Source organism: Antedon mediterranea, chromosome 5 (genome assembly GCF_964355755.1).
Source record: "Antedon mediterranea chromosome 5, ecAntMedi1.1, whole genome shotgun sequence".
NCBI classification, from domain to species: Eukaryota; Metazoa; Echinodermata; class Crinoidea; order Comatulida; family Antedonidae; genus Antedon; species Antedon mediterranea.
The window spans coordinates 26,456,744-27,523,678 of NC_092674.1; the positions used below are offsets into that span (position 1 = coordinate 26,456,744).

Below are 1,066,935 nucleotides of genomic sequence, written 5' to 3' on the forward strand. Positions count from 1 at the left end.
ATATCAATAAGGAAATCTTCTAATTTCAAATCAGTTTTAATTTTGTCGGTAATTTCTTTCTGTAATATTTTAACCTTGGAGAAAGTTTGATTTCCTCGATAAGTTGTTGCATTTCAATAACCTGCAATTTTTGCTCTTATTTATAATTGTTGTATCCCGGATATTTTCAAATAAGCGTTATTGCAATTAACTAAAATAAATGTGTTGAAGACAAGATTTATATAATACATAAAATATTAAAATATTACAAAAATAAAATTTACAACAAGAAACACAATACAAAAACACATTCAAGATTCAATTTTTTATTTTGCCAATTAAAATGGAAATTATATGAGTACATTTTCAAAATTTTAAAATGTATATTAATAAAAATTATTACTATATACAATATTTATATTATTTTAAGAATGTTAAAAAAAGTCAGCCTTTATAAATCAAGAATTAGAAAAAAAAATCATAAACTATTTACAATTCAGAAAAATGTATTAATTATTTTTATAGGCCTATATGTATAATTGATTTCTATGCCTAATAATTCAACAATGGTATTAGCAAACATTTTGTCATATTATATTATTTTTCTACTGATCAAATAAACGATAAAATTACCTTCGGATTTTACTGTTATTTTCTGTTGTATACTTTACACCATGCATCGTCGTCGATTCCAAGAATTCTGTCACCGAGTAGGGCTCCTCAGAATTATTTTTGTCTTCTGTATCGGTTTTAGTGGGGTAAGCAGCACCCCGATAATCCTTCACTTTTACGTGTACCGGCGTTCCTAAATCACCCTCTTTTACCTCCATTGGCTGCACTTGCTGGTTTCCTCTAAACATGTTGTAATTATTCAATAATAGTTGTAAAAAATTGATCTGCCAATGGATGTAATTGCAAAAAGCAGCAGACAATGCTTGAATGACAATGACGATTACCAAACTAACAATTGACGGTTAGGCTACAAATACGTTGCTGTTTAAAATGAAATTATAGCCAATGCAATGCAATTGTTATCAAATTTACGAATAATAATAATAATAATAATCTTAAAGTTTCCAGCTTATTAAACTACTTCTATTAAACGCAGTTTTGCGACTGAATCGTTCGTGAAACGTATTGAAGATGTAAATTATAAAATCAATAATGCCGCATATCGAAGTATGAAGTCAACAGGTAACGTTTGATATATATACAAACAAACAATTAACGTGTTGCAGTTGTATGATGCGAATCTGTATTGGGTTGACAGTTAACCGTATACGCCTGTTTCTTCAATGATTAACTCGGTACTGTACAAAAGCTTGGCTCCTATACTATGACGCAACACATGTACGTACTCACAAATAATTTGACCAATCACAGGGGAGAGAGTCCGTCGTTTGTGATTGGACAGCCATTGTGTCATTTTATCTGTTGCTGCAGTGTGGCGAAGAATAAATATTGGTTTATACCATCAGAGACGCAACACAAGGACGTAAGCGCAAAGTAAGTGATTCGACAAATCACAAGCGATTGATTATTTGAACTGTCGCTGCTTCGCTTGCGTTGCGTCTCTCGTATGAACCTTGCGTTATGTACAATAGTAACTCTTAACATGCAGCTTCTGTACTTAGAAATACTCGTTTTAGGAAACTGTTGAAATACCGTACATCGAAGAACTAAATATAATACCACTCTTCAATAACAATACGATTTCTATTAATGGTAATGGCATCTTGACAACATAGAAAGAAGCTGCTTCAAGAAACGTTAAATTCGTTAGTTCCCTTTTCTTATAAAAGTACAATTACATTATGATTGGAAAGCGAAACGATATTGATGGACTAGCCAAGCATTCAAATTGGCATTTAATCAGTGTAGATAATATTCAATATAAGTACACTGTGATTGATGAGAGGCAAATTAGACCAGTCTTGTCGTTAAGTAAACAATCAAACTAAATATCATTTATCGATTTTTGAAACACTCGGCAAAATTATTAATCTCGGGTTGCAATATCTTATAGAATATGCTTATTAATAGTGAGTCGAAACCAGCTCATGGAATTTAGAAATGGAAAAACAAATATTTATGTACTTTAAGATTTGGCTTTCTTTACTAGTCATTAACCGTGGTTCCCACTGGAGATTCAACGCAAGTTAGTGACCAATGACAAGCGAGAGGTAAAATAATCTATCACTTGTGATTGGTCAAATCACTTAAGTTGTGTTACGTCTTCTATTGCTCTAGTGTGATGAACCAAGCTTAAGAGCATGGGGTACCCTCCATAATAAATTCATTCGACCTTTGAACTGTAGAGTTATAGAGAGACATATTGGGAAATCACTTTGCTTTCCTCCGTGGTAAGCAGTCCGACAAAGTTTGGAGAACTTCGTATAATAATTAAGCGTGGTTCCCACTAGAACGCAACGCAATGACGTATTGACGCAAAGTACTGTATTGCGTAATCACAAGTGGGAACCAACGACGCAACAGTGCTGCAAACATCGCAGGTTTGATTTCACGCAGGCGGGAGCAAACACAATGATTGGAAGGCATTTTCTTACGTTACGTAGGTTGCGTCGCTAGTGGGAACCAAGCTTTAACGAACTATTATGTGATTTCCTAACAAATGAAGTACATTCTGCTGGAGTTATACTGTAGTCTATTGTACACTTTACAATGAATTTGTCAACATAAGGAAACCACTTCCTGCACATCAATTGGCCTATATACGGTACACAAATCCAAGCTTACAATAGTTAACCTTGTATTTCCAAGACAACTCAAATATGAAAAAATTCCATTTATTTAAAAATAAAATATCTGTTCTCATTTACTTTTCTTCTATTTATGTCTGAGGTGAGAAATCTTAAATACAAAGAACATAATTAAGTGGGAACAGAGACAGAGAGGTCCAACTGCAAGAATTTATTTTCCCTCAGGTAAACGTGGACGGCGTCGCGCTTTCCATCAGTAATTTACTTTATATTACTACGTCTCCAACTTTTCTCCCTTTTGGTAAACATTTACGAAGTAACATAAAGACAAATTCGACAATCTCAATGATTGTCATTAAACTCATTCCACATAGCAATCCCATCAAGCCACCAATGTCACCTTCAAAATAAATAGTCAATGTTGAATTATTAATAACAAATATAATAATAGTTTAAGTAAAGACATGGAAGATAGGAACGCCTACTTGTTAAACTTTTACGTTTTACTGCACAGATTTGATAACTGAATGGATACCACGATGATAATTGTATAACTTGAGTGTGGGATGGCTTGGCGCTGGAAAGCTAAGTATTTGGTTAGATATTTGGCGCTACACTGACTTTCATAACACATCATCTGATCCTTGATGCGCTTGCGATTTGTTATCTATATGGATTTTTGTTTTTGCTCATCAATAATTACTACTGTTAGGCATGGTTTAAATTAATTGATGGTCTTTATTGGCCGTCTCCTATCTTTGTTAAAAATATATACCCAAAGATAAAACTTACAGAGTAGCTTGATTGAAGAATACACTGGAACTTGTTCTGCAATTTCATAACTTATATCTTCGTAATACAGATACATGTCGAGGTAGTTCTTTCTAAAAATATAAATATATATAATTGTATTAACTTATTGTATAAGTGATGTAGGTCTTTTCAAAAAAAAAGCCGCATCCGCTGTAGGTCAACATATTCTGATTCTTTTTCATAACACATAAACGAACTTCCACACACAACTTTACACATAATTATGAATTAATAAATATAATAAGGTTAGTAGATATTTTGATTTTATCATGCGGAATCCAACAATGGACACTTTTGTGTTCAGATCATCATGTATGCTAGACGCCACAAACAGATAGTAATATCTTACTTTATCGTCTCTGTGGACTGATGCAAATGGTGCTCGAGATGTTCCAGAAAGTGATCCCCCGGCCATAAGGCAGACGATACTTTAGTGGAGTATTCCTTATAGTGGCATGCAGTCCGACATTTGCAGTGCATCTTTGTTTGTAAAAGATTTTCTATTAAATACATTTAAACATTAGTTAATAAGGTTTAATACATTTTCTACATACATAAAAAACTAAAACTAGGCCTTTCGTCAAATTTTGATTTCACATACCTGCCTCTGGTACTACACATTCGACCGCCTCATCTACAGTACAGTTCCTCTGGTTCAAATACCCTAAAATAGTTATACAAAAAACTCTTTCAGCACTGTTAATGTTACATAAGAAAATACATTATACACCTAATTAATGGTTTAATTAATCCTTAAAACTTATCTGGATAGGTCATTATACCTTACATGGATACGACGTCAAAGCTTACCTGGATACGTCGTTAAAGCTTACCTGGATACTTCATTCAAGTTTACCTGGATACTTCGTTAAAACTTACCTGGATACTTCATTCAAGCTTACCTGAACGTGTCAATACAGCGTACCTAGATACTGTACGTCGTTATATCTTACCTGGATACGTCAGTATACTGTAGCTTACTGTACGTACCTGGATACGTCATGAAGCTTACCTAGATACATCATTGTAGCTTACGTACCTGGATACGTCATGTTAGCGTACCTGGATAGAAAGCATGACGACATCCACATTTTACATATAGTACATCAGCAATGCATTCTTCTTCGCATATTTATTGGGTATAAACGTCAGAGTACTTTACACCATTATCTACACATTCTGATGGATATGGTTTCTTGAGTGATTTATACTAAAGTATATTAACAATATGTAAAATTGGCTAACGTATAATTTATATTATTTTTGTTTTTGGTTAAAAATCTAAAATGAGAAACGATCATCAATCAATATTATGGTAATTTGTGATATTTGTATATTACTGAAAAAAAGCTAGATAACTCACAAGTGTTTTTCGAAATGCAACCAATGTTTCGTAACCAGGAGAAAGTGCAAAACCAAAATGTCTAACAAGAGGGCGCTCTCCTTTGCTATGTACTAGCATCTGGAATTGACAAATTAATTGTGTAAAACCTTGTTTAGAATAGTCATGAAACAAAGTTGTCATAAGAAAAGTGTTATAAAATTACCTTAAATCCTGCAGCAGAATTGGCTCCATGTGTATATTCATTTTGTTCGACATTTAATCTCAAGTACAAGCCTCTAGATTTCCCAGACTTCTGCACCGTAAGCCGTCGGCGGTTACTCTTATGATTAAATGTATAACAAACTCCAAAATCCGTCGTCATAGCGGTTGTAAAATTCAAAGGTCCGCATTTCTCGTACAGTTCCCACGTGCAAAGCTCAATTGCGCCTTCTACTGTGTGCGCAGTCTTACGAAGTAAGTCCTCTGCGACGACAGTTTGTGCTATTTTGAGAGTTATCAGTGGTAAATATATCAATACCATCTTCGACTAATCCGAAGAAACTACTTAACATAAGCTGTTCATGTTGCCTGGTTACCGAAAGTCTCATCTCATAACATCGACAGGGGTTCGGGTGTCGAGGCTCACCATGGTTCTGGTAGTAAAACGAGTCTTGTCGGATAAGGAGGTCCAGTGTACACATCTGGTTCATGTGTACACATCTGGTTCATGTGTACACATCTGGTTCATGTGTACGTTAAGAACCTAGTACATCTTTCGAGACAAGTAGGGGTTTACCCTGGTGTACTAGTACATCACAGCCACTGATCATTACTGGGCCCTCTGGGAGACCAGTTGTTGAGGAGTCGCCCAGTTGAGAGGTCACCCAGTATAAATAAAATATTTAAATTCAATTCGAATTCTAATGAATTAACAAAGCATGTACTGTACTAGGCTCTGTATGAAATGCGATTTCTTAGTGAGAATACGATTAACACCATGAAGCGTAGTTTCTGGCATACAAAATCTTCAAAATGTTCTAATTCGCTATTTTTCTCCTCTCTTTCCTTCGATAAATTATCTTTACTCTCGGGATACATTCTGTATTATAGTTTATTTTATGTCTTTCAATCGACCTGTAGTGCTGATCAGCTGTAGGGAGCAACTGACCTCATGAAATCCATCCACCGGTCGTGATCAACGACATTCATTTTCATTTGTTAAATTTAAATATTTTTCAACCAATCACTTTCACTCACGCGTGGGAATTACCATGAATCGTTATTTCAGACAAATTAAACATCAATACAATAAGCAAATATATAAAAACAAAACATAATTATTGTATTCAAAGTATTGTATTTTAGCCTATTCTACAAGGTGTTCGTTAGCCTATCATTTTCGTTGGAAGTAAGTTGATGTAGAAGCATTAGCAATTAGGATCTTTATTCTTCTGTCGTGGAATTAATACAAAAATTAAGAGAATGATAAAGAATAAGAGATGAACAAGTAATAAAGTCTGATAGATGGAAAAATGATACAAAACGAACAAGAAGTTTTGTTTGAAGAAGAATTCTGTCTGTAGTAAAGAGCTAGAATGGCCTGATATTGGGTTACAAGTATGTTTAACCTGAAACGGAGATTATAACGATTATTAACCTCTTTCTTGGAACTATAAGTATATTATTAGTATTTAATAGAATTTATATTTCGTTGTTTGTTGTATTGAATTGATTTTACTCTATTAACGTCTAATTGTACATCAGTACATCTTTCGAGACGAGTAGGGGTTTACCCTGGTGTACTAGTACATCACAGCCACTGATCATTACTGGGGCCTCTGGGAGACCAGTTGTTGAGGAGTCGCCCAGTTGAGAGGTCACCCAGTATAAATAAAATATTTAAATTCAATTCGAATTCTAATGAATTAACAAAGCATGTACTGTACTAGGCTCTGTATGAAATGCGATTTCTTAGTGAGAATACGATTAACACCATGAAGCGTAGTTTCTGGCATACAAAATCTTCAAAATGTTCTAATTCGCTATTTTTCTCCTCTCTTTCCTTCGATAAATTATCTTTACTCTCGGGATACATTCTGTATTATAGTTTATTTTATGTCTTTCAATCGACCTGTAGTGCTGGTCAGCTGTAGGGAGCAACTGACCTCATGAAATCCATCCACCGGTCGTGATCAACGACATTCATTTTCATTTGTTAAATTTAAATATTTTTCAACCAATCACTTTCACTCACTCGTGGGAATTACCATGAATCGTTATTTCAGACAAATTAAACATCAATACAATAAGCAAATATATAAAAACAAAACAAATTATTGTATTCAAAGTATTGTATTTTAGCCTATTCTACAAGGTGTTCGTTAGCCTATCATTTTCGTTGGAAGTAAGTTGATGTAGATGCATTAGCAATTAGGATCTTTATTCTTCTGTCGTGGAATTAATACAAAAATTAAGAGAATGATAAAGAATAAGAGATGAACAAGTAATAAAGTCTGATAGATGGAAAAATGATACAAAACGAACAAAAAGTTTTGTTTGAAGAAGAATTCTGTCTATAGTAAAGAGCTAGAATGGCCTGATATTGGGTTACAAGTATGTTTAACCTGAAACGGAGATTATAACGATTATTAACCTCTTTCTTGGAACTATAAGTATATTATTAGTATTTAATAGAATTTATATTTCGTTGTTTGTTGTATTGAATTGATTTTACTCTATTAACGTCTAATTGTACATCATTCATTATTAATATTAGGCTAATTACAATTAATAATTAGTGATTAGCCTAATGAAAATAATTAAGATTTTGATTACAAGACAAGTCTTTGGAAATGAACAATTTCTTTGAAAATGAAAATATTATTTTTTTATGTAGATTAGATCAACCCAATGGCGCCCACCAATTAGAAAATAATGTTAAATAAATCAATGTTAAGTAGGTAATTGTAGAGCCTTACATGAGGACAATTAGATCAAAGGCGGTGTAATGACGTCGTGAAAACATCCATCTTTATAAACTGATTAAAGACCATTTACTTTACAGTATATTGTCGCTCAATAAACTACTTAAATAATCGCCAACACAATGACTGAAAGATTTACCTTTATACAATTTGAAAAAAAAATGTTTGCCAGTTAAACGCAACGCAGCAACGTAGGCATATTGACGCAAAGTTTGTATTGCGTATCAAACGTGGGAATATATATTGATATATAATACTAATACTATTCAGAATTACTATAATATTCTAATTAAAAAAGTTTTTCAATCGACAAAGTACTTTCAGAGACATTTCGTATTATGTCTAAAATAAGATAAGAATCAATTAATTTCAATTAATAATTGTTGAAAATTGTTTGTTTCTTTGCTTGTTTATGTTTCTTTTAACATCAGCTTACAGTACCATCTGCGGAGTGAATAACTACTTAGAATTAGTCAGAGAGCTAAGTATATTGGTCAAATATTTGCCCTACTCTGATGTAATTGTACTACTGTATGTAATAAGATAGGCTACTTTGATGGGGATTCCAACCCGCGACCGCCATATCATTAGCCTGGCGTTCATACCTCTAGATCTAGAGCTTACCTGATAGTGATATAGTAATCATTACGTCCGAGTATACAAACATCTGACCAGTTCATACGATACAGAGATATTCAACAAAAATAGATCACAACTTTTGTGCTATTTTAAAGCTAATTACATTTATTTACAACACATTAAATTAATGTTACATTACAATAATGTTGTAAATGGTGGCGGACGGAAGCAAAACAAAATATAAATACAGAACTCTGATCAGAACTACAGATGCATTTTACAGTATAAGTACAATGTGAAAGATTGTTGAAACAAATCAATGGAATTCAGTATGGTATAGCGAATCCTAAAACTGAAACCTAAAACTTACAACTAGTAAATCATTCTACAATACATTTTAGAAAGAGGTATCGTTCTACCCATTATTATGATCCCATCTAATCAGAACCACAAAGTTAGTAAGTTTTACTAAACAATCCACCAATAATGATTAAATTCAATTCAATAAAACTTTAACTTTATTATTCCAAACTGGGAAATTCGTTTTGTCGTCAACGTGGTAGACATAATATTCATAAAAATACACACACAAAATACAAAAACCACAACAATCATTTTAAAAATCTGAAATATTTTAAAATACCGTACACTACTAAAATAGACTTCTGTCACAAATACAGTACTGATAATCAATTAAGTTACAAATAGTCAAAATATGTTACCTAAAATGAACATTGTAACATTAGGCAACCACACTCCAAATTCATGAACACTGTACGACACAAATGTTACTTGAGAACATAATTAATATTCTCGAAAAATGACATTGGTTTCAAAATAATATTGTATACACAATTTAACTTTCGATAAACCAATTATCAAGAACTCACAAATATCCGAAACGTAGCAAGTGAGTACTTGATAATTGGTTTATGGAAAGTTAAATTTGTTATACAATAATAGAAGTATTTAAAACAAAGCTATATCAGAAGAGTTAAGTAAAAGATATAAGTAAAGCGTCGTCTACATCGCTCTTATTAACAATGACGTCATTTGATTGGTTGTGAAAAACTATTATTTTCATCAAAGATAGCATAAAAAATGATCATATATATTTCTAATGGTGAAATCTTATCTAATGTCTTTTGTTTTATAAGCAAATGCATATTTATTTAGTAACCGTCGTCAATCATTATCGTCCTAGAAATGGGCCTACACATTTTCCAGACGCACAGCAAATATGAAATAATTTTTTTATATAACAATTACATTTACACCTACGGTAGCACGCGTCCGAGTTTATTTTATTAGCTTTAATCTTTCCGTACATTTAATTTTTCTTCTTTTTTTTTGTTTACGTGATATGGTAACAATCGTGAATACAAAGCAACACATAATACTCCACCAGTCTTTTGAGACTTACATGTACTCAAATGCAAGTATTCATTTATTTTTAATTTGATTTTCCTCCAGATAAAGAATATTTTCGTCGATTTCCATCAGTATTTTTACTTATGTTACTACGTCTCCAACTTTTTTCCCTTTTGGTAAACATTTACCAAATGACATACAGACAAATTCGACAATCTCAATGATTGTCATCACGCTCATTCCACATAGCAATCCCATCAAGCCACCAATGTCACCTTCAAAAAAAGACACACAAGATAATTGAACTATACATAAGTTTGACTGCACCAATTACATATACTTTTATTATCACGATGTCAAATGTATGCTGTCTACACTATAAAAGTAGTTTGAAAAAAAGTGTGATGTGCCCACTCGATGTGCCTAAATATAGTAATGATTTACCTAAATATGGTCATCAAGACCATAAAACGGTACATCACATTTTGTTTGATAAAGTTTGATAGTGCAGACAGAGCTTAAGTAATTTGGGAATGTTTGGCGCTACATCATCATACTGATGCATATACCTGGTAGTGCTACCCGGTAGCATACATTTTTTCCTATGATGTTAAAGCAGAAATCATGAATTATTCATTAGAATAATTATGACACAATATGGGACATTATAGAAAGCGATATATAAGCATGGAGAGAGATTAAGTAATATGTGTAAACAGCTTTTGCTAACCGAAATGTTTAGTCTAGTGGTAAAGACTTTTTAAAACTTCTTAGAATGGAGCCATCGGTTCGAGGTCTATCAAGAACCTGCTTTTTTTTAATAGTTGAGAGAGATTATTTAGAGGCTTAGGTTTAGTATATTTAAGAAGTAAATCAGCTATCTTGAAATTCTTTAGAATAGAAAATAATTAAGGTAATGAATTATTCATGATTTGAATGCTGAAAAATAATGATACCGGTAGCCACTTTGGTATCTCTGATGGATTTTGTGTTTGCATATATATTAATATTTACTAGGCCTACTGTATAAAAAAAATTAAATCAATTAAATTACACAAATATAAAATAATAAAATAAAATAATAATAATAAAATTAAGATAAACTTACAAAGTAATTTGATTGGTGAATACGCTGGAACTTGTTCCACAAATTCATAACTTATATCTTCGTAATACAGATAAACGTCAAGATAGTTCTTTCTGTTAAAATATAGAAATAATTTAATTAGCTTTTCTTTTTTCGAAAAAGGCCGCGTTCTTATTCCGATTCCTTCTTCACAATCAAATAATAAAATCAATAATAGAAATAATTGCGTAATTTAAAAATGCATATACATTTTTAATTGATGCAGGGTGACCCATATTGTTCATTTCATTTTCTTAGAATCATATCATCATCATAGGTATGATTACCCAGTCAGTCTCTGCTGACTGCTGGGTATTGTTTCACAATTGCGCGTGGTGGTGGAAAATTATTTTTGAAGCCAAATGTTAAAATCGGTAAGGCCTCTAAACGCGGCGTCCGATTGTGTTGTGTGCTGCGCCATCTTGTGCCCCCCCCCCCCCTAACCTGGCAAATTATATCTTGTTCGTGAGTTTGTTGTCGGAGGTCGGAGAAAGAGGCTAACCTGGTCGATGCTTTTTGCTCTCCTGGGATTTTGTAATCTAGATGACGTCAGCCATGAACATACTCACCTGTCGGTTGTCTAAATGTTCATTCGGCTTAATGCAGCGGTGATGAACGAACGGAACCAAACGATACCAAATGGAAACAAACAAAACTCAGAATGTTGCAAAGCCTACCAAACGAGAGTAGATAACTGTTTATTAATTATCAAAACTAATCTTTTCTAGCAGAAATCGTCCGATTGTATGTTAAAAACGATATATTTAGCAACCAACATGCTTGGTTCACTGAAACAATGCACAACCATTTATAAATATATTTCAATAATAATATTTTTCCGATAATATAACCTATAATACATTTTTGTTGGTTTCGCATATAAAATCTTTTGAACAGACCATACTTTTCCAAAGTCTTAGGTGGTCTGGATTCTCAATCGAGATAAATGGAAATTTGAACCAGATAAATCAGTAATCTTCCCAATGTCGAGAAAAGTCGACACATTCCTAACTTCCTAGCCCTCTAGGGTTTGGAAAGTAAAACAATGAGGTCAAGGGGTAAATTATATTTGCTTGCGAAATATGGAAACGCGATTTTTGCTATTTGAAAATACTTCATAAAATCATTTGAAAAAAGTTTATTTTTTTTTAATTTGTTGTAATCATGATTGCATAGTAAGTACATAGAACTCACTAATTGATGTGCGAGGAATTTTAGAGGAAAAGCTAGGCCAAGGCATGTAGCGATAGAAATTAATTCGCCTGCTGGAAACGTTCTTGGCATCATTGAAGAATGGATTGACATTAAGGACTAGGCCTAGACAAACCGTATGGCAGGGGGTAAGAATAGTTTTTTTTTTGTCTTGTGTGGGTTCGTCCCACTTTTATTATAGTTCTATAAATATAAATAATATATGTATATATGCACATTTATATAATTCTCTTATTTATAAGGTACATTGTTAAAAAATACATATCTTTTGAACAGTATATACATAAGACTAAGATTATTTTGATGTTAAGAAGTAACCATATTTACATTCATATACATTTTTAAAAATACAATTAATTAAAATATGTCGATGGCAGTAAACTGACGATAAAAATTGATTTTAAAAAAAACGTACTTATGAAAAAGTTATTATTGTTGTTTTATTCTGTTCGTGTCCATTGTCTGGGTAGAGAGGCTATAAACTCAGGGGAAGAATATAAAGAATCTTCCCTTTTCACCAAGAAAAAATGGATGAGATAAAAACGAAGAATGCAAAAGCTTGAAAAAAGGGTGTTTAGAATGGATAGGATAGAATGATATATATAGTGAAAACCGTAAGGTTAGAGTCCATACACAGTGCAGGGGGTAAGAATAGTTTATAATTTCACATAAGGATATGGTTTTTACAATCATACTTGCTTAGATAAATGCACGTATATGTATTTATAAATGAAAATTTATTATCAAATGTTTATATTTTGTGTTTATTTACCTCCGCTAAGGGACTCAAGGAGGTATATGTAATCGGTCGCGTGTGTTTGTTTGTTTGTCTGTTTGTTTGTTTGTTAGCAGGATTACTCAAAAAGTAATTACAAGATCTTTACCAAAATGAATATACAGATAGATATGTGGTCAAGGACCATTCCATGGTCCCAATTCTGGACCACTTTTAATATACTTTTCAGACCCGCTAGTGTTAAAAGATTTTTCAAAAGCCGGCGATATCATCATTTACAGGTGATATGTTTTGGAATGTCAGCTGTTATGTAACAATGCTTTCTTTCTGTGCCGGCAGGCGGACACAAGTTCGTTACGTTTGTTTAATGTCGATAATTCAGGGTGGCATGACGACATCCACATTTTACATATAGTACATCAGCAATGCATTCTTCTTCGCATATTTATTGGGTATAAACGTCAGAGTACTTTACACCATTATCTACACATTCTGATGGATATGGTTTCTTGAGTGATTTATACTAAAGTATATTAACAATATGTAAAATTGGCTAACGTATAATTTATATTATTTTTGTTTTTGGTTAAAAATCTAAAATGAGAAACGATCATCAATCAATATTATGGTAATTTGTGATATTTGTATATTACTGAAAAAAAGCTAGATAACTCACAAGTGTTTTTCGAAATGCAACCAATGTTTCGTAACCAGGAGAAAGTGCAAAACCAAAATGTCTAACAAGAGGGCGCTCTCCTTTGCTATGTACTAGCATCTGGAATTGACAAATTAATTGTGTAAAACCTTGTTTAGAATAGTCATGAAACAAAGTTGTCATAAGAAAAGTGTTATAAAATTACCTTAAATCCTGCAGCAGAATTGGCTCCATGTGTATATTCATTTTGTTCGACATTTAATCTCAAGTACAAGCCTCTAGATTTCCCAGACTTCTGCACCGTAAGCCGTCGGCGGTTACTCTTATGATTAAATGTATAACAAACTCCAAAATCCGTCGTCATAGCGGTTGTAAAATTCAAAGGTCCGCATTTCTCGTACAGTTCCCACGTGCAAAGCTCAATTGCGCCTTCTACTGTGTGCGCAGTCTTACGAAGTAAGTCCTCTGCGACGACAGTTTGTGCTATTTTGAGAGTTATCAGTGGTAAATATATCAATACCATCTTCGACTAATCCGAAGAAACTACTTAACATAAGCTGTTCATGTTGCCTGGTTACCGAAAGTCTCATCTCATAACATCGACAGGGGTTCGGGTGTCGAGGCTCACCATGGTTCTGGTAGTAAAACGAGTCTTGTCGGATAAGGAGGTCCAGTGTACACATCTGGTTCATGTGTACACATCTGGTTCATGTGTACACATCTGGTTCATGTGTACGTTAAGAACCTAGTACATCTTTCGAGACGAGTAGGGGTTTACCCTGGTGTACTAGTACATCACAGCCACTGATCATTACTGGGCCCTCTGGGAGACCAGTTGTTGAGGAGTCGCCCAGTTGAGAGGTCACCCAGTATAAATAAAATATTTAAATTCAATTCGAATTCTAATGAATTAACAAAGCATGTACTGTACTAGGCTCTGTATGAAATGCGATTTCTTAGTGAGAATACGATTAACACCATGAAGCGTAGTTTCTGGCATACAAAATCTTCAAAATGTTCTAATTCGCTATTTTTCTCCTCTCTTTCCTTCGATAAATTATCTTTACTCTCGGGATACATTCTGTATTATAGTTTATTTTATGTCTTTCAATCGACCTGTAGTGCTGATCAGCTGTAGGGAGCAACTGACCTCATGAAATCCATCCACCGGTCGTGATCAACGACATTCATTTTCATTTGTTAAATTTAAATATTTTTCAACCAATCACTTTCACTCACGCGTGGGAATTACCATGAATCGTTATTTCAGACAAATTAAACATCAATACAATAAGCAAATATATAAAAACAAAACATAATTATTGTATTCAAAGTATTGTATTTTAGCCTATTCTACAAGGTGTTCGTTAGCCTATCATTTTCGTTGGAAGTAAGTTGATGTAGAAGCATTAGCAATTAGGATCTTTATTCTTCTGTCGTGGAATTAATACAAAAATTAAGAGAATGATAAAGAATAAGAGATGAACAAGTAATAAAGTCTGATAGATGGAAAAATGATACAAAACGAACAAGAAGTTTTGTTTGAAGAAGAATTCTGTCTGTAGTAAAGAGCTAGAATGGCCTGATATTGGGTTACAAGTATGTTTAACCTGAAACGGAGATTATAACGATTATTAACCTCTTTCTTGGAACTATAAGTATATTATTAGTATTTAATAGAATTTATATTTCGTTGTTTGTTGTATTGAATTGATTTTACTCTATTAACGTCTAATTGTACATCAGTACATCTTTCGAGACGAGTAGGGGTTTACCCTGGTGTACTAGTACATCACAGCCACTGATCATTACTGGGGCCTCTGGGAGACCAGTTGTTGAGGAGTCGCCCAGTTGAGAGGTCACCCAGTATAAATAAAATATTTAAATTCAATTCGAATTCTAATGAATTAACAAAGCATGTACTGTACTAGGCTCTGTATGAAATGCGATTTCTTAGTGAGAATACGATTAACACCATGAAGCGTAGTTTCTGGCATACAAAATCTTCAAAATGTTCTAATTCGCTATTTTTCTCCTCTCTTTCCTTCGATAAATTATCTTTACTCTCGGGATACATTCTGTATTATAGTTTATTTTATGTCTTTCAATCGACCTGTAGTGCTGGTCAGCTGTAGGGAGCAACTGACCTCATGAAATCCATCCACCGGTCGTGATCAACGACATTCATTTTCATTTGTTAAATTTAAATATTTTTCAACCAATCACTTTCACTCACTCGTGGGAATTACCATGAATCGTTATTTCAGACAAATTAAACATCAATACAATAAGCAAATATATAAAAACAAAACAAATTATTGTATTCAAAGTATTGTATTTTAGCCTATTCTACAAGGTGTTCGTTAGCCTATCATTTTCGTTGGAAGTAAGTTGATGTAGATGCATTAGCAATTAGGATCTTTATTCTTCTGTCGTGGAATTAATACAAAAATTAAGAGAATGATAAAGAATAAGAGATGAACAAGTAATAAAGTCTGATAGATGGAAAAATGATACAAAACGAACAAAAAGTTTTGTTTGAAGAAGAATTCTGTCTATAGTAAAGAGCTAGAATGGCCTGATATTGGGTTACAAGTATGTTTAACCTGAAACGGAGATTATAACGATTATTAACCTCTTTCTTGGAACTATAAGTATATTATTAGTATTTAATAGAATTTATATTTCGTTGTTTGTTGTATTGAATTGATTTTACTCTATTAACGTCTAATTGTACATCATTCATTATTAATATTAGGCTAATTACAATTAATAATTAGTGATTAGCCTAATGAAAATAATTAAGATTTTGATTACAAGACAAGTCTTTGGAAATGAACAATTTCTTTGAAAATGAAAATATTATTTTTTTATGTAGATTAGATCAACCCAATGGCGCCCACCAATTAGAAAATAATGTTAAATAAATCAATGTTAAGTAGGTAATTGTAGAGCCTTACATGAGGACAATTAGATCAAAGGCGGTGTAATGACGTCGTGAAAACATCCATCTTTATAAACTGATTAAAGACCATTTACTTTACAGTATATTGTCGCTCAATAAACTACTTAAATAATCGCCAACACAATGACTGAAAGATTTACCTTTATACAATTTGAAAAAAAAATGTTTGCCAGTTAAACGCAACGCAGCAACGTAGGCATATTGACGCAAAGTTTGTATTGCGTATCAAACGTGGGAATATATATTGATATATAATACTAATACTATTCAGAATTACTATAATATTCTAATTAAAAAAGTTTTTCAATCGACAAAGTACTTTCAGAGACATTTCGTATTATGTCTAAAATAAGATAAGAATCAATTAATTTCAATTAATAATTGTTGAAAATTGTTTGTTTCTTTGCTTGTTTATGTTTCTTTTAACATCAGCTTACAGTACCATCTGCGGAGTGAATAACTACTTAGAATTAGTCAGAGAGCTAAGTATATTGGTCAAATATTTGCCCTACTCTGATGTAATTGTACTACTGTATGTAATAAGATAGGCTACTTTGATGGGGATTCCAACCCGCGACCGCCATATCATTAGCCTGGCGTTCATACCTCTAGATCTAGAGCTTACCTGATAGTGATATAGTAATCATTACGTCCGAGTATACAAACATCTGACCAGTTCATACGATACAGAGATATTCAACAAAAATAGATCACAACTTTTGTGCTATTTTAAAGCTAATTACATTTATTTACAACACATTAAATTAATGTTACATTACAATAATGTTGTAAATGGTGGCGGACGGAAGCAAAACAAAATATAAATACAGAACTCTGATCAGAACTACAGATGCATTTTACAGTATAAGTACAATGTGAAAGATTGTTGAAACAAATCAATGGAATTCAGTATGGTATAGCGAATCCTAAAACTGAAACCTAAAACTTACAACTAGTAAATCATTCTACAATACATTTTAGAAAGAGGTATCGTTCTACCCATTATTATGATCCCATCTAATCAGAACCACAAAGTTAGTAAGTTTTACTAAACAATCCACCAATAATGATTAAATTCAATTCAATAAAACTTTAACTTTATTATTCCAAACTGGGAAATTCGTTTTGTCGTCAACGTGGTAGACATAATATTCATAAAAATACACACACAAAATACAAAAACCACAACAATCATTTTAAAAATCTGAAATATTTTAAAATACCGTACACTACTAAAATAGACTTCTGTCACAAATACAGTACTGATAATCAATTAAGTTACAAATAGTCAAAATATGTTACCTAAAATGAACATTGTAACATTAGGCAACCACACTCCAAATTCATGAACACTGTACGACACAAATGTTACTTGAGAACATAATTAATATTCTCGAAAAATGACATTGGTTTCAAAATAATATTGTATACACAATTTAACTTTCGATAAACCAATTATCAAGAACTCACAAATATCCGAAACGTAGCAAGTGAGTACTTGATAATTGGTTTATGGAAAGTTAAATTTGTTATACAATAATAGAAGTATTTAAAACAAAGCTATATCAGAAGAGTTAAGTAAAAGATATAAGTAAAGCGTCGTCTACATCGCTCTTATTAACAATGACGTCATTTGATTGGTTGTGAAAAACTATTATTTTCATCAAAGATAGCATAAAAAATGATCATATATATTTCTAATGGTGAAATCTTATCTAATGTCTTTTGTTTTATAAGCAAATGCATATTTATTTAGTAACCGTCGTCAATCATTATCGTCCTAGAAATGGGCCTACACATTTTCCAGACGCACAGCAAATATGAAATAATTTTTTTATATAACAATTACATTTACACCTACGGTAGCACGCGTCCGAGTTTATTTTATTAGCTTTAATCTTTCCGTACATTTAATTTTTCTTCTTTTTTTTTGTTTACGTGATATGGTAACAATCGTGAATACAAAGCAACACATAATACTCCACCAGTCTTTTGAGACTTACATGTACTCAAATGCAAGTATTCATTTATTTTTAATTTGATTTTCCTCCAGATAAAGAATATTTTCGTCGATTTCCATCAGTATTTTTACTTATGTTACTACGTCTCCAACTTTTTTCCCTTTTGGTAAACATTTACCAAATGACATACAGACAAATTCGACAATCTCAATGATTGTCATCACGCTCATTCCACATAGCAATCCCATCAAGCCACCAATGTCACCTTCAAAAAAAGACACACAAGATAATTGAACTATACATAAGTTTGACTGCACCAATTACATATACTTTTATTATCACGATGTCAAATGTATGCTGTCTACACTATAAAAGTAGTTTGAAAAAAAGTGTGATGTGCCCACTCGATGTGCCTAAATATAGTAATGATTTACCTAAATATGGTCATCAAGACCATAAAACGGTACATCACATTTTGTTTGATAAAGTTTGATAGTGCAGACAGAGCTTAAGTAATTTGGGAATGTTTGGCGCTACATCATCATACTGATGCATATACCTGGTAGTGCTACCCGGTAGCATACATTTTTTCCTATGATGTTAAAGCAGAAATCATGAATTATTCATTAGAATAATTATGACACAATATGGGACATTATAGAAAGCGATATATAAGCATGGAGAGAGATTAAGTAATATGTGTAAACAGCTTTTGCTAACCGAAATGTTTAGTCTAGTGGTAAAGACTTTTTAAAACTTCTTAGAATGGAGCCATCGGTTCGAGGTCTATCAAGAACCTGCTTTTTTTTAATAGTTGAGAGAGATTATTTAGAGGCTTAGGTTTAGTATATTTAAGAAGTAAATCAGCTATCTTGAAATTCTTTAGAATAGAAAATAATTAAGGTAATGAATTATTCATGATTTGAATGCTGAAAAATAATGATACCGGTAGCCACTTTGGTATCTCTGATGGATTTTGTGTTTGCATATATATTAATATTTACTAGGCCTACTGTATAAAAAAAATTAAATCAATTAAATTACACAAATATAAAATAATAAAATAAAATAATAATAATAAAATTAAGATAAACTTACAAAGTAATTTGATTGGTGAATACGCTGGAACTTGTTCCACAAATTCATAACTTATATCTTCGTAATACAGATAAACGTCAAGATAGTTCTTTCTGTTAAAATATAGAAATAATTTAATTAGCTTTTCTTTTTTCGAAAAAGGCCGCGTTCTTATTCCGATTCCTTCTTCACAATCAAATAATAAAATCAATAATAGAAATAATTGCGTAATTTAAAAATGCATATACATTTTTAATTGATGCAGGGTGACCCATATTGTTCATTTCATTTTCTTAGAATCATATCATCATCATAGGTATGATTACCCAGTCAGTCTCTGCTGACTGCTGGGTATTGTTTCACAATTGCGCGTGGTGGTGGAAAATTATTTTTGAAGCCAAATGTTAAAATCGGTAAGGCCTCTAAACGCGGCGTCCGATTGTGTTGTGTGCTGCGCCATCTTGTGCCCCCCCCCCCCCCCCCCTAACCTGGCAAATTATATCTTGTTCGTGAGTTTGTTGTCGGAGGTCGGAGAAAGAGGCTAACCTGGTCGATGCTTTTTGCTCTCCTGGGATTTTGTAATCTAGATGACGTCAGCCATGAACATACTCACCTGTCGGTTGTCTAAATGTTCATTCGGCTTAATGCAGCGGTGATGAACGAACGGAACCAAACGATACCAAATGGAAACAAACAAAACTCAGAATGTTGCAAAGCCTACCAAACGAGAGTAGATAACTGTTTATTAATTATCAAAACTAATCTTTTCTAGCAGAAATCGTCCGATTGTATGTTAAAAACGATATATTTAGCAACCAACATGCTTGGTTCACTGAAACAATGCACAACCATTTATAAATATATTTCAATAATAATATTTTTCCGATAATATAACCTATAATACATTTTTGTTGGTTTCGCATATAAAATCTTTTGAACAGACCATACTTTTCCAAAGTCTTAGGTGGTCTGGATTCTCAATCGAGATAAATGGAAATTTGAACCAGATAAATCAGTAATCTTCCCAATGTCGAGAAAAGTCGACACATTCCTAACTTCCTAGCCCTCTAGGGTTTGGAAAGTAAAACAATGAGGTCAAGGGGTAAATTATATTTGCTTGCGAAATATGGAAACGCGATTTTTGCTATTTGAAAATACTTCATAAAATCATTTGAAAAAAGTTTATTTTTTTTTAATTTGTTGTAATCATGATTGCATAGTAAGTACATAGAACTCACTAATTGATGTGCGAGGAATTTTAGAGGAAAAGCTAGGCCAAGGCATGTAGCGATAGAAATTAATTCGCCTGCTGGAAACGTTCTTGGCATCATTGAAGAATGGATTGACATTAAGGACTAGGCCTAGACAAACCGTATGGCAGGGGGTAAGAATAGTTTTTTTTTTGTCTTGTGTGGGTTCGTCCCACTTTTATTATAGTTCTATAAATATAAATAATATATGTATATATGCACATTTATATAATTCTCTTATTTATAAGGTACATTGTTAAAAAATACATATCTTTTGAACAGTATATACATAAGACTAAGATTATTTTGATGTTAAGAAGTAACCATATTTACATTCATATACATTTTTAAAAATACAATTAATTAAAATATGTCGATGGCAGTAAACTGACGATAAAAATTGATTTTAAAAAAAACGTACTTATGAAAAAGTTATTATTGTTGTTTTATTCTGTTCGTGTCCATTGTCTGGGTAGAGAGGCTATAAACTCAGGGGAAGAATATAAAGAATCTTCCCTTTTCACCAAGAAAAAATGGATGAGATGAAAACGAAGAATGCAAAAGCTTGAAAAAAGGGTGTTTAGAATGGATAGGATAGAATGATATATATAGTGAAAACCGTAAGGTTAGAGTCCATACACAGTGCAGGGGGTAAGAATAGTTTATAATTTCACATAAGGATATGGTTTTTACAATCATACTTGCTTAGATAAATGCACGTATATGTATTTATAAATGAAAATTTATTATCAAATGTTTATATTTCGTGTTTATTTACCTCCGCTAAGGGACTCAAGGAGGTATATGTAATCGGTCGCGTGTGTTTGTTTGTTTGTCTGTTTGTTTGTTTGTTAGCAGGATTACTCAAAAAGTAATTACAAGATCTTTACCAAAATGAATATACAGATAGATATGTGGTCAAGGACCATTCCATGGTCCCAATTCTGGACCACTTTTAATATACTTTTCAGACCCGCTAGTGTTAAAAGATTTTTCAAAAGCCGGCGATATCATCATTTACAGGTGATATGTTTTGGAATGTCAGCTGTTATGTAACAATGCTTTCTTTCTGTGCCGGCAGGCGGACACAAGTTCGTTACGTTTGTTTAATGTCGATAATTCAGGGTGGCGGATGATAAATAATTTCTCTTTGAGGCAGAGGTTGCATTTTTTGTTTGCGCTACTATATGCTTTAGTAGATGTCAAGATGCGCCATGAGATTGTATAGTCTCATAGGACAATAACACAGACTATACAATCTCATGGCGCATCTTGACATCTACTAAAGCATATAGTAGCGCAAACAAAAAATGCAATCTCTGCCTCAAAGAGAAATTATTTATCATCCGCCACCCTGAATTATCGACATTAAACAAACGTAACGAACTTGTGTCCGCCTGCCGGCACAGAAAGAAAGCATTGTTACATAACTGCTGACATTCCAAAACATATCACCTGTAAATGCTAATTCTACAAGTAAATGTGCTTATAAGCAGCGTTGTAATTGGTTCTTCTCATTATAGTCTCCTGATGAGTGAGTTGCACGACTCACGAAACAAGCCTGTAGAGACCAAACTGTAGTTTTTACTTCTTTTCCAGACTTAACGTATATTTTAGCTCTACTTTACCGTATTGAGCACTTTCTAAACGGTTACATTGAACCGAACATTTATATATATATATATATATTTTCCCGGAGAAATTTTATGTAGAATAATTTTACAGTAGGCGGAGGTATGCACTCGACTCTCGGAACGGCTTTCTAGTTACTAACAAATTTGCTAAGTAGCCTAGCCAAAAACAAACTTCTTTAGTACAGTACTTTCATTTACAATTTTCTTATAGATATTTTTAACATGTATATCAAAAGATAGCACATTTATTAAGAAATACTTGCTTTTAGAAAATGTTTTTCCTAAAACTTGAAAAAAATATGTAAACAGCTACATGAAAGAAACAAAAATCAACCTCTAAAAATGTGAAAATGATCACTATCAAAAAAGAATGCGTTTTCATGTGAACTGCGCTTAAAAAAACTCCGGTATGATAGTAGTTTTAATAAATTTAGTAGTAATTGGGAGATAAAAGACATTGAAGCCCACATAAAAGCTTTGAAATGATGGATCCTCTTAATGAATGGTAGAAACTTCGTTGTTAAAACGCTTCCAAACTGAATGACATTGCAATTATCTTTCAGTACCTCACAAAGTTTTTAACATATAAATAAATTAGTGGTTTTTGGCGTTTTTAGTCGCGACTCTACAGCTCATTATGTCTGCAGCTATGTATAGGCCTACTCTGGCCTTGTTTGGAAAAGAGCTGAAGTTATGAGGTGTCGTATCTGAATTTATTTAGCACGTTTGAAAATATTTTATCTTTCATTTTGTTGAATCGGCGAAATAGCGATGTGGAATAACATTCCTTTGAATGAACTTTGATCTTTGCTTGAAATCAACTTATTTATTATTTGTTATTTATACTGGGTGACCTCTTCAAAGTTATAAAGGGTCCAGTTATGATGAATGACTCTGTGTGACAATGGTTGTATCTTTCTTCTGATTGCGTTACTGAGGTTTGATCTTAACGACCGGTAAATGAAAAATAAATCAATGTTACATGCTAACACAAAACCGTTTACGAAAATGCTTTAAGGAATTACATGTATATAAGTTTTAAAAAAACATGAATGTAAACAAATGAGAAAAAAAACAATGTTAGGAAAAACAAATGTTATCGGATTAATAAAGAAAGTGTGATAAGAATATATTTATATTTATAGTTGAATAAAAGTAAAACTTAAGTAAGCGGATGAAAATAGTAAGGGTTAATTACTATCCATGTAAAGAATACTACACACTATTGACCACTTTTGTGTTGACAACCATGTCCATGCTTGATGCAACAAATAAATAGTAAATAATATCTTACTTTATCGTCTCTGTGGACTTATTCAAATGGTGCTCGAGATGTTCCAAGAAGTGATCCCCCGGCCATAAGGCAGATGATACCTTGGTAGAGTATTCCTTATATTGGCATCCAATCCGACATTTACAGTGTGTGTTCGTTTGTACAATTTTTTCTAAGATTAAAACATTGCAACATTTAGTTAATGGTTTGAACGTGTCATGTCCATGCTGTAAGTTCATGTAAGAATTCAATAGTAGTAAGTAGTAGTAAATTTCACACAAAAGATTTTTTTTTAATAATTCAAATAATAAAATTTCTTATTTAAAACATAAATTGAATGAACATTTTAGATTTCACATACCTGCCTCTGGTACTACACATTCGACTGCCTCCTCTACAGTACAGTTCTTCTGGTCCGAATATCCTTAAAAAATAAGTTATATAAGAGAATATATCATTCAAAGCGTACCTGCATACGTCATTAAAGCTTACCTGGATACGTCAATAAAGCTTACCTGGATACGTAATTAAGGCTTACCCGGATACTTCATTAAAGTTTACTTGGACACGTCATTACAGCTTACCTGGATACGTCATTAAAGCTTACCTGGACACGTCATTAAAGTTTACCTGGACACGTCATTAAACTTACCTGGACACGTCATTACAGCGTACCCAGATACGTCATTATAGCTTACCTGGACACATCAGAGTGTAGCTTGCGTACCTGGATAAGTCATGTTAGCATACCTGGATAGAATGTGTGCCGACATCCACATTTTTCATATAGTACATCAGCAATGCATTCTTCTTCGCATAATGATTGAGTATAAACGTCAGAGTACTTTATACCCTCATCTACACATTCTGATGGATATGGTTTCTTGAGTGATTTATACTACAGTAAATTAAACAGATTTTCAAAAAATATAGGCCTACCGTATATAAAATTGCCTTAAGCTAACAAGGTTTGTTTTTGTTTTCAAAGATGTACAATCTAAAACACGAAACGATTAAAAATCAATAATATGGGGAACAAATTGTGATTGTGATTTAAATACTGTAAATAACTCACAAGTATTTTTCGAAATGCAACCAATGTTTCGTAACCAGGACCAAGTGCAAAACCAAACTGGCTAATAAGAGGGCGCTCTCCTTTGGTATGCACCAGCATCTGAAATTAAAAATAAAAATTAATTCTGCTTTGTTTAGGAATTGTCATAAACAAAGTTTTTAAACAAAAAGTGTCAAAAAATTACCTTAAATCCTGCAGCAGAATTGGCCCCATGTGTATATTCATGTTGTTCGATATTTAACCTCAAGTACAAGCCTCTGGATTTCCCAGACTTCTGCACCATGAGCCGTCTGGGGTTACTTTTATGATTAAAAGTATAACAAACTCCAAAATCCGTCATAACCGTTGTAAAATTCAAAGGTCCGCATTCCTCGTACAGTTCCCATGTACACAGCTCAACCGCGCCTTCTACTGTGTGCGCAGTTTTACGAATTAAGTCCTCTGCAACGATTGTTGTGTTGATTTCCGAGAAATCAGCGGTAAATATATCAATTCCATCCTCGACCAATCCGAAGAAACTGCCCAACATAGAGAGTTCATTTGGCGTGGTTACCGAAAGTCTCGCGTGGTTGTAGTTACAGAATGTGACTGACGGAAATTCCAGCTCATCTAATTGTTTTATTGCAATTGTTGTTGACATTGGCCGAGAGAAGAAATAAAGTATATTCTCGAAAGCATAGACTCCGAGAAGACTGATTGCCCCTGCCAAAAATATGAACCACGCACATCTGAAAGTAGTGTTAAACATATCGCAAATACCTCCAGATTTATTCAGCAAATATAATCAATTAATTGCTAGGACCTTATGAAGAAATTAATTTTATATGGCATTGTAATATTATAATCTTTTACATAAGATGAAAGCTCGTGGTTCCCACTGGGATGCAACGCAAGGAGGGAGTAAGCGCAACACAAGTAATTTGCCCAAATAGAAGTGATGGATTTTTGCAACTGTAGCTAAACAGAAATTTAAAAAAAAATACCTCTGTATGAAATGTGATTTCTTAGTGACGATATGATTAACGCCATGAAGTGTGGTTTCTTCACCAAACCGACCTACAACGTCTTTAAAATATTCTGATTTGTCAGTTGTCTCTCCTTCATTCGGTAAATTTCTCTCCACGGTATTCATTGTATGTGATTTTCAATCGGCATGTAGTGCTGATTAGCTGTATAGAGCAACTGGCAGAAGATGAATGAAGAGCATTTCATTTTAAGCGATTTTAAATGGTTCCACCAGCGACTGTACTTTCACTCGTTATTCACTGGTTATCAATTAGTCGTAACTCGTTATTTCAGATGATATAATCAATACATTACAAACATTTATTTATTTAAGTCAAAGACATAATTAATGTAGACAAACATTTGGTTACTTAAGAAACACTAAAACAATATTATATGACCGGTATCATCGATTAATATTCTTACCTTAAGTGATTCTTTCATTAAGTGTTACCCCCTCTTTTTATGTGTGATCGATTGTTTAAAAATGTTGAATGTTGGAGCGGAAACAACTTGATAAGGTAAATAACTGCATGTGTTCTACTAAAGCGTGGTTCCCACTAGCTAGCACGCAAGGCAACACAGCGACGTATCGACTGTTGTATTGCGTCAATCACTAATGGAACCGACGACGCGACAGTGCTGCAATCAGGTTTGATTTCACACAGGCGGGGAAAGCACAATTATTGGAAGGGCATTTTCTTACTTTGCGTAGGTTGCGTTACTTTGGCTAGTAAGAACTAATCGTATAAAATCAGGGAGATTAAAGATTTCATGTCCCAAAAAACATAAAAAATGAAGATTAATTAAATCAGACTTTGAATACGTTATTTTGTAGTTTTAATAAACAAAAAAAAACAAATAAAATAATGTGTTCTCATTATAAAATGACAAATAAATGGTCAAATTCAACCAAACATTGGCTGGCAGCCGATTTAACTATTTTTTGCTTTAAATTACATTTTTTTCATGTAAATACATTTTTTTTCGATTCAATTTTTTTTCAAAGTGGATAACTATTATGTGACATCAAATGGCATATTCTACAACAACAATTAACAAAAATATTTTTCATCTTTAAACCAAAGAGTACGAACGAATACTTTAAAGTTTCAAACAAAATCGAAGAAACAAACACCTTTTACTGTTAGTGCGTCGATCTTCAAGTGAAGATAAACTCAATCTAGAAAGCCATTCCTTTCCAAAAAGGTTTCGAAGCTGTGACACTAACGATGTCTGTTTAATAATATCCTTTAGATTCGGTGACCATAATAGAAAAATGAATATGTACAGTATTGAAAAAACATGAAAATTAAGATTAATTTGTTTGCAGTTTTGATCAAGTTATTCACTTGTGTAGAAAAATAATTAGTTCACTCATAAAAAGACAAATAAATGGTTTATGAAACAAAACAAAACATTGTCTGAGAAATCATTTATTACAGCTAAATACATTCTGGAATTTTTTTGTTGCAGGTCTTTCATTGACAGACCCTTGGTAACTGTTCCTTTTTGTTTTGTTTCATGAAGATCAGTTTCCTAAATTTCAACAATCTTCACGCAATTCAAATCAAAATAACTGATCCTTATTTATCCCAACATAAAAAAGTTACTTGCGCAAGGATTATTGGGTCATCCTAATCCCTATTAAGTAATGTGCTATTGTATAATTCAATCAATAGAAAATAAAGCTTAAACTGTATGTGACAACAAAAATGTGACCATAGACACGATGATTTCATATCACTACCATATTTTTGGGTTCAAACTTTTTTACGGCCGATTCATTCGTATTTCTTACAGTAATGAAAAAAAGAACCCCTCCTCCTCCTCCTTTATCTCCTCCCTCCCCATCACCTCAGCCACCACTCTAGTCGTAACCAGACAAGACATGACAAACCGTAGAATGTTTGTTATCTACTATATGCCTATTAGTGGTGTAACCTAAGTATGTACTTATTTTTGCCTAAAACTTGTTTATTAACCTTGGAAATGAATGACATTAAACAGTATATTGATTACAAACTCTAATGGATTCGATATTGTACATTATACAATATATTAAAACGAAATCTGATATGATTATATTTTCAATTAAATAATTTCTTATGTTTTTACTGTACTTTACACACTATAACTTGGTTCCACTAGGATGCAACACTATAAGAGTAGATGTAATGCAAGCGAGTTGACCAATGACAAACAATAGTTTGAATAATACATCGCTTGTAATTGGTCAAATCTTTTGCGTTGCGTTGCTTCTTACTGCGTCAAAGGACTTGCGTTGCGTCTTAGTGGAAGCCAAGCCCAAAATGAAACCACGGCAGAAATGGTAAAAATAAGGAAACTACTGTGTAATTTTCATTAGGCCTACAATTAATACAATAAAATTCGAAATTGTTAATCTTGCATGAAGAAATTGCTGTACACCGTGAGGGCGATCAAAGTATATTGATCGAAACGTCGAGAAAGTCAACAGTTCTTTTCAGAACTAAATATGAGTGATGTACCGCAAACTTTATATATAAACATCTAGTACTGTATTTCCTACAACACAATTATGAAATGATGAAAAATATATTATTTTATCTTATTTATAAGCTTTAATTCTTCCGTACATTTACTTTTCTTCTTCTTTCTGACATGATATGGTAACAATCGTGAATACAAAGGAACACATAATATCAGTATTGATGTAATGAATATTGAGAGGGAACCAAACGCCCACCGTACGCCATGCTGTACGTAAACTTCTGTCCCAAACAGTGGACCAATTGTTTTACCCACACTACCAACTCCAGTGAAGAAGCCCATGTATAGTCCCTGTTGAGACATGTAAATTGGTATAGTTAGGTTTCCGCACATAATTAACAACAAATGACAGGGTCTAACAAATTAAGCAACATATTCATAATTATTTCCGTTTCTATAAATTATACTGAAAAGAATAAGATAAGATACATCTTTGTTGTTATGACCACAACAAGGCTAACATAAAATTTGTTTTTCCTTGATGCTTAAAATAGACACACAATACAGAAAAACATAATACTTAACAGTAATAAATATCAATACAATATATAAAGAACAAAATTGGAAAAATTACATTGTTACAAGAAGGATAAAAATCTTAACTCTTTGAAATGTTAAAGATGTATTGTCCCTTGAAACACAAAAAAATGAAGGTCAAAATATTATTTTAAGTCGAAAATTCGAGCGAAAAACAACAAGTTCACGTAATTAACAGGTAAATTAATTTTTTTACATTTCGTCTGGAAAATTATCATGAGCGAAAGTAAACAAAGATTTTAAACCATGAGTATGCATTATGCATGATTCTAATTAGGATTGTTTACAACTCGTCACGGTTGAGAAGGTGTTTTCACACAGATCGCGAGGAAGTTTTATGATTATGCATACAGAGTAGCTAATTAAGCACGTTGCATTATGAGATATGTTTTGATCAAAAACTTTGACTGGAAGTCTAAGTTATTTTTTTAACAAAAAAACGTCTGTATTTCAGTTAAACGATTTTTTTTTCGACAAATTTTTTGTGAAAGTTAATAACTATTTTGATACTTCAAAATGACCCACTTTTTTCGAAATCCTTTTTTTTTTTTTTTTGGAATTAGTCAAAGGGACAATACATCTTTAAGTTGGAGACATGTATTGAAAATTATTTCCTACATTGAGTATAGTAAATTGTTTTTTAAAGGACGGATTCTACCTGAATTATTAACTTATTATTTAACGGACGTAAGCTATCCTCCATTAATATAAAGAAAAGAGTTATAGAGACTTCTATAAAGATATTTATTAAGTATTCTCTCACCTGTGGGCGTGGTCCTAGAATCTTACTATACATAGTATAAAGTATAACTTGCGATGTCGAGTAACCAATTGCAAACATACACATGGCGAGATAGAAGAATGGCAGAACCATATTTGGAGTGTTGCTACACCAATCATAATGCCAGGGGCAACCTCCACCCTCGTCATCAAAAGTGACTACGCAAAAGAAAAAATAATTGAGTAGTTAATTAATACAATGTAAAAATCAATAGAACTTTCCTATATGTTTCAGACCTTCTAAAGTGTGGTTCCCACTAGAACCCAACGCAGCGACGTATCGACGCAAAGTGCTGTATTGCGTAATCACATGGGAACGACGACAAAACAGTGCTGCAAATATCGCAGATTTGATTTCACGCAGGCGGGGGCAAACATAATTATTGGAAGGGTTGCGTTACGTTGCGTCACTAGTGGGAATCACGCTTTAAAGTGCGTGATACTCATATTATGAGATACCGGTAGTGGTTTATTTTGTATTTATATATACATTGAAATTACTTACTGTTAGCAGGTCTTTTCAGATGATGTCTTCCAAACGGAATAAAGAAACACACACCTGAACTCAAAATAAGCATACCCACAACGAACACGATTCTATCACCTAACCTGAAATGAAATGTTACAAGAAAATAGAGAAACACATCAACAAGTTTCATCCATTTAAATTTTTGTAAAATACAACTAAAACACATCATTTAATGCAGATAAAATACATAGTTTAAAATACAAAATACTAGCAAGATTGGTGTGTGAGAGGGTATAGCATAAAATAATCAACGTTTCCAAGTTTAGTTTAGTAGAGAGTAAATGTAGCTCTGCACATATTGTATCTGAATCAATCATTTTAATTTTAGGAATCTATATTATACAAAAAAAAGATTAATTGTGGTACACTTACTTTGAAGAGAGAACTTTTAGTAAAAGTACTGATCCTATTCCTAATATTGCTAATAATGCCATGATAAGACTAATATTACGAACGGCTAAGGATCGACTCCAACCAAGTATATGCATTGCGTAAGGAGAAGCTAATCTGAAATTTATAAAAATTATCAGGTTAGAAAACTGCATTTATTATTAACAACAAGATGAAAAGAAGAGTAAACTGTTATCCAAAATAATTATCGTAACAATATAAACACAGTAGGCCTGTAAGTAATGTAAAGTTCAGAAACACTTTTATTGGATATGATGTTAAATTGCTGTCTACTCACGTTTCTGTAAAAGAAAATGTTACCATTATGCCACAGTAAGCTAGGTTAATGTAGAAGCATGTTACCAATTCAGATCTGTATTCTTCTGTCGTTTCTTCTGTGTAATTAATAACGAATAAAATATTGAAGAATGAGGGGTAAAAGAAAGAGGTGTGAAATAATGAGAGGAGAAAGCTAAAGTACTGTTACTGTTGGTGCTTGGAACTTTTGGTGAGAAACAGGGTTTTTTTGAATGGCCTAAAATGTTGTTAAATATGTTTAAACTGAAGATTCTAACGATTTTTAGAGCAGGGAAATCAACAATTTGAAAATTCTTTGTTTTTTTATCCTGTATTACCTTTGCAAATGTAATTTTTTTAAATTAGGTTTTGTACATAATTTACTTTAAGTTTCCTTGTAAATAGGCTTATTATATCTTTTTTCCTTTAACTTTTATTTTACTTACACCACTGTTTTAAAAGTGTAGCTTATAAATGACCAATTTCTTTAAAAATTAAAATGTTGTATTTTTATTTAGCGCCGCCCATTAGAAATAATGTTAAATAAATCAATGTTAAAAAAGTAATTGTAGACCAAAGGCGATGTTATGACGTCGTGAAAACAACCACCTTTAGGAACGCATTGAAGATTTAATTACAGTGTATATAAAACAGCTTTAAAAATCATCAATTCAATATGATGAAGTTTGCAACAGTTTTACCTTCATACTCTCCGTCAGGGTCATCCGGGTCATCGGCTATATGAATATCCTGAAATACATAAATAATAAGTAGGAAATTGACAAGCGCCATCAACGCTATTAGTATTGACGGCATCGTGTACATGTTGATTCGAAGTTTAATAGCATCCCAACGGATCCATTCTTCACCCAATGGAACGAATGCAGTTTGTAAAACTATTGAAAAGAGAAATAAATAGTATTTTTAAGTAAAAATTTGGTAGTGTAGACCTGGTGACAAACTCCAAAAACAGAACAATCTCCAAGTTAGGAAACACAATCGGTGCTAAGTGTGGACTGGTCATCCTGCAGGCCTACTAGCAAACTTTGAAAAAACTTTCTTGGCAAACTCTCAGAAACAAAAACGTTTGCCAGTGTGGACAAGGCTTAAATTAAAACCAAATCAATAGGCCTAGCCTAGATTTTCGATTCATTTTTAACAGTTGACGCACGAGCAATTTCGTTTACAAGGGAATTATTAAACTAGGCAACTGCTTCTTCGGAGCAGAGAAAAAGTTGATAGCAATCTAGTTTCTTCTTATAACATTCGTGTTTATATATTGAACTTACCTGGGCCTAACAGGAAGCCCATTGTCTGTGATGCCATCAGGTGAACCGTGGCATCTGTTCGTTCTTCCAGAGTCGTTGCTGCTGAAACAAATGTCCTTGTTATTGCGATACACCCTGTGAATACATAAATGTTTAAAAGTAAGGAAAAAGAGAAAAAGACATTTTTTAGAGAAATATTTACGGACGTAAACGTGCATGTTACAATACGTATGGTTTAGTTAGGTCATTATTTGACTATGCCAGGTGCATTGCAAAACTGGCTGTCACAATGGAAGATAGGGAATTATGGAGGAATGTAGTCATAAGTTCGGGTATGTAAAGTAAGTGAAGGTTATTTTAAGCACTTAACTTATTCATCTCATTAGGGCACAAGAAAAAGTATCTCTTACCTGCCGATGCTCCTTGGATAACTCTCGAAACCAACATATAAATATGATTATTATGCTTAGGTAAGTAAAGGTATGCATACGTCACACTTGCTACAATACCCAAGAACAGCGTAACAGTGAGTGGGACTTTGCTGCCGTATTTGTTGGCCCACACGCCGCATATTGGGGCGACAATTAGTGTTGCTAGGCTGTTAGATGCTATTATCCATCCCAGCATGCTAGTCGTGGCTTCATGGTAGATCTGAATGAAAAGGAAAAGAATCTTATTGTTTTTCATCAATGTTTTTATCAGTATGTCTACTCTATTTCACTCCCCGTCCAACCAACTGGATCATTCCAGCTTCTTTCCTTGACATAACGGGATATGTACACGAAACGGTAGAAAATTAGCATTATAAGTAATTTATCACACTACAGAATTAGATCTATGCCGTTGACATATATATTCCATATTGGATAAGGAAAATTTAAATCTAGTTCAGCTTTCGGCATAACTTAAACACTTACTACTTGTATACGGCCAAATAGAAGGCATAACCTTAAATACTTACTACTTGTAAATACGGCCAAATAGACGGTATAACCATGGAATATCCAACAGCCTCGAAGAATATAGTAAAATACATAACCCGTATAGACCACCATCTCTTTCTGTATTCATCATCATGTGTTAATTCAGTCGAATCAGCCGAACTATCCGGAGAGGTTGATCCATAACTGAAAATGTAAACGATTAATCTGATTAAAATCTGATATACAGTATATTATGTTTTATACCATCTAAAGCTATGTCTACACTATTACACTTTATGCATGGAGAAATAAATTAGGGTTAACTTATTTCTCCATGCTTTATGTGACAAAAAACGTGATGTGATACTGTATATGGACATGATGATGTCATATCACTACCATATTTGAGCATATCACTGCCATATTTGGGCACACTTTTTTTGTCAAACTAGTGTGAAAGTGTAGACAGAGCTTAACTCATATTTATAATTATAAATTACTTGTTTTGTTCTGTATTAATGTTTTTTAATATAGATTATTTTTATTACAGTACGATTCTAAAGTGGGGATATTATGTTACAATAGGGTATATCTATGTCTATATTTAATAGTGTACATTGTTTGAATTTAGTTCTTATTGTATGTGTTCTTGTATATTGTTATTGAAATTTATTTTGAACAAATAAATGAATGAATTAGTGAATAAACCTGCTGACCGGATAACAAAGTGTGAATGGGTGCTGTGTTTAAGAACTGTTCACACTTTAGTAATATGTACATTTATATCGGATTTTGTACAAAACGTACGCCTACATGTGCAGCGGTGTTTTTTCTCCGGCTTCAGAACCGAATTTAACTCGTGTGAACGTACAGTAGCTCAGACGTACAGGCTACTATCTGAATATTGGTATACTGTACATGTAGATGCAACACACAACGTTTCGTATCTAGATTTATTCACACTTGCTATCAAAACGTGTGTTAAGGCTATAATTCCATTTGTATTTAATGATTAAGCATTACAAAGTAACGGCGGTCCTGGTCGATATTCGCGCGTTGTATTGTTTACAATGGGTGGCTGGTCGATTTTGAATGTTAAACCTTAAACGGTGCCTAAAGTAATGATTAGTCGATATGGTATAAAATATATAAAACTTTATTAATTCCATTGGTTGTAGGAGTAGAACGAAAAAGTAGAAAAGTCTACTGATAAGATAAAAAACATGTTTCAATAAGTAGACTTTAGTGACTTTGCGTTCCTGCGTTTGCCATTTTGATTGAATGACGCAGTTTTAATATCGTTGTGGGGGATATGTTATGTCACCACGTTTGGAGCATGCAATATGGCCATGGATAGTAGGCCTAGGCCTATGCATGATCTCAAAGCTAACACATTAATGAATAACCCCTGTCATCTCTATACATTTTCTTACCCATTTGTTACGTTCACTTGCCTATTTCTATCGTAGTCTGCGTCTTCATACTTTGAGGCTATATCCGGACTTTCCGCGGATGAATATCCATCCATGTTGTCTTCTTACGATGAAGTTTTACCAAAATCTACTACGTACAACACATCGTTAATATTACAAGTATCAGAAGTCCACTACCGAGTTGACGAAAAAGAGTCCAAACAATTCAAAACAAATTATACAAGGGCTTTATATCAGACATTTCCATAGCAGCATACTATGAAGATCAAAGAACTTCAAACACAGTAACTCCAATTCAGTCTTTTAGCGTTGAGAAAGAAATACGCAAAGAACAATTTTAGATTGAAGATATCGTCGGGTGGATGAAGTATGGACAGATAGTTTTGTAAAGGCCTCTTCGTATGCAACCAATATGTCCAATATCGATAACACTGAGACACCTTGTTGAAACAAACAAATGACCTTGTCCGTTATTTTTGGATTATCGAACCGATCACTGATTCATTTCATAGATGTCACAATATTTGACACGAAAGGGCTTTTCATACTATCGATTTATTAGATCAAGAATCGATTCGAATAATATGCCGAGCAGCCGAGTCGAGTCTCGCCGAGCTGTGACCAAACCTGGTGATTACTCTCTAAACCAGATCATAACAATGCTTGTTTTCTCATTCTACTGTAACTCAATTTCATTACTAAAGTCTTATTCCATCAACTTGCCAAGTACAAAACACTAAATACAACATGACGTAGTATTTATCAATTTATTATTTACTTTTAAATGTTACTGATAATGCATTTAACGTTCTTCGTTCCCCTTAATAACATTTTGCAATTTCTCCTTCTAGCCACATTTTTTACTGAATAAACGTTCGCCTTAGTTTTAAAACGTACAGTATATTTCCCCTCATGCGTTTCATAACAAAGTGTGCCCTTAATAGAGGTATGTACCCAGACTAGTAACTCTTCTATTATATCTTATTTAGTTTACTTCGCAAGGGTAATTTATTTATTTATAATATTGTGAATTCTAAAAAACAGTATCAGTAATTCAATAATTTAATTAATTTGTATCAATGTGTTAAAATACATGCAGCATTAGCAGTGTGTATATTTAAGTGTTATGGTGTTGGACATTCCGATTTCATGATACACCTGTCCTCGTGCAGCACACGACCTGCTGGGCAGTAGCATCCCGGTTCACACTGTCGGTGGCCACAAGAGGAGTCCAGCTTCCTAGCAGTGAAGCAAGTCAGTTGGCACTCTGGAGAAGGACCACAATCATCATACAAGAAACCCGGTTCGCACTTTACACCTAGAAAACAAACAGGTAAACTTTTAATTATTAGGCATACGTGTTAATTGTATTTCAAACACAGAAAGACCATATTGGCTTCCAAACAAGTATCCACTAGTAAAACCACTAGTTTACTTTGCACGTGAGAGTATAGAGTATAATATGTTCATGTTTTGCAGTACAAAATGACACATTCCCATAAGTTTGCTACTTCGATAATTAGTCTCCAGAACCAGACTATTATACATCGGTCCAGACGTTATGATGCATCTGCACCAAATCGCAGGCTGCAAAGGGATCTGCGCATCAAGTTGACCAAGCATACATTGTATTAGTTATAGTTATATTGTATCTATTGTCTACTTACCGCATTGTGACAATTTTCCATTATAATTCTGAAGATCTACGTTCTGTCTTTGACATTCTGTAACATAAGCTGATAGAGATTGACAGAAACACGGTTTGTTAATACCACATACGCACGAGTCTTGCATGCAGAGGTAATAATAGTCATGTGGCTCAACGAACGAATGGCAAGCAGACAATTGACCAATTACAATGTCTTCACATTGAGTTCGCGCGTAATCAAGAACATACTGCGGTTTCCCGACGCAAGCTGGGAAATATTCCCTGGTGATGACGTTATCGTTGATGTCTGGATCTTCTTGAACCCTTTCATCTTTACAATGCCTATAACCTTTGACCTTCCAACTGTGTACCAATTCTTCGACGCTTTTTGATGGCAGTTTTTGTCGTGTCAATGAATCATCCTTCTTATCTTTATTCATATTCCCACACAGTCCTTCCATCATTCCACTGTATTGACTTGGTACATAAATAGTTACTTTTCCATCTTCTTTCCAGATGAGTTTTACGCCACGATTAGTTATAACAGACACACCCATTGTACCAAATTCAGATATAAGGACATTTTGCGGATTATCATGCAGATATGGCAGTTGCACTGATTTACCAGAGACTGTCACAGACCCGTTGAAGTCAATATACACCAAGACGCAATCAATATTCAGATAAATAGCCTTCTCTGTGTAGTTTTGATTATGTTCAAGTTGAATTGAAAAATTGCCTGTGACGTAATCTCTTGCCATTGTATAACGACAATCGCCATTGGCCAGAAACGAGTGGTCATCAAACGTCCATACTTTTTTGTTTGGCAAGATTATGCACCTTGCTGGTTCTGAAAAAAGAACATACAAGAATCTTGTTCAAACGTCTCTGAACATACTAAATTATTAACAATGATGATCTAGGCCTATAATTTACGTTCTCTTACCTGACAGACACGATGGACAACAAGTCCCAGGAAAGTGAAATGATTGTTCATTCTATAAAACAAGAAAAATATTTTCTATAGTGAATTTTTATCTTTAGAAGTTTGATACAACTGTAACGTATAAATAGATATTGCATTTTCCTTTCCTATCCCCAATACTTGTATATAATAATACCTCAGAACATTCTAAATCTGGACACGTTTTTTGAACGCATCTCGGCCGACCGTCGACGCAACTACACTCGGAACAATTTTCACCAGACCACCTTTCACCGACCTATACAAACATTAACATTAAAATACAGTATGAATAACAAATATTTAATTCCATACAAAATTAGTACATTTAATTACAGAAAGGTTTCTTGAAAATATTCGTTCAATACTAGTCAGGAAAAAAAACGTAAGCTACTAAAAAGTTGCTGACTCACCCTGTACACTACATCTTCGTGTTTACAATAACTGATATCTATGGAAACATGTTTTCAAATATAACAATTAAGAATAATACAGTAAGTGAACATTGGTAAAACACCCAACAGCAAATAACTTGCCAATTACAGTATATTGAATAAACTTTATCGCGCTTAAACGAAGTCTCATTTGAGGATTGGAAGTGAAGTGGAAAGAATCGTGAGTTACAAGTTAAACCGTACCTTGGGATTGAAAGGCAACAACCAAGCTACTACTCCACTTGTTGTAGGACTTACCATTACAAGTTCTCCTGTCTGGTTGTAAAGCAAATCCATCCCTACAGGCACAATGGAATGATCCTGGGTCGTTATAGCACTGATGGTCACAATTCCCATTATCTTTCAGACATTCATTCACATCTGAGAACAAACAAAATCTTAACGTTTAACATTTTAGAAATTTCACAAGAATTTAATAAAGCATGATGTCACACGCATAATATGAATCTTGTGACGACATATATGACGTGGGCATCGATGTGTCGTCGGTTGTCGTCTGTACCTAGAAACTACCAACACTGTTTCAAGTAGGAGTGAGAAATAGAGCGCCAACTTTCCCGTGTGCGAACAATGAAGCGAAAGCTCATACTCATAGTATGCCTTTAGAAAATATTACATTATGTCGTATCATGTTTCTGTCTTTCGTTACCGAACATTTAATGAACAACATAAAAATTACCATATTGACACGTTTTTCCAGATCGACCTGGAAGGCATTCACATACCGCTTTGCCATCCTTTGTTATACAAGTCCCGCCATTTAAACAGTTCGTCTGCTGAACTGCACACATGTCTGTTTTGTTTGCACATCTTAGACCTAAAAGCAACAATATTCATGTTGGTACAGAAACAAGTGATCGGTTGATGGAATAAATACATTCTATCACCAACCCAGAAAAGTATTAGAAAAAGAAATCTTAATTCCATTTAAGAAACGTAGAATGATAAATACTCCTAATGCTTGATGCTATGTTCCATGATGTCGACAGTCAAGTATTTCAGAAACTAAACTAAAAATGTGATGTGCTCATATATGGACACGATGACGTCATATCACTGCCATATTTGGGCACATCAAACATTTGTTGTCAAACTAGTTTGAGAGTGTAGACAGGGTTTAAAAATTAGTACTAACCATGGTATCCTGGTTGGCAGATGCAGAAAAACTCTGAAGTTCCATCCAGACATTGGGCATCATTTTTACAAGATTGTGGGTCGCAGAAGGAACTGATCAGTTCACAGTGGTGACCTTGATAGCCGATAGGGCAGTGGCAAATGTAGCCAGTTCTGAAGTTTTCACATGATCCTCCATTTAGACACGGTGAGATGAAACACTGGTCCACATCTAAGGAATAAACATGTATGGAACGCTGTGAATGTATTTGATGTTCATAGGCCTACATTCTACATAGCTGCTCATGTCCATATCGTTCCTCCTTCTATGCTGAACCTTTAAGAGACTCCAACGAGATTTCCCCTTAATTAGGGTGTCCTCTAAAAGGCCATTGCCCCTCCCCCTTTTCCGTTACATTGAAAAGTGTTTCCTTAAGCTTGGTTCCCACTAGAACGTAACGCAAGGACGTAAACGCAACGCAAGCGTTTTAACCAATGGCCAGCGAAGTTATAGACAGTTACCAATCACAAGCGAATAAGCCATCGCTTGTGATTGGTCAATTCACTTGCGTTGCGTTACGTCCTTGCGTTGCGTCGCTAGTGGGAACCACGCTTTAATAGGGGTCTCTCTTTCTCCTATGTCTACGAAGATCCTTACCATGACATACATATGAATTGTAGGTAGGTAGTAAACCGCCTTGGACTGTGGTTGCAATGAGAGGCCATGCAAGAGCATTTCCGTACATCCCACAGCTTGAGGACGATACCAAACGTTTTTCCAAAGATAGCACGTGATCAAATACGTTAACCTAGATAATTAAAGGATATTGTTATTGTCAAATACAAATTAATAGCACGGTGCTCTCAATGAAAGATATTGTTTTCTTGGTTTCCTGAATGTTGTTGTAAACATGAATCAATAAAGAAAAAAACAGCCGAAAGTTTGCAGATAACCAAGCAAAAGAGTCAAGAAAACTAGCTACCACAGTTACAGTTAAGCTAGGTCGCAACGCAAGCGAGTTGACCAATGACAAGCGACAGTTCATAATGAATTGGTCAAATCCCTTACGTTGCGTTACGTCGTTGTGTTGCGTCTCTAGTGGGAACCACGCATTAGTGGTGTATTTATTAGGCAAATCAAAATAACTAACCTGACTGATTAGTCCAACGTAGCTTTCCGTTTTTACAAATGACCCGCCCAAACTATCTTGCTCTTGTCCAATAACGAACATTCCGCCACCTTTAATGAAATTACCTATTTGAACATATCCGCTATTGGCCAATACTGCGTCCATGTATATCGCCCAGAAGCCGTCAACACTATCCCATGTTACACAGACGTGATGTCTAAATCCACTGTGAAAATAACGATTTTAAACAATAAATAATAACATTCAGTACTTTAGATATCGATATATATTCTTCTTTCTTCCAATAGTGGTTCCACAAATGCAAATCAAGCACCCACAACATGTCACATTTTGATTTTTCAATAGAATTTCCAACTCACTCATTTGCTTTCACGCCGGTAAAAACGGCCTCTCCATTTATATATAGTATAAAACTGTTGTAATTCAATATCGTTATAGCATTATCTATTATGCTTCCATCGGACAAAGTTGTAGCGTAGGAAATCGGCGTTCCATAGTTATCTGCATCAAATGATTGCATCCAAAATGAGAGGGTGAACGCATAAAGATCTGGTAGGTCTTTGTATATTGCGTATTCAGTTGTATTAGTACTTGAGAAGTGCAGATCAAAGTTTGAACTCAGCTCTGAGAAAAGGAGAAAAGTATCTTTACATTTTGGGATTGAGTGAAACAGGAACGACATTGTTTGTAACAATTGTTAAATTGTTACAGTTGGCCCACAACATCAAGATATAATTACCAAAGGAATTATCAATTCTTAGAACGTACCACAAACCCGATTCGGCTGCTGTCATCTGACTATCGCAAGTGTATAACACACCTTAATTATATCTCAATGACTTGCAATAGTCAGTCAAGATATACCTAATGACAGCTGCAGAATCGGGTGAATGTTGTCATGTTGTTTCAACTTACTTGCTTGACAAAAAATACCAACGTATCCGAGTGGACAGAGACACCTGAAATCACCCATTAAATCCTCGCATTCGCCACCATTATAACAAGTAACATTTTGACACCCATCGACCTTTATGGCGACTTCGCAGTTTAAGCCAGTGGAACCCGGGGCACACAAGCATCGATACGAATTAAAATCGGCAACACATGTGCCGTTGTTCTGGCATGGTTGCTGTTTGCATTCGTCTACTTCATTGGCACATGTGTGGCCTTCGTATCCTGGTGGGCAGCAGCAGGTGAAGTTCTGTGGAGTAGTGAAGCATCAAACTAGACAACTCAGTGAGGTTAGCAAGAAGCTTGTTTGAACACTATAATCGATAGTGTTTCGGTTAATAATTGTTAAAAAATTTTTGACACACATATGGCGTATCATACCTACATTTTTGAGTTGGAATCAATGTCATAGTTATAATTGCTTTTTAAAAAACTCAAACGCCTGAAGATAATTTAGAATAAAAGAAAGAGAAAAGGAGGAGCTAAGAATAGGCCTACATTGTTACCGTAAAGCGTGGTTCCCACAACGCGAGTTGACCAATGGCAAGCTGTTCGAATAATCCATCGCTTGTGATTAGTCAAATCACTTACGCTGGGTTACGTCTTCACGTTGCGTCGCTAGTGGGAACCAAGCTTAACTAAGGAAAATGAACAAACACACCAGAGCGGTTATAATGGCTTACCTGGACACCGTCAAAGCACGACCCTCCGTTTACACACGGATCATTGATACAATCATCGTAGTTCACGTCACATAAACTACCAGTAAATCCTGCTGTGCATTCACACGTGTAGCTGTCGATACCGTCCACACACTTTGAGTTCACACTACACCGATCTGATTAAATTAATACTACTAAGGCTTTGTCCCACTAGCGACGCAACACAGGACCGTCTACTCAACGCAAGCCAGTTGACCAATGACAAATGATAGTTTGAATATTATCCATCGCTTGTGATTGGTCAAATCGTTTCGCTTACGTCTTTGCGTAGCACCATAGTAAAAACCCCGTGTGAAAACCCAACTTTAAAACTTAATAAATTATTATTCAATGTAATTGTATAGGCCTACATAATAAACGGTATTTCAATTAAAGGAATAAAAAGTGCAAAAATTGTAACAATTCTAAACTTACTGTTTCGACAGTCATCAATATTAGTCTGACAAGTTCGACCTTTAAACCCACGTGGACAGACACACCGGAAATGTCCCCTTCTGTCGACACACATTCCATTGTTTTTGCATATTCCCGGTGCGCATTCATTCAAGTCGATTTCGCAGTTGTCGCCAGAAAAACCTTTTAGACACACGCATTTATACCCTTCAGCCAAATCATAACACTGGCCTTTGTTTCGGCACGGTAATGAAAGACATTCGTTGACAACTATCGATAAAAAGATTTATTGATAAATATTAATTTCAGTCGCTGAATTATTGACGATATTCATTGCTGATCTTAGGCCTACTGTACCTTGACATAACGCCTCGGTTGAAGCTCCCACTTTCAGTGTGTGCGTTCCTGGAGGGCAGCTAATGCACGTCGACTGCTTACGTAATGGTTGGTATGTTCCCAATGGACATCGTGTACAAGGGGTCAAAGTGCTGAGGGAATAAGTTCCGGGTTGACACACTCCTACATCGACAGCAAGAAATTAAGGTAGGAAAATACATATAGATTATAGAATGTTGTTTAAACAAACTTACAGCACAACATTCAACATACCTTGAGTTTTCGACACGTTTCAAATGAACTTTATCATTATTAGTTATTGAATTAACATAAATATTTTAAATTAAAAACACAATAAGGAGATGTTAACAACTTTCTTATTTTATGAAATCCATACTGTACCATACAGAATACATCTACCTTTGCACGCGGAAAATATTCGGGAAAAGCGTATGTCAATATTCCGCGAGGTGTCGAGCAGCTACTTCCTGCTAAAAATCGGACCTTGCGGTACATGTTGTATAGTACAATAGCGATCTGCAACATTCAATATTCATGAACAACCCTATGTTACGATGCTATATAATTAAGTATTTCTTGTGTGTAAAACAATGTAGGCCCACCTTGACAATCATCAAATGAAGTGGCCCCAGGCATTAGCGTCGTTAAGCCACGACATGTGAAACACCTTCTCTGTCTCCCTCTACTTTGGTAGGTCCCAACTGGACATGCTGAACATCTCTCCATTCCGGTTATGGAATACGTCCCTGGTTTGCAAGGTCCTAGAAAAACACAGTTTTTAAGAATTTCGAACTTTGAATTGTCGTAAGCATAAATGGTTTCGAATCTGCTAAGGAAAAGTACAGTAATCACAAACATTCTATAGCACATTTAGTTGCACAAATGGTTTCGAATCTGCTAAGGAAAATAACCACACACATTCTATAGCACATTTAGTTGATCCTACGTACCTTTGCATTCAAACGAAGACTTAGCATATTCGTAATCGGTAGTACTTCCTTCTGGGCAAGATTTGCACGTTTTCTGTGCTTCTTGATCTTGGTAAAAACCTTTCTTACACCCGATACATGAACCGTCACTGTAGAACGTTCCAACAGGGCAGTTTACTGAAAACAATACATAGAGAAAAATCTAATTACAACATCAACTGGAGATCTACTAAAGCCCCACTAAGAAGACGCAACGCAATGACGCAAGCGAGCTGACCAATGACAAAGCGACGGTTCGAATATTCCATTGCCTACTCGTTTTTGTTTTTTTTTTTGTGTAAAACTTAATTTACATTTAGTTCTAAAGCAAATAGAGGAATTTCCTTACCACAAAGTCCGCTTCGACTTATCTGTCCCTGCCTACATGATGTACTGACGTCACTAAAATATAGTTCAAGTTTTGATAGATGAAGGTTTATGTAGGTACCAAATTTGTAAGACAATCTACCGGTTCTAACAGCGTTTTCGATATCGTCCACAGTTTTTTTAACATCTGGATCATCAGCATGTGAGGCCTTGGTTTAGAAAATAGCTTTTGTTGTTTTGAAGTAATCCTTATCATTTAAGAACCTCTTGTAATGGTATCTAATTAATCTTTATTAATGGTCTTCCTGACCGTTCTAGTCTTGCCAGATAAAATGACCCTCAAAATGACCCTCATCATTATCTAACTTAAAGCTGAAGAAATAAGTAGGCCTATAAAGTAATTCTAACCAAAGCCCGAGTCCTAAAATTTTTCCTAAACTAGATGGAATTATTTATTACCTCCGATCCAAGTAAAATTTTAAACTGCAAGTAGTAGGTCGCATAGGCAGGTCTTGGGTTATATCTAGTAGGTATGTACCTACATGTTGTCTCCGTGGTCTCTATTGAGCAGTTGTAGCAGACATCGTGTATAACTGCACTGAACTTATCTTCAAAAGCTTTAAGGTCGGTCTTTGTCTGGTAAGCACCTTGTTTTGGACATGGTCGTGTGTAATATGTTAGCCCAACGTCTAAAGCCAAACCGCCATTATCTACGGCTATTAAAATCAAAATAATACATTTAAACACATTTATAAACTACTCAAACAACATAGATATTTGACAACTACTTTTCTGTGCCTAGCTGGATAAATCAACAATAGCCTCTCCAGAGGGAGGGCTGAGACACGATAAGTTCTTAGTGCACCCCTCTACCATAATGGACCATTCCGCAACCAGGCTCTCGTTTGTGAAGTTTATTGAGTAACGCAAATAGAGATTTGACTTACCCGAGCAATCTGGCCACGATAGATCAGGCTTGTTTGATGAAGAATCAACCCAATTGCTGTCTGATAAATGCAATGATAGGAAAACAGTCAATCTTGATTCTGTATTTTTTATTTACATACGTGAAGTTATAAAGTTAAAACTTAGAATTTGGCTTTGTGTTATGGCTCTGATAGTTTTTATTCATAGAATTCAAGATAAACCTACTTCGACAGTAATACACATCTTCAGTTTCCCGCCAAAATTGGTAGCCCTGTTTACAGGCGATTCGGTAGACTTGATTTCCTCCTAACAAGGATGTGTGAATAATGTTGCCATTTCTTGGGGCTTCTTGAAACGAGCACGAAGAAGCTGGAAAGAGATTAAGTTTTTAAATATTTATAGTATTCAAAAGTGCAACTTACAGTTTTAATGTTACTTCAGAACAATGCATTACGTTTTGAAGTAATTTCTACATACTTGCAACAGCCACGTAGAAGTCACAAGAAGCCGTGTTTCCAGAAGAGTCTTTTGCCTTGTATGACACCAGAACTCTTTCGCCTTGCTTCACTTCATAACCAGATTGAACATTAGAAGTAATCTCAAATGGCATCCCAGAGTTATCTTCAAATGTTGGTTCTCTCCACGTTACATTGAAAGAATCTTGCAAAGTTTTTATCTTGATGTCTTCTTCACAAAACACTACTACTGGGGCATCAGCATCTATATTACAATTATTTACAATTAGTAGAGGGAATATTAGGTAAAATACAGATCCATTTACATTGAATAGTACACGTTTAATGACGTTTAATGGGTCTCTTCCAAGTAGAATCTGCTTTTCAGATACCATTTGTACACAATGTGGTATGAATTTATTAAACCTGTTGCCAAAAGTGGCTTTTAATGTAAGCCTACGGGTATAAAATAACAAGATTTTTGTTGTTAACCCTATTATCATTTGCAGACACAGAAACCTTTGGAACCGAATAAAGTTTCCCCTTAATGTGTTGGCCGTAGTGTTAAAACATATATATTGCCCCTCATTTCTTTCACGAAAAGTGTCCCCTTAGTGTCCTCGTATGTCTGGTCCCACTATAGATCCAACGCAAGAACGTAACGCGCAACGCAAGTGATTTGACCAACCACGGGCGATGAATTATTTGAACTGTCGCTGGTAATATTGGTCAACTCACTTGCGTATCTAGTAGGAACAAGGTTAAATAGGAGTTTAATGGTTTTTTTATTTCTTACCGATAACTGTGACGTAGAATGAACAAGTAGCTTGGTTACGTTTTTCATCTCTTGCCTTTATTACGACTTTTGTTCGTCCAATTGGAAATTCATTATTTGTTGTATATGGTGTTGTGTTCTTTCCATTGCCATCTTTCGTGATTACTTTTACTTTAGACGGGTTTCCCGAATTGTCCACCACATTTAGTTTATCCCAGGTTACCTTTGCTGTATTCTTTAATGAGTCTGTATTGACAGTGATATCGAAGGGACAGTTTGTTATTGCAGGTGGCTCATTATCTACAGAAGAAAAAAATAATTTAATATCAATGTTAATTACAGAACCATATTGGCACAAAAACAAGTTACCGTTTCGTGGTGATCTAAACGTTCATTACATAGCTTTAAATATAATTTAAGATATTTAATGTATGATGTCCATATACACTTAGGTCTGGAGGTTACAGTATATAGAAAAAGAATATAAATTTTGAAAGAAAATAGCCGATATTTAAAGAATAGTCTCAGAACTCTTCTTTTATTCTAGTACTAAATTCAATAATTCCATTCAATTCTACACATTATCTCAAAGTATTCAGGAGTTTCCGAAAACCATTCCGATCCATGGTTAATAATGTTAATTTTTTTTAATGTACGTACCTATGCATTTTGTAATATTATTGCTCGACCACATCTTATTTGCTTGGCACATTCTGTTTTCTTGACCTTTTAAGGCGTATCCTTCTACGCATGCTATCATACACACAGTTTTGTATGGCAGAGATGAGTTCCAGCATTCGGCAGGAGTCACGATCATATTTGCGCCACCCTTGTGAAGCTTTATAGGACTGCATTCGACGGCTAGGAAAATACAAGTTACAAGATTAAGTAGAATCATTAAGAAAAAGGTAAACAATATTAATAATTTAATTGATTATTATTAACATTATGACGGTAACGTCCTGTAGTCTGTACTTCTCTTGGCCAAAAAGCAGACTACATATTGATATTAATTGAGAAATGTTCTTTCGAGTTTAACCAAATCAAAATGGGAGAAAACTTAACCGACGTAACGCAACGCAAGTGAATTGATCAATCACAAGCGATGGCTTATTTGCTTGTGATTGCTAACTGTCTATAACTTCGCTTGTCATTGGTTAAAACGCTTGCGTTGCGTTTACGTCCTTGCGTTGCGTTCTAGTGGGAACCAAGCTTTATACATCCGATTCTGTGGCTGTCACGAGACTCTCTGTGGAAGACTGTTACCAGTCTACCAGATACTTATCTGACTGTATTAAATACTTTTAATACACGATATCTCTGTCATTAGGTTCCTATCTAGAGACAATGTATAACGTTATAAAATGTGTAGATATTTTCAGAGATATCATGTATTAAAAATACTTAATACAGTTAGATCTGTATCTGGTAGACTGTTAACAGTCTTCCACAGAGAGTCTCGTGACAGCCACAGAATCGGGTGAATTATAAATAATTTTATTATCACTTTATTAACTAGTACCGTATACATTGTCGATGTCTCATTCAATTTATTTTTTTTTTATTTCCAATCAGCATCTTAAAGAGTATTTCCATGGAGGGATGTGAGGACCCCAAATTGGCTTTTCATGCCTTCACAGCTTCTTTCTGGTCTTCCTTCGTCGTTATACTTACGTTTACATTCTAGGCGTCTTCCACTCCAAACACCACTCTCTCCAGATTTCTCACATCTTCGGACGGCTTCATTCCCACTTAATTCGTACCCTTCTTCACATGTCACGTGACAGTCGGTACCAATTGATAATTTTTGGTTTCTGCAGTTCAGTATTCCATTCTCCACGTTTGGTGCATCGCAGATTATTTCTAAAGAAGCGCAATATCATTGTTACTATGTAAAGTGTAGCTTGCCCTAAGTCTAAGTTTATTGTCTTTTTTAATTAATTTTATTTATTTCAATTTTTTGTCTGAAAACAAGCTCAAATAGTATACGTATGAAACGTCATATATACCAAAATAGACTAGGTAAAGTGTAACCTTGTATTATTGATGACATAATTTGTTAATATCACTTGACGTCACTTACCAGAGCACTGAAGGTGTTGACCTGACCACGATCCATTCGCTTGACACACCCTCTCTACGTCACCACCAACCATTTTATAATTGGTCGCACACCCAAACATGCAGACATCGTTAAAAGAATGTCCACAATGTTTCGATATTTTGTCAACACCTTTGGCAGAGATCATTGCATTACATGTTACAGCTAGAAAACAAAGGGAAAATGTTTGGTTGTTTGGAGTTGTTTATTCATTCATTCATTCATTCTTTATTTAGCCTTCAAAATCGAAATACATTTAAACATAACAAAAACAAGACAGGCGGAAATCTAAGGAGGCAAGGATAAGCAAAAGCAATTAAAATCGCTGTAGCTCGCAGGCTTGCTTATCCATCCTTAGACATCCAGAACATAAAGATAGACATTCACGAGTTGCAGAGAACACTTAGGCCAGGGAAGAGTTCACTCATCCCTGGTTAGGCCTACTACGGAGTCATTGGAAAGTAAGTTGGTGATCATTTGAAAAATATGTTTTTTAAAGACAGACAGATTTAATCCTGTTAAAATGAATGAATATAATAAATTAAAGAAGAGTCGATCTAAGTTTCGAGTATACAGTATTGTCGTTTGAAAAAAACAACTCCTGAACTATGACTTCTTACCTTGGCAGTTATTACGCGAGTTCTTCTGAAAACCTTCGACACATTGGCAATCGCTTTTACCCGTTGAACCAGGATTCGAAGTGTTTGAGTTTCCTGGACACGTTAGACAAACGTGGTTACCCCAGATCGATTTAAAAGTACCAATACCACAGGCTGTAAAATAAAACAAAACAAAATTCTTCACAAAACTGGTTTACTATGAAAGAAATTGAATAAACATAAGCCTAAACCAGCGTAACTTACACTGTCACTAGATACAGCTTAACTGACGACCGCAAGTCAATGATATACAAAAGTCTAGGTACTTATAACGTGAACGACTTACGTAAGCATTCCGTGTGAACATCAGACCACGTGTAACCTGGCTTACATGCACATTGATAGCTTACACTTTCAAGAGCAAATGTACAACTTGAATTGTGTGCTTCGCAACAGTTCCCTCCAGTGCAGAGAAAGTCACAATTACTGTCATCTACTAGCTCCCATTCTGTTTGATGTTTGATATCTACAGTTTAAAAAAAACAACAAAGAAAGTAATGTTTTCCTTCTCGTCACATGGTTATTTGAGAGCCCATTATCATACATTACAATACCAGCCTACACGTGCCAAAACAGTGTTTTTTAACAAGAAATGAAAGAAATTTTTTGTCACATAAAGTTTGATAGTGTGGACAAAGCATTACCTCCACGCATTATATTACAGATTCCTCTAAGATCCTCAGAATCGTCCAGACGGATGACATTCTCGCCATCACCAGCAACGTCACGAAGCTCTCCATAACTGACATTTGTTTGTAAAGCTATTGGAATGATAACGATGCCATCCTTTCTCATCTGCTCAGCGATTCCACGTGGATCTTCCGTTGAATCCGAGAGACCGTTTGTCAACATTACCAACAACCTGCATGTCAAAATGTTTTAGTATGCATCATGTTGTATGTGTGTAACATTGCCTTCGTTTATAAATGACTGGTAAGTGTTATCTTTTTGATCAAACGGCTGCTTGTGTTCTTATTATATGGTTTTTTCTTCAGTTTTCCCTTTTTTTATCTAATTAAAATCACGTCAGATGCCTACTTTTCTCTATCCTTTTTCATTTTCAGTTTTCCACCGTTTAAGCTTAAGTTTAAGGGACGAGTTAGCGAATAATAGCAGATTAATGCACCCCAACACCTCGAGAGTTTTTTCATGTAAACTCACCCTTTCCATGTAAACTCACCCTTCCCGTGTAAACTTGCCTTTTCCATGTGAATCGCCTTTCCCATGTAAACTCACCCTTCCCATGTAAACTCGCCTTTCCCATGTAAACTCACCTTCCCTGCTAGCACTATATTTTATTAACAGTGGCCTACAGTAATTGTTTCAGCTGATTAGAATAAAATGATGAACAGATTAAATAAATAAATGTGTAGGCCTACTGGATACCTGTAGATCCTTACCTGGTTATGTTCTTCAATTCCTCTTCTGGAAAGATATCGTACGACTTTTCTAGGACAGATTTATAACTTGACGTAGGCCTACTCTCGGCCTTGTACGTCACATTCTTGATAGCATCTTTTAGACTGCAATCTCCTTGTGAGTTTTGAATATAGTTAATAGGGATGTCAATCTTGTCTTTGTCAGCGTAAGTCATAACTGCTAACTGCGTCTGATTCTTTCGAAAGATGTTTGCAGACTGCTCTACGAAGTCTACTTCGAGGTTAAATAAACTCGAATTCACAGTTCCAGAGCTATCAAGTGCATAAATTAAATACATCGGATCGGTTTTGTATCTCTCAAACAGAGTAAACATGCGTTTACTTTCTGCAGTGTCGGCGACATTTAGGCCTGCTATTGCATTGAAAGCTATGCATTGTAGAATTATACAACAGGCAAAAAGCATCATTTGATTGTCTGTTTTGTTGGTGTTCATCTTAGTGCGGCTACTGACCGATTGCTTATGACTCAAATCAAATTGAAGATAGGTTTATCAAACGTTTGTATTTCCTGCTTTTTTGAATTGATTTCCGTGATATTGAGGATCAGAGAACTTGGCAGTGAACTGCTACCACTACCACATGATGTAACAAGAAATACTGTGCAATAGTACATTTTAATAGTGACTATATTGCATCATATATTTTTAGTTTTATTAGGTCTTATCTTGTTTTCTCCTTTATGCAATAGTACATTTTAATAGTTTAGTGACTATTGCATCATATATTTTTAGTTTTATTAGGTCTTATCTTGTTTTGTCCTTTGTGCAATAGTACATTTTAATAGTTTAGTGACTATTGCATCATATATTTTTAGTTTTATTAGGTCTTATCTTGTTTTCTCCTTTGTGCAATAGTACATTTTAATAGTTTAGTGACTATTGCATAATATATTTGTAGTTCTGTCAGGTCTTATCTTCCTTTGTGCAATAGTGCATTTTTTTAGGATACTTAAGTGGCTATTGCATTATATTTTGTAGTTCTATTAGGTATTATCTTGTTTTCTCCCTGTTCAATAGTTTGTTTTTTTTTCTTTGGGATACTTAAGTGGCTATATTGCATACAGGCCTTTTCCTTTTTGGCCATTCTCAAGAAACAATATTAAGTTAATTATACATTAAATGAAGAGGGAGGGAACTACCATGAACACATAGATGCTGAAATACTAACGTAAAACGGTGCAAACATCTTGCCCTAAAATGAACTCGAAATAAAAGAAATTTCTCCCCAATATATTAAGGACTAGAACAAAAAATAAATCCATATTTTTATTCTATAAGGCCTACGGAGTTTAAAAGAAAAAAAAATGAATTTTGGCAAATGGTTTGGTGATTATTGTCACGTAGGTCTATATATTTAAAACTTTATTGTAAGCCTACGTGATATGATCGTTGTTTCCAGATCGTTGTCAAAATCAATCAATCGAATAACATGTACAAATCGAACTATAATTCAAACCAACCTACCCAAACCGACGCGTGTATTTACGACCAAACCGGGCTGCAATGCGGATTTTCGATAACACAAGGAAGTAGACCCAATAATATAATAATATAACAATAAGGAAACCATAAGGTTGAGATTCCAAGGCAAGGCGATTACCGGTATAATTAAAACTCTATTCCTCGTGTTATACAGTAATTATATTGATAAAGATAACGTATTGGTTACATTGTTTTCCCTACGGAATATAACTTAGTGCTTCCTAAGGGAAAATAGCTCCCAGTCCCCAATGTCGTTGGAGCGTTCCGGTGTAGGCCTACTTAAAATCGTGCAATCGGCCTAATCACCACATATAAAAATAGATTTATAAAATAAATACATTAAAGTTATTTTTTATTTATATCACTAGGCCTATTTAGTTTTACAATATTTTAGATTATAGGTGGATTTGCCTCTGCGGCTGTATTGGGATATCTTGTGTATAGATTATCATTTATAAAGTAGATAATATAAATTGTTGAAGCTGAAGCAAGGAAATTAACTTTTCAAACATACCACTGGTACAGTTAATTGATTGGCAAAACTATAGTATGAAGTGAGCCCTCTATAACATCAATTTAACTACGTGTTAGTTCGGTTTCAGAGCCATAATTATACAGGATATATAATATGGCTCTGTTCTGTTTAATTGTAGTGAGCCCTCTATAGTTCTGTTTCCAAAACTTTTTCTCGAAAATATTGGCGCCCACAATTTACTTTAATTTCCAATCAATTTTACAAACGAATTCCGAGCACTTCAAATATAAACCTGACAGTTGTTCCTCATAGCTATTTACAGCACATATAGACTAGGTACTTTCCCAAAATTATTTAATAGCTTATTGTTCTGTTCGTTAATTTTAATAACCTTCATATAAGTGGTGTAGATAAAAGAAAAGAGTTGCATAACAAGATCGTTTTTGGCAACTGTTACTTTGTTCCAGGGTATTCGGTATCAAAGTAAGCCTATATTTAGTCTTGAACGTGCATGTATGGTCACCTCGTGTTTCCTCTGATCTTGAGTCCTTAACTGGACCTTATATTTAGGGCAGGTTAAGAAATGCAGCGTATTTCAAAATTGTTTTACTTTGAATGTATTAATGTTAACGTCCCCCGGATGTTCAGGCTTACATTCTTGGCTTTGCGTGACCAGAACGTTGAAAACTATGGGTTCTTAGCCTACGTTTTCCCATACCGTTAACGGAAGTGAGTCCGGCAAAAGTACCACATAGTTCCCCATCCAAGCCACAGTACGTGAATTTGTCCTTCCCGGATTGACATCTCTATGTATTGTTCAACTTTATGTGCTTAGTTGCTTAAGATAATTCCCGAACAATTTTGCCTCGTTCAAGTCCCATTATATATGGAGGCAACATCGGATATGCATGGGCCGGGTATGAATGATTGAAACATTAAAACAATAACATTTTCTTTAAGCAATCTTCAGTAAGCTGAAAAGTTTAATATATTGTTAAAGATCCGTTGGTGCAGTTAGGCTATTTGAAATTTTAGCAATTTATAAATTGTAAGGTTTTAGGAACATTCTAATGGTTTGAATCCTTTTAAAGCTGTTTTAAACTATTCTAATCTCCTGAATCCTATTCAATTTTAATACCTTGTCATTTTTACACCGTGTTTCATAACTTATATTTTTTTTGTGCAATTATGTGTGTGTACATAATATATTATATTTTATATCTATTTATTATTTTACTAATAATTGTCAATTTTCAAGAAGAATTTCTGTTGTTATTTTATGATGATGATGGACAAATAAAGCATTTCAGTATTCAGTATTCAGTAAGTTATAAATTAGGAGTAGCAGCCGCGCGCGAATATACGAATTTGTCAGAGAGGTCCTGAACAGTGTGTGTACATTGTATAGGCTGCACGCTGTGTGGGCAAGTTCTTGGTGATCCAAAATAACGTCTGAACCGCGTGTACAGTATAGGCATGCACACTGTGCAAGGTGTTTAGGTTTATTCTGATGGTTGTTCAAAATGTGCAAAACAATGTACAGATTAAAAAAGAAATTGATATTAAACCTTTTTTATGATTTCGAGGAGTAGGGTTTAATGTTTTATACATCCGGCTGCCTTCGTTAGATATCTCAACTTCCATTACCACTTGGCAGGATATTTGTTTTATGGAAATCCTCTGGATTTCCTGAATGGAAACAGAACTTCCTGTGGGAAGTACAAAATAATCCGTTGGCATTCCATAAACAGCTTTGAGGTTCATTAGTAGATACCACCTCCATAGAATAAATGTTTGTTTTATTTTTTTTAAATAGGTTTATTATAATGCACTGGTAGGCCTCTAAAAAAGATAAAGGACTTCCAACATTTTTTCTATTTTCGATAATAATCTTTTATAGCTATATGATGCTTAGCAAGTTTATTATTATTTAGATAATGTGGCATTATACAGGTATTTTATCAATGTTATCTTGCACATATTATACACATATTCCTATCTCCATTCCGATACTAGGCCTACCGCACTTGTATTGTAAACTTTTTTAGAAGGCCTACACTGTGTGTGCTATAGCAGGGTTGCTAACTTCCATTTTTTATGAAGATTGTGCATTTTGTGACAAAAGCACCAATTTTGGCACAAACCTTCTTTAGGGTATATCTAACAATCCTAGAAGGGGTGCCCAAAAATCGGAACAATTTAACGACGTCATTTGGACCACGCCCTTTTTTGAGTATTACGTAATTAGGTGAAAACTTAAATCTTAGTATATACATACCAAGTTTGGTATCAAATTAAAACTCATGACATGTACATTGCAATACACACATAGCAAATATATGATTTCTCTTCAGACGGAATATATAGGTCAAATAATGTAATTTTCTGTCATATTGAAGGGAATTTCAATCAAAACGCGCCAATATTGGGCTATGTTATGAACATTGTAGTTATAAGAACAACAACATTCATTTTTGTAATAGAACTACAGTACTAAAATATATTTATCCTGTATCAGTTACTTTCCTTTAACATAATATTAGGAACCACCGAAAAAAAGTATATAAAACATATACTGTATCAAACTTGGCTCAATAATCACTGGACTAAGTAAACAGACAAAAGACCATTTGACTGACAATTATGGCGTTAGCATCCATAACAATACATGGAGGTGATTTTCAACTTTACTTTTATGAAATTATTTATCTGGAAACAAACACTTATAATGGTACAGAGTTGCTAGATGACGAACAAGTTCCACGGCATGGGTAACAAAGACCAGTGCAAAAAAGACCTGCTGAACGGCACTTGCAGTTCCCTGAGCAATGCAGGCAACCAATTCCTCGATAATTGTTCAGAACTTCTGGTCTTGGATGCTCGAGATTGTGCCAATGAAAGTGCAGTAGTGACAGTTCGTACAATTCAGGATGTAGGTACTACCCAGTACAAACAATATTTCAAGGAAGTTATTCTCAACAGAAGTGTTGCAATTCAACAAGCCATCAAACAGAATAAGCTGCCGTTGTTCAACACACCATGGTCAAAATCAGTGTCCAAAACAAAGCAACAAGTTAAGAGTTTAAAAAGTGACTGCAGCCTATTCAGTCGACTGTATATTGCAAGTCAATCTAGTGATGGAGATTTGGAAGACATCTTCATGCATGAAAACCAGCCATGGCAACCCTCTGGCAGTAAATGGAAAGCTTCGACTACCAACTAAGAAGTCTGAGTTGCTACAGCATTTGGAGACTGAAGGCCAGCCTGAACCTCTTACATATTTTGACGTAAAGGTGTTTGACAGAGCTGCTATTGTCCATGCCCTTTCCAGCACCCATGCATTTACATTTGATGACTACGGTGATAAGGTGAGTACATTTCTTTGCATTCAGGATTGTATCTATTGTTTAACCACCACATAATTGGTCACTTCTATATGCGGATCGTTATTCTTGTATCATTTGTATGACAGGTCTTTCTACCGTGGACCAGACAGCAGCTGCAGAATAGTAACAGAATTGATATAGTGGGGGACACTTACAGAACAGATAGTCTTAAGCAGTCTACAGGAGAAAAAAGAGGAAAAGGGGTCAAGAGGAAAGTTGGGGGACAAACAAAGATTCCAGGGAATTTTCCAGAATTTCTGAAAGATCCAGTAAATAAAGAGGAGTTATTTAACTTTTTAACTACAAAGGTGTCTACCCATGATTACTCTGACTGCAAAGAAGTTTACATTACATCAGGTAAGTTTTATTATGATACATACTCATTTATTTTGTTTGTAACCAAACGATTAAGTTACTTATACAGTTTCATACCAATAATTAATTAAAAAGGCATATTAAATTAGTAAGTAATTCTTGATATATGTCCTGTAGGCGAGTCTGTTGTATGTTGACATCTACTCAACCTATGTCAATCTGCGACCATGAAGAGGCCGACTCCAGGATGTGCATTCACATTGATGATGCCTTAAAGAAAGGTAGCAGGGTTATTTTGGTGCGTACAGTTGATACTGATGTCGTCGTTATCCTGGTTGGTATTTTCTGCAATCTAATAGCCTGTTATCTTGGTACGTGTATCTGGGTCGCATTTGGCATGCGTAAGCACTTCCAATATTTTAATATAAATACCATCTGCCATAACCTAGGAGAGGATAAGTCAAGAGGGCTGCCAGTTTTTCATGCATTTACTGGGTCCGATACTACATCCCAGTTCTTCGGAAAATCAAAACACTCCGCATGGGAGACGTGGAACTCATTTCCAGCAGTCACAGAAGCCTTTCTTTTCATGGCACATCACCCTTTCAAATCTCTAGGAGTCAACTCATCTCAATTCCAGTTGCTAGATGAGTTTACATGTCATCTATACGACAAGACAAGTACTTTAAGAAGTGTTACTAAGCTAAGACAAGATCTTTTTTCAAGAAAGGCACGGACAATGGACAACATTCCTCCTACACAGGTAAGGGGAGCTTCCATATAATTGTCAATTGTCGTTTAATAATTTATTATCAGATTCATGTTTTTCTTTCATTAAAAGGTAACACCAATCTTTAAATTGTTTATTGCAGGATGCACTTTTACAGCATTCCAACAGATCCATATACCAAGCAAGCATTTGGACCACCAGTCTACAGCCACAGCAGAATGCTCCATCACCAGAAGACTTTGGTTGGACTAAAACCGGCAGTACATGGACACCAGTCTGGACAATACTACCTGAAGCATCCAAGGCATGTAGGGAATTGCTAAAGTGTGGCTGCAAAAAGTTGCCTTTTTGCTCAGGGAACTGCAAGTGTCGTTCAGCAGTGCACTGGTCTTGTTACCCATGCCGTGGAACTTGTTCGTCATCTAGCAACTCTGTACCATTATAAGCGTTTGTTTCCAGATAAATAATTTCATAAAAGTAAGGTTGATAATCACCTCCATGTATTGTTATGGTTGCTAACGCCATAATTGTCAGTCAAATGGTCTTTTGTCGGTTTACTAATAGTCCAGTGGTTATTGAGCCAAGTTTGATACAGTATATGTTTTATATACCTTTTTTCAGTGGTTCCTAATATTATGTTAAAGGAAAGTAACTGGTACATGATAAATATACATTAGTACTATTACAAAAATGAATGTTGTTGTTCTTATAACTACAATGCTCATAACATAGCACAATATTGGCACGTTTTGATTGAAATACCCTTCAATATGACAGAAAATTACATTATTTGACCTATATATTCCGTCTGAAGAGAAATCATATATTGTTTATGTGTGTATTGCAATGTACATGTCATGAGTTTTTATTTGATACCAAACTTGGTATGTATATACGAAGATTTAAGTTTTCACCTAATTACGTAATACTAAAAAAAGGGCGTGGTCCAAATGACGTCGTTAAATTGTTCCGATTTTTGGGCACCCCTTCTAGGATTGTTAGATATACCCTAAAGAAGGTTTGTGCCAAATTTGGTGCTTTTGTCACAAAGTGCACAAAAAAAGTGCTAAGTTACCCTGCTACTATTTTAAGACCTGAAAATATCAGTCTTATGAATAGCGCCCTCTATTAATATTTACGTAAAACTGTGCCGAATCGTTCCGCTGCCGTTCGTACCTTCAAGAAAAATAAAGAGAAAGAGAGAATAATAATTGTGGTTCAACATCCTAACATTTGGTTTAATTGACTTTAGATTTCAAATTGAAGACAAACATAATAATTCGTTATTACTAAATGGTGTTTTTGACGTATATTCATTGCACGAATGACGTAATCGCTCTGCCGTTGACTTTTTGATTACGTAATAGATTTTGTTAATTGCAAATAGATGGGTTTAGTATTAATACTTGTTAGTTGTGAGATTATATAGAAAAGTCACTCATGTTGTATTATTGTTATCCTAATATCCTTACACGTGCTGAGTTCTGACTTATTGCTAAAACCGGTATTTTTTTTTTCCAAGGCTCCGTGCAGGCATCCTACTTTGCGTAAGCTTTTAAAAGCAAAATAAATGTCTTATGAATTGAAAACTGAACGAAAAGTAAATGGGACTTCAATTGATAACTGCTATATTTGAATACTTACGTTTTAGTAGACATATTAGTGCGTCGAGTGCTAAGTGTGATCGTAAAAAAACAAGTAGATCTAAAAACGTACAGCCAAAGTATGGAAGATAAGATTGTTTTGAAAATCGTCAAGTTATCAATGGTTCTTAAACGTTTGATGGAAACACGGATTTTATTTCAAGATGTTGACGATTTCAAGTATGCTATAAAAGAATCCATTATCGCGAATATGATATTCCGGCGCAAAAATTATGAATATTGTTCATATTTTGCGATGCTCAAATGTAATTTAGAGAGATAAACTCTCGTCCAATCAGAACTGGGAATATTATCCCTCAGGCAGGTTGCTACTCAGCGATGCGTATTGTTACACAAAAATCCCGCTGAGTGAAGAGCACAGTATTTACATTGTGGTGGCTAACCAAAAGGATTTCATAGAAACTTAGCCTAGATGTTCAGCTTTTATCCGCTGAGTGATTGTAAGAAAACATCATGATGACTATTTCGACGGAAATGTAGTAATAGATGTGGATGTATTAGCTGCGTTGCTTCTTTTTATTGGATTCATAAACCAGGCCGGACCAGCAGGAGCATTATGTCATCGTTTGTACGAAGTTTTAGCCTGCGTGAGCGCCGATCCAAGTCGAGCACATGGGACCGGTTAATAAACAGAAACAGAAACAGACGGTTAATAGGTTTGTGCTTTTTATTACGTTTTCATAATTCATTTAAAAAAAAAGAATAATAAAATAATAACCACAGATCTTCCAGAAGTTGTAGGTGACAATGGTGTTTATTATTGTTTACTTTGCGTCCGATTTCTAGACCAATTTAGGGTGACCTATTTTTTAAGGCAAATTAATTGGGTCATCGTCTGATTATACCTCCCTGGTCTGATGTACCCGAGTGACGTCACTTAGTAGTGTAGGGTATTGGCACAACCAATGTTAAACCTGATTTTGTTTTTTTGAAACTTAATTAAAACATGCTTAAAAGAAAGAATTTTAAAGATACAAACATTTAATTGAAAATACTTAATCGTGTGTATATACTGTATATAATAACTTTATAGGCCTGTAACATTATAGAGAAATGGTTGTACTTTCATTCAGTTTAGTTTTAAATAAATCTTAATTTATCTCGCATAAGAATTCCAAAACTATAATGCTCTTACCGTAATTGTGACTGTCATTTACACATCAAAACCAAGCCGATTACCAGTTCCTGTTCTCCTTTCAGTCGCGGCACGTTCAGCTACTCATTGAGGGGTGACTCGCGTCGTGCATCACTCACTATTAATGTTCTGGTTGGACATCATTGATCTGTCAATGTTTTAATGTTGTTTTATAAGCTAAAACGAAGTGTTTTAAATTGCGTCAATAACATTTCTTAATCGTTCGTCTTGGGAACATGGTTATCTGTACAGACTGTCAATGTAATCAAAACAAAGCTTACTTTAATACAAAATCCTTTTTTTTTATGTAACAGGACTTTCAAATATTATATTCTTATTCATTCAAATTCATCTAGTTATATTATTCTCGACAAAAATATCTTCATTAATTAATGCCCCTCCCCAAACCACACTCCTTTCCTCTAAATCACAGTATCCTCCATCCCCTGGGGTGGTTATAAAATTTAGTTTTTAAACCATTCCCAATACAATTATGCTTAATTTGGTATGCCAGTACAATTCTAGATATGTAACTATCAACAATTTGTATAACAAATGAACAACCTCTCTCTCTCTGTCTTATAATAAAATATATTACAATAAATTGTATAAAGAAAACATTTTTTAAAGTCTGCCTCCAATTTTATTTGGTACATTTTTTACGATAAATAATTATTATTGATTATTTGCTGGTATTCAATTTAATGCTAAATAATTATGAATTTCACCTTGTTCATTAACCTACACTGAAATCTGCAACGCTAGACTTAATCAGTGTTTTAAAGAATAATTTTAATATTTAACACATCTTTTAAAAAGTAGTTGCCTGAAATATAACCTTTGACCTTGAATATAATCAGGCTGGCAAGTACTTTATCCTGGATAATATGTTAAGCCATTTCATATACCACTATACCTGGCATACAAGGCTAAATCTGTGAATAACTAGTGTACAGGTTACCCTCCATTTAAAGACCATGTTTTAGAATTACTCGTGTTTAATCCCTATTTTTAAAAAATATTTCAAAATAAAGAAAATTTTCATTTGGAAAAACTAATTATAGTTGAAATGCTAAATGGCAAACCTTGATCATAAAATTATCATTTAAATATAAACTATAAAGGTATATGACAGAGTTTTTATGATTACAATTCATTATGATATGATTAATAATTATGTTTTTGTCCTGAAATAGCATACAAAATGAAAGAAAACCAACATATTAAATAAGTTTATAATAAAACATTTTCTTAAATAATAGTTAAGTGAATGCATGAATTACATGATTAAAAAAAATAAAAAAATTAATATTGTATCCTTGGATTACTTTGTTTTTATTTGGAGTAGTTAATAAAAAAAAACATCATTCTAGTTTTATTTGTTTTGTTCAATTTCCAGGTAAAATAAACAGTACATATTGGGGAAAATATGGGAAAAACATAAGAAGTATTTAATTCACAGAACTGTCAAGTTTGTCAAGTGACTTCTCAAACTATAAATAGATATATTTGATCTCTTTTTTAAAACAGAGAAAAAAAAACCTGAATTTAAATTACCAAATGCATAGTTATTAACATTCTAACAAAAACACAATTTTGAAACAAACATATTATTAGATGCAAATGTTATCATCATAAATTCTAGTTCATCTCATTTCATAGTGATTACTTTAGCCATTAATGGCCTATGATAAGATTTGGTATGATCACTAGAGTAGCAAGCTACTGATCTATCACTTAATCCTTCACTTAATCCATTTCCTAAGCCATCCTTAATCCATTCAACACAGGACAGTCACATAAAGCCAGTAAATGCATGTTGCTGTGTAACTTGGCCATAATGCATACAGGCAATGACAATTTCCAACTTACTCTTATCTGGAAAATTTATAATTTTAGTAGAAATAATGTATTTTTTAAACTTAAATTGATTCATGAAATTGATAGTTTTAGAATATGACAATTTATAGATTCTATAAAAGAATACTTCTTTAAAAAATAAGAATAAAATTGTTATTTTTGGGGTTTTTTCCCCCAAACTGAGTGATCAATTTGTTAGGGTTAGGCCAAAAGTATCATTTCAAAATGGCAAATTTTTACCCTTTAATCGGGAAAAGAAAATCATTTTCACAAAACAACAAAACATTTGTCTACAAATAATATTAAGCTGGTATTTTGTAAACATCCATACAGCAATTATTCATAAATAAAGCAGAATTTGTCCTCCCTCCAGCAATGCTGGTGGTATTGAATTGTTCACTGAACGGTGGAGAACCTTCGGTTTGGTTCAATTTTACTATTGATTTTAAGTTCGGCTTGAGTACATGCTTCATAAATTGAGTATAGATGACATTTGTTCTCTGTGCAGTGGTCCATGTGAATGTTAAAATGTTTCATATTTATGCTATAATGTTTATTTATTAAAAATTTTTTTTTTAAACCAACTTATTGAACTTTGCATTTAATCTTTTGGTAAATTTTTTGTTTAAATGTTATAAATGTTTCAAAATATTCTTCTTTAAATATCCTTAATACAAAAAAATATAAATTTTTGTTAAACATAACAGTAATCCTGTATTAAAAGCACCAACATATGTCTCTCCCAATTGTCAGAATTAAAAAACGACTTTGTGGTTGTATCATACAGTATAGTAAGTAGGCTACACAGACAATTGTAAAGTGTGTGTAAAACAATGTCATGTAGTCACTTAATATTTGCCGGGTTTCACCAATCTCCAACTGCCGTACTGTCGCCCTCGACTTATCGCAAACAATGTACTCTCCTAGATGGTCCTGTTTTACAGCGTTACTTAAAGTATGTACATACAATATTTACACAAAAGAAGTTACCCACAGTACTAAACATACTTTAAGCTCATCTTGAGTAAGATTCCAACCCTGGATCTACATACCAAACTTTTCAAAATGATAGTTGAACCCCATACTTGAACACTCCCTGCAAAGGTTGGTGCCACAGCATTCAATATTAAACAAACTTTCTAATCAAATTGACCCAGATATTATCAGTAATCGTATTTACTTGGGATCGTTACTGTTTATAGGTCAAGCTTAACAGAGACATTTTTTAGTTTGTTCACGTATTTAGCGAATATTTATATACCTGAATTCAATGTATATAACTGGTCGGACGTCAGAATGGCCGAACCGGTAACGCCAGTAGAGTTAAAACGTTTACAAGATTTATTTGAATCTCTGGATATTTTACAAGAAATTGAAGACTTGGATTTATTAAATAATTCTCCTAAAACTCTTCAAGCTGATAGCCAACCAGGTTTCAGAATACCAACTCTTTGCTTGTTGAATATTAACGAACGTAAGTGAGATGGCCTATTCAATCAATGAAGTTTAGCATTTCCATAATTAATAATCAAAATGATTTACTGTATTGAAAATGTTCCTTGTAGTACTGCAAAGTAGTTTTGGCTTTAATTTAGGGGCTAAGTACTGTACATGTGATGTTCCTTGTGGTACATAGCTTTACCTTTGATAAGGAGCTAATTATAAAGTCCATTCTTTACTCTTTAACTATACAGAATATGTATACACGGTAAAAACTTATTAAAACTTTAATTTGTTATGCTTTCTACAGTACTTATTTTGAAAATTGGTATTTCCCAAAATTTCTAAGATTTTACTTTTCTTTCCTTTTTTGCTGTTAATAATAATATTGATAATTTTTTTTTTCAATTTCTAATGTTTCCTTTTATTGCCTTTCGGAAAAATATGATTTTTCTTTTCTACGAATAGACTTGAATATCCTTCTAGAAATGGCTGGCAAAAGAAACATTGATTTACCGTGCAATGACGTAATACTGGATATATTATTAATGAAATGTATTGGATATCAAATTTCTGATGTACTTATAGTACACTTAAGAAGTTCATGGTCATGTTGTACAAATGATACTAAAGCTTTGTCTACACTATCAAACTAGTTTGATAAAAAAGCCCAAATATGATAGTGATATGCTCAAATATGTTAGTGATATGACATCATTATGTCCATATATGGGCACATCACATTCTTTTGTCACATAAAGTTTGATAGTGTAGACAGAGCTTTAGTCTATGGTATTACATTACATTAGACCTATCACATAAGTGCGCCTATTACATCACTGGCTCCATTTAGTCATTTCCATCGGTTTGTTAATTAATATAATTTGATTACCCTTGTTGTTATCTTCACTCTGTAATGCTATTATTATTTTTAACATGGGTTCATGTTTTATCCCCTAAAGAGACTTCTCAAGTATCAGTTACTGTCAGTAAGTTTAATTAATTCAGTTTAAAGAATACTGTAGGAATATTCAATGTCCACCATATTTCGTTTGATTGGGTTGGAGGATTTTTATTTGTATACTGTATCATTTCAAAGATTTAATTGCTTTTCTAAGAACAACTAATAATATTAAGAAACAGTAGAAGATTTAATTGCTATAAAAGCCACAACCATAGACTTCTTTAGGTTATATTTTAACGAAGGAAGATTGGAAAGACATTTAAATAAAGTGCTTCAGCTTATAATAAATTACATAATTGATTTTCTTTTCAAATGCTTTTCGGAAAAAATATTTGAATGTTTAAATTTAACATACTTAGTTGTAAAACAGTTGATGAGGCATACTGTACACTAGAAAGTGTAGTACAAAAAAAATCTTGTTATGCTTGGTTCCCACTAGGACGCAAAGCACAAAGGAATAAGCACAATGATTTAACCAATCATAAGCAATACATTATTCAAACTGCTGCTTGTCATTGGTCTTGTGTCTAAAGGCCAATTTACATAGACGAGCTGTAGGCTAACGGTAATAAGAATATAGAATCTATAATATTCCTTATGACCAATTACATACAACGGAGAGCGGACAAGCTACGCGGTATTCCTCTTACCGTTATCGCTCGTCTGTGAAAATCGGCCTTAAGTCTTTGCATTGCGTTTCTAGTGACAACCACATTGTATTGTATATTCTTTATTTCAACATAAGTTTAAGTAACATATTTTAGTTTATTTTATTTATTTAAAGTTTACAAGTGTTTATTGTGCCAATGGCTATTGATGCCAATTTACATCAATAGGTCACATTTTTAACACTCCATGTTTATTTTGAGAGAGTAATACTGTAAAGGTTTTGATAAAATAGTTATTTATTAAGACAATTAAACTACATTAGAACTGCTCTTTAATGGGACATTTTTGTTCAGGGGACACCCCTATTAGGGGAACACTTTTTTATGAAGCAATGAAGTGGCAATACATTAGATGTTTTACCACTATGGCCAAATCCCTATTCAGGGGACATTCCAATTAAGGGGACACTTTGTTGGGTGTCCCTGTAGCTCTGTCTACACTATCAAACTTTATGACAACAAAATGTTATGTGCCCATATATGGACATGATGATGTCATATCACTACCAAATTTGGGCACATCACACTTTTTTTGTCAAACTAGGTTGATAGTGTAGACAGAGCTTTATATGTGTTCTACTGTATTGTTAGTCATTTATTGTTAGTTTTAGCCATGTTTTTTGGTCAATTTAGCAACAATTGACCAAATTTAGTCCTTTGTGGTTGAAGCTATATCTCCCATATAAACACTCGGTTAATGTTTAAAAATTCTAATAAAAAAGATGGTATCTAACTACTGACAAATATTGGCAGCATCTGGCTTCTATCCTATTGGCAGCTAGATAGACATTTTAATGGTGAATCACAGTAGACAGTAATATGTTAAATCGTTTATTAAAGCCAAATTTCTCGGAAAGACATTCATTGAAGGATGATAGTGTCGCCAATCACCTTTATAGCAATAGAAACCATGACTGGAAGTTTGACTAAGTTGTAATAGCTAATTGTTGGACATTGAGTTTATAATTCAGTGAGTGACTGTCTGTCTGTTGGTCCCTTTTGCTACAATTTGTGTACATTCAGTGGCTATGAGTGCTCACTGGCTAAACCCAAATGTCACGGAACTTACAGGGACTACTGAGCAGGGCCCAACAGGCATTAAAATATATTCGAAAAAGGCTAAAATTGCCCAAGGCCTCCAGCGTTGGAGGGCCACTTTGGTCACTTTGGTCTCCTACAGTAAGTTAAACCACTACGCATATTTCATTATTTATGTACTTTTGAGTAAACAGCAGAAAAAAATCTCCGTAGAAACCTTAGTGGTTTCCTGTAATTACAATTTATATAATATTAATTTTTTAAAACCCAATTTCCATCTTTATACCTATAACAATATATACTTTATAACAATTTTGATCTTTTTCCGTTGAATTTTCTGAAACAAATAAAAATAATGAAAAGAAAAATTGTTATTTAAAATAGCTTTTTATCTCCATTTTAGCTCAAATTATGATAAAAACCGATCTTTTATAATAAAAGTATCTGTGGGCATCTTAGGGAACCCAAGACTGAAGAGACTTCAAGCATTACTTTGGCGCTCTAACATCCACTGTTTAAACAACAAACAACAAATTTACACAAGTTTGACTCTACAATTTGATACCTGTTTAAATTCCGGAACAAAAAGGATTATTTTGAAAATGGCAAACACTTAAACTTTATAAATCGGACAATAGTGCAAAAGCACTGCTGGCCTATAACTGACTGTAAATAGATTTCCCTTGTTTCCTAAAGGTATTAAATTTAACACTTTACAGTTAACCACAATTGTGAAAGTGTCAGGTGAGGATTAGCTGAGAATTGTTGCATTTTAGCTCATTTAAATCTATACCTGTTGAAAAGAAATGTGAAAAGAAAGCACACAACAGTGTTTACATTTCTTTAGGACAAATTTAAATATTCGCACTTTTTATCCATAACCTCATTTCCAAAGGTTAAGTCGTAGCCTACATAATACAGTATATTTTGTGTTTGTCTATTTCGTGTCTAGCTTACCTGGATAAACCAACATCAGCCTCTTTTTCCCTGAAGAGAAGAATACTGTACATTCACATATCATACCTCCCTCAGATAATGGTATAGTCCTTTGGATCAGATGTAACTTCATTGGTTCTCATGTGTACACTGCTTTTTTTTACAGAACTTTGTCTGCTGTGGGTCTATAGAGAGCCAAAAATCCAAATTTCATCAGATTCCAGTTTACAATTAATTTTGCCAACTTTTGTTTGATAATTTTATTGCATAAGCACACCTCTGAGGATTAACATCTGGGTAACAAAGATTAAATAAAACAGATAATAATTTAGCACCATTTTGGTTACTTTTATTACAAGTGTTCCTAGATTAATATATTGGAAATTGACTGTCAAACACAATTTATACTCTCATCAAAATGGTTATAATTATGTTAACTTGTAACAAAGAAAATATGTCAGATTTCATCCTTATGATCTGTTAACATATTTGTATGAGCAGATGGAGTATGAGCTGGTTGATTTACGATATTATGGTTAAGTGATCTAGTTTCCGATCAATGCAAATCACAAAGTAGAATTGAGATATTATACCGGAAATTTCTTTGTGTATACATGCTGTTGTTGATCCCTATATGAAATAAACTGTGTGTCAGTTATTGTGTAATATTTATATTGTGAGTGATAGTATCCAACCTTCTTCTACCTATTACCCCTAATCACCATTGTTTGGCCCTATATCGTATGTATGGCCATGGATGCAAAGGGAACCTTATACTGTAGATTTTTTTTTTTTTTATCATAATCAATATAATAGAGTTTATGAAGAAAATTTTCAGAATATAAAAAAAAGGATGGAAAATGGAGAAAATAAAACCTTTTTTTGTATTCTTATCAGCACATTCAATAAATTATAAAAAATTCATTGTACTTTCAGGTAATAATCTCGGAAAATCTTTCAAATACATATTTGGACAGGTTAGACCCTGTATCATATACAGTATTTTGCCTTGGATGCAAAGGGAAACTTATTGATGATTTTTATCATAATCAATAAACAGCATGAGTTTATGGAGAATGTGAACAAAAATGTAAAAAAAACGAAAAAAATAACACTTTTTCTGTTACTTATCAGCACAATAATAAGTTATAAAAGATTCATTGTACTTTCAAGTAATAACAAAGTTTAGTTTGTTTTGAAATTTATCTCAAATATTTAGTCTTTCAAATAGATATTTGAACAAAGAAAAATTATCTGTATTGTTATATAGGTTAGAGCGAATGAACTATCGTTAATCTTGGTGTGGATGCTAGCGTCAAAAGAAACATGGGATTTATATTTACTGCTTTTATTTGGACGTACTTTTCTAAAATTTGGGAATTTGTTGCTCTTTGTTCCATCAGAATCGAATAGTAGAGAGATAATTTGCGATAAGTGGCTGTCTATAAAGTTGAATAGATTGCAAAATTTCTCTTGTTGATGGCTTATTATGTCTACTAAATTTTAAATTGATGGAACCTTGTATTTCTAAGTTGCCAATCAAATCTCATTTTAATTTTCATTTTCAATTTAACTTTTTAAATGCGACAGTGATGTGGAAATTGTAAGATAATATAATTTTATCATATTAAATACATCTACAGGACAGAATAATAGATTCTACAGATCTGACAACTGATAAATTTTCTACTCAAATTCTAAAATGTACTATAATAATCTTGCACTTTTTATTGACAATGTGTTAAAAATGACATGTTTTGACAAAGTAATATAGATTCTACAAATTAAGAGACGTATACAACTTCAAAATAAAATTTAAGGACAAAAAAAGATTAACATTTTGGAACCATCATTGAACTATTCTCAAGAACAAATGAGTAAAATTGACAACTAAACAAAATACAAAGTACGACAGAAGAAACAATTAGCATAGATTTTGATGACAATTAAATTTGTGTCTGCCGAAGTATATTTTGTCTTTTATGTGAAATCCAGATAGAGGCATACATATAAAAAATGTTACAATTAGTATTGAACCTAACCTCATGTGGCACCATCCCAAAATACTTTTTAGCATTAGACTATAAGTTTAAATCAATCTCATCTTTATAGACACAAAATATCTATGTATTTTTTTTGCATTGTGCCCTCTAGTGGCCAACTCTGTTTACAGTAAGTACTATTAAGAACAGCCAACCCATTAAAATACCTTGTTAATATTTGTTGATAAATCTATAGTAATAAAAATAAATTGTCTATAATATATATTGTTTTTCAAATAATTTTTCTGACTATAGGATATAGTAGTAACCGTCATATTAAAAATGACCATAAAATTAACAATAGAACTTGGTTCAAATCAAAGCGTGGTAGACAGAATAGTACCTATAGTAAAAGTACAAATAGAACTTGGTTCAAATCAAAGCGTGGTAGACAGAATAGTACCTATAGTAAAAGTACAAATAGAACTTGGTTCAAATCAAAGCGTGGTAGACAGAATAGTACCTATAGTAAAAGTACAAATAGAACTTGGTTCAAATCAAAGCGTGGTAGACAGAATAGTACCTATAGTAAAAGTACAAATAGAACTTGGTTCAAATCAAAGCGTGGTAGACAGAATAGTACCTATAGTAAAAGTGTATAGAATGTATATATATTATATAATATAAATTCCAACTGAATAATAACTTATACTTTCTACCCAATAAGGAAATGTTATTGTTTTCTTTATACTTTCGTTATCAGCATCCGATGTAATAATTTGACCCTAAAGAGAAGAGACCTAATTACATAACTATTTCATAACATTAGTGTTATTGTGAAAACTAGTATGACAAACAGTACAGAAACATAGGCTTACTGATGTTACCAATACCAATAAAGAGGTTAGGTGACTCTGTGTATTTTACCTGCTTGAGTTACGCAAGCTATTCACTCAATGTTTCAATCCTGAATACACACATGCCATATTTGTTGAGAATACCAGTTTCTGTGTTCAGAAATAAGATATGACGAAAGAATGCATTTAACTGCAAAGTCAACAGTTCTTATTTTGACAGTTGTATTTTCCTTTCATGAATTGTGGCCTACATTTTGCAACAGTAATATTTTATTTGGAATGCAGCCTTTCTTTGGCTCTCAGAGGGGTCCAACAAATTTAAGTTCAGAGGCTTTAAAAAATGGATGCAAAGTTGAGAGAAAATTTACTAGTGACAGTGCAGATCTAGCATTTCAAAATGATAGTAGGTCTGGCAAAGTAAACACTTATTCTATGTACCTTTCAACATAATGGAAAATTAATGATTTTATAACATTGTAAAGTTGCTACTGTACAACAGTACCTATTACACTGTGTGACATGTTTAATGTACCTGACCTACTCATCTCATGTTTGACCTCATTATCTTTCATTTTCTCTGGTTCATGCAAAGGTCAAACTCCAATGCATTACTGTACCTTTCTGTCATGCAACTTTTATACATTAGATCGGAATGACTGAGCGGTGACAATGTGACATAAGTATTGCCTGCTGCAAGTAATTCACTTCAATGTAACCTAGTGACAATTCAAATTATAATGTCATGTACCGTTAGCATATCTTGCAAGTAATGTCACCTATAATGACAATTCAAATGTCATGTACCTTTGGTGTAAGTTAGTTTATAATTGAAATAGCTGGTGACAATGTGAAATTGTCATAGCCTGTATGGATTAAGAGTGACATATTTTGTTCAGAAGTTAGCAAATAATTCAATTGATAATTAGACAATTATCACAGAGACATTATTTTATTTGTTACCATCAAAAATGTCATTGTAAGAATAGAATATTTTTATGTCAAAAATTAATGTAACCAATATAGCACTGCATGTTTAGTTTTAGCGGGAATTAATAAAAAAATGTTATGAGTGAGGTGAAGGAATTTTGATCTTTAAAGATAGGAGATGGGGACATCCCTATAATATAGTTGAATTGAGGGTGGTATGTTTATATAGAGTGCCATGCTATAAAGTTTTATACATACAGTAAAAGAATGTTTGTACAGAAATACTGTAGACTAAGCTTGAATGAGATAACTATAAACGCATTATTTGCCAACATGCATACAGTAGCTGAGCTCACGGATTTAAGGTCCCACCTACAGTAGCCTAAATGTTGAGGAATACAATGGATAAGAAGTAGGGGTTGTTCAGTTCAGCACTTCATTTTACTAGGCCCCTTCCAGTTCTAAAATCTTATCTGCCACTGGTATTAGAGAATTATCAAGTACAGTAGAGTATTATAATTAGGAATTGTATACAATTCTTTACGTTAAACCAGAGATATGTACATGTGCTGGTTTAAAATAATTATATACAGATACTTAATATAAAACCAGATGAACATTTTTCGAACATAATTAGGACATGCATTCGTAAATTTAGCGCATCATTCATTAGTCTAGGTCTGGACTATCATTCCAGATTACTCATCTCTAAAAAATTTCAACCAGTTAATTGATTATACCTGTGCCTGCCAAAACTGTGATTTTAACTAAAGGTCAGTTTTAACGCAAGTTGTTAAACTTTTATTGATAGAATTGTCTAAGCAATGGGAAAGTGTTGAATACCTCCATCAAGGTGCCATTTACTGTCATTAAACTTGCTAATTAACCCTATGAAATCTTCCATTAACGACATCTCAGATATCTAATGCATTTGCTTTGTGTTAATAAAGCCCACCCAGTACGGCCTGTATGTAGAATACTTTCACTTAAGATGCCATGCTCCTGACATAAACTTTGTAAAGTATTGTAAACAAAAACACTCTGTTTCTCTTGTTTATTTCATCAGTAGGTTTGTTATGATGGAGTTTGCCAGAAATAGTTGTGTCTTGTCTATCTGAATAGGTCATAATCATCTAAATATTCTGGCAACCAGGACGGGTTTAAGATACCACCGAGTTCAAGATACCGGTAAATGTCTACCTCAAGTGTACAGCTAGATAATTAATGACATCTTCTTGCAGATTTTGTTTTTAAAATTTTTATTATCAGGAAAATTAACAAATTAATTATGATCTCACCAGCATATATGTACTATGGTTGGTAAGTTTCAAGGAAATTTTTTTCTTTTTTGATTGTAGAGATAATTTAGGGTATTTTGAAGGGGTGGGATTTGTGGACCATAGGGAAGTTAAAACAAGATTGTTTTTTTCTTACTCTCTCATAAGTACACACAATGTTGCTTTGAACGAGTAAGCTATGCACGAAATAGTACTACAACATTTTTATTCACAGACATTCTTAAAATTGTTTGTTTTGTATAAAAATTTAAGATAACTGAAGATAGTGTGACTTGAATTAAGAATTTTGAAAATGAAAATTGATTGTCCATTTTGTAGTGGCATGAGAATGGTACCATTACCCATCTGTCTTGAAAGATATCCCATGCTACCCCACAATGGGAATTATGGAATTTTGAACTTTTCCTTTACACATTGTAGCTTACAGTAGGCCTACTTTTGTTCAAGTTACCACTGTCCAGGTGTAGTGGAAAAAGTTCCCCAGGACGATTGATAAATGATATATATTTCCTCTTCACTGTAGCCTTTGCATTGTGGTATTAATATTACATATCAGATGATATTTTATAATTCATAACTCTTTCAGATATCAAAATACTTAGCAATTTAATATTTTTCTTTGATATCAAGATCCCAAAACTTGGCGTGGTAACAAATTGTATTTATTTTGTCGAAAATTGATGTTTATTCGTTATATATAATTATTTTACTTAATGTATAATTCTTTTGGGACACTCCTATTAAGGGGATCCCTGTGGAATAAAGAAAGGGCAATATTTGTTATGGCCAACCTCAGTGGACCTATATATAGAAAACACTGTGTTACTATATAGGTGTCTATAATGGAGTTACTATAATTTTGGTGTGAGTCGGTGTGGGAGGCTGTACGATGAGGTAATTTTAGGTGCCAAATGATGAGGACAATTCTTCTACCCACTATAACAAATAAATAAACCAAATCATCAGTGTACAAGATGCCCATTGTTGGAGAAACTTCTATTGCTAAACAAAGAATATAAACTTCGAAAAACATTCATGATCTTTATTTTATGATCTACAATACAAATGTAGTTAAAAATTACTATTAATTATTAGCTATCAGTCCTAAAATATTTCCACCCACTATAACAAAAATAAACCAAATGAATATACATTGTTGTTGTACAACATTGCTCATTGTTTCAGAAATGTTGGTTGTAATTAATAAAAACAAATTTTGTATAAACTTTGTGTATTTTTTTTTTAAACCATAAAAATACAGTGTTGCTACCTTTGCAGTAAACTTAATAAAACATTGTGTGAACTTTTAGTCAACCACCAACCAGAGTAGAAAACAGTAGGGCAAGTTGCTACTGTACAGTATGTATAATGGGCACTTTGTAGAGGAAGGAGGTCTGATGAGAAGAGAAGTGGTGTGATGAGGTAGACGATGGGATGAGGGAGGCTGTGCGATGATGTATGTAGTTGGTGAGGGAGGCTGTGCGATGATGTATGTAGTTGGTGAGGGAGGCTGTGCGATGATGTATGTAGTGTGGTGAGGTAGACGATGGAATGAGGGAGGCTGTGCGATGATGTACGTAGTTGGTGAGGGAGGCTGTGCGATGATGTATGTAGTGTGGTGAGGTAGACGATGGGATGAGGGAGGCTGTGCGATGATGTATGTAGTTGGTGAGGGAGGCTGTGCGATGATGTAGGCTGTGCAATGATGTAGGCTGTGCGATGATGTAGGCTGTGCGATGATGTATGTAGTTGGTGAGGGAGGCTGTGCGATGATGTATGTAGTGTGGTGAGGTAGACGATGGAATGAGGGAGGTTGTGCGATGATGTATGTGGTGTGGTGAGGGAGGTTGTATGATGAGGAAGGCATTGCGCTGATGTATGTAGTGTGGTGAGGTAGACGACGGAATGAGGGAGGCTGTGCGATGATGTATGTGGTGTGGTGAGGGAGGTTGTGTGATGAGGAAGGCATTGCGATGATGTATTTAGTGTGGTGAGGTAGACGATGGAATGAGGGAGGCTGTGCGATGATGTATGTGGTGTGGTGAGGTAGACGATGGAATGAGGAAGGCATTGTGATGATGTATGTAGTGTATTGAGGTAGACTATGGAATGAGGGAGGCTGTGCGATGATGCATGTGGTGTGTTGAGGGAGGTTGTGTGATGAGAAATGCATTGCGATGATGTATGTAGTGTGGTGAGGTAGACGACGGAATGAGGGAGGCTGTGCGATGATGTATGTGGTGTGGTGAGGGAGGTTGTGCGATGATGTATGTGGTGTGGTGAGGGAGGTTGTGTGATGAGGAAGGCATAGGATGATGTACAGTATGTAGTGTGGTGAGGTAGACAACGGAATGAGGGAGGCTGTGTGGTGAGGTAGACGATGGAATGAGGGAGGCATTGCAATGATGTATGTAGTGTGGGGAGGTAGACGATGGAATGAGGGAGGTTGTGCAATGATGTATGTGGTGTGGTGAGGGAGGTTGTGTGATGAGGAAGGCATAGGATGATGTATGTAGTGTGGTGAGGTAGACGATGGAATGAGGGAGGCTGTGCGATTATGTATGTGGGGTGGTGAGGCAGGTTGTGTGATGAGGAAGGCATTGCGATGATGTATGTTGTGTGGTGAGGTAGACGATGGAGGCTGTGCGAGGGTATTGCTAAACCCCGCAAACCCCTGCACACCTCCAAAAAAACATAGCAAACCCCATCGAACCAACATAAAAGTGATTGAATCATGTATTGTACAACCCACTGGGTATATCCATGTAAAAAAAATATTATATTTTTACTGTTAACTAATTATTTTTTGGGGTAAAACATCATTTTTTGGTCAAAAATGATTGCTAAACCCTGCAAACCTCCAAAAAATATACCAAACCCCACCAAACCAACATAAAAATGATTGAATCATGTAGTGTACAACCCACTGGGTATATCCATGTAAAAAATATTAAATTTCTACTGTTAACTACTTATTTTTTAGGTTTAGCAATCATTTTTGACCAAAAAATGATGTTTTACCCCAAAAATAAGTTGTTAACAGTAGAAATTTTTTTTTTTTTTTACATTGATATACCCAGTGGGTTGTACACTACATGATTCAATCACTTTTATGTTGGTTCGGTGGGGTTTGCTATATTTTTTTGGAGGTTTGCAGGGTTAAGCAATCATTTTTGACCAAAAAATAATGTTTTACCCCAAAAATAATTAGTTAACAGTTAAAATGTAATATTTTTTTTACATGGATATACCCAGTCGGTTGTACACTACATGATTCAATCACTTTTATGTTGGTTCGGTGGGGTTTGCTATGTTTTTTTTTAGGTTTGCGGGGGTTTGCGGTGTTTAGCAATACCCCTGTGCGATGATGTATGTAGTGTGGTGAGGGAGGTTGTGCGATGAGGGAGTCGACGTGGGAGACTGTTGGATGAGGTAGGTAAAAGGTTTAGCTATCTGTGTAGGTGCATAATACCTATTTCTGTGAATGTTTTCTTAGGAATTGATTAAAAATGCTTCTTGTGTGTGGGTGGCAACATACAGTACAGTATTATGTTGTGACTGTTACAAAAATATGTTTGTAGGTTTTGTTTGCAAGGCTACAGGTGAATGACTGGCTTGAAGGCTACAAAAGCAACCAGGGAACAACTTGAGAACACCTCATAAAGAGTTAATGAACTTAAAAAGTGCAAAAAACATGATAATGTTCAGTAATTACAACCCTTTAGCTATCACAACACATGCATTTACACTGATGGACACATCAAGGATATTTTCCAGTGATTTTCTTCATTTTACTTTGAGCTATTAGGTACCGGTACCTTCTCACTGGGCTCAAATCCAAAACCTTTACTACATCACTGCCTAAAGATATTTATACTACATTAATAATAATTTGCATTTTAATAAGCATGGATTGTACCTTAATTCTTCCTGGTATTCCTAGGTACCTTGCTGGATAAGGCTCTAGATAATTTAAGCTGAATATGCATCGAGATCTCGATACAGGCTTTTAGACTTCTATTTTTGTCATGTTTTTGTAGACTGTATTCTTACATATTGTATGTACACTTCATGTGCTTAGAAACTTCGGATGAAATTGTGAACAAATTAGAAAAACTCAATTTATTCAAAAAGATTTTGATGCTTTAAAATAAAATTTAATGACAAAAAAGATTGACGTTTTGGAACCATCATGGAACCATTCTCAAGAACAAGTGAGTAAAATTAACAACTAAACAAAATGCAAAGTACAAATGGGTGAAAGAAAGATAATAACATCTTACAAATAAAAACATCATTTTTGTTGTGTCCAAAATAGAGCATCATCATCTACCTCATCAGATTGATCATTATTATTTTTCTCCTCCTTCATTTCCTCAAACTTCATTTACTTGTTTTTTATTGTCTTTACCTATCTTCTCATCTCATCATCATAAATTATTTTCAAAGAATGTTATTAAAATGAGCATTTTATTAAATGAGCATTCTTTTGGTGAGTACAGTTAAAACCAATGGTTTGGTATTGTGCAATGAAATATGATAGAATGTATGAGTAAATACCACTAATGAAAATGAATGCGCAGTATGTAAATTCTGTTTCTGAGGTTAAATGATAAAGATATTGATGAGGAGTGATATCAATACTGATGATTGATAAGTCTAGACAATGTCTTCTAAAGGAGCAATAGTCATCATCATCCAATGTGTGTAAAATTAGTGTGAATAAATTAGCTGTATTTTTTCTTGGCAGCTGAAAATTCCAGTTAGATTTCATTTTAAAAGAAATGAAATGATTGGATGATGGAATCACAATTTGCTAATATTTTTTGACCAATAGGTTTTCATGAATGTAGCTAGAAGTTTAGGGGGAAGAAAATGTAAGTTCGAGGGTGATACAAAATAAACAATTTTAGAGAAGGGTGAAATGAAATGTATTTGTATTTATCTATTTCTTCTTTATACTGGGGACCTCTTCATAAAAGACTAATCTCCCTAAGGAGCCAATATAAAGACAAACAAACAGTTACAAAGTTTAAAGACAAAACACAAGATAAAAACACACCAGGAACCCCTGTTAAGATTACCCCCTATTAATTAATAGCATTCCAGGTTTTGGTTTAAAAAAAGTTTTCTAATGTTCCAGTTATTTCTCGCTCTTCGAAATAGACTATTTTAATTTAAAATACCAAATTCTATTCTACAAAACACATCACATTATCCGGATGAATTAATTAACCAATTTCATGTTCGCCTTGTTGTGTTCATGACAATAAAGATTTATCTTATCTTATGTTATTTAGTCTTCATCCCCTTATTCAAAACTTGGCATCCATGTTAAATTGTAAAATTATAAATTGTATTAAATAGGGTAATTGTCACTAAATTGGAATCGTCTTTTTAGGAAAATGCAACTGTTTTATGGATAAATAAGTCGTCCCTTTAGTATTTTGGTTGTCAATCCCAAGTTTAAATACAATCTATCAAACATTTTACTAATATTGCAAGCAATATCAAACCAGTTAACTTAATTGCGGACCAAGGATATCACTGATTTAATTGTCGATACAATGGTAGAGAATTATCAATTGTAAACTATTAAATATGTTTGGGACAGCTTTAAACTGAGGAGGTGGTCTTTTGCATTTTCATTTGTCGTACAGTATTTATAAAAATATTACATTATTTTCTTTCTTGACATCTTATTTATTTATAATGTCCAAGTTTATGTTGGTTTTAGCCTGAATTTGTTGACAACAATATTATTGTATCATCAGTCCGTCTATCCCTGTAGTCTAATTCTTTACATCTTTAATTTCACTATAGTGTGGTAGCTTGTAATGGTTTAATTCTTGGATTCATGGCTATTCTATTTATTGACCAGGTCAAAGTTGACTATTTTACAAAAAAACAGTAATACCCCTATTAAGAGGACATGTTTGGGAATTACCCAAAAAAGTGACTCAATAAGGGATTCTCTTGCATAAGTGTTAGCCGTATTTATGTTATTGCCCCTCATTCATTTAAAGCTTGGTTCCCACTAGAGACAAAACACAAGGATGTAACGTAACGTAAGTGATTTTACCAATCACAAGCGATGGATTATTTGAACAGTGGCTTCTCATGGGTCAACTCGCGTGCGCTGCGCGTACGTCCTTGCGGTGCGTCCTGCTTTACTACTGCCAAAACTGTTCTTTTAAAAGGGCAACCCCTAAATAGAGATTTCTAAATAGAGATTTCCCAAAAGAGGGGTTCTACTATATCAGATATCTTTTCAATCATTAATTAACCATTATTAAATTTTTAAATAAATCACAATTTTATCAAGGGATAGGATAAGGTAGAAATGTCCGCATCCAGAAATAATCATGATTACCCCACGGATTGGATCCGGTCATTATATCTACATTTATTCGTATAAATTATAATGTGAAATTAACTATCTCGCCTATCATGGCTTCAAATCTCAAATACCTACTTAATACTGGACTTCATAAGATCCGAATGACCAATGACGTCAATGTTTAGGGTTGTTGAGGCGATTCCATCGCTGGAAATAATCTTTGGGAAAATTTGGGATTAAATTACCATTGGATTTTTTATGAAGGAATATTTAAGGATTCTTTAGGGTACAGTATAAATTTAATTTTAAATTATATTTAAAGATCAATTTAACAAAAATGTAAATACTGCTGACACCAAATAATCAAAATCTACAATGTAATCAGAAGTTCCTTTTCCAGAAACCAAAGCATTTTTTTTTGTACAAAAAGAATAATAAAGCCTACAATAGGCATTAAATTTGTCCATATTTTTTCATTTTTATATGGTACAACTGTACGGCATAATAGTAAAATCGAAGTTCTACATTAATTTATTCTATTGAACATAAAAAAAAGTACAGGTTCTCTCAATAAAAACATTGCTCTCTGAAGGTTGGATTTAACACCTTATTATTTGCCTTTATAATCAACCAAATTTGTTCTTTATGAAAAAAGATTAAAGGAAATTAACTTCTTCGATACGGTATTAGATATTGAACAAAAATTTGTGAAACTGATTTAGAAACTTATTATTTTGTAGTTTTGTACAAGATTGTATCTTGTGTAATTTGTTATTTTTTTGTTCATATCATCGTTGTGAATCTCATTTTTTTTAAAAGATTAATTATAGATAAGGTTTGAATCGGAACAGTGTACTGTTTGTAACCCATTGCTTGTCTAATTTACGTACCTGAATATTGTCATAACTGCGTAACATTTCTGTGACAAGCAGTGAGGGCCCGCCTCTTACTTTTTTACCTCTTAAAATGCAAAATAGTACAAAGCTTTGAAAAGAATACATAGTTTGAAATTAAGGTATTTTTTAGTAAATTTCAGAATATGCTCTTTGTAGGCTAAAACTCTGTCTAAAACTTAATGTGTTGTCATATCCCTACCATATTTGGGCATATCACTACCATAGTACCATATCACTTTTTTGTCATCAATTTATAAATTATTGAATATTGTTTGTTTAACATTATTAATTGTTTATATAAATTCTTACATATTGAAAAAGGTTAGTGACCATTAAACTGGTTGACCTTTCTTGACCTATTACCTAGGACCATTTAAGTTATTGGGTTGGAATTGGATGTAAATAAATTAAATTGAATCTGTTAAAAGCTTTCATTTAAGGAGATGTAGCAAAGAAGACCAGTGGAAATTGTACAAAATATGTATACAGAAAGTTGTAATAATAGCAATTATGGATTTTAATTGTTGTAATGGTACTAATGTGGCTGTTGGAGCCTTAGGATATTATCCCAATATGAAAGGTAAGCTAATAGCAATACAGGCCTGCTCTATCCCCAATGATGTTATAGAGTGACTTCTAGTTAAATTTAAATAAACTCTCTGGCTCTGATTTTTTACTATATATTTTGTTAAGTCAAGATTCCAGTAGGACCTGTTCGGACTTTACAATTTAGGTTACACATATAATTGAGTTTAAAATCTAAACACAGCCATAGACTAAATTTTTCTTGTGCACCTCCAAACTTGTTGTATGTTTTGAATCTGTTCCCATCTCAAACCCTTCCAAATATGGTCATTGTGTGTGGACGACTTTCCATATTTTCCATAGGGTACAATACATCCTGTGAAAGGTGCCCTCTAGTGAGAGTTACAGTATCAATAATACCAACATCGTAATTTCTTTTTTTATAGTAGGCCTACCACCCGACTCTCTGCCCTATACTGATATCTCTACATATCACACTTTGTGTATTGCAATAGGCAAGTTCTGTAATTATAGTATAATATGATCACGTATCACTGTATTACTGAATGTTATGGTTAAGGTTAAGGCCCATGATACAGGTGTCACATGTGATTCATATGTGACACTGTATTACAGAATTTGCCAATATTACTGGATACAGTACCGAGAATTTTCTAAATCCCTAGGAAGCATTGCAACAAACACGACAAACATTGTTCACATGTCAACAAAGTAATCAAATTATTTTACCAAAAAAAATCAATTTGCCATCTATCAAATAAAGAAAAGCATCTAACAAATAAAAGATGATTTATTTCTTGCCTTAAGAAAAGCAATCAACACTGTAGATCTGAATTTATAGTATAATATAACTGTAGCCACTTCATAAATTATGATATTTTTGTAATTTAATATCATCCTGGTTTGACATTCTAGCTCTTATAACTATATTTGATACATCTGCAAAAAAATGCCGAGCTACTGTGGCAGACTTTGCAACGGAAATTTGTTTATTTTATTTTTCCATAATATTATATACAAAGTTCAAGATGTACAGTTACGTTATAGTTATGATATTTCTTATGAGCGTGGTCAAGCGTTGATATAAATGAAAAGCGTGCAATAATTATGACAATTTTATAATTTTTACTAAATTTGGCCAGAAGGTATGAAGGTGTGTGTGGTCGGTTATGGCATTCGTGACTTTTAAACTCCGGTATATCATCACTACAGTCGTTACTTTAATGCCTTAAGCTTTGGTCTCAATTCTTAGCAAAAATATTTATCTTCTCTAAAGGAAAGTCTTGATTATAAGTCATTTCTGACCTAAATATTCTGTTATAATTTCTGGGGAATAGTTCTTAAGGCATTAAATGGCTCTGCACAGATGTCAGAAGTATCTTGGTTTCTCAATTTTAAAAACTTCGGAGAATACTAACTAGGTAATATTGTTTATACCACATGATTGGTAAGTTAAATTTTATTATATTGAAGTATATTATTATTATTATAAATATTGTTGTTCTTTTTGTTTGTTTAAGTTTCTTACGCATCCAACTGAGAAAACTCACAGGATGGATAAACTCTTTTATAATGTATCGTGCTTACAAACTAAGTCTCATTTGAGGCTTAGGGAGTGGAGTTGAAATAGTTGTACATAGTTATAAGCCTGGCACTAGGTCAGGATGGAACCATGGAACTAGGTTAAGATTGAACCCTGGACCTTGGGATTGGAAGGCAAGCATGCAGATTGGTACATGGTTTTAGTACAATACTAAAATATTTGGGATTTTTAAGCGAGTATTGTTGAAGACTCCTATCACTAAGGGTATGTTCAGACTCACGGAGTTACGGTGGAGTTATCTACGCAAGGCGTACGGTAATCCGTGGCGTTAAAAGTCAAGGTGTTCAGACACAACGATTAGCATTCCAAACGTCTTGCGTTTAAAGCGGAAGTTCCGTCATACCGAAACGGCCGATGGGATACATACACACAATAAAACAACAACAGAGCTGAGAGTGACACGCGCGAAAGTTTACAACACTAGCTAGGCCTAGCAATATAAAATACAATGTTACCTTCAAATGTAATGGTTTTTTTTGCCAATTTTTTTGCAAATCCTTACAGAATCATCGAACATAATTATTACACGGACAATGACTTTGCCATTATTTGTATGATTTTAATTAATTTTGTGAAATCATGTCGCCGACGCCAACTTCGTCAGGAAGAATTTTGCAGTTTAGATGCAATTTCTTTAAAAACAGCCATCTTGTTGCCGGCGCTAGCTTTCCAATTTCTAATTTCTATCTTGTCTATAAATTCAGGGCTGCCCCATAATGAAATCAAATCAGCCACTTCTGTACTTTTCCATGTAACACGTTTCATTTTAATTCGAATGTTGCTGTTGATCTAGGCTAGCTCGAGGAATAGGCTATATCAAAGAACTTCTTTGGCTATATTGTTTTGCTATTAAAAAAAACCTCGCGAATAGACTGCTGCTAATTGCGGTCGTGTCTTTTCATTGGCTGACGTTGACCGGAGGTTGAAATCACTGATGCATCAATGGATTAGCCTTATGAAATCTACCCTCTCCCGCTGGAGTTATTAACGCCACTGGCGCGGAGTAACAGCTCCCTAACGCTAATCCGCGGCATGGTTCAGACACAAAAATTTGTACGCCGCGTACATAACTCCACCGTAACTCCGTGAGTCTGAACATACCCTAAAGTAGATGTTGTTGCATGTCATGATCATATGCCTCTTTTAGGGTTACGCCATACTGCGTTGAAACACTGGTTCTCGGCAGATCACCGAAGTTAAGTAACGTTGGGCCCGGTTGCGTTCTGGATGGGAGACCGTCTAGAAATAGCGACGGGTGCTGTATATACACCAGAGAGTTGTGTAATGGTACTATCGGACTAGCATGTGATAGGTGTGGTTTCGAAGTTATCTGTACCATACTAATTGCATCCTTAGGCAAGATGCTTTACTCTCATTGCCTCGTCCTGCGTTGGTCTTGTGTACTTAACAGTGCACGTTAAAGAACTTGGTACACTATTCGAAAAGAGTAGGGGATTGTCTCCCGGTGTGCTGATCTGGTAAGCGCTGCACTGCTTGCTGTCGTGGGTCCATGGAGGGCCTATACCGTCCAAAATAATACATTTTTAATGTCATACAGCCAATATGCCTGTGTATACTAAAGTGCAAGATTGATGATATAGTTCTAGTATAGCTAACCAGCCTAGTGGGAAAAAATGCTCTCAACCACCAGTACTTGTCAAAACATTTAATCCTATTATTGGAAGATCCTTAAATCTGCTACAACGTTAATCTGTTTTCATAATTAATTTTTCTAACAATTAGATTCTACTTCCTATAAATTTGATACTTTTATCTTCAAAGCTATTGTTGTTATTTGAAGGGTTGGATTAGAGATAGAAATAGTTTTACCTTGTACTTGGTGTGTGGTTTTGGTAATTTTAAACATGAAGATCATTTCTATTGTGTCCCTGTTGTCAATGCTGTCAAAATAAGTGGATGATGTCTTGTTAAAAGATTGTTTAAATTGAATAATGAGACATTGAAGGTCTTCTATGCATTGATTATTTAAGCTGGTATTAACTAGATTAATTATTTATAACGGTTTTAGATATAATGCTGCTCATTTTATAGCACATATGGTAACTCAAAAAATGACAAGTCGTGAGAGAATGGCCATGATTAATTCTATGTTTCGTCCTTTTCTATAATTTGTTAATAATAGTCAAAATGTAGCGTCAATTATTGCCTTATGGATGTCATTTTTCGGCGTTGCTATATTGCATTTTAAATCACAGGATCTTCATAAAGCTTGACAGAAAGAACATTCATGTAAACATGTACTAAACATATTTGACAATATGCAGCACAAATGTTGTATGTAAATTCAGTGTAACATATTTTATTAATGAATTGCTTATTGACCAAAAATTGGATTTGAAAAACTGTAATTTAAAGTAAAAATTTGCTTGGGATTTTAGTTGAATTTAATCATTTATTTTGTCTTTTTATAAGTGAACACATTTTGGGAACATTTTTTTTCTGTAGAAATGTTTAACCTTAATTAAACTACAAAATAACCAATTCAAATTAATCTTCATTTTTCATGGGGTTTTTTTGTGGACAATACATCTTTAAAGCTTAGTTACTTCTGTATGATGAAATAAAAATCTTCATTTTTAAATTATCAATTAAATGGGAATTGTTGTATTAGAAATATTTAATCTGTTTGCTGCCCTCTATTTTCAATATGACAAGGGCCTTCATTATTTTGTACATAATTAGTATAATAATATATAATAACAGCACAGTCCTATGTACAATATCACCATACATTTATTTTTAGCATCAGTTTATTCATAGATGTTTCTATGTTTCTTGATTTTATCCCTGTTATAAACTGTAAATGTATTATATTAGGCCCTGTACGGGTCCATGACAGCCATAGTGCAGCATATTCCATATCGGCAAACTGGGAGATTGTCAAGTAGTGTACCTAGCTCTTTATCAAGCATATGTGTGCAAAAGACCAGCAGGTTTACCTCCCATTCGAAGAACGAGACAATAAGAGTAAAGCATTAACTATAGGATACTAACAATGGCACAGTAAAGACTTGTGCCTCTCACATACTAGTCCGATGGCCTTAAGCTCTGTCTACACTATCAAACTAGTTTGACAAAAAAAGTCTATGTGCCCAAATATTGTAGTGATATGCCCAAATAGTGATATGACATCGTCGATTACACAGTGTGTTCTTATAACATAAAGTGAATGCGAAGTATTATTCCTTTAGTATTAAGATGATGCATTCCATCCATACTTGCCATGAATAGAGGTAAATTCTAGCAAACTAGCACCGTAATGGCGTGCAGTACTTGCCCACAGCTCTGGGCGGTCTTTCCATTATTTACCCTCCCATTGTGTGCGGTTATTGACTTGTATTTAAGTCCTTTATTTGCCACCGATTGATAATCAAGCGTACTAAGTGTTTAGATTGTGATTATGTTTTTGTTTTGGATTCGCACCTTTGTATTGGACATTGCGTGCACAGGTTTTAGTTAAGACGATTGTGGTACGATTGAAATCGTGCCAAATATTTTGGCATATTTTCAACTGACATTTTTTTGACAAAAAATTGTGAAATCATTGTAGCAATATACTACTAGTGGTAAAGCTTTACATTCAACTACCCATGTTCGAAGTCCATGAAACCCAAAAAACTTGCCCAAAAGAAATTTATTTTGTAAGAAGATCTCGAATTATATCCAAATTATTTCCTTCTATTTAAAGACACCTTCCCTACGTTTTTTAGATCTATTTTAAGATCACAAACTATATTTAATCTAAAAATAATACTATATGGTCCTATTGCGATAACTTTTTTTGTCTTTAAATGGTTAAAAATGTGAAAAATAGGTCGATTCTAATAATTATAGCGGCCCACTATAAATCCCAAAATGCATTGCGCGCGGATTGATATTTCTGTTTTTCTTCTGTAATTCACCCACTTTTCGATCGATCGTGAGGCCAAAACAAATGGAAGACTCCTAACTTTTCAGCGAAAATACCGGGTTTTCCCCAATTTGTATCAACGAAGTCTGGCAAAAATAGAAAGACAATTAATGCAACAACTACTTCAGGCTAGGTATATAGTTATTGTACGATGTTCATACGTTACCGATGTTTACCAACTAGGCCTACAAAACTAAGCTTAGCTAGGCTAGGCCTAAAGACCGTCCACGAGAGGTAAGTTGCCGCGAGCTACCTAGGTAGTGCATTGTTTCTCACTTTTTATCATAATTTACCATAAAACATACATTTAAGACAAGGAATGACCTGGTTTAATGTTTTTAAAGTAATATATATGTATTATTTTTACAAAACGTCACAAATTGTAGGGAAGGTGTCTTTAAATGCATTCTGAAAACCATACATTCTAAAGCCTTGTTCACACTAGACTTGAAAAATTGTAAATTGAATCATAGTAAATTTACTCAAGGTCAATAGTCAATTTGACCTTTGTTTGCACCAAAAATCACATCCACACAATATAAATTTTTAGCAAATGCTGAATTGTGTATTTGTCCAAAAGTGTCCAACTTAACAAGACCGCCAGTGAACAAAAATGCCATTTCATAAAAGGTCAATAAAATCATTATGTTGTTGAAATGTAATTGTCTTGTCTCCTCCTACGTATTTCATTAAATATAGAATAGGGCTATTTTTAAAACGTTAAGTACTTTACACTACAGTTTTTACCTAGTATATTTGCATACATATTTGGTATAAATTGTTAATGAGAATGATGTATTTCCCTCCTGTCACAAATGAGTTTTTGTCATCACAAATTAATATGCCATGTTACCTTCTACCCACTTAATTGTTTGGAAAATAAACCTTGGTTTATGGATCTTTTATATACAATTATCTTCTTAAAAGGAAGTAATAGAAATCTGAGTTTCCACCATTCCACAAAAGTCCAGTATATTTTTCCAATGGAATAGAACTACAAGGCAATCTGTTCTGGCAAATTAAGCAAGAAAAACATACAGTACACGTTAGCAGATTAGGTGGTTGCAGATTGAATTCTGTGTAGGATGATTACTCTTTTGTGATTACCACGGGAGTGTTTCAGCTGTATAGGGCCTAAAGGCATGCCTTTTTTGATCTGTGACTAAATTGTTTAATATTGTCATTGTATGGATTAATTGGTAGTGCATCAGCAAGGATACTTAGCACAGACACGCTGGTTGTTCTCTGCCAGACAACTTTTAGTGGAATTATTAAGATATGCTAATTTCTTTTGGTAAGCCTAAGGTTCTGTATGTGTGTGGAATTGATTAATCAAGTTGAGTAACATTTGCCATTTTCAGAAGGATGGATGAAGAAAAATTTGAATATGGTAAGGATATTCTTAATTGTATAGCAATTGTTTCTATTTGATAATAAATGTACTTGGAAAATGTGTAACAAAAGCACTATATAACATTAAATTTGTTTAGTCTATTTCGTTCCTAGAATACCTGGATAAACCAACATTAGCCATTATCTTTAAAGTGAGAGAACAATGCAAAAATAAATGATGATGGTGGTGGTACTTTGAGATTTTTTTCAATGGGGATATGGTTCTAAAAGTATAAGTTTAAATGGTGAATACGGTTACAAAAACATAGTATGTGTCTTCCATGTGACAACTTGATATCATGTCTTTGAATTGAATACAAAAGTTAAGCTCTGTCTACACTATCAAACTTTATGTGAAAAAAAATGTGATGTGTCCATATATGGACATGATGATGTCATATCACCACCATATTTAGGCATATCACTACCATATTTGATGTGATGTGCATTGGCTGCCTGCGTAGTATGATAGATTTGTTTCTGGTACTTTGCTAATGGCAGCTGCAGTTTTATCCAGAGGTGTTGAAGTGGAATGAATCGGTGTAAATGTGCTTTTTTCTTGTCTTTTCCTCTTCCGGATTATTCACAGATTTCAGGTGGAATAAGCATGTCTATTGATTAATACATTCCTGTGTTTATGATTCCGAGTGTTAATTAATTCAGAAGAGTTGTTTTAATTGATAAGATAATTGTCGACTTAGATTTTCAACTTACTGGGAATCCCACCTTTGGAGCATCCCTTTTAATTAGCAGGGCCTTAGCCACCAGTATTAGCCACCAGTATGGTTGGTAAGGTTTCAACCTGACCACATTTTCACAGAGGTCTTTGACAACCCATTGGGAACAGAGCTTCTTCCCTTTCCTTGTGATAACCGCACCACTTTATTTCTTGTAGCTATACATCACTAATTAGACCCCTAATGTTATAGGTACATTTTACCGAGAAACGAACAAGGGGCATATGATTTATCACTAACTAAATTGCAATCAATATTGAGAGGACACCAATATTGAGATGACATAGCTGAAATGTCTCTTTACTGTACCAGTAAGACCTGTCCTGTTTCCATACATTTTAATAGAATTTTACAAATAAAAAAAAACACCCTATTGATTTCCTCACTCCATTTTTTTAGTTGATTAAACCAAGTTCTTTATCTGTTATTTTTATCAGCATTCGCAAATAGATAAATACAAAATTCCGAAAATATCTACGTACCCTGTTTATTTTAGACAGTTCCCCAAAAACTTTTATTTTATTTGGCCATTGATTAAACTAAACACGGAGTCTTGCTGGCAAAGTCTACAATATATTAATACACCTATTCATGTTAGTGAAAACAAATTTGCATTGGTTGGATGGTTTTCATACAAGTGTAAAATCTCCCACATTTTAGTATCTGTTTTTGTGTGGGATACACCAATATTCACCACTGTGGGATTACAGAAGCTCAGATGATACTATTGAAATCGGAGCAAGGACATACAGTCGCATCAACGATTTATTTTGGTGAAATATTTTTGTGAGGTAGAGTTTAGTCATTTAATTGTCATCTAAACACAGTGATGAAAGAGAGTTTAAATTGATTGTCGAGGAATAGTTTTAAATACCAGAGTTTTAATCAGTAGCCAATTTGTTACCAGCAGAAGAAGAGTACAACACATGAGAAAGGAGTCTGACATTACTACAGAATAGTTCATATATGACCAATTGAAGATTCAATATTAAAACTGGTGTATTAAAAATAAAAAACAGTTTTAGATTTATACCAGTTGTCATCTGGAAACCCAGTTCTTAAAATCAGTGGACTTGAAGTAGGATCTGTACCTGAGAAGGATCAAGAAGTTGACTATATTGAGGGCCCATTGAAAGACCTTTCAAGTCAGTGTGTACTGGCCTAACGTCTACATTGCTTATAGTGTGTGGGCTTGCATAGTTTTTGGTAATCTGAAGCATTGAATAGTCCCTAGGGATGCATTTCACTGCTTGAACATTTACACTAGGCCTAAACAGTTAAACATGCATAGTTAGTAGGATCTTATAACTGGAGCTTGCTAGCTGGCTGAATTTTTTTTGCAAAAGAGCATGGACTATGCTGCTATGTGGGCCTAGGCTCTTGTTGTTTCTTTTGTTACCTGAGCATGGCCTATTCTGATGCTCATAAACAGGAGAATTTACCAAAGGAAGTATATGGATTAGATGAAGGTGAGTTTATATTGTAAACTATTCTATTCTATTTATATTAGTATTGTGTATCTAGTGTTTATATAACAATTGTGTATGCAGGGTGGGTACTTGGTTCAATCCCCCTTTTCCAGAAGTACCCCTTTCAAACTAGAAACCAGTTGTAAAGGAGCTAGTAAAGACTTGCATATGACAATCCTTAGACTCGCAATGATAATCATGTGACTCTGTCACTGGAACTGTAATCTACTGTAACTACTACTACTGTAGTAAGACCAATACAAGTCCACTACTACAGTACTAGTGCATATAGTGCTTGTTAGGCTCGCAATTTCTCTTTTTTGCAGCTTATAATTAAATTCCTTGCTACATCGGGCAAGAAGTAATCTTTTTATGTAAAGTCTTTCACTACACAACAGCATTTCATTGCTTGTTAGTAGTTTTGTGTACTACCTTTTTGGTATAAACCATCACACACAAAATAGGTTGAATTTAAATATGCAAGGATTCTTTGATTTTTTCCGATTGCCAAATTGGTGAGGCCGGTCACTGTATACCAATCTTGTTGCATGAGAAGTTGAACATGGCTACAGGCTAGGAATAGGCTTGGCAGTAGAAGTTCATTTTATTTTAAAACCCGAATGTAGATGCAGTCGTAAATGTCAACACCTTCTGGTACTTAACCCATACCTTCCCTCCTCAAAAAGTTACTAAATTATTATATAAAACACATGTTTATTTATTCCAAGGTGATGTTACTTTACACCTGACGTGTTACTGCTCCAATGGAAATCACCATGGCAACACAGGTGATAATGTCAATCACTCGACATGACCTCACTCAAAAGATGTTTTATTTTTAAGTATCTTTGTTGAATTTTTGGTTAAACATGTTGTGAACTACAATGATAATGGTAATGCAATGATTGACTTGTAATGTAATGCATTGTACAATGATTCTGTACAACATCTCCTAAATTGGTCATTTTACTACTGTACATTGCCAGTCTCCAAAATTGGTCAGACACGCCCACAATTAAGGGTCTCTTCTAAAGTTCCATTCACATGCATGGGTGGGTGGGAACTCACTTGCTATGTGTAAGTTCATAAAGAAATAGTGAGTTGGATTTAAAATTCAAATTCAAGTTCTATTTACAATGACCATGTTGAACCTCGAAAAGAACAATAAGAATACTGACTGTAAAAAACCTAAATAAAGAAGTAGGCTTTCTAGAAATACAGTACAGTAGTAGAGCTGTTCTACTTGTTAATTGTAGTTGGCTTATAAAGGATTGCCAAAATTTGTTTTGCTATTGATCAGAGGGAAACCCCATTTAAAATGTTTTAGAAGTTTGTATTGTTTCTTATGAATTGAAATAAAATCCAAGTAAACTGCAGGCAAAGAAATAACCAGGATGTTGATACAACAATTAGTCAAACAATTTCAAGTTATTTTGCATTTTCTGTTTATCATCATCATCATCACAGGTCGTGTCATCCACCACTGGATGTAAATCCTCAAGCATTTTCTATTTCCTCTTCTCTGAAGCTATTGACCAGTTAAAAGTTGTCTAATATCTCTCTTTGTCATCTATTAACCTTCTTGTTTATCTTCCCCATCTTCTTCCAGTTGTTGGTTGCCTAACAAGTTAAAATGGTTTTAAAAATTAGAAGTATTTTTAAAACACTATATTAAACCAGTATTTTAATTTTCAATATTACAATCTGCTAATTCAGACCATACAAATTAACATGTTTCGCAACAATTCAGTTATTATCGATTCTACATACATATTCCTCATATCTCTTCATTTCCATGGACTAATGACTTTAAAAACAAAATAATTATTGTCTATATGGCCATGGCATTCCGACAAAAAGCAATATGACTTTTAAAAAGACAAAAACTAATATATCGTATACAATTTTATTCAGTGTACCGTAACAGAAGTTTGTGAATAAACTTTAGGGTGTTTTATTTGTTTAACTTCATGCTGGTACAATTATGGGTTTACAATTGAATTAACGCCAATAGCTGTAAGGGAAACTGGAGTAGCAACAGATTTTCATTTTGTGTTTATTTCTGGTTAATTCTCAACAGTTAAGTACAGTACCGCAGAAATGGTTTTAATAATGAATTTGTTAGATAATTACTAAACTGACCCATAATGTTTCGATCGTTATATTATTATGTAATATGGTCCCATATACAGTTAACCTAAATAGTATTATAATCTATTAAGTTCCATGATAGTCCAATTTAAGAAATTGCCATTATTCACATGATAATTATACAGGTGAATAGTATAACAGTTGCATAATGTAAATCGTATTCTTTGAAATAGCTATGACTTATGTTTCATTGATTTATTTCAATTTTAACAACCAAATTTAGAATCATTTATGCTGTTTTAAGCTATTGAACTCTAGATTGCATTCCTTTGAATGGAAAAAATATTTGAGGTGAGGTGAAGTTATGAAGAATGGTATATCAGGGGATTTACTTAACACCTTGCATAGGTAAAAATCTTGTGAGAACGGTGGAATGTTAAGCTTTGAAATTACATAAATCTTAATCATTTTTATGCTGAAAAAATGTATTGGTAAAGAAATAATTTAAGTTAGGTTTTTTTTTATAGCAAAATACAGATATTTTATTTATTTAAGGCTTCCCTATATAGTATTAAGACATAACACATCAAATGGTATGTAATCCCCCCATTTAGAGATGCGTCCCTCAGGTGCACCAAGAACTTTATATTTGCCCTCCATTTGAACTGTAAAGTTAGGTGTACAAATGAACTGGATATTTAAGCAAGAAAAGATGTGTAGTAGTTTTTAAAGGAATAACTGTTACAATCTAGTTAGGCCAGTGTCTTCGTCTACTGCAAAGAACTTGTACCTAATGGGAATTATGTTAAACTTTGGACTACTGAGTCGAATGCATTGCTTGTATCCTTGGACAAGACACTTTACTTGCGTTTTGCCTCTTTCCACCCAAGTGTCCTGTACAAATGTGTGCCTGGTAAGGTCAAGACACAACTTCATTATGGGAGTATATGTTTCCACACGTCTTTGATCCAAAAATGACTGGGTAATAATATATACAGCGCTTAGAGGTTTCACAACATTAGGTGCTTCATAAATCTAGGATATTATTTAATTGACGATTATAAAAGTAGTAGTCCATGGATTTTGTTGCTGTATTGTATGATGTCTTACGGCCTTGTGGAAGAACACCATTGAGGTGAACAAGTACCGTGATTAAATAAAGTTATTTATATTGAAGCAATGCAAAAAAAAGATGCTTTTTTAAAGATATATAAATTTTATGATTATCTGTAATATAAAGACACAGTTTCTTTTATTGTATGTTGGACTTTCAGACTTTACATATCACTCATTTCCCCACTGTACGATTCATTGACATTAGTTTACAATATTATTGTATTTTGACTTTTGACCTATTGTAGATGTGACCTCAAATAGGTGCTGAAATTCAACACTATCTAGTTATGTACTCTGTGATAAAATTATTGTGTTTTAATCAATTTTTCATAATTGTTTTGACAAGTTAATTTGCCTGTAATGAATTCCCATTGTTTTCTTCAGAAAGACCTGTTGGTCAGAAATTTCAAAGAATGGCTGCGCCATCTAAATTTAGCTCTGTACACGTACGCATGCGGTCAGTATTGCGTCTTAATTTACTGTCAAAAGTTACACTTTCACTGTTTTGTAATTAAAACTACACTTATAATAGATGTTCCACCTTGTGTTCTGCCATTGTAGGAGTTATGGTTGCTGAAGTGTAAATGGCCACAGTTTTCGGACTTTTGTTATAGTGTAACTTCTGTTATGGGACACCTTCAGGATCCAACAGAATAGATGTGTCTCCTGAATAAGGGTGTGCCCTGATTAGATGTGTGCCCTGAATAGGTGTGTGTCCTGACTGAATAGGTGTGTCCCTTGAATAGTGTGTTTCCTGAATAGATGTGTCACCTAAATATGGATTGGCTACAACAGTGCAAGTCATTCTTCCCAAAAGAGGGATTTTGTAGTTGAATTCCATCATTCCCTCTCTCATCATCATTGTCATCTTTAGACCTTTAATTCTCATCATCAGCATCATGTTCATCACCGAACTCCATCATCATCGTCATTGACCTGTGAGCTCCTTAAGGATGTCTTAAAGATGACATCACCAATTCCACTATTTCTACTATTCATCATACATGTGTTGAAAGACTTCACCTGCTATTTAGGTCTTGAAAACATAATTTATAAAATTGAAAGATTGGGTCATGTTTAGGGTCATCTTATAACCGCATTTGAACTTATTCTTTCATACTTTCACTTTCTGTCAATTCAGTATTTTGAGTAAAAGCTAGGCATACTCGTAATTGGTAATATTGCCCAGATTTTTCATTCATTTTCATCTGCATTGTCATTCTACCATATGTTTAGTCTATTTCGTGCCTAGCTTACCTGGATAAACCGACAATAGCCTATTCTCCTCAAAGATTGAGATATAACTTGAAATATTTATTGAAAAACAGTCTTCACATAAAATGGTATACCGGTAGTCCACTGGCCATTTTAAACAAATTAACAATTTGGAAGTGGAAGAAATAGTGACCTTTCCCCAGTTTTGCGTGAGCGTAGTTGACGCAGAAAGTAAACTTTGGATTAAAACAATTATCATTGGGAACAAAACCACATTGAAATCTTCCATACATTTTATGACATTTTTCTAATGGTATTACTTACAGAAAAACGTGAGATTAGGATGGAATTTACCACAGATGTAACATGTTGCAGTGTCATCTGTTATAATTTATATATTGTGAAATAAAGACATAATACAGATCTGTATTGATAGTCATAAATTGTAAAATGTTGATTCACACAGTGGATTTTGGTTTCTTGTAAATTTGTACTTTTGATCTTTAGTCTTTGTTGTCTTTGTTCATTCAGTTTACCATGTGAATAGTAGGTAACTTTTAGATTTTGTTTCCAAACCTATTTGTACAAGAAATGATGGACCGGTAACGTCTACCATTATGTAACACCTCAAATACATTATGCATGGGATGAATAGAATCTTGCAATATAGAATGTGTTTTCTTAATCAATCACTTTTCAAAAATGGATTTAAGATCAACATTTTCTCTTATTTCAGAAAAATGAAAACTCAAAATGTGCCGCACAGACCTTGTACTTTTTTTATGAAGTTATTTTTAGTAGACAAAGTTGAGCTTTTCAGCAATATAACCCACACACAGTTTTTATGATCTTGTACTGTTTTATTATACTGTAGATTTAAATTTATTAATATTTCAATTTTGTTGTGTTTCTCTTTCAATCAATCATTTTTATTATAAATATCATATAACCCTCTACATATTTATGTATGTATTTGATTCTGTTTATACGATTTTATTTTGGACAAGAGTGCACTATAGAACAGTAATGAAAACGTATCCTTTTCCACTAGTATTGAGTTCACACTGTTGATTGATAGGAGCTAAGATTTATACATGGTTTCACATTGTTTACTTTGGTATTTTGACTTTAGAAATATGCAAGTGATTTATGTCGTAAGAATATTGAATTGTAAATCATAAATGATGATGATCCTCTATTATTGATATCTGTACGGTGTGCATCATTTGTTTTGTAAGAGTTTAAAGCTGCTTTCACATCACGCCTATATTTTGGTCCGATGCCCTGAGAAAAATATCGTGGATGAAAATGGATTCAGTTGTAAATTTGTACGATATGAATCTATACCTGATTCAGGCTTCAAACTCATAGAAATGGATCAAGAATTATTTTCTGAAATCGTACTCGATGTGAAAGCATGCTCAATGCTCGTAATATTTTTCTTAGGGTGCCAAACCGAATCCGGGTGCAATGTGAAAGTAGCTTAATTGTCCAATCCTCAAATAACAAAATAATATTCGGCTTTATGCATGCTGTGGCTTCTTACCAGGATAAACAGATAATACAATAATAAGACTATCCCCTCAGAGAGTAGGATAAACTTCAAAATGTATTGAACACCCTTCTCCATGGTACTGACAGCTATTGCACCACTTTTGGTTTGTGTAATATAGTTAGTAGCCTAAAGTTGAACCCAGTGTTCTAGAATTATAAAACCATCATTGCAACTAACAAAATATGTGCCAGAAAACCTTGATATTGAACTATGACCTAGAGAAAATAGACTCTACATGATATTCTGATACCTTTATTTAACTTAAGTAAATCAATGTATCCTGCTTCTGGCATGTGTATAGTACTATTTTTGATGAAATTATCTAGGCAATCTTGTTCGTATTATTGATTTTTTTGAATGTCAAATACCTATTATTGTTTAAAAGAACCCAATCCGATTTACTGTACTTGTACCCATGAAGGTTATAATTTAATGCGGAATGATTAATCCCTTTAAATACAATAGAAGACTTTGTAAAGGTATTTATTTTGATTTAAAATCAATATTTCTAATTGAAAAAGTTATACCTGTATTCATTTAAAGTTAAACTTCTTTGAATGGTATATTCCTCAAACATATCTGATGAATGTTTGACCACATTTTTTGTGTGCAAATTTTTGCCCTAAAAAAAGAAAACGTAATGAAATTATGACAAACAAATATTAATATAAACAGGCCAATAGTAAATTACATGTTACTTATTATATATGATTCTTATGGTATATTATTTATTTATTTTTTTATGATATTAAATAAATGTTTGAGTAGGTAACGTGGGATGTAGGTTAGTTGGTGTGCTACTGTAAACGAAGACTCGATCTTAATTAAGCTAAATTTATTCATGGATGCATGTTTCGCATTTTAACTAGTAGTTAGTCATATGACAGCATGACAGTAGAGAAACTGATTTATAACTTAAAGATATCTAGGGTTGTAACATGATGTCGTACGACCCTTGATTGACCTTTTAATCAAGACACAAGTCATATGTCATGTGATGGAAATCTATATTAAATGAATTCATATGTTTTCCTCATCTGCACAGAAGTATTGTCATGGTGATGATATTTCTAAAAGTGTTTTTAATCGATACTATGTTCTGTATTTGATGGGTACAAACTGTATTTTTTTTTTCAACATCTAACAATAGATGGCACTATATAATATAAGATGAACAATATTTGGCAACCTTGCACATCGCATATGAGTAGTTTACAATGAGTAATATGGAATCAAACTAAAAATGAGGGCACGTAAGCTGCGAAACGTGAACTAAATATGACCAGCTTACTGTACACCTGCGTCAAAGTACGGTAATTTTCAGACTTGTACAGTCCATAGTGTTGAAATGATAGTATGTTGACAAAGCATTCAAATAAAGATATTTGTTTTTAATATTATGTTTGATATTTGTTTTGTAAGATACAAGTGTTGTACTTTTTAGTTTACTGTCCTTTTTTGATAATAGACTTCTTCTAGTACCGTATATTTCGGTGTATAAGTCGCACTTTTGACACGCAAATTTGACCTCTAAATTAAGGGTGCGTCTTATACACCGAACATAAATGCCTCACCACACAGATTGTACATAGGCCTAGGCTATCGTCACCTCGTTTGCTAGGCCTGAGTAGGCTAGGCCTAGCTACAGTAACTAACTAACGTAACGGCAACCTGCTTCTGCCTAGGCCTAGTTTTCAAGTCATTTTAGCATGATGTTATACTAAATATGATGAAAAGATTTGTTCATTATGGCGCTCCGATAAAATTTCATTTGTAAACGTTTACGTCGTACGATTGGAATAGTATTTATTTATACAGTAGTTATACGCACGATCGCCGTACCCCAAGCGCAAGCCCTTCTTTTGGTGGCACATGGTGTACGGTATTCGACTAGTATATTCTCCAGGTGATTATAGCATGGACCTAGCGTACACACTTCTCGGATACATAGATACTAATCGAATACGATTGTCCATGAAAACGTGCGCCCTCTCGAAATGATCGAGCGAGGCTAGCCCACACACGTGCGTGTTACACACACGGTCATGCACTCGATGTTGCGGCGAAACTCATGAATAACAAGTTAGAAAGAACTTGTTGAGGCTGGGCGCGGTCGAGCCTAGGTAAGAAAAAACCTAAATAAAGGACGCCGTTGTAGATATAACAAAATATATTATTACAATAATATTGATTACAATTTAAAAAAACATTGTTTTGATGAAATATAAGGTGCGTCTTATACATCGACGATATAAAAAATACCGATATTTTACTCTCAGTTGGGGGTGCGTCTTATACACAGGTGCGACTTATACACCGAAATATACGGTATATCCATTTTGTATTTTGTGTTTATCTTTACTCTGAATGTATTTCTAGTACATCTGAGTAATTGTACTTTTTGTTTATTTCTTAATCTTGTTGCATTCATGCAATAGTCTTTCATCAAACCACAAAGTAAATCAAACTTTATTTTTAGACACACATTATTAAAAATAGAATATATTATACTTCTAGTACTGTGTTCACACGTTTGTTAAGCGTGCATAAAAAGGAGTTAATCTTATCAGAGTTATATCGGCTAAAGCTCTGTCTATACTCCTAACTAATTTGACAAAAAAAGTGTGATGATAGTGAATGAATTCACTTGTGGTTATTCTTGGAAATTTGCCTAAAATAAGAATTTAAAAAAATAATGATACTTTTTTGTCAAACTAATTTGATAGTGTAGACAGAGCTTTAAGTGATCATGTGATCAGTTAACTCTCTTACCTCCGTGACGTTCACATTGTTTTAACTCTGAGGTACGTACCACTACATCTTCAATGTATACTTTTAACTGTCAGAATGTAACATTAGACAATAACTACTGTATCAACCATGAGTATTTCAGATGTCTAACTGGTGTACAACAAGCTAAACTGCAAGGTAACTCTGACAGACCACTATTTAACTCAGATAGAATAAGAGAAAAGAATGTGTAAAACATGGCTTGTGTCCTGTTGAATTCATCCTTGAAACTTGTTTACAGTCTTTCATCACCAAAGTGATTTATTTACTTTTTTTTTTAAACACATTAAAAATAGAATATCTAGAGAATTTTAATATAATTATGTGGTTTGGTACTTTTGAAAACATATATTTGTAGCAATACATTGGTAGGCCTACTTCTTTCTGGTTTTGAATGTGGATCGAATTTCTACCTATGAACTGTACTTGTTAGTATATCTCCCATAGGAGATTTTTATTTTAAACAATAAAATCCTGATTGCCATTACTTCTGTCAACAAATTCGCAACATTGTGCAGTTATTTTATCAGTGTAAACACAATGTAATTTAAGCGACACGCAGATTTTCTTGTGTTAACATTGTTAGACATCAAACTTGTGCTCTTTACAAGTCAAAATAGTGCTCTTTTAATAATTGTCTCCGCGTTGGTTTAAAGTTCGTTAACACCTGTCATATGCTTAGTTTTCGCCATTAAAGTCATTTCAATATTTGTGGAATTTCATATTTTGGTCACATTCAACCTTTTCAATCGTGTGTCCTTGTTCTTATGTGTTTTATGTTTATATTTTGAACTGAAACAGTTTTGTTTTTATTTCAAATATTCAGATTGATTTAGTAAAAAAATACAGTTCTCAAAACACTTCAGGCCAGCCCCTAGATACACATATGTTATCTGTACTGTACCTGTAAATAATAACACATTTTTTGCCCAATGTTACATATAGGTGTGGAAATCCATGATTGATACGTTATTCGGCTTTTTTTTTTACACAATGGAAAACTTTTTCTACCCACCTCTTAAGCTCATGCCTACACTATCAAACTTCACGTGACCAAAAAATGTGATGTGCCCATATATGGACATGATGATGTCATATTACTACCATATTTAAGCATATGACTACCATATTTGGGCACATCACTCTTTTTTTGTCAAACTAGTGTGATAGTGTAGACAGAGCTTTACAATCTTCTCGCATTGATGGCAAACTGGAGTCACTCATTTATCTTTGCAACAATGTCGTCGCCACCATCATCAAAAAACTTTGAAAAGTGTTTCACTATTAATGTATATATTTCATGGCCTTCGAAACAAAATAAATAGCATTTTATGGCAATGATCATTTCTTTCAACAAATTGTTTTGTCCTTCCAATTTCATTCCTTTTATTTAAAGAACACATTGTTTTTTTTTCAAAATATAGTTGATAGTGGTTGCTAACGATGGTGAAATTAATTCAATTAGTTTTCTAGGAAGTGATTAATAACGGATAATATCCTGAATTGTTTCCGGATTTTGTTTCTATGGCATTATGTGACCCAGGTCAGCGTATGGAGTCTTGGACAATCGTCCTTCGTTTGTGCCCGTTTGATGTTGACAACAGACTCGCAAGTTTCTGATATTATAAAGAAAATGTCTTGGCTAACAAAAAATGGCACAAAATATGTGTACAAATTAAATTAAAATTTGAGCAACAAAAGGTATATCTTGTTTTTGTCGTGTAAGATTAGGAAAGAGGGTTGTAAATCATAAAGGTTTGCAGGGATGCGAGTACGTACAGAGTCTGTCTACATTATCAAACATATATAGACGTGACACTACCATATTTTGGCATAGCACTACCAAATTAGGGCACGTCACACTTTTTTTGTCAAACTAGTTTGATTGTGTAAACAGAGCTTAAGAAAGGGTTGTCAACCGTAAAGGTTTGCAGGGATGTGAGTACGCAAACCAAAAGTAGAGAGAGTTGAATTTGTAGATGCTAAGACCATTACTGCTGTAGCCAGTGGCGTGACGTAGAGACCTGAAGCCCCTGGTTTAGCAACCCTAAGTGGCCCTCCAGTGGTAGAGACCTCTGGCGTTTTTCTTCTGGGCACTACTAGAGAGTGTGTTTTAATTATAAAAATATAGAATTTAACTCCAAAATGTATTTTGTCTTTATTATACATGTAAACACATATTACATTACAATAGTCAGAGATAGGTTCTAAATAAACAATTTTAACCTTTAAAATGCTCTTGGATATCTTGTTTATATTCCAGAGATTTCATGCTTGAAAGTGCATCTTCAATTTAAATAGAAGCTAGGCCATCAGTGAATAGTGGGTGGAGTCATTATAAACGAGGGAGCTAGACCATGAAAGTTCTGTTTCCTTTCCAAACATCCAATGTTTTGTTGAAATTTGAATTGTGATATACTGTAGTAAGATTAAGAATTTTCTTTTTAAGTAGTAGGCCTATTGTACCTGTATGTATCAATTCAATTCAATTCAACTTTATTTCAGACAATCATCTTCATGTATTGGGACAGTGGTTTAATATACAAGGGGAAAGGCCACTGGTTTATCACCCAAGTGGCCCTCAACACCTAGTGTTGGAGAGTCACTTGAGTTAGTTGCATTGGAGCTGCTTATACTCTGGGTTCAGCCAGTGAGTGCACAAAGCTGTTATGTGACTGGCTTGATTTGGTCTTTAGCTAGCAATTGAAAGTTTATGGTAAATTACCTTGTTTAAGTGGTAGCATTTTTTGTGATTTTTGTGTGTTACATATTTTGGACCACTGTATAGATTGGTGTTGGGCCTGTATTTGGAACAGCACTTTGACAGTTCAGGTGTTATGTAGGCATTTCATAGATAATAAAGAAGACTATTAAACAATTAGGAGTTGAAAAGTTCACATGAATATAACATTATTTTCATACTTTTATCAATCGAATGTTTTAATCAAATTTTTGCAGTTTTCTTTTCCAAGATAAATTGTTGTTGACGTCATTTCAAATCAAGATGACCATTAAGAAATGTTAAGGTTAGATTAAAATGATTGATATGGTATTCTAAAGTTCATATTTCGTGTGAAAGCATGTCTATAGAATCAGTATAAAGGACAATACTGCATATGCTAGCTAGTGTTTTACTAGCAGAAAAGGCCTGTTGTTCTAGGCCATTCAGGGATAAAGTTCCTTAACAGCTTCGGCTTTTGTCTATGGAATTAAACTTCATCAGAAAGCCTTGGACTAGAAGATATCAGTAGTAGAGGTTTAGCCTAGTATGTAGCAGAATGAGGAAAGGCGTGAGTGACATTACGTTGGAAAGAGTATGATATTTAGCAACCAATTGGACACAACCTCATTTTTTTCTGCCAACTCTCTCTCTTTACAGTGAAGTTTAAATTGGAAGAGTTTTATTGTTCATGATGCTTGGAATTCCATGTTTGTTTGGATGTTCACCTTTGATAGTTGACGTTCTAAAAGATAAAAAGTTACATTCTGCCAATTTCAAGTGGATTTAAAACATTTCTGCATGTCTTTTCATTTGGCGATTGTTTACTATACCTCTGTCTTATCTTTGAATTCTGAACATTTCTGAAAACGTTATCAGGAAAGCAACAATGTGTTTGATATAATGTGGTGATTTACTAACATGCATCAATTTAGTGTTAGTTGATTGCTGCCGTTTTGGACATAAATCGGTTAAATTAACTTGTGATTGATGATAAGTTTTACTGGATTGGTTATGACACTACTTAAATTTCTGTAAATCTTGTTGAAAATTTCTAAAAGTCTTGTACTAAAGGATGCATACACGTACTCAAGAACAGTTTGTGTATAAACTCCTATTAATGGTAAATCTCCATGAGATAACAGCTTTTGAAACGTGATAATTCTCCTCTTTATAGTTTTCAATCCGATTTATTCTTAGGAAATTGCTGACCTATTAGATGGTTATTCTAGCAACAGGATTATAAGAAGCTTTTAACAGAAAACATTTCTCTTTGACGTAGATTTGTAGACGTCTGCAAAGATTTGTCTTATTGTTGTCCCGTCTTTTGCACAAGGAACTGTGTCTCTGCTGGTTTTAGTGTCTGTAGTAAACAATACCATCACATTGTTCTTTTACCAATTACTGTAGTATTGGTTACTATCATTGTAAAGCGATTATTTTAGCGTGAAATTGTTTATGAATTAAAAGAAAACTTTTATTATTATGACTATAGTTATTGATGAACTTTGATCCTGGTTTTTGTTGGTGTAGTGTTTAATCAACTGTTCAAATTTAATTCAATATTTGCCTAACACATCCACTTAAACATCAGATATCTGTCAGAACAAGTGCTTGTTCAATAACGGAGGCCACTTCAAGTGTACCTGTCGCAATGTCTTTATTGCCACAATGTTTTTGATTGAAGTTTATTTTACCGCAAATAATTCTCACAGTATCCATGTTGCCGCCATTGAAGATAGTACCAATACCGCAACTGTTTTAAAGGTTATTACCGGTACCAATTTTGGAACATAAAGTAGTGCCTGTGGAATACTTTGGTTTGGATTGTTACAGATTACCAAAGTAGATTCCAACTGTAAGGACATATAGTTGCACCTGTTTGCCAATTTAAAAACCTTGAAAAAAATCTGAATTGGGAACCATACTTGGGAACGATCATCATTAGATATCCTCCAGAGATGCAGTCACAGTACTCAGATTTTTGTTGAACTTTTATAGGAGGATTCAATGATTGTGCCTCTATCACTGAACCAGACCTAGTATATCCCTTCAAAAAAAGTTTGTGGATGACCCATATTGGAATTTCATCTGAATTTTCCAGATTTAAACAACACTGAATTGGAAATTGTTATAATTAGAAATAGATTATCAACATGGCTAGGAAAATGTCCAAGCAGATATTTAACAAAGTTATATCAGGTATGTTTTTTATTGTATATACTATGGTTCTATGTGTGTTTGTGTAGATGGATTGAAAAACTGGAGTGTATTAGTGTAGGTATACATCTACAGTAGGTAAGCATTATTTGTGGTCTTTTAATGGAGAAAAACAAACATGTTATTTCTGAATAGTTGTAGTATTAGGAAAAACATGTCAAATTAAGTTACAAGAAGTTAAATCATGTGGGTTCCTCAGAATTCTTGTGGTTTAGTGGTTTAAATTCTGGTCATTCCATGCCATAGATTCCTATGTTCGAATCCTCTATATCTTCCAAACACTGTAGATTGTTGAGCTTTTATGTACTATTTAAGATAATATCCATGCAGCATTTTCAACCTTGTCTACACTAGTTTGACAATAAAATGTGATATGCCCATATATGGACATGATGATGTCATATATGTACCATGTTTAGGCATACCACTACCATATTTGGCCATATCACACCTTTTTTTTTGTCAAATTAGTGTAAACCAGCTTAATATATGAATCAAGTACTGAGCATTTCACAAACATTGTGCATTTTTTAGGGATACTTCTGTGCAGTATGTTCAACTTTAAAGTTGTAAGAATGTGATTTATTATTGTTCTATGGTCATATAAAATTCACTGGAAATCTGGTCTCGCCCTCTTTTGTTCTTTAATTAAGCATATTTCCATTGTTCACACCCATACTTTCCTCTGTCAAGCAAATCTGCATTTTGCCCCAAAATATCTGTGAATCAAGTATGTGTTCAGAGGATTTTCTTTTATTATTTTTTTTTTGGTGGGGGTGGGGGGATAGTCCTACCCTAATATTGATAATGATTAGTAGTTTTTTTTATATATTACTTAGTAAAACAATGAAAGATAAATGTCACTCCCTGATGGTTATGCTAGAAGTGGGTGGTCTTGTTGACTGAAAGCACTGTACTATTAATAAATTTAAATGAGTTAATTATAAAGTGATGTTCTAAATTGGCTACAGTTTGCTATCTTGTGTATCCAGTATTTATTGCTAGTATGTGGTTAAAAGGAGTGTTGCTAAAGACCCAAGCCACCTGAGTAATAAGGTCTATATTAGTATTGGAGGATGAGTAATTTTATTCAGGGGTCAATGGCCTAATTCTCAACCAGGTATGATTTTAATAGTAGTCTTCTACATACAAAAAAGATGCAATAGATTGCATTGTTTACTTACTATATATATTTACCATTATTTAAATTTATTAAGGTTTTCAAAAATATTTAATTAACCTCTAAATGTTTAATTAGCCTTGTATTTAAATTGTTTTTGTCACTTTAACAAACTACGTACTTAGAAGTTTTTCACAACCTTTAAGTATATATATGGCTGATTGTTACACAGTATTGTACAGTACATCTGTCTCTATTCTAGATTATCAACCATTCAGTTGTACATTGTATTGGCAAGTCCAATCTGTTCTGAAACCCCACTGCATTCTTTCTTTTGTTTTTAGCCTATGATGTCTGTACCTCATCCAATCTACTTATACAACCTATCATTCTATGTTACTAATAGAATGATTGGTTGTATAAGTAGATTGGATGAGGTTATTAGTAACATAGAATGATAGGTTGTATAAGTAGATTGGATGAGGTTATTAGTAACATAGAATGATAGGTTGTATAAGTAGATTGGATGAGGTACAGACATCATAGCTAAAAACAAAAGAAAGAATGAATAATAGCCTATCATTGTCTCACCAACCCCACTTTGTGTCCAATCCTTTTATACCTGGCTTGTCTACCAATACCTGCCCAGTATTATTATACTACATTCCTTTATTTGTTGTAGTCTGTCAGTCTATTCTGTTTAGTATCTCTTGCAAACTATTATATACTGAGTAAGTCTTAATATTTACTTATTGTTGTTTAATTGTAGAATCAGCTGGAGTATGTTAGGTAATAAGTATCATTACCAATTGTTATATTGAATGTGTTTACAGCTGTACAGTGAGCCCTATATACCTAATTAGTGATTTGTTGGGTATGATTTCATTTACGTCATAAGTCTATTTGACAATTTGTTATATAATTCTGTACATAATATTACTAATTAGTTTCCTTTCATTTAGTTTTTACTTTTTTTTACAATGAACAATATAATTGTTTATTTTTATATGAAGTAATTAATTTCAACCTTCATTTTGTAAAAGAACTGGCTTCCTTCCTGGTTAATTAGTAATTTGCTATGAAGGAATGTTTCTTTCATGCTTATTTTTTGCAATGAAAAATATCATGAACTAATTAATGTTCTCCTTCATTTTTAAAAGAACTGAAAAAATAGAACCACTCTCTTCAACTTGCTCAGTGTAAACATTCTTTTTTCTTTCTTTTTTCTTGACTAGCCCAGGCAACCTTTTTAGGCCAATGAGTTAGTAAAATATTAAAGCTGTGTCCACATGCACGAAAGTTAAGCTGATCCGAATCATCCAAGTTAAGCTGCATTCACACTTGTTCTATTTCACGGAAACGAAAGACATTATTTAAGAAAACGGCGCATTCTTCCGTTTGGTAAAACAGAACATGTGTTGATGTACCTTTACAACCGACGTTGTACTTGAATGTGTATAGTTAACTTTAATACCTATTGTTTAATATAGTTCTGAATATCTGAAAATGAATAATAATACCTGTCTTTATTTTAGACAAAAAAAAAAGTTACATTACAGTGCAAAAAAAATTTGTCTAATGATGAATCGGTTGACGTCATACAAATGATAGTTGTTTCTTTTGACGCAAAGTAGTTATTTTTGTATCGTACTGAAATGATCTGATCTCAGATTTTTTCTAAATTTTCTCTATAAATAGATGTTCTCAGATGTCAAGTGATTGAAAAATATGAAATTTCATCTTTTATTGCTCAAAATGTTTTATTTTTCTTGTTAATGTTATGTAATTATAGTCTGCACGTTTGTTTGTGTTTTTGTTTATAAAATGTGTGTGCTAATCCAACAAGTAAGGGGTTGAGACATGATTAATTTAAAATTTCCACCATCACAAATCAGGGTAGAACAATATTTTAATTAAAATAGTTATTATTTTATCTTGCAGAAATTGAAGCCTCTGAGACTTGCCAGTGGCTTAGGGCTACAGGGTTTCCCCAATATGCTCAGATGTTCGAGGGTAAGTTATTTATATTTTTCCAAAAAATAGTGTACATTTTTTTGTAAATTTTATAATTGTACAAGATTTGGGTGTTTGCTGTAATTTAACTAAATCATTCTAAAAAAAAATAGAGATTTTGAAACTATTAAGAAAACGATTTGTTTCTATTGATATTTATAAATATAGTATAGTAAATCATGCTGTGAGAAAAGAAAATCCCGAACCCTATGGGAGGATTTTGCTTCACGCTGTATCATTTAGAGAATGATTTAACGGCTGAAAAGTTGCGATTAGGTACAGTATAAAAGTAAGTTCTTAGTTTCTTAGTTTGTGTCTACAGGGCTTCCAACAGGGGCTGGTTAGAACCTTTGGCTTGCAGATGGTAGCCCCATCTATTTGTAATCATCTGTGACTGCCTCTACCACAGTGTACATGCTCTATTACCATTCATTTCCTTTGACTTCTGTTTCCTTCATTACCATTTTTCATGTGATCCCTTTTAAGACATGCCCACACAACATGCTGAAATAATATTTATATTTGTAAACAAACTCATATACATACATCCCAACGGCAAATTTTGAGTTAGAATCGTTAAAAGTAACAGCGGGTGGCGCTGTTTTGTGGTTTTAACATTGAAATCCTGTAATTCAAAGAAGCGAGTTAAGGTTAACTTTATTATTGAATTTAAAAATGTGTTACTTTCGTTAGATTTAGAAATCTAAAGAAAACAGTAAATCTTGTCATTCTTAGTATGCCTTAGCGGAGAAAAAATGAGATAACGAATAACAACACTCTAGTCTAAGCTAGCTCTAAGATGTTGTATAAAAATGTCACTTAAATGCATGTTATGGTTTAAGAGCCTTGTACTGTTGCAGAATGGCCCATTTTTAAGTAGGGGATGCTGAATTCTTTTCATAATGTGTTCTCTCATTTTGGTGCTACTGTTGGTTTATCCAGGTAAGCGGCACTCATTTAAGACTGCAGTATCAACACCGCTATTCTTTGTGTAATATGCGACTTTATTGTTTATTTTTAAATACTTAATTCTGAAATCTCAATTGCTACTAGATATTTTTTGAAAATTTAAATGATTAAAAGCAAATCCTATATTTCTGAAAATTCAATCTTTTTTTCTTTACAGTGTAGTTGATAGAAAACAATTGAAACTTGAATTACATAATGATTATGTAAATTTAAATGTATGTCAATAGGATTTATATACACTAGTGTCATCTCCAACAATAAAGGTCATGCCACCTAAGTCATTATTCATATTGTTTACATATTATTATCAGACAATTGTCACATCTGTTACCAAATATTATTCATAAAAAGCAGTTCATACCTGTGAACCGGGTGACGTATATTAATTGTTTGCCGTCAATTTGTAATACCTGATTAAAGATGAGTAATTTATAACACATTTTGTGGCACTACTGTTATAGTAGATATTATATATCAACAAGTAGGGACTAACTAAACATATAAGGTAAGATTGCTTTGTTCTGTTAAACAATATCTTTTAATTGCTATCTTTTTGATGATCAGATCTTTGATTACACAAATTTTATTTGTACAGTAACCTGAAAAATCTGAACTATTTTCTGTAGCAAATTTTACATGAACACACAAGATTAGATTAGCAAACCGTAGCCATAAAATCGGCACAGGTTTGGCGTTCTCCTCAACCATTGTTCTGGTGGTAGAACAACTCTTCTCGGATGAAGACTTAGTACTGGAGGTCCAGTGTGCAATTTAACCCCTATTTATGCATCACTCGAAAAGTGAGTGGGTTACCCTGGTGTACTGGTTCATTAACCCCTGTCAATTATGGTAGATGCTGCACTGTTACTGCCATGGGTCCGTAAAGCATCTAAATCAGAATTTGAATTCCTCAATTGAGGACGAATATCTAATCAACAAACAAAAAACCGAGCAAAATTGAATCAAATTTGAAAAGAATTAAAGGCCCAGAGTGATATTAAAAATAATTTTTAGTTACTGGTTTTTCAATATACACCAAAAAAAACAGTTACTATTGCTGCATATTCGATAGCAACATAAATGTAGTGGATTAATCTCAAAGCAAATAGACATAAATTACATACAATTAAAGCTTAAGCAATCAAAACACATGTAACTCCCCCAAGTTCTCCAAACAAACAAGTTACAAACCTGTAAAAACACAGATTAAAGAATATTCTTGAAATGTCAAACAACGGGTCAATGACCTGGAGTAAACTGACCATAGAGTAAAGTGACCATAGGACAACTACTTTAAATTAATTAATGTAACAATGGGTATATAGTCTCCTGTAGGTGAGTTTAAGGTGAAGATACAGTACTCCTTTATCCAGAGGCATAAATTCATCTCCTAATTGTTTATTTTTGTGTAGATGTTGAAACAACTTCTTTCTTGAGTCAGGTGTAGCCCTCTGGCTTTGCCTGGAAGAACTGAAAAGTCATTAACTAATTGAAAACATAAGGAAGTGGTTTTGGAGAAATACTTAGGAAAAAAATTTAAATTAAATTGAATGGAAAGTACATTAAAAATGTGTGCAGTTGATCAAAACAAATCTATTAATTAAATTCATTAATATTTTTGTGAGTAGAATGTACTTTTGAATCCAGACATTTGTCTACAAGTCCTGTTATGGAGACATACAGTATTCAGAACATTGCAAGTCTTGGTTTTAGAACACCATTTAACGGTTATTGCTGTGCAATTTTTAGCTGTAACGCAAAATAACTGTTATTTGATTGCCAACCCCTACCTTGAGTCAACTACACTGCGGTAAAGTTTGAATTAACCACCAGAGCCCATTGCATTTTGGGTAATGCTAACAGTTTCTATCGATGTCCACATACTGATTTAAACGGTTATTTAGGAGCACACATTTAGCATAAATGCAGTCGATATAAATATTATATATAATTTCTATTTTGAAATAATGGTTTATTCAGTGCTATAAAACAGACCTAAGAGTTTCTTGGTCTAATACTCTTGATGAAGTTTATACCATGATGAGGCCTTTGTTATACCAAGAACTATCCCTATATATTATTGGTGCTAATAGATGAATTCGTAAGGTAAGTGTACATCATGATAAAATGAAGAATAAGAACTTGGCAAAAATATCAACAACTGAGAGAGACAGCTGCTACATGGTTCGTGTATTAAAAAATGTTGTAGTGTGTGTACCAGTGTGCGTGCTGTAAAATGTAATCGCCTAATAAAACATCGTGTTTATTAGAGAAATGGTAAGTTATTTGCTTACCAAAAAAAGGCGTCAAGAGGGTGCCAAACATTTCATTATATTTATTTATCCATCTATAACAATCAATTCAAAAGAATGAAGTTCTTCAGGTCAGAGAAATGGAAGCTGGTGTCATTTTGATGCTCTATTATAAACATGAGGTTATAAATATTTACATTTAGGTGATAGAAAAGTGATGAATGACATTACCAGATAACACACATTTTGAGGTGGAGGGCAGTAATTACGCCTTCCAGGTACTGAACTTTCAATTTCCTATTCTTGTTAGTTGTGTTTAAAATATACGTGATTGATGGCACTGGTCAAAAGTAATTGCTTCTAGCCATTATGGTAGAACATTGTTTTTCTTTGCGTAAATTTGTTGTTTATCATCCTATGAACATATACCATTTCTTATGGTAATAAAAGTAACTTATTCTTTCCAAGTTGAAATTCTGATTAGGCCCTCTACAGATGAACAATAGCAGCCATAGTGCAACGTGTACCTGGAGATGATACGATACCCTACTCCTTTTTAATAGTGTACAAAGTTCTTGCGTTTCAAACGTTTTATGTACACTGCTTTACAACCTATCCAAAGGAAGAGGCAATGAGAGTAAATATTGCTAACGGATACAAGCAATATGGCACTGATGGGTCTCGCACCAATGCCTCTCGCACCAATGCCTCTTGCACCAATGCCTCTCGCATGCTAGTTAATTTTAACTCCACTCCCAAAGACTCGTAATAAGACTTTGTTTATGTAGGGCATCTTGCGTATATGTTTGTCTTGTGGACAAGATTGCCACCTTTAAGAAGGATAGTGAATAAATTCAGTTTTTGTTCCTTGGCAATAATTTGCCTAAAATATATAAAAACAAAAACAAACAAACTAAAATCGCCACCAGTAAGCAATATGAAATATACTGTATGCAAATATACTGATACATATTCAAAACCCCACACAAAAATATATTTGAAGGTTTTTTACCAGTCTCTTCTACACTCTGCAAGAAGCCTCTAGATAACCTTTTATACTCTAGTATTTCACACTCAGTGCTGCTTGCTTCCCACCCTACCTTATTGCTAACAGTAAAAAATACCCCCTTGTGATTGCGTGTTTAAAAACTGTGTTCGTTTAAAAGAAAACAAATTAAAATTTGATTTATTACGGATATAAAACCGAATTTATGGGAAGCACCAACATATTTTTTAGCAAGATCAAATCATTTTTCTTCTTTTGTAACTATAGTAATTTATAATTATACAAATGTTTTTATCTTTAAAAAAAAACAATGATTTATTTTCATGTTTTGTCGACAACATAATTAATATTTTGAAATGATTGCATATCTGGTTACGTCTGCAAAGTTTCTAAAGCGCAGAGAGGTAATACTTACATTTTTTTGATTTATTTCGAACATGATATCAAGTTCTTTTAAATGTTGAAATGCTACAAAGCTTTAAGTGTTATGTGCAAGTCTGGAATGTGAGCAATGGGATAATGAGTATGTTTACATTTGGTTAAATACCCAATGAAATGTTCATCAAATGAACTAGGTTTATTGCGTTCGTGATTGAGTTGTGCTTTAAAAATGTAATTAATTAAACAATTGAAATGTAAGATTTAAAAAAATGCAAGGTTCGAGGTTTCGAACAAATACCCCTTAATGAAGTGTTATTTGTCTTTGAATTCTTTATATTATATTGTTTCTCTACTGAACGACTTGGAAATCAATGCTTTAGCACTAAAAGTTTCATTCAGTATATAAAGAGAATAAATTAAAAAAAGTGGCCATAGAAATTAACAGTGAAAGTATATACCTACCCCTAGCCTAGTTCATGATCATTTTTTCCCCTTTTGTGGAAAACAGACTCTCCCCCCCCCCCCCCCCTGTAAAAATCCTGGCTACGGGCTTACCTTCACTATCCCAGTTTATAGATTATTTATAGAATTTGTTGTTGAAAAGATGAAGCTATCGAGAAGCCAAGGTGTGGAAGCATGGGTGTAAACATATATTAAGAGTTTCTTGGGTAGGTAATGTGTTAAATTAAAAAATAGGCTTGGGGGCAGGATGACAGAGGTGTGAGTGCCCGCCCGCCCGTCTCTGCCCTACACAATTATTATTTGTTGTCACATTAGTAAATTTAAATCTTCCATGATGCTGTGTAGAAAATAAACTATTCATCCAATGTACTGTGAGTGGGTATTGGAACAGTATGACGTAGACGAAAGGATTAACCGTTAAACCACATCTACTGATGGTAATAACATTAAGTAATTGACCATTCTGAGTAAATGATATTTTATTATACGCAGTAAAAGTTTGACAAACAAAATTTGATGTACCTAAATATGATATGACATCATGTTCATATATGGAGACATCACATTTTTTTGTCACATAAAGTTTGATAGTGTAGACAGAGCTTGTGTACTATATTGAAGTATTGAACTTTGTATGTTTAATAGTATTTAGTAGATACTATACAAGCCACAGATTTAATTACAAAAACCTACTTTCCTAATGTACAACTACAGTAAGTCTTAGGGCCTGTTTCTATAGAGCAGAGAATACGGTTTTGAATACCGTTCTTTTCAAGAACCGTTTTTTCTTGCCAGCAGAAATGGGTCCCCACAAAAAACCACAAAAAAGAACCGATCTTAAAAACGGTTTCAAAAACCCCAATTGATTGCGGTCTCGATCGCAAAGAACCGTTCTGAAACCGGTTTCCGTGGAGCAATTTTTAGCTGCAACACAATCGCGGTCTCAATTTGACCCCAAAAACTGAACTCTGCAGTCTGCTGCACTGGGACGATTGCGGTCAACTCGCAGTCAAACCTGCGCGATAGGACCTAGGCCTAAGTCATTTTTATTTCTCTAGATAGTGAGTATTTTATTTAACTAAAAAATGTTGACCGATGCCATTACGAGGTTCGTAAAAAATATGTGAAGGGACTTGTCGGGAGTCGGAAGAAAGACTCACGTAGGTCTAGGCCTACATGTTTTTAAGAATATTGTAAAGCGTGTGAAAGCTAGATGAGTTCAACTTGACAATATCAGAGGGTGCGACGTAGCTATACTTTAACCAAGGACCACAATAACGTTTCAGGTAATAATTCTCCCTTCTATGATGAAATGGATGCTATTTCTTGGGGATCGCGCTATGCGAAAAAAAGTAAACATAACCTCGATCCAATCATGCTTCCGCCTAACGAACTGCATTGTGGTGTATATAATGATGTCATTCATAACGAACGCACATGGACGGAACCGGTTTTATTGGAGTAAAAATTGAGCTGCAACGCGATCTTTATTCATAAACAACAGCCGAAACCGGTTTCCAAAAAACCGTTCTTTTTTTATTTTTCAATAGAAACAGGCCCATAAACCTTTGAAGGCCAATAAAAGAAAATTCAGTAAAGGTTTCCTACAACTTGCCATTTTGAAACAATTACTTCCTATTTTCACTTGTGAAATACCTAAAGTTAATATGTAGTACAGTACATGTTTTACCTTAAAAATTATAGTAGCCAAACCGTTTCATTTCTTCAGAACATTCTTCCGGTTTTTAACAACATTTTGTGATCTGTTCTGCACGTAAAATCTGTGCCGGAACTTACCATACAATTACTCATAATGCATGTTTTTAAATTAAGTTGTATAGAGATTATTCATATTTGTTGTATAGCATTACTGTGAAGATAACATGAATCTATATTTTCCTGTTCGTCTTTAAACTGATTGCGTTGTGAGTACGTTCTTTTCCTTTTTGAATGTTGTGGATTTAAATTGGTCTCATCTCCTGGGGATATAGGAAACATTTATACTTCCAGGTTATGTATTTCATAGTGGTATGTATATTTAATTTCTATACTCTAGGTGGACTTTTCTAAAATTTGATATTAAAAAAAAAAACTGATCCTCTGTGTTTTAAACTGTTGGTTTGTTTATATGAAATTTTACAATTAATATAATAATATGCAATAGACATAAAATATTGTTTTTATTGTTTATGTTCCATCCATATCTTCCTCTCCCAGCAACCATCTTCAATCTTAGGCTGTGTTTATACAACATCCTAAATTTGAACACGTCTTTAATTTTTAGCATGTTGCACGGGCTGAGGTCAACCCCACAAAAACCTTGCAGTTATACATGAAATCGTAATACCGTGTTATACCGTAGTTCTTCATAATCCTAAGTTGTATACTTGCATGCCTTATGAATTAATATGAGTTTATTAAGGATTTTAATAAAGGATGATTTCGTTTAAAATTTAGTTTATTACAGTTATTGATTTTTTAAATCTGCTTTTGAAATTAGAAAAAAAAAATGTTTTAGAATTAGGATAAAACTATGCTACATTTTTCCAAATTATGCCAACATTTGATTAGCGTTAATTTTGAGTGCTAAATCGGTTAAAATACCCCCAAAAAAGCACAATTACCTACTAGATTTTGTCAACATTTTCACAGCACATAACTTTTATTTAACGAGAGGTCAAAACAATACACTGAGGACACTTCCAACACGCCAATTCAGCAACCGGGAATCCACAAAATTTTAGGATTCAGCCAAGTAGCCTTTTTTGCAATTAAAATCTCATTACACGGAATCTCTTCGATGTTATACAACACACTTCTCGTAGGCGTGTTGAATATGCGTGTAATAGCGTGTTGTATAAACGCGCCCAAAAGGTCTTCTTAAGTGTGATGTGCCCAAATATGGTAGTGATGCCTAAATATGGTAGTGATATGCCTGAATATGGTAGTGATATGACATCATCATGTCCATGAGTACATACTTTTTTGTCACATAAAGTTTCATACATAAGTGTAAACAGATCTTTTCTTATTATATTAATTAAAAGGCCATTTAGTAATTTCCCTGCAGTATGTTGGGATTGTACACATATTTGTTGGTGTCTGTTAGTTCAAGGTGTTTTTGAGGGTTAACATGATTGAGATTGTTTACTAGTTGACCATATATGAATTTACAGTACATTCATTTCACTTGCTATGTTATGTGTACATTGACTTAGTTTTAAGGACATGTCCTATTGTGTAACATTGAACAAGGATTGATCATTTCTAAAGCTCTCTCTACATTATCAAGCTAGTTTGACAAAACAGTGTGATGTGCCCAAATATGATAGTGATATGACCAAATATGGTAGTGATATGACATCATCATGTCTAAATATATGGGCACATCACATTTTTTTGTCACATAAAGTTTGATAGTGTAGACAAGGCTTAATAAATATATCCTTTTTTTAGTAGGTGGTATACATGCCGATTTATGAGGTAGTAGTCTACTTTTTTTCCTACCACTTATCATTTTACTGTCTAACCGTAGGCTGTTCTTATGGCTTTTTCCAAAAACTAATTAATTTTTTAATGCATTAAAAATCAGTGGGTTAGGGGTTGTTAATCAAACTGTCATGTTTTAGAAATTTTAATAAAATCATTTCTTGAGCTCTGTCTAGACTATCAAACTTTATGTGACAAAAAACATGATGATGTCATATCACTACCATATTTGGGCATATCACTACCATATTTGGGCATATCAATATCATATTTGGGCATATCACTACCATATTTGGGCATATCACTACCATATTTGGGCATATCAATATCATGGACACATCACTTTTTTTTTGGTCAAATTAGTTTGATAGTGTAGATAGAGCTTTAGACTTTTAAACTAAGGGAAAATAATGTATTAAATATACCATAATGTTGTGTATATAACAGTAGAACACAAAGGGGATTCAATTCAATAAACATTTATTTACAAAATCTGAATACATACGAAAAACAGGATTGTACAGAATTATAAAAATATGTTTCAGAAAATGAAGGCTGGATGCTTTTTTCAGGATACTGGTTTAATGTATGAATTTCCCATTGTTCTGGAAAGTGCCTATTATTAGGTTTTCCCTAAATAGTGGTGATTTTAAGGAGGAGTTATATTCTGTGACTATTATATTGTAGATTATATAATATTATGTAAGTATTTTATTGAATTGTTTAGATAAACTAAATATCAAAATTCAGTCCTGGTTTTGTGGGAAAATGGAAAATAGTTTGTGTTTTGATTTATTAGTGTCCCACTTTCTAACAAAGATTTGGCATCTAAATATATCATTTTGACAGTAGACCTTTAATCATACCATGCTAAATAAATCATTGTATATGGTTTTTTTGTACTGTGGTTTTACATGGAATGCTATGTGTAGTTATTTTATTTTAACCAGGCACTTTGAAATGTTGATGGTAATGTTGAATGCTGCCCTAGTAAGTCATGTTACTGGTCAAAACATATAAGAATAAATCATTTCGTTTCTGGTTTTTTTTTTTTGCTGTGGTTTGAAGAGAAGAATGTGTAAAATTTACATATTAAGAAATTCATGATGAAATTTCAGAATTCACTGTTCTACTTCTGTATATAAGGCCTGGTCAAGATATACACAATCAAAGATTTTGCTACTATAGATTTATTTGAACATACTTTTCCATTCCAACTAATGAAAGGCATACATAAAAAACACATGCATACATATTTTAAGAGAGAAAAATGGAATATACATATAGCTCACATCACCCCTTTATTTGTTTAATATATATAACTTTTCAAATTAATTAAAATATGGTTTAAAAAATGGTATCTGGCAGAAATTATTTTTTGTTTTGGGCCTAAAATGGAAAACCATTCAGGCATACAGTACTGATGTTACTGATGAAAGGCCTAATAACTATAATTACATATAATACATGAGATGACCCTGCCAACCATGTAGTGGTCAAGGAAAGTTTACTTATAATATATCAACTGCTGTTCACTAACATGATTGATAAATGGATTATTAACATGATGTACTGTGTAGGTGTAATGTGGGCAGTCGCATATTGATAAGTTAACTTACCATTAATTATTGAGTATTAATATTTCATCATAATATAAGAAAAGATATATAATTAGAAAAAAAAACATAAATTTACAGCCTTAATTAATTAATATATACAGTTTTCAATATTTTGATTTCACTATAATAAGTGAAGAGATTAAATAATATTTTTTTTTAATGTGTTATTAAATAGCTTAATATTATGGGAGGTGGGCCATATTATGAGCAGTGCTCACTTTTTGATCCATTAAAAAAATATATATATATATAAGTATATTATATTCCTTGAATTTGGTTGTTATTTAAATAAATTCAATTGAAAGAAATTCAGTACTATTTTGATTGATATAGACCTAAGTATGGACTAAACATTAATTGATCTGGTGGTGTAGGCCTAATTATGTCTTCTCAGGGTAAAAATTATTAGTAAAAGTACTTAGACTTTTAAATGTTTGATGATGGATGCCAAGTGATTTACAAACATTTAAAATAAACTTGAGGTAACTGGGCAAGTACAAGGCAGAACTTCATGTACTCATTGACACTCGTGAGTGAAATTAGCAGGGCAAGCTTGTTGATAAAATGTACCTACTAGTTCATAGACTGATTTTGGAATTGTTGATAGACTCCCAAGTGATTTAAAAATAATCTTGAAGTAACTGGGCAAGTACAAGGTAACTCAGTCCTCTCCTGAGTACAATAGTACTAATTTCTACCTTGACTTTTGTTGATTGTTATAACATTGTTTGTTTTTACTTGGGAGTGATATTGTGCTAAATAAGGTCCCCTGATGATGTGTGTATTTTCAGCAACTTGTCAAGAATTTAGTGTATATACGAACAATTTAAAATTCATCAATGGATGTGTTCACAAAATTTGGAAGCAATTTTGTTTTTATCTGAAAGAACACAGTTCCAAAGGACCATTGTGTACCCTGAACATTTTCCAGATAAACCCCAGTCCTCTGAAATGTAAATGTTTTGTAAATGCACAATATGTTTTACTACATGTACTACTAATAATTATTCTATTGAAAAACAAATAATGTTCCAAAGAATTATACTCATTATTTTAATTAGAAAGAGGATGACGTCAAAATTATCTGTAAAAATAGTCATAAATTCTTAAAATAAATTACATTATTACAGACTATCAATCTGATACCTTGTAATGCCGTCAGAACAAAAACAATTTAATTTGTAATTGGTTGTAAATACTCTTTGTTTTCGATGTTTTAAATTGTTACTACCCTTTTAATGTAGAGATCAAGTTTGATAAAAATCAGAATATAGAAATAATTGAAAATTTAATTAAAAAACTTTTGCTAAACTTTGAGTCACCTTTGACTAAAATATCTTAGGAATGTAATAACCTTTGACCTTTGACATTGAACTTTAAGAATGTTTGAAACATATATTAAATATTAAAGAAAGAGGAAATTAAATTATATGAAATTTCCATTATTAGAAAATTAGTAAATGTTTGTTAAAATAGTTTCCAAAGCAAAGAACTAAAATTCCAAAATACAGTATTAAAAACATGTTCAAGTATAATCCCACCCCCTTTTGAAACCATATATGGACACAAGATTTGGTCGCTTTCATTTTTACTGAAATCCCTGTATAATCCAACCCATAATTTTATACTGGGACCCACTGGTACATATTCTAAATAAGATAAATTAATTTAACAAGATGCTTTATTTAATTTATGCAAGAAACGCATGTTTTTGATCATCAATTAATATGTATTTAAGTAGTTAACACTGTACAAGTGCCTCACAACAGGAAACCAGATTATTATCAACACTACACAAATACTGGCAACTCCATACTTGTTGAGTATGAAATCCTATCCCGCTGATAAATATAGAATAAATTGAGAGCTTCATTACTGTCGTGTGCAAGGCAACCACATTCGGCAAGATAACCACGTAAGATCATATCCCTGTTGGTGTCCGTCGCTGTATAATTAGCCTACCGCGAACTCTATGGTGTCATTGTTAAAAGGATGCGCCAAGCAGATCAAGTTTATCAACTATAATTATAGAGAGATGCTTACTTGTTAAAAGAACTTTCTGCGTGTGAATTTTTTACCATAGTAAATTTTTTCATCATATTTTTTATTGTAAAATCTTTTCTTTTGCAACATTGGCAACATTAAATTGTCTTTGAAAAGTACAGTATTACTTTATATAAGTGAACTCATTTATCTTATTTACTAATATTAGAGGTCATATCTGGTATTTTCTTCTTTACACATAAAAACTCTTGCAAAACTACTCAAACTCATAAAATCTCTCAATTGTCACCGGTTTGTACCGGTACTTGAATTTCTTTTGATGTTAGTTTCATTATTAAAAATATTATATTGGCTAGTGATAAATTTATTACTCGATTAATTACTTTTACTAAAGCTCTGTCCAAACTTTATTTGACAAACAAAAATGTGATGTGCCCATGTGATGTCATATCACTACCATATTTAAGCATATTACTACCATATTTGGGCACATCGCACTTTTTTGTTAAACTAGTTTGATACTTGATAGTGTAGAAAGAGCTTTACAGGAAAATTCATTTATATAAGAATAAGATTAATTAATTTATTGAATTATTTATTTAAAAAAGCTTAGTTGGGTCTTTTCTGTATGTACTTGATCAATGTACTATGTTATCTGGTAGGGTCAAATTTCTTTAACCAGAACCAGTCCCTTACCATATTGAATCTGCTTTATGCTAATGTAATTTAAGAAAAGAGGCCAGTCTGGTTAGTGAATTTGTTATGTCATGCATAAAACATTGTTCATATGCAATGGAAGTATGGTAGCCGTTATTGTATTGGAACACGCATCTACCACACATATCTACCACACGTATTTACTGCACGTAATTAATCGGAGGCATATGTTGATAACGAGGCCACTAATTTTGGTTACTTTGGGTGTTTCTGCTGATTAATTCCAAAAGATTTTTTTTTTTATGAAACAATAGGATGCATTTCTGTTGGATTTATGCTTTCAAAGAAACTGTTACAGTATTGTGCGTTACAGCTAAATACCGCATCGATTTGGTGTTATTAACTTCTATTTTGGGAACAATATTAAACATGTTTTTAATTTATTCATACACAATTTAACCGGTCCTTTGATATCACTATTAAGGGCCTGTCCAGACCTACGGGGTTATGCTTTCATATCATACGTAGTGTACAACTTCATACAGTATGTCTGAACCAGGAAAAGATTAGTGGAACCACCTCTTACGACACTGATCTTTCGTTCATTACAACATCTCTTGAAGATTTTGACCTCCAACCAATCAAATTTACTCCTGCATACCAGATGTTCGTCCAAATCGGTGAAATTCTAGTTTCTAACAAAAGCGTTAGTTAAGCGAGGCTGTTACGGTGCTAATTATGATATGCCATTGCTTGCGATACGAAAGCATAACTCCCATGATCTTAATATACCCTAAGATAACAATGTGTGTATGTTATGGAGGAACTGGTTCGTTTTCACCTGTGTCAGGTGTGTTTGTCTTGAGGATATCCGCATAACAGGTGAAAGTTACAATACATGTTAAAGGTGTTGTTTGAGGATGCTGTGAGTCAGCACCATTTACCTGTAAAAGTTTACCTGTGAGAATTTGCATACAGGTGTCAATTTAGATGTCAGCTAGTCACGTACACTTAATTAAGTTAGATAAAATTTCAAAATTGGAAATTCAATTTTCTCTTTCAATAATATGGATGATGGTAATACTAATTGGTTAGTAAATTATTTGATGTGCTTAGAGATGATTGTTGTGACATTTAAAACCACAACATAAATAGAAGGCAATAATCGAGTGTAATTTCACTTTTTTCATGTTTCTGTTCTGTTTTACACCATTTAAAATTTTGTCCCATTTTTTAATTTTCTGATAAGATATTTTATTCAACATTGCTGAGAGTAGTATACCCCTTTCAGTTTCACATCTCCTACAGTACTGTAGCAAAACACTGTAAAAAAAAACAGACCAGGGCAGACACCAAGCAAGACACCAGTGTCGACACCCCGGTATGTGTTTTTGGTTTAATGGCTTTTTCTTTATTCTCTTATCCTTTCATGGACTTCTGTCTTGGTTTGTCCATCATACCGGGCGTATTTTATACATACCAATACATACCATCTTGTATCATGATCAGATCTCGAAAAATAATCCAGAGATCATGCTAGGCTTCCTGGGTAGGATTAGTCTTTCATTAGTCCAATGTTAGACTGGTTGGGTTGATTCTCCAGGTAGGAGTGATTGATGAATCATGGGCCACATGAGGTGATTGGCCTAAGGTTTTCACTTCTCATCTCCCTAAAGAAATAATAAATTAGCATTTTTAATGATATGTAATCAAATTATTTTAATTTTAGAATACTGATTTTAAAACAAAAAATCAGATATCGAATGGTTTGATCATGTCACAAATTCTTGAAGTACAGAAAGTGCCATTTTAAATTTTAAAATCCTGGTAATGAAGTTATGTTAGAACCCCAGGACACCTGGACCCAGCAAAATGTCCCCTTAATAGAGGGATGTCCTAAGTAGGGTTACGCCTTAATAGGCATTGGGCCTAAATAGGCATTGGCCCTAAATAGGCATTGGCCCTAAATAGGCATTGGCCCTAAATAGGCATTGGCACTAAATAGGCATTGGCCCTAAATAGGCATTGGCCCTAAATAGGCGTTGGCCCTAAATAGGCGTTGGCCCTAAATAGGCGTTGGCCCTAAATAAGCGTTGGCCCTAAATAGGCATTGGCCCTAAATAGGCATTGGCACTAAATAGGCATTGGCACTAAATAGGCATTGGCCCTAAATAGGCATTGGCACTAAATAGGCATTGGCACTAAATAGGCATTGGCCCTAAATAGGCATTGGCACTAAATAGGCATTGGCACTAAATAGGCATTGGCCCTAAATAGGCATTGGCCCTAAATAGGCATTGGCCCTAAATAGGCGTTGGCCCTAAATAGGCGTTGGCCCTAAATAGGCGTTGGCCCTAAATAGGCATTGGCCCTAAATAGGCGTTGGCCCTAAATAGGCATTGGCCCTAAATAGGCATTGGCCCTAAATAGGCATTGGCCCTAAATAGGCGTTGGCCCTAAATAGGCATTTACATTTAGTAGTGCATTCATAGGAGAGCTTCCTCTTAATAGGTGTATAGGTAAAACATTCTGAATACTTGATCAAAGTACTTTTTAATGTTTGTAGTAGAACATAATTTGATCTACTGTACCACAATTGCTGACTGATTTCTAATTACTGTACCTTTATTTAGAAACATTCTTAAAATGTTTTTTATAGAGTTAATAGCAGAAACCAAAATTTAGCCAAACTTTCGGCTTTGATTTTCTTTCTTTGTGCTGTTTTTAATTTGCCATTTGATGGATAGAATTATTTCAGCTTCCTGGTATCCAGATATGTGATTTAAAACTTGTTATTCACATAAAATATGTAAGAGTTTGGTTTTAGTGGAAAATAGTTGATTTTTTTCTAATTGATTTATCCCAAGGTGTTTAAGAAAGTTACACAGCCTTGGGGGTGGAGTTAATCATAGTGCCTAGCACGGCCTTGGTCCTCATTGGGCGAAACTTGCTGGTTGCCAGTGGTGATGATGCTGTGCTCATGCATAATTAGATCAAATCACTGAAAAGGAATCCATTTGATGAGGAGAACACATCATTTAGATTCATTCCATACAATGTGGATATACTTGCTAGGCTGATGGAAAATCTCCTAAACTGTTCAAAAACATCTGACGTTTACTAGTAAATAGATGTACCTTGTCTTCCATTTTGCTTTATGTAATTTATATGGACATTCGACTGGTCTTACTGACTTTTGGATAATAATGTATAGTAACTATCTGTGATATATAATAAACAAACAGAATGTTTCTTTTACACGATATTCCACATAATGTGGAGTTTGGAAAATGTGAAGCAGGTAAGATTGTTAAAACTTTTTTTATTTCATAATTTTTGTTTTTGTAAAGCTAAATCATATATGTCTTATGTTAACTATTTTTGTGTTTTTTTGCAATATAAATTAGGTTAGCAATAAATGTTTGTTGTGTATTATTGACATTCTCTTGTCATCATCTTGTTGAACTACTGCTATCTAATAATAGCAAGTCTGATAAATATTTTATTTCTAATTATTATTTAAATATTTTTTTCTATTAAATATAAATTTATATTATAAATATAAGAATTGTTATCATTATTTTTGTTTTTTGAAACTAAGTAACTTTAGTTATTTGGTTACTTTCTACTATAGTCCTATATAAACAAAGTTTATTTAGCCAAAGCAACTGAAAATATGTATAAATAATTTGATAAAGTTAAAAAAACATAATTTAAAAATAACCCAGACAGCACTCGATATGAAACCAGGGTGTAACTTGAAACACCTTAGCCTAGTCAACCCTCTAACATGTAAAACTTTAGTAAATATCTTACATTTGAGTCAGCTTTCGTTTGGTTTCCTACCATTTTTGGACTTCCTGCTACTCCTTAATTTAATTTTTTATACATTAGTAATTTGTGAATTCATCATTATGTTTTGAGAATCCGGCATAGGATACTTGATAATGGTCAAATAATGAGGCATCCTGATTTGGGATCGGTCAAAAACTAAATACTTACATGTGTTTGTCTGAAGCCATAAGCAATGTGAAAAGCTATGCATATTTCTGGATTTAAAAACCTCACAACAAATTCCATTTACAGATACCAATGAACATAAATTATTATTTAGTAATTTTACTATAATATCTATACAGATATTATGCTAAATTATTTTAAATAAATAATTGTTTAACTTCCTAATTTTGAAAGAAGGCTTCAGTTTTGAAATAGTTGACGGTAGAATTCAGTGTAATTTTTTCAAGTTTGCTTTACCATATTTAACGTTTTACCAAATTATTAGACACTATGTATATATAATTAATACTGAACTATAGGACTTTGCTTGTTGATTTTCCTGTTTTGAAAACGTTTCAGTTTTCAAACGCATGCGTTTAAATTTAGTAAAGTGATTCCCCGAGTGATTCACACAGTGCTTGCTTTATTTATGCAGTTAATTTGCTTGAGCCCGTAGATGTCCAACACTTGTGTAAGCATGCGTCACAGCGGTAAAGCTCTGCACCTCGTGGTAGAACTACGGAGGAGGAATAATGCTCAGTGTAAATTCCTTTCATCCTTGGGGTTAGGGACTTTACCTATGTTATGTCTAGATTGTGTGAGAGTGACAGTACTTACTTGAACGTTAATTTATATGTGACAAAACCTATATTTAGTTGATTACGTACTCCACATGGGTGTAAATAGTTGGTGATTTTTCACTTCATGTTCAATGTAGCTGATTACCAAACTCACAGAATGACAAGCCTTCATATTAGGCTAGGTATTTTTTACATTATTCTGCTGTAAGATATCGGGCACTCGCCTATTCTACCATGGTATTGTGTTCATGCCATATGGGTGTCAAAATGGTTAGTTTAGCCTAAAAACTGCATTGATTCTTTGGCATTAAAGTCACTCGAATTGTAGGGGTTGACGGAGGCTTATGTATAGTAATAATAATAACAACCCAAGCATACCCACATATTGTAAAAACTACTAAACCATTACAAAGTGCTATGTTTTAAAATCATTTTTACTCCTATATTTTTATATTGACAGCATTATGATTACAATAAACTGTCAATTGAATAGCCTGCCCAATGAAGCATGGATCGTAATCGACGAGTTCGCCCATTAAGCGAATAAATAACTAGCAGAGGATTTGCCTTTTTTATGCTTCGCTAGTCAGGCCATATGCATGTTATTCATTTTGTATCTCCAGTGTACAGTTCGTTTTTATCCCTTCATTTGCTGTTAATAAAGCGGCCTCTCGTTAACTATATTCGTTGTTAATATCTTTATGTCTCACTTAAATGGTGTTCATATTACAGAATCGATGTTCCCGATTGATTTGACGTCAGTGGAACGTGATCACGATTTTTTGGATGAAGATTCAATACAGGCCCTTCTAAGGTAAGATTGTTTTAACATTTCTAATTAATGTTTTGTTTTTATTTAGTTTTAAAATACTTTCAATTTATTTTGCTTTAGGAAACCTAGTTTCAGCTATAGATGTGTTCTTTTCTCAGAGTTAAATCAATCAATTTAACTTGTTCTATGTTCAAACATTATGTGGTAATGTTACATCGGTTGAAACCTATATATTTGGTATATATTGGAATCGGAATTAACACAGAGGTTTAATAAGAATTGTTACCAATTACACAAGTACTTCTTATTATGTCCAGTGTAACTCTGACCCAAGTCGGTCCAAGTACTTCTTACATCCAGTGTAACTCTGACCCAAGTCAGTCCAGCTTGATATGTCCAGTGTAACTCTGACCCAAGTCGGTCCAAGTACTTCTTATGTCCGGTGTAACTCTGACCTGAGTCAGTCCAGCTTGATACGTCCAGTGTATGTCTGACCCGAGTCGGTCTGTTTCTATCTACGCTTAACTCCAGTGTGTGTATGTGAACATAGCTTTTGTGTTGTTATCTTCTTGTTTCACAAGAGCATGATACATGCGCCACATGTGATAGAAACACTGTATTACAAATTACAGTTGCTTTGATTTGGTGGTTATTTGAAGCATAGTAGAAATAAATAGATTAAATCTATTTGTTTCCTCCTCCATGCTTGAATGGGTTTGTATGTTTTACAGAGTTTGGTTAAATTTATTATTTCCTTTACCATTACCTGTTAATGGTAGATGACTGAATTATTATCGAATTCTAAAATAAATATTCAAATTCGTAGCTGGTAAACTGTAAGATATTCTGTGAAACCAAAAGCACTTAAGGCTATCTGGGGGAACTTGTCGATTTAGAATGATGTATGTACAATATATTCAACTAAATATACATCCTTATCAAGTACCCATGACCAATCTTTAGCCTCCTGCCCTGTGGTATACATCTACCGCCGCATAGTAAATCATTAAGTTGTCTTGGGGTACTATGAATGTATGCATTTGAAATGACCCCTTTTTTGCCTTTGTGACCTGTTTGTATAAAGTTGAGAATCCGAGTGCTTGTGCTTAGCTGGTGCATGGTTGGTGTTCGCGTTTGTATAAATCATTTCCATAGGAACTGGTTTGTTTATGTTGTAATATGTTTATAACTCAGCTACTGTACATACTTCTGTACTATTGATAATTACCATGGAGCATACTATTACTACTAAAGTGTAGAATCTTTATAGAATAGTAATTCCTCTAGTTTTGTAGTGTTGTGTCGTGTGTTCACACTGATAATTGCAGTCTGGAAGAGATCCTAAAGTATAACCAATGTGGAGATCATCCTTGTTCGCACTGATAATTTGGTAAGATTGCAATTTGTAAGTTGATGATATCCTTATGCTTCATAATTGGTGTGAATTTTGTCAAAATGGGAGAATTCTTTTATTTAAACCAATGTGGAGATAATCCATGTTCACACTGATAATTTGGTAGAGATTGCAGTTTGTAAGTTGATGATAGCTTTGTGCTTCATATGGTGTGAATTTTGTCAAACAGGGAGAGTTCTTTTAATTTTAAACCAATGTGGAGATAATCCATGTTCACACTGATAATTTGGTAGAGATTGCAGTTTGTAAGTTGATGATAGCCTTGTGCTTCATAATTGGTGTGAATTTTGTCAAAATGGGAGAGTTCCTAAAGTAAAACAACATGAAGATAATCTTTGTTCACTGGTAGTTTGGTACAGATTGCAGTTTGTAAGTTGATGATTTTCTTAATTAATAATTAATTGGTGTGAATTTTGTTAAACGGGAAAGGATATAGATAATGAAGATTATAATTGTTTAAGATTTTAACTCGGACTCTACTGTTTGATTTGCAGACACCCTACCATTAAACCTTTTTTTTTTTCAAAACATTCTTTTTTTCCTGATATGGTATTGGTGTATTACTGATTTATATATTTAAATCAATCCCCACTTCAATAATCTCCAAACATAATTATACCAAATAGTTTTTTAATACCAAAATGATTAAAAACATTTTACACAGCTTTATTTCAATAGATATTTTGAAAAGCCTAAACAAAGTGTTCCACAATAATTGTCTAATAATTGATATAGATTACATTCAATTTTGTGGTGAACAAAGACATCGTAAATTGTCTAAATTTTGCAATCAGTTCATCGATTTTCACGTCGTCTATTCTTTCACATGGTTGGTTCCATTTGCATTGCACTATTCATTGATTTTAACAATAAAGATACTTAGTTGCTTCCCACACATTAGATTTCCCGGCCCGGTAAAGCCCCACGTACTGTAGGCATGTGAATGAAAACAAATTTTGTCATTAACGTCATCTATATGTTATTAATCCACCCAAGCACCTCAGTCTTGTGTTTACAACTTTTAAAATAAATTTGCAAAATTTTTGTTTTTTTAACAAAATGCTTAGTGTCAAAATGTAGGATTTATTCAAGAAAGTAATATATAAGTTGACGTAATTTCTTTTATTCTATTCATATATTTATACATTATATCAAATTTAAGCAAATTTGTTAATACCGTAGTTCCCCGGGTATAATCCCACCCCCCTTGTACGTGAAATTTGCCCAAATTTGGGAGGTGGGACTAAACCCGGGGATTTCCCACTGCATGAATTGAAAATGACGATATTTCTTCTAGCTACGATCTAAAGCTATATTCCGATGTAGGCTAGGCCTAGCAATTAGACGGCCAGGCCATCTAGACCTAGGCGGCCTAATTGGTCTTACCTGTGTTATGCCTACCGTATAGATTTTCCCCCAGATTTCTACTTAAAAAATACCCTAAAATGTGATCTTCGCCTAGCTTCCTAAATCGACATGAACTCGATTCTCCGTCTCCCGGCGGTACACCCACGCTCGAGCTCTCTGTGTAAATTGCATGCATGTGACACAAACTACTGCACAAGCCGGTCGGTATAGAGGGCGGTGTTTTTTACGGTAATCAAGCATGCAGTAGTGTAAATAACAAGAAAGAATGTACACGGCGAAAGGATGTACAGAACGTGACGATCGGGGCATGCTAGCCTTAAGGTTGTATTCAACTTAACAATGTTTGATGAGTTTTAAGTCAGCCAAATTCAGAGAAATTACTCTATTTTTTGGTGAGAATTTCTTTAAAAATATTGACGTCGGCCTAGCTAGCTACTAGGCAGGTGTACTAGGCCTAGGCCGATCTCTGGCCTAATATTAAATTATACACTGGGACTTTGCCCGGGGATATGCTTGCGTGCGAACGTAATCGTAAAGTCGGGGGTGGGATTATACCCGAGGTGGGATTATACCCGAGGTGGGATTATACCCGAGGTGGGATTATACCCGAGGAACTACGGTAATAGTAACTCAAAATCAACATAAAAAAATATATTCAAATATTATGACTGAAATACTATAAATTTCCATTTCTGTGTTCTTTTCTTTTTTCCCATGCCCATGCTTTTAATAGAAATGCAATATTTTTTTAGGGAGATTAAAAATAGGCTCATCAAGAACATACATTAGTTATTTTTAGCAGTTCACTTTTTTAACTTTCACTTTAAAAACCTTTTAGTGTTCTATGATAGTACAATAGTATGTTGATCCAAATAATTAAGAATCTGCTGATTATAAGTAAAGCTACTTAACTTTTAAAGTGTTTGTTTAAGTTATAAAATCAGACCACCTAACTCAACACAATGAATAAACTAATGGTAAATGCAGTTTGATTTTTGAATTAACTTTCTATTGTAAAAAAACCTTTCCAATTGTTTGATGTGCAACAAAAAAAACCTATGAATATTAGCCACCTAAACTAATCTTGCTTGGGATCTCGTTTGAATGATATTTTAAGGTTGCACCAATTGCGGCTTAGTTTGGTTCATTTAGGGTTGAGCTTCCTATTTAAATATAATATATAACCACAGACAGAATTTCAACAGATTATGCCAAGGTTCAATGCCATATTGTGATATAAAGAGAAAAATATTACAAGATTATATAACAATGTAAAATAGTTATTAAAAGTATGTTGATGTTTAATGATTCAACATAATGTACGTCATTGCGATTAGATGACTTTATTACTGTTTAGTATTTTGTATAAAATAAAACCACAAAAGGGAATTTAATGATAACATCCGAGGTCATCTAGGCTGTTGAAGTTTACTAGGAAAAAAGAATAAGGATTGGCCATACAGTATTGTTAAATTATATATTTTTGTTTCACAGGAAAGTGTCCCATAAATAAAATTTCCTCTAAATAGGAGTGTCTCCCCTAAATAGGAGTGTCTCCCCTAAATAGGAGTGTCTCCCCTAAATAGGAGTGTCTCCCCTAAATAGGAGTGTCTCCCCTAAATAGGAGTGTCTCCCCTAAATAGGAGTATCTCCCCTAAATAAGAGTGTCTCCCCTAAATAGGAGTGTCTCCCCTAAATAGGAGTGTCTCCCCTAAATAGGAGTGTCTCCCCTAAATAGGAGTGTCTCCCCTGAATAGGAGTATCCTCTGAATAGGTGTCTCTACCAGTACCAGAATGGGTATGTCCACCAGAATAAGGATGTCCCTAAAAGGAAGAGTTTTACTGTTATTTAATATTTTAAAATGATAAACAATGTTTTAATCAAGCACATTTAATATTTTTGTAATACCTGATTTATACATTTCTTCAATTGTTTGTGGAAAAGGGGGGTTTAATTGTTAGTCTAATTTAAGTTGTATGACAATATTTTGCTAATTTTAATTAATTAGATCCAAAGATTCAATCATATTTATTTTTTTTTAAATGCCAAATTTGCACTTTTTTTTTCAATTTTGGAAGCCAAAAAAGGTGGGGTTTTTTTAAAAATAAGTTTTCACCAATAATACAGAGCATTATTTAAAAAGATACTTAACAAGTTTTTACCCATAAAGCATTATTAAAAAGATACATTAACATGATGGTGGTAGTAGGAACACAATTGACTGGTAATTGTTTATTAATTTGAAACAATAGATCCATGACTAATTGCAGGCAAAGCTCTTTGATCTTTTGTTTACTTGATTCATTTAATAACAACCCAACCATAGATAAAAGAGATTGTGGTAAACTTCAAAGAAACTTGCTTAATACTTGTTTATGCCTTATGGGTTAGTCTAATTTCTACCCATTTCCCTGTGCCTGAGTTCATAGCTGCTTCTGTGGTCAGAGGAAGAACATGAACTATATATTTTCTTCTCCTAAATTTTAATTTTTGAAATCCTAATGAGGAACTTTTGTGAAATGGATCTTGTAATTTATAATATTAGTGAAGAAGGAAACATATTGTATAACAGGTAACTGGTTGTTAAATTTGTTTTCTGCAGTCAATTTATTAGGTTTCAATCTTTCAGTCAATGTCCTACAAGGCTACATTTTATTTTTAGAGGAAATACATAATTCATACATCTTTTTAATGTGCTTTCATTAATTTAGGTGTTACTTTGTCAAATTGCAGATGTTTGTGATATTTTTGACATAAAATTACAAAAATATATTGATATGTATTAGGAATTACCAAATTGTCTTTTATAGTGGCCGACCAAACACCCCCAACATCATTCCTTAGGTTTTACTGTCTGACCCAGATCATTGAAACTTGCCAATTAATGCTCCTGGGTGTTGTAAATACAATATTATCTGAAGATTTATGTGTGGGATAATTACCCATGTGTACCCTGATTCCCATTGATGATGTCATAGGGGGTATTAACATAGAGGCCGTCAACCTCTCCACACCTAACTTATAGATTTTCACCAGATGTAGTCTTATTTTGGTTTTAGCTAATACTAGTAGTAGGATTAGTCATGTAATGTTATTCTAGGATTTGTGGTTTTAACAAAAAGCTAAAAACAAACTTTCTTTTAGTTGGTATTTGTACTTTGTTTTGTTTATTTTTGTGATTGACTTATTTGCTAGAGTATCCCCAGAGAATACGCTTTCAAACCTCATGACTGGTTTCTGTGTACACTTCCGATTTGGAGGGTGGTGAGTTGTTGCGCAGGAAAATCATTCGATAAATGTTTTTATTCTGCGTCACATCATCCGATTTTGAACGAAAGGTGGTACTGTACATTAGTGTTGATAAACTTACTTCAGTCAGATATTTTTATTTTGTGTATTACTTTGTTTGACAAGAACTGAACTTAGAAGGTGCTTGCAGGGAAATTATACTCAGCCCACAATTATGTTTTATTTTGTGCAGTATAGTACGTATGGACGTGTCAGGAGGTAACTGTAACAATTTATTTTGTGATTTAATTTAACTACCATGTTTCATACAAATAATTAAAAATTAAAAGTATATAGTTGTACTGCAGTATAACAAGTTTATCAATAGGGTAATTATATTGTAATATAGGCAAGATTTTAAATTACTGGACTAGGCAGTCTCTTGAATTCCTTGGAATTCGAAATCTTCTCTTCAAAAACTTTGTGTTGTCAGTACAACGATACAAAAAGAAATGATGACAGTATTACGTGGGAGTGGTCCCACTAGAGGGCGCTATAGCAAACTGTTCCATTTATCACGGAGGTGAGCTACCGCTAAATTCTTTTCGTAATTGTTTCGCACTTCGTGGAAAAGGGCTTATGTCTAGTTTATCCAGGTAAGCGGCACTCATAGACTACCAACACCATTTCTGGTTTGTGTAACTAGGCAGTAAAAGAATTTTTAAATAAGGTGGAGACTAATAGTACTGAGTAGGTGACTCCACCCACTATCTCCACCCGGCACAGCAATATACAGTATATGAAGGTGGTTTTTTTATTTGTAAAGCTAATTTTACTAATGTATGAATTTTATTAAATAAATAACAATACAGGATTGTTGTTGTAAATAGGCACAATCAACCTTCAAAACGGCACAAATAAAATAAGTATTACACTTTTTAAGTTTTCTGTTGATACTAGTATACAATTTGTGGCAAATCAACCTTCAAATTGAAGTAAAATTAGTACTTTTCACATATGAAGGAAGCTGCTTGCGTGGGACTTTATTAAAATCATTGTGCAGATTTTGTCGCGGCTTCAATCAAGTGCCCATTCATGCAGTTGTCTTGTAGTATTTAAACAAAATTACGAGAATCCTATTAATACTGATATTGATAAGCAAGAGATTAATGGGCTCACTCTCTGCATAACATTTAAAGCATTTTAACTTCGGCTTTTAAGGATATAGAGAAAGCTTAATTTATATGCCACTGCTGTTGTGTTTGAAGCCTTATTAATTATTCTGAATAAAGTCAGGCGTATGATTTTAAAGTTTTTTGCATCTGATCTGACTGAGTCAGCGTGTTCTTTCTGTTGAGCAATGGATAAATAATACCATTGTAATCGGGTGATGTACGGTACAAGTTGTAGTTCGCAATACGGTGAGTGTTTATCAGTACATATAGATTTCTTTGCTTTTTAATAATTGTTTTAACTTGTGTCTCTTCACAAATGTTCCAATATAAAACTCAAGATTATTATTAAGAAACAACTCCATTGAAAATGACCTATTTTACTGCAGCGCTTGTATTGTTGTCGTACCCCATAGAAATCTATTATTAGTATACTATCTGCTTTTAACCCTCTCTAACAAAAGGACAGGAAGAGTATTTTAATGGTTGCTTACATTAGATAAACAGTTTTTATTGGACGGGTTTGTTGGAGTTGACAGTAACTATTTGTGGTAGGTAAGAAGTCAAGTTTATGAACACTATAGCTTTGTGGAATTGTATAAACTTAGGTGTATTTTATACTACAGTGATTTATACTACTAGTCACTTATCACTCTTGGTCTGATTGCTGAAAAGTTTTGAATTTTGAATAGTAATTTGGACCATTACAGAAAATTCTTGTTTTTGTGTTCAAAGAGGTCAGGTAACAGTTTTGTTTTGTATTATTTCTTTATACTGGGTAACCTCTTCAGCCAAAGACTGGTCTCCCAGAAGGCCCAGTTATGTGATGTACTATTACACTGGGGTTACCCCCTACTCATCTTGAGAGGGGGTCTTAGGGGAAGTCCTGCTGTTACAGCTCCAAAATAGTACTTTTTTTATATTCAGCATACTACTTGAAGTCATTGTGAAAGATTTACCGAGTGAATTCCTTTAACCCTGTCTCTTCATGTTTATTTCAGTTCATCAACTTTGCATGTCTTTTTGTTTGTGTTTAAATTTAAATAGTTTATCCCATTATTAAATTCCTTCATGATTTAAACACCGCAGCTGACCTGGTAATTAAAACCCTGGATACATGCTTTTATCAGATGTTAAACATTTCTATTGTATATTTAAAACACTTTCTAAACACTTATCAAGTGTTTGTATGGCATTATAAGTGGTTCATTTTTAGCTATCTTGCCTGTTGGTATGTGTAGTAGTTATGTGAAGTCTTTGTCAAAGTCAAGGATGGGTTATATCATCTTCTTGTCTATACATGTCAGTTTCCTCACAAACAAAAGGCTTTGGTTCAAATCTTTAAATGTTGATCTCTATTATAAACAGCAATCAATCTTTATAGTATTGACTTGGCTAAGCCCACATTCAGTATGCCATGGAGGTTCCTCCATAAGTATACACAGTACCATAAGAAGCCCAGCTTATAAACATAGCATATTAAATAATAAACAAAACCAATTAAAATTTTGTCTTTCAGGCGGCTGCAAATCCTAAACAAGTGTGTTACCATGAAGATTGATAGTTCTCCGAGGCGTTTAACGGTGAGTTTATAATGTTATTTGTTGAAATGTATGTTGTTTTAGTTCAGGTCACCTTGTTCGTCTAGTATCATTTCTTTATACCCAGTATAATTTCAACTAGGCTCTTTTTTTTTTGTGCACAGTATTACCCAATGAAACCTTTTAAAAATATTAAGTGAGCGCTATTACATTTTTAACACCCACAAGATCATTCATTTTTTTATTCATAATCATATTAACTACTGTAGATTTTGAAGTCGATAACTTTATTACAACAGCCCATATGAAAACAAAAATACCCTTTGAAATAGACAAATGTATTACTGTATACCACGTCATGTTTCCATAAGTGGCCTATTAAATTCAAATCATGAAGTCTCCAAGTACACAACGACCTCTGGATTGCGCGGCAACACAAAGCCCTACTTGTGCCCCATATTAATTGGCCCCAAACATTTTTACAGCCCTGTTATAACGTTTCTTGCAGGCTATATGTTTTTTAACACGTAATCCAAAAACAGCTGTCGACATGAGACTGTATTTAAAGTGCTTCACATCATAAAACAATATTTCTTCTGTGGTTCACTTTAATATGATTTAGTAAAATTTAATATTTATATTTTCCAATTGATAAAGTAAATTACCAAGATGAAGAATAACAATACATCTACTATTTTTTCCCAATTATAAATTGATTTTCTTAATAATAATACTGCAGTGCAAGTACTATCTTTACTACTATATAGCTGGATACAGTAGGAAGCAGGCCTATGTCCTTCTTCATATCTGTTCTTTAAACAAAGTTTAATGTGAAACTGTTATTAAAACAATTTTAACGCAAGTACAGTATCTCAAAGTTTTGTGTACCGAAAAAGAATCTATGCTGTTTGTGTGTATATATATATATATACTGTATATATATATATACAGCAGCTGAGTAATATCTTACATCTACAATTAAATGGAAGATATACAAGTTCTGTATCTAAGGATATAATTGTACTGGGTAGGTGGGTGGAAATACACTTAAGCTCTGTCTACTATCAAATTAGTTTTGACAAAAAAAAAGTTGGATGTGCCCAAATATGATACTTGTGATATTCCCAAATATGGTTGTGATATGACATCATCATGTCAATATATGGGCACATCACATTTTTTTGTCACATAAAGTTTGATGGTGTAGACAGTGCTTTAGTGTTGGTTGGTTCTAACCAGCCTAACTTCAATGCAGCCCTACTCAAGAAACTATTTTGTTGACACCGTAGGCTTCTCTAGCCACATCCACTCCCTGTGTATCTATAACAGTAAACATGCCCACTGCATAGTAGAAATCAGAGTAATTGAGCATATCAACCTTGAACAAATTGATTTCAGAAGGAAAATTTTATAGCTAAAATATATGCATGTTTACTATTTTAACTTAAGATATTTTACACTGTTTTTGAGTAAACAAGGTTGTAAAGGACAACGGATGTTGTTAGAAGTTGGTTGACATAATCGTCAAGGACTTTTGTAGGAGTAATTATTGGCCTGGTTTATTGAAGAGGAAGAGATCGTACGCGAAGATTCTATTAAAATTATTAAATTAACATTATAATCAAAATTAAACTAAATCCAAACTTTAAAATTAATTTGATTGAATATATTTCAAAAGATAAAATCATTTTTATGTAATTTGAAACCGTATTGGTTATAAATATGAATAATTTGATGTAAACAGATGGTGTTAATGTATGGAGGCCATATTGCCATCACTTCCTGCACCTGATTTCATTGTCATTGGTTTTATTATGTGACTTTGAAATTACATAAATGTACTGTACCATTCTTGAGTACCATAGTACATTGTGTGTAAGGAGTTTAGTTGACTTCTTGTTTCATAATGTGAGTTTTGATGGTTATTGATGCGTTATTGTGCATGAGGATGTGTAAATACACCTACAGTACAGTACCACCAAATCAAGACGTACAGTGGTAGTCATGGGAGTGGGGGGGGGGGGGAACAATTGTTTGAACAAACTTCTCTTTTCGATTAAGAGCCCTTTTTAAACTAGAGATAGCGGAAGTGATGGTAATTGCAATTTGTATCTCTTTTATAAAAAAAAAAACCACTTTATAAAAATCCTGGCTATGGGCTTGATATAATATTTTTCTTGTGGGTGTTGGCAAACTCACTAAAATATTGTTTTTCTTTACCTTAATTTTTTTCTTTTTTTAAATAGGGTGACGATTCTGATGAGGAGGACCAGTGTGCAATTAGTGACAAGTGGCATTTTCAGAGGAGCAGTCGGCGTTGGTCTCGCAAATTGGCAGAGGATGCCGTATTTGTTTCACCAAGAGATTCTTGTAGTTATCAGTCACAAGAGGGCTCACCAAACACAAGCACGAACATTGAAAGCAGTAGTCGCGAAAGTATGACCAGCGACAGTGAACATACTGGCGGGTACTCCAGCGCAAGTAGCCACGAAAGTCCGGCAATTTCACATAAATCATTCTCTCCAACATTTGCACAAGATTCACCATTATTTCCTCAATTTCCAATTAGTCCCACATCCCCGAAAAGTCTTTCACCGCCGTTTTCACCTGTTAATGGCGCACCTCGAAATGCTGTTATTGAGATAAAACCATCAAATAAGAAAATAATGGTTATTAACAATAATTCTCAAAAACAAGAGGACAAAATGACAAGTGCAAAAAGTTTTCTCAAACGATTAGATAGTTTCAAATCAAGGCGTGGTGGAAGTTTGCGGAAAAAACATCACAGTGGTACGTTGAAAATCAGTGCACCAGTAAGTCCAGTTGATTCTCAGGATTTTCAATCGCGAATTGAAATATATAAATGCATAGACGTTGAAGCAGCGCAAAAAGCACATTTGAAATCTACCGCAACTGTAAGACGATCTAATAGTACTCTTGAAAGTCGAGATCGTTCAAAGAGATTTGGTAGAGTGTTCTCGGAGCCCAGCTCACCCGTTCTAAATCGTAAACTGGGCGCTTTGAAAAAAGATTCTGAAAATAATTTAAACGAAAATATGGTTGATAGTGAAGAAACATTAACAGGAGATAAAGAACCTACGGACAATGCGACAAATTTTAACGAAAAAAGTCAAACTCTAAAACATGAAACAATAAGAAAATCAAGTTCGTCGCAGTCTGAGGATGAACTTGATGATTCGTTGTTTTGCCATCGTCGTAGAACGGGTAGTTTTTACGATAACGTACCAGGAGAGGGCAACACTAGTTTAGATAATTACTCGGATATTTACGAGGAATGTTTTGAAAACGATCTGAAATCCGAAATTTATAAACTACAGCATCTTGGTGGACGAAGAGTCCGTTGCGCAAGCACGCCAGCATATTTAGATGATGATTGGTCAGAACCGTATGTAATGGAATCGGACGATGATATCTTTACAGAGAAGCAACGTATTTTGGAAGATATTAAACAATTGTCTGTTAGTAATAAGGACGATCTTGAAGAGCATCCTCAGCGAGACCGAAGTTGTAGCCTACCGGTCCATAGCACTCCGTTTAAATTAGGGGACGCACAATTTAATAATGAAAATGGTATGGATCCGTACGATGAAGTTGAAATGTTATTAAATGGGATAAATAAGAGCATCAATGAAATGCAAGAAACTTTCGGAGTTAGTAAGTATAAAAGTATTAGATTTTTATCATTATTAGAATATCATTTATAAATAGCAAAAAAAAAATCATTTTTTAGAAATTTACTTTCTTATACAGTATTTGAAAAATCTTTCTGAATGTTTTAGTATGCAACTGATAATACACTATACAATAAAAACTACTGTTATTTACATAGTTGTGTCAAAGGTCATCTTTTGAATATGAAAGTGATATTAATACAGTTCTATATCTATAAATGGTTTTTATTACTTTAGGTGATAGTAGTATGTCTTCAGTGTCATCGCAACTGTCTTTGTCACACGGGTCAGAAGTCTCGCCATTCCATTCTCCGGCTGTCTCCCCATTGCCGTCCCCTGTGCCCTCTCCGTCAGCCTCTCCATTCCCCTCACCACTTCTGACGCCGAGTGTAGACCTCATGGAGAAATCCACTGATGGAGATACTGGAATAGAAGGCGTTTCATCCTGTAGTGGAATGGATACAAATGGTTCCTTAGATGAGCTAAGAGAAGAACAAGGTGCAGAGTTCCGTGAACGCCGTGATTCAGGTGTTGGGAGCTCTTTGACCAGGCACGCAAGGTAAAAATGCATTTTTTAAATCTAATTTTATTTCAGATCTTTATCAACCTTTAAACATGTGTTTACAAAGATACATAGAAATAGAAACTTGGTACTCCAATACTATATAAATATTTATATGTTAAAGCCATAGCAAGTACAGTATATAATGTTATTATCAAATACTGTATATTAAACTATGGTTTTGATAATATGTAGCAATTGTATGATATATTTTATTTCCTGTAATGGATATGAAATATAAGATTGCCCTTCACAACATGAGGTAGTTAACTTTTGGTAAATATATTTCTAGTCCTTGTTGTATTAGGAATAGCATATGTGCTAGACACCCACTGTCAATGTCTTCCATCCAGCCTAATGCTTGTTTTAATGCCTTTTACACCAAGCCTAATTTCACCGCACCTATCTGAAATACCTCTGTATACAAAGTACCCTTTTTTACATCCACCCCTACTGCTTTGTGATCTAGATATACTTCTTCATTTATGGTAAGATTTCACAAGTGGTGTTACAATATTGAGTTTGAACATGAAGGAACATATTTTAGGCTATACAGTAGTAGTAGTAACTGTATTGTTAGTTTTAGCATGGAGGTTTGTCCATGGTTTTAAAAATGTTCATATTTTAATTCATCTTAGATGCCATTCATAATTAAAAGTGAAACCTATACTTACATTTCCCAGCTGTTGCTACAATGCATTACATAGGCTTCCCAGGAATATGTAGTTTGGTCACAGCTTCCTGGTAGCACCAATACCCAGTTGTATTTCCCCAACACCACAACATGACCAGGTCAACTGACCTGGTTCTGTTTACTAGGTCATGTTGACCTGGGCTGGTTGCTGTGGGCTTGTAACTAGAATCTGTCAAGCACTGTGGGCAAGCGTTTACAATCCAACAGAGTCGACATGGAGGCTTAGGTGATAGAGGTCAAATTAAACCAACATGGATGCTGATTCGGAGGTCAATATTCGTGTTTCAGGGTTCAAATTTTTTTCCAAGTTCATCTTAATTTTATCTAGCACCCACCCTGCTAGTAGTATAGTTCTGCTTAGATGTCTTGCCACCCACAATTACCTCTTTAGTACCAACCATATGCTTTATATATGATCATTTCATAGTTTTTAAATCTTGTGAGTATCTAATCTTGAATACTGTACAAGTTTAATGAAAAAGGGATCTTGAATATTCTTAGTTTTCATGAATATAATATAAAGAATATTGGATATAATACCAGTATCCAAGCTGTTTTAGATAAGAATCTTTCATGAAATGAAAAAAGGATCATTGGATATATCTGAGTTTTGTGGAAAATGATCTTGGATAATTTTTTAAGGAAAGATATCTTGGGTATACTTAATATTTCTGGAAAAATACTTGAATAAATATCTTTAGAGATTTGTGGATTAAAATTAAATTAATGGAAACGATACTGTATGTCTTAGAATTTGAATCTGTATTGTTGTTACTGATGTACTGTACAGTATTGTTCAATTTCAAAAGTTTGTTGCTCCCTACACTATTTCTCATGATGTCATTGTACACTTCATTGAACTCCATTCTATGGAAGTTTAATGGTGATTTTTGACACTGGAGGTTTCTCGTGATGTCATACTCTGAAACTTTATCCAATAAACTGGACTTTGGGAATTACTTAAGCAGTACAGTGATGGTTTGGATACAGAACTGTGGTTTCTTTGTTTATCATTAGTTTGTGGTCTTGTAATAAGATACAATAGGCTAGGTCTTGTTTATATTTCCATAGTGCACTTTCAAACTTGCATAAAAATATTAACGATAGGATATTTAATAACTTAGACGGGTTCAGACATACGTTGTTGTGTTTATGCAAGCAGAGTCCCCTAAAGCTATTCAATTTTGTTGATTATCCTGATCGAAAGAACCACATCCGTATTTTTCTTCAATAAATGACCAGTTTATTGACTTTAAGGTCGTTGGTCAACCCCATAATGGTTGCTAAATTCATATTCCCGGCCTTTCCTAGCTTACCTAGGCATCATTCCTCAATCCATCACATCACTTTTCAAAATCCAAATCTTCCATTAAATAAATGTAAGGCCTACACTACCTTTTACTTTTATCAATCATACTAACATAGTTGTTTTAATTGTTTATTGTACTATACGTCTGTACCTTCATGTAAACTTATAGAATCATTGTACTTTGATGTAATTTGTTTTTTCTTCAATTTTAATTTTAACAGTGCTAAACGAACTCGTATCCGATGGCACAGTTTCCAGAAATCTCATCGTCCAAGTCTCAATTCAAGGTAAGCAGCACAGCTTTATTACTTCACTTCATTGCAATGCTGTATCCAATTTTATCAACAAAGTCCACTTCACTGCATATTAACTGCAGTTGATACAGAAAATATTATGTGAAAATTTAAACCCAAACTATAAACAGAATGACCTGTGTGTGAGCCATCAATCGCAGACTGGCATATTCTAAAATGCAACAAATTTGCTAGTTTTTCATCATCATCATGAACTCGTATCTAGTTCATAATTAACATTTATGCAACTAATAAAACGGGTTTTCATCTATCTATCATGAACTGGAATATAGTGACCAATTGACATAATCACACAATGCAACAAATATGTTTTCTTCACTCTGCAACTGGTACCTTAATTTCTACAAAGAAAATTGATGCAATCCAACAATGCAACAGATATGGTTTCTTCACTCTGCAACTAGTAACTTTAATTTCTTACAAAACAAATGAATGCAATCCTCACCATGTTCAAAAGATATGCCTGTTCTTCATCAATTAAATTAACTGGTATCTAGATTTTGTTTCTCCACTTCCAAACTGTCTTTCTGTTAATAAAATCACATGGAGATAAAATCCTAAAATGGCTGTTCTTCATCAATCTCAAATCTTAATTTCTAGCCCAAACCAAACTTTTTCTACTAATCAAATCGAAAAAGCTTGATTGATATCAACCAATCCTCATACATAATCTTTAACTTACTCGTGGTTGTTGCTGATTTTCAATAGATATCTTTTGTTACTTTTAATTAATGTTGGCAGTCAGGATGCGTTCTGATTGAGAATACAGGAACTAATTTTGCTCGTGGTCTAATCTTGAAATAAATTACCAGTTTGTGTGTTTATCTAGATTTGTAAACCATGTATCAAGTTTGTCAACTTCCAATATATGTCTTTCCTTCCCCCTTTATTTAATAAATACCACTTCAAAATGTCATCATTTCATTTAAAAGTTTCCCCTTCCTTTCCCAGTTAAAATGAATAACTATATTATGAAAAATAATGTCACTATACAGATAAGATGCACAATCTTTTTAAATAATACATAAAAAAATGTTGATTACCAACAAAAAATGGTACTTTTTCTCGTTGGCTTTGTTTTGAATAGCTGTTCAAATTTTTGCGGCAAATGAATATAGCCGTTGGTTTCGACAATTAGTTGTTTAAATTATTTATGTTAACGTGCATATTTAGTTACAATTCATAAACTTGCAGTCAATACACAACTAAAATCAGCAGGTTTTTATTTGCTCAGCTCGGGATTTTGTTTCCAACTTGAATATTCTGTTGCGTTTATTTAGCATTGATACTTGGGTGTTTGAAATTTCCATGTTGTTACTATGGATATTATTGGCTATGTTTCAAGTATGCAAAATGTAACAAAACAGATATCGTTTAGATATTTAGCCCACCATGGGTAACATGATCATTGCGTATAGCCTCATAAATATATAGTACAGCATGTGTTTAATGATGCCTGAATTTAGCCTAGAATCTTCTAGCCTAGCACAGAGATATTGAATACCTCTACTTGTGAGCCAAGTGTCCTGATGATGTAAATTTTAGAAGCATGGAGTAATTGTCTGGCCTAGGTTCAGTGTGCGGGCACTGAGATTAATTCAGTTGCCGCCTGCCCTAACTCTTGTCTACCACAAGGATGTCTAAAGTTGGTTTATACTTTGGAAAACAAAAAAAAGTAGTTTTTTTTAAGTCTAGTTCAGTTCACGATGTAGAAGAACTAATCATGTAGTCTGGCTTTATACCAGGTTTATTGTCTGCTTCTGACAGACTTCTGGATCTTGAAGACTAATGAAGCAGAAATGTAACATTAATTACTCTCATTACAAAATATCTGATTTACAGGTTTCATATTTATAGTTTTTAACAAAGCGACAATTAGGTTAATTTGAGTAATTAATTAGCATGCATATTTAATTTAGAAAATAACAGATTTTTGTGGCGTCATCAGTTTATTCAAATTACAGTATACAAGATAGCAGAGTTTGGTTAGTATATAACAAAAACAAGCATTAACTGATAATACACAGAACAATATATACAAATTGTTGCAGAGTTTAACTATAATAATATCTCTATGATAATACACAGTAAAATCTGGCTAATTTAATAATCATAGATATAATTTCTTGTATCCAGCAAAAATTTAATGTTATTAATTATTTCCTTGGTTCAAGGGAAGAATGCCATTGATTTTATTTAAAGACATGAGTACATATCTTAACAACATTAAAACGTTGATGAAAAATAAATTATAGAAGATGTTCTACGACGTTACACAAATTATATTTCCTCGTGGAAAGAACTGATCGTCTGTTTAATATCAACTTTAAAAATGAACGTCTTGTGCAACGTACAAACATGATAACAAAATTTATTGATATTGGTGCCGACAAATGACTGGCTTTCCTCTTATGTTGCGGCAGTAATGACCCAATGATGACTTCAAGGACCCTAAACCAGAGGGGCTTGCAAAGGGCAAAGTTGGTGGCATGCCCTTGCATCAGTTTTATGGTCGAATTATTTTAGTGGTTTTGGTTTGTGGTTAACTTGTTTACATTACGATATCAAAATGTATATTACAAAATTTAAAACATTAGTTATGAAATTATGTAGGTTGACATTAGAAATACATTAGAAAATTAATTTTATGAAATAAAGGCTGTGTAGCAATTTGAATACAGTATATATAATGACAAAGTTTGTAGTCTAAATTATCTAATAATCATAATATAAAAGTAAATTACTGGGGGGGGGGGGGGTGGAATGACAATGCAGCCTGGTATCATGGGCTGGATCTCAATGGAGATACAAATAAAATAAGCACTGAAAAAATGACAATGCTGTAGATATCAGTGGCTGGATCTCAATGGAGATACAAAAAAGCAAAAAGCTAAATCAAAACGATAAAGTAAAACAGCCAGTATATTGTTATAAACTAGGCCTATGAATATGATATGAATCTATTGGAAAAAACACAATAACAATGTGTATACTGTTAAACTGATTAACTGATGTGAATTCATTTACACATTTTTAATAATGAAATTCCTGAATCTGTTTATACAAACGATTGAAATGTTTTGCAAATTCAAAGTCTTTGTCTCACGAACAAATTGATTAACATCGGAGGACATACAATGCCTTAGGATGCAGCATAATCTAAATTAAATCTGTGTAAATTTCAAAGAACAATTGTACAAACTTTTTAACAAGACTAATCAAGTCAAAAATGACCTTAGCTGAACTACTGAGGGCAGCAGATGTTTAAACAGTCTGTGTGGCTTTGTCCTGTTTAAATAATTGAAATTAAAATTTAATTTTGCATAAGTGCTGGAATGAGAAAGATGTTTTTAAACATTCCTAGTAGACTGCCCATAGCAATCTTGTTTTAAGAATACAGCTGTTTGATAGAATTTTTATGTTCACATGATAATTAGAAACAGGCGTAAAATGCTTGTACCTTCACTCTTTCAAGGCGGTTATTATCACACCATGAACGACGATGAAAAGTAATTTAGTTGGCGATTTTCAGGAACAGTAGGTGTCAGCGGTAGCACAGGTCATCGTACGGATGACTGATAATAGTTCTTTATTATTTGAAGTGTGAAATTGAATGAAAGTTTTTGATGTATTTTGGGTATCTACCGAAAAAACACTTGAATAAAATTGTAACGATCTACAACAGCAATTTAATTCATGTTCCTTCTTTCAGTTTGATATCCATGTATTGCTGTAACCATTTATCTATTTTTATTAATTTTATTTATAATTAATCCATTAATTTAACAATTTATCAATGAATTCTTTCTTTCATTAATAATTTTCAATTTTTTACTTCACAAATTTACATTCTTTCATCTATTGTTTATAATTTTACCCATTTAATTTACAAATTTTTTATTTTTTTTTTCAATTATATCCATTTTAATCTTTAATTCGCTTATTCATTTACTAAATCAATCCTAACTATGCTTTATTCTCATTTATTTTTAATATACATCATTCACTTTTAGCCTTTAATAATCGGAAACAGACCTAAAAAATTTAATTGCTTAATGAAATATTTAATTAACTTTCATATTTAACATTTTTCGACAGTTCCTTATTTCTTTTTTTTTTGTTTCAAAAATTTTACAGAATTTATTTGATTTGACAAATTGTTTTCTTTACTCAAATCAGTTTGTCAGCAGTTTGAAACAAACTTGTCATCCACCTACAGAAATTTTAATAAATACTGACAAATAACGGAAATATCCATATATGGAAAAAAATAAATGAACACGTTTAAATTGAAACAGTTTAATGTTTATTTGTTGAGATTTGTTGGGAAATGATTAAACATTCTGCAGAGTACTTGATTGAAAACTAATTCCGTGACAGAACAAAACGTTTTTGTACTTTATTTCAACAAAACTAAAAAAAGCTGGAGCATTGCGCTTTTGGAATTTCCCATTTTCTTTTTTCTGATTTTATTAAGTAAAAAAGTTAGGCTCTGTGTACACTATCAAACTTTATGTAAAAAAAATATGTGATGTGCCCATTATGGACATAATGATGGCATTTCTCTACCATATTTGGGCATATCGCTACCATATTTGGGCACATCAAAATAGTTTGATAGTGTAGAGCTTTTAATTCGATTGGCCAGATCCAAATATACAGTAACCTTCACTTACACAATATTTACATTTGAACAATTTTCCAATATTTGTCAGTTTGTTAATTTCGCGCAAGATTCTAGTTTAGTTTGCTAACTCATTTCCTAAGTTAAGGTCCTTTAAGCGCACTGGGGACAGCTTTTACAAGGATGTTGAGAATGTTCTTGTGATCTGATCACCATAAAAATACTTGTGATGCAGATAAAGTTAAGAAAGTAATCAAGAAAATTGTTTATACTAGGAAGTTAAATGTTAAGAAAGAAGTGATGAGATTTCTTTTGGGAATTATTTAATAATTAAAGTATGACGTTTAGGATAGGATGCTTAAATTATAATAGAATAAAATGTAAATTTGTTTCACATCGCGGTAGGTCCAGTTGAGTCTGCCTGCCAGTTTGCTTTCCACTTGTATGAAAATTCAACAATATAATGGATGTAAGTTGACCAATCACAAGTTACGTTTCAGATGACCCATCGCATGTGAACCAAGCTTACAGTCTTGACACCTCATAGTGGATACCCAAAATTTATTAAATAGCTTGTTTTTTAATCTAAAGCTCTGTCTACACTATATCAAACTAGTTTGACAAAAAACCGTGATGTGCCCAAATATGGTAGTGATATGCCCAAAAATGGTAGTGATGTGCCCAAAAATGGTAGTGATTTGCCCAAATATGGTAGTGATGTGCCCAAAAATGGTAGTAATATGACCATCATCATTTCCATATATAAGCACATCACATTTTTTTGTCACATAAAGTTTGATGGTGTAAATGGAGCTTAATGCAGTGTAGGCCGCTACCTATTATTAGTGCACACCTCTCAAAGCAAGTAACAAACACAACTTTTGACCATACTACTGTACATAATTTGAATTTTTTTAAAGAATGTTCATCAATTTTTTTCACCAAGCTAATTATCGTTTATTAATATAAAAAGGTCATTATGTTACCTTATACTAACTGTTGAAGCCCACATTCCTTTTAAGCATCCGTCCCTACAGTATCATGTACTTTGTGGATAGTGTAAAAGTCGAGGAAGTTTTCTGTAGGGGCAGAGACTCAAGGAAATAGCTTTCAACTGCATAGTTGGATATTTAAGCCCTAGCGCATACTTGGCGCCACATAGTTAATTCAAATGAATTTTTAAACATACTTTAAATTAATTTAGAAATATGATAAAGATACTTTTAGTGATAATATTAAAAACTTTAAGCGGTTTTGAAATGAAAAAAAAACGCGACATTGCAATATTGTAGTTTGCTTCTGTGAAGCAAATTGTTTGATAGACGATATGTCTACTTTTTAAAAATTCTCAGTATTGTTGCGCAAACCAAACAAATTATAATTTCAGCAAGGGAGGTAAATTATTTATTAAATTGTTCATGTAATGTTGTGATCTTTCCTAATTAAATTACTAATTTTTTGTTCATTTTTACCCCTGGTAATTGACCTTTTACCCATATGATACTTCTGGTTAATTTCAAACTCTGATATAATCCATTAACGTTATTATTTGTCTGCTTTTTAAGGAGAGGGTGGAATTTAAATATTCTTTAGAGGTTTGTCAAAGTTTTGATAAGAATTAGTGAAAATTAAGTAATTGTTATGAATGGTGCTACCAATTTGTGAATATCCGCAAACTTCGCTTGGGAATTTGGAAGCAAACTCATTCTAGGCCCCTCATGTCCCGAAGGAAGTTCTCCATGTTGAGGGTCTGTTTGGGGACAATGAAGGGGTATATAAACATGTAAAGGCCTAGTATGGAAGGGGCTTAGGAAATAATTAACATATGTACTTTTACACTTATACATTTCTCTACTAAACAATTCCGTATGTTTGTACGTTTTCAATAAAAATAAAACCATAATTTTGATATCATTTTCACAATCTTTGGTTAGAACTCTGTTGGGCAATGACCAAGAGTTCAACCACAGAATGACAATGTTCGTGATAATTTATAAATAAAGGGTTCGTATCTTATATCGCCCCTTATATCACTACTCATAATGATGAGACCGTTAAAATTTATTTTTGAATTTTTAAACAGCTACGTTAATTTGGCCCTTATGTTAAACACATGGCTGTTATTATGGCGACTTCTTGTTATATCAAAAACATGTTGTTTTCATATTAAATATTCTAAAACGGACAAGAGGTTTTAGGGCCATTGATGGAGAAATACCGCTGATAAAAGATTTTTAATTGTTTATGACACTTGACCTGATGATGATATTGGTTAAAATTGTTCATAAAAGAAATAAAAATGACAAACCATTATGTGTACTACAAATATATATTAAATCCACAGATTTTGAAAGTACAGTACGTAATGTAAAATTTGTGATATTGTACTGTTTTACAGATGAAATTATTGCCTGTTACTAAGAAGACACATGTTCGAATCCCACTGAGTACACATTGTTAGACATAAGACATGTTAAGAAATATAATTTATTAAAAAATCCTCCATTTTTTAAGTAACTGACTGTTGCTGGCTCTCCAGTTATTTTTATTTCAGATTGTTTAAAACTAAACATTATACATATAATTTATAATCATTTAAGAATGATTTAGATTATAGAACCAGTGAGTTTTCATTAATTAACTTGTTGACAGTACCTGTCCCTGGGTGCCAATAAATAAACTCAATTTCATGATGTATCTGCTGCCTGGTCTCACTACTGTCTCACTAGCGTCTCACCACAATGTATACGGTGGATTATCCGATTACCGGTATATTCAATGTGAAGGGTTAGAAAGACATTTCTTGTTGATAGAATGCTTTGGTCTGGTTGATTTGTCTTTACCAGACTTTAAACCACTGTCAGGATGTAGCTGAAAAGGGAGGACAGATCATGATTCCTCTGGGAGGGCCCAACTATCTTATTCTGCTGGTGAATGAAACCTTCGGGGACAACGTCGTAGTGACTGCGTGCTCTTCCGTAATTCCGTTTGTGTCATCTATGGAAGGTTAACAACCCTCTGCAAATTGTCCGCGTAGGAAAACTGGATAAATGAATTCCCTATGCGGGAAGTCGTTCATTAAAGGTGCATGGAACAGACATTCTCGTAATTGCGACGGCTACGTGATTCTGAAATGAATACATAATTTTAATTATTACGTTCTGTCAGTTCTGCTAGCCAAATTCTATGATACATTTTTTATTGAAGCTGATTTGAATATTCAAATTATATACAGAATTAACAGTGTGAAAGCCTGTACAATAAAACGCCTTTGTTTAACACCTATAATTCAAATTCTAAGAAATAAATAATTTCCACTCAAAAATGTGTCAAAATATGAGCGTCATTGCCTTCATTAAATAATTTTATATCTGTTATTCACCGACCCCAAGGCATTGTCAAAAATTCCAGTTCATAGTCTCATGGCGAAAATTCTAATTGTTTCTGACAAAACTAATCCTACTGTATGTCCTAATTGAGATATTTCACAAAAAATTGATTGCATTAGTAAGTGCGTATTGTCATATTCATCTGAATATTAATTTCGGAATTTTTATGAACTCTCATGAGAAATAACAATAGGCTTTACAGGAAATTCTTTTGAAGCTCGCGTCAATTACATATTTTGACGGTTTTCTACTCCGATATGCTTTCTGTCTTTTTTCCAACAGGTGAGATGAGTTTTACCGTTAAAATGATTATTATTCAATTTACCTTTTAATGCAGTTCATTTAAAGTTAATTTCTAAGTTCGGCATGTCTTAAATACTTGGAACCTTGTTTGTGACACGATTGAAGATGTGACCAGCAATGTCCAGTGGGTATAATTTTGTGTCAATTATTAAGTAAAATTTAATTTAAAACTTATATTCATCTTTTCTATTGCATAAACAGTTCTATCTAGTTAATCCGGGAAAAATAGGATTCTTTATTCAGTTTTTTAAGTTTTTCTTACAAACTTTGACATACTGTATCGACATTTTATTTTAAATTAAATAGTTGTACATTTTTATAATTACATGTTTTGGTATAATCTAATTTTTTTTTGGTGTGGGTTTGCAAGCAGAGCTTTTTTAAAATTATATAACACATTTTTGACATAACTAAACTAAAAGTTCTAATTTTTATTAGATAGCTTTTAAGTGGAATAATTTCAGTGTTCTTAACTACTGTAAATGTCACATGCTTTTTAACATGACCCCTTCTAACCCCAACACCATCTTTTTAGTCGACATTTATTTTTTAACGTTTAGATGAGTTAGCAAGTTTTTGGAATGGTTCCATGAATGATGTGTTACCCCCCATCGGGGTCAATGTACTTATTCATTATCTGAGATACACAGGTCAAGGATAGGTTTCTTATCTCTGGTAAAAACTTGGCAAGTTTATTTAACAGGGGTAAAAACCAAATTCCTCTTCTTCCTCACCTGTTCCCCCTCCTCGTTTATATACCTGGCACATGGTTATCTATTAAGGTTTACTGAAATATAGCTAGACATGTATCCTCAATTAGTAATTATAAATTAATATATATACATATTCCGAATATTTATATAAGTTTTTGATCCCTGTTTACCATATTAAACCATTCTATTGACCTCTTCTACACTATACTTTCAAAGGATATATAAATTTAAACTAGACACGTGTCTCATTTAATTATAAAAAAATGGAGAATTAAAACATAACATTAATTTACAACACGTTAAAGGAATCATATGACATTCGGTATGATGTCCTATACCTGTAATTTAATTGGATACGTTCATTTACAGTTAGATAATTTTATATATAGCTTTTGATTTACGATGACTTGTGTATGAACTGCTATAAATGGACGTAATGATTGTGCCTACAAGTGTATCAAATTTCTGGATTTGTTTGGTAATCCGCAGGGATGTAAAACGGTAGGATGAGCAGTAAAAGGGACAGACACACACTGACACGATGAGGAAGCGTTCAAATCATTTCAAAGCAAAAGAATTTAATTTATAATTAGGTAGTTTGCGAGTCTCGTGTTTTATTAGTTGAATTTGCATTGATTATGATATTTGTTTTTTTGTATTGGAGGTTATGAAGTAGTCTTGTTGGTGGTAGATGGATTACTGGTAATCCTGGTAGGCTAGAATTTAATTGGCCCTTAGGGGATGAGTTATGGGTAGATATCATATAATCCATAAAAGGGGTTACGAATTAAAAACATCACCATCTAAAATTAGTAACAAAAGTAATTAAAACTTAATAGTTATTAATTAACTTTTTCTTTTTGTTTAGGGAGTCATTAATGTGTATATATGTGTTTTTGAGTCATTATTATAATGTTTGTATTATTTCGAGGAAATGAGGTAGCCTAGTTGTGATTGTAGACTCGTGGAACAAGGGGATTCACCACTTGTCATAGAGTCACTGGCTCCAGAGGAATTAAAAGAACGACTCCAATATAGGAAATCTAGTATTTAACTTGACTGTTGGCCATGACTGTTAATTTGTGTCGTATCGTTATCTGCGGCTTAACGTTAATCACATAGCGAGCTAAGGATGCTTTCAATCAGGCTTCGTACGCGTTGAGTCGTGGGCCAAACGTCCGAGCAAACGTCCTGACAGTTTTAATTTGTTTGTTTAATTGGCAAAAGTGCATTTGACGAATTTGTATGAGTGTTTTATTACGACTGTAGAATTTTCTGATTTGTTTTAATGAATAATTATGACTATTCTTCAGATTACAATCAGTCATCAACAATTTCTTTAGTTTCTTAAACTTTTTTTGTTTTGCGACGTAGGTGTCAACGGAGAAGTGCCATCCGTTTTTTCAACTAACAGTCTTGAAAAATATATCCTTAATTAAGATGATATGAAATGATAAGGCTATACTTCCTGATATCTATTCCTTCTTAATCCCCCTGGGGTGTGGGGGAAGTTTGAAAACTAATTTCAGCAATGATCAAATCTTAATCAAAAATATTTATGAAAAATATGAATTTATTAATTTATTTTATTATTTATGAAACATGTTTTACTGATATGTAAAACAGTATAAATTCTTTTAAATTTTCTTTTTAGAATTGCAGTTTAACAACGTTAATCTGGTATTATTTTCAATAAATTTGTTAAAATAAAAACAGAAAAAGAAATGCAGTAATATCATCTAACTAAATATTGATTGTCAGCATATGCTGTTTAGGGTCACCCTCTATAAATAAGGAGTAATAAAAAAACACCTATATATATATATATATATATATAGAATAAGAACAATGTTTATTTACAAGTGAGTAAACTTAATTATTAAAAACAAATATTGATAAAAACTTCATTCGTCTTATAATTAAATGTATGTTGATTGTTATCTGAACAATTAGGTACTTGTTCTAATGAATGCTGCTACTAACGAATCGGTTAATTGGCTACAATGATACTGATCCACATCAAACAAGGATAAAATTAATGAATGTAAACAAATCCTAATTAATTGTAAAGAGATATCAGGAATCCAAAAGGCATACTTTGGCATCTATTCGGTTTACCCTTTGGGCCGAAGACGGTTGATAAAAGAACCGCTGTCCTGTTAAGTTTCTTTGCTTAGCGTCAAGGTAAACTAATAAAAGGTGTATTGAAACTCTTTTGTTTATTGTAAGACTATATCATGTTCAGATTAGTTTCAATCAAAATCATTTGTGTGCTACTAGATAGCTCTTTTCTATGCCTACGTAAACGGCACCCCTCTGCTACCGTCAACAGGTACGTCTAATTGGTGCATAGCGATCGTAGGAATCATTACTGAAATCCTAGTGAGCTGATTGAAGAAACTCACTAGTCACATGTGCAGGCTGTTTCCTTATATGGCAGGCTCAAGTGTCAGTGTAGGAAGTAGACCTAATGTGATTTGCTCACTCAGCAGACGAGTTTAAAAACTTGCTTGCTGTAGCGGATTGTTGTCATTGTAGTCGTCAAACTCAAAGAGCAAGCTTCAGAGAGTAGCACTGCGAGCGTATAGTAAAGTTAAACAACTTTTTACTTTCTTGTTCACCATACACAAACTTTTCAGGACTATAAACTAGAAAACGTTTTACGGTGTTTAATGTGTTGTTGAGTAAAAGACGAACTCACTATGGATATTATGACTTATTCCAAGATTCAATCGCTTCTCAGACTTTTAAGATTAGGGAACGAATCCGATGTTTTTGATACTAAAACTTTTACTCGTAAATATGACCGAACTCTTACTTTACCCACCAGGCCGTTCCAGATCAACAACATGTCGGTTGGACAATTGATGTACGTACGAAAGTTATCGTTACTTAAATTAACTGCACTAATGGAAAGATACTCGGTTTCTCATCGAAGCGGTTGGAGTTGGTGAGTTGTTTTTTATTATAATTAATATCTGTGGTATTTAATATTTGTGGTATTTAATATTTGTTGTATTTAATATTTGTGGTATTTAATATTGGGGTATTTAATATTTGTGGTATGTAATATTTGGGGTATTTAATGTTTGTTGTATTTAATATTTGTGGTATTTAATTTTTGGGGTATTCAATATTTGTGGTATTTTTATTTACTGTGTTTATTATTGTGATATCTGAATTTTTAACAATCTATACGGTATATATTAAAAAAAATTATATTCAGTAATGTATAAAATACTATCAATATGGGTTATGAATTAAGAAGGGATACTGTTTATTGTTTATATTTATGAATGGTATGAAATTTTAAGAAAAGTTAACCATTTGACATTTCCATAACATAGTCTGTTTGGTTAAAAAACATAGTATTTTAATTGGAAAAGGGTGCTTTTCATTAGAACTCAATAAAAATATTTTGGCCTGTCCCCAATAATCATAAGACATTTTTATTATTATATTTTTACCACATTGTTGATCTTACTTTTCATTATAATTGAGATATTTGAGTAAAATATGTCACTGCCTTTGGGATAGTTACATTTGATGTGTAAATCTCAATACATTATCAAAAGCGTTAATATTTCTTTTGGCACGTAGATCTCGGTGATCTGAAACCCGACGAACCCAATCTTATTGTTTGTGTGTGGTAACAGGAATCTATACTCCACATTAATGCACGACCTCATTTGCCTAATACAATTTCATAACACCTTCCCAGATGAATTTCTGATTAAAATAAACCTGTAAAGTTGACTCTAAAGTATCAAGACTTTAGGCTATCAGTATGACGGAATACAGTACAAGCACTAATTCAAAAGCACCGCGTTAACCGCCCTTGGGTAATCATAGTGTCGTATTTATTTTTTTTCTCCGTCTAGTAGATACCATGAGAAATGAATAATGCGTTAACTGATCCCCGGGGATAAGGCAATTTCTAAAACACTTGCAGCACATTCTAAATGTTAACCTTAATGCTTCTAGTCAGTTTATGATATCTTTAACATTTTCCCATGACATATTGATGTCCTTAAGCTAATAGAGCTACTTTGATTGTTTCTCAAGACATGTATAATATTTCAAAAATGTCACCAGTAATGTGCTCAACAAAAATGATTATTAGCACGATAATTACTATGTTTTATAAATATTTTAAAGGGTTATACCGTACATACCATAAACACAATTAATAACTGTCTTGCTCAAATTTAATAATATTTTAAGAAATACAGTAACAGTCTAATATGACACAAAATTATGTTTTTTGCAATAATTTTATCTAAAAATTAAAACTCAAAATAAGACCATATAAAGAATTATATGTTTGTGTACTAACATAATTGACGTATTAAAATATTATTTCATTCATTTTTTAATATTTTAATGATAAAACACAGGATATCCAAAAGTAAATATACTGTTTTTTTGTTTAACTAAATATTTAAAATTTATTTAAAGTGTAAAAAATTGATAAGATTCTGACTAATTATTAATATTATAAATTTCCGTCAGTTGTAATTGTTGTTCTAATTTCAAAGCATTTAGGCAACAAACTTTTAACTTGTCAATAAAGATCGAAGGTCGTTTAATTAAAAATACAAGTTTTATACTTTTTTCCATTTCCTATTATTTTTCATACTGTTTTTCTTAAGAAAAAAGCCTAAAGAGTAGTGGCACTGTGGGTGGGTGCTCGCTTGTTTACACAGGGTTATTGGTTCAAATTCTGTCACAGGTTCTCCTGGCCTATACAGCGCCACAACCTGTGTCATTAAAGCCTCGTATGAGACTTGATTTAGAAAGAATGGGTTTCCTTCCTGTATTTTGCAATTCATGTATTTCACTGTAAATCAAAATTTGTTAAAATCAATAAAAACACAAATCAATTTATATTTAATGAAAATTATTTTTTTAATCTTTTAGGATGATGCCACGATTTATGAAACGAATAAAAACACCAGATTACAAAGATCGAAAGGTTTTTGGTGTTCCTCTGTCTCACTGCTTACAGAAAACAGGCCAGCCACTTCCACAAACAATATTATATGCAATGAGGTATTTAAGAAGAGTGGCGAAAGATTCAGTCGGTATTTTCCGAAAACCGGGAGTGAGATCACGGATACAACAAATAAAGAAGATTAATGAATCAAATATAGGTAAGTTTTTGAAAAATTCAGTTATTTTTAATGTAAAATGATATAAACAAAATTCTCTTATAATACCAGACTTTCTGAAAACTGGAAACTCTCCCCAAAATTCTTGAAAACACATTCGGAATATCAAAATTAAATCATATAATATTAGGTCAGCTTAAGATATTGAGAGAGTAGGACCATTTTTATACATGTTTTTTAATTTCACATATTTTTTATTTTAAAGTATAAATTTACATATCCAAAAGATTTCGAAGATTTTTTCTCTATTAAATAGAATTTCTGGAAATGATTATTAATAGTTGATTTTGTCACAAGCATTGCATTATTTCATTTATCTTTGGTGGTCTATGTCTTGGTATTAAACATCTCTTAGACTTGTTGGCTATATTATTTAATCAGTTTTAATAGCCTTGTGGTTTTACCTTATAAAAGCAGACTATCGCAAAGTAATCACCTACGATACTTAAACCCATTGAATCACCACTATCAAAATAAAAGTCACAGACAGAAATTAAAGAAATCCACGCCCCCTGATGGGTCCTACCGACTATCACTTGGTGCCCTCCTTACCGCACAGTGTCCTGACCAGACATCAATTGCCATATTTGTGTTATGACACTACCGTGACGACATTAATCGCATCGCAGTCATCATTCGGATGGTGGTCGTGTACATTCTTGGCAGATCTTATCGTCAGATGACAAAAGAATTTTATCACTTTAACATTTAAATGTTTTGCAGTCGTGTAGCGTTGTCAGAATGAATTAGTTTTGTATGTATGAGTGATACCAATGCAACATTATTTTGATATTTATTTAAACCTTTACTTTATCGTAACATATTGATAAGTCATTTTATAATTATAATTCACTTTTCCCTTTCTTAGATGTTAACTATGAAGGCATGATGGCGTATGATGTCGCCGATATGTTAAAACAGTATTTCCGCGAGTTACCTGAACCTCTGCTCACATCAAAGTTACACGATACGTTTCTCAGCATCTTCACATGTAAGTACAAAAAAAATAATTTAATAATAAATAATTTTAAAAATGACATGTTTCTATATAATATTGCAAATTATGTAAAACAAAAAAGTGAAAATGATTTTTAATATAAAAATTACTCAAGGCTGATCTAATTAACACCAAATATATTTTACCTAAAAATGCATTTTCTGCGGTTTTTGAAGCATGAAATTATGTCAATCATTTTTGTAGTCTTGTGTGAAAAGTAGATTGTGTTTGATAAAGAAACAACTTTTTACCCAGTTGGGAGAACATAGTAGGGTCTCAAACGGCCTTGCACTTAAAATATGACGCTATTAAGGCTAAAAATTGTTACTTAGCGCCTTAAAATCTCTTCTTGGGGGTCGATTTTTAATGTATAAGGTCATAACTAATAGATAAGAATGATGTTGATGTTGTATAACCGAGAAAAAAAAGTTTCGCTACATGAAAGAAATTAGAGCAGATATGTAATGCTCCAAGTAATTTTATAAAACTAATTTAAGTGTTAAGGTTAAATATAAAAGGTTAGGAAAATCATTATAAACTTTCCAAAGTGAAAATGATTTTTCCAAACTTTCCCGATTGTGAATCAAAAGGGAATTTGTTGATTAACCTGGGTGAATTGAATTAACACCTTAAGTTCTTCTTATTACTGTTATAATAATAATAATTTATTGTGTTTCTTCTTTTTTTAGCAATGCCAAAAGACCAGCGTTTATCGGCGCTACAAGCGGCAGTTATGTTATTACCGGATGAAAACAGAGAAGTTTTGCAATCTTTGGTGCTATTCCTCAGCGACATTGCCACTCACTCACAAACAAACCAAGTAAGCTTATACAATTACCTAGATTAAACCTAGCCTACAAGCATGCTTTAGGCTCTCTATTTAGTCTAGTATAGTTCATATACTGTCTTACCCTAGCCTGCCTTAACTAATGCTAATTACTAACTGGCTAGACTAAACCTAGATGCTTTTCCACCTGACTTCAATGAGCCTAGCTATCTCACCAACTGACTTGGCCAAGCATAGCTACCACACTACTAGCTGCCTAATTACTAGACTAATTTCTACTACCATTTCTTATTTTTCCACAGTCTTTAACTTTCTTCTGTTTTTTTTTAGTGCAACAAACATAAGTTTAAAAACATAAGAAAAGAAAAAAACTAAAGTTAATGCTAAATTAATTTGATTCATCTCTCGGGACTTGTGCATAATACGCATGTAGTTGCCGCTTCCTCAGAACCAAAAATATCCGCATCAATCATTCCGTTTAATTAGGTTATGCCAGCACGGGAAAAGACTTGCATTGCGTTTATTGATATGTGGAACGTGCGGCTCGAATTAGGATGGAAAAATTATGAAGAAAATATAAATGGAAGTTACTGACAATTTTAGGAAGATGAACAGAACTGATGGATATATAGAATAATTTAATTTCATTTATTTTCTCACTTCTTCAGATGACGCCATACAATTTGGCTGTATGCTTCGCTCCATCCCTATTCCACCTCAGTCCGTCCCCAAACCAACAAGTCGGTACAAGTCCTAGACGCACACGCAAAAACTTTTCGCAACGGCCTGAGCAACGAGAGCTTTCAGATAACATTGCAGCAAATGAGTGTTTAACGTTGATGATAAAAGAAGTTAAGAAATTATTCATGGTAAGTATACTTTAGAAAAAGAAAGTATATTTAAAATGTTGTGGATAGAGATAAACTGTAAATAGCCTATTATTAAGACGTTGCCCCCAACAAATTTCTATATGTCTACTCTTATTGAGAGAAAAAAAAACAGAAGTGTTATTCATCGAAAAACACAATATTTTCATACACATTGTAGTCGCCACATTTGCTACAACTTGTTATCGGTTATTTCCTATTGTTCTCCGATAACCATAATTAATTTATTGATAATTTCTTTGATAATTATTCCAATCCATCCCATCACTGAAATCCTTCAACATTATAATCCCTATTTGCTCGAAAGGAAATCTATTAAGCTGTTTGATACGTGTGTCATGCAATAGCTGGATCAAATTCATTTGGAAATGCCCAATAAAATCACATATCTTTATCCGTAACTATAATGTTTTTTAGTTGTAATAATGTTGTCTGTGTGATTGATTTATTGCTTCCTGATATTAACGCAGTAGTTAGTTGTTTCCCTTTATTCCCTTAATTAGTTTATTTATTGGTTAATTAAATACATTTGTATTTGTTAATGCTAAGTATTATCTTTGTTATGCAATGAAGATCAATGGATGTATATAACATTCATATACAGTTTATGAATGCTTATTTGAAAAACTAAAACTTGTTTGAAATGTTATATTTGTCATGTTTGTTATCATACATATTCTTTCACATTAATTTTCTTAAATAATATTTCCTATTTCTTGGTAAGAGTAAAGCTCTGTCTACACTATCAAACTTTATGTGACAAAAAAATGTGATGTGCCCATATATGGACATGATGATGTCATATCACCACCATATATTGGCATATCACTAACATATATGGGCACATCACACTGTTGTCAAACTAGTTTGATAGTGTAGACAGAGCTTAAGACTACAATCTTCTAATAGCAAGAATATAAGGCACATCTTAAAAATATACCATTGACAAAAAAAAACTATCGTACAGATATTTTGAAATTAAATAACACATATTAATAACTAATAATGATATGAATATGAAACTGCTATTTTAATTATGCTTATGGAAGTATGTTTTCTACAACATAATTTACAAATTAGTTAATTTTACGCTTTGAATTTTATGACTCACAACACGCTTCCCGTCAGATCCTGACTTGAAGGAAAATGTAGCGGTATTGCAGTAATTAATTACATAATTATATGCGTGAGTTCCCATTAGATAATTAGCGTTGCTAAATTCATTTAACATTTGCAAATTTTTAAGACATGTTCATAAAATCTTCCTCCCCTTCTTAAATCAAATTTACTTATCTTTGATATCAACTTCAAGAATATTGATTTGGACAACAAATTTGTTTTTGATAAATTTGCGCTGTTTTAATCGTGTACATTTATCTTTATGGGTAAAGGCAGTGTTCAAATTATAAATGACAAAGTAATTAGGTTTTTACCATAAATTAATTTTTAAATTATTTTAAGTAAAACTGTTAATAACTATTATTAAATTATCAATGTACATATTACATTTATTTATTTTTTATTTATCAATTTTTTTATTTTATTTTTTTAATTAATTTTATTATGAATATTTTTTTTAGGATTATTGCAATTATATATGTTTCATATAAGTACTGCAAAACAAAACATGCTTAAAAGAAAACACCATTGTGGTGGTTTTTATTTATTAACATATTTGAAATCTTATATAAATATTATAATAATTATAATTATAATATAAACATTATAATAATAATATAAATATTATACTATGCTTATACATGGATCTTTAATAGTTGTTCTAAAGTTGAAACTACGGAACTGACTTTCTTCCTTTGTTTGTTGAATTCAAGTGGTTTCCCTTCGTTGTCATATTAAACAGTTGCTATCAGCGTTGGGGTACATCCCCAGTGTCTCAATCCCTTTAAATGTCATGTTCTCGTTTATTTTTCAGGTCCCGGAGGAGACGATAACGAAATGCCACTTTTCATATATCGACATGGGGGAGCCAGTCACCTTGGAAGAACTCGGACGAAAGAAATTTGACGAAACAGCTGATTATAACAGCTATATGGAGAGCTGCATACAAGGAGTGTTGAAAGAATCGAGGGAAAAATTCAAAGGGTGGATTCCATGCGCACCCGTAGAGGGCGTCGATGTAGCATTTAAAAAAGTCGGTGATGAACATCCCCTCCGACTTTGGAAATGTTCGTTGGAAGTTGAGGCGCCACCATTAGAGCTGTTGCATCGTATTATTAACGAAAGGTAATTTGATTATTAAAGAAACGTTTTATGATATCTCGTATGTTTTGTCTTTCCCTTGTCGGGGTTTACAAATTAAAATAAATTTTAGTTATTCCTCTGTCTTTGCAAAATGTAATACATACTAATTTGATATTCCTACACAAATGTATTTTATTAGATAATAATTGTTTTTAATGAAAACTAGGTGGAATGATCAATGAGTGGCTGTTTGAAATAATTGTCTTAATTTATATATTTGATTCTGAACAATAAACTAGGTTGACATATTATAGTGTTTTATTATTTTTTGGACACAAGTACACAAAAGGATACGAATTAGACACGCGGGGCAACAGTTGCAATCTGTTGCCTCCAGCTGCATCGAGAAAAAATTTAACGAAATTTTAGAATTACATGAAACCGAATTTAAAACATTGGCAGGGTACGTGATTGAGGCCAACATAACAAATGTGTACAACCAGTTAAATACAGTGATTAAGTTGCAAGAAATCAACGATTATGCGTTCATCGTGCAGAAGAATGATAAGGCTGGATGGAAGTGCATGTAAATGAAGTGTTTCTTGAGCAAATCTTTCGTCGCATTTATTCTGACAACCCGTTTTTTTTTTGGTTTTTTTTGTAGATATTTATGGGATGAAGATTTACTGAAATGGCGTGTCGTTGAAAAATTAAACAATCAGACTGAAGTATATCAGTACGTAGTGAATTCGATGGCACCACACCCAACCCGAGATTATTGCGTTTTGAGGTAAATAAAAAAAATACTTCATACTGATATGTTATAAGGTTATCACCCATTAAACAAAAAAAGGTTAAGTATTTAAAGAAAGACATGGTTTAATATTTACATAGATCATTTACCATTGATACGTTGTCACATACTGTACATTCATCATATTGGTCTAGTTTGGGACATTTATATGTCACAGTTTTGTAACATGAGTCAACATGTAGACATCATAAAAGTGACCCGAGGAAGCTTGGGTGTCTCTCTGAGTAACAACTGGTCCTGATAAAAATGAAAGTATATCTACTCCAAGGATAGGATATGATTAATAAAAAATGCAATATTATTTAATATCGGAATCAATAACTTTAACCTTGTCCTATTGAACACAAACTTGTTTTAGTAATGCATTACGTAGACGGATACACAGGGGCCCGGCCGCAACACGCATCTTTTCGGTTTTTAAAAACTTTTATTCATAAATGCGTTTAATATTACTTCAGAATCAAAATTATGGTTAACAATGTTTTAATGGAAATAACTTTTTAAAATTTTGGACTGTCTGTCCCTCTCTTTCATAATATATAAGTCAATTCTTCCCAAAGTAATTTTGAGAATATAATGGTGGCTACAAAAATACTTAATTAAATAAACTAAATATATAATTGCAATGTTTTGATATTTAAAACCCCCAATTCATAAATCTTAGGAAGTCTATACTAATGCCATTATACTTTGTCAATTTGAAAACAATTATATAAATTAAGGGTAATTCTTTTGAGAACCGATGCCAATACGGTTCACCAATGCCAATCCAGTTTATTACAATATTTACCAACACAAATTAATTGGTTTATTGCGCTAACTGGAACTGCTTTATCATTATAAAACGCGCTTTGGAATTATTACATCTGTTCCTGCGCTGACAGAATGCTCCCGACTTGAGCACTGTGGTTACACTGTTATATACATATACTTAAGATAAGACTTAAAGAAGGGAAATGTCATTTAGTACGGTTAGTTTGCCAAGAACTTATCCCCTGGGCGGTGAGTCAGCGGCGTTGTATTGCCTTACCAATTATTGGTACATGAAACATTTTAAGATAGTCATTAATAACTTTCATAACAATAAATGTTTTTTTCCAAAAAAATTGTTATAATAAGGAAAATTATGATAATAGCAATATTATACTAAACTAGAAAGATAACAATTTAATACAAATAACAATTTCAAATTTTAATTCTTAATATAATATTTTTTTATAATAATTTTGCTATATCTAAATGTGCGCTATATAAGTGTTAATTTTAAATTGTCTCCATTTAAATACAGGACACAAACAATTTATTTAAATGATGTAAAATGTAATAAAAGTTGTTCAACTATTTAAAAAGTAGTTAATTAATTTTCAATGAATCCATTATAATTTCATGTTAATAGTAATAAGTAATGTTCTCTAGAGGCTCGAACCAAAACTTTATAATTGCACTCTGCCACATGCATGTATGGTAAAAAAATAGAATATAGCTTATTAATTATGAAAAAGTTAATATGATAAAAACATTATTGAGTCATTTTAATCAGTCAAGGGCATTTGGTAAAATACGTGAACTTGCAGCCCGTAACATCCTGGCTCTTCAAGACACTATGTTGCCATCCTAATTATAAATTAAACGAAGATGCTATGAGTAGAATACGAGATTCTTATCACGGTTTAAGTTGCCCGGAAGCCTCTAAGTGAGCTCTCTTTGCTATTGAGGGTTTTTAAGTTAGCGCGACATGTTAGTGTCATGCCTACCAGATTATGCGATCACTTGTACACGGTAATACTTGTCCACCCATGCCGGTCATTAAAAAAATGACCTTCTGTCACATGATTGGTCTGCTGACCTTTTGAAATATTTAGAAAGGAGACTGCGTTAATCTCATTGGTGCCAACAAATTAATTATCTCGTGTAAATTCATTTTAATTTCCAAAAATGATTAACTGTTTGATCAAAACACATAATATTGATTTTAATATTTAATTCTTAACATACTTTGTTTATTATATATATTGTATAATCTTTAATATTATAGAACAGAAAAATTCTCTTCTACATTATTGTATACACTAAAAATGCTTTTTTTGTTTGTATCATTTGACTTAACGGTAAAATAATTTGTTGTTATTCCAGATCGTGGAGGACTGATCTTCCTAAAGGAGCTTGCGTTCTAGTCTCGACATCCATAAACCATCCAGATGCTCCACTCATTGGTGGAATCCGCGGAACAATTCTGGCATCCAGATTCCTCATCGATCCTTGTGGATCAGGAAAATCCAAGATTACGTACATGTGTCGCGTGGACACTAAAGGAAGAACTGTAGAATGGTACAACAAATCATTCGGACATATTTTAGCTACAATGGTGTCGCGTATCCGTGATTCATTTACGCAACCGGCAGATGGACCCGAGACAAAAGTTTAAGAATATATACTGTATATACATACAATGACTGGCTGTCTTTCGATTTTAATATTGATGCAAAATATTTTTGTTTTATGTGATTGTGTGATGGTTTTTATGAAGTAAATAAACTGTCAATTAAAGAAATCATGAGAATTATGTTTCTTATAGAAAAAATTAGAAAAAAAAATATTTTATTCAAAAGAAAGGTCTTTGTATTCATAAGTAGTTACCTAATATTATTTTTATACGAACACAGAACACAAAAAATACATTTATCAAGCGAAGATAATCCGACGAATCATTTGCGTTGTATTTAATGTGGATAATTTATTTTGATTACGAATATTTTTATTAGTATTTATGATTACATTTTTTTGGTAGACTTTTGTACCATTGGTATAAAAATGTACCTTAAAACACAGTGTGAAATATTGTAACATATGTCTATAGTTGTGTAAATAGAGTCGAAAAAATGACATTATTTACTAATGTATAAAGAATATTGTATACTTTGTTAATTGGATTTATTAATAAACTATGTATATCCAATTAAAATTTCATTTTGTTTAAATTAACAACTCATATTATAACCATCCTTTAATTTAAAATGAATGTTTTAAATGTAATTTTTGTTAAACTTTTGTTTGTAATAATATTGTAAAGAAACATGTTTTTTTTTAGAAATAGCATGTCTTGATCATGTATGATAAGAAGTCAAAATACTGTAATGACTTGTTAAAATCAATTAAAGATATGAAGCCCATTCCATTTTATGTTAATATAGGTGCTACTAATACCCAATCCTATGACATTACAGGTCATAGTTCATATATTTTTCTAAGGTTTGATATTGGATAATTAAAACGATAATTAAATTCAGAAAATAAGTACAATTTGTAATAAAAAAAAATAGTAATTCTTTATCAGAAATAATAATTGCATTTTATCCAATTTAATCATCTTTATTAATTAAAAGTTGAGAAAATAACATTGAATAAAAAAGGAAAATATCAATATATTTAATAGTGGTATAGCTAATTTCAATACTTTTGTTTAGTTTGAAAAATACATAAAATTAGTAAATGTAATTACTCTGAAAAATAAAACAGAGTTTAAGAAAATAATTAGGACGTTAACAATTTCTGGTTTGAAGAAAAAGTTCATTTTTTGACTGTTCAATTTTGGAGTTAATACTTTAAAAGCATACTTAAAACATTATTATATATATAATTCTTTAAAAATGTATTTGAAGATGAATTAATTTGAGAAATATATTACATTTTTATTTTCTGTGGGAACAATTAATTAAGTCTTTCAAGTTGTTTGACTGAGTAATAATACTCTTCTATTATTGTTTTTATTTTTATATATATATTTTTTTTTTATTAACTATGTTTTTGTTTTAAAACAAATATGAGTGGATATTTTGTTGGTGCTTGTTTTTGGTTCTGGAGAAATGATATCTGATAATTTGACATTCTTTCTAGATTTTACCTGTAATATCCATCGTTGCGTAGGAAGAATATTTTTTAGATTTGCAGACAGGGTATAAAGAAATACAGTAAAGTTACTCAATGTATCCGTAACATTCTTTAAAATTTACATTATTTGTAATTCAAATATAACAATTCCCCATCATAAAAACATGTAAAAATTCATAAAAAGTGATGTATATATTATCTTATACAGTAAATGGCTGCATTCTTCTTTTATTACTATTTTCAATATTTCTCTTATTTTAGTTTCAAATATTAGTTTGCTCTAATTCCCTAATTCTCTAAAAAGAAATTAACTACGATGAAGTTTTTTAAATATATATTTTGCTGTTTTATTATTTAATTTTGTTACTGCTGCCCCGGGAACTCGCACTCTTTTAGTAAAACTTTAAATGCTTGAATTAACTGGGTATAGCAGTCTTTCTACCTCACTTGTAATGTGTTTTTCGTCTACTTGCAGCTATATATAAACTACGCAGGTTAAGGGGTGCGGGGAAAGGGTAAAGATGGGGTTAAATTAGGGTAATAAGTTTAGTGAAGTAAAAGAAGTGGTTTAGGATTTCTGTAAAACTTTTATAAATGTATGTTATAAGTAATTTGCAATATTTATCATTATTATTATTATTATTTCCCATATTATCATATTCAAACAAATAAAAAAAATCTAAGGTGCAAATATGTCTTCTGTTTTCTACTTGTTTTATTTTCTTGCTTACTAAAATTACGCCAACAAGTTTAAGCATTTTGTGTGTTGGCAGTCTACAATGCACATAAGACCAAGAGCAGACGAAACACAACAAGGAATTAAAAATAAAAGATTATGAACTGTTTCAACAGAAAGCCAAACCTGCTGCATTTTGCATTGAGAAATTCCTGCAAATTCAATGCAAAAGATAAAGTTTAGCACTTCCTTTCACCCTCTCTATTACCTCTTTCACACCAAAAGCAAAACTCCGGAGACACTCCGAAGTTCATGCCCGGTGTTTTGGTGTGAAAGGTAAAATCAAGCAACTCCGGATCCTGTAGCATGTTATTACAATAACTATTATTTCCAGTGGCAGAAATCTGGAAACATTGGAGCCAAGTGTCACAAATTGGAAGGAGGTAGGCTGGCTAACTTGTTTTGAAAAATTCAATATAATAAAGTAATATTCAATATAATAAAGAATTATTTTATTTATTTACACTTTAAGAAAGAATCCCCATTATCAAAACAGTGACAATAAACCATGTTGTACACTGTATTACAAAATGGGGTACAGTATCCCTGTACTGTAGTATGCTTAGGCCTGCAGGTACTATTATCAGATGCACAGAGGGTTGCTCAAAGATACCCTCACCCTTCGAATAAACTACTCCCACACTCAAATAAAGCACTCCCGCCCCTCGATTAAAGCCCTCCCAGGAAAATGAGTAATACTTGTATTTAAATTTCAGAAAATGAAAGTTGAGTCTTGTTTGAGTGAAGACCAGATAGTTGGCATAAGGATCATTAATTCCCGATGGAGATCAGAGGAAATGTATCCTCAGGCCTAGATTTCAAGTTTAAGTAACCAAGATTTATCCTGAATTTTGTTTTTTTAGATTTTGGCATACTTAAACCAGGCATGATACTATATGGTTAATATTTACTGTGTATTTGATCACATGCCAGATCTTTATGATACTTAATTCAACATTTGAAAACAATGTTAATCTGCCAAATCTTACAACTGGGGAAAGAAACCCAATAAATTATTTGAAATATTAATGTGTATAATATATAATCTGTGAGTTTGACTTGATGTATAAAAGCAGAGCGAAATAGATAAAAAAAATATATATTAAAAAAAATAGACATCATTCAGTAATAATGAATTATATTAAGAGAAAACATTAAAATAAATTTAGCAAGCTTTTCATTCCACAACTGTCATGGTTTGTTAACACGGTCTCCTTCATTTATCGTACGAAAAAGAAAACTTGCATTTATGACCGATACTGATATAATACCTATTTAGTGGCTTGCTGGCCTGGTAAACATCTAATAAAACATTAGGCACATTTTAACCATGATGTAATTGAAATTTACTACAAAACACAACAATTACAATATTTAAACAATATAATTTGTTATTTATTATTGTCACATAATAATACTGTACAATTTTAGATACTTTATTTAACACCTTTACTACTTGTGTAGCACAAACCCAGTGGTGTAACGGCTATCCGCGTTCACTGGCTGAACTCAGGGGCTCCAGGGCTTAAGGGGCCCAGAGCATAAGTATGCCTAAACGCAATTACGTACCAGCATTGGTCTCCCTTAGGAGTGTTAAACCAGGACTTTTCCCCCTGTGATACATCATTGTCAAATGTGGTATCTTTGGTCAAAAACACAGTAAATATGTTAGAGGCTATATTTTGAATATTTTCTTACGTTAATAATTTGTTATTTACGAGTCTCATGAACTAATTAACAACTCCCTGGGAGTAAAGTTTGTCGTTTGGTGCTTATTGAACTGATTTTAACAAAAACAATTCCCAGTTTATTTTTGAAGCATTTGTATACAATTCAGGAGCAATTTTAAAACTGGTGTCTCCCTTTAGTTAACCCCACCACTGGTCTTTTAAGTGAACCACACAACTGGTCTTAAGTGAACCTCACCACTAGTCTTTTAAGTGAACCACACAACTGGTCTTAAGTGAACCTTACCACTAGTCTTTTTAAAGTGATGTGCCGCATTAAAGTGATATCTAATTGTTCAAGGATATCAAGTTAACATACCACTCTCGATTTAAAGGAATTTTCAACCAATCATAGGATTCTTTTACTTTTTTTTTCCATTCATTCATTATTTCTGTATTTTGATTACCAATTATTAAGAGGCTCCTGAAAACCTGATGAGATGTTGGGTCATAATGGTTTATAATGTCCTTTTCTTTTAACACCAACAAACTCATTTACATTTATTTGACCTGAAGGCAAACTGAACTGTTATAAATAATTTATCATAACATATGATTTAATTTTGGATGAAACTGCGGAAGAACCATGTCAATAAATAAAAATACACCCAAAACAGATGCACGCAAAAGTTCAAGGAAAAATGTAAAATTAAATCTTAAGTAACATGAAAGTGATTGGTTTGTAATTGGATGTGAATCATTCTCAATTTTAGGTTAAATGAAGTTTAATTATTCATCAAAATAACATGTTTTTAAAGTGCTTTTTTGGCTGACAAACTTTGGTAACTTATTGCAAATGAGGCATGTAAGGCTTCTCACGGACGCCCACCTAGAATCAGAGGGGAAACTCATAGGTGGGTGTGGTTTTAGCCTTAAAGAATGTGAAGTTTCACACTTGTAGAAGTGCCTTGGGGTTGTATGTCAGAAGGAGTGTGATGACGCAGGTTTGATATTCGCCTCTGCAATGGTAGTGATATGACATCATCATATCCATATATGGGCACATCACATGTTTTTGTCAAATAAAGTTTGATAGTGTCGACAGAGCTTTAGACAAGATGCTAATACCACAGAGCCCTCCTCTGGGACAAGCCTATTCAGGGGCACTTTTTCATGAAATGAAAAAAGGGAAATATTTGTTATATATCTCTTATTCAGAAGACACACTTTGATCCTAAAAAATGTTCTTTTAACATAGGTTGTTCTATTGTATTCCCATTCCATCATCTTTCAGACGTGAAGTTTAGCCATTGGTCCAATGTAAAACTACACATAAAATAAAAGGTTTTTCTTGTTTGGTTAAAATGCGAGGTAGGTAATGTTTTGCATGCCTGTGTGAACCCACTGTAAAGTAGCATCATAAATTTAACACAAAAAGTAATGAGCAGTTCTGTAAATCGATACAACTAATACTTTTTTTTAAATGCATATTTGGTCAATAAAATTCAAAGCACATAATATTAATGCACAACTAAACTAAAGCATTTCTTGTTTAAATAATTTATGTAAAATATAAAAATTACTAAATATTATATATTCTATTTACAGTAAAAGTTATGATCAGAAATCTAAACTAGTATGGACAAGACCAACTTTTCGTAGGAACATGGAGTTATAAATTTAGAATTATGGTAGGTAGTAGAATATTAATCATATCAGGGAAGAGTTAAACTCTTCCCTGATCATAAAAAACATAATTATTTACTTGAAAAATATATATTATATGTAAATACCCATATGTAAATAACCATGTTCATAGCCTTACATTTTCCAGCCAGGCACACTGATGCTCTAGCCAATGGTGTAAAGTCTCCTGGTTTAGGAATCCTAAGTGGCCCTCCAACACTGGAGGCCTAGAGCATTTTTAGCCTTTTTCGACTTATTTTATTGCCCGTTTTTTCCTCTGAACATTGCTCATAATATAGCTGTAACTAATAGCATGAGCTCAGACAACTAATGGCCACAAAACATTTGTATTAGGACATGATCCTTTCGTCATAAGTATTATATAACACTCAAATGATTATAAATAAATATTTAAATTTGAATTCCTTGTACATGCATAGATAGGAAGGAAGAAGAGAACTAGGCCTGACTGATGTTGTGTTTTCTTGTACAATGAATTTTAAACAGTAAAAATATGAGTGTGAACCCTGTTATTTTGCTGGTCCAAAATTCTGGAATCGCTTGCCGAAAGTGAGAAACTGTGATACAATTTTCAAGTCATATCTTTTTTTTTTTCAAGAACGCTTTACTGTTAATAGACTTTGTACAGTCAGGCAATATACTTCAGGCAATATACTTTTTTATTGCAGTACAATAAGCACTACACCACATACTAAATGATAAAACTATAGAATTTGATCATGGACATCTATTTAAACGTTAAGCTCGAGTTTCTACACTATCAAACAAATGTGATGTGCCCATATATGGACATGATGGAAATTTTTTTTCAGTACCATATTTGGGCATATCACTACCATATTTGGGCACATCACACTTTCTTATCAAACTAGTTTGATAATGTAGACAGAGCTTTAGAGGTTTGTATACTATTCATAAAGGTACATTTTTCTGGATATGATTTTCATAATTATCTAAAAAAAATGATGATTCTAATAATTGATATTAAGAATAACATTTCTAACAATAAACTAAATAATTGTAAGTAATCAATACATAATGCTGTAATATTAATTTACATAATAATAATGCTGATTTATAAAACAAAGCACACTTAATATAAACAATAGTAACATTAAATATAAGTTATATTTAGTTCAGTCAAATCTCAAAATAATAGACTTTCTGAAAACTGGAAACTCTCCCAAAACTATACCTTTCTTGAGGTCCAAAGGGTCAAACTTTATGTGACAAAAAAATGTTATGTGCCCATATATGGACATGATGATGTCAAATCTCTACCATATTTGATCATATCACTACCATATTTGGGCACATCACACTTTTTTTGTCAAAATAGTTTGATAGTGTAGACAGACCTTTAGACCATCCCATGTATGTTCTGTATTTAGCGAGTTGACTGTACCACTTTTTGTATTCTAATTAGGAGATGATTGTGTATTATGATTTGCCATTGTAACTTTTGTGTTTTGGTGGAAGCAGACAACTTCCCAATTTTCTAATACTGTATATCTCCTTGATTTGTGACTATTTTTGGAAACTTTGAAACATTAAATTGCTGTTTCTTTGACAACATCCCCAGTTGGCAATCGTTTATTTTTTGTGTGTTTCATAGGTTGCAGCGGCCTTGGTGTGTCATCGCTGTGAGGTAATTTAACGGGTGACTCGTGACTAGCGGTCGAAATACTGGAAGGAGTCTTGGCACCGAGACGTTGGAACTCCAGATCCATCCGGTTTAATGGGTGCTTTCCTTGACTTGTGCGGTTTACGGAATGTGGAAGACCTTGACCGCCGTGATTGTCCTGAGATGATCCATGTGATGGCGCTGTTTGAAAGGGATGGAGTTGGGGTAAAGTTTTTGTTGTTGATAACGGCTGTAAACGATTGTCACGGCAAATACTTGAGGATGAGATTGAATTCTGAAATTAAAATTAAATCAATTAAAATTACATAATCATTAACGTTTCATTCCAGCTACTATGGTTGCCAGTAAATTATATCTTGACACCAGGCAATTTGTAGAAACATGTTTTTAGGACATGAAATGAAGAAAATGATTTAGACAGAACAAGAAATTGAATTTAAATCAATTTAGAAGTGAAAGAAAGGTAAAAGCAGAGGTGTTTATTTGAATTATCTTCTACACAGTCATGCCAAATACTTTAAAACAGTTGAATTAATTTAATAAGATTTTCCTGGCAAAGTTAATTCCAGACCCCTGTTCGTGGTTTATGTTCAGTCCATTATAGAATGTTATGAGAATAATGTCTCAAGTAAAATAGGAAAATGACGACTGCAGAATTAGTTACTATTAATATTGAAGTGTTTGACAAAATGAAATACAAGTTTCTTTTTAACGTTAATAAGCATTCAGTTTTATCTATATGAACGCGTTTTTAAAATTACAAAGAAATGGTAACATTTTAACCAATGTAGCTGCATATTACTACTAACATATGCATTCTACAAACTGTATTTATTACTTTTAAAAGGAAAAAACTGATAAATTAAAACAGAAATTTGATTCATAAAATTGCTTAACATTTACATTTTTTTTTTACCTTTAATACACCTTGAAATGTTTTGATAAAGCGCATTCATTTATGTGTGTCATTATTAATTTAATATCTTTAATTTTAAATCAAACTTTTTTTTTCATATCATGAGCCTTGTAAGAGTAAAATATCCTTTTCTATTTCATAAGAATATTGCCTCTTAGCTACAGTGGCATACCTTGTCAGGAGTTTGTGTGAGTTTACGAAGAGACTTCTGCTCTCGAATCCCATAAACTGCTTTTTGGATAGCTAGACGATCTGTACTTTCGCTTTTAATAAGATACTAAGAACAAATAAGAAAATTTTAGTAATTGTTTAACACACTTTTTATACATTATACAGTAGAAATACCCCTTCTTTAGGATACCCTTATTAAGGTGGTATTATGTTGGGTGTCCCTTTAATACCCTTTCTTTAGGATACCCTTATTAAGGTGGTATTATGTTGGGTGTCCCTTTAATACCCCTTCTTTAGGATACCCTTATTAAGGTGGTATTATGTTGGGTGTCCCTTTAATACCCCTTCTTTAGGATACCCTTATTAAGGTGGTATTATGTTGGGTGTCCCTTTAATACCCCTTCTTTAGGATACCCTTATTAAGGTGGTATTATGTTGGGTGTCCCTTTAATACCCCTTCTTTAGGATACCCTTATTAAGGTGGTATTATGTTGGGTGTCCCTTTAATACCCCTTCTTTAGGATACCCTTATTAAGGTGGTATTATGTTGGGTGTCCCTTTAATACCCTTTCTTTAGGATACCCTTATTAAGGTGGTATTATGTTGGGTGTCCCTTTAATACCCTTTCTTTAGGATACCCTTATTAAGGTGGTATTATGTTGGGTGTCCCTTTAATACCCCTTCTTTAGGATACCCTTATTAAGGTGCTATTATGTTGGGTGTCCCTTTAATAGAAGTCCTACTGTATTTAAGTAACTACGATAGAATAGTTGGTAAAATTTGGAAGACAATGCATATCTTATAGGGCTTTTTACCTGATTTTTCTTTTTTCTTTTCTTTTTTATCTCCCTCCACTGTCCATCTTCATACGGTAGACTTTCCTGGGATTTTCTGCGTACACAAGAAAGTAAAATAAATGTATGACCTTTGAACTATTGATGGTCATTGGAAAATGGTTACAAAAACGTAATAATATATGTGACTCCAATGTGGCTAAGAATCCAAATGGAACAATAGCAATCGGTTTAATTTAATTTGAGATCTGTCGAAAACAAATCGTAGAAAACCTGTAAAATAGAGCATGACACCATGTTTTTATTATGTGACCGTGAGACAATTATAGGAATGTTATTCATTAATTAAGTAAATTCTAATTTTATCTGTAATCTGACAAAAAAGAAAGAGATAATGATGATACAGTGGTCTTCAGTTAATGATTGTGGTACGATAGCAACCAGGCTATGACCTCCAACTTCAAAGTGCTAGGCCTAATTAAGCGTTTCTACTTGCACCTGTTTAGAGTCAACTAGAGGGGGCTTGATTCGATTTTGGTGGTTGTGCTAAGCTTAATTAAGCGGTTCTATCTACACCTGTTTAAAGTCAACTTGAGGGGGCTTGATTTGATTTTGGTGGCTGTATTAGGTAATAAGGATGTATGAAGGGAAAGGGCTGACATTTTTGGATAAGTATTTTTAGCTCTTATTCTGGTTTGATACAAGGAAGGCGATAATAAACATGTGGTAGGATACACAGCACCAATTTGATTAATGTTGAATTTTATTGGGGGCTAGATGGGTCCTTTGATACCTAAGATGTTATTAGGTGCTGTTGTGATTATCTAAGATAAAAGTAGGTGCTATTAATTAGTTAATAATATTAACTAATTAATAGTACCTACTTTTATCTTAGATAATATATGTTTGGATGTTGTGTTTACATATGATAGCATTGGATGTTATGTTATCATAATTAGGAACTATGTTCCATTCGATGAGTGTGTTATTACCCACGGTATAATTGGGGGTTACTAATATTAGGTGTGCCAATATTTGAATTATCGATGTTATGCTTTGGTTATTAATATGCACGTCTTCCAATTCCAAGGTTGTAGGTTCTATTCATGTCAAGTTCAAGATTCCGCTTGGGAAAAAAACCTGTATGACGGATGTTTTGTGCTTTCACTAATAAAGCATAATTAAAACATTTACAAATATGGTCCAATTATAGCTATTTCATTGCCATGACATACTGTGTATAGTAGAAAAAAATTATACCAAGGCAATCTAACAACAGGATGCTGAGCTTCGAAGATCAAAGGGTTTATCTGTGGCTGCGACACAATCAGTTCCATGGCCCTTAACATACACTGCGCACCACTGAGTATATGTACACACTACAGTGATATTGGTATTTGTCACAGCCAGACATAAGATCAAAGGGTTTATCTGTGGCGGCTACACGCGATCAGTTCCATGGCCCTTAACATACACTGCGCACCACTGAGTATATGTACACACTACAGTGATATTGGTATTTGTCACAGCCAGACATAAGATCAAAGGGTTTATCTGTGGCGGCTACACACGATCAGTTCCATGGACCTTAACATACACTGCGCACCACGGAGTATATGTACATACTACAGTTATATTGGTATTTGTCACAGCCAGACATAAGATCAAAGGGTTTATCTGTGGCTACACACGATCAGTTCCATGGACCTTAACATACACTGCGCACCACGGAGTATATGTACATACTACAGTTATATTGGTATTTGTCACAGCCAGACATAAGATCAAAGGGTTTATCTGTGGCGGCTACACGCGATCAGTTCCATGGCCCTTAACATACACTGCGCACCACAGAGTATATGTACACACTACAGTGATATTGGTATTTGTCACAGCCAGACATAAGATCAAAGGGTTTATCTGTGGCAGCTACACACACGATCAGTTCCATGGCCCTTAACATACACTGCGCACCACTGAGTATATGTACACACTACAGTGATATTGGTATTTGTCACAGCCAGACATAAGATCAAAGGGTTTATCTGTGGCTGCAACATGATCAGTTCCATGGCCCTTAACATACACTGCTCACTACAGAGTATATGTACACACTACAGTGATATTGGTATTTGTCACAGCCAGACATAAGATCAAAGGGTTTATCTGTGGCGGCTACACACACGATCAGTTCCATGGCCCTTAACATACACTGCGCACCACAGAGTATATGTACATACTACAGTTATATTGGTATTTGTCACAGCCAGACATAAGATCAAAGGGTTTATCTGTGGCGGCTACACACACGATCAGTTCCATGGCCCTTAACATACACTGCGCACCACTGAGTATATGTACACACTACAGTTATATTGGTATTTGTCACAGCCAGACATAAGATCAAAGGGTTTATCTGTGGCTGCAACACACGATCAGTTCCATGGCCCTTAACATACACTGCGCACCACTGAGTATATGTACATACTACAGTTATATTGGTATTTGTCACAGCCAGACATAAGATCAATGTACTGTTACAAGTTTCTATCTTAGTAAGGCGAGCTCAATGTCCTGTTGTTAGATTGCCTTGGCTATACTAAAATAATACTCCGGTCATATTTAATGCTGTAGTGAAAGATACAATCGAAAACTTACAGTGTTGGACTGTCTCGTTGTAACGTTCGTTGTTTATTATCTGTAGCAATAACCGAATAGCGGTTGAACCCACTCATGTGAGCAGAACTACCGGTCACTTCTAAAAAAACACAAAAATATCACTGGATTAACTAGACAATCAAATTAAAGCCATGTACATAGACATTAATACTAGTGGTCAATTTTGTGGAGACAAATTGAAATCACTGATTAAACTATCTGGACAATCAAATTAAAGCCAATTATAGAGATATTAATACTGACTGGTCACTGCCGTGAAGATGATGTTAGTGATTAAATCAATTCAATTAAAGCCAATCACAAGGTAAACTACTGAGAAATGCTTACTCATGCATGGCGTTTGTTTAGTTGGTTACTGATAAGTTTTGTAAATTGTTTTGGTAGTAAACAATATTGAAAATAAAAGATGAAATATGATTATTACCTGCTAATCGATGATGATTATCATTACTAGTATCTGGAATTATAACAAATTTGATTTAGTCAAGAGCATTGTGGGAAAAAAATCATTTTAGTATGGAATGCTAAAATTGCATTTTTACTTTTACAAACAATATCAATGTTACCTATCTTACCATTATATGTGTTTCGGTCTCTTATCTCTTTTTGAGTTAAATTATTCATGTCAGAGGTCAGCCCGTGTCTTGCTTTCTCTGCGTAAGTTGGTGAGTCATGTTCGCTAGGTTTAGACTCTCTATACTTCATGTTTTCTGGGTTTTGTAATGGCTAAAATTAAATTATATAAAAAATATGTAATATAGTACTGTATACTATTGTAAATGAACCAACATTTTATAAAACATTTTTAAATAACAAAATGACTGGTTTTCAATAACAACATAAGCTTATTAAGATCTATTTTTAGAACTGGGGCACCACCAAACACCACAAAAGTAACCTAATAAAGTACAAATCTATTTACGATTCTAAAAATAGTTATTTTAATTTTGTTAACAATTTTTATGAGTTAAACCCAGAATGTTTTTCCTGTTGCATTTAATAAATTACAAATTTGATTGGCGCCAAATAAATCGCATAATTTATGTAAAATACTTTTATGCTTATTCACTGATTTTATTTATTAATAATTAAATATTAATTGATTTAATTTAATTTTTAAACCTAAACAAAACATTCATCAAAAAACAGATTAACATGATTATTTTCTATCATGCCGCATTAAAAAATTTGCCGATTCATGTTTCAATCGGTCAAAAAAATGTATTAAAAGACAAATTTGATATGTCAATAAGCGGCAGATAAGATGAATAAATTAATTTATTTGATAAAGACACATTGATTGGCACGAGCGAGTTTAGTAACTGTTTAAACAGGTGGTCATCTACTTAAAGAAAAACATACACTGGCTTACAGCAGTCTATAGGAGTGGTTACTCAAAGGATTTGAACCGGGCACTCTGGGATTGGCAAGTAAATATCATGACCACCAAGCTAAACCGCTAAATTTATTTGTTTTGAAGAACACTAACCTGATGGAGATGGTAGTAAACTTGACAAACTATTTTTGGTTTTCTAAATTGCTGTTTTTATTTAAACTGACTTAATTAACTAATTTGTGACCAAACAAAATTTCATAAGCTGTAACATTCATTTACTACGAGTATGATATAATTCATTTCACAAAAATTCTACAACATGTAACTATTATTTACTGTTTTTAATTTAATTAGGACAAATTAAAAACAATAATATTTTGTTCATTTTAAACATGTTTTGTACTAAAATGTAATTGTATTGAGCCTCAATATTCCAAAGTATGTTATATTATATACTTAATAAATGTGTATAATATACAGTAATATATGAAAATGACACCATCATTTATTTACAGGACGGCTTACCAATTCATGGTGTGGTGGCCTGTACTCGTGAGCTAACCGTAATCTCAAAGGTGCGGAGCCCTGAGAACGTTTCTTCCTGTCAAATCCATTTTGTCTTGGCTTCTTGAAATTCTCACTGACCACAGCCTAGCCAGCCCAAAAGGAAAGACATAATGATTGAGAATTAGGCCTTATTATACTAATTTACATTGTCTCTTATCTAGAATAGCATGAATGTTTCTCTGCGGGGGACGGCCTACCAGACAGACATAATTAAGAGCATTCGCAGCCAGAGGGCGGTGTTCAACACATTAAAAACGGTGGTATATCGAACTCGACCTGGGCGAGGTTGAATTAAACAGGTAAAAATAGTTTTATGGTTTGCCTCCAAGATATGATATAAATTGATAATATGATCAAATTTTTTTAGGTACTTGTAAAATAATTAAATTGACTATAAAAAAGAAAGTTCAATCAAATGATTTAATCAACATTGGATGTCTAGAATGGATTAAGATTTAATTCAAAATGGGCGACAAAGTACAGACTTATGTTGTTAATTTTGATCAAAAACCAGCAAAAACAATTTCCAAACCTCCCATGATACAACAGATACCTCATTCTTAAAAAAAACTTGCATATTAATTATACTCTGCAGTACATATTTTATGGATTCGTTTTTTGGAGTTGTGGAAAAAATAGCATTTTGAAAGAATCCAAACTTTACAATTGTAGAAAAGCAATCACAGAGGAACTAATGTTCGACTAATGTACTTTCCTTTGTGTATATTTTTACAGCATTTACAAGTTAGACAAGTTTCTGCTACTACATGTCAAATACAGAAAAGGAATTTCAGTAATTTAAATAGAGAAATATGCAGGTATAGCATTATCATAATTATATATATTTTCTCATGGGGAAAAGTTTAATTTCTGTGGGCTTTTTTACTTGATCACCTTAATGTCATATTTCCTGTTATTTACTAAATACAAGAAATAGTTAAGAAACAATAAAATGACTCATAGATATCTACTGAGCATGCTCAGTATGCTGAAACATGCACATTTAAACATCGTTAATTACATATTATATTATAATGAAATATTACAAGTTTTAGTAAGTGTATTACTATGAAATTGTTATTAAAATATTCTTTACTCCATGATAAAATACAGTCTATATTAAATCATGGAGCTATCTCATGGAGCTATCTAATTGTATAGCTCCATGATTAAATGATACAGTATATAAAGTCTAGGATAAGGTCGACGAACTGTCCTATAAAACAATTCTACAAGAGCTTTTAAGAGCGAATCTGTTCTACTGTATGCATGAGTTAACCTTTGACCCTTCAAATTGCTTGACAAATCTCAGAGGAGTTTTCCACTGAATGCACAGCATCGTTTTTTTGGTTTAAAGAAGACAAAAAGTAATCGTTTAAATTAATCAAAAAAACAAGTCTTACCTTTAAAGTCTTATCAGAATTGTCATTGTCAACAGACATCTTTCTATCTTCTCTAAGGGTTATTTTCATCTGTTCGTTTTGTGACATTTCACTCAAATTAGTCTCTTTCATGCCAAATATTGAGGTCTCCAAGGTCAATGACATCGGATGTTTTTCTACACTGCTTCTCGTATGTCTGTCAGTTCCTCTGATATCCAGAGTTGGAGAAGCATTACCATGAATGTTCTTCAACCCTGACTCCCTCTTTTGTTCATAGTCTCTAGAAAGGCGCGAGTGGGAACGTTTCGAATGTTGTTCTGAATGGGCATAAACGGGGGAATTACTTCTCGTTTGTTTTAAAAACATGCTTAATTGCGATTCAAACTTATGTTTCGAATCATTCCTTGTATGGTTGCTTTTGTTATCAATATAATCTGGAGTTGTTTTATCTAACCCTCCAAATCGCTCATGGTTCGACTGGGACATGTGCAAAATGTCTGGTGCTATATTCAGAACTTTCTTTTGACTAATTTCTTGATTTTCTTTATTTCTTAAGTCTTTTTCTCTAGGTGTTTTACGTGTCTCATCACGACTGCTTTTATTTCTTAATTTTGAACTATCTTTTGCTGCCCTCAAGTGTTCTGGAAGATTTTCATGCTTAGCCTCCATACCAGGCAGATGTTCTGGATAACTCTGCTGCATATCTTTTCTTCCATAGAAAACATCATTTTGTTGCTCAACATGAATTTTCTTGTTCGTAACTTCCATTGGTATTTGATCTGGATGACTAGATTTCTTTTTCTTTGCAGATTTCAGATACTTTGAGTGTAATGGTGAATCAGTGTTATCTATTGTTTGTTGATAAGCTTCCTTCTGTTTCTGAATTCCATTTTCACCTAAACTCTTTGCCATATTCACATCTGATTGGTTGATTTGTCTTTGATTGTCATCTTTACCAGTATTTTGTTTCAAGGGCACATTGTTTCCCATTTGCTGGAGTTGGCTATGTTTTTGAATTCCATTTTTACCAAAGCTTTCCTTTATTGTTGCGTTCATACCTGATACCTGGTGGATTTGTCTATCCGTGTCATCTTTAACATTGTTTTCTTTTAAAAGCGCCTTGTTAACCGTTTTGTTGACTTCACTAGATCTTTTATCTTTAACGTTTTTTTCTTTCTTTGCTGCATCACACAGTTCATCCTCGGATATCGTTTTGAAGAGGCTAACTTTTGTGGCTTTAATATTACTGGCAAAATAAAAACAGAAACTTGTTTTATTAAAACTAAGGTTTTGTTTTTGGTGAATTGGGTAGGCACCATAAATGATTATTGTTACTTTATCACAGAGTATAGAAACACAGCAAAGCTTGTTTACAGTTGAGGTCCTTTTTTTGTTATTACATGTTGTAAATGTTTAAAACCTTTTAGGTAAATGGAGCTTTTTCCTCAGTGCCTGCCCGCCTCCTCTGTGTCGTATATTATATTGTATATTATTGTTTTTATTGTTACCATACAAGCCTATTCATTATTATAAAAAATATTTAATGAAAATACCGTTTATGACTGTCTTCAGCAATTTCTCTTGTTGTGTATGCTGATTGCGGCCTGGGCAATTCCTTGCGGAGAAGCCTTTCCATGTGAAAGCACTTGTGCTCGATGCATTCATCTATAGTTATTCTTTGGCTTGGGTCTAACGCCAACATACCCTAAAATGTTGAAATTTAACAGTGAAAAATCAACTAATTATTGAAAGATGTATTGTCCTCTTGAAAACCTTTTTTCACATTTATTTTGTTCCAATATACCATTTTGATGTCCATAATAGTTATTCCTTTTGAGCAAAAATTTGATAAAAAATGATTTACCTCAAAAAACTGTTATTTTGGTTGAATTTAATCGTTTGTTTTGTCTTTTTATAAGTGAAAACATTTTTTTTTTTCGTTGTTTTTTTCTGTGGAAGTGATTAACTTTATTAAAACTACAAAATGGCCTGTTCAAAGTCTGATTTTATTAATCATCATTTTTCATGTTTTTGGGGGGCAATATATCTTTAATGAAATTTATATTTTATATAATTTCTGTGATTTAATTTCATTACTTCTAACAATGTCATAATGTGAATGCAAACAAGAGTACTGTACTAACCAAACTATAGAGGGCACTATACATAATTGTGATACTTTCAAAAGACATTATTAACTTATCATGTGATCAATATTAACAATCATTTCACAATGATCTTTCTTTGATCTCATGTTTTACATTTATTAATTGTATTACAATCTATATATACATCTACCAGTATTTTGTAACTAAGTCATTTTGTGGTAAAATTAACAATAACATCAAATATTGATTTTTTTTCACCTTCAATGCTACAAACAAATACCCCACAGAGACTGTACAATGAGAGGAGCAAAATTGCAGAACTGCCTTTGTAGAAATGAATAGACGTTAAACAATTGCAAAAACTTGTTGCTTGTAACCAGCATATACTTACTTGCATAAGGTCTAACATAACGCCATTAATAACACTCATATACCGCTTTGCTAATGTCTGAGGCTCGCTCACTGTCGGAAACTGCAATAAAAAAATTTCGGTAAAATTGAAAGCTCATATTAATACAAATTAGGATTTAAAACAATAATAAATTCAAATGGAAGTATTGGAAATATGTATACTGTTACTACTGCAGTAAAATACTACTGCAGTAAAATATAATCTACTTGAGCATATAATAAATACTGACACCTTTTAATCTTAACAGTTTTTTTTTTTTAATTTATTGGTAATTTTACTTTGTATTGACCAGAGATTTTGAATTATTTTTCTCAAAATAAACAAAAAAACAGAAAAACCTAGTATATTCTTTGAGGCCTTGGCAATAAGCTTTTAGATTTTTTTACAAACCTTTAAACCTGAAAACCGTGGGTTCATTTCAAAAAGGTGCATCTGATATGGTGGCAAGTGTCCTTGGATCTTTTGAATGACATACAGTTGGTCAATCTCGCTCTCACCAGGAAAGAGTGGTTGACCATCAGCCAATTCACCCAGTATGCATCCAATTGACCAGATATCGACAGCCTTCCCATACTCGGCACTGTTGAAATAATTAATAATTGTATACCTACCAGATTCTTTCAACTTTTCAATAACATAAAAGATATTTTAAAACAATAAAACAAAAATTCAAAATTATGTGTACACTCATAACGGGATAAGAATATTGAACACTGTACTGACCCCAATAGAAGCTCTGGTGACCTGTACCAGCGAGTGGCCACGTACTCTGTATAATTAGCTACAGGCGTGTTACTAGCAATGCTACGAGCAAATCCTGAAACGAAAAAAGAGCGTAACTGTGTTATTTATTTCATAAAATCATAACAAATACTGCGGGAAAAAACACACAGAAAAAAAGTATTCCTTTAATAAGGGGGTTCTCTTAATGGGGGGGGGGGGGGTGTCCCATAATAGGGGTGTCCTCTTAATAGGAGTGTCCCCTTAATAGGGGTGTCCTCTTAATAGGGGTGTCCCCTTAATAGGAGTGTCCCCTTAATAGGGGTGTCCCCTTAATAGGAGTGTCCCCTTAATAGGGGTGTCCTCTTAATAGGGGTGTCCCCTTAATAGGGGTGTCCTCTTAATAGGGGTGTCCCCTTAATAGGGGTGTCCCCTTAATAGGGGTGTCCCCTTAATAGGGGTGTCCCCTTAATAGGAGTGTCCCCTTAATAGGGGTGTCCAAAAGGAGAGGTTCTATTGTACAATAGTACCTTTTTAAGGAAAGTAAACTAGGTCGGTTTTTTAAATGCTGACGTTTAACTTTATTATATTAATAATCTAGAGCTCTGTCTACATTATCAAACTTTATGTGACAAAAATGTGATGCGCCCATATATGGACATGATGATGTCAAATCACTACCATATTTGGGCATATTACTACCATATTTGAGCATATCACACACTAGTTTGATAGTGTAAACACAAACCTGTAAATTTCTTAGTTTGCTTGATTTTACATCATAGTTTCATTTAATTCTAAACGCTATTCAGTATACCTACTATATCAATCCATGGAGTAATATTCTTTACTCCATGATCAATCTACTAAACATTGATAAATAGCAATTCTACTGTACTAATCATTTTTAATCTCTATTCAATTAGAGCTGTTTAAATTAAATCCATCATTAAGTATGCTGACAAGGCTTCCTGTGCAAGGACAATAAAAAACACAGCTATTGAGTAATATTAATCGGGTAACTAACGAGTGTTTTTCTGCAAACTTTAATCTAAATTAATTACTAGATTTAATAATGAATAAAATTGTATTGACGTTTTATAGGTGTAGCACTGCGACAAAATTAGATTTATCGGTATTGAGAGAGTACAGAATATCGCTGCCCTAGTTTAAGTTACCATGGTTTTTCGTAAACAATATATTATTTTTAAATTAGACTATGTGGTTATACAATAGATAATAATTTCTTACAGGATGCGATTTATAGAATTTATTAATATAAATTTGAATAATAGTGTAGTAATAATATTAGGGATGATGTTTTGACAATATTGATATGACAGGATCTACAAAAAGAAACTACATAAATCAGAGGGGAAGGGGCCTTGGGGAGAGGGACCTAGGGGGAGAGAGGGACCTGAGGACGGTGGGGTCCTGGGAACAGAGGAGGGCCTGGGGAGGTAGAGGGGCCTGAGGAGATAGAGGCTCCTGGGGAGAAAGATGGGCCTGGGGAGATAGAGGGGCCTGGGGAGGAAGAAGGGCCTGTGGAGGTAGAGGGGAGGGGCCTGGAAGAGGCCTAGAAAATTATTCCTTACCAAAATCACACAGTTTCAAGGTATCGTTACTACTAATAAGCAGGTTCTCTGGTTTGATATCTGTAATAAAAAAAAATCAACAATTATTACCTTATTAAATATTCATTACCAAGACTGAATACAAATATTAATTTGTTGTCATAACTGCAAACCAAATTTAGAAAAGTCGTTGCTATGGTAGGCCAATAATTATTTTTTAATAACAAAAGAATTTTTAATTTAGAGGTAAAGATAAAGATGTTTATTGTTCATAGAAAATAAATACAATTGACAATTAAAATACTATATATTGATATTTCACAAACTATTGTTTTGTTTTCAATATAGCTTATATTATCACAGTCTGTGAAAATACTACTATTTTGTTTAAATAGACAAGTAGAAATAGAACAAGTGGAAATAGCATTTATTTTTTATAAGTTTTTTTTATACTGTACACAGTAAAATGATCTTACCCCTGTGTATAATATCATTGGAGTGACACCATCCTATAGCCTTTACAAGTTGATAAATATAACTCCTAAAAACAAATTAATTTGAATGTTAAAAAAGTCCAAATGTTAACAGTATTATGCTTAATAGTAATACACGAGAACTCCTAAAAACGGGGGCCTACTGGACAGTATTTGGAATCATTTATATTTTTAAAGCCATGTTTGATCTGTTTTTTTTAAATATATATAGTTTTCCTGGGTAAAAAAAGGTAAATAAGAGAGAGCAATATTGGCGTAAAAATAAATGGCAAGGGCATTTGTCTAGTATTTGAGAGGCATGCGATTGAAACTGTATTGCTTGTATCCTTAGGCAAGTTACATTACTCTCATCTTTCGAATTGAATGTTTGCCCCTTGGTAAACTTTTATCCGATTGTTTCCCGGCCTAATTTCCTCAACTGAGGATCAATAAAATATATTTCTAAATACCTGACTTTGTCTGACGAAACTCCATTTGGCATGGTTTCCAATAATTCAAGCATATTCTGTAATAATCCAATCAAAATTAGTCTTTAATTCAATTATCTTAAGCTCTCTCTACACTATCAAACTAGTTTGACAAGAAAGTGTGATGTGTCCAAATATGGTAGTGACATGCCCAAATATGGTAGTGATATGACATACCATGATAGGCACATCCCACATAAAGTTTGATACTGTAGACAGAGCTTATTGTTCTTTATGATTTAGATTAATTTAATTTTTTTTCTAATTTGATTCTATATATAGTCTGACATATTGCCATACACCGTTCTTCTATTTTTAGATGTTCTTGTCAAATGTTGACGTAACGTTAGATTGTAAAATGTGATGAAAAAGAAACTGAATACAGTCTCGTCTGAGTTAAGATTTTAATTACTTGGCAATTAAAACAAAGCAAACAGTAAAGCACTATGTAACTTAATTCTTACCACATCAACTAATATTGCAGTCAAGCAAAACAAGATATTTATTTAATAAGAAAGATATTGACTAGGAAATTTAAGTTCGTATACTGTGCAAAGAGATATATCTCTTAATTGGCATTATCATCAATGTTTTGTTTGTTTTTTGGGGGAAAGATTACATGAATATTATGACAACACAGGTAGAAAAAAATATGATTAAGATAAAGTTCATATGTGATATGAAAACACTACAATGACTGAATTAAAACACTTAAGCAGCCGTTCACATGAATTAAAAGCAAGTCGGATCAAGAGTCGACCGTGAGTGGCCTGTAATTGGCCACCCACCTGTAACTAATAACTATTAAAATACATCAAATTAGAAAGATTTTATCAGTAGAGAATATAGCTAGTAAACAATTCTGGAAAACTTGGTTAATAAGTGTTCAACCTACAAACACATTAGTTGTACAAACTACAACAAATTAATGATTACTACAGATAAGTAATTTGATAATATCTGGTTAAGGGTGTAGACTTACCCGATCAACATACTCAAATACCAGATACAACTTGCCCCTGCGACGAAACGCTTCTCTAAAAATGAAAAATATGAAATAAAATAATGAAATATTATTGCAATTGTGCGTTATAAATAACCGTACAGTAACATTTCATACAGTAATACAGTAATACTATGCAATGTATCCTCTCTTCAGAGAGAGGGCAATTTTTGGTTTATTTAGATAAGCTAGGCACAAAATAGATATTGTTTAATGAAGACAGTAGGTAGTAGGCACATATAAAGTCTTTGGTTAGGCCTAATTTGTTGAATGTTTACTTTTATTATTTTACAGGTCACACGTACCTTAAACCAACTATATTTTCCTGCTTCAGCTGCCGTAACACTTTCAATTCCCGTAGAGTTGTTCTTCGAACATCTTCATTATCTTTTGATTAAAATTTGCATTCAATATAGTTTATTTAATCATGAAATTAATAATCTGTTATATTATAAGTCTGAAATTACTGCAGTAATAAGATGATATTTTTTGCTAGTGATATACCCAAATATGGTAGTGATATGACCATGTCCATATATGGGCACATCACATTTGTTGTCACATACAGTTTGATAGTGTTTAGACAGAGCCTAAGCCACTTTCATTAATGAAAAAAAAACTAAAACTTGGCAGTCACCAAAACTTTTACATCAGAAGAAAGCAAATTTACTGTGTCAGAAAGGCTTCGGAACTAGAACTACTGCACTATAGTATTAATTAGAGGCAAACATTTTAACTGCCAAGCCAATACCATACCATACCCAAAGTGTTAAATGTACATTGCTACTGAATTTCTATTTAATTAGGCCGATGCTAATAACCACTTACGTTAAAGCTTTAGTTAACAAATGGTGTACTAAATTACCAGTATGTACACATTAGCCCACTTCAGTTTGAATTTATTGGTTAAGTATTATATTGCTAATGACGCCATGAGTATAGCTACTGTTGATTGATTAGTTAATAAAATATATTATACACTTCGTCTTGCTTTGTCAATAATATCGTTTTAATTAAGAATTTGAGGAAAATTGTAAATTCATTAATAGTTTCTATAGACCTATAGTATATCAATTTTCTTTCCATAATGAAATTGATAACAGTATTTTTTAATACTGTTGCTTTTTACTCTGCCTATTGATTGTGATTCTCAAATATTGATTTTAAAATCAATTTATTTTGTTGAATTGCTGAAATTAATTCTTTTAATCAAATTTTCTTACTGTAGAATCTGGAATACCGTATGTTAAAACTGTTTTTAAGGTACTGTAGTTTGCAAAAAATTTTTGCTAATACGTTAAATTATGTTATGTATGTTTTATAAAGGAAGCTAAATTATTCCTCCATGGGTTACATACAATATGACCAAGTATGAAGCCAGGGGCCTGGGTATGAAATTTGGTTAAATATTGAGGGTAGGATTATACCATACCCAAAGTTTTGTGTCCAGATTTATTCTAAATTAGAGGTGGAATTATACTTTTTTAGAATAAAGGCTAAAATAAATCCTCCATGGGTTTATTAGTGACCATACTGTACTGTATATAACCAATTAAACCCAGGGGTCTTGGTATGAAATTTGGCCAATATTGTTGGGGGTAGGCTTATACCATACCAAAGTTTTGTGTCTAGATTTAGCCTAAATTAGAGGTGGAATTATACTTGAGCATTGGACTATACTTGCTCATCAGTAATATTATGTACTGAAACTTGGAACTTGAAGGTAGAGATCTCATCTAATCTCAACTAATTACTTACAGTAGCTCATTTGTCCCTTAACATCATAATTACAAATTCGTCATTTACTAATAATAGTAATACACATAATGTTTATTAAGTATTGTGTACTAATGTAAGGGGTTTCCCCCTGTATTCTGATTTATACCCCAGATGTGACCTGTACAGACTGTTTGACAAAGGAATTTAACTTTTATAATCACATCTTGTACTTTGGCCAACCCAATTGATAGTATTACTCATGTTTTGATACTACTAGTACAACAGTACTACTACGATACTGTGATACATACAATCAGACGTGTAAATACTCAACAAGATTTCAATAATAACATAATGATAGTGTCCAAGTGCTGAGCAAACAGTTTGAATGAATGTAGGAATGTTCAAAATATTTCATCACACAAATGAAAGGAAATAAAATATGTCAGCAGCTTTATAATAATTCTGGATTTAAGAATAAAATTCAGACAACTTGCCTTCACTGTCTTTGAATTTCTTGATAGCTACTAGGTCTCCAGTCGCCTAGACCAGAAAAAAGGAATGATATCATTTTTATTAACATACATGTGCACTAACAGTACCTAATGTAAATTTGTTCTTACAAACTTTTTTGCAGGAAAAAAGAGGAAAACAAAAACACTTACATAAAAAATAAGTTTTCCAATTTTATATAGAATAGTATAGTAGAATTTGTGTAACATATTATACAAATAATGAATGTTTATGAGTGCAATGGTACAAATAATGGCACGAGGTGAATGATGAAAGGTTATATCAACGAGGCAAAGCCGAGTTGATATAACCTTTCATCATTCACCAAGTGCCATTATTTGTACCATTACACGAATACAAAACATTCATTATTTGTTTTATATAACATCTAGACGTTTTTTTTTCGTACACAAAAATGTTTCAAAAAGTACTATTTAACGATCGTTGAATAGTGCGTACTATTGCACGCCATGTGACCCACATTCGTCCAATCAAATGACAGGAATTTATATAGGTGTTATATAATATAATTCATGGGCAGAAAATTCAAGAGAAAAGAATGATTTTTTGATTTCACATTACCATTTTTATACTTTATTACATTTTATATAGGCCTATTTTAGACTGTAATAAAATTATATTTAGTAAAAACAGGCCTTGTAAATGATTTAAGTCATCTACCACTTGAAACACTAAAAGACAACCTGTTATATCACTAAAAGTGTGCATTACTCTGTAAAGCATTTAGCTTTAGTTAGAAGCAAATAACTGACCTTGTGTCTACACTTTAAAACCACTCCATAAGCCCCTGAAAAAAAGAATAGACGAAGTGACTTTATTGTTAGAAATTTTGTAGTTATTACAACCTCTAGAGTCTAGAGATTTTGAGAGGTTAAACATGTTTAATTAAAATTAGTTTTAATGTGATTACAAACAACCCTGTGAAATAAGGACTATCCATTATCTCTACAGTACATTTTGAATATAGCAAAAAAACTGCCTTAATTAAAACTGGTTTAAGCATCAATGATAGGATATAAACGGTGAAACTCTTTAATCTGTAAATGTAACATGAATCAATCCTCCTTCTCTATCTATAGAGTAAATTAGTAATTTTACTGTATAAAAACCCAAAATTGTTATTGTATTCTGGTGATCTGATAAACGGGACATTATTATTTTGTGTCAATATATAATAACAATAACATTTTTGCTTATATTATTACATGGGGCCTAAAGTAAAGATAAATAATTTGTTTATGCAATTGTAAATTATACAAAGAAAATTACCTTCTCCAACCATTCCAAGAACAGTGTACTTATTCATGTTGTACTCGGGTTGGTCCAGTTCAATAACTGAATAATAGCTTCTTACTAAGCTTGCCAAGATCCATCATGAAAGAATGCTCTGCTGCCAGCCACACTCACATGAACATGATATTAATAGTTAAATAGGCTAAATAATGATTTTCTATCAGCAGCTGCTAAAGATGAAAAGTACAGATGAATAATCAGAGGAGAGAGCTTCCCTCTTGAAATGAATCAATCTCATTCTGTCCCCTCATTCAGTACAGAAAATAGAGTTACGTCATTAAACTAAGAAGTAACGATCGACATAACATTACATATCTACAATAACAAACTATAAGATTCGCACAGTAACCAAAACAGGAATACCAAAGGTTGGTTAATTGGGTCACGAACACACACGATCTTGGTTGTTGTCGCCGCGGGTCAAACACTCCGATTTCAGTGGTGCACTGATCACGAACGCTCAGTCAGAAGGCCTAGCGCATCGGTTCAAATTCCATCAAATTATTGTTCGATACCAAGTAGATACCAACAAGCAACAATATTCTCACAACTTAAATGTACTAGTTAATTGAATTATAACTGATTGATTACTATTTCACGTCCTTCTTATGCATTTTTTCCGGGATCTAATTTCCAAAATCGACAATCAAACCAAAACATTCAATGCTGAAAAAGTTGTGTACAGAAACCTTGCCAACATTACCCATGATTCTTTGAAAATTGATTACTTTCAATGCAATCAATTCAAGCGTGTAAATAGAGTTATGCCGCCCGCTTTAATTAACTTAACGCCGCTTAATTAACAACTTAACGGTAATTGTGATAATAAAAATAGAATTGGTTTTTTTCTGTGATAACCTAAAGTGAAATTAATCTTCCTTCGTAAAAACTATTTATACTGACATTTATCTTTTTTCTAAACACTTAATATTATTTCAAATTGTTCAATAACAGATGGTAATTTTTTTTATTATCAATTTACTTTATTCATATTAGTGTATTCCTTTCTTCTCAATTTTTTTTACACCTTTGGGCTTTATTTTTTTCAAAAAAACAATATTACCAAACATATAATTATTCATATTTATTATAATTTATTGTCCATATACACAATTACATTACAATTTAAAATATATTAACTTAAGTCTTCAAGATACAGTTATTTCAATTCAATAATTAAGTACTTAAGTTAATTAAAAGTATATATAAATATTTTAATTTTTATTAAAATATTCTAAAGTCGAATGTACAATTAAATATTGATGTAATCAACTTCAACAAAATTATTTTTATTTTAATAGAGTAATGTTGTATTACGTATTATGCAAATTTATTTATTTTAATATTTAAAGTAGTTTTAAACCAAAACAAAAACAAAAATTCAAATGTAGAAATGTTTTCCTATAATTCATTCTTAAAACTTTTCCTAAGTTATAAAAATATACATCATAATTTTCAAAACAATATATTTACAAAAGCATTTATATATTTAGATTTGAAATTAGGCTTATAATCTTGAAAATGCTGTTAAAACAGCACCAGCTATTGTAATTGCGAATGTTAACGTTAAAATGATGTAGTTCCTAATTCCTGTTATCTCACGAAAATAGAACACACCCCATAGTGATGCAATCAATGCAGGACCCTGAAAAAACAAACATTTACAAAATTATTTAAAACATTTCATATAAATGCAGTGGAGCTGTAGCTTGGTGGTTATGCTTGCCTTGCAATCCAAAGGTCCAGGGTTCAATCCTGACCTAGTACCAGGGTTCAATCCTGACCTAGTACCAGGGTTCAATCCTGACCTTTCAACTCCACTCCCTTAAGCCTCAAATGAGTCTGTAAACACGATAATTATAAAATAATATAGTTTATCCGTCCTGTAATCAGTGAGTTTGTGCTCGCTGTTGGAGTTGAAAAAAAAAGGATTTCATCATAATTATCATAATGTTTATTATATCCATTTGTTTGAAATATTTAGGTTGTGGTATACAGTAGAGCCGCTTTTTGAACACCTCATAACCGTCACCCAGGACGCCCTATTAAGGGGACACTTTGTTGGGTCCCAAATGTGTTCCCTTAATAAGGGTTGTGCTTAAATTGTCCATACTTAAAATACTTACAGTGGTAATGATTGGAAATGCCACCGACTGTGACAGAATAACATTAGCAACGAACCAGCCAGAATCAGCTATACCCCACATCACCCCAGACAGAAGGGACGGCAGCACCACTCCAAGGGGGATCTGTGGCCGATTCTTTTTTAAAGCACAATATACAAAGAAGTAAGTACTGGACGTTAGAAATATACCACAAAAATGGGAGAAGACATAATCCAGACCTATTAAAAAACATAAAATGAATTTATTGAATATTGATATGAATTGAAATTGATATTTATACGAATTGATTGAATTTAATTTAACAACAAACAAGAACAGCAATGTTCTGAAGAAGAAATGGGGACAGTGGGTTATTTATTTACACTCATGAGCGTATTTGTGTAGAGCGCAGCAGTCATGGTCATTAGGGAGTAATGTGTCCAGATATACAAAAAACATAAAGTTTGATAGTGTAGACAGAGCTTTAGGCATTTCCTTACCATCTTCACTTGAGCCTTCAACGTTGTCCTGAATCCACAGGCATGGTACAAAGTTTAAACCATAGAAGGTGCCTGCCACCATTGACAGACTAATACCCCTGCAAGAGATATTTACATACAAGTGTTTTAAAGTATGTAATAAATGCAGGTGATATGCAGGTGTCTCATGCAGATTGTGTATGCAGGGGAATTCAATGTACTGTAATTTGTATGCAGATGGTTGTTGGTAAATTCAATGCAGGTGTAATGCACCTTAATTGAATAAATTGTAGTTTACATACATGTGGCTTGTACAAGTAAATTCAAATTACTGTAGTTTACATACAGGTGGCTTGTACAGGTAAATTCAAATTACTGTAGTTTACATACAGGTGGCTTGTACAAGTAAATTAAAATTACTGTAGTTTACATACAGGTGGCTTGTACAAATTCAAATTACTGTAGTTTACATACAGGTGGCTTGTACAAGTAAATTCAAATTACTGTAGTTTACATACAGGTGACTTGTACAGGTAAATTCAAATTACTGTAGTTTACATACAGGTGGCTTGTACAAGTAAATTCAAATTACTGTAGTTTACATACAGGTGGCTTGTACAGGTAAATTCAAATTACTGTAGTTTACATACAGGTGGCTTGTACAAGTAAATTCAAATTACTGTAGTTTACATACAGGTGGCTTGTACAGGTAAATTCAAAGTACTGTAGTTTACATACAGGTGGCTTGTACAAGTAAATTCAAATTACTGTAGTTTACATACAGGTGGCTTGTACAGGTAAATTCAAATTACTGTAGTTTACATACAGGTGGCTTATACAGGTAAATTCAAATTACTGTAGTTTACATACAGGTGGCTTGTACAAGTAAATTCAAATTACTGTAGTTTACATACAGGTGGCTTGTACAGGTAAATTCAAATTACCGTAGTTTACATACAGGTGGCTTGTACAAGTAAATTCAAATTACTGTAGTTTACATACAGGTGGCTTTGTACCAGTAAATTCAAATTACTGTAGTTTACATACAGGTGGCTTGTACAAGTAAATTCAAATTACTGTAGTTTACATACAGGTGGCTTGTACAGGTAAATTCGAAGTACTGTAGTTTACATACAGGTGGCTTATGCATATAAATTCAATGGGTCAGGGTGTATTTAATCTTTGATTCTAATTTTAATATCCTTACAATATTCTTTTCTTCTTGGGGCTGAGTATGTCTACCCATGAGGAATCTTCAGTGTTTACTGTGTGCTGTATGGTAATAACTTGTGTATTCACCTATAAAAAAATAAAATAGAACTATATTAAATAAATAAATATTGATCATTCAATCAATTTATTCATCTTGACATAGGCCCGCCTACTTGGATATTTAAACATACTTTTGTATAATATAAATTATGATGAGAAAAATTTATTGTGAAGTGAATTTCTAAGACACAAATGAATGGAAAGCATAGCTTGTTTGATTTCATTCAGATTTGCGATTAGCGATGCTATCAAACTTTATATGACAAAAAAATGTGATGTCATATCACTACCATATTTGGGCACATCACACTTTTTTGTCACATAAAGTTTGTTGATAATGTAGACAGAGCTTTAGTTAAGATAAATATGAAATTAAAAATATTTAGACTAAATGTAGATAAAAAGTGTAAATGGAAGAAAAAAAGAAAAGAATTGATTATAAATTAAGATGAAAAATGAGAGTGCCACTTTTTTTCTGAACAAAATATAAAATAGTTTAAATTTCACATACATACAAAACCATTATGGGAAAAAAGGTGTACAATCCCAACTCTGGTAGACAATGTGTCATTTAAAGTAAACAAAATTTGTGTAAGTACCTCATTTTGAACGTGGTTTAATAACGGGGATGTTTGATCAACAGCCGCGACAGATTTCGTACTCACTTCGGCTTTAATAAGAATTGACAGCATTGTTCTAAAGAAGTGAAATGAAAGATGAAAATATAATAAATGTCCATGTGAGAAAAAAAAATGTGCTGTGCCCATGATGATGTCATATCACTACCATATTTAGGCAATCACCACCATATTTGGGCACATCACATTTTTTTGTCAAACTAGTTTGATAGTGTAGCCTTATAATTTGAATTACTGTACTAATGGTTGGCGGTTGTAATGATAACAAAACATATTTAATGCTGCGACTCACATGTTCGCTAAGTAAATGCTCAGTTTCGTCTTTTTCAACACCAACTGACGGCTTGACAAATAAACTTACTACAACACTATCAGATAAAAGTGCAAAAAACTGTTTTCAAACTCGTACACTTTGTAACATGAACTGATATTATCTTTTTTTAAATTTTAATTATGATTAATTTAATATTCCAATAATTATTTTTGAGATTCATGATATACTGTACCTTAACATGGCCAGACCAACACCAAGATAGTTAAACACTGACTTTGTGATAACATCTTTATCAAGACCAAACAACCCAAATCTTAAAAATAAAGAAAAGAAATAGCAACACATAAATTTAAAAAAAGGAAAAATTAGCAAAATGAAAACCTACAGCCTATTTAAAAAAATTAAAATGAGAGGAGCTACTGTACTGTACAAATGAAATAAGTACAGTGAAAAAGAAGAAGAGTGATTTACGAATTCTTGGTTCAGAGCTACCAAGTAGAAATTTCACTTTCACAAGTTTTAAAGAGGTATGGGAGCACTAGCCCATTGCTTCTGCCCCTGCAGCCAGCATGTTGACCTTACCTTCCACTTGCCCAGCCTGCTAGAAGGTTAAATGAACCCCAGATCAATATTCCTATGCTTAATCCAATCGTCTTGATAATTGGAACAACTGAAATATTACCTAAGAAAAAATGTTAAATTATTAATACTGTATAATACAAAAATCATATATTATTATATATATAATATTATTAATATTAATAAAATCTATGAAGCCATGTTTTATAGCCATACTAAGCGACCTCCAACTGACCAATAAAGACTGTTAAGGACTGCTTTGGAGACTTTGATGGACCATATTTTTAAATGTTACTGATCAACTACGATTTCCCCGGTCAGGAATTTGGTCTTCATAAATTCTATCTCCCTTCAATCAAATATAGACGTCTGATGGAAAAATTGTTCAAGTTCAAATACCTGTAGCCCATAGAAATCCTCCAAGCATAGCGATTGGTTGAAACGTTGGGCAACCACGAACCAGATGGACCACTAGACCAACACCCCAGATGCCAGTACATGCTATCCATTGATAAAACATTCCTATAAAAATACATCGATAAAGTACTTACATAAAATTAAATGTATTAAGTTATTTTTCAAGAATTAGAATTTTGCCTTATTTATTGACATACCATCACCAGTATTTGACTTTTTAACAGGAACCAAATTGCTACCAAAAAAGATAACCGCTACTACAGCCCCAATGTAACCAGCAGTGTCCGAATAATTAGGAGACGGTGTTACTGTACTATTGGTCACTGTTGTCCAGTTTACTGTTCCACCATGGTCACCAGCAAAGTCTTCATAAGCAATCATTTTCGAACCGTATGGATTGAAAGAATTGACCAATTAGCAGTCATTTATCAGCTTCGCTAAGTGGATAAAAGTTGTTACAAAACTATAAGTGTTGTCTGTGCTGACACCTGCATGCAAATTAGCATTTTACATTGCCAGTGAATGCTGCAGTGCTCTTTGAATGTAGCAATGAAAGCAATGTATATCTCACTATTTACTACACTATTGTAGACCTTTGCCCTAGGCTAATCTAATTTAGAAACATGTGATATAAATAACTATACTAGTGTACCATATTTAAATTGTTGTTTATCTTATGACCACTGCACAGCCAATTGCAATGCCATTTTTTTACTAATTGTACCTTCAAGAAGTTAGTTGAAACCTTAAAATAACTGTATGTGATGAAACACAAATTCAAATTAAGGAAGAGTTTGTGGTCCACTTGCTCATGTGAAATGAAACAACATCTTCATTATTCTGACTTTATTAAAAACACAATTTTATATAATAATTTGCATGACAAACAATCCAAAGTTCTCGCTCTGTTGACAGATTAACTCATGTGATAGAGGGCGGTATACTATTTCTTTATAGGCTGTATTTTTTTGTATGGTTGTGCAACAACACGCGTGAAAACATACGGTAATTTTTAATGTTTAAGCTTAATAACATATCATTTCACAATGGGTAAATCAAAGAAAGGAAAGACAAACAAGGAAACAATAGCAGAACCGAACGTGTAAGTTTTTCATTGTCTTATTTTTCTTAAAATGAAAGTGGATTGTAGAAAATCATACCACACGGACCAGTGATTTCCTCTCCCACATGCTTGATTGTCGAGCCTACTAGGCTACGTCTCTATTCTAGCCTAACTAGCCTAAACCCAGCGGAGGCCTATGACATGTTTAGTGTCTCAGATTATTTCCGTTCCGCTGGCTGCGACTGTCTCCTATATAATCCCAGATTCGCCAGATTTGCATTGGCCTACATAATATTCATATATAAATATAGGCCTATCTCATTACAAATATACCTGTAATAAAGGTGTCAGATGAAATCGGTCGCGTCTGAAATCGGTCGCGTTTGAAATCGGTCGCGATAAAATCAACTTCCGGCATTTTGTATGGCGCGCCGCTAGAGCTATACGTTTAATGATATCGGTCGCGTTTGAAATCGGTCGCGCTATTTTGCATGGGACGCACTAGATACATTTTAAATGTAAACGCTAATTATGTTTTTAGTTAATTTTGAATATAGAATTTCTAATACTATTAACAATTGTTTTACCTCGATCGTTATTATTTTTTTAGTACAGTAAATATAAATATTATCTCATTATTTATAAATAATTTGTGTTTTCATTTTATCTTACGTCAGGTGTCAATGAATAATTGTAATGTGTTTAGAAAATCGTTTTAAAAAGTGTTATTGAATATTGTTTAAGTTTTTGAAAAGATTAACATGCCACTGTTTAAAGTTTTAATAATGTTGAAATAATTTAATATTAAACAATTAGACGCGCCTATTGCGTATTTTTTAATCGCAGTTAATTACGAAACTAGTTTTATATCTGCAAGTGGATACCAGCTCAATGAGGTTTATGCAATAAAGGAAGATGATGTATGATGATGATTTTTACGTTCGATTTCCGCCACTCTTACGTGAGCATGGTTTTAGGATAATACTAATAAAATAATATGCCGTTATAAATCAATCTACAGGGCCTATACTATGACTATGCAGTATGCTGTACAATGATAGGCCTATATGTGATAATAATAATGGATGGATATTAAAAGGTGGGCACGATTCTCAAAGAGGTAATCTTGCACTGATATTTTAAACATTTAGATGTACGAACGGCGTACGGATGTGAGACACTGAGTGGTACTTATATTATTTACATTAAAGTGATTATTATAAATGAAGAAATATTCAAATTAAAAACTATAGTATCGCCGACGTAGGCCTATATACGTAAATTATATACATCGTTTCACCATGGAACTATGTTTCACAAAAACACGTGCAGTGCAGAGGCCTATATATAGATGTTTCAAACGTATGGTTAGTAATAGGCCTATACGTCATCTTTACATGGCCATGGACAACGATCGTAGTACGTGTTTTGTCCATGATTTGACACACTAGTGCGTGTTTTTTTTAAGGGGAATCCCCGTCAGCAAAATAACGTGCAGTTAACGTCGTCTGCACGATCATAGAAGGCGCATCCACGTTATGGCCTATTTCGGGGTTTATTTCAGTAACTCGTCTTTTAACGACCCGCATATAATAATCATTTTTACTAGAAACTATTTTAGGCCTAAACATTAGAAATAAAAATATACACGTGATTTTCCTCAACAATAATCATTATAGGCCTCTACTTAATCCTACATAACGTACGGACATAAATAAAATAGAAATTAAAATAAGGTGGTCCAATATATGATATATCTGCCACATTATGCATAAGTATAAAAATGGATACGCTGGCTTTACGGGTTATACATTGTAACGTTTATTGTTTTTAAATAAATTGTTCTCTTTTACGTAATTGTTTGCATAATACTGTATTACTAAAAGACACAGACGTATATTCTCTATACAGTATAATATATTAATTACAGTACATATAATAAAATAGAGGTAAATTATTATATGCCTAATAAAATATTTAAACGTGTTTAGAAATGGCCATTTTGAAAAGACACGGTCTTTCTTCGAGACCTGTGAAATAAAAAAAAATGATTGATAATAAATATTATTAACCAAAATAAAAAATATCCACATAAATAATCTGGTTCCTAAAAAATATCAATTAAATCTAGACTATATAAACGAAGAAAATGTAAATCCCGCTAGCATGCATCTCGCTCCATACAAAATAGCGCGACCGATTTCAAGGGCGACCGATTTCAAACGTATAGCTCTAGCGGCGCGCCATACAAAATACCGGAAGTTGATTTTATCGCGACCGATTTCAAACGCGACCGATTTCACACGCGACCGATTTCATCGTAAACCGTAATAAATAGTATACTAATAAGGCCCCTCTCTACCTAGCCTGACCTACTAGTTTAATTTTACTTTTATTAATTGAAACAAAATATTTTTAATTTCTCCTAAGTTTAATCTTCTGACAATACACAATTGTGTCTTAAATATATTATTAAGTAGTAGTATTATTATTTTCAGTGACAAGGAAGTTGATGATATTGATTTGGATACAATTCCATCGAAAATTAACGAAGGACAAAAAGAAAAGAAAAAAGGAAAAAAGAAGAACAAAAAAGACTGGTAAAATTCACAATTTCGTTAAAAATAAATGTCAAAGTGAAAATTTTATTAACAAATATATTTTTTTTATATTTTTATAATTAAATTTTTTCAGGAATGAAGATGAATTGTTAGATGATATTGATTATTTAGAGAACAACGATAAAGAGAAGAAAGAAGAACCAACAAAGGAAAGTGATAAACCGGTAGAGGTGGAAGAAGAAAAGAAAGGAGGAAAAAAGGGGAAGAAGCAGAATAAGAAAGATGTGTAAGTTAAAGTACAAAGCTAGTATGCCTATCTAGACAATGCATATCTGGACAATTCCTCCCCCATCTAGCACTAACATCCCACCTCCTTTCCCAATTCTCTTTGGTTCTAGTATTCATGTAGATGGGTGGTGGTGGTTGTCCTAGAATATTGATTTATAGTAATGATTATGTTATCATACAATAATGCCCTGTTAAATGAACTTTGTGCTCAAATGCTTTGATGCTAGATGATAGATTGAATTGTAGTGAAATCTTTAACTGCTTCTATCAGGTAGTAGTAACAATAAATCCTGTCCTGTCCACTTGCAATTCTACCTCCATTTCTTTACCTCCAAATTATTTTGAATAATTTGTGTTTTGTCGCAGTGACTATGATGACCTTGCGGATGAGATTGCAAATTTGGCAATTGCTGATTCAACACCTAGTGCTGCGGAAAAACCAATACAACGCAACCAGGATGGAAAGAAATCAAAAAAGAAGAAGAAGAAAGACTTGTAAGTTAAGCTTTCAACAATGTAGTGCTTACCCTTTTAATACGTTTGTCTTTTATTGGCACCCACACACACACATTAATTTTATTAATAAGAGAAATACATTTTTTCAAAGGTGATCTGATTTTTATTTTTATTCTAGTGATCTTGAGGATGAAGACAATGATGAATCTACGGAAAAAATGATCAGCAGTGAACAGGTATGTAGTGGCACTGTGGCTTGGTGGTTGATATTCTTGCTTACCAATCCCAGGGTCATTGGTTCAAATCCTATCATAGTTCCAGTGTTTTTCTAACAGGCAATACAGCACCCTAAGTTAGCCTCATATGAGATTTGGTTTAGAAAGAATGGATTTCCCATCTTATATAATCAATAATAATAATTGTAAGGGATGGATAGGTAATCACCAAATTTAGAGTTTTCATTCCTAGTAGGAATACATAGATAGTAGGTAAACCATTTCTTTATATTTAGAACAATGAAATCTCAGAAACACAAACTGACGAAATTGATGATGGCCCAAAAATTAAGACGGCGGCGCAAAAAAAAGCAGAGAAGAAGGAAAGGGAACGCAAGAAAAAGGAACAGCAAAAAGCCGCTTCAAAAGCAAGTAAAACAAAGTCCGAGAAGGTGGAAGAAGTGACAGAGAAGGCTAAAGAAACAGCGGAGGAATCATTGGTCAAACCAGCTGATGAAGCAAAACCTGTTGATGAAGCAGAACCGAAGGACGTAGAAGGTATGATTCTTATTTTAATCTTTAATTTCATTTAGATTTATATTTAAGCTCTGTCTACACTTTCAAACTAGTGATGTGCCCAAATATGGAAGTGATATTCCCAAATATGTCAGTGATATGACATCACCATGTCCATATTATTTGGTCACATAAAGTTTGATGGTGTAGACAGAGCTTTAGATTAAGGAGGCTTTTCTTGTTTGGACCATTGGCCTATGGTTTCCTCTTGAGCTGTTTTCAAATTTTGTATAAATAAATAAAAGGAGTAGGGGCCTTGGAAAAAAGAGGATTTTAGGTCTGTAGATTTGTAAAACCATCCCTACTGATAAAGAATTGAATATTCATTTTTTCTGTTTATTTGATTATTAGGTGAAGAAGAGGCAGAAGATAAGGATGATAAAAAGAAGAAAAAGAAAAAGAAGAAAGATAAAAAAGGAAAAGATGATGAAGAGAAAGAAAAGAAGAAAAAGCCTAATAAAGGTGAGCTTTAGAATTTGTTTACTATACTTTTATTTTTTAAATATTTTTTTAACCAATTTAATTATATTGGTAATATAGATTAGCACAAATAAAGCACACAAATATTTATTATTAGTAATAATAATAACTAATATTGTTTTGTTTTACCAGCTATGCTTGAGGCAATGAAAATTGCTTTGAAACAAAAACAAGAAGAGGAGGAACGATTAAAATTGGAGGAAGAAGAACGAATACGTAAAGAGGAAGAAGCTTTTCAGAAAAAAGTAGAACAAAAACGCTTGGAAAAGGAAATGAAGGATAAAGAAAAGCAGAGAAAGAAGGTAAGACAATTGAAAATAAAGTTTCAAAGGATAGAGACACTTTTAATCTCAAAGAAACTGTAGAGCTCTGTCTACACTATCAAATTTTATTTGTCAAAAAATGTGATGTGCCCAATATATGAACATGATTATGTCATACCACTACTATATTTTTGCATATTATCACTACTATGTTTGGGCACATCACACTTTTTTTGTCAAACTAAGAGGTGGATAAACTGAAATATATATTGTTAATCGTTTTCCTAGCAACGTCTGTATGAAATTAATAACTTCTAAATCTAAACATTTCCAAAATGGTGTATTTGTACAATGGAATAGTAACAGTAGAGTGAAAAGGTGTTATCACTGTTAAAGGGTATAAAATATTTTATTTCTATATTATTGTATAGGAAAGAATTGAAAGACTTAAAAAGGAAGGCAAGTGGCTCACACCGGCTCAGAAGGAAGCAAGGGCGAGGGCGGAGGCTCAATTACAAGCGATGCGAGATCAAGGAATTGTTATCCCAACGAAAGTAGATGAAGATAAAAAACCACAAAGAGTTCGATACGGTACCAGGAAAAAGAAAACAAAAGGTTTGTTAAAGCGTTGTAATTCAGTCCGATTTTATTACAATATTATCAAAATGAAATTGTCATTATCATTATTCTTGTCATCATTGTCAATATTTTAATCATTGTAGGCCCTACTTATCATTATCATCATCATTTTTATTATTATCATTGTCATCAGCATCTTCACCCATCTCATCCTTATTATCAATAGATCATTTTTGTATGTTTTTAAGTCATTTAGTGACAAATTTATGATTGTATCTGAATACATTGTAGTAGAAGTAAAACAAGAAGACGTTCCTGCAAAGGAGGAGGCAGAACAAATTGAAGAACCACCTACATCTGAAGGTATAACAAGTTTATGATTTATTTGTATAGTTTTTTTATTGTTTCTTTGTTAAAGTGTTAAAATAAAGTTATTCATTTATGCCCTATTCAAAATGAATCTTTTTGAAATATTTTTTTTTAATTCAGCCACTCCTGTAAGTGAGAAACCAGAAGAGGTAGTTGAACCAGAGGTGATGGAGGTTGAGGAGGATGTCAAAGACAGCTGGGATGATGTCAAAGATGACTGGGAAGAAGAAATTGAGGTGGCGAAATCACCCACTGAAGCAGGTACAACAGGTTCATTGATAAGGACAATTTTGTCAAGACTATCTATAATTATTCTATGTGCTACAAATATAACCATAATAATTTTCAAAAACAAACAAATAAAATTTGTTGTGCAATATCATTGTCTATACAGTTTTGTGTATAGTGTATAAATGTGTTTTCACAAAAAGTGACAGTCTTGGTACGGTACACTGTTTGTGAGAACAGCAGTATCTGTTCAATCAAATAATACTGCCGATTGGAGGAGGGCTTTTACTCGTATTTAATATATCTTTTTACAGATGCGAATAATATGAATATTTACAAATATAATTTATTTATTACAAAATTTAGAACCAAAAGTAAAACTTGAAACAAAGAAATCTGTAGATGAATCAGTTGAGGATGACGAGGAAGAAGATGGAGAAGAAAGTGATGGTGAGGAGGATGAGGAAGGAAGTGAAGAGGAAAGCGAGAGTGAGGAAGAATCATCGTCAGAAGAGGAGGAAGATGATTTATCTCCAGCAGAAAGAGCACGAGCGAAAGCTGTGAAAAGGATTCAGGTACCATCTTTGCATACAAATTCAACATGAAAATTGAAATTATAATCATTTTAGTTTTAAAAATGACAAATTTACAGTTAAAATTAGGAGCCTAGAAATCCCAAATGCTTCCTTATCATGGCTTTTAAAATGCATTCTGAATAATTTCACGATTTTATTTATTTGTGTCTTGTCAGCTTTTAGTTAAGTAATTGTTTCCAACAATATTTTATTCAGAAATGTTTTTTTATTATTAACAACAGCAAAGGAAAGAAGAAGCAGAAAAACATGTGTCCTTGGACAAACTAAGATCACCGGTTGTTTGCGTACTGGGACATGTGGACACGGGTAAAACAAAGATCCTGGATAAGGTATGTGTAAATGCAACAGAACAATTGAATTGTTGGTAGGAGGAGTCATTTCTGTGGTATATATGGCACCATCTCATAATATATATTCCTGTATCTTGATAAAATACTGATGTAATATTCTTTGATTCAGATAAGGCATACGAATGTACAGGACGGTGAAGCAGGAGGTATTACTCAGCAAATTGGTGCAACAATGGTACCAGAATCGGCAGTTAGAGAGCAAACAAAGATGTGTAGACAGGTATAAAATGATTTGGTAATATCAGTGGTTGTGGTATTGGTGCTAGTGCTGCTGATATTGGTGGTAGTGATGGTATCTGTGCCAGTGATGATGGTATATGTGCCAGTGCTGTTGGTATCTGTGTCCGTGCTGTTGGTATCTGTGTCAGTGCTGTTGGTATCTGTGTCAGTGCTGTTGGTATCTGTGTCAGTGCTGTTGGTATCTGTGTCAGTGCTGTTGGTATCTGTGTCAGTGCTGTTGGTATCTGTGTCAGTGCTGTTGGTATCTGTGTCAGTGCTGTTGGTATCTGTGTCAATGCTGTTGGTATCTGTGTCAATGCTGTTGGTATCTGTGTCAATGCTGTTGGTATCTGTGTCAATGCTGTTGGTATCTGTGTCAATGATGATGGTATCTGTGCCAGTGCTGTTGGTATCTGTGCCAGTGCTGTCGGTATCTGTGCCAGTGCTGTTGGTATCTGTGTCAGTGCTGTTGGTATCTGTGTCAGTGCTGTTGGTATCTGTGTCAGTGCTGTTGGTATCTGTGTCAGTGCTTGTTGGTATCTGTGGTAGTGATTATGGTATCTGTGCCGGTGCTGATGTATCTGTGGTGGTATTGGTTTTTTTCGGTGCCAATTCTGTATATCTGTGGTAGTATTGGTTTTTACGGGGCCAACTACTGTTGGTATCTGTGGTAGTGATTGTGGTATTGGTGATAGCTGTATGGTGGTGTCATGATAGCAATGATTTTGTAAATAGGGAGGCCTACAATGATATTGGTAGAGGCATTTGTAATGGTGCTAATGATATAACTGTAAAGATGATGAAGATTTTAATGATAGCATTGTTAATATTTTTAATAATGACACTTTCATTTTATTCTTCTTACAGTTTACTAAAACTGATATGAAATTTCCTGGTCTTCTTATCATTGACACGCCTGGTCATGAATCGTTCAGCAATTTGAGGACAAGAGGATCATCGTTGTGCGATATTGCAATTCTAGTCGTAGACATTATGCACGGCTTGGAACCACAGACGATTGAGTCGCTGAATTTGTTAAAATCAAGAAAAACACCATTTGTAGTGGCCTTAAATAAGGTATGTAATGGCCAATTTACACAGCTGAGCGGTAACGGTAATGAAAATATAGAATCTATTTTATTTCTTATGACCATGTGCTGAGTGAATGTACAGTTTCCGATAGATACAGATTCTACATGGAACAAGCTATGCAGTTTTCCACTTACCGTTACCCCTCTAAATACATTCCTATATCTTTTTTATGTACAGCTTTTAAAAAGGACGTTAACACAATACAAGTTTTGCATTTATCTCTGCCATTTTTATTTATAACAACAACACTGGTTTCAATTTTTTTTTGCCGTAACAGATTGATAGGTTGTATGGTTGGAAACCAAGTCCACATACAGATGTTATGAACACAATTAAGAAGCAGAAGAAACACACGCAGGACGAATTTGAAGAAAGAATGAGGGCAGTTGTAACAGAATTTGCGGAACAGGTGAGAATTATATTGCAATTAGTTGATCTTTTGTTCCATTGGAATGTACGGCCACTCTTTTGGTTTTCAGTAGCAAAGTGATTGAACTGGTTGAGTCATTAGAACAATGCATTGAATAGGATGTAGTTTGAGAAACAAAATTGATTTCATATTCATATTATTCTGAGTGCCTTCAAAATAACATATTCAAAATGAAAACAAAATAATATTTCTTATCACTATCTCATTTATTTTTAATAACTGTCCTGTTGAGCCAGGAAAATATTCAATAAACTGTCCCTTCACAAGTATGTACCTTTTTCAATTAGGGGATGAACGCAGCCCTATTCTATGACAATACTGATGTACGTACATATGTATCGTTGGTGCCAACGTCGGCGCATTCTGGTGACGGAATGGGAAACCTCATTTCTCTAATCATTGAGTTAAGTCAAACAATGCTGGCGAAGAGACTAATGTTTTCTGAGGAGTTGCAGTGTACAACAATGGAGGTATGTAAATATATCCATTACTCAAACAAAAAAATTGTGATGTTCCCTTATATGGTCATATCACTACCATATTTGAGCACACTTTTCTTATCAAACTAATTCAAAGTGTAGACAGAGCTTTACATAAAGAATGACGACTTTATTGTTTGTTTTTTAGGTCAAATCACTTCCAGGACTTGGAACTACTATAGATGCAATCTTGGTCAATGGTAGACTCCATGAGGGAGATACCATTATTGTTGCGGGTCAAGAAGGGCCTATCGTTTCCCAAGTCCGTGGTCTTCTGATGCCACAACCTTTGAAAGAATTAAGAGTCAAAGTAAGTCACTCAAGAGACGATTATTCTGAAATTGAAAAAATTGAATGTTTTGTTTTGAATAATTATTATATTAGTATCAAAAGCAAAAGGGTAAAATATCCATGTAATATCTATATGGTAAAATTATTTTTGGTTGGATTCGAACATAGAACTTTCACTTACAGGATGAGTGCCTTACCCATTAGACCACAGAGGAATTTGATTGTTTTTGTTTTTTTAAATTGGAAAAGTACAGTCAGTTTAAGAAACAATTGATATGATTTTATGATATGTTAATATCTTGATGTATAACAAGTCAAGTCGCATTTTATTTACCCCCATTTTTTATGTGTGCCATTATTTGCTTGGTGAATTTTTTCAATTAAATTGCTTTTCTGTTTTTTAGAATCCATATGATAAACATAAAGAAGTAATAGCTGCTCAAGGTGTAAAGATTCTAGCAAAGGATATGGAGAAGGCGCTAGCTGGGATGCCACTACTGGCTACAAGATATCCAGATGAAGTGGAAATTATGAAGGTAAAACAAACAAAGGATGAGACTATCGGCATGGTCAACCATGCATATAAATTAGTACTTTCTATCCGCGTGGTCAAGTATGCCAATAGTTAATATTTGGTGTCAGCATAGTCGACTGCATCAAATTCATTTTTTTGTATTTGCTGACCTTGCAACTAATGCCTTGTTTTTCCATCATTCATAATGCCTTAATTCTGCACAGAAAACGAGGCTAAATGTCAACCATGCCGATAGAAAAAAATACCATACTGATAGTCACTTCTAATATTATTACATTCAGCTTAATGAGAATGAGTAGATAAATGGAAGAATACACATACAAAATCAGGAATGAATAGGGAACCTTTTCTAATATGAAACTATAAATAGCATGTCTTTGATTTTTCTGTGTCTAGGAAGAGGTAGCAGCTGCCTTAAAGGAGGCATTGTTCTCAATCAAGTTAGCTGAGCGAGGTGTCTACGTACAGGCTTCTACACTAGGCTCATTAGAGGCTCTTCTCGAGTTTCTTAGAACATCTAAAATTCCTGTATGTATTTAAATAATTGTATTTCCATTGTCTTATTTTGCTTGCCATGTAGCACTATCCATTTCGTGCAAAAAAAGCAATTTTAAAAGATTGATAAAAAAATCTCTGAATATGGGTTTTCCCTTAATATAATTCACTTCAATCAATAAATACTTAAGTAAAATAGTGAAGTTTCTTTATTAAATATACTTTTATATTGATGTGAAGATTGGATTGTCAACTTTCTTTTTTTTTTGTTGCAGTATGCTGGCATTAACATTGGTCCTGTTCACAAGAAGGACGTCATGAAGGCCTCGGTAATGTTGGAACATGATGCACAGTAAGTGTACTATCTGTCTGGTTCCAATCCATGTATGTAGGCATGTGTAGACATGTAACCTTAGTCATGTGTAGACATGTATACCTTTGGCATGTGTAGACATGTAACCTCAGGGATGTGTAGACATGTAACCTTAGGGATGTGTAGACATGTATACCTTTGGCATGTGTAGACATGTAACCTTATGCATGTGTAGACATGTAACCTTAGTCATGTGTAGACATGTAACCTTAGTCATGTGTAGACATGTAACCTCAGGGATGTGTAGACATGTAACCTTAGGGATGTGTAGACATGTAACCTTAGTCATGTGTAGACATGTAACCTCAGGATGTGTAGACATGTAACCTTAGTCATGTGTAGACATGTAACCTTAGACATGTGTAGACATGTAACCTTAGTCATGTGTAGACATGTAACCTCAGGGATGTGTAGACATGTAACCTTAGGGATGTGTAGACATGTAACCTTAGTCATGTGTAGACATGTAACCTCAGGATGTGTAGACATGTAACCTTAGTCATGTGTAGACATGTAACCTTAGACATGTGTAGACATGTAACCTTAGTCATGTGTAGACATGTAACCTCAGGGATGTGTAGACATGTAACCTTATGCATGTGTAGACATGTAACCTCAGGGATGTGTAGACATGTAACCTCAGGCATGTGTAGGCATGTAACCTTATGCATGTGTAGACATGTAACCTTATGCATGTGTAGACATGTAACATAAGGCATGTGTAGACATGTAACATAAGGCATGTGCAGACATGTAAGCTTAAACATGTGTAAACATGTAACCTAGGCATGTGTAGACATGTAACCTTAGGGATGTCTAGGCATGTAACCTTAGGCATGTGTAGACATGTAACCTTAGGCATGTGTAGACATGTAACCTTAGGCATGTGTAGACATGTATGAGGCATGTGTAGACATGTCACCTTTAATAGGCATGTGTAGATATGTAACCTTGAACATGCGTAGACATGTAACCTTGAGCATGTGTAGAAAAGCAGTTCATGGTTTTAAAATAGTTATTTTGCTCATTTTTATTTATATTTTTGGGTTATGATAATGCGTTACATATGAAATTTTGAGTAAGTGGATCTGGTTAAATATTATAGTTTGTTGTATGTAGTTATCTAAGCAATTTCCAATGTTGAGATCTTGTTTTGCTATACTTTAATATATTCTTATTCTAGGTATGCTGTGATTCTAGCATTCGATGTCAAAGTTGAACGTGAGGCCCAAGAGATGGCCGACAAAGAGGGCATCAAAGTTTTCCAAGCGGACATTATCTACCATTTATTTGACAAATTCATGGCTCACCGAGCAGAAGAAAAGCGCAAAAAGCGTGAAGAGTTTAAACATGTTGCCGTCTTTCCATGCAAACTGCGAATACTTCCACAACATATATTTAACTCCAGAGACCCTATTGTAATGGGGGTGATTGTAGAGGCAGGTCAACTTAAGGTCGGGACTCCCATTTGTGTTCCAGCAAAAGAGGTGAACATTTGTTGATTAACTGTTAGGTTGAATTGTATAGTTGCTCACCAGTCTGAAAATCTAACCAACTTAGGCCTAGCAATAGATTGTTAACTTCATCTAGGCCAATCCCATATTGTAGGCTTACAATGATCAACGTTTCTCTATACCTTAACCACAAGACTCGGAATACAAATATTGAAAAAAAAAAGAGACCTGTTTGGCTGTTAATACTAATTCACATATTCAACATTTATTTCATATTTAGTTCACTCATCTTGGATTTGTAACAAGTTTAGAGGTGAATCACAAACAAGTGCAGGTGGTACCTACAGGTCAAGAGGTCTGTATAAAGATCGAACCAGTACCTAGCGAGGCACCCAGGCTATATGGCCGTCATTTCACACATGAAGATGTCCTTGTTAGCAAAGTAAGCCCTGTGTCATTGTATATTTCTACGTAATTTAAATTTAACGGAAAAGTGATATCTAATTATGATAAATGGCTCTTATACGTGTTCAGCTTTTTGTAAACATTTTGAGAATTTTGCCACACATGGTTGTTGTCAATCAACCTGTAGTGCGCACCGTTTATAACTGTTCTGCTCCACGTCCAAAGTTGGGAGCACTGCCTTTTTGAATGGCCTAGCTTCCCGGCCTAGCTTTCGTCAAAGATTCCCGATGGATAAATTGGATAAAACTTTTTTTTACCTGTGTTATAAAACTATGATAAATAATGAATGTTTTGTGTGTATTAAACCGTGAGAATACTTTATTTAAGAAAAGATTAAATGCTCTATTTAACTCCACCTTGTTAAATAGAGCATTCAATATTTCAACGCGTGCAATTTTCTCCCCATACAACTCGTAAACATTCATCATATGTAAAATAGTAAACTGGTTTTCACATGTCTTTTTCTCAATAAAAATTAATCCATATATTTTTTTACACAGATTAGCAGGGAATCAATCGATGCGGTCAAGAATTATTTCCGTGAAGAAATGAATAAGCCTGATTGGCTAGTTATGATTGAGTTGAAAAAACTGTTTGAAATTTTATGAAATATTTTCTCATTTCTCTTAATTTGAAAATAATGAATGATATTGGAGGGGATCTTTAATTAAGTGTGCTCTGAACAGCCAGTTATATTGTAATGGATTATCCTACTGTATTTCATTATGGTATCTGAGATCCACGGGTATATGTCAACAAAAATCAACTCGGGACTTAAGCTTAATGAATGATGCTAATTTAAAAAATTATGCTAATTAAAAAAATTATGCTAAATTTAATTTGAAATTAATTTCAAAAGTGACCTTAAAGATGCAATGATGATATGGAGACCATGTTCGATTTAGTACAGGTCAGCTCGCCAAAGGCCAGTAAAACCCATGACAAGTCTGTAAGACTTCCTAGTAGCTGGGGATTGTTTTGGTCAGTCAAATTCACAAAAAAATCGCATGAGAGATATTTAATTTTTACATGAAATACAAATTACCAAAAAAGACAAAATATACTAATTTTGTGTTAAAATTATTGATGGTCAGTTTAAAAAAAATTATTTCTTAGCATGGTTAGCCAAATGGGCATGTAGGATAGGATTTCTAAGATCCGGTTACTTTAAGAGCAAACTTATATATATTGAAAAAAAAATGTATATAAAAATAATACACACCATTTATTATTTTATTTATTAAGGATGAGAAGTAAAGATATACTAAAACCACAGAGGATGTGAAAATGAATTTGTATATTGAATTTAATTTTTACTTCCTCAAAATCTAAATGTATGTGGCTATTAGTTCAAACTTCGGTACATTGTTATAGAGGGGGGTATTTAGTATGCCATTGCTGCGTACAAACTCAAACTTTCATTTTTATTAATAAAAATGTTAAAAGCAAGAAATGGCATGTTGCAAGGATTTACAATAAATTGTATGTAAAGAATATTGCATAACCTTTCACTGTTTTTTTTTATCAAACAATTTAAATTTATTTAATTATAAATATTTATTTATCTAATATATCTATACTCGCTTTATTAAATAAAAATATTTCTGATTATGTTAAATTTACTATATATATTTATGCTACTTTTATCACATGAAGAAAAAGAAATATTTTTATTCAATAGTTCTACTCTATTGTACTGTAAAATCTCTAAAGCTAAACTTTCACCTCGTTGAACTCGTCTTGTGTTTCTAAAACCTAATGTCAACCATCTGGTACAAAGAGTTACCTTGTGGAAGGAATACAAAACTTAAGAAGTGGACAATGATCTCAAATGTAAGCAAGCTTTAATTGAAAGGTATGAAAGTTTGCATAAAGACATGGGCGTTCCAATAATGCTTTTTTAAAAGACACAGTTGACAGGTGCGGATCCAAGTGGGTTGCATTGGGGCGCACACTTCCTCTTTTTGACAGTTGAAACTACTTTTTGATATTGATTTTTACATACTATTAATATTGTATGTTAGTGCTCTGTTGGGATACCTCTATTGAGCTCTGTCTGCACTATCAAACTAGTTGGACAAAAAAGTGTGATGTGCCCAAATATGGTAGTGGTATGACATCATCATCTTTATACATGGGCACATCACATTTTTGTCATTGTAGACAGAGCTTTAATAAAATCAAAAGGAACTGTATCTTTCAAGACTGGGGAATCCATTATTAAGGAGACTTTTTGGGTCCTAAAGGTGTCTTCTTAATAGGGATTCTACTGTATTATATTTCTGGCTCAATCGACCTCATTTACTTTAGGTCCAAAACCACTAACACTTTACACCTATAAATGCAATGAATTTACTTTTTAAAATGCACATTCACATATAGAGTAATATTTAATTTTAAAATACTGTCAGGTTTTTTAACTATTGTAATAAGTATAAGGAGGACATCAAATTTATCGAAACAAAAGTTCTGTTGCTATCAAAAATTCTCTTTCAAACACTTCTTCTGAAAATCGTTTAACCGATTCACGAGCATTTTCACGTATTTTTAATCTATCAGCTTTTTTCATTAGTAAGATAGTTGCCATGGCATCCGCATACTCGTCAACATCAGTTGCTAGGAAACCAGTTGGTTGGCCGTTGTACCGGACAACGATGTCCTTCTTTGGTCCGCCTGAATTGTGAGCAAGTATGATTGTACCAGCTGCCATACACTCCACAACACCTTGAAAAGAGATGAAGGTATTTTTATATTAAAAACAACACCATGATGTACAAAGAAGTTCTCAATTTAAAAGTTTATAAAGTCGACTCTCCCAATACTGGATACCTTTGGGCTGACCAAATATGTCTGGTTTACCTGAAAGTCTGTTATTCGGAATAATTTTTAATGCTAAAAAGAAATTTGGGACCTTTTGGACCCTGAAAAATTGCTGGTATTGAAAGTTTCGAGTTTTCAGAGAGTCCGGTATTGGGAGAGTTTCCATTTCATAAACTAGTATTCACCACCCAAGTGAGAACAGTATTCACTTAATTTTGATAGGTGTTACTCCACAATACCCCACACAGGTTAAAGGATTATCTTTATGCTCTCCAAATTTTAATTATTATTTTATTTGTAGTTACAGTATATACATTGTATCAATTGAGCCACCATGGTAACATTTCTTGCTCCCTTGCTTGTTATCACCAATGCATACACATTGGCCTATATTAGTGTTGATACTGTAAACATTCAAAAAATGTGTTATTTATGAATAAAAGTATTAAGATCCTGTACCTATTCCAAAATGTTCATTCCACATAGTATGAAGACCAATAGTAGCCTCTGAGAGGTGTTTTTTAAGCTCATCGAAACTAACATTTAACTTGAATTCAACGTTGGCACGTATGTTAAACCGTTCGCATAATTCACGAAGCTCATCAACCCGCTCCATATCCTCTCTGTTCCTGCAGCTTCCCACCAGTATCAAGCGCAGATTACGATACGGATCATCCGAATAATTCTTTAATAGTTTGTTAAATGCTCGGATTTGTAATTGATGGTCTTTTTCTGGTCTAAATTGCGCAACGGAAACGATGGTATGCTGATGCAACGATCCGTCGTGTAATGGTAATTTAAGAAATCCTGACGTATCGCAAGGCGGATACACTATGCTGGTTTTTTGCGGGCATTTCCAAATATCTAAAATATGGTTTTCGGTCCATGAAGAATTAACCATTATGACTTCGTTACGCGCACCCATGATACCGTAGAGGTACGCAAAAAGACGATAATAAACCAGTTTGAAGCAGCTGAGCACAGGATTTCTTGCAATAAAACCGGGATTATTGTGAGCCTCTCTTCGTTCCGCAACTCTCGCCAGCATGTCCGTACTTATAGTTGGATAATGCACATACGACCCTGTGCGGCAATTACCAATGTACTTAAAAAGCGGGATGGTAAACGCATAACCCATCGTATCTATGTACAAATCTGGGGTGAATTTCTGCAAAGCTTCTAGCCCTAGGCCTACAGAGCCGAGACTCTGTCCCAGTAGCGTGAAGAAAGGGTACGTGCTGGCCTCTACTAGATGACGTCTCTTCAGAAACACAAATTCAACCGGTTTTTCAACTGTAATGTTAAATCGTTGTTTTGCTTTTAAGATGATCTCCTCACCCGTGACATTCTGATCGCCGGTGTAGACTACACAACGTACAAATGAGTACCTGAAAAAGAAAGAAAAAAGGTCTATCAGGCAGGAAATTCAAGGGGTTTTATTTTGCAATCAGACACCCAGATTTCACAAGCTTAACCATTCTTGACTCATGGTCATTCTCAGATGTTTTTCAGCCAAGTGAGAAAACCTTTCAATAGGCAGTCACTTAAAATACTCTTGAATGAAATTTGAAATAATTATAGGAATGATGCCATAATTATTATTATTAAATAGTATTTATTATGTAGCTTATTAAATATTAGATTGTGTTTTTTAATGTTTTATAGAGTTTTTTTTTTACACAACTACATGTTTGTCCCCTGTTTGAACAAAATTACGGAAAAAACTATTCATCAAGTAAATATTGTTTAATACTAAAGAAAACATACAAACCTCCTTTGCAATGCTTGTATGGCGCACCATAGTACCCTCTCCCCTCCTCCGCCTGCGTTGCAATAAGGGTGGAAAAACCCTACAACAACTGGTTGCATTCCATTTTCCGTTTTTTCCCATAGATGTGGTATTTTCTTGTGTTTATTACGTTGAATAGATGACTTGATGTACACAAATGAACATGATATTATGATGACAATAGGACTAATTATAAGCAATGCAAGAAAAAGTAGATTCCAAAGTAACCTACAAAAAAAAGTTTAATTATTGATTTCAAAAAATCTGCACAATATAGCAATTGCACATACATTTTTTGCGGAATTGCAAATTATTGCGCAAAAATAGGTCTATCCTTGAGCAATTTATTTAAATGGTTTTAATTATTCCTAGGCCTAGATCCTATCTGCTACTGTGCCAGCACAGAAGCATTGCATTGCTTTCTGGCTGTAGCATTGCATTGCTGTCTGGCTGTAGCAAGCGCGAGGAAGTAGCTAGCTAGAGCCAGGCTTGCACAGAAACAAGTGGTTTCTGCGGTACTAAAATGTATGCCTACCTTTGTAAAATTAGAATAATCTGGATGAATGTTGATGCAACCATTTTAATTATTTTCTTCATTTCCAGCAGTTTCAACTGTTTAGTAAGTCTAGGCCTACTACCGGCTTGGCGTACAACATACAGCGACAAATTGCACAATATTAAAAATAAACAGAGCAAAAGTGCGACTTAAAAACCAATACTATCCTATCTTCTTCCATACAAACGTCTTATTTCGGACTCTTAGATTAGCACACTTGGGCTTTCCTATCAACAACAGTACCACAGAAGAGGTGAAAGTTCACATGTTCTCGGTAAACAATTCAGAATTTGTGCGACGACGAGTAAATGGTGTCACTTTTCGTCGACTGTTTTCACGAAATTTGAATAAACATGTAATCAGAAAAAGGCATCATAAGTTTAAATATTAGTTATATTATTTGGTTTCACAGTAAATCTACTTTTTAAAGTGGTCTATACCGGGTAAGTAATGTCAAATTCTACCTTAATTAAGAACTGCTTTACTGACTGGTTGTAATTGAATTGCACACAGTCAGGTAAAAACGATTCCGTAGGCGGCCTACTTTATATAAATTCTTGGCAATTGAATTGACCACAGGAGAGACATAGGCCTCAGACAGCTCAGGAAGTGAAAAATGACAAGCTTCACACATAGGCCTAGGGCCTATTAAACCTACATGTTTTGTCTAGACAAGTATCTAGGCAATTTTTGAAGTGTAATACATTTTTAGCCTGTGTGTGTATTTATTTTAATTTATTTTTACAGTATATAATTAAAATTGTTATGAATGAATATTATAGATGGGCCTATCGAATAAAAAGAAAATTCTGTGCGCGCTCAAAAACACAAGCATGCGTAGAATGATCTTCCTACTTGTTGTAGCGTGTTCAACAAACATTGAGACGCAATTTTATTTATTGCATTGGAACCAAAGCAATTGTGAAATGCCCTTAACTAATGTCCAATATACTGTACATTTTCTTTCACACTGCCCCATTTATCCTAAGTAAATACACTTAACTTTATACTGAATCGAAATCGTGATAACATCCCTTTTTTTCAGTTTTTAAAAAAGAATTTGTTGCCAGATGGAGGAAGTATGTGTTATAGCAATTGAGGGAATGACCTGTGAATCTTGTGTGCGCAACATTCAACAATTCATAGGTGATGACCTTGGGGTCAACAATATCAAGGTTAGTTAAAGATGTACATATGTTCCCCAAAAACATGAACAATGAAGATTCATAAATCAGATTTTGAATAGGCTATTTTGTAGTTTTAATGAAGTTCACTTCACTTATATAGGCCTAATAAGGCATGAACTGTAGTTTTGTTTTGTTTCCAATTTTTGGTCAAAGTGAATAACTATTATGGAACATTGATATGGCATACAGTACTGTATCCAACAACTAAATTAGAATTTTTTTTCAAAGGGACAATATCTTTAAACATTTGAACCATTGGAAACATAATATAAATAAATGATGATTAAATATAATTGTATAGAAATATATTGCATATTAATAATAATAATAATATATTTTTAAATAATGACAAATATAATTAATAACTACTGTAATGATTATCATTATAACCAAAACCTAATAATTATCAATCATTCTATAACTAATAATTATCATTTATAATTAAAACCTATTTATTTTCATACAGTTTTATTATCAAAACAGGTTTAATATTCAATAATTATCATTTACAAATTTATATATTTTATTTCATCAAAAAAATGATGTTTATGTTTTTTTTTCTTAACTAATAATTTATAATTATTACTGTGTCAGATAGTCTTGTCATGAACATTTGAAATATGCAAACTAAATTAATTTTCAGTTTTATCGATTCCCTGGTTATTATACCAATACATTACAACAACAAAAATAAGTACAGTAATTGTGTTTTATGTTCAATTTTAAAATTCAATACTAAAGCAGCTTTTCAGCATTATCAACTTCCTGGTATTATACTTATTATTATATAATAATATATTTATATTATTATTACACCAAATACATTTTTAAAAGTATTAGTTATGTTAAATTGTTTTGTCTCTATTCTGCTTTAGTCTGTATCAAATGTTGCACTGTTAATTGATTTGCAAGTCTGTGAAAAGACTAACCAGTACGTTATACTCATTATACATGCAGACAACCTGCATACATTATTCTGATATTATATGAAATACACCAAGAACAAAATTAACCTTTGTACCAGTATATTATTTTCATTGATTTTACAACTATTTAATCAACCTCTGTGTCAATTAATTTTATATTTGCAGGTATCTTTGGAGAAAAATGAAGCTGTTATCAAGTTTAATTCGTTGGTGACTACAACTCAGCAATTATGTGATAAGATCGAAGATATGGGATTTGGAGCATCATTGAAAGATAACGGCACACAGAAAAAGACTGTGACGGTTTACATAAATGGCATGCGATCAACTTCATGCGCACAGTCTATCGAGAAAAAGTTATCAACTCTAGAGGGAGTTGATCAGATATCGATATCGTTTGAACGAGGACAAGGTGTAATTGCTTTTGTGGAGGGATCGACCAATCATGAACTGTTACTGGCTGCCATTCAGGAAATGGGATTTGGGGCCTCATTAAGCGAGACTGATAAACCATTAATTAATGAAGTTGTAATACATGTGGATGGCATGACGTGTAACTCATGTGTGAAATCCATTGAAGGGAATATATCCACATTGAACGGTGTTAACAATATTACGGTCTCGCTTGAGAATAAATCCGCAAAGATACAGTATAATCCGCAAAAAATGAATCCAAACACTTTGAAACAAGCGATTGAAGATATGGGATTTGTGAGCAGCTTTGACGAGTTAGACTCGGAATTACGAGATGTTGTAATCTCGGTTGGGGGAATGACGTGCCAGTCTTGTGTGCGTTCAATCCAGGATCATATTTCGACGCTGAAAGGAGTCGTTGAAATTGAAGTGTCTTTAGCGAAAGAGAAAGCTTTCGTAAAGTACGACCCTGTGTTAACTCAACCAGAAACAGTTCGGGAAGCGATAGAAGATATGGGGTTTGATGCGGAATTACCGAATCACAAAATGGTAATGATTGTGCTCTGTGTTGAAGGTATGACATGCCAATCGTGCGTAAAAAGCATTGAAGGGAAGATGAAAGAGGAAGCTGGTATTGAAGAAATTACAGTTTCACTCGAAAATAAAAATGCTTCAATATCGTATAATCCTGACGTGACCACGTCAGAAAAACTGCGTCAAGGAATTGACGAAATGGGTTTCGACTGCTTTTTACCGGTAAACCTTGATACCACGGACCAAATTATGGAAAATACACAAACTACAATTGTATCCATTGAGGGTATGACATGTAATTCATGCGTTTGTTCGATCGAGGGAACTATTTCCGACAAGCCTGGTGTTAAGGCGATAAAAGTTTCACTCGCAGAGAAAAAAGCAGACATTGAGTTTTACCCGTCAAAAACTTCGCCAACTAATCTACGGGATGCCATTGATGATATGGGATTTGACGCTTCTCTTGTGGGTAAGTTGGTTCATTTATTTACTCAGTAATCGTAAAATTGTTTTTATGTGCAATAGTTACTTTAAATTTATCTTTTTTTTTTAAAAATCATTTGTTCTTAAAAAGTAATAGTTATTACCCGGAGAGAAAATATATACAGGATATATTTTTTTATTTTTTGCTGATATTATAAACTAAGTTAAATTGTAGATCTATTTCTACTACTGTACTCTACTGCATTTTTATTTGTTTAAATTTGTCATTTATTCAACATCTACAGTACTGTGTCATGCACATAATATATCATGAAATCTACAGCTGACGTAAATGCCATATTGTTACTGAGTTGAATATGACACAGTATATATAAATAATTCAGTATTAGGATTATTATTTATTATACTTAATATACCAGTAAGACTGGTGATTTTCTGCTCAAATCAGCCCAGCCAAATATACCTACAGTACTGTAGATTACCTATTTATATAAATATATGTTTTGCCATTTTTAATTATAATTTCTCAATGATATAATGAAACATTTCAAACTATCGTTAGATCAGAAGTATTTCTAGGCAAGGGAAGAGTAAATTACATTGTAAATTCACTGTTCCTTAGCCAGACTACTGTACTGTACTTTATTTATAATTATTATAAGCAGCAGTACAAGTCTGTACCTACAGGTACAGTATTATTGTTGTTAATCATGGATTGCTAGAATAACACAGTTTCTAAAGCTGCTGTTACTGTGCTTACCGTACCATAAACTTTATTCAATTGTATTAGTTCTTGAGATCCATGACGTGTACATACATCACGGCCACCAGGACGTCTAAACCCTTTCAATTACTGTATGCAGGCCAATTACAATTTACTTTTCTCTTATAGAAATGTTTGACTCTTTAAAATCATTCACCTAACAATTTATTAGATTCAGAATACTGTATTAAGATTAGTGTATAATACAGTACATTTCAAATGATCAACTCAATAGACAGTTTACTATTTTTCCAGTCCTATACTTGAAAGTTTTTAGTGTAAATTGCATGTACAGTACTGTCTACTAAAGGATGTCAGGTAGGAAGAGTCTTAAGCCTGGTTTCCATAAAATCTCTACACGACAGAGCGTAGCGATTCTATGGAAACGCTAGAATTTATCGGGGATCTAGTACGCGAGTGATAAATATTCTTTGGTACGCGTATTACGATTCATCGCCGACAAAATCGGCAAAGTTGAACATGGTTGAACTTTGCCGATTTGACTGCGATGAATCGGGGAGCCTTCCCGATTGCGTCGGCGACATCTGCGCGTGTAGCGATTTTAATGGAAACGCTGTAGCGATTTTAATGGAAACCAGGCTTTAACCATGTACACTACTTACAGTGAATGTTAGAAAGAGGTGATCTACAGCATTTTATAAGGCCTTTAATTAAATCCATTTTTATTAATTTGTTTATTTGTGTTATTTAATTTTCTCAAGTATATTGAGGGCCTCTTCAAGTCAGCTATACTGCTGCAGTAGAGTTACCCTTGTAAAACAAAGTTGAATAAATAAAGTAATTAATAAACTATATATCACAGGAAAATGATTGCAAATGTTACAATGCATGCTGTGTGTATCAGTAGCTAAATTCTTAATTGAGACACAAATAAAATATTAGCAAAAAGCCAACATCAAAACTATAAAGTATTAACCAGCCAGAAATAAATTTCAAAGCTAATACAGTACTGTAAACCCTATAGATTTAATATAGTACATTATTATTGAAACCATTAAAAATTGTTGTTTATTTTTGTTTGTATCCGCACTGCGCTTGTGTCTATTAAGATTAGATAGTAGTGCTATAATCCCAATATTATAAAGATATCCGTACTTGAAAGATGGATTGATAATTAATAGTGGACGGAAGTGGAAGCAAAATAGACCTTGGACCTACTGTAAGCCCTAGCTGGTAATCCAACAATAAAATTGTTTTAACAATAAAAAATAGTTTTACTTTAAAAAATGTTGTTACTAATTAATTATTCAAAAATAAATATATCTCGTTTTTACTTTTTAAACACATGTTGAATTTGTCATACTTTAAAATCAACATTATTTTTTAAGAGAATACGTTTATTATACAGTAGACACGTTTTTCTATCAAAATCTCATTTTAACACATTTAAAGCACATTTTTTATATTCTATGACATTCTCAACGCCATAACATTTTCATTATGTCCAGCCGCCAGCTTATGTTGAATTTTAAAATCGTAATTTGCTTTCCAAATATTGCTCTTTGATATTAAACACGACTCCCTTGAGACGTACCATATGTGAGTTTGTTTAATATGCTTTTAAAACACTCTCGAAAATGATTTTATCTCGTTATTGTGTAAGTTAAAAGTATGTGTTCCGCATGGAATACCGTATTTATAGTAGGCCTACTGTACAGTATTACTACTACTGCATAAAGTGTAAACAGAATTATATAGTACCAGCTGAATACAGTATTAATTTCAATGGTTCATACAAAAAGTGAGAAGTAATTTTCATGCGAAATAAATGCTTTTCATGCGAAATAAATGCATTTCCCCCATACAGTACAGTAGAACCTGTCTTTTCAGACATCCCTACTCAGGGACGCTTTTTAGTGAAACTAGTCAACTAACTAAGTGCCTATGTGTCCTAAAAGTGTCAAATTGGGGGTCCGTCTACTAGTAATGCAGTACAAACCTGTTTTCCGCCATCAAAAAAAAACAAAGAATGGATATTTGCCCATTAGTGAATAGAAGACATTGTTGACTATTCCAATTCAAATATTCATTCTACAGTTTAAACAACTTTAATCTCCTCACTGTAGTTTAAACTAGTACACTCACTCTTTGTCTACCAACAACATTTTATATTAAATTTATTGCAGGGGAAGATCTAGGTGGAATGCTTTGGGTGTGAGTTTCCCCTTTTTGACACCTATAATAAATTATGAACCACTTTTTGATAAACTATATTTTACACTTACAGACTAATTTTGCGTATAAAGAGACTTTTAATAAGCTTGTACAGTACACTATATAATTGTTTTACTTTGTGCAATATTTGTTGTATTTGAATGTTTTTAGAAGCAACTGATCCTTTGAGTTATAAAGTAGTTAATTTTTTTGTTTTACAGTAGTTGCCCTTCACCATTGTGCTTTGTTTCTGTTACTGTATTATTTTAATGTCTATTGGTCGAATAAATAAATGAAATGAAAAAAAGACTATACAGTATTATCATTAAAAAGATCCACTATATAATTTAATAGTAGTAGTTTTTCTACACTTCCTATAACTTAATATTGTGTTTTCATTATCCGAAGCATCAGACATTGGAAACGGATCAGGTTTGTTTGCCAATTTCTTGCCTGCCATTTCAGTTTATTACGTAATAACCTACCGTTAAGTGTTCTTATTAAACTTTAACTACAATAGGCCACTGTACACATTTATATGTACAAGGGGTGTTAAAGAGGTGGTATAGGTTGAACATCTTTGAAGCTCTACACTATCAAACTGTATGTGACAAAACAAATATGATGTGCCCATATATGGACAAGATGATGTCATACTGTATAACTGCTGTACCATACAGTATTTGGTCACATTACACTTTTTTGTTAAACTAGATACCTCCCCCAACATTTAAAATCCTGTCACATATGGACACGATGATGTCATATAAGTACTGTACCATATTTGGTCACATCAAACTTTTTTGTCAAACTAAATCCCTCCCACCAACATTTAAAAACCTGCCATAATTATGTGTTATAGATATTGTATATTGGGAAATCCTACTTGAACAACTTTCCTGCAACCTCCGACCTCAGCCCCTTTATCCTGTTTTGCATCTAACTATCCATATTGGCCGTCCTTTTCTGCATCTTGATTCCCCTATCTATATCTCTTGCATGCACAGTATTTACTCTAAAAAAAAACCATCGTTGTACTATTAATATATTTCATGTCAATTTAACTACACTTTAATGTTAGTTATCATTATAAATGTAATATGCCTGCAATAATTTAAAATGTAAAACTTTAAATGTTTCAATTTGAGCATCGGAGGCACTCAGGGTTTTTGGTGGTTTGTGTCAGGCACATAAGAGCAAGGTAGCATCTTTGCATCATGTTTATCTAATACTAACAACATGTTCTGCATTTTTCTTTTTTTAGATGCCACTGTGAACCCAGCATACAAAGAAAGTAAAGGGAATCGTAGTTTAAAAAGTATTCTAAAACGACCAAACCACCGCAAGCGGTTCCTTGAGGATTTGGAGCTTGGAGAAAGCGGCGTTAAAAAATGTCAATTGCAGGTGACCGGAATGACATGTGCTTCTTGCGTCGCTATCATAGAACGGAACCTGATAAAAGAGACAGGTAGGTAGAGTAGATAACTATTTCATAAAAAATAGATGGAGAGATAATAGTTGGTTAAAATGAGTATACAAAAGAATACATTTAAACAATCATGCATGCATTGATTTTTCAAAATTGCGACAAGTCCAATACAAAACTGTCATGACAAGCAAGTTATTTACTAGTTTACAATTCATGAACTCTCTCATTTATCGAAACCAGATAATAATGATTTTAGAGTCAAATACGGTTTCTAAACATTTAAGCCTGAAAATAAAATAGTACCATACCATTTTTTTACCATCTTAATTACATTTGTTTTCTCCTTTTTATTTCAGGCATACACTCTGTGTCTGTGTCACTTATGGCTCAGAAGGCTGAGGTTGGCTACGACAGTGATTTGGTCACATGCAACAAGATTGCTAACTATATTAGTGACATGGGATTTGGCGCCAAGGTTTTGAAGGAGGACGATCAGACAACAGGGGATCAATATGTTGAAATACAGGTATGTTTTATTATTTTTCCGTACAATAAAGATAAAAGTTACTGCACTTAAAATCGGTAAATTTAGCCTAAATATGAGAGTTCTGTAATTAAAAATAAATATTTATGAAGTTAAAACAAATTTAAAAATTCAAAATAACATTTATTTACTTATTAAAACAATTTAAACAACAATAGTGGAATAAACTAAACTACCAAAAGATATCATTAACAATCAAGGCTACACCTTCAGGACCCAACAAAGGTCCTCTAATAGGGGTGTCTCTTGAATAGTGGTATGCCATTTGTTTCAGGTAAAAGTTACCCCTTTATAGGGGTCAGCCATTGGTGTTAAAACATATTTTCGTTTATTTTATGAATATATGTCTCCTGAATATTAAGTTCTCTGTTTCTGATATTTATCATTATTTATTTAGATAACAGGAATGACTTGCGCGTCTTGCGTATATCTCATCGAGTCTACACTTAAAAAGAAGCGAGGAATTCTCTCGGCATCTGTTACATTAGCAACTTGTAGAGGGCGCTTTGAGTATGACCCAGAGCTGGTTGGTCCAAGAGATGTCATGGAATATGTTAGGGTAAGTGTTTTTATTATTGTTATTTGCTTATTTAATACCTGTTTGCTTATATTTTATGTCATGTTTGGCACGCCATAGTCAGTTGTCTTTAGTAATAAAGTACTGAATTAGCATCTCTCACAAAATCGTGTTTTATTTATTAATTTGACACATCATTACATTTGAATTCAAATTTTGTACTTGATAACACAACCCATTTTCACATTATTTTGTAGGACGTTGGCTTTGGAGCAAGCCTGGCAACCAATGATACCAAAAGTAAAATGGCGATAATAGACCACAAAGAAGATATACGAAGGTATCTCAATTGTTTAAAATGTTTAAATTCAAACTAGCAGATATCTCAGACGTAGCATATATTATATCATGTCATCTATAAGACATTAGAATTTCCTTTAAAGATTGATTGCATCACTAATTGGGAATACCAAGCAATTAAAACATTCTTATACATAAAGATATAGACAACAGGGTTTCATAATTTAACAAATTAAATGTATTTACAATGTAAGTTCACCTCTCAATAATTATTATCATTTTAGACTAATAATAATAATGTATTTGTATTTTCTAATATACTGTACCTAAAGCTCTGTCTACACTATCAACCTTCATGTGAAAAAAATGTGAGGGGCCCATGGACTTGATGATGTCATATCACTACCATATTTAGTCATATCACTACCATATTTAGGCACATCACACTTTTTTATTTAATAGTGTAGACAGAGCTTAAATTTGCCTTATTGTTGATTGGATTCAATTCAATTCAATTCAAAACCTCAGTAACTTTTTCCTAGCAGATACATTAGGAATACAAAGTCTTTATTCGTTGTAATTATTTTTATTTTTTTTTACAGGTGGAGAAATTCCTTTCTATTGTGTTTGTTGTTTGGTATACCTGTTATTATAATTCTTATACATGATATCAAGCATGGTGCCAATCAAAAACTCATCATTCCAGGATTGTCTTATGAAAACTTAATGTTGTTCTTACTATGTACACCAGTACAGGTAGGTTCTACAAGCCTGTAAACAAGATTTTTAGAAGGGGTTCTTTTTTTATGCAAAACAGGGAAAGTGCGAGTGTAGGAGGTTACCCTGGTACATCACAGCCACTGATCATAACTAGGCCTTCTGGGAGACCAGTGTTTGACTGAAGAGGTATCCCATTATAAATAAATAATAAAAATATTTATAATTTAATACAAAAAAATAGACTAAACAGGGATGAATGAATGAAAAAAATTGTTTTAGGCCTAGCCTAACTAGAATTTGCCTGCCGGATTGGTAGAATTTTCTAGGCCTATTTACTAGCACAACCTAGACCAACAAAGTTCTATGAATTTGACTGTACCCAAACTTATGCTCTGTCTACTGCACTATCAAACTAGTTTGACAAAAAAAATGTAATGTGCCCAAATATGGTAGTAATTTACCCAAATATGGTAGAGATATGACATCATACAGTTTGATAGTGTAGACAGAGCTTTATAATGGATCTAAATGTCAGTTTAATTATCATACATTTTTTAATTTCAGCTGTTTGGAGGTCGGTATTTCTACGTACAGGCGTACAAAGCCTTAAAACACGGGGCAGCTAACATGGACGTTCTCATCGTTCTGGCTACAACCATTGCTTATTTATATTCCATTTTTATCATTATTATTGCTGTAATGCAAGGGGCAAGTACTAGCCCGATGACTTTCTTTGATGAACCACCGATGCTACTTGTGTTTGTCTGTTTGGGAAGGTGGTTGGAGCACATGGCAAAGGTATATTTTATTTGTCTAAATATGGTAGCTATATGCCCAAATATGGTAGCGATATGCTCAAATATAATATGACATCATCATGTTCATATATGTGCACATTACATTTTTCTGTCACATAAAGTTTTATAGTGTAGACAGAGCTTTTAGTCCTAACTTGTTTTACCTGGTCAATACATCAATCAATCAATCAATCAAAGTAACATTTATTGCTCTTATAATTTCATAGTAAATGAAAATTAACAGTAAATATAATTAAAATAAGATGGACAAAATTCCAAAAAAGTAAAGCTTGTATAAGGCAGCCCATCAGTGTATGCATAGGCTGGTCTGCCTAACTTTGCCAGCCCTTGCCTTCACTGTTAACAGAACATCAAAAATACTCCTTACTACAACCAGTTTGACCTTTGAAATTCTTTGAATAGTAATGGAGCATTTTAGATTTTGGTATTGGCTATTGATACAATGATACATAGTAATATAGTTCTTTATTATTTATATTTTTTTTTTCAGGGTAAAACATCTGAAGCTCTGACAAAACTTATGTCTCTACAAGCCACTGAAGCCACTTTAATTAAATACAATGATAACGGTGATATTGTGGAAGAGGTAGAAATGGACGTAGATCTTCTACATAAAGGGGACGTTGTCAAGGTGTTCCCTGGAGGGAAGATCCCGATTGATGGCACAGTTCTGGAGGGCAAGTCAATGGTTGATGAGTCTCTCATTACTGGTGAATCCATGCCTGTGATAAAGATGGCAGGTGAGAAGGGGGTTGTTGGTGCAGCTGATGTCATTCAAACTCCCAAACATAAAATAGCTAGGGTTTTTTTGTACATATACACTTGTTGTTTATAAACTTAGTTGTGAGGTTTTGAATTTGAGACTTTTTGTTTTGGGCACAACATTGTGTTTTGAATTACTTCAAGTTAAATAATACATTAAATCCAGGGCTGACATTTGTTTCAGTTTAAGTGTGAAAAACAGTGGCTTTATCTTTGGAATGGACCTTGTCATCTAAAGCCTTGTCTACACTATCAAACTAATTTGATCTGCCCATATATGGACATGATGATGTCATATCACAACCATATTTGGCCATATCAGTACCACATTTGGGTACATCACACTTTTTTTGTTAAATTAGTTTGATAGTGTAGACAGAGCTGAAGATTTATATAAAACAAATATGAACAAGTATAGGTTATTTTGAAAAATGATCCAAGCACGATCCTGGCCTTCAATTTCCAATCATTAAAAAAAATGTTTCTTTCCAGGGCACACTGTAATAGGAGGAACTATCAACCAGAATGGAACGCTATTTGTGAAAGCGACCCACGTAGGTGCTGATACAACCCTTTCACATATTGTGAAGTTGGTTGAGGAAGCACAGACTTCAAAGGTAGATTTTATTTATTTTATTATTTTGTAAATTAACTTGTATTAAACTAATATTATAAACAAAAACATTTTAAATGAAAAAAAAATTTAGTGTTATACTAATTATGTTATAAACAAATGCTAAAAAAAAGGATTTTAAATGAGAGAAAAAATATTCTTAATATTTCAAATTAACATTCACCTGTGTTTTAAAATATTTTTCATATTTTTCATTTTCCTAGGCTCCAATCCAGAAGGTTGCTGACAAAGTAGCTGGTTATTTTGTGCCTGGCATAGTCAGTTTATCTCTGCTTGTACTTGTCCTCCACATAGCGACTGGATATTCAAATCTAGAAGTAGCACATGCTTCCTACCAAGCTTCGGTACTAGGAATTTACTTTTTTGGACATTTTATGAAAGTTGTTTTATATTTAGGTTTTTTTCTACAATAATAATAATATTAATAATATGATTAAATTAATATTCATTTCAGAATGAAACAATGGGACGAAATGAGATGATTTTACAGTATTCTTTCCAATGTGCCATTGCAGTGCTTTGTATAGCCTGCCCATGTGCACTTGGCCTGGCCACCCCTACAGCCGTAATGGTTGGAACCGGTGTTGGTGCCACTTTAGGAATTCTAATAAAAGGTGGCCAACCTCTCGAGATGGCGCACAAAGTAAAGGTTGTTGTGTTTGACAAGACGGGAACAATAACACAGGGTGCACCACGTGTCATTCGTGTGGCGGTCTTTGAAAATCCTGTGGTGAAATCATTGAATAAACTGTTGGTGATTGTGGGATCAGCCGAGTCTAGCAGTGAGCATCCGATTGGCTCAGCCATTGTTAAGTACACAAAAGAGGTAGGTCAAATTTTCTTTAAAAGTGTAAACACAAACTAAATAGGCAGTTTTCACACAAGCATGTAAACGTTAACTGTAACGCTCTTTCCCAACATGCAACGCGCAAGCTATTCCATGATTTGTTTTAATACGAGCGGCGTATGTTGCATGTGTGACACATGCAGTGCGTTCTACACTTTCAGACAAAGTACACAACTGTTTGCAACTATGTTGTTATGCAAATGAGTAGAATGTGCGAAAACTCCCAATTATTATTAATTTTAAACTTTATAGCCTAAACAGTATCATATTTATTGAATTATGGATTTATTTATGTATTTCATAAAGCAGAATTACATTTTTTTTGTTAAAATGTAAAGCAAATGTAAAATAATGGGTTATATTAATTATTTATTACTGGAAATATTTTGACAGAAATTAAAAACTGAAGTGCTAGCAACGTGTAGTGATTTTGAAGCGGTGCCCGGATGTGGTTTAAAATGTACAGTTAGTGAAATTGAAGATCTTCTACTAAATTGTGAGGAAGATGAAGAACAAGAGAACATGCACAAAATGAATGGAAATGGCAGTCTCAACGGAATGCCAATTATTACGACATCATCTGTCGGTAAGTTGATGCTGATACTATATACTGTATAGTAAACACTTAAAATTTTGTCAATATATTACAAACAACATTATTCTTTAAACAGGCACAACTCAAACGCCAACCAAGCCTGGTGTGTACACCGTTGTTATTGGCAACAGAGAATGGATGCAACGACATTGTTACGACATCCCATACGAAGCTGATGAAGAAATGAAAGATCATGAAAAGAAAGGACAAACTGCTGTTTTGGTAGCAGTCAATGGTAAGCGTTATATTAAATATTAAACATATTTGACTGGTCTCTTTTGAGATCTAGTTCCTCGGACCCATCCAGTGGCGTAAGAGCTATGAGTGCTCGCTGGCTAAACCCAGGAGACCCAGTGCTTAGGGCCAGAGCAGGAGCAATCCAATGCAACTCCCCTGCGTTGGAGGACCCCTTAGTAGTGTTAACCAGGGGCCTTTGCCCACTGTGTTACGCCACTGGACCTATCACTGTTTCTGTCCGAGCTTTTCTTTTGCAAGCAGTTTGGGAGTTCATAATTTGCCTATTGTAGCACTGTTAATAAAAAGCTGACCTTTAACATTTCAGGAATTGTACTTGGTATGATAGTCGTGGCAGATTCACTGAAACCGGAGGCTGCGCTGGCAGTGTACACGTTAAAGAAAAGGGGCCTACGCGTTGTACTACTAACAGGTGATAACCGCAAAACAGCCGAAGCGATCGCAGGTCAGGTTGGAATAGCTGAGGTGTACGCACAGGTGTTGCCACAACACAAAGTTGCAAAGGTCAAAGAACTACAGGCTAAAGGTCAACTTGTTGCCATGGTCGGTGACGGGGTGAATGATTCGCCGGCGTTGGCGCAGTCAGATGTCGGGATTGCCATAGGTACTGGTACGGATGTTGCAGTTGAAGCAGCTGATATTGTACTTATACAGGTGGGTTAATATGCAAATTAAATATTAAAATTACATTGTATGTTGATCATTATCAAAATATGTACGGTAATAATTGTTATTGTATATCAATATTTTATGAATCAATTAATTTTTAATCATAGTACTATTCATTGAGAATGTTTTTATTGTAATTTTAAATTTTTTATTCAATTTTATTATATTATTTTTTTTTCTCTTTCAGAATAATCTTCTTGATGTAGTTGGAGCATTACATTTATCCAGAAAAACAGTTCGAAGAATTCATCTAAATTTTGGATTTGCAATTATATATAACCTTATAGGAATCCCAATTGCTGGAGGTACTATCATAATAATAATATAATAATTTAGTTTGCCGCTCTGCAACCTATCCGTTTGAATTTGCGAAAAAATGGGTCACAAAATCCATGAAATTTTACACTGATCTGCAATGGTCAAAAATTGATTTAGTTGATTATTCAACTGTTATTTATTTATTTTTTTATTCAATGTTCTTTCCTCTTTCGTGGGATAACCCATGTTATTATAATACAATGTACGATTCTGAACAGCACAATAATAATAATCTCAACAGCATCTTACAGCTTAAATACTGTATAACTCAAACAAGTAAGTGAGTGGTCAAGCGGTTATAACAGTGGAACCATTAGTACGTAGCCATAACATCGGCAAGGGTTCGAGGTTCACTCTCTCCATTCTAGTGGTAGAACAAGTCTTCTTGGATAAGGACTATAAACCGTAGGTCCAGTGTACACAACTAGCTCATATGTGCACTTTAAAGAACCTACAGTAGCGCATCTTTCGAGACTAGTACATCACAGCCACTAATTATAACTTGGCCCTCTGGGAGACAAGTCTTTGACTAAAGAGGTCGCCAAGTATAAATAAAATATTTAAATTCAGCCGCTATAGGAATATAGAATATAAAACTACTAGTGATATTATTGTGATTTTTATGATTTTCCATCAGGTTTATTCATGCCATGGGGCATAGCTCTGAAGCCTTGGATGGCATCAGCTGCCATGGCGTTCTCTAGTGTTTCTGTTGTCACATCCTCATTGTTGCTAAAATTGTAAGTCTACCATTCATTCATATTTTGCATCAGCAGCAGACACCTTGACTTTATTTATCCTTTTTTTAATCGTCCTATTCATTATCATTTATCACTTTTTAAGGCTCGCCCAACAGAAGATGTTTTTCTTCATCTTCCCTAGCATCTGCCTTCAAACTCTGACCTTATGTCAATATTTTATTGCATTGTGTTTTATTATCTTTTATGTCAGAGTCTGTTATGAAACTTGAAAACTCAGAATACAGTAGAACTCCTCTTTTAATGTAAAACAAACAAGGGGATGATAATGTTTTAACACTGCCTACAATCCCTATTTTAAAGGGCACCTCTTTATTAAGGGGACACTTTGTTCGTTTCTGAAGGTGTCCCCTGCATAAAAGTTCTAATGTAGCTTTTTTGTACCTCCATAGTCATCACTAAAACAATACTCCATAATATAAAAATAGAGTGCATACTGTAATTTAACTGCACCCACTTTATTTATAACCGACACCATTGAACACATTTGCGCCTTTTCTAACGTTTGTAGTACATAAGCTGTTATCATTTTATATCAATTACGTCTTGTTCTCTGATAGTTAGATTCCTGGAATAGTTTACCTGGCTTTTTAGTTTTATTTAATTGTGGCTAGACACTTTGAATGTCTATGTAATCAGTCTTGTTTTGCTAAAAGCCAGAGTAGGCAAATCCAGAGCTTATTAAAATAGGTTTTGTAGGAAAAATAGTGTTTGAATTATGTATTTTATTATATATGATTAATGACATCTGACCACACCTGTGGTCTTCATCTGACCTGGTGATATGCTGACCTCTGTTGTCTAGTGAAAGACAGTAAACAATATCATTGATTTGTTATTTTAGGTACAAGAAACCGGATTACTCAAGTCTGGAAAAGCCAAATTGCCACCAATTGAAGAATAGATCCCATCGAATATCCATTGACGTCAGCGAAGAGGAGGATGTTACCATTTTTAATAAACCAAAATCATGGAAGAAGTTTACTTTAAAGACATCGAAAGATTCTCTGAAAATGTCGTTGTTAGGAGGAGAACATGAAGATTGAAAATACACTACATTACATAGGTTATTACTGTACATCATAGTACTGATATAATTAATGAATGTTTATGAGTGTAAAGGTACAAATAATAACAAAATATAACCTTCCATCATTCACCTCATGCAATTATTTGTACCATTTTACGAATATAAAACATTCATTATTTGTTTTATATAACGTCGAAATAAATAAATTCCTGTCATGCACGTCGGTCTGCTTCCGATGTTTACAAACAAAACAGGCAAAACGATTTCACAGTAATTGTATACTACATTTATTTTTCACCCACTAACTGTTCAATAGTGCGTACTATTGCACGGCATGTGACCCACAATCGTCCTATCAAATGACAGGAATTTATTTAGGTGTAATAATAATACAATAACTACAACTCCCTGCTAATACCACCGAGACAGCCTAGATTAGTAGCCATGTGTACTATCTAAATAAATTATTATGACATATCTTGTAAATTGGTCATTTTATATAAAGTATAAAAATAATATAAATAAATTATTTTAAATACAACCATATTAAGATTATTAGTTTGTTGTCATTTGTGTGAGAAATATGACCCACTTTATCTTTTAGAAAGGATCACATTTTTGTACAGTTTTTTATATTTTTAATAGTATAGATTAATTTAGAATTACATAATTTTCTGTCTGTACATTCATGTTAAAAAGCCTTGCATACATAAATTATGTGTTCAAAATTGTATTTATATTCATACCATATATGTTAAATAAATATATATTTAAAGAAATTTATTTTTATGCAATTTAGATGCTGTCAGGAATAGTTTAATGTGTTAAATATAATGCTAGAAATGTTGAGGTTTTTCATAGCAATGTTCTTGGTTTTTTTTAACTGTCAAAAAAATGTGATTCTTTTCATTGTGTCAAAAGTAAAATCTTAAATAAAACAACAGTAACAGTATATATTTAAAAAAATGTAATGTCATTTATTTCATAATTGACCAGTTGCTAATGTACATCACATGACATTGATAAATTGAAACTACATGTACATAACATTTGTGTTGAAATTAAAGAACATGATATGTATATCTTATCTACTATACCTATATTTGTCCAGAATTTTATTTGTAAAATGTACGTAATCGTAGCATAAATGAAACAATATAAATAGATTTAAACAAAGGTATTAAATACAGTGTTTAACAGGGACACTGTGAAACATAGTTACAATGATTTCGTAGCATAGCTCACAACAGATAGTGTCCAATAAATTTATATCATGTGAAAAAAGCAAACCATAAAATGGGCGGAATTGTGAAAAGTTAATTAAGGAAGAACCGTTGAAGCAGATTGTTTCTTCATGTCAGTCACCGACACATTTCTTCTATCGTGAACTGCGAAATTTTTTTTTTTTTTTACAAATTCATATAAATACATATGAAAATACTTAACTACTATTTTTATTATTCGTTTATTAGAAAAATGTTAATATAGTGGTTTCCACTTTTGTTGATGATGAAAAGAAATTTTAAATCTTTAAACATCCCAATATACAGTTGACCAGCACACACAGTAGATCTCACTGTTAAAGGAGATACTGTAATAGGCAGCTATAGCCACCTCTATTCTGGGACACCCCCTACAGTATTAAAGGGACATCTCTAACTTTGTTAAAATCCCAATGTATACATTAAAATGTCACTAAAGTATAATTTAAAATTTTAATTTTATTTACAGCAAATTTCAAATGTGTGTTTAACAAAATGTTTGGAAATACCAACAAATCATTTCTTTTTTAAGATTCTGTGTAATGGTGAACAGATTTCTAAATTAGTTATTTAATTAAAACATGCAAGTGATGTTATAACATGATTATACATTAAATATTATAAATACTAATATAAATAGATTAAAAAAAACTAAACCAGCACGAATGTGCAATACTCGGGGTACAACAAAAGTAATGACGTCATAAGACGGGATGTAACGTCACATACACATCAATAACCTTGTTACTAAATACGGCTATATTCCGAAAAGTTACGTCACATAACCGGAAATGGCATAATTACGATAAATTATGAAATCTCAAAGTGATTTTTTGCTATTTCCGGGAGCAGAAGTGACGTCACAATATCATAAATAGGTTTTACTCTATATAGTCTTATTCTCAAAACCTTTGAACTGACACCAAACAAGGCTATATTACAACGAAAATCGTTTTGCACCAAGGTACCATCTTCGAGACGTCATATGGCTGCATCCGGTTTGAAATTAAAAAATCTGGCTCTATAGCTTTGAGGACATGTGCCTGTAGTATACCCATGCCAAATCCCAGCTCAATACTACAACGAATAAGGGAGGAGTAGTACTTGATTGGTACCATGTTTATGATGTCATAATTCTGCATCCAGTTGAAGTACGAAAATGTTCTCTCTATAGCTTTGTTCACCTATTACCCTAGTATATGCATACCATGTTTCAGAGCCGTCAGACGACGCGTAAAGAACTAGTAGGACTTGATAGTTGCCTCAATAGTGTCCAGATGGAAGAAGAGGAAAAGGAAAAAGAAAAGAGGAGAAGATAAGATAAGCGAGTCCTAGACTCGGGTGCCCCAAGTAACCCCGAGTAAAAACATGTCATCAGGGTTCATAGGTTCTACTGTACTACAAACATCATACTACAAAGTTGCCATTGCCCTGGGTACTCTGCATTACTGGTAACTGGCTTCTGTTATTTTCTTTATTGGGCCTACATACATTACAATTCAGTAATTCATCAAAAATTTGTTTTTCATTTTCATTCATTGTCCCTTGTGTCGTCAATGCCTTTGCGATGTGTGAAACCTTTATCTCATCTTCCAATGTTTTGCATATTTGAACTAAGTCGTCAAATGGCATGTTCCTTCCCTTGAAGGTAAGCATATAATGTTGCGGTAATTGCATTTGTTGAGCAATTTTTATAACAGTTTGCGGTGAACTGTTTAGAATACTACGTAGTTGTTGATACAATGAATCTGGTGTAGATTTTTCCATCAAATCATCAATCGAGCACATACAAGGATCTCCTTCAAAAGAAAATATAATTTAACATTACCAAATATGATGGGTGTACACATTATTGATACTGTTATACAAATTTTTAGCAATTTAAAGTTAGGTATACATGTGTTTTCTTTAATGAAATATATAGTTTTTAAATGATACCTACTTGTTATAGTACTTGTATCAGAGATTTCTGCAGAAGGGGAATTGGGCAGTAGCATTTCAGTTGTTCCATTCACATGTGGTAATTCATCTTTATTTCTATGGGAATTTGTACCTGTTAACCAGTGTGGAAAGTCAATAAGCAAATTAAAAAATGTGAGAGTTTGGGAACAGACTCCTGATGAGAATCAGGGTTCCTATGTCATTTTTTAACAGAATGAATTGAAACTCAGAAGATCAACCTATCAATCACAAACTCTTGTGTGATATGTGTATCTTTCATAATCCCCTCCCCCTCCTAAATTTGGAAAAATTCAATGCAAAATAGGGCATGAATTGAGTTTAGCACTTGAATTTTTAGGTCCTCACTCTCATTTCAAAATTCTGGATCCATCACTCTTTATCTTGTCAAATTACATCTGTAAAATTGTGTTCGCATAACGCATCCACACATACATCATCTTGCCTAGGCTCTTTTGTAAAATATGCAACGGAAAATAAGACAAATTTGCAAGGGAGCTTACCATTACGTTTGCCATTACCATTCCAACAATTTTTGCGACAACACCACCAACTAAGTGATACTGCCACTATCACAATTAAAACACTGAACACACTAATAACTATGAATGAAAGAAAAACATTTGAAATATAAATATAGCAATACAACCAGAGTGACATGACAACTACCACGCTTGAAGTTGTTGGTGTATTCAATCATCAGTATTTTACAGGCACTACTTATCTTTAAAACCATATTTTGTTTGCAGTAATACAGGTGATAAGGTCATTTATTTCTAAATACATTATCTTTTCTTCCCATAGAGCACTATTTTTCTCTTATAATGCATCTGCTGACCTAGTGTATCTATGCCGTTTGATTGGTTGATTTTTTTTCATGTGCCATGTATTATTTTAGTCCATTTTAATGATTAGGGGTACTATTGCACATTCATCTTTTTGTAAATATTCTCAGAGTGATGTGCTATGCACAAGGTTTGTGAGTGATTGATGGAAACCAACCCCTAGTGTTGAGAGCTACACTTTTCACTGGTACAATTGACCAGGCTGAGCCATAACAAATTTAACTCATAAACATTATTGTTTTAATACTTAGGCCTACCTATAGCACGTGAATTTGAAGTTGAACTTGTTGGTGCAACAGTTGTCACATCGGTCGTGGGTGCAACAGTTGTCAAAATTGAACCTGAATAAAATAATGGAAATTGAAGAAATGCAATTTGTAAGTTATGAGATATTTCATGTCTCAAGGTGGTTTGATGGCGTAATAGGGTACAACACTGCAGTGATAGCAAGGTCAAATTATACAGCAAAGAAAAACAGGCAATTAGACTTATGATTTACAATGTAAGTTTTGACAGGTTGAATGCTTCTTGCTGGAAACAGAATTACATCAGTGTTGTACACTAAAACGGTACACCAGACCATTATTATATTAATACAGTTCAGCGTTATAAGACGTGTTTCACACTAAAACACTGACTGTACAGTCACAACATTTGTTAGCATTGTATGCTAAAGCTCTGTCTACACTATCAAACTTTATGTGACAACAAAATGTGATGTTCCCATATATGGACATGATGATGTCATATCACTACCATATTTGGGCATATCACTACCATATTTGGGCACATCACACATTGTTTGTAAAAACTGAGCTTTAAACACTATAATAATATCCTGGATGTATATAGCGCCTAATGTTGTGAAAGCACTGAACATTATTACCCCAGTCATTTTTTGCATCAAACACGTATGGAAACCTACTCCCATAATGCAGCTAGTAATCAGCGCAAAGTTGTGCCTTGATCTAACCGGGTACGCATTTATACACTTGGGTGGAGAGAGGCAAACGTAAGTGAAGTATCTTGCCTAAGGATACAAGCAATGCGGCAGAGTTGGATTCGATCAACAAATACACTGCGCCACACACCCGTAAAGGTGTGTGGACCATAATTCCATAGCTGTGATATACTCCACACTGAATTTAAATTATGTTTTGATAAACAATAGGCCTTCCGTAAATTACAGGATGTGAAGTAAAACCACAACATAATCATAAACGCAATGAAATTGTTGGTTGATTTTGTAACATATTTACAGTGTACATTATTTCCAAATTATAAATTGTATTATAATAATATACATATATATATATATTGTTTTCCACTCTTATTCAGACTCCACCCTGGCTCCCTTTGTTATATTTCTTTTATTCCTGTCCACCCAGGCAGCACTTGCCAGCTTTATACTATGATGTTATCCAAATTCCTTCACTTGCACTGATGAAGGGCTAGTGTTGCCCGAAAGCTCTGCTAACTTTTCTGGCTGTTTACTTTATCGTTTTGATTTAGCTTTTTGCTTTTTATTTTTGTATCTGGATTTATATATACTGTATATATATTCAGAGAATTGTGTTGTTTCTGTGATGTTTGCATTCTATTCTGTGTTGTGCAATTTTCTGTGTATTTTACTGTTTTATTTATATTTTATATGTCAGATGATATGCCAGTTTTTCAGTTTTAATGGACAAATAAAGATACTATGAGTATGACTCTATGGATCTATTCTTTAAAGATATATTGTCCTCCTAAACGTTTTTGTTTTCAAATTTTTTCAAAAACTGGATGGAAAAAAAAATTATTTACCTGAAAAAATGTAATTTAAATGGTTTTTGGTTAAAATCAACTTTTTTCTTTTTATAAGTGAAATAATAATTTTTTGTGGTTTTTTTTACAGAAGTGAATAACTTTATTAAAACCGCAAAATGGTCTGATTTTAATAATCTTCATTTTTCATGTTTTTGGAGGACAATACATCAATCATTTCATTGTTATATTGGTGTTAAATTGCAGGCAACCAAAACCAGAATCTCAAAGAATCAGAAACTCTCCAATTTTTTTACGGGTTCTAGATTTTTTTTGCGATACGGGTTCTACATAGGTGCCTGCCTGCATATTTCAAAATCCTGGATCAGCCCAAAGTTGTCAGGTTTTTGGAGAGTAGATAAGCTTACTATAAGTAGGGATGCTTCCATTCTGAGTTGTTGAAGATGACAATGTTGTTAGTACAGGATCATCAGTGCACTGCATCTTAGGCATGGCTAAAAGGTTTAAATCCGTAGCAAAATCATGTCCACAATATCTAGGGCATTGTAGTTCCATACACTCTGTTTCGTAAGATCTTTTCACATCCTCTCCATTTGTTCTGCAATCTGCACATTCTAAACAATCGCCACTCCATTGATCCTTGTACATTCTAAAAATGTGATAATGGATAAATTTAAATTTAATTCCATTTAATTAATAGAGATATTAACAATAGGTCTGGTAGTAGACTTTGTCCATCATGTAATGTGCGATGTCGTTTTTGAAATTCTTTTGTGCCGAACTCTATTCCTATTTTTAATACTGGTTTCTCTAGAATGTAATTTGTAACAATACGTTTTTAATGTTACTGTTTAATACTTTTACATTTTTTGTCATTTTTGGTCCATTTATGTATCTCTCAACCGACATTTCTTTGTTTTTTACTTTTAATATAATTTCTTTAATTTTGAACAGAGATTTAAGGGAAGTAAGCGCACTTCAAATCTGACCAATCACGACGTAATGAATCATCAACTGTCGCTTGTGATTGGTCAACTCACTTACATTGTGCCTACATTGTTAAGTTTTGGAAACAAGTTTTAGTAAATGGTATGAGAAAAATCTTTAGAATGTCAAAAATGAGAACGGCCCGATTTGAACCCATGACTTTAGTATTGGTAAGAATGTTATCAGTGCATCTACCACAATCTATGGAACTGTTACTAAATTCACTATCTTATAAAGGGTAAAACAAAATTAATAAAACAGTTAAATAGATTCATTTTCACTATACAGGTGTTAATTCACCTGTTTTTTTTTTTTTTTTTCATATTTCATGGTACTAAAAACAGGACCGACGCAGCGGTAACACACACACATAGTGTTTAATGTTGGGTACAGTTTACTCTTTTTTTTACTCTTTACAAGGTGTCTGAATACAATACAATTATATAATACAGTAGATAGGATAGATCAAATAATTATATATATTCATACTAAACATGTATATATATTTATATAAGTAAAACTTTAAAAAGAGATATAGTGGCGCTGTGCAACACGGCGACACAGCTCGTCTCATTGTCTCACTATTGTCACTCATTTTTTGACGTTATTTTCGTATATTTGGACTGTTTTGTATTGTGGAAGAAGTCATTTGATTTATACATTATGTTGTATGTGAAAGTTTTGAAATTTCTGTATTTTTTGCTGATATTTTGGTTGTTCTTACTGTGTGGATTGAGTAAGCCGGGCGGTGGAATTGCGTACACGTCATCTGATTTGCATTCCATGGGCGAGAGGTCGACCTCACCGCTACCGGCACACGTTGAATTACCATCTGAGATACAACGTCGCAGGCTTCGGAAAAGGGGCAAGGCTGGTGGGGTCAGAAAGCGACTACAACGAAGGAAATGTAAGCCTTTTATACCATCTTTAATATTTGGAAATGTAAGATCTTTGAATAACAAAGTCGATTTACTCAGAGCAAACGTCGAACACTTCAGCGATTTTAGGAATGCCAGCTTACTTGCATTCACGGAAACCCACCTGAGCGATAAGCATAGCGATCAACATATTCAAGTAGTTGGCTTTAAATCTGTTCGTGGGGATCGTACAGCCGAAGCGAACAAAGATGGCGGTGGTGGTCTTTGCCTCTACATTAATGAGAAATACTGTCATCCAAATAACTCTACGCTTAAGCTTCATAAATGTTCGCCACACTCGGAAGTGCTGGTTGTTGGTATTCGCCCCTACTATCTTCCGAGAGAGTTCTCGCATGTTATCAATGTTATGGTATACATACCTAACAAAAAGCTTGAAAAGCCTGCTATAAATGAGATCGCAGAAATTATCGAAGGTATTGAGTGTAGTCACCCTGAGGCGCTTGTAATTATCAATGGCGATTTCAACAGATGCAAGCTCAAGAAAACAACGGCCACTTATTATCAGCATGTTACATGTAAAACGAGGGACAACGCGATTCTTGATTTATGCTACTCTAGTGTGAAGGATGCCTATATTTCGACCCCACTACCGAACTTGGGCAAATCTGATCATAATTTGATTTTACTCAGTCCTAAATATCGCCCGTTAAATAAGACATGCCAACCAAAAATTATTAATGTACGTAAATGGTCTCCTGAAGCCGAGGAAGCCCTGATAGCGGAATTTGAATCTACCGATTGGGATATTTTTACGGAGGATGAAGATTTGAATAGTATTACTTATGCAGTGAGCTCGTACATAAACTTTTGTATTGATAAATGCGTTCCAGTTAAAAAAGTGAAAATCTACCCTAACAACAAGCCATGGATCACGAAAGGCGTTAAATTACTGTTGTGTGAGAAACGTAAAGCCTTTAAGATGGGCGACTCTAATCGTATGAAAATATTGACTAGAGAGATTAAATCTGAAATAATGAAACAGAAGAACATTTATAGGAAAAAAGTTGAACATAACTTCAGGTCTAATAATATGAAACAAGTTTGGCAGGGTATGAAACTTATGAGTGGTTACACAAACGGTGGTAATACACCCACCTCGATTCCGAATGTTACTGTGCAATATGTTAATGAGTTAAATGAATTTTATAACCGTTTTAATGTTCATGATTTTAAAAAAGAAAGAGAGGCTCTATTTAGCTTGTGTCGGGTGACTGAAGATGATCCCAAATTTAGTATAAGCATTTCTGATGTACATAACGAATTTATGAAACTCAATTCATCGAAGGCTGCTGGGCCGGATAGAATCCCACCACGAGTACTTAAGGTCTGCTCTCCTCACCTTGATGGTATATTTACATTTATTTTCAATATGTGTCTTTCTTATCATGCGTTCCCGGATATTTGGAAACTTTCATGCATAATACCGGTACCTAAGAAACCTAAGATTAACTGCATGAATGATTTGAGACCCGTTGCACTCACGTCTGTCGCGATGAAAATATTGGAACGTATTATTTTAAAAATTATGCAACCTTATGCTGAAAAAGTGTTAGACCCGTTGCAATTTGCTTACCGATCACTCCGTAGTACCAGTGATGCGATTTATTTTAAATTACATAAATTGTATTCACATCTAGATAATGTAAAGAAAGGCCACTCGGCACGTATTATGTATTTTGATTTTCAATCTGCGTTTAATACCATACAACCCCATATCTTAGCAGACAAAATGTTGAATATGGAGTTTCCCCGTCCGATTGTTCGTTTAGTTTTAAATTTCATTTGTGATAGAAAACAATTTGTTAATATTAATGGTGTTAAGTCAGAAATCGTAACCTGACACCGGTGTTCCTCAGGGTACTGTCAACGCACCTAAATTATATTCCTTGTATACGGCGGATTACAGATCTTTAAATGATGAGCTTTGCCCCGTTGTTAAATTCGCTGATGACACTAGCACTATTGGTCTAATAGTTTCAAACAATGATGAAAATTATCGTAGCGAAATACAAAGATTTGTTAAATTTTGTGACGATAATTATCTCCAAATAAATGCATCAAAAACAAAGGAGATGATCATTGATTTTAGGACTAAACATAAATTTAATTTTCAACCAATCACTATCAAAGGTAAAGAAATTGAAATTGTTGACCAGTACAAGTATCTAGGAATTGTTTTCAATGATAAACTGAGTTGGGGAGACCATATAGACTTCATCAGCAAAAAATTAAGTCCCAGAATGTATTGTATGAGAACTTTATATAAATTTAACTCCTGTGATTTGATGTTACTTTCGTTCTATAGATCCGTTATATGTAGTGTTTGGACGTATTGCCTCTCCTGTTGGGCTGGTAATGTTACCGGAGGGAATAAAGGACGCCTTGAAACTTTCATCCGTCGGGCTGGTAAAATGATTGGTCTGGAACTGCCTTCCTTTACCGAAGTGCACCTAGAACACCTCCAGAAAGATTTCGAACGCATTGAGTCGGATGCCTCTCATCCTCTCCACAAAGTGATCATAGACCAACTTAATCCAAGTGGTAGATTGAGGCTCCTCAGTGTGAAAACAAATCGATTTGCTAAATCCTTTATTCCCTCCGGTATCATCCAGTACAACAGGAAGTCAAGAAGATAATTTTATATTGTAATTTTTTAGATGTTTTTATATGAATGGTTTTATGCTATATTTGTTTTTATAGTGTTTTCTTTGTTATTATGACGAGCAATGAATTTCCTTTTTGAGGATCAATAAAAGTTATCTTATCTTATCTTAAGGGAAAGGGAAGAAAAGAGAGAAAGAAAAGTGAAAGGAGAAGTAAGGGGGAAAAAAGAGAGGGAAAAAAAATAAATAAATAAAATAAAATAAAAAAATAAATAAATAAATTAAAAAAAATAATAATAATAATAATAATGATAATTAATAATAATAATTATAAATAAATAAGGGAGTCAGTTTCTCTCTGTAAACTAAATAGAACAATAATACACAACCAAATACAGTAGAGCTAGCAAAACAGAGTTGGAGGAGCAGAGTCTTCACATATGAAGTTGGCTCCTAATACGAAGAAGAAGAAGAAGAAGAAGAAAATAAATATCAAATTCTGCAATTAACAATTCATTGTTCTAAGTAATCTAAACATATCTTAATTCTATATGGTAAATAAAGATAATAAAGATATATAAAATTGTCCCCTAAACAATTTAGTGATTAACCTTCAATAAAAATACAAGATGGCTATTCAAATTGCATTAATCTTTATTTTTCATGTTTTTTGGGGGTTAATACATCTTTAATAAGTTTGTTTTCAGTTAAAAAAACACCCATATATACACAACTTACATAACACACACAATTATTTAGGTTAGGTTTTCATTGGCACTATTTTTTGTTTTTAGTATGTGATGTGTGCTTTGTAAAGTTTATTAAATAAAATAAATTCACTCGCATCGTAAACAATCACATTTGATCTGTATCTATAGACTACATGTGACTTACCCATAATCACATTCTGCCTTTGACTGCTCTATTATACTTAAAGCAATTCCAAAAATAATTTGATGCTAAAGAAAAGAACAACAAAAAAAACATTTAAAATATAATTTAAAATGTTACAAGGGCTATTAGTACATAGTAGGTTGAAATTTAACATCACAATAGACACGTTTCGCGCTCGCGACCAATCAGAAATAGTGGGTATAGATTTGTAAACAAACCGAACACCTCTCGCCTAGTGCGTGTTGAAGCATAGCGAAATGGCGACTGCCGAGTGCTTTTGTTGCAAGGTGCATCATAAATGTTGTATATGTTGGATAAATCGTGAATTTAACTACACAAAATCACTGAATAATATTCCTGTTTTTAATTTTCAAACACTTGCTGAGTGGTTTGGTTTGGTTTCGGCTCCGAAGGATAGTGGCGCAAAATCTTGGAAATTCTTCAAGGAAAGGTACGTCCACGATGTGCTTGTGTCTCTCCGCCCGCCCGGTGGCGTTGCCTGATGCGGTACTTCGTCTACTAGGCCTAGGAGGCTTGGGTGTCTGTTTAAGTGCCGAAGAACATCACATAATACATGGAAGATGCAATTAATATATTTACGCAACATTTGTAAATAAAATCAACAGTTAACATGTATTAAATGCACCGTAATATATATGTGTCAAACCAAAAATGACAATACATAAATAAAGTCGATGATTCCGAACCAAATGCCCAAATAATTCTACAGTGAATATAAAACATAAGTTTAGAAAATAAATAACATCCTTACCATGCCATTCCATCAAAAGGCTAGTTTTGACGATTGCTTTTTAAGATGATCATCTCTCAGTTCTCCCATGCTTTAACATATACCTCTCGCTGTGTTTGTTTACCATTGTATACCCACTAAAAGGTCAAACTGACGGTGACCTCGCGAGCACGAAACGTGTCTATTGTGTATTTGTATTAGATTTTTTTAGATTTTTAGAGGTTATGTTACATTTTTTAATTTAGGCCTATGGCTATATTTTTATTCTATTTTTATTTTTAACATGGTTTTAAATTCAATTCATCAAGGTTTTTAGTTTTTGTAAACTAATTTTCAGTAACTATCCTTTCCATCATATTGGGATTACAATTCACAGTAGGCCTACATCTATTGGTATTTAATTACAGTATTAACTATTTTACCAAACACAGATATTATTGTAGTGTAGGCTAATACTGTATATACTAATCTATGTAATTAGGCCTAATCTTCTATAAAATATATAAACATTTTTTAGAATATCTAAACTGTATACATTCTTCTTCACCCCATGATTTAACGATTTTAATATTTCACTTTTTATATAAAATTTAAACAGAAATAAAATCCTATATAATAACAAGCCAGTGCCAGTTTAAAACATACCTTCACATTCAACAACATTATTTTCACCGCGCCCTCGGAGTACCTGATGAAGAAGATTTCGTATTGTAGCCTAGCTAGACCGTCTCCTTTTTCGTGAAATATCTCCAGATCTTTTGTACGCAAATGCTTATAAATAATATTTTAGATTGTCAAAAACTCCCAGGTCAAGAGTATCTTATCCAGAAGGTCTATGTCTAGTGTATTTGACACAAGAAAGACTGTGTATTATTCACAAATACTTTCGATTTCCATACGATCACGCCATTGTCATCACAGAGTCATATAAATATGGAGCTATATTGTGTAGTCGTTTTTTGATAACTGAGAACTATCAGTGTGTATCATCCTCGTACATAACTGTTTCTTAGTTGTAATAAAGATCACATTATTATAACATCTAGCATGTTATTATAATATATAAATTTATAGGTACCAATACTAATATTTTTATTTTCAAAAAAATTTGATTAGTATTTTAATAACACTAAAACAACATTCTTAATATAACAAATGATATGTAGTACTACTAAATCAATGTCTAATGCATAAAGGACTATTATATGTACAGTATTATGATCAGTGTAGTTACAATTTGATAACTGAGCACGCATCTTTTAATATCTACCTCATCAATAATTAGCATTGATATCATATATCAGATTGTTGGATATGATCAGTGTAGTCATAATTTGATAACTGAGCACGCATCTTTTAATATCTACCTCATCAATAATTATTTTTAATAATCTATATCACATTGTTCGATATAATCAGTGTAGTCAAAATTTGATAACTGAGCACGCATCTTTTAATATCTACCTCATCAATAATTATTATTAATAATCTATATCACATTGTTCGATATGATCAGTGTAGTCAGAATTTGATAACTGAGCACGCGTCTTTTAATATCTACGTCATCAATAATTATTATTAATAATCTATATCACATTGTTCGATATGATCAGTGTGGTCAGAATTTGATAACTGAGCACGCATCTTTTAATATCTATTTCATCAATAATTATTATTAATACCCTACATCACATTGCTGGATATGATCAGTGTAGTCAGAATTTGATAACTGAGCACGCATCTATTAATATCTACCTCACCGATAATTATTATTAATATCATAAATCATACTGTTAGATGGGATCAGTGTAGTCATAATTTGATAACTGAGCACGCATCTTTTAATATCTACCTCATCAATAATTATTATTAATAATCTATAGCACATTGTTTGATATGATCAGTGTAGTCATAATTTGATAACTGAGCACGCATCTTTAAATATTTACATCATCAATAATTATTAATAATAATCTATATAACATTTTTGGATATGATCAGTGTAGTCATAATTTGATAACTGAGCACGCATCTTTAAATATCCACCTAATCAATAATTATTATTAATATCATATATCACATTGTTCAATATGATCAGTGTAGTCAGAATTTGATAACTGAGCACGCATCTTTTAATATCTACCTCATCAATAATTATTATTAATATCATATATCACATTGTTGGATATGATCAGTGTAGTCATAATTTGATAACTGAGCACGCATCTTTAAATGTTTACCTCATCAATAATTATTATTAATAATCTATAGCACATTGTTTGATATGATCAGTGTAGTCATAATTTGATAACTGAGCACTCATCTTTTAATATCTACCTCATCAATAATCAATGTTAATAATCTAAATCACATTGTTTGATATGATCAGTGTAGTCATAATTTGATTACTGAGCACGCATCTTTTAATATCTACCTCATCAATAATTATTATTAATATCTTATATCACATTGTTGGATATGATCAGTGTAGTCATAATTTGATAACTGAGCACGCATCTTTAAATATCTACATCATCAATAATTATTAATAATAATCTATATCACATTTTGGGATATGATCAGTGTAGTCATAATTTGATAACTGAGCACGCATCTTTTAATATCTACCTCATCAATAATTATTATTAATATCTTATATCACATTGTTGGATATGATCAGTGTAGTCAGAATTTGATAACTGAGCACGCATCTTTAAATATCTTACCTCATCAATAATTATTATTAATAATCTATATCACATTGTTGGATATAATCAGTGTAGTCATAATTTGATAACTGAGCACGCATCTTTTAATATCTACCTCATCAATAATTATTATTAATAATCTATAGCACATTGTTTGATATGATCAGTGTAGTCATAATTTGATAACTGAGCACGTATCTTTAAATATCTACATCATCAATAATTATTAATAATAATCTATATCACATTTTTGGATATGATCAGTGTAGTCATAATTTGATAACTGAGCACGCATCTTTAAATATCCACCTAATCAATAATTATTAATAATATCATATATCACATTGTTCGATATGATCAGTGTAGTCAGAATTTGATAACTGAGCACGCATCTTTTAATATCTACCTCATCAATAATTATTATTAATATCTTATATCACATTGTTGGATATGATCAGTGTAGTCATAATTTGATAACTGAGCACGCATCTTTAAATGTTTACCTCATCAATAATTATTATTAATAATCTATAGCACATTGTTTGATATGATCAGTGTAGTCATAATTTGATAACTGAGCACGCATCTTTTAATATCTACCTCATCAATAATTAATGTTAATAATCTAAATCACATTGTGGGATATGATCAGTGTAGTCATAATTTGATAACTGAGCACGCATCTTTAAATATCTACCTCATCAATAATTATTATTATTAATCTATATCACATTGTTGGATATAATCAGTGTAGTCATAATTTGATTACTGAGCACGCATCTTTTAATATCTACCTCATCAATAATTATTATTAATATCTTATATCACATTGTTTGATATGATCAGTGTAGTCATAATTTGATAACTGAGCACGCATCTTTAAATATCTACATCATCAATAATTATTAATAATAATCTATATCACATTGTGGGATATGATCAGTGTAGTCATAATTTGATAACTGAGCACGCATCTTTTAATATCTACCTCATCAATAATTATTATTAATATCTTATATCACATTGTTGGATATGATCAGTGTAGTCAGAATTTGATAACTGAGCACGCATCTTTAAATATCTACAGCATCAATAATTATTATTAATAATCTATATCACATTGTTGGATATAATCAGTGTAGTCATATTTTGATAACTGAGCACGCATCTTTTAATATCTACCTCATCAATAATTATTATTAATAATCTATAGCACATTGTTTGATATGATCAGTGTAGTCATAATTTGATAACTGAGCACGCATCTTTAAATATCTACAGCATCAATAATTATTAATAATAATCTATATCACATTTTTGGATATGATCAGTGTAGTCATAATTTGATAACTGAGCACGCATCTTTAAATATCCACCTAATCAATAATTATTAATAATATCATATATCACATTGTTCGATATGATCATTGTAGTCAGAATTTGATAACTGAGCACGCATCTTTTAATATCTACCTCATCAATAATTATTATTAATATCTTATATCACATTGTTGGATATGATCAGTGTAGTCAGAATTTGATAACTGAGCACGCATCTTTAAATGTTTACCTCATCAATAATTATTAATAATAATCTATAGCACATTGTTTGATATGATCAGTGTAGTCATAATTTGATAACTGAGCACGCATCTTTTAATATCTACCTCATCAATAATTAATGTTAATAATCTAAATCACATTGTTGGATATGATCAGTGTAGTCATAATTTGATAACTGAGCACGCATCTTTAAATATCTACCTCATCAATAATTATTATTAATAATCTATATCACATTGTTGGATATAATCAGTGTAGTCATAATTTGATTACTGAGCACGCATCTTTTAATATCTACCTCATCAATAATTATTATTAAGATCTTATATCACATTGTTGGATATGATCAGTGTAGTCATAATTTGATAACTGAGCACGCATCTTTAAATATCTACATCATCAATAATTATTAATAATAATCTATATCACATTGTGGGATATGATCAGTGTAGTCATAATTTGATAACTGAGCACGCATCTTTAAATATCCACCTAATCAATAATTATTAATAATATCATATATCACATTGTTCGATATGATCAGTGTAGTCATAATTTGATAACTGAGCACGCATCTTTAAATATCTACCTCATCAATAATTATTATTAATAATCTATATCACATTGTTGGATATAATCAGTGTAGTCATAATTTGATTACTGAGCACGCATCTTTTAATATCTACCTCATCAATAATTATTATTAAGATCTTATATCACATTGTTGGATATGATCAGTGTAGTCATAATTTGATAACTGAGCACGCATCTTTAAATATCTACATCATCAATAATTATTAATAATAATCTATATCACATTGTGGGATATGATCAGTGTAGTCATAATTTGATAACTGAGCACGCATCTTTTAACATCTACCTCATCAATAATTATTATTAATATCTTATATCACATTGTTGGATATGATCAGTGTAGTCAGAATTTGATAACTGAGCACGCATCTTTAAATATCTACCTCATCAATAATTATTATTAATAATCTATATCACATTGTTGGATATAATCAGTGTAGTCATAATTTGATTACTGAGCACGCATCTTTTAATATCTACCTCATCAATAATTATTATTAAGATCTTATATCACATTGTTGGATATGATCAGTGTAGTCATAATTTGATAACTGAGCACGCATCTTTAAATATCTACATCATCAATAATTATTAATAATAATCTATATCACATTGTGGGATATGATCAGTGTAGTCATAATTTGATAACTGAGCACGCATCTTTTAACATCTACCTCATCAATAATTATTATTAATATCTTATATCACATTGTTGGATATGATCAGTGTAGTCAGAATTTGATAACTGAGCATGCATCTTTCAATATCTACCTCATCAATAATTGTTATTAATATCTTATATCACATTGTTGGATATGATCAGTGTAGTCAGAATTTGATAACTGAGCACGCATCTTTAATATCTATTTCATCAATAATATTATTAATACTCTACATCACACTGTTGGATATAATCAGTGTAGTCATAATTTGATAACTGAGCACGCATCTTTAAATATCTACCTCATCAATAATTATTATTAATAATCTATGTCACATTGTTGGATATGATCTGTATATTCATAATTTGTTATAACGCATCTTTTAATATCTACCTAATCAATAATAATTATTAATACTTAATGTTGGATATGATCAGTGTGATTTTGTTAGATTTACTGTATACAAGAGATCGAGTCGATGGGTTTTGAAAATGTGTTATTCTTTTGTTCCTAATTACCCTATTGATTTGTATCCGTTTGCTGTTTAAATTTATAATTTTAAGAACGCATCGTTTATGATGAACGTGTGCCGTTGTAAAAATAAAAATATTCCATATCTTTTTATGTTTGATATGTATTGTAGGGGCCATCATGAGACATGCTTTGGCTTCTATTGAGGGTCCCAGTTCTTCTTAACAGAATAAATGTGCAGTTAATGAATAATTTGATAAATGAGGACGTGTGTTTTAACATCGATCTATTCAGACCGTAATACTCTTCCAGAAATGATATGTTGCTATAATAGGCCTATGACAAATTTCCATTACATTAATAATTCAATTAAGATTTGAAATGTGTCAGAAACACTAAAGAAATCCAGTAATTTTATTGATTAATAATTATTTATACCATTTCTGATGAACGAACAGAAAACTAAACTTGCAGCCAATCAAAAAGCTGCTGCACTGTATAAGTAGGGAATTTTAAGTAGGAGTTGTTTTAAATGTCATTGGTCTCGGCTAATCAGTTATTGCCATTTGACTATGATAGGCATCTTTATTACCAAACAATATTAAAATATAATGACTTCCTTCACTTTTTACAACCTAGTTTGTGTTTTAAAATGTCAATTTTGGATAAATTTACAGATTTTACTATTTAAACTGCGTAAACTTAATGCAAACTTTAAAAAAACACCCACAAACATCATCCAAACAACTTAATATTGATTATACCACTACAAGAACTATAAAAGAGGACAATTTATGAAATAATTTCATTGAAATATCTCTAGGTTTGAATTTTTAGGGTAAAAGATGTCAATTTTGGATAAATTTACAGATTTTGCCATGTAAACTGTGCAAACTTTAAAAAAACACCCCACAAACATCATCCAAACCACTTAATATTGAGTATACCACTACTAGAACTATAAAAGAGGACAATTTATGAAATAATTTTATTGAAATAGCTCTAGGTTTGAATTTTTAGGGTAAAAAATGTCAATTTTGGATAAATTTACAGATTTTACCATGTAAACTGCGTAAACTTAATGCAAACTTTAAAAAAAAAACCACAAACATCATCCAAACAACTTAATATTGATTATACCACTACTAGAACTATAAAAGAGGACAATTTATGAAATAATTTTATTGAAATAGCTCTGGTTTGAATTTTTAGGGTAAAAAATGTCAATTTTGGATACATTTACAGATTTTGCCATGTAAACTGCGTAAACTTAATGCTAACTTAACAAAAACACCCCACAAACATTATTCAAACAACTTAATATTGATTATATCACTACTAGAACTGTAAAAGAAGAGAATTTTTGAAATCAATTTATTGAAATAGCTCTGAAGTTTGACTTTTTAGGGTGAAAAATGTCAATTTTGGATAAATTTACAGATTTTACCATTTAAACTGCGTAAACTTAATGCAAACTTTAAAAAAACACCCACAAACATCATCCAAACAACTTAATATTGATTATACCACTACAAGAACTATAAAAGAGGACAATTTATGAAATAATTTCATTGAAATAGCTCTAGGTTTGAATTTTTAGGGTAAAAGATGTCAATTTTGGATAAATTTACAGATTTTACCATTTAAACTGCGTAAACTTAATGCAAACTTTAAAAAAACACCCACAAACATCATCCAAACAACTTAATATTGATTATACCACTACAAGAACTATAAAAGAGGACAATTTATGAAATAATTTCATTGAAATAGCTCTAGGTTTGAATTTTTAGGGTAAAAGATGTCAATTTTGGATAAATTTACAGATTTTGCCATGTAAACTGTGCAAACTTTAAAAAAACACCCCACAAACATCATCCAAACCACTTAATATTGAGTATACCACTACTAGAACTATAAAAGAGGACAATTTATGAAATAATTTTATTGAAATAGCTCTAGGTTTGAATTTTTAGGGTAAAAAATGTCAATTTTGGATAAATTTACAGATTTTACCATGTAAACTGCGTAAACTTAATGCAAACTTTAAAAAAACACCCACAAACATCATCCAAACAACTTAATATTGATTATACCACTACTAGAACTATAAAAGAGGACAATTTATGAAATAATTTTATTGAAATAGCTCTGGTTTGAATTTTTAGGGTAAAAAATGTCAATTTTGGATAAATTTACAGATTTTGCCATGTAAACTTAATGCTAACTTAACAAAAACACCCCACAAACATCATTCAAACAACTTAATATTGATTATATCACTACTAGAACTGTAAAAGAAGAGAATTTTTGAAATAAATTTATTGAAATAGCTCTGAAGTTTGACTTTTTAGGGTGAAAAATGTCAATTTTGGATAAATTTACAGATTTTACCATTTAAACTACGTAAACTTAATGCAAACTTTAAAAAAACACCCACAAACATCATCCAAACAACTTAATATTGATTATACCACTACAAGAACTATAAAAGAGGACAGTTTATGAAATAATTTCATTGAAATAGCTCTAGGTTTGATTTTTTAGGGTGAAAAATGTAAACTTTGGATAAATTGACAGATTTTACCATGTAAACTGTGCAAACTTTAAAAAAAAACACCCCACAAACATCATCCAAACAACTTAATATTGATTATACCACTACTAGAACTATAAAAGAGGACAATTTATGAAATCATTTTATTAAAATAGTTCTAGGTATAAATTGACACATTTTACCATGTAAACTGTGCAAACTTTTAAAAAACACCCCACAAACATCATCCAAACCACTTAATATTGATTATATCATTATTAGAACTATAAAAGAGGACAATTTATGAAATAATTTTATTGAAATGGCTCTAAGATTTTTTTAGGAGTGAAAAATGTCAATTTTGGATAATTGACAGATTTTACCATGTAAACTGCGTAAACTTAATTAAAAAATACCTCACAAACATCATTCAAACAATTGAATACTGATTATACCACTACTAGAACTATAAAAGAAGACAATTTATGAAATCATTTTATTAAAATAGTTCTAGGTTTGACATTTTTGGGGTGATTATGAAATAATTTTATTGAAATAGCTCTAGGAATAAATTGACACATTTTACCATGTAAACTGTGCAAACTTTTAAAAAACACCCCACAAACATCATCCAAACCACTTTGATTATATCATTATTAGATAGAACCATAAAAAGAGGACAATTTATGAAATAATTTTATTGAAATGGCTCTAAGATTTTTTTACTAGGAGTAAAAAATGTCAATTTTGGATAATTGACAGATTTTACCATGTAAACTGCGTAAACTTATTTAAAAAATACCCCACAAACATCATTCAAACAATTGAATACTGATTATACCACTACTAGAAATATAAAAGAAGACAATTTATAAATCATTTTATTATTAAATAGCTCTAGGTTTGACATTTTTGGGGTAAAAAACCACTTAATATTGATTATCACTAAAACTATAAAAGAAGACAACTTATGAAATGATTTTATTGAAATAGGTCAAAGTTTGACCTTTTTGGATAAATTGACAGATTTTAAAGTGTAAACTTTACAATGCAAAAAAGGCCATCTGCAAACATCCTTCAAACCACTTATTATATTAAGACAATATTAATATTTGAAGCAGATATAAAATGATGCATACTCAGTTATCAAATGACTAGGCCTACACTGATCATATTTGATATTGGTATATAGACAGTTAATATTAATTATTGTTGAGGTAGTTCAAACTATGATTACACTGATCATATCCAAAATTGTGATATAGAATATTATTAATAGTTATGGAAAAGATAGATATTAAAAAACTAAACAGATCATATCCAACAGTTTGATATAGATTATTAATATTAATTAATGATGATGCAGATATTAAAAGATTTTTGCTCAGTTATCAATTTATGACTACACTGATCATATCCAACTATGTGTTATAGATTATTAATAATAATTATTGATGAAATAGATATTGAAAGATGCGTGCTCAGTTATCAAATTATGACTACACTAATCATATCCAACATTGTGATATAGATTATTAATAATAATTATTGATGAGGTAGATATTAAAAGATGCATGCTCAGTTATCAAACTATGACTACACTGATCATATCCAACATTGTGATATAGGATATTATTAATAGTTATTGATAAGGTAGATATTAAAAAACCAAACAGATCATATCCAACAGTGTAATATAGATTATTAATATTAATTATTAATGAGGTAGATATTCTTCTTCTTTATTGTATCAAACAAAAACAATTTCAATACAAAAGGTAGCCAAGATATAGCCGAAGCTAATCAAGCTTGGTACCTTTTATCTTAACTAACTTAAGCTACGAAATTAACAAATGAATAACAGAACTTAAAAGAAAATAAAAATTTGATAACGTCAAAAACCAAACAAAAAATGTTGAATAATAAATAAATAACATAACATAACATTAAGTGCTGTATGTACTATACTGTAATAAACAAAACCATATCAGTTCAATAGATCTGATGAATTAACAATATATAAAACATTGTAAATTATAGATTATTCTTTTATATACTTAAATAAAAGTAATTCTAAAGATGTATGCTCAGTTATCAAATTATGACTACACTGATCATATCCAACAATGTGATATAAATTATTAATAATAATTATTGATGAAATAGATATTGAAAGATGCGTGCTCAGTTATCAAATTATGACTCCACTAATCATATCCAACATTGTGATATAGGATATTATTAATAGTCATTGATAAGGTAGATATTAAAAGATGCATGCTCAGTTATCATATTATGACTACACTGATCATATTGAACAATGCAATATAGATTATTAATATTAATTATTGATGAGGTAGATATTAAAAGATGCATGCTCAGTTATCAAATTCTGACTACACTGATCATATCCAACAATGTGATATAGATTATTAATAATAATTATTGAAAGGTAGATATTAAAAGATGCGTGCTCAGTTATCAAATTCTGACTACACTGATCATATCCAACAATGTGATATAGATTATTAATAATAATTATTGAAAGGTAGATATTAAAAGATGCGTGCTCAGTTATCAAATTATGACTACACTGATCATATCGAACAATGTGATATAGATTATTAATATTAATTATTGATGAGGTAGATATTAAAAGATGCGTGCTCAGTTATCAAATTCTGACTACACTGATCATTATCGAACAATGTGATATAAGATATTAATAATAATTATTGATGAGGTAGATATTAAAAGATGCGTGCTCAGTTATCAAATTCTGACTACTGTACACTGATCATATCCAACGTGATATAATATATTATTAATAGTTATTGATAAGGTATATATTAAAAAACTAAACAGATCATATCCAACAATGTGATATAGATTATTAATATTAATTAATGATGATGTAGATATTAAAAGATTATTGCTCAGTTATCAAATTATGACTACACTGATCATAACCAACAATGTGATATAGATTATTAATAATAATTATTGATGAAATAGATATTGAAAGATGGGTGCTCAGTTATAAAATTATGACTACACTGATCATATCCAACATTGTGATATACTGTAGGATATTATTAATAGTTATTGATAAGGTATATTAAAAGATGCGTGCTGTTATTAAATTATGACTACACTGATCATATCGAACAATGTGATATAGATTATTAATATTAATTATTGATGAGGTAGATATTAAAAGATGCGTGCTCAGTTATCAAATTATGACTACAATGATCATATCCAACAATGTGATATAAATTATTAATAATAGTTATTGATAAGGTATATTAAAAGATGCGTGCTGTTATTAAATTATGACTACACTGATCATATCGAACAATGTGATATAGATTATTAATATTAATTATTGATGAGGTAGATATTAAAAGATGCGTGCTCAGTTATCAAATTATGACTACAATGATCATATCCAACAATGTGATATAAATTATTAATAATAATTATTGATGAAGGAAATAGATATTGAAAGATGCGTGCTCAGTTATCAAATTATGACTACACTAATCATATCCAACATTGTGATATAGGATATTATTAATAGTCATTGATAAGGTATATATTAAAAGATGCGTGCTCAGTTATCAAATTCTGACTACACTGATCATATCGAACAATGTGATATATTATGATATTAATATTAATTATTGATGAGGTAGATATTAAAAGATGCGTGCTCAGTTATCAAATTATGACTAACACTGATCATATCCTACATTGTGATATAGGACATTATTAATAGTTATTGATAAGGTAGTTATTAAAAGATGTGTGCTCAGTTATCAAATTTTGACTACAAAGATCATATCCAACATTGTGATGTAGATTTATATTAATATTAATTATTGATGATGTAGATATTATAAGATGCATGCTAAGTTATCAAATTGTTACTACACGGATCATATTTGATTTTGTGATTGATGATATATTCATATAAAGAGTGTACAATACTCACAGTATTTTTTAATCCATCCACATGAAGAAGAGACACAAGAAGAGTTGTTTGAAATTGTGAAGCCTCACAACCTTACTAATTGTGATGACATTTAATATAATATTACAGCCATACACAAACAGTAAGGTAGTTAGGGTCACTACAATCTATTAAAATAATTAACATTAATTTAACTGGAAACATTGTTAATTATCAGTTTGAGTTTGACTTTTGTCTCTTTTGTTGTAGAATTGAATCTCTGTTTATCCATTGCTTTCAACCTGAAAATAAACAGGCCTAATACCTTGGCATTAGCAATGAAATCAACTTACACACTGATGAATCTTAATACTCCTACCTACCTATCTAATATTTTATATAGATAGGCTGTCTATGACCCCCCAGCCTATCCCTAGCTAGGCCTATGCCTCTCTAGACCATTCTGCTGGCTAGCTAGCAAGGCCCTAGGCCTAGTCCTATAATTAATAGCACAGGTCTCATATAGATAGGCCTAGAGTGTTTAGACTGAGCCTGGTGGTTATATGCCTATTTAAACTAGGACTAGGAGGCAGGCCTAATCAGCCTAAACTAAGGCCTAATAAACTAGTCTAGGCCCTAACTAGAATACATAGAGCTAGCTAGTTAGGCAGCCTAGGCCTAGCTACTTATTAGCTAGTAAGTAGGCCTAGCTAGCTAGCCTACCAGTTCCCTAGTAGGGCCTAACCAGGTGGGCCTAGCCTAGCCTACTACTCTAGGCTAGATCTTTCTATTTCTAGGCCTAGCTAGACAAGGCTAGCCATAGTAGGCCTAGTAGTACTAGGCCTACCTAGTTTTTAGGCCTAAACTATTAGCTAGAGTAGAGAGATGCTAGCCTAACTAGGCCTAGGCCCTAGCTAGCTAGCTAGGCCTAGACTAGGCTAGCCTATAATATAAATAGGCCTGCCCTCTACTAGGCCTAATCTGCCCTTTTTGGAGGCTAAAATATCGTCTGAAATAAGCTATGACCTACAAATATAGCTTAACTATCTGTTTAAGGGTGACACTGATGATGGGTAATCAATAAAATATGCTTCTAAATCTACCTTTTTGGCTTGCAATCATAATATCCAGTCTAGCCTAGGCCTAGGCCTGCACGGATCAGGTAGCGAAACGAACGAAGTGAGAGCAGAGAGCTGAGGAGGAGGAGGCCTCCTCCTCGGCCTAGGTTTCAGGCAGAAAAGAACATCTTGAGTTTGTGTAATTATATATCTATTTATAGTTATTTTAAAATATATCCCTAACATTTAAAAAATTATATATATTACTGACAATTAATTCTAAGAATGATACTCTATCTAATGATATAATCAATTAAATGTATTTTCCGTACGAAATTAATTATATACGAGGATGGCATAAGTGATAGTTCTCTGTTATCAAAAAACAACTACCAGTCGGAAAGCCGCGTTGGTAACGCATCACTGATTTCATTCATTGTGAGGGCGCGCTTCGTGGAAAATGTTGGAATTTTTGCTATTTTAGTACACTTTGAAAATTGTATAATTTTGATATTAGATGAAATCAATAAACGTATTTCAATAGTTGAACTGCAAGCGTAAATAATGATAAAAACTGTGATCTAAATTCCACAGTTTTTTTGTTTCGAGAAATATTATTATTTTGTGTATAAACTTTTTTATTTATATTTTTTTTTAAATGATGGTAAAAAATCATTAAATTTCATATTTTCTAGATAAGGTTTCAAGGCGAATTTAAAATCCTTTCAAGATAAACTATTAAGCTATCTATTAAAATAAAAATCTAATTTTAAGCTTTCTTGGGATGCAACTCCCACTAATCAAACCAAACCTACTACATTTCTGTTCAGTTACGATCGAAAAACCGCCATTTTGAAACTTTGTTTACGTTTTACGAAGCTGGTACGAATCGACCCGGACCGAATCGTGTCCCTGTTTAATCCGGCCTCACAGGCCTAAGGTTTCAATCTGCTGTCCGATTATTGTTCTATTTGGTTTCTGAGCTAGGAAAGGCCTACTTAGACTAGCTACTATAATTACTTACTTAACTTCTAGCCTAGCTAGGCCTAAAAATAGTATTTTCTAGGCCTAGTTTAGGCTAGGCTGATAGTAGTTTGTGTTATAGGGCCTATAGTAGCTGGAGTAGAAGTAGACATAATCTGGGTATTCCATAATCTAGGCTGGTAGGTCTATCCCAGCTCATATACCAAGCAAGAAGAAGCCTGAAGAAGAACCTAGGCCCAGAAAAAATTACAAAAACTGTTAAAAAACAATAAATTGAAAAACAAAGTGCCAAAAGATAACCCATTTTCAATTTATATATAAATATGGTGGGGAATGTTATTTATAAAATCAAGCATCTTTTGTTTGAGAGACTCAACCATGTATTTTTATATGGTCATGTTTTTAAAAAAGATAATTATTAGCCCATCATTTACCTGAGTATTGTTAATTAGTTGGTACTTATAAGTATATCAATATCTGGCAGTAAATGTCACACTTGTATACAGAAATATTCTATTACTTTATTAGATACAACTTACATTTCACACAAGCAATACATTTTTTCTTTTTATGTATACATATACAGAATGTGAAAAAATACAACCTTTCAAACAATTACTGATACAAATAGTAAATACTACTGTATATAAAAACTTCTAATAGCACCTTGTTCATCAGACATAACAAACTAGCTAGGCTTAATACTGTAAATATAAAATATGCCACCATATGTACTTTTTGAGATATCATTTTTACTCGAGTCTTACTGTTAATTGTACTGATTTTATGATTGTTTTATGTTTATATTGTATGCATCTGTGCGACTCTGGTTAATAAAGTAAATCAATCAATCAATTGCAACTTAATTTATATCTTTATAAAAAATTTACTGATCTGAAACACTTCTACAACTTAAATGAATATAAATTTATATGTTATATTAGCGAATAAAATGAAAAACTATCAGCAATGATATTGAAATCGAGAAAACCACTTTACAGCTTCCACCGTCCAACCTCATATTGAAGAACGAGATAGAAAATCTTGATACCAACAAAAAACCTGAAATGAAAATGAATAGCTGAAATGTAAAGAACTATTTAAATAATTGTCACTATGACGAAAACATTTTCTTAAATACTGTATAATTATATAATTATTCCACAACCTGAAAACATATTCAGATAAAATATGACTGTACTGTAAGCCTACCATAAAAAAGCACTAAACACAAAACTTCCTTGTGTCTGTATATTTATTGTATAATTATTAATACAGTAAATAAATTGTACCCATCAGTTGCCAATAATGAGGATATTTAACTATATGTCAGGCTGCGATTGGCTTAATTATCCTTCCCAACGCATCTTCAATATAGAGTAGGATTAACGAAACTTTAATAATACTACATTGTAACTAAAGTATTTTAATTATCAACATGTTACTAAGGCTAAGCCTAGGCCGATATTACGACAACGATCCACCAGGTCGTGCACACACCCACACCTGCAACAACCACAATCAACACACCATGCACCACACACGACGGAACTAGTGCCGCGAGACGTAACAATTATGTGAAATGAGGACCTTTTTTAAAATGTTCGCTGTAGGAAGCTTAAATAGGGTTTCAAGCCAATTTTAACGTAAAACAGACTATTGATACTTACTCTATCCATATACGCCGATTTTTTGGTAATTCACTGTATGGGATGCAAATCCCACTAATGGAAAATTTGTAAACAAACACAAGTTAGAAAACTTCAGCTTTGACGGCTGCACACGAACTTTGGAAAGAAACTGTCACTGACAACAAATCCAACAAATTATTCCGAAAATTAGGTGACCTGCGACATCTTAAACATATAAGGAACTGATCTTACCATATATGGTTAATTTTTCGCCTATTAATGTTTATTAAACAGCTATAAATTGACGTATACTTTATGCTAATGTTTTCGCGCGAAAAGTTGATGCCTCTGTGCCGAGAGAGGGCTTCTAAAATTAATGACGTCATGCGAAGTCGAAAATTTCGCGATAACGGTCATATTTCCCAACGCGGCTCTCCGACTGTACATACTATACCTGAAATATGAAATAACAGGCCTATAACATGATTAATAATTCATAGTGTGAAATTAAGTAAGTATAAAATTATCTAGCAATTTTATATTAAAAATAATAATTTTAAATAAATTAAGGAAAAATATTTAAGAATGATAGCACAAATTAACAATTAATTTGACAAATTAATCTCTGAAATAGGAAACACGATGTGAATTAGGGGTTTTCCCCTATGCAGCAAAAAAATCAGGTCGAAAATATCGCGTGGGAAATTCCGAAGTTTTAGAAGAACACCGCCCCCACAACCAACGTATAGGCGGCGTCCGCATCCATCGCAGGTGGGAAGTAACGAAAATACAAGAAATTTTGCATAATAATTATAATAACTACTGTATATTATCATATTACTTTATACAATAAAGAAAGAACATAACATTCGGAATAGGCCTAAGAATAAATTAATTTAGCGTTCGGAAAAATTGCTAATTGGGGTCGACCGTGATTAAACCATGGGGTTCTACTATGTTCAATAATATTAGCCTATTAATACCAATCAGTGCCTTTGTTGTTTTAATATTTGATTATAATAGTTTAATCCACTAACTGGTCAAAGTCCAACACGAGTGATACTCCAGTCATACGTTATGAGGACATAACGCTGCAAGATTTCTTTTTACTATAGGCCTATGTGACAGACAAATCTCCGGCACAATACTCTTGGAATCTAAGATCAGCCGAACTAACCTGACATTGGTATATACCGATTACTGACAATCGGAGAGGTAGCGTGATTTTATGGTTGTATTTTTTTAGGTTAACTTATGCCTACTAATTAAGCAGAATGAAAAACAAAACATGCCCTAAACATAAATGAGCGGCATTATTAATTAGAGGCCCAGGGAATTAAGAGTGAATTCATTCTTTCCTGGTAGGCCTATGTTTGATAAAATGTGATGAATGGGAGGGGGCGGTCAATAGGGCTCAATGCCTGTTCGTGTTTTGATTTTATCTATTTATGAATTTGTTTTGTAGGCTATATAGAGAGATGACGACTCGCCGCCGTTTGATATCATGCCTGGTAATTTGCGTGGCCGTGCAAACGTTTTTTGGCCTCACATATATCTTTTCTAATAGCAACTATTATATGCATTCAATTGGAAAGTATGTGTTAGAAAATGAGATTGAGTTTCGCCATTCAATCAATTATTCTAAAAGAAAAGCAAGCAGACCACGTGATCATAGACCTAAAATTCCAATTATCAGGCGACAACCGCAGCAGAGACAAAAAGGACACAAGCGAAACAACTGTAATTTTTTTTTTTCTTATGTAGGATCGACCCACTTTTATTTCTTCATCAATAAAATGTTCGTTTACAATGCATTGCATTGCACATGAGTAATGTAATGATGCAATACAATATAACTGACATTAAATAACTTTCAGTACATCTGATATCTCACTCCTACCATTGCATTTTATATATAATAGTATAAGGAAAGAAGAAAAAAAAATACTTTCCTCTATGTTATACACTCGTTTTTCAATCCTTAACAATGTACGTATAATTTACCACAGAATTCTTTATTGTATAACTCTTTTTATCTCTTTCAGGCAATCAAAAAAAGTTATATTTTACTTTACCTAAATATCAATTTTATAAACGTTAATTTTATACCTTGCTAAATTGTTACGGTCCATATCTGACGACATTTTTGTTGCCTTTTCTTTATTTATTAAAAACTGACAATTGATTATACCTTCTAACTCAGCAGTGAACATTAACCATGGACATGTTTTAACAAGTCCTAGTCTATGTTTGACTTTACTTTTATAAACATAGAAAGTTAAAATGGAAAATATTTCATTAATTTTGACATCATATTTTCAAAGTACAATTTTCTCCCATGTAACTTCCTGAGTAAATTCAAAACATGTTTTCAGCATAGCGCAACATTTTACCCAGCAATGTTTTACTTCTTTGCATGTAAATAACATATGCTTTTCATTTTCAACCTCCTCATTACAATATTCACAATAATTACTGTTTGACAAATTCCATAATTTTAGCTTACACTTAGTTGGTAAAATTTTATGTAGCAGCTTAAAATTAAAGAAAGCCACTCTTTTTATGTGCAACATACTCTTAACTTTGTTTTTCCAACATAGATTCCAGTCAATAAAACAATTTTGAAGTTGGTTTTCCCATTTATCTTGTGTTTTTGGTATGCACGCTTTATATGCTACATCGATAAAAGTTGAATAGAATTGTTTGACAGTTGTATAATTTGAAGTAACATTAAATTTTTGTCTATTGTATCAACCTCTTTATGTATTTAACAATGTTTCTCAACCACTATAACTTTCCAGCTTCTCGGAATAGCGTCAATTAGTGCCATATATATTAACAAGGCCAACAGCCATAAGTCGCGTGCTAAAACGCATAGTGATACCGGACCGACAGACAGACCGACAGACCGACCGACCGACATAGTGAACTATAGAGTCGCGTCCACGCTACTAAAAATGCATTTTCCCTTCGTTTCAACAGTGAAGTTATTTCATTAATATGCTTAAATCTAGACTTAACCATAATATCTCCTACTGTTTTTATACCTGAATTCACCCAAGATTTAAATAATAGTGATTTTTAGTCGCGTGGACGCGACTCTATAGTTCACTATGTCGGTCGGTCGGTCGGTCTGTCGGTCTGTCTGTCGGTCCGGTATCACTATGCGTTTTAGCACGCGACTTATGGCTGTTGGCCTTGTTTGTTATGCATGACATATATATTCTCCCATAACCTCTTAGTTTTTATTTCACATATACATTGAGGATTTTTAGCATAAATATTATTAAACCGTATGCAGGCTTTAAGCATATTATTTATATAGAATGTATTCACATATTTGAGTGCATTATGCTTCTCAAAGTTTGCTTCCGTCATACTTAATGTATAATCAATTGGATATAAATTGTATAATGGAATACATTTCCACTTTCCTGGATCCGGGCTTAGTAAACGTTTTACCACCCAGCCTAACTTTAAAGATTCAATCATAGAGTTAAAGTCACTCATTTTAATCCCACCATTTTCAATGTTTTGTATCAAAGTATTTCTTTTAATTTTTTCTTTATTACCACTCCATAAAAATTTGTATAAAATCTTGTTAATTTCAGGAATAATAGATTTCGGCAAGTCTGTGACACTTGCATTATAAATAAGTTTTGATAACGCAGTGTTTTGATTACCGTGATTTTCCCAAAGAATGATATTTGTCTTTTTTCCCAAGTTTTAAGGATCTTTTTTAGATTTTCAATTTTCTCATACCAATTTTTTGTATTGCAAATATCCTTATCATAACCAATTTATTCGATTATTTATTGCAAACATATTATAATTATCAAAATACTTTGCAAAGTTTAAGTTTCATACCAGTCTCAATAAAGCTTAATGTGCCCAGGTATAGTAGGATATTCCAAAATATGGTAGGCCTAGTAGTGATATAACATCATCATGTCCATATATAGGAACATCACATTTTTTTTGTAGACTGAGCTTGAGATCCAGCAACGACACATTTGAATTAATTTAATTAATCAGCGGCCCTTAATGAATGTTGATCAGTGATGACGATGATGATGATGATGATGATGACGATGATTATGATGATGACGATGATTATGATGATTATGATGATGAATCTGTGATGATGATGATGATGATGATAATGATGATGACGATGATTATGATGATGATGATGATGAAGATGAAGGTGAATAGGATGATGATGATGATGACGATGATGATGATGATGATGATGATGAAGATGAAGGTGAAAAGGATGATGACGAATATGATGATGGTGATGACGATTATGATGATGATGATGGTTCATCACTAGAAGGTTTCATATTTCTTTTAGTTGAATTGCATATCAACAGTACAGAAGACATTAGGAAACGATTGGTTGATATTGAAGGAAGTTTATTTACGTCATCAATATGGACAGTTTCTGACAGTGAATGTAATGTCCCGTATGTAGAAGAACCGACTTCGATTTGTCGTAATATCACATGGCATTGTGGGTACAGTCCGACGTTTACATACAAAGATAAAAACAAAAGGTTAGCAGATTTCAGATTAAACACTTTTGCTAAAAATTTACTCGCGTGTGTCACGCGTTTAATATCAAAGTCGTCATGAAAAATCTAGTAAAGTGTAGGCCTAGGCCAAATGGAGAATGCTTTCAATCGATTTGATTGGCAGTCCTTGTCTTTATACATTTAAATTAATCCTTGTTCACATTTTTATTTTCAGTACATTAAAAGTGAATTGTGAAGGCCCATTCCGAATAAACTTCGTCACCCGGGAGGAAGGCGAGTTTTTACTTTCCAACAACAAATATTCCCCGGATGCCGTGTATCACAATTACCAGGGTCCGACTGAAATCAACTTTACTACACAATATGCTGACGTCATTTGTAATAAATCGACAAATGGAAAGTAAGAACATCATATCAATACGCCACGTTGCGTCGCAGCGTGCCATACCTCGTCAGGATCGAGTCTTTAGACTAACATTTATTTATTAGTTAGGCCTAACCATATACATTAATCAACAGAATAACATCTATTTATTTAATTACATAATAATCTGTGCCATGTTTTTCAGCGTAAAAGAATACCACAACTATCGAACTCAATTTATACCGAACAAAAACGCCGAGAAAAAACAGCGTCAGAAGTTTGATAAAACGGTAAGTTAATTAACGGATAGTTAATAATCACGGATTTATAGCCTAGTGCTATCGCAGAACTGTGACGTCACGTCACGCGCGCCGTTCAAATGTGTTGATATAAGCGTGTTGACTTTGATAATGTTTGTTTTGTAATTTATTACGTCATTTTAGAAGGAAGATGAACCAGATTGGCAGCCATTGTCGATTCTCTCCATCAATCTGGATTCTCTGTCTCGTCCACAATTCCATCGAACTTGTGGTTTACCGAAAACAGCCAAGTATCTGCATCAGCTATACTATGCGCAATTTGGAGGTAATCATTTAAATGAACTTTGAAAGCCAATAAGTTCAGTAATAGTTAAACGGGTTTTTTTAAGTTCATTATGAAACAGCAATGGACAGTGTAAAGGGATACAAAATTGATTCAATGCTCAATTTGGTGGACAGAACTTAGAACGTAGATTCCCGGGATAGGTTCGGTCATGGAGGTACCTTCATGGTTCGGTTATGAACTAAAGAGGGTATAGGGAGAATCAGACGGTAAGGAGACAACATTTATTAAAGTCGATTGGTCCATTATGACTGAATACTATTGTTAGGCATACTTTATTGATGATTATGGGAGTGTTTTTTGTTTTGCCAGGGACGAGTAGTGGTCAAGTCACACAAGATTACAGCCATCAGGCGTTCCTATTCAACCGGGCAAATTCTATCGGGGGAGTTACCGCTATGAACTTAACACCACTTTATGCTGGTAATACGTCTTTGTACAATTTGAGCTCTGTCTACACTATCAAATCAAATATATGGTAGTGATTTATTATGCCCAAATATGGTAGTGATATGACATCATCATGTCTACATTTGGGCACATCACATTTTTTTGTCACATATAATGTTTGATAGTGTAGACAGGGCGGCTTTAGAGGAAATACATTAATATTAAACTGTAGTAAATTATAATCTAGGTCTACTGTATTTCGTAAAAAGTCTTTTTTCGTGATTTAGGCATTTATTTTTCCAGTGGGGACGACCAGACAAGAATTACAGAAAAGAGGTAAGTTTATAGGGTCTCCTGCTTATTGTCAGCGCCGCGCGCGCGTAAGAATGATGAAACAAAATGGTGAAATTTTTTTTTATTTCTTGATGATGATCTGAAATTGAATAATTATAATATTAGTATAAAGATGGTTATATTTACAGATTTACAAAAAAAGTTAATGAATGGATTTGGGATTATGCAAATGAGCGAGGTTACGTCACAAGCTATGGTCTCGACAATGGCAATGGTCTTTTCGGTACACGTACAGTTTGTAAGGTAGTGCATATTTTATAACGTAAAATTAAAAAGAACATTGAAATTTAAAGTTAATTTAAAATGGATCAATCGTTCTGATATTGGATATTGCCGCCCTCTGTAACTTGTGTTAATTTTGTTGATAGATCTTGTGATATCTAAAATGTTATGTATGTCGCCCTCTATAATTCTTATAAATGTTTATATCTAAAATTTTCAGTTTGACACACTCAATGGCATTTATATAATTATAAGTAATTTTTTTAATCGATTTTTAAAAATTTTCTAGCAATTATTGCCATTTCTTTTTTTTTTCTTTCACTGTATATCATATTTAGAATTGCACCGATCGACCAGGAGTTCTTCCCTACTGGGAGCATGGATGGGTTAAATTGGAAAATAAAGAGGTAACACATCCCTTAATTTTTCATGTAGGCCTAGCATACTTTTTCGGGCCAATTTACTGAATAAAAAATTCACAAATTTATTATTTCTAAATTTGTATTTTCATTTTTGATTTTCAGATTTCTCCAGGTGTCTTATCAGGACTTTGTGTCGGTGATCACATGGCGCATGATTACATTTTAAACTACACACGTGACTTCCTGAAACGAGATTATCCAGCTAAATGGACTGCGTTTGATTTGAACGCTCATCATCGGTATGTACGCGCCCAGCGATTTTTTTTTCGTACATAAGGAGTGAAAGATAGCCGAAAACTAATCCTAATATAATTAAACATAACCCTCTAAATAATCTCTGTCTCACTATAAAGAAAAAAAGTAGTTGCTTGTGGGATTCGAACCCCGACATGCGAAGTTCATCATCCATTCGACTACACAGACGGATCGACGTAAAACATTTGCGTTAGCGAATTGTAGTTAGCTTAATTCTTACGTCACACTTTATGGTTTTGACTAATGAATATTCATGTGTATTTTGTGACGTTTCGTGGGAGGGTCCCAAACTTATGTACGAAAAGAAATATCGCACGCGGCGATCACGGCCGCTGTATATTGTCAATTTAATATGATTCCTTATTTCTCGTACTGTTCAGATGAGTTGTAATGTTGATGGTAATTTTTTGTTGACAGGTTTGAAGATGAATCAATCAACCAAGTCGATGAGAGTCTTGTGCACTTCCTTCAGAATGTTTTAAGTGAAAACAAAAATTTAGTTGTGGTAAGCATATTAGTGTAATGTACTTGATTTAACAATTACGGAGGCTTAAACTGACCTCGAGTTTCCGATACGCGAAAGGTTACTTTAAGCTTCCGTATATTTAATATTACATCGTATATAGTATATCACTGTGTAATGTCCACTACTTAACATTAACAGTATAACATTTATTAATGAAACCATTGATATCTACAGCTGTTGTTTGGAGACCATGGAGACCAATATCACCGTGGAAACCTCAATATACATCCGGGTAGTCAAATTGAAGTTTTTCTTCCGTTTGTTAGTATGATACTTCCTCACCATGTCTTAGAATCAAATCCAAAATGGCGGAGCAATTTGCTGATAAATAGTCAACGGTACATGGTAGGTACGATTTCTTGCATGCCTTTAAAGTTTACTTTTTATTTATTTCATGCATTTTCTTATCTTTCACATCCATAAGATCATAAGCTCTATATAGGCCTAAATTTAAATGTACATTTTTTAGAATTGAACCCCATTCACTCACTCTGTAACTGCGGTGGTATGGTATACACATATTTTTTACAAATTACAATATTTGATTAATAGGCCTAAAGTATATAAGTTAGAACAACATGCACAAATACACCGTAAATGATGGAACACCATACCTCGCGGTATTCGCCGCTTTCGAATTTCGCGCTTTGCAGCAAACTTTCACTGATAGGTAAGTTGACCCAACGAATCTGAGTCAAGTCTGTCGCCGGGTCGTATATCACGTGACATTATAAGTGCGCAGACGCGGGGCAGTCGGTCATTTACAGTTGGATAAAATAAGGTTTCCTTTACCCGGGTTCAATAGAGCATCGTGTTAAACGTCGAGCAGTAAAGGAAGTTCAACAAACAAGGTAGGTAGTTCAAGTCTCTAACTAACCGTAAAATAAGTTTGTCTTTCAGCAAAAAAAAAATTAACATAACTACAAACACAAAACGCTAAATACCATAGCGATCCATATAAACGCGAATTGAAAAAAAAAACTCGAAAAGACCGTTTTTACTGGCTATGAAATTTCTCTTATTTTTCTTTTATTTAGGTGTTCTATGATCTTCATCAAACGATGAAATCTCTGATGCACTATCCCAAAATACATGAGATCAAGGGTCATATTCATGATAAATCATACAATATTTTAAATCAGACCATTCCAAGGTAGGAGTGCTCAAATATTGGATGAAATAGGCTTCAAGTTAAAATCCAACTTTTTAAATGCGGCTTTAATGACGTATGATTTTAACAAATCGATGAAGAACAATTATATGGAATGCCAAGATTTTGTAACAAAACAAGTATATTTCAACAGGTCACGTGGATGCTATGACGCTCGGGTACCATTATGGTCTTGTGCTTGCAGACAACAAAAGGTACTTATTTTTTAGTAATGTACTTATGGGACGGGGACATCCATAATCTGATAAAGCAAAAATATTAGAGGCCATAAGGCGGTAGAAGGTTGACGCCTGACGTCTGACAACAACAATTGCTTAAAAAGTCAAAGAGATAATATTGAAAATTGAAGACTAATTTTTTAAATAATGTCTTAAAAGGTATTTACTGGTAACTGGACAAACATTCACAAGAGATATGCAGAAATGGCAGCTGATGAAATAAATAAACACCACGCACAGGTAAAAAGTGAATTAAACTGCGTTCACACAAACAGATAAATCAAACATAGGCATATTATTGTATGTGGTAGGAAGAGATGTGCGTTCACACGTACGCCGAGAGTGGCGTGACTTACGCAAGTCGTAAGGTAATCTAGAACGGAATATCTATGTTCTTCGTTAAACATAGAGTTTAGCTGGTTTGGAACTGGCCTATTCTTACGTCGTGGTGGGCCTGATAGAACAGCTTTGTCAGATTGTAAAAATAGTAATAATGTAACTATTCCTTTCACACAGCACCCGCATTCACCGTGTATGGACGTAACAGTCGACAAAATAACGTCTGTCGTTGAGCAAACATTCGAGTATGGAGGAAGAGTGAAACGAGTTCAACATTATATACAATTTGATTCTCAACAAGGCCCATCCAAGTGGCAAGTACATGTTAATGATAGAGGCTCTTTTGAATATGTAAGTTTTAAAAATACATTCGTTAAAGCTTGGTTCCCACTAATGACGCAACGTAACGCAACCCAACGACGTATTGACGCAAAATGGGAACCCGGACGACGCAACAATGCTGCAAACATCGCAGGTTTGAAAACAATTGGAAGGGCTTTCCTACGTTGCGTAGGTTGCGTTACGTTGCATCGCCAGTGGGAACCAAGCATAGCACGCAACACATTTAATGTCTGAAAGGATTCATCGTGCATTCCTCTTGGGCACCTTGATTTATCATTCTGTAAAAATTAATATGATTTTTTTTCTTTTTATAGTTAAAACAAATTAGTCGCTACCAGAAATATGAAGATTGTCGAGACGTCCGAGTGTCAATAGAATTTTGTATTTGTCGTCAGTTCTCGTCGGACACTCCTTGAACATCAGACTCACAATTTCGACTGTTTTACTGTCAAACATAACGTAACAACCACGTTATAAAATGGTGACTGTAGACTCGAGACAATTTGAAACAGATCAGATTTACAAACACTAACGCTGATAAAGAGGTGGCAAAATCTTACAGACTTTTGATTTTAGTGTGATATTGTAAAGGGTGCTACTAGTATTTTAAGAGCCGTTATTTTTGTACGCAATAGATGGATCTGGTGTGCGTGAGTTGCAATTGTGTCACAAACTTGTTTAAATAAAGACTTCTTAAACATTAAGACAGTTGTTTGTTTGAATTTACCAAATCATAATTATTTCAGGAACCAGGGGAAAGTATTGCAGTGTATTTTTTTTGTTTTTTTTTTCGGCCTGGAGTATGAATAATTTCATCAAAGAATCTTATATTGTCGGTGACGCCACGATTTAAAATAGGAAATACTGTAGCTTGTTAATATTAAACCAAAAAAAGACCCTAACTTATATTTAGGTAATAACAGAAATACGTCCCGTGCCTAAATCCACCAGGAGAGACTCATTGTCTAAACTAAATCAAAGATTGTAGACTGAATGTACAATACCGCCCTCTATAAAAGGGTAAAGGGTGGTTAATTTGAATTTTAATTTCGAGGCTCGGAAGCCATCATTCAACGTTCATAAGATTTAATATCTAGGATTTGAAGTTGAAAAATGGCCTTTTCTAAGTCAAAATTGAAAAGGTTCAATGAAATTGTCCGTAAGTAAATATTAATATTACATAAATATGCATTTCATGTCATAAAATAGGCCTTAATATCTGCTAAAAGCTATGCTTCTTCTTGGCTGTAGTAGATAGAGTTAGCCTAGGCTAGGCCTAGTAAGCCAAGCAGTCCAGTGTGTGTAGTGTGACTCTCCTCTGTGTGTGTCATGTGCTGTCCTGCGTGAGTGACCGTCTACACTGGGGCCTGCTAAGGGTTAGGCATAGATAAGGGCCTAGCTAGGCCTAGGGTACTGTATATCTAGCCAGGTTAAGCCCAGCCAGTCAAGCTAGTTATAGGCCATGCATGGAGCTTAAATTATTGCTCCCACGGCATGTGCTAATAAATATGTAAATTTTCAAATGCAATATTGCTTTTTTTTTTGTAAATATTAAAATAATTTACAGTATTTTAAGACCTCGCTCAATGGAATATTTGTTAAATAATATTATATAAAATTAATGGTCATAAATAACTATATTTTTGGTATTTTTCTTTTTTGATGAAATAATGTTTTTGATAAAAAATTACCTGTCTACTGAGGTGTGTAGTGTCAAAGACCGAATCAAATTGAATTTACAGACATTAAATATGTTTTAATAGGACTACCAGGCCCAGTAGAAAGTACCTCCTTTGTAGCTGTACTGTAGCTAAGTACTAAATAGGCTATATAATCCTAATTTTAACATTTTTTTAAACATTTAAAGCGTGTGGCCCTCCAGTTGGGAAATACGATGTTACCCTTCAACAGAAAGCTGGAATTGCATGCTTTGACAAATCCGAAAGGTTTAAGCTGCCTAAAGGTTGGTTTGAAAAACATATTTGTTTACACATCATCATTGCCCAACTCCTAGGAAAACCACACTACTAATACTATAGATGCCTTGCATGCCGGCTAGCTTCTGAATTATCACAAAACTGCTGTAAAGCCTGTCAAACCTTAATACAAAAAAAAGTTTGCTAATATAGATAAAATAATACCTTTAAAAATGTATGTAACATAGTAGATGTGACCCGGAACACCTGGGTATACAGATTCCAAGTTGGTACTTTGCTGGAAAGTCATAAATAATAAACACTAGATTTAATTTTTTATAATAATGTATTTTTAACACATGATTTTTATTCGTTTCTGTATACAGAACCTCTTAATAACAGTTCTATGCTACGGCCATCAATGTCAATGGATTCATTGTTATTAGAGACACCAGCAAAAAAGCTATTTCAAAATGGAATCAAGGTATTGTATAGGCGTTTCATACTGAATGATCTTCACGTTCGGATTACATCTTTTTATAATGTGAACAGGTGTTAAAGCTCTGTCTACACTATCAAAATAGTTTGAAGAAAAAAGTGTGATGTACCCAAATACGGTAGTGGTATGCCCAAATATGGTATTGATATGACATCATCATGTCCATATATGAATGAGGGCACATCACATATTTTTGTCACATACAGTTTGATAGTGTGGACAGGGCTTAAGACAGTAATTGCTTCAGTTTGTAATGCATTCACACAGGTTTACATTAAACATTGTTTATTTTCTTACTATAGAATTCTGTAAAAGGAAAAAAGACCAGTACCCCGTGTATAATGGATAATAGAAAAGTTTCAGATTTAGAAAAGGAGGTTTGTAGATTATATTTTACTTTCAGGGATGAACTCTAGTTTTACATTTATTTTCATCATTTTAGCATTTAAATGGTTAACCTAAAGCTCTGTCTATTCTACACTATCAAACTAGTTTGTGTGAGGTGCCCAAATATGGTAATGATATGCCAAAATATGGTAGTGATATGCCAAAATATGGTAGTGATGACATCATGTGCACATCACATTTTTTTTCACATAAAGTTTGTTAGTGTAGACTTAATAATACTTTCTAATTTCTTTTGTTTAGTGTAGAAAAAATATTTATCTACTATCTATCATCGTTCGTTATACTAGTATAAACAGGACTTTAATTTCACTGTAATAATACCCAACATAGAAATCCTCTTAAAGAACTTCCAATTAAAAATGTTTTCATTTGACTAAATTTACAATAGATTCAATGTCAAATCAAACTTAGAAACATAATCTTGATTATAATTGTAGATAAGACAGCTTTTGCTACAGCGGACTGAACAAGACAAACAACTAAGCAAAAAGCAGTGCGAATGCCAAAAACTAGACAGCCGATTGCTATCCACTCTGCAAGAGAAGAGTGGCCTTGAAGCTAGCCTAGCAACAGCGGAGAAAGAATTGGCAAGCATGAGGAAAGCCAAGGAGGTTCTCACCAATAAGGTATGCATGTCATGCAGTTACTGCAGTAACTCCATTTTGTTGTTCTTTAACCTGTTAATGCAATTATTTAGTTTTTTGGGTACATACACTGTTTACTGCAATAAAATAATATTTATATATATATCTATTGTTTGGTAACAGGGGGTTTCTACTGTGCTTCATAGATCCCCCTTTCCATTCTTTTGTTTTGTAATGATTATTTATGGTTTTGTGAATAGATTAAAGAAACAAACAAACAAACAAAAATAATTAATAAACTTCTACATTGAACTAAACTGAAATCATACATTATTGCAGGGAAAATACTATATAGTTACTTCAGCAACTGCAGTAGAATATTAATATGAAGCCTGTTTTGAAAGATTGATTTAATGTTTTAACTAGTGACTACACTACACTATGGTGTGATTACATTGTTTACATTTCAGGTTGATTTGACAGAAATCAATTTTCACAAGAAACAAGAAGAAATGCAGAACAAAATACAAGAACTAACAAATATAGTAAAAGATAAAGAAAAGGTAATTACAGTTAATAAAAAAAACTGGTAAATTTAACAGAATAATTGCAGTTGTATTATTTGATAGGTTAGTAAATTTATATAGCGCAGTAGTAGAAAATTAATTTGTCATTAATATTAATTTATCTATTTTTTTTATAAAGGAGATGAGCAAACTTCAAGATAACTTAACATATCAAGTGTGCCACCTACAGGCCGACCTCGAAGAAACATCTAGCAAAATGAAGGCACTGGAGGAAACAAAAACGATCCAGGGTAAAATTTTAAATGATTCTATTTGCATTGGCTGCCTATTAGTAATGTAATGTATGAATATAGGCTTCTTCATGATTTAATCCAGACGTATCTTTTTTAATTAAAAAAATTAATTATTCTTTCCTCAGAAAATCTTACAAAAGATGCTCAGAAATATTCTGAAGAAATTGAGATGCAAGTTACTCAGTTACAAGGTAACTTCTCAAGAAATTTTTTTGGAGCCTTATTATTTTTTTCAAAATCTTACACAGCTTGTGGAAGTAAATGGCAGATCCAATATTTTGAAATAGGGGGCCCGGTGCCTAAAAATGGTGAAATGTAGGGTTGAGCTTAGTGGTATTTGATGTCATATCTTTTTCATTACAATTTGTGAAATGTTACCCCTTGGATCCACCCCTGGAAGTCTCATAATTGTTAGAGAAATATCACAGAATTAGCAGAAATCTCTTTCAAGAGTTTGGAAGAAGCTAGGTGTATTTACTGAATTCTGTATTATTTCTAAATATTTTCAGGCATTATAAGTCAAATAAGATCAAAAAATGTTGGGTTACAGCAAGATTTGACTGAGGCATTATCAAACAAGGACGTAAGAATATGTTTCTTTAATATTCAGGAGAAAATTAGTTATAGAAACAAAGCAAATAAATAATAGTATTTGTATTGTATAAGCAGTTCTTATTTCAACTAGCGACTTTAAAATCCTTACAGATGTTGTCAGCTGAGAACTCTGAACTTAAAAATGTAATCGGTGAAGTAAAAGCAGAACTTGAGAATTCTAGAGAGTTGTTGAAAAAACACAGGTAAGAGCTTAATGAATCAAATCCAGATATAGCTTCTAATTTCTCTCGTTTATTGGTTAAGTCTAGCCCACAACTACCATACTTGGACAGAACTGGGGTATTTTAAGTTCTACTATCAGTAGAACCCACTCCTTTGCGACACCCCTATTAAAGGACACTTTCTTTGTCTTATGAATAAGGGAAAATACATACGAGTATGGTATTCAGGGGACACATCAATTAAGAGGACACTTTGTTGAGTTGCTTCCTTATTAGGGGACATCTTTCTAATTATATTCATGTTTTTAATAGTCATGATGAAGAACTGGCATCACAACAATTGGAAGATGCTGAACAAACTATCAAAGATCTTCAGCAACGTGTGAATGATGGGGATTCAAGAATTGAAGCTCTAAATAAAAACATCAACACTTCCGATAAAAGACTAGAAGATGAAACTGCAAGAGCAGATGATGCCAAGAACCAGGTTGCTATGGTGACAGAGAAGCTTGAGAGGTTAGTAATTTTTGTTTAAAAAAAAAATTTAATCCAAACATTTTACAAAAAGAAACTAAGTATAAATATGAAGAAACAAAAGTAATACAATCTTATTTTTATTTTATTCCACATTTATTCAGTTAAGAATAACTGAGACGCTCATTAGAAGCAAAAGCTTGTCTCATGAGGACCCTACAATACATATGATACATGGAAAGAAAATCTAACATAATAATAACAAGGCCAACAGCCATTAAGTTGCGTGCTACAATGCATAGTGATACCGGACCGACAGACAAACAGACCGACATAGTGAACTATAGAGTCGCGTCCACGCGACTAAAAAGGCATAATTTTGACGAATTTTTGAACTTTTTCATCAAAAACGTGCGCAAATTATCCAATTCAACGTGCTCGTATGACGTAATTTTAAGTCGAAATTGTTTAAAAGTTGGTAAAATTATTATAAAAGGCTGCAAAAACATAAATCACATGAAAAAAGTATGTATTTAACGCTACGTGCGCACTGCACGCGTAAAAATTTGCGCGCGTATGGGAATTTTTGACATGCTCAAAATGACAAGAAACGCGTAGAAAGTTTATTAAAAATTAATTTTGCGCATTTTAAATGCGCGTGCGCGCGTAACTTTCTGTATAACACACATTTTTTTTCAACAGAAAGTTAGCGCCTGATATAAATTAAACTTTTGCAAAGTTTCAATTTAAAATAATGTTTGGTTTTTGACCTATGTTAAATACGAGAAAATCGTTAAATCGCGCATAAATCACGTTGCGCAACTCTAACGTCATTCACAATAGGAGGTGCACAATTTCACGTAAATGCCCACATGTTGACATCAAAACAGTTAAAAAAGTACAGAAAAGCGATAAAACGCATAGTGATACCGGACCGACAGACAGACCGACCGACATAGTGAACTATAGAGTCGCATCCACGCGACTAAAAAGGCATAATATTATTAGCATAATACAAAATGACTGTCATGTCACTGCACCTTTACAGATCTACTACAATACATATGATACATAAAGAACACCTAATGCAAAAATAATAAAAAGATACAATGTTAAGCATATTATATATATTATTATATATCATTTTTTTATATTTTAATATAGGACAGAGAAGGCCATGAATGAAAACGTAGAAGCTCTCTCAACCAAGTATCAACTATTGGAAGAAGAGTACACAGCATGTCAGACAGAGAGACAGCAAGAAACCGCACAATTGAGGTTTGAGCTTGATGCCATTAACAGCACATCAGCAGAGCTTGAAGTTGAACGTGATGGATTACAGAAGAACAATAAAGAGCTGACAGAAAACCTAGATAAACATTGTGTAAGTGATTAATACTGTGCGTTCTGTGTCAACACTTCTCTCTGCTTAAACAAGATGCAGTGGTGTAACAGAGACCTCAGGCCCCTAGTTTAGGAACTCTAAGTGGCCCCCTAACGCTAAAGGTCTCAGGCGTTTTTAGTCTGTTTCAACATATTTTAATGCCTGTGCACTGCTCAGGGGGGCCCCCTGGGTTTAAGGCCCATTCACACTAGGACGATAACGATCGACGATAAATATATAAGCATGCATTTTTTTAACATAAAACAAAAGAAATTAGAAAGGGTTTCGTTCTAGGACTATAGGATAATCATGTATGCTTTATTTGATAAAAATAATATTTTTGAAAATTCAATCAAATAACGTCATGATCAATAAAACAATAAAATCGTTGTAACGATATTATTGCTCTTACTAATCATGACGTTATTTGATTGGACGTGTGGAAATATTATTTTCATTAAAGGCAGCATAGATGGTTATTCTATAGTTCTAGAATGAAAATGTTTTATATTTCTTTTATTTTATGTATGAAAAATGCAAATTATTGTCTATTATCGTCGATCGTTATCGCCCTAGTGTGAATGGGCCTTAAGCCAGTGAGCGCTTATAGATGTTATGCCACTAAGAAAGATGTTTATGTTGCAGGAAATTAATGTTGAACTTCAAGATCAATTGGAAAAAGCAGAAGAGAGGATTGAAGAAGTGAGACAGACACTTGAAGAACAAAAAGAACAGGTAACTATTAAAAACTATTAAACTAAAGTAACCTTAAATTTAAATCTACCGATAAAGTGTGTAATTTTTATAAATTTTCTTTCCTTAGGCGGAGAATGACATTCTAGTTTTTAAGGAAGCAAAAAATAGTTTGATGACCATAAACGCGGATTTGGAATCGAAGATGAAATCACTAGAAGACGAAAATACATTGTTACACAAAGATCTGTCACGGTAATTAACCGGTTTTTCTAGTCACAATTGTTATTGTTAAGGCTGGTTTCTATAAAGAAGTAACACACATATTTGTCTGCATTTGTATTCCACCTTAGCCTAGCTCACCATTGTTTCATCGACAGCCTAGGCCATTTTTAATTAACGTCAAATTTTGAACCTTTGCCGTAATCCGATTTGGGTAAACTTTTCATACATGTTTTTTGAGACCATATTTTATTGTAATTCATCAACAAATTTTTTCTTGGGTAATGAAACAGGTATCAATTCCTATGGTAATAAATGCAGTATTTTTATTTAATGTTGTAGTCATGCAGAGACATTTGAGGAGATGACAAAGGATAAGACGTTATTACTGAATAAAATGAGCGATCTCAGTGTACAGAAACAAGAATTGATTAACACCAAACACAAACTGATCAAGTAAGTGATTTGATTTTATTAATTTATTGATTATTATTGATTAGATATATAATAGATATTTAATGTTGAGGTTTATTGAAACTGTTGGTCAAAATGTTTTTTTTAATACAATACTTATCTATAAATGGAAAATCCATTAAAGGGACATGTTCTATGTAAAGGTCCCCGTTATCTTCATTGGTTATATCCTTTCAAATGAACAAGTCTTTTGAATAACCCATGTGCCAAAATAGGTATGATGTACCTTTAAGGAGATATTGGTCAGTCCCCTTAATAGATGTCATATTAAGGGGACAATTTAAAATGAGTGTTCTTTCGACTCCTCCAGGAGCCTAAATAGTTACACTGTAAATGTGCTCTAGCATATATTTATTTAATTGTTACATTGTATATCATTTGGGCCAAAGGTCATTATAATAAATGTTTCTTGGATCATTCCAAGAAAGAAAGTATGGAATGGAAATGTTGTAAAAATGATTCACACTTTTATTTTAATTATTCCAGAGAATCTGAAACACAACAAGAGCAAAGTAATGTGTTACAAGTGGATTTAGAAAACCTTAAGAAAGCTAAAGAGATGGTATTAGAACTAAAAGAGAAGGAAAAGGAAGACATGACAGAGCAATTGGCCAACATACAGGATGAATTACAGAGGGTAAAACAAGAGTTTGCTAAACGACTCGTCGATACTCAAACAAAGTGCTCGTCTAAAGAGGCCGAAGTTGAAAGGTGAAATATCAGATTAGCAATATGAAAAATGATTTCCAAATTCTACTTCCATAATGTTATAACACTATCCATTCATTCAAACTAAAATGATTTGTTATGCGTAATTAACCAATCAAATGGCAAATATACAGTCGGGTTTTATAATATGCTTTGTCACCCTTAATCACATCTTTCTTTATAAGATTTTTTTTTAAATCACTATGTTTTCTCTTAGGCTTGCCAATCAGATTGAATCTCTACTAGAAAATCTGCAGACAACTTATAATGACAAAGAACAACTACAACAAACGATAGAAGTTGTAGAGAAGGAGAAGACAGAACTGCAGCAGACGATAGAAGATGTACAGAAGGAGAAGACAGAACTACAGCAGAGGATAGATGATGTACAGAAGGAGAAGACAGAACTACAACAGACGATAGAAGATGTACAGAAGGAGAAGACAGAACTACAGCAGACGATAGATGATGTACAGAAGGAGAAGACAGAACTACAGCAGACGATAGAAGATGTACAGAAGGAGAAGACAGAACTACAGCAGACAATAGATGATGTAGAGAAGGAGAAGACAGAACTACAGCAGACGATAGAAGATGTACAGAAGGAGAAGACAGAACTGCAGCAGACGATAGATGATGTTGAGAAGGAGAAGACAGAACTGCAGCAGATGATAGATGATGTTGAGAAGGAGAAGACAGAACTACAGCAGACGATAGATGATGTTGAGAAGGAGAAGACAGAACAGCAGCAGATGATAGATGATGTTGAGAAGGAGAAGACAGAACTACAACAGACGATAGATGATGTACAGAAGGAGAAGACAGAACTGCAGCAGACGATAGATGATGTTGAGAAGGAGAAGACAGAACTACAGCAGACGATAGATGATGTTGAGAAGGAGAAGACAGAACTACAGCAGACGATAGATGATGTTGAGAAGGAGAAGACAGAACAGCAGCAGATGATAGATGATGTTGAGAAGGAGAAGACAGAACTACAACAGACGATAGATGATGTTGAGAATGAGAAGACAGAACTGCAGCAGACGATAGATGATGTTGAGAAGGAGAAGACAGAACTACAGCAGACGATAGATGATGTTGAGAAGGAGAAGACAGAACTACAGCAGACGATAGATGATGTTGAGAAGGAGAAGACAGAACTACAGCAGACGATAGATGATGTACAGAAGGAGAAGACAGAACTACAGCAGAAGATAGAAGATGTTGAGAAGGAGAAGACAGAACTACAGCAGACGATAGATGATGTACAGAAGGAGAAGACAGAACTACAGCAGACGATAGATGATGTAGAGAAGGAGAAGACAGATCTACAGCAGACGATAGATGATGTTGAGAAGGAGAAGACAGATCTACAGCAGACGATAGATGATGTTGAGAAGGAGAAGACAGATCTACAGCAGACGATAGATGATGTTAAGAAGGAGAAGACAGAACTACAGCAGACGATAGATGATGTACAGAAGGAGAAGACAGAACTACAGCAGAAGATAGAAGATGTTGAGAAGGAGAAGACAGAACTACAGCAATCGATAGATGATGTTGAGAAGGAGAAGACAGATCTACAGCAGACGATAGATGATGTTGAGAAGGAGAAGACAGAACTACAGCAGACGATAGATGATATACAGAAGGAGATGGCAGAACTACAGCAGACGATAGATGATGTTGAGAAGGAGAAGACAGAACTGCAGCAGACGATAGATGATGTTGAGAATGAGAAGACAGAACTACAGCAGACGATAGAAGATGTTGAGAATGAGAAGACAGAACTGCAGCAGACGATAGATGATGTTGAGAATGAGAAGACAGAACTACAGCAGACGATAGAAGATGTTGAGAATGAGAAGACAGAACTCTGTGACAAAATAACTCAACTTGAAAATAATAATCTCAGGTAAAAGTTTTTATATTTTTTGTTTTGTATACCCATATTATTCTTATTTATATTATTGTAAGTAAGCAAAAATGGTATGTTTTATGTAAAATTTTATATTGAAGTGGAGAGAAATTTTTTTTTTAAATAACCAGTAATTTGTACCATTTCAATCATGACAGTATTCAAGTTAAATTTGAAAACGAGCTGAAAATATATCAAGAAAAGATCAACAACTTTGAGAAAGAGTTAGTAGAAGCAGAAGAAAGTAAAGTAATGATTGAAAAAGAGATGGAAATTAGATTTAATCAAGAGATGTGCTCAATAAACGAGAAATATGAAGAAAAGATTAGTACAATGCAAGATTCAGCAACTGAGATGGAATCGTATGTCCACAGGTAAGGTGATATTTTAATGCATTGTACAGTGCAAAATAACAAGCTTTGTTTTTTTGTAGATATTTAAAATAGAAGCAGAAAACCAAAACGTTTTTTTCAAATACAGTAACCAATGATTTGCAATATTTCAATCTTGACAGTGTTCGAGTTACATTCGAAAACGAGCAGAAAATTTATCAAGAAAAGATCAACAACTTTGAGAAAGAATTAGTGGAAGCAGAAGAAAGTAAAGTAATGATTGAGAAAGAGATGAAAGCTAGACTAAATGAAGAGATACACTCATTAAAAGAGAAATATGAAGAAAGGATTGCTACAATGCAAGAAACTACATCTGAGATGGAATCTTATGTCCACAAGTAAGTTTTTATTTGTAACGCACCCAGGCAAGATAATAATAATAAATACTACATTTCTATAACGCCCTTTGCATGAATAATCAAGCTCAAAGGTGCTTTACATAGCACATTATTACCCCGGTCAATTTTTGGATCAAGCACTTATGGAAACATACTCCCATAATGCAGCTAGTAATCAGCGCAAAGTAGTGTCTTGATCTAACCGGGTGATGTTGATATTGTTAGCCAACATTAATTCATTGTTTATATTTTGTTAGTGGGTACAGTCAGTTGGTATGAAAATAATTGTCAAACTTTCCACTTCTCTTCTTTCTAAATTCTTCATTTCTAATGTAATTATAGGTTGCAAGAGAAGGTACGCCATTTGAAAGATCACGTTCATGTTGAGCAAGATAACACAAGACAGTTAGTAAAAAATAATCAGAAATTAACTGATGAGAAGAGTACATTGAATTACAAAATATGTCAGCTTGAAGCTACAAATAAGAGGTCAGATATGCTTATTAATAATACTTTTATTTTACTCTCAAAAGACAAAAAAATATTGTGTACACTTAAAAGTAGCATTAATATAAATTCCAACTTTATGTCAATGGTTTTACCAGATGTCTCTATCTAGGCAGTTACCTGAACCAGTACCAGTATATCATTTTGGCTGACCACTATTGAAGTTTGATGTGTGGTTGTAGTTAACTCATGGTCCAAGTTGAACGAGCTGCTAACTTTCCTTTTTCAGCCACTAAACAACAAGTCAGTCTCTGAGAACTGGAACCTCTTCCAAAATTACAAATTTTAAGTTCAAATTTAATAATCAATTCATTAATTTTCCTTACACACAGTTTGGAGAATGGTGTGCAGGCATATACGTCAAGGGTTCAGCTTCTTACGATTGAGAAACAAGCCATGAGTGAGAAAATCAGTGACATTGAGAAAGAAAATAACACCCTCTCTAACAGTATAAGTGCTTTACAAGAAGAAGCTAGGTAGGTTATTTTTTTAGCCTTAAGCTCTGTCTGTCTGTCTACACTATCAAATTAGTTTGACAAAAAAAAAACTGTGATGTGCCTAAATATGGTAGTGATATGCCCAAATATAGTAGTGATATGACATCACCATGTCCATGGCATATATAGGCACATCACATTTTTTTGTCACATAAAGTTTTATATTGTGGACAGAGCTTAACCAAAATAAACATTCCTTTGAGGTCGCTAGAAGTTGTTTTTTTTAACCCTTTTTTTTTAATGAATGTTTTAAAACAGTAATCATGTGTGCAATGAAGCGAATACAGAAGCATATGAACAGGAGATTGAAAGGTAAATAAACTATGCTATTAATAGAAAGACATTTATAAATACTGAAATGGGAGGGGGCCTCTGACAAAGCGAATTGAGTTAAATGTTTAATAAGTTACCCCTAGATGGTTGGAAATGGTACTCTCACACAAAACATTCATGATAAATGGCGCTAGCAAAACACTTTTTTTTTCTGCCCGTAAACACACATTTGAGTATTGTTTGATCTAAATTGCAAACTAGCACTTTGTTATGCAAATTATATATTGTTGCAATAATATTGATCGATGTCTGTTTTCTTTTTTCCAGGTGGCAAACTTTGTACGAAGAACTGGAAAAAAAAGTTGCTCCATTTAAGGTTTGCATCAGTTGTAATTCAAGGCATAAATTTGCATATAAATTTAAGGGCCAGAAATTATTTTATACAAATAAAAATGTTGAGGTTGGGCAAAAGGGTTATGGCCCATTTATACTAGGATGATAACAATCGAAGATGAGCAGATGAATATGCATTTTCCCTATGAAAAAATATCATCGTTCTTTAAAGTCCATAGAATAAACATACTTGTATCATATTAATTTTTTCACATGCCACATTCTTTTTTTAATTTCATTGTAGATCATTGCCTAATATTTTATTCTCTGTCCTTGTGTATTAACAGGAACAGTTAGATCAGTTTGAATTAGAGCGTAAGTTCTTGCTGTGTGAAAGCAGTCAGGCCCAGCGCGAGATTCAAAAGTTAAGCCAAGACTATGCTAAGCTTCTAGGCCATCAGAATTCAAAACAAAAGATTCAGCATGTACAGAAATTAAAACAGGAAAATCTTGCACTAAAGCAGGTAAGACTTTGTTTTCTCACTTTGTCAAAGAGTATAGCACCTTTTTGTTTATGTTAAAGAAGCACCCGATTCAATGTACTGCATCTCCACATATGGCATTATTTGTCCAGTATCATGGACAAATTCTGTAATACAGTGTCATATGTGACACCTGTATAACATGTGACACCTGTATCACATGTGACACCTGTATCACATGTGACACCTGCATCATGTTAAGGTATGCATATAGCCAGGCATCATGATGTTATGTGACACTGTATTACATAACTTGCTTATGATACTAGCCACGTTATAGTTTTCATTCTCACTCTCTTTTTTTGTGATTCCTATTCAATAATTGTTTACTTGTAGGAGGTTATTAAACTCAGAGAACAAAATGTGAAATATTTGCGACAAATGAAGACAACTGCTGATAAAAACCCAACAAGAAAACGGTTCAACCCCAGAGAGGCATTCAAACCCTCAAAAGAGAACGCTACTCCACTCGGACCACACAATTAAGAATGCACTCAGCCATACTACCATATTGATCAGTTTTAATTAATATACTATATCACTGACTTTTTATTTGTATTGTATAAAAATATATGAATATGAGTATAAAATTATGAATTTGCCTATTTCCTCTAATAATTACATTGTAAGTATTGATGAATTTATACCACATTTTGAGCTTTTTTAAACCATCATTCATTCATTTTTCAATTTTGTAGATTTTTTTTAGAATGGGCATATTGTAGTTGATTATAGGTTTTTGTAAATAAAAAAATTCAATGCTTTATTGTGTCGAGAGCATCTGGTAATAAGATAAATTTTTTCACATAGCTTTTACCGGTTGCGTATAGATTTTACCAGGAATACGCTACAACAGGGCATTGAGTAATCGCGGCCACTTACTAGAAGCATATGAATACCCAACAAAGACATTTACAAATTTGTTACTTTTTTTGGTCTTTCAATCTTTACAATATCATTATACAGTACTGTTTTTATTACGATGATAATGATGTACAATGATTTAAAGTATTACATTTCAGGTACTGTACAGAATTGAAACTGAATAAATGTATTATACTTGTTATATATTAAACTTTCTCATGCATTTAATTATTTGAATTTATTGTTTGAACATCATCTATTGTTTTATCAGGAGAAGACTTGCTCAAATTGTAATATGCGTAGTAAGTAGAGTGTATGTATGTAGTACATACATACGTGTAGTTTTGAATAGTTTATATTAAAATACATCAAATCTGTATTGTAGCAAGGAAATCTAACAGGGTGTTCAGCTCCGAGGTCAAAGTGTTTATCTTTGGCTGCAACACTATCAGTTCCACGCTCTTTACCAGACACCGCAGATAATAATATGTACATAGTACAGTACTGTTGGTATTTGTCGCAGCATATAAGATCAAAGGACTGTTACGAGTTCCTCTCTTGGCAAGACTCGGGGTCCTGCTGTTAGATATTTCTCCATGGTTACACCAACTCTTATACTATGAATTACTTTATTACACAAGAAAATACTAAAGCAAATATTTGATGTTTTAATATAATAAATCTCAAATTGGTTGGTATATAGTCTAAATGTGATAAGAACGCATTGACTGAAAGGTATTTTCATAGTCTATTGGGTCAACTTATAAACCACATTCACACGGAACAGGTGACTGAATTGAGGTGAGTTGACTATGCCTTAATCTGTCTGAAAAGGCTATTAAAGTACAAATGTCATCAATTTGTTATTGCAATACCTAAAACAGGCTGCATGCTTGTATAGATTGGAATGTCTATTATTATTATTAGTAAATAATATCAAGCCAGTTTATTTATATAAATTGACAAATAATTCAATGATTTTACTTTATAATGTTAACAAAGCTATCTAGATGTATTAGTTTGAAAATAAATAGAATCTGTTTGTATTTTAGGCATCGGACAAGGCTGCCACTCCAGGAAGGACTTTGCCTGTAAGAAGAAAAAAAGAAACAATGACTGTAAACAAAAATAAAATCAATATTTATAATATATATATGCCATTAACAAGCAAGTACTTTACTATTATTTTATTAAAGAGATTGGCCGTACCTTCCAACAGCTCCAAGCTGGCGCCCCCACCAGTGCTTACGTGCGAGAGTTGCGACTCTACTCCGTACTGTGCTGCGAATGTTGCTGTATCGCCACCCCCTGTGCAATGATACAGTGCATTTATTTTAGACTATTGTATTATAAATCGGTAATAAAAAATATGTACTTGAAATATGTTTAGTTTTTTTACCAATAATGGTTGTTACTCCGGCCTTTGTGGCAGCTACTACGGAATCCATCACGCCTCTTGTACCGGCTGCAAACTTCTCCATCTCAAAAACGCCTACAGGTCTGAAAAAGAAAACAATTTAAACTACAATGAGTTTCTTCAATAAGTGTTTTTCTTTGCTTCTTTTCTTTACCCAAGCTACAATCGTTTTTCTATTTTCCATGGTTTTTTATTTTATAGATGTTTAACACTATTGTACACTTACCCATTCCATACAATAGTTTTAGCGTTGTCTACAACAGTTTTAAACTGGGCTATGCTTTCTGGTCCGCAATCAAGTCCCTGAAGATGATATGAAAATTTAATCTTTTAATTTCTTATTGATGCAATAGAATAGTATTTGTAATAGCAAGTTATTTGTGAAATATTTGATGTTTGATTCACTCATCTGATGATTCCCATGATTTGTGTGTGAACAGATGCTTACCATCCACCCATCTGGTATTCCCTCAGCTAGTGTTGCTACTGCCGACTTAGCGTCGTTTGAAAATTTGTCTCCTATCATGAAGTCTGTTGGAAGATGAATTTTGATGCCACGTTCTTTCGCCTTTTCCATCAATTGATTCACAATCTTCGCACCTTCCTCGTCAAAAAGTGAAGCACCAATCTAACAAATCAAAGAAAAATAATAAACATTCAGTAAATTTGTTGTGAATAGCTCTGCCAACCAAAGCGTACACCACACCATGGAGTTAAGCAAGCGTTAAACACGGTGAACTGACTGAACTATTCAAGTTGTGCCTCCTCTTATTCTTTACTCCATGACCACACACAGCCCATAGGATTGAAATGATACTTTACTCACATTAAAAATAGGTTTTGAAATATGTATACCTTCATGTTACTGAGCGTCTTTGTGAAAGTGAAGGCCATTCCACCACCAATTATCAACTCATCCACTTTGTCCAATAAGTTATTAATTAACTGAATCTTGTCACTGACTTTAGCACTGAAAAACAACATAACAGATATGAAATACAGTATATCCATTTTATTACCTAAATTAACTTGATTCCTTCGCATCAACTTTCGGAAATCATTTTCTGTACAGAAATATTGAAAATAATAATAGCAAATTAAAAAGTGAATTGTACACACCCTCCGAGTATTGCAAGTAATGGTTTATCTGGTTTCTCCAAAACTTTAGAAAAATACATAAGCTCCTTTTCCATAAGGAACCCACAGACTCTCACATCTAACTGAACGCCAACCATTGAACTATATTAAGATCATAAAAAATGATGGAAGTAATTTCTTCTACATTGTTGTGGAAGTAATGCTCTGTCTACACTCAAATTTTATGTGACAAAAAAAATGTGATGTGCCCAAATATGCACATGATGATGTCATATCATTACCATGTTTGGGAACATCACACTTTTTTTGTCAAACTAGTTTGATAGTGTAGACAAAGCTTAACATTTTGATTAGAGGGTATTTGTTGGATGGATATAATATGTGTTTTAGTAATTGAGTGGTATTTTCTTGTATAACTTACCTATGACCTCGATGGGCTGTGCCAAATGCATCATTTACATAAATATCACCAAGCTTAGTGAGAGAGGCTCTGAATTTATCAATGTTCTCTTGACTGGCTTTTACCTGTTATATACATGATAACAAAGAGATAAGTCAATAACTGTAATTGTTGATTGAGTAAATTTTTTTTCTAAATTGTTCCATAGATACGTAACATTCAAACTATTTTTTGTCTTACATTCGTAATACTTTTTTTTTATTATTTAATATTAAAATGATTTATTACCTTTTTTCCATCAGTGTCCACTCCCTTCCCTTCTTCTTCCATGTGAAATCTGAGATTTTCGAGGAGAATTACAGCACCATTATCAGCCTTAGAACATGCCTCCTCGACAGCACTACCAACACAGTCATCTAAGAACAGCACATCTCTAAAAATAATATTTTTCTATTTATAATTTATGTTACTTCAATTTGTGAAACTTTTAAAGACAGATTTCGTTCTCGATCAGTACCTGTCCAACAATTTCTTAAGTTCCTCTGCAACTGGACGCAATGAGAACTTGGGTTGACTTCTACCGTCGGGCCGACCTAGATGACTCATCAAAACCAGACTTTTTGCACCATTTTTTAGGATGTGTTGAATGCTGGGAAGTGCTGCAGCAATCCTAATAAAAAATAGTAAAAAAGCAATATAAATGTATTAACTTTTTAAATCAATTGTAACTAATAATTTGTTGTTGTTTTGTTTTACAATTCTTCTCATACCTTTTGTTGTTTGTAATTTTTCCATCACGAAGTGGTACATTGAAATCCACCCTTCAAAAAAAAAATTAAAATATGTAAACATTTAGTAAAATATTAAAATAGTAGTAGAGTTCAAACGATAAGAGAGTGCTAATCATCTTATTCAACCAATCAGGGAGCTTAAAAATAGCTTTCTTCGTCTCTTGCTTGGTTGGGGACCTTTAAAATGAACGCCGTGGCTAAAGATACGGTACCGTATTCTAACTTCTGTTTACTAAAGGTACGGTAAAATTGCATTACGTCATAATCAGCCAATGGGGTGCTGGTACGTGTGTGACGTCATCGTATAAGGACTTTGGATTTTTTTTCATATCGCGTCTGTTGTTGGTTGTATATGTAGAGAATTCCTATCGGCGGCGCCAGGCTGCGTGGATGTGTGTGCGCTGCAGATGAGGGTTTTATTTTTATTCAAAATGGCCTATTTAGGCCTATATTTTTTTAAAACTTTGTTTACAATGGTGACCATAAACAACAAGCAAATGCGGACAATAAAGGGGCCCTTAAATACTATGATTTAGACAGCAGTGTAGCCCCAGGGCTGACGAGTCACAGAAATCAGCGCACAGCACACATATGCAGCTGGCCACAGCCTGGCATCGCTTTCCCTACACAAACAAACTCATATAATGAGGTTATACATAGTACGTAGTAAGTAGGCCTAGGCCTCTTTTAAAACGGTTTTCTCTATTCTAGAATTAAAATCAACATGGATTTTCAATAATAATAACAGACGTAGGCTACATTTAGTTTTTGTCACACACGACGGCGATAAATAAAGCATAAAGAAAATGCGGTTGATCACTGTTTTCGCCATACCTCCATGGTTTTCGCGATATGAAAAAAATCCACAAAGTCCTTATACGATGACGTCACACACGTACCAGCACCCCATTGGCTGGTTATGACGTAATGCAATTTTACCGTATCTTTAGTAAACAGAAGTTAGAATACGGTACCGTATCTTTAGCCACAGCGTAAAATGAATGTGCATTAATATTTAAAATACCTTTTTTTAAAATAAGTATGGAGATAGGCCTAGTTAGGGTCATTTTTGGAAAAACTTCGTCTTGGATGGATTTTCTGTCTTATTAATTCTAATCTAGGGCTAGGCCCTAGGCTATGAAATCCAGGAAGGCAGCGCATGGAGAGGATTGACTGAATGAGCGTGCTGACTGCGTGAGGTTCATTCTAGTGTTCACCGGCTAGGCAAGCCATCCGGCCTAGCTCGTTCGACTTACTAGTTAATTACCTCATAATGACTCTCTTTTGTTCAAAGGTAACATTAGCAATGCTAAGCTTGTTTAGCGCCATTTTGAGTTGTAAACAATTTAGAAAAATACAAAAAATTTAAGTTAACAGTCGATTTCTGCGGACCTGGGAATTTTACGCCGGTAAAATTGGCTACAGCTAAAGAGAGAGAAACTTTGAATGGGGAAAGCTAGACTAATTTTTTTTTAATAACTTACAGATAAGAGTATACAAATATACTGTATGTATTTTAAAGTATCTTATTTTTAATTAAATTAATTTAATAGAGATAAAACTATACCGATAAAAGAGTGTTGTTTTTAAAATTTAAATAAAAATAGCAACTAATCTTTCAATAGAAGTTCATGTTTTACCGCATCCCAACATGCCTATCACGTGATAGGACACTCACATGACAAAACATTTGAGTGGCTAAAAAGTAAACAAAAAAAACGCCACACTTATTATTTTCCTTGTGTGATCGTTTGGTTAAATGTTATTACTATGAAGAACGTTACTTTAGGAACGCTTTTACTTTATTTAAGTCTATTTGTTGCTAGGTCACTATCTCAAGATGTACCACCGGTAAGTTTGATGGTTTATACGTTAAAATTGATCATTGTGAAAGAGTAGAAAATATAATATTCTAGCTAGTAAAGTAAGTAGGCCTGGCTAGTCAAAGTTTTGTATTGGTACTAGTAGTAAGTAATGTGTGATGTGAGAGGGCGGGGTTTGTGAACTGAATATAATATAACCTGAGCCAACCAAACCTTGTGTGTTCTTCTTGTAATTTGTGACAGGATTTTGATATAAATAAATATAACAAATTACATTTATGTCGTAAAATATGATTTATGTTTAAAATAATCATTATTATTTGGTTAATATCTTAGTATACTGAAGACTGTAGAACTGATGCCTACCCACCAAGCGCGAAAGATATACCAGTAAAAACCTATGTACTGAACTTAGATCTTCCACCACAGCAAAGATGGGCTAATTTAGCAAAAGAAAAAGCTCCGCAGGTAATTAATATAATACTAAAAATATACTGTTATGAATATTTGTAATATAATTCAATAACACATGTATGAGCCTTTAGGCTTTAAGCTCTGTCTACACTATCAAACTAGTGTGACAAAAATGATGTGTTGTGCCTAAATATGGTAGTAATATGCCAAAATATGGTAGTGATATGGGCACATCACACTTTTATGTCACATAAAGTTTGATAGTATATAGAGCTTTACCAATCTGACTGTGCACTACACTTCTATTTGAAATATTAATTGAACTTTTTCTCCTGTGTTTGTATTTTTACAAGAACAATAGCAGTAGTCCAAATTTATATAAATAGTCTTAAATTTTATTTTCTTTTTAGATAAAAGATATGATAAACAGCATCATTAATTTGGTCGGGTCTGTTGTCAACACTACAGAAGCGATTGCATTTGTTGACAAGGAATTTGTAAGTATATATATTACCATTACTTAGTGGTAATATCTTAAAATGTAAATTGATAATGATATCTAAGAAATGCGAATAGTATTTCATAGTAATTTATTTTATACACAATTGCTTTACTTTGTCAATAGGCCCTTCTTGCAGATGGGTTACCAGCGCCATATGGAGATGAGATGAAAGGAATCGCTACAGCTGCTAATATCCCTCTTGGTAATAAAGAAAGTTTCTTGATAATAAATTTCACTATAATATTGTAATCTGTATTATTATTATTATTAAACATCTCTAAAAGCATATTTTTACTCTTCCTTGCTATTAGGCTCTAAATTTCTCTCAATACTTCCACCCACTTTCTCTGTTTAAAACGTTTTATTAAAAGTTCCACAAAAAGTGTTTTTCTTTATTTTTAGGTCAAGTTGTACTGTATAATGTCTTCTATGAGTTGTTTACTCTCTGTACATCTATTGTGGCTGAAGCTCCAAATGGTAACATATTTTGTTTGTATGTATATTGTATGTTGAAATGAAATATTTATTAAATTCTAATCCAGATATTTTAATAAGGTAAATGAATTGTTATCTTTTGTATAGGAACGTTGTATCATGCTCGTAATCTGGACTTTGGTTTATTCTTAGGGTGAGTGAGTGTGCTTAATTAAGTAGATAAAATGACAGAGATTTGGGCAGTAAGTAGGTTAAGTTGATTGATAAAGGTGTACAGTAGAACCTCTATTAAGGGACACCTTTTGGACCCAACAACTGTCCCCAATAGGAGTGCCCCAAATTAGAAGGTTCTCCTGTAATTTTATTATATCTATAACTATAATTTGTTCTATTATTAATTCTATTATGATTAAAAAGTTTAATATTTTTTACTTTCGTATTAAAGCTGGGATGTTGAAAATGACACCTGGTCGTTGTCTGAGAAACTCCGTCCACTGATCATCAATGTGGACTACCAGTCCAAGGGAGAGACTGTTGCCCGTGCTGTCCACTTTGCTGGCTATATTGGAGTATTAACTGGAGTAAAACCAGTAAGTATATTGTGTATGTTTTGTTACAGATAGCCAGTGTACTAAATTTAGTATAGAGGGTGTGTTGTTATGTGGTCCATCTGTGGGATTCTGTAATTCTTTTTGATTGTGATAATGAACAAAATTATTATTTCAGGGTGTGTTGACTTTGTCCATGAATGAGAGGTTCCAATTGGATGGTGGTTACATCGGTTTCATCAAGTGGCTGCTGGGAGATCATAGTGGCAAGTGGATGGGGTTCTTCATACGAGAAGTCTTGGTCGATTCCATCAGGTATTTACATTTTTTTTGTAATGTAAACAAAAGTAATCCTTCACATTTTAAATTGTATTCAACATTTTGGGGAAGGATATTTAAATGTTAGTTGTCATTATTCAGGTTAAAGTCATCCATTAAAGTAATTTACAGACATTCTTAAGTTAGATTTATATTGTTCTCTAGGCTTTTAGTGAAATCATTATATATATATGTAACTGATAATTTGTTTTTACACTATTTAAACAAAATTGATTGAGTGTATTACTGTAATTTTATTTTTCGTGAATGCAGCTATGAGGCTGCCAAGAAATCCATTATGACTGAAGAGCTCTTAGCCCCAGCATATTTCATTCTTGGTGGTAACAGTTCAGGTCAAGGCTGTGTCATTACAAGGTCAAGGGAAACTATGGATAATCTTGAAGAGTAAGATTTTCTTTTCTCTTTTTTTTCTGAGCTTAAACTTAAAGAATATTGTTTAGAGGAAGTAGTAGGAAAGATAAGTCTTTAAAATTGAGTACCCATTGTATGATGCATAAGGGAGTTAAACTTCGACAGACAGATTCATTGTATGTACTGTGTGATTAGATGCAGTAGCTATAGGACTATAATGTCCTGAACATAGCTAACATTTAACATGGGTACTTGTGATATTCAATGGAGAAGGCTCCAATTAATAAGAAACTGCTAAGAACCATAAGAGATGATGTAGTTTCTATATTTATTTATTTTTATATATTTAAACATTGTATATTTTTAAAGATATTTTTCTACTAATTAATTGACTATGTACCGTAACTTAACTATTGTATTAATCTTCATTTTGCTCAATTCTGTATATTTTGTATAATGTTTTTAACTACTCAGTTCGCAATTCAGTTTATACTGCCATGAATTGTTTTATGTATATACTTGATGAATAAAAGATACCGAAATATATATATATATATAAATTAAAACCTTCCCAAGTCACACTTTCTCTTATATTATAGATACAGATATATTTGATTTTTTATGTTCTGTTACACTGATTTGTTCCCATTTTCAGGATGACAAAGACAGAAAGTGGTTGGTTTGTTCTTCAGACAAATTACGATAACTGGAAAAATGCACCATTTTTTGATGATCGTCGCACCCCTGGAGATAAATGCATGAACAGATTAACCCAAAATGTTAGTTTAGATTTGATTTCATTTTTCCTTTTTCTACATAACTTTATTTCCTTTGGTACAAAAAATAATAACTGTTATGGCTTGTGGGGTTATATTAGTGGAAAGAATGCTTTGTTCCAGTGATCTGCTATTTAAGCAAATAAATAAATCATTTGGTTTGACAAATCCAAAAGAAATTACTCACATTCTTTAGCTTTCGCCATCTTGGCTGATGGCTTGATCACAAGTGATCCGGTCCACTACTACTTCCGGATCACTTGTGATCAAGCCATCAGCCAAGATGGCGAAAGCTAAAGAATGTGAGTAATTTCTTTTGGATTTGTCAAACAAAATGATTTATTTATTATCTACAATCCTACAAAATGCACTTATTCATGCTATTTAAGCATTTTAAACCCTAGGTCAACAAGAAATAATATTAAGAAGAAAGTTGTGATAAACTTGATTTTGAATATACATTTTTTTCTTTGATTTTCAGAAAGTTGGTTTGGCTGGAATTTACAATGTACTTTCTACAAAACCTGTCTTGAACTTGGTATGTTTTGTTCATTTTGTTTATTTATTTCCATTGGCCAAAATCCTGTCACCACCAATGCAAGTGAACTATGAACATGCGCCCATATTAATGGATATTGATTGACCCATTGACCCTTCCAATTTGCTCATGTTTCTATACTTACATTTTTTTTTTTACATTGTGTTGTTTAAATGTCACATAATAGTTCAATAATTCACTTTGACCAATAATTGGAAAGAAAACAAAAATGATTTACCTGAAAAATGTAAAGCAAAAAATAGTAAAATTTACTGGAAGTCAATGTGTTTTTGGTTGAATGATTATTTTTTCTTTTTATAAGTGAACACAACATATTTAAGGGTTTTTTTTATGGACGTGATTTATTTTATTAGAACTGCCAAATGGCCTATTCAAACTCTTTTTTTTTTTAATTAATCTTCATTTTTCATGTTTTTGGGGGACAATACATCTTTAACAATCCTGTTTTTGATGATTAATTTTTCAGTTGACAACATACACTGCTCTGATGCAAGTCAACACTGGGTATCTGGAGACGTACATTCGTAATTGTCCGCAACCTTGTTTCCCTTGGTAATGAATATCATTGGAAACTATTCAATGCAACTACATTGAACTGCAAAAAGTCATTTATTAAGAATATTTTAAATTTTTATAATTGCATATTTTTATCAATAAGTACAATTAATAATATCCTTTTTAAGTGATTATTATTAAATGGTAAAAGTGTTTTTAAAAAGCTATTCCTAAAGTATTTTTAAACGACTATTCCTAAATGATGTTTATAATTGTAGTTAATCTAGCAATAACATTGACAAAGAATATTTTTGTTTAATTTGTTTATTTATATAAACAAGTTTTAAATTTAATATCTTAAAATTAAATATTCTAATCGGGAATACTATATGTGTATTGGTAAGTAAGTTTTTGGGAGGAAAGGTGTTGTCAGGTTACCCACACTAAATGTGTGTAACAGACTCTACAGTAACTGATCTATTGAAATATTCTTTAAAAATTAAATCAAGACCAAATATGGTATATGAAGATGAAAATAGAAAACTCCATGCAACCTCAAAGAACTTGTAAAATATAGATTTGTTTGATGATTGTAATATAATTATTATTAATTTATTATTTGAGCAGCTGGCAGTATAAATAGATATATTTTTTGTTATATTAAGCATACACTAAATAACATAATTTTTAAAACCTTTTTTTTAATATAAGTTCTACTGAAATAAACTACTTTCACATTGTAAAAGTTTTTAATCAATATGATACATTGACAATTTTGTATCAAATAAAAAGTTGTAAGTACTCATTAAAATCTACGCTTTTGTTGTCATTTGATTTCTCGTGTAAAAATTTTAATTTTTTAAATGAACATTTTTTCTGTTTTTAACGAAATAGAATCATATTTTTTACAGGATTCTACATTTTATAAAGAAAAAAAAGTTATTTTAGCACCGCAAAAAAAGAGGGCGCTCATCTAAAAAAAACATGTGAAACTTTATTATTATTTTATTGAACAGAGGCTTTTTAGGCCCAAACCAAAATAAATCATGCTTGGTAAATTACGTTTCCCGCTTATATTTGGGGGTCTTTTGGCCGGTTATGGTGTTGCATTTATATATAGGTAAATATTTGTTTGCAATGTATTAAATAAGTATGAAATATAGAAGCAAGTTATAGTTAAGCACGACTCTAAGCCTCTAGCCTAGCTACCTAGTAGGAGGCTGAGCCTAAAAGCCACCAAGAAAGCCTAGCCTACTGCAGCTGATGCTTTCTTCAATGAACTGCTAGGCCGAGGTCGAATGGCCTAGCCTTGGCTCGCCTTCTACTACTGAAACCCGACACTACTAAAATCACTAGTCTAGCTAGGTCTTACCATTATCAATCACAATATAGGGCCTGGCCTGGGCCTAGCTAGGCCTATGGTTATAATATAAATGCCATTGTATTGGGACTGGAATTAAGCGGCCAATTTTGTTTACCAAAATAGGGTAACTCTCGCCATAAAATAATATACAGAAACAATAAATATGCGTAACTAAAATTGAACTCTACGTTTGTTTTTTCAGAAAAACCTATTTGCAAGAACCGACGGAAGTTGATGTAGAAGCTTATAACAAAAAACAAAAAGAGTTAATTGAACATAAAGTACGAGTGAATGAGCACAGAATGGATATTATGGAAGCTTCACACAAATAGTTATTTTTTCAAACACAATAAACACTTGATTTGAAATGGATTCAACCAATAAGACATTACAAAAAAATACAGATACTAAAGGTCAAAGGTTGTATCATGATATGAAATTAGAAGAAACACTGTCTTTGCCATTTGAATTCAAAGTTCCACATGGAAAAAACAATGAGGGCGACGATGAGAAGCTTCTCTGCCACGTTTGCCAGAAAAACATCACGCATATGAACGAACAAAGGCAACAGCAACATTTAAATAGATGCATGGACAAAGCTGAAAAGAAAAACAAAAAAACATCTGAAAATGAGGTTTTAGATTGCCCTATTTGTGGCAAAAAGCTAAAAACTGAACGGGTAGGAAATAAATTCTTTTGTCACCTTAAATATAGTGATCAAGTTAACAAAGCAACTTCTGAATATGTTTTTCATTCAATTGCTTGTCATGGAATGGCGATACTAATATTCTTTAATTTCTTTTGAATAATAATAATAATATTTATTTCCACAAAATAATAGAGCAAAATACAGAGTAGCATAATAAATATACAACCGATTATGAACATAATATAATGCAACAGAAGAAATATGTAAGTGGAAAGGGACACAACTGCAAGCAAGCTTTAAATAGTTTTAAAAGTTCCTTGTGGATATTGACTATTTATGTAGACAGTGATAGAATTTGTAAATTATATTGTGTTTTTTTTCTTTAATTTAGCAAAGGAAGATCCACCTGAAGATATGTGGGAAATCTAATGGCCTGAAACCTCAAGATTTGATTGAGATAATTAAGAAACAAGAATCAGATACCCAACTAAATGAAATAGAAATTCCCAGTTTACAAATTAAGCCACCAGAACAGAGGTAAATTAAGAAATGGTCAATTAAATAATAATTATTAATGACAGTTTAAAGTATACCATGATATGTATGTTTATTTCAGACAAGATGTGTCTCTCGCCCATTGTAAAACACTTATTGGAGTGTGTCTAAACACAATTCATACTTTTTTTTTAGCGAACCAAAACAAAAGAGAGGAAAGAAAAAACCAGCTACAAAGACAAAGCCATCTTGGTAAAATAGAATTAATTTCTTTTTCACAATCACACCTACTACTATACATGTTTTTCCCATGTTATAACTGCATTATATATACCATTTTCACACCTTTTCACAAATGTAACCAGGTTTGCATAGTGTGAAGACAATTTTGTGAAAAATCTGAGATTTCACAGGGGTCCCCCCAAACACAGGTGTGAAAAGGATATAACACTGATATATTACTACTTTTATTTCAATTTGGTAACATTATTTCCAGGGAAACTGATGAAGAATTACAGGTTGCCATGGCAATATCCGCATCACTTACTGATGGTGAAAGTAAGAATGTTGTTAGTGATCTGTTTGATAGAAAAACAACGAAAAAGAAGAAAAGAGGAGGAAAAACCTCAAAGCCACTGTTAGTATCATTTGCACATCTTGTGGTATTTAAACGTAAAATATCAGTTTATTATTTCATAAAATTTTTTTTTTTTTTTTACGGTATCTTAATGTATTTTTTAGTGGGCCTCCTATCACAAGCTTTGTTTTATTCCTTTTGTGTTTTATTTGTTTATGAGATGAATAAATGGAAACTGATAGATTAAAACATTGTTATTATTATTATTTCACACACAAATGTCCTACTTTCAAAAAGAAAATGACTACTGTACTTTTTAATGAATAAATAACTTTGTTTACCCTCTTAATGTCCCTTCCAGAGAGCAAGGCAGTGAACTTGAATAGAATATCCTGTAAAAAACAACTTATTGGTTTCAAATCTTCTCACAGATCCTTTATCCATTAATATAATAATCAATAATATATTTTTCTTTTAGAAATTTAGAAATGCCGGTTTTACTAACAAGAACTGATGCAGAAAGACAGACTTTGACAATTAATACATTTTCAGACATCTTAGACTGGGTAAGTAGTCAAAAGAAGCAAATGAAATAGTGAAATAATATGTTGCACCAATGTTAAGCACTTTCTACACTATCAAACTAGTTTGAAAACAAATGTGATGTACCCAAATATGGCAGTGATATGCCCAAATATGGTAGTGATATAACATCCTCATGTCCATATATGGGCACATCACATTTTTTTGTCACATAAAGTTTGATAATAGACAGCTTTATAATAAATTCTAATATTTGTTTATTTACTACTAAAGTGTTTATATGCATAGGGGAACACTATTTATTAAATATTTGTACATTTTATATATTTGTTTGTAGATTTCTGATGAAGAGGATGAAGAAGGTTTTACATTACCACCAAGCAGGTTAAAAAAAGATCCAGACCCCAGTGCTCATTCAAAGGTTCGATGCAAAATTATGTTATAAATTCTCTTTATTATTATTATTCTATTTATTTATAGTTTGGAATCTTTTTATTTCATTATTTGAGCAAGATGATGTATTCTTTGTATAGTTTCCTTATTTTGAATCTTACATGCCATTCATAATGTTTAGTTTTAACACCAAGTCACAGCTATTTGTTATAATAATAATAGTTCATTCTTATATGGCGCTTATAAGCAAGCTCTCAATGTGCTGCACATTATAGCCCCTACTCGGAACGACTCGTCACAACTCATCCCTACTCGTCACTACACGGAATCACTCGTAATTACTCGGACCTACTCGGATATACTCGGAATTACTCGAAACTTCTCGGAACCACTCGGAACTACTCGGAACTACCCGGAACTACTCATCACGACTCGCTACTCGGAACTACTCTGAACCACTCGGAACAACTCGAAACTACTCGGAACTACTCATCACAACTTGCTACTCGGAACTACTCTGAAGCACTCGGAACTACCCGGAACTACTCGGAACTACTCATCACGACTCGCTACTCTGAACCACTCGGAACAACTCAAAACTACTCGGAACTACTCATCACGACTTGCTACTCGGAACTACTCTGAACTACTCGGAAGCACTCGGAACTACTCGTCAATACTCGGAACTACACGAAACTTCTCGGAACAACTCGGAACTACTCGGAATTACTTGAATATACTCCGAAATACTCGGACAAACTCGGAACTATTCGGAACTATTTGGAACTATTTGGAACTACTCGTCACTAACTCGGTACTACTCGTCAATACTTGTCAATACTCGGAACTACTAGGAACTACTTGGAATTACTCGGAACGACTTGGAACTAATCGGAACGACTCGTCACAACTCCTTTTTTGGATCAAATATGTATGGAAACATACTCCCATAATAATGCAGCTAGTAATCAGCGCAAAGTTGTGTCTTGATCTAATCAGTACCCATTATATTATGTGTTTTATTCCTATTTTTACTACTTGTGCTAAACATGTAAAATAAGGGTATCTTTAATAACTTTAACCTTTACATTTTGTAGCCACATGTAAACTACTGGAATCTAGCAAGTCTAGCAGGCAAACATGAGGAGTTGATGACTAAACAAACAGATAAGCACCCAAGTGAAAGTGATAAAGGTGTGAGCATACTCACACAGACAACGAGGACTTTGAAGGTAAGTGCTTAGTTAAAGCATTGAAGACCAATCACAATTTATTTTTCAAAGCTAGCCTGGCAGTATGATACAGTAATTTAAGTGTTTGTGTTTCTTTCAGTCAACATCAGAGCAGAATGAAACTGAACCTAATACGTGTATGATTCTGGCAGAATTAGCGGAAGATCATGTGACACAGTCAGGTGACCAACCGGTATGTGTGTCGGTGTAACATAAAATGTTCATTTACTTTCTTGAAGTATTTTCTAATATAACATTTGGTTTTTGTACAATTATTATGAATTGTTGATTTATTATAATAGGCTTTCATTTTTTTCCATCATTTCTTTGCTTTTCAGGTTTTTTCTTCAGAGCCCTGGCATAAGAATAACCTGTTAGAATGTTTTTCATCTCTTGTTGACAATGAGCACATGAGTGATGTAAAGATCCTATGTGAGAATGATGCCAGCATCAATGCCCACTCTTTCATTATTCAACTTCGTTGCCCTGATCTTCATAAGGTAGGTTTTGTTATTATTTATATTTAAAATGTCAACGTACCAGTATGCTGCACTTTCCTAGTGCGAATATAAAACACCACTGTGGGCTAGCCCAACTCATTATCTTAAAGATGAGCACAGATCTTAAAATATGCATCCTCAATGTACATGTAAATATGGGTGGTGTATGTGGAAATAAAGAATTGAGTTGAATCCTTTTTTTGTACTAATGAAGCTAATAAAAATAAGCACCACATATTATCATACCCAATATAATATTTTCTTTGTTATGTTGATATAGCCATTTAAAATAAAATGTGGACTAGTTGGTCATACCCAGTACCGTTTTGATTTACGATCATTCGGAAACCACCTCATGACAAAATATACATTCAGCCTAGTGACCAATAGCCCAGTGACCTAATGGGAAAATTAAATCAAGCATTTAATTATTTCCATATATTGATATCCGTATATCACTGGGTGGTTTAGTTTATTTATTCTGTGCCTGTGATATTTTACCTCATTTTTTTTCCAGAGAAATCTTATGTAGGAGAATTTTACAGTAGGCGGAGTTATGCACTCTCAAAGTGGCTTTCTAGTTATTTATTAATTTGTTTTTATAGAGTTTGTTACAAGATGAAGGTACACTGTCCTGTGATTTGACGACTTACTCTAGGTCATCAGTCTTGGCTTTTATCAGATACATGTATGCTGCTGATATCGACATCTCAGTATTTGTGTTACCTGAACTTATTCATTTACTCAAAAGGTATATCATCTTTTTTATATTCATACAATCAAAATTGATATACAGTAGTTATGCATTGACCAATTTTGTGCCTCTTTAAAAAATCTAGACTTGCCCCAAGTCTGTATTTATTGTCTTTTTTTTATTTATTTGTTTTTATTTCGACCGCGATTTTTGTCTGAAAATACAGACTTGTGAAACACGTATAGAAATCGATTTGCAAACCCCAAACATCCGATAAGAATGACGTAGGTTATCATACCGTATTTGGCTATATGGGGCGGGCGGTATGTAAATATGGATTTCGAATCAACCAATGATCATTTTTTTTCAAAATGAAAAAGATCGAGTACATAACGTACAGTGTGCTGAATGTACGATCGAGACTGAACAACTGTTGAAATATAAAATCGTGTTGCCAAGTTGTTTTGTTTATTAATTGTTCTGGCCTAGGCCTCCTTCGTAGGCGGGTTCGTAGGGCTACTCAACTCGTACGTATGACCTTCCAAATAAAACGCCAATAAGGTACATACCAATGATGCCACCACCGACCGGCACACAACAGGGCTACACCACCACACAGAACAGGACAGGGTCTGGGTGGGAATTAAATCAAATTTTCTCCGCATAATAAATGATCCATTCAATGTTTGATTTTGCGGAGAACTAGCCTATCATATCACGACGAGTTTTTGGGAAAAATCTCATCAAATGTTTACCAGACTACTAGGCATATAAAATCATTTTAAGCCTTCAGAAACTTTCATCAATGTACCCAAGTACACATTGTCTAAACGTAACATAGCGCATGCGCATCGTCTCAGACGTTGAGTCTTTGAAATTCTGAAATATGAATATTAAAACGACGTACGAGTGAGTAGCCAATGGCATGCGGCTGAAACTAGTCAACTGGATAATTTATGCACCAAGAATTCTTGGTGTCAAACCACGTGACTTATGCGTGTTTCCCCAGACGGAGTATCCAAACTCAAGTAATACACGTATGAAACGCCATATGTGCAAAAATATTTATATTTTTACAAAACTCCGTCTGGAGCCCAGACTATAAAAAATCATATAGTTCTGCTGTGTGTCACCAAGGCAACCTAACAACAGGATGCTGAGCTCTGGAGATCAAAGGGTTTATCTGTGGCTGCAACACAATCAGTTCCATGCCCCTATAACAGACACTGTGCACCACAGAGAATATGTACATAGTACAGTACTGTTGGTATTTGTCACAGCCAGACATAAGATCAAAGCACTGTTACAAAGTCCTATCTTAGCAAGGCGAGCTGAGTTTCCTGTTGGTAGATTGCCTTGGTGACACCCATCCACAATGTTCAGCCTCTTTTTGATATCCTTCCTTAACGTTTTAGCACCTAAGCTACATCCGTTGAGCAACCATCATCTCAACTCTATACAATACAATATTTTTGATTTTGACAAACTTGGAAGTCCTTGGTTCTGCTGCAAAATTTGACGGTCATAGATCAAAATCGATTGTGGTTTTTAAACCGTATTGAAAAATTGGAACAGTTTCTAGTTTAGGAAGTTGATTGTATTTATTTCCTTTCTATATCTTTAAAAGGTATCCAATGGAAGGTTTAAAAGATCTGTGTCAAAGGCTGAAACAAGAAGACCAAGAAGAAAATGATTCAAAATTCATATCAAAAGATTTAGATGAATTAATGGAAGGCATTGAAGATGACGTGGTAGAATCAGAGAATGAGGCAATGAGCTGCTCTGGTAATGAAGAGGAACCACTTGACTATCTTGGAAGTGAGGATGATGTCATCAGCTCACCGCTAAGAGAAGAAATGAAGACTTTTAAAAGCACTGGAACTCCTGATAACTATATAAGAACATCTGAAAACATCACAAAAGCTTCTGATATTGATATGGATACTCCAAAGAAACATGTTGAAATTCTTGATATTTGTGTTGGAACTCCTGATAAAGGTATTGAATTTCATGATAAAGGTATTGGAACTCCTGATAAAGGTGTTGAAACTCCTGATAAAGGTATTGGAACTCTTGATAAAGGTGTTGGAACTCCTGATAAATGTGTTGAAACATCAGAAATTAGTGTTGATATAATAATGACAACTCCTGATAAAGGTGTTGGAACTCCTGATAAATTTGTTGAAACATCAGAAATTAGTGTTGATATAATAATGACAACTCCTGATATGTGTGTTGCCACTCCTGATAAGTGTGTTGCCATTCTTGATAAATGTGTTGGATCTCCTGATAAAACATCAGAAAGCTGTGTTGATATGGTAACTGCGATTGGATTGGACAAAAACAGTTCAAGGGAAGCTTCAATTTCTAAGGCAATCGACAAGAAAGGTAAATCTAAATCTCGACCTCAAACTATTAACTTAGTTGATTGTGATGAAACTAAAGATGAACAGATGTCTTTCAACTGCCTAGCCTCAACTCCAGTTGTTGACAATTTCAAAAGAAGTCATTTTCTAGCTCCTTCAACATCCCCGATCTTTGGACCGGTTAAATCTTTCTCCTTTCCAACAAAGACATCCACGTTTGGTTCAACAAGTTCCAGACCCATCATTAGCGACTCAGATTTGAATGTGTCTGAGAAAGTTATAGAGATTTCAATACAACATGAAGTTCAAAGCACAGAAGAAAATGAAGTTCTATCGAAAACTGTGAACCTTACCAACTCGCTGGTAGTTGATAATCATTCTAAAACAAATTTTAATGTTTCCGAAAAGTGTGTAGATTTAACAATAGAGATTGATAAAGATGATGAAGAAATTGTTATTGATGACATTGATGATAACACTGATAACAAGAAAGATGATAGTAAAGATGAATTTAGGAAAGAAGAAGATAACATAGATGCCAATGAGTTGACATGTAACGAGCATGAGTTCAGGTTTGCCTATGAGGAGGCTGGTGTGTGGAACATATCGGGAGACATGTGCGATTTAACTGGAGGGCAACCAAATGCGGAATTAACTGAAACACCAAGGAAAACACATGAAGACCTGTTTTCAAAAAAGAGGTTGAGTGAGAAATCAAATAATGATGAAAGGAGGAAGAAACAAAAGAAAACTGATAAAACCTCCAACCAAGGAACTGAGAGTATAGATGTAAGTCAGGATTGTGTTTTTTATACTTTTTCTTTATATTTTTTACTTATTTGCGGTGTGATGTCAAAGGTATTAAATTAATGTATGGTTTTTTCTAAGATGAACACATCAATATGCATAACCAGCTCAGGGACTAAACTACATCAGGATGCTTTGGAGTTCAGTTGCACACAGAGTTTCCTACTAGACCTGCAGTCTGGCAAGCTGGACAATGATAAACTCTGGGGTGGATGTGTCGTTGATCTGGTTGATTGTCAGAAGACTTCGGAATTCAAGACCACTGGTAAGTGTATCAGACGATCTCTTTCAGTCTGTCTGTGAGTCCCTTTCTAAGTGTTATACATCGTTGCATATGCATTGTATTATGACAAAAGATGATTACTTAAGTCATATATTGCCTTTGACTCCACTCCACTATTTTCTTACATTGTTTATCTTTATTTAAATCCAAAATTATGATTTTTTTGTTTTTAATTCTTGTGGACCTTGTCGATGTTCTTTTGTCTTGTGTTTTATGTACAGTATTCAAGTCTGTAAATGGTGTGCTCCCTGGTGAATTGAAATAAAACAATTAAAGCAATTCCATTTATTTATATATATATATATATAGGAGTTTTATGATATTTTGTTTATATCTAAATATAATTTTAGGTACACAAAAGAAGGCTAAGCCAAAAAAGACAACAAAAAAAAAGGAACCCAACATACCAATGCCAAGGGTAGATGCTTTGAATACACCAGGCCTAAAGGTAAAGATCATTTTCAATTTATTTGTTTTTCTGCCAAAAATGTGTGATTTTATTAGTACCTACTGTTATTCTTTATCCAGTAAAAATGAAGTTTTTCTTTAATTGAGTATGAATTTCTCACAACATTTTAATTTCATTATTATTATTATTTCAAAATTACTAGCATTAATTATTAAAGTGACAAGTTGATATTTTATATTGCAGAAAGAACTCAACCAATTTGGTGTGAAGGCCTTGAGTAAAAAACAAAGTAAAACGCTGTTAAAAGAAATTTATAGGCAGTCAGATATTGGTATGTTTTACTTTTAATCTGCCTGAATTCAGTAATTCTTCATTCACCGATTTCAAATAAAGACACTTAAGCTCTGTCTACACTATCAAACTTTATGTGAAAAAAATGTGATGTGCCCATATATGGACATGTCATATCACTACAATATTTGGACATATCACTACCATATTTGGATATATCAACATTTTTTTGCCAAACTATAAGTTTGATAGTGTAGACAGAGCTTTAGATTGCAGTAAGAAACAAATTAAAAATTGGGGTGGTCTGCCTCAGCAGCTATCACAATATTATCCCAGCAGATGAATATGGTGTAAATGTACATACATTTTAATGAGATAATTTTTACTGTTTCTCATTATTTCTTATATTTGTTACCTCTTTCTTTCCATAGTTTTATGTACTTAAGTTCTTTACTTAACATTACTGTATTTTATTTTCAAATTTCAAAGAAAAGGGAAAGAAGTCTGAAGAAGTCAAACAAGTCTCAAAACCAATCGACCAAGCATCAAACTCAATCAATCAAGTATCAAAACTAATCAATCATGAAATTTCTGAATCTGATAAATCAAGTTCAGAGGGCAGTGAAAGGTACAGTATGGTTAAAATATATTTTAATGTCTTTATTATAAAAAGATGAGAAGAGTGAAAAGTTGACCCCAACATGAACTCTTTTATGATTTGTCTTATTCCAGATCTTGTTGGACATTTACCATGTGTCCAATGACCCTTTTTCACAATTGTCAGGTGCGCTTATAGACGTATTAGTGTAGCAATACTTTAAGAATTTAAAAGTAACATCTTGATATCTACAACTTTTTTTTTTAGTGAATCAACTGATGAAGAAAATTCTATGAGAGAAGAAAATCTTGTTTGTTCGCCAACAAAACATGGAGTAAGTGAATTGTACTGACCAACAAACTGACCTCTTCATAAATTGACCAATGATTGACCGACTTTGCTTAAACCATATTTTGTTTTATCTTTCAGAAAGACATTGATTCCCTTCTCAGTGATTTCATAAAACAATGCAAAACGTTGCATGTTAGGGTTTTATTATACGAGGTAGGATAGCCAGTGTTGAAAAGAGACTGATAGATGTTACTATACTCTACCACCTTCCATCTATTTAGTGTAGGCCTAGTAAATACATCTTTACTTCTGTTAAGCTCTGTCTACACTATCAAACTAATTTGAAAAAAAAAAGTGTGATGTTCCCAACTATGGTAGTGATATGCCCAAATATGGTAGGGATATGAATGACATCATTATTTATGTCCATATATGGACACATCACATTTTTTGTCATGGAAAAAGTGTCCACTTAATAGAAGTTTCCCAAAGAAGTGGTTCTTCTGTAGTAACATGCTGAACCAGCTTATGAATATTCATTTCAGGCGATTGACTTCACCAAATTACACCAAGATGTTATTGCGAGTGGAATAAAGTGTTCCAAAGCTTTTCTTATTCAATTTCTTGATAAAAAGGTAACATTACAATAATATGATTAGCATAACAAATATTAATTGGACAAGACAATGAACTAGGATCAACAGACAGAAATGATGGATTCTCAAAAATGACAAACAACTGAATAAAACATAACATCTATTCTATTTGTATTTTTCAGTGTATCAACTTCCGGTTTACAGATGAAGGAGGCAATTCAAAGAGGCAAAGAGGTCCTAAAAAATCTAGAAGAAAACCAAAAGCTTCAGCTACCTAGATAAAAAATAGTTAATTTTTAACTACTAGTGTATATAATAAAACCTTTTGTGAAAGAATCACACAGTATTTGCAATGTTCTAGTATTATGTATTAGTAATTTTTCTTCAGTGAAACACAGATACAAACTCTTTTAAATATATATTTATGTTATATAATGATTATTCGGTGCTTATTTTGTCTTTTAACTAACATTTTTGTGCACACTTTTTTGAAATTGTATAAATAAAATTGACGAACATTACTGTAGATGTACAAAGTACAGTATACCAGTTTGATTGACGTATTGATGTTATGATTATTAAAAAAGGATTTAGTAAAATGTATACAGTACTGTGATGTACGAGTAAAGACAGGTTTCTGGCTTTTTTTCTACTTCAATAGACTGTTATGCAAAATATTAATGTTGCTGAAATAATACCAAAAGGACAGCCTACTTTAATATCAGAATGATCGTGTCGGTCCAACGAGATCGTGTCGGTCCAACGAACTTCAAGTTTTAGAATTCGCCAACAACAAAACATCAGCGTGCATCATGGCTGAAAGAGTTGTTAAAGTTGCTAAAACGCTGAGAAATAATTGGAAAAAGACTACTTTCTTTGTCTTACTTGGTTCTTATGGTATTTATTATGTCAGGGATAAAATGAGGTTAATATTTTGGTCGTTTTATGTATTTTTTCCTAATAAATACGTTGACTAGTCTAGGCTCACATGTCGCAAACTGTTCATGCGGGCGAAGTTGGTTTTGAGCTGCAGGTAGACGACATCAAGTATGATTATGTCTTCGAATGCCTAGGCCTAACCAAACTAATTGTAATTAACTTATTTATTATGAATTTTTATCTCTTTTTATGCATAGGGCAAATAAGGTTCGAGAAGAATATTGCAGACAAGCTTTAGTAAGCATGCTTTTTAAATACTTTTTACTTTTGATTTGATTCCTCCATTACAATGATGGGGTTTTCCTTTAAATAAAATATATAAAATACCTGCACTTACCTAGAGTAAAGATAGTATACCACTAGGCCTAAATGCTATATTATTATTATTATATACCACTTTATTACCTTATTTAGACGTGCTAAATGCTATACTATAGTAGACCTTTAAATAGGAAATGAGTGACTGTATCTTATTAAATATCATCTAAGAAGAACTTCATTTGTTTATTTAGGTATATGGAAATGAAATTATTCAAACGATTAGTAAGCCAAGAAAGGTTACAATCATTCTAAACCCAGCTGCCAGGAAAGGGTAATGCACTTGTCAATTGTATGACCCACTATACGACCCCCGGGAGAGGTGAGTCATTTGTCCGATGTGCGTCATACTTTTGAATACCATGACGCACCCGTGCGTCAAAAAGGTGACTTACCTTTGGGTGACCATGACGCACCCATTTTGACGCACTGTGACCATGTTGTTTATGATATGGTGGGTGGTAAAGTGACGGACATTGACACACCTTGTTCATTGATGTGACGTACCATCTAGGTTTTTTGACGCACCCCTGCGTCAGTAATTATTTGTAAATGACGCACCCATGACGCACCTCTCCCGGGGGTCGTATAGTGAGTCATACAATTGATAAGTGCATAAGTTAACTGTAAAAACAAATTGGTTTTTTTTTTACAGGATATTCAACATGCAAAACCATATTTTTATTATTATTCTAAAACTCTTTTTTTTAGGAAAGGTAAAAAGTTGTTTGAAAAGAATGCTGCTCCTCTCCTTCACCTCGCTGGTATTGATGTAGAGGTCGTTAAGGTCAGTTTAATTTAGTTGGTTTAATTTTCAACAATACAAACCATATAAAAAAATGTAAACTGTAAAGATTGTTATGAAAAATATGCCAAATAATAGTTATGATTATATTAAATAATTGAATATTATAATTTATTCATTTTTAGACTGAATTTGAGGGGCATGGTAAAGATTGTGCCATTGCATTGGAAACAACTGATGCAGTAGTTGTTGCCGGTGGCGATGGAACCCTGGGTGAGGTCATCACTGGTCTTCTAAGAAGGAATGATGAGCAATCTGTTAGCAAGAAATGGCCAATAGGAGTCATTCCTGTTGGTTTTACGAATACATTAGCAAAATTTATCTATTTGGATTCAGAATCAGAAGTAAGGTATGTGTATAATATGTCCGGTCCTGCTACAAACCCTAAAGTCCTTCAACAACCTGCCACAAAACCCAAGTTCCTTTCACCTAGCTTTAAGATTTTGTCACCCAGCCTAAGGCTATGTTACCCAGCTTAATGTTCTGCCACCCACCTTAGGTCCAGCTGAAGGTTCTTCCACCAAGCCTAAGGTTCTGCCACCCAGCTTTAAGGTTCTGCCATCCAGCTTTAAGGTCCTGCCACCCAGCTTTAAGGTTCTGCCATCCAGCTTTAAGGTCCTGTCACCCAGCTTTAAGGTCCTGTCGCCAAACTTCATGTTTCCGTCACCCAGCTTTAAGGCCTTGTCTCCCAGATTTAAGGTCCTGCCACCCAGCCTAAGGTAGTGAATTGTTTTTTATGATATAAATGTTTTTTGACATGACAGGTGGATGTGCAATGCAGCAATGGCAATTATCAAAGGAATAACCAGACCAGTAGATGTCTTGTCCATACAGGTAAGCTCACTTACATATTGAATTAAATTAAGAGTGTGTTGAATTCATCTAAACTCTTAAGCTTATTACCTTAATATTTCAACTGCGTTATCAAACTTTTGACTGGAATATCTCCACCAGTCTAACTTATTCAATCTGATTCTTTTTTTAGGACTCTGAAGGAAGATCAGTGTATGGGGTGTCAAAGGTCGAATGGGGAGAATTCAGAAATGTACGAGAAAAAATACCAAAGTAAGTGATTTATGTTGACCACATGTATATAACAACAATACATTTATTTCTGACTGAAATAAAGTATAATACAAAATGATATTTAAGGAGAAAAAAACATAGCAGTCAGTCAAGTCTAGAAGTGCAAAAGATCTTTAGCCATGCTCCTTAAGTCAGTCAATTTTGTAAATATTGACTGGCTTAAGGAGCAATCCTGAAAGTAGTATTTTGTCTAAAAGAGTTTTATTTTAATCAATTGCAGGTATTGGTACTTTGGCCCACTTAAGTCTAGGTTTGCATATGCTTTTGCCTCTGTACAAGTGAGTACCTCTTATTTAATTTATTTTAAAATTTTAATAAATAAGTAATTACTAAAGGACAAAAAGACTAAAATGTAAAATGTCACTATTAAACACCGACAAATTATCATTGATTTGTCTGTTAAAAGAATGATATAAACACTTTAATTTATCCGAATAGGAATGGCCGCCTTTGATTAAAGGTCAACTTTCATACCGACCTCCTGTTGATGTTCCAGAAGAGCCTGAAGCAATGCAACCTCAATATAGCTTCTTTGGTCGACTATTCTCTTGGATATGGGGCAGCCAGCAAAAAGGTAATAAGATTTACTGGCTAATTCTGTTTTTTAAGTAGAATGAAGATGAGCTTTTTCTAAGCTCTGTCTACACTATCATCATGCATGTGACAAAAAAATGTGATGTGCCCATATATGCCCATGATGTTATAACACTACCATATGTGGGTATATCACACTTTTTTGTCAAACTAGTGTGATAGTGTAGACAGAGCTTTAGGATTGCCAATGGTACTTGGATTATTTCTTGCTTATTAAATGGAACAAGAGAAAACTAGGCTGGCAGACTTCGCATGAAAGGAGTCGTATCAGAAGTAATAAACATCTTTGGGACACCCCTATTAAGTCAACACTGAAATGAATATGTTTTGGTTTTTATATATTTAAATTGCCAAGGACAACCATAAGCGAATTCATGCATTCATTATCCTTAAAGTGGCAATCCATATACACAAGATGCTCTATATAAACAAAGTCTTATTACACGTCTTTGGGAGTAGAGTTGTAATGTGTCATTAAAATAAGTCCTGACATATAACAGGACTTGAACCCAGGACCTTTGGATTGGTAGCCAAGCATCATAACCACCAAGCCACAACTTCACACCGTTTTAATACTATGGCCAACCCCATTCCGGGAACACCCCATATTTACTGGCCATGGACACTTTGTTGGCTGCCCACCAAACAATTTATAAAACTGACTGATTGACCTGCTAAATGTACTTTTCTTGATATTGAATAATAATTATTAAAATTGGGTTTATAAATCTTGTTTATATTATTTCAGAACCTGAAGTTGAAGAAGTAGTAGAAGAGGTTCCATGCAAAGAAGTTGAGATATTAAGCTTTGAGTTTTCAGCTAAAACCAATAATGATAGTGAAAACAATTGTTCAAAGGTAAATTCTTAAATCTTGCATTTAAAGATAGCCTTGTTATTGTAGAAGTATGTGGTTTTGTTTGATTGTCAAACTTCTGCCTTAATTGAAATTTTATTTTTACCACAGGCAACCAGAAGTATGCAAATAGAGGTTCTGCCTAATAAAATCTCAAAAACAAACTTCATCAAAGAAGGGTAAGAAAGATAGAAAATATATAATATACAAATAATGAATTTTTGTGAGTGTAATGGTACAAATAATGGCATGAGGTGAATGATGAAAGGTTATATTTCAACGAAGCGAAGTCAAGTTGATAAATAACCTTTCTTCATTCAACCAATGACTACTATGAAAAGAAAACATATCAATATTTTTGTTTTTGCAGATGGAGAAGGGTGTCCAATTCTGAAGATACAAAATCTGACATTGAGAGTGAAGTATTCGAAAGTGGAGAATTTAAATTGACACCAATTGAACCTCAGGTAAAACCTTTTATGACTAAGACTGGCACATAAGTCAAGATTGTTAGAAAGTTTTTAAGTGAAAAACTGAGGCTTTATATATCAAACCAGTTATTATGGAATAGACAAATATGTGCCAAAATATTTATCTATTTACTAATATTAAATCAAAACTCTGTCTAGAACATAGACTACCCTTTATACACAGTATATATGTATGTTTTTTAAATAATAATTCTTCATACTTTTTTATATTTTTAGGAAAGCTCTTTCAGCATTGACAATGAGAAGTTTGATGCACATCCAATTCATGTTAAAATTCTTCCAAACAAGTTAAGATTTTTTATCAATGAAGAAAAATTTAAAATAAGGTGACCAGAAAAGTAGAAATACATTTAATGGAAGAATGTCTGCAGCAAAACCACTGGCACAGAGGTTGATGGTTGTTAATTTATTTACTATCTGCTGAAGAGGTTTTATGTATAGCAAAAAGCTATATAATGGGTATTAATAGTGTAACAGTGTAATTTATCTTTTACACATATACCTAATACCTGCCTACCAGTTCTATTACATATTATTATAAATAATAATATTGTCCCCCAAAACATAAGAATTGAAGATAATAAAATCAGACTTTGAATAGGCCATTTTACATTTTTAATACTTATTCAATTCCTTAGAGGAAAAAAATATTATTTCACTTAAAAAACCCTAAATAAACCGTTAAATTTAACCAAAAACCCTGACGGACAATTTTACTATTTTTTTGCTTTTTTTTCGGGTAAATAATTTTTTTTTAAATCCTATTTTTTATGAATAACTATTATGTAAGATTAAAATGGCATATTAAAAAAGATTAGAGTATTTTTTCAGTGGGACAATGATTTATAAATCAATCAATTTTATGATACTTTGTGTTTTGGTTTCCATCAATACCATATTTAGGTTCACGAACCCATAAAAAAAATATTAAACTTGTTAACAGTTTTCTATCTGTGTACTCAATTCTTGTTACCTTTATGTACACAACGTTATACAAATTAAGTACCCACATTTTTCTCCGTTCTCAAGCTCTGCGTCCCTTCTATGGCTTGTACCAAAATTAGTCGTTAAAATTGACACAGTAAAATATTACGATTCAATTAACGGTATAAAAATAATGCACTCCTCTATACCTCATGCAGACAAAAAGAAACACGATGTTGTTTGGTGTTGTTTTTGCAATTGTTCTTGTCGCTCCATTGGTGGCTAGAACTGTACATTCCCCATCGAAAAGTATAGACCAGGCCCCTGGACTGTTGATTGAAATAAACCCGTTGAAATCCGATCAGCTTAACGCTTATTATAACGGAATCCACGTGATAGAACACAGTAAAAAGACGCAATTCGTGTACGTGGGATCGGGAAAGACCAAGTACAAATCGCATTATGGTAATTTTGAAATTGACGATTATTTGGAAGAGCGATTTGGCTTGAATCATGTAGATGTTGTTGAGCAAAATCAGAAGACGGTGGTTATGCGGTTCGGTAGACACGCATTATCGGTAGGTATGCGAAAATATATATTTTAATTATTTCTTTAACTGCCGCGCGGGATGGGTGCGCATCTCTAAATCGCACCGCCCGATGCGGTAATTTTTGTATAGTTTCACTTTAGGCCTATTTCAGGTTTCGGGTATCTCTGAATATTGACGCGTTTTTATACATAAAAATATACTGTAATGCTTGGTTCGCACGAGAGACGCGACACAGTTAACGTAACGGATTTGACCATCCCAAGCGATGGATTTATTCGACTGTCGCTTTTGTCATTGGTCAACTCTTTTGCGTTGCATCTACGTCCTTACGTTGCGTCCTAGTGGGAACTAAGCTTATGCTAAAGTAAAATGTTGAAGCATATTCATAAAACGGGGTCTTGAATTACATATCTAAATTATGAAAGACGGACAAATACAGATTTCTACATATTTACTATATATAACGCTTTGCTTACGTTCCTCAATGAATCTAACGTTTCTGATTGTATAGTGCATGCATCAACGATTTAGTACAGTACAAAGTATTATTTAATCCGCACTCAATATTGAAATTATTATTGACTAAGTCTGATAAAAAGACCGTATACCCACCAAATGTACCGGTATTCTACACGATAGATTGATTATTATAGTACTTTATTTGAGAGGTAGTATGCCTATCCGAACGTTATGGTTGTAGGTTCTGTCACATTCAAGAGCCTTAGATTTACCTGATCTGTTTCGAGGGATTAGGCCTATTAAGATTTCACCATGAAACTAAATCAGGTTTTTATACTGCTAGCGGTTGTAACCTCTGCAACAGCCAGTGTTATTTTAGCAGAGACACCGCTACGATACACGTTTAACGAAAATAAACTCGATATTCATTTTAATGGAATCCACGTTATACAACATAATTCTGATTCCCACTTTGTGTATGTTGGGTCTGCAAAACCTAACATTACATCGACTCATGGAAACTTTGATATAGAAGATTACGTTATTGAACGTGTTGGGTTGAGGAGTGTAGATCTCGTACAGGAAGCCAAAGGAAACGTAGTTTTTATCTTTAAAAAGGACAGTTTGTCGGTAGGTATGGTTGAAGTTTTAGAGCATTGAATAATTGCTATGTTGTCGAAATTAGATAAAGATCATGTTCCGTTGAACATGATGAATAGTTGCATCTTTCTCTACGAAAATGTTATTACTGTATAAAGGCCAACTCAGACAGCATCATACGACGAGACCCGACGAAACCTCTTAGATTCGTCGGTGCTGTCTGAGTTGAATCCGGTCTTGAGATAGCGTCGGGCGTAGTTTTTAGGTCGTCGGGAGAACTTTAAACATGTTTAATTTCCTTTCGACGATCGAGGCCTCGTCGTACGACGATGTTTGTGTGTAATACTTTTAAAGGGAGTTTCTCGCAAGTTTATTCGGTCATTCCGTGTTTTTAAACACCGCAACCCGGTCCCAAGACGTTCTGTTCCACTGATGCACCACGTACCAGAGTTATAATACAGTACTGATTTTGTATTTCATTCCACAGCTACAAGTGACATTGACTGTTGAAGATGATGTGCTTACGGTTGCATTTGGACAGCTGCCTCCAGGAATGAATCGCCTCTGGTTCAGGATCAAAGCAGATGGCGAAGAAAAGGTGTATGGTGCAGGGGAACAATTCTCGTACTTCAACATGAGAGGCAAGAATTTCCCAATATGGACACGTGAGCAAGTAGGTTAAGTGGGCTTGTTGTCTCAAAAGATGGCAATTTGTTATTGATTCTGCAACCCTCAACTATGGTATTACGCGTTCTTTTTGCCAATTGCCTTCTTTTGTTATCGCCCCAACGAACCTAATATTTAACAGTACTGAGAGTTTGCATGCCGTCCGGTTTTTTTTATGATATGTCTTGCTTGGTTCCACTTAGGACGCAAAAACGTGTCAACAATATCTCAAAATGGTTTATAATGCGTTTTTGCAATCCAGGTCATAGGACGCAACGCAAATAATTTACGTTACGTTGCGTCCTAGTGGGAATCAAGCTTTATGTGTGTTGTTTTCAATTCTTGCTTGTCATTATTGATAATTAATTCTTAAAATAATGTTTAAATTTACATTTCTAGGGTGTTGGCCGCAACAAGTCCACATACGCAACATTTCAAGCTGATAATAATGATGGCGGAGGTGGCGACTACCACACAACATATTGGGCGCAACCGACGTTCGTGTCATCCAAGAAATATTTCTTCCACTCTACAGCATCAAGCTACGTTGAGCTAGATTTCAAACGAAAAGAATTTCACGAGATAATGATATGGAATACGAACCCTGGAGAAGTGAAAATTGGAACAGCAAAGTCGTTTGCTGGTTTGGTATCAAAGCTAACTGGGATAATTGGCAGACAACCGATGTTGCCAGACTGGATGCATACGGGTTCTATTTTAGGAGTGCAAGGTGGTACGGCGTCTATGCTGAAATACCTGAAGCAGGCACAGGTATAAAATGTCAATAACTTAATTGTTTGTTGTCTATGGTGTCGCATACATGTATATATCCTAATTCCCCCGAACGTAAAATCTCGGATTATTATTGTTTTTAACGTAAAACTGAGATAGTTCTGGTTCTCAATCCAATAACGAAAACGGTCTATGATTCATTTGAATTATACAATCTTTGTTTTCAATCTGTATGATAATTACTAATTTCGTTTTTACTAGGATCAAGGGGTTTCTGTGAACGGTCTGTGGATACAGGATTGGGTCGGTCGCATACGAACCAGTTTCGGTAGGCGTCTTTTCTGGAATTGGAAATGGGACGAAAAACAATACCCGAACCTTCCTAATGAAATTCTTAAATTAAAGGAAAAGGGAGTGGCCGTTCTTGGGTATATTAATCCAAATTTGAACGTTGAAGGCGATTTGTTCAAGGAAGGCAACCAGTATGGCTACTTCGTAAAGAACTCTTCGGGTGATACTTATATAACAGATTTCGGAGAGTTCTTCTGTGGAACTATAGATCTTACGAATCCAGATGCGTATACTTGGTACAAAGACGAGGTGATAAAGAAGAACATGATCGATTTGGGACTATCTGGATGGATGGCAGATTTTGGAGAGTACCTACCGACGGATTCTGTCTTTTTTAATGGTCAGAGTGGACTCGTTATGCATAACATCTGGCCTGCTCTCTGGGCAAAGATTAATTTTGAAGCAGTTAGTGAAGCGGGTAAACTTGGTGAAGTGATGTACTGGATGAGAGCTGGTTATACCGGGTCGCAGAAGTATAACACTCTCACCTGGGCTGGTGACCAACTGGTGGACTGGAGTCTTGATGATGGTCTCGCTTCAGTTATTCCTGCAGCATTATCGCTAGGACTCTCAGGACATGGATTACATCATTTTGATATCGGTGGTTACACCTCCTTATTTGGAATTACGCGTACGGAGGAACTACTACTCCGGTACGCAGAGTTCGCTGCGTTCACACCGGTGATGCGTACGCATGAAGGAAACCGCCCGTCTCAAAATTGGCAGGTTTACTCGTGTAACCACACCCTTCAAGCGTTTGCGCGTCTTACAAAGATTTTCGTATTGTTATCAAACTACACAAGAGAGTTGGTGAAAGAAAATAGCGAAAGTGGTATTCCAACCCAGAGACCACTCTTCATGCATTACGAAAACTGCTCGAAGTGTTACGATATTAAATACCAGTACATGTATGGGCCAGATCTGTTAGTAGCACCCGTGTTCGAACCTGATCGAGAAACCTGGACATTGTTTCTTCCTGAAGATCAATGGATCTTTTTATGGGATGGGAAATTGTACCAAGGAGGTAAGACTTACCAGGTTGACGCGTTGATGGGAAACACCCCAGTTTTCTACAGACAACATTCTAAATGGGCGTCTGTTTTTAAGAAAATTGGTTTACTAAAAAACACAAGAAGTAAACAAGTTCATGAAGAGTTGTAAGCATAAGGTATCTTTGTGCTGAAATATAATATAATGATCAATAAAGTTGATTGACGGTTCAATGTCTTCCGTGTCTTTCTTGCTTGTTAATATACAGTCCTAATGCGGTTCTCTGTTATCATTTTTTTTTAAATTCACATCCAACGCATCTCAATCTCACTAGGCCTATACACTATACATCAATTGACCATTTTCGCTCATTACCTGAGGTGACAATTTAAATTGTTGTATTGGACGCACACTGCAGTGATAACCTTCTACAGACGAAATAATCTGCACACATACTCAATGCTGTACATATATAATTACAATTATTTGTTTACCTGTACTGTATAAGAAGAGTTGATTATATCCGTAAGATGTCCGAATATAATTATTTCTGTGTCATAACTGTAATGTTGACATTAGTACCGTCGATACAAATATCTATGTTTAGCATCGTGTCCCAAATTGCGCCCCGTACTCTTCCACTTTGAAGAATTTCAACAGCGCCCCATAAATAAGTTCTGTAATGGGCTTTTTTACGGTCGACAATGACAAAGGAAAACATCCGATGTTATTGTAATAAATAACCAAAATATACAATTTTAAATTGAAAAAGTGCTTTTATAGGACGATCATTTTGATTTTAGATAAGTATATTGTAAGTAGGTGTGTACAATACTGATTATTTTTATATGTTTGCATGTTTTATTGGTTGTTAATGCTAGGCTTATGTGTATTCGGTTGAGAACGTAATTATCGATACTTTGTTGGCGGAGAGGAACGATATCTAGGGGGAAGTATCGACAAAACAAACAATCAAGAATCTAACCACTTGAGTTGAGAGGCCTAGCTGATATGGGTCATACTAATCTTCGCCCGGTAGTGTTTTATGATATAAAATGTTATCAAGTACATGCTAACATAATATTTAATGCTATTGTGATATTCAATTAATTTTTTATACATTTTTTAATTTAAAAAAACTGTCAAAATACTGATATTTTTCAAAATTGAAGACCGCCCTGTGTGTGATAAGATAAGTGATGTTTTGTTGTTGACGCGTTGTGACGAATGAAAAGTTCAAAAATATTTTAACCTGACTTGCATTATACATTATGATTATTTGCTATCACAATACACAAACAATTTTAAAAATGTAGATTCAATGTCACTTGGACCTAGAATCGACCAATTTGCGTCTGAAAACAGTTGACAAAAATTGCTCAAAACACAGCTCACTGTATATGGATAGCTAAGTATCATAATGAAATCAAAAGCTTCCTAATGTTATGTGTAGTTATGATGGTAACCATGCCCATCCCCAGTTTTTATAATCAATAATTAATCAAATATTTACATACATTTAATTTGAAAATTAACTGTTGCATCCCTGGCAAAAATCGTGATAAGAGGGATTAGCCTCTCGCAGAAATTTGTAGACAAAATTAGAAAGTAGTGACTTACCAGGGCTGTTGCCAGCATGAGGCAGATGAGGTGCTCGCTTCGGATGAAATTTTCCCCAGCATAGATCATCATATTTATATTAATAATTTTGGGTTTCGCCGCTTTTTTTTATCACAAACTCTGTGAGTTGAATCCCGATCAAACAAGTCGTCTTGAGTTAGCGTCGGGCGTAGTATTTAGGTTGTCGCGAGAACTTTGAACATGTTTAATTTTCTCCGAACGAGATGGCTCGTCGTACGACGCTGGCTGAGTTGGCCTTTACAAAACCCATTTCCAACTAAATGTATTTGCTCCATTGCATGTTATTACAAGTTATTTACCTTTAGTAAATGGAATTGTCTGTTAAAAACTAATTCACAACTTCATTTCATGGTAGATGCACATAATATTTTATTAATTATGTGCTATTTATATTTTCTCAAATCAATTTTTTACGTTAGATGTATGATAGATTAAAAGCATATGTAATTGGTAATACTTGGCATGTACTGCAGATAGGCTTCACTGCAAACTGTTTTATTAATTGACAATGAGACTTGATAGTTATACATTGTACTGTATATTTAGACACGCCTTGAGAGATAATCCATTGAGTTGAGCCTACTGTACCAAATGAAAATGGCATCATTCACTAAAAGGAAATGCTATACTGTATAATTACCAAATTGGTTAAAACTATTTAAAAATACCTGCTAATGTCTGAAATGTACCTTTTGGTCTTGCAACTTTTAAATCATTTTTTTAGAAATATAAAAAAATAGATAACAATTTCTCATGTTTCAAAATGCTTTATATTCATAAATAAGATCTGTGCTAATTTATGCTAAAAGAATTTACAGATAGTTACACAAGTATACATTTGTTAAAAGTACAACTTTTTTTAAAAGCACAATTCAAACTCCAGATAATATTTCAACCTTTGCCATTAAAAAAAAAAGTTTATTATATAACAGGAAAAATTCCATATTTTATTTTTTTACCCCCAGATGAAAATGGAAGAATCTAAAAGAAATCCCAAAACTGTTTTGTTTTCTCTGCCTCAGTTAACATGTTACACGGCAAAGAGAAAAACAAGGTTTTCAAAGGCTTCACCCGTCGATTTATACACATGGGTTGTGTACTTCTAAGGTAAAAATTAGTTTTTTAATTATTTTATTTTAACAGGAAAAGACAGTACTTCACAGATGCCCACAACACAGTTTTTATTTTCGCTGTATATAGATAATTCTTAACATAAGATTACTTCATTTATTCAGGGTTGTTTTAATGTTTTGGTCAGAAGCCTATTTGACTAATTTACTAATACAGTAATACTGTATATAGTATAGACTATATTTCAACTATCCCATACAGATAGTACAGGTATGTCATTATTCCTGACTGAGTGAGAATTTTACAAAAGTACTGTACGTGCTTATAATGCTATTTTCTAGACACAGGTCATGAGTGTAAAGCTTTGTCTACACTACTGTACAGTATATCAAACGTTACAGGTATGTGACAAAAAATTGTTATGTCACCACATATAGACATGATGATGTCAAAACACTACCAACCATATTTGGGCACATCACACTTTTTTTGTCAAATTAGTTTGATAGTGTAAACAGAGCTTTAGACTAAAATTGTATACAGTAGTACTGTACATACAGTAGGTAACGTTAATACAATAGGTAATAATGTTTGATTTTTATTTATTTTGGTATCATAATTTTAGTATCTATATTTTAATGTAAAACGGTCTTAACAATGACATAATTTAAATGTTAGATTTTTAGCCATCATTCAATGAAATGTCTTGCATAAATAATATGTGAAATGACTAGCTATCCCCTTTCTCATAGCCTAGCAAACCTTTACTTTACACACATACAGGGATTAAGATCATACTAAACACATAGGTTGACGCCCCAGTGTGTACACTATACAGTAAGTTCTGGAGTTTTGCTAGACGATGTGACTTGCCTGATGTGTAAACCTTTTGTTTATTTTTCAATTTCAAAAATTAATATTTTGTTGAAATTGAAGGAAAATAAACTTAAGTAAGTAGATTTATTGTTTATTTTGTTTATTTTATTTATTGTTTTATTTATTATGATTTATTTATTATTATTTTTTTACAGCAGGTGTAATTTTGTTACTAGGCCTACTTGTTTATGAATGTTGTTGTTACATTTTGGCTCAGATACAAAAAATAGTAAGGGTTTGTTGTTGGAAATATATCAAACTTTAAAGCCAGGGGAATACTACACTAACCCCAAGGTTCAACTTAACAACTCTGTCGTCAGACTTTAATTCAATCAAAAAATCATATTTTATTTTATTGCAACCATATGGTTGATGAAAGGAAATGAAAGCTATAACTGTTTACATTTCCCCAAAAAAAATCTTAATAGCAATATTCTTTTCTAGGAACACACAACATGAAAATATGTAATAATAAACTAGCAGATGTTTGGTATATTTGAATGGACAACAATATTTCATACTGGCTCTAGTTCACCCTCTACAATATAAAAAGGTTCACCCTTAAATTTTCTCATATAGTATACAACTGATATTAATTAACTTCACCATTAATTTGGACTAGTATAATAATACAGTTCATTATTTAACCTTTAAAGATCATGAAAAATGAAGATTAATAAAAAAATACTTTGAATGTGCCATTTCGCAGTTTTGATAAATGTCATAACTTCCATAAAAAAAATTAAAAAGTAATATTTTTACTTATTTTTAAAATAACAAAATATACGGTTAAATTCAACGAAAAACCCATTGACAGTTTTTTTGTGTTATTTAAAGTTTTTTTAGGTAAATCATTTTCTTTTTATCCAATTTTGGGTCAAAGTGTTATGTGTCATTAAAATAAATGGCATACTAAAAAAAACATTTTTCAAAATAATTTTTTTCTGGGTGACAATATAACTTTAATAATAGGACCTACTCAAATGCAAATTATCATCTCTTTATAAAGAAATATTATTTATTAAATTTATTCAAAAGCCCAAAAATCAAAAAATGTTAAAAATTGATTTCTCTATGGTTATTTGTGCTGCAATATTTTAGAGATGTTTTTTGACAGAATTTCATCAGGTTTGAAGGTCGTAAGGCGTTGGTGTTTGATTGTCAATAGGTTTTAAATCACACCTATTGGCTATCTATTGCACGCAGTTGTTAGTTTATGAATCTTTTATACAGTAATTGCTTTTCCGTTTCACACTTCTCTTATCCTCTTGCTTCAGCGTTGTAATAACATTTATTTTATTTACTGTTGTATTAAGTTTGGGATATGAGATTTATTGTGTGAATAGAGGTTGTTCTGGTTGGCTGTTTAGAAGAAAACATGCTTTCACACTAAAGCTTGGTTCCCACTAGAACGTAACGCAAGGACGTAAACGCAATACAAGCGTTTTAACCAATGACAAGCGAAGTTATAGACAGTTAGCAATCACAAGCGAATAAGCCATCGCTTGTGATTGGTCAATTCGCTTGCGTTGCGTTTACGTCCTTGCGTTACGTTCTAGTGGGAACCACGCTTAATCTTCAACTTTAAATGAAAGAGAATGTACTTCAATCAATGACACTGACACAGTAGACTGTCTTTAACTGTCTACAATATATCAAACTAGTTTGACAAAAAAATGTGTGATGTGCCCAAATATGGTAGTGGTATGCCCAAATATAATAGTGATATGACATCATACAATACATCCATATATGGCTACATCACATTTTTTTGTCACATAAAGTTTGATAGTATAGACAAGGCTTAAGGTTACTGTACCTACAACAGTTACAGTGGGTTTATACTCGACCAATGCTACAGTCAGTACATCACTGGTTAAGATAATACAAGACCCAATAAAGATGAAAAATACTTGACACACTATTCACTTTTATCATTGGCCAAATAGAGTTTCTCTCTTTGTAAAATTGATATACACTGTACAATAGCAATAACAGTGTACACATATCCAGGAATAATTACACATATGCCATAAATACTGTACTATTATCACTAGCATTTTCCATTCTTTATATTTGCAACAATTTTATTTTCCTGTTTGCATTAAATATTCTCCTAAAATAGCCTACAGGGGTAGTACAGGACAAATATATCAGTATACTGTACATATGAAAACTAGACAGAAGCAGATGGTTTATTGTTGTCTATTCCATTCTTGTCATTGAATGAGATAAAACATCATTGTAAGTTCAAATGCTATCAGAATGTATAGGGGGAACATTTCACATAAGCAAAGTCAACCTTTATAAGATCATTTTGGCTGTGACCTGTCTATACAGAGGATATAATCAGTCTTTTAACACAATACAATATTCATTTTATGGTTACTTCGCATGCAAGATCTTTACACAGCTTTACCTATCAAAACAAACTATTGTCTGTAAAAGGTTAGTTACTTTATTATCTGTCACTTGACGTAGGTCTTTTCTACACAGTTATACTTTTCTAAAAGGTAACCTGTTTTAAACTATTGTCTGTTGTAAGGTTAGTTACTTTATTGTCTGTCAGTGTTAGCACTTGACGTAGCTTTTCTACAAAGTAATACTTTGCTAAAAGGTAAACCTGTAATAACATGGTTTTTAATGGGAATGGTGGTTCTTTGAAATGACGCCAATGTTTTCATTTATAATTTGAAGAAATACTACCACAGTAATTTTGTTTTATTGTTCATACCAGGATGCAATGGACTGTAGTATATTGAACCTGGTTAGGACCAACAGTCCTTATGTAACCAGGACAACAAATACAGTAACTTGAAATGTTGCCAACAATTTAGAGGAAACAAGCTAAGTTACATAATGTGAAATAAAATTGGTTTAAGCCATTCAAAATTGTTTAGTCCACCTTGTACATGGCCCAAATTTAGAACTGGCTTTATTGGTGTGTAAATAGGGTCTAAGAGTACTGTAGGGCCAAGTTTGTCAGGGGAAAATTAAGATTACTGTGTCTGTACAGTAAACTCTGCCGACACTTTTTGTGACAAAAAATGTGATGTGCCCATATATGGACATGATGATGTCATATCATTACCATATTTAGGCATATCACACTTTTTTGTCAAACTAGTTTGATAGTGTAGACAGAGCCTTAGAAGAATATTGAAATGTTACAGTACAGTAGGTGTGGCTGATGAAAATAATAATTTCAGATACTCATGGCTGGCCAGAAGATCTTTCTTAAGAAAAGACCACCCCAGTACTCACTCCAGAGGGTAGGCCAATTCTCAACATAATATCTAATATTTATGCCAAATTAGAACATTTTTAGTCTGTGTGGTGTATGTGAAATGATTTACACTTACTATGTAAGCTTATTACAAAATTTTCATTTTATCACTCAAAGGGGATCTACGGTAGGATAATTTACCCAAGTCACCTTGATAAACAAAACAGAGCCTGTTTCTTACAAAGATACATTTATACGTTAATAAATCTAATGTTATAATCATGAATTATTCAAGGTTTTCACCCAAATGATAACCTGGCCAACATACGGTAAATGTATTTGCTTTTAAATCATTCATGTGACTTCAATTACTTACGTCAAGACCGTTGGGAAGAAATCTTATTAGAAACGCAACCAACCTTTATCACCTTAAAGTGTTCAAGTCACTAACTATCAACAGATATATCCATCTTGTCTTGTTTATGTATTCTGTAGTTAGAATTTACATAATTTAGTGCATATATTTGTCATCCTGTGTTACTTTTTGCCATTTGTTAAACAAATCACATCACAACCACCTCACATTTTCACCCAGGCCTACTGTACCAGGGACAGATCCAGCATTATAGATTACAGTAGGAGAGGCTAAATATTTTAGAAATGATAAAAATGATCAGTCCGGTTGCATAAAATTAAAAATAGTCATTATTTTATTTTTAAAAACATGTTTACTTGTAGCAAAAAAACTTGGTGTACTGTGCTACAGTATGTGTAAAGAGGTGGCAATGGGCACTCTAAGTCTATTACAAGCACTTGAACCTCCACTTATTACATGTTATTAATAAAATTGTGCCATGGATGGCCCTTACTGTATTCATCCATTTTCCTGAAACAGAATTCTGTGTTTACTTGTACTATATAGTAGGTGGTTACTGTATACTGTGCCATTGAAACTGTTAAACCATTGACTTGAATCTGCTTTATTTAATTGTTTTTTAACTATCAACAGATATATCCATCTTGTCTTGTTTATGTATTCTGTAGTTAGAATTTACATAATTCAGTGCATATATTTGTCATCCTGTGTTACTTTTTGCCATTTGTTAAACAAATCACATCACCACCACCTCACATTTTCACCCAGGCCTACCAGGGACAGATCCAGCATTATAGATTACAGTAGGAGAGGCTAAATATTTTAGAAATGATAAAAATGATCAGTCCGGTTGCATAAAATTAAAAATAGTCATTATTTTACTTTAAAAAACATGTTTACTTATAGCAAAAAAACTTGGTGTACTGTGCTACAGTATGTGTAAAGAGGTGGCAATGGGCACTCTAAGTCTATTACAAGCACTTGAACCTCCACTTATTACATGTTATTAATAAAATTGTGCCATGGATGGCCCTTACAGTATTCATCCATTTTCCTGAAAGGGGAATTTTGTGTTTACTTGTACTATACAGTACTGTAGGTGGTTACTGTATACTGTGCCATTGAAACTGTTAAACCATTGACTTGAATCTGCTTTATTTAATTGTTTTTAAAAGATTTAAAAGTTACAAAAGATGGTTTAGCAAAGAAAGTAAAAACCTACAGTATAACTAACTAATCTAACCTTCCACAAAATCAGATTACGTTCTTTAAATCTTTTTTCAGATTAATCCACTCATAGGAAACATTTTGATAAACAACAGTATGTTGATTATTCTGTTTGTAGAATTAGACTGCTTGCTAGGATATCAAATAAAAGTTAGTTTTAAATCCAGATATATATCTTTCATTCAATCATAGAATGCCATACTTTTCCTACAATAACTTTTCTTTATATTTTAACAACTTGGCCACATTTCATTGAAACAATTTGAATCGTTTGGTACAGTACGTACTGTAAGGTAATTATTTTTCATAATCTTATTTTTTTTTATTTAAAAAAAAATAAAATTCTTTATGGAAGTGTTATTGTTTTGGTTGAATCCGGACAGTTCCATTAAATTGTGGGTAAATTTATTTAATATACCTTCAAAATACTCTATAAACCTAATTTCAACATAACCTAGAAAATCAGGCAAAGAACAATATGACATTAAAGATTACCTTATTTTGCTAATGGCACTAAATTATCTTGGTCTTAATATTAAAATTGATCGAATGTAGAAATGATTGTTTTTTGGTTGTCGTGCCCGCTAGTGAAGTAGCCAACTCTTAGTGACATGGTTTGAATAATACATGTTTAACAGTGGTGCATGGTTCGTCATAATTTGCGTTAAACCATTCAAAACAGTTCATTGAATTGGAATTAATACAGTTGCTAGAAATTCGAAATACTTGCTTCTCTTCTCGAGACTCTTCAATTCATCTTTTAGAAAGGATTTTTAAGTACTTTGGACTTCTTTTTTTTTCTACGCTTAATTTCAACAATTGTGTTTTAAAATCTGGATTTCTCTTTGACATCTTTAGAAAATATCTACAGTACTATCTTGTGTATATTTTTTACTTTGCAAGCATCAACCGTGTGTACATATCTTTTAAATTGACTGTTTAGTTTAAAATATTGCTTTGAACAACTGGAAAGTACTGTTTTCAATCATTTATTTATATTTTCATTGACTGATCATCGTTTTCACAGAAATTAAGTCTTAATGTACCGGTAAGTAATGTTTAACAATTAGCAATAAGTGCTTTTGAAAGCGAGGTTTGCGTTATTGCCGTCCAATTACTCGTTAAATTATTCTGACATGTTAACATGAAAATGTCGTAGCAATGCTTTTAAGACAATTTCCAAAAGAAGCCTAAATATATTAGGTAATTGTGGTATCCTTAACAAGCACTTGAATATAATCAGTGGTGAGTGTTTTGTGAACATGCAATGCAAATAAAATATTGCTGCAATGTGATTACCCATAGCTTTTAAGAAATGAGATTGTACTGTACTGTAGTAGGAGAGTAACACATTTGAAAATGATAAAAATAAAGACAGTTTTGGGCGGTCAATGGTCAGAGAAACAGCTGTCAATAGGGCCTTTATTTGGGGTCTAACATTTTGGATTGCAAAGCGCCAGTTGCTTTAATATTTGTCACAACCAATTAACTATAAGTTTTAATAGTTGACATTCTGAAACATTCAGTATGAGTTCTAATATCTTGATTTTGACCAGGTTGCGTATTGTTTAAATGCCCACTAAATACTGTATTCACAAAAAAAATAGATTTTGCAACATGCGCTGGATTCATTTATCGATATTGTTAAATAATGAATTACTGTATAGAGAAGGTCAAAACCTTAAGATGGTATGACATAACAAAAAAATGGTTAGTTAAGGGCTGAAGTAGTACCGTATGTTAGGACCATATTCAAATGAATCAAGTTTGTGTCACCTAAAACGGCAAGTTAATCTATGTATATTGCCTGTCTGTACATCAAGTGATTTTCATGTAAAATAGTAAAATCATAAAATTATAGTACTGTTTAGTATCTCTCAGTATTAATATTATAGGATTTGTTTCAATATACTGTGTATACAGTAACTCCTCCCTTGGGACACCCCCCCCCCCCCCATTAAGCGAACACTTTCCTGTGTAACGAACTAGAGAAATAAATAGCGCACTTATAACAGGTCAACCCCTTTCTTTTTACTGTACTAACTGTAATGTTATCATTTTTTATCAATTTCTCCACATTTTGAATAGTTGACCAGGTGCGTTTCTATCGTTTTATCACGTTCTCTCGATATTAAATCGTTTAAGTACTACATATCACCACAAATCACTGCAAATCACTTTGAGCACAACTCACGCAAACATTTTTTATTTAGATCTTATCTTATATTGCAACACGAACAGCGTCACATGATTAATAACGTGGTATTAAGTCCTCTCTTGATTTATTATGTCACCGACACATTTTTCGCCGAATCAAATTGAACGCTTTGATGAAAACAATGTTAATGGATCAAAATTAGATATAATTGGTGTTTTGATGTGTACATCCAAAGTTGCTTACATCACAACGTAACAAATATAGTTTCCATTGTAATCCGCAAACTTAACAATGTGCGTGCGTCGATAATTGTGCCGTGCTAGTGAACCGGTGTTTTCATCCCCTGATTTACGCTACAGCTATTATTAAGTGTAATGGACAATTTGACATCGATTTTATGAGATAAATGTGTGTTGAATTAATTAACTTTTATTTTAACAATCACATGAAGTTATTGTTAATAACATTTATTATTAATGTAATAATTGAATGAATATACGGTAATTTAATAATTAAAATTATTTATTATATCATAATTTGGATACTGTAGTAATATTAATTATTTAATTTATGGTAATTTGTTGTATTATTGTAGCTACTGTACAATATCAAAGCTTGGTTCTGACTTGAATGCAATGTAATTACACAGGCACGATGCAAGTGAGTTGACCAATCACAAGCAACAGTTTGGATGATCCGATGTGTTGTGATTGGTCAAATTACTTGCGTTGCATTTATGTGAGAACCAAGCTATAGTATTGCATTAAGTGAAGTAAGTACTATAGCCCTAATTGTTACATTAGAACCCCCCCCCCCCCCTCCCTAGAACCTCCTGTACTGTAAGACACCCTCCTATTAAAAGGACAATTTCCCTTGAAACAAAGGAAGGAAAATACAGTAATGTTTAAACACTACAGTTAATCCCTATTCGCAGACACCTCTATTAAAGAAACACGGCTGTGTCCCTAAGGCGTTCCCTTATTCTACTGTTTAATTCAGTTTCTTAAATATTAATATAACATAAATAAGAGACAGAATTATAGTATACAGTAGACTTACAGTGATTAGTGAGACTTGAAACTTCATTTATTGATCCTATGACACCTGACCCCAATCCCTCTGAAACTAATTTCATTATTAACATTATTTATTAAAGCTAACTCTCAAATTTAGGTCAGGTAAACTTCAGTTTATGTGGTGAACCAATCATTTCTTCTCTACTGAAACCTGCTTGTGAATGATTTAACTTGTTAATAAAAAATTAAATTAAATATAATTTTCTTTTGGTTGATTGTAATGAAATCTACAATTGTAAGGGTGTGTGGCGCAGTGTGTTGGACATTGTATCAGGGAGGACCTGATTGCTCTCAATAGATTTAGAGTTGATTTGTGTACTACGGTAGCCTTTTTGTATTTGATTCCTATAACTACAGAATTCTCTATACAGGCTTCATTCAAGGATAATTTAGGATTAGCTAATAAATCATAGCCTAGTGAGTATATAATGACAGGCATTGGATTACTGATCATGAGATCGTAGTTCGAATCCAACTATCGTCGCATTGCTTGTATCCTTAGGCAAGACACTTTACTTACAGTACATTCGTCACATTGCTTAAAATTATCCTCAGGCAAGACACTTTACTTACATTTGCTTCTCTCCATCCATGTGTACAGTATAAAATGGGTACCGGTTAGATCAAGACACAACTTTGCGCTGATAACTTTGCGCGGTAATAATGTGCAGCCCATTGATAGCTTAATTTATATATATATATATAAGAATGAATTATTAGTAAAAGAATATATGGCGTAAACGTGACACTTAATGCATTCAAGATGCAAACTAAATTTGTTTTAAAAAAATCCTTCAGATTTTCCAAAATGTTGTAATTTAACCATTTACAGTTTAACTTTAGCAAAGAGAAATGCTAACATTTTTTCCCATATACTTTTTTTTTTTTTGTGATAGAATCGGCACACTTTAACTTTTATTTCATATGGATTAATGAAAGGATGATATCCGAAATAAGGAAAGACTAAAAGTAACTTATTAAAGACAATTTATGTTTGATGCATCTTCGTACTACATTAATGATGTATGTTTGATGATGGTTGTGTTTAGTATGTGAGTTGCTAATATCTAGTAATTTAAATCATTTGAAATCCCCATTGGTAATCATTTTCCCCATTCACTGGTACATTAATATTCAACAAACATCAAAATAAATCACTTTAGATTATCTGTATAGCCAGTAGGAAAAACATCAATGCATGATAAAGTTGTTCTTCGTCTCAGTGTATTGAATGATAATCCAAACATATTCATATTTTCAATGACTACAGCATTACTCGGCAAAATTTGATTCATAAAACAGAAATGTACAGTAAAACCATCAAACTACTCTACTCTAGTTCGACAACAAAAAAGAAGTGTGTGCCCAAATATGGTAGTGATATGCTTAAATATGGTATTGATATCACATCATCATGTCCATATGGGCACATTGTTTTGTCAAATAAAGTTTGATAGTGTAGACAGAGCTTATAAGGCCTATAGAGCCAACAATCTGTAAACGGATTATGCCCAACTGGCATATCAGTGGCGTGGGAAATCCCATTCTTTAGTGTAATGTCCTATATTTTGCATTGCAAGTTTTTTACATGTACGGAATAAGACCAGAATTGTGATATTTTGTTTGAAGGTTTGCATGGCTAAATGAAATGTCGATAAAGTTTGTGGTACACCAGGCCTTGTCTTTTAAGGCGAGTGAGTGCGATCACTCACCTAACACACTCCTAAACTGCCCTTGAGGAGTGCGATTTACAACACGCCTAAATTTGGTAAACTTCTACACATCAAAATACAAACAGCACACCTACAGCACCCCTGAATGTATTGAGGAGTGCAATTTGTAGCACACCTATAATTTTTGAAAGGCAAGGCCTGGTACACCACTTATTATATTTCTGAAAAATTCGTTCATTATACTGTACTTTGAGCGTCCTCATGAATACGTGGTGTACTGTACCGCAAACTTTATATCAACCAGAATTGTGATTATCTGATATTTGTGCAAAGCGGAAACGTCTGTTACGGCTTTACCTGTACACTAATATTGTAATGTTAATTACGTTGTAAGTGGACACTTCACCCTATTGTATATATCTTAGTATATTCCTTTTAAAGTCAGTTTTAAAATCCCATAATCGTTTAATTTGTTTACCTAAGCCTCGGTATTAGTATAGTTAAAATAGCGGATTTGTGTTCCAGTAGATACCATTTGAATCTTTCATTGTTAACTTTATTAATTGTATCTATTTTTAAATCATAATAAATGATCTTTAATACAAAGGTCAAATGTCATGGGTAATACTATAAGTCATTGATTTTGTTGTTTTATATAAAATACTGTACATAATGTAAACATCAATATCGTGTGTGTAGTTCATGGTCATACTTTTAAACTATACAACTATACTTTACTGTGTGTGTACAGCATATTACTATTTACAACCTATTGTACAGTAAGAGTCCAGTACTGTACACACAGGTACTAACTGTACTGTATGTCTTTGGCCAGTTTACAGCTGTAGTTACATGTAAATTTTGCGTCACTTCGACTTTTAGTGTATCTTTCATATACAGTTAGTAGAGTGTCAATAGGCAAGGTAAAGATTGGTGAGTTCAGCACCATACAATACCTGCAATAGCCCAAGAAGATTGAGATAGAAGAGATTGCAAAAAGTCTGGAGTACCAATAGAGAGTAAAGTTTACTATAGTACAGTATATGTTATCAACAAGAACTTACGTTGATAGTGTAAATAGACAACAGAGGCTTCAATTTAGTGTTTGTCTGCAGTTTGTTTAAAGGTTTGTCTACACTTATCAAACTAGTTTGACAAAAAAGTGTGCCCAAATATGGTAGTGATATGACATCATCATATGGGTACATCACATTTTTTGATAGTGTAGACAGAGCTTGATCTATTTCTAAGAGTTTCTTTTTTCTGGGTTGATGTCAATTTGTGTTCGTTGCACTCTGCAGTGCAGTCTAGTTACTGTATTTTGTTGCTGTCAGGTTTTCTCTTGTCTAATTCTAGTCTATGATTGGATTAGGTTCAGGATGTTTCAAACTGTTGACATTTCCTTTTCTTGTTATATTTGGTTAAGCTCTGTCATAAGGTGTTTACGTATGCTTTCCTGGTCATGGTTGACTAGGTTTTAACAGTTAGCTGTTAACAGGTTATGTAGAATATTCATAGAAATTACATGTTGTTTTTACTGTCAATGATTTTTAGGAGAAAGGTAAGTTTATTACAGGATGCTTTTACTTTTTATTAGAATTATTTGATATACATAATTATACACTAAAAAGGACTGGATTAAATGGTTCTCTACCTCAGGCATTATAGAAAGAAAATAGATTTAGTATCCATTGCTTTTTTGGACTTAACTCTAGGACACTTGGTGGTTTGCTGTAGAGGCACTTATCAAAGTTACAGGATTTAGACCAATCTTCCACTGCGATTTTTTTCAGGTGTTTCTACTTCACAGTATATTACATATTTTTCATGTGAAAAATTTCAACTTCACAATATAGAAATAAATGAAACACTTGCCATGTTTTAAAAAGTATATGTTTGCTGCCCTCTACAATTACATACTTAATTTTAGTACGTTTGTCGCTCCCTGCAATCACGGAAGAAAAACTATTTTCAATATAGATTAAGAATTAAATTGTTTCCAGTTTAAATATTGTACTTTTAAAATTAATTAATTTTAAAATTTGACAAGTCTTTAAAAACATCTGTTTGCTGCCGTCAACTACTAAATACTTTTTTATCACTTTAATTTCCTTCAAAATGGTTAAATAATCATGAATTGTTATAAGTTACTATTGCATTGATTTAACAAAGTGTTAGTGGTAGTAACTCTTGTATAACAAATTTAACCATGTACTGTAGCTTTTATGTAGGATTTATCTTTGCACAATAACCTATATTTCCTTTAACAAATTACTTAAATATGATTCACTGCTTAAACCTTTATTCTAATATTCTAGAAAAGTGGAACGCAAAAAAAATCCATACTAATTGATATGCAATACCATGCCTTGTTGATGATGAAGAAATATTAATTTACGTTTTTAGATAATCATTAACATTACAAGAGCTTTCCTTAAATCTCATATTACTGTACTGAATATTCAGTTACCAGATACCTACATGTGTAGGAACGTTTGTCTATCTAGCAATTGGAATTGTAAATTCAATTTATTGTGACCTATGTACATCCTATATAAGTATTACTCATATTGTGTACAATACTCGATACTTAGTTGTTGTAGACTCAGTTGGTAAATTTTCCTGCCGAAGTAACAAATTTACATATTTCTTTCAATTGCTTGTCTGCAAGGAAGTTAAATTTCCAAGTGTTGATGTCTGTTCTTGCAACGTGGTTAGTACTGCGTTTTAGGATGTATTGCGTTTTACGATGTGTTGCTTTGTGTAATGAAGAACAGTTTTTCAATGCAGTTGTTTGTATATTTTATTGAAATGTAAGTACAGTGTTTGTTATAGTAATTATCTAACAATACAACTAATTCAATTAGTAGCTCAAGTATTTTTAGCAACATTATTGAAAGTTTAACTGATATTATTTAAAAAAACTGTGAATAAGAGTAAGTCAAGCCATTATATTTTATTTGTGAAAGTTGTACAACTATGTATAATATCAACACATCAAGCACAGAACATTAATTCTAAACTGATATACTGAAATTTAAGTAATTGATTTGAAACAATAAAAATGAGGAAATCTGTGAGAATGAGAAAAAGTCGGCCCAACCAAGATTAGCTTTTCTTAGTTTTTGTTATAGAGGTTTAAACCCCAATTATAGTTAAACAGTAGAATACCGTTTTAAAGAAATTTAATATCTGCTTACTGTAAATTTCTGTGAATTGGTGTTATAAAGCCAAAATTTATAGCACTCGTTTTAAAACCTTTTATTTTTCACCGTCTCAAACCAATTATGGTATGCATGAATTATTATTTAGCGTACATATTAATAACAATAAAACACATTAAAGTGTCGTGTTACTGCAACACATTAAATAGCATAAACCATGAAGCAACTTTTCACGCCGTACATAAACAACGCATTTTATTGTTTAGCAGATGTTGTTTTCTTTTTGTGATTTTTGTTTTTCCCCGAAGAATTATTATTGTTATTTAAGATTTATCTTGCGTATCAGATTCTGATCTTTCGTCGATATCAATTTTTCCATAATTGCCTTTGTGTTTGACGTTATGGTATTGGCAAGGATGATACGTAATGATTCGTATTTGATATTTTGATACGATAAGACTCAATGGTGTTACTTGCCTTATTTTTATTTAGCTATCTTCAGTAATCTTGAATAAGGCTCTGTTTGAGCTCAGATTTTAATCTTTTTTAGCTTCCACAGTACAGTACTGTCTAATAATACCATAATAACTGACCAAGTATATACTTGAAATATATTGTGCGCAGCTGATGGCCTAGAAAATAGTGTGAATTATTTTAAAGACTATAAAGTTACTTTAAAATTTCATTCGTAATATAATTTGATTAATGTCTTAATAAATTAAAACAAAAATATAACCAAGGCATAATATTGTCCTATGATATTAAACAACAGTATACTAGCCTACTCTCATTCAATTTGCTCCAACCAATGACAAACAATGACAAAGACACACCTCCTAATTTGCATATTAAGCCACACCTTCTTCAAGATGATTGACAGAACCATTAACAAATGTTCATTACTGGCATGTTGGAAATATCCCAAATGGAATGGGAATCTTCGTTTAATGACTTATGAAACGGCTGATCGGATTTCACGTACTTGTTCCAGTTGACTGATTCCGTTCAGTAGTTCAACATGAGTTTGTGTTGTTCTAGGTCATTTAATTTTTAGCTGTTCTATAGATGTCATTGTTGCATATTATCTTTTTTTAAACACTATTGCTGTTTGTTTATTTTTATTGCTGTTTAAAACTTACAAACTATTACAAGTTCTATGTCGAATATGAGAAGAGCAAGAAAGTGAGTACACAGTAGTTTAAACAAATTTTGATTACTTGCCAGATTGAGAGAGAAGGGTGACGCTAGAGGGTTGGGGGTTACCGCTTGGAGAACACATAGGTTTTAAGACTTTATTTATATAGGTTAATCCTGGGTTAATCAGTGTACCTGTTTTGTATTTGAATAGGAACCATTATAGTTTAGCAAACAATTAATTAGTCTTATTTAAAACTCTGTCTACACTATCAAACTTTATGTGACAAAAAAATGTGATGTGCCAATATATGAACATGATGTCATATCACTACCTATTTAGGTACAGTATATCACTACCATATTTGGGCATATCACTACCATATTTGGGCATATCACTACCATATTTAGGCATATTACACTTTTTTTCTTAAACTAGTTTGATAGTGTAGACAGAGCTTTAGAAGAAGTCATTAGACAGGATTTTAATCTGCCATGATGAATTTTTGACCAATTTAAGAATGATTTTTGATAATACAAATTATATGATTTAATCTTTAAAACTTTTTTTATTTTTTTCTTTTCCAACTAGTTAAGTTTGATTATATCGAACCCGTAAGAATTTGTTGTCTCCATATCAAATATTTTAATGTTTTATGTATACCATGTTCACCATAAGTGAATACACGATAGTTCAATACATTTTATTATGTAGTCAAAAGTTTTGATTATCTATTTTATAACATTGTGTAAGTTCTGATGGTACTCAATAGCCTTGACAGGGTAGACTACCTCACAGAGCATTGTTCTTTTAGACAAAATTACTGGTAAATGTTGATTATGTGACCAAAGAAAATGTTTAGTATTAACTTTATGACATTATTGGATCATTTTTGTCATTATTATAAAAACACAATTACCACCTCTGTTGAGAATTATTTTGTGCATTCTGTATTCCTGTATAGTTTTGTTTTCTTTTTATTGGGTTTTGGGGTACGGAAAGAGGCAAAGCTAGGCAGATGCAAAGCTTGCCCTGATTCTGAAACTACAAACTGTTGGAGCTTTAAACCTTTTCTTCTTTAGTGAAGTTTGACATGCTGTTGATTAATTTAAATCTCCACAACTTGGTAATTCCCAACATCATGTTTCAACCAAATAATCTACAGTAGTCTCAACAGTGCTTTCTTTTCCCAGACAAAGAAAAACATGCAATGTTTTTTTATGTTATAAATGTGATATCACTATTAAGCTGCACATGAGTTCATCTGAAGTTGACTTATTCAAACTGTAATAATTCTTTACAATGTGACTAATACACAAAGCAACAATACATTGCATTGTCTTGGTAGACAATGAGACACAAGCCCATTTATGAAGTACAAATTGCATCTTATATTGAGCTACCCTGGATGTTTATTGATTATACTCTATATTCAGGTTCTTTATTATTAAACATTTTTTTATCAAGAATCCCTCCTTTGGTACACCCCTATTCAGGAGACAAAAAGGGGACCCTCTTCCATGAAATAAATGAAGGGCAATATGTGTTTACCTACAGTATCTTTATTCAGGCACTTCTATCAAGGGGAAGTCCCGAAGGTTTCTCCTTAATATGAGTTCTTCTGTATAAAGCTCTGTCTACACTATAAAACTTTATGTGACAGAAAAATGTGATGTGCCCATATATGGACATAATGATGTTATAGCACTGCCATATTTAGGAACATCATCCTTTTTTTGTCCAACTAGTTTGATAGTGCAGACAGAGCTGTAGGAAAGATACCATACCATTTTTTCACATTTTTATTGAATTTGTCCAGGTTTATTATTAGCTCAGAAACAAGAGGTACATAATGATTGGTTAGAGCAACAGAGAAGATGATGGGAAATTATAAATTATTATATAACATTTTGTTTAATTTCAAGTCTACTTTAAATCAGATTTTTTTTTTAAATGCACAGTTTAATGTTGCACAGAAGTCAAGGTTACTCTAACTTCAATTCATCTCGTTAGTTATTAAACTCATCTCGTTTAGTTATTACACTCATCTCGTTTAGTTATTAAACTTATCTCAAAAGTAAAACAATATGTTTTATCGATCCAAAACTTAGTATATAAATTGTTGAACTTTCAGTTTGAAAAGTGTGATTTTTAAACATTCTATTATATTTTTGTATTTTTATTAAAGTTAAAATAAGTTTAAGACTAACCATATAATGTTTTTCTGTTATACTACAGTATCCGCAATCTAAAGACATCACATGAAAGTTGGAAAATGTACTTCCTTTCCAACCACAACTTCCATCCTTGTATAACTATGCATCATATCATAAAGCACTATTCTTAAAAACTGCACAAAACTGCATAATGGGTTGAACAAATTAAATTTTTTTTTTTACACCATATTTAATGAGGGTTGTCCATCCAGCAATTGCTGATCATTAAGGACCCTCAGAGGTTTACAATACAAGACAAACATATACACAAGATGCTCTACATAAACATTATTACAAGTCTTTTGGAGTGGAGTTGTAATTTTGTCCATAGAAAAAATCCTGTAATGCGACGGGACTTCAACCCAGGACCCTTGGCGTGGTAGCCAAGCATCATAACCACCAAGCCACAACTCTGCATTTACAGGTTAATTTCTATTTGACTAGATATCTTGTTTTCCAATTTGTTTTACTAGATATTTGTCCTTTTTTTCAAATTGGAATCAGCAATTAATAACCAATTCATATTATTACCTTGGACTATTTTCCCATGTAGTTTTTTGTTTGCTGCCAGTACAGTATATCTCATGTTAAACCATTTGGTGTCTTGCTCTCATTTCAATTAAACTCCAAATAAATCTTGATTAAAAACAAGTTGATAAAATTACAAAAGAATTGAGCCATATTTCAAAAGGATATTTATACCAGTACACCTGTTGGTCTACAGTCTTTTTAGGGACTGGGATTGATAATGGAAGTCACACAGGGGTCAATTTAGGAAGCGAATACATATAGTGGAATTGGTAACCCACAGAAGGGGAATAGTATACAATGCAGTAGGATAAGACAGATGCTTCCAAAAAAGATCATTTTAATTTCTCTATGGTTACGTGAATTTTAGGAAGGTGGATGAACAGTGAGCACATCAATGGCTCCTTCTTTTTCCTTACTTTCCTCAATTTTCTCCTATCTTTCCGTATTCATCTCCACCTTTCCCCCACTTTTACCTTCTTTTTCTACTTCTCTTTTCTTAAATAAATGTTCATCAATATTGTTCCTTCATGGTTTAGTTGTCTCCAGCTGCCTTTTACAATAATGACAACACAATCTTCACTCCTCCTCTTTCTCTCCTCTCTCTACCTCCTCCTTCTCTCTTCCTTCTCTTCTTTCTACCTTCCTCCTATCCATCTCTTTCTTCTCCTCTTCCCTCTCCTCTCCTTTTTCAAGTACTGTAACTGGAACACAACACAACATTTTAGCATGAGACAGCAGACAATGAAACTGGGTCATTTATTGATTATATCTTGTACTAGCAAGTGCTTCAGTTAGATGTCTGCGTTGCGACTCTTAGAATGTTCTTAATTGTTATTAAATCTGTTCTGTTCTACTTAAGTCTCTTTACATCCCTCTTAAAATTGCTATTATGTGATAACACAAACAACCAAATAGATTATTTATTTCTTATTTGGAAAGTTAATACCAATATTCAAATAGTATTGTTTTAAATAATTTTTTTAAATGTTATAATTCAATTAAAGATTCTTTTATTCTCATTTGTTAAAATGTTGTAATATTGTTTGCTGTTGATTTTTGCACACAAGATGATAATAAACAATATGAAAATATTGTATTCATACAAAAAGTTTTGAAATGAAATTTTGTGCATAAAAGATTATCATAAATAAATATGTTTAATGTATCAAAAGAAAAAATGTTAATAAAATTAATAATAACTGTAGCGTTTTTATGTTATTTCCTTTTTAGGCCATTTGATAGAAAGTCCACAGTAATTATTGAGATTTCGGGTACAACAAGTAGAAAGAGTAAAAACATGGAGGCTGATTCTATTTTACCAATTGTACAAAGACTACAGATTTCGCCGAGATTGACCACCACATTTGAGTGCCACACTCATTGGAAGGACTCATTCAGCATCTTACAAGACTTGTACTTAGATCGTAAACTTTGCGATATCACATTGATTGTTGGAAATAAACATATCCATTGTCATAGACTTGTTCTAGCTTGCTGCAGTCCGTATTTTAAAGCAATGTTGACCTCTGACATGGCGGAGAGTCGACAAGATGTAATTACGATTAAAGACTTAGATGAGGACGCTGTTGATATGCTGATAAACTTTATGTACACGGCAAAACTTGTTTTAACTATTGAAAACGTGCAGCAACTTTTATACGCTGCTAGCATCCTCCAATTGGAGGTCATTACAAAAGCGTGTTGCGATTTTATGCGAACACATCTGCATCCAAGTAATTGTCTCGGTGTTCGGAATTTCGCTGAACTTCATGGCCGATCAGAACTTGTGAAGTCCGCCGATAAGTTTACTCATGAATTCTTTTGTGACATTGTTCGACAGGAGGATTTTTTAAACATTAGTTTTGACCATTTTCTAGCTGTTATTGATTCGTCAGATTTGAACATTGAAAATGAAATGCAGGTTTATAAGGCTGTGATGAAGTGGGTAAAGCATGATCTACCCGGTAGAGAACGATGCCTACCAGAATTAATGTCTAAGGTAAGTTAATGTAGGTATGTACAGTACCTGGCGAAGAAAACTTTGTTAACTTTTAACTGTACAGTTTAAAGTAATATTCAACTTTTAAGTACTTATTCTACTACCGTACTTATTCAACTGCAGTACTTATTCTACTGCAGTACTTATTCAACTGCAGTACTTATTCAACTGCAGTACTTATTCTACTGCAGTACTTATTCAACTGCAGTACTTATTCTACTGCAGTACTTATTCAAATGCAGTACTTATTCAACTGCAGTACTTATTCAACTATGGTACTTATTCAACTGCAGTACAGTACTTATTCAACTGCAGCATTTATCCAACTTACTGCAGCACTTATTCAACTTACTGCAGTACTTATTCAACTTACTGCAGTTTTTATTCTATTACAGTACATATTCAATTGCAATATTTATTCTGGTAAAAACTGTATTTTACATTGTACTCTGTAGTAAATTGTATTAAGTAAGTACATACAGTACACATTGGTTCTCTTAATAATTTATCTGTTTTTTGATCGCTTATTTTAGACAAAGATTCACTTGTTTATGATATTGTATGGTAGGTTTTAATATTATTTATTAAACAGATTTATTTTCCTCAAGGGAAATAATTATTTACTGGTTTTCCTGGGAGCAACAACGGACCTATTTAGACAGGAGTCCTGGAAAAACCTGGAATCTAGAATTTCAGGAACTAGTCACATTGCCAGCAAATGTTTATTCTGCAATCTCACAAATGTTCTACCTTCTGGCGAGTTTTTAATGTGAATTATACAGACATGAGCTGAATTTACACAAGACTATTTGAAACTATAGCTGCTTTTTGTCCAATGTCTGATGTAGGTCGCCATACTCATTTATCAATGACACTCACACAGTCGTCTAATTTTGCGAAGTATACAATTAAGACAGCAAGTGTCAATTAAGGCATCGATTGTATCACTGAGGAATGTTTTAATGACCAATTTGGCACACTGCATAAGATATTTTCAAATTAAGACTGTGATATTTTAATTCATATCACGTCATTACCAATTTATTCAGACCTTTATTCCCATTGTTCAAATATCAAGTTTTTATGCAATAGAATCGAATAGAATAGAAGTATAGTGGTGGTAGCAGAGGGTAGGGTAAGACAACATACAGTACAGTACATGCGTACTTAAACTTGACTATCTAAAGCTCTGTCTACACTATCAATCTAAGTTTGACAAAAAAAGTGTGATGTGCCCAAATATGGTAGTGATCCTGTATGTCCAAATATGGTAGTGATGACATCATCATGTCAATATATGGGCACATCACATTTGATAGACAGAGCTGACTAAGGGAATTAGAAGATTATTAGTTTGAAAAATTAAGAGCATTTCCCAATTGCCAAATCTTACCAGATATCCGACAATCTACAATGGTCGTGTTCCATAATTGTGTTTATAAAAAATTTCCACTGGTCAAAGATTTAGAGTCAGACAATGACCAGTGTGTGCAGACTTTTAAGTGGTATGTGCTCCATTTGATTTCAATGAATTTTAATACATTAAGGGAGTTTACCTCTAGGCCTAAGTATATGCAGTAGTACTAACTTGCCTCCAGGTACAAATTCAGCCAGACCCAATGCATTGTATCATTGACCTGAAACTTACTGTAAGCACCTACTTTGAGTTGAACTTCTTGTTTAATCCTAAAGCATGTACACAAAATTAAAAACTAAAAATAATCCACAATGTAATCCCTTGTAAAAGTAAAGTAAGGTCTTTTTATCTTTTCTTATCTTTTAATTCTAAAATTAATTTTTGATCTTGACAATATATACTTTTCTCACAAATCTTAAAATGTACTAGGCTAATATTTAAAGTATTGTACAGGTATAAAAAAAGGTTCCTCTCAATATTTAGCATTTTTACATTCAGAAAGAGGCGAGAAAATTCTATGAGTTTATATACCCATCCAACATACAGTACAGTATTATTATTTAAACAAAATTATCTTTACAAGAAAAAAATGAATCAATTAAATTTGATATTATTCATTGTTTGTCATTATCAATATTTCTTTTATTAAATATGATATTAATAAAATGTTTTTCTTTGTCTGCTCAAGATGAAGGCCACAGACACTAATAATTATTGCCAAATGACCAAGTAATAATATTTAAAATTTATTAATATTAAATTTATGATAGCGCTTTAACTTATAAGAGTTGTTCGTGAACAATTAATATTAATTACTGGGTTTTTACTATAACCTTGGATATTTAATTTAAATTCTGCATTTCATGTTAAATGACTCAGAGAGCATAAAAGCATTTCCAATATTTCTAACCAATTTTGTAGGATTTTTCGATATTCTCTTTGTTGTTTGGTTGATTAATTTACCTTTTTAAGAGTGGATTGAGCCATCCAGGGTACAGTAGCATTATTTTCTTTTGAAGTATGTTTTTGTGTATTTATTTATTTATTGCATCATATTTCATATTATTGTTCATTGTTCATTTCATAACAAAAAACATAAAACATGGTACAGTATATAATATAATGTTAGTACAAAGTAGATCTGTTTCAGCTTTTTGGTTAAAAGATAAAGATTAATTATTAAATTATAAATTAATATTTTAACAATTAAATTAGATATGAATTAAAAATTGTGTACATCTGTGCTTTGTATTCTATACTACATGATTTTTTTCCCAAAAAAATAAATGAGTCCATTGAATGGTGAAATAGTAACGGTCAACTGTCCCAATACCGGACTCTCTGAAAACCTGGAAACTCTCCAAATACCAGACTTTTCTTGAAGTCCAAACAATCCCAATAGCACTGTTTGTACTTTTCCAGCTAAACACAAATTAATTTTAGTACTTTGGTGCTATAATTTAGTAAGTTCAATGCCAAGCACTGTATAATTAGATTGGCCTACATTCTATGTCAAATTTATACCACTTCTGTGCAACATGTATATGCCAGCACCTTGCTTTTATAGTATCTATTTGAACTTTCCAAGGTTACACAGTCAATACACACAATACTTTGATCACACCACCATCAATTCTGACAATGCTTTATTGATAAATGCTCTTAAAAAATGTACAAATCTTTTGATCACTTTTTCTGATAACACTATAAAATTGACAGATATTGTTGTGTGATACTTGTTCTGATATGATTTGACAGTAATAATATCATACCATACCGTAGCCATTTGGGGGCTGTTGGGGCACCATAGATGATTTAACAACTCTCCTCTATGTGGCCCTGTCCTCTTTGATGTTGTCTTTCCAGTTTTTCTTGTGCCTTCCTCTACTCCCACCTGAAGAATAATATTTGAACAAAATGTTGAGATTGAAAACAAAATGAATCAAAATGGATCTCGAACCTACTGTACAACCGTAACCGGTACTTACCGTGTAACTTGCAGCCTAGCCTCAAACCTGTATACCTGTACCTCCCGACCACCAAGCTTGTGCCCTATGATAAGGTCTGAATTTGGATAATTAAAGAATATTTATTATTTACCTACAGTATCTGTAATTTTCATACCAAATAAATAGTGAATTACTTTTTGTTTTGAGGTATGAATGACTGCGACAATGTTTGAGCAAACATTTGAATCTCAAGCTTTACCAAACAAATTTTTGTATTGAATTGGCATACACTGAAGTCTTAAGCACTGGCTAAAACTTCATTTTAAATCATTTTTAATGGAATGTTGTGAAGTACTGACTTGTTTCGAACCAGTGATCTCGCACTTACCAGGCAGGTGTCTTAGTCATTAGACCACAGATAATCTACGATTAACATACTGATTATTCTTTTGTCTTTAGAAAGACTAATTAACATGTTTTATTTCTTCTGTAACCTTCAGAACTCAAATACCCATAACTAACCATTTGCAATCATCACTCCACGAAAGAGAATGAGTGCTCTAAATGCGATATTACAATAATCCTAGTTACATATTCTGTAATTTCACAACCATATGGTCATATTTTCTTTTTAATCATCATTCAATATTCAATTAATATTAATTTATCGGCAACGATTATGTCTAGGTTCTTTCAACTTTGAGACCACTAAGAACAAAGGTTCTGATTGAAACTTGTCTCGTAGGCATTCGCGTTTTTCATGAAATTACGTTTCATGCATTTTTATAATGTTAACATCCGGATCTATACATAATGTAATTCATAAGATGTACACCTTTGGTCTATATCAGTGATCTATGAATATACACACAGTTACAATTTGCGATTTGAGCAGTTTCATTACGGTATTCAAAATGTAAAGCTTTGCATCCAATATGCGACACAGAAAAAATAATTTTTCCATTTAATTTGGCATAATTTATTATTACATGTTAATTGTTTCCCTCCTGCTGTAGAGGACATTTTGCTGAGAAATGATCAAGGGGTGATGTTTTTTGTTACTGTAGCCTACCCCTAATCAAGGAACATCCCTATTAAGGTGTCCCCTTAATAGGTGTTGTACTGTAACGGATACCACCCAAATTAAGCAAATGGCACAGTCAATTAAGTGGAAACAGGATGGTAATATTAGATGTATAATTATTTATGCGTCATGTTCTTTTTATTTTTAAAACAAACATCTTGATTTTCTTTGGATAAATCTAAACTTCTTTTACTTTTTTCTATAAACAGGTACGACTACCAATGATGAGTCCAGAGTTTCTGATGGAAGAGGTTGAAAATGAAGAATTATTCCGTCGCAATCATGAATGTCGGGACCTTGTCGACGAAGCCAAGAATTATTATTTAGCCCTTAATAAAGTAGTCTCAAAATTCTCACCAAAGTCAATAACAAGTGACCGAGTTAAACCAAGAAAAAGCTGCGCAGGTTAGTTTATAACTTGGTTATGGTATAAGCTTAACTTAGTTATAAAGGATGAAACCATTTTTATAAACCATCATATTCATTAAAATATTGTTTTCACTGAAATTATATTTAGATTTATGCCTTGCTCATGACACCCAACGTCCTCAAGGTGTAGGTCAAAGGTTGCTAATTACGCAAACTAATGACAGCGCTCTGTATGTGTTTCAAATCAAATACAATAATAACCCATAGGCTTATGATCTTCATAGCCAAAGAGGCCAGTGTGCCTTACTTGAATATTTGCATTACTGGACATATAAACAATTCCCTAATCACCAATTAAATTATGTAGCTTTGTGCTGTGTATAAGTATGGATATACACTTGAACCCCTACTAAGGTGACACATACGTTTGGAACCCAAGAAATTGTCCCCTTAATAGTGATGTCCCCTTAATAGAGGTTGGTCATAGTGTTGAAAGATTATATACTTTTATTTATTTCACAAGAATGTGTCCCTTAAAGCTTGGTTCGCAAGCGTTTTAACCAATGACAAGCGAAGTTATAGACAGTTAACAATCACAAGCGAATAAGAAATCGCTTGTGATTGGTCAATTCACTTGCGTTGCGTTACGTCCTTGTGTTGCGTCGCTAGTGGGAACCACGCTTCATAGGGATGTCCCAAAGGAGGTATCTGACTTTAGTCTTTGTTGATTGGTACAGTAGGCCTACAGTAACAAAATAATCTTCCCCACCATCTTTCCCCATCCAAAAAAAGGTAAATTAACTGAGATGATAATAAAGAGATAATTAATTTAGGCCTATATTCTTTTTATTTATTTTTTTTTGCCATGAATGTTTTGTAGGTGTTGTGTTTGTCGTCGGTGGACGAGGCGCTACGGGAGATCCTTTCCGAAGTATGGAATGCTACGACTACAGAAATGACACCTGGTTACAAGTCAAAGAAATGAATTGGAAGAGACGACATGTCGGCGTTACTTCTGTTAATGGTAAGAAATGATAAGTGTTACTTATAAAATACTAGTATTTCTTTTTGTTCTTAATTATTAAGAACAAAAAGAAATATTATTTTTCAAATTCTGTTTGTTTACAATAGTATAACCATAAATATCATTTTTATAAAATAAGTAAGCTTGTTTACTATTAGAGCAAGCTGCAATAGTTGTGTAGGTATAATTTTAATGTGCCGCCCTCTATGTTAAATTTTAAGTCTATTACGTGCCTGCTTACCTGGATAAACCCGACAATAGCCCTTTTCCACGAAGTGCGAAACAAATACGAAAAGAAGAATTCTACCCGAATTCACCTCATAAAGAATGGTACATTCCGCTCTAGCGCCCTCTCGTGGGACCACTCCCACGTGTTACCGTCATCATTTCTTTTCGTACTGTCACGAAGACAAGACGAAGTTTGAGCGTTGCAATACGTCACAAACGAGGGAGAAATACAACCTTATCTGAAGCTAGCCGAGGCTAAGTTGAACTATTGATATACTATTTATATCTATTAGTATACATTGATTATTGATACGTTGGAAACCGTTGCCCTGTTTGGTTAATCTAACAGGGCAAAAATACCGTTAGACTAGAGAACTAGTTGTTGGATACGTTGCAAATCGTTGCCTCGTCTACGCACGAGGCAAAAATTTTTTCACATACCGGGACTGTTCACCGGCTTTGTGTAGCATTTATTAGAATCAGTCAGGCGTATCCACTGTTGCATAGTACGTTAGATACTCTGTTAGGGTGTGTTTGTGTGCTTTGTTTAGGCGTTCTTCGTCATCATGCCAAAACAAGAGTGCATCCAGTGCAGGGGCCCACGAGCAACACTTAAGTGGGATCGCCACATGCGGTGCGTTAGCTGCCGTACGTGCAGCCAGTCAGATCCGTGCGAAGTTCGCGTACGCTGGACGCCTGCTAAATTCGCATCGCTTCCACGTCCCGCGGGACGTGTTATTGAACAGAAAGCAGTTGCTATCGCACCTCAGGAGGAAGGCGCAACTGCAATGGACGTTCCGGCTGAGAACGTACCACGCGAGGAGGTGCCTGTTGTTCTCGCAGCTCCCGCGCATGAGCCAGAGGCGGGTTCCGCGCCTGTTCCCGCTGCGGATACTGAGCTATCTCCAGCGGTTATTCAAGCCACCGCGGCAGCGGTGAGGGCTGCTCCACGGGACGAGCCCGCGGTGTTCCCTCAACCACGCCCTCCATATATTCCATATATTCCGGTGCCTCCACCTCAGACGCCACTGTCGTATTCTGAGGGACCCTCAATGGAGGAGGGATACACGAGCGACCGTACTATGCTCACGATCTCCGATGAGGAGAGAGCCGCGCAGTTGCGGAGGCCCGGCGAGGAGGGGCTACAGGCGCTGGTTAATAAGATTCTTCCGGCGGTATTGGAATATCTAGGCATCGAATACGCTTTTCGCGAACCGAAGCCAACCCCATCTACAAAGCGTTTCTCGACGTTTGGGGTACGTACGCCTCTCCGTAAGGTTACAACGTGCCCAGTCGTTCCTCTCGACCCGGAGCTGGTCGACCGCGTGGACGCTATTGCGCGCGAGACCAGTACGCGTAGACCGGCGCCGAACATTCTTTCATGCGCTTTTCCGGTACCTAGAGCTCAATTTGATAGGTACATTGCTGCGCCAGGCGTGCCTGATGCCGCCAAGGACCGGGTTCGGGAGGACCAAGGATTAGAAGCGGGAAAGACTACTTACCTTGCTCCGACGGCCGCGAAGACAGAAGATACGCTCCTCACGATCGATAGAGCGGCCCGCGAGACACTTCGAGTAACATCCGTCTCCGGCTACTTGCTGTCGTTTTTGGCCGATCCGGACCACCCGCGGGAGTTCGATACAGAGGTCATTGCGCTGCTGCAACAGATCACGGGGCTAATTGCCGACCAGCAGGCGTTTGTATCTTTAACTTCTGCCGCCGCGCGTCGTGTCAACGTACTACAAAGTACTGATATCGCGCCAGCGCATTATCGCAGGTTCACGGCTTCTGAGTCCCTCGGGGCTAAGGACTTGTTTTTTGGTAGTTTCGCCCAAAAGGAGGACAAATGGGCGCGCGAGAGGGAGGCCCGTCGGGAAACGCGCGCTCGTTTCCCACAGAAGCGTCGGGCTAGCCGCGGCCGCTCGGGCCCGTCCAGGCCACCTCCCCCTCTCCCAGCTCCGGTACCGCCGCAGTCGCGACCGCAGCCGTCGAATGTCCCACCGGCGCGGCCTGACACGCAGGCTTCTACATCTCGCGCGCGCACCCCATACGGCAACAACAGCTACCGATATGGCCGGACTGCACGAGGCAGGGCCGGACGGTCTGACGCTACCCAAAAGAGTGGTAGGCGTCCGGGTGCGTTTGCGCGCCGCCGGTGACGCGTTCGATGCGCCCGTCCCCCCGAGCGACGGGCAGGTGGGGGGTCGCCTAAGACGGTTCGCCCGAGTGTGGGAGACCCTGTCGGAGGACAGGTGGGTTCTCTCCACAATCAAGAACGGCTATTCCATCGAATTCACGAGCCCCCCGGTGAGCGGGGGCGCTCGGTCGACGAGGATTCCTCCAGAGCCACACATGAGACGTGCGCTCCTGGACGGCCTCTCCACCCTGCTCCAAAAAGGAGCAGTGGAGGAAATCGACGCTCGATGTACCGTCTCCGGGCACGAGTCCACCGTCTTCTTAACAGAAAAAAAGACAGGCGACTGGCGACCCATCCTAAATTTAAGGAGTCTAAACAAGCGGTTCATTCATCCCCAGAGGTTTCGGATGGAGACAATCTCATCCATCCTACTGGGTTTAAAACATGGAGACTGGGCAGCCTCGATAGACCTGAAAGATGCTTACTTTCACGTTCCTATCGCAGAGGCAGATCAACGTTGGCTACGTTTCAGAATCCTCGACCGTCTGTACCAATTCGTCGCCCTGCCGTTCGGCCTATCGACGGCTCCGCGCGTGTTTACACGCATAGTCAGAACGCTGGCGTCGTTCTTCCACAAACATGGCATAAGAGTGTTCATGTACCTCGACGATTGGTTGGTCGTGGCCCAGTCCAAGGACAGACTGATGAGCAGTCTACAATATGTCCTTCTGGTAACGGAACAGGCAGGTTTCATTGTCAATCGGGAGAAGTCGTGCCTGGTGCCGACACAATCCCCGTTGTACCTCGGAGCACAGATAAATCTCGTTACGGGCTTGGCATCTCCATCCCAACAACGCATCGCGTCTGCAATGAGTGCAGTACGCAATCTAATATCTGCTCATGCTCCGACGGCTTACGAATGGCTCAGAGCACTGGGTTGTCTGGCCAGCTTCGTTGCCTTAGTTCCGTATTGCCGGCTGCGTATGAGACCTTTACAGCTGCATCTGCTGGCTCATTACCGACCGCACTTAGACTCCCTACACAAAGTGGTCCTGTCGAATACATTCATTCAGACGCATCTCGAATGGTGGCTGGTGGAAGGCAGGTTGACTGTGGGAATGCCAATTCAAAAATCTCTGCCGGACGTCCGTATAGAGACGGACGCTTCCGAGACAGGCTGGGGCGGTTGCTCCAAGGCACTTCGCGCCTCCGGCCTTTGGACGGCCGAGGAGGCGCGATCCCACATCAACCTCCTAGAACTCTGGGCAGTCGAAAGGACCTTGAAGGCCCTTCGACATCACGTGGCCGGTCGTCACGTCCTTATCCATTCCGACAACTCAACAGTGGTAGCATATATAAATCGTCAAGGAGGCACGAAGTCCCCGACGTTATGCTACCACCTGTGGACACTGATGTTGTGGTGCATAGACAACAACATCATGCTCTCGGCTGCCCACATTGCGGGCAGCCTCAATGTTGTTGCGGACGCTCTGTCCCGACAAACACTATGTCCTACGGAATGGCGCCTTCTACCCAGCATCGCCGCACTGATATTCGACCACTTCGGGCGGCCTCACATAGATCTGTTTGCGACGTCAGACAACACGCAGCTCCCGACCTTTTGCACACGGTTCCGGGATGCACGTGCGTGGGCGGTGGATGCCCTGTCCATACATTGGGACGGACTATGGGCGTATGCATTCCCACCAATATCACTGATTCCAAATGTTCTGACGCGCATTCAGCGCCATCCTTGCCGGGTCCTCCTGATCGCCCCGGGTTGAGCTCGACAAGCGTGGTATCCACTGCTTCTCGACCTGCTCTACGATCATCCCCTGCGTCTTCCAGATCGCGAGGATCTGCTGACGCAGGGCCGAGCTCAGTTCCCATTGCGGAACTTACAATCCCTGCGCCTGACTGTATGGCCATTGTCAGGGATCAGCTCCGAGACTCAGGCATTCCAGATGGCCCTGCCGCCCTCGCGGCGAAATCTCGTCGGGAATCTACTCTTACCGTCTACAATAGCCGACTAAAACATTTCTTTACATGGTGCAGGCGACAACAGGTAGAGCCGGGGTCGATCACCCTCGGACAAGTTTGCGCCTTCCTGCATTACCTGTTCGAGTCAGGTCTTCAGGTCCGCACCATTTCGGGCTATAGATCCGCCATTGGCGCGATCACGCCAACACTTAAAGACGGTTCCTCTATATCGGCATCTCCCGTTATCACTCAACTGATACGGGGAATGTTCAGAGAACGACCTCCAGTCAAGGTCTTGATTCCTCGATGGGATGTTAACGTCGTCCTAGCCGCACTTACTCGCCCGCCATTTGAGCCTATGAGTAAGGCTACTCTGTATAATGTCTCGCTGAAAACGGCGTTCTTGCTCGCTTTAGCATCATGCAAACGCCGAGGCGAGTTGCACGCTCTCTCCTTGGAACCAGGTCATGTTAGGTTTGAGCGGGCCGGCGTGAGGCTAGTGTTTAGGAAAGATTTCCTTGCCAAGACACAGACGTTAAAATTTTCGCCGCCTGCTGTGTTCGTTCCCACCATCACATCTTTTTCATCGGCAGACGGAGATAAGCTTTGGTGCCCAGTCAGGGCTCTTAAGTGGTATATCCACCGCACTAAGACGATTAGAGACGGAGTGTCTCACCTCTTCGTCGCTTCTGTTCCTCCATACCGCGCGGCCGCTAAGGCAACAATAGCGAGATGGGTCGTTGCAACTATTCAAGACGCGTACACTTCTTCAGACACACCGCCACCGGCACATATGCACCAAGTGCGCGCGGTTTCCACTTCGTGGGCGTTGTTCTCGGGCGTCCCTGTAGCTGACATCATGGAAGCGGCGTGGTGGCGAACACAGTCGACATTCACCTCACACTACCTGTCGGACATCTCCGCTAACGTGGCACCAGTGGCAACGGCGATACTAAAGCCTCGACTATAGGTATGTATAAGTCAATTTTCTAACTTGTCACCCGCCGCCGACTAGATTCCTAGTCCGGTGCTACACTGGCTATTGTCGGGTTTATCCAGGTAAGCAGGCACGTAATAGACTACACAAACCAGAAATGGTGTTGGTAGTCTATAAGTGCTGCTTACCTGGATAAACACCCGCCCGCCGTCCCCTCAGACAAGAGGTCTTGAGAAATGATGACGGTAACACGTGGGAGTGGTCCCACGAGAGGGCGCTAGAGCGGAATGTACCATTCTTTATGAGGTGAATTCGGGTAGAATTCTTCTTTTCGTATTTGTTTCGCACTTCGTGGAAAAGGGCTATTGTCGGGTTTATCCAGGTAAGCAGCACTTATAGACTACCAACACCATTTCTGGTTTGTGTAATCTATATATAAATTTACGTAAGGGCAAAATTCGGTAAATCTCGCCTTACTTCTAGAATTTTTACTCGATAGTATATAAAGTTGGTTCGTACTTTCGGTACTGATTTTAACCACCTGATGTAACCCTGTTTACTAATTAAATTGAGTTAAATAATTAGTTATTGACGATTAAAACGAATTTAGGTTCAACGATTTGCCCCAAATAGGGGTGTTTTCCGACCGTGGTATACACTGTTTAATGCATGTCCATCGTGAAAAATACCCGCATACAATAATACGAGGATGCTTCGCATTTTCCTATCTCCTCCTACGATAACTGTTTTTAATGGCTGAAAACCGGTTGAACAGCTCGAGTACAGCATCATAATGTTGAAGACAGGCCGATTTTCTTTAAAAAAATACTATTTTGATACATTTAATATACGTTTATACAAATGTATTGATTTGCAATGAATGGAACATTCAAAATTATTTGGTTTAACCATACTTGCATACCTCAAATGGTTTAACACAAGTAGGTAAATTTATAGACCCTTGGAGAATAAACAGAAATAGTATTGTAATGCTATACAATACTGCAAATAGGTATTAACCACTTTTGATCGCCATTTGAATCAAAATTGTGTTGGTACTGTTAAATATAATATAAACAAATATACTAATAAACTTTATCACTGTGAGTGTGGGTAGCCCCTACTTTTAGATTAAACACATAATAATATAATACTTTATTACTGTCAGTTGTTTCTCAACGTTTGTATTAATTAATAATTACAAAAATATAAACGTATTAGTGGTCTTTAAATGTACTTTACTATTTCAATCGACCATGAGACAGTGACAGTTTTAATAAAGTATTAAATCGGAAATGTTTTACTCTATTTAGTGGTATATTATTTATAGGCCTATAAAAAAATATTTCGTTACTGAGAGTGGATAATAAAGAAATATATTAAAGAACCATTTAATATAAAGAATATATTAAAAAATTGTTCCTCTTTGTACCTATCCTCATCCCCAACGCTCAACTCTAATGTTAGATACAAAACCCTAAACTCTAATAGATACAAAATTGGGTTTGTTTAAATGAGTCCAAATAACAAATTTGGACTCATTTGTGACAAGTTTCTAGGTGCTAATTTTGGTTGACTACATAAATCATTGTGTCTATTTATTTGTTTCTGTAAAAGACAATGTTTTATAGTCCTGCCGTACGTACATTTGAAATCGCCAGTTTTTTTACGCTGAAATTACTATGTATTCGAGAACCATCTGTGGGCACGAACTAGATGGTACGCGAGCGAAGCGAGCGTACCATCTAGTATTTATAATTTACAGTAATTAACTTTGATGTTGTAAATAGATAACTAAAGTCATTTAGTGGATTATAAAATAGTTCTGTGTTTTTTGTTTAAATCTCTCGAATGATGGTTTTGTATATATTTTTATAATCCATTTATTTGGTTCATCAAATTGAAATTATTCATCAACAAATCATTCTTATAATAGATAATTAGCAGATTCAAATTGTTAATCTGCTTCCCGTAGCTTAATGATATTGCAGGTGAATGCAATTAAAATGTAATTTCTGTATTCAGTTCATTTTAATGACAATCAATTTCAAATTCCTGAAAATGAAAAATATGATATAGTAAAAAAAATAGTTTTAACATTGTTATAATGTTATTGTTAAGAATTATTTTGGCTTTCTTAAAAAAAGGATGTTTTCTTAATATAAATGACAATATGATTTTATATGATTTATTTTATTAACCATCTTTAGAGTGGATAACCTGTGTAGTTGTTTCATGAACTGATATTAATTAATAAATTTATTGATTCAAATTCATATTCTGCAACAATATATAAATTTAATAAATCAATAAAAAACAAAAAAACAATGTACACGATATACAAGACGAGATATATTGGCCTACACAACATTTTTTTTTTTATTTGTATTCACTGTTTTTATTCGATAGGTAATATCAAAGTATTATAATGATGATTTTTTTTTTAGGTAAAGTGTATGCTGTCGGGGGTCATGATGGCCGAGAGCATCTTAATTCAATGGAAGTGTTTGATCCCAAAAGGAATACATGGGTACTTGTTGCACCAATGAATAATAAAAGGTAGGTTATCATAATATTTACATAACAGTAGAACCAATATTAAGAGGATACAAATAGTGATGTCCCTCTGAATAGGAATGGCAATGTTAAAACATTATATTTTCCTCAATTGTTTAATAGCAGAGCATCCCCTTAATAGAGGTGTCCTAATAGAGGAGCTCCACTGTATCAGTATTATTGTTATTACAATCATTGTCATCTTTATTAAAATAAGGTCACCCACCAGGTCAGTTTATCTTTTAAAATTAAGAATAACGAGGGACAATCATCACTTTGGTCACTGTCATGTTTGACCTTAGCAAATACCAGGATGTGACCTTATTTCTTTTCCTCTCTTTAGACGAGGTTTAGCCGTGGCTAGTCTTGGAGGCCCACTCTACGCTATAGGAGGTCTTGATGACGAGGTCTGTTTCTCTGAAGTGGAGAGGTATGATATTAATACCAATACCTGGGAGAAGGCTGCGTCAATGAACACACCCAGGGGTGGTGTCGGTGTTTGTACATTTAATGGCTATATCTATGCAAGTAAGTTTATCTTATGCATATTAGACACCTGTATTTTAAGAATATTATACAAGGTGCACCTGTATTTTATGCATATTAAACTCAAGTGTATTTTATGCAAATATATACCTGTATTTCATGCATATTAAACATCTGTACTTCTTCTTCTTCTTCTTCGTATTAGGAGCCAACTTCATATGTGAAGACTCTGCTCCTCCAACTCTGTTTTGCTAGCTCTACTGTATTTGGTTGTGTATTATTGTTCTATTTAGTTATTCTTTTACAGAGAGAAACTGACTGCCTTATTTATTTATAATTATTATTATTAATTATCATTATTATTATTATTATTATTATTATTATTATTTTTTTTTAATTTTTATTTATTTATTTATTTTTTTTTTTTTCATTTTTTTTTTCTCCCTTACTTCTCTATTCACTTTTCTCTCTCTCTTTTCTTCCCTTTCCCTTATCTCTTTTTTTAAGTTTTACTTATATAAATATATATACATGTTTAGTATGAATATATATAATTATTTGATCTATCCTATCTATTATATAATTGTATTGTATTCAGACACCTTGTAAAGAGTAAAAAAAAAGAGTAAACTGTACCCAACATTAAACACTATGGAAGTCTACCGTCCGTGCCAACCGCTATCACTTTCCTGGGCCGCTACCTAGAGGCAGAATATTAAGCAGATTAAACAAAATTGTATTTTATGCAAATTATAAACCTGTATTTTATGCATATTAAACACCTGTATTTTATGCATATTAAACACAATTATATTTTATGCAAATTATACACCTGTATTTTATGCAAATTATACACCTGTATTTTATGCATATTATACACCTGTATTTTATGCATATTTAAAACTAACTTACAATAATCAACAAAAACTTATGCATGTATGTTCGTGTTTGATTTCAGTTGGTGGTAACGATGGCCAGGCTACTTTAAATACATGTGAACGATACAACCCACACCTAAATAAGTGGACAGAGATTGCCCCAATGCATACAAGACGAGCTGGTGGTGGCCTTACTGTACTCAACAGAAGTTTATTTGCCATAGGTAAATCAAAACTCACAATCATCACCATTTGTTAAGACCTGGTTATCAACACTGAAATAGTATATGATTGCTTTACTATGGTAACTGAACTTTTGATACTGGAATTTAGCAAACATAGATTTTTACTGATGTTTGGATTATCATTTATTATGATTTAAATGTCTGCAACATATGATCCAAAAAATATCAGATGAGCTGTTGAGTGTTTCTACCTCACAATCTTAAAACAAGGCAATCTAGGACACTGAGCTCGCCTTGCCATGATAGGAACATATAACAGTCCTTTGATCTTATGTCTGGCTGCGACAAATACCAACAGTACTGTACTATGTACATATTCTCTGTGGCGTGTGGTGTCTGTTAATGTGTGTGGAACTGATCATGTTGCAGCCACAGATAAATCCTTTGATCTCCAGAGCTCAGTGTCCTAGATTGCCTTGTTTTAAGATTGTGAGGTAGAAACACTCAACAGCACATCTGATAATTATGGGATCATATGATAAATATTTAGTTGCAGACACTTAAATCATAATAATTTATAATCCACAAAATCTATGTTTACTAAATCCCAGTATCAAAAGTTAGGCTTCAGTTACCATAGCAACCCTTGAGCATTTTGTTTCCAGGAAGTTACCTAGCAACAGGCAGCTGCGTTTTATTATCTTCGGTTTGTTAAATATTGATTTTATTTCAAGCCAGCAGACCACAATTGAATATAACATGAATTAGTGTACACTATATTATGATCATATAATTTCTTTTTATTTAAATATGATATGCTTTGCTTATGCTTATTATGAACATTAAATTATTAATGTCTAAAGCTCCGTTTACACTATCAAACTTTATGTTGCAAAAAATATGTTATAAGTTCATATCTTGGCAAAGCGAGCTCAGTGTCCTGTTGTTAGATTGGCTTGGTATGAGTAACATCTACTAATATGCAGAACCTGTTATTGTAACTGAAAACTTTATTAAATTTTTATATATATATATTTAAATATTTCTGAAATGTTTTTATTTTGACAGGAGGATTTGATGACAGTTCGCCATTAAATACTGTTGAAAGATATGATGTTCTTAATGATAAGTGGAAGTTTGTTAAACCAATGAATGTATGTCGCGGCGGAGTTGGGGTCACTACTATGTGTGGCAAGATATTCGCTGTCGGAGGTCACAATGGGTCAGCTTATTTGAACTCTGTCGAGTGCTATGATCCAGAAACAGACAGGTATACTATGATTTTTAACATTTTTATACGAAATATGTTTTTGTGTAATGTTCATATTTAACATTGTAAAGTTAATTAATCGGTTTAACCGCATAATATGCGACAGAGTATACTGTAAATGTAGTGTATTCACAATACAGTGTCTAATCTAAAATAATACACTAATATTATTTACAAGTATTAACAAAATCTATTTTATTTCTTTTCAGTTGGACAATGTTGCATAATATTGCGATCTGTCGAGCAGGTGCTGGAGTGATTACGTGTGCGTGCAATGTTCAAATGTTAAAAGATGCTACTAAAACTAGTGGCGTAAGTATTATGTCTTTTGCATCTATTAGAGGGACAATTTCCTGTGAAAAGATTATGGGAAAATAATGATTTAACATTATAGCCAACCCCTTCCTCATGTAACACCCCTATTAAGGGGAAACTTTACTGTGAAAAGATTGAGGGAAAATAATGATTTAACATTGTAGCCGACCCCTTCCTCATGTAACACCCCTATTAAAGGGACACTTTCCTGTGAAATGATTATGGGGAAATAATGATTTAACATTATAGCCGACCCCTTCCTCATGTAACACCCCTATTAAGGGGAAACTTTCCTGTGAAATGATTATGGGGAAATAATGATTTAACATTATAGCCAACCCCTTCCTCATGGAACACCCCTATTAAAGGGACACTTTCCTGTGAAATGATTATGGGGAAATAATGATTTAACATTATAGCCAACCCCTTCCTCATGGAACACCCCTATTAAGGGGAAACTTTCCTGTGAAATGATTATGGGGAAATAATGATTTAACATTATAGCCAACCCCTTCCTCATGGAACACCCCTATTAAGGGGAAACTTTCCTGTGAAATGATTGAGGAGAAATAATGTTTTAACATTATAGCCGACCCCTATTAAGGGGAAACTTACCTGTGAAATGATTGAGGAGAAATAATGTTTTAATACTATGACCCAAGAAGCAATATATGTTTTAACACTGTGGCCTATTCAGTGGATACCTCTATTAAGGGGCCACATTGTTGCATCCTGGAAATACCCTCTTAATTAGGTCCTCCTGTATGCAAATTAAAGCTATTAACGCATCATTTTCTTCAATGTTTCATTAGTATTTATGTATCTACCAATATTGCCCACACAAATCCTTGCTGAATAGAACATTTATTCTTGTAAACTTACTACTACCTGGATGAATGACAATATCCGTACCCGTATTATTGAATTATATTTTTTATTTTTTTTCCATAGGATATTGAAAGGTACCTTTAGTGTAACTGAACTACCAACAAACCTTCAAGCCATGGTGCCTCAGTGATGCAACCAAATCAGAGACTGTTTTTGTTTCGTTGGATCTGATGAAAATATTTCTGAGAGAGAAGTCACGATTTTCCTTGTAAACAAAGAGTCTTACTACACATTGCATTCTACTAACCTAACAATGATACCAGTGGTCAGTGGTATCTTATGGTACTGGTATTGAAATTATACCATATACTACCAACACCAACATTGTGGTGTATACTTAAGATCCCAGACTACCAGGATCCACTTAAGTCAATATATATTGAATTCATTCAATTTGGTGGTATTCAACTCAACTTTAAAGATATATTGTCTCCTTAAAAAAATAAATTGTTTTTAATTTAAATTTGATCGAAAAAAATATATATATTTATCTGAAAAAACTCTAATTTAAAGCAAAAAATAGTCGAATTGCCTGGAAGTCAATGGGTTTTTGGTTGAATTTAACAGTTTATTTTTTTCTTTTTATAAGTGAAGACATTTTTTTTTCTTTCTACAGAAGTGATTAACTTTATATTATGAAAACTGCGAAATGGCCTAATAAAAAAAAAATTTTTTTTTATCAATCTTCATTTTTCATGTTTTTGGGGACAATACATCTTTAAAAGAAAAGAAGTGTTTTCCTTAATGGTGAATATGACCACTGGCCATCACTAAGATTTTTTGGTGCAAAATGTGTGACCAAGTTTTGACTCGCCTTTCCAAAAGTGGCTTTTTAAAATTTGAATATATTTTATATAAAACTTGCGTACAGTGACCGATTGTTCTGTATAACGCCAAGTCACTGTCTACTTAGTAGCTATGTATTTACAGTGTCCCATGCTGCATAGTCATTTAGTGAAAATAACTGTTACATAATACATTTTGTTTTTCAAAAAACACTCGTAACACTACGTAATTGAAATTTTTGTCATAAAAAAAGAAATAAATGTTCCCTTTATTTTTGAAAAAATATTTGACAAATTATGTAATTTGAATTGTTTTTTTGGTATAATCTTTGCAATAATTAATTATTACCGCCCTTCTATGTCATTCCAAAGGTTGCCAGGTTAGGTTCATATTCCGTCAATTTTTTACAAATTTTACAAATAACAGTTTATTATATTTTCTGTAGATATGGGTTCTGCTTTAAATGTTGAGTTTTATTGTTGGTTTTTTTATGACTTTTAAACATTGTTTGATGTTTTTGGCATTCATGTTTTTGATTTTTAAATTACTGAATGAATAATATATGTATAATATTCTATTAGTGTAGACCTTTCTTTTTCCTGTGGCAATATTTGGTTTTAACTTTGTTTTAAGTAACTGCCTTTAATTAATTTGGCAGTGTTTATTGGAAACGAACAAATGTTAGTGGCTTTTATAATGATATATTATAAATAAAAGAAACACTGATAGGAGTGTCCCCTGATAGGAGTATCCCCTGATAGGAGTGTCCCCTGATAGGAGTGTCCCCTGATAGGAGTGTCCCCTGATAGGAGTGTCCCCTGATAGGAGTGTCCACTGATAGGAGTGTCCCCTGATAGGAGTGTCCCCTGATAGGAGTGTCCCCTGATAGGAGTGTCCACTGATAGGAGTGTCCCCTGATAGGAGTGTCCACTGATAGGAGTGTCCACTGATAAGAGTATCCCCTGATAAGAGTATCCCCTGATAAGAGTATCCCCTGATAGGAGTGTCCCCTGATAGGAGTGTCCCCTGATAGGAGTGTCCCCTGATAGGAGTGTCCCCTGATAGGAGTGTCCCCTGATAGGAGTGTCCCCTGATAGGAGTGTCCCCTGATAGGAGTGTCCACTGATAGGAGTGTCCACTGATAGGAGTGTCCCCTGATAGGAGTGTCCACTGATAGGAGTGTCCACTGATAGGAGTGTCCACTGATAAGAGTATCCCCTGATAAGAGTATCCCCTGATAGGAGTGTCCCCTGATAGGAGTGTCCCCTGATAGGAGTGTCCCCTGATAGGAGTGTTTCCTGATAGGAGTGTCCCCTGACAGGAGTGTCCCCTTACAGGAGTGTCCCCTTACAGGAGTGTCCCCAGATAGGAGTGTCCCCTGACAGGAGTGTCCCCTGACAGGAGTGTCCCCTGAATAGATTCATTATTATTTTCAACAGAAAACAATTCTACGGAGTCCACCCGTTAAACCGATGGTGGAACTATAATATAATCTCACGGAGGAGCAACCACAGTAAAGTGTGTATATACGAAAGAAATAATCTGTTCCTTATTAGGGAATTACTGCAGTATTTAAAGTTACTTCAGCATTTACCGTGACCCTACGAAATTCTAATTTGATTTACCCATCCGCCTAGAAAGGGCGTCGCATGTTGAGGTTAAAGGTCAAAATTCATGACTTTCTACTATCGATACAAATTATATTAAATTATAAAATAAGTAAGCTAAATAAGTAATAAGTATAATAATGAAAAATATTAATTATCAAAACGTCTTTCATAAGTTCGATCTTAATTTATATTAAATAATTTTGCACTTTATTTTTATATTTAGATCGAGCAATTGTACAAATTGCGTAATTCCGTTTTACAATATATTGCATTTCAAAACATGAATATAGACAGGTGTTTGTAAATACATTAACAAATATATTACATACGTTTTAAATATTTCGAGCTGCCTTTTTTCTTGGAATCATTTCTATAATATCCAATATCAATCAATTCATTGAAAACTAAATCGATTTATCGTAAGGTCCGCAAAGTTTCTTGGTATAAAATAATTAACCTAGTTAACCTGGTTAATTAACTAGGTTAAAAACATTGTAAATTCGTCGTTTTACAATATATTTGAACACATATATGTTACTGATAAACATCTTTTGATTTGGTTTATTTTGGTATCATACATAAAGAACATGGAACCAATTATAGCTCTCTAAATATGATAACTGGGTTATCTCTATATTATAAGAGAGAACATTTGTTAGTCATTACCTGTCTCTCGATCGATATCACCTTTATTCAATACAGGCTACATGTTATATGATATGGTTTAGGATTGGAAAATGTCATTAAGCATATTATTATTTTAGTTATGAATATTATTGGTACTTGGAATGTTATATCTAAGCTCAGTTTTAATTAAAAGATTTTTTAAATATAATAATTTTTGCAAATTGTGCGTTGTAGATACGAGTCTGAAATAAGTTGATATGACCGCGCAACATAACCGAAATACATCGTGACGAATATGGGTATTTTGCATATCAGACATCTGATTGGTCTATCGTCTATGTCTAAACCACAGTTCCAGCAGGGATCTTGTTTTTATATGTTACAGCTTATCGAGTGTGTTTTTCGACTGAGGCGATTTTATCCGATTAAAACAAATAATGACAATTACGTAATGTAATAATAAAAAAACATTAAATGTACCTTTAAGTGAGTTTAACCCTGGTCTCCACGCAAAGGACGTAAGAGCACGGCAGGTAATCTGACCAATCACAAGCGATGGGATTATTCAAACTGTCGCTTGTCATTGGTCAACTCACTTGCGTTGCTTTTACGTTGTTGCATCAGTGGTGGAAAACCAAGCTTTATGTAACAACGAAATAATCCGTATGAAACTATATATTTGGCACTACATAACCTTATTTAATGAGTTATTAGTACACTTTACAGTGTAATATTTATTTGTAGCAATAATTCTACACGATGTCTTTTATAATGATGATAATCTAATCGATAACCAAGGTTTCTATTTCCGGATTGTATGAGAGAATGAATAGACCGGATATATGTACAGGTGCGTTCTGGCCAAACGTGCGCATTTCCGCTTCACGTCGTCATGGTCACCATGTGTTAAACGAACGTATGCGACGAAATTAATGTTCCCGTCATAGTCTGAACAAACTTTTAACAAGAATCAGCCAATGAAAATCGGCGTTATGGATCACGTGGCGGTCTGTTATGGCGAGGTACGTAGTTTGCGTTTATAGTCGATAATGTTCAAAATCGTCGTCACTCGCAGATTTGGAAGCCGTACTCAAAACAACGAAATGCAACAACTGCTTTGTATCTGATTTTTTTTTGTCTTAAATTTTTACGTCGTATAAAATAAGTCTACGTCAGTTATTTATAGACATACTTACCATCTAAAACGTGAGTTAAGTTTAATTATTTATTTTGGTTTGATTGACATTGTATCATCGCTCTTAGATTCTCGAAAATTGGTTTTTTTTTTTATTTAACGTGTATATTTGTAGTTATTTGCTAACAATTATTATAATTATCTAATGTAATTAGTTTACATTTTAAACACATTGTCATTCATTTTACAATTGTGTGAAGTTTTTCTAATTCTGTGAACAACGCATCGACATGATTTTCGATCCAAAATATACAAGTCTATGCTTTTCTATTTTCTATTAGTTAAATTGTTTGTTACTTAGGTTGTTCGGGTTGTTATGGGGGAAGCGTCTAGGGTCGTTTCAAGTGTGTGCTTTCTTCTTGCTTTTACACTGTCGGCGGGTGAGTATCATCAAATGATAGATATCTATATTCTCTGGTATTATACTTTTCTTAATTATGACATTATGATTACTTAAAGTTAAAAAGTTTGGACGATAATTTGATTTTAATTCACGTCCGAAGTCAACTGCAGAAGTAGGAAATATTTGAAATAATGAGAGTTTAGAATTTGCGAATGTGTAACTTAGCCGTGGAAGTATAACTGTGTAGTCCTACATACAATGCGTTTATTTATTTTTTTGTCAAGTAATTATTGTTTCTCTATTTTGTAAATGGTGGTCTCCGCTTGAAGTCTATTTTTAGACTTATTTTGACCACCATTCACATTTATACTTAATTAATTGGAAGTGGAAAATCAAATAACTGATGAACAAACAAACAATGCGTTCTCGGATCTATCACATTCTTCGATCGTACTATAGGACGTCATCAAATCAATGTCCAGGTGGGACCCTAATTTGCATACATACCTGGTCGATATCCTCGTTGTCACAATCGAAAGCGCTGAGGCTGCATTAAAGCTTGGTTCCCACTAGGACGCAACGCGTAAGCGCAACGTAACCGAATTGACCAATGACAAGCGACAGTTCGGATAATCCATCGTTTATAATTGGTCAAGTTACTTACCTTGCAGTGCGTCCTAGTGGGAACCAAGCTTGAGGTTCTAGCTTTCACGTGTTTAGGCCTAATGGTTCTGTATTTACATTTAGTTAAAGGTGAATGTAACTCGCCGACGTTGCCACCGAATTCGTGGGAAGGAACGATCCAGAATGCCAACTATGGCGTTGCTGTCTACCAAAACGACCAGTCTTGTCGATGGACTATAAATATGTCAAAGGGCAGTCGTGTTAAAATAGAGTTTGTTTCTTTTAAACTTGAAGAACAGTGCTATGATTTCTTGGAGGTAGGATATTTTGATTGTTTGGAAACTTTTTTTTTACTACACCCAACCCCCTATTCAGAGGAAACTCTATCATAACGGGTCACTTTGTTGGGCCCCGAAAGTGTCCCCTTAATAGTTCTACTGTTGGTCCCATCCATTGGTCGAAATCACGACCAAAAAGTTGATGATGAACGAAAATTAAGATAAAGATATAAATGTTTGTGTTTCTAACTGATTTCAGCAGTATCAAGGCAGCAAATACCTTTCCATTTTGTGGTAGAAATGGTTGTGGTGGATTACAGGCGATAGTTAGGTAGTATATGCACTGATATTTATGGCTAACATATTTTATATTAGTATTATCTCAAATTATCAGATTTTAGACGAGAATGAAGAAGAAATTGGAAAATTTTGTGGAAGCGAAATTCCGAACCCAATCGAATCTAGTGGCAGCAGTGTAACTGTACATTTTCAAAGTGATAACACAAATGGTTTTAAAGGATTTCAACTAAATTACACAGGTAAAGTAAATCTCTGTCTACACCATCAACTAGTTTTACAAAAAAAAAGTGTGATGTGCCCAAATGTGGTAGTGATATGCCCAAAGATGGATTCTCTTAAGATTTGTTCCCAGTAGGTCACAACGCTAGGACGCAACGCTAGGACGCAACGAGCACTAGCTTCGTACCCACTCTTGTACGCAACGTAAGAGGGACGTAAACTTACCGCATGCAAACAATTTGGCCAATCACGACGCGATGATCACCCCCGGACTGCCAATTGTGATTGGTCAACTCACTTGCGTTGTTGCGCCAACATTGTTGCGTTGTATCCAAGTGGGAACCAATGAACGCATTGCTCATTTAAATGTTTGTTGTTTGATCTGTAGGGTTATGTAAAGGTATCGAGCTGAATGCTACGAATGGGGGTAGCATAGAGAGCCCTTTGTACCCAGATACGCCACCTGGATTATCAATCGCCTGTAATTGGAAACTCATTACTGAAGACGGCTTCAAGATTATACTGCAGTACGAACATTATGATGTCAGCTATGACGAATGTAGTAATGACTACTTAAAAGTAAGGTATTTTCAATAATTGTCCTCGTCTGGATCATCCTCGTCATTTATTTTATTTGTTCACACAAAAAGGCATACAAAAGGCAAGTTTGAAATATTGCGTCACAGTCTGAAATATTGCGTCCCAGTCTGAAAATATCGCGTCACAAAATCAAATAAGCAGAAGATACAAACAATTTCAAAATCAATATTTACCAAAAAAGGTAATATAAACATGATTCAATAATTCATATAAAATTAGAAGTTACAGTAAAAACCTATATTTACTATATCTTATTTGGGAAAAATATCAATTTCACAAATGTTTAAATTATTGCAGTTAATAATTATTATGTATTCATCAATATTTTTGTTAATTATTCATGCAGTAAATAACTACACTTATAAACTGAATATCCAATCCCGTTACGAAGAAGAAGTGCATTGCATTTATTTCCTTACTTTATCTGTGTTGTTGGGCATAAAACATATCCTTTTTTGCCTTCTGGATCGATAATCCTGTTGTTTGCGTCAATGTTTTTGTCTGAAATCATTTTTGTTTAGGTCTATGATGGCGCCAATGAGTCGGCAACAATGTTACCGACAACATGCGGCAACAGCAAAGCAGACGACACTTCAACGAGCAACAATCTGATCATTGACTATCATGGCGGCGAATACTCTAAGTTTAAACTGAATTACCATGTCGAACGTAAGTAGGCTACATATTATGTCATTTTTAGAACAAGTAAAGAAGTAAAAACAGCAGAGGAAACATAAGTAGGTTAGAAAAATTAATAATAAACATTAGGCCTAATGTATTATGAATTTACATTTACAGAGATCATGCCTTGCGAATACCACCCATGTAAAAATGGAGGAGAATGTACTGACGTCAGTTCCACGGACTTCACGTGCACATGCGCAGCTGGTTATACCGGTGATGTATGCGATGAAGACGTAAATGAATGTGAATCTGACCCGTGTGGACACGCCGTAGAGTGTGTGAATGAAGTAAACAAATTTCGCTGTATTTGTTTGGATGGGTATGCGGGCGCTACTTGCACGGAAGGTACCGTATATAGATATTCTTCAAAAAGCTATTTTTTGGGGGGGAAATGATGTGTTATAAACGGAAAATCAAGTCACTCTATCGAATAGATTTTATTTCATTTGTCTGTGAATTAATCTTATTATCAATAGTTGAATTTTTCTTTTGTACCGATTGATAAATAAAAAAACTTTTCTTTCAGATATTGACGAATGTGAACATCACCAATGCGAAAACGGTGGAGTATGTCATGACGTCATCAGCGGTTATACTTGTGAATGTGTTAACGGATACCGTGGGGACAGATGTGATATAGGTATTATTCTATAATTTAGAATGTGACGTTACATCGGGGAGTTAACTCCCTGGTTGCATTATGTGTATATTTTCACGTTGTCTGTTTTTACAGCTTTCTCTATAATCTATTTTCAGAACCAGAAGCTCCGTCCTGTGCAGCAGAACAAGATACCATTGAGGGAAGTTTCATTACGTGGGAGGCTACAGAACCAGATGAGCAAGATGTCCAGGATTGTCCAGAGGGAACGGACGGTAATAGAATCAATTCAATAAACACAAAAGAAATACCATACGATATAAACAAAATGCTGCAAAAGTGTACAGACTATACAGAAGGAAATGGCTCACACATTTCTTATTTTATTTTATTTTATTCAATCGAAACCAACAGCGATAATTACCGCCACTAACAGGTTTGATACAAACAAAGCCAGGACTGTTTAAAGCACCTTGATTGGTCCTAACATTGATCAAGGGCTTCTCTCGTCCAGTGCGCACCTTGACCAATAAACAATAAACAAAAATAAATAAATAAACAATAAAACAATAAAAACAATAGGTAGCAGTCCGAATAAGTCAACCCTTGAATAAAGTTTGTTTTTGCGTACAACGCGTTGGTTTCTATAGCTGAAGTTGTTACTGTAGACTGAAGTCGTTACTGTAGTACTGCAGTATTGACTGTAGTACTGCAGTATTACTTTAGTACTGAAGTTGTTACTGTAGTACTACAGTTGTTACTGTAGTACTGCAGTCATAAGATATAAACTATAGGTCCAACCTTTTACTATTTTAAGTCTAATTTGTAACGTCACTTTGTCTTTATATTTGATAATTGTGCAGGTCAGGCAAGACGCAAATGTGTGGTAGTTTCTGAGAGCCCGTTAGAAGTTATCTGGGGAGACCCGGATTTATCAGAGTGCGTTAGTCCACAGTTCGAAGAAGTCAGCAAACTGGTAATTATAATATAAACGACTAAAACGTATATAAACTCGACAATTATTTATTTTCACATCGACATCAACACGCGTAATCTACCGTATCAATCTTTAAGTGTAAAACCGAAGCTTGGTTCCTACTAGAACGCAACGAAATGAGGTAAGCGCAACGCAATTAATTCGACCAATTCTGACGTGATTAATGGATGATCCATCGAGTCGTCATTGGTCAATTTATTTGCGTTGCACTTACGTTTTTGCGTTGCATCATATAGGAAACAAAGCTTCAGAATGTAAAAGCTAAACCTTCATTATGTAACATTTATGAACAACAGTTTTACCTTGACGTGAAATATTGTTAATGTAGCCTCTAATAATCAACTAGAATTAGGCCTAAATTAAATTAAATTAATTTTTAGGTGGAAGAACTAGAGGAATCGCCTTCAGAAGACGGAATTATAGAAGTTCTGAGTGTTTTACAAAATATTACAAATACAGACTCCGGATCTGAGTTGTTCCCCGCCGATCTGGACATTGCCACTGACACAATTGCTGCTATTGTTGACGCTACAGAGACAACTGATATCGATGATGTTGAAAGTTTGGTACAGGTGATATATCTGTTTAACTTGTGTCGTGCGCAGCATTTTCTCTAATCGTTTAAAGGCTTGATTGTCACTTACTTCCATGCTATTGTACCTTTTTATCTTTTCTTTTTGCTAGATTTTCATCTAATCGCAGGTTTTTTGTCCTCTAATCGCAGGTGTTTTGTCCTCTAATCGCAGGTGTTTTTTCCTCTATTCGTGTTTTGTCGTTTTTTTTCTATTCCTAGAGACCTCCCGAAAACTTGTGTCTCACTAGGACGTAACGCAAGGACGTAAGTGCAACGCAACCGAATTGACCAATGACAAGCAACAGTTCGGATAGTCCATCGCTAGTGATTGGTCAAGTTACTTACGTTGCGCTCACGTCCTTGCTTTGCGTCCTAGTGGGAACCAAGCTTAACATCCATTCATTAATTTTTAACGTGTTTTCTTTTCAGTTATTCAGTGAGAGTGTCGATAATATTGTTGATCCCACTACAACATCTGCTTGGAAGAACAGTAACAATCCGGTAAATACTAGTCTCTTCTGAGAAAGCAGTAAACAAATAAAGAACCATGCACCAGCCTAAAACGTCATTTCTAGACCCAGGGTTTAGGAGTTTATAAATAATGTATTTTTCTATGTTATTTTGATTATAGGACAAAGCAGCACAAACGGCAACATCTATCCTGCACTCCACCGAGACAATGGCGGAAGCAATAGCTAAGATACAAAAGGACAACGGTGATAATTCGGAGACTGTTATAAAACTAGACAATTTCGGTAATAACTTTGTAGGCTGCTCATACGTCGGATGACTCTAAGAAAGCTTCATATACAATAAAATAAATTCTCGTTTTCAAATTCTGTTTTCCAAGTTTCTTTTCCACACTCTCATGTGAATTCGTGTTCAGTCAAATTACAAAATGAATTTATCTACGATAGAGAGCGTTATATTTGCGACGACCGACAACCTAACTACGTCTTGTAAATTAATTTGTGCGCAGCGTAGCATATTCAGAGCTCCCCATTGATTTGATTCAATTAATTAACAGACAAATTGTTTAATGGTACATACAAACCTATATTTTTTTTATAAATTATTGTATATTTATTAAAATTTTTAATTGTCTTAACAGATCTCAGTATTAAATTATTTGATAACTCGACTGGAGGCAACGGTTACTTTTCATTTGGTGATGGTGACGGCAATGATACATTGGCTAGTACCAGTAGCATCACTCTACCAAAATCTGTTTTTGATGTTGATACAGAAAATGAGCCAGGTATATTAAATTCATTGGTGTAATGGCAGCTTTTTGACTCGAAAAATAAAAAGAATATATTTTGCTGTATACTTACTTGAATAAACCAATATAGCCTAAATGAAATATTCCTTTCAATTGACGAACATCATTTTTGGTTATATTTTTATGAATTGTTAAGGAAATCGATATACTACCTGCTGATGTGTAGGCCTAGACTAAATCCAAGTCAAAAGGTTTTAGTCTTAACGATTATATGGCAAAGTCTTATATAAGTCAAAGATGCTCTCCAGGTGGAATGCCATCCTGAGATGAGTAGAAGTAATTAGTACAGTTTTGTTTATTTTTATTCATTTTTTAAATATTTTACTTTTTATGGACCAGAGATTCCGAAATAAAATAATGAATGAATGAATGAATATTGTTTAAAATTGTGAAATTTTTTACAGATTTTGTTGGGATCTACTCAGCTAGATTTAAAACAATTGGAAGTTTACTGAACGCATCGTCATCGGGAACAGAGGATCAGGACCAGTGAGTGTTATGTAGTTAAATCTACCAAAAGATTGACTGCATTTAAAGCTCTGTCTACACTATCAAACTAGTTTAACAAAAAAAAAGTTTGATGTGCCCAAATATGCTAGTGATATGCCCAAATATAGTAGTGATTCGACATTATCATGTCCATATATGGGCATATTGCATTTTTGTTGTCACATAAGTTTGATAGTGTAGACAGAGCTTAAGTAAAAACTCCATTTTAACTTCCTTTTCATTTTACCTTATAATATGTTGGGAAATATAGGCTACCTGTAACAATAAGACCATTTTTGGAAATGAATAAAGCTCTGTCTACACTATCAAACTATTTTGACCAAAAAAAAGTGTGATGTGCCTAAATATGCTAGTGATATGCCCATAAGTATAGTAGTGGTACGACATCATCATGTCCATATATGGGCATATTACATTTTTGTTGTCACATAAGTTTGATAGTGTAGACAGAGCTTAAGTAAAAACTCCATTTTAACTTCCTTTTCATTTTACCTTATAATATGTTGGGAAATATAGGCCACCTGTAGCAATAAGAACATTTTTGGAAATGAATAAAGCTCTGTCTACACTATCAAACTATTTTGAAAAAAAAGAAGTGTGATGTGCCTAAATATGCTAGTGCATGTCCATATATGGGCATATTACATTTTTGTTGTCACATAAAGTTTATAGTGTTTCAAGTTTCAAATTGGTTTGAACATTTTGTTTGGTATAGATATGTAAACGGAGACATTGTGTCTGCAAAAGTTCTTGGATACCAAGATGTAAAATTTGAAAACTTGTCAGATCCTGTAATTATTGTGATTCAACATCATGAGGTAAATATGCTTTTTAAGTTTATTTTAATTCATTTAGTAGTGACTTATTTGATATTATTAGTTACTAAAATCTACCAAATCAAACATACGTTTTAAGAATTAATTAATAAACTATTTCAGCATTACTCGTTCCAAAGATGGTTGTAGCATCGGTTTTTAAAATTATTATTTTAGGATGCAAGTAATGAAATAACGTGTGTGTTTTTAAACGAAGATTCCACGTAAGTCATTTACATTTAATTTACGTTTATGACATGTCCGTAAACAATTGCATATGTTGCGCCTAAGTTTATTCGTTGCGCCTACGTTTATTCGTTGTGCCTAGGTTTATTCGTTGCTGCCTAGGTTTATTCGTTGCTGCCTAGGTTTATTCGTTGCTGCCTAGGTTTATTCGTTGCTGCCTAGGTTTATTCGTTGCTGCCTAGGTTTATTCGTTGCTGCCTAGGTTTATTCGTTGTGCCTCCTAGGTTTATTCGTTGCTGCCTAAGGTTTATTCGTTGCTGCCTAGGTTTATTCGTTGCTGCCTAGGTTTATTCGTTGCGCCTACGTTTATTCGTTGCTGCCTAGGTTTATTCGTTGCTGCCTAGGTTTATTCGTTGCTGCCTAGGTTTATTCGTTGCTGCCTAGGTTTATTCGTTGCTGCCTAGGTTTATTCGTTGCTGCCTAGGTTTATTCGTTGCTGCCTAGGTTTATTCGTTGCTGCCTAGGTTTATTCGTTGCTGCCTAGGTTTATTCGTTGCTGCCTAGGTTTATTCGTTGCTGCCTGTACCAATTAAGTTTGCTTACGTTTGCGTCGTACTTTATTATTTTTATTCAATAATGACGTCTAGGCTCTTTCACATAGGGATGCCGCAACTCAATGGGACACCACAGGTTGTGTCAAAGTCAAATCAAACTCAACACACACAGAATGTGCCTGCAATCATCTTACAAATTTCGCTGTTCTAATGGACGTTCATGGAATTCAGGTAATCAAAGTTTTATAAGAAATGAAACCATTTAACGCAATCCCGTTTATGTATTATAAGAAATCAAACAATGTAACGCAATTTCGTTTCTGTATTGTAATAAATCAAACCATGTAACGCAATTCCGTTTATGGGCCAACTCAGACAGCGTCGTACGACGAGGCTCGGAAGAACATTACACATTTCTCACGACCTAAAATCTACGCCCGACGCTATCTCAAGACGAATCCTCTCGTTGGAATTCAAATTACCGACGAGTCGTACCGTCGGGCCTCGTCGTACGCTGTCGGAGTTGGCCTTTATGCGTGGTTCCCACTAGCGACGCAACACAAGGACGTAACGCAACGCAAGTGAATTGACCAATCACAAGCGATGGCTTATTCGCTTGTGATTGCTAACTGTCTATAACTTCGCTTGTCATTGGTTAAAACGCTTGCGTTGCGTTTACGTCATTGCGTTACGTTCTAGTGGGAACCAAACTTACGCAAGCAAGCAATTTCGTTTGTGTATTGTAAGAAATCATATCGTGTAACGCAATTCCGTTTGTGTATTCTAAGAAATCATACCATGTACCGCATTTTCGTTGGTATATTTTAAGAAATCACAAATGTAACGCATTTTGTGTTTGACCCTATAGCAAGAGTTAGATGACGCACATAACGTAGCCTTATCTGTACTGTCATACATCGGTGGCACGCTGTCAATCATAGGCTGTATACTATCAATCTTCATTTTCGAGTTCTTCAAGTAAGTTTCATACTTAAATTTAAATAAATTACCTGCTGTATTCCCTCATTATCGTTTTACTTATATCCTAGTACTCGTGGCCATTCTCATGAAATGTCTCAAGTCTTGTGCTTTATTATACAACTTCATACAGAGAGTTTTAGCATCAAACATTTCCTCTATCCATTTTTTTCTTCCTCTCTGTCATTTACTTTCAATGTTCCTAACATTTTTTTACATTTTCTCCAGAATGTTTCCATTCCGTCTTGACAAAATGTACAGTGAAAAATTTATTATTAGATTAATGTTAATAATTATCATAAACGAATAAAGAAAGATTAAGCTTAGGCCAAATCTTAAAATAATCTTTCCTTTAATCTGATTAGGCTTAAGTCGGACCGTATTCGAGTTCACGAGAACTTGGCTGGTGCCATGGCTGCCAGTCTTTTCGTTTTTCTGGTAGGAATTGACAGAACAGAGAATAAAGTAAGTGTTTTATTATCTTATGATTAATCCATATATTTCTTTATGTAAAACTCTTTTGAAAACCAACTTGAATGTTGTGACTTATATTTATGTGGATGTTGGTTGATGGAATTCATACCTTGCCTTGGTATTTGGAACGTTTAGCCACATCTCCTTATGTCCAAACACTTGGCACACTTGGAATAGGCCATCTTGCACATCTCTAAGAATCTCGTGGCGATCTTTGAATAGGCCTGCCAAAGTAACTTGTGCTATCTTCAGATGTCAACTTTTAAGCCAAAAAATTCGTTCATTTCCCTTGACTGCTTCTATCATTTCGTTAAGAAATGCAATTTTTTAACATAACATTTTCTTCTTCTCCATGATTCATAGTATGTGTGCAAAACTTTTGCAATTCTACTACACTACCTGCTGACAGCTATGTTTATGTGGATGTTGGTTGAGGGAATTCATCTGTACCTTGCTCTGGTTAAAGTATTTGGAACTTCTAGTCACATCAAGAAGTATTTAGTCCTTGGATGGGGTATGTATTTTCGTAATTCATGTAAAAACGTTAAGCAGTGGTATTAGCAATATTCCAATAACGTGTTAAAAATCCAAGATACTGCGTGCTGGCGAAGGCTACACTGGTTGACTGTGAACATTGTCACAACACTGATTCTGAACAATCAATTCACAACTGAATATGGAAGATGATAGAGAGGATTTCAGTCGGTTTGAGTTTTGCAAAGTAAACATTTGGTATATTTATATACCTCCAATACGGTACTTTTAGTATAATCAGTTAATTAGCATACTCTCCCAAAAAGTAACGAAGTTAGAAATGGAAATTTCATTTTAACAGAACCTATTTCCTTCCGTTTTTTAAACTCTAAAAAATCGTGATTTAGGCCTAATTTATTTTCTTTTGTTTGTCTAAAGGTGTTCCATTGGTTGTGATTGGCATATCAGTTGGTGTATTCTTTGACAAATATGGATCAGATAATGTGTAAGTTTTGTGTTTGTTTTGTTTTTAAAAACAGAATTAAAGAATTAAAACTATTGTGTTTATATAATTATGTCCGATCACTGAAACAGTTCTTTTTATTGTACCATTTGAATTATTTTAAATGTATGCTTGTCATTTTTTGGAGTGTTTAAAATAAATGTGAATGAAGATGTTATTGTTATTGGAATTGCATAGAGAGTAGTAATACTTACCGATAGTTTTATTTTTTCTTCAGGTGCTGGTTGTCAACTGAAATGCTTCTCATCGTCTTCGTCCCAACCGTTGCCATTGTCGTCATTGTAAGTCGTTGGTTTCAGTCTTCGATTCCTTAAGACAATTCTTACACCTATATATTAACATTGGGCACTTTCGATTTTTGACAACCTAGAAACGATGTGCGCATGCGTAGACACTGGGATGTGCCTTTTCCACACAGTGTTGGTGGATTCTAGAGGCTCGTTCAGGCTTAGTTTTTTACCCGGTAACTTGGTTCCTACGCACCAAACCGATAACTGTGCCACAGAAACCAAATTACCCGGTCTGAACAGACCCTAGATATAGGGTGTTGTGCAAGTCCTATAGAACGTGGCAAATCGAAAGACCATTTAATGTTTAATGTTACATGTTTTCTTCCACAGCTGAATTCAGCTGTTTTGGTCATTGTTGTCCGAGTGATGTTACACTCACTTTCTGCTAAAGACAAGATCAAAGGCGGCAACTGTCAAGATCAGGAAACATCAGCAATCAAGTAAGTTATTGTTGACGTCATCAAATAATATTCGTATTATAATATATAATAATAATATTTCTTCAAACTCTGCAGAATTATATAATCTCTACGATGACGTGAACTCCGCATCTGAAGCCTGGAGAAAGTAAAAGGGTTTACTTTGGAATTATTAACGATGGTTTTTATTTTTATATTTAGAACCAGCTTGAAGGCAGCTCTTGTTTTGCTACCACTGCTCGGACTGACATGGGTGTTTGGATTCTTGTCTGTCAACGAATATACTATCATATTCACCTACTTGTTCGCTATATGTAACTCACTGCAAGGAGTCATCTTCTTCTTGTTCCACTGTCTCATGAATGTTGAAGTAATTACGTTTTTTTATCATTAAGCTTGGTTCCCACTAAGACACAACGCAAAGGACGTAGACACAACGCAAGCAAGTTGACCAATAGCAAGCGACAGTTCGAATAATACATTGCTTGTGATTGGTAAAATCCTTTACGTTGATGTCTTGCGTCTCTTGTGAGAACAAAGCCTTAGTATACACATTCGTTATTATCATCCATCATTAAAGTGCCATATAGACCATACCGTACCTTATAAAGATTTATGCATTATGATTTAAGCTGTCTACACTATCAAACTGTATGTGACATCACAAATGTGATATGCCCATTTATGGACACGATTATGTCATAACCCTACCATATTTGGGCAAATCACACTTTTTTGTCAAACTGGTTTGATAGTGATTGTCCTCTTTAGTCAAGCACTGTTCTCCAAAAGACCCCAGTAGCATACTCAATGCGCTTGAGACAGTAGCTGTGTGAACTAGTATTCTCATATGTATCGAAAGATGTACTAGGTTATTTTTGTGTACACTGTACCTACGGTTTATCTTCAGTATCTGAGAAAACTCGTTCTACCACCAGGCTACCCTTAAGCGAGCCTCGAACCCTTGGGCCTACCGATATTATGGCTTTGTTCAGGAATTGAATATTTTAGGAGACATGCAACGTGTGTCTTTTGTGCGTCATAGTTCTCAGTATCAGTGTCTCACCGTCCAAACTTCATTTTGCCTCCATTTACCTGTAATAATAATCGGTACATTTTGTCTACAGGTTAAGAAGGCTTATCAACGGCGCTACCGCAAGGCAATGGCTGCCACAAGTAGCATGAGCACGACAACAACGTCACGAGTTCACCAAAGCAAGCGCCGTCCTTCTGCGGGAACAGATCTTACAAAACGACGAACCTCAATCTCAAGCCAAGAATCGGTTAGTATTTAGTTATAGTTCTTGAAATGAGGCATAGTTTGTGCCGTGGTGTATGGTAAAGTATTTTCTACTGCATACAAGAAAAAGAATTCAGAGAGGCATATTTGTTGTTAACAGATACGGTCAACACATAATTCAGGGTACACGACTAACTTCCGTATACTTCTATCACGGCTACAGTATATACCGGCTGATTTTTGTTAATAATGATAATGGTTGTATTGCAACTAATAAGTACGTTAATAAATTCATTATTGAACGTGATTACCATTTTTTCAGTACGCTTATGATAATCCCGTTGCCGATACTGGTTTCGATGGTGGGAAATCAGTGAAACGTAACAATGAAGAGAATGAATTGAAAAATAAAGCACTGGTAAGTAATGATTATTATCTTTTTTAATCAATGATCTACACTCATTTCTTCTTTTGTTAAGCGTGGTTCCCACTAGAACGTACCGCAACGTAACGCAGCAACGTATCGACGCAAAGTGCTGTATTTCGTAATCACAAGTGGGCGGGGGCAAACACAATTATTGGAAGGGCATTTTCTTACGTTGCGTCGTTTACGTTACGTTACGTCGCCAGTGGGAACCAAGCTTTAAACTCTGTCTACACTATCAAACTAGCTTGACAAAAACAGTGTGATGTGCCCAAATATGGTAGTGATATGAATTCATATCCATTATAATACATCACATGTTTTTGTCACATAAAGTTTGATTGTGTAGACAGAGCTTTAATGTATGTTTGGATTCATCTTGCATGTTACCACTGCCCACCCAATAACACCAATGATTCTCTTTATACATTCCTTTCACACTGGCGTTTACACACACACCATACAAAACACCCTTGTGTGTGTAAACTCTTGAGGTTTTGCTGGGCCATGTGAAAGAGGTACATTCAACTACTATTATTTATCTTTTCAGAAATCTACCCCTGTTAAAATGAATGACATTAAAGTGGGGCTGACAACAGGAACGTAAGTAGGTTAGCGCGATTAGTTCATACCGTTTGCTAAACGCATGTTGCTGCTTTTTACTTCTTTGCTTTTTGTATCCCTTTTGCCATCCATAACCTTCATCAAATATAGGCCTACCTTCTCTATTGTGTTCGTAACATACGAGTTGGAGTTCTTGCGATTTTGCTGCTTACCGATCCTGTTTTTTCTTTTTAAATTCATCCACTCCCAAAGATTCGAGACTTGGCTCGCATCTTATTGTGTGTGTTTATCTTGTGATCTATAATAGTGGATCGTGTCCTCCTTCATCCTTGGCTGTGTGTGTGTGTGTGTGTGTGTGTAAAAAAATGAGTTAGTCCACTTTTAAGAATAAGGACCATAAATTTGAAGCGCGCAGTGGTGACTTTGTCGGTGTTAAAAAATGTTGTGAGCTTTGAGCATGAATTAAATTACGCATGATTATTTAATAATGATAAATGTAAATAAAAAATTCATATTTTTAATACAATTTCGTTTCCATGAAATTTATGTTATTTTTCTACTACTTATATGTTTGAATATTAATATACAACACTATTCACGATCACCGAGTTTAATGCCATCCTGCGACCTCCTAAAAGTTCGGCGCCCCGAGAGGTAATAGTAAAAATTGTATTTTTTCGTCTTTAGAGATCCGCAAGATAAGGAGAAAGGAATGGTAGAAGAGGCCAGAGTTGCCATGGAAACTATACTTGAGAAGAAAAACAACGCTAATACAATTAGTGGCAATATGGCATAATAAAATAATTAATCTAGTCACGTTGTCATCTTTTAAATCCAGTATATAATGTATAGATTTAGGTTAATTCGATATAGCAACTGATTATTATTATTCAAATTTATGGATTTGTAGGCTAGTATGTCAATAGACACATTAATATTTCGTCTTCTGTACATTTAGAATTCAAATATTATATTTATCTATAAATAAAATAATTTATTACAAGATAGTATATTTATATAATAGTGTCGATACAGTAATTATTGAACTATACTAAATAGTATAGGCCTATTACACATAGTGAATGAATGCAGAATATAGTAATATAAATGCAATAATATAATGATACAGTATTTATAATTTGATGGTAGGCAGGGGGGGGGGGTGAATGCGGTTGGATAAATGCTTGCGTTGTGTTTGTAATATGTGGTTCCCACTACAGACGCAACGTAACGCAACGACGTATTGACGCAAAGTGCTGTATTGCGAAATCAAAGGTGAGAACCGACGACGCAACAATGCTGCAAAAATCGCAGGTTTGATATCACATAGGCGGGCCCGGGAAAAAACTATTATTGGAAGGGTATTCTATTACGTTACATAGGTTGCGTTTACGTCGCTAGTGGGAACAAAGCTTTAAAGATAAGAAGGAAAGTTCCAACATTGGTTGATCAGTTGCAATGACGGATGATGATTTAAAAATGATTGTTCACTTTATCAAAAAATGTTATTTAATCTTTTCACATTTCACAAAATTATGAATCTATCAAGTAAGCCACGTCATGGATTTCGTCTTGTATAATTGTTTAGTGAGTTGAAAAGATATGTTTAATGTTATAACGATAGTATTATATTATACATAAAATAAGTTCTGTCAAATACATCGGCCCTTTGTAGTCATTATAGAGTGTCAATGCTTAAAACAAATAAAAAACTCCTCTTAGCAAGAAATTAAAATAATATTGTATACACTTTTGATTGTGAGACGTTTCATTGACAACCAATATGTAATTAATGTTCTTATTATTTATTATAGATACTAGGTTTATGGAATAATTATTATTGAAAAAAATATCGATAACATGCCTAGGCCCAGGGTTATTATGTGTTCTGTTTTTAATATGCATTTAGAATTACGGTACCCAATAGTTTCACGCTGGTAGTGAGTGTATTGATTGTTTTACAATAAATTAATAACGTAAATAAATTAATTACAGTAGGAAAAATATGTGTTTCTTTACATTTTCGTTGTACTTGACACGGCGTGTACTTTAACTGTTGTGAAAGAAAAGTTTGGCATATTTCAACGCTGGTGGCGTTCTTTAACAAGAAAACAAGATGACAGCGCCCGTAACCGAAACATGCTCAGAAAGAATTCCGCTTGGTAATGTTGTTATTATGGCCAGATAACATTTTAATTACTATCGCAGCTTTCTTCTAACTTAGATAGAATAACAGTTATGTTTATTGTGTCTTATTGTTTGTAATCTATTTTTATACCCATGGGTAAATAGCTAGGCTACCCTTATCCGTGATCACTTCGTTTGTAGCAAACAACTCGGTACTCGATACGCACTTCCTGTTCGGGATCTGTTTTATTACGGGGTCGTTTCATCCTTTCGTGAGGAGTAGTCTTTTCGCTATAATATGTTGATAACCTGTTAAGTTACTGTACTATATTTTAAGTATTACATTTCTCTACTAATACATGCAAACCAAAGTAATTTAAATAAAAACAATGGTTTTTTTTATAGTATTGTCAAAATATTATTTTAAAATTAATTTATTCACAGCCCAATTTTCGCATGCAAAATTAAAAGTCAATAAAGATGGAACTGCATGTAAGCCACCAGTCTTCACTCATTTTAGAAGTTCTGAAACAACCAAAGATTCACGGAAGAGAAATAAACAGTATTTGGTAAGTTATAATTATATCTTCAAACATACATTAATTACCCAATATTTACTCAAATATACTGTAGACTATTAACCAAGTTTTGTGAACTTTTTATAGAAATCTAAATCTTAAGCTCTGTCTACACTATCATCAAATTAGTTTAACAAAACAGGTGTGAGGTGCCCAAATATGGCAGTGATATGACATGTCTGTCCATATATATGGCCATTTCTTTAATAATAATGGAAATTTGTAAAGCGCAAGCACCCGTCTAAAAAAAAGATGCTCACTGCGCTACTGACAACAAAGAACATGGAAAAAATCTTTTTCACGTAAAGTTTGATAGTGTAGACAGAGCTTTAGTTCAGTAATTAATTACTCAATTGCTGTGTTATAATGTGCACAAAGTGTGTATAGCAATAATCACTCAAAGTTGTGTCGCCTGCTCCTCCTATGACAGGCTCTAAATGATATTATGAACTGCTTTTTGATATCTATTTTTGGCAATATTTTAAATATTGTTACTCCTTCCCTTTAATAAAAAAAAATCATTGATCTGCCACTGACAATCAATAAAATCTCAAATTGTCTGTGTATGTGTAAATATACTTTAAACATGTGTGTGCATAAGTCAGGGAATGAAGAAAAATTTTGATTTATTTTAGGTTGCAACAACAGATGAAAAGATGGAATACGTTGGTCAGAATTTTGGACCAACAGCTTCAAGATCCGATTCTATGTGCAAGTAAGGCAGTCCCTGAACTTATGTTTTCCTTCCTTCAATCAAGGCAATCTAAGGGCGCGTTTATACAACACGCTATTACACGCATATTCTACACGCCTACGAAAAGTGTGTTGTATAACAACAAAGAGATTCCGTGTAATGAGATTTTAATTGCAAAAAAGGCTACTTGGCTGAATCCTAAAATTTGGTGGATTCCCGGTCGCCGTTACCGTGTTGGAAGTGTCCTCAGGGTATATTTTGACCTCTCGTTAAAACAGGTCGTAATATCAATCATTGCTAACAAGATTGGGCCCATTTATTGCTGCTTCGCTGCCAGCAATCATCCTCCTACCACGTCTTACGCCTAGCCTAGTGGGGCCAATTCGTAGTGGTAGTAGGCCTCTATCGTTTCCCAGTCCAAACAGAATTAAAAAAATAACATCGCAAAAATGGCATCTTCTGACATAGTGTATAGATGAAACAATGAAACCCTTAAAATAACTTTTATTAATTTAAATGAACCGAGAACAAAATAAACAACAATGCAAACGTGAACGAATACAAGATAATGAAAATGGTAAAAACCGCGCGAATACATCGGACAGCGAGGAGGCGACGATGATTGTTGACAACTCCAGAGCCAATTCAAGCGCGATCAACGATTTGACCTTTTATCCTAGCATGCACTGCGTGTTGATGAAACTTCCGGTATAACACGGTATCGTGATTTCTAGTATAACAGCAAACGTTAAGGTGGGTTGACCTTGGTCCGAACAACACGCTAAAAATTAAAGCCGTGTTCAAATTTAGGGTGTTGTATAAACACGACCTAACAACAGGCTGCTGAACTCCGGGGATCAACAGGTTTATCTGTGGCTGCGACACAATCAGGTACACTCCCTTTAACAGGCACTGCACGCTACAGAGAGTATGTACATGATAGTACAGTACTGTTAATATTTGTCACAGCCAGAGATAAGATTAAAGGACTGTTATGAGTTCCTATCTTGGCAAGGCGAGCTCACTGTCCTGCTGTTATATTGCCTTGTTTCAATTCATTCTGTAGTAAATGGTAAAATACAAACTAAAATAGAGAGCACACAATTTTCGCAGCTGCTAAACAAAATCTGTAATAGCAAGAAAAGATGATGATGTCATATTTATTAAGAACCAGGGTCAAACAAACATAGGTCTGCCATTTTGTCTTATTCTAACACACTGAGTAACTTTTTTCTAGGTACATGGTTGGTGTTGTTGATAAAAAGACTAATAAAATCAAAGTTTATGATGCTCAGATATATCACCTTCAACCATGGATATTCCTTAAGGAAAGTTTGAAGGAAGATGCTCAAGATGTTCCAGATAAAAAAGATTTATCCTTCATTGAAAAGGTGACTAATTGCTGTTATATATTTATGAACAGTGCCCTTCATAGTACTACTGTATATACAAATATACTTACTCGATTTTCAATGCTGTATCTCCACATACAACCATATTTTCCCAGTATCATAGAAAGATTCTGTAATACAGCATCTCATGTGTATCACATGTGGTTCCTGTAATAAACAAGGTTAGGGTGAAGGTTACAATAGGTTAGGGTCTATGATACACATGAAACATGTGAGAATACATATCTGAGATTTTTCCTATTTCTAATAACCTTCTCAATCTTCTATCTACTAAAGCCGAAGTATAGTCATATCTTGGGACCATTTTATAGTTACCATGAGATAGGCTTTCTTCATCATTGCTTCTATGAATGGATGTTCTGTTGAGTGCAGAAACGCTGTTGATCATACCCAGTACCATTTTGATTTTACGATCAATCAGGAAATCACCTCACACACGGGAAAATCTAGAAACAGTACTGAGAATCGGGTGAAAGTATATGTATATTTATACATTTCATTCATGATAATTTTGTTTGTTTGTTTTTAGAATGATATGCTTACAGAGGCATTTGGCAGTGCAAGAAAACAACGGGCAATGGAATCTAGACATCGTAACAAGGTAGCATCAGAAGCCCTTGAACATTCATTAAAGAAGGCTATGGAAGAAGCAGGCAGTCTGCCTAACACACCCACAAGTATGTATAGTTTAATCCATGATCATGTCAAAGGTCATGTCATGTCAGAAATCATTGGATGTTCGAGTATTTCGCTATTTGTCATCAAGTCATCATTTTCTCCTCTCACTGAAATTATTAAAGAATACAGTTTACACTACCACCTATATGCTGATGACTTACAGCTATATGTCGATTTTAATTCTTCTGAATCTCATGATATAACTAAACGACTTGAAAGTTGTCTCTCTAAAATATCATCCTGGCTAGCATCTAACATGCTCTTGCTTAACAATTCTAAAACCGAATTTATCATTTTTTCCACCAAACACATACGTTCCAAATTCAATATTCCCTCGATTTCTTTTTTTGCCCTACTGAAATCTTTAATGAATCGACTTCAACGTCTCCAGAACACTGCTGCACGCATTCTAACTCTTACTAGAAGATCCTCACACATATCTCCTATTATATATAACCTCCATTGGCTACCTATTGACTCCCGTATCAAATATAAGATCCTTTTACTAACATTTAAAGCGCTACTTCTTAAACAACCTACTTATCTCCTTGATCTTCTTCTCTCCTACATCCCTCTTGTTTGTCTTCGTTCGGCTGATCAAAACCTACTACTTGTTTCTAGAATTAACACCAAATCTTATGGACAAAGGTCTTTTATGTTCTCTGCTGCTTCTCTATGGAATTCTCTCCCTCGTCATTTTACTAAATCAACTTCTATTGCTATTTTTTTTAAATAACTTAAAACGCATCTTTTTAACATCCAATATAAGCGCCTTTGATTTTTACTTCGGTTTAGTTGATTCTGGCGCTATACAAATACCTAAATTATTATTATTAATCATCACATGTTAAATATTTTTTCATCTTTTCAGAATCGCAAGAAGCCTCAGAGACATTAGACATACTACCAAAGTGTAATAAAGATGCTATCAGACCGGAAGAGGTGTACTTATTGAAAGACAGTATCCTTTGATTAAATCTATCAGTAAGATGTATCAACAAAACCAAAATACAGTCATTGGTGTTTTTTGCTTGAGAAACTTTATCATGTTTACATACATCATTTAACTGAAGAAGAAATGTTTGTTAAATTGATGGCAATCAAATTTGATGATTAATTTTGTTGTAATTCATCGTTTTCCTTATAATTTTAACAGTTATCAGTCAATCAATCATGTTTTCTCTAAAGAACGCATCTGAATTTCTAACATCAGCGACACAAAAAGAGATTGCTGAATGGAAAGGAAAAGAAAAGTAAGTTTATAATTTCAAGATTTGTGCTCTGATTTAAATTACAATTATAATATTCAATTTAGGCCAATACAAAAATCTTTGTAATATTCTTCCAATATGTTATTTTAATTACTTTTTTCAGATACTCTGCATATGTTTTGACTCAAGCGCAGGCGTTGACAGGAACGGGAGAGAAAAGGAAAGAAAACGGTGCTCGACTTCTCTACTTAATGTACCTTATACATATGCATTGCCTTAAACCATTTCAATGTCGAAAGGGTAAGTATATTATATTATTTTTCTACATAGATCCCCAAGGACCAAGTCATTGTTTGCAATTTCTCCCAAAGAGTATTTTGTTCTTGATTCATTTCCCTCGAAGAAGAAAACATATATCAAAGAATATATGAATAATAAGTATTATATAACACCTATATAAATTCCTGTCATTTGATTGGACGAATGTGGGTCACATGGCGTGCAATAGTACGCACTATTCAACGATCGTTAAATAGTACTTTTTGATATAACCTTTCATCATTCACCTCGGGCCATTATTTGTACCATTGCACTCATAAACATTCATTATTTGTATACTGTAAAATTGTTTTACTTGTCTAAACCTAAATCTTTTTATTAGAAAAAAATAAATAAAATGATATAGTAATATTAATTGTTCTTTAAGCAACTGAATGAAATAATTTTGTTTTTAGGTATTCCATTTATAAGTGGAACACCAGATGCTGTCAGGACTCATCTTCTAAATGAATTCACTGTTGAATCAATATCTCCAGATAGTCAGAAAACTTTAAGGTACTATTTTGAAGAACACCTCAGTTTAGCCTTTACTATTTCAATATTCTTATTTGCCAAAAATATAATGAGACCAAAATATTCAATATTTATATATATATGTATGTTTTTTTTTTTCAGAAATTTGTCAGGAAAGATGCGTGATAAGCTTGCTCTATACATTATCTTGATTGCGCTTCATATTGAGAACTTTAGAGTTAACCTCTCTCAGTTGCAAAAAGAACTTCATCTTGGATCAAACAAGTATGTGTAATGTTTTTCACCTCTTCTTTTTTCTTCAGCTTTCTTCTTGCACTCTTACTTCTTTCTGCATTTTTTTCTCTTTCTTTTTTCATTCTTCTTCTTTCACTCTTCTGTCTGCATTCTTCTTTTCTGTTTCTTCTTCCACTCTTTGAATATTTCTTCTTTCTCCATTCTTCTCCTCTTTCGTTCTTATTACTTATTTCACTCTTACATCTTCTGCTCTTAATTTTTCTAGTCTTTCTACACCTTCATTACCAAAGAATGATGTCAGTTGCCATACCACAATGAGAAAACTATTTATCTTTCAGAATGCAGACTCTCGTAAGAAGTCTTGGATGTAAGATTGTTAAGTTGACTGTAGGTAAAGGTGGCACTAGCACAAATCAGCTGATGGCACAACTTTCTATTCCTTTGATATTCCCAAGTGCCTTCAAAGCTAAACCAAAGTTTGGCGGAAGGAGGTAGCTTTGGAATGATATTGAAAGAATATATCAAAGTTTGCCAGAAAGAGGTTGCTTAGGAAAAATGATTGAAAGAATGTACCCAAGTTTGGCAGAAGTAGGTACAGCTATGGAAAGATGATTGAAAGGAAGTATGTTCCAAGTTGATCTTGTCAAATCACAGCTACTGGAGATCTTGCATAAGAACATTGACAAGGGCAAAAAACGTGAAGTTGCAAGGCAGAAAAATAGTATAATTACAAGCGATATGTTGGGAAAATTGGTATCATAAAAGTTTATTTGTGAAATAATAGCACATTGCTTTTAAAGTCTTACCATTACCCTTTAACTCTAGATCTTCATGTTCAAACCTAAGAAAGGAAGGTAATAAATTCACCCATTTTGGAACAACCCTCGCAAAGTAGAAGCACGTAGCAGAACATCTTAAAAACCAGTCTACACTAGCAAAATTTGCCAAACTCGTCGTTTGCTCCAGTTTGGAAACTAAAGTTTACTAGGATAGACTTCTGCAAACTTGTTTTCTGCAGTTTGCCGAGGTCTGGTCAACTAGTCTACAATAGAAAACTTTGGGAAACTTTTGTTCTTTTACATTGTGAATCATATATGCACTGGAAAAAAACCAGATTTGTTGGATCTCAAAGTTGTCCCCTTAATAGAGATTCTACTCTATTGTGGATTACAGATAACACTACAGTAGGTCTATATAGTCAGTAACGATATTTATGAAATAAATAAATTATAAAATGGTAATATTAAATCATTTAGTGAGACATTTCTTTGGTACTTTTCTGTAATTAACAACGCGGTCGTTAATTTATATGCTGTTCATTGTATCAAAAGAAATAAAATATTGAATTAAATGGTGTATGACGGGCCGAGGAAGTTCGCAATCAAGGTGTTAATTGCGATGAATGTTGACGTCATTCATCACATGTACGACGTTATATTGTTATTGAAAGGCGGGTGTATACCGTGTAGGAAGACCGTGATTTTCAATTTATAGAATTATCTGAAAATGTGTGAAAGATGTTCACTTGTCAGTTAGCGGGAAGGATGTTGACAAACCCAATTAAACAAGCAGTTTGGAGAAGTTCAGTTTTTGTTCTCTTTAGAGCAAATTTCGTAGAATTACATCGCAAATTCGATTTTTTTTTACAATTACAGATGTTTCTAAAGCATGGTTCCCCACTAGCGACGCAACGCAAGGACGTAACGCAACGCAAGTGAATTGACCAATCACAAGCGATGGCTTATTCGCTTGTAATTGCAAACTGTCTATAACTTTGCTTGTCAACGGTTAAAACGCTTGCGTTGCGTTTACGTCCTTGCGTTACGTTCTAGTGGGAACCACGCTTAAGCGCTTTCTTTACAAGCCATGAAATATCCTAAAAGTATAAACAGGGAAGCGCTCCCTGATTACGTATTTTTACGCAACGCGACTCTATAGCTCACTATGTCGGTCGGTCGGTAAATAATAATAATAATAATATTAAGATTGTTATAGCGCACATACCACTCCAGAGTGCTCAAGGCGCATTTAAAAATAAAAAAGAAATAAATCATACAAATTCCTGACAAATAAAATGCAATTTCTTTGGAGGGTCCCCATCCGTTGTCGTTCTGTCGCGGTCCCGGACCCCTACCTAGGTGACCAAACAAAGGAGCAGGATACACATTTGCCTTGCCACAGACGACCGGGTGCTCAGAGTAAACACTAAATGTCGGTAAACACTAACCCAAATTTGCAAACGCGACTGCAGCCATGTATATGGTCGTGTTTGTTTTCAAGGAAATCTTTTATTTCGAAATCTCTGGTCCAAAGAAAGTAAAATTACGTATAAACTCTATTACTACACTGACGACGCGCCCTCATCTCAGGATGTAACATCTTTGACAAAACCACACAAATTTTAAAACCCATCAGTTCTAAAAGTAGGTCTATTAATTATCCCTATATCTACAATTAATGATCCCCTTTGTTTATTTTTTTTCTTTTAAAAACTTAATAGTTACAATATTACAGTAGGTTAAGTTTTATCCCTTGTAAAAAACCGCCAAGCAGATCTGCCGGCGGGGGTTAATGACTCGGATGTTTTGAAGCTAAATGAGTAAAATAATAAAGAGCTGCTATGTCATTTCCGGCTAGATATTTATGTCACTCGTCCACATGTGTTCATCTTATCTAAATAATCTATTTTGATTGGTTGATGGTCATGGAACAAATAACTTCAAACGACCTGGTTAATTAGCCGCCAGCAACCATAGGCGTTAGCGTACGAAGACAGGAAAGTACCGACTTGTGTGAGCTGATAATGATACCAACTTTAAAAGGCTTAGTCAGGCTTCGAATTTTATGGGGAAAAATGAAATAATCTACAATAGATTCCGTGACATGATGAGAAAGATAAATCCCAATAAAATAAGAATCACATGGTATAAGTTGTTTAAATTAACTGAAACCTGGCCAATAAAGATTGGATGTTTGAAATAATATCGATACGGTGTTCATATGTCGAGATCATTTTGTTCTCCTATTATATTTAAGTTTAGGATTGCTAGAACAAGCAAATAGGCCTAGAAGTGGCAAAAATTTCTAATAACATTTAGTTTTAAAAAAACCAATGAGAAACATCTGGGATGATAGTCCTGTACCCTTCATGATCGTGCTTATGTTTTTTCGGTTATTAAATTGGTTACTGTTTTAAATGATTTCTTTATTGTATGACTTGACTTGCACTTCGATTTAAGTTCAGTTGTCAATGTCATCAGATTTCTTGAAGATGAGTGAATTATTTGTATGCCAGCAGTATAGGCACCAGCTATTAATGTTCTAATAATCATGAGAGATAAAGGATTAATGCCATTTATGCTACACTATAACATACTACAGGTATAGGCCTACACAAAATGTTCTGTTCTGTTTGCTTCAAACAGAAGCATTGTGATGCCACTGATTCAAAGGTGTATGGTCAACAAATAAATAAATCGCATCCCTAAAAATAGGTTTATCTAATAAGTTCAAAAGTAGGCCTACACGGCATATCTGGTTCCATAAATATAGATCAAATTATCTGGTTTGTGTAGTTATTACGTAACTTTTGAATTCAGCAGGTAGAATAGTCACGTGGGACTGTGTTACGTAACGTAAACTTTACCTCTTCTACCTGCTGCGAAACATGGCGAGAACAACCAGAACAGTTGGAGCTCGAAAGTCTATCAAATCAAACAGTGGTTTGCCGGGATGGATTGCAGCTTGGCTTTTAATTACAGCTGTTATTCAAACATGGGATGCTAGTTACATTTTACTTAGGCCACACTCAGCCGCTGGAGGAAAATTAAATGCATTTTGGAGACCATGTAAGTGTGATACACGTAGGCCTAGCATAATACCGGAACCAACAAACAAGCGGTATAAATAAGTACATAACAGGGGGAGTGGTTGAAGTCGTTGGCTACCGGCAAAGTGTGGTAGGCTTAGGATAGACTTTTCGTCTTTTTTTTTATGTTACTTATTTTACACGTTCGTTGCAAGTCAGCAACAAAGAAATAACACATCTGAAAAGAAAGAAATATAGATTGTCAACGTAAAAAAACTAAAAATGATTTTATTCTATTTCTGATTTTGAACTTGTAAAATTGTTATTTCTAATTGCTGCCCTCTATAGTTTGCTTAACTTTTAATATTAGAACAAATAAAGCAACTAATGAAGAAATAATTTTCTTCTCTTTTCTTCTTATGATTCCATTTCGCTTTTTTTTTGGTAGATAATCTTTATCAAGAAATTGATCTAAGATACAAAGAAGATGAATCGTTTGGCATTGCTCAAAGCTGGTAGGTAATTTTAATGAAAAAAAAATATAATAGTTTTATTTTCTTATTTTAACTAAAAACTAATTTTTGATCTTTCTTTTTGACACACTGTTATCAATATATGTTAGCGCTCCTCACTTTAAAACTAATAACCATGGAAAACAGAGTTTTAATTAATGGATATTTTTCAGCAAGACCTATTAAAGTTGTCTTCAATTTGCTTATATTAACCTAAATCCAGCTCATTAAATTTACTGTTTTTCTAAATTGTTAAAATCTAGTACAGTTTTATTTTTTACATGACATGGCCTATATAATATTTTTAGTCTGTCAATTACAGTTGGGATTGATACTTCCTCGATTGTCAATACCCATACAAATATATAAAACGATTTATTTTGTTAAATCCGATGGAAGGACGACTGATTGTTGAATATAGGCTAATAAATCAGGCTAGTAATTATGCAACAATGCTCGTCGCGCATCTAGTTTTTTTGTTTGACACAATATATCGTTTACATTCCGTGGCATGGATTTCTAGATAATGACAAGGTAAGTAAAAAATGTAGGCTAACCAAGGTAGTATTTTCTTTTTTTTTTATTTCGGAATAAATTTTTAGTTTCTGTGTTCAGGAACTATTCAGTCGTTAACAAATGGAAATGATTTTTATACAATATAATTTGTGTCCTTTTTTCAGTCTTAACGTGGTTGAAGTCCTTCTATGTGTTTTTGTACTTTATCTCGTAAGTATGAACAATTATTAAACAAAAATTAATTTGTAATATAATTATAATTATATCAGATCTATGCTATGATTTAAACTTCTATTTAAACTGATTTGACTTTTTTTAATGTATGTTGTATGTATACCGCACCAACAGATGATTTATGTCCAATCCGAAGGACGGGGCAAATGAGAGTAAATAAAGCATAATGAATATTGGACAGATTCGAACCCATGCCTCTCGCATGGTAGTCTAATCCAATACAATATGCCACATCACTCTCAGAACTGATAGACAGTATAGCACCATATGTTTTTTCTTGTTTTCTTCCTCTTACTATTAATAGTTCATGATCGGTCGTAACACTCTGTTAATGTTTTTTCTCTTTAGAAATATTACTATTGAACTCTCCCCTTAAGCGTATATTCTGCTCATCAATAATAAAGTATGAAAACAAAGAAATATCATATCGTGCTTAAGAATCTTGAAATCCTATCATTTTCCCTTCCCCAGGTGAAATACATTACTAATTTATACTTTTCAATAATATGTAAAGACTTATTGAAATGACTTGATGATGAACTTAAACATTATAATAACACATTTATTGCCCTTAGTTTATTTGATGATGTCATCCGGATAACGAATCTTAAGATTATGCGATAGTAATCACTGGGGTATTGACCTTACCCCCTCACAGAAAGTCCAAGGCTTTTGAGACATTCACCTGGGAGTACTTACTATGCAAAGAGGAAGTTATGTTAATTTACAACATCTACATATTACATGTTATTTAAAACACATCAATTTACATTTATATGCAATTGAATGGTGACAGATCTCAACAAAAAATAATATATAAGAATTACTCAACCAATCAAAACCGATTAAAAGTATATACACTGTCAGTATATTTCTTGTATTTGTTTACCCATAAATATGTCAACGTTTATCATTTAGTTCTGGGATAGTAGAACAAGGATAGCAATTTACATTTAAATGGTATTGAATGATGACAGATCTAGACTAGTAGTTACATAACAAATTATACAACCAATCAAAACCAATTAAAAGTATATACTGTCATTATAAATTGTAGTATTTCTACTATGAATTATGATATCACCCTTTTCTTTTAAATGTACTGTGTCATCATTTAGTAATAGATCTACAGATTACTAGAATCATTTACATAACAATTAAACCTATCTGCCTATAAAATCAATTAAAAGTTAATGAAATTAATTAATTAAAAAGATACACTATCACGTTTGCGTGTGGCGCGTGTGGCGCAGTATGTTGGACGTTGGACTACCGATCGTCAGACCTAGGTTCGAATCCAACTCTCGCCGCATTGCTTGTATCCGTAGGCAAGATACTTTACTTACGTTGCCTCTCTCCACCCAGGTGTATAAATGGGTACCCAGTTAGATCTAGACACAACTGCGCTGGTTACCGGCTGCATTATGGGAGTATGTTTCCATACGTGTTTGATCCCAACAAATACTGGGGTAATAATGCTTGTAAAGCGCCTTTGAGCATGATTACTCATGAAAAGGGCGCTATATAAATCTGGTATTATTATTATTATTATTATTATGTTATTCAACTTTCTCTGTTATGCTTATTATACTGACCAAGCTTCTGGTTCGGTGCCTGGATAAAACATTGTTAAAATTGGTGTAGTGTTTAAAAATAGCTTAAACTTAAGCTCTGTCTATACTATCAAACTTTATGTAGCAAAAAATGTGCCCAAATATGGTAGTGATATAACATCATCATGTCCACATACTGTATGGGCACATCACATTTTTTTTGTTTGTTTGATATTGTAGACAAAGCTTTAGAACCAGATTCCGTACAATTGTACCCATGAGTTTTAAAATGGTAAAGCTCTGTCCACACTATCAAACTTTATGTGACAAAAAAATGTGATGTGCCCATATATGGACATGATGATGTCATAGCACTACCATATTTAAGAATATCGCTACCATATTTAGGCACATCACACTTTTTTGTCAAACTAGTTTGATAGTGTAGACAGAGCTTAACATAGAGTTTTCTCAGGCCACTAAAACTAATCCCTACAGTATTTCCGTGAATATTTATCCGTAGTAAACAAGTTCTGGAATAAAACAAAGTGTAGAAATAGTTTTTAAGCTCTACACTATCAAACTATTTTGACAACAAAATGTTATGTGCCCATATATGGAAATGATGATGGCATATCACTACACATTTTTTGTCAAACTAGTAGACAGAGCTTTATTCATTTCCAAAAAAATGGCCTTATTGTTACAGGTGAGAAAATAATAATAATGCGCTGCTCTCACAGCATTTATTTGGTCCAATAAAACATATCATCGGAAATTCGATTTTTGTACACTATTAAAAAGAACAATAAATATATAGGAACATTATACACACTGTACAAAATTGCACAAAAACGATAACACAGTAAATTACTGAAACAGAACCAAATTATCTAGTAACGGTGTTGTTGATAGACAGAGCTTTAGATATGTTTTGCACCAGATTACTGTACTAATAAATCTAAACAGTTATACTGATGTTAATTAAGAAATATTAATAATATGATTACAAAATAATAAATATAATGATATATGTATTAACACCTGTTTTGTGTGAAATATTTATATCCGCTTTGATTGTTTGATATTCATTGAGGAACAATAAACTTCAGTACATTAATTTAACAACATCCTCTCTCATATTTCAATATCTCATTAAAAAAGACAGATATAACTATAGAAATTTAGTAACTTATAATGTATTTTTGTGTAGTTGAATAGCTGAGTATATCTGTTTGCCTGTAAATTTTAGACCCTGGGTTCAAGTCATGTTGGTATGACCCAATAAATGTCATTTGATGTATTGCCCTATAAAACATACAATAAAAAGGAATGTGAAAATCCATGCCTACTGTAGATAATGAAAATTAGTTAAAAGGTCAACACTGAATAAGTGAATTTAATGGTTAAATTAGCATAAGAAACTTATACAGTAATGTAACCAAACATTTTGTTTTAAATTGATAATTTAAAAATATAAATGGATGTGTTTGCCTTTTAATTTTAGATCCCTGGTTCAAATCATATTGGAAGTATGTACAGTATGACCCCACTCGATTCTTATGACAACATATTTCCAATATCAAGGCAAATTCTACAATACAGCATAGGTAGTGCCTGTATCATGTAAGCTTAGGTTAAGGTTTAGGCCAGGATACAATACAAGCATCATTCTGCTGATTGGCTGATGACCCAACATGTGTCATTTTACGTATCTCTCACGTATCTCTTCTGTTCATTGTACGATAAAACTTACCATAAAAAAAAATGTATAGTATAATAAGAATCTGATCAATAGATTCTGAAAAAAAAAAAAGATGAATCAGACAATTTTGATAAATAATTTTTACCCCCTTAGCCAATAACTCCAAATTGACCTTCACCCTTCAATTTCCTTCACTAAATATGACTTCATAAGTATATTATAATCCTCTTTCAATTCCCTCTAGGCATCAAAAATATGAAACTATCTTTTAGTATCTTTTAAGAGCATTTAATTATTGTTTTAAGGGGGTAATATGTTCCGAACTTATTTTTTTTTTATTACATATGTCTAGTCAGAGACTGAAATCTTGCCCCATCAAATGTATGCATTTCCCATGAGCCTTTGCTCCCCTGCAGGCGGATATAATACATCGTTAATAATCCCCAGTTGTCGTGTTCGTTACTTTAATCTAGCTTCCTTGTTCATGACAAAGTTTTGCAAATATATGTTTTAGTTATTAATAAAATTACTACTTTTAAAATAATGTAGTCAAAATTTAATTTTATTTCGAAAACAAATCTCGTACTAGTAGTTGTTTTATATTTTAATGAGATAGAAAGTTATGAAGCTATTGTTATAACAATCATTATCAAAATCATTAGTAGCGTCATCGTTTATTCTAAAACATTAATGTTCTCTCATCCTCAATATCATCAACATCATTGTGATGATTTTTATTTGTTTTTTTATCACCAATATTGTATTTTTAACAGTATCATTTATATCATCATCGTTATCACAAACATAAACATTTACCAAAATCATCATTACCACTAAAACCATCACCAAACATCATCATTGCCATAAATATCATCATTGCCATAACACTATCATCAGAAACACCATCACTACCACTGATGTCATTATTGCCACCAATATAATCACAACCACCAACATCATCATTGCCACCGACATCATAACCAAGCATCATCATTGCCACCAACATCATCATTGGTATCAACATTATCATCAGCAACATCATCATCACCACCACCACTGATGTCATTATTGCCACCATTATAATCACCACCAACATCATCATTGCCACCACTGATTTCATTATTGCCACCATTATAATTACAACCAACCACCAACATCATCATTGCCACCAATATCAACAAACGCATGGTGAGCATTATCAACAAATCAATGACACAATCATCAATTGATCTTGTTGACATTATCTTTTGTACCATACATTTCAAAAGGGTTATCTGCTTTGACATCACCAGCTGTCCCGGTTCCATCAAAGCATCACCATCTAGTCATTCATATGTCCCAGGTCTGTAGGATATGAATGATGCCGACTAAATTAGGAAAGAGGACTTAACTTCATCATTTATTTGGGATTATCTTAAGATTCTTTGTACGTATCATGACAGGACATGTGGTCTATTTTCTCACTATGACCATGAAATGTAACCCCTTCCTCTAAAAAGATGGAAACTAAATCTTAAAGGGGGTTAATTTAATTCTTGATAAATTGACATTATCATCCTTTAATTGAGGGTAACTTTATTATTGAACATGTCTTTAATTAGGGGTTCCTTTATTTGCAGACAGACCAGCGTAATAAAGTAGAACAAGTATCTATGAGACACCCATACGCCCCCATTAAAGACAGTGACACTGCAAATTATGGATGTTTCTAGTAAAGTTCAACAGATCAAAAGATTCCCCTACTTTCCTATGGCTATACTAAAATATAACATAAGCACAGTCGCCTTCATTAAGGTAATTCTTTAGATAAGAGACCAACAAAATTACTCAAATTTGGTGGCAACCTAAACATGGATAGGAGTACTTCATTGCCTTATTAGTTGACCCCTTTTTGCACCCCAAACAGAAATCGAAAGTGAGCAACCTGCTAGTACCTTCTGCACATAGATTTGATGTTGACATTATCTATCTGAATATAACATGATATACTACACAGCTTGCAATAGATTGTCATTTTTTTTTCAATTAACTGTCAATCATTTTTTTTATAACTTGTCAAAAATGATGCATTTCACAGTTTCAAAATAATGTATTGAAATATCCCTTGGTTATTTTAAAAGTAACTGTTAGTTTAGCAATTAAATTGATTTCCTTTCAACAAGATGGCTATTGCCGCCATTCTGGTTTGACATTCCTCCTCCTCATAAGTTCGCTTTGTGGTTCAGGAACTCACAATTGTGTGCCAATAAATCAGACTGGTTTCATGAGAACAGAATGACATTTATCAGTGGCGAACCCAGGATTTTGAATTAGGGGTTGCACAGGGTCTAAAAGTAGTGAAACGAAACTCTGTAGTGGCTCATCTTTTAAGCACGTAATGATTTAAGAGATGACAGCAAAGAGCTGTTGATAGAATCAATTAAACATGCATTATAACTGAAGTAATGTTATAGATTATCGTAATGTACAGTAATTTATTGTTTATTCCAAGGTTTACAGGTGACTCTATTGATTGATTATATCAATAAGTTGAGAGTTGATAAGTTGATGAGTGAGTGAGTGGCCGAGCGGTTAAGACAGTGGAACCGTAATTACGTAGCCATAACATCGGCAGGGGTTCGAGGCTCACTTACTCCATGGTTCTAGTGGTAGAACGAGTCTTCTCGGATAAGGACTATAAACCGTAGGTCCAGTGTACACATCTACCTTGTGTGCACTTTAAAGAACCTAGCACATCTTTCGAGACGAGTAGGGGGTTAACCCGGTGTATTAGTACATCACAGCCACTGATCACCAACTGGGCCCTCTGGGAGACCAGTCTTTGACTGAAGAGGTTACCCAGTATAAATATATATTTCAATCAATAATAATTTATCTTATTGATAGTAATTTTAGCAATGTATTGTAAGTTATTAAGAATTCTGTTGAGGTTGCTGCTTAATTCAACAAATGGTTGATAGCTGTATATTTTCCAGAATTAAGCATGCAAGCCTGTAAAAATGAATTCTCCCTTTTCCTAAGTGCCCTTTCAAAGTGGCAACAAAAGTGATAATTAAGTGCTTAACTATAGTAGCCTAGCTTAGGATGATTCAATTCAATTCAACGTAAACATTTATTTTCTTTCTTTCAATCAATAATAAAACAATTGAATAAGGTATTAAAAAAAAGTAAGTACGAATTTCAAATAATACATTTCATGAATATAATATATAAACACAACAGGCAAAGAACATTAGTTCTAAACCGCCCGGTGATATACTGAAATTTTAATTAATGATTGTTGCTCCTTTAGTGGAAAATAACCCTGTAGAAGTCATGGCTGCAGCAGGCTTGTAGTGTGTTGCTCCTTCCTCTTACATCACTCCCATCCCAAGAGCTTATTGTTGACCTATTGGTTGAGTGCCTAGGAATTGGATATATTGTTTGCCATTTTTGCATAACATACACAAGAAAAATATCATCCAGGTGGTACAATATATGTTTTATTTGATGTTTTTTTAAAGACGTCATCAGCTGTTTTTACCAATTGTTTAATGCACTACTAAAATTGAATACAAATTTCAGTCGATAAAGATTTCAGTCCTATTGGTTAAGTTACAATTAACCTGGATGGTCCTACTTAATACTGACCTTAAGACTGGTGACTGTCCACTGTAATGAGGACGTTGAAATTTGGCCTAGAAAATAAATGTCTTAATCATGCGAGTGGTCAATCAAGCAGAGCAGGAAGGGGATGTAACATTTCAACACATGCACATTTCAAGGTGTTCCAAGGGGTGCTATTTTGGTGCCTAGTGTTCCTCTGTTATTGCAGACCTACAAAAGAATTATCAGTGATATGTGGTGGATAGGGCCAATACTGTTGTACCCTTTTCACACCTGCAAAAAGTAACAACTTGTAACAAGTAATCAAGTTTGCGAAGTGTGAATAACATTTTCTGGAAAATCTCCTGATATTTCACCAGGGACCCATGTCAAATCTCGGGAGAAAATCACCGATTAGTGGCCTGTTTTTTTGTTGTTACGAGATGTCCCGAGTTTTTACTGCGTGCGCTTGTGTATTGCCCTGGTATTAAACTGACCAATCATAGTAATGAATGAAATATAGTGCACAACTATGCTTTCTCCCCCGATTTTGTGAATAAAAATGTGTAATACAGGAAATCAAACCTGGGTATTACTTGTTAAAAAGTTGTAACAATTTATGCAGATGTGAAAAGGGTATTATTATTATTCTCTGTGGAGGATAATAACAATTACATTGTCAATTAGCAATATGACTTATTGGCAGTTTTTTAATCATTTAATTCTAGACCCTTATGTATTAGGCCTACCATTAGGTGTATTTGAATGGTTACGTTAAGAGCTCCTCATCCTCGCAAAAGATGCACTGCTCAGATAGAAACAGAGAGGAGTTCAAGAAGCTATATCTCAGCCCGATAGGCCTGCGGTTGTGTATCTACTTAATTCTCCATTGTGCAATTGCTGGATGTAAATACTGCCCTCTTGAGAATGAAAGTTAATTTAAATACATTTTAACATTTTTTTTGTCAATTCCGTTTTTATAGCAGTAATATATTTTATGAGTTTTGTTAGAGGTGTTGAGAATTGCTCAGTTTTATCGATATATTAACTATCAGATAACACTAAACATTTTGCACATGGCATTTGTTTTATACGAAAACTCTGAAATGATAATTGCACCCAAATTTGATATATAACAACTTTTAAAAAGATATAGAACAATCGAACAGAAAAAGTGATTGACTTCAATAGACATCCTCTATTGTGTTTTCCCACACATTGTAAAGAAGAAAAAAAATAGCACTTTCGGTTTATCAAAAGTGATAGTTGTCTTTATGGAAATCCATTACAGATGTAATTCTCCTTCTTTGTATATTGACATTTGTTTTATGAATTTGGATTTATAATCTTGTTTGTTTTTCTTTCATGTGTCTGTGCTTATTTGGCAGATCTTCGTACCTTTGAGACAAATTTATCATCATTATTTTGTTTAGTGTTTTTGTTGCCCCATTACAAATTCAAAAGTGTGAACCAAGATTATGCCTCCAACTGTGTCACCTACAGTAGTTGCACGGTTCAGTAGCTTGGTGGTAACATTTTATCCAATCCCAGGGGCCTTTGTTCAATTCCGATTCTGATCATATTTTATAATTTCTCTCATGAAATGTGGTACCACCAAATCTACGTCTAATAAAATATTAGCTTCTGCCATAAAATACATAAAAATATGATATTGTGAATAAGTTTCTATTTGATTAATGCATGTGATAGCTTAACTATGTAACCAATCTTCTTCACAAATATCATTAATGTTAGTTTAGCACATTCTAGCAGTAAGAGTACCATTCTGGATTTCATGTGAAGCTTTAAGATATAAAATATGGCTGACTTGATTTGACAAGAATGTCCTAGTTCTAAGTGGACAACAATCAAGTGTATTGCTTTTCTTTGAAGTATCATAATCGGCAAGATGTGACGAAAGTGTTTTCACAGAAGTGCGCTTATTGTTTTATCAGCTAATGTAATTGTGAAATACATTACCATATTTGGCAAAAGAGACCAGGGGGAATTATACAGGAACATGTAAAAATTCTGGGATAAATAGCACCATTGATATATTCATATGCGTAAATGTGTAGTCATGCTTTTCAGTGCAGAGAAAGTAGCATAATAAGAATACTGTAGTAATGTTCGTTTTTCGCTGTCTAAAAACCGCATAAAATCAACATTGGCCTATTTCTATCTGAGAAGAGAACGCACGACTCAAAATACATAAAATGTCATTAAACACACATCGGACAATGGTACATTCCATGAAATACATACTTAAAATATACAGTATTCAAACAAAGTATATTTAGTCTACTTTCTGCACTTTCAACCATAGGTCTTTATCTAGTATTGATGATATATAGAAGTTTGTTATATATTAAGTACACAGTATAGTATTTATTGAAGATATAGACCTATCTATTTGGCCAGCTGTATTGATTTGATCAAATAACATTTTGAAAAGTATTATGTATTTAATAGATATACTGTAAAATCCAATCTTCTTTGTATTGTAATCATATGCTTCTACCATCTCCCGCCTCGTTATTTCAAAACCCTGAATTCGCCACTGGGGGCCAATTGCTTGTTCAATTTACTTGTCTGTTGATGCTACTTTTTTGTCAAACTAGTTTGATAGTGTAGACAGAGCTTTATACCATGGCAGACACTGTCCAGAACTACCCTTGATTGAGTCACAATGATATCAATTTTTTGTGCAATATTCAAATTTCCATTTACAATAACCTTGATTGATTCCATTTCTAATCAAGGAGATGGCATTTGAAATACAACACCTGATATCAGTGACACAGGAAGGGTCACCAAAAAACCCTGTGAGTAACTTTCTCACAGCCTTCGTTAAAATTTCACCAGTAATACTTCCGCGCTGATGATTGAACCCTCGACCTCTGCAAGCATAATTGATCCTAAATGAGTCGTATTGTAAACTTATTGGTCAGTTTATCTTGTAGAATCTTAATTGGATTAATCGGTTTTAGAGACGTCTTCCGTGTTATCTTGTCGTGGCCAGAAACGTTTGATCTTTTGTTTTTACGAGCTCAGCCTGAATACTTTTAGAGTTAGTCATAGATATCTGAGCAATTTGAAAAAAATTAATAAAACAAAACACCAATATTTACTGTAAAATAACAAAATCAGTTTATTCCTAAATGTATAGTACTGTAAATGAAGAACTACCTGTAAATATTCAAATCTGTCATGTGTTTTACCAATAACATTGCAAGTTGTATGTTAGCAGCTATATTTACTGTATGCCTAGTTGACACTTCCATGCATTTTTATCCTTCGCTGTTTGAGGGTCATGCTGTATGTGGCAACTGCGTGTCATTCGCTTACAATTTACACATACTTTCTGCGAGGTTTGTGTAATATTTGCATTGGTTGTGCTTGCACACTAGGAGCATGCACTCCCGACTAACCTACCACGCAGCTAAAATGAAATTATGAATTTACTTTTTTAAATCTGTGTGACACCATATTTGTATTATTTTATGTTAGTGCTGCACGTTAAAAATACATATTCCGCCCCTGCACACCATGAAAACTAGCTTAACATGAACGATGTGCGTCATAGTGTTCATGCAGAACGTAAACTATTTGTAGCATATGCATGGTAATAGTAATATATTAAATATGGAGCAGTGCGGACGAAAATCTATCAACTGGGTTTTACCGGCATTGCTCATATTCTAAGCAACCTTACACTAGTTCAGTTTTCACGGTAGACTGGTTTTAATTTCTTAAAAGCATAAATAATTAGCCACTTAACTGCCCTACTAAAATATAGGTTAATATGTGTACATTATGTATACAAAATATTTGGGGAAAATATTCGATTCTGTAACTTTACACTAGCCAGAGATCAAGACAATTGAAGCATGTATTTCAACGAATGTTTCAGATAGATAAGAACTTCCTTTCACCAAACTAAACAATCATTTATATTTATTTATAATAAGTATTGTCATTGGAATGAATAATTAATTTAATACCAATTAGGAATAATTATTTAATTAGTGGCAGACTGGGTACTGTAGTTGTTCACCATTTAATTCCCACAATTAATTGGGTTATTATGACCCAATATCATTGTAAGTATCAAGTATTGATTAAATTTCACCCGTGTAAATATTTGATTAGTTGTAATGAACAACTTCAGGTTATTGCCCTAGAATCGTCCATCAAAATTAGCGTTTGAAAGCCGGCTATACATCGCCGAGACAACCTGTCAGTTATGAGAGATTTAACATTAGACTGCGCTTTCTCGTTCATAGAGGAAAATCTTAATCCTTTTCTTTGAAGCATGCGTCAAATTTGATTTTGATTATTATGATTAAGGTCAGTTTAGGCCTAATAACTTATTGATGCCGGCAGAAATCTATCGTATAAATTAGAATAGGAAATATTTACCTTAATGTCTAAGTCAAATAAGACTTTTCTTGTCAACAAGTCCATAAAATTTAACATACCACTGACTATTCGTAACGTATGCCTATGAGGAATAAATGAGCTCTCACGTTCTGGTAAATACATATCTCTATAGAAATTTCCCTGTTATTATGAAAATGTTTTGCCTTTTGGGATCTATGATTTTTTTTAATCTTTTTTTTTTGGGAATACAAATCAAAATGCGAAGTAAATATTTAATGATCGATTCAATTAAGTTTGTTTTGACGTACTTTACGTTAATCTCAGTTGTGTTTGGTTAAGGTCATATGCTTGGAGTGCTTATGTCGAAAAGTTCATTTCAGATGAATTATTTGCGTTCTTCTCAGTCATAAATTGACAGCGCCACCTTTATAAAGTACCCTGATGACAAATGTCTATTCTATAGAATTTTGAATTTTAGAATAATTTTCTGACATATGCAAACAAATTTCAAATATATTACAAATTAAAGACAATAATATCGGAGCATGTCTAAAGTTTAACATGGGCAAAGCACAAAACAGAAGTAGGCCTATTGATTATCTTTAAAAAATGTTATGTATAAGTAAATAAAGTATTGAGAAAATCTAAATAGAGAAATGCAAAAAAACACATGTAAAACATCAATCAGCATCAGAAAAAAAGCTCTTTCGAAAAGGAGCTAAAAATACATATGTTGACGTCATCTCTAAAGTATTGCATACAAAGTTTTCCATTTATAATTTAGAGTACATCTTGAATACCTGTAGAGAAATCAAAATATTACTTGAACAAAAATATGCGATGTTTCAAAATTAATTATTTAATCCATCTAATATCATTAGCTTTTAAAGATTATTATTTTGACATTTTAAACCCAAGAAAATTAATTACGCTTATAGATTTTCAATTTCTTTTCTATGAAAAACATCATTTGTAATATTATCAGATACGAAAAGAATAATGAATAGAAGCTTTTACAATTTTGTTCGAAGAAAACATTTTTCAATGAAATTAATGTTAATTTTTTCTTAGCATTCTCCATTTATAAGTATCTAACAAGTGAGCAAAGACTTGATAAATAATTTTATAGTTTTTTTTTAGGTTTACAACAAATGAAAAGGTGACTTTATAAATTATTTGTTTGTGTCATACCATAACATCGTAAATACTATTAATAATATTTATTGGTTACTCTCTAAAACAGAGGAACTCTCTCACAATGAGAGGTTCAACAGTACAAAAGTTTACAAAAATAAATATCCATTCACAATTACAATAAATATGTCAAGTGATACATATTCTACAAACTTTAAAACAATAAAATATTGATATATTCAGGGGTGGAAATATTTTTCAATGTTTAATTTCTATGTTATTTTACAAAAACATGTTATAACTAATTCTAGAGGGTGAAATTTTAGTTACCATCTAGAATTCATTTTTATGAATCACTATTCTGTATAAATATACGGTATGATGTAATTTGTTTAGAACCTTATAAGGTAATACCAAATCTAAAATATCTATTAAGTGTCTCAGGACAGTTGTATCTTAAACTCTGTCTACACTATCAAAATAGTTTGACAAAAAAAGTTTGATGTGCCCAAATATGGTAGTGATATGCTTAAATATGGTAGTAATATGACATCATCTTGTTCATATATGGGCACATCACATTTTTTTGGCACATAAAATGTGATAGTGTGGACAGAGCTTAAGAAATGAAATACAATCATATCAACATTTTTTTGTGGATTACAAAAAAAATTAAATTTTTAATGTTACAAATCTTCCCAAAAATAGATATTCCTTCCTTACAAAACCTCAAAAGTATGTATCATAAACGGTGATAAGTATAAATTCATATTTTGGCATTGGAAAGCAGACAAACTGACTTTTACAATTATGAATCATGTTTTTTTAAAACATTTGTTATAACCTTAAACTTATACACCTCCCTAGTGAGTTAAATTCCTAAATTATAGCAATTCATTCTTTCCTTATCCCATTCCCAATTATTTGATCATCATACCCTAGTTTTATATACTGTTTATGTTTAACGTGTTTTAAATGATGCATATTACATTACCCCCATCCTGTCATTTTCATTCCTCGTTAGTTTTGCGTTTATCCATCGTCAGCCTTCAGAATCTCATTTGAATTTTTAAAAATATAATAATATTGATACTTAAATAGTCCAATGAAAGTGTTAGATTCATAAATTTATTTTTATTTGTGTACATTTTTGTAATTGGTGCTTTTAAAATGGAGACAGTTATTAAATTTCATGGAAATGCAATATACTCTATTAAACTAATGCATTGTGGCAAGTATATTAGCCTACTGTGGATAGAAAAGTGTATATCCTAACTTTCTGAATTTTCCTGCGATACTGGACTGCCACTCCTAACTGGAGTTTCCAGCTATTTTGAGTATCTCTAAGTGAAATAGTACGCACTATTGAGCGGTCGTTCAGTAATACTTTTTTTTTCTATTTTTTGCTTCATAAGGATTCAAATGACAGGAATTTATTTAGATGTTATATAAATTTCACCTCGTTGAAATATAACCTTTATTTGTACCATTACTCTACTATTTGTATACCACTAGGCATGTTTGGATTTTTAAAGGTGAATTCAATGCACTGGTGCGACAGATTTTCCACAAAGGAACATCATTGTTTACTATAGATCCTGATGTTGGTTTGGGCACACTTTTATAAATTCTCCCAATTTTTCATTTTGTCCACGTTTGGACCTCTGCCAACCTGTGAGATAGCTTTCGTTCTCCCAGCAAAAGATACTTGGCATTTCATAAAGTCTTCAATACTTTATAGAAATATTAAACTTGCACTAAACCACCAAAGTGGTTGACCAACTTCGAGCCAAATTTAGACCTCCAACACTTCAATTGGCATTTTATGTCAAACTTTTCTGACAGTCTTTTTAATATATCGTGTCTGTACAATATCACCTTTCATTATAATATGACATAACATAAAAACTAAGGTTTAATGTGATAATAATTTGGGCTGTGGTTTTGTTAAATCATTATGATTCATTTTTTGTAAGGGTGTGTTTCTGCCAAAATTATTTTTAGTTTCATTGCAAATCTGATTTTAAAAAAGTATGAATTTTACTCAGCCCACAGAAACTGTGCTCTTCGTCATTTCGTGATTTCCATACTTGATTCCTCTCGTTAGTTTTGAAACTAATCGTTATTCATTCATTGAATCTACCTTAATTGATTATACTTCATGTAAATTGATTGACTGACTCATTTAACATTTTATATTAAGAAAAAAATAGTATTGATTTCAAAATGTTTCTTAAATTTATTTTTGTATAGAAACAATTATTCATCATCAATTTCAAATCAAAGTTTCGTCTAATTAAAATAGTATTTTAGATATATGAAAATATGATTTAAAAAGTACTAAAGTAATATCACTATGTACAGGTATATATATATATAAACACATGATTCACAGGCATAGAACATTCATTCTAAACCGCCCGGTGATATACTGAAATTCAATTAATTAATTTGAAACAATAAGATAAGGAAATCTGTGAGAATGAGAAAAAGTCGTCCTCACCGAGATTCGAACCCAGACCTCCTGCTTGATATGCAGACGTCCTAACCATTAGACCACTGGGGCTTTCATGGTACAGTTCAAACCCGATTGGATAGCGACTCTTTAACATTCTCGTCGTGGTACGGCGGAACAGCACTATATATATATTTTTTACAAATAATATTATTATAGCCTGTGCTTCCGACATTAGGCATCAAGGACACAGGCTTTTTTCCATTCTATAGCAATCGGGTTACCCCGTGTCTGGGACCAGCTTCCCAGACCGATGACAGATGCTACAGTCCTAGAAAGCCCATCAGGCTTCATTAGAAAAGTTCATACTCATTTTGATTCGCTGTAACTGTATTTTGTCTATGTATTTTAAACTGACTTTGAGGTATGGTCAACCGGCTCAGCTACAGTGATAGGTTCACTTAGGTTGACCCTGGTCTCCCCAATTTCAGTTTTTTTTTGTTATGTATATACTCAAATAGACCAAATAAATAATGAAATGAAATGAAAATTTTGTTCAGTTTATTTGCTGAATTATACCGCTACTGTGCACACATGTATTAGATTTTTTTTCTGCTTCAGGCTAATAGTGTAAAGCAATATATAAGAAGAAGCCAAATCTGGACTAGTCATCATGACCATGTACCTAGGGTTTGATAATGAGGAAGCGATTGTCTAGGGTAGCCACATCTTAGAAATGAACACTGACATGGTCTCCATGAGGGGATGGCTAGGAAGTAGTAGCAATGTCTGTACCTATCTCTCAGCCATGTCCTAATTAATAAGCACCCATTATGATATAAGACAAACATATTGCTACTTCTTTTTCTAGTCCGTTTCTATTGAGTTTGAGAATCATCAGATCTTTAAAATGGTTTCAACGACACCATTTGATTCCCGTCTCGATCGTCAAGAACTGTTTTTTTTCTGCTTCAGGCTAATAGTGTAAAGCAATATATAAAAAGAAGCCAAATCTGGACTAGTCATCATGACCATGTACCTAGGGTTTGATAATGAGGAAGCGATTGTCTAGGGTAGCCACATCTTAGAAATGAACACTGACATGGTCTCCATGAGGGGATGGCTAAGAAGTAGTAGCAATGTCTGTACCTATCTCTCAGCCATGTCCTAATTAATAAGCACCCATTATAATATAAGACAAACATATTGCTACTTCTTTTTCTAGTCCGTTTCTATTGAGTTTGAGAATCATCAGATCTTTAAAATGGTTTCAAAGACACCATTTGATTCCCGTCTCGATCGTCAAGAACTGTTTTTAAACGCACTTCTGTTGATCAATTTGAACTGAACTCAACCCTGGATCGAGATGAGGTCTACTCACACTCAAAACAGCGTATAAACATTGGACTTATTCTCTAGGTGCACTTTTGCCTAACGAACTGGAGTGTGGGTAACAGTTTTATTTCATAATAAGCTCTACCTTGACAGAATTAGATGGTTCACTAGTCGCCAATGTTATCGCAAACCCTGTCGCAAACGGTTCCACTCCGCTGGGAACCATTACAAATATTGCGCTCTCTCTGGCGTGGCCTTTTTTCTGTCATGGTAATTTAAATCTACAGTATTTTTCACAAAATCAGGTAGCGCAATGTGCCTCATGTCTTGAAGTGTCTACTGCACCTCGCTGTTTGGTTTTTATGTAATTGACCCAGCCGGGATATGGCTACCAGAATACTATGACTGAGCTTGTCAAAGTTTGACTGTGATTGGTGAATAGTGCTAATATGATCAATCATTTAAATCAAAGGCATGACCTTTTAACCAGACCACTATAAAGTCTAATAGCAGGTCTGTCTAATTCAATTACGTTGTATTGGTTTACCTTTCTAAGCTTTATCGTTTTTAGTACTTTGCATAATTTCAACAGCTATTCTGTTGCAGGCATTTAATTATGTTGATTGCAAATATTATATTACTTATGTCAACATGGATGTGTGTGACAGAAAAACCACCCAGATGAATCTCTTGCACATCTGAATAAACTATCGTTATTGTCCCTAAAGCATCCATACATAAATCACACCTCATTAAGTTATACTTTACCAAATGCGAAGTCCCTATCATTACACAGTCAACTACTGTAGCTAAGCAATCTGAAACAAAAATTGCACAAATTAGTAGTTTATGCAGAACACATAATATTGCTTGGAGCTGTTGAACTTTTTCATGTTTTACAATGCAGTAGTAGTTATTAATAGGATAATACTTTATTCATTGTTATAATAAAATTGATAATAGGTTTCTGATATGTATCAAGTGCATATTGTTTTAGGGCTTAGCTTTTTGGAATGGGGCACACCTGGGGCACAACTAGGGCAACCACAAGATCTAAATACTTTTTCTTTGTGGAAAAAAACTGTTGTAGAAAATCAGAAAGAGAATAAGTGGCGTATCAACTTTTGTGCCACAATTCTTTCTACTTTATGATTTTTTTATTTTTTTATTATTTTGAAAGTCATCTCAAGTAAATAGATACATATGCACCATTTGGTAGAGCATTTAAATAAAACATAAAAGATTTGTAGAAAATCAGAAAGGAACAGGAATATAGTGATATCAGCTCACAGTTCTTTCCAATTAAATTAGTTTTTTAATTATTTTAATTTCTCAAGTAAATAGATACGTACAAACCATTTGGTGGTGTATTGGCTTTTGTGCCATAATTCTTCCCAATTTGATGATGTTTTAAAATTATTTTAAAAGTCATCTCAAGTAGGCCTAAATAGATACATACACACCATTTGGTAGAGCATTTAAATAAAATATAAAAAAGATTATCATTTTATTTGTTTAAAATATACAGCTACATCAAAAAATAAAGTAACAATAAAAGTTTAGTGTCATCCTTGATAATCCCAGCCCCAGGGCTTCAATTAATTGAACATTTAAAGATAAGTTTAAAGGTTTTTAAAAGGAAGTATTATTCATCAACAAAGTACAATATGCTTTGATGATGAGAGGCAGCTTCTGTGTACCAACATGGTACAATTTTATTTTCTTCTTTTATATGACCACAAGGAATCAACCAAAGATTCTATTGAAATTAATATAGATTATTTAACTTACGGTAACTTTTTAACATAAAAAACTTGGTCAACGAATTTAACAATTTAAAATAAAGTAATGTGGATTATTTAACTAAACCTTTTAACCTAAAAAGATTTGACAATAATTAGGTGATAACTTGACAGACAATCCTAATAATGCAATAAAACCATCCAAAATCTTGAGATGAGTAAAAGGGATTGTGGCTATGTATGATATAAGAATTAGGTAACTGAAAAAAATAGAGTTTTCAAATAAAATGACTTATTCAATCAATCAGCAGTTCAAGGTACAAATTATATAAAGATTATTGCAGTGTTGTTATTGTATATTAAAGTGCTAAACTACTTTCTCTTTTAAAAACACACAACTGTTAACAAAATTGTTTTTATTGCACTCATTATTGAATCTCAGTATGAATTTTTGTAAGTGCACTCTGAAAAATCATATAAAGTCATGTGTGTGCTCTTTTCCGAGTGTGGTCTTGCCTTCTCTTAAAAAATTTCTCTTTAGAATACACTACATATCTTTAAAGCTCTGTCTACACTATCAAACTTTATGTAACAAAAAATGTGATGTGTCCGTATATGGACATGATGATGTCATATCACTACCATATTTAAGTATATCACTACTATATTTGGGCACATCACACTCTTTTTGTCAAACTAGTTTGATAGTGTTATAACTGTAAATAAGCCAACTCTCTCAATACCGGACCCACTTGAAATGGCCTAATACAGTATGTCTGGTTTTTAGAAATTCTGACATTTTAAATGTTTTTAATGGCAAAATTTGTATTTATGGTGTTCAATGTGTCTTTTTAAAATGTATTGTTTTATGGTAATTTCAAGCATAAAGTATGGCAAACAAAAAAACAGATTCTCATATCTGTTTCCGAAGTATCATAGGAATATTTGGTAATACACTGGGAATCGGGTAAAAAAACGATTAGGCAGACTACAGTACTTCTCACTATAATTTATAATAGTTATAATATTTGATTTTGTTTTCTCGAAAACAGTAGTTGTTTCTTTCAACGTACATAATCTGCACTTGAGTTTAAAATTCACAGGAAACATTTTGAGCCATTAGTTGTGTGAAATAACAAGAAAAAGGCATTATCCATTCCCAGCTGACATACTATACTTTAAAAAACTAATAGATCAAGAGATAATTTGGACAGGTGTCCTGAGGTGATTAACAGGGAGTGGATCAGACCTGGATACTACTGTATTAGGTCATTTGGCCTTTTATAATCCTTGTACGTAAGTTCAACAGTTCAGTACAAATGCTTATTAACCTACATGTAATATTACATACAGTAGATATGAATCAAGTAAGATTTGAACTGGATCATTTGAAATGATAGGGAGTGGCTTAAAACATATTCATAGGCCTATCTATCTAGAACACTCATAGTTAGGGCCTACCAACTGTTATGACTCTAGGTGAACTTAATATGAAAAGTCATTTAAAGTAAAATGTTATAATTATGCTCTATCCTGTGTGTGCATCAGAAGAAGAAAAAAAACATTATTATGTTGATACCTCCTGCCAACTGTATGGTTACTCATTACTGCATGTGACTCAACCATTATAATCTATCTGCATTCTTCTCTTCTCCCTCCTCCTCTTCTCTTCTTTTCTCCTTCCTCCTCTTCTCTTCTGCGTCCTCTTCTCCTCTTCTCCCTCCTCCTCTTCTCTTCTGCCTCCTCCTCTTCTCTTCTGCCTCCTCCTCTTCTCTTCTGCCTCCTTCTCTTCTCTTCTGCCTCCTCTTCTTCTCTTCTGCCTCCTTCTCTTCTCTTCTGCCTCCTCCTCTTCTCTTCTGCCTCCTCCTCTTCTCTCCTCTTCTCCCTCCTACTTTTGTCTTTTCCCTCCTAAATTTGTCTTCTCCTTTCTCCTTTTCTCTTCTCCTTTCTCCTTTTCTCTTCTCCTTCCTCCTCTTATCTTCTCCTTTTCTCTTCTCCCTTCTCCTTTTCTCTTCTCTCTCCTACTTTTCTCTTCTCCCTCCTACTTTTCTCTTCTCCCTCCTACTTTTCTCTTCTCCCTCCTACTTTTCTCTTCTCCCTCCTCCTCTTCTCTTCTCCTTCCTCTTCTCTTCTCCTTCCTCCTCTTATCTTCTCCCTTCTCCTTTTCTCTTCTCCCTCCTACTTTTCTCTTCTCCCTCCTACTTTTGTCTTTTCCCTCCTAAATTTGTCTTCTCCTTTCTCCTTTTCTCTTCTCCTTTCTCCTTTTCTCTTCTCCTTCCTCCTCTTATCTTCTCCCTTCTCCTCTTATCTTCTCCCTTCTCCTTTTCTCTTCTCCCTCCTACTTTTCTCTTCTCCCTCCTACTTTTCTCTTCTCCCTCCTACTTTTCTCTTCTCCCTCCTACTTTTCTCTTCTCCCTCCTACTTTTCTCTTCTCCCTCCTACTTTTCTCTTCTTCCTCCTCCTCTTCTCTTCTCCTTCCTCTTCTCTTCTCCTTCCTCCTCTTATCTTCTCCCTTCTCCTTTTCTCTTCTCCTTCCTCCTCTTATCTTCTCCCTTCTCCTTTTCTCTTCTCCCTCCTACTTTTCTCTTCTCCCTCCTACTTTTCTCTTCTCCCTCCTACTTTTCTCTTCTTCCTCCTCCTCTTCTCTTCTCCTCCTCTTCTCTTCTCCTTCCTCTTCTCTTCTCCTTCCTCTTCTCTTCTCCCTCCTTTTCTCTTCTCCCTCCACCTTTTCTCTTCTTTCTCCTCCTTTTGTCTTCTCCCTCCTCCTCTTCCTCCTCCTTTTCTCTTCTCCCTCCTCTTTTCTGAAGGTTGATTTGGTCATAATTCTAAAATTTGCTGCATGTGATTAACATGAACAACCTCTATTCGTCTCTGTCAGACGGCACAGAGTTGCTCTTCTGCAAACGAGTTGCACCAAAACCTTGTTATCTCCTTGTGCTGAAAAAAGGCTTTACGGTAGTGAAAGAAAATGATTCCCAGGCTTACTATAAATTTGATTGACACAATATATGATTAAGTGCTAAATATTGAAGTGTATATTATCCAGGTGATAATCTGATAGGATGAGCCGAATTTGAGTCACTTTACTCCTAGGGTCAGAGAACGTCAGCTATGGGAATAAATGACCTATTAAGAAAATCTTCACTTTTTTATTGAGCGATTATGAGAATTACTAAACAGCTATATACATTTAGCAATGATGTCATTGATAGGTGAATGCACTATTAAACCATGATTTGAGTATAAGCCCACTTTGGGATATAAATAATATTTTTCATATAGCCAAGCCATAACATTTCTATATATTTTAACACCACCCACTAAACGTGACCAATTATATTTGAGTCAGTAACATATTAACAATAACTTTGATTGAGGTTGAATGCACTATTTAATAGCGTTATATAAATTATTTACAGATTATGCGTAAATGTACTCTAGCGTTATATAAATTATATAAAATTAAGTATAGATAATTTGTCCTTAGTGTTGATCTGTTAAAATTGTGAATTCTTCCTGTTTCCTCTTGTGTACTGTATGACTCCTGTATAACTTTTCTTTTAATTATGGCAATTAATTAGATTTAATTAACAGTTGATTGACCGTTTTTCTTTTAAATTGTTGTGTATTCATTCTTGCGTTTGATAGGGGTTCTCCTAGTTTGTTATTTTATATAGAGATCAAGTAGGATTTGTTAATAGATTGAAATATTTTAGTCATGTTTTCACTCATATTAGCATCTAGAGTAAGTAAACGGTTAGATAGTAACACTTTTATCCATGGAAAAGAAAAGGAATTAGCTAAAATCCTGGCGTAGTAAACAAACAAGCTCATTCTATTCTGTTTATCTAATGTTAACAACATTTTAACGTTAGAACTGTGAAAAAAAACATGAATCCTGAGTGTCATTGGCACTTAAACGAGGTTGGCGTTGCTTGGCGTAATGTTGGCGCTGTAAGAAGGTCGGAAGTTACTTGCGGTGTTGTTGGCACCGTAACGAGGTTGAGAGTCATTGAGAAGCCGCTTTGACAAGTAGATTAAGTTACAACATAAAGAAGTAGGTTAGAACTATCGTTTGTACTAAATCTTGAGATCAGAGCGTTTCAACATTAATGTGCAGTGATGCAGTATAGGTGAATTTACGTTTACAGCGGAAAGGACGCGATATAGCATATGAATATTTTTCTTGATAATTCACCGGTGATATATGATAAATGCAAATATATTTAGCCTCATCATCAGGAATTCTCATATTTATACTCATTTATCCTTATGTTTTGTTAGTCATCAGTCAAATATCTTCAATTTTCAAGTTTATTCAATATTTTCATGTTTTCATTGTCAGTATTATTGTTATTGTTTGAAATATCCACAATGTATTCATTTTTGCCATCACTATACTATCACATCATTCTCATATCTTAATCATTGTTATCATTATCTTGATCATTTCTTCATCATTGTTATCATTATTTTCATCGTTGTTATCAATTTTATCTTCATTGTTTTCATTATCTTCATCATTGTTATCATCTTCATTGTTTTCATAATTTAATCATTGTTATCATTATCTTTATCATTATCATTATCTTCATCATTGTTATCATTATCTTCATCATTGTTATCATTGTCTTCATCATTGTTATCATTATCTTCATCATTGTTATCATTATCTTGATCCTTGTCATCATTATCTTGATCCTTGTCATCATTATCTTGATCCTTGTCATCATTATCTTCATCCTTGTTATCATTATCTTGATCCTTGTCATCATTATCTTGATCCTTGTCATCATTATCTTGATCCTTGTCATCATTATCTTCATCCTTGTTATCATTATCTTCATCCTTGTTATCATTATCTTTTCCTAATATTTATCATCTCTTTTAAAAATGCATTCATATATTTGAAAATGTGTATATTATAACAGAAAAAATATGGATAAATACTGGTACAAACAAAATCACTATGAATTATGAAAAGATACTGATGATTTTCATTTTTAAAATGAATAATTTCTGATATTTTCTAGTACAAACTTTTTTCCTGTATTTTACCGGTGTTTTAAGCAAACTATTATATAGTATTTAGTTTAGTAAAAAATCAAGTTAACGAGTAAAATGAAGTAGGCTGGTATTAGTAGCATACTGTAAGTAAACTAGGTCTGTAAGCATTTGATCCAAATTACACAGAAAACTAAAGTACAAGACATATGGTTTTAATACAGGTTAGTTTAAAACGCTTTTCATGTTATTGCGTATTCCTATGGTGATACTCACAAATGGAGACTACTGTACTATAATTTGTATTTAGGTTTATTCCCCGCTTCCAACTTGGTTTGAATTAATATTATTACCTTTAAATAAATACATTTATTTATTGACTTTTACTTGTGTGTGTTTACCAGTGGCAGCAGATTAATAGTGGCACAGTCAAATGTCTTGAAATTGAAACATTATCCCAAACAAAATTATAATAAAATAAACACACAAACTAAATTAATAAACAAACAGTAAGTAATAAATAATAATAAATAAAATTATAATTGACAATGCAAATTAACTCATTTCTAAATCAAATCTTATTTTCAGGATTTTATTGTTTTCCAATTTAATATTCAATTTTCCAATTTAATATTCAATTTTCCAATTTAATATTAAATTTTTCAATTTAATTTTAAGTTTATTTAAATTTCATATGATCCATTTTATTTTATTTTATTTTATTTTATAAGTTATTCTCATTTTGTTTGATTACTCATTTGAAGCTTACGGAGTGGAGACTTATTCATCAACAAATTATTTCTAGATAGTGAAATATTATTATTGTTATATGTGTATCCTCTCTTAAAAATAAAATATAGCCTATATTTGTTGTAGAGAAACAACCTGGATACATTGAATGGTTAACATTAACATTATTATTATGTTGAGGTATAGTCTTGGCTTCCATTACCTTATATTTAGTAGGATATTTAAATTGTCCTGAGGGTAAAGGAAATAACAGCATCTTCGTCATGATATAAGATGGATAGCAATTACTATTTACAATCACACTGACTGAGAATATTATGCTAGGCAGTATTTTTTTTGTGTTCAGATGTTTTTAGTATGCACAACTTGGTTTATTTGTAAATATATGGTATTATTGTCATTGCGATCATTATCACCAACATCATTATCATCAAATTATGTTTTAAAATTACAAATGTCAAGTTTTTTGGACAAGTAGTTCACGAGAAAATGCAATTTCAGTTGACTTGTTACTTTAAGACTGCTCAATGGCTTTTGAAAATTCTGTCCAATCTTTTAACAATAGCAGGTCTGAAAATAAAACTAAAAAGTGGTCCAGAACTGGGACCGTGGTCTGGAATGCCTCCAAAATTCAATGAAGTGCTCCTTGATTACATATATATCTGTATTTTCATTTTGGTAAAGATCTTGCAATTTTTTTTAAATAATCCTGCTAACAAACAAACAGACAGACACACAGGATCGATTACATATACGGTACCTCCTTGGCGGAGTTAAAAAAAAAAAAAAAAAAAAAAAAAAAAAATTATCATCATTATCAAGCTATTTGTTTTGTATCATTTTACTTCATTATTATCATGCAATCAAAAATGTTGTAAAGCGTATAGGATAGTTTTGCATGTAATGTAATTGACAAGTCCCTAACAGCACCCCATCAAAATCTTAAGCGTATAGGATAGTTTTGCTTGTAATGTAATTGACAAGTCCCTAACAGCACCCCATCAAAATCTTAAGCGTATAGGATAGTTGTTCTTGTAATGTAATGTAATTGACAAGTCCCTAACAGCACCCCATCAAAATCTTAAGCGTATAGGATGGTTGTTCTTGTAATGTAATGTAATTGACAAGTCCCTAACAGCACCCCATCAAAATCTTAAGCGTATATAGGATAGTTGTTCTTGTAATGTAATGTAATTGACAAGTCCCTAACAGCACCCCATCAAAATCTTAAGCGTATAGGATAGTTGTTCTTTTAATGTAATGTAATTGACAAGTCCCTAACAGCACCCCATCAAAATCTTAAGCATATAGGATAGTTGTTCTTGTAATGTAATTGACAAGTCCCTAACAACACCCCATCAAAATCTTAAGCGTATAGGATAGTTGTTCTTGTAATGTAATGTAATTGACAAGTCCCTTACAGCACCCCATCAAAATCTTAAGCGTATAGGATAGTTGTTCTTGTAATGTAATTGACAAGTCCCTAACAGCACCCCATCAAAATCTTAAGCGTATAGGATAGTTGTTCTTGTAATGTAATGTAATTGACAAGTCCCTAACAGCACCCCATCAAAATCTTAAGCGTATAGGATAGTTTTGCTTGTAATGTAATGTAATTGACAAGTCCCTAACAGCACCCCATCAAAATCTTAAGCGTATAGGATAGTTGTTCATGTAATGTAATTGACAAGTCCCTAACAGCACCCCATCAAAATCTTAAGCGTATAGGATAGTTGTTCATGTAATGTAATTGACAAGTCCCTAACAGCACCCCATCAAAATCTTAAGCGTATAGGATAGTTGTTCTTGTAATGTAATTGACAAGTCCCTAACAGCACCCCATCAAAATCTTAAGCGTATAGGATAGTTGTTCTTGTAATGTAATTGACAAGTCCCTAACAGCACCCCATCAAAATCTTAAGCGTATAGGATAGTTGTTCTTGTAATGTAATGTAATTGACAAGTCCCTAACAGCACCCCATCAAAATCTTAAGCGTATAGGATAGTTGTTCTTGTAATGTAATTGACAAGTCCCTAACAGCACCCCATCAAAATCTTAAGCGTATAGGATAGTTGTTCTTGTAATATAATTGAGAAGTCCCTAACAACACCCCATCAAAATCTTTAACTGCATGCAATAGAATAAATCAACTTTTTACCTTTGAACTAATTCTGTTTCACATAATACACCCACACTAATTCATTTATTAAATTTATTCATCTGCCATATATTCAATAATTAATCACCCATTGTAATTCATAAAACCAAATTAAATTTTCTACTTGGCCTACTACTATACAATCCTACTAGGATTAATTTTTGATGATTTGTAATTCCAAAATGTATTTTTGAAATCATAGAATTACATGTGTACTTAAGGTAAATCATTATGCTTTGGCAAATTCAAAAGTAACAAATTATCGATTTACGTTAGATCCTAATTAGATAATTGAGTATAAAGTGAAGTTTAGACCCATTGTTATTTAAGTTTGTTTGTACCGGTACTTAAATTCAGTATTTTAGTTTCAGTCCTAATTTGGATTACACATTATATCGGTGGCCGAAGCCTATGTAATATTAAGTTAAACAATTACAGGAAAAAGTGTGTATGAAATATAATAGGTTTTTTTCTAATTGTTTTGTGCATTTTTTTTCTTTGTAAATTTTATTTATTTTAATTGTTGCATGTTTATGTCTTGTCATATTATATTTTAGTGAGGTTCCCTAATGATCAGCTTCAGTTGGATGAGCCACCCCTGTAAAATATTGTTAAAATAAATAAATAAATAAATCCGATAAAGCTTGGTAAAGAAGTTGAGTTAGCCGTAACATAATCATGAAATGGAATTCAGTTTTTCTCTGCATTTCCAAATTATATCACAATTTTTTATTATTGTATTATGACTTTTAAATGAGACAGAAAATTGTAAATCAACTGGTGAAATTGATCTTAAAAGTAGGTGTCCTCTGTGTTGTGTCACAGACCGTGAAATGAAATATTGTAAAGCAATTCTAACTACAAAAATCAGTTACTTGTAATCTAAGATTGTCTAACTTATAGTGAATATCATTTCCGTTCCTTAACTCAAATAGGGGTTGCAGACTAAATTGGTGTTGTGTATGAATGATGTTTAAACGAGTGGTGACCCCGAACTCACCATTATGGGTCAGATGAGGAATCATTCCTTGATTGTTGTTGTGATTGATGGGGTAATTTCATGGCGACAATTTTTAAGTCTCCAGGAAGATACAATCAGCCTAAAGTTCAAACAGACGTAATTAGAAATGTAAACAGTTTTTATTAAGACACTTTATATCTTATTGTTTTGACATGTACCGCTTCTGCCTAATCTAATTACAGTACAAAGAAAGTCACTTATGACTCGTCTGTAGAATGTTTCATTGCTAGCCTCTAATCTTAAGATCTTTGGTTCAATCATTCCATGCTCTTCAAATGTTTGTCTCATGTTAATGCACATACTGTAGAGATAAGGTTACAACAGCTTAAATAGCTTTAATCAAATGAACAGTCCGCATTTTGCTTATTCAATTGCACTATAATCGACCATAAATGATTCGATTCTATTGGTGGGTATCAAATTTAGTGGAGTAAACATTTTACAGCAAACAAAGTGAGAAATCGCATTTGCCCTCAATCTGTCTGGATGTATTCATGCACCCTAATTAACCGTGCCTCTTTTACTATTTAATTTGGTATCATTCTTCCATTAGCGACATGTTCGTTTAATAACTTTTTATCTCTGAACAAACGAAAATAATTGTGTTTTACTGTGTTTGACCATGAATAAATGAAGTATCAAAATATCATTATTTGGCCAATATTTATACACCAAATTTTTAAATTTTATTCATATAAAATAAAATTGCCATTATTTGAAAGATAATTCTGGTCGATGTATCTTTCCTCCACAGCTCAATGAACAATAAGATATAATTGTAATAGTCTTTTTTTATGTATGTTAACTAATTCTGCATTGTGTAGTATCATTTACATTGCAAAACATTAAATATATGATTAGTTTTTTTTTCAAACATTAGTTTGCCGTCAAACAGTCTGCTCAATGATTTGTGAATGACATAATTTCCAAATCAGTTTTCCGAATAAATTTAGTCTTTCAGCAATAAGAAATGCTATATTGTGCAGTAATGATTCTGGTTGTTCAGTAATTACCAACGCGTTTTATTTAAAGTCAGACAATAACATGTTGAATAAAGTAGAACAGAGCGAGTGAGTGGCCGAGCGGTTAAGACTGTGGAACCGTAATATGTAGCCATAACATTGGCAAGAGTTCGAGGATCATTAGCTCCTAGTCCTGGTGGTAGAACTAGTCTTCTCGGATAAGGACTATAAACCGTCGGTCCAGTGTACACATCTGGTTCATGTGCACTTTAAAGAACCTAGTACATCATACGAGACGAGTAGGGGTTACCCCTGTGTACTAGTACACTCCATAAATAAGGTTAAATAAAAAATAATTAAATAAATTAAAAAATAAATCTTTGGGACAAAAATGAAGTGTCGTCTTATTGAAGTGTCTACTGTCGTAAATGTAAACATATGTTGCCCCTTGTTCGTTTCATAAGACAGTGTTCCTTTGATAAAGTTTGATAAAGAAACCTGACATGTAAGATAATATTGTTACTTTGATACAGTACATAGTTATATATATTTTTATTTTTGTCTTCACATATAAGCTATATATGTGAAGATATATCCTCTACCCTAGAGGGGGAGAAGTCGTCTTTTACATCTAAATTTTGTAATAAGATAAGTTAATTCATTTTAGATGCAAGTGTCTGTTGTTTACCTGCAAGTTTGTATTGTTATTGCACTGAAATTTATTTGAATCTAAAAGTGTTACAGTCAATTTTAAACATAAATATTAAATTACTTCAATATCAGTTTTAGTACTATACAATAAAACTGAAGTCATATTTTATCTTACAGCATATTCAGGCAGTTTATTAGATTATACAGAATGTATAGCTATTAAATTCTGTAGTGAATGTACAGAAATGAAAAGGCAGTATTTCAACATAAAATATGCGAAAAAGTAAAGCCTGAAAAGTGTAGGAAAATAGCATCAATATTTTATTCATTTTATGTATTAGACTTTAAAAGGCAAACATACTAGAAAAAAAGGTATATTGTCAATCGTTCTTTACAGGAAATTGTCCCCCTTGAAAGGGCATTCCTAGATTTATTATATATTGCTCCTGTTCGCTTAACTTGAAAGTGTCTCCTTAATAGATTGCCCCCAAAATAGGCGTGTCCCCTTAATAGGAGTGTTCCTGAATAGCTGTTTCTCAAACAAGAAGTTCTTCCATCTGAATTGCAGTACATTTATCATACAGTACACATTCCACTCAAACTTTTGCTATTCACATTTGTCAACACATCACTGATGTCTCATTTATTATCAAAAAAATATTTGATGATTTTGACAGATTATGATAAATAGAAGTACCCCGGCGTAAATGAAGTATTTCCGATTGAATCTGGCATGCGCTACCTATTGATAGATGCTTAATTATTTTCATTTAGCAAATGACAATTAGATTCAATTTCAATTATGATTGCTATACTTTATATTGGAATGTCACATTTTTATTTAATTTGTCACTTACAAAAGAGCTGAATTACAACAGGCCTGACTTAAAATGATCTCAAGAACATTCTTTATTTGGAATTAAAGTTGTTAAAATGTTTAATCTAATTTTCTAATAATTTGTTATCAATCAAAATTCTTTAATATAAACATTTAAGAATGATTTATATGTTCTGTACTGTACATTTCACACTATTCTGTAATTGTTTTCCACAACTTTTCAATGGAACTCCTCATGTGTTAAGCTCTGTCTACACTATCAAATGTTGTCGGAAAAATGAATGTAACATGCCCATATGTGAACACAATGATGTCATATTACTGTATTTCGGCATATTACACTTTCATAGTGTAGTGTTTCATAGTGTAGACATAGCTTTACTCTTTACCTAGTATCACCAGCCAACACCTATATTACACTTTTACACAATTCGGTATAACATAAAATCTGAGGAAATCTCTCAGCATCGCTGGTGTTTAGTTGAGTATTTGTTTGGTTTCCCATCCTTGTTGTTTAGTTTCCCATGCCCAATCAAGAATCCATCAACCAATCACTTCACCAGTCTTAAATGGAACTCCTAATATCATAACACGAGGACCCTTATCTGATTAGTGTCCTTAAATACCTCTAGTGCCAATAAACCAGTCCGCCTTCTGCCATTACATTACACTAGGAACTTTTAGATTTGAGTGAACATGAACGAAGACCACGTCCACATAAGTCGTAGTCCACTGTTCCTGTTACTCCATTGCAGACAACTTATACTCACTGCAACTAATGTTCCTCACCGTTACCCCTCACAGTACCCTTGTTTTCACACCGAGGTCAAGGCACCCCCACCTGTTTTCACATGATTCACAAATATTAATCATAATATCAGCGAATCAGATGATTGATATGATTTGATTGACATATACACAGGGCAAAAGATCGCTACTGTGATAGATTGCTATCTTATCTTATCTGATAAGCATTCGTGGTTATGACATGAACATTAAAGGAAATTAGCAAAAAAAATTAAGTGGCGCCATTATCCCAACAAATTATGATGAGTCCTATGTCGGTCTTTATTATCTCCCTGAAAAATCATATGTATCACCTTGTGCTCCTCAATTTCTATCTCCCAAGTACTACATTACAGACACCTCAATAATTGTAAAGAAATATGGCTATACAGTAGTACCACTACCTTGGGAAATCAATAAGGAGTAATACACGTTTTATCACTACGACCAACAAGACACAACGCTATTAAAGTTGGGTCATAAAGGAACAAACAGGGAATTTTCTGGTAAAAACAAATATTACTAAGCCTCTAAGTAATTTATATACATATATATGTATCCGTATCTTTTATTTCCATAAAATATCAAAAATAGAATACAATATTGAATTGATTGAAATTGAAATTGATTGAAATTTATATTTATACTGGGTAACCTCTTCAGTCAAAGACTGGTCTGATCTCCCAGAGGGTCCAATTGGTGATCAGTGGCTGTGATGTACTAATACACCGGGGTAACCCCCTACTCGTCTCAAAAGATGTACTAGGTTCTTTAAAGTGCACACAAGCTAGTTGTGTACACTGGACCTACGGTTTATAGTCCTTATCCGAGAAGACTCGTCCTACCACCAGAACCATGGAGAATATGAAAATATAAAAGTAGTACTTGATATTTATGTGACAGATTATTATTATTTTATGTTAGCACTTCACTGTTTAAAAAAAAAATTCTGGATCCTGGGTCTTTGCTAAGCGATACTTTAAGTAGTGTTTCTTTATATTTTTGTCATTTTTTCTTTAATATCTAATTTCAGATGTTCAATTTCCAGTAATTAACTATGACTTTGTAGAGGTTTTTTGTACATAAGGTCCATTAACCTACTTCTTATGTATGTACATAACTTGATATATTTAGAATGGTATATAATATGTAGGGGTAAATTTACCATAAATGTATGTATGTCTCATAGGTGAAATTATTCAGATGTTGCATTTCCTATCATATATCAGATTTAGAGGATACATTGCAAATGTTCAATTGTCAATGTTAATTATACAGTAATGCTTAGTACAGAATTTGTCTTCTGATATCTATGTTTCTAAATTTAAAATTAGGCTCAGTGGCGTAACGGTTATGAGCGCTTACTGGCTAAACCCTAGGGCCCTGTAGCTTATCAAGATCCATGAGCAGTGCCCAGAGGAAAAACAGGCAATAAAATATGCCGAAAAAGGCTAAAAGCGTCCAAGGCATGCATCAATCGTTGGAACTTGGAGGGCCACTTAGATTTCCTAAACCAGGGCCTCAGGTTCAGTTTCCATTACGCCACCGATTAGGCTCGAGTTGCAGTGGCTGAATGTTTAAAACATATCTCATACAGAAACTTAGCTGAAGCTGCTTGAAAATAGGGAGGATCAGGCGGTACAAAAGCTTATTATCATTGAGCTCCTGGCTGCTCATTTCCCATGTTCAGGATTACAGAACTCGCCTTTTACCTCAAATTTACCTATGTGTAATTTAAATAATCGTATTACCTATACTTTTTAAAATTATTATCAAATATCATTTAGTACTGAAAGTGAATGTAGTACAATATATTAAGAATAAAGATTTATAATAATTGTCATTAAAACAGAATTTTTTTTCCATTTTTACAGAAGCTTTTTTTTTGTCTATTATTATAATGCGTAGATAGGTTGTTCAAGTATGTTTACATGTGTAATATAAAGATAAATACTGTGTACTGATATTGTGCATGACTTTATGTGCGCATTACCAATTTTATAAATACTTGCCAATTATAGATAGATATCCAGAACAAGCTAGTAAATGTTCAGCAGAGATATCGCATGCAGAATTAATTGAATTTTTATTATATCAGATTTGTCTAATTATTAAGATGTTCTATCTCATGTTGAATCCACACACGTTTCGTGAATGTTGACATAAGCTATGTCTGGATTAAGTTAAGCTTATGATTTATTTTAGTGTTTGAGGATTTACAACATTGGTTCTATGTCCTGATGATGCATGTACCAAATATATCTTTTTTATTTGTGTCACTGCCTATCTACAAATTGTAAACATGTTTATGTTTATGGAATAAAAGTATTTTAATTTATTAATGGTGGTACCTGGCTCCAATTCTATTTGCTTAGATATTTAACTTGCGCAAATCAAACGATTCCTTTCTTAATAATAGACATAATAGTAAACAGAAAAGGATGTTTACATTTTTATTGCGTGTTTGCATTACAAAGTTCAATGGTACTTATAAATGCCATTGTAAGGAATTGTAGGGGTGTTGAATATTAATTATGCAATCTAAAGCTCTGTCTACACTATAAAAAAAATGTGATGTGCCCATATATGGACATGATGATGTCATATCACTACCATATTTTGGCATATCACTACCATTACCATACTTTTTTTCTAAAACTAGTTTGACAGCGTAGACAGAGATTTATACTTTTTTTAAATGAAAAGAAATGTACATTTTTTCCCTGAAATATATTTTATTTACACAAATGTGAGGAAATTAATAAATTTTATAATTGCTGAAATAAATAAAATGTTAAATAGTAATATAATTTTTTTCAAAAATTAAAATGTCACTTTCACAGAAGGTCCTAACAAAGTACAGTGGTTTCAACAAGAAGCCTCTGGAAAAAAGCCACTCAACAACATATTATTTTGCACTCTTAAAAAAAAGACAAAAAAAAGATAGTAATATGTTCATTTCTCTGCGATATCACTTTGTAAAAGATTTTTTTTGTTGCCAATTTTCCCCAAGCCAACATTTGACATTTTCTTTCACAAATCTTGATAAATTAAATTATCCTTGCTGATTCACTATCCCCTTCTCTTAAACAGAAAAACCAAATGAAAGAACGAAAGTATCACTGTTTGTTATTGTCTATAATTGAAGGACACATATTGGCACTAAAAGGATTTATTCTGTGATAAAATTATGAAAAGATCATAAAAGAAAACATTTATTATGAAAAAAAAATATCTAAAAATTCCAGGAAAACATTAATGGTTATATTATTGTCATCTGCATATATTTTTAAAATATTACAAGTAGACTTTATTTTCAGTTGGTAAAGAAAATATCTAGATTTGAACTAAAAGGAACACATTTATTTATAGGAAAAAAATATATTGAGCTGTTTATTTTTGATAATAATTATTTTTTCTGATAACCGTATTGTGAGATGCAAGCCTTATGATCTGTTTGGTGATTTTTAGAAGTTAGGGATCATCATGTTAAAATTATTCTACTGCAGTCACTGCAGTAATTTAAAAAATTGCAATACTATTTTAGTTTGTTTCTAATGGTGAAGCATTCATTGCCATAAACAGTGGTAATAAAAAATAATTACATGAAATTACATGAACATGCTTATAGATAAAAAATGTTGTGTTACTGCAGTAACTGTATTAGAATAATTTAGCATGGTTCCTAAGTCAAGTAAAAATAACTTTTTCATTCTTCTGAACTTCATTCGACAAGATAGAGAAAATGTTTAAAATGACTTAGTTGATGAATAAAATGTATGAAGTAGGAAGGAAATTTTTGTCAAAAATCTAAATATTTTGGCTTTGTTGTTTCAGCAAATGACTTTAGAAAGGAAGGTTCTGTTTGTTCACTTTGCATACATGACATTATACTGAAATATAGATCTGTTAGACTTCTACTTAAAGTAATCAATAGGAATATAGTAAATGCAACGACATTACTTAATATCTAGAAAAACAAATCAATCACAGTCTCGGCCCTAAGCAACTGAAAAGGGAAAAACAAGAAATTTCAACTTTAACCTTTTGATTAATTGTATCTAAATTTTGAAGTATATATAGATTTGGAAATCAGTGTTAAGTTGTTATATTTCTGCTGTCTATATGGTTAGCCATTAAAGAAGAAAGGGTATAGGGGTTTAGTGCTGCAGACTTTCCAATTCTTTGGTTGTAGGTTTGATTATTTCTCTGGTCAGTTACTGAAAGCTTACTCTAATGCAATAGGTCAATTTATCTTAGGCTCTTAAACTAACTTAAATAATTTATACCTGAAAAAGAATATGGAAATATATTATATAGTAGTAGTGTCCATCATAGTTCAGAATTAGGAGATTTTGTGATCCATTGTACCATGAATGGATAATCTTTTACTACTTTTGAGTTTTCTTCCAAGTTCTTTTTGTATACTATACAGGTGTTTTATTTTTCAACAACAGAACTTCTTGCTTAAGGAGCTAATGACACTGGCAGGTCTTGACCTTTTGCCAGTAGAGCTTCTTGCCCAAGGAACTAACAGCACTGCCATCCATGTCTTGAAATCTTCTAAAACACTAGGCAATGGCAGTAAAACTTCTTACCCAAGGAACTAACAGCACTGCCATCCATGTCCTGAACTCTTTCAAAACTTGAGGCAATGACGGTAGAGCTTCTTGCCCGAAGAACCAAAGGCACTGCCATTTCTTGAACTCTTTTCACAAATTCTTCCATTTGTTATAATTTGTTTATCGGAAACATAATTATTAATCAAATCACCTCTCTCTGAATTGATTCTCAGAATTTCTAAAAATAATTTTCAGTCTAGTGCAACAATTTGCAATCAGCCTTAGGGTAACTCATGTTGATACCTTGTATGGAGTATCTTGTAATTTATGATTGATTGTGATCACTATATATTACAAAATGATAAATGTTCTCTAATAGTCATCATTTATTGTACAGCAGTTTTTTTCTTCTACAAGGGGTTGTATACTGACGAGTGGCAGTTAAAGGCAGGGGCATTGCGAGCCGTAGCCGTACAATCAGCAGGTCAGGTTCTCCTTTACTAAAGTTCAAGTTCTAGTGATAGAACAAGTCTTCTCGATAAACTGGAGGGTCTGTATACACATCTGTCACATCACTTAAAAGAACCCAGTGCATCTTTGGGAGAGTAGCTGGTTACCCTGGTGTACATTTCTTTCAGCCCCTTACAAAATACAAAACAATAAAATGGAAAAATTATGAAGTTTGTAAGAAGAAGAAGATCTGCTGGTAACTTTAAGTATAGACCAGAGACATTCCTAACTTTGACTTTTGTTTATAGAAGACATTTTAAATGCTTTTTATGTTTTAAATAGATGCTGTACGAGATTTAATTGATTATTATTTATTTGTGTTGCATACAAATTGTTTTTATTATGAGGAGAAGAGAGAAAGTAACTAGACTACCTTTGATTAATTTCAATTGTTTGTATCACTATTTTTAAATGGAAAACCTTGAGGAATGAATATTTTTAGTTTTACATTCATCAAATATTTCATAAAGAAACGTGGGTAGAATCAATCATAAGTGAGGTTTTTTTACGACTCGTTGATCAAATACCGCAAAAACCATTTATCAAGCACTCGAGGTAAAGCACTGAATACTAAGCAAACATGGCGGTGAATTCTTATTGATAAAACAATGATCTTATTCACAAAAGTAAATTACTTTCTGCAATACGTTTTTGATTACACTATTTTGAACTTAAACCAGTATTTAAAAACGTGGCAAATTAATGATTTGTAATGAGCTATTAATAGAACACACATAAAATATTTCAGAGAATTCAGATAATAATAATAAAAAAACTATATGATTTTTATCATGAGGTATAAATACTGGACAGCTTCAGCTGTTTCCATGTAATTTAGCAACTTTCCCTTGTTGAATACATTTGTTAAATTTAAATGTATGTAATGTAATACCGCAACCTAATCATTCATTTATACTTTTGAGGGTTTAATTTTCTGAAAATAGATGTTATCTGCTCGTAAAAATGCATAAATGAAATTTAAACATGAATTGGCAAAATGGTCGATTATTATTAGATATAAATAACCATTTCACAAATTTTAGAGACTCTTAGTTTATAATGTGAAGTACTAGATATGAATATTCTACTAATGTATGTTTGTACCTAGTTGGATATAGACTCACCGCAATCATGCAGTAGTGCATATGAGGAACTACTAAATTATATATAAAATTTAAGAATTAGCAGTGCAGTGATTTTAGCACTCTTTTTGCTTAAGTCAAGATAGTGCTTTAAAGTAGAAAACTATGGACATCATTTTAAAGTATTTTGAAACTTAATTAAGCAAAATTGTTGACAAAGTTAAAGAGTTTTTTTTTTGCTCAGCATGCTTGATAAATCCCTGGATGTTACAGTATTTACAGTGGGCCGAAAAACAATATAGGCCTACAAACATTTTAAATTTAGAATGAGTGGAAACAACTGCCAGTGGCCATATTCACCAATCACACTTAAACTACGTTAAATGTAAATACTATATGGTCCTTAAATAGTTAAAAATGAAATGTGAAAAATAAGTTGATTATTCTCTGTATTTATGTGTGTAAAGTGTCATCATTATGTATCAAATGTTGATCTTTCAGAATCGAGTTGGTAGCAAGTTTACATATGTTTTAGCGCTATTTGTCAACACGATGACGTGGTGGAAGACTGTCCTCTATATGCTGATGTACACCGACTTTTGCAATGGAAACGACATGATCGGGACGAGTGATCCACTCCTTCTAATCTTTTGTTTCTTCATTCCAAATGGTTTCTGGATCCTTGTGCCCGGAATGAGTATCATATCCCTCGGGAAAAGGTTAGCCAGTAAGGTTGATAGAAATGAAAGAAACTATGATGACTAAACATTTAAAATGTTGTTATTTGAATAAATTTAATATTCCGGTAATTATAGTACACATATTTTGCCTAAAACCAATGTTTTAATCTCCATAAAAAGTATTCTTTATTATTTTTATTTATATGATTATTTTAGTTGATCTAGTATAGACATTATAAATAATCCTGTGCAGTGCAATGTATTGCATACTTCCAACAACAATACATTTTATTGCATTTAATTAAGGTTAATATTTAATCAAGGAATCATCAGGAGTAAATATGTAATTTGTTAAAATTTCAATGTGAATAATTATATAATCTTTTAAACCAAAGACAATAAGTGCAACTTAAATTGATAAAGTTAAGAATTAAAATATTGTAAGGATTACATAGTTTCAGCTCTCCCGGCCCTCAAATTAGACCTTTAAATTATACAGACCTTAAATTGAAACTCTTAGATTAAGATGTCTCCAAGACCAAAGATTCCTGTTGCAGCTCTCCCTCAAATTGAAGGCTGTTTCTAAATAAAGACCATTTAAGTTTCCAGTTTGAAACCTATAGTATAGTAGTGTGGTATCATGTAAATTTTAATTTAAAAATATATAGTAAAAAAATAACTACTACTAGTAAACCAAATTTCAGTGAAAATGTAATTTATTGGAAATTTTAACATCAAGTCTAAATAAGGTGAAATCTAAATACTTGTTATGTGATTAATGTTTGATTTACCATGATCTAGTACTTTTTAAAGAAATAGTACAATTAAATAAAATATGCAATTTTATAGTAGTGTATTGTCTTATTATTGTTGTTTTTGATAATAGATAAATACATTTGTGTAACACTTTTGTCAAAGATACGTACAAATAAAATAAAGACCATTGGATTTTTTTCAAGCGATTGAGATTGAAATGAGGACCATGGGGGACACGTGTGCACATTATGTTCGAAAACAAAGGGACCACCGTCGGGATTTCGGCAGTGTCTCTATCTGTGAAGTTGTCAATAAAGAGATGTAAAGGCAATGTACATTTTATCAAAGTGAGAATAACCTTACTTGTTATCATTGCAATATTCGCGCGCTTTTCGTATGGTTTTTAAATTATTTTTTAGAGTGCTACTCAACTTAATTTTGCGCGCCAAATCCTTCTGTTACGTGTACAAGCTTTACAACCGTATTTATAATGTGGGTGCTAATAATTGAGGTCCTTACTACACCAAAATTAAATCAAATTGTGCCGTCAATGATTGTCCGATTATGTATGTGAAGGATAAGCTTGCTCTTGGCTAAAATACCATTTTTGCATATGGTCGCCCGTGTATGTATCGCGCATTTTAAATATAATTAAGCGAACAGAATAAAAACGAAATCTGTGTGTAAAAAGGCCATATACATGGCTGCAGTCGTGTGCTCAATATAGTGTTTACCGACCAACTGACCGAACGATCTACCGACCGACCGACATAGTGAGCTGTAGAGTCGTGTTGCACGCGACTAAAAACTGTAAATAATAATGATGTCGATATTATGTGGTTCGAATCTCAGAGCAACTTCTTTTTAACTTTATAGTGAGAGAGATTATTTAAAGGGTTAGAAGTTATATTTAGAAAGTAGGTCGGTTATCTTTCACATACCGGTACCAATTTACGTACGATAAAAAACACCGTAAGTCGCAGATAAATCGTTACGATAATTAAACTCTTCTCTTCCCTGATCGTACGGTATGTGCACTAAATACACATATTCGCGTTAAAAAAAAAAGTCGACAAATTAAGCTGCGCTGTTTTGACACGAAGAACGCTAAAATATTTTAATGTAAATTTAATTAAATCCTAAGTGATAATAATTAGTTTAATTTTAATTTAAATCCGTCGACTAACAGTTTTTTGTTTTTAATATAACTTAAGTTTAACAATATAACATACTGCAGTACAATAATATTGCCGAAGTTTATAAATCGGAAATGCGTGTAAATGCGTGGTTCGTTACTTCGCGCTACGCAAGCGTAACGGAAGTGCGTTAAGGAAACGCGTTTTATTGGCGCGCGCAGATCAGTTACTGATTTTATAATGAGATACAAGAAAAGGCATGTACGTACGTACACTGTATATGAATGTGGACTATCGTGGTTTATCTGTCCTCCTGTGACTATGCATTTTGTTGGAAGTTTGATGAACTTTGAAAACGTAAAAAATGTTAGATGAGCGCCGATAACAATAATGTTGTAATTCGGTTGCATTCTGAATGCAAGAAAAAAAACATGACACATCATTCCTACTTTAACAAAATAAATTGATAAATATTTATATTTGATTAAGTATTAAACTATAGAACTGTAGGCCTACTATAATTTATACCGAAAATATCTTCAGTCCACATTATTTATCATAAAAACTTAATAATTGCAATAGTTTTCAAATCAGTCTTTTATTTATTTTCTAGATTTTGTATTATTAGTGACGTGTCATCTAGTTGTAAATATTATAATATCATAGTAACAGCGTAGAAGGCTTTATACGGGTAATAAAAAATATTAAATGGACGCCAGAGATTTTGGGCTGAACTTATTTTTTTTTAATGGTGATTGCTAGATGGAGAGCGCCACCAATTTGGACTTATCGATTGCAGTCTCACCACACAACATACTGACATTCTATATCAACACGCGAAACGAAAAATTCAAATTAATTTGTATAATACTGCTCATTTTGTAAAATAAAACAATTTTAGGAAATTTATGAAAATAATTAAACAATATGAATTCAATACTTTCTATTCATAAGCAAAAATTTGCGTTTTGGTAGTTTTTTGCGATCTAGGTTTTCATAGCGGATGTGTATGCGTAAATCTTTAGAAAAGTTGAGTTAGCAAGTTTGAGTCAGCTGTGTGTGTCGTGTAAACACAATCTCGGCAATCATTTATCGCATGGTCGGCGTCAGGAACGTTTCATTCATGAGATAACTATTTGTTCTTGGACATTTTAATAGGAATTACTCGTTATATTTATGTGAATTTGGAATAATTATTGTTTGGTATATGCGAGAGGATTCTTTATCTGTAAATGATGTAACTAACAGTAAGGTATGTAATTTTGCTTTCTATCCTCCTACTCTAGTGTAACCAAACGGGAGCGGAGTTCATAGGCTACCCAGTACCAGTTGGGTTATTTATTTGGGACCGGTTGAGGAGGAGATGAGAACATCACTCACTGCTGGGCCTTTGATTATCATCGTTAATAAATAGACAGGTTTTCATGTGATAATCGATCAATTTATTTTGAAAAACGGTGCATATGTTATGAGCTGTATGGTATACATTTAATATTTATACACATGTACAATATTTTAATTCCCCTTTTATTTTACTACGCGTGTTTTTTTCTCATTGTTAAAAAAAAAAATTCATGTCCAGACTTGAGACTGAGTAGCTAGTAGTACAGTAGGCCTAATTACTAAACTGAATTGTTTATTTTTAATTAAGATTTAGTCAGGTGTGATAAATTGTTTTAGAACTTCTTATAATAATTTTATTCTATACGACATTCAACAAATAAATTGTGTATTATAATCAAAATTTCATTACATGGTAGAATAAAATAATATTATGATAAATTATATTTCACTTTATATATAGAATTGTTTGTGAAGACATTTTATAAAATACAACTTATTATTATTATTTAAGATTTAATTTGTTTTTTCAGGTTTGAACATAATAGTGTGACGCTCATCCTTCATTTCATCGTACATCACAAAGGAACTGCAATATCACATCGTTAAAATGAGCATCCAAAGAGTAGTAATGTGGGGCCTATTACTGGTGTTACTCAACACTGTGGTCATCGAAGCCCAAACTGGAAGATTTGAATTTACCCGGGCCGTTTACAAAGCATCTATAGAAGAGACTAGTAAAACAAATATCTACATAACATCTGAAACTAAAATGGGTATTTATATAACAGATTTGGAACTGTCATCAAAAATAGTCTACACAATTCAAGGAAGGGAATCTTCGACTTTTAAAGTAGACAATGCAAAGCAAGTAGGAGATTTTGTTTTCTTAAGAATCCATCCAAAGACAACATTAAACAGAGAAAGAACTCCAAGCTGGGTTCTGCGTGTGACTGCAAGATCAACTGATCAAGATGACAATACACTTGAGACGGAGACTGAAATTCAGCTTACGATCGAGGATATCAATGATTTGAGACCTATATTCTTGGGCTCCTCCGAACCTCTGAACATCCGAGAGGATACACCAGTTCAGACTACAATCTGTACTGTGAAAGCCAGTGATGCAGATTCAGGGACAAACGCTGATATTTACTATCAATTTCTCGAGGATACAGAGTACTTTGTTATACATCCTACTAGTGGAGGAATTTCATTAACAAGACCTCTAAGACCTCATCGAGAAAAGGCAGAGTATTCGTTGTTGATTCAAGCTCAGGATCGGGGCGGAAATGATACGCCGCGAACGAGTACAACCTCAATCAATATCAAAGTAGTGGAAGTGAACTATTTTTCACCAATCATTACAGTTGACAGCTTGGAGAAACTTACTTTGGACTCTCAAATAGGTAAAGTAATAGCATTGCTAACAGTAAATGATGATGATCTTGGAGAAAATGGTGGAATTCGATCTGTTTTGCTAAGTGGGGATTACAGGGACCATTTTGAAATCACTAAACGCGATAAATATGAAGACTCGTATGCAGTAACAATCGCTAAAGATTTTCCAAGTGATCTTCCCTTGAGCTTTACTCTGTCTGTTGTAGCGACAGATTCTGGTGGGCCACCTAAAAGTTCTTCAAAGAGAATAACCGTTGAACAAAGTAATAAGCAAATTCCATACTTTGCACAGAAATTCTTTGAAATAACTGTTTCCGAGTTGGTTCCAATGGATGCACCAATATTCACTGTGGCGTCGGAACAGGTTCTATCTAGTAACAATATACGTCCACAGTATAACATAGCAGCAGGAAATAAACGATCATCTTTTAATATTAATCCTGCTACTGGATACCTGTCTGCAGCTAAGGCCCTTAATCGTGAACGATTTGCAAATTTTAACCTAACAATCCGTACTTCCAACGATCCATCCAACATTGCATTTGTTGGCATCAAAGTAAAAGATGAAAATGATAACTTCCCAGTGTTCCAGAAAAAGCGCTATGAAGCAACTGTAGAAGAGAACCTACCGATCAATTCACCAGTCATTCAGGTATCGGCAACTGATGATGATGATGAAGAAAATGGGTATGTCTCGTACAGCATTGCAAATCTCGAACCAGTTCCCTTTCAAATCGACCCATTTACAGGTCATATTAATACTACAATGGTGTTAGATTATGAGACAATGAGGAAGAATTTCCGGCTTCATATTAGAGCTTCGGATTGGGGTTCTCCATTCAGAAGAGAGGCAGAAGTTGATGTTCTTGTCACATTGAAGGGAGTTAATGATAATCAACCAATGTTTGAAAAATCTTACTGTAGTGGTACAATTTCCCGTGATATTCGTAATAGCAATGAAGTTGCTGTGTTTTCTGCCATTGATTTTGATGGTGACACGGTTAGTTTTAGCATAGTTAGTGGCAACGTTGATGATTTATTTTCCATTGATAAATCTACCGGAACATTGTCTTTGAAACGGGAGATTCAAAATTCAGACACAAATGTATACAATCTTAGATTGATGGCATCTGACGCACCCTCTTCAGCTGGCTACCTCTGGGTGAATGTGTCCATCATTAATGGTCGAAACGCAAATAATAGAAAAGAGAGGAAAAAAACTGTGACCATTGATTGCGAATCATCTGATGCACTCAAGAAGCAAACTGACATGATATCCAAGTCTACAAAAGCTAATGCAGTAATTGATGAACCAATGGATGACTTTACTGAACGATTTGGCCGAAATGATTTTGACCCGGAATTTGATGCAGGTTTTCCAAGTACCTTTAATGTTCTAGAGAATACTCCAAGAGGAAGCACCATTGTTGATGTCATCGCTCGTGATCGAGATCCAGGTTTCAATGGAATGCTAGTTTATGCCATTTCTTCTGGAAATGACAATTTTCCATTTCATCTGGATCACAAATCAGGGGTTCTCAGCATCTTGACCCCACCGGATAGGGAACGCAGAGTAAGATACGATCTTTCCATAACTGTAACTGATCTGGGAAGGGATGAAAAATCTGCAAAGAAAGATATTACAATCAATATTTTGGATGTCAATGATAACAGTCCAACATTTGTTCGAGAAAATTATTCAACATTTCTTGAGGAAAGTGAAGACGTCGGCAATGTAGTTTTACAAGTATCTGCAAATGATCTAGATGCTGGCAGTAATGGTGATATCAGATACAGTATACAGACTGACAATGATAACTTCTTAATCGATGCTGTTAATGGTAACATTTCCATAGCAACAGCATTAGATCGAGAATCTATACCAGTACATGAATTACGAGTTGTTGCGACAGATTCTTCTGAGAGTGCTCCGTTGTCGAGCACTGTCACTGTAACCGTAACTGTACAAGATATCAACGATAACACACCAAGATGTATACCTGAAGACTACACAGTCAGAATGCTGGAGGATTTACCGACGCGTGTTTTAGTTATTGACGTGGAGGCGATTGACGAAGATGAGGGCGCTAATGGAGATATTACGTATTCCTTAAAGAGAGGTGGGGAAGGCAAGTTTACTATTGATTCAATGATGGGAACCATTCGCTTAGCTGAAAAATTAGACTATGAAACCCAGCAAGTATATAGTTTACTTGTTGAGGTGAAGGATAGTGGTTCACCTCGCAAGAAAGCCACGTGTAGCGTACAGGTGGAAGTCATAGATGTTAATGAAAACGTCTATGCTCCATCTTTTGGAGGGCGCTATTACATGAATGGTTCCGTAGAGGAAAACGTGCCTATTAATACGAAGGTTATGAAAGTGACTGCGGAAGATCAGGATAGTGGCCGTGATGGAGAAGTTACGTATTCCATTCGAAATGGAAGTGGGCTTGGACGGTTTACTATTGACTCGGAAGGTAAGCACATACTTATTTATTTTATGGAGAATATTTTAGTAGAAAGTTGGAAATAAAAGTTACTGATTAAATTTGGTTTGAGTAACATTGTACATGCAGTATTCTGAAAGTTTAGTTTGTGTTTAGTTTGTATTTAGTCCAATGCAAGTGCTGAGTGAATACAAATAGTCGTCAGAAAATTCCTGTAACCTCCAGCCTCTTCATTAGCTCAATATTTGATGAAATTTACTAAATACACTAAATCCATTTACAATAATAGTTTCCAAACTTGCCCTCCCCCATCCAATATAATGAATACAATAATTTTAAGCTGAGCTTATCATAAACAATGATTTCGGATTTCCTGTGGCTTAGTATTATAAATGCACCTTGCTGTAGGTATTATTTCTGTGTATTATATTTGAACAACCTAGAATCTATTGTTGACGAACTGTGTACATTAGGGCTTTCAGCTTTTAATGATTTATTAGTTGTGTTTATTAAAGGCAACGTGCCACTTTGTGTACACCTCCCCCCTGGTGCTATCGTAGACTTTGTCTGAATAAGTGTTTTACTGTTCACTGATCAAGGCGCCAGTAAATAGTAAAGGCTTTTTAATAAGAGATTTTAATACCTAACAGTGCTGTTGTGAGGAATGTATGGTATGCATTCAGTGTAAATTATGTGTACAGAGTATATAGTTCAGTTTGTATGTGAAATGCTTATCTTCAGGTTTTATAATGCTTTAGTTACGATAGTATTTTACACTGATAATATAATTTGTATAGATTCTATGGGCCTGTTTCTATTGAAAAATAAAAAAAGAACGGTTTTTTGGAAACCGGTTTCGGCTGTTGTTTATAAATAAAGATCGCGTTGCAGCTCAATTTTTACTCCAATAAAACCGGTTCCGTCCATGTGCGTTCGTTATGAATGACATCATTATATACACCACAATGCAGTTCGTTAGGCGGAAGCGTGATTGGATCGAGGTCATGTTTACTTTTTTTCGCATAGCGCGATCCCCAAGAAATAGCATCCATTTCATCATAGAAGGGGGAATTATTACCTGAAACGTTATTGTGGTCCTTGGTTAAAGTATAGGTACGTCGCACCCTCTGATATTGTCAAGTTGAACTCGTCTAGCTTTCACACGCTTTACAATATTCTTAAAAACATGTAGGCCTTAGATAGGCCTACGTGAGTCTTTCTTCCGACTCCCGACAAGTCCCCTCATCTTCTTCCCTTCACATATTTTTTACGAACCTCGTAATGGCATCGGTCAACATTTTTTAGTTAAATAAAATACTCACTATCTAGAGAAATAAAAATGACTTAGGCCTAGGTCCTATCGCGCAGGTTTGACTGCGAGTTGACCGCAATCGTCCCAGTGCAGCAGACTGGAGAGTTCAGTTTTTGGGGTCAAATTGAGACCGCGATTGTGTTGCAGCTAAAAATTGCTCCACGGAAACCGGTTTCAGAACGGTTCTTTGCGATCGAGACCGCAATCAATTGGGGTTTTTGAAACCGTTTTTAAGATCGGTTCTTTTTTGTGGTTTTTTGTGGGGACCCATTTCTGCTGGCAAGAAAAAACGGTTCTTGAAAAGAACGGTATTCAAAACCGTATTCTCTGCTCTATAGAAACAGGCCCTATGATATTGGTAATAATGTTGTTTACCATGGAAACAGTGTGATCTCATGATATAAACAAATGTCCATTAGGGCCATCTTTTATAATTTACTGTCAATTTTAGTAGTTTATCTAATCTGTGGGTTACCCACCCAGGTTAATTGACTTCCTGTTTAAATATAGCCAAATTTTAAAGTCTCAATAAAAATTGTTTATACTGTACTGTACAGTAGTGTTATACCATGTACCTATAAATTAAAATAGGTCCATGGTTAACCTGTACACAAGATTTACCAAGCATAATGCAAGTTACAGTAACATTGTTATAACAAAACAGATTCTATGTATACAGTATCTGGAATTACTGTATAGTACTGTAGAAATACTGTACTGTATTACTGTACATTGATTTAATGCCATAAAAATCAAAGAATGAACATTCACTGCATAATTCCTTAGGTTGTTAATTATTAAAAAGTTGCACCAAGAGGTATGTAATAGTGTAAGCTTGATTCTCCGTTGCCAGTTTTTTTGTTGTACATTGCATCGAATTTTGATCTTCGTTCAAGTGTCAGTATCTGCAATGAAATCAATAATGTTCAATGCTCTGTTTCGTGTTAGTGTATCGGTGTACTAATGAAAGAAATGTAATTTAGGTAAAGACTAATTAAGCTACTGATTTCATTACTCGCCTTTTATTGGATGTTTTTCAATGTCGACGGATCAAGTTACTAGACTCAAAATCATCTGCTTAATCGGAAGTTTTAAGTGATTAGTTATATTGCTACTTACTTTTAACAAGAAGATTGAATTTTTTGAGTAATTGTTTCCGTAGTTATTCAGGATTTTATTCGGTTTTATTCTTTTATAGTCTTCCACAATTATGCAATCAGTCTTTTAAATGAAAATAATGTGTTAATGATAATGTATTGTAGATAAAACATGAAGCAGATTGCTTTATTTTATAGCCAATTTTCATTTTCTGGCTTTGGTTTAAAGTATTGAGAAGATACTGTACAGTTTATACAGTGTTTTCTCCAGCATTTGACCTCACAAAATGTTTATTTTCCGCCCCTTCCTCAAGGATACCTTCCCTACAGTTACAGTAAGTTATGTTGTTTGTTATATCATTAGTAGGCCTAAATTGGTACTCATAATATTATTAGCTGGATCATTTAATTACAGTAGATCTTTCAGATAAAAAAATTGACGTTTGAATATGAAGATGCTGTCGACTTTAGAAACTGTCGAATGAAAAAAAAAAGTTGTTGTGCTGCTCTTGAGGACAAGGCATCTATGTTGAACACAAAATCTTTTAAAAGCCATCGGCATTCAACTGTTTTTAATCATGATTACAACGTTGCTGGTCCAATTCTATGCAAATTTATATCAAAATTTCATTTCAATATTGTTATGAATTGAGAAGGTGATTCGGCCTAAGGCTTATCAGTAAGCCAATGACTGACGTACTGTATGTACGTTAAAGCTGGAGGTATTTAGTGGTGTCTGTTGAAATGACGCCATGTGGTCCCTAAAGAGTGAAACCGAGTAAGAGTTCTCTGCTTCCTTAGATCGCCACATCTTGGGGCAATAGTGTTCTAACTGAAATGTATTTAAATAGCTTTAGAATTTTGTTAAATGACTCCATCTTCTATTATATCAACCTACTGTACAGTTACAAATTCTATTTTTTGGAAAATTTACTGTGTAGTACAGTATTGACTACATTATTCTTCGTAGGATATGCTGGCTCGAAATGAAGGGATTCTTTCATGAATCCCCACTGCATGTATTGATTATAGCAGTTGGATGTACTCTTCGTACTATTAGAAAATATAATACTACAGGTCTAAGTCAGGTCATCGTTAATGGGATGACCTCACCAGCTGGGCAGTTCCATCAAAATACCATTTTGTAGTCGTTCTGTTCTCACTGAATGTTGCAGCCTTAACAATGCGTTTACTTGTAAGCAATTGATCTTGCCGTACCGTATGTACAGAAATTTAACGAAGTGAAAAGAAGTAAATTAATCAACTGGAAGTCTTTTCAATTCTGGAAAGTACATTTGCTTTCAAAATAACAATTTTGTTGGGTTTAACAATAATTTGAAGGCTAGTCAAGTTATACAGTTCATCGGTCTACCAAAAAGTTCATCAGAGAAATCATTATTTTAATAATATCATTGATAAGAAAACAGAAATGAATAATGTCCTGGATTTCGGTGTTAATTTAATTGACAAGATTTAATATCCGACCTACTCGCTATAATATTGATTTTTGTTTAGCCTGCATTTAATTATTGTAGTTCTACTTCTACGAAGACTGATTTATATCTGAAAAGTAAATATTAAATATCTGAAAAGTATGAAATATTATATTCACAATTTACAGAAGTTTCTATCTAGTCTATTTAGCCTAGTATACAGTACTAACTTGCAGAATAAGAACTAAACTTTGAACGCCCCTCCAAGATTAGACAGTAATTGGCATTACCGAGCTTTGGCAGTTACCAGTACTGTACATTTTGATTATTGTTAAGAGATTTGCAATTTTAAACTATTGTTTATTCAATAAATATTTGGTATAAATTCAATGATTTTAAAAAATATTTTGAAAAAATAATTTCTAATACCGTAGTCAACACATCTGAAAATGACCTATCTCTCTTTGAAATGGCTTTACAGTAGATTTCCACTTTAAAAAAATGTAATGTTCAACAACAATTTTAGAAGCCTAATTGGAAAATGTTACTGTATCTATGATGGTGCAATCAGTCTAAAAAATAATGACACCATTTTGTACACTATATCGGGGTAAAGTCCACTTGATTCATCATAGGCGACAATGTCTTGTTTGTCTTTAGAGTAGGATGTGGTAATAAACAATGAAGTATTTACTTGTACCTCCTGTATGTAAATAGTGCATCACAGTTATAGTAGGCCTATCACCTTTGACCTTTTCATAATAATGAATAATATCCCTAACTTTTAATTACAGTAGGTAATACCTATCTTGTACAATTTATATACCATTATTATACCATTGTTTTGAAGTTTACTATATAATCTTCTAGAGTAGAACTTGGAAGGTTATTACAAAATAGAATAATATGAATATGTGCTGGTACTGTACTGTATACAATGCATTCAAGCCTGTGCCAAGGGAGGTGTAGGATTCGAACAATCCCTCTTTTTTAAGTCTGTATCCTTTTAGAAGCAGCAAAAGTGCTAGTAAATAGGCCTACTGTAGCTAGCTATACTTATGACATTTTGGGGCAATCCTACCACTGGATAGCTAGCAATAGCATGCAAATTTCATCATCCTTCAATCCTAGCTACAGGCCTGCAGTATCTGATTCCTATCCTTCAGTCAGATTTTAAAATAATGAACAGTTTACAATTACATATTGTATTCATCCTCCTAATGATGATGGTCCTTGTAATGGTATAATTGGCTTATTACTAAACCAATGGAATGCTATTATACAACAGACAACCTTACATTTATTAACAGGATGTACCCACATGTTGAGATAGGCATTTTGTGTCCAGACACATTGGAATGAAAATTCCTGAAGAATGAAGTTGTACAGTGGAACAGTTGATTAAAATTTATATACAGTATATTTAATAGCTAGGTTGGCCTTAGAATTTTAAAACATATTCTCCAGACAATGGCTATAGCATAACAACTGAATTGTTGAGACAACTTTTATTCCTTTTGGAAACACATTGGTGTACCACAAAACCTACTAGGTATTGGTTATTCCCCATATTTCCCCTTGTTCAAATATGTTCCTTATAGAGCTGTCCCGTAAATAGGGGTGTCCCCAAAAGGAGGTGTTCGTACTGTAATTGATACTAATGTAGAGCTCAGTACTGTATTTGTTTCTTGAAAAACTGTATATTTTCAATTGCTTGTTTACAATAAGTTTTTTTTATAAAACATTGATTTTGAGTGGGTTTATGATCAATTTGAATAACTAAATGTCAGCTTTAGTACTAGCGTACCTAGCCATGAAATTGCCTCGCTGTCTGAGTGAATGAAATAGTTACAAATTAGGGTTGTTTTATTGTGTCACTTTTCTTCAGCTAAAAATGCTTAGAGGAAAAACAGTATTTTCTCCTCTGGTAGGTTTCCACAATACAGTGCTAATCTGTTTATATTGCTAGCCTTTGAACATTGAGCAACCCTTACTTCAAATAGACCTTGTCCAATTTTGTTCTACCATTCAAACATTATTTGCATACTGTGCTTTCATGAATTTATCAGTCTATTGTTTGTGACAAGCATCAGTCTGTACTCTCACCCCACAGACAATGGGCTAGGCTCGAACTCTGGATGTTCCGTCCTTCACTTCATATTGTCTTAAGTCACTGAACTCTAGGCCCGTTGTTTGCTGCCCAATTAATCATAAAACAAACTGGTATGCTTTATCTTTTGTTGAAATCCAATTGCGGGTAATTAATGAGAGTTTGTCTTGCCATTTCTTCATTTCAACGGTCATTATGTTCATAAAAGAGATTTTTACTTCTCATTGTACGAAATAAAAGCGACTGAAGCAATTTTGTACAATTTCAGATTTTTAGCATCCATCCAATTTTTAAAGGTCAAGTTGGTGCAATTACATTCTAAAAAATATGACATTTAAAAAAAAATGAAATGGGATTTTTTATTCAGAACAAACCGCGATGATTCTTTCCCAACAGGATACGAATACAAAAGTGTCATTTCTATCAAGTAGCTTTCGATTGCTTCTCTTTCTTTACCTTTGTTGAGTGTACAGACACTAATCAGCATTAAATTTACTTTGGCCAATGGGCAGTAAAAACCACAACAGTCAAACTTCCCAGTAACTTGCCCAATTTGCTCAGTCAATTTTTCACAAAAAGTTTGTAAATGTTAACATTTTAATTACCTTAAAATTGAATTCCGGCGAATAAATAACCTGGTTTACTGGCCTGGTATGTCAGTTAAAAATAACCCATCTATTTTTTAAAATAAATTATTGTATTCAGCATAATTTGTCTTGTAATATTTACTGTTATGTGTGGGTTTCTTTTTAATATCAAGAATTCTCTAATACAGTATGAGAAAATGTTAAATTTTCAACTAAAATATAATAGTTAATTATACAACTGTAGGTTTTCATGAGTGATTCTAAGGTCAAGGCCTCATATTTTGTCCAAAACGTGCTTGCCATCTTTTGTGTAAATTAAAGTGTTAAAAAAACTTGTATAATTATTGAAAGACAACGTGTTGGATTAAACACAATGGGAACTAATCCCGTATGGAAATTCTATGATAGCCATTGAATATGTATCGCTTTTGGTTTCAACCAATTGTTTGGCTTGTCTGTCAGGATTAATAAAACACCTTTCATTCATCCATTTCATAAAAAAAAGATGTGTTATTGATGATTTGGGACAAACTGTACCCTATGCTTACTCACTCATAGATAATTTAATGTCAATTTCAAAATTATGTTCAACTACAATTGATAAATGTATATTACCAAGTACTGTATAGTACCAGGGGACCTGTGTATGACATTTTGCAAAAATGTTTTATTTATTATACTTTTATATAGGAAAATGTCTGAATTTAGCCTAAATTAGGGGGTGAGATCTATAGCAATTAGCATTCATTCAATACAATTAAAAGTACTGTACAGTATTAGATATCATTGCTAGTTGAACTTATCCATTAAAAAACTTTTAGAAAATTATGTACAGTACTGTAGTAAATTAAAATGTATGATTTTGCGCAAGTTTTTACTATTGTAATAACTGCTTTAAAGTACACATTTAGACCTTGAAGAATATTAATATATCATTTTAATAACAATTATAATTGGGATAACAATACAATATACTGTAGTGTAGATAATTACTTTGTTGCCTACTACTACCAGATGTAAGGATTAGTACCTGGATTTCTGAGCTTAATTATTTCCATAATCAACGCTTTCTAATATCCACCCTTTCATTCATTCTATTGAGGCTTCCCATGTGGTACCCTTGACCTCACTTGACCCCATTGCGACTTCTTGTATCTTTCCCATGATGCACAAAACAAAGAAAGAAAATGAAATTACTCTCAGCTTTGTATCCCTTCTGGGAATTCTTCATAAGTGGATGTTTTTCATCAATGTTTTATTGTCATGTACTTTTGCTCTCTACTTTTTGTACTTTTATCAAATATTTATAAACTTTGCATAATAGATTGTGAAATAGAATTCTTAACAAATCTGTTTTTTTACAACTCAACCCTTCCTAACTGTATTGGATACAAACGCAATTGTACAGTACTAATAATTTCTTTATTAAATATTATGTACAGTACTGTATACCATAAAATGTACATTGATTCTTCTCGCACAAATAAATACATACGAATAAAAGCAATTGTATAACATTCATGCTTAGGACAAATTGATATTGGGTGTTTTTACTCAAATGTATTGCTTTTGGTACTTGGTTTTTAGTTGTCTTTTGACAAATTTTATCAAGAATTCTTTTAGCATTCTGATAATATTGAGGTCCAAATATGTTTTTTAAAAGGTACAGTAATCTTATTGTTGATGTGTTAACAAGTATTTTTCTTGTGATGTGAAGTCAGTATATGTTTCTCTTTTTATAAAAAGGTACTATTTCTCATGATATTCATGGATTGCTATAAGCATGTCATGAACTTAGGGAAAAAATTTTAATCCTGATGCTGAGGACAAGGTGGCAGTGATCAGTTAGCAAGGCATGTAAAATGACAAAACCTTAATCCCTTGTATCCACCGCACAATTCCCAAAGCGAGCATCAATTGCGGGTGGTACAACTATCAAGATATCACAGGAAGACAAGTCCCTAGCTACTTTATCTCTGTCATTGTTTTTAAAGGCAGTTTCGCATCTAATTAGTCAAGAAGAAGCATAATAAAAATATAAAATCAGACAAGAATGTCACATCAAGTGACAATGACGTTTACAATTTAATTACACATTGCTTTTAATCACTATCATGTGGATATACTTTGTTGCCATGATAGAATATGTTAGCTAGACCGAAAATGTGAAAACTTTATACAAAGCAAGGAATGCAATAGTTACAATGTCAGTTGTTTCATATCCATTTTTGTAAAAGTACTTTCCATTTTTGTACTAATTCCAAGCTTTTAGCTAGTTTAATGGTGATACTAATGGATACAGTAATTTGTACGGGATGGACGCTAGTGACCGTAGTATTACGGATTTAACACACATTTTAAAAATCCATATTTTATTCATAAATTATGAATTCTTTGCCATTATAATTGTCTATTCTGTTGCCTTTGTTAGACCAAATAATTTGCTTGTTTTTAATTAATGTTTTTATTGTTCTTTGTATCTGCATCTGTGTAAAATTTCAGTTACAAACTTGATTGAATAGTATTTCAAAATCTTTTCTAAATATTTAAATTCCATTTTAATTGTGAATGTTAATTTGGGGAAATAGATTAGTCAAATAATTTTGATCTACAACCTATTTCTTTAAAGTCTGTTTGCACCCAGCCTACAATAGTAGTAGTTAGTAGTAGTAGTACAGGAATTTTCCCTTCCCTCATCCCTAAAATGCCTTTTGATACTGTACAATACCTCCTACAATAGTTTTTAATGTCTCCCACCCCTTTTAATGTATTTCTATTTTGCTTATTTTTCTTAAAATTATCTATTATTAGTTTTATTTCTAAAAATTAGAATATTAGGTCATAGAAACTGTTAAACCATACTCGGTTCAGCCAAGCAGAATGAGCTCAAACACCTGATGGGAGGAGGAGTCTTATTACTACCTGCATATTCATTCTTCGCATTTTTGCTTTGAACCGAAGTTGCAAGTCATCGGAGCAGAAAACGGTTTACAAACTGATCAGCTTCAGATATCGGTACGACTGGAATAACACGGTATCATTTTTAAATAAGATACTACGAAAATATACAAAGCTTAAAATGTATTGTAATTATATCCAACTCGTACTTGGCAACTTTACTGAACATTATTGTTTAAGTTGAATAAAACCATAACAGTAAACTCCATATTTAGGTATCCATTTAATAGGGTGTCCCTTGAATAGGGGTTGACCTTATTCAGTTCACAGAAATATATAGAGGGTTTAATGGATAGTAAAAGAGAGTTTTTATTTATAGAGAAACTGATGTTAGATTTTTAAATTAAATTTTTTGCTTTATTTGTTGTAAAATCGAGTGTAATTGGTGTTAATTCATCCATGTTAAGTGCTTTTCCGACAGCGATCAATACACCCGGATATTGGACCAATAGGTAGTCTTTGTTTTTAACCAATTACTGCACTGATTGCTGCATCGCATCTGGATAATCTCGTATTGCTAACTGTTCAAATCCCGTAAATTTGCTTTTTATTTTATAACATTATGCATTCATTTTTAACATCAAAGAGAAATTGAACAGATTTACTGTAGCTATTGGTATTAGATTTTTTCAATGGATTTAGTATACTGTTGAATATTTTAGTTAATTTCTCTCTACGAGATTAGTGAGCACAAATAAAAATATGGTTAAATATTTTGCATTTGATGTACCGTGATATAATTGAATGAGTCCCATTGATTTATGTTAGATTTCAGTTAACAAAGATTAGTAATTAGTAATTTCACACCCCCTAATTTTACCAAATGCTGTACTGTACATGCAGTCAGGCCATTTAGGATATTTCTGTAGGTCAAATGGTAAATTTGTATAATTTGAAAAGAGATGATTCCTAATGATAAATGCTGAAATATTTTATTCTATTGGTGGACTTTTTAGTGTTGATTCCTCTAGTTTCTGAAAATCAGTTTCATCAATTAAAAAAACATCATTAAATGACAAAAGAACAATGATTAAAACTGTTTTTTGTAAGAAATATTACCTATTTATAGTATACCATGTTTTTTTATTGATACTGTAGGAAATGTAACTACCGTATGAATGACTGATCCTAATAATAAACTTGATAATAGTTGTTTATTATTGGATTTATTTATTTATAAGTTGGATCCTTGTGATTTATTTCCTAAAACATTTTCTTTAAATTGAGAACAATTAGGAAATAATAGCCTGTTAATTAATGATTGTCCAGTCAATAGGTACAATAGGAATTTCCTGGATGAGTCATTGGCTATGAGAATAATAGGGTGAATAACTTCCAACACCCAACACCTTTCAATTAATCAAACTATTCTTGGTTAATTAGTTAAAAGCTACAGGTGAATATTACTCAAACAAAGAAATGATTTATGCATTTTATATTAGGTAAAGGTGGACTGACTTAGGTTTTATTGTTTTCATTTTATGTTGTGGTTTCTTGGGCGGTGAATTACTTAAAACATTTTTTTGGGTTATGCCAATATTTGCGGCAGACAAATACCTTCATAATTATTAAATTTATGAATATATTTCTGGTAATTTAGTTTGTATGTAAATTTGCAATATTTTTATTGCATTAAATTTAAAGATTTTGCTATCTTGATGGTTGCTCGTTCTTTGTGCAATAGGAACAAAGATATTTTGCGCAATTTGAAATGCTGGTTTAGCTTAATACAACAAAGCATACAGTACACTGCATTGTTATAAACAATCATACAGTTTTTATGTTTGGTTTTTCTTTGAAACATTTATATATTTTAAAACAGAACATTTGACTTTCAAGTTTCATTATCCTTTTCTGACTATATAGAGAGAAATATATCGAATATGGATCCATCCGCTCAAGAAGTTGGATCAGCATTAAAATATTATTTTAAAAACTTGCTCTTCTGATTTCACTTACTTAAAATTGTATCACTACATATAACCATTGATATTATATGAACATGTTTTTAGTACTGTACATCAATAATATTCATTATCAGTTTACCTCCTTGAGTGCCAGCTAATCGGAAGTCATGCAGATAAATGTTGGCCAATACAGGAAATAATCAAATTGTATTGCCTTTACTTGACTTAGCCAAGCTGGAGGTGTGGCCCCTTCTCATGGGGATATAGTAAGAAAGTTGTGAGGTAGATTCAAGTTGAATGTCTGCATTTTAATGACTTCTTAAGAGTAGATCGGTATGTTCACGGTTTAATAGCTAGTAAACTTCTCTATCACAAGTCACATGGTATGTTGTATAGCTTGGTTCAAACAAGAGGACATAACGTACACAAGAAATGCAGTCATAAGTATTTGAATAATTGGTCAAATAACCACCTTAGTAAATAGCAAGATATTGAGCAGTAATATTAAATTTATTTCTAATTTGTTTGTAGCCCCTGCCTATATTTACTTTATTTAACATGAATAAAACATTAATGGTTAATATCAAAATCTAGCGGAAGCAAAAAAGGAGTAGTCTATAATTAGCAAGGTATCTGGTACAGTAAGGAAGGGGTTGCAGCAGTTTGGAATGTTAGGTTCAAGTTAAGTTTGTCAAGCTCTATAAAATATATACAGTACCTTAAGTAAACTCATTGATACCCGAACATAAATATATTGCTGAACAAAGAAAAGATGTTGGTCAAAATAATTGGATGGTTACTATTGCGCAATGTCAGTCTACAGTGACTATCATTATAGCAGTCCCCTACTATTAGAATTCCTAAGCAATATGGAGGCCACAGGTAGAACAAGGTCAAATTCCTTCTTCTTCCAGGTGTGAACATTCATCTTTTTGTTGTTTTTAGGGAGGTAACATTTCTTAAAAATCAAAACAACTGAGTCCCTGCTCGTTAGTTAATTTATACAAACTATATTGAAAAGTTTATTTAAAAATGTACTTGAATTTGGTTGATTCTCCAATAAAAAATTGTACACTTCAAACTGCCTTTGAATTAGGCTTCATATTGCGACACAAATCACCGTATTATGAACCTGTGGTTTAGACGTAGTGAGCTGGCTGAGGTTTTACGCATGCCTGCCCACGCGTCTTATACTATGAATCATGCCGTACACCTTGCTGATTCTTACAAACTAACGAGAAATATGATTCAAAAGGTGAGACGTGATACCAAAGAGATGAGCGCTCGGTTTGGGGTATTTTTCTGGCATTTGAAGAATCTTACATTTTTTGCACCTGTAGTATACAAAACACCTTGTGAATAACCTTAACTTAATGATACAAACTTGCGATTTAATCTGAACTAAGTTTCTTGTCCTTTGTTGAGCCCATTGTATGCATCTCATATAACACCTTCCATTTACATACAGAAGAAGGGAATTCAAAATTTTGTTAAAGATAGAAGTAGTAGATACATGTAGGTAGAAAGATGTTTTACTGTCTTTAACGTAATAACTCTTAATAGTACTTCATACATTAGAATTCTTGGTCAAAGTGGAAGTTGTTTACTGGTGGGATGCGAGTAATTGAAATAATTTCTAACAATTTTAAAGCTATAATAGTAGGCGTATTAAATTGGAAGCCTGGAAACACATGGTACTGCTGCGATAAGTTTGAGGAGCTAGATCCACTGATTATCTACTCAAAACTGCTCTCACAAATGCACCAAATTACTCCAGTAGTTTTTACAGTTTTCTATAGTAAAATTCTAAATATACACGTTGATTTAATAGAAAAAAGCATAAACCATCATATAAGTAGTTTCAGAAACATTTCCATTAATTTTTCTTTCAAATTTAAAAAACAGATTTTTTTAGAAGTACGGTAGTGGTATTAGTTTGAAGACAGCTTTATGAGAAATTAGGTTACAATGTTCTTGTTACAATTTCCTCTTGTTGATATCCATGTTATTTTGTGTGGCCTTGTTAGATAAAAAGATTATGTACCGGTAAGCCTACACAATACATGAATAATCACTGATTCTATTTTAATTCAAATTAAGTCAATGTTTCTTTGTGAATACAAAAGTTATTTGGACGAGCGATCAGAGTCCATTGTGTAAATGATCAAATGCTTTGTGCAATTTGTAAATGTTTGTAAAAAACAATAAGAACACAAAGAAACATACTGTACTAAACTGGTTGTTACTAGTATTTGAAAATAAACACAAATTACAGTACTTTTTGTAATGTGTAGCTGTCTCATGAGTATTTTATTATTTATAAATGAAATTTAATTAATTTAATTTATGAAATGTTTGTTATTGTCATTTTCATTCGGTACTTGCATAAAAACAGAATGATAAAACATACAAGGATGACCCATAAACTTTTTTCCAATGCCTGTGTCCTCAGAAACAAAAAATATTTATATAATACAAAAACATTGACAAATGTAATAGCCAAAGTAAATAATTTTATGAACATTATTATTTTTACAGGTGTCATACGTACTGCAAGTCCACTCGATCGTGAATCTACGCCACACTATTGGTTAACAATCTACGCACAAGATAAAGGAGCTGTGCCACTCCATTCAACGATAGAAGCGTACATTGAAATTTTAGATGTTAACGATAACAGTCCGCAGCCCCTTCTACCAGTGTACTATGCCGAAGTAGCTGAAAAAAGTCCCGTAGGTCGTTCAGTCATCAAAGTGACCGCTGAAGATTTGGATTCATCTTCCAATCAGCAATTGGAGTTCTCCATAATAGATATCTTGAACGCAAACAATGATAAAGTTAATGGTGTATTCACCATTGATCCAACAACAGGTAATACTTTGTTGCTTTTTTTTAGCTAAAAATCGAAAAATTTATTTGTACAGTATAATTTCCTTTCCTAGACTATGGGAGCAAATACCAAATGACATAAAAGATTAAAAAACAATTTCAATATTTAAGGCTGCAAAACAAAACACTATATTTCATGTTATGTATAGTTTATTTGTATTTTTCTTGTACCGGTATATATGGTTTTATCTTAACTGTTTGTATTGTATGGAGTGAGTGCAGAATCTGTTTGGGCTTTAGCCTATTCTCATTCCAGGTTATTTTTACATTGATGACCGAGTAAATATTATTATTATTATTAAGTGTGTGACGTTATAACTATCATTTTTCTAAACAATTAATGTTAATTTGTTATATTTTTGATATTACATGGATTTGTTTTGATAATATTTCAAATAAAAAATATAATCAAGTACAAGATTGATTACATACAAAATAACAAATCGGTACAAATTTGATAATTTTTCTAAATCCAAGTGGCTGTTATTATTCTTTTCATGAGGAAAAGATTAACATGATTTGAAAATGGATTGGTTGAAATTTTTATTACCGGTATACATGACGTAAGGTGTTGTTTTAATATGGTATATCTATGTCCACATCACTTCTTTTAATTAAGCCTATATTCAGCTGCGGTCTTCACTTAAATATTTCCATTAAAAAATATTTCCAGACTCTCCCTACAATTAAGAATATTTCCCAATTTATTACAAATTTTTCAGCTGTAACAATCTTATTTAGATCTTAAATCGGGGCTGGATTATTTCCGGTTTATTTAGCTTTTTCAGCCACGCTCCTTATTTTGTAAATATTCTTGCTTTTGCATTCATCAAGGCCAAGGTAAAATGCTTTGTTTATAAGCCTTCAAAGTCTGAGAAACAAACAACACGACTGCCACCCAATTTCTTTATTTTTAGTTAGTTGAACATAATTATGAACACACTCACAGCTGTGTTGCCCAGGAGCAGTTTTAAGAATAAACTTAAAGGTGCTATAAATGGGTGCAGGCATGGGAATGTAACCAGCCCTGTAGGCCTCTTACTCATTAGGCTTTCTCAACAACCTGGTAGCTATTTCGGGTCACCTTGGTCTAACCTTCACAGCCATTCTAAAAAGGTCTGCCACCTAAATGAAATCGGCAAACATTTTGCTACATACACTACTGTACATTTACTGCAGTATTCGGAACATTTTACTGCAGCGATACTACAGTTATTGGTCTAAAAATTATTACTGTTGTTAGAGCAATTTATTGTTTATTGGATGGTCAATTTCACATTGATTCATTAAATCATTATGAATTTTTTGTATTTAATATTATTATAATAACAGTTTTCATTAAATGCAAATTCAATTTTTTAGTTTGATTAATTTTCCAAATATATTGTATTTGATTAAAAAGTGGAAGAGATTGATTTAAAGCAATTGAATTTTTTTAGTTGGTTAAATTCTGAATTCTCTAAATTGACTTTGAGTTTGAAATAGTGATTTATAAATGAATACCATTGAAACTGAGTAAAATATACTAAAAATAAAAAATAAATAAAACATGTCAACCTTTAAAATGATATATGGTATAATAGCAATATTTCAACCTTTCAATACACTAAAAATTAAAATGGTTTAAACCTTCTGTAAAGTATAATGTGGTTTGTATGAGAAAATGCCTGTATGGCTCCAGAATATAATATTGATTTAATATATGACAGGTCTTGTTAAGGAGTGGTGCCAACATGCTGTTATAACCAGTCATTAGCTAGCCTTGCTTGTCAGGATACCACTATGCTATTCCATTTACCTACATAAACCTATAATGTCTTGAGTCAAAATTACGTAGTTATTATCCACCTAGACATAAGGGTGTATTTACTTTATTAGTTACGTATTGAAGCCAGTAGTCAAGCCAATTGGACACGTTTATTTATGCGCTAGGCCAGCTGAGGTGGTGCCAGTGCCGTGTACTTGGCCTTGATAGTGCTTTGCTGCCCCTGTGAGACCAGAGAGAAATAATAGTATTTATAATCATGATACCCAAGTAAATATTTTCCATCAAATGGAGCTGGTTTTAAAAACTTCCGTTCTAATGTGTAAAGATATACATCATATATTTTTTTTAGTAGTAGTAGTATTTCAGTTGTCCGTGACCTATTAAATATTTGCCATCCAGGGACTGTCTCTTTTATTTGTGAACACCACATTGACAGTCGTTGCCATTATCAATAAAAATCAATATATGTTATCCTTGTTTCTAAATAGTACAGTATATTAACCTTCCCCTATGGTTGAGTCACTGAAATATATTTTTAGATTTTTATTCTTTAGAATAACCCTATACAATAAGTGTTTGGATCATGGGCTTATATTTGAAGACTATTATGTAAGGGGTTGGGCTAAACCTTTTTGTATTTTGTTTGAAGTTATAATTTTTTTGGGTACAGTAAGCTTGTACAGTGGATACCAGAGTTGACAAGGATGGCAGTTTTAGATACCGCGATATTCTCTTATTCATAAAATAATGAAAGAAAAATTATTGATTAAGTAAAAAAAAATACTGTTCAATTGCCATTCATTATTTTTAAAAATTTGCAAAAAAAAAAAATGGCTTATTTAATTGCATTTTCCCTTAATTCTTTTCTACTTGTTTTAAGGCCTTAAAAGGTTGAAAAAAAAGGACAAGAAGAATCTATATTTACTCTAATGATCAATTTATAATGTTTGACTTTTACATGTAAGTAGATGACACTTTTGATTGAAATGCTTGCAGCCTCTTGCGGCACATCTCTATGCATGCAGAATATTCAATTAATCTCGGAAAAGCGCAAATTCCCATGCATACATCAATACATTGCCACCATCCGCAAGGTAAATAGAGAGAACTCTACAGTCGATACGTTGTTGTTTACTTAGAGAACTCTAGCTAGTAATAGAATTGATAGAGTAAACAGAATTTGGATTGATTGTGGCAAGTTTAATGTTTTCATCACTTTGTCTGATTGATGTAGGTAAACGTAGCCGAGACAGAAGTCAACGCTTCGCGTGCGTTGTCTACTCGAATATTTAAATTATGTGAGATTGAGTGTTTAAATAATAATTACGTAATATTATACGAACCATTTGAGTGTTGAAATAAATCTTCAATTTAATACTAAATATATTATATTACCAAGATATTATTCTTTTATGGTTTTAAAGTCAACACTCAAAGTTTAATTAATTATTCACTCATATAATTAGCATATGTGAGATTGATCTTCAAAATGAAATTGCAGCGGCGGCGGTGGCATAATTCAGTACTATTTTTTAAGAGTTTTAATAATTGTGCACGCATAATTAACTTATTATGTTAGGTTGATCATAATAAAATTAAGAAAAAGATAAAAAGTCAAAATAAAATCACAGTGGCGGCGTACATAATCTCTGCACACGACAATGTATTTGTAATGTAGAATTAACCTTGGGTTCTCGGTGTTATTATTTTATGATATGATTTGATCATTTAAAATCAAAACTGCAATCTACTTTACCTAATAAGAATGTTTAATAGAGCGTAAATTTGTGCAATTATTCATTTGCTGCCTGGTAATGATGGAACCCATTGTGGTTAATTACAGAAGACTATAATCAAGAATGTAATTTATGTCTTTTTCAACACAATTGGGAGTCTGGTCTGTAACAGTGGAGTTAAGACTAGTATAAAGCTTAATTCACACTGAAAATCAAGATTGACTTTAAAATAAGCCTTGCTTCACACTATAAATAAACACGAGTTTACATTCCAAATTTATGTCTTTTTAGACACAATTGGGAGTCTGGTCTGTAACAGTGGAGTTAAGACTAGTATAAAGCTTAATTCACACTGAAAATCAAGATTGACTTTAAAATAAGCCTTGCTTCACACTATAAATAAACATCAGTTTACATTCCAAATTTATGTCTTTTTAGACCAATTGGGAGTTGGGACTGTAAAAGTGGGGTTACACAAAGCTTAATTCACCCTGCAAAGTTTGATTCTTCACAATGAAAAATAAGCCTTTGTTCACACTGTGAAAAAACATTAGTTTACATTGCAAATTCGAATTCATTGTGTTTTTACCTAGGTTCATACTGCATGCAAACAAGTTAAATTCACATTAAAAAAAAGCTTTGGTACAGTACATACTGAAAACTAAACGCTAGGATCTCACTACAGTATAAATAAAGCCATATGTATAATACCTTGAGAAAATTATGTAGCTTTAACATTTTTCCTGAAGCTCCTGATTTAATATGCTGTGCCTTATGAAATATGAATGACTTAAATTTCGTCTATATAAAAACACTGACAATTTCTGAAAGAATATTCCGGAAACAATTACAAATTCTACAACTGATATAAAATTGAAATCATTAGTATAACATGTCAAGAAATATTGATTGTTCTCAGGTTTTACAGTCAGAAGTGCCAAATAAAACTATGGCAATTTATTTGCCCTTCTTTTGAAATGAAGAATATGCGATATGTATCGCAGCGCGATAATAACAGGCATCTTATTGGTTTAGTGAGTACTTTTAGCAGTCGCACACTGAGCACTGTAAAATGTCAACAAATTTGTTTCTAAATCTCATCCAATCTATTTTATTTAAATTTTCATAAGCCCGCAATAAATTAAATATCGGGAGGATAAACCAAATACAAATTTTCTCTTTGCAATACTACTGTAGTTGGTAGGTCTTAATAAAGTTTGTAGAAAACATTTTCTTTGCAAGGACAGTTGACAGTTTTTTTTTTCATATTTCAACATACCGTATTGTTTACAGCGCAACTAATACCTCTCAGTCTTATAAAAGCATTGATGTAATAAGCATAATAATTGTAACAAAAAAATACCATTAAAATCAATATTTTTGCTTTATATGAAAAAAACATTTAAATATTTTTATCATATATGTTTATTTCAATTCATAAAGTAGTATGACTATAGTTCAAAATAAGTAATTTAAATTTCACAATTCCATCTTTAATGAGTCTACAGATTGAGGTTTGCTTGTATAATGAATTCAGTATTGGATTAAAAACTAAAGGAATGTTGTATTTGCTGTTGTATTCAAATCTTGTATGCAGTCAATGGGTTTCTCCACCTCCTTGTCTCTTATTCTCCGCCTAAATACAATTCAATTTTTCGCTTCAATGGGCCGCTCAAAGTGGAATTTATTTATTAAGAATTGCAAATTGTCTGATTACTATATGCCTGAGTTAATGTTTTCTCTTTTATTCTATAAGCATTTCCTTTTCACCCAGGCTCTTTTTTGCAAAGTTCCTGTACTTTGTTCCACATTTGTTATTTTAAACTATTTTATTTTTAAGCTTGACATAATTGTCACACTAGCTAACGATATCACCTAACAAATTAAATCCTCATGACTACATCAAAGTCAAATCTAATTATCTATTTTTATTGACAATTTATAAGCATGAAATTAAATGTATATTTTGCAAACCTTTTAATTACATAGCCGGAAGGCATAGTATTGTCTAGGTATTAACGTAAAAAGGCAAATAAGAAAAAGGACAATTTCTGAATGAAATATTTTAGATTCTGCCACAGTCACAGTAGCAAATAGTATTAATTAAGCCCCAGGTGGTGTAATGCTAACGTTTCTATAATACCAAACAGCAGGCCAGATTTGCCTTTGAAATTAATTAAAGATCGTTTATTTTATTTGGCCATACACACAAATCTGAAACTTTTGATCCAGAATCATGAGTTACAACTGACACTAGTAATTGTGTGAACGGTTAGCTCTCTTATATTATACCTGTGTTGTTAACTCCAATAAAAACTCTAATGTACCTCTGATATAGGTCTACCTTTGATCTAGGCCCACCTCTGGAATCTGATATAGCCCTATCTCTGAGAATAGGCCTCTAATCTGTGTAATATCATTCTGACGTAACGTTTTAACAACGCACATTTCAACACAGAACACTACAAGATTGATTGTGTTTAATAGATTTTTAAAACGAAGTTTAACCTTTGTATTTTCTTGCAATACTAATTACTTTCTTTGAATTTCACATGACAATATTTTTATTCAAAAGAAAAAATTGGTTTTATGCGTGTTCAGAATTTGTTTCGTAGCACAGTAGTATTAGTAATTGATATTTAGTTGTGATAGCATTGAAACAGCCTAGAATACAGATTAACATTACACAATAGACTTAGTCTACAATAAAACCGTTGTTGAATATAAAGACAACTAGCAACCTTATGTAAAGCTGTTGTCATAGAATTTATCACCTTTTCAATGATTGTTTGTTGCTGGAAAAGTTTCCCATAATTCAAACTGAAAAGAAATGATAATAATAATATGCTACATTGATTACAAGTGATAATATACAGTAGGGTAACCTATTCATATCACAAAAAATAACAATTGTTATAATGTACTGTATTAATAACAACCTTAATCCACAAGATATTTGCATATAAATAACAACTCTGAAAATAAATATACTGTTGATTCGATGTTCGGCCTGTATTTGATAATTGTGTGAATATCTGCATTTTCATGGGAAAGTTAATTGTTGTAAATTCATTAGGGAGTTTTCCATAGAGTAGTGTTATTTTCCGTTGATTATTTTGAACGTTAAGTTATACTCGACAAAAAATGTTCACCTATTTTGAGCTAATACAAAATAGTGCCTGTGTATGATGAGTTGAATTGTGAAGAATATTTCTAAAAGCATTGATATCCACTCTTCTACTCATTTGCATAATATAAAAGGTGTGGTGTTTTTCCATACAGATTATTTGCACCAGGTTCGTACCTATGTATGACCCACCACAAACATTTGTATACATATAATGCAAATTAAATCTTTTTGGTACCTACTGTAACATAGAGAATTCTTCGTGGTACCTTCATCTTTACCTCCCCTCACCCTACCACTTCTTCTTCTCCTTCTCCCTCCTCTTGCTCTTTTCTCTTTCCCCTTCCCTCTTCTCTTCCTCTTATCTCTATTCCCTTTTCTCTCCCCATTCCCCTTCTCCCTCCTTTATTTCCCTCTCACTTTTCGCTTTCATTCAATTCAACAAACTTTCTTTTGTGTAGAACAGTATATCCCTTAAATATATTATTAATATCATGGCCTAACTCTTCATATGATTGTAACCTTCGCTCGATCCTTTCATTAATAAATTATCATCCTACCTCATCCTCCTACCTCTCAATTAAATACTAAATATTAATCCCGATTAGTAGTGTTGATTAGTTTTCTCTTTCTGCCTTTAATTATTCCAAACCTGATAACTAGTTGGAAATTAGAAACGTTCATTAGTTTTTAATTAAAATATGGCTTAGTATGCTCATTGATATTATGCTGGAGTAGATGAAACAAATCCACAAAAATTGAAAGATTGTTTTCAAAAATAAAGTATGTATATAATTGTAACCACTATAAATATTTTATATTTTAATTATATAATTGTTATTATTAATGTTTGAAATAACTATAAAACTATATTGCACTGATGAAGGACTAGTGCTGCCTGAAAGCTCCGCGACATTTTCTGGCTCTTTTACTTTTTGCTATTTTATTGTGCATCTCCATTGAGATCCAGCCACTTATCATTGCCAGTTTTTCAGTATTTCCTTTGGATTTATAAACTATATTGTTATATATTAATATTAATAAAAATCTTTAATGTTAGGATATAAATATTTTTAATATATAGTAAATAATAGTATTTTTTGTAAAATGAACAATTATTGAACAAGAAATACTAAAAAAATACATTCTAGAAACATGTCTACTTCAGTAATTATAATAATTTTATCCACCTTGTACACGGTGTAGTCACGGACTGATTGATTTTGGATTTTTAAAATATCTAAGTTTAGAATACAGTTAGTTGATTTATTAACTTGTTTGTCTTGTTTCATATCTATTATTAAACTTAAAGTATCATTTTGATTATTCAACGTTTATTTATTTATACATCTCACCCACTTCTTTGTAATTTTCATTTCTTTTGTGTATCTACTTCATTCATAAATTGATATATCATCACAATACACACAACTGTGAGTTCACTACAATAATCCTGTTGTAGATATTTCTGTTGGTGACCCCTTTTGACCTTTATCTTCTCATTGCGTATTAATGGCCACAAAAATTAGCAATATCGTAGCCGCCACTGCTCATTTTCAATAGTAAAACGTCTATTTTCATTTGTAGTCTAGCTACCATATTTTCATTTGTTACTAAAATAAATAAATGCGTCTCTTTTTAAATAAGATGCCTCGCAATAAAATACTCAACATACAGTAGTCACAATGTAAAGTTACAATATACAGTATTATATTGAAATGTGATCACCCATGCATAAAATAGTTTAAATTTGTATATTGTATGTAGCGACAAAACTATAAAAATACTTTAAATTTATTTATTCGTATGTAGGTATTTAATATACCTAAAGTTCTGACTAATTATTGAAACAGTGCTCATATTCGGAACATGATCTTATAATCTCATCGAGCATAGCTCATCGGCGAAAAAACTAGGTTGAACAAAAAGTGTGATGTACCCAAATATGGTAGTGATATGCCAAAATATGATAGTGATATCATCATGTCCATATATGGGCACATAAAGTTTAATAGTGTAGTCAGAGATTTATATTTTGTATTTGCATTGTTTAAAACAGATTTAAAATTTATTTAAAATGTTGAAAGATCAAGTGTGACATTCTACCTGTGTAATTAAAACCCTCACTGCAAGAGTATAATCGTCATGAGTGATACTTGGTGACATTGATGGACACTGATGACACTTAATGACATTAATAGTGTTTAAATTTGATGTCCCCAAATGAAGGTGAATACTCCCAAATTAAAAATATTTAACGAGGTTTTTCAAAATATTGAATGATTTTTAGTATTTATTATCACAAGTGGGCCTTGTAGTGTTATTTAATCTGTTCATAGATTATTATCATAAGCTTGTATACCTTTTTATGTATAGAAACCAATCTGTGTTGTGATAACTTCAGTAGCTACAACAAATTACTATGCGTTGTCATACCAGTTTAGTTTTAATAGTACAAGGATTGTTGAAATTTAGGGCAGCAATAAGACAAAACAAGCTTTATTGGATGACGAGTTGGGAGCAGGAACGCTAGTAGACCAAACCTAGTACCGTTTTGATTACGATCATATGGGAAATTATCTCACGACTTTATTTTGCCCAATATTGTTTTAAAATAACCAGGATTTTAACCATTTTTATCCGCCCATAAGGCATGTGGGTTCTAAAGGTTAATTGTGGGTGTAGTACTAGGAGGGTATAAGGACAAATTGAAAACTAAAGTCAGTTTTTAAATTTTCTAAAATAATATTTTAGTTTGAAAAATTGATAGCATTGTTAAAGATTCAAAATTGTACCATATATGGTATTAAATAATATTATTGATTTTATATTTTTAATCTGATACTTCTCAGCATATGTTTTTTTGTTTATTATATAGTACTGTATGTTCTCTCTATGGATATTTATCTGAGATAAAAGAATGAATTGATGAATCGATTAAAACCTTAGAATAGAGTGAAGAAGAAAGTGTCCCATCACCTAACTATACTCAGCATACATAGGCTATGTTATAACCACCAAGATGCTTTTAATGTCAATATACTGTATGTATCATTTAAATAATTAAAACGATTATTCATGGTTATTTGGATCATGTTAAATGAATCTCTCGTACTGTAGATTTTAGCATAAGTAAGTTCCTGTTAGGCCTGACACTAATGGCAGCTGCTGTACATATTGTTTCCACGTAGGGAGTCGGATGCTCCTATGGTTATGGAGACATACTGGATGTAAAGGGACCATCTAAGCTTCTTGATGTCTGTTTGAAAATTTGAGTTAGAATAGCATGGTCATCAATGGTAGTGGCACTAAAGCTTGGTAGTAAATTTGAAAGCAATTGTTTCAAATCTGGCTTTAGTCTGTGCCACGATGATCTATATTCTTATAAGATTAATTTATAATCATAATAAAATAAAAGTATTTTAGTTCCCAATCTATAATTAGTATAGTATAGTTTTACTATATGTGTATTCAATGGAGACTATTTTTTTTTAGGTACATTTTTAAAAAATCATTAACATATTCTTTTTAGTTTTATAGTGTAGAATTAATATTAGCCAAAGAATATGATATTACAAACGAAAGCTACGATATTTAAGCTTTTTGGAATAAAACGATATTTAATCAAATTCAGTAAAATTATATTCAATTTTAATGGAACAAAAAGACCCAGACATTCAGCTGTTTTGGTAATGAGATAGTACGAAGAAAATTACCATAGACACATTGCGAGATTCTCTGTAGCTCGTTCAGCTGTTGTGAAGCTGAAGCAATGATATAAGTTGAATTTCATAGCCTAGCTAAATTATTACTGTGGGTTAATACATGTATTATATCTCGCAATGTAAATCAATCCACAGCCGACTTTCTGGTGGTTCAACTAAAAGATCCTAGATTATGGTAAATAGCGCTAATAATATGAAGCGCTGAATTCATACGCAGTGTGAACAGATATGAAATAGGTAGCTGATTATAAAAAGGAATATTGTGAAGGTGATGTAAATGTGTTTGCACATGAAAAGGTTAGCTAGTTTAGCCAGAAGGCATAAATATTACATGATGAAGATTTGTTGACTTAGAGTTAAAGTAATAGTTGGATATTTTAGTAAATTGAACGTGCTGTGCGTCAACTTTAAATAATGATATTACAACATTATATACATAATGTGGTGCAATGGGCCATTCGGTGTAATGGAAGATGCTTACCATTGACATTCTTAAGCTCTGTCTACACTATCAAAGTTTATGTTACGAAAAATGTGATTTGCCCATATATGGTCATGATGATGTCATATCACTACCATATCTGGATACACCACTACCATATTTGGGCACATCACTTTTTTTGTCAAACTAGTTTGATAGTGTAGACAGAGCTTTAAGAAGAAGAGAAAAAGAATGTTGTTAAATGATTACGGTATATTAAATTGTTATACTGCAGGGCCGTAGCCAGGATCTGTCAAGGGGGGGGTTCGCACACTAAGTATTTGGGCCACCCCCATACCTACCCCCCCCCCCCCAAACAGAAATATTCTCATCTTGGTATAAATAGGTGATCCGCAGTGTGATATGGTTAATTTTAAATTTTTACTTTACAGTATTGAACTAATTAGAAATATATGGCAAGCCACGTCTCCTAATAGTGGAGATTTAAATATAACAAGGTACCAAATTTAACAAGAAGATGCTTTATATAATAATATGTATAGTTTTTTAATAAATTAAAATTTCTTCAAAATTGTTGTGGAGGGAGATGGAAAGAGGAGCTTACACACTTTAAATAAAGGGCTTAAATACACATTGAGTAGGATTAATTATTATTATACAGTAGTATCGATATCTTTTCCCATACAATGAGGTTTGTCATTCTACCTATAGCTTTGAATAATACTACATATTAGGGAATCTCAATACACTAATTATCAATTATATAGTCTCATTTCTAGTATGACGTCCTTTTCACCCTTAGCCAGCTAATCCAATACTTTTATTGAGTCCATTAAAGGTTTTCCATACCTATACACACTGTGATCCTATGGTAATTAGTGTTAACAATTAGCTATTGTATTTTGGCCGAAAAAAGTGCTTCTCTTTTGTACGTTATAGATTTGACCTCGCCTCATACTGTACGTTTACATTACAACATACTGTAGATTTTTTATTTTCATATCAAATCTTACTATCTATATGCAGAATCATAATTGTTGATCTATATTTGTAGTAATTAACACATCACATTTGAATAATTGTTCTTGTCAATTAACAATATTAACATATTTTATTTCATAGTGAATATTCCAATAATTAGGTCACATTACAATTACACGTATTGCAATTTTTTTGGAGAAAAAGATGCATTTTAAAAATTAATATTTATATTACTACATCTTAATGGTATATTTGAGGATGTATACACCGAGGTCATATTTATTATTTTGAGATTTAGTTCAGTATTTTTACTAGTGTTTGGGTATGTTCGTTATGTGTTCGCAATTTGACTCTCTTTAGCCTGACATGTTATGTAGTGTATGTGGCATGAATTATAGTGAGTTACTATTAACCCTATCCTTGTAATCATTGACTTGAGAGCGTACCAAGTTCAAAGTTGATATCGTAAATGTTTGTCCTGCTCATCAGCTGAAATGCCTTCATCATGCGTCAGTTACTGTCACTTAATACCGGGAGTTCTAGCTGCATAAAGTCTGTCAAATGGAGTTTGTTGAGACCACCCAAGCAAATCTAACCTATCTCTATTATTATTCATAAATCTACCAAGAGAAAGTATATTTACGTAGACTGTCACAACAAAACTGATGATTTATAGAAAAGGGAAAATATAGGTGTTATTACATAGTTTGATACTGGTTTGCTTCCTATCCATCTTTATCCGATTCCTAGATTAATCAATCCTCATCCATAATCATCAGCCTTCACACTGAAATTGCGGAAAAGTTGCGGTAAGCAATTTGGTTTAGAATCTTTCACATATATGGTAATAGTGTGGTAATTTTACTGTTACAGTATGTGAAAGGGGTCCTAGCGAAATGCGTAAAAATAAGTTATTTTAAAGAATAGAAGCTATTGACCGTATGTTTCCAACTTTGACCTTTGTTTTATGTCCTGTTGCATACGTATGCGTTTTAGAGTTGCACTCAATTTTTATCGATTATTATTAAAACAAAACTTACAGGGAGAACATTATCAATATCTTGTATCAGTATATTATATTAATAAAGTCAATCAACAAAGTTGCCTAATGTAGTGTAACTACCCACCAATTATAAGTAGCCTCATTTCACAAAAACCACCCACCATAAAAGAGGTATTTCTGATAGCCACATACTTGTCTTTATGCATGAGATAACTGTGATGTCCTAATGCAAAAGGTGAACATTATTAGTGCATATACAAGCGTGCCTTGTACATATGTTTTCAGCTACTTATATTGTTATTCGAGTCTGACGATTAATTGTGCAGTAGGAGACACCTGGGTGTTTATCTACGGTGAAAATGCAGATGACTTTTAGAACATGCCTCGTAAACCCACTGAAATGGCGACATCAGAATGTTGAAAACATTGTAGACATTCAGTGTCTGATGTACATTCATTCTAAATTTTAATATTTATTATACACTGATTGCAAGAAAAAAATAGTTTTCTTATAGTTTTTTAGTGAGCGAATGCAATAATAATCTGGAGATTTATTGAGATTTTAAAATCATTTTTAAATTAAAATTGTGTTTACTTGCCTACAATAAAATATTTTCATACAGTAGAACACCTCTATTCAGGGGACACTTTCCTATGAAATGAACAAGGGGAAATATATGTTTTAACACAATCACTATTGCACCACCTAATAGCATGTACTGCCAAGTCATGTGCTTCAATTTAATGCAGCAATCGATTTATGTATATTAATATATGGATGTTGGTTTGTTTGTTTTTTCGTCATTGTTTGGTCAGTTTTGTGAAGTTAATAAATAAAAAAAAATAAATTAAATAAAACAAATTCAGTTAAGTATGATGTTTGCACACCGAGAGACGCACCCCCTGGCGCATATACCCATGTGGTCCTTCGTCAGTATTCATCAAGATCCAGATTACAACGGCCAACCCCTATTTAGAGAGTACCCCTATTCAACTTTGTTGGGTCCTGAAGGCATAATATTCAATAAGGATTCTACTGTACTGTGTATGAGGAGCAATAAAAAAGGAGTAAAATAAAGTGTCTGTATTTTTCATTGTCATTAATACAATAGTAAAGATACAATCAGTAGCATTCTTTATCTATTCATTCTCCAATTGTAACACCCATTCATTAAAAAATTTGTTGCACACATCATTACACAATAGATTTTATCTTTCATCATCGCACCATTCTTCAACTTACACTTGTGTATTCGTCGTTGATTTATATTATTGATAAAATGCCACTGAGAATTTATTCCGACTGTAGCGCAATCAATCCTTAGTTCAACTTTTACCCTATTCAGATTTCAATTGCGTTGCGATCGGTTGTAGCAACAGCTACACCCACATTCGCAATACTCTTTAAAGACTCATTTTGAAGGTAATCGATATCGCAATTATTACTCTGCTACCCATAGCTACAATCTTTTTATATACTCCTTATTTTGACAGAATCAGTTGACGACTGATCACAACACATTAGAGTGCTGGATGACTGAGGCGTGTGGTAAAATTGCATTGCAAGGGTCAGCCGAAAATGCAACCAGCAGTACATTTTCTTGATAAATCTCCAATTTTGATAGATATCTGAATAGACATGTCACTGACATCTTTTCACTGTTTTTATCCCTTTCTTCTTTTCTTTCGACCGTATCATTTTTCTTTAATTCATTAGAATCCATTGCATTCTTAATACCATTATCATTAATTTCAATGAAATCTATTCGAAGCAAATACTAATGATAATCAATATTAATATTACTACTTCAATTTATTAATCATCAACATTATATTCTCATTATCAACTATCTGTAATAAGTTTCCAGATGAAATCTTGCTAAATGAATTTCAATACTAAAAATAACTTGCGTACAATGTCGTTCTTTTTCCCCTCGCTTCTTGTTCCCATCGTGAAACAACTGCACAATTTATCAGTGTTTATGCTGTCTTTACTCACGATGTTTCTTCACAAAAGCTTAATTTATCACGTATCATTAATTTAGGTGATATTGAATATCTGTAGGCAAAAGTAATTTATCATTGTCACCTGATATCGTTGCTTAGTAACGTGATACTTAATTTTATGAAATTACTCTGATATGGTGATTTTTTTGGTAACCAGGTCTAGTGTTTTTTCCCTGAACAGTATTCAGAAGTCTGCATTATGAACATAAATATAATATGTCAGACAATAATGTTGGTAATTAGGTTATGCTCTAGCTTAGACAGAAGTATGGGAAAAAAGTATCATAAGCATTTCCACTTTTTTGCTTTTTCATTCTCGTTTGTCATCCATTTGTCTTTGTCAATTCTATTATCCTTCACCATTTTTTCTGCCATTTTCCTTTTCCCATTTTAATTTTCTTCCTTTTGATTGCCCATCTCTATCCCAATTTCAATTTTACCAATTTTCATCTTCAATCCCATTTTCCCAATTGCCATATTCTTTCCTCACCAGTGTGCTTAAAATTTACAAGCATATTTGTCTTTGTTACTTTTCATCAATCTATCGTCTGATTTTCATTGTAAACAGTATAATCTTTAAAACCTCCATGAGAAAAATCTTTTTTTTTTTTTTCATAATATATCCAATTTTGTCAAGGAAGTTTATATTTATTGAAGGAAGGGATACAGTAGTTTTATTATTTTATTGCACATAACAAACAGTAGTATATAAAATGTTGTTTCTGTAGTTAAATAATATTAGTATTTAACCAATTTTTTATTTAAGTCCACAAATAATAGCTACATAAAGAAATATAAAACCTGATAAATATCTAAAGCAATCTCGATTTCAATATCCATAATTTCTTACTGTAACATAAAACAATTAAAATTTAGTTATAAAATTATAGCTCAGTTCTAAGACGCCCGTATATCTTTATTGCAACCTTGTCTGTTTTACTTTGCTGGTTCTTTTTACAACAATAGCATATCTTAAACATATATTTGCTATAAACGCTATGATGCTATCAGACGTAAAATTTGAGCAGTCACGTTTAGGCCATTACATTTCATGGGGCAGTGAGTAGTATGTGTGCAATGAAGCATAGCATTTCTGTGTCACTGCAATGTAATGTCTTCTGCATTATATGGATGATAATCATTAAAAAAAAATTATATTTATATTAAAGTATTATTATTCCAATGCAGGAGTTTATCTTACTATAAAACAAATTCACATCATTTTATTAGCTGCATAAATTTACTTTGTATTGTAAATTCCTTTCTTATCATTACGCTGTTCGTTGGCTCATTTTATGTCTGTTTTATTACGCTTGTTTATGCTGTCATATCAATAGTGTACACATATACTACTAGCGGAATATTTGTAATGCTTGGCAGTTTGTTAATAGGAATTTCCATAACACTACAGTATACAACACTATTAAATATAAAAAATTAATTTTCAAAATTTTGATGGATGAACCATAGAGGTATAAAATTAGATACCTCCATGGATGAACTAATAACTTTAAATTCAAGCAAGCGTTTATATGTTTCTTAGTTTTATTTATTTATTGGCTTTAGCTAAATAATAATTTTGTAGGTCTGTGTGTATCTTTGCATCTATGCGCAGTATAATTCTCTTTATTCAATGTCAAAGTTTATTTGCTAGAATAATTATAGAATGTATTTCTAGCAAAGTAAAGACGTGATAGATCGGGTCTTAATATCTTTAACTATCATCTAAACAAACTATACAGCAGTACGATCACGGATGGTCAAAGACCGCACGCTTTAAGAGTATAACCCTCCATGGATTTAGTTAGATCCCATCAATGAACTCCATGATAACGAGTACTGACATTTCAACTCTCCGTGAGTTGATATGAACACAATATGCTACCTCGAATAAACATATAAAATTATATATCTTCTACTGTTTATCGCCAACAGCTATTTCTAAAGGAATTTCATATCAAAATTTGAACTCTGTAACTTAATAGATACATTTGACCTGGTTACAGCCCATTACCGCTTCGATTATAAAATATGAAAAAGACGTTCATGTTTTGACAACTGCAAGCCATGCATAAAACAACCCAAGTTATTCTATAGTAATGTTTGTTGTATACAGTCATAATTCAAAGAAATTGTAGATTGTATTAGTAGATATAACACAATCTCTGAAAAAGCTTAATTTAATATTACAATACAGTACTTCAAAATAAATTACATAATTATTTTTAATATTAACCAATATTAAAAGTAATAAGAAGTGATTAATGACTATAATCATTTCTTTGAATTGTGGTTTGTTTGAATAAAAAATAACATAATAATGTATAGTGAGTGTGGCCCTGTCCCAGTCCTCTATATCAAAATCTTTGATCTCCTGGCCAGTGCCATAGACAATTAAGAGAAATTGGCAAGTAAAGATTGTTGTTACTATAAATAAATATCTTGAAAATAAATTTTTCCTTTAATACATTGTGATCTATAATATATTTACAATATATTACAAATTAATTACATTTTATTATCTTTAAATTATCAATTTATCATTCAACCCAAAATTTTTTCTTGCCTGCAGGTCTTATAACTACACTTGATGGAAACTTGGACAGAGAAGCAACGGATGGATACAGCCTAGAGGTATGTAGATATTTTGAGCTAACCCAAGGTTGATAGGTTGCGAACATTCTCACGTACCGAGTAAACTCTGATTGGATACAACTACATTAACATTCTCCTAAAAAAATATGTCTTCTTGAAACGTAAATTATGTTTTTTTTCCAGTCACATCTTAATTGAGTTCACACATCATGTTAGAAATTTTTTTCCAATGTGTTCTTTTAGACTTTTGTGGTTTAATTGTTCCGTCAGAGAATGTCAAGATTTTAAATTTTTTGTCTGACAAACATTTTTTTCATTGATCTGAAATTTGGAAAATTTATTTTAAGCACAATCCAATAGAAATACTCATTAGAACACCCCTATTTAAGGAGACACTTTCCAATTTCTATTCAGAGGACACCCTATTAAGAGGACATTTTGTTGGGTCCCGACCGTGTCCCTCTGTATAAGAAATGTTAAAATTGTCTTTGTTCTGTAGTCATTATAAGTGGAATTTGTTCACACTTGTTTATTTCATTCAAAGACGCCTTCATAATTTGCCGTTCCTTTATGTTGTTTAATGCACAGTTTCCTAGGCAGTAAAATATTATTTTTGCCGCTTGCTTTGGTGCATCAGAGTACAAAGTGTCCTTCTTGAGTCGTTACTTAAATATTTCCTTTAATTACAATGAAGAAAACAACTGGCCAAAAGCTTTCATGTCAGTAAATTGTCGATAGTTGCATATTCATCAACAAAGTGACATCAGCATTCTTACAGTGCACTTCGTTCTTTTCAACTTTTCCACTTAAGCCAAATATTTAATATTATTCTGCTATTAGCAGTACAGTCAACTCTCCAAATACTGGACTCTCTGAAAACTGGAAATTTCTCACATAACCAAACTTTTCTTGAATTTCCCAAATTTAAAAAACACCAGAATTTTCCGAAAACTAGAAATAGACAAGCTTAAGTAATAAGTAAGTTAGCTGCATTTTCTTAACATTGTACAATCATCTTTGGAATATTCCTATACATTTTCCTTTTCAGTCAGAGTCATGTAGAATTGTATTATTTTCTTCCTTAGACCAACATCCCATCTGAAAATGCTTAGATATATTCGATTTGCACTTTTAATTATTCCAATTAATATCAAATTAAAAAAACCCAACAGTTTAATTAGAGGAATTAAGAAAGAGATCCGATTCCCTTTTTAATAAATATTCAAATTCACAATTCCCATCAGAAATCTGCTATTTACACATTCCATTACCTTAATTAACATCTTTTAATGAATACTAGTTTAATTGGAAATTCAAATTGTTGCAGCTAAAAATAAATATACAGTATTGTTGTAGCTTTCTGCCATTGTGAAATTTACTATAACGTTGGCTAATAATAGCTTAAAGAAAACATGTTTATTTTGTTCAGAATATCTTAACATTTTAGATAATATATTATTAGCAAGTTTCTCTATACATTATTGATAAGATAACACATTTGTTACGAATATCTAATACTTTCTGTAATATATTAACATGTTCCTCTATAGAATTGATGGTAATAGGAAAACATGCTAGTTGTTAAGAATATCTTAACATTTTTGGTAATATATTAACATGTTCCTCTAATCTATAGAATTGATGGTAATAGGAAAACATGCTAGTTGTTAAGAATATCTTAACATTTTTGGTAATATATTAACATGTTCCTCTATAAAATTGATAGTAATAGGAAAACATGCTAGTTGTTAAGAATATCTTAACATTTTCGGTAATACAGTATATTAACTTTCTCTCCGCACAGAATTGATGTTTTTAAATATTGTAGCGATGCAACATTTTAAGTGCAATGTTTGTTTAATGTTATTCAAATACTATGCTTGGCAGACATCAGTATTACTTAACAGTTTTATCCAAAGCAATAATAAACATAGGCTTGCACTAGGTTGCTCTTATGTACAGTAGGTTGTTTAGGAGGTTGTAAAGGACGCTTTCATGGGAGCGTGCTAAGTGGTATGCTTGGTGGAATGTTTAAAATATATTTTAGACTTGGTGACGGAAAATATATCCATGGTTATTGTGCAAAATATTATGTAAGAAGTATGATACTTTAATATAAGTTTCTTTTTTTTGAAGTACAGTACTTAGTATTTCTTTCTCTTCAATGATGTCTCTCGCCTTTAAAATAACTCTAGTCGCCAACAAGCATCACTGAACAAATATGTAATCTTGTTATATCAATCAAATTTCATTGATTAAACTCGCTCGAAAGTCATTAGCAATGTCCTGACCCAGTATTCTGCTTTACGGTTAAAGACGCCTTCTGGTACTGTCGTAGCGCACAATCGTTTCTCTAACATTGATCGTACTAATTCAAGGCCTTCTTTTAACCATGGAAAAAATTAGCTAATAAAAATTCTTGGAATTAAGTGTATTGTCTTTAAATATATATTTATAAATCTTAAACCTCCAATCAATAGTAATTAAACGACATGATATCTGTTGGTTCGTTTCAGATTCAATCGATGTCCTCCTTTAGTTTTAATAAATTTTATAATTGATGTGGCGTCCATCCTCACATGGTTAAACATACAGTACAAAGCAACTTGAAAAGTATACTCTGCGAGGCGATTGTAAATAGATTATGAAGAATATAGATTTTTAAGAATATGTACGTCTAATTTGCACATTTTTCCTGTTTCTATCCCTATAGATTGGTATGTGTGTACAGAAGAATCAAATAAATGCACACGGGCAGTTGTGAATAAATTTTAAAGCTTATAGATTTTTCTAGAGTCTGATTTGCTATATATTGTTTGTTGTTTGTTTCGCTGTACAATATCGCAGTAATGGTTCATATCGGTTACCATATCGCAGCGTTATATGCAGTGGCTTTCAAGATAGGTTTCTTTTCCTCAGGGTATCTTTAACTACAGTCAACAGCTCTTGTTCGGAATTGAAAAATTTGAATAGAACTCGCATCTGAATTTCTTTAACCTCGATTTACTAGAGATCAAAATGAGGTCAGATTTAGTTGAAGTATTTGAAACATTGTATCATCAGATTTTGTAAAGAATACTACTTTGGAGGATTAGAAATTTAATTAGAGATAATTAGTATTTTGATTAGGAGTATGCTGTATGTTTTCAGGTAGAGCCTCTATTAAAGAGTCATTTTTGTCTGCTTAAAACCTGAACAAGGAGTTTACTATATACAGTAGTCTAATTTATGGCATCTATGCATCAATAGTGATTTATATGGTTGATGTTTTTTTTTTAAATCTGAAGTCATGTGATAAGAGTGTTATGTTATTTGGCCCTAGCAACTGTTTCCAGTTAGTTTACAGTCGTCGACATCTACCCTTAGCACCTTTTGTTCATTCATGTTACATGTTTATACGTATCCATAGTAACTGCATCCTGCTAAGTCCAGCGCAAACTTAATAGGTCAGATATCTGAACAATACCTGTCAGGATTTAGCTCTATAAACTTATTGAGATGCATCCTAGCCAGAAGGCGAATTCCAAAGGCCTAGATACCAACACCATACCTGATCCAACATTTGCTATAAAAAAAGATGCTATCTAACAGAGGTCAAAGGTTAAAGAAAATAAAGATGCCAAACTAAACGAGATTGAAATTTGAGGAAAACTATTATAATAAATATCAGATCAAATAAACAGTCAATATTTTTTTTAACATTATTAGATTTTAATTATTATCTTTCATAAATTTATACAGTAATAATTCAGCTAGTAATAATGAAATATTGAATTATTAATTTTTTTTTTAATTTGATGAATTACTGTACAGCTAAATTAAGAATCCCTTGAGTCCTGCAGATTGGAACTTTCTGTTAATGATATCCAGTCTTGGCCATAATTACTATCATTTGTCTTAAATATGGTACCATATTGTTTCTGTTGAACTTCTGCTTTAAGTGATTTTATATGAAGCAGATATTTAGAGAGTGAGGGCGACTGGGAGATTATATAGGTTATATTAAACCACTCTACATTTATTTCATTCATATGTTTCTTCCTTAAATGCCTCAGTTTTATTTTATTTGGTATATTTGTGTGGTCGAAGTCAAAGGTTATCATTAAGTGGTTTACCAATAGTTAAACAAATAACCCCTATTTTGCGTTGGAGTAAAAAACTGCACCAGCAATTTCAGGATTTAACCATTTACCTTTATCTTACTACTTGAAACAAAATAATTAAAATTCAGACCAGTTTTCACCTAATATGGTTTTTATTCGAGATATTACAGTGAATATATTATCTAATTAAAAATATTTGAAAAAAAAAATGTTTTTCAAGCACTTTACATAGTCTCCTTACATTAATTTTATGTAAACTTTTATCAATAGTAACGTGTTTAATGACTATTTGAAGGATCATTAAAATGTGAATGATGATCTAGATTAGCTTCAAGATTAAGTGGATTATTGTCGATAATCATAATCCTATTGGATGTTGGAAATTAATCAAATCATGGATTACCCTGCTTAAGAGTAATATCGTAATGTTTGAAATAGAATATCGACTGTTCATGCTTTATAAAATGTTTGATGGTTAATTGAAAGATTGTTAGAATATAAATAATGATCTGGATTAGGTGGGATTAAGTGGATTATCAGCACTAGTCATAATCCTATTAAAATGAATCAAAATGAAGATAAATTTAATGTCACCACATGTTTATATTATTTTTCAAAATTTCACATGGCTTCTACATCTAGGAATGTAAAATAAAAACAATAAACTACATCTAGAAAGGTTTTGTTTTAAAATAGGGCCTGTTTCTGCTGCAACTGCTCAAAATACGGTATAAAAATACGGTATAAAATACGGTATTTTTATACCGTATTTTTTAGTACCCCGTTTCTGCTAACAATACTTCTTGGGTGGTCGTGTTAAATTTCATCTTTTTTACCCAAATTGCCATTCATTTATTTGATCGATAATTAAAAGTCGCAATAAAGGAAGTTTTACGTCTCGCTTTCAACAGCCTAGCCCTAGTGATAGAGATGTTGTGAGAGCACAGAAAACATCGTAATGGGGACAATTAATTTGTTCCCTCCCCGAGTTATTGTATTTTGCAATGTTGTACTGCTTTTGCAGGCTCTTCAGCTTTGAGTTTACTTGCTTTGGAGACAAGTTTATTCCATACTTCTGCTTTATTTTTTTAGAAATGTCTTTTTAAATGTGGTTGTCCCTTTTATTACCTTTTAGTTGGTCAGACATTTTAGCTTCCCCACACACATTTATTTAGTAAAACTGTGACGTATTCGCTCCACATTTTCGCCGAATATATCTATACATGTGTGTAAAGCAGCTAACAGCGACAGAAAATAAAAACACGAATGGTGACCTTTTGTCATGTAAAAAAAAAATACGGTATTTTTTATTGGCAGCAGAAACGGGTACAAAAAATACGGTATAAATTTGTAAATACCGTATTTTATCCACAAATTTTGTGGGGAAAATACGGTATACAAAATACGGTATATTTTTTATGAGCGCAGTTTCTGCTGCCAAAAATATACCGTATATATACGGTATTCAAAAAATACCGTATAATATACGGTATTTAGTTGGCAGCAGAAACAGGGCCATAGATACTATAAATCAACAATTTATTTTTACAATTTGGTAATCAATAATAAGTAATTGGTCATATGTTTTGCCCTACTCTGACTTTGGGTATGTTCAGACCTACTGAGTTATGCTTTCGTATCACAGCCAAGGTCATATTTTAATGAGCGTCGTAAGAGCAAAGTGTTCAGATTCATTGCAACGAAGTTGCGTTACAAACGGATATGATGTCACTCGCTGGCGATTAACCAAACTCTAACGCACGCATAGACCTACCTTCGTTGTTATTAAAAGTAGTAGTGGTTGGTTTAGGAGTTACAGGCCTAGACCGAACACTTGGGCTCGGCATTACCGATTGGTTGTCAGGCATACCAACCAGCCGATCAAATCCAGTACTTGCACCGGCTCCAGATTTATTTACTCGGTCTTTCGCCGCTTTATACGACGACCCCTTCAATTTCATTTGGATATTAAATCCTTCTTTATGAGGATGGCCCATCTGCTAACGTGTCCGCCATCTCGTCGAACACAGACATCTTGATGCCGGTGCTTTTACGCCAGTTTTTCACTTCCAACCGATCTCTGAAGTCAGGGCTTCCCCAAAATGAAATAAGGTATTTTACTTCGGTTTCTCGCCAATGCGCACGCTTCGATGACATTTTAAATTAATTAATATAATAATATTAATAATAATAATAATACTGTATAGTGTAACAACAAAAGGTATGATTTTTTCGCACGTTCACCGATCACAACAAATGGATCAGCTTGGCTATACGATGAGGAGCTCATGTCACGATGTGATGTGGCGAATATTGTAATTTGATTGGCTAGATATCTAACCTAGGTCATATTCATCGATGCGTGACTTTTGTATTGTAAGCGATGTCCACTAAACTCATACCTTGAGCTTTCGTAGCGTACGAAATATCAGTGTCGTATGAGGTGGCTTCCACTAATCTTTGCCCATAATTTGTACTTTATATTAAGTACATTGAGAATACCAAGTAATTCTCACGTAGGACTTGAACCCACGACCTCTAGATCACTAGCCTGGCGTTCATACTTTCTTTCTTTCTTTCTTTATTTACCCATAAATATAAATTATAAACATTGTAATAATATACAAATAAAAATAATTATATCAAGGGAAGGGCTAAAAAATAGTTAAAACTAATCAAGTTCAGCCCCTAAACATTGAAGTATAAATAGTTATATAAATAAATTAGGGCTACTTGTCTAAAATAAAATTAATATACATAAACATTTTTTTTTTTTTTAAATACACTTTCTCTCAAATATATACAATATAATTAATTCTCTTATAAAATAAATAAATATCACTATACAAACAAATAGTATGTTTTCATTTCTTTTTTGAATTTGCTTTTTGTTAGAAACCTTAAATCATCCGGGATTTCATTCCAGAGCTTTGCACCAGAATACTTGATGGAATGTTGTCCTATGTTTGTTCTATATTTTGGTACATACAACTTTTCTCTAGTCCGAGACCTTGATGAATAATGAAAATTAATATACAAAAAATATTTAGGAGTTGTATCTGGAAATTTACCATGTAAACTATCATGAACAAATAAAGTAATTAAATACTGATGCTGCTGATAAATATTTAAAATTTTAAGTTCTTTGAATAATAATGATGTTGGTGCTAGTCTATCAGAATAAGTCAATGTGCGTATAATACGTTTTTGTGTTAAATATACTGGTTTTAAATCAGTGGTGGCGCCAGCGGGGGGGCCGGGGGGCCAGGGCCCCCCGTCGGGGAAAGCTGGCCCCCCCGTCGGGGAGTATTGGCCATATTTGTCGGGGAGAAAAATATGATCATTGCTTTTCTGGTAAAAAATAAAACAATATTAAGTGTACTACTATATATTTTAAGTAACTGCGGCATTCCATTTTTGACGTACGTACGATATACTGACAGCGAAGTAAACAGTATGTGGTACGCATTTGTCTGGCGGTGTCTGTTTGTACGAATCTTTCACTCACTGCGGTATACGCGTCGACATATCTGGGCTGTATCATATTACATCCAGGGACCAAAATATGTATTTTTCAGATTCCAGGCGAAAATCGAAAATTCATTTGCAACTACGCATCGACGTACGTTCATACAGGGATAAAGGTACGAGTTATGTTCTCACGGTTGAGTTTACGAATTGTTTCAATTTACCAATAACCCTTGCGTATATGTTCGCTGTCGATTAAAGGGGTTTGGGTGGGGGTTCGATTGGGAAAAGGAAGCGGTTGGCCCGAACCATAAAACAGGGTCTGGTCACGTTTCTTTTCGCGCATAAATCTCGATCTAGGGTAGGTGGGTGAATAGGGTGGCTTACTTCTAAAGGGAAAAAAAAGATGCAACAAACCCGTGACCGTCGCTAGACGCGGATTCGGCGCACTTGACTCTTTTAATTAAGAAGAGTAGGCTAGAGCTATATAGTTGTGTAAAAATAGGCCTAAATAGTGAAAGAACTATTTATGAATTCAAGAGTTTAAAAAGAAAACGCAATTTAAAATCTTCGGAAAATACCCACAACTGAGTTATTTTCAAAACACATGCACTCCCACTACCAGCATCACGTTGTCTTAGCTCGCTCCTCGTGTGAATGCTGACGTCATCACTCTCCAAAAATACACCATTTTCCGCCCTGGTCCGTGTGCAAGCGTTAGCGTGGACCTGTATATTTACACCCCTGTACAGAGTAGAGTGTAATATCGTGAACTTTTTTCTCGCGTATGAAGGTTTTTTATATAATGGTATGCAGTATAAACGATAAAAAAAAACGATAAACATGATGTTCTTTTATTATTATTTCATAGGCATAACATAAACATGAAATGTCTTGTTCTATGTACACGGCCGAAAAAACGGCATTTTATTGATTTGTGTTATAGACACGGCGATTACGGCAATCATCATTGTATACGGTACTAAATTACATTGAGTTATTCACCCGGCTATAGGGTATATATCTGAGGTTAATAGACCACCAAAGCACAGTCGTACACTAAACACATGCACTATCGAGGCATTTTTGGATCAAAGTTTATTATTAGTTCGTCGAAAAAGATCCGTATTAATTAGAGTATTTAGGAAAGATTTATTTAAATTTACATTATTATGTGACATTGTTATTAAATGTAAATGGAAACAGTTGCTCTAGCCCATTAAACAGTGTGTAAGCATCTATTTTTTCAAAATTTTCTGAGGCTCGGGCAAACCCAACCCCGCTTTCGCGCGTACGGCCCCCCGTGGGGGAATTCGGCCCCCCCCGTCGGGGAAATCCTGGCGCCACCACTGTTTTAAATAAGTTTTATAAGTGTTACCCCAAGCTTCTAATGCAAATGAAATATGAGGCAAAATAAAACAATTATATAAAAGCACCAAAATTGATTGGGGTACAACATATTTAAGTTTGTACAATAAACCAGCCTTAGAACTAATAATTTTATTAACCTTATTAGAATGCACTTTCCATGTAAGTCTATTATCTATATCTACCCCAATGTAAGTTGTAGCTTCAACTTCATCTAATTTTGATTCCTTTATGTATATATCCCCCTTTACTTCAATTATTGTATGCTGATTACGAAATATAATATAATTTGTCTTTTTAGAATTAATTGTCAACTTATTAACATCACACCAATCTACTATATGTTTCAACTGCTCATTTACATTTGTTAGGTCAACAATTTCATGAGGATTAAAAGAACAAAATAAACTAGTATCATCTGCAAATAATCGTGTATCAAAAAAGTCAGAAGAGTTTACAATATCATTTACATAAATAAGAAACAATGTAGGTCCTAAGACCGACCCTTGTGGTACTCCACAAGTTATTGAATTCTCATTAGACTCTATTCCATTTACACTGATACATTGCTTCCTATTATATAAATAATTTTTAAATAAAGCTAATGGCAACCCTCTTATCCCATATGCACTTAACTTATCCAGTAGTATTTGATGATTGACTGTATCGAATGCTTTCTTTAGATCTAAAAATATTCCAACAACTATGGGTATGTTCAGACTCACGGAGTTACGGTGGAGTTATGTACGCGGCGTACATATTTTTGTGTCTGAACCATGCCGCGGATTAGCGTTAGGGAGCTGTTACTCCGCGCCAGTGGCGTTAATAACTCCAGCGGGAGAGGGTAGATTTCATAAGGCTAATCCATTGATGCATCAGTGATTTCAACCTCCGGTCAACGTCAGCCAATGAAAAGACACGACCGCAATTAGCAGCAGTCTATTCGCGAGGTTTTTTTTAATAGCAAAACAATATTATAGCCTATTCCTCGAGCTAGTAGATCAACAGCAACATTCGAATTAAAATGAAACGTGTTACATGGAAAAGTACAGAAGTGGCTGATTTGATTTCATTATGGGGCAGCCCTGAATTTATAGACAAGATAGAACTTAGAAATTGGAAAGCTAGCGCCGGCAACAAGATGGCTGTTTTTAAAGAAATTGCATCTAAACTGCAAAATTCTTCCTGACGAAGTTGGCGTCGGCGACATGATTTCACAAAATTAATTAAAATCATACAAATAATGGCAAAGTCATTGTCCGTGTAATAATTATGTTCGAAATTACTATCTTTCTGTAAGGATTTGCCAAAAAATCGGCAAAAAAACCATTACATTTGAAGGTACCCCCATTGTATTATATTGCTAGGCCTAGTAGTGTTGTAAACTTTCGCGCGTGTCACTCTCAGCTCTGTTGTTGTTATTGTGTGTATGTATCCCATCGGCCGTTTCGGTATGACGGAACTTCCGCTTTAAACGCAAGACGTTTGGAATGCTAATCGTTGTGTCTGAACACCTTGACTTTTAACGCCACGGATTACCGTACGCCTTGCGTAGATAACTCCACCGTAACTCCGTGAGTCTGAACATACCCTATGTTTCCCTTATCTAATTTCTCAGACAAATTTTGTACTAACTCAATAATAGCAAGTTTTGTGCTGTACCCTTCTCTAAATCCATACTGTTGATTATATAATAAATCAAATTTACTTAAATAACATAAAAGTTGCTTATTTATAATTTTCTCAAATACTTTACTAAATTGTGGCAATACAGATATTGGTCTGTAATTCCCTGGATCTGATGGCAGACCCTTTTTAAATAATGGAAATACCTTTGCTTTTTTTAAGTCATCAGGGAAGATCCCTGTAGATAGTGACAAATTAATTATATACGTAAAAGGTCTAGATATATAATCTGCTGCATATATAATTAATTTAGGATTAATTTGGTCCAAGCCTACAGCTTTATTCTTATCTAAACCCTTTAAGATATCATTTACTTCTTCATCAACAACATAATTGAAAAATAATGAATTCTGGGGTACAGTTGATAAATATATATTATGATTTACATTTGTGTTATCAATACATTCTTCTGCAAGATTTTTTCCAATTGAAACAAAATAATCGTTAAAACCATTAATTATTGCTGTTTGATTAGTTTCTATATTAACATTGCCATCACATGATTTAATTTCTAATTTATTAGGTAATTTCATTTTCTTCTTACCTCTTCCTAAAATATCATTAATAATTTCCCATATTTTATTTGTATTACCACACTTTTCTTCAAATTGATCTGAGTAATATTTCTGTTTTGCTGTTCTTAAGGTGTTTGTAAGACAATTTCGATATCGTTTATACTTTGCTAACATATCTACATTGTAATTACTTTTTATTACCTTTGAAAATAACCTATGTTTATGCTTAATTGATTTTTTTATACTAGAATTAATCCATGGTTTCTTTAGTTTCTTTCTTGGGTTAACAGTTTTTAAAACTAATGGTGCATGTTTATTACAAACTTCTAGAAATAACTTTTTAAACTCTGTGTAAGCAGAATTTACCTCTTGACTACCAAATACTTCAGACCAATTTACATTCATAAGATCATGTTGGAAGTGTTGGATATTAAACTTGGAAAATTTTCTAAATTTGATTTGATCAGTCTGTTGGAAGTAGTCATTAAAGTTCTCTAACATACAAAAAGTAGCCAAATGGTCTGATATATCTAATTCTATGGTTCCTGAAGTTAAAAATCTAGAATGGATATTTGTATATACATGATCAATTGTTGTTCTTGAACTACTGGTTATTCGTGTATATACATTAATAAGTTGTATAAAGTTTAAGCAAGACAAGCTATTTTTTAGACTTAAAGCATCTGCAGCATTTAAATTACTTGCATTAATATTAAAATCCCCAATTAATATGCATTCAGTACCTTGTTGTTTAATATTTGCAAGTGACAATTCTAGGCTTTCAATAAATTCCTCAACGTTTGTATTTGGTTGCCTATATAAAACTCCAACTATGAGGGATTTATTTTGACCAACATCTATTTCTAGCCATAAAGACTCAGAATGATGTACATTATAATCAATAGCCGTATAATTAATTGAATCATGTATGTACGCTCCTACTCCACCTCCTCTTTGATTAATACGACATTTAGTTTCCAACAAGTAATTATTCATTTTAAACAAATCCTTGTTTGTAACTTGCCACACTTCCGACAAGGCTATAATTTTAAATTTACTTTGAACCAATTCCTCATAAAATAATTTAAATTCTTCAAAGTTCTTGTTAAGCGATCTAATATTAATGTGAGATACTGAAAACACTGATTGAGATTTATTATCAAAAAAATTACAAAATTCAGATGACGAATATGTCTTACAGCTATTATGTAATTGATAATCTAGATTTTGGTTAGCCATTAAAACCATATAAATAAATATTTAAGTACAGAAAAACTATTAGCATTATTATACAATTTTACCAATATCATCTTCACTATTAATAACAATCAACATTGAACCCTGTTGTTTGCGTACATAGATGCGCCCATTGTATGTCCACAAATACTTATAGTTCTTTGTCTTCCTTATATCGTTTATTTTTCCCATAAGACTACGTTTCTTTTGAGTTAAGTTTTCATTAACATATATGTGGTTTTTACCTGTGTATCCAAGCATATCAGTAGTTGTATTCCTAATCATTTTCCTGTCATTATATACTTGATCACGCTTCTTTCTGCTGCAAAATTTGACAATTATTGGTCTGTCTGTTCTATCTCGATTACCAATCCTATGTGACGCCTTGATGTCCTCTTTTTTTATACTACTGTCGATTTCCTTTAGAACTTTCAGTGCAATATCTTCAGTATTTTCATTTGCAATTTGTGATATACCTCTTATTTCAATATTCTCTCGTCTGCTATACTGATTCTGTTCATCCTGCTCTTTCTCTAATTTCTCCACTCTTCTCGTAAGATCTTCGTTATCTTCTTTCAGTTGTTTATTTTCTTGCTCAATGCTTTTCATCTTAACACAGTTTTCTTCAATTAGTTTGTTAAAGAATTCCATGGACGATTTGATTTCCCTCATATTTTCTAAGAGACTGGGTATAAACTTGACTTGGTCTTTTATATCAGATAGTTGTTTCAAAACTGCATCTGTTGGAACATCATCTGCCGAGTCTTCATCTCCAACTATTAACACCTCATCCTCTTTCCCTTTTCCTTTAACGGTCTTAGGTCTAGGCATCCTTGTTTGTTGTATAGCCTATTCCCACGTGTACTCTTGCTCACCTCACTCAGCTAGTCACTAGAGTGAACACTGCCTGGCTAGTAGCTTCCGGTTTGTGGCCTAGGCCTAGCTTTTGGATAACGTGTTAACATCAGATTCAAACCAAACCAGGTGCTAATTTTACAGAATCCCAACATAAATAAGATATAAATGACACTTAACCACAAATTCTGTTTATAAAATAATTAAAACCGGATAATTTTGGAGCCCTTGAGAGAGCAAAATCCTAAATATCCACATGGTCCAAAACGCCCTCAATACTAGAGCGCTCTAGATCACAGAGCTTGCCCGGGTTAGATTCAAGACCAATAATAAGTAGTTATAGAAACAAATTATATAAAATGATAAACTTTTGCTGAATATAGAAAAGCCAGGGTGTTTTGTGATCTTAAAGTAGTACACATGTACTATATCTGTTTTGTGCTATTATTAAAATTGTGTATGTGCTTAAACTGATGATTCATCGTGAAATTGGGCTTTTTTTGTTGTTAATCAACAATTTTTTTGGTTAGATAATTTCTACTACTCATGCATCTCTCGCACTCATTTAAATTCCTGTCCATATGTCTGCGACATTATCATTTTTGGCCGCAATTCAAATGTGAACTTTCGTTCTGGATAATAATAATAAGAAAAAGAAAAAATATGTTGATTGTCTCGTGATTAATCAATGATGTAAATCCCCATTTAAGCTTTTGTCTTAATTTTTAATATGAATTAGTCCCTGGCCGATAAACTATGTCTTAATCAACAATAATTAGAGCGAATCATAACTTGCCATCATCGACCGATTAATAATCATTAATGATGCGACCATGTTGTGTCAATTTATCTAGTTCCCACGATTCCTTACTCGTCTTCCTTTCATGACTGATATATGTCACCGTGGTGCTAAGCGATCTCCCAGCTAATTAGCGGCGTTTAAGTGTGGACGGGAGTATTTGATCAACGTGTAACAATTGTTTAATGGAGCTGTGCTTAATGTCAACTTTTCGGTTGTCTAGGCCATAAAACATATCATTAGGTAATGTAATTAGGAAGCTGGATGAGGAGTCTAGGCCTTGACTTGCGGCACTAGAGTATTCACCCATCATCATATGCCTTGTTTCTGCTGCATAATGCACAATTTATTTGAAATTAGATTGAAAATAAAAAAAAATTCTGTACAGTATCGACCTGATTTCTGCTATTTAAAGTTTTCCTCCCAAAAAACTGTTTAGGTGTAAAGTTTCTATGGTTTCCTATTAATAGTAGTATTATAAGAAAACTGTTTAATGCTTTGTAAAATGTTGAATAGTTATAAATTGAAAGATCATTAGAATATGAATAATGGTCTGCATTAGGTGGCATTTTATTTCAATTATAAAATATCAACTTGGGCAACAATAGAAAGTTTAACCGGAGCTACCCTTTAAATCAGTGCCAAATAAAGTCTCTAAAATTACCAAAAATGCATTGTGCTCAGCTAGTTAAATGGTCCTAATTTCATAGTATCCTGTGTTTTGGACACAGAAATACCATACAAAAAAATACGGAAGTTACCATTGTAAACCAAGCAATTAAAAAGGCCCACACCTACTTAAACGCAACAATTGGTTATAAACTTTTAATCTTTATATTAAATTCATATCACATGGTCATATTCCTCCACTTCCTCTCCCCAATGACTTCTATAGTATGATACATACCATGTTAAAGTCCATAAGGACTGTATGTTATAATATCACAAGTTGTTACCATGACCCTATAGTATATAAGTGTCAGCATTAATATTTAGTAAAAATAATGAATGGACTTGATACTAATTGAAACTGTGTGTGTACATTGCCTGCTACTTGTCCATTAAATTTACAATGTGTTTTTTTGGTGAAATTTATGTCCATTCATAGTTTTTGTGAAAGATTTTGACAGTGATAGACCAAATTGATTTTGAGGTGTGGAGCGTGAAATAAGAACTAAAAGGGAGTTCCGGGCGTGGCAGTTGACCTCGTTTTTCATGCGTGGCAGGTGACCTTATTTTTCAGGCGTGACAGGCTAATTAGGTGTAAGATGACATGACAGTATTTTACTTTATTCATTCATTGCAACGTTTACAATGTGGGGACGGAAAAAAGTACATCACTATTGGAAAAATTTGACATCACCTTAGAAGATCAAAATTCCAAAACATCATAATAATGTCACTACAAAACACCTACCAAACTGAGAAAAAATCTTGGCATTGAAATATTCTTAGAAAATCATATAAGAATATTTAATATTATTCATTTTCCTTTTAATATTTTAATTTTATTTAACCAGTGGAATTTTTATTGGCCATTAGCAGTGGGCCATATTTTATATTAAACCCTGTCATGTCCAGACAGCATGCTTATTATATGATTAAAAACACTTGCACATGTGCATGGGTAAGACTGTTCGCTGACCCAAAGTTTATTATAAGAACTCTTAAATCTGGCCGTGGTTAAGTATATCCTGATTAAATCAGATTATATTGCTCATACTAAATGAGAATTTTCACATTCGATGTCAATTCACGAAGTCCTACCCACCATTACACAGAAAAACGTGTTCACATTTCTATACACAAACCTGCATTAATTAAACTTCACACAAATAGAAACCTCTGTCCCCGCAGAGATCTGGTTTTCTTTAACTAGGAAAAAGGGAGGGGGGGGGGGGGCGGGCGGTTGGAGGGGAAAGAACATCACACTCCCTCTTCAACCTTTTCTTAGTCTAAAAAAAATGTTTTGTACTTTATAAAATATATGCCTCCCAATCTAAGTATCTCTTTTCCTCCCCTTATTGTTATAGTTTACTAGGATACACACCCCTACTTATAAACGTTTACATTTCAGTCTTTTGCATAACTGTTATATCTGTACTGTAATATCTTTTTTTGCATAAAATGTGTATTGTAGGTCTCTGTTAGTAATTTTGCGAATTCTACAGGGAAATTCTTGCATTATATGATTAATTATTGTTGAATTTGTCCCGTGAGAGACACTGTATTAACAGACAAGAAAAACAGAATTAAAATGTGTAGGTTCTGACATGTTATATACATTAGGAATAGTGATATGAACACGTTCAACTGGCTATATGTCATTTTACTTGTATTACTATGTATTTTGATATTCCAGCTTGATACAGTGATTTCTTATACATATTTGGTTGTTTCGTGCCTAGCTTACTTGGATAAACATTTTGCCTTCTCTTAGAAGTAAGAGAACAACACAAAAAGGAGAATATTTTGGTTAAACACCCCACCTAGAAATTGGACAGTTCACAAACAACACCCTCTGGTGTGGACATCCAACGTCTCACAGTCATTTCTTCTTGTACTGCTGCTAAGCTGAATAATCGTTTTATAAATAATTTTATTTTTTTGTTGTTAAAAAAACATAAAGTATATTTAGTTATTCTGTAATCAGCTTCATACAGTAGATAAAATGCATTTTATACTCATATAATGTTTAGACCATATAGTTATACATAGTGAAAATCATTTTAAACCTGAAATTAATAAACATACCATTAATTTAATAAAAAGGGTTTTGATTATTCTGTTAAAATCCCCTATTTAGATGCCCAAGCAATACAGACATATCTGGTTGTTTTCAAAATTTGTGTAAAGGCTGCAAACATGAAATTTATGCATTTCAATATGACAGAAATTTTGATATGAATATTTTATGCTCGCTTCAACATGCATCAAACCTGTGTCGTTGGTTAGGTGGAATGTATCTCTCTAGAGAAACATTCAGTTAGGTTTTACATACCCCCTGAAGCGGGCGTCTCTATCTCTTGTGGCATGTTTGTCTGAAAAAAAAAAGTATAGTACAAACATTTTTAACTTTGCAGGAATGTCGAAAAGATTTATTGATAATGGAAATGAAAATATTTGCTGAATGTGTTATTCATGTTGGCTAATAAAACATATTGTTTGGAAATTTTGGATCATATCAGTTTCTTGACAATAATGTATTTACTGTAATTCAGTACAACGACAAAAAAATGGAAAAAAATAAAATGATTGCAATATGTAGCAGATTCTCAGTACTGTAATTTGTACAGTATCATAGGTACATTCAGGAATATGGTGTCACTTATATATCACATGTGTACCTGTGTCATAGGTCACAAGTCTTAATAAAATACAGGTGCCAAAATGTTATACATGTGACTGTGTAATTATGGAATTTGCTATGAAACTGGGGAAATACCATACATACATTACAAAAAATCGATTGCAATATCACATTTGTTGTTAGTCTATGTTACTGAATACCAGTATATATTATTTTGTTATTTTATCTTTTTGGATATGTGTCCATATAGAAATAGAAGTTTTTCCACTGTAATTTTTTAGTTGTTAACAATGATAACATGAACTAAAAATTAAGGGAACAAATAAAATATATATATTTATCAAAACATATTATACCTACAGTAACATAATATATTAAAATCATAATTATTGACCAAAAATTAATTTTAAAAACTGGATGTCACAATGGCAGATATGGTGTTATGGAGGAATCTAGTCATATAAGTTTGGATATGTCCCAAACTACAGGTAGTTCTAGATATTTTAAAGGAAATGTTATGTACAGCTAGGTACATAGTATTACCTAAATCAACATAACACCACTTGATATCAGATGAATTCACAACCTAGTTATGACGCGAGGTAGTTATATCGATTATTTAGATATTCTTACTTTATTTTAGTTTAGTTTAGTATATTGCAGAGAAATGTAATCTAGCCCACAGTTGATCAATAATTTGGATAGCCTTACACAATTTGAATAGCTAGTATGGGAGTTAAAGATCAGAATAACATACATTAGTAACATATAGTGTATCCAACACTATATGGTCTGTTTACCAACTTAATACGATAGCAACACTTTTAAGTAGATTTGAATCAAATTTCAACTCGGAACGATGGAATAGAGTATAATAATTCATTTATAATAATAAAAAAAAAAGTATCTGAAATTAATACACCTACATTCTAATAAAAATTTTTCCTGTATATCATCTGTTCTTCATATTCAAGGCCCAAATAAATAAAAAATAAGTTTCAAGGCCCCTTATCAATTTTGGAGCTTTAGGACTTGGTTATAGTTTCATTTTTGACATTTTGTTGGTCTTTTTCAGAAACAAATGTCATCAAAATTGCTGGATCTTGGATATCAAGCATAATGGACAATTGTTTCAAAATATTAAAAGTCCCTAAAAAGTAAATTCCAGACTTAAAGTAAAAAAAAAAATTTTTATTTGGTCTAAAATGCATTCTGAATACCAGACATGCAAAAATCCAGACATTTTGAGGCAACCAGAGGTGTTACTTTTGGGACCAGTGTTTCAGTGATTTATTACTTTGATATTAATAGAACTGGGAAAAATGTTTTAATAAAAATGAAATTAGTTACTATGCATATATAATACAATACAATTCTTTATTCTGGAATACTCTTTCAATATATTGTTGGTCTCCCAAAAAGTCCATATTAAAAAACTTTAGATTAACCTAAAATAAATTTATTTTTATTAGTGTTAATTATAGTAGAGGAATACATATTGTAGACTCTGATAAATGTATTATTACTAATTTGATTACTGTTACTAGTATTATTGATTTAGATTAATAATTCAGATTCCAAAAGATACTTGATACCATATAATTTATCGATAATTAATAAATCTAATTATGTATATTATTAATTATTACTGCGTGAAATAGTTGTATTAATAAGGCTAATTGATTGGAAATCACAATATTTGACTAGCCTGCGTAGCAATCAATAAGTGCGCATGAACCAAGTAATTTAAGACCGATACTGAGCTCTACTTTAATATGAAAGCTTTTAGCCAGTGAATTTTAAGGTTGACTTCCATGAAATCGCGAAATATGGTACAGTGTTACTTGGAAGTTCATATTTTCTAGTGAATAAAATTATATAAGTTATAAAAATTATTAAAGTATATGAAATAAAATGTAAACATAAAGAAAAAAGCAGTAAATTAGTATCTTGGGTTTGGTTGGAGAATCCTCGCAGAAAATCTCATATTTTGATTTTTACTAAAAAGAAAAATATATGCATTAACACATACAACATTTCCACATTTTGGGATAGAACTTCTTAGTAATATTGAAATCGTTAATTTAAATTAAATAATAATTAATAAGATCATCAGAAAAACAAAATAAGATTTTTAGGAATTATGTAATATGAAATGCTGACTGTTTTTTAAATAACTGATTTCTCTTCTTTTTTTTGTAAATGTAACTGATTCCTCCTCCTTTTTTGTGAAAAATATAACAAACGAAAACAAGGTTTGAAAGGGAAAGCAATTTTATAAATGTAGACGGTTGTTCAATCAAGCATGAAATATGTAATTTTTCTTCAACAGTCGCCAGTTATACCTATTTATGCAAACATAAATAAAGTGCTAGCATAGAAGAATGAGTGGTTTTGCAGCTAATATGCTTCTTTGATTGCCTGTATCATAATATGGCAGCGTTCTGATATTCTACCAAAGATTTAACAAAAGGTGCAAATTTGGTACACGTCGCATAAAATAAAAACTATCTTTAGTATAGCGCGATTTGAGTATGTCTACCATCATAAAATTTCCTCCCGGCTCCCCAAATAATGGTACTATAGTTGTTTTGTTGATCCGTTTGAAATTGACTTTGATGTTTTACAAAACATGGAAGCACTATGTCGACAACATTTTATAGAAATGTTCAACTTTGTTTAAGTGGCCATAAATAATATAGGAAGACTTGTGTTTTGTTTGTGGTACAAAATGCATTATATTTTAAATCAAAAGACTGATTAGCCTATATATATATTTCTTTTTTTTCCTTTCAAAACAATTACAGTACTGATTTCAGTACATAATTGGGTCATGTTTCAAAATGGGATTACAGTATATCTGAGGACCAGCATGGCTTGTGTTCACATGGACATAACATAATATATTATTTATAACAATTTAAATCTCTGTCTACACTATAAACTTTATGTAACAAAAAAATGTTATTTGCTCATAATATGGACATGATGATGATGTCATATCTCTAACATATTTGGTTACACTTTTTTTGTCAAACTAGTTTGATAGTGTGGACAGAGCTTAACATTGGATGAGCTTACTCCTTTGATTCATACCGTAATAATAATATATATTTAAATATATTTTTTTTGTTTTTGACTGTTTTGACTAACAGATGTAGAATCATTTAATATATTGTGTGACCTCTACAATAAATTAAGGTTAAATTAGAATTAGAAAGATTACTTGTAGATCTAATAAAGGTTGATTGAACACGATTAGAAAAGAAACGTGATTGTCGCTCCTCTGAAAGGCAACTAGTTTAAAAACTATATAAAAAAAATGCTTTCACTCGTGTTCCCTTAAAACAGCCTCTCTACATTAAGTGTACATTTTTATCAAATCAAATTTGCATTCAAGATGTGAACTTGAAACTTCATGAGGATGTTTTGATTTAAATAGATTTTAATGAATCAGTTCAATGCATTTACGAGTGCACATAAATAATTCCGCACACGTTTTTTACAAGATCAGTGAAAACATGAGGTGTTTGCCAATCATTAGAGTAGTCAGGCTTGCATTCAACCTTGATATTTATAGACAGACGTTGCATTTCCCTATCAACTTGACTGCGTAACTTTAATCTATCAAAACACAGAAAAAAAGGAGACTGTTTACGTGAATGAAGCCAAGTATTTGATAGAATATTACATTATAGTTACTTCCCATGTATTGTTCAAAGAAATGTTTACCGTATGCTCTTAGAGAAGGGCTATCTGTAGCAAGTTGTTAAAGTGGCTAGACAGCTTGTTGTCTCATGATACTCAGGTAATTGCATCACACATAAATTCAGTATATTGCTATATAGGTTTCGCAACTTTGCATACTGCCTTATCATGGACTATTTAGTACTGGCCCTTCTATTTAGTGCTTTCCCAATGAGTAAACTCTCTGATACTTTATAAATTTTTTCTTTGTGAACTATGGTAATACAAAACGAGTACCAGTTCTAACCACCAGTGATTAGATTTATCAAATGCTCCTAGCAAAATAATCTTCTGAAAACTTTGTTTCAAGTTAATGATTTTGCTTAAATCAGTTTCAAAATGACCTCCTAAGAAATTATTACATATATTTTTTGTCTTTCAATCTTGAATGATAAAGTCCATTTCATATTAGATAAAAGGTTTCTTTAAAAAAGCCTATGTTTTTCATTTTCTTAACTGTCATTATCATAGTTTCTAAATGTTAATTTTCGGGCCAGCTAAGATTTGGGCTAATTTTCGGGCAAGCTAAGATGTTGGCTGTCTTAAATTATTAGAACAAAGTCATAGTTCTGAATGTTTTCATTGATAAACAAATTGTTGTTATTAAAATAAGTAATTAATAATGAAGGATGTTTCAAATAATATAATACAATGTTCAATTACAAATTGTTTGTATCACAAATAGAGGGGGAAGTATTTTCTTAAGATAATTTGCAAAGTAAACATTTTAATTTAATCTTGACCCTGGCCATTGAACTTTACTTGACCTTTTTGTCGAAATCCTCCTCGTTCCTCTTTGTGTGAAAACCTCACTTCACGTACAACTAATTGTCCATTTCCTACAGTTTGTACAGTACAGCCTTCTTCGGAGTTATATCAATTTCTAATTGCAATGATACCATTTCGGTGGTCTATTGGCTCGTTTTGGTTATTTAAACCTCAAAATTATATTATAAGACCCTGTATTGTTCCAATACAATTGAAGATATACTTTTATAATCGGTTGTTTTGGGATATTTTTACAAATAAGAGGGTTGTAAAGACTATAACAGGACTCGGCCATGAACTGAGAGTATCATTTCCCTGATATTACTATTATTGTTATTATTACATAACAAACGCATTGTAGTCAACCTTTTCACCTTCCTTGGACTTAAGTCCTATATTCCATAGGGAAAAACAAATGGACATGCGGCTCCTATTAATGCCATGGTCAAGTTTAATTTGTCTGTTAATAATCTTGATTGAGAGGAAAGTATATAAATATGATTTGAATCTGTCAATGCTATTCCATCGTAATTACATCACCCTCTGATGACAGAGTTATTTACCAGGGTTGGATTTTACTAGGAAAACAAACTGAATTTAAAATATAGGTAGAGGAAAAATAGAATTTGAATTTAACAAAAAATGATCATCATTAATGATACAGTGTGTAATGTTAATACAAATGCTTAAGATCTCTACTTAAAAATTAGGATGTGTAACCGATATTTTCTGAAAACATTTTTAAAAACCTAGATAAATTACATCAAAGACTAAAATACCTAGTTGCCACAATAATTTTACATTTGCCTTTCGGGCAAGTGTAAAGCTTATTGTTACAAACAAGCTCGTAAATAGGCTAATATCTTTAGCGTGGCATTACTGAGCAAGATATTGTATAGTATAAATTCCAAATTATACAACTGACATTTGTGTTGAATTGAATTGATGTTTAGTAATAATTACAAAGCAAATAATTAGTAACAAATTAATTCTGTTACTCGGAAAATTGCTTTTTCATTGTTGCTCCATAAAAAAATTAGGACTAACGAATAATTTGAATATTGAATTAGGTGATTGATTTTGTGAATGATGTTGGATGAACCGTATGAATGGAAAAGACTATTCCGTGTTTACGGTCAGCCTGCAGCCTGATGGTACTGCCCGAGGGCATCCATCCATTCATCAATAATTTATTTCTCTTCTGTACTCCAATGAACTTCAAAACATCTAGAAATCAATATTTGTTGTGATAGATAGAAGCGGATAGAGTATTATCTGTTTTCTCATTGGTGGAATGTCTTAGTTGTTTTTATGTGTATTCAAGAAAAGATTGATTAAGGAATTTGGTATACTGTATTAAAGTAATTAGTCTAAAGCTCTGTCTACACTATCAAACTAGTTTGAAAAAAAAAAAATATGTGCCCAAATATGGTAGTGATATGCCCAAATAAGGTAGTGATATGACATCATGTCCATATGGGCATATCACATTTTTTATCACGTAAAGTTTAATAGTGTAGGCAGAGCTTTAAACTGTACATTTTCTTTTTCCATTTGTTGGTCTCTTTCATTGAGCAATTCCATATTAGTATTGTTATAAATCTTGCATTCCATATTATTATTATATGTAAATTAATTGTTAATAATTTATATTAATACGATATTTTGAATTATAAATAGGTTTTGCTAGATTTTCAATTTGTGGTCTTATTTCATCGGTGGAGTTTCATTGCTGCTTATAAATGACATGCATTAAAAAATAAAATACAACATTTTTAAAGCTTCAAAATTAAAATGTATTTTGAAGTTGTTAGTGCTTTAGAGAAGAAACTGGTTTTATTGTATTATATTTTTCATTCACCATTGTTTTTTTTTTATTGAGTTTATAATTTTATTATGCAATTTTATCTGTCACGTTCATGGGCTACTAAACAATACAGCTATTGAAAATAGCCTTCATTTTCACTTTATTAATCAGGATAATAAATTTGTCAAATTTCAAATTTTTTCATAACAATATAAAGTCTGTTCTGGAAAAAATTTATAATATTTATATATAATTTATTATACTTCTGGTAGTGGAAAAAATATTCTTAATATTCTATCATCATTCCTTTAATTTGTATTTCTTTTAAAATAGGAGTAAATCATCAAAATCAATCAATCAATGATTTTAGAAAAGTATTTATTGGTCTAAACTGATATTTTAATTTTTTTTAAGGACAGGGAGATTTTTTTCCTTTTTTTAAATTAGTTCATAGATTGTGCGGTTCCTTTTATTTTCATTATTTTGAGTAGATTAAAACTTGGCCTTAGATACAATACATTTAATGAAAATTAAATTACAAAGAAAAGGAAATAATTAAGGCATTAATTTGCGCAGTATACTACACCTGTTAGTTTATCTTTCAGAGCCTAGACCTTGTACACTGTAGTAACCTTCATTAGTTCATAAAAAAAGAAAGTGCTTGTTGAAATATAAGCAATTTTTGTATAAAGTCCTTGAAGTTCAAGTAAACAATCTGTATATTATCATTTTGTGCTGTAAAATGTTCTTTTATGATTAAAAGATAATTTGAAGAGATTTAAAATGTCTATATAATGATGCTATTTGATAATGTTTTGTACACTGTTAATTTTAATCATGTAGGCCTTTGTATTGTTTTGTATGTTGATGAGGTAATTAGGTCAATCATTATTTATTGTAAACATGAATATGTATGTAATAAAATGCATTTTGAAAACAATATATTTCATAGTTATATTTCATGTTCCACGTTGGAAATAAATTTTAAATTTTCTTACAAATCATAATGATAAATATTAATTGAATATTAATTGGAATTTAAAGGAATAATAATCAAATGGATAATGTGGCAATTAACAAATATATTTTGTGATGCATTTCTACGTGGATTACATATACGGTAATAATAAAGATAATACTCAAACCATTACATTTTTCCTAATCTCAGATATTGTTGTTTTTAGAACTCTTCAGCTGAGCTCTAAATATTATTTTTGATCAAAGCCTACTGCAATATTTAGTAACTAATGTGTTTTTTTTTTGTCTTCGTAGGTTGGTATAACCGATAACGGAGTGCCACCGATGAGTACTGTAGCCATGGTGATAGTCAAAGTGACAGATCTGAACGACAATAAGCCACGGTTCACAAAGAACTACTACAACCCAAAGATTCCCGCTAAGAACAAAACATCCGAATCAATACCGATATTTCGGGTTTTCGCAACAGACACCGATGCTGGTCCTAACGCGGAATTGAGTTACTTTATTACTCAGGGAAACGATAATCAACGGTTCTCGCTGGATGCAAAGACCGGTGTACTGTCAACTCGCAAAGCATTAGATGCATCCGTGAGATATCCCCTTCTTTCCGTAAGTAATTTATTTTTTATTTAAATGAAATGGAACATTATTTTGTTATTCAGGAAAGTAAAAAAAAGAATGTCCACAGTAGTCATCATGATTTTTTTAAGCCTATTGCTGTAACCATTTTCATAATCATCGTTACAATTCAATTACTTAATATTACATTACAGTATTACCAAGTAATATTTGTACCATTACATTTTTTTTATATTTCATCTATTAGTTGGCAGTACTGGATACAGGAACTCCTAAGCAGAAGAAAGGGACAGCTAAAATTTCATTGACAGTTTTTGATAGCCCCGATAATTCACCAAATCCACCAGAATTTATGTGGTTTAGTCCGTCAGTTGAAGTACAAGAAAAATTGGAAATCGGCAAGCTTGTCGATCGTGTAGTAGCCGAAGATCCAGACGGGGATGAATTATATTATAAAATTATAGGTAAGTCCTTACCTGTTCTACCACAAGAACCATGTTCGAGGAGAACCATGAACATGTCGATTGTTTGACTGTCGTTTGCAATGCCTCTCCCTTAAACGCTAGGTCACTCAACTCAACACCTTGACAAAGATATTGTAAGAATGCCATGTTTTATTCATCAGTGATCATAACGTTTCCAATTTTTATTTAACACTTATATATATTTAAAGTACATGTTTTGTTTTTGTCTATACTGTAGTAGCACAAGTTTCCCAAGATGTCCTGACATATAACTCATGGGGTCAAAATTATGATACTAGGCTTGCAAACCCCGAACTGCATCGTCTACACCACCCTCCAATCAAATATCATTTATAATAATCATGACAAATTAATTTTTTTTCAGATGGTGATCCAACTAGTACTTTCTGTATTGATCCAAACAATGGCGTTATTCAGTTAGCATTACCTTTGGATTGGGAAGTAAATCCTAACTACGACCTCACTATTACGGTCACCGATGGCACTCACACGATAGAACAAGTTGTACGTAATGTTTGTTTATTTTATAAAGCTTATTTGATCATTGGAAACTCTCTCAAAATTCCAAAAGGTCCCAAATTTGTTTTTGTTTCGTAATACAAAAAATGTGTTCATACTATTGAAATTCATTTAGACAAGAAGACTTGCAAGAAAAGCAAATATACTGCATAGTGGAAGAGTCTTTATTGGATTTTGTATTAAATAATAATTAATTAAACATTTTTTTTCTTAGCTTCGAGTGAATATCCTGGATTCTAATGATAATGCCCCAGAGTTTGACAAAACAGAATACGAAGTGATCACCTCAGAAAACACGCCGGTCACCACTAATATACTTAAAGTTACAGCAACAGATAGAGATTCAGCAAGCTTTCTATCGTACACAGTACTAGACAACACCGACTCGGCCAGGGAACGTCTCTTCACGGTAGATGGCCGTACTGGAACTATAGCTGTTGCCAAACGTTTAGACCACGAGAACCGAAAGACGCATACATTGAATATAATGGCGCAAGACCACGGAACACCCACCAAAAGTGCTTATGCACGTGTCGTAATCAGGGTTACAGATTTTAACGACCACGCACCTTCGTGCCATCCGGAGGGATTTAGTGGACGTGTGTACGAGAGTGCTGCACCTGGCACACAGATCTTACAAGTTACAGCTGTTGATCTCGATAAAGGAGACAATGCTAAATTATCTTATAATATCGAAAGCGGTGAGTTTACCAGCAATATGGTTCATTTATATTCCTGTAGGCCTGATTTTTTAAATTGGGGTCTGCATCTTATAGTATAATGAGTATGTAGTTGACCAATTTCTTAAAGGTCAAGGCCTAGATACAATTTTGGAAATAGCCATTTTTATTGATGTTTGTAGTATGATGGAATTTAACATTCATTGTTTTATCAATGACATAATCATCAACACAACATCCAAATCAGGTCCAATTGTCCCATTATTTAGCTAAGTAAATTCAGCTATAGCAAAGGCTACATTATATGCGTGGTGAGTAAAACAAAAAGAAAGTATTTGTTTAATCATAGAGAATTTATTAGTATAGATACTAAATAATACTCTTATTTACTTTATTAATTTGTAACAGCTTAGGGAATTAATGTGTTAAGTAGTCTAGTTTTTATCAATTTCCAAGAATATTATAAGTAGTATTATGTTCACTTGCAGCATATGTCTTGGTTGACGCTGAAAATTACAAATAGAATGAAGATTGAACATTATTAAAGCCAAATATATCATACATCAGTGATGAGAAGTGTTAAAATCAATGTTCCGTAAACTAGCTCACACTATCACCAGGTTCTGCCGTCGTCACATTATTTATTAGTTGCTGTAGGCAATTACAGTTCGTTTTTTTACAACAGTGTTTAGAGTTTCTTAACGGTTGTTGAGTATGTGAGGGGTTTGTTGTCAAGGGAGTTGATGTGGTTCTTGTACTAGAATAAGGACGCCACCAGGCTAGGTTAATGAACCAACTGTTGTCCCAGCTGAAATGACTAAGTTTACATTAATGTACCCCTGGTTAAGGCTCATTATGACAGGGCTTGCTGTGGCTTACGTATGCAAAGATTGCCTAGGTAGCTAGCTTTTTACACAAAGGTTACAGGATACCTTAGGGCTGGTACTAAAAGTTGAGGGCAGTTAACAAGTTTTAATCCAGCTGCTCCTCCTCCTTGCATACAAAAAAATATAGGAATTTAATACTAATATGGGAAAAAGGATTTATTTTCTGTTTATTCTTGCCATAGTTTAATAAGATATAAACACATAATGTGCCAAAGTCCGGTACAGTTATTTAATTCCTTGACTTTCAATCCATATTCCTTCATTTAAATCATGAATATTCCTGTAGTTGCGATCGATGTCTCTGATATTCAAGCCTGCCTGTCTCAATGATTTCTTGTTCTTATAAACTGGAGAGGACGATCAATCGGATATTCCCTCTGGCTTATGAACTCAACTTTGTTAATGACTTTGCATTTGAGACTGACTTGAAAGACTGATTTATACCAACTACAAAATATAACTTGATGTCATGAATATATATCTCTATATCAAGTTAAAATCCAGCTATATAATACTGTATAGCAAAGTATATTCACTTCAATATTTCACTCTCACTTACTTTATTATTGTACACCCTTATTTTAGGGTATAATATGGTACCTGTATTAGTGTACACATTATTTGGTTTTTTTTTTTAAAGTAAATAAGATATCACAGAAAAATATTATCTTTTTTTGAAACATTTTGACTGGTCCTACACACTATTCAATGTTGGCGTTCACACAGTCAAACATTTAATAGCAAGCAAACCTTGGACAGGCAATATCATTTTTTCTCTTCTTATTCAAAATCAATAAAATACTTTATTAAATTTTTTCCTTTGATATTTAATTCGTAATCAAATTTTGATTTAAACAAATTTTTAATTATTTTTATTGATTTATTCAATTGAAAGATCAGATAAGATATGATTCATAAAACATATTACATGTTTCATGATAATTTAATTTCCAATATTGAATAAAAAAATGCGTTTACAAATCAGGCTCGATATTTCCAAGTAAATCGGTAAAATGTAATGTTTTATCGTCAAAATTGTACAAAAAATAAAATGATTACAAATTTATTGCTTCCTGGGAAAGAAAAAACAAATGACACGTTTTGAAAAATATAATTTATAGGGAAAAAGTGTAAAAACTGTTTATGCCATAGTTAATGATATTATTGTTTCTTCAAAATATGCGACTGTAGTTGAGAAGTGTGTGTTTTTTTTCATAATTATTTGTTAATTATTATCTCAACATTGTTTTATTTGTTTTCCTAAACTATTATATTTAATCAGTAACCAGAAATGGCAAAAGGAAAGGTTTGTTACAAGACCTGCCCACCTACATCCTAATCTCCAATATTCCCCTCGCCCATTAGTGTAGTACCACAATCCATTTTAAACTTTAACTGCTTAATATTGTGAAAATAGATTTTAACAAAGTTTTTTAACACTTTTGCAGACTTACTTCGTATGATCTTTTCATATTTTTATTTTACTTTTTATTACAAAATTGTTCACTTTGTAATTTAAAATTGTTAATGTTTTTTTTTTATTTTGCAAAAGTTTGTGAAGTATGTGTCTAAAATTTTGAAATAACATTTTTTAGGAATTTAGTTTTTTTGATTTTATCACTAATTCTTTAGCACAATTTTCACATTTTTAAGTCTTTTAATGTTAAGAATTCACTTTTTTGCAGTTTAATTTTTTTCACAGTTTCCACATTTCTAACATAATCTATGTATTGTGCTTTTAAATCTCTTTTATTTTTGTGTTTAAATCTTTTAGTTTTAATGTAGTTTATTTATTTTTATTCTTATTTCTCTTTTTTAGGAAATCCTGATAATGATTTTTCAATAATGCCGGCTTTTGGGTATATATCCGTGGGTGCGGAATTAGACCGCAGCAAGAAATCTTTTTACCAAATGGTAGTCAGAGTACAAGATCATGGCGTTCCAATAAAAAGTTGCACATGTAATGTGAATATTACTGTAACAATCTCCGACAATGCCCCACCAAAGTTCCTCATCAAAGAATATATGGAGAATGTGTATGAAAACCTTCCAGCTAGAACGCCAGTTGTTGTTGCTGAAGCTGTTAGTCAGTCTTCAGTCGTGTACGAGATAATAAACGGTAATGAAGCAAACCACTTTGAGGTCAACCCAAGCACTGGGGTCGTCTCCACGTTGGTACCTCTTGATTACGAAGCTCAAACGGTATATAATATTACCGTTCAGGCTACTAACATGGTTGGACTCTCAGCAATAGTCTTTGTGATCGTTCATGTAGAAGATGTGAATGATAATGCGCCCGAATTCCTCTACACCATGTACCAGGGCAACATAACCGAATCCAAGCCTCCAAACAGCCCTATTCTTGACAGTTATGGACGACCTCTAGTGATAAGTGCGCAAGATGAAGATAACGACCATAACGCCCATCTTCTCTACCAAATTATTGAAATTGAAGCGCAGAAGTATTTTAAGATTGATGCTAACACCGGTGCTATCAGATCTAAGGTGTTGTTAGATCATGAGGAAAGAAGCCAATTTAAATTCACAGTACAAGTAAGAGATAGTGGAGAACCACAACTACAATGCATCAATCCTGTTGATGTACTAGTCACCATCGTCGACATCAATGACTCCCCACCAGTCTTTGATAAAAATGTCTATGACACTCTTTTAGTTCTTCCAACATACAAAGACGTTGCTGTTGTCACAGTGCATGCAACTGATGCAGATACTGCCAGCATCACAAGTCTTGAATATTCCATCACGGCAGGAGATCCAGAAAAGAGATTCTCGATAAATTCCCTAACAGGAACAATCACCGTTGTAAATACGACAAACCTTATGAGGAATTACGTACTCACTGTTACCGTTTCTGACGGTATGAACAAAGGTACCACAGAAGTGCGTATATCAGTGCAACAGGCGTTAGAATCCGAACTACGATTTGCAAAAGACAGCTACTCTGCCGCGATAATTGAAAATGACCCCACCATAAAAATCCTCGCACTTGTGTCAGCTGTTGGAAATGCGCTTAATGAGCCCCTTGAATACAGGATTCTAAACCCTGACAAAATGTTCAATATCTCGAAAACCTCCGGCATTCTTCGCACAATGGGGATCCCATTTGATCGGGAAGCCAAACAAGAATATACTATAGTGGTAGAAGTGAGTGACACAAGGGTAATTCCTCGCAGAGCGCATGTCCTGGTGAACATTAAAGTACTTGACGAGAATGATAATGTGCCGATGTTTGTTCACGTCGATTACAAAGCAGTGGTCCAGGTAGAAGCAGAGGTTGGAAGTATCGTGCGAAAGGTATGCAATGTTAAACATTTGGTAATAAACTGGTTTGTGGGAGGAGGAATGGGCAATAGGTAATTGGTGAAATTCTGCTTTAAAAATTTAATTTGCAATATTGGGAGAGAACACTATTATAACAGCTTTGAAGAAGACTAGTCTCTTAGGTAGACCCGGGGCCCATTTTCCCCATGGCATCATTTACATCCTCACTAATATTCGTAGCAGCCTAACAGCCTCATTATTTGGTCATTGTCCATTGATCATTATCCATTTACAATGTTGTATAACATCTGTAAAACTGAAATACAAAAATATTTACCTAGCTTTCCTTCTTTGTTTTATAGGTTATTGCTATTGATCACGACATTGGCCGAAATGGAGAAGTCAAATATTCTCTAGTTGATGGCGGTGACAACCGATTTAACATCAATGCAACAAGTGGAGAGATCATGCTTGTGAAGAAACTAGATCCTGGTAACCAGAATGAGGACTTTATACTGAGGATAAAGGCTAGTGACAAAGGTACTAAGAAACATAGTTCCGTGGTTGATGTCCCGATATCTGTTATCAACAAGGCCATGCCAGTATTTGAGCAGCCTCAATATACAAAGACAATTGCCGAGGATATTCAGCTTCACACCGCAATTCTTCACATCCAAGCTACCAGTCCTGATGGACGCAAAGTCATCTACAGTATCAGCGGTGGTGATGATTTTAATCAGTTTGTAATTACAAATAAAACAGGTATGTTTCTATTTCTGCCACACATTGTTCCAAAACTTGTACTCCAAGACTGGATTTGGTACTAGTCCGAATTACTCTTGTCTGCAAGGATTTTTAACACTTCAATTTTTGGGCTACTCCAGTTCATATTATTGGGCTTACTTTTAAAAACAAGAAATGAATCTGGACTAGTAAAATCTACGGGAGGGAAAAAAAATTACCATAAATTGAAAATCGCATTCAGCATAAAAAAAAGTTACAAATGTCTATATTATATGATAATTTTGTAATATTACATAAAAATTATAGAATTGCTTTTTATTTCTTTACATATTGACTAAACTTTTTTTTATATTATAGGTGCATTAAAAGTGGTTGGCGCCATGGACTTTGAGGTAACGCAAACATTCCGACTGACTGTCCGTGCCAGTGACACTCTGACCGGTGCTTATGCCGAGGTTGTTGTGGTTATCACTATCGAAGATATCAATGATATTCGCCCTATCTTTGAAGTTCCAGAATACACCAACACACTTTCCGAGGCAGTCGCCGTTGGAACGTCAGTAGCCAACGTGAAAGCATATGACTACGATGCTGGGAAGAATGGAGTTGTGATGTATCAAATCGTTGAAGACGGTAGTATGACGGATAGCTTTTACATCGACTCGTACAGTGGGTCAATCCTTACATCTAGGGTGCTGGATTACGAGTCTATCCAGAACCATAATTTCCTTGTGAGGGCGGTTGATGGTGGTGTGCCGCAATTGAGTAGTGAAACTCGTATCACTGTTAAGGTTACAGATTTGAATGATAACCCACCAGAGTTTACGCGGCCTAACTATGAGGCAACTATCAGTGAGTTGGCTGGGAAAGGAGCTTTTGTGTGTGTAGTGGCCGCCACAGATCCAGATGTCTCGGATATTAAAAAGCTTACTTACACTATCATATCAGGAAATGATGAAATGAACTTTTATATTGGAAGTAGAACAGGTAAGAAAGTTACGAAGTAAATTTTTAGGGAAAGTGAAATCTTTTATTTTGGAATCAATATACAAAAAAAACAAGAGAAGAAAAAAACAATTTTGTTAAAATGTTTATTTACAGGTATTATTTCAATCACTAACACGCGTCAACCGAATCTAAATCCGAATAAGACCTACATTTTGAACATATCCGTATCGGACACCGTCTTTACCAACAACGCTTACGTAGTCATTAACGTCGATGGCACCAATCAATATGCACCTATGTTTACAATGTTTGAGTACAGCGTCTCGCTGGATGAAAATCAATCAATCGGAACAACTGTGACACATGTGTCGGCCTCTGATGATGATGAAGGAACTGGCGGAATTGTTTCATACTCCATCATAGGAGAAGATATGGAGAGTAAGTTTATCATCGATGCCACAACTGGTGAGTGTTATTTATTATTTTGGGTTTGACAGTCAGCAGCTGAATATCACCATTCAAAGTTGTTTGATTTTGTTTATGATTTAAACCTTGTATCTGTATATGGCAATCTCTTTGACCATATTTTCTAATAGCCCTTTTACATTGCCATGCAAGAAGTTTACCCTACACCAGGACGTCAACACCTCCATTTTTGTCTTGTGTATGGCCCAATATATGTAAACTTTGAAGTTTTGTTAGATGATGCGAAGGGGGTGGTATTTTACTTTTATTTAAGCCTACTTTCGACCCCTGGTTGGCAACAAGGGCATTAATTTCCACTTTCTTCCTTTTCCTTAATCTTCTTTTTTAACTTACCTTCATATCGCTTCGTTTTTTTTTTAAGCTTTAAAAATTCATAACCATTACCTCTGTTTTAAACAGGTGAAATTACAACTGCCAGTGTGTTTGATCGTGAAAACCCGACCCAACGAACCATGTCCATTCCAATCATGGCGATTGATAAAGGACATAGAGCATCCTTCAGTTCAGTCAAGGTCATCTTAGAGGATACAAACGACAACCATCCAACGTTTGAAATCGCTAAATATGAAGCCTATATCTATCCTGATATGCAAGTAGAAGAACAAGTCTTACAGGTATTGTTACTTTATTCTTTAATTCACTACCCCCACAGGGATCTTGTTTCTACAACTAATAGAGCTCAAGTAAGATTTGAGGTACACCATGTTTTTTCCAAAGAGCTAGTACATTTGCTAGTCTAAACTTTAAAAAAAAAATGTATTCACTCCATACTTTTTTTTGTTCCATTTCGATTAATATGATTTGTTTTTATGTTAATGCAATTTGTTATAATTTTAAAGATAACATTACATGACTACAGACTATTTCCTTTGTAAGTTAACCAACTTTATTAATCATGAAATAAAACAAATTTAGAAACACATGTCCGTCATATTGATAGACAGAGATCCTAGTGATTTCTGACAGTTGATAATTATCTTTGCCTGTACATATATATACTGATATAAGATCCTTCACTTAAATTTAAAAAGGGGAAACTATGTTCGCCCCTGGACAACAATCTTGCCTTTAGCAGAGCTCAATGGTTGCATCGACATCGACTATATATGAAACATGAACTGCACTAACAAGGTGTAATAAGATCAAAAGAATACGGAGTACCTTAGATAGGATATACATTTGTTGTACATTGTCTTACAGGTCTATGCAGTGGATGCTGATAAGGACCAGAATGCCAGACTAACTTACTCCATCTTTGCTGGTGTGAACGATCGAGTCACAGAACTGTTCAAGATTAATTCAGCAGATGGTTCTCTATTACTTAAAGCCCCACTTACTGGCAGAGGTTTGTACAAAAGAAGAATACTGTATATCAGTGAGACCATGGGACCTGGGTATAAAATTTGGCAAAAATGAGGGGATGCGGGTATACTTAGCTTGCATTAATAGATTTACCAAAATGTTGTGTCTTAATTTAGTTGGTGGTGAGATTTTACTTTACAAGGGATCATACTAATGTCATACTAATCCTATAAGTATAGAACCAATTCTTATATAATACAAATCAATAATAATAATTTTCTATTACTGTGATAAACTGTCCTACATAAGGCAAATGTAGTGTCAATGTGATAATGTTATGTGGTTTTTGGTAGTTTTTATCAAATGTCATTTAAACATAAATCCATCTGTTTCTAATTCATTTAAATGTTCTAATAGCTCTACGAGGAGGCAACATTCTTTATTAGCCAACAGGTTCATCCCGTTCTGTGCCTGGTAGCTTTCATACAAGATGAATCATTTAAGAAGTGTGTTTAAATTTGAACAATTTATTAAAAGAAGCCTACTGGTTATAATTGATATTGTGTGCAGGGAAATAAGCTATTTCCTATTCTGCAGCATTTAATAGGAAAGTATGCCACATTTTCAAAGAGCATTATTGTGTATTGTTTTTCTTTAGAAACGAATGTGTTTCAGTTTTTTGTGCAAGCTGTTGACGGAGGTGAGAAGCCACTGAGAGGTGACGCACAGGTTGAAGTGTACATCCTGACCAGACAAGATGTATTGCCTATATTTGTTGATATCATCCCTCAGTTTAGCATCAACGAGAATGCGCAAGTTGGTACGATTGTCGACGTTGTCACCGCGATCCACAACGAAACGCTTATTTATAGCATCGTGCCTGGGAATCTAATTCGTACCAACAACAGAAGCAAGTTCAGCGTAAACAATAAAGGAGAGGTTTTAGTAAACACTTTCTTGGACTATGAAACATGTGCTTGGTATACTCTTACAATTAAAGCGACAACTGATACCATCCCGTCACTCGCATCGTTTAAGGAGGTACGTGTGGATGTGAAAGATGTAAACGACAATGCCCCACGGTTTGAGAGTAGTAATTACGATATTAAGATACCGGAAAATGCACCGGTGGATTACTCCGTACTTAGAGTACACGCCTACGACAAAGATACAACCAGTCAAATTGAGTACAGCTTGTCGAATGAATTGAATGACGTATCCGAAATCTTCTCAATTGATAGCGAGACGGGATGGATAACGACAAATATTGAGCTTGATCGCGAAACAAAGCCAATTTACCATTTTACCGTAAAAGCGAGACATACAGTGGATGAAGATGATGAAGTAGAGGCTAATGTTCGTTCAGCCGTGGCTAGCGTAACGGTTAACGTAATGGATGTGAATGACAGCCCTCCACGATTCACATCCACGTTGAACCCAGTCACCGTGCCGGAAGATATTGAGCCCCCTTTTGTCATAATAAAAGTCTCTGCCGATGACGCTGATGATAAAATGAACGCAATGATCACGTACCATATTGCGGGCGGTGATCCTTTCGGTCAATTTCTTATTGATTCGAATACTGGGAAAATTTCCACTACAAAGATGTTGGATCGGGAATTTAAAAAGAAGTACGTAATTACAATCATCGCTACCGATGGCGTGTTTTTCGATACAACGAATGTTACAGTTCTTGTAGGAGACGTCAATGATAATGCTCCTGTCTGCATCCAGGTTAGCTTAAATTTTTACTTTTTTATTGATAGCATACTTTTATGTAAGACATCAAATTAAAATTAAGATTTGTAGCATTATATATTTAAATCCTAACAAATAGCCAGTTATTTATACAGTCATCAATTTTTAACTTTCCATTTTTTGTCACAGTAGAACCCCTATTCGATGGACACTCTTTTGAAAGTATTCTTTTTCCATGAAATGCAATGTATATGTTAATTAACACTTATGGCCAACCCCTATTCAGTGGCGCATTCCTATAAAGAGGAGAGTTCGCTGGGTCCTGAAAATTCTCCGTTTATAGATGTTCTATTTTATATGAAAAATGTCTGAGTAATGGGACCTCCCACTTTGAAGGAACACTGTTGTATTAACATAGATTGTTACAGAAGTCTTAGAACCTTCTCTTAAACTCATGCGTGTGTACATACATACCAGGCTATATAAATATCACTATTCTCTGTCATTTAGATGCTTTATTCCGAGTTATTTATTGAGAGTCTGGGTGTAAGCAGCTATATTGTTGAAGTCTGGGCGGAGGATGCCGATGCTAGCGCCAACTCAAGGATCACGTTTACACTCTTTGGTGAAGGAGCTGAAGATTTTAATATCGGTTCAGAATCCGGTAAGTTGTTTTTTTCAGGAAAATAAATTTAAAAAATTGACTGATGATGAGAAATTGACAAAATACCTAATGAGTGAACTACCCAAATTGACCTAAAAAGACATGGATACCACTTTTGCCTAAATATTGATGAATGTCAATTTTTCATAAATGGACCCAGTCTACTCAAATGAGGATGTCATAAATCATCATAAATCCTATAGAAATAATTAAACTTCTTTTTTTTATAGGTATTTTAAGAACTGCTGCCTTATTGGATCGTGAAACACGAAGCAAATACCTATTGAAAGTGAACGCCACAGATGGAGGAGGTCTTAGTTGTACTTCAGATCTTATTATTTCTCTTATGGATGATAACGATAACCCACCGATATTTGAACCTACCATTATTACGGAAGCGTTCAGTGAAAACACACCTACTGGATCGTTGTTGACAAGGGTACAGGCTATCGATCCAGATGAAGGTATGACAACAACCAATCCCAGATTTATAATGAATCTGAGAAATTGGTATTCAAACGCATTTTAAAGATTGTGTACTGTTTGCAAGCTTTGATAGGACACTTTCACTCCCTCTTTAAAAAATCCCCCTGCCTCCCCCCTGCTTAGTTATAATATATTATTTGTAGTACAGAGGCATGCTATTCATTTGTGTATCTTTGAATGGTAGTCCTGTACTGGAGGCTGGTAAAACAGTAGCCATGCCTGGAGTATAAAAGGTATAATTTCTAAGGCTTAAAAGATGCTTGAAATTTTATAGTGATTTATATGTTATTTTTATTTCTTTTTAGGAACAAACCGTCAGTTTGTGTATTCCTTCATTGATTCGGCTGGAGGTATGTTCGGCATTGATCGCAAACTAGGAATAATCTCATTACTAAAGGGTTTAGATCGTGAATTCAGAGACACATACAATTTAACCATACAAGCCACCGATACACAGAAGAGTGAGATGAGTTCAATCGCATACTTGGTAGTGAAAGTGTTGGACGAGGACGACAACGCACCTATCTTTGAGTACGAAAATTATCACGTGAACGTAAGTGAGGATGTGGATGTAGGTGCGAGTATTTCCAAGGTTCTCGCAACCAGTGAAGACATTGAAGTGATAACTTATTCGATTACAGGAGGAAACGAACACGGAAAATTCAACATTCATCCAGACTCTGGTACAGTTTAATAGTTTTTAATTTTTGTTGATAAACTAGCTTGGTGGTTAACATGCTTTTAATCCCAAGGTGCATGGTTCAATCCTGACCTAGTGCCAGTGTCGTAACTCACATCTCTTTCTACTCCACTCTCTAAGCTTCAAATAAGACAAAGCATGGTTATAGTTTATCCATCCTATAATTGGCAAGTTACTTGCTGTTCGATGTTTTAAAATAAAAAAGATTGAGCAAAATTAAAGCTGCTGAAATTATCTTATCTTATAACATGACAAAAAGGCCCTTAAAAAAGAGTGCTTATTTTATGACGATCGTTCTGCTTTATTGCTGCTACTAATGTTGCTATTATTTATTGATACTACTATTTATTAATATCTTTTTTGTTGACAATTGTATAGGTTTGATAACTGTTGCTGACACGCTGGACTTTGAGGAGTCCAGAGAGTTCTACCTAACCATTCAAGCATCGGACAATGGTCAGCAGCAACAGATTGACATCGCCACAGTTAACATCATAATACTGGATGCAAACGACAACAAACCATATTTCAGTCAACAGATCTACAATGCTGTGATCAACGAGGCATCACAAGTCGGAGATAGTATTGTTCAGGTTGGTGACATTTGAATATATTATAATAAATATTTATATTTTTAAAATGCAGATACAGATTGATATTGTGCTTTGGTTATATTATAACACACTTGATTCATCTGATTATTTGTGAATTATTTTTATATTATCTTTGTACTAATTTATTTGATTGCTAGTGTTGGTTAATTATTTTTGCACTTATATGAGCCCAATCAGAAACAAACGATAGCCTTTTGCCAAAACATAAATTGAATATGCAATATATCATTTTTTCAAAAATTTGTTTGAAAAAAAATTATTTTTTATTTTTGCTACGTTCATGAAATTTACACAATATTAATATTGTTTGCTTGTGTGTAGGTTTTGGCCACAGATCAGGATTCTGGTGACTTTGGCAAAGTACAGTATAAGATAGTGAGGCAGAATCTTCAAGGAGAGCCCAAGTTTGAAATGAATGAGAAGGATGGATTGATAAGTCTAGCAGCTCTTGTAGATAGAGAGGAGGTTTGTACACTAGATTTCCTATGTAAAGCTTGGTTCTTACAATGACATAACCGCAAGTAACTTTGACCATTCATGACGCGATGGATCATCCGACTGTCGTTTGTGATTGGGTAACTCACTTGCGCCTACTTCAAGTGGGAACCAGGCTTTAGTTCTCACAACACTAGTTTTCCTATGTTTCTTTTTGACTTTGGTGTGTCTCCAGCCCCTCCCCTTGTTTCCCCTTGCCTCACCTCCAACCCTTCTCTTCAATCCAATAAATATACTTTACTTAATTACTATACTAATATAACTAGTAATATTTACAAATAGGCAAAATTAAAATTGAAACTTTTATTTTGTTAAAGATGGCGGCATACACTATAACTGTTCGTGCCATTGACGGTGGGAGTCCGCCTATGTCTACCGATGTCTCCATCCAAGTGATAATAAGCGACATAAATGACAACAGTCCTCGTTTTTCAAAGAACAACTACACCGTTGTTATCCTAGAAGAAACATTCCCTGTGACCAACCTGAAATTGCTGGAAGTCAGTGACCTTGATTCGCTAAATAATGGACCACCGTTTATGTTTGAGATCACACAAGGCAACGAGGAAGGTCTGTTTGGAATCACGGAGACTGGGATGCTGCAAGCAGTCAAGCACATCAGTCAGAAGGAACCGCGAACGGTTAGGATCGTTGTCAGAGCTACTGACAGCGGAACTCCCAGCTTATCGGAAGAAACATACGTTAATGTTATCATAACAGAATCCACTCATCCTCCTGTACCTTTCACTCCGCTACAAATATCTATCAATAGTTTCCCTGAATACTTCCCAGCTGGATTTATTGGCAAGGTTCATGCGACAGATTCAGACAGTCATGATGAACTGGAGTATGCCTTTGTGTCGGAACCACGACAGTTCAGCGTACAAAGTGATAGCGGGAAAATCTTCATAAAACCCAAACCACAAGATGACCACTACGAGCTGAATGTCAGTATTACGGATCACAAGTTCATCGTATATGCAGATGTCTTTGTCGATGTTGCCTTTATCTCACAAGATATGTTGGACAACGCTATGATGATCACGGTCAGAGGTGTCTCTACTGAAGTCTTCCTCTTTGACTACTATGCTATTTTTAAGAACTCTCTTGCCGGTACATTTGCCTTCTCTGACCAACAAGATGTAGATGCTGACGACATAAAAGTTATAACAATCCAAGAATCAAGCTCTCAATCCCAGAGAAGTCGGAGAAGTGCAAAATCTCAGGACGTGGATGTAATTTTTGCTGTGCAACACTCGACTAAGAATGATGTGTACTTGCGGCCTAAACCACTGATCCGCCTCATCAACAGTAGTAAGACCAGCCTCGGAGAGCGCATGGGTATTGAGGTTGTATCTGCATACTCCGACATCTGCCAGATGAACACATGTCCAAAGAATGCTCGGTGCAAGAGCAAACTCATACAAGATGCTATTAGACCAGCTATCGTCGCATCAAAGAGGATGAGCCTCGTCTCCGTGCGTATGGACTGGGATGTACAGTGCATCTGTAAGAGTGAGGGTGAATGCGGAACTCCTGCTCCACCTGGTGAGTCATTGCTAGTTTCTGTTTTTAGATTTGTTCCTAAAAACATGATTTTTACTTAATAATTGATATTTATTTGTTTCTGTGTGAGTTATATACTGATAGGGTATATTAACCTATTTTCATTTCTTTCATAGCTCTCGCAATGAGCTTCTCCGGTAACAATTTTATGCAGTATACTGCTGGAGGAAATGAGCTTTTTGATAGAGCAACTTTCTCGTCATCGATTCGTACCATCCAAGCAAACGGAATCATTATGTATGGTGATGGAAATCTACCAGATTTCAGTCTTCTTGAGGTCAGTTAAAACATTGTTGTTTGCATTTTAATAATCTTGTGTGGAATACAGGATTTCCAACCAATTTACTACTACTATTAAGGTTCAATCTTTGGGACCCAACAAAGCATTAATATGCGTGTCCCCTGAATAGTTGTTGCCCATAGTTGTAAAACATATATTGTCCCTCATTGGTTTGAAGGTCCTCCTAATAGGTATATCCCCTGAAAAGGTGTGTCTCAAATTATCAAATGAATTAAATCTGAAATGCAACAATACTTTTTTTTAAAGATTAAGCATGGTTACGTGCAATACAGTTTCAACTGTGGCAGTGGTGAAGGTGTGATTACAATAGAACAAACTAAGATCAATGATGGCGAATGGCATCAGGTTGAAGTCAGGCGTGTCAACAGCCAAGCATTTCTGACCTTAGATCGCAGCATCACAGAATCCGGAACAGCTCCCGGCAACCATGAAGATGTCAACATCGACAGAATCTACGTAGGAGGAAAAGTTGTCGGTGATAAAAAGCGTACAAGTAGGGATATATCATCAGTTTCTAACGGGTTCCAAGGATGTATGGAAGATGTGTTCTTGAATGGACAGCCACTTACTGCATCTGGTGATGATGTTGATCCAAGTGCACCAGGTACCTGTCCTGCCGTGTTTCCTCAACATTGTGATAGCAACCCATGTCAGAATCAAGGCCAATGTACCAATCTTGATTTCAGTTATGAGTGCAAATGCGCATCAGGATGGCACGGACTACGGTGTGAATTCCGTGACAGCTGTATTGATGACCCTTGTCAGAATGGTGGCATGTGTGAACGGATTAAAGATGACTTCAATTGTGTATGTCCTGGAAATGAAATTTGTACAAACTTCTGCGCCAGCTCGCCTTGTCTGAATGGAGGATTATGTACAGAAAGTCGTCAAGGGCCAAAATGCGTGTGTAATCAATTTGAAGGTGAACGATGTGAGTTTGATATCGACGAGTGTTTATCAAGTCCATGCAATCCAGGTCACTTCTGTAAAAACCTCCCTGGCCTGTATAAATGTCTGGACTGCAGTATGTCAACTGAACCAGAGTGCAATGAAGTGTCAATGAACATCAAATCAAGTCCTTTAAATTTTAACAAAGAAGAAATAATCGGTGGTGGTTTATGCATATTCATTATTATCATAATCGTTATTATCTTTACGCTTGTTGTGAGACGCCGACGTCGACGCCGTTACCATGATACAGACTCAAACCAACCGGTAACGAGGCTTGACAACAGGCATGACTACAAACGTGATAAGGTCTCGAATCTTGATGTACACCACGTTGTTCACAACCCGCCACCTGTACCGATTCGTCCGCGGTCTTATACGCCAAGTAATCATAACTCGTTGAATAATTTAAATGATAACGAGCGTTATTATGATTCTCATGATGGGCAGAATGTGTATCAGGGCCTACCAGTCAGTCAGCCACCTTCTCTTCACCCTATTCCATCCAACTCTGATAGCGATTCCATTGCAAAACCACATTGGGACTTTGATAACAGAAGTGGAACTGGCAGCTTTGTTGATGGTAAGTTTTAATCTATATTTACTTGCATACATCTCGTAGCCCTTTCACCATGCCTAGAAAATATCTGTTCACACACACAAAGGTGCACACTGTACAAAACACAGGTGTTAAGACGATGTAAAATAGGTATTATATACTGCATCATAAAATTTTCTAAACCTGTTATACAATTCCTCTGTGGTATTAGTGGTTGACACTCACCCTGTAAAAAAAATGCCATGGTTCAAATCCAGCCTTATAGTACATTGGTATTTACTTGAATGTTTGAGAAGATGGTACTTTTAGAGTCTTTTGTATGCTAGTACCTTTAACATAGCAATACTAAGTGATAATATTTTAAAACGTCTAACAATTAAAATCAAATTTTTATTTTTTAATAAAGGGAAAGAGAGTCACCATAACATTCCAGTAAACGTCCCCCCTATTCATCAACCCCCTCCCCCTGTCAGACCACCAATTCGTCACCCCATCTACAGGAAAGATGCGGACCTTACATCTATGAGTTCAATTAACACAGTAAATACAGAAAATGAAGAGGATAATCTGCCAGGTTAGTTTTTAAAACTTTTGTTAACACAATAGTAGATCTGGTTTACACTGGCGTCTGTAAAAATTATAATTTACTTTTTTTACTGTCACTTTTATAAATATTTTTTTCTTCAGAAACATTATCCTCTTTTACAACCCTTGACCTGGGAAACTTATGTGGACAATTCATTATTGCCAATATTTGTTAGTCTATAATCTATACTCTATTGAACAGGTTATCTGAAATTATTGTATTTATTTTTTTATATATATATATTAAACACAAATTAAAAGTTTCCTAATGGTTTAAGATTTAATTTTAAATTTTTACCTCTTTATTGTTTCATTCAACGTAAAATAATGTGCAATTTAAAATCTTTTTTTTTTTTCGTTCATGTCTGTATTCACATATGTATTTATATGTTTACTTTTCATTGATAAATATATTTTTTACACTATTATAAATTGTCCTGCATTGCAGATAAATTGTTATTTTAGATTTAGTAGTGTCATTTCTGAATTTAATATAACTTATTTTGCTGCTACTTTTGTAATGGTAGTGCGTATGTGTTTACAGCACATAGTTCTAATTGATAAAGAGATCAAAGCACTTTATACACATGTCAGATGCTATTTGAAATTGTTCACATGCAGTTGTTTAATTATCACATGTAGCTATAAAATTGTCACATGTACTTACAAGCCTTCTACATGTAGTCCATGGAAATAATCACATGTAGTTAAAGAATGATCACATGAAGAAAAGAATGATCACATGTAGTAAAAGAATGATCACATGAAGTAAAAGAATAATCACATGCAGTCTTCACATTTTTTTATTAAAATTTGTCGAGTATTATACATTTATTTACAAGTAGTATCTTAGTATTTTTTGTAGTGCTTTTATTAGTTTTCATTGAAATAGAAATATGACTGCATGTCATTGTCTTTTGAATGAAAAGATAATAAAATCACATTTTTATTTACTAAAACTATCATTTATATTACTGGTGCATTTTTAAAAAATCATCAGAAATGACCTTTGTATTCACAGATTGTGGGTGTAGTGTTGTGTCGTTTTATTTTTACTGCATTGTTTGATGTGTTTCTCACATTTCTTTCTTCTTGACACTATTTCCTTACCTTTTTCAAACACAAGCTTGCAAACGGCGGATACAGGAGAGGTTAAACACCATTAAGGAGGAGCAAAAACGAGCAACCACAGTTCCTCAAACATCTTCAGCAGAGGCTCAAACCAGTCCACAAGAGCAAATCGAAACACTCTTTCCTGCCTCGGGCTCTCCCTACTCATCTCCTATCCATTTAACACGGTCTGATGTTGGGGGTCAGACTGTTCTCCGTCCAAGTCCTGAGATAATTTTAATTAATAATACTAACCAACCTTCGACCCCAAAAAGTCAGAAAGTGTTGCAAACATTTGCACCACTCAACGACCCGAATGAATTTGATGCAAGTGGCAAAAGAAATGAACATTTGGCACTTGTCGGTTGTGCCATTGTAAAGAGTCCCGATAAAATATGTAACGCTGTGATAATTCGCGGTTCACCAGAGCTACCAAATGATATTTGGAAGTTACAGAATGGGGAACAGCACAGCGACGATGAAACCCTGTGGGTGCCTCAGAACCCGCATATATCTGAAGCAGACACGCTTCCACGTGGTACGACCCTTCAGCAACAATCATCAGAACAGAACCGAGAAGCGCATGAATTATCAAATCATTCAGATTATTCTGTTAGTACTTTACCAGCGGGATTTAAAAGTAGCTCAAACAGGGAGACAACATTCTCAAGCCCTTCAATGAAACCTAAGGCGCTTGACTTGGAAGATGGGCAGGTAGAATGTCTATCTTCCTGCAGCGGCAGTCCTATATGGAAACCTCAACCACCATTAGCATTCTCAGATCATGCCAGTACTCTACCGCACGGTGTTACGATCCCCCAGGGTATTAATACAGATAGTCCAAGCAAACAAAATTGTCAATCTGGTATTCTTCCGATTCTAAAGAAAAACAAACGAAGCAAAAGCTGCCCAGATATAATTGGCAACACCCTGAAAGAGAGCGGCTCTAAGACCGTGCGGTTTAACATGCAGCCTGAAGTGACTCAATTTTTAGTAGAAGATTCATTTTCTGGTGAGAATCTTTCCCCCGACCAAGAAAGTTTTTATTCCGAAATTTCTCATGATGAACATGCAACAAATAGTCAAACGCAAACCGCGTTTGATGCCGATGGACTGACCACGGAACAAAGGACCAATGGTCATGTTGAGACTATGTTTGATTCTCAGGCCCCCACTTCCACCGCGGACCAAGGTATGGAAACTGAATTTGATGCTGAAGGGTTAACCACGCGATGCCACTCGCATGGTCACGTAGAGACCGAATTCGGCACCCTTGAGCGAAACAATACAGCTCGTAACAATAATAATGATAGTACCGGAGGGGGTTTATACCTGCTCCATAATGGACCACCCGATTACCAAAACCCACCTACTTACCGTAGCAATTCACCTCATATTGGACCCGATACACCCTTGTTGTCTGATTTGGAGTCCTCTGCTGGGGTGATCGATGCTGTTTGCCAGACAGACAGTGACGATGATGATGATGAGATGACGCCGGTGTTACCACCAGAGAGGCAACCTGAGGTACAGGACCAACTCAAAGTTTCTTCCACCCCAAACTTTGTAGACTCTTTGAATATACAGTGTTCTTCTGGTTAGCAATTAGTTTTTACATGGCATGAAATTATTCTTTTTTTTCCTGTTTTTATTTCTGTTTGCTTGTTTTCTGCATATGGTTTTAAGTTTATCGGTTATTTTAATTTTTCGTTTGTCTTGTTTGCAGGTTGCAAGTTTTAGATGCAGATTATCATTTCATTATTTTTAATTTTGTTTTTTATTGCACATTTCAATCCACAGTGTGAAAATGATTGAATAATTTCAGTGCAAACAAACATAAGAAATACATATAAAACAAATTCATTATTCAGCAATTAATAGGTGATAATTTTTAATGTTCAATTTCAAAATATTTTATGATTTATAATAAAGGTTTGCACTGAAGTTTTTCATTTAAACTATATGCTTGCACAGTAAACACATTCTGATTACTCTTATATTTGGTGAAAATAGGGGCCAGGAATTTTCATAAATTGGGAAAATACTTATTGCAACTCCAGAGTATACCAATTTCAGTAATAAGTGTATCTCCAATCTCCTGTACAATCAGAAACAATGATACATAAACACGATTTTTAACTAAATTATATTGCTACTGTAGCCCTTTGTGTTTCTCTTGAAAGGAGAAAAATACAGTCAACCCCTATTAAGGGGATACCCCTTTTAAGGGTAACCCCCTATTGAGGTGGAAACTTTATTGGGTCCCAATAGTTCCCAATTAAAAGGGATTCTACTGTATTTATCAAACATTAAATACAAGAGTATCAGAGAATAATAACACAATATGCTAGTATTATTTTTTTAAGCTGGGAAAAAACACTTTATATTTTTTGTTTGCATGTGTATTTTTATAAGATTAATGATTTGCATTTGTGAATATTGTTTAAATGATTATTGTATTTGATTAGAATACTGTATAATCGTTATAAATTGGCCTCAAATGCAGCTTGTAAATATTAATTTTATGGTATAATATTTGGGACATTTTGATGTATTTATACTTAATCATTTTCTTATATATAGTCCCTTTATATTTGCCTCTATAATTTAATTCCTACAAAAGGTTTGTGTTGACCATTTTAAAGTTATTCATTTGGGATTTCTCCCAGTAAAATTCTTAAATTATTTGTTTTTCCCTCAAACCCACTTTATTTGAAACGACTCCTGTAAATAGTTTATTATTATGTCTGTAATATTAACTTCATTATTCATTTCATATCTGTGGTAATTACAACCATTTTAGTGTAATAATTTGTGGAATAATGTCTTGCCCTCTAGTTGATTCAGTATTCATTATTTTAACATGTGTTATTTATACTGTAGACATCATGTTTCTCTGTATGTATCTTTTTGCAAGGTTTACAACAATTTGTATACTGTACCAACAAAATTGTTACCTAGATAAATTTCCTAGTCAGGATCATCATTATTATAATCATTATTAGTAGAATCATTCACCTTAAAGTGGAATGAAATAAAAGACCACATTCTCCACCCCCCCCCCCCCTCAAAAAAATTAGGGACCCTAAATACAACACTTTGATTTAATGTCTGAGGACAGTAATTTGGATCACATGATCAATTGGATCACATGATCAATTGGATCACATGTCAATTGGATCACATGATCAATTGGATCACATGAATAATATTATATCACATGATATATTACTTTGATTACTTATGTTCACTATTGCTTTAATCTCTACAGTCATCCGAGGTTCTCAAGTTATAAAAATCAAAGGTAGAGAAAACGCCCGTTAGAACTTCCAGCATGCCAAGTAATAAGAACCAACAAAATACCAACTAATTACTCACAAATTAGAATATAATCAATAAATTCTTGTAACCTTTCTACAATTATTATTATTAGTATAATCAATTAGATAGATGATACAGATCTAACCAATTTTCTTCACCTTTTCTGTGTATAATACATATACCCTTGTATAGATTTAATTCATTGTTTTTCTTCCTTATATGGTAATATCTGTTTATTTATGTATTGATGTTAACAATATATATATACTATCGCTTATTTGTAATTCATGTTAAAGTAATTGTTTCCCATTTGGATGACCATGTTTTCAACCTGCATGATTTGTCAATCCGTTGATTTTAGATTTTAGTCTGTTAGATTTAAAAGTTAATCCGTTAACACTAGTTTCAATCTGATAAATATCAATTGTTAGTCCGTAAATCTTAATCTTTTAAATTAAATTTAAATCAATCAGTTATCAGTTTTAATTCATATTTATTTAATTTCTTTTTATTTTAATCTGCTAATCAATATATATCAATAAAAATAATCAATGTAAACTATTATAACCCTTATTTTCCCACCTATATTCTCTTAAATGTTTAGCTTAGATTGTTTTAATATTTAAAACCATTAATGACTAAAATAAAGTTTAAAATTGTAACAGAAATATAGGGGAGGCCATGGCCAATGATGGTTGGTATGGCTAGTGAGGGTCAGGCATAGCCAGGGAGGGTCGGACATAGCCAGGCATGGCCAGAGAGAGGTTGGGTATACCTAATGACCGTTGTCATGGCCATTGAGTGGGTCAAGTTAGAAAGATTCTATGTGGTACCTGCTAGTGCTTTAATGTGCTATTAAATTAATTTTTTATTCTGGAGTACTGTTACATTAACTCGCTTAAATTTTTAACAAATAACATGCTTTTTTGCATAGGTATGTTTTAATTTTTTGCTGCTTTACAGTGCCAGAAATGCCCAATCCAAAATTTAAAAATGTTTTTTTTAAATTTTTACATTGCAATTATTTTTGCTGCTTTAACAAAACATAGGCCATAATAATTTTAAATTAATAATTGTTTGTTTTTGGTTGGGAGCTATGATCAAAATTTTAGCAGGCTTTTCGATTAGTTTTTAGTATTTGTAGTATAAAGAATGAGTTGTATTGTCTAATTATCTCTCCCATGTCCCAGTTTTATATTGTTGTTTATAGTTAGCCCTCCCCCACCACAACAAGTATGTCATAACTCCCCTTACCCTGTTTTTTACATACACTATATAGTCCAGTCTATTTGTATGAAGCATGCATTTACATAGCCTATATGATTGAAGCATGTATTCATATATCCTGTTATATACATATAACTATATACTTATTAATTAAATGGTGTGTGGGAATTGTTAAGTACATGTTTTTATTGAGACAGTGAGTGTATATACCAAGATAAAAATACTCAATTGAAAATTTGCTGTTATTTGTTATACACAAGATATTTAAAAATAAAGAAGAAAATATAAAAACAAAATTCCAATATTATTTTTTATTATGATTTTATAAAATATTTTTTTCACAAATTTTGAACCCATTTCATAGATTGGTTTGTTTGAGGAGAGTGTATGCTGGATGAAAATTGATAAAATTGTATTCAATTTAATAATATTGCAATTTTTTTCTGAAAATAGGGTACCATTGGGACTGCTCAGACTGGATGCCTCCGACTTTGACCAAAATACATGAAGACGTGACCCAAAAAGAAGTACCAGACTCACCGACCAATTTATCAGTTAACACAACCATGTCCCAGATGAATGAATACGAAGATGACGACGTGGATGATGAATATGTGGGAGAGGATACCGATTATCCCGGAGATGATGACATGCCATACCCGCACACGGAAGAGTTCCAACAACAACTTCAAAACTACCCTCCAAGTATCTCTCCAGATGGTTCTCAGCGGATTGATAGCATGTCAGATCTGCCACGGCAGTATTACCAGCATCCAAATTCATATCTCCCCGGTCACCATATGTCAGTGACATCATTACCACCCTCTGAATATAATGGAATAGACCAATCACCAAAGAAACGTGTTATGGGTGTAGGCAGTAGAGGAGGTGATTATGAGAGAATGTCGTCAAATTTAGATAATGCTTCGATGTCTGCATATACGTCAAATGCTTCGTGTTCAGATGTATCTGGGATGTACGAACCTGAGAGCGAGATTGGACTGAGTGACTGCGAAAGTGCAACAGATGACCGATTTTCAACGCATCTATCAAATCTCACAACAGATGTGTAATGGCATGTTGGTGATTCTATTTTCCTCTGAAATAGATGTGTGCGAGATCAGTGCGATATGTTTTAATGCGTGTGTATGTAAGTGTGTGTAAAATAATTTCGGATCAAATTGTATCCATGTTTTTATCAAGTGTAATTTAAAGTATTTGATGATGTTACAATTTTTGCAATAGGGAGGTCAAGTTTTAAAGGTCAAGCATTAAATATTATAATGCTTGAAATAGTATGCAGCATGAATATTCATTGGCTTTATGAATATTTTGTATTAAATTATGAATATTTATACGATTAGGCTATAACCAAGTATATCACCTGTATTTTAGCCAATGTTAATAACAAGCTTGGGTTTATATATCTGTAAAAATAATAAAACAAAGACAAATATATTGTACTTATAAATTATGTGGAGTAGACCTATGATTTTGCTACAGTATAGTATATTTTCCATGTAATTCAGACTGTATATATATAAAAACACTGTTTGTACTTATTAAAGTGTTAGCTGACTCCGTTGTGACATTAAACCATTATGCAAAGATAAGAAGCTGTACGACCATTACCACACAGTACACCTAGATGAATATATTATGTCCTACGAATAATGAATAAATTAATTTTTATGGTAATAACAATTTTAATTTTTTTTGTTGAGAAAATGTTTTGATCATTTAATCTGGACAATCCTAGTTATTTTCATGTTTCATGTATTTTAACAGCCATTATTAGGAATTTTTTAGGGACAATTTTGCGTTCGCTGCCTTGTACTGTACAACTACTTGTTTTTGTTATACGGTGCTGAGTTTCACCAGTCAAAAAAAGTTATTCCAACATGCTATATAAAATACAGCGATTTCTCTTTAGAGAGCGTCCTCTATAGACAATGCAACTTAGTAGTAGCCTAAAGACGTTAATAATAGTACTGTAATACTTATGTTTTTGAAATTTTATATTTTTTGTAAAAAAAACCTTGTTTTAACGCTACTACAGCACGTGGTATGAAAAACCAAATTAACAAATTACACAGTCAACTCTCAGAACATAAGACACCATTGGGCTGGCATAAAGTGGAAAGGCTAGTTTCCAGAATGTAATTTAAGATTAACAAAGAATTTGTGACATAAAAACGTTTAAAGTTTCTTTGTTTGAGAGTTGACTATTATAATTAAGTGTTTTTATAATTTGTTTAAGCGTCTTTTTAATTTGAGTAACAATTTGGTTGTTCTAAATTAAGAATTTTACTTTTAGTTATTTTTGTGTGTGCTCGTATTACTTGTGTATATAGCTTTGCAACAACCCTTGGGATATATTATTATTAATGTTGCTTTGATCTAACGATTCATTGATATTAAGTGATGTTGTTTTTGTTAAATTATTGCTGATAGCCATGGCTATAACTATGAAAACTCCAGGGCCAGTGTTCTATCAGAGGTTTCTGTACTGAAAACAAATAAAAAAAAAAACTATTAAAATATTGTTGCTGGCTTGATTGTAAAACCGAGCTAAAATCTTTGTATTCACTGTATTCAGTTTTGCATCATCATCATCATCATCATGTGCCGTATTCGATACGAACAAGATGGCCGCCATGGCTCTCTGTCGTAGTACGATTTTGAATACAATTCACTGCTCTAAAAGACACTCTTCATCAATAGAGTAATTGAACATTGAATTGAATTTTTTTCTATCATTTGATTCAATTCATTTAATTTTTTTAAAACAAGTAATGACAGAAATTATGTATAACTGCTGAAATTTGGCCACTATGCTGCACTGTGGATCACTTTGTTATTGTTATGACAGTTTTATTATAAACTGCAAAACATATTTTAACCAAACTTCCTATTTTCATATTTTTTTAAAGCAAAATATATTAAATTCAGCAATCAACTGTTATTAATATTTCGAGTATGAATAAATTGTGACCATTTACCAATCCTATTTAAGTATACTATATTTTTTAAATTATTAAGTTTAATATTTTACAATCATATTTGTTATTGATCCCACCAGATTGGGCTGTAATATTATCATGATTTGTTTTTTTCATTCTGTAAAAACAGTAATATGTACTAGCCTTCTGTATTAATTAATGAATGTTAATTGATTCTAATTAGTATGTTTTTAAATACAATTTTAGCTTTTGTATCTTGTTTATAGAGTTGAATGCAATATTTGACAATAGTTTTTAGGTCTAAATATAAAGTCACAATGTTATTCTAAAGAAATGTAGTCTGAAACCCACCAAACGCAAAAATGAACAATGAAATCGGAGAGGGCGCTGAGTAAAAACGTGATAACGTATAGAACGCCGAATTTCAACTGTGAGGCTTGCCAAAAAAACAGTTATTTCTATACCCGTCTTCCTTCTTACTACAAGCATATATGTTATCAATGAATAGGTGGTCTTAATTTTAGCAAATATCGGAGGATTTAATACTTCCAGTTATTTTTTAATTGTATTAAATTTGATAAACAAGTGAACGATCGTGAGTTGTGTAAGAATTCCGTGCTCGTGATTTCAATAAATACCAATGAACAAATTAAAAACGTTTCCTTATATTTGTGGCTACTATTTACTGCGCTTGCTCACAAACACTGTAGGCCTACCATCGGCATATTATATTAAAGAAACAATACACCACTACTACAGCAAACACAGCACAACGATATAATTGTACACACTATCTAAGAAAATGTGTCGATATCGCTGGAATCCTATTTTATAGACGTTTGATTTTAAAATAATTATTGGCAACCAAAAAAAATGCTTGCAGTCTTAATGTGTATGCTTTCCTTTATTTCGATTATTATTTTGCCTATACAGTTAGTATAACCACAGAATAAATTAAACATCAAATGTGCTAGATTTACGTTATTATATAGCTACAACAGCATAAGAGATTTAAAGAGATTAAACATCGAAAAGGAGAAAACCTGTAAAGGTCATGGGGCGAGCAGTAGTACCGTAAACATAACTAGATTCTCCATTGGTTAGCCACACCTGGTCACCAGTTTTTAGTTGAAGGGTTGCTCCACTGCTCTGTGTAGAAAAACCTTTAGGATAACTTCGAGTCACTATTGAAAGTACCCGCCCATTTAACACCAAGCTAACATCGGCTCGAATTCCTTGAGCATCATGATGACCAAAGCTCAACATAAAATAATACACGCCGGGAAATTGACATGTAAACTTTCCGTTATGTTTGTTAAAGTTGTCTCCGTAATTCAGCTCCATTGATGTGAAAGTAATAATCGTTTCTGCAGGTATCACGTGAGTTGTGCGTATCGCAGTGAATGCAGATTTATTAACTTGTGCTTGCATCCCGGGATCTCCTTTTAATCCTGTATCCGCCTTAGGACCCACCGGTCCTGCTTTCCCTGGTAATCCTATGGGTCCGTCATCACCTTTCATTCCAGGGGCTCCTTTCTGGCCTTGATTTCCTTGATTCCCATTCATTCCATGTGTTCCCGGGATCCCTGGCATTCCAGGTGTACCATGACAGCAAGCGTTGCAAGTGTTAGCACTGCCATTGTCGTCAACTGCATTGGTCACGCCAATTGCAATACATAGACCCAATATGCCTACACACCAGGTAAATGGTCGACTCATCATTATCTAAATATAGATAAAAGAAATAATAATAATTTAGGTTGGTTTGCATGATCTAACTTTTACTTCCAACGTTATTTCAACATTGCCTAGCAAAAATCCCGAGTTTACACACACCAGATTGAGCGCCCTAAGCGATGTGAAATTAGTATTAGACAGATATTTACTTGAGTTTTAAATAACAGAAAAGTTCTGTCCCCGCAGAAAATTTATGACAGAATGTTTTACATGAAAGCCATACCAAAAACCAAAGTAAACTTAGTAGAAAATACATTGCCATTGATTAGTAAAAAGACAATTTAGTCTAGAGAAAAGTAAACTAAAATTTAAACAAACATCTAACCTTTAAAATATGTTGCAACTATATTCATAAAAGTGTAGAATCCAACCAAAACTGCATGACTTCTGCGACTTATGTTATAATGCTGAAGATTATCACGTGGTCGAAAATAAAATCTTCTGTTTGGTTGATAAATTTAGAACTTGTTGCTTCAATCAACCATTAATTGGTATCTATTTTATAAGCAAACTTAAACAAAACATCTGGCCTGTATAAGTCACGTTACTTACTTAAAAACCTTTCAACAAATATATTGTACTAATTTGTACATCTGTAAGTTTCACATCAGTGCTTACTTTCATGTATATGAATATGTGGATATATTGTACGAACAACTTTGACATAACAAACTTCGACATAATAATGCCAGTATTACGTCAGAAGTTACTGTATTGAAAACAAAAATGATTAAAAATATTGTTCCTGGCCCTGGTTCTAGTAGCTAGCTAAACTCAGTTTATTTTGCGTTATACGAAAGTTGGCTTTCCATAGCTTTCTGTCATGCTTTCTGTCCAGTACTTTTTAGTCGGTACTAGTCAGTACTACAGCTCATTATGTCGGTCGGTTGGTCGGTCGGTCTCAAATTTGAGTACGCGACTGCAGCCGCCATGTATATGGCCTTGTTTGCATACCATACACTTCTCTCTAAAACAAGGACTTTTTCCAAAAAGAGGTATAATTTGAACAGGCTTCTTTATTATTGATTCAATTATGGACGATAGAAACAGAAGGACTAAAGTGGTGTTACAAAATAAACAAAGGCTTCTTTGTAGCGCATACGCCGTTACATACATAGGCATACATGGTAAATTACATTATTTGATAGTCTACAGATTAACTTTAGTTTCAGGTTTTTTACGGAACAATATTATAATTCAAATATAAAAATTGCATATTTTGATAATTTTTCGGAGACTCCGATCGTAAGAAAATGAACTTTTCGTAGTCCGATTTTAATGAAATTAAATACAATTGTTCACCAACATATTCTTGTTGTCAATTAATCCTCGACGCATGCATGTCAATAGAACAATCAGACTGCGCATACGATTTATAAATGGGTATGTTTTGTTGTAAGTCTTTATTTACAATAGGTATTTACTTTCTATAGAGGGCCGCGGCAGCATGGCAGCACAGAGTGCTCGTCCGATTGGCAGCAGCTTTAGCATACCAAAGAACCCCATTTCGAAAAGATTGGTCTGCAAAATTTAATCTCCAAAAAAGCCCATCTTGAAATCAAGCCCACAGTGGGCTTCTTTTTAAGATAAAATATTTGAATAATCGCAATGTGAAGGAGTCACTGATTAATTTGAACATCATATAGGCATTGCTGCTAATTTACACTTCTATGATGCTATGGAGCACATATACATATAGCTCAATGCCTTAACCTTTGAAAAAAGAAATTCTAGTCTCAATGTGTATGCTTTCTTTTATTTCAATTGCTACAGTATTAGACCTATACAGGTAGTATTGAATAAAGTGAATATCAAATGGGCTTACATTATGTTTTACGTTTTTATTATAGCCTTAACAGCTTAAGAGTAGGCATTAATGCTATTAAACATCGAAAAGGAGAAAACCTGTAAAGGTCACAGGGCGACCAGTAGTACCGTAAACATAACTAGATCCTCCAGCATTTAGCCACACCTGGTCACCAGTTTTTAGTTGAAGGGTTGCTCCATACGTCTGTTGAGCATGACCTTTAGAATAACTTCGAGTCACTTGCGCAATGACCCTCCCATTAAACATCAAACTGACATCTGCTCGAATTCCTTGAGAATCATTTTGAGCATAGCTAAATATAAAATAATACACGCCAGGATATTGACATGTAAACATTCCGCTATTTTTGTTAAAACTATTGCCGTAATTAAGTTCCATTGTAGTGAAAGTGATAAATGTCTCTGGAGGGATTATTGGAGTTGTGCGTAGTGCAGTGAATGCAGACTTTCTAACAACTGCTTGCACCCCGGGATTTCCTTTATCGCCTTTTAATCCGGTATCCCCCTTAGGACCGACGGGTCCTGCTATTCCTGTTAATCCTATAGGTCCGTCATCACCTTTCATTCCAGGGTCTCCTTTCTGGCCTTGATTTCCTTGATGCCCAGCTATGCCATGTGTTCCAGGGATCCCTGGCATTCCAGGTGTACCTTGACAGCAAACGTTGCAAGTGTTATTAGCAGCAGCATTGCCTTGTTCATCATATGCATTGGTTACACCAATTACAATACATAGACCCAATATGCCTACACACCAGGTAAATGGCCGACTCATCATTATCTACATAGATGAATAAAAACAGATCATTAAGCTTGGTTCTCACTAGGACTATAACCAATCACAGTTGATCTGTTGCGGATTGTTCAAATTACTAAAAAGTCAGTGCGTTCGGCATAGAAAAAAAAACACCAATCTTTATAGTGTACTCTACTTTTCTTCAAATTTGGAGCAAGTTTCTGGAACCCTCTGCCAATAGACTTAAGGGAACTAATATCGATAGATCTATTTAAGAAGTGAGAATGTGTGTCCCTATACAGAAATGTATTACTAGACTAGCAGTAGTATATTAAGACAACAAGTTTTGAAGGAAGAAGGTACAGTGCAGTAAGACCAGACACTAAATATGGTAGTGATATTCCCAAATATAGTAGTAAAATTACATTATCATGTCCATATATGGGCACATAACATTTTTTTGTCACATCAAGTTTGATAGTAACAATCAGAATTATTAAAGAAAACTGACAAACTAAATCTTCACAAAAACATGGCTCTTACCTTAAACATGTTGCTAGTTTCATGAAAATGTGGAAACAAACCAAGCTGCATGATATGGCTTGTTATAATAGGTTTGAAGATTATCATGTGGTCAAAAATGCATCTTCTGTTTGGTTGATAAATTTAGCACTTGTTGTATTGCTACAATCATCAATTAATTGGTATCTTTACCATTTTATTATCTATACCATGTTTCGGCTTAAACTAAAAGCAGACTTAGATCTGTCCTCCTGTAAGTCACGCATTCGTTTGGAAACCTTTCAACAATTAATATATTGTACAAATTATACATCTGTAATTACATCAATTTTAACGGCTTACTTTCATGTAGATTAATGTGTGGAGAAAGAATATTTACATTATATGATAACAAACTTTTATAATAAGTACTGCATACTGTACCTACTATTTCACTCGTTCTCGCGTGTCTTGGTTTATCGTGACATGGTATACTTTCATTTCAATTCACATGCAGAGTTTAGTTAATCCAATTTCAAGTGTTTAATGTCTTTATATGTAGCGTTTACACACCTGTAAAATTCACATCAATTATGCTTTTAATGCTTAATTTTGTCAAGTTCGTGTTGTGCAGAATGTTTACTTATAATTTATATCATTCCTCCTGAAATTGAAAAATAAGACTTTCCATAAATTAATTGATGTACATGGGTAATTGGAATTTTTTTCAAATTTGTTTCTTTTATGACAGGTTCCCAATTTTCTCATGATATTAAAATGAATATATCATTGAGTAATAATAAATAAAACCTGTACCATTTTTGCAAAAATAATTATAGTTAAATTACTGTACAAGATAAAACCCTTGTGGCGTGCCACACTTGTTTGCGCCGCCACGGTTTGGTGCTTGATCCGCGATCGACCATACTTGCGATCGCGACACGGCAAAATAAAAAGTCCATAAAAAACGTAAGTAGTAGCCACTAAAAACGTTAAATAATCTTATTAATATGATTGTCCTTCACTAGTTGGATGTCATGTTCTACTAGAAAAACGTATTTAGATGTTGTTTAGTAGTATTTTAATACAATTAAGCCAAGATAATCTAGGCCTCTAAATAGCCGGTAATTGTTCTAATTTCTTAAAGCCGGTTTCTTTCTCACACCTGTCAAAGCTTCTCTTGTCCCTTGTAGTTTTTAGCAGTCGTTTCGTCCTTTTGACTATCAATCATTCCAAATGTTATTTATTAAAACAGTTTAAAATAGTATACTACTGTACCACGCTTCTAAAAATAATACATTTGTTTCAGAGAGGCTACTTATAATAGATAATAAACAAAATGGGGCTAAAATTTGGTAATCTTGCCAAGTACAGTAATGTGATCACCTACTCTTTGTCGCCGTATGCACAAAAGCCCTTTGCAGGTTTTTTCAAGAATGGAATTCCAAACTTATGGCGTAGATTCAGAAGCAAAGTATTTATTATGGCTCCACGTAAGTAATGTGTGACAAAAATGCGATTTTTTAGACTTAAACTACTGTAGTAAAAAAAAAATTTTTAAACAGAAATTTATTTTAAAAACAAGTGAATAATTGTTAGTAAAAGATCCAAATTCGATAAAACGAGCTTATAAATATTTCTTTTTCGTTTTCAGCTTTTATCTTTGGATATCTTGTGTATTCGTGGGGAACTGAAAAACATAGACAACTAAGTCGCAAGGATCCTGCTGTCTACGCCAACGATGAATAGATATTGCATGTTTTATAAAGTTATAAAAATGTGTGAACATTTGTGTGGAAATTTCAGTAGGAATTTATCAATTGGAAGTTGATTTATACCATACAACAAACATTTTAAATTTTGCTTGCTCCTAATTGGAGACAAGACAACTGAAAAAAAAACTCCTAAGTTTGTGATTAGGACAATAAAAGCAATACTGTAATTTCTTTTGATTTGTTTGTTGCAGTAGATGAGATGTTGAAATAAAAGTTTATTATCTATCAAACTTGTATATTTTATTGGTATAAAATATAAATTCTTGTTTGAATTGTATAACTATATAGTTAATTTGTAAATGTACATTATTTTTTCGGTTTTATACATAAAACGACGAGTATAGGAAGGACGTATACAAACATTTTCACTTTAATTTACAAACGGTTGGTGGCGCTATATATTGTTATGATAGAGGGGATTTGGATGGATTGCGAGAATCAAATGGTTTTCCGATCCCGCCCACCACCGCGACCGCCGCAAGAAAAAGTCGGGATGGAACCTGGGTTAGGCCTAGGTTGATTATAGTTCAATTTAAAAACATTGTCTTTCTCCAAAGTGTAATGAGAAGCAGAAGTAATTCAGGTGTTCGCCTGGACTTTTATAACAGGCTGGTATCAAACACAATATTATCCCACCAGGTACGTACTGTAGAGTGGCTAGAGCCAGGCCTAGCTAGCTAGAGTAGGATGGGGCATTAGGCTCCAGTTTTACCATTCTTGCTTCTCATAATAACAACTAGGCCTAATAATATAGAACAAAGAATCCATTAATTAAATAACTTTATTAAACTAGACTAGGCTAGCTAGCCTATTTTGATTTTTAAGAAAAGTTTAATTTAATTATTATTATACTATATTACTTTATTATTATAGAATCCGGTTACTGGACTTTTACCAGCCAGCACCAATGAGAGTGATGCATGGGTCCGTGACAATGTGTACAGTATTATGGCTGTGTGGGGGTTAGCGCTAGCTTATAGGAAGCAGGCTGATTTAGACGAGGACAGAGCAAAAGCATATGAACTTGAACAGGTAAGTGAGCCATTCCATGCCAAATCAAATATTTTACCAACAATTCATCATAGTCATCATCTCAGATATTGCTAAAAATAAAATCACATGTACCTTTATAGAGCTCTTAAAAACTGTGTGTATAAATACAAATTGATCGATCTCGTACCACTCCAAATGTCAAATTTAATATCTTGCTATCTTTATGGCAGCCTTTGCAAGTTTACATTTATAAAAAATAATCATTGACCTAAAGCTCTGTTTACACTATTAAATTAGTTTGACAAAAAAGGTGTGATGTCCCCAAATATGGTAGTGATATGATATCATCGTCATGTCCATGTATGGGCACATCACATTTGTTTGTCACATAAAGTTTGATAGTGTCGACATAGCTTTACAAATATTTAATTTGATATTTAATGTGTATTTTGAAAAAAGGTGTGATGTGCCCAAATATGGTAGTGATATGGTATCATATATGAGCACATCACATTTGCAAGTCACATAAAGTTTGATAATGTAGACAGAGGTTTACAAATATTTAGTTGGATATTTAATGTGTATTTTGAAAAAAGGTGTGATGTGCCCAAATATGGTAGTGATATGATATCATCATGTCCATATATGGGCACATCACATTTGTGTTGTCACGTTTGTCACATAAAGTTTGATACCTGTAGTGTAGACAGAGCTTTACAAATATTTAATTTGTATGTGTATTTTGATATTTGATTACTTGTTACAGAGAGTGGTAAAACTAATGAGAGGGTTACTGATGGCCATGATGAGGCAAGGCAGTAAACTAGAAGCTTTCAAACAAACTCAAAGTCCTCAAGATTCACTCCATGCTAAGTTCAGCACTCAGACTGGTCACACTTGTGTTGGGGACAACGAATGGGGACATCTTCAAATAGATGCAACGTCACTCTACCTCCTAATGCTGTCACAAATGACTGCTTCAGGTACTTTTGTTTTTTTTAAATCTCCCTTTTATTTATAGATTAAAGATGTATTTTTCCTTTAAAAAAAACATGGAAAATTGAAAAATAAAGATTAATGAAATCAGACTTTAAATAGGTCATTTTGCAGTTTTAATAATGTTATCGTTTCCATAAACAAAAAAAACATGGAAAAATGAAAAATAAAGATTAATGAAATCAGACTTTAAATAGGTCATTTTTCAGTTTTAATAATGTTATCGTTTCCATAAACAAAAACATTTTCTGAAGACAAAATAAACGTTTAAATTCAACCAAAACCACATTGGGTGGCAGGCCAATCTGACTATATTTTTGAGATACTATTAATTAATAATATAATATTAATTCAATCACTATTATGTGAAAGTAAAATGGCATATTAAAAAAAAATGTTTTTTTTTTTATTAGGAGGACAATATATCTGTAATATATTTATTTCTATAATATTTTAATCTAAGTTATCATATTTTAGGGTTACAGATTATCTTTAGTCTTGATGAGGTGGCATTCATACAGAATCTAGTCTTTTACATCCAGTCTGCATACAGAATTCCGGACTACGGGATCTGGGAAAGGGGAGATAAGATGAATCATGGCTTACCAGAACTAAATGCCAGCTCAATAGGAATGGCAAAGGTGAGAAATCGACACACGAGTATAAATGTGTACCATGGTGAATTATGTGTGGTATAAATGTGTACCATGGTGAATTATGTGTGGTATAAATGTGTACCATGGTGAATTATGTGTGGTATAAATGTGTACCATGGTGAATTATGTGTGGTATAAATGTGTACCATGGTGAATTATGTGTGGTATAAATGTGTACCATGGTGAATTATGTGTGGTATAAATGTGTACCATGGTGAATTATGTGTGGTATAAATGTGTACCATGGTGAATTATGTGTGGTATAAATGTGTACCATGGTGAATTATGTGTGGTATAAATGTGTACCATGGTGAATTATATGTGGTATAAATGTGTACCATGGTGAATTATGTATACGAAAGATTGTCCCACAAAAAATATGGATAAAATCAATAAGCTATTTTGTACTATTCAACCCCCTCCCCCCCCCCCCCCCAAAAAAAAAAAAAAAAAATTTCTGTCATAAAAAAATACCTAATAAACAGTCACATTTAATCAACCTATTGACTTCCTCATTCGAATGTCCTCTTATTACCCACACTCCCCAGGAAAAAAATAATTTCTGTTATAAAAGAAAAAATAAACAGTAACATTTAATCAACCCATTGACTTCTATAATTCCTAAATCTCATGTTTTCTTTGATTTTAGGCTGCCATGGAAGCTATTAACGAACTTGATCTGTATGGGGCTAGAGGAGGTGCTGCGTCAGTGATACACGTGCAGTCTGATCACATTGCATGCTGTCAGGCTATTCTACACTCTATGCTACCAAAAGAATCCAGTTCAAAGGTTAGTTATTATCGCAGAATTGGTATCATTTACAACAATTTGGATGAGAACTTTAACCGTATCAAAAAAATAGTGAAGACCATTTGATAGGAAAGCTTTTAGTCTTGGCCTTTCTTAATTAATTACATAAACTGACCCTAAGCCAAAATAGCATGGTAAAAAGTCTATGCAAGGTGCCTTAATAGAAACCCTGCTTATTTCTTAAAGCTCGGTCTACACTATCAAACTTAATGTTACAAAAAATGTGATGTGCCCATATATGGACATGATGATGTCATATCACTACCATATTTGAGCATATCACTACCATATTTGAGCATATCACTACCATATTTGAGCACAACGCTTTTTTGTCAAACTAGTTTGATAGTGTAGACAGAGTTTAAGATATGCACATATATATAGTAAATTTATTTTTATTTTTGTAATTAAATAATCATTTCATCCTCGAGCCGTTTTTTTCTCTTTTTTTAAAGGAAATTGATGCTGGTTTATTAAGCGTAATAGGTTTCCCAGCATTCTCCTGCGATGATGAGAGCTTAGTAAATGTTACACGAGATCAGATAATTGATAAATTAGACGGACAGTACGGGTGTAAGCGATTCCTGAGAGACGGATACAAAACGCCAAAAGAGGTAAACCTATTATAATTCACAGTAATCACAAGTTTGTGCCATACAGGCTTTGAAACCACAATATATAATGAAATGTGATCGTTTCAATTAATTTAATTAAATTTCAATATATTATCGGGTATAGAATTTATTCTGTGCCTGTAGTGTTCGAAAAATTGATATGTTATATTATTTGCTGTGCATTTCTGGTTAAATTAACAGAAACATACTATAATGCTCTGTTATCACAACTTTACACACTAAAGGCTTTGAAACTCCATAGAGGAACAATATTGCAAAACAAATCCCATACATTTCAGATTTATGTCAGAATCGTTGCTTTAGCCAGTAGGTCTCACTTTGTAAATTATGAATTTGTTATTGTATGCAAATATTACCACAACATCAGCCTTATATTTTGTTTCTTCTAGGATCCCAATAGACTATACTACGAACCAGCAGAGCTCAAGATATTTGAGAATATTGAGTGTGAATGGCCCTTATTTTGGACGTATTTGGTGTTGGATGGCGTATTCCGTGGTAACAAAGAGTTAGTTGATAAATACAGTGAAAAGCTTGATAGCAAATTAGTTAGACTGGAGAATGGAATTAAAGGTGTACCAGAGCTTTACTATGTACCAGAGGAAAAGGTAAATAGGAAGGAAACTTTCAATGTGACCTATGACCTATGATAAATTGCCAATGGTTCAGTCATGGCGCTTCCTTTGTTTTTCAGAACTATATACGTGGTGTACCGCAAACTTATATCAACATTATTTTGTCATTTCTTGTAATATTGCTTAGGTCGACTTAGAGTATAAAAATCCCCATAGTCAAAAGCGTGAGGCCGGAGGAAAGATGCCACACATGTGGGGGCAGTCTTTATACATCTTAGGCTGTCTGTTAAAGGAGAAGTTTTTAGCACCGGGCGAGATTGATCCTCTAAATCGTCGTTTTTCAACTGAACCAAAACCAGACCTCGTTGTCCAAGGTAAGAGAAACAAGAGAAGGAGGCATTTTTAAAGCTCTCTCTACACTATCAAAGTAAACCAAATATGGTAGTGATATGACATCATCATGTCCATAAATGGGAAAAATATCCTCATTAAAATTGAGCAGCCAAATTGCAGGAAAACCATGACATTGCATATTGATATTTAGTATTTTAATCAAAGACTTTCTAATATAAATTGTTCATTTTGAGTTAAAAAAACAATTTCTTATTATTTTTAATACAGTATTTCTTTTTCAATTCACAAATCTTAAAAATACAAATATTTGATTACAAATTGGTTTGTTTACAGTTGTTTTACTTGCTGAAAATGAAGAAATAAAACAGGCACTTGCTGATAAAAATATTCCAGTGGAGACCGTCTCTGAGGTATCCCCAATCCAAATTCACCCAGCCAGGGTGTTGAGCCAGCTTTACAAAAGACTTGGTAACAATATTTGTTTGTATATAAAAAAAATTATTTTCAGATATTTGTCGTACACCATAGAATTATTGATATATATAATAAAGTTTTCAAATAATAAGAAAAATTAAGTAAATAAATGATATGTTTTTTTTACCATAACAGTTATTTGATGACTACACTTAAATTGTAGATATAAACATGGTTTTTTTAAATAAATTTTATCAATATAGGACGGAGTGACAAACTCGGGTTGACAGGATGTCCAGTGCAATCAGTGGGTTTACTTAGTACAAGTAAACTGTACGTTCTTCATGATAAAACGTTAGCGTTTGTCCCGCAGGTAAGAAAAAAATTTCCAAAATCAATTAATCAATTAAATAAAAATGTGTCTAAAATGAAAAAAAAGTTTATGAATATTACAGCATGCAAAGTTTCAACTGAACGCAACTCAAAATTGTATAATTTTTATTATTTAGAACTAAAATTAATGTATATTTTTTTAGTTTTTAGACCAACAGCAATTTTACTTGGCTCTTGATGTAAATCTGTTAGTTGATATATTTCATCATGATGTTGCGTACCTTCGGTATAACTGGCGCGAGGTCGGCCGTCCAACGTTAGTTATGACTGTAACTCACAGTATGTTCGGTAAGTAAAAGATTTATTTCATTGAATTATGTATTATGATTTCAATTTAATATTTAAGAAATATAGTACACAGGTTTTTTGATTATTATTATTTTTGTTAAGTACACAACTGAATTGAACATAGGCTTTACTATCTTGTACCCCTAATTTTTTTCTTTGTTGGCCCTAGCATTTAGTAGAAATATATCCATAATGATTGTACAATAACACGCATATATCATATAAATATAATATATAAAATGAATGAGATTAAATTTGTTTAAATAATTAAATTTCTAGAGAACATGCAACTGCAATCGGCTCTTCTGGCCACTATCCGTAAAGTGCGTACAGGATATTTCAGTGGGGTGCAAGTACTTATGCGAAGTCTGTCTGACTTTTTAAGCACAGCTTGTGTCAATCAATTAACTTTCTTAGAATCATCAGGTATGTTTATTATGTATGCATCCAACAACCTATGCTTTTAAACCTCGTCTCAAAAAAATAAATTCAGGAACTGTGATATGATTTGGACCAAGAACCATGTATAAGCAAGCATGTCACAGCATGCATAAGATAAAATACAAAGTATTTGTAAAAAATCTATTTTTAAAATTTATTTTAAAATAGACTTGCTGCTTTTTGATTTTTCGCTGAAAAAAATGAACAATGGTTGTAAAAACTTACAAAGATATTGAATTTTGTGAAAGAATTTAGTCTAAATTTATGATATTGAAACAAAGTGCAATGTTTATTAAAGACTTTGACCAGTGAGGATAGATACATTGATAACAATGATAACATTTTGCGCAAATAGCTAAACTAGCTTTTAAGCTCTGTCTACATTATCAAACTTTATGCAACAAAAAAACACCATGACGTCATATCACTACCATATTTGGGCACATCAAACTTTTTTGTAAAAACTAGTTTGATAGTGTGGACAGAGCTTTAGGCTTAGCAAAGAATGTATGAAAATAATGTGATTTATCCTCTCTGATTCTTCAATATGTTATATGAATGAACTTTACTCATCAGCAAAACCTGATGCTCTAATAAGTACACTGAACGACCGACATCCCTCCCTGAACCTTCTCAGCACTAAAGTGTCGTTAACTGAATCTAATTGGAGCCAAAAAACTGATAGACTTCGCAAACGTCGAATGTCTGGCACCATTCATCAGTTGCTGCAACGGACACGCTCCATTGATCTTGGCGAGTCGCCAGGTAGGCCTGTAGCAGATTGCCAAATGGATGAAAGCTAGGATCATACACACTTTTAAAAAGCTATCATATTTAATTTTATACTATATCTAACTCAAATTTTAACATATAGTATTTCAGTTTATTCTTTACTATTCCATGAACTTTCTACTGTTCTAATACGAATCTATTGCGCTTATTATACCAATACGCAAGAAATTTGTAATAGGTAGCAGGTAAAATGTCTGCAGACTCGGCCTGTAAAAAAAAAATATATAAAAAAAAGATAACACAATCCAATTCAATGTTACTTTAGATTCTAAGCAATTTTTAAACATAAACAAAGAAAATTTAAGTTTAAATTTTAGAATTAAAAAGCTGCTTCTTTATAACACCCATTGAGGGCCCTTTTCTGGGTCAGATTCACGATCGTAGCGCCATCAAATTAATACATCCTCATCTATAGCATAAATTTGATGTATTGTCCCTTTGACTAATTCCAACAAATTTTTTTTTAAATATTTCGAAAAAAGGGGGTATCATATCATAATAGTTATTAACTTTCACCAAAAATTAGTCAAAAAAAAAAAAATTTAACCGAAATACAGACGTTTTTTTGTTCAAAACGTGACGATTTTCCAGACGAAATGTAATCAAATTAATATACCTGTTAATTACGTAACCTTGTTGTTTTTGGCTCGAATTTTCGACTTAAGATGGATAACTTTAATATTACTTTGATATGGCCAATTTAAATTTAGAATATTTTTTTTTCATTTTTTGCGTTTCAAGGGACAATACATCTTTTAAACAGCTTTTTATTATTGTTGTTTATCATTATGATGGCTTTAAGTGTGTTTGATCTGTTTGTGTTTCTTTGTTACACATCCTTTCCTGTTACTGCCTGGAATAATATAATACAAAGTTTATTGTGGTAAAAGCTAACAAATGTATTTATTTTATTTATAAATTTTCATTTATTAGAATGAAAAGAAATGATGGTTGGAGGATTGAGGTTATTTCTTGCCTTTTTTAACCAACATTAACAATTTATTCCAAATTTTTTTTTATGATTTGCCAAAATACCATGAAGTGTAGCAAAAGTTTAATACTTGTGTTCATAAATAAAAGGCAGTGAGAAATTGTTCTTTGTAAATGTTAACAAAAAAAATGTATGTTGTGAAATATTTCAATCCTCCACTGATCATAAAGTGCATGTTTGGGTGTGCTCTTGCTTGCATGTGATTCCTTCTATATTGATGTAATTCTAGGCAATTATAAAAGTATTATACAGCAGCTTGATGATATGAATGATAATGATTGGTGCCCAATGCCATTCCTGCCTAGCATTAGGAAAGTAAATCCGTTAAAGCCACTGCCACGAAATATCACTGATCCTACGTTAGATCTAATCTCAAACATGACAAAAACTGCATCACAAACAAAGAGTCCGGTGTCGGGTATAATTCAACAAACACGTCTGATTAGCCGAACAGGTATTTCTATTTTGTTTGTGAATATTTCTTTAAAGGTTCAATCCTGAGATTAGAAGAAGTCTTTGTACAATACTTAACATATCATTGCCATAGGGGCTTGCTTTAAAGTTTTGTCCACACTATCCAAAAAATGTGATGTGCTCAAATATGGTAGTGACATGACATCATCATGTCCGTATATGGGCACATTTTTTTTGTCGCATTAAGTTTGATAGTGGAGACGGAGCTTTAGACGTCTTGCACTAGAAGTTCTTGCTTTTGTAGTTGTGAAAATGTTGTTTTTGTTAATACAGCAATTAATGAAAGATTTGTTTAGTTTTAAATTAATCTCTTTATCATTTTCCTTAGAGTAAACTATTTTATTTTGTACTTTCATTTGCATCTTGAAAAACAATTGCTTTTTGTATTTTCAAAGAAACAATTTATACTTATACAAAATAATTATTATTTTTAGCATAGCATAAATAATTCAAAATTATCTAAAATAAATTTTTATCATATTTTAAAATAATTCATAATTCATACTTACAAAATTATTATTATTAATTATCATGTCATCATACTTTTTCATCATATTTGTAATTGTCACACTGCCTGTAAACAATCATAAAAAAAATTTTTTTATTTAGATATAAAATTCATTATTAGAAATCATAGTTATAATGATGACCATTGTGATATTTGTGTTAAATAAAAGTTTAAACCATTTCTTTGTTTTTCTTAATGAAATTATCATTAATGATATTTTTACAGTTGGTTTGCAGCAGCAACCTCTTCTTAAAAGTCCATCTTTTAATCTACTCCCAACGGATAATGTTGGGAATAAGTCTCCCAGCAGGAAAAGAGCAGCAAGCTGGGTTCAAGATAAACAGGTAATACTGTAATATTATTTTAGGCCAAAAAAAAATTATAATTGTTAGTGTCACATTCCTCATATTTTTTTAAAGCGTAGTTCCCACTAGAACACAATGCAACGTAACACAGCGCTGTATCGACTCAAAGTGCTGCATTGTGTAATTACAAATGGGAACTAACGATGTAACAATGCTGCAAACATTGCTATGAGAAATCAAATCAGTGTACCGTACTGACGCGGGTATAAGCCCATACTCGGGTATAAGCCCACCCCCGACTTCTGACTAATTTTCATGAAAAATGAGGCACTCGGGTATAAGCCACCCATTAATTCGAAGATCTACAGTGTGTGTCGTAATACATATTTTTGTATTTAGCGACGTCCATACACCGAATACACCTACCTTTGATCATAACCAAGCTAGGCTAATATACGCTAGGCCATATGAGGCCTAGCGGTCCTGTTTTGTTTACACTCCATCGCGGTCGAAGATCGCTTCACACACGACGCTACATACAAGTCGCCAAAACGGAAAACCACTATTTGGTATCGGCTGCCATAAACAAGCTTATTAAATTTCTTTGGTACATTTCTATTTAACAAACATTGTACACTTGCTTTTCTGCTTGATAAAATCTTGTTCAATTGATGTTTAAAATAAGATATTCTACGATAAATTACACGAACTAGGCTATAAGCTTAATTTTCCGACACTCTACACCTCGTGTATTTAGAGGCAACGTCGTACACGTGAGGGCGCTCGCTCGCATGGTGGAAATACACAGTGTACATGTGCTGTTTTTGATGATCTGCATTTTTGGATCCTCGGGTATAAGCCCACCTCCCAAACTTGACGTGATTTCATGTTCGAGGGGGGTGGGCTTCAGTACGGTAATTTCACGGCAACAATGCAAAAGAAAACCGGAAAACATAGTAACAGCACATACTCAAAATTACGGCATGTTAGCGTTGAAAAATGAAATAATTGCTCAATATTCTATCAAAATTGTATGATCATGTAAGTAACAATATATTTATTTTACCTTGGATTTCTTTTATTTTTGTATTACTCCTCATTATGTTTTGTATTATTTTCTATATTTCATCTGATTGTATAAATTTATTCATTCGGTTATCTAAAACAAATTGATTTGTACTCAATGATTTATAAAAAAAAAAAACTTTTATTATTTTTTAAAGGTTTTTCAAATGTATGAAGGCGTAAATATTAGTGAGTTATTGGACAACTTAAAGGAATCTACTTCTCTATATGAGCAAGCCGATATTGTGCACTTTCTATACGTTTCAAAGTAAGTTAAATTCTAACTTACGTTGCATTTTAATTCGTCCTTCTTTTCATTGTCATCTCTTATAAAATGTTTAATTTGTTTGGGTCATGTGTCATCCAGCTGTAATGGTACAGTACTATTTTTACACAGCTGTGCCAAAAATGGACAAAATAATAAAATATATAGCAGAAAAACATTTTTTTAAATATTTTTCTTGATTGTATTTAATTCATTTATTTATATGTATCCTTTTTAAAAAGCAAGCAGTTGGTAGAAATGATTTTATTTGATTTTTTTAACAGCTGTTTATCGTTTTCCTTAATGTGTGGATTTGGTGATGTCACGCAATCCAATTAAACCACATGTTAGCACCCCTATTTTGAAACAGGACAGAAGCGTTTTAATATTCCTTAGGGTTGCTAATTGCGTCAAATTAAATTGAAGCAGCCCCCCTTTTTTTTGTAATAGCACTTTGAGATTCCTGAATTCAATAAAATACTTGCCAAGTCATTCGTTGCATATTACAATAATGAACATTGGTTTTTTGTTTTTCTGCATTATGAAGGTCACTGGGTTTTCCCACCTGCTTACTTCTTTAACACTGTCAAATGTTCGTTTTTAATTTCTAACACCCAGATTAATTTCCACCCTGCACCCAGACAACTGCCTTTTTAAAGGTCACTAAAGGCGACCCTTGGGAAATTTATTGAGAAAATGATAGTTTATTTGTAGTGATTATTGACTTGAATATTATTTAGGCTTGCCCAACAAGTTTTTTTATTAAATAATGTTTCCAGGCATTTGTCTTAATTCTCTTGATATTTTGTTCTTATTACGTATCTGCACCAGATTCTTGGTACTGACGTATCTAGATTTCCCCAGTATCATAGGAATATTTGGTAATACACATGTGTTTCACATGCATCTCCTAGTATCATATACCATAGCGTAACCCTTAACCTTTCATGATACAGGCACCACATGTGATACAAATGAGATACTGTATTACAAAATATTCCTATGAAAAAAAAATGTTGAGGTTTGATGTCGTAAGACTGTCTAAAGTTATTATTTTATTTGATGTTTTTATCCGTGTCTATTTTTATTGTTGTTATTTTATATATTTTTTCACTCATAAACCAGAATTGGCTGGTCTTGTATTTTAAACAAGAGTGTGACTAAATTAATAAATACAAAAAAGAAATGATACTGGGAAAATATTGTCGTAAGTGTAGAAATAGCACTGATCAGAATCTGTATAGCTTTAATAATTCTATAAAACATAGAAATACATTGAGTTATTCTATATGAATTATTCATTCCTACAGGGGTCCTAACTGGGACACACATCTCAACGGCCAAGCTGGTGCAACTGTAAAGCAATTATTAGAAGAGTTATATATTAAGGTAGCTACTTTGTTGACATTTTAGTAATGGTTCTGTAACCACCACCTTATGATTGAAATGACACTTTACACAAATACACAGATCCTGTTGAGGAATGGTAATATAGCCTGTAAATATTTTTCCTTCAGTGTGGATACCACAAAGCATGGTCGTTGATACGACACACAGCGGGTATGCTAGGCAAGCAAGTGGAACAGTTAGCGCAGGCAGTTACTGATTTACTTGTCCGTCAGAAGCAGTTGTCTGTAGGCTTGCCTCCAGAGCCTAGAGAGGTCATCATCACAGCACCATTGTCACCAGAGGAACTTCAGAAGATCATATCAGAAGCATGTGGACAAGACAGTGGGTCTGCAGTTCTTACACAAGTAAGGAACAGATTTATTTTGACCCTGCTGAACTACTTGTACATTCAATAATATGATCTTTCCAAAATGGTCACGTCATGCAGTACATAACCTGACTTTCTTTGCTTCGTCAGTAACACTAACAGGGCCTTTTTAAGGACTGAGTGACCTCTGACCCTTCTGAACTACTTGTTGCACATTCAATAATATGATCTTTTCCAAAGGGTCACGTCATGCAGTACATAACCTGCCTTTCTTTGCTTCGTCAGTAACAGGGCCTTTATGGACTGAGTGACCTCTGACCCTGCTGGATTATTGCAAAGATGCAGTACATTACCTGGCTTTTTTTCATTTACCAATTTTCAAATTTCTTGACAAAATATACTTTTGTAAACTTTCAATAGGAATTGTTGCAATATTTAGCAATGTTCATTAGGACCGAACCAAAACTCTTTCAAGAAATGCTTCGTCTTCGTATCGGTCTCATCATCCAGATCATGTGCTCTGAATTGGCTCGCGCCCTTAGCTGTTCAGGTAAATCCAGTTCGATCATTTGAGCGTTAAGATAAATAGGGAGGTGTAGGCTGAAAATGTCAGTTGTTTAAAATATAATCATGTATATGGTGACTTATTTCTTACTGAATTTCAGCTGAAGATGCATATGAACAACTAATGGCGCTAAGTCCATTTGAAATGAAAGGACTACTACATCACATCTTGAGTGGCAGAGAATTTGGTGTAACTACAGGTATGAAAAAAAAATTCTGATTTACACAGTAGTGATACGAAATTTGCTGTCTGGTGTATGAGTTGCAGTAGTTAAGTGGTTAAGACATTTTCCATAAGAAAAACTACCAGTCCACTCTACTCTACTCGGCTGTATATGAGTATCTGGTTAAAAAATACTAAGGAGGGTTAAGGCAGTGTGGAAAGGAACTGACCACCCTACCATATAATGCTGAGAGGCTTAGTACCATGAACTCCTAACAGCTTATACTCTCTGTTCAGAATGAACACGGAACTCAACTTTATACTGTAGTGTTTTTATGAGTTTTTAGCTCTTCCATAATTCAAAATTATTTGCTAGAATTTCTAAATTGAATGTATCTATTTTACAGTAAGTAATGCATCTGCCTTAAAGGAGCGCCAGTTATCTATTGTGACATCAAGTAAAGAAGAAATTATTGGCATGTCACAACTTAAAAAGGAAATGACGGTAAGTATTTACCCAGCAGTTTCTGTTATTGTGACTATATTAAGTAAATGTGGTTTTAACCAGCAGTTTCTATTAGTGTGACCATAGTATTATCTGTGGTTTTACCCAGCAGTTTCTATTATTGTGACTACATTAAGTAACTGGTTTTACCCAGCAGTTTCTATTACTGTGACTACATTAAGTAACTGTGGTTTTACCCAGCAGTTTCTATTATTGTGACTACATTAAGTAACTGGTTTTATCCAGCAGTTTCTATTATTGTGACTACATTAAGTAACTGTGGTTTTACCCAGCAGTTTCTATTACTGTGACTACATTAAGTAACTCTGGTTTTACCCAGCAGTTTCTATTACTGTGACTACATTAAGTAACTGTGGTTTTACCCAGCAGTTTCTATTACTGTGACTACATTAAGTAACTGGTTTTACCCAGCAGTTTCTATTACTGTGACTACATTAAGTAACTATGCTTTTACTCAGCAGTTTCTATTACTGTGACTACATTAAGTAATTGTGGTTTTACATTACATTACTATGTGTAAAACATGTTAATCTTTACAAGTTCAAAGTTTTTTTAATGATTAAGTGTCAAATAACGCTCTCTGGAGGATTTAGTAATATTTTCACAAACAATTGTTCTATTGACCTTGATTGTTTAAAAAAAATTAAATTAAATGTTTCATATTATAGCTAATGCATATTATAACTACACAGGCAGCTGGCCAGATGATATGATTTTGCAAATATTTTGTATATCAATCATATATTTATGATGTGGAGTACTCTCTTTTAATGAAGTCCATGGCTGATTATGAGTTGTTGCAATAAGTTTTTCTGGCTATTAATACATTTGTTCAACTTATAATTATTACTGAATAATGAAAACATTTCTTCTGGTTTCGATTCGTATAATAATATAAGTAGTTCTTTGATAGTAAACCAATAAAACTTACGTTGGCAAGACAGTTTCGTCTAGCTGTCAGCTTGACTTCTTCAGTTGCTATGATGCGTTATGGCGCCGATTGGTCTCCTTTCCAGCCACTAGATGATTTTGTTGTGTAGCCTAGGGGACCAGTCGTCGTCAGAAGCTGATCGTAAATGTGAGATAGTTGGTGCGCGCCTTCGTCTCTATTCATCTTTGTATTTTTATTTTGATGCTTTCTTTAATTTTACGTTTAAGCCAAACTTGTTCTTTGTGTAGTACCTCTATCTTATCCCAGTTAGGTATGTGGTTGTGTGTGGTCATATGGTCCGTGATTGCTGATTTATGTAAAATGGAGGACGAAACTTTCCGTGATGCACGCGTCTGCATGTTCTGTGTGTTTTCCTCAACATCTTTCTTGTGCTCTTTAATTCTGGTTTTGAGTGCCATAACGCATCATAGCAACTGAAGAAGTCAAGCTGACAGCTAGACGAAACTGTCTTGCCAACGTAAGTTTTATTGGTTTACTATCAAAGAACTACTTATATTATTACTGAATAATTTATTTTTCATAGATTTTATTATTTGTTAAATTAGTATGTTCATAGTTATTCTGTTGGTTACTGGGTTAGTGATAGTTACTAGGTTAGTTAGTCATAGATACTGGGTTAGTTAGTTTTGGATCAGTGGATCATTCCTTGATCTTAATGTTAACATTTCTTGCTTGTTTCCGTTCACCGGTATCATATTATTATTATTTGGAATTAACAATATTTTTGTGTGTGTTTGGACTTTTATTAAGGTGAAGATTAATTAGTTGTAATATGAAGGGTTTCCTAATTAAATTAAAAGTACTAACCAACTATAATTACCCTTGTACATAAAACAGAAGGAAACATTTAATTGGAAGGGGCTAAAAATATACTCAAAATCGTCGCTTTGTGAGCCTTGAAAAGCAACCTTCTGGAAGTTGTTCGGGAAACAATTTTTCTGGGAAATCAGAGCCAAGAGATTGGATGTCATTAAAAAGTTAACTTAATCATAGAATCATAGATGAAGATATCCAGGGTAACATTGCTCTCTAAAATGCAATTTCATCGGGTGTCTGCCAGGTATAGAGGCTTTATGAAAAAAGAAAATATGCAAAAACATGTTGACTACAGTGCCACTATCCAAACAACTTTACAAAAAAATGGTATCCGACGAGTCTCCCAATGTATTTTGTCATCTCCTGCTCTCTAAAATGCAATTTCTTCCGATTGTTGATAAACAAAAACAAATATCCCAATAATGTTTACGAAATTATAGTTTTTGCTACTACTATTGTAGGTTCTTAATCAGTAAAATGTTGTTCTCATGCGTTGTATAATATGTGAAATAATGAGTTGGCACCACATTTTCGGCCTTTAGCACAGAAATGTTAAAGACCCCTTCCCTACAATTTGTGACGTTTTGTAAAAATAATACATATACATTACTTTAAAAACATTAAACCATGTCATTCCTTGTCTTAAATGTACGTTTTATGGTAAATTATGATAAAAAGTAAGAAACAATGCACTACCTAAGTAGCTCACGGCGAATGACCTCTCGTGGACGGTCTTTAGGCCTAGCCTAGCTAGTCTTAGTTTTGTAGGCCTAGCTGGTAAACATTGGTAACGTATGAACATCGTACGCTAGCTATATACCTAGCCTGACATTGTATAGTTTCTGCATTAATTGTCTTTCTATTTTTGCCAGACTCCGTTTATACAAATTGGGTAAATCCTGGTATTTTCGCTGAAAAGTTAGGAGTCTTCCATTTGTTTTGGCCTTGCGATCGATCGAAAAGTGGGTTAATTACAGAAGAAAAGCAGAAATATCAATCCGCGCCCAATGCATTTTGGGATTTATAGCGGGCCGCTATAATTATTAGAATCGACTTATTTTTCACATTTTTTACCATTTAAAGATGAAAAAAGTTATTGCAATAGGACCATATAATATTATTTTTACATTAAATATAGTTTGTGATCTTAAAATAGATCTAAAAAACGTAGGGACGGTTTCTTTAATAATAGATGCCATTATTTTTATATTTTTAATAGCTCCCTCTATTGTTTGATATATTTTCAACATTTCATAGCACCTTCTATAGTTTGGACTGCTTTCATGTAGTATATCCTCTTTTTAAGAGCATGTCCGCAAGTGCGTCTATGGTTACTTTTAAAATAAGAGTTGTGAACAGTTAAAATGATCTTGTTAAGTGTACTACAAACTATCTGTTATGGTCTTCAAATCTCCTCACTAAAAGGGAGAAAATCCTATTTTAGTGGTTTTTTTTTTCGTTTTCTTTCAAGTATTGTTGTATATGAAATTGTTCCTATAAAACCAGAAACTTTCACGAATTTCAATCACTCAAGTTTAATGCGCAGGAAAGTTTCTGTTTTTAAAGTGTTCTGAAATAAAGTTACCAATTAATATAACACCTTCCGATATTTCATTTATTCAAGCTCTGATTACCATTTCTGAGAAAGTGAAATAAGTCCTTATCCAAGCGTGTCTGCCCTCATACTAGCACTTTACAAATATCCTCACAAATATTTAAATTTTACTGAATTGTGACAACCTACTTTTTTTTATTAAAACCATACACTGTTGGTATGGAGTTCATTTAATTTTTTAGTTTTCTTTTTAATTTTATGGAAGATGAATATTTTGTGTATTATATGAAAAACAGAAAAAAACAATTCTTTCAATTTCAGATGATGTCAAAGAGTGGAGACGCTAGCAAACTTGACCTTTCCAAAGAGTCTATAGAAGACGAAGTATTTTCTGAAAAATCAGGACAATGGCTTCGAAGGAGACGTCTTGATGGCGCACTCAATCGAGCACCTAACGACTTTTATCCAAAAGTCTGGAGAGTTTTAGAGAAGGTATGTATCGTATAATCATAATTGTTCTTCAGATTTTCTTTTTCAAGTGGTTACTGACACTCCTGTTTGCTCATTCCATACCGTAGTATCATCTCTCCACTTCCAAGTAAGATGTACATTACAATTAAGATATAAATTGATCTTTACTTACAAAACATGTGTTTTTGGAAAGATTTTCTTACAGTTGCATATAAATATTCTACTAGAAAAATAGTTTGTCTTCAGTAATTGAATGATGACTGTGTAGTGACAATTCTTGGCAACTGTTGACATCAGTCAGGCGCCAATGACATAGCCACAAGAATGTTTTACTTGCGATGATTGATTGATATGTTTAGAATTTTTTATATTCTCCTAGGGTGTTTTTTAAGTTGTACATCTCTTTTTTTAAAGTACTACTTACCTCGCCAAGAGAGAGGAAAAGTAAATGTTAGGTCTTATTAAATTGGATCATAGCATTCGCAATTTAGATAGTCTTTGCTGTTCATATATCTTCCAAACTCACTTACGATTTAGGCTCTTGTCTAGTATCTTTCTAGGGGTAGGGATGGGGAAAAAAAAAATTAAATATATGTGGAAAAAAGTAAAACAGTACTTTCAGAGTTGATATTAGGCTGGTCGCTGGGTAAAAAACCTTAAAATAAACTTTCGGCTGTGTGACACACATGTATTTTCTCACCCACCTCATATATTTTTCTTATTAAAATTTGTATTAGTAATGTTATTTTATACACATTTCCATATACACACGTCCCTCATTATTACATAGGAAATCATTTTTGTTTCATGAGCTTGATTATACATTTGATAATCCGATAATTAAAAGTGGAAATCAACTCATAACTCCAATTGTGTCAGGGTTGATACTTATAAACTTAACTTGTTTTAAAGGTCAACTCATTCGCAGATAAATTAAACAAGGCAGCCAATCATCTTCTATATGCTAAAGCATGTTTTGATGTTTAACACATGTCTTGACGCATCATGACGTGATTGATGGGCCAAAACTTGTCATACTGTATAATATTATAAGCATACATAAACGAACTGGGAAAGACTGTTTCCCTTGTCGACCTTGTGTGATCGTAGCTGCTTGCAAAATCCGATGTTATAATCAGTTCATCAAAACACATAACACATAATCAATATTCAACACAAATGGCAGCACCATTACAGTAAAAACAAAGAGTTTAATGTATAGGTTTATTAATATTAGGAAGGCGGTATCCTATAGCACTCTATTCAGAATGCTATCTATGTCTTCCACTTGTATATCAAAAACCATGCCACACAAAGCACATACGGTTTATATAAAGTCAAGTCATGGTCAGAAAGATGTGTGGAAGTAGGAAGAGGCGCTTGAAATAGACCGTACCATATTTGAGAATATCACTACCATATTTGTACACATACACCTTTTTTCCTTGTTTAATAATAGTGTAGACAGAGCTTTAGAGAGTGGGTATAGCAGCTAAAACTATTGATGTAAAAGGGGAAAAAGTCATGTTTTGCTGTGGTTAGTCTCTGTAGAACATGCTTACTTCCTGAATAGAAGGACGTAATGTATGTAGTGATATGCTTTGGGAGATAACATAAAATTAAGTGTTTAACCTTTAACCTTACGATTGATAAGTCAATCAACACTCGATTCACCAACTGGGACGATTGGATAATTCCACTGTATTTGGCACCGATGGTTCTGTTCTACCATATATATACATCCAAACTGAACACGATATTGTGGGATACTCCTATGAATAATAACGGAATTTAATTTAACCGCAAGTCTGCTGAAATTGCGTGAGTAACCAATAGACGACAGGATGGAAAGATTTAAAAATGGTAGTAAAGCGACTAAACCGGTATAGGTTCTTTATTTATCTGGCAGTAATTTTCGTGGAACTAATGTTCAATTAAATTTTTCTTTGGGACGTGACATTTTGCTTTTATAACTATCTCTCAAATCTTTGATACGTCTTGGGAGGAAGTGATTTATTCTGAGGAATTAAAAAGGTTACATCAACATTTTTCAAAATTTTTGATTGAATAATGTCTTTTAAAAACTAATAGATGCACTGATTATGTTTAAATAAATTTGTTAGTGTTACACTATCAAACTAGTTTGACAAAAAATATGTGCTCAAATATGGTATTGATATGCCCTAGTATGGTAGTGGTATGACATCATCCTGTCCATATATGGGTTAGTCGTTACTGTTAGTCTTGCTGTTAAATGTTTATTGTGTATTTGTGTTACAGTTTTTGATTAAAAATAAAATTTAAATACAGTACAAATAATCTAAAACTATTAGGTCTTAGGACTGCTCTTCTCTATCATCAAAATAATTCTTATAATGCTTTGTCTCTTGCAGTGCCATGGTATCAGTATCAAGGGAAACTTCTTGCATCAAAGCTTGACAAGAGAGATGACCGCTGGTGAGCTGAAGTTTGCGTTGGCAGTTGAGACCGTTCTTAATCGTATACCACAACCTCAGTATAGGCAATTGATGGTTGAGGCTCTGATGGTGCTAACATTAGTAGTAGAGAATGGCTGGTTTCAAAGTCTGGGTGGCACTATCCAAGTTGATAAACTTGTAGCCGATGCAAACGATCTCTTCCTAGAAGATCAGGTAATATATCTTTGTTTATATAACATAACATTTAATTTTATAAAATACAATTTAAATTGTATACATATGAATTCTCATCCATCTTTTTGACTCAAGATCTCAAGCCACAGATATGTTATCTAGCGCATTTTCACCAATCTTTATTTTTTTTAAATAAAAAACTATTTTGTCAAAGTACTAGGCCACAACAAGCAAAGCAACGTAAAGTATGTTAATACGGCAAAATTGAGAAGGAAGCTTAAATGTTGGCCAAAATTCCTGGTTTTTTAAGCGATTGTGGAGGCAACCAAATCATTCATGTGCAAAACTATATACCTCCATACAGTATACTGTATGATACTATATATTGATAATATAATACTGTATGATACCCTATACAGTATAAATACTGTATGCTACTACTACATACAGTATAATACTGCATGATACTACAAACAGTATAATACCTTATAATACTATACTGTATATGTTAAAATACTATAATATGATTCTATAAGTATTAAAATCATTAATTAGTATCATATCATTCCATACTGTATACAGTATAGTGAACTGTAATTTAAAAAAACGAATTTAATGCCTTTTTTGCTCTCAACGGTATAAATGATTAAATGACCATTGTAGTATGACAGTAGCGGTATATAATTATATATAATACATTTAAAATTCATTTGTAGTTTATTTTAACATGAAAAAGCAAAGGCAAAAAAGCAACATTTTCCAGTATACATTAAAACATTAACATTAAAACATTAAAACATTAACATTAAAACATTCATTAAAAGATTAAAACATTTACAACATAAAACGCTATTTAAAATATTGTGAACTCACTCATCCAGCCACTTTGTGGTTTATTTAAAGTATGTTAACAGTAATTTGTGTGGCATTTGACGCAACACTGCAGTTGACCGCTAAATTTTGCGTAATGGATAATATCCTGTGGTACCGTCGGCCGAAATTTAATGTCGGAGCTTAAACCTTGCATTGTCATGCAATTCACATACACGAATATGACTTGCGTTTTTTGCTGACTTTGCGTAACAAAAAGTGTATTATCAAATCAAAAATAATATTATTAGGAAATGTCTAATTGGTTAAAATGATTAGTTATTGAATTTTTATAAAATTCGTGTAGAATATACCACTGAATTTCCGTACAGATTGTGTATAGGAAATTTATTCTCTTACATATGTATATGTGTTAACGTGTACATGACGTAATCGCTAATCTGGTGACTAACGTACGATGTCTGTGCGTTTACTGAATGGCGTGACTCATTTGGGGCTTTTAGGGTTGCAGCCTGGATTTCAAACGACAGACAAACAGCCCTGTGTTTTTAAGCTATTGGGAATTTGCCTGTTATGTAAAGTTGACCGTTAACAGTTTTAAACTGCCAATTAATTTTTTCAAAATGATATGATAAAGATGATATGAAAAAAATAATAATTTCTATTGATACATATTAAAAATATATCTGACAAATATGATAATGTTAAATTTAGAAGGTTTCCCTTTAAGTTAAATTAGGTATTAATATATATAAAAAAAAACAAATTTAGTAAAAACTAAAATTTAAACAATATGTTTATGATTGTGAGCATCACATTTTTATATTTTGTGAGAGAAAGACAAAACTATTTTTTTCCAGAGAATTCACAATGGAGATTCAATGTTATGTTGTGCAGGACGCACAGAGGCGCAACGATACGATCCATTAAGGTGCAGCGGAGTTGCCGGCATTTGTAGCCACTTCTATGACAGCGCCCCCAGCGGCCAATATGGAACAATGACTTATCTAGCTAAAGCGGTAGCTAATACTTTGAATTTCCGACAGGAGTTTGGTATGAATGATACCGCTGAATGTAAACTAAGTTAGCGGTTTGTTACAGACGCTAGCAGTTGTAGGCATCATTTATACGACAGCGGGGGAAACAACAAACACGTGGCTAAATCGGTAGCTAATACTTTGAATCGCCGACAGGATTTTGGTGTGAATGATACTGCTGGTGTTTTAAACCAAGTTCATTACAAATGCTAACACTGAGGGCAATCCGAAACAAGGACAACGATACAGTATCTAGCTAAATCGGTAATTAATGCTTGAATTTTCAACATGAATTTGGTGCAAATGATGTCGTCAAATGTACAAACTAAGTTAACAGTTTATTGATCATTACAGATGCTAACAAAATCAGTAATAAATACTTAGTATTTTCGACAGGAATTTGGTACGAATGAAACCGTTGAATGAATAGTAAGTTATCGGTTTATTAATCATTACGGATACTAGCATAATTTAAGAGGCTAGATGTAAGGTGCGTGGTAATTGAAAGCAAACGACAGCAGGATGCAGCAAACAGGCTTCATTATTATTGTTTATAGTATTTTATAGAAGCTGCATTCAAACTAATTAATAACAGTCACAAACTGGTGATTAGATGGGAGTGCGTAATGAGCCACAGATAAATCCATTAAATCATGAGAGAAACGATGGGAAAATGAGACAATCAGGAAGACAAAAGAGTTGGTTTAAGAAACGTGACCTACAAAACCTTTATAGGTATATTGTCCTCTTAAAAAAAATTTAAAAAAAAAAAATTGTCGCATAACTGTTATTTTACCAAAAATTGATTTTAAAATATATATATATATATATATATGTAACTTGTGGTGAATTTAAAGCAGATCATGTATTGAAAGTGCTTGATACAAGATGTGGAGCCAAATAGAAATAAATGATAAAGAGGCTTCTAAATTATTTAAAATCTTTATCATTTAATTCTATATATTGCACTGATGAAGGGCTAGTGTTTCTGGCTGTTTTACTTTATCGTTTTGATTTAGCTTTTCGCTTTTATTTTGTATCTCCATTGAGATCCAGCCACTGATAGCCACAGCATTGTCATTTTTTCAGTAATTTGCCTTTGGATTTATATATATATATATTTATAATGAGAAGAATCAATTACAACGCTGCTTATAAGCACATTTACTTGTAGAATTAGCATTTACAGGTGATATGTTTTGGAATGTCAGCTGTTATGTAACAATGCTTTCTTTCTGTGCCGGCAGGCGGACACAAGTTCGTTACGTTTGTTTAATGTCGATAATTCAGGGTGGCGGATGATAAATAATTTCTCTTTGAGGCAGAGATTGCATTTTTTGTTTGCGCTACTATATGCTTTAGTAGATGTCAAGATGCGCCATGAGGTTGTATAGTCTGTGTTATTGTCCTTGAGTGTCCAAATATGTTTACTGAGTTCAGTTGAGTTTCTAGAACGTGAATTACGGAATGATGAGGTGTGATTTCTGTATCGTGTTTTAAAATCATTTTCAGTTAGTCCGATATAAGTTTCCGAGGTGGATTTGTCTTTGCGTGTAACTGTGGCTTGGTATATTACAGATGATTGTAAGCAATTTCCGCTTAGCGGGCATGTGTTTTTCTGTCGGCAGTTGCATGTTTTGTTTTCTTGCGTGTTTTCCACGGATGTTGTTTCGGGCTGGTTGAGTATTCTCTTGTTGTGACTGTCTATTATCTGTTTCATATTGTTCATACAACTGTAGCTAATCTATACAACCTCATGGCGCATCTTGACATCTACTAAAGCATATAGTAGCGCAAACAAAAAATGCAATCTCTGCCTCAAAGAAAAATTATTTATCATCCGCCACCCTGAATTATCGACATTAAACAAACGTAACGAACTTGTGTCCGCCTGCCGGCACAGAAAGAAAGCATTGTTACATAACAGCTGACATTCCAAAACATATCACCTGTAAATGCTAATTCTACAAGTAAATGTGCTTATAAGCAGCGTTGTAATTGATTCTTCTCATTATAGTCTCCTGATGAGTGAGTTGCACGACTCACGAAACAAGCCTGTAGAGACCAAACTGTAGTTTTTACTTCTTTTCCAGACTTAACGTATATTTTAGCTCTACTTTACCGTATTGAGCACTTTCTAGACGGTTACATTGAACCGAACATTTATATATATTTATATATATGTATCCAATCTGCAGACAGTAGTACTGTTTTGATCTTATTAGATCTCGTCAGTGGAGCTCAGGTTTCGAAATGAAATGTACCGCAGAACTGGCATTTATATATATGTATATATTTTACCTGATAAAACAATAATAATTTGAAAATAAGTTGTAACATAAGCAAAATTATTTTTGTTCTTTTTTTGGAAGCGAAAGTGAATATTACCTAATTTAAACTGTAAAATGGCCTATTCATTTATTTATTATACATAAAACAGTGCCACTGTGTAATCTTTGCACATAAACAGCAAAAATTTATTATAAACAGTAAAAGTGTAAACTGTAATTTTACAGTCATATTGCAGGAATGCTGAAAACTTTCCAGTCTTAAACTCTGTCGAACTTTATGTGACAAAAAAATGTGATGTGCCCATATATGGGTGTAATGATGTCATATCACTACCTTATTTAAGCATATCACTACCTTATTTAGGCATATCACTACCATTTAGGCACATCACAAACTAGTTTGATAGTATAGACAGAGCTTTAGAGAGTGAAGTATTAGTTAAACTATGGTTACCTTGAAACTTGTTGTCCATGGAACGATTCCAAAATGTATTAATTACATAAAGCCGTTGGCCCAAGTTAATATGCAATATAATTTACATAGATTAAACAGTTGGAAAGAAATCAAATCTTAATTGTTGGATATAAGATTCTGAAAAGTGGAAATTTATCAAAAAAGTTGCAAAAGGGATGTTTTAAGTTGAAGTTTTAGTTTGATGGTTTAGATGGAAGCTTTAGTATCCAGTGTTCAGGTTTCATGTCTTTACTTTGGGATGGTGCTCTGGGCTGTTTTAGTTATATGTTTTAGGCAGGTGGTTTAGAATGAAGCTTTAGTATCCAGTTTTCAGGTTTCATGTCTTTACTTTGGGATGGTGCTCTGGGCTGTTTTAGTTATATGTTTTAGGCAGGTGGTTTAGAATGAAGCTTTCATATTCAGTGTTCATGTCTTTGGAAGATCATAATGTTGATGTGAGACTTGTTCTGGAGTGTTTTAGATTGATGTTTTTAAGTTGAAGTTTTAGTTTGATGATTTAGAATAAAGCATTCATATCTATCCTTGGAAGAGCATATTATTGTTGCTGGACTATAACTTTTTCTGAATGTTTTGTTTTTATTTCTTATTGTTCATAAATGGGGACTTATCTCAATAATATATTTGATGATGTGTGAGACAATATTACTAAAGTCAGTGAGATTATTATTATAAAAATTGTCTTCCAATCTTAAAGGGTAGCTCCGGACATAACGTTTCTATTTGTTGATTGTAATATATCAACATTGTTAAAAACATTGATAACAATAAAATAAAAAGTGATGCTACAGGTATTGTTTATTTGGATGGTCGTTCTCCTTTACTGCTGACAAAAAATAAGTTGGGTAATTATTATCTCCGATCGAGCTGAAACTCTTGACCAATAGTATAACTCATGGAGTGTTGAAAGCGTAGGGTCAAAGGTCACACAATTCATACTGTATGACTGGGTTTATGTTCTATTCAACATAGTTTCTCGAGTTGTCAATGTTTTTGGTAAAGTTTTTATTATAGAATGTTATTCATGGAGCCATCCCTATTCCTGGGTTAGAATCCAGCAATGTCATTAAATGATAGTTGCTTTTAATCCACTCATGTTTGCTGCATGTTACCATTACTAATCCCCTTCCAGTCTGTAGTCATTGGTTCGAATCATGATGTAATTATGCCTAAATAGAAAAGATCTAACGGCCTTATTGTATTAGTAACTCAATAATCAAATACTTATTAATAGGATACTTTCCCATGACTAAAAGAAATATTACTACCATTCACCAAAGCATCCTGTGCGTGTAGAATCATAAGATACATCGAATTAAAATTAATAATAATTAGTATTTTATGCTTTTATGTGACCTGCCTCATATTTAGTTTTAATTGTAATAACTAGATGGTACGCTCGCTTCGCTCGCGTACCATCTAGGTCGTGCCCACAGATGGTTCTCGAATACATAATAATTTCAGCGTAACAAAACTGGCGATTTCAAATGTACGTACCGCAGGACTATAGGCCTATACATTGTCGTTTACAGAAACAAATAAATAGACACGATGATTTATGTAGTCAACTAAAATTAGCACCCTGGGAATTACTTCCGAAGGAGAAACTTATCACAAAATGAGTCCAAGTTTTTGATTTGGACTCATTTGTGTTTTGTATGTAACATTAGGGTTGAGGGATGGGAAAGCGGATAGGTACAAAGAGGAACAATTTTTAAATATATTCTTTATCCACTCAGTAACGAAATATTTTTTTCATGTTTTATAGGCCTATAAATAATATACCTCTAAATACAGTAAAACATTTGCGATTTAATACTTTTTTTATTTTATTTATTTATTTATTTCTTTTAAATATTCATTGTACACTAATTTTCCCCGTGTATGGCAAGATATTCCTAATTATATTAGAGAACATTCTTTATTTAGTTTAGTTAAAACTGTCACTGTCATAATCGATTGAAATATTAAAGTACCATGTCACGATACACCACTACGACGTTTATATTTGGTAATTATTAATTAATACAAACGTTGAGAAAGAACTGTCAGTATAAAGTTTATTTGTATATAATAATGTGTTTATATATCTAACAGTAGAGCCTATCCACAATCTCGCAAGTTTATTCTCAAAGGGCCCATATATTTACCTACCGTATGTGTTAAACCAAGGGCTCATAAATTTACCTACAGTACTTGTGTTAAACCAAACTCTGGCAGACTGAGAGATTGGGATGTTCCATTCATCGCAAATCAATAGATTTGTATAATCGTATATTAAATCTATCAAAATAGTATTTTTTAAAGAAAATCGGCCTGTCTTCAACATTATGATGGTGTACTCTAGCTGTTCAACCGGTTTTCAGCTATTAAAAACAATTATCGTAGGAGGAGATAGGAAAATGCGAAGCCTCCTCGCATTTTTGTGGCGGGTATTTTTCAAGACGGACATCCATTATACAGTGTATACCACGGTCGGAAAACACCCCTATTTGGGGCAAATCTTGGAACCTAAATTCGTTTTAACCGTCAATAACTTATTATCTAACTTAATTTAATTAGTAAACAGGGTTACATCAGGTGGTTAAAATCAGTACCGAAAGTACGAACCAACTTTATATACCATCGAGTAAAAATTATAGAAGTAAGGCGCGATTTACCGAATTTTGCCCTTACGTAAATTTATATATAGATGTTAGCTCCAGGAAAGTTTTTTTTGGTGAAGAATCATTTTTTCATGGTAGAGTAGAGTTGTGTAGGTTGAATAGCAATAATGACTAAAAAATGGCTCCCAGTCGCGATATTTCTTTTCGTACTTAAGTTGGGGACTCCTCATGAACCGTCGCAAGATAAACATGAATATTCATTAGTTATACCTATAAGGTGTGACGTAAGAATTCGCTAATGCAAACGCTTTCTGTCGAACCGTCTGTGTAGTCGATTGGACTTGCATGTCGATGTATAGAGTTCGAATCCCATGAGCTACTTCTTTTTACTTTATAGATTGATAGAGGTTATTTAAGGTTAGGTTTAGTTATATTTAGAAAGTAGTTAGGCCTATCTATCTTACACTGACTTATGTACAGTACAAAAAAAAATCTGCTTCCAGCCATCCCTCCTCCTCATCCTGGCCATCCGCCTTCCTTCCCTTCTCTCTTGCTTGATCCTGCAAGTCCTTATTTCGTAAAAACATAGATTTAGAAGTAGTGAAGTGCGTAGATCAGAAATCACCTTTAAAGCTTGGTTTCCACGAGGACACTGCAAGAATGTACGCGCTTTTTACTTAATTAAATTTGACCAATCATCTGAATTGTCGCGTGTCATTGGTAAAATTACGTTGCGCGTGCCACCTAGAGTGAGAATAACGCAAGCACGTAATTTGACCACACACGTCCGAACTGTCGCTTTTGATTGGTCAACTTGCTTGCGTTTTTCTTAGGTCTTGCGTTGCGTCCTAGTGGGAATTAAGGTTTAGTTGAAGGATAAGGAGGTGAAAATGTTGTGAATTATTTCAGGGCAAAGGAAGAGGCGATTTAGATTTATTTTGTGTGATATTTAGAACCGTTCCTAGAAACAAGGAAGTTCTAATAGTGTGCATGCAGTGTGTCGATAATCTAGTAAGCATGGGTTATGGTGATGATGTTATTTTAATGAAAGTATTTCTGTAAACGTACCAAGTTCAGAATTGTTACTAGTCAGAGTGAGTATAACGCTACGCACTAGGAAGTACTTAATTCACAGTGTCACATCGAATTGGGTGTTGAAACACCTAACACAACCTGCCACATGGTATAATAGCACTATTGTATAGAATATAACTAATCTAATCACTCAGTGTTTCCATTACTGTAGCATCAAGAAACGTTCTCAAATCCGCTACTAAAGCTTTGAATAATTTTTATATTAGGCCTATTTAGCTATGGTTATTATACTTTTTAATTTTGTTTATAGTGTAATTATTTTATTATTGATAACACGATTGAGTCAGCCATTTTGGTGCAATAAAAAAAACAATGTTTTAAAATAAAAGCTTTATAAAACTATTTTTGGAGTGTCTTGTGTTTTTTTTTTGGATTAAATTTTTAGCATTAATTATTAAAATCGCCATAAACAATCGGACCACTCACAAGCATTCTACATTTATGATTGATTTTAAATGCGCAAAATGTGTTTAGATATGATAATGCCGCGTCGTGAAATCGAAAAGCCCTCTGTTGCGCAGACGACAAGGGCAACAACCGTCAATGAAGTGTCGACTGAAATGTCGCCAGTTAATCGTCTCTAGATGAATTAGGTCACACCCTTTTTTGCATCGATAAATCTGTCAGTGCCCCCACCATTAACATGTCACGTGATACTAATTTTGTAACCAAACCCATGTTGTCGCATTGTCGACAAGTGTTTGAACTTAATGTCAATTAATAGTTCCACACCTTTAAAATGTCACTTAAGATGATGAGTCAATCTTTTGAGGACATTTACCACACCCTTTGTCGCTTGACTAGAATAAATGTCAACTGAGCGCCAAGGTGTCACACACATAATGCCACATGTGTCAATCGTATACCGCACCACACCTTTCGGGTTGTGTCGCATGGACGAACATAAACTTCCACGTTATTCACAATGTCATAGGGCCTGTTCGTAGGGGTTGAAAATACCAGCTTATTCCCGATTTCCGTTCACGTGACCCAATTAACTTTTGCCTCAGGCTACAAAAAATTCGAGGCAAAATGTTCACCAAATTTGCAGGTTATTTCAGCGATAATCCAATTATAGATAAGGTAATCAATGGTTAATTGGACAATTAAGTCGGTACGCGGCCTACGTAATAATGCGTATGATAATCACCGCACGGATTTTCTGTACGTGCTCGCGTCGGCTTTTGACACTCTTTATTGTGGTTAGTGGTGTGACACACAAGTGTGGCACACAAGGTGTTGTTTAATTTCAATTTAACTATTTCCTTGGTAAATTTTTATCATAAAATTAATTATGGTTTTAACAAAATGAATCGATTCCGCCGCGAAGGATCGTCGTGGTTTAAAAGGTTATTTTGGCTCATACACACATTGCCAAAGTTTACAACCTCATTATATTCAATAAGTATTTAGCCTAGGGGTTGAAATTGCATAAAGTATCTAAGATATGTATTAGTTTAACCGTATTGGATATAACCTATGGGGGACCGCCCGCCCTGTTCCCCCTCTAAATTCGAATACCAAAATTATACATAATAGATTTAAACAAATTGACTTTAAATTGAATTACTTAGAACAACGTTACATAGAATATAAAAACAGATGATTTTGTCATTGTAATATTACTCTGTGTACACGTGTATTGTAATTTAAAGAGGATATTGTTTAGGAAAATCGCAAAGAATGCATACAAATCTAATTTTTTAACTTAACCTGTTTGCCTTGACTTTCACCCTATGCTAACGTAAAAAAGCTGATTTGATTTCGATAGAGCATTGCCTGTGTGAAATTAAGAATAGACATAATGTTGTAGACCTACCGTACTGTGATTTTGAATCTGTTTTATTTTGTGATTATTATAAGCGAACGAACTCCAATCAAGGGATGATGAAAACAGATCGATACATTGTGGAATCGATATCATTATGGAATCGACCATTGTGGAATCGATGGTGGAATGTCTTGATCATTTTGGTCAGAGAAGAGTGAACCTTCTATGGTAAACTGTGGTAACGTTAACTGGATGCCGAAATACTGTACCACCGTCAACGAGAGTTTTTTATATTTAACAGAAACTGTTACAAAAGAATATAGCGTTTAGCAATAACTATAAACTTTTATCTCGTTTTCACTTGAATTTGTCAAGGAACTGGATAAACTTATGATAGTTCCATATGGTTCGAGGGAAAATGCATTGTGGGATTACACATTTAGAAGGTCGAAATATTAGTCTTGAGTAATACAATTTTCTTTTTATACCCCACTTACCCTTCCCGTAACATAAAACAGAGAACTTTATCAATTAAGACGAAACTCAAACTCATTTCCTTCATTAACGTTAATTAATGTTATAAGTTAATCAAGTATCTTTTTCAGTAATTATGCAATAATTATTTATTTTAGTTTATAGTGATACATTTTTGTTCCATTGCTCCCAAACGTCGTTATTGTTTTTCAGCCTCTTGGTTGGACGCAATCATTTGGAACCTATAGCGAGATTACCAAGACAAGTGACAGTTCGAATAATAATTATATTTCTTGTGATTGGTCAAATTACTTACGCTTGCTTCCGGTCAAATCGCTCACGTTTCGCCTACGTCATGGCGTTTCGTCTCTAGTGAATAAGCGCAACGTGAGTGATTTGACATAAGCGATGGATTATTATTGGTAAACTCGCTTGCGTTGCGCTTCAATAGGAACCTAGCCTCACTTTGCGCTTACGTCCTTGCGGGGAACCAAGCATTCGTTTCGTTATAAAAGTAGATATATATTCTTTTGGTTTCGATTATTTAACCTTCAAGTTGTCCTTTTATTTCTATATTACATTTGCTTTATTGTCAAGCCTCTTATTCTGAAAAAAAGTTTTAAAAGTGAAAATCCTGACCGCAGGGAAGCCGGAAACTAACTCGCGTGCGAATCAAGTTAGGCTATCTGCTAAACCGGAAAATGATCAACTAGCACTTAACAAGACCCGTTAAAAACCCGAGACAACTTGATGTCAATGTAGGTTTTATTTCATGTAAAAATACTCTCTTGTGGTTCACAGTGTGCATTGTTTAATGCATATTATGCATGGTTTGGTGTGGTTTTGATGTTAGTGCGAATAAACCAATAGTTTCCTACGCAAATTTTAAACCACTTTAGTTTTGACAGTTTCCGCCGATTTAGAACGAATTTGTATTCTTCCGCCGAGTTTTTCCGGGATATAACTTTGAAATGTTTTCTGCACCATCAACCCCGCTCCACCACCCGGTCCCAAATATAAAAAAAAGAGAAAAAAAAACTACCAAAAACAGAATTTCTATTTCGATAAACTTTACACACAAAATAAATTATTAAAATCTGAATATTATTTTAATATTTATTAAAATTTTCTTTTTTTAATATATAGTAGGCCCCTATAAAAGCAAATGTTCGATGCATATGGTGTTTATAATATATACTGTAGGCCCTAAATGCAAAAATTAAATAAGAAAAACAAGAAATTATGTCTTTATTCAAAATGAGTACCGTAGGCCTATGTTACAAAGATATGAAATAATGTGAGAGAATCTCACAAAAGAGAGAAGAAAAAAAGCAAATTATTATTTTGTACAGATTGTAATTTATGTTAATATACTTGATAATGAATCCACGAACAGTCTTTACTGATCGTTAAATAGAAATATTATGTAGTATATTTTCAGTGCTAACGAATGGTCTTCAATTAGAGGAAATAATCTTAATTGGACATGTCCTTAAGTTGAATTGTATTAATTGGGAGAGACGGTTATCAATCAACAACAATATATGATGTTCTTGTGACATTGGTATTCTATAGGACTTATTCAATTACCGTAGATAGCCAAAATGACAATTTGTTATTAGGCTTATACTAAATAATAATGAATTATACCGTGATTAAAATACCTTATCACCAGCTGAGTGCACTTATAATTAGATAACTGTTTTAAGGACGATATAGAACCAAAATGCAATCTTTCATCAGTAAAAAGGATGTATTTTTTATCTACGATAAATGTGCGCGCGGCATATGATATCCTACCGTAGTATTTCAAATCAAATTGTAAACTTTTCTCGTTTAATTTAGTTGAAATTTAAAAAATAATAATCGTTGGAAAAGCTACAGTTAAAAACTGACCAACAACTGTGAAATTATACAGCAATGTAATGAATAAAAAATAATTACACCATGGACAAACGTTTGTCCATGACAGTACGTAGTTACTGATTGTGTTACGATGAAGTCCGCCTTCTATCGACAGCTTCGTTGCTGTCTCCTTTCCACACCACCAGATAATTATATAATATAGTTCCCAACATTCAGGAACAATCATGACAGAAAACGGGGGTATCCGTGCAACATACACCATTAATTTTTGGAATATGCGCGCCTATTTAGGCCTACAAATTATAATTCCAAATTGCGACAACTTTTTCTTTTACTTTCCTCTTTTCTTGGTGTTTTTCTTTCCTCTAAAAGGTGTTTTACCCATCCTCACATTAATACTCGAAACCCATCTTTTTCTGATTCTTAAAAAGAACTGGGATTTGTTGTATTTGGTTTCAAATTATAATCCCATTATTTGGGCTGACGTCATTTACGTTTGATTAGCAAAGAATAAGTAGTGGGTAATTAACATTAGAGAGGCTCTTTAAAGGTCTAATGTTATGCGTTTACTTTTCGAAGGCTATATTCAATTTATATTTTGCACATAGAGTTGTTATAGTAGCCTACAGTATTAGTAACTATTGTTATATAACCGACATGTTTCTCCATGGTCATACAAAGATGTTATGTTAAATTTTGCCAATTTGTCTTGCTGTTGGTTCCGGTTCATTTGTCCTGCCTTCTTATTGGTTGCAAGTGAAGATATTGAGCCAACTGCCCCGTAGAATTGCGATTTGCACACCAGGTCAAGGTAGCATTAGTCGAGGCGTTATAAGCTTGTTTTTTATGAAAAATTTCCAGCCAGATTCATCATTTCAAAGTTAAAATCTTTCACTGTTTTCCTAATTTTTACTAGTTGTTGGTTCAGGTTGATTTACCCCCGTCTGGCACGAAATGTAAAGTTTGGTTCCCGGCCTAGGACGTAACGCAGGGACGAAAGCGCAACGCAAGCGAGATGACTAATGACAAGCGATTTTTGTGATTGGTAAAATTACTTGCGTTGCGCTTACGTCCTTGCGTTACGTCCCAGCGGGAACTTTAGTCGAGTAGACAAGGCAAATCCTCAGAGGCACAGTAGCTTGGCTCACCAGGTCAAGGTAGCCTATCGAGCCGTTCTAAAATAAAAGGGTTTCGTGTCATGATTCAGATGGTATCAAGAGTGTGTTTTAATTAGTTTAATTATCCACTTAATTTTATCGATAGACATATCCCTCCGCCTTGGTATTAACGATAGGCCTAAATTATAGGTTATCAATGTAGATTACTGTAGGCCTATAGGAAGTTGTCTCACCGCCATACCCACTGTAAGTTTGTTTCCCCGCAGACAGGTAAAAATACAGCCTAAGCCTGTAGCCTAATTTTTCTAGAAACATCACCCTAGGGCTACTGTACGCCCCGTGACGTTTAAGGGTATGTCGTACATAACGCCAAGGCCATAGCGTTGTGAGTTTAGTTAACAACGCCACTGCCTAGTTCACACGCAAAGGCAGATTACGCAAGGCGTACGTCAGCCTTACGCTGTACGTGTGAACATACCCTAACATAACAGTAAATTTCGATTTTTTTTTGCAACAACGAAAAACATTCTATATACAGTATACACAATAAATACAAAGTTTCTGGGTTCGATCCAAATCCTTGATTTAGTTTCGCGAGTGGGCACGGTAGCTTGACGTGTTATGTACACATTTATGTCTTATTATTTACTTTAAGGATACTTAGGCCTACACATCGCGTAATTTGGTTCAGAAAGAGCAAGTCAATGTCCTGGAATTATTTTAAACTAGGCTTACTTATTTATGATTATGTGACCTGACCTTCACTCGCTCTACCATTTTTTGCGATCATGAGCCATGTGTTCGATTATTTATTAATAAATAGTGGTTGCTTTTATCGAGGGTTCACGGAGACAATTTATTAGAAATATAGACCTAAACTTCGTTGTACTGTTTATAATGGGTTGTATACTACTTAATAGTCTGCTAAATGTTGGCGGGAACTTCCTTATTTGAAGATGTTGGATCTGCAGGATTACAATACTTATATTTGGCATATGAGATTGTTTTACATATAAACATAATAGCCTACGATTTAATAATATGTTTGATCATACGAAGAAACAAGCACGTTAACGCGCCATTTAGTCGCCTATATGACTATGCATGTCATACACACAGCAGCATCAAGTGTTGCCTGCCAGTTTGCATTCAGTTCACGCCAATCTCAATACAATAATTCTCTAGTCAAATTCTCAGCGTGCAATCTGACGGACGACGAGGATATCGTGACCGGTTGGAATTGAGTTAAAATATCGCGCCTTCTGTCTGCTACCCTCTTCGTGTTCATTGATTAATAACAAACCCACAAAACTCTTCCTTCCAGCAGTAGTATCTCCAGTACCGGTACTATCAGTCGTGATGATTTATATGATTTTATTACTAATCACTAATAATTGCAACAATTCCGATGTGTTTTATCAGCCGCTTCAACAGCAAAATAAAACGTGTGTGCAATATGTGTGTAGCCCTCGCTACACCTTGCATTGTCTTCCTATAGATTCAACGAACTTTAGCCCACCCCTCAAACCTTCAATACCATCGACCCGCCAACCCGCGTCACCAGTCAAATATATCATGCAAGATTTATGTCTTTTTCCATCACGAAAATGGATAATCGTCTAAATAATTTTGATAGTCTAGGTATCCATAACGGTGACCCTTAACACTCCTTGTACACGTTTTGAGGCACACTAAAGTACTTACTACTCCCTGTGTCCTAACTTTGTATTGTGCGAATATGCATTTACCGATTATACCATCAGTTTCTCAGTGCTGAGGACGATCAAAGCATATTGATCGAAACTTCTTTTCAGAACTAATACACGAGGTGTACCGCAAACTTTATATCAACATATTATACCATCATCGTTAACGTAAATACAAGAACCAGCGGTAATACACTAGTTCTCACAACAAATAAAAAAGTCTTACAATACGATAATAGCTGCGAAGTTCACACGCCTAAAGTTAAACGTGCATAGAACGTGTTTAAGCCGATCCGAATCATCAGAGTTATATCCCGACGTACGTGTGATCGGATAGCTTCATGTCGTTTAACTTCAATGTACCGCCAATATAACTCGTGATAGGTTTCAGAGTTACTTCCGATTTAACGTAAGTCTAGACGACGCAGAACAAGTTAAACCGATTTATTTAACTCCGATACAGAAAAGAGATTGAAATAATACACCGGAAAACAAAATTGATAATACATTAATTTATGTTTTATTGTCTGTCGGCTTTTTGTGCCAACATTTAAATATCCAGACAACATATAATATACCATCTCTTGATGGTAAATTCACTTCTCACAAACTATCTTTTCTTCCACTATGTTATGTAATAAATTAACTTACGTACAAAAATATCTCATAATAAAAATATATCGCATAAATATTTACTCATTATAAATACGCCTCTGCTGCGGACAAAGACTATTCTATACACATTTTACAATTGTTACGATATTCAAACTTTTCAAGGCGAATTGCTTTAAAACACATGGTAACGGGAATATAGATAAAATATCATAATAATATTATATATAATTATTATTATTATAACATGGCACATATTGAACTTTTTATGCGCTTTTTATATTAAGAGCATTTGTAGTTAAGCGCTCATTTTAAACTTATATGGACTAACAATTGGGTTGACTACTGACGAAATGACGTAAAATTGACGCACGCGTACAAAAGCTCGGTTCGTTCCACGTCTTCAAGAAGCGAATCAAATGTTGTGTCAATTCGTGACGAAAAGGCAGACGCGCCCTGTTAATAAGAAAGTGCAATTATCGAATACAAACATTATTGTATGTCTAGGCCTACTTCAGTTATAGTTGCTGGAGCATTTTATCAAATAAAAACACTTGGAAATGTTTCCTTGTTGGGATTAATTACCCGTCAGAGTATAGAACAGTTAGCCTTGGTACTTATTAAATCTACGAGTAAAGATTTAAAACATTGCGTGTATTGCGATGTAATTGGCTACAGTAGTTAGCAGTCACTCAAAGTAGCAAAACATGTTTTGGAACAAGTTCATTAAAACCGTTGTTAGGAATAGCGATGAAAATTGGAAGGTTAATAACTTAGTACTTCGATGTCCCGTTCGCGTGTTTTTTTTTTCCAGGACGAACGTGGGCAGAAGGAATGAAGGAATTTCTCTAATATAGAATTGATAGTTTTAAAATTGGATATCTAAAGTAGGTTACTTACGGAGTCCTAACAAAATGGAACAAATAAGCGCATTATCGCTTTGCATTGTGGGAATACGTATTGATTATACCAGTGACGTCATCAATAAAAGACACAACATTTGACCCGCGTACTGTGACGTATCACCATTTTTACGCAGAACCTTCCGTGTGTTTCACTAAGTATTTATATGAATACAACTTTTTAAGATTCCCTTAATATAGAATACTGTATTGCGTAAAGCTGTTTTGACCTTTGACATTTTAACAACGTTAATTATATATACTACTAGAGGCTTTATATAAACACAATCAATTTTGTACAATCTAAATACTTAATATTCTAAAGTAACAGATACAGTATTTTGATCGTTATACCAAACTATTTCATTTCATGATATATAGCAAAGATCCTCCCGAAAATAGTTGTTGAAATAATCATGAAAGAAGGAACTCACGTTATTTCAACCATTTAAGACAGGATAATCATTGGAATAGTCTAAATTGAGTAAAATGTGACCTGATTAGATCATCGGTGACATCACGGACAGACACCAATTCAACGCGGCGCACAACAGCTGTGGAATTTTCATCAGCTTTTTGGCGCGCGCATTAGGCTGCTACTGTGTCCTCTATGGATCCACTGAACTTCCATCACAATTTTTCAAGTACAATCAATATTAGAACATTTTTGTGTCAAAAGCAGTTTTAAAATAAATATTTAGATGATTCGATGAGTAATATACAGATGAATTACTAATTTCTCTTAGAGAAACATTGTCCAAATGCATATTCAAGCAGATTACTTTAATTTTCTCAGTAATTAGTTGCCTATAAATAATTGAGTGTACAGACTAAAAAGCATTGGCACTAAAAGGTAGTTCAAATTAATGTGTACTGTAAAAGGTGTTTTATAATAAATCCCACAAAAATTGTTTAGTCCAACAAGGATCTTGAAAATACGGTACCGTTCTGCTGGTATAGCAACCAAGGGAGTGACATGACATTTATGCCTTCGTGAATCAAAATGAACCCGTTTAGGCTGTTGTTTACCCGGGTAAGTTGGTGACACGTATCCACTACCAACGTTAGCGATAATTTACCAATGAAACCAACTTACCGGGTAAATAACTAAGACTGTCAATGTCTACTTGATATCACTGACAGGTTTTCATAAGCTCTGGTCAACACTATTACAACAAAATGTGATGTGCCCATATATGGACATGATGATGTCATATCACTACCATATTTGAGCACATCACACTAGTTTGATAGTGTAGACAGATATAAAGACTTAGATAAATATTGAGAGTTGAACTCCGTCATGTTATTGTGTATTTGTTGCCGAAGCAGCCAGCTGCAGTAATGAAATCCGCAATAAGCAACCCAAAATTGAATAAATATAAATTTTTTTAAACAGTAACTGAAGGTATGGTCCTTTCAAATCGCCTACCACATTACTGTGTATACCACACTCTTTGGTAATTCGTAACACAACATAGGAGTTGTTAAGTATCACGGCCATATTTTTTTTCGTAGACACTTTTCGCAGTTTCCATGAACTAATCTATATAATTTAATATTAATTGATAGCACACACAATTGCATTTATGATTCGTTGTGACTATTCTACTTACTGGCTGGCTCATTGTGTTCTTTTATATCGTCCGTTAGTGAATTCAACATCAACAATCTGAACACTTATAACGTCACTATAATGCTGACAAGAAAATTATATATTATAGTGTTTTTTTCTGTTAACCACTTATATTATTCAAAATTGCTACTGTGTAGCCTTTCTCCTCTAGCTGTCTAGTGATTGAATATAGTCGCTCTAAGTTCTTGAGAAAGAAACGCTTCCAACAAAAGGCACTGTTAGAATTGTACCCACTTCTTTACTTCATTTTACTAAGCGAAAGACTCTGGCAGAACACTCTGCGACGACATCAATGCGTCGTCTAAGCGTCCGCAGACGCAAACGACGCGTCACCACGAGTCTAAAAAATTCACTTATGGAACGTCACGTATGTTTTGTTCGTGAACAGGAATGTTTAGGGTGTTTTCTAAACGCTAGTCCTAATCTCACCGTGATTTCGATTTCTTCCTTTTAACGTCCATTGTTAAGAATCTCGTACTCCGTTTTTTCGGATTTTCGATTTTAGCATTTCTCGGGCTACCGTCCTTATTCAATGCTATCATCCAACCTTTGCGTTTAGTTATTCCCCGACAAAGATTACTTTTTGACGAGGAAGGGTAAGCACACGATGAAAATGACGTCCAGCCGTCGTTTCTATAGTGCTGCTGGAAAAAACATTCTCCTGTGGGTACTCTCTGCAATTGAAAATAATGATGTTTTAGTTTGTAAAAGTAAAAACACAAAACCACCAAGCAATAATCAGTGGCGTAACGCAGCTTAGGAACCCCAAGTGGCCCTCCAACGCTGGAGGCCTGGGGTGTTTTTTAGCCTTTTTTGAAACTCCGTATTGTATAATGAATATACCCGGAAATAAAATGAGATTAAAAAAAAGAAAACTACGCGGCGTAAATTATTAATGCATCATTTTTCCAAAAATAAAGTTCATATATTCCTTTCACGTCAGGAGAAAGTTTCAATTATGGAACCACTATTATGTAATTTTAAAACATTATTTTTGTTATAATTGCTATAATTTCAATGAAAACTTACCGAGCCGAACTGATGTCCGGTCGAATTGATGCACAGGTACAACGATGAAGCCCTTCCCCTGAGTTTAACAAGACTTCTCATCGATGGGCCTGGTGAAATTTCAATAATTGCTAAAAGACAAAAAAAAAAGCAATTTAATTATTTGTATCGTAACGAAGTACGGTATAATAAAAACCGTGTAGTTCTGCGAAACATCATACCGTTTCGACCAAACCGTCTTCTGATGATATAGAAGAAATGATCTATGTATATTCGCGTTTGTATCGGCACGGTATTTTCATTTGTAAAGATATGATCATGATGTTATTAATTTTAAAAAGTTTGCTGACAAAAACACAGCGATATAATAAATTACAAATGCATTACACAATAGTTTCCGTTGACCAGTGGAACAAATTGAACATCGCGCTTTATCAGTACATGATGCCTATGCTAGCTGTACACAACGTAAATGCGTTTAATTTGGCGGTGCGTATTTTTCCTGATTTGCGTTGACGGGTGGGATAGAGAGTCGGGCAAGAGATTCTTAATACCAACGGGGCATTTAGAACCTCGCATACCAAAGTGTTAGGGACTGTCTCGCCTCTATCAGAAGCGTACCACTTCACCGCTGGGTTTCATATCCCAACACACGTGTTGTTAGAAATTACTTGATATAAATTGACAAACGCTGCATGGAGTATAAAATGCGGATCCTGGTGCTACCCAGAAAGCTTTATAAATAGAAAAACACCAGGGTTAGGCCTATAAAATAAAATGAGAAAACAGTGACTTTAATGTGTTCGAAAGAATAATATTACGCTATAACACTAGCCGAATGTGACGAAAAGTGACGAATAGGAATCCGTAGATATTCCGTAATGGTTAATGTAATGTAGGTCTACGGTAAATTCGAATGCGAAATGCTTATTTCATAGCGCGGGCGAGCTCTACTTTTTAAAATAATAATTATTCTACCCTAGATTTCAACACGCCTACAGGTACAACCGTACTTTAATATTAACAAGAATACGGGCCTCCGCCATAATGTACTATAACTATGACATTGAATTTAAATTGTCAATTTTAATCTGAATGATATCGTATGAAGATTGTTCGTAAACAATTTACAGAGAAACGAAAACGGAAACTTGAATCATTATAGGAAATCTAAAAGAATTAAAATACCTGGTATATATGCATTGCATGCCTGATAGCGTGTCTGCTGGAGGAATACCAAACAAATTATTTATGTACAGTTTGCGATAGTGACATGCAGCGAAACGTAAAATGATGAGGTTTAGAATAACCAGTTAATTACCATAGTGTATTTGCCTAGAATATTGCATTTGATTAAATTGTGCTCTTGTTGACACGTTAAGCCATTGGTTTGGGCATTGGTCTAGGTTGGAAATAACACATGTACTAGCCTAGAGAATACAACTTGTTTCCGTGTGGAAAGATTTTGTTATATAAGATAAGATTTATATTGATATCCCAAGTTGTATGCATAATACTATTAGTCCTCTAGATGATACTTTAAGCCGTTGGGTTAAAATAAACCTAATGACAAATAGCAAAGGGATTTGATCGCCATTACATTTATAAACATTTAAGATTTTTCAAGTATCATTGACAATACCAGATATTTAGGTTATGAAGTTAAGCCGTTGGTCAAGGTACAAAATAACATAGAAAGTCGTGGGGATTCGATTCTCATTGCGTTTAGATCCAAAGACAGGGTTGAAAAGTAAAGATAGAAAATGTTATTTCTGTATAGTTAATCCCAAAAGGTATTTTTTTGACAGATTGGGTTAGATAGATTGAGCAGTCTGAAGATTAGCCTACGATTAAAGTTGAAATCGCACGGTACCGAGCTTTCGGGAAAGAACGAACGTTTAAAGTAAACGGCAATTAAATGAATGAAACGGGACTTTATATACCCACGCGTAGATAAATATTTTTGTATAGAATTGCCGTCTCATTCATCTATGAGCAATTAAAAGAAATACTTCATGTTACTGAATGTAGGCCTAAACTGCAGTCGTTTGTGCGGAATTCAATGTCGAACTAGTTTAGGTGTTACATGTCAATTGCCGTTTCAAACAGAATGTTTTTTGAAACAAATTTATTAATCAAATTTAAATCGATGATTGAAATAATTCGATTCGCCCGGATGTGGAAATGTTCCACTATGATCAAAAGTAATTGTCCATATAAAAAGAGTTTATGTGGGGAAATGACCCAGCAAAGATCTATTTCATGACGCATATGTGTGTATCATAATATATGTATATAATTCCATGGCATTATTACACCGTGAAACTTAAGTACGGCTAATAGACGTATGCTATCCAACTATGTTTATAGAGAAGTTCTTTTAACTGTCCCGACACTCAACTCCTGTGTCAGAATGGAACCGAGTGAAACGACCCGTAGAAGCAGTTTGTTTGTGTTGACAACGGACTACAAATACATATATGTTTAGGTGGCGTTAAGAGAATATATATTATTATTAAATGTAAAATGATGATCAGTCCATGTCGGATTTGGATAGCCCTGTATGACGTCGAACTTGTCTAAAAACCAATTTACAGCAAAGATGGATAGCTTGCTTCGTTAGGTTTCATGTCCGTACATGTATATTAAACCAAACAAGTTTTTAAAGGTCATGCCTAACTAAATAAATCTTGATATGTGTTTGATCGAATAATAAGTATATCCAGGGTCTATGCGATTAGTTAATACCAAATCTATAGTAGTAGGCCTAGTTTGTTCCTTGCTGAAGAAAATATACTATAGAGTGGTTTGTGCGGAGCGCAGCTACACATCGTGTTTGAAAATACTTATTACATTATTCAGGACCGTCGAATACAATTATAATATTATTCGCGGGTAAGATTACGCTGCGCACCCGTACAGCACACGTGCACGTTCACGCCATCACAATGCTAATTCAACAAAAAGAAGATTGGCATATGTCATTTATGTCTGAGAAGGATAGAGCACTTCCGATGTTAATTATTTGGACTTAATCGATTACCGTGCAAGACCTCTGGAGATTTTGGCAGGTAAAACTGATGCATTTGTCGGCCCTCTGTGAAACCATAAATAAACAGGTAAAGCGAAAAGTTGGAAACTATCGTGGTTTTTCGACTGACCCATACATCGACCTAAATCCGTTACTTGTCCGAGCCAATCATGCCATACAAATTGACAAAGCCAGGCGTATGGCGGTTCTTTCTGACGCAGCTGTGAAAGCCCCACCGTTAAAATTCAATAAAATACTCTTTCGTTTCGTAATCTTATCGTTACCGGCATTAGTCTACCGTGGTGCTATTTGAATGACTAGAGACACTTCGATCACTCATTCCCGGCACAAAATGTGTGTACAATCACACGACTTTACACAAATACTAATTAATGAAAACTAAGCATGCATCGTTACGAAATTTCTATTTAAGGAGACGTCTCGAAGTTCATCAAACTTCGATACGATTGGTAACAACAATACAATGTTAATTAAATTGCGGTATACATTAAGATTATCATTTAGGTAAAGTGGAAATATAACTATACAGGTATGAACAACAACACCAGAGCCGAACGGAACAGTTTCATTTGCAGATTTGAATAGTGCAATACATCGGCAGACTTTGTTTTTCGCACCTTGTCGCACACCGGTCTTGATGAGCCTGGAAAATCTACCTTATTAAGTAACTTTATTTGAGGAGTTGTGATTCACAGATTTTTTTCTTCATTGACGTATCTGAAGTTATTGAAGATAGTCATAATCTATTTCCTTTCTATTTTAATGACTTTGAGAAATGCTTTTTGATAAGTACGGTACTTTATATGTCAATTTTTTATAAGACTTTATATTATGTCAATTTTTTACTAAATATTGCGTTGATCTGTAGTATTAATAGTATGTTTTTCGTGAGTCCCTCAAAAACATTAAACATTAAGATTAATAATATAGACTTTAAATATGCCATTTTGCAATTTTAATCAAGTTTTTTACTTCCGTAGAAAAAAAAATAGCCAAAAAGACAACATAAAAGGTCTGTCTGACAGAAGAAGAAACTTTTTTTTCAAGTAGATCATTTTTTAAATCTAATTTTTAATTGAATAAGTATTTTGTGACATTAAAATGACATATTAAAAACAATATTAAAAATATTTTTTTTCAGGGGAACAATATATCTTCTGAAGTAGATTTTCTTTTAAATGTAACCCTTTTTGTCTTGTAATTTATTATGTCACTGATACAAACATCACCCAGTACATTTATCCCAAGTTCAGATGTTCTCCTTCGGGTACAGTTTAGGTTCCATATTATGTGCACTTTAAAAACACATGAAACAGACCTGCTGTGCTTGCTATTGTTATTATTTTTGCCTGAGAAAGAAATACCACAATATCATTCACTCCTCTGTCCAATTAAGCCCTTAATTCTAACACAACGAGTTCCTATCTATTGCCAACTGCGTGTCAAGATAACCGTTTTATGAGGTAGAAGTGAAGGGAAGTTATACGCAAGAGTTTCGTATTGTCTTTATATTCGTCTATCCAGGTACTTGTACCATTGTTTTTCCATTGTTTGTTTCCGGGCTATTGGAGTTAGTATGCAAGGTTTTCAACGAAACTACAATAAAATGCAATAATTATATATTCAGCCACACTATGAAGTTAACGCGCGCGTGCAAAAAATACACGCGCACTACATGGTAGTGACCGGCGTTATATTCAGCGTTTGTACGTGCATATAAAGCCGCTTTATGATATTTCAAGCAAAACACATTTGTGTCGAGCTCATATTTACCGGTGCATGATTACATTGATTGCATGTTACACACATGTATGACAGGTGCAGGGTGCATTCTTCTGAAACTTGTTTTGGCAACATCTAACATATTAAATACCGTTTAAATAAAAATTATTAATGCTCAATTTTGTATTTTGCAAAACGTTAACTCGAAACGAAGTTAAAACTTAGCCTACGCTTATTATTATTGCGCGCAAAGTTGAAGCCTTTTAAATGTGAATGTGGTTTTTGAAGACCTGGACCTAATCGCTTGCCCTATTATGCCATTGTTATCCTGATCGTTCCAATTAACTAAACGATAATGAAGGCTGTAATCATTGGAAAGATTTAGACGTAAAAGTCGGTAGCCACTCTAGTCGGTAAAAGATCATAAACGGTGTAATTAATTATATAAGGGCAGTTATAAGATGATCGGGTTAGGACACTTAATAGCCAGACCTTAAAACGTTAAGCAGACAACACAGATGTACCTACCAAAACACTTTTGATTAAAATAAATGTATTATTACGGTAGCAACAAAACAAAGGTAGCCTGCAGTACGTCAATTCAAGTCCATTTTATTTCTTAAAATGGTTTTCTTTTGCTGTTTTCTGCAGCGTTTAGCTTATTCCCAAGGGATCGACCGGCTGACTATCATGGAAATATAGTAGTGTATATTTCTTTGACAAGGTCGCACCTTTGCTCGAGTTTATCGTACCTTGTTGTATAAACTGTTGTTGTACCTATGTTATAATACCGAAAGAATAGTTCACCGTTAAGCCAGCGGAAATCTATGATTTTACACTTAGGCCTATATGTGTAAAAAGTGCATCCACGATAGACCTGAGTCATTATATCAATTTAATTCATCTTGTCGAGATTTCCCGATTAGACAATTTCAGAAACATTAGAAGTTCCTCTCCACAAATGAATAACATTTATGTGAAGAAACCGGTCTTTCTGGTGATGTACCGGTAACAGACAGGGAACTGAATGTCCAGAATATTCAGAATATAAATGCATGCTTTGAAGAAGAAACCCGTAATATTATCAAGTCTAGAAAATAGTAGTAATAATTTTGAAATATTGAATGCCGAATCATTCAATTGTCATCATTACCAATATTATTTATCCTATACTATATAATACTACAGTATTTTAATTAACTAAACCGTGGTGCGTAAAGTGGAGGTCTCGCGTGTTGGTTAAGTTCGTATGAAAAGTTTTCGATCGAAGAAATCTTTAATTTAAGTTATAACCACTTAACACTTTTGAAAAGGCATAATAGAGGCCAATTAGAACAGCAATGATGTGTGAATGTGACTAAGGAACTTACAGATCTCTTGTATTTTGTTATGTTATAATAAGCCACACGTTTCTTACATTTTACGGTTTACTCTACTATATTATTCAAGGGAGAGTTCTGCAAATTTTCTTAAACTCTGGGTTTGATTGAACACTTTAAAACTCCAATGTGGTTATACAAACAACACAAATCAGTTATAGGTATAAAATGTGTATATCAATGGTAACCTATATATTCTGTGCCTTTATGATTTACTGTCACATGTATATAAACATAGACCACTTACCGAAGGTCGATAGAGTAACCAAAATATTTTACCAGTCGCAAATCAACTTACCGGCAAGGTTGGGTCAAACAATTACCCGTAAAAAACAAATTACAAACTGTAAAATATACTTACTATTAACATCGTTCCCAGCATCTGTTCCATAAACCCTACCATCCATAGCAATAGCAAGCAGAAGCTGCCATTTTGAGTAAATTTGTTTAAGTTTGTGATGAGTATTTCTTACTCCTCTCTTGTTGCCTTTTTGGGCTTCAGCTGCCCTAGCCGAACTTGGATGCCTGATTGCCATTTTGGGTTGGGTCCCCAATAAATCAATAGGCTTACTTGTTGGAGAAACAACACGTTTGTTTTCGTTCGTATTATTATCCTCTGTAGCAGCGTTTACTTTTGTTGTTGTTTCTTTATTTGTTTCAATTTCTGTGTTTTGTGCTTCAGAGCTTTGTAATTTCAATGACTCTGTCGTCGTCACAGTGCTGGTGGATGTTAATTCACTTTCTATCGTCCTTCTGTTTAAAGCTTCTGTTGTTACAATATCTGTCGTATCAAAAGAAACACAATCTGCATGTTGCAGACAATTTACAAGCAATATAATGTAGAGAAAAAACCGCGATAATGCAATAACAAATTCCATTTTAAAGTATATCTTCCAGTCCAACTGCACGTTGATTTCTTATGTGTCTTCTTCCTTTGCTCGTTGCAAATTCAATATTTTACAACTATTTCTAGCAAAATCCATGCAATGGACAGACTTTGATAAAACAACAGCTATGTTTCAAACTTTGTTCTGTCGAGTTTTCTTCCTTCATAAGGTTTTCCTTAAAAGTGATAATTCCCTGTTACTAAGTATTAGTGAATGTAGGCTATTCAGACGAGAGAGCTTATTCACTCAGTTGGCCTACGGTTGTCCCTGACAATTGCTGAATTCAAGAAGATTAGCTTCTTTTTGTATGCTCACTATTCTTAACCAATCACATTCGTAAGTAGGCGGGGCTTAAGCTGTTCGGCCCTGAACGTGTATTATGTTATAGCTAACTTCTTTACAGTACGTACTTCAGTTGAACCACAGAGTTCACAGTTTCTTTACATGTGTTTTTACATGTGTTTAAAGTGTAATCAGAATTCTGTAAAATCAACAAGAGAAGTAATTCAAGATTATATTTCAAATTTTAGTTAAATTGTTTTATACACATCTAACTAACTCCAAATTTCTGACACACAAATCTATGAATCTCAATACAGTACTTTGGATTGATTGGATTGGGAACCCGGCTTGCGAAGGACTCGAATCTACTTTTACGTATCATACCGCTGTACGATGACGTCATAAAGCGCTTACGTAATCGGTTTCAATTGTCACAATTATTATGTGTACCCGTATTCTGATTGTAAGGGTGAAGACCCTGATCCCCAGGGTACAATAATTGAGAGCTTATTACCATCTTTACTCGGCTCTGATTCATTCAAATTTACTCTGTCTCTCCAGATGCCATATCTATGGAAGTAAACGGAATTCATTTCGGATTATTTCAATAGAGAAAGACATAGCCAGCCCCTTTGAATAATAAAATGTCATGTTAACTTACTATTTAATATAGGCATATACAGTACATTCTCTGACTGAAGAACATGCTTAATTTTTGCGTATGGTGCGCCTTGTAAGCGTTGTTCAGTGCGTCGTGGAAGGGTGGCCTGATATTAATAAATGATAGTAAAGGTGCATTTTATTATATCGGATGAGCATTTCGGTCGATAAAGGTGATTCCAATTCTAAAAATAAATCTGACCAATAATTACGCAATATATTGTGAAATTCATATTGTGCTGATGCTTGAACAGACTTGTCATTGTTCTATCGATTGGTTGAGTGCAAATATTGGATCATTTGTCTAAAGATGCGTTTAGTTAATAATATTTGTCTAACGTAGCGTATATTTGTCTTTACAATAAAGAATAGAGGGTGAGCACAAAAGATGATCAGTGCTTTAGTCATAAAACAAAAGTGCAATAATCAATTTGTATTCCGGTATTTTAAAGTAACGCCACGCACGTACGGTGTACGGTTTTTTTCGTACGATCCTTCCACAAATAATCGGATACACTCAATGGAATGTTCTTATGTGTAAATGAAATATCTCAACTTCAAAGCCCTGTCTACACTATCGAACTTCATGTAACCAAAAAATGTGATGGGTTTATAAATCATATAGGCATGTATTGTCATATCACTGCCATATTTGGGCATATCACTATCATATTTATGTACATCACACTTTTTTTGTCAAACTAGTTTTATAGTGTAGACAGAGCTTTAGAAGTAATAACTTACAATAATGAATCTGAATCCTAATGCAGTTATTTTTACAAAAACTCTTCCATCGAGTGCATCCTACTCAAACGACCCGGATGTTAAGAAAATTTCGTACGGAACGATGACCATATTCTAGTTCAATTAATTGAAATTGTTTTTCCAACAAGATTTAGTATCCCAATATAATAGATAAACACCTGGTTATTAAATCATATGTTTTTCTCTAAACATCTGCCGTATAGGCCTACAAACACCTGAGTGAACTGTATGATTTAACAAAAAAAGCGAAAGATTATGCAATCTTCGGTGATCCGGTTGTTAATGTTGTTTTATTTATATATTAAAAAGAAGAAAAAAACACATGTTACGAGCCCCGAATCTCTTGATTATTAATTAAGATATTTACTTGCGCGTTCATAAGTGACCAATTCATCTTTGTACATTGTATATTATGTTTTGTTGGTAAATAATAAATGAAATGAAAGGCCTAGATTGTGCGCAATTCTATGACAGCTTCTTTTCCTTATGAAAGTTGTGCCAAATAATTAAGATGATTGCTTGAACCTAAAAAAAAATGTTTTAATTTGTCCCAAAATATTATTGTAGATTAATATTGATTTCATGTTTAAAAAAATAGCAGAATTTTAAAAATATGCGCGAAACGATTTAATAAAGCGCATGTGCAATGACCTTTCGTATTATTATCAACATCAAAATGGCAGCTCAAAGATTTCGGAATGTTTTGAAATATTGTGGCCTAGCGTTTAATCGCTTTCATGCTTCTGAATCGGGTAAAAAGGTATCAAAAATTGCAGTATGCAGTTTTTTCACTACAAGTGGACTGTGGTGGCTACATAAGCACGGATATATCATGACTTTAGTAGCTCCAAAGCTACCCAGTGTTGCTGCCCTTGATGTAGAACGAAAGGTAGGCGACTAAGACCCCTTAATCTCCGCTAGGATTTGACCCCAATCTGATGCTTGATTAGGCCTAGCCTAAAATCTTTTAAAACAACTCCGAAATGCTAAAATTGCTTACATATACTAATAATTATTAAATGCATATGTCTATATATATATAACAGTTAACTAGGCTATCCAATTATTATTTCGGTTTAGGGCCTAATTCCTGTTTTGTGTACTTTTTAGTTTTAAATAGTATTTAATTTAGACAAAAAAGACACTTTATAGTTTGTGTTGTGACCATTGGAGGAGATGGATGGAATTTCTTTCCACCGTACCTATTATACATATTGTATTATTAAATACTATATCATCATGTGTTGCTCTCTACTAGATACTGTGTTTGATTGATGATGGCTTTAGCCAACATGCTCAACCCCCTAGTAGCTAGTTTAGGTTTTGTTAAAAGAGTATTTATTTAAACAACATGCTTGATTTATGTGTACTGTAATGATCAACCTTCCTGATTTAAATCTAAATAATGTTGATTCAATATATATATTATATTTCTCAAATAAAATTGAAATGAATTTCTTTGTAGGTGCTTATTTTGTGCTTGTTTGATTCTAACATACATTTAGATTTAATATCGTAAATGTTTATTTTTGGTGATTTTTTTAATATCTTCATTTATCAAATGTTATAGAGAAATAAACATTATATTATGATCATCATTGAACATTTATCTAAATGACATCATTATATCAAACAGAGGTTTAATTGATTTAAACGTCAAACAAAGCTCTTTCCATTTTTTAGAAGCTTTGAAACTTTAAAAAAATGTTATCACAGGAATATAATTTTGACGGACGGAAACACCCCAATGTCTTCAACCTACTGTAGCTTGTCTGAAGCATAGCTTAATTGGCTTTCCACCCAACCTAATATCAACACAGCACCCATTCGTGTTTTTTCCATACCTATATAATTTGACACCATTCTACAGACTTTTCTAGATACTTGTATTCACCATATTCAGAATATAACTATGATCTTGATAAAACTTGGTGTTTTTTTTTTGGTTACCTTACAAAATGATTCACAAGAAATTAATTATTTATGCATAATTTAGGTCAAATTCGTCAGCTGATTTTAGTATCAGTATTAATTTATAAAGTCTAAAGGGACCTGACCCCAGGTTTAAAACCAGTACAATTATTAAAAACGAAAGTAGTACCACAACCTGTTCCAACTTCAGGTAGCTAAATGTAAACGTTCATATTGTCTGTGAATTTAGATAACTGTAACATTGGTTACCTCTGTTCAGGGATACCTTAGGGGACACTTTGTGGGGTCTTGATGGTGTTCCCTGAATGGAGGTTAATACTGTATTACTACTGTCAGTATGTACAATCAATTAATATAAATAAAGAAAAGTGTATTTTAAATCCGAGTCTCGAAGGTTCCACTGAATAGAGGTTATACTGTACTGTATACAGTATTACTAACTATCAGGATATACAGTATACAATCAATTAATATAAATAAAGTGTATTATAAATCAGATTCTTTGAGCAGTATAATACAGAGTAAATATTTAGACTTGGAAGTAATATTAAATTCTGCCCTTGATATTTCTTGATGGTGTCCCCCTAATGGGGGTTGCTGTACGCTGTTCAGTGTACATTAAAAAAACAATATACAGAATAGAGAAGTTTTAAGTACCGTATTATAAATTGGTTCATAAATTGAGATGAAGATTCAATATTTAGAGTTAATTTAATATTTATTTCAGTTTTAAGGAGACTCTTTTTTGGGTCGCTATAGTGGTTCTACACCTGTACTGTAAAAAAAGAAAAATTGTTATAAATCGAATTCATAAATTAAGTTATTGAATAGGGATTCTAAAACTGTACAGTTCACGCCTGTCCAATATACGTACAATCAATAAAGAAATAATAAAATCAGATTCTATAAAGATATTGATATTTTTTGGTATTCATACTTGTTCATGTCCTTGTTCAATTCATTTATTTATTCAACTTTTTACTAAAATGCATACAGAAAAGACAAAACACATATTAGTGAAAGATAGGACCAACACCTGTAAAACGATCCAGTCCCAATTGCTCAATGAAAACGTATAAATAAAATTATAATAAATATATATAATGGCCTTTATATAGCATATATAGAAATTAGTGATCTTAAGCTGGCTTATATTTACAGTCAATCCATTCTAACAACATTCTAAAAAGTTTTGACACAAGCTCCATTAAATCTATGATGTCTCAGATTTTAAATCTACTATTAGCTTCAGGTATTAATATGATTACAAAGTAGTTTTTCCTGTCAGCTTTTCTATGATAAGAAATGTACTGTACATACCTATTGGACACATCCTATTAATCACAGGATGTATACAACGTTATTAGGTATTACCAGAATGAGCTTTCTAAAGTTTGGAGAAAAATATTTAGCTGTTAATAATTTAATCAATTTATTTACAAATAATTTTGTACTCAGATGTACAAAGTATAAAAGTTGATTATACTGACTGTAGAAAGTGTACAATGATATCATAAAATCATCTATAGTACAGTGTCATAATTTAGAACAAACTGTACTGTAAACTATATTTTTCTTAACTGTATTTTTTTTTTAGTGTATTAATTTAGCATTTATACTACTAGTACTGTAATATCTTCATTTTGTTAGTTTTGGGAGATTGGATGAAAAATCGAGAGGTCCCACCCAGAGAAATTGAGAGGCTCCCACCCAGAGAAATCGAGAGGCTCCCACCCAAAGAAATCGGGAAGGTCCCACCCAGAAAAATCAGGAGGCTCCCACAGAAATCAGTCGAGTCCCACCCAGAAAAATCGGGAGGGTCCCACAGAAATCAAGAGGGTCCCACGGATATTGGGAGACTCCTATATAGAAATCGGGAGGGCTGGAACGTCTGATGTTTCTCTTTATACAGTCATTTTATATTCATGGTACAGTAGCTTGTGTTTCAATGTTACTACTCTGACCTAGCTCCTTCTTTAACTAGTTTAATAGTATGTCAAGAAACTTCCTGTAGAAACTTCAATTTTGTTGATTCCGCGTTTGGATCAAATTATCATTAATTTGCAACACCCCGAGTGAGACACGCAATTCATGCAAAAGGCCTACTGTACACGTCATTATCGCTTCTCCAGAATCTCTCTTGATAATCTTAAATACTTCATTCTTTAACCAAATTTGAAAGTGCGTTCTTTGTTTGAGATGACTGGCTAAGAGCTACTTCCACTGATAACGGTAGTACTGTACAGTAGTTAAAAAAACTAGTTTTAAAAACTAAAATATGCTGTACAATGCATTAACAAAAACAATAGCCTCCAAATTATGATTTCAAATGTATCAACTTTTCCTAATCAACTACTAAACAAAATTTGAGCAGTAATTGGTTAGTAAAATTATAGTAAAACGCCAGTATAAAGAGGAAACCATAAGGACCCAAAAAAATGTACCTTATACAGTATTACTGTATGCATGTCCCCTGCATACTGTACGGATTGGCTGTAGTGTTAAAACATATATTTCCTACTATTGATTTCACAGGCTGATTAAAAATGTCTCCTTAATAGAGGTGTCCCCAGAACTGGGGTGTTCCAAAGGATCTACTAACTGCATATTAAAATATAAAAATAAGAATTTTTTTCTATTCAATATATCAAGTTTTATATATTGATGTATTAATTAAATTAAATTTATATTTGAAATACTGTACTCTGATTTCTTAACAGTAATCACTCTTGTAAATATTAAACAAATACAAAATAGGGGAGGATGGGGTAACTGGTCCAATTAGTGACTTATCATAAAATAATTACAGCCAGTGGTAGTAAAACTTAATATAAATACCATGATTAGATGGTCTATATACTTGGTTACTTATATCCAAAAGTTATTTTGGATTAATTATTTGGAATTAATTAATTTGAATTAATTTGTGACGACTGCTCTGCTGGACCACTTGCCCCGTCAGTGGGGTAACTGGACCAACATATAAAATACATAAAAAAACAATTTTTGATGACATCATATTGTCTTTTATTTATCATAACATATTTACAAAAGCAAATCATGAACTGTAAATGACTTTTAATAAAATAATTACATATTTAAACTTCAATTTTTCATTTTTAAACATAGCTTTATCATACGCAAAGGTTTTTCACAGTATTATTCATAGGGTTTTGACAATTGCAAGTTCATTCGATATTATCATCATCATACCCATATTCATTTATAAAGTTTGTGCAAATAAATTTATAAATCTGTCCTCTCCATGAAGTACATTCATCATGGTACCATGCACTACATGAGCGACATGATGTCCACGATTCATCGTCAAAATATGGCATGTTGCATTTTGCGCAAGTTTAGTGTCATCATCATCGCTATATTCACTCGCTGGCAATACAGGTCTGTTTGTCTGGTACACCATAGCGCTTTGCTGCTTCACAACTCAGTTCCCCATTCTTTGCTGTCTCCACTGCATTCACATTTTGACTCCATGTCCCATTTATTTTGGGCGCCCCATTTTGTGGGCTTGTATGTTCTAACCATACTGAAATATGTATAGAAATTGTTTTAAATAATTAAAATTAATACATAAAACAAACAAAAAGATCATAATTAAATAATAATAATAATTCATAATTGCATATGACACCATAACTAATTGTTTTAGAGTGTTTTAATGTAAAGTTAAAGCCAAAAAATGGTTGGACCACTTACCCCAATACCCACTGGACCACTTACCCCAATAATTTTAACATGATTAAAATATGACATTACAAATTCACTTTTTGGTAAAAACAATAAAAATGTATTTTCTATAGATGACTAACATACATATTTTAGTAGTTATTCATAATTAAACCTATTTATCTAATTAGATGGCAAGAATGACCGTTTTTACAGTTTAGCCTATTGTTTTTAATAGGCTGGCAGCCATATTGAAATTCACACTTTAGGGGTACATTAAACAGGGTACAAATCAAGCCTAAAATATGGAATTTTTAATACTAATTAAAGCAACAAGATCCACTCACATTAATTCTAACTAATTTATATTTTCTATTTATATAAAAATGTTAACAATAGAACAACAAATTAGGCCATTTAAGCAATATTAATAATGCCTATTGCACATAGATGCTGTTTTTGTACTGCCAGTTTTAAAAAATGAGGTCGTAAAAAAAATGATTCTGAACTATTTGGTCCAGCCACTTAATTAAACAAAGCGCCATTGATACAGGCACAACGCACACTGTCCGCTTTCTTTTTTTTCAAGCTACAAAATGTACTAGGCCTAGAATGATTTTTTAATCTTTAAAGTAGTTAAAAATCACTTTAAACTTACCTTCTTGAAACAATCCTTCTAAGAGTGTATTTTTCAATAGATAACTGATAGACGAAAGTTGGAAAATTGCGATTTTGATAGGTAAACTAATGAGACAGCGTGCTAATTCTTGTATAAAACAATAGAGAAGTAATTTATGTCAAAGTTCATAATAAAAAATATGGTCTATAGAGGGTAGTACAGCAGTAATTGAAGAAAAACTTAGCAATTGGACCAGTTACCCCATGGACCACTTACCCCATCCTCCCCTACTGCTTGTATAAATATCTCAATGTTTTAGTATGGTAATTACTTTAAATTAAAATCTGCTTATTATTTTTCAAAAAATAATTTTCGAATTTTCATTGACAACAGGAAATATATGGAAATCAAGGGTGCATCAAAATTCAGTATATGTTTCACATAAGCCAAACATAATTATTTTTTTATCTGAAATTTAAATAAACATAATATATACTTCAACAACAGTGGTTAAAATAAATTATAGTTTGTAAAGCAAGTCAAGGGAACGTCAATAGATAAGAAATAAGAATATCCGTTATGGTTTGAGTGAAGTGGTGACAGTTGGGCAAAATATTTTAAACAGATAAATAAAACAGGTCTTTAGAATTTATTGAAGATTAAAATTATTTAAATTTTTACCACTATCAGCATTACAATTACATGTCAGCCATAACTTGATTTTAAAATAATACTTTTTTAAAAAGTCAGTCCAGATCTACAGTAACAGTAGGATTTTTAAATAGGACGACATGTGCCTAAAATTGTTGAAACTAGGTGCTGAATTTACTCCTATTGGGGATGAAGGGGTAGTCTGGCTGCTACCAACCCTTTCCCTAACTGGGCCTAAAAAAATATATTTTAGTAGTGTGTAGACCAGTCATTGCAGTATAATAACTGAATATTTCTTTATGTAAAATTTAAAAGATTGCATCCAAATGATCAGTTTTGGCAGTTTTTTGTCCAAAGGAGCAAAACCTTAATAATATACTGCAGTAAATGAGCTCACCTTCTCATACCAGTTTATTTTGTGTTCTATTTTACCTAATTGCTTTTCCTTTAGTCTGTCTATGGCATGGACTCTGGTGGTTGTGTCACCCAGCCTAAATGTACAGCTGTACATAGGCATTCCTTCACTTGCACATCCAAGGGAATGTTTTAAAATAGACAAATGTTTAAACGTGTTCATATCATATAATAACATCTGTTATCTGATCGTTATAATAATCTGTTTTAGTTTGAGTAAATGCCAGATGAGAGCTATATATTTGAACTCCAACATGCTTATACAACATACTACACATGTGTTCATCGCTCTATGTGTGTTTTTAAATTTCAAAACTCGGGAGACATTTTTTATGATTGATTGGTACATGTACGCTATTTCTGGCTCCATATTAATTTTAATCTAAATTATTATTTTAATTTTTCAGTTGATTGATATTGAGGTGCAAGATTGTAGTGTGTTTAGATGTACAAATTACAATCTGCAGTATTGTATGAAATGAATTTTGTATTGAGGGTGGGGAAGGTAATGTTCACACCACCACTAACATTACTGTACATTGTAGTGTGTCATACAAGGTAGCATTATTGTTGATTTTGTTTCTATGTGCATGATAAGTTTACTGGTTGAATGCAATTTATTATTATTATTTACTAAATCATTAAATCATTTTTAATAATATATCAACTGTTAAAAGCGGAAAAAATAATATTTTATAACAATCTAACAACAGGACACTGAGCTTGACTTGCCAAGATATTATATCTGGCTGTGAAAAATATCAACATTGCTATACTATGTACATGTTCTCTGCAGCCACAGTGCCTGTGGCGTGGAACTGATTGTGTTGCAGCCGTAGATAAACCCCTTGATCTTCAGAGCTCAGCATCCTGTTTTTAGATTTCCTTGGTATAATCCCAACCTCTCTTTTTTGTTTTGCGAAATTACGTACCCAGGCCAGCTTGGACTATACTTTAGTCATATTGTGATACCTTGATCATGGGCGTGCACTGTCTCACCTAGTTTTTAAACAGTAGTGAGGATGACCTTTTGACCTGAAAGCCTTCCTGCAACCCTTACTGTAATAGGTTGTAAGTGTGTTACAAAAAAGACTGTCCATTTGCAGATCTGTTGTATGTTACAACTATTTATTGGACTTCCTCTGTACCTTGCACAGACTCGACCTCCTTCTATTCTAGGAATGAGGGAAAAGTGGTGGGGGTAGTTACAAAAGTATAAAGTATGAAGAAAACTAGGAGGAAACGGGAGGTAGACCAAAATATAATGTATAGTATGTTTTCATGCTTTTATAGATAATGTTATGTCTATCTATGTTGAAGAGTCTACTGTATGTTAAAATCAACCTTTGCATTTACCATGCATGATTTTTAGGTCATACAGTATGCATGAATGGTTTTCAAAGCACTGATTTCATGCATGATTGATTTTGTGACATGGATGTTTGTTATGTCATGTCAATCTTTGGTGACATTTTGCAAGCATGTTATTTTTGTCTGACAGTTATGTTTGAACTTAGTATAAAACGCTCATTCTAAGAATATTATACAGACGAGCAGGAAAATAGTATCATCTCCCTTTTGACAAATATCCTTTACGGGTGACCTTTCATTAAGTCTAGGGTCATCTAAACTTTACCAGCAGTCCCATAGGACTAGGGTTGATGTGAGTAGAAGTCTGATGAATAAGGTGCTTGAGATGGCCTACTTGATATGTCTAAATAAAAAGTCCATTTCTTGTCTTCTCATGGTTTTATTCCAAAGTTTACAATCATATACTTTAAAATAAAAGTACCGGTAGTTTAAGCAACAGTCAGATCTGCCTCTTCTGTGATTGGTCAATGCATTACCTTTACATCTTTTTGTTGCGTCTTAGTGGGAACCGAACTTTAATATCTAATAGCACCAACCTGAAATGTGTTACTCTATCTCCTAAAAATCAAATGTATTCTTCCCTGTATGTACTTCCCTATAGCCATTTGTTAGGACAGAATTTTTTCCAAAAAAATGATTTTTTTTAAACCAATTTCACTATCAGGTTACAGAGAGGTCATCATGAATTCACTAATTAAATGATGCATGCTAAAATAAAACTGATATTTAGCTGTAAGTATCCCACAATGCAAAGTCTATGTTCATATTACGAGAGCGCTATGGTTATGTAACTTGATAATTGCATTTGCAAGTGTTTTAAGTCGTTTTTAGATTTCATTTTCAAAGTGCATAACATTGAACTCAGAATTAGTAAATCCAATGCTGATTTGATTATCCAGTTTCAAGTAGTCTTTTCCTTGGCTGTCAGAGAATTTTTATTTTACAGTACCAAAAAAAAATATTATTACAATTTTTGAATATTTGAATGATAGGTTAAGTACAGTGTTTAAAAATGGAGTAATAATAGTGGTTTGAGCATTATTTATTTGTTTTATAAAAGAGCTAAAAATATTCTTTTTTGACCAGACAATCCAACAAAAAAAATGTCTAGGATTTAAAGTAAGCTTTCCTGAGATTATCTAAATCGAAACGTTAATATTTAACAATTTACATATTTTTGTTCAATATCTTTGTAAAATTATGTAAACTTATAAATCGGAACAGTGAAATTCAGCAAATATTAAAGTAAATATTATAAATCCTAGGTTTTAAAGTTACAGGTAATAAAAAACGAGAAAAGATTTATATTTTTGTACAGCGCTTTGGTCACTGGGAAAAGTGCTATAAGTAACCATAATAATGTTATATGTAGTTTTACCTAAATCTCTCATAGACAACTTAAATTAGAAGTCCATTTTATGCCAAGATAAACCAACATAGGCCTTTGTCTTCCAAGGGAAGAATATATAACGTTTGTAACTACCACCACTGACTTTTATGTATAATTGGCTACTAGCTCCAGTAAATTTGAAGTTTCCCACAAAATTGTTGATCAACTTTTTTATCCTCTTTATTTAAAAGTTACTTCTGTTAATACTTTTATTTGAGTCTTTTATAAATAGGGCAAATTGTATACGTGAACACAAAGGGCAAGAATAAGACCTAATTCAACAGATAAAATACCAAGTTTTATTTAAGTTAATCTTAATCTTTACTTTATGTAGACATACAATGTGTTTTATATTTTCATCAATTTAAAGGTAGCCAGTTACATGCTATAATTTGCTTAAGTACTGGTGCATTTGACTTAACTCCATATGTCTTTAATTATATTGTAATAGCTTCCAAATACATAATATTTAAAATCAGTCTCTGAAACAAAGGTTTAGTTGTTATAGTAAACAAGAACACAAAGAGAATAAAGTTTGGAACGTGCAAAACGAGAATAGCTATACAATTGCCGATGTCTGGTGTATACCATTAATATATGGTTGAAATTAACCCTTAAAGCTAATTTTATTAACCCTTCGACCTCCGCTTAAGTAACATTAAAACTTACTTACATATATACAGACAGTACAAAACATTACATAGTTGTTGTAGTCCTATCGTTAGATACCGCAGGCGGTAGGATGTAAAAGAACTACATATAACTGCGGTGGGTAAAATACACTAGTATGTTAAGTACACTGGGGAATCCCTATAAAAGTTATATCATCTGTTTACACTAAAGAGTTATGAGGAACGGATTTACCACACAAACACAGTATTAAAACAGTAGTAAAACAGGATTTTACAAGGTAAAGAAAAATAGTAAGGTCACCTCTACCAAAATCTATAGATTCATTTTTGTAAGATGAACTTGAAAGGAGGTCATTGAAAATATACAGTATTTTCGTGCATGGTTTTACTTTTTAATTTTTAATCATAACAATTCTTATGTTGCTGAAGTATGACAATTGACATCAATTGGTAAAACAGTGTTGACTGGTTAGATATTTAACAAATATTTTTGTTTTGTTTGTTTGTTTTTTTTTTTATTTTATTCAATCAAAACCAACAGCGATAAATACCGCCACTAACAGGTTTGAAACATAAAACAATACAACATCAAAAACGGTTAATTTGATATAAAACAAAGTTTTAGCAAAACTTTTTATTGAGTTAAAATCTTAAATATTAATAGAGGGCGATATAAAAAAATCACTCATGCATGTAAGAAAGGTTTAGATATGGTTGATTACAAAATAATTTGTTTTAATCCAATTTTTTTTTTCAAATAGCAGAATAATTGTTTTATCCAAAAGTTATGTGGACTAGCAAAAGCAAAACACATTTGAGCTTTGAGAAAATAAATTGAAGCCCTAGAAAACTAAGCTTCATTATCGGTGATTAGTCATCCAGTTATCAATTAACTTTAATTGATGGGCCATCAGTTTTAATTGATAGGTCATCAATTGTTGCCTAACAATAGAAAGCAAGCGTGAACCATTGTAGTTCAATGTGTCGATCTTGATTGACTAATTAATGTCCTATCACATCTACTATCACTTAATTGCCTTCTTCAATTTGCACTTCTGGACGTGTTTTTTTTCTCTTTCTTTTGTTTTGTTAATCTACTACTAGGAAGATATTTGATCTATTCTTCAAAAAGGAGTGTTTAGATCGCAAAATGTTTGTTCATATCAACCTTTACTAATCTTGAAATAATGATCTATGTTTTTGATCTTTAAGTTTAGTTTGTGCATGGATGGTTTGCATTTGTTGTTTGCTGTTAATTTTTATTTTCATGTGGATTCTATCAACATTTTTTTTTTAATTCAGATTCTTTAATACAGATTCAAGGTCAACTCCCCACCCTCGACCCTGTTTTCTAGATTCCGGATCCATCCCTGATCTGTTTCAGAAAGGTGAACATTGCTAAATAAGATAGTTCAAGGTATATGCAATTTAACCCAGTATTATACACCTATTTTGCTTCCTTGTATGATTGAATGCGTATTGATTGCTTGGGTATGGGAGGCCAACAGACCATACGTAGACACCTGTTACTCTGGTATTTTCGTTCCATAATCGGATTGTTATTGATAGTTTTCCACATGAAATAATGTTAATCTGACTTAAAGCGATTTATATGAATTATTAACAATTATCATTGACTTCATTTTCTGTATTAACGCAATGAAAACAAGGTTTGACAAATGCATTAAAATGTCCATAAAGAAAGCCACAATACATTCAATATTACGCTTCGCTTGGTGCACGATAGCTCGAAGGTGTTTAACAATTAGGATTGAGGGTAACGAACAGACTAACTGTCTGAAATAATTGATACAACCTTTTGAACATTTATTGTTATTGAAGTAAACCATTTTAACAAATGCTGCAAATTCTTTACGAAATTGGATAAGTAACTGCCATACTTCATAAAAAAAACTAAAGTAATTTTTTTTAAATCGAAGTTTGCTTATAATAATTTTACGTCCTTAATTCATCTTTACAGTAAGCAGGCTTATGTCACCCCTGTGACCCAATTTCAATGCAACGCATCTGACTGCCAAATAGTAATACCCTGGAGTCGCTAAATGTGAGCGCCCTTCAATTCAACAAAAGTAGAGAGTCTCCATTTAAAGGATATATGCTGACTGAGATCCAAATCAACAAGTTGCAATGAAATAAGGATAAAGGCCAATTTATACAAACGAGTGGTAACAGTAATAAAAATATAGAATCTATGATATTTCCTATGACCATTTACACAAAGCGCGGGGCCAAAGGATGTTTTTTTTTTCAATGAGGATAGATACAGATTCTGCGCGGGACAAGCTACGTGGTTTTCCGCTTACCGTTACCGATCGCCTGTTTAAATTGGCCTTAATAAGTCACTAGTAACAGTATGAAGTACTATTGTAATCATTTCTACTGTACACGATTGTTTTCAATTGTGCGAATATGGTTGATAGGAATCAATGTTACTGATGTGGCTAATTAAGTTATGGTGTTTAATCTAGTTGCAGAATGATAAAAGCCTTGTTACTTGTGTTTCAAGGAGGTGGAGGGGACGAAGATATCACATCAGAATAAGTTCAGAACTTCATTACACTATTTTTATACCCTGTGGCCCGATATTTCAAAATCATGGATCTTCCACTGCTTGTCAGATCGTATCATTACCATAGTTGGCTACATTAAAAAGGGTTTTTATTTTGCGGTCATTTTTTGAGTCATTGCTGTATCTTTCACCGTAAAAAAAGTTTACATTGTAACCCTTTATTAATGTTTCCTAATTCATGTTAAATACAGCAGTAACGTATAAATTATTAAAACATAACTGCTGTTACCATTTGTAATCCCTCATTGTGCAAAACTAAATGAAACGTTTTTCAGATCGTACGTTTAAATGACTAGCCAGGTGCCTTTAATAAAGTAATATGTTCTTAATGAAAAAGTATTGATACGATTTGTAGTCTGTTATAACTTATATTGAATTTCCGGTTTGTTATAGATTCTTTAATTGCTGCTTTATGTACACTCCAAGCTGTATAAATAATTATTAGATAAAGGATCGCTGATTTTGTTCTTCATTAAATTTTAACTCAACAAGGAGAAAAAAATGGTATACATATTAGAAAGATTGAGTGACAAATGTTGTACCAATTTGCGTGCATGTGTCTTTTCTTCACAAATTAATTTTTCCCCTTTTTCCCTCTTTTTTTATTTATTGGTTCTACAAAAAACACTTCTAAATTCTTATTATTCAAAATTATTTATTAAAACCAAACATTTTGAACAGACCAACAGGTGATGGAGAGTTGAACAATGAAAGAGAATGTTTAAAATGCCAAATTATTGTCCATTTTTGGTTGTCGGTTTAGTGAATGGCCCGAACCTAGTTTTAAAATCATTTGATATGTATACAATGCCTAAAGGTTCGGTACCTTCAATGCTTACTATAGCCAAGACAGACCTGTGGCACACCTCAATACGGAACAAATATATGATGATGTACGTCAATGCTATACCGCATTCTCTCCATATCTCGGCATCCTTCTCCTAATTTGTTCTGCGGCTTTTGCTTCTTCTCTAAAGTCATCCAAGTTTCCATCAATCTGCGTTTGCAACACTTCATCAATTGTGAATCAAGCACGTAAACACGTTGAGTGATTGTTTACGGCCTCAGGAAGTTTGTAAGTGAAGATGGGTAGAAACACCAGGGAATGTTTGATAAAGACGGCCAGGACGTGGATTCGGTCAGTTTTGAGGAAGCCCATGTAGTCGGCATACTCAAATAGCCTAGGGTGTGACAGACAAGATGTGCCGTTTCTCTTAAGTATCCGGCTCTAATCATTTTAATTCATACCTCTGTCATGACAAATTAGGTCTTTTGACTGACATCCAAGCATGATATAATTGACAGTTTCTGTTGTGCTAGTTTTTGGTTGATAATAATAGTTCATGATCTTTTCGATTTAAAGACATACTTGTAGACAAATTGGGTAAAGCTCGGAGCAACGGCGGATGCAGAGAATCAACCGATCTTTTAGAAATATTCATGTTCTGTTTATTTATGTAATTAAAACATGTTGATATCAAAATTGGTGTGTGCACCCTGCTAGGATTATTTGAGTAGGTGCCAGACTAAACTGTGAAACTGAAACAAACATTGTTTAGGAAATAATGTGATACCAATAACATGAATAGTAATTTCTACTGTTGATAAAATAATCCAAAATAATCAAGCATTATTTTATGTTCGGCAAGTAAAACCACATAAATTACATGTTGTTATTTAGTCATTTCTTCCAGACTTTCGATAATATATTTGATTTCATATTTGTCTTAAATTAAACCCACTTGAAAAATCTTTGAAGAATTTAATTTAGTTTCTAAGAAATAATTAGCGTTTCAGAAAAGCTCGAAAATGACATTAAAACACTACAATATGCTCACAAAATATTCAACATTGAAATATGTGAAATAATGTATTGATCTTTTGAAGTTAATATGAATAAAATCAGTGGTGAAGCCACAAAAGAGAGAAAAAAATTAAACATTGATAAATTGTCCAAGTCACAAGTGGTTTTGAATTCCTTATGGCAGTTCTGTCAACTGAAATCCAAAATTGTGAATTACACAATTCTATTTCAAACCTTAACAATTCTTTAATTTATATTCAAATATCTTCAACATAAAAAGGAAAAAGTTTTTTGAGGTTCTCCTTAAGGCAGTTATATTCAAGATAAGAATTAGGAAACAGTTACCATTCTGTAGCTTATAGGAATACTACGAGTAAAAAATTGGTTTTTGGAAAGTTGGACTGGGCATGAACACACCCCAAATCACGTTTGAGAAAGAATATCAACTTAAAAAAACCATCATTTAAAGAAAAAAGAACAAAAAAATAAAACTGTTACGTCAAAAAGTCGAGCAGGGTTTTTTTTTTGTAAGAAATATTTCTTTTTTAATAACTGAAGTAGGACGGTGTAGCGTTGTACTTCATATCACCACAGGACTATGTTCTAATACCCAGAAGCACACATTTTTCTTATTAAATCAAATGACATGTCTTGACATTTCACAACATTGTGGATCTCCCTTCCAATAACTTTATTCATCCACCGTTAATATTTTCCATTGGTAAATGTTTCCGGTTGCAATCTGATTTAAATAAAGTTAGACATTAATGTGAAATCCATAATAAAGTAAAAAATCATGAAATATACAGTACTGTAAACTGTACTTTGGGAAAATCTAAAATATATATTTTTCAAATTTGTATTAAATTTTATTAATCATATTTACTAGACCAGCCAATTTTAGCTTACCGTATGAGTGAACAAATAATATTAAATTAAAGAACACAGATAAAAACATCAAATGATATATATAACGGGTATAATTTACAAACATAAAACACACATGAAGTATTGACCAAACAATCGTAGGACTCAATATTAATTTTTTTCCTTTTATTCTTTAAATTACAATTTAATATTGTATTCTCTTATGTTTTATATCCAACAACAGTTAATATAAGGTGATAAAGTATATATTTTTCTAATTTTTCAACAAATGAACTTTGCAGGAAACGGAGGAAAAAAGAAGTTAAACACTTAACTATTTTAGTAAAATATAATTATTTTACGTACCATTAATGATTTACTTACAGTTAGAATTTGAAATCAAAAATGATTAATGTTTTTGCCACAACAATATATACAAATGTGAAAATGTATATATAGGGTCATAATATTAGGCTCGGCCTACACTATCAACCTAGTTTGACAAAAAAAGTGTGATGTGATGCTCAAATATGGTAGTAATATGCCCAAATATGGTAGTGATATTACATCATCATGTCCATATATGTGCATATCACATTTTTTTTTTCGCATAACGTTTGATGTAGACAGAGCTTGAAATATTTATTTTACACACATACACATGTATGTCAAATACAAATCAAATGATCATATTAGTTTGTTGATTTTTGTTGATTGAAATTTCATTGTCAATTCCTTACATACCTTCACACCATAGAGGTGCCAGTCCATATTATCGACAAATTAATACAGGAATAAAGTTGAGATGACCTCACGCAGACATTAGCGTAGGCCTCCTAAGCACATTCTTATTCTAGGTGTCTATTAAAGGCCCTCGCAGTGTTTTTATCCCGAGGCAATGATCTCGGTGTTAACCAGACAAGTTACTCCCATCAGATGTAAAACTTGTAAATTGAATGATTTGTTTTCTCATTGGGGTTTTTAAGAGTGTGATTAGTTTTAGTTTTGTCCCAGGGCAAGTTTAAAAAAAAAAAATGTTCTTATTGGTAAATGCTGTGTAGTGTACACCGATGTATGATTATAAATTGAATAGAGAAAATATTTTTATAGAACACTGTAAATATTTCAACTAATTACATTCTCTCCATTAAACGAATATAGTACAAAACATTTCTTATTTGTTTTATAATGCACGTTACTGTAGATACCGTATATTCTGTACATTAATATTCCGTTTCATTATTCGTTGACCTATCGCGTGGTTGAAAAACCTCTGACTGTTAAATAGAACCAAAGGTCACCATGCAAAAACAAAATGACCGAAGTCAACCAATCAAATAGCAAGATGTGCTTGCTTTCCAATCCAAAGAACCAGTGTTCAATCGTGACCTGGTGTCAGTGTTCAATCCTAACCTAGTGCCAGGGTTCAATCGTGTCAGGATTCAATCCTTTTTTAATATCAGGGTTCAATCCTTTCCTAGTGTCAGGATTCAATCCTGTCCTAGTGTCAGGGTTCAATCCTGTCCTAGTGTCAGGGTTCAATAGGACAGGATTGAACCCTGTCCTAGTGTCAGGATTCAATCCTTTTTTAATATCAGGGTTCAATCCTTTCCTAGTGTTAGGATTCAATCCTGTCCTAGTGTCAGGGTTTAATCCTGGCCTAGTATCAGGGTTCAATCCTGGCCTAGTATCAGGGTTCAATCCTGGCCTAGTATCAGGGTTCAATCCTGGACTGGTATCAGGGTTCAATCCTGGACTGGTATCAGGGTTCAATGCTGGCTTAGTGTCGGGGTTGTAACTCTTTTTACGCCACTCTATAAAGCCTTAATGAGAATTTAAAAAGTGTTAAGAGAGTATTTGTCACCATCTGTTGCTTAAATTTATGAATATTATATGCCTTATTTATATGAATTTGTATTATTTTAAATTTGTTCCTTAATATATACCACTTATTATTGCAGCACCCAACTGCTCAGTGTTATTTTTATACTGCTGTGTCGTTGGCACATTCTTTGAAATGCTTTATTTACGAATTTAAAGAAGAATAGTTATTTTTAGCTTTTGTTGACCTTCCTCCCCCAGTAATTTGTCGTTAATTTACAGATTTGGATTGTTATTACTAGCTGCAATCATTAACTTAAATTCTCAAATTAATTCAACCACTTAAGCAAAATAATAACAATTGTAATTCAAAATCAAAATAACATGTGTATTTTGTGTAGAACACTAGTTAGACCCCTTGTTAAGAGGTACCTTATTACGGCATGGCCGGTAGCAATGTTGGCTGGATCTACCATGATACAGTTGGTTTACCCTGACAGGTAGGATGGCTAGACTTGGCACCTGGGCTAAACTATACACCAGAGTATAGCTTACAATCCCTTGAGGCATCCCTCTTAAGTTTTCGTTTATACTAGAAAGGTGTTATTCAGCTGAGCCTACCTGAGCTGGATGTCAGTTTGCAAAAGGCCCAGTTGGGTAAACACGTTTGACCCTAGGTGAATGCTAGTCGTGTCCTCCAGGCATACTTTTCTCAATTGCATTCCCTCATAATTGTTTGTGATAGTTGCAATTGTTACAAGATATGTCATGTTTAAAAGTATAATTTGGGTTATCAATTCAACATCTAATCACTTGTAAATTGAGGCCAATTGCCAAATTACTACAAGTCTCAATAATTGCTTCAATTTTTAAACTTTAAAAATTGCGATTCAATGCGAATTGAGAAGAACAAATTGCTTGGTATTCAATTTAACAATTATAATAGAATTACTATAATATAAATAAATAATAATGTCTATTTCGTGCCAAGTTTACCTGGATGAACCGTCAACCACGCCCCCACAGGGTCACGTCCCAACATTGCATACAAAATAAACTTGATAATGTTATCTTAATAAGGGGGTGTTTCATCTTTTTATAAATACAACATTTTTGCAAATAGCTAATGTAACTTAAAGAGGCCGTAAAGCTATACGGTAAACTCCTACGATTTAGGATTATTTTTGGTATACCATGATAATACAGATAAATAGCTATTTTTAATCTATTCTGAAGATATTCAAAATAGAAAAAGATAACTGTACATCAGATATCTTTTTCAATTTAGGATTAATAATAAAACTATAAAGACTACGTTTATCCAAAAGATATTGGAATTATAAAAAGATTACTTTATAATAGCTAAATAAATCCTTTTAAATTTAGGATTACAACTCTAAGATTACATAGATTAAAAGTTATTAGTATCAATAGTAATGTTAAATACTTTTAGGATTAGTTATACCAAGAATACATTAGATAAAAAGCTATCAATTCTTAATATAAATTTTGTCTTCAGATGATCCTTTAGAGTATTAACGTAAGTACATAAAGTAAAGAATGATGTATTTCTGATTGTATTTTAATATATTTGATGTTTTGTCTATTTTTAAATCTACTGAAGTCAAGGGATTTATTAAATGGCAATTCAGTACATTAAGTTCCATACGCCCTAACAATGCTGCCATTTTTATACTACTACATATTACTCTTCCAAAAATGCTATGTAGGACACAGAGTTTGCGCCGACAGCCATATTACACACATAAAAAATGTTTAATCTCTATATCATGGGGTGAGAATGCAAAGCCTAAATTTATTAATCAAATATCTAGGCTATCAGACTGGAAAATAGCTATGTGTTTGCCCTTTCACCTTTCTTTTTACCCTTCTCACAATTTGATTTGAATATTGAGCGGAGATCAACTACATAATTATTTTTTATTTCGATGATTACTGTATATTTGTCGCATTCATAGCCAGTTTTTAGATCATTATCATTCTTAGGAAATTGTAAAACAGGTAAAATATATTTTTAAAGAAGGCTATGTTCAGCATTGTTCTTTGTGTTAAAATATGTAATTGAAGTTGTAGCGTCTGTTGATAGCGAGCCGACGACAAATGTTCAACATTAATTTTGCACAAAATGAAAATCAAACATAACGTATGTTAGAACGTACGTAGAACCAAATGTTTTTCTCTATGAAAAATTGGTATATTAAAAATGATTTTAGAGTATCTTCACCTACTGTACATTTTCCAATAATAACCAAAATTAAGATCTCAATTTTTATTATATCATCTAAAGTAACATTACCAAATAAAATAGAGAATGGTACAGAACCAATATATACTTTCTTGTACGCTAAGCGTACTTAACTAATTATAGTATGACCTAGTTTTATATAGTCAGGTTGACTTGAATTATTTGTAACTTTTCGTTCCGCTTAAATTGATCCACTGTAAACTTTCAATTACAAAAAAAAGTTGTGTGATATGATCTTAAGATACTTTTATAGTTTTTAAGCCAATAGCCGAAGCTGGCACCAAGTGTTCAATCGCCAATGGCAGTTTCCACCCAATTTGCTAGATTTTCTAAACCCTAGATAACCCTTTGATAGATTTACAGTATGTACAAGTTAAGTAGCAATTACATGCACTCAAGCATAAATACTAAACAAACTTACAACTATTTTTATCCTCTTGAAATCATGTAAGTCATAGTAAAGGTAACAAAAATCTTCTACAATCAGAAATTTTCTTTAATTTTTTTAGAAGTTTTTTTTTTAATGAATACTTGTAAAGTGACAGATTGCTTTGGTTATCCATACAATTTATTCTCCATTCCTGCACGTTATATGCTCGTTGTTAGTAAATCTTTTGAAGATAGTATTTATATCTGATCATTATACTTGGGCCTATATTTATAGGTAGGGGGGTTTTAATGTTCTTCTTCGACCTCCTCATAATGGTTGTTAATATTTGTATCGAGGAGTAAAAGTCATGAGTCTCCATCCAAAAACTCCCTGATCCAAACATGGTTTTAAAATCATTTGCTTTCCTTTTATCTTAAAGACTTTCAAGACTTCAACCAATGATTCCACCATCATAACCCAAAACCCAAGACATTTTGACTTGATCCATCAATTAATCAGTTATTACCCACATTAAGCAGTAGTTGCATATCTTATGAATCAACTTTTCTAAACATTTTAGGCTCATCAAAAGTCTGGTTACTTTTCAAAAAGCATGTTTATTGTTAGGGAGCGTTTATACAACACGCTATTACACGCAAGAATGCGTGTTGAATATGCGTGTAATAGCGTGTTATTTATACGCGCCCATACATAGTATTACAAAAGAATTAGAAACCTTTTGGACCTTTTAAAATTAAGAAAACTTTTGTTTTAGAGAGTTCATTCAGTCTAGTGAAGCCCACTTGTAGAATTACAGTACACATGTTGTATCACTTTCATTCAATAACTATTTGTTGTGTATGAGGATTTCAGTTGCCTACAACAATTTGCCCTGTGGGTGTGCCAATGTATCGCTTGTTATATCATTTGTGAAGTAAGCTGAAAAGTAAATTGTAAACTACTTTTACAATCATATTAGACTTAGTGACTAGACTCGCCTAAGAAGCATTGTTAGCAATGTATAGAGCTATAGACTAGGTGTTTTCATTGGCTTCTAATCTGAAATGATAGATCCACTTGAGAAGTATTGGAATGTTAGTTTTCATTGTAAACTGTGGAGAGAGTATTAGTGTCAATTTCTTCCAAAGTGACACAACAATTTATAAAAAAGAATTATAAAATCGTGAAAAGTAAGTTGTCGCTGACGTACTTAGAAAACAGTTGACATGTGTATGTTTTGTCTATATCCAGGGTTTGAAATTTACACCAGCAAATTTGTTATTAGATTTTGTTAATTGCTTGTTGAAAATTTAAAAACTAGCAAATGTTTGCTCAGTGTACAAAATAACAATAGATAATTAGTTTACTAACATTTAAACAAATTTGCTTGCTTGCTAGGTTTTCTAATTTTGCTAGTTAGACTTTTTTAAAGTAGCAAATGTTTGCAAGTGGATACAAAAAGATTCTAGCTATAATATCATGTTGATATTTGTAAAAAGAACATAGTTGTTTCATCATGTTTGTAATAGGCTAACTATTAACTTTGCAGATAACTGAAATAAACGAGTAAAGATCTATCAATCAATCAATATAATTGATTGTATTTTTGTTGTTTAGGAAACTGATCTGTGAAACCTAAAAGCTACCAGAGCAAAAGTTAAACCCACATGAGTTTTTAACTGCATTCCAATTTAAGGTGCAAAGCTTTTTAGGTATGGACGTTATTGTAAAGTGATCAGGCCATACAGTTATTTAAAAAATGGTTTTTATTAATTGGCTTTGAATTCTTTACAAATCAAAAATTATTATTATATTAAATAAATATAAATTAAGAATAGAAAACCTTTATTTTAATCCTTTTTATGTTAGTAAAGGTATCAACAATTCTTTTATATTTTTATAATAATTATTTATTTATTTAGATTTTAGATTAGCAGACAAAAAAGGGAAAGAAAAGAAATATTTTCAAACAAAAAAAACTTGAACCACAATCATTTCTTTGATATTTTAAAGAATTAACATTTAATTAAAATCATTGTATTTAAAGTAAATTTAAGTTATAAAATACATAAAAACTTCCACACACATTATGATGTTTGAATTGAATGCTTCCCATTAAAGGGGTATGTAAATATTGGAAATAACCCATATTTAAAGTTTAACAATTTTATTTTATGGGAATAAAATTAATGGAAATGTTATATATAGTTATATATTCCTACCATGATTGGGGTAGCGGTCTAAATCATTATTATTAGTAACGTTATTGCATTTTCATATTCTTTTATGTATTAAATGGTTAATATAATGTACCTTACATCAAAGAATATAAATAGGTAAAGAATCAACAGTACGCGCTGTTATATATAGAAGGATAGGAAACGCGAACGTGCTTTCATGGACGCGTAAGAATCCAGCAGCCAAACGACGGCGGGCTCTAGATATGGTTCCCGTCTAATTCCACGTTTGGATGGATCGTGATGATCTGATGTGTTCTCGCGTCTGTGCTCTACTAATTTTGATATTATTAATATTTTGATAATCATTTTGATAAATAATCATCGTTTGCATTTTTATAGATAGTTTTACCTTACCCACGCCTGAAGGTGGCGCACTTCTTCTAGCGAAAAAGAAGTGCGCCACCTTCAGGTGTGGGCAAATAGAAACCCGGATGTGGTTTACGCCGCCAACGGAACTGTTGTATCTTCTCCTTTTTTATTATCTTTGCTTACATCCTTTGATAGTATAGTTTGAAGTTATAGGATGTTGAATTAACAGTTATTAAACTGGTTTTACAACTATAATTTGACTTTTTTATTCACTAGCAACCCTTTGTTACTATAAAGTAAAAAATCTAATTGGCAAAATTAGCAACCCATCAAGCAAGAAAAACAATATTTTGATATAATTATTCATAAATAGTACTTCAAAAAGTTGAATTTACAGAATTATCATATCAAGCCCACCATATCAATTGTTTCACTGAACAGTAAACTACATCCATATAAAAATTACAACCAGCAAACATTATTTTTTTAAATCAATAAACGTCTACTACTAGGTTGAATGTCGAGCCCTCTAAATAAAGAATATAAAACAATATCTTACAAATGATATTTGTACCTTAGATCTTATCTAAAGCTCTGTCTACACTATCAAACTTTATGTGACAAAAAGATGTGATGTGCCCATATGGACATGATGATGTCATATCACTACTATATTTGGAAATATCACTATCATATTTGGGCACATCACACTTTTTTGTCAAACTAGTTTGATATTGTAGACAGACCTTTATTTCATGTGTCATAAACCAAAGTAATACAAAAATTATATAATGATTTGCAAAACTCAAGGTTATATTTGTGATTGAGTCTGGTGAATATTATATCATGATTTTCAAAATCAATTTTTCAACAAAAATTATGCAACTTCTGGAAATAAGATAAATATAGAAGGTCATAACTTAAACTTATAGTTGTCAAATTCACATGTATATTTTTATTAAATAAGGTTACAGATCAAATTTACAAAGATTACTTTATAGAAATAATCAAAAACCGATTATGATATGTCGGGGAAAATTGAGAATCAGTCATCCACATTTTTTAATCAGATGTCGAAAAAAGGGATGATTTTAATAAAAAAAATATTAGCTTGTCAATGTGATTCTTTATCAATAATTTGCGTGACATCCATCATTCTCACACATGTTGTTTTTATCGCAGATATTAGATAAAGAGGTTGTATGATTGAAACGTTCAGAAGGAGCACTCCATTAATGTGTATGCTGCAGATACATACTTGTGTTAATAACACTACCAATGTGGTTTAAAATTTCTGCGTTTTAAAGATCGGGTTTACTAACTTCCGCAAAAATTGGAATTATTGATTGGTTTTTCTTTAAAAAATGTATTCTCTATAAAGGAGACTTTTATTTATTGATTGCTTAATAGTAGCTTTATGTTACATTGTAAGTTCTATATTATTATACACACATGGTTTTAACCATGGAGGAAAATTTTTCCTCCATGGTTTAATTGGTGGCACTGTAAAGTTGTGATAGCTCAAGTACTTAACCACCAACTTTGTGTTTTCTCAAAAGAATCTGCACTTTTTTCTTCATAGGTTTTGTAGAAAGTTTTTTTCTATATTGTTAAATGCAGTTATAACAAAATTCTACAGTACACAAACTACATAGAAACATCAAACCCCATCTGTAATATGCTTTGTCATGCTTTTGATACAAATTTCCACTTTTTCTGTTGAAATTTCTTTCCAATTAAAATTTACTCCTAAATTATACCCCCTTTCTGTATAAAATCCTAAAACTGATTCTAGATTTCAAACTGCAATTAAAGGACCACAAAAAACAGTATAAAAACAACGATTTATAAATATTGATATAATAATAATAAAAAATTTGTCAAAAATGTAATTGGCAGATAAATATTAATGTTAACATTGAATTGAGTTTGAATGTAATGTTGTTCATTGCAGTACAGTTAGTAATATGTTACCCTAAGTAGGTATGTTGTGTGTTAATATTAATAAACAACAGATTGTATAGTATGTAATACCTGCTGATTAATCAAATTAAAAAGTTTATCTGAAAACATATTTATTAGCCACGTTGACTTAAAGGCCAGCTAGTCGCATGTCTCGCGGTGGGAAGGTTTTATTTCAACATGGAGTTTAATATGTTCCACCTGTCCGCAGGGATAATGTTTGGAGATCCAAGCAAGAGATCAAAGGGGGACCGTGACATTTGACACCTTTGCGACCCCAGACCCCAGTGAGTCTTAAGTAATGTAAGATTGTCGTTATTAGTATGGTGTTGGTATAAGATCAGAGGGTGCCAAAGGTTTTGTTCACCTCGGTCACCAGGGTCGTTATACTCAGTTGGATTTTTTTGTTGTATCAACGATTAAGATCTTTTAAATTGCTACGACTCGAATTATTTATAGAGACATGTATCGTCCATGTTGATCAGCACCTCTGGCTGTCACCTTTTATTCACTACCAATTTGTAGTTACAATTACCTGACTTCAATTCAAATTTATTACTTAATATATACAATACCGAAAACGTCATAGAAACAAATAGGGTGCCTGGACCACCAGCACAATCCAGATTGGCATACTGTACACTTTGTCTGGTTTAGTTTAATACCTTTAAAAAAAGTAAATGATATTGTTAATATTTAATTTTGAAGAAAGTTATTAATCATCCTTAACACTAGTTGTATATTCTTGATTGACAAAACATGCATCGTTATCCCCAAAATAAATATTAAGCATAAGTTTCTATGCTTTCAATTATTTTTATTAATCACAGTATCATCTGTGATAATAATTTATTTGATTTGAGCAAGTTTTTTGTTGAAGAGAATTCTTTTTTAAGGAAGATGGTTTTGAAGGGTAAGGAACTTGTTCTTTCTTTCCAAGTCATGTGATCCGTTTCATCTTGTATAGAGACCTCTGGCCGATATTGATTAATAATTGAAAAATATTGCTGTATATGACTGATACTTTATGAAATTAAAATTTGTGAAGGGATTATACTTGTATATTATATGGTACAGTTGTATTAAATTATAATTGTTTTGTTTTTTTTTATTTATAATTATTTTAATTAAAATGTAATAGGTTGAAAATGAAAGTTTAAAATTGCACATTGATGTGACGTTGGTAAGTGTAAAGTTACCAGATCAGAATGTCAACCTTTGAGTGGACAAGTGGTCACAAACCACTCTTATTGAAAAAACTTAAGTAATTAATTATTTTATAAGAAGAAAGTGAGATGAACTCAGTGGGTATAACACTGTATTTATAAGTAGAATAGTATCAGTAGCATACATACTGAGTTACAGCAACATTCTAACAGCAACCTTACGCCCTTTGATGCTGAGAATACGCCATCAAGCTCAAACCGCTACTTAATTCAAACCAGAGTCTAAAGAAAAGTAAGCATCTGGTCTTACTAAACAACTTTAAGTGAGTACTCCGACGATGGTTTAAGCCAAAGTTTGTGGTAGCGTGCCGCTAAATAGCCTTCAGGGCTTAAACTGCATTTGAACTCATAAACCTGTTGGGCTTTCTAGTTAACACTTTTGAATCATAGATAGAAAGTAAACCGTCTGTGGTCAGAAAATTAATTAAAACTTATATTTATGTGTTTTAAATTATAGTACACATTATGCAAAATAGAAAGAGTAAAAAAATTGTGATAAAAAAAAACTTATTTGTAAAAAAAGTATGGATAATAATAATGAATGAATAATATTAAGAAGAAATTAATATTTATCATAATGATACACAATCATATGCAGTATTATTATTTTTTAAACATTTTTTTCTTTTAAATTGAATTTTCCTAGCTACATCCTCGATTGCAATAAATATTAATATTTTAATAACCAAATAGAGACAGTTTAAATATATCTCATTTTGAACATTTATAATCCTAATATAATCTTTTCGTACATGAGCATTTTGTTATCCTGTTTATAACATTTGATACTGTATTTTTTTTTATCATATCATCACACATTGTCAACACCTGACATACTTGGAAAAGTGTTTTTTCTAAAACTTGGCATTCTTTCTTGCTGTTTACTTTTATATTTTAATTTTAGGTTTTTTTCATTAGTTAGTTTTTATTTTCATAGCATTATTTTCTTTTCAATCTTATTTGAAAGAAATATTTCTACTATGTTGGAATATTTTAAATTTAATGTTTTATGTAACTAAATCTCCCACTTTTGACCAAAGTTCATTGAATATTTACTTTTTATATATTGGCTTAATTGTTGTTAATCTAACATTATTTGATTGCCCCTGCTGTGTATGACCTAATTTTAATTACTTATATTTTGATAACTGTTCAGAATGTTTAACATCTTTTTAGTGACTTTATTAATGTTTTATTTGATTATATCGTCCCAGCTGTGACCTACTTGCAGCATTTCATGTTTTAATAATCACATAGTGACTATGTTTAACATGCCATTGAGCAGAACATGATATTGTAACACTGTATACATTACACAAATGACATACATGCTGCTTAGAACCACTGCAAACCATGTGCAAATTACCAAGTGCCTTTGATTGTTGTCGTGACGTCAATAACAAATAAGATGATTGGAAGTAATTTGCCTTGTTGGTGGTGACGACGGACTTCGTCGGCTCCAACTGAGACAATAAAGTTTGTTGAGCTTAGTACGAAATGTTTATTGGTCTGGTCTTGGTGAAAGTTTTTCTTGTACTTTGCTAGGAATTGTTTAACAACTTTCACATTTGCTATTTTTCGTGCATTAATATTACAATTTTTGCAAAATTGAAGCTATTACGATAATTGATAAATTTATTTACAATAATTGATAAAGATTTTTACCATAATTAATTTTTAAAGATAATTGATCTTGAAATTGTTAAGTTATTATGACAATTGATAGATTTATCATAAATTGATAAAGATTTAATGATAATTGGTGAAATTATTACAATATTATAACTAATCAAGTTATCACAATAATTGATCATAGTGTACGAAGGAACTTACTAACAACATAAACGTATTTTTCATTTCAATCTATTTTATCATTTTTAAGGATCAAAACATTACAAATTATGTAAATTGTTCATAAGGCTAGCTTTACATTTGATATCTGCTGTTTAGAAGGGTCAAGGAGCCTCCATTCCCATGTCTCAGTGCTTTTTATAAAGGGTGGGAAACTTTCGTTTCTCGTACCATCCATAATCCCATGTGTCCTGTCTTTATCATTGGGATGACTGTGTCTTTTTAAGTCAGTATTTACATGTTTTTACTCAAAGAATTCTTTCAATGTATGGGGAAGATTTTGCCATTCATAATATGGTATAATGTAATAGCCAAAAATGTAGTTAAAATGATGCTTCTTCTTATACAGGCTTTTTATCGAATATCAATAATTTCTGTTCAAACATATCAAGCAGTTCTAAGAATCCGGGTTCGAATCTTGGTTTTCTCATTCTCACAATTTAAGTTCCTTATATTCAGCTTCTAAAATGTTATTTACAGTATATCACTGGGTTTTTTAAATTGTTACATATGTATAAAAATATTTTTTTCTGAGATCTTGCTTCATGATTTATAAAAGTTTCTTTTTTGCCAGTTTCGCTCTGTTTATTTGTGATAAAGTTTGAAACAAATATTAGTGTCTATTACGTGCCTGCTTACCTGGATAAACCCGACAATAGCCCTTTTCCACGAAGTGCGAAACAAATACGAAAAGAAGAATTCTACCCGAATTCACCTCATAAAGAATGGTACATTCCGCTCCAGCGCCCTCTCGTGGGACCACTCCCACGTGTTACCGTCTTCATTTCTTTTCGTACTGTCACGAAGACAAGACGAAGTTTGAGCGTTGCAATACGTCACAAACGAGGGAGAAATACAACCTTATAAGAAGCTAACCTTGAGAAGCTAGCCGAGGCTAAGTTGACCTATTGATATACTATTTATATCTATTAGAGTACTTTGATTATTGATACGTTGGAAACCGTTGCCCTGTTTGGTTAATCTAACAGGGCAAAAATACCGTTAGACTAGAGAACTAGTTGTTGGATACGTTGCAAATCGTTGCCTCGTCTACGCACGAGGCAAAAATTTTTTCACATACCGGGACTGTTCACCGGCTTTGTGTAGCATTTCTTAGAATCAGTCAGGCGTATCCGCTGTTACATAGTACGTTAGATACTCTGTTAGGTGTGTGTTTGTGTGCTTTGTTTAGGCGTTCTTCGTCATCATGCCAAAACAAGAATGCATCCAGTGCAGGGGCCCACGAGCAACACTTAAGTGGGACCGCCACATGCGGTGAGTTAGCTGCCGCACGTGCAGCCAGTCAGATCCGTGCGAAGTTTGCGTACGCTGGACGCCTGCTAAATTCGCATCGCTTCCACGTCCCGCGGGACGTGTTATTGAAGAGAAAGCAGTTGCTATCGCACCTCAGGAGGAACGCGCAACTGTAATGGACGTTCCGGCTGAGAACGTACCTCGCGAGGAGGTGCCTGTTGTGCTCGCAGCTCCCGCGCATGAGGCAGAGGCCGGTTCCGCGCCTGTTCCCGCTGCGGCCGCTGGTTTCCCGGATACAGAGCTATCTCCGGCGGCAGCGGTTATCTCTGCCATCGCGGCAGCGGTTAGGGCTGCTCCACGGGACGAGCCCGCGGTGTTCCCTCAACCACGCCCTCCTATTCCATATATTCCGGTGCCTCCACCTCAGACGCCACTGTCGTATTCTGAGGGACCCTCAATGGAGGAGGGATACACGAGCGACCGTACTATGCTCACGATCTCCGATGAGGAGAGAGCCGCGGAGTTGCGGAGGCCCGGCGAGGAGGGGCTACAGGCGCTGGTTAATAAGATTCTTCCGGCGGTATTGGAATATCTAGGCATCGAATACGCTTTTCGCGAACCGAAGCCAACCCCATCTAGAAAGCGTTTCTCGACGTTTGGGGTACGTACGCCTCTCCGTAAGGTTACAACGTGCCCAGTCGTTCCTCTCGACCCGGAGCTGGTCGATCGCGTGGACGCTATCGCGCGCGAGACCAGTACGCGTAGACCGGCGCCGAACATTCTTTCATGCGCTTTTCCGGTACCTAGAGCTCAATTCGATAGGTACATTGTTGCGCCAGGCGTGCCTGATGCCGCCAAGGACCGGGTTCGGGAGGACCAAGGATTAGAAGCGGGAAAGACTACTTACCTTGCTCCGACGGCCGCGAAGACAGAAGATACGCTCCTCACGATCGATAGAGCGGCCCGCGAGACACTTCGAGTAACATCCGTCTCCGGCTACTTGCTGTCGTTTTTGGCCGATCCGGACCACCCGCGGGAGTTCGATACAGAGGTCATTGCGCTGCTGCAACAGATCACGGGGCTAATTGCCGACCAGCAGGCGTTTGTATCTTTAACTTCTGCCGCCGCGCGTCGTATCAACGTACTACAAAGTACTGATATCGCGCCAGCGCATTATCGCAGGTTCACGGCTTCTGAGTCCCTCGGGGCTAAGGACTTGTTTTTTGGTAGTTTCGCCCAAAAAGAGGACAAATGGGCGCGCGAGAGGGAGGCCCGTCGGGAAACGCGCGCTCGTTTCCCACAGAAGCGTCGGGCTAGCCGCGGCCGCTCGGGTCCGTCCAGGCCACCTCCCCCTCCCCCAGCTCCGCTACCGCCGCAGTCGCAACCGCAGCCGTCGAATGCCCCACCGGCGCGGCCTGATACGCAGGCTTCTACATCTCGCGCGCGCACCCCATATGGCAACAACAGCTACCGATATGGCCGGACTGCACGAGGCAGGGCCGGACGGTCTGGCGCTACCCAAAAGAGTGGTAGGCGCCCGGGTGCGTTCGCGCGCCGTCGGTGACGCGTTCGATGCGCCCGTCCCCTCGAGCGACGGGCAGGTGGGGGGTCGCCTAAGACGGTTCGCCCGTGTGTGGGAGACCCTGTCGGAGGACAGGTGGGTTCTCTCCACAATCAAAAACGGCTATTCCATCGAATTCACGAGCCCCCCGGTGAGCGGGGGCGCTCGGTCGACGAGGATTCCTCCAGAGCCACACATGAGACGTGCGCTCCTGGACGGCCTCTCCACCCTGCTCCAAAAAGGAGCAGTGGAGGAAATCGACGCTCGATGTACCGTCTCCGGGCACGAGTCCACCGTCTTCTTAACAGAAAAAAAGACAGGCGACTGGCGACCCATCCTAAATTTAAGGAGTCTAAACAAGCGGTTCATTCATCCCCGGAGGTTTCGGATGGAGACAATCTCATCCATCCTACTGGGTTTAAAACATGGAGACTGGGCAGCCTCGATAGACCTGAAAGATGCTTACTTTCACGTTCCTATCGCAGAGGCAGATCAACGTTGGCTACGTTTCAGAATCCTCGACCGTCTGTACCAATTCGTCGCCCTGGCGTTCGGCCTATCGACGGCTCCGCGCGTGTTTACACGCATAGTCAGAACGCTGGCGTCGTTCTTCCACAAACATGGCATAAGAGTGTTCATGTACCTCGACGATTGGTTGGTCGTGGCCCAGTCCAAGGACAGACTGATGAGCAGTCTACAATATGTCCTTCTCGTAACGGAACAGGCAGGTTTCATTGTCAATCGGGAGAAGTCGTGCCTGGTGCCGACACAATCCCCGTTGTACCTCGGAGCACAGATAAATCTCGTTACGGGCTTGGCATCTCCATCCCAACAACGCATCGCGTCTGCAATGAGTTCAGTACGCAATCTAATATCTGCTCATGCTCCGACGGCTTATGAATGGCTCAGAGCACTGGGTTGTCTGGCCAGCTTCGTTGCCTTAGTTCCGTATTGCCGGCTGCGTATGAGACCTTTACATTGCGGGCAGCCTCAACGTTGTTGCGGACGCTCTGTCCCGACAAACACTATGTCCTACGGAAGGGCGCCTTCTACCCAGCATCGCCGCACTGATATTCGACCACTTCGGGCGGCCTCACATAGATCTGTTTGCGACGTCAGACAACACGCAGCTCCCGACCTTTTGCACACGGTTTCGGGATGCACGTGCGTGGGCGGTGGATGCCCTGTCCATACATTGGGACGGACTATGGGCGTATGCATTCCCACCAATATCACTGATTCCAAATGTTCTGACGCGCATTCAGCGCCATCCTTGCCGGGTCCTCCTGATCGCCCCGGGCTGGGCTCGACAAGCGTGGTATCCACTGCTTCTCGACCTGCTCTACGATCATCCCCTGCGTCTTCCAGATCGCGTGGATCTGCTGACGCAGGGCCGAGCTCAGTTCCCATTGCGGAACTTACAATCCCTGCGCCTGACTGTATGGCCATTGTCAGGGATCAGCTCCGAGACTCAGGCATTCCAGATGGCCCTGCCGCCCTCGCGGCGAAATCTCGTCGGGAATCTACTCTTACCGTCTACAATAGCCGACTAAAACACTTCTTTACATGGTGCAGGCGACAACAGGTAGAGCCGGGGTCGATCACCCTCGGACAAGTTTGCGCCTTCCTGCATTACCTGTACGAGTCAGGTCTTCAGGTCCGCACCATTTCGGGCTATAGATCCGCCATTGGCGCGATCACGCCAACACTTAAAGACGGTTCCTCTATATCGTCATCTCCCGTTATCACTCAACTGATACGGGGAATGTTCAGAGAACGACCTCCAGTCAAGGTCTTGATTCCTCGATTCGATGTTAACGTCGTCCTAGCCGCACTTACACGCCCGCCATTTGAGCCTATGAGTAAGGCTACTCTGTATAATGTCTCGCTGAAAACGGCGTTCTTGCTCGCTTTAGCATCATGCAAACGCCGAGGCGAGTTGCACGCTCTCTCCTTGGAACCAGGTCATGTTAGGTTTGAGCGGGCCGGCGTGAGGCTAGTGTTTAGGAAAGATTTCCTTGCCAAGACACAGACGTTAAAATTTTCGCCGCCTGCTGTGTTCGTTCCCACCATCACATCTTTTTCAGCGGCAGACGGAGATAAACTTTGGTGCCCAGTCAGGGCTCTTAAGTGGTATATCCACCACACTAAGACGATTAGAGACGGAGTGTCTCACCTCTTCGTCGCCTCTGTTCCTCCATACCGCGCGGCCGCTAAGGCAACAATAGCGAGATGGGTCGTTGCAACTATTCAAGACGCGTACACTTCTTCAGACACACCGCCACCGGCACATATGCACCAAGTGCGCGCGGTTTCCACTTCGTGGGCGTTGTTCTCGGGCGTCCCTGTAGCTGACATCATGGAAGCGGCGTGGTGGCAAACACAGTCGACATTCACCTCACACTACCTGTCGGACATCTCCGCTAACGTGGCACCAGTGGCAACGGCGATACTAAAGCCTCGACTATAGGTATGTATAAGTCAATTTTCTAACTTGTCACCCGCCGCCGACTAGATTCCTAGTCCGGTGCTACACTGGCTATTGTCGGGTTTATCCAGGTAAGCAGGCACGTAATAGACTACACAAACCAGAAATGGTGTTGGTAGTCTATAAGTGCTGCTTACCTGGATAAACACCCGCCCGCCGTCCCCTCAGACAAGAGTTCTTGAGAAATGATGACGGTAACACGTGGGAGTGGTCCCACGAGAGGGCGCTGGAGCGGAATGTACCATTCTTTATGAGGTGAATTCGGGTAGAATTCTTCTTTTCGTATTTGTTTCGCACTTCGTGGAAAAGGGCTATTGTCGGGTTTATCCAGGTAAGCAGCACTTATAGACTACCAACACCATTTCTGGTTTGTGTAATTTAACTTAATGTACTACCCATCTGTTTGATAACACATTGAGAATAATGTAGTCTGTTGCATATTTCTGGGAGGAAAATGTAATGTTGTCCTGAAAGAAATCACATACCAGTCAGAACAAAAGACAATTATACCTTTCATTTGAAATCGTTAATTTTTTTGCAAAACACATCTGGTTATACAGTTTTTTAAAGCGTAAATGTTGGTGAGAATCCAATTTTAATACTTTAAACAAACTTGACGTAATGCGGCACAGATGATATATGGTTTTGGGTTGAGTAGTGTCTTTATAGGAAAAGTATTGTGCAATCTTAGTAAATCGTAGATAAACACGCTTCAACATTTATAACAAATGTATAGGACGGAACATTGATGTAATGTTGTTGGGTGATAGGTCTTTACATTATGTTGTCTGAGGCAGTTGTACTAAATTAGCCATAGAATGATGTATCATGGGAAACCTTTCTTGTTTATTAATCAGAGACCATTGGTAGATTGCAATGCATCATTGGTAATTTCAGGTCCGAACTTAAAAAAATTAAGTATCGGATGACTTTGTAAATCATGGCCAACACATAGAGGGTGCTATGATATTTACAAAATACTTCCAAATATAGAGCGCTAATTTAAATACCTATAGTAAACAATTGGTATTAGAAACTTTCAAATTGTGACTTATATGCCTATGTACATTGTCGAACATCATTGCGTCACCAATGCATGTTTCACATTAGTTAAAACTAAAAGTGCCTAATTAGGACTAAAGAGATTATGGTAAATTTATTCAGATCAGAAGAAATCGCATCTTTAGGGATCTGAGAGATTACTTTAAATACCTAGAAATTCCCGTAGTTTTTAGGAGACTTGGAGGATCAAGAGAATTTTGTTGCTGTAGATTAAACGTACAAATAATAAAGATTAAAGTTGTCGTTACCATGGGTACAGATTGCAATGAAAATGGAATTTTTTTCTTGCATAATATTAATGTTGTCTGGTGCATTTTCAGTACAGTTTTTAAAACAGTAATATTGCCTTGTTGAGTACTGTAAACTTTTAAATCATCTTGGAGTGGATGATCCATTTTTTGCTAAGCCTAAAATGAGACTTATTTATTCAGTATAAGTAAATTCCTTTCATTAAATGATTAAAAATGTAAAAAATTTGTCATTGATCATAGTTGATGGTTGTGGGAATGTCCCGGTATGTAACCCGACCTTTCTCTCAGCTCAGCGACTGACCTGCGCCCAATTCCGCATAGGTCGCTGGAACCCTACTGCTATTTTCAATTGTAGTGTCCATCAAAATGTGGTAAAATGTAAATGAAATCGGCACATAGGATCAGAATAGCTCATATGTATAGGAAATGTCAATATTAAAGGTATCCTGCTGTTTTAATACTATTGTGGAGCACAGTTAAACCATTAAATGTGAAATGTATGATAATTGCCAACTCTGTTATATAATAGTTCATCGGTTAATTGGCATCGTCACAAAGAAGTTGACGTAAGATCTTCATTTGTCGTTATTTCCAAATTAATTAATCATATCTTATTAATTTATTAACACTTAACCAACGATTAATTTAATGTACATTTAATGACAGACTGACCAACAGTATTTTTATTTATAATAATAATATATATGAAATCTATCAACAGTTGAAAATGGCATTACCTTTTTCAAAGTACTAAAGCCTTGTTCACACTAGACTAGTAAAATCTTAACTTAAAAACTTGACTTAAAAATGTTAAATTTAACCAAAGTTTACTTCAATAGGCCATGGATACTGTTTTATTATTTTGTACTATTTAGGGAAAACTTTCAGAACTCAACAAAAAGCATCCCCTTAATAGGGTTGTGTCAACTAAATAAAGTTCAAAACATATATTGGCCCTTAATAAGGATATCCCGTGAATTGAGGTGTCCAGAAGTTTTATGGTATTTCTACTGTATAGAATACAAAATTCCTTTATCTTACACAATATCTTGAAACTTTATAGGGATACCAATTCTCATTTCTCATTCCTAAGTGTGCAATCAATGCGTCCACACTGTGATGTAGACTTGCGCTATCTCAAGGTTCATCAGTGCAATAGCATTATGATATAATAGAGCAATTATATATATTCATTTATTCTAATAACACAGGTGTCACTATAATCAATAAGTTCATCATTTTATTAAATACTTATTATTGGAATTGAAATTTAATATTCCCTCATGGCGAACTTCTTTGAAATTCAAATTCTATTTGCCACTCATTGTTTTTGTATTAGTTAATTTTATATAAACTCTTAAAGAGTTTAAAAAGTTAGAAATATTATTAAAAAAGTAAAACAGTTAAAAAAAGCAAATACAATTCATTTCTTAAATGTGCTACTGGTATTTTTTATGTGAGTATTGAAATTGAACCATTGGGATATTTAAACCAATTTGTAGCATTAATGATTCCATTGCCGTGAGCTTCTAAGGTAGTAAAGTATAGGGTTCAGATATCAAATCATTTGGAATTGGTAGCTTATCTTTATCGTAATAGTTTAGTTACATGTGGTCTCTTTCTTTTCGGTCCTTTTCTTAATTTCTTCTCCTTCTTTTGATTCTATTTTTTCTCAGTTTTTTGCTTACAGCGTTTCTTGTTTTTTTCCGTCTTGATCCTCTTTTTTCCAAAGTTTGTTTTCTAATTTATTTTAATAATAAATATTTTTATAGTAAAATAATATTTTTCATTGATTCTTGTTGGTCTTTTAGCACATCAGTAAACAGCCCTTTGTAATTATTATTATTATTACTCTTCTTTCCTACTGAAGAAACTAAATTTTTTATCATCGGAAAAAGTAGAAGATAAGAGTATACAGAACATAGGTACAGCCAAACAATAGAGCTAAAAAAAATTTTTTTTACTTGTAATTTGTCTAATTTTCAAGTTTATACTTCAGGAGAAAAGTAGGACATATTGATGTACATTCTGAAAACACTGTTTAAACTTTGTAAGTGTACACTATCAATACTTAAATATTTAGAGTCTTCCAACAGCTTATTAAAAACAGCAACTGTTTCTATGTTGGAACTCAGGATTTGTTTATACAACCTCTGTTGACAAGCATTGGCAATTCTATACAGTATTACTATATTATATAAAAGGAGTATTAGATAGTTTGTATACAGCCACCCAAAAGTACACATACCCTTGTAACCTAAGCACAGTCTTGCTAAGAAGTTGTGTGGAACATCGTCGGCGGCCACTAACAGGTGGGCCTCTCACTGTCTCCTAATTCAACGGTAGACTCACCAGTATCTGTCTATCGATTTCTTACCTAGGCTACTGATTAATCCGGTTATTGAGTAATTTCTAATAAAAGCATTGAGAAACATAGCAGAAATACTTGTATGGACCATAGCAGGCTAGTCACATGGTGAGAACACTTAGCATCTTGTTGCTTTTTTGAGTTATATTTGGAATCTTTCTTTGTTTTTATTATGATAAATAAACGTTAAATCCAATTAAAATGTTTATATTTATTACTTGTTTGCATGCGAACCATTGGTATTTGGAAAGATCGTTAAAAATCAATCAAAATACTTCACATGTGCTATCAGTGAGTATTAGTTGTTGTATTGTTTGTTTTGGGATAATTCACCAATATTTGCATTCACTTTAAACTGACTAGTTATTTTTTTAAATAATCTTGTCATTATACAAAATTGTAATTTAAGAAGTCAGTTACTTTATTATTCAATTTCTTCATGACAATGACAAATATCATTTTAGTAACGTTATACACTTAAAAATGGTCTACAAATATAGCTATTTAATTGTTGTATAAGTAAAGTTTTACATATTGCTAAAATGCTAATATTAGCCTTGTTAAATAGCTATTGTGTTTAAATGCGTTAACATCTTTAGTATACAAAGTTGTAATTTAAGAGAGAATTCCTCCTTGTTCTCCAATGTTGGACTTGTTCGACCAATAGTTTGTTTCAAATGTTACCCCCTTTATTTGACTCTTATATAAATATGTACTAGTTCCTTCATTAATTTGTACTTGCCTTTGTAATTTTGACTCTGTGAATCAAAATTGAAACTAAAAACAAATGTATATTAAAAACAAGTGTAAATTTAGGGAGAGACCGTAAAGTGTCTTTTTTGTTTACTGAAACAACTTTCCATTATTACATAATAATCGACACACTATAACAATTTCAACAGAAGCTTAAATTTATTTAGGTTTCATAAACTACTTAAACTATGTTTGTAATGCAATATATGATATTTTATTCAACTGTGAAAAGAAACTTATTTTATCATTTTTCATCAAACATCCGATTACTCCCATGTCAAATTGATTAAGATTCTATAAAGATAAAATGCACCAATTTTCACAGGCCGACCTATTTTTAAAGAATGCAATAGATTCCTGTAATGGACCCCCCTTTAGCATCTCTAACCATCTAATAAAAGATTTAACTTGAGCTAATTCCCATCAATGACCATGCTCACACATTCTGCCCTCACATGTGGACATAACCAAGGGGACATCTTAACAATTTGGCCCTCCAAATAATTCCAAACAGAAGTTTCAGAAATATTTACTATTTATGTAACATGTATCTCAGCAGATTTTAAGTGTTTTTTGTTTGTTTTATGTTTTTACAGTGTGTACTGTACCTTTTTTTTTTCACAGAAAACATTTTTTTTTTTATATTATTTGGATTGCCTTATGTAAATAAGAATATTTTCCTTTAGTTTAGAAAAGTTCACAAATGAATTAAAAGCTTGATTATATCTGGATGAGATTTGAGACAGTGTTAAAAATAATCAATAAGACCAAATTTAAAAAAAATCCTTTTTTTTTAACTTGTTTGAGTTTGTTTGTTGGTTTTATATTTAATGATTTCCTTTTTTATGAACTTAAAACATCATTACTGGTCAATTTCTTGTACATTTTATTTTCCTAAATTATTATTTATGAAATCATTGAGTATATAATTATGCATATTTAATTTATCCTAACTTTACATAGGTGATCCCTAGGGTGGAATTACCAGGTGCCATTTGAATGTCATCTCAATTTTAACCTGTTTAAAAGGTTTCATATCGGGAAAATGACACCATATCATCCAATTATAAATGGACAAATTAAGACCAAGTGGCAACATTGTTCAATTTCCTTTAGAACTTCACCAGCATGGTTTATCGGCAGGGCTCCCTCACTTACAACGAGAAAACATGTGAATACATTCTCGGGCATTATTGGTTTCCAGAAATGCTGTGTAAATATCCTGTTTCGTTGTTTTCCACTCTCTCGTTCCCAGGAGGTTGTTACAAAGTGGTAAACATTAACACAACTGTAATTGTATCGTTTGAGAATTTGCTACAGGAACTACAGAATAAAGTACAAATAAAGCACTAATTTTTCTTGTGAATTAATTACAAATTAATTTCTACTAGTATTTTGTTTCTCAGACTGTTGTTTTTGCAAAAGCTTTCAATCTTATTTGTTCTTATTCTTTGCGGCTTTCTCAAATGCAAAATCTTATGTCCATATTTAGCTTGAAGTACCTACAGTAAGCACTGTAGTTCTAGTAACATGTTTTCCACGAAGAGAATTCCCTCTTTCTACGAGCATGTATGGTTTTAGATTAAGAGTTGTAAATAGCGAAAATGATCTGGTTAGGTGTACCACAAACTATTTGTTACGATATTCAAATCTCTACACTAAGTGGGAAGAAATCCTATTTTAGTTTGATTTTCCGGTTTGTATTATTTTTTGTTGTACAGTATATATGGAATATTTATTCTGAAATAAAGTAATAAAATCAAATTAAAATTACTGTACTTGAAGTATATACTCTGTTATTTTTCAATATACATATTATTTTGAATGATTTTGGTTTTTCATGATTGTTTTTTCTTGAAATATTGTTTATTTTCTAAGATTTCAAGCGAGTGGTCTTATAAAAAGTGTATATTTGCCATACAGTAGTTTGATTATATAGATTTGCTCTCCAATCACTAAAGGTATTTATCCCCGAGTTTGCATTCCTGCTGGGAATACGCAAATCCACAGTATTATTGATTAAATCATCTGCTTTCATTTGGCTTCAAAATAATTCAGGTTAAGTGGCGTTAATCTAATACAAATGATTTAAATTATTCGCATGAATCTAGTACATTTCATAGTAAGCAAATGTATGAAGTGTTGAACTCTTGAAATTTTTATTTTCTTACCTAAATTACCTAACCGAGGAGAAATTGCTTTATTTTTAAGTTTTTAGTTTAAGCCTAACCTATTTCTTTTTTCCCCTAATTTTTTTCCATAATTTTTCCTTCTTTTCTTGTTTTGGCATTAGTTAAATAACATTCACAGAGCATTCTTTTTAGAACATAAAGTTTTGTATTTTTCATTACTGGTATAGTACTTTCTTCTTTTAAAAAAAAAATAGTTTAATCAATTATTTCCAGTTTTAATTTACCTTTTTTTTTAGCCTTTTTAATATCCTCAGCTTTTTTCTAATGACTATTATATGAAAAGGCTGTCTCCATTAAACTATTTGTTGCTAGTAGAAAATATCCGTCAATAATAATACTAGTTATTCAAAGGAGAGCCGACATATTTCGGCAGGAAAGGGCCAACAAAATGTAGACAATGAAACAAGTCTGATAATTACATATTAGAACAGACTTGGAATTAAACTTAGTTTGATATGAAAACAGCGAGCTGCTTTTTCTATACAGACATTTGTTTTTCTAGTTACTGTAATAACAAACATTCATTTGATGAATTGATGGTAAAGTACATGGTCTTGGGCGCTTCACTTTGCCCTGGACTATGAAAACAAAAGAACTAAGGAAGCTATTAACAAACCAAGTGTATATGTTTGCAAATTGGTGTTGATTGAAAAATGTCAGAAAAATGGAGAAACATAGAAAATTTGAAAAACAGTCCACCAAACACTCATATATTAAATACATTGCATTATTACACAATTGTCCTATTCTAGTGTGGTGGTACTAAGTAGCTAAACCTATTGTAGCAAAATCTGGGTTTGAATATTAAATGCTCTCAAAGAACTGAGCCTCGTAATAAGTCTTGACCGTAGGTGTGCTTGAATAATAGCATCAGAAATGTGATTTGTGTCTTGATTTATAAACAATAAAAATATTTTGTAGGTAATAGAATAGAATACAAATCAAGTGATCAAGTTCATCAAATAATCTAAATATTTAGATATTATAATACAAACAAGTTTTGCAAGAATACTTTATACTGAGCAAGATAATGTTTGTACGGTGGCTGATTTCCGCCAAAGAAAAAAATTATCTTATAATAATACGGCGTTATAACGCCGTAATTAGGGCGTTATAACGTCGTATTAGGGCGTTATAATGTCGTATTAGGGCGTTATAACACCGTATTATTATAAAATAATTTTTTTCTTTGGCCGAAATCAGCCACCGTATGTTTGAAGCAAAAAGGGTAATAAAAAAAAAACCTCCAAGAAGAACAGATATTTAAAATGGTCCAATTCAAATCTTAATCAACGTTCTTAACCTGGCTTCTCTAAAGAAAAAAAAGGGAAAATTACCAAAACCTGAAAACATTTTTTTCAGGATTTAGAAAAGAAAACTAAAAAGTCATGCCATGTAATTCTTTTCTACCTATTGAAGGCATAATATTAACTCATTCATTCCCTAATAAAAACAAAAGTGACAAACATTTCCACTTGTTAATTAAAATTACAAATTTACCAGCAGTTTTTTCAGTTAACTTGGAACAACACGTACAGGTCAATAAGATCGCTTTAAAACGCAGCTTGCGTTTCATTGCCAAAGTAACTACTGATCTGATTTAAGCAGGGTACTTTTAGACTGGTGCTAAGACTTAAGTGTTTATTGATTTGGTGACTTTACACCTGTGTTTCTTTTAATGTTTTTGTCCTACTTCTACACTTTTCTGAAGGTTCCTAGTTCCATCTGAGCCAAACCACCAAAAAAAAAGACAATATATTTAGTGAACAGTGTGCGAGTAGTTTTGATGTACGAGATACTTTTGTTTATATTTGAATTTAACAGACAACTTTAAGGTCTCCAGCAAGCATTAATTTTTTGTTGCTTTAGTCATTATTTATCTTCTTTTCTTTCTGTATAAATGTTAAAAATTGGGTTAATAACCTGGTTGGAGCATGGAGAGGTACTTGGTTTTACAACAAGCTATCAACTACATTATTGGCCATTGTTTAATTTTAAAAGAAGCAGAATAATAGTTAGTAACCTGGTTAAAGGTACCTGGTTTATAGAATCATAACCTGGTTTTATTGTATCCATTTTGTTATTCTGCAAGAGAAAGCATCTCATGATTGGACTAATCGAATTTTTCAGATTTAGAAAATATTACCAAAGAAAGGAAAGTGTGCTATGTTTTACCATGGTTTTACCAAAGATTCTAATAGTTTAAACAGTGTTCTTTATTATAGTAATGTTTTCTTTTTTTTTGTTTTTTCCTCAAAATTTTCCTATTTGCACTAATGATTTTAATATTGATTTAATGTTCAAAGATATAATTAAAACGTTTCACATACAAAATAAATGATTGAGTAAACTTGCAATGCATCAAGCAAGTGGAAATATGTGCTCATGTGGAATTATAACTAAATATTATGATTGTTATGTACCGTACTTAGTTTGTATCCTTCATGCTAAGGCAATAAAACTGTAATTAGCTTAAGTAACTGATAAGGGCAATAGTTTGTCCGTGATGTAAGCCATTAATTTTCTCTTGAACTTTATGGCATTAGAAAAACAAATTTAATTGTGCATTGATTAGCACTAGAGGGTTTTGTCAGGGGCAACCGCCAAAGGTGGGTTAAAATGGGTTAATCACAGTATGTCTGATCTAAAACAATTATAATCATTTTAAAGACACCCTGTGCGTGTTGGCCCTGATGGTAGGAGGCATGCAAAAGGTTCCAACGCAATCTAAGTTCACTTTAAAATAACGATATTGGCAGATTTGTCACGGAAATGTACGTAGACAAAACATTAATTGCCGTTGGTGTCCATGTGTTAAAGAATTTTAAACATTTGGATAATAATCTATAGATGTGAGCAAACGTTGATTAAGTATTGGTGAATTTTTCAACCTTAAGATAAACTAAACTCTTGATGATACGACAAAAAAGAACATACAATTGAAATTTGAAGTGTGATCATCATCATGACTTTCCAATAGTGACGTAAAACTCATGAAGTGTAAAGGAGAGGGGTGGGGGTAATGGGGTCTCATTAATTATGATTAATTTTTGGGTCTCAACATCTTCTTTACATTTTGTTGCCAATTTTTAAAATAAAATGTTTCTTGTCAAGAAATGAACTGTGAAAGTGTGACTATATAGTTTACCTATCTGAATTCTGATGCCCCAAAAACTATAAACCCTCTCAATCAAAACTGGACCTAGTTTTAAATTAAAGGTCCAAAAATATTTTTTGATATGAAGACCAGAATATACAACCAGATTTGTTTATGGCAGAATTTCCAATTTTGACAAGAGTTTGCTATAATAAGATATTATATAATTTTGCTACACAAATGTGTTGTATTTTTGTTGTTACTCTCTGTTGAGCAGACGATATAATAATTATAATACAATATTTAATTTATCTTTTGTTACATACAGGAAGAAGATTATTACACATCCAGCAAAGAGGATCGGTTTCGTTCATTTGCATCTTGTGAATATGATGGCCAGATCTATATGACGATGCAAGATTTCTTGGAATCGATCACAGAGGAGAATCCTAGACGTAAGTTCTTGTTAGAGATCATGTCAACATTATACTGCAGTTACTGCAGTAGTAACTAAATTTTATTTACTCTTTCACCTGCACGTATATCGAGATTTGGTAAGATAGGCTTTGTTGCAGTGAATGTATCATTCATAACATTTTAAATTTAAAAACAAACTAAAGTCATGTTACTGCAGAAAGAACTTATTTACTGCAGTAAAGTAATCACTTAGATGTGGTTTCAGAATCTCTTCACTTATTTGTGCCATTCCATCTGTCTGTTAATCCAAATGTTTTTTTTTAGAAAAGTAAATTAGTGAGCAGAAGGTTAAGCTACTGTGGAAATGGGCTATTTTGGTGTTTTTTTTAAAGTAAATGTGACAAAATTTGTGAAAAACTGCTTCTATAAAAATATAGGTTACGGTATGTGTGAGGTAGTTGCCCTGCCTGGGCTGTACTTTATTGTACAATTCTAACATTTATGGGGTTTTTATGGATACCATTGCAACATTCAGACCAATTTTACGAGATCTATTCTCCTCTTCGCTTAGATTTCCTCCAAATACCTATCATAGTTAAACTGTTGTTGCATTTAAAACCTATACAAGATCAAGTTAAATTTATAATCCACCAGATACTAGTAAAAATTGGTGGAAGTTTTATTGTTATGGTTTTAGGTACCGTAAGCTAAAGTGTTAGAAAGAGATACAAAGTAAAATCCTAAAGTGTTTATTGTTTTTCACAGAGAATCATAGTACTTAAGTAGGCGATAATATAAGATTTAAGACAACAGGTGGAGGTAAGATGAAGGGAAAAGGGGGTTTGTTTGATTGGTGGAATTTATTGATGATTTGTCAATCAGCTTCTAAGCCCACCAACTCCTACCAAATTAGTTGCGAATTCTGCTATGCTATGTTTGCTTAATATTTAATTGATGGTGTTATTTGTATCTGATTCAAAAGTGAGTAGTTCTTGGCAAAAGCATGTTGTGTCAGTCTCATAGCTAGCTAGTAGGCCCTATACACTTACCGTATTTGACTGTGCTGTTAACGTCCCTATTAATGGCCATGACACGGTTATTCATGTCTGAACACACGTCTTCTCTGCTTTTAATTTGTTCACACTGGTAATAACCCCTGAGTTCAATGAAATTTACTTCTATATAGGAAAGGATGTTGATTGCTTTTTGAAACTGTTGGCATGACTTCCATATTTGATACCCAAGTCATCTTGATATTAAAAGCAAATTAAACATCAGGTGTGGCAGAAAGGTTTTTTAAAAAGTGCAATGCCAGAGTGGAAGGTGTTTGTATAAATATATGTTGTGAAATAAAGAGAGGAGGTGAAAGAGAATGTATAGATGTCAACAAAGTTAGATAACTTAATGATATAAATAAAATGACTACAAAAGTACAATGATACTAAATTTGAACTTTTTGAAAAACTTGTTTTTAGGAATTTTGGAAAACCAGCCCAAAATCATGCTTGCCCAGAGGAATAATTAATCAATTAGTAAAAAAAGGTTTTTACTTTTGAGAATCATTAAATCCTTTTTACAATCTTGCTACTTAGTGAAATTATGAAGGCTAAAACCTTCCTCACTATTCCTCACCTAGTGTAATACCAACCGTATATTTACTATCAAGACGTGGTGGGTGGGGAGCATTATACATTTGTCATGAAATTAATTTACACGTACGTACGGTAGCTGGCAGTTAAAAGTTGGCAAAAACAGTATGTAGTCTTAAATTGATGGGAGAACCCTTGATGAAGAGGACTAGCGCAGGGACTTGTCTGTGTGTGTTTTTCTTGGCACCAGTCTGTTCAGTGTTTGTTTGCTAAGATTACTCAACCTAAAGTGGCCTGGTGATTTAAATTCGCTATATAAACTTATATCATTGTGAATATTGGTAGGTCATCGGCCCACTGACTACATTAAGACAATATTTCATCCTTTACATAAAATAACTGTGTCACAACATACCCTCGATGTGCGAATGCTCATTGTAAGTGTAGCTCATGAGGCGACAACTGTCAGACCAGTTTTATAGGTGACGATAAATGAGAGCTGTGATTCCTTAAATACAATTCATTACACCAAGAAAGGTTTGTTTTACTTACATTACAATTTGTTGTTTTTTTTTGTCATATTTTTTAGGGGGACGGTTGAGGGAATAGGGAAGGAACCTGGTACTGTAGCAAGCAAACAAACAAACACAAAACTTTTTCACAGAACTCATTTAAATTTGTACTGTATGATAGAAGTTTAAAAAACATATGAGTTCTTAAACAACAATAAATTAGTAGAGTCTTTGGCTGATGAAACTTTACAATTGAATCCTCTTCCAGCTCACCTGCTAAGGCTCTTGAACTTCAATCTAGCACACTGGTGAACAAGCCGGATGCAAGAATGCTGCCAGTGGATGTCAACTGTCTTTTGATGGAGAAGACACATCATATTAAGCTCTGTCTACATTATCAAACTTGGACAAGAAGATGTCATATCACTACCATATTTGAGCATATCACTACCATATTTGAGCATATCACTACCATATTTAGGCACATCACACTTTCTTTTGTCAAACTAGTTTGATAGTGATAGACAGAGGTTTGCGTGTGTGACAATCCTGTGAACCCCAAAAAGTCACTTCTTCATCAATGTCACATGTTAGGCTACTACTATTGTTGATATCCCTTATTTATATAAACTATTGACATGATCTCACTGGGAGTGTTAAGAACACAAACTTGATTTAAGTTTTATAATCAGCACCCGCTCACCCAGGCAAGTGTTGTTATAATCAGGTTTACTATGCGGCACTCTTATTTTTTTTTCTATTCTATTTATGGCTTGATAAACCTGGGTTTGTGCACGTAAATCTAGCTACTTTCACGTCGTTGGTTGTAATGTTAGTGGATAATAAAAAAATTAGTATTAAACAATGCAACAAGGATCTTATACCCAATTATTTTTTTAGAAGATGAAATATAGGAACTGTGCTCTTATCGGGATAAGTCACAATCGTACAGTATCCTTGGTATATACAGTTTTAAATAAATTCACCATTGTCTCCTTGATGCAACAATTTTTTTTTTTATATTGGACTTTTGATTCCTTGAAATTTTACTTGTTTTCCAGTAATTTGAATTATAGATAGCATAGATATTTCTAGTTCCTCTGTTTGGTTCTTAAGTTTCATCTTTACTTCCTTTTTCCTAATTCTGGCTACTTGAGTTACACCAGCGATCCACTCTTGAGCCGGCTATTTAGATCCTGAGCGTACAGCTATTAACGCTTAGCACCTGTTTTCCTGTATATTCTCTGCAAAACCACAACAATAATAATTATATCGTAATAATATCTTATTACTTATTTTTGTTATCGAAACAAATTACTTAAATGAAGACAACAGTGCTCGGTTTAAAAACAAAAAAAACATTTTTGTTTTTGTATTGATTAAATTTAATACAACTTCTGACTATAATGAATTGCGAGGGCGTTTCCAGGTAATAGTATATTAATAGACCTGTATCAATGTTATCATGTTTATCAATTATATTCCTGGGCAGCGGGTAAAAACTGTCCTAATTCAGATAAAGACATTAGTAGAATGAGAGGTTTCCCCTGAAAACAAGCGTCTTCCTTGTTTATCAACTGTCATCAATTTTTCATAATTATATTTCATATTATTATTATCATCAGTGCAATTGTTATTCATCATACAATCAGTGGCTTCTCTAGAGCAGGGCGCTGAAAAGTAAAAAAACAATTCTGACACTCTCTATCCTCGGTGTTTGGGGCCCCTAATGCCAATTTACACAGATGAGCGGAGACCCCAGATTAAAGGGGCTCCAGAGCAAGACCCAGAAAAGGATAACAAATTCTGACACTCTCTATCCTCAGTGTTTGGGGCCCTTAATGCCAATTTACACAGATGAGCAGGGCCCCCAGACTAAATAGGCTTCAGAGTAGGGCCCAGAAAAAAGAAATAAAATTCTGACACTCTCTATCCTCAGTGTTTGAGGAAGGCCCTTAATGCTAATTTACACAGATGAGCGGTAACGGTAGGCAGAAAATCATGTGATTATCCCATGCAGAATCTGTATCCGCTCAACCACTCATCCGCTCCGCATTTAGTGAGTGGTCAGAAATAACATAGATTCTATATTGTTGTTTTCCGCTTATCTCTACCGCTTGTTTTGTGTAAATTGGCCCTTAGGGTACCAAAACCAGGGGCCTTATTCCGCTGGATTACACCACTGCACACAATCCTCAAGAATTGTTTTTCTTTCTTTTAATATCCACTTTAATTTTGTTGTCAAAAAACCAGGTAGCTAACCAGTTGAATGACCTTATAATTGAATTATGAAAACAGATATGATTTTGTGGTTTGAAATTAAACCTATAGACTATTAGCATCAAGCTGGTCAACATATGCCGACAACTACACTTTGTTCAAGAGACAATTACTTGTTGTTTAAAGTCATCATGCTTTTGTAATTACAATTTCCATTTTTTTAATTGTACTACAGATAAAGAAACGATGGTCTGAAAATAGTTTTTCCATATTGGTTTAAGGAAAAGAGTTATTTGACTTTTGTCGAGTGTATTTTAATTGAGAATGAATCTGTATAAAAGTAGCAAATGCTTTGAATAAAGATCTTAATCAAATTGCGTAGGCTTTTATATGTTTTTAGATAGTAATCACAATCTATTAATTTCACTTTGAAACCATAATAAAACATACATTCTAAGATTACGTCAAACCTATCACATTGTGTTTCTAAAGTAAAGCCTTCTGATTGGCTGTTTGAAATTGACAGATCTTTCTTACAAGTTTCTGATTGATCATACAACATGTGAGGTCATCACTATACTCTAAACAAGGAAGCTATGTGCCCCGAATCAGTATTATAAAATATTATCCATCTCACTGTAGCTTTTGTATTAAACCCTGCATATAGTACTTTGATACAAAAATAGATGCAGTAGGTGGTACTATTAGTAATAATATTATGCGGTTTTCTTTAAAAGGATTGAAGGTAGCTTGAATCTATGGCTAGTCCCATGTGGTCTGACTAAGACACAGGTTTTACAGCTAGCCCCCACTTCCTGTTAGCTACATTGAAATTACACCAATTTGCCTCTATTAGACCACAGATGGGAGCCGTGGGAAATATATATATATTCTGTGGCTAGCAAAAACATTGTTAGCTATAAATTTATTTGTAATTAATTTATGATTTTGATATTAAAAAGTTAAAAATGGATTTCTGTATATAATATTTCAATTTAATTTGTTTCAAATTGAAAGAAAATTAAATCCTAAAACCCAGTAAATCCTTAGAGAAGACGATAGAGACGATATATATTATTGACGTCAGATGCTTATAAAACGGTCTGAGAATCCTGTTGTAGCATGATTATTACTATAACGTTACATTTCTAATAGAATTATAGATTTACTAAGTTTGTTTGAAACAAAAAGAAATAAAAGATATAATACTCCTGGGTCTCAAAGATATCATGTGGTCAAACAAAACTAAAGATATTCTTTAATTAGAATAAATTTGATTTATTGGGTTTATTACCTTATTTGGTATGTTGTCTAAAAAGTTTTTGATCAGGATATCAGCTTTCCTATCTCATTATTCAAATGAATCATATTATTTTCAATGAACTTGAATGAGTTTGAGTCTATGTTCTATTTTGTGAATTGATCGATTTGAGATTGTGTACTTAGTTGGCTCATATGAATTTAAGTGCATTGCAAAACTTACGGGGAAACAAGTTTACTCCTAAATTATCATAATAAATGAATCTCCTCCTATTTCTAGGTACTGTACTACTGTACCTATAGTAGTATCATACTATATATCATTTTTTCTTCTTCAGTGAAATTTTCTTGAAATCTTTGTTTCCACACTAAATTTGAGCAGGTATCTAAAACAAAGATTTCATAATAACATTTAGTGTGTATTTTATTTCAGTTTTTTCCTATTCACTTCCTAATTTTCTTATAATATTTAATTTAAATGAAAGTTTTTATTATTAGTTTTTAGTGACAACTAAACAGTAGGACATATCAAGGATAAAAGGAAATGTTGCTATTAAACAAGTTGTAAATATTGAAGTCATTCCAAGTTCATTGTTTTGGAACAAACCTCTTTTGTTACCCAGTAAATTTCTTCTTACAATCTTCACTAACTTTTTTTTTATAGACTTTTATTTCAGTTTCTTATGAGATAAAATAATCAGAACTTTAAGATTTTATTCCAAAATGTTATGACTGTCAATGCTATTTATATACAATATTAGGCCAATTGAATACTTCTAAATTGTGAGTACTGTAGTTTTGTTAAAACATTTAAAAATGTATTAAAAATATAGGTAGTGTATCATATGCAAAAATATAATTACATTACAGTTTAACCAAAACCTGTTTAATATAGTAATTTAGGTATTGAATGTTTACTGTAGTGGAATTTTGTTGACTGCTATAAGTATTATAATTTTATTTATCAACAACATAATAATTGGTTAATTCCCTCACTCATGCTGCATTTTTTTCCCTTTTTTTTGTTGTTAGATAAATGTAGTTGAATCATATTCACAATCACTGGTTGATACATAGGTATATGTTGTGCTACTAGAACACTTTATTTTCACATCAATGTTCAACCTTTTAATGTATTGTTCTATTTATAGCTAGCTGTTTAATTTGGGCCTTTAGTAGGTGATGAAATGCTTTTGACAACAAACTGTAGTATGCATGCTGAAATAACATTGTCTGTAGCATAAATTGAACTTATGCAAGGCAGTATATTTTTATCTCTTTTCTCAAGCCAAAAACATTTTCTATTCCTTATATATGATGGGTACTAAGCTAGTCTTCTATAATTAACATTGAAATATATTAAATGTTCTCAAGAAAGCTACTTAAGTGGAATTAAACAAAACCTGCTTATGTCGCGAGAAAATTGAAGATAGCCATAATTGAAATCACTTATTATTGAATCTAGTAGAACGTAATAGTAGTACTGCTCTATAGTATGGTGTCTCATTTAAAATAAAAGTTGAACTACAGTATTTGAATCATTTAACTACTTAAGTGGAATCAAGTAGAACTTAGTACTGCTTACATATAATAAAACTAAAAATAGTGAAATCACTTACATACTTAAGTGGAATCAAGTAGAAGTTGTTTGAAGTATTTTGACATCAAAGTTCAACAAAAAGTATATTCAAATGTTAACTTAAGTGGAATCACATGGATAACGTTAAGACTTAAAGACTTAGGGCCTGTTCGTAGGGGTTGAAAATACCAGCTTATTCCCGATTTCCGTTCGCGTGATCCAATTAACTTTTGCCTCATAGGCTACAAAAAATTCGAGGTAAAATGTTCACCAAATTTGCAGGTTATTTCAGCGATAATCCAATTATACTCGGCCTTCGAGGATTATAAATCTCCGATAGAGGCAATGTGTCAAATTTTGACAAACGTTCGCTGCCTAGGCCAGTCATTTCTCCTACGAAGCTCTTCCATACACGCTTCGAGAGCGATCGTCAGCTGGTGCTGTCCTTGTTGGTGTAGACCGCTTAGTAGGCCTAGCTGGTCGGGGAGCCGCTGGTCGGTGGTGTTTCCGTCGTGTAACATTGGGCTCAAATTCTTCGTCAATGAGTAAAATAATGGTCGTCAGGAGAAGGCATATTTCGGCAGGATTATCGGCGTTAAGAGGCATAAGGTTTGTCGCAAGGATAAGCAGTGTAAAAGGTAGCAAGTAATTGTTATTGTAAAGAAAGATCGTGAGTAAAAAATATACAACACGAAACTAGCGTGCGAAAATGGGGTCGTAGGTTGTAAAGACAACTGACCTTAAAACGTAATTTCCGGTTTGTGATTCGTCGATTAAGCATTTAAGCGGTTAAATATTTCAAGTACGAACAACGCTCAATTTATAACCCGAGGCATGGGTGAAATTAAGCGCTTATTTTAACCACCGTACGAACACGACCTTAAGTGTAATTAACTAATTTGAAGAGTCATATTTTAGCTCCTATTGTGTCATCAAGGTTATCTTTGACTTCGTGCAACATGAAATAAATGTGTCTAAAAGAAATAAATCTCAATCTGAAATTGTAAGACCATAAATTAAATGATCTTTGTGTCTGTCAAATTTACTGTCATCACAGAATCACTGGCATACATCCAATATGGAAAGGAAAATAAAGTACCTTGAAAAAATGATGGACAATTTAAAGATGTTAATTCAAGATACAGTAGTATGATAGTAAAAATATCAGCCCCATGGGTGTTTTCTGATGTAGTTTAAAAACTTCGCAAGTATTTCCAGTCGTTTTGATACTCTATGTATACAGGATGGGTACATGCATATTGCATATATCTCAGATGTAGTTTATTTTGCTTTTCTTTTTTTGCTTTTCCAATAGTTTAAAAGTATATCATAGTAAATGTAACAGTTTCAATCTTAACTACACTTTACCCCAATGGGCTATAAGAAGTTCACAAAGTTATCATCAACATAAATACTTTTGTCTCATAAATAAAACAATGAGGAAAATAAATAAATCACAAGCAAACAAGTACAATCCTCACACATTCTTTGCTCCCAACCCATATTTTTCTATAACCACATTGTACACATAGTTAAATAATTCAACTTCCAATGCAAACATACTGCCCTTATAAATTCCACCACAACCTAAGTCATTTCTTTCTCATCACTTCTATTTGAACCACAATGGAGATGTCTTTCTCAAGGCTGTCAATTTGGGGGTAGTTTAGGCCCCTAGCAGAGGACTATGACCTTAATACATGTACTGTGTGTTTATACCAGTTACTGGTATGATACCCCCCACTTGTCCTGATGAAATAAACAAGTAAATGATTACTTTGCTAACTACACCGCAACTGCTTGGTATTGACAGCTTAAGTGTGTTTTACCTAGTTCTGATCTTGTTCCTCTTTAGTCATATTTAATCAGCTTCTTCTGTAATAGTATGCGACTGACTTGTGACATACATTTTTAATGTTCTAATATTTAATAAAAAACATCAAATTAAAGCACCTCAAAACTTGTTTCTTCTAATTTATCTCTGTTTCTCACATTTTTTTCAAGACATTCTATACTTTTTTTCTTATTCTGTTTCTCAATTTCTTAATATTTTCCAATACATTCTTCTTGTCATTTCTATCTGTTTTCTACTTTCTTTTATATTTAAAAAAAAGCATTCTTTAATTTTCTTATTATTTCTATCTTTCTCACTTTCTTTCACACTTTTTCAAAACTTTCATGTCTTTCTTTTTCTCACTTTTTTTGTCACAATTTTCTTTCCTTAAAACATTTCCTCTTTTCTTTCTTTCCATTCTTGAATCTTTACTTCTTTTTGCTTTACTTTCTTTTCACTTGGACTCTGTTTCCCAAATTTTTTGTACATTCTCTATCAATCATACCTCCTTTTCCCCCTTTTTATATCCTCATTCTGTCATTTCAGAGGTCAATTGAAATTGATTGACGACAAGTCTGTTTTGACAAAATAATTTGATTTAAGTCCAAACAAGAAGAGGATTAACAGCCTTTAATTACACTGAATGGCGACACCAAGGTGTGTATATTACTGTGGTTTGGTTTACGGGGATGGACTAGACCAAAAGAAAACGCTTCTTTGGCATAGGGTTGTAATTATAAGCACTATCTATGCAGAGTAATTGCCACTTACAGTTTTAACTACTTTTATGATGACTACTTAGAGAGTAGGGTCAACATATTCAGCATAAACACTAGTTTTACTGAAATTCTCATTTCACTAACAATGACTTGAAATAGTTTTCAAGTGGGGAAAGAATAGGGGAGGGGATAGAAGGATGGATGATTTTTAGGGTTAGGGGGTGTCAGATTCATGCAACACCAACGCTTGTATTCTTCAATTATTGATGACTACTTAGAGAGTAGGGTCAACATATTCAGCATAAACACTAGTTTTACTGAAATTCTCATTTCACTAACAATGACTTGAAATAGTTTTCAAGTGGGGAAAGAATAGGGGGAGGGGGTAGAAGGATGGATGATTTTTAGGGTTAGGGGGTGTCAGATTCATGCAACACCAACGCTTCTATTCTTCAATTATTGATGACTACTTAGAGAGTAGGGTCAACATATTCAGCAACTCAATGCTCCAAGTCATTTCACGAACAATGAATTGAAGTAGTTTTGTGTTGAGCGTGGGAGTGGGATAGAGGGTGGGGGTTGGGATAGAAGGCGGGGGTCCTTCAATTATTTAGTGACACACTTCATCAGTCAAGTACAGTATAATATCGTTACCTTTTCCAAATAATTCACTGTAGAAGCATGGCTGTGTATGTGATCTTACTATGAGCAACTACCTAGATATCACCAACAATCGTATTCATTTTGGTACTGAACAGAATATAATAATTCAGTTACAGGGCATAAAGGTCATCATTATGATATCATCTAATCCTAAATTCACATCATAAAAAGCGTTCAGATATTACTTTTGAATTTCGGTTGGCAGAAAACAGTTTAAGACCTTGGGATTATAGAGGGACAGCTTTATAATAGATGAACTGATAGCCAAATGGTGATATATATCATCTCAGTATATATCTATATAAGTGAATTTGACATACAAATTTAAGATGACCTCGGCTGATCATGGTTTCCTTCTGTGTGTCGATTTTGAAACTTTATAAAACAAATTTATATTAAAGTAGAGTAGGTGAAACGTAATTGACAAACTGCAACGCACTGTACTACACTGATGCAATGCAAGAAATGCCAAAATGCTTTGTAGGCATCTACTATATTTGGTTCTCTGATATGAGCCTAGCTTTCAACAGACTAATGCTTAAACTGGGGTAGCACAATATTTGAAAAATAGTACAATGACGTACGTGTGAACTAGTGAAATGTTCGTCTTCAATGAATTAATCGAGTTATTGCATGCGAATACATGACGATACGCAACGGTGGCTAGACTCACTGTCTGTGTTTTGTTGTGGTGTACGTAATTGCAAGAAGCTCTAATGTCAAACATTATACAATTATAATGAATATGATGATTAATTAGTACAAGAAAGCACATTGTTTATAATCAAGACAAGTTGTACGCAAGTATTACTCACTTATTTCATCACGCTATTCACTTTCTTAGCCTTGCGTTTAATACTTCTATGTAACTCATAAGAGGCAGCCATTTAGGGCCATCCCTGGGTAATATTTTGATATACAGTATTTTTAGACTCCTCTGTGTTGTGGTTGTAGACTCAATAGCTAGGTTCACATTCAGAAATTATCGTGAGTTTCTTTATCATGATGTTCAATGTGAACCTGCAGGAAGTCGTTAACGTGATCTTGGATATCACGTTAATTCCGACTAACGTGCTCTCGGAGAGCACGTTAATTATCACGATCTTACGAAGTTATCATGATGAGAGACGAAATTCAACCAATCAGTGCTTGGTTGCTAATCGGGTGATGTATGGGTCATCGACCCAACCGGAAGCCGACGACTCCAACAACAACAACAATAATTTTGACAGCGCGTTATATTCTTCTTGACGTCTCCATCTTTCAACCAAGCAAGCTGCAATACATTCTTTTTATTTTATCGCAATCTTTCGTCCAATTTTTTTTTAAATCTTCGGATAACTGCTGTATAAAACTGAACTCGCGCAACGCGAACAACAACAAACCAACAAACAAGCTACCGCACCACGTCACACACCATGTTGTCAACGTTTGACCTCTGTCACGCAACATTGCACCTCATTAGCATACTTATATCATGATATCCAATTCTATGTGACCGCTCTTCCTGCTAACGTGATATTCAATATCACGATACGAGAGCACGATAAAATCTTATGTGAACGTGGCTATTGTGTCAATTCAAACCTCTAGTATTATTCAATGCTATCATTTGGAATGGATTGCGTTTTCTTCACTTTTGTCCAATTTTTCAGTAACAACAACTATTCTAACTTTACTTTTCTACCACTTTCTGAACTGTTATTCTCAAAGTTCTTGGATAACATGTCGAGATTGGGCGCTAACATTTTGAAAGAACATCTAGGTTACTGTAACGGGTTCATTATTCAAGTCTGCCATTCAATTAACAGGATAATTGTATATTTATACTACTAAAACGAATTACGGTATTGGCAAAAGTTATGATTTAGAAGCGAAACATATGATACAGGCATTTATCTTATTGTCAGTCACTGTTTACAAAGACTAAGAACTAGAACAAGAACTTTAACCAACTTTAATCTTGTGAAATAATAAATATTGTATTGTTTTAAGTGGAGTATTGGAACAATTGTTATCATCTGTACTGTAACCTTGGGTTCTTTGAGGCAAATTTGCTGTATTTTACATTTGATTAGACACTCATCAATCCTCTGGAGGCCTATTCTGGATACTTTGTATTGTTTTTATAAAATAATATCATCAGTTGAAACCAATTATCAGTGCCACTTCCGAAGGCGATGAAGCAGAACAAAAGTTTTATTCTCAAAACTGGTTTGACAAAACATTAACCTACTTGTTTAAACCCAGAAGTTTCTCTTAAGTTTTAGCATCCCATTCTTGCAACTTGATTGGTTGAATAAACAAGTTGGAAATGTGGTTGATTGGTCCTGTTTGTTAACAAATGTTTAGCATAATCATGAATATTCATCTATCCTGGTAATATTGTATGAAATAAAGTTTAACTCTAGATTTTATGCTTACTTACAATTTAGCATGATCTTTTTTCAGATTTTTGTAGAATTTTACTTAATACAGTATTCATCAAAGTAAGAAGTTTAAAGGCCTTGTGAAAAACACCAATATGGTGATTCAAGTGTTACATCCGTTTTTAAATAAAGTTGTTTCCATTTATGTTTTTTTTATTGCTATTAACTCATTCCCACAACATGTTTTTATCTTTTTTGTTATTCTTTTTAAGCATTTCAGTCTGTGCTACTGTAGTTTTTTTTCTTACCGTTGCCTTTCAACAGAAAGAAAATTTTAAAAATCAAACCACTGAGACAGTTAGTGTATACTTTGTTGTATTCATACGATATGATTCCAATTTAATTAAGAAGTTTTATTTGAGCTAGAAAATGCAAACTCATTTTTGACATTTTACAGCATACTTTATATGAGTTAACAAATGTACACAGTATAAAATATTCAATTTGAAATCAGGCATTAAATTAAATTATATATGATTATATTAATTTAAATATGTTTGATCGAATTATGTAAAGGAAATTAAAAGTTACATTTAATTTGTTTGAACAAATGTTTGTTAAGGTTTCCAAGATTTAATATCATTTATTCATAGCATTATATACATGTTGTACATTGATGAATTTAGAACTGTTTAGTTCTTTTCATATTTAAGGTGGGGATGGAGGTGGTGGGTGGGGTTGGGGGCCACTAGGTGGGGTTTTAGTCTTCTTTTTTTTTTAACCTTGTAATATTTAGCACAAGTATGCCAATCATTAGTAAAGGTTATAAAAATTAACTTGTTGTTTGTTATTTTTTCTGTTAACGAAAAAGCCACGCTAAGGAGTCCCTTAGGGATCATTGGGATGAAGCCAAAGGATTGGGAACTCTCAGACACCAACAACACCTGGCGTGATAGGGGTTATAAGGGTGGATGCATCCTACTCCACATCCAATGACTAGTTATGCCAAACGTACATTCTCTATCTCTATCCAGAGCATCCTGATTACAAACTACTGCAGGCTATTTGGGAGGCCTAGATTTGGAAGGCCTAGATTTGGAAGTCAGCCATAACACAAGGACTAATTTGTATCTATCTTTAAAGATGAAGGACGATGGACAACTTTTTTTCCACAATCATGCCAATCAAATTAAGTTTTTTTATAGAGGGCAGCAGAACTATTTTATCACAATTACAGTAAACTTGAAAGTAGCAATTTTTTGTTCTACTGTCCCAGAATTGTTAAAAAGTACTTTGTCTGGCCCTGTCCCTAATTTTGGGGTTGTCTCATAAATTCTGTTTCTTGCTTAGCTTACCTGGATAAACTGATATAAACCTTTCCCGCTCGAAGAAAGAGAACATAACTTAAAAGCAATGAAACATTTTGAGAGCCCCTTCAAGATAGGAGAATCATACCTTTTTGCCTAGCATTTGGGTAGGTAATACCATTCCACATCACGCATGTATTGGGAATTAGTCAAATTTTATTTTTAGCGATGAACCTATGACTATTTACTTAATGTGACATTTAGAAAGAAGCCAAAAACATCTTGTTTATGACAAATCCGATATTGATTGAAATAAGTGGTGTCGTCAAATTACTTGTACAAGTGTATACTGTCGTATTCTCATCGATCACAAACTTCTATATGGTTAAATAAAACTGTATTAAGTGAAGCAATGTTTGTTATAGCGTAGGAGTTCATCTGTAGCTTTTGTACTTACAGGTGAATACCGCTGTACTTTCTATAGATGTCGGTACGGTATTTCAACTAAGGAAGGTTTAAAAGAGTTCAAACTAATTATTTTTTTAATACACTTTGATATAAAAATAATTGTTTGATTTGACAAGAACTATCTTTTTACATAGTGCTTAAATTTTGTAAATACTGCGGAAGTGAAATGAGAAGAGAATTAAGAAATAATGACATAGACTCTACTGTTGATAATTAAACTTTAAAGCGACAAAATATTAATCGCTTGAATTTTATAGTTAAGGAAATAAAAAGATAGATAAATGTACACTCTGGGTGAACTGAATTCCACATTTAAAGTTTTTTTCTAAAGGATTTGTTTGTGTGGATGATTGCAATCTTTTAAAGTATACTTGTTGCCACTGGTGTCACTGTCACTACAGACGTGGTGATCTGCACTTAATGGTGACCTTACCCCCGAATATGACCTTTCCATGTGGAGGTAGAGTGGGCTTACACAATATAACAGTAATAATGTTACGGAAATTCATCTGTCAACACTCAATTGAATAATATTGCATCCCTGTTAATTACCTACTCATCATGTAAACTGATACATCTATTTTTGTTAATGTTTGTTCTGCTTACTCCTTGTGTAAATGTCATTCATTTAATTGGTTAGATTCATGCTACTGCTATGATGTCACTTATTTTTTATATGACAACTGTATTATCTAGTTTTGGATTTTATAATCTTTTTTTTTGGTAAATTAATCAAACTAGAAATCTTTTGGGTTTAAACTTCTGTGAAAGTGGATGGAAAAGTGCTTTTAAGATTGACACAAAGAAAAGAAAATTTAAAAAACAAATGCAGACTACTGCTTTTCTGTATCTCTGCCATGAGATTTATATATTTATTTTCAGCATATTTCTAATGTTGCAGGTTCTAGTATAATTGTAAAACTTCCTATTTTTAAAATTCTGATTTTTTCCTCTCTTTAGCCCGAATTGGACGTTTTAAACTCCGTGGAGAACAAGTAGTCAATATGCTGAACAACACACCACCTAGGAAGAAAGGTTCCAAAAACTTCTTCAGATCTGTCCTTGGTCGAGGTACAGCACTATTTACTTCTTTTTAATTTAGTGAATTAAGAAACACAGTAGCAGTTATATTTATGTATTATAGTATTATAAAGAGTTTATATACTCAAAATTGCTAATTCATTGGTGACCGTTAACTTGCTTTTCCTTACACTAGCCTTTGGCAGCAAAAGCATCATGTCTGAAAAAACCGTTGCACTTTAAGATCTTTCTACACTATCAAACTAGTTTGACAAAAAAAAAGGTTGATATGCCTAAATATGGTAGTGATATACCATATATGGTAGTGATATGGCATCATCATGTCCATATATGGGCACATCATATTATTTGTCATATAACGTTTGATAGTGTGGACAGAGCAGCTTTAGATTGGTGTCCATATAAATTTGCTACACAACCTGAACACACAATAAAATACAGTAAATGTTTCTTGTATTCTTGTAATGCATAACTAATGTACTTTTCATGCGCATAGTTTTCAATAATAATGGTGTAGAGACTTTATGGAAACCAGCTTTAATTTAAAGGACCAACACTATTGTGTTTGATGTGTTTGTTCATGCATCAGTCACAATGAATACTCCATAAAATAAAATATCTGGTAGATTAAATTATTAACCCTTTAAAAAATGTTTCCTTTAATACTTTACTGTATTTTATTTCTTATATTAAGCAAGCTTGTGAGGTTTCGCCACAAAATGAGGCACAAATAAATATAATAATTATTATTAATATTAATAATAATTATAATAAATAAAATAAGCCTATTATTAGACTTTAAAAAATATATATATTTTCATTTTGAGACCTCACTTAATAATAATCACTTAATATAAATAAACTTAATAAATATTGTTTTACTTCTTTTTTGTGTAATACAACTAGCGGACATGATTAGTGGTAAGTGTAAGATAAGTACCAACAACATTTTGCATGGGCCTTCTTTTTACTTATTGGCATTCTTTTATTATATTATTGTATTTCTAATTTTTGTGACGCAGTGGTTAGAGCATTGGACTTGCAATCAAGGTTGCCGGTTCAAGCCACTGTAGTGTTGAGTCCTTGAGCAAAATTCTTTATCCACATTGTTCCTCCCCACCCAGGTGATAGAAATGGGTACCGGTAGGTAAAAAGTACTGGGAACAAATAGAGATGGGCAACACGGCCGTTAGCATTAGCTTAGGTTTCGAATTTACCTTTACCTTTTAATAAACAGTTCCATACAGGCCAAAACGAGAATTGTGTACAGTTGAAACGGTGTACTTAGTATGTATGTTAGTAGTTTACTAGTAGTTTACTAGTAGTACAATCACGTCAGAGTCAGAGTCTTCTCGGATAAGGACTATAAACCGTAGGTCCAGTGTACACATCTAGCTCGTGTGCACTTTAAAGAACCTAGTACATCTTTCGAGACGAGTAGGGGGTGACCCCGGTGTATTAGTACATCACAGCCACTGATCACCAACTGGGCCCTCTGGGAGACCAGTCATTGACTGAAGAGGTTACCCAGTATAAATATATATTTCAATAATCAATAAGAGTAAGGCTAGACTTGGCTGGTTGATGGTTAACACACCTATGATTTGACGCTTGGCAGATAAAAATGCTTGTACTTTACAGTAATTAGTTGTGGACCATTTAATTATTATTATTGTTAAAAAACTGTAAATGGTAAAACCTTATGTGCGTGGGAGTTTAAAAACCTCAATCATTACAAATCAAAGCAATTAGGCTTCTGTCCAGTATAGTAATTACTTTAAAATCACTTCTTTATTAGAAATAATAGTTATTAGCTTTAATGTGCATTTTTACCAGCGAACAAAGAATGTTTTTATTAATTTTTTTATCGGCATCTTTGTGTAGTTTTTCTTGTTTTTATGTAGTTTATTTTAACAGTTATATGACCTATTATTTCATGTAAATACTTTTGTACTATTTTAAATATGTTATTACTTTTTTGTTTCTTTATTTATCTCCAATTCATAATGTTCTGTAGTTGTAGTGAAATGTGTTTTTTGCCCTTTTGTATATAACCATATGAAGGCCCATAAGTTTTGGAAAATGGTTGGAATGTATACCTATATAAAAGGTTTATGCCCGGCCTTCTTCTATCTGAAATTGAGCCTAAAAACTTTATCAAATACTTTTATCCATCCATCATTTGTTTCCATTTGTTTATTTTTCTTGGTCATTTTGTCATTGTTATTAATTCATAATTTTCTTGTATTATTAATATTATACTAACAAAATGCTTGCTTTTTTATATTACTATACTTTCTATTGAACATAGCGGTATAATTAACAGTTTTAAATAAAATATATTTGTTTATATTGTATATTACTCATTTTTAGTATAAAATTATGTCGGATGGGGAGAATATTTGTCGTATGATTGACTGTTCTATTGAATGAGAAAGAGCATAGAATTAAAACATTTATTTTGGTTCCAGGGTTATAGTCTTTAACAGCCTGTATTCACTTTTATTAGAATTAGTAAATCTAAGGGTTCGATTAATTTGGTTTTCAGTAAAGGTCACAGAAAATTTGTTTAGAAAAAGCTGTTTATTAGAGAGGTACTAGTAAGAAAAGGTTATTTGGTGGCGTTGCATGATATATATATATATATACAGTACAGTATATATAACGTTTTTATGGAAATGATTGTATTACCACAACCAAATGAATTTCCCGGGAGTTTGGGATAATAAAGTGTTATTGTTGCATCAATCTATAATGACTCTTGTTGTATTTTTTTTTTTTTTTTAGGTATCATCTCTTACACAGAGTATCTATTTCTGTTGTGTATTCTTACAAGTAAGTAAAACAATAGGCATTCATTATTAAGAAAAGGACCACTAATAGACCAAAAGGGAAATAGTCCACAAGCTACACTGGCTTCTTTTTATAAGCATTAGGTGCATCAAATCTTCAAATGTTCACTTTCTTTAACTTTAAAAGTATCTTTTCATCTATTGCTTTGAACAATAAAAACTTTGGTGAATTTATCCATTTCATTGTTTTCCAGAGCCCAAGGGCGGATTTCAGGTTGCTTTCAAGATGTTTGACCGTGATGGAAATCAGCGAGTTGACAAAAAGGAATTTCTTCTGGTAACAATGAAAGAAATATTTACTACCAATTGACAATATTGTTTGATGGGGTGGTCATCTTCTGCTCCCTCCCCCAACTTGTTTACTTCTGGATACGCTACTACTGGAAGTAATATCGGCCAAGTGGTTAAGACAGTGTACACTTTCAGTGTAGTACAGTCCATTTTTCAGAAAGAGGGCTATTCTGGTGTTATCAAGCTTTATGTGACAAAAAAATGTGATGTGCCGATATATGGACATGATGATACTACCAAATTTGGGCACATCACACTTTTTTGTCAAACTAGTTTAATAGTGTAGACAGAGCTTAAAGCTCAGGTACAGGCATGAATTTTAAATATACTATCTGGTTAATTGTACATAAATCAAATATTTGTAACAGAAATCAAGATGAAAAAACATGAATTTCCCCTAATATGGTCAAATACAAATTTTGGCAAAATTCTGGCATAAAAACCAGGAAGACTTTTTTTCTTTCAGTAGTTAGGTAGTTTAACCTAATGTAATAACATATCTGGTGACTCCCTAGAAGGTGAAAAAAGATGGTTGATATACGGTGGATAATTTTTTACTATAGCATGAAAATAAAAATCTGAAGTTAAATAAAAATAAAAGAAATATAAAATTCAAGTTATATTACCTATATTTAGTCATCTGATAACATTTTTTAGCACACCGTTTATTTTTCATAGCTAAAATTTGTGTACAAAAGAATAGAGATTTTACTGTGTAATTTGAACTATCCCCCCCACTGATAAGAAAGTGCTTATTTTCAACTAGCTCGTGTAACACAAATAAAATCCCAAGAATTATGAAACATAGGGGAAACTATAGATTGATAATTATTGGAATGTATGATCAATAGAAATGTTTTGCCCCAACATGGCCTTTAAGGCTAGCTGATTAACTACATTTTTTCCCTGCCTATCATTTTATTCCTCACTTATATAATATCTACTATTCCAGATGGAAGAAATATTCCGGATGAAGAGTGAGCGTTCAGTAGATGATTCTGTGAGTATTTTCTTTGATAGTGTTTTGAAAACACTATTTTTAGCAGCATAATTTGTTGTGGTCTGATGAATTTGTTGGTTGTTTTTCGACCCTATAGTTATATAGAGCTGCATGTTGTGTTTCATTTTTTTATGTTTAATTTAATAACCAGAGGTAATCAAAATTGGCTTATTAAACTAAATATTAATAAATGAGGTCTACTTGGAAAACAACAACTTAAATGCCAAAGTTCTAATCAGACAATACTTCCACATAACAAAAAAAGCTAACAAGGTAGGTAGACTATCTATCTGATCACCCCCTCACAGGGTTATCCATATCCCAAGAACCCCCCCCCCCCCCCACACCATAAAAAGCAGATTGTTAATAGTATTATTTATAAGATAAGACAGTTCAAGAAGATGCAGGTAAATGAATAATGAAAATGTTTGATCTTTGAGTTTGCTTGTAAGTTGTATGTTCAGTAACCTTGTTTTTCCCAAGATGACGTTTGATTTCTTTGCAGTCCTCCTCACAAAAGAGTACAAAGTCCCATGCAGTAAGTTTACAACAAAGTGTACACTACTTTGCAACACTTAATAACTAACATTGAATCATTGCTACAACTCACAGGTCAACACCAGCTTTGAACATTAATGGTTTGAAATAGGGTAGAAAGTATAATACAGTATTTACTCACTGTTAACATTGCACGATTGGAGCTGAAGAGATTCATAAAGACACAGTTCTAAACCTACTAGGTGTTTGTCTCTTAACATAGCATTCAATAGCATTTACAACACCCCTCTGCGGTGGCCATTATTTAGTACTTCTAACCCCATTCTTTAAGAGTCGACCCATTAACATTCATTTCCTAAATCTACAAATTACTGAAATCTTGCAAAAACACCACTATTGTAATTGAAAATTATTGTGAGAAAAGTTATTGTTAATAATAGTACCCTACAAATCAAATCACACTATTTATTAAATTGCAGCTTAATACCTCTACATCTTTGGTGATACAATATAGAGAGAGTAAAATGCATGTGAGTAGACATTGTGTGATATCATCAATGTCAAAGTTCAAAGGTCATTCATACTTTTGATGTCACCTGATAACATTTGCCATATTCCATATTTTAATATTAAATCACTATAAATTTTAATAAAATAAAAAATAACTAATAAATCATGAAATAATTTAATATTTACTTTATTTCTCACCTGTTAATCATTTGCTATATTTAATATATTATTAAACTTTATTTCTGTTGACTAATTCTTCATCAGAAATACAATTGTTTTCACCCTGATGAATCGACAAACTAGCACATTTTTTTTTAATGCAATTTCTGCAATTGTATTCAAAATCTGCCTGATCCACTGCTACCATAACATTTTTTGTGTTTTCTTTTATCAATATTTTGTTTCTTATCCTACACTTAATTTAAATCCTAGTCTACACAAGCAAATTTTGACAGAAGTAAAAAAAAAAACGATTTCAAATGTTTGCTAGTTGACAAACTTTGACAACAAGTTGTCTAAAGTTTACATGTTTAGACCAGTTGACAAACTTTGGAAAACTGCAGAAAACTAGTTTGCAGAAAACTTCACTAGTAAACTTTAGTTTGGAAACTGGAGGAAACTCTGTTTGTCAAGAAAAAATGTCTAAAATTTGCTTGTTATAGACCAGTTGACAAATTTTGGAAATAATTTCAGTAAATTGTTATTTTAGAATAGGCAAACCAAAGCAATCTCTGTTTTTCAGGGTAAAAATGTCTAAAGTTTGCTTGTTTTAGACCAGTTGACAAACTTTGAAAAACTGCAGAAAACAAGTTTACAGAGAAGTCTACACTAGCAAACTTTAGTTTGCGAACTGGAGCAATCTCTGTTTGCCAAGAAAACATTTCCAAAATTTGTTTGTTATAGACCAGTTGACAAATTTTGGAAAAGAAGTCTACACTAACAAAAAATCACTAAAGTGTTCAATTGTAGAATAGGTTGCTACAATAAGCATTTGTTCCTCAGAAGTACTTACTTTTTTTACTCATTGGTTAAGAGAGTTAATGGAAAGAAGGTCTTATTGCTATTTGAGAAGTATTCAGGTGGCACGTTTAGAAAGAATAACTTTTGAGCTAGGACAACAAACACTGCGCCATCAGTTGACTAAGCAAACATGAGCAAGTTTGGCAAGAACAGTTTCCAAAAGTTCTACCACCTAATAAACTGCAGAAAACTAGTTAGCCAAAACTAAACTTATCTTACCTGACTAAAATACATGAAGATATTATTAGTTAAATTATAAAGTTATTGAGTATAATTGCTATGCCAGCGTGAATACACAGGGTAAGATAGAAGATATTTAAGAAATGCCTACTCGGGTTATGAGTGTTAACGAGCATGATACAGAAATAACTGTATTTTTATATTTATTAATTACATAAATTATTATTAATATTGCTTTTATTTGTAGTGGTTGCTTTTAATAACATTTACATTAATACGAATAATAATAAATCATTTTTAATAATAATATAATACGTTTTGTTTGCTGTGACCATACTAATTTGAAATTATAATATTTGTTTTACTTCATCATTTCTTTATTCTTCCAGAAAAACTTTGCTTTACTAAGCTTTATTAACTTAAGAAGATACTACTACCTTTTCATTTTTGCTTTTTCAATAAATATCTCATTTTAAAAGTTTTTTTGTTTCTAACATAATTACTTGATTTCAGTTAAAAGATAATTCGCTAGGAGCAGTTATATAATTACTATCAAGTTTCATTTATTTTAATTCCACCCAAATAAGGCTTAATTGGTGTTTTATTTAAACAAATACTCACTATACAATATTCATCACATTTAATTTTTGTTGATGTAAATTTTATTTATTTTAAATTGTTTTGTTTAATCTATGAATGAAAAGTTATTAGATGGCTAACAATAATTTTTTTAACAACTCAAAATTATATTTATATTACTGTAATAACTCAAACCCCTGGTGAGTAATGAATTGTAATTCACTGACTCTCTTACCAAACAATATGAAAATTAGAAACTTTTTTCTTGCAGTTCAAAAAGTCCTAATTTGTTTACCTTTATAAAATACATTGGGAATTACCAGAGATAGGCCGGCCCAATGGGGTATTATTGTGAGGTTTACTGTATATGGCAAGCCACTGAATTTTGTTTATATTTTGTGTAGTTCATTCTGTTAACATTACTAAATTGAAGTCAAAGGTCATTTGCTGTGGCTTTCCTTGTATTTATGACTACAATATGAATTTCTTGTGCCATTTTAGACAATGATACTTCTGGCATTGTTTGTTTTAATAAATATTGATTTTGATTGATATATTGATTTTCTTGTCATCTAGGATTTCGTTGTTCAGGAGACAACTTTACTTCGATATTTTTTTGGATCTAAAGGGAGAGAAACTTTAGACTTTAATACTTTCTGCCAGTAAGTAATTATCATCATTATCATCAGTATGGTACATAAGGCTACTGTTATATGAAACAAGAAGTTTTTTAATTACCTGATTATTTTTATCATCCAGGTTTATGGATAATTTACAAACTGAAGTGCTTGAGCTGGAAATATCCTTTTATATACCACAGTAGACACTTTTGTGAGAAAAGAACATATGGTTTTTCATGATTTCAATTATTTATCTTTTCATTCATTTCATGCATTTTTATTTCTCTTAAAACATGTGATATATTTCTATGATTATCTTTAACTGACAAAATACTTTATGGAGTTTTCTAAAGGGATGCCGACCATTTCAGAAGGAGATTTTGCGCAGGTTCTGCTCCGCTACACACAGATTGACGAAGACGAGAAGCAGAGCTACTTCGCCAGGGTTAAAGATAAGATTCGCCATGAAACGGTTAGCTAAGTTCATAATTTGACATCATCTTATGTCATTTAATATGAATTAATATTTCTAATTTGGAATATAATATAGTTTACATGGAATGATCAGGAATAAAAACAATGTTTTGCTAATGTTATGATTTATTACAGGGAATCTCCTTTGATGAGTTCAGAAATTTCTTTCAATTTTTGAATAATCTTGATGATTTTGAAATTGTTATGAAGATGTATACATTTGCTGATCAATCAATCTCACAAGGTATTTGCTGTCATTTAAATCAAAAAAAAATTATAGTGTATATGAAGCTATAGACATATATAGGTGGGTGTCAAAGGTTAATAGTGGGTGTCAAAGGTTAATAGTGGGTGTCAAAGGTTAATAGTGGGTGTCAAAGGTTAATAGTGGGTGTCAAAGGTTAATAGTGGGTGAAAAAAATAAGGACTTGTTCTACAGAGGTGTTCTATAGTATACATATGTACAGTATATTATTGGTGTTTTTATCTTTTTAATTATAATAGCCGAGTTTGAACGTGCTGTGCAGGTCACAACAGGTCACCAACTAGCACCTCATCTGGTTGATACAGTTTTTCAGATTTTCGACAAAGATGGTAAAGTAGAACTTATTCAGGGTAGTACAAGGTTGGACTTGACATTCCAGGTCATAGGTTGCATAAATTGCCACACAGGTCATAGTTGGAAAATGTGACATCGAGTTCATATGTTTCATTACTTGACATGCCAGGTCATAGATTTCATTACTTGACATCCCAGGTCATAGATTTCATTACTTGACATCCCAGGTCATAGATTTCATTACTTGAAATCCCAGGTTATAGGTTGCATAACTTGACATCCAGGTCATGTTTCATAAATGGAAAATTGAATTAATTAATTTCTGCATTTCTTTAGGTGATGGAAAGCTTAGTCAGAAGGAGTTCATAGGTGTCATGAAGAATAGAATTCATCGAGGTTTCCGAGTATGTACTGTCTATTAAGATAAATACATTAAAATTTGAATAGGCCAGTTTGTAGTTTTAATAATCTTATTCACATTTTCCTAACAAAATCAATGATAATAATAAATACACAATTAAATTTAACCAAAAACCCATTGACATTGGTTTATTATTGGTTGAATTTAAATTAAATATGATATTACCATGAAGTTATATAAACATGATGTATAAGATAATCAAATAAAAATGATATAAATTATTATTGTAAGTGGAGAGAGGGATTTTTAATTTTATTAATTTTTAATATATTCACTTTTGTAGGAACATTTGAAGAGTCCAGTTGGATGGTCTGGCTTTAAGGCGTGTGTAAAGCATGAGATTAAATATAGCGTGTAGTACATGATGTAGCATTCAAGAGAACATTTCACAACAATGACTTTGGCACAATGAGTCAGTACTTTAACAATATTGAAACACATATATCAATGTAGACTTGCCCTAAGTCTGTAGTTATTGTCTGAAAACTGCAAAAATGTAAGATCAGGTATTGTACGTATGAAAGGCCATATGTGCCGAAATATTGACCTTCTTTATCTTTAAAAAAAAGTAATAATTTTGGTGTAGAACCTATTAGTATTATTATACAGATTTTAATATATCTATAATATATATATCCAAAGGCACATACTAAAGAAATAACAATGCTGTGGGTATCAGTGGCTGGATCTCAATGGAGATGCAAATAAAATAAGCAAAAAGCTACTAAACAAACAGTAACGTAAAACAGCCAGAAAAAAAGTAGTGTCAAGCATATGTGTGAAACACTATTCCTTCGTCAAAGCTAATTATAATATATGTACTGTATATAGTCTCCTGCTAAAGGTGCAATTTCTACCAATTGTTTTAGATAATTATATAAAAAAAAATTCTAGATACAGTAATGCATAAATTTGTCATTCAGTGTGTACTTTTTGTTTTAAAGGCAGAAAATGTGTTGGTGACCAATTTTCCCCCATGAACAACGGCGTAATGCCACAATAGAAAAGTTCTTGACAGGCCCATTGTTTACTACAGGTGCTGATTTTTGTAAATATCTCTATAATACTGTACTTGAATGAATTTTTTTTAATATAGCGCCCTCTATGGTTTGGTTATTCTTTTATAATTGCGTCAAGGTACTCATCAAACCATTTTCTGTGCAATTAGAAAATAATGCACCACCGACTTCGTGTGTGTGTGTTCCCAATCTTGATCTAATTTGCATATCTAATTTGCATACTACTATTATATACATATACTAAATCTGTATATATAGAGGGCTCAATCTCTATCTCTATATATATAGCAATGTTCAGTATAGATTTTATTTGTTTCAATCAGTGAGCTTATATAGATTAGCTAGAGGGCAGACTTCAATGTTGTCACACAGAGCCATTATTTGATTTTTGATTTTATAAAACTGCACGGTACTTTAACAAAATATGTCCTGATTTATAATTTTTTCTTTTTAATATTTGTTATTTTTTTTATAATACTAAATAATATTTGTAAATAAATATGGTTCACACTAAGATTATTTCAGTGTCGGGAGTTCGCCCTCTATACTGGTTTCAATGAACTCTATGAAAATTATTGAGCATGACACGTACTTGAGAATATTTTATTTAATATCTTTTAACTTAATACTTTTTATTACTAACTACTATATGAATCTAAACTAAATTTATTAATATGTTAATTGTAAAAAGAGAGTTTTAGTAGTAGTTGGAAGAAATAAATGTTTAAACAATATAATTGTAATCATTTGCACTGAGGTAGGCATCTTGAAAACCACTTTCCACTTTGCTTGAGAAATCATTAAATTATTGATATTTCGACATAAATCAGGCATGGTCGGTTTTATTTTCAATTATTTGTTCAAAATGGTAAGTAAAGTCCGCTTTTTCACGTATAGTACAGGGAAATGTTCAACAAATGTTGACCTTTTTATTTTCAATAAAACTGGCCATATATCGAAAATTGACCATTTTTCAACCTTTTTATTTTCGATAAAACTGGTTACTATAGCATAATTGACGTGCGCAAAACGCATTATTTGACTCTGCGCATGTTTATTTTGCTATAGTAACCATTTATGTCATCAAATAGATAAAACTGGTTACTATAGCATAATTGACATGCGCAGAACCTAATATTCGACTCTGCTCATGTTTATTATGCTATAGTAACTATTTATATCAAAAAATAAAAGGGTCGAAAAATGGCAATATTTCGAAAATTTCCCTGTACTATAGTACAGGGATTTTTTCAAAAAATGGGAAAATTTCGACCTTTTTATTTTGCGTTAAAACTGGTTACTATAGCATAATTGACATGCGCAGAACCAAATATTCAACTCGGCGCATGTTTAGTATGCTATAGTAACTATTTACATCAGAAAATAGATAAAACTGGTTACTATAGCATAATTGACATGCGCAGAACCTAATATTCGACTCTGCACATGTTTATTATGCTATAGTAACTATTTATATCAAAAAATAAAAGGGTCGAAAAATGGCGATTTTTCGAAAATTTCCCTGTACTATAGTAAAGAGATTTTTTCCAAAAATGGGAAAATTTCGACCTTTTTGTTTTTGATAACACTAGTTACTATAGCATAATTGACATGCGCAGAACGCAATATTCGACTCTGCGCATGTTTATTTTGCTATAGTAACCATTTATGTCAGAAAATAGATAAAACTGGTTACTATAGCATAATTGACATGCGCAGAACCTAATATTCGACTCTGCGCATGTTTATTATGCTATAGTAACTATTTATATCAAAAAATAAAAGGGTCGAAAAATGGCAATATTTCGAAAATTTCCCTGTACTATAGTCCAGGAATTTTTTCAAAAAATTGCAAAATTTAGACCTTTTTATTTTGCGTTAAAACTGGTTACTATAGCATAATTGACATGCGCAGAACCAAATATTCGACTCGGCGCATGTTTAGTATGCTATAGTAACTATTTATATCAAGAAATAAATAAAACTGGTTACTATAGCATAATTGACATGCGCAGAACCTAATATTCGACTCTGCACATGTTTATTATGCTATAGTAACTATTTATATAAAAAAATAAAAGGGTCGAAAAATGGCAATATTTCGAAAATTTCCCTCTACTATAGTACAGGGATTTTTTTTTTAAATGGCAAAATTTCGACCTTTTTATTTTGCGATAAAACTAGTTACTATAGCATAATTGACATGTGCAGAACCCAATATTCGACTCTGCGCATGTTTATTTTGCTATAGTAACCATTTATGTCAGAAAATAGATAAAACTGGTTACTATAGCATAATTGACATGCGCATAACCTAATATTCGACTCTGCGCATGTTAGTTATGCTATAGTAACTATTTATATCAAAAAAATAAAAGGGTCGAAAAATGGCAATTTTTCGAAAATTTTCCTGTACTATAGTAAAGGGATTTTTTCCAAAAATGGCAAAATTTCGACCTTTTTATTTTTGATAAAACTAGTTACTATAGCATAATTGACATGCGCAGAACGCAATATTCGACTCTGCGCATGTTTATTTTGCTATAGTAACCATTTATGTCAGAAAATAGATAAAACTGGTTACTATAGCATAATTGACATGCGCAGAACCTAATATTCGACTCTGCTCATGTTTATTATGCTATAGTAACTATTTATATCAAAAAATAAAAGGGTCGAAAAATGGCAATATTTCGAAAATTTCCCTGTACTATAGTACAGGGATTTTTTCAAAAAATGGGAAAATTTCGACTTTTTTATTTTGCGTTAAAACTGGTTACTATAGCATAATTGACATGCGCAGAACCAAATATTCAACTCGGCGCATGTTTAGTATGCTATAGTAACTATTTACATCAGAAAATAGATAAAACTGGTTACTATAGCATAATTGACATGCGCAGAACCAAATATTCAACTCGGCGCATGTTTAGTATGCTATAGTAACTATTTACATCAGAAAATAGATAAAACTGGTTACTATAGCATAATTGACATGCGCAGAACCTAATATTCGACTCTGCACATGTTTATTATGCTATAGTAACTATTTATATCAAAAAATAAAAGGGTCGAAAAATGGCGATTTTTCGAAAATTTCCCTGTACTATAGTAAAGGGATTTTTTCCAAAAATGGGAAAATTTCGACCTTTTTGTTTTTGATAAAACTAGTTACTATAGCATAATTGACATGCGCAGAACGCAATATTCGATTCTGCGCATGTTTATTTTGCTATAGTAACCATTTATGTCAGAAAATAGATAAAACTGGTTACTATAGCATAATTGACATGCGCAGAACCTAATATTCGACTCTGCGCATGTTTATTATGCTATAGTAACTATTTATATCAAAAAATAAAAGGGTCGAAAAATGGCAATATTTCGAAAATTTCCCTGTACTATAGTACAGAGATTTTTTCAAAAAATTGCAAAATTTAGACCTTTTTATTTTGCGTTAAAACTGGTTACTATAGCATAATTGACATGCGCAGAACCAAATATTCGACTCGGTGCATGTTTAGTATGCTATAGTAACTATTTATATCAAAAAATAGATAAAACTGGTTACTATAGCATAATTGACATGCGCAGAACCTAATATTCGACTCTGCACATGTTTATTATGCTATAGTAACTATTTATATCAAAAAATAAAAGGGTCGAAAAATGGCAATATTTCGAAAATTTCCCTGTACTATAGTACAGGGATTTTTTCAAAAAATTGCAAAATTTAGACCTTTTTATTTTGCGTTAAAACTGGTTACTATAGCATAATTGACATGCGCAGAACCAAATATTCGACTCGGCGCATGTTTAGTATGCTATAGTAACTATTTATATCAAAAAATAGATAAAACTGGTTACTATAGCATAATTGACATGCGCAGAACCTAATATTCGACTCTGCACATGTTTATTATGCTATAGTAACTATTTATATAAAAAAATAAAAGGGTCGAAAAATGGCAATATTTCGAAAATTTCCCTGTACTATAGTACAGGGATTTTTTCAAAAAATTGCAAAATTAAGACCTTTTTATTTTGCGTTAAAACTGGTTACTATAGCATAATTGACATGCGCAGAACCTAATATTCGACTCTGCGCATGTTTAATATTCTACAGTAACTATTTATATCAAAAAATAAAAGGGTCGAAATATAGCAATTTTTCGAAAATTTTCCTCTACTATAGTACAGGGATTTTTTTTTTAAATGGCAAAATTTCGACCTTTTTATTTTGCGATAAAACTAGTTACTATAGCATAATTGACATGCGCAGAACCCAATATTCGACTCTGCGCATGTTTATTTTGCTATAGTAACCATTTATGTCAGAAAATAGATAAAACTGGTTACTATAGCATAATTGACATGCGCATAACCTAATATTCGACTCTGCGCATGTTAGTTATGCTATAGTAACTATTTATATCAAAAAAATAAAAGGGTCGAAAAATGGCAATTTTTCGAAAATTTTCCTGTACTATAGTAAAGGGATTTTTTCCAAAAATGGCAAAATTTCGACCTTTTTATTTTTGATAAAACTAGTTACTATAGCATAATTGACATGCGCAGAACGCAATATTCGACTCTGCGCATGTTTATTTTGCTATAGTAACCATTTATGTCAGAAAATAGATAAAACTGGTTACTATAGCATAATTGACATGCGCAGAACCTAATATTCGACTCTGCTCATGTTTATTATGCTATAGTAACTATTTATATCAAAAAATAAAAGGGTCGAAAAATGGCAATATTTCGAAAATTTCCCTGTACTATAGTACAGGGATTTTTTCAAAAAATGGGAAAATTTCGACTTTTTTATTTTGCGTTAAAACTGGTTACTATAGCATAATTGACATGCGCAGAACCAAATATTCAACTCGGCGCATGTTTAGTATGCTATAGTAACTATTTACATCAGAAAATAGATAAAACTGGTTACTATAGCATAATTGACATGCGCAGAACCTAATATTCGACTCTGCTCATGTTTATTATGCTATAGTAACTATTTATATCAAAAAATAAAAGGGTCGAAAAATGGCAATATTTCGAAAATTTCCCTGTACTATAGTACATGGATTTCTTCAAAAAATGGGAAAATTTCGACCTTTTTATTTTCCGTTAAAACTGGTTACTATAGCATAATTGACATGCGCAGAACCAAATATTCAACTCGGCGCATGTTTAGTATGCTATAGTAACTATTTACATCAGAAAATAGATAAAACTGGTTACTATAGCATAATTGACATGCGCAGAACCTAATATTCGACTCTGCACATGTTTATTATGCTATAGTAACTATTTATATCAAAAAATAAAAGGGTCGAAAAATGGCGATTTTTCGAAAATTTCCCTGTACTATAGTAAAGGGATTTTTTCCAAAAATGGGAAAATTTCGACCTTTTTGTTTTTGATAAAACTAGTTACTATAGCATAATTGACATGCGCAGAACGCAATATTCGATTCTGCGCATGTTTATTTTGCTATAGTAACCATTTATGTCAGAAAATAGATAAAACTGGTTACTATAGCATAATTGACATGCGCAGAACCTAATATTCGACTCTGCGCATGTTTATTATGCTATAGTAACTATTTATATCAAAAAATAAAAGGGTCGAAAAATGGCAATATTTCGAAAATTTCCCTGTACTATAGTACAGGGATTTTTTCAAAAAATTGCAAAATTTAGACCTTTTTATTTTGCGTTAAAACTGGTTACTATAGCATAATTGACATGCGCAGAACCAAATATTCGACTCGGCGCATGTTTAGTATGCTATAGTAACTATTTATATCAAAAAATAGATAAAACTGGTTACTATAGCATAATTGACATGCGCAGAACCTAATATTCGACTCTGCACATGTTTATTATGCTATAGTAACTATTTATATCAAAAAATAAAAGGGTCGAAAAATGGCAATTTTTCGAAAATTTCCATGTACTATAGTACAGGGATTTTTTCAAAAATTTCGACCTGCGCATGTTTAGTATGCTATAGTAACTATTTATATCAAAAAATAAAAGGGTCCAAAAATGGCCATTTTTCGAAAATTAGTACAGGGATTTTTTTTTTAAATGGCAAAATTTCGACCTTTTTATTCTTCGATAAAACTAGTTACTAAAGCATAATTGACATGCGGAGAACCCCATATTCGACTCTGTGCTTGTTTATTTTGCTATAGTAACCATTTATGTCAAAAAATAAATAAAACTGGTTACTATAGCATAATTGACATGCGCAGAACGCATTATTCGACTCTGCGCATGCTTATTATTCTTCAGTAAACAGTTATGTCAACAAATCAAAAGGTCAAAAATTGGCAATTTTTCAAAAATGTCTCTGTACTTGGAATTTTTTCCAAAATCGGCCAAATTCCTATATCATAAATTAGCATGCACAAAAAAAAAATTTCTGCGCATGCTACCTCAAATGTATTTTGAAAAGGGTATATATTGGTCATTTTTTTAAAATCCATGTTCTAAGGTTTTTTCGGAAAATCGGCCAAATCTCGACCCTCATTTTTTGGCATGTGCAGAATGACACAATGTTTTTAAAAATAGATATTTTGGCCAAACAGTACTTTGAAAAAATAACTATTTTCCAGAATCTCCTTTACGTGTCTTTCTATTTTAATTCCACCAATATGGCGTATGTGATGTGCAAAACAGTAATAGTAATGGGATTTTTTTTTAATGTGAACTAATTTCTATAGTATTCATAATGCACATTTAGCGCGCCATACACCCTGACCTGGATCGACTGGAGCTGTAAACAATGCTTCTTTGGCAGGATCGGGCACTAGATCAACTGACACAAGAATGCTTATTACTTCTCATTTAGGCAATGTGATTTGGGTGACTTTTCACCATCATGGAGAAACATGCTCATTAAAGGCACAGGCATTCCAGTTACACCTACAAAGGGAGTTCATCCCCATTGGAAATGTCCCATGCTATGACATCCAAGCCAATCATTTACATTGTGTTGTACATCACTTAGTTGAAAATGATAGTACAGGCTTGGTTACGTTAAACATGGTATTACATGCAGATTTAGATGAAAAATTCACTTACTACATTCTGCAAGTAACCACTCATGCAATTAAAATGATATCAAAGTTTAATCTACCTTATGAAATATTGCCAGATCATGCCAATCTTACAGATGGACCAAATGTTGTCTGGTTGCACGGAGGTAACATCTTTGTTTATAATGCTACTGATAAATTGCAGAAAGTTGTACCTAGATATAACTCAACTGCTGGTGGTGGTGATCTTTTCTGGTCTGGAATGATTGGCACAGATCTTGTGACAATAGGCAGAATAAAAGAGAAAAATGATGACGTTGGTATTGATCAACACCTGATGTCTTTCCCAAGTACCTATCGCTTTATCAAAATACTTTTGAGAGGTGGATTACAAAAGAGTTTTTTCAAACTTATTCCGGATGTTTATGCAGATATTGTTACGGTTGTAAATGTGTGTGATGATTCTGTTATTATCTGCACAAAAGAAAATCAGTTGATATCATTTCAAAATGGAAAGACAAAGAATCTCTGTCGACTACCATTTAAAGACGCTGTTGCAATGGATGTTGCTGTTGTGGCTGGTGGCAAGAAATTGATTGTCATTTCTTCTCGCTGTTCAGAAGTTTGCTGTGTTTGGTCTAACACTTTTGAGGTATTGTTCACTAACAATGTCAATGATAATCCAAACGTTTTTAGGTTGCATCGCGAATAAACGCTAGTAAAGTGAGGTTTTTTACATAAGAATTAATTATGAAAATAAAATTTTTATTTAAAATTAACACAAAAATCACTTTCGAAGAGCTTCTGCTTTTAACGAAGCTAAAAATTTTGCAACCAATCGTAGCGCAGGAAATAAGTTGTCATGCATTCATGAGCACTCATGTGAATCAAATAGCTTAGTAGACAAGCGATGGAATTAAAAATTGTAGCTATTCGCTCTTGTAGTAGAAAAGGTAGTGATTTTTTCTCTCCTGTAACATTGGATTTGCATTAACAATTTTTCCTAGTGTAAAACAGACGTTTTGCTGCTTCAGATATTGTTACTTTTACTTTTTACAGATTGCAGCAAGTTGGAACGGTATCTCCAGAGTTCTTGTAGATGATTTTTACAATTATGGCAGTGATCAAATTCTTCTTCTTAGCACCAACTCTATTCACACCAACATTTTTACAGGATTCATGTTAACAGATTTACTTTGCTATAACATCAAAGAGGTAAATTGAATGATTCTTGGTCGCGGAAGATGTATGATTAAATTTGGATATCAAATTGTTTACTGTTTTATTTTCAGGGTGATGGAGATGTAGTTGAAGACGGCACAACTGTTTCACAGAACAACTTGACATCTGCTGTCAGAGCTCTACAAAAGCGAATGCAGGTATACCATCCTACATGTCAAGTATCGCGCATCTGGCATGAGTTTCACGCTTTTTCAACAATCTCAATCTTCATTTTATTAAACCAAACTTTTAAAATTCTGTCGTTTATGAGGCATAGAATCATCAATCCTAGGCCAAAAACAAGTAAAACAATGTACCATCAGGTGTAGTCTACAGCAGGGAGATTATTTTACATCTCCCTGTCTACAGTATAAATTGAATGTCCTTAAATATATATATATTTTTTTCCAATAGGTTAGTGTTGCTGCCGTGAAACAAAGCCGAATACAGCTCACAGAAAAAGTTAGAATGATTCATCAATCCCACAAAGCATTAGTCAAAATGGCAACTGACATGAATGATAATGCAGACCGTTCAGATCAAATGGTAATGCAATTAAAGTTTACTGGTTTTAAAGTTACTTTTCTTAAATTGGTAACTAATATCGAAAGAATTATCCATTATAAAAAGTAAACTAAAATTGATTAATAAATTCTAAAATGTTATTTCTTTTCTTTTTAAAGTCGTTGGTTTGTCTTTATGATGGATTAAGCCACAAAAGCATGTCTGGTACTAATGCAGTGCAGATAGATAACAAGAATACCGAGTATCATCCTTCTGTTTCCTCACCATGGCAACGTCTTGTAGGAGATGAGTGGATTGTAGCAATGGAAGTTGAAAACACAACTCGCAAGTAAGTAGAAATACCAAGCAGGTTATAGGCAACAACCAAACTAAACCCGATTTTGTTCAACTAAAGTCATATCTGACACTATAAAGGTTATAGGCCACAACCAAATTGACCCACCAGAGTGTAACGACCACAACCAAGACTAAATGTCAATAGCTATAACATTGTTTCTCATTTCAGATCCATTCAGAAGTTGGCGATTTCCCTGATTCATAGAGATAGTGGTCAACATCCCATTGTCTTTAAAACTAGGAGTAGTCTGTATGTACAAAACAAATTCGAACTCAAAGGAACCATTTTTGAGGAGCCTGTACAGAAGCGTTTGAAACCCCAACCTAACAACCCTAAGCCGCTAAAAACTATTTTACATCCAACTGAACGTGCATTTATATGTGCAGTTACAAAACTACCATCTTTTGTGCAGTCATATTTGGTGTGTAATTTAGTGTTGCACTGGAAATCATGTACGGAGGACATGTCTCGTCCACTTGAAAGCATCGGTGTTGGAAGTGTTTCTCTGACAGCCTCTGATGTAGCCAAGGGTGACCTGCAAGTCACTTTGCAAGAATTTTGTGGTATGTGTAGCCTAGCATAAATGTAATATATACGCAGTTTTTAGATACTGTACCAGACGTTTCTTTAGGTTAGGTAAATGCATTTCTTTGTACTATAGGTGAGTTGACTGATCATGAGGAAATTACCCTCAATGCGGTTCAACTACAGACAACCGTAAACATTACAAGTCAACATAGCAACATCAGTCAATTAGACTCGTTCATCCAGACTTCATTCAAGTTTCTACCAATTGCAAACAATGGCCTCATTTGTACGTCTGGAGCATTCAGTCTATGCAGAATTTATATCACGGTTCTCAATGCAAAAAGCGTATTGGCAGAAATTTATACAAGGTATTGTAAATTTACTGCATTTTTTTGTACAAGTTGTGCTAGATTAAACTCACTCACTCTCTTAACTATCTTTTAACTTCCCAGAGACGAGAAGTGTTTACATCTACTTGTTCATTCCTTGCAAGACATGCTTCCTGATGATGTCATCATCACGCCAACCCAATCACGTGTGACCTCCGCAAGTAAAAACGCACTTGATGAACTAGAAAAGGAAATAACTACAAAACTTAAAATTCTAACCACTCACAAATTTGATGACAAAGTGGAAGAAGTGAAAGATGATAAAGAAAAAACAAAATCTGTAGAAGAGTGGAGGAAAGCGTTTGTGAACGAACAAATGTCAACCAAGTGCAACTCGTCAACAAAAACAATAGACAGTCATACAGCTGTAACCATGGAAATTGAAGACCTGAAAAGAAAGGTTGCAACAGACAATGCTTTTATGGAATTTGCTATAATTTCTGACAAGTAAACGTACAATGAGAAATAAATGAGAAACTAATTGACCAAATTTTTGTAATGTCGATTTATTTCAATGTTTTCATTATAAATATAGTATTATGTGAACAAAATTATTTTGTTAACTTCAATAAAGACCTGGCCAGAGTAATCGAACTTGATTTATTTTACACTTAATGTGACGTAACTGTAAAAAGACAAGTGCAACTACAATATATTTATACATTTATTCTTAAACCCTGTAACAGTTTTTTTTGCACCAACTTAAATTCAAATGAAGTACAAATATTTCTTATTTCTTGTTTAATGTATTATAGTTTAAATTCAATAGCACCGCCAATAGCGATCATAGCTTGTGTTTCTTCTTTCCTTCTGAGGAACTACTTCTATGGAATGCATAATATATTGCTGAAATTAAGCCTCGATAATTTTTTATTTTATTTTTTATTATTCAATAAATAATATTGTTGAGAAGAGGAACAAATTAATACAGTATATAAAGCATAAAGCAATAGTATCTGCCTCTAAAGCACCACCAACAAGATAACATTTTTTTTAAATATATCCCATGCATAAGCAATATTATCTATCTGCCTCTGACGTCTCCAAGCACCATGAACAAGCATTTTGGAACATCTTCATCCACGGTGACGCTTGTAATGTCTCCCGCCAATCTTGCGGCATCCATGGCCATTGCCACGTCAAAGTTGTACGCTCTGGATGAGGCATGATCGCCAGATGACGGCCATCTGCGGAGCAAATTGCCGCTATGCCATTGGGTGAGCCGTTGGGGTTCAACGGGTATTCAGTTGTCACTTCTCCTTTGTCATCGACAAAGCGCACTGGTGCAAGATTTTCAGACAGAACTGTGTCTTTTGTTTCTTTGTTAGAAAACTTCATGTGCCCTAGAGAGAAACAATTTGAGTTGAGTACATTTAATAACATTTTTAGTTAAATTAAAATATAAGTTGGTACTAAACATCCATCATTATCAAGAGGTATCAATATCTAACCTTCTCCATGCTGTGTCCAGACACCAAGCACAGAGCCTTCCATTCCTTTCAGCATTAAAGCAGGGCTTTCATTAATCTTTACAGCAACAAAACGAGACTCAAAACGCTCGGAAAGATTATGAGCAAGATGGACTCCTTGCTGAGCTGATGCTGCGTCTAAAAGACAATAACAAATAATTCATAATAAACATTAATAGTCTGTCAACAAATGGATATCAAAAAGTAGTTCATATTTTCTTTTTACTTGTCAAAGAGGCATACCTGCTTTACACCGGTGTCCTACTACCACTACACTACTTACTAAATATACCTCATGATACCTTACCTGTAGTAAGCTCCTTGGTGACATCCGGAGCAACCCAGCCTAGCAGGCCCATTAGTTGGCAGCCATTGCATACACCCAGTGAGAAAGTGTCTTTCCTTGCTCTAAATGCATCAAACTGAGCACGCACAGCTGGGTTGAACAAAATAGTTGCTGCCCAACCTAAAATGATTAATAAACATTATTTAAATAATAATATAAGTAGTTCTTTGATAGTAAACCAATAAAACTTACGTTGGCAAGACAGTTTCGTCTAGCTGTCAGCTTGACTTCTTCAGTTGCTACTGAAGAAGTCAAGCTGACAGCTAGACGAAACTGTCTTGCCAACGTAAGTTTTATTGGTTTACTATCAAAGAACTACTTATATTATTATACGAATCGAAACCAGAAGAAATGTTTTCATTATTATTTAAATAAACTAGAATAAATATCTATTTAGGTTACTATCTGTCTAATACTAGTATAATACTTGGTTACTGCTCCAGCATGTATTTTTGCTATGCTACAAAAAGTTCAATCAGAAAAGTATACCTTTTGCGGAACCACAAACGTCTGCAAAACTGAAACCGCCAACAAAAACCACTCCACGAAATTGATCGAGAGCGACTTTACCGCAAGCTAAATCTTGCATATTGATGTCCCATGTTTCAAAGCCAGCCATGTGTAGTGTTGAACTCATCTCTCGATCTCCATTACTGCCTTCCTCACGGATCACAGCAACCTTTGGTTTCATTCCATCTATGGAAGGCCAATTATGATTATGTATATTGTAACTAATGAGCCAAATTTAACTTGTATTACTTTAACAAATTAAAATTCAGAACAAGATAATCAATATTCCAAAATTGGTTCTAACCTTTAGAGCATCCATTTTTAACAGAATTCAGATTTGTTGCAACTGGGTCAAAGGTTAATTTAAATGGTGGTGCTGTTCTATTTGCTAAATTGCGTTGCTCCACTTCAACACACTCTGGATTTGCTTGTAGTTTTTCCAGTTGAAAACTAGTCTCTTCCCACACGTCTCTAAGAACAGTCATCTTTTCATTCAAGACTTCTTTCTCATTTACTGAGATGACAACCTATAATTTACATATAAAAAACATTCTAAAAACTATCATAAATGATAAATGATTATAAATAAATGTTCAAATATTGCTTCCATTTAAAAAAAAAAACTTACCATTGACCCTTGACCTGATCCACTGGAGTGACCAATTAGAGAACAAGGAACATTATTGTCACTGAACTGTCTACAAATGTCCTCACTAGCATTAGCTGTTACTTCTAACACCAGCCCTAGTTCTTCAGCAAACAGAATATCAATTGCAGTTACTGAAAATAAATATATAAAGTTTTACAATGTATTATTGCTTACCAGAGGTTCTGGAACCATATGAAAGATTAAAATGATCCATTCAAGGCATGTGTAGAGATAGCATAATGCTTACCATCAGTTTCGGAAAGTTTGACGTCAATACCACAATTCCCAGCAAACGCCATTTCTAATAATGTTGTTACAATACCGCCATCACTAATATCATGACCAGTTGATATTTTTCCATCTACAAAAGGATACAAAATTGAATGTTATTCATATCTCTAAAGCTCTGTCTACACTATCAAACTTTATGCGACAAAAAATGCGATATGCCCATATATGGACATGATATCATATCACTAGCATTTTTAGGCATATCACTACCCTATTTAGGCACATCACATTTTTTTGTCAAACTAGTTTGATAGTGTAGACAGCGCTTTATATTATAACTACAAGTAAATGGATTTTTTGTAAACGTCTAATTAATAAGTCTATGAAAATGACTACCTTTGATAAGATTTTGCGTTGTGTTGAAAGCCCTTACAAACGTTTCTGGTTCATCGAGATCAGGCGAGGATTGTCCGAGTTGATTATAGCACTGAGCGAGGGCACTACCACCTAACCGGTTATGCCTTTTACCAAATGAAACCCAGAGCAAAGTCCCTGAAATAGAATATGTAAAGTCTTGTTTATAAATATATTATATTTTTTGTTTGTTTAGGTAGTTAATTTAATTGTAGCTAACAAAATGTGCAATGTTATATTCACTTTACCTTTACTGTCTGGACATTTAAGGTCAGGGGTCACAGTTGCAGTAATATCTGGGCATGCCACATACACAGACACAACCAATGCACCTAAAAAATTGTAATTGATATTTCATTATTAGTAAGTAAATGGAGTAAAGAAGTGTATTAGTGTCTTCAAGCTTAACTTATCAAAATAATTCACAAGATTGTACATCAGACACTATACGAGTTATTAACAAGCATGAAATGTCTAACCTGGAGCTTTGACCGTTTCAGAGCCTATCCTGGCAGCCATACTCAAAGAGTCCTTCCCACCATCCACAGCAACACCCAACTTGCCCATCACCTCGCACATAGCCTCGCATGCATCATACAATGCAGCACCCTCACCAGGAAGCTTCGCTGGCCACATCCAGTTACCGCTACATTTGACATCTTTAAGATCGGAGACTCTAGCAAACACAAGATTGGTGAGGGCTTCTCCTACAGACATTCTGGCACCACAGCCAGGATCGACTAACCCTTTAATAGGCTGCTCTCCAATAGCTGTAGCTGAGCCTACAGTTTCAAAGTGGGAGAGTGCGGTAACAGCAACATCAGCGAGTGGTGTGTGCAGGGGGCCTACACATTGCTGCTGGGCTATCAGGCCAGTGACAGCACGATCAACCTAACAGAAACAATGTATCCTGGTTATACACTTTCCATATTCCTTCACACAAATAAGTTATGCAATATTAAAGATAAACAGATCTTTACCTTATTAGTCAAAAATCTTTTACTGGCTACTGAGGGTAGACGCAATACACGGTTGAGTGCACATCGGACAGTCAAACCATCAGGTAGTGTTAACTGCTTAAGTTTTGGTTTACATCGATCATACTTGAAAACCTGAAAAGAAAAAAAAAGATAATTCTATATAATTTTACAGACAGAAAGAGAAAGAGACACTATTATTATAACACATAATTATTTTCAATGGTTATTGATGAAATCTGTGAGATTGAGAAAAAGCGACCTCAGCTGAGATTTGAACCTGGAATCTTCTGCTTGATATGCAGACATCCTACCATTACACCACTGATGCATTCATGGTATGGTTCGAACTTATTACCGACACTACTCTACCATCAAGTCTCCATCATACCTTTTGCGGCATCTTTCCAAGAACCCATTCAAGTTGGAGATCAACTGGATAAGTAAGTGCTGTTCTTTTTTTGCTTGGAGGTTCTGCATCACCCTCACCAGCTTCCACTTTCTTTTCTACCTCAAGACGAATCTGAAAAAAAAAAAATATTTTTGTATTGCAAAACTCTTATGCACTCTATCTGTCCATGAAAAGGCATTCTTCAAAATTAGTAATACTGTAGTATTTAAATGTGTTTTTTTCATACTTGAACTTGCCAATTACAGGATGGATAAACTATTTTATAGTTTATCGTGCTTATAAACCAAGTCTTATTTCAGGCTTATGGAGTGAAGTTGAAAGAGTCGTGAGTTACAACCCTTGACCTTGATTGAACCCTGGACCTTGGAATTGGAAGGCAAGCATGTTAAACCACCAAGCAACAGCTCCACTAAAAGAATTTAAAATAAAGTAGGTAAAAAAATCATCCAAATATTACCTTCCCATCACCTGTAATGTCACCAACAAAAACAGCTGGACATTTCTCTCTGTCACAAATATCTTTAAGTTTTTCTTGATCCTCAGATCGTATTAGTATGGCATTGGACTCCTGGTATTCTGCACCCCATAGTTCTAAGGTGTTGATGGTTGGATCACCTAGTTGGAATTCCTTAGCTTTTATTAGAGCACCTGCAGGTTCACATATCTCCTTTAAAACATTACCTGTACACAAAAAAATGATTTAATTTGTCAGATGTTAGCCATAGTTTGACATAAAAATAAGTACATTTGTCTGACAAAGTTTCCCCTTAATAGGGATGTCCCAAATGACGGGTGCTACTGTACTTAGTAAAATAATAAAAATAAGCACATTGCATGCAAACTCACCATTGCCTCCAGCTCCTTGATCATGTATACTACATATAGGGTTTGTATCACCCATCTCAATGCACGCCCTTATAACTCGGTTTAGTTTCTGTTCCATCTCCGCATCACCGCGCTGCACGGCTTCAAAGTCCAGTTTTTCTGTATTGTCACCTTGAACTTGAATGGAAGATGCAGCACCCCCACCGACTCCGATGCGATAGATTGGTCCACCAAGTTTTACAATTTTCATTCCTGCATGGTAAACAATTATTCAGTCAATAATTAGTTTTCAATGGAGAAATAAAAACCAAATATTTTATCAGGTTACTATAATCTTATTTTATATGACAGACATATAATATATATTTGGAGACAATAATAATAAGAAGTACAGTATTTTTTATGGTGTTGTATTTAGTTTGTTTAACAAACCTTTTTCTGCTTCGTCTTTAGTCGCATGCATACTCTCAAGCATCCCAATACCCCCACTGAACATAATAGGCTTCACCCACTCTCTTCTGTCGCTCTCAGAAAGCATCATGCCAAATGAACGAGAGAAACCGGTTAGAACGGGTTCACCAAACTTGTTGCCGTAGTCAGATGCACCATTGCTGGCCTCTACAGCAACCGACAGAGCAGGCGCCATGTTGCTAGGATAAACCATATTTTTGTCCTCCCATGGAAGGTCATACCCTGTTTAAACAAATGTTCAATCAATGATAATAAATAATTAATTAAACTGAATATATAACGTTTATAAAAAGCAAAATTATGTAAATAAGCACGCAATTATGCCTGTTCACTGCATGCGTTACTTAATATCTTTCATCCCATACTCTATTTATACATACATATAAGTGCCAGTAAATGAATATCTTTTAATTGTTAATGTTACTTTGCAAATCTTTGATAAGGTTTATCCTTTATATCTGTATATTTGTTATGTTTTATTTTCTTTTATATTTGTATTTATTTTGATTTTTGAGCGAGGACAGTCTGACATCAATAAAAAAAAAAGGACTACAAAATCTGATTTTTAGATTTATATATTTTACCTGGAATGTTCAAATTTCCAAAACAGTAGCCTGCAGTGCCAGCCACTACACGTGCCCCCTTCCCTGCAGCCTGAACATCACGTATCCTACCCCCAGTACCAGTTGTAGCCCCTGGGAAGGGTGCAACCCCAGTTGGAAAGTTATGGGTCTCTGCTGTGAAGATGATATGCCTGAGTGGTTCAGATTCCTCCATCACACTTGCTGACCCGGGATTGGCTGGTTTGAGAACTTTGACCTTATGGCCTTTGATTGCACTGAAAATCAAGTAAAGTTATCAAAGTGAGAAAAAACAGTATAGGTTCATTGACAACATTTAAAGCTCTGTCTACACTCAAACTAGTTTGACAAAAAATGTATTGTCCCCAAATATGGTAGTGATATGACATCATCATGTCCATATATGGGCACATCACATTTTTTACATAAAAGTTGATAGTGTAGACAGAGCTTTAGGCAACACTTTGTGGTTCAACAAAATCTGAATAAATATCATTTACGATGGAAATTATGCCTGTAGTATTTTATGGGCTATTTCATGACACCCTCTAAAACTAATAATGTCAGGTATAATGCCTAATTCTGTCCAGCACAACAAGATTTATATAAGAGTCATAGACACCATTCCAGTAAACTATATCGTGATTCGCTTTGGAAAATATGGATATAAAATATGAAAGCCACGTAAAATGTTAAGATACCTGCTGTTATCCGAGAATTTAATGACGTTGTTATCATTGCTGGTAGCTTGCGTTGACATCACCATCTTGAATAAAGAATGATCTTTTTCTTCTCCATCGATTACCATCTTACCCTTAAAAAACCAATGACGACTATGCTCACTAGAAAGAAGACAGAAAGCAAGAGAAAACCATTTGTAGGAATATTTTCAGGAATTTCTAAATACAGTAATGAAAGCTGAGAAATGTTGCATAGATGAAAAGAATTTAAATAAAGAATGGTCTATGTCTTAGGAATATCCATGGTTACAGATACTATTTTACTTTATTTTAGGCTAGAAGGCAAATAGACAATGCCACAATTGTTTTTCACCTGTTTTTTTTTTCAGGAGGTATATATTGAGGCAGATAGTTTCTTTGTTCTTTTTGACTGTTTTACTTCATTTACTTTATTTTTACCTCATTTTGATTTAGCTATTTAGCATAGTCTATTTATATCTCTATCCAATCACTGATAAACTCACAGCATTGCAATATTTTCAATAATTTAGGTTTGTATTAAATAAAGATATTACTTTTAAAAGACACTAAAGAATGTAAATAAATATTCATGACCATCATTCACAGATGGTAAACTTCATGCGACTAAAACTAAAGTGCTTTGTACCTGTTAGACTGAGCCAAGTCAAAGAGTTCAACACTTGTCGGATTACGTTTAACCTTTTCAATAAACATGTTGGTGTAAAAGTCTAGATCCCACGCATCAAAGGCAAGTCCTGCAGTAAAAAAATAAAACAAAATGTTTACAATGAAATATTAATAATAGAAATCTTCATCTACCATTTAACGGTCATGACGAACTTTGTTTTATAAATGCAGAAACAATGAATTCATAAATGAACAATTTATGCGCAGACAGCTTAAATAATTACTCCTCGGGTATAATCCCATCCCCTACGTTATGACTGATTTCAGGCATATCCCTGGGTATAGTCCTAGTATTGGCTTTTGGTCTGGATGTAGACCTCTCTCTATCTAGGTCAGATGAGTTTGTACAAGAAATGTATACCAATAATTTTTTTCATGAAACAGGTTTTCCCGGGTATAGTCCACCTATTCCACTAAGTTTTGTGCTCTCAGGGGTGGGATTATACCAGATAATATGCGGTACAATCATACAGTTATACTGACTGGTTACTGGAATACATTTAAAAGAATAGGAAATCATGGTGGACTTTAAGGTAATGTAATCTTAATAATGTAATGGTGTACCGTATCTAAGTTATCAGTATTAATTTTAAAGCTAAGTTAATAAATAGACACAAGCAGAAATAGGATTCACAAAAAACAGTAAGTTTAAAGGTCAGAGTTCATCTATACATGGGAACACGAATCACAAAAACAAACATAATTACAATCACCTAATTCTTTGTTTGCCTTTTCCAGAGCAACTTTCCCTTCACCTATAACATCAATTTCAAAGACTTCTTCTGGTTTAGCTTTAATTTCAAAGCTGCTGATTGGTTCGTGGTAGCGACATTCCGTCATACGATCGTGAAGTACAGCTACCAGTAGTTTCTCTTCTTTGGGGCTGATAGACGCACGAATGCCATCCTTGTCGGCTACGTTTATAAGATAGCGAATAGAACGCTCAATACGCGTCACATGGTTGATTCCAGCCGATTGGCAGATTGAGACAGCATTTGTTGACCAAGCTGTAGAGAAGTTCAACCTGTGTGTAAAAAAATTCAATTTATTATTTCATATACAGTAAATAGTGTAATGTAATTCCCATGATATTAGGGAGGTTTCGCAACCTTACGAATACGATAACGAAAACAGATACGTCATACATTTGTGAAACTTTTGAGCTGATCCCCATTTCATATTCGTAAAGCGTATTCGTGTTGACGAATATCACCAGTCATATTCGTAACTACAAAACGAGTATAGTTTTTGATCTATTTTACATTTGAATTAGGAATGATTCGCGATTATAATATAATTATAGATTTATTGAAAGTAATTTACTAAAGTAATTTACTAAAATGCCAGGTCAATTTTGATAAATAGCAGTTGTTAAAGTCCTCACTCGCTTTAATGTTACGCTAGGCTTAGGCAGCCAAGCACCAAGAAACACGTACCTGCGCTTCGCTCAAATTTACCGCAGTCATATTTTGGACGCGCCTCAATATTTCGTTGCCATGCGAAACAGATTTTTTTATGGCTTACGAAAACGAATACGTGTGCGTGACGTATCCGTTTTCGTTATCGTATTCGTAAGATTGCGAAACCTCTCTATTAAATATACAGCAACATCAGCCATGCATTTTCTTGAACACAAACTTTGGAAGTTGACATTGCAAATGACAGTGGATTAGCTTTATTCTTAATTAAATTAAATTTATGCCTATTACCTTATTCAACAAAAAATTATGACTTTTACTTTCTCAGATATTACCTATCGAATAACAAAACATACAGTATTATCTATTACTTATTCTCATACCAACAGTATTTGTTAATTAAAAAACCTTTTCTGACCTAGGCCCAATTTCAATCAGAAGTCCATCAGGTTCTTGACCGTCTTCAACTATGATTGACTTGGTCAGTAGGCTAAATTCTTCAAAAGGGGTACCTAAGATCCATTGTATCTTCTTTTGTTCATCACCACTGAGGTAATCTATGAAATTAATATACAGTTTAATTGACTTTTTAAAAAATAATATACTGTAGTTGGTTGGGAAAACTTTTTTTTCTAGCTGCTGCTCTAGCCAGGTACGTCCCATAAAAGGACTACTCATTCAGAAGCTAAAGCAAGCAGCAGTTATAGTATCTAAGGCCGACAGTTTTGTGACTTTGTAAACTCTACTATAATGTATAGATCCCAGCTGCTGGACCCAAAAAAACATCTGGAAAAAGAGAGTCTATGAGGGCTCACGGTTGAACAATTTTGGATTCTCGCCCTTTGATTGGTTGACCCGAATCAACAGACTGGAAAGATTTTCTCACTTGTACCACCGTGAAGTCACGTTGTCTCTAGAGGGTATTCAGTTGTATGCCAATAGGTTGAGGTCACACACAGCACATTAAAGTTAAAAATTGACTGAATGAATGAATCATAATTAAAAAACTATCTTTGATTTGTATGTATTTTTGCGATTAAAGGATACCTTTTTAATAATTAATCATAATATATCTGAAGAACAATTTTTTATTTTAGAATGTCGAGCAGCGTTCTTTGTAAGAAATATTTCTTGTTTAAATTAGAAAGGAAGTGTACTGTACCTACCTCCGTTAACAGCCACGTTAAAACAAATTTCTGTTTTTAAATCTTGCAATTTAGAAATTTCCAACTGCTTGGCTAATTTCTTCCACAAAACATTTGAAGCCCCTGGGAGTAATGCCGGACTTTTATAAAAGCGAGTAATGATAGTCATATTCTTTAAAAAAAATAAATTATATCTATATTTTAATATTATTATTATTAATTAATTTTTACACTAGTCTATTTATGACTTAATAATCATTTTTCTTTCTATATTATATAATAATGCACTTGCACTGATAGTGCACTTGCACTGATGAAGGGCTAAGTGTTGTTGCCCGAAAGCTCTGCTAACTTTTCTGGCTGTTTACTTTATCGTTTTGATTTAGCTTTTCACTTTTTTTTTTGTATCTCCATTGAGATCCAGCCACTGATACCCACAGCATTGTAATTTTTTTGCCTTTGGATTTATATAATAAAATAGGCTATATATTTATATGTAATGTAACTCGGAGTTTACGTCAAAAATCATACGCCTACTTTTATTTGTATTTGTTATGATTCCCCGAATCCCGCACTTCCTTAGTTCATTTCCAGTTAGTTGATTAACTCAAATAAGGGCCTAGCTAGGCCATTATTAGTTAGGCCTAGTCTACTCTACTACTAGAGTACTACTCTAGTACGACCTAGAACCTAGGGCTAGGCCTAGCCTACTACTAGCCTTACTAGACTAACTAAAATTGTGTGTGGCGCCTATCATTTTAGTCATCAGAAAAAGCACCAAATAAAAAAACAGATACACAGTATGTAATAAATGATATATCAATATTTTAACACAAACAAAAATGAAACCAACTTACAATCTGATTAGAACGGGGGCTAAGCTTTCAAACAAATAAATACTGTCTTTACTACTACACTACACTCTTCCCGCGAGCGTAAACATTTATTTAATCCACCACATGTGTTCGGTTACGGTCTGATGATTTTGAAGAGCGCCACCAATAATTTAGCAAGTGTGTCAAAAGGTGGATACGAAGAAATGATATAATCGCATAATAATAAATATTATAATCGAAAGAAGAAATGATACATTTATTCTATAATATCATTCGCAGCAAAAACACTTTACACAATCACGATTATTCTCTCATTTAAAATCATGAACGACGCGATTTGCGTAACAAATTAATTCCGCCACTCAAGTTGATTTTGATTAAAAGTGACTAGTATCTTAATGTGCTCCAAATAACATATGTTATCCCAGACAGATAAGAGTTTGTAAACCAATTGAATATTTTCATAATGACAGTAAATATGAAAATGTGTGTTTATCACAGTGTGCATATTCATTCTATGAAACAGTATTAACTGTAAACAAACTATTTACCCCAAGTAGCCATACACCAAAAACAAATGTAAAACAATACCCACCACAATATACAATGAATGAATTGTCCAATTTCACTCTGAATCTAACTCTGAACAAAGCAAAAGTAAGATGACTTAAATTCACTCACTACTATGTCTGACGCCATGATAAATAGACCTAAACCAGAGAGTTTGTATAAATGAAAATCCTTGAAATAAACTCTTCTCCCCGATTTATCGGATCGCCTAAAGAAACAATTGAAAGTCCCGGTGATGGTGGTATGTTGTGCACCGAATATTCAAATTAGTATTCTATGAGCACAATATGATTGGCTAAAATTCCAATTCTAAAAAAACCTCTCGTCTCTCTCATCTCATTTCTTTTACCGTTGAAATTTAGTGTAGAAAACCTATAATGGAAAGGTATAACATGGCAGTATTAGTAAAGCGCCTTTTTTTAGTTTTCATTAGAGGTTATTAAAGCTTGGTTCCCATTAGAACGTAACGCAAGGACGTAAACGCAACGCAAGCATTTTAACCAATGACAAACGAAGTTATGACAGTAAACCGTGGTTCCCACTAGCGACGCAACGCAAGGACGTAACGCAACGCAAGTGAATTGACCAATCACAAGCGATGGCTTATTCGCTTGTGATTACGTCGCGTTGCGTCGCGTTGCGTTACGTCCTTGTGTTGCGTCGCTAGTGGGAACCAAGCTTAAGCAATTTTAGTTTCGTTCCATATTCCGTATTCATATTTATTTTTTTCATTTATTGAACAATTTAAGTGTATTTTGTTTCATTATTATTATTATTACGGTCGACCGTGTCTATAGACAATGATTAATTTGACAAAACTTTGACACTCTCTCAACGTGAAAAAATGAAATCGGGAGTTGTCCAAACTATAGAGGACACTATAACCTTTTGAAAAATATACCAAACCATAGGAGGCGCTATGCATCAGTGATAGTACTGTTTGTGTTCTATTCTGTAGAGCCTAGTACCGTATGAATAAATTAAAATTTGTTACAGGAATCATCATTTTTTGTTTATCTAAAAAATAGGGAGAAATTGCATTTTAGCTGGAGATGACAAAATATATACAGTATGGGGAGATATCGGAAGACTTTCGCGATTTCATCTTGGCCTACCCACCATGCAGGACTTCATACAAATATTCATAATTAATATTAATAAAAGCAAGACATATTCTGATTCACTACACCCTGAGATTGCATTTATTTTTATCAAAATTTACAGCCAATTTTAGAAAGCTCAAGCATCTATTATTTCAGGAATAAAAAAAAAGAAAACTACAATTTTAAAAGTTTTGTAGTAAATGTGACGTCAATTAATGTACATTTTAATATAGTGTCCAAGTTTACAAATATTGTATAAAATATTGTACAACATTAAGTGCTATGCTTGTATTAAAGGCTATATGTATGTAGGGGTCACAACACTGAAATACATAACACAATACTGTCACACACACAACTATTGTGTATGACATCTATTGGCAACACTCTAAACATGTTATTAAATATCACACAATGTAGGTAAACATTTTCTAAAAGAGTTTGTATACTGTTCATATCATTATTAAAAAGCCATATAACAACATAGTATAATATTTGACATAGTGTTTAAAACGGTAATTTAATTACGTACTAATTAATGTTGAGATAAGAGATAATTAATGCTGTAACATGATGATGTAACAGCATGATACCTGACATTTTTGTGTGCTTTAAAATTAAACAAAAATATACTGGAAATCCAATTATCCAGTTAATAAAACTGATATTCTATATGATTAGGTATTTAGTGTGATTCATTCAACAAATATGTAATGTCAGCCTAGTAGCAACTCTATGCCTGTATGACATAGCATAAAAGTTTTTAATGCAAACTACATGATCTATGTTATTGTATTAATCTCTGCAACGTTTTTCAAATGAGAGAGTCACAATAAATTCTAAAAACCAAATCTAAATAGATCTCATAAATTATTTAACATTGCAATCCGTAAAAAATAATTCAGAACCGTTTTTGACAATGCTCTATTTTTGAAATAACATAGCTGCATATTTTGGAACAAAAGTGTTCTTCCCGCCTTAATGTTTGAATGTTTTTTTTCTATTTGTGGTCTTTCTTGTGCTTTTTATGTTTGTGATGATGTCCACTTTTTTCTTTCTTTCGTTTACGTTTTTCGTGTTTCTCACCGGCGCTATCGCTTTGAATTATTTTGCGTTCTTTGGTTTCGTTATAATCAGCTGACTGTTGGTCCATTTTATCGCTTTCTTTTCTTTCATCCACTTCATCTTTTCTTTCATCCACTTCATCTTTTCTTTCATCCACTTCATATTTTCTTTCATCCACTTTTCCCCTTCTTTCATCTATTTTCTCTTTTTCTTTATCCACTTTCTTTTTTCTTACATCTTCAGTTTCTACATCATTGTTTACCATATTTTTATTGTCAAAATTGTTGTCTTTTATTTGGTCTTTTTCCCCTATTTCTTCCTTTTCACTAATTTCCTTAACTTTGTTACTTTCTCCATTTTTTTCATTCTTACTAACATGTTCATGTTTGCTTTTCTTTGCATTTTTATTTTCACCTAAATTGTCAATTCTTTCATCGCTCTCTGTTTTTGAACTGCGGTGCATCTTTTTTTTCTTTCGTTTCATTTTTTCCTCATCATCTCTTCCATGTTTAGTCTTTTTATAATCCGATATTTCATTCTTCTCTATCCAAATATTTTTAGCAGTGGAATCTTTTTTTCCTTTCGTCTTCTCTAAAGTTTCTTCTTTATCAATTAAATTACAATATTCCTTTTTCTTTTTTTGAGTACAATTCTTGTTAATTTCTGTTATTGCATCTAAATTAAGTTGTTCATTTCCCTCCCCTTCAATGCCTTGCTTATTATTTTCTGGAATTGTCGTTGCTTCACAATCTTCTATATTTTCCTTCTTTACATCAGACTTACTTGTGTCGGGCAAAGGTATAGTAGCAAGGTCTATCTTATGTGTTTCTTCTGCCTCTCCAGCGTTTGATGGCTTTCTTTTGTCATCAATTTTCGTGCTCGTTTCTTCAGTTTGTTTTCTATCAACTTTATGAGAACTTGTTTTATGTCGGTGTTCATCCAAGGACGACTTACGTTTTCTTTCTCTTTCTGGTGACTTTCCTCTACTTCTATCTCTTCTGTCAAATGAATTCTTTCGTTTGTCTTTTCTTTCTGGCGATTCTTTCCTTCTGTTGCGACTATTTGTTTCGGTTCTTGTGTCATGTTCTGGGGAGTGTCTTCTTCGGGATTCATTTCTTCCTACTTCACTCAAATGAGCGCGATCTTTCATAATGTGGTCCGGTGATGGCCTCCTTCCTGGGCGTTTTCTGTCTCTATCCAAATGTCTGTAATCTCGCAAGGTACTAACTAAAGTATTTGCTAAGAACGTCTTGTTGGCAGACCCAATGCCCTTATTCCTAAAAAAAATATTATTAATTATTTATTTCATAAAAATTGTAAAGCAATAAATGTTTAGTAGACACAGGCTAGACAAACTTCAATCTACAATTTCAAAATATAATAATTTACTTACTATATAACATAAAATACTAATTTTAACAACTTTAAAGATGTAGATTATCTTAAATAAAATATTAACATATGTAATAATCATTAGACTAGAGTATTACAGTATTAGTTATTTCCAAGTTCTATATTACAATTTATATTATACACATACCATCCCATTGCACCCATAGTATCAGCTCTTTCTTTGGCACGTTTAGTCTCCCGAAGAAGCTCCTCCATTGCCAACCTGCAAATAAAAGAAAAATCATTTTTTTAACCATTGATTTGTACTTTCTATTAATATTATATTTTATAATTTTATATTATCTTATTTTTATTTATCATTCATATTATATATTCCACTTCTATTATTCCCACCAGTCAGTGTTTGTTAGCCAGCAGATCTAGGCCTAGACTAGAGGTTAGACGAGACCTCCGCAGCAACCCTCCGCATAAACTGCCTTGATACCATCAAACCGCAAACTGTGCTAGCGGCTACAGTCTAGTATTTGGGCCTAGCGTAGCCAGGAACGGACTGCCTAGCTAGCCGCTTCCAAGCGACAAACTATGGATACACAACACTACTAACCTTTCTATTTCGTCAGCCATTGTATTGAGTCTAGTGAAAAGATAATATTATTATAATTTATATCCTAAAACATGATTTTATAATTATTTTTCTAGCGACAACACACGAAAAACGGCAAAAAATGAATCTCGAGCGAGTCCGGTTGTTTGTGAATGTAGCATTTTATAAACTCCACCAAAAATGGTTTTGAAAACTGGTGTCAGTAATAGTACCAGAATGCTGCGCAGCTGCAGTACAGTAGAACATGTGACGCAGTGTTTAAATTCCTGAATTTCATAAATTTGGTTCATAAAACCAGGGAGTTGTTTATTTTACAACTCCCTGCTCCCTGATAAAACTATGTCCAGCTTTGTCTTGAAATTTTCTTGATGCTTAAAAACACAAAATATATTTTTTTTTTTGCATCTTTGGCATCATCATGATGAGATATTCCATGGCAGTATAATAAGACTCACAAATTATCAGAATCCAAGAATCTCATACAAAAAAACAACTTAAATCTCTAATTTTGAATATTATTAAACATTACAAACAATAAACATAAAGTATGGTGCACAGTGTTTTTCCAAAATTTAGGTTGGTCTATATACATCATTTGGATATTAGCCTTAAAAATGTATTGTCCCCAAAAACATGAAAAATGAAGATTAATGAAATCAGACTTTGAATATGTTATTTTGTAGTTTTAATAAAGTTAATCACTTCCATAGAAAAAAAACATTAAAAAAATAATGTTTTCACTTATAAAATGACAAAATGAATGGTTAAATTCAACCAAAAATCCATTGACCATTTTTTGCTTTAATTTACATTTTTTCAGGTAAATACAATTTTTTTGCGATTAAATTTGTGGTCAAAGTGGATAACTATTATGTTACATTAAAATGGAATATTCAACACACTTTTTTTTAGTAACAATGTTTTTTTTTTTAATAAACAATGCTCAATCAAACGTTAAACTATTATCTCCTCGAAACAAAAATTACGATTCATATAGTTATTGCCACAGAGCGACAGCAGAATGTCTAGACACTACGCATGTGAAATGAGTTTTGTGTTCTCACAAAGCGATTATACATACTACTAGAGTACTACACATGTTGAATTTTCTGGAAGCAAAAAAAAAATTGAAATGAACATTTCTTGGAGCTAAAATTTTGTGAAGCCATCTACATCCACATTTTATGCAAAAATGCTGTTTTTATAAAACCACTACGCAGTCAGTGTCACTTCTAAGCATCACAAACGGTACGAGTTAAACATGAGATCTTTCAAACAGCAAGAAATATTTCCAATTAAGCTGTGAGTTCAGTAGCTGCATCCTTTGCTAAGGATTCACCAAGAGATATGACAACAAGAGGTGAAAGTTCAACCATACGGTCTACCATAGCTGGCAAGTTTGAGCCATCAGCAGCTTCAGAAATGTTGTGGTATACCGTTTGCTGCTCGGAAGGGTTTGCCTCGATGATTCCAACCATCTCTTCTACAGCGGTTGCAGATTCCTGGAACATCACTGGAACAGTGACAGAGATCTGTTTATCAATACTTTCACCAGTGACCTGTTTATCAATACTGCCATCAGTGATCTGTGCATCAACACTGCCACCACTGATATGTGCATCAACACTGCCGCCAGAGATCTGTTCATCAATACTGCCACCAGTGACCTGTTCATCAATACTGCCACCAGTCTTTTGAGGTGCAGTTCCCTGACTTGCTTTGAGCAGCTTACGGGCTCTTTTTTTTAATGTCGATACTATGGGCAACGTAAAAACTTTACAAAGCTCTGCATACGCTTTCGGGCTTTCCTTGTACACTTTCATCGCCAGTGACATTACACCCTCTTTATACCGTCTGCCCTCTTTCTTATTAACTCCAGTTATCTGAGATACAAAAAAATCTAGAGTTGTTCCACTAATATGGTTTCTAGCTAGCTTTATTAAATGCTCCTCAGAATTATCGCATTCTATCGTCTTCGACACTTTATCTTTTAGAGCTTTTACTTTTTTTCGAAGTCGGCATATTTGTACTCGTTGTCTTGTAGAAGTTTTCTGGGAAGCTAGACACCGTTTAACCAATGTTTGCATTTTATATCTCTCCATCTGGTGGCTCAAGATTTCTTTTCCCATCTCTTCCCTCTCATTTAGCAACGATTGTATCTGCTGATCTTTGGTCAGCTTGGGTTTTTGATTCGTTGATTGAACGTAGCCAACTTGTTTTATAGGTACAACTGAAACAAAAAAATAACAGTATTAAATATAACAATATATTAAATATAACAACATTTAATAGAACAACATTAAATATAACAATATATTAAATATAACAACATTTAATAGAACAACATTAAATATAACAATATCAAATATACATATACTTAAAAATAAAATACTATGAATGCAGGTGCAAAGAATGTGCAGAAGGTATTACTTCATTATTAACATCATTACATTTTAAGAAAATGATAACCACTGCACACTGTTTTGTTATCACCTTTGTTATCACATTGTAAAGCTGATAAATGATAACCACTGCACACTGTTTTGTTATCACCTTTGTTATCACATTGTAAAGCTGATAAATGATAACCACTGCACACTGTTTTGTTATCACCTTTGTTATCACATTGTAAAGCTGATAAATGATAACCACTGCACACTGTTTTGTTATCACCTTTGTTATCACATTGTAAAGCTGATAAATGATAACCACTGTACACTGTTTTGTTATCACCTTTTATACATTGTAAAGCTGCTTGTTCATCTGATAATAATCTCTCTCTAAATATTATACTACAAACATTGAATGATGTACGTCATTTGAGACACAGCCATGTAAAGCTCGTCTACGCATCAAACCACAGTAGTTTGACAATAAAATGTGACATGCCAAATATGTTAGTGATGTGCCCAAATATGATAGTGATATGACATCATCCTTATATAGTAACATCACATTTTTTTTGTCATATAAAGTTTGATAGTGTAGACAGAGCTTAATGAGACAAACTTAAGGTTTGTTTGAATATATTAAAAACATGGTTTTGATAAGTAGGTATAAAGACAGTTTTTTTTTCAAGAAAGTTTTTTTTGTATAAAATGATTAGAAAAAAACTTCACCTATTGTACTCTGTTGATTTCGTTTGTCCACATTTAACTTCTGGATAGTGACAGTATTTGCGGGCTTGTTTGTTTTGTCCAGAACTTCCTTCAGGATAATCACAGGATTGTTGTTTCTCGATGTTTGGTCTTTATCATTCTTTCGTACATAATCGTGATCTTTGAAGATTGAAGCACCTTTGTAAAAAAAATGAATATTTTGTTAACATTCACAATATCATTTCTATATTGTTTTCGGTCTATTTTAATATATACATAACAAACAAAAAACTGAAAATGGGGAGACCAGCGCCAACCTAATTGAACTTAATCACTGTAGCTGCTTGTTTATTGGTAATATAAGTAAGGAATATATACATTTTGAATCAACTATGAATGTCTACAACTTTGCAGAAAATGATTTTTTTTTTTAAAGGAAATTCAAATTTTTCCAGAACTTTATTCAGAGAACATTTTTGTCAGTGTTACTGTTAGATAGTATTTATTTTCTAAATTAACAGAAAAGGCTATTTCATATATTTTTTAAAATCAAATATGATGCATTTGCATGGAAAAGACTCGTATTTCATATTATCAACAATGATATAAATTTTAATCGTTAAATATTTACTTCTTTTATTTTTAATTTTGTTCTGTGGTATGTCGTTATCTTCCTCATTTTGTACTCCAGCAACTAGCATCTCCTCATTTTGTACTCTGCTGGCCACTAGCATCATCTCCTCATTTTGTACTCTGGTCATCACTAATGTCTGCTCGTTTTGTATTTTGGCCACCAACTTCTGCTCGTTTTGTATTTTAGCCACCAACTTCTGATCATTTTGTACTTTTCCCACAAATACCCGTCTTTTTGGTAATCTTCGTGGCGGATTTGGAACATCAAAGAGAGTCGGAATTGCATTCCAAACCAGTTTATTTGAAAATTTGAATTTCTGGGATTCCTCAAAATGTTCTGCACATAACCTACAATTTCTGTGCAAATATTCAGAACTTTTTCCCCTGTAGTCTTTCCTTCTGCAGTTGTCAACCCATACAGCACACCTATATAAGTATATATATAAACAGTAAATAAAACATAGAGAGTAATACTTTTATTATCAATTTATTTTATTTAGTTGCTCACTTTAACGGTCATTGTTTAGTCTGGTAATCGTTTCTACTGCACTTACTACTACTCAGAGCCATATATATAAAGAGTTACAACATTGAAAATTAGAAGCCATTTTTGTGTCAAAGAATTCGCACGCTGAGGGCGCGCGCGTCTCTTTTGTATAGCGTTTTCCTATAGTTCATGCATTATTTTTAGATTTTGTTGTCTATGAAATAACGCTTTATATTCCGTTTTTATTTTAGTAATTAATTTTATTAATGGTATTAATTTGGTAACATATATATATTGTGTCTATAATAACAAAAGAATAAATGCTAGGGCCTACATGCAAGTCAGGATACATCAAAGCATGAACCAATACAAAAACACACAAATTCACCCCTCTTTTTATACAGTATATGGCTCTCTGTGTGTTTTTGACACAAACGTTCAGAGACTCGTTCATCATTTCATTTGTAATAATTTGCCTTTATTATTTTAATATTGTTCATACCCTATTCAATATATTAACAAATATATCCACGACACTTTATTATTTTATTTAGTCATCAAAGCATGCATTATGAATTGAAAATATTACATAATTGTTATTAATGGGACGTAGTTATGGGATGTTTTGTTCCAAAATCAATCAATCGAACGTTATAATGTACTAGAGCACGCGCGCGCAATATTCTTTGGCGCAAGTACTTCTGTACGCTGTGCACATCGATATTTCACCATAAAATGTGCAATTACATTTTTTTAAATATAAGAAAAAGTTTAAAGTATTTTGTTGCTCCTATACTTTACATGCATTAATGCAGACAAGTTTGACACATTTTGATCTGCATATCACGTGACTATAATCCAATGTCGTAACTCTTTATATATATGGCTCTGCTACTACTAGTGTAGTAGCCTGCCCTCTATTTACTTAGAAGCTAGCTAACTAAAATTCTAGACTCCAGTATGCTGATAGGACTAGGGTCCCTCCTCTTATATTATAGTTCCATGGTATAACCTAGGCACATCACTAGGTGTTCGACCGTTCTAATTATTAATCTGTGCTGTAGGCCTAGGCCAAAAGGGCATCCGGCTAAAGCCCAGCAGGCTACTGCTAGAACCGCTACAAATCAACACTCTCTGAACTTGAATACTGAAGGCGCCCACTCCCGGCGGGTCCACGTAATAATTTTAATCGAAAACTTTCTTTACCTTTCTGTATCTTTTGGAAACCTGTAAAATGGTATTTTACTTCCTAGCCCTTTAGGTCTTTTGTTTTTGCAATTTATTGCCGCACAGTAAGCAGATCCAGCAACCATAGTTAAAACACAGGCCGCCTAATTAAACGTCGTAACTCTCAAAATGATCTTAATTCAAAATGGCGGCCGTTTTGGCTATACTGGTCGATAGGTGGCTCTCTTGCTGATTTTCCTAGGTACATAATATACAAATAATGAATGTTTATGAGTGCAATGGTACAAATAATGGCACGAGGTGAATGATGAAAGGTTATATCAACGAGGCAAAGCCGAGTTGATATAACCTTTCATCATTCACCAAGTGCCATTATTTGTACCATTACACGAATACAAAACATTCATTATTTGTTTTATATAACATCTAGACGTTTTTTTTTCGTACACAAAAATGTTTCAAAAAGTACTATTTAACGATCGTTGAATAGTGCGTACTATTGCACGCCATGTGACCCACATTCGTCCAATCAAATGACAGGAATTTATATAGGTGTTATATAATATATAACACCTATATATTATGTCGGAAGACGATCTTCCGCATTCAAAACGTTCGTGTAATGGTACAAATAATGGCACTTGGTGAATGATGAAAGGTTATATCAACTCGGCTTTGCCTCGTTGATATAACCTTTCATCATTCACCTCGTGCCATTATTTGTACCATTGCACTCATAAACATTCATTATTTGTTTTATATAACATCTAGACGTTTTTTTTTCGTACACAAAAATGTTTCAAAAAGTACTATTTAACGATCGTTGAATAGTGCGTACTATTGCACGCCATGTGACCCACATTCGTCCAATCAAATGACAGGAATTTATATATCAAATATTCTTTGGTGATATTTAATGCAAGTAGTATATAAAAACGAATTTTAATTTGCAGGAAGCCTGTTAAATCTAGTTTTGTTGAAATTAGTTTATAAAAACTTATATTTGGAGCTGTTTTGTATTGAATTCATATGTAAACTCAAAGAATTGAAAAATAATGACATAGAGTATACTGTTAATTTTTATTTTCCACAATGTTCTAGTGTGGCAAGCTTAAATTTTATCGTAAAAGAAACTTTTGGTATATACATTAAATACTTAAGATTTTCCTTGACGCTTAATACAATTTTAAAATTTACTCTCCTAAATAAATTAAAGAGTAATTTTACATAATTAGATATAAAAGAAATTAAGAAAAACATGATAATTCACAATTTATGATATTCTCTTATCTACTTTAATACAATATTGCTTTTTTACATATATAAAAAAAATACAGAATTTACAGAGTAAATGGACGTTATTAAGCTAAAAAATTAATTTAAAAAATTGTAAATATGCTTTTGGTTAATTTAAGGTATGGCTAATCAATAAGTGTGATTTTATTATTTTTCAAGGTATCTTACTGTATTTGAATAAAGTACAAAATTCAATACATCAGTGTTCACAGATAAAGACACATTATGTCCTCCTAATTAAAAAAAAAACGCAAAATTTAAAATATCTTATGGATACACATAGATTTCAGCATTTACTACTGTAAATACTTTTTCTGCTAATGGCGCCCCCATATTAATTATCATAAGAAAATAACCACAACCATGAGGGAGTTGTGGTTTCTTTTTAACCAAATAATGTTGTATACATTATATTTAAACAACATATAAGTTATTGCCTTCTTGTGAAAGGCAATTTCAAATGTGTATAAAAATTATCATTTATTATTATTCAAAAATTGCTATAATGAAACATGGAAGGAAAACCATGTTATTGCTTCTTTTTAAGCTAATTGCTAAGGTAAGGTAAAGAGTACTTCAATGTTGGTTAAAATCCTCAGATAGAACTTAAAATATCAAAGTGATTATACTTCAATTAATTGTTAAAAATATTTTTTTAATCTGAAATTTATCTTTAAATTATGTCACAAAACAATTGTAGAATTAACTAATGCTTTTACGAGATATAAAATGCTGATGGTACACATGAATGAGCACCTGCCCTATGTATTTATATTCTGGGTTCAAATCACCACAGTTCATATTTTTCTTATTCTAATGACACACATATGTAAATAATAATTATGGACATTATAAAAATTCAGTATAAAAATGGATAATTTTAAAAATCATAACACCTTAATTGTAATACTTTTTAGTAGTGACATCTTTTAGTTCATAGGTCACAATTAAAATATATTGTCATAGTTGAAATATTCCTGTCAACAATGTTTAAAAAACTATTTACATTACAAGGTATTAAATGTGGAATACAGAATACTTTTTGCATAAACATTTAGAGACATTAAACACACTTCAGGACGATTTGAAATGCATTTATACAAAAATACTTTATTTTGACAAACTGAAGAACGTTTTATAAAAAATGTACCATTTTGGTCTCATCTAAGCGTTACATTAATTATTCATTTCGCAAGTTTCTGAATGGAATGTTTATCAAAACTATGGAAGTATTTTATTTATATTTTCATTCTTTTAATAAATTAATAACTATATTTTTACATATTTCGATATAACTTTTGATATTACACATACTCTTCTTCAATTGTATGGTTTATATCTTGAGATATTTTTGTACAAGAATCCGAATCAGAGTCTTGTAATTGTGAAATGTCTTTAAAAACTCCAACTAGTTTCTCGAATGCTGGTCCCCAGTTAAGCAACTGATCCCAGTTAAATAAACCGTTACGTTTTGAATGCGGAAGATCGTCTTCCGACATAAACAACGTGCTTAATGATCCTCCAATTGAATTAAAACCTTCGTAATTGTAAGCGACCGTAGAGTCATGATCAATTTCATCAGTTTCATTTTCTACTTCCGCTAACCGCGAGAATATTAAAGTCCCTGGTTCGAGTTCATTTCTCGTCATAGGATGTTCAGACTCGGATTCAAATTCCGAGCATGTGAAAGAGTCATTGCTCTCGTCTGATGTCGAGTCAGGCGGTTCTAACAGACGAGTTGAATCAATAAGAACGCTGCTCTTCACCCCTGTTTCGTCACCACTACTTAACGACGATAAATTGTCCATAGTACTAGCGTGACTGCCCATCATGAGGTCAGGTCGCGCAGTGTTCAAACGCTTAACCTCGTCCACAGTCAACCCAACTGGTGCATCGTTGGGAATACTATTTGGAGTGCGAATTTTTGTCTGTGATTGCGATTTTAAATTTAGTTGATTCAATGCCGGACTTGATGTGCGTACAGTGGGGGCACTATAAACGCTATGTTGCTCGCTTGTTAGACTATATTGCGAATTAGCTCGCTTTTGTAGCAAGTCCTTTGTCGGTGATGTAGGCTGGCTATTGTGGACAGGACTAGCACGAATGTTTGGTTTGAAGCCTGCAGGACTCTGTCTAGCTGACTGTACTGGTGTACTTTCAGTCGGTAGGTAGGGGCTAGCCCGTAACAATGGATTCGGACTTTGCCTGGACATTTGGCTAACTGGGCTCTCACGATGCATACGAGCTAAAAGTGGATTAGGACTACGTTTTCCATGATTATGCTTTCTACTTCTTTTATCCATGTTGTGATAATTTCTATAATAATATGTCGCTTCAACATCTGAGGGCGCTATACTGCTAGCGTTTTCAATATCATAATGTTCAGGAACTATTTGTTCATCGATGTTGTCTTCTATCCCGATGGTAACATCGTCTGTCTCCATTATCATATTTCTAGAAATTGGGCTTATATTTGGATATTTATAACGATTAGATTCATTTTCTAATATGTCTGGTTGTCGAAACGTAATTTCCATATGACCTTTGACCATCGAAGGGTCATCAAATGCCATATTGTAGTGACCTGGTTGTTGATTCATATCATCCTCAGTTGTTGAGAAAACCGAAGGACCATTTGGTATTCCAATTTTCTTCTCCTTTCGCCGTCTCCAGAAGATGAAAAATAATAATGCAGCAATGATTCCGGCAAGAATGATAAAGACAACGATAAGGATGATAACAAGCGAATTATCGGTATCACTTGACGAAACTTGGCACATCGGCGCACTTACATCATCCACAATACAATTCTCATTTTCGTTACAGACTGTATCACCGCATTTTGTTTGTGATGTACACTCGTACTGCGTTCCCTTATCAATGCATGTTTCAGATTCAGGACATGGGTTGGATATGCACAAATCAACACCGACGCATCCCTTGGCAGCATTTTCTGATACGGTAGCTTCAAATGCTTCATTACTGCCATCAAAGGGTAGCTCATCACCATTTAGACTAAAGCTGTCCACGCAACCTTCCAACCCTACAATGAAAACAATAATAATAGCAAATAATACAACAATAATAAAACTATTGTAACCATTTGTTAATATAGTTTTTTCAATAAATATTGTATATCAAATTTGTTATCAAACAAATGAATATAGACACTCAACTCACCAGTGACTGATATTCCATCCACTATAAGATCATTCTTTGTGCCACCAAGTGACATCAAACTGACATCAACACCCGCAAAGTCTGGTGGTGTCTGGTCAAAAGTCTTGCTCTCGACTACTTCATCAAGACTGAGGGCAATATGGCGATTGTCACGTGTAATGCTGGCATTGTGCCAAGTTCCGCTGTTACACTTTGGGTTTGATATGGTAATGCCACCAATGGTAGAGGACAACGATCCATAGGAATAGGTTAACTCTCCATTTACAACCTAAAATATAATTTTTTTAAATACTTATTATTAGTATATATTTTACACTTTCTTCTTATTTGTTGAGTACTATACTCCTTTCACAAAATTCTAAAGTTCCATACACCAAGACGCACACCATTATGGTGTAGATGCTCTGATGAAATAATCATCAAAATGATCAATGAACCATGAACAATTGATTTACCTGTAGCAAAGTGAACTCCTCCCCTGTCTTCACTAACAACAGTAGACCATCATCAGCTTGTGTACGGAACTGAATCGTCACTGATTGTTTGTTGGTTGCTCTTCGTTTGCGATTGTTGGTTTTTGCTGAGTCTAGTTGTTGTTGTCTTTTATAACTTTCCTTTACAGTGTACTCCACGTATGCACCGGAACCAAAGGACACTGGCGCAGGAACTAGAACAAAATAAAGAGTTTGATCAATTTGACATTAAAAAAAAATGTTGATTCAAAATGTATTTATCTATTGGAGTCATTTATTGGATTAAATTGTTTTTGTAGTTTTTTAACAAAGTTTATATAGTAGAACTCTATTAAGGGGCCAAAAATATTTTAACACTGCAGCAAACTTCTATTAAGGGGACACTTTAGGGACATAACCGTACCTTCATTGCAAGTAACACCTGCTGTCCCGTCTTCACATTTGCATCTGTATGACCACCATTCATCCACACATACACTTTGTCCCGCACACGATTGCTCATTGCACGTGGTCAGATCTCGAGGACAACCTTCGATTGTTCCTTCAGACCGCAAAATGTTGGTGTCACCAAGACGCTGACCGTTAATATAGATGTCACGTACGCAGCCAACGAAATCAGCGGTGGACACTTGCCAATATCGATCCGTCACATTTTTTATTGACATTACGCCACCAATGCTAACTGGTACACCTTGCAAATTTAACCCTCTAAAATGAAAACATAATTAAAATATTAAATTTCAAAATATATTTTACATGATCTCTTAGTACATTCATTACCATTTAGATACATTCTTTAGGGTGGAGGTCATGTAGCCAGAGACCCAAACAGAGCCAGATTCTTAACCTGGGCTTCTGGGATAGTTGAACAGGTAGAGGTCAATTTGTGTATTAATTTTAAAAATTATATATACAGTACATTATTTTATGTGTCCTAAGGGATTTGATTGATTATTCTAACTTTACACCAAATTGTTACACATTAAAAACAAGCCGACATGTCCTTCAAGTTTTCCAAAAAACATTGACACCAGCTCTTGGCAAAGTCACGTCTTATTTGTACACATATGCAACGCAAACATCATACTTAATTTTCTCTTCCTTCGCATCACTTCAAATCTGGAATGCTAACTATAAAACTCATGTCCCAATAGCATTTGTCTTCTACTTGTTAATATTTTGTTGTTGTTTTTTGTTCCCAGGCCAAGAGTATTTAGATTTTACTTTTGATAATTCTTTATTTTTGACTTACCGTGCAAGATTTGCTGACTTAGAGGCACGGCACATATTGGTGACATCAGGGCTAGGGCAGTCAGTATCAAACAAAACCAAGTCACACGTCTAAAATGAAATTAATAAATAAAAATTATTTTAAAATGTTTATTACAGGAGAGTACAGGATTGCAGGGGAGAAAGAGAATAACTTTTAAGTTTATTTCTGTGGCTAGTAGTAGTAACCAGAGGGGAGCTTACTAGGTGGACCTTCAGAACCCCTAGCCTCATTTTAATGAAATATTTTTCAGTTAAACTAAATATTAAGAGATTTTATCTGGGATTACCACGGTTCTCGGGAAACTAGGCCTACCATGGTGGCCGACAAAGTAGCCTGATTGCATAAATAGAAATTACATGGTTCTTGATAGAATACAGCAATAACTGGAGTGAATGATAGAATAACAACAAGCAAGCAATTAATAGTACTGATACACCTGTGCTGTGGAAACCTGTCAAATTAACTTTACAATGGAATTTTTCATACTTTGACAATCACAACTTGGGAATGGGGACAAGTATAAATACTTTAGCATATGTCTAATGTAAAGTGCATTGAAATATGGGTTATTATTACATCAACATTATTACATAATTTCTAATTATGAAAATATTCATTACATAACCATATATGGTTACATAATTCCCAATTATGGGCATGTCACATTATTTTTTTTTTAAAGAAATGACGGTTTATATTCTGTAGATCAGAACAATTACTTTTAATAAGTTTGTGCGCAACAAAATATAGACATCTCTATTTATGATTAACATAAAAATCTGCAATGTCTGCGATGTATCAACATCATACCAACAATAATGTTTATTATGATTGGTAAGCATGAACGTGACATAAAGTCGGTATCTTGCATGGTAACTTTGATACAAACACTCTTAATAGCGCTAGTAATTTGGTTATAGTTGCGGTGAAGCGCTAAAGATTATGTCTTCTGTGACCAGTTAACTGTTGTACTAACTTTCTCCTGCTAATTCTACAATGTAACCTTGAGTGTTTTATTCCCTCACAATTTATAACCTAGCCCCCAAGAGGTGTGTTTAAATTGAAAACAGCAACTACAGAGGGGAGGCAATATTTAGTGGATAGACATGATGTGATCTGTTAAATGAGAATTTCCATGTTTTATTTGTGTGGAACGTGACCAAATCAATTGTATCAGTTTTGATGTAACTAACAAGAGACTGATTAGAAATAATAAACAATAAATATTAACAAAATATGAAAGTGTCACTAAAATATTAATTTCTTCTTATGTATGTATAAAAAGCCTACTGATTATATTTTTACAAAACATTTAAAAAAAAAGGATATTTTTACTTCGGATTATTTTTTTCTATCAGCTATAACTAAATTCATACTTTATTGCAATAAAAAAGCCTGTACAGTTATAACAATTTTGACAAGATCCCAAACAATTGAAAAAAACTGTAGTATGTTTTTACCTAATCTTGGATTATGCTTTAAAAAATAATAATTTAAATATTATATGAAATTATATTTTACATTTATATCAAAGAAAAATAAGGATTCATAAATATTAAATTGTAATAATTCTATGAATGAAACGTGATGTGGCCGTTTTATAGTAACAAGCTTAATTTAACTTTACTGTCTTCTTCCAAAGCAAACTTATCATCTAAACCTTCGATCCCAATCAGAACTTTATCACCCATAACCAAAGGTAACATCCCTCTCTCCTAGGGGTGAAATCTAACCCCCTTCTCTATGCTTTGTCAGAAACTAAAGTAGCTAAACCTTCACCTAAACTAAGCATACAAGAAAGATCCTAAGAGATTTTTATGAAGTATAACCAAGCTTTATTGTACTTGATTAGAAACGTATTATTCCCTGGGTGAAAATTTGTCCCATTCTCATCTTTGTCAGCAGAAATCACAAATTAAAATCTCACCTAGATTGTCATTTAAACCTTGTAAAGACCCCAAGAGAATGAGTAGATTAAAGATCTCTGTAGCCCCATACCAAAAAGTGTGAAATAAAAAACCTTGATTTGGTCACGTTTTCAAATTGAATGTGTTTAACAATTTTATTCTATGTCAACACATTTAATAAAATAAATATCTAGTATTTGGAATTTTAAAAACAATTACTAAATTGTTCAATACTTCAACCTTTATCAAAATCAAATGGTTGATCAACAAATTGAATAATATAATTTACTACCGGATTTTGGATAATGTACAGTTCACATGCACCCAATATGTTAATGATAAAAACACATTTCCATAACATATAAAGATTATAATATTTGAATTTCTGATTTATCACATTATTTATTCTCTACAATTGACCCTTTATTGAGTTTTTTCTAATTTCAGAAATGCGAACAGTTAACAAAAATGTGTTTTTGTACAAAAGAAATGTTAAAAAAACATAAATATCAAAAGCTGTTGTGGAATATATTATGAAAGATAATACAATATAAAATTTCTAATTTATAATACTGTACATCTGTTAATGTTCCATAGTGTTTCATATTACTACACGTTTGCCTCAAAGCTGTTTCTATCTGGTGATTCCACGCAAAATGTCAAGCTAATTACTGAAGCTTTGGAACCTGACTTTTTTATCGGCCACACAATCTAGATGCAAGTGATACCTATCATTCCTAGGCCCACAAGCAACTCGTGTTATTCAGTTGTTCATTTGATCCCATACCCTTGCAATGTATCTCTACTGGTACAAATTATATCTAGGCCGTGATAAAATAGTTGTTCAAAGAACACCAGGTGTTGGATGTGCAAATTGACCTAGTAACACGACATCATAATGATGAGGACTTTTAACATGAAATATTATTATTTCTAAATTAATTTCCAAATTATTTCCATTTTATTTACTTGCAGAACACTATAATTAATGCAGTAACCTACCAAACTCACAATATGTATCAACACATGCCAATTTAGTATCACAAATTTGCACCAAGAATTTTCATTTGTTTACTGCAGTACACAGTTAGTTTACTGAGGAAAAACAGTATAAAATGGGATAGAAAGTGTTGTTTTTTACCTGTTTATTTTGGTTGGCTTGCACAGTATGCCACTTCCCATCACTGACCGTCTTTGTTATCTTTAATTGTATGATGTCATCACCATCAGAGTATGATAGTTGTAGTTGTCCACCAATAATCTCAAGTGCCAAGAAGTTTGAAGAAAAGGATGTTGTGCCATCATGGTTGTAGAACAGCAGAGCATTCTCCTGTACTGTTGTAAACTCAATGGTGATAAAGTTGGATGAAGATCGTATAGTACTAGAAAACTCCATAAAGGAACCGCCTTCAAAACCAACACTACTGAATTGGCAGTCATTTCCTTTCTCACCAAAGTTACACTCGCACTGGTAGGTTCCACCTTGTTCTCGGCAAACACCACCATTTTGACACGGTTGGGATGTGCAAGGCCCTTCCTCGCAATAATTGCCAAAGTAACCCAATGGACATTCACATCGGTAAGCATTTACCAGATCAATACATGTTCCACCATTCAAACAAATGTCACCATTGCAGTCATCGAGATTTACTTCACAAAGATCTCCAGCAAACCCACTTAGACACTGACAACTAAAGGATCCAGAACCATCTATACAAGTCCCTCCATTTTGGCATGAGACAGACTCACACTGATCGACTTCTAACTCGCAGAGAGTTCCATGGAATTCAATGGCACATTTACATTCAAACTCACGGGTGGTGTTTCGTGCAACAATAATAATCTCATTTGTATCCACAACGATTTGATCATTGTACATCTGGATGTAGTCGCTGCAAACTCCTTCATTTTGACATGGGTTTTCTTGACACGGACTGAAATCAATAACCTCAATGTCAACATTAGATTGGCTCTGAATTGTGTTGATGTTACTACGAAAAAAGGCTGTAGCTTGTGACCGAGATATATATTGTCCGTTACTTCTCTCAATTGCCACTAGAAGATCAAGACGGTTACTAGTCTCATCCTTTAAACTGAACACAATGATGCTCTCTCCATTATTGAGCAGACCAGAAACCGATGTCAGGAAGTCATTGTAAGAATTCAAGACAAAATTTCTGGCGTTAGTGTTTGCAAGACGAAGTGTTAAGCTGCTTAGTAAGGCATTGCTTCCAAATGATTCAAACTTGACAGAAAAAATTGACTGAACTTCATCATGTATTCCATCATTCCCATTGATTGTTAATTGATACTGGTTCTCACCAGCGTGAGATGTCGAGTGCAGTTCACAGCCTGATGAAATGCTAAAAATCGAGCCACTACTAGGAGAAATTAAACGACAATTGAAGGTATCATCAGTATCCATATCATTTGGTTTTACCTCTGAAATGATTCCACCAGGAAAAGTGTTCTCAAACGTTTTCACTTCAATTCTAGCTGTTCGAGATGAAGAAGGATTATCATTTTCATCTCCAATTTGAACACGCAATGGTGACAATGATGTCTGCTTTGGGAAACCAGAATCAGAGATTTCTATTAAAAGAGAATATTCATTCCTTGCTTCACGGTCGAATACAGTGGTAGTTGTCAATATTCCACTGTTAGGAGCTAAGTTAAAGTTACTTCCTCCAGAATAGATTGAAAACGTGAATGGAGCTTGAGGTGCCACATCAGGATCGGATGCAACCAATGTCATAACAGTGGATCCAGCAATTTGATTTTCCAGTACTACTCCTATTGTAGTTTCAAGTACAGGTCCATTATCATTGACATCAGTGACAGAGATGACTACAGAAGTATATCCTGTTTGTGGTGGATTTCCGGCATCTGTTGCTGCCACAGTTAACGTGTATTCATCAATAGTTTCTCGATCTAAATTCTTATTTACCATTACCACACCAGCCGAGTCTACCTTAAATGCACCATCAATGTTACCAGCAGAGATTGAATAATTGAAAGTCCGGTCAGATAGCAGCTCATCATACTCTACAGCTGTTACAGTTACAACAGATGTCCCTGTCATTGCATCCTCACTGACAGTACCAGTGTAGTGATCTGACAGAAAGAATGGAGGATCATTTGCATCTGTGATGTACATAGTAACTGTTGCCTCAGCAACATTATCTCCGTCAATTTCTCCTGCATTCTTAGCCAGGACTGTCAGAATAACTTGGTTCTCAGTCTCTCTATCGAGTGTGCCATGAGCCATAGACACAAACAATTCTCCAGTGATTTCATTGATGGAAAATCCTTTGTCAGTGTTTGCTCCAACCAGGTAATAGAATACTTTTCCATCTTCTCCTTCATCGGCATCTGTTGCTATGACTCGATCAACTACAAAGCCATCAGCTGCATCTTCTCGAACAAAAAACTCGTACTGATTCTGAATGAATTTAGGAAAATACTCATTGACTCCTGTTACATAGATCATGACATGAGCAATTCCTTGCATGAATTGACTTGTATCAACATTCGTAGCAGCAACTGTCAGTTGAAAGTTTTGGTTGCTGCTCTCGTAATCTAGGTTTCCTTGAGTTAAGATAACTCCAGTCTCCGAATTAATGATGAAGTAATCACTACCGCTACCACCAATGATGCTATAGTAAAACTCTTCATTTGCAGCTGTATCTGCATCAGTAGCAGACACCTCCACAACTGTAGTGGCACTTGGAGAATTTTCGGCAATCATGACACTGTAGCTGGAAGGATTAAATACAGGTGGATTGTCATTGATATCTGTCAGTTGAACTGTTAAGACAACTGTGGCTTGTTTGGAGTCCCATGCCTGATCTTGTACAGTGATGTACAAGTAATGCACACTCTTTGATTCATAATCAACAGCTTTGATGATGCTTACAGCCCCTGTAGATGGATTGATATCAAACAACCCAGCATCATTTCCACTGGTTATTGAGTAGACAATTTCACCATTCATTCCGTTGTCGCCATCTGATGCAGAAGTACTAAAAAATTGAGATGGCACTAACTGATCTTCAGGTATCATTTTCTGGTATGGTGTTCCAGTAAAGGAAGGTGCATACTCATTAGTACTTGTTACATAGATTACAACAGTACAAGTTGCTTCCATTTTATCTTGCTGTCCTTTATCTTGAGCTTTGACATAAATTTGAAAATATCTACCCACGAAACCAAACAGTGAAGCTTTTGCTGAGATTGAACCTGATATTGGATCTACATCAAACGTGGCAGAGCCATTACCTCCACTGACGGAATAAACAATCTCTGCATTAACACCTATATCCAGTTCATCTCTGGCAACAACATGAAGGATTGATTGTCCAATTCTAATGTTCTCTGGAGCAGGAGAAAAATAACTATCTTCCTCAAATACTGGTGGATGATCATTTGAATCTTGAATATGGAAGATAATGTCTGAATAATTTGCATATGATGGAATGCCATTATCATATGCTACTACAGAAACACTGTACTCATTTTGATCCGGCAGGGTTCCTGGGTCTTGAGGAATAAATAGTATTTCATTCTTGATGCTAATAACACCAGTGACGCTGTCAACTTTGAAATAATCAGACATAGTTTTTAATCGGTATCTGACCTCTCCACCATTTCCTCCATCTACATCACTGGTCATTAATGTGAACACTGGTGTATTTACTGGCAATCCTTCATGTATCCACTTTTCATATGTGCCGTCAGCAAATACTGGAGCATTGTCGTTGATGTCTACAACATTTATCGTGACTTCTGTTTCAATGAGATGAGTCATATCTCTTGCTACTACTGGCAGATAATGCCTAGATTTTGACTCAAAATCAAGGTTTCCAACCACTGTAATCATCCCATTATTTGGATTAACATTGAAGAGATCACTTTCACCGTCTGTACCGATAGCATATGAAATAGCAGAGTTTGTGCTTCCATCGTTGTCAGTAGCTGTAACAGAGATGATGTATGTTCCAGATGGGGAGTTTTCATTAACACTTGCTGAGTAGATGTTATCAAATTTAATGCCATTATCGTTTACATCTCCAATGGTGACTTCTATTATTGTGGACCCAGTCATTGATGAAGCACCTTGATCAACAGCATATACAGTGAGTTCATACATTGCATATTCTTCTCTGTCCAATGATCTTGTTGTGATTATCTCACCAGAAGTAGAATCGATGGTAAAAGCATTCTGATGGTTTCCAGCAGTGCCCATTGAGTAACTGAATTCTCCATTAGTACCTGCATCAGGATCACTAGCCGTTACAACAACAATGGTTTGAGGGGCTGGAATATTCTCCATAACCTGGCCATAATAAACGTTCTCTGTAAACACAGGTGCATTGTCATTGATGTCAGTTACAGTAACATCCAACATAAGGAAGCTGGATAAGGTGGCAGTATCACTAGTTCTTGCTTCAACCCATAGTTCATAGGTAGATATTGCCTCTCTGTCTAAACTCTTTGCAATTCTAAGCTGACCATTGCTGTTAATACTGAATACATCATCGATGTTACCACCAGATAGATGGTAAGTGATTCCAGCAGTAGAACTAGAAACTTGAATAGTGCTAATAAGACTGCTGACTGGTATGCTTTCTTCAATGTCATAACTGGTATCAACTGAATTAAACACCGGAAACTGACTATTGCTAAATCCAATGGTTACAGTTGCTACAGCAGGAGAGAATTCTGAATGAGAATCCCTTCCGGTAACTTCTATTACGTAAGTTGAAGATTCTGATGATAATTGCATTTTTGTTGTCACAACTCCACTAGTTCTTCCCACTTGAAACCTGGAGGTATCACCTGATGTAATCGAGTAAATTATATCTCTGTTTGTTGGCTCATCTCTATCAATTCCTTCTATTGCAGCTACAAATGTACCTGTGAATTTAATATAACAATTGGGGAAATTAGCTGAGATTCAAAAATAAAATGTATCATGGCTTTGTGGAACAGTTTACTGAAAGCCTGTATCATAATATATGATTGTCCACAAAAGAGCAAGTACAAAGTTTATATACAGTATTTATATATTATTAAAATTTGTATTCAAGAAGAATTTACACAAAAAATGTAGATAGTGACTATTTGTATAATAATCGCTTTCTAATTCCATCAGAAGGAATAGTCACAATAAATAAAAGAAATTTAAATCCTAGCAAATGAAAATACAATAGCAGTATGTGACAAGGGTCATCAAGGAGATTAGATTTGAGGTATAATCAAATTAAAACCACAAATGAAGGAGATGATCTGTCTCTTTACATTGTCTTGATGAGTAATGAAAGGATTACATAATAAAAGATAAATACCTGATGCACAGGTGCTTGGAATGGTAGAAGTGAACGATGTAATAGGGAAGACAGGTCCATTATCATTGATGTCTCCCAGACGAACAACAACATTCGCTGATGCTGTTCTAGAGTTGGATGGGTTCAATGCATTTCCATCTATGGCAGTGACAACCAAGTTGTATGTTGATTGTGTTTCTCGATCTAATATTCCTGCTGTGATGATCTGGCCGGTTACTGGACTTATGGTGAAGAGTGTGCCAATGTCATCATTAAGTTGATATCTGGAAATATTAAATAATATACAAAGTAAAATATGAGTAGGGATGTAGAGAAGTCTAAGGTTGAGTGGAGAACAATAAAACAGAACTTTTATGTATCCATAATTTTGCTGTGTTGAAAGTAAGTTGGGTGGGAAACTTTGAAGGTGAATGACAATAATGGAATAATATGAATACGATACCTTATATTTCCATTATCTCCAACATCGGCATCTGTCGCACTGACTAGTAGCACATCCTCACCTATTTGAACATTTTCATCTACCGTGACGGTGTATGTGTTTGGATCGAACACTGGACTGTTATCATTCTCATCTCCAACAATAATGTTGACAGTACTTGTACCAGTAAGAGAAGGAGATCCTATAATGATAAATATATTATAAACTGCTGTTAAAGGTTTATCTTTAAGGCTTTGCAACAATACAATGGCTAAAGAACATTTGTGCTTCTTTATAATTTTCTTTCAACAAAATACAAAAATTGAAGATATATAATACAATTTTAAGTGGTTTTAATAGGCTAACAAATGGTACTACGAAAACAGAACAATTTATCAAAATCACATTTGTTTTTAAACTGATTTAGATTTAACATATTTCACATTTTGTCTTTGTTCTTACAGAATCATTCATCATTTTTGCATTTTGTGTCTAGCCAACTAGTCTCATGCAAGTTATAAAATATCCCCTTACTGGTTGATGTCGATAACTTTTCCTCGAAGGTCAGGGGTCATGGGCAATACGATATATATTTTACCTAGATACATCTCTTCCCTTTTGTCATAATACTTAATAGTCAAAAATTATTGTAAGCAGTCCAAATTCAGTATAGTAAAAATGCAATACCGTAAATGGAAAAAGTACTGCATATACAGTTTTGGTATTATTAATAATTTACATATTTGTATGATGGAAATCTTAGGAGGTAAATTAAGTTACAATTAAATTATTTTGAAATGAGGTATGAGAGGGTATACCAACAATTTTAATTAAAAATATAATTAGAAACAGTAGTTTGAGCAGCATATAATGCAAAACATGTACAAGAATTCTTCAGAAATAGTTGTGGTTGATTTTGACTTGTTCTATGGAGCTCAAACTTTACAAAGAAAAACAATGACCTAACTTAGTTTATGAGCAAAAGTTAAAGCATATTTTTGTATTGAATAAAATATATTTATGTCTATAAATTAATTACAATAAATCTAAATAAAATAATAAATCAAGACTACTATTTTAATTTCTATTAATTCTTGTAACATGACAGCATCCTGTTTTCCATCATATTTCTGACATGTTTCCATTGTGCTGTTGTCTTTAAACGACCCCCTCCTACCAACACCGTCCCAAGGCTTGTAGAAATTGACAAGAATGTCACGTTTAGGAAGAATATAAAATGATGGAATGTCTTTATTAAATGACAAGAATATATTATTTCAAATAACAACTGTGAACAAAGAAATAAGTATGCACGGACAGATAATGTTATAAAAACGGCGAGATTTCAACAGAATAATAAATCGGATTCAAAGACGGCTTGAAGCAACGAAACAACTGATGTATTATTGCAACAAATTTTTTTCGTAAACTAAACTCAAAGCACCCCTGGGAGGAAGAGAACAAGTCGTTGCTCCGACACTAGAATAAAAAATGCCGACTGAAGATAATAAAAAATGTTTATTACCATGAAGATAAATGTTTATAATCTTTAAAAATACTTCTGATATATCATTACTATAACACTTTTTTTATTATTTTTTGCAAATTCATGCTCATGTGTATTTACGAAAAGTAGGTCGAGTGTGAAGAATCGTTAGTGACTTTTTTTATATCATTTGACCTTTAGAAAATACATATACATACAAGAAAAAAATAACATAATAATAACATTCGTCTCACGCACAGATAACTGTAGGTCTATCGGTAAATTAAGTCTACTTGTACGGTAATGATAAATAAGTAGATTTATTGTAGTGTTCATGGGCCTAGACGATAGCTATTCCTATCATGAAATAGTATCAGGTAGTAGCCTAGGTCAACCAAGATGAACTTGAGGTTGCCTGAGAGCTGTTGCTTGGCACGTCCACCAGGCCAGGATGAGTGTGCACCTTTACTCTAGTTTCCGAGTTCAAACGAGGATATAGCTTGTGGAAATGATGGTGAAAATCAACACTTTCACAATTAGTATGTTGATAATCACTTTGACATTCCTGATTGGTTACTCATTGTTCTCATATTATGACTAATTAAATCTACTTTTTAATTAGCTAGCTTGGGAAAAACCAAAAAGAAATAAAGTATAATTTTTATAACATTTAACAAAAATTGTTATCTTTCCCTCAGTTGCGTAAGAAAGTTCTATACAAATTACATTTTTTATATCTCAACACTTACTTACAGTAAATTAACCATTTTGAATTTGGTCCTGACTTATTGCCTATTCCAAATTTCTCATGATTGGAACAAATAAACAAAAATGAAATTTCTTTTTGGTACAGTGTATGGTATTGTACAAAACCAAACAAGATCTAATAGCCATCCCTAATTATCTCCAGAATGTTTGTATACACTTCATTTCCTTCCTAGTTAAACTAATAAATACAATTTCAAATTTGCTACTAGAACTTTTTGGATTGTTTTTAAAGTACATAAACTTGCATGCAAAAAAGTGATAAAGATCTGTCAGCATACATTACTAATGTCCATGTGACCAGTCCATGTGACCAGTACATAAATCACTGGACATACTAATGAGTTAATTAGTACCCATGTCCACTAATAAAACTGACCAACCTAACAGGGCAATCAATTCTGTACAGGATGTCGAAAATGACAAGTCAAAGAATGAACAAGCAACTTAAATATTTCACCAAAACTGGATTTTAAATTTGCTAATATGACATTTTTAAAGATATTTTGTTACATATTCTTTTATCGCGGCGATTTAAACCATTTAAATGGAATAATTTCTCCCTGTTTACACAATGATTAAAGTTTAGCCAGAACTATGAACTTTCTCTCCTCAGTATGTCAGTCACAAAGGGTAACAAAGGTGCCTAGCTGTCAGCCGTCTTAGGCTCCTAAAACTAGTCAAGTTTAAAAGGAATTGATGTGGTTTATTGTTCTGGGATCATGCCCTATACTGCCTGTCAGCTGAGTTCGCTACAAGTTCACTATTAAACCTCAGGTGAAGGTATCTGTAATTTACCTGAATACAATGTTGGTTGATATAATATACCATGGAGTAAAGAATAAGAGGAGACACAACTTGAATAGTTCAGTCAGTTCATCGTGTTTACCGCTTGCTTAAGGCTATGCTTGTAATGAGTATTTAAGGAGGTTCTAAACACTGCCGTTACGTAACCCAATTAGCAAAGAGTACAATGTTTACTGCCCGCGGTCAATTTTGGTGTTAGTACACATGCGTATTAGGACGTCACAATACTCTTGCTAGGCGATGTGCGTTCAAGCGTGAAAGGTGTACTATATACTGTTTGTAGACCTACTGAACTTGTATTCCGACCTTGTTTATTAATTTTTATTAAAAAGCAGCGCTATATATATATTCTACTGGATATCTTTTATTAATAAATTAATAATACGAGTTTTATACGGCACCAATAAAGGAATTATATTTATATGGTTTACTGTGTACTAAATGTTGGTAATTTCTCCAGACAACTTATCATGAATCATGATGAATAAATGGGTTTAATAAGGACCAGTGGTGGTGCCAGCGGGGGGTTACGGGGGCTGTATCCCCTCGTCGTCTCCCCCCTCCTCCCCTCTTCCCCGTCTGGGAAACGCGAGTACTTTTCGTCGGGGAATATAATATACAGTAAAAATCATTCGCGTTCACTTCGTATAACTTCAGCGCCTAGAAAAACCGCGACGTTCCATTTTTTTTAGTACTGTACGTTGCTTGGTGGAGCGGAGAGCAATTGCACTTTGCATGCATTATTGCCAGCGATCTAATAAACAATGATTAGGTACGCACTTGTCTGGCGGTTCCCCTTTGTACGAATTGTTTAACATTGGACCTGCTCCATTGCGGTTTACGTGTGATATCATGTTCCATCCAGGGACCAGAATGTGTACTGTACTAGTTACTTTCCAGGCGAAGTTTACAGCCGCATCAGTCGTGATCGACGTACGCAATACAGCAAAAGGGTACGAATAATGTTGGCGACCTATTGTTCGTATGTCCGATTTTTTAATTTTACGATTAACCGCTATGTACCGAACTGTACATAATCCTTTTATACAATGGCTTATAATTACAAAAGAGCATAGACTATATTTGTAATTGAATTTTTAACCAACACATATCATTTGTAGTTGTTGTTACGGGTTGATACTAAACGAATATTCTCGTAGTACCGTACCATTTTATACCATATTATATAATATTATAATAACGACCAACCGAAAACTAAAACTAATTGATTAATTTCTTCTTTAATAAAATATTACTACTATTTGTTTTCTAACGTTATTACAATTATTAATATATTAATATAGACCTACATAAAAAAAACCTATTATTATTATTGATATTGTTTATTGTTACTATAGGCGCGCCTATGCCTGAACCTATTAGGCCTACCGGTTACGGTATGCACTAAATATGTCCATCATTATGGGATTAAATATTATCCTTATTTAGGCTATTTATTAAATAATAATATATTACGAACTACTAGGCCTATGTGTAGCCACAAATCGTTAAACGATATATAATTTAAGTCCTACAAGTTCACTGAACTCTAAGTATGTGATCGTAAAAATCATATATTTTATGATATTAATATCATAAATAATTTAATTATACAATATCAGACTAAAATAGAAGAATGTTAGTTTTGCTAAACAGTCATAATATAGACTGAAACATAAATTAAATGTCATATACAGTAATAAAAATAAGAAATTGTGTCGTTGGAATTCTACTATACGTATATTTTTGAATATTCATGAGAACAAATTATATAATTTTTTTCATGCGCGCATTTGCGCGCACTAAAATGTGATTTTAAAATAAGTTGGAGTCTTTAATATGCTACAAAATGCACTAGGGTTCGTAAATTAAAAAGTTGCTTAAACGGTAAAATTTCGATTTACCAAATGATACGTCTATGGCTTGATAAAAAATATGATTAATTTGTTAGCTGGTATAAAAACTGCGATATCTCCGTGAAAATTTACTCGATTTTTAAACGGTTTTTTCGAGAAAAAAGCTCAAAGAACAATGAACAACTGCACAAAGGTCATGCTTCACTATGATGTATTAGAAACTACTGCGCAGCCTCTGTTTACTTTTTTTGTCACCGATGTCATGCCTGGCTTCTTCCTTAATTAGGGTGTTACGTAATCAGAGCCGACTCTGCAGCGAGCTGCACGGGTAAACAGGATGTTCTTCAAAGGATCGTTATGGGAAGTTTATTACCCTATGCTTAAGCACTACCGCACAGCGTGATACTAATTGGATTAACTGGATAGCTAGGCCGAGTTGTGCCTCCTCTTATTCTTTACTCCATGAATATACTATATTATTCTCTGAATCAAATCCAGTTGTCAGTTGAATCCTCTTTGAGTTCATCATGACAGGAATCTGAATAGGTTATTTGTACTATGAGGTTGTAGATGTCAGATGTCAGTTAGGGTGAAAGCGTATATGACATGGATGTACACAATCCCAAAAGATGGATCAGTCTTATTTTGAGGATGTAGAATATAAGAAATATTAAACAAGAACTTGCATTAAAGCCCCATTCCCTACGTTTTTTAGATCTAATTTAAGATCACAAACTATATTTAATGTAAAAATAATACTATATGGTCCTATTGCGATAACTTTTTTCGTCTTTAAACGGTTAAAAATGTGAAAAATAAATCGATTTTAATAATTATAGCGGCCCGCTATAAATCCCAAAATGCATTGCGCGCGGATTGATATTTTTGTTTTTCACCTGTAATTCGCCCACTTTTCGATCGATCGTGAAGCCAAAACAAATGGAAGACTCCTAACTTTTCAGCGAAAATACCGGGTGTTCCCCAATTTGTATCAACGGAGTCTGGCAAAAATAGAAAGACAATTAATGCAGCAACTATACAACGTCAGCCTAGGTATATAGCTAGCGTACGATGTTCGTACGTTACCGATGTTTACCAGCTAGGCCTACAAAACTAAGCCTAGCTAGGCTAGGCCTGAGACTGTCCACGAGAGGTCGATCGCCGCGAGCTACTTAGGTAGTGCATTGTTTCTCACTTTTTATCATAATTTACCATAAAACGTACATTTAAGACAAGGAATGACATGGTTTAATGTTTTTAAAGTGATATATATGTATTATTTTCCAAAAAACGTCCAAAATTGCAGGGAAAGGGTCTTTAAGTTTTAAGTTTGATCCTATTTCATGAAGTTCTTGCTATGGTAGTTTATGATGAGAAAGATATGCATAATAGTATATAATTATTTTTTCACTTTTATTTCAATAGCTATTGTTAAAGTTAAAGGTATTGTTAATTTTTTATCTTAGGCTCAGTTGATATTTCTTCTATAGAAGCTGTATAGTTTAAGTACTGTTGCTGTAGTATAACTTTATATGCAAAAAGTAACTAGATTTTGAACTCACCACTAGGACAAATTATGTTTTACAGGAAAACGCAACTTATAAAATGCACTTTGCTAAACCTAGCACCACCATGAGATATGATTGTGATTTGGTGGCGCTCTCTGATATCAATATTCGCAGATACCGCAATATGATCAGGTGTAATACAGGTAACAAAAGATATTATAAGCCCTGAGGTGTTGCTAGTCTAGGCCCTCTTACATAAAAACTTTAGGCTCCAGCCTTCCATTCCAATTTGTTCCACATGATTAAGGCATGTCAATAGTCTTTTGTATGGGAAATACTTTATACATTTTAATGATACCTCTTTAGTAATTCTTCACTAACCTCTCTGAAATTTATAGGTCATCATTATTGTTTAGCATGATAAATAAAATTGTTACAATTTAACAACATAACAATAAGTACTATGAAATGAAGTCTATTCTAATGGTATTTAGTGTAAATAGTTAGTGATGAATGTTTTTCAAGTCTTTGGTCATCAAATATGTCAATATTAAAAAATAAACGAATAAGATAAATTCAAACAAAATGTATTTCACCAAAAAAGTATTCAAGAATATTCTAAAATATTATCTATAGATCGTAAGGGCCAAATTGTTTTTAAAATTTTTTCTTAAATGTACAGACTCCATGTTGTTATCGAACAGAGGTGTGTAGCCATTCCACTACCACTAGTCCAGTCCAATAAATAAAATAGAGGCTCTCAATCATATTAAACTTTTCAAGGTACAGTAAGATCACAAGATGTCTGTGCCTATTTTTTCGAACGGAACTCCTAAGTTTAACAACAAAACCGGTCAGGATTAAATGTAATATATCTCCGTCCGTGAGAAGTATTACAAAATATCAATCATAAGGGCCATGTTACAATTCAAGGATATAAAAATCAACGGACAGTTTTATTTTGACCGATAATATATCTCTTTACCGAAAAAATACAGACCCCCTAAGTTCTCCCAGAGCGACGAATCCATTTAGGATTAATTACCATATATCATAGAGCATTACTCTATTACTGGACAAATTAGCCACTAACGTCCACTAATGTCCAGTAACGGATGTGAAAAATCAAACCGTAATCCCAATTTCTCAAATCATCATTCACTCCCTCTCCTACCTTGGCTTCAGATATTAATTTTCTCTGGCAGCTCAAGGTAAATCACTACTTTTTTTTTTTTTAAATCATCCCCAGGAAAATCCCACACTCTTTGATTGTAAATCAATTTCTGACACATGTATGAGAACTCTCTTTTTGATGACATTTCTTATAAATTAGCAATTAATAAAAGTCTACAGTTAATGATTAAGCAAAGACGGCCCATAAAAGTACAAATTAACTTATTAAGAAACAATTGTACAAACAAATCATTTAGGCAATTTTATGTACTTCCACAATTTAACAATCATTAATCATTATGTGTCACACAGAATTATCAATAGTGTTCTCATCACAGATATCTGAAAGAATCCATAAAATTACAGATTGAACTGTTAGAACAAAAGTCATCTAATTTTATGTACTATATCTCCACATACTGTATCTCTCCTCAGCTTGTGCTATTTCCTTTGATCCTTTTGTTATGTTATTCATATTTGTACATTAAAGTTATCAATAACCAATAGTATCATATGCAAATTCTAAACACAACGTCACACATGTATCACATGTGATGCCTATATTATATTGGTTGGATTAGACTATGATACAGGCATCACATGTGTTGAGGCACAGCATTACAAAATCCACATATGATATTGGACACATTATAATATACTGTATAGATAATTTTTAAATATTGATTATTGCATTACGAGTGTTATAGCAGTGGCAGACATGTATAACAGATTTTATGTAATAATACTTTGAAATGACCAAAGAAAGACAAGTCGTAAAAATGAACATTAAACAATTAGTAGAAATTACACTACCAGATTTTTAGGAAATTTACATTCCATATAAGTAGTAATTCTTTTCCAATAGCAATAAAATCATGATTGCAGCTAACATACTTTTATATCAACACATTGAAGGCAATAATACTTAATCACTAAAGAAAAGACAGGCCATAAAAAGGAACATTAAATAATTAAAAAGAAATTACACTACCAGATTTGTTAGACCTTCTAAACTCATCCCCTGAAACATCCTACATTCCTTGTAGTAAATCTTATTTGTTATATGTTCTAGAAATGTGAAGTTCTAACATGTTTATTACTTATTATATAACACCTATATAAATTCCTGTCATTTGATTGGACGAATGTGGGTCACATGGCGTGCAATAGTACGCACTATTCAACGATCGTTAAATAGTACTTTTTGAAACATTTTTGTGTACGAAAAAAAAACGTCTAGATGTTATATAAAACAAATAATGAATGTTTTGTATTCGTGTAATGGTACAAATAATGGCACTTGGTGAATGATGAAAGGTTATATCAACTCGGCTTTGCCTCGTTGATATAACCTTTCATCATTCACCTCGTGCCATTATTTGTACCATTGCACTCATAAACATTCATTATTTGTATAATAATTAACAACTTTGCATCATTTTCAATAAACTTAATCACTAACCAAAAGACAGGCCATAAAAGTGAACATTAAACTATTAGTAAGAAATTATACCAACAGACATTTTGGACAATAAAAACAGAATCCTAGACAATATGCTGTAAATCTTTTCTAGCCACAATTTTCAAAATGTAGTTAAATTCAAACACAACTGCAACTAATAACTAAGGAAAGGATAGATCATAAAATATATTTAAAATAATTTTATTATTAACCCAATTATTTTCATAAATAAGCTGAAAATCAGAACCCAAACATTCACTTGAGCTAGGCCTATTTACTAGCACTTTTATTGTTGGTTCTAGTTTAAAAAGCCCACTTAAAAAGGCTTTGTTCAAATCCTACGAACTCCTAGCTACGGGTTCGACAATGTTTTACGTGCAATTTATCAGTTTCTATGTCGACTTATTTAAACCACATTTGACTAAATGAACATGTACGTCCTCACTTCCAAGTGGGCTTGTTAAATGTATATTGCATTTGTACATCATCGCGGATGTAAAAAGCCTCGGTTGTAAACATTCAAATTGCAAAAGCCATTTAACGATTCACGTATTCTACTCAAGTTGACCCCTTATTTGGGTTTTTCTATGAAATGGTTTTGAAGTATTAGAACATTCAATGAATGCTGTGGTAGTTTTGTTTATGTCATGAATAGTGAAGGCATGTTCTATCATAATTACTGTACATATCCTTTCATTCAATTTTTAGCAATTCTTAAAGATAAAAACTAAAACTTATTTATCTATAAACTATAGCTTTTAAATTTAAATTTAAATGACAGCAATGTATTAATTATAATAATATCCTGGATTTATAAAGCGCCTAATATTGTGAAATCATCATTGATTGATAAACAAATTTGTATGACATTTCACTCAACATCCTTTTATTATCTATGTTTATCTATTATTACTATGACCCCTACCACTACTATTTCAATTAAATGTGGATTTTTGTTTGTTTTATCTTTATACTGGGTGACCTCTTCAGTCAAAGACTGATCTCCCAGAGGGCCCAGTTGGTGATCAGTGGCCGTGATGTACTAGTACACCGGGGTAACCCCCTACTCGTCTCGAAAGATGTACTAGGTTCTTTAAAGTGCACACGAGCAAGTTGTGTACACTGGACCTACGGTTTATAGTCCTTATCCGAGAAGACTCGTTCTACCACCAGAACCATGGAGTGAGTGAGCCTCGAACCCCTGCCGATGTTATGGCTACGTGATTACGGTTCCACTGTCTTAACCGCTCGGCCACTCACTCACTCTGTGAGTGGGGGATCGGAAGTTAAGAACGATTGTATTTATAGTTAAAGCCAACATGATATATGAAGCAGATAAACAGATATAATAAATATTAAAAAAAATCACATTGCCACCTTCAATGTACTTTTCTTCAATGTTTTAATACTAAACTGATTTAGATAAACCCCTGGGCAATGATTTCTGCTAGATTAAACTCTGTGTTTAACTACAGCCTCTAAAAAAGCATGAGTTTGCAACAGTTGCGTACACTGTTACAATTTGTTCGTAATCCTTTTACATGATTTCTATACGTTTTAGAATACAGCTTTGTTGTGTGATACGCCCAGCTTGCAACAGCAGGCAGGCTTCTCCTAAACCTCTTAACACATTTAGCTATTGAAGAAGCAGACGGTAGCGTGAAAAATGATAGTTAAGATTTTATGTCACTTCAGTGGAATTAATCAAATTAATTTTTAGTTACTGAAGCTAAGTTTAATAAATAACAATACATTCAAATTGATTACAACAACATTTGAATCATTTCTCACCAACAAACAAGAAGACTGATCATTTACCAAGATGGGTGAACCAAATAACTAACCATTTGTATAAATGAATAAAAAGTATATTCTATCATTCATAGCCATTAAACAGTGGCGAATCCAGGATTTTTAAATATGACCCAAAAGTCGTGAACTGAGCCTAATGTCCAATCTTTTGCTTTGTAATGTTCTGCGTCTTACCTCCTGGAACCACCTATAGGACTAATATTTGATAATAAATGCACACATTACCATACCAATGATAAATTTATTTTTAAATACCTTAATTTGAATGAAGCCTACAAGATTCTAAAACGTATTTTCTTGTTACATAATGCAGTCTTCACAAATAAAAAAAAAATCACCATACTGGAATGTGGAAACAGAAGGTCAAACTACTAATTATTTCAGAAAAGACTCTTCTTTTTATCATCTTAGTATTCATATTAATCACTACCGTACATCACACAATAATACATATTAATCATAGGGTGTTAAGAGAAGCAACCTTCTGTGTACTATAGTTTGTTTCAACTTTGAACAATACTAGATATTTTTTTACAATGATTGTTTGGAACCCTGTTGGTTCGTAGACTTAACATCAATATCAAGGTATAAATACATTGATGGTTTTCATTCGTATTGACCCCGATATGTCGTTAGTTATCACGGCTTTATACATTAATTGACATTGATATCAGTATTATGATAATGGTTGGTCCAATTAAAAAGGAAAGGACTTTCTTCCAGTTAAGTAATATTTTCTATGGCATTCAATGGCATACAGTTTTGTTTAATAAAACCAAAATCCACACCAAAAAATAAAAATTGTTTTCATTGTTTTGCCTTGTATAATTTATATATAAAACCATGGAGCAAAAAATGTTTATTAAATTATAATGAGGTTACTATTAACATGATTTGTACAAGTATACATCTGCCAGTACAAAAAATAAAATACTTTTCTTAATAATTAATCCATCTTAATATTTAATATTAATAATCCAGATTAAGTATTTAATAAAGGAGCATCTGCCAACTAGACTAATCAAATTATTCATCCCAATTAACTAATCTGAAGATTAAATTTTATTTTTCACATCAATTGATACAATGCATTTAATAAAAAAATGTATTTTTAAGTTTACTTAAGATTGCCAGAATAAATCATTATCTGATCTTCATCTTTTAAGAGACATATTTTTCATTTATAATATAAGACCTTCCCTACAAATTTAGAATTTAATTCATGATTATATACTTCTACAAACTATTTAAAGTTAAAAATATTAAACTAAATTGGACAAAAAGGAAGGGAAAACCACATTTAAAAACTTTCACATTTTTTTTAGAATTGTATAAATTTCTTACGGCAAGTCTCAACAAAGTTTCCTTTTAGTTAAGCAAACATTGATTGTGTACTAAAAGGGTTATGCTAAATTCAAATCTCAAAACCCCCTCAGCAAGATATATACAGTATTCTTTATATTCTAAGCAAATTATGTGCTTATTTGTTATTGAAGGCCGATATGGTTCTAAGCCCTATTGATTAGGTGCGTAAGAGCCTCTTGTCTCCCTGGCTTAGCAGACGCTTAAGCCTTGGTCGGGGACAATACAGATTACAAGACAAACAAAAACACAACCAAATAAACCTGCCTTCATCTATGTAGTCTCACAAAGAAGTTATATTGGATAATTGATTTTCTTGATTTTTATGTGTCTTGTAATTTTGATAGTTGCAATTGTAAAAAAAATACACTAAACTTCAACAAGTCATAAATAATAATAGATTTCAATAAAAAATTTGAAAAAAAAAAAGATTTTAAATATATTTTTTTAAAAATAACACTCACAAAGGAACGTTGTCCATGCAGGTATGTTTCACATAATTAATTTGACAAACTGTCGATGGAAGTATAGAGGGCAGTATTGAAGCTCGTACAGTATTTATTGATAATTGTTTACAAATCAAAATTACTTGCTTCCTAATTATATCCTCCATTACAATACGTATAGTGAAAATTGAGCAATAGTGAATAATCAAACACACATACTACAATTATACTCAATGAATTGCTTAAAGTATGCAAATGACCTCTAGGTCGTAGTTGACCATTGTCTATTGATTGTGAAGAAGACAAATGAAGATAATTATTAGGTTGTAGACATTGGTTTGATTGACTAGGCTAAATCCCTCGACTTGTTGACTATTCAAAGTGAATGGAAAGCAGATTCATTCTCCAATTCATTATTGAATATTTTAACTGTTTAATGTGAGATATATGGTAATTATATCCCTGTAATGATCAGTCTCTCCTTAGAAATTGTTGAAGAGTAGTACTAAAATTATGTCAAATTATTTATCCAAAAATACTTCACACCAAAATACTGAATAGAAACATTTTTATTTTCGTATTTTTGCGAAAATATAAAATAATTTTTTTCAGCTGCTGCTTTTACTTTTTTTTGCGAGCTTTTCCAACTTTTCAAAGTCCTTGATTGGCAGCAAAGAATTATAATAATAAAAAATAATTTGTTTTTCATATTTGCTAAAACATATTTGATAAAGATGTCATGACAGGATAACAACCAGGTATGACCTCTAGTGACCTTTTATTGATTATGTTATCTAGAGCGTTGCATAAGATTATTATTATTCCTATTATTCACTTGTCATAGCATATAGAAACGTTGAGCAAGATTGATGCATTTCAAACCACAGAATAATAAAGCTTTAAAACTAGCTTTAAAATGCCTGCTTCTGCTCACATTGTGGATAACAATTATACACTTTACGAAATATTTCTAGGATTTTAACAATGTTTAGGTTGAGTTCACATTTTAATAGTAGCTTCTGTGTTCTGGTTCATTTAAATTCTATATCAAATAACAAACGGGTCTGAACCATCGGTGACTTCATTTTAAACACTCTCTGCCGAACTGTCCTACATTTCTTAAACTTTAGAAAAACTAACTCTCACATTTCATTTAAAAGTTTACTGGGCATGTATTAATAATGTAGTTGACTCATAATTCATAAATTTGAACCCAAAAAAATCTACCTATATTTTATGACCACTCTTTATTATCACGGTTGGAAATAAATCTACCTCCAAGAAACATATTTCATATAAACACCCAACAAAAACAACACTTTTTATCCTGAGTATAACTACCTTGTTTGTGAACCAGAAAATTATACCACCTCTGACAGAACATAAGGTAGCAATCGATTTCCTCCTAATACTTCTTTAAAAACAAACTTTGGATCACTTTTCTGAAACTAAGCGTAGAGAACACAAACTTGACAAATATACTATGGGAAAGGTATCACTATTCCTATTGATGGCCGTGACATCAAACTTATTGGAGATTTGTTTATAATTTGAAAAACAAATCGGCATTAAGTGGTGTGAAAATGTCAAGTAATCAACCGCTAAGAGATCAATGCTAATGGTAATTTCTAGCTGGTATTTTGACCTAGATACAATTTCATATCCAAACAACGACAATGACAGAGTACCGTAGGAGGTAGTGATTCTCATATATAAAATAGTATATGATTAGTATTGTCATGTGACTACATGAAAAACAGCTGGAATACAAGTAGATTAACATACATTGTTGATAAATATGAAATTTAATCAAATAAATGGGGAAATTATCGAATCATATTATAAATATATGGGAAAATGTCATCTTATCCGTACAGTACTTGGCAAAGAAGACAGGGGCAAAGGGGGCTTTTTTTCTTCTCCTTTCAATTTCAATGTACTGTAGGCTCACACACTAACAGTAACAATCACATAAATAGCCTATTTATCACACATCACATTCACTATCACAAATATGTCATATACCACCAGTACACATAATATTTTGTTTGTTTTATCAGTACATTTACAAACTGTAGGCCTAAACGAAATATTTCACATTGTTTTCTATTTTCATCAAAACCTGTTATCAGCCAACATCTACTTGCTGTAATTTTAATCTTCATATTAGCAAATTATTTGAATAAAAAAACTACAAAAAGTAAACAGAATGCAGGAAGTATTAAGAAATGAGTATAAAAGATAAAACCGTCCCTTCGGCAACATGAACCCCGTATTATTTCAAGCGTTTTCTTCTGAGCCTCCCAACCGTAAGCAATTTACCTGAGCAGGTAGGTTGGTATGTCATATTACCTTGCAAAGTCTGGAAGGCCAAGGACCTATACAAGTTTTGTTATTGGCCTAAAAATCTAATTAATTGAGCGGTTTTGAACATACAAACAAAATTAAATGGGCTGTGAATTTTAAGGACTATAAATATATATAATTATTCTGCAGTATTGAATCACAAAATGTTTAATAAAAGGGGAATCAGTTTATTAAAATCACCACAAACCAAGTTTAGCACCTTTTGGGGTGGGGTAACAAATAGGATGTCTCCAAATTTAGTAGTGATATGCTTACATATGGTAGTGACATCATGTCCATTGGGCACATCACATTTTTTTGTCACATAAAGTGTGATACTGTGGACAGAGCTTTAGAAATGCATAATGAGAATATCACATCATTTTAAAATTACATTTGAAAGTTAGGAAAGTAGAACGCATTTGAATAAGTTCAGATAACATAAACAAATTACTATATACATATATATTACAAAAGTTAAATTTACTGGATTGTCCAACCAAATCATATGAACCAATAATTAATTTTCCTTTCCGCTTTATGTACAATGCGTCTGCACATATAATGCTAGAACACATTCACTCGAAGAATGTTGTAAAACAAACAAGTTTAACATAGCTATGGCAACATGAAGTTGAACGTACTTGCTGTATTAATTACCACAAGTCTCATGGGTTAAGGTCTTGTGATAGGTCACCCTGTACATGACCCATGGGCGCCACCTATCATGAACATTTAAAGCACCATACACATTTTAGGTGTCGGTGTATCCTGTGCTAATAAACATACACAGTAGACACTTGTCAAAATAATCCAATGCTGTTGCAATTTTGTAAGCGACAAAGTATGCATAATTTAAATAAAGGAAAAACATGATCTTGGTTGGGGATAAAATTCTGGATCATGATGTCACACAAATTGAAATAAATAAATGACATGCCAAAGATAATGATAAAGAACTACATACATCTGTATAAACATTGAAGGTGGGTACTCAATCATCCATATTCTCTTATTATTATGAATGGTAAGTTTATACGAATTATTCCTAATTCAACTACATGATTTTTGACAACTCAATTCTCTGCTATCTGAAGAACTAATTTAAAATGTGTTATATATACAGTAGTAGAATACTGACTAATAATTAGAGTATTACCAGTTAATAAATTATATTATATTAAAAATGTTTAAAGACAGCCAAATGATTGAAATGAAGAGTTTACACTTTTGCTGCTGCTATTTAGACAAACAAATCTTTTTCATAATAATTAGAACAGAATCAAGTTGTGCGCGATTTGTTATAAGTAAACACACATTTCCATGTCAATGCAGGCATTTACTCTATAGTCATTTACATTTCTAATTATTTATTTTCATGGAGATCAACACAATGATATTTAATGGCAGTACGTTTAACTATACTGACACCCTGATCAGAATCTAGTTGGGAATAATGTGACTGAACTCAAACTCAAGGGTTTATCCCATTCACGCAAATCACTACGCCCTTAAGGAAGGGCAGTGAACAAGGCTAACAAGAAGAAATCTTTATATAGTAGATTTAGTAAATATATAAACACCCAGAACTAAGATTATGTGTGGAAAATACTTGTAAAATCAAAGGAGTACTTCATTGTTGATACATTTGTGATTAAGTATTTGCTTCTAGCTATAATTTGCGTGCCAATTTTGAGGATTATAGATTGAGGATTGTACCATTCAATTTCAAAGCGTATTTGTAATAAGAAACTACTTTAGGCGTATTGTTCAGTAGTCTGAACTCGGGTTAAATAAATTTCACCCTTTTTACAAATTACCAGATTAACAGAATAATTTCCTAATATAAAACCACAAGTACTATAAGATTAAGATTTTAATCGGGTAGAATATAAAATAAAAAGATACATTTTCCCACAGTGTTGTCACAAAAGGTTTACCTGTTTCCACATATTGGAAAATATTCAATTCAAATTTATTTCCTTTCTTTTTTTTATTATAAAACTATAACAATAAAATAGTAAATGGCATTAACATAGGAAGGAGCTAGAAAAAAGTAAGATATATTATGCTGTGATTATATTGAATATTACAGAAACTAATAGTTGTATTTTTGTTTTGCAGGTTTCCCTCGGGAGAGTATGCGCTTTTGTCGGTTTATCCAAGCATGAAATAGAAAAAGGTAACATAACACTTACCAGCATCTCTTGCAGTGACTGTTAAGCTGTAAGTTTCTGTCGTTTCTCTATCTAAGGCTTGTTCAATGCTTATATATCCAGTAGAAGGGTCAATAGTGAAAAGAGCACTATCATAGCTGCCAACCAGGCTGTATGTAAGTTGACTGTTAGAATTGGAATCCAAGTCGGTGGCAGATATCTGGTTTATGATGACAGGAAGACTCTGGGCATTCTCTAACACGTTGATTGTGTATGGAGAATCCTGGAAGACTGGTGTGTAGTCATTGACGTCGGAGATATCAATGTTGACGTTGGTGGTGGCATAAAGTGGTGATCTACTGCTATCTTCAGCTTGGATGGTGATTGTGTAACTGGATGTACGTTCGCGATCTAAACGATTCCTTGAGTACAGAATGCCTCTTGATGGATCAATACCAAAATCATTGTTTGTGTTCCCACTTATGATTGTAAAGATGAGTTCACCATTAGCTCCTTCATCTGCATCCGTGGCAGTTACCTCAAGGAATTCCACACCTACTGGCAGACTTTCTGACACTGTGACATGAGGAGAGTCAACCAGGAACACTGGTGGATTATCGTTGCTATCAGTGATCTCAACAGCAATGTTCATTGAAGAACTCTGCACTGGTTGCCCTTTATCGCTGGCAATCACCATCAATGTATATTGTGCGATGCTCTCTCTGTCCAGCTGTCCCCACACTTGCAGGTTTCCATCTGCATCTAAACGGAAGGCATCACCAGGAACCGGAGACATACTATAACTGACATAACTATTCTCTGTCGCATCTGGATCTGTGGCACGAATGACCATGATAACGGAACCAATGATGGTGTTTTCTGGAACTGAAATTTCATCCAGATTTGTGAATTGTGGAGCGTTGTCATTGATATCACTAAGAAGGATCGACACCTGTGCAGTACCAGATCTTGCCATTGAGGCATCACTTGGTTGATCAGTGGCAGTGACAGCGAGGTTGTAGAAAGCCTTAGACTCCCTGTCAAGCTGTTTGTTAGTATAAATATATCCTTCATCATTCACAGTAAAAAGGTTACCAGAATTACCAGATGTAATGGAGTATTTTATCATGGCATTATCACCTAAAAATAAAAAGGATATCAAATGTTGTTAACACATAAATAAAAGACTATGGTATTCTAAAATTAGTACAAAAAACAGATGTCATTAAATTACGATTTCAATTCCACAGAAAATCAAGGGTCAACTTTATAAAATTGTATTTATATGAGATCACAAGCATTCCAATAGCAAAAATTATACGCAAGATTTGATTCGGAATGATTTGGAAAAATCTCAAGTACTTTGCTCCCAAAGTATAGGTACAATAAATACCACCAACAGTTACCTATTCAAGCTACCTTATGTAATTTCTATCGAGGATACGAACGGATCGATTTACCTCGACAAAAGAAATAATAACAAAGATCAGGCTAAGTACTAATTGTACTTAAGGAATATTAAAAGCCCCACTTGATATAAAAGGGTACATATTCCTAACCTTAGGGTATAATTTTACACATAAGTACAATATAATATTTGATTATGATGCATTAGAGCAATACTATTATAATTTTAGGACCCTGGGATTGCATCACTATCCGGGCCCAGACATATTGTTTTGTTAAAGACCCCTTCCCTGCAATTTTGGACGTTTTTTGGAAAATAATACATATATATCACTTTAAAAACATTAAACCATGTCATTCCTTGTCTTAAATGTACGTTTTATGGTAAATTATGATAAAAAGTGAGAAACAATGCACTACCTAAGTAGCTCGCGGCGATCGACCTCTCGTGGACGGTCTTAGGCCTAGCCTAGCTAGGCTTAGTTTTGTAGGCCTAGCTGGTAAACATCGGTAACGTACGAACATCGTACGCGAGCTATATACCTAGCCTGACGTTGTATAGTTGCTGCATTAATTGTCTTTCTATTTTTGCCAGACTCCGTTGATACAAATTGGGGAAAACCCGGTATTTTCGCTGAAAAGTTAGGAGTCTTCCATTTGTTTTGGCCTCACGATCGATCGAAAAGTGGGCGAATTACAGGTGAAAAACAAAAATATCAATCCGCGCGCAATGCATTTTGGGATTTATAGCGGGCCGCTATAATTATTAGAATCGACTTATTTTTCACATTTTTAACCGTTTAAAGACGAAAAAAGTTATCGCAATAGGACCATATAGTATTATTTTTACATTAAATATAGTTTGTGATCTTAAATTAGATCTAAAAAACATAGGGAATGGGGCTTTAAGATTTCTCCACACTTCATGCTATAACCAGGAGGAACTAGGCAGGCATGCCTACATAAAAATGAAGTTGACATAAATTAATAATTGACAGATATAAGCACTTTCACAGGTTTAGTTTGTATGTATCACAAATGTTATTACTTCTGTGGTATAAACGTGTTTTTCGTAGGCCCTAAGGTGCTATCAGCAATTGTCATTAGGCTACCAGCATGACCCTACTGGAAAGCCTGCATGCAACTTTAGTCGTAACAGAGCCTAGCACTATTCTGCTACTGTTTCGTTGACATATTGAAATCATGTTTATTTTTACAGCCGATTGTATGAATGACAAAAGGAAATACAATTTTAATTTCCTGGTGGAATATATTTTGTTTGTTTTATTCTTTGGTAATGTGAATTGACTTGGTTTTATCACCATCATATAAATGATTTAAATTCTAATCATATGCTATGCATATTTGAATTTCTTAAATAACAATGTCACTTTATCCAGGTTAGCATGTTAAAACTCACCAGAATCAGCATCTTGAGCAGTGACCTGAAGAATCTGTGTTCCGATTGAAGTATTCTCCAAAACCCATTTTTCATATTGATCAGGTACAAAGAAAGGAGAGTTATCGTTGACATCAAAGACACTGACGTAGACAGTTGCGGTGGAAGAGCGAGACGTAGAACCTTTATCGTTTGCTTGAACAGTAAGAGCATAATAAGCCCGCTAGGAGGAAAATATTGTGAAATAAATATCTCAAATAAACAAATATTTGCAAAAATTTCATATCAATAATACTTTAAAATGTTTCAAAAGTTGATTGGTCAAGAGATTTAATGTTACTATTAAATGTTTCAGAAAAGAAGGGGTGAATGACTGTACCATTTACTAAGGGGTATCTTTCATTCAGAGTCATATATATTCCAAAAAAATATGTAAACGTAGACATAAAATAGTCTAAGATAATGAAAATAATAAACATACCGATTCATAATCTAGTGTTTCTTTCAGATAAATGACACCAGACTCAGCATTAATCTTAAACAAATCTTCACCAAATCCCCCATCTTGAACAATGGAATATTCCACCTCAGCATTGCTTCCTTCATCTTTATCAGTGGCTGATACAATACCAATCTCGGTATCAACGACATCATCTTCTAGCACATTAAAGGAGTAAATTGGTTCTGAGAATACTGGATCGTTGTCATTGACATCATTAACCTCAATCTCCACCAAAACTCTTGACATCAACGTACCATCAGAAGCCTCAACTGAAAATCGATACACCTCTTTAGTCTCACGGTCTAAAGTTGCTGCTGTACGGAGCTCTCCACTTAAGGCATCGATTTGGAAGAGAGCAGGGTCACCATTGACAATCCTGTAGCTGATGGCACCAGTGCTATCGATGTCAGTGGCAGAGACAGATGTTAAGAGGCTGCCTGAAGATGCATTCTCTGTGATGGTGACTCGATATGAATCTTTCTCAAATACTGGTGCATTGTCGTTGATATCTGTAACTGTTATCACAACCTAAAGATGAAACAGTTTACCATTAGTAAGAGTTTATTTAACAATAGCTCTTTCTTAAAATATCCATTTTACAATCACTCTTAATTTTTCAACAAATTGGATTTAATTTTACTGGTTGTAGCAATTTAAACAAGGTGTTAAACATCTTTTACTCTGGTCAAAAGGTTCAAACAGATCATTTCAGAATAATTGCGACAAGGCATGCAAGGGTCATTTTATTGTGGATGATTAAGAACAAAGGCCAGCATAAAGAATTTAAGCAGCTATAATTTGTGATTTATTAACTCATTTATGACTAATAACTTCAAATTTTCACCTCTGATTTAGCTTTTTCTAATATAATAAGTCATGTCACTATTAATTTTAGTTATAATTTCTTTTCATTTTATCTGAAACAAGATGCTTTGTATAAACTATTATTTTTATCAAAATGGTAGCTACTTTGTAATAGTCGCCAGTGAGAGTCAGAGGCCTACTTTTTACTACCAAATAAAAAAGAGCAATAATTGAATCCCAATGGGCCATGCACCATAATATAGTTGAAGAAAAGAAATTGTACAAGCTAGCAAGGGAGCAGATTCCTGTGTTTAATGAGCTAATGAAGGATAAATATTAGAATCAGTCCTCTGAGACAAGATCATAGAAACCGATATAGGTATTGACCTTGCACCCAGCTAGCAAGTTACACACAGATAAACACAAAACTGATTCTTCCTAGAATCAATACTTTTACGAAAACACTTTATAGAGAAATTTAAACAACAACATGTTAAAAACAGAATACAGCCTTTTTTTAAATTTGAAATCTGCCAGGAAAAATTATCAGAAAAAAAGTTATCAATTTTCTATCTATTATTCCTATCACTATTAAACTTTATGTGACATAAGTGTGATGTGCCCATAACAATGGATATGATGATGTCATATCACTACCATATTTGAGCATATCACTACCATGTTTGGGAACATCACACCTACCATTCTTGTCAAACTACTTTGACAGTGTAGAGAGCTTTAGAAATGTTATCATTTTTATATTGCCATAAAATCAACTTATACTGTATAACAATTGATGAAAAAGCCTCTACAAAAGCTAAACAAATTTACTATGGTTTAACTAACCATAAACATCTGTCTAATAAACTAATAATTTAAATGTACATATTTAAATATGAATAATAGCACAGTGTAATAAAACAATTTTATGGTAGACTCGTATATTGCAGCAAAAATCCTAAATTAATCAAACATGTTATCTTTATTATTTCGTTTGTTAAGATTTACTATCCAAAGGGGGCACAAGAATAGGCAAGACAGATTTGAGAATATTTACTCAGTTTTTAAAGAGCAAAAATCATTCAATTCTGATCATAAACAACAATGACTTTCACACTACAAAAGGAACATTAAATCAAAAGAAGAATGGGATTACATCTTTCTATTTTACTTCTGAATTTTAACGAGAAATTCCATTATGTCTGAAAGAAGAAAATATATCAACTTCATGACATTTCCTCCTCAATAAAAAACTCCAAACCAAAACTTGAATTTTATATGACATCAAACACTATTCAGAGTTCACAAAGTCATGCATGTGTAACAAGACAACACATATTTTCAATAAAATACATGAACTTGTACTTGTAAATAGGCCAGATAGAAATGAGAATGTTTTTGAAAATTGAAAGTTAAAGCATAGTATTCGTCTAATTAACTGTCATATTTTTCATTAATTTCAGCAGGAAAACAACAACAATAACAAAAGTAAAACAAAAATTATTTTGAGTACTTAAAATTTGTTTGAAATGAGAAAAAAAATATAGTAATCTTTTACAGAAAAACTTAATAGCCAAAACTACAGATTTACATAAAAATTAAAATTATGAAGAAAACCATTAGCAGCCATGGCAGATGCAAATTAACCTCCATCTGGACAAAGGTTATAAGAGGATGACCTGAATAACTTTAGGATGAAATAAATTAACCTACAGGATCCCATGTGAACTGGACACTAAAGTGAGATCATCTCAGGCCAACATGACACTACATTGAGATGAACGGAGGTCAATAATGACATGCTGAAAGTTGTTTTGTTGATGCTAACTACTTTGCAATGCCCTTTAGTGCAACTTCTCTGCATCCTATTACCCTACCACCAACATTCTGTTATTTTATTTGTGTTCAACTTGTTTTGTTAACGATGTGGATGTGATTAGGACTTCCTAATGCTCACTTTTGTCCATTTTATCTCCATGCCTAATGGTAAACTGTGGATATATTGATTCAACGTTATTAAACAAGTTCTGTTGACAGATTGATGGAACTAGCTTTTTGATATATGATACTTTAAGACAAGCATGTATTTTAAAAATGTGATTATTTCGGCTCAAATTTGCTTATAAACAATTTACATTAGAACCCCTCCAGTGCAACACCCCTATTATTCAATTACGGGGACACATTGCTAGGTTCTGAAGGTATCCTCTCAATAGGGTTCTATGTTTGGGATTTCATATGCATACAGTATATGTTTTTTTATATATAAGAATAATATGTTAAATCACAACTTACAATAAGTCTATAAACACATTGTCACCAGGAAAATTATTATACTGAAAGATTAATAATTGTAAAATATTACTTCCGCTATGGAGATCAAAATATAGAGAAGAAAAAGTCGCCCGGCGACATGATCCAGAAAATTATGATAATAAATTTAAGAGGAACACGGTCTATTGTGTTATTTATGATTTAGTTCATCATTTTTATTTATGAGTTCTTTATTTTTTGAATTCATTTATTTTCACACATCAATAATTTTTGTAGTTTGTAACAAAAAATACTTTTGTAAAAATTACAGTGTGTGATGATTAAACTTCTAGTATATAATGTTTATCAATTAATTTTCGCACAAATTAAAATATACAAACGTGTAGAGTCAGAAATATAGGTACTTTATAATATAAGAATTGTAAACATTTAAGGGTGTAAACATTTAGGGTGTAAACATTAAAGTATGTGAGAGTTGAAAGTATGAATAGTCTCTAACCCAGACCAACTTGTAGACTATTGTTCAATTTTCGGGATCAATAAATCTGATATTGTTGCAATAAACAACATTCTACTAAAACTTGTGTTTTCTGGATTATTTACAAATCTAGTATTTAACAGGAAATATGTATTCAATAGAATATGTCATCCAATAATAGTATAACGTTATAATTCAACTTTTGGTGGTATTTATGATATAATAAATATGTGAACAAGATTGTGTCGGTTTCATTTCATAGTTTATTGAAATTTGTGAGGTCAGTTTTATTTTATTTACCTGTACTCTACCTGTGGCACAATACTAGTTTTTTACAAAAATCTTAAAATTTTAAATAATATGGAAGGAAAACGAAAGAAAATATCTTTCTTGCACCATTTAAGATGAGATAGAAAATAGAAATTTAAGAAAACAATCAAACGCAACCTACTATATTTATAAGCACCCCCTGTATGGGATAATGAAGAGTTACATAATAGATAACAAATTATTTAATTCGCTTCAAGTACAAGTTATTTTTTACCTTTCCAGTCATGCCTTGATGCACAAGTATAAGTGAGCCTAGCACCTTGATTCACACGTTTTTGAGGGCCTAGGATTTAGCTTCTAGAGTATGTTAATAACCATACGTATATTAGTAATACTAACAATGGTAAAACCTCAAGGTACTTTCACAATACAAGTACTTACTTCTTTAATTAACAAACATACAGTAAGTCTATAAAACACAATGCATGGATAAGGATAGATCAGCTAAAACCTACCCATTATAACATTCTATTGATTGTAACTGTTTTTAATATACCGACACTTCTGCCATAAAATAGTTGAAGGATTTAAAGCCTGATTCTGCCAATATTTTATTAAATATTGGATAAAAATTTTATAGATTGCCAAGATTATATGGCTTATGTAAAAGCTCTGAAAATGCAACAAACACATATAAGTTTTTATTAACCATTTCTGTGCTTTTTAATTAAAAATTTGATCTGTATGTAATCTAAAATTTAAACCCACTGGTACATTATAGCAAAACCAATAATCTATCATTTATAAATAATTAAAAAAAAGAAATTTATATATAAAATGTGGGTTAAATAGGTTTTATCATGAACCACAAAAATGATGTGTATATTTTTAACTAAATAAACTACTACTAATTGAGAACAAATATTATAAAAGGTACTATATCTGAAAAGAAATATTAACCTAGAATTTATATATTTCCCAACTAGAGAAACCGTGAGAAAAACATGGGATTACACAACAGTAACAGATTACAATTTACTAAACAATCGTATTACACGATTTTAGACAAAAAAGCATTTCCCAAAAGAAAAGATTTTTAAGTATAAAGATTACAAACCTTCTCAACTTGACTATGAGATGAAAGATATTGTAATGAACTCCTAAAAGTGCATTATCGCGGGGAGATTTTTTATTTTTAGTATTGATAGAGAGCAGTGAGCGTTTCTAAGCTGTTTAATCTTGTAAAGTGTAGTGGAATTTAGAAGTCCCTACTTGTATATTTCTGTAGTAATCCTGTTTAAATCGCATTTGTCTGTCTAGATAAACATACAGGGTAAAACCTGTATTGTGGTCAGTCTCATCATGAGGAAATTTGAAAAGGACTTATAGCTCTATTATGAACATAGTCATCACGGTTCCAGCCAGGGTAGCAACATTTACAATATCCTGGTTTACAATAAAAACTTAAACATTCTATGTGTTTAAACTTCCAAAGATGGATTGTTCAAATAATTCTACTGCAGTTACTGCAGTAACTAAAATTGTTCACTCTTTAAACATCATGCAAAAACAGGTATTGGTTAATGCAGTTACTGCAGTAACTAAAATTGTTAACTCTTTAAACATCATGCAAAAACAGGTATTGGTTATTGCAGTTACTGCAGTAACTAAAATTGTTCACATTTTAAACATCATGCAAAAACAGGTATTGGTTATTGCAGTTACTGCAGTAACTAAAATTGTTCACTCTTTAAACATCATGCAAAAACAGGTATTGGTTATTGCAGTTACTGCAGTAACTAAAATTGTTCACTCTTTAAACATCATGCAAAAACAGGTATTGTTTATTGCAGTTACTGCATCATAAACAAATTAAAATCATAGGTTATTGCAGTAAACAATGTAGTTACTGCAGTAACTGCAGTTAGAATAATGTTGACATTTTCTCAATTGTACTTTCATTACTCTTCTTGTTATTATGACTGTTTGATAACCTTCTAATTTTAATGAAAGAGTTTCAAATTGTTATGTTCTGATTTGGAATTTGCATGTGGTATTCTATGACCAATTCACATTCCGTTAACCTTATTGCTTGGGTGGCCGATGATCTCAGAATCTACCAACTCAAAAACAAACTGTACTTCCCTTTCTACAGACCATTGTAGCTTTTTAATAGTTACCTTTAATTGGACAAACGATAATGCATTTCCCAGAAGAGATAAATATAAACAATGAAATTTGAAAATTGTTTCCAACTAAGAAACTTATCTTTTAATTATAAGAACGATATCAAATTCAGAATTGAACAACTCTTTCTTAAATATGTATTATTTTTTGTTATTAAATAACTAAACATTTGTATAATCCTTAAATTTAACTTTAATTACTCAAATTTATACCACTGATATGTTACCAAAACTGTATTTTTGTGAAAAGAAAGTCATATCAATCATCTATACCAACATTAAAGGCTCCTTAAATAAATGTTATTTTTAACTGTGCAATTATTTAATAAAATAAATATTTGTAGAATAAATTGAAATACAAATTAAATCTAAACATATTCATAATTGTTGTTAATAGATATGTAATGCCACCAGCTTAACCTAAACATGGTCTAAGTATCGTAGGCCAGTAGGCACCGCAGGGACGAAGAAGAACGCGGACATCCAAGGTTATATGTAACGTGATTATCCACCGTATTCCAGATCATTATGAGCACAAATAGAACATGAGTTGGGGGTCTATAACATAAATAAATCTCTTTTAAACACTATTAAATTTTAAGAAAATTTAAATTTTATCTCAACGTTGAATAGCATGACTCAAGCAGGTTAAAATAACTTGAACAGAGCAAAGAGATACTATCATAAACAAGTGTGGTGTAGGATTGGACCACTTTAAAATTAGAGATGATAGGCCTAGGAATTTTCTGAGAGTATGTCGGCTTTCTGAGAGTACAGTATCAGTCCTACAGAACTTCACTTTTCAGTTTATAGATGCGTTTACATTCGAAGTACAGTAGAAGCCCTCTTACGAAATGAACAAGGGACAATATATGTCGGCCAACCCCTATTAAGTAAGGGCGTGTGGCGCAGTGTGTTGGACGTTGGACTACCGATCGTCAGACCTAGGTTCGAATCCAACTTTCGCCGCATTGCTTGTATCCGTAGGCAAGATACTTTACTTACGTTGCCTCTCTCCACCCAGGTGTATAAATGGGTACCCAGTTAGATCTAGACACAACTTTGCGCTGGTTACCGGCTGCATTATGGGAGTATGTTTCCATACGTGTTTGATCCCAAAAAATGCTTGTAAAGCGCCTTTGAACATGATTACTCATGAAAAGGGCGCTATATAAATGTGGTATTATTATTATTATTATTATTAAAGGGACACCTTGTTGAAACCTGAAACTGTCTCCTTAATAAGGGTTCTATTGTACTTGCAGTAGAAAAAAAATCAATGCCATAATACAAATTTGTTTAAACATTCTGCCATTTTTACAACATTAATCACACAACTGAATGAAGATGTGATTAAAGAATGCATTTAATTCAGTAATTAATTACAACCTTAAGGTTACTATAGACATTAATTACAGGAGTGCCTATGATTGATGCTAGGGCCATTAAGTGCATTTTAATAGAACTAATTATCATTCCAATCAATAATACAGCCAACCTCTATTAAGGGGACATTTTGTTGGAGGTGTCCCCTCAATAGGGGTTGTATATACTAAAATATATTATATAACGCCTATATAAATTCCTGTCATTTGATTGGACGAATGTGGGTCACATGGCGTGCAATAGTACGCACTATTCAACGATCGTTAAATAGTACTTTTTGAAACATTTTTGTGTACGAAAAAAAAACGTCTAGATGTTATATAAAACAAATAATGAATGTTTTGTATTCGTGTAATGGTACAAATAATGGCACTTGGTGAATGATGAAAGGTTATATCAACTCGGCTTTGCCTCGTTGATATAACCTTTCATCATTCACCTCGTGCCATTATTTGTACCATTGCACTCATAAACATTCATTATTTGTATACTATTGCACAATCATAAAGCATAGGCAATCATTAGATGCACAGGCTGTATCATACTGTATAACCCCTAATTGACACAAATTAAGAACAATATGTCCAATTGTTATCCATTCTCACTAACACCCTTTACTTTAATAATATCATTATTATTTTAAACATAACTCATACAATGGAGTCTCATACTCATAACCTTAAATGATGACAACCAGTGACATTTTACTTCTAATTATGGAAGTGTCACTGGCATCACTAACAAGCAATGTGGTGGACTTCTAGTAGAAGCTGTTAACAAGCATCAATCAAACTATTGATGAGTCTCTTTGACAAGATAATGAGAACAATAGACCTACCAGGAGGAGTAGATTAAAGATATTAATACGACAAAAGAAAATTATAATAGAGTCTCTATGCATACATAATAATAGCACAGTACTCCAATATTCTTGGATCCATACCACAATCTAGAACAGTTTACTTTACAACCAGCTTGATATATTCCAGTATTTCAGTAAATTCCATTAAATTATACTTTAGTTTAGGTATGAATTATATAACCAATGCAGTTATCAAATTATATATATAATACAGAAATATATTTATTTCAATTAATTCATCAAGGTTATTGGCTATTATATACCAAATTCAGCAATGAGATAATTTGAAATATGATTGACAATGTAAATAATTCTAATTTGTCACTATTAATCTAAAACCTGAAATGGAAAGTAGCCTATTTTCAACATATTTTGTACACCCATCAATCAGACTACTACTATAGATTCCCATGATTACCTTAATTGTGGGTTGGCTGTAATTAACCATTGTTCTAAAATATTATGTGTCAATTACGAAAGGAATCCACCTATTTTCCACACAATTTCTATACCCCATTGTTTAATTGACAATGACATTGCTAAAGATCATTTAAGCTTTTATCAATGTAAATAAGTTTTCTAAAGTCATTTGAACAAACTGTTTGCTCTATTCATTTCCATGCTGCCTTGTTATGCATGGTTTTTGATAAAAGGGGAAGTAAAATGGCGCAGTAACATTTTCTAGGGAAATTCCTAACAAACAATTGATAAAGGTGTATAAAACATTCAGTTTCTATGGTCCTATTTATTAACATTGTGAATAATTTGACACCAATTTTTTGGCAGTAGAAACAGGATAAATTTTCAGCACCAGGTTAAATGGCAGCTTGAAAATAACGGTCAAAACACCCAAACGACATTTAACCAATCATTGCAACTTTTAGCTGCAATGGCAGTTGCTGACTTTATTAGGATATAAAAAATGAAATGGAAATTCTGTTTTTTACAATAATATACAACATGAAGTTGGAAACAGTTTTTGTTTCTATTATTAAAAAATACTAGCATTACCTTAATGAACTCCACACCTGGTACTTTAATGGAAAATAGATGTTAAGCACACATTCATTTAGATTCAGTAATATATTTAGTAGGACTACCATCTTGTTTTGGTCATTAAGAATATTTTTAAGTGAATGACCGACCATTAATTGTACAATATAAATGAAAGAATAGTAAGAGACATACGCCAGCATTTGTATTGAAGATGTTAATAATAAAAAGCTTAAAACTTGTTATAAACCAAAAGAATATCGGACTTAAATGGCCGATTCATTGTATTAACCATCTGGCCCTCTGGGAATCTTAAGCCTAGCCCACTGGAGGGTACCTGTAGCCTTATGAATAGGGTTTATTAGAGGTAAAGAGCAGCCCAATACAATTATAAGTACCTCTTCAGATTAAACCCTAAACATTCCCACAGATTTTTAGTTGTATTTTTAAAAGTAAACCTTAACAAAGAAAGAGAGTTTTAAACTTTCATCTACTATATTTTTACAAAAACTTCTTTTATTTTAAAATTCCATTCTGAAAATCAGAATTTTGGGCAAGTACTACTGTGTCCAGTTATGGAACAAGTAACTCTATTTATAAAATAAGACTGGTACTATTGTGTTATATTCTAATATATTGTACCCACAGTACAGTGGATTTATTCAAAAATTGTCACGACATAGGAAATATAGAAAAACCAAATGATAACCCCTATGATTAAAAGATCAATCCAAACCTAGTTTAATCAATAATCTACTGTTCCAAAAACCATCATCACAAAAGGTATGGTGTACTTTTTATCTATCAATATGAATGGTACGGCAAACTGGACAAAAGCTTGTTCTGACGCAGATTAGGAAATTGAAGAATAATACTCTATCTTACATAGTTGACAAGGATTAAATGCTTTACCTACATGTACAGAAACTAAAAATAATGTTTTGCAAAGTTCAGGGAATAAAGTGATTAACGTTAAAAGTAAATATTACATAATATTCATTTTATTAGAAAGCATGGATGACTGGACTAAAACTCTCTGAATCTGAATGATATGTAGGCTTTTACACTAGAGACTAGCATAAAAAGTGATGGTAAATAGGCCAAAAAGCTCACGATGATATTGTGCAATTCTGTGGAAGAACCACACTAAATCCGGAACCTGCTTGTACAGTACCACTTTACAGATGTCTAGATCTCAGTGTAGACAATTATCAGATAGGCTAATCTAAAAGGCAGACAAGGCTAGTGAAGAGCAGTGCAAAGTGCTTACTGTGTTAGCCCATTAGTAAAAGCTTGGCGCCGCTGAGAGTACTACCAATGAACATAAAGTGTTTTGAGGGCTTGAAATGAATAGATATATTTATAAGGGTAATTGCAGGTGAAACATTGAATTACTACTGTGACATTAACTATTAATAATTTTATTGTAACATATCTTTAAGTATGAAACTAGGTCATAGATACAAGCTGAGAGGATCAATTATTTAAAATAAAAATACTTTTATTTTCGAGGCTATAAATTCAAAGCGGCCAAATAATTATAGAACTATAGACCTAACTGAAATTTGTCAACTGTTTAAGTATACTTCTGGGAAAATGTTCTTTTTGTGTAGTTATAATTAGGTCCCTTGGTATAACATTGCTTTCATATTCTCTAAAATGATACAAAAAAATGTTACTAAAATTACATTTTTAGAAATACCCATTTTTTGTAAATTTAATTCTTTCATAATCAAAATAATTGCTCTTTTGTCAGAAACATTTAGGCCAAGGTATAAAATTTACTTTTACAATACAGGATTTTATTTTGTCAATTGTTTCTACAGCAACAATTATTTAGGCAATTTCATATGTTGGAAATAACCATAAGGGGTGATGCCATTAAAATAACTGGTTCAACGGCCGACCTTTACTAAATCAATTTGACATCAAAATAATTAGTTGATGAAATGAACGTGTAAAGAAAACAGATGAAAGATTGAGTAATTGATTTCTTTCATTTAAGTTTATGTCTCAAATTTACCTAAAACACATTCTTAACACATTCCAATTCTCAACTTTAGATGACATTTGAACTGTTCATAAATGTTTCCATCTGAACACCAATTAACACTTCTGCTGAAGAATATATTTACCAATGAATAAGACATCAATTGGTGAAATTAGAAAGGTGTTTCGTACTAGTTTAGATCAGATTCTCGGTTACAATATGACCTAGTTCCAGACATAGTTTTCAGACAGTTGAGCACATTAAAACCTGTCGTTCTATTCAGTTTCTGTTTGTACAGATGTCTCATTGATGATTCTTTCAAAGGATGCTTTATCCTAATTGTTATTTGGAAGCATTTATGTCCCTAAAAAAAACACAGATCACATGACGCAAGCTACACAAACCAGTGTTGGCAGTCTATATATGAGTGCTGCTTACCTGGATAAACCGACATTGCCCTTTTCCCTCCCAAGAGAACAAAACAAAACTCCCCTCCAAAATAGTGGTAACCCCGGTATGAAATAGATTAAAGTAATTATAGTAGAAAAGGGTTAATTTTTATAGATTTTGAAGTTTGAATATTGCAGTTTTCAACATTTTTTCCATTTTATTAACCACAGAATGAGCAGTTTTGGATTAAAATAGGCCTTCAATTTTGAATCAACAAGTTGACTAAGTAGGTCTCCTCAAAGTTTGTCAACCGGTCAAATAGGACCACCTATCGAGTGAACAACATTCCCATCTCGTGCCTCCTCTCGTGTCCTCTCATCTCTCAGGTGTGCCTAGCCTGGTGTGTTACCGTATGAAGAATGCTCTTAATTTGCCTCCAGTGGAGGGCTAGCAATTCAGAGAGCACCAACAAGGCAGCTATCCCGTGCTATAGGCAAGCTACCTCACTATATGATCTTAATTCATATTATAAGCTGACATATCATTTACAACAGAGTACAACCAATGTTGTTAAAGCGAGTGTGCCAATTTTAGCATATTTTACCCTCGCACGACAAGACATACACAGTTTCAACAGCAGGTAGAAAAAGTCATTCAAGCTTTTAACCAATCAGAAATAATATACCAATATTGTTTTGGTTATATTATCTTTGAATCTAAAGTGTACCAATAACTTTTGGATTATATATGTTTACCTGGACACACAGTAAGTACTGGTAAATGCAGGTAAACTGTAATTGGTTGTTACACCTACGCACAGTGCACTCTACGAAACCATTTCTTAATGACAGGTGTGATATTCTTAAAACAATATGAACAAATCAATTTATTTATAATGTATAGCATTGCAGATAATACTTTGCATTGGGTTTCTGTGATATCAAACATCGTTTCTACTTATCTTGATAAATGTGGAAAAAAATATTACATTGTGATTAAAATGCCTTCAAGCTAAAGATAAAAATTATTGGATCTCTACCACTTTACATGATAGATTAATTTGTTTACTTTATGCCTATATTTTATATATAATAAATCTATGACCACTAAATGGGTGACAGGTTATACTATTTATTATACTTGGCTGTATGTTCATCAATCAATGCAATTCCTATACAATATGTCGACTGTACTACACTTGAAATTATTGATTTACGATATGTTTGAGATGTATAGGCCCATTTTTCTACCATATCTTAACAATACAATAATTAGCCTACAAAGACATGCGTCAAAAGTATTAGTTGTAAGCTATGTTGTACTATGCAATATTATATATGTAAGGTTCAATAAAGTATACAGTCAAGTTTTTTATAGTTTCAAAATAAACTCCAATTCAGGTGTATTAAAAAATCAAATTAAACTTCCACCAAGTTCATCAGAATTTAATTACAAAATGATGGTAGTAGGCTTCTAACAAGTGACAAGATAACAAGGATGGACAGCTCCCATTGAGGTAAAACCTGTTTAGAGGAGGCATCATTTGGCCTTTTGGAGATTATCCAAACACCACCTGTGGAAGATAGGGGCCTAGGTTGCTGACGGTCACTGCGGTATGTTGTAATTGGATACAGCGCAAGCCGCATCCATCACAGCCATCCTATTGGACGTATTGTTTATCTAGGTCAGCTGTAAAAAGGATATATCTTGTGTTTTCGGATAAATAACATGAAAAATGTTGTCTAAAATAACAATGAATTTAAGAGAATGCAGTAGGAACATTAACATCATTTTCCAACACATGTCTGCAGTAACAGCATAGTGCATTAACTCTCATTACAAAATGAGCGAGAAAAATTCAGATTCTTAAAAAATTATAGATATTCAGTGCACGTTTCAAATGTCTAGTTCTTTATCGGAATATTACCTATCAGTATTAATAGTTTATATGTGTTTTATACATTTTTGAAACTGAAAAGGGTAGCTTTTGTTAATGCAATTAATGAACTGGGAATGTTGTGATCTAGCTGTTCATTTCGAGTGCATATTTACAAGTCTACTCAAATTTAATGACAAACAAGTGCAAAGAACCAACCTAAACCCATCATTAGAAAGACAATCCCAACAATGCGAAGGAGATGAGTATAATCATCAAGAGAGAACAAGACAAAACACATCAACTTGAATAGGATTACCCTACAAATGTTTTACAATACTGTGAATGAGCCTAGTGCGTATAAAAGTGTTCATTTGGGTAAAAAGGGTCTAAGGTACGCTAATCTTCTCTCTACACCTAATAATTTAGTGTTTGTACTCCCGACAAACTGTTCTCTACCGTTAAGCCTCTAATCCAATTGGGAATTGTTTCTATAGGATTAGTGGTAATTACAAGGTAAGGGACTTTAAATCTGTTAGGTGTAACTAGGTTGTTTACAAGGAATAAAGTAGGTTGATGTCTAAAGTGGTTTGTGTTCTTTCCAAAAAAGTGGCATTATATCCTACGACACAGTCTAAAAAATGTACCTAAAACATTATATGAACATGGATGTTTACATTAAATCAAATCCATTGATTACTTACTGTAAAATTATATAAAAAATGAATTTACAGAAATTGGCAGCCTCATACCTTTGCTAAACTAAAAAGTAACTTGCCATCATTAGCTACAGTAGTTCCAACATTTTCAACTAGCAATTATGAAAAATCTACTAGTTTTCTAAAGTGAATTTCAAGCCTTAGGATGTGCTTCTGAATGTCTTTAGGGACTCTTATCAGACTACCTTTAATTAGTGAAATAAACAAATAACTAATTCAATTAATTTGATATCAGTATCAGTAATTTACGTAAACATAACAAGATGGAGACTTGTAGATTTGTACAACTGGTTTCAAACTGTGTTCATGTTTTCTTGGCCATGATGAAGTAAAAACTAACATCTTTCTGATCGGGAAAGTAACTTGGTTATCACGATTGAAAATAAACAAGACCGTGTGATCTTTAAAAGTAAATTTTGTGACTATCGTTAAAGAAAATAATGTAACAACTGCTACTGTTTTTCTATGCCGTCATAACCTTGCCATAATCTTCCTATCTGGTACAATGTCTGCATTTCTGTGTTTAAGACACCAGATGTCCATGTTCAAATCTAGTTTAGCCCTTCAGAAAACATCCCAATTCTAGTTTTTTAATTTTGAAGAAGCTTATACAAAATGCTTTAAGCATAATACCATCATAAATAAGGTTTAAAATGATATTAAGGAAAGAAGTTAGTCAGTATAGGAAACCAATGGTTGTATCATGGACCTATAGGTCCATGGTTGTATGTACTGTACCATTATGTACTTGGTTTTTTTACAGGAGTTATAATATACACTATTGTGTTTAGAACTAGGTAGCTTGGGTTGGAATTCAAACTGAACACAATGGCTAGGCAATTCTTTTGTTAAACATCTATCACTTCTATGGTGAGTTTCTATGTATTTATGTGTAAATCAATACGTAGGCCTTTTCTTTGTTAGTAACGTACACCCCTGTAACTTTGAGAATGTCATTGCTTTTGCATTTATCAACATTGGACTGGGCTGGCCTATGTCATGTCTTAACTAGGCTGGCTCATAATGTCTTAACTAGGCTGGCTCACAATGTCTGGACTGGGCCGGTCCATAATGTCTAGACTAGGCCCATGATGATGTCTGGTTAAACCAATTTACCCACATTATTTCTCTTTGCTTTTACCGTACCATAGTTTAAAATGAATATTGTTTAATACTACAGTTGGAAATTATTTTAACATTACTTATTTGTTGTTAACCTTAGACAAATCGAGGATCTGCCAATCAAAAAATATTAAATAACTAAACAATGTCAATGGTTGATTGGCACATTGTGAAGAATACCAATTATTAGAAAATCATATATTGTTAAGTTTAATAATTAATAAGCCAGTTGTTTAACAGAACTGCTCTTGTTACTGTGATAATCAACAAGTAATTAAATTTACTTGTAAGACCATTATTTGTAGAATAACAAACATTAGCCCAAGATTTAGTTACAATAATAATTTTAATTTGTTAACTCTAAAACATGAAACGTTTTAATCAATATTATTTATTATAAATTAATGACGACATCATGTTTACTTCTGAGTCACGACGCATTCTGATTGGACGAGTACCTTCATTTGCTTTCTTCAAATCAAGGCGATGAAAGCTGGTACTTAATCGACGCTAGTCAGTTGGAAAAAGTAACTGTTATATTTATTTCTTTTGTCTTTCAAACTACCTAATCAGACGGAAACTCAATTGCTAATATTGTATTTCGTTAGCGTTCATTCACGTCGTTCAATCTATTTCGATTTTTTCAGGTGAAACATCAAGGTGTACTTTTACTGTCATTTCTCGGTGGCCCGGGTCAAATTAATTTTGATATAAAGCTCATTCACGTATAAACACATTTTTAAGACTTTTAAATCCATAACAAAGGACTCCAACAGGTAGTCAGTCATAGGACTGAAAACAAATAAATTTGAAAAATAACAACCTTTTCTAAAAACTCATATCAAACAGTTGGTGACCAAATGCTTTATTGAAAGATGGAATGTAATTGAATTCACCTACTCAGAATTTTTCATTATAAATTAAATGAAAACTTTAATCTTTGATGTTATTTTAACAATGACAAAAATAACAATAAATGTTTTTCTTTAATTTAATCAGAAGATTTTCCTAAGGTAGTTGTTTGGTGCTATTTAACAACTCCCTGTTTAGTGTATGGAGGAAATAAATAGTAGTAATCAATTTTCACTATTGTACCCTTTAGAAACAAACAACATTTGTTTACAGTTAAAAAAACCATTGCAAATTACTAAATAAATAATTTTTCTTTTTGTATAGACATTAATATAAAGATAACCTTATACATGTTTATACTTTTAATGTTAACTTCTATCCCTCTCTTTGAAGGAAATAGGCTATTTTTAGTTTATCCAGGTAAGCTAGGCACAAAATAGACTATCTAAATATTCCACAGACATTGCAAGCTGATCGTTTTCCTTTTATAGCTAATCCGTTAAAAACTTGAGTAAAATGTCAACTTGAATGGCACATGTATTACCTTAATAAAAGACACAAACTAATTGGTCTATATCATATTTCAACTATGTTTAAACAGGCCAATTCATATTGTATTAATGTTAGCTTGGTTTTTAGCAAAATTAATCCATGAACAAATTACTCAGTAGATTCGGTTACTAAATACCTTTTTTTTACTCTAAAATTGCCAAGTGTTTGTCGATTGTGAAAAAACACTGAAAAGCACCACAAAAAATGTAAAAAGTAGATACATGTGCAAAACAGTTTCAATTTATGTGTAAGAAATTAAAGTCTTTATTCATTAGATTTTAATTTATAACTTTAAAATTGAGTACATGACAATATTTAAATGTACATTGGCATGTTTAATTTAAAATGTTTGGTTCTCTTACAACTAATGTGAAAGAAATTATCCAACATATTAATCTTGAAACAAACTGTTTAATTGTGGAGTTTAAAGCTAAAGGTCTCAATATCTAGACCTCGTTTTTTGTTAAGCGCATTTTAACGCTCACATTACTATTATTATTGACTAATTAAAGAAGAAAAGATTATCATTTAAGATGTTGAGAATGGCATAAATGTCCAGATTATCTCTAGAAAACAACATAAAATCATTTAATTAGCATTCTAAATACTAAGATGATCGGTTTTTAAATGTTTAAATTCTTCATATCTAATTAGCTGTACATTTCATTACATGATTACTGAATTATTACCTAGTTAAACGATGACTAAAGATTATAATTAAATGATAAGAACAGATTCAAATGATATAAAACTATTTAATGGATATATTAAATGTGAAAAAGATCGTTTTTTAAATGCTAAATTCTTTTTATTTTTATCCCTCACCATGCATCGCTACAGAGCATCACCTCGATGGCGCTACATCCAAGGATGGCCTATGTAGTTAAACTTCATAGGGCTCTATCAAATTAAATTAGCAGTATTGCATATCACATACAATATTGAGTTTAGTAGAACGAGGTATTAAATGTCTACAATCAGACCCCTTATCTAATAAAAATGTGAACTGGTGTTTTGTTGAGGTGGTCAAGCTGGCCTTCCCATTGTCCATTTCTCAGTATGTGACCTACAACACTAACTAGATACTGACAGATGATGACCAGATTATTATAATAAAAAAGAAATAAAAAGAGAAAGGCAACCTAATCTGAAAATATACATACACATGAGAAATTGCAGGATAAAACTAAATACAGGACTAGACATGTAACTCGTCACTTTGACGAGTTTGGTTATCCGCCGCGCAAGTGGTGCAACATTAACATTAAGGGGATAGGTTGAGGACAAAAGGAAGTGTTCACGTTGGCATTATGAACTGAACTGAAGAATATGATCTGTTGTTATTGCTGAATTTTATTATTTAAATTCATATATAGTATACACAGTATAATCTGTATCCATATCACATACAGTGTAGAATAGGTGAAATTACGGGACCCGCTATTTATTACAATTTTTAACATGTTGACGGTTTTAAAATGAAACGCGAAGTTAGCAATTCCGAAAGGAAATTATCTCAGCAACAACGTATTAGCGTGTAGAAGAAATTTGAATACGTGAAATATTGATGCGCGCTCTTTTAAATGTAATGAATTATGACGCAAAAGATGAAAATACGACCTTTTTTATTAAACTGGCCATATGATGACGTCACAACATCCGATTGGCAACATTTTTACATAATTTCGTATCTACAATCCAATAGCTTCCAGAAAATGTTTTAATCGTGATTATCAAGTTTTATTCTTACGAGCTATAACAGATTAAAATTTACTGTAAAGATGAAATTGATGCCACACGTGATTAAAATTTTTAGGCATGATGACGTCAAAAAAATTAAAATATTTTTAACTCATGCGAAAGATACTTGATTGACCTAGACAAAATCAAAATTGGGGTGAAAATGGAAAACGGATAAGTGGAGATGCGCTCTATTCAATGTGATGAGCTATGACGAAAGATACAAAAATCCTAAATTTTATATTCGCGTGGCCATACGATGACGTCACAATGTCCGGTTAGCCATATTAATACCTGATCCGATATCTACAACTCATCTACTTCCAGAATATGCCATCCACAAAAAGTTGACCGTCTAGTTTAGAAATTACGACTGTTTAAAAAAAGGCATATTTTAAACGAATTTTTTAACCTTTTCATAAAAAACGCGCGCAAATTGTCCAATTCGACGTGCTCGTATGACGTATCTTTAAGTCGAAATTGTTTAAAATTTGGTAAAATTACTAGAAAAGGCTGGAAAAATATAAATCACGTGAAAAAAGTACGTTTTCAATACTACGTGCGCACCGCACACGTAAAAATGTGCGCACGCGTGGGAATTTTTGACATGCTTAAAACGACATGAAACGCGTAGAAAGTTGATTATAAATTAATTTTGCGCATTTTGAAATTTTAAATGCGCGTGCGCGCGTAACTTTGTGTAAAACACGCAATTTTTTTTCAACAGAAAGTTAGCGCATGATATAAATTAAACTTTTGCAAAGTTTCAAGTTGAAATGTTATTTGGTTGTCGAGCTATGTTAAATACGACAAAATCGTTAAATCGCGCGTAAGTCACGTTGCGCAATTGTAAACGTCATGAAAAGCTTCGCTTGACGACGTTACGTAAATGTCAATATGTTAAGATAGTTACCGAAATGTTATGTTTGCGAGTTTTAGAGAAAAGCGTTACACAAAAATCATACAGGTTGATTTCGTACAATCACAAGAGGTTATCCTGCAACTTCGTTGCGGATAACCAAATAAGTTGAATGAATGATTTTATAATTTTTATTAAATTATATAACTTCTTGAGCATAAACTTTTCTGGCTATAACAAAAATAAATAAATAAAAACAAAATTTATAAAAAAAAAAACACTGTATATTATACTATAGCATAGACTGGTATAATATAATAACTATAGTATGATAGACTGTATGCCATGGTATACTATATATTTTACCATTCTATAGTAAATTTTCTCTGATCTGCAGCTATAAAGAGCATGTTTTATATTATAATGATTTACATCATGTTCAATACATCTGACAAGACATTATTGAACATGCAGAGTAAGAAAACCAAACATCAGGTCATAATACCTTCACAATCAAAACGCTGCACTAACTACAGCGTGCAGTTGATTCAAAATCCTGCCGTAGGGTACAGGTGGGATGGGTCACCGACGAGTTGCCATAGCTACATTCGTCAACATTTTTAGAAAGTTCTTTTCCGAGTATCATAGACACACTTTTTGGAGTCTTGGGAGTAGAAAGGTTTTGATATATACCTTGTTTTTTAATCTGATTGTTTGTTTAATGTCTGTTTTTTTTATCATAGTATAAGTACCATTTGTAGAATAATGTACAACTAACCTCGACAATAACAATCATATACTTTATTCTTAGGATTTAGATTAAATTACCTATTTAATATTGTCATAAGTACATATAAACATGAAATAGTAATGAATCGAAAGAACAATTTATTATATTAACAAACTATAGTACACTAAACATTAAAATAAATTAATTTCTGGATTAGGTTACATTTGTATGGACGCACCAACAAAAGGTATGTGTCACTAATTTTAAAGTAGGTGCCAATAAAAATTAAAATATTTTATCCTTTCTTTCACTTTCTAACAAATGAGATAAAATAATGACAAGATATTTGGTTATCTGTTGTAGGCTGTTGATAAAACCTATTTAGTTATAAATTTAATAAGATGAGCCCAATACTATTAAGTTATGCAGATTACAACAGAACTTCATCTTTATCAATCAGTACCAATTGCCTGTCATCTCAGCTTTCAGTAGCCATTTGCTCAACAAGGTTAAATTTCTAGTTTGCAACTAATTAAAAGGGGCTGACCTGGTCCAACCCAAGGTGGGCTGAACAAAACGTGCAAAAGCATGAGTTTCTGGTAGGAATTCTAAGAACATGAATCATGATCGTTGCGAACATGAAACACCATCTTAATGCAACAGTTACACATATTTTATAAGGGGTAGTGATATCTATTAAACACAATTTCTTTAGTGATCTTTTAATAGGTCAATACTAAATAGACAACAAGCTTGTTGGTGTTTATTGTGTTATTATTGGGTCCCAACTCAGAAACATTAAATAAGCAGTCCAAAAGCTTTATGAGGAAGGATATTCATACAAGTCTAGATCAATATATCTAACTAAGATCATTTTATTTATCTCTTATAAAAGATGTTGAATCTTTCTTCTCATGATTTTAATTAGATTAAATCATAATAATATAAAACAAACTAAAAAAAAAAGTGAGGAAAGCCATTATGATTCTATATATTTCATTTATATCAAACTTATTCATGGATCCACTGGTATAATTTATATCATACTAACCGTGTTACTGGTATGAAATCAACTATTTAGTAACTGTCCCTTTAAAGTAAAGACATAAAAAGCACCTGTAAAGAGGTGACTACACTTAGCTGACTTCCTTTGCTGCGTCAACACAAAGGGGACGGCCTAGAATTGGCACCCCGTTGAACAGGGTCCTTTTTAATATTTAACCATAAAATTAACTAATGCTATAATAATACAGCCTGTTCTAATGTTCGGCCAAGTTCATAGCTTTTGGGCAGAAACTCTGTGTACAGGCATATGGAAAACAAATAAACACAACCATTAATTTACAGTTAACCTCCACTTACAATGATGCCACAAGACTTAAATTAACAATCATTGGCCTATCCAAGGAGATAGGTACAACTTACAATAAATAAAGTAATTGAACAACCCTATTACAAAATGATGTGATCCACACTCCAAGCTGAAAGTAAAACAGGACAAAGCATACCGAATTTTAAGAAATTTTTTCTTGCCTTTTTAAAAATATTTATTTACTTATGTCATTCTGTTTAATGAGAAAAATATATACCATAACTGGTCGTTAAAAAACAATGTCACCATGGCATAGAGATGATAAATATTTGCAACAAAATGTGTACATTGTTAAAACTAAATTGACTTAAATGTAGGACATGTCATATCAGCCCGCCAGTCAAGAAGCTTGCTGTTCTTTGATAATATCTTATGTACGTATATATCAAAATAAGAATCCCTTGGTATACCCAACAATGCCTTGATCAACCTATCAGATTCACACTTCTGTTTTCATTTACGCAGCCTGCATAACTGACTGAAAGGCTGCAGAAACCTAGGGAACGTGTGGTTAGCAAGAAGTTCTATAGGGCCTAAGATCAATCATCTGGTTGGTCAGCGGACGCGCCTATGCTTTCTAAGTCAATACGGTATACAAACGCATGTATTGAAATTCACTATATACTCAAGGGAACCATGTCTTAGAAAGTCGTATAACAATGCCACATACAATAACGTTTATTTCTATTTTAGTGAACAGTTAGATGTACATTTAAACACACAATATCATAATTGGTGTGATTGAACTTCAGAAAGACATTGACGTCAGTACATAACCATGTTAGTTTTTTTATATTTGCAAAGTTGATTATAACATTGACATGTTTCTGTCACTTTTCATTAATCAATAACCTAATTGAAAATTGACAAACTAATACATTTAAAAATCTAAACTATGTCTATTTAACTATAAAGTAACCATGTTGATGATAAGTCTGATTTATTGAACGGTAGAGTAACGAAAGAAAATGGTTTTATAGGTAAATTGAATTGATAGAACTTAAAATGCAATAAAGTATATTTTATATACAGTAGTTTTTTTTTGTCTTGTGTGGGTTCGTCCCACTTTTATTATAGTTCTGTTATAAATATAATAATATTATATATATATGCACAACACATGTATATATTTCTCTTATTTATAAGGTACATTGTTTAAAAAAATACATATCTTTTGAACAGTATATACATAGGCTAAGATTATTTTGATGTTAAAAAGAAACCACATTTACATTCATATACATTTTTTTAAATACAATTAGTTAAAATATGTCAATGGCAATAAAATGATGATAAAATGACGATAAAAATTGATTTAAAAAAACATTACTTATGAAAAAGTGATTATTGTTGTTTTATTCTGTTCGTTTCCGTGTCTGGGTAGAGAGGCTATAAACTCAGGGGAAGAATATAAAAAATCTTCCCTTTTTACCAAGAAAAAATGGATGAGATGAAAACGAAGAATGCAAAAGCTTGAAAAAAGGGTGTTTAGAATGGATGGGATGGAACGATATATATAATGAAAACCGGTAGTTAGTAGAAGGAAGTATATTACAATGGCCTACTTTAGCACTGGGAGATGTCCATCATCAAAGAACAATAGTATCACATTAAAACATTGTTTTATATATAAGAATTCAGTTTAGATATTTTGATACAACTGGGAATAAGAAACAACTGTCAACACCTGGTGAAATAATAAAATTGGAAACTAAACAACTTCTCTTTTTCGATACATCCGTTACAAATCACTGAAACAAATGTTATAGAAATAAAAATTGAATGTATTTATAATAAAAAACATCCTTTTGGTAATTCAATTTTTATATAATCTAATTTTGAGTTTTTAAACCTGACAGAGAGTGAAAGCACCCTCAGATATTTGGCAGATTTATGAGAGGAAGGGGGATGTAAGATTTGTTCTGTTTCTATTAAATCAGTGGATTAGTAGAAAATTGTAAAGTAATTAGATTATAGAATTAGAATGGGTGAGGTAAAATTACATAATTAGTACTAATAACAGACTCTGGGAAATATTACAGGGAAATAAAACTTCTGATGGAATACCGTACATGAATGCTAGTTTTTAGATTCGATTCTTAGCAATTTTTTCAAATACAGTACTGTATAATGCTACTGTACAATTGGTATATAAAGTACTCTAGGCATTGTTTTCTGTTCTGATGATGAGAATAGTTCCTCGAAACATGTCACATTTTAAGGCAGTTTGCCTATTCATTAAATGCCTCACTATCGTTATTTTAACACGAAAGTTTAACTAGTACATTTTCAAATCAGGTAAATGTAAAATTCAAACTAACATTACCATATTTGTTTTCCTTTTAAATAAAACAATAACTCTGTCTGAGACATAGCCTACTCTAGCACCTTAATTGTTTTATAAAAATATAAAAAATGCAGAGATGCCTTGTGATGATGACCTAATGAAGTGTTGAAACATTGAATGACAATACAGTGACAAGTATTTCATTCTGATGTTCATAATAGAACACAAAGAAAAGGTAATTGTTTTATAGTAACAGTTGGTACTAGGCCTACTTGTACAGTTAACAAAACATGTACATTATTTACTATGCAAGTGTTAATATTTAAAACTATTAACAGCAAATTAGGGCGCGTTTATACAACACGCTATTACACGCATATTCTACACGCCTACGAAAAGTGTGTTGTATAACAACAAAGAGATTCCGTGTAATGAGATTTTAATTGCAAAAAAGGCTACTTGGCTGAATCCTAAAATTTGGTGGATTCCCGGTCGCCGTTACCGTGTTGGAAGTGTCCTCAGGGTATATTTTGACCTCTCGTTAAAACAGGTCGTAATATCAATCATGTCATGCGACATTGCTAACAAGATTGGGCCCATTTATTGCTGCTTCGCTCGCTGCCAGCAATCATCCTCCTACCACGTCTTACGCCTAGCCTAGTGGGACCAACTCGTAGTGGTAGTAGGCCTCTATCGTTTCCCACTCCAAACAGAATAAAAAATAACATCGCAAAAATGGCATCTTCTTCCATAGTGTATAGATGAAACAATGAAACCCTTAAAATAACTTTTATTAATTTAAATGAACCGAGAACAAAATAAACAACAATGCAAACGTGAACGAATACAATAATGAAAATGGTAAAAACCGCGCGAATACATCGGACAGCGAGGAGGCGACGATGATTGTTGACAACTCAGCCAATTCAAGCGCGATCAACGATTTGACCTTTTATCCTAGCATGCACTGCGTGTTGATGAAACTTCCGGTATAACACGGTATCGTGATTTCTAGTATAACAGCAAACGTTAAGGTGGGTTGACCTTGGTCCGAACAACACGCTAAAAATTAAAGCCGTGTTCAAATTTAGGGTGTTGTATAAACACGACCTTAGTTCAATTGTTTGGACGTGACGAAATTATAAACATCAACACATTTTGATTGGGAAATTGAGAAGCAATGCTTGTGAAAACATCTAGAAAAAGCACGACTAGTGTAATGCAAATTTTAAATTGTTGGTAGATAAACAAATCAGAACCAACGAGAACAAGACGTAATATTTGTTGTACGTTGTAGTATGAAATACCAGCTGTATAGCTTTCTAAGTATATTTACACAGAGATCCTAACAGAAGTCAACAACAAAAATAGTTTGGTTCTACCTACAGGCCTTTTTTACTTTCAATATTGGTCTTGGCTCAAAAGCTTGTCCCTTGGAAATTAGCATGTAAATTCTATAGCATCCATTATTATATGATATATGAAAAAAATTGTGCTATTTATAAATTAAAAGACCAACACTAAAAATACATTTATTTACAGTACTGTAGAAAAGTAGAAAGTTCTGGGTTAAAAAAAATGTATTATTTAAATTAACCCTAATGATTTTATTTGGAATATAAATTACATTACAATGGCACAACAGACTATATTATCTCTAATATCGAAATACAACGTATAGATGGATACAAAAATGTAATAAAATGCCAAATCAATGTTATCAAAACATCATCGTGAAATTCTATATTAATTATAGACTTATTGAATGAATATGCGTTATATTGTTAGCAACGAATTGAACAACATCCTCAACAGCCTATTAAAATATATATTACTTCCTGTAGTATAGTGACTGTACCCAACACACCTAGTGTTATTATTATACCCAGCAGACCTAGTTGTGTAGCACAGTACAGTATGTACCAAAATGTTTAGTATATATAATATATTATAATGCTATCATAATAATGTAATTTTAATGCAAAATGTGATCTGTACAGGTAAAAACAACCATCTCTTTATTCATTCAGGTGGTTTTACCTTTCACAAACCGGTAATGATCAATTACCAAAGGTAAAATGTTAGTGGCACAGGTATTATCTAAGGAGCTGAAATTATGATGATTATGTTGCAACGGCGTTTATATAGCTATAAAAGAACAAAGCAAATGATAATGTTTGTAGTATGCAGAAGGTGTTGTTTCCTGTGACTTGATTTCCTTAGAGGCATCATAGTAAGGGTTTTTATGGCCCAGACAGGTGGACAGAAATGGTGAACTTTCATGGTAGTACCTGTGTGCATTGGCATAGGAAATATTACACATACTATAAATATCATATTATTTTAATATAGTATTCATAAAAAGATAAATAATAAAAATATGAAATATTGAATAATGATAATATAAATTATAATGTTTTTTTGGGTTGAAACATCATTTATTCAATAAAGCAAAATATAGAAATACATTAATAATAATTTATAATTTATAAAATACTAATTTCATAAATTTCATAATTTGTGTTTATGTGTTACATTTGATTACCTGTACAGGTTACATTAAGATAGAGCCTATTCAATAAAATTGATTCTATTCAATAACATTTTATACTATTTAAATGGTTATCTCATTTGTAGATTGGTTTTTATGTCAAAAACTAATTTCAGCATATTATAGTATAGTGTATTTCAAAATAATTTATGCAGATCTATTATAAGGAATGGAGTTTGGTAGCTTTATGATAGAAAGAACTAAAATGAACGTGACAAAAAGCATTCCATAAGGGAGTTATCAAATAAATATTTTATATTAAAATATTCCAAATACCTCAAGTATTAAAATAGGAAATATTTAATATTCTTATGGATTTCTATCTAAGTCTCTAGCTTAAGCTGAGTGCCTGTTGACTTAAAACAGTTGTAAACGGAAGCGTAAAAATGCAGTGCATCTAAAACATTTTCGGTTGATCAATAAGTAATATTAAATTTTGAAATTATTCAATAAAACCATAATTAAAAGATTAAAATATTTCATTCCTTAAAAGAACATATTCATTTTGTTTAGTATAATTATTGTTTCTATATTTTTTGCCTTAACAAATTATATTGAATTATTGGTTATCCGCACTTGGCGGATAACCCCTTGTTATTGTCAGGATCTTTTTTTTTTTTTTTTTTTTTTTTTTTTTTTTTTTTTTTTTTTTTCTATGTTATTCTTCTTTCTTTCCCAAAATTTTGTGTCACGTGTATCTCAAATTCTGATCAACATTACATTGTATAACTTTGTCAGAAGATTTACCTCTATCTGTAGAAGTGCAGGACAGCTCGTTTTTTTTCTTTAGGGTCGCGCAGCGTAAGCTATGCGCGATTTTATGAATTTCGCGTATTTAACATAGACTAAAAAGCAAAAGTCATTTTGTAATGACACTTGGTGAACATTTAAGTCATATCAAGGGCAAACTTTCTATGGATTAAAAATGGCATGTTTGACATAAAGTTACGCGCGCACGCGCGTTTAAAATTTCAAATTGCAAAAAATTCATTTCTAATCAACTTTCTACGCGTTTCAGGTCATTTTGAGCATTTCAAAAATTCCCACGCGTGCGCATATTTTTTACGCGCGCGTGCGCACGTAGCGCAAAAACATCTTTTTTTTGCTTGATTTTTGTTTTTTCAGCCTTTTCTAGTACATTTACCAATTTTCAATCAATTTCGACTTAAAATCACGTCATACGAGCACGTAGAATTGAACAATTTGCGCGCGTTTTTGATGAAAAAGTTAAAAAATTTGTGAAAATTATGCCTTTTTTTGAACAGTCATAGATTCTAAACTCCGAGGTGAAAATATTTAAAATTTCAGATTCTGGAAGTAGATGAGTTGTTTTTCTCGAATCATGCATTGATATGACTAACCAGACATTGTGACGTCATCGTATGGCCACCCGAATATAAAATATAGGATTTTTTTCTCTTTCGTCATAGCTCGTCAATTTAATAGAGCGCATCTCTACTTATCCTTATTCCATTTCACTCAATTTTTTTATATTGTCTAGATCAATCAATTACCTTTCGCATGATCTACCATTTTAAAAATTGTGATGACGTTATCATGTTCAAATGCGTCAATAACTTTGGTCACTTATTTTCACCTATTCTGCACTGTATGTAGTACGTATACAGTATATAGTGTTATACCGTTTATACTTAGACGCGACGCAACATAGAGAGCGCACTAACATTTTTCAATGCCATAATCGTTTTATTTTTTTGCGCGCACTATTCTAACGTATGACGTGCACGTGGCTTTTGCACTGCGGATAACCTAACTCGTCCGTAGTGACGAGTTCAAATCTAGTATTTATTTCTTTCTTTCCACACTTCTCTCCCATTTTTTGTGGGCAGCGTATCTCTAATTCTAGCAAACAGAAGATTGTATAACTTTGTCAAAAGATTGCCCTATATCTGTAGATGTGCAAGAAACTTTTTTTTTCAAATTTCGAGTCGCGCAGCGTAAGTTACGCGCGATTTTATGAATTTCAATTATTGATCATAGATTAATAACCAAAAGTCATTTTGTATTGAAACTTGGTGAAAATTTAAGTCATATACAGCGCAAAGTTTCTGTAGATTAAAAATGGCAGGTTGTGCAAAAAGTTAGGCGCGCACGCGCGTTTAAAATTTCAAATTGCGAAAAATCAATTTCTAATCAACTTTCTACGCGTTTCAGGTCATTTTGAGAATTTCAAAAATTCCCACCAGCGCGCATTTTTTTACGCGCGCGTGCGCACGTAGCGCAAAAACATATTTTTTTTGCTTGACTTTTGTTTTTTCAGCCTTTTCTAGTAAATTTACCAATTTTCAATGGATTTTGACTTAAAATCACGTCATACGAGCACGTAGAATTGAACAATTTGCGCGCGTTTTTGATGAAAAAGCTCAAAAATTCGTGAAAATTATGCCTTTTTTTAAAAAGTCATAGATTCTAAACTACGTGGTGAACTTTTTTTAAATTACATATTGTGGAAGTAGATGAGTTGTAGATATCGAATCATGCATCAATATAGCTAACTGGACATTGTGACGTCATCGTATGGCCACTCAAATATAAAATATAGGATTTTTTTCTCTTTCGTATAGCTCATCACATTTAATAGAGCGTATCTCCACTTATCCGTATTCCATTGCCCTCCATTTCTTTATATTGTCTAAGTCAATCAATTATCTTTCGCATGATTTATTAGTTTAAAAATTGTGATGACGTCATCATGTCCAAAAGCGTCAATAACTTTGGTCACTTATTTTCACCTATTCTGCACTGTATGTAGTACGTATAGAGTATAATATAGTGTATACCGTATATACTTAGACATGACGCAAAATAGAGAGAAAACTGAAATTGTTTCAATGGCATCATCGTTTATCTGCGCGCAATATTCTAACGTACGACGTGCACGTGGCTTTTGCGCTGCGGATAACCTAACTCGTCCGTAGTGACGAGTTCAAATCTAGTTTATTATTTCATTTTTAAAAATCATAATTAATTGATATGTATTTAATGAATATTCTTCTTGTAATAATAGGAATGGGCGATAATAGGAATGGGCGATAATTGTAATAATTGTTATTTTAACATGATTCAGACATACAGCTTTCGATAACAGTAATAAAACAGACATTAGGTGGCAACTTCTCACTTTACAATAATTCGCTCGTCAATATTACAACAATAAACCGAAAAGTGATATTGACGAGTCCGACAAAGGACGCCGTATCCAAAGAATGAACCGCGATTTCTGGATCACTTGTAAAATTAAATACACCATCATCATTTATTCAATAACTAGCAGTGTTATTGGGACAATGGCGGAATATGTATTTAAAAGCCGATGTTTGTGTCATTGTAGAGCCTTATCATGTTATTTACAGTGTATAGTTTTATCTCTGAGTACTAGGCTAATATTGCACTTTGCTCAGACATTTAATCTATGATAATTGATATCAATATACTAAGTTTATAGTGTAAATGCTACTGTACACTTTATTAAATCTATAAATAATAATATGCTACTCAAAGCAAAATGGGAAAATAAATACCAAATACTTAAAATTTTTCTATTTGTGGTCATTGTGGAGTCAAGTTACGCACTAAAAAAAAAAAAAAACTATAATTGGGATCATAAACAATGTTTCATTATTCATTAATTGATGTAAATATTAAAAGATTTTATAGAGCCGTGAATAGGCAATTGTTTAACAGTTTTTGTTGTAATTGATTGTCAAAGTAAAGAGGCTTAATATTAGATTAATGTAGCAGAAAAATAATAAATACTGTAACAACATCTATTCAATATTGTACAGTACTAATTAAACAGATGTAGTTTTTAATCTGTTCTTAAGACATAACTTTTACTGTTTAATACCCAAACAAATCGCAGCTGCGATAATCTTGCGAGGTGTTGTAACAATTCACGTGAAATGATTAAGCTGTAACACTCGCGTGGCATGGCAGACAATTCTTTAAAACTCAACGCACACTAAGAATAGAAATTCTCTTCTTGGGAGATTTTGAAAGAAAACTTCCAGAAGTTTGTTTTGGGGTTGAAAAGAAGCGTGTGATTTTATAATTTTGAGCCTGGATGGGCACGGCAGCAACACCTGGTACAGTAGGTTAGGTGGGTAAGGCTTGCAATTACCTGTGAACACCTTTATAGGTAATACAGCAGCTGGTGTCTAAAGTTTGTAAATAACCAATTATGAACTTGTTAAATAAGAACGTTCACATGGGAAGTTACTTATTAATGCACTCACACAGTAGACTTACTGTAGGCCTAAAACATTTACAAATTACTTTGCTAAATTACTACTGTATTACACATGCATTTAGAATCACAAGAAACAACATAGCGCAACAAAACAGCCACAAGAATATACAAAAAGTAAACCAAATCTACAGTAAAGGCCTTGGTGCAGTATTAAACTTCATTATCAAAGTTGTGACAAAAACTTAAGTATTTAAAATAAGATACAGGAAGACAAATTTAATTCACTTGGAATTAGAGTACAAATGGATGAAATAAAACTGTACAATACTGGTGCAAAACAATGTTTATTGTCCCTATACGAATGTGCTTTACTGTACCAGGTCTGTAGTAATTATGTTATTACTAACTATGTACATTATGAAATACGAAACATCTGTAGATGCTGTCTCAATTACTGATTTTAAGTCACAAGAAAAATATTATTCTTTGTCATACAAAAATAGTGAGAATCAAAACAAAAATACACAATTGTCTAATAAAGTAAAGGGGATCAAATTACAGAATATACAATGGTTTCTACTCCAGTTTTTCTAGGACAAATTTTATAAAAGGATAATCAATAATGTGTTATTTCTACGGATAGTTAGAAGAATGTATCTATCATTCCACATCATTGGGTACGAATACGCTAAATGCTTCTGACTACAACGCTCCCAGCTAATGCGAGAAATTTAGGTCTTTCTTTGTTGTTTTACACATACAGTATTCCTTGTACAGTACTTTTCAGACTTATATTATATTCAATTTGTACAATGCATTTTGCTCTAGGGAATGACAAATGCGATGGTGAATTTTACCAAAATTCTTACTAAAACAAATTGTAGGGAAAGCTTCATATTTTTTCTGTAATTTAAAAATGTTTATTTATTCATTTATTAGTATTTCTAAAATTATTCTTCATACTCTTGTATTGTACAGTATTTGATGAACTTTGTTGAATAATTGTAATTTGTGGTTCAATGTACTGTAGAATTTTTTACATTTTTTTAGTGAATATTAATGTACAGAGTTTAAATACATATTGTATTACAACACTATACAACCACTAACTAAATTATATGAGTTCATATTCAACAACTCCATAAACTTCCAATGAAAAGCACAATTTTTAGACCTCTCACGCAATGTACTGATAACAATGATTATAGCTAATTGTCTAAAATTGATTAAATCTTTTAATAGGGCTATAAAATACAAAAATATTTTAGAGTTTTATTTACAGGGTTAAAAGAAACACAATTTATAGGAGAGCAGACAAAACCTAAAGACTGAACTATGATGAATAACCTTTGAGAGATAATATAAGAAAACTTTTGAAAGATCATGTATAGTGTTTAAACCTTTTTGGTTCGCCAAACCTTATTCAATTTAAAATTAAATTCAAATATAGAATCAGAGATATTTGTAAAACCTATTACTTTAACATAAACCTAAATATTAATGTATACCTGCTAAAAAAGATAAAAGTAATGTTCAAATAATAACAAAGTCACATAAAGTTTGATAGTGTAGACCGAGCTTAGGATATTTAATTATTATATTATAATAATTATATTTTAATACATTACTTAAACTACTAACATGAATGAAGAGACTCACCTGAGTGTTTCTTGTGCGGGGTTCAGTTCCGTCAACATCCACAGCATATACAGTCAAAGTGTAAATACCATTCCCATCCTCATGATCCAATGGTGCTGCCGTACGAATAATACCACTCAAATTAGAAATCTCAAAGTCTCTTTCGCGAGCAGTAGTTGCTGCAGTCACTTCCGTGATAAAGTACTGTATGTTAGCAGATCTAGCGTCTAAGTACATTGCAGTCACTGTTAAAACGACTGTTGAATCCACCGCATTCTCTGCGATGTCAGAAGCATAAGAGTTTGATGCGAAAACTGGACCAGAGTTATCATTATCTCCAATAAAGATGGTTAATAAAGTTTGATTAATTAGGGGGCTAGTACCATTATCTTTAGCTGTAACCAAAAGTACATATTTCTGGGTTGAAAGGTCAAGACTGTGCTGTAGAGTAATAACACCAGATGCTGAATCAACAATAAAGTAACCATTGGCGCTAATTGCGTATGACACCACACCATTCAAGCCCTCGTCTTTGTCATCAGCAACGATAGTTGTGACGGTAGAGCCCACAGATGCCATTTCAGAAATCATGGCAGCATTTTGCGATAAGAACTCTGGATGGTTGTCATTAACATCAGTGACAATGATTGTAACATTCTTTGTTGCTGAACGTCTGTTGGTTACTGGCTGTGCTTGATCTGTAGCTTGAACTGTGACCTGGAACAAACCATTGTGCCCTAAAAGCGCTTCTCGGTCTATCACTCCAGCTGTATATAGCATACCACTTGTTTCGTGTATCCCAAAGCTGTTTCCTTCTGGATTTTGCCCGACAACTGAATATAAAACATCCCCATTAATACCAGAATCTGGGTCAGTAGCAGTAACAGGTAATAATTCAGTATTAATGTCCACATTTTCGGCAACAGAATATACGATAGCATTTGACGCAAATACAGGTGGGTTGTCATTATCATCTCGTACGTGGACAGTCAAAGTTATGGTATTTTCATTGGGAGATGACCCGCCATCATTAGCAGTAATGTTCAATTTGTAAACTGATTGTGTTTCAAAGTCTAACTTTTTTAATAAAATGACACCACCAAAACTTGGTTCTATAGTAAAAATATTGTAATGATTTCCACTTGTGATTTGGTAAGTAATAATGCTGTTTATTCCAATATCAATATCGGTAGCCATTACAGAAATGATAGTCTGACCAATTGGAAAACTTTCAACGACTTCAACTTCTAGCATAGATGTTGTAAAAATTGGACTGTTATCATTGCCGTCCAAGACAGATATAATGACTTTTGCTGACGCACTTTTTGAAGGAGAGGCTGCGTCATGGGCTTCAACTGCTAAAGTATAATCTTCTGTAGTTTCACGATCTAATCCACCATTTAAAATAATCTGACCTGAAACGTGGTTAATAGAGAAGATTTTCTGATCGTTTCCCGAGATGATCGTGTACGTGAGATATGAATTATCAGCATAGTCGGCATCAGAAGCACTAATTCGAACCACTGATGTACCGTTTGGTTCCGACTCTGAAATTGACACCTCGTAAGTTGACAGAGAAAACACAGGAGCGTTATCATTGATGTCAACAATGTTTACAATTACAGATGTTTGATCCTGTAGTGGAAGTTCTCCAGCATCAGTAGCAATGATGTCAAAGGTGATCTGGTTGCTCTTGGTTCTTTCAAAGAAAGTCTCACGATCAAACATCACCTTACTAATGATTACTCCGTCAACTGGATTAAGTTCAAACTCTGTTTGGTTACTCATGAAACTGTAGGTGATGTCACCATTAAGTCCAATATCACGATCTTCTGAGTTCACCTGCCCAACAAAATGTCCGACTGGCACATTTTCCTCAAGAAAAAACGAATAAGTTGTATTGTCAAACAAAGGTCTATTATCATTTTCATCAAGAATTTGGACAGTCAGAGTGGCTTCACTGCTTTTCTGAGGAACACCACCGTCAAATGCATAAATAGTAAGGCTGTATCTTTCTGTCTGTTCTCTATCCAGATATGATTTCACATACACAGTACCATCAGGGAAAATTCCAAACTTATCATCAATATTACCATCTGAAATCACATATGTAATTTGTCCATTCTCTCCTTCATCCCCATCAGTAGCTGATATGGATATAAACCTTGTATTAACTGGTATAGATTCGGAGATTGAATGTCCAAATAAGGAGGTTGGGAAAACGGGAGCATGGTTGTTAACATCACGAATAGAAATACTGACATTGAGGCTTGAAGATAGATGTGGTGTGCCAAAGTCAGTTGCAAGTATTTGTATAAGAAATTCTGTAGTTTCAGAATTCTGTAAGGTCTTTCGAAGAGTTACAAGTCCAGTGTCCGAATCAATGGCAAATGTTGAGTATGGATTTCGTACAAGTTCGTAAGCAATTAACGCATTCGGTCCCACATCAGCATCTACAGCTTGTGCTTGATATACCTCATGACCTACATCCCAGTTTTCAACAACATTGGCGGAGTCAGTAAGACGAGGAAATACAGGTGGATTGTCATTTAAATCAAGTATTGTGATATTCACAGTTGTTCGACCAATCATCGGTCCGCCATTAGCAAATACAGAAAGCTCATAAAACGATTGTGTTTCTCGGTCAATATCTTTCATGTTGTAAATTTCACCAGATTCCTCATTAATCTCAAAGACTCCATTTGGGTCACCAGAGAAAATTGTATAAGTGATATCAGTATTAAGATCTTGTGATGTTGCTTGTACAGTTCCAATAGAGGAACCAATAGCTACGTTCTCAAATCTTACAAAGTTGTAATCTGCTGGACTAAAAATTGGTGGACTATCTCTCTCATCAACAACAGAAATTTGTACGATTGCTGGATTATCAGTAAGTCTATTTCCATCATCGGATGCTGTAACTGTTAATCTATAAGATGACTTCATTTCTCTGTCAAGTGGTTCAGTGGTTGTAATCCAACCTGTAGTAGGGTGGATTTCAAACTTGCCATTTGAATCACTTTCAGTTATAGTATACTGAATTTGTTCATTTTCATCAGAATCAGAAGCTGTAACTTGAACAACAGAAGTGCCAGCCGGTTTATTTTCCAAAATATCTGCAAAGTAGTTTTCAGGATAAAATACTGGGTTGTTATCATTTTCATCTTCAACATCGACAATTACAATTGCCATTGATGATAAAGATGGACTACCATGATCTTCTGCAATAACCTCTAGTTGGTATTGGTCTACAATTTCACGATCAAGGCTGGTCGCAGTAGAGATAGACCCAGTGTCAGAATCAACATGAAAAATTCCTGGGAAGCGCCTCAAAGTTTCTTGTGAAAATGAATAAGTTACCATACCTTTCTCACCTTCATCATTATCAGTTGCCAAAATGCTGATCAGCTGATAATTTGTGTTAGAGTTCTCTGGTACAGAAGCATTATAGATGTTTTCAGTAAATGTTGGAACTTCATCATTTTCATCAAAGATTGTTATAGTTAGTAGAACACTAGTTGTGAAAACAACAATACCTTGATCTGAAGCTGATACATTTAGAGTAACTTCACTTGTAGTTTCACGGTCTATTATCTTTTTCGTAACGATCAAACCAGAGTCCTGATCAATTTTGAACCAGTCAAGTTCATTACCGCCAATTATAGCGTACATGATGTCTGCGTTGTTACCGGAATCTTCGTCAGTAGCTGTGACACTTTGAACAAAGCTTCCAATTTTAACACTTTCACTGAGATTGGCTGAATAAAATGGATTCTGAAACTCTGGCGGATGGTCATTCTGATCTTCTACAATGATAGTCAAACTAACAACAGAGGTACGTGGTGGAGACGCAAAATCAAACGCATAGAAGGTGATATTGTATCGTGCATTTTGTTCTCTGTCAATTGGTCCACTTACAGCCAGTTTGAAAATCGACAAAGCCTCACTTAGTGACAACACTGTCAGTTTAAAATGGCCAAGTTCGTTTCCAGATTGAATTGACAAGCTAGCTGTTCCATCAATAAAACCAGTATCATCATCAGTAACAGTTGCAATAGTAACAATTTTTCCAACCGCTTCTCCTTCCTCAACTGTTAAGTAGTCTTGCCCTTCCACAGGAAAGCTAAAGCCCACATGGGGTGCATGGTTATTCTGATCGAGCACTTGTATACTGACATACGCACGTCCAACTAACTGTGGAGTACCATTATCCTGAGCTTCTACTGTCAAAGTATACGAAGAACCATCATAGTTTACCTCTTCTAACAAACTTATAACCCCTGTGTGTTGATGAATCGTAAATGTTCCGTCAGAATTTTTTAAGGAGTATGTGATTGCAGCGTTAGATCCAATATCAGCATCCGTGGCAAGAACTTGACTAACAACTGTACCAACAGATGCTGATTCATTTATTCTTACAGAGTAATCACTATTTTCAAATACTGGTGTATTATCGTTGGCATCACGAATGGTAATATTTAGCAGCATATATCCATACCTAGTTGGGATTCCTCCATCCTGTGCAGAAATATTGAGTTGGTAAGAATCCTGCATCTCTCGATCTAATTCGTTAATAAGTTTTAAATATAGAAATGTCATATCACCATCTGGATTTGCTGTGATTACTAATCCAAAAACACTGATACCATTACCGCCAACGATCTCATAATTTGATGTGACGTCGTTCTCGTTTTTATCAAGGTCTGTTGCCGTATCTAAAATGATTTGTGTTCCAACACTCGCAGATTCCGTGAATGAAATATCAACAACATTTTGTGGAAATTTTGGCTCATTGTCGTTAATATCTAATACGGTTATTCTTACTTCAATTGGATAAGGTGGTGAACTTGATAGTACGACTAAATTAAAAACATCAGATGATAAAATGTCTCTATCTATCACAGTACTTGTACTTATAGTACCTGATCCACTGTCTATTTCAAAATATGGAGATGGTTCACTAAACGAATAGGTAAAGCCATCTTTTGTTGGTATTGTACCAATTTCAGTTCTAGCAGGCAATCCTTCCAAAACGGTAAACGTTGCATAATCGGATGCCCGTGGATCTATTTCTTGTGTAAAAACAAACGCAAACAGTAAATATAAAATACAAAATTGAGGCCTCCAATGAGGCGAACAAGTCCACAAAGTCTTCATCGTTGCTGTAGAAAGCTTAAACAAACAAGTTCCTCTTGCCATTCTTAATATAGATAGTTAGTCTAGTACATTAGCTTCCAAAAGGTAGCCGCCAAACGTAGGCCGAAACTTTGGGTCAATAATCAAAAGCGTTGCTTCATCGCCCAAACCATCGCTATTATGTCAACACAAACCTTTCATGACTACCGACTACAGGACCGCTGACGAATGCCTAGCTGAAAAAAATACAGCAAACATACTATATAATTCCAAAAATTAGTACTGCATCTGAATATGTATCCATTAGTTTATCTTAATCAAATGCACTTTTTTATTTGTAGCTGGGTTGATTAATAATAAATCCTAACGTAAGTGTACCGGTTAGCAAATGCTTGTTGTCGTCTGCTCAACTTGTTAGTCAATACTAAAACAACACACCGGTGAAGTACTACAGGCCCAAGCGACTCAAACGACTTGCACCGAATAAGCACGCTTCATTGGTGGAGGGGGCGGAGCTTAGATGACGACACATGATGATTAACATATTCCATTGAAATCCCGTTTGTATTGTACAGAATAAAATGTAAAGCCTCAAATTGATGATTTTTTTTATAAAAGCATATAAAATAGTAACTAAGTATTGAACCATCAAGTTTAAGAGCAGAGTATTTTTAAACTAAGCTTAGAGGGCGCAGTACTAACATAGGGCAAGCAGCAGAGAATAAATAAAAAAATAACTATCTTTGTTTTTTTTATTTATTTATTTTATTTTATTAATTTTAGCAATTAAAACAATACATAGACTTTGAGTGTGCCAAGGAGTGGCAAAAGAGGTCGAAGGATCACTGTCGCCATAAGGCGTGCCACACCAGCACTCAAAGCATACAATAAAACATAAAACAATGTAAACTAGATTTAATTCGTCACTATGACGAATTATAGGTTATATGCATTGATAATTAAAATAAAGATAATTTATTTTTAAAAGATATTTTGATTCATTTATTTTCTCAGATTCTTTAAATAATATATAATATATGATAGGACCTTGCTAACGCGAATACAATAGCCGGTATCACAATCCGATCAAAGATCCCTCTGCGTATAATGTCATAAACCACATTTGCTGTTACATAATAATAAAGACATAAGTTATTTTTTATCTAGATTTCATTATAAATCATGTGTATAATATATACACTAAGAAATAAATTTGAACAAACAATACGGATAATAAAAAAAAAAATTTATTTCGTTTCCCAAGGTGAGACTCGATCTCGGTACCTTGAGTGCCATAGACACGAGCACACACCACCGAGCCATACACAACTGACTAAAAATTGTAGAAAAATTCCTCCGTGTATTTACTATGCAGTAACCACTTTGGTGCAGATAGATTATTACATACCGCAATGAATTATAATTTTTTACTATGATGACATCTCTAAAAATGTACAAAAATGATGCACTGTCAAACTATATACTTTTAACTTTAATATATGAACTTTTGAAGGAAGAAAGTTAATGTTAAGTTTGTTATTTTGGCCTAAGAAAATGTCATAATTTGTTTGATTGTCGAAATGAATTTTTTTAAATTTAATATGCAATTAATTATGGCTTAATCAACTTTTGTTCCCTTAGCTTAATAATAAATCATACATAAGATACATACACTTCAAGAAAATTAAATAAAAAATATGTGTTCCCGAGCATTCTGACGATCTATATTAATTTTAAAATTTAGCATATTTTCACCATTTTGTTAACTTACACGTGCGTAGCCTGTCACTTTTGACGTGCTCGTATAAGGCAATTACGCGTTGAAAAGTGAATAAAATATGATGATATTATTAAAGAAAGGTTGTACAACCGAAATCGGACAAAAAGAGTGCGCATTAACGTATAACGCGCAGTGCGCGTGCAAAAATCTGCGCACTCATGGCAATTTTTTAAACGCTTAAAATTGCCTGAAACGTACTCTAATTTCATCGAAAATAAATTTTGACAATTTTGAACATTTTAAGCGCGCGTACGCAAGCGTTATATGCGCTACGCACGTAATTGTATTGCCATATGATGAAATATGACCTGAAATTTATGAGTACCAAATTTTGTTTAATTGTGATTCATGCTTGTGAAGATATGATTACAAACGTGATTTCGTAAAATCGCGCGTAGACCGCGTAATTTTTGATTACGCATCGTGAAAATATAACCACATCGATTCCTGGCCATAAGGAATATACTCTGAAAAATTGACTTAGATAGATGAAACTGATATCAAGATAATTCACGGACAAAATAGTGCTAAGGAAAGAATAAATAAACTAGATTTTAATTCGTCACTATGACGAATTATAGGTTATATGCATTGATTTAAATAAAGATAATTGATTTTTAAAAGATATATTGATTGATTGATTTTCTCAGAATCTTTAATTATTTATAATATATGATAGGACCTTGCTAACGCGAACACCATAGCCGGTATCACAATCCGATCAAAGATCCATATGCGTATAATGTCATAAACCACATTTGTTGTTACATAATAATAAAGACATAAGTTAATTTTTATCTAGATTTCATTATAAATCATGTGTATAATCTATACACTAAGAAATAAATTTGAACAAACAATACGGATAATAAAAAAAAATCTTATTTCGTTTCCCAAGGTGAGACTCGATCTCGGTACCTTGAATGCCATAGACACGAGCACAGACCACCGAGCCGTACACAACTGACTAAAGGTTGTAGAAAAATTCCTTCGTGTATTTACTATGCAGTAACCACTTTGATGCAAATAGATTATTACATACCGAAATGAATTATAATTTTTTACTATGATGACATCTTTAAAATGTATACAAATGATGCACTGTCAAACTACATACTTTTAACTTTAATATATGAATTTTTGAAGGAAGAAAGTTAATGTTAAGTTTGTTATTTTGGCCTAAGAAAATGTCATAATTTGTTTGATTGTCGAAATTATTTTTTTTTAATTTAATATGCAATTAATGATGACTTAATCAACTTTTGTTCTCTTTATTTGATAATAAATCATACATATGATACATACACTTCAAGAAAATGAAATAAAAAATAGGTGTTCCCCTGCATTCTGACGATATATATTAATTTTAAAATTTAGCATATTTTCACCATTTTGTTAACTTATACGTGCGTAGCCAGTCACTTTTGACGTGCTCGTATAACGCAATTTCGAGTTGAAACCTGAATCAAATATGATGATATTATTAAAGAAAGATTGTAAAACAGAAATCGGGCAAAAAGAGTGCGCATTAACGTTTAACGCGCAGTGCGCGTGCAAAAATCTGCGCACTCATGGCATTTTTTTAAACGCTTAAAATTGCCTGAAACGTACTCTAATTTCATCGAAAATAAATTTTGACAATTTTGAACATTTTAAGCGCGCGTACGCAAGCGTTATATGCGCTACGCACGTAATTTTATTGCCATATGATGAAATATGACCTGAAATTTATGAGTACCAAATTTTGTTTAATTGTGATTCATGCTTGTGAAGATATGATTACAAACGTGATTTCGTAAAATCGCGCGTAGACCGCGTAATTTTTGATTACGCATCGTGAAAATATAACCACATCGATTCCTGGCCATGAGGAATATACTCTGAAAACTTGACTTAGCTAGATTAAACTGATGCCAAGATAATGCACGGACAAAATAGTGCTAAGGAAAGAATAAATAAACTAGATTTAATTCGTCACTATGACGAATTATAGGTTATATGCATTGATTTAAATAAAGATAATTGATTTTTAAAAGATATATTGATTGATTGATTTTCTCAGAATCTTTAATTATTTATAATATATGATAGGACCTTGCTAACGCGAACACCATAGCCGGTATCACAATCCGATCAAAGATCCCTCTGCGTATAATGTCATAAACCGCATTTGTTGTTACATAATAAAAAAGACATAAAGTAACTTTTTATCTAGATTTCATTATAAATCATGTGTATAATCTATACACTAAGAAATAAATTTGAACAATACGGATAATAAAAAAAAAATCTTATTTCGTTTCCCAAGGTGAGACTCGAACTCGGTACCTTGAATGCCATTGACACGAGCACAGACCATCGAGCCATACACAACTGAATAAAACTTGGAGAAAAATTCCTCCGTGTATTTACTATGCAGTAACCACTTTGTTGCAGATAGATTATTACATACCGCAATGAATTATAATGTTTTACTATGATGACATCTTTAAAAATTTAAAAAAATGATGCACTGTCAAACTATATACTTTTAACTTTAATATATGAACTTCTTAAGGAAGAAAGTTAACGTTAAGTTTGTTATTTTGGCCTAAGAAAATGTTATAATTTGTTTGATTGTCGAAATTAATTTTGTTAAATTTAATATGCCATTAATGATGACTTAATCAACTTTTGTTCTTCTAATTTCATAATAAATCATACATATGATACATACACTTCAAGAAAATTAAATAAAAAATAGGTGTTCCCGAGCATTCTAACGATATATTTTAATTTTAAAATTTAGCATATTTTCACCATTTTGTTAACTTACACGTGCGTAGCCCGTCACTTTTGACGTGCTCGTATAACGCTGTTTCGCGTTGAAAAGTGAATAAAATATGATGATATTATTAAAGAAAGGTTATACAACAGTAATCAGACACAAACAGTGCGCATTAACGTTTGACGCGCAGTGCGCGTGCAAAAATCTGCGCACTCATGGCAATTTTTTAAACGCTTAAAATTGCCTGAAACGTACTCTAATTTCATCGAAAATAAATTCTGACAATTTTCAACATTTTAAGCGCGCGTACGCATGCGTTATATGCGCTACGCACGTAATTGTATTGCCATATGATGAAATATGACCTGAAATTTATGAGTACCAAATTTTGTTTAAAAGTGATTCATGTTTGTGAAGATATGATTACAAACGTGATATCGTTAAATCGCGCGTAGACCGCGTAATTTTTGATTGCGCACCGTGAAAACATAACCACATCGATTCCTGGCCATAAGGAATATACTCTGAAAAATTGACTTAGATAGATAAAACCGATGCCAAGATAATTGACGGACAAATAGTGCTAAGGAAAGAATAAATAAATAAATAAATAAATAAATAAATAAATAAATAAATAAATAAAGATTCTGACAGAATCAAGAGGTTATATGCATATCATGCATATAACCTAATAAGTAATATACTATGATTATATACATTAAAGAGGCATAGTGTTTTTAAAGTGGTCCATTAACATGTTTTTAAATTGTACCCAACTTCTAACTTTAAAATCTACTCTTAAAATCTATAGCTACTGTTTTTACAAAATGTCATTTTATCTGATTTTTATTTTCGAAACTTACCATGCGTGTTAGGCTACCACGGTACTTACTGTTAGCTAATTTATTTTTATGATAAAACGTCCATATTTTAAAGCAAACACTAATTAAAACTTTTAAAAACCCCCACAAAATCGCCTACGCCATTGAAATAATTAGAGAACCAAGATGAGAATTGGAATTGTTGTGCCATGTACCACGAAAAGTTTGCGCCTGAAAATAATAGAGGGCGCTAAACTATCTAATCAAGTTAGCACGTTTAAGGGCAACTTGACTGAGGACCATATTTTAACAACGTATTAGGGATGTACATATGCTTTCAGAACCATCGCGAAATTAAAGATATCGCCGCACGCGCTCGCCGAAACTAAATTGCTGTGACGTAATTATTTTGCGATGCACCTGCATTTTACGGCGCTGTTGTACGGCGAGCGCGTGCGGCGATATCCTTAATCTCGCGATTGTTCTGAAATCATATGTACATCCCTAATACGTTGTAAAAATATGGTCCTCGGTCAAGTTGTCCTTTAAACAACTTACCTACTAGTCAATATTAATTGTGCAATATATTAAATAAAATACTTTTAACTCGCACCCTTGGAAAATAACTCAATATAACAAATTCAATAATTCAATATAGGTGTATACGCGGACGCCTTTTAAGTCTAAAACGTATCCAACATTCGCTCTTATACAACAAATTATAAAATCTATACCAGTTATTAGCACAGATGATTAAGCGTAAAAAGGCGAAATAATTATCACATTGATTTTACCAAACTTAATCTATATTAAATAATGATATTTAATCCTTCTGGCATTCCTTTTAATATAAAATACATGTAATTTTATTTCTAATCGGAGGCGTAGGCCTACTTACTACATTTTCAATTTGAATGTAATTTTTGTATGCTTACAAACAATTGCAATAAATTACTATTTATTCTGTATAATTTGATTACAATATTAATTTATTTTTTTCAATTTTTCTTCTCATTTTGCATAAGGCGATCACAAGAGATAATAAGATCAAAAGAAAAATTTGGGCAGAGGTGGAGAGTGGAGGGTTACTCGAGTTTGTCTCGTGTTAAAGTGTGTGAATGATATTAATATCTTTATTAGTGTTAGTTCAGTCAAGGAGAAAAATCTATAAATAATATACATGTTCGAATCAATGTGTTATAGATCCAATGCAGCCTTGTATAAATATTCATCGACTATTCTTAGCAACCGACGAAAGTCAAATATTTAGGCCTAACAGACGAATGTTCATTTGTATTCAAACCTGCAGTCGTACAACTCTCTTCTTCAACTATTTTAAAAGGTGATATTGATGCTTAGGTGGTATTTGGCCTATAAACTGTAGTTAAACCATCGTCTTGGCTTCTAAAGACAGTTCGTACCAAGAAGGTAAGTAGGCCATGCGATGCCATATTCAATGTAGGCCTATCAAAAATAGGCCTATACTATAATTGTTATTCAAAGTTAAAAAAACATTTATTTGTTCAACAATGGCATTATACAGTATAATATATAGGTATGTAGGCCTACATAAATGAAAACATGGTAATAAGCCATCATTTGGGGTCTTCTCTAGAAGAAATCAAGTTTCTTGTCTCGAGAAAGACCTCAATTTTATTATTCAGTAATACCCGTTTTCGGACACACACAAGAAGGGGAGACTTTAACCTTGAAACGAATGAGGAAGAATATGCTTTTAACCTTTACGGCCAACACCTTAGAAACTCCGATAAGGGGACCTTTTGAGGTGCTGGACGTGTCCCTTTAATAGGGTTCTATTGTATTGTCAAATATAAAAAAAATGATAGTGAATATTAATTTTACGCCATTAGAGTGTATATGGTTACGTCATAGTTCACAAACAGGTTGTTCAATGTTTCAAAGTGATTTTTTTCTTCAGAAATCTTGAAAATGTCATCGGATGAAGAGCTAGAAACGTTCGCTGGAATCAGCATGAACGCACTAAAATGTTCTCTTTGCAACAAACATTTCAATAAACCAAAATTCTTAACCTGTCTTCACACATTTTGTCTAAAATGTCTTAAGAACTGGGTAAAGAAGAATAATGGCGTTCTGGAGTGTCCGACCTGCCACGCTCCACATGACATCCCCGAGGGAGGCATCCAGAAGTTTCCAACCAATGGAGTAATGCGTGGGTTAGTTGATCACATGACTGGGATGCAAAAAACAGAACCTCAGCTTTGTTCGACTTGCCCGAGTGAAGCTACAGATTATTGTACAAATTGTGATTATTTTTACTGTGAAGCGTGCGTTGCGATTCACAAACACGCTAAGAAAACGAACATGCACACTGTGATAACCTTACAGGATTATAAAGACCTTGGGGCGGAGAAACAACTCGCGCATAAAATTCTATTTTGTAAAGAACACAATCAGGTGGATTTGAAGCTTTACTGCGAGAAATGTCAGGTGTCAATTTGTATTGAATGTGCGCATGTTCAGCACAAAAATCAGGAACACGTCATCAAAGATGGCAGTCAAGTGTTTAAAGAGTTCGTCACGAACGCGTCACAGAAGCTCATCGAATCAGAGGCGAAAGAGGCTGAGTTACGACAAACCGAAGACAAATTGAAACTCGTAAAGACATCACTTCTACAGAATAAAGAAAACTGCCACGTCGCCATTCAAGAGCATTTTGGTGCGATACAACGATTGCTCGATGCGCAGAAAGCAGAAAATCTTAAGGAACTCGATGAAATCTTTGATGGAGACATTAACAGAACAAACCATCAATTGAGAGAAGTTGATTCAATCATAATCCAGCTACAATCAACTCGTGAGTTGACACAAAATCTGGTAAAAAGTCCAAATGTAACACTTGCGCTGATGAATGCAAACATGATATCGAGTCAAGTAGGTGTTCTTCTTAAATTCAAAATGGATGTACAACCCGTGGATGATGCGGCATGGAAGTTCTTTCCAGTAAACACGTTTCGAGAGGAACTACAGAGTGGTCATGTTGGAAAAATCAAACACATATCACCAGACTTATCAACAATTGACATAACAAACTCTCGTGTTCTTTCTGGTGAAAATGTATCTTTCACTTTGACAACAAAAGAAACACACGGAGAAAAATGTTATGATAATGCCAATAACATAACGTCAAAGATGACGTCGCCATCAGGGGATGACATCAATCTTGACGTCGTTGATAACGAAAACGGGACTTACGCAATTTCGGGAAGTTCATGCGATGTCCCCGGTGAATGGAAATTAACTGTTTTGATTGGATCACAGATTGTTGGAGGATCGCCTATGAAAGTGAATGTTGTTGAAAGTGGATTTCAAAGTGCTACTTGTTTAAAAGATTATTGCAATCAAGGTGAACTCCACAACATAAATGTAATCGATAAAGCGATTTTTGCTTGTTTCAGCAGGAATAGAAACATTGCAAAACTCAGCAAAAATGGAGTTGAATTAATTGATATGAGATACATTGGAGGATCGAAGGTGCTTAGCTTGTGTGGAGGGAACCCGGGAGAGATTATCTGCGCATGTCACGACATCACCTCGCACGAAGGACGCATTATAGTCTGCGAACACGACGGCACGTTTATCAGAGAATTCAAAGGCATAAAACTTGGACGCGTTCAAGGCATGATGGCAGTTAAGGACAATGAGATATACATTCCCGATAACGATAAAAACTGTGTGTTAAGGGTGTCTTTATCAGGGCAACTTCTTGCAAAGATTCCATCTGGATCTCCTTCTGACGTTTTGAAGTTTCCTAAAGGAGTAGCGGTCACTCAAGACGGTCATTTACTGGTGTGCTCCTACTGGAAGAACCAAGTGGTCATGTTTGATAAATCCGGCGTTTTTATAAAAGTTTTTGTTGATAAGGGTGAGGACACCGACGGTAAGGTTTATTCACCGTATTCGGTAGCTGTTGACGAACAAGACAACGTTGTTATTGGGTCTCTGCACCGGTTACAACTCTTCAGCAAAGACGGAGTCTTCGTCAAACGAATTGATGATGATAAGCATATGTTGTATTGCCCGGGGAGTATAATATGCAAGAAACGTCAGGTTATCGCTGCTGACAAACGAAATGCCAGTATATGTGTGTACAACTACTAAATCAATTGGATAGAACAAATAACAGTGAAATTGTAGTCTAATTAAATAAACGGTTCTATTTTAATAAATGTAATTTCTGTTTAGCGCCACCTACAGGGTCGAGAATAATTCGAGCTTCGTGTAAATTGAGGTTGTGAATGAAACACCTTTTTTCAGATGATTAAAAAAAACGAAAATTAAAATTTACGCATACGTACAAAAAGCTGCATGATTATTATTATTAAGGCCTAAATGGGCTTATCATATTAACAAAATAAAAGTACATAACTAAATTACTAGACTTACTAAAAACTGCACTCTGTTAAATGTCGATAGCCGTTATGCATACTATCCAGGAAGTTGTCTAAAATAACAACTCCCTGTACTATCTATCCACTACAAGTACTGCGGTAGGCATGAATAGTAATCGTCTGAATTCTAATTAAGTTAATTGTTAATTGTTCTATAATTTAGTCACCTGTGCCACAATCACATTGTCTTTAAAGTACGTTTATTGATAATTAAGCTAAAGAATGGATCCATCGAATGGATGTCATTGAAAGCATATAGCCCCGCATATAGCGTGACAATGGAGCTATAAAATAATTGTTTAACTTAATAATGGTTTGACGTTTTTAGAATGCGTGCGAGACGGATAATACGACATTCAAAGACGATTGCTGATACGGCGTCGTCGCATATTCGCTGATCAACTGTTACGAAAAAAAAAGTTTGATTTGTTATGTTTGGTGTTTCAAAACTTAAACACATTCTAGTTCTCCAAGAGTCAGTTTGCCTGTCTCAAGTCGTCCTCCTGTATCACCAAGACGTATCGCACTCAGTGGTAGATACCGCTTATCCATGACGTAGCCTTCGTCTACTCTTACCACGTTATCGTTACTGTCACAGTTACAAGCCAACGATCTATCAGCACAGGAACCTATAAAATATATTTTTTTTTTATATAATCAGTTATATAATATATATAATATATATAATATTAAATAAATTGCTTAATAAATAAAACATGTGTATGCCTGTAATTTGAGTTCTGTCCCCACTGTACGTGTATTAGGAATATTTCGATTTCCGACGATCGACGACGACCTAACAAGACTAGTCAATTGCTTTGGTCTCGGTCGTCGTCTGGACTTAAGCTTGGTTCCTACTAGCAACGCAACGTAACGCAACCTACGCAACGGAAGAAAATGCTCTTCTAATAATTTTGTTTGCCTCCGCCTACGTGAAATCAAACCTGCGATATTTGCAGCACTGTTGCGTCGTTGGTTCCCACTTGTGGTTACGCAATACAGCAATTTGCGTAAATACGTCGTTGCGTTGCGTTTTAATGGGAACCACGCATTAGCAGCCACCAAAACTGTGTCGAGGTGGGAATCAAGGAAATACGTCCTAATTTCTCCACACACACTATGACGTACTGTGTCCGTGACACACCGCAATTATCATACAGAACTCATCATTTTTTGTGTTCGCACGACAGGTATATTCAATGAAGAGCAATGCGTTTGTACTTTATAAACAATGAAGGGGAATATGGTACTTTTTTTTTATCTTTTATGGGTCTCTCCCATCTTTATTCATTCAATCTTTAATGTATACAAAATTCATTATTATATAATATAATAAAATAATATCATAGAAGAGGTTGTTAATATAGACAGCACACAAACAATCTTTTTATAGTACTGTATATAAATATTGCACATCCATTAAAGTAAACTTCATAATATTATACCTTATGGATATTGTTTCAAAAAGAACATTCAATTTTTTATTTATACAATTTTTCAGGTAAGTAATACGTTTCATTATTTCTATACATAATTGTTGTTTATAGCATTGATAATATGTATATTCTTATATTTTTTTCATTTATAAAGAGATGATGAAGTGAGGCATATTTCCATTTATTTAGTTGTTTTAATACATTAGCTTTGTATATGCTTAGCAAACCAATTGAAAACACATGATCTACATATGTATTTCCAGTGCCAGTTATATTTTTGAAATTTGCCTCGATATTGAATTTAGTTATTGTATGCTCATTTATGTAAAGCCACAAATAATTTGCTTCTGCACATTCAAAAAATAAATGTGCATCATCTTCAACACAGTCGCATTGTAGACATTTGTTTGTGTTTACAATTTTCCATATACATAACCTCTTTCTAGTTGGCATAATTCTATGTAGTAACTTAAAGTTAATTTGTTTGAGCTTGTTTTCCTTAATTAATTTTATTTTACGCTCCCAGGTTAATTTCCAATCAATTGTAGTATTAAAATACAACTGCCATTTTATTTGACATTTTGGTTCTATCCCTTTTTTCTAATAAAACAGTTATATATTTGCTTACTTGTTATTTTACATAATTTAGTAGCAGGCTGAACCTTGTCCTGTATTGTATTTTCATTTTTTGACTAATAATAACGTCTTTCCATTCTTGTGGAATGGCTTGTAGTAATGTGTGAAATTCTGCTATCCAATTTGATTTTGAAATTAGAATTCCAAGTAACATATTCGAATTAATGAATCTATTACCAAAAACAATATCTTTTATTTTTCTAATACCGGATCTGATCCAGTTTCTATACAGTAGTGATAGGCTATTATAACTTATAAATTTATTTCCCCAAATGTTTTGTTCTAATATTTCATCATAGCCTGATGGCCATTTTAATACAATTTCATTAAATTTAGTTAATGCATTTAATACATCTAGATAAAAACTAGGTACACCTTTACAAGATTTTATATTATAGTGAGACATATTTTCAAGGACATCTAGAGGTCCGATATTATTTAAATACATAGTCGGTAAGTATTTCCACTTTGAAGGTTCGTCGTTAAAGAGACGTTTAGCCTATGATATTTGGGAATATGGTACTTACCCTCTACACCACATGCGCACATGCTGGAGTTGATTGGAGCTCCCGCCCAATTATACATAGGTTGATTATCTCGACTCACCAACCAGCCATATGGAATGTTATAACGCCGATTGCGTATCATAAGTACAGAACTTTTACATTCGTACTAATTAAAATATAAGAAAAAACATTTAAACGTATTAGTAGAGTTATTTAAGCTCTGTCTACACTATCAAAGTTTATGTGACAAAAAAATATGAAGTGCCCATATATTGACATGATTATGTCGTATCACGACCTTATTTGGGCATGTTGTCACTACCATATTTTGTCACATCACACGTTTTTGTCAAACTAGTTTGATCGTGTAGACAGAGCTTAAGACGGTGCGCTTTTTCTACCAACAAGATGATAATTGATAAAACTCGTCAGTAGGCCTATATTTCATTTTTATGTTTTTTTCTACGGTTCCGTTTTTGCCGATTTCTGTGACCGATCATACGTATGTTCTGTATGTGTTGTGTGTACTGATGTGATATGACGCTCATCGCAGCAGTCACAGACGCAAGATGTTAGATAATAATATTATAGGCCTTCTCTGCCAGAAAAACAAAGTGTATGATATGATATATAATGTATTACAATTTAAACAATACAAACTTACCCCTACATACTGTCTACATGAGCGCGAGTTCATTACCAGCTTTTTCAGTTGAGTTGAGGTCAGTTGGTAGTCTGGACGGAATTCGAATTCACCAGCCTTGTCACGATTTCGAACACGTACTGGTCTTTTTCTTACATGATGAACGATTGTCAATCCTTACATAAAAAATAGTTACTAATACCCATCAATCGATCAATCAATCAATCGATAATTTAGTCAATCAATCAGTTATAGCCAGTCAATCAGTAATCAATCAATCAGTTAATCAAACAATTAATCAATCAATCAGTTATAACCAGTCAATTAATCAGTAATCAATCAACCAATCACTTAAATAATCAATCAATCGATCATTTAGTTAATTAATCAATCAATCAGTTATAGCCAATAAGTAATCAATCAATCAGTTAATCAATCAATTAATCAATTATTTATAGCCAGTCAATTAATCAGTAATCAATCAATCAATCAATACTCAATCAATTAATCTACGCGATAAACGGGTGGTTAACAAAACAACCAACCTATATCTGTTTCTGTTGTCATGTCACACTTGACTGTGAACGGCTCTACACCACCAGGACCGTCAGGATCAATGCCGTAGAAGTTATCTTCCGTTAATCCAGCCTTCTTGATTTCATTGCAGGACGGTAGGTACTGCTGTGTTGCGACTGTTGTGGCAAGGGGAGGTTGCGGAACTGTTGTCTTTGGCTCAGGATCTGGGGTATCAGGTAAAGGAACAGGGGGTGCTGGCGTTTCCGGTATACGTTCAAGTGCTTCATATAGTTCTGAAAAAGATAGTAAGAACAATAAGAAGGAGGCCAGAGCCTAACGCAATTCTTATGCTATAATAAAGGTCTCCAGTAAGTTTATAGTCTTATTTGACTTAAGTTGTACTTATGTGAGCTTTTAAGTGAGACCTAAAACTCCTTATAAATACTCCACTCTCCTTAAAACAATTACGAGAACCTTGTTTTAAAATCTTACCATCGATTTGTACTTGTATAGGCTGCATTGACCTGTAGCTAGCCTGCTGCCTATTGTTTAACGTCTGCCTTGATGTACTTCGTCCGCTATCTATCGATCTATCGATTTTTGTTTTAAGTTCATTTTCCATTTCCGTCAGCATTCTGTTCTGTATGTTTAACACACTACTAAGTTTGTCTTGTAGGGCAGACAGGTCTCCGGCTACAAAAACTACCATCGCCCCCACATAAATCCAAATCGTCAGATACATGTTGCTGAAGCTCGGGCTAGGCCGTCAACAACAACAACAGTCGTAAGGCCAAGAGCAGTAGCTTAAACTATGACAGGATTTCCAATGAACAACCCCAAGTGTACGTGAAGCGTCTGATATATCCGGAGTATATCATTCCTATTGTCTATTTAGGCGGTTTACTTCCCTGCTAAGAAATAGCAGACAAGAATCGTAGAAATAATTATAAAATGTCACCGTACACAGCATGTCACACATCACTGTAAATGTCACGCCATATTTTGTTGCTCTCATCTCGGTAGGAAATAATGTTCGTTGATTGAACAAATAATTTGAGAAAAAACTATTTTGCACCCGACATTTTTTGTGAAAACGAAAATAATAACCAGTTTTATTGGTTCAGCTTTAAAGAATTTCTTAAAATCTTTTCAACCTAAGTAATTCCTGCACTAAAATTGTAAACCGTGTCTTTCCGAAGTGAATAACAAGTTTAAAAGTGATGTTACTTATTTCAAATTAATTTAACATAATACACATACATTGTCGTTTGTCGGTCTCTGATTGTAATCAGTATATATTTCATATTAAATAATTAAATTATTTTAGTTCTCATTATATATTTTGGTTGTTTGATTGTTCATGCTGTAGAGCTTGTGAGGTCAATTGTAACGAACAAACTATTTTCTCCGGTTACAACCGAATTAACTACATGTAGGGCCTACGTATGAAAATTAAATTTGTTTTTTTTTACGCCTGCACTTTGTATCAACCATTGTGGTGTCCGTAATATTGGAACCTTTAATACAGTTATTATACGTTATTATACATTGGAAAGAATAAATCTTTCATAGAAGAAATCCCTGAAGAAGAAACAGTGTTTCGCCGAAAGTTTGGCACTCTGACTTTTTTTATTTAATTTTTGCTTTATTTATCAACTGAGACCCAGTCACGGTTACAATTATAGCTTTGGTATTTTTCAGTAATTTGCTTTTGGATTAGTACTGTATTACCAAAGAAGCATGAATAGATTGATTTATAAAGTAAAGAACGATTTTCACCATCATAATGGTCACGGAGATTGCAACCCTCCCTGCTATCTCTAAGAAGACTGGATCATTGTTTGAGGACATTTCAATTTGAGCGCAGCACTTAGCCTACTTGCACTTCGCAATTTCTAGATTTTGTATATTGTAAAACGTAAAATTTCGCGAAATAAAGGGCTCACGAAAATCGCGAAATTTTTAAGATTGAGTTGTTTACTTGCAGTATATAATAATACAGTATAGAAAATGAAAAAGATTATAAAAAGGCTAGTATTTATATCCTTAGTTTATAATACTATATATCCATCTCTAGCCCATCGATAGCTTCCCAAACGGAAGTGTCAAGTAGTCTTCGACGGTCATCAAGTTCTTACGCAGATGGCGTACAGTTCGTCTTCCTTTTCTACCACGATATAGCCTTGATATACTACAATTTTCAGTATTTACGTGCATCGAATTCCTTTACAAATATATTTTGGCCCATGTGAATTGAACGTAGGAACACTGCGACAAAATCACCAGGAAAATGCGTGGCTGGTGATATCTCAAATATATGTTTGCTTGGGTATTTTACGCACGTACTGCGGAAATTGCGTACACGAAAGGTCTTGTGGGACCATAATACTAGAAATCTAGGAATGTAATTGTTCTGCTATAAAGGTCACTTTATTAACTTCCGCTTGAAGCAGAACATAAGCAGAATCCTGAATTTTTGGAAAGCAAAATGACTTGGTTTGAGTGGAACAACAGTCAGATAAACATGTGTTTTCTACCAAAAGTTTATTGAGCACCATGACAATATTGACAGAAAAAAAAATTGTTTACTATACAATAATTTTCAGAAAAACAAATCAAATCTTATCTGTAGAAAGTTCTACAACCCATTCATTATAAATGATTAATTTAAGACTTGTTATTTATCAATTTACAAGCACGGTAGAACGATACAATACACTAGTAATACTTTGTTATCGAGATAATGATAACCAAAACCTAAGTAAATTGGAAAACGTTGATAATGACGATAACTAACAAACGATAACACTAACAATATTACTCGATGTGTTGATATTTTGCAGCAATGAATTTCACTACAGTATTCTTCTACATGAACAGGTCTATTTTTAGAAACAGTTTGTCAAGTTAAGCACGTGACAAGGCCCATTACACTTTGCATTCTAAGCTACCAAGTGTTAGACCTCCGACCTCTTTTTTACCAGCGACGTCGCCGAGATGAACTGATTTGATCGGTAGAGTATCGATATCGTCCAGATAACCACTATCACTCAATTTCTGCTTAGATTCATTTGCATCGCAGTTACATTTCACATTGTCGTTAATACATGTACCTGAGGAATGTATAACAACACTATGTTAATAATACGTGTGAAAAGGAAGAAACTTAATTGATCGAGTAATGTAAAAAGATCAGCCTGAGCGGAAGTATTTCCCAGGGTGAAAGTTCATATAAATTGCATGACAATAATACATACCCGTGACTCCGCATGCGCAAGAGAGGGAATTGGTCGGTGCACCTCCCCAGTTGATCATCTCCTCGCCATCTCTTGAAAGTAACCAGCCATGATGAAGCTTCTTCTTCTTGTGGTAGGCCAAGAGCACGGCACTTGTGCATGAATACTGCAAGAAACAAGAGAGGGATAGTTAAAACGTAGTCTGGGTTCCAGACGGAGTTTTGTCTTAATATTAGTCGAAACTGTAACTCCAATCCTATAGACAGCTTTTACAAACTAACACTATACAGTTAGAGCTAGAGAACAGAAATTTAAGATGCTACCATTCTGGAAACTGTAACTCCAAAAACTAACACTATGCAGTTAGAGAAAAGATACTGTTGACTCCAGATGTTTTAATGAAAGTAATAATACAGGCATATCAATTATTTAAAAAAAATGTCAACCCAAGTCAAGAATGAAAGTTATAGAGAAATCTGGGAAGGAGGCGTTAATCAGACTGCTTTAAGCTCTGTCTACACTATCAAACTAGTAATGATGTGCCCAATATGGTAGTGATATGCCCAAATATGGTAGTGATATGACATCATCATTTTCATTATGGGCACATCACATTTTTTTGTCACATAAAGTTTGATAGTGTAGACAAGGCTTTAGCCAACTTTGTCCAACGCAACGTTTCCAACTTACACTAATATATTGTCTGCACTCTGTCGAAGCTGTTACAACCGCCAAAATTTGCTCTGCGTTCAACAAGTATTCAGGAGTGAATACGTTCGCACCTGGGTCATCTAAACCTTTGATTCTGATAGGCATAGTTGAAGCTTGTTGAACACCGATTGTAGTATATGCTGGTAAGAGAAAGTATTGATCAAGTATAAATATGTATTGATTGGTATTGATTTATTTATTCAGCATATAGTGGACATATGATAAAATATAGGCCGATCAATTATCAGTGACGACACTACGTAAAGACGCATAATTATGTCGCGGCGTACAAAGGCTGATATTTTTACGACGCGCGCGCCAAGTCACTACACTAACCTCCATTGTCGGTCATGTTGCAGTATACTTCAAACTCTTCCATAGGTCCGTCTACGCCATCTGGGTCAATCATGTAGTTACCATTGATGTCGAATCCAGAGTCTCTGACATCTTGACAGTGACGATAGCTTGGTGGGCCTGCGGCTTTAGTCGTTGTTTTGGTAGTGGTTGTTGGAGGCTCGGTTGTTGGCACCGTCGTTGTTGGTGGCGGTGGTGGTGGTTTGGTGGGTTTTTTCGCTACTGGTACAGTTTCTTTCTCTACTGGTACAGTTTCTCTGGCTTTCAAATCTAATTGATTGAATGAAGAGATTTTATTACCTTTTAAAAGAATAGTTTGATTTTTGTCTTTGTTGTCTGGATTTAAATTCACTTTACTGTTCTACTACATTGGTCAAGAAGTATTTGTCATACTTACCATCTATTTGGCTCTGTAGTTCGGCTACCTTTGATTCGGTATCTGCCAAAAGTCTGGTTTCCAATTCTCTTAGTTCGTTTTCAAAATTCGTCTCAAGGTTTTCGATCTCGTCATTGAGTTCGTTAAAGATTTCGCGTAACAATTCTGCTTGCGTGTCTATTAAACGTTCCACGTTGTCACTAACATCGGCGATCGACGGACGAAAAACAGACAGACAGACTAAGACAAGGATGGAGATTGTTTTTAAACCTGCCATCTGAAAAAAGAAGAAAACAATATCAATCAATCATTTGTCGATTAAATTTGATAACAATCAACAACTTACTGTCACAAGATGCTAGCGCGGCTCGCACAGATTGTGTCGAAATATCGTAATGTGAAGGAAGGACGTGATATTCTAAATCAGGTTCAGTTTTCGTTAGAAAGTTTTCAATAATAAACAAAAACTTAACGATAAACTGACCTTGGTTCGCTAGTTGTGACTTGTTTAAAGGTATACTCTAAATTTATTTTTATCTATTGGCAAGCATGGGGATTATATTGACCCGAATTGTTAATTTACAGAACTTTTCTTCCGTTTAGATTTCACAATTTTACGATAATGGTAACATGTTTGTTTTTGTTTAAATTAAGATGGTGAGAGTATGCGCTGTTATGCACGTTAATACCTAGAATTCTATTTAACCTCACGACACCTGTTCTAAGATTTACCTCATTTAATATTCAAATACTTTTATACGTTACGGTTTATGGAGTTTTTGTTCACAGGCAACAATTTAATAAATTGAGAAAAATCGTCACAAAATAAAGAAAATATGAAACGCAATGGGTGCATTAACAGTACATATAACAAACGAATATTATGTTGAAAACTGAGAAAATATAATTCTTTTTAAAGTTAATACACAACGTTAAGTGATTATTACAAAAATCAATTTCGTATCAGCCAGTGTGGATAATAGAATGTACATGTCAAACTTTTTAAAAACTCTTCTCATGAAGAAGTTTTCTTTATTTCCCCTATTTCATAAGTTTTTAAAATTGTTAATTCCTTGTTTGATTTAAGAGATACTTGAAACTTGTTTGTCATTATTCGTGCCAAATTCGTTGACCCAGCCCCATCAATTTGTTTTTATTATAAGCATTGTCGAGTAATGGATTAAAGTTTAAATTGAAAAACAGATCTACGTGTGTACCTCAACATTAGAAAAAGAAATTAAAGAAAATATATTTTATATCAAAATACTCAAACGGTTAAAAGCGTGAAGCAAAGCGTGAAGCAAAGCGTCAACGAAGTTAAATATGCCTGCTTCCTACAACACGGTAGTGCTACGAACATTTATGAAACGCACGTGAAACGCGTGTAATATTCGTGCAACCAGCTAGAATATATAAAGCATCCGACATATAATTGATTGTTTAGCACTCGATTTTTACTCGAAACTATTAGTATATAGTGTTTTGTTTCTATACAGTATTCATATAGACCGTAGGTTTTCGTCGGCATGTCTTCTTCCAAGCGATTTGCAAATTCATTTTTTCATGGAATTAGTTCCGTTTATTAAGCACAATGTGAGTCCCATGTTATTTAGAAAACAATGGTACCAAGCAAATTAGTCTAACCACACGAATATCAGCATGCCGAATACTTCCGAACGTGCATGAATTGACAATGTATACCAGTTTACGGTTCGAAACTGCGAAATATCGGAATGTGCTACGAGACACGCTTAATGCGAAACGAGACAGCACGAAATACACACGTGGACCTACCACCACGTATTTTAAATAACAATATTTATGTATAGGCCTACTAATTAAATAAGACTAAATTAACCTACTATCTCTAGATAGACTCATTTGTATAGTACTGTATTCGTAATAAATGTTGCCTTTTGTTACGTAGGCCTACCTGCCTGAGGCCTATTCAAAACAAGACTTGCGCCTAGTCCAGGTCTATTGTTTAACTGACTAAAATGTGTATTAAAGAAACTGTAAACGTTCCACCAATTTAGAACAAAAAAAAATTGATATAGAAAATATTACCTTGGAAATAATTGCTTGATTTCTTTGTGTTAGTCCTACCAAACGGGACTATACCTCACTCTTTGCAGCCTTCAAGACAATTAACTTTCCGGTAAGTCCGTCTAACTGTGATGTCATTATACTCTCTTACTTAACTGACCAATCAGTGAAGCGCATTAATATCGCGTTCTCAGAGGCCACAAACTTTAGCTGGACACGCCAATCTATTATTTATGTACTTTTTTCTGTTTCGACGAGGTAAACTATAAACTAAAGTCATCGTAAATCAGGAAATATATTTCCATTAAATTTGTAAATGTGTAAACATGCCATCTATGCCAATTAAAAGAAGAGTAGAGAGAAAGTTGCGCATGATACATAAAATAACCAGATGATGAGCCGGGTCGGATATATTGAACCGAGGGGAAAACTGGACAGATCTAAAACAACAAAACTCTTCGACCAGCATGTTATTAAAAAAAATATTGTTTTATAGAACAGAAACTTTATTAACTTGGGCATAGTTTATTGAAAGGGGGCCTTAATCGACGGGACCAACCGAAAAACAGAAAATCCGTATGGTCTGATCTGAAACTCTTCAACCTCTCTGCTAAATTTAGCCGAACATAATGATTCAGTATTGTTTTACCAGGTAGGGTTTAATTTGGATATTTCCGGAAGAGGTTTATCTCCACATGTAATTGGACCGACCGACAAACTGTATGGTCAGATATAAACAAGCTACAATACCATCCGACCTCTCTGTTATATCATGGAGAAATAACTTATTTCTCCATGGTTATATTTTGTCAAACTTAATTATTTGGTATTGTTTTACCAGACACACGATTTAATTCACTTGGACACTATTTCCGGAAAAGGTCTCTCCACTTGCAATTGGTTCAGACGGAAACAATATGAAAAGGCGGTTTCCGTGTGACAGACAATAGCAAACTGTCAGAATTGTGTTTTTTTATAGTATTGAGTTAATTCAGGTCAAACTATTCGGATATAAACTCTTTCAGTTACGATGCACTCATGGATCGACTCTGGTTTTAAAGGACAGGACAGGCGCCATGACATTTTGTTATGTAAGGTTCAGCAAAGTATAAATGTGATGTGCCTATATATGGGCATGATGATGTCATATCACTACCATATTTAGGCATACAACTACCTTATTTAGGCACATCATAATCATCATTTTTTTTTCATACTAGTTTGATAGTGTAGACAGAGCTACAGTTCAGCACTATTAAATTGTGATACAATTGTTTACCAGTCATAGTTGTTAAGAAAGGATTCTTCTGATGAGGGGGCGCTCTTTATCTAGCACCAACACAAAAACAACAAGACATGCATATCATTTATCAAAATATAATATGGTTAAAAACCGAATTATTCCCATTGTACCCATTAACCTACAATTCTCATTCCTGTATTTTTAATAATATAAATATATATAAATGTATGAATGAAGCATGCACCCGATACCCGTATAGAATAGCAAACAAATACAAATAAAACATCAGTATTTAACGCATGACAATTTTGTGTAATGCCTTTAAATATAGCAATGCTACTCCTGGTGTGCATACAATTCCGCCAACTAAGATTTTAAAAGTTAAAAATAGTAGTTATAAGGATAAAAGGTCTACTACGTCTGTAAATTGTTAAAACCAAATCGTGATTGGCTGAGAGAATTCACGTTCACTATCGCAGCAATAGGCCTATATAATACTTTACACCCTGCATTAAATACATTTTAACAATTTAATTTTTAAAATTGATATATTCCTAAATACTTGTATAGGAGCGGCGACGGAAAGCCTTATTGCAGCTAAAGCGTGGTTCCCACTAGCGACGCAACGTAACGCAACGCAACGCAACGCTAAAGCGTAGTTCCCACTAGCGACGGAACACAAGGACGTAACGCAACGCAAGTGAATTGACCAATCACAAGCGATGGCTTATTGGCTTGTGATTGCTAACTGTCTATAACTTCGCTTGTCATTGGTTAAAACGCTTGCGTTGCATTTACGTCCTTGCGTTACGTTCTAGTGGGAACCAAGCTTTAGTATTGACGCAATGTGCTGTATTGTAATCACAAGTGAGAACCGAAACAGTGCTGCAAACATCGCAGGTTTCATTTCTCGCAGGCGGGGAAAACTCAAATATTGGAAGGGCATTTTGTTACGCTGCGTAAGTTGTGTTACGTTGCGTCGCAAGTGGGAACCAACCTTAAGTTGCGTTACGTTGCGTCCTAGTGGGAACCACGCGTTACAATGTGTGTTTGATGTGAATGATGCACTATTTACATAAACATAATATTATTATGATTTGGAATTTAAATCTACCAGCAGGGATGTATACACATAAACACCAATTACGATGAATGTCATTCATATGCAAAGAAGAGGGCTGACGTACGCTAAATTAAGTTGAAAACCCTGCAGTATACTGTATTCTAAAAGTGTTTTTCCTTTGAAATTTGTGGAAGCAGGTGCCGTTTTGCGTAGTACACACGCCACAGGAAAGTACCAAAAACAAAATTATTATAAAAATTACAAGCTGCTTTAAGTAAGGTGGCGGCATAACGTATGGTGGGATGTACTCCGTCACCTCCCCTTCACACGTAACACACGATGTTCTATTATAACGTATCGTGATATGTTTTGATTTCCTCTATACACAGTCTGTTTTAACATGAAGACCTAGTTTCATGCGTTATGTACATGTGCTTCTTCACTATTTACATTATTGAATACCAATAAACGCAAATCTATATTATAGACGTATTGCAGTCTACCAGTACCAACAACGTCAAGGAATATTGTAAAACCTAAACAAAGCACGACAGCTATTAGTTTCAACAAGTACCAGTGTGGTGGAACGACGTATGGTGGCATGTACACACAGAACCTCTCCATTTCCGACTCCCCTTTACATGGTTTTCCGGCACACGATCTTTCATGCATTACATTTCGGGATCTGTACTGAATTGCTCCCAGTTGTGTGGGTTCACACGGAGACCAGCTACTCCATTGACTCCATTCACAGTCTATGTCTTTACATTCACAGACGTCACCACTGAAACCAGTAGGACATCTGCATACGTACTTTGAAGGTTCTAACTGTCCATTGTTCTGACAGAGTGAACATGAACGTGTCTGTCGTCGATCATTAGAACATGACAATCCATTACATTTGGGTGGTATCTCGACTGTACGTGTTCTAATTTGCTGACCACGAGCATTTTCGATGACGTCACAATCTGACCAAGGAGTCCATTCTGTCATTATGCAATCCTGCACCTTACATTCACAGCACTCACCATTGTAACCTTCATGACAAGAACAAAACGGAGATCTGGATCCTGAATTGACAATGTCACCATTATTACAATGACGATTGCAAGACTCTTTTTCTTGTTCTAATGGACAGGGAACTCCGCCAAATTCAGCATCTGAAACAACGCTACGTGTTCTTTTCCTTGTTCCAAACGGTCCGCATGTATGAGAGCATTCTGTCCATTCAGTCCATTCTGTCATCTCGCAGTTTCGTATCTTATTTTCACAGCACTCACCAGTGTACCCTTCTTGACAATAACAAGACGATGGACTGCCGTTGATTATTTTACCATTATTACGGCAATAACGATTACAGGTCGTCTCTCCTATCTCTTGTTCTGATGGACAGGGAGAACCACCGTGTTTTGCTTCTGCAAGAACGCTACGTGTTCTTTTCCTTGTTCCAAACGGTCCGCATGTATGAGAGCAATTTGTCCATTCAGTCCATTCTGTCATCTTGCAGTTTCGTATCTTATTTTCACAGCACTCACCAACGTATCCATATGGACACTGGCATTGAATAGAGTGTCTATTATATCCTCTGCACATTGTGTTGCAATGTTTCTCTTCCCTTCTCTTCTCTTCTCCGTCGCAATCGGAATGATATCGTACAAATTCTCTTGATCTGGAAGTATATCCATCACATGGATTTGCACAACTTGACCATTCACTCCAGCGAGAAAATTGACAGTCTCTAGTATATGCTCTAGGTCCTCCTGTATCATCATATCGATTTCTGGATGTTGTGTCATTATCTTTGACGCGTATGTACCATACGCCTAAGCATAATAGGCCGCCTACAACCAAAATGAAGCATACACAACGACATTCGTCATCATTGTAGTTATTATGCATCCTTGTATATGGTAGTAAAGGTATGCCAATTAAAGGTGGTATTTTTCTTATTATAAACGACAATAAAAACGGTGACGTGGTCGACTGACAAGAATAGTACAACAACATTGGAAATTCCCATCCAAGCTAATAATAGAGGCCAGAGTATAGGGAAATATTGAATGAATTCGTGTATTGTAACTAACTTGTTACTAAAAGTATTTAAACAACATTTAAAAACAATAATTAAAGCAAATGGAAGATAAACTAATTACGGACTAAACAAAAGTTATATAAAAATAAACAGGAAACAACAAATAATGAAAGAGAAAATTATCATTTAAAATAAAGTATACGGTGAGGCTAATTGATTGTTTTATGTGGATAAAAACCGAATCAACATTTCCGGAATAAATACTAATAAAACCCAATATTAGGTCTATCCATGTTTTTCTAGATTTCTAGATCCTCAATGAATTATAATTATGACTCCCCAATAAGAATAATATAATGGAAAATCGACTAAAAATGATAAAATAGGAACATTTGTTGAGGGACAGTTGCGCTAAGCTAGGCCTGTCTATTATCATAGATTGTGATTAAGAGTTGAATACCTGCATAATAATTATAGGCCTGATGTTATTTTTTAAAATGGTAAGCTTAATTATAATTGAATCCAAAATGCTATTTTTTAAAACGTAATATACCATAACCATGACCTGCTCTAATCTAAAAATAGCTCAGGGAAATTATCCGTATACATAATAATAGATACAGGTACTAGCAGTTACACATTGAAAACAACTTAATACATTGGAAAATGACATATTTTACACGCCTGACTTCTTCTTTTTTAGTTTCTGTATAACAACCGTTTTCGTTCGGTTCCTATTGTTTCCACCTATCTATTGTAATAATCAGACATAATCGCTTTTGTATCCATAGTGATGCTTTGTGATAAAACGCAACCAAAAACTCGTGTAACATTGAAATATTTTGGTATTCCGTGTTGTTAATTTTAAATTACTTCCTTTTAATCAATTTTAATTTCTATTATTTAAAAAAAAATGTGTAGCACTCATCCTCAGACTTCATGAAGGAGCATTGCGTACAAATATTTTTCACGTATTGCATTTGAATAAGGCATACATTTTCTTATATAATTTTCCACTTAATGGAATTATACATTAGAGTCATTGAGGTTCCAAATGTACTTTGCTTAATTCGATGCTGTTTCTTTTACTAGAATTACGGAATGAACTTTGGTGAATTGGTTTTTGGTTAGACCTATAATTATATGTTTCTTATTGTCATTTCTAATTACGGTAGCTTGCACCACGCTTTTAGTGAGTGAGACACTTTCCAGGTAAAGGGCATTCGCTTTTATCACAGCAGTTACATTCGTTTGTAGCAATGTCCAAAGGGTTTATTTTTTCTTTGGCTGGTACTGATTTGTTGTGTGTGCACTGATTATGCTGTTGACATCGGCATACAACTATAGCTTAATTTGAGTGAGAGTGAGTGTGCTTGCTAAGCTTGTGCTCACAATGGAAACATCCATTGAGCAAGTGCAGAAACTTATGTCCAATGTTAGAGGATACGTTTCTGCCAAATAGAGGGTGAACCATATAACATTTCTTGTTCGTGATCTTGTTATTTTTTTGTTGCGGCTCAGGATTGAAATTAACTTTATATTCATATCTGCTGTTCTTCTTGATATGGTGGTGTGGCTGTGTTTAACGATTGTTTATCGGATGAGATACCGGATACCGGATAGTCTTATAGTCCTATATAACATAGTTGCTTCATTGTAACAAACTAGAGATGGTTACCAATAGGCAAACAATTTACTTTGCAGGTAACTGAAATAAATACCAAACATCAATCAATCGATCAATCAATAAGATGTCTTTTGCGTTTAGTGTTCATATCCATCCAAAGGAGAAAAAAAATCCGTGAATCTAAAATCTACAAAATCCAGAAAGAGCAAAACCCACATATCTGCATTCCGTTTACCAGCAATTTAAGGTGCACAGACCGGCTAGTACATAACTCACAGGTGTTCTCAGTTATGTGGGCATCTATCTATACAATCTTAGCCTAACAAACAAAATAAAAAAACATAACAAAAAAATATAGACAAAATCTATAATATTGCAGAACCTTTCTTGATCTTCAGGTGGACATGGAGGAGAAACACAATCTTTAGCGTTACGTGTTCTTGTTGTTGTTCCAATTAGTCCATATTTATTTGAACACGGTGTCCATTCAGTCCATTCTGTCGTCATCCTCCAGTTTCCACCCTGGAATAGATCTCTTATATACAACAGGAAATTGCTGATATACGGAAGCAAAATTAAAAATATTACGATACTGGCGATCACACAAAATCCACGCCGAAAACATTGTTGGTAATTGCGAGCAGGCATTGTAGGTAGTATGGCAATTAATATTATTGGTATTTTCAGTTGATCACAAATGATGAAATGGTTCGTTAAACCTCGAAACAAATCAGAAGATCCTTTGGAATTTCTACACAACTTATTGTTAGGCCCAAACCAATAATAACCAACAAAAAACATCACGTGATTTAATATACCCAATTGAACATTTCTGTTGAATCACTTCTGCCCTTATTGTTAGAAAGTTGAAAAACACAAACCGACTTACGTACAGATAATATTTAATGACAATCATTCATTAACTGAATAACTCCTCCAAATCATTATTTATATTTATTATAATTATGTTCAACAACGCAATAGACCTATACAAATGTACCGTACACATTGTATTAAACTTTTTAAAACCGCACTCGTCCTCTTAGTAATGTTATTGCAATTATTTGTAATGTGATCCGGTCGTCATGGAGAACGATGCAATGATTAGCCTGGGTGCAGTACAAATTTTGGTTTTTCTGATAGAGTATACCATAGAGAATATCAGAAGAAAAAAACCCATCCTAGGGTCTTGTGGGCAACATTTTTTATAGCACTAAATTTTAAATAACATACCATGGAACTATAATATTATAGTTCCATGAACATACACAAATACCTATATATTAAGGGATAGGGAAAACCAATTCACGGTTTGTGTCACTTGTTATAATGATTAAAATTAGCAGAGGTTTACTTTAATAACTCTTCTCATAGTAGTTAATGAATCGAGTCGACAACGATGACATCATCATGCCAAAATCCAATATGGCGTCCAATTTGGCGGGAAAAAACAAGTATTGAAAAATGCCTTTTAACGTTACAATGTACGAATGCTACCTTAAAATAATGTATACACATACAGTATCTAAACACGCGATGGTATTGTACCCCTTTCACACCAAAAGCAAAACTCCGGAGACACCCCGGAGTTGACGTCCCGCTGTTTTGGTGTGAAAGGGGTATTGTATCTACTTACACGGTTATATTGATAACACTGTTGTTATTATGTTTATGATGATACTAGTTGATTTAAACATTTTTATCCCGTCAATGTTTACTTTTAACAGTCATAGGCCTAATTGTCGAGAAAGTAATTCTTCTGAAAGAGTGCGCTCTTTATCTTACCTCTTGATACGGAACTGGATAGTAATATCAAGTATTTAAAAATTGGTAAAAAGGTAAATATTTCAGCCGGAATCTAGTTTACAGACAAAAACCGACGACGCCGACTACGAATCAAATACTAAAAACATAAAAAACACAATAACTAGAGCACTTCATTTGCGTAGAACAAAGTAATATGATTGATTAAATTTTATTAAAATAAATTCGCAAGTAGGCCTACACAATTAACACAAATCATACCGTAATAGGCCTACAATTTGTTTATACAAAAGAACCAGGAATTATAACATGATCACCACCTGCCATAATCAATAGAATAACAAACTGTAAAGATACACTAATTTAGTTATATATAAACAACTTGAAAATTGAAAAAAAGGCGAAAAATACATCTTAAACAGTACAAAATAAAAAAAACATGTTCATGAACTTTTGTAATGATTCGCTTAATTTTGAATTTCTAACCTCGAAAAGATACACCGTAGTAACTTGACAATTGGAGATATAGTTAAATCATGAGCACCATGAGAAATAAACAAATTTAAACTTAAAATAGTTAATTACAATTTTAATCCAGGCGAATTACGTAACTAACTAAAAACGGAAGCGAAGCTAACCAGTGCCAATTTTGCGGGATGACGGAGTTGTTGTGCCTACGCCTACGGAGCTTCTCCGTATTCGCCTTTTCTGATCTAGATTGAACTCCTAAAGGCGGCCTACCCGTCTGCGATGTCGTTTTACACGGATACCCGTTACTTCTGTGGTTCCACTCGCAATCTTTGTATTCACAGAAGTCACCACTGAAACCAGTAGGACATCTGCATACGTACTTTGAAGGTTATAACTGTCCATTGTTCTGGCAAACTGGACATGTACGGTTCTGATGTCGATCATTAGAACATGACAATCCATTACATTTGGGTAGTATCTCGACTGTACGTGTTCTAAATTGCCGTCCTAGAGCGCCTTTGATGACTTGACAATCTGACCATGGAGTCCATTCTGTCATTTTGCAGTCCTGCACTTTACATTCACAGCACTCACCAGTGTAACCGTCTAGACAAGAACAAGGACTGTCATCAGAATTGATAACTCCACCATTGAGGCAATAGCGATTGCAGGCCTCTACCTCTTGTCCAGGTGGACAGGGAAAACCGTTGTAACCAGAGTCTACAATAACGCTTCGTGTTCTTCTTTTTGTTCCGCCTGGTCCACATGTGTGCGAACAGTTTGTCCATTCAGTCCATTGCGTCATCTTACACCAGTCTTGTACATGATATTCACAGCACTCTCCAGCGTAACCATGTGGACAAGAACAATACGGAGGACTGCCATCTAAATTGATAACTCCACCATTGAGGCAATAGCGATTGCAGGTCTCTATCTCTTGTTCAGGTGGACAGGAAACACCGTTGTAATCAGCGTCTACAAGAACGCTACGTGTTTTATTCTTTGTTCCAAACGGTCCACATGTGCGAGAACAGTTTGTCCATTCAGTCGATCCATTGCGTCATCTTACACGATTCTTGCGTCTGATATCCATCAGAGTATGCCTGTGCACATCGATATTGAATAGGGTTTTTTGACATTTCAATTATGCACAATGTATCAGCATGTCGAGATTCGTCGAATTCTAAAGATTGCACTGTTTCATTGGCATTGCCATTGTAAAACACGATTATTAGTACGAAAAAGAGGACTCCAGCAAAACATTCGCAATAACCCGCTTCATCAGTTTGCGATTTGCGAGGCATGTTTGCGATATGATGTAATTGGTGGTGTTTTCCTTAAATATAAACTATCCTAACCATGACGTGGCCTAGACATTAGACCCAACAAAAATAGTGCAACCAAAACTTTACTTGGGAATTCCATACCATCATTTATTTATCTCTTATGGAATTCCCCAAAACAAATTGTTTATTTATGCGCAATAATCCAACTGGTATTATTGTTATGTGATCGATAATAAACATGTGGTCAGATATTCAATTTTCAATAAAAAAATAAAAACAGCAGGTTGAAATTCATGTAAACAATAATAAAGTATATTGAAATGTTTCTTCTACTTTAAATTCGGAAATGTTTTTTACTTTGTGCTATAAGATAACTTATCTCATGGGTGTTTCGGTGGTCACCGGCATAGATATTTCTTCTGTTGCAAAATAACACCGTGGACTAGTATCTATTGCGTAATCATGATGGATGAATGATAGGTCCATGGTACACAAATCAGAGATAATAACTGAAACGTGCGGAATTTCCAAAAAGAGTCTACCCAGAGCAAATTTTAGGCTGCATTGACAAATGAGGTTCAGGAGAAATTGTATGTTTTCACCAAATGTCCCCTATTCTTGATTTTTCTTATACAGATACATATATTCAATAACAAAAATCAGTCATTAGTAGCTCCAAATCATTACGTCATTTATTATTGTATATATATGTTCAACATCGCAATACATTAAGTACTATAAAAACCACTTTAATAACACTTTAACATTATTCTTAGAATAAAACATTATAGTTTACGATACATACAATAAAAACATTATTATTAATTATTATTAATATTTCATATTAGTATTTTCTAAATCATCTAAGCTGCTATCAATAAAATTTGAGAACAACCAACAAACATTCTTAATACACTTTTTTAGTAGGAAAACTTCAATAAGTGTGACTAGAATATGATTTTATGCAAATATAATTATATTATTAGTAATAGCATGGGACCCTGGTACAGTACACCCTTTCACATCGCCTATACACAACTTTGTACGCCACCGAGGCGTCAACACCGGCGTTTTGTGAGGTGTGCACAACGTTACACCGCCTAAAAAACTCCGGAGTTTACATACACCACCGAGGTGTCAACACCGGCGTTGGGTGTGGTGTGCACAACGTCACATCGCCTATACAAAACTTTGGAGGGTACATACACCACCAAGGCGTCGTCAACATTGGCGTTTTGTGTTGTGTGCACAACGTCACATCGCCTATACAAAACTTTGGAGTTCATTACACCACCGAGGCGTCGTCAACACCGGCGTTTGGTGTGGTGTGCACAACCTCACACCGCCTAACAAAACTCCGGAGTTTACATACACCACCGAGGCGTCGTCAACACCGGCGTTTGGTGTTGTGTGCACAACGTCACATCGCCTAACAAAACGCCGGAGTTTACATACACCACCGAGGCGTCGTCAACACCGGCGTTTTCTGTGGTGTACACAACGATGTGTGTAAAATCCGGAGTTTTGCTAGATAGGCAATGCATAGTTAGTTGAATAAAAATACTACAGTTAAATATACACAATATATAGTATTGGCTGCATGCGCTAATTGCTATTACTGACCAGCAGTTACAATTAAGATTAAATAAAAGTCTTTGAACACGGAGAAAATATTAGCCTGGGAAAAAATATACACTACATTTTATATTGAAAAAAAGTGTATTGAAATATTCAGTGTCTCCTAGTATAAATAAAAAGTACATTTTATTTTAAATAATAACTATAATATGTACATAAATACCATATATGGTTTACCAAATAAATAATACATTTATGAATAAATAAAAGCACCAAATGTTTTAAATATTATGAATTTATAACATTGCACATATCTAAAAGAAATTATTAAAATATATTTGTAAAGGTTTTTTCTCCGAATTATTTTGGTCAGTACATATGATCTGTATTGTTTAAAAAAAAAAGATACTACATAATTATGCAGCAATATGTTTATTTAAATGTGTTTCAATATGCCTACATTTTTTGGGGCTAACAGTGCCAGATACATATATATATATGAATTAATGGTTCTTACGGACACATTCACATAGATGCAACATCAAATGAGTTGACCAATCACAAGTGACAGTTTAGCTGATCATCGCGTAGTGATTGGTCTAATTATTTGCGGTGCGCTTACATCCTTATTATGTGTCGGAACGAAATTCAAGTTCCCTTTCCATTTGAAAAAAAAATGTGATTTACTTTACTTTGTTCATGATATGTTTCTACCTAAGTTTACTGTTCAATAAATGCTTTAGGAAATTCTTAAATTTTATAGGCCCTGCCCTGTTTTGGTGGGTTACAGTTGAATCTCTAAATTTACTGTATTTTAGTTAAAACTATTCATTTAATGCTATTTGGTGTATTTTAATGTTTTATGAAAACAAATTGTCTATAATACTTCTTGTATTGTAGTACTGTAGTTTTAATGTTGAACTTTATGCTAATGACAGCCCAAATATTTGAATATGTTATTTGGTGTGTTGTAATGTTTTTTTTATTAAAATAAATTGTTTAAAATACTGTAGTACTGTAGTTTGAATGTGAACACGGTGGGTTTGAAAAAATACAACTTGTTAAAATACTGTAGTACGATATGACACAGTTGCCTTTGGCATTCACAGACTACAAAGCAAATATTCAACATTTTTGTAAAAAATAAAATGGGTATATCTTAAAATATGAGGCATGTCTAGACACCCCTTCTTCAAAACCAAGGCCCCAATGTAAATCCACCAAAGAGGGTGAATTTCCTCAGTTGAATATAGCACCTCACTTACATAACATTCTCATACAGCATTTGTTCCAGGCTCTTCCCCGACAATGTAAGCCGTACAACAAATACAACAACAAAACAAACCCATAGTAATATAGATGGCAGTGTTTAGCCAGAACGCAAAATAGTACACGACACCACTACAGTAGTTGTCAGCGTAAACATCACGGGTATCAACTTTGCCTCCGTATATCCACATATTTCCTGAAAAACAAGGAATTAAACTTTCTACAGTAATGGTTTGGGAGCATGTGCAAAAGTTGTGATATGCTCTGTTGTGAAAAAAAAAACAAAAAAGGTTTACATTTATATAAAAATCATTTCTACTAAAATTAAGCAGATATAGCAAATATACCAATATCCTATAATATTATATAGCAATATCCAATAACACTAAACAATATCCCATAATAAAATATTCATATCCCATAATAAAATACTGTAGACTATTCCTTAATAATTCATATAACAAGAATATCACATAATAATTTAACAAGAATATCCCATAATATAAACACAATCCTATAATATTGTGAATAATTTGAACTTACCCACTATAAACCACGCAAAAAGAAAACATCCAACAAGATGCGTGAACAGCCCTTGTTTGGCAGTATTACTGCTCTCTTGATCCCGCCACGTAGTCAATCGCACCCAAAGATCTATGACTATTTTTAGAACTGTGAAGGTGCCGCCAATGATCAGGTAAACTGGAATGTACATCTCTCCGGGACAGTCATTTTTGTAAGTTAAGCCTAAAATTCAGATTAATTTTAATCTTTTTTCTCGAAAAAGACATTATTCTGATGTGATGGATTGAATTAACATGCAGTAGGTAAACGTGTTGTCAGGCCGCGAGAATAGGCGATTACTTTATTCAGTTTCAAATCATGTTCTTACATATTACCAATGTCAGCAATATTTGTTGGATTTTATGGATAATAATTAATATACAAGGCCAGCACTCGCATACATTGATGTACTGTACTAGAGACACTAGAGAGATGGACACCGGAGAGAGGAACTGGCTGTCACAATGGCAGATAGGAAGTTATGGAGGAATCTAGTCATATAAGTTCGAGTATGTCCCGGCGGACTAAGTATAATAATCATTCACAATAAGTTTGCATTGTGTCTATTGTATAAAACTGAGGTTGATAAAGTATATAAAAAAAGGCACACTGAAAAACACATTGTAAATTTAGAAAAAAACGAAGCGAAACGATCATATTAAAAAATCTTTCAGAAATTTTGTTGTACCTTTATACTGGATTTTATAATGGAATGAAATAAAAGTTAAAAAAAAATAAAAAGTTCTATGACTTTTTGAAGTAAACTTACCAATTACAATCATGGCAACAGGAATAGCTAGAATGACTCCCATCATTATTGTACAGGCAACTAAGAAAGGAAAAAATATATATAAATGTGATATAAATATTTCAGGGGACACCTCAAACATCACTGTTCGTTTCAACAACATATTTTCAGTGTTGTGGTTTCACAGCAATTTATAACTTACATGTTTTTAACAATATCATTACAATCTTTGCAAGAAACTCAACGATTCCTGATGAACCAGCCTTGGCTTCTTTAATCTCACCGAAAATTGCCTGGTACGATGGTGGCGCATCTACAAATAATCAAAGATAAATTTTTATATATTCACTGATCGTAAAGGCATTCCATTGTACAATTCCCCTTCAGCACTATTTGATATTTAATTAGCACATGGAGGTCTGTTTTATACCTCCATGATTAGCACTATTATTTTTACATATTTTTAATATAAAATAGTTATACAGAGGCTTCAATTTACTGTGTACTTTAATTTATCTTATAACATTTTAATGTTAATAGTGTACTTAGTTTTGGAAATTACCTTTTTGTACTTGATCATAAGTTGGTGGAGCAGATTGTTGACGCCAATATCCTGGCGGTGGGTTGTCTGAATCCTGTATGTAGGGGAAGGGATATAAGAACGGGACTAGCACTTTATAAATCAGTACATTTTTATATTGGCCATGTCAGCTGGCTAAAGTTCTATCAAATCTAGGCCTAGCCTATAAGGCCAGCCTGTGTGTGATGTGTCTTTCCTAGCTTAGCTAGCCAGCTAGGCTAGGGCCTAGCCATCATAGAGATTATAATATCTCTATATGCCATGGCCTCTAGCCTAGAACTTTACTAAATACTTGGCCTAGCCTAGCTAGTAAGCTAACCCATCAATATACTTTAAAATAAACGAACTGACCATTGCTAATTCCATTTCTGTTATTTAAAATAGCTCAGCCGCTAACCAAACTTTAGCCTAGCCCCCACCCACACTACACGACTTTCCCGCCAGTCATACAGTACCGGCCTAGGTGGTAGGTTCTGTTATTTTTGTTGATTGCTCAAGCGCATCGCAATAATTTAATTCGTTGTTCTGCTGCCACCAATCATTATATTAGAGAGCAGACCACTGATATTGGGTGGTAACTTTATAAAAAAAAGTGTAACGGTCATACAAAAATACATTTTAAATACGTATTTAGCTTTCAATTTGTATTTATTTATTTTTATTGTTACAAGCAGTATATATATTTGTAAATTTTTACATCTAAATTAAATTTAATCACTAAATCATTAACTATTAACTGTGTAAATGTCTACTTTTATTGAAAATATCAATGACTCCTGAAAGATTTCTCTATCTAAATTACAAGAAAAAGTCAAGCAAAATTAAAGGGTTCTCGGAGCGGAATCTCTCAGAGTGTACCCCACTGCCTTAAAAAACGCTGCCAAAACACCATTAGCTATATCAGGCCTTGTCTTTTAAGGCGAGCGAGTGTGATCACTCACCTAACACTCCTAAAAGTTGAAACTGCCCTTTGAGGAGTGTGATTTACAACACGCTTAAATTTGATAAACTTCTACACACCAACATACAAACAGCACACCTACAGCACCCCTGAATGTATTGAGGAGTGCAATTTGTAGCACACCTATAATCTATATATAATTCTTGTACAGCGTTTGGCAAATCTTGCAACATTTGACAACAGCAGATAAACCCGCTAAGATGTAAGTGACATTTGTCAGCCAAAAAAGCAAACTTGTAGACAGTTCCATTACAATAGTTATCTGTCCGGACATCATCAGTATTTACGTCAGTTCCGTAAATCCACACATTTCCTAAAAACGATAATGATAACTACGTTAATTCATATTTGCATGCAGGAACATTGGGACGTGATTACTCGCTTCCCACCTAGACACAGGTTTGATGAATTAAGGTTCAGGTCACAAAACGACGACACATCGATTGACCCGACCTAGGTTGGTCGTCAAAAATCGAAAGCTCCTATCACCTATTCCAATATTTGTGACTAGAGAAAACGAACACCCTATACACCAAATCAGTACACATAATAGGGTCTAGAAAACTCAGATCTCAGATATATCTGAGTTTTCTAGATATAGTATAGTAAAAAATTCCTATACTCACCAGCAATAAACCAAGTAAATATATAGAGCCCTACGACAACGCAACAAATGTACCAGCAATTGTACGTCTGATATGTGCGTTTATGTCAATCTTACCATCATGTATGTTGGCCAGTAATTTTTTATTGGTTTGTACGAGATACAGGTAGATAGCAATCATATATTCAACCAATGCAAATGCTCCACTAACGATAAGATATATCGGTATGTACCCTTCGGTAGGACATTCAACTATGTAAATAGATCCTTAAAATACCAAAACCAAATAAATGAATTATAAAATAAAATAACTATAACAAGCGTGGTCATGTTTACAGTAATTAAAAAAAAACATAGCATCATAATCTTGAGGAAGAAGAACACGCTTATTACGTATAGTAATGAAACAACATAATCTTCTTTGGGGATGCACCAGATTCCAACCCAGTGCTGTATCTGCACATATGACAATATTTAACCTGTATCATAGGCACATTCCGTAATACGGCATATCTCATGAGTTTCACATGCGATTCCTTATGGAAGGTTAAGCTAATAATAATCTTACCTTTTGTGATGTCATTGTGCTTGGTATTCACCTTGTATGGTCGTTAGAAGAATAGAATAGGCCTAGGATCACAATTATAAACAGTTTAATTATTTATATCTCATTTTAGTTTCAGTTTACTCCTTTGAAATATAATCTCACCCTGGTCTTTTTACTCAGATAAACACTTTGAATAATGACGTATCTAAGCATACACTTTTATGGGCCACTATGAGTTAGGGCATTGGACTAGCAATGCAGAGGTTGTGGGTTCAAGCTTCGGTCCGGTCAGTTCAGTCCTTGAGCATTCTTTATCCACTTTACTACTCCTCACCCAGGTGACAAATGGGTGGTATTTAAGTACTGGGAAAATAATTCAGACTCAGGGGAAGAGATGAGTGGCATACAAAGAAAACAGAGAAGAATGTGAAAGTTTTATGTAGCAACATGGAACTTACGGTCGATGATGGACACCCCTACCACTTCACTCAATTAGACCAGAAAGAAGTGCATTCATTGCTAAAGAGCTTTTGCGTAACAATGTAGAAATAGCTGCCCTCTTTGACTCAAGACTCCTAGTTGATGGTCAATTGGTTGATTGGTTAAAGGTCTGGTTATACCAACTTCTGGAAAGAACAAGGCCAATACATGGCTGGCCCAGTAGCGTGCACAAATTTGAGTTAGTGTTTACCGACCGAATGGCCGACCAGCCAACTGACCGAAATAATGAGCTTTAGAGTCGCATTTGCACGTGACTAAAGACCAGCAACGACGAATTCACAGGGTGGCAATTACAGTTAGATGAGAAGGAAGCCTTTTATCGGGAGCTAGATATTTGGATTGGAAATCAAACAACATTGAACACCAAAATGATATTTTTTACAGAATTTTTATTTAAACGTTTGTAAATGAATTTTAATTAAGAATTACATTACCACCGATTCATAATTTGTTTATTCTATTTACTACTGCCACAGATACAAAATATACATTTAATATTTTAAGATATAAATACAGTTCTAAATATACATAACACTTTCTATTTAGGATGAATATAAGACACGCCTTTGGTGTAGATCAAACATATTGATTATAGAGAGAAAAAAAACACCCTTTCTAAATAAACAAAAACTTATTTAACAAAAATGAAAAATTTATAAAAGCATTCTACAACAAAACACTTCAAATAAATTCAGTTTGCAATTATGATTAAATGTTAACTATTAAAAAGAAAGGGGCGAAACACGGATTTTTTCATATATTATTATTCTGTAAAAACTAGCGCTACCCTCTTGATTCACCCTTGCTATAGCAGGTCTGTCACGATTCTAATAAATTTTACCAAAATATTTTTCTGATTTTAAATTTAACTAAGGCTATTAAAGCTTCTTTTCGATTTGAACTTACTGATCAGACACAGTGGCCGATATTTATTGAAATAAAATAAAAAATTAATTCTTGTTTATTTCCCTATAAATGTTTTCTTTGGTGGAATTGTTGAACTTTTGGAATTTCAATTACAATTTATTAATGGTTCAGTAGAACAAAAGAGTAACACCTATTTTATGGTTAGAGCAAATGGAAGGAAATCTAAAAACTGTATGAAAGGGTGTGTGTGAGCCGTGAAACCTATTACATTTACATGATTGAATAGTGTAATGTGCAATAGTGGAGAGTTGAATACTTTAGAGTGCAATAGTATAATTAATAAATATACGGTATATAAAATAAGACTGAATACAAATTCAATGGAATAAAAACATATTACAATATTTAAAATATAAGTTGTCATGAGTTGAAATATTTAGTATTATTAATGTACGAGGCATAGAGGTATTCTCTAGCATAATCAAAACTAGAGATTCAACTGATTTTAACACGGTATTCTGTTTTTTACAGAATGCATCTTATTTACAGAATGTATTCTGTTTACTACTGTCTATAGCTTTGGCACCATCTGTTGGCTTACGTCATTGTTTTAAATAAACTAACCTTTAGTATATTTTGTTAATTTTTTGGCATTCTGATATATAAACCTAAATTATCATGATCATCAAATGTGTACTATAATAAATAAAGATTATGACATTCATTATAGAAATAAATATATAATTTACTACAAAAGAATATAAATTTGTAATTAATCAAATTCATCAAGTCCATGATAAGAAATATATAGATACTGCTTCTAAGTATATAATAAAAATATCATTTATAAATAAATAAGAAATGTCCTCATTGTCCAACAAAGTGTTAAATTGGAATTTCAATCCGAGTTTAATATAAGGTACAAATATGGAAGCTTTCCAGTTATAATCTTACATCCAGGGATGTCACCAGCTTTTTGGAGTGCTGGTCGGCAAATTCCGCCCGGAGGGGGGGGGGGGGGGGGGGGGGGGGGGGGGGTACACCCCCCCGGGGTATACCCCCGGGGGTTGTCGTTATTTTAGCGAAACATAAAGAATTATGAAAATAAATAACAACAAATTGCGTCAGGTCTAGGCCTAACCTTGTACCACCGGGGAGTCGCCGTTAATATTCGCGAAAACAAAAAAACGCATACGAAATGAATAGCAATAGTTCGCGTCAGGCTTAGGCCTAGACTTGGTAGACACTACGACCACTACTAGGCCTAGCCAAGGCTTAGATAGATGCCCCAAAATCTGAATTCCACAAAAACAGGCGCTTCCTTATTTAGCGTATTCGCGAATTCCGGATTTTTTGTTTCACAACTGTGCGGCAAGCATGTAGTGCATGGCCGGCAAGAACAGACACGTGTTTATCCAGGGACGTGTAATTATTGTACCATGCTCGACGAACATTAACGAACGAACTTGCCGGGTCTCACTGAACCATGCGCATGTTTTTTTATTTTTTTTAATAGTTCGTAGAGTACAAAAATGTAAAACTAGTAACATAATATAATTAAAGCAGGGTGACAAAACATTCAGCAATTAAAAATTATTTTGTTTGGGTCTATGTAGTTGTACATTTTTAATTACTGCGTACTTGTTTGTATTTTTAATCTGTGCAAAATAAAACGCTTGAATGGTCGCTTTGTGAACTTTAAACTTGTACACTGTGCTGTGTAGCACGTTGTTCGCCATGACTCACAAGCTGTAACAATGAATACCAGGGCAGGGTAGGCCTGGTATTGTGTTACAAATAAAGTAATGTACGTAACCACGGAAACATTTGCTGTAGTCTTTTGTCTTATCTATATGAGGCTAGCTTGTCTGTAATTAACGATGTGCTAGGTAAAATGTTTCAGTACGAATTTTAGTAAGGCCTAGGCCTAATATAAATATCGTAATGATTAATAAATAATAGTGGTGGTCGGCAGCCTGTAAATCCTGGTCGGAAATGTTGAGTGCTGGTCGGGGCCGACCAGCGCCGACCAGCGTGGTGACATCCCTGTACATCATTTACACAAGACAATCTGAACCGAATTTAAGAAAGATTGTCAAAGAATATACAGTATAGTATGTCTACCTGTAAGCTTGATATTATTCTAATGCTGTGATGAGACAATTTTTATTTTATCAATCCACAAATCGTGTAAAATAGAATATTTGGCTCCAATATTAGAAGAATAGATTTATTATACATATCTTGATAGGCATGCTTAAAGGTGCAACGAGACAGGACATCGTCGTTTAAGATTTAACTGTTTTCACTGGTACCTCCAGACACCCCGGCTGCACAGGCAGCACAACAGAAACAGCAGCACAGCAGTCCGAGTATGATGTATGTGGAGTTCAACAACCAAAACGAAAAGTAATACAAGGTTCCGTTACAGTAGTTAAGCGCGTTGACGTTGTCGGTGTTCGGGTCGGTCCCATATATCCATACATTTCCTGCAAAAAAGGGTAAGATTAACATTGGTGAGAGAAAACACATGTGTAAAACTTTATGTTACAAAAAATGTGATGTGCCCATATTTAGACATGATGTCATATCACTACCATATTTGGGCACATCAGTTTTTTGTTTGATAGCGGAGATAGAACTTAACTATCCAGGTATGTCTAGACATATAACATCGGGATACTGTACATAGTTGCCGTTGCAGTGATCCATACACGTTTTTTGCGGCACATCCATCGTTGCTGCATAGATCTGCATAATCATATTTTGGGCACTAGTATTTATTGTTATACAAATGAAAATAACAGGTCTTTTACTTTACATAACTCTATTCGATTAAAAGTCTTTCACCACAAAAATCCTCTTACAGGCCTAGAACATCGGTAAACTTTTCGCGATTAGGAATTATTGTAGAACACTTTATATGATTAAGAACTAGTTACGTATGTTTATGTTCCTTGGGACGTGTTTCCTCACCAGTTATTCTGGATTCGAGATCCACACCTAATTATCACTAGCTACTTCTAAATTCACCAGCAATGAACCAGGCAAAGAGGAAGCAACCAAAGAGGTTACTACAAGTTCCTTGCTTGGTCACCTAATTATCACTAAGCTACTTCTAAACTCACCAGCAATGAACCAGGCAAAGAGGAAGCAACCAAAGAGGTAACTACAAGTTCCTTGCTTGGTCACATAATTATCACTAAGCTACTTCTAAACTCACCAGCAATGAACCAGGCAAAGAGGAAGCAACCAAAGAGACTACTACAAGCTCCTTGCTTAGACATCTGATTATCCTCTCCATCTTCAGTTCTTCTCTTCGACCACCGAGAACAAAGATCCATTAAGTTTTTGGCGATTGTAAATGCGCCGCCAACAATCAGGTATATGGGTATTTTATCCTGAGCTGGGCAGTCATCTTTATAAACAGCGCCTATACACAATAAAAGAAGTAAAATGTATAAGTTTGTTGTTATATAGTCTGGGCTCCAGACGGAGTTCTGTAAAAATTAAAATATTTTTGCACATATGGCGTTTCATACGTGCATTACTTGAGTTTGGATACTCCGTCTGGGGAAACACGCATAAGTCATGTGGTTTGACACCAAGAATTCTTGGTGCATAAATTATCCAGTTGACTAGTTTCAGCCGCATGCCATTGGCTACTCACTCGTACGTCGTTTTAATATTCATATATCAGAATTTCAAAGACTCAACGTCTAAAGACGATGCGCATGCGCTATATTACGTTTAGACAATGTGTACTTGGGTACATTGATGAAAGTTTCTGAAGGCTAAAAATGATTTTATATGCCTAGTAGTCTGGTAAACATTTGATGAGATTTTTCCAAAGAACATGAAAACTCGTCTTGATATGATAGGCTAGCTTCTCCGCCAAATCAAACATTGAATGGATCATTTATTATGCGGAGAAAATTTGATTTAATTCCCACCCAGATTCAGACCCTTTCCTGTTCTGTGTGGTGGTGTAGCCCTGTTGTGTGCCGGTCGGTGGTGGTATGTACCTTGATTGGCGTTTTATTTGGCAGGTCATACGTACGAGTTGAGTAGCCCTACGAAGGAGGCCTAGGCCAGGACTAAACAATTAATAAACAAAACAACTTGGCAACACGATTTAATATTTCAACAGTTGTTCAGTCTCGTCGTACATTCAGCACTGCACACTGTACGTACGTACTCGATCTTTTTCATTTTGAAACAAAATGATCATTGGTTGATTCGAAATCCATACATACAGCCCGCCCCATATAGCCAAATAAGGTATGATAACCTACATCATTCTTATCGGATGTTTTCGGTTTGCAAATCGATTTCTATACGTGTTTCACAAGTCTGTATTTTCAGACAAAAATCGCGGTCGAAATAAAAACAAATAAATAAAAAAAAGAAAGACAATAAATACAGACTTGGGGCAAGTCTAGTTGTTATACTGTAATTTTGATTTTATTTATTTTAGCAGACATTCAACAACATATCAAATAATTTATACAGGAAATTATTTGAAAAAAAATAATGTCCAAGTTTTCAGTGGAAATATTTACACATGAGAAAACCTGATCTTGGATTTGAACCAAGTAGCCTAGATTGACAAGCATGAACCAGCTTTTTTCTTACCTATAACAATCATTGTGATGGGCACAGCCAGGATTAACGCCATCATAATGGTGCAACACACTAGAAAAAAAAAGAAATGAAAAAAAAAAAAAAGTGAGATTTCTTGAGTTGACACAACAAATGTACTTATTTTTTATGTTTAATAAAACACTTTACTAAAATATTGAGTTTTGATTAGATGGAGAATTGGTGTGACTTTGAATAATGCATTGTGATTGGTTGATTTTGGTTTATTTCTTTTTTATACTGGGTGACATTATTTCCCAGAGACCTCAGGCCCATGACCATCACACTGTGCTTCTTTCGTATTGTATAGAAAGTTTTTTATGGTGCATATACATAGGACCAAGAGCTTTACCTCCATCTGAAAGACGAGGTGATTAGAATAAAGAAAGAAAACATGGTTTCAAACCTATGGATCTGATATGTCTACCAGTTGCTGGGCGTGTACCCAAATTCACTTCTCCATTTGTAGGAAAACATTAAAACAGGAATTAAAATAAAATAATAATTTAATACTTACATGTGTTCAGTAGGATAAGAAGCAGTTTTACCAGGAAGTCAACCAATCCAGAGGAACCTGCTTTAGCTTCTTTAATCTCGCCATAGATTGACTGGTATGATGGTGGCGCATCTGTAACACAAAAGAAATAATAAAACCATGTTGGAAAATATTGTTTGAAAGATTGCATGGCGAAATCAAATGTTGATAAAGTTTGCGATATACCACGTATATTTAGTTCTGAAAAGAGCTTCTCGATGTTTCGATCAATCTACTTTGATCGTCCTCAGGACAGAAAAATGTTCTCACCCTAAGGGCGATCGAAGTTGGAATAGTTGTTGATGTACATACAGAAGTACACGCATATATAGAAATTAAGAAGACGTACATTACTTTGCAATAAGTGTAAGAATCCATGAATTTTACAAATGTTGGTTGGACAAAAGCATAAAAATTTAACCACATATAAAATATTTATTATACAGCAAACATATCATACGGTCTATAAATTAGGCTAATTTGACATTACTATATTGCATTATGTTCGAGAAATTGAAAATATTTGAAAGGTTATCATAATTAATTATAATAAATTTTAACTTTAATTTCTTTCATAATAATTTAATTATCACTAACACAGATAAACTTTCATAAATATATCATTTATAAACATTTCGCGGGTTTATATTAATATTGCATTATGTTCAAGCAATTGAAAATCTTTGGATTTGTTAAATGTCAGAAAATATTATTATGAAGAGATGATAAAGTTAGAAAAAATCAAAATTGATAGGAAAAAAAAAACAAAATCAGAAAGCAAAATTTACCATTTAATATAATTACACATTCAGACACGATCGAACCTTTAATGCTTTAAACAAATTTTACCTTTTTGTATTTGATTGTAGTCAGGTGGAGCAGGCTGTTCCGTTCCATAGTTTGGATTGTCTGGTCCCTGTTCCAGATCCTGTTGAAAGGGAAACAAGAATTAAACTTGAACTTCTCCTAGAATTAGGTCAAAACGGTTATTTTGCAATATTTCCATCAAATTCTAAGAGCTGGATTAGAATCATCCAGGATTTAAATGATAAAAATTCCCACATTTAGAAACTACAAATATCAAATTATTAAAAAAAAAACGTACAAGTAGAAATTTTAAATAATTGAAAAACATTGTAATTTATCAATAAAATAAGTTTTGATATTCAATTTAGTAACTATTTACAGTACTGTAGTATTGGTACTCTACATTGTAAAACTGCACTGTATTTTATTTTTATTTTAAGCTCTGTCTACACTAGTTTGACAAAAAAAGTTGTATGTGCCTAAATATGGTAGTGAAATGCTTAAATATGGTAGTGATATGACATCATCATGTCCATATATGAGCTCATCACATTTTTCTGTCATCATAAGTTTGATAGTGAGACAGAGCTAAAGGTCTATGTATTTCTTTTTCTTTTATTGTGTCCTAGTGTTACTTCATGAATGTAATAATATATTTGTTTTATTATATTTTTTCTTTGTATTAATTTATGATTATGTTGGCAATATCTTTTAGGATTTTCTTTAGTTACTTAGTTACTACTAATTCACATTACTGTACATATTTGTATGCTATATTATAAGATGATTATTATGTGTAAATATATTTTAAACAGAATAAAACAATGTACAGGATAAAAGGTGAAAATTGTCATGCTGAACTGAGGGCAAATTAATATCCTTTAGTAATTTAATACATGCAGAATAAAACATACCCTACAATAATTACACTATAATACTACTGTGAATACTACTGTGATTTCTACTGTAGATTCCCGATTTTCTATAAAAAAAAAGTATCACTTCTAAAATTTGTTATCTTAAGTCACATGCTAACATGTACAGTATGAAAAAAACTAGTTCTATTTTTCAAAATCTGTAAACAGGGAAGTTACATGCTGATATATTGTATAAAAAAATCCCATTTCCATTATTATAATAATGAGTTTGATCTTTAGTAACACCATGGAGGTATACCTCCATGGTAACACTAACAAGGTAAATATTGACATCATATAATAATAGGAATAACTTCCATTTCATAGGAACTGTAGGCATATGTAAACAGTTTACTATGGAAACTGTGTTGATCCACTATATGTCCAAGCACTGCAGGGAGTTGTAAAATAATTATATTTTACAACTCCCTGGTCCAAGCATGGCATTAACTTAAAAAGCTATAACCAGAGGTCCATATCTAAAATCTTAACTGCCCAGTGGTATATGGAAATCTAATTATTTTTAATAAACAAAACAAATTTGAGAATGAGCAAAAACTGCCCTGAACCAGGAATCTCCTGCTTATACAGTATGCAGGACATCCAATTTTAAAAGCCTTAATACAAAGCTAACTTATAAAATAATATAATAATAATAATAGTATAAATAAAATAATAATAAAACACTTTGCACTAGGCCTAACACCAGAGGCCTGGGATGTCAATAATTTTAAACACTAATCAATATAGAGTTGATGGTTCAAGCAATATGCTAATAAACCCGAAAATGAAAACATAATCAATAAACAACAATAACATAATTTCAGGCTTGATTCTGACAACTGCGCTGACAAATGGGCCGACAACTGAGTAGTATTGAATAAATATAGAGATATTTTATTTTATATTTTATTCCTTTTACATTACAGTATATTTGGTGATAAATAAAATACGGTATGATGAGACATTTTATACCTTGTAAATATACAGTCTACATGAACCTCTATTAAGGGGACACATTTAGGACACAACAAAGCGTCCACTTAATAGAGGTTTTGACTGAATATGGGTTGGCCTGCAGTCCTGTATCAAGTGTTGAAAGATATACTGTATTGCCTCGACTCTTGTTTTAAAGGGAAAGATTCCACTTAATAAGGATGTCACCTGAATAGGGATGCTGTACTGTACAACTCTGCTCTGTCTACACTATTATCAAACTTGTGACAAAAAAATGTGATGTGCCCATATGTGAACATGATGTCATAACTACCATATTTGGACACAAACTAGTTTGATAGTGTAGACAGAGCTTTAGTCCGAGTTTATACTCAATTAGAATAAGTCTGGTCAAATGTTAAATAAAATCAAATGCAAAATAAAACCGAAGAAAGCAAAACTCAAGCATAAAGTAGTAACATATGCCAGAATGTTATTTTACTATACATCATAAAAAAAATAATATAAAAAATGTTACAAAAATGGTAATTTAAGCAGACATGGATTATCCTAGAATTCTCGCCTTAGTGATATATTATTAAAGCCAGTCTGCAGCACACTAGGTGCATGTGAAAGAATTGAAGTGGAATAATATGAGGGATCATCCATGTGATTAATGAAATTACATCCAAGTTTCATGCACCTCACAAATGCAGCTGATTGAGAAAATAAACAAAGAACTGCAAAATGCAAGAATTTCATTCATTTGGTAAAAAAGAAATACAAAGAGTGTAGGATGAACTGCATGATTGAATTACAATTCCAATGACAATACATACCATATCAGTCATAAAAAATGGTATTTTTAATTATTATTTTCCCATATCCAACTGTAAAGATGTACTGTTAGTGAAACATGAATATAAAATAAACATAGAAAATGCCATTTTAAAAGTTGTTTTTATATTTTGGAAGTCTTACTGTACCTCAATTTGTAACAGAACTTAAAGATACTGTATAAAAAAAATGTCAGGTATTATAATTATTCACTTTGACAAAAAACTGGATCGAAAAAGAAATCATTTTCCAAAAATAGTAAAATTTATACTAAATTTTTAGTATATTTTACATTATACTGTATAACATTAGGCCTAAGGAATCATGTCAAAATTATTGTACTGCAGGTACAGAGCGGTTTACAGTAATTCAGTCATTAAATTTTTCGTTGTTTAATAACACGCCGCCATCATCTTTCGTGAAACTGATCGAGTGGTAATGTAGCATCTATTATACTGCAGTAAGCATAATTTTAATATGTTTCAATGTAGCTAGAGGTTTATGAGACAGACACTGCAATTACACAGTAGTTAATATGGTTGCAGTTAGAATCATTTTGATATGGTCCCTGTAAATTCTTTTAGTTCATATTTCACAAACAATACATCTTCTCATTATTCTGCCGTAGTACGATAATAGGATGAAAAAAGCACAGAATAAATAATTGTTAATAACAAAATGAAGAAAAAAAAAGAAAAAATGTGAAAAGAAATAAAAAATTTAAAATTTCAGGCTGGGTGGGACTCACCAACTTTGTGTCTGTTTGTTCATCAGAATTTGCAAGTGCTTGCTATATTATAAAAATTAAATACAAAACTGCTAAACTCATACTAGTTAAGCTAACTAATAGCATTATATTATTAGTCTTTTGTAGCAATAATAATAATTAATAATATTATAGAGCCTAGCTTAGCTAGGCCTATTTGGTAAATTCCCAACCTACTCGTCGTGTCGTGATGGATGTTTCAGTCTTCAGCTACCTAAAGTGCAGAGCACAACAAGAAGAAGGCAAGCCATCCATCATTCATAAAATGGGAAGGCTGCTAAAGGCCTAGAGTAGTATATAATAATATAATATTAGCCTACCACTGCCAGTCACACCAGGCAGGGAGGTCACACTCTGTGTGTGTAGGCTAGATAGAGTAGTTATTTTTAGGCCCCCTCTTTGTTAGCTCAGACAGTCTAGCCATGGTCCATGGAGGTATAAAATAAATACCTCCATGGTCTAGCTAGGCTGCTTTTACAGAAACATAAGCTAACATTCAATACAATGAAAAGTCAAAAACCCATAATACAAGTTAAACACTACCTTTTCTACTTCCATTTCTCAAATGTTATAAAGTCTTTAGTTTAGGAGGAATAATAAAGGTGCGCCGCCTCTTTTTTTGTTGTTGTTCTCTGCTGCACCACTGCTGTGTTTTGTGTCGTACTTAGTTATGCATGACTGCTTTTTGATCTCGTGTGTGTGTGTAAACGCGACGTAAGAATAGTACAACTCTAGAGGGCGATATGTACGTAATTTCTTCAAAAGAAGTAAGATTTCAAACGTAAAAGCATTTAAAAATGTATGATCAAACACAATGAGATAAATAACTGACATACACTTACTAAACAGTGTGTATTTATTCTTTAAAAATGTCTAAAATCTAAACAAAAAACTATACATTGTAACAACCAACACACTGGTAGTGTATCAGCATTGTATTATTAATATTGCAGTATGAGTATGGAATCCGGAATAAAAAAATCAGGCATTTTGTTAAAATAGAATACACAGAATAATGTATAGATCTTGGATGGTCCAAAAAATGAAAGAAGCCCGCCCTCAATTCCTAGAATTGAACACGCATTAATATTCTGCAAACATGTCTTCATTACATACAAAAATTTAGGAATGTTATTACGTCTATGTCACCTCTTATGAGGTACGGTAGACGAAACGACTTTACTCCGTACTGCTTTTACATCGGTTCTTTCCGTCTTTTGCGCCGTGACTATAGCCGATTTTAACCTTGATTTACCGCTTATTTTTTTACGAAGCTCTTCCATTTCTTCAAGTTTTCTTTTCTCATTTCTTTCTTCCATGTTTTTTAAAAGTTTCTTTTTTAATTTCAACTCTCTTCGTTTCAACTCTCTTACTTTACGTTCCTCCTGTTTTTTTTTCTTTCGCTCATCATCTAGTTTCTTTTTCTTCTCTTTTTCAATTTGTTTTATCCTCTCATTTTGAAGTTCTGTTACTTTCCTTTGAACTTCCTCCTGCTGTTTTATTTTCTAGGTAGAAAAAAATGAAATACAAAAATAAATTAATGTTAAACAGTTCCTGGTTGCATGAATTTTTTTCCAAATACCTTAGATTGCAAGATAGCTGACTTTTCCTAAATAACTGAACCTAACCCTCTAAGATGCTTAAGATAACTTAACAGCAAGAAGGACTAATATAAGGTGTCCTGCAGGAAGTTGACATCAAAAATAGGTTGCTGGATACAATTAATCATCACGCACTTAGCTACACAACTGTCTTGAAAAGGTGATAATGCAGGGAAAATTGAGGGGTCAAGGAAACCAGGTCGACCAAAAGCAAGATGGACAGATAGAATTAAGGCCCTTGTTGGACATCCTCTGCCGGTTGTTTACCAACTAGCTGCTGATCGTAAACAGTGGAATACTATCATGAGAGTCACGAATGACCCTCTAAGTAATCTCTCTCTCTATATAAAAATGTTTTTATCCAATATGATGAAGAGATGTCAAATAAATGAAAGAAATAGATGAGGTGTACCGCAAAACTTTATATCAACATTTGATTTCACCATGCAAGTCTTCAAAACAATATAATACTGTATATTCATAATCTGCTCCCGAAAATGGGATGCCCTCTCTAAGATTTTTAGAGGAAGTTTTTTGGAAAAGAAATGTTGCTTCCTGATTATCCCACCTAAAATCATTTGCACCAAAAGTTATAAAATTTGTGGATTAGAGAATGTGTTTAACCTTACCTTTATTCGGCAAAATAATTCTGTTAATAAACGAATTGATTCCAATTTTCTCTGAGCTAACAGCAGTTTTCTCTCTTCCATTGCAATCTTCCGCTGCAACTCGGCTTCAGCTTGGAGTCGCTTCTTTTCGTCCTTTCTTATTCTTCTACGCGCTTCACGTTTTTCAAGCCGGCTCATTTTTCTCATGGCTTTCTGAACTTTCCGTCTCTGTTTCTCCCGTCCCTCCTCTTCTTTCTTTCTCCTTCAAAAAAAAAGTTTCATATAATTTAAATTTATTAAATTCCAAGCAGAGTTAAATAACATACTATAAAGCTCTGTCTACACTATCAAACTAACTGTGATCAGCCCAAATACGGTAGTGATATACCCAAATATGGTAGTGATATGATGTCATCATGTCCATATATATTTTTTTGTCACATAAAGTATGACAGCGTAGACAGAGCTTTAGTTATAACTTTAAAAATGGTTAATTAAGAGTAGAGAAGGCTACTGCAAAAGTCAACCCCAAACTTTATAAATGTCTACTAGTCCATGTAAACAGTATTAAATAAGTACTACAAATACCTTTCTTCTTCTACTCTTTGTTCCTCTGCTTCTCTTTCTTTTTTCTTTTGTTCTTCCCTTTCTCTTTCAAGTTGTATGAGCCTTTCTCTCTCTTTATTTCTTTTCCGTATTGATTTTGCACTCATGTGTTTTGTTTTATCAAAATCAACCTACATAAAATTACAAATATTAATTATGGATGGGAGTCTCTTCCTTCCTCACAATTTGAATAACAATCATTATTTTTATCACATCATTATTATCATCATTAAAATGAAATTAAAAATAATATTAATTTATTATGTTGTAAAGGCTGGGGAGTTTCTTCTTTTCTCAAGTCAGCAGCAACCTCAGTCCTAGTCAATTCATTTGCAATCAACACATTTCGCTCTTCCCTACCCCAACAATCGTTAATTTTAATCACATCATTATTGTTATTACCTTATAATCCACAGTGTATGCCTTGCCATCATCTTTCCTCATCAACTTCATTCCTTTTAATGAATCCATTGCTTTTACAAAACCTATATATTCTGTAAACTGTATATAAGCACTGAAAGTAATATTACCACCAAAGTTGAAGTTTCCAAATTTTCCTCCAGTTATTTGATTTTCGTGTCGATACGAGTCTAAAATTGGTATATCAACGTTACGCAGCTCACCGTATTGTTCAAAGATTTTACGAATAATAAACTCACTTGGATTGTCCGGGTCCTTTTTCGTGGAAAACCATTTACCAGGAAGGTTTTCCAGATGTATCGTGTCGGGTCTTTCACCCGGATTACACTCATTCATGTGTTGAGCGTCGCGGAAGAAAGAGTCCCAGTCGTGACGTGTTGGGTGAGCAATCTTAGCTTCCGCTGCTCGAACCTTTAGCAGTTCTGTGAAACCGGATAGCTTGATGTTTTTGCTGTCAAGACGAAGCATTAAAACTTTTAACAGAGCTTTTGTTTCAACTTCAGCCTCGAAGCGAATAAAATCAAAAGAGCTTTGTTTTACACGCAGGATAATGAATTGATCTGGGTGTATCATGTTCTTTAGCTTCTCCATCACTTCCCAGTTACTGATCGACTTGCCTGGTGTCTTAAGTTGTGGCAGGGTCACTGAAATGCTCATCTTTGCAATGGGTTTTAGGTAGAGCTTCTGAGGCTCAAATAATTCTATGGCTTCGGAGGTATCATTGCATAAGGTCGTGGAAGCCATGTTGTTATAAATGTTAGCATCACTTTCACAACATAACCTCTCCTTAATTAGTTACACACAAAATCTGAAAATAAAATAAACCAATAATTGTATGTTAAAGGCTAAATGTGACGGTAGAGCATGTTTTACGATAGCTTTTTTAATCTGAATCTAATCTTCCTACTACACTGTACGCCTGGCTTATTAATATTATAAAAATGCACAATACTGTAATGAAGTTGAGCATCAGAGGCAAACCTAGCCTAGCAAGATATAGTAGCATAAATAATACTCGGTCCTAAGGGTTTCATTTCATCTTGATATCGAGACTGACACCACACAGTGACATGGGGAAGGGGAGGGGAGATACACGGATTACACTTTTTTGACTTGGCTATCTACATTACATCTCCTAGTCCTAGCTAGTCACTCTAAAAGATTAGGATAATGCTAAGTAAAAGAACCCATATACACTTGCTAGCCTACTGCTTAAATTTGGATTTGGGCCTAGCCTAGGCCTACCAGTTTATTGTTTATGCAATGCCCACTCAGCAGACAGTGGCAATATGCCTGGCCGACCGTGCCCGATTGTCTGATTAAAGTAGGCCTAGCCTTTATATTTAATGTCAAATATATGATAATGTACACAAATGTCCATATAATTTACCAGAAATTAGAACTAAAATAAACTGTACATAATGTTGAATTCTAATAATGTTAATAACATCAATAAAAACAACTTTAAACGACTTGTTTTCACGTTTCCCCTTTGTTGTTAATTTTGTCGTCCCATATTCGATTTCTCGTGTTCTTCTTCGGTGGTGTGTGCCGCCCTCATTCAAAATAGTTGTCATCAAAGAACTTTGGTACCAATTGAAGTAATGAGCATGGATGGATGATAAAAGTTATAATTACGGATTAAAGTTTTAAGCCCGAGCGAGAGAAGAAAGCCACATAATCATAATTGAGTTAAATGTTAATAGCTTTTGTTGTTACATTGTCACCCTATTGTTTTAGCAAGTGGATCAGAGAAACTTAGAAACATGTACTAGGCCTATACAAAATAATAAATTGGTATTTAAACTTGATATCTAAGTTCAGTTGAATATTATATTTTGTTTTCGTTTTTGTCTTGTTTGTAAGATGACTAAACATAAATGTCATTGTTTAATTCAATTGTTACACTGTGTGTACATTACCGCGGATAACCCTAACCGTGACTGCGGCCTTTTGTTTACCGTAGTGTTTATGTTCAGTTCTTTTCAAGTACTACCATTTCACCAGTAACTGTAAATGTATTGAATATACTTTTCAACATTTATAGGTCGGAAAAACTTCTTACCAGTACCATAGAATTACAATATTGTTATGGTGGCCTATTATGTTTTTTCGTGTGCGTAAGCAGAGTAGGCTTATTACCCAAAGTCCAATATAAACAAAATGATTTGAGCAAATTTACTTTGTAAACACGTTGAACGTTGTACTACTTATTCTTATTTAGTAATGTTTAGTACAAATAATGGCGGGTCCTAAATAGACGGCCGATTCGTAACAGGTTGTCACATCCTATATGGGTCTAGGGTTTTTATATATACTGTTGGAAATCCCATGGTTTTGTTGTTGTTATTAAACATTGTATTATTAATTGCCTATAAAAGCGTGTCGAATACAAACATGTTTTGTTCGTCTTATCATTTTTGATTGGCTAATTGTTGTATTATGTTGTAACATTGTGATATTATATGTCATGCTATATTTAGTTCTCTATTCACCTGATGAGTTTTGTCGTTTTAATAAATCAGTCGTTTTAATAAATCGAGGCAGTTTTAATTACCTATAGCCTATAATTATAATGTTAACATTTTAAACCGGAGAGACGAAGTGGGAACGTGGAGTAGACAGTCCAACCTGTGGCTCTGCTCATAGTGTAACTAAAATAAGGAACGGAGGTTGGGGAATTTTTTTTGAAAGAGAAGGAGGCATAGAGTGTTTATTTTGTCGATCATTTCCTCATTCTTCACAGTTGTGAACGGGTCAGCAAAGATGTCACTGTGTATTGTCTTCATTATTGTTACTGGATTGTCTGTGTGCCATAGTCAGAGTAAGTAAATTACATTTCTAATTAAAATAACATATATAAGGACTATAAAAGTGTTCAAAAATAGAATAGCCATGATCATCATCGTTATTCAGAGAGGTTTTCCTGCTGTTTTAATTTACAAGGCGTTATGGTCATTCATACCACTATAGCCTAATTCATAAGAACAAATATTATACTACAGGTACGTAAAGTAAAGCAGCATAATTTGATTTAAACATTTTAAATATTAAAGCCTATTGAAATAAGGATAAATAGTACGTATCGTACCATGGTACCAACTTTTAAAGCGGACTCATTAAAACAATACGAAATACATAATCTGTCAGAGTAAATAGGACCCCCATGTATAGAAGTGTTTATGAATTCTTTTAGGCCTATTTCTTCTTTTATTTACAATAAAATCAAATTATCAAACTTTATGTGATGTGCCCATGGATACGATGACATCATACCACTACCATATTTGGGCACATTACATTTTTTTTTCTAACTAGTTTCATAGTGTAGACAGAACTTTAGGCTTACTCAACACCAATGAGAAAACAATTCTTATAGGTACTCCTGATTTTAATATCATTTCGTTTGAAAGATGTTGTTAAGAATGAATAGGTCTACACTGACTACGGAGGAAAAATAACTAATTAACTTCCTCCTTGCAAAGAGTACGGTACACTACAACAGTGTACGTATAGGCCTACTGTATATATTTCCAGGGAGATGTAAAATAAATCTCCCCAATATTTCCTGATTAGTTTTTTTTAATGGAACCCACGGTACTACGTAAATAATTTTAATGGAAACTATATATGACACGCCACGCTCCACCTGTCTACATTTAGATTTGTTAGTCCCGTTTGGCTCATTCACTTCGACTGTACTCTGTATACTATTTTACTGTGTGTACTTTTTTGTGGACTATCAGGTGCTTGAAAGCGGCTGGTTGATTGACAGATAAAAAAGGGCAAAATGTTCCCTGTGAGTGGACAAGGTACTCCAACCTCTTCCCGTCTCTGTAAACTGTGATAGCTTAATATTACTCTAAAGGTGATTTTGCCATTTCCCACTATTACAATATAGGCCTACACGGTGTTTATTTGGGTATCTTCGGGGGACTCAACAAAGTAAGTCCTTACAGAGGTATCCCCTCTGAATAAGGATTAATTGATTGTTGTGTTATGATTATCATTTCCCCTGTCTTTTAATATGGGGGTGTCCCAAAGGAACAGGTAAAAACCCCGAGTAAAAATAAAATAGGCCTTGCTCGTTTATAATACCCCCCGGAAAGTATTCCTTTAAATCGAGTAACAAGAAACAATTGCAATTTCTTGACTGGAGCTAAATGTACGGTTTAAATTTCGCTACCGTACACCTCGGATGATTGATAAAATTTCGTACAAAAAAACTGACGTTCAAAAGTTATGTAATGTGGCCATTGGTTTTCCCTCCTGTATTGAAATACCAATATGATTACAACTTTATCACAAAATTACGTTTTTTTCGCTCTGAAAAAGTAAAAAGTGGTAAAGTTTGTTGAAATAGGACTAGGCCTACACACTACCGTACACCTTTCGTGATTTCCGAACGACGTTTCTAAAGCTCTGTCACGTCTACACTATCAAACCGTCTAGTTTGACCAAAAAAGCCCAAATATGGTGGTGATATGCTTAAATATCGTAGTGATATGACATCATCATGTCCATATATGGGCACATCATTTTTTTGTCACACTATTCATATATTGTAGACAAGGCTTAACAACTCGCCTTAAGTTGTGATATGGTCATTGACACCCCTTCATCTTGTATTATATAACGTTTTTTTTGCTTTTATAGGGGTACCGTAACATTTACCAGTATCATAGGGAAATTCCTTGACACATCATCACATATGAAATTATTTTAGAGAACGTCCTTTATCTAACCCTTAAACTTTCCATTATACAGACATCACAATCATGTAATACACATGGGATGCTGTATTACGCAATTTTCCTGTGATATTGGAGAAATATTGTCATATGTCAGCGAGATACCAGCACTGGGTGATTTGCAATGTCGCTACCGTACATATTCAGTTCGTTTTGGTTCATATAACATTTGCATTTACAAAGCTTCGAGCTGGCACAATGCCACTTGGTGTTCACACAGTGGGCTATATAATTAAGTTGTACGCTATTGTTTATTTGGTCGAAATTGGTCATTTAAGCGTGTATACACAACAATGTTAAATTACTTACTAAAATCAATTTCGAAATGTCCCTTATTTAATTTTCAAACAATTCTATGGAGCAAAAATCATTTCTTATTCAAACTATTAGGGCCTAGGCCTATATACGATTTTGTTATGGAGTGGAATGAGGAAATATATGTATTTGTTTTGTATTGTGGAAAAATATATGATATCTATAGCGTGTAATCAATTAAAATTCGGTTGGCTAACATAGCAGTTATATATTTTATGGTGGTTCATTTTCCATTAACCAGATTCTACAGCTGTCATGAAATACTATATAACTTACTATCGACAGTCAGCTATAAATTGCATGCAGATAGAACCTACTGACGACAGAGATAACCATATTAAATAGTATTTAACGTTCTAGTTGACTGTCTATAGCCAGTTAGATGGTATCTAATGACACCTACAAAATCCACCATCGGATGTCCACATTTCCCTCATCATCCTAGTCGCATAAATGTTTTTAATTTAATATACATTTTTGGTTTTGTCAGATGTTGAGGGATTAACGGATTCAGAATTAGATATAGTGGTGGAATTTGTAAAGTCACACGAAACGTTTCAGCAAATGTCTTCGACAAATAGTGTTGGAACAAGGATTGTGGGATATTCATTTCAAATGGATAGCGATGGTAGATTAATATTTAATGGACTATTTACTGGAATACTTGACTTTGAAAGGGTGAGAGATGGACTTGACAGCATTACAGAACAACAAGCGACTCAATTGCTAAAGGTATAATTTTAAAATCGAAACAATTAAAATCTATTTTTTACTATAATAGACTGTTAAACAAAAGCTAGCTAGCAAATAAATTAAGGGATGACTAAAAAGTTAATTAACTAAAGGCCTAGACAATGTTTGGCTGGAACGATAAAATAATAGTAGTTTTCGATTTGTGCGCATGCGGGGAAGTTGTGAGGCTCTTTCTCACTACACTCCTTATTAGCACAATTTAATCTATCAACGTCCAAGATGACGACATTAACAAATATCTAAAACTATGCGTATATAAGGCCATATATTACAACATCACATTCAAATATAGTTAGAACTAGAATTCACCAGGTAGGGGATACAAGTTGGCGTAGGTAGTGACCCGATCGGTCCCAGCGTTTAGAAACCTTAGCCAACAAAAAAGATGTGGCTGCTTCAGGGAAGGCCCACTTCTTGAGAAAATCGCTTCTGAAGAACCCAGTCAGCCCATGATGAATGGGTTCTTTTGAAGCGATTAAAAATTGTTTCATTGTCCAAACAAATATCTTGCAGCATTTTACCTTCAGTTTTTCAACTACATTGCATTATTTAATTCCCAAAATGTTTTACAGGAAGATTTAAGGAATATAGTGCAGGCGCTTGATGCAGAATTTGGATCATTCGCAAGCTACTCGTTTGACGTAAAGAAAGGTCTGGTTGATGCCGAGTTCTCGAATATTTTATCCGATGAATTAAGGTCATACCTGATAGCAGCGCCGAGATGGCAAAGAATTTGCTTTGCTATAATAACATCTACAGAAGGTAAATGATTATACTTTTGTTATAATGTAATGCGTGAATTAATGCATAAATACAGGATATATTATTGTGTTCATTGTGGTACGCGCAGGAGTGTACGCTATATTAATTTAAGATTTGTTTGTTTGTTTCATTTATTTATTTTCCACACATTGAACAAAAAAGAACATATTTAAACTTCTAGAAAGAAAAGAAGACAATGTGTGAAAGGAGATCAAAATAAGTAAAACTTACTATAAAGTATGAATGAACTTGAATAATTGTCGTTATTTTAGTACTTGCCGTTAGAATCTTATTGACTAACAACATCGCTATTAATCAGAATAGTTCCTAACTAGTACAGATAGTAACTTAATTAAACCTACTGTGTTGAGCCAAGGTCAATAAAATTACATTTTTTGCCCATGGTTGAGCTATATTATATTTAAATTCTTTATCATTTTCAATAATTAAAAAAAAAACAGCGCCGTCTTCCGTTCCTTGAAAACATGGTGTTAAGATACAGGTGTCTCTGCCTTAAGTTGACATATCACGTGGTCACATGATGTTCACCCATTAGGTAGGCCTATATTTGTTCATTTCAGGTGATGATACTCGAAGGTTTGACGACTGTAGGAGTATCTGTCCAGTACCTACTCCTTTTATTCGCGATAATGCAGTGTACGACGCTTGTACGGCGGAACGTAAGTTTTTAGAATCTTTCTGAAGATATCAAGAAAGCGAGAAAAAACTGTTTTCTTCGACTTTTATAAAATATAGAGATTCTAAGCTTCCTCCTTACCCCCATCTTTCATCTGGATTGATTATTGAACAATAACAAATCAGAAAATCAGCGCCACCCATTGATCAATCAAATATTTTCGACGACACTTTCGTGAAACACTGAGTAATACTCATCAGATTCTGGAAAATAATTACCAAATTTACCAAAACTTCGAATTCTCCGTCCGTGTTCTGTCTCTATTTGGAGATATAAGAAACATTTTATCTGGAAATATTTTGGGTCTTGTGTATAAAAATTGCATTGTTAACGTTGATCAATTGCATTTTTCTAAAATAAACGGCGTAAACAGTTTATAGCTCGGCGATGTGAACGTGGTATAAAAGAGGTATAAGTCTGAATTATTATCTTTATTAATTTTTATAGAAGTAATGTTTCCATATGGTGTTGATTTCAACGACGAAATTGGACCGGTGAATGATGATGGATCTTCGGGCAGGATCGATCTATTGACGTTCTTTCCGTTTTACGATGAGCTGCACGAATCACTTTTTGTACGTAAACGGTTTTCAGAATTGAAATGAATACACCCTTATTATTCATCGTATTAATTAAAGATGTATTGTCAAGTCAAGTATATTTCAAGTAAACATTATAAAAAACATTTACATTGAAATGAATTTGAAAGGTTTCGGCTAACAACATAGAACTTAAACTACAAATAATGAAAAATTAAGATTAATTAGGCCTAAATCAGATTTGTAATTGGTTATTGTGTAGTTTTAATAAAGTTAATCACCTCCGTAGAAAAAAACGGAAAAAAATAATGCTTCCACTTATAAAATGACAAAATAAATGGTTAAATTCAACCAATTGGCTGGCAACCAATTTGACTATTTTTGCTTTCAATTACAGTTTCTTCAGGTAAATATTTTTTTTTGGATCCAATTTTTGATCAAAATGGAATATTCAACAAAAAATGTTTTAATAATTATTTTTGTCAGAGTAACAATACATCTTTAGCAAGATAAATGTGTTTTATAATTATGTAGCCTATCGTAAAATGTATTCAACATGAAACAATGAACTAACAATAATTATAGGGCATACACACATTTAAACAAATCTTTGTACATTAATTTACACTGGACTTTTTTTTAATATATATAATAGGTGAACACAAATGGGATAATTTCATTTGATGAGGAAGAGGCGACATATACATCGCAACCCTTTCCCCTAACATCGGACCAAGGGAGTGGAGGATCTTCTGTTGATGAACATACATCACTCATTGCACCGTTTTGGGCTGATGTTGATACAACTGAAGGTGGTACCATTTACTACCGACAAATGACAAGGCGTGACGATGAATCCCTAGCTGCCGCCGTCGATGAGATCGTAAACGAACATGTTATGTATTCTGGAGACGCATTTCAGTTGATTTGGTACTTGGTAGCTACTTGGGACCAAGTCGCGTATTACGGCAGGCCAACTTACGAATTTACGCGTAACATTGTGAGTATATGAAGCCGTAAGATTGGTTCTCACTAGAGACGCAACGCAAGGACGTAACGTAACGTAAGTGATTTGACCAATCACAAGCGATGGATTATTCGAACAGTGGCTTGTCATTAGTCAACTCGATTGCGTTGCGCGTACGCCCTTGCGTTGCGTCGCTAGTGGGAACCACGCTTTACACGTAATTTAAAGTAAAAGATTAATGTGTATAAAGTGAATAACTGTTCAAACTACGAACATGCCTATTCAAAGTTTGATATTAATCTGTAGTATTTTTCATCTTTATCATCATTCAACCACATTAACATGTCCCTCTCCTCAAAAAGCGCCTCATCTATAAAGCTTTGTACTATATATATTTTTTATTATTTAACACAGACTAACACCTTTCAAGCAATTCTAGTGACGGATGGTATACAATCATACACCATATTCAACTACGGTGATATACAGTGGACAACTGGAATTGCTAGCGATGGTGACAATTATGGTCTAGGTGGCACACCGGCCCAGGTATATATCAATGATTGGAATCAAAATGTCTTACCTACCGTGATTTTAGTATTCTGTGTTCAAATTAATTTTTTTGATTATAAGTTAATATTCTGGTAATTTGCCATTAACCAATAGGCCTATTGGTGTTCTGTTTTTCCAGTACGATTCTGGAATAAATAATTGCTTCGGCCGGTATTAAATATGGTGTAAGAAAATATAACATAAAATAACCATTTTTCTAGCATTGATAGGCTATTAATAGGTTTATACATTATAAAAACACGATACACAGCTAACAATTGAAGGTTAATTATTAATTCGATCAATAATTACTGTATATCACTTTAGGATTTGGTATTATCATTTATTGTCTTATTTCAAAATTGAGAACACTGATATCTAAATTGAGAAAACACTGATTTTAAAATTGAAATAATACTGCTTTTTAAATTGAAATAACATTGTATCCTGTTCCTTTGTCACCTAGGTAGGGTCCGGGACCGCGACAGAAGGAGAACGGATGGGGACCCTCCAAAGAAATTGCATTTTATTTGTCGGGCATTTGTATGATTTGTTTTATTTTTTTGAATGCGCCTTGAGCACTCTTGAGTGGCATGTGCGCTATAAAAATCCTGTTATTATTATTATTTTATTATTATTTTTAAATAGAAATAACACTGATTTCTAAATTGAGAGAACATTGATTTCTAAATTGAGAGAACACTGATTTCTAAATTAAAAGAACACTGATTTTTTAATTGAAAGAACACTGATTTTTAAATTAGGAGAAAACTGAATAACACAATAGAAAGTACGGTACCGTACGGGCCTTATATGAATGCGTCGGTACTTTTCATATATATATATATCTTTCATTTGAATGCGGCACTTTATTCGACTGTAGCACACATAAAAAAGTTAAATTGCTGTCGTGATACGACTGCTGTAGCATAATGTTGTGAGCCGTTTACTCAGTTATTGAAGGAGATGCAACATTAATTACAATGAATGTATAATTGTTGTTAATATTCAGGTTGGATGTAATGCTGGTGATGAAGTCAGGCATCATGACGTGGCTGAATCCCAAACAGATGCCATAGTGAATATTAATGAAACAAGCAATGTTGGCCAGCCAGGCAGATACATTTTCAAAATCAGTGAGGAAAATGTAGTATCGTATGACTGCAACGCTTTTGGTAAATATATAACTCAAAATATATACATAATATTTTCGCCTTTTCCATTTCTCGACTCGATTTGAATGGAAGCTTCATTTTGCAGATGTTAAGTTCAAGTCAATGACTACTACACGTTTATTTGAATGTAAAAACCAATTGCTGTGTGCGTCTTAAGAGAATGAGATATCTTGCGTGTGGTAGTAGTAGTTGCGGGTGATAACTAGTTTCATCGTGTGTGTCTCTAGCAAATTCTTTTTTGTGTATAGTAGTCATTTGTTGCGTGATGATAGTAGTAGTTACGTGCAATAGTCAGTTCTTGCGTGTGGTTGTAGTAGTAGTTACGTTTGATAGTTGTTGCGTGCAATAGTCAGTTATTGCGTGTGGTTGTAGTAGTAGCTACGTGTGATAGTTGTTGCGTGCAATAGTCAGTTCTTGCCTGTGGTAGTAGTAGTAGTTACGTGTGATAGTTGTTGCGTGCAATAGTCAGTTCTTGCGTGTGGTCGTAGTAGTAGTTACGTGTGATAGTTGTTGCGTGCAATAGTCAGTTCTTGCGTGTGGTAGTAGTAGTAGTTACGTGTGATAGTTGTTGCGTGCAATAGTCAGTTCTTGCGTGTGGTAGTAGTAGTAGTTACGTGTGATAGTTGTTGCGTGCAATAGTCAGTTCTTGCGTGTGGTTGTAGGAGTGGTTACGTGTGATAGTTGTTGCGTGCAATAGTCAGTTCTTGCGTGTGGTAGTTGTAATGTGGTAGTTAAGTGTGATAGTTGTGCATCCAATATTCAAGTTGTATATGTATAGCTAGTAGTATGTGATAGATGTTTTGTACGGTACCATAATTATATTATTTTGTGTACAGATAGTGGCTCAATCCTTACATATCCTTCCTTCGGATCCATGCTGGGTGGTGCAAGGATATTCATTCAAGGAACATGTTTCGATAATCAAGATATTGTAATGTGCAAGTTCATTGATGCTGAAACCGGACCAGAGGTACCGTGTCAATTTGAAAACGAACGCGCAGTGTCTTGTGTGGTACCATGGTTACTGCGCATTGGTAGAGTACCAGTTTTTCTTTCAAAGGATGGTGGTATGACTTATGGCTTTCGAGGAATCTATACATCAGGTAAGCAACTCGAGAATAATAAAATAATTATCAAATAATTATCAAACACGTATAAACCATACTACCATATATTACAACCTCATGGCAGCTGTGTTTTTACCTAACTTTTCACATCTGACTGGAGAGAGGCAAATGTAAGGTGTTGAGCATTGGCTCTTAGAACAAGTGTAGACATATGCCAATAATGTTTTTCCCAAATCAAGTTTAAAGATGTATGTAAATAACCGACAAATAAATAATTTAATAAATGACAAATTGTCAAAGAGGTTGTTTTAAACCAGTCTTGGATGCCGTTCATTATGACAAGTGTACATTGCTTTGGTTTGTATTATAATCCAAATGCTTTTGTTTTGTAGTGAGTGTTGATGAAGTAACCGAAGATGTCGCGCCAAAAGCTCGCCTTGAGTACGATGACGACTTGGAAAGATACACGGTTATGTGGAGGGCAGACTCCTTGCAAGGGCATTTCTTCGATATTGACATTATTTTATATGATGAGTATGATCCAACAAACCTAGAAATGGTCAATATTTTAAATGATAGGCAATTTGAAACAGCAGAAGAAAATTATGAATATCTTGTGCCCAGAAATTTTGAAGTGGAAACATCAAAACTTGGAGTCATTCGTGTTATGCAAGGTGACGAGGAACCTGGTGGTAACAACGAGTAAGTATTTAATGCGTTTCATTTATCCTTTTCAAGTTTGAAGTCTGAAGTACCACCAAGTTGCTAATCATAGTCTTTTAGACCAGACTTCAGAATCATAGACCATAAATTGATAGAAGTCATTCAATGTCAGTAAAACATAATTAATATCCACCACCTAATTGGAATAAACAATTTAAGCAACAAAAACGTCTTTGTGCGAAAAGGGAATGGAGTAACTTTGTTATTATTCACAGTTATTATCAGTTAAGATCCATTCTATCTTACTTAACACTAGTGTATACAAACATTGGCGTATTGTTTTTTTTCTGAAAAAGAAAATCTTGTCAGAATTAAAAATGTATTACAGTAAATTTAACTTTAAAATGAAATAAATAAATGTTTATTTGATTTGACTTGTTATACAAACAGATACCTCTATCATCTTCCACTTTTGCAAGATTTTACAAAATGTTATCATTAATACTATTTATCTGTTCACAGTTTTGCATTATACATTTGGAGTGACCCATTTGACATGAGCATATTTTATAAATATAAGTTCGATTTACGTAAATGGTGTTCGTCATGGCAAAATTTGTATGGAGCATTTACTTCAGATGGTGAATTTACTTCAGATGGTGAATTGAGGTGTCCATGTAACCTACAGACTGCTTTGGTCGATCGGGGACGCTTTGAGTCAAGTCCACGCTGTTCAAATACAGTCGAGGATTCGTGTTCAGATGACGGTGATATTGTGCACTGTGTTCGTAGCAGCAGTCCCAGGTAAACTATACCATACCGTTTGTGGAAGGAGTCAAGTCAGCTCTGGTCTCCCTTTTTAAGAAAAGAGCTTTCAGAAAATATTTCACTTCACATTCTCAGCCCCTTTTCCAATTCTCAATCCTTTCCGTCATTCTCACCTTCTTGACCTTCCCATTCCCAACCTCTTTCCAATTCTCCACATGCACTTTCTAAGCATCATGAGTTTGATTGTATAGATTATGTAGATTTGTTTGTATATTTAAAACTTTAACATAAAAGAAATAATCTGATTATTTACTACCTGTAGTTCCAACGGAGAAGGTTTAGAGTGTTGTTACGACATCAACGGAAACCTTGCCAATATAGCTGATAATTTGTATGCAGGTTACATTCATCGGTATCACTACCACGGTACAGAACCATTCGACCAAACGGGTACTTCTCCCTACTTCTCGCATTACACAAGTGATGTCTTGCCATACATTAGGTGCTGCTCTACTAGGTCTGATTGTGATCGGTATTTCATACCATATCGACCATCGCAGGATTGTAATGGCTACCAGCCTCCTAGACCAGGTACATTTGTAGATATCTATGTATGTCACCGCAAGCACACCTAAAAGCAACAAAAACATTATAATCATATCTCTTTTTGACATACAGTACTTTAATCATGAAATATGATACACACCATTGATTTGACAGTACTCTGCCTATTTTTATTTGTTGTGGTGGGTTGAGGGAGAGGGAACTTAATTGTTTTCACAAAGGTTCATTAAAAAGACATACAGTATTTTATAAACAGAATATTTTGTTTGACAGGAAGATTGAATGGTGATCCCCACATATTAACTCTGGATGGACTTGCGTACACATTTAATGGACATGGAGAGTACGTTCTGATAGACGCACTCGGTGGATTGTTTGAAATGCAAGGACGTACCGAACCAATTAAAAATGGTTGGTAGGCCTACTGTAAATAGCACTATAGTGTAAGGAATTGAAAATTAGGTGAACTAATGAAAAGCATACATGGTTGTTACAGATATAATGCCAATTAAGGTACAAATGCGATGTCTGGGCTTGGTTTACATGGATGTCGGCAAATTCTCTTTTTTATTCATGTATAAAACAGAAGAAACACAGTGATAACCTATACTATATAAGACAGGCTAATATTTATAACAGTCATACATTATACCTGAAATTATAAATGTATATTGTCTAGAATTTGTATTCTGAACAAATAAATAATTATTATTTATTAGGTACCACACCAATTAAGGCTACACGGTTTACTGCAATCGCAGCGAAATTTAACAATGATACGATGGTACACGTAGCATTGAATCAAGTACGTGGACTGGTTGCCTATACGACTGAAGACTATGTATGGTCACGTATAGACTTTGACGATAATCCGATCTGGTCTGGCACAGGTAATAATACTTCATTTTTCATTTGATATGTGGCTCGTGTCAGTGACAGGTTGAATGTTAAAATCATTAAAAACCAATTGAAAATGTTCATTTATCCGATCTGGCACAGGTAATAATACTTCTGTAAATCAAGTATTTAAATTTATTACCCCACTTTCTGATTTTCTGACAGCGGTTTTTTTTTTTAGCAGAACAAGCAAATTTTTAAAGTTGTGCTTGCCACAGGACTTTTTTTTTAAATTGTGGCATTTTGCAAAAATAGAAAAACTAAACCTACCACTAGCCTTTTAAAAACCTTTTTTGCAGGACTTACCATCTTCTACACTAAGGCAACCAATGAGACCAGTGTATCTATAACCGTGGCGTACGATTTTGGATTATCATTCGTTGTTGAAGCTAACAATGACCTGATGTCAATAATAGTCTACGGTCCTGAGATGTTGCGTGGCAACACCAGCGGATTGCTTGGAAACTGGAATGATGATGTCACAGATGACCTTCGAACTCCAGATGGGGACATCATTCCCTCAAACTCAAGTCTTCGAGATATCCACTATGATTTTGGAGAGAAGTGTAATATAATTTATATACAGTTTTATTTCACTGTAGCTAAGTAAAAAGTAAATGCCAAGACCTCATCCAATCACCATCCCTTTAACATACATCTTTAGCATCCATAGTAAGGGACTATAATATCTCTATGTGTACAGTACACATTGTTGGCAAGAAAAACACCTGCAACAGGTGTTTTAGTTCAAATCAAATTTTGTTCTAAATCATGACTACTGTTTGATTCTATTTAGGGCGAGTTGACCCTGAGGATTCAATTCTATATTATATACCTGGTACTGATTATAGTACATACTATAATCCCGATTTTGTGCCATGGTTTGAGCCACCAGACAATTTTGATCAGGAAGAAGTGAAGAAGGTTTGTGGAGACAACATTGAGTGTATCTTTGACTACCAAGTTACAGGGAATGTAGAAATTGCCAAAGTCACAAAAGATATTGTAGAATTTGTTGAGGAAATTAAGGAAGATGTTAAACCTGGTACGTTTTTTTTCCATTATCACATGCCACTAGAATAACCATTACCATCATCATGGATTACAAATACCAAATCCCCCTACTATTATACCTATTTACCATGATTAACACTACCAAATCCACTTCTACAATCACCATGATGACAACTACCATTAATACCACTACACAACAATGAACATCCATTACCACCATTAACACTACCATTTCCACCACTAGAATAACCATGACAACTACTACCATCACCATAATTATGAAAACCATAACCTTGAATACCCATTATCAAATTCACAACTACCATCCTCATGATGACCACGGATCTCCATGATGACCACTACCATCACCATGATGGCCACTCCATCACCATGATGACCACACCATCACCATGATGATCACTACCATCACCATGTTGACGACTACCATCACCATGATGACCACTACCATCACCATGATGACCACTACCATCACCATGATGACCACTACCATCACCATGATGATCACTACCATCACCATGATGACCACTACCATCACCATGATGACCACTACCATCACCATGATGACCACTACCATCACCATGTTGACGACTACCATCACCATGATGACCACTACCATCACCATGTTGACGATTACCCTCACCATGATGACCACTACCATCACCATTGTGACCACTACCATCACCATGATTGAATACCAATTACCATGACCTCACCCCCATTTTCAATATATATCTACAGTACAACGACCATTCCACTTGTAAAATCCTAATAATTTTCTTTTACAGTTGTAGTGTGTGGTTTCATATCTACTCCGCAAAACGGCTCCAAGACTGGTACAACGTACACAGAGGGCAGCATTTTAATATTTATTTGCGAAACTGGTTTCAAATTGACTGGTGAATCTAGGATCATTTGTACACCAGAAGGAGTTTGGTCAGATTTTACACCCACCTGTGTTGGTAATTATTAAGTTTATATATTATTACCTTGTACTGTATTTCATTTAAAATTGATCCTTTTCTCTTTTCTTATTTAATCTCAACTCACTCCATCCTACCATACCAGTTCTTCTTTTGTATTCATGTTCCTCCAATCAGATTTATTCGTTTATTCTATTTTTTGCATCTCCTCTCAATCCTTTACTTTCCACAATTCATCCAGTATCTATCTCTCTTGTCTGAACACTTCTTCTATCAATTCTCATTTCATAAACACTTTTCTATATTCTTTAATAAATAAATTGTTCTATTTTATTTGCAGACCAATGTGAATACGCAGAAGCCCCTCAAAATGGAGCTAAACAATTCAAAGGGCAAACTATATACTTCACATGCAATGATGGTTATACGTTAAATGGAGAGTCTTCCATAATGTGTATGGGAGGGACGGTGTCTGATAGTATGCCCACTTGTGAAGAAGGTAAATTTTTTCCATTAAATCAACCTATACTAGAATCATATTTACATTTTAGACGATTGGAGGTATATCTCCTTCCTTAATGCTGCATCATTTCTAAGTTTGTATAATTAGTTAAAAAACAAATACTAAAATTTTCCTTTGCTCACCTTTACTTTTAGATTTTCCCATCTTGTATATTATAATTGGTTCTGCTGCTGCTGGCCTCTTTTTAATATTTATTGGCATTTTATGCTGCTGGTGCTTCTGCTGCAGAAGGTATGTGAATAGGGGTGTCCCAAAGCATTGGTTTTACTGTAGTAAAAACATTACTTATTGAAATGAATCAAAATCTAAAAGAGGGCGAAAGAAAGTCACTCACGCATGTAATTTCAACTAAAAAATGTAATGATAATTACCAAAAATTAAAGCCAAGACATTTTGACTGTCCACATGGCACTACAAAAAAGTAACCTCAATGCAATGACCTCTTACCTTATATCAGAGAAAGATTTTTTATTTTATTTACTGTCTTGGTATCTATACACAAAGTATCCACTAAGTACAGAGCTCCTATGAAATTGAACGAGTTTAAAAAAAAAAGTAGATACTTTGAATTCTAAATGTTTCTAGTTCTTTACTTCATATCAACTCTTTATTTGTAGATCTAGTAGTAGATCACAGGCTGGAAAACACAAAGAATCATCTTTTCATGTCATGTAAGTGTACCAGAAAAGTCAATAATATTGAAAAGCCCCCCCCCCCCCCCACTCCACAAGAATCCCACCCTAAAAAATACTGTTATGTTTTCCCAACCCACCCTAACTTTTTGACACCGGGACACCAACCTCCTAGACATTTCTAGATAAATCAAAAACCAAATGAGTCTTACCTTAATCAGGGAAGAGTGAAATTACATTCCCTGCCTTAACATAACATAGAAATTTCCAGCACAAATTTTTACTTCTAAGTAAATAGCTTAGTTGAATTCTTTTACATCTTTCATGTTTTTATTTGAAGTTCTTATTTCATAATAATAAAATCTGTATTTTATAGAGAACATGGTGCCACAGGCTTAGTTGAAAAGTGAGTATTAAGTCTTTATATTTCTCTTCCGTAAAAACAATAGACTGCAAAAATTATTAGGAGTTAAGCCTTCTATTTTAGAGGCTACATTCAATGTTCGTACAGTGGATCCTTTTCAAGGATCAGGTATACTTAAACATTTTGCCTGCCATCACAATGGTCAAGTGAGAATACCTGATTTAAACTCGCCAGAATGGCTAGTTACAATGCAAAGGGACAAGTCAAGGCAGATACATGGGGGCAGGAGGTGTTAGCCAGGCACTTTTAGGACCTGGGTCCCACCTTTAAAAATCCTGGATCTGCCACTGCCCTACGAGTATTTATATATGGCATATGAACACCTAATGACTGGGAATGACTAACACATACATTCTTCATTGAATGTTGTGTGAGTTAAGTAAGTGGGGGAAGCCGATACAAATAATTGTACTTAATTAAAATTGAACTCAGAAATCTGAAAAAAGGTTACTGCTGATCACCATACCACAATAATTAATGGTATATAAAGTTGGTTCGTACTTTCGATACTGATTTTAACCACCTGATGTAACCCTGTTTACTAATTAAATGGAGTTCGATAATTAGTTATTGAAGATTAAAACGAATTTAGGTTCAACGATTTGCCCCAAATAGGGGTGTTTTCCGATCGTGGTATACACTGTCCAATGCATGTCTATCTTGAAAAATACCCGCATACAATAATACGAGGATGCTTCGCATTTTCCTATCTCCTCCTACGATAATTGTTTTTAATGGATGAAAACCGGTTGAACAGCTCGAGTACAGCATCATAATGTTGAAGACAGACCTATTTTCTTAAAAACATACTATTTTGATAGATTTAATATACATTTATACAAATGTATTGATTTCCGATGAATGGAACATTCCAATAATAACTCTTTGCTTTAACACAAGTACCACCAGCTGTTGTAAATTTATTGGCCCTTGGGGAATTAACCTAAAACCTATATATAGATAAGTATTGCAATACTTGGACATTACTGTAAATACGTATTAACATTTGTGGTCGCCATTGAATTTACTGTGAGTGTGGGTACTGAGAACACAATCATGTACAAATAAACGTATTACTGTGAGTGTAGGCCCTACTGTTATATAGAACGTACAATATACAAATAAACTGTAGTACTGACAGTTGCTTCTCAACGTTTGTATTAATTAATAATTACAAAGAATATAAACGTTGTAGTGGTACGTGTATCGTTACATGTACTATGCTATTTCAATCGACTATGACAGTGACAGTTTTAACAAAGTATTAAGTCGCAAATGTGTTACTGTATCAAGTGGTATATTATTTATAGGCCTGTGAGTAGGCCCTACTGTTATATAAAACGTACAATATACACATAAACTGTAGTACTGACAGTTGCTTCTCAACGTTTGTATTAATTAATAATTACAAAGAATATAAACGTTGTAGTGGTACGTGTATCGTTACATGTACAGGCTATTTCAATGGACTATGACAGTGACAGTTTTAACAAAGTATTAAATCGCAAATGTGTTACTGTATCAAGTGGTATATTATTTATAGGCCTGTGAGTAGGCCCTACTGTTATATAAAACGTACAATATACAAATAAACTGTAGTACTGACAGTTGCTTCTCAACGTTTGTATTAATTAATAATTACAAAGAATATAAACGTTGTAGTGGTACGTGTATCGTTACATGTACATGCTATTTCAATGGACTATAACAGTGACAGTTTTAACAAAGTATTAAATCGCAAATGTGTTACTGTATCAAGTGGTATATTATTTATAGGCCTATCAAAGTGAAAAACATATTTCGTTACTGAGTAGATAAATAATATATTAAAACATTGTTCTTCTTTGTACCCATATCCTCTTCCCCATCCCTCAAAACTAATGTTACACACAAAACACAAATTGGGTTTGTTTAAATGAGTCCAAATAACAAATTTGGACTCATTTTGTGACAAGTTTCTCTTTCGGAAGTAATTCCCAGTGTGCTAATTTCAGTTTAATACATAAATCATCGTGTCTATTTATTTGTTTCTGTAAACAATAATAACTATTATCGTCCTGCAGTACGTACATTAAAAAAAGCATTTTTTTACGCTGAAATTACTGTGTATTCGAGAACCATCTGTGGGCACGACCTAGATGGTACGCGAGCGAAGCGAGATTATAATCTAGTAATTATAATTTATACAATTTATACTATTAATTGTTATCAATATTTTATTTCTTGTTTCTTTAGTCCAACGTACGATGGAATTTCAAATCCAGCTTACGAAAGAAGATTATTTTAATAAATACAGGACGGTTTGATCCTCAGTTTAATTTACTCAGAATGACTGCGAAATGTGAACTATGACTTGTTCCGTATACACAACTGCAATTCAACAAGAAGAATGCAATTGTAAACACAAGTTGTGCAGGTTATCATTGCATCCAGCAAATGTACTCAAATTAGTACAAATACTAAAAAATGGATGAAGAGAACATAAATAAACTGAAAATCCGGTAGTTTTATACTATTTATGCAATTTAGCAAGTGTAATTAAATAGGTAAAATAGTTGAAATGATGTCTTGAGAGCACCAGGGTATAGGCATTGACAAACCTAGTACTATGCAAGTAAAGTACTTAATCAGTATCAGTTTGTTTAGTTTATGAGATTTCAACAATTCAATTGCAAGTGAATCTTTTACTTGCGAGTGTTAATGGCAATTTTTTTATAGTTTAAGTTTATAAAGTGCTTTTACAATAAACAGATTGTCCCAAAGCGCTTAAAATAAAAACAATGCCGCTTGTTTTAGTTACTGTTTTTATGATTCAGATCAGTGATCTCGATTTCACTGTACATTTCATTAGTGTTAATTTTATTGAATGTACATTTTCAACATTGGTAGGCCTACATTTGTATGTTATTTAAGAATAGGTCAGAAAAAACCGTCTAGAATTATAATATATTAAGCCTATATTCTATGAGGGAGTAATTAATTACAACTCCCTGATTCTATGGTTATTAGGCATATTCTTATGTTTTTTTTTTTTGCGTAAGCAGACTAGGCCTATTAACCAAAGGCCAACAGGAGGCCCCAACATAAACAAAATAATCTGAGCAAACTTACTTTGCAAAAAAATGTTGAACGTTGTACTATCCTTATTAATGTTTAGCAAACATGACAATAGGCCTAAGCTGATTCGGCACAAATTGTTATTGGTATTTTGATATGGGTTTCAGACATTTGGAAATCCTGTCTGGTTTTTCATTAAACATTAACTAAACACAATGGCCTTTTGTTCGTCTTACCCATCTTTGATTGGTTAAGTCTTATTGTATTATAGAATATTCTAGTAACTTTGTTACAGTTCTCTTCACCTGATGATAGGTTATGGCCGAATACGTTGTTTTAATAAAATCTTAATTTTACAATTTTAAACTGAAGAGACATGGTGAGAAACAGTAAATGAGTGGCTCTCTGCTCCTAACTAAAATAAGGAACGCAAGGTGGAGGAATTTTTAAGAGAGGAGGCAGATAACTTTTTGTCGATCATTTCCTCATTCTTCACAGTTAAGAACGGGTTAGCAAAGATGTCACTGTGTGTTGTTTTAATTATTGTTACTGGATTTTCTGCGTGCTATAGTCAGAGTAAGTACGGTACCTATACATAAAAGTTCCCAATACCTGTATAGACAAAGTCCATGACGATCACACCTTGATCGAAAAAACAGCAGACTGATTTTTTTTTTCCTCTTTTTAATTCATGAGATTAAATATTATATCCTTACAAAACCTAACAGTATTTATTTAAACATTTTAAATGTTATAAATAATTTAAAATTGATACTTAGGCCAATATGTTTTTGCAGCCTTTTTCTATTAATAGCACTATTAATATGTATATTGCAGGTTAAATGTTTGACACTGAAGAAATATAAAAAGCATTGTAAAAACTGCTATCAAGTGGTAATTAGATCTACTATTTACGTTTTTTGGTCCATTTTTAGACATTTTCACCATAGCCAGTCATTTTGTTTAAAAAAAAACCTATTTCCTCTACCTGGATTTTTCTTTCAGTATGTTCATATAGGAACTTTATTATAAAAATGCATTTTGGTGAAATAAATTCTGTTGCAATTTTTTCAACCATATTTCATAGTTTTCCTGTACTATATAGGGCCTAGGGGAGAATATTTTATATGTTGAAAAACGAGGTAGAGCCGAGTTAAATAGAGCAGTCAATCTTTCGTCGAAGCAGGCGACACCTGCAGAATCGAGTGTCCACATTCCCCGCTGTACCCACATTGCATGTTTGGTTGTTTTCAATACTTTTGTCAGATATTGGGGGATTAACGGATTCAGAATTGAATATGGTGGTGGACTTTGTAAAGTCGCACGAATCGTTTCAACCGAAATCCTTGAAAGATAGTGAAACCGGAACACAGGTGGTTGGATATTCATTTCAAATGGATAGCGAGGGTAGAGAAATATTTAATGGACTATTTTCTGGAATACCTTACTTTGATCAAGTGAGAGATGGAAATGAAAATGTTACAGAAGAACAAGCAACTCAATTACTGAAGGTAGTCAATAATTGATAAATGATTTTGATCAAATAAATCATGTTAAAATTAAAGATGAAAAAATGTATTAGGTCATTTTGCAGTTTAATAAAGTTAATCACTTACGTAAAAAAAGTTTGTCACTTTATAAATAAGTGAGAAAGAGAAAATAAACGGTTAAATTCAACCAAAACCCTATTAACTTTTTGCTTTAAATTACAGTTTTCAGGTAAATTATTTTTTTTCAATAATTTGTTTGAATAACTATGTGACATTAAAATGGTATATTAAAAACATTTTTTTTGAGGGGACAATATACCTTTAACTATAAACACGTTTTTAATCAATAAACTTAAATCATATTAACTAATTAGGCTATGCCTATAATAGATAAGACATTTTTCAAACTTTGACTGATCAGTATTAAAGACAACGATTGCGGTATAACATCAGTTCAAAACACATACACTTATATTTTAACTCGTCACCATGACGAGTTAGATTATCTGAACAACGTGTAACACTTGCACGTTGAAATGTGTGCAGAAATATCTTGGCAAGATCAGTCTTTTACCCATTTAACATCAGCAAAACTCCGGAGTATTTTGACGTACTACTTACACCGACGCATGAAACTCCAGAGTTTTGCAAGGCTATGTAAAGAGGTATAAATATTGTTCCCCCTGGCCAATGTTAAGAACTAAATATAGCTTGTTTATTAGTAGTATTTATTTATCTCTTTTCAACTGCATTATTTCGATTAATTCGAACCTATTCTACACAGGAAGAATTAAGGAATATTTTGCAGGCGCTTGATGCAGAAATTGGATCATTCACAAGCTACTCGTTTGACGTAAAGAAAGGTCTGGTTGATGCCGAGTTCTCGAATATTTTATCCGATGAATTAAGGTCATACCTAATAGCAGCGCCGAGATGGCAAAGAGTTTGCTTTGCTATAATAACATCTACAGAAGGTAAATGATATAATGTACAGTACTTTTAAGTTATACCAGGATTCCTGCAGCCATGAGTACTCTCTATCCAACACTTAAGGCAAGGTCATCTGATTTCCACTAGGACGCAATAAGGACGCAATGCAGTAATTTGACCAATCACGACGTGGTGGGTCATCCAAACTGTCGCTTGTGATTGGTCAACTCATTTGCGTTGCATTTACATCATGGGTTATTATTATTATTATATCAAAATTTGCGTTCAAGTGGGAACTAAGCTTTAATGCCCGATCCGCGATACAGTAAAACTGAAGGAAAAATATGAGTTGCCACTTTCAGTTTCATGAAAAATGTGTGAATGAGCTTAGCACTATCATGACAGACGTCATTTTGAAATACAATACAACACTTTAACAATTATTAATTTTAATAAGTATATGATGGTTTAAAAGGTTAAGATTTTAGAATAAGTTACATAATTTTGGATAGAGGGACACTGGCAATGGTTGCATTAGCAAAAACAAATATGACTATTTTTTCCTTAACATTTTTTTTCCGATCCAAAAGTGAATAAGTTATGTACTTTTCAACAACAAAATGTTAAATAATTATTTTTTTCAGAGGGACAATATATATGTTTTTACATGGTGTTTGCTATTCTAAGGCCTTAGTATGCTGGCAGGCATCCAAACCCACAGCAAAAAAAATTAATAGAGCTATTTGTACTTTAGCCTACTTAAATCTATTTTTAGTAGCCCTAATAGTTTTTTAGTAGACCTTTTTATCTCTAAGGATTTTAACTAAATGAGTCAACGATGGAATGATACTTCCCAGCTATATAAAATAGATAGTTGATTAATATTTAACTGGCTATTATCAGTTTCTTTATAGTCTAATGATAGTTATTGGTAGCCCTTGTATAGCTATAATAAGTAGACAGTAGATAGATATGACACTCATAGATTTTTAATAGCTATCTGGTTGTCCATATCTACTATTGTATAAAATAGATAGTTTATTAACAGTTATTATCAGTTTGTTTATGTCTATTATTATTAATAGGTTGCTAGTAGCCCTTTGTATAGCTATTATAAGTAGACAATAGATAGATGTATACAACTGTGTTACTCAAAGATTAAAAATAGTGAAAAATCTATCTAATTCTATTAGTGGGGGTTTTGAATTCATTTCAATTTATTTCCACAATATAATAAAATACATACATAAATGCAAGGAAGTGATTATGTGATGGGGTGTTGGGGGTGTTAGAGTCATATAAGTCATAAGTTTGACCCACCCCAAGATATAACATTGAATACGAAAAAAAAACAAAATATAATACATAAACTAATAATAAATAAAAGAAAACCATATTATCCGATCTTCACTGGTCTTATACAATATATATTTAACGTTCATCATATCTTGAAAGTAAATAGTTCTTGTATACTAATTTAAATTTAGAAGTTGTAGATGCATTTTTAATATTGACATATTAATTATGCTAATGAGGTAAAACCTATTAGGAACTATCTAAAATCTACCTGCTAAAATCTACTTATTAGTAGGTGCTTAATACTAGGTAATAGAGCTATATCTATTAAGGTGATAACTTATAAGGTTAATAAATATAGAGCTATATCTATTAAGGTGATAACTTATAAGGTTAATAAATATAGAGCTATATCTATTAAGGCGATAACTTATAAGGCTAATAAATATAGAGCTATATCTATTCAGGCGATAACTTATAAGGTTAATAAATATAGAACTATATCTATTAAGGTGATAACTTATAAGGTTAATAAATATAGAGCTATATCTATTAAGGTGATAACTTATAAGGTTAATAAATATAGAGCTATATCTATTAAGGCGATAACTTATAAGGCTAATAAATATAGAGCTATATCTATTCAGGCGATAACTTATAAGGTTAATAAATATAGAACTATATCTATTAAGGCGATAACTTATAAGGCTAATAAATATAGAGCTATATCTATTAAGGCGATAACTTATAAGGCTGATAAATATAGAGCTATATCTATTAAGGCGATAACTTATAAGGCTGATAAATATAGAGCAATATCTATTAAGGCGATAACTTATAAGGCTAATAAATATAGAGCTATATCTATTAAGGCGATAACTTATAAGGCTAATAAATATAGAAATATATCTATTAAGGTGATAACTTATAAGGCTAATAAATATAGAAATATATCTATTAAGGCGATAACTTATAAGGCTAATAAATATAGAACTATATCTATAAGGCGATAACTTATAAGGCTGATAAATATAGAGCTATATCTATTAAGGCGATAACTTATAAGGCTAATAAATATAGAGCATATCTATTAAGGCGATAACTTATAAGGCTAACAAATATAGAAATATATCTATTAAGGTGATAACTTATAAGGCTAATAAATATAGAAATATATCTATTAAGGCGATAACTTATAAGGCTAATAAATATAGAGCTATATCTAAGGCGATAACTTATAAGGCTAATAAATATAGAACTATATCTATAAGGCGATAACTTATAAGGCTAATAAATATAGAACTATATCTATTAAGGCGATAACTTATAAGGCTAATAAATATAGAACTATATCTATTAAGGTGATAACTTATAAGGCTAATAAATATAGAACTATATCTATTAAGGCGATAACTTATAAGGCTAATAAATATAGAGCTATATCTATTAAGGCGATAACTTATAAGGCTAATAAATATAGAACTATATCTATTAAGGTGATAACTTATAAGGCTAATAAATATAGAACTATATCTATTAAGGCGATAACTTATAAGGCTAATAAATATAGAGCTATATCTATTAAGGCGATAACTTATAAGGCTAATAAATATAGAAATATATCTATTAAGGCGATAACTTATAAGGCTAATAAATATAGAGCTATATCTATTAAGGCGATAACTTATAAGGCTAATAAATATAGAAATATATCTATTAAGGCGATAACTTATAAGGCTAATAAATATAGAGCTATATCTATTAAGGCGATAACTTATAAGGCTAATAAATATAGAACTATATCTATTAAGGCGATAACTTATAAGGCTAATAAATATAGAACTATATCTATTAAGGCGATAACTTATAAGGCTAATAAATATAGAGCTACTGTATATCTATTAAGGCGATAACTTATAAGGCTAATAAATATAGAGCTATATCTATTAAGGTGATAACTTATAAGGCTAATAAATATAGAGCTATATCTATTAAGGCGATAACTTATAAGGCTAATAAATATAGAGCTATATCTATTAAGGCGATAACTTATAAGGCTAATAAATATAGAGCTATATCTATTAAGGCGATAACTTATAAGGCTAATAAATATAGAGCTATATCTATTAAGGCGATAACTTATAAGGCTAATAAATATAGAAATATATCTATTAAGGCGATAACTTATAAGGCTAATAAATATAGAAATATATCTATTAAGGCGATAACTTATAAGGCTAATAAATATAGAACTATATCTATAAGGCGATAACTTATAAGGCTAATAAATATAGAGCTATATCTATTAAGGCGATAACTTATAAGGCTAATAAATATAGAGCTATATCTATTAAGGCGATAACTTATAAGGCTAATAAATATAGAGCTATATCTATTAAGGCGATAACTTATAAGGCTAATAAATATAGAGCTATATCTATTAAGGCGATAACTTATAAGGCTAATAAATATAGAAATATATCTATTAAGGTGATAACTTATAAGGCTAATAAATATAGAAATATATCTATTAAGGCGATAACTTATAAGGCTAATAAATATAGAACTATATCTATAAGGCGATAACTTATAAGGCTAATAAATATAGAACTATATCTATTAAGGCGATAACTTATAAGGCTAATAAATATAGAGCTATATCTATTAAGGCGATAAATTACAAGGCTAATAAATATAGAGCTATATCTATTAAGGCGATAACTTATAAGGCTAATAAATATAGAAATATATCTATTAAGGTGATAACTTATAAGGCTAATAAATATAGAACTATATCTATTAGGGCGATAACTTATAAGGCTAATAAATATAGAGCTATATCTATTAAGGCGATAACTTATAAGGCTAATAAATATAGAGCTATATCTATTAAGGCGATAACTTATAAGGCTAATAAATATAGAAATATATCTATTAAGGTGATAACTTATAAGGCTAATAAATATAGAAATATATCTATTAAGGCGATAACTTATAAGGCTAATAAATATAGAACTATATCTATAAGGCGGTAACTTATAAGGCTAATAAATGTAGAACTATATCTATTAAGGCGATAACTTATAAGGCTAATAAATATAGAACTATATCTATTAAGGTGATAACTTATAAGGCTAATAAATATAGAACTATATCTATTAAGGCGATAACTTATAAGGCTAATAAATATAGAGCTATATCTATTAAGGCGATAACTTATAAGGCTAATAAATATAGAACTATATCTATTAAGGTGATAACTTATAAGGCTAATAAATATAGAGCTATATCTATTAAGGCGATAACTTATAAGGCTAATAAATATAGAGCTATATCTATTAAGGCGATAACTTATAAGGCTAATAAATATAGAAATATATCTATTAAGGCGATAACTTATAAGGCTAATAAATATATAGCTATATCTATTAAGGCGATAACTTATAAGGCTAATAAATATAGAAATATATCTATTAAGGCGATAACTTATAAGGCTAATAAATATAGAACTATATCTATTAAGGCGATAACTTATAAGGCTAATAAATATAGAACTATATCTATTAAGGCGATAACTTATAAGGCTAATAAATATAGAGCTATATCTATTAAGGCGATAACTTATAAGGCTAATAAATATAGAGACTTTTTGTTATGGGAATGGTTATGTCTATCACAGGATGTTATTTTCTACTCTTTTCATTTCAGGTGATGATACCCGTAGATTTGATGACTGTAGATGTATCTGTCCGATACCTCCCCAATATATTCAAAATAATGCAAGTTATGATACTTGTACTACGGAACGTAAGTTTTCATTATTTTTCAGAAGTAAAAGAAGCGTCAAGAAAGTGAGAATAAATATTTAATTTTGTATCAATTTTGTAAAATAGAGTGAAAATAATGATGGAGCCCATTCAGGATAGGAAAACATCTGTTTCACCTGAATCATCATGTATCATAGAACATAACTTAATAATACAGGCACCACATGTGATACACATAGCTGCTGTATTAGGGAATTTTCCTATGATACTAGGGCAAATATTGTATGTGGAGATACAGCACTGGGAATCGGGTATTCATCACGCCCATACGTGGAAGGCATTGGAAGTAAATTCAATTTCGATGTATTTTAAATTCAATTTTTTAATTTTAAATCTTACAGAGGTAATGTTTCCATATGGTGTTGATTTCAACGACGAAATTGGACCGGTTAACGACGATGCATCGTCAGGCAGGATCAATATATTGACGTTTTTTCCGTTTTACGATGAGCTACACGAATCACTTTTTGTAAGTAAACGGTATAGTATATATATAATAATCATTAATGTTATAGTTAGAAGTCTAGGGTTGGAAGAGCCTATATGTAATTTGACAGACTGCAGTGTAAAATTAACCAGCAGTCAACAATACCGCGTACAATTAATTTACTGACGGTCAGTGTATTCTTTGTTTGTAGATATGTTTCTGAACATGCTCAGAATGAATTTCTGCTGTCTGGATTGCTTGTGTGCGCATCATGTCATGTGGCGCAAATAGGCCTACTCGGTATCTACGGCCCTGGACTCTTGGGCAACTCCTTTAAAATAGACTTGCGACCGCTCCTGGTGGGGAATACCCGCCATGGGATGGGTATCTTTGGTAGTACAGCATAACTGTGATAGAGGAAGCATGCATATCTTTGTAACTTGGATTTGGATTGTTATATATTGGTCTTTTTTTTAAATTGTAGGTGAACACAAATGGGATAATTTCATTTGATGAGCAGGAGGAGACATTTACATCAAAACCCTTTCCACTAACTGACGATGATACGTCACTCATTGCACCATTTTGGGCGGATGTTGATACAAGGCGAGGTGGAACCATTTACTACCGAGAAATGACAAGGCGTGACGATGAAGACTTAGCTGACGCCATCGATGATATCATAAACCAATTTGTTAAGTATTCTGGAAAGGAATTTCAGCTTATTTGGTATTTGGTAGCTACTTGGGACCAAGTTGCGTATTACGGCAGGCTTAATGATTCTCGGATTGTGAGTATATGTTTCTACCTCCAGTATCAAACCATTATTCACCAATAATAGGCTTAAGACAGGTTTGAGGACATTAACCCACCACCATATCACGGTTTCAGTGGTGGATCAAAAGGGGCGCACCTTCCGCACGCCACCTAAAATGGCTCTCTGATCCATCGATCCGATTCCATGCATGTACGCGCAATCCTTTATGCGAAATATGTGAACGCATTCATACTTTAACACATAATACGGAACGGAGACGGTGCCATACAATTATGTATGATTTTCAATTATTTAAAAATCGGCGCCGTCTTCCGTTGGAACAGAACAAGTTTGAATGTATAGCTTCAAACGGTAATTTATAGAAAAAAAATCAAAAAGGAAGCCCATTATGTTGAAGTCAATGATTTTTTGTTTAAATTAACTTGTTTTAAATCATCCTTATGTTTGTTTTAAAGTATGATTTCATTCTTCTATATTTTTCATCTTAAATCATCTAAATGAGCTCTAAAAATTTGTACTACATGATTTTTTTTTAAAATTACAGACTAACACATTTCAAGCCATTCTAGTTACGGATGGATTACACTCATACACCGTATTCAACTATGGTGATATACAGTGGACAACTGGAACTGCTAGTGGTGGTGATAATTTTGGCCTAGGTGGCACACCAGCACAGGTATATTAGGTTCAAATTAAAATGTTTAATCTAAAAATTAACATTCTGGTAATGTTAATTTGTTAGCGGCATAGCGCAGTTGACTGGTGGTAGTCACTGTGTTGTGCGCTGAACCTTGGAAGACCATTAGGTTTCCTTTGGTCCATGGTTCGAATCTCATCTCCTTGCAAGTTGGAATACATATAGATAGTGCACAGTCTTTCGGATGACTGTTGGTCCCGTGTGCAACATGTCTCATGTGCACGTTCAACACAGTACACTCTTCCAAAAAGAGCAGGGGGTAGCCCTCGGGGTAGTCTCCCGGTATACTTCTTAATTCAGTCGTGTTCCGAAGCCTCTTTTACCAGTACGATTTACCGAACAGTATGAGTATAATAGTGCAGTTGTAGGTTAGGTCTGGCCATTAACAAAGCGCAATCGGAGGCTATTGTCAATTCGATTGATAAAGAACAATATATTTTGGAACAGATTTTCTAAATCGGGAGAAAACTCCAAAACAGTTTTGTCTGCAATTTGCCAGCGACACTTTACACGTGAAAACAAGCGATTAATTACAATTAATGTATAATTGTTGTTAATATTCAGGTTGGATGTAATGCTGGTGATGAAGTCAGGCATCATAACGTGGCTGAATCCCAGACAGATGCCATAGTGAATATTGATGAAACAAGCAATGTTGGTCAGCCAGGCAGATACTTTTTCAAAATCAGTGAAGAAAATGTAGTATCGCCTGACTGCAACGCTTTTGGTAAATATATAACTCAAAATATATACATAATATTTTCGCCTTTTCCATCTCTCGATTTGAATGGCAGCTTCATTGATATTGGTAAATATATTATTATATTATTGTGTGCGTCTTGCGTGTAATAGTATACAAATAATGAATGTTTATGAGTGTAATGGTACAAATAATGGCATGAGGTGAATGATGAAAGATTATATTTCAACGAGGCGAAGCTGAGTTGATATATAACCTTTCATCATTCACCGAATGCAATTATTTATTATAACATCTAAATAGATTCCTGTCATTTGAATCAAATAAAAGGCCTACTGCATTTGATTCACATTGATTATTTTAATATTATTATATTAAATATTATATTAATATAATAATTATGTTAATTATGTCAACAAACAACCAAACAATCCAAGGCCTAGCAAGGCTAAAACGCCTAGGCCTAATACCATGTACTAACTAGGCTGATACCAAATATGAAACTTCGACAGGCAACTGGAACTCATCTAGGCTAATTATATTTTTTCCAACGATTCCACGTCTTGTAGAGATGTTCTAATTAATTAATCAAAATCAACGATCTAAAGCTAGTTTAAATGTCTTTTTGATCTAAATTAGTACATATACATCTCTCCAAACAAGTATGTCCATCGCGAAACCAGTCATAACATTCAATCTTTTGAAAGTACAAAATAGGTGGGGCTGTTGTATTTTATAAGCAATAGCATAAAAAAAAATATTTTCCAAACGCGAAAAAGATTTTTTTTTTGTACACTAAAAAAGTACTTTTAAATGGTTGGTACTGTAAAATAGCATAATCATATTATTTTGTGTACAGATAGTGGCTCAATCCTTACATATCCTTCCTTCGGATCCATGCTGGGTGGTGCAAGGATATTCATTCAAGGAACATGTTTCGAAAATCAAGATAATGTCACATGCAAGTTCATTGATGCGGAAACAGGAACAGAGGTACCGTGTCAATATGAAGACGAACGCACAGTGTCTTGTGTGGTACCATGGTTACTGCGCATTGGTAGAGTACATGTGTTTCTTTCAAAGGATGGTGGTATGAAATACGGTTTTAAAGGAATTTACACATCAGGTAAGCAACTAGGAATAATTAAATACTAATCTGTAATCAAATACATATGAAAACATGCTCCCACACAGTTCTCACAATCTCATGGTGAGTATTTCAATGTCCAACACACTATGCCTCACGTCCTAAATGATGGGCGTACATCCCAAAAAAACAAAGTTTGAAGAAATATGTAAACATAACCAACAAATAATTGGTAAAGAGATATAAACCAGTTTGGATCCCGCATACTCAACGGGCTAAGGCGATCTAACAACAAGATGCTGAGCTCGCCTTGACAAGATAGGAACTTATAACAGTACTTTAATCTTATGATTGGCTGTGATAAATACATACTATAGTTGCGGTTATAGTGCCAAGTTTCTGTTTAGGGACGTGGAACTGATCATGTCACAACCACAGATGAAACCTTTGAACAAAACGGAGCTCAACATCCTGTTGTTAGGTTACCTTGTTTGGGCATACGTACATTGCATTGGTTTTTATTACAGTAGTATCCACATGTTTTTGTTTTGTAGTGAGTGTTGATGAAGTCACCGAAGATGTCGCGCCAAAAGCTCACCTTGAGTACGATGACAATTTGGAAAGGTACACAGTTTTTTGGAGGGCAGATGCATTGCAAGGGAATTTTTTCGATATTGACATCGTTTTATATGATGACTATAATCCAACAAACCGGGAAACGGTTAATATTGCAAATGATATGCAACTTGAAACAGCGGAAGAACATTTTAAATTTCTTATGGCTGTAAATTTTAAAGTGGATACATCAAAACTTGTTGGAGTCATTCGTGTTATGCAAGGTGACGTGGAACCTGGCGGTAACAACGAGTAAGTTTGAATGCTTATATATATAGATTTATCCTTTTCAAGTTTCATGTCTGGAGATTTATAAGACCGCCAAGTTGCTAATCGTATGTTTTTAGACCTGGCAGACTTGAGAATTGATTGATATTATATTAATTGGTAGTCGTCAATGTCGGGAAAAAAAAACAAACATAAAAAAACATTCTGTTATGATTCAGATCAGCATGTACTTAACAGTACTATATGTGAGAATATACATTGTAGTGTCAGAAGAAGTACAACCTACCATGGTGATTTAAAGCTTCCACTTTTGTAAGATTTTACAAAATGCAATCAATAATTAATGTATTTATCTGTTCACAGTTTTGCATTATATATTTGGAGTGACCCATTTGACATGAGCATATTTTATAAAGATAAGTTAAATTTGTCTAAATGGTGTTCATTGTGGCCAAATTTGGATGGAGCATTTTCCTCAGATGGTGAATTGAGGTGTCCATGTAACCTACAGAGTGCTTTGGTTGATGGAGGGCGCTTTGAGCCAAGTCCACGATGTTCAAATACAGTTCAGGATTCATGTTCAGATGACAATGGTATTGTGCACTGTGTTCGTAGCAGCAGTCCCAGGTAAGCTACTGTTAGTGCACCGGAAGCAGAAAAGCCGATTGCAGGTCTAGGTCTAGTGTCTTTAAAGACACTAGACCTGCAATTTTTGACGTTTTGTAAAAATAATGCATATATATAACTTTAAAAACATTAAACCATTTCTTGTCTGGTATTTAAGCTGAAAAGTTATGGTTATTTTATTTGTTTACCCTTTCACGCGATCGATCGAAGTGGGTGCATCACATCACAATATGAAAATATCAATCCGCTCGTGATGCATGTTGGGATTTATAGCGGGCCGCTAAAAGTTATTAGAATCGACTTAATTTTCTTTTAACCGTTTAAAAGCGAAAAAAATTATCGCAATATGTCCATATGGTGTTTATTTTTACAAAAAATGTAGTGTGTGTCCTTAAATTAAGTCAAAAAAACGTAGGTCTAGTGTCTTTAAGCATTTGGTATAAAAGAAAAAATCTGATTCTTTACTATTACCTGCAGTTCCAACGGAGAAGGTTTAGAGTGTTGTTACGACGTCAACGGAAACCTTGCCAATATAGCTGATAATTTGTATGCAGGTTACATTCATCGGTACCACTATCTTGGTACAGAACCATTCGACCAAACAGGCACTGCTCCTTACTTCTCTCATTACACAAGTGATGTATTGCCATACATTAGGTGCTGCTCTACTAGGTCTGATTGTGATCGGTATTTCATACCATATCGACCATCGCAGGATTGTAATGGCTACCAGCCTCCTACTCCAGGTACATTTGTAGATATCTATGTATGTCACCGCAAGCACACCTAAAAGCAACAAAAACATTATAATCATATCTCTTTTTGACATACAGTACTTTAAATATGAAATATGATACACACCATTGATTTGACAGTACTCTGCCTATTTTTATTTGTTGTGGTGGGTTGAGGGAGAGGGAACTTAATTGTTTTCACAAAGGTTCATTAAAAAGACATACAGTATTTTATAAACAGAATATTTTGTTTGACAGGAAGATTGAATGGTGATCCCCACATATTAACTCTGGATGGACTTGCGTACACATTTAATGGACATGGAGAGTACGTTCTGATAGACGCACTCGGTGGATTGTTTGAAATGCAAGGACGTACCGAACCAATTAAAAATGGTTGGTAGGCCTACTGTAAATAGCACTATAGTGTAAGGAATTGAAAATTAGGTGAACAAATGAAAAGCATACATGGTTGTTACAGATATAATGCCAATTAAGGTACAAATGCGATGTCTGGGCTTGGTTTACATGGATGTCGGCAAATTCTCTTTTTTATTCATGTATAAAACAGAAGAAACACAGTGATAACCTATACTATAGAAGACCTAATATTTATAACAGTCATACATTATACCTGAAATTATAAATGTATATTGTCTAGAATTTGTATTCTGAACAAATAAATTATTATTATTTATTAGGTACCACACCAATTAAGGCTACACGGTTTACTGCAATCGCAGCGAAATTTAACAATGATACGATGGTACACGTAGCATTGAATCAAGTACGTGGACTGGTTGCCTATACGACTGAAGACTATGTATGGTCACGTATAGACTTTGACGATAATCCGATCTGGTCTGGCACAGGTAATAATACTTCATTTTTCATTTGATATGTGGCTCGTGTCAGTGACAGGTTGAATGTTAAAATCATTAAAAACCAATTGAAAATGTTCATTTATCCGATCTGGCACAGGTAATAATACTTCTGTAAATCAAGTATTTAAATTTATTACCCCACTTTCTGATTTTCTGACAGCGGTTTTTTTTTTTAGCAGAACAAGCAAATTTTTAAAGTTGTGCTTGCCACAGGACTTTTTTTTTAAATTGTGGCATTTTGCAAAAATAGAAAAACTAAACCTACCACTAGCCTTTTAAAAACCTTTTTTGCAGGACTTACCATCTTCTACACTAAGGCAACCAATGAGACCAGTGTATCTATAACCGTGGCGTTCGATTTTGGATTATCATTCGTTGTTGAAGCTAACAATGACCTGATGTCAATAATAGTCTACGGTCCTGAGATGTTGCATGGCAACACCAGCGGATTGCTTGGAAACTGGAACGATGATGTCACAGATGACCTTCGAACTCCCAATGGGGACATCATTCCCTCAAACTCAAGTCTTCAAGATATCCACTATGATTTTGGAGAGAAGTGTAACATAATTTATTTAGTTCAAACTTCACTGTATTACATGATCATCGCATTGTACAAAATATTATCAGTATAACGAAACAGTGGGTTAAAATAATAGAAGTAAATTCAAAAACCCCACCCAATCAACATTATGCATCTTAACAATCCAGGGATCCAGAAAGGAAGTGGCCAGACAGAATTTCAAATATGCTGTACAGTAAACCTTCATGGCAAGCAAGTGTTTTAATTTTGGATCATATCATGACTAATGTATGTTGATTTTATTTTAGGGCGAATAGACTCTGAGGATTCAATCCTATATTATGTAGCTGGTACTGATTATAGTACATACTATAAACCTAATTTTGTGCCATGGTTTGAGGCACCAGACAATATTGACCAGGAGGAAGTGACAAGGGTTTGTGGAGACAACATTGAGTGTATCTTTGACTACCAAGTTACAGGGAATGTAGAGATTGCCAAAGTCACAAAAGATATTGTAGAATTTGTTGAGGAAATTAAGGAAGATGTTAAACCTGGTACGTTTTTTTTATCATCATCACATGCCACTAGAATAACCACTACCATTACCAATACTAAATTCACCACTACCATAACCATGAATACACCACTACCATCACCATGATGACCACTAACATCACCATGATGACCACTACGATCCCCATGATGACCCCTACCATCACCATGAATACCCATTACCATCATTAACACTACCAAATCCACCACTACCATCCCCATGATGACCCCTACCATCACCATTATGACCACTTATACCATCACCATGATGACCACTAACATCACCATTATGACCACTGCCATCACCATGAATATCCATTACTATCATTAAAACTACCAAATCCACCACTACCATCACTATGATGACCACTACTACCATCACTATGATGACCACTACCATGATCCCCATGATGACCCCTGCCATCACCATGAATACCCATTACCATCATTAACACTACCAAATCCACCACTACCATCCCCATGATGACCCCTACCATCACCATTATGACCACTTATACCATCACCATTATGGCCACTACCATCACCATTATGACCACTACCATCACCATGATGACCACTACCCTCACCATGATGACCACTACTACATCATTAATACCAATTACCATTTCTAATATCTATCTACATCACATTCCACTTCTAACCGTCCTAATAATTTTCTTTTACAGTTGTGGTTTGTGGTTTCATATCTACTCCGCAAAACGGCTTCAAGAATGGTACAACGTACACAGAAGGCAGCATTTTAATATTTAGTTGTGAAACTGGTTTTAATTTGACTGGTGAATCTAGAATCATTTGTACACCAAAAGGAGTTTGGTCAGATCTTACACCTGTCTGTGTTGGTAATTATTAAGTTAATCTGTATAATATCACAATCACAATTTATCCGATATCATTTTCCATTATTTTTTATTCTCTTTCTCTAGCAAGGAGTACAGATAGTAATTCACTCCATGCTGCTATATCAGTTCTTCTTATCTGTTTCGCCAATTAGATTCTTTCTTTTTTCAGTATCTATCTGTTCTTTAGGTTTTGTCTGTACACTGCATTTTTACTATATTTACCACATTAGATGCCAAACCAAATTTAAATTTAATTCAACAATCAATTCTAAAATTTTTTTATTTGCAGACCTATGTGAAAATGTAGAAGCCCCCGAAAATGGAGGTAAACAACGTAACGGGCAAACTATACACTTTATATGCGAAGACGGTTATACATTAAATGGAGTGTCTTCTATTACATGTGTGGGAGGGACGTTGTCTGATAGTGTGCCCTCTTGTGATGAAGGTAACAAAGTCAATATATACATTTCTTTATTCATTTTTTTATTCATTAATATATTATTACTACTACTATTGCACATAAAACCATCCTAGGAAAGTTAAGTTAGTTGCGGTTAAATGTCATATGAAATTACACAAAATCAATAATCAGTTTTGAACAATTGTTGGTGCATATTGTAATTCCTAAGGTTGTATAAACATATTCAATTTTTATTTCACTTTTCTTTTAGATACGGCCATTCAGTTGTATGCTATAATTGGTTTAGGCCTCATTCTAGCTATAGCTATTGGTGTTTTATACTGGTTCTTCTGTCGTAAAAAGTATGTATCTGTTAAAAAATCATCTTTATTAAACAATTTCACTAAATAATTGAAATTTGTACCGCTTTTGTTTAATTACATATTTCTGTTAAATAATACTCCAATGACATCTTACCGTAAAAAAACAGCAAACAAAAAATGTTCTTCATTTAATTTTGATGTTGTGCTTTCCATCCATTCTTACACATATAGTCCATATAGGAGTAAAGGCGATGGTCATTGTGCTGTCAGCTGAAAATTAATTAATTCTTAATATTTTTTTTATTTGAAGTTTTTATTTCATAATCTAATCTATATTTCAGTAATAAAATACATTCTCATACAGAAGAAGATGGCAAGTAAGTACCAAAGTCTTTATATTTCCCTTGTCACAAAAAAATAGTCAGACCTTGATACACAGAAAACATATGTTTAGCTGACATAACAGTAAATAAAAAGAAAAGTGGGTCTTTTCTGTGTTCACGTTGTCTTTCCGCAACTTAAGCAGCTACAGTAGTTACAACAAAAACGTTAAAAGGATCATCACTACAATAATTATTTAAAAAAACATAATCTACACAATGTATATTATTTTCATCAATTTAAAATTTTCTTTCTTGTTTCTTTAGTCAAATGTCAGGAATTACAAATTCAGAATGACAGCAAAATGGTTAAAAGTATGATTTGTTCCATTACACAGCCGCAATGTAAACACACCTGGAATTTTTGTAGTATCATTCAATACAGCAAATCTATAATATAATAGCACTAAGCCAAAATTTGTTCCTCTATCTTCTCATAAACCGCAAGTCCGATATTAACGGCGTTCGAGCTGGGGCACCTTTTAATACCCCTTTATGCATTATTCTATCAATATTAGAACGAAAAATTTGTATGAAAAATGCGTTTTTTAGGCAAATTTCTTTGCAACTGCCGAACGTTATCGGTAATCATCTACGTCACAATTAGATCACTCGGGTTATTAGTGATAACGAGACAGCAGCACATAAAGTGGAAACATGACACCGATTTGGTAGAGGAGATAATGCATGTTGATTTCGGGAGTGGGGGTGGATTGAGTGTTTTTGAATTTATAAAATAAAGTTAGAGTTCAACCAAATTTGTTAATTCTTACTGTTTTATTATTTTGCTACGAGTTGCTGACCGGAAATGTTGGGGGTGGGTTACTATTTTTAGGTGCCTAATTTAATATTAGTATTATAGTAACCCACTACTCTAATAGTAACCCACCCTAAAAAACAATCAAAGAATAATAACCCTGGGTTACAATTTGAAGATTTATGGTAAAGCATATTTCCCCAGTCTTTCACTGTCGACAGAGAGCAGACTGCTAAATAGATAGTTCTAAAAATGGGAAGCGTGATTTGTTCAATGAATGAATAACACCAACACCAAAGAATGTAAATTATATTTTAAACACGTCGGAATTGTTAAAAGAAACACATTGATCTTTTGTGTTTTATTTTGTTTAGTAAATCTTCCAAGATATGAGGGTGCTAAAATAATGAAAATCTTTAACCATGGAGGTACCTCCATGCATGATTAACTAAATGATTTTGCTTCATTGTAAATAAAGTTTTGAACGTCGACTTTTATGCTTCTAAATAAGTCTAGAATTTTGAAACGGCTCTAAACGTACTAATTAAAATGCCAGAAAAATCTGAGTAAAATGGCCTGGGGGGTGGGGTTCACTCTTAAATATTTCCATACGGGGAGGTGCCACATTTACGGGGTATATTTTCGTGGGCCTGGTAGCAAGTGAGAAAATATGGAGAGGTCCAGCATTTATGGGTTATATTTCCGAGGATTTGGTAGCACAGTGTGGGAAATGATGGGGTGAAATTAGTAGTAAAGTCTGTGGCCTGTCCCGTGTCAAATGCCACGATTTATTGAACAATTTTAGCAGGGATTTCAGCTATACTGGATGCTAAGACCATTCCTAAAGGATCCTACCTTTGAATCAATGAAATCTATAGCCACCAATGTTATTGCAAGCCCCGTTACAAACAGTTCTCCTTTGCCGGGAACAAGTCAGAGCCATACAGTATATATAAAGAGTTCACGGACTTCAGAAAGTCACGTGGGGTGCACACCGGCCATGTTTGTGTCCAACTATGCCTATGTAGAGTATGGAGTCGAGTCATTTGCTTAAAAAATGTATAACATTCACAACACTTTAAATATCGAATTTAATATCAAAACAATCAATTTGTTTAAGGTTTTTGTTAAGATAATAATGAAATCATAAAGTTATTGCAAACATGATTTTTAACAACAAAATGTAAAAACAATGCATTAACTATAGAGAATCGCTGTACAAACTAAACGCGCATCATCAATCTCTTGATGAAGAAGCTTCAAAAGGTCTTTTTATATTCACCTTCACCATGTTTTTTTTATGCTTTATCTTTTACACGAGAAATCACAATATGTTGTCCACTAAACCTCACAAACTAACACAGGACTTGTTTCAGATTCTCAACACACGTCCAGCCAGTAATGAAAACATACATGTGTAACAAATGACATCTGGACAAAAGCCTATCAAACTTTAAAAAAACAATTTTACATATAGAGGGCAGAATAACAAAAAGTGTTTAGGTTAAGTAGTCAAACTCAATCATACACAGTCAGAATATTAAGTAATGCTTGTGCTTAGGTATAAACTTTTAAATTACATAAAGAGATAGATACTCGCACAGTAGTTTTTTTTTCATTTGCCTCATCAAATAAATCATAACCAATGGTTTCTTCAGTAAAGTGATAGTGATACCGTATATTATTATACACAGCAACGTAGGTACGTTGAGTCCTATGTAGGTGTCTTACCACCAGCAGCCACACATCTGAGTAGACTACTCGTACTCTTCTGTGTATAATAATTATTAATATACTACATCTCGGCTACCACTACCAGGGGACAAGAGACCAGTCCGTCTCGCCTAAAGGTAAGCTAGTACGCCTTGTGTAGCAATCTTTATTTTAGTACTAGCTAGGCTAGTTAGGCCTATACTACTAGGCCTAGGCATGGAAGTATAAAATATTTTATACCTCCATGGCCTACTAGGCCTAGGTGGGCCTAGCCTCTAGGCCTTGCCTCCTATCCTAGCCTACTACACTAGAGAGTAGGGTTGAGCTTGACCCTTGTGGCTCGTAATAATAGTATTACTATTAGGCTAGTAGCAATGAAATGAGGGTTAAACTATATAATAGCCTAGCCTAGGGCCTAGGCCTATAAACTATAGCCTAGTCAATCGCAGTGTGTCCTACCTGTTGTTCCACTAATATTACTGGCTTACATACCGCTCAGTCTAGGCCGGGAAACTTAACACCAGGGAACATGCGTAGTAGTAGTCGCAATTTACGTCCGTTCCGTCTCGTCTCTAATTCTTCTCTTCGTCTTCGTTCAAAGAGCCCGCTCTAACGGCGGCACGGCACCGGCGGTCAGAACGCACGTGACACACCTTGGGTCGACCCATTATTATTAAAGGGTTTTCACACTACACACCTAGGCTAGGGCTATATAGGCCTAGCCTAGTTTTGTCTGAATAACTTATATAGTAAAGTGTTTCCTTAGGCCTCTTCCATTCTTTTCCATAGCAGGTCACCTTACCAATAGGCATGATGGATGTTGTCGGTAGGTAGAAAATTAAGGCAACTTTAAAGGCAAATTATGATACTGAAGGCACTGAATGAAAGCAATCAAAACTAGCCTAAATCAAAACGTCAAATGTTACCAAACATGAACTCCTTTTTTTAGGCCATGGGAAAACTTATGAAAACTAATTTAATTGCCCACAAACGTTAGTTTATTTTTTTAAAATTTATATTAAATAAAGCTTTAAATAAGATATAATATATTGGAATGGATTTGCAAAGTCGGGTTAGGCCTACTTTTAATTTAAAGTTTCAATTTGAATTATTATATTTTTAATTAAAGCGGCTGTATAATCAAAGTCTATGATAAACAATAGAGACCATGTGGGCCGCGTGGTAGGGCCGCGCCGATGGTTCAAAACGTCAAATATAATAATTAAAGAGCGCCAAACATGAACCATGGACGTATTTTTATACCTTCAGCAGCATGAACTCCTTTTTTAGGCCATGGGAAAACAAATTAATTGTCATAATTATTAGTAATTACAGTTTTTCCGTTGATTATTTATTTATTTGGAGTATTTTGAGCATTATTAGAAAATAATCAAAACTGATGTGGACCGTGAATTTAGACCATGCAGTGAGAAGACCGCGCGCAAAGCCAAGGAAGACCCTACGAAAGGGGAATAGTGTGTGCACAAAATACAACTAAAAATCGTTTAAATTAAAAAACACCGAACATCTAGTAACAAAATCTATAAACACAGCATGATTTTAACTATAACGCGTTTTCGTCACTGAATTTGTCGTATTATGTTTTACTATTAAGGATAAAACTGTTATTTTATAACTCGACTACTACACTGATTAAGTTCATCCAGCCAGAGCCATATATATATGGCTCTGAGTCGGCTCTGAGTTCATCTTTTTCAAAACGCCCTCTGTTGACTGAGGCGCGTGGGACTATTCCATTTTATATCCAAATCAATCGTCGACTTAAAATAAACGTTTCACTCGAAAATTACAGTCTTGCAGTAACGGTAAATTAATTTTTAGTGAATTTTATTCGTTAATTTTATCTGACTAAGCATTCTAAAGAGCTACCTTCACCAGGTCCTCCAGCAGATCTACAAGGTGCAACTTTTAATGAATTTAATAGCATTCGGAAACAAATCAGTTATTCCGTGGACCAAGATATTCATTATTTCTAGACTATCTAGAAAAAAACATATCATGAAAATCTTTCGAAGATATTGTACACAAACAAACAGACAAACAGGAAACGTGAATCAACAAATAAATGCTTTATACACAAATTAATAATCTTATCGAATATGTTTTACTAAATTGTCAGCGAGAAAAGTTTAATAATCACACTTGTATCATGAATTGAATTGAGACTCCTCCTTATCGTTTGATAGCAACAATTTGGTATGGCTTAGGAGAGCGTGTGAGACCAGGAATACAATCGTTTACGGACGGTATAGGCTGCCCATCAGGTATCTTAAAGGTAAACCGCTGCACGAGGTTTGCCATGAAAAGAAATAGTTCCATTCTTGCCATAAGCTCGCCAGCACAAATCCTTCTTCCTGAAAGTTAAATGCATATAGTGTTTTAGAATACAATTAAATGACCACTACAAAGTGTCCCTTCCTTAGAAAGTGTAGGCCTACCTCTGAGGATGTCCCTTCCTTAGAAAGTGTAGGCCTACCTCTGAGGATGTCCCTTCCCTAGAAAGTGTAGGCCTACCTCTGAGGATGTCCCTTCCTTAGAAAGTGTAGTAGGCCTACCTCTGAGGATGGGGCGTAGTTCCCTCGTTTGTAGTGTCATCTTAGTGTACTAATGGGGATTCCACTGATAGTACTACCATCATAGAGTACCGTATACAATCGTAAAGTTTGGCTCACACAAGGATCGACGCAACGCAAGGAAGTACGCGCAAACAATCACAAGCGATGGATTACCGAACTGTCTAGTGGAAACCAAGCTATATTAGTATATAATAGCACATAATTGGTATGTATACCTGCGCCATACGGCATGAACGCCTCTTTTCTCTTTATGCTACTTAGATCGTCTGACAAAAACCGTTCAGGTCTAAATTCTGATGGTTCTTCCCAGTTGTCAGGGTTACGGTGGACGCTCCACACGCTCGTTATTATGGAAGTTCCTGCGGGAATTGTGTAACCGTTCAATTTCACATCTTCTGCGCATAATCTTCCAAACAGTGGACCAGCGTTACTTAGACGTTGTACCTCAAATATTGTTGCCTCTAGATAAGGCAACGAATGCCGACTGTTCCATGTTGGCTTCTTTTCCTGACCCAACACCTCGTCTATCTCTTGCTGCACCTATGTCAAATCAAAATCAAATCAAATCTTTATTTGTTAATGTTCCATATATAAAATGTGTACATGGAAAAATTGTTTTCCTTGACAGAAAATGGTAAAACATTCACAATTACATCATACATAGATAACAAATTACAATTAAAACATTCATTAAAACATACATAAATCCCACATAAAAATACTATGTTATATTTAGGATAAAAATGATATTCCCATTTAAAAAATGATAAAACTTTAAAAATATATAGTATATATTGCATGTGCGCTATATTTTATGATAACAATCTTTGACTTAAAAATATGCATGGAATTTGGTACAAATGACAGTCGGTGTATAAAAGCCATTGTGAGTAAATCAGTCGTTGTGTTTGTAATCTTCTATATATAAATTTACGTAAGGACAAAATTCGGTAAGTCGCGCGTTACCTCTAGAATGTTTACTCGATGGTATATAAAGTTGGTTCGTACTTTCGGTACTGATTTTAACCACCTGATGTAACCCTGTTTACTAATTAAATTGAGTCAGATAATTAGTTATTGACAATTAAAACGAATTTAGGTTCAATGATTTGCCCCAAATAGGGGTGTTTTCCGATCGTGGTATACACTGTCTAATGTCCATCGTGAAAAATACCCGCATACAATAATACGAGGATGCTTCGCATTTTCCTATCTCCTCCTACGATAACTGTTTTTAATGGCTGAAAATCGGTTGAACAGCTCGAGCACAGCATCATAATGTTGAAGACAGGCCGATTTTCTTTAAAAAATACTGTTTTGATAGATTTAATATACGTTTATAAAAATGTATTGATTTGCAATGAATGGAACATTCCAAATTATTGCATACCTCCATGGTTTAACACAAGTAGGTAAATTGATAGACCCTTGGAGAATAAACAGAAATAGTATTGTAATGCTATACAATACTGCAAATAGGTATTAACCACTTTTGATCGCCATTTGAATCAAGAGTGTGTTGGTACTGTTAGATATAATATAAACAAATATACTAATAAACGTTATCACTGTGAGTGTGGGTAGCCCCTACTTTTAGATTATAAACACATAATAATATATACTTTATTACTGTCAGTTGTTTTTCAACGTTTGTATTAATTAATAATTACAAAAATATAAACGTATTAGTGGTCTTTAAATGTACTTTACTATTTCAATCGGCCATGAGAAAGTGACAGTTTTAATAAAGTACGGTATTAAATCGGAAATGTTTTACTCTATTTAGTGGTATATTATTTATAGGCCTATATAAAAAAATATTTCGTTACTGGATAATAAAGAAATATAATGAATAATTTAACAAAATTGGGTTTGTTTAAATGAATCCAAATAACAAATTTCGACTCATTTTGTGACAAGTTTCTAGGTGCTAATTTTGGTTGACTACATAAATCGTTGTGTCTATTTATTTGTTTCTGTAAACGACAATGTTTTATAGTCCTCTGCCGTACGTACATTTGAAATCGGCAGTTTTTTTACGCTGAAATTACTATGTATTCGAGAACCACCTGTGAGCACGAACTAGATGGTACGCTCGCGTACCATCTATTATCAAAATTATTGATAAATGACGTCAAATATTGATTGTATAACTGTACACCAGAAATCGGTATATGGTACGGTTCTATATTTAACGGAACTTGCGGTTCCAGTCTAATACACAACAGTACAAAAATGTTATTAATTAGTAAATCTACCAGGAATTATTGAAAAAAAGTTCTGTCTGTTTCAGGAGATAATAACCAGTGGTGTTTCACTGTAGTTACTAATACTTTAGTGGATTAAAAGATTAAATTAAGTGCCTCTAATACCTTGGTCTGAACTTCAGGAAAATTCACCAAGTAGATTATAATCCACATGATAGTACAAGCAGTAGTTTCAGTTCCAGCTACGAACAGATCAATAACGGACCGCCATAACAAGTCCATTCGAAAAACATCCATGTCTACCTCTTGCTTGTTGGCTTCAACGATATACGCGTCAATCAGATCTCTGACATGGCCAGGATCATACGTCTCCTGATGCTGTTGCACCATATCGTCAATAAAGGTTTTGAGTTCCTGGACTGCGTTACGAAAATCTGTAAACATGGGTGTGTGATATAAAGCTGGGATAATGTTGACAGGGTTGGTAAGGGTGGTGTTTTTGAAGAGGTATCGAATTGATTCAATAAGTTTCATAAACTTTGGGTCACGATATTCGAATCTATCGCCGAAACAGACAGTACAAACTACGTTAGAAACAGAGTTGTGTACGCTGTTAAGTGGGTTAAAGGAGTCGTCGAAGGTGCCCATCTCCTGGCATAGATAGTCTGCCTCGAGGTTGATCCTTTTCTCCAAGCTGCTGTTTTCGAGAGACATATTTCGAAGAGCGCCCAAAGTCCAACGTCGTCTGTCGCTCCAAGGTTTACCATTATCAAAAACGATGCTGCCTGAAAATAATTATACAGAAAGGCGGTTTACCTTACAGATTATTACAGACTTAAAACTACCGATTATATAGTACAATTAAGTGATATGAGCTTAAAAACACACGCAATCGAAAAGGTTCTTAGCCTACCTTTAATACCAAAACTTAATTTTATAATCGGTATCGTCTGTCTGTCGGAAACCTTATCTCCTTGATCTTTCAGTAAGCATTTCACGGCGTCAATACTTGTCAAAAACACAGACTTAGGTCTTGTCCAGCCAAGATTCACAAACAAAACACCACCATACTTTTCCCTCCATTTCTCAATCGTTAAATACGACTCTTTTTCCAGTTGTAAAAGTGAACCAACAATTGGCCATGGAGTAGGACCTGGTGGTAGCTTGCCAGACTTTCCACTTGACTTCAGCAACCAGAATGTTAAGACACATACAACAAGAACTAACACAGCCGTTTGTATATTAACTAAGGCTACCACTGTTTGCAAAAACACCATTTTGTGGTTTTCACAACAAGGCTTTAGTCACGACTGTCGTTTTAAATACAACTGTATAATGACCTTCCGGATTAAGCGGCATGAATGCATTGACCTAGATGCTACAAATCTCTTAAATCCAACTACTACTGTATATCCCTTTCAGGTCAATTTTAAATATCTAAACTAAATTTTAATGACAATTGAATTAAAATTTAGTTTTCCGACAGTAGCCATCTTCGTTAAGGAGTTACAATCATACTATATAGTGCTTTTAATAAAACAACTCACTTAAAATAAATAAAAATAAATTTATGACGAATTGGATACATTTGTTTTTCAAAGAGAATCATGAACATTTTAATGGTATACAGTAGTACCTATGTATAGTTTGAGTTTATATGAAATGTAACAAGAGGCTCTACTTTCTAAGGAAGATGAGAAGTCTTAAGGTGAATACCGTTATAATGAAATTATTTTATGATTCTGTTGTTAAATCAGTTATGACTTTCTGTTGTAGTATCAGGTATAACGGCCTCACCAAAGAGAACAAATACAAACTTTATCGAGTTATAAGGAAAGCAGAAAAAATTATGGGTACTAAATCTGAGGATTTAGATAGCATGTGTAACGAATTGATGTTGGCTAAAGCCAAAGTCATAATGTCTGATTCTGCCCATCCCTTGCATAGTTCGTTTGTTATAGTGTGCAGATCTTTTTTTTTTTTTTTTTTTTATTCAATTTTCAGGTACAACAATACATGACAATACAGCGGTGCAGCACCCTGAGGATTGCCATGAGTGCAAAGCACTATCGAGATGGCACTAGAACATATAAGACAAACATATACACAAGATGCTCTACATAAACAAAGACTTATTATTAAGTCTTTGGGAGTGGAGTTGTAAATTGTCATGAGAAAAAAACCCTGACACATGACAGGACTTGAACCCAGGACCCTTAGATTGGTAGCAAGCATCATGACCACCAAGCCACAGCTCCACTCCTCTGGTAGACTACATCATCCTTTGACAAAAACAAATAGGTTAACAACTCCCTTATTCCATCTTCAATTCGTCTCTTAACAAACAATTAAGATAATTACTGTAATTACTTTTAATGAATTGTCCTACAATGTATTTGACTTGTATCTAATTTTTGTTTTGATGTTTTTATATTGTGTTTTTATTACGAATGTAACGGGGAGCTGAGTCTCAAATTTTATATCTATTATGTGACAATAAAGTATATCGATATCTATGTCTAAATATGCAAAGGAAACAACATCTCTATGCTACTGGTACGACACGTTAGTATTTTATTGGCATTTATAGACACCTTAAAGTTATCTTTTTTGCACGGCGAGGATACCTTTTTTAATGTTATCCATGATCTATGACTGTACTGTATTTACAATACAATAATATTATTTAATAGAAATCTTTACAAAACTGTGTATAGAAAATACCATAGTAATCCCACCTATACAATATTTTATAGAACGTATTTTAGGTAATAATAAACAATCTCTATAAATCATTTTTGATTGAACTGGTTGAAATAAAATAAGGATTTTTCTAGTTTTTTCTCTTTCACGTTGAAATGAAAAAAACTTAAATTTGCGCATGACTGATTGTAGTTAAGGTTATCAATTTTTATTTTTATTTCACATTTTATGAACTGGTTGGATTGAAAGAATATCAAATCCCTTTGCCATTACAGAAGCTGTCGCCTCGCAGAGTAGTAACCGACTTGTGTTGATCTTGATAATTTTACCTGCAAAAAAGTTTGTAATAGTGACTGACAGGAAGAGTGCAACCTGTAACCTATTGACCCTTGACCTATAGCAACAAAGTACCAGTACTGTTATAGGTATAAATAATTATCTTGGCATATGGTTTGCACGAGGTAAAAAGTTAATACAACTGTAATAAAAAATGTTGTTTTAGTTTATTTTATTTATTACTCTGTACAGAAAAAATTGAACTTCCCATAAGGGGAGCTTTTCTGTGATACAAGACAATATATGGCCAACCTCTATTCAGGGGACAAAACATGTTTCACTTTACATTTTTATTTGATTGATTGTGATCCATTTTTATTAATACAAAAAGATAATAAATATATTTATGTAACACTTAAACTGATGAAGGGCTAATGTTTCCCGAAAGCTCTGCAAATTTTTCTTGCTGTTTTACTTTACCTTATTTTATTTTGTATCTCCATTTTGAGATCCAGTCACTGAGACTCACAGCATTGTCATTTTTTCAGTGCTTATTTTATTTTGTATCTCCATTGAGATCCAGCAACTGAGACTCACAGCATTGTCATTTTTTCAGTGCTTATATTAATTGTATCTCCATGAAAATCCAGCCACTGATACCCACAGTATTGTCAATTTCTCAGTAATTTTCCTTTGGATTTATATTATGTAAATAGTAGTATTTACTTACCAGTTTGGCGATCTTTCTCAACACAATAACAGTTATCATAAAATTCTGTGAAAGTTGTAGCAATCTCATACAAGAAATCGCAGAGGGAGTGTAAAAACAAGTCATCTAAGATTTTGGAAATTACTTCTGGGAATCTGGCTAGGCACTTTGCCAACTTCCATTCTTTCTCATGCTCTAGTACAACTGGAGTGGTTTTAGCTGCAGCCTTTAGTTCCTTTACACTGACGTTGGCTAGCCTAGCTATAGATCTGAAAGAAAAATATATGAGAATCAAAATACAAAATACCAGTGCTAAGGAGGTTTAAAGTACCGATCAAAGTAATTTATGTCGGGACCTAAGTTAAATAAAGTTCTGTCTACACTATCAAACTTTATGTGACAACAAATTGTGATGTGCCCATATATGGACATGATGATGCCGAACTTAAGAAAGAATTTGGGGTTCAATAAAAAAACATACATACTTTATCCTTGTGTATGCGTAAAGCAAATATACAGCTGTGTTTCCTTTATCATCTAACATCTGTAATAGATAAAAAATTAAAATAATCATTCAAACAAATGAAATTAATCAAATGTCAAAAATCACAATTAGGTGATCGTACTTCACTGGTACTATGTGACAAGTTGCAGTGAGGTCATATTAGGATCGTACTTCACTGGTACTATGTGACGAGTTGCAGTGAGGTCATATTAGGATCGTACTTCACTGGTACTATGTGACGAGTTGCAGTGAGGTCATATTAGGTCATTCAATGACTGGTTAGTGGCTGTGATAACTAGTAGACTGGTAGACACATTGCATGCTTCATAGGCTGTTTATATAATTATTATTTTGATTTTTTTGTTGGTAATCATACACACTGTTTATTGCAGAGGATGCCCCATAAACTAAAATCATACATTATTGTAGAAATAAAAACAGTTACTGCAGTATAAGAATGTTACCACTAATAATATACTGCTTTGTTTATACATTTAGGCAAATTAGATAACCTTAGGCGAATTCATTCACTATCCTTCCTAAAGGTGGCAATCCTGTTCACAAGACAAACATATATAACAAAGTCTTATTACAAGTCTTTGGGAGTGGAGTTGTAATATGAAAAAATCCAGACAGAACTTCAACCCAGATTGGTAGCCAAGCATCATAAACACAAAGCCACAACTCCACCCCATGAAGAGATACAGCAATGATTGTAAACGTTACCTTATCAAATGAAAACACATAATCGTTGACTCGATTATGCGAGAGGTCAGCGTACTTGATGCATCCATACGCTATGGCTTCCTCGGCTGCTTTCATTTCTTCAGCTGTTAACACCTAAACAAGAAAATATAAATGCTATGATAACTAATAATGCAAAATAACCCAACCCTTAATTAGACAATATGATGTAAAGGGCATGTGAACAGCTCCACTCTAAACTTTAAACCATAATGCGTGGTTCCCACTAGCGACGCAACGTAACCTCGTGAGGTAACCTCGCAACGTAAGAAAATGCCCTTCCAATAATTATGTTTGCCCCTGCCTGCGTGAAATCAAACCTGTGATGTTTGCAGCACTGTGGCATTGTCAGTTCCTACTTGTGATTACGCAATATAGCATTTTGTTTCATTACATCGCATTGCGTTCTAGTGCGAGTCACGCCTTGATGACTTATATAAATTTAAAACCATTAACCATTAACTTGTACAAAATCTATTTAAAGAAAAAATGATAAGTATGTGTATAATGCAAAAATACCTTATCACGTCCTCTTTCAATAAGCTTTTCTCGTGATCGTTTAATTCCTTCATCGAGTAAATCTGCCAGTCGTACGGTATCTCCTGAACGAGTTTTAAATTTTTTTCTGAAAATGTCAATTTAGTAAAACTTTAAATATAAAATTGTAATAATAATTAATACGTTAAATAGTGAATAACAAGTTACGGTACACATTTTTGTAATGATTTGTAAGAATGTTTGACTTGTTGAGTCACTTACTTGTCCTCTCCGAGCACAACTCCAAATGCGACATGCTCAGCTCGCGTATTCCTTGCGTCATAATATCCAGCTTTTTTTGCACAAGCAAAAAGACAATCAAAGTGAACACCCTGTAAATATTAAACTAATTTGTTTAACCAAATTTCCTTTTATTCAAATTTCAAATCATAACAGTAAAATTATTTTAAATTTCTTTCTTCCCTTATTATTTTTAGTAAATTAAATAAGATACCAAATTGAATAATGATAAAAAAATAACATATAAATGCATCAATTGGTTAATTATTAATAAAAAATATACATATTATATGCATTCCATAGTATATCAATGCAATAAACACTATTTGAATACCGTACCAGCAACAAAATAGAGTATACCTTCTTGGTTAATGATTTTAATAATAAAAAAATTTACTAAAATAAAATAATTTTTGTCCCTCTGAAAAATTTGTTTACACTTTTTTTGTTGAGTATGCCATTTTAATAACAGTGGATTGAAAAAAAAATATCTACCTAAACAAATGTAATTTAAAGCAAAAAATTGAACCTTTATTTTTCATGATTTTGGTGGACAATACATCTTTAAAGATAAAATATAAATACAGGTTTTAGGTAAATATTTTAAAACAATATTTGAAACCTACCTGGCCAGCGTCTACTACATATATCAGCCATTCACCCAATTCCTCAAACAGACGATGTTTTATGGTTGCCATATCTGACGTGTCATATGTAAAACCGCCGTCCGATTTAACAATCGTAAGTGGGATAGGGGCACCAGGAGCAAACATCACCTTTCTACCTTCATCCTCTTCTAGCATTCCTAATTAAACATACAGGTGTCGTTAATTTACATAAATTCAAAATGAACTGTACACATTACATATATACAACACCAGTCCATAATTGGTCCTTTATTAGAGGAATACCTGTATAACCCACAGTTTACCCATCTAAAGCTCTGTCAAAACCACTATCAAACTAGTTTGACAAAAAAACTGTGATATGCCCAAATATGGTAGTGATATGCTTAAATATAGTGATATAACATCATCATGTCCATATACACATCACATTTTTTTTGTCACATAGTGTAGACAAAGCTTTAGAGTGACGAGCAAAAACTTATTAATCAATAAAGTCATGATAATTGGCAGAGAATTACACAATGCAGCATTCGGCCTTTCCAATTGGTCGAACGGTGCGAGTTTACTGGTTTAGGAAGAGTTGGGTTAGTATTATTATAATATAGATTTTGGATTACATACCTTTTTCTTCCAATTCTGCCACAACAGATTCCATTCGTTCTTGGTAAAATGATTCCCCACGGGGTACTAAGTTTTTCACACCGAGTCGAGCATATATCTTATTAAACTCGTGCTTTGATATGTCGCATATCATAGTCCACGCTTTAATAAAATCAGGTTCTTTTGACTGTAATTTTACAACGCTTTCGTAAGCTCTTTTCTTGAAGTCGGCATCTTCATCAAATCTTTTCTTTGATTCCTAGAAAATAAATTAAAGATATTATTAAATGAAAAATAATAAAGAGGCAGTTTGTCATAATATAATTATGAAAATCGGAAAATTATCGGAAAATGACAAGTTATAATAAATGAAACAATGTAATTTTAAAAAACAAGCAAGTCCAATATATTTTAAATAATACATTCTTGTTTAGATTTTTTATATACATACTGTACAGTATTAAAAAGTGCTTTTAAAATATAGCATGATCGCACCTTGTAAAACGCCTGCAAATCCTTAACTGGTGGAGACTCATTCAGGTAATTCGGAAACTTGTCTTGCAGATGGGCTATCAACATACCAAACTGTGTCCCCCAATCTCCAAGATGGTTGATCTTTGACACTTTGTGACCTTTGACCCAATAACGAAAAAAGAATTAATTGATTGGATAATCAAATATCAAAACATACTTGAGATAATTTTACAAAAATGACTGATTTGTTTAAGATTGAATATTGAAAATTTCTTTTTGATACAGCTCAATTTGTTAAAAAACTCACCTACGAATTCTAGAAGTCGCGACAGACCTTCTCCGATAATAGTTGACCTTAAGTGACCTACGTGCATCTCCTTGGCGATGTTAGGGGATGACATGTCAAGACAGATACGTTTCTTTATGCCCACCGGTGGTGGCTTTACCCCGTCAGTCAGAATATCTGAGATGAGTGGCGCAACAAAACTCCTTTTGATGTAGATGTTGATAAAGCCTGGCCCAGCTATATCCATCTGAAATGTAAAATATCACTGACTTTTTACAAAAGATATAACATCATAATCATGTTCATATATGGGCACATCACATTTTTTTTGTCACATAAAGTTTGATAGTGTAGACAGAGCTTAAGAGTTATCAGAATTTGACCCAGCTTTCTGTATGATAGTCAAGTATCCTGACCCTTCTCAATCCTCAATAAGGTGATAGAGACTATACAGTATCATTATTGTATGTCTACCTTCTCAATGATGTCATTTGTAGGAATTTCCTTCATAATCTCTTGAGCGACATCTCTGGGTGCAGATTTAACTCCAACAACTTTCAGCATCTGAATCGGAAGATTTAAAGAAACAATATAAATTATTATATTAGTTAAATATTATTAATACATAAATAAACAAGCTTAAAGGCCCGTTTACACTAGGACGATAAAGATCGACGATAAATAAACAAATATGCATTGTTCATACACAAAACAAAAGAAATCTAACAAGTGTTTATTCTAGAACTATTTAGGAACCATCTATGCTTAATTTGATGAAAATTATATTTTCACATGTCCAATCAAATAACGTCATGATTAGTAAGAGCAATAATATCGTGACAATACAACAATTTTTTTGGTTTTATTGATCATGACGTCATTTGATTGGATTTTTAAAAATATTATTTTTATCAAAGACAGCATAAATAAGTATTCTATAATTCTAGAACGAAAACCTTTCTAAATTATTTTGTTTTGTGTAAGAAAAAGGCATGCTTATCTATTTATCGCCGATCGTTATCGTCCTAGTGTAAATGGGCCTTAAAGATGCAAACTATGTACTAACACTTAGTGCATATTATATGTTATACTGTATGAGGAGAGCCGATAGTTTTGTTACAAAATAAACCTTACCCCTGACATTGCCATAGCACTGTTACACTGGTAGTCACCGTTCTTGCCTGGAGTTATTGCAACTGGGGGGTTCTGGAGCTGAGGGTAGGCATTGTGAATAGCAGTGCAGAAGATTCTCACAAGACATTCTTGCAAATTCGTCATATATGATTTACTTTTGGCCTGTTCATCAGAAATACTCTGAAATAAAAAAAAAAGATATACATTTTTGATGAAAAAAAAACAAATCTACATTTACTATTTAGTAGTCTATAATTATTTTTATTTAAATTGTCTACTAATATGTTTACGAACCTTAAGTAAATGCTCAATCCTATATTTAAGTTTTTGGTTCTCTATTTGCAGTTTTTCAGTTTCCTCCTCCGGTGCCTTGTTTTCAGATACTGAAAAATCTCCATTTTTCAACTTCTCAATTTCAAGTTTTAATCGCTTGATTTCAGCTTCCTGGAACGATAAGTTTAAGTAATTAAGTAATTGATTATTTTTTTAACTTTAAAAACTAACTTTGTTTACAAAGTTCGGTAGCTTTGGCGTTCCATTAAATAGGTACAAAAGTGGGTATTTCCCACCTCCAGCTAGGCCTAGTATTGCATCACCCACTACGGGTCAGTAGAGGCCTTGCTTGGCCATTTTGGGTTTTCTATTTTCTAGGTCTGGCTGGCTGGATACGGTACCTAGCTTTGTTTGGCCTATAATTGCTTGATTCTAGTTTTAAAAAATTTCTAAATTTATTTAGGCCTAGGTAGGTCTATTCATAGAATAATTTACCTGTTCAGATGCGCGTTTTGCATATATTTCTATATCTGCCATACTGTGTATCTTTTTCTGTGTGAAGTTTTTTATCCACGTTTTTTTTTCGTGGAAGTTTACAGAACATGAAATAGCGCCATCATTCGATCGGGTGGCGAAACATGACAGCAGATAGCAGCTGCCCTCTATCTATTGGCCTACTATACCAACTTTCTAATCTTTCTTTTTGGAGGACGACTTAATTAACCACCAACAAAATACAGTTAATAGTATACCAACATAATTATTATTTTACTATTAATTATTGCTTTGTTAGGTAGCATGGTCTTGTGTTGTGGCCCAGTCTTCTTCGTCTTCTTTACATTCATTATAGTTTTAGCTAGGCCTGGCCCTAGCCAACCTGACATGCAGTAAAGCATGAATGAAGAGAGTTTGAGGTGAGTTATGATGGTTGGATATTAGTCACTGCCTGTGTAGGCCAACTACAAAAAGTACTGTATATTATTAAGTAGTATACTAATCAAAGGTCGAATGTAGCCAAGTTTTTTGATTCAATATACTATTACTAGGCCTATCTGATATTTGAAAAAATTATGACACAGTAAGGTTTTATTCAGACAAAAAAACGCAGTGCACATCACACTTTTCAGCTGGTTAAACTAAAGTCAACTGATTTCTACATTTTAATGTAAATTTTTCAATTTATTATTAGTATTATATAGGCTACTAATAATAATTAAATGATACAATATTTGTTTGTTTTGTAGGTAGGCCTATAGATGAAATGATTATGTTCAACATTCAAAAGAAGATAAACCGTGATTTTGTAGCTTATTATTAAAACAAAATTGTACACAAAAGCCAAAATATTGAACATTTTCAAATTGAACATAAATCCCACAATGCTACAATGCCATTACCATTGTTGCAGACAGTTATTGACGGTCAGAAGCTTTACAATAAACTGTTGGGCAGCAGCTGTAATCATGAGGTCATTCACGTCTAACGATCGTAAAGTTCAACGGATATACGATTGTATAATTGGAGGAAAACGACACGGATTAGCAGAAGGAATTACGCTTGTCGAGTCCACGCATTCTAAGAAGAAGAAACAGGCTCAAGAACTACTAACGGCCGTGTTGGCTAAATTGAAAGTCAGAGAGGACAATGCACGCAGAACAAACACTTTTCGAATAGGTACAGTGGGCTACTCAACCTTTGCGCCTACTGCAATAGGGACACGGCAATGCTAACCACTGGTTGAATAAGCCTAAAGCTTTGTCTCCACCATTAAAATGGTTTGACCAAAAAATGTGATGTGGCCAAATATGGTGGTGATATACCCAAATATGGTAGTGATATCATGACATGTCCATATGTGGGCACATCACATTTTTTTGTCACATAAAGTTTGATAGTGTAGACAATGCTTTAAAATAATCTCTGACATAATATTAATATACTGTGTACTGTTTACTGTATTGTATTGATAGTCATTTTCTTCGTCCTATTTCTAGGTTTGACTGGACCTCCAGGTGCTGGAAAATCAACATTAATTGAAGCGTTAGGCAAACACCTGACAGCGAAGGACCACAAGGTGGCGGTGTTGGCTGTAGACCCGTCATCATCACTAACTGGTGGTAGGTATGAGGTATTCAAAACCGGGTTGCATTAACATATTAATATCCGATTTTTAATTGAATTTAAATTTATACTTTTAATTCGTCAGGATCGTTACTTGGTGACAAAACTAGAATGCATGACCTTTCGCGGGATCCTAACGCTTTTATCCGTGCGTCGCCATCGTGTGGCTCGCTAGGAGGAGTAGCAAGGAACACAAACGATGCAGTGGTGTTGTGTGAAGGGGCTGGATACGACACTATTATCATTGAAACAATTGGTAAACACTTTTTGTTCGAGGCTGAAATTTGAGAGGTGGGGAGGCATTCTGTGGATAAGCTAGATACTCTATGCTCTGATAAATTTTGCTATGATGTACAGTAATTAAAAGAATCAAAACACTAGCAAACTTTACCAAAACCTTTTTGTTTCTGTAATTTTTCTGTCATGTCTGAATCTAAAGCTCGGTCTACATTATCAAATGTCATGTGTCAAAAAAATGTGATCATATCACTACCATATTTGGGTATATCACTGTTTGGCCATTTTTGTCAAACTTGTTTGATAGTGTAGACAGAGCTTAAAGCTTTGAATTTTGTAGGGGTTGGACAATCTGAATATGCAGTGGCCGACATGGTTGATATGTTTGTCCTTATTGTACCCCCTGCTGGTGGGGATGAGCTGCAGGGGTTAAAGCGAGGCATTGTGGAAATGGCCGACTTAATCCTGGTTAACAAATCAGACGGAGAGCTCCTTATTCCGGCTCGACGAATGAAAGCTGAATACACGAGCGCGATGAAGTTGTTGAGAAAGCGGTCGAAAATTTGGATTCCAAAGGTAAAGGATGTTTTCTGTGTGGTTGCCCTGTTCCTCTTCTCGTAACAAGCCTTTGGGCTTAAGGGTTATCCCAACTTTATGTTTAATTTCTTTCTTAAGTTTAATCTTTGTATTTTTCTATGTATAGTATTTATGCTATTCTTGGAAAACAATAAATATTACTTGCATACAATATTACCATGTCTTTGCATGTTCAGGTAATAGTATTAAAATACCATTATATGTATACTATTTTGCAGGTTTTAAAATTGTCATCAAAAACAAAAGAAGGCCTACCGGAAGCATGGGATAAAATGTGTGAATTTAAATCGGTGATGACCGAATCCGGAGACCTAATCAGAAAACGGCAACGACAACAAACTGTCTGGATGTGGAATCACATCCGTGAAAATATAATGGATATATTTAAGTCTAATACGAATGTTGCGAATTCTGTCAACGAGATTGAACGCGAAGTTGGACTTGGTGTCCTTACTCCAGGCCACGGGGCCGATTTACTTTTACAATTATTCAGATTAGGGGTTCAGGAAAACAAATTATGATGGTAAATTAAAGATGAATAAATATTTATGAAATTTATGCAGTAATAGTAGTGTCATTTTGTTAAGATGCATTTACTAACACATCGTGGCATACTCATTTACTTCATACTACTGATATTTCAGTTCAGATTATTACATCGGGTTTCTCAAGGACTTAGGTTCTGTCTACACTATCAAACTTTTTGTGACAAAAAAATGTGATCACATCACACTTTTTTCTGTCAAACTAGTTTAAGGATTACCACACCCATTTCCAATTACAAATGTATGGAAAGCGAGATAAATACTATTATGGAAATACATACAAAATACTGATTTGGCCTAAAATTATGGGAAACTCCCAAGAAAAACAACCTATGGGCAAATCACCAACCACCACACGACGAAAACTGTATAAACGTCTAATCACAGCGTGGTGGTGCTTTCATGATGCTCAAATCAATTACACAAATGTAAAAGTCTGAAGAAACCTATGACAGGGAAAAATTTCATTTCGAAATTCTGTTCAGCAATATTGCTAATCAAACTGATTTTTGATTCGAGAAACATAGTTTTGTATTGTATTTTTTGCTACACAATTGTACAAATGTGTAGCAATAAGGTTGTTTTGTATAGCTTTTTGCTATGCTACACTGGCAAAATTATTCCCTGTATAAGCAGACACAAAATGACGAAACATGAAAAAACTACTGAATTTTTTTTTATGAAGTTGAGACCTTGCTATAATACCAAGAACAACACAACATAAATGAAATTCCACTGTAATATCAAAGTTTAGAAAATTTACACTTTTCATTAGCTCAAAACTAAAACTGACAATTACGAAGGAGAATTTTTTAACAAAGAAAAATTAAGTGTCAGTAATTATTGAAGATTAAAATCATTAAATACAGCTTTTAAGAGGATAATGATGGAATTAATAAAATTGATCAAATTTATCCCAAATTTCATGAAAAGAAAAAAACTACAGTAGTGTATTACCTTCATTTAAGAACAAAGTAGATAACAAAAAATGTTCACAACTGTTTAACCATGGACCAATTTTATAGGTCCATGGTTTAACAAATATGGTACCTCCCATTATTTATGAACAGGCACAATTTTTTACATCTTTATTCCTTATGTGTTTTTAACACTTCGGAAACAATTGTCATAAACAACTAGACTTAGGATTTTTTGTCATTACTTGATGAACTTTGTCCATTCTGACGTATATCATGTTAATACATTGTGCGCAGCTATGCAGGGGACATTTGGACCGGGTGTCTTAGTCAATTCCTCGGCTTGGTTGTTTCTAGGTCAAGACAACACCACTTTAAGGTCATTGAAAATTGAAAGATTCCTAATGCTCCCACTGCTCATCGGATCAAATTTTTTGCACTTTTTGATATACGATATGATGTAGTCTGTTAAAAATAGCACAACATTCATGATCAATTTTTTTTGGTTAATATTTGGACATTGACTCCAGATTTCTATTTCATATTTCATTTTTTAATTAATACCACTGCTTTCAAATCTGTAAATCTCATGACTTAGGCCTCTTTAACGTCCTCACGCCGCCTTTTGGAACTACGCTCTCTCTCATCATCATGCCTTCGTGAACTAGATAAAAAATAATTATTCAAAATATTAATTTCTAGAAAAAAAAGAGAATCTTGAAAAATTGATTGTGATTTCTGATAGTGTGTTTACCTTCTAGATGAACGATGTCTTTCTTCTCTTTCACGGTCCCGATCCCTATGCCTTCTCTCTCTATCTTTTTCTCTATCATGGCTTCTTTCAGATCGCCGTCGAGATTCTCGATCGCTCCTGGAATTCAACAGAATGATCAGTAATATTGTGTGTTGTATTGTTAATAACTTGCAATTAGATATTAGTATATATAAGTATAGCTTTCGGTAGTGCAAAATAAGTGCCCTTGAAGCTGCCATTATATTTCAGTGAAAGTATGGCACAAATGGCACCCCATACTTTGGTTTACCTTTCTCGATCTCTATCACCACGTTCAGATCTATCACGATCTCTTACTCTTTCTCTGTCATGCTCTCTATCTCTGGATCTTTCTCCTTCTCTAGGTTTCCTGTTGCTTCCCTCTTCCAAGTCACTGCCACTGTTTAGTTAAAAAGAAAAAAAAAGTTAATAAATTTTGTGATTGCGTGTTTAGTTCAAATCTAATTACTGAACATTTTAGCTACAAATATGATCAAACATAATTTCGTCGTCAAACGTCTATTTTACATACATTGTTGTAAGTAAAATAGAGGTAAAACTGGTTTACCCTTACCTGCTAATATCACTTTCCTCTGAATACCTATGACCAGAAGGTGGCGGTTTGGAGTAGGGAGGATAGGTACCATGAGGTGGTGGTGGACCAGGACCTGGATGTGTTGGTGGTGGTCCACTGTGTACAATTGGAGGTGGTGGCCCACCGGGAGGTGGTGGTCCATTCCATCCATTTGGGGGTGGGCCTGGATGCGGTGGTGGAGGTCCACTAAACCTAGGCGGTGGAGCGTAACCTGGATCTACACAAACATTAAAAAGATAACCGTTTTATTTATATTTTTTAACACAAAATCTATACATACATATATGTACATTTATTTTTATATTAGTGTGCTTACTTCTTGGTATCACTGACAATTTGACAACAAATATATAACTACTTACCTCTGAAATAAGGGTCCTGATATCTTGGTGGTGGTCCACCCATGGGTCGTGGAGGTGGCGGTCCCATACCCATTGGTGGTGGTCCAGAAATGGGTGGTGGCACTGTGTAAAGAAACAGAAATATGATTTATTATACCTGAAGAAATGTTCAATAAATTATTAACAATAAAAGAACTGAGTTTGTAAATAATTAGCTTGTCTATTTTTTGGTCTTCCCCTCATCATTAGTTTACTATTAAACTTACTTAAATTTGTTATTTTGAAAACCAATTTTTAAAAATTATTATTTTTAAAGTAATCTGGGGTCTCAATAATACAAACTTTCTAGTTTCCTGAGACCTCATTTCATCATTTTCTTGAAACACAGTAAATATAATTATTGTATTTGTATTGTATTAGTAGAATAGAATAGATGGAACATACTTCCATGGGGAGGCCTGTTATCTGGTGGTGGATATGCCATTGGAGGTGGTCCAGACATGCCTGGTGGAGGCCCATGCATCATTGGAGGCGGCGGACCTAAAACAGGAAAAAACCATTAAATAAATAAAGAACATTTATAAAACCATCACTGACAGTTTCTCTGCTTATAATTAAAATGAAAAATATATTTAGACAATCATTAACTGAAAACACTTTTTACAAATCATTAAATGAAAACAATTTATACACGAGTACATACCTGGCCTTGGGGGTCCAGGCATTGGCGGAGGTCCAGGTCTCATTATAGGCGGTCCTGAGGTTGGTGGCATAGAGTGTGGAGGAGGTGGTCCACCATATCCAGGGGGAGGCATTTGCATTGGTGGAGGGTGATCTTCTTGCGGAGAATAATTTTCTTCAGTACTGAAAGAGGCAATAATTTCAAGGACAATTAAAGAGTAAGCCTACAGCAAGTAATCCGACCAATCACGACACGATGGATCATCAGAATCGTTGCTTGTGATTGGTCAACTCACTTGCTTTGCGTCAAAATGAGAACCAAGCTTAAAGTTATATCTACACTATCAAACTTTATGTGACAAACAAATTTGATGTGCCCATATATGGACATGATGTCATATCACTACTATATTTGGGCATTAACCATATTTGGGCACATCACACTTTTTTGTCAAACTAGTTTGATAGTGTAGACAGAGCTTAACTAACAATAAATCATAAATACAATATTAATATATGTACTGAACATTTTAAATTGTAACTTACAAGTCTGAACTGTCCTTATGACGACGACGGCTGGACACTGTCGTGATTGTCCCTACTGTCTGTATCGATGAAGGCTCTTTATCATACGGTTTATTTAAAGATGAATGTGATTTTATTGCTAAATAGTTAAAAAATACAAATCAAAACAGTTTTAAATATTTGATGATGTGTACAGTTATTAATTAAATATTATATCATATTTTTTGAAGCACATTAAACACTAAAGTACACAACAAGAAATCTACAAGTATTTAACTATTGGGAGTAGCTTTTGTTTCATTTATTTAAATTTACTAATAACTTAAATAAAGAGGAAGAGCCTAAATGAAAACATAGCTTGTAGTGAATAGGTTTTGTGTCAGGGAGCTAAGTAATTTATTGGTCAGATGTTTGCCCTACTCTGACATAATTTGTACTTGGTACTAAGTACAAATTGGTAGCTTGGTGGTATAGCGGTATAAACACCTAGTGGTGGTTGTGGGTTCGAGAAGAATTACTTGCAAACTTTTTCACAATCGGTCTAGTATCATCAAGTACAAATTACGTCAAAATATCTGACAAATTAAGAAATCTACACCTATAAATTGTTGACAGCCAATCGCTAAACTTACATGATATATTATGAATTTCCTTAGACCTCTGTTGTGTTGATACCTTTAAAATAAATAAAATAACATTTAATATCATTGTACACATTTTTGCGATTTAATACTTACAGTACATATTGTATTGAGTTATTATATTTTTTACCCCTGACCTATGTATTACTTAAATAGTTATGCGAGTTATCTAATTTAACAATATTTGACCCCTGACCTATGTATTACTTACATAATTATGAGTGTTATCTATTTTTGATGCGTAAGCTGGATCTGCACGTATTCTTTTTTGTTTTTCTCGATATATATTCCAAGTGTCTTCATTAAAACCATAGTTAAAATAATCAGTGATATCCGCACCTGGCAGGCAAATAATAAAACAGTACCAACTTAGGAGAATGCTCAATTTTTTGAATATTCTCGATATGGTATACAATGTGAACAAAATAAATGTTTTATTACCTCATCTAAAGTCTTGTTAAAATGAATACACCAAGTCGATCCCCATCCCTTACCAACCTTATTTTAAAGTCCCCATCCCTTGTCAACCTTTAACATTACCTCAAAGTCCCCATCCCTTGTCAACCTTTGACCTTACCTGGTTTTCTCCAAGGCTTTTCTTCTAATGAATCAATATCAAATGAATATACTGCAGTGTCATTAATAGTTCCTTCAGCTTCTAAGTCAACACCTTTCACTTGTTTAACTACAATTACAATTATGCGAGAAAACATTAAAATAATTCATATATTTTGCATATTTTTTATGCATGATTTTCAATGTTTAACTTAGTTTTTAATTTTGTATGAAAAGTGCAAAATTCAAAGACACATCATTCTCATAAATAGTCGCTCAACAACGTTCAGTGCCCTGAATAGAAGTCTGCTGTAGTTTATAGTAATGCTAAAACATTGTACATTTTCGAAAACCTTGTATTTTCACATACCTGTAGCTGCACCCTTGTAAGAGTTTCGTATATTTACACCTTGGCCATACCTGGGTTTAAAAATAAATTCAAAGACAATTCAGGATTTTACTTGTTTAATTAAAATTATTGTTATTGAACATTATTATATCAAGAGGCTCTCACTTCTGTTTTGGGCCATTGGCCTATGGTGCCATTTGCCAATGGTTAATAAATAAATATCTTTCTTGTACACAATTGTCACTTTCCACACTCTACTCATTATTAATTTATTATTTAACAATTATAGAATGGAAGCTTAATCAGCAATCAAGTCCTACACAGAAAAATTGGAAACTTACTGATATGAAGCAGGTACTCCTGATTTGATATCTCCTATGGTAACCTGTACGTCATCGTCATCACTATCATCATCACTATCCTCGTAGGCTCCATCATCTTCCTCACCAGGTACAGCAGGCTCAACAGGTTCCTACAAGAAGAAAAAGCATAGTGAGATGTGTGCTAGCTGAGTTTAGATACTTTAAACTCCACTATTATAATCTACTACATATTTAGAGACACCTCTGTAACTAGACACCTCTATTAAGAAGACAACCATATTAAGGAGACACCCCTATTAAAAGGACACACCTATAAGGAGACAATCCTAGCGGTCACTCCTATTACGGAAATACCCCTAATAGAGGAACTAGAAATAAATTTCCCTCCACTATAATCTAAACACATATTTAGGGATACCTCAATTAAGGAAACACCTCTATTAAGAAGACACCTCTATTAAGAAGACACGCCTATTCAGAAGACACGCCTATTAAGGAGACACACCTATTAAGAGTACACATTGGTGTTTTAAACGTTAATTGTGATAAAGGTGCACAAGTTTAAGTACTTACTGCTGATAAACTAGGTTTTCTTTCAGGCTCTGCCGTTGTAACTTCAGGTATTGATGTCCTTGATATTTGACTCACAAATGCTTTAGCATTTGCTGACAGACTACTGTAAAGAAAAAAAAGAAAGAAAGAGTTTGTTAGAGACTTCATGTTACATGAATGATTGTTTTTAATGCGTTTTTCATAAAATAATATTACATTGTGCAACACAACAATAAAGTACATTTACAGGAGACATAGAATTTGACAAAGTTATTTTAACATTTTCTTTACAATATATCATGTTTTTTTTATGAAACAGAACATTTTAAAAAGAAAAAATTGAGATTGCAATGTTGCTTGGAGGGAAAAGTAGGTCGGTTCACATGATCACACATTTACCAGGGTTGTTAGTTATAAAATTAGTACTGTATTACGTAAAGGAATGGCAAATGTGTAGTTTCGGTTAAGCTGGTGAAACATAATAAAATAAGTAGAACACATGATCTAGTCTGGTGTCTGGTGAGTGGCTGAAAATATGACAGTGTGTGTATATTAGTATAACAGTACAGTAATTGCATTTAATATCAGAATTATACAATTTTATTTTATCAAACCTGTTTCCTTGGGTTGTTTCATCATCTCTAAAAAGTGACAAAATTTTAACATAAAAGCACTGTAATGCATGCAATTATATGACGCACTATAAAACCCTTGGGAGAGGTGCATCATTTAAAAATAGTTAATGACATAGAGGTGCATAAAAAAACCTAAATGGTACGTCATCTTAATGAACAATGAACACTTTACCACTGCCCAGGTTAGGGAGCTTTTGATCATTAGCAATTGAGTCGTCTTTTAAGGAGCAGAAAAAAAGGACAGTCATGGGGCGTCATTTTTCTTTAAAACGTCTGTCAGTCATTTTAAAAAGGGTGTGTCAAATCGTAACATTTGGGCATCATACAATTGAAAAAGCATTATTCATATATCTTTTTCAAACAACTAAAAAAACTTGGGGCGCAGGAGGCATTTACATGCATTGATTGCAAATCCAAATAAATTGACAAAGTAATATTTATTAATGTATACTTACTCATCATTAACTTTAACAGCCTCCTCTTCGCTTTTTTCTTCACCATCTACCAAGAAATTGATATTATAATTATTAGTAATTAACTTAAACTAAAATTAATAAACCCAATCTGCAAAATCTTATGCCAACCATGATCAGTGGAAACAAATACTGTTTGGTCCTTGTTGGACGGAGAAGAAGATTTTCAAAATAAATTCACTTAATTTATTTCATTTTTTATTATGTTGCAAAATAATATACATTATGCAAAACATTATCTACTATCTACTTCATTATTCTATTTGAACCCGTATTTTTAAAGATTTGTTTATTTCAAAGTATGTAGGCCTACATGATCACTTCCTATTTCTCTGAAAAAAACGTGACTACAACAGACCGTGCGTGGTTTGCAAAAAGCAACAAACAGACGCAACAAAAAAGATAGGCCTAACAAATTTTGATGATTTTTAAGTTATTACTTCAGAATATTATATTGTAACTTAAACATTAAATATACCCTAAAATGTATTCTTTACGTTGCAAAATAAATTATAACGTATAAATGAATGCTACATCTTTAATAAATGAAATGAATTACCTCCGTATAACCACGAGTCCTCGTCGTCAGCCATATTTGTTTTGTTTGGGGTCAAAGTTGAGGGAGAAAAAAAAGTTGATTTTGCATGTGTTTTGTGTTGATGGTTTTGTAGAAAAAGACAGTGGGCTGAGGTAGGTAGTAATTCGCTCTTACTTCTACCTACACGAGATATTAAACTAGCTGCCGGACATGATAATAATTTTATAGATTAAATGGTGATAAAAACGTAGTTTGTGAGAAAGATGATATGCTGACCTGTGAGCCTGAATTGTTGATGAATGAGTGCAGAACCCCTGCCTGGCTGGTGGTGGTGGTACAATAGTAAATACAGTACCTACCTGCTAGCTAGCTAGGCTCTATAGTACTAGTAGTATAGGACTACTGTAGCTATAAAATTACATGATTGCTGCAAGGTAGTCAAACTGGCCGGAAATATCCTAATAATACTAGATCACATATATATTTTTAATCGCGATTTTTAATATTATGACCTAACCTATCAAAATCATTATTCGCGTTTCTTCGGCAAAAGTTTCTTTTTCTACATATAACTTTTAAAATTTATAGTTAAAATTTTTTTCTGCAAAAGTTTCTTTTTCTACATATAATTTTTAAAATGTATCTTTAACATTTTTTCTCTGGATTTCAAACTGAAAATATATTCTTCATTCTTCTTCCACAGGCAGGTCATTCAAAGAGAGGAGTTAGGATGGCCGCTGTGACATGCACGATTCGAATGTTCTGTTCTAAAAGACTTGGTTTTAGTAAATGTCTGTCAAAATATACAAAACCTTCCTGGCAATATCTTTTATCAAAAGACCCGCACAATAAATATGTAAAAACTACACTCTTCCATTGGTGTCCAACTTACGAACCAAAGAAAAGGTTATTTTGTAGCAAAATACCACTTGATTTGGACAGTGATACCAGTGCCCCCTTGCCAGAGGAGAGAGGCTCTAAAAGGAGGGATAACAAGAATACTGGTGTAAAGGTTTTTGAGAGCGTTGGAAAATTTATTCCGCACGACATCTTAGATTTAATGATTTCCGATGATCAAACACATGTTGGAATTACTCGAAAGGAAGCCATGAAACTTAAAGAACAATCCAACTTAAAACTGGTATTAATTAACAGTAGATCAAAACCAAATCCTTTGTATAAATTGATGTCCGGACGTGAACTCCACCAGGAGAGAATGAAAGCGAAAGAAGTCCAGGAAAAAGAGAAGAAACCAACAGAGACTAAGGAAATGACGATATCGGAGAACATTGGACAACACGACCTGGAGACTAAGAAGAAGCAGATCAAGAATTGGATGGAGAACGCTGAACATCAATATCATGTCCGAGTGACAGTGATGCACAAACGGTCTGCAAAGACACCGACTACAGAAGATGACAAGGTAATTTCAGTTTTACTTGGTTACTCATACCGTTTAACTAGTTAGTCATGCCGTTTACTTGATTAGTCATGTCGTTGACTTGGTTAGTTGTCCCATTTACTTGGTTAGTCACACCGTTTACTAGATTACTTGTGCCATTTAACTGGTTATTCACGCCGTTTACTTGTTTAGTCATCGTTTAATAACATCTCTTTATTTATTTTCAGATGAAAATCATCAATGACATTTTACGTGGATTAAACGAAATTACTATTAACGGACCACCAAAGAAATGTGGACGAAACGGAGACAGCATACGAGTAACGTTGCGACACATGTCTGCTAAAGAAAAGCTTAAGCAAAAGAAGGAAAACGAAACCTAACATGAAATGCAATTTAATTTGTAATAAAATAGTTACTATTCAAGTTTAGTACAGTATCTGTCCGAGGTTTGACAGTGGAAATTGTGGCTAGAGTTTATTTAAAGGTCCAACGTAACCTGGTCAATGCATACAATTGCAAGGACTGGACACACTACAGTAGTTATAATGTGTACACTCTACCGTAGTTATAATGTGTACACTCTACCGTAGTTATAATGTGTACACTCTGTATGTTTTCCTATTCATTATGAGACATAATAATAAATTTAAGTCAAGTACAACATGCATAGATTATTTTTTATTGAACATTCTTGTTTATACAGTAATTATTTCATATTTTATACATTATTCAAATGTTGGATATTTTTAAAATGTATATAACTTAAAATAACATAAATACTATTGGCATTGGATACTTTCCAAAATATGTAATGCTAAGGAACTTTGTACAGGCTCTTCTGTAAAAAAATTGTCATCTGTGGTTACGTTTTCAGTCGTCCGTTCATTTATCTGATTTGATTCATTCCCAGATTTCATCTCGACATTCGTAACAATCTGTTTGGTATCATCAATGTCCATTGCATCAGGAACATCTAAATTAAAATCAATTTAGGTGATCAATATTTAAACATTCAAAATAAACAATTACAGTACTGTGTTCATTTGAGAATTTATTTATGAAAACTAAATAATCAGTTACCTTCTATCTGGCTATTTGTACAGTGACCTTCTTCTACCTGGCTATCTGCACAGTGACCTTCTTCTACCTGGCTATCTGCACAGTGATCATCTTCTACCTGGCTATCTGCACAGTGACCTTCTTCTACCTGGCTATTTGTACAGTGACCTTCTTCTACCTGGCTATTTGTACAGTGACCTTCTTCTACCTGGCTATTTGTACAGTGACCTTCTTCTACCTGGCTATTTGTACAGTGACCTTCTTCTACCTGGCTATTTGTACCGTGACCTTCTTCCTGGCCATTTGTACAGTGACCTTTGACCTGCATTGTATCTTCAGGAGCGACCGATGTAGTACAATTGACGGTTTTATGCTTATGAATATAACTTACGACACCACTTATTTTGGATGCAGTTGATCGTTGTTTCCTCGGCTGAAATTAATGACAACATTATGTTATTACTGAAACTACTTTTCTGTAAAGTGGTCTAAAGCTCTATCTGCACCATCAAACTAGTTTGACAAAACTTGTGTGATGTGCCCAAATATGATATAAATATTATTTGGGCACATCACACAAGTTAGTGATATGACCAAATATGGTAGTGATATGACAATCATATCCATATATGGCCACATCACATTTTTGTTGTCACAAAGTTTGATAGTGTAGATAGAGCTTTATACAAATAGTTATATTACAGTACTATGATTAAGATTTGAACCTGCTAGTTTTATATACTGACCTTTGGTTGTGGTTTTACATATCCTGGCCTATGTACAATTTGGTGTTTTTCCAATGACACTTTATGGGCAAACGTTTTAGTACAGTTCTCATGACTGCAAGCAAATGGTCTAGCGCCCTCATGGTAGTTATCGATGTGCATTTGTAAATATATCAACTATGGAAACAAAATCAATCCATCAAAAGTTATAAAGGACTGTTCACACTATTGTCGTCGTGTGATGACATAAGATCTGTCTACACTATCAATACACTAAGTTTCATAAAAAAAGTGTGATGTGCCAAAATATGGTAGTGATATGCTCAAATATGGTAGTGATATGACATAATCATGTCCATACTGTATATGGGCACTTCACACATTTTTTGTCACATAAAGTTTGACAGTGTGGACAGAGCTTTAGACTGTGCTACATTATATTCTACTCGTTTCCTAGCATTCTTCAGAAGACATTCTCAATTTCCTTTTGGAAACATGGTGTTTTGCAAACCTGACATTAAAGATATATTGTCCCCCTAACAAAATATTTTTTTTTATTTTTTTGTTGAATATGTTATTTTAATGTCAAATAATAGTTATTCACACTCACAAAAAATTGGGTCTGAAAAAAATTGATTTACCTGAGAAAAATGTAATTTAAAGCAAAAAATGGTCAAATTGTCTGGAAGACAATGAGTTTTTGGGTAATTTAACTGTTTATTTTGTCTTTTTATAGGTGAAATAATTTTTTTCCCCCCTTTTTTTTTCATTAAAACTGCAAAATGGCCTATTCAAAGTCCGATTTTAAAAATCTTTATTTTTCATGATTTTGGGGACAATACATCTTAAAAGTTATCTATATCTTTCTATTTTTGTGTGTGAACAAAGTGTTAATAATACCCTTGTGTACGTTCTACCACAGCCATCTCTTGGACATTGAAACACGTCAACCCTCTCAGTGTGAACACGTTCATGTAAGCGGAGCTATAACAAACAAGGCTATGTTAAAATATGTGTGCTATTATAGAGATATTAATATAGTGATCTCTATGGTGCTATACAGTAGTTTCATATTAAAATGTTTACAAACAAAAATAATAAAAGTAAATTTATCTTACTTTATGCTTTTTCTTAAATGTTTTTTCACACATGCTGCATTTTAATACTGAAAAAAAAAAAAAAATCTTTATTATGCAGGAGCAGCATAGGCATAGATTCACTAGAACTTGGAATTCCATACCCAATGAGATTCGTGATATTTTTGTTAATGGTTCATTTATTAATTTTAAATTATCTCTAAAGCTATATTTTAAATGTCGGAGAGAAACTTTTTAACTTTTTAAATGAAATGATATGTCTACTATATTAGTATATATTCTTGTTATTTGTTATTTATGTGTTGGAGAGACACACCTTACCGGTGACAGCGTTTTGTTTAATGCTTTTGTCTTTCCTCGGCCTCGTGTCTTGTATTTCATATATATATTTCTATGTTTTTTTTGTAATTATTATTTTATGTTTATTGCCGAAATGAATAAAATAAAATAAATAAATAAAATAGGGACAAATAGAAAAACTGCTCTTTACTTTATAATATTTTAGTTTTATTATTATCATATTTTTCCATCATTAACACCACTAATTGTTATTTAAGACAGAGTCGAGACATAAAATATTGTAGGGACAAACTGTGTCAAGTGAAAAGTTATTTATAAATGACTGCTGGGAACGACAGCTTTTGATTTTGACAAGCTCTCACCTTCAACATGGTCTGTGCTCAGATGCTTTCTTAGCAAGGACCAGGATGTGAATATTTCACTACAACCATCTTTAGGACAATTTCGTCCTATAAAAAAAAAACAATACCAATTTGTAATTTTCAATAAATTTAATAAAATAAATATATATTGATAAATAAATATAAATATATACTGTACATACATTAACAAAATATTAGTATTAAAATAATTACTATAAAAAAGCATTAAAACTATATTAAAATGTATAATGATTTAATAACATTTTCTTTAAAACGTACCATCATGTTTCTTCATGTGCCTCTTCAATCGGCTTGGTAGAGCAAAACGCACCTCACAGCCCTCAACAGTGCATCTATAATACAAAACAAAAGGTTAGATATAAAAAAAATGCGCTAGAAATCAACTGGACAATGTGTAATGCTCTGTCTACACTATCAAACTAGTTTAACAAATAACAAGTCTAATGTGCCCAAATATGGTAGTGATATATCCAAATATGGTAGTGATATGACATCATCATGTCCGTATATATATGGGGACATCACATTGTCACATAAAGTTTGATAGTGTAGATAGAGCTTTAGGACGGTGGTATGCTACTTTACCGATATGGATTGATCCCTGTATGAGTGACTTGATGCACTTTTAGTTGTTGCCGTTTCCTAAATGTCTTATTACAGCCTTCAAAATCACACTGGAACGATAAGAATTGTAATTATTAATATAATATTTTATTTGAACCCTTTCTACGTAATTATAATTTTTTCTATTTCAATTCACACTCTACAGCAAGGAGCCTGCCACTTTAAAGAATGTAATACATATAGCAATATGAGACAAGAACATTGACAAAACAAAGCTTAAACCTTATACTAACTATAAAAAGAGTATCAATATAATTATAGATTTACATAATAAATATTAATATATTTGCAATCACATGTACTAATTTACTTAATAACATAAGTAACTTACTTTATAACATAATAAGTACTAAACTAAACTGTAACATATTAAGTAACAAACTTACTTAATAACATATTAACAAACTTACATATTAAATAACAAACTTACTTTATTACATATTAAGTACAAACTTACTTTATTACATATTAAGTAACAAACTTACTTTATTACATATTAAGTCTAAACTTACTTTATTACATATTAAGTACAAACTTACTTTATTACATATTAAAGCCCCATTCCCTACGTTTTTTAGATATAATTTAAGATCACAAACTATATTTAATGTAAAAATAATACTATATGGTCCTATTGCGATAACTTTTTTCGTCTTTAAACAGTTAAAAATGTGAAAAATAAGTCGATTCTAATAATTATAGCGGCCCGCTATAAATCCCAAAATGCATTGCGCGCGGATTGATATTTTTGTTTTTCACCTGTAATTCGCCAACTTTTCGATCGATCGTGAGGCCAAAACAAATGAAAGACTCCTAACTTTTCAGCGAAAATACCGGGTTTTCCCCAATTTGTATCAACGGAGTCTGGCAAAAATAGAAAGACAATTAATGCAGCAACTATACAACGTCAGGCTAGGTATATAGCTCGCGTACGATGTTCGTACGTTACCGATGTTTACCAGCTAGGCCTACAAAACTAAGCCTAGCTAGGCTAGGCCTAAGACCGTCCACGAGAGGTCGATCGCCGCGAGCTACTTAGGTAGTGCATTGTTTCTCACTTTTTATCATAATTTACCATAAAACGTACATTTAAGACAAGAAATGACATGGTTTAATGTTTTTAAAGTGATATATATGTATTATTTTCCAAAAAACGTCCAAAATTGCAGGGAAGGGGTCTTTAAGTACAAATTTACTTTATTACATATTAAGTACAAACTTACTTTATTACATACAGTATTAAGTACAAACTTACTTTCAGAGACTGTTCATGAAACCTTTTCATATGTTTCTTAAGAGTTTCAGCACTCACAAATCGATGATCACATCCTTCTTTTTGACATCTGCCGACAAAACACACATACATGAAAAAGTTAGCCATGAAAAACAATGTCAATGCAATGAGAACATATCGTTAACTAGTATTTTTGTTAAATAAACTTCAGTATTCCCTGCCCCGAGACTCCAAACTTACAAATAATCTTTTGTTCCAGAATGTGATTTTATGTGTCGAGTTAGATGAGCTTTTCTGCAAAATGATTTTTCACATCCGTCGATTGTGCAGACAAATGGTCTCTGTAATTAATATAATATTAAAATACCATATAATATATACAAAAAATGCAAACATGTTTTGGTTTACTTTTTTTATTTATAAATTATAAATAATTGTGTTGGTTGTTATTAATGTTAGTTTCTTTATATTATTTTTTTTAAATTTAAAGTGTAAACTGTTTATTGTTTATTTATGATGTACACGCATCCTGTTTATCTAGAGGTTTAATTTCCCTTGTATTTTGTTAGGACGAACTGACTCAAACTTCGAAGTAACCGACACACTAAGCATTTCCATCGTGTGTCAACTGACAATGGGTGGAGTTTTGAAGGTGAGATGTGGAGCCTAGAATTTAGATAGGATTTTAAGCTTTTATAAATTACATACCTCTCCTGTATGTTTCAATTCATGTTCTTTTAACTTCGATAATTTGTCAAAATTTGCATAACAGTCATCAAAATTACAGAAAGGCATAATTTAACACAATTGTTTAGTATCGATTCTTTGATTTACAACGCCACGTGCGTGTGCGACCAAGCATAACTTGTTTTTACTGAAGAGAGCGCCTCCTAACTCCTACAAACAGAGTACAGACACAACAACACAAGTAGAAAAATATCCACAAAAATGTTCTCAAATAAGCTTATAAATCTATTAAGACAATTTAGTAAGTTTAAAGAACAAATTTACTAGGCCTAGGATAGATTTTTAACTTACTTAGAATAATTAATAATACTCTGGAGGCCTACTGTATCTAAGCATGGTCCATCATAGATGGATGGTGGATGGAAGTATACCCCCTCTCATCTCCATTACTTAGTTACTACTAGTGTACTAGTAGTACTAGGCCTAGCTGGGTAGGGTTATCAGGAAGGTGGAAGGTTAAGCTCCCACCACTCAATGGCATTGCATTGCTGACTGGCTAGCCTAACTCAATTTGTAAGGCCTCTGTTTTATCTGTTCTTTCGGGTGAGAGAAAAACTGGAAAGAAAGTCTAGAAAGATATGTGACTGAATGATATGTGACCCTTTTAAATTTTGATGGAGCTGAACAATATAATATGAGGACATGCCTATCCATTTTTTGTATTTTCAGGTACGTGTAACCGATATTATTGGTCAGCAGCAAGTACACCTAAGATACCTGAAAGAAACTTGGGACAACCAACACCGTTTGGACATTCACACCTGATGTCCATTGATGATGTCACACCGGGAATTACTAGGTCAGAGTTCAAGCACAGACGAGATGCCCTAATGACCTCAATTAGTCGATCGACAAGTGGCGGAGAAAGCAAACATCACATTGTTGTCGTTCTTTCAAGCGATAAAAAATACATGACGGATGAGATACCATACCCATTTCGACAAAACACTAATTTTTTATACTTATCTGGTTTCCAAGAACCGGATAGCGCGCTGGTTCTTGAAAGTATCCCGGGAAAGGTGCATAAATCTGTTTTATTTGTACCAGAACGAGATCCCAATAGAGAGCTGTGGGATGGACCACGGGCAGGAACCGAGGGAGCTAAACAATTTCTCGGCGTAGATGAGACATTCAGTATTGATGACCTTCCAAAAGCGTTAGAAAGGTATAGTCATTTCGAAGATGGCGCTATATGGTATGATGTTTTTAAAAACGCAAATCCAAATCTCCACGAAAAAGTTATCAATACGTTAATTAATCCTAGCAGACGACGAGGAAATACGGTAAACATTTTAGAACATTCGATGCACTCTCTGCGAGTTTTGAAATCGGAGGCTGAAGTCCGGCTAATGAGAGAATCTGCAAGCATTGCTGCTAGGTCATTCGTCAAGGTCATGAGAGCTTCGTATCCTGGAATTCGCGAATCTGAACTTTACGCTAAAATCGACCTGGAATGTCGCCTCGCCGGTGCCGAGTTCCTCGCGTATCCTCCGGTAGTTGCAGGAGGGAATCGTGCGAATACTTTACACTACATCAGTAACAATCAAGTTGTACAGGACAAAGAGTTAGTCCTCATGGATGCAGGCTGTGAGTACCACGGTTATGCTAGTGACATCACAAGAACGTGGCCTGTGAATGGACGATATACAAGCGCACAGGGTGAATTATACGAATTGGTACTTCGCATTCAAAAAGACTGTATAGAATTGTGTCGTGAGGGGTCAACACTCGATCAAGCGTATCATCAAATGTTGACCTGGATTGGTGTAGGACTTCAACGACTGGGAATCATTTCAAATAAATTAAGTGTTCTGGAATTAAATAAGGTGCATTTGATTATTAAAATAAACAGACTAAATCTCTGTCTACACTATCAAACTTTATGTGGGCATATATGGACATGATGATGTCATATCACTACCACATTTGGGCACATAACTAATTTGATGATAGTGCAGACAGAGCTTTAACATAATAAATTTGTGTTATTCTTTCTGCAGGTTGTTATATCTCCCAACACCATAATGCAGCATACATTCAAATCTTGTGGTTTTTTTTAGGTAGCAAAGCTTTACTGTCCTCACCACTTAGGCCATTATTTAGGAATGGATACACATGACACGACAAAGGTTTCAAGAAGTAATCAACTTCAACCAGGAATGGTTGTGACAATAGAGCCAGGTAAGGTGTGTGAGAAGAAAGTTCCCCTTGGAACCTTGCCAATAGAAGGGCACATGTTATTTGAAATTGTAAAAAAAAAAGGTGTTTTAAATCTTCAAAAGCAGCCTAAAGATGTATTGTCCCTTGAAACACAAAAAATAAAAAATATTCTAAATTTAAATTGGCCATATCAAAGTAATATTAAAGTTATTCACTTTAAGTCGAAAATTCAAGCCAAAAATAACAAGTTTACGTAATTAATGGGTAAATTAATTTGATAACATTTTGTCTGGAAAATCATCGCAAGCGAAAGTAAACAAAGCTTTCAAACCACGAGTGTGCATGATGCTAATTAGAATTGTTTACAACTTGTCACGGTTGAGAAGGTGTTTTCACACAGATCGCAAGGAAGTTTTATGATTATGCATACAGAGTAGCCAAACAAGCTCTTTGTTTTTGGACAAAAAAACATCTGTATTTCAGTTAAATTATTTTTTTACTACTAATTTTTGGTAGAAGTTAATAACTATTATGACACTTCAACACTTTCTTCTTTTTCGAAATCTTTAATTTTTTTGGAATTAGTCAAAGGGACAATACATCTTTAACAAATTGGCACAGTAATAAAAGATTTCCTTTCCTAGATATGTCTTTCCAAATGAATGCTCTATTTATGCAACCAATTTTCTTTTCTTTAGGCTTGTATATACCAGCTAGTGACATGTCTGCACCAGAGAAATTTCGAGGAATTGGCATCCGAATCGAAGATGACGTGTTGATAACGGATTCGAAACCAGAGGTTTTATCACACGAGTGTCCAAAAGAAATTGTAGAAATTGAATCTATAATGAATTTAGAGTTAAGACGAGGAAATGGGAGCTGAATAGTTGGTGGCGCTACTATGTTTCTTGACTAGGAGTGCTAAATTGTTTTGTAATGGGAATGCCTAGGCGTAAACTTCCCAAACAGGTTAAAATACTTTTAATTAATATACTTTTTACCCAGTTCATCATTGGAGATGAGTAGGCCCTGGTTCACAAAATAGCCCCTGTATCCAGGTGATTACCACCTATCTAATAGGACAGTGATTAATTTACTATTGTTAATCATTAGCCACATGTGTCTAAAGACATAAAATAAAAACTGAATACCCTATACAGTACAATTGTTATATAATAGACTTTGATGTAAAACATATTGGTTACTTTATTGAATTTTTCTCGTCCAAAATATACAAACATTTTAAATGCATTGTCGGTGGTATTGTTACGGTTCGGTGGATATAGCGTTATGAAATATCCATCATTACCTCTTTATTTTTGTAATATACCCTGCAAATTTAAAAATAGCTTTTATCAAACATAAAATACACCTCACGCCAAAAATTTACTAAATTCAGTACTAAAGCTGGCAGGAATCCTAGGTTTTATACAAAACCATGGCCCGCATGGAATGTGCTTACTTATGTATAGTACCAGATAAATAAAAAAAATATATTTAGCACTTATTGAAACCTGTCATTATTTCAAATGTCCAGTACCAATGACAATTATCGGATTGTTTTAATTACACAGAATTAGTTTAAATATTCATAGCATTTATTAGCATATTAGAAATAACATATTTGAAGACTCTTTACAATTGTGGCAAGATTTTTGTTTGAAGCTTTAAACAACAAAATAAAAATTATTAAAAACACCATACGTACATTCACAAACATTATAAGCACTTTTTAAAATTACGATATTCTGTACACATTGATTTAGAAGATAACTGAAGACACAAGCCTTAATGTGGTGACATAGCGGCAAATAGAATGAAAATATATTGAAATTACCCATAAAACTCTGTCTACACTATCAAACTTTATGTGACAAAATTGTGATATGGACATCGTGAGGTCATACCACCACCATATTTGGGCACATCAAACTAGTTTGATAGTGTAGAAAGAGGTTTAGGAAAGCCATATGTTATCCAGTGATTCTACCAGTCTAGGCTCACAGCCATTAGGCAAGCCTTTTGCTATCCAAAGTTTCTACCAGATTTTACCAGTCTAGGCTAACAGGATAATCACCCGTGAGGCAAGCAGTGCAATGTCTAGACTTTGAATTTGTCTTCTTAAATTCTTTCTCATTTTTTGAAATTCCTTCCATGACTGCTGACAACAGGCCTTTCACGGACAAGTACTTGATGCTGTCAGCTCCGAAGTGTTTCGCAAGATGTTCCAAGTCCATTTTATTAGCAATTAGTTCTTCTCTTGTAGGGATGTTGATGCCCATATAGCAGGGGTGCTTCACAGGTGGTGAAGCAACACGTATATGAACCTGTAAATTTATGCAAATTTCATTATTATTAAATGCACATGGCCTATAATAATTATATGGAAGTGTTCAGAAAAAAAGTGTATGTAACAATGATTTACAGTTGATGGAATTGAGAAGAAAAAATTGTATTCAATTTCAATTTATAAATGTTATATCTTACCTCTTTGGCACCGGCTGCCTTTAGCATTTTTATAATTGGTCCAATTGTGTTTCCCCTAACAACCGAGTCATCTATTATAATGATTCTCTTGTCTTTAAAGTTGTCGACGAGCGGGCCAAACTTCTTGGCAACGCCCAACTGACGTAACCGGTTGCTGGGCTGAATAAATGTTCGTCCAACATAGCGGTTCTTGCACAATACTTCTGTGTATGGAATTCCGATCTTAATAATATAAAGTACCAAAGTAAAGTATAAGAACATTTTAATTTTAAACTTCTGGACATAGTTTTACATTTACAAGTACAGTAAATTCAATCTGTGGTAAGGGAACAAAAGAACAGCCAAACCTTGGTACTGTATCTAAAGTGTTCAGGGCCTGTATTATATAACTTAACCCTCCCTTTCCATGATACAGGTACCACATGTGATACAAATTATGGAGTTTGTCTATGATACTCCATATGACAAGATACACAGCACTGTCCTATGCCACAGGTGGTTGACTGAGGAGCTGTACACCCACCTCTTGAGCATAGCCAATGGCAGCAGGAGTAGCAGACTCTGGAACGGTGCTGACAATATCTCCTTCTATTGGTGCCTCAATCGCCAACTGTTTGCCACAGCGTCTCCTTACAGAATATACCATTTGACCTGCAAAAAGAGTTCACGATAATGGTATAACAATGGTTACAAAAACAAACAATAGGCAAACACAATCTTAATCTACACTATCAAACTAGTTTGACAAAAAAAATGTGATGTGTCCAAATATGGTAGTGATATGACATCATCATGTCCTTATATGGGCACATCATATTTTTTTGTCACATAAAGTTTGATAGTGTAGACGGAGCTTAAGAGGTGGGGTACTGTAGAAAAAGTTTTCCATTGTGTTTGATAGTGTAGACAGAGCTTTAGTATTATTTATTTAAATAACGAAGGCAATTTATACGAGTACTGTACATACTATTTGATTGTTAGTTTTTATTCTAGTTTCCTGTAAAAGTAGAACACCTATTAAGGGGACACCTTTGGGACCCATCAGGGTTGGCAGTAGTGTTAAAACACTCACCCCTCGATTCGTGGGAAGTTCCTTACAGGTGTGCTCCAAATCACATGTTCTATTGTCTTTTCCTTTTATGATATATTTGTATGTGTATTAAATACAATAAGTCAGTTGTGCTTAGTTTTTAACTATAAATAACAATAAAAATAAACACAAACTACAATGATCAAAAAACGAATCTAAACTTACCTTCATGAATCGTGTCGGAGCGTGAAAAATAAACATATTCAAATATACAAAACGCTGGAGGAGCTTCATCGAGTCTCGGAACAATTGACATCGATTCAACGCCATTCTTTGAGAGCTGGACGATCTCTCCTGCAGCAACTTCACGGTAGTACCTGGCACCCACGGATTGGAAACAACAAGATTCTGAAGACACAACCCAACCTTCTACTTCTGGATCTTTAGCTGGAAAAATTAAACTCTATGTTAATTTCATCTTTTTTAATTGTTAGACTACCATCATGTGACAACTACTGTCACAATTCCATATTTTTTAACAATATTTTCGAACAATTTTTATTGTTCTGCTTTCTGATAAACTGATGATCTTTATGAATTTTTTTGTTTGGAACTACTCATATACTGAAGTAATAAATAGAAAGACAAGCTCTGAGGGCACCTACACTTTAAGTTGTCAATATTATTATCCTCTATTTTAATAATTTATTTAGACAACCTCATACAGTACAAAGTTATTATTTTTTTGTAGATGGCTCTATTCATCTATGATATTGGATTGGAGGAAAATTTAATATTTCTGTTAAACTATCTTACTTCATATAGTGTTTCTATTAGACAAATATGAAGGCCAGTTTTTACTAAAAAGTACAAGATAGCATTTCAGACAAAGGGTTTACTTCTAGTTCAGCACTTTAAAGATTTATTACATAAAACTTTAATTTATAACCTCATGTGAATACTGAAAAGTCCATATGTACATAGCAGACGTAAACATAAGTAGCATTTCATATAGAATCTCACCAACAAATTGTATGTGCTACATACAATTTGACTACCTACAATAAGTAAAGACAGTAAAACCACCTATAAATTTGTTCGATAAAATCATGTCTTTAATAAATCAATCAACCAACAATCAGAATACAAGTATTCCATCGTGAGGATGATAAACTTTTACTGATCTTAATTCCATATGGTTTTTATTTGTATAATAAATACTTACCACCGGCGCTTGCAGCATTTATCAGCTGGCCGATGCAAAGCGGTCTGTTACCGTATGGATCTCGCACGGCATACATTGAACTACCGTGCATGATGAGCAGGGAATAGGCTGTTGGGGTTTGTTTCATCACTTGACGTATTCTGGCCGGCCAGTTCGGTCCGTTTGGTTCACCTTCTGGCGGTGATGACGTTAATAATTGCGTAATAACTTCAGAATCGGATCCAGTAGACAGGCCTACACCGTGTTCCAAAACCTGTTAAAAAATATATACATTTAAAAAAAATATTTGATAAATCTTAAAGAATTAAAATTTATTACTACAACTTTTACCATTGTCTTCTTTACATCCAGAAAAAGTTTAATACACAATTGTTCTGTTATGCTTCTCTTTTGTATTTATATTTTTGCACATTTCGTTATGAGCTGCTAAGGGATCCATTCAAGCATACAAGGAAAAACATATTTTCAGAAATTGTTTTGAAAGGAGTGCTTTAAGGGAAAACATGAAAAATGAATGCATCTCTTTGAAGGAAAAAACAAACAAAAAATACTGACCTTTAACCTCAGTGAATTCTTATTGACTAATTCACCATTGTGCGCCACAGCAATCCTTCCATGTATGGTATCAACGTCAAAAGGCTGGCAGTTTATCAGCGATGATGAACCTGCCGTCGAGTACCGCGTGTGCCCGATTCCAGCCTCTCCCTTGATTCGATGCAATGTATCAAATTTAAAAATGGAATTTACCATCCCCATTCCTTTGTGTTTACGAAATTCCTTATTCTCAGAGTTATACGTAATTATACCAGCACTTTCTTGTCCCCTACAGAAAAAAATTATCAAATTTTATTTTATAATTTATAAGAAAATAGCAGATATACTGTGTATAATATAAATAATGTAATCCTATAACTGTTTGTATGCTAACAACTATTTACATAGCAGCATTCTATCTATAGGAAACTACAGTATCATTGTCTGTAAATATGGTAAACTTTTTCAATTCAAAATAACATTTCAATTTAAATATTTGTTTTCAAATGTACAAAGTTCTCAGTATCAATATACAAGCTACAATATACAGGACTCAAAATTAATTTGGTAGTTTTCAAATCTTACTTGTGTTGTAAGACCCAATTAATAAATTTGCAATCTAATCAATTATGTAGTTACCATTATCAAATTGAAACAAAGGGGTGGCTGACTGGCCTGTGACAATATTGTACACTCGCAGGCTTTACAGTATACAAGCAACAACATGTAACATACTAACCTATGTTGTAGACCAATCAATCCGAGGTGAATTATATGCGCAACGTCCAGTTGTGTCGGCCAATCACCAGCCGCTACACAGCCAAACACACCACATGCTTCTTCCAACCTGAAATCATCCTCATACGGTTCTAATGATGAACTCGCCATTGTGAGATATTTCTTCCAAATGGGTGGTGTTTGTCAAGAAATTGATTTGGCTGAAGATAAAGAAAGTTACACTAATTAGTATTACAATATTTTTATAATTTAAGTGACTTTAATTATGACTACAAAATGGCCTATTGTTTTTTAAGTCCCTAAATTACTGTACACTAAAAATATACCTAATACCTAATACAGTAATGTTTATCTTTGGCTTTCACTAAACAAGAATTAAAAAAAATAGTGATAGTAATTCTATACTAACCAAGAAATACTGGTTGAAATAAATAACAGGTACACAAAATATAGTTATTTTGATATAAATGAACTTTATCATTTATACACATTTGAAAAATTAGAAAGTACGAAAAAACATAAGGCGACATTTATTTGCATTTGAATTTAAATCTTTAATTTCAAACGAATATGGATGCAACTTTATGACTTGATTTTATTTCATAAAACTGTTTTAATTTTTGCAATATTTTCAATTACAGAGTTTCTTTTATCATTTTAAGAATGGCATTATGAACATTATAGTGTACATCGGTTTAAATTTATAGTAATTGAAAAATACCTAGTTATGTCATGTTAATTATAATGAGACAGATACAGTTACAGGTACTGTAGATTAATTAAACTAAAATAAATATAGAATTCTCTAAAAATACAAACATATGATTTACTGATAAGATAAAAATATATTGTACTGGGTTGCTATCGAGTGTTATATAACACCTATATAAATTCCTGTCATTTGATTGGACGAATGTGGGTCACATGGCGTGCAATAGTACGCACTATTCAACGATCGTTAAATAGTACTTTTTGAAACATTTTTGTGTACGAAAAAAAAAACGTCTAGATGTTATATAAAACAAATAATGAATGTTTTGTATTCGTGTAATGGTACAAATAATGGCACTTGGTGAATGATGAAAGGTTATATCAACTCGGCTTTGCCTCGTTGATATAACCTTTCATCATTCACCTCGTGCCATTATTTGTACCATTGCACTCATAAACATTCATTATTTGTATATTATGCCATTATCAGAAATCCTTTCTTCTATTTTCATGCTGTAAGTCATCCAATTGCCATTGTCTCATATTTTTAAATTGCATGTTCTGCCATTGTTGTTATGCGTGTTTGTTTGTCTATGCTTTTTTTAAAAGACCCTATTGTATTGGAATTAAGTTGATTTTTCTTTCGACTTTAGGGACTGGTTTCTTATTTAAATGTATTTGCTTGTAAATTGTTTGTATTCATATTGTCTTGTAATCTTATGTTGAAACCGAATAAAACCAAATCACATAGTCCAGCTGACAATGGTTTCTATTGTTATGAATTAAAGATACAGGTACTATGAATTAAAGATACAGGTACTTTGGAAGGACCTGTGTATTCAAAGGGTGGATTACACTTTAAAGCTGAAACCATAGAGCTATAAATAATAAATAGGCTGATGCTGAAATCTATTGTTATGTTTCTTTCACACCACCTTATTTGAATATGTGTAGCACATAATGCAAGATAACAATAAAAGTTAGTTTCAAAGAGAACAAGTCTGGCTGTTAAATTAATCTTTTCTTTTATTTTGGCTAAGGTACTTAGGATTAGGCCAACTTCGGCCACAGACAATTTCGGCCACAGACAATAATATTACTACTATATCTATGGAACGCCCATAGTGCCATTGATAGGGGAACAATGAGACACGACAATATAATACAGGATTATCGATTTCATTGCGTTTTACTTTTGTTTTTTTGTTTTTACACAGGAAAACACGGACACAGACAAACTTGGCAATTAATTAATTAATTAATAATGAAAATATGCGTTAATGGCGCGCCATAGAAATCTGTTGTGGCCGAAACTGTCTGTGGCCGAAACGGTCATATGCCGGTACTTAATACGTATAATTAACATACTAATTAAAGTACACAAAATGGTAAGTTGAATTAATGTATACATTTTTCAGCATTTTTAATTCAAGCAAACATCATGAACACCACAAATAATTAATGTAATAACTTCATGCATCATCATGACCCTAATAATGCCAATCTTTGCTTTACCAAAAAATATGGGGAAAAAAGAGAAAAACATTTCACTAAAAATAACTATTTAGTATCATGCCCTATCATCGTGGTGGTCATGAATGAAGGAAAGGGTAAATTTAACACTTAATAATAACAGCTCTGCGAATATATAAAAAATATAGCCTATTTTGTGTAAGTTGTGTTTGTTTATCAATTTTAGAAAATAATAAGTAAGCATCGACCAACAATACACCGGTCAACAATATGTGTTAGTTAGTTACTAAATCAGTAATTCTCTGCTGCTGACCGAGTGAAATAATCTGTCTGTCCCAACTAAAAATAAAAATGAATTCCGTCTAGCCTAGACAGCCTGGCTTGTATTGAACTTTATTTCATATATGGCATAAAATAATAACTTCTACATTAGCACGCAGATAACTATACTTACATCAACAATTGAAACCACTTCTCAGGCCTAAATTCTTCCTATCTCTGGTATTTTTCTTTTGAATGACTCCAAACACATAAAATCGTGTGTCTTCAGTCAGCGCTTAGCTTTTGTTGTTTTCAGAGTTGCAACAGCGCCCTCTAAATCGTCACACGAATAATGTTGCAATTTAACCAATCAAAGATGTCAAATCAGGGAGGTGTTTTTAAATTAGGTCTACATTAAAACTTTATACTAAAGCATTGGCTAATTATCTGTAGTACATCGGCCGTTGATCCTTTTTTACAAAGATTGTCTTTAAATTGTTAAAAATTATTTGTGGATCAGGTGCCGTTTTCGGCCACCTCGACTTATATGGACTATATTATGTTAGGGGTGTGTTTTATGTAGAGAAGGGTGTCTATTAATGGGAAGACAATACAATTGTTCTGTTATGTAACCTACAGTACAAACTACAAGGAACAATACAGAACATCAAAAACTAGCATGTTAAAAAGGCATGTTATTATTAGGTAGGCCTACTGTGTTAGGGAATGCCAAGATTTGGTAACAATATTACTATATTAACTAAAGATATTTTATATAAAACAAATTTTATTGACAAATTTAATGAAGAACCATCTACTAACTGGATAAAGCCATTTAGGAAAAATAATAAACAAGTTGATCATAACGACTGGTTTTCAAAGGCCCAAAGCAAAACAAAATTCCATGCAAAACAACGTTAACGGAAAATACTATGTATAAAGGAACCAAACCTTGAACAATATTTGTTAGATAAAACTAATTTTAAGGCCGACAAGTTGAGCCGCCGCCAGAAAAACGTTATTTTCTATGAAACGCCAAATGCTAACTTTCGCCGGTGCTCGTTTTTTATTTAATAGAAGTTCTATTTTCATTAGGGATAACGAAGTTTATATATCACACTTTTTAGTATAGTATTAAATATTACACTTTAAAGAACTATAATATGAAAATCTGACTTGTACTTGTAGATTCCAAAATAAAAGACCTAAAACATCACCGAAAATGATCGTTTTTAGCCAAAAATGACGTAAACATGTTGCCCCCTCAGGTTAAATAATTACATAAAATCACCGTTTTTTAGGAAAATATTTTGTGTATTAAAATTGTAAAATTCAATAAAATATGATATTAAAAGATAGTAAATAAAAGATATTAATTATTTAACATCATTTTAAGAATATCAATACTCTATTAGTCTTTTGGGTAGGCCTACATGTCCACGCGAGACAAATATAGAGTGCACGGCATTTTTACCTTGAAAGATTACTTTCCTTTGCTGTGTTGTTTATGGTGGTTCAAACCAACATTGTAGTATGTAATTATATTATTTATTTTCATGACACAATACACATAAAGACCATGAACTTGTACTACAGTAGGACACCGCTCTAATCACTACGCGAAATGTCGTAAAAGACGCGCTGGGCGTTTCATAGAAATTACCGGCGGCTCAACTTGTCGGCGGCCCAACCGGTCATATGCCTTTTTAAGAGTATCAATTTAATTTAAAGCAAGGTCAAACTCTCTAGATCTTGAGGGTCGTAGAAAATCCTGGTCAAATCATAACACAGGATTATGTAAGATGTGTAGTACAAACGAAAAAGAACATAAATAAAACGAAAGAAATAAGGATTGATTTTCGAAAACATAATTGGTCTGACCTGACAGTATACATTAATTAAAGTAAAGGAAGTAGAGATTGTTAACAATTATTGATAAGCTGGCAGTAGTGTTTGACTAAAGCTAAATGGGTGGACATGTTGATCGTAGTTAAGAAGTTAAAATACAAGGCTGTACTGCTTGAGGAAACTCGGTTCTTTGGGGTAAAGCAGGATATTTGTATTATAGAATGTTTATGTTTTACTAATCAGTGATGTTCTATTTGGGCATATTGTATATTGGGCTAGGAATATCAGTAAGGGAATGTAAGGGGGATAAAGACCGAATTGAGAAGGTGCTGGGTAGAGCGTGGAAAGTAATTGGTTTGTCTAGTATGCAAATGCTTTACTCGTTCTACAGCGAACAGCTTGCCGATGTATTCCATGCTATATTGGAAGACACCAATCAACCTCTTCTGGCGACATTATCAGCTCCGTTTTACATTCGCTATTATAACGTTTTGATGCAAACGTTGTTCAATTAAAACATGTATTTCTACACAGAAACGTTTAAAAACGTGTTTAAAACATTTTAGAAAGACCAAACCTAAAAACATGCAATGTCAAACGCTGTGTTTTTAATTCTGGGAACAAAATGGTACAGATTGACAAAATTATAATGTTTATTTGTTTTACTGATTACCTAATAATCAGTATGTGATAAATGTACTACTGTCATCTTTATTAAATGTACTACTGTGTTATCGTTAGGTAAATTATATTTGTTATTTGTAACTGGAATAAAAACTTTCTTTATATACTTTCTGTATCTATAAATCTGTAAAAATTATATAGAAATAAAGAGCCATAATATACTGCATTAACTTGAAAACTGAAATTAATTCTACAGCATGCAGGGCGTAGTTGTTTTCCCTTTGTTGCTGAAACAACAAGAAAAACAAAAGAACAAAAGGAGCAGTATTTTAACACATTAACACACTCAATTAATAAATGGGACACCCCTATTTCCCCATCTTTTTATAATGGTATAGTCCATACAAGTCGAGGTGGCCGAAAACGGCACCTGATCCTTATTTGTATCTTTTGATGTTTATCTATAATAACAACACCAGACATTTTCAATGATATTATTTAAAACATTTATTAAATAATCTTATCTTTCTTCTAGACATTATAGTTTTTCTTTTTCCCCAGGCCATTGTTAAAAATCACATTGTTATTATCAAACTGTTTCCAATAACAATATTCTATTAATTATGAGTCATTTCACGCTCACGCGTTACCAGGAGACATATTGAAATAGCCAATCCTTAATATCTTCCCTTTAGTCGTTATTTCCTTCAGATTCTGTCGCATCTTTTGGCGTTCCATAGCTCACCTCATCGGAATCCGAGTTCGACTTTGATGTATCTTCAATTAGTCGCGTCTTTTCTGATGAACTTGAAAGACTTCGAAAAATGAGTATTAAAGGGGAAAATACTACTACTGTAGATGCAGTGATAATGCACATGTTTGGAAATCCAATCGATTTGTTTATAGGTAGAGCGAATATAGGTCCAAATGCAAACGGTACTAATGTACTTAATTTGAACACCGAGAATATCCGACCGGGTGACGAAGAAAACCGAGTTCTGCCGATTGAAGCGAGTATCGCGACTAGGCAGAACTTGGATGCTGTAAGTGAAAACGCCATGAGCATAATGCCAACTACTACGTATTGATAGCCTCCATCGGCAGACAAGAACACGTTTCCAAATGCTCCAATCAAAAACCCAGCAATTGTTACTAAGTACGCGTATCGCGATGCAGACGTTGTTGTAAACATGCATATCACCATACTCAATTGATACGTCACAAAAGATGGAACGAATGCTACGCCTACACGCCATATCGGCCATCCGTACTCCTCTGAGATCCAGAGTGCTATTCCTGGTGCTAAACACGCTTCAGGTAATTGTGACAAGCCAATTCCAAGCGCTGCTAAAACTACATACGGGTCTAGTAAGATCTCTCCACATGAAATACTTTCATCCGCATGACGGTACCACGTCATTGCCGACTCGGAAACATTCGTTTGTACTCGGGTCACAGCCACGAGAACGATAATACAAAGAAAGCATACTACAGCTAACGGTATAAATACATAAATCATATTGTAAAAATAATAGAGTACTCCTGAGTATGTTGGTCCAAGGCACGAAAACCCATAAAGACAGTAGGTTATACCGAACAGCGTATCACGCATTTTAGGAGAGTTTGTACTCTCTGCAATATAACGCATTCCCACTGTTCCTATAAACGCCGAACTCGCACCAAGAAACACACGTGCGATGATATAAACAAGTTGACTAGTACTGAATGCAAAACATAACGACGCACATATTTGTCCCAATAAGCCTAAAATCAAAGGTAGATCAAAGCCAAACGACTCGCACACAAATCCAGCAAACGGCAGTGTTAATATATGCATTGCTTCGGATCCAGCAAATATAAAACTTAGTCCGTACACTTGGATCTCTGGTACTGATCCTATAACCTCCGGACATGTGGTATTCGGACAGTCGGTAAATGTTACCATATATGGGGTTATTGTTTTGATAGTTGTAGATGACAGTGCGTCGACTATCATTGCTATAAAAATAGAAATAAGTCGTGTGTAGACTCTCGCCCTTCCTTCAACTAAAACTATTCGGTCCATCTTTGTGTGCCGGAAGTGACGTCAACTCAACATGAAATTTCTTTTCATTAAAAACAACCCGATTCACGTCCTGCAAAATTAAGTTTTTAACACGTTGATTTACAATAATAAAGCATTGTTTGGAAACAATCATTTCTTGAGTTAGTTTCTTAAGATTGTATTATTAATTATTGATGGGCAAGCAGGACTACGGTTTGGCAACTGATGTGGTGGGTACTGCTGATATGTACTGCAGTGGTGGACTGCCAAATCCTGAAGAAGAAGATTAATTCATTTTCCTAGTATGTGTGTGTGTTGAATTACAAGCATGTTATTTGTGGTGGTGTTGTACGTACTGATGCTGCTGATTGTAAGAGTCTAGTAAAACTCAGATATGAGTATAAACTCAGATCTCGGATGACGCCTCGATCATAAACGTATTGATGTCATTTATGAGGAGGGAGATCTTTTAAATTTTCACAGTTCTTTCATTGGATGTTTCTATATAATTAACACAATAGTCATCATTAAAAGAAATTGGTATATTAGAATCAAATAAAAACACCATTAAATCATAATCTAAAGTACGTCACATTTAGCATCCTTTACAGTTGGGTAAAAGGTTTTACTAAAGAAAAATGCGTGATTGAAGCCTATTTACTAGACATATTATGTAAAATAGAACAATGTATAAAAGAACCTTAACCTCTGTGTTCTGAGTATTTTTAACAAAAAAAAGGGCTTGTCCCTATTGCAGCTTTAAGTTTGAACTTCTGAACGTAGTGTAGTAGGCCTCAAAGTCAGCATGTTTTAGGTCTAATTCTAACAACTTTAATATTATACGAATTATACTTACTGTTACACCCTGGTATACAACAAGACATTGCAATGAAGTATTTCGTTTTAAAAACTCTAGACCAGATCACGTATAATATATTCGACGAAGAATCTATCTCCAACCGGGCAGTTGTTTGACACCGATCATCTCTGCTCTCTCAGGCATGACATAGTCAAAAGGTGCTTTACGATAATTTCTTTAGAATTAATACTGTAATTGTTTGTTCAAGAATAACTTGGCTATGACTCCCACTCGTAAGTTAATGGAACCTGCAGGCATTTGTTATGTTAATCTCACAAATTTAAAAGATTAGATTGGTAGGCCTCCTAAGGAAGCGGCAATAAAATCGCTAAAATACCTTCTAAAATCAGAGATTTTTTTATTTGACAAAAAATTGCAAAAGTTGCATGCTACACACAATTTTCACACAGACGAGCGGTAACATTTTAGTAAAAATTAGAATCTATGTTTTTCCTTATATAACCATTTACACACAGCGCGGTTCCGCTCACGATACAGATTCTACGTAGGAAAATCACGATTTTCTGCGTATTTAGAACAATGTCTAGTCCAGTAACAGTACAATTTTGTTTCTATTGCGGATCATTTTGAATGAAAAAATAGTGTTGTAATTCTAATGTTGTTGGTAGACCTATTTCCAGTTAAATTTAATATTTAAAAAAAAATTAATTGACTTTTCGTTATCTTTTCACTTGATTATAATTTGACATTCCTTTCTGAAATCACAATAGAGAAAAATTTATTCAGAGGGTGGTAATTATTTTCGGCTTTTATTACGTTAAGTTCAACTCACCGGACCGTAAAATAATGCGTGGGCATAGCTTATCAAATTTATATAATAATATATAAAGTGAACCCAAATATAGCCAAGTGCCTTGAATAGAAGAAAGAACAAGAAATTCGTGTGGTTACTGTCTTTTCAATCATTCATGGAGGCAAATATAAAATTAGTTACTTTACACGCATGATTGAAGTAGTAGGCCTATAATCCTAACAAGCTTCACATGAGGTCTACGTTTCAATATTCATAAGTAAAAGTCTCTTTATAAATGTTTTGGGATCAGGAGCTAGGCTATATTATTTATAGAGTTAAATTTTCTTTCTTTACCTCCCAAAATGCTTATGCGGAAAATCCCGCAAAAAAGTTCTGGAAAATTCCGAATAACTTCTTGAATATAGAGGGCGGGCTGATGATAATTTATTTCGAGCGATAGGCCTAAAAACTTAAAAAGTCACATCGAGATCGTATCCAAGTGAGGATTTAGGGGGTAAGCTTCGTAAGCCAGTTACCAACGGTTTATGCCGTAATGGCAGAATTTTACAGGTATATAACTAATTAGCCTTACTGTTTTATTATTATTATATTTAAAAAAATGTATTTTCTGTAGGTTTTAGACTTTGTAAAATGTACATGAACAAGTCGCAAACGTAACGACAAGTTGTTCTTTCTTTGAATTGATTACATAGCTCGCCTGCTCTGAGAGGTTTTAGCCAATGATTTTATCGGTTCGTGTAGAAAGGAAGTGATCTTTCCTGGGAAGGCTAGGCCTAAAATGGTAGTAGACTGGGAAAACCTAAGCTTATTTATAGAACCTTGTTTTATTAATAGATTTAATATGCAAACAAAATGCTAACAGATAATAATGATGAATAATTTCAGGCCTAATGAACTAAAATAAATACAATTACAAGTAACAAATCATATTGAATTATATTTAAAAAGAAAGATTATTTATTAACTATTGGCTTAGTGTAAGCTTATACAGTAAAAGGCTACATAGATAGACCTAGTAGGCGTAATCAAATTAAATATGGGTTGTCATTTTTTCTAATGTTTAATTTAATTAAAATATTGTTTTTCTTGTTTAGTAAAGCGAATGAATGCTACGTGGATGAGCAGTTTGATGATGCACTTAAGGTTAGTAAATAGTTTATAACTTATTTAAAAAAAAATGAATTCCAGGATAATGACATTCAGTTCAGAGGTGTGCCCAATTTTTGCAAAACAACAACAGTAGTATATAGAGACTAACATTAAACAGTGTTACAAACGTGTTATAGAAATCTGATGGTGGTTGTGGAATTAACGAAAGTAGGTGTACAATATTATAATAAATGATTTTATCTCTTTTCAGTACTACAATCAAGCCATTGAGGCCGATGCTGATAATGCCGAGTTCTACCTCAGACGTTCTCAAACCTACATGAAACTGGAAGACCATCAAGGTACAGTGTTAAGAATGAAACATAGGCCTAGTTACTGATATATAATTATACATTTTTAGTTGTTGTACTAATTTCAATAGACATGCAATACTAAAAATAAGCTGTCACTTAATAGGGTTTATGGTTTTTTTTTTTATAGCTGCTGAAAGTGATGCTAGGAAGTACATAGAACTAAAGCCAGACAGCCACAAAGGACACCTCAGACTAGGGTAAGTGTAGCGTATCAGAATTTATTCATGCCTTCTACTAATTAATTCAAGAGATATGTATACTGTAACAAATATTTTTTATAATATTTAGAGAAGCGCTGTTTAAACAGAACAATTATGTAGAGGCTTTGAAAGAGTTCCAAGAGGCAGAGACGTTGGAACCAAATGATAACCAGGTTAAAATATGGCTGAAGAAGACAAATCCTCTGGTACCGCCACCACCTGCTCCCCAAGGTGAGATGGGCTGCATCGCTAATTTGAGCTGCATTATTTTGATGTACCCTAATAACTAGTCCTTCTTAGCTTTAATTCCTCAAAAAAACAGGGTAAAAAGTATCTTTGATATTAAATAAATATTAATAGTGTTTTAACTGTTTGCATTAATTAAACAGTGCCAACTTAAATTGAGGCATCATCTCATCTAACTTTAGTATGATTTAAGAAAAAAACCTAAAATAACTAAATATTTTCACCACCCCTCCCCCACCCACCTACTATAACTGCCTTACTTTATTTATATTGTTTTCTCTTTACAGAACCAAGTGATAATTTTGATGATGATAAGGTAATTTGGACAGGGATGTATGTTATTTTGGGTAAAATATGTTAACATACAGTATCTTTTTATAGTCCTAACTTTTAATAACTGATAACTTTCATAATTGATAATTTTAATAATAAATAACTTAAATTTGAATAGGACACCACTAAAGAGGACGAGGAACCAGAGGAACCAATGCCAGTTACTGCTGAACCAAAAGAGATACCAATGCCACCAATAGAAAAACAAAGGTAATTATTCATATTTCAAATGTCACATTTGGTCTCATTTCTGCATTTGCAAAGAGAAAAAAAATCACAAAATTGTTGTGAATATTAATCGACAACTCACCACAATTTTGCAGATACGATTGGTATCAAACTGAAACACATGTTGTCATCAATGTGCTGATAAAGAACACAAAGAAAGATGATGTAGATGTCACATATACAGACCAAACAGTAAGTTACACAAATGAAGGTACAAACACACACTTAAGGTTTGAATCAATGGCGTAACATAGGGGGGAAAAGGCCCTGGTTAAGCACACCCAAGAGGCTGCTCATGTTCTAGGGCCTCTTAAGCTCTTGTGATCCTGGGGTTAGCCAGTGAGCGCTCATAGCCGTTAAGCCACTGGTTTGAATGAACTTTGGGATGTTGTGAATATGTCGATTTCTTAAAGAGTCAGTAAGCTTGGTTCAGGAATAACTTGAAAAAAACAACGAAACATACAAACATGCAATATACAGTAAAAACCCATATTAAAAAGGAGACCTTCTGGTCTGGTCTGTATAGGAAAGCATGGTGTCTCAAAGTAAGGGTTCTACTGTACGGGTCATGACAAGTAAAGCCCTGTCCACACTATCAAACTTTATGTGACAAAAAAAAATGTGATGTGCCTATATATGGACATGATGATATCATATCACTACCATATTTGGGCACATCACACTTTTTTTGTCAAACAAGTTTGATAGTATAGACAGAGCTTAAATGTAAGCTACCTGTATTAACATTTTCTTTGCTTTTTTCATCAGGTTAGTGCAACAGTGAAGCAGGCATCTGGTACTGACTACAGCCTTGAGCTTGATCTTGCTCATGAGATTGTCCCTTCAAAGTGTGTTACCAAAGTATTAGGTAGCAAGGTGAGTGGGGTGTACAGTCTTTGTTAGGCGTCTCTCAAGTGTAAATACTTCACAAGCAATGTCTACACTATCAAACTTTATGTGACAAACAGTGTGATATACTACCATATTGAAGCACTTAACACTTTTTTGTCAAACTAGTTTGGTAGTCTAGACTAGGCTTTAAGCCGGTTTTCCACTAGGCGAATTTGTTCGCGCGAATCGAAAGCGTCATGCTATGCGCATGCGTATTCAAGTTTCTGTCTGTCATACTCCCTTCTTCGACGAATTCTAGTTCCTTTGATTTTTCGCTTCAGCAAAATTTACTAGTTCGAATTGTTTCTACTTTTTGCGAAGCGAAATATTGCGCAACCAATCGGAGCTCAGGAAATGAACTATGACGCTTTCATGAGCACTCATGCGAATCGAAATGCTCAGCAACCACGCGAGGAACATGAACGTCGCAGCTATTCGCTCATGTAGTGGAAAACGAGTAGGCGATTTTTTTTATCTTCGAAACGTTGGATTCGCGCGAACAAATTCGCCTAGTGGAAAATCGGCTTTAGGCCGGCCCTGGACCGGACGCAGACCTGGTAGGTTCATAAGCAGCTTTTTCTTTTGGGCGACCTCATGCAATGACACAACCTAAATGTGTTGGTCAGGGATCTGTTTTAAAATAGTCGATTTTTTAGGAATGCTTTCATTATAAAACTTAAAATTATCGTTTTATCAGATTGAGTTGAAAATGAGAAAAGAAGAGGGAATACGGTGGAGCACCTTACAGGGTGAAGTCAAACCTCAGAAAGAAAAAGATATTGTTAAATATTATCCTAGTTCAAATAAACAGACTAAGAATTGGGATAGATTGGTGAAAGATTTTGAAAAAGATGATGAACCACAAGGAGAAGCAGCAGTCAATAGCTTATTTCAGAAGATTTATGCTGATGGAAGTGATGAAGTCCGACGCGCCATGAACAAGTCATATGTATGTATTTATTTTTACTCTGTATTCACTTGCACTGATGAAGGGCTATTGTTGCCATGAAAGCTCTGCTAACTTTTCTGGCTGTTTTACTTATCGTTTTGATTTAGCTTTTCGCTTTTTTTTTTGTATTTCCATTAAGATCCAGCCATTGATACCCACAGCATTGTCATTTTGCCTTTGGATTTATATTATATCACCGGGCGGTTTCGAATTAATGTTCATTGCCTAATGTGTTTATATATATATATATATATATGACTATACTCTGTTATGGCACTATATAAATATGCTGTAGTCCTTATTACTGTCAATGTTATAGCATTCAAAACTGCTCCTTTAGCCCTTATACAATAACATCATTATACAAAAACCACATGTCATGTCTAAGTTAATTTCTTTGTAATTATATATATTTATTCACCATCGTTATTTTAAAACCTTTTCAGTCTGAATCTGGTGGAACAGTACTTAGTACAAACTGGTCGGACATTGGGAAAAAAAAGACAGAGATGAAGTCACCAGATGGGATGGAGTACAAGAAATGGTAGTTAATAATAGCCTAATGAATATTCATTACTCAATTTAAATACAGTAGGCCATTGAATATTCATTACTTGATTCAAATTATTAAGTTCTAGCAAAAGTGAGTTTCCTATATACATAAGACATTTCTCAGAAACTGTATAAATTAATAATTTTGACAAGCTTATTTCTTAGTTTTGTGTATATTTTGTAATTTTTAATTTGGGATGAGGTTTTCTACAGTCCATCGCCAAAATTATTATTTTCTGGCATCTACTGTTTCTTTAAGTCAGATATGCTTTAAATGGAAGGATACAAATCTAAGTAGCAATTTCAAGCGTGGGTCCCCTTGGACGCAACAAAAGGGCGTAAGCACACCACAAGTAGTTTGACCAATTTGACCAATCATAATGCGATGTAACATCTGAACTGTCGCTATTTAAATTTTACTTTATAGATTAAGCCTTTAAGCCAAATGTATATTTTAGGACTAAGTTCTTTGTTGGCTTCAACATACCCTTTCTGGTAAACTTTATTTTTCAGTAATTAATCAAAATAATTTCATAAAACATACAGTTTTACTGTACTATGGATAAACAATGAAATAAACTTTTGATAAAATATACTCCATATATTTTTACTTGTTTTATTTATTTTGTTCAATTTTACATTTAATCAGCAAAATTTAAGAACTTGTGCGAAGAAAACATTGTAAAAAAGGGAAATCTTCATTGATAAAATCCAGCTGATTGTGAAGATGTATATCTAGATGTCTAATGCAATCAATGCAACAAAGAAACATTTCCAAAACCACTTATTTTTTATTACAAATAATAAACAATCAACCCAAACATTTATTACTGTAATAAAAACAGGAAAAGTGCACATTTTATATCATTTACAATACTGTACAAGTATATGTATGTTTCAAGCCATGGGTAATCCTATGAAAAATTACAGTGATCATATTTTTATGTGTAAGACATTTTGCATTTAATTTAATACTAATTATGTGATGTGAAAATTGACAAACATGGTTCACTGTTGATTTTGCCAAAAACTTTGATTGTCCAGTGTGCATGTCAAAGGTCACATGGACCACTTCAGTTTCTACGAGCACATGGTTGGTTAAGCATTTTTTCAGCCATGATATTTACAGGGTTTGTATCTCTACAAAAGTCTTGGGAGAAAATTATTATGAACTACAGGCTACTTAGGCCATCACTTCCGCTGCTGGTATGGTCTCTATTTTGAAAAGGACACTTCACACAAAAGGTTCGTTCAAACGTGCCCTGGCTAGGCTTGAATCTTCCAATATCCAATGTTCTCAATCATCTTTTTACATTTTAGTAACTTTCCTCATTCTTGATAACGGAAATAATTGCTTATGATCTTAAAGACTTTCGATTGGTTTGGTCTGGCCAGTGTGAAGTTGGCCGTGAATGATTTATCTTTGTGTCCATTAAACTTGACATTGCCATATATGGTAACTAAAACGGTAGTCTGCCCTTCAGTGTATGTATCTAGGAGACAAAATATAACAAGATTTCAGTAATTACATATACAAATTCTATATTGATTAAGTATTGATATAGATAAGAAAAATATTCTTCCCAACTTTTATTCATGGAAAGAATTTATTTTACAATTCTGAACAATAATGTGGATCGGTCCTCGGATTCTTTGCTCTTTCCATGATCTACCAGTCAATTGAATACCATAATAAAACATTTAAACATGTACACACCAATAACTGGTTGACACACCAAGTTTTCTAACGTTGTTTCACTTGTTGGAAGGTGTTCTAAGAACTCTGTGATTTGCTTTGCACCACGTACGGGATGACCGTTCCACACCATTGTGGCCGTGTCATGGTACAAGGTATCAATTTTATTTCTTTTCTTGTCAAACGTCTCGTAGTACAACTTATGGAATGCCTCTCCAGTATGGCACGCTGAATCTGCTGCTACTTTGAAAGTCTGTGAAAATAATAACAATGATGATGTCATATTTTAGTCATGGATGTACAATACTTCTTAGTTTGTTATGCTCTAGGGCAGGCCCATCATCCATATGGACCAAGCAACATGCAATTGCCAAAGAGTGAGTGAGTGGCCGAGCGGTTAAGACAGTGGAACCGTAATCACGTAGCCATTACATCGGCAAGGGTTCAAGGCTCACTCACTCCATGGTTCTGGTGGTAGAACGAGTCTTCTCGGATAAGGACTATAAACCGTAGGTCCAGTGTACACAACTTGCTCGTGTGCACTTTAAAGAACCTAGTACATCTTTCGAGACGAGTAGGGGGTTACCCCGGTGTATTAGTACATCACAGCCACTGATCACAAACTGGGCCCTCTGGGAGATCAGTCTTTGACTGAAGAGGTCACCCAGTATAAAGATAAAACAAACAAACAAAACCAAGGCTTTCAAGCATCATCACATTCAATCAAGTCAAGAAAAACATTTATCATGGTTAGCTTACATATAAGGCGTAGGCCTACGTATTTATTAAGATCGATTGATACGGCATAAAAACGCCAATTCAATCTAGGGGCCTAGGCCTACACTAAGGACTAACACGCGATACTAGCTATGCCGGGATCCAGTCAAGTCGCCCCATCGCAAAGTCGCCCCATAAAAAGTCGCCCAATACAAAGTCGCCCCATCGCAAAGTCGCCCCAAAACAAAGTCGCCCCGGCACAGTCGCCCCATCGCAAAGTCGCCCCCTCGCAAAGTCGCCCCAACGCAAAGTCGCCCCATCGCAAAGTCGCCCCAACGCAAAGTCGCCCCATCGCAAAGTCGCCCACGGTTTTAATCATATTGGTTGCGTTTGATATCGATTGCGTTGTTACTTTGGTCGCGCTAATGTCGTATACAGTATAATGTTTATCCTATATACATAATTTGTGTTTTAATTTTTATTTTACAGGTTTTAATGGAGTGATGTGCTTTTTAAAAATCATTAAAAAAATAGTCCCTTGTTTGAAAGTTCTAAAAAGATTATCCATGATTTATAGTTTCGAAAATGTTAATTTAATATGATTTTAAAATTAGTTACCAGAGCCACAATTACGAATCTTTCTTCAACCTACGCGTGGATACCAGCTAATTTTTTAGGATAATATTATTATAATAAATGTATAAATGTGTAGTAGCCTAGGCCTTCCTATAGATTTACAGTAGTTAAAACAATAACAGTGTTGTTAGACAATGAGTGTTATAGCAATAGGCTACTTATTGATCATTTTGCATTTATTGACAAGTCATGTGTCTTAATTTTATAATGACTTTTCAAAATAAAGAAATAAAAAAAAAAAGGATTTCATCGCCGATATGATTGTTTTACATGCAGTAGTAAAATTAAAACGCTACATTTTGACCATGGAAAAACCATCGTACAGTATCGTGTGCGTGTTTTGTAAAAAGGGGAATCCCCGACGGTCAGCAGAAAGACGGCGCAGCTCCGATTGGTTTCAGAGAATGTTTCAGATGGCGAGACGCCTTTCATTCAACAGCACAATGATAATTTTACTGAAGAAATTCTTTTCAACCCTTTTGGTTAGGCATAGAACATTCTAATTATCATGCCTAATAAATATCCTCATATCGGGTATTTATTTAATTTTAAATTAAACAAGACCGTGAAGAGGCACGGAATAATACGTACACGGACGTACGACGAATACACACACGCACGTCATCATTTACGACATATAGTGGTGATATGATGCAATTTTATAATGGATATAATGATGGAATTGCCTTTCCAGGCTTAATCAATTGTTCATTGTAATTATGTATGTAATAGTAAACTGAATGTTTATAAATAAATTGTTTTACGTAATTTGTTGCATATAAAATAAAAGAGACAGACGTAGCCTACGTTTCCTATAAAATATTTCACATTTAAATAATTATGTACTGTTAAATGACATTATGCTGGATAATATTATAATCTTAAACTATGTTTACAAATTATTAATATAGGCCTAATAATAATAATACATATTCATCGACCAAAGTAAAAATAATCTAGATCGTATAACATCATTTTATCGCGACCAAATTTAAACGCGACCGATTTCGAACGCGACTGATATCATCGTAAAACTCCGGCGGGGTTTCCCCATCTTCAGATGGTGCGTTGTAGCGCGACAACGGCGGAGTAATTACGGGGGTTTCCCTCTGGTAAGCTAGCAGTTAGTGCGACCGCGGAGTGATTAGTCGGGGGCTTCCTCTCTGATGATGGTGGTGCGTGCCGATTGTGTGACCTGAGACTACATGGCGGGGCTTCCCCTTTTTATGCCTACACGTTCCGTGTTATTTTGTGTATCATTGCGACATTTTATGCACTTGTAAACTATTTTTTAACGTTTTGGGGCGACTTTGCGATGGGGCGACTTTGCGATGGGGCGACTGTGTCGGGGCGACTTTGTTTTGGGGCGACTTTGCGATGGGGCGACTGTGTAAGGGGCGACTTTGTATGGGGCGACTTTGCGATGGGGCGACTTGACTAGCATCCACTAGGCCTACACTAGGGAGGCCACTATAGTTATAATATGCCGCTAAACACAGTACACTGTCTGCATGCATGCCGTCGAGACGCGTGGGCCTGGCGTGCCGATAACACTTTTTACTTCTTCAGCAATTTCTAAATCACATTAACTTAAAATAATAACGTAAAATGATAAGTTTATTTAACATTCATAAGGAATATTGCACAAAATGTAAATATAAATGGTAAATAATAAAAGCAAAGTTTATACTAACCGAAACCGCAGCCGCCATGTTTCGCAAAACTGTGACAACTCGGCGTTAGTGGCGCTATAATAAAAAATCTGTTCATAACAATAGAGGTCGCTCTATTAAAAATATACAAGTTGCAGTCGAGCAGCAAAGTGCTCATTTAACCGTTAAAACGCTGTTTTTTAACTGCGCAGGTCACTGAGCATCGCCAAGTTATAGTGACTTCCGGTTCGCTTTTCACTTCGCGGCAAGCATTTTGCATGGGAATACCCTTACAAATCTGCTGCAATTTCCACCATCCGGGTTAAATTATATCTTTCTATATTTGGAAATTGTTACTCCTAATATGGAAGATTATTCCCGCCACAAAATTTTGGTATAAATAGCCCAGGAAAGGACGACAGAGCTTATTGAAGAAAAAAGTGCAGATGGAGGTGTTCGTTGAGGTAGGCTACATGATTTATTTGTTTGGTTTCGTAGGGAATCCGGCACTTTTCTCATCAGCACGGAACCTTTATAAAAACTTAGTGGTTGGTTATTAGGTTATTAATCTATCTTTTCTGAAAGTTTAAGCTTGGTTCAGCTTGTGGGACGGATTCAATATCCGTTCAAAGCTGGGGATATATTCTAAGCAGACTCCATCTTGGATTCGTATGTTTAGTACAGGCCGTGTGTGAGTAATTTCAATCCTTCAAAATCACTATGTGCAATCCGTTTTTAAACCAGTTAATATACCAAAATATGTTATTAGTAGCTTTATTATTTTGGATTTGGTGCTAGTTTGGTAAATATTGCAATATAATTGTAGATTATTTGGTTGTAAAAAAATGTACCCAACTTGTAGTATTATCTAGGCCTAGGCTAGGCCTAGCCCATTTGACGGAAACCCAGTGCTATTTGTAGGCGGATAGAGAGGGCCGCAGGCTAGTTTTTAGTGGCATATCGCCGACTTATTATAATCAATGTGAAGCCATATTATTATTATGTTTAAAATGTTGAATCTATATCCACTGGATTATGGATATATATCGTCGGATATTTAAAGAAAGGCCTAGACCTTTTTATTTACGGCGTTTTATTTAATTAATTAAGGACTATATTACGGGAAATTCTTTGCCAAAGAAAAGAAAATACGTTGTGGCTGTTGAAGGTTTGTAAATATATGACAATAATGTAGCCTAGGCTAGGAAGGACTGTAGGTAGGATGAGGTAATTTGGATGGTCGTACATATGATATTTATATATACAGTATTGTGTATAGTAGTGATCATGGCGACAAAATTTAGGATGACTAAAGTTGACATTAAAATTATTTAACTATGAATAGCTCATTATTGGTGTTTTTTTTTTCTTTCAGGTTTCTAAGAATAAACTATCCGACTTGTGATTCATCTTGTGCTGCAAAAACAATCCTATTTTGATATTTGTAAATTGATGTACGTAACAGATGTCTTTAAAAATAAAAAAAAATAAAAAATTTTTATTATCGCGATGATTTAACTCAAATATTGACATATATAACTTGATATTTTAGCCTGAGCAAGATAGTTTGATAGGCATATTTTACTTCGATGTAAATAAGATATTACATGTTATACTGTATGTAAAATACTTTTTTGTAAATAAAATTATTTAATGGTGGTTAATTTATTAACTTGTTAATTTGTTTGTTAGTTATGATGTTATACTATTAATTATTTAGTTAGTAACCAAAGTGGAGTGGATTCGTGGCAGTTGCAACTTGACTGTAATATGCATATATATAATAATATTTACTTCTTCTTGGATAAAGTTAAAGCAAAATAAGCAATAATAAAAATTAAATATTTATTTTGCCATAAAGAAAACAAAAACTAAACATACAGTACTATATATGTACAGTAATACCATGGACCTATAGGTCCATAGTAATACATACTGTAGTATTGAGCACCAGTAGCAGAGACGTCTGGACAATCGAATATAATCGTTATCAGCTGTCTGGGTACCCAAGGCTAGTGCTAGAAAATGGCGAAAATTCGTGTATTCATTCGCCGTCAGCGAAATGAATCCGGCACTTTTCTCATCAGAAGCAAATCAACAAATCCTTTTATCAGTTTGTTTTGATATATAATCTGGATAATATATATTAAAATGGCCTTGGTTCAAGCATGTTTAACAGGTAAAATCAGATTTTTTCCTACCTAGGCCCCTTAGCACTGCGGTACCCTACGCCGTGTGGGGGAACCGATCTCGGCAGTATTTCTTAAGTAGCCTATCTTTCGTAAAATCCTTAGTTGAATTTTATTAATATAAATTTAATTGTATGAATATGCTATTTAAATGTTATTGACATTTTTTTTTGCTGCATTTTGTAATTCCGCACTACTTGCTTTATCGCGATTCCAAGATGGCGGCAATTCAAATTTTGATTTGGTAATAATTCGCGAGGTCAACCACTTTGCTGCCCGACTGGTTGAACTGATCATCTAAACAACAATGTACAGTACTAGCCTAGATTTGTTTACATTTAACTACTACCACTACTTAATTCTTTTATATTTAAGTTTCAATTGATTTTCTGTGTTTCCTTCCTACTTGTGATGTTCTTCATAAATAATACATTGGAAGGTACAGTGTAAGTATGTATTCGATATTTTCCTTACAGTACTTTGTTATTTATTGGCATATAACTTTAGGCCATAAAGTTTAAAAAATTGGTGAGATTTAATACCTAGCTTTCGTCACTGATTCTGTCTTCACAATAATTATGAATGACGGGACTTTTTATTTTGGTTTTATGCTATATTTCTTATCTTGTATAGAGTTAAGACTAGATTGGCCTAGATCTTGGTTTCAGACCTATGCCTCCCACACTGTTTAGTGAGTTTAGGCCTTCTTAAAGTTTATTAAAGTTGGCAGGGCTCAAGGGGTGTCACGAAAGCTCAGACCACGAAAGCTCAGACCCCCTAAGACCTAAGATCACGAAAGCTAAGACCCAACACCTAAGATTACAAATACTAAGATATACTACAGCTTAAAAACAATACTTGTTTATCCATACATAATTTTAAACACAGTAGGTTTCATTTATTACCATAAATATAATTTAATACTACCGCAAAACATAGATAAACTCACATTATTTTCGCCCGTTGAGTAAATGTATATTTTTTCTTTACAACAAACAAACTTGACGGGTTGTTTGTTGGTATATATTTACTCCATTGTGTTGGTTCAGAGGATGTTTTTCTTACGCACCTGCCTTTCTTGTATTTTGACTCCAAATTTGTTGACTAACTTTATCCTGAACACCACACTTTAAAATTAGGACTTATAAGTACTTTCAGAAGGAGAAACACATAATAACAAATAAATAAATCCTTTAAATTGATGATTTTACAGATGTGTTTCTTTGTATACTGTAATGACAATGTAACTCCTCGAGCTCCCCCATGCTCAATGTTTTTGTTTCTATGGAGCGCCAAAAGAGCAACAATAATAGTACAAGTATAAAAACAGAAAGAAAACGAAACAAAAAAACTTATCATGATTTTTAAATTAAAATTTATTTGCCAGTATTTATTTCTTCGTACTTGCATGATTATACTATTATCATTACAATTTTAATTTTACATTGTTCCATCCACACTGTAGATGGACTCCACAGAGTTTTCAGCCCTCTATATATTTTTTGCTCTTTTCACGTTCCATAGAAACAAAAACATTGAACATGGGGTAGGCTTACAACTGTACTGTAGTAGGCTAGTCATTTTGTGTGGGAGAAAAACGTCTGTAAAATCATCAATTTAAAAATGTATTTGTTACTTTTTATGTGATTCTTTTTCATGAAAGTGCCAATTCTAAGGTATGGTATTCAGAATAAATGTTGGGAGTTAAAATACAAGGCAGGTGCGAAAGATAAATATTTGTAATCTTAGGTGTTGGGTCTTAGCTTTCGTGATCTTAGGTCTTAGGGGTCTGAGCTTTCGTGGTCTGAGCTTTCGTGACACCCGGGCTCAAGTTGGCCAACAAAAATCTTAAATATGACCTTTACCATGAGTGTTATATTTCATGCTGGTTGTTTTTGATTTATAAATAAATAACAATTTGTGTAAAATCAAATCAGTTAAATATGCTTTTCTTGTCTTTTATAATAACATTTTCAATATTCTTAAAATAAGTAGAGCCATATTTTTAACTACCGGTAGTAGGTCCTATTAATCCTGATTGGACATATAACTGAAAGTTTTAACCACATTTACACCTCAATCAAATGCACACCAAACAAAATATCCTGCCTAAAACTTTGTTCACACTATCAAACTAGTTTGACAAAAGTGTGATGTGCCTAAATCTATGGTAGTGATATCCCCAAGTATGGTAGTGATATGACATCATCATGTCCATATATGGGCACATCACATTTTTTTGTCACATAAAGTTTGATAGTGTAGACAGAGCTTAATAAATGTAATCATCTAAATCTAAAGTTTGATGACTTTTCAACTATAGATGGCCCCTATACCACCACACCACCATCTTTGCTATTGGGGTCAGATTTACAATTTTATCGTTCACCCAGAGATTGTATCTCTGAACTTTGGAGTTTACTAAATCAATTCACTCCTCTTAACTATTGAATATTACTGATAATAAATATAGTCTTGGTTTTATTAGTTCTGGATGTTATATCGTCAGGAACCAAATCTACTACGAAAATAAAACTGGTGGATAAATTAAGAAGGGTTTCCTGCTGAGTGAAAATATGGTGAGTATAACAGGATATAATGGTTAAAAAATATTGTTATTCTTCTAAAGAGTAATAAAACTATATTATTATTATGTAATAACTAACAATATTGTTTTCAAGGTTCACAAAAACAAATGTTTTATCTTGTATGATAAAAATTGTGTGTTCATTGAACCACATGGTTCTTGGTTATATCTGAAAATATATATGGGTATAATATCGCGGGTTATATCATAATTATTCTATTGTTCAGTACCAGTCACTGTTAAGTACTGCCATGGAGCAAGGCAAGGCAAACAGAATACTTAGCTTGCCTTGCCAAGATAGCAACTCGTAACAGTCCTTTGATCTTATGTCTGGCTGCAACAAATACCAACAGCACTGTACTATGTATTCTCTGTTGCGCGCGTGATGTCTGTAAAAGGGGCATGAAACTGATCGTATCACAGCCACAGATAAACCTTTTGATGTCTGGAGCTAAGCATTCTGTTGTTAGATTACCTAAAAAATATCATTAACTCTTTAACCAGCTGTTTATACAATTATTTAGTATTTCTAAAAATACACAGTTTATTTCTTTGACAGCTTCATAAACTTTTTCTTTGAAACAAACTAATCATATATTACAGTAAGAAATGTAGTTACTGCAGTAACTGCAGTATAATAATGTTGATAGATTCCTAAGTTTTTACAAACTTTTTACTACTACTACTACTGTACTATCATATTATTTTATGATAATAATGCATATTAATTTAAGCTTATACAACAAGTTGAATAATAACAAAGTTCAATAAAAAAGAAAATAAAAAACAACTTTTTAATTTTTCTTAATTTTCAGTTTTTAAAAGTTTAATTAAAATGTTGTGTGGGGAAGAGATGGCCATACAGTTGGTTTTATAATATAGCAGAATCCTTTGACAACTTGAATACAAAATGGTGAATTTAATGTGTCTAGATGCTAATAATTTGGTACCTTTACTCAAATTTAAGCCTGACATTGAAATGTATATTTATGACGATACTTATTTTGTAATATAATAATACGCCATACACCTTGAACAATACAATGACCTTGTTACAGAAGAATCAACATACAATAAACAGCTATATAGAGTAAAGGTGAAAGCTAATACAATACTATTTTATCATGGACTTAGTAAACCTACAGTTTAGTAGAACTGTGGTATTAAATTGTGGAAAAAACAGTTTGTTCTACTAGTTTTTTCTTTTTAATTTTCTGGCTTAAAGTTCTTTCCGATAATATACACACTGATATTGATAACTTTAGGATAGAATTGTTTTGATATTTGTTTTTTTGTAATGTTTTAACTTTGTATGAGACAAGCACCATTATTTCCACTTGTTTGTGGACGAAATAAAGTCTAAAAACAAAAACAAAAACAAACTATCATATTACTAATTAACTAAAATTTAAAGGCACGTGGTTGTAATGTTGTAATTAAAGATCTCATTCCCATTGTGTAATTAAAGCCAAAAGCCTGGTATAGCATACAGCCATGTTGTAACAAATGCTGGTACTATGCGATACTGAATAGTGACAGTGAATTTTAACTGTGTACAAATTAGATACTTGATTGAAAGGGTTGTTGGCAGGCTTTACAGCAGTCTCAATCATGAATTCTCTATACTGTTTTAGACAATAAGTTGGAATAGTCAGGTAAGGAAATAACAATTTATGCATTATTATTTAGTTGAAATAAAAGTAGTGAGTTAAAATTCCAACATACGTACTATTATCTTAGACTTTTTTCTTGAAGATAAAAATATAATAAATATTGTATAGTACAGTAAGGTCTATTCATTTGGCATTATTAAATTTGTAAATATTTCTGTTCAATAGAAAATTTGTATAGTAACTGTAGGCCTTTAAAATTTTTTAATTACATCTTTGCAAAAGCTTGTTTTGAGTACTAAAACCTGAAAAATAAACAGTGTATCTATACTCACATTTGCAATCGTAAGTTTTATTGGTTTACTAACAAAGAACTACATATATCATTATACTCACATTAAATTGTGTACACAAGTAAATGTAAAGGTGTTCATATTTGTCCTCAAGCTTAACTGGAAACTGAGGAAATTCGGATTAGGCCCTCCACGGACCCACGTCAGCCAGCAGTGCAGCGCCTACCAGATCAGCACACAGGGAGACAATCCCTTACTCTTTTCGAATAGTGTACCAAGTTCTTTAACATGCACTGTTAAGTACACGGGACCAACGGCTTTACATCCCATCCGAAGGACGAGGCAATGAGAGTAAAGCACCTTGCCTAAGGATGCAATTAGTATGGTACAGATAACCTCGAACACATGCCTATCACATGCTAGTCCGATATTACCATTACACCTTCACTCTCCAGTATATACAGCACCCGCCGCGATTTCTAGACGGTCTCCCATCCAGAACGCAACCAGGCCCAACGTTGCTTAACTTCGGTGATCTGACGAGAACCGGTGTTTCAACGCAGTATGGCCGTATGTCATTTATTAAAATTAAAAAAAAAATTATTTTATGCGTCATGTTATTTTATTAATGTGAACAAGAATCTTTGTTTTCTGTTTTTGACAGCAAAAAATGTAATTCTTCATCTGAAATATTAATTAGAATTAGTTCAACTCAAAACCAACAATTGTTGAATTGTTGGTGAATACTGTGAAGGTGAATACTGTAAAGTTTATTTTCATACTTTAATTTGTTAATTAACTATTGTATAATTCATTTCCTTTTCTTTTTCTTTAAACTTATGAACGCACCGTCATAAAACGTGTGCCGCTGTTCTAAAAGCGTCTGTTCAAATAAAGTTATTATATTACTGTACCATGTGAATAATATGCACGAGATCATTGTATAGATGTTTATAACCGTATAATTTAGCACAATGCCATGGATAACTACAGTAGGAACAAATCAAATGATTCTACTGCAGTTACGCATTTGTTTACTCTTTAAAACCTGCTTATGCAATTATTTAGCAAGCTTTTTCTTTTTTTGGTAAAGGCATAGAGATATAATAGTGAATAGATATATATATATATATAAATCCAAAGGCAAATTACTGAAAAAAATGACAATGCTGTGGGTATAAGTGGCTGGATCTCAATGGAGATACAAAAATAAATTGTAAACTATTTTATAATAAATATTTATTAACAAACTAGTGTACATTCACTTTTACAGACAATTATTTACTAACATGTTCACAAAACTAAATTAGTTCACAAAAAAGGCCTAACACAGCAACACCAAAAATCAACGAATCGTTACTCAGCACGGCCTATTTTTACCATTGCCGCGTACTACTCTACGCCCGGTAAATTAAGTATTGGTTTTATGATATAAATTAGTATAAAATACATGTTATTAATAAGATACAATGTTAAATTTCATTAACATTTATTTGTTTTACCAGAAACAAGTTAAATATAGGAATATTATTAAACTACAGTATCCTTCATGAAAACGTGTAAACACCAACACGCCCGGTCACGCTATCGTAGCGGCCGGTTGATGAAGCGAACTGTTTATACGGCAGTTTTTACTAAATAAATTGCATGAAACGAACAATTAAATATCCAAACAGCATTTAACATAATGTTGGCATGTACAGTAGTTGATAACATTTTTTATCATGAAAATACTACCGGTGGTCCAGCCTTTGATTAGTGTAACCTTCACAATAAGTTGTATACATCCCAGATACATCCTCACTTATGGCGGCGCCCTACCACATGGACAATATTACTGTTACAGGGAAAATCGCGGATTACTCATTCTTGTGATATATATTCTTTGTAAAATTTAAGGGCAGAACATATATTTAGATCTCACGGTTCATAGTCAAACATAACATAGTGTAATATCTGGATACAAAAGATGGGAAAATTCTATTCATACAATCCATTTGTTTATTGATTTCCACAAATAATATATTATAACATACATTTTCTAAATAAATAATTAAATATTTCTAAATGTGGATGTCAAAATAAGTCTAGAAATAGATTTTAATCACAAACAATCATAAACAAAATTATAAAATAATTACAATGAGATTAATGTACAATAATTATTAAATAAATAAATAGAAAAAAATGTAATATTTTTTTTTTCAGTTAACTTGCACTACTGGTAAGTTTACTACTTAACATGTCAGCCACAAGCCAAAATGAGGAAACTCCATTATTGAGTCCACAAACTCCCGCTCGTCTTCACGCCACTACCCAACCAACCAACTCAGATATTCACAATGAAAAGGAACACAACGTAATTTTGACAAGTTCGGAAAAAACTGAGGGATTATACCAACAGCATGAAAACGGTTTAAATGATGGAGTGATAGCAAATGAGCATTTAAATGGAGGAAGGTTTGTTACCAATATTTATGTATTTGGTAAAATTGTTTAAAACCGTCACGGCGTCTTTATTTGTATGACAGTTTTTTTTTTAATACTATAAATCCTTATGGTACCTTTACATTTTTTATTATATAAGAATAAAATATTATTACCAGTATTTTATAAACATACTGGTACAAATAATATCATACTTTAAATTAACAAAAACTTTAAATAAAAAAATAACTTTATCGCTACTCCATGCCAACAATTTTCTTTATAGCATTACTGCAGATAAGCGAACTAAACGTTCATTAAGCCAGTTAACTTTTATGGAGGAACAACTCGACGATGGAACAGACGTGGAATCAGGACACAAAATGCCATTTCATATTAGTTTTTCAGACAAAACAAAGTAAGACATTAGTGAAAACATTTTCCTCTGGTTTCGAAACTGTCTTGAAACTTAACAAAAAAATAAATAAAACATTACTGGTTCAACATCAATAAATTGCATCAACAAAGTAAGGCATTGGTAATAACGTAACTTATTCCTCTCACTACAACCAAATTCTTTGCTGCCAACTAAAATGGATTATAAAAGTCAGATGAGGTTGTCCAGTTTTGGTGGGCTAGTTCAAAGGCTTCTAGTTTTAGTGGGCTAGCCCAAAGGTGTCCAGTTTTTGATGGGGTTTTGCCCAAACCTATCCAGTCTTGGTGGGCTAGCATTGTGTCCAGTTTTGGGGGAGTAATAAGGCCGTGTCTCCAAAATTACCATTTAGTAAAGAAAAAACTGTTTTAAAAGCCTAATCCCACTCTGGAGCCAATCCACTAAATTCCTTTGATATAGTCTACACCAAATATTCTGCTTACAACCAATAAATTTTAGAGTAAATAAAAAAAAATTCTAAATAAATGTAAAAAAAAAAAATTCTTCATACAAGTTTTTGCTGATAGGCCTATGCAGGGAGTTCTAATAACAACTCCCTGGCCTATGTAAGGTTTATAGTAGAAAAAGAATCTTTAAAATGTTATTCTTTGACTGATATTTTTATAAACATCTCATTATTGTTATTAAAGACGGAAATGGAAACATTTCAAAATGGGCTATGTAAAATATGATGGAAGGTAATTTAATTGATTTCTTACAAAGGTTCCAAATTTGGGTTTTAATTAACAAATGTTACTTGTCAAATAATGTTTTATGTCATCATCTTTACCTTCATTTCTGTTCTATAAAATCTTATTGTTATGGCCAGGGAAATTTGGGTTTTTCATTTGATTAAACTTTGATGATTTTTAAATGACATGGTAGGATGCATTATGTGGGTTTTCATCATTCGTTTTGTCATTAATAATCATTTCATTATCATTCATTTACTGTCTGGTGTTGAGTACAACCATATTTTGTTTACAGATTTTAAATATTATACATATTAATAAACACGGAATTATTTGATGTGCCTTTTGATATAGGCAGAGATCTATAATATTAATAATTTTGCCTTATGTTACACAGACTATATGTCACAATGCTGGGTCCCTTCATGTATGCCAAATTATTCTTTTTAATTGCCTATAATTAGCGCTATGCTTAAAGACCCCTTCCCTGCAATTTTGGACGTTTTTTGGAAAATAATACATATATATCACTTTAAAAACATTAAACCATGTCATTCCTTGTCTTAAATGTAAGTTTTATGGTAAATTATGATAAAAAGTGAGAAACAATGCACTACCTAAGTAGCTCGCGGCGATCGACCTCTCGTGGACGGTCTTAGGCCTAGCCTAGCTAGGCTTAGTTTTGTACATCGAACATCGTACGCTAGCTATATACCTAGCCTGACGTTGTATAGTTGCTGCATTAATTGTCTTTCTATTTTTGCCAGACTCCGTTGATACAAATTGGGGAAAACCCGGTATTTTCGCTGAAAAGTTAGGAGTCTTCCATTTGTTTTGGCTTCACGATCGATCGAAAAGTGGAAGAATTACAGGTGAAAAACAAAAATATCAATCCGCGCGCAATGCATTTTGGGATTTATAGTGGGCCTCTATAATTATTAGAATCGATTTATTTTTCACATTTTTAACCGTTTAAAGACGAAAAAAGTTATCGCAATAGGACCATATAGTATTATTTTTACATTAAATATAGTTTGTGATCTTAAAATAGATCTAAAAAACGTAGGGAATGGGGCTTTAAGCCTTAAAGCGCTTTGTAAAATAAAAACTATGAGTCTGTTGTTTTTGGTTATTTTTTCTCTTTTTTGTGTTTTGATTTGAATCATTTTTTTTATGTAAGCAAATAAAAAATTAAAAGAACCATGTTTTAAATAGTAGTCGTGCTTCAACAACTACTGAAGATGCCACCAATCTGTCAATTGTCAAACTTATCCTACTTTCCCAACTCCTAATTATCTACCAAAATTTTCTACACCCTCCTTATCACTTTCTCCATTCTCCTCCAAAAACTGCCCTTCCGTGCACCCTTCCTCCCCCCCCCAACAATATACAATCGAGTAAATAGTAATAATATGTATTTCTTTTGCAAATAGACATTTAATCCGGCAAGCTAAAATATTTATCCTTTTTTCATTGATGTTGACAATGGCTGTAAGTTATTTTTTTAAATTTCTCCTAAATAGCATTTATTCAATCTTGTTTCTCACAAGTAACAGCACAAGCATTAACAAAGAATTAGTTAACAAACACTACATCATTACAATCTGCAAAAGCAGACTAGACAATTGTATGACACAAATGAAATAGAAAATGAATAAAATAAAGTAAACTACTACTTGCAATGGTCATTCTTTTTGAATTATGAATAATATAAATAATACAAAATAAGTATCTTTTGTTAAATTTATAAATTTAAAAAAAAATGGAAACTTACATTGAAGCAGACTTGATATATAAATCCAATAAAATCCAATAGGAGATTAAGCTGGCTTGCATGCCATTGAAGCTTGTACCTTTTGTATTAGCAGCATTGGTGAATGAACAAGCATGCCTCTTACTAAACCACTTGCTAAATTATCTTTTTAGTTGTGTGCTTAAGAAGTATATCCTTCCACAAAATGTATTTCACTGGCCTTATTATCCTTACAAATTATACTGGAAATATCTGAGGCAGTTAAACAGGTCCTCATCCCCTCATGTTCAGAAAGAAAATAATTTTCCACTACAGCAGACTGCTGTGTTTCTTCATATTATGCAAATTAGTTAGCCAGCTGACCAGGTGTACTATATATTGAATATTCATTAGTTTAGCATTGACCAGTACCAAATACAGAATAAAAATTAACATTTTTAAAATAAAACATGGAAAATAATAATAAGGAATATTTATTGTGTCCTATGTGGGTTTGCATATTGCAAACTTAAGGATTTTCTAATGAAGTGCACTATTATGCAAATAAACATGATACAATGTATAACCCATAACAACACCTATACACGCCGTAAAATAACAGATCTTCCAATAAATAATAATAATAATAATGCACAATTGTATAGTAATCCAATGCAATCTAAGTGGTATTGGTTACTCTCATTTAAAACCAAGATACACCATCATGATGAGAGCCTAGACTTATACAAAATATTATAATATATATAAATAATTGTGACTATTTTACATTTTGATAATTTACTTTTATTTGTTTTAGGTGATTTTTAGTATATCAGAAGAATTTGTACCAGTTGGGGAACTTGTTTCAGTTTCAAGTATACAATCAACATGTATCCTTTGAATTACTTTAAAAATATGCATAATTATTTCAGAATGACACTTTTGCTCCATATGTAATTTTATTTACAGAGACATTTTTTATATTACAGTCATAAGTTTTAACTTGTTACATAATTTGATGTTTTAACATATTATATATTTTTTAGTTATTTAGTTGTTCTCTTCAAGTCATCTGTACTGCTCTAGTGCAGCTGTTAGAGCTACAAAATAGCTGGTTTACAAAGTAAACAGATACAGGTGGCTAGTGGTGAAATATGCTAATTTCAGCACTTTTTCAAAGTTGTATGTAAATTATTTGTACTTAACTGTTTATCTTAAGATGTTAACCTGGTAGAAAGCACAGCTGATGAAAATCCCATAATACAGTTGTTGATTGAGGGTGGTTTTACAGAGGCACCCGATACCACACAGTCACCGTATAATGTGACTGTGACTCTAGTACAATTTGATACACTTACAAAATCTCAAGTTCCATGTGATGATTGCGAATACATAACCTTGGCGCTCGACTACAACAAATCAGGTGTTGACATATCTATATTGGAACCATTTTATTATAAATATCATATACCCACATATGAGTAAGTTGTCAAACATCATTTTTATTTTATGATAAAATATGTCCAGCTTGGTTTCCATGAAGTGTATTATGAAAATGTGCAGAGAGACTTTTGTACTCAATGGAAAATTTAAGACACATTCTGATGTACATGATGATGTCAATGAAAAAATACTCTATACTGTACACAAAGTTTTATTTTCTGTAATTTAAAGCTCTGTATACGCTATCAAACTAGTTTGACAAAAAAAGTGTGATGTGCCCAAATATGGTAGTGATATGCCCAAATATGGTAGTGATATGACATGCCTGGGCACATTACATTTTTTGTCACAAAGTTTGACCGTGTAAACAGAGCTTTTGGAGAGTGCAAAATTTCCATTGAAATTGCTACATCTCATTAACAACGCTAAATCATTGATATAATCAATGACTGTATGGGTTTATATCACCTAATGTGTTGTGGTAATTTTTAATTTTTTAGTCTAGATGATAATATTGTGTATCAGTTTTTGGTGGAGTCTACAACTCCTTTCCACTCTGCGTTTACTGTTATCCATTCTGGATTACCAGCATCGGCCGATGATGAAGTGATATATGCTGCTTTGATATTAATCGGTGTCTATATTCTCATTGGATTTGAGGTTCGTAACAATTAGAAAAAAACATTACTGGAGTTTCAAAATCAAGGAAACAGAGAAATCATTCATCCTATTTAGAAATAATACAACCATAGAGATATTGTACACAACATATGGTAGTGATATGTTTAAATATGGTAGTGATACCACATCATCATGCCCATATATGGGCACATTACACTTGGTTGTTACACAAAGTTTAATAGTGCAGCAAGGTATAAAATTAACGTTTATAAAATTGATATTTAGGTAAAGTAAAATATTACTTTTTTTTTGATTGCCTGAAAGAGATAAAAAGAGTTATAAAATAAAGAATTCTGTGGTAAATTATACGTACATTGTTAAGGATTGAAAAACGTGTAAAGAGTGTATAACATAGAGGAAATTTTTTTTTTCTTTCCTTATAGTTATACTGTACTATTATATATAAAATGCAATGGTAGGAGTGAGATATCAGATGTACTGAAAGTTATTTAATGTCAATTATATTGTATTGTATCATTACATTACTCATGTGCAATACATTGTAAACGAACATTTTATTGATGAAGAAATAAAAGTGGGTCGATCCTACATAAGAGAAAAAAAAAAGTTTAATAGTGTAGACAGCGTTTAAGGATACAAGCAACATGGTAGAGATGGGTCTTTAAAACCAATGCCTCTCTCTTACATGTTAGCTAGTTAGTCCCATTTCCTTACAATTCACTCTCTATGATGTTATATTTAAACATTTTATTTTCTTTACCAGCTTGTTAATCGCACAATTGCGGCGTTTTTAGGATCAATGGCCGTACTTACTGTTCTTGCTACATTCAACGAGCGTCCAACGCTGGATAAGGTCATGGAATGGGTAGATTACGAGACACTGGCTTTACTCTGGGGAATGGTTAGTACTAAAATGGTTTACTTGTACCTGAGTATCAAAGCCCCTTTAGTGCTTTCTACTTTATTTTAAAGCACACATACATAAAAATAATTTTTTTTTAAAGAAAATATAATATTTTAAATCAATAAATTTTATTTATTATTTATTAATGTTCCATCATCATCATTAGTATTTTTCCTTTTTTTAGATGACGATTGTTGCTATATTTTCGGACACGGGCTTCTTTGAATATTGTGCCTTGATGTCATACAAACTTGCTAAAGGCCATGTATGGACACTCATCACTATACTCTGTCTCTTTACTGCCATCGTGTCAGCTTTTCTTGACAATGTTACAACTATTCTACTGGTAACGCCAGTCACAATAAGGTACATTTTGATATCAAGTACATCCCCTCCTAAAAACCACTTTAGTGAGACAGTTTTTAGTGAAACAAACACAGAGTAATAATAATATATAATTATATGTTAAAATAAACCTTGGAATTCCCTGTCCAACTGTCTTTCTATAAACCAATTTAAATCGCTAAATCGGAGTGGCACATAAGTTTTTACTTTGCCTCTCTATCTTGGGATAGAAGTAAAGCAAAGTAAGTAGTTACAGCCTACCCTATTCAGGGGGACACATCCCTATCAGCCATGGTGTTCAGGGGGACACATCCCTATCAGCCATGGAACTTAGGCAGAGTTGTACAGAACTATAAATACTACAGTTACTACTGATGGAATAATGCCAAGTGTATTGGTTGATGTGTGTATGTCAAATATAGGTAAGAAATTAGCATTAAAAATGATGATGGTTGTAAGTAATGATATAGAATGAATTTGTTACATAAAAAATAGTTGGAATAAATACAATATTTTAATATCTTTTTAGCTTTAACTTTACAAGAAAAAACTTTTAACCTCGTACTAAATTAAAATTTTTCTTTTATTATTCTCAGACTTTGTGAAGTTTTAAATATTGATCCCAAGCATGTTCTGATTGCGGAGGTTTTGTTTTCAAACATTGGTGGAACGGCAACCGCCGTTGGTGACCCTCCAAACGTCATTATTGTGTCAAACGCAGAAATGAAAGAGGCTGTAAGTCACAGTAGTTATCAATAGGCACATCATTTATTTATTCATAGGCCTATAAACGTTACACCCCCGCATTGAAACACCCCCGCATTGAAACACCCTTAAGGGTCTTTCACACATTTCAAACATTGACGTTCGATTCGCAGGACCGGAACCGTGCCGGAACAGGTGTAAAAGACCCTTATTCAGTAGACACTTTACTGTGAAACAAACAAGGGGAAATACATGTTTTAACACTGCAACCCCTATTTAAGGGAACATTCCTATTAAGGGCACTGTGTTGGGTTCCAAAGGTGTCCCCTTAAAGGAGTAACTGTACTTACGTTGAGTTCTCAAATATTTGTAATTAATGTACAGCCCTTATATTTTACTTGTAGCTCACAGTTGAACTTTCTGTTGTGGTCAAATAAATAAAAAAGCCTTTAATAAAAACTTATCTGTCAAGAAATGCAGAAAAGTTGCTTATTAGTATCCATATTCTTGTTTTTATTATATAATAAATTTATGATAAACTTGATAACTATAGTATTTGCACTTGTCAATTCTTTTCAGTTAAAAATAATTTGGGATAATTTTTTTTTTCAGGGAATAAACTTCAGTAATTTCACACTTCATATGAGCATAGGCGTGACGTTCTGCCTGGTCACTGGCTACATCCTTATCTGGTTTTTCTATCGAAAAAAAGACATGACGTTTAAAGACCCCCCTGAAATTGTTGGTAAGTAAATTAATTTTAGACTTTTTGTGGTAGTTTAACAAATATATATCTTTGTGTTAATTCTATTCTTATCCTATCTGACAGAACTGAAACACGAAATTTGGATTTGGCGACAAACGGCTGCTAGCATTAATGTGATGTCACGTGAGGAAAGCACAGTCAAGGCATTGCTGATGCAAAAAGTATATAATATGGAAAATAAATTGCAAAATTTATTATATGATCGAAGGTATGTGTTTCTGTGTACATATATGCTTCAGCGTATTAAGGATACATCACATGGGTAGGCATGCAGTATATCTAACCTGTACGTATGAATGGATACAGACATCTGCTATTCTGAGAGGGTGCACGCTGTGGGCCTTAAAATTGTAAAACGAAATGCTGTATTTAATATAATATATAATAATAACCTAAGCCTAGGATCCGCCTATGGTGAGCATGCGTCCATAGGTCTATACAGTTTATAGTCCTCATGGAAGACTTGTTTTACCTGGAATTGGTTTTCTATTAATTCCAGTGCTTTATTTTACTAGAACTGCCCAATCAGATGGACCAGACGAAAATTGGGAAGTTGTTTTAGAAGAACTTGAAAAAAAGGTATAATAATATCCTGGATTTATAAAGCACCTAAAATCTATAAGTTCTGTACATATTATTACCCCAGTCATTTTGGATCAAACACGTATGTAAACATACTCCCATAATGCAGTTATTAATCAGCTCAAAGATGTATCTTGACCTTACCAGGTTCCCATTTGTACACCAGGGTGGAGAGAGGCAAACGTATACTATAGTTCATTTCTGTATTCACTTATTGTACCTGTATGTATTGTGCTATTAAATTTTATTTATTTAAATTAAATTTTATTACCCAATTTATTTTTTTTACTTTTCAGTACAAAATAACAGACCCAGTTCTACTAATCAAATCATCATGTGTCTTATTTGTAGCAATAGTATTTTTCTTCATTCATTCTATCGAAGGAATTAATATCTATCTTGATTTGGGTAAGAAATTACAAGTTTGTCTACAAAACATTTGCTTACAAAATTATAGTATTCAATAGAACCCCTATTAAGAAGACACCTTTGAGGCATCCTATGTACAGAGGTTGTTTAACTAAAACATTGTCTTCTTAATAGGGATGTTTGTCCCCTGAATAGAGGTTTCCAAAAGAATGAGTTCTAATTTTATAACATTTACTTGCTGCAATATTCTGAAAATGTTCATTTTTACATTTCTGTTGAAATAGTTCATGACCAACATTTTGTTTATATTTAAAAAGGGTGGATTGCTGTTCTTTCTGCACTAGTATTACTTGTACTGTCGGACATACGTGAATTTGAACACATTGTTCATAGGATTGAATGGGCAACACTTTTATTTTTTGCTGGTCTTTTCATTTTAATGGAGGTAAGTAGTTCACATATTCCATTTTTCATCATAAATTTGATAAAAGACAGTTATTTTCAATTTTAAAATCAAAAAGAGTATGTTATAATACAGTAATAATTTTATTATTTTAAGGGACTTACGGAACTTGGATTGATAGATTTTATTGGTGAAGAAGTGGCATATGTAATAAAGGTATTATTATGCTTGTTTCATCAAAGTGTTTCAAGAAACCGTTAACTGTTGGTTTATCTTCTATTTAATGGCTCTTGAGAGATGCTATTTGGAAAATATTGCCCTCAATGGAGCCATGTATAAAACAATGTCGATCTACAATGGTCAAATTTTGAAAGCATGACAATTCCTGAGTTGCGGTATTCCAACAGTGCTCTCTAAGAAGACATGCGCTTCATAAAATGCTGGAGGAGGGGCGGCCATTAATTCTTGAAAGCATTGATCAGGGGTGTATATTCTGGATTTTTCAAAAAGGAAAGCGCTAAAATGTAATATTAATAATAAAAAAAACTATCAAAAAGTAGGTAATAATTTTTTAAAATAAATCCGCCACTATATTAGCTTCTGTGAGGTGCACTGCCAGAAGATTACAGTAGTTCAGATATACCAAATACATTTCATATTGTATTATAATTACCTAATTGTTTCATTATCGTTTTTTTCATACAGATATCATCAGATGATGACACTGTTCAATTGACGGTCGCAATTTTACTCCTACTTTGGGTGTCCGCACTTGCATCATCTTTCATCGATAACATTCCGTACACGACCGCAATGGTAAGCTAGTGTAAATCCATCTCATAAACAACTTTAATTTACAGGTGTGCTTAATTGCAGTGAATGCGAAATACCCAAACAAAATTGATTGCATTTACACTCGAACAATTTTCTATTAATGGTGTGTCCTCACTGTTCAACAGGCATGTACAGTAATTTGATTAACTCCATCAGTATCATATGATTTCCAGTTTTTTAAATAAATATTAAGCTCTGTCTACACTATCAAACTAGTTTGACAAAACAAGTGTGATGTGCCCAAAAATGGTAGTGATATGCCCAAATATGGTAGTGATATGCCATCATCATGTCCGTATATTATATGGGCACATCACATTTTTGATGTCGCATAAAGTTTGATAGTTTAGACAGAGCCTTAAAATGATGGAAAAGTTTCTATTGTCTCCAGAGTTCAGGCAAATTCAATATTGATCATACATTCCAATAATTATCGATCATTCTCCTATTTTGAAGATTTTTTAAAATAAGCACCTTCTTATTAATTTACTCGTAACATTCCTATTTTTTTTAACTTAAATGTTGTAAATAGAGAGGCATTTAAAATTAAAATTAAATTAAACTATATCAATCAATGCATCACAAATTATCCACTGTATACCCACACATTTTTACTTTAGGCTGACCTAAAAAATATTCAATTTTGAAATATAAAAAATGAAAAACAACCAAAGAATTAGAATTTAATAAGCAAAGAGCATTATTCAAAAAAGAAATGTTAATTAAAATAAAATTGAAGTAAACCTATGGTGTTCTAGTTGTTATGTGGCTGTGGCCAAGTAACCCATATATTGATCTCAGAATCTTGATTAATCCTCTCAAATAATGTCAATAAACTAAAATATTCTCTCACAAATAAAACAAAATTTCAAATGAAATTGTTCGAACCATACACTAATGAAATTGTGTATCATATAAAATGTGTTTCCCAGTGTGTTCTAGTTTTTGGTTATTTCAAATTTAGCAGTGACCAAGTAACCCACATTTTGTTGTTTTCAAAATAATTAATTCTCTTTATCAGCCTGCCTGTTTATCTCTTCATCTTTTGCCTACCTGTATTTTCAAATATCACTCAGACATTGCAATTAATTTTCTTGTACTGTAGTATTGTTATTTTGATCATTGATTTTGACATTGTTTATAGTTATGGTAAATATTGAATTATTAATATAATTAGGAATATGAAGGTAACCACTTAGATATTATAAGGTTATTATTTTAGCATTGTTTCTAATTTAATAGTTTTAGAAAATATCAATTTCTGCTGAATTAATATGCGTAAATATTTACTGTTTGTAGTGATACAAAAGTAGGTTAATTTGAATTAATAACAAAGTACATCACACTATTAAATACTAACCAAAATAAAATAGTAAATTAATATGCTTACAATAATACTTATTTTACAGTTGTACAAATTATGTTCTATCATATATTAATAATAAAGTACAGAACACTATTATTAAATAATAACAAAAATAATAATAGTTAGTGTATTATTACTATAATAATAATATTGTCGGCATTTAATGCTTTACACAATTAAATGTAAAAGTATACGTGACACGCCATAGATTGGTGAACCAGTTTAGTGACGATGATGTTGCTAGGCGATTCAAGATTGTTTTCAGGCATAGACATTAGAGAGGTTTCGCAATCTTACGAATACGATAACGAAAACGGATACGTCACGCACACGTATTCGTTTTTGTAAGCCAGTAAAAATCTGTTTCGCATGGCAACGAAATATTGAGGGCGCCGTCCAAAATATGACTGCGGTAAATTTGAGCGAAGCGCAAGAGGTACGTGTTGCTTGGTGCTTGGCTGCCTAGGCCTAGCGTAACATCAAAGCGAGTGAGGACTTTAAAAACTGCTATTTATCTAAATTGACCTGGCATTTTAGTAAATTACTTTAGTAAATTACTTTCAATAAATCTATAATTATGTTATAATCATGAATCATTTCTAATTCAAATGCAAAATGTGCAAAAATAGATCAAAAACTATACTCGTTTTGTAGTTACGAATATGACTGGTGATATTCGTCAACACGAAAACGCTTTACGAATATGAAATGGGGATCAGCTCAAAAGTTTCAGAATGTGTGACGTATCCGTTTTCGTTATCGTATTTGTCAGGTTGCAAAAAAAACTTTAACTACATTGTTGAAGGGGAGAGGAGAGGTTAAGACATGGATCCTAGGGGTTAATAGGAAGTGCCTGTATACCAGGCCTATACAGACACGGGAGGAGAGGGTTCCAGACAGCAAACTTTTGGGTATACACAGACTTTGGGGGGGGGGGGGGGGGGGTCATATGAGCAAAGTACACTAGAATCAATACCTACTAACAGTATGTTTACCATCTTTATTGAAATTTAAATTTTTTTAAATAATTAATTAATATTAAAACCATCAAATTGATTTCAAATTTCAATTATGATGATGATGCTGGTCTAAATATTAAAAAAACAATTATTATTCTTAATTTTAATTTATTTCCATGATCATACTCACTAGGAATTATAGCGATATATTTTTGGTAATACTTTAAAATATTTATTTCATACAAAATTCATGATATTGGAAATGGTAAGTTCTTAAACTACTTTATATAATTAAATTGTTTATTCATTTTTTTGTTTATGCAAAATTATAAAATTGTCATTGAGAACATCTAATTGCTGGTTATTTTATTGTGAGTCTCATTGGATTACACATGTTCCAGGCATCAGGTTATAAAATCTTTATTTGTGTTAAAATAACTATAACTTAGTTACTAGAAAACATAAATGTTTGATTTTCTTTATAAATTACAAAAAACTTTGTGAACTTAAAAAAACCTGCAAACTGCAACCTTGTTTTGAAAATATATATTTGTTTTTTGGTAATTCACACACGTAGAAATTTTCTAAAACAATGTCTGTTTATTTAATTTGCGAATCTGTTTATTTGGAATTGCTCACATCAACTTTTAATGATAGCATAAATCAAAACACAATGGTTTTGCCAACCATTTATCATTAAATATATAATATTTAGACAGTATAATATCAAAAACCATTTTACTACAAGATTGGAAACCATCTCCAGAGGGTAAAGTTTGACATATATTATCAATGAAACACCTCATTAGTAACAAATTACCAATACCACTGTGACTTGGTGCTTATCAACTACTGCAATTCATATGCCATTTTTATAGCTCTGTCTACACTATAAACTAGTTTGACAAAAAGAGTGATGTGCCCAAATATGGTAGTATTATGACATCATCATATTCATATATGGGATTATCACATTTTTGTGTCACATAATGTTTGATAGTGTAGACAGAGCTTTAGAGCTTTACAAGAGGTTGCTTTCATACAGTAGTTCCATACCTCTGATTTACTAATTCATTGATAGATAATTTACAAGATAAGAAGAGGCTAGGTATCACTAAACAAAAATCATTTTTCTTATGTTCAATATTACATTTCATATACCAAGACCCAGAACTAAATCTTCCCTAACTAGCTTGTCTATCATAATTTATATGTATTAAATGTTATATTGCAGGTACTAATAGTTTGTCTTTATTAGAAAAACCAGAACTAAATCTTCCCTAACTGACTTGTCTATCATAATATGCATTCAATGTTATATTTCAGGTACCTATAGTTTTGTCTTTATCAGAAGACCCAGATCTGAATCTTCCACTGGAACCACTAGTGTGGTCTCTAGCTTTTGGTGCTTGTCTTGGAGGCAACGGAACACTTATTGGAGCATCGGCCAATGTTGTCTGTGCCGGTATAGCAGAGCAACATGGTTATAGGTTCTCATTTATTGAATTCTTTAAGTAAGTATTCATTTTTAAGGAAATGGGGATGAGCGGTACTATACCATAGGAGCATGTGGTTTTACAATTCATTCTGCAAAAAGACTATTTGTCATACTGTGACAGTTTTAAGCCTGGGAAGTTTATTAACTTTAAATTAAATTAAGATTTTTGATGAAGAATTATATTCTATGGCTTCACATAAGAAAAACAATTCTTTGAATTTGAAAATAAACACATCGCAAATTGACATTTATTTAGTACTTTGCAGAAACTTCAAACAGGCACAAATGCCATAAATATAAAATATTTTATATAGTTTAAATAAAAACATAGTAAGTTTAGGTTTATAAGTGTCTTCCTTTTTATAAATATAATTTATTCCTTTCAAGTAATTATGGTTATAAATATAATTTTAAATTTATATATTGTTTTGTTAATGATCTTTTGTTATCTCATCTTAATGTTATTTGATTAACATTACAGCGCCATCATCTGTACATAAATTATATATTAATGCAATTTTTTTCAGAGTTGGATTTCCAATGATGTTGGTGACAACATTTACTGCGATGATATATCTACTAGTATGTCACCCCCTGCTAGGATGGAATGGTCCGGACTGATCTATGCCAATTGGCTGAGGCATCACTAAATTTAGAACTTGTTACCCGATTGGTCAACTTGTTTTATATTGGACTTTATACCATGGACATCTGTAAATTAGATATACTGTAGGTATATGATTATACCACTGTGGAACTGCAATTGTTTTTATTTGGAGAAAAACATGTTTTTTTAAAGTGTTTTTAAGACTCTTGAAAAAGGTTTGAACAGCAATCATTTTATGGTGTAATATTAAATTGTGTAATTTGACTTGAATGGAGTATTACCTATATAATTAATGAATTAAAATTACCTGTATAAATAGTAAATGTAATATTGATAATATATGTACAGTATATTGAAATAATATAAATATATAGTGATGACCGATAAATATGAAAATGTTGACGATTTTGCTCGATACCAAATATATCCAAAATACAAACTATACATGATACTGCAAAACTGGCCACATTCCATGCTTTTAAAAATACAGAAAATGACTATAGAAAATGGCTATAGAAAATGGCTATAGAAAATGACTATAGAAAATTGCTATAGAAAATGACTATAGAAAATGACTAAAATGACTATAGAAAATGGCTATAGAAAATGACATCAATGCAAGTCATGGTGTGAATGTTAATAAATTATAGAAAATGGATACAAAATATGTAAAATAATAATAATTTAATTGTATATGATTTGTACAAAGAAAAATAAATTTAGCATTCCTGGCCTACATTTATATTATAACCATGGAGAAATAATTCCATGTTTAACAGAATAAAAAAATACAGAGAATAAATAACAAGATATGCAGACGTAAATCTGTTGATACAGTAAGTCTTCAAATAACGAGACAATTCAAATATTGTCAATCAACTTGTTGGTAAACATACACATAAATCGTTTGTCACAAATATTGATAGAATCTCGTATTATGTTATTAATTATTCTGATCAAACTGGACACGTATAATCACCTGCCCAGACCACTTGACTATTTAGTTTGGTAATTGAACCTGTGGGTAATTATCTGCAACATTGTAGCTTAATATCTTAATATAATTATACTATATTTACATTGAAACAGGCATTAGTGGTGCTTTATTTAAACAAATTTAATAAAATATTTACGATATAAATTTTATTTAAAATAAAATATGATTTTATATTTTAATTAGTATGTGCAATTAAGTAGCGCTGCTTTTTTAAAATCAGAAAATGAAATGTTTTAAAACGTTAAACGTTGGATCACCTACTGTAGGATATAGATTTACTAATTTTATTATTGGAGAATAAAATAAAGCAATAAAAGGTGGTTTATTGAAAATGTACAGTTTTGGTACACTTCTGTTTTTTAATGTTGCTTTCTCCGATTTGACTCTAAGAACTTAAGCCTGTTTCTCAAAGTTAAATGTAATTTTTCAATCTCGAGACTCCACCTAGGCCGCCATGTACACGCAGGTTTGACGTGCGAGTGTCCTTAACAACTATGCAGTAGTTAGCCTTGGTCTTAAGATCAGGCCTAGCGTAACTGGTAGTTGCATGAACAACTAATTAATATTAAGAGAGGGCTTTTCGAGGGGATACTTTTAAAGGTTCAAAGTGAATTCACAGTACACACAAATCATTTTTGGTTAACTTGAAATACAATTAAAAACGATTACTTACCAATGACGGCTGAGCATTTAGTTTGTTCTTCCATTTTCATTGGGAAAAAGTTTCTATATGACGTCATTCATCGTCTGCTGAATTATGAAGAGTACACATGCGCATATTGATTTCTTGCATTTACTTTGTGCTTCCATTTTCATTGGAAAAAAGTTTAAATATGACGTCATTCGCTGCGCTCATCTGCATTAAAGACTGAACATGCGCAGATTGATTTCTTTCTTAAATTGTCGCCTCCTTTCGTCTATCTACCCTCTTAAAATCGAAAACTCATAGACAACGGAACTAAATCAAATGTGATTTTGATTTTCGATTGTATACACTTTCTGGGGCTGGGCTTGAGCATTACAATTTAAACCCTACTACACTAAATAACATAACCAACAACAAAACGGAAACGAGCTTTTTTTTTAAAATATAGGCCTAAAATAAAACACTTTTCATAAATGAATTTACTGTATTGAACTACTTAGCGTGGGTATTGAACGTGAGAGAGGTAATATCTCTTTTGTACTAGAGCGTACATTACGTAATTTGTTCCATATTTTGATGACTAACCATTTCAGAATTCTCCACAGTGCTTTATTGAAATACCATAAATCATGCTGCAGTTCAATACATGATGTTCAATAAGCCCTTTATCCTCATCTAGTCCTTCGTTCATTCATTCTTGAGTGCGTAAGCCCTTTAATTTTCAAAAACAAAATCCTCTCTCCATTTCAAATTTACTACTATCCATTGCTGCTGCTTCACTTGATATCAAGTACCGTATAAATTATGATGCAGTCAATTAAAATAAAGATATTTCATAATTGATAAAAATGAGTAACATATGACTACGTTTGATTGTGTTATCTATATTTTAGAAAGAGATGCTTTAATTATTGTGCACAATGTATACTGTACTTTTAATTGAAGCTCATGTTTGTTTGATTGCTTCGTTTTATTTATTATTTAGCATATACAAATGCTTATTACTATTATTAGTAGACAAGTTTTAGTCGCAACAATTATAGCCAACGTCTTATAAGTCAAAGATGCTCTGGGTGGAATGTCATCCTGAGATGAGAGCGCGTCATCTTGTAGTAATTAGTCAGTACAGTTTATTTTTGTTACTTTATACGTAATTTTGCTGTCTATGGACCAGATATTCCGAAATAAATGAATGAATTAATGTTAAAAATTTATTGCAAAGGTAGTAATAACACCAAGAAGTCCGCCAGGAGTAAAAAAAAAGGATCAAGAATCGTGATAAAGATCAGTCTTGTTTTGATGTTACCGCCTAGTAATGTGGGTTAAATGGTCTAAATGTGGTAAAGATCCGTCTTGTTAGTTTTGACATAGACCTACTAATAACAAAAGTGGTCCAGTATTGGGATCCTGGTACGGATTGCCTCCAAAATTGAATGGAGTCATACGTGACCACATTAGTTTAACTGTGGTAAAGATCTGTCTTTGTAATTTTGACGTCGACCTACGGTAAATAGTGCAGGTTTAGAATTGGTAATGATCTGTCTTATAGTTTTGAAATTATCCAGCTAAACGACATTTTGCTGTTCAACAAGTTCAAAGGTGTACAGAGAAAAATCTATATTTTAGAGAACTTTTAAAAACTAACAATTCGTGTTAATATACTACCGTTAGTGTTGTAACTAGACTGCAAACCTTCAAACAATATGAAACAATAAACATTTATAAGCATTTCAGTATAAAACTCACTTACCATTTCAAATTAAACACACATTGTCCCTTCCTACTGTATTAGGTATTCTTTATAATATGTGTACCACACCTTGTAGAGTATGCAAATGAGTACATGGTTATGCAGATATCGAATCAGCAGGCCAATATTATAAATAAATACACGTTTTGCAAAGAAACCAGGTCATGACGTAATTAAACTTTTTGTCGATCATAATCATTATCTTAATTAAATCATCACATATTGTTATTGTAAATTTACGCCAATTAATGGCATATTAATTAATTAATATGCGTACTTATGGCGTTTGCAATTATACCCCTTTCACACCAAAAGCAAAACTCCGGAGACACTCCGGAGTTTTGGTGTGAAAGGGGTATTAGTCTGGATGCATGTAATTTTGTGCAATATTTTACCCAATCAATGAATACGTTCCTAAATTTTTCTTACGTGTCTTAATTTGTTATTGTCTAATTTTTATTATTACACACGTCTCATTAACATAATTTAGCTACTACTAAACTGTATGTCAACTTTATCTTAGCTTACGTGCTACAGTATTTTGATTATCGTCATCATCAGTATCATTGTTAAATTTTCACCAGAAGACATTCGCGCGCACTATCGTCATCATCAGTGTCATTGTTAAATTATCACCAGAACACATTCGCGCGCACTATCGTTATCATTAGTATCATTGTTAAATTATCACCAGAACACATTCGCGCGCACTATCGTTATCATTAGTATCATTGTTAAATTATCACCAGAACACATTCGCGCGCACTATCGTTATCATTAGTATCATTGTTAAATTATCACCAGAACACATTCGCGCGCACTATCGTCATCATCACATCGTCTGCCCACACACATGTTATGCTTTTAGTGTCGATAGGCCTACATTAAGAAAGTAATGCGCGCCACACCGGTATACCATCATTAAAAAGACTCGTTGATCAAAACAATACTTAATGACAAAAAGATAATTAACATTGTTTAATGTAACCTGCCGAACTATTTACACTCTAATGACAAAATAATGAGTTACTTTGTTGTTTTGCTGCAGATAAATGTACGACGTTATTCTTTAAATAAAGCACCGGTGGTGATTAGGGAAGCGAGCTAACCACTCCACGTGTGGTGTTGATAACCGTCTCTTAATCCTGACACAACTCATTGGCCGTATCACAACACAAATGCAAGTATCTTTAAATAATCCGTCACAACTTTCGCAAAGTATTACATGTTTTAATCACTTTGAAAGTTCGTCTAATTAGACTAACAAGTCACAGATATCTAGGTCTTTTCCGTTTGCAGTCAAAACAAAAGCGTCATTGTGCGTCAAATTACATCACCAACAAATACCCCTTTTTTGACGCAGGCAACCTGGATTTGACAGCACGCGTTCAATTTTGTTACTCTTCGTGGTGGCATGCGCAGACGTAATAATGGTTCTAAAGCTTGGTTCCCTTCCAATAATTGTGTTTGCGCCCGCCTGCATGAAATCAAACCTGCGATTATTGCAGCACTGTTGCGTCGTCGGTTGCCACTTGTGATTACGCAATATAGCACTTTGTGTCAATACGTCGCTGCGTTGCGTCGCTAGTGGGAACCACGCTTAAAAGCAGGGCTGGGTTACAACCTGTACCTTAAAAATATTTTATTTTCGATTTCGTAAGTCTGTTGGATGGTGGCACATATCTAAGTATTATATATAGTATCTATTACTATAAATATAGGACATTTGTAACTCGATATCTGTTGATTTGTAAATAAATAAAATTCAATTTCTTTAAAATGACCAATGCCATTGTGAGTATCAAGACTATCCAACTTATTTAGTTATATATTTATTATTATTTATTGAAGAATGGCCAAAAAAGTATTGTCGAGAGATACGCGCATACAAAATGATACACGTACGTCACGTGATAAATGAAATTTGATACAATTGCATTTAAATATTTGTTTTAAAACGAATTGAAAGATGGCATTTGTTTATAAAAAACTATGTTAATTGTGTCAACCTCTTGAAATAAACTCTGTGTTAAAAACATTTTCTGTCAGGCTAATTTATTAAAACATGACAAATACCTGAGTTGATCTTTACTCCCGCGGAAGATTACTTGATAATAATCGTCATCATAGGCTACGTCGTCGTAGATGTCGTCGACGGCGAATCATCCTCTCGTCTTATCTTTAGTTGACGGACATGACCGTCGTTGTTACGGTACTGGCAGTCAGAAAGAAACAGGTGTACGTTTTGATTGTCGACGAAGCCACCACCGTTGATGTCTTCCAACGTTACTGCCGTTATCAACAAGTTCCCCAAACACTCCTAAATCGCTGTCTACACTATCAAACTTTAGGTGATACAAAATGTGTTGTGCCCATATATGGACATGATGATGTCATATCACTACTAAATTTAGGCATATCACTACCATATTTGGGCTCATCACACTTGTTTGATAGTGTAGACAGAGCTTTACGATGTTACTGTTAAAGATGAATATTGACGATACATACAAATAAAGAAAACAACTTAAAACTTGTGTGGTACTGTAGTGGTTTGAAAATATGATAGGCCTAAATTAAATATATTCAAAATACATTCAAAAGCTTGGTTCCAACTAGCTACGCAACGTAAGAAAATGCCCTTCCAATAATTGTGTTTGCCCCCGCCTGCGTGAAATCAAACCTACTATGTTTGCAGTATACTATTACGTCGTCGCTTCCCACTTGTGAATACGCAATACAGCACTTTGCGTCGATACGTCGCTGTGTTACGTTGCGTAGCGATCAAGTGGGAACCACGCTTTAGATTGTGGTTACAGTGCTTGTCTTCCAATTCCAAAGTTCAATCATGACGACGCATCTTTCTATTCCACTCTCCCTTAAGCGTGGTTCCCACTAGCGACGCAACGCAAGTACGTAACGCAAGGCAAGTAAATCGACCAATCACAAACGATGGCTTATTCGCTTTTGATTGCTAACTGTCTATAACTTCGCTTGTCATTGGTTAAAACGCTTGCGTTGCGTTTACGTCCTTGCGTTACGTTCTAGTGGGAACCAAGCTTTAAGAGTGGTTCCCACTAGCGACGCAACGCAAGGACGTAACGCAACACAAGTAAATTGACCAATCACAAACGATGGCTTATTCGCTTGTGATTGCTAACTGTCTATAACTTCGCCTGTCATTGGTTAAAACGCTTGCGTTGCGTTTACGTCCTTGCGTTACGTTCTAGTGGGAACCAAGCTTTATCCCCAAATGAGATTTAGTTTATAAGCACAATTAATTATAGTTTATCCATACTGATTGTTGGATGCGTATACACATAATAAAACAAATATTTAAAAATGAATGAATGAAAAGTATTTTAACATTACCTGTTACTATTTGATGTATTTTTGTTTTGTTTTATTGTCTTAATGATACCAAGCAAAACAATGTGGACCAATAAAATGTCTTGAATCTTGAATTCTGAACGTAATTTGATTACTTTTCGATATTGGTTTATATTAATTATCAACAGAAAAACGATATTTTTTTTGTTGGAAATGTATAGCATTGGGTTTGTAAAGATTGTATACCATCTTGATTTCAAAATTTCTTTCTACGAGAAAATAATCAGTTTTTCATTATAACACTATTTGTAAACAAGGTGACACGTTCACTACCCACTAATTATAGAGAGATATATGATTTCAATATAACGATGCATACTTGATTTTGTACCGTCTTCAAATACCAAATTGTTAAAATAAATTGCAGAGTGTAATAAAAAATTGTATTAAACATTGTTTCATTACATGTTTGGCGTCAATTGGGCATTTTATTATATATAACTTTTTATATCGTTTAATATTTTGTTATTACTTGTCAATTTGTCGGTTATTTATGGCGTTTTTCTACGATTATTGTATTTTCTATAATTGGTTTATCTACAAGGTAATGATAAATATGCCATTATTGGTATGAATAAAAATTGAGTTTAATCCTGACGTGAAATCAGTAGGTGTGGTCAGGAACTCTTACGCTCTGTCTATACTATAACGTCATTTGCGTGACCAAGGCTACTGAAAATAGCCGAAACGTAGCAAGTAAGTACTTGGCAATTGGTTTATCAAAAAAAGTTAACATTTATTTTTAAATATCCATTTGAAACCAGATGAACATTTTTGGAGAAACTATCAAACTAGTTTGACAAAAAAAGTGTGATGTGCCTGAATATGGAAGAGGTATGTCTAAAAATATGGTAGTCATAATTATGATCATATCCATATATGGGCACATCACATTTTTTTGTCACATAAGTTTGATAGTGTGGACAAAGCTTTAAGGAATATAAAGTCTGCAGACGTGCTTTCATTACCTTCAAGTCAACATTTTTTTTATAAGATCTATTTTTCATTTCATCTTTATTTCACATTATATGACGTTTTTTGTTTGTTTATTTCGGCACGCAGCCAAGTATAGTAAGAGTGAATGTTGCTGTCATGTACGACGGGGTGGTAATCCGTTTAACAGGAAAAACATAGGATGCAACAGAAGCAACGTGTTGAAAGTAGTCCTTAAGAGTCCAGGGTTTGAACATGCCGTGAGAAAAGATCCTGTGGCCGTATTCACATTCACACTTAGGCTAAGGGAGACACTTTAAATTTGAAAAAAAAAACCAAATTCCTGTCTAACTGAATACAAGGGAAATACTTAAATATTATTGAGTTAAGGGAAGAACTTAATATTTAAGGGAAATATCTCACTTAAGTGTGATTGGTGAATACGGTTATGTATCTATTTTTGCATATCTCAGAGCAAACATGTATATTTTATATGCAAATGACAATAAATGGAAATAATTTTCCACTGATGAATGAATGAATGAATGTTAAGCACCCAAACCGTCTACACTGCACTCCGAAATATATATACAGTAGGCTAAACGCACAATTACAGCTCAGGTACAAGCATGAATTTTGAACATAATATCTGGTTATTGTACATAAATCAAATATTTTTAATAGAAATCTAGACGAAAAAACATTAATTTCTCTTAAAATGGTAAAATACACAATTTGGCAAAATTCTGCTATAAAACCAAGAAGGCTTTTTTTCAGTAGTTAGGTAGGTTTAACCTAATGTAATAACATGTCTGGTGACTCCCTAGATGGTGAATAAAGATGGTGATAATATGGTGAATAATTTTTGCTATAGCATGAAAATAAAACTCTGAAGTGAAAAATACCAGCACCTGGTCTTTAAAGGAAAATGGAGTCTATTGAATCTCTGCACACGTTTCTAGGCGAAATTATTGCGTGTGCTAAAATGGCGTATCATTACATCTGTATAATTATACACAATAAGTGTTCAGTATGCTTTTGTTGAAAATGTATAGTGTAATAAGGTTGACTTTTATGATCTTTTTATTCATACCTCAGGGAAAATAAGATAATAAATCCATTGTTATCTTCAAATTTGTATGACTGATAGCAAATGGTTCGTTAAATATTGAGTACAGAATTCAAAAGGTTATTTTTACATTTACAAGTATTGAATTATTTATTTCAGTGTATTAGGTTATTCGAAAGGCATGAATTACCGTACGAACTACGTCACGTATTAATAAGATTATATATTGGGATATAATAATTTTAAATATGTTTTTTTATTCAAAGGCAAAGTACTGAAAATGACAATGCCGTGAGTATCAGTGGCTGAATCTCAACGGTCTTGTATTATATAATGATTTATAAAATACTGTGAAATGATTACGTCACAGTTGAAAATAATGGTGTAATGTAAAAGTGTATTTGAATGTTTTTTTTTCATCTCATGTTTTCTGCTTTTAATTGTTCTCATACATGTTATTGTAATTGTTTTTGACCAAATGAAGGAATGAATGAATGAATGAATGAATGGTCGAACAATTGTTATCGTTATCATCAATGCTTTTGTAACACATTTCTGAAAGAGTAACTAAATTAACTGATCATCTTGACTAATATTATATAACTTTCGATTCTTCAAGGGATAAGAGCATTTCAAAATTGGTAGTAGTACAACGCACATTTTAATAGTGTGCTTGTTACTTTTTTGGATATTGATTTATTTTATAGTTTAAATGTATTTAAGGGTACATTTTTTTAATCTCTGTAATGTTCCAATCTTTGTTTATGTTATTGTTGCTTATTTGAATTTATTATTATAGTTTATTATGTTTAGATTCAATCTGTTAGTGGCGGTTTCATCGCTGTTGGTTGTGAACTGAATAAAATAAATAAAATAAATAAAATAAATAAAATAAATAAAATAAATAAAATAAATAAAATAAATAAAATAAATAAAATAAATAAAATAAATAAAATAAATAAAATAAATAAAATAAATAAAATAAATAAAATAAATAAAATAAATAAAATAAATAAAATAAATAAATAAAATAAATTTCTACAGTATCACATGCGGCATGTGGCTTTTACTCTAACTTTAACCCAACCTATTCTTATGAAACAGCATCGCCTGTGACGAACATGTGACGGTGTATCATGGAACTTATAAGATTAGAAGATAAGAATTAAGATAACGGAGAATCGTTTGACTTTGTCGGCCGGTTGTACACTGAAGTTCTTCCGAGTAAACTACCACACTGACTGCGTACGTACGACGTCTTCGCTGAGCTAATTTCACACAATATTAAGATTTAAAATTGACACTAATTGAACACTTTAATTAAACGCATCCTTGGCGCACATTAGGCAGGCCGCTAATGACTTGTACACCATTTTGAGAATTCTGAAAGCGAAGTTTATGTAACGCTTAAAATGGTTTGTTTAACTCGCTGTTGTAATTGTACGTTAAGATACGCAGTCGGAATGAGTTTGTTTTCTTCGTTGTTACAGTATACGTATGATATAACAACTACATAACATCAAGGTTACTAATTAAACTGGAACATACATATACAGATTTGTATAAAAATACGTGTATAATAAAATAAATATCTATGTTTTGTTGTATATTACAGTTATTGTTTAATGATTTTCCACAAATAATACATATATTTTCTTAATAATTCATTAAATATATATGAATGTGGATGGTGGTCAAAATAAGTCTAGAAATAGACTTTAAGTAGAGACCACCATTCACAAAATAGAAAAAAACATTACATTGAGATTACTGTACACTAATTAAATAAATAAATTTAAACAAAATAATGGTAGAGTGGTTTATAACATATAAAAATAAAAATAGACTTTAAGCAGGGACCACCATTTACGAAATAGACAACACATTAAAATGAGATTAATGTACATAATTAAATAAATAAAGAAAACAATGTTTATAACATATATCTTCTTCTGTGGCTTTACTGTTAAGCATTGGCAGAATGTCATTTTAAGTGTATCATTAGCTCTAATACAACAATATTTATTTCAATAATAACTAAAATTTATAATCACAGATCATTCTTCAACGTCAATGTCTTTTTTTTCTCAATCTTTTCACAACCGCGGCTTTCGATAAAATTGTTATCTTCTTCTGGAATGATATATTGAGTATAAATCTAGATTTGGTCTTTCATTCCTTCGTATTTTGATGTTTTAAAAATGTAAACAACAGGAAGAATAGAAGGTTCATTGACATCACTATAAAACAAATAAACTTGAAGTTGTTTAGCTTGGTTCCCACGAGCGACGCAACGTAACGCAACCTACGCGCGACGTAAGAAAATGCCCTATCAATAATTGTGTTTGCGTGAAATCAAACCTGCGATGTTTGCAGCACCTTGTTTGCGTCGTCAGTTCTCACTTGTGATTACGAAATACAGCACTTTGCGTTGCGTCGTTAGTGGGAACAACGCTTTACATTCAATTCAGTTCACACTTACATCAAAATATGATGCCGAGGGACCCGATAAAAGATAAGATAAATAGATTTTGCGGTTTTAATAAAGTTATTCACTTCTGTAAAAAAAAAAAAAAAACATTGTCTACATGAGAATTTAAGTATTTTTTGCTTGTATAGGCCTATATTAAATTTTTTCAGGTAAATCTTTTTTTTTTTCGATCCTGTTTTTGGTCAAAGTGAATAGGCCTAAGTGTTGTACTGTCGATAACAAGCGGTAGAATACAATTCTAAGAATTCAACAAATACAATATAAACAAATAAAAAGAACTGTTTTAAAAAATACCTTCGACTGTTTAGAAATGTACTGGTTTTATTTGAAAAAAAGTTTTTCAGGTTTCACATTCCATTATTAATAACCATTTCAAACCATAACCAAATAAAATAACAAAAAAATCTTCAACCGACATATTGAATATACAGTCCATTACTTTAATTGCTCGTATACTTAGTAAGTGTTATTATTTCAGTTGGTTGTCTATCTATATACACTTCTACCTCGTCCTTCCCGCGCATTGCCTCCAAGATCGTCTGCCTCAAGTGCTATCATCTACTGCCGGGCAGAGTGTTCATCAATTGTTACCCATGCAACAACCACAAATACCTGACCTACTTTTCAAAATATTGAAAAATATTTTTCTACATAACACTTGATATTTACGTAGATTTGCGTGCAATTTAAACGTCAGATACTAGACTCAATCCATCACAAAGATTCCAAAGCTATTTCCCCGAAGCATACTAAATAAACTCGATTTATAGATCACATACACTTTTTTCTGTCGCCGATTTTGTTCCGTAATCAATCATTACAGCCTATATTTCACATTCTATTATCGTTTTTATTATGTAACTTATAAATTTGAGATGTATTATTACACTCTAATGTTGTATAAGTGTTTTATATGGCTAATATTAAATGCTTGCTGAAGTTGATATTGAACCGGAGCTGTAAATAAGCTTGTTTTCCGTTTCCATAGCCCCGGGTTTAATTCTACCTATTCTGGCCGATTTCCATTACGATTGGTCTCACAGACGCATGGGTTAAGCATGTTTTTCAGTCGATATTATTTACGCTATCATTAAAAATAACGGTGATAATCTTCTACGAATCCAATCTGATGATAGTTGGTGAGTTTGTATTGGTTTTGTGCGGGAAAAGAGGAATTTTGACAGCAAATTGTAAAATACTGCTTTGGTATAGAATAACATGAATAATTCATGTTTACGTCCAAGAAGTGATTCCTATATCTCAATATGTATATAAAAATCCACAGTAAATATAACATAATGGACATGTTAATTAGCTTAAAGTAGATTCGCGTTACAGAAATTGTATTGGGCCCTCTGTCAGATATGTTAGGGAGTTAAAGCTTAGACGTTGCGTAACGTAAGCGATTTGACCAATCACAAGCGATGGATAATTCGAATTGTCGCTTGTCATTGGTCAACTCGCTTGCGTTGCGTCTACGTCCGTGGGAAGCGCGCTTAATTTAGTATGGTTAAATAACACCATACGTTTGAATTAATTAATGTTAATATCAGTTAATATAACCAATAACAATTTCTCATTCAAACTTGACTGCACATCAGGAGTGCACTAACATATGACTAATCATAACCCACAATGTCAATTTTTTCTTTACACAATGGGACAATCCATCTGACACATTTACTTATCATCATTAAGTAACAAATGAGACATTCCAAAATAAAAATAAATAAAAAAATAATCCAACTGTTTTTACAAATTAGTATTCTTGACGGTTTTTGAAGCTTGCTTGAATCAATCACGTGATTATTTTCAAGAGTATGTCCTTTCATGTCATTCATCACAATTAAGTCATCATACATAAGGTAGTCACGTGACCACAATCATAATAAATGACAGGATGTCTCTTGACGTTCATAATTACCATGAATCAATTTCTCACTTAAGCTTAGCGTTAATTGTAATTTTAAAACAAAAATGAACCGAAAATGTTTTTAATCAAAACCACATTGTCAACTACATTAGGCCTACTTCAGAACATTTAATATTATGATTCAATTGTTTTTATTTTATACATTGTTAATATGTAAAGCTTGATTCCCATTGGACGACGATACGTACGCAAAACGTACACATTTGACAAATCACAAGCGACAGATCATCCAAACTGTCGCATGTGGTCAAACTACTTGCGTGTACGTCATTCAATGAGTTGCGTTTTTAAGTTCCATTAAACGTAACGCAAAGTCGTACACGCAACGCAAGTTAGTTGACCAATCACAAGCCACAATTGGGATGACACATCTCTCATGATTGGTCAAATTACTTTGCGTTGTGCTGACGCCATTCAGTGCGCTGAGTTCTTATGGTAACCAATCTTAAGTTAAAACATGTATATCACAATACTTCAACTGTATTCATATATACCATGTTATGACGTTATATACCTGGATGTGCAGTACTACTATCCTAGTAATTGGCTAGACTAATTTTGAACCTATCGAACGTTTAATTAAATGCAAAAAAAAGAGAAAAAGTCTGCATAATATATCATTTATTCATCTACTCTCCACAGATTGATTGTCATCGCGCAAATTAATCAAACCTAAGTACAGTTCACCTTCGGTCACTAGCTATTAAATCATTTATGAACATACACTGAAACTACTTATAATAGGATTATGTAGCAGTTTAACGTAATGAAACCATATTGTTACCGTAACGGATAAAACAGCAGAGGATAAATCTAAGGAATGAAATGATATATTTCAAACACACGCACATACACAAAAGAAGAAAACAGTAGAACCAATCTATTCAAGATACTACCTAGAAAGCTATGTCCACTATCAAACTTTATGTGACATATATGGACATGATGATGTCATATCACTACAATATTTGGGCACATCACACTTTTTTTTGTCAAACTTGATTTGATAGTGTAGACAGAGCTAATGGAGATACTTCTCGTGGAACAAACCGGAGCAGCATATACTTTAACATTGATCAACTCCTATTCAGGGGACATCGTTATTAAAGGGACGTTTGTTATTAGGACATATTATATTATAGCCTAATTAGACTATATTAATAATAGTATATACTATTTTTCATTGGACCACATCTTTGAAACTAACAGGAAAAGCATATACTAACATTGACCAACTCCTACTCAGGGAAAACCGTTATTAAAGGGACGGTTTTATTAGGACAGACTATAGATTATAGTTTAATTACACTATATTATTAGTATATACTATTTCATTGAACCACATCTTTGTGGTCGTTGGTAATAAATTTAATCACGTAGACTTTGTCATCTCCTTCACGATTCATGATTTTCATACTAATAACACATGTAAATGTGATGTAAGATACAATACATGCCTTCCATCATATCGAAGCCATCGATTTACTGTATTTAAATGATGTCCGTATCATTGGCAAATCCCGTGATACAGCATCTCATGTGTTTCACATATAACGCCTAATATACCTTAACACAACCTTCCATGATATAGACATCATGTGAAATGAGTTGATGTATCATGTCATTTGTGTAGATACAGCACTATGATAAATGGTTATTCTTATTTCTTAGTGCACAGAAATGGATATTAATATTCAATGATTCATTACACTTTCCAAATAATACTGGTGATTTTAATTAATAAGGGGAAACTGTTAGCTGTAATTTTTCCCATGGTTATGACTAACATATAATTTGTTACACAAAAAAGGAGCGATATCACAATTCTAACAAATTGTGTCGGATTTTGAAAAAAATTGAGATGCGACATTAACCGGATGTAATGTCCCAAAAATATGACAAATACAAAAGAATGTGTCACACTTTAAATATATTGGTCATTTTGTAATTTTAATAAATGCATTCACTTTTGCTTAAAAAACATGTTTTCGTTTAGAAAAAAGGCGACAAAAATAAATAAACGGTAAGTCCAATTAGAAACCCAATTGACTTTCAGAAAATATCCTTCCGGTTGAATTTTTTAACATTTAATTTTTATTTTCAAGCAAAATTGATGTTATGTTAAAATGGCATATTAAAAAAACCCCCTAAAAATAAACCAATTATTTTTCTACTATTAATAATTATGATACACATTAAGTTGGGTGTGATTCCAGACAGACCATGTCTGTATAATGCAATATCCTTCCTAAAGCATAGGCAATCTTGCTACAATGACAGCCCTTATAGCAATAACCACGTGTAGCTTCTATTTTTCTGCAGGAAAAAACAAACGATGAAATATTGGCAAGAGTTATAATCAATGTCTAAAAGGCTCGAAAATGTCCTATTTGTGTGATATCATTTGTTGATGAGTCAGGGGCTCAGTTTCCTAATCAAATAACACAAGGAAACAAAAGAAGAGAAACGTCAGCAGACGACAAATGCTACTTGTTGAACGCGTGGCAGACTATACAACTTAGTCGCAGACGATCAATACTTTATACAACTAGAATAACCAAAAAAAGGTAAGTCCAATTAACATTTTAACTAATTTTGAACTTTCATCTTCAATCTGTGTCAGTGATAAAGTTGTAATAATCTTTACTTGCTGTTTGGCAGTTAAGTTAATTGAAAGGAACATTAGGAAAACTAATTATTAGTTAGCTGATTAGATTGTGTTATTAGAGAACATGGTAGTTATAATTTAGTTATAAAAAAATAAAAGTTATAAATATTGGTTCAATGTATTAACAATGTAATTTGTTACATAATATAACTATCGTGAACTTTAACGTTTGTCAAACTATTCAAATTACACCCTTTCATTGTCCAATAACAAATCAGAATAGGTTTGCTTAATGCGTTGTATATAGTCTGCTATATCTGTAAAAATCTCTAGATATTAAGATGTCAGTTAGAGGAAAACAATATAATGTTTTTACTTGCTTTTCCTCCATTTCCAATGTTGATTTTATTATGTCATGTTAATAAAAATGATAATAAATTAGTATAAGGTGGATGATTACCACGAAAAAAAACCAAAAAAACAGACATGATTTTATTATGTTGTGTTTATGAATAGAAAAAAATAAAAACTACCTACGTCATGTCATGTTATTGAAAACGAGAAGAAATTAGTATAAAGGTGGGTGATTACCACGAAAAAAAAAAACCAAAAAAAACACTTGAAATGAAAAGATGTAGGCCTAGGACTTCACTATTTTAATTTTAATCTCTATTTTTAAGATAGCTCTCAATGATCAGCTTCATTAATCAGGTGTTAGAGAAATTTTATTTCTAGAAAGTAAAAAGTGAAATAAAAACTATTTCCCAAATAACGAACGTTGGGCGTAATAAAACATGATTAGAAATAGTAGTTCCGACCCTCTATCGATAACATTATACTAAATTATTTGTTTTTTTTATTTTTCAGTTTAGAATTGCAATATGGATGATACACTGTCAGAGCTGTTGACGTGTCCAAGTTGCTCTGAGATTTTTGACAACAATTTAGAAGTAAAACAACCTAAGCTCTTACCTTGCCAACATGTCTTCTGCCTGGGCTGCTTACAAAGTCTTAAGCTGGAGAAGAAGACATTAGACAGTGGTCTGGATTTGAGTCTAACAGAAACAACTCCATTTGACGAAAGTCTACAAGCCCTCTATTGCCAATGTCCCAGCTGTAGTAGGAAGCATCGAGTACCCCACGATGACGTAACCAATTTTGATAATAGCATGGTTCACGATAAGTTACTTGAACGATGTAAGAAAAAGAAGATTGAGGAACCAAAATCGGAGACAGATGAACTAGTGATGTTTGTGAAAAGAGCTCAAGGTAAACTACAAAAGAAGATCGGATCGTTTGATGAAAAATTCAAGCAGAAACTCGCAGATTTGCAGAGTTATTGCGATGCCAATAAAGAGGATGTTCGTGAGAAAATGGAACAGCTTGTAGAAGAAATCCACAAGACAGAAGCGAGTTTATTCAAGATGATTGATAGGTATCATGAAGCCGAAGAAAAGAAATTGAAGGATACTCATGAAGCTGCCATTGAACGTGTCAAACATGCCAAAGAACTATCTGAAACTGTCAACGAAACATTGGTTGGACCACAGACAAAATCTGCAGTACATCTAACGAAGGTTCTAGGAGACACTCTCTCCACATGTGATGATATAGAAGGCTTAACTGAAAACGTTCCAGATTCATCCCTATCTAGATTCGAGTGCAATATCGAAGAAATTAAGCTGTCAATTACGTCACTAGGAGGAGAACCGACCACCGAAGTGAATCCAAAAGATGAAGAACAAGGAGAAATGTCCAAATGTCAAGAAGATGTGGACAAACAGGAAGATGTTCTTCAGAGTAAAGGTGAAGATCTAAAGGAAGCCGTATTAGTTAAAGATATTAATGACACTTTGCCGTCGTACCCGATTTTACATATGAACAGTAAATGGGCTACTTAATGGTAACTACCTAACATTATAGGTAATAATTAATACATTCAATGAATGGTTTAAAGAGTTTAAACACATTTTAAACCGTATATTATTACATGTTTACGACGTTTACTAGACTTCGTATAACGTATAGGATACATCATTATGTCTTCACGTATTAAAGCTGAAAGACTGATGTGGTATTTAAACCAACGGCTAGTAATACAATTGTACTAGAAATAAGGTAATCTTTTGAAAATACCTTTTGGTCTAATCCTTTTAAATGGACCGACGGGTCTGAATGTTTATTAACATTCATTTATCTGTGTTACACAATCAATCCGTGTCAGAAAACTTGGTTAAGTACAATACGTTTTATGCAATTTATTTTTTTCCTGATATGGATTCCGAATCAGTGATAATGAGTTTATTCGCATTCAAGTTCTCTTGTTTAATGGTAGTGGTAATAAAGGAAGTTACAAGAATTATCAATTCCCGGTTGTTCTATTTCAGAATGTTAAAACTGTGGCTGAATGGAAAAAAAATCATAAGATAATTTTCCTGACATATTAGTCATGATATTATAAATCCTTTCCGCTAAAGGGTTGTATTTTATAAACCAAATTATGTTTTTCATTTATTTACAACACTGTGTATATTATATTGCCTCTGATTCAAATTCTGCCGATACATGTACGGTATTAGTCTTAAAGACAATAAACATTCAGGGTATCTTGCCCGATGACGACAAATTCTATCCTAAATATTTACTTTAAAAAAGAAAAAAAATAGTGTGAGATTAAATCTCAGTCTTTCTTGGGCTATCAGATAACGTGATACAGTATACTGTGTTCTGTCGCTAGACATGATACCGGCCATATAAGTTACCAATTGTATTGATTTTGTTAGCATTAGGCCTATGTCCACTTATGCTTCTGTAGTATACACACTTTCTTGTTGTCGGGATACTGATTTTTTTTATAGGAAGACAGTACACTGTGACTATTACTATAATTTACATGACCTTCCTATTTCAACAGATGTATTTATGTTTCATAAATATTTTTTGCACAATTCCAGCGAGATAGTTACAACTACCTATATTGACTCATTTTATTTCGAATCTAGATTTTAATAGCCTTGTATTTTTTCGTTGAAGGCCTACAATTTGATTTTTTTCTGACTCAGCAATTGTGTGATTTAGAATGTGACTTTTTCACCGACCTACTTAATTTGTTCAGTAGTCTTTGTGTCTTCTTCATCGACCTCAAAACAATTTTTTCTAGCATCACGCAGGCATTGTTTTGTCGTGTGTTATTAATAATCTACTATATGCTTCTAATATAACTTTTCTATTTATCGAAGTATTATGATGATGTCTAAATGGCATTTAAACAACTTTTCACGATATTGAGTTAGCGCGTCTTGGCTTATAATATTCAAAGGCTACTCACTTACTTAAAATCGGTAACATTAGAAGATGGAAAATGCTTAACACGAAAATGCAATAGTATCATTATTACATCATTACAACCGGTGCGTAATTATTACGTGTGAACGAGAGAGTTTACGAAGGTGTATATTTAGAGTTCAGTATTAAATTTTTTGATAATTAACTTCATTTTGATGTAAACAATCCAGTACATTATTCAACATCGGCGCATTTTTCTATTTTAAGTTATTTTAAAATTAGGCCTATAATCTGCGAATTTTTCTATTTTAAATTAGACCTATAAATAATTTAACGACATCGGGATTAAAGAAAAAATAGGTAGAATTACGATCAATTCATAATGGTTATTGATTCAAATTAATTCAATAAAGAATAAAAGCTTCTCAATTTATTAAGTATAAGTCAACAGTGTACGGACATTAAATGAATTAAATAAATATGCTGATTCTGGTAGCAAATCCGTTTATATCGTTCATATCAAGGCAATCATATTGTCTTGTTGTTCATACTAAGGAGTTGTAAAATAACAACTTCCTGTTCATACCACGCACTCGTATCTTAGGAGACTCAAGATTCAAGAAATTGTGTTGATCCACTTTTAAAATGAAAATTCATTTTGCTTGGCATAATTAAGACAATAAAACAACAAGTAATAATACATCAAATCGCAAAAAGAAATCCTCATCTACAAAATGAGTGTCTATACTCTTCGTCGATGAGCATCATTGCTAATTATAAATTGGCGCATCTTGAACAACATATCCACGTAGCGCGCTACTCAAATGAGTTGACCAATCACAAGCGACAGTTCGAATGATCAATCGCGTCCTAACGTAGCGCCACGCAAATGAGTTGACCAATCACAAGCGACCGTTTGAATGATCAATCGCGTTCCTAACGTAGCGCTACGCGAGTTGAACGGTCACAAGCGACAGTTCGAATGATCAATCGCGTCCTAACGTAGCGCCACGCAAATGAGTTGACCAATCACAAGCGACCGTTTGAATGATCAATCGCGTTCCTAACGTAGCGCTACGCGAGTTGAACGGTCACAAGCGACAGTTCGAATTATCCATCGCGTCCTAACGTAGCGCTACGTGAGTTGACCAATCACAAGCGACAGTTCGAATGATCTATCGCGTCCTAATTTATCAAGTGCGGTGCGTTTACATCATTGCGTTGTGTCTAATGGGAACGAAGCTTAAGTACGCCATTATCATTACACATAATTATTACAATAATGTCATAATCCAACGGACAATTTTTAACACATTATTGTATTGTCTTTACTCTGATGACGTCACTGACTCAGGGAGATATAGACCTACTTATTTTTACACCACACTCTTATTATCAATTAGTACGACGCTATTTATAACGAAGAAGATGGTGATGGTGAAACATGCACTAAGAAATAATCAGTCGCGGATTCATTGCATTACATTATAAGGGAGTTAATTATCTTAGTCGAAGTAACCGTTTCAAAGTGGCTGTGGCTTAAGTATATTAAGCGATAAAGCTTATGCTTTTCAGAAACATAATAATAATAGACATGTTACGTTGTATGAGAGCGAAATGTCAATGTGATCAACAAGACCTTTCATTTGTATCTCAGCGGTTGTTCTAATTTAATAGATGAGCAAACTGCGATTCCTTAATCAAGTCAAAGCAAGAGATAAACCGCGTTCCTACTTACAAGCTCACAGAAAATGCGCCACTTTTTCGTAAAAAGCAAACGATGTATTATAGAGAATTAAACAAATCCGTACCGCCATTTCTCGATAAACACTATACAAGTTTTAAATTTTTTTTTTTTTGGAAATGTAATTTTTAAATTAGAATCAGTAGTTTCGTAATTGATCAACTGCCTTTTTGAGAACGGACCTAATTATAGCGGACATCTGTGATCAATCGTAGAGCCATGAGTGGCATCGATCGCATTGTCACGATACTTATACGAGACTAGGCTGACTGCAAGTACTTATTACAAGTATTTAATACACCTAGACTTGTATTTCAATGACTTGCAATTGTCAGTTAAGAATTATCTAGTGATGGCTGCAGATTTGGGTTACTCGTAAATTTAAACGAGACTAGACAGAGTGCAAGTATTTAATACACCTACACTAGTATTTCAATGACTTGCGATTGTCAGTTAAGATGTATCTAGTGGTGGCTGCAGATTTGGGTGACTCGTATTTAAGCGAGACTAGGCTGACCGCAAGTATTTAATACACCTAGAGTTGTATGTCAATGACTTGCGATTGTCAGTTAAGATGTATCTAGTGGTCGCTGCAGATTTGGGTGACTCGTATTTAAACGAGACTAGGCTGACCGCAAGTATTTAATACACCTAGAGTTGTATGTCAATGACTTGCGATTGTCAGTTAAGATGTATCTAGTGACGGCTGTAGATTCGGGTGACTTGTATTTAAACGAGACTAGGCAGAGCATTATATGCCTATTAGCTTTGTTTTGTATATTTGTTTATTCTGTTCTGTTCAATTACCTTTTGAGTTTAATGAACGTTTGCCTTTAAAAAAAACCCCACGAATAATTATGTTAGATGACACACAGAATGTAAAAATAGATAACTACAAAGCACAGTGCTTAAGACTTTTTATAGTATTAATAATATAAGATTAATACTTGTTTACTTCAAAGAACCGCGCACGACAACCCGACGATATTCCAATTAAAACGATCTAATAATAATATAGGCCTAAGTAATATAAAACGGGTATGGCATGCACGGAGACATTAAAAACATTTTGTTCTCCCCAAAAATGAAAAAAATCTGTCAAAAAGCATCATAAGTCAGAAATATGCCCTGGAGAGAATACTGCGTGCAAAATTTTGGTGTGAATTACTATTCCCGCCAGGGTTCTGTTTATTTCTTGTCAGTATTTTCACGGATGCGAGGTATGATTTCGCCGCTGCGTCGTCATATTGACGGAAACTCTGGGTACATCACACTTTTTTTGTCAAACTAGTTTGATAGTGTAGACAGAGCTTTATAAACCGAGTGTTCTCTCCATTTTTACCCTGACGTCACGGTTCACGTATCATGTCAATTACAATTTGCTATCATAAGTCAGGGCGCCGTAATTATTAAATTTACAATATTTTAAATTTGTTGCTATGTGTTACATTCATCAAATTAAGTAACATTTTGTTGAAGCCATTGGCATTTTTGCTAACTTAATTTGCAATTGGCGTGTGAAATGAATCGAAGTAATTGACGATTGGCGTTAATGTTATACCTTGCAGATATAACAGTCCCTCTGGTACGATACCTTTCGTATACTTACCTGATCTAACGTCTAGTAAGTGTCAAAATAAAACTAAACACATTCAAATTAACGTTGAATGTTTTTTTTTCAATTGGGCACAGAATGAAACAAAATACTGAATCACTATCTTCTTCTTTGAATTTGGTTTGGGCACCGAATGGAACAAAGTACTACATTACTATTTTCTTCTTGAACACATATTGATAAAAACATAAATGTAATGTTAAAAATGTATTGTCCCCAAAAAAAAATAAAAAATGAAGATTAATAAAATCAGACTTTAAATAGGCCATTTTGTAGTCTTAATAAAGTTATTCTTTAAAAGAAAAGAAAAAAAAACCTAAACATTATTTCACTTATAAAAAGACAAAAGAAATTTAATTTTATCCAAAAACCATTGTCTGACAATAATTTAAGTATTTTTTCAGGTAAATAATTTTTTTTTTCGATCCAGTTTTTGGTCAAACTATTGTAACATTAAAATGGCATATTCACAAAAAAGAAATTCTAAAAAATATATATATATTTTAACATAAAACAATATGTAGGTCATGAGGTGTTAAAACAGGAATATGTACTTTTTTAGTCACATATCTTTCTTCACCATTTTAGGTTATCTCAGATTGTTGTTTTGCACGGAATGTGTCATCTCGGACGGGGTTATATACATTACATTTCAAAATATATACTAATCCAGATGACGACACGAATGGTATTTTAAAGTTCCTTTACTAATGGAATGAGAGACGAGCAAAATATTTGAAATAATGTTCCCGGAATCAACCCCTCACTTCCGGCAAAATAATATCTAACAGGTGCAATCTTCACAAGCCTATAAATTGTCATATCATATCAACACTTTTACTGTATTATATATCAATAGAAACAGTTTTATATATTGGGGCCAAATACTTGACAGATTGAAATGTTGGATGCCGAGATGTCAACATTAGACCTATTTTAACACTGGGGCTATTTAAGGAGGTTTGTTAAATATTTTGTTATTTTCACAATTTTTTTTTAGAATCAATCTACGATTTCACTTTAAATATATATTTTTTTTCTTTCTCTCTAACATTTTGATGCATCCTCTACGATATAACAACTTTCTATAAACAATATTAAAATGTAATTCACTAATATTGTTAACTAAAAGTATAGATAATGCATGGCAATTGATTATTAACTCTCGCCAAGTCTTTCCTTTTCTATTTTTTTTATGCCTGATTTGTTTTTCTACTATTTTTGCGTTCTTATTGTAATTGTTTTTTTATATTTGTTGTCTTGTTTTGTCCTTAATATGCTTGGTCTCTCAAGCTGTGACCTGGGATGTTTTTTTACATTCTTGTATGTTTTTTTTATATTTGAAATAAAGGATGATTTTATATACGTGTATCATCAAAAGCAGTGAAAAGAAACGAAGAAGATGAGTGATTATAATATCGATTTCAACATGCAGTCAGACTATGGATATAATATAACTATGTTTTCTCCAGACATTTACCACATTCGATGATAACCCTCGTCACAAATGTCTTACCATTTCAGATAAGCTAACGTAAAAAATATATGTGTTATCGACAATGATTTTATTGTGTGTGCCTATAATATTGATCAAATTAAAGATTTGTTGAGTAAATGCGATGTTTGGTCATTCATTCTCACTAACGTTCGTTTTGATGCGTTTGCTAGCCATTCATATTGTCACACACGTGTTACTATAACATTTTATATTTCATTAGACTGTTATTAATACAAATTACACCACGCCATAAATCAGGACCTGTCAGCCATTTTCTGCTAACAATACGCGTCATTTTGCCGTGTAGCTATAGCCACGATGCTGACGTCACTCGAGGAGGCGCGCAGTCCGATTGTGCCTTACGGCGGTCATACAAATCGACCTTGCCTTAGTTAATTTCAAACATTTTCTTTTATTATAGCTTAGTATTTTATATTCTCTACTTCAGAAATTATTTGCAAAGATAGATCAACAGTCACAAACGATATTTAATCAAATAAAAAAAACTTTACAAACACGGAAAGAGATTTAATCTTGCGAACTTGTTGTTGCGAATGCAGAAAAAGACATTTTAATGAAGCTGTTGTGGCGGATTTTGTGTCAGGAGGTGAGCTGGTGACATTTTGTTTAATCCTCGGCATGAATAAAATGCGTTTTATTCATTACTAGAATGGGAATGTTTTCAGCATGTGCTTCTTCACAATATGGTTCTGTAAATTTAGAAGTGAACGTTGATCTGTTAGCATTCAGCATATTAATTCTAGTGTTGATGATCGACATCAATGTTGTAGAATAATTAGTTGAAGTCACCATCGCTCATTATGTATAAATCATTTTAAAGCAACGGTAATAAAAAAAAGAGGGAAAAAGCCAAATAATCACACAACAGTAAGTTGACATCAGACGTTAATCTAAAAATAAACTCTTTCATTATTGGACCGACAATATCACAATAAGTCTAAGATTATTTCATTTAAAAAAAATTAATTTTTTATCCAACAGGACATTTCGTCTCGGATATTACCAACAATAAGAACCCTTCCTTTCCCGATACCCAATCAAAGGGACACGGTTTTCAGGAAACTATCAAATGTTTTAACATTACGTCCAATTCCTATTAAAGCTTGGTTCCCACTAGAACGTAACGAAAGGACGTAAACGCAACGCAAGCGTGGTAACCAATGACAAGCGAAGTTATAGACAGTTAGCAATCACAAGCGAATAAGCCATCGCTTGTGATTGGTCAATTCACTTGCGTTGCGTTACGTCCTTGTATTGCGTCGCTACTGGGAACCACGCTTTAGGGGAACCTTTAAGCGTGGTTCCCACTAGCGACTCAACGGAAGGACGTAACGCAACGCAAGTGAATTGACCAATCACAAGCGATGGCTTATTCGCTTGTGATTGCTAACTGTCTATAACTTCGCTTGTCATTGGTTAAAACGCTTGCGTTGCGTTTACGTCCCTGCGTTACGTTCTAGTGGGAACCAAGCTTAATTGGGGTTCTGCGTACTGTACAAATGCCTAAACACGTTTGTGCATTACTACAGAAATGATGTATGTTGCAAATAAAAGGTTAACAGTTTACGGATTAAAATAACCAAAACTCCCTAATGTGACACGTGACTTAAGATCTTAACAAATTCCTTTTATGATCACTTTATAGGAACATTATCGGTAAACATCAAAGCAAACTTGAAATGATGTCGTAAACTCATTAGGACATTTAACATTAACTCATCTTTGATTTGGAAATGATCGTTTGGCTATTGACCCCTAGTCGTACCCTTATGACTATACTGCTGGCTATTGAACCGATATTAGTACCTCTCTGTCAAATTTTATAGCAATAACAACTCAAGGCAATCATCTGAAATCCCAATTCAAAACTTAAGTTATACATTAGAGATATATTTGTACAGAAATGTGATCTTGCAGTGATGTGTCATAGTAAAGCCATTTCATACAGTGTTTGTGTTATGTCAGGCATGACAGCACATTTTTCGCTTTATTACAAATATAAAAGGATTTATGCAGCTTATTCCACACAAAGCTTGGTTCCCACTAGGACGCAACAAGGACGTGTGCACAATGCAAGTAATTTGACCAATCACAAGCGACGGATCATTCGAACTGTCGTTTATGATTGGTCAAATTATTTACTTACACGTCCCGAGTTATATCCAAGTGGTAACAAACTGAACATTTTAAACAATTTATTTACCTTTTAAGTTCACGAATACAATAAATGAAAGCTAAAAATTTGAGAAAAACAACTAAATCACGTAATTTATTTACCACCACAGCAAAACATAATGAAAAATTTAAAATAACAAATAAACATATCCATTAATTGAAAAATGTTGCGACATTTCTTTAATAAAAACCTATACTAGCAGCTATATATACTTTGATATATACTTTGATAAATTTATAAATATAATATAAGACTTTCTTCTAATCAACCTGTGTATTTTTAGTTTACACTTTAACCTGAATCAAATCAATCGTAAGTTTAATTTTCATGTCATCAAACAAAAAAGATGACGGTTTTCAAATACATATATATAATTGTATAGGCAAGCAACATGAATACAGTATAGAACTCTGCCTTTGAGACAAACCTCAGGGGATACAACTATTAAAGGGACACTTTCCCCAAAAAACGAACAAGGAAAAAAAATGTTTTACCTATAGAAGAGAGTGATCTCAATCGGCCAACCGATACTCAGGGGACGCAGTCGCTATTACGGGGAGAATTTGGGTACCGAATATGTCCTCTTACAAGGTTCTCACCGGGAGGAAACGTAAGCACAACGCAAGTGATTTGACCAATCACAACGCGATGGATCATTGAACTGCCGCTTGTCATTGATCAACTCGCTTGCGTTGCGTCTATGTCCTTGCGTTGCGTCTACGTCCTTGCGTTGCGTCTACGTCCTTGCGTTGCGTCTCTAGTGGGAACCATGCTTTATCTTTTAATATAGGATTTAGTTAACATTAAACTTTTGAAGTCTATATTGAATTTGTGATCAAAAGTTTACGATGAAACCATCACTAATTACATGCAATTGTGTTTCTCTTTACTTATATGTCAAGTACCTATAGGATAATTGAGAAAATGCATACATTAGATAATTAGTAAGATTGTCCGTAACGTGTTGAAGTAAATATTAAAAGCATGTGTTAAGTAACTGAAAGGTGTCATCACTAAATTAAAGTATGTGTTTAATTTTCATTTAGTTTCTATAATCATCACTCATCAGCGTTATTTCCTGTTAAGTACCACCACAACGGACGAGAAACCTGGTCGAAATGAAATGAAAACAAAACTAAAACTTTCGGGTTCTTCGACCTACTTCACTCGCGCCCTTTAATGTACATATCGTGCGTACAAGCGTGATGCTTGGACGCAACGAAACGACGCGTGGCGCAACGCAAGTGAGTTGACAAATGACAAGCGCTTTACGTCCTCAGTTCGGATGATCCATCGCCCTCAAAATTGGTCTAACTTGCGGCACGATTAATCCTTGCGTTGTAGGTGGAACAAAGGTATAAATTGTAGTATTTTTTGTAATATTGTTATATACAAAGTCTTTGTTTTACAAACATTTGTTTGAAATTTAAAAAGAGTTGATCGCTGACAAAATGTATATATTATATTTTATATTAGTTGTATGCAAATGTTATGATGACTATGAAATAAAACGTAAATTGAGCGGTCTACTGTTTCTTCTTTATTGTATGTTTTATGATTTATGTATGAATGAACACAGATACGGTTAAGGCTGCTTCAACGAAAATCTACCTAAAGTCTTTTATTATTTTTCATGGCAATAATACATCAGAGTCCTACTTTTGTAATTGGACATATTTAAGTATGGATTGGAAATAACCTTATCTAATCTATATAAACGTTGGGAGTTTTTATTAGCAGAATATCTCCGTTACATTATCCAAGCATCAATACGCATCGTTATTGACGTAGAGAAACTTAAAGCTTGGTTCCCATGAGCGACGCAACGTAACGCAACCTACAGCTTGGTTCCCACTAGTGACGCAACGTAACGCAACCTACGCGCAACGTAAGGAAATGCTTTCCAATAATTGTGTTTGCCCCGCCTGCGTGAAATCAAACCAATACAGCACACGTCAATAGGTCGTTGCATTGAACAACGCGTAAGCTTGGTTCCCACTAGAACGTAACGCAAGGACGTAAACGCAACGCAAGCGTTTTAACCAATGACAAGCGAAGTTATAGACAGTTAGCAATCACAAGCGAATAAGCCATCGCTTGTGATTGGTCAATTTACTTGCGTTGCTTTACGTCCTTGCGTTGCGTTGCTAGTGGGAACCACGCTTTACAACGCGTCGCGTCCCTGATTTTCTGTGACATTTTTCGTTGTAATTGAGTTCACACTGATATTATAACATAATTATTATCTTGCTTATTACAGAAACTGGGCAAATGTTGTGCAGTTGATACGAGTTGTTTTACCCAACTTATAGTAAAATTTAACACACAAGAGCTTCATTAGAACGCAGAGCACAGATAAGTGCGATATTAATTATATATATATTATATAATACATTACTATACTCATAATCTATATTACTTAATTACTGTTCAGATAAGCATAATAATAAACACATGAATGATTTTTGTTATTTCTGAAAGCTCTGTCCACACTATCAAACTAGTTTAATAAAAAAGTGATGTGCCCAAATATGGTAGTGATGCTAAAATAATATTTCTATGATGATGATGTAATATCACTACTATATTAGTAGTGATATGGAATCATCATGTCCAACATCCCTTTTTTGCCGCATAAAGATTGATAGTGTAGACAGAGCTTTATACGAAGTAATTTGTCTTATATAAATAAATGTTAACACATTATTTAAATTGATTTAGTTAGCCTCACCGTGTGGCCAAAATATAACATTTTTCTCACACCTGGCCTATAGACCATACACCAATTTTCCGTTTTTTTAAATTCCTCTCAAAATCTAATATTTCATTAATGTAATCTAATCTGTCATTAATCTAATCTGCCATTAATCTAGGCCTAATCCAATCGCTATTCTACCATTAATCTAATCTACTACAAGAGTAGGACATATCAACAATACCTTTTGAAAATTTAACTTTTAAAATATAGTTATGAGTGTACCCAATTGTTCGTTTGTTATTTCTTTCAATTGTAAGTGTACGTCTTAAATCACTACTCCAGTTTGATAGTTCCTTTTTCTATTTTAATTATATGTTCTATTCATTTTGTTCAAATGTTCTTAATTTGCATGCAGATACTGCAACCAATAAAACAACCCGATTGAATTTCAGACACATTAAGATTAATTTACATCGGAACTTGTAGTTGCCGAAATATTCCATGTGCATTTGAATTTCGTTTATTTCTTTAATTTCCGCTGAGACCTTGCAGAAGAAATATCATTAGAATCTACAACGTTGATATCAATTTACTGATAAAGCCCGTTATTTCATTCGTTTCAAGATTTATGAAAATTAAGAGAACGCGAAAAGTGAACCATGGCCGACCTAAAGGCATATCATGACCTATCATTTACATTGTCTAAAACATTTAGGACTGCAGCAAGAACGAATTCGAATGTTACATTATATCATTAAAAACATCCTTATAGTAATAACATTATTTAGCGTAGACACATTTTAATTAAGCCCATCCACCATAGGGCATGCAGAGTTAAGGCGCCATGGGTGGAGTTTGGTGGTAGTTTGTTGGATACGTCATGCAATACCGTAAGCATTGCATTACGGTACATTAACACACATGATGCTTAGTCCAGAGACGCAATACAAGGAGGTAGCGAAACGTAAATCTTGGTTCTCACTAGGACGTAACGCAAGGACGTAAACGCAAAGGAACAGTTCGAATAATCCATAATATACCCATAATAATTCTCTAGTGGGAACCAAGCATTAGTGGTTTGACCAATCACAACCGATGAATCGTCAACTCGCGTGTGTTGCGTTTCTATAGTGGGAACCAAGTTCTCACATTAAGAAGAAACGCAATGACGACGTACGTAACGCATCGACGCAAAATGACGTAAAAACATAACTTTGCGAGTGGGAACCGAACACCGTTTTCTGCACTTAACATTTTTTTTTACTTAAGCAAACATATTGATATTAATGTCAATGTTTGAATGCAAAACTATGGCTACTTTCTTTAAATGCATTAATGTTATATGGTATATAACGTCTGTTACGGTTGCAGCACTCGGTTACTCACGGTCGTTACAAGCTCATATCAACGTTGAACTAATCGGAGCCCAAGTCAATATACAACCGACCTTATTTGTGTAGAAATTAAACCTAAATAACCTCTAAAAAACACAGACCCATTTCATTTCACTTGTCTTATGCGTAATGCCTATTTATATATAACAACGAGCGCAATAAAATAAGGAGAAGTTGTAATATATCTTGCATGGTAAAACACGTTTAGTATAAGCGTATAAAGTTGGCGGAAAAAGCCAACGCTAGTCTTTATGTACACTTTAATTTATGGAAATTATGTGACCACGATACATTTTTGCGACGATTTTTATTGCTTCGTTTGCGTAAGAAAGTCTTAATTTATGCTTCGTTTACTATTGTTAAATATGTGACACCCCATCCCCCCAAACACCATCTCCACCCCCAACACCATCTCCAACCCCAACACCTCCCCCACCCCCAAAAACCATGAAAAATAATACTAGGCCTACTTTGTATATATGATTCACTTTTGCCAAACCAAAAAGAACAAAATTGTTTCTCAACAAAAATAAATAAATTTATAAACATGTAATTGGTTAATCCTATACTGTAGGCTAGACAGTGGATTTTCTTTAAATTACGGTTTATGCGACCTAAATATATCTTTTTTCGATTCAATTTGCGGTCAACGTGAAGAATATTAGTGATATACAAATGGAATATTCAACAAACATTAAATTATTATTTTAGGGGGACAATACATCTTTATCGTTAGGACATATTTGTTGTATATGCACTCAAGATGGATGATACTTCGAAAGTTTACCAAATCATTCTTTAAAGTCAAAGATCGATAGCCCTTTCGTATCTTACTTATATCATCCGTTTCTTATTTTAATTAGTATAGTATAGATCTTGAAGTATAAATACACATTTTAATTACAAAAAGGTTTTAGTAAGTCTAATTTTGAAATAAATTATCTATCTTCCTCTTTTTATGGTAAGAGGAGTTTGTGTTGACTCGGAATATTAATCTTATAATACTAGTTGTAGACAAGTCATCAATAACTATCTTTTGTAAGCTATACAGAATGCAAATACAATACATTTATGCCGATTGGTGATAAACTTAATTAAACAAAACAGTATTATTAAACACACATGTTTTAAGATACTACACAGATTACCATTATGATTGCTGATGATTACAACTGGTATTTTTACACTATACAAATGGTATTTGGTTAATACGTCTATTATAAGAGTTAAGACCTTATAAATTATAGATGCCGTACAGTCCACTCTTTAATTAACAACGATCATATTTTGGTCTCTGAAGAGCTTGCGTTCGGCCATTAAAAATGTGATAACAAATTAATATAATTAAAATTAATAATAAAGCGCGATAAAATCGTTATCCCATGAGTTTACTTTGATTAACTTTAATCGTCGAATGTAATTAACGTTAAAGCTTGGGACGCAACGAAAGGGACGAAGACGCAACGAAAGCATGTTGACAAATCCCCTGCGTTGCACCTACGTCCTTGCGCTTAATAATGGGAACCGACCTTTAGTCAGTACGAGCACGTAGTAAGTTTGACACATATGCGACTATAAGAAGTACGTTTATACATTACTGTACACTAAGGTTACAAATTGGCAATATAATCAAAATGGTCTCAACAAAAATAAATATGCTATATATTGGTATAATAAAATATAATACTGTTATAAGATATGTTTACGTTATATAGTGGGACACAATGGAGTAGAATGATTTCAAAACGTTCGTCATAGTGTAAAGTATTATATTGTAGGGATATAGCAGGGTGTTACCAATCGATCACAGCTGAACTATCATTTTGTAAATAAGACAAGATTTAATTATGATTCATATAGCTAACCATTTTGTTTATTAACTTTTAGCAACATCAACACGGTTTTAGCAATTTTAAAACACATGATGCAGTACATGTACAGTAAAACACATCTTTTTGTGAGTACAACATGTGCGCGTTCAATTAATGATAACAACTGTACGCGCGCGTTCAAGTAATGATGAAAACTGTAACGCGCGCGTTCAAGTAATGATGGAATTGTACGCGCGCGTCAATTTTGTGACATTGACTTTCTATGCTGAATTTTCAGTTCATACAGCTTATGTACATTACTATGTGAATATATCGTAAGTAGAGGGTCATTTACAATACTCCATTAGCGGGGGAAAACGGTATTCAGACCAATCACAAATAATTATCTCAGCACTCATTATAAAACATTATATAATTGAATGCACTCGTTACATCATCACAGAGCTAATTTCAGCTGTTGATGTTTAGAAATTGCTCACAAAATGCATTAATGTTAATAAGATAGAATATCTGGGGATTAAAATAGACAGGGTTTTTGGTATACCACCTGCTAACAGTATTATACAGAAAATCACAATTTGGCAGAGTGTTTACATACACAAATAGATTTCTAGTTACAAAATACCGAAAAACAGTTTTTACACATTAGGCCATGTACAGTAAGCTGAATGCTTGTTTATATATATATATATATCTATATACATGCTTTTCAAGAAATATTGTTTCCTCAACATCATAATACAATAATAATTTTAAAATTTCTATTTTTTTCAAAGGAACAATATTATCTTTATGATCAAATCTTACATTGGCATATATTTGATTTATATAGAAACTTTTTTTAGATAATAATTACATAATTTAAAGAATAATAAGCAGAATACGTGATACGTAATTAGGCCATATACTATTTCATTTATAACAAACGTTTAACGAATAACCTTGACTTCATATGCACACATTGTTCTGTTGAATCATGGAGGTATATATATACTGTATAGCTCACGTGGAGGACATTATGTCAATGATGCTTGACTGCGCGTAACTAAACGTCAGAATGTCAATGACGTTTGACTGCGCGTAACTAAACGTCAGAGGGTCAAGTACAAGTCGTGTACAAGTTCCCCGTCGGGGTTGTAAGTTGATGCGTTACAGTCATATTTCGACCGGTCTTATTAGATCCGGATTCTCCCGAGTTAGTACGAAACAACAGCTTACGCCGCACGTTGCATTTTAGAGCGTCGCAATACGCCTGTCGGTAACGCTTACTCATTAGATTATAAACTATCGGATTTACGGCGGAATTGACGTAAAGCATAAGACGGGCGAACTGACCCCATGAGTTGAACAACTCTTGTGACAATACGTGAACATTACTTACAGTTTCTCCAGTAATCACGAGCGAAAAAATCTCAAACGGTGCCAGACATACGAAAAACACTAAACCATTAACAATAAGCATACGTGCAACTTGGTTACGGATCCGTAAATTTTTCACGTTTGTCGGTCTGTGACGATCGGTGGTACCAACACGGTGGTTTAAACTGTTAATTATATTGTAATATATAATGCAATTGGCAATGAACGCAGCGAAGAAGGGTAGGGTTTGAACGAGTGATGCAAAGCTTGTATACCACGGAGTTATCCCTGTACACTTAAAAATTTGTCCTTCTTGGTACAACTCACTATGGCCCGACGGTGTCGTTGAATTCCACCATAAACAGTACGAAACGTTTCCCCAATTGCTGGGTGATATCAAAATTGAAAGAAGAAACGCTACTAACCAAGCAGACGTAATCAGGCGAACTGTTCGTTCTTTAGCGCCGATTTTTAGACGGTGCTTTAACGGACGACAAATGGCGTAAAACCTTTCCACAGCCGCCAATGTTACAAGAAATACCGACGAAAAGAAAGTCATATCTGTAATAAAGTATACAACGATACAACCGACTTGACCCATCATGGACTGATCGTCAACATACGGCGATGACAGAAGCCGCCATAGTTTTTCTCCGATGGCCACGACCAGAAATATCAAATCAGAAATTGCTAAACTTTGCAGATATAAGTTAGTTATTGTTCTCATCCTTTGAACTAGAGTTACAACAACAAGAAATGTCACATTACCCATAATTCCGACCACAAGAATAGCTGGCATTATCAGTGTAATGATGATTTTGTCCACTTTATCGTAGTAAACACTATCCGAACCCATACTGTCTATACATTTCATGTCCGTCATTGTATCGTTTGAAGCAACAGTGGTCGATAACGATGTCATTTTCACAATTGCGTTGCTACATCCAGTTTTCTTTCTTGATATAATTCCTGTATAACTGTATACTATCGATATAAACAAATTATACAATGTTAAAAATGAGTTCAATGAAGACTAATACGATTGAGTTAGAGAGTCGACGACGAACACGTGTTAGCGCGTACCAGGCGATATTGAAACTGAAGTGTCAAAAGCGCGGTTATTTTAGAAGATCACAACAATTTGGCATTAATTTTGCTAGGTTTTCATTGGTCGATATAACGTTTACGTATTCACACATTTCATCAGCAATATCGTCACGGCAATATATTCCATCTAATAAATATTTCTTATGTGAGAAAGATAATAGTAATTACATCGTGATGTAATATTAAATCGAAGAAGCTCGACGGTCCAACAAAGTCATTAAAAACTTTTAACTGCTGTAATCTTGCTGAGGCTTACGCCGAAACGGCCAACGAACCAAGCGTTGGTTTTGTAGATTGCACGACTATTTATAGGCCTAATTATTAGCAATTGTGAACAGTAAACGGACGGACTTACGGTCTAAGTCCACAAAAGTATGTTATTATGAGTATCTTCTAAACAAGATGATTTACTGCAAAGCATCGATCTCATCGATGGGAGATATTGAGACAAATAAGGATCGTCGCATTGGATGCAGCTTGCTGCGTGATTAACGTTATGACTATGACAGGCTGATATCGCCTTAAATCGTCCTAGAAATAATTCTCACTCTGACTTAAGCGACTGGTTTGAGTGAAAATAACTAATGAAGCGGACAGACTCAGCAGGTTTTCCTTAGTAGTTCTTCGTTTTAAAAGCTGCAGGCCGACACTTAACAATACATCCCAATCAAACAATCGTGTTAAAGGCGGTGTTTTCTAAGGTTTTTAGTTTCAAAATAATTGTATATCATCAAATAGAGGACTTTGCATCATTGCTTATATTGTGAATTTGTGAACGATTTTGTGCGGATTGTTAGTCGTGGGGCGCTAATCCTACGATTAAGGATGCTTCGGTCTCTGTTACAATGAAATAGGCATACAAAGCTAGCGCGCATGCGCCGCTTATATCAAACTAAATCGAAAATACAGTATACCATGGAGAAATAATAAATCTAATTATTATTTGTCCATGAGTATATTAACGAAATGTACTTTATTAATTGAAATGTGATTTTATTTCTATGAATTGTTATGTTTAATACGGTATATAGTTAATAGCCCGCGGTACCTGTAAATGCTAGTCATTTGAGGCCTACGGGCCTTTGATACAATTTTGTAATAAAACGAAACAATTATGAAAATGTCGAAATAATTAATACTTATGTATATTGGAACCAAATTATATATTGTGATATTTGTATATAGGCTAAATACTACCGCCTCATTAAAGGTATGTGTAACTCGCTAATACTAATGAACATCTGGGCTCTCTCTCTCTACAAAGAAAAAACACGTGCAATCTTAACAGTTCTGTGTCCCCGCTAAGTTACATTTTTCCAAAAATAACTACTATACATTATTATTGGCAAAGTGAGCTTGAGTATGCATGACAAAGATCATTATGTATATATCTATAGTCGGTTAACATAAGATGTCATTAGGATTGCAAATAAATGAAATTAACATGTTGAAAACAAACCGAAGCACTGCACCCAATAATCGGTTTAGTGTCCAGAGTCCAACATATAAATTGTTTGTTATTTAGTCGAGCATCCAACATAAACGTAATACAGGTAAGTCACGGTACCATTTAACTGTGTATTAATAAAAATTGTTCCAACCTGTTCGCAGACACGCGCCAAACTAAATGATATCGAAGGGAAAATATCTTGTCACGAATTGCAAGCCGAACACAGAGAACTCGATATGCAATCGTCACGACTCTAAGGCAATAGTGAGAAGTTAGTTATATGACTTCACTAGCGGTGTTTACCTCATCTTAAACATAAATGTTACATTTTAGACGATTTCTGAACATTTTCTAATAACTCAATGATTAGTGGCTTAATCTAAGCAATTCTAGCAAAGTGGTCACGTGTGTGGAATCAGTTTTTACCGCCACTGTAAATAATAAACAACATAAAAATCTACCCACGTATTCACATGGTACCTTGTGTAATTAACGTTTTTTTTGCAATTATTAATTAGCGTAATGTATAGTGACGTCATAAACCACGCATGCGCATCGTGCTGAATTCCAAAACATGAGGTCTTTTATTTATTTTTTAATTAAAAATTCTAATAGATAGTAATATTTGAAACAAATTGATATTAACGAATGTAAATATTGAAAGTACAACAAACATGATACAACAAATTATTTAATGGTGAATCGGTCGATGGGAACCTGATATATAGATTGCTAGAACGAAGCTTGCTTTAAGCAAATTGCGAGGTTTTATGTTCATATCTTGGTATTTTCATAGTTTCCAGGGTCGTATTCACTCTTAAGTCAGATAATTTCCCCATGATACTTAATAATAATTATTTCACGTTAATACTGTACATATCGGAGCGCTTCCATTAAAAAGTGGTATTCACTTAAATATAAACAAAGGTGTACATTTTAAGCTAGTCTCAGTGTGATTGGTGATCACGATGACAATTATTTCTCATCCGCACTATTAGAGCCTCAGGAGGATACTCAGAATTTAAATCAATAAACATATTTATTTTTCATAAAAGTGGATTCGACGAGTTTCTAGATATTTAATCAATCCATGTGGTGCATATATGTTAAGGTTATGGTGGGTTAGGCCAAGGCAAGCTAACAACAGGATGATAAGCTCCGGAGATCAAATGGTTTATCTGTGCCTGTGACACGATCAGTTCCATGCCCCTTACAGACACCACGCCACAGAGGATATGTAACATAGTGTATTTGTCGCAACCAGACATACGATCAAAGGACTGTTAGGACCTATCTTGGCAAGGCGAGCTTAGATTGCCTTGGTTTGGCTTATGGCCTATGATACGGGCCTCATAGGGCTTATGTGATCCTTTATTACATAATTTGCTTTCTGTATGATACGGATTTATATTTACGAAACCGAGAAATATTTGAGATGGTTCTCCTCAACACCTTCTGTCCGTTCCCAATAATTAATTTTATAGATTAATAATAAATTCTGTTAAATTATTTCAAATGACAGCCTAGCTGTGATTTATCGACCACCTATGCATGCATGATTAATTAACTTCAATTAAAAATTCAATATATCTTATTGTAATCAAACAAATTAAAATAGAATTAGTGGTTTATTTTTAGATTTGCATTCACGATATATTGTCAAATTAATATTGACAGTATAAAAAATATATCCTATTTTAATCTATATAAATGTATAAACAAAATAGATTATATTTTAATTAAAATTATTTAAATGCAAATATAATTAAAACTAATAGAATTAACAATTTATTAAATTCACGACATTTTAAAAAGTACAGTACACTATTGGTCTTTCACTTCTTAGAAAAGTTGTCAAACTGCGTATACATGTTAAACATGTTACACTCCGTCTACACTATCAAACTTTATGTGGCAAAAAAAACCAAAAAAAAAAATATTGATGTGCCTAAGTTTTCTAATTTGGTGGTTGATAATGTAAGAATGTGGCATATGATGTCCTAGCCAACGTCACGATTGAATTTTGATTTCTAAGTGTCTGGAAGGCTGCGCCAGTGGTTGTGTTTTCCCCAGATTTTAAGAATAAAGCTCTGTCTACACTATCAAACTTCATGTGACAAACAAATGTGATGTGCCCATATATGAACATGATGATGTCATATCACTACCATATCTATGCATATTTAGTACATATCACTACCATATTTGGACACATCACACGTTTTTCTCCAAACTAGTTTGTTAGTGTAGACATAACTTGAACAGTGCACATGTAACGTATTTTGGCAATTTATATAATACGAAATAAATTGGATATATTCAAGTTTAAGTTATGTTTAGTCTAGTATTTAAAACTTGGATTGGAATTTATATTTTAACACACGGGCTTTTACTGCGAAAAAAGAAACAATAAAAATAATATACCAAAGGAGCTGTCTACACCAAGGAAGAATTAAATTCATTTCACTTTTCTCTGGTCTACACTGTCAAACTAGTTTGACTAAAAAAGTGTGATGTGTCCAAATATAGTGATACACCAAATAATATGGTAGTGATATGACATCATCATGTCCATATATGGGCACATCACATTTTGTTTTAACATAAAGTTTGATAGTGTAGACAGAGTTTTAAACAATATACTAATACGACATAATATTATCCTGGATTTATAAAGCGCCTAATGTTTTGAAACCTCTAAGCGCTGAACATTATATATTACCCCAGTCATTTTTTTGGATTAAACACGTATGGAAACATACTCCCATAATGCAGCTAGTAATCAGCTGTAAGTCGTGTCTTGATCTAACCGGGTACCCATTTATACACCTGGGTGAAGAGAGGCAAACGTAAGTAAAGATCTTGCCTACGGATACAAGCAGTGCAGCGACAGTTGGATTCAAACCTCGCTCTCACGAGCAGTAGTCCTGCGCCGCACGCCCTCACATCGATATCATCCCTCCCAAAAATTAAAATAATTTCATTGTAAAAAGTTGATTCTGATTTAGATTGTCAAAATGAAACTATTACTTATACGTTTAAGCTTGGTGACGTAACGATTTTTTCTCCAGATGATTGTCTGTGCTAATAAATAAATAAAAATCTTCTTTGCAGACGAGTGGCGTCTAAGTCGGATTAAGTCAGATAAAATGTCAGAAACAATAAACACAATTGATGAAAAACAAAATCATAAGAATCCGTGTATACGTGATTGTTATTACCACGGAAGTTGGCAAAGTGTACGGATCCGTAAAATTGTTGATTGTGTGTCTGCAACAATAGAATGGAATCTTCTTGACATTATTTTAATCAACAATTAATAAAATGTTTTTTTTGTTCGCTTTCATCTTACATCACCAGAGGGCGTTATCTTTTTTTACTGAATGTATAAAAATGATTTTAATATCTTAATAGAAAATATTGTACACTAAAACATTTGTGTAAAAAAAGTGTAGCCTAAAAATATGGACTTTTACGCCTTTTGGACATCCTTGGTCTATTAAACTACAATTTCTTACCTAGACTCTGGCTGTGTTACGTGTACCCAGTGGCGAACAAAACACACTGATTGATGAGCCATGAGTTGATACTAACTGTAGTCTGTACAAACTAAACTAGACTGGCTAAAAGCTAAAAATCAAAAAGATACAGAAAGTAGTCTAGGTTATAGACCGAAATTAGTAAAACGATAAATATTTTGGCACATATGACGTTTGATACGTAGAATACATGAGCTCGTATTTTCAGATAAAAATCTAAACGCGGACTAACATAAAACAGATTTGGAGAAAGTCTAGAAGATGCAGTCTCTGTATTCTCCACAACGCATGATTATGTAACGGCAGATATGTTTCTATGTTCTGGTGTTGTAGACCTGCAGTGAAGATAACCAGACCCCTGCGGGGACCGAGGTTTCTATTTGTGTGAAGTTTAATTAATTACGGCTTTGTGTTTATTATCGGTAAAAATCACTTGATAGGTCAAGTAGGCGGATATTTTCTTTGGTCAAATGAAGCAGCACTGAAAGTTTTTAGAAATGAATCAGAAGCGTATAACTATCCGAACGGCTGCTTGTGATTGGTCGGTTGCGCGTACGTCCTTGTATTGCGTCCCGTTTGCATACGCGTAAACCAATCACACCGCAATTATGTTTGATACTGTGAATGTTATATCCACCTGAAATTTCACGAAGAGAGTTCGACTATAACTACTACATTTTAAACGAAAAATATAAATACAATCAACGAAATAGACAATTATAAATATAGCGCTCGCAACATCTTTGCAGCTGCAAAATCTTAAAAGAAAAAAAAAAGAATTAATTTTTATTCTTCAGACTAGTATTTAGAAAGACTACTTTGCTGCTTGTAATCAATAATTTCCCTGTTTAACAAAACACAGAAAAAATATGTTTTAAATAAATATAATTTTCTACGACGAAAAAAGTCACATCCGCATCAATCATTGTGTGACCTTCATTTTCAAGGTCGATTCGCTGCTTGTAATAAACGCCATGTTAAGCTAGATGAGATCTCTACAAAGAATTGGGATTATGTTGTTGTCAAATTGAAGGGTTGTCATTATTTGTGATAACTTAAGCTCTCTAGCCGTATGACATTATATGTATATCACTAAAGGGGATCAGTATATGCTGGTATACAAGGAGAATGGTAATCATCAGCAACATAGATAAACATTTTGAAAAAAAAAAAATGTTATCCTTCTATCCAGAACTACATGTAGGCTTAAACAAGGAATATATTGTTAAAATCATACAAACAATCTAATAGAACATTAAAGGCCTAACAACAACAAAAATTAAATTTAAATTACAAAAATAATATGTTATATGTTTCCACTCATACAGCTTTATCAACCCGCATATTGTTTACTATTGACACAAATAATATAGTTACATCCCGACGTAAGCGGCGTCCTACCCCATGGGAAACCATTAATGTTAAAAGAAAACGGATTGTTCATTTGTCTGATATATTCGTTATTGTATTCTTTATATGATTCAAACATTTTAAAACGTCGATGGATGTAGTGCTAAAGGGCGCTGTTCAATATTTTCTTGATAGCACGGAATCACGAATTCCACTAAAACAACACAGCTACTAACACAAGTTGGCGGTATTCAACATCTCATTTAAATCAGAACTGTACGTTGTATTGCAAATCCAAACAATAGTTGGCGCTATTCAATATTTCCTTTACTTCACTAAATGCTATGGCAACATTTTAAACAGACCTTTATATCGATTTGTTAGAAAACAACCAATCACTCATTTTGTTTAATACTGTTTCAACAAACCTACATTCAATTCAAAGATTGATTAAAAATCATAACGCAATCCTGTTTTTAAAAACTGAAATGAGCCCTCTTTAATTTTAATTCATAACTATATGCAAATTACAAAACCGAAGAGGCGTAATTTTCAATTTTATTTTCCAATAGATTCTACTACACCCTTCATCACTCTTGCACCTATGAAGAAAATCATGTCCTCCATGCTGCTCTACCAAACCCAATGACCACCCGATTATTGACAGTCATACACATAGACTCGTATTTAGATAAACTGTCAATAGTCAGTTAAGATCTACCTAATGACAGCTGTAGACTCGTATCTAGATGACTGTTAATAGTCAGTTAAGATCTACCTAATGACAGTTGCAGACTCGTATCTAGATGACTCTCAATAGTAAGTTAAGGTCTACCTAATGACAGCTGCAGACTCGTTTCTGCTGACTGGCAATAGTCAGTTAAGATTTACCTAATGACAGCTGCAGACTGGTATCTAGATGACTATCAATAGTCAGTTAAGATCTACCTAATGACAGCTTCAGACTCGTATCTAGCTGACTGTCAATGGTCAGTTAAGATCTACCTAATGACAGACTCGTATCTAGATGACTGTCAATAGTCAGTTACAGTATACCTAGTGAAAACTGCAGAATTGGGTGCAAGGATCATGAATTACGCATGAATTACGTATACAATCCTTGAAATTGTGTTGTTATTGTACGAATCGTCTCTATAATACCTATATGTAGACTAGGTCAGCCAGAACTATTAACATCATAAATGAGGATGTATTAATAGACTGCAGAGTCAAATCTGTAACACGTTTTAACACAACTAAATTAGCATGGTCGTTATATTGAACACGTTCTAAATTGTTCTTTTTGCACTAATGGGTCTTCCTATTTAAATTTTTTTTTTTTGCAATGAATAACATTTTTTTTTTTTTGCTCGACGTTAACAAAGAAGCTTTTATGTGAACTAAAAGCTTTAGTGAGAAAGATGATTATAACCAACCATTATTAGTTATTAATAACTATTTTAGTTTACCAGATATTAAAAAAAGAATCATTCGAAAAAAAAACACGAAATATTGATTAACCTGAATCCTGGTTGCACGGAAACAAGCAAAAAAAAATGTATATATAATTAACTTAAATGTTTCTTTATCATTCTGTTAGTTGATCTATTTATTCTAGCCTTCGTATAGTCGGAGCAGATTGTGTAGAGCTTATTCAGGCAGGAAAACACATTGTCTACGCAGTATTTGCAGTGTACCAGAGTAACTAACGTGACAATCATATTTCTTAAGTAAAACTTTATATTTATCATTTGTTAATGTTATGTAAAGCTATATGTTCACATCAAAATGTCTGTTTTGAATTTTATCCTATCTATCTTAAGGAAATGTAAAATAAAAAGATTTTAATGACATCAAATAAAAAGAAATACATTAGAAAGAATCTCTTGTGAAAGGTTTGGAATTCTACACTTTTAAGTATGAGTTTCAAACCATTATTTTAGAAGTTAACATTTACATTGTCAACTTTTATCATGCAGTGGGGAACGAATTGGGTGATTCGAGGAGGTGAACTCGCGTCTACAATTCCCGTGGCGGATTACAATAACGAACAACGCATTTTACAAGATTACCCATGTTATTACGAATGATCGCAAGGCTTAGCCTACGAACCAAAGAAAGCTATAGCAATACAACATTATTGTTTGTTTTCTAATATAGGCGAATTTATCTAATCGAAAGTGTCAATTTATACGCATGCGCATTCAAATGTGTTCTCTTTCGCGGCCGCGGTACGTGTGAAGAAAAACGCATCCGTTCGTGGTGACTGCTGGTCCGTGGCGTTAAGCGTGGTCCCCACTAGAGACGCAACGCAAGGACGTACGCGCAACGCAAGCGAGTTGAACAATGACAAGCCACTGTTCGAATCACTTCCGTTGCCTTACGTCCTTGCGTTGCGTCGCTAGTGTGAACCAAGCTTTAGTTGTACGGCAGACGAGTAGGTATCTAGCTTAATGGCTGGCATGCTATACGTATCTTTTAATTTAATCACTATCTCGATTATCCTAGTAGTATTATGTAAATGTTCTACGTACGGGTTGCATACTTTGGGAATGTCATATACAATTAGACAGAACTTGACATTGGTTATAATCGGCAAAAACAATCAATGCTTTTGTACTAAACGCTGTGCTTCATCACTAAGGTGCTAGAATAACTAGATAATTGCTGGAAACAGTGCTAATTATACTTTGGTCTAGCCTAGGAAGTAGTTCATTGCCCATTACAATATCTAGGTGAAGAGCATGTAAGCAACGTGTGTTTTAGCACTATGATTTATCAGCCCAATTGTTCCATCGACAGGCTAAAATGGGTAAATGTGTTTTTGTATCTGAAATGAATCCATTAGTGCAGTATAATGCATGTATAACTGGAATTCTACATCTTAGATCTGACAAACACATTCACGTTACTATTATTGTTTTACTGTAATAATAAATTCTTCTACAGATGTTTTATTTGTAAAAATGTTAGTATTTAAGATTTTCAAACCAGGTTTACTGAGATTACTATTAAAATAGCGACGTTACGTTTTCACGATGCGCCAGCCGACTAGGCAGCTGTTGAGTCGAAAAGTCATTTGTGCAAGCGCAGAAATATGAGTACGCGCAAAATGAGTGGCACGAACTTAGGTTCTGTCTGTCAATATCATTTTTCTCTACCGATTTTCTTTGTTTTCATTTGTATCTTTTAAAAAATGTACCCGATTCCTAATTTGTTTTATTTTGTTTATTTAAGAAGTATTTCAGCAAGTCTTCTTATAAACTGTGTTCTCACGTGCTCACATTCAGAACATTGTTGGAGGAGAATAAAAAATATATTCTCCAGACCTTTAACCTAAGATCGTTTCCAAGGTGGTGCTAGGGTACATGTACGTATGAGTATTGTAAACTTATTCTCTCTACACAACACCTTTACACTATGCTCGACAATAAATAAACTGGGGAATATCGATAAACAGTCAGTATGAACACAGTAACGTGGTTGCAGGGGGTCACCGGGGTCCATGTTAATAGTACTAATAGCCTCTTGTCTATAATTAATATATGATCAATAAACTTGTTCAATTTATCGAGCCAGGTTATACAGGGTGACAGTGTATCTTTTAATTTTCATTTTGATTACACGAGCGGATGTTACCGTAACGTATGTCGACTTTTAGTGTCGTTATAAAACATCAATTGGTGAAGTAAAGGCACGAACGATAATATATAGTCACTAAATTTAGACTAAACAAGCGGAAAATTCTTCCGGCGACGTAAATGTTGTCATTTGAAAATTAAACAGCAACATGTTTTCCGAGAATAAAGTCAAAGATTTTTACATCATACCTGAAATATGTTGAAGTAAACTGGACTGAATCGAAAAACACATCCTAAAAAAAGAGAAAATAATTAAGTAAAACAGGATAAGTATTTTACTACGCTTACACATAAATTAATAATAAATAGATACAATTACAAGTATTGTACAGTAAGACAGAGATTGCCAGTTTATCTATGTTATCAAATCGTCACAATTTTAAACAATATAAATTAAAGTATAGTGTACAATTAAAAAACTGGAAACATCATACGAGCCAGTACATCTTACCACGAGTTTTTAAAATATTTTATTTAAAAATAACAATAATAAAGGCAAATAATATAGATAGTAGAGATGTTTATTGTCTATTTTAATAGAGAGTGAGCAACCAAAAGCAACAGTACGTGGAAAGACACTAAGAAACCAAAGGCACTCGAACTCGGATCACCTGTATGCAAATTACCTATAGTATAAAGTGGTGGCGCTTTCAAATACTTGCTACGCTTGAATGATTTCAGAGAAATAATTGCATAATGCATAATAGTATTAATAGGTTGCCAGATTATATCCAGAGGGTTCTGCACTTTGGAATCAGTTGTTTGAGTTACGTGCGGTATCAACTTCATTGTTGAATGAATCGAATACATTTAATTTGATGTGTAACTTTGCACTTATCGTGTGTGAGAATACATTAAGCTCTGTCTACACTTTCAAACTTCGTGACAAAAAAAATGCCATGTGCTCATATATGGACATGATGATGTCATATTACTACCATATTTGAGCATATCACTACCATTATTATTTGGGCACATCAAACTGGTTTTGTCAGACTAGTTTGATAGTATCGATAATCTTTACACTACTACCAGGAAATGTTATTGAATCCAATGATAGATACTTACCAAGTAACGATTACAACATGCAGAAACAACACGCGAAATTGAAATAATACGCTTTTAAGCATAATTGCTTGTTTTTTCTTCAATTCATTTTTACAATTTTTGAGATAATAACACAGGTTATGAAGACCTTGTGACTAACACTATAAACATTGTTCGTCGATCATATTCTAAGTACCTTATTGAAACACGAACAGCGCTGAATGCTATATTGATATGATCCGCAATGCACTTTCTTGAAATATCAAACCAGGTATGTAAGTAACCATTGTATTTTAATTGTGATACTTATGACCCAATAAGTAGCAATTACCATCATTATTAGTAGTAAATTGTGTTTTGAAAAAAAAGGCAATTATTGCAATTATGAAATTATTGAATGACCTGAATACAACTCAAAGCCTAATAGTAATAATCATTATTGGAATGCATTTGGATGTTCATGTACGAAATGATGCTAAAGACGTGTTGACAACGAAAGTGATTTGACCAGGGGGACAGTTTGGTTGATCCACGCGTCGGGATTGGTCAAGTTACTTGCGGCCGGTGCGCTTACGTCCTTGTGTTGTGTCTCGATGCGTATCATGTAACCGGATAAGTTGGTGACCTATTCAACAAAGGTCATGAAACTTACCAGTGGATAAATAAGCTCGAACGAGCCCAACACTACACACAGAAGCAACAGTTGACACGCGCGCGTACACAACAATTATATACGCGAACGCGAACTTTTTTTTTATACAGAATACAAATAAAAATGCAGCATTATGAATAATATTCTGTTTTACACTACAAAAAACTTAATCTAAGATATCGTAAAAGGTAACGATAAACCACATCGACGCCGTTATGAACATGATAATGTTTCTTGGAAATAATACTTGTATTTTACGATGTAACCGATGTATTAAAGTATTGGGATCAAAAATGAAGCCAACAAGTCAATCAACCACACTGAAAGAAGTTGCCGACATCGTGCATAAGTGGATATTAGGTATATTGTACATTGTATGGAATCACAGTTTGTAATTAGTGAGTTTTGTTTTCAAATGTCAAATCTTTAACAACTGATGAAATACGTGAATTAATATGGAATGATGATGAGGAACTATGTCAGTAATGTAAGAGACAGTCGACATCCATACCATAAGTTTAAACTTGGTTGTTGGACGCAAAGCAAGGACGACGTAAAGCGTGGTTCCCACTAGCGACGCAACACAAGGACGTAACGCAACGCAAGTGAATTGACCAATCACAAGCGATGGCTTATTCGCTTGTGATTGCTAACTGTCTATAACTTCGCTTGTCATTGGATAAAACGCTTGCGTTGCGTTTACGTCCTTTCGTTACGTTCTAGTGGGAACCAAGCTTTAAGCTAAACGCAAGACCGACGCAAGCGAGTAGCCCAATGAAACGTGATAGTTTGAATAATCCATCGCTTGTCATTGATCAACTCGCTCGCGTTGCGCTTACGTCCCTTTACGTTCTATTAGCTTATTACGCTTACATAAGTCTAATAATATGCCATGTTATCATACATAACATAATTAACGTATTGCATATATTGTGATCACTATTTGACCTTCAATTAATTCATTTTGAGAAAGTCAACAACGACCAATCGTTGACAGTCAATCAAAATACTATAATCAAAATCAGTTCATTATGTTTTTACCATGCCAATGCGGTAATTTTAATCTTACGTTAATACACTGGTATATACTGACAATTGTCGTACGTTTCATGTCTAAAACTCTGTCTACTCTACCTATTAGTTTGAAGTGATGTGTCCAAATATGGTAGTGATATGACATCATCTTGTCCATATCGGCACATCACATTTTGTTGTCACAAAATTTGTTAGTGTAAACAGAGCTTCAAAAACAATCAACTGCGGGGATGTTTGATAAGAAACGACGGAACCATGAAGTTTAATACAAAACTCAATTCTAAGCTCTGTCTCACTATCAAACTTTATGTGACAAAAGAATGTAATGTGGCCATAATTATGTGGACACATGACGATGTCATATCACCACCATATTTGGGTATTCATTCATTCATTCAATCTTTTATTTCGGAAACTCTGGTCCATAGAAAGTAAATTACATATAAATCACTACCATATTTGGTCAGATCACAATTTTGTTGTCCAACTAGTTTTATAGTGTAGGCCTACAGAGCTTAACCCTCTCAATAATATCTCTCACTACTATAAAACAAACCACGTCGATTCGAACCCTTCATTTCCAATATTATTGGGACGTTAAAGCACATTCGGTCCTACAGCAGGCTTTCCGAAAACGCGTTGGCATATTCGTATAAACAAAGTGGCATTTTTAGAGTAGGCCTACATAAGGAAGAAAATGTCCAATATTATTGGGACGTTAAAGCACATTCGGTCCTACAGCAGGCTTTCCGAAACGCGTTGGCATATAACGTATAAACAACTAGGCATTTTTAGAGTAGGCCTACAATGGAAGAAAATGTCCAATATTGGGAGGTTAAAGCACATTCGGTCCTACAGCAGGCTTTCCGAAACGCGTTGGCATATAACGTATAAACAAAGAGGCATTTTTAGAGTAGGCCTACAATGGAAGAAAATGTCCAATATTGGGAGGTTAAAGCACATTCGGTCCTACAGCAGGCTTTCCGAAACGCGTTGGCATATAACGTATAAACAACTAGGCATTTTTAGAGTAGGCCTACAATGGAAGAAAATGTCCAATATTGGGAGGTTAAAGCACATTCGGTCCTACAGCAGGCTTTCCGAAACGCGTTGGCATATAACGCATAAACAAAGAGGCATTTTTAGAGTAGGCCTACAATGGAAGAACATGTCCAATATTGGGACGTTAAAGCACATTCGGTCCTACAGCAGGCTTTCCGAAACGCGTTGGCATATAACGTATAAACAACCAGGCATTTTTAGAGTAGGCCTAAAATGGAAGAAAATGTCCAATATTGGGACGTTAAAGCACATTCGGTCCTACAGCAGGCTTTCCGAAACGCGTTGGCATATAACGTATAAACAAAGAGGCATTTTTAGAGTAGGCCTACAATGGAAGAAAATGTCCAATATTGGGACGTTAAAGCACATTCGGTCCTACAGCAGGCTTTCCGAAACGCGTTGGCATATAACGTATAAACAAAGAGGCATTTTTAGAGTAGGCCTACAATGGAAGAAAATGTCCAATATTGGGAGATTAAAGCACATTCGGTCCTACAGCAGGCTTTCCGAAACGCGTTGGCATATAACGTATAAACAAAGAGGCATTGTTAGAGTAGGCCTACAATGGAAGAAAATATCGGTCAATTCTCTACCAGGTTAAAAGACAATAAGGGCACATTTTAATTGTGTTTGTTTCTACATCAGTATAATAGAAACTATTCAAGATTTTTCTATAATAAAGGATAATCAAAAGCAATATAAAAGATATCATGTTTTTAACTGATTGCCGCCGCAGCATTACTTACATCGTGTAATATTGCAGAATATTAAAAATACTATAATAGTATATATACTTATACAATATACTTACATCAATAAAGAAGTTCTAAATAAGACCGCCTTTATTAAAGCCGGGCTGTTATGAGAACAATAATCATGTTGTACACTGATGTATATATGAAGATTAACATTGCGATGTTTACTTGAAACATGGAGGTATTATACCTCCATGCTTGAAATGAGATATAATTTTCAAAATATACCAATATTGTCTGTTTCATGAGTAGGTCTATATTTGTATTATTTATTTAAATCCAAAAGCAAATTTACTAGTGAAACCATGACAATGATGTGGGTATCATGGCTGGATCTCAATGGAGATGAAAAATAAACAAAAAGCTAAATCAAAACGATAATGTAAAACATCCAAACAAGGCCATATACATGGCTGCAGTCGCTTGCTCAAATTTGAGTTAGTGTTCACCGACTAACGACCAACCAACCGACCGACATAGTGTGAGCTGAGAGAAAAATTAGCAGATCTTTCGGGCAAAACTAGCCCTTCGTCGGTGCAAGTAAGAATATTAGGAGATATTATTGAGACTCATGTTTATAACCATATATTATAACATGGATAAAATTAATTTTCATTATATATGTTCTCAAAAATTGATTGATGTTTCATTATTGATTGATGGTAAGATACAGTACGGTAATATATTAATAAGAACAACATATGATCTAATAGGCCTATTCATCTTTCAAAAAATGAAATGTTATTATCAAATTTAGAAAATAAAGTCTGATCAACCAGTGGTGTCTCAGAATATATGTTGACAAATTGATTGATGGCAATAACATATTAAAAATAACAAAATAAGACCCAATAGGCCTATTCATCTTTTCAAAACATTAAAGTTAAAAAAAAAAATTCAATCAAATTTAGAAAATAAAGTCTGATCAACAAGCAGTGGTGTCTCAGAATAATCTAGAGTAAAAGCTCTTCCTAATCTAAATTATAATTTTACATTACTTCGTTATTCCAAATTACTGCCATTCCCCTGTGTTCTCTGTCTTGTCTTTTTCCTCCCAGGCTATGACCAACACTGAGCAAAATATTATCAACTTGAAATAACCAATTACGGCAACAAATAAATCGGAAATTATTATTAATATAGAATACAGAATGACGTCATGCGTTCAGTATCATCTCCTTACACTGTATGTTATAATATCTTTTTTTTTGCTTTTAATAATCACACTGAATTTTTATATTTACATTTCGCATCCGAATCAACATTTTACATCCTCAAAATCTACGATAAGTTTATGGTAAATGATTTATCGTGAGCTTATGCTTCGATTTATCATTTCTAATTCGAATTCATGTGGCAAAAAGTAACGTATACGGATTTTTTTTAAACCAAGTATTACACAGATCCGTAGAAAAACAACATCAGAAGCCAAACTGTGAAACTGAATCGAGGACGAAAATTAATAATTAAATTAATGCATTTAGACGCGGCAATATGTGTATTAAAAAATATGCACTGCTTCTACATGAAAATGTAACATTTTAAAGAGAAATAATATGAACATTTCAAGTGACAATGAAATCAATATTTTAAATGACAATAATGAACATTTTAGGTGACAATAGATGAACGTTTTAGGTGACAATAATGAACATTTTAGGTGACAATAAAATGAACATTTTAAATGACAATAAATCAACATTTTAAATGACAATAAAATGAACATTTTAAATGACAATAAAATGAACATTTTAAATGACAATAAAATGAACATTTTAAATGACAATAAATGAACTTTTAAGGTGAAAATAAAATGAACATTTTAAATGACATTAATGAACATTTTAAATGACAATAATTAATATTTTAGGTGACAATAAAATGAACCTTTTAGGTGAAAATAAAATAAACATTTTAGGTGAAAATAAAATGAACATTTTAAAAGACAATAATGAAAATTATCAAGTGATCTTAATTATAGAGAAATTTTAAAAACGAGTGTAGTTGTGGAAGCCGTAACGCCGACGTGCAATTGAGTTATTTTTTACATACACGGTACCTCATACTACGATGGATGAGTTCTCCAGGAAGACTGATTTCGAAACGTTTCATTTGATTAAATTATGTGAAGATCGAACTTTGGCATTAATACTAATAAACAACTTTATTCGGAATAATATATTATCAGCGTATACTTGTCTTGTTTACAATAAAACTGTGTAACGTATAGAAAAAATAAAATGCTTAGCCACTAAACTCACAGTGAATCAAGTGTATGGAAGCCGCTTCAAGAGTTCATCATTTATTACTAATTTAGGCTAAAAGTACTATCATCTAAAAAGCAACATTTCAATATCTTGAAGCAGTAGTAGGATAGACGAAAATTAATTGCTTATCGAGATATAAATAGCGCCAGGTTTTCTTTTCCCCCCTTTGCCCCGACGGAAGCTAATTAAGAACTCACAGTGATAGCAAGGAATAGCTGCGGACCTAATTGACGTACAATAATCAATAAAGCCATTCTATGGGGGTAGAATGAGACCATTAATACTTATAATGGTCGGCTGCCATCCAACGTATCACTCTCATCGTCCCCAGGCTTTTAGAATAGCCCCAACCACGCACTTGTGCGCAATTAAAACACCAAAATGGACTTACATGACCTAAACGATATGCGGAAAACAGACATCTTGACTTTATTAAAAAGTAATTGAAATGGTGTCATGATGATTTTTTAACGTTATATATCTTTTCCATGCGATGCAAGTTGACAGATATCGTGTTATTACATGTATGTTTGTATGAGCTCAATGTGTCCGCATATACACACATATAGCAAAATTCAATACGGTGTTTAATTATGTTGCTAGGTAAAAAAACACTGGAAAAAAAATAACATGCTGTTTTTACTACCTATTGTATTACGTTTAACGAAGCTAAGTGTAATATTATATGGCAACAAGTCATGAATACAATAACTGTTTAAATCTCTAACTCACATGACAATAGGTCTATGTATATCCATTACGCACCTCGTAAAATTAAAATTACACAAAACATAATAAAAAAAAAGATTCGAGATTAAAGGGTAGTGGACGTCAAGCAAAATCACTCAAGCAAATCTTCGACACGTAGGCGCGCCTACTGTGCGCGTGTCAACGCGTATAAAGGCCGGTGCACACGTACACCAAACGCGAAGCCGCGAATTTCACGTTAAAAAATGACGCACGCGGCAGGCGACGGACGCTTCCAGTGTGAACATACAACCTTGGTCAACTTTTTGAGGCGTCGCGAGCGCGGTTCGCCTTCGTCAACCAATCAGAAGTCAGGAATATCTCTCATCGACGAGACACCGACGGCAAAAAAATGGTGGCTGACGAGCGAGGTCTTTATGGAAATACTTTGTCATTACCCTTCTTGTCTTTACGATAAGGGACGTAAGTCATACACAGACAGAAACATAAGGATTAATTCTAGCCTACCTAGGTTTAGGCTAGGCCATACTAGCTAGGGCCTAGCTAGGCCTACCTAGCCTACATATACCCTAGTAGGCTAGGCCATGCCAAGTAGTACTTATAGGCCTACATAATACTTACTAATCCCTACTAGGCCTAGTCTACTATGTGCTAGGCCAGGCCTAGCCAGGTTGAGCCTACTACTAAATATGATGAGTACAGTACTAGGCCTAGGCTAGGTCTAGGCCTAGCCTACTTATTATTGTTAATTAATATTTATAGGCCTAATATTTAGTTGATTTAGTGTTGTAAGGCTAGGATAGGCCTAGTAGTAGTAATATTAATACATAAATACTGTTGTTTTTGTTTCTTTTATGTCAATTAGATGAACATTGATAAATGGGATCCTTCAGGCTATTACCAGCGTTACAAACTCCACCAATGACCAAGCTAGTAGTTTAAGCGGCCAGTATATTATTGCCATGGAATTAAGAGCAATTGCTCCTCAAAAACGTGGACTGGCAATTATGAGGCTGATACAGGTTTGTATAGACTTTTTTCAAATGGGTATGTCAGTTGGTGACATACATTGGCCAGAAAAAATGATTTGAGCAATATGCCTTACTATAGCAATTTATTAATACTTGTTTCATTTTTTTTAAATAGAAAATGGAAGAGATTAAGGAGAAGTTGGACTGTAACTAGTATTTATTAAGTGGTTATAGAAGGAAAGCTGAACTGAATGTCTTTTTTTAGCAATAGAGAACACATGGAAATATAATATGTATGTTTTGTTATACTCCAATACTAAAAAACATAAGTTTTTTGGGTTTTTTTTCTATGTAAGTGATTAACTTTGTTAAAACTACAAAATGGCCTATTCAAATTTGATTTTAATCATCTTCATTTTTCATGATTCTATGGGACAATACATTTTTAAGTTTAGTGACATTTTTTGGACAAGATATATTGTCTTCCTGAAAATATAATTTAAAACATTTTCGTTGTGTGTAATACAGTATAACACTTTAGGGTTAGTTATTCACTTTTAACAATAATAATATTTCTTCAATTTTCATTTTTTTTGGGATGATACATTTTAAATTTATTATTTTGATATTATTTTGCGAAAGTATTCAGGAGTAGTAAAAAAGAAAATCTGGTTGATATTTAATGATACCTTTAAAAACAATGATTCACTATTTCAATAAGTGTATTTATGTGAAAAAGTCATAAGATAATATACAGTGTAATGATTAATTATTTAATGATACCTTTAAAAACAATGATTCACTATTTAAATAAGTGTATTTATGTGAAAAAAAAGTCATAAGATAATATACAGTGTAAATATGAGTTTGGGATATTTATTACATTTAATCAAATGAGAAAAAAACTGTATGTTTTGTCATGAATAATATAATATTTAATAATAATTAGAAAATGAATGTGAAAACTTTACATTAATATATAGGCCTATAGTTTATATTTGAAAGTGACAAACCCATGAAGATTCCCAGTTCGTGTTTATATGAAATGTTTTATATGGTTATAATAACCTCTGTTGAAAGATATTTGTAACACCTCTAATAAATACAGTCAGCAGATCACATGTACGTGTAATCAACATGCAATAAATGCTTTAATTCTTGTTGTAACTGTATTGATATTGGATACATCTTCTTCTGTCCTTGTGATATATACATACAATCATGCACATTTCAAGCTTTGGAAAAGGATAACATTTTCCCACCAAAACCAAACACTGTGATTGGTGTAACCAGGGAAGAGTTAAATTACATTTTAATTTAACTCTTCTCTGGTTAAACTTACGTAGGAAATACTTCAGAGTCATCTTCTCTGATTATTTTAAATGTAGCATTGTATTGGCCAACCCACTATCTCCTAGGCCTAGCAATCGCGACGAATCAGCAGATCATGACGCGTTTAGTGGGAACCGACAAGAAAAACTAATAGACGCATGACAATTCAACTTTCAAAGCGATCCGTCAAATGACGCGTGACGCATGACGCTTCGCGGCTTCGCGTTCGGTGTGCACCGGCCTTTAGTTACGTGTGTTGATGCGTCGTGCAGACAAAGCCGTATCAAGTTTGATTCCCACTTGGACTCAACGAAAGAAAGAGTTATGACAGTGAGTTGACCAATCACAAGCCACAGTTGGGGTGATCCATTGCGTACATATAGTGATTTGTCAAATAACTGGCGACGCGTTTTGATCCTTGTGTTGCGAAGTGGGAACCGAGCTTAAGTATTAACGTGATGACGAACTATAAGAACGTATACGTGTTCTATGGGTGTATTCGACAAATTAAAACAATTTTTCTGATGTATTAGGAGGCCTATATAAGTACTGTATATTCCGTGCAGAATAAGACTTTGATAGAAAGCAAATGAGTAAAACGACTTTACCGACTGAACGCGCGCGTACACCGCTTCCTCCTTGATCTGTTTTCGTAACTACCGACACGCCCTCTTTCGTGTAGAATTGCCTTTTTAACGATTTTTTTCGACAAATTGGAGCACTTTTAAAATAATCTTTAGTTTACAATGATTAATAAATACAGTTTGCACTCATGTCAATTTAAGTAATTCGCAACACTGTAATTGTAATTTTTGATCAATTTTATATACCGTATATATTATGCCACAGGTAATTTTACGACAATTAAGTGATGAGGTTTTTCACTTGTTCCGTGTATTCCTCGTATAATTTGTTGATGAATAAGTAGTGCCAAATAATTTTTATTTTCACTCCATCAACTATTATCATTTCTTTATTCATCATAGTGACATTGGGTAACATAATAAACCTTTGTTTATTTAAACAGTACAAATTTAAATTATAAAAATCAGAAACCCATCATCAACCATTTCGTCAACAGCAGCATCATCTAGAAAATGACGCGCGCGTAATAAAAGCAACGTCTTTCTTACGCGCGTTAACACGTGCTGTGGATAGTTACAGTGGCACAGTACAAAATAATACAAAAGAAAATTACTTTAATATATCGTATTTTTTCTATTGAAATCTTATAATTATTTGCTGCCATTTTTTTTCTTTTCAAATTAATATGACTATCATGGAATATGACATATGGATTTTATGAAATGATTTAAGACACCAACAGTTTATGATTACCTTTATGAACGTGGGTTGTAGAAAGGAAGATGAACGAGCATTTTCCACAGACGTACGTCGTACGAATGACACTTTTCTAATCTGAATCTTTGGCGCGTTATTATACTTCGTAATTAGTGGAAATCTTTGTTCTCTGTTCACCACAATATACATTTTCTTCAACGTGACATTACTATTAGAAAACATGTCTGTCTAATTAAGTATCGACGAAAAGTATTCGTGAAAGACGGCATGTAGAGAGATAATTAAGTGGTTTTGAGTAAAATGATTTTTGAAATACTTCCATTAGTGATGGTGAAATGAAAATTATACCGGTGTTAATCTTTCGGTAATTTCACATGAGTTGTGGAAAGATGTGGAGGATACGTTACATTATTTGAATTTATATAACATGCAAATACAACTCGTAAATTTTGGCCATCTTTTTTTAAACTTTTGTTCGACGATAAATATATAGATACAGCATTCTTCAGTATTATCTGAACTATTAAGCGTTACATGCCCTAATATGGTAGTAATATGCGCAAATATATAGTAGTGATATGACATCATTATGTCCATATGAGCACATCACATTTTTTTTGTAACATAAAGTTTGATAGTGTAGACAAAGCCTTAGAGGGAAATGTCGAACAGACGTTCGATCGAATTGCGTATAAAATCATAATAAACCGTTGCGGTAGCTAATTACTTATGTTTACAATGCCTTCTCGGTGTTTATTTTGTTAATTTTCGTACTGGCGTATTTATAATCTCAAACTTTCAACATTGACTCAACTATGGCAATTGATAAAAAGCATGACGTAGGCTATATATTTCAGGCTAGCTGTACTATATTTATTTCAGGAACGGTCGTACTGTTAAATGAAAATAAATTATTTGGACGACGTATTATTTTCATTAGAGATATATAAAACAAGGTTATTTAACTACTACAAATAGTACAAATCAAATCATGGCAGTGATTATTTAGAAAAGGAAAGAAATGCCCTCGATGTATAGCACACTAATTAATAGGTTAGTATTGTGGCGTATAGTCAATATACGTTATACTTCGTCATTGTTCAATGTTGTTACTGGCATAGTTACCATATAAATTGTCTTCCCACCTTGTTTACTAGAAAATGTTGATGCGGTCGTGGGCCTATTTATTGATTGAAGTCTTTGATAATCTAAAGTTTCTTGTCATTAAGCATAAATGGGAAATGGAAGCCTATTATACGATATCAAAACACATTATTTGAATTGCCGTTTGGGTATAGAAAAAAAATACATGAAAGGTAGTTGTACTGAAACAGGCTCCTTAACAAATTGGCCTACGGTTATTACATGTTGCTGCTTAAGTCTCGCACTGGAATATCAGTCTGATGTTGTTCGTTTAATTTCTTAAAATTCATGACGTTGAATACTTTGGGGATAATATCTACTTCTCACCTTGACAACAATCAATATATGTATTGTGTGTTGGCGAGACTGTTAGAGAACTTCATCTTTGTGCAGGTTTATCACACCGCCTAACTAATGGCTAAATGCCTGCAGGAAATACATGGGATTATGTTGTAAAAACACAATACAATCATGTTGGCGTGGACATGTTTTCTGACCTTTACTGATTTGAAGATGAAAAAAAAACAATTCAGGAATATTTTATGAAGAGGTGATTTGGGCTGTTGAATATCTTTAGGTTGCAGGCCCTACAGTAAGCAATTTAGAATAATATCAAATGAAATGGGATGGGTCTTACTTAAAAACCGCGTTTAGCATCTCCAAGCTCCGTGTACACTATCAAACTAGTTTGACAAAAAATGTGTGATGTTCTCAAATATGGTAGTGATATGCCCAAATATGGTAGTGATATGATATCATCATGTACATGGGCACATCATTTTTGTTTGTTACATCAAGTTTGATAGTTTAGACAGAGCTTAAGGCTGATTAAAACGTACCGGTTTACGTGCTAGCTATAGACAATTAGTAGGCCTACTTGTAATGTCGTAAAGTTTACATTTTCTAACATTGTATATTTAGACCAGTGTCTTCTAGTAGTTTATTAGCTGTTATTCGCAACATCGAAATATTTGTATGTCTCGTATCAAAACGCGGATTGAAAGGATAATAAATAGCGCATAAATATCAATTATGAAACTCCTCAGTTCATCCCGACTTGTTTGAAAAGCTCATAAATTGTTGTATAATATATATTTATTCACCATGCTACTCTGATAATAAAAACAAAGCAGGTAAATTATCTTTGAGCTCTGGGATAGAAACGTAATTACAGTTGTAAATAATAAAGGACTGTACATGTTACATTTATACAAACATCGAGTATCGCGTCAACAACTGAATCTCACTAGAGGATACAACGTAATGCCGAACGTGCGACGCAAGTAATTTGACCTATTGCATACGCTAGTTCGCTTCTGATTGCTCAAATAACTTGTTTTGCACGTATGTCCTTGCGTGCTGGAGTCTCGACGGTTAATAGAAAGGAAAGAAATACTTGTATACCTACTTAAATATAATCGTATTGAGCGTGCAACACGATTAGAGTTACCGGAGGGGGCATAGAATAAAACAATTATTGAAAATCCGACGTGACACACGAAGTAAAAATATTGCACACATTTTAGAAAGCTAAAGGATACATAAACGGACATTATATTAATCTAAATGATTTTTAATTTGGACATCATGAATTATAGTATGAATATTCATAATTCCCGCGTAGCAGCTATTCATATTCTTTACAGAAAGTTTACCTCCCGTCACGCTTCATTGATTGTCACGAAAGTTCATTGTTTGACTACAAAACAGTGGCCTAAGACGACCTAGACATGTTTACGACTTTCGCTCTTTGCGGGTGAAATCACTATTGCAGGCGCTGATTGTACAGTCTATGTCTTTTTTTTTTCAATGAGAATTTTTATATAATATAGGTGTTTGTGCCTTTATGAGAGCCTTGCTTGCGTTTGAACTCTCGTTACCACGACGAGTTAGGTGATCAACGAAAGGTGCATGCATGCGCAGAAATAAATAGTTGTTAGTGAGAGTAGGTCATGTGCTTTTTGGAGTTAGTGAGCAGACATTATATATGACTACTTCGGTTAATTGCAATACAAATTGACGCAATTTTAGGCTGTGGTGTATTGTTTGAATTTGGACAAATTGTGTGTGTTGGTAGATTCATTAAGATTAATTAACAAGTGTAATCATAAGTGTCCAGATTAATTATAATCAATCTAAAAGCTCGGGCAATAGGAAATAGAGTGACCATTCCTAATAATAAAGAAAGTGCACGTATAGTTCAATTTTGTGATTCTCTGTATCATGTTTAAATCTGTTATTTGGAGGTATTTTACTGATCTTGTATTGAGACGCAACAATGACATAGATCTTTTTTTTCTTTAACTTTTATTTTACTTATTGTATTATGGACGCAACTTCAATCAAGAAGTGTGCCACTGTTTCAAAAGTGTAGAAGAAAAACAACGATAAATACTGTCTGACATAAAAAATGTGGTTACTTAATAAAAACCACATTGGATTTAGCGCTGACGCTATAATACACGCACGATTAACATATACGTACTTTACTGTGTCGCTTATACAGATCCATCACCATTAGGGCGTCGACGATGAGCTAACATCTTATTATCCGCTTACATCATCTTTAATATTATACAGTATGTATTTAACTATGATTTTAGGCTAATGGTGAATTATTGTCGGCTGGAGGGTCAAGTAGACCTTTAGTAGGATTATCGTGTCAATGTTTAAGAAACAGAATCGATTTGATTGATTGGATTAGATTATCGTGGATCAGCTACCAACGTAATAAATGTGGAATTGACAGTAGTGGATTAAGACGGATTAGTCCGATTCCTTGTATTGAAATTGTTAATTGATATTACGAACAGTAGCCTGTTACACGAAGTGACTTTCAATATTTAAAAGAATGTTTGTAAGTATAAGAAAGCTGTAATTAGGTTATGTTTTAATTTGTATTATTTCGTTTGCGAGTAGTTGCGAGTAGTTTCGTGTATGTGAAGATTATACAGTTTGTTTTTGTTTACAACTAGGCCTAAAGGAGTGATAATATAGCTTTAATACTACAATTTAAAGTCTGTTGTTTTATATGGGAGTACTATAAATAAACAATATTGTATTACTTGCCAGTGTTAATTACTTCTCACTTGTTAATTTGATTTTAACACGCAAACAATCGTCATGGTTCAATGCACATATATTAGATGGCCCAATTTACAGTCATCGTTATTCACTACCTATGTAAAGTTACAACTCTATCCAAATTAAAACTAATTATGTTTGTTAATGGGATAATAGTACAGTTACTCATAAATTACAAGACCAGTAATTAAGAGACAGCCTGTATGGTTATTAATGATGATATCTTGTATCAGTTCGGTTTCTAAGATGTAAACAGATTTTCTCAATTAATTTGATAGAACCGACTATGTAAAACTTGTGTGAGGCATTTTGTGATAACGAAAGCCAACGTGTGTATACCGTGTATACAATAATGCTTTATTTTATCTACTTTTTTTGTAATGTATATTATCGCATTCCTTTTAATGCCAGACGCAATTATCTTTTTAATATTTAAATAGTATATATTGAAACCAAACTTATTGATTTCTGCTGTAAATTGTTTTCTTTCTGTAATATAGTAAGCTGTACTAGATTTCAATAAGATAGCCATACAGTGTCAGACTTAATTTGTACACTAAACTAACTTATATATTGTCTGAACGCTAATTTAAATCTAAGAAAAAAGTCTCCACTGCTTTCAACAATACGCCATAGAATACCTCGAAACATCATCGAAATCTATAACTCGCAGAATTCTGAATAAAAACAAATAAATAATAATCTTAAGTACGTTATAGCCAATTAAATGGATTTTACTAGCTTTCCTAGGCTGGATATTTACTTTTTGTTCAATGTATTTTTTATCTAAACTATTTTACAATTATAGGAGTAGATTAGATGACTCATTGGAAAACAAAACACGGCAATGAAAAGTTATTTGTTGGAACGTTTTTTGTTGGAAAGTTAATTGTTGGGAATCTAGGGCCACTGAACACACCTTTGCATATTAAACAATACAATAAGGGTGGATCACCAAATTAACAAGATATCGTTGTTGTGATTGTTATTATTCTGTTGGGTCATGGTAGAACAGTATTTTTTTCCTCTTTTGCGAGTCGTCCCACTTTCATTTAATTTTAATATCACAATGAAAACTATAAAGGGCAATCAGAGAGCGCAAACCTCCACCTATGAGGAAAATAAAAATTTAATGACGTTTTCCCATACAGCTATGAAACCATCCGTTGAAAAATTTTATGAAAATCGAGCAATAAAGTTTTGAGGAATCCTGCTAACTAACAGATATAGAAAGAAATAAATACGCGCGATTGACCTCATACTATCGCCATTCTTGCGGAGAGAATAACTTAATCATCTACAATTGCCTATACCTTTTTAGATATTACAATTTTTATGGTAAAAACAAGATATAATATCAAAAATAAACGTGAAGTTTGGAACAAGGCTGTTGGCATATACGATTAAAACGTTAAAAAAAATGCAGAAGACATTGCTATAGTGAAGTCGGTGCGTGAAAAACGTACAGTGAATTAATAATGAAAGTGTACATCTGCAGACTTCATCAGCCTATATATTATTAACACACTTGTAATATATTGCCATCAATCCTTTCATAATTCGTCAGTAACTTCATGATCTAACAACATTAATGAAGTCAACATATGTGCGTTCAAACTAGCCGAATCGGTATTTAAATTTTCCGTCACTGCAGAATTCCCGTTTGTTTATGAGATGACATATTACGAAATTTGTCTATTTGATATTGTCATATTCAGCACACGTGTGGGTTTAAACTTTGGTGTGACATCTGTGCGGTTTGTGCGCACACGCACAACTTGGTATCGCATCTTGTACGCACGAGTCGTGACGACAAACACTCAATTGGCATGTTATAGTGAGACAGCAAGTGAAAGAATGTGTAAATTACTTAGTACGCAAAAAACTAATATTTTGAGTTGTTCATGGAGAATAGTTTTAGCTCTTTAAATATTTATTAATAGTGCTTTACATCAACACTTCGTGATGAAGGTGTGAAACTGATTAAATCCACGCTATACAATAACATTACGATATACATATATTAGTTTAATGTGACATTAAAATGAGTTATTTTTAAAAGCATTTAACACATTGTCTACGGAAGATTTCAAGACCGTTTACAGCTTCTTGATCATCGCAATAGCAGAGAAGGCCTATAATACGGTATATCAAGATCTGTTAAAAACATGGTGTTACCGGTACTATTATAGTCGGTAAACAACTTTCAGCGACCGATCTAGACTTAATTTGAAGGCTCACAAATCTGCGTAGCCCATATGCAGCAGTGACACTGTTTATTTCGACTACGCAGGTATTGAGTCTCCGTCAATCTGCGCATGTTCATACTATTTCTTAGGAAGCGCAGAAAGACTTTTCCACTCAACAGCTGCATAGTCGTGGGACAAGTTCTGAAAACGAAATGTTGCTATTGGTGTCACGTCACTGCTACAAGCGTACGCTAAAAGTGTCCCCTTAATTTGAGTGCCTTAATTAGTCAATAAGTCAGCAACCTTAAGGCCTTTCGGCCATCGATCGATAGGTTTGTAATCGAACGGGAAACCAAACTCGCTAACGAACGAGGATGCAAATTGATTCAATGCAACATACAATCAATCTGTGTGAAGGACAATGAAATTAATTGTAACACATAGGTGTATAGAAATTCGAATGAAAACAATTTCGAATCCTTGTGTCACTGATGAACTGTTTAGCAACTCGATCAGATTATGAGAGATCGTAATGTTAAAAAATGAGTACTTTTTGTATGTGTTGATATATAATTTATGCCATGATTCAACTGTAGGGATTTAATATACAGTGTATAAAGAAGCCTGATAAGCTACATATCATTCTTCATATTCATGTCATGTCAAAAAAGGAATACTTTATGTCTAAATGTAATTAATTCTCTAAAATTGTAATTAAAATATGCGAAGCGCTTTGATCAACTTGGCAAAACCGCTTTATATTATTTTATTATTAATTCTCTCTAGACGTTAAATGCTTGTCATGGTCAGCCTCTTTGTCATCCAATTATCTGTACTATACGGTACGTATCTAGATGTTTCTAGTATTATTCTCGATACTGTATAATATGTACTGTATAATATGTAGAGTATCATAGGCGAATTAGGTGATACAGTATCAATATGATATATGATATATGTGATGCATCATTGGCCATAGGTCTAACCTAATATGTGATACATATGTGACACTGTTATATATAATTTGCTATGATACTTGACCAAATATACCATATTATGCGGAGATACAGTACAGATAACCGGGTTTAGAAAGGATATTAAACCTGAGGCGAATGGTAATTAATCAATACATCCAAAAAGACCAACTTAGAACCAATCATTAACCTCAGAGATGACATATGCTGATGAATAGAAGCCGATATATCCTCAAGTCTCATCACAGCCCAAACACACTTACCGACGTACACTTCTTCAGAAGCACATCTAACAGCAACACCTCACTTACAGCATCTTATACTTTGTTCGTGTTTCTTTATAATTATATCGTTTTGTGTATTTTAACGTATTATTGAATAAAAAAACTGTGATATTCAATCAATCAATCAAGCGAGTAGAGTCTTTAATACAGTAAAACCTCCACACATTATATTACAGTAATTTCCAATGTACTTGCAATGCTATTATATGTATGACAACACACTTTCAAGACCTATATATTTCTGCATCAAATATTTCTATTATTGCAATGACAATGGTAATTCAATATTGATAGTGAAAACTGTAACAGTATTTTAATATACGTTTACTATTTAATGACAATGAGAATGGATATGTATATTTGTTTCTGTTAGCCTATGTTAATAAGATACATTTTTTAAATAATAATCGAACATTAATACAGCGATAACGTTTATATAATTAGTTGCTAGTTGATATGGGGAATGGATTTATATATTTATACTGAAAATATAAATATAGGTATAATCAAGGAAATCTAACAACAAGATGCTGCTGAAATCAAAATATTTATTAATCGAACATTAATACAGCGATAACGTTTATATAATTAGTTGCTAGTTGATATGGGGAATGGATTTATATATTTATACTGAAAATATAAATATAGGTATAATCAAGGAAATCTAACAACAAGATGCTGCTGAAATCAAAATATTTAACTGTGGCTGCGCACAATCAGTTCCACTCCCCTTAAAGCTGGGTTCCCACTAGTACGCAATAACGTAAGCGCAACGCAACCTTATTGACCACTGACAATCGTCAGTTCGGATAATTTATCGCTTGTGATTGGTCAAGTTACTTACGTTGCGCTTACGTCTTGCGTTGCGTCCTAGTGAGAACCAAGGTTAACAGGCACCGCGCGTCGTTGTAACACACTGTTGGTATTTGTCAAGGCGAGCTCAGTGTCCTGTTGTTAGATTGCCTTGGTATAATCATGGACCATATACATTATAACGCATGCATGCAAGCAATGTGCGTAAACATTGTGCGCCTCTCGCAACTGACGTATATTAATATGATGAGAGGTTTGCCGGTACCATTTATATATCAAGGGGGCTTCATTAACGTCAGCTAATTAGAAAATATTCACTTATGATGAGTAGCATTGTACTGTAGGAGCTGTATTGACGTATGTCACCACTCAATGTCAATCAGAACCATTCAATTCTGGGTTTTCTTTTTAACCTATATTGTTATATAAAATGACATTGTACAGCATACGTTTTAGCTGTGTAATAAAAAGTGGCCATTTAAGAGTAGTGCATCGTCAATCTAAAACTCTGTCTACACCATCAAACTTGATGTGACACAAAACAGTGATGTGCCCATGGACATGATGATGTCATATCACTACTATATTTAAACATATCACTACCATTTTAGGCACAACACACTTTTTGTCAAACTAGTGGCCATTTAAGAGTAGTGCATCGTCAATCTAAAACTCTGTCTACACTAGTATCAAACTTGATGTGACACAAAATTGTGATGTGCCCATAGACATGATGATGTGATATCACTACCATATGTTGGCACATCACACTTTTTTTTCCAAACTAGTTTGATAGTGTAGACATAGCTTTACAATATGATATGATTACGTTTTAAGTCAGATTTAAATCAGGCCTATTTATTAACGTTCTAGATTCTTACCGTCCGTAATATAAAAAATAAACATAAATGATATATTAAGTCCCGATAGGTATACAGAACTGCTAATGTAAATAATTCGTTTGACATTTTGGATAGTTTCTGAAATAATTACTATGTTTACGGTGTACTGTCAATTTAGCTTGATTGACCGCATTAAAAAAAATAAATACACTCCGGACCTAGCTAACTAATCATATCGATGCTCCAGACATAACCAAAACACATCGAAACTCAATTGCGAGTATAGCATACATTTATTATTTATTATTTACACATATTAGTATTAAATACATGTTATATGCGTGAATGATATCATAAACAGTAGATTCTCGTATGGTGGCATGTTATACCAGTTTCCTGTCATTATACATGATACAGTCGATCTTTTTTGTCGATTTCTGTTCGTATCGTACTTAAGCTTAAATGATTGTATATCGACTTTAAGGAAAAACAAAACATGTATGTTTTGATTTATTTTACGAATAGTTTATACCAATATTTTACTAAATTCAATTGTGTTTGTATACTCAGAAGACCACTGATAATGAGAATATGTTTTTTTGGTGATAATACATAAATTGCAGTTAAGGTTAGTTTGGACAAGTAAACATAAGTTACCTCACTCGCTACTTCTACATCTTAGTAGATTAGATAGATCTTCTAAATGGAAAGGTATGATTAAATATAATATGTTAAAATAAATTCAAGATGTACGTGTCTAAAGATGACGCTAAACAAATTGAAAATAATCACACTTTACCGGCTTAGATTATCAATTTAAAGAAAATCGAAAATGCAGTTTTTGTAAACAAACTGGCCTTGAAAGAGTATATATATTTATTATATCTGCGATATTACGAAGTTGATAATGCGCGCGTACAAAAGTTGATACTCGTATACGCGCGCCGGATTAAAAAAGACACATCAGCTGACGTGCGCGCGTACACACGCTGCTTGATGATTCTATACGATTGTATTTTATGTCTCTCTACATGAGGTCACTTCATAGGATTGGAATTCTATCAAGTTTGATCGACCAGCTCAATTGAGGAATGACCCCTGTGACGACATAAATGACCCCTGTGACGACATAATATCAACTTTCTCTTTAAATGAGTACGGTAATTATTAATTTAAGATTTTTACAAATATGAATTTTACAAATTACATTACACTATACAAATGTTTGATTAAGATATTTCTTTTTAGGAAATTTTTCCCATGGCAAAGATTTTTGTTTCCATCAATAGAAAGACATTCCTGAAAAGCAACTATCTAACAAACAAATATTTCAACATTGGTATTTCTGAGATATACATAATGTGACAAAAAACATATATTCTGTGATGCTCGGGGACGGTTATAGGATGATAAGATTGAAATGATCAGATTGAAATGATCAGATTGAAATGTCACGTAGGCCCGGACATCTACATAATAATTATTGATATACTGTAAAATGTCAGAGAGAACATTTTACAAACAGTAGAAGTCCTAAGGGTTCAAATTGGTATCCAAAACAAGCGTTGAAACATAGGCCTATATTATCTTTGTTTGTTTGTTAATAAGGGTGTACACTGAATAGGAGGGGTTTCAAACAGTTGGTGGTTGTTCATACGGTCAACAATGGTCTACAGTTAAACGTTGTATATTCAATACAGAAAGACAGGTCCATGATGAAAGTCAGCTTTAGGAGGTGACGTGCTTTCTTACTTTTGTAGATGTCCTCATCTTGACAAATGTAACAATATGTATAAGTATTGCGAGCTCCGCGTGTGCGTGTAATGTACGCGGTAACTCGCGGTATTAATTTGTATGAATCCGACACATTTTCTAATTCTGCTCTCATTTTCTTTGGATTAAAATGAGTTACTTTTTGATATAACCGAATTTCATCACGTAGGGTATTAATAGCTTGTTATTCGGATCAACACGGATAGACAAAGCACGTATTAGTCTTGCCTTTTACAGATTAGCTGTCGTTCGTGTCTCGTTAGTGTTGAGTTCGTCTGCTCTCTGGTAACTTCCACGAGATGGACAATTCCAACCGTGACACAGTGAACAGTATGTATCCCAAAATGCCTTGGTATATCGAGGACTGAGTGCGGTGTAGACAAGTACATTAATTGCAGAATTCAAGTAAGACAATGACCGCGCAATATCGGCCAGCAACAGCGTAAAAGGCTGATTGGTAATATTGTCTTGATGTTGCACGAACATATCTGTAAACATCCAGACGATTGATATGATTTCAAAAGGCGCCAATAATATAAAGAATAGGATTCCGTTAACAATTAACATCATTGTAATTTGATTTCTTCGTTTGGTGCTATCCACTAAGGCGTTATCACTTCGTTCAATGTTGCGTTCTCTTTTCTTTAACTCGTTCAATATCCGGGCGTATAGAAATACGTTAAAAACGAATGCAACAAAAAAGGGTAGTGTCTGTACCCCGTACGTGTAGAAAAGAAAGTTCGGATGAATTGGTAAACAGACGCCGGTAGAGTCTGGCATATCACTGATAGTTTCAGGCCATAAATAACAAAGCAATAAGTATTCAATATTTCCTGGGACAAATGTTAATGCTAGAAATGCCGAAAATAAGGTGTTTACAATAATAAGATTTCTGGCGCGTTGTTTCGCGGTAACTTTCCCGCTAAAAACTTGGGTCGGACGACAAACGGCGCAGTAACGTTCAAAGGAAACCAATGTTACGAAACCAATAGATGCAAAGTACGTCATACTCCAAAAGAACGTTGCAAACGCACATCCAAAGCTACCATAAACACTGTCGTATGTACCAACAAGCGGTGACAGATGATAGCGAAACATTTTATCTCCGACAGTAAACAACAGGAAAAAAATATCTGCGATACTAAGAGCCACTAAATAATAATTAGTAATTGTTCTCATGTACGCAACATGTATAACGACATATATAAAAGCAGCATTGCTCACAAGTCCAACAAATAACAGTATAGGAAAAACCAAAGACAAAAATACTCTATCAACTTTTGAATATTGATAACTTTCCAATTCGTGTTCACTAACATTCAAAAATATGCATTCATTATTAAACGCCATTTTGATAATGTTTAGCAAAAAAAACCTCACCTAATTGACCAGTTCCTAAAACTTAGCTTCGTCCAGTATTACTTTCTCAACAGTAGAAATCATTGTGAAAAAGATGAAGTGAATAAAACCCCGGTTAGTCCGACTTTCAGGTCAAAGCAAAAAGCCCGCACTAATAACTATTTAGCATGTATAGTCTGTTGTTTCTTGCACAGTGTTCGAGCGAACTGATTGCTATGCTCTTGTACACTCTATATTATACACAGTATCCAGTGCTTCTTTTATGATGACGTAGCTAGATTCTGCTCATTCCGATTCGCTCGAGTAAAGAGTATAAAACACAAACATTGCTTTCTTCTTAACATTAAGTGAGCTCTCCTCGAGTTATCAACATCACTCTATCAGTGATATCAACAATTATCAAAAATTATTCACCATGATAATGAATTACTGCGGAATTGTTATCTGTAAAGCGTGGTTCCCACTGGCGACGCAACGCAAGGACGTAACGCAACGCAAGTGAATTGACCAATCACAAGCGATGGCTTATTCGCTTGATTGCTAACTGTCTATAACTTCGCTTGTCATTGGTTAAAACGCTTGCGTTGCGTTTACGTCATTGCGTTACGTTCTAGTGGGAACCAAGCTTAAAGCGTTGTTGTATTGCGTAATCACAAGTGAGAACCGACGACGGTACTGCAAACATCGCAGGTTTGACTTCACGCAGACGGGGGCAAACACAATTATAAAGCTTGGTTCCCACTAGAACGTAACGCAAGGACAAAAACGCAACGCAAGCGTTTTAACCAATGACAGTTAGCAATCACAAGCGAATAAGCCATCGCTTGTGATTGGTCAATTCATTTGCGTTGCGTTACGTCCTTGCGTTGCGTCGCTAGTGGGAACCACGCTTTAGAAAGGCATTTGCTGCGTTGCGTTCTAGTGGGAACCAGGCTTTACTGATAAAACAATTGCGTAGTGTAATTCATGATTACGGCCGTTTGATTTCACGATGCGCTAAACGACACGCAACTAAAGGTCAATCTGCTCAGATTCAAATGTCACCGATGAGCGTGCACATGATAACTTCGTATAAACGGTAGTAGATGCGCAGTTTATTTGTGCGTCTTCACAATTGTTTTTTTAAACGATAAAATAAGGCTATACTTGTGTATGAAGTTGGTGCAACCTCAATCTTTTCTTCGCTAACACACACACGACTTGTCTTAAGAGTGGTTCCCACTAGCGATGCAACGTAACGCAACCTACTCAACGTAAGAAAATGCCGCCTGCGTGGAATCAAATCTGCGATGTTTGCATCACTGTTGCGTCGTCGGCTCCCACTTTAGAATACGCAATACAGCATTTTGCGTCAAAACGTAGCTGCGTTGCGTCGCCAGTAGGAACCACGCTTTACCAGGGAAGAGTAAGGCTTACTCCTCCCTCGTCGAACCATCAAACTGATGGAAAGGATTGCGATTATAAGCAAACCAACTAAAATAAAGCATAATTCACACGGAAATGTCAAAACATTTACCAATAAGTTAAAACAAATGTTAAAAAGATGTAGACTTGAAAGAAAAATATGCCATTAATGCGTTTTAATGAATAATAACTATAAAAAGAGTAAAACAAATGTTAAGGCTAAAACAAAATTTATGTTGAGGGACAAAGCAAATTCATTATGCACATAACTTGCATTAATTTGCTTAAAATCATGATTGAAGATTTGGAAATTTGAAGGTGATTTTTATACTAAATCAAAAAGATTATTTATGGTAATGGTGATTTAAAGTGAGATTTTTTGAAGGTGATAAAATATTCATTCATTTTTTTTACTTAACTTTGTTTTGAAGAGAAAAAAATGATTAACTATATATAATAATTTTACCATGGAATGTAAGTTGGGGAAAAAACTGATTTGACGTTTTCAAAAATTAATTAGACCATTTGAAAATAGATTTGACGATTTTGAAAACTTGATTAGACCATTTGAAAACTGATTGGACCATTTGAAAACTGATTGGACCATTTGAAAACTAATTGGACCATTTGAAAAATTGATTGGACCATTTGAAAACTTGATTGGACCATTTAAAAACTTATTTGACCATTTGAAAACTGATTGGAACATTTGAAAACTTGATTGGACCATTTGAAAACTTGATTGGACAATTTGAAAACTTGATTGGACCATTTGAAAACTTGATTGGACCATTTAAAAACTTGATTGGACCATTTGAAAACTGATTGGACCATTCGAAAATTTGATTGGACCATTTGAAACATAAATTGAACTATGCAATTAAAACTGTTGGAACTACAGTACATTTGTTCTAAAACTAACACTAACACGACCATACACACACCTGCAGTCGCGTGCTCAGGTTAGACCAACATAGTGAGTATACACAATATATACAATACTGATTTCTACAGTACACAACAAGATGCACAAGTAGATCTTTAGATAAATAGATAAAATTACACGCTGTCGTAAATATTGCATTATCCTTTATCGATTTAATTTGTAATTCTATAAATAGAACTCGAAGGTCACAACGAATATTCACAAGATAATTTACGAAGCTCTACGATTAATTAATGGATTATCAACGTAAACGTTCACAATCTAAAGAAAAACAGGACGATAAATTATAGGAGTTACATTATTAATTATCTGTCTAAAGTAAACAAAGTATAGTTTATAGAATTTATTATATTTCCATTGTCTAAATAACAAGCACTGGTAGTTTTTATACTTTGATGTAATGCTACGGTACTCAAATGAAGATGTTCATGTTTCAGTGTTTTGGCCTAATAAGGATATCGAGATATAGCCTCAGCTATACGCGCGCGTACATTTTCTGGCAAAAATTCATGGCATCGTCGTTAAACACAGTGCGTTCCACTATTTTGTGCCATTTATTCCTGTCTTGGGCCGGGTTTGTCACAAGTGGACCTACAATGAATTAAGAAACATATTTTTAAGGTTTTTACATCAGTGACAAAATGATACGAACAATTTTCAACCGCGTTCAAATGTTGATTTAAAAAAACGAGACGACTTTTGTACGCGCGAGTCATCATGATTGATATCATTTCTGTTGCGTATTAATCTGTATTGCTAGTAACTATATTTTGTTACCACAGTTGTTTATTAGCAAGTGGTTCAGAAGTACCTACTATATCGCAGTGAATATTGATTAGATTTAAGTAGCTAGTGCGTGTGCATATCCATATTGACTATGCGGGGTCATACATGTAAATTAGCTACAAAATACATTGTTTCTGTTTTATTGTATCTAAAATAAAACAAAATAGAAAAATGTCCATCTGTTTAACTAATCTCTTACAAAAGAAATCGATACAACTGCAAGGTCATCGCCTGATCAACAAGATTGAAAGAATTGGACGTAAATATTTGGTAAACTTAGAAATACTAAAATATTCCCAACTGAAGTAAGAAAGAAATGAAAAATACATGGTGGAAAAGATTAAAACATTGATAATGGACGTAAACCCAAGGTAAATCTTACAAAAAACTATAAACACTGTACCATTATGAAATGAAGAAACATAAAATTAATTGATAAAAACATCACTTGGGTTGTAAAACAGACAATACTACATGACGATGAGGGTATTGTTGGTAAACATAAATTGAAGGTAGGCCCAAACTTAGAAATAGAATATTACTTATAAAAAACATGGGTTGTAAAAACTGAAAATACCCAAGATTTATATTTATTTTGACGACGTAAATCGAAGGTAACTAATATAAAATATACCTCACAAAAAATGAAATAAAGAAAAATAGAAAATATATCACAGACAGCAGAAAAAAAATATACATTATTGAACTACTCTAAGGTAAGCTTAGTGCATACCTCACTCCTAATTAAAAACATCTCAAAATATTTTTGATTCGGAAATAAAAATACATGGAAGATGTAAAATGTCATTTATGGTTTTAAATTAAAATAATATTACTAAATCTGACTTTATTAAGAATAAGAAATCAATAACATTATATTTTATCACATGAATACATCATTTTAAGAGATGATGATAGATGCAAAATCTTGGATTTCATAATGAAGAAAACATTAATATTTTGAAACGATTGGAAAAGTTATCAGAAATGGTGACTATTGATAACACTGTTGATGCTAATCATAAACAGATCATTTTTTTTTATTACGTTAAAGATATATTGTCCCCTGCAAAAATAATTCTTAATAATTTTTTTGTTGAATATGCAAATTTTAATGTCACATAATAGTTATTCACTTTCACTAAAAATTGGATCGAAAAAAAAATTTATTTGAAAAAAAACCAATAAATTATACAGCAACAAAATTGAAGTCAAATTGACTGCCTGCAGCCAATGGATTTTTGGTAGATTTTAACCATTTATTTTGTCATTTTCTAAGTAAAAACATTTTTTTTTTTCAGTTTTTTTCTAAAAGTAATTAACTTTATTAAAACTACAAAATTACCTATTCAAAGTCTGTTTTAATTCATTTTTCATGTTTTTGGGGGACAATACATCTTTAAGGAAAAACAAAGATGTATCAACACAAAGAGTTTAAAAATCCACATGCCATTAAAAACAATAATACTTTATTATTATTATTATGATAACGGTGAAGACTATTTACATTGGTTTGTGAATTCTTTCAAATGTTTAAAAAAACATACGAACGTTAGTTAAGTAGGTCTATTTAATTTATCAATTTACTGACAACACATTATTTTTATCAGTATATTCGTTAAAATAATGTCAAACTATGATTGATTAAGGCTTTGCTTCGATGATACCTTCTTTACTCAACATACTTTAATTATAATATCTAGGACTGTTTATTTAGCACATTTTGTGACTTGTAAATTCAGTAAAAGAAACATATTTGTAAAATAAATTGGAAGGTATAGTAAGAGACTTGCCGATTTACAACACGCGTGCGTCTGCATACGTGCTGAAGTAGGCATAGCTGTAATCAGTGTATGTTCGACACGACATGAAGAAGGAAACTAAGCGTTTTAATCAAACCTTGTATCTTGATGTATGAACCTGCATGCCTAGCACAAATTAATCAATAACTCCAAGGTACTTTTTGATCACCACGTGATAAGAGCTTCAATTAAAATAGCGCGCCAACAGTCACTGTATTCTTGCAGCGCCTTCTCCCCCAGTCTTGTAAATTAATCACGTGATAAGAACTACAATTAAAATAGCGCGCCGCCAACGGCATGTTTGTAACCCAGACAGGGCTATATCTTCTCTTAGGCGAAGTGAACAAGCGATTATGACTTTAGTTAGGCTCAAATGAACAGTAATAATTAGTATTCGCTATGTGAAAATATCTGATGATTTTCTGTTTTGCGAAAAACATGTGTTTTAAGTCTTGCTGCACGTGTGAAATTTAGAAATCCCGCAGATGCAAAGGTCTCTTCAGACTCGAAAACTACAAATGTCTTATCCCGTGTTCATCACAACAATAGGCGCTTAAATTTGACAAATCATACAATGAAATAAAAGAGTATACATTCTTCATTGAAGTGTTCACAATTCTATTTATATCGTACAAATCTCCCAGAATGTCAAATGATATAATATGTTTTCATAAAATTAAAAAAAAACTTTCCAAGAGCCAATTGACTCACTACCTGCCTGACGAACAAACCTATAAGTACGAGAAAAAGAACACTTATCCACGTTTTCATCTCAAAATCTACGTGGCGGCAATCGCAAAATGTGTTTTTGTGTTTTACACATAATTCCCATTTTAAAGGAAATATAATGTAATGCTATCGAGCACGTATGTATTACTATTTTATCCTTATAAAGCTGTCGGAAGGTGTACAGATCTTAAAAATTCATCGTCTAATTTGTATTTTTCTATTGGATCAGAGTAGGTTCTTAACTCACTCTATGTAGAATTAGGCATAGATTAATTAGAAATAATTAAACTGAGTTTTAGCACCGGTTGTAAATTAATAATAACGAAACATCGTATAAAAACATAATTTGATATGCCTTGCAAGGAAATACAATAATGTTAGTGAAATATTAAATTAACAATACAGTATGTAAATCCTCAAGTTTAATTAAATAAGGTAAGGTGGATAAAATAATATTAATAAACATACATACGTTAATCTAAAAAAAGTAATATCTATATTACAAAACACATCACGCACGCATTCAAACACTGATAAGGATGACGTGGCGTTTTACGCGCGCGTCCAAATTGATAATATGAAACGACTTTGGTAGGCCGCGTCAACTTCATGATGCTTCAATATGCACTATTTCGTCTATAAATAACAGTATATTACTGTGTGTTAAGACTTTGTTTAAGTAGATTCTCTGACTTTTATACGTATGGCTTTCTGTTAGACGCTTGATAAATTGCTTGAGTTGGAAAATACTGCATATTTATCAGACGTTTAAAGAGTATTGTGTTACTATAGTAGAGGGTATATACATATTAATGGTGCTATTATTTTTCTGAAAAAAATTACCATTGAAAACCCGATTAGAATATCGCGTTCATTAATGACCAACTTAATGTTAGATTATTAGTATATCGCCCTTCATTGACCTCATCAATGTGGTGTTTTTGTCGCAAGATGAGAAATGCACCAACAAAGGAAACGGCTTAATTGTCTAAAAATAACTAAAGTACCTGTATTTTAATATATTTTGCCTTATGGCGTGTTCTTCTGATTAAATCATCCTGCAAATAGGATGTCTCAGTGTCTTTATTTACACCGTTCAACGTATAAAGTATGAAATACAGGTAAAGCAGCTTGCGCAGCGAAAGTATATCTTTGAACTAATATATGATACAAGAGATTGCCTCTGGTAGGCTTTGCCAACCGATCCTCCACATGTTGGTTAACATACGAGCAAACAATTAAAATCTAACTCATACCTACAGTAAAATGATTACTTTAAAAAATAATACATTAATTTCATGCAAAATACATCGCTGCCTCAAAACAAGGTATTTCCAAATCTTCTTAAATGCTCAACATTTGGCGTGGGCGTCTTCGAACGTTTACAATTGTAATTGCAATAACACCGTATATAAGTATAGTTACCATATTGAAACAAAAAAAGGCATCGAGAAGTGGTATTTTCCTGCCCATATAAATTACAAACTGTTAGATTAATGGCTATATCTATTAGAATAATGGATATCCTTTTTGAATACGTAGATAATAATTATAATTATCGTTTGGCTGTTAACAAATGCTAATAATATTATAGCAATCTAAACTAACATATAATATTACACAATCAAATCAAAATGACAAATATTTTAAACAAAGTTAAACAACTGTGTATACACACACACACACACACACACATATATATGTCTTATTGTTTAATAAATCAAGACGCAATCTCAATTTTTATAAATAAATTATATCAACATTCTGACGTGTGTCAAAGCCACCTGAAATAGCATTATCTCAGTGGTGTTATTAGCAACCGTATTAACTATAAAGGCGAACTCAGACAGCGTCGTACGACAAACCGTCTTGTCAGGAGAATTAACATGTTTAAAGTTCTCTCGACGACCTAAAAACTACGACCGACGCTATTTCAAGTGCTGTCTCTTGAACCCAGACAGCACTTTTATGAGTCAAGACGTTTCGTCGGGCCTCGTCGTACGATGCTGTCCGAGTTGGGCTTTAGGATGTAATTTAGCAGTCATGGAAGTATCTTTTTATCATAACCTTACAATTAGAAGAATTAAAAATGACACTTCGCTGTTACCACTAGACGAATTTATTCGCCCAAATCGAATATTTTCGTAGAAACACATTTACGATCGCCTTTTATTATTTTTTACTACAAGAACGAATAGCTATACGATTTCTATTCGGATCGCGTGGACTGACTGTTTGATTTGCATGAGAGCTCTTGATCGCGTGATAATTTCCTAAACTCTGATTGGTTGCACAACTTTCGATTCGCAAGAAGTATAAACCATTCAAAGTATTAATTTCTCTGAAACGAAAATTCAATGAACTAATTCACCACAGAAAAATATTTAGAAGGAAATATGAAAACGCGCGTGTATGTCCGTTTTATGTAAAATTTGAATTCAAACATAATTTCATTTACGTTCCATATTGCTATCCATAGATCGCCATAGTAACTAATTGAAAACTCACTGCATAGCTGCACGGCTGTGGTAAGATTATTGAATTGAATTTCCGGTGAATAGCAAACACTGATCCTTTTAATACGGAACCAATATATTTTTTATAATATATTTTTTTATTTTTTATAACAATAAACCAATAAACCGGTGACATTTTATGAGATATTAACTCAACAACAACAAAATTAAAAGTGTCACCTTTACTAGCATTATCTAAAAAAATGATGAATTGTAATTAAAAAACAACTCATGCAGTCATTTTAAACGACCATTTATCTTTCAAATAAATATTAATTTCCCGCGAATTTGTGAACTTTAAAAATCATCTTTTTGATGTCTGACTAATGACTTTATGGTTGGCGGGTTTGAAACAAAATAACAGAATATTCAAATACATTTAACCTGTGTGTTTTTGTACAACTCATTTTATTATAATCTCCTTAGGTTTTAAGTCCATCAAAATAACATATGAGTTTTTTGAAAATGCGTGATTGATTACAATGACATTTTGTTGAAAGAATGCTAAAAAGCAACTTAATGGTATTAATGTTAGAAGTGAGTTGATGGGGAATTACTCTCTCGCCATAAGTCGCTACAAATGACTTTTACGATTTGTTTTCTTAGATAATCGTGTCCGATTACTGTTTTTAATAATGCGAATAAAAATCTTCAAACTATAAGAAACGAGAATGTTAGTATCACTTGATGGAAATCAAATTAAATTTATGTAAATAAATGTAAAATAATAATCGAATAAAAAAAGAAAAAGATTATGATTAATGATACAATGTTGTATTTCCTTCCGAATGATGCATGCACAGTTAATCATGGGCAGCATGTAAACGTACGAGGAGTTTTTACAATGAACGATTACGTAATTGGAATTCTTGTATAATTGATTACGAAGACAATTAATCTCCATCACAAAGCTCTACAAATCTACAATTCGACGAATAACTGTTAAATGACAGTTTCAACTGTCTTAATTAAGCGTGGTTCCCACTAGCGACGCAACACAAGGACGTAACGCAACGCAAGTGAATTGACCAATCACAAGCGATGGCTTATTCGCTTGTGATTACTAACTGTCTATAACTTCGCTTGTCATTGGTTAAAACGCTTGCGTTGCGTTTACGTCCTTGCGTTACGTTCTAGTGGGAACCAAGCTTAAATTTCGAATTGTAAAACTTAATTTAATTAATGTCGAATTGAAATGCAACAGTGCAACAATAACCACCGTGCTTGTGGGTCGACCGAATGGATGATAATAGAGTTGATGGCTTGGTGATTATGATGCTTGGCTACCACTCCAAGAGTCCTGGGTTCAAGTCCCGTTACACGTCAGAACAAAATTACAACTCCACTCCAAAACATTTTGTTTATGTAAAGCATCTTGTGTATATGTTTGTCTTGTCAACCTCTTAGGGTCCCTAATGATCAGCAATTGCTGGATGGATCACCCTCATTAAATATGTTTTTTTTTAAATAACGGAGCTTTTAATTTGCGGCGACGACGACCGACTACGTTACATTCGTTGTAGGAATGCGAGGATAGGCATTGCTTCATTTCCCCTCACCTCAACACAGTTTTGATGGTTAGATAACGAACCACTACACATCCCCTTGGTGGTTATGATGCTTGGCTACCACTCCAAGGGTCCTGGGTTCAAGTCCCGTCACATGTCAGGATTTTCTCTAAGGACCAAATTACTCCACTCCCAAAGACTTGTAATAAGACTTTGTTTATGTAGAGCATCTTGTGTGTTTGTCTTGTGAACCTCTGAGGGTCCCTAATGATCAGCAATAGCTGGATGGATCACCCTCATTAAATATGGTTACAAAAAAAAAAAAGACTTAAGGTCGTCGTTCGTAAGCTTCCTAATACTACATTATCGTCTAAAAGGTTATAGCGATATGTCCTAATTTGTATACATTGATGCCGACATGCAGAAACGAAATAATTTCCATGTAATACGCCGAATTCGGGTATACCCGAATACACTGGCTTACTCGACCACATCCATTGGGAAATAACACCCCTATTCTGAAATATGTAGGCCTAATACCATAGTTTAGTTTATGATTATAGTTTTATTCTGTACAGCAAGCCAGACTATATTTACTTTTCACCAAATTTATCAACTTATGTTTTGTATTTTGTGAGATTCACTCTCACCTTTATTTCCATTCTTCATTACAGCACTTAATCTCTAAACTTATAGTCAATATGTGCAGTGTGCAAACCCACTCATGACAGTGTGTACTTGATTACAATTAATGTCAACGTCATACACAGCTCAATAATTCACATAATCTTACACTTTCATTGTCATCGATTTATTTTCTAGACTTATAGCTCAAACAGCGAAATATTCCATTGCATTCAATATTCACATGTTTTTGTATAATGTTTATAAAGTTAGGGGGTTTGTTTATTAAACGCAGAAAAGCGGTACGTATTTGTGAAATATATGGAAGGGGGGGGGGGGGGTTTCGGTATGGAGGAGGAGGAGGAGGATTCGATTCTTGGGTGGGGAAAGAGCCTGAGGAAACTCATGAGTTTGCTTGTTACTGAAATACACGTACATTAAAACTAGATTATAAAACATCTGGTGAACAACAAATCAACATTCGTAATGAAAAAAAAACGGTTGCCAATTCTTATTCTACAGGGATAGGCCATTTCATGCCAAGCGACGGTAACATGCCCATCTATAAAACACTAGTCCCAAAACCTATATTAACAATTTTAAAATATAAATCTTTCACAAAAACAAACCACTTTGACGATAACATATTTTTATCTTTCACAAAACAATCCCCCATATGGAAAACTGTGTAGGCTGTGACAAGAAACTGTGCAGCTGTTTATAGTCTCTAGACAAAATACCGAACACAAAAAAACTAACTATGATTGGTATGTTTATAATTCAATTTGTTGCTTTTATTTCACTTCACTGCAGGTATGTGCTAAACACCATTAGTAATGTACTAAGCATTTCTCTACAAATCTCTTAAGAACTTTGGTTTCTGATCAATTCACATTATGTTCGCATTATATTCTCATTATGTAGCATGATGACTATTTAAGTCCAGCAGACATTGTTATCATCAACATCGGTTTACCCAACTCACTCGTTTTTCAATGTTTGTGTTGTGCACATTTGTATATGCAACTTACTTTGAAGACCATTATCTATTGCTCTAAAGCTTGGTTCCCAGCAGAGACGCAACGCAATGACGTCATACAAAGCAAGAGATAGATTATTCGAACAGTCGCACGTTGTCATTGTTCTCTTGCGTTATACCCGCCTCCACCCTCTCTCTATCTCCATGTTTATCAGTATCTATTTTTCCTAAGGCTTGGTTCCCATCAGAGACGCAACGCAATGACGTAACACAACGCAAGAGATAGATTATTCGAACAGTCGCACGTTGTCATTGTTCTCTTGCGTTACACCCGCCTCCACCCTCTCTCTATCTCCATAGTTTATCAGTATCTATTTTTCCTAAGGCTTGGTTCCCATCAGAGACGCAACGCAATGACGTAACACAACGCAAGAGATAGATTATTCGAACAGTCGCACGTTGTCATTGTTTTCTTGCGTTACACCCGCCTCCACCCTCTCTCTATTTCCATAGTTTATCAGTATCTATTTTTCCTAAGGCTTGGTTCTCACCAGAGACGCAACGCAATGACGTAATATACAAATTAAAAGATGGATTATTCGAACAGTCGCCTTTGTCATATGGTCGCTTGTGTTGCATCTCCCCATGACACCCCTCCCCCAACACCCTATCTATTTCTATATTTTATGTTTCAGTATCTATTTTCCTAAAGCAAAATAAAAGATGGATTATTCGAACAATCTCTTTGTCTCATCGGTCACTTGACTTGCACCCGCACCCAACCCACTTTCCCCTTCCCTCCATCTCCATAGTGTATGTTTCACTAAGATTTGGCTTTCACAAATTCCGTCTGTTTTAAAAACAAAAAGATATTTTGCAACATTGATTCTTCTACATGTAACAGTGTGTAAATCAAACTCTATCTATACAAAGTCAAAGGGAACTATCGCTCTATACAGAAAATCTCATTTTCTTTTTACTCTCCCCTTCTAAGATTACTTTTTGCGGTGGTACCAATTAAATGAGATGGTAATGTTGCTTCATGTAGTCTGGGTTCCAGACGGAGTTTTGACTCAATATTAGTAAAAAGATAAACATTTTGGCACATATGGCGTTTCATACGTATACTAATTGAGCTTGTATTAAACGTAACGTCGACTGGTGGACTAACATAAAAAAGACAATAAATACAGACTTAAGGCAAGTCCAGTTATCATGTTGTATCTTCTGCCAACTCTAATTTACCCAGATATTTCCACCATTTGTGTCGACGTCAATTATAATAGCATGGTCTGAACCAATAATGCAGTAATCATATTCTGATCATTAATTTAAGTCTAGGGGAATTATCTTTTTCACTAGGGTCTCATTTGAGGCATTTGAAGATGAATGCCTTACGTTGCCATGCAAGATTGATATGAATTAGTGCGCATAATCGATAACGACAAGATCAGAAGAATGTTTAGATTTTATTTTACGTCACACAATAGAAAGTATGTCACGTGTTTTGTTGCGGGCGTACGTTTCCCTGAGCGACGACGCATCGAATATATTATAATCAAGCTTAAGCCTATATAGAACATAAACGTCTTGAGAAACAAGTGTAAATGGATTTTAAACATTACGAAATTTCTTCGACTGAATGGCTTTAATTTATCAGGTGATATTCTGAAAGAACAGACTGCAAACGTGTTTGATATCCATTTGAATATCGCTAAATACCTACCCGTATCTTATCTGTTAAACGCGTACTGTTATATGCTTTTTAATGGATTTTATCGGAATTAGAGGGGAAAAGGGAACCAAATGATATGAAAACTAGAACGAGGTAGAATTAATAGCCCAAGTTCACTACACTGGTAATAATGCGTTACACTAATTTAAAACGCATTGACCGTATGCTTAATAGTGGGTGTTTTAAGCAGCAAACGCGTTCGTGGCCCGACATGCCATTTCGGACATGCCAACTAGGAAACGCGTTAATAAACGTGTTTGCGTTGTAAGTATGGAAGGCTCAGACGAAATCGAATCTTACTGTATAATTGCATTCATCTCACGAAATTCATAACTAATGTACATCTATTCCTACTTAAATAACATTCAATATTCATTTCTGATGTCTTAATCGAAAATATATTTCATGTAAAAATAAAATCCAGTACATATGATCCTGTGGGAACAAGTATTATCAGCTACGATCTACACGTACTATATTCACACACAATAATGTTCTGCTTGGCTTATAAATTCATAAATTCAACGTACAAAATCATCTTCTTTTTCGCAATTATCATCGTCCTTCATCAGTTATTTATTTCGACTTGGCAAAATATTTCGTATACAATCATGATGGAAAAATTGATGCCGAAAGCCGACGGTGATCGGCGGAAATGTGATACGATAATGTCTATACCAAAGTTCTATATAACTCATCGGCAATTCGCAATCAAAATATGTTGAGTGGCATCATTGATTAGTCTGGCAACACGATGATTTACGATTTAATTTATCAAGTATTACGGATTAATACCTCTAGAGAAAACAAAACAATTAATAAATTAATACCAATGATTAAACTGTGTATAGTGAACCGCACGAACAGTGATCTACCTTCAATTTGATTTGTAATATTTACTAGCGCACGAAGACATTCAACGTGCGCGTATAACGCTTGTTTCCACTCATCAAAGATGCGCAGCATAACACCAGTAGCACGCGACGCAAATAATTCTACCAATCACAAGCGACCGATAATCCAAACTTTGGGTTGGAAAAAAAAAAGCGTTCCGCGTTGTATATTGCGTTACAACATAATAATGATGACGTAAATTAAATAAAAGCGTCAACTTTTTTCCGTTAAAAAAAATAGATACTTTTATATTGTATAAATAATAGTTATGATTACTATGTTTAACTTTACAGTTATATTGCAATATAGTTTTACAGTATGCACATTCATTTTTAAAAACCATTAAATTATAATTTATGCTGCGAAATATGAGTAAACGAGCATTAATCTATTTCATCAATTTTAATCTTCCCATATAGCATGCGTTAGGCCTATATAATAAAATATTTTTTTGCAATTCGTTTCGTATTTTTTATTACAGTAAATTTGATTTAATGTTCAATTTTCGATTTTAAAACCATAAAATGTTTTAAGATATATTAACAGATAAATAAAATTTAAGATATTAGTGTTTATTTTTCATAATAATTTTTGATATCGGTATTATTTTATTAGATGTAACTTTGTATATTAAACATATTGTTTTATTTTGGCAACATAAATAATTAGCAACATCTTCAATTACTTTAAAAACACCAACTCGTTGAAAAACATTAATTCAGAACAGATTTCCAATATCCGGTTCTTCGTGAGATTTAAATGAAATTGGTATTATGTTACACGTTGGTGGCGCTGCAAATCTTTTGATTTATACTCAGAAAATGAAACAAAGAGGACTCATCAACTGGACTATATGAATCGTGAAGCAACTGTGAATACAGTATTAACAATATTTATTTAAACCAAAGAAGAGTTAAGCTGTTTCCAGACTATCAAACTAGTTTGACAAAAAAAAAGTGATGTGCCCAAAGAACGTTATCATGTCCATATAATGGCACATCACATTTTGTTTATCACATACAGTTTGATAATAGTGTACAGATGACAGAGATTTAGATAGTAATTTTTAATCACAACAAACCACGATGCAAGATATAATATTTATGGAACCAACTGGGAAAATGATAGTTATTCATTTCTATACCATGTACTGAAGTTCGCAACGCCAACAAAAACAATAAAACAGATTTTCAAAATTACTTCATTCTCTCTCTCTCCTCCATATGGAGCTTATTATTTGCTATAGTTATAAATATTTTCTATAAATAAACGTTATACATACTAATATATTATACAACCGATACAGGGGACTATTTAACGGAAGTGTCAATCATGTACTATAATAACCGATTAATTTAAGTCTGGAATATAGAAAAGTGTCAAACTTGTGTTCAATAATAATGCAATAATAGTGTCGAAGAAGTGAACTGTTCAGTTTTGACATACATACATCAACCGCAATTAGTCACTTTTATTTTCAAGTCGTGCCGCCGCGTAACTATATACGCAGATTACGCGACTACGCAGCTATTGAGTCTAACAGTAATTATATGCATGTTGGCACGTTTATCAATGTACACGGAATGACGTTTCGACTCAACAGTGCGTAGTCGTGTGAAAACGAAAGTTCGCTATAATTAGTATTAGCACTTGGAGAAATCCTAAAAATAACTTAATGCAAACGGATTCTACCTGGGATCTTAATATACATTTCCTCATCTTCTAATGTATGAATACAAATTACTGTAATATGAATACAGTGAATGCAATCACGCCAGAGACATTACAACTATAATGGAACCGTCTTCAACGTACTACGCCAAATACGATTTAAAAGAACCTTTTATAACTTAGCACTCTTGTATACTTTAACCCTGTTTCCGCAGCCAAAAATGGACAGATACAAATTAACCGATAATTAACGGATAAACTGTCTGTATGTCGAAACGGGGTTTGACAAATTCCACTCAAGAAAAAAATAACTATCTCATTCAAATCGGATAATTATCGGATAAATGCGATGATGTTTTACCTTTGACCTTAAGGACAAAATTGTTGCATTGTGGTTGGGTATCTGGTTGTTTGGTAATGACTGATCATGCGCACTTTATTGGTTACGAAATCAACCGATAATTTTGTTTTGGCTGCCGAAACACGGCCTTTAAGTAATTTCGGACACTTATTTTTACATAATTTTATTTATATTCTGCATAGTTCTAAAATAAAATCAGTTATGTAACTATCATCATAGATCATAGTCATAATAATTATAAATAGATAAAAATAAAACGTTATATACATCTCCGGGCATGTTATATCACGAAGTAATTAGTTTGTATAACTATAGGCCTAGAGCATCCTCTATGTTTATATTATATGCAGTTATAAATAATGCCATTAGCGAAAAATAATATTATGAATACTAAAGCTATAAGATTTTTAAATATACAGTATAACATAACGGATGTCCGTCGTAAGTTTTTAGCCACTCAGATCAAGTTAACTCATTTCAAGATCACCGTAGTAATATTCTAAATCTGCAATAAAAATAATAAAATAGATGACTTGTTGTAAACACGCATTTCCTCTGGACATGTGCTCGATATAGATCAAAAGTTGAAAAGGACAGTGCAGTTTGACAATACATTACCATTTCATGGGTTAAAAAGTCATAATAGAAGCGATTATTCAGCAACAGAAAGTTTGATTAATGAATGAATGGCGAAACTACAAACCAATTAGAAAGTAAGAAAAGGAAGAGACTTTCATTGATCTAGACTCAGTTCCTTCCAAAAGATATTATTCTTGACAACGATTGTGTCAAATCTAACAACATTACAATATATTTTTACAGATTCACAGCGCAACAACAATCCGAGCGTAGAAAATCAACGAATTACAGCAACAACCTGTAATTAAATAAACTGCTACGAAGAACTCATAAGAGTTGCCTTGGGACAAACATGTATCAAAGTCAAAAGACAAATTAAAAAACAAAAAACAATTAGTGGAAAGGTTTGTTCTGTAAAAGTATGATCAGTAGGTCTTTAAAACGCGATGGACCAATTATAATCTGAAATTGCTTGTTTTTTTTGTTATTTCAGTATAGATGAGGCGATAGGTATGTTATAGCGAAAATTAGTACTTGAAGATGAACATTGACTGGGTAATTGTTAATCCATAGATATTCTACCAAATTGTGAAAATTAACAAATGAAGATGTTCAGAAATTATCAAATAAAGTAATCGATCTGCTTCACCTATTCCGTATGGTACATGTCTATTTAAGAATCTCCAATCAAAAGACGGAATTCAATTATAGAAACCACTTTAACACTTTGACTGCCAAACACGAAGATCTTCGTTTTTGGAAACACAACGCTTGACTGCCAAAAACGAAGATCTTCGTTTTTCGCGTTTTTTTACGAAATCCGGTAGATAGGTTAATTATTGGTATATACTATAAATATGAACACTATATTCGGTCTGGACCGTAAATATTTTACAATTTGAAAGTAACTAATCTGGTTACGAACGACTGTCAAAATGGTACCTGTCGAAATAACAAACACCGCGCATCACAGTAGCGCGTAGAGCGATGGCTTGGCGCATTGTGTATCGGTCGCGCGCTAGCTATGCCGCCGAATCATTACAAAGGTTTTTGTGGATTGACATGTTTGTTTGTTATCTGAATAAAAAATAATGGAGTCATTTTCAATATGAAGTCTTTAATTTTATTATTGTATGTATACCCTAATTGTTTTGGTGTTTTACTGAAAGTGACCGAGTTTCACGCAACAAAATTGTTTTGAAATTGTATTGTTATTATCATCAGTTTACTATCTCCTAGGCCTAGGCTAGTAGTACTACTAGGCTAGCCTAGCCCTAGTCGTAAAACGGTTCCGGACCAACTTTAGGCCTGGTTAACTAGGCCTGGTGTCTTTACTATGTAGATTTTGGCGAAACATTGATGTAAGATTTATGATTTATAAAATGTAATACATTTTTCGATAGTGATAACTTGTTTTTATAGGCCTATCGGTGCCGTGTAAGTAACTTTTTCGTTGTTTGTTGATCTCACCGGGCGATATTTTCATATTGTGATGTCTTGCACAAAATCGCGAATATCTCGACTTTCTTGCGCGAAACTACGAAAAATTCAAAAAGTGGGTTACTTTCATTTTACTATTACGATGTACATATTGCGATTTAAAAATCGTTCTTGGTACCATTGTAAAGCTAAAATCTTTATTATTATTTTAGTCTAAATTACATATAAATCAGATCACATACATGGTTTCAATCAGCTTTAATAAAAACATCGAATTGGGCTAAAAACGCTGGCGGTGGCAGTTTCTAACTGGAAAAACCTCTGGCAGTCAAAGTGTTAAGAATAATCATAAAAATGAGCAATTGACAAAAATATAACAAATCATCAACGGTATTCACTGCTTACGTCACATAACACAGAGTTGCAGGTCCAAAGCATTATGAATATAAACCTGAGTTATTGGTTTTCTCGGACGATCCTGATCGAATTCACCTTTTCTCATCATTTTTATCTTTTTTATGATATTTTATGGTTTTTATATATTTTAAAGATATTTTAAACATTGTTTTTTAACGGTTTTAGATGTTTTAAAATATTGTTATTATTGTTTTATATGTTGTTTTATTCATGAACCTTTTTACTTGTTTTATGTGATTTTGATCAAATAAATGAATGAATTTATGAAAGCAAAGCAAAGAAAAAAACAAGCTTTCAAAAAAGCAACTGACAAAACATGCAAAAAACAAGGAAATTGATCAATAATTGTCACTGACAAGTAGACACAATGAGATGTATTGGAAAGCTTCGTTTAGTACCGGATACATTGACGATAATTTGTTCTGAATTAATAACTTTGTTACAAGAGTCGTGAAGTCAAACTTCTACTGATCCTCGGGCAAAAGAGAGCATTAAGTAGTCAGAATATGTTACAACAACCTTTACAAAGCAACTTGTGGACACCAATGATGCGATATGTATATCAATCGACAATGTTTGACATTGTAAGTGACATTTTCTCAAATTACAATTATGATCTTATTATTAGTATTAGATTCCCCCCTAGGCTGTGTGATAACTTACAAGATTTTAAGAGATTTTCAGAAGAAAAGAAGATACCCGGACATACTGATTCAACCAAATTTAAATTGTCTTTGTTAAATAGATGAAAATGAATGATGAATCGTGTAGTGTTTTAGGTTCAGAAAAAAATAATAAAAAATAAAATTCAATGAACGCTACTGGCGTCGGTTAAGGCAGCACATAATTGTATACGAGTTTCCCAAAGTAGCTGCGCTTTGAGGAAGTACATTTAAACAGCCATACTGTTTTTTCATTTATACTAGTTTGTTATTGGATAAAAGTATAGTTAATCAATGACGGAAATCTGAGTTCATCAAAATTTCAGTTGTATGTAAAATTTTAGCAATCAAACGCAAAAAAAATCAATAAAATTCTATGAGCAGTGACCCTTTGACCGCCGTAAAGCCTAATTCGACGTATCGATAAGACTATGTAAAGCTCCCTTGAGGTCCGCCTAATACGTAATGTGACGTAACGGATATTGATGTAATCGCCATAGCTTTTTTAAACGTGAAACAAATACTTTAAAGATCACCAGATTAGAGCGAACAATAACTAGAAAAAATATGAAAAATCTAGACGAACGATATGAACAATTAAATGGTCACACACCTACGAACACCGAAAGCACATTCTTCCTCGACGATGGAGTACCGTATTTTATTATTTATTTATTTTATTTCACCAACAGCCAATCATCGCCAGTCTAACAGGCTGATTAAATCTGTTGACTGCCCATATAAAGTTAACAATGTTAATGTTAGTTAGGCGGAAGAAACATAGTGCCATAGGTTAAGCATCAATCATTGTCCATTTTAGTATATAAAGATATTTTATTGGAAACATTTAGCCAATAATTCACGATATTTGCGCGGTTTTGATGAAAATGAGTTTCGACAGCACTATTTACACATGTTGCCATTAAATCAATTTGTCTTTATTAAGTTTAAAAGCTGGACAGTAAACAAGGCCTTCGAACTACGATAATGCACTACTAAATAAGGATTATCATTTATAACGATACCCGTCAACAACGTTTCTTTTGACAATGAAATGTTTTGCAATTATCTAAATGTAGGCCTATCCATGAAAAAAACATTTTGCCTGTTTTTGAGGAGTTAAAAAAAAAAGAAATTAAAGTCAATAAATTATATCAACAATTAACTACTATGAATAAATGTAAATAAAAATAAATTAATTAAATAATTTTTCAAAAATAGGTCATTAGGTCTGTATTTTATATTGCTTGATCAGTTGTTGTTGTTGTTAGTTCCAAGTTGATCACGAATGATATTATGTTTGTATTGTTTTGCTTGTGTTTTCTGCAAAGAAAACAATTACCATTATACAATGTATATATGTATGAATGACTTAATAAATCGATTCTGAATCTGAATGAACCACTTTATAATCTAGTTAGAACACAAGAAGAAAGCCACAGTTACAACTACCAAAACAATGCTTTCTCATTCATAGCAAAACTTAGTAAATGTATTAAATGATCTTAAAATGAAGGTAATGATACTCGCTATAAAGGTCATCTTAAATTTATACAACCTTTGTTGGAATTTTGAATTCTCTCATAAGCGCAGCAACCAGTCAGAGGAAAATGGCAAAAGGCTTTCTACTTTCTAGGAGTTTTATGAGATAATATTATCGTTTTGAAAAATCTTGTAAGTTGGTTAAACTATCATCAAATTCAAATTAATTAGTTACAGATATAAATTTATCTTCTCCGTCTGCTATTGTAACCCCTATCAGGGTATTGCTGGTTTAGTTAATGTGTTTAAGTTGTATTTCTATTTGCAACTGTATAACAAATAATTCTTGGATTGCAGCAACCAAATTATTACTTTCGTAATGCTCAACCCTTTTACACGTAAAAGTAGGCCTAACGCTGTTTCGATAGATTTAGGTTCTTTTACATTTAATTTGAAGATTCTGCAAGATTTGTTCTAAATATCTTGTACGCGGAGATAAAAAAAAGAATATATTTTATATAAAACAGTTGAATTAAACACAACCTTGAAGCCAAAAGTTACGCTTGAGTAAGTAAGCAATTTAATCAAGTCACATGCAAACTTTTGAAAGAGAGACAGTCCTAATTAATTGGCTTTTATGCAATATCTGCCTAAAAGTATACAAATGTATTTCGAGTTGTTACCTTGATAGAAGTAGGACAAAAATGTCGTTCACATACAATAAGCACCATTAAGTAAGCTACACGCATCTCATATTGATGGATACATTAACAGAAAGAATGAGGGGAAAAAAGCAGAAAAACAAACCGATTTGTTCTAAAACAAAACGGTACAAACAACTGTACTCGTGAAACCGGACTTCATGAACACCGGTAACTCTAATTAAAAGTTACGACAATACCTTCCTGTGTCAGATAGATATCGGTAGTCTAAACCGGATAGCCATAGCCAAAACAAGTGCAATGTTAAGAAGGCACCATGCGAAGACATTAATAAAAATGTAACCAAATGTCCTAGTAACATTGTCAAAGAACTAAGTCGTACTATTTTGTTATAGAATGTTATGTATGCTGCTCATACTATTCGGCACCAGTAGTTTGAGGGTAAAAGAAATAAGGACAATGATCTGTAAGAAGAAGCACCAGTTCACAAGACCAGAGGCGCCAATATCCTCACCCGGAGTCTCGGTTGTTCAAACCGACCGTAATAATACTTAAAAGGTTATGTATGTGCATTGGAATCATATAAAACATTTTTCATGTGCTTAGTTTAAGTTAATTACTTAGTCATGACACGGTGGTTATTGTGACGTGAGTGTTTAATGAACTAATTAGAATTAAACATAGTCAAAATGGGGACCGACAGTCAGACTCGGTATATATATTTGTTTAAATTTTAATTACCGTAACATTTTTGGAACGAACTTTTTGAACCTACATCGCTTAGAAAAACTCCGGGGCGTTAACATCGGCGGTTTGTTTTTATGCATAGTAAGCTAGCTACAGTCAATGTGAAAGGAGTATAAAGCTCTGTCTACACTATCAAACTTTATGCGACAAAAACATGTGATGCGCCCATATATGGACACGACGAGGTCATATAACTACCATATTTGGGCACATCACACTTTTTTTTCCAAATTAGTTTGATGGTGTAGACAGAGCTTAGGATGAAGATGGTATGTTATTAACTTGTTATTTGCGGTTAAACTTATCTATGAATATAAATATGAAATATAGGCTTCTCAAAGCAATAAACAAACTATGATTTTTATAATCATTGTTGACCTATAATATTTGACCTTTAATTGTAGTTATGATCGTTCCCTTAGGAAAAATATGTAGTTTCAATCATGGATCTTACTCTTAAAAAATGAATGAATTGCTTAAGTTTGAACATTAGTCAATGTGTAGTTGTTTGGCCAAAAGTTTAGGAATCACAAAAAAGTAAACAAAAATACATTATTATCTTACTTCATAAAGATTAATAATAATTTTTTTGTATTGAATTTGTCATTTTATATAACATTTACTTAATAGTTATTGACTGTAACCAAAAATTTATCGAAATTATTATCTGAATAAATTAAAGCAAACAATAACTAAAATGGGTGCCAGCCTATGGATTTTTGGTTGAAGTTATCCGTTTATTTTGTCTTTTTATAAGTGAAAACATTTCTTTTTTTTTACGGAATTGATTAACATTGTAAAAACTACTAAATGGTCTACTTCATTTTTCATATTTTTAGGGGACAATACATTTCTAATATTAATGAAAATGAAACAAAATGGCTGGTGTGTACCACGTGATTTTTAGATTCACGGAGTAGAATGTCATTCATTACTCTGACCTGGCTTTAACAGATTCAAAGCACAAAACATTGTTGTATTTCTTCAAATTAGCAATCTCAATTTATTTCCGGCCCAAAGTATGAACATTGAATAAACTGTATCGATCCGTTCTAATTACGAATAGCATAATTTTCAAAGTTATGCTTTACAGTTAGCCTACGTCAGGCATTTATCATCATCGATGATGGAGGCGATGTCTGGGTATTTAAAATAAAGGTTTGTATGCCAGTGTGTTTGTTAGCTTACGCACCTCATACATGCGTCCAGTAAATGACATCATGACACATTTCTAACATAGGCCTACTTTACACTTAGCCACAGGAGCACCAGTTTTGGACAAATTGTACCATACATTTCATAACATGTTAGTTCAAATAAACTTAACTCAACTTGTGAAAGAAGCACAATTATCACTGGAATCTTAATTAAGTATACAATGGAAATTCTGTGTTGATTTGTTTCTACGTTTCTCGATTCCAAGCCTCTATTTACCATAACCGTTAATCAATATCCTAATTATTGTTGTAGGAAGAAGATCAATCAAGTGAATGCCAGCAGCCGTATAAAAAACTGGAAACTTGAAATATAGGACAGGATACCACCCGTTTAATTCGTGAAAACATTATAGGTAATAACATGTCGTTCCAACGACATTTTACTTCTGGGTATTTTATTTTATTTCTTTCTAAATTGATTGATTCCCTTAGTGGTAATCCATCTATTCAATCAATTAATGGTATGTAGATACATGACTAAGCTTATAATGCACAGAATAGAGAACGAATTCACAAGAAGATAGCGCAGATAAGGTAGGCGCTTGACTTGACGGTGTTTGGCAATTCAAATGCAATACGTCGAAATATCAATTAACTTATACAAATGTTTGGAATAGAATTCAAATGAAGATAGAACAAGGCCAAATACCTGGCTGCAGTCGCGTGCACATATTTGAGTTAGTGTTTACCGACCGACCGACATAGTGAGCTGTAGCGTCGCGTTTGCACACCGCGCACGCGACTAATAAATGAGGTATATTGTTTTGCATACGTGTATTTTGTATAGGTTAAGCTACAAATATTATTTATTCAAACCCAGCAATATTTTAGCATACTTTTATTAATTTATAACTTGTGTATATATAGTTTTATGTTAAGATGTCCAATTTCGTTTAATAACACTGTCATACATAACATAACGTATCAAATTCAATACGCACATCTAATTAAAAGATCACACCAAACGCAGTTTTATTGCATTTATCAATGACACATGCAATAGAAAATGGAAACTTGAGAGATTTCGTTTTCTTTGTATTTAAATTGTGTAGTAATATACGCAGATAATGTTCAGAACTTTTTACAACATTACTCAGAATCTCATGTCACTAACATAATATACGTAGATCCTACTGAATATGGCAACATTTCTAATACAATGAATTCTTTACTTACCTAAACAATTCTAAAAGAAATTAAATGATAATTGGAGATTATATAATTATGTGAATTATTTAAGTAGTTTAATTATGATTGCGCGTAATTCTCATATAGGTAGGTTTACTGTACGAATGACCAGCGGGCGATGATGAGCACATGTTTAAATCGGGTCTCGAAGCAAGTATGAAATAAATCATTTATCTTAAAATTAATGTGTTAAGGAAAAGAGGACATTAATGATGAACATTAATGTGATTTATATTTTTCTTGAGTGGTTTGAATCGTAGGAGCACTTCAAATTTATTAGTAAGATAACAGTCTTAAGATCAATACTGTCGTAGACACGTGCTTCTTACATAACAGAGCGTATTTCTGTCAATGAACATCTCGAAAGGTTTGCCAACTAACGGGTATATTAAGCAGTGAAAATAAAATATGTGGGTTACAATAGAAAGTTCACAAGTTTATTTAACAAAGGATAATTGTGTGAATTGCAAAAACTCATCTTTGTGAATCCAAGTTTGCCTTGATGTCTTTTTACCAGTTATTTTAATGAGATTTCAATTGTACGTAATATTAAAGAGGTTTTAATAGACTTAAAGTACTTTTGTTGAGTTGTATGACTAGTGGCTGTGGTTTTTCTCACTGGATTCGTCAAACTTTCTCAACGCCACACTCGGTTCTCGGGCGAAACTCGGTTTTCCCGACCAAATTCGGTTATCGCCAAAGTCGGTTATTTCTCGCCTCTCCAAACTCGGTTCTCCCGGCCAAACTCGGTTGTAGTCAAACTTGGTTCTCGCAAAATCAAAACTCGATTATCGCCAAACTCGGTTCTCGCAAAAGGCCAAACTCGTTTATCGACAATCGGTAATCGACAAACTGACCGATGTGGTCAATTACAGCCTTACAATTTAGGCTAAATGTTAAATATTCATTATTTAAATGTAATGCATTAAAATTTTAAAAAAACCGTATCAAAAAGCTCAAAATCAAAACAGCGCATATCCAACGGGAATGATACAAACTATTCTTTACTTTTCACTTTTTGTAATTCAAGAAAAAACGGCCTAAAAATGTTTTTAAAAAACGTAATTTAGAAAACGTAATGTATAACATCTCGTTATATCGTTACGTATTATTACTGTTTTGAGTCTTAAAATCTCGTATCAAACATTTCTAAAATTAAGAGAATGCACTACACTCGTCAAACGATAATAAAATGACACCAGCGATTCCCAAAATTGTCATAAATAAGTAGTCATATTTCATTCTACCTAAGAGTGATACATACATTAAACTGGAGAGAGAACGACAGTCATGCTAAATTTCTCTTAATATCACCATCATTACATACCTACTGGGTGATTACAGGTAATAAAGTATCGGGGAAATAGTCGATCTAATAGCATGGATTCAAAAACAAAACCGGTCCCGTTGGCAGCTTTCTGTATATTTGTATCTTATATAGTCAGGCTAATGAATACCTACTGGCAATACAAACGCTAATGGGGAAAAATGCATATAAAGTAGGACTGTAGTCGTAATTCTCTTAGTAAATAAAAACACATTGATTTGAAAAACAACAATCCGATGTGAATACACAGTATAAATGGAAGCCGGGTCACAAACAGAAATACAATAAAGCTCAAATTAGTTTGACAAAAAAAAGTGTGATGTGATTAAATATGGTAACGATACGACATCCTCATGTCTATATATGGGCACATCGCATAAAGTTTGATAGTGTAGACAGAGCTTAACACATCTAATGAATGATATTCTGCGCATGAACGCTCCCTTTGATCAGCACTGATTGCAAACAGATATGTTTAAATGTCGCTTTATTTATCATCAACTAAATCTGTATAGACACTGATAATGTGACTGAATAGAAATGACTGCATAAATAGGCGCAAAGTACAATTAATTAATTACCAACCAACAAACTAAATGATTAAAATCAATCATTTATCAGAACTAATACAAATATTGCAGTACTCTGAAAAACAATCAGATTTCAGAAATTTCAAACCAATTCTGTAAAATCACAATTTTGCAATCAGAATACGTAAACACGTCTCATGCTTGAGTAAACATGAACAATAATGGTGTGAAAAAAAAGCCTAAAACAAGAATACCGACTGACATTACAAGATCACTCACTAAAATGTTTGCAAAATGTCTGACTTATGTTTGCACAAGTCTGGCAATATTAGTTTAATTCAATCATGAAAGGTTAGGGTATAGTGGTTGATGGAATGCTATATCTTAGAATTTAGATACTGTACCGAGAATCGACTGAACAATTTGTTTCCAAATACACAAAATAAAAAGCAAGTTTCTAGAATTAAACGCCCACTGAGTATGGCTTCAAATGTTCATAAACATGTTTGTAAAAATAATTAACAGTGAGAGACTTACGTCGGAAGATTTTCGAAGGGTATTAAGAAAGGGGTCCATGCTGACTTTCTCGCAAATGATGCGTAAAGTTAGCCAGCAACACACTGTATGAAACGAACGATTGTAATTTTTATTTCACAAAAGCTTACCGTATGTTCTCACAATGATCTATTATCGCTAGTTTAACCTTTGCCCTATATTCTCAATTCTTCGTCAACAACAACTTTCAAATCGCTTATATTATTTAATAAAAACAATCCGTCGTGATAGTAATCAAACTTATGACAACATTTCTAGCTAACCGCCATCTAGCATGACGACTGTGTAATAACATTTAAACTTAGGTACATTATTTACATTAATAAATGGTACCACTTGCGTAATCAATTGTAACATTCGGTACAAACTGTACATTAACTTTCTTCGTCAATTATATGACGAATAACAAATGTCATATGCCTCTGTATATTATGTATAAATGTTAATAAATAGTTTCATATGAAGTTTACGTGGAAACTTTCGGGGTTTATTTCAATGAATTTTCTATTTTCTACAAAATATGTATAAAAGCAGGAAAGAGTGACAATAATGTCATTCTTCTCTGAAAATTGTAAATCATATGACAAAATACATTCAAATGTATTTTCGGCTAATCCAAGGCAATTTAACAACAGTTTGATGAGCTCCGGAAATAAAAGGTTTTATCTGTGGCTGCGACACGATCAGATCCACGCCCCTTAGCAGACATCGCGCGCCGCGGAGAATACTTAGTACAGTACTGCTAGTATTTGTCGCAGTCAGACATACGATCAAAGGACTGTTACAATTTCTTATCTTGGCAAGGCAAGGCGAGTTTAGTGCCCTGTTGTTAGATTGCCTTTACTTGGTTCAACACAATTCAGAGTTCATTGATGCACCTCATACCATGCTTCATGCTCCTACGGTGGAAAGATATTTTTGCTACAGCGACACGAAATACGTAAGTAGTTTGGACAATAATGATCCGAGTTGTCGCTTGTGATTGGGCAAATTACATTGTGTAACGAGCGCATACGTACGTATAGTGGGAACTAATTTTAATTGTCAAATTAAAACGCATATTACTTGTACTTTCTCATTAAATTATCAATTCAAATGTATATTAAACTTGATGCTATTTTTTGTTGATTGAAGGCGGTGCCTTTACAAGCAATCTCCATTAACGTCTCCAAAATATTAGACAAAAACACAATTTTCATTCCATTCTAATTTACTATCATCATAAAGTAATGACACGTGATGTTTTTCTGTTTGTACTAAAAACATTGCAGTGTACACTCAAGGAATTAATACATAATACGGTATTATGGTTTAAAAACGTTTGTAGAGGGCAGTACAGTCAATCTTTACTCACGTCTTTACTCGAGTTGAACAAAACGCAAGAACCAGACGAGGCAAATGAAACTAACTACAACTAATTGTAGTTACATTGTATTACTCACTAGTAAGTGAGTGAGTGAGTGGCCGAGTGGTTAAGACAGTGGTACCGTAATTACGTAGCCATAAAATCGGCAGGGGTTCGAGGGTCACTCACTCCATGGTTCTGGTGGTAGAACGAGTCTTCTCAGATAAGAACTATACACCGTAGGTCCAGTGTACACATCTAGCTCGTGTGCACTTTAAAGAACCTAGTACATCTTTCGAGACGAGTATAGGGGGTTACCCCGGTGTATTAGTAAATCACAGCCACTGATCACCAACTGGGCCCTCTGGGAGACTAGTCATTGACTGAAGAGGTTACCCAGTATAAATATATATTTCAATCAATAATGATTTATTGCAGCAGTATAATATATCCTATTTAATACTCTTTAAACGAGTATACGTCGCATTTAAAAAAATAATAAATCTGTAGGCTAATTACAAAACTGATGATAAAGATTATCATACAGACAGTTGCTGGTAAAAAATTACTGTATTTAAACGTAAAACAGGCAGTATACACGCGTGTAATTTTTGAGCGAAATGGTTGTTTGTTGGTTTCATTTATTTTCCACACATTGAACAAAAGGAACAGATATATGGACTAAAAGAAAAAATTAGCGTTGAAGTTGCATAACAAGCCAGGCCTCGCAAGTAGTGTATAAGCTTAAAGATGTATTGTCCCCACAAAAACATGAAAAAAGAAGATTAATTAAATTAGACTTTGAATAGTTTATTTTGTAGTTTTAATAAAGTTAATCACTTATGTAGAAAAAAAAACGATGAAGAAAAATGTTTTCACTTATAAAATAACATGATAAATGGTTAAATTCAACCAAAAATCTATTGGCTGGCAGCCAATTTGACCATTTTTTGCCTTAAATTACATTTTTTTCAGGTAAATAAATTTTGTTTCGATCTAATTGTTGGTCAAAGTGGATAACTATTATGTGAAATTAAAATTTCATATTCAACAAAAAAAAAAAAAATTTTTTTTTCAGGGGGACAATACATCTTTAACAAATGCATTAATGCTACCTGTAACTCACTTGAATTTCACCTCGCTACATTTGTTTACGTTTTTTTACGGGTAACTGACTTATTCAATTATATATAAATATAAGTAAATACTTTTTGAATAAAAAAATAAATAAAGTTGCTCGACGGATAAAATTAAGCTATACCACACGCAACCAAAGGACATTAACTTCTTTTAGAGGAAAAAAGTTTTACATGTTTAAGATAATACCACAAAGTGAACGTGTAATCCAGAAAAGACGTACCGGAAAACATATTAAACTGAGCTAACATAATATTTACAAATCGCAATAAATCATTTCATTAAAAAAAATAAAGATTAAGTTTGGTGTAATTAAACCACAAAACGGAAACAAACATCTTTAAAAAAGTAAGCACATATTCAACATAAAATACATACAATGTTATCTAACATCAAGACACACATATTATGTTTTAAAAAACCTATTTTCTGGATTTACGCAGAACGGACGCGAGTATTATTGAGCTATTGCGCATGTGTACAGGGAAGAATGATGTTATTTCTCTGTAGCGAGTACTTTAAAGCGACACATGCGGATGAAAGAGAGATTCAAATCGTACCATTACTTTATCTTGTAATCTTTTCTCCGAATCTAAGTCTAAAACCAATTTATTTCTGTAAAGTAGCTGAGAGTTTAACTTCCTAGTTCATTACGTAAGAATAATTGGTTAAGGCCATCATTTTTTTTTAAGCAACACATTGTTACTTCCTCCACAGAATTGACAAAACTGGCCTACAAATAAATATTAAACAATAATAATGGTGAAAAATCATAGCAATAAAGGGCGCCACCTATCGAAAATATTGCATATAACTATGAGCCAATCATAGTGAATATCCATCAACAGGATGTGTTTTTAGAATAACCTTAATAAATAATAGTAAATGTTGGTTGTGCGTTTGTACGTATAACAGCGGATAGAAAGTACCAATATAAAACATACATTAGCATAAGGTAAATACTACGTTGACAATAATGCCGATCTAATATAATCGGCTATATACAATCTTTGAATATAATACACAGTGCGAATCACATAATATTGAACTTTGGTGTGTACTCATTTAGTACGTGTTGTAAAGTTCAATGAGTATGGGACGCCGGACCGGACGCGATTTTTTTTTTCGTACATAAGTTGGGGACCCCTCATGAAACGTCACAAAATAAACATGAATAATTCATCAGTTAAATTTGTTGTTCCGTGTGCACCCAAGCGTATAGCAACAAGAAGTGATTACACAACTGCGATACGATACTTTCTACAGTAGGCCTAGAATAAGTCAATTCACGTGATTGCCTTCGCGCACTCTTCTTCACACAAAATGTGTCGAGTCGAGGCTAATCGACAGCTAGGCAAGACATTAAACTAAGTAGTAATTCATTGGACATAGCCCAAAGAAAGCTTAGACCCACAAGAATAAAGAATGTGTATAATTTGTGTACTGTATTTTTTTAATTCTGCTATTTTATTATCAAACAATATGCATGATGTACTCAAAGGAACTTAAAAAATGCGCGTATATGAACACATGAGATGGGAAGATTTGACCCACGAGAATAAAAAATGTATTTTTGTGTAATTTATTGTTTAATTTTGCTGACTTATTACTCGGATTGTGTCATACCAAAGATAACTATCTTTGGTCATACCTAACACACACACGTCACACACACCCACAGCTACTACTAGAATAGACATGGGTTTAGAGACTAATAATTAGGCATAATAGTATTAATACATAATAGTATTAATAGAAACTATAATTTTAACACGTAATTCTTTAGTAATAAATTATATTAAAAACACCATAAACTAAAGGCTGATTATTTCGACAATCCACACAAAACGCCGCTATCTTCTATGAAATCGCACGTCGCAACAACAGCGGAGATAGGCCTAGAATCGTACCGCACTTGTGTAATCACTTCTTGTTGCTATACGCTTGGGTGCACACGGAACAAGAAAATTTAACTGATGAATTATTCATGTTTATTTTGTGACGTTTCATGAGGGGGTCCGCAACTTATGTACGAAAAAAAAAATCGCGGACCGGACATGAATATATTACATACAGTAAACTACTGTTCATTTCAAATTCAACACCTAGCCAGAATCTTTGACAGAATGTCGATCTTCCAGGGCGTATACTGAACTCGTGTTTGTGTTATCGGTTTCCATACCAATCGAAGGCACGTCGCTTTTCTTCTTTGAGCAACCGAAAGCAATATAAAATGCTTTCCGGTAGCGAGCGTTGGTAACTTTATAAATTACTGGGTTAATAACCGAGTTACAGTACGTCAGCAGTCGAGCGAATAGAATGTATATTCGCCGTCCTTCTGGAGATAGAACTCGTGTGGTGCGGTGGCTGTCAAAAATTAAAATCACCGAAAATATATTGAACGGTGACATGAGGGCGAAGAATACGGTTGTGTTGATTACGAGCATAGTGGCAACTTGGTTACGCGTTTTACGGTTTATTTTAGCTCGTGGGTGACTTTCATCTTGAACGTTTCTATTTAGTTCTACGACTACTAACGAATACAAAACAGTGTTCACTATTAAAGCAACAAAGAACGGTACTGTGCGTAAAAAATCACCGTAAATGCGCGCTTTTACGTCAACGTAATTACAGACGACCCACTCATTTGGTAAACCTTCGTATTTCTCACCCTCTGGCCACGATAAACAGTACGATGATAATATGCAAAAGCAAGGTGTCATTGTCAACGCAAAACATGCAGAGACGACCCAAATGGAGATGATGACGTTACGACAGAGATTGGTACGGTCCATTTGCGCTGATTTGAACGGATAACAGATTGCATAATACCGTTCTATGGCCACTGCAGTAATAAGAAGCTCACATGTGAATAAGCAGGTGTAATTTAAAACATTGAGGGTAATACAACCAAACACAGACCTCGCCGAATGATCCTGTACCAGTTCTGACGTCATGTAAGACCATAGTTTGTCAGAAATAACAACAATGAGAAAAATCATATCACCGACTGCTAGGTTGACGAGATATGCGTTGGTCACCGTACGCATCGCGTTTACCTTACCGACGACAAACAGGAATGCAGAGTTTGTCGATAGGCCGAGTATCAATATTATGGGTAGCACGAAAACAGTGACGATCTCCTCAACTTCCATATATAGAAACGTAGCCGACATTTCTTCACTAAGATCGAAACAGTATTCACCGTCACTGTCGTTTGACGAAACTGCGTGTAGCTGTTGCGTAACTTTCTGATTTCCATCAAACCCCGCGGGCGTAAACTGTCGGATGATCTTCTTTATCAAAGTGCCGTCTGCCATTTCGGAATAATTTAGCAATGTGTTGCTGAACGTACCCTTTCAGTACTATAGGAATAAGAAAGATTTAATCAGAGAGAAAAAAAGATTGTTTAATAAACAATTCTGTAACATAAACTAGAAACATTTCTAAGATTAATCTAAGAAAATTAACAGTGGATTTTTCAATCTAATTTTGTTTCTTTTATCAATTAGTAATAATAAAAAAGTATGTAAGCAAATTAAGAGGAGCGAAATATCAGAAAGCAAAAGCTTGAGAACGACTGCTAAGAAGAAAAAAAAGGATTCGTAAAACATGAAAAAAGGCTTTGAAAAAAGTAACAAAAACAATGGAAACAGGAAAATACTAACCGATGAGGGCCAGAAGAGAAGACCAAAAAAAGAAGCAAAAGAGAGAAAAAAAAAAAGAACACATGCAGAAGAAATATCCCAACAAAGAAAAATCGTCTATTTCAAAAGACTACAAACAAAAAGCAGAAAATAGTTACCGAAATACTAAAATAACCAAACGAAGTTGATTAACAATCAACCGAAGTGAATTTACATTTTATACCAACGTCCAATGGATACAAATACAGTACCTGTACTAATATTAATGGTCAAAAATGAACACCTGTCTAAAATCAAATGTTAACTCAAGGTAAATAAATTGATAATGTATTTCTTAAAAGCATATTTTCAAATAGACGGTAAACTTACCAAAGACAGTCTTTCCCTGGCAAAGGAACTTAGAAGTTCTGAAGCCTGAACACAAACGTAGCCACCTCATATACAATTTAATAATCCTCGTTACAAACTATTTACCTACGGTGTTAATGGTTGTGCTACCTATAATAAATGTTGGTATCTAAATAATAAGTAATATCCTCATACCAGAATCACTATCAAGATTTAATATAACGGGTTTATAATTATTTATGGAATATTGGAAATCAATTTTTTGAAAGGACATCTGTGCATTAATGAATTAATTTATCAGGCTAATGTCAAGAGGCGGGCCATATCACAGCCACTTGACGCAATACAACTGGCGTCGGTTGCATCAAGGTAGACCAGGATGTCTTGTACAAACGAGACTGTATGTTATTAATGATATAAGTGGTTTACACACCTGTCGTTAACCGCTATCGGAAGTACAGAGTTTCCAGGCAGTTTTCGGTATACAGTACCACAGGACTGTAATCAAACTGTTTGCAGCAATGAAAGTACACATTTGAGTGAGAGTATTAACAATTAAAAATGAATAATGTTGCAGAAAATTATCAAAACATACTTTACTTATTGGAAAGTAGATCTGCAGAAGTAGCAAGAGAAGATAGAATAGGAGAAATTGATGAATTACATTTTTTTGCTCAAACTAGCTTAATATCGTATTTGGAAACATTTTTAGACCATTTGAGCATTTCGACAAAACTTTTTCACACAAAACATCAAAGTGTACACAATAGCTTATTATCCCATTTGGAGACGTTTTAAACCATATTGAGCATTTCGAAAAAAACTTGTTAACATAAAAACACAAAAGTGCTTAGAATAGCTTCAAATCGCATTTGGAGACGTTTTAGACCATTTTGAGCATTTCGATAGAACTTTTCACACAAAAATATCAAAGTGCTAAGAATAGCTTGAAATCGCATTTGGAGACGTTTTAAACCATTTTGTGCATTTCGATGAAAGTTGTTTACACAAATATATCAAAGTGCTTAAAATCACATTTGAAACCGTTTTAGACCATTTTGAGCATTTCCATAAAGGAAACTAAGATACGCAGGACAAATAATTAGAGGAAGCTTTGGTCCATTGTTAAAGCTTGCACTTGAGGGAAAGATCTGTGGGAAGGGTAGGGGAAGCCAAAGGTATCGTGGATGGGTGACATTAAAGAGTGGACTGGATTCATTTTATAAATAATCAGTCATTGCTTTTGAACATTGGCTATTTCAACAGCTGCAATTTAAGTGTTATATATAAGCGTGTTTTGCCAATATAATTAAGAAAAATTAAGGTATAGATACCTCGACAAAACTTAGAATTAACGAATTTGATAGATTACTTCGAGTACAAATTACGTTTACAACCGACTACGGTAAATATTTGCATGAACCGAATTAAGCTCATGTAAATAGATTACTTTAATTTTGGAAGGTTAATTGTGTAAAAAGGACATGTGGTCAAATTCCCAGTAGATAATAATTACGTCATTCTCGTTTGTGATGTGGTATTTCCAAATACGTCGGTTAACATAATGTCGATATACGGTCTTATGTAACCGACTAACGAATAGTTATTTATATTAGAAAATAGTTAATGAAAAAAGAAAACTTCATTTAGCCATTACGGCGCCATAAGTAAAATATTTAAACACGTTAGGTAAAGGTAATATAGTTGTCAGAATGCATTGATTATAAAACTAACAGTGTTAATCATGTAATGATTTTCTGGGAACGTGTCAATATAAATACCAGCAATGGAAGAGCATTACTTTAACTGATCAGAAGTATTACTACAAAAGTGTGTTAAATTGAAGAGCTCTTGAAATGGTCAAGATACGTATCTTAGAATTATTATTTAATTTGTTTACAAAGCGGTAAAACAAATGCCATATCGCTCCATTATACTCGTTCAAATATAGTTGCGATATCAACTAACCGACACTGATAACATTGCACCACACATAAACCAAGACATTTTGGCATAAAGGACGACAAATTTAGCTGTAAAAACCAATATACGGACAATTCTGAAATTGACATTGAAAGCAAATCAGGACTTTAAATTCGGTAACGTATACGCCGAGTGCGCAGCTATATTTTACCGGTTAATTTGTTTATTTTATGTATTCAAGATTCCCGAGTGTTTCACGAATCTATTCCATAACTTTTATAAATATCTGATTACAAGAACAGTTCTTATTCAAATAGTCCCTAAATAACCAAATGGAAGATTTCAATGAAACAGCTTTTGTGATTAACTGCCGAGAAAGTGGTTTATACGTTCAAAATGTATCTACACCTGAAACTGTGGAAAGACTTATATACACAAGAGCTGATCTAATCATCACGGGAATTGTGATGCCAATTCTCCTCGTATTTGGTTGGATCAGTAACTGGTCGTTTCTCTTCGTCGTATACCGTGTAAAATACATGCACACAATAACCAACTTATACTTGGTAAATCTTGCTGTAAGTGATGTGACGTTTTTAAGTTTTGCAATTGGGGACAAATTGTGGAGATTTGCCTCCTCTGACGTGTATCTAGACAACGTTGGCAAAGACGTTGTTGATATATGTGTAATGTATCTGTTTATGAATGCCGCTTATTTTTCTGGACAGTTCTTGATAAGTATCATAGCTGTAGATCGTTATTACGCCGTGTGTAAACCACTGCAACAGTATAAAGTAAACACCCTTACAAGAGCGGTGACCTGGATTGTTTGTAGCTGGTGTTTCGCCTTCGTTCTTGCGGCGTCGATGACTCCTGGGTACATCATACGAAAAACGGTTTGTATTCTTTGGCCAGACGATGAAAAATACGACGAATATCCACACACATATGTTTACTTCGCCACTTTATCCGACTCCGTTAAAGTTTACGTAGAAACGATTCAAACCGTACCGTTTTTTGTTAACGTAATATTCGAAACGGTATTGTACGTACTTATAATAAACGGCTTGCACTCGCGAGTATCAACGCGCGCAAGTAATGGCATTTTTGGTGGAAAACTTACAGAAATCAGGAATCAGGTAACACGTATGTTGATTATCAACGGTGTAATGTATATTCTTCTCATGTCACCTTTTCAAGTGTATTCGTTGATGACAATGGCCAGTACGTTTCGTGAGGCAAGACTTACGAGAATACAGCTAAAAATGTTCCTATCTATCGCACGTGTGCTTGTATATTCAAACGCAGTCATAAACCCAATCATATACAGTTTATCGAGCAAGCGGTATCGCAAAGCGTTTGTTAGGGCGTTTAGTTGCAGAGGCTCTAACTTTCAAGGGGGTTCATTCTGTGCGTCTGCCAGTTACAAACGTCGCGGTACGCAAGCAACCAGCGTTAGGCGAACCGATTCGATATCTCCGAATGAAAGTAGCAACAGCACCTACTTTTAAGAACTAAACATTTCCAAACTAAATTATGTAGCCTCAGAAAGCATCGTACGACGATGCCCGACGTCTTCAGATAGCGTGGCGTAGTTTTTAGGTCGTCAGGTCGTAAGGAGAACATGTTTAATTTTCTCTCGATGAGATGACTCGTCGGGCCTGGCCTCGTCGTACGACGCTGTCCGAATTGGCCTATAGTACTGTATGTATATTGAACGTGTATTCAAATTTTTAAAATCGTCCGTCGGTTTGGTCACGTTTCGGTCAAAATAATGGATTGGTAAAATAATTCACGTTAGTTTTATATAGAATATTGTAAACATACATTGTACATTTTATTCTGACATTATAGAATTGTTTTGTTCGAAATTAGTATTTAAAAATAACAGTTATATAAGAAAAATGTTTTTTTAAACAATTATAAATGTTTGACGACAAAACTCAACAGTTGAAAACACGACGACTGTAGAGTTGTTTGAGAAATTAGAACTATTAGAGATTATTAGAAAATCATTGTAGGACAGTTAAACATTTCGCATTCATGGCACATTATCCTAGAGGCATCACATTACGAATTTAAATCCAACGTCATGCATTGTAATAATTACTTGAATTACGTTTACAGAATGATAAATGTACACTTGTCCTAATAAAGTTTCTGATTAATCATCTACAACTGCATACAATTCACGATCGATTGCCAATGATTGCTATATAAAGTAAGTAATAATATATGCATTCAATTATGTGTTTTTTAGGTTTGTATCTCGTGGAAGCAGTCCTAAGCACAGGGACGAGTGGGCGAAGTGACATGTTATTACAATATAAAGCTCTGTCAACACTATGAAACTTTATGTGACAAAAAAAAAATGTGATGTGCTCATACGGACATGATGATGACATATCACTACCATATTTGGGCACAAACACTTTTTTGTCAAACTAGTTTGTTAGTGTAGACAGAGCTTTAGAATATCACATGTTGTGTTAAGAAATAGTCTTAACATCACCACAGAATGTATAGTGTAGTCAAGATATTATACTAAAACCATGGAGAAAATAAGCATGCACGTAACAAGCTACAGTCACACTTTCACATGGCACTGTTCAATTCGTTATTATTATTTAACAAAACGGCGCCGTCTTCCGTTCCGTGAAACGGAATAGATGCGAATGTATAGCTTTAGACCATAACATATTAGGCCTATTAATATTATGGGAAAGGTAACACCTTCAATTATGATTGTAACACTTTGTCAATTGTTATTACCGTGCTTCTTTTCGACCTCATTTTTAAAAAATTATGTTCGGAAGCAAAGCCGGCCGATACCAATGTTCGTGCTTATTCGCGCTTAGTAAGATTACGTGCAAAATCATATTGGACACGTACTACATGATGATTGTAATAATTATCTTGTGAAACAAAATATAAAGAATTTAACATTCCCTTCCAACTTGATCACTTTAAACGGACAATTATTCTGTTTTTATTTTACTATACTCTTGCAAATCCTGTGGATGTTACTTACCAGGACTTTTTAGAAAGAACGTGTTTAATTTACTGTATTTTATTTGTTATCGCACATCTCTGATACAGTGATAGTCAAGAACTCGGCTGGGTCGGATAACGAAGAGTATTATTATGCCACTCTCGTATCACAGATTAAACATGTTTTAACATGTTTTAATATTTAAAAATATTTCACATTTAAAAGGCCTGAGTAACATTGTTTTCGGAGTATATAAAAAAAGGCCAATCTAACTAGGGAAGAGTATTTTCCTCTTTTCAGATCTCACTACGTGTAATTGTGTACATTTTTTTTCTTCACGTATTCGACTGTATATTTGTTTGCATTAGGCTATGTTTCTATGAGTAATACCAATTTTCTATACGAAAAAAATTAACATAAATAATGCATTTTCAGGCCTATTTATTTAGGTATCAAATATAAATGTAGACATAAACAACAATATAATACTGGACCAAGTCAACATAATGCAATATTATAATCTCTGACTCGCAACAAATAACCTTATTTTACCTTATAAATATAATAATTGTTATGGGATTTCGTACAAAAACTTAATCATTATTCGAATTTTTTTTTCTGTTTTGTTTTTCTAATATTACATATTTCTAACATCTACGTAAAACGTAAACGAAACGTTAAATCGAAATTTGTATTTAAACTATTAAACATTCCTAAATAATCTTTTATTAAGAGTTCATCTTTAAACATACGTACTTCTAATTCTATTGTACTGAAACAGAATACATCATACTATCCATCCAGGTGCATTAGTCTCATTATCACAATATGGTTTTCTAATATTTTTACAATTAATCAAATGAATGTTGTACTTTGTACTCAATGATACTGAAACTAAAAGACATCGTAATGTCTATTTAATTACTACAGTACTGTAGTTATCAAAATGAGAAAATTATGGTTCCAATTAAAATGAGAATAGAATATTGTAAGTTAATAAATGAATACTATCAGTATACTGTGTATAATACTGTAGTAAAGTTAAGATAACAACAATCATTTAATTATAATACAAGTGTTTAATTTGCATAGACTTTTCCATACTACGACCACTATCCTAAATATCCAATCCATAATTCAAATAGACAGTGCGGTTTTATACTACAGTACTTTACAATTGTAACTGGTATTGGTTGTTTTAAGCAAAGGGCGCCATCAACGGCAGTGATACGACGAAAACGTGCTAATCGATTCAATGTTATAACATTTTGTTAGCAAAATGCGTCACAAACGGCAGTGATACGACGAAAACGTGCTAATCGATTCAATGCTATAACATTTGTTAGCAAAGTGCGTCACCAACGGCAGTGATTCGACGAAAACGTGCTAATCGATTCAATGCTATAACATTTGTTAGCAAAGTGCGCCACCAACAGCTGTGACACGATGTGGTAATCGATTTTATGCTACAAAAGTTGATAGCAAAGTGCGCCATCAACGGCAATATTACGATTTGCTTATCAATCAATTCGATGATACAAAAGTTGATAGCAAAGTGCGCCACCAACGGCAATGACACAATGTATTAATAGATTCGGTGGTACAAAACTTGATAGCAAGGTGCGCCGCTAATGGTAATGACACGATTCGCTAATCGATTCCATGCTACAAAGTTGATTTTTGCCAACGGCAATGACAGGATGTGCTACAAAAAAGCGACACCAACGGAAGATGTCAATTTGTTTTTGAAATGACAGTCTATAGCAAAGCAACAAACTTATTGCTACAAAAGCTATGCTAGTGATGCAAAGTGACGCGTTGTACTACAATACTTAATTACACACTACAACAATATTATAAAAGCCAAACAAACAAAGACAGTCACAATGACAACAACTCGAAAACACAACAAAAGCATGCTTATAAGTCAGAAAATATAAAAAGCAAAAATCAAACCTAAACTGTTGGGTCAGATCAACATTCTAAAGTTTGTGTTTTTAGTTAGGCTTCAGCTGGTATTCAAGTTTTTTCATTCTGTTTAAAAATCACAAGTAAATTTAAAGACTTTCACGATTGTATTAGCATATTTTAGTGACATTCAAATTTCAGCTAATAAGGCGTCTTAAATGAATGTCTAAAGCTCTGTCTACATCAGCAAACTTTATGTGACAAAAAAGTGTGATGTGCCCAAATTTGTGGTAGTGATGACATCATCATATCCATACATGTGGGCTCATTGCATGTTTTTGTAAATGAGTTTGATAGTGTAGACAGAGTTTTAAACTAAGAAAATTTAACATTGGTCTTTATTAACTGGAAAAAGGTCTTCTTAAATGAAGACATTCTTATATAGCTAGATTCAACAAAGAAGCCATCCAGTAGACAATTCAAGATCAAAAAATTAAAATATTAATATGGTTTCTCTATAATTAGTAAAAGATGTACTTACGTGTTACTAACTCTATTTACTTGGGTTTGCCTTGCCTCTTGGTTGATGGGACTTGAGGTGTACACATGGTGTAGATTTCTAGAACTTGGTGCTGGAATATCAAGACTCATTAAAGACAAATTAGCAGGTTCTTCTTCATTTTCGATCAACTCAGTTGTACTAGATACTGAAAAAAAAAACCAGTATTTATATAGATTAAAGATGTATTGTCCCCTAAATAATTATTATTATATATATATTATTATAAACATTTTCTGTTGAATATGCCATTTTAATGTCACATAATAGTTATCCACTTTGAACAAAAATTAGATCTAAAAAAAATTTATTTACCTGAAAAAACTGTAATTTAAAGCAAAAAATTGTCAAATTGGCTGCCACGCAATGGGTTTTTGGTTGAATTTAAACATTTTTTTTCCAGTTTTTAACTTTATTAAAACTGCAAAATAACCTATTCAAAGTCTGATTTAGTTAATCGTCATTTTAATTGTCAATAGGCCATTTTGTAGTTTAAATAGAAATTATTTACCAGAAAAAAGATGATAATTTCACTTCACAAAACAAAATAAACAGTTGAATTTAACCAAAAACATGTTGTCTGGCATCTGGTTTTCTTCAGATAATTTTTTTTTTCAATCCAAACTTTGGTTAAAGTGCACAACATATAGATATATATATGCAGTATATATACATAATAAATTACCAGAAACAATAAAATACAAATATGTTTTCTTTATTACAGCCTTACCATTTAAGTCCTGTACTGTTGACAACTTACGATCACCGAAGCCACCCTGGAAAGACATTTATTTATCAATTTATTACATTCATAAATACATGGTCAACAATGCACATCTAAGTATTTTTCTATTCTAAATATTTAGTATGGAGGCTATTGGCATGGTAGATAGTGACATAAATTGATTCCTATCGGCACGGTCAACTGTGAGCCTTTATTATATTGATCTATCAACACAGAGATCTAGGTGCATGGTTGGTTGTGCCGATAGAGAACTTTACATAAAGCTCTGTCTACACTATCCAACATGCAAAAAAAATGTTATGTGCTCATATATGAATACGATGAAGTCATATCACCAACACACACTTGGGCATCACTACCATATTTGGGCACATCACTTTTCAATCTAGTTTGATAGTGTAGACAGAGCTTTAGATGGACAATAAATTACATGCATGGCTGACTGTGCCATTGACTATGCCACTTCAATTTGTAAATAACCAGTTATAACCATTTCAAACCTTACCAAGGTATTTAATATAACAATTTGGTTTTCCATTAAAACGAGTCGATTCGAATTTGATCTCATTCCTTTCTCTAAGCTTTCAAACTTTTCAGTTAACTCGTCAGTATCCTTTTGTCTGTCCACCTTGAAAGCGCCTTCACCAGAGAATTTTTCCTCCAAGTTGCTGACTCTGTTTACAACGTTATTAAGTTTAGAAAACAGTACATCTGTTAGCTTCAAGCATTCACTTATTCTGTTTGTGATATTTTTTGTCTGAAATGGTAAAAAAGAAAACATGTTTAAACATTACCTGTAATTTCAGTAATTTAACTTTGGAAACTCTAGTTAAAAATGTTTAAGATTAATTTAAAAAAGAAGTTTTAATTAGGTTTGATATAACTACTAGTAGTAGTCATAATATCTTTATTTTGTCCATTAAACAAAATTAACAAAAACTTGTTTGGCGTATCATACTGTATATATACTGTAAATAAAACACTAAAAATACACAGAAAAATTGCACCAACACAGATAACAAAACCCAACAAAATTCTCTGATAACAATTGGCTAAAAATCTACTACTTTACAAATATGGTTTAGTCAAATGAAAATAAGTCAAAACAGACCTCTTCTTCGTTAGAGTAGAGTACAGTATTCTCATGTGAAAAATAATCATGATTTTGTAAGTATGGAGTATGCGGATTGGTTGATGGGAGATGACGAGTAACAAGTCCAACATTGCTTCTTATTGGCTCAATCGATATTTCATCTAAAATAAAGTTAAAAAGTTTAGTACCATGCCTTTCAACTAACAATAGATTCTGTTGACTAACAATATAACAGCAACGCCAAAAACAAACAGTTGAATTTGAAAAGCAATAGATTTTTAAAAACTACTCGTATCGAAAAACTTTTAAATTAAATCAATTTATGTTTTAAGATTACAAACCATAAATTATAACTCTTGCCTCTTGTACAAAAATGTTTTTTGAACAAGTAGTTCTCGAGAAAATGAAATTTTAGTTTACTTGTTACTTTAAGACTGCTTGCCGGATTTTGAAAAATTCTGTCCTATCTTTAACACTAGCACTGCAGGTCTGAAAAGTATACTAAAAAGTGGTCCAGAATTGGGACCGTGTTCCCATAATTTAATGGAATGGTCCTTGACCACTTATCTATCTGTACTGTATATTCATTTTTGAGTGATCCTGCTAACAAACAAACATGATCGATTACATATACCTCCTTGGCGGAGGTAAATAAATTCTCCTAAATCCAACATTTAATATTCATGATTAATAATTATCCCTGACAAAAGAATAATTTTTATTTAAGAGCTTGGTATATTTTTTTAGCTGTTTAACTTTATCGTTTTTCTTTTTGCTTATTTTATTTGTAGATCCAGTCACTGATGTCATTTTTCAGTAATTTTTTGCTTTTGGATTGATGATTAATGATCAAATATTTCTTATGAAAATATCAACAATTGAAACACACTAATCAGAAATAACTACAAAATACAAAACATTTAATTATATATTTGTTTAATGAAGTTAATTTTGGGTTTTTTTTATACAAAAAGCAAAATATAAATCAATATTATCTAATTAAATTTTAGGATATTGAGAGAGTAAACAAAAGGAGATGGAGTAACAAATAGACAGCAAATGATTCAAGCTGAAAGCACTATTGTTCTGATCCTGTCAGAGATAGTCAGTTCATGAATTAAAGCTATTGTTAATAATTATATTCAAATGATGAATTTGGCAACAAAAGATGAGTGATAAGGGATCATGTACCTTGTTCAGACATGGAGCAAAAAACGGTTTATTTTAGTCTACTAAATGATACTGTACTTAAATGACAATTAAAAACCTCCTCTCCACTTTCATTGGGGTGCTAAATGAATAATTTTTATTTCTTGAACATTTTTAAATAAGCCTACAGTAATAATCCTCATGTTTGTATTTTGACCATCTGCAAGACATCACAATGTACAGTAAGACCATACAGATTTATCTCTATGGTAAGAAAGCTGTTTGAAATGAATATACAGTATTTTAACTACAGTATTTAATTTTATTTCATTTATTTTCTCTCAGATATACATACAAAAAAAAAAACAATAGATAGAGAGACAAGATTCCCATTATTATATTAATCCAAAGGCAGATTACTGAAAAAATGACAATGCTGTGGGTATCAGTGGCTGGATCTCAATGGAGATACAAAAAAAAAAAGCGAAAAGCTATTAATCAAAACGATATTTAGTAAAACCGCCATAAAAGTTAGCAATTATTATTATTATTATTATTATTACTGTTATTCTTATTACAGCATTATAGATATCAAATGAATTTAACAAATTATGATCAAACGTTTTTCCATCACTAAAGTTACAATTATAATAATTAGTGAAGAGTGAAATTGACAAGCAACAACCCAATTTCTTCTTGAAAATGTCAATATAAGTCCGAACTTAATACAATACTTTACTAATACTAATAATCTAATATAGTGTGTATTTTGATCATCTGCTAAGTACCCTAAGACACGCATGTACAGTAAGACCATATACTGTAGATAAAAGATACTAGAGAAGCACCTACGTCTTACAGGTTTAAGCTAGGGGCTAAGACTTATTTACCAATACGTATGAAACTGGCAATATGTGCACATGGGTGTCCTGTTGTCGCTGCTGTAAATGTCGACCAACTTAGTTTAATCTTAAATAATACAAATTTATAAATTACTATTATAGTTAAATATTTATTATAATGTTATAAACTTTTTTACTCATTGTGCCATTTGGGATTGGACAGTCCTAGAGGTGTTTACCACCTGTTGGTCCCATCCTTCACTGAATCTACTCTGTTCTTTTTATATGTTTTGTCTTTTTCTTTGTATGTACATTTTTGTGAGAATTTGAATAAAAGTAAGACTACAGTACAGTAAGCTGTTTTAAACAACAACCGAACACAATATCTGCAGCACAACATACAGTCCATGATGTTAGTAAGTAATTTCTATGGTAAGACTATTTTCTAAAGCTTTATTTATCAAAGTACTTCTTTGGCCGTATTCATCATGTTTTCCTTAAATTGTTAGTATTTCAAGTTTGACTAATCAAAATGCAATACATGTAAAAACAACGATTTTAAAATTGTTTGAAAAAGAAAAGAATAAAATATATAATTGAAAATAAAAACATAAAATGAAACATGTGAAGGCAGTACTCAATAAATATTTAATTATTTTCCTTTTTCACTTTTAGATAGGAGTGTTTCCTTTAGCCCAACTAAGTGTGAATGGTGAATATGACCAATGTTCATTTGGTGAGGAAAGCAGGCCTAACCCTTGTACTCATAAAGATGACAGCTAGTAAAATATGAAATGTAGAAATAAGATGAGATTGGCATTCCAAACAGCGAAATCAGACATCACTTCAGAGTTGTGCTATTAAAACAAACAAGAGATCCACTTACCCTCCTTGTGGTCCAACGGTTGTTGTGGCGGTATAACACAAAGTTCCTTAAATCGGTCAACGTTTGGCCTATGATCAACAACATCTTCACTATGTCTATACTCTGAAGACAACATCATATTCACAGACTGTGTTCTCGGCTCAGGTGCTATGGCCATAGCCTGTGATGCCAGATTAGCGTCATCCGACTCTGGTAAAGCCGGTGGTGAAAGAATTTCAACGGAACCATGAAATGAAGCTGCTGCCCCCATGGATGTTGCACTACTGGTCTTTTTTGTCTTTGCTTTGGAAAAATAAGATTATTTGATACATGTTTAAAAATGTTGTTGTAATAGTATTTATCTGGCAATACTTATTCTCTTTTTACTTCTTACTTCAACATGAATTAAACTGGTTAAATATTTTAAAGCATAAATTAAAGCTGTTCAACAGTTGGAAAATCTATTTATTTAATAATAACCTTCCGAATAACTTCTGCAACAAATTCTACTTTTGACTCATGATATAAATTTCATTAGCTGAATTATATGGGAGTATGTTTCCATAAAAAATGACCGGGGTAATAATGTGCAGCATATTGAGAGCTTGCTTATAATATTTGCTATAAGAATGAACTATTGCTATTAACAGTATAATCTAGTTGTTCTTGTAGTGGAAAAATATTAATAAAAGGGTAGTGAGTTTTTTTTTTTCAGAAAAATAGTTTTGCCCAGTGTAAAAATAGGCTTTACATTTTGATTTACGTATTAACACTTGTTTTTTGGCTTGAACCATCTTAATAACGTCTCGCATCATTATGAGTTTGTGTTCTGCATATCCTTGTCGAAGGAACATTTCTTTTGAAATTATGGGTTTGTAGTTGAAAATATCACGAAGAACCTACAAAATAATACAATTGAATATCTTCACTTTAACCAATTACCAAAATGGAATTGTGTATTGCCTCTCGTTATTTGTAGTCAGTGTTATGCTATGAATAAGATTATATTTTTCATGTTTAAGCTTGGTGACCACTTTGACGCAAAGCAACAGCGTCATGATTGGTCACGTTACTTGCACTGCGCTTACACCATTGCACCGTTGGTTGCAGAGTTTTAAGCTCTGTCTACACTATCAAAGTAGTTTGACAAAAAGTGTGATGTGTGCAAATATGGTAGTGATATTCCCAAATATAGCAGTGATATGACATCATCATGTCCTTACCTTATAAACTCCATCAATGAAGCGATCATCATGTGATGGAGACAGCTGGATTTGATGAGACGTAATCAGCTGTGCGATATGTCGTGAATATTGCAATAAGACTGAACGCAATATGTCTACAAATATTTGAGGAGTACCCTTTTTTAAATCTTTTTGCCGGTTTTCTGTGAGGTTAACGTTTACAGATCGGAGAAGTGGTTGCAAGCAGCGAAAGTTATTTAATAGATCTCCAGTACTCATTTTCACAAAACAAAGTCTATTAAAAAAAACAAAATAATAATTCAAAGAATCAAACTGTTGAGTATGATATTGATTAATTGAGTAGGCTAACAATAACAGTAACATAATTTATAGCCTGCTGTGTGTTTGGCTTAACTAGTGTAGTACTACACTAGGCCTAACGGATCCGGCCTAACTAGCCTAGTAGGCCTAGAGTAGATTCTCTATAGCTAGCCTCCCAGGATATTGATCAGAATACTTATTACTAGGGTCTACTGTACTGTAGGTAGTATCTATTATTCTACTATTAGGCCTAGCCTAGGCTAAACTAGCCTAATAAGCCCTCTCAGTCAATCTAGCCTACTAGCCGGTAAACAGACGATCATGTATGTTGCATATAGGATCCTAGCTAGAGGATCATATACGATAGGATAGGGTTCCAGGACGACGATTCGGCGCGCTACCTAGACGATCGGGTCTACCATAATATAGACGAGTATTTAATTACTAATTATAATATTATACTAACTAGTGTATATCTTTTAGTCCGCTATACCTACTCTAGATTAAAGGCAAATAATTTGTCTGAATAATAATAATAGGCCTACCGAACTGAGGGCTGAGGAGGGAATTTAAGAGAGAGAGAGGAGGAGAGAGCAGCACTTTCGTCACTTTCTTTTTTTTTTAAATATACCGCCAACATTCGGGGAAAGTGCGCCACAATCATTAGACTTTGTGAACCAGACTGATCACTGGCATGTTTAGGTTTAATTATTACAAAATACTGCCCGGGCCTACAGTTAAATACATTCTTGTATTTAATATTATCAAATATAAATACTCTATTTAATCAATTAATTATATAAATCATTTTACAATATACACAGGCGTTCCAATAAAATACGTCGCCTGTGCGAGTCATGATTTATTTATGGGCCCTTTAAAAATGACGTCACATTCTCCACGCAAGCTGTCTCCACGTACCGTACGTCAAAACATTGACGAGGCAATGTTTGTTGACATTTTTTGCAAGGAAAACGTTTAATTATCATAAGTTCAGACCTACTGTTGTAGTGATGAACCTTTTCTAAAATAACAGCAAGGGTTGGTATGTAAGAATATATTGTAGATAATTGAAAATAGTATTGAAGAAACGGAGTATAGTCGAAGCGGCCATATAATAATATTTAACTAGGTTCTAGGCCAACCTTATGGAACGCCTCCTCTGCCTTCAGTTCACATTTATCATGCAGTACACACCAATCGTAATGCAGTACACACCAATCGTCATGCAGTACACACCAATCGTCATGCAGTACACACCAATCGTCATGCAGTACACACCAAACATCATGCAGTACACACCAATCGTCATGCAGTACACACCAATCGTCATGCAGTACACACCAATGGTCATGCAGTACACACCAATTGTCATGCAGTACACACCAATCGTCGTTCACATTTATCATGCAGTACACACCAATCGTCATGCAGTACACACCAATCGTCATGCAGTACACACCAATCGTCATGCAGTACACACCAATCGTCATGCAGTACACACCAATTGTCATGCAGTACACACCAATCGTCATGCAGTACACACCAATCGTCATGCAGTCAAATATTGCGTAATTTATACCGCCACCTATCGACAAAATCGAATATCACGTGAGTTTTATTAGACGGCTGTAAAACTAAGACTATTTAAACTTCTTTTATGGAATTCAATAATTGCAATGGCCTCCTAGCCGCGCCTGTGTCTCGCATAATAAATTATTGTATATATAAAAAACAGAGCATTCACAGAGATGTGTAGCGGTTAAAATAAGTACAGTATGTCAAACATAAAAGAAATCTTAGAGTCGATGGCCTAGTTTTACAGCCGTCTAATAAACGTCACGTGATATTCGATTTTGTCGATAGGTGGCGGTATAAATTACGCAATATTTCACTGCATGACGATTGGTGTGTACTGCATGACGATTGGTGTGTACTGCATGACAATTGGTGTGTACTGCATGACCATTGGTGTGTACTGCATGATGTTTGGTGTGTACTGCATGACGATTGGTGTGTACTGCATGATGTTTGGTGTGTACTGCATGACGATTGGTGTGTACTGCATGACCATTGGTGTGTACTGCATGACGATTGGTGTGTACTGCATGACCATTGGTGTGTACTGCATGATAAATGTGAACGACGATTGGTGTGTACTGCATGACCATTGGTGTGTACTGCATGACCATTGGTGTGTACTGCATGACCATTGGTGTGTACTGCATGACCATTGGTGTGTACTGCATGACCATTGTGAACTGAAGGCAGAGGAGGCGTTCCATACAACCTAGGCCTACTTACAATACAAGCCTGCTTTTCTCTCACTCAGTAGAAGAGAGACTGTCTTTTCTCTCAGGAGCTAGGCTACACAGGGTAGAGAGAGGGCTATGTATTTTAGAGGGCAGACCCACCTATATAAACGTACAGGCATGACTAGGCTTTACTAATATAATTAGCCAGACCTGTCATTTGGGTGGACACAATTGGTTCTCTGTGGGCATAATTAAACAAATACAATCTACCTACTAGTCTAGTACTGTAGTATAGTATTACTACTATATTCCTTCCTTACTACCTAGTGGTAGAGAGTAGAAGCCTGTTACTATGTCATGTCTTTTTTAATGTCACCACTATACTGTATTATACAAAATGTTAGTGTTATAGTCTATAACATTAACATTTAGTTATACTCGCATTCACAATGTTGATCTTCTTATAATAAGACTAAGAGTCAAATGTTATTGTTTTTAATACAATTTTATGTTGTGACATGTAGCCTACAGTAGTACTAACAAAGTTCATATGTAAACATATTGAAAACATCCTTTAAAAAAACACATTTTTCATTCCAGATATGAGAGTTAAAAAACTTGGAAATGGGTCAATCTCTACGACGCATGAACAGAAACCAGTCCCCAAATGGTGTCAACAAATATAAAAGATTGAAACGGAATTTCCCACTTTCAAACCTCAAGGAAACATTTCCAGACCTTTCGGAGCTGCCGCCAGAGATCGGCCTTGCAGTGCTATCAAACCTAAATGCAACTGATCTTTGCCTTGCTGCCTGTGTGAATGAATTTTGGCAGGAACTAGCCAACGATCAGCTGTTATGGCAAGGGTAAGATACTTATGGGCAGTGGCAGATCCAAGATTTGAAATAGGGATTGGAGGGCCTCAGTCGTTTGTAAATATTCAAAAATGAAGTGCTATAAATCTACAGAAACCTAAAGCTCTGTCTACACCATCAAACTTTATGTGACAAAAAAATGTGATGTACCCATGATGTTTGAGAACATCACACTTGTTTGATAGTGTAGACAGAGCTATTATTTGCATTTTAACCCTCTTGGATTACGTCAAAAAATAGCATCACACTGCACAAATCTATCATAACAATGCTTTCAGTAAATATATTTCATTAAAGATAAAACCTAAAAACATGACAAATGAAGATTAATAAAATCAAACTTAAATAGGCCATTTTGTAGTTTTAACCAAGTCAATCACTTCTGTAGAAGTTGTTCACTTGTAGCTGGCTATTTTGTCTGTTTGTTCCCCTAAAGTTTTTTTTACAGGTAAATAATTTAATAATAAATCCAATTTTTGGTCAAAGTGAATAACTATTATGTGACATTAAACTATTTACCAATATACTTCTGTTTCTGTAAAAGATTAAATATTGTAGATACAGTAGACGATAATTTGTTAAATAGATGATTATTACATGACTATGAGTCTATTGTTTCCAGCAAACAACATCATAGATGAAAGAGTATGAACAGATGAGTAAAATTGTTGAAATGAAATAATTTAAAAACTAAACCTTTTTATTTTTGTAGACTGTGCCGTGCTACATGGGGCTGCGTTAGTGCTTATGAGCAAGATCGTACAGATGAGCCTGGGTTCTCGTGGAAAGGACTTTACTTGCAACTAGATGAAGCCAGTTTATCATTTTCTGCAGATGCACAACTAGTAAGCATATTGACTTAATCTCTGTCTACACTATCAAACTTTATGTGACAAAAAAATGAAATGTGCACATATCACTACCATATTTGGGTATATCACTACCATATTTGGGTATATCACTACCATATTTGCGTATATCACACTACAGTAGTTTGATAGTGTACAGTAGACAGAGCTTTAGAAGTAGTAATGTTACCACTAACTATTATAATGTTACAAATAGTAACAAACCTAAGTTTGTATACCTGCCAGAGTCAAAGAGGATTGCCTTGTAATCAGTGTACAAGACCTTCCAAGTCTCCCGGAGTCTTGGTAGGCATCGCAGGTGTTTCCCAACATCACAAAAAAAAAATATCCCAATTGTTTCTAAATTTACCTGTTGAGCTTTACCACTATGAAACACCGGTTCTCGTCAGATCATCGAAGTTAAGAGACGTTGGGCCTGGTTAGAGCTTGGATGGGAGACCATCTGGGAATACCAGGTGCTGTATATGGAGCTGGAGTCCCATTAGGCATTTTAAATCAGCATTGCTGACCCTTATGGCAGCCCCTGCATCTAGTATCTGTCTGGATGAGAGAAGCGCTTGATCAATGTTAGGACCAATCAAAGTGCTCTCTTTGTATCAAACATGTTAGTGGCGGTAATTATCGCTGTTGGTTTCGATTAAAGGTTTAAAATAAAGGCAAAAACTGTGTTTGTGATGTTTTTTAACTAAAAAAATGCTGATATCTATGATTGTTAATATAGCGCCCTCTATGCTTAATGTATGAAAACAAAGATCTTAGATCAAAATATATTGATAGCACTCTCTATGGTTTGGCTATGCTTTTGTAACTGTTCCTTTCTCTGTTTCTCCTTCCCACATTTTCTTTTTTTCTATATTACAATATTTTAATGTATGTACTAACAATAACCACGTTTGTATTTAGGGTTTAGATTATTTATTTCGACACAACCTTGTTGACAACAACCCCTTGGCAATCGCTCAATTTATTCATACTACAAATACCTTACACCATTGGCAAGTTCGTAAGTTCCTCCAAAAAAGGTAAGGTTTGTTTTTACCTAGTTCTGGTGGTGGAACAAGTCTTCTCGGATAAGGACTATAATATAAACCGTAGGTCCAATGTACACAGTTATGTCCACTTTCAAGAACCTAGTCTGTTATTCAAGACGAGTAGGGGTTACCCCGGTGAACTGGTTCACAAAATAGTCCCTGTATCAGGGGGATTAATACCTACAGTATCTGATATGACAGTGGTTTATTTACTCTTGGTAATTTTTGGCCACATGTGCCTAAAGACATAACAATAAAATCATTTGAAATATATTTGTTTTTTTCAGGAGTGATGTTTTAGAAGAACTAGTGGGCCTTGATAACTATGCAAACCATTTTCTACCGAATGCATTGCGCACATTTTTTTCTCATGTGGAAACTCCCAACGAAAGAGGCCCTTATCTTCAGACGTTGATTGAAATGTTTGCAAAGAAGTTTATTAGCTGCAATAAAGATTGCAAGCTAACTGTTGGTAAGTGTAATGCATAGGTTGTGAGGTGTTTTCCTGAATGATCGCATGATTGAAACGGTACTGGGTATTTTCAACTAGCGTTCATGTTCCCAACTAATCATCCATGATGAAGAAGTCTGTAACTATAGAATGGACCAGAGACCTGACTTTCTTTGACGTTTAAATTATAGGAGTTTTGAATTATTTTTTAGTTGTCACCCTCTATGATACAATGAACAACTTTTTCTAGACTTAAGTAAAAAGAATGCTTGAATATTTGTAATTTATGTTGATTATCCTACCCAAACTTTATTATTACTTTTCTCGAAATGTATTATAAATATGATTATTTAAATTTTGAAATAAGGAATTAGGTAAACCCAAGCTTCATATATTTGTTATAATATGGTACATTCTTTTTTTTTAAAAAAACAAAAACTTAAAAATACACAAATTTAATATTTGTTTCGTTTCTTTTTTTACAGAAACAATTTCTGTTCTGTGTTATTCGCTGATATTGCTGTCAGTCGACCTTACCAGTCCGAAGGTGAAAAACAAGATGTCAAAACGGGAGTTTATTCGCAATCTTCGTCAAGCTACGCAGATTGACGACGAATTTTCAGGTCACCTCTACGACAACATTTACTTAGTGGGGCACATTGCTCCACAAAAGTGGTGAATATCTCACTCTAAAAATGTCCTACCGATTATGATGGTCATTATTTCGATCAAATTTTGCATTTTTTAAATACTTTTTGCACATAATTGATTGTGAAATTATAATAATCTGATAGGTTTTACATAGATGCATAGAATTTGTGTGAAAATTATAAAGTACAGTGTAAATATTATATTCAATATATTTATGAAGAAATTTTATATTATGTTGAACAAGGTATCAATGAAAACACAAAAATAATAAAATCTTAATTGTATTCAAAATCAAACACCTTTACGCTTTCTATTTTTCAACTAAGTGATGAATCAAAGTAAATATCCAAAAATATTTAATTTAAAGTTTAAATTTTAAAATTATTTGTACGTTTGTGTGTGAATATCCACAAACCTGTAGTTGATTAATATAAAGCTCTGTTTACACTATCAAATTAGTTTGACAAAAAAAGGTGTGATCTGCCCAAATATGGTAGCGATATGACATCATAGTGTCCATATGTATGTGGATACATCACATTTTTTTGTCACATACAGTTTGATAATAGTGTAAACAGACCTTGAAGATAGTCTACTACACTCTCTATTTTATAACATTTACACATTCTTATTATGAATAAGGCGTACAGATAGCCTAGATACTATTTATATCAGATGTTTACTGTAGTTACAGCACTATCGATAACGAATTGTGTGAATGTACAGGTACACATAATATAATGTTTAGTATTATTTATTAGTGTAAGAAAGTAGGCCTAAATAAAAACATTGATTCAAAATTGGTTGAAATAAACTCGCATCTAAGCTTTGAATTCCGGATGAAAAATCCTTATATAAAGCTCTGTCTACACTATCAAACTTTATGTGACAAAAAATGTGATATTATATATCCCATATTTGGGAATATCATTACCATATTTCGGCACATCACACTTTTTTGTCGAACTAGAAAGTGTAGACAAAGCTTTAGAAACTGTTCTTCAGCAGTTACATTATAACGATGTGTTGACGCGCACGTACTGTTTTTATCAGAGTTTGAACGCGCGCGTTATATATTTGTGATCCTTTATAAATAGAACTGATAACAAAAATTCTGATTTTGTTGTCTTAGGTTATTACGAAAAGTTGTTTTTTATTTTTATATTTATTTTCAGAAATTGTGTATATTGATTATAGGAAATATCTATAAACAAAAATAATAGTACTGTACTTTAAAAGTGTGTTATATGAACTTTGATAATAAGAATACCTTTACCATTTGCTATTGTAAAGTGAACCTAACTTATTATAATTATTTTAGACCTTCACTATTAAGACCATTGGAACGCAACGCAAGGACGTACGTACGCCCAGCACAAGCTATTGTTGACCAATGACAAGCGACAGATAAAATAATCCATCTCTTGTGATTGGTCAAATTACTTGCGTTACGATTACATCCTTGCGTCGTAAGTGGGAACCACGCCTTTGTTCGGCACAATAGTGCATTAAAATATACCAAGTTATATAAGCCATTTTTAAAGTTTTATATCGTGGTAAATTACAATGGTGTGTTATATGCCTATTTCATTTAAGGAACGAAAAATTGGTTCGTATTAATGTAATATTTCTTTTTTTATTATTCTGAAAGTGATAACAGTTTTTATTAATGTAAATGTGTTTGTTTTATGCAATATATGTTTAATATCAGCAAAATGTGCCAAATTTTAATTAATTGTTAAGCATTTCTTCAGTATTACTTTAAATATGGTTCTTCTTTGCGCCTCGTAGTTTCATTACAGCTCTCATAACAATCTTTTAACATTCTGTGGATCATTCACACTTTCTGTTTTTATCACTGTTTTGTTGTTTTTATTTTAAATAATCCCTTCTTGGTGGAAAGGAAGGCCTACTGTTTGCCTGCTCTCCAAAAAAAATATATAATAAATGCATGAATTGTTTATTTAGGCCTAAAATTGTTAAGTTGCTCTAGCATGAAACTTCGGGATTTTATTTCTTAAGAATACAATCTTAGATTTTCTTACGTCATAGTAAAAAAACATTGTTATACTTCTCTTATATAATTAATTTTACACAATTTCTTTTGCATGTACCGATCGCTATGTGAGCTTGTCGAATTCTCAATGCCTTCGTTTGTATGAAAGAACTATATTGTAGGTAAATATGATAGCAGGGAAGAGTGAACTTACACTCTTCCCTGGTAAATGGGCTGGTAAATAGCAAGTATATATATTATATATGATGATGCAATATACATATAAAATAATATTACGAATAATGTAGTAAATTTATTAGTCGTTGTGTGTAATGTTATTTTGTAGGCCTGAAAATAACCACAGGATATAGGCTATAACCAAAAACCCCAAACAACAGGTTTTGTTTTAGTTTCAGTCTATTCAAATAGTACAATTGGCACCTGTGGGAAGCCATAGCATGCAATTCTACGTAAATGTATTATTAATTTGGAAAAACTACAAACAAGAACCATAATATTGTTGTCCCTCTGAATTTGTAAAAATATTTTGAACCATAATGGATGAACCATAATTTTTAGGGATAACAAATGTTGTGTTTAATTATGCAATTTTTCAAAATGTTTAAAAAATTGAATTTGGAAAAAAAATCTTTACCTGAACTAAAAAAAAACCTAATTTAGAAAAGAAATAGTCAACCGGAAGCTCATTCTGTCAGACATTGATGGTTTTTGGTCAAATTGTGGCCTATTCAAAGTTTTATTTATTTTTATTTTTCATGATTTGTGGGCAATTCTTAACATACATTTTATCGTTAACATTACCTTACATGCCATAAACAACGAGTTTGTTTGTAATTGTCTCTATTAACGAAATAAGAGCACATGGAGTGTAAGATTAAAAAATTCAAAACGGAAACATCCACCGTGGGGTAAATACTCCGCCGTGGGGTAATTTCATCCACCGTGTGGTAATTACATTCACCGTGGGGTAATTGCATCCACCGTGGGATAGGCTACCATCCACCGTGGGGTAGGCTACCATCCACCGTGGGGTAGGCTACCATCCACCGTGGGGTAAATACATTCACCGTGCGGTAATTTCATCCACCGTGTAGTAACAACATCCATCCTGGGATATCCACAACGGGGTAACACTACATATATTTAAGTGCTGGACAAATTATAGATACAGTATACAGTACACAGAGAGAACCGTCTTATATTAAGGTATGGTATCTTCTTTGTCTTCTTGTGGCTTCTACTGCTGCTTCAGTGCTTACCTCATTCACACGTGCCTGTATAATTCAATTACAAATCAAACCGCACATTCGATGTGATACAAATAGTGTCAATATCAATTCTAATTTGTGTTAATCATTTGCTATATGTTTCGTTTTCTTTTTATCGGTGGTAGCGTCTTTTTTTATTGTTTTCCCTAAAGTACAGGTAAATTGTATCTATAAGCTGACATAATATAGTGATAAATGTGGACACGAGGTTGTACTTGTTACATTCCTAAATTAATACTAATCGGTCCGTTTGAACGGTCAAACACATGGTGGTCCAGTGAAACAAATGTAGGTCTGAAGGTCAGCGAGCCTTCTTCCTGATACACATCATCGTTTTAAGGGGTACCACATCATTTTTAAACAATCCTTGTGTAAACTTTGCGGTGTTAAACGCTCGTCAAATGAGCGGACATTTTAACACGATGATAAGGAGAGCGGAGATCATAGAATTCCCGCTAGACAGTAAGTCAGCAATCTTAAATTGATGTGTTTATTGAAAACGTTACTTTTCTTTCTTTTAGTAAAACAAGTTTGTCTTGTAAAACTATTTGTACAAAATTGTTGACATTACTTAAGTAGCTAGGTACATGCCGAGGTACTGAGTAACCATGCCATTAAGTAGTGTCCATCAGCGAGCTTAAGTATTTATAATGTTTTATGAAAGTTACACAAATAAAAAGATAACCTATCACAAAAGTTCAAACAAAACTCAAAGTAATTTGACATAATGAAATAATCATTTGGACACATTAATTAAAACTTTTTATTGTAAGTAAAAATTTGAAAAGGTACCAAATTATAAAGTAAAGTAGGCCTTGGAATTGGATTGTGTGTTTTTTTTAAAACTACAGCAATCACGGAATCGTGTTAACAATCTCGACAAATTGGAAACAATCAAGGCTAAACCAGGGAAATCTAACTACTACTTGGCTAAATGTTCTTTACTTTTTAATGATATAATGTCTTTATCGACAAAAACAATTGTCAAGGATTCCCCATTACGTATTTAAAAAGTTAGTTTTGTCTTTGATTTGAGGAGTGTGGGCGTCCCACAGGCTGTAATTACGCCGTATCATTCAACACTCTGTATGATTTCATGACCGTTTTAACTTTTCCCCTTTAATACCCTACGTTTTTATTTTATTGGTTCCTGGTAGTCAAGTAGCCTATAACTGTTAATTAAGTGCCTTATTTAACTTCCTTTAGAGATAATCGTCAATTAACCAACAATGGGAAAGTAATTGGGATAGTTTTTGAAAGATTTTCGTTGGACAAAACTGACAATCAATATTTTTATGTTTATACTTTAAAAGATACGTTTTTTCTTTGGTCAATATAATTACGGTAAAATTATAAACCTTTAAACGTAATTTAGGAAAGAAATAAACGCTTCGATTATGTACTGATGGTACGGTTTCAATTCACGGATCCAGTAGTTATTTGTTTTTTAAATCTTCAATTAAAAATCGAGATAGGAAACAATGTTTATGGTCATTTCAATCGAATGATCATGTCTACGATTCCAGTCGTTCTTTACACACCAAACTTGTCTATCACAATTATCCGATTTCTTGAACTATTTCATTTTTAGTTATTAAAACAAATAAAAATAAATTAAAATACAGGCACAAAATAAATTCTAAACCGCCCGGTGATATACTGAAATTTAGTTAATACATTTGGACCGATAAAGATGAGAAAATCTGTGAGAGTGAGAAAAAAAATCGCCCCAGCCGAGCGTATCAAGTCGAAGGTTCCTGGTTTGAATTTTGGTTGGCGTGACTTTTTCTCATTTCACAGATTTCCTCATCTTTATCGTTTCAAAATAAATTAAAATCATAACAGTATAAATTATGCACATTAAGAGAGAAAAGACACGGACCTAACCTTTTTTTATTTAGTCTGAGAGAAATGATAGGCCTTTGGAAATTGTTTTGGTCTATCTATGAATCCGAATGGGAATGTGGGTAAACGTTTCCCTCCGGATTGCCATTAATATCCAGATTCCAGGTAAATGTATTAATATCTATTGTTTTTGTCTTCGTCAATAAATTTTGCTGATTCTTGACCTCGATTTGAACTTTTTGTCACAACCACAAGATACGTAGGATGATTTAATTATTGCGTTTAATTATGACTTGTTTGACGCATGTATTACGTTGTATACATACAACTGGCTAATATAAAATTGGAGAGAACTAAAAAAAAACAAACAAATTATTAGAAGATAATTTTTCTTTTTTGTTGATTTAACTTTATACAACACCGTTTCGCAAAAATTCAGTTTGCTTTCTCAAGTAGACTGTCGGTTACAGTCTGGTCACTACGTCACATCGATGTTTTTGATCAACAAAAAAGAAAAAATCTCTTCTATATTATGATCCAAATGAAATTATTTCAAGATTTTTGAAGAAGAAAATGGAATCAACAAAAGTAAATAAACCTTCCTACATCTTTTTATTAAGTCGTAATTATTTCATCTAATTTCATATTGTTATAATAAATACATTATTAACAACAGTTCAAAATTAATTTTCCATATGTTTATAAAAAATCCTGCTTTAGATTTACGAAAGAAATACTGTTAGCCTATAATCACCAAAAATATTTTCAAAATATCAACCAGCGTTAAGTCATTAATTACGCTTCCTCATTGACATTTTGTCAACGACATTATTAAATATAATAATAATATTTTTAAGAGATCCTTCTGATTTGTAATATTCTTTTTTGTCTTTTTATAAGCGTTGGAAAATAATGACATATTAAAAAAATTTCAGTCAAATGCTTGTTTGTGTAGTAACTGTCTTATGAAAGGATTACAAAATTTTACATTTATTGGTTTAAAATAAGCAGGGTATTGACCATTTTATAACTATCGTACTTTTCAGCAACTAAATTTAATGAATTTTGGACTTTCACCTTTTGGAATTAGTCACGGACTTTGTGTCTAGAAAGATCACTCATGAGTTATCTGTTATGATTTCATCTTTAAAATAAATCGGGTTTATTTCTATTAAATTCTAAGCGAAGATGAGAGAGTTGGAAGCCACTTTTTGAAAGCAACACTGGTAACGTGTTTAGTGTCAATTGTCTCCGCAATTTAACCCAATGCGTAGCGTCCGTGCCGATGTTTGACATGGCTCGTGTCCCCTACCCCACGCCATCAACTCGAGGTGTTTACTGACAAACTTCCGAACTCTTTCTTGTGATCATTTGCTACTTGACAACGTGCGCAGAGGACAGAAGACAGACACGAAACAAAACAGATCACTCAAAATGATTTGCATCTTGTCCAGCCATTGCTGTAACTGATGACGTAACGGGGAAGTATTTAATATTAACTTTTGTATCTTCGTCATGGCCGAATCAAAATGATTAACTAATTCTAAATATTTTATATGTATACGTTTTTAAAATGCTATTCAATTAAAACAAATACGGTAGTAACAATAAAGCCTTCTGTTTATAATAATTCTAGATTTAAAATATAATAAATTTCTCATCATCCAAGCTCAGTATCCGTTATGCCCTCGGAAAATCCGGCCTTGGAATTAATAGTTTTATAGATGAAGACAGTCAAAATCAAACATACACATGTAGGCCTATGTAGGAAGTCAAATTTCCTGATTCTCGCACAGTGTCTCCTGGGACACCACGTGATCAAAACCCAAAATCTTTAATACCCCCTGTTTTGCTAGAAATCTAGAAATCATACAATGAAATAATGTACACGATTAAAGGAGGCCTATAGAAGGCTTCATATGGTATTTCTGTTATTTACTCAAACATAAACGATCTCATTTCTGTTGATCATATTATTATTATGTACCCTTTCCCCAGGGTGTCGGGATTCACTATCTGTTTGTGCGGGGGGTCGGGCAGATCTGTCCCTTAAGATGCGGCATAGTTCCTCTTGGCGCATCGAATTCCTCTTCTACCTTCGTTTTCAATATTATATGATACTTCAGCCGTGTGACCTCCTTTTCGTCAGCGGCGTGTCTAATAGATTATAAATAAACTAATTAGCTATAGAAACATTACCGTCTTTATATCTTGTTGATGTCTGTCATAATTTAACACGTCATAGTTGAAATAAATATTCAAGTCGCAATAAATATCCAAGTGTAAACACATTTTTTTAATGAATATTAATCGTTTTATTCGATTATTAATAAAAATGTGTTTTATCCTCTTTTTAATTGAATCGAAACAAAGGACTGAATTACAAAAGGTCCTTCAAGACAAAATAATAGAATTATTATATAAATATATATTATTTTAAATACTAATTAATATGCATATGTAATTAAATAAGTTAATTATAATATAACATTTTATTTTATAGTACTTTATATCCAAATTAAAATATAAATTTCGATTTAGATTTAAATGTTTCATATTACAAACGTTTAATTGTTCAATTGAATAAAAAAAAACTTCTAATATTAGGATAAAGTTAACAGAACATTTAATACATTAATGAATAGAATTGTGTGAGGTGGACATTTATGAATTTCAATGTGTATTATAGGCCTCTAAATTACGAGATCAAGTCGCCCCATACAAAGTCACCCCTTACAAATTCGGCAAATACAAATTCTCCCCATCGCAAAGGCTACATTATTATAGTAAGAATAGAGATTAGATTTTTTTAGGAAATGTAGGTCTTAAATCTTGTTATCTTACTACTAATCTTAAAATAGACCATAAAGGTGGCTGACCGGGGGTGAGTGCAATTATAGTCAAAGCCTATGTATAATCAATTAACTAGGTATTTACCAGAAATAAATCAGGGTTTAAATGTCCTGTGAACAAAGGGTTGAAAGTGACTCCGTTCGTTGGCCACACTGACTTACGCTACAATAACCGAATGATGCCGATTCACACGGGGTTCAAACAGTGTTACCTTGTAATTAAATTACAGGAACATCGTCAAATTAACTATCTGTTTAGTAACTTACTAATTAATAAATACAACTTGTTTTAGTTTGTTTAGATACATGATTTACAGTGCACTGTAATGCAAAGCAGTTATCATCGTAAATTATGTAACACAAAATGAACATGATTATTATTTTAATGTAATGTAAACCAGTTATAAATTAATGATATTTTGTTTCAAATTTTGCGATTATTATCTCAAAATTGAGATAAAACTAAATTTCTTAAAAAATATTACTTTATGTCGCATTGTGAACTTTCGAATGCATCTGCTTGATGATCATCATAATATTATTGTTTTTTTAAATGTTGTTATCATTAATATTTTACTAATGAATATTATTAATTGTATATTGATTTAATAAATGTATTCATTTTTTAAAGTTGATGTTACCATATGTATCGATAATAAGCTAATAGTTTACATATTTTTTTTAAATTATTGTGCTTTTTCTGTATACAAAAACATATATTTTAAAGAATTGTTTAAAATCATGTGTAACATGTATTTTTGTGTGCTACGTATTGCAATAATTAAATGCGATTTCTATTAAATTTAGGTCTATACATTTTAACACATTCATTCATTGTGATTTATAGTGTCAATTTGTCATTGGGAATGTGATGAAAAAAGGGTAAAATCGGAAATAATAAAGGTGGGTTGTTACCACGAAAGACAAAAAAAAAATGTTATTATACTTTATTTAGCTATCTTTTTTTTCCGCTGTTTGTAGAATTTTGTAAGATGTAGGCCTAAAGAACACAATACAAGAAGACATGGTTAGAATCGCGTTCCTTTCTGATCTATATTTTTATATATTATAGGCATATGTAGGGCATTCTCTAAAGATAGAATGAATGACAGTTCTGGCTTTATTGAAATGTTTAGAAAAGATACGAAGAAATTAGAAAGAAATACTAGTTATTTAGATTGCAGCTGTCTTTTTTACAATCCAATTGGGCTTCAATTTTAATTCGTGTCAAATTTTGACAGATCTCGGATAATTATCCTTCAGATCTTATTTTGCTAATTTAAGGGGGTAGTATTTGAACCCCTTTCTTATAAATTTATACCCTAATATCTAAAAAATCTCGGCAAAAGAGACAATTACGGATGCACAGCTGTTAAAGAAGTGCGCCAATGATCAGGTGCTCCCCAAAATGTAACATATCACAGCCTAGGCCTACAACTCAACAACAAGAAACAGAGTTCTAGGCCTATATTATGCTCATTCTCTGTCAACACAGCGGGGATGGCTGCATAATGATGATGACAAACTATCGTAGGCAACATTTAGATGGTCACCCTAGAGATTTGTGTACATCAAACTTGGGGGTTACAGATGTAAGCACGTGTTAACCCGAATTATTGTCAAACTAACGTAGCGTATGTTTACATTTATTACTATTGACATTCAAGTCAATCTATGAATTTTAGATTTTAGTATCGAATTTAAAGTTTATCATTTTGTTTTTCTGGGTTTAATCATATTGTTTTTATTATTATAAAAATACATTTTTTCTACATTACATTGCATTAAATATATAATAATCCGAAATGCATACAAATTATGGTATTATCCCAATATAACTAATTCCGAATACTTAACAAGTTTTGTCTTAAAACTGCTGTTCATTTGAATACCCCTATTTATGAATTTTAAAAAAACTACAAAAGAAGTGGTGTTGTTCTTATCTGTAATAACTGGTTTCTATCAAAGAGGGATTGGTCTTTTACGTGGACAACCATTTAATCTAACGGAATGTATAACACTTTTAATTAATCCTCTCTCTAAAACTTCCCACTTGTAGGCTCCTTTGTAGTAATAAGATAGGTGTTTCAAAGGCTTTATGCTCAGTGATACAATTATACTGTAGGCCTACATCTTGAAGGCGGATTAGCCACTCTCGCCGCCGCCGCCGCCGCGAGCAATTAAGAATAAAAACATAATTTCTATTGAGGATTAGGCCTAAATTTCAAATTTCTGTGAACTAAACTTCTTATACGACACTATACAGTATTATCAATACCGAAATAGGCTATATAAAATGGAAACGTTTAGGTTTAAAACAAATTATCACAACCATTTTGTTTAATTTCTATTGAAGATATAAATTTCCAATTTTTGAACTGCTAAACAAAAACTGGAAACTTTTTATGCCTATAGGCCTATATAAATATCAATTTTGTTTGTTTACCATTGAAAACTATTTAATATAACTGTTTTTATAATAGAATAAGTTTGATTTGATTGATTCAATTTCGGCACAACAACGAATACAGAAAACAAATAAAGTTATCGAATCATGGTACAATTTGTATTCAAATCACTTCACTTAGATTTTCTTATAATAATTACAAATAGCTAATTCAATTAATATATTGTGAAATATATTATCATTTTAGCCTACTCATCGTCGATGTCTTTTCGGACGCTTGTGTCATCGGCCGAGTAACATAGATACAATAATGTTTACTTTTTAAACAAGTTATCCATCATCGCCACTTCTGCTGCGTGTCTGGTTTTCAAAGGTCCTCTACTCTCATTACCTATAACGGCGTTTGTTGGTGAATCTCCCGGAAGATATTAGTGTTTGATGAAACCAGTTTTTCCCAAAAGTAGCCGCATAGGGCTTATGACAGGACATTGCTTACTGGTTTAAGTCCATTCAAAACTTCCTCCAAGGGGCCAACTCATGTCCCGTAACAAAGCCAATGCTGATGATAAAAAACAGAATCACAAGCCCTAAGCGAAAACACTTTGAACCAAGCTGCTATCAAAGCTAATTATATCATTTGTTTTATTCGAATTAACTGGGGACCCTTATGACATGGTTTAGTAAGAGGATCTTTACACAAAACACGTTGAAACACTTGGTAAAAGATGTGTCCAATAAATTAGGCGTGCAGTGCCTACCACAATATGTGGGGACCTCGAAGGCACGCGCTAAGAGCCGCTTCTTTGTGGGTACTTTTGTTTTAAGTTAGCAAATAAACATACTGCCTGAAACTCATTGCTGTTTTTGATTATATATTATAAATATATACAATATAAATATAATATATTTTAATTATACTTATTATAAGAAATAGGAAAACTTATAGGCCTACTTCTTAATATATATTTGTTTAAGATCAGTGAATAACATTATGTGTATTGCCTTTATATGAATACTTACTACTAATACTACCATACTTTTACCTTTAAAGAATAATTTATTAGAAATTGAATTCAATAATGTTAGATTTATATAGCATTCTGTAGCTAACATTAAAGCAGCAAATCAAGAAACAAATCCGTTTTGTTATAAAATAATAAAGTCACAGTTTAGCTTCGATTGAATGAATATTATATTCTTACTTTATATACATACGTGTGTAAAACCGGCTCTCAATTTACTGTAATAACAGTTATGTAGTCCTACGTTATTTTATTGTTTTATAATGTTTTAATAATGCTGTAAGTACATTCTTCTTGATAGTTGAAATAGTTGTTTAAATTATATGATATAAATAAAGTTTTGTGTTTTAGATTTAAAATTTCAAAATGTAATCAGTAACTATCTACTTAAAAACTGTCCTCTTTGTCAAGAAATCTTTGTTTGACATCGAATGTTATTCTTACTTTTGTCATGGTAATTTTTTAACTGCTTATAAAGCGAATTAACAAGCATTTTACTGTCAGTCAGAAATGTTAATTATAGACCAATTAGGTGTCTGTATTTTGTAGTACCTCCTTTACATGACAAATTCAATCAGGTTCTCCGCCTGGCAATTAGAATGAATCACGATTATCGCACCCTGCTTGAAAATGGACGATTCTTGCCCGATTCGTCGCCGCGATTAACTTTGAAGAGTGCAGGAAGAAGGTCGCGGTAGAGTGAATAGTTAGCTACCCATCACGATTTCCGCACCCGTTACTCTCACCTATAAGATCGAATAATGACCGTTGTCGACTTACACAAACACCATACTTATTTAAAGACACATCGGCCTAGAGTCGACAGTGTGTTGACTTTGCGTGAACCGTGACAGTTTGTCTGAATGTCCGAGTCGAGCCAGAGCATTCCAATAGCATTTATTGTTTGGACGATATCAACATACATCTCAACTGTGTTTGATTTTAAATCATTGATTTGATATTCATGATAAATCAGCGATAGAAAGGAAGAATTTTATTTGGTATTTTTTTTATTCAGGATCGAAATATCTGAAGACATGAGTCTTATCCATGAATTTTCTGATTATTCCCTTCAGCAGCATCATCTAGGTAATCACCGGCAAGATGGACGGGATCGAATGTACAATCAGCGGCAACCATGGATGTTGAACCCAGGCCTAGAATCAGCTATGCCCTTACACCAGCCCCCTGATTATCACCACCACAATCTCATCCACAGCCCACTTCCAACTGCACATAGTTGCGTCTACGAGGAATCAAACGGTCCGAGGGCTATCCGAGCACCGAGGCGTGTAGCGGCGAAAAAGGAGCGCAGGCGGACGCAAAGTATAAACTCGGCATTTGCCGAATTACGTGAGTGTATCCCTAACGTTCCCGCCGATACAAAACTTTCCAAAATCAAAACATTACGCCTAGCAAGTAGTTACATTGCATACCTTACAGAACTTTTATATGAAGATAATACAAAATGCCACTTAGACGTTGATTTAGGCCACATAAGGGCTGAATTCAAACGAATGGAAGGAAAAGAAAGACAAAAACAAATACAGGACAATATGGTAAGTGTTATTCATTATCTATACTTGTTCTCTTATTGTTTTTTAATTACATGTTCTTTTAATGATTTATTAATAATTATGTAATAAGCCTAACCCTAAAAAACGTTGATGATTTTATGATAAGATTACTGTATAGGCTAATAGAGTAAATAGTAAATACAACTTTCTATTACAGTACTATTAGTTAGTGCATAGTTGCCATTAGAATTAGACCGATGTGCGCAATTAATTTCAAATTGCGTAAGGAATGTGTCAATTTCTTGATTTAGTTATCTATTAGTATTAGGTTAGTTCTTAATATAAAAAATTTGTCGTTTTCGAAAGAATTTTTTTTTCTACTTTCTAAATTTCAACTAATATAGAAACTAGTACTGTACATAGAATGAAATCAAACGTGGCTTGGCTGTTTTAGATTCCATGTATTTAGTCACCCTTAGCGATGGCCGTCATGGGTCGTTCCGGTTGCGATCGTTTACCACGTGGGCCGTGGCCACTGAGGTAGGCCTAACTTAGTTAAGCAATATGGGCCTAGTTTAATTTTACCCTTTTCTGGTTTAAAATATTAGTGCAATTACTGTGATTTCAACATTTAGACTTAAACTTAATTTGTATGTTCCGACAACCAACTTATGTAAACATCTCTAAAATTGTATGCCTTATATATAGCTTCTTTGTTTTTGTTATTGTTATAATACGCATAGCATGTATTACAGTGTTTACAGATGGATTGTGGAGGACATTTTGTGATATAAATTTAAACTGTGAATAAAATATATTCATTTATAATTAAATAAAATCCTTCAGTAAACTTCAAACAACAATTGATTTATTTGTGCACTTTTTATTTTATTATTAAGATACATAGTTACCGTGTTGTATTCTGACTAATATACATGTATTATTATTTATTATAATACATTGATTCACATTTTTGGCTGATTGGAATAACGTTATATCGCCAACCATTACGTTCGATGAATTTACTGCTTAGCTTTTTCTTTTACTAGTATTTTTGTAATTTTCTAAATTGTGCATAGTTTAACCTATAATGAATAAATGTGCATTCATTCTCCGTCTGAATATAATAATACCAAAACATATTATTAAGTTGCACAACCTACATTTTCGCCAATGTAACTGTATTATTGTTTTTGAGGTAATTAATATTACTTTGTCCTATATTGTGTTTTATGATTACGTTTGTATAGTGAGACCAATAATGTAAATCAGATTCCGTAAAATCTATATTTTATTTATATTTGAGATGATACAGAAGAACATCATAAAACCTGACAATTTCATATTGAAAAACAAAATTTGTAAAACCTTTATTTTCATATAAAACCCGTAAATAGTGATGTGATCGTTTACATATAATTATTAGAATCATTAACCTTTTATATTTTGTTTTGACAAGCGTTTACGCTTCTTTGAGGACCTAGTTGTTTATAACTGAAAACGTGAGCCAGAGCCCAGAATTATTTTTACAAAATACCTTTAAATAAATGTTGCATTATCAACGCTGAATATATATTACTTAAATATATTTATTTTAAATTTGTAAACATTGTTTTAAAAATGAAATCTAACGTAAAATAACATGTTTTCGGTCTGTTTAGGCCTCAGGCCACCCTCGCTCAAGCAGGCCCAACGCATGGTTATAGGCTAATTGATGCCACTTTTTTGGTCTAGAATCTACCATCGCTAGTCCTTCCAGTATGCCTAAATTAACGACTACCACTTGTTGGTTATTTCCCGTGGTGGATTGGATGTTTCCGCTAACCCCGTTTATTATTATTTAATAACATTCGTAATAAACACAATATAAATATGTATGAAGTGTTAACTGTATTTGCAACTACTGTTCATAATTAATAACTTCCAACACAGGTCTGTTATCCGATCGTTTTATTGTTAGTTTATAAATCAAACTATGTATGAAGAATTTTACACAAAGTTCGTAATTTTATAATGTTAGCTGTTAAAGATTAACGTCATGGAATGATGTCCTATAAAGATGTGTGCTTTACAGGCCTCGTTATAGTAGGACTATATACACTGTGACTCACCCAGACTCGTAAATGAAAGGGGTGTATGTTTTGTGTTAAAATCCTGTTTGGTTGGAATTAGCATCAACTTAGAAACGGGGCCTGGCAATACCCAAGTGGTATGAGAAATGTTTGAGGGGCATAGTGTGACCGTTGTATTAGCTGTTTATACTTGGGATGAGCCTCTTTGGGGACTCTAAATGGACATACTCTTCAACGCACCAGGAAATTGGCATGTCTAAACGAGAACTATCAACCTGCTTTTAAATAAATACATTTGAAAGAATGGCTAGTTTTAGAGTTGAGTAAACTAAACGTTTGATATCTGTTTAAACTTAAATTAATATCGTACTATCACGAAATCAAAATTATAAGATCAGATCATATTTATGTTAAACACTAATGTAAAATCACTATCAATATGCTTTTGAATAAATACATTTGACAGAGAATGGCTAGTTTTAGAGTTAGTTAGTTTCAAACTAAACGTTTGATATCTGTTTAAATTTAAATTAATATCGTATAACGAAATCAAAATTATCTAATCAGAGCATATCTGAAACACTGATGTAAAATAAAAACTAAAACGAGAACAAATTCATGCTGGACTGTTATTACGTTTATGGGTTAAAATGATAACGTAATATGAATATTTGTCAATCACACAAGAAACAAACGATGCTACTTTTTGTAAGTCTTTTTAATTTTTTGAGAACCAACCAAATCTGACAATACACCGTATACAAATTATATATGCCTAATAAAAAATAAATAAATTTAACGAAATTTGATATAAATGTTTTAAAAGAAAATGACACATTAAAATGTGTATTCATGGTACAATACAGTATTTATTCATAGGGTGACAGTTATGTTAACGTTTTACACCGGATATGTGAGTTTCAACAACTTGGAGTTTCCAAAGTGTCTCTGGTTTGTGTTTTATCGGCAAGACAGGGGGTCACATCGCAACCCCTTCACGTTAGCAAAACCAGCACACATATATATCGTCATATTTCCAATGTGTACGTGATGTTATGAATATGGTATCTTGTCTTTATCATAACAAATCCTGGCAGAGGCTTAATTTCTGACAGTGTTGAATACCGTGGTCTGTATACAGTTTCCGAAAAATAACATCATTGCATCTTTGACAGGGTCTGGTACAGTTAAAACCCGTAGCATGTTGGACAGAATCATATTGATGAAAAGTGAGCATAGACAAACATCTGCATTTAAGACAGGGATACTATAGAAATAAGCTGTAGAAAGTTGGGGTAAACCGGGTGGCTATGTTACACGAACCCAGTTTTTTTTAGTGTAGCGATCGTTGTCGTAAAGAAGTTTGCTCATCGGCTCCATCGGTATGTATGAGAAGCACATGCTTAATTGAAGATTTCTAAACGATGAAGGATAGATATAAAGTTAAAGTCCACCGTTATGACAACGCTTGTCACATCGCTTTAACGATTATCATTTTGTTCTCAACGATATGTCAAATTGTAAAGTATTGAAATATAGGTAACAGTAACTGAAAAAAAGTGGAGAAATTGGAACTTGTACATTCATACAAAAAACGGAGTATGAATACTTTTTAGATAGGTTACATTCGTAACATCAGCTGTATAAGTAAGTATATAAACTAACTAAAGTTAAGATGCGAGGTGTGATGACAATAAACAACGAACATTTTGTGTTAGAAAAAGTTACAAAATGGCTGGTTGACTTCATTCAATGGTTACTTTCAGTTTATTTTTCCATAATACTGTAATTTGTTTGTTTTGTTAATTCTGAGAGACCTAAAGTTTAAAATGCAAATCAATAGCCTCTATATTTGTTATTTTCGAGTGTTTTATCAAGCCAACAAATTTAAAATATTGCATTAAAGTTTATGTTGAATGAACGCTTTCATAAAATATTCTTCAATAAATTTTGTTTCTAGTTGATTGATAGTACGGTCCAATAATAAATAGTCGTCTGGAAATTCTACCAATTTTTCGGATTATTTGTCAAAATATGTGATTTGTTGGTTTAGTGTTAACCACGAGATTTGTGAACCACAGTTTTTATAATTACCGAACGTACTTTTCGTTCAATGTATACATTTTGGTTAGGCCTGATGTTCTTAAATATGAAGGGTATAGGCCTACTTTAATAACACTTGGCGCAGAATACGACCTGGATACTGAGGTGTCGTAATAAATAAACGTTTGGGCTCGAAATATCAACGGTGACTGGCTGTCTGTACATCCAGATTGATTTACTAGTACGTTTTTTGAAAATGTGTGCGTCAAGAAATATGAAGTAAAAAGTACACCAACTCATATCACCTAACCCTAACTTGAAATAGATAATTCATACTTAAATACCTTTAATAGCAAGTTTATCACAACCGGCATATTTTCAAACATTTTAATTTTTATTTGTACCATTATTATTGTAATTAACTCGCTTTCTAATTTTCTTTAATATTACTGTACTATTTACTATATCTGTATATAATTCTTTACGTTAAACGACGTACGTTTTCATGAATTGTGTAACGTAAATTAATAATAATATATACAATAGTTAATATAAAACCAACATTTTTCAAATATTTACTATATCGAAAATTATAATTCTGTTTATTAATTCTTATGTCATTAATTACAACCTTTCCATATTGTTGACGAGTGGTTTGTGTGTAAAAAAGAAAACGTAACATAGTAAAAATTGTACAGATTATCATACAAAATCATAGTTAGGCCGATACAGGAAATTAACATAGACAAAATGTGCATTAAAGTTCGTGCAACTATGCAGATTAATATAATAACAAGAAGCTTGAATTTCAACACCTGCTAAACAAAAAGATAAGTTAAATAACATATTCCGGTCAATTTATTAAAATTAGGATCTTTTTTACATTTTTCAGATAACTTTCATATTTTACAAGACATAGCTAATAGATTTTGGTCAGTATCTATAGATAGTAGAAAAACATCAGTCCTGGTCAACGTTATAATTACTCTAATTTTGGTACAAAAGTGTTTCACATTCTCATCTAGTTATTATTTTGTTGATAGAGTTAAGGTAGATTTCACACTTTGTAAACTTAAAAACGTAAGCGACGAGTTATCTTCTTCCCCCTGTGATTGGTCAAATTGTTTGACTTGCGCATATCGTCCACGCGTTGTGTCGTTCATGGGGACGAAACTCTATGCAAAGTATTTCAACTGTAGATGATGTTCGTTCTTTATATTCAAGACTTAATATGGCCTTATTGTTCCTATTTTTGCGATTTCGGTGATAGTTATTTGCCTTGTTAACTTATATTATACTGTATTTAGATATTAAAAAGATTTTGGTTTTTTTAAAACTTGTTTTGCATTGTGATCCTGTCTTAAATACAAAACAAAATCAGGGAAAAAGGAGATCGATATCTAGCTTTGATTGAATCAATTGTTTGGGAATATTTAATTTCAGTTGGTAGGTTATTCCATATTGGAGCGCCTGTAACTTTGAACGACGAGTTCATCTCACTAATGGTATAGTAGGGTATCGTTATTATATTTAGGCGTTCTTATCTTATTGCTTCATATTTTAAAATTCACTATTTTATTAATCGGCGTGTTATATCTTAGTTATTTATTTATTATTACTCGTTTTTTTACAAACTATTCAACATACATTGCTGTCTATTATTAAATTAGGTAAACTATTTGATAATAATGTTCTAACATAATTTTCCAATATTCACAAAATATTTAACAAATACACGTTAGAGATTTGAGTTCTTACTAAAATTTCAATTTTATGTCAATTTTATATCTTTAGGGAATTGTTTAAATTTCCTGCGTGTCATGATTAATTACAATACAACAAATATCAGTTCTCACTCGGCTTTTGAATATTTTCGTTTTTGACAGTTTTTTCTTGTTGTATAAATTCCAACAATGCTGAAATATTTTGTTTGTTTTATCTTTGACGTTTTTTTGGTAAAATACAATAAAATAAAAGTGAATGTAATCGGAATATGCTTATTTGAAGGCGTTTGAAAAATATTAATTTAATGAAATTATTGAGTACGGTACAAATTTAAAAATTTATTAAAACAAATATTTCAAAATTTGTTTTTTCTGCTCCTTGCTAAAGAGCAATGCATTAAGGCATACTCAGGGCATACTCAGGTATTTGTAAACGTTTGCTGTTCATTAACGAACTTTCTAAAAATAATTTAATACTAATTACTATTGATTAAAACTAAAAAAAGTTAATTGTTGTTTTAAAATAACTGACCACATAATAAAACAGATACAATTATTAATATTAGATTATTATACCGTGAAACACAACAAAAAGAGCGATACAATTGCATTAAATATTCAGGTATTTGTAAACGTTTACAGATATTAACAACCTTTCTAAAAATAAACGTTTACAGTATATTAACAACCTTTCTAAAAATAATATAAAGACAAAAATAAGGCAAATGTTTTAAAACCACTGACTGTATTAAAAAGGTCGACACTGTATTCGTTTTTATGTAAACAATTGTTATTCCTCACGACGAGTGGATGAAAAGTAATTGTTAACACATTTCCTTCCCGGGTTTTTAAAACAACAATGAATTTTTCTCAATTTTTGAAAACAATTAGCTCCTTGGGTGTACGGTTGTCCTCGTTACAAGCAAACTTATTTTAAGTAGAATAACAACTGTCACCGTTAACCTACTGTTTTTTTAAGGTAATAAATTACTCGGTTAAACTATCACAAGATCAACGTAAATCTTTCTGACCCACAGTATTATTGCCGTCTCAATTTTGTTTCGTTTATTCTTTCGTATTTCGTCGAATATAAATGCCCTTCTCGGGCGACGACCACTGTATTTAATAGCGCCGACTAGTCTCGCAGGAGCTGGGCCTACCTACTTATTACAGTGAGAACATTAACGATATTTAAACTATTTAAGCCTTGTTCTTCAAAAGTGCGCGTAGCTTATTAACCCCCATTATTAGTGTTACCTCAATAATTTATGTCCTTGTGTTAAGATTGTTACCTGTTGGCCCACCCAACACAATGATATTTGTGTCCCCTAAAGCGTGGTTCCCACTAGCGACGCAACACAAGGACGTAACGCAACGCAAGTGAATTGACCAATCACAAGCGATGGCTTATTCGCTTGTGATTGCTATCTGTCTATAACTTCGCTTGTCATTGGTTAAAACGCTTACGTTGCGTTTACGTCCTTGCGTTACGTTCTAGTGGGAACCAAGCTTTAGTGTTGTGCCTATCACTTCCTTTATTTTTAGTCGCGTGCAAACGCGGCTCTAATAGCTCACTATGTCGGTCGGTCGGTCGATCGGTAAACACTAACTCAAATTTGCGCACACGACTGCAGATATGGACTTGTTTTTATTTTTATTCTGTTGGTCACTTTCGGATTGGAATGTTACCTAGCTGATGCCGTTTTATGTCGACCCAAGGCCCACCTTCTGTCCTTTGGTTCCCATGTTTATCTACTCGGTTTCCCTTTGATCCATTGGCGCCTTTTAAGTGCCATCATTAGTTGGTAGTCTAATCCTCGATCATTTTGACGCTTTGTATGCTTTCTGTTGTATTTGATTATTGTAGGAAATACGTTCTAATTAGAACATAAATTGAAACGATTAAAGTATGTGTACATTTTGATTGTGTAATCCTTTTAATTAATTACATTTTTCAATGTAGTCGTTGGGGATTGTTAATGAAGTACTAGGCCTAGTCGAACAACGAATGTTACATTGTGTAGTATTTTCCCAGGGACGAAGTTGTAAAGCATTCACCCGAGCAGCAGAAATGTTGATAAGTGAATGTATAGTCTGTAGTTATGTTTTGTCACAGTCCACCAGTCGGCGTTTCGATTTTTCTTTGGAAGTCAAGCATTATGAAACGTTACAAATTATTTTCCTTATTTTTATTTTTTCCAAATACAAGTCGGAATACTTAATTCTATCACATTTTCATCAACAATTGAAAGCTTGTCAAAGTTAGTATTAAATTACAAACTTATTAAGGGCGTCTTAAAAAGTCCTTACTTCTCACAGACAGCCCGTAATTTAATCAAATCGTCCTTGTCAAATTCATCTCGTAAAGCGTACGCTCGAAGTTGTGAATTGCTAAATACTGTAGATGGTAGACGCAACGCAACGCAAGTCATTTTTTTAATTACAACGTGATGAATGGTGGTATATCTCACCGTTATTGGTTACGTTACGTCCTTGCGTTGCTTCCTAGTGGGAGCCAAGCTTTTAAGGGCTTTTTATAGGTAATTCTAACATAGAAAAACATGCGTTTGGCATAAGGGGATCATTTGTACTGCCATCACACTGTTAATGAAAATCAATTGATTTTAATGTAAAGGAAATCGCCAAAAACTGACTCATTGTAAAGATAAAGATCGAGAATATAAACATAATACTTATAGTACAACAATTACATACTGAAACAGCTGACGCGCCTGCATTGTCGTAATTCATTAGTTTTAATGTTACATTAATTGACTTCTAAAAGAAGGGTACTAATGTGACCCTAACGAAGCCCCGTTCAATACTACTAGCTACATGTTTTTCCTTCGTTAGTGTACGAATCATTAAGCTATACATGGTGAGTAACGTGTTATACCCACGACAGGCCTGTGACTCTCAACTGTTCTCACGTCTATGGATGTAAAGTGTATTAATCCCACTTCTATAATAGGTCTATAATTAATTTTATTAATTTGATATCCATGCCTGCGTGGCGTAGCCAGGCTTGTCACAGTGATGTTCCTTTCCCCCATAAAGTGACAAAGGAAACAAAGTAGAGTGGGGGTCGAGGTGGTGTTGGTAGGCTACTGAAGAAATTATTGTATTAGGCCTAGCCTTATGAAATATGTCAAGGGCCAATTTTGCTGCTCGTCTCTTGAAAAGAGCAATATAAATAAATGGCGTTCGTTCCTGACTGTTTATTTTAAGTTTAATGAAACAAATTGTGTTGTAAAAAAATACACGTTTTATTATAAATAAAACAGACTTATAGGCCTAGATGTTCTTATTATGTTTCCTCTTTCATTCTCTACTTATTTCTGAATCAGGTACTATGTATTATATCTACCTAGTTATGTTTTTTTAATTGTAGGATTGTGATATTAAAAACATTGTAAACGAAAATGTTATTTCTTGAATTGTTCATTTGTGTATTGTGCACCTGTGTTACGCTAATCCCTTTGATATGATGATGTCACAAAATATCAAGGAATATACAGTACATTTGAATACGCTTTGTCGGCGCCAGTCACTCCAGACTATAACTTCCAATTAGCCCTAAAATGACAACATACGTCCGTTCCCAAATTGATAAGGGATTAAAAATATGCATAACTTACCCGATATGCAAATTACTATTCCGATTAGAATAGTTATGCACAGGTGTTGTTCTCTGTGGATTGTAAAAGTCACTCTAGAAATAGAAACATTGTTTTATCAATGTACACTACACGGATTGCTGTAATTTAGACGCGGTCATGTTTGAATTTTGCCGCAACGTGTGCGTGGGAGAATGTCCTGTGTGTAGCTGCATGGTTTCCGTGATGATAACAGTTTCTCACTGAAGAGCTAATATTATGTCGGGGATGAAACCTGTTCGCTATGTGATGAATTCATGTAATTTTTTTGTTGGTAAAATGACAGTCCATATTCTTAATTTTCTCTGAACTTATGTTGTTTCTTGTAAAGGGAAACTAAGGTCAAATAATTGTTAGAAGATAGCGTCTGATGTCTGCCATATACTGAGAAATGCGTTGATAAAACGTTACTGAAACCGCGCTAAAATAGACAACCTAAAGCTTGGTTAAGTTGGTTCCCACTACGACGCAACGCAAGTGATATGACCAAAGCGATGGATTATTCGAACTATCCCTTGTTATTGGTCAACTGGCTAAAAAAGCGACAACCTAAAGCTTGGTTCCCACTACGACGCAACGCAAGTGATATGACCAAAGCGATGGATTATTCGAACTATCCCTTGTTATTGGTCAACTGGCTAAAAAAGCGACAACCTAAAGCTTGGTTCCCACTACGACGCAACGCAAGTGATATGACCAAAGCGATGGATTTTTCGAAATGTCGATTGCCATTGGTCAATTAGCTTGCGTTGTGTCTTCTACTATCACTACCTCCTAGTGGAAACCAAGCTTTACAGTTTTCGGTTTCCACTTGTGATTCCTCAATGTTGTTTTCTTACGTCACTTCACAATAATGTTATAATACAACCTATGCATTCCATACTCTTTTTAAAATGAGCTTTTGTTTTTCTCTTTCAGACGTCAATTCGAGGTAAAAACGAGAAAAGAGGACGCGGAAGAACTGGTTGGCCGGAACACGTATGGGCATTAGAACTACGCCAGTAACTTTTGGTATAGGCCTACATTCAAGATACAAATGATCATCCAGCAGTAATGTTATAACAATAAAAGTGTTTAGCGAACAGGCTATGTCCGTCTTTTGAGGCTGGAATCGAAGTACAACTAAATTTGATTTATCAACAAAATATTGAACCATATTAAAAGTATAACTTTGGTTTAAAGTATTTGATTTTATTTAGATATAACTATATATGTTTCCAGAATTGATACCGCGCACCAATTATTTTTCATATTTTTAAATATAAAAATTAGTTAGTGTGTATTTTATTATCAATAGGCCTACAAATAAAATCAGTACAATTTATATTGTTATTATGTATGAGCAATAATATTTTTTTTAAACGAAAATCATAAACTGTTACGCGACAATATACTAAATATTTAAGTTATTTATTCATAGCATATAATTATTGGCACAAAATGGAAGATGGCAACAACTGCGTCATGCTCCTGGAATTACGCTTCTAGAAAAAAAAAGCATTATTTAAAATATTAATAATAATTAAAACGTATACTCTTTGGTAACACAACACAATGAAAAGATGCATACTTTGACTTGCGCGTTCAAAAGCTGATAAAGCTTTTGTACGCGCGCGTCAACTCTATGTATATTATTAAACAGAATGTGAAGAAAAAATATAACCGCCCTCTATAATCATAAATAATTTACAAAATGGGGATAAATCTGTCCGAATCTGTGAATTCTGATCGCGTCTTTCGTTTCAAATATTTCAAAACTCTCTGACTTTTTGAGAAAGCTGTTGCGTTGAGAGGTCACATTGTCACAGGGGTGACTGTTATTGGGATGACAGGGGGCTTTCGATTATTTATTTTCAATGTCATATTTCGGGAATATGTTACGATTCGCTCTTTAGGGAACCCCAGTTGTTGTTTATGTTGTAACGCTAATGTCGTTTTAAGTGCATGGGTAATTAGATGCATATTTTTTTATCAGGAAATATGTTAATATGTACCTGTCCCTAAAATAACTGTTTAGTGTTATAGTTAACTGAGTGAATTTATTCGAAATTTGAAATATCATCATACATCGAAGTTGTAGATTTTCCCTGAATTATAAATAGTGTTCTATCCACTTAGCTGAAATGAATCAATCTTAAGCGCTGTCTACACTATCAAACTGTATGTGATGTGCCCATATATGGACATGATGATGTCATATCACTACCATATTTGAACATATCACCACCATATTTGGGCACATCACCATTTTTTTTGTCAAACTAGTTTGATATTGTAGACAGAGCTTTAATCAGTGGAATAGTAATTTTTGTATTTCTTGGGGAAAATTATTAGCTCTTTTGTTGATGACTGTGTTTTGCTTTACTTGCTTAATAAATTGTGTATGACTACTGTATTTATTTAGATTAATGAAAATTTTAATTAATAGTATGTTGATTCTGAGTCTGTTTAAAAAAAATACAGTTTGAAGCAATTGTTTGTTTTTAAGTTTAAGATGTTCAAATCATATCGATTTGTATGATTATATTAGTTAGGCCTATAGGATGAACATATTCTGCGTGAATAAGTCCCAAGTTTAGTCTATGATGAAAGGATATGGGTAGGCTGGCTACCTTTGGAAAAATGTGAGTTCACCCCGTACCTATTAACATTACTATGAATGAGCAACCGAATACATAGCCTAACCTGCGTATAGTTGTATTCTTGTAGTGCAATTCAATACGGTATCACACATTGTGTGTTTACATGCTGGATGTTAGTTGATGAGTAATTGTGTAATGATATACTGTACTTATTTATGAAAATTGGTTCTACAGGGTTTTCTGAATATTTTATGACTGTAAATGATTGTAAAAACATTAGATAAGGATTCTTGAATAAAGTTTAATAAATAATAAGGAGAAAAATATTATTTTATTGTTTTGTTTTCAGAATTTAATTAACTGAATTTTATACGCATGCGTAATTCAGTAGTCGATAACAACGACTGACGACATTAGAACAGACTGTAATTGGGACATGACGAAAGGTGAGCAAAACAATCAGTGACGTCGCTATGACGAAAGGTCGTTGTGAGTTTGAATGAGTTGTTATATGAGCGGTTTTGTGATGGATGTTCATTTAAAGATTTGTGAGGGTTGGGATATTTAATTTAGTGCTCTGTTACCTCTTTTCACCACAAAAAGCAACTTTTTTTTCTTTTTCTCGCGGTTTAATTTTCGTATGTGCGTGTGGTTCTTGACCATAATTTTATTATAATTATTAAACAACAGGCCTTCACCTTTTATAAGAACACATAAAAACATTTTGAGGTTGATCCATTTAATTACGTGGAAAAAGTTGTCGCAAATTTTGAAGTGCACCACAATATATTTTCCTCACATAATAAGAACCTTAAGCCAACAATAACATTTAATAACAAACATTTCATTCTGTAATATTACGGTATAGTTACAAAAATGTACTGTTTCTTAGGCTCTGTCTACACTATCAAACTAGTTTGACCAAAAAGTATATATAATGGTGATATACCTAAATATGGTAGTGATATGACATCCATATATGGACACATCATATTTTTTGTCACAAAGTTTGATAGTGTGGACAGAGCTTTAGATATTAGAATACAGTAAAAATACGGCAGAACTTTTATACAGAACATTTTTATAAAAGTACTACAAATAAAAAGTTCAATTGATACCGGTAATTTAAAGGTTGTCGTTAATTTGTATTTACAAAAGAAACAGTTCCTAGGTAAATTAACTTAACCAACTCTATTACGTTATCAATGATACAGCTATTTTGAGAGTTCGAATTATGACCATGTTATTTTAAAGTGTTCGAACGAGAATTTTAACATTCAATCTCACAGTTTTCTCATTCTTTTAGCCGGATTAAAACGGAAGTATCTGTCCTAGAAGATTTAGTTATAAATTAGTAATGGGGTATGTGTAGTAAAAGAAGGGGGAACTACGGATATCTAAATCAGGGTTGACAGTGTCGTTGGCATTAGAAGAGATCAGTGTAATTGGTGAATACTTTTTTTAACCTAAGGTGACGACAACTTGAGAGTGGCTTACGGGACAGGTGTAGGCTTAGTTAGCATGAGAAGATGCCAAAACTGGGCTAACATTAACTATAACGCTAGCACCGACGAATGAGTGGTTGCTATACGGTAAAATGGTTCGTTTTATAAGAGTAGGCCTAGGCCTAGCTGCTGAGGGTTCAAAGCTGGTCATTACCAGCACTGTGACCCACACCGAATGACTCGTTTGTTTTCTTTCAACACTTGCAAGGGTAAATTGGAAAACCGACTTGTTCTTATACTCTCGCCATTATTTAATTAATTTGTTGTCAATCATGTTTCAGAAAGTTATCATCGTTAACCCATTGAGATTTTTATTTGATGATAAAAAGTTTTTATTACCATGGCAAATTATTTTGTGACGAGAGTTTTTAAAACGTCAAAACAGATTATTTTGAAATAGGTTTATCCTTGAATTTACTCATATTTCCATTTATTTATTTATCCATTTAATATTAGTAATAATAATTCACCGTTCACTTAATGCATTACGCTAAACAAGCTTTTATGTTTAAATGTAAAATAAAATGCCTGAAAATTAAGAAAAGACAAACAAGTTAAAAATGTGTGCTTTTAAAACTTCAATAATTGCTAAAAAATATTCTGGCAATGGTGTGTTTATAACGTAAACCCACGACTGACGTGAAGAGGGCCTCATTGTGTACGTCCCTGGCAATATATATATTTTGACGATTTCAATATGAATCACATATCGTTTGACAAGTCTTCATTAAAGATTCCAATCATCGATAATAATATATGACACGATAGATTGGCGGATCGGATTTCAGTGGCACATATACAACTATTAGCATTTGTCGATTATTAAATACAGAGGGACGGTATTCATATATATTTTAGGAACGAAACTTCTGCGTGAGAATGACTTATTTGGAACAATCAGTAGGCTAAAATCCAAATCATGAATTAGTCTGTCTATTTAATAAGAACAACATTCTAAGGACACTCCATGCACGATATTAATATATTTAATTAAGGCCTATAGGCCTAAATACCCTTGACATTTAAATTTTTATCAGATTAAAAGACATGAATAATTATCATAACTGTTAAAAACATAATTTGTTTTGGTACAAGAAACAGTGTTCATCAATGATCATTGACACGACAAAAAATGTTCTAATGCGCACTGCGTTTATCAGAGTTTGAACGCGCCATACGCAGTGTACCATAATAATAATGATATATGTTTCTCTCTTTGTTATGATAAACCACAGACCTGCTCAATTTGACATCTACATCGTCAATTACATGTTTAGTGGTGGTAGAATTGCAAACGTATAAGAAAAGAACAAGACATTACTCAGACCAGCTTATTACAAACCAATTAAAACAAATCAACAAGTTTGTTAAATACACACCACGTCATCGCTTTCGCACTGTCCTAACCTTTCACAAACTCTTGGTATATGTATCGTGTCACATCATTTTAGCGTCATATCATGTTATTTCGTTTGTTTATAGCACTGTCCTGCTTTCATATCGAATCTTGGCGGTCCTCTATAGAAAGTGTTGTTTTAAGAAGCGGGTTGAAAATTTGATAAAACTGGGCGGATTTTGTACACGCGCGCGCCAATACTTCGTTGTAGACCTACTAACAAAATACAATTATGATAATTACCATACGTGTAATGACAAATTATTGTAATGTACTTTGTGATCACTGCCTGTATGCGGTTTGCCCTGTTTAGTCTCATGTATAGCCAAGCGTACATTATGTTGATGTAATAATGTTTGACTATACAGAATGGTCAATTCGTTACCCATGGCTATAGGAAGGAGTATCTACTCATAATTTATGTTTTAAATTACGAATGACTAAGAGGGTTGGAGTGATGAGGATTTGATTCAATCAGAAACGATTTAAATTATATAGGTTTAATATTATTTTTTTTTTAGAAGAGCATTGTCACGCGCTGGAACTGACATCGAGTTCACAAATATATTTCTAGATTGTTGAGTCGAATAATCTGAAGAATTTATTTATTTGAGAAATAGATTTAAAATTATATTTTATTTGCAATTTCTGCAAACTTTGCAATATTTTTAACAGGCTGTAAAAATAGTTGGCTATTGTTTTTAAGTGATAATTTAGAGATGCGGTAATTCAAGCAAAATTAGATCAATTTAATTTTAATTTAAGCGTTTTCTGCAAACTTTTGCAATTATGTGTGTTATCTTTACAATGAAAGTAGGCTTTCTAATAATTATGAGACGCGGTCTTACAAAAAATACAGAATATTTAGATCAATTGAATGTTTAAATTAGTTGTAGGCCTAATTTAAGCGTTATCTGCAAAGTTTTGCAATTATGTGTGTTATTTGTACAATAAAAGTAGGCCTTCTAATAATTGAGAGATGCGGTCTTACAAACAATGCACAATATTTAGATCAATTGAATTTTAAAAATGAGTCCAAAATCATTAGCGGCCCACATCCTTCTTCTTTTTACCAAGTCATGGGCCCAGGTGCATACCAATGTCGATTTGTTTGGATGGAGCAAAGTTTTTTCCGATAAATTTCAATAAAATGACGCAGCATTTTGTAAACAGAAAACAGAGATGTTCGGCTAAATAAAACAGAACATTTAAATAATCGTAATTAGTCATATTTAAATAGAACTGTTTTGTTAATTACGCCAATTAGGCTTGTAAACACGTGTTAATAAAGTGCTGCTGCATGATGGAGGCCCATATTTATATAAACTTTACAACTAGGCCTAAATACAAGCGCGCTTTAAGCAGTTGTATGGGGGCTCGTGACGGCATAGACCGCGTTATAAAAATACAGAATAATAAGGCTATAAATTATTATTATTATTAATAAAATTTAACCCGTCTTTTATGTTTGTAGGCCTACTTTTATTATTCAATATATGGCCTGATGCGTAGACTTAAGTATATTGAAAATGTTTTAGTCTATTTACTTATAGACAACGTCTTACAGTAGGGCCTATATAAGTCAAAGATGTTCTCGAGGTGGAATGCCATCATGAGATGAGAGCGCGTCGTCTTGTATTAATCAGTCAGTACAGTTTTTTAAAATAATTTATACGTAATTTTACTTTCTATGGACCAGAGATTCCGAAATAAAATATTGGATTTGAATATTAGTAATAATATAGCAATAATTAATGCGGTACAGAGCATACCACTCTTCAGTCAGTGTACAGTCCTTCAGCTGTCGACTGCATGTCTGTCTCGGTTATTTTTTAAAAATTGTCGTTTTTATTCGGAAGTTATTAGACGTTAATTTGATGGCTTAGCAGTAAGCTAACATTACATTAGTGTTGTTGAGATATACTTTAACGCACGTTATACGCTACTGTTGCGAAAATAAAACTAAACTATTTTCCCCATGATTATTTTGAGCATGAGACCTGTTTTTTTTATTGTAAATAATAAGTAAATTGTTTGTTTTTGATTATCAATACCATCACACAAATCGTGGATTGAAATAAATAAATAAAAGTAGTAGTAGTGTATATTATTTTAGTTTCACCATTTGCATACTTACATAATTCATACGCCTGTTTGTTTTCTTTAAAACAAAATATTAAGTCACAGTTTCAGTAAGTCAAAACAATTTGTCCTGGTCAGCTTTATATTATATATACTCTTTTTAGAAAATAAGATAATCGCGTCTGTTATCAACGCAATACTGACCACTCACGTTTCTCTCGTCGGTGTACCATAAATGAATCAATCTCCTAAAATCGTAATACAATTGAACAAAATTGACAACCGCAAAGAAAAATGCTAATTAAAAGTTGACAAGAAGTGTCAAAATATCCCAGTTTTCGTGACCGTTCTAAATGACCACTTTGAGGTATGTATTATTTTGGTTTTGTCCGGCACCGTTGTGACGCTATTGATTGGGGTTGATGGAACCCAGAGCAGGGCTAGAGCTGGCCACTATTGGGGAGGAAAACGCCCCGGCGGTGGGTGATGATAGATTCACGGATTGACAGAGTTGGAAGGTGACAGCCTAACGTTGACACGCTCAATCAAACAATCAGACGTTCACTAATATTCTATCTTTAATCTTCCAATAGTTAGTAAGTTAAAACTGCTTGGTGTAATAATCCAAAATGACCTCAAATGGGGTTCAAATGTTAATGATATAACATCAAGAGCCTCACGTAGACTATTTTCACTATGTATCCTGAAAAGGTCTAGTGCACCAGTCAGTGACCTGGTTACAGTATTTACATCATATATCAGACCTGTGCTGGAATATGCCTGCCAGGTTTGGCATTCATCATTAACTGTTCAGCAATCTAATTTAATAGAAAAAATTCAAAAACGGGCTTTGCGCATAATTTTGAGCCCACATTATGTTAGCTATGAATTAGCCTTAGAGCAAGTAGGTTTGCCTTCTTTAAAGTCCCGTAGAGAACAGATTCTTCTCAAGTTTGGCAAGAGTCTTTTAGAATCTACCAAATTTAGAAATATGTTACCAGCATATAAATCTGATAGGCATTCAAGATCGTTAAGGAGCAATACTAGTTCAAAGTTGGATTCTTGCAGATGTTGCACTGAAAGATATAGGCGGTCTACTATTCCACACTTAGCACGAATCCTTTAAGTTTAATGTTTAGTTTTGATCTTCTTTGATGTATTTTATTTCTCAGTTGATTGTAATCCAACCTTTTCAGCTCTTGCTGCTGGTTGGAATTTGATGTTTTTATACCTTAATAAATAAATAAATAAAATAAATAAATCTTACTTCCAAATCCAACGGCAATAAACGCCTAGTAAATTTCCTTATTCCTTCCTTAGGCCTACAAAATAGGGAAATTAATATTACACTATAAAGGCCAAATATTAGTCTATTTAAGGATTTGATTTATGTTATAAGGGGCGTATATTTACTAATATAGCTTATAATGAACCAAATATGAGGACGTCATACGCGATCAGACAGTTTCGATCCTGTTTTCCCCTACTAAATACAACTTCAATAAATATAGATAGTTAATAATATATTTATAGGCCTATTACTAATATATTATGCAGCTCCGAAAGTTGATAAAAGAGAAGACGTGAAACTAGCAATGATTTTGTTTAGATCCATGCTGTAGATTGGCTCTAAACAATATCTTAAACTCTAAAACAATCTAAAGCTCTGTCTACAATATAAAACTAGTTTGACCAAAATGTGTGATGTGCTCAGATATGGTAAGAGTATGGCCAAATATGGTACTGATATGACAACATCATGTCCATAGGCACATCACATGTTTGTCACATAAAGTTTTATAGTGTAGACAGAGCCTAATAACAATGCGTTTCATAAATTCTGTACTTGTGGAGTAGGCACTGTACAAAATAAATGTTTATATTGAAGTACACCATAATTTAAAGTGTGAATATACTCTACGCATGTATACAGCGGGTCTACTGAGACTAAAATAATTAACAAATCAGTTTAACAACCTATTGGGATTTCCGTCAGAGTCCAGATAGGCCCACTGACGTACCCCATTGAGGATACCACCATCAAGGAGAAACCATCAACTATTACAGATTGGTATCAGCGAGTTTACAGATCACTTCGAAAGCCTATTGGGGTTTCCTAGTCAGAGTAGGCCTAAGTACCATGGGTCTTAAATCGAAGAATTCACAGATCACTTCGAAACTCTGTTGGGGTTTCCTAGTAGCCTAAGTGTCGTACATAAACCGACAACATTGAGAGGCCTAAGTACCAAGGGTCTTAAATCGAAGAATTCACATATTACTTTAACATAATCCACTGGGGTTTCCTAACATTAAGTCGATAATATATATAAGATGTAATAATATGAATATTCCAAAGCCCA

The 1,066,935-nt window shown here is 33.4% G+C and overlaps 63 protein-coding genes, 3 long non-coding RNA genes and 1 pseudogene across 89 annotated transcripts; 33 read left to right on the forward strand and 34 right to left on the reverse strand.

The window, feature by feature from the left end:
- Positions 1 to 4,644: 4,644 nt before the first annotated feature.
- Positions 4,645 to 5,377, reverse strand: LOC140049871 (acid-sensing ion channel 1C-like). Its single transcript, XM_072094822.1, has 3 exons — positions 5,060 to 5,377; positions 4,876 to 4,974; positions 4,645 to 4,722 (listed from the first exon to the last, which is right to left on the reverse strand). The coding sequence occupies exons 1-3, from the start codon at positions 5,375 to 5,377 to the stop codon at positions 4,645 to 4,647; spliced, it is 495 nt and encodes a 164-aa protein (XP_071950923.1).
- Positions 5,378 to 9,911: 4,534 nt separating this feature from the next.
- On the reverse strand, positions 9,912 to 14,022 carry LOC140049872 (acid-sensing ion channel 4-A-like). Its single transcript, XM_072094823.1, has 5 exons — positions 13,705 to 14,022; positions 13,521 to 13,619; positions 13,315 to 13,367; positions 10,879 to 10,970; positions 9,912 to 10,045 (listed from the first exon to the last, which is right to left on the reverse strand). Exons 1-5 carry the CDS (start codon positions 14,020 to 14,022, stop codon positions 9,912 to 9,914), a joined length of 696 nt encoding a protein of 231 aa, XP_071950924.1.
- Positions 14,023 to 18,556: 4,534 nt separating this feature from the next.
- On the reverse strand, positions 18,557 to 25,866 carry LOC140049873 (acid-sensing ion channel 1C-like). Its single transcript, XM_072094824.1, has 8 exons — positions 25,718 to 25,866; positions 24,919 to 25,462; positions 24,735 to 24,833; positions 24,410 to 24,557; positions 24,021 to 24,083; positions 23,681 to 23,831; positions 19,524 to 19,615; positions 18,557 to 18,690 (listed from the first exon to the last, which is right to left on the reverse strand). The coding sequence occupies exons 1-8, from the start codon at positions 25,864 to 25,866 to the stop codon at positions 18,557 to 18,559; spliced, it is 1,380 nt and encodes a 459-aa protein (XP_071950925.1).
- Positions 25,867 to 27,579: 1,713 nt separating this feature from the next.
- On the reverse strand, positions 27,580 to 33,158 carry LOC140049271 (major facilitator superfamily domain-containing protein 8-like). The gene is made up of 9 exons (XM_072094115.1): positions 33,034 to 33,158; positions 32,483 to 32,723; positions 32,094 to 32,207; positions 31,506 to 31,700; positions 30,806 to 30,902; positions 30,490 to 30,624; positions 30,094 to 30,197; positions 29,572 to 29,747; positions 27,580 to 28,562 (listed from the first exon to the last, which is right to left on the reverse strand). The coding sequence occupies exons 1-9, from the start codon at positions 33,106 to 33,108 to the stop codon at positions 28,320 to 28,322; spliced, it is 1,380 nt and encodes a 459-aa protein (XP_071950216.1). The 5' UTR covers positions 33,109 to 33,158; the 3' UTR covers positions 27,580 to 28,319.
- Positions 33,159 to 35,181: 2,023 nt separating this feature from the next.
- LOC140050159 (sushi, von Willebrand factor type A, EGF and pentraxin domain-containing protein 1-like) lies at positions 35,182 to 50,279 on the reverse strand. Its single transcript, XM_072095226.1, has 30 exons — positions 49,795 to 50,279; positions 49,039 to 49,256; positions 48,681 to 48,860; positions 48,356 to 48,508; positions 47,718 to 47,900; positions 47,309 to 47,497; positions 46,295 to 46,495; positions 45,656 to 45,934; positions 44,882 to 45,124; positions 44,630 to 44,773; positions 44,425 to 44,484; positions 43,937 to 44,193; positions 43,500 to 43,686; positions 43,133 to 43,288; positions 42,785 to 42,943; positions 42,183 to 42,344; positions 41,847 to 42,095; positions 41,394 to 41,548; positions 40,675 to 40,960; positions 40,119 to 40,383; positions 39,760 to 39,964; positions 39,267 to 39,417; positions 38,631 to 38,840; positions 38,175 to 38,312; positions 37,733 to 37,855; positions 37,454 to 37,491; positions 37,198 to 37,299; positions 37,023 to 37,074; positions 36,096 to 36,926; positions 35,182 to 35,746 (listed from the first exon to the last, which is right to left on the reverse strand). The coding sequence occupies exons 1-30, from the start codon at positions 50,265 to 50,267 to the stop codon at positions 35,553 to 35,555; spliced, it is 6,243 nt and encodes a 2,080-aa protein (XP_071951327.1). The 5' UTR covers positions 50,268 to 50,279; the 3' UTR covers positions 35,182 to 35,552.
- A 5,199-nt stretch (positions 50,280 to 55,478) lies between these two features.
- On the forward strand, positions 55,479 to 56,665 carry LOC140049874 (uncharacterized). Its single transcript, XM_072094825.1, has 3 exons — positions 55,479 to 55,532; positions 55,668 to 56,253; positions 56,363 to 56,665. The coding sequence occupies exons 2-3, from the start codon at positions 55,681 to 55,683 to the stop codon at positions 56,663 to 56,665; spliced, it is 876 nt and encodes a 291-aa protein (XP_071950926.1). The 5' UTR covers positions 55,479 to 55,532; positions 55,668 to 55,680.
- A 1,077-nt stretch (positions 56,666 to 57,742) lies between these two features.
- On the forward strand, positions 57,743 to 162,689 carry LOC140050161 (rho GTPase-activating protein 7-like). 2 transcript variants are annotated; one of them, XM_072095230.1, is made up of 15 exons: positions 57,743 to 58,540; positions 104,671 to 104,742; positions 122,894 to 122,975; positions 131,636 to 131,699; positions 133,904 to 135,332; positions 135,587 to 135,908; positions 138,136 to 138,201; positions 150,088 to 150,207; positions 152,178 to 152,410; positions 153,297 to 153,419; positions 154,115 to 154,245; positions 154,881 to 155,081; positions 157,033 to 157,343; positions 157,966 to 158,091; positions 160,249 to 162,689. In XM_072095230.1, exons 1-15 carry the CDS (start codon positions 58,441 to 58,443, stop codon positions 160,538 to 160,540), a joined length of 3,672 nt encoding a protein of 1,223 aa, XP_071951331.1. In that variant the 5' UTR covers positions 57,743 to 58,440; the 3' UTR covers positions 160,541 to 162,689. The 2 variants fall into 2 exon arrangements, with proteins under 2 accessions (XP_071951331.1, XP_071951332.1); XM_072095231.1 differs by lacking the exons at positions 57,743 to 58,540; positions 104,671 to 104,742; positions 122,894 to 122,975 and adding an exon at positions 130,121 to 130,365.
- Positions 162,690 to 166,838: 4,149 nt separating this feature from the next.
- On the reverse strand, positions 166,839 to 186,002 carry LOC140049287 (uncharacterized). Its single transcript, XM_072094133.1, has 20 exons — positions 185,904 to 186,002; positions 185,387 to 185,421; positions 184,598 to 184,643; positions 182,687 to 182,768; positions 182,361 to 182,415; positions 181,361 to 181,416; positions 180,894 to 180,958; positions 180,439 to 180,498; positions 178,847 to 178,940; positions 178,514 to 178,703; positions 178,103 to 178,183; positions 177,157 to 177,308; positions 175,625 to 176,849; positions 174,180 to 174,305; positions 172,894 to 173,044; positions 172,743 to 172,775; positions 172,298 to 172,397; positions 169,661 to 169,736; positions 168,847 to 168,951; positions 166,839 to 168,032 (listed from the first exon to the last, which is right to left on the reverse strand). Exons 1-20 carry the CDS (start codon positions 185,938 to 185,940, stop codon positions 167,664 to 167,666), a joined length of 3,138 nt encoding a protein of 1,045 aa, XP_071950234.1. The 5' UTR covers positions 185,941 to 186,002; the 3' UTR covers positions 166,839 to 167,663.
- Positions 174,250 to 182,722, forward strand: LOC140049288 (uncharacterized). The gene is made up of 3 exons (XR_011845223.1): positions 174,250 to 174,520; positions 174,957 to 175,039; positions 182,676 to 182,722. It is a non-coding gene; the product is annotated as an uncharacterized lncRNA (long non-coding RNA).
- A 1,432-nt stretch (positions 186,003 to 187,434) lies between the features above and the next one.
- On the reverse strand, positions 187,435 to 194,508 carry LOC140049875 (transmembrane protein 144-like). The gene is made up of 10 exons (XM_072094826.1): positions 193,088 to 194,508; positions 191,889 to 192,123; positions 191,674 to 191,796; positions 191,278 to 191,377; positions 190,928 to 191,008; positions 190,383 to 190,479; positions 189,719 to 189,810; positions 188,533 to 188,630; positions 188,054 to 188,271; positions 187,435 to 187,572 (listed from the first exon to the last, which is right to left on the reverse strand). Exons 2-10 carry the CDS (start codon positions 192,070 to 192,072, stop codon positions 187,435 to 187,437), a joined length of 1,131 nt encoding a protein of 376 aa, XP_071950927.1. The 5' UTR covers positions 192,073 to 192,123; positions 193,088 to 194,508.
- Positions 192,643 to 206,858, forward strand: LOC140050140 (eukaryotic translation initiation factor 5B-like). The gene is made up of 24 exons (XM_072095196.1): positions 192,643 to 192,793; positions 195,253 to 195,354; positions 195,449 to 195,601; positions 195,970 to 196,098; positions 196,238 to 196,295; positions 196,571 to 196,832; positions 197,202 to 197,312; positions 197,463 to 197,632; positions 198,025 to 198,208; positions 198,464 to 198,535; positions 198,662 to 198,802; positions 199,136 to 199,344; positions 199,587 to 199,694; positions 199,825 to 199,935; positions 200,802 to 201,011; positions 201,304 to 201,435; positions 201,744 to 201,926; positions 202,084 to 202,245; positions 202,631 to 202,762; positions 203,158 to 203,289; positions 203,532 to 203,608; positions 204,813 to 205,116; positions 205,364 to 205,525; positions 206,049 to 206,858. The coding sequence occupies exons 1-24, from the start codon at positions 192,738 to 192,740 to the stop codon at positions 206,154 to 206,156; spliced, it is 3,468 nt and encodes a 1,155-aa protein (XP_071951297.1). The 5' UTR covers positions 192,643 to 192,737; the 3' UTR covers positions 206,157 to 206,858.
- A 150-nt stretch (positions 206,859 to 207,008) lies between these two features.
- Positions 207,009 to 210,807, reverse strand: LOC140050141 (GDP-Man:Man(3)GlcNAc(2)-PP-Dol alpha-1,2-mannosyltransferase-like). The gene is made up of 4 exons (XM_072095197.1): positions 210,693 to 210,807; positions 210,140 to 210,385; positions 208,828 to 209,756; positions 207,009 to 208,272 (listed from the first exon to the last, which is right to left on the reverse strand). The coding sequence occupies exons 1-4, from the start codon at positions 210,752 to 210,754 to the stop codon at positions 208,001 to 208,003; spliced, it is 1,509 nt and encodes a 502-aa protein (XP_071951298.1). The 5' UTR covers positions 210,755 to 210,807; the 3' UTR covers positions 207,009 to 208,000.
- A 192-nt stretch (positions 210,808 to 210,999) lies between these two features.
- Positions 211,000 to 228,312, forward strand: LOC140050139 (copper-transporting ATPase 1-like). 2 transcript variants are annotated; one of them, XM_072095194.1, is made up of 20 exons: positions 211,000 to 211,156; positions 211,759 to 211,888; positions 212,992 to 214,243; positions 217,565 to 217,588; positions 218,421 to 218,624; positions 218,942 to 219,111; positions 219,527 to 219,688; positions 219,904 to 219,986; positions 220,549 to 220,702; positions 221,231 to 221,464; positions 221,975 to 222,224; positions 222,739 to 222,863; positions 223,084 to 223,224; positions 223,335 to 223,706; positions 224,121 to 224,313; positions 224,399 to 224,557; positions 224,885 to 225,231; positions 225,434 to 225,551; positions 226,202 to 226,304; positions 227,167 to 228,312. In XM_072095194.1, exons 2-20 carry the CDS (start codon positions 211,784 to 211,786, stop codon positions 227,366 to 227,368), a joined length of 4,398 nt encoding a protein of 1,465 aa, XP_071951295.1. In that variant the 5' UTR covers positions 211,000 to 211,156; positions 211,759 to 211,783; the 3' UTR covers positions 227,369 to 228,312. The 2 variants fall into 2 exon arrangements, with proteins under 2 accessions (XP_071951295.1, XP_071951296.1); XM_072095195.1 differs by lacking the exon at positions 217,565 to 217,588 and having other exon boundaries at positions 211,001 to 211,156.
- Positions 228,313 to 228,440: 128 nt separating this feature from the next.
- Positions 228,441 to 240,296, reverse strand: LOC140050142 (uncharacterized). Its single transcript, XM_072095198.1, has 7 exons — positions 240,004 to 240,296; positions 238,608 to 238,672; positions 233,593 to 233,834; positions 231,676 to 231,759; positions 231,077 to 231,175; positions 230,557 to 230,667; positions 228,441 to 230,413 (listed from the first exon to the last, which is right to left on the reverse strand). The coding sequence occupies exons 1-7, from the start codon at positions 240,019 to 240,021 to the stop codon at positions 230,022 to 230,024; spliced, it is 1,011 nt and encodes a 336-aa protein (XP_071951299.1). The 5' UTR covers positions 240,022 to 240,296; the 3' UTR covers positions 228,441 to 230,021.
- A 19,899-nt stretch (positions 240,297 to 260,195) lies between these two features.
- On the forward strand, positions 260,196 to 265,934 carry LOC140049876 (uncharacterized). The gene is made up of 15 exons (XM_072094827.1): positions 260,196 to 260,458; positions 260,628 to 260,712; positions 260,866 to 261,007; positions 261,338 to 261,448; positions 261,703 to 261,751; positions 261,898 to 262,012; positions 262,330 to 262,398; positions 262,516 to 262,652; positions 263,086 to 263,173; positions 263,369 to 263,539; positions 264,232 to 264,347; positions 264,499 to 264,559; positions 264,743 to 264,823; positions 265,100 to 265,273; positions 265,579 to 265,934. Exons 1-15 carry the CDS (start codon positions 260,196 to 260,198, stop codon positions 265,678 to 265,680), a joined length of 1,764 nt encoding a protein of 587 aa, XP_071950928.1. The 3' UTR covers positions 265,681 to 265,934.
- Positions 265,935 to 266,322: 388 nt separating this feature from the next.
- On the forward strand, positions 266,323 to 280,085 carry LOC140050143 (uncharacterized). Its single transcript, XM_072095200.1, has 25 exons — positions 266,323 to 266,423; positions 267,132 to 267,227; positions 267,567 to 267,664; positions 267,982 to 268,056; positions 268,525 to 268,713; positions 269,142 to 269,234; positions 269,377 to 269,488; positions 269,617 to 269,682; positions 270,001 to 270,074; positions 270,197 to 270,288; positions 270,580 to 270,783; positions 271,906 to 272,125; positions 272,771 to 272,860; positions 272,949 to 273,073; positions 273,383 to 273,496; positions 274,001 to 274,225; positions 274,440 to 276,140; positions 276,302 to 276,517; positions 276,658 to 276,873; positions 277,216 to 277,362; positions 277,713 to 277,856; positions 278,136 to 278,189; positions 278,478 to 278,526; positions 278,831 to 279,007; positions 279,362 to 280,085. The coding sequence occupies exons 1-25, from the start codon at positions 266,378 to 266,380 to the stop codon at positions 279,509 to 279,511; spliced, it is 4,773 nt and encodes a 1,590-aa protein (XP_071951301.1). The 5' UTR covers positions 266,323 to 266,377; the 3' UTR covers positions 279,512 to 280,085.
- A 77-nt stretch (positions 280,086 to 280,162) lies between these two features.
- On the reverse strand, positions 280,163 to 285,007 carry LOC140050144 (probable phosphoglycerate kinase). 2 transcript variants are annotated; one of them, XM_072095201.1, is made up of 12 exons: positions 284,863 to 285,007; positions 283,575 to 283,625; positions 283,322 to 283,474; positions 283,093 to 283,237; positions 282,826 to 282,929; positions 282,426 to 282,545; positions 282,162 to 282,276; positions 281,755 to 281,934; positions 281,533 to 281,609; positions 281,289 to 281,389; positions 281,099 to 281,197; positions 280,163 to 280,978 (listed from the first exon to the last, which is right to left on the reverse strand). In XM_072095201.1, the coding sequence occupies exons 1-12, from the start codon at positions 284,922 to 284,924 to the stop codon at positions 280,938 to 280,940; spliced, it is 1,248 nt and encodes a 415-aa protein (XP_071951302.1). In that variant the 5' UTR covers positions 284,925 to 285,007; the 3' UTR covers positions 280,163 to 280,937. The 2 variants fall into 2 exon arrangements, with proteins under 2 accessions (XP_071951302.1, XP_071951303.1); XM_072095202.1 differs by lacking the exon at positions 284,863 to 285,007 and adding an exon at positions 284,355 to 284,456 and having other exon boundaries at positions 280,164 to 280,978.
- A 300-nt stretch (positions 285,008 to 285,307) lies between these two features.
- LOC140049291 (acid ceramidase-like) lies at positions 285,308 to 290,622 on the forward strand. The gene is made up of 12 exons (XM_072094135.1): positions 285,308 to 285,446; positions 285,755 to 285,886; positions 286,243 to 286,329; positions 286,458 to 286,536; positions 286,737 to 286,811; positions 286,917 to 286,962; positions 287,215 to 287,359; positions 287,496 to 287,632; positions 287,909 to 288,040; positions 288,663 to 288,786; positions 289,265 to 289,321; positions 289,809 to 290,622. Exons 1-12 carry the CDS (start codon positions 285,366 to 285,368, stop codon positions 289,896 to 289,898), a joined length of 1,185 nt encoding a protein of 394 aa, XP_071950236.1. The 5' UTR covers positions 285,308 to 285,365; the 3' UTR covers positions 289,899 to 290,622.
- A 243-nt stretch (positions 290,623 to 290,865) lies between these two features.
- Positions 290,866 to 302,552, forward strand: LOC140050145 (uncharacterized). The gene is made up of 20 exons (XM_072095203.1): positions 290,866 to 290,957; positions 291,403 to 291,879; positions 292,241 to 292,386; positions 292,540 to 292,596; positions 292,841 to 292,981; positions 293,400 to 293,487; positions 293,802 to 293,885; positions 294,955 to 295,089; positions 295,190 to 295,282; positions 295,428 to 295,589; positions 296,195 to 296,340; positions 297,911 to 299,438; positions 299,538 to 299,721; positions 300,090 to 300,187; positions 300,392 to 300,479; positions 300,929 to 301,067; positions 301,305 to 301,371; positions 301,467 to 301,541; positions 301,874 to 301,963; positions 302,107 to 302,552. Exons 2-20 carry the CDS (start codon positions 291,568 to 291,570, stop codon positions 302,200 to 302,202), a joined length of 3,729 nt encoding a protein of 1,242 aa, XP_071951304.1. The 5' UTR covers positions 290,866 to 290,957; positions 291,403 to 291,567; the 3' UTR covers positions 302,203 to 302,552.
- A 166-nt stretch (positions 302,553 to 302,718) lies between these two features.
- On the forward strand, positions 302,719 to 307,450 carry LOC140049293 (acylglycerol kinase, mitochondrial-like). Its single transcript, XM_072094140.1, has 13 exons — positions 302,719 to 302,849; positions 303,061 to 303,100; positions 303,376 to 303,455; positions 303,893 to 303,968; positions 304,112 to 304,335; positions 304,751 to 304,820; positions 304,972 to 305,051; positions 305,293 to 305,350; positions 305,511 to 305,646; positions 306,415 to 306,524; positions 306,633 to 306,700; positions 306,892 to 306,988; positions 307,229 to 307,450. The coding sequence occupies exons 1-13, from the start codon at positions 302,737 to 302,739 to the stop codon at positions 307,340 to 307,342; spliced, it is 1,266 nt and encodes a 421-aa protein (XP_071950241.1). The 5' UTR covers positions 302,719 to 302,736; the 3' UTR covers positions 307,343 to 307,450.
- A 711-nt stretch (positions 307,451 to 308,161) lies between these two features.
- LOC140049294 (sulfoquinovosidase-like) lies at positions 308,162 to 312,624 on the forward strand. The gene is made up of 4 exons (XM_072094141.1): positions 308,162 to 308,514; positions 310,034 to 310,219; positions 310,612 to 310,983; positions 311,206 to 312,624. The coding sequence occupies exons 1-4, from the start codon at positions 308,170 to 308,172 to the stop codon at positions 312,454 to 312,456; spliced, it is 2,154 nt and encodes a 717-aa protein (XP_071950242.1). The 5' UTR covers positions 308,162 to 308,169; the 3' UTR covers positions 312,457 to 312,624.
- Positions 312,625 to 312,976: 352 nt separating this feature from the next.
- On the forward strand, positions 312,977 to 353,927 carry LOC140050148 (kelch-like protein 8). Of its 3 annotated transcripts, none has more exons than XM_072095206.1 (11): positions 312,977 to 313,107; positions 314,892 to 315,033; positions 333,886 to 334,654; positions 339,314 to 339,509; positions 340,354 to 340,497; positions 348,227 to 348,338; positions 348,679 to 348,863; positions 349,780 to 349,923; positions 350,953 to 351,154; positions 351,364 to 351,466; positions 352,421 to 353,927. In XM_072095206.1, the coding sequence occupies exons 2-11, from the start codon at positions 314,954 to 314,956 to the stop codon at positions 352,439 to 352,441; spliced, it is 1,956 nt and encodes a 651-aa protein (XP_071951307.1). In that variant the 5' UTR covers positions 312,977 to 313,107; positions 314,892 to 314,953; the 3' UTR covers positions 352,442 to 353,927. The 3 variants fall into 3 exon arrangements, with proteins under 3 accessions (XP_071951307.1, XP_071951306.1, XP_071951309.1); XM_072095205.1 differs by having other exon boundaries at positions 312,977 to 313,099; XM_072095208.1 differs by lacking the exons at positions 312,977 to 313,107; positions 314,892 to 315,033 and adding an exon at positions 329,865 to 329,955.
- A 2,542-nt stretch (positions 353,928 to 356,469) lies between these two features.
- LOC140050150 (adhesion G protein-coupled receptor L3-like) lies at positions 356,470 to 372,514 on the forward strand. 3 transcript variants are annotated; one of them, XM_072095215.1, is made up of 29 exons: positions 356,470 to 356,586; positions 356,877 to 356,955; positions 357,666 to 357,859; positions 358,215 to 358,359; positions 358,728 to 358,918; positions 359,461 to 359,608; positions 359,738 to 359,968; positions 360,150 to 360,263; positions 360,380 to 360,496; positions 361,085 to 361,197; positions 361,599 to 361,790; positions 362,222 to 362,293; positions 362,424 to 362,547; positions 362,904 to 363,050; positions 363,479 to 363,563; positions 364,300 to 364,402; positions 364,577 to 364,623; positions 365,247 to 365,370; positions 366,008 to 366,117; positions 366,483 to 366,582; positions 366,955 to 367,105; positions 367,504 to 367,570; positions 367,806 to 367,869; positions 368,209 to 368,318; positions 368,499 to 368,667; positions 369,425 to 369,580; positions 369,860 to 369,955; positions 370,512 to 370,564; positions 371,213 to 372,514. In XM_072095215.1, exons 2-29 carry the CDS (start codon positions 356,892 to 356,894, stop codon positions 371,319 to 371,321), a joined length of 3,396 nt encoding a protein of 1,131 aa, XP_071951316.1. In that variant the 5' UTR covers positions 356,470 to 356,586; positions 356,877 to 356,891; the 3' UTR covers positions 371,322 to 372,514. The 3 variants fall into 3 exon arrangements, with proteins under 3 accessions (XP_071951316.1, XP_071951317.1, XP_071951318.1); XM_072095216.1 differs by having other exon boundaries at positions 370,512 to 370,572; positions 371,213 to 371,307; XM_072095217.1 differs by having other exon boundaries at positions 370,512 to 370,568; positions 371,213 to 371,281.
- A 102-nt stretch (positions 372,515 to 372,616) lies between these two features.
- Positions 372,617 to 379,528, forward strand: LOC140050152 (DNA-directed RNA polymerase I subunit RPA49-like). The gene is made up of 11 exons (XM_072095218.1): positions 372,617 to 372,687; positions 373,097 to 373,221; positions 373,866 to 373,945; positions 375,162 to 375,315; positions 375,866 to 376,013; positions 376,886 to 376,975; positions 377,171 to 377,267; positions 377,389 to 377,525; positions 377,960 to 378,059; positions 378,180 to 378,302; positions 378,611 to 379,528. The coding sequence occupies exons 1-11, from the start codon at positions 372,642 to 372,644 to the stop codon at positions 378,765 to 378,767; spliced, it is 1,257 nt and encodes a 418-aa protein (XP_071951319.1). The 5' UTR covers positions 372,617 to 372,641; the 3' UTR covers positions 378,768 to 379,528.
- Positions 379,529 to 381,938: 2,410 nt separating this feature from the next.
- Positions 381,939 to 421,073, forward strand: LOC140050153 (uncharacterized). Its single transcript, XM_072095219.1, has 4 exons — positions 381,939 to 382,120; positions 382,529 to 382,595; positions 383,273 to 383,318; positions 420,061 to 421,073. The coding sequence occupies exons 1-4, from the start codon at positions 381,940 to 381,942 to the stop codon at positions 420,322 to 420,324; spliced, it is 558 nt and encodes a 185-aa protein (XP_071951320.1). The 5' UTR covers position 381,939; the 3' UTR covers positions 420,325 to 421,073.
- Positions 421,074 to 423,241: 2,168 nt separating this feature from the next.
- Positions 423,242 to 511,257, forward strand: LOC140050149 (protocadherin Fat 1-like). Of its 6 annotated transcripts, none has more exons than XM_072095209.1 (27): positions 423,242 to 423,383; positions 424,006 to 427,350; positions 441,263 to 441,595; positions 458,975 to 459,036; positions 483,932 to 484,249; positions 484,467 to 484,683; positions 485,069 to 485,208; positions 485,438 to 485,924; positions 488,610 to 490,105; positions 490,435 to 490,834; positions 491,174 to 491,803; positions 491,918 to 492,229; positions 492,650 to 492,864; positions 493,451 to 493,595; positions 494,211 to 495,286; positions 495,761 to 495,914; positions 496,145 to 496,378; positions 496,706 to 497,083; positions 497,479 to 497,693; positions 498,036 to 498,179; positions 498,527 to 499,757; positions 499,892 to 500,052; positions 500,323 to 501,607; positions 501,990 to 502,157; positions 503,295 to 504,875; positions 506,550 to 506,582; positions 508,280 to 511,257. In XM_072095209.1, the coding sequence occupies exons 2-27, from the start codon at positions 424,083 to 424,085 to the stop codon at positions 508,897 to 508,899; spliced, it is 15,303 nt and encodes a 5,100-aa protein (XP_071951310.1). In that variant the 5' UTR covers positions 423,242 to 423,383; positions 424,006 to 424,082; the 3' UTR covers positions 508,900 to 511,257. The 6 variants fall into 6 exon arrangements, with proteins under 6 accessions (XP_071951310.1, XP_071951313.1, XP_071951311.1 ...); XM_072095212.1 differs by having other exon boundaries at positions 503,295 to 504,805; positions 508,280 to 508,400; XM_072095210.1 differs by lacking the exon at positions 506,550 to 506,582.
- Positions 511,258 to 511,758: 501 nt separating this feature from the next.
- Positions 511,759 to 512,782, reverse strand: LOC140049877 (complement C1q subcomponent subunit C-like). Its single transcript, XM_072094828.1, has one exon. It carries the CDS (start codon positions 512,509 to 512,511, stop codon positions 511,810 to 511,812), a length of 702 nt encoding a protein of 233 aa, XP_071950929.1. The 5' UTR covers positions 512,512 to 512,782; the 3' UTR covers positions 511,759 to 511,809.
- A 3,695-nt stretch (positions 512,783 to 516,477) lies between these two features.
- Positions 516,478 to 517,598, forward strand: LOC140049299 (cytochrome b-c1 complex subunit 8-like). The gene is made up of 3 exons (XM_072094147.1): positions 516,478 to 516,556; positions 516,897 to 517,080; positions 517,242 to 517,598. Exons 2-3 carry the CDS (start codon positions 516,927 to 516,929, stop codon positions 517,334 to 517,336), a joined length of 249 nt encoding a protein of 82 aa, XP_071950248.1. The 5' UTR covers positions 516,478 to 516,556; positions 516,897 to 516,926; the 3' UTR covers positions 517,337 to 517,598.
- A 238-nt stretch (positions 517,599 to 517,836) lies between these two features.
- On the forward strand, positions 517,837 to 635,839 carry LOC140050160 (phosphorylase b kinase regulatory subunit alpha, skeletal muscle isoform-like). Of its 2 annotated transcripts, XM_072095228.1 has the most exons (37): positions 517,837 to 518,001; positions 518,236 to 518,394; positions 519,122 to 519,338; positions 519,829 to 519,992; positions 520,657 to 520,797; positions 521,274 to 521,432; positions 521,843 to 522,061; positions 522,216 to 522,402; positions 522,716 to 522,850; positions 523,060 to 523,169; positions 523,333 to 523,477; positions 523,757 to 523,903; positions 524,495 to 524,683; positions 525,931 to 526,155; positions 526,909 to 527,027; positions 528,212 to 528,321; positions 529,629 to 529,707; positions 529,836 to 530,072; positions 530,456 to 530,585; positions 530,701 to 530,799; positions 531,170 to 531,267; positions 534,933 to 535,103; positions 537,476 to 537,733; positions 609,223 to 609,349; positions 624,792 to 624,902; positions 625,779 to 625,793; positions 627,660 to 627,707; positions 627,919 to 628,001; positions 628,968 to 629,015; positions 629,521 to 629,553; positions 632,379 to 632,464; positions 632,562 to 632,601; positions 632,757 to 632,894; positions 633,032 to 633,140; positions 633,401 to 633,490; positions 633,792 to 633,859; positions 634,160 to 635,839. In XM_072095228.1, exons 1-37 carry the CDS (start codon positions 517,924 to 517,926, stop codon positions 634,232 to 634,234), a joined length of 4,647 nt encoding a protein of 1,548 aa, XP_071951329.1. In that variant the 5' UTR covers positions 517,837 to 517,923; the 3' UTR covers positions 634,235 to 635,839. The 2 variants fall into 2 exon arrangements, with proteins under 2 accessions (XP_071951329.1, XP_071951330.1); XM_072095229.1 differs by lacking the exons at positions 609,223 to 609,349; positions 624,792 to 624,902; positions 625,779 to 625,793; ... (9 more) ...; positions 633,792 to 633,859; positions 634,160 to 635,839 and adding an exon at positions 539,386 to 540,339.
- LOC140050154 (uncharacterized) lies at positions 553,470 to 565,191 on the reverse strand. Its single transcript, XM_072095220.1, has 4 exons — positions 565,103 to 565,191; positions 563,634 to 564,640; positions 557,141 to 557,250; positions 553,470 to 556,785 (listed from the first exon to the last, which is right to left on the reverse strand). Exons 2-4 carry the CDS (start codon positions 564,148 to 564,150, stop codon positions 556,537 to 556,539), a joined length of 876 nt encoding a protein of 291 aa, XP_071951321.1. The 5' UTR covers positions 564,151 to 564,640; positions 565,103 to 565,191; the 3' UTR covers positions 553,470 to 556,536.
- A 5,890-nt stretch (positions 635,840 to 641,729) lies between the features above and the next one.
- On the forward strand, positions 641,730 to 645,444 carry LOC140050164 (Fanconi anemia group B protein-like). Its single transcript, XM_072095235.1, has 8 exons — positions 641,730 to 642,598; positions 643,006 to 643,161; positions 643,239 to 643,325; positions 643,582 to 643,713; positions 643,851 to 644,020; positions 644,198 to 644,592; positions 644,691 to 644,925; positions 645,010 to 645,444. The coding sequence occupies exons 1-8, from the start codon at positions 641,738 to 641,740 to the stop codon at positions 645,395 to 645,397; spliced, it is 2,424 nt and encodes an 807-aa protein (XP_071951336.1). The 5' UTR covers positions 641,730 to 641,737; the 3' UTR covers positions 645,398 to 645,444.
- Positions 645,445 to 645,453: 9 nt separating this feature from the next.
- LOC140050166 (phosphoribosylformylglycinamidine synthase-like) lies at positions 645,454 to 656,689 on the reverse strand. Its single transcript, XM_072095237.1, has 22 exons — positions 656,640 to 656,689; positions 655,804 to 655,954; positions 655,056 to 655,194; positions 653,933 to 654,243; positions 653,179 to 653,287; positions 652,533 to 652,673; positions 651,835 to 652,088; positions 651,212 to 651,472; positions 650,801 to 651,031; positions 650,412 to 650,635; positions 649,934 to 650,065; positions 649,546 to 649,677; positions 649,045 to 649,456; positions 648,814 to 648,897; positions 648,548 to 648,703; positions 648,168 to 648,281; positions 647,900 to 648,051; positions 647,576 to 647,798; positions 647,251 to 647,457; positions 646,723 to 646,881; positions 646,398 to 646,553; positions 645,454 to 646,289 (listed from the first exon to the last, which is right to left on the reverse strand). Exons 2-22 carry the CDS (start codon positions 655,949 to 655,951, stop codon positions 645,967 to 645,969), a joined length of 4,068 nt encoding a protein of 1,355 aa, XP_071951338.1. The 5' UTR covers positions 655,952 to 655,954; positions 656,640 to 656,689; the 3' UTR covers positions 645,454 to 645,966.
- A 1,696-nt stretch (positions 656,690 to 658,385) lies between these two features.
- LOC140049310 (uncharacterized) lies at positions 658,386 to 661,467 on the reverse strand. Its single transcript, XM_072094179.1, has 3 exons — positions 661,314 to 661,467; positions 660,897 to 660,971; positions 658,386 to 660,633 (listed from the first exon to the last, which is right to left on the reverse strand). The coding sequence occupies exons 1-3, from the start codon at positions 661,331 to 661,333 to the stop codon at positions 659,292 to 659,294; spliced, it is 1,437 nt and encodes a 478-aa protein (XP_071950280.1). The 5' UTR covers positions 661,334 to 661,467; the 3' UTR covers positions 658,386 to 659,291.
- Positions 661,468 to 661,867: 400 nt separating this feature from the next.
- LOC140049311 (uncharacterized) lies at positions 661,868 to 666,884 on the reverse strand. 2 transcript variants are annotated; one of them, XM_072094181.1, is made up of 5 exons: positions 666,738 to 666,884; positions 665,043 to 665,470; positions 664,433 to 664,609; positions 662,866 to 663,543; positions 661,868 to 662,832 (listed from the first exon to the last, which is right to left on the reverse strand). In XM_072094181.1, exons 1-5 carry the CDS (start codon positions 666,842 to 666,844, stop codon positions 662,609 to 662,611), a joined length of 1,614 nt encoding a protein of 537 aa, XP_071950282.1. In that variant the 5' UTR covers positions 666,845 to 666,884; the 3' UTR covers positions 661,868 to 662,608. The 2 variants fall into 2 exon arrangements, with proteins under 2 accessions (XP_071950282.1, XP_071950281.1); XM_072094180.1 differs by having other exon boundaries at positions 661,868 to 663,543.
- Positions 666,885 to 667,829: 945 nt separating this feature from the next.
- Positions 667,830 to 739,786, reverse strand: LOC140050167 (protocadherin Fat 4-like). The gene is made up of 12 exons (XM_072095238.1): positions 734,266 to 739,786; positions 702,083 to 702,631; positions 701,623 to 701,824; positions 698,838 to 699,935; positions 681,638 to 681,818; positions 681,196 to 681,458; positions 675,990 to 680,764; positions 672,921 to 673,009; positions 672,072 to 672,376; positions 671,651 to 671,862; positions 671,196 to 671,463; positions 667,830 to 671,058 (listed from the first exon to the last, which is right to left on the reverse strand). Exons 1-12 carry the CDS (start codon positions 739,441 to 739,443, stop codon positions 669,320 to 669,322), a joined length of 14,859 nt encoding a protein of 4,952 aa, XP_071951339.1. The 5' UTR covers positions 739,444 to 739,786; the 3' UTR covers positions 667,830 to 669,319.
- A 6,912-nt stretch (positions 739,787 to 746,698) lies between these two features.
- LOC140049878 (E3 ubiquitin-protein ligase TRIM45-like) lies at positions 746,699 to 748,888 on the forward strand. The gene has a single exon (XM_072094830.1). The coding sequence runs from the start codon at positions 746,699 to 746,701 to the stop codon at positions 748,886 to 748,888; it is 2,190 nt and encodes a 729-aa protein (XP_071950931.1).
- A 36-nt stretch (positions 748,889 to 748,924) lies between these two features.
- On the reverse strand, positions 748,925 to 753,845 carry LOC140050168 (neurexin-4-like). Its single transcript, XM_072095239.1, has 5 exons — positions 753,408 to 753,845; positions 752,945 to 753,208; positions 752,421 to 752,575; positions 751,778 to 751,922; positions 748,925 to 749,807 (listed from the first exon to the last, which is right to left on the reverse strand). Exons 1-5 carry the CDS (start codon positions 753,655 to 753,657, stop codon positions 749,629 to 749,631), a joined length of 993 nt encoding a protein of 330 aa, XP_071951340.1. The 5' UTR covers positions 753,658 to 753,845; the 3' UTR covers positions 748,925 to 749,628.
- Positions 753,846 to 755,448: 1,603 nt separating this feature from the next.
- On the reverse strand, positions 755,449 to 759,753 carry LOC140049313 (contactin-associated protein 1-like). Its single transcript, XM_072094182.1, has 6 exons — positions 759,660 to 759,753; positions 757,614 to 757,869; positions 757,199 to 757,486; positions 756,842 to 757,002; positions 756,173 to 756,317; positions 755,449 to 756,028 (listed from the first exon to the last, which is right to left on the reverse strand). Exons 2-6 carry the CDS (start codon positions 757,867 to 757,869, stop codon positions 755,844 to 755,846), a joined length of 1,035 nt encoding a protein of 344 aa, XP_071950283.1. The 5' UTR covers positions 759,660 to 759,753; the 3' UTR covers positions 755,449 to 755,843.
- Positions 759,754 to 768,883: 9,130 nt separating this feature from the next.
- LOC140050169 (uncharacterized) lies at positions 768,884 to 774,319 on the reverse strand. Its single transcript, XM_072095240.1, has 6 exons — positions 774,215 to 774,319; positions 773,846 to 773,918; positions 773,486 to 773,596; positions 773,305 to 773,364; positions 772,515 to 772,718; positions 768,884 to 772,167 (listed from the first exon to the last, which is right to left on the reverse strand). Exons 1-6 carry the CDS (start codon positions 774,227 to 774,229, stop codon positions 771,977 to 771,979), a joined length of 654 nt encoding a protein of 217 aa, XP_071951341.1. The 5' UTR covers positions 774,230 to 774,319; the 3' UTR covers positions 768,884 to 771,976.
- Positions 774,320 to 778,407: 4,088 nt separating this feature from the next.
- LOC140049314 (transmembrane protein 272-like) lies at positions 778,408 to 787,432 on the reverse strand. 2 transcript variants are annotated; one of them, XM_072094183.1, is made up of 7 exons: positions 787,326 to 787,432; positions 786,765 to 786,806; positions 783,369 to 783,447; positions 782,502 to 782,612; positions 781,979 to 782,038; positions 780,567 to 780,776; positions 778,408 to 779,832 (listed from the first exon to the last, which is right to left on the reverse strand). In XM_072094183.1, the coding sequence occupies exons 1-7, from the start codon at positions 787,338 to 787,340 to the stop codon at positions 779,639 to 779,641; spliced, it is 711 nt and encodes a 236-aa protein (XP_071950284.1). In that variant the 5' UTR covers positions 787,341 to 787,432; the 3' UTR covers positions 778,408 to 779,638. The 2 variants fall into 2 exon arrangements, with proteins under 2 accessions (XP_071950284.1, XP_071950285.1); XM_072094184.1 differs by lacking the exon at positions 786,765 to 786,806.
- A 202-nt stretch (positions 787,433 to 787,634) lies between these two features.
- On the reverse strand, positions 787,635 to 792,233 carry LOC140049315 (A-kinase anchor protein 17A-like). 2 transcript variants are annotated; one of them, XM_072094187.1, is made up of 5 exons: positions 792,200 to 792,233; positions 790,000 to 790,825; positions 789,580 to 789,728; positions 789,013 to 789,253; positions 787,635 to 788,287 (listed from the first exon to the last, which is right to left on the reverse strand). In XM_072094187.1, the coding sequence occupies exons 2-5, from the start codon at positions 790,759 to 790,761 to the stop codon at positions 787,928 to 787,930; spliced, it is 1,512 nt and encodes a 503-aa protein (XP_071950288.1). In that variant the 5' UTR covers positions 790,762 to 790,825; positions 792,200 to 792,233; the 3' UTR covers positions 787,635 to 787,927. The 2 variants fall into 2 exon arrangements, with proteins under 2 accessions (XP_071950288.1, XP_071950286.1); XM_072094185.1 differs by lacking the exon at positions 792,200 to 792,233 and adding an exon at positions 791,408 to 791,543.
- A 206-nt stretch (positions 792,234 to 792,439) lies between these two features.
- Positions 792,440 to 811,294, forward strand: LOC140049879 (sushi domain-containing protein 2-like). The gene is made up of 22 exons (XM_072094831.1): positions 792,440 to 792,841; positions 795,574 to 795,815; positions 796,409 to 796,598; positions 797,180 to 797,278; positions 797,743 to 797,870; positions 798,490 to 798,834; positions 799,108 to 799,350; positions 800,366 to 800,528; positions 801,365 to 801,631; positions 801,988 to 802,297; positions 802,781 to 803,062; positions 803,349 to 803,617; positions 803,864 to 804,001; positions 804,310 to 804,480; positions 804,787 to 805,053; positions 805,284 to 805,532; positions 806,308 to 806,481; positions 806,783 to 806,941; positions 807,100 to 807,196; positions 807,583 to 807,636; positions 807,974 to 808,003; positions 810,257 to 811,294. Exons 1-22 carry the CDS (start codon positions 792,784 to 792,786, stop codon positions 810,306 to 810,308), a joined length of 3,987 nt encoding a protein of 1,328 aa, XP_071950932.1. The 5' UTR covers positions 792,440 to 792,783; the 3' UTR covers positions 810,309 to 811,294.
- A 2,097-nt stretch (positions 811,295 to 813,391) lies between these two features.
- Positions 813,392 to 823,084, forward strand: LOC140049880 (sushi, nidogen and EGF-like domain-containing protein 1). The gene is made up of 9 exons (XM_072094832.1): positions 813,392 to 813,542; positions 818,503 to 818,601; positions 818,963 to 819,090; positions 819,533 to 819,838; positions 820,371 to 820,505; positions 821,091 to 821,253; positions 822,086 to 822,352; positions 822,868 to 822,937; positions 823,069 to 823,084. The coding sequence occupies exons 3-9, from the start codon at positions 818,968 to 818,970 to the stop codon at positions 823,082 to 823,084; spliced, it is 1,080 nt and encodes a 359-aa protein (XP_071950933.1). The 5' UTR covers positions 813,392 to 813,542; positions 818,503 to 818,601; positions 818,963 to 818,967.
- LOC140050170 (sushi domain-containing protein 2-like) lies at positions 823,084 to 829,346 on the forward strand. Its single transcript, XM_072095241.1, has 12 exons — positions 823,084 to 823,180; positions 823,520 to 823,783; positions 824,261 to 824,529; positions 824,776 to 824,913; positions 825,219 to 825,389; positions 825,696 to 825,962; positions 826,233 to 826,481; positions 827,166 to 827,339; positions 827,629 to 827,787; positions 828,014 to 828,104; positions 828,407 to 828,442; positions 828,713 to 829,346. Exons 1-12 carry the CDS (start codon positions 823,092 to 823,094, stop codon positions 828,741 to 828,743), a joined length of 1,938 nt encoding a protein of 645 aa, XP_071951342.1. The 5' UTR covers positions 823,084 to 823,091; the 3' UTR covers positions 828,744 to 829,346.
- LOC140050171 (uncharacterized) lies at positions 825,862 to 831,517 on the reverse strand. 2 transcript variants are annotated; one of them, XR_011845372.1, is made up of 4 exons: positions 831,375 to 831,517; positions 830,485 to 830,653; positions 828,220 to 828,335; positions 825,862 to 825,942 (listed from the first exon to the last, which is right to left on the reverse strand). It is a non-coding gene; the product is annotated as an uncharacterized lncRNA (long non-coding RNA). The 2 variants fall into 2 exon arrangements; XR_011845371.1 differs by lacking the exon at positions 830,485 to 830,653.
- Positions 831,518 to 832,890: 1,373 nt separating this feature from the next.
- On the reverse strand, positions 832,891 to 837,069 carry LOC140049318 (cytochrome P450 2J4-like). Its single transcript, XM_072094188.1, has 4 exons — positions 836,633 to 837,069; positions 835,885 to 836,504; positions 833,728 to 834,052; positions 832,891 to 833,290 (listed from the first exon to the last, which is right to left on the reverse strand). Exons 1-4 carry the CDS (start codon positions 836,994 to 836,996, stop codon positions 833,109 to 833,111), a joined length of 1,491 nt encoding a protein of 496 aa, XP_071950289.1. The 5' UTR covers positions 836,997 to 837,069; the 3' UTR covers positions 832,891 to 833,108.
- Positions 837,070 to 838,270: 1,201 nt separating this feature from the next.
- On the reverse strand, positions 838,271 to 845,409 carry LOC140049319 (arginine--tRNA ligase, cytoplasmic-like). Its single transcript, XM_072094189.1, has 14 exons — positions 845,325 to 845,409; positions 844,851 to 845,000; positions 844,557 to 844,736; positions 843,897 to 843,986; positions 843,444 to 843,669; positions 843,158 to 843,294; positions 842,684 to 842,921; positions 842,060 to 842,238; positions 841,416 to 841,525; positions 841,176 to 841,281; positions 840,639 to 840,752; positions 839,893 to 839,951; positions 839,429 to 839,676; positions 838,271 to 838,751 (listed from the first exon to the last, which is right to left on the reverse strand). The coding sequence occupies exons 1-14, from the start codon at positions 845,364 to 845,366 to the stop codon at positions 838,642 to 838,644; spliced, it is 1,989 nt and encodes a 662-aa protein (XP_071950290.1). The 5' UTR covers positions 845,367 to 845,409; the 3' UTR covers positions 838,271 to 838,641.
- A 101-nt stretch (positions 845,410 to 845,510) lies between these two features.
- LOC140050175 (methylmalonic aciduria type A homolog, mitochondrial-like) lies at positions 845,511 to 848,342 on the forward strand. Of its 4 annotated transcripts, none has more exons than XM_072095248.1 (6): positions 845,511 to 845,575; positions 846,074 to 846,503; positions 846,824 to 846,946; positions 847,036 to 847,206; positions 847,528 to 847,763; positions 848,003 to 848,342. In XM_072095248.1, exons 2-6 carry the CDS (start codon positions 846,209 to 846,211, stop codon positions 848,303 to 848,305), a joined length of 1,128 nt encoding a protein of 375 aa, XP_071951349.1. In that variant the 5' UTR covers positions 845,511 to 845,575; positions 846,074 to 846,208; the 3' UTR covers positions 848,306 to 848,342. The 4 variants fall into 4 exon arrangements, with proteins under 4 accessions (XP_071951349.1, XP_071951346.1, XP_071951347.1 ...); XM_072095245.1 differs by having other exon boundaries at positions 845,512 to 845,743; XM_072095246.1 differs by having other exon boundaries at positions 845,512 to 845,743; positions 846,078 to 846,503.
- A 27-nt stretch (positions 848,343 to 848,369) lies between these two features.
- Positions 848,370 to 856,304, reverse strand: LOC140050172 (uncharacterized). 2 transcript variants are annotated; one of them, XM_072095242.1, is made up of 16 exons: positions 856,248 to 856,304; positions 855,671 to 855,716; positions 854,602 to 854,704; positions 854,047 to 854,177; positions 853,727 to 853,776; positions 853,379 to 853,486; positions 853,013 to 853,140; positions 852,793 to 852,835; positions 852,182 to 852,299; positions 851,658 to 851,818; positions 851,399 to 851,494; positions 850,976 to 851,077; positions 850,593 to 850,830; positions 850,290 to 850,418; positions 850,001 to 850,117; positions 848,370 to 849,910 (listed from the first exon to the last, which is right to left on the reverse strand). In XM_072095242.1, the coding sequence occupies exons 1-16, from the start codon at positions 856,279 to 856,281 to the stop codon at positions 849,841 to 849,843; spliced, it is 1,674 nt and encodes a 557-aa protein (XP_071951343.1). In that variant the 5' UTR covers positions 856,282 to 856,304; the 3' UTR covers positions 848,370 to 849,840. The 2 variants fall into 2 exon arrangements, with proteins under 2 accessions (XP_071951343.1, XP_071951344.1); XM_072095243.1 differs by having other exon boundaries at positions 854,602 to 854,701; positions 856,248 to 856,297.
- A 4-nt stretch (positions 856,305 to 856,308) lies between these two features.
- On the forward strand, positions 856,309 to 858,303 carry LOC140050176 (translation initiation factor IF-3, mitochondrial-like). The gene is made up of 3 exons (XM_072095250.1): positions 856,309 to 856,378; positions 856,930 to 857,649; positions 857,856 to 858,303. The coding sequence occupies exons 2-3, from the start codon at positions 856,957 to 856,959 to the stop codon at positions 858,009 to 858,011; spliced, it is 849 nt and encodes a 282-aa protein (XP_071951351.1). The 5' UTR covers positions 856,309 to 856,378; positions 856,930 to 856,956; the 3' UTR covers positions 858,012 to 858,303.
- Positions 858,303 to 863,910, reverse strand: LOC140050174 (transcription factor IIIA-like). Its single transcript, XM_072095244.1, has 11 exons — positions 863,762 to 863,910; positions 863,294 to 863,394; positions 863,075 to 863,162; positions 861,781 to 861,869; positions 861,454 to 861,527; positions 861,175 to 861,261; positions 860,534 to 860,580; positions 860,316 to 860,399; positions 859,437 to 859,592; positions 858,712 to 859,123; positions 858,303 to 858,604 (listed from the first exon to the last, which is right to left on the reverse strand). The coding sequence occupies exons 1-11, from the start codon at positions 863,846 to 863,848 to the stop codon at positions 858,411 to 858,413; spliced, it is 1,419 nt and encodes a 472-aa protein (XP_071951345.1). The 5' UTR covers positions 863,849 to 863,910; the 3' UTR covers positions 858,303 to 858,410.
- Positions 863,911 to 863,937: 27 nt separating this feature from the next.
- Positions 863,938 to 867,153, forward strand: LOC140050178 (xaa-Pro aminopeptidase 3-like). Its single transcript, XM_072095252.1, has 4 exons — positions 863,938 to 864,041; positions 864,470 to 865,626; positions 865,861 to 865,981; positions 866,659 to 867,153. The coding sequence occupies exons 1-4, from the start codon at positions 864,002 to 864,004 to the stop codon at positions 866,841 to 866,843; spliced, it is 1,503 nt and encodes a 500-aa protein (XP_071951353.1). The 5' UTR covers positions 863,938 to 864,001; the 3' UTR covers positions 866,844 to 867,153.
- LOC140050177 (amidophosphoribosyltransferase-like) lies at positions 867,149 to 874,724 on the reverse strand. The gene is made up of 8 exons (XM_072095251.1): positions 874,613 to 874,724; positions 871,976 to 872,174; positions 871,258 to 871,525; positions 870,703 to 870,955; positions 869,703 to 869,924; positions 868,971 to 869,098; positions 868,448 to 868,669; positions 867,149 to 868,287 (listed from the first exon to the last, which is right to left on the reverse strand). Exons 2-8 carry the CDS (start codon positions 872,122 to 872,124, stop codon positions 868,009 to 868,011), a joined length of 1,521 nt encoding a protein of 506 aa, XP_071951352.1. The 5' UTR covers positions 872,125 to 872,174; positions 874,613 to 874,724; the 3' UTR covers positions 867,149 to 868,008.
- Positions 874,725 to 877,425: 2,701 nt separating this feature from the next.
- LOC140049320 (vesicular acetylcholine transporter-like) lies at positions 877,426 to 880,031 on the reverse strand. The gene is made up of 2 exons (XM_072094190.1): positions 879,792 to 880,031; positions 877,426 to 879,026 (listed from the first exon to the last, which is right to left on the reverse strand). Exon 2 carries the CDS (start codon positions 878,954 to 878,956, stop codon positions 877,583 to 877,585), a length of 1,374 nt encoding a protein of 457 aa, XP_071950291.1. The 5' UTR covers positions 878,957 to 879,026; positions 879,792 to 880,031; the 3' UTR covers positions 877,426 to 877,582.
- Positions 880,032 to 881,012: 981 nt separating this feature from the next.
- On the forward strand, positions 881,013 to 886,031 carry LOC140049321 (protein SGT1 homolog). Its single transcript, XM_072094191.1, has 11 exons — positions 881,013 to 881,118; positions 881,664 to 881,712; positions 881,930 to 882,020; positions 882,160 to 882,229; positions 882,321 to 882,463; positions 882,766 to 882,794; positions 882,930 to 883,021; positions 883,135 to 883,231; positions 883,808 to 883,915; positions 884,628 to 884,879; positions 885,326 to 886,031. Exons 1-11 carry the CDS (start codon positions 881,102 to 881,104, stop codon positions 885,425 to 885,427), a joined length of 1,050 nt encoding a protein of 349 aa, XP_071950292.1. The 5' UTR covers positions 881,013 to 881,101; the 3' UTR covers positions 885,428 to 886,031.
- A 162-nt stretch (positions 886,032 to 886,193) lies between these two features.
- On the reverse strand, positions 886,194 to 890,213 carry LOC140049325 (NTF2-related export protein 2-like). The gene is made up of 3 exons (XM_072094194.1): positions 890,175 to 890,213; positions 887,149 to 887,380; positions 886,194 to 886,924 (listed from the first exon to the last, which is right to left on the reverse strand). The coding sequence occupies exons 1-3, from the start codon at positions 890,190 to 890,192 to the stop codon at positions 886,761 to 886,763; spliced, it is 414 nt and encodes a 137-aa protein (XP_071950295.1). The 5' UTR covers positions 890,193 to 890,213; the 3' UTR covers positions 886,194 to 886,760.
- Positions 890,214 to 892,605: 2,392 nt separating this feature from the next.
- LOC140050182 (P protein-like) lies at positions 892,606 to 914,828 on the forward strand. 2 transcript variants are annotated; one of them, XM_072095256.1, is made up of 20 exons: positions 892,606 to 892,767; positions 894,810 to 894,900; positions 899,020 to 899,271; positions 899,525 to 899,656; positions 901,797 to 901,854; positions 902,913 to 902,985; positions 903,315 to 903,576; positions 904,039 to 904,198; positions 904,944 to 905,081; positions 905,269 to 905,450; positions 906,026 to 906,164; positions 906,747 to 906,879; positions 906,964 to 907,108; positions 907,416 to 907,479; positions 907,779 to 907,890; positions 908,169 to 908,296; positions 908,411 to 908,470; positions 908,960 to 909,070; positions 912,740 to 912,927; positions 913,439 to 914,828. In XM_072095256.1, exons 3-20 carry the CDS (start codon positions 899,054 to 899,056, stop codon positions 913,530 to 913,532), a joined length of 2,397 nt encoding a protein of 798 aa, XP_071951357.1. In that variant the 5' UTR covers positions 892,606 to 892,767; positions 894,810 to 894,900; positions 899,020 to 899,053; the 3' UTR covers positions 913,533 to 914,828. The 2 variants fall into 2 exon arrangements, with proteins under 2 accessions (XP_071951357.1, XP_071951358.1); XM_072095257.1 differs by lacking the exons at positions 892,606 to 892,767; positions 894,810 to 894,900 and adding an exon at positions 896,350 to 896,563.
- Positions 897,267 to 897,387, reverse strand: LOC140050620 (5S ribosomal RNA; annotated as a pseudogene).
- Positions 914,829 to 929,225: 14,397 nt separating the features above from the next.
- Positions 929,226 to 932,021, forward strand: LOC140049326 (uncharacterized). The gene is made up of 2 exons (XM_072094195.1): positions 929,226 to 929,294; positions 930,203 to 932,021. Exon 2 carries the CDS (start codon positions 930,217 to 930,219, stop codon positions 931,234 to 931,236), a length of 1,020 nt encoding a protein of 339 aa, XP_071950296.1. The 5' UTR covers positions 929,226 to 929,294; positions 930,203 to 930,216; the 3' UTR covers positions 931,237 to 932,021.
- A 14,393-nt stretch (positions 932,022 to 946,414) lies between these two features.
- On the reverse strand, positions 946,415 to 947,927 carry LOC140049457 (neuropeptides capa receptor-like). Its single transcript, XM_072094344.1, has one exon. It carries the CDS (start codon positions 947,877 to 947,879, stop codon positions 946,698 to 946,700), a length of 1,182 nt encoding a protein of 393 aa, XP_071950445.1. The 5' UTR covers positions 947,880 to 947,927; the 3' UTR covers positions 946,415 to 946,697.
- Positions 947,928 to 965,969: 18,042 nt separating this feature from the next.
- On the forward strand, positions 965,970 to 967,354 carry LOC140049412 (uncharacterized). The gene is made up of 3 exons (XR_011845251.1): positions 965,970 to 966,032; positions 966,436 to 966,592; positions 966,717 to 967,354. It is a non-coding gene; the product is annotated as an uncharacterized lncRNA (long non-coding RNA).
- A 9,863-nt stretch (positions 967,355 to 977,217) lies between these two features.
- On the reverse strand, positions 977,218 to 981,829 carry LOC140049331 (neuromedin-U receptor 2-like). The gene has a single exon (XM_072094202.1). It carries the CDS (start codon positions 981,625 to 981,627, stop codon positions 980,509 to 980,511), a length of 1,119 nt encoding a protein of 372 aa, XP_071950303.1. The 5' UTR covers positions 981,628 to 981,829; the 3' UTR covers positions 977,218 to 980,508.
- Positions 981,830 to 1,012,984: 31,155 nt separating this feature from the next.
- LOC140049881 (thyrotropin-releasing hormone receptor-like) lies at positions 1,012,985 to 1,014,199 on the reverse strand. Its single transcript, XM_072094833.1, has one exon. It carries the CDS (start codon positions 1,014,197 to 1,014,199, stop codon positions 1,012,985 to 1,012,987), a length of 1,215 nt encoding a protein of 404 aa, XP_071950934.1.
- Positions 1,014,200 to 1,017,129: 2,930 nt separating this feature from the next.
- On the forward strand, positions 1,017,130 to 1,018,308 carry LOC140049882 (thyrotropin-releasing hormone receptor-like). The gene has a single exon (XM_072094834.1). It carries the CDS (start codon positions 1,017,130 to 1,017,132, stop codon positions 1,018,306 to 1,018,308), a length of 1,179 nt encoding a protein of 392 aa, XP_071950935.1.
- A 1,870-nt stretch (positions 1,018,309 to 1,020,178) lies between these two features.
- On the reverse strand, positions 1,020,179 to 1,029,056 carry LOC140049335 (uncharacterized). Its single transcript, XM_072094207.1, has 9 exons — positions 1,029,001 to 1,029,056; positions 1,028,174 to 1,028,429; positions 1,027,702 to 1,027,849; positions 1,026,972 to 1,027,253; positions 1,024,113 to 1,024,255; positions 1,023,507 to 1,023,758; positions 1,022,987 to 1,023,032; positions 1,022,239 to 1,022,404; positions 1,020,179 to 1,021,823 (listed from the first exon to the last, which is right to left on the reverse strand). Exons 2-9 carry the CDS (start codon positions 1,028,411 to 1,028,413, stop codon positions 1,021,787 to 1,021,789), a joined length of 1,314 nt encoding a protein of 437 aa, XP_071950308.1. The 5' UTR covers positions 1,028,414 to 1,028,429; positions 1,029,001 to 1,029,056; the 3' UTR covers positions 1,020,179 to 1,021,786.
- Positions 1,029,057 to 1,029,360: 304 nt separating this feature from the next.
- Positions 1,029,361 to 1,036,897, forward strand: LOC140050191 (F-box only protein 8-like). Of its 2 annotated transcripts, none has more exons than XM_072095274.1 (6): positions 1,029,361 to 1,029,500; positions 1,031,311 to 1,031,576; positions 1,032,298 to 1,032,430; positions 1,033,358 to 1,033,476; positions 1,033,773 to 1,033,957; positions 1,034,422 to 1,036,896. In XM_072095274.1, exons 2-6 carry the CDS (start codon positions 1,031,335 to 1,031,337, stop codon positions 1,034,613 to 1,034,615), a joined length of 873 nt encoding a protein of 290 aa, XP_071951375.1. In that variant the 5' UTR covers positions 1,029,361 to 1,029,500; positions 1,031,311 to 1,031,334; the 3' UTR covers positions 1,034,616 to 1,036,896. The 2 variants fall into 2 exon arrangements, with proteins under 2 accessions (XP_071951375.1, XP_071951376.1); XM_072095275.1 differs by having other exon boundaries at positions 1,029,368 to 1,029,504; positions 1,034,422 to 1,036,897.
- Positions 1,036,898 to 1,046,733: 9,836 nt separating this feature from the next.
- On the forward strand, positions 1,046,734 to 1,058,073 carry LOC140049336 (heart- and neural crest derivatives-expressed protein 2-like). Its single transcript, XM_072094208.1, has 2 exons — positions 1,046,734 to 1,047,557; positions 1,057,929 to 1,058,073. The coding sequence occupies exons 1-2, from the start codon at positions 1,047,036 to 1,047,038 to the stop codon at positions 1,058,013 to 1,058,015; spliced, it is 609 nt and encodes a 202-aa protein (XP_071950309.1). The 5' UTR covers positions 1,046,734 to 1,047,035; the 3' UTR covers positions 1,058,016 to 1,058,073.
- The last annotated feature ends 8,862 nt before the right edge of the window (positions 1,058,074 to 1,066,935 follow it).

Bases quoted from the DNA above. Each gene is read 5' to 3' on its own strand.
- LOC140049871 (XM_072094822.1), bottom strand. From the start codon at position 5,377: ATGGTATTGATATATTTACCACTGATAACTCTCAAAATAGCACAAACT. The intron at 4,975-5,059 runs GTAATTTTATAA...TGTCAATTCCAG, and splicing joins ATTCTGCTGCAGGATTTAAG to ATGCTAGTACATAGCAAAGG. The intron at 4,723-4,875 runs GTGAGTTATCTA...AATATACTTTAG, and splicing joins TTGCATTTCGAAAAACACTT to TATAAATCACTCAAGAAACC.
- LOC140049872 (XM_072094823.1), bottom strand. From the start codon at position 14,022: ATGGTATTGATATATTTACCACTGATAACTCTCAAAATAGCACAAACT. The intron at 13,620-13,704 runs GTAATTTTATAA...TGTCAATTCCAG, and splicing joins ATTCTGCTGCAGGATTTAAG to ATGCTAGTACATAGCAAAGG. The intron at 10,046-10,878 runs GTAAGTTTATCT...CTTTTTTTGAAG, and splicing joins TTCACCAATCAAATTACTTT to GTGACATTGGTGGCTTGATG.
- LOC140049873 (XM_072094824.1), bottom strand. From the start codon at position 25,866: ATGAATACCGTGGAGAGAAATTTACCGAATGAAGGAGAGACAACTGAC. The intron at 25,463-25,717 runs GTATTTTTTTTT...CACTACTTTCAG, and splicing joins AAATCACATTTCATACAGAG to ATGTGCGTGGTTCATATTTT. The intron at 24,834-24,918 runs GTAATTTTTTGA...TTTTAATTTCAG, and splicing joins ATTCTGCTGCAGGATTTAAG to ATGCTGGTGCATACCAAAGG.
- LOC140049271 (XM_072094115.1), bottom strand. From the start codon at position 33,108: ATGTATTTTACTATATTCTTCGAGGCTGTTGGATATTCCATGGTTATA. The intron at 32,208-32,482 runs GTAAGAGATACT...ATGTATTCACAG, and splicing joins TATCCAAGGAGCATCGGCAG to GGTGTATCGCAATAACAAGG. The intron at 30,198-30,489 runs GTAAGTGTACCA...ATTTCATTTCAG, and splicing joins CTAAAAGTTCTCTCTTCAAA to GTTAGGTGATAGAATCGTGT.
- LOC140050159 (XM_072095226.1), bottom strand. From the start codon at position 50,267: ATGAACACCAACAAAACAGACAATCAAATGATGCTTTTTGCCTGTTGT. The intron at 41,549-41,846 runs GTAAGTTTAGAA...TAATTTAATCAG, and splicing joins TATTGATGACTGTCGAAACA to ATCGGTGTAGTGTGAACTCA. The intron at 37,492-37,732 runs GTAAGTCCTACA...ATGTTTCCATAG, and splicing joins AGACAGGAGAACTTGTAATG to ATATCAGTTATTGTAAACAC.
- LOC140049874 (XM_072094825.1), top strand. From the start codon at position 55,681: ATGTTGACATCTACTCAACCTATGTCAATCTGCGACCATGAAGAGGCC. The intron at 56,254-56,362 runs GTAAGGGGAGCT...TGTTTATTGCAG, and splicing joins ACAACATTCCTCCTACACAG to GATGCACTTTTACAGCATTC.
- LOC140050161 (XM_072095230.1), top strand. From the start codon at position 58,441: ATGTCATCGTTTGTACGAAGTTTTAGCCTGCGTGAGCGCCGATCCAAG. The intron at 58,541-104,670 runs GTTTGTGCTTTT...TTTATCTTGCAG, and splicing joins CAGAAACAGACGGTTAATAG to AAATTGAAGCCTCTGAGACT. The intron at 104,743-122,893 runs GTAAGTTATTTA...TTCATATTACAG, and splicing joins ATATGCTCAGATGTTCGAGG to AATCGATGTTCCCGATTGAT.
- LOC140049287 (XM_072094133.1), bottom strand. From the start codon at position 185,940: ATGAATAAGTACACTGTTCTTGGAATGGTTGGAGAAG. The intron at 185,422-185,903 runs GTAATTTTCTTT...TCTTTTTTTCAG, and splicing joins TCTTGGAATGGTTGGAGAAG to GGGCTTATGGAGTGGTTTTA. The intron at 168,952-169,660 runs GTAAAAAGCCCT...ATTTGTTCTTAG, and splicing joins AAAGAAAAAAGAAAAATCAG to TATCTTATTAAAAGCGAAAG.
- LOC140049875 (XM_072094826.1), bottom strand. From the start codon at position 192,072: ATGATTGCTTATGAAGACTTTGCTGGTGACCATGGTGGAACAGTAAAC. The intron at 191,797-191,888 runs GTATGTCAATAA...GTATTTTTATAG, and splicing joins AAAGTCAAATACTGGTGATG to GAATGTTTTATCAATGGATA. The intron at 188,272-188,532 runs GTAAGGAAATGC...GTTTTTTAATAG, and splicing joins TGAAGGCTCAAGTGAAGATG to GTCTGGATTATGTCTTCTCC.
- LOC140050140 (XM_072095196.1), top strand. From the start codon at position 192,738: ATGGGTAAATCAAAGAAAGGAAAGACAAACAAGGAAACAATAGCAGAA. The intron at 195,355-195,448 runs GTAAAATTCACA...AAATTTTTTCAG, and splicing joins AAGAAGAACAAAAAAGACTG to GAATGAAGATGAATTGTTAG. The intron at 199,345-199,586 runs GTACCATCTTTG...TATTAACAACAG, and splicing joins AAGCTGTGAAAAGGATTCAG to CAAAGGAAAGAAGAAGCAGA.
- LOC140050141 (XM_072095197.1), bottom strand. From the start codon at position 210,754: ATGAAGAAAATAATTAAAATGGTTGCATCAACATTCATCCAGATTATT. The intron at 209,757-210,139 runs GTTTGTATGTTT...TTTCTTTTTCAG, and splicing joins ATACAAGCATTGCAAAGGAG to GTACTCATTTGTACGTTGTG. The intron at 208,273-208,827 runs GTACAGGATCTT...TCTCTTTTCAAG, and splicing joins GAATGAACATTTTGGAATAG to GTGTTGTGGAGTGTATGGCA.
- LOC140050139 (XM_072095194.1), top strand. From the start codon at position 211,784: ATGGAGGAAGTATGTGTTATAGCAATTGAGGGAATGACCTGTGAATCT. The intron at 218,625-218,941 runs GTAGGTAGAGTA...TTTTTATTTCAG, and splicing joins GAACCTGATAAAAGAGACAG to GCATACACTCTGTGTCTGTG. The intron at 225,232-225,433 runs GTGGGTTAATAT...TTTCTCTTTCAG, and splicing joins CTGATATTGTACTTATACAG to AATAATCTTCTTGATGTAGT.
- LOC140050142 (XM_072095198.1), bottom strand. The intron at 231,760-233,592 runs GTAAGCTTATCT...TATTTTATTCAG, and splicing joins TGGAAGCATCCCTACTTATA to GTTCAATTTTGACAACTGTT. The intron at 230,414-230,556 runs GTAGGTATCATT...TTTCTTTTGAAG, and splicing joins TGATACAAGTACTATAACAA to GAGATCCTTGTATGTGCTCG.
- LOC140049876 (XM_072094827.1), top strand. From the start codon at position 260,196: ATGCTTTCAATCGATTTGATTGGCAGTCCTTGTCTTTATACATTTAAA. The intron at 261,008-261,337 runs GTAATCATTTAA...TTGTTTTGCCAG, and splicing joins ATACTATGCGCAATTTGGAG to GGACGAGTAGTGGTCAAGTC. The intron at 262,013-262,329 runs GTAGTGCATATT...TATCATATTTAG, and splicing joins GTACACGTACAGTTTGTAAG to AATTGCACCGATCGACCAGG.
- LOC140050143 (XM_072095200.1), top strand. From the start codon at position 266,378: ATGGCCTTTTCTAAGTCAAAATTGAAAAGGTTCAATGAAATTGTCC. The intron at 269,235-269,376 runs GTAATTACAGTT...TTTTTTATAAAG, and splicing joins TAGTAAAAGATAAAGAAAAG to GAGATGAGCAAACTTCAAGA. The intron at 276,518-276,657 runs GTAAGGTGATAT...CAATCTTGACAG, and splicing joins ATGGAATCGTATGTCCACAG to TGTTCGAGTTACATTCGAAA.
- LOC140050144 (XM_072095201.1), bottom strand. From the start codon at position 284,924: ATGGCGCTAAACAAGCTTAGCATTGCTAATGTTACCTTTGAACAAAAG. The intron at 282,930-283,092 runs GTAATAAATCAT...TGTATATAACAG, and splicing joins TGGACACTGATGGAAAAAAG to GTAAAAGCCAGTCAAGAGAA. The intron at 282,546-282,825 runs GTAAGTTATACA...ATCTTAATATAG, and splicing joins ACAGCCCATCGAGGTCATAG to TTCAATGGTTGGCGTTCAGT.
- LOC140049291 (XM_072094135.1), top strand. From the start codon at position 285,366: ATGAAGAACGTTACTTTAGGAACGCTTTTACTTTATTTAAGTCTATTT. The intron at 285,447-285,754 runs GTAAGTTTGATG...TTAATATCTTAG, and splicing joins TATCTCAAGATGTACCACCG to TATACTGAAGACTGTAGAAC. The intron at 286,537-286,736 runs GTAATAAAGAAA...CTTTATTTTTAG, and splicing joins AGCTGCTAATATCCCTCTTG to GTCAAGTTGTACTGTATAAT.
- LOC140050145 (XM_072095203.1), top strand. From the start codon at position 291,568: ATGGATTCAACCAATAAGACATTACAAAAAAATACAGATACTAAAGGT. The intron at 300,480-300,928 runs GTATGTTTTACT...CAAATTTCAAAG, and splicing joins TTATAGGCAGTCAGATATTG to AAAAGGGAAAGAAGTCTGAA. The intron at 301,542-301,873 runs GTAGGATAGCCA...TATTCATTTCAG, and splicing joins TTAGGGTTTTATTATACGAG to GCGATTGACTTCACCAAATT.
- LOC140049293 (XM_072094140.1), top strand. From the start codon at position 302,737: ATGGCTGAAAGAGTTGTTAAAGTTGCTAAAACGCTGAGAAATAATTGG. The intron at 306,701-306,891 runs GTAAGAAAGATA...TTGTTTTTGCAG, and splicing joins ACAAACTTCATCAAAGAAGG to ATGGAGAAGGGTGTCCAATT. The intron at 306,989-307,228 runs GTAAAACCTTTT...TTATATTTTTAG, and splicing joins TGACACCAATTGAACCTCAG to GAAAGCTCTTTCAGCATTGA.
- LOC140049294 (XM_072094141.1), top strand. From the start codon at position 308,170: ATGTTGTTTGGTGTTGTTTTTGCAATTGTTCTTGTCGCTCCATTGGTG. The intron at 308,515-310,033 runs GTAGGTATGCGA...TTCATTCCACAG, and splicing joins TCGGTAGACACGCATTATCG to CTACAAGTGACATTGACTGT. The intron at 310,220-310,611 runs GTAGGTTAAGTG...TTACATTTCTAG, and splicing joins CAATATGGACACGTGAGCAA to GGTGTTGGCCGCAACAAGTC.
- LOC140050148 (XM_072095206.1), top strand. From the start codon at position 314,954: ATGTTACACGGCAAAGAGAAAAACAAGGTTTTCAAAGGCTTCACCCGT. The intron at 348,339-348,678 runs GTAGGTTATCAT...TCCTCTCTTTAG, and splicing joins GCACCAATGAATAATAAAAG to ACGAGGTTTAGCCGTGGCTA. The intron at 349,924-350,952 runs GTAAATCAAAAC...TTATTTTGACAG, and splicing joins CAGAAGTTTATTTGCCATAG to GAGGATTTGATGACAGTTCG.
- LOC140050150 (XM_072095215.1), top strand. From the start codon at position 356,892: ATGGGGGAAGCGTCTAGGGTCGTTTCAAGTGTGTGCTTTCTTCTTGCT. The intron at 369,581-369,859 runs GTTAGTATTTAG...CCATTTTTTCAG, and splicing joins CAATCTCAAGCCAAGAATCG to TACGCTTATGATAATCCCGT. The intron at 369,956-370,511 runs GTAAGTAATGAT...TTATCTTTTCAG, and splicing joins AATTGAAAAATAAAGCACTG to AAATCTACCCCTGTTAAAAT.
- LOC140050152 (XM_072095218.1), top strand. From the start codon at position 372,642: ATGACAGCGCCCGTAACCGAAACATGCTCAGAAAGAATTCCGCTTG. The intron at 373,222-373,865 runs GTAAGTTATAAT...GATTTATTTTAG, and splicing joins AGAGAAATAAACAGTATTTG to GTTGCAACAACAGATGAAAA. The intron at 378,303-378,610 runs GTATGTGTAATG...TTTATCTTTCAG, and splicing joins CTTCATCTTGGATCAAACAA to AATGCAGACTCTCGTAAGAA.
- LOC140050153 (XM_072095219.1), top strand. From the start codon at position 381,940: ATGGCGAGAACAACCAGAACAGTTGGAGCTCGAAAGTCTATCAAATCA. The intron at 382,121-382,528 runs GTAAGTGTGATA...TTTTTTTGGTAG, and splicing joins AAATGCATTTTGGAGACCAT to ATAATCTTTATCAAGAAATT. The intron at 383,319-420,060 runs GTAAGTATGAAC...TTGATCTTTCAG, and splicing joins GTGTTTTTGTACTTTATCTC to AATCGAGTTGGTAGCAAGTT.
- LOC140050149 (XM_072095209.1), top strand. From the start codon at position 424,083: ATGAGCATCCAAAGAGTAGTAATGTGGGGCCTATTACTGGTGTTACTC. The intron at 492,865-493,450 runs GTATTGTTACTT...ATTGTCTTACAG, and splicing joins TAGAAGAACAAGTCTTACAG to GTCTATGCAGTGGATGCTGA. The intron at 504,876-506,549 runs GTTAGCAATTAG...TAATCTCTACAG, and splicing joins GAATATACAGTGTTCTTCTG to TCATCCGAGGTTCTCAAGTT.
- LOC140049877 (XM_072094828.1), bottom strand. From the start codon at position 512,511: ATGATGAGTCGACCATTTACCTGGTGTGTAGGCATATTGGGTCTATGT.
- LOC140049299 (XM_072094147.1), top strand. From the start codon at position 516,927: ATGGGGCTAAAATTTGGTAATCTTGCCAAGTACAGTAATGTGATCACC. The intron at 517,081-517,241 runs GTAAGTAATGTG...TTTCGTTTTCAG, and splicing joins AGTATTTATTATGGCTCCAC to CTTTTATCTTTGGATATCTT.
- LOC140050160 (XM_072095228.1), top strand. From the start codon at position 517,924: ATGAGAAGCAGAAGTAATTCAGGTGTTCGCCTGGACTTTTATAACAGG. The intron at 518,395-519,121 runs GTAAGTGAGCCA...TACTTGTTACAG, and splicing joins AAGCATATGAACTTGAACAG to AGAGTGGTAAAACTAATGAG. The intron at 527,028-528,211 runs GTAATACTGTAA...TATTTTTTAAAG, and splicing joins GCTGGGTTCAAGATAAACAG to GTTTTTCAAATGTATGAAGG.
- LOC140050154 (XM_072095220.1), bottom strand. From the start codon at position 564,150: ATGGAATTTGTTATTGCATTATCGCGGTTTTTTCTCTACATTATATTG. The intron at 557,251-563,633 runs GTAAGTATATTT...TTTGTCTTTTAG, and splicing joins TGCTGGGAACGATGTTAATA to CAATTATTGAAATTTCACCA. The intron at 556,786-557,140 runs GTAAGTTTTCAT...TTTCAATTGCAG, and splicing joins CCGGACATCAGTTCGGCTCG to AGAGTACCCACAGGAGAATG.
- LOC140050164 (XM_072095235.1), top strand. From the start codon at position 641,738: ATGCTTATTACTTCTCATTTAGGCAATGTGATTTGGGTGACTTTTCAC. The intron at 643,714-643,850 runs GTAATGCAATTA...TTCTTTTTAAAG, and splicing joins CAGACCGTTCAGATCAAATG to TCGTTGGTTTGTCTTTATGA. The intron at 644,926-645,009 runs GTATTGTAAATT...TTAACTTCCCAG, and splicing joins TTGGCAGAAATTTATACAAG to AGACGAGAAGTGTTTACATC.
- LOC140050166 (XM_072095237.1), bottom strand. From the start codon at position 655,951: ATGACTATCATTACTCGCTTTTATAAAAGTCCGGCATTACTCCCAGGG. The intron at 652,674-653,178 runs GTACAAAGCACT...TCTTCTTTCTAG, and splicing joins GACTTGGCTCAGTCTAACAG to TGAGCATAGTCGTCATTGGT. The intron at 649,457-649,545 runs GTAAAGATCTGT...TGTTTCTGTTAG, and splicing joins AAAGATTTTTGACTAATAAG to GTTGATCGTGCTGTCACTGG.
- LOC140049310 (XM_072094179.1), bottom strand. From the start codon at position 661,333: ATGGCTGACGAAATAGAAAG. The intron at 660,972-661,313 runs GTTAGTAGTGTT...TTTTATTTGCAG, and splicing joins ATGGCTGACGAAATAGAAAG to GTTGGCAATGGAGGAGCTTC. The intron at 660,634-660,896 runs GTATGTGTATAA...TATTTTTTTTAG, and splicing joins ACTATGGGTGCAATGGGATG to GAATAAGGGCATTGGGTCTG.
- LOC140049311 (XM_072094180.1), bottom strand. From the start codon at position 666,844: ATGGTTGCTGGATCTGCTTACTGTGCGGCAATAAATTGCAAAAACAAA. The intron at 665,471-666,737 runs GTAAAGAAAGTT...ATACTTATATAG, and splicing joins TTTCCAAAAGATACAGAAAG to GTGTGCTGTATGGGTTGACA. The intron at 663,544-664,432 runs GTGAAGTTTTTT...TTTTTGTTTCAG, and splicing joins AAATCAACAGAGTACAATAG to TTGTACCTATAAAACAAGTT.
- LOC140050167 (XM_072095238.1), bottom strand. From the start codon at position 739,443: ATGGCAAGAGGAACTTGTTTGTTTAAGCTTTCTACAGCAACGATGAAG. The intron at 699,936-701,622 runs GTGAGTTTTAAC...TTTTATTTTTAG, and splicing joins TGCTCAAGATGCTGATTCTG to GTGATAATGCCATGATAAAA. The intron at 681,819-698,837 runs GTAAGTGTTATG...TTATCATTATAG, and splicing joins AGTCACTGCAAGAGATGCTG to GATCTCCTTCTCTTACTGGT.
- LOC140049878 (XM_072094830.1), top strand. From the start codon at position 746,699: ATGTCATCGGATGAAGAGCTAGAAACGTTCGCTGGAATCAGCATGAAC.
- LOC140050168 (XM_072095239.1), bottom strand. From the start codon at position 753,657: ATGTATCTGACGATTTGGATTTATGTGGGGGCGATGGTAGTTTTTGTA. The intron at 753,209-753,407 runs GTAAGATTTTAA...TATCTTTTTCAG, and splicing joins TATACAAGTACAAATCGATG to AACTATATGAAGCACTTGAA. The intron at 752,576-752,944 runs GTTGGTTGTTTT...TTTTTATGTAAG, and splicing joins GACAACAGAAACAGATATAG to GATTGACAATCGTTCATCAT.
- LOC140049313 (XM_072094182.1), bottom strand. From the start codon at position 757,869: ATGGCAGGTTTAAAAACAATCTCCATCCTTGTCTTAGTCTGTCTGTCT. The intron at 756,318-756,841 runs GTAAGTTGGAAA...TGTTTCTTGCAG, and splicing joins AGTGCAGACAATATATTAGT to TATTCATGCACAAGTGCCGT. The intron at 756,029-756,172 runs GTATGTATTATT...TACATTCCTCAG, and splicing joins TTGCGCATGCGGAGTCACGG to GTACATGTATTAACGACAAT.
- LOC140050169 (XM_072095240.1), bottom strand. The intron at 773,365-773,485 runs GTAAGTTATAAA...TTCCTTTCTTAG, and splicing joins AATGATATTGTTAAAAACAT to TTGCCTGTACAATAATGATG. The intron at 772,168-772,514 runs GTAAGTTCAAAT...CTTGTTTTTCAG, and splicing joins TTTTGCGTGGTTTATAGTGG to GAAATATGTGGATATACGGA.
- LOC140049314 (XM_072094183.1), bottom strand. The intron at 780,777-781,978 runs GTAAGAAAAAAG...TATTGTGTATAG, and splicing joins CATCACAATGATTGTTATAG to GCGCTGTTTATAAAGATGAC. The intron at 779,833-780,566 runs GTGAGTTTAGAA...CCTTTTTTGCAG, and splicing joins CTTTGCCTGGTTCATTGCTG to GAAATGTATGGATATATGGG.
- LOC140049315 (XM_072094187.1), bottom strand. From the start codon at position 790,761: ATGGCTTCCACGACCTTATGCAATGATACCTCCGAAGCCATAGAATTA. The intron at 789,729-789,999 runs GTAATAACAATA...AATTTTATGTAG, and splicing joins CATACACTGTGGATTATAAG to GTTGATTTTGATAAAACAAA. The intron at 789,254-789,579 runs GTATTTGTAGTA...TTTTTTTTGAAG, and splicing joins CAAAGAGTAGAAGAAGAAAG to GAGAAAGAAAGAAGAGGAGG.
- LOC140049879 (XM_072094831.1), top strand. From the start codon at position 792,784: ATGTCACTGTGTATTGTCTTCATTATTGTTACTGGATTGTCTGTGTGC. The intron at 804,481-804,786 runs GTAATAATACTT...CCTTTTTTGCAG, and splicing joins TCCGATCTGGTCTGGCACAG to GACTTACCATCTTCTACACT. The intron at 808,004-810,256 runs GTGAGTATTAAG...TTGTTTCTTTAG, and splicing joins GCCACAGGCTTAGTTGAAAA to TCCAACGTACGATGGAATTT.
- LOC140049880 (XM_072094832.1), top strand. From the start codon at position 818,968: ATGTTTCCATATGGTGTTGATTTCAACGACGAAATTGGACCGGTTAAC. The intron at 819,091-819,532 runs GTAAGTAAACGG...TTTAAATTGTAG, and splicing joins AGCTACACGAATCACTTTTT to GTGAACACAAATGGGATAAT. The intron at 819,839-820,370 runs GTGAGTATATGT...TTAAAATTACAG, and splicing joins GGCTTAATGATTCTCGGATT to ACTAACACATTTCAAGCCAT.
- LOC140050170 (XM_072095241.1), top strand. From the start codon at position 823,092: ATGGCTGTAAATTTTAAAGTGGATACATCAAAACTTGTTGGAGTCATT. The intron at 823,784-824,260 runs GTAAGCTACTGT...TATTACCTGCAG, and splicing joins GTTCGTAGCAGCAGTCCCAG to TTCCAACGGAGAAGGTTTAG. The intron at 828,443-828,712 runs GTAAGTACCAAA...TTGTTTCTTTAG, and splicing joins CATACAGAAGAAGATGGCAA to TCAAATGTCAGGAATTACAA.
- LOC140049318 (XM_072094188.1), bottom strand. From the start codon at position 836,996: ATGGTGTTTTTGCAAACAGTGGTAGCCTTAGTTAATATACAAACGGCT. The intron at 834,053-835,884 runs GTATTAGAGGCA...GATTTGACATAG, and splicing joins TTCCTGAAGTTCAGACCAAG to GTGCAGCAAGAGATAGACGA. The intron at 833,291-833,727 runs GTATACATACCA...TTTAACTTTCAG, and splicing joins GTTCATGCCGTATGGCGCAG to GAAGAAGGATTTGTGCTGGC.
- LOC140049319 (XM_072094189.1), bottom strand. From the start codon at position 845,366: ATGGCAGATATAGAAATATATGCAAAACGCGCATCTGAACAG. The intron at 843,670-843,896 runs GTAGACATACAA...TTTACATTTCAG, and splicing joins CAAATGACATCATTGAGAAG to ATGGATATAGCTGGGCCAGG. The intron at 842,239-842,683 runs GTATGTAATCCA...ATGTTTAATTAG, and splicing joins GGCAGAATTGGAAGAAAAAG to GAATGCTAGAAGAGGATGAA.
- LOC140050175 (XM_072095248.1), top strand. From the start codon at position 846,209: ATGCTACAATGCCATTACCATTGTTGCAGACAGTTATTGACGGTCAGA. The intron at 846,947-847,035 runs GTAGGTATGAGG...TTAATTCGTCAG, and splicing joins GTCATCATCACTAACTGGTG to GATCGTTACTTGGTGACAAA. The intron at 847,207-847,527 runs GTAAACACTTTT...TGAATTTTGTAG, and splicing joins TATTATCATTGAAACAATTG to GGGTTGGACAATCTGAATAT.
- LOC140050172 (XM_072095242.1), bottom strand. From the start codon at position 856,281: ATGGCTGACGACGAGGACTCGTGGTTATACGGAG. The intron at 853,141-853,378 runs GTAAGGTCAAAG...TTTGCCTGCCAG, and splicing joins AAAGCCTTGGAGAAAACCAG to GTGCGGATATCACTGATTAT. The intron at 850,419-850,592 runs GTAAGGGTAAAC...TTAACTAAACAG, and splicing joins GAGGAAAGTGATATTAGCAG to TGGCAGTGACTTGGAAGAGG.
- LOC140050176 (XM_072095250.1), top strand. From the start codon at position 856,957: ATGGCCGCTGTGACATGCACGATTCGAATGTTCTGTTCTAAAAGACTT. The intron at 857,650-857,855 runs GTAATTTCAGTT...ATTTATTTTCAG, and splicing joins CGACTACAGAAGATGACAAG to ATGAAAATCATCAATGACAT.
- LOC140050174 (XM_072095244.1), bottom strand. From the start codon at position 863,848: ATGCCTTTCTGTAATTTTGATGACTGTTATGCAAATTTTGACAAATTA. The intron at 861,262-861,453 runs GTACGTTTTAAA...TTTTTTTTATAG, and splicing joins GCACATGAAGAAACATGATG to GACGAAATTGTCCTAAAGAT. The intron at 860,400-860,533 runs GTAAGATAAATT...TGTTTGTTATAG, and splicing joins CATTTAAGAAAAAGCATAAA to CTCCGCTTACATGAACGTGT.
- LOC140050178 (XM_072095252.1), top strand. From the start codon at position 864,002: ATGTTCTCAAATAAGCTTATAAATCTATTAAGACAATTTA. The intron at 865,627-865,860 runs GTGCATTTGATT...GGTTTTTTTTAG, and splicing joins GTGTTCTGGAATTAAATAAG to GTAGCAAAGCTTTACTGTCC. The intron at 865,982-866,658 runs GTAAGGTGTGTG...TCTTTTCTTTAG, and splicing joins GGTTGTGACAATAGAGCCAG to GCTTGTATATACCAGCTAGT.
- LOC140050177 (XM_072095251.1), bottom strand. From the start codon at position 872,124: ATGGCGAGTTCATCATTAGAACCGTATGAGGATGATTTCAGGTTGGAA. The intron at 871,526-871,975 runs GTTAGTATGTTA...TTTTTTCTGTAG, and splicing joins TTGATTGGTCTACAACATAG to GGGACAAGAAAGTGCTGGTA. The intron at 868,288-868,447 runs GTAAGATATAAC...ATAAATTTACAG, and splicing joins AGGCAGCCGGTGCCAAAGAG to GTTCATATACGTGTTGCTTC.
- LOC140049320 (XM_072094190.1), bottom strand. From the start codon at position 878,956: ATGGACCGAATAGTTTTAGTTGAAGGAAGGGCGAGAGTCTACACACGA.
- LOC140049321 (XM_072094191.1), top strand. The intron at 881,713-881,929 runs GTTAGTAAATAG...ATCTCTTTTCAG, and splicing joins AGTTTGATGATGCACTTAAG to TACTACAATCAAGCCATTGA. The intron at 883,232-883,807 runs GTAAGTTACACA...TTTTTTCATCAG, and splicing joins TCACATATACAGACCAAACA to GTTAGTGCAACAGTGAAGCA.
- LOC140049325 (XM_072094194.1), bottom strand. The intron at 886,925-887,148 runs GTGTGTACATGT...TTTGTCTCCTAG, and splicing joins GGTGTGTCAACCAGTTATTG to ATACATACACTGAAGGGCAG.
- LOC140050182 (XM_072095256.1), top strand. From the start codon at position 899,054: ATGTCAGCCACAAGCCAAAATGAGGAAACTCCATTATTGAGTCCACAA. The intron at 901,855-902,912 runs GTAAGTTATTTT...TATTTGTTTTAG, and splicing joins CATTGATGTTGACAATGGCT to GTGATTTTTAGTATATCAGA. The intron at 907,480-907,778 runs GTATAATAATAT...TTTACTTTTCAG, and splicing joins TAGAAGAACTTGAAAAAAAG to TACAAAATAACAGACCCAGT.
- LOC140049326 (XM_072094195.1), top strand. From the start codon at position 930,217: ATGGATGATACACTGTCAGAGCTGTTGACGTGTCCAAGTTGCTCTGAG.
- LOC140049457 (XM_072094344.1), bottom strand. From the start codon at position 947,879: ATGACATCGTTATCGACCACTGTTGCTTCAAACGATACAATGACGGAC.
- LOC140049331 (XM_072094202.1), bottom strand. From the start codon at position 981,627: ATGGCGTTTAATAATGAATGCATATTTTTGAATGTTAGTGAACACGAA.
- LOC140049881 (XM_072094833.1), bottom strand. From the start codon at position 1,014,199: ATGGCAGACGGCACTTTGATAAAGAAGATCATCCGACAGTTTACGCCC.
- LOC140049882 (XM_072094834.1), top strand. From the start codon at position 1,017,130: ATGGAAGATTTCAATGAAACAGCTTTTGTGATTAACTGCCGAGAAAGT.
- LOC140049335 (XM_072094207.1), bottom strand. From the start codon at position 1,028,413: ATGAGTACTGGAGATCTATTAAATAACTTTCGCTGCTTGCAACCACTT. The intron at 1,027,850-1,028,173 runs GTAAGGACATGA...ATTATTTTGTAG, and splicing joins TCATTGATGGAGTTTATAAG to GTTCTTCGTGATATTTTCAA. The intron at 1,022,405-1,022,986 runs GTAAGGCTGTAA...TTTTTTTTTCAG, and splicing joins AACAGTACAGGACTTAAATG to TATCTAGTACAACTGAGTTG.
- LOC140050191 (XM_072095274.1), top strand. From the start codon at position 1,031,335: ATGGGTCAATCTCTACGACGCATGAACAGAAACCAGTCCCCAAATGGT. The intron at 1,033,477-1,033,772 runs GTAAGGTTTGTT...TGTTTTTTTCAG, and splicing joins CGTAAGTTCCTCCAAAAAAG to GAGTGATGTTTTAGAAGAAC. The intron at 1,033,958-1,034,421 runs GTAAGTGTAATG...CTTTTTTTACAG, and splicing joins AGATTGCAAGCTAACTGTTG to AAACAATTTCTGTTCTGTGT.
- LOC140049336 (XM_072094208.1), top strand. From the start codon at position 1,047,036: ATGAGTCTTATCCATGAATTTTCTGATTATTCCCTTCAGCAGCATCAT. The intron at 1,047,558-1,057,928 runs GTAAGTGTTATT...TTTCTCTTTCAG, and splicing joins AACAAATACAGGACAATATG to ACGTCAATTCGAGGTAAAAA.